The 1,152,616-nt window shown below is 39.5% G+C and overlaps 5 protein-coding genes, 5 long non-coding RNA genes and 1 pseudogene across 26 annotated transcripts; 2 read left to right on the top strand and 9 right to left on the bottom strand.

Moving 5' to 3' along the window:
* Positions 1-59,756: 59,756 nt before the first annotated feature.
* Positions 59,757-91,458, bottom strand: LOC144306417 (uncharacterized). The gene is made up of 4 exons (XR_013373532.1): positions 91,187-91,458; positions 90,152-90,261; positions 83,692-83,824; positions 59,757-59,854 (listed from the first exon to the last, which is right to left on the bottom strand). It is a non-coding gene; the product is annotated as an uncharacterized LOC144306417 (long non-coding RNA).
* A 47,917-nt stretch (positions 91,459-139,375) lies between these two features.
* On the bottom strand, positions 139,376-156,839 carry LOC144306641 (uncharacterized). The gene is made up of 3 exons (XR_013373739.1): positions 156,637-156,839; positions 142,917-142,976; positions 139,376-140,664 (listed from the first exon to the last, which is right to left on the bottom strand). It is a non-coding gene; the product is annotated as an uncharacterized LOC144306641 (long non-coding RNA).
* A 24,667-nt stretch (positions 156,840-181,506) lies between these two features.
* LOC144306606 (uncharacterized) lies at positions 181,507-185,114 on the bottom strand. Its single transcript, XR_013373694.1, has 3 exons — positions 185,000-185,114; positions 184,229-184,268; positions 181,507-184,134 (listed from the first exon to the last, which is right to left on the bottom strand). It is a non-coding gene; the product is annotated as an uncharacterized LOC144306606 (long non-coding RNA).
* Positions 185,115-213,952: 28,838 nt separating this feature from the next.
* On the bottom strand, positions 213,953-216,083 carry HDGFL1 (HDGF like 1). Its single transcript, XM_077885799.1, has one exon. It carries the CDS (start codon positions 215,924-215,926, stop codon positions 215,195-215,197), a length of 732 nt encoding a protein of 243 aa, XP_077741925.1. The 5' UTR covers positions 215,927-216,083; the 3' UTR covers positions 213,953-215,194.
* A 71,535-nt stretch (positions 216,084-287,618) lies between these two features.
* Positions 287,619-304,513, bottom strand: LOC144306425 (uncharacterized). Its single transcript, XR_013373542.1, has 3 exons — positions 304,377-304,513; positions 304,117-304,166; positions 287,619-287,780 (listed from the first exon to the last, which is right to left on the bottom strand). It is a non-coding gene; the product is annotated as an uncharacterized LOC144306425 (long non-coding RNA).
* A 61,540-nt stretch (positions 304,514-366,053) lies between these two features.
* Positions 366,054-366,955, top strand: LOC144306334 (large ribosomal subunit protein eL6 pseudogene; annotated as a pseudogene).
* Positions 366,956-384,025: 17,070 nt separating this feature from the next.
* On the bottom strand, positions 384,026-572,547 carry LOC144306750 (uncharacterized). Of its 8 annotated transcripts, XM_077886301.1 has the most exons (7): positions 571,503-572,547; positions 482,847-482,985; positions 482,092-482,249; positions 402,641-402,701; positions 393,783-393,869; positions 393,184-393,286; positions 384,026-392,337 (listed from the first exon to the last, which is right to left on the bottom strand). In XM_077886301.1, exons 4-7 carry the CDS (start codon positions 402,648-402,650, stop codon positions 392,025-392,027), a joined length of 513 nt encoding a protein of 170 aa, XP_077742427.1. In that variant the 5' UTR covers positions 402,651-402,701; positions 482,092-482,249; positions 482,847-482,985; positions 571,503-572,547; the 3' UTR covers positions 384,026-392,024. The 8 variants fall into 8 exon arrangements, 7 of the variants coding, with proteins under 7 accessions (XP_077742427.1, XP_077742428.1, XP_077742431.1 ...); XR_013373828.1 differs by lacking the exons at positions 482,092-482,249; positions 482,847-482,985; positions 571,503-572,547 and adding exons at positions 398,731-398,881; positions 475,857-475,981; XM_077886302.1 differs by lacking the exon at positions 482,847-482,985.
* Positions 446,170-455,890, top strand: PRL (prolactin). Its single transcript, XM_077886299.1, has 5 exons — positions 446,170-446,302; positions 448,399-448,580; positions 450,647-450,754; positions 453,090-453,269; positions 455,482-455,890. The coding sequence occupies exons 1-5, from the start codon at positions 446,275-446,277 to the stop codon at positions 455,671-455,673; spliced, it is 690 nt and encodes a 229-aa protein (XP_077742425.1). The 5' UTR covers positions 446,170-446,274; the 3' UTR covers positions 455,674-455,890.
* LOC144306748 (uncharacterized) lies at positions 497,595-974,185 on the bottom strand. Of its 10 annotated transcripts, XR_013373827.1 has the most exons (10): positions 973,838-974,185; positions 971,999-972,251; positions 906,129-906,256; positions 872,032-872,075; positions 777,252-777,292; positions 750,168-750,222; positions 686,804-687,004; positions 655,508-655,654; positions 623,594-623,743; positions 603,072-607,145 (listed from the first exon to the last, which is right to left on the bottom strand). XR_013373827.1 is itself a non-coding variant. In XM_077886290.1 (9 exons), the coding sequence occupies exons 2-9, from the start codon at positions 972,022-972,024 to the stop codon at positions 497,980-497,982; spliced, it is 675 nt and encodes a 224-aa protein (XP_077742416.1). In that variant the 5' UTR covers positions 972,025-972,251; positions 973,838-974,185; the 3' UTR covers positions 497,595-497,979. The 10 variants fall into 10 exon arrangements, 9 of the variants coding, with proteins under 9 accessions (XP_077742416.1, XP_077742419.1, XP_077742414.1 ...); XM_077886290.1 differs by lacking the exons at positions 603,072-607,145; positions 623,594-623,743 and adding an exon at positions 497,595-498,012; XM_077886293.1 differs by lacking the exons at positions 603,072-607,145; positions 623,594-623,743; positions 906,129-906,256 and adding exons at positions 580,491-593,178; positions 839,343-839,440.
* Positions 974,186-1,024,358: 50,173 nt separating this feature from the next.
* On the bottom strand, positions 1,024,359-1,029,663 carry SOX4 (SRY-box transcription factor 4). Its single transcript, XM_077886406.1, has one exon. The coding sequence runs from the start codon at positions 1,028,756-1,028,758 to the stop codon at positions 1,027,304-1,027,306; it is 1,455 nt and encodes a 484-aa protein (XP_077742532.1). The 5' UTR covers positions 1,028,759-1,029,663; the 3' UTR covers positions 1,024,359-1,027,303.
* Positions 1,029,664-1,062,573: 32,910 nt separating this feature from the next.
* Positions 1,062,574-1,085,778, bottom strand: LOC144306482 (uncharacterized). The gene is made up of 3 exons (XR_013373566.1): positions 1,085,325-1,085,778; positions 1,081,309-1,081,360; positions 1,062,574-1,062,953 (listed from the first exon to the last, which is right to left on the bottom strand). It is a non-coding gene; the product is annotated as an uncharacterized LOC144306482 (long non-coding RNA).
* Between the last annotated feature and the right edge of the window lie 66,838 nt (positions 1,085,779-1,152,616).

A 1,152,616-nucleotide genomic window follows, 5' to 3' on the forward strand; every position in this document is an offset into this window, starting at 1 on the left:
AAAAATGGCTATGGATTAGGCCCAAAGTTTCCCTGTCTCCAATGGGAACTAAGTATGATATGAATCTGTCTGAACATTCTGGGGAGCTCTGTGGAGAGGAAGGACTCAAGGTTTTATGGATCCACAGGATACGGGTGTCAAAATCAAACTCCTCACCTGACCCAGGCCTTGAGCAATCTGGATTCACCTGATGTGGTTTGAGAAGAGTTTACAGTGAAGCTGAAGGGCTAATGTCATCTTATAAGTGAATCCCATGCACCAATTCAGTGATGTTTCTACATCTGCATGTTATAGCTGATGGGTTTTATGCTTCTGTATCACTATCCCACAAGTTGGTGGAAATTTTCTTCTCACTGGGTAGAGCAGCACCTAGAGAAGTGCTAGAAAGGTAAACTTGTCCACCATTTTCCAGGAGCAGCTGACTCAAGATTCAGACCAGTTCCTCCACCCTCTGATTTGCAAAGCTTTGGTTGCATAGATAATGTACTGTCAGGAGGAACATCAGAAGCCTTCCTCTCAATGGCCTTGACTAGTGTTATCACACCTGTGCCAACAGAGTTAGCTGATAAACCTTTATAAAATTTAGGGGGCTGCTTATCACATAAATGTGATTGAACTCACAATGTTCAATTCCTCCAAGATTCTTCTGTCTCCAGTCCCCCACCATCATAGTGCCGGCCAGGGTTTTAGCAGAATCTTTGGGCAGTGTATTCCTCACCTGTACATTCTACTTGGTCCTTTATGTTGGCTGGCCCCAAATTAACATCCTTTGAGTGGGAACCAAACCAACAGGTATCTCTGGAAGCCGTCCAGCAAGCTGTGGAACACTCTTTTCCTTGAGGTCCCACAATCCTAATGATCTTGGTGACTGAAGAGTTTTTCAATGGAGGCTCTCAAAAGAGAAGGCAGTCTCCATCTAGAGATGCTTGTTGAGTTTTCAGACTTGTCACCTCCCTGACATGGCTACCAGGTACATCATTTTTTTAAGAGTGGCTCTTGGTTTGCTATTGGATCTTGTTGAAATTTTTTTAGGTTATAGTGTTGTTGTTCCAGTCCAATCAGCCTGCCCCAGCCACATCACTGTGGCCATTGAAACTGATCTGTGTCATGCTTTAGGTTTTTGCGGCCATTACAATAAGGTAGGTATGCACCTTTTATTACAAAAGCAACTAAATAGTAGACTAATAGTCAAAACTTATGATGGACACTGAGTGGTCTGTACTATTTACAGGCACCTACTATTCATAGGGCTTTATGAGCAGTGGAACAGCCTTGGCAAAAATTTGACTTTGTCTGCCTCCCTCATCATATTCTGGGCCACGCACAGTGGTAAGGAAATTTGGCCATTGGCTATAACTATCCTCAGAAAGGCATCATCAAATCTTAGCTGCTTCTTAATTAATGATCAGGATGAGAGATATTGGAGAGACCTATTTTGAAAAGTCAGCATTTTGCTTTGACCATCTGGGCATGATGGTCTTTCTTTCCTCAAAACCAGCTCAGCCTGGTTGACACACTCTCCAAGTGGAAGCCTGGCCAAACAGGGCCTCGGAGATTCAAACTTAATCCTGGTTAAGTTTTATAAAGATGACTTCATCCCTCTTTCCTGACCACTCTAGGTGAAAGGTTTGAATGTGAGTTGAGGAATATTCAGGGGTGAGGGGAAGGTGATAGTTACTGAATGGGACATTCCATTCCTGTGACAATAGAGAGAGAGCCACAAACCAACCAAATGGTGAGGAAATCCTCATATTTGGAAGGTAAGGAGACAGAGGGTCATTAGTGATCTCTTGTCCTTCAGAAATGCCCATAGAGCCTTGCTTGTGAAGGAAGCCATCTTGATATGGCTCTTCCAAATTGTTGTACATTGCCTCTAATTTCATTGACTTATGAGTCTATATTCTCCTATGAGAAAGTTCTGACCATGATGTGATTGCTGTTCTATTTAATCTTCCTGAGACTCTACTGAAAACAACAAATACCCTCAGTTCCTGCTCTTCCCATGTGAAACACCTCCAGGTGTCCTCCTGCACCCCACCTCACCACTCTTCAGCATTCCATGGGGCAGATGAATGCCATCTGGCTGTTGATGTGAATAAACAGAACAGAGTAAATTGGCGGCCTTCAAAAAACAATGAATAGACTCAATTATTAGAATGGAATTAGGGATCCTAAGCCCTACCAGCTAGCTAAGAGACTCTCTTAGGGGCTCTACCAACCTATGTCCCCTGGATGATATGGGTTATCCCAGCAATGTGAACAATACTTTCTTTCCAGTCACCATGTGTGTCCTTGGGATTATATGGCATGTGTAGAAACCAGACACATTTGCCACCCTCCCAAAACTGTAGCATTAGTCATCCATTTACAAAAGCGACTATGAAATCTGTCCTTCCCTGATTTAAATTAAGTTGATCAGTTAGACCACATTGGCCCTGGAAGGAATCCAGGTCAGCAGGTCAGCCTCAACTCACTGGCCAGGCTTTTTATATATTATACATAGACTTCCTCCTCACAGGCAAAGGCAGTCTGTGCAAACATTAATGTGTCCTACCAAACTAGGATTATTGCCTTGGGTCTAAAGGAAAGTTTAATTCAGGAACTTTAGAAGAAAGTCTTTCTAAGTTAGAGCCTGATGGTTCCTGGGATTTGTTCAGCTGATGGGTCCCAAGACCAGAACCAGGTGCTGTGGTAAAAGTAGTGAATTGGCTTCATCCTGCTGCTTGGAGTCCTGTTGATAGTAGCCTTGATTCAATGCTGTATAGACGTATTGAAGAGATGTGGTCCCAGATATTGTGGGCCAGGCTAATCAGAGACTAAATGATACACTTGTGGGAAAAATTGCCAGAAGTCAAAATAGTATAGAAATGAGAGGTAGATATTTGCGGAGGGTGGGGGAAATGTGATGAACAAATGTTAGACTCCTAGACCAGGATGCTAGTGCTTATTTGACTCTGACCATGATTGAAATAGGGTATTTCATAATTTATTTTAAATAGTTTTCTGACATCTTTTCATTGTTGTTGGATGCATACAAATATACATGTTTTATTCCAGCTACATTGCGTGTTAAATAGACTTTGAAGGTGATGGTTGAGAGCCGACCGCAATTTGTTGTATTTGGTTTTCTGTGAAACCTTTTCTTCCTGAATGCAACAAGGCAGGTACTTTTGAGATTTGTCACAGTTACAGGGCTCAATACACAGAGGAGAGAGGTCACATAGGCTTATGCCATGGTTCTGAGTGTCTCTAGAAGTCTCAAAGAGAAAAAGGAAACTCATCTCAGAGGAACACTTGACTCTTTAGTGTTTTAGAAAACACTCTCTCCAGCTTGTACTAGACATTGACATACGCAAGTTTGGGAGTTATATCAGTGAAGAGTACTCTGTATTTTAAAACTAGCAAAGGGTTACTGGAGTAGAAGTTCAAACAGAAAGGACTATTAAAGAAAAAACAGAGAGGACTTTAAAAAAAAAAAAACCTAATTGCTTTAACTGAAGATTATTTCTAAAATTCTATTTAAACTAACTATAAATTTTTTTCTCCTTCATGATAGATAATTCCATATTGGAAGTAGGTTTCAAGGCTAAGTAGTTATTACTATTTTTACTGGAACAAAATCTTTAATATGACACTGAGAGAAATTAATAATAAAGGAAGGTAAGATGTTAACTTTAGTGGTTCTGAAACAAGATCAGAATAATGAGTATATCCTCAGAGAGGAAATAACATGCACAGATTGATATTTTAATTACCTCGACATGTTAGCCTATTGCCACTTTAAAAAATAATTTTCCTGAAGTGTTCAGACAGTCCTTCTTAACTTTCTTTATTTGAGATGAAGGGTGAGAGGGTTTCGCATGGCCTCTCTTCCCAGAAAAATTCAAAAATTCAATTCAATTCAATTCAAATAATAAGAAGTGTTGATTATATTTCCAGGCACAGTACCATATGCTTGAATCAGCTAAGCATCAAAACAGTTCTATCAGGTGAATAATACTATTATCTCTATTTTTCAAATGAAGACATGGTGGCACAGATGAATGGGTCAAAGATCCCATGCTAATAAGCAGCAGATCTGGGATTTAAACCCATGTAGCACGGTTCCAGAATCTACTTGACTTGATAGCACGCTGTACTCTAATGTCATACATCTGTATGTACACAGGCATATACAAAATTATACATACAATTTCAAAAGGTTTCACTCAACTCTGGAGGTCTAGATTTAAAATATTTACTCTAAAAGTTGTTTAGTAATATTTACTCTCTTAGAATATCTTTAAAATTATGATGCCATAACCAGAAGCCTGTCTACCTAAGAGAAAGAACAGGGGGAGAAAATGTTGAACAGACTGACGACTCACATCTGTTTCTAATATACAAAATTATCTAGATGAATGGAGTTCTTTCTCCTTAAGAACCAAATCCTCAGAATTTCTAGGTATCACTTATTTCTCTTATATTAAAGCACATAAAACTTTATCTCTTCATGTCAGAATTTTACAATATCTTCAGCCTAGATCAAGTGAGCTTCCTTTCCTTAAATTTCATAGATCATCCAGCATAGTCATATCTATTTTAAGGCTAATACAATGGTTGCCTTCATCTTCTGGTAATGTCTAGCTAGTTGGTCAAGGCACGTTGGGAATAAAAATCCCAGTGATAGCATGAGTTGTTGGTTGCATTGATTTTTTTTTTTTACTACATTTTTACTTATATTTTTAAAATGAAAAATAAAGGATGTATTTCCCACAGGTAACTAGATTAATGCTAGCTAAATGCCCCCAAAAGATATCTGATAATCCTTTCCCCTTGTTCATACGTTGGCCATGTTGGCCTTCTTTTCCTTCTTCAGATATACCAATCTAATTTCCTCCTCCTAGGCTTTTCCCTTGCTGATATGCCCAGCAACTCCTCCCCTGCATTGCCCAAGACTCAGCTCAAATGCTCCATCCCCAGAGAAGGCTTTCTCTAGTATTTGTATACTAGAACATAAAACCCTTAGAACAGTGAGTGGGGATTTTGCCCATCATAAGAACATCAATGTCTCAGTGTATAGAGCAGAGTCTGGCACATGGTGTTTGTTGAATAAATATTTGTCAAATAAATATAGTCTTCATGCTTTGCTGGATCTCATCTAACCCAAATTGAAGTGGTCCAGATGGGCAGCTCAGGATTCATAGGAGAATAAATAGATGAATAATCAACAACATTCACCATCTTCTTTTGCCACTTTCAAGCAAATTTAGGATTTAGACTATATAATACTATAACTTAACTTTCTCCTTCATTTTTGTTCATTGAAAAAAATAATTAATATACATCCACTGTCACCTGATCATCCTATTTTACTGTCCAAAGCTATGAAATGTTTGTGTCTATGGACATCTTGAACACTAAATGCAGGTGTTTCAGGACTTTTTTTCCCCATGGAGGACCAGCTTTTTCTCAGGCATAGTATTTAAAGATTCAGGCATGCCTCAAAGATATTGTAGGTTTGGTTCCAGATCACAATAATAAAACAATGCAATAAGTGAGTCAAATAAAATTTTTGGTTTCCCAGTGCATATAAAAGTTTTCTTTACACTATCCAGTAATCTAAGAGTACAATAGCATTATGTCTAAACATACAATGCACATATTTTAATTAAGATAAGTTATTGCTAAAACTTGCCAAACATCAGCTGAGTTTGCTTGTGGAGGACCTTGCCTCCATGTTGAAGGTTGCTGACTGATCAGCGTGATGGTTGCTGAAGGTTGGGGTGGCCGAGGCAATTTTTTAAAACAAGACAACAAAGAAGTTTGTAGTATTGACTGACTCTTCCTTTCACAAATGATTTCTCTGCAGCGTGTGATGTTGTTTGATAGTATTTTAGCCACAGCAGAACTTTTTTCAAAATTGATTCAATCTGGGAGCCTTGGTGGTTCAGTGGTTGAGTGTCTGCCTTTGTCTCAGGGTGTGATCCCGGGGTCCTGGGATATAGTCCCACACCAGGCTCCCCACAAGGAGCCTGCTTCTCCTTCTCAATATGTCTCTGCCCATCTCCCTGTGTTTCTCATGAATAAATAAATGGATTCAATCTTCTCCAAGCTTGCTACTGCTTTATCAACGAAGTTTACATATGATTCAAATCCTTCATTGTCATTTCAACAATCCTAACAGCATCTTCACTGGGAGTAGATTTCATCTCATGAAACCACTTTCTTTTCTTATCCATAAAAAGCAGCATCTGTTCAGGTTTGATCATGAAATGGCAGCCACTCAATCCCATCTTCAGGCTCCACTTCTAACTCTAATTTTCTTGTTGTTTCTACCACAACGCCAGTGACTTCCTCCACTAAATTTGTGATCCCTTCAAAGTCTTCCATAAGGTTTGGAGTCAGCTTCTTCCAAAGTCCTGTTCATGTTGATATTTTGACCTCTTTCCATGAATCACAAATGTTTTTTGTAGCATCTAGAATAGTGAATCCTCTCCAGGAGGTTTTCAACTGACTTTGCCCACATCCATGAGAGGACTCACTGTCTATGTCAACTATAACCTTGTAAAATGGATTTCTTAAATAATAACAACTTGGAAGTCAAAATGACTTTTTGATTCCTGGGCTTCAGAATGGATGTTGTGTTGCTAGACTATGAAAATAGCATTGCCCATCTCCACTGAACCCTTGGATGACCAGGTGCATTGTCAGTGAATAGTACTATTTTGAAAGGAATTTTTTTTTCTGAGCAGTAAGTCTTAACGGGGGGCCTAAAATATTTAGTAAACCATGTTGTAAACAGATGTGCTGTCATCCAGGCTTTGTTGTTCCATTTATAGAGCACGGGCAGGGTGGATCTGGCATCATTCTTAAGGGCCCTAGGATTTTTGGAATGGTGACTGAACATTGGCTTCAACTTCAAGTCAGCACCTGCCTTAGCCCCTAAACAAGAGAGTCAGCCTGTCTTGTGAAGCTCTGAAGGGAGGCACTTTCTCCTCTCTAGGTCCAGAAGTCCTAGATGGCAACTTCCTCTGATAGAAAGCTGTTTCATCTACATTGAAAATCTGTTTCTTTGTAGCCACCTTCATTAATATTTTCATTAGAGCTTCTGGATAATATTTGCTGAAACTTCTACATCAGCTGCTTCATCTTGTACTGTGTTATGAAGTTGGCTTCTTTCCTTAAACTTCATGAACCTACCTCTCCTAGCTTCAAACTTTTCTTCTGTGGCCTCATCACCCCTCTCAGCCTTCAGAGAACTGAAGAGAGTCAGGGCCTTGCTCTGGATTAGGCTTTGGCTTAAGGGAATATTGTGTGTGGCTGGTTTGATCTTCTGTTCAGACCACTCGAACTTTCTCCATATCAGCAATAGGACTGTTTTGCTTTCTTATCATTTGTGTGTTCATGGAAGTAGCACTTTTAATTTCCATCAAGAACTCCTCTGCATTCACAATTTGGCCCACTGTTGGCACAAGAGGCCTAGCTTTCAGCCTATCTTGGCTTTCAGCATGTCTTCCTCACTAAGCTTAATCATTTCTAGTTTTTGTACTGCGTACTAAATGTACTAAAAAACATTTCTAGTTTTTATTTAAAGTGAGAGATAATACAACTTTTCCTTTCACTTGAACACTTCAAGGCCACTGTAGGGTTGTTATTTGGCCTAATTTCAGTTTTGTCATTTCATAGGGAATAAATAGTGAGGCCTGAACAGAAGGATAGAGATGGGGAAATGGCCAGGCAATGGAGCAGTCACACATTTATTGATTAAGTTTACTGTCTTAGGGACACCTGGGTGGTTCAGTGGTTGAGCATCTGTCTTCAGCTCAGGCCATGATTTCGGGTTCCTGGGATGGAGTCCTGCATCAGATTCCCCACAAAGAGTCTGTTGCTTCCTCTGCCTATGTCTCTGTCTCTCATGAATAAATGAATAAATAAAATCTTAAAAAAAAAGTCTGTTGACTTAAATGGGCAGTTTGCAGGCCCTCCCAAATTATAATAGTAACATCAAAATCACCAATCACAGATCATCATAAGAAAAATAACAATAATAAAGAAGCTTGAAATATTGTAAGAATTACCAAAACGTGACACAGAGACATGAAGTGAGCAAATGCCACTGGAAAAATGGTGCTGACAGACTTGCTGGATGCACGGTGGCCAGAAACCATCAATTTTTTTTAAAACAGAATATCTACAAAGCACAATAAAGCAAAAAGCAATAAAAGGAGGTATGCCTGTATCTAAAAAAAATCTCTCTTTTGATACGAGACAGCAGAAAACTATAACTACTAGATTTGTGTTTATTATAGCCAGTTGGAGGGAAAAAGATTATTTGTGTCCTGATTATTGAGACCTACACAGGATTGAAAGTGAATTTTGCAAGCCAGCCATCTAATCTTCATAACCTAAAAATCAATAAGAGACATGCAGGAGAACTGAAAAGTCAATGGGTATAACCATTAAGCTTAAGTCACATGCTCTTGGATGTAGAAATAAATTTTTAAAAACATAACATGCAGACTTTTCAGTTTGCAATTGGTCATTTGCCATAATTATCTTACTCTGTTTTATTTTAAATAGTAGTCTCATAGCCTAATGCATCTGGCATCCAACTGCAAGTTGACAAAGTATATATAATGACTCTTGAAATGGCTCTCAAGAAAAATTCTGTCATCCTATAATCATCTTATTCATGCTGAAGGCATACTACTGTCTTTGGGGAATATTCAAATTTGTGAAACATGCAAAAAAAGAATGAAGTGACACTTTGGAGGAGCAGCTACTCAGAGAACAATTACTTATTACAGCATTTACCCTGATGGCAAATGACAAAGGATTTTACTTTTTTTTTTTTCCTAATTAACCAAGCAGGGTGTTTTCCCAGAAATAACACTCCCAGTCTAGTTAAGCTATTAAAGTAGGAATTTGACAAGGGTCGACTTGTTTGGATGATTTTTGTTTTCCAAAATTACAGTAAAAGTTTGTAAATTCTTGATTTTAATATCTATAAATTCATTTATAACTTTCACTTTATATTTCTGTTAAACATCTTATCATATGCTCTGATATTATCAATATCTTAATATTCATTAAAACAGATATGCAGTTTTTGAAATCTCTACTTTTCCAATTCATTTCACGGTGAGTATCATAATTGTCTCTTAGATTTCTTTTATCAGCCTTTTGTTTTCATTTCCAACTTGTTTTACTTCCTGCAGCCTTAGGTCATGAATCTTGAAACGTTATGAAGTTGGCAAAAGATGTCAACAAATTAAATATGTCACAACCAACCAAACTGGACACTTATAGGACTCTCCTTTGTTTACCTTTATCATCGAGCAAGTTAGGCAAAGTTAAAACAGTGATCTGTTTTTAATCCATCCTTTGTTCAAGGATGGCTATGGAGGTATAATAACCGGAAGAGAAACTGACAATGATACCTGCAAGTCCTCAACAGATGACAATTTACAAAATCATCAGCAGCCATTTTCTCCTTTAAATATCACTATACTCCCATAAGATAAGCAGGACACGTATTATTATCCCCATTGAAAAGATGGAGAAATTGGGGGCACCTGGGTGGCTCAGTTGGTTGGACACACAATTCTTAGTTTTGGCTCAGGTTGTGATCTCAGGGTTGTGAGATCCAGCCACATGGGCTCTGTTCCACACTCAGCAGGGAGTCTGTTTCCCTTCTGTCCCCACACCCCTAATTGCTCATGTGCTCTCTCGCTCTCTCTGAAATGGATGGATGAATCTAAAAAAAAAAAAAAAAAAAAAAAAGGAGAAGTTGAAACATGGGATGTTTAAATACTCTGTGGAAGGCTATAGATCTGGGAAAATTGTGAAGCCTACCTAGACCTCAAGAGTTCTCTCTCTCTCTCTCTCTCTTTTTTTTTTTAAGATTTTATTTATTTATTTACAAGAGACACAGAAAGAGAGGCAGAGACACAGGCAGAGGCAGAAGCAGGCTCCATGCAGGGAGCCAAATGCGGGACTCGATCCCAGGACCCCAGACCATGCCCTGGGGGGAAGGCAGATGCTAAACCGCTGAACCCTAAGAGTTCTCTTTCTTTACTATTGTACTTTTCACCCAATGACATTGATCCCCAAGGATGTAAGAAAAACATTTTTTTACTTAAAATTTTAACAAGTTGAATATCAATGAGCAACTTATTTTCTATGTAACTTTAAGCTACTGTATACAACCAAATAATACCAGGAATCCACTTGTTAGAACGATAATTTTAGTTTTGATTTTTTTGCAGTTTAGCTGCTTACAAATTTGATGATATTTCTAATGCAAAGGTTTGAAATGACCTCTTAAAATCCTTAACCTTTCAGACGGTATGTTTGATTATATACAAATATATTGATTTCAAGGTATAAGATTTTTCAACACTGCCTAATTGTTCTATTTTTATTGCAACAAAAATAACAAAAATAGCATGCAAACTGAAAAACATTATGTACTAGATAAAATATCTTTTTAAAACCTCTTACTGAAATTCTATTGGGGCTGGGATATAATTGAAAACACTTAACAGAGTATTTCAGGGAATGTTGCCAAGGAGTGAATAAGAGAATCACATTTCATTTTTAAATGCCAGACAAAAGTCACCTAAAATGACGGTAACCATGGCTAGAAAAAGGAAAGAAATTGGGCTGGGGAAAGCATAATTTACATAAGGTGCTTTTTATCTAAAATTTTCTTTCTTTTGTTGAATTTGACAATTTACCAGAGCCTTTTCAAAAGTGTCTGACATCCCTTTTAATTAAGCAGCAAGCAGTAAGAAGTGACAGGCAATGTGTTTCTAGAGTATTAATGCATATCTTGAGTGAATGCACCCCTTAAGAACAGCTCTAATTCTGAAGAAAGCATTTAGTTCTGTCTCCTATAGAATCTTAACATAGAATAAAACTGCAAAGATATATTTATTCATTTAGGTTAAATCTATCTCATTTCCAGCTTAAATAAGCAATATCTTTTTAAGCTGCTGAAAAGTCACATACTTTCATAAAAGTTAAGGGAGATGTCATGTATTTCCACTACAATTACTTAGAAGTGACATCCAGTGATTTCTTAAAGGCTAGAAGATACTTATGCCTAAATAGTCATGTCAACTCTGAAGAGTGAGGATGCGTTTCTCAGGGTAGAGTAGTACCTTTAAGAGTTCGGTCCTGGTGTGGTGAAACATAGCAGGCTATGCGTTACAAACACAATTCCATAGGCTTTTCAAACTTGTGGCATATGCTTTAGAACCAGCCCCTCTGGAGCTCATTCTACCTCCCAATCAGGCTATTAGCGGTTCTCGCTTACCTTACCTTCCTTCTCAGGGTCCACTGCCTCTAGCTAAACACTTCACTTTGCTTTCCTTTGGTCTCTTGCTTTTTAGCTTTGTTTTCTGCAAACTGATCAGTGTCTCTTCCTACTTGTGTATTGAGAAAGAGAGAGAGAAGCAGAAGACACAGAGTAGAGGGAAAAAACATCATAACTCCAGTGAGTAGGGACACAGTAAAACATGCATTCTAAAACATCAAAATCAAATTCTTGTTCCAGTGTCTTCCCATATGAAGCTCCCATGACAACTGGCCCGATTTAATGCAATGCTGGTGTTTTGTCGTATTATTATAATAGTCTCCATAGTGGCACGAGTTTGAGTGGATTTCTTGTCACCAGAAAAGATGGACGAAGAAAGAGTGCTGGGGTATTTCAAATACAGGTCTACTAATGAGGCATCTAGAGTCTGAGAACCATTCCAGCATGGTCTAGCAAAAGTACTCACTGCCCCTGCAGTCACCCACCAACCTAAACCTATTTTGGTGATTCTGGAAGCTTCAGAGTACTGGTGTTTTGTGAGGAGTTATCAAAAGTGGGTAAATTCATTGAGTAGTATGTCAATAAGATATTTGAATTATGCCCTAATTTAAATGGACACCACAAATTTAGCTTTTTGATCAAAGAGCCTGTCATGCCTACAACACTGTCCCTAGATGGAACAACATGTCAAATTGTTGGCATCCCTGACCACTATTGATCTTAGCCTAATATGGAATCCATGATGTAAGAGTGGCCAGAATTTGGGAGTGGAAACCTTTACCTCAGCCTATTACTGTGAGCATTTGCTCTGGGGATGGTTTCGAGTCTGTGCAACTTCATTAACAGTGTCCATGAAATATGCAAATTTTCTGAATACAGTGATGGAGCAATAATTAAAGAACTTGCTCTGCTTTCTGTACTTCATTGAGTCACTCTTCTCATAATGAGGGTCCCAGTTATATGCCTGCTTAAAACCATAAAGCCAGGTATCCTATGTATACATCAAGAAGAATCCAAGGGCTCATCCCAACATAAGGAGAGGTCCTTCTTAATATTTTTTTAAAAAGGCATAAATATAAGGTGACTTCAGTTCTTCATGGTGATGAACCCCCAATACTACCCGGAGCCTTTTTCTCCTTGTATCTCCTACCCAATTCATCTACTAGCCCATTGTTATTGACGACAATTTGCGCTGCATGTGGCAGAGCAAAGAATAATTATTTACTCATGTTTCTCTTCAAGAAGGTGAGAATTAAAAAAAGAGATGACTTACAGCCTCTGGAAAGTCAATAACAAGTATTGGATGGCATGTGAAGAAATTGGAAGCCTTATAACATTGCAGGTGGAAATGTAAAATGGTGTGGTCACTTTGGGAAGATATCGGTAGCTACTTCAAAGTTGAGTGCAAAGTTAGCATGTGATCCAGTAAATCTGTTCCTAGATATACAACTCAGAGAACTGAAGACCTAGACCCACGGAAAAATTTGTACTACAAATTTTCACAACAGCATTATGATAATAGCTAAAAAGTGGAAACAATCCAAGTGTCCTTCAACTGCCGAATTGACAAATAAAATGTGGTATAACTATATAACGCAATATTATTTGGCAATGAAAAGGCATGAAGTGAGAGAAAAGCATGATAAGTGAGAGAAACCTATCACAAAAGACCATGCATTATATGACTCAATGTATACAAAATGTCCAAACTAGGGGACAGAATCTATAGAGATAGGAAATAGAAAGTAGATTTGTTGTTGCATAAGGGTAACGGGTCATAAGGAGGATGGAGAGTGATAGTTAGTGGTCACGAGGATAGTTTTGAGAGATTAAAATGTTTCTTGACCATAATTGTAAATGTCACAGCTGGTATTCTGAGTCAGCCTTAGATGATGAGGAAGGGCTGGATTCTATCTCACCTCTGCTTTGGGCACACCAGCTATTGATATATTGGAGGACCCACATTTGTGATTGAGGATGGAGAATTCTCTTACATGGGCCAAGTCACCTCTAACTTGCTTATGTTGAACTGGCTTGTCTTTTTTTTTTTAAGATTTTATTTATTTATTCATGAGAGATACAGAAAGAGAGGCAGAGACACAGGCTCCATGCAGGGAGCCTGATGCGGGACTTGATCCCAGAACTCCAGGATCACACCCTGAGCCAGAAAGCAGATGCTTAATTACTGAGCCACCCAGGTGTCCCAATCTGGTTTGCCTTTTGAAAAGATCCTTTTACAATTAAAAAGTAGATTGAAGAGAACCAGGAATGGAAGCACAAAATCTCACTAGAACTCCACTGCAATATGCTAGGTGAGAAATTAAGGCCTTAACCAAGGTGGTGGTTATGTTGATGAGACACATTTTGCAAAGAATCCACAAAACTTGATGAAAGACTGAAAAAAAAAAAAGAAAGATTAAGAAAGAGAAAAATCAAATCTTACTTGTGTTCTAAAATAAGGAAGCATTATACAGACAGATATTGCTCTGGCAAGCCACAGTAGTACATGAGATTCTTTTTTTAACCTTTATTGTTTTATTTGAGAGAGAGAGAGAGAAAGAGAGAGAGAAAAGGAGAGGAGGAGAAGGAGAAGGAGAGAGAGAATCTTAAGCAGACTCTCTGCTGAGCATGCAACCTGATATGGGGTTCCATCTCACCACCCTGAGATCATGACCTGAGCCAAAATCAAGAGTCAGATGCTCAATAGACTCAACCACCCAGTTGCCCCTATGTAGATCTTCTTGCTAGTATCATTCAATTTACTGGGATATACAGTACTCAAAAAAAGTGTGTGTATGTGTACAAACATAAATACATACATAAATACACATGCTTTTAAAAATATATTGCTATATAATGTAATATTATATATTATATCCCATTGTATATTATGTTATATAATATCCTCCATTATTTTATATATTATAATATACAATAATTATATACTAGCAAATATACAAAACATATATTTGCAAGTGGTAACTGAGCTAGGGTCAGATCATTCATTGTCATTAATTCTTTCATCAGACTATAAGAAGTTCTGACTCAACCAAAAGTCTTTGAGACACCACAAAAGGGCTCTATTTAGGGACTTGCAGCTGGGAGATGGTTCAGTGTTTGATCTTCCTAAAGGTGTGTCAAGCTACAAAGAAATTATATTCTGACTCAGTTGGCTTTGCGCTCAATGGGGGAGGATGTGTTTGGTATGTTCTTGTTTATTTAAATAATGCCAGGTAATCCGATAAATACTGGGTGCAAAGTACAGCAGATGTACAAACTTCCTGCCTTTCAGGACAAATATCACGGTCTCTTGATTATCAAAAATAAGAAAATATGGGTGTGAGGGAAGAGCCAACAGTAGGCTGGATCATGTCCCTGGATCTCTTGAATATGTTCTTGTTTGACACAGGTTTTCCAGAGTGGGTTTTCAGATTGTTTAAATCAGAGTAGTCCTGCTACTGCTTGCCATTTCCAACTGAAAAGGGAAAAGAATCTGGTAGTTATTCCATTTCTATGTGTTAAAGAATATAGAGGAATTATCAGACATACATTTATTGTTCCTTGTAGTAGCCTTGTTAATAAATGATTTTTATACCAAATTTGCAGATAGAAGCCGAACCTCTGATTAAGCCACTTACTAGGTTTGGACAGCTAGTAAGTGGAAGAATTGGAATGGAAATTCAGGTCTGTTAGCTCTAAAGATCACTTTTTTCCCACTACATCAGGCAGCTAGGAGATTATTAACCAGTCTGGGAAAGGGGAGAGAGAGAGAGAGAGAGAGAGAGAGAAATTGGAGAATAAGAGAGAGGTTGAAGAATATTAGAAATTTCTGGTGTCTTTTAACGTTATATCTTTAATGATCTATAGGAATTTCTTTAATGATCTAAAGGGTTTATATTTAGATCCCTTTGGTTTAATTCTTCAGAGCTACAAAGGAGTTATAAGGCAGGGTAACTAACTCTCCTGGAACATCTTTATTTTTAAAGATGTAATTTTCTCTGAATCAAAAGTAAGAGACTGCCTTTATACCTTTATACTCTCTAAATATCTTCTTTTACAAATGAGAGAAGCAGGCAAGATGGACCATTGGTTTGAATCAGAGAAACAGCTTAAATATTATCACTCAGTGTGTTATTACACATAAGGGCCAAACCCCATATCTGGAAACAGGACAGGACAAGCTTTGTAGATGAACTGAGCATTTGATGAGTGTGTTCTTAGGTCTTAAATGTAATAGGCATTGAGCTTAATAGATAAGTTATATACAGTATTTTACTTGTCCTCAGAGGGGAATTGTCACACTCACACTCACACACACACACACACACACACACACACCCTGACAGGCCATACAATTCTGTATGCAGTCACTGCACTTTTATAGCACTTGGTTCATATCACTCATGGCTGAGTAGGTATCAATCCAAGCTGGCATGATGAGTAAGACGTCGGAGACGCTGTCCTGTTAACGAGGCCTCAAAGAAGTCTACTTTAATAGAGTCAAAGCACAGGTTTTCACTGGTCCTGTCTACCTAATGAAAATGACAGCAGGCATCTTCCTTTTCAAGATCCTTGTCGTATGCCTTGCTTGAGAAATCATTCTGACTTGGCAGTAGGAGTGCAGTTGCCCTGTTGCAGAGCTTGCTGTCTATTTAGCCACATATTTCAGAGGCTGTGCTAACTGTTGTATCCAATAGGCTGCTGATCCAAAAGCCATAGTATCTACAAGGACAAGGAATAAGAAAGACACAACACCCAGTGTTGCCCGGTACAAGCCTAGCTGACTCTACAGACCAGAATGGCTCAAAAATGTGACGCACCAGGACCCTGCCGAAGACAATAATAGCTAACCGTCCTTCAGGATCAAGGGAAGTCCTGAAGTGGGATCGTATGTTAAATTTGCTAGTTCAGTTTCCCAAACCTCGTGTGCAAAATGTCAGATAAGCTGCAGGAGGGCAAGGAAGAGTTGTGTCTGGGTTGCCGGCGCTGTTGTGTTGGTGGTGGCCTGGATAATGTTGGTGGTATCATATGGCTTTTCTCCTCACATGCACACAGAAAACACTCAATTAATTCCAGTTGACATCGGAAGAAGTTACACTTGTTCTCTGTGACAGAGGATTTTACAGTCCTGTGAAAAGATCATTAAGAGAGTCATGCAGTGCTTTAATTATATACAGACTCTGCTAAGGATAATCATCATCTCTCATTTCCCTGGATCTTTGTTGAAATAAAGTTTTAAGGGCAGTCACAGTTCCTCAAACAACAGCAAAAAGTCGAAACATTCCTTTGTGAAGCATGAAAACCGTTTAAAGCAGCCCTCCTTTCAACGCTATTGGAAGAGCCACCACCCTAATAAGTAGTATCTCAATCAAGGAAAATCTCACCAGATTATCTGGATCACTTTGCTGTTGCTTCTCTCTGCCTTCTTCGCTTCATGTCCTGAGCCCTGGAGAAGAATCAGGGGCAAGTGGCAAGTGGAGAGGAAGTGAGGAGCCACAGGAAATGCTCTAGGGCCGGAAACAATTAGTCCCGTGCTGCTTTAATTAATGTCAACACCATGCACAATTTATGCTGTGCATTCCCAGGATATCCCACTCCTTTTTCTCCCCCGGGGAATGTCATTATCCACGAGGTGAAGGGCAGGAGCCAGACTGCCTTGGTTGTGAATCATGGCCTCACTGCTTGCTAGCTGCGTGCCCCTATGCCACTTACTTAACGTCTCTGTGCCCTCCTAAAATGAGGACAACAGTAGTAGCATCCACATAGGGTTAAATGATTTGGTAGCCGTAAAGCACTTGTAAGAGTGAGACACACAATAAATCCTAAATAAACGTTTGTTAAATAAAATAAATTAGCTTTACTTATTTGGTTATTTTCCAACTGCTGGATTTTGTAAATACTTCTAGAAGATGGCTTTCTTTATTCTGTATTCCCATTCAGCCGTCAATACACTTGATATGCATCATTCCAGGGGAAATCACGGCACTCACTGAGTCTCACATTCTTTGTCCACATCTATGAGAATATTTTAATAATAATCCCTGTTATGCTTTTTTTAAAAAACCTTCATTTTATCACTGCAGTTCCATGGAACACAGCTCTTTCTATAGAACTAGAGGAAGAAAGGAGCCTGGAAAGGTCATTAATTTTTTTCCCTTACCTCTGCCACCCACTTTCAAGCCAGACCACACACATAAATCATCCCAGACTTTTTCTTCATCACACTGTGGTTTCTATTCACGTTGATTCTGCCCTAAGGAAACGATTTTGCCACAGGTGGGGAAATTCAGTACTAATGGTATTACCCTATGTTTTCAGGAAAACTTTTGAGGGCAAAATAGTCCCATTATCATTGCCAGTTTCACAGGTTTCTTGTCACTGATCAAGTTTGATTATTTCCTGTGCCATTATTGGAAGCCCAGAAATCAACTTCTCACTCACAATTCATGTTCAGATTGAATTATCTCACGGTAAATTTCCTAAACTCCTTCTATAATGGATTTTCCCCCATTTTTTAGACAAAGACTTGAAGTTGAAAACCTGCTATTCCATTGTTACTAGGTTCTGAGCTCTAATTAAACTCTGTGACTTCATGAGAAAAAATATAGCTAGTCAATTCAGTTTAAAAATAAAGATCGTTATATAATATTGCAGTATGTAAACTGAAAGTTGTTTGGACTTTTCACTATCAATTGGTTGACCCAACAACCATATATAGAGTCAAAAAAAAAAATCCCTCTGGTTAAAAAAAAATCCTGAAATTTAAAAATACTGACTTGAAATTGGTTATATGTTTTTTTTAAGTATTCTATTTTCAGTGGCTGGTGCATGCAGGATTAAGAGGAAGGCGGCATATTTTATTTTAGACAGCCTCCCAAACTCTTCTCGAAAAACCCTTCTGCTTGTATCTGGCATCTGCTATACCTCAGAGTTCATATAAATATGCCCGGGTAACCTTATGGGATTCTCCAGGAATCTTTCTCAAATTGCACTCTATCCATACAGAATAGACTACAGGGACCTCCTAGTCAGTGGAAGATATAGTAAAATGCAAATGATGTGAGGAATGCTGTTACCCCCAAAACCTTCTCCTGACATATGAAATCATATCATTTGCAAATTCATTTATTTGAGTTGAGGCTCTTCATCTAGTAATGCTTTGAGCGATTTAGATGGCATTCAACTCATAACTCTGCGGCGTGAGTGAAATCTCTTCCCTCTTTTACTCTTTGGAAGAAGCGAGGGCAGAGGTCCAGCAGTAAATATCCATGTTTTCTCAGATTTTTGAAAATAGTGTGAATAGATCCAATCACTTAACAGATAATTCTTTGATACTCACTATATTACAGGTGTGGTCCCAGGCCCTATAGATGTAAAGAAGAAAAAGAACAAAGTACAGTTGAAGTCCTCTAGAGGGAAGACAATATAGTAATTGAAGATTGTGCACACAGGTTGTAAAGGAAACATCTGGCATAAAGTATGAACATGACATTTGAGGAGAACAGGGGAGGATATGTATGCGTCTGCCTGGATAGGTCAGAAAGGGCTATTCTTGAATAGGAATGATTCAAGCCAAGTCTTGAAGGATAAACAGGAGTACATCAAGCATGAAGATGAGGAAGGGCATTGAAAGCTGAGGAAATAGTGTGCCAAGTGTATAGAAGTGATAGAAACTAAAAGACAGCCAAGAAACCATGAATGGGTCATAATCACAGACATCAAGACTATGTGACAAATTGATGGAAAGTCCCACAGAGAAACTTGTCCCGGGTCTAATCAGTGCATGCTAAGATTCTGAGGTTTATCCTATAGGTCATGGATTCTCATTAGAAGAATCCCCGCATGCCCCACCCTTCCAGGAATTATTAAACCATAATCCCAGGTGAACTAACAGGCTTCAGCCCACTTTCTCCTTCTTAGAAAACATGTGTCTGAATCCTAGGGAGTCAAGGCAAACAGAGGGTGACAAAGTCCTTTTCTTCTTCATCAAAAAATCACCTTGAAATTCAGTTCTTTAATTCCAGTGAGATCTAGTTATCTCTCTAGATCAGATGCACACAGATCAGCTGTCCTCACCCCAATATCCTATGATAGCGAGGTTAAGAACTACTCTGATGCTAAAAGCAGTGAAGGGATAGTGTCAAGGGAGGGGCATGCTCAATTTGCATTCTGACAAGACCAGTCTATTGATAATGAGGGGCTGGACTGAAGAAGGTAGAAGAAGTTTCGATACTCCGGAAAAGGAGCTGACATGGTGCCAGTCTGAATGGAAAGAAGAGGAAGATGCATGAGGAGTGGAAGGGGAAAGACTTGCTCACCAAAGAGCACAGATGGTAAGGGAGGAGGGGGGAGTCTGCTTAAGTGTGAAAATGGACTGCAGAAGAATATCAGAGATGAGATGAAGGGGAATACATTCATTTTAGAAATGTTGAGACTTGGGAAGCCATACGTTCATATTTTCCAAACTTTAGTTCTCTGAAGACTAATGAAAATTGGCGGGAAAAATTCTCAGATGAAATATAATTATAAACATCAGGTTTGTAGAGTTTAGGGTTAGCAAACCTTTTATGTGAAAGGCAAGATAGTAAATATTTTAGCCTTTGAAAGCCTAATAGTCTCCGATACAGCTACTTATATCTGCTCTTGTAGTGTGAAAGCAGCCATGGACAGTATGTAAATAAATGGGCTTGGCTGTCTTCCAATAAAACTTTATTTACAAAAGCAGGCAGTGGGTCTAATTTGGTCTACCATCCATGGTTGGTCAAGCCCTGATATAAAGACTACCTTAATATAAAGAAGGATGCTGTATGAAATGTTTTCTCTGGGATTTTACTATCATTAAATCAAATGATTTTTCAATTGTCTAAATACCAAGGGCATGTTCAAAGTTAACCTCAGCTGTTATGTTCTCCTTCGTTGCAGATACATATAGCACACACGTATTTTTTCAAATTAAAGACTATAGCAGGCTTCAAAAACAAAGCAGTTACCAATTTATAGTAAGTGTGTATTAAGAGACATCAGAGTAAAGAGGAATAATTGTTCTCCATTGAGAATTACGTGTGTATGCACATACATGTTTCTGTGTATGTGTAAAATAGTATCCTCTTAAAAATATAGACTCAAATTAGGGTCGAAAATCTTGGCAAGCAAGCAGGTTCTTCTAATGTTCAGAGGCCAAGAATATTAATAAGGTTTTAATGTCCTACAAAAAAGATTTCTAATAAAAAGAGATGATGCGAATGAAATCTCCAGAGATGGTAGACAAAACGTTCTCTCTCTGTAGTGACTGACATTTACTTTCGAAAGCCCAGAAATCTTTCCTTGTATACCAGGTAGGAAAAACCTGATTTAGTCATTAAAACAGTACATTAGGCAACACTTCTTAATAAGTAGCCAAAAATAAGTTGCCTAATGGAATATTATGTTGAAACGATATTCCCACTAGTTATATCCTTAATGGGCTCCTGTCAAAAGATGGAATAAAAATAATGAGTAGATACCTATATTTCTCTTCTCATCCTTACATAGCCTTTTTTTTTTTTTGTAATTGAAAAAAGTGCCATATAAAGAAGAGGAATGCAGAATTGTATGGAGATGTAATCTGAGCCCATAATTCCAACTTTCCTAAGATCTATTTAAAATTATTAAAGCGAAGTGAAGGAAAATGCTAACAGTTCAGTTTCACTGAAATATAGTTTAGTTTTAAAGTTGTTCTTTTGATCTGTTGTTGGGATCTGTCTCCATGGCAATGGTAGTTGTTCATAAATATTCTTGCTGCAGGTTTATCTGATTTTAGTATGTGCAATTAAAAAGTTTCTCTTGACCGTTCATCATTTCTTCCTGGTACAAAACTTTTCCATTTTGTTTCCTTTTGCATTAGGAATCTGGTAATTCCAGAGTCTGGTGATTTGCTGGCTTCTTTAGGGAGGTCCTGTTAACCTATGACTGCTTTGCTTTTCCTGGTGTCAGTATCTGTTTTCCAGTTCTCTTACTCCTCAATATCTTGTTACGTTGAAAATATCTCACCCCGTTATCTGAACAAAGAGAATTTAACATCAAAAAAACCAATTAATTAGATAGAAGGTCATTAACTTGGTAACTGAAAGGGTAAACAGGGAATCTAAGTCAGAAGCCAGCAAATGTTTTCTATAAAAGACCAGATTAAATAGTTTGAGTTTTGCTAGTTATACCAATTACTGGACGTTAGGGCAGAAATAAGTAAGCAGCAGCCTCTGATATGAGGGGTGAGCCTGGGTGTGTTTCAATAAAACTTTATTTGCAAAACAAGCAGGACAGCAAGCAAGCTATAGTTTGCCAACCCCTGCCCTAAGGTTTCATTGAGGTAGTAGCTGCAGGAAGCAGCTCCAGTAGACAGAGAACAAAAGACAAGATTGGATTGTTACAATATGGAAACCTACAAGAGGGGCCTTCCCTTGTAAGAGGGGGACCCAAACCCCTGAGGATGGGGTACTGGCCGAATGATAGAGGCCTGATGAAGTTGGTTTTGCAAATATTGGAAAAATTGCACAGCAGATCAGGCTAGACAGGACTGCCACTCCCCAGGTGAGGAAGCATCGCTGGAGTGATGCTCAGGGCGAGCTGTCAGCAAGCCCACAGGATGCTCAGGGTTTGTAGAACGGAAGACACCGACGGGGGTTTTTCCTTTCTTAGCCTGGTATCTTCCCTAAGCGCCCCCTATTGGCTGCTCGAGCTGGCGGAGCAGAGGGCAGGCTTGGAGCCAAGAGGCAAAACTGGCACATTATATCAAAACCCAAGATTCTCTTTTAGCTGATGTTTTTGGGTTGAATTATGATTGGGAAACTATCTCATATTATCACCTTATGGGCATGTAGGGGACTATTTCGGATTGGGATTATGTCAGAGTCCCCTCCCCAATCTACCAAATTCTGACAATATAAACAATGATTGGTGGTTTAGAATCCATAAAGGAAAAAAATATATATATGTATGTATGTGTGTGTATGTTTGTATGTAAGTCTGTGTGTGCACATGGGGAGACATATAAGGGTAAAGTCTAAACTCTTCATTCTTAGGAAGGACTACTATGCTTTAATCTGAAATATATCCATATTTCTTTTTCTGATGTCAAAATATATTTTATTGAGTAGTAGTAATAGCAAATGGTACTAGTAGTTTCCATTATTTAAATTCCTGCTCGGAAAAGACAACGTTAGCAATTCTGTATTAATTCTAGGTTTGTAATTTAAAAAAAAAAATTCACTAGTTGATGAAAAGCAAAAGCCCTGGAGTGATTGTTTATGAGAATATCTAGTTCTGATGGATTGGTTGATTGATTGATTGATTGATTGATTGAATGATTGATTGACACGTGATGACGGATTCATCAGGCAGGCTCTTCTCAATAACATCCTTTGGAGATGTTTTAAATGTTAGGAGAAAAATCTCTAGAATGATGCACTGAAGTTTAGCGCTCTGGACTGTCAAAATGGCTTTCTGTGTCAATGACTCTGTGTGTTTGTGTATATTTAAACAATAAATAATATGTGACATATGAGTGACATCGATTTCAGTATGTAAATATCCACTAGTCTTATATCAGAACAGAGCCTCTTCTCAGCTGTACCATCTGTGCCATATTTTATAGTTTTGACATTTTCTCCCCCAATAGTTTGTTATTTTAACATCTTGCACTCTAGTTGGGCTTTAGCCCTCTCTTGAATAATGTTTTCTTGATGCAGCATACCTGTACAACGTAATTGACACTAACTGTCAGTACGGCCAGGGACATGCCAGAGTTGAACTCAAACAAATCTTCGAGCCATCTATTACGTTATGTGCCTAGTGATGGCTCACAGGTGCCTATTTATATCGCCTTTTAAATATTTCATATCTCCTCTGTTACTGATAAGAGTTAATCCACAAGTTTCCCGAGGGCTTTTCATAAGTGTACCTAGCATCTAATTTCTGGTATTAGGAATCACCATGCATTATTTTTATTACAGAAATTTGGTATATTCTCACGAAAAGTTACCTGGCAAAGAAATAATCAAGAAGATTCGTAATGAGTCATCCAGTGCAACTCTGCACATCTTACTTTATCATCGTGGCCACTGTGGGAGTGGTGGACCCAGTCTTAGTACACTGATTCGGAATATTTGAAATAGAATGCTCCCAGCTTGTCTGCCCTAAGGACACAGAGGATATTAATGGCTTAATATTTGCAAGCCACTGTAGATATTTTCACAGCAAAGTAGAGCATAGCTCATTTGTAAGACCTTACCTTAAGAAATAGAACTAAATACAGAATAAGCCATGGCAAACGCAATTTTTATTTTCTACCATAAGAAACCATTTTGCATTATTAACAAGCTCCCAGATTGTTGATTTTTATTAACTCTCTGTATGGCCATCGAGCGAATTTTAAAAAGACAATTTGCTCCCAAAGTCTTCTTGCAAGAGAAGCTGAGGGTTTCTTCCACGGGTGAGTGGTTTTAAAATCTCACAAAATTGACACATTTTTAAAAGTCTGTTCAGCAAACATAAGAGCTCAAAACTGTGAAGATTTTGGAGACCATAATTTTCCCAGCAGGATGAAGTGGATAGTGCTAAGAGGCCTCATAGATCATACCATGTTGTCATTTATTATAATGTTTTAACACACTACAGAATTTGTGCTGTCAAGAACATTGGGTGGGGTGATTTATTGGCTAGGATTGATTATGTTGCTAATAGCGCAGATGGCTTGAATTTTGGAAGGGGGAAATTTCTTGTCACTGAGCATGAAGGAGTAAATGCTGAGTTGCCAAGAAACAAAGGGACCTTCACTTAGAAAAAAGGTCTTATTTACCTGCTGCATGTAGACAACATTCAAGAGGTGGTTTTTGTTTCCTTCAATCACACACTTTAAACTCTCTTTTTTTTCTACCTCGGGGAACAGTGGGCATTTGACGTGTGTGAAATGTTTTCCACAGCAGAGCAAACTTTTGTCAGCTTTCCCTCTGGGACAGTGTGGACAAGGCTTTCAGAGTTCCTCCTTAGTTTCTGCTTACAACTACCCAAACCATGACCTGGCCTGCAAGGCTTTTTGTCCAGAGCTCTGACGTGTGGGTTGACTTTCCGTGAGTTCCCGTGGCCTGACGCCTGGAAGCCACCACCTGCAGGTGCACGCATACCCTGCACAGCAGCATGTGTGCCCGTGGAGAGGTGTTGTTGACCCACGAGGTGAAACAAACAGGACAGACACCAGATTGTCTCACAAGAAGATGACATTCCCTCTCCAGATCAGATCATGATTATTCAAAAATTCAGATGAGGAGCAAAACATTCCTGAATAATAAACAACTCAGTTTTGCCTTTTCTTCCTGAGTGATACGTATATGCAGAGGTTTCTCCTCAGGCCCCAATGACACGTTACCCTGTCTCTCTTGATGCTCATTCTATTCACTCAGAGGTGGGCTTTTGGAGACCAGGACCTTGGGCTTTACCATCTTCCATCAACAGCCAGTACTCTTGTGCTGATCCTTTACTCTTAGCTGCTCACAAGTTACAGTTAGAGCTTTTAACTATTAATAAAGGGATAAGGACAACATCTGGGAAGAGTGAAGTGAGCTCAGACTCTAATTTGAAGAAGCTCTGACCGATTACAAAGTAAGTGTCTGGCTTCGTATAGTGTGCACTGAAACATTTCACTTACAGCAGTGGGTCATCCATAAACTGGGGATTTATTCTTCAAGTTCATTTATAGAAATAAAGTGAAGCCATCATTGGAGTGGTGATTAATTGAAAATTGATGTATCACCTGATAAATGTCTTCTTATCAAAGGAAGAACAACACTTATCTCTGGGGATAGACAAAGGACTTGAGAAGTTTCTCTAATGGAGAACATCTCCCTTTAATGAATGAGACTTTATAGGTCTGCTCTTGCACACAATTGTTTTTCTACACTGATATAAATTCTGGGCAAGTTTGCAAGGCTCCACTTAAAACCTTTTTATTCTTCTTCTGTGCACAAGAGGGACAATAAACACACACCTCTCTTTGAAGTAAAGTGAAGAGTGACTCTGCAAAGTCAAGGGACCCTGCCGAAGAATGCAAAGCAAGTAGAAAAACTTGACTAACAACCATTTGGGGACGAAAATGTGTTTTAAGGGGATTCCATTAACTGATCAAAGAATGATGTGTGCACACACACATTTATATAGACTGCTACAAGAGAAGTTTAAATTTGTTTTTCCATGGGCTTTATCAAATGGGCTTGGCCACCATCTTAATGTCACCAGCACTCCAGTGTCACATCAAAGCTGATTTGTTCACTGCATCTCTGTAACTCATTACCTGAGTTTCCTATCTCATATGTAGTTCTATTTGCTAACTGGCTGATGTTTATTTCTTCCTAAGAGAAGCATTCTGTTTGAAGAAGTAGCTGACTGGCTCCCTCAAGTTCAGATATGGATAATCACTTCCATTGGTGAAACCAGACAAAAAAGTGTTTCTTCCTAAAGGCAAGAGAAGCTGGTCTGCAGATTTGTATCTGAGACCTGGTTCTAGATATTTTTAGTGCTTTATGGAGCCTAAAATCTGGGTCTACTTAACTCAATGTTCAATACAGGACTTTTGTTATTGAGTAACATTACTAGCATGTTAGGAGGCTTAATAATAATTAATTACTAACCCTTTACCTTCCACCTTTTACTGTGTTAGGCACTGCAGATACAGTGATGGATGGGATAGACATATTGCCTGCCCTCATGATATTCTGGGTGGTAAATAGGCATCCATTTGATCTCAGGTCTCCCCGTTTAGACATATTTGTAATCTTTCAAGTTTTTTTCCAACTGCAGCCAGATATTTCTACATGGCTCTATATTCAAGGTGGGGGTGGGAGCAAGAATGAAGGGAACAGAGGGAGAGATAAAGTGGCCTGAAGCTATTTCTGACACTCCGCTCCCAGTTTCATATCCTTCCTACTCAATGACACCATTCTCATAAATCCTAACTGAACTAAACTCAACAGCATTACACCTTTTCTGTGGCCCAGGTATCGGTGTTGGAAAAATAGAGGTACATCAATGCCATTCAGCCCCCATCAGAGCAGGTGTGTGACCACGCTCTGATGGGGGGACATCATGGGGACAGCACAGATGGTGTTTCTCATCACATGATTTGGTGTGCTGAGATACATTTCATTACTCTTGCCTTGTTCTTCTTTGAACATGGTTAGGTTGACTTAGGTTACAGGTTCTGTTTTCTATTCTTTGATCAGCTGGAAAAAGTGGATGTTGATCAAGATATGCTAGGTAAATCCTATAACCATTTAGAGTCAAAAAGTCAGTGTGCAAACATGATTATACATCCAATACTTTGCTTCCCCAAAAAATAAGTTTTAAAATTTTGTTTCTGTTTTTACGTCTTTACACATGGGATCTTTTGGGGGTTTGTCTTATAAGCATATTGAATCAAAAATTTTCAGTTGCCCCACTGCAGTGAGGCCATCATATGGTGAGCATTATCTAGAGACTCCGATCTTTTCAATGAGAATTTCAACAGGTGAGATAGAAAATGAGCAGCAAGCAATGAGGACTATTATAAGGGAAACATCATTTAAAATGAAGGCTTCAACATCTGTTTCCCTTTCTAATTACAAATGCAATGCTCCCTCCTGACACCCAGTCTCACCAACACCGCCATGAATCACAACCACAAAAAAAAGCAAAAAAATGAAGTGATTTATATGATTTTATGGGCTTTGTATTCAGGACCACATGCATGCTTCAGTTATGTTGCTATCATGCACCAGATGAAATCAGGTGAGATGGAGGGAGGGAAAACAGAGCTCTGACACTAACCACTCATTTCTTTCTTCTATAGATTTTCACTAAAGTCTCATGTAAACAAAAGTGGTCCTGGGAGGGGAAAATACACACACACACACACACACACACACACACACACACACGAATGAGAAGTAATCAACATTGGAAAGCTCCCTCAGTCATTATCAATAAATATTTATTAAAAACCTACTATGTGACAGGCCTAGTGTGGCCTGTGGGGACAAAGGAGTAAACAAAACAGTCCTAGAAATGACAGCCTAATTGTTGAAGGAGACATTTAAAAAATACAATTGTACACATTAATATATAATTATTACCATGATGTTTCAGTGAAGGATAAATTCATGGTTCTATGAAAAGGAAAAGGAAATTTTCCTCAAAAATCCCAAGAAGATAGCAAAACCCTAAGGAGACAGCAAAAAGACCACGTGAAGCATTCTTCAGCTGACTTAGAAAACACCACCAGAGTCCTATTTCCAAGATTTTTCCATTTTTAGTCAATCAGTAATCAGTAGACAGGTATGGGTAAATTAAATAGAATATTAAAGATATAATTTATAGATTTGAATTTCCAAAATTTCAGCTTAAAGAATGAAAACACTCTGTAATCCATATGTTGGCCTTTATACCAAGAGGTAGTAAGTCTAGTGTTGATTAGTATGAACATTCTGGTACACAGAAATAGAGCTGTGAAGTGTCCTAAACTTGATGACCAAACAGGTGAGTCTAGACAGAAGCCGGGGCAAACACCTTCATAGTCTTGCACAGATGGGTACCCAATGCGCGATGGCTCCATTTATGTTTTTTTTACTTGACAATAGGGTGAAAGCCATACACATTCAGTAGAAACCATACTATGGATTTTGAAGTTGGACCTTTTCCAACCAGGGCCAGCAATGTGCCCTATGACCCTCTCCCGTGAGGCTGAGCAGTGGTTGCAGCTTTCAGGGAGCCAGATGATCACAAGGGTCAACAACCAATACCTTATAGTCATTCTGTACCTGTACAACCATTCTGTTTTTCACTTTCAGTACAATATTCAGTGCACCACATGAGATATACAACACTTTATTTTCAAATAGGCTTTGTATTAGATGATTTTGCCCAACAGTAGGCTAATAGAAGTGTTCCGAGCAAGTTTAAAGTAGGCTAGGCTAAGCTATGTAAGTTCGATATATTAAAAGAATTTTCAACTTATGATACCTTAACTTAATATAAGGTAATCAGGGCGTGACTCCATGGCAGTTTGAAGAATATCTATATAAGGTTACACCAATTTCTTGGAGAGAAGGAAGTTACCTTTGAATCAACAATATAGGAATACATATATTATATATCATATTATATACTACATGTACATCTGCAAACACATGCATATGGTATGCCGTATTGTATATACTCCTTAATTTAAGCCTATAATATGTTGTATTAGTAAAAGAGAGGCTATGCTGTGTAACATGTCAGCATGTTCCTGACACACTAATGCAACATGTTCACTTTGGTTCCATGGAAACTCAGTTCCATGTTGTCCTCAAATAAGAACTCATGATGGGGCACCTGGATGGCTCAGTGGTTGAGCATCTTCCTTCAGCTCAGGTCATGATCCCAGGGTCCTGGGATCAAGTCCCCATATCAGGCTCCACGCAGGGAACCTGTTTCTCCCTCTGCCTGTGTCTCTGTGTCTTTCATGAATAAATGCATAACATCTTTTTAAAAAATGAACGCATGATGATGGAATTTCTATCAGCTAAAACATTTCTCATTGCCATTATAGTGGAAAGGGCTGATGAAGAATTACCCTCTGGTTATCAAATGCTTCCATCTAGATGTTATGTTCATTCAAATTTCATTGACTGAAGCAAAGCTTATTAATGGGACAATTTTCGCATTTGCCCAAAACTAAAGAGGAACCAGATTTTTTTCTACCTCATAAAACGTTTATAATATATATATATATATTATATATATATTATATATATATATATATGTATTACTATATGGGGCACCTGAGTGGTGCAATTGGTTGAGACTCCAACTCTTGGTTTTGGCTCAGGTTATGACCTCAGGGTTGTGAATTTGAGCCCCGTGTTGAGCTCAGCACAGAGTCTGTTTGAGATTCTCTTTCCCTCTGCCCATCCTCTTTGTGCTTTCTAAAATAAATAAATTTTAATGTTTATATATGTATATATATATTATATATATTATTATATGAGTGTATTTCATTCTGTCATTTTTTCAGTAACCTGTAAAATATTGGTATTGGCACTAGAGTCATCTGATTATCTACAATTAAAATACAGATATTTTTGTCAGGAAAATCTGATAAATAGCCTTTGCTTTCCACCTTTTATAAGTGGCATCTAAACAAGTGAACATAGCTTACCTCTATATGAAAACACAAGTTGTCTCACCCACTAAGTAGAAATAGGAGGGGCACCTGGGGGGCTCAGTGGGTTAAGGGCACCTGGGGGGCTCAGTGGGTTAAGGGTTAAGCTTGATTTTGGCTAAGGTACTGATCTCCTGGAACTGAGCTCTGCACTGGACTCCATAGTCAGAGAGGAGTCTGCCTAAGACTCTGTCTCTCCTCTCTCTCTGTCATTTCCCCTCCAATTGCTCTGTGTGTGTGTGTGTGTGTGTGTATGTGTGTGTGTGTAAGATTTTAAAAAAGGAATATTGGGGCACCTGGGTGGCTCAGTCTGTTGAGAGTCTGCCTTCGGCTCAGGTCATGATCCTAGGGTCCTGGGATTGAGCCCTGCATTGGTCTCACCACTAAGCAGGTGAGACCTCTTTCCTTCTACCCTTCTGCTTATGCTCTCTCTTTCTCTGTCAAATAAATAACATCTTAAAAATAAAAAAGGAATACCAAAGACATCTCTGCAATAGTGATATGGTTCCTATAAACTCCACTCATGACAGCACCCGAGATATGACATATTATATGATCATGAGATGGAGTTAGTGACTGGGAACTTGCAGTTACTGAAATTTAAGAGTAAGCCACACTGATAAAATCTAATTAATATGGACTGAGTTTGTTTGTTAAAAAAAGTTTTTTTTCTGCTAAAAATATGTTATGCACGTTATGCCAGAATTAATCAACAGTCAGAGACAAATATCTTTTCAGTGTGTTATACAAGTAATGAAATATTTTAGCCTTCCTTTACAAGCCCTCATTTCACAGAAGAGGTTTCATGTAATACAAAAACTTTTCTGCTTATAAATCTATATTTTTGAAACTGTACATATCTTGCTGAATAGTTCCTTTTCTTTCCTTCTTCCAAAACATACATAATCCTTGCCCTAGGAAATCACTAAAGATTTCATTTCAATAGTAGATCATAAATATTAAAAACAATAGCTAAGTAAACATAAGGACTTCAAAGACAGTCTGACAATTTGTACTTTTTATTCAGATACTGTAACATCGTTTTCTATGATTGCAGGATATGAACCTTTAACACACCTTTATTTTCTCTACTTCCAGTCCCTCCCTTGCTTCCAGAGCTGTCTGCAAAACAACCAGTATCTCATCACATGGATAAGAAACAATAGTCTGAAGAGTTCAGTGTTACCAAAGTATGGTTGAGCATATTTTCATTATATTTCATTAATAGCTTTAAAAAATCCCATTATTTGATTACATGAATCATTAAATTCTTTTCATATACATTAATGTTTTTATTATGGTAAAATACATGTAACATAAAATTGATCATTTTAACTAATTTATTTTATTTTTAAAGATTTTATTTATTCATGAGAGACACAGAGAGAGAGAGAGAGAGAGAGAGAGAGAGGCAGAGACACAGGCAGAGGGAGAAGCAGGCTCCAGGCAGGAAGCCCGACGTGGGACTCCATCCTGGGTCTCCAGGATCACACCCTGGGCCAAAGGCGGCGCTAAGCCACTAAGTCACCGGGGCTGCCCTATTTTAACCAATTTAAAATAGTAAATAAGGCACTGAAAATGTTCATGATGCTGTGAAACTACTATCACTAACTAATTCCAGAACAGTTTCATCGTCCCAAAGGGAAACTTCATATCCATTAAAGCACCCCCTCCCCATCTTCCCCACCCACAATCCTTGACAACCATCAATCTGCCCTTGGTCTCTATCACCTTACCTATTCTGGATCTTTCATAGACCAGAATCATGCAGTATTTAATCTCTTGCATCTGGCCTCTTTGAGTTAGCATAATATTTTCAAAGTTCAACCATGCTTGTAGCTATATCAGAACTTCAGTCTTTTTATGGCTAAATAATATTCCACTGTATGTATAGACTACATTTTGTTTATCCATTCATTACCGATGGACATTTGGGTTATTTCACCTTTTGGCTATTGTGACTAGTGCTGCTATGAATATTTATGTACAACTTCTCGTTTGAATATACATATTTAAGACTTTTGAGTATATACCTAAGAGTGGAATTGTGGGATCATATGATAATTCTGTGTTTGACTTTCCAAGGAACTGCCAAACTGTTTTCCACAGAAATGGCACATTCGTGTTCCCATGAACAAATATGGGAAGATTCTAATTTCTCTACATTTTCACCAACACTTGTTATTTTCCTTTTTAATATCTTTATTCTGGTCACTTCAGTAGGTCTGAAGTGGCACCTCATGCAGATTGACTTGTATTACTTCAATGACTAATGATAATGAACATCTTTTCATGAGTATGGTAGCCATTTGTATATCTTTTTTTGGAAAAGAAATGTCTATACAAGTCTTTTGCTCATTTTTTTCCTTGGGTCAATTGTCATTTCGTTGTTGAATTGTCAAGGTTCTCTATATAATCTGGATACTAAACACTTATCAGATGCATGACCTGCAAATATTTTCTTCCACCCATTTGTTGTTTCTTCTCTTGATAGTGTCCACTGATTAAACAAACATTTTAGATTTTTTTGAAATTCACTTCATCTGTTTTCTTTTGTCGCTGGTAATTTTGATGTCACAACCAAGAAACTACTGCCAAATGTAATGTCATAAAGTTTCCCTCCTTTGTTTTCTTCTCAGAGTTTTACAGTTTTTGCTTTTATATGTAGATTTTAGATCCAATGTGAGTTGATTTTTACATATGGTATAAGGTATAAGGTAAAAATCCAACTTCATTCTTTTGCATCTGGATATCCAGTTGTTCAGGATCATTTGCTGAAGAGATTATTTTTCTCCATTAAATGGTCTCTGAATCCTTAAAAAAAATCACTTGGCCATTCTCAATTCTATTCCATCATTCCATTGAATATATGTCCATCCTTATGTCAACTCCATACCTTTTTAAAATTATTATTAAAACTTTGTATTAAGTTATAAAATCAGGAAGTGTGAGTTCTCCATTTTTAAAGATTGGTTAGGTTCTTCAGTTAAGGTTCCCTTGCAATTCCATGTGAATTTTAGATTAGCTTTTTCATTTCTGTAGAAAAGGCCATTAAGATTTTAATAAGGAGGGCAGCCTGGATGGCTCAGTGGTTTAGCGCTGCCTTCAGCCCAGGGTGTGATCCTAGAGACACAGGATCGAGTCCCATGTCGGTCTCCATGCATGGAGTCTGCTTCCCCCTCTGCCTGTGTCTCTGACTCTCTCTCTCTCTGTTTCTCATGAATAAATAAATAAAATGTTTTAAAAAATTTTTGATAAGGATTCCGCCAAGATTGCTTAGGAATATTACCATCTTGATAATATTGTCTTTCAATCCTTGAAGAAAGGATGTCTTTCACATATCTGTTAATTTTTAAGTTATATAAGACATACTCACTTTCAAAATATTTTCATGATAGTATTATTCCTTTCATGGGCAATACTAGAAATTTTGAGACTTTTTGCTTAATTATCAAGTAATACCTTATATGATTATAAAAGTTTTTAAAAAATATAATAAATATGTGAAACATAAAAAATTTTACCTATCCTTTATAAATGAATTTGGAAGGTTATCCTTTTTGAGGATTAAAATAAAGAATCAATTTTTGTGATTCAATAAGAGTATAAAGGGAAATGTACCTTGAGAAACTTCCAAAGGCCCAAGTTTAAGAATATCTGATCATGGTTGATTTATGTTAGAATTGTCATTACTAATGTGTAGTTGAATAACTTTTTTCTTTTCTTTTCAAATAATAATATATAAGGAAATCAAACATATCAAGTTCATATTATCAGTTTAATTAATAATATAACTTGGATTAGACATCCTTAATGAGTTTCCTATTAATCTCTCTAAATAGAATTTATTCCCCAGGACTTCAGGTGAGCAGACCAGGTAAGACACTGCCTTTCCTGTAGACAGACTGATGTAAGAGAGAGGGAGAGAAAGAGAAAGGTCTGAACAGACCACCGCACTCAATTCTTTTTTCAAAATTCACCAATCATTTCTTCCAGACCTGGGGACTTGTTAAGGGACAGAGAATAATTGCTTATCCCATACTATTCTTTCTTGAGAGGGCAGTGTGCATTCTCTTTTTCTATGGAAATAGGAGGAGTGAAGAATAAGTGCTACCCTCAACTATCCCAGGGCTTACAGACCACCTTTGACCTTTCATTGACATTTTATTTTAATCTGATGAGTAAGTATTGCACAGGCCACTTACATGAGTAAGTGATCCATTTATAGTTAGTGTATAGTTGATCCATGTATAGTTAGTGTATCTTCTTTCATATAGGATTATAATTGATTCATTTACAGCACAGATTAAATCACCACAAATCCACATTTGCTATTCTTTATTCAAACTTCTAACTTTGGTCTTGGAATTATCATATTCTAATATATCTCCACTTCTCATCCCCTCATTGATCAGATATATGTTTCTGGAGTTCAGAAGAGAGAATGGGGTGGAGAGAAGTGGTTATGGAGATCAAGAAAAAGGAAAAGATGATTGAGAACATTGTAAGAAGAAAAGGAAAAGAGAGAAACAAAAGACAGAATCTGGAGGTGCTCTAAAATCTGAAACTAAAGCAGAGAAAAAGGACCTGAAACTAGAAGCTGATAAGAAATAGTCTGAGATTTTTGGAAACACATGAGAAAGTGGATTCAGGGAAGCCATGTTTCAAAAAGGAAAAGATGTCAAACATCAGAGAGAAATCATGTCAGATAAGGTTTAAAAGTAGCCATTGGATTTGACATGTAGGCAGATGTTGAGAACATTAGAGAGTATAGTTTCAGTAGATTGATGACAAAATAACACAGATTTTATTGAGCTGGGGTGAGAAGAATGAGAAAGAAGAGAGTAGACACAATGAAATAATTTTTGGAAGTTTGGCTAAAACAGAAGGAGATATAAAGAGCATTACTACAAGGAAGAGAGGAAGTCTTTTTAAGAATATGGGTGAGATTTCATGCTGTTTATATGCCAAGGGAAAAGATAAATGAAGGATGAGATGTAGGAAAGGATGTAGAGATGTAGGAAAGGATGGGGTTAGTTGCTGGAGCAAGGTCACTGAGGAAAAAGGCTGTTATGGGACACAGTGCTCATATGGAAGGATACATTTAGAGTGGATGAGCATCACTCTTCTTTGGAGACAAAAGAGATAAGATTCTTGTAAATACAAATTTAGAGTCTCAAATGAGACTTTAATTTTTAGCAAAATCCTTTTTTTTATTTTATTATTTTACTCTTTTTATTATTATTAAAAATAAAATCAGATGAAGGACAGTTACCTCCTGAGGGAGAGAAAGTAGCCAGGGTGAGGATGGAAGCTATCAGAATTGTATACGTCTTCAGTAATAGCTAAGGACAATGAAAGAGCCTGCTTATCAGAGACAGTAATTCCGCTAAGTAACATTAAAGACACTGATGATTCTGGATTATAATTTGAGTGTTCAATCTGCATAGAAACAATAACTGATCTAGAGCAGTTCTGGGGGGTCCTTCAAACTGGCTGCCAAGTGAGCAAGGTAATGATAAACATGAAGATAGTTGAGTCAATTTTTCAATATATTCTTATTCCAAGTGACAAGAAGAAGATGAAGGATACATTAGGTAAATCACATGTAAACCAATGGAAATCCGATGGATGAAGATTCAAAGCCACTGAAGACTTGAGTAGAGCTCTCTTATGTGATGTGATGGAATGAATTGGCAAAAATTCAGTTGATATATATGCTCTTCACCCATTTCTGTAGACTCTTTTCCTTCCAGCTTTATCTGAATAATTTTACATAATATTCATTGGCACTGGCTGCTTGACCCCACACCCTGGATCTGATTTGGTGAGCTGTTGTCCGTTATTTGCTCTGATTCTCCAACTTGCTTTCTAGCAGGATGCTGCCTTGTTCCACGTACTACAACTACAGACACAAAGCATAGCCTTTCAGACTGAAAAGCCTGCACAATCTAGAATTTGGAATACACATCTGCATACCATATAAGGTGTGCACTTATGCTGAGCCCAGGCCCCAGCACACCTCTTGCCAGACCTTCTGGGTTCTTCTCAGGAGGGTAGTCAGAACACTATGAAAGTGAGCATCCCAACTCTACATGAATTGCCAAACTTCACTAACTTCATCCACAGTATGGATACATATACTTTTGGGGCTTAGTACTTTCCTAGTATAAAATATAGTGAAATAGGAAAATTTAGATAGAAATTCTAATGATGCTTCTCTTCCCCTCCTCCTTCTCCTCCCCCTTCTCCTCCGTCTCCTCCTCCTCCTCCTCTTCCTCCTCCTCTTTCATTCTCTCTCTCTCTCATTACTGATTTATCTACCTCGGATGAGACTCTCAAAGTCAGATACAGATACAGCTGTGTGAACCCATATAAATTTTCATAGCAACTTTACTTCTTTTTCATAGCTTAAATTTACTTACGTAGCCCTTGTACAGGAGGTGATATTGACTTTCAGCAACTACTTCATACAATATCTTTCTAAGCAACTTCTCCTTCTTATGTACTTTCATAAAGCACCAAAGCGTCTTTAGTTACAGACCCTCTCAGGACACATGCTTCTGATATACAGTCCTATCTTCCATCTTTTGTCTTTAGTAAAAGAGCCAATAAAATCAAGACAAGGTGAGGGGTAGTAGTGAAGACCCCAGAGAATCCAATCTGCAACCCCCAGATACACATGGAACCATGGTAGTGAGCTCATTCTCTATAAGATCACACTTGTCCCCTTGTGTCAAAAAAAAAAAAAAAAAAGACAAAACTATTTATTTAAATATCTTTTGGTCTATTTGTCATAGTAAATCTGTATTATATACTAATGTTGAGGAATAAACTCAAAGAAATATTGATTGATCTACTCAGGGAGACAGTGCAACAGTGGGGAAACTGTACATCATGGTGTGCAGGGGCTTGACTTTTAAGCTCCTGAAGATATGGGTTTGGAAAATGACTCCACTAAATACTGATGGTAGTTAGTATCTATAAGCCTCATTTACTGTATTGATAAAATGGGGATAAAAATACATTTCTTAAAAAGTTCACATGAAAATTAAACGATATAATGTATATAACATGCCGGGTATGGTTCATGGCCCATAAAAAGAATTTAATAAAGGTTAGCTTTATTAGTTATTCATTGGTAAAGTACCTTTGGAAACTATCTTTATGACCTAATCAAATGGTAAGTAACTGCAATCATCATTTGGAAACATTCAGATAAGAAAACTATTCCCCACATCTAAAATAAGTCCTCACAGCTATCACATGAGCACATTTCCTCTTGTTTGTTCCTCACAGACAATGGAGAATAGCTGGTCACCTTCATCTGTTTAATAACACTTCACATAATAGAAATCACTATAAACTGGCCTCTCTACTCACTCTTCCCCCAGGCTTAAAAAAAAAAAAAAAATCCCATCTCATTTAACCTTTTCAAATTGGGCTTGTTTTCCAACTCCTTAATAATCTTTGTGGCTCACCTTTGGATGCTGCACATTTTCTCAATTAATTATGAAGACACAAAATGCATACAGTGCTGTGAGCCTGCCTAGCACTGGCATATTGTGCGAATTACCGGGGTAGAAAATGAAGACAGGGAAGAGCTTTGGTTTCACGGCTGGATATTGTGCCACCTTTAAAAACAGTAATGCATTGCTGATGAAGCTCTCGGGTACTAACAATTTTACATAAAGGTTTCTTTCCTTGCCATGTAAATATCTGGATATTTCTCTGGTGCCTTTTTTCCTACCTTAAGTTTCTTTATCCTACTAAGGCAATGCATAGAAGTTAAAGAAAAATAATAGTAATGTGCCATAATGTTGTGGAAATGCAAAGCAATTTCCTAATGATAATGAAAATCAGCACTTTTATTGTAGTATGGAGACAATGGTTGCATGGTCAAAAACACTGGAAACTTACCTACCTGTTGAATACTTTCATTGGTACATGAAAACCCGAAGAGTCCAGTGGTCAATAAAAACGTTCAATTCATCTGACCAGGTTTTTTTTCAAACCCATTTCATGCTGGAAACTTTGGGGGATCGATACTTATTTCCAACAGAAATTGCATAGAATACACTGAAAATGTTAGTTTCACCCAAATCTATTATCATACACAAGCAAACTGAGGCCCAAAGTGATTACCTGTTTAGTTCATTTTATTTTTAGTCATCTAGAATTTTACCATTGTCCCTCATGCCCATGCACCTGTCCCCCCAGATATTTCTGATTGCTGCATTTTGACCCAAAATGGCTCAATGTGCTTTCATTGTCCTTCAACAAAGAGAAATAGCAACATTACAGATTTGTACTTAGAAATAATTTCTAACCTATCCCCTATTCATCTCCTTTCCATGTACTTCCTAAAGATATGTTGCTGCAAATGTTGCTGGAGAAAATGTGTATTAACTGTGTATTCTTTGACTGTAGACTAGAGACTAAGGTCTTTTATCTGTCTTGGAATATATATTTACATAGTCAGGTTTACTAGTTTCAAGTCCTGCTAACATGTAAGGAAATGACAAAGCATAAAGTCACCATGAAGTCACAAAATATCCTAAACGGTGATCAATATTAATGTATAAATGCATGTGTAATGCACACATCTCATTTTCCAGCTGGTGATTCCTGTTACCCAGAAAGAGTCTCCTGGAAGAGAATTGTACAAGTTCTTTCCTTTTAGCCTGGAAACTGAAAGACATGGAAAATATCCATTTTGAGGAAGAGGTCACTTTTTATTATTGTGCATGACCCAGGGCAAGTGTCTTCATTTCCACTCTAAAGAATAAACCATTTCAAACTCACACTGAGGCCCTCACATAACCGATGAGAGCAGGGTACTATCAAGAACCTGAATAAGAAAGAGCTTGAGAATTGATTTTCTATGTTGCTGTGACCAATCTGCTTTTCATTAGTTCCACTAACATCAGTACTAAATATATAAAAACAAGAGTTGTGTGTGTGTGGTGTGGCATGGTGTGTTGTTCTGTTTTTGTTTTATCTTAACATCATATCACCCCCCACAATGCTGTAGCCTTCCCATGAAAGGGACAAACAGTCCTCATCCTTCTCTTACTTGTCTTCCAGACCAAAATTTCCCTGTTTGCCCAAGTCAGCAAATGCCTTATACATAGGAAGCACTAGACTTGGCTCCTGAAAATATTGCCTGCTTGTTAAATCACCCACACTGGATAGGCCCTTAAAAAGCCAGACATGCCTTGAAATTTACTGCCACAAGCATATAGATCTTTCTAAGACCTGCAGTTCTCAAGTCTTTTCCCCAAACAAGGCTCCCGATATTCATCCCTGCAGAGGGCAACCAAGAGCCATGCTGCTGGCCAGATCCATCCTTGCACCCCGAAGAAACAGTGAGCACGGATTGCCTGGCTTGGGCTTTTGTAGGACCTTGACAGCTAATCAGAATCATGTGAATGGCTTTAAGCTGACCCATCTTTTCTTTTTAATTTAGCAGTATGAGCAACTGCTTGGGAAAGACCAATTAGGCTGACCCATCATTCCTTCAAAGGCTTGATTGTTCTGCTGCTTGGTCAAGTTCACACACTACACATAGATAGGCTGGAGAAGCCATATTCATAACATAAATCTACAGGCATTCTGACTTTTACTGACTCCAGCCCACTCCTTCTCTGCGTAGGCAGATTCGGTCTTATTTGGCATCTCAAAGATTGGCCCAACCCATCAGAGCTCCTTTAGACCATCCTAGAACAGATTTATTTCATTAATTAACCCCCCTTTGCACAAATGGAATCTAACAGTCATAAGCCACAATGCCATTAGCTTGGTAGCAAAGAGTTGCATAGCTATGCAGTGACATTTTAAAAAATTTCCCAGCTGAAGTTATCTCGTGTGCTGTGTTACCATTTAGAGCACAGCAAATTTGCCTCAAAGCTGACAATGTCCTGTTCCTCATTACAGTATCCCACGACTGCACCATTAAACATTCACGCAGTGGGCAGACATGCAGGGGGCCCCTACACAATTGCCCCAATCAGGCATATCCAGCTTCAGTTCAATATAATACTGCCTGCTTCCATTGCCTTGAAAAGTAAATTAACTCACTATCTGAGAAAACACAGGTTTAAAATAAAATGTCTCTGAGATTTGTGGAGCTCACTGTAGAGCTTGTTTGCTACTGCTTCTTGCTCCCATGTAGCAGGTACTCTGTAAAGACCTACACTCCTGACCAATTTTCAAATTACCCTTAGCACACTTTAACTTCATTAATGGCATCTCACGATTTCAGGCCCACAGGGAACCACAGAGAACACAGGACAAACTGAAAAATTAAACCATATTATAATAACACCCGAGACCAGTGTTCTCAGGGAACGATCCCGGGACTAGCAGCATCAACATTAACAGCACCTGGAAAGTTGCTAGAAAAGCAAACTCCTGGGTCCTACTCCACAACTGCTGGCTCGCAAATCCTGGGTCTAGCCAGCTGTGTGCAATAAGCCCTCCAGGTGAGTCTGATGCAAGCTACATTGCCTTCGACATTCTGGAGGCTTATAAGATTTGCAAGTTATGACGACATATAACAGTGTCACTTCATTTCATAACAACTTCGTCAAATAAGCAGAGCAGATATTAGCTTCTCCAACTCCCTGAAGATGAAATTATACTTTAGAAAGGGAATTTGTTTCAGAGCATTCTGTTGCTAAATGTTAAAGCAAGACTAGGTCACAGGGTTTCATTCTACTGCCTCCCCCTCCTTGACTAGCAAGGCAGCTACTAAATGGAGGCTCAGCTGGCCCTAGTGACTATCCTGGTTTGGCTGGCCAGGTAAAATCCCTAAAGGCCAAGCACCATGAAAGTAATTTTTTAAAAAATTTAGAAAATTGGATTAAGGACAGGGTACAAAGCTAAGGAATGAGGAGAATCCAAAATCCCAACAAAGACAGTATATGAGGTGAGAGAAAGCAGACACACCATAAAAAGTAGAAAAAAAAAAAAAGAAGAAGAAAAGGAGGAGAGCCCATTTAAAAGATGGAAGAGGGCCTGGCTTAAATATTTTTCTTAGGCCATGTGGTGAGAAGAAAAATCATTCAGATTCAGAACAATGTCTATGACAGATATGGAAGCCACAATTGTTTTGGCCCCAAACACTTTCAAGACAGTCCACCGCCCCCCCATTTATCTTTGCCTCTCAATTACCAAAAATCAGTGTTTCTAATAGTGATAGTAGACCAACTGTACAGAAGTATCAGATTGTTTAAAATTCAGACTTCTGAGCAACACATTAAATTGACCAGATCTGGGGATGGGGCACAGAATCACTCTATGCCATGTCTCAGGTGAGCTTTCTAATTTAAGGTTGCTAGCTAGACCAATGAGTTCATGATCTGTGTTAGTGTTGTCTCTCTCTGTGTGTGTATATGTGTGTTGTGTGCACATGCATGAACTAAATAGGATTGGTGACTAAAAAGAGAAAACAAACTTCCTTCTTGACATCCAAGGAAGGCCAAGAAAAAGAGCTCTGGTTTGAACCCAGAGTATAAGAAAAAAGACCCAGGACAAAATGGAAAAGCCCTTTGTGTGAGTGATCCCTATCTGAACTGAGTAACAAGGAAATAGCGTATATAATGGACCTATGTGGTCATGCCTGCTCAGACATATCACCATATTATGGTAAAAATAAATATTATTTGTTCTCAAAGTACAAATATTGCACAAATATACATTATATTAAAATTATTCCCAGGCAGCATGATTCCATGGAGAAGTAAAGAGTAATTTATGGGTCCAAGGATAGAGTGTCTGGAATATCATCTTCCCTGCCTCACCCCAAGTCCCTCCTTCTAACTAACAGGATACAAAGTGCTCATGCAGTAACACAACTGGATAGATTTCTATTTGTGTGAAAGGTCCTGACACTATTTCTTCATGCCATTCTCTGTCACTCAAATATTAAGAAAAAGTCAGAAAAAAACAAATATCTAATAAATAAATGAATTGGCCCAACCCATCTCAAGTCAATTCAATCTGCTCCAACTAATACTTTTTTTTTTTTTTTAATGCCTAAACCAATGTTCCCCAACATACGCTCCCAGAGATTATGATTTAATTGGTTTGGGATGTGGTCTGGGCTTTGGAACTTTCAAAGATCCTCATCTGATTCCAATGTTCAGATAACTTAGGGAATCATAACTTTAAATTAATCACATAAAGTGAAAGTAAAGTGAGCACTGAGTATAGTACTCAAATGCAATTATTTTCTCTGTGTTAAGCCTTTCAGTGGGTCCACTTTGCATAGACTATGTTTTTGGTCTCATAGGGTGAACCTCAAGTCTTCAGCAAGAAAAGGCAGCCCTGACCATTGCTGATCTTTCCACGTTAACGTCTGTCTTCCTACCTAGCAATTCACACTCAAGAAATGGGAAAAGTGTCTGCCTTTCGTTCAGGTCACGATCCCAAGGTCCTGGGATCATATCCTGCATCGGGCTCCCTGCTCAGTAGGGAGTCTACTTCTCCCTCTCTCTCTCCTCCTGCTTGTGATCTCTCCTTCTCTCTCTCAAATAAATACATAAAATCTTTTTTAAAAAAATGTGAGACTTTTCCCATATGAAGATGTTCAACAATTATCTGTTGAATAAGTAAATGAAACTGAGAAAGTATTTCCCGAATGGATATCTAGAACCTCTCTAACATGCACAAGAGTAAAAACTGGGAGTGCTTTGTGGACTTGGGAGGCAGGGCAATATATTATTTATTTATTTAATTTACCAGCTGGTTTGCTGTCATTTTCAATCACCAATTATCAAATATACCAAATGCTTTGTTCTGAGGCTTAGTTTGTGTCAGAGCTACTAAGATGCGAGCCCTGATGATTGTCTTTCCAACTGCACTTGTTCTGCATGGTTCTTCCTCTTGTGTTGCCACCTTCTGGTTTCTGTAGCTTGCAGCCACACCTGCTCACATGCTGGCTTGGCAAGGTCTATCTTCAGTGGAAAATACCGTATCTCATCACTGTATAGAATGAAAATAGAAGTCGAACAAGAAAGAGGGGTGGGGGATCCCTGGGTGGCCTAGCGGTTTGGTGCCTGCCTTTGGCCCAGGGCGATCCTGGAGACCTGGGATCGAATCCCACGTCGGGCTCCCTGCATGGAGCCTGCTTCTCCCTCTGCCTGTGTCTCTGCCTCTCTGTCTCTCTCTGTGTGACTATCATGAATAAATAAATAAAATCTTTAAAAAAAAAAAAAAAGAAAAAAAAGAAAGGGGTGGAATCGCACTTCCTTTCCCTTGGCCTTAGACACAAGTTTCAGAGATTAACACGTCAAATATACCGGGATCCAGAAACATACATCTCAAGGAAGTGCATGCATTTCTGTCATCCCTTTTCCTGGTTTGGTTGCTTTTCCTGAGAAGCCACGTCTCTGTCACACCCAGCCATATCCGGTCCAGCCTATCCAAAAATCTCAGAATAGCCACTCATGTATATCCAAAATAACAGCCTACAAATATCTTTCCCAGCAATTTGAGCAGGAACTCCAACCAAAACGTTGGTCACTGTCTCACCCACATTCTTCCTGACCTCTAGTGTTTGCTTGTTTGTTTGATTGATTGATTCCTGGCTACCCACTCTGTCTTAATGAAGGTCTGGTTCTATCTTTTCAAATGACATTAGATTGAAAGCAAGCAAAGTGCATTATTCCAAACTACCTGAGAAAACATCGTTGCTCCACAAAGGGACTGAGTCTGTTGGGCTCTACAATAGAGATTTATTGTGACTCTTTAACTTAATAAAGTTACTTTGAGGGCAAAATAAACAGTCTTGGGAAAAAAAAGCATCAGAAATTGCTACCCCTGTGGAGAGCTGGCAGCCAGCCCTCTTGTCTATCCAAATATGTACTTACCATTGCCAAACACAAGATAGCACATTTATATCAAATCCATAAACTTTCTCTGGGCTTAATAGTGTGAATCTACTCAAATGTATGGCAAAAAGTAGATCTGAAATTAGAGGCACACCTCCCACCACTGACCAATACATCACATAGGAAAACATAAACACAGGTACATTCAGAAATTATATAATAAGGGCATGCTGGACTTATGCCATGTCATTTGACATTTTCCAGGAGATTTCAGAAGCTAATGTATTTGCTCCCAGTGACACTTGTAGATAATGTATTCGTTGTTAATGAAGACATAAAGAAACTGATCTGGAGCTGGTACATTTCACAAATTGAAGTGGCTTATTATGATATTTCAGGGAAGGTGTTTTTAGTTTTGTTGTAAATAGAATACCAAAGATGAACAGGCGTTTGTGCTTGGACATGAGCAAGCATACCAAGACAACACTGATATTTAAAAGTATCTGGACAAGGAAAAATCAGGTGAATACAAAAGAAGGTTTTGGTTGTTTTTTGTTTTTTTTTTTTTTTTTTTTTTTGAGTATCTATTATGTACCGAGCCTTCTATAAAATGCTTACAGCATAAACTTCATACACTGGGCTTACATTTCCAATTGGCTTTCACCTTAATTCTTGAGAACCATACCAGAAAGGATTTGCTTAATATTTAAGGTATATTTTTATGTTTTTTAATAGATAAATGCCAGCTTATTTTTTACATAAAGTTTGTAATGTCCTTTCTGTTTGCGGTTGCAGGGCTGAATAAGGAGACTGAAGAGAGAGTAGGGGTGTAGGAAACTTCTTACCCAGTAAAGTCAGTAACACCATTAGTCAATTTGGACACTCCCAAATATGGCACCTTATAAACTTGTTTTTGAGGTTAATGATTTTCCCTTCAGGTTTACATTTTGCATCCAGTGTCTTTTTTCTTAAAGAGGCTAATTGTGTCAATGAGACTAAGCATAAACATGAGAACTTTTTTTAAGCCCCAAATAAGGAAGAATTGCTGAGATTTAAGAGTGCAATATTTTATTCTTCAGAAGTAGGGATAAGACTATTTATTATTTTAAACCTGGGATCTGAATGGCCTTTGAAAATAAGTAATGATGCAAATAGGTTATTGATTACCTCTCATACTACAGTCTGAGAGAGCAAGGATCTGGTTCCTCATTTGACCAGAAGGAAGGGATGATTTTTTTTTTTAATGGAAATAAGTTTACAGTTTTTAAGTTATAACAGTAATGGTGATTTATTATAAAAATTCAAATACCAGAAGGTAAACACCAGAAGACTATTGCACATGGTATTAGATTGTTTACAGGTTAAATAAACAACCTCAAGAAGCCATAGCAATAATTATTATTCTCATAAATCTGGAAAAACATTTTCTGACTTATGTGGGAGTTAAAGGAAAATTGGGGCATATCAACATACAGGAAGAGATGAGAGAATTAAAAAATGGGATGGATTCTATTCATAAATATATGAATTTACCACCCATTAAAATATCCACCACAAACAGCTGTTAAAAAATTGAGATAGTATAGGCAATGTTCTCACAACATGATGGGCACCAAGTGAATATTATTTCTCTATTCTCACCTTCTTTTTCACTGCCAAGAAACTGATATTATACTAACACTTCTTGAGCAACTTTTTAAACTGATCTCCCAAACCTTATATTTACAAAAAGCAAACAAATGAAAAAAAAGTTCAAGATAATTATTCATCAGAAAAATACAAATAAAGATGATATCACTAACAACCTGAAGAATGATAATTAATAATATAAAGGGTTGAGGAGAATGAAAACTCTTTTGAATTGTTGATGGGGCTATGACCTGGTACAATGACTTTAGAAAAATATTTGACAGCACCTATTAAATATATATACTCCATGACCTATAACTCCTTCTCTGAGTATATATACATTGTAATGAGTGTTTCGTCCTCCAAATTACATATACAACAGTTGTCACATAGTAGCCCCTCAGTGGAAAAAAAAAACAAATATTCATCAACAGGAGCATAAATAAATTGTGGTACCTAACTAGAACAGAATCTTATTCAACCATAAAAAAGAATGAATGAAAGGTACACATAATAATGTAGGTGAACATCATGGACATAATGATGGAGAAAGAATTCAAGTTAAAAACATCCATTCTGGGGATCCCTGGGTGGCTCAGCAGTTTGGTGCCTGCCTTCAGCCCAGGGCATGATCCTGGAGTCCCAGGATCGAGTCCCACATCGGGCTCCTTACATGAAACCTGCTTCTCCCTCTGCCTGTGTCTCTGCCCCTCTCTCTCTCATGAATAAATGAATAAAATCTTTAAAATAAAAAAAAGATGTGGTTTGAAGTTTCAACTGTTTAAAAAAAAACATCTGTTCTATATATATTTTTTATAGAATATTCAAAAAGAGGTAAAACAGAGTAATGGCTCCTCTTGGGGTATATACTGACTGTAGGGTGGGGTGGGAACCTTTCAGAGTGTTAGAAATGTTCTGTATCCTACTATGCATGGTGTTGAAAGAAGTTTATGCAATATGCAAAAATCCATTAAGATTTTCATTTAAAATCTGTGCACTTCAATATATACATGCATGATATAACTCAACAAAATCAAGCAGCTCAAAATGAAATCTGCGATCCAATTAAAGAAAAAAAAAGAGAAATCTGAATCCAAATACTTTTCATCAACTTTTTGTTATAGTTTAATGTTGTTCCATGTTTATGTATCTCTTTATTTTGTAAATTTGAGAAAATTATAGCCTAGAAACTAGTAATTCCATACCCCAAAATATCTAACATATCTAATTGTTTTTATGAAATTGAAAAAAGAGCTCTAGTATAACATAAAATATTTTTTTATGAGAGACAGTGCTCTCAATAATTCACACATTATTCTATTTTATTCTCAAATTAGACTTGTGAGGTAAATTCTACTATTTATTTTATAGATAAGGAAACTGATGCATAGAGGAGTTAAGGAGATTATGTAAGATTAGCTAGTAAATGATAAGGACAATGGCAGACTTTAGAATCTGCGGCTCTCTCAATCCAAAGATGATATAATTAAGCAGTCCACAGAACCGTCACAGGACTGACATAACTATTCAGATTTTATGGCAAATAACACAAAGACTAAGCAGACAATACTCCAATTCCCTCCATAGGTATTATTGTCTTCAAAAAGGTAAACGTATGATGCATTCTATCTTTAAGAGGTGAAGTTCTTTTGTAGCTTCTAGATCATTCTCCTATCAACTTGTTGAATATTTCCTCAACAACTCTCCTCAACCAATGGTGGAATGAGGCTTCTTCATTACTTCAACAACAGAGAACCTTTAGACACAATTTGTCTGCTTACTGATCACTTTTTCTCTGCTTCATTTCTTTGAGAAAACATCTAAGATCAAATGTAAGCTGTTTGTAGCCTTCATTCACCTGTCAGTGAATGAACACATTGACGAATATTTCCCAAGTGAAGAAATAAGGCTGATTTCTCCTGGAAGGATGAGATATTGAGAAAGTGAAGATATGGCATGATTTTGCTAGACCTAGTGAAATAGGACATTAGGCTAACATTTTAAACCATACTCCTCCTATTTCCCCAGAGAAGAAAAAAAAAGACAAAAATGAAGCAATATTTTAGTGTTTCTAACATGTATATCTATTTCAGGTGACAATATCTTATTTGATCAATTTTTAAATAGTTTGCTCTTTAACACGTAACTTTCCTTTTCTTAAACGTTTTGGTACATAAATACTACTTTCAAGGAAATTCTGGTATCCTTCTGACAAAGCATACTTACAAGAGGTGATATTCCCCACAGAACAAGCAAATGAGGAGTCTATTCATTGGTCTAAGAGCCAAGGTGACTGAAATTTAAATGGAGCCAGTGAGTTGCTTCTGCTAAGGCTTCACCTTGGCCCTAACAAAGTCAGACAGCAAGAGAGACTCAATAGAAGCAGAGTTGACATTAAGATTTTTCTTTTTCCTATTTAATGGATGTGGCAGTGTTTTTCCTTTCCTCCAATTCTAATTTTCACTTCTAAATGAGTCTTAAAAAGAACACAACTTTATTTTCTTAGCAGTGTTAGGTTTATAACAAAACTGAGAAAAGGTACAGAGATTTCCTGTACACCCTCCTTCCCCAGGCACCCACAACCCCCTCCCCAGTATCCACATCTCCACCAGCACCATACATTTGTTATAATTGATGAACCTACATTGACACATCATTATCACCCAAAGTCCGTAGCGCATGTTACAATTCACTTTCAGTTTTGTACATTCTATGGGTTTGGACAGATGCGTAATGACACGTACTCATCATAATTCCGTACAGAGTATTTTCACTACCCTAAAACTCTCCTATGTTCCACCTATTCATTTCTCCCCCCATCCCAACTACCAGCTCTGGTGATCGCTAATCTTTCTACTGTCTCCATAATTTTGTCTTTTCCAGAATGTCATAGAGTTGAAATCATACAGAATGTAGCCTTTTCAAATTGGCTTCTTTTACTTAGTAAAATGCATTTAACATTCCTCCCTGCCTTTCCTGGTTTGATAGTTTCATTTCTATTTAGCACTGAATAATATTCCACTGTACACATGGACCATAATTTATTTCTCCATACACCTATTGAAGGACAAGTTTATGAATTATGCATTGAGCTGCTATAAGCATTTGTGTGCAAGGTTTTGGTGTGGCCATATGTTGTATGGGTAAATACCAAGGAGCACAATTGCCGGATCATATGTTAATAGTATGTTTAGTTTTGTGAGAAACGGCAAACTGTCTTCCAAAGTGGCTGAACTATTTCACATTCCCACCAGCAACGAATGGAAGCTCCTGTTGCTCCACTAAGCGATTCCTGATGGAGGAAAATTTCTATGCATTTTATGCCTTAAGTAACCTGGATCTCTTTTTAAAGAGCTTATTGCGCCCCGTTTTGCTTTGCTCTTCTAATTATTGAACAATTAATGTCACCATTATTGATCACAATTTGTAGACCATGTTTATTTTTACCATTATATGCAATAATTTCATGTCCCTCTCCTAAGGGAATCATTCAATATGAAGATCAGAAACAAGACAATCTTGTTTTTGTTAAAAACAACACTTAAGAAAAATGCAAAGTTAAATAAAACAAATAATTCAGGAATAAAGCAGTAAGGAGGACTACCTGTTTCCCTGATTTTTATGACTCTAATGCCTTGGACTTGAACATTAATACAGCAGAGGCCTTCTCTGCACATGGCACATGCTGTTATTCTTCACAACAAATATCAGACATCCAGGAAGGAATGATTGCAATCTTAACTTTAAAAAGAGACAGAGGAAGAGAGAGAGAGAGATTCATGCAGCAAAAACAAAACCAGTCAATGCTATGGAATTAAAACGGAGTGTTAGTTTTATTTTTGAAGTACAATCGGAGGATCTTGGTAAAATCTGACCATGATTATCAAACACAGCAGCTTGCTAGGGGTCCAGGGCTTTTCCAGTCCAGATGCTTTCATTCTACTCTGTGTCTCCGGCTAATTCAAGGTTAGATGTCAGGACTCCATTTGCTCCAATGCTATGAACCATAAATAGCTCTAGCCTTGGATGGTTAGAAGACTCCCGAAAGTTTTGAAGAATGAGAACAAATGGTCGTGTGGGTTTCAAAGTTGGCTTGCACCTTTCATTGCCTTATTTGTTGTTCTGTTTTGTTTTGTTTAACTGTGTCTGCCCAGCACATTAGTCCACGAAGTCCTTCGGGTTGAACTGTGACCTGTGACCTCACTCCACTTAAAAATAGACCACTCACATTTGGGAGAAGTCCAGATCTGCTTCCAGCTTGCAACCTAACTGCTCCAGCCTCCTTGTCGCTCTGTGCTCACTACCGTTCATGTGCAAGTTACAAAAGCCAGAGCAATCTGCAGCCTCCATCAAGGGCAGGGCTCCAATTTAAGAGTAATGGCTGGAGTAGGTGTTATTTGTACCCCGTGTCAAGCGGTGATTGTTCACATCTGGCTGCAAGCTGAATAGGGCTTTAGATTATTCAGAGCAGTGCAGAAAACTGGTGGTGAGGTGGGTGGGGGTTGGGAAGGTGATTTTGACTTATCTTGTGGTTTTCAGGCAAGTAACCAGTGACCTTATTAATACAGAAACATAATCAAGTATGTTCTCTTTAATAACGAGGGATCCCATGGACATATATCCATTCTCACCAATGCCACAAAGTCAAAAGAATCAGCCTATTAAGGTATCAAAGTAGAAATGGCATTCTTGCCTGTAAGCTTTTCTGAGAAGGATATTGATTATGATGCAACAAAGAGGTGGCCGCCACTCACAGACACCGCTCGCACGTACACGTGTGCATATATGTGTTAATATCAGCTGAGGTTTCACATCTAATTTCTCCAGAGCACAGAAGCAATGATATTGAAAAATCTTATTTCTGCTCTCTTCTTCTTCCCCTTTTCCTCCTCCTTGGCCCTTTTGGATAATGTAAACAAAGAATACATGGCTAGGGCTCAGTTCTTATACCCAAGGATTAGGATGAAGCCACAGGTAAAAGCTGTGTGAATACTGATAGAGAGACTCTAAGACGTCCCGGCTACTGCTTTTTCTTGAGAGAAATCTCCTGGGGTGAAAAGCACACACAACATCAGTTGCTATTCAAATATTTCATCTCATGCACTGATGCAGAGCTGCATAAAAATGTATGTTGAGGACATACCATTCTATGTGACAGAAAAATAGAAATGTGGATTATAATTAGAGAGCACCTAAAAAAATCCACTACATGGGAAGCTAACCACAGATTTGAAAAATTAAAACAATATAGAAAATAGAATTTAAGCCTAAGAAAGCAATTTATTCTTCAATAAACCTGAAGATCTGGTTAGGGTTGTCCTTTTCTCTGAAATGTTCCTTGCTACCTCTTCCAATATTAGTTTGCAAAACTGAGTTAGTCCTAGAGCAACAGATAGTAAAATATACCCCCAAAAGTATGAATTACCTTGTCATTCTTTTAATATCATGCCATGAGATAATGTAAATCAGATAAGGAGATGATTAAACAGGTCTTTTTTTTTTTTTAACTACACAATTGAACCTCAAAGAAATAACGCAGAAAAGATAATTTTTTAAGCTGTCATCTTGACAGCTGCCCTTTAATTCATTTTTAGGTAGGGACCTTGCATAATACATAAGAAACCTGGAGAACAAAAGGTATAAATGGTGATGCTCCAATGTACAAGATCGCTTTGGGTATTTGTCTTCCTCTGCAAGGCTGCAGCCTTCAGCTAAAATACATAAGATTGGGTTAGGATAGTATGCCCTTTATTTCCTTTTATTTTGTAGATCTTTATGAGAACTCAGCAACAAGAATTAGAATTTCGCAGGTATGCACACACTCCTGAAATAGATATGATTTTGACTTTCAGAGTCTGATTTTTCTAAAGTGTAATCCACAGCAGTATGATCAGTATGATGAAACTACTCTGTTCTGGGATATTGGAAAACATGATTTCAATGAAAACAATTAATGTTCGAGATGACCACTGGAATCGTCTTTCTTCCTCTGGGGGCACTTTTTTTTTCTACTTGGTCCATCCTTGGGAGACTAGCATCCATCATCATACAGTTATCTGCCTTTCTTGCCATCTGTACATTTTGCAGGAACCACATGAGTGTTTTGCAAGCTTCATTTTCAGACTTGCTACTTGCACTGATAAACACTGTGGATTGCACTTTGTACTCTGGTACACTGGAGTGCCTACAAGAGCCTGCACCTTCTGGTATTCACACCTTTGGGTAATGCCTTCTCCTTAAATCTGGGCTGGGTCTGAACCTTATATTGAACAACAAAACAATGGAAGCAGCATTGTCCCAGTTCCAGGCCTGAGGAGGGAAAAGGCCTGGAAGCTTCTGCTTTTGCATTCCTGGGAGCCTTGGCTTCCCTATGAGAAGTCTGGCTACCTGGCTAGAGAGACCATGTGATGAGACCACGTGGAGAGAACATACAGAGAAGCAGAAACCCTGAGTCTACAGGAGGAAAACTGATTCCCCAGTTGAAAGAGAAAATGGAAGTCCCAGATATATGACCCCAGTTGGGCCACGCCGAGCCATACACCTCTTACAATCCCAATAAACTGTTGCCTTGTGCCATGATGAGAAGAGATTAAAGGGTGGTTGTTTGAAGCCACAGAGGTTTATAAGTGTTTGTTTATAGTGATATACAACCAAAATATTTCTATTGACTTGACTGCCTTTACATTTTTAAAAGTCAAATAGAATTTATTTTTCACAACCAGTAATACACAGGCCCTCTTCGATTATGATACTGTATCCAGCATCCCCAGCTTTGAGTCAGTCTCCTAGATTGAGAGTCTCTAAGAGACTGGATAATGCAATTCTTAGAGAAAAAAACTCTTTAATGGCTTTAGGTCTTTAAAACTATTAGTTCATGTGATATCTAGAGGAGCTTCTTATTTCCTTTCTCAATGAAGATACTCTTACGTGTTGCCTTTCTTCTTGGCAACTCTTAGGCTAAGGGGAACAATTTTCTAATCAAGAAAACCCCTAAGGGAAACTGAGAGAAAGATAAGAATGATTTCAACTCAGGAGAATGCATTCCAATCTAGAAAGCAAAATCTCCCTGGACTCTCTCGATCTTCCTGGGTTTAGAGTGAGCACTGAGATGATATTCCATTTTCACATCACATCTATTCATTTGTGGAGAATTAAACAAACTTACAAAGAACTCCATGATGTGTCAGAAGTGCCATTTTCCTTCTGCTACTTTTTTTTAAACCTTTTAGTACCCATCAAATATAAGGTGATAAAGTTCAAGAGTAATCTATTTCTCTCAGATCTTTTGAAACCAACTAGATTTAAAAAAAAAAAATCCATCACAGTTGAGACATTATACTCTTTTCTTTTTAATGTTTGTTTCAATATGTAGAGCTATCCAGAAAGGATAAGCATATGAAATGGTTGGATGGAAGGATGGAGATACATAAATGAACTTATATGAATGAATGAAGCTGGATTAAGTAAAGAATGAGAAGTTAAAATACTACAAATACATCTCATACTGAACATTTATTGAGGTTTATCACTAGAAGATAAAATAGAGCCATATTTGGAAGGCAGGAAGAATGTTAATATAGTCCTGGAAGAAGAAAACTGGAAGGTCAGTGGACTTGAAAATAAAGGAGAGAAAAATAAATTCCCTGTTGTCTGGGACAGGAGATGGCAGGACAGAGGCCAGCAGTGTCCTGTAGGCACTGTAGAGCCACTACTGGATGCCATTCATGCATCCTTTTGGTCTAGGAAAATAAGCAGAGAGAATACAGAGGCCAGGAAGCTTGCCAACCCCATCATACCAGACAGATTCCAGTACTTCCTAGTAGGGTCCATTTGGCTCATTTCTGGGAGGAGCAGAATTTGAGGTCAAATATTAGATACCGTACATAGAAGCAGAAAAAAGTGAATGACTGTAAATGTATCCACTAATTGCTATGCAAGCAATGAATAGAAAGCTCAGGGAGTGTGAAAATATGAAGAAAATTGCCTGTATCATCTAGAAAAAAACTCATAAATGTGCAGACGACAGGAATGCTAGAAAGCAGAATTATCTATTATATAGAGGAAAGGGAAAGGGGGTGGGTGGTGGCTTTAGGGCAAATCCAAATCTGTCTTTGTTCTAAAGACAACATTACAAATACCTTGCTATGTAAAAAAAACTACCCTAGTCCCAAGGAGTTAAAACAACACTGATTTATTTGCTCATAATTCTGCAATTTGGGCTGAATTGTCTTTTACATGGTATCAGTTGGTGTGGCTCAGCTAGGGCTGAGTACATACTTTCACATGTACTACTCACTTGGTAGTCTGGGAAACTGATGCCACTTCTCAGCTTGAAGCTCATGGGCTGCCAGCAAGGCCTTTGTTCTTCCTCAATTGGCCTCTTTCTGGACTTAGGTTCATCTGTCCTCTGGACCTCAAAGATTCAAGTCATTTCCACATGCAAAGTCTATTTACTCCCCTCTATGATCCATAAAACTTCATCTCATTACAGCATGGTCTTAGGTTTAAAGTCCAGATACTCACCATCTAAATTCAGACACAGATAAGGTTCATCAGGCGTAGCTCCACTTGATTTAAAGATCTGTGAGCAAATGAGATAGACTTTCCCTCCCTCACATCCCCAACACACAATTGTAAATCAGGAATAGGAAAATCATAATAGAAACTCCCATTCAAAACCAGGGTACAGAAGGCATGTAGTATCATTGGTCAAAGAAATTCTGAAATCTGTTAGGGTAAACATAAACAGTTCCTTGATCAGGGTCTAGGATTGTTTCCCCACAAAACAATCCTCTGACCTGTCCTTCCTTTTCCATAATAAGTAACCCATATTTGTAGATAAGGAGCTTTCTCAATCTACTTGCTGCCAATAGAATGTCAAAGGTCCAAAGTTTCCTTAATTCGGAACTGTATCTGTCCCTTTTAATCCAAATCGGAAATCCTTCTATTAGCACAATTATCTTAAAAGCTTTGTAGATTTCCAATGAATCTCACTGCAGTTCATTAATCCCATTACTATGAAACATAAATGTTACAACATACCTCTTCAAAAAAGACTCCTCTGTAGTTTTGGCCATGGCACAATGTCCTATAATATTTAAACTTCCTTTGTTTATCTGAGGAGCTCAGTGTGGCAAACTTTTACGATGCTCAGAAACCCTGTTGTCTAGCAGAGAGAATCTAGGAAACACCACTTTAAGTCTTTCAAAGGAATTAACAAATGGCCTTAAGATCTGACCCTAAACCAGACATCACATTTCATCAACAACGACCTGATTTGATCCTTGCCCTAAGGCCATTTATAATTTTGAGAATTATTTGACAAATGGAAAAGCTGGGAATGAAAAGCAACTTTATATTTGAATGAACCAAATCCTGACTTCTTTCTAATTCTTTTTAATTTTGCTTGACAACTAAAATTTCCTTGTTACTGCATCTCACGCCTTTTACCTTTATCAGAGGAAATACACTGGCACTTTCAACTTTCTGCTTGGCAATCTCCATAGCCAGATCCACAACCTGATGGAGTATCTTCCATATCACCTGCCTTACCACAGGTAGAAGTCTCCCACTCACTTCTCTGTCGGTCCCATTTCCTCCAGGGATCAAGAGGAACTTCCTTCCACCTGCACAGCTGATAGGAAAGTCTCCTTGAGGCCGTTCACAAGTTCTGCCCACCACCTAATCCCAAAACCAATTAATACCATGTGGTTCAGCTTTTTGTTATGGTGACATGCCACTTGCAGGTACCAAAATTTTTTTTCATTTTCTGTTGCTGCCTTAAAAAAAAAAAAAAAAAAAAAAAAAAAATCACCCACAGCTTAATAATAGCTTACTAGTGCTCACCATCATCAGTTGACTTGGCGTTTTTTTCTGCTCTGCCGACTGCTGACTGATGGCAAGCAGGTTTAAAATACCCTCACTCCTAAGATAAGTTGGTGCTGGCTGGCTGTTGGGAGCCCAATTGAGGCTGTCTGCCTGGGACCTTCGGTCTCTCTGCTGGCAGGGTTCCTGGGTTAGCTCTCTATGTGCTTATCTTGAACATTCCCAAACACGAAGTTCTCAGGGAAGTAAGGCTTCTTACCAGTGGCTGATTTCCACAAGCACAAAAGTAGAAGCTGCCAGGCTATTGTAAGTCTCAAGTCCAGAAATGGCACGGTATCATTTCTGCCTCATTCCATTGTTTAAGGCAAGTCACATGCAAAGGGAGTTGACCTCAGGAGGTGTGATTTACAGGGGGGCACAGAAGTTAACAGTCTGTCACAATAAAATTCAGTTCCCTTTGCTACAAGGGAATAGTAGCACAAGGGACCTTAAAGTGTGGTCCCCAGACCAGCAGCATCAGTATAACCAGGAAACTGTTTCCAAACACCAATTCTTGGGCTGCATTCCAGAAGCACTGAATCAGAAATTCTAAAGACAGGTGCACAGATCTATGTTTATCAAGCCTTGCAGGTAATACGGATGCAGACAAAAGTTTGAGAATTCAAGGGCAAAAGAAATATATTAGATTACATTTGTGTCATATGTGGGAAATGTTAAAGCATAGCCAACTAGTTAACACTTAATATGAGTGTTAACTTAACTTGTACTTTTTAACTTGCTATTAGTTGTAAGAAATTTGTTTTGCTAGCAGTGTTCTATGACTATTAATATTAACTATTCTCTATACTATAAGCATAGCTGATAATTAACAATTTTCCTTGTTTCTATACACACACACACACACTTTTCCTTCTATTTTTTCACCCTTGCTGTTGTTGGTTTTATTGTTGTTTTAATATTTTATGTTTCAATGATGAGTATTTTTGTCACACATAGTTGTGTATTCCCAGACATGTGAATAAGGAGGTGGACGATGGTAAAGAAAAATACTGGCATACATGACAAATGTCACCAAGAGCCATGAACAATTTTTTTCTGTGAAATTATTTTTGAAAACAACTTGAAAATGTAAATTTCAGATGCAGTCACTGAGTTAGTAAGGGATTAGCATCTTGTCCAAGGACATTTGGTAGAGAAAAAAATTATACTTATATATTGATCATTCTCTGTTCGTTCCACTGAGGTTATGCATGTGCCATAACTTCAGGCTGCCTCACAATCCTCCAAAGTAGTCAAGTGTTTGCAAAATTAGCCTCTCAAAATATTGCAACTGCAAATGGCCTATTGAATTCCATTAATTGATTAAATTTGCCATGCCATTAGAGCGGCATGTCTGATTGCCAATAAAAATGAATCACGGGAAGTGGCTTGTTGGGCATGAAAAGACAAAAATAAAAAGGATCCAAATATCTTCTTGGAACCAGAAAGAAATTTGTAGCACTAATCTCTGTGCAAAAGTTCTAAAATCAAATGACATACTTGATGAGGGTACTGAGAGCAGTTGTGGCCAGAAGAGCCTTGAGCACATTCTATTTTCTTTATTTCAGCCAATGCTTATGGAGCACATTACATGTGCCAGGCCCCATTCTACATCACAGAGTCCCTATACCATCCTGGGTGGTAGGCAGTATTATTATTCACATTTTATAAACGAAGAAACAAAGTCAAGTAGCAAGATTGGGATCTGAACTCAGACCTGCTACAGAGTTCATGCTCCTATCCATAGTGTGAAATGGATTCTTTACATTGATTTTAGACTCTCACTGTGAAAATATTTGGTTATGGACCAATATGGCAAATTTTGAAGAAGTTAAAACAATATTCTTACAGTCTAGCCATCTCAAATTAAAGTGGGGGCTAGCACCATAGAGCAGATAATAACCTTCTCCCTACACAGTTGCTTAATTTTATAAGGTCCTGAACACACTCCATCTCATTTGATTCACAAAATTCTCAAAAGGGCTTTGTTCCAATCCGATCTTATGGGAAAAAAAAAAAAGAAAAAAGGAAAAAAGAGCCTTCAAAAGATTAACTAATTTTGGCAGTTTGTACAACTGGTAGGTGCCACGGCCAGAATTCTTTGCCAGTGTGCTGATGTCAAGTCCCAAACTTTTCCTGGAAACTCCAGAAGTTCTCAAAAGTCAACTAACAATTCACAGAAGAAAAAAAAAAAATAGCAGGGGAGATTGTAACCAATTTCCTCAGCCTTATTTATCCCTCTGAACAGCAAAATCCCTGAGCTATATATAGGTCTTTAAAATGAGGCATAATTTTTTATCTTACTTTATTTCAAATAAACTTCAAAGATATACTCCTAATGCATCCCCTACTCTTACATTTTAATTTCTTCCAGTGGGAGAGACAGAATGAAAATAGAGACAGATATCTGGGGTAACCCAATTCCTGTTTTAGGGTGCTCACAAGCAGGAGTGCAATGGGAAGTGAAGTGACCTTTCCCAAGTATTTCCTGGGAGACAACTGCCTGACAGTCATAACTGTGGTGACAGAACATAGTTTTCCTTTCCTTAGGGTGCACCTAGCACCTAAAGACAGGTAGCACTTGATGGCTCTCTCTACTGGGTAAGTGTATATTCGTAAAAAATAATCAGTCCCATGACCCCATTTCCACTCTGCCTCCCTTCAGCACACTTCCTGAGCAGCCACTAAGTTTAAGAAAGCTTAGAGCAAAAAGAAGAAAAGAGTGCATACAAAGGGAGGACTGAATATTTGGGGAAGGCCTCCATAAAACCAAACAACCGGGAAGCAACGTGGGTTACAGATAAGCAAGCACTCAGGGTGGGGGGTTAGAAGAAGGGCAGGGCTGGAGAAGATTCATATTACATCCAAGGAGACAGACTAGCCCCCATTCGGCCTGGAATCTGCTAACTAGCAGGACCGACCACAGTCAGCTTCACTCTGGCTCAAGTGAAGTAGACACTTAGCCGCATCTGTTGTATGAATTTCTGTCTGTGTTCTGGGTGCTCAGGGCAAACAGTGTTTCCATTTTTTCCCCCCATTTCATGCATCATTTCAGAGTTGTGTAGTCACTGTGCAGAAACTATGGGTGCTGATTTTAACAAGTAGGAAAACAAGAATCGGAGAGCCTGCGTTGCCTACATCTGCCCCTCTCATTTCCAAACCAGAGGATGGGAGGAAAAGGGCAAGAACCAAATTAACAACAGAGGATCCCGTGTCTGCCCAAGTGTCCCATTTTAACTAAGAGGCAAGTGTGTGTAATCCCTTCAGAGAATCAGACTGCTGGTTGGCGGGCCTGGGGGCCCAGAACACCTGCACCGTGAAGAGGCACGATGCTCTGTGCGGGGTGCCAGCCCTGGCCTTTCCACATCACGTGCTGGGCATCTGACTAAGGACAGCAGTTGTTTGCAAGGGCCAGGTGCTTACAGAAAATAACTAGGTCTCTGTTGAGACTCTGCTACTTGCTGCTTTTCTCTCTGAATCTGACTACACTCTTTCACGCTCTGTCCTATCTTGTGTGGCTTTTTAAGCCAAAGCCTGAGACATTTAACCGGTTTATCAATGTTAAATACAAAAGGCATAATCTATGAGTCCCTGAAACATCAGGAGAGCCGTGTGGATGGATAATAGAAATTGGATGGCATTACGTGGCAGTCATTTTGCTGAGACCCTGATATTTCCAAGCACACGGAGGATAGGGTCTCTCCTGTGGGTTCACACCATTGCCTTATATGGCAGGGGCTTTTCCATCCCACTTCTAATAGTGTTTGGCCATGCCTGGCGGAATGAAGGAGTAGCAGAACTGACAAATGAATGGACAAAGAACTGAATGCTAATTTATGTAAATGGACTAGATCTGGACTTTATGTTGCTTTTACAATTTACCTACTTGGATAACTTTCAGAAAGTAGCTTATTTTTAAATATCTTGCCTTTCCTCCTTCTTTTATTTCTTCCTTCCATTTTCCTTCCTTCCATCCTTCTTTTTCTTTTCATTCATTTATTCATTCATTTTTTTTCTTCTTTCCTCTGTCTTTAATGTAATATGAGAAGACAAATCAATAGGTAATGGACCCAAGTTTGCCTCTGAGAACAGAAATTTTCTGAAGGTACACTGGGGACTGTTGTATCCTAACTGACATCTTTCTAAAAAATGTGCATTTCCTTAAAAAAGAAGGAAACCATGCCGTTTGTGACAAGGATGAAACTAGAGGGCATTATATTAAGTGAAGCAAGCCAGACAGAGAAAAACAAATACTTCATGGCATTATGTACATAGAGTATCTAAAATGGAAAAAGAAAAAAGAAAAAAAAAAGTTGAACTCCTATAAATAAAGAGTAGAATGGTAGTTGACAGGGGCTGGCAGTGGGGGGGAAAGGGGAGGATGATAAAAGGGTATACACTTTCAGTTTTAAAAATAAGGTCTGAGGATTTCACATAAAACATGGTGACTGTTGTTCATAATACTCTATTATATAATTGAAATTTGCTAAGAGTAAAATCTAATGTTCTCACCAAAAAAATCATATATTTGTATGTATGTAGAGGTGATGAATGTGTTACTAATTCAGCTGTGGGATGTGGGAATCCCTTCATGATACACATGTATGTTGAGTCATCACACCATATACTTTAAATGCCTTATAATCTTATTGTCAACTATATATCAATAAAGCTGAAAACAATTCAAAGCTGAAAAAAAAATAACAAAAATAAATGTGTATGTCCTTCCTGATGGCATTTACCTTCTCTTCCATTTATTCAGTGTTCTGGAAAAAAAATGATCCCACCATGCTGATTCCCTGCTCTGGATCCAAACCAAAATTAGAGCCATAAAAAGGTCCTGCATAAGTAATTCGGCAAAAGTTTTATCTTCCAGCTGTAAACCAGCCTGAGACTGGAGTCCAATCAGAACAATACTTACCAAGATAGTTAAAGCCAATACCCATCATTGAACATTTCACTGGGTGGCGTTAGCTGGGCTGGTCAGCTGTGTATCTTCACACCTCCCATCAAATGTACCTGTGAGTTTGAGAGGAGAAGGACCTTGTTAGATACTGCATGTACTGTATACACCTTTCTGGAAAATTCTAATTAGGAGAAGAGCAATGCATGAGATTGGACGACAGCTTCCCTGGAAACCATGCTGTCAGTATAAGTGCTAGATACTGTTGCAGGTACTCTCAAACTGTGATTCACAGGGCATCCACCTCACAATACTAAAGTCAATGAATTAAATTCCTAAGCTTACCAAGGAGCTTTAAAGCCCATGTAACACTGATATGACGCCATATTTTTACTAAGAATATAATATTTACAATAAAAAGAAACTCATTTGGTAGTTCTTGGCTGATCTTTATTAGTTATGACAGAAATCCACATGACCTCCATGTTGTTGGTTCACTATTTCCCTTGGAAATGTCCATCTCCATCACCACCCTCACATGGCATCCACATTTTATTCAATTTTCCTTCTAATCGCTTTCCTGAACTTTACTTATCTTATTTAGGATGGTGCCATCCTTTATATCATAAGACTAAGGACAGATCAAATTGAGGAAATGAGTGAAACACCGGTTCAATTTTCTCCATGAAAAGAGAGGTTGGGAAGGTAAGTAGATTTTGTACTAAAGCTGAACTGATTCTGTTCATTCCACAAGAATAATTACAAAAACCTACCAGTGGCTAACACAATATTACCATTGACTACTTGTACTCGGTGGGTGGTTTAAAAGGTTGATCACGTATCATAGAATAGCAAATAAATTCAGATCTTAAGAAATGCAACTCTTAACATTGTTAAGAAATGTTAGGAATCTTCTGCTTGCCTCCTCTCTGGTGAGAAGCAAGGTTTTATTTTACAGTTTTGAATATGAGATTAATGCTAGGAGATTATTTTTTTTTAATCTCACCAGTTTCTACTTGGCATGAAAATCCATCAAGAGAAATAGGTTCAAAAGACATTTCTTTAGAAACACCAGCTACCAGAGCAATCATAACATACTTAATAATATGATTAGAGCTATTTTGATGTTTTAAATATAAATGGCAAGAAGTAAAATCTTTCATTTTTATGGCACTTTCTATTCTGGATAAAATTCGGTAAACTTGGTATCTGGAATACTAATCTGAATATTTGCTACCCATGAAAACAGCAAGTCAGCCATGAAAATGCCTATCTTATTAACTGTGAAAACTGAAACACAGAGGGAAAATACAATCTGTCTTAAATATTTTCTAGCATGCAGAGAAGTGGAATGTATTTGGAAGGTTATAACTGGCAATATCCTCTCGCTGTTTTCTAGGATGTGTTTATGTAGAATTAGCAGAGCCCCAAGAAGAGGCACAGAAAGAACCAGTGACCTGATATTCTTGTTTGGAAAGGCTAGAGGAGGATACTTAGAGTATTTTATTTGTATTCCTAGGTGACAAGGTAATATCTATTTTTTTAAGAAAATAAATTTTCTTCAAAAACATAGGCAAAAGGGTTACAATTAAACCTCCTCACTATAGAAGTGTGTGAAATTTTCCACCCTTGAAGCTATAGCATATGTATTTCTCAAAAAGACAAAAAATATATATATATTGGCAAACCACAAACATATGTGCACTGGGAAAATTGGATTGTTTCTCTTAACTGAGTGAATAGATTCATTTACTAACTTCTTAGTCTCTATTTGAATATAAATGTGTGAGAAGTGATTATTTCTATTAACAACAGGCAAAACAAACCTACAGAAATAAGAGTGGGTTGAATCTAGCACCACTGGCCAGGTCAGGTCCTGCTGCTACCATTGACCTTAATTACGATACCTTCTCTTTTTTTGCCTATCTTGAAGACTAAAAACTCCATAAGGCATTCCCCACACTGACTGGGACAGCTATCTTTCCAACATGAGTTATTCCACCCTATTAATCAGAACAGGAATATTTGAGATCCTGATATTTTACCACTATTTTCCATAAAAATAAGGATGTGACAAGGATGTCGGCTCGTGTAATCTTTTTGGTTTTACCTTTGGGTGTCCATTCATACACAAATCATCTGACAAAGACGACTCCAAAGCTTTGAACTCTCATAGTACTCTATGTATGATCCACCAACTTCCAGAGTGAGCCCCTACATACCTGTATAATCATGTAACCATTTTATTTTGTCTACACTTTTTCTTTCAAAAATATTCTTAAAGCTTCTTGATGACAGGAACTTAAACTCCTCTACAACCATCAGGAACTTTATAATTGATGCATCTGGTAATTTCCCATCTTTCCTTCCTGTGGTCACTCACTTGCTTCTCTTTCCTCTTCCCACCTTTCTCACAGGTAGGCAATCTGAGACTCCACCCTACTGTGCTTCATCCCACCTGCCACGGGCCAATACTTGTTGATGTAATTTGTACAAGAGGGCTAGTGGGTGTAAGATTTCCAAGGAGCACAGAGCTCCCTATGCTGAAAGGAGATAAATGATGCTTTAGTGAAAGAACATCACAGCTAACACAAGTTCAGAGAAGGAAACATTCTGGAAAAGTGTTTCTAGAAACCTAAAAACTAAAATCAGTGAGCAATGAAATCTACATTCGAATCACAGCATGGTCCACGTTACATTACAAAGGGAAGTGTGAGTATGTTCAGGGTGCTGGAAAGGGGGCAGATGTCAGGTGGGCAGGTCAAATCCAGGGCAAATTCTGACAAGATGGATGTTCAGAGAATTCAATTATGAATGATCTCATTGTAGAAATTTGACTTGGTTTCAGTGATATGGCTGATTTGTTTTGGACGCACTTGGATTCCAGGTCCCCCAAGATCACTACTTTGATCTATACATTGTTCTGGATAATGTGAATTTCTCTACACTGAGGAATATCCTAAATCATAAAATATTAGAGCAGGCCAATTTGTCTCAGTGATTGTTTAGAATGCAAGATATAGGATAGGTATATGCATACATAGAGAGAGAGTGAGAAAAGAGAGATTTTTGAACAGAGAACAGTTCTGCATCCCAAACTGAACTTTATACAGAACAGGGGTATAAAAAACATACAAGAGTAGAGCTTGTACCAGTTTTTCAGTTTTTGTAAAAAGGATATATTATAATCTTCTCTTAGTAGTTACTACAGAACCATTACAAAGCCATCCGTTGTTTCGGCCCAATCAATTCCATTTACAAATGAAGGGCACAAAGGCTCTGGGGAAAATTCATGCAAATCCACACAGGAATTTCTAAAGCTGGGGTACAAGCCTACATCCCCTGACTTGGACCAAGTGTTCTTTCTAGTACATTACACCGCTTATTTACATACATCCGACTGTAACTCCTTCCTTTCCTTTCTGTTTATTTACTTGCTTGCTTTTAGTTTAAATATTTTCAAGTTCTAACACTGATAAGTTATAAGAGTACACTTCCTTTTTTAGTATTTTTACTAGGCTTTATTATTGTTCCTAAAATCTACTTTAGGCTCTTACCATCAAACTTTTGGTCAAATGCAGAGCAAAATAAATTCACCTAGTTGATTTGATCAAAGGTTCAAACTAATGAGGTTTAATTAATCACACCAAACCATGGAGTCACACTCAATTTTGAAGATAAAAATCCTATAAAAGTAATTTACTTAGAATGTTCTATACTTGGTTTCATTGTTTTATAAGATTGAAGTCAATAATGGCAGAGTTATCTTTTTGTAATTAATTGCAAGCTACAAACAGTTGGCAGTTTTCTAATGCAGAATCTACCAATAATAGAAAAAAAGACTTTATATACCTAATGTAAGTTTTAAAGACAGAAAATGATGCACATGGGTAGAAAACATGAAATTCAAAAAAAACATGATAGTAGTAATTAAAACAACAAAATGTCTGTTATTTTATTTGTTGTTGTTTTTAAAAACACACCTTGTTAATTACTACAAGTAATCTCTGAAAGAGTACATTTTCACCTTTCCAAACTAAGGACCTGAATTAACATCTTTTAACAAATTCAAAAAATTTTTTTAAAGATTTTATTCATTCATGAGAGAGACAGACAGAGAGAGAGGCAGAAACACATGCAGAAGGAGAAGCAGGCTCCCTGCAGGGATCCCAGATCCTGGGATCACACCCTGAGCCAAAGGCAGACGCTCAACTGCTGAGCCATCCAGGCATCCCAACAAATTCAAATTTGATACTCAAGGTAATTTTACATTTTGAAGATTGTTCTGAAACATCAAAGATCTATCTAAGCATGGCACTACTTTAAATTATCATAAATGAGCTTTGCTATATTATTAAAATAAAAAAGTTGGTTACTATTGTTGGCCCTTCATAAAGAAGGGGTAGGATTTCCATAATACACCAATGTGAATAGTTTAAAAGTTCAGTAAACAAAGCTGAAATTTTCCCATTTTTAAAGGCTGAAAAATATTTTTATAAATATATATACTAATAAAAATTATATATATATATATGTATTTGTGATGAACTATATTTTTCAGATGGCCAAATAATTAAAATAATTAGGCTGCCGTCACATTAAACAAACATCAGTTCTTAGACTTGGTGAGTCAATAAACAATGAGAACAAGATCATGGGCTTTGGAGTCAGAAAGCCTGGTTTGGATGTCAGATCTGGTAGTGTGACTCCGGACTAGTTGCTGAATTCTCTAACTCATGATTTCCTTACTTGTGTAATGAGGATACTATTAACTGACTGATAGAGTCACTATAAGTATGTAAAGTAGATTCTTGATGGAACTAGAAGGCATTATGCTAAGAGAAGTAAGTCCATGAGAGAAAGCCAATTGTATAGGATTTCACTCATATGTGGAATTTAAGAAACAAAACAGAGGAGTACAGGGGAAGGGAAGTGCCCATTATATCACATGTTCCCCTTAATGTCCATCACCCAATTACCCCGGGCCCCCACCCCGCCCTCCAGCGACCCTCAGTTTGTTTCCCATGATTAAGAGTCTCTTATAGTTTGTCTACTCTAATTTCATCTTGTTTTATTTTTTCCTCCCATCTCCTATGATCCTCTGTTTTGTTTCTTAAATTCCACATATGAGTGAGATCATATGATAATGGTCTTTCTCTGAATTATTTCGCTTAGCATAATATCCTCTAGTTCTAGCCACATCATTTGAAATGGCAAGATTTCATTTTTTTGATGGCTGAGTAGTAGTCCATTATATTTATATACCACATCTTCTTTATCCATTCATCTGTCAAAGGACATTTCAGTTCCTTCCATACTTTGGCTATTGTGGACATTGTTGCTATAAACATTGGGGAGCAGATGCCTCTTCAGATCATTACATTTAGTTTGGGGGTAAATATCCAGTAGTACAATTGCTGAGTTGTAGGGTAGCTCTATTTTCAACTTTTTGAGGAACCTTCATACTGTTTTCTAGGGCGGCTGCACCAGTGTGCATTCCCACTAATAGTGTACGAGTATTCTTCTTTCTCTGCATCCTCACCAACATCTGTTTCCTGACTTTGTTAATTTTAGCCATTCTGACTGGTGTGGGGTGGTATCTCATTTTGGTTTTGATTTGTATTTCCCTGATGCCAAGTGATGTTGAGCATTTTTTCATGTGTCTCTTGTCCATTTGTAGGTCTTCATCAAGACATCATGCTACTGGCACAAAAGCAAACATATAAATCAATGGAACAAAATACAGAGCCAGAAATGGACTCTCAACTCTATGGTCAACTAATCTTCAACAAACCAGGAAAGAATATCCAATGCAAAAAAGACAGTCTCTTCAACAAATGGTGTTGGGTGAATCGGGCAACCATATGTAGAAGAACGAAACTGGACCATTTCCTTACACCATACACAAAAGTAGAGTCAAAATGGATGAAAGACCTTAATGTGAGACAGGAATCCATCAAAATCCTAGAGGAGAACACAGGCAGCAACATCTGTGTCCTTGGCTGCAGCAACTTCTTGCTAGACATGTCACCCAAAACAAGGGAAACAGAGGCAAAAGTGAACTATTGGGACTTCATCAAGATAAAAAGCTTTTGCACAGCAAAGGAAACAGTCAACAAAACCAAATGACAACCTACACAATGGGAGAAGATATTTGCAAATGACACATCAGATAAAGGGCTAGTATCCAAATCCGTAAAGAATGTATTAAACTCAACACCCAAAGAACAAATAATCCAATCATGAAATGGGCAGAATCCATGGTCTTGTTTCTATCCACCACACCACCCTGCCTCCTCTGCCCAGCCCAAGTGATAGCAAAAGCAGAAGCTCCAGGCAAGAGTTGGACACAGAGAGAGATAAATGTTAACCCAGCCAACAAAGCAGCAGTACTCCATTAAGATAAGCTTTCTCCCTCGCCTTCCCTCATCCATTTCTCCAACAAATACTGGAAAGCATCAGAACTCAATCCCCACATGGTCGGAAATGGAGCATATCTCTCTGCATTTCTGCCCACAGCATGAGAATGGCTGGTCACAGTCTATGGCCATTACTTCCAAAGTGAGCGACACCAGAGTCTGATCACCAGCCCCTGAGGCAACTTTATTTTTAAAAGGCCACTGCCATGAAAACGAAGTAGGAGTAGAGAAACATTTTGATTCTCATGGAAAACAGCTCGGCAAACATTCCATCATATTTCACAGCAACTATATCCCACCCACCCGCTCGCATAGAACCCTTGTCCGCTCTGAGTACTTGCAGCTTTAAAAAAAAAAAAAAAAAAAAAGAAAAAGAAAAGAAAAAAAAAAAGAAATACAAAGAAAACAATCTCTCTTTCTTCTTTTGAAATTTCCATGTGGCTAGGGTTTCTAGCCCCATTAAACCCAGTACTATTTAATGGAAAAACAGCCACTCCCATTGCTGGAAAAGGCAAAACTTGATTCACTAAATAATGCTTTCAAGCCACCAAGGTTAAAAAAAAAAAAAAAAAAAACAAGGTTATTACTAGAAAGTCAGGCAAGTCCCTTTGTATTCATTCCAACAGCTGTTTAACATGATTGGAGGCCAAGTAAGGAAAGTTCAGGTAAATATTCCAATTTAGCAGAGTTATCCAGGGGTCAAAGAGGAGCTATGTGCTTTTGGGGGGGATGGTGTTACATTTACCCTTAAAAGGCAATTTTTAATGGAAAAAGTGAAGTCCCTTGTTTTTACAGACCTTAACATATTTTAGACACAAAAATGTAACCATGTTATGCTTGCATGACACCGCAGAGTGCACGGCTAGATTAAGAGCTGTGCCCTGGGTCCCAACTGGCCAGCGGACAGCAAAATGAGAGGCCTGGTCCTACTGGGAACACCATTATCCCTGCCTTCCTAGGTATCCGAGGCCACTTGCAGGGCTGAAATTCTATGTCACTAAATAATATGATTCCCAGCACAGTGCTTCTATCTCAATGGCACAGATTATCCATACCTATTTACCCTCTCTACTCAAAAATCATCCTATTGGCCTATTTAAGAATTGGATTTTGAAGACACAAGAAATGGTGTCTGAATGTAACAACAGATCTCTTCCTCCCCCACCTCAATAAATACAATTTTAGACAGCCAAAGCAATCATTACCTGAAAAAAAAGTCTTGTTTCTGGCAGAAAAAAAAAAAAAAAAAATCGATTTAATTATATGAGATGTGTCTTACGTTTTAATTGTTGTTAAGTATAGTGCATTATTGACAAAGCCTCCCTGGATCTCAGTTTATGAGCTTTTACATTACTCAGATAACTTGCTGAGGAGAAAAAAAAAATCCATCATGTTACTTAAAAGAACTGAAGCGGCATTGTGCCTGAGTCATTAGGCCCCTTGACTGCACTCATAATGATGAATGCATCATTTTTCTTGCATGAAACTTTGGTAACAAATAGCACAGCCAAGTCTTTTCCAGCACTGTTATTCTGTTTTAAAAAACACTGACATTTTCTTAAACAGACATAATTTACAATTTTAAGGAGCACAACAGTGCCTTGGTGTTTGAGGGCCAGAGAGCAAACAACACTCCTTTCAGTTCGATTTTTTTAAAAAAGGAATCTCGTGCTCAGTGAGTTCACTCTAGCTTAAGGCCAGAGAGACAGAGCAGCAGCAGAACAGAGCACCACTGCAGCACGTGAAGGTCATGACTAGGCGGTCACGTTACAGTAAGGGTCGGCGGGCCAAACGGGCCAGCAGAGATGCAGAGCCCAGTACACCCAGCCCTCCCGTGAAAACACAGGCACCGTGAAGGTGCTATTCCTGACCCCCCGGGGGGAGGATCCCTTCCCACCAGCCCAAGAGGGAAGCAGCAGCCTCCAGATACTTCTGTACTGAAGAACTCCCCAGAACAGGCTCCTCTGTAAATTTCACACAAAGGGAGCCCTGCCAGTGTCCATGTGACTGGATCAATATCTGGAGCAATGTTCGATTTCCAGTGGGGTCAGCTCAGCCCAAGTAGATAAATGGAAGTCTGCACAGGATGCTGCAGGTCTGTTGTTTGGATGAGACCTCAGAAGCTAAGGTTATGTGTAAAGATTAAAACTCCCAAGGTGTTGTTTCTAAAATGGTTGATGTGCTTCGGTGCCACTGGTGAGGTTTCTCTTCCTATATTCCCTAATAATCCTTTGCAGACATGAACTCTCTGTATTTTCTCCTTAGTTTTTCCTTAAACTGGTGATGCTCTTAAAAAAAATAGTTCAGTGAAAGGAAGAAAAGAAATCCTCCCATTGGGGGTGTTTGGCCACCTTCTTCCCGCACCCCCAGTCTTAGTCAGAGCCTCTGTTCTCTGTACCCGTGGAGCCCTGAGGACCCTCAGGCTGGCCTCAGCTGGCAGTTGCCTGGTATCCCTCTCAGTAAATGGCCTGGGGACAAGTTGTTCATGACAGAGCCCCAGGGATGGACAAGGAGGCTCTGAGCTGGGTCTACCAAAGAGAGATCAGAGAGTGAGATGTGGTTCAGCGAAATGAAAGGTGGCAAATGGAGCCCAAGGAAGGACCCATCTCCTCCCCAGAGGCCCACTTCTGAAGATGCTCCATGGACTGGGGACCCTCCCTGAGACTGTCATGGGAGGAGTGGGCTGAAGATGGAGGGTCCCATGAGGGAAGGAGACCATGTCACTGTGTCACCTCCAAAGCTGAGTCACCGCCTTCCAGGAACACTTGAACAGGGGCACACTGGCCTACAGAAAATCCATGAAATGTTAAGACCTGCCAATTTTGATTGATTTCTCCTGACTTGTTAGGATTGGAATCCAGGTCTCTTAGTTAATACATTTGGGGAGACCCTTCAGTCCGGGGCCCCTGCCTCCCTACAGTGACAACATACAAAGGCGAGAGAGAACCTTAGCAGGGGCAGATTCCTGGGACCCTGTGGGCAGCGCCAGGCTTCCTGCAGCAGAAGGAAACTTTAAATCAGAAAAATGAGGCTCACGCAGGGACAGGACCCCACCACTGCCCTGACTTGCTCTTGTGCACAGAAGGGGACATGGCCTGGCCCTGCTTTGATCCCCTTCCACTGCTGCCTGTACTGGATAAGTGACACACGTTCTGTTTCAGGGCAGAGTTAGGGAGAGCTGCTTCCTAGCACCTGCCTGGCCACCCTTTCCCCTGACCCAACTGATCTGCCCTGCTTGTCTGGCCCTGGTCTACCTTAGAGATGGAGCATTGCCCAGGGTTCTGAGCTGCCTGTGGAGCCGCACAGCACACGGGCACCCAGAGGCAGAGCAGTGGCGTGCCATGCAGCCACGAGGGCCTACCGCCTGCCACCAGATCCACTTTCCAGCTGGTCTAGGAGCACCTGCGGGTGCCCTGCTGGGGATTTCTGAAAGCTGGAGCCATGGCCCGAGTCTCTGCATTTCCCTGGGAGATCCGGGCATGTACTGCGGTGCTGGTTTTGATAGTAAAGACATGATGCACCTTAAGAAGCGTGAAGGCGCTTGGCAAACGGTGTTCTGCGTGCAGTGAAGTCTGCGGGAATGGGTGAGAAGAACGGACCAAGGCCACAGGCCGGGGAGGCCCTCAGGTCGCCTGGGGTGGAGGCCAGTCCCCTCACACGACAAACCTGTGCTTGTCGCCGACCGATACAAACCTGAGCGGTGCCACTTCAAGACACTGTCAACTTTTGGAAGCAGGCAGAGAAGAGCCAGCCTCCCGAACTTGCCCAAGCAACTGACAAAAATCCCATCTTCAGAGCATCAGACAAGGATGGAGGACAACTCTGGGAGGACATGGTGGACGAGCTGAATGAAGATACTTCTTTTCCCCGGGAGGCCAGAACTGCCTGAACAAGAACTTGCGAGATGGAAAGGGGAGAGTCCAGGAAAAGGAGGAAGCGAAAGAAAGGCTGGAGCCTCTGCATGCAGCAGGAATGGAGCAGGTCCTGAAGGAGAAACCCCAACAGTCAACACCAACGGCCAAAAACCTGCTGAAGACCTTCCTTCCCCTTCTCTGCTCTCCTGAGAGGTCACGGAGCCGGGAAGGCGAGTGAAAGAGGGGAGCAGAGGGCAATCACCCCGTGCACTGGGCAGCAGTCGGCTTGGAAAGTACCACTGGTGACACTGACTTCCACGTGTCCCTTCAAAGTACTGAAGGGAAAAGTGAGGAACTAGCAGGGCCATCGTGGGAAGGAAAGCCGATGAATGAGGGGCTTAGGGACAAATAAGCTTCCAAGCCAACGAAGCATCTTTGCAGCATGAAAATTCACAGCTTGAAAGTGAGATTGAGCAGCCGAAGCCGAAGCTTCAGATTCTGCCTGAATTACACCAGGAACACATCACGCAACGTCAGAGAAAAGTGTCTGAGGAGGAAGGACTCTGCTGGGGAATCAGTAAGAAACCTCCCAGCACGTGGAGAAACATGAACTGTGCAAATCAGATTTGCAGCCTCTGCAAGAAGATGACTGAAGACGCAGACAGAGAATCGAGAGAAGCACTTGCACCATCGAAAGGAGATCCTCTTCCATGAGGAAAGGGCCCAAGACAGCGAGGCGGCCTCTTGTTGACTGAGAGAATCCTCAAGGAGCTGAGAGAAGAAAATCATCACGCAGGCAAATGCTGGCCACTGCCGAGTCCCAACTCTAGCCTCTCCCAAGGGGCCCGTTTGCTCCCGCTGCTCCACCCGCAGCCCGCAGAGGCTGCAAGTGTCCAGGGGTCCCCAGGGTCACTTGCAGGTGTGACTCAGCTCACAACGGCCGGGTCCCGAGCACCCCCAGCCAGGGCACAGCATCTGTACATGTCTTTACAGCAAATTTTCATTGATCTCTTTTTTGGTTTAGCTACTGTAATTTATTTATTTTTATTTTTATTTTTTTATTTTTATGATAGTCACAGAGAGAGAGAGAGAGAGAGAGAGGCAGAGACACAGGCAGAGGGAGAAGCAGGCTCCATGCACTGGGAGCCCGACATGGGATTCGATCCTGGGTCTCCAGGATCGCGCCCTGGGCCAAAGGCAGGCGCCAAACCGCTGCGCCACCCAGGGATCCCTAGCTACTGTAATTTAATTGATGCTACAGTCACTCTTATTCAAGTAGATCTAGCAGTCTAATTTTAAGATAGTATTTTTCAAATAAAGATTCAGTTAATATAATTCTTATGAATTCATTATTTTCACATCATTGGGCCCTCTAGAATTAGATAATGTAAGTATTGTATTTTTATTTAAACAAAAAATTCACTTTGACTTTAACCGTCATTAAAATTTGGCATGGATACCGATATTCAAAACAATAAAGAACATTTTTGTATGGCATGAGCATTTTTATATGCCATCTTGAAATATATGAGCATGTATTAGAAGTCTGTACAAGAACTTTAATGTTTACCTGAAAAAAATCTGATTGACTTTAAAAAAAAAGGGGGGGAACCCCTAATTAACAGCAATACTCATTCAAAATTCATATTTCTATTAAATTAGCCCTATAAATTAGCCCTATACTCATAGATGAATTTAGGGGAGGTTAAATTTTGCAACTCATTTCTTCTTATTTTCTTAAACTTTTCTTGTTTTATTTAAGATACTGTTTTTTTTTTTTTTAAGATTTTATTTATTTATTCATGAGATAGAGAGAGAGAGGCAGAGACACAGGCAGAAGGAGAAGCAGGCTCCATGCAGGGAGCCCAATGTGGGACTTGATCTCGGGACTCCAGGATCACAGGGCCAAAGGCAGGCATTAAACTGCTGAGCCATGCAGGCATCCCCTGTTTATTGTTTAAATGTTTTTAACTTTCATATAGTTAAAACATCTTTAAAGATTTAACTTTATTTTTTAAAATTAATTCATTTAAGATTTTATTTTTGAGGGGCACCTGGGTAGCTCAGGGGTTGAGCATCTGCCTTTAGCTCAGGTCATGATCCCGGGTCCTGGGATTGAACCCTGCATCAGGCACCCCACAGGGAGTCTGCTTCTCCCTCAGCCTGTGTCTCTGCCTCTCTCTGTGTGTCTCTCATGAATAAATAAGTGAAAATCTATTTTTAAAAAAGATATTTTATTTTTAAGTAATCTGTATACCCTACATGGGGCTCGAACCCACAACCTGAGACCAAGAGTCACAGGCTCCACTGGATGAGCTAGCCAGGCACCTCAAAATAAAAGTTTTCCCTTGATGGCAAACACACACACATATATATACACATTCACACGATGCAGATATGAATCACTTTTAATATGTCTGTACCAGGGGATAATATAAAGAAAGCTGAAAATTTTTTAAAAATGTAAAAAGAAAGGAAAATCATGCTCACACAATTTGCATATACACAGAAGATAATTAACTCACACACACGCAAAAGCAGAGTTGCCTGAATATGGGACAAGATTCTACCTGGAGACACTTTATCCCAAAAGGTACAGATAAAAAGACAGTCCTGATGGCTCAGTTCGCCAGCTATGGCATTGATGGGGGGGGGGGGGGTAGGAGAGGGATGGGGAGACTTCCAGAAACTAGCAATAGGAGAGTCTGTTCCCATTCCTGGGCCTGGAGGGATGAGGGGGTCATCTAGGCCCAATAAGGAGCTGTCCTCATGACAGGCAAAGCAGGAGGGAACAACGAAGATGGGCCCCACCCTCCCTCCTCCTGTCCTCCCATCAACTGCTGATGCAAGTGGCAGCCACCTAGGGCCTGGGTCGTCAGGTGAGGGCACACAGCAGGCCAGGAAAGGGCACAGAAATGATTTAGAGAATGACCAGTAGCACACTTAAGTCTATTCCATAAAAAGTATGCATGTGCTTTATGGTTTTCATTCACATCTATTTGTTTAGTGCAGACAACCTCAGAGATACTGTGGTTCAGTTCCAGACCACCACAATAAAGCCAATATTGCAATAAAATTTGAATCAAAATTTTTTGGTTTCCCAATGCATATAAATCAAATTTTTTTATTTGATTGCATATTGAATCAAAATTTTTGGTTTCCCAATGCATATAAAGGTTATGTTTATGCCATACTAAGTGTGCAATAGCATTATGGCTAAAGAAGTGTACATCCTGAGCATGGATTCCCCATTCTAGAAGCCACTCAGTTTATTGAAAATTAAAAAAAAAAAAAAAAAAAAAAAAAAAAGCTACCCATCATCTGAGCTTGCTGGCAGAGGGTTCTGTCTCAATGTTGATGGCTGCTAAGCAATCAGGGTGGTGGCTGCTGAAGGATGGAGTCGTTGTGGCAACTTTTTAAAATACAACAAAAATAAAGTTTGCCACATCAGTTGACTCTGCCTGTCGCGAATGATTACTCTGTAGCGTGTGGCACTGTTTGACAGCATTTTACCCACAGCAGAACTTTTGAATTTGGAGTGAATCCTTTCAAACCCTCCCACTGCTTCATCAACCCAATTGATATAGTATTCTAAATCCTTTGTTGTCACTTCAACAAACTTCACGACATCCTTACCAGAAGTAGATTCCATCTCAAGAAGCCACTGGCTTTGCGCATCCATAAGAAGCATCTCCTCGTCCATTCAGGTTTGATCATGAGATGGCAGCAATGCAGTCCCGTCTTCAGGCTCTGCTTCTAGCTCTCTTGCTGTTTCCACCACATCTGCAGTGACCTCCTCCACTGAAGTCTTGGATCCCTCAAGGTCATCTGTTGAGGGTGGGAATCAGCTTCTTCCAAACTGCTGTTCAGATTGTTAATCTGACCTGTACCCATGAACCACAAATATTCTGAGTGGCATCTAGAATGGTGACTCCTTCCCAGGGGGGTTTTAATTTACTCAGCCCACACCCATCATAGGAATCACTGTCCATGGCAGGTGTAGCCTTTTGAAACAGGTTTCTTAAATAAGAAGAACTTGGAAATCAAAATGCCTCCTTGATCCATGGGCTGTAGAATGGATGTTGTGTCAGTAGGCATGAAAACAATGTTCATTTACTTGTTTATCTCCATCAGAGCTCTTGGTTGACCAGATGCATTGTCAATGAGCAGGAATATTTTGAGAGAGATTTTTTTTTTTTTTTCCTCCTGAGCAGTAGGTCTCAACAGTGGGCTTAAAATATTCAGTAAACCATGCTGTAAACAGATGTGCTGTCATCCAGGCTCTGTTGTTCCATTTATAGAGCACAGGGAGAGTAGATCTAGCATCCTTCTTAAGCGCCCTAGGATTTTTAGGATGGTGACTTAGCATTGGCTTCACCTTCAAGTCAGGGGCTGTGTTAACACCTAACAAGAGAGTCAGCCTGTGCTTTGAAGGCAGGGACTGACTTCTCTTTAGCTATGAAAGTCCTCCATGACATCTTCATCCAATAGAGGGTTGTTCCATGTACAGTAAAAATCTGTTTAGGCACCTTCATTAACTATCTCAGATGGATCTTCTGGAGAACTTGCTGCAGCTCCTGTATCAGCACTTATGGCTTCCTCTTGCTTGCATTTTTGTGTCATGAAGATGGCTTCTTTCCTTAAACCTCATGAACGAACTCCTGGCTTCAAACTTTCCTTCTGTAGCCTCCTTACCTCTCTCAGCCTTCACAGAATTGAAGAGTTAGGGTCTTGTTCTGAATGACGCTTTGGCCTAAAGGAATGTTGTGGCCAGTTTGATCATCTGTCCAGACCGTTCAAACTTTCTCCATATTCTCAATTTGACTCTTTCATTTTCTTATCATTCATGTGTTCACTAGAGTGGCACTTTTAATCTCCTTCAAGAACTTTTCCTTTGCATTCACAACTTGGTCAACTGTTTGGTGCAAGAGGCCAAAATTCTAGCCTATTTTGGCTTTCTAGATACTTCCTCACTAAGCTTAATCAGTTCCAGCTTTTGATTTGAAGTGACAGATGCATGGCTCTTCCTTTCACTTGAACATGCAGAAGCCATTGTATAGTAATTATTTGGTCTAATTACAATATTTTTATGTCTCAGGGAATAGCAAGGCCTGAGGAGAGGGAGAGAGATGGGGAATGGCCAGTTTGTGAAGCAGTCAGAATGCATATATTCATCAATAAATTTTGCTGTGAAACGTGGGTGCCGTTCATGTCATGCCGAATCAATTAGAGCAGTAACATCAAAGATCACTCACTGATCCAGATCACCATAATAAAATAATTACAAAGACTGAAATATTATAAGAATTACCAAAATATGACAGACATGACATAAGCAAGTACTGTTTGAAAAATGGTGCCAATACTTACCTGACACACAAATCTTCAATTTGTAAAAACAAACAAAAACAAAAACAAAAACAAAACCACGTCTGCAAAGCATAATAAAGTGAAGCACAATAAAATAAGGTACGTGTATGTGAAATAACTATGTTTTATGACTGGAGAAAATGATGTCTGGGAAGGCAAAACTGCTTGTGTGCATCTCTTGCATACATATAAGCTGTTTATGTATTATGCATGTGTATGTACGTATATATGTATCTATGCAGATGTATACACACATATCTTATGAATATCATTTGAGAACATTGAATGAGAACATTGAATGAGAATGAGAACATTGTTGCTTTTATTTCTTGATGTACACGTTTGTTTTTGGTTTTTTTTAACTTAAAGATATCTACAAGCTTAGAATCCCAAAGGATGTTACCGCTGTACGATGTGGCCATTCACCTATTTTATAAACATCTTTTAAGCTCCTACCATGTTCCAGGCATTACCCTAAAAACTAACGATGTGCACGCAGTTGACCTCTTGCATCCATTTTCTCATAGCCACTTGAGTATACGAGACCCACAAGCACAATTATAAACTCGTATATGAATTCAACCACAGTGTGAACAAGGAAACAAAGCAAGGCGGTAGATCTAAGGAGGATGGATCCCCTCTAATGAGCAAGAGTCAGGGAAGAATTCTCCATGTTGGGGAGGCATCTATTTTGATTTGGGAAGATGAGAGAGGGTAAGTTTGCCAGGCAGACAAATGGAAGAAAAACACTCTGGCCAGAGGGACGAACAAATGCAAAATCACAGATGAAGATCCCCTGCATCTGTGTTCACGTAGAATGTAAATGCTTCCGGGAGCAGAAAATCAGACCATGTGATAGGCAGACAAGAAATAACATGTCACAATGTGCCCAGCGCTACAAAGTTAAACAGCTTGGTTTTCACCCCAGAAAACATTCCCTTTGTGTCTCTGTGGAAACAGGTACTGTAGATACTTAGTAGGTAAAACCTGAAAAGGAATTCCAAGACTGAACTTGTTAAAATTCTGGATTGAACACCTTTCCTTACTGTAGCCATCTTCAGAACCATTACTGCTCTGAATTATGAATGCATATGGTGGAGTCTCCAAGAGGGGTTTCCACTATGTTGATTTTTAAATATGTGTTCCACCATTTATTCATTTGCTAAAGTTTCTCTCGGATTCCCTGTTGGTTTTGTTTGTTTTTATTTGAGAAACTGCGGACATAATTGCCTGGTAGGAAGTGAAATGTTTGAAACGCCAGAGCAAGAGAGAGACTTTACCAGTCTTGCATTCCGACATTTTTGACATTATCCTCTGGTGGCAATGTGAAAGGCGAAAGGCCTAGGCCTGACAGCAGAAGAACTAATTGAGAGGTAATTAGTGATGAGGAATAAGGTCATCTTAGGCAAAGGGAATGGAGATAGGAAGCAAACAAAAGTTTGAGGAAATGATAGTTTGTAGAATCATCTTTACCCACTGGCTCTGCACCATATATATGTATTTCTTTAGATATGGATCTTGGGTGAAATGATTTGTAACTTAGAAAAGCATAACGTGTCCCAGGTGTATCCTGAAGATCAATGATGAAATTAACTCATTGTTTAGTTTGTGCCCTGTCAACTCTTCTGGAGAAATCAGATTTGTGAGAAAACATATCCGATCTTAGTCTCCCAAATGTGGAGCCTGAGGGTACTTGAGGGAATGAGCCTCCCTCTTGTCTCAAAGGATAGACCAATGACCCCAGCAAAGAGCAGAGTTCTAGGGCCAGAGAAGAGCTGAGAAGTTAGCTGAGAAGCCTTAATACTGCAAACACAGACTTCCCAAAAGTCACCAAATGCAGAGGAGAGTGGATGGGGGTGGGGGCAGGCACACGGCGGGGAGAGCTCAGTCTCAAAGCAGGAGTTCCCAAATTGTACCATAGAGCAAATGGGAGATGGGCTGTTTCCCTAGGGTCAAAAGTGAAAAGCAGAAAAAGGGTTTCTTATGTCCTGTGCAGCTCCGTGAAACAATGGGAATCTGCTGCCAATATGTGTAAGTTAAAAATATCTTCCTATATCACTAAAATAGATAAATTCCTCAAATCACCAAGGATGGGGTGGGGGTTGAGCATGAATTTAGAGGAGGCAATGGGGTGAGAGGCAGGAAAGAAAGAAAAACCTGACCATGGATTTTAGGAATGCCCACGAAATGAACCCAAGCAAAGGATGCTTCCTCCTGCACGCACTGCTCACCACGTCAAGCCTTTCATTTCTATTTTGAACCAAAAATAGGCCTTAAAAATTTTCAGACATCTTACAAGACAGCCGTGCTATTTAGAAATGTATAGCTACTTTGTTCGGATTTGCACGGTTTGGGGAGACCCCCATAAACATGTGGCGGGTTTGTGCACCACGTGTGGGTCAGAAGCCCTGGTCCGGAAGGGCTATGGCACACATCAGGCATTCTGCTAGTTGCTTCAGGAATTTTCCACCCTTTCCCTGCTGCCTACATGGCTCCCTTTGATCTGAGGGCCTTAGGGACACCTGACAGGCAGCTCCCTGTGCCTTCCTCGCTCTCCATCTATCTCCTGCCCATTAAGATTATGGGCTATTTGAATGTAAATGAGAATTTGCAAAGTGGCTGGAGCTGGAGTCCTTTGCGGCAATGCCCCTAAGTTCACCGGATCAAAGCCCCGGTCCGGGTTCACAGGAGCTTTTCAAAACTGTTTAGAAAAAAACAAGCAAAGGAAAAATCTTCCTCATGCCTGGCTGCAGGCTGCTGCTCCAAGACACATCAGGGAAAAGCCAGAAAGCCTGTAGTGAGCCCCGATTCTGGGCTGAGAGCTGCAGTCTTTCTGAAATATTTTTTAAATCCCTTCCTTCCCCAAAGAAATGAGTTTGCCAACCCGAAAGTCGCACCTGATCTTCTCAGGCTCCCTTTGAAAGTGCTCGCTTACCCAGTTTACGTCGCTGCTGCGAGGCGGGGTGGCATGTGGAGAGGGCATATAGGGCTGGCTTGAACTAGGAAGAAAAATGCTTCAGAACTGAGCATTGTCCTCCCGGGCGATGGGAGCAGCCCAGGGTGGGCCCCTGCTCCACCCCCTGCCGGGCCTCTATTCGCCTGCATTGGCTCCACCTGGGGAGGTGTCTACACCTGGGTGTTAGAGAATCAGGGAAGGTTAGGGGTACTGCTCCTTCTCTGTGCCTTCCAGTAGATTAAAAAGAAATGGTTATTTCTTTAGACTTTAAAATGGAAACTCCAGTACATTCTGTGCTGCTGCCATGCAGATCTTGGTCACCAAAATTAGCAACCAGTTCTGAAATGCGGCATTGTCATTGGAATTACGTCAGGGACATTACGGGAGTCAGTTTGGCTAAGATGTGATCCCTGCCCTCCCCACCCCCCCTCCCAGGCAAGGATGGGTGCAAAATAGAATTATAATTTTCAAGAGGAAAGGGGAAAAAATTTCAGCTCAGCTGTTGCCATCTCAGCAGGAGCCTCTACTGTACTTGAAGGGATTTCAGGGGCAGGGCGGGCCTCCTAGGACTCTTCCCTAGGGCCACCTGGTACCACCAACCCCCTCACCTATCCTAATGGCAGCCTTACCACCCCAGACTCCCTTCACCCACCAACACTGCTCCAAGGAAAGTGTTGCCGGTATCGATTTTGTACTCTCTTTTGCTTATTTTTAACATCCATGGAGGCAATTTTCAGCAATGCTGAGCCATCTGCCTGGGCCATCTGAATTAATTCCCAGATATAAACTCTTTTTCTTCCTTCCTTCCTTCCTTCCTTCCTTCCTTCCTTCCTTCCTTCCTTCCTTCCTTCTTAGTACTCTGATTCTTTTTAAAAAATGCATTGGACTGGTCTGTTTCTCTCAAGCCTATTATTTTTAATGTGCATTTTTTTTTAGGAACACACACAGCATTGGAGAAGAAATGCCTGTCTTCTCATTCCACTTAATTTTTCATTATCACCTTTATGTTCATTGTCATTAAAAAAAATCAGTAACCATAAACATAGAATGAATGCTATTTATCAGGTACTATGCTGAACACTTTATACACATTATTTCATTTAATCTTATATAACAACCTCACAAAGGAGTCAGAAGTCTTAATGAATTTCCTCAAGATCACTCTGCTTTCGTAAATGGAAAAGCTGGGATTCAGAGTAAGCCAGGGAACTATGCTTTAAATTATCCACAAGGGGGACGCCTGGGTGGCTCAGCGGTTGAGCCCTTGAGCGGCTCCCTGTGGCTCAGGGCGTGATCCCAGAGTTCCAGGATCAAGTCCCCGCATCAGACTCCCTTCGGGGAGCCTGCTTCTCCCACTTCCTGTGTCTCTGCCTCTTTCTCTGTGTCTCTTATGAATAAATAAGTAAATAAATCCACAGGGGACAGTATTGAGTTTGGATTTGGATAAACTGTAAAACTCCTAAGACAAACTTGAACCTGGGAGATGCTTTACTGCTACTACTCAAAATGTGATCTGCAAACTGGCAGCATCAACATTCTCTCTACATCTGTTAAAAATGCAGATTCTCAGGCCCTAACCAGACCTATTGAATCATATATTTCTTATCTTTTTCCATCCCAGTCTGAACCATGCAAACCATGAGAAGACAGGAAATGGGATTCATGACTATTCATGGGAGCCATGAATCCAAAGGAGCAGTAGGCATTGTCTGTGGAATAAGTATACTTTGAGAATTTAATTTTTGCAAAATGTAAAGATACTTTTGAGCCGTTTCAATATATATTTATATGACTCTAGTTCTGGACCCAAATAAATGTTTTTATGTTACTGTATATACTTTCTCATGTAACAGATAGGAGTATTAGTATAAGAAGACCCATTGAATGTTTTTTTTTTTTTTTTTTTAATTAAAAGGAATCTTCATAGTTAAAAAGACAGGAAAAAACTGACACATTTCAAACTCACACAAGATGCTGGAATTTCTTTTCCGACATCCCTGACAAGTGGTCATTTAGTCTGTGTCTGAGGATTGCTATGGAGAAGAACCATATTTCTCAACAGGCAGCTCAATCCTTTTTTTTTAGATCTCAGGTTTTTAATTAATTTTTTTTTTTTGTATGGACTGGGTATTAGATGAAATTTAGAAGATCTAATTTTTAAAAGTTATTTCAATATTGAGTTTAATCGTACCTCATTGCACTAATTTCAGCTTCTCAAGCTAAAGAAAATTAGAAGCCTAATCTCATCATTTCTTCAAATATTTGAAGCTATAACATGTCTTCTCTGGCCTAAACATTGTAATTAGCTCCTTCAACTTTTACTCATTTGGCATAATTTCCAGGTCCTAAGGGCTTCCTTTCTTTTAGTCTTTGTCCCTTTAAAATAGAGTACCCAAAGACAACCCAATGCTAAAAATGATATGTTTGCCAGTGAGGATAAAGCTATTCCTTGCCAACTTACATCTCTGGGTATTTCTTTTTTCTTTTTTTTTTATAAAGATTTTATTTTTGAGTAATCTCTACACCCAATCTGGGGCTCAAATCTATGACCCCAAGATCAAGATTCACACTTTCTACTGACTGAGCCAGCCAGGTGTCCCTGGGGTATTAAACATAAAATCAACCAAATATGCAAATCTTGTCACTTTAACTACTGCAAAGCTAGATCTTCAACATCTTCCCATTTGCCTTGTTTGATTGGTTTCTTAAACCTAAACTCAAGACTTTACATCTGTTCCTCTATATTGTACCTTGTGTGGGTCATTATTCCAGAAGGAAAATATCATTCTATTTTGATCTTGTCCCAATGAATCAGCTTTCTCCAAACTTTGTGTGCCCTCGAATTAAGATATAAATGAAATACAGTTGAAATGACTTCCCACTCTTGCATTTCCGTTAACCCCTTCATGTGAGTGACTGTTCTCTAAACACAACTTGTCAGAGTAGCTATTGTAGAATTTGTCAGGAAACTCCCCTAATCACATGCCCTTACTATTTGAGTGCTGAGCTTTTGGCACTTCACCAGTTCTTCATAACTCCTCAGAGATTATGAGTAATGGCTCTTTGACAGCATCTGGAAATTAATTTGCTCTTCTGGAATAATCTCAGCCTGGAGACAGGAATTCAGTTCAGGCAAAAAGATATTCTTTAAGTTTCTCTCTTACCTTTCTTTGGATCCATATACCTGTTTTCAAGTTGAAGATGATTCTTTTGGGAAGACCAAGAAAATCATTGTAAAACTCTGCTCTTGTAGTGTCATTTGTTAATATATCACATGCCTTTTGCTTACATTCTCTCTGCTTTAAATATACATTACAGAGTGCTTTTAGTTACTCTTAACATTTTTGAACATTCATTGGGTTTTTCCTTCTTGATATTATCTCCAGTGTTCTGTGCCATGTCTCCTTCTCCATCCTTGGCCACTAGTCCCGTCTATATACACCATCTCACTCAAAGAACCTCTTCATCTAACTGAGCTAAGATCACAATTTGGAGGATTTATTTTAAACCTAAAAATCAACCAAATATCCCAGATTTTTTCACTTTAATTGCTGTAAAGATGGATCTTCAACATCTTCCCACACTTAGGTCAATACACTCAAAGTGGAAACAATTATTTTTTTCTCCATCATTGCTTATCATTTTATCTTGGCTAATGGTGTCACAATCTAACCAGCTGCCCCAAGCAGAGACCAGGAGTGATTCCTTGACTCCTTTTCCCCTGATTTTCTGCATTCAACCCTCAGCAAATCCTTCAGCCATCCTTTGGCATTTTTCTCCAACCATCTCTCTCCCCATCATCTTGACCACTGAATTCACCAAATGCCTATAATATCCACTTTCCTGGAATATTGCAATCATCTCTTTAGGGATGTGTCCAATTCCAGGTGAATTCCTCGATAAATTCTCCTCAACACTGTCAATATAAAAAATCTACTTAATGCACATATTGGATATGATAGCTACAGTGATGCAATGCCACAGACAATGCCTCAGAATCCATAAGTGATTCCACATTGCACACAGGATGAAATTCAAGGTCTTAGCATAGTTAAGCACTTGCTTCTACTCATCATTGCAACTGCACAGCATCCCTTACTCCTGTCCTATACCTTGAACTTTTATATTTATCTTGAATCTCCACTTATCTGGTATCTCTGCAGAGCTTTTCTTCCCATTCTTCAAAACTTAAGCAAATTCCCTCATCTCTCTTAAAATGTTTTATGATCTAACAAAACCGAGTTTGCTATTCTATCCATGGGCTTTGCAGATTCTTCTATTATACTGCTTATTACACTGTATGATAAGGATTTGTTTGCACTTTTATCTCTTGGTATTGGCCATATAATCACTGAAGGTAGGATCATGGCTCAATCTTATCTGAATCTACTCCCCATACACATATGCCAATGTGGTAGGCAGCAAAATGCTCTCTTCCTCCAAAGATATCCATGTCCTAATCCCCAGAACCTGTGAATATGTTGTCCTTATGTGGCAAAGAGGAATTAAGTTTGCTAAAAGGAAGATTTTTCTGAGTTATCTGGTGTGCCCAAAGTAATCACAAGAGGCCTAAAGTGGAAGACAGAAGCTGAAGAGAAGGTCAGAGTGATGCATCTGGGGGGCCTCAGCCTGCTCTTGCTGTCCTGGGAGATAGAAGAAAGGGACAAAGTACAGGCATCTAAGTGGATTCCAGCAGCTAGAAAAGACAAGGACAAGAGTTATCCTTTGCAGCCTCTACAGAGGAGCACAGCCCTGTAACACATTGATGTTTCCCAGTGAGACCTGTGTTGGGCTTCTAAGATAAGAAGTTCATGTTGTTGGAAGACAGGAGGTTTGGGTTAATTTGTTACAGCGGCCAAAGGAAACTAATACAAGTAGCACTTGCCACAGAGATGGTTTGAGACAGGTTCAAGGTGAATGCCTGTCCTCTAAATCTCAGCTCAGTAGGCACAATCCATTCCAAATGTAGAGTTGGGGATCATCTCATATTTCAAAGAATACTCTAACATTTGTCCTAAAGAAGACATAGCCCCCCAAAGGCATTACTGCTCCTCCAGGCCCCATCCCTTCAGGGGAAAACCAGGAGGCTTTCTCAGATGTTCCTGATTGTGTGTCTACCTCAAAGTACCACAGCAATTAGTGGTTACCTGGATCCCCTACCATGGTGGAGAGTGGCGAACCATTATGGATTAAAATTTGATGTCTTTTTGTCGGTGTTTCTTAAGAAAATATACTCACCTTAAAACAAAAAGCCACCATCTCCTCAAGCTGAACTTTTTCACCTAATTGAAGTGAAACTGGCAGAGCTTTAAATACATGTATTACTTGTCTCTCTGCTGTCATATTGTACTCACTGGGACTTGAGACCAGGATGGCAGAGTCAGTCCACTGGTATTCCAGAAGAAAGGAGGAAAGCAGTGGTAATTCTGGGAATATGATGCTGTTTATGCTCTCAGCTTTATTCTCTGCTACACAGAGAAAAATAATCTGTAAAAACAAAGACAATCAATAAGAAATGGAAACTGCTGAATGTGTCTAGGCACTAGCCTGAGACCCTCAGTCTTCCTGGGCTCTGAGGTCCAAGTATGGCTCTTCTCCTAACCCTCTGTAGCCTGAATTTTGTGATCAGCCATGGTCTGGTAATCAAATCTCCTATTTTTCTTAAATTATTTTAAATTGGGTTTATGACTCTTGCAATGAAAAGAGTCCCGACAAATAGAACTATCATCAAACAAGTCAGGGTAATAAAAAAATTCAAGTAATTCACAAATCTTGGGTCACAAGACCCTGAATATGGCTGGAGATAAAATGACTCCATACACTGGTGAATTAGCATGACCTCCACCTGAGCAAGGACTCTTGTGTTCATTGCTGGAATGGCCTGAAAGGTCTTCAAAGCAATCTAATGCACACTTTTAACTGGTGCAAGCTACACAACTAGCCTTCCTTAGCCTGCAGTATTGGTTCTCAAAGTGTGGGCCCTGGACCAGCAGTATCACCCAGAAACATACCAATGACAAAATTACCAAGCCCCACCTCAGATCTATTTCAAAATAAGTTCTGGGACTGGGTCTGGTACTCAGGTTTAACAAATTCTCCATGTGATTCTAATACCTTCCAAAATTTAAGACCCACTAACTCACATGCTAACCATATCACTGGGGTTTTTGGTAGGTTGGTTTGGGTAGGTCTTTTGTTTTTTGTCTTTCTGCAGTTCATTTTATTTGAAATACTGATACATGATATATGATGAATTCATAAATTACCAATTCATCTTATTGCAGAACACTTCAATCTCCACCCAAAAGCCCAGAAAATAACAACATAAACATCACAAGTTGGTAAATTTATTTCAAGTGAATTTTTTGCCTACCTTAGGTAATTTTCAGCCTGGTACAGTATATGCTTTGTATTTTGGAGCAAAAGCATTTTAGAGCTTAAATTACTACCAAAATTAAATATACATACGTAACTTTTTAGTTAGATTATAGAAAACCAGGTATTTTTTGGCAGGTAGATCTCACATCAACTTTATGCTCTCTTATAAATCTCACTGCAATTTTTAGTTTTCATTTTCTTTGAATTTCTTAGGATTAAAAATGGAAACATATATTCCATGACTCAAGTTCACTATATGAAAGAATACTCTATATTGAGCTTACATTCTGGGAGAAGCAGTTCTTTGCATTTCCCAGTTATGTTGAGAATTCTTGGCTCTGGTTACCCAGATTTTCAATGTGGCTGACTGCTGAACCCCACTACCCTGGTGGGGGGCCCTCAGAAGAGTCTTGTTAAGTGGGCATGACACTTTCAAAATTTCTAGGGAGAAGAGTGTTTGCTTTCCTTCTGGCAAAAGACTTAATGTGTTATTTAGTTCTGCACTAACTTCATGGATCTACAACCTGGGGTAGAAAAGAGAGTAAGTGATTACATTCGGTGAAATGGACAAATATACCAGATTAAGAAATCCTGTTAAAATGTTGGATGTATTCCCCAAGGCAAGTGATGCTATAATTATCATAATATACTACCTCTCTTGTATTGCTGTGAAGTATAAAACACAGCAACTTACCTACCTTTAATTAGCTGCATTTAGTATTTTTTATGGCCACTGAGCATGGTACTCAGATTATCATATATTAGCATATAATTTGCATACACACCTCAAGGTATTTGGTTTTATTGCTATTACCTTTTGTGGCCCTATTTCAGTAATGACTCTAATGGAATATAAAAAAAAAGAGATTTCTGACTTAATTTGCTTTACAATCTTGAGAGTTTTACAATGGAAAGCTCAAGGTTTAATATAAAATTCTTCAAAATAATTTTTCTGTGCCTTATTTTAGTCAATCGGCCTTGGTACTTATCTGGCAAATCCCTGATAGGCGCCTCAATGAAAGAATTTACTTTCTTTCTGAGCTCAATAAAGGTATATTTTATAAGTAAGTCTTGGGGTATAAATTGTTTCATGTTTGCTTAAAAGAAAATTATACACACACCACTTAATGAATTTTACCAGTCTATCAGCAGCTACAGGCCCAGAGAAGGAAAAACAGCAGCTGTAGCTAGAGTTTGGAGAAAGGTCAGAGGTCAGAGCCTGCATCTGCATTCACTGGGAGTCTGAGAGGAAAAATAAAGGGTCTCTCTTTGTTGTAAGTCAGCACAAAATATTTTAGAAAGTGCAGATACTGACTTAATTATCAAATGTTCCCTTTTGCTCTGGGGGGCTGTGGCGGGCTATGAATCAATACCTAAGGTCACGTTGCTAAAAGCATGGAGAAAAAAAAAAAAAAAAACCCTCTTTGTGGGACTTGGGAGCATTGTTTTGTGCTTATTTCTCAGCGCTCGATATCAGATAGAAACAGAGAGTCGGAGTCCACACAGAGGGAGTCAGAATTATGAAAAACCGATGTGTTATAAGAAGACCTTTTGAACTCCAGGCAACTGTTCAACTATGTCTAATCTCCTGTCATTACTTGATTGTTTGTTGTTGATTAGTTTGTTTTTAATCCCTCCACCCAATCCTTGAGCCTAATTGCGTTAATAAATATTACTGCGAAGGTTTCTGCCAATTTGGAAGTCAAGCCAAGCAATTTTTTTTTCAACTCAAAAATAATTTCAATGTGATGTGTTTGGGACTGCTTACGCATTTGTATTTATCTTTCTGTTGACGTGCTAGGCAAATCCCTACATGTAACTTTGATAAACAGGAGAATGTCACTCTGTTTGTTAAAAGTGGGTGCCAGCCCCTTTAATGACAACTCTTTTTGTTAATTTAGAGAGGAACAGAGCGTAAGATTTGTCATCTGCAAAATTAAAAATAGCCATCACCAGGTAAGATAGTCTTAAAATAACCCACTTTGATGGATAAAAAGAGACAGAAAGGAACCCTTTTATGATTTGTATGCATCGAAGAGACTATTTGGGATGCAGCTGAGGTGTCGTTCTGACCATCTTTGCATAGAATGGCCATATTAGGCTTCTGACTATTTCAGAAACGGATGCTACCATCATGGATCATATCAACCATGCAGCAGGGTGATCTGATCAAGATAAACAAAATAACTACACTGGTTTTGCTGGTGGGAAAATAAATAGATATCATATCTTTAAATATTAAATTTTATGGCTTATTCTACACACTTGGGAGTGTCTATTAATAGTTTAATTTTTGATGTGTACTATAGGCCTTAAATAGGTTGTGAAAGTAGGTAAGGTGCAAACTAGAGATATATGAAAACAACTCCATGATTTCTGCAAACCATTCCCATTTTTGTTTTTCTTCACATTAAAAAATTGTTTTAATGCTGATACACATTTTAGAGTTATTTAATTTGGCCCAAATTTCTATTTTACTTGTACTGTGTAGCCTGGGTCCTTATGGAAAGTACATTCTTCTAAAGATATCCAATTTAAAGAATACAACATGTATTAATGTCATCTTATCGTTTTTTTCGCTGAATCATACATTTTGAGCAGGATTCTCCCTTAGAAATCATCTGGTTGAACCTCCTTTTTAATTCGTGAAAAAAGAGGCCATCTTGTGTTGCTGGGAGGACCCGGCTGAAAAGAATATGACAGTTTAGTAACATTTGCTTGCAGGGAAATTGTCCAATAAGTATGAGGCACTACTCGATGTTGAGCTGCAGGTCGGCAAGTGTTTACTTATCCAATTATCTCTACAAATAGTCCCCCTGCTAATGCAAAATCTGCTACCTTTCCCAGAGTGGACAAAAGGACATTTAGCTTAACATGAAATAGCAGCACACAGCAGCAACTCGTATTTTCGCAGCCTTGGCCATCAGAGAAACGTGAAGTGAGAAGGCAAGGTTCGCTTGCTATTCTCTCATGAAAATGGGAAATAGATGGGAAAGGCTGTTTGTTCTGTTGCCACAGAGAATTCTCCAGAATGAACACACATATTATTATAACTGCTCAGCGTACAAAACACAAGTCATCACTGAAGGTAGTGTCTACCCTAAATAGTGAGGGCAATCTGCCCTGGCATCTAGCTACCCATCCTGCCTTGAGGGGTCCATTGAGCATATGTGCATTCCATCAGCCAGTCTGCCAGCATATAATGTCTCTCTGGGGGTTCACTATTATCCTATTTGAATGCTGAGAAGATGCTCATAATTGCTTATTATGACATTAGACAAGAGAATTCAAGTCCCATTTGATTGTAATGAGCTTGTGGAGTCTCTGCCTTTTGCGGGTCCAATCACATACAGAACTGAACTTAAGGCATCTAAATTGAAACAGAATTACCCTTGAACCATTGAGCATCAGGCTTGGACCCCGTTCATTTAAAATTTCTATTACTTTCCACAGTGGTTGATAGAAACAAAAATAATATCAATTATAAAATCTTCAGCAGAGACACCTAAACTTCTTTCCAAACTGGGATTTATTTCCCCAGGTTACCCCTGAAATAATTCAGCCTTACTCTCTCCAGATAAGCAAATAATTAAATGGTTAAAGAAAAAAGACAAAGCTATTCCTTGAAAAATATATATGAAATAAATGGCAGAACCACTCAGTTTTACGTGTAGCATAAAACCAAATAAAAGGAAGTAAATATGTATGTTATGAGCAGGTGTGTACAAAGAAAACACCAATTTAGAGCAAGGCGGAACACCTCTGTGTTTGTTTAAGGAAAGTGTTTAAGAAATTGCCAGTAAACAACCTGTATCCTATTTTTACAAGATGGAAAGTCAGAGAAGGCCTATTAAGTTAACACAGAATTGGCTACAATAAAAGGAGCAAAAAGAATAACATGATCAAATTTGACTTCTGAGTGGAAAAACCAAGAACCATCTCAAGGTGCTTGGGATTTCATCGTTCTGGGCTCTGATGAAGCGTCAGTGCTTCCCACTCACTCACAGTCTCCAGGTGGCCAAGGAGGCGACGCTACTGAACTGGGATTCTATGGAGAGCTCGCCCAGACTCCAGGGCTCTCCATTCCGAGCCAAGGCTGAACCATCCGCAACGAGGAAGCACAACCGGTCGGCGATGCGGGGCAGCGACCAGCAATGCACAGGTGCCCTTGTGACCCCTGAGTTTGCACACACGTATCACCTTGACTGTTCGCTCAACAGAAGTGGGTTGTGGTTTTGTTTTGTTTATTCATTATAAATTTTAAAATGCTGCTGTGGCTCTTCTGAAAATGATGCTGTAAGTTCCATTCATTTTAAACTGGCTCTGAGTTACTAAATAAATATCTGATTGACTAAAGGAAAAGCAAGGAGATGGGGGTTCTCTTTTGCAGAAATCTAACAAGTATTTTTTTTTTTTTTTTTTTAAAGAGAGAGAGGCAGACTCCATGCAGGGAGCCCAACGCAGAACTCGATCCTGGGTCTCTAGGATCATGCCCTGGGCTGAAGGCGGCGCTAAACCACTGAGCCACCCAGGCTGCCCTCTAACAAGTATTTTCAAAAGAACACAGAGGGCATCCCAGCTGGCTCAGCGGTTTAGCACACCTTCGGCCCAGGGCATGATCCTGAAGACCAGGGATCGAGTCCCACATCGGGCTCCCTGCATGGAGCCTGCTTCTCCCTCTGCTTGTGTCTCTGCCTCTCTCTCTTTGCATCTCTCTGTCTTTCATGGATAAATAAAATCTTTAATAAATAAAAAAACACAGAGCATATGTTTCTCTCTCTCCCCTACAAATGTTACTAGGTCATTGCACTCCTAAATGGGGTGGTGAGATTTAAGAGTAAAGTAATGGGACCATCTCCCTCTACCTGTGTCTCTGCCTCTCTCTCTCTCTTTGTGTCTCTCATGAATAAATAATAAAATCTTAAAAAAAAAAAAAGTAATGGGACCAGAAATGGACTAAAGTTCTTGTGGTTTTTTTATCTGTCACCAGTTAAATGGGCAGCCTTCAGCAAACCCTTCAATCTCTTCATGTGGCTGGATTCGCACATGTATGAAGCACCCTGCTTTCAACTTTGAAGTTCGGCAGGGTGTTGACTGATGGGCACCATGTCATGAGGCTAGCTTTGGGATGCTCAGTTGAATAAATCACAAAGATACTCATCTATCATTTATTTATTTCTTAAAAGAAAATAACAGTGATCTGAACTAACCAGCATCTGCTCAGTATGTATGGAGTACCAACTGTTTGCCGGGCACTGAACTGAAATGCTAGGAAGGTAAAAATGAATAAGTGGAGCAGCCATATAGAAGTTTTAAAATCTGGTCAGGGAACTTGCCACTTACCCCCCACCCCCCGCCCCCGGCCATGAATTACCTAACAACTGCTGTAGGGGTTTCACAGAGCTCCTGCGCAGGCAGAGGGCTTTCTCCACTTACCAGTCACGAGCTTGGTGAGCCCACGAACATCTCCACATCTCAGTTTTCTTGCCAGCACAATGTGAATAATAGCAGCATCTAGGTCATATGGTTGCTGTGTGGCCCAAATGCTGGAATGCAAATAAAATAGGGTTAGCCTGACAGTAGTAGGCATTAAATGTTAAATATTAATTACTGTTGTAAGCAAAAAGGTAGGTGTAAGATGTTCAAATAATGTAAGGGGGAATACATAAAATGCCCTTTACCAATAATGTAAAGGAATTGATGTATTCTGATGTTATAAATGGGATCATGACAACTGCTATGGGCTGAATTGTGACACCCACCCCCACCCCCACCCCCACCAGATTCATATGTTAAAGCTTTAACTCTCCGTACTTCAGAATAGGACTGTATTTAGACATAGAACCTTTAGAGAGATAATCAGAGTCACATGAGGTCATCTGGGTGGGTCCTCATCTAATCTAACTAGTGTCCTTATAAATGGGAATTTGGACGCAAGAAGAGACACCAAGGATGTACACACACAACAAAAAGACCACGTGAGGACACAGGGAGAAGGTGGCCATCCACAAGCCAAAGAGAGAGGCCTCAGCAGAAATGAAACCTGTCAAAACCCTGGTCAGGAACTTTCTACCTGCAGAACAGTTAGTGACTAAATTTCTGCTGTCCTAGCCTCCCACTCTGTGGTATTTTGTTATGGCCACCTGAGCAGACCAATGCAAGAGTGAAGTACATTAAATAATATAAATAAATGTTCACACAACAATTACAAAGATAGAAACATGTCATCTTAAATATACTAACTTCTGAGCACATGTAGTTTCCTAAACTCATATTTTTCAATTAAAATAATGTATGTACACAATAAAGAAATAGTCAAACCGGAGAGTGTAAAAAAGTATAAAAAGTAGCATCCCTTCCTTACTTCTATTTGAAATAGATAGATGTTACTGTAAATGTATATCTGGGCAAAACATATGCAACAGGAACATTTTATTTGATATATGGATGACCCATACATAGTTCATATACCTTCAGATGTCTACAGCAATTCATCCAGGGCCTTCCTTTGTCCCCTGTTCTGGTTACCACCAAAGAGGAATATCCACATCATTCCAGAAATCTGAGCCTGTTTCAAGCACGCCATCCACACTGGGTTTTTCAGCTGGAAAATGTGATACAACACCCAACACAGAGCTTCATGCACAGTGTGAACTCAACAAATATCTGTCTATTAATTTGATATGTTTGATTAATGGTGCCTCTGGTAATAAGCTTTACAGAACCAGATGCACATGGTTTCACTGAATATAATAAATTCTCATTTTTGGTCAAGTCTATATGTGTGCAGCTAAAAAATGAAATAATATATATGTTAGTGCCAGGGATTTGGCAAAACACTCCTTCATGTTACCTTATTTAGTTCATTTGACATATATTCATGCCTACATTAACACAGTGCCAATAAAAACTTTGCCTTTAGTTTTTTTGTTCTTCTACAAGTGTCAGAGCATCTAAAAATGAGGATCAACTTTACCTGATAAATAAAATCTATGGGCCAAAGCAATAATCCAGGTCCAATTACAATTTTCCTCAATTTCCTAAAGATTCCCTGCAGTTTTCTAAGAAATAGCAGGGAGGGAAAATAAATTATGGAGACTGTTTAAAACCACAGCTCCTGCAGGAAGTGAAAGTATTATACTGGGCAAGTCATCTTTTTTCTGTTTTCCTTTCATGTTTGTAAATCAAAATACCACCTCAGATTTCTAATAATAAGTCTTAGGAGTCTGTGTATTGACCAGTTGGTGCTTTTGTTCACCTTGCCTGGGCTCTCTCAGGAGGGGCTTTCAGCTGATGGGTCCTCTGGGGGTTAGGTTCACCTGGGCACACCTGTGCGCACTGGGTCGTCTGGATCCTCCCTCCCACTGTCTAACAGGATTGGGGCTTTCAACTCTGCGATCTGCTTTTTCTCCTGGTGGCTTCTCATCTGCAGTATCTGATGGTAAAAATTGGCCCATGAGGGGAAAGGCTTTATTTTAAAATGTCTTATTTTGATGTTCTTTCATTATGACTTGGCTTTTGCCTTTTCATTTTACAGATAACATTGACCTTTTTGGACAAAAGTCCTTTTTGAACAGACATATGAAAAATGACTTTCATTTTTCATTTTCTACATTTGCTTTACCATATATCTTGGGTAAAAATATATCCAACATTAATTTTGCACACTTTTAAGATTTTCAGTTCCTTAGATCAATTCTTTACTATCACTAGAACATAAATTATGTGAAAATCTTGATTAAAAAACATGATTAGTGATTTTGCTAAGATGAACATTACAGAATACATAATAATATATAATACATAATAGAATATATATTTTGTGTCTTTATTTTCTTAATCATCCTAACATAATCAGACTGTATTAGAATACCTAGGCATGCACAATAATATGATTTAGCTGCTTTTGAAATACATATTTTTTAAGTAGGTTCCCCACCCAGTGCAGAACCCAGTGCAGAGCCCCAACTCACGACCCTGAGATCAAGACCTGAGCTGAGGTCAAGAGTCAGACACTTGACTGACTGAGCCAACCAGGCACCCCTGACTTCATTCATACAAAAAACCATGAGTTTATGTGTAACATAAAGACATACATTTCACAGAATATCTTCTGTTCATCAGTTACATTGATTTATACTTATGCTGTATTTAACTTTATGTATGTGGGATTTTGACCTGTACTCTTGCCCAAGCCCTGGTTACTGAAACATCTTAAGTAAGGAAGGAGCATTATCAACATTGCTGGGCATAGTAAGACCAGTTAGGAGGCTGGTCTCCCTCTGGCTAATGCTTCAACCTCTAGCCTGAACTTCTGAGTCAATCTCATTCACTTCCTGTATCATTGGGGGTGTGTGTTGAACCCTGCCATTGTACGTTTCCTGACCAACAAATTCTTGGCTGCAGGCCTATCCATTTTCAGACCAGAGATTCATTCATTCATTCACTCATTCGTTCATTTGCTTGCTTGCTTTTTTTTTCTTCTTTCTCTTTCCTTCCTCCCTTCTTCCTCTTTTTTCTTTCTTTCTTTCTTTCTTTCTTTCTTTCTTTCTTTCTTTCTTTCTAGAGAGAGAGAGAGAGTGTGTGTGTGTGTGTGTGTGTGTGTGCATGTGCACACAAGCCAGGGCATGGCCAGGGAGAGTCAGAGGGCGAGAGGGGATCCCAAACAGGCTGCATATCCCACATAGAGGACATCTCAGGGCTTGATCTCACCACCCTGAGATTATGACTGAGTGCAAATCAAAGATCAGAGGCTTAACCAATTGAGCCACCCAGGCGCCCCTCAAATGGGGCATTTTTGACAACTCAGCCACAGGGGTGGACAGGTGAGGCTGAAGCCACCAGGTACCTTGAAGCCTAAGCTCTGGAATCCAGCCACCATTATTTTTCCACTGGTGAATGCAAGGCACAAGTTTGGCCCGTGTTCCAAGGGTAGACCAACAGAGTCCCTACTTTCTGAAAGGGTCATGGAACAAAGTCAAATAAATCTACATAACAAAACATACAAAGGATGAGAGATTGTTAGCAAACTACCACAAAGACCGATTTCAAACATTATATGATTTTCATGGAAGGTCATTTAGTTTCTCAGGACTCTGGCCTCCTCTGTGTGCCCTAGCACACAGGCTCTGAGAGGAAACAGCAGCTGAAATGAAAATAGACATGCTAGAGATAGACCCCAAATCTGAAATAATCACCAATGACCTGGGCATTCTTGGCTGAATTTTTATTTTATTTGATTTGATTTATTCATGAGAGACACAGAGAAAGAGAGGCAGAGACACAGGCAGAGGGAGAAGCAGGCTCCATGCAGGGAGCCCGACATGGGACTCGATCCTGGGTCTCCAGGATCAGGCCCTGAGCTGAAGGCAGGTGCTAAACTGCTGAGCCACCCGGGCTGCCCCTGAATTTTAATTTAAAATGCCATGAATTACAAACAGCCAGTACTTGGCAAGTAGCCAAAAATAATGTTTTCTGAATTTCTCTCAAATTTTACTAGATATGCCTCAACTGCTAGCTTCCTTTGTGTTGGTATGCCATTCTATAATTCACCATTATCAAAGTAATATGCTGAGTTGGGGGTTTTTCCCCAACCAAAAATTGCAAATGACCAAAAGTGTGGCCATATGGGAATTGCTGGTAAGAAAAAAAAAAACAAAAAAAAAAAGAACACCAAAAATGTTAACAAATATCTATTTCACTCAGTTTATATCTGTCCAACACAGGCATGCGTAGCTCATTTGCTGTGCCTGTTACCAAGAGAATGAACCCCATTATATCTCAGCCAACACAGCTCTTTATATGTGGCAGGGTGGTAGGGTGGGGAGGAATTGCTATCTCCCCATTAGATGAGCTGCAAGTTTAAGATGAGAATTCATCCTCTATTAGGGCTATAAGATTTGGGGGGGGGGGATTTAGATAAAATACTCTCACACTAAGAAATTATTTGTTTTATATCTGAAACTCAAATTTAACTAGGTGTAGTGCTCTTATCCGGACCCTACCCTCTATGAGCTTGAAGAGAAAAAAAAAATGTATATATATATGATTTTTATTTCTGCATTCATGAGAGACACAGAGAGAGGCAGAGACACAGGCAGAAGGAGAAGCAGGATCCCTGTGGGAAGCCTGATACGGGACTCGATCCCAGGACCCTGGGATCATTCCCTGAGCCAAAGGTAGATGCTCAACCACTGAGCCTCCCAGGTGTCTATATACTTTTAGTATATATATATTTTTAATGTTACTTCTCTACTGCACAAGGCTCTCCTGGTTTTAGTCTTAAAAGGCCCACATCCAGGGACCTCCACCCCTTAGTCCTAGGCAAATAGATGGCCACTAGCTTAACATCTATCTGACAAATTGTGACATTTCAAAGACAGTGCCTGAATTTCATTATCATTTTCTGTACCCTCAGTGTTAGCCCTGGGTCAGAGACTTAGTACATCCCTGGTAAATGTTTCTTGAATGAATGAATATGAGCAAATGCAAATGAGAAAACAGGTCCCTAGAGGGCTGAGTAAAAGGCAGGGAAGGAGGTAGGACATCTCAAGACCTGAAATACGCTGCAGACCTTTCACAGAACAGAATGATGGAACAGGTTGGTTAGGGCACAAAGCAGTTGCTTCAACCGTGCTGCATCCCTGAAACCTCCAGAAAGCTTTTGAAAAACGCCAATGCCCTACCAATTGAATGAGGTCTCTAGCCATACAGCCCTGGAATCGTATTTTTTTAAGAACTCCCCCTAGGGTATTTCTCAAGTGCAGCCAAGGTTTAGTATCACTGGCACCAGCATAGGGCCTCTCCAGGCAGGCAAAAAACACCCTGCAGTGAAAAGATTTTTTTGGGGGAAAAAAAAAAAAGAGCCATAAAGTGAAAAGATGTTAAGAGGTGGTGTGATTCTAACACACTTCTCTAATAACCTCACTTGGGTGAGTTTCTTATTTTTATGGTTATCCCAGCTGCCACTCTGGACACATAATTATCCTCCCAATGACGTGAGTTCATGGCTAATTTCTGGAGAGGCGAAGGGGGGAGTCAGAGGAAGGTGGTGCCAGACTGTTCCTAGATCTAATGGCTATGGCGAATCTGTCTTCCAAGAGTTGTTTGGAAAAATAAATAGCGTCCAAGGCCAGGTAGAGAAAATAGTGAACGTTAGCAGTTTTGTTAACATATCCAGGAAATAGACTTGCTACCGGCAGGCTAAATAAATGTGTGCCACGCCTGACCTTCAAAACCATTGATCTTAAAGGTTATAAACAATACCCAACTGACCCATTGGTCTGTGTCCTCGGACTAAGAGATCCTGCCGTGGAAATTCCCCTTTGGAGTGCACTGCTGCCAATAAGGAAGACTACTTTAAAAATATATATATTGAACCAGGTTATATGTGATCATTAATCACAGACTCTCCCCAGGACTGCCGTCATAAATACTGCATCTGCATAAAATTCCCTGCTGAAATCGCCTCGACATCTCTTCCACCTTCTCTGATGAAGCTGACATACTTGGAGGAAAGAGAAATTAAAAAGGCACAGGGAAAGGAAACAAAGAGCAGGAAATGTGCTGCCTTTTATGTTTTGATTTAGTGTTTTAGAGTTAGATCATTTTTAATATTTCTTCAGATGTTATTAAAAATAATTCAGAATTATCTTGACACGTGCTAGGCCTCTGCCTCATAGCACTGTTGATGGTGATGTTGAACATGATACGTTGCCTTGATCTTTTATACTTTGGGTATTTCTCTATTACTGAGTACATCTTTTTCATGGGGCAGTTCCTTATTTGGTGGTGCCAGAAACTTCCACAAAATGAGGAATGCAAAATTAAGCGCTGGGTCTGGGAAGGGGTCCTGAAGCTGAGGCTTTATTAATATAATAATAACATAATCATAATAATCACATTAATATTATAATATTAATATTATATTATTATATAATATATAATATAATAAACAACCTAAAATAATATATTATATATTATAATATGACATAATATAATTATATAATATATAATATAATGATTATATAATATTTATATTGTATTATATTAATATTATTATCATTAAAAACATTATTGCTCTAGGCCATCAGCTTCATATGCAGGGATATAAATGAGACTTCTTTCCTCCTATTATTTTAAAATGACACCCAATCATATAGGCATATAAATTCCAGTAACACAGAATTGCACACATGAAAATGGAAAGACTTTTATCTTCACCCCTCACGTCCTTGGCTCTCCAGAGGTTATCCCTTTCAGCATTTAGTACATCAGATGTACCCATTCCTAAGAAGTGCTTATTTTCTCTCCAGGACTTCACATTGCCGGGTTTTGGTTATTAAAGGCTTTTTGCTTCGATTTGTGGGTGATCAGGGTCATTACCTTCTCTACCTTCTCCAAGTGTGTACTTGATTTGGGGGAAATTAGGTCTGTTACTACCACTAAACCAATGGGAACATGGACAACTCGGGAGTCAGACCTTGGTTTGCATCCCTGCTCTGCAGTTTCATAATTACATGACTTAATTATTAATACTACTTAATTATTTTGAATTCTCCTTAACTAGGGAAGAGTTATGAAGTTCAAAATCAGGATAAAAATGATAATTGCCTAACGGGGCCGTTGCAAGGATTAAATGAGATAGTACTTGCAGACACCTCAGCACCAGCCCCAATTGTCACATACGCAAAATATGAAAAATCATCACATCGACTTCAGGGTCTTCATTATTTTTACTGGCATCCTTTTCATCATCAGAGAATGGTTACAGAAAGGGGGATTATAGGAAATTAAATATGATTTTCACCTCTTACTCGTAACTTGGCAGATGCTTTTTGGTGGAAGAGTTTGAAGTTGTTGACCACGGTGAAATTTGGGGTGCCCAGTGGAAAATGGTTTCAAGTAACCTCCAAGTACACCAATTTGTATGCTGTCCCAGGGGTCACAGAACAGAGAGGCTCGGAGATCAAATTATCACACAGCTTGCTAAGTCAATACAAAATGTACAGTGAGAACAAAGGGAAGTATTGGGTGTTAATAATCCTGGGGCAGTGTGCAAGTGAGAAAGGAGGAGTCCCCCCCACCAGCCTACCACATCAGCCTGCCCTGTGGATGCTGTCTTTGCAAAAAGCACAGCAAGGATCTGAGCCAGGGGGCTCAGCAGATGGGAGACGCCTGGAGCCAACACACACTTGCACTTTCCAAAAGACACAGGGCAAGTCCATCTGGCCAGTAACTATAACTTGCCAATTAGCCTGATGAGCAGCTATGATTTAGCTGCATTTCTCAGGCAGGGGACACATGGGGCCAGGATGAGCCCCTTGGGTGGATGATTTTAGGCCTCATGAATATGTACTGCCTCCTCGACCCTTCCATGCCTTCTTCTCTATCTTTAATGTCTTTGGCTCTACTTAGCTCACTTATGCTCAACATATGTTCCAAAGTATTTTCTCCTCTATCTCATTTATCTATCCTTTTTTATTTTTATTTTTCTACAAAAGAGTGGAATATTCTGACATCATAGAGAAAACACTCTTTTTCCAGGGTTTATACTCATTGTGGTAAAGTGGAGCTGTTACAACTCTGCTCTCAAGCCAGCTCATCTTGATTCAAATTCCGGCCCACCACATACTGGCTATGTAAATGTGAGTAAGTTACTTCACCTTCCCCTGCCTCAGTTTCCTTCTGTGCAAAATGGGGATGATGCTGACAGTAACAGTACCTACCTGATAAGACTGTTGTGTTGATTAAATGCATTATAAGCTTAAGAGTTGAGAACAGTGTCTGGCATTAGTAAGGACCCAATATGTATCAGCTCATATGATTTTTAGCCCTTTGGATGGTGTGCTCTTAGCTAGAAGCCTGACCTAGGGGACTGGGAGGAGAGGTCAACGTGTTTATGGATGGAGAAAACGAGTTTTTCCATTGGCAGAGTGCCTGCAACTTACAAAGAATATCAAAGTAAATGATCATTTTAAGATTTGAAAACAACTCTGTTAAAAAGGTAATATAACCCCTACTTCAAAATGGCGAATCTCAAGTTCAGGGTATGAAATGGCTTACTCAGAGGCACACATTCATTAGGTCATGATTCGAACCCAGACCTTCTAATTGTGCCGCCCGTATTCCCTCCTGTTGAAAATGAAAGACTTCCCTTCCCACCACACACTTAGACTGAAGTATGAAAACTCTCTATACAGGCAAAGAAAAGATTTAAAAATGGCTTCTCCCCAATGTAGAGTGATTAATTCACATTATTTCATAAATGGCTTCTAACCAATCATCTTTGATTATGTCCTGGGGTGAAGTGTTCATGGTTGAGACGGCTAGGGAGGTTAGAAGATGTGTAGAGGATGGATCCCAAAAGGAAGGGCTGATTCACCATCTGGTCTAGGATTGCTAAAAATGAGTTTCTCTGCAACACGTATAAATCTGTCTCAGTACAATCTATGGGACCATGTGTTGTCATATTTAGTACTTCATTGTAATTCAATCTCTCTATTCAAAAACTAGTCTAACAATGTAAACAAAATACAGGCACCAAAGGAGAAAATATTTACATATCTCATGAAAACATTTGCACAAATATAAGTATAGGCCTGGGGAAAACCTCCAGAGTTCACCTTGTCTCTCCCCTTGCCCCCAGTGGAGGCTCGGGATCAAGCCAACTGTCAACAACTGCATTTAGTGGGAAAAATACGTTAATATAAAAATACGTTAATATATACGTTAATATAATATAATACGTGGAAATGCCAGAAGTAAAAGAAAACCATGTGGAAATAAAATGACTGTTGACAGAGGACTGAATCCTATTGACACACACACAAGCATGTGTGTACACACACATATACATAAACACACACAAGTGCATACACACACCAACACACACGTGTGCGTGTGTGCACACGCACATACACAAACACATGCACATACAGACACACACACACACACCAACACACACACGCAGCCAAGTGAAATTAAATTGGCTGTCAAACCATGCCTCCCCTCCCTCACATTTGATCAATGTGGATGGTGGCACCATACCAGAAGGATCTTCTTTTCTTGCAGAGTGCATTTTTCTAATGCGCTGGTGAATTCAAGGATTATTTATTTTCAATTTTCAAATTTCAAGTAGTCAAACATACTCTTGACAGACATACTCTGACAGTCCCCCATCAACTGGGCTCCTGTGTCATCCTGGCCTCAGTCATAATCAACTCTTTGTATGAGGAGGTGAGACGGGGTTTCTTCTCAGACATCTTAAGGTCTTTACAGTCATATTAAACAGAAAAAAAAAATGGATACCTTGTAATTTGCAGAAAAACATATCACTCTTTTTCAAGGCACAAAAATACTCCCAAGGGTGCTCTGAGGAGCAATCAACATTCCCAGAATGCCTTCCATTGTGAGATGGGGGAGATGGGGGTCCAGGGGATCCAGGGGAGTCGGGACTGATGAGGGTGGTAGGGGCCTAGTCCTGGGTCTTGTGATGGCATAAGAATTTAGAAATCTCATTATCAGTATCCAGGAACTACTTGTCCTCCCAATATTATTTGATGTTCTTCCCTTTTCCTCAGTCAACTTCACGTGATATGGCCTCTTCTGTCAACACAGGGAAACCTCTAACCTAAAATAGTCGTGATTTATTTTGTAGTACTATAGTTTACAGCACTACGTACATGTGTTACTGAGGATGTTCCGTCAGCAAAGCAGAAGCATAGATGTATAGGAGAGATTCACTGCAAGGAATGGGTTTATGCTGCCGTGGGGGGGTGGCTAGGCAAGTCTGACCCGCCAGATTATCTAGGATTATCTCCCTCACTTAAACTCAACTGAAGGGATGCCTCCAACTCTTGGTTTTGGCTCAGGTTATGATCGCAAGGTCCTGAGATCAAGCCCTGCACCAGGTTCCACATTCAGCATGGAGCCTGCTTGTCCCTTCCCACTCCTGCCCTCTAGAATAAATGAAACCTTAAAAAAAAAAAAAAACTGATTATGACTTGGTGTCTCCCAAAGACCTTCACAGCAACACCCAGATTCGTGTTTAATTGAAAACTGTCAGGTGTAGCCCGGCCACATTGACACATCAAAAAGACCATCACAATATACAAATGTGTCATGCACTAGTCTAAGGATCTCATCTTTTAACTCATTTATGTTCTCACCACAACCTGAGGAGGAAACTAAGGTACAGCGTGATGGATAAATTGTTCAAGATAGTATAACGAACAGGGCACCAGTACTGGAGGCCAGGTGATCTGGTTCCAGAGATAATGCTTCCACCACAACTTTGCTGTCCTTAGATTCAAGCTTCCCAGATGCCTTAAAAAATATTTTCTAGAATGTTGTTTGGTCAAAGGACAATTGTTTTTCCTACCAAAATTTCTCTTATACTCCAGAGCACACTCTGGCTCCTTTGTTTGCAAAGTTACATTTCTTTAAGGTAATGATGTTTCTAACAACTAGGCAGTTAGTTACCCTGCCAATTAATAACAATAGTTTATATATTAAGTTCTCCATCCAGTACTAAGTAATATTGTTTAACCCTTATTGACATAATAATCTATTTTGTGGGGCACGTGGGTGGCTCAGTGGTTGAACGTCTGCCTTTGGCTCAGGTCGATATCCCAGGATCCTGGGATCGAGTCCTGCATTGGGCTCCCTGCAGGGATCCTGCTTCTCCCCCTGCCTATGTCTCTGCCTCTCTCTGTGTCTCTCATGAATAAATAGATACAATCTTAAAGAAAAAAAATCTACTTTATAATCCATTTTATAGGTGGAACAACAAAGGCTCAGTGAATTCCAATGTCTTCCTAAGCTGACACACCTAGTGCCAGAGCTAGAGATGTTTCTTTGTGGAAAGGAATTGTTCTACAAGCCAGATCAAATTTCTGTTTGCTGCTTGGACATGGGAGCAGACAACGAAAATAAGTCTGGAAATAAAAAGAGAGAGAGAGAAGAGAGAGAGAGAGAGATGCAAGTAGGATGCAAGTTCATAAATAGTCTGGAAATACTTGGGAACTTAATCATTTTATATAGGATTTTTTTTTTTCCCCATGAGTAACGGCCAAGAAGGAGAAAAAAACGTTCATTTGTATCAAACTCAGTGGTGGTTTGATGGCCACACTTGGTATGTTTTTCCCAGCTGTCAAGGGTGTGAGGAGCTGGACTGTACTTGCCCGTCCTGCTGACCTTCACAAGCCCGTAAGGAAAAGACCTGAGCAGGCAGGTGTGAGCACTCCTGAATACGTCTACCAACCAGAGGGAACTGCTTTTACAATCCTGCCAAGTTGACTTCTGTTAAAAATCCCAGCAACATCCCAGCTGTCCTGACCCTGGGGTGCACACACAACTAAGGAGGCTTGTTTGCGAGATGTCAACCTCCCCCCCCAACCTGTCACTTAGAAGACTTGTCACCTTCTCCATCCCCCATTGAATCTTCACTGAGGAACATTTCTTTCTCCAGATTGCTGCTTCAGGAGATTGAAAAATAAAATAAAACAGCCACAGGGAAGGTACAGGTTTATTACTTATAAAATTCTTACCAGGCAATTGCCTCTTGCTTGCTTGCTTCTTTCTTTCAGAATTATTTCAAATTAATAAATATTTTAAATACACAAAGTAATGGATATCTATGTGCCTACCCCTGAGACTAAACAGACGTTAACAAGTTTTGTCTTACTTTAGATCATTTAAAAAATAGAAAATGTTACCGTATGAGTTCACACATTACTCCCTACCTTTTCCCATCCCTTCTTCCCTAGGCCATTATCTTGATATTGCTGCATATCACTCCCATCTACATTTCTGTGCTCATATTCTGTGTTCATGAGTCTGTCAATATATCTATCCGTATATCACCTACCTATCCAGATGATTGAGTCTTTAACATTACACACATTTGACATCTTCAACGTATCTTTTTGTAATGAACTTTTTAATGTTAATTGTCTTGAAGATTTGTATATGCTGGTAGTCATAAAACTAGTTCAATTACCCTCTTTTTGTTTGTTTAGATTTTCTGTTTGCTCTTAGAAACAGCAACGCAATAAACATTATTTTATGACTTCCTGTGAGCATGTGTTGGAGTTTCAAGAGGAAGAATATCTAGTAGTAGAATGATTGAGTCATTTGGTGTGTGTATCTTGCATTTTTTTTTTAAGATAGCCACTTTGCTTCCCAAAATGCTGGTACTGATTTCCTGTCTCCACAGCAATGTGTGGGCAGTGTTGCCATGAATGGTACAACCATAGGTGGCACCACTCCTATAAAGGAATAGATGATTGCCATCCTCAGAAGTGAAGCAAATTTCCAGTTCTTTGTATAGAAATTCTTCATTCCTGCTGTCTTCACCAAGACGTGTTGTTACCATATGCAGTATCTGTTTTGCCAATTTATAATAATATGGCATTGTTTTTCGCTTGTTTGTTTGCATTTCCATGATGAGTAGAAAAGTTGAGTATCTTTTCATATGTTCATTTGGTAAAAAATTTGACTTCCTCTATCATGAATTGCTATTTTTTTCAATAGAGTTTTCTTTCTATTTATAGGATTTATTTACCAATTCAGGGTACTAACCTTCTGTGGTTATTTGTTTCTACACATGGCAACATTTACTCCCTTTTGTGCTTTACTTCGTGTACCTTTTGTCTCAAAGAAGTTTTAAATTCTACTGCAATCAAACATATCAATCCTTACTTTTATGTGTTATGCTGTTCATCTTTCCATAAGAAATCTCTCCCGACTCAGATATAATAAAGGAAATAGGTTTTGTTCTTCATATTTGGTCACTGATCTTCATTAATGAATAGTGCATGAAAGAGACTTCATTTTATCTTTTTTCATATGAATAAGCTGTTGGTCTAACACTATTTATTGAATAGTCTCTCTTTTCTTCAATACTCAATAATACTACTTGAGTTTCTTTGTTCCCTTTCTACCTTCTCTATTCTGTTCTATTAATATTTTTTCTATTCCTTAATTATGTGTGTAATGATTATAGCTTTCTAATAACTTTTTTTAAAGATCTGTTTATTCATTTGAGGCATGAGTGAGGGGCAGAGAGAGAGGAGAGAATCCCAAGCAGACTCTGCACTAAGCGTGTTCCCCAATACAGAGCTCAATCCTATGAACCCTGGGATCATCACCCAAGCTGAAATCAAGAGTTAGACGCTCAACCTACTGAGCCACCCAAGTGCCCCAACTCTTTTTCAAATGAAATACAATTAACATATAACACAATATTAATCTTAGGTATACCACATAATAATTTGAACTATGTATTGTGACACCACAGAAATCTAGTTATTATAGACCTTTTAGTATATAGGATAACTCTTTATATTTTCCATTTGAATTTTTCAATAAATTGAGTTCCATGAAGAGGCTCATGGAACTCTATTAGTTCTCTAATAGAAATGACACTAAATTTATGGATGAATTATAGGCAAATTCCCTTCTTTATGATGATGATTTTGGAACTTCCCCTCCTCAAACACAGCATATTCTCTATCCTTTCCCTTGTGAGCATCATTAAAGTTTGTAATTTCTGTAGTGAACTATGTACCTATAGTTGGATTTATTTCTATATGCTTGTAATTTTCTTCCATTGAAAAGTTACAATTTGACTGTTTAGTTTGAAATAATCATAAATTCACAGGAAGTTGCAAAAATAGTACAGAGGGTCCCATGGCCCCACCACGTGGCTGACTCAATACACTTTCTTTCATAACTATAGTATGGTATCAGAGCCAGGAGATGGATGTTGGTTCAACCTGCAGATCTTATTCAGATTTCACCAGTGTGCATGCACTTATGTGTGTGTGTGTGTGTGTGTGTGTGTGTGCACCTCTGTGCAATTTTATCACATGTGTAGACTCATGTTATAGCCAACACAGTCAAGATATGGGCTGCTCAATTACTACAAAGATCCATTCTGCTATTTCTTCATAGTGCTACACTATCCTCCCACCTAAACAACTGACCACTACAACCATATTTCTCTGTCTGTATAATTTTGTCATTTTGAGAGTAATATAAAATTGGAATAATTTTTTAATATATGTAATCATTTTGAGATTAGCCTTTTTGCACCCAGAATAAGTCCCTTGAAATCTATGTAAATTTTCATGTGTATCAATATTTTATTCTTTTTTATTGCTAAGCAGTATTTCACAGCAAGAGTGAACTTCAGTTTCTTTAACCACTCAACCACTGCAGGACCTTCATGTTGTTTCCAGCTTGGGGTTATTATTTAAAAAGCCACTGTGAACATTCACATATAGGTTTTCATGTGAACGTAAGTTTAATTCATGCTCAGTAACACACTTGCTAGGTCAGATGGTAGTCACATATATAGTTTTGTAAGAAACCTTCATAGGGGGATCCCTGGGTGGTGCAGTGGTTTGGCGCCTGCCTTTGGCCCGGGGCATGAGCCTGGAGACCCAGGATCGACTCCCACATCGGGCTCCCAGTGCATGGAGCCTGCTTCTCCCTCTGCCTGTGTCTCTGCCTCTCTCTCTCTCTCTCTCTCTCTCTCTCTCTGTGACTATCATAAAAAAAATTAAAAAAAAAAAGAAATCTTCATAGGCTTTTCAGTGATGATACCATTTTACATTCCTACTAGTAGTTCATGAGAGATCCAATTTCTACACATCCTCACCAGTTTTGCTGTGTGTTTTTTTTTTTAAATCTTAGCTATTCTGATGAGTGTGTTATCTTTCATTGTGGCTTTAATTTGCATTTCTCTAACGGCTAATGATGTTGAGCATCTTTTCTTGTGCTCAGTTGCTAACTGTACATCCTCTTAAGTGAAAAAGTCTGTCCATATATTTTGTGTTTTCTAATTAGATTGTTTGTTTTGCTGTTCAGTTTTGAGAGTTTTTAATATATTCTAGACATTCCTCATTTGTCAGATATGTGCTTTGCAAACATCTTCTCCCAGTCTGTAGCTTATCTTTCTATCCTCTCATGGGGCCATTCACAATGCAAAAATTTTTGTTATGTTTTCCACTTTCTTTTTTTAAGACTTTATTTTTAAGTAATCTCTATACACAACGTGGGGCTCAAACTCATGACCCTGAGATCAAGAGCTGTATGCCTTACCAACTGAACCAGCTGGGAATCCCATGCTTTTCCATTTCAATGCAATTCAATTTATTGGTTTTTCCTTTCATGGAGTCTAACAACTCTGCCTGGCTCTAGTTCTCAAAGATTTTCTCCTATTTTTTTCTAAAAGTTTTATAGTTTCATGTTAAATTTAAACTTGTGGTCCATTTAGACTTAATTTTTTACAAGGTATGATGTGAGGTTTACAGTAAGGTGCTTTTTTTTTTTTTTTTTGCTTCTGGATGTCCAGTCGCTCTAGCACCATTTTTTGAAAAAGCTATCTTTCTTCCAGTGACCATATTCCATAATTTTGTCAAAAATTAGCAGAGTACCTTTTTTTGCAGATCTATTTTTTTGGGTTCTCTAGTTTGTTCCATTGATACATCCCTCTGCTGATACTATATTTTCTTGCTGTTGTAGCTATAGAGTAAGCATTAACATTGGACAGAGTGATCCTTCTCACTTTATTCTTCCTTTCCAAAATAATTTTAGCTCTCTTGGTCCTATGCCTTTCCATATAGAATTTAAGAATAAGCTTTTCTATGTTCACAACAACCTTGCAAGGATATTGACAGGAATTATGTCCAATCTATAAACCATGTTGGAGAGAAATGACATCTTTACTATGCTGAGTCTTACAGTCCATGAACACAGTATGTCTCTCCATTTATTTAGGTTTTCTTTGATTTCTTTCATATCCTTTGTCTTTCCTGACAGACTAAATATACCAAAATTGACTATTTTTATCTGATTCTTCTAGACTGACAGATTTTGGGCACCCAAATTCTTCAGCCTAAACCATAGGCTGGTAGTGTACTTAAGGTGAGAGGAGAGTGGACAGGATAGAGTCACAGAAACAATATTAATTTCTAGGAAGGTAGCAGGAACTCATACTTATTTGGAATGCCATCTTGGGAAAGTTACATCATCTTTGTTTCTTTGATTTCCTTCTTTGTGATGGACAGGGAGGCAATGTAGAGTTCCCCATCAAGGATACTTGTGAAGATTAAGTGAGAGGATACATTTAATACTGAAAGCAGAGCTTGGTGTACCTAAGCCCTCAATTTCATGATTTTATTTATTCACTTATGATTTTGGCTACATTGTTATTGATATTACTTGCCTATCACTTTACAGCTTCCATCACAACAACACTGTGCGGTAAACTGTATTATCACTGCTGAGAAAAATGAGATCTGGACATGGAAATAAAAAATGGCAGAATCAGTCTGACCTGCTTGGCTTTAAAGCCCATTATTTCCACCCAACCACATTCTCAGGCCTGGGTTTTTAGTCTATCCTCTGAAGAGTCACAACTTGCACTTGGTGGCCTCTAAAGTCCTTGAGACATCCAAACCAGGAGAGGGGCGTTCTCAAAGAAAAAACACCCTTTTTTTCTCCATAACATGCAAACAGTGAGAAATGGGAAATCCTTCTCTTATGTTTATGCTTACTCATGCATCTGCAACTGAATTTTAAGTCTCTTTTCCTTTGTTTGGTGCTTTGAAATAGTTTATTACCACTTTCAATGTAATTTCCCACCATTCACCACAAAAGTTGTAATGACTTTTACTGTAAGTGTTAAATCACTTGTCACTTGAAGACAGATGGCAGGACACTAAGAAATGAAGAGAGCCTTGTCTGAAAGGAAGAGTCCATATATAAGAAGGGGGCGGGGAGTGTATGACTTTTCAAAATTAAAGATAATTCATATTTTACATTAGGAAGATTTCGATTTGAGCAAGATGTGCCTTGCATTTTCCCTCATTTTGAAGGAGCTGAATTAGGCACACTGTAAGCCCCGAAACTAGGAAGAGCCTGGCACTTGAGTTTCTGGAAGCTTTCCAAGAAGCTAGTCCAAAGTATGCATTAAACCATGCCAGGAACAAAGTACCACAGCTTGCAGATTTCTGTCCCCACTCTCTTTTCATACTCTGAGATGGTGGACACTTGCTGACAGCCTCCCACTTTGTGGACCCTCTGCCTCTAAAATCTGCTACTCATTAATTCTGAATTGGGGAGATGCAGACATTTGGGCAGCAGAAACTCGCTGGGGAGCCGTATGATAGGATGCTTAGTCAGAATAAGAGTGAGAACACAGAGGGTATACATGCAGGAGGAGATGCAGTAGGTATATTAGTTTACTTGGCACACCAGCTGCTTTAATACATGCAGTGACTTAACAAAAGAGAAGTTGATTACTTACTCATATTTAGTCCAAAATAAGGCTTCCTGAATGGCAGATCACCTTGCACATGGCTATGTAGTGACCTAGGCACTTACCTTGTGGATTCACCTTCTTACCCCCAAATCTCTGTACAGTGATGTCACAGAGAACCTAGTCTCAGACGAGCTTGTCCAGAAGGCAGACCAAATGCTGGCAGTTACACAGACCTGTTCTCTAGGACTCTGGGGAAACAGGATTCCATCAAGTTAGTGTAGGGCAGGTGCCATTTTGATTCACAGAAGAACTCGGCTTAGAGGAAGATGTTTTATTAAAGTGTCCCTGCATGTTAATATCTGCGAGGCACTTTCTAGTCTCAGATTGCACAGTGTCCATTCTCAGCATATTTGCATTGTTGGCTTCTCCTCATCATTCTCATTTCCCTTTAAATGCAATGACCTCAGAACCTTCTCTCACATTCCTCTTTTATAAGTCTTCCCTTTATCACCAAACTCGAACATACTACCCTGTTTGATTTCCTTCATAGAACGTATCTGGATATGAAATTATTATACCCGTGACGTATTTATTTTCTCTCTTTCCTACTGGGATATAATCTACAAGATAACATGGGATCTCCCTGTTTCATACACTAACAATGGCATTTCCTCAATAAATGATGGTTAGATGAATTAATAAAATACATCCTTCTACTTATAAAACTGGGAAATCCCATTCCATTTTCTGTGAGTATTTAAGAAAACAGAAGTCTACAAATATAGGCATTCCCATGCCTAAGAAATGCCAGTGGCATATTAATTCACAAGTATATATAAAGTTTTTTTTTTCTATTTAACTGTGTCACTGTTATTTCATTTCATTGTAAAGCAATTCAGAAAGATTCCTTTAGAGTTCTCTGTGTCTAATAGGTCTGCTTGAGGTCTGAAAAGTCCTAACAAGCACACACACAAATAACTGAACATGTCCAAAAAGTCATACTATGGCTAATATAGGGTAACTATAGTAAAGTTAAAGGGAACATGGAAACATGTAATGAAATATAGTATTAGTCCCTTCAGAATCAGTGCTGTAACAAATAACCAAGCTTGTCACTATCCATTCTATTAATCCAAAATCTGTACTATTACAATCTTTATTGCAAGCCAAAATATCATTTTTACCAGAAAATTAAGTGAAGGTATAAAGGTGGCAGTCAAGAAGTACAATTAACTATAGAAATTTTAAATCTGAGTATTCAGGAGATCATTATGTATCTAACTTAAGAAACAAATAGACTTTATTGATGGATTTGTAGACAGAATTCTTGCAACCAGAAAAAAAAAACAAAAACAAAAACAAAACAAACAAACAAAAAAACCTGTAGTCTAGAACTAGGCTAGCCTATTGCCTTTCTGTGAAGCACAATCTAAGGCTATAGACGCTCCTCTTTAAGATCCAGGCACCTAAAAATGTGTATTTCATCTAATGAACAGAGAAACTGTGTAAATAGATAATGCCTTATATTTGCATCCAACACCAACATCCCTCTCTCTCTTCCTCTCTCTCTCTCAGAATACTTGGGAATTCAGTAAATACCTACCACAGATTTTGTACTGTCACTTTATTTATTTCATGTTTCTGCTGTTACAGGCTTGCTAATCATCCCAGATAGTATTGGCAGGTGCCTACACGTTATGCAGTACCTGCAGGAAATCTCAGATTGTACCTCCTTTATGCTGTGTGGCATCCATTTTATCAGCTCAAATAACTGAGCTCTGGATGAGTAATGAATGGGGTGTTGCTTTGGCTTTGCATCCACAAACTTGAGTCCTACAATCCCACAGACACCAAAGGCAGCACGTCCTCCTGGCTCACCACTGGCTTCCCCTCCCGGTGGGATGTCTCAGCAGCATTGCTACAGCCCTGCTTTTCAAAGCCAAACACTGAATTCAGGTTCCACTCTCCTGCCAACTCAATGCCTCATTGATTTTCCTTTATTGTTTCCAAGTATATTGTGTAGATAAATGAGTGGTGGATAGGATTTAAAGTTTGTGCAAGGATTTAGTGAAGATTTTTTTAAAAATCCAAATGTTTGGGTATTCATACATTGCTTATCTTCTTCCCTTGGAAGCCAATGGGAAACCATCCAAGAAGGATTTTATATCTTTGCCAACATTTCCTGCTTTAAGTTGGGTGAAAACAGCATGTGGTCCTGCTTCAATAGTTACACATTTTCAATTTTGGTCATAGTCAGAAATTGCCTTAATAAGAAAGTTTGGGAAATAAATAGGTAAATCAACTCAACTTGAAATTTGGAAAAACTTAGGTTCTGGATGTAAATATAGGTATGCTTCATTTTGTCCAAAATGGTCTGGATGACCAAAGAGAACAGAGGAAGAATAAAAAGCAATGGTTTAGAAGGTGGAAGTCTTGGTTTTACAGTGACTCATTGGATAAATCTGAATAGATCTTTTAGATCCTTGGTTGTTTCATTGGCAAAATTTACATATTCCAGCTAACAAGTTTGTCAAAAAAAAAACAAAAAACAAAACAAAAAAAAACCTGAGTACCTTATGACTAGAGGGAGTTCATGACTTTCTCTGGGATGACACACTGTGTGCAGAAAAATCCCAAGGGGCTAACATCATAAATACATACTGTCAGAGGGCCATTATCTGTATGCGTCAAATTCTTAAGTGCCTAAATTGACCAAGTGATGACCCAACATAAAAGGAAATTAGGTCCATTTTATCAGAAAATAGGTCTATGTTATCTTTGTGTAAACTTCTCAGACAATTTTAGTTTCTTATTCCTTACTCTACTAGATTCTGTTGGCTATTGAACAATACTCAGGAATGTCTTCCTCAAACCCTGTGTTATTATATCATTTGCTTGATCACATACTTACAGGGAGCGTTAAGTGTGTATATATCATCAAAGTTATTCTTAAAGGCTCAATACCAACAGCACCCCTTCCTTAATTCCTCATGACATGATTTTACATATGATGGCTAGGTATGCCACTGGTTATGTTTCTCTAAAGTTCAGCCATGGGTGATTTTCATATGATCTTCCCAAAGGTCAGCTGGGCGTTAGTTATTGGCTGACCCCTCCCCAATAAATGTGCTGACATCTAGGACATATATACCTCTGAATAAATGCATAAAGGCTTTACATAGCCTAAGCAGGAAAAACATAATAGGTACCTATAATATAATAGCTACCATTTACTGAGTCCTTAGTGTATAAAACATACAGAGCTAAACATTTATAAGCATAATTTCACTTTATTTTTATAGTAACTCTAAGAGGCAAGACCATTACTATTCCTGTTTTAAACATGAGTAAAACAAGATTCAGAGTGGTTAAATGCCTTGCCCAAAGTTGCAGAACCTATAAGGGATAGGATGGGGACTCAAGCTTAGGCCCTAGCTTTCAGAGACCATTTTCACCTGGTTGTGCTATTACCAACATCCCTCACTATGCAAAGCCAGGAGTATGGGATGGTTGTTCAACATCCAGATCAGCCCTGACCAGACCCTGACTACATCATCTCCTGCATGTCTTTCATACAAGGACCACTTCCTATACACCAACATTCCAGACTGCCAATTCGTATTTAAGGGATATGGACAAACCAACAACTATGGACACAGGCCACTGTCCCCAGATCCTCTACATGTCCCCAGCCCTACAAAAGAGACAGGAGCGTGTTGGGATTGTGTGGAGATTCAGAGGGCCATCTTTACTCTTTATCTACTTTCTAAATCCCTTAGTTACTCCTCTTAAAAGTCCAGCTGTCTATGCTTTTTGACATAATTATTCCAATAATGTCATGTCTAAACATCAAGTGGTAATGTGGAAAACCATGTGGGTAAATTTCCAAGCAGTCACAGGAATAACTGAAAAACATTCAGCCAGTGACTGTTTATCTTTTGAAAAAGTATATATTTCTGAGAATATGATACTTTAAACATGTTACTCAAAAATTGTAAGTAATTTCTATAATCAAAATGTGTGTTAATTCTACAACATAAATGTGTTAAGTTTTTGGAACATAAGAGTATGGTGAAATTAATGAAGTATGTATATGCTTTTGAGTTTGTTACAGGGATGACTTTTGGGAGAATCTGCTTCTGACTTAAGATCTTTACTTAGTTATGGACAATGCCATCCACGTTGCTTTCTCAAAATCCAAACAACAAATTGTTTTATCTGAGGATAGTGAGACTGGTAATTATGTTTAAGATAAAACACATGAATAAATGTGTAACATTTATCAACAATAATAAGTGTATTAAGAGCTGCTTGACTCTGGGTATAGCCAGTTTCTCATTATTAACTTACTATAAGGTCAATACCATCGAATCAACAAACTTTATTTTATTCACCGGCATGATTTAGGTCATTTGTTCTGAGGAGTCTCCTTTAGACTCAACTTTGAAGTCAACCACTATCCAAATTTTACCTAGCAAAAACTCGTTTGATAATATTTTTAGTTTTGACAGTATAGATATGCTTTCTGCTTATAATATCAATTAATCATCAGTGGGAAGGACTTATCTTTACATTATTTTTTAGGAATCCATTCAAATAGTTTTCACGCTCTTTCTAATTTTAACCAGGACATGCAAATTTCATTTAGTGCAAATGAGACTGTATTTAGTTAAAATGCTAAAAATTATCTGGGCACAGAACTAAAGATTTTTGTTTGGTCATTACTGGTCACGAATCTCACATACTCTGTAGCCTTTTATGGAATTGGTGATATAATCTCTTCATGCTTGTTGTACCCAGAAATATACATTACACATGTTGGGCGGTGCAAAATAGGAAAATGAGGACACTTGATTGTTTCCTACAAGGGCCTTTTCATGGTTTTATGGATTTATATTTCATTATTACCACACAGTGTTTATGTGGCAGCTTCTTATGCAAGTGCAAAGAGCACTTATAGAGGGTATAAAATTAGGGAACACATCCCTCCAGTGCTTCTCTTTTTTTAAAGATTTTATTTATTTATTTATTTATTTGTTTGTTTGTTTATTCATGAGAGACACAGACAGAGGCAGAGACATAGGCAGAGGGAGATGCAGGCTCCCTGTGGAGAGCCTGATGCGGCACTCAATCCCAGGACCCCAGGATCAGGACCTGAGCCAAAGGCAGATACTCAACCACGGAGCCACCCAGGCATCCCTCCACTGCCTCTCTTCACCTGCTTCTCCTTCGGTGTCCTGTGGCGGTCCAATGCACAGTCCTTCACCCATTCTGAATCTAATCAGAGGACCAAATGGCAGCTTCCATGCAATTCACAGATTGTGGTGGGCAATAGGCAAAATTCGTTTTTGAATTTTTCTTAAACTTGCCAATAATATCAAAGAATGTCTCGAGGAGAAATTATTGCATTTTTCTCCCACCCTTCCCATTTTTGTTCATGCACAACTTCCTAATTCTGATTTTAAAGAAAAATGCTAATTGTACGTATCTGTTTATTATTTTAAGTTACCACATGTGACTTTAAAAGGAAAACAATTTAAACTGACACTATTCTCACATAATATGTCAGCAGTGCTCAAAAGAGAGTTCTAGTTAAATTTTTTAAAGAAACACTTTAACTTACTGAAAAATGTATGCACACGCACATACTGAAAGGAAAATACTGAGCAACACTTCCTTCATATTTTACTCTAGCAAATGTCATGGAAAAACATCAACTTATTCTCAGGTAATGAAGCCTGGTGTGTCAGCCCAACTAGGAGGTAGTCGTACATTTGTAGAACAAAAACTGCTCCAAGGACAGAATTAAGTAGGAGACAATGTCAAAGACCAGCTTTTATGTGTATCAGCAATTTGGAATTATTAGGTCCAAAATACATTTCTGAGAGAAAGCCATTCAGCTCTTAAAAGAAGATTGTGAGAACACACGAAGGCACTATTTACAGCTCTGTTATGTTCTGCAAAATACTGACCCAATGCCAGAAGGAAATTCTACACTTTACAAAAATAAAGCCACAATGGACTCTTCATCAGGTCTCAGTTTTTCCTAAATAATCATTTTGGATTATTTTGCTAGGTTTTGAAATTCTATTCTATTTCCCATAGAACACCTATGTTCCAAAAAAATGGCTCAAAGCCTCAAAGGTGAGATGAAGAAATGATTAGCATTATGTGTTTTCACAGACCGCAAGATGTTCCGCATGCCTGATGGATCTACCACAATGGAAGAGAAGTCAGCTGTGACATCAGTAATGACAAGAGTGCTACTCAGAAGGAAGTCATCCTTTGTAGGCTCAACTGTAGAGTGCCCTCCAGAGAGTCAAGAGTTCCAAGACTGCATCACAGGCAGAAGTAGATCATATCCTAAAAGCTCAGAAAAAGCACAAGAACGAGGGGAAGAAATTATTTCCATTGGATTATTCTTTCTATTTCTATATGATTGCATGAGCTTGGTATTCCCATGTGTATACAGACTAAACATCAGTTTCTTCGACTCTGGAAATAAACACCCTGCTAACTGCAGAGAGCCAGAAAACATAAAACCAAACAGTTCAGAGTGGCCCAAATTAGAAAGCTGTGGCAGCTTAAATGCTCCAAGTCCAGACTGCGATGTTTTCCCTCCTCTGTCAGAATATATACATGATACATTTTATATATATAAAAGTCTCATGATGCTTTGCTGTTTCTTTCCTTTTAATGCATGTGGGATACCTATAACTTATGACACACAGCAATGGCTTCATCAATTACATTTCCGTTCAAACTGAAGCTAAGATTGTAAAGGGAAAAAGCTTGACAAGTTTATGGTGGGGTCCTATCTCCACTTTAAAACTGAAAGAATAATTAATAGCTAAACAATTATTGCAAGAGATGTAAAGGCATTATGTGTATAGAAGCATGTTAGTCATCGAGGATTACTGGCCACATTAAAGATCCATGATCTTATAACAGAAATTCTACCACAAAACATCCTACCTCAAGGGTATAAAAAACCCTATTCAAGACAAAAAATAATAATAATAATAACTGACTTACCAACCTGATAAATCCTATGGAAAATCTTCAAGAAAATTCCATAGAAATTTCCAAGGAGATAGAATCTATGAGGAGAAGGTTCTATTTTCTGGTGGAACCAAGGGAACTGGAAAATTGATTATAAATGCAAATATTTATGCCAAGGGAATCTTGTTGCAGCAAGGGGTCACCATTGGGACTCGGCTTTTGTTTAAGTAACAGGGGAGTGTGACCAAGACAAGGGTGCCGGCAGCCAGAATTGTCTGAGAAGATGGTGTGTGTACTTCAGAGCATGGATCAAGAAAAAATGGAACACATTCTAGCAAAGGGGATAGCAGGAACCAAGCTCATGGTCCAAATGGAGCACCAAGTTGAAAAGGCAGAAGCCAGTCCCAAGCCCACAGAATGCAAACCAAAGATACTAGAATAAATCTACCAGGAGCAGAAGAATGCTTGCTGCTGGAGAAGCCTTTACAGGCGTTTTTAACCTCATGTCTCGTGGGAGCCAATGATCTGGCTCATCCAACATGAGGACCACATGGTCGGATCTGATTTTTCTTTTTTTTTCTTTTTTCTTTCTTTTCTTTTCTCTTCATTTCCTTCCTTCCTCCTTCCTCCTTTCTTTTTTTTTTTTTTTTTAGTTTTATGTAAAGAGAGAAAAGGAATAAAGAGCTTAGTGTCTCTGTGTGTGCATGCCTCTGTGAATGTATGTGTGTGTGTATGTGACATGCATACACCCATTTGCAACCTTGGCTTAAATAATAACCAAAGCATCATAACAACATAACCCCTTCAAGGGGTCTGTGGCATGTTTTGTTTGTTGTTTTTTCTATTTGGTTTTTTTCTATGTGTTTTAATCTTTCTAATCTTTCCTGCAACTAAGATATTTTATGTAGAACAATGAATGTTTATTTAATGAATGAATGAGGAAGAACTTCTGTCTCGTACACTGTGCTTTGCAGTTGTATTTATCAGGGATGACCAACTGCATTGAAACACCCGATGCCAAAATAATAAAATTAATCACAATATCTTATCACACTATCTTTTTAGCCTTAAATCTGCTCTTACCAAAGCTTCTGTGCAAGGTACCTGGTGGGAAGGGAGAGTCGGGAGGGAGATGAGAGCCTTGTGGGGTGCACCAGATGTTCAACATCCTGGGACACATAAGTATGACTCATCATGCCATACACCTCAGATCTGTGCACTTGATTGTATGTAAGTTGTACATCCAACAATACCACTATGCAAACAGTAAAATGTGCCCTTTGGTAAGATATGGGGAAAAAATCTGCTTTTATCAAAAGAATTGAATGCAGAAATAATTTTTCTCAGAACACAGCAAGGTAGATTTTTGAATAGGCATCTGAGGATGGGGGGCACAAAAAAGCTTTTGGTCCTGAAGTATACCTTGCATGCTGCAGAAGCATGACAATAGGTGAGCTCATCATGTTATAGTCAACTTGCAAAAGAGAATTCAGCACATCTCTCGACTCTTCAGTGACATAAACTGAGTCCAACACTTTCTTACAAACCCACCTCCTTGGATGTCCTCCAGCCTCCTCCTCACAGCCCAAAAGGGTGAATGTCAGGGAGGCGGTTTCACTGTGGTTGAGCACAGAAGGACCGTCCTGGCTTTTGGGAAGACTGGTTGGCCCTCTGCATCCATTTATCAGCTTCAGGACATGTTGCCTGTTTATTTTCTGTTAGCATGCTTCCCAAAGCACTGCAGATTCTCAGTGTGCTGGGAAGCCAGAGTCGGCAGGACTCACATGTCTCTCCAAGTTTGTGTGAGAAGAACCCCATGCAGCTCCTGAGACCAGCAGGCCTGGCCAAAACCCCGTTCTGCACTTTTCCCTGCCACACAGAGGAATGGAGAATGATCTGTTTGGCATCCAAATGAGTCACATAATACCAGCGGCAAAGAAAGTTATCTTTTTTTTTTTTTTTTTTTTTTTTTTTTAGTTTACTTGGAAGGCATGAAGAAAAAAATTAAATAAACAAAGATGGATTATTTTTTATAATGAGCGCAATCTTCTTAGACTAATAGTCAGAGAAGGGCTATGATGGTTACATGTCTAAAAATCCCAAATGGCAAAATATAATTAAAGTTAAAACTGTTGAACAAATAAACCTGTTAAATACATAATATTACCAGGCAAAATAGCTCTGTGTTTATCACTTTGCCACTGTAATTATGTTCACTGCAACTCTTCATGCATATATTAATATCTTGCTAACATTATAGAGGCTAAAACATAAATTGCAGAGCACTGAGTATAGCTTCAACCAGAAAAAACATGGCAAAAATTCTTGTTATTAAAAAAACAAAAATAAAAAGGACCTTTGGATTTAATATTACTACTAATTGCTTTACTGAGAAGTAAAAGATTCTTCTAACAACATGTGTACTGGTCTCAAATGAATAATCGTTACATACCTCCACATGGGTATCTTGTTAGAAAAGTAATTGAAATTATCTATTGCGGGTCTCCTCGAGCATGAAGCACAGAAATTGTTCAGTCTAACCTGAAAAAGGAAATACCAGGAAGTGGACCTAGGTTGTTATTCCCATGTAAATAGAAGTCAAATATTTTTAAGTAATTTTAACTAATTTTCAAAGATTACAGATAAACCATAATTGCATAGATGTGGGTTTAAGTGGGTGTGTTAGTTATTAGGAACCAGGAGAGGTCAGGAAATTAATTCCCCTGGGGTGAAACCCTGTCTCCAAAAATAAGCAAGAAGAGGCTTTGAAATGATTTCTGAAGGCTTGACAAAATCAGTGCCAAAGGTTGCATGGGAAAAAGTAAAGAAAAAAAAAATGATTACTTGCAATGAATAGCAAAAGAAGGAAAAAGAGGATGAGGGGGTAGGGAAGGGAGAAAGAAGACCCAGTGTCTGTAAGAACAGAGCACATCATGAATTTCTACTGCCTGGGTTCATAAAACACTGTTAATACCACCACCAAGTTATAGAAACAGGGGCTGGAAATTATAATAAAGATCACAAGCCCTTAAAAACAACAGCACAACAAAAACCTGACCTCTTGAAAACTCCCTAACATTAACCGATTTACTTCAGTGTAAGTGGAATTCATTCTCACAAATTAATTTTTACCACTAGAACATCTTAAGAAATATGAGGAGTCTAGAAACAGCAGAGCCAACCAATGAAGTATGGTCACGCGGTAGATGACAATCGTCACCATTATTTGCAGCGAACCATAATCATAGCCCTCTTTTAGAGGAACAGTTTTTACCACAAGGGCTACATTTTATTTGGGAAATCAAGAGAATTAAATATTTTGTAAAGGAGAAATGAATGTGTCTTTACTTATGACCAAGCAAGTCATTATCTTTCTTTTTTTCTTTCAAATTTCTTTCAGTTCTCTTAAAGTAAATGCCATGAAATGACAGTCAGGTACCACACCTCCATGACACAATGACTGCAACTGCCCTAACATATCCAATTTAATGGCCTTTGTGCTTGTGGTTTTAGAGTGCAAAGTTCTATTTCCTCTCATTTGGATTTTAATCAAATCACTCATTCAAGTCAGACCACTGAACACCTACCAATTTTTAGTGACTAAAATTACTCCCATTTAGAGATGGATTAAAACTTAGATCGTGTTGAAGGACATCGCCCAAACAGTTAATGTGTATGTATGTGTGTGTATGTGTGTGTGTATGGGTGTGGAAGGCTGCAAATCTGGATGATCTCAAAATGGAACTATTATATAGCAACTGGTCTCCACACCCAACATGTCAGCACACAACCATGGCACAGAGTTGATCTCTCTTGAGACAACAGTCCACTGTTTGCTCAAGCCTTGGAAAAGACCAAGATTTTTACAGGGATTGAAAAGGGGTCCTGGGCACCATCCTTGTCTCATGCCCTGCCCTCTCTCCACCACTTACATATTGCTACAGTAATACAGAGCCAGTTTTGAATTCCCAAATTCTTAAAGCTCCATTACCCTTGAGCTTTAGTGCACACTATTCTCTTTTGATGGAGGTGCTTCCTTGCTTTGTCCTCCTCCCCTCATTTGAAGGATCACCTTATCCAGGAAGTCTTTGATGATGACAAAAGCCCATACAGTTGGTTTTGTTGGGGTTTTCAAAGGCTAATCTCTAGTTTGGTGTGTCCCTTTTATGGGATTATAAACTATGTAAAGAAAGAGACCTGTGGTATTAAACTTCAAAACCCTGGGACCTATCACAGAACCTGATGCATACTTGGAATTCATTAATTCGAGCAAGTTGAATGAATAGATGAGTCAACAAAAGCCAAAATAGGGGAGAGGAAAAAGGAAGGACCAAATGAACATCAATGACATCTTTAACTTCAAAGCCGCTCTATGCTTGTGCTGGTCTGCTCGTCTAGCCCTGTGAGATATTCTCCAAATTCTCTTACAAATATTGTCCACATGGGACATAGACATCCTTCAGCTTATTATGAGGATATTGACCCTCAGAAGGATTTTAAAGATTTGTCTAAACAAAAGCAGGCAGTTGGTTACAGGGTGGGGAGCCACGCCTCCTAACACCCAATCAGCTTCCTTCCACTCAGTTGGCATGTGTTATGTGCTCCAGAAGAGATGCATCTGGAAGAAGGAAGGGGTGATAAGAAAAAGAGTCTCCCCAGAACAATTCTTTGGACACAAAACCTTTCCTTTAACAAATGTAGAGAGAAAGCATCTATTTGTGGTTTGAGTACAGGTAACTTCAGAACAAAATGAGACCACTCAATAATGAGTTGGATGGCCAATTTTCAGGGAAGAGGAGTTGGAGAAAAAGAAGCCTTGGTTGTGCTGCCAGGGTTCCAGGTAGCAGCTCAACTAGAGCAGCACTACATAAGAGCCACCCCCAACTGTGAGATCCCCTATGGAATTGCAGCGGGCAGAAACTGGTGATCAGAATGGGTTGACCTTTATCAGCAAAGAATGAGTTCAGGCATGGAACAAAAATCCTGGCCAGATCACTCAGTTGCTATCACAAAGAGGTCCTGTGAACTCAAGCTGTCATTGAAAAGATGTGGCTTGAAGTCTTTCCAAGACATTGGCAGGGTCCAGAGAGCCATATCCACAGAGGTAAGGATGGAAAGTCCCCCGAGGTCATCTGGTGCAGAGAGCCTCAAGTATTTTCGGTTATTCTTTAAGCATAAGACCAAAATTCCTAGTTCTCTTTAACATGATACTAAAGTCCAGTGACTCAGTGGCCATGTTTTACTCTGTGCAGGAAAACTTGCAGCAGAAATTCTCTTCTTACTTTGGAAGAATTGATGTCTTCTCTTGTTTAAAAAAAAAAAAAAACACAAAAACAAACAACAACAACAACAACAACAACAAAAAACACCTCTGTTTCCCACTCATTTTAGAGGAAAGATCCAGTTTGGGATCCAGGGCCATCTGACCCTGAAGGAGATACTTGACTCAAACAGTACTGTAGAATATGCACAAACTCCCAGAATTGACCTTGGATGTTTGCAACAACCTTACCTGACAATGCTGAATCCATGTTTGCTCCCTAATCAGCACAAGAAACATTTGCCATAGGAACTTCAAATGGAATGAAACATTAGGATTCTTATTCCAATCTGTAGCTAATTAATATGACATCAGCCATCCTGTCTTATCTCTCTGGACCCCAAAAAATCTCATCCTTCAACCCACATATGGCCTTCTATAGCACTACAGGCCTGAGATTCTAATGCATTAGTAAGATCCTGAGATATTTACTTAAAAAAAAAAAAAAAATCACTCCAGGGGCACCTGGGTGGCTCAGTCAGCTGGGCATCTGCCTTTGGCTCAGGTCGTGATCCCATCCATGGTCCTGAGATTGAGCCTTGCATTGTGCTCTGTACTTGGTGGAGAGCCTGCTTCTCCCTCTCCCTCTGCTGCTCCTCCTGCTTGTGCTCTCTCTGTCAAATAAATAAAGAAAACCTAAAAAGAAAGGGGGAAAAAAAGACTCTGAAAAGTACTAGAATGAACAGGTGAATATAGGCAATTATAAGAAACAGCTCTCATGGGGCCAAGAACAAATCCTTGGAGACCCCCTACCAGAAATAAATAAACAAACAAACAAATAAATAGACAAACAGACAAATCTGAATTTCTCTGCTGTTGCTGTGCTGAGGCCTACAAACATTTTATCACTTGACTATAAACCTCCCTTGAAATGTGTTCGGCACCAATTGCAGCCAAGGATTGTGTCTTACTAGGCTGTTACATCCACTGTTAACACTATTTTGGTACCTTTGGGGACACAGAACTCTCATTCGTCAGCATCTGAATTAGGAGTGTTTATTTTTTTTAGAAATGTTTACATTATATTATTCCTTTTTTTTTTCTAATTGAAATTCATTAAATTAAATCCGTGCCATCTTGTCCCTCTATATAGCCATGATACCCAGAAAGTCAAAAGACTCTCCTACTCGTTTGCTTGTTTCTAAGGCCCTAGTGTTAAAACACTGCAAGGGTAGAGGTACCCTGGCAAAATGCTGTTGGCTATTTGGAAGCTATACACTAGACAAATCTTGCAAATAAATGAATAAATAATATCTAAATGCCCTGGGTCTTTTGTTCACCAGATTTATCTGGCACAAAAGTGATACAGAGGACTGCCAGTAACTTTAAAATATATAAATACCAATACCTACACTGGACAATTCAGGCACACAAATATATTGTAACTTGGTGCATATAGAAATGCATGTTTTCTGTGTTTCCATTGTATCAGTTAATAGATTTCTTGGTTTCTACATTCTCTTAACACCTAGCATACCTTGTCTTTAAAGTTTGGCACAAAATATCAAGAAAGCATTAATCTACCAAGTTTCAATCGTGTTTGTTTTTACCAACCATCCCAAAGCAGAGTTTCTCTCCATAATGAGGTATCTCCTAACGGCATGACGGAGTATTTTTAAATCAGTGGTGACAAGTTTATTCTGAAACTGACTATTCTCGAATGCATGCTCGTCTATCTCTGTACACACCATGGACACCACTGTGAGCTCTGGGTGGATTTTTTTACGTTTCCTCTTGTTCACTCTCAATGGCCTGAGCTGCCAAAATGTTTCTTATGCTCGGAAAGGAGTCAGTGTTGATTTCTTGGGTTGGCGCACTCTATTTCCTCACTTAATGTGAAGGAATAGAGACGAAGCATCTTTGTTTAGCTCCACAATGGATGATCTTCCAGACACACTGCTGCACTGTTGTATTTGGCAAGAGAGTTCTGGAAATCATTACTTGCTTTGTATTTTCTGGGTTTTACTATTATTACTCAATGCAGCTTTAGAATTAAAATGTGTATATTCACTCCTGATTTTCCTAAGACAAATATAAAAATTTCCACCTTGGTCACTGAACCAGTTTCTCCTTCACGTGGGCAATCAACCAAAGGCAAGGTGAAGGATTGTGTGGCAAGCATTTAACTAATGAAAACTATGGAAGCTTTCTAGTCACTTAGGTTTGAGGAGTGTGTGCAATTGTTCCAAGACCTATTGGATCTAATTTACCTTTCTACTTCTGCCTCATTTTTGATAGCAAGAGATGATTTGTTTTAGTTCTTTCAACTTCTCTGGAAATCATAGAGATTATGGCACTGGCTTTTCTCCACCCTTCAAAAACAAAAACGAAACAAAGAAAAACCCTACCCTGTTGAGAGTCTATCACTGCACATATCTGGAATAAAAAGCATTAGGTAGTGGTATTTTCCAGTAGGAGTTAGGTTTTAAAGAATGGCGTAGCTTATATTTTGAAAGACATTTCTTTGGATCATGCATTTATCAATTTTCACTTGCTTCTGACTTGACATCAGACGATTGACCAAGTCCCTCTTCCATTTATCTTCAGTTATCCTTCTACATGTGCTGGACTATAGCTCTGTCCCACATCTCTTTAGGGGAGTCAGGGATTTAGGCAGTCAGCATAAAATACAGGTGAGCTCTTTTCTCTAAAAACACTATTAATGGGGGGATCCCTGGGTGGCACAGCGGTTTAGCACCTGCCTTTGGCCCAGGGCACGATCCTGGAGACCCGGGATCGAATCCCACATCAGGCTCCTGGTGCATGGAGCCTGCTTCTCCCTCTGCCTATGTCTCTACCTCTCTCTCTCTCTCTCTCTCTCTCTCTCTCTCTCTGTGACTATCATAAATAAATAAAAATAAATAAATAAATAAAAAACACTATTAATGGTGTGTGGTAATCAAGCCCCTCCTCCAGCCACCCAGGGCAGACAGTTTACTAGTCGGTGCAAGGACAAGTAAAATCAGAGCTGCTGCATGAAATGAGGACTTGTACACAGAAGATACGTTGAAACAAAGGAAATGGAAGGAATCCAATGGTCCTTGTGCCAACAATGAGATGTGTAAGCAATTCCACAGGTGAAGAACACTGAAGCAGAAATGGTTCTGTTGTAACTGTGTTTCATATTTAATTGAATCAAACTAACATAGAGGATAGATTCCTTGCCTGGGGCTCACAATTTCGAGTCATCATCAGAGAGATAAGATAGTGGCACACAAGGAGACAAGAACAAGAAGGCAGGGACGGAGGATGGGAAAGAAGGAGGGGACAAAACAGGCCCAGATAAACCGAGCCCAAAGGTGGGTGGGTCACGGAGGCAGTTGTCAACAGGAGCTTCTTTGGAACATTCCACTCCTGTGCATGTGCTCCATTCAAGTGGGCTTTTACAATTCCTATCATCCAACCAGATCTGTCATTTTTCCCTTTGTCCTCATGCTTTGTGTTCTGCGTTTCTTGTAGCTTATCCAGTGTGTATTCTGTGTTGATTAATTATGTTTATGCACAAGGCGTCGAAGTCCTGTCAGAATTCAATTCAGGTTGCTTGTCATGGGCTCATCAACACCTGGCAGGTTTGTTCTTCTATCCTCTGGTGTGATCCAGACAGAACTCTGATGCAGAGAGGCAGGCTCCATGTCAATAACCAGGACCAAAGGTAAACCCACGGGTGTCACTGTGGGGTGATTTGCAGGTAGCAGGATACGGGAAAGGAGGATGTCAATTAAGCGCAATACAAGTGTGCCATGTGTACATATTCCTAGTGTGGTTTATAGTTCCCAGGGCTTTTAGATTGTGAATAATTGACACCCCTGTAAGGTGGATCGCTATAATTGTCCCCATTTCACTGAGGAGGAAATTGTCTTGCACTCTGGAAAAGCTCATTTACGCTCTGTGTATCTTTGCTGCATACCCAGGTACTTCCCAGGGGTGCTGTGAGGACCAATTACTAATTATCAGGAAGAGCTCTTATGCTCCGATGAGATCCTCCGGAATGTGGGTATCTATGAAACACTGGTGAAACCTTGCTCGTGTTTTCTATAACAGATGGCATCAGGCCAGGCACCTTGGGTCATCTGATCAGCACTGCCTAAACTAAATGGAGGAAGGAAAGAGAAGATCATAGAGACAGGAGGAGGAGTGCTCCCCCTAGGCACGATTTGCAAGACTGTATCAGTAGAGAAACTAACCTTATGTGACCCTCCCATTAAAATGATAAAAAACATAGAAAGTTAAACAATTTTAGAATTGGAAGGGTCTTTATGGCTACCAGGTACTAAACCCACAATGATAAACATTTGGTACAATATCCATGAAGAGACGAACAAAGAATATCACATTGCAATAGGTAATAAAAACAAGGCAAATGACCCAAAGGAAGAACAGTGATAAAGTAAAATCAGTGCCCTGGGGTGCTTAGAGTTAACCAGGGAAGAATTTCCAGGGAAGAGTTTTGATCAAAGTTCCAACACAAAGTGATAATGGACCAACTCCTCAGATTGTCTTATGTCGGCAGGTAACACGGTGGTTGTGAGCTGGTGTTTTTCTCGTTGGCAAAATGGGATGAGTAATGGTATGTACCCCGTGAAGATCTGGGGGAGAATGAGTCAGGTGATACCTGTCAAAAAGTAAGAAGAGTCACCGACACTTAATAAATTATCAATAAATCCACCGTTTCATCACTGTTGGCAAGTGTTTGCTCCTGGCACAAATAGTTACTCCACAGTGTTTACTGAATGAACGCAAAATTCATCTCTCCTGTAGGTCATTTCTCTGCTTTGCTACAGTAGGGTCGGAGAGGGAAGGAGGGAAGTAGAAATCTTAGAGATGGGCTGATAACCTATGAGTAAAGACAAAACACAAAATAAGAGAGCAAACAACTTTTCTTTGTGTAACAACATTAAATTCCTTATCCACTTCTCCAAAGCCAGCCTTCTTTAAAGCATCTTCCCTTCTTCCCGCTCCATGTGTTCTTCTTCCACCGCTGCCATGTGGTTTCTCCCCTTTCTAGTGACGGCGCTCCCCAAAGTCCTTGGGGCTTCCTCCACCGCTGAGGCAACAGCCATTCCGCAGCCCTCCTTTTCCTCGACTTCCCTGCTGCACCTGACACCCGGCTGGCCACTTTCACAGAGCGAATTTTCTCTCTCTCTCTCAGTGCCTTTTGTGATTCCCTGTTCCTGGGTTTTATCTTGTGTTTTTTTCATGTTTTTAAAGATTTTATTTATTTATTTGAGAGAGAGAGAGAATAGAGAATGACCATGTGAGCAGGGGAGGGGCAGAGGGAGAAGGGGCAGCAGACTCCCCCCTGAGCAGGGAGCTCAACAATGTGGGGCTCGATCCCAGGACCCTGAGATCATAACCTGGGCCAAAGGCAGACGCTTAAATGACTAAGTCACCCAGGTGCCCCCGTCCTGTATTTCTGACCCCTCCTGCTCAATGCCTTTATAGTCGGCCACTAGTTGTTAGTGGTATCCAGGACTCTGCGTGCTCCGTGCCCCCCTAATCCACTGTGCAGAGGGTCCTCTGGACTCTCCAGCCTCATGCCTGCCACTCCTTCCCTCCTGCATGTGATCTAAACTTCTCTCAGTTCCATGAGATGCCCTGAGAATTACCATCTCTTCTTTCCATTGGTCTCATTTCTGGTGACCCCTCAGCCTGAGGGTGGACTTCTCCGACCTTTGCATGACTGAGTGCCCCCTCCAGGTACTTCCTCCATTGTAATAGCCTATTTTCTTTGAGTGACTTATAAGTGTTTGTGTTCCCTGAAGAGTGGCCACTGGTGTCCGGTGCAGTCTGTTCTATAGGCAAAGGAGAAGAGGAGAAGAGGAGAAGGGGCAGAGAAATCTCTTCTGCACTCTGGGATTCCAGGAGTGGGGAAGCTCTGCCCAGAGGCTATGTCTTTATCTAATTTGCACAAAGAGAACTTTCAGGCCAACAGAATCCCTATTCTCTAATAACTGGAAAGTTCAAAGAAGAAGAAACTGTGTCCATGTTGTTCACCACTGAATGCTCAGCTCCTATCACAGGTGCCTGGATCCTCGCAACTAATAATGGTTAAATAAATTCTATCCATTACTATGCTCTAAAGCTGCACTGTCCTCTATGGCAGTCCCTGACCCTTGTTATGGCTACTGAATACTTGAACTGTGGCTTGAGATGTGCTTAGTGTAAAGTATACACTGAGTTGGAGACTTAGCAAAAAAAAAAAAAAAAATGCAGCATGTCTTGTGAATAATTTTGTACTGATTAGAGTGAAATAACATTTTAGATTTATAGTTTTAAATAAGATATAAAATTAAGAGTACTACTACCTGTTTCTCTACATTTTTGTGAGGAACTACCAGGGAATTTGCATCTGAGGCTCCCACTAGGTTTCTGCCGGACAGCATCACTTAGACTTCCTTCTGAGATGCTGTTCTCTATGCAAATCTTTCACCAGACATCTCCAGCTCACATCCCATAGCTACCGTCCCACTTAACCAAACTGCATTTATCACATTCCCCAATGACTTGCACCACTTCCTCAGGTGTCCCTTGTCACAACTCACCTAATCCAGAACATTGGACTATTCTACAACTCACCTTTCCCCATAAAAATGACTCTCTTTCTCCAATTTGCCCTTTTTCTAGTCTATTCTTCTTGTTGCTATGAAAATGGCCCCCAGACCCTCCAATATAAATCATGTAATGACTCCCCATCAGCACCATGTAAAAGACTCTTTTTAGCAAAACATACATGAAACAGCTTTTCACTATGATCAGGTTGCTGGCTTCTGCTCCAGCTTACCCATTCTTTTTTTTTTTTTTTTTTCAGCTTACCCATTCTTGTTTCATTAACTCTCTGCTTCATGCTAATTAAAAAAAAGCCACTGAGAGAGCTGTTCCAAAAACATATCCCTGCAATACTTTATCATTTTCATTTTACAGATGAGTAAACTGAAGCAGAGAGGTTAAATAATCTGCTGAGGATTTCACCTAAATAAGTGATAGGGCCAGTACTTGAACCCAGACCACCTGACAGTGCGTCTGCCCTCAGCCAATGTGCTGGATTTCCCTCTCACAGTAATGAAATCATTGCTATTCTCAGGGTACATCAACACCGTATCTTTATTGTTTTAGTTTGCTAATATCAAGCACAGGAACTATGCAGTTCCTGGTTCCTGTTGTCTGTCTATTGGGTTTGGGGCCTCAGGGGGGTGGCTGGAGGGGACACTGCTTTGAACACATCATTGTTGGCTAGTGAGGCTGCTGACTGAGTCAACATTGTCTGGACTCTTGAGATTTCCAATTCTCATCTGAGAAATGCTAAGTTGAAAAAACACGGGACCAGACAAGAATGAAGTTCATCCTAGTCAATCTCTTAGAGTGGAGGTTTTCATTCTTGGGGCCATTTTTGACAAAGTGTCATAGAATTTCAGGAGAGTATTAGAGCTGAGACAATTTAATGGCGAACGCCCTAACTATACATAGAAATAAATTGAGGCTACAAAGTTCAATAACTCATCCACAATGATATTGCAAGTTACTGTTAGAGCATATACTTGAACCTGACCTCCTGCCTTCCAATCCATAGCCCTTGGTTCTTTCTCATGGACACATAAACACCAGGATGATTTTACACAGGTGCGTGAACGCACACAAACGCATACACATCCCTTCACTGCTAATGAACTCATTGGAAAAAAGGCATGTTTCCTTACCTAAAACCCAGAGTCCTTTGTGGGAATCATCAGGGCTAATAGAAATTTGGTGATTTATACAAAATATCTCCTCATTTATTTCTATACAAAGAAATGCACTACTTCACTTTCTCCAGGACAGGGAAAATCTGTCCAGCCAACACTTTTCAAACCAGTCAGTGCAAAGAAATCAAGTTTACTCCATTTTGCTGACTTACTTTTTCTAGTTTTCCATTACTTTCATAATTATCACCATAATCACAGCCAACATTTTTTGTCATAGCTATTCTTGACCATGACTTCTACAAAACGCTTTACCTGCCTGACCACATTGAATCCATGAGGTATGAGGATCCAACAGCTATGAGGTAGATCACTAATTCAATTTCCCATTTTACAGTGAAAGATACTGAAATATAAAGAGATTTAATAAATTCCACAGGGCCACAGAGCTTTTCTATGGCAGAAACTGCAGTTGTATTTAAAGTAAACCTGACACCAAAGCTTAGACTCTTAACCAGTAATCTAGTCCATGTGTCTTCAGCAGTGTATTCATTTTCTGTTTAGAAAGATGGAATCACAGAACGAAAGACCTAGAAATTATTTAGAGTCTGTCTGGCCCCGATGAATTATTTGGTAGAAACACAAAGTAAGGTCCTGGAAAATAAATGAATCAACCTCCTCTGGACTTACTGTTCTTAAAATGTTTTCCACATTTTTTGAAATCATACAAGAAAGTGCTTCTCATAGTGTACATGGTAAATAGGGATGACTGACTTTCATGATTTCTTCCACAAATATATACAACCATATAAACACATGCATATGCATATATGTCTGTCAAAACCTAGTCTATGTATCTCTAATAATACAGACCCTTGGAACAGCAACCAGCCTGTCAAAACATCGTAAAAGGACCACATTTTGGAGAGTATTACAGTATCATTACCATTGACACGGGTAGAATAGATGAGTGTCCCTTAACTACTGCCTGTCAGGGCCCACTCCTATCTTAGCATCCAGTTTAAATAGTACTCAGCCAGCTGCCTGTGGATTTAGCCAACATTGCATGTTAATGCAAGAGTCTGATTGCCCAGATGGCTATTTCTAGGCTCTTAATCAAGAATAGTAACCGAGCACGGCTCTAAAGCATATCTGGGCTACACACAGGCTAGTGGCTTCTTGCTTTCTTCAGAGATCCCTCCTTTGTACATCCTGGGCATGTCAATGGCAGCTAGTTTGATAATTCTCACCAAGGACAGGAAGAGGGAAACAGAAAGGACTGGACAGCAATCACTAAAATCTGTGAAAATCTCCACAAAACTTCATCCCTCAGATGTTTGCACTCTTCCTCTCCTCGCTGCTATGATTGCATATGGAGGATTATTCCCTCTATATGTGAACCTCCCTCGAGTGACTGTTCTCCCCTCCTTTATAGATCCCATGCATCACCAGCACAGTGGCTTTGCACTCACAAGCCAAACAAAGGCTTGGTGATTGAAGCAGCCACAGAAGAAACAGACAGAACAAACCAACCCCGAGTGCTCCCTGGGAGTCCAGTGGGAGGAGTTCTGGTTTTGAAGCTGGGTTAGCCCTCTGGTTGCCCCAAGAGAAGAAACAGCTAGTATACTGAGGAAAAAACAGACCTCTAGGACAACACCTTTGAACAATTCCATTAGTGACCAGAAGTAGAACGACCTTCAATTTTTCATCGAAGTAACTTTCAGGAGTAATGCTCTTATTTTCTTTTATTAGGATGAAAACCACAGAGGTCATAAAGGTGCTGGGCACCATCTCTGCCTGGCACTCCCTGGATTTCTGGGGAGTCCCTCCTGATTACATTTCTGGCAAGAGAGAATTCCACTGCCCTGTAGGAGGGCCTCCCTTCCTATAAATTACATTCGTTCAGCTGTCATTGGCCCCTCTGTGTTCTGTTGCAAGGAACAAATGTAAGAATAAATAATCTCCAGCCTGCTTGCTTGCTTTGTTGATCTCATTTCTTTCCTCAACCAGCAAGCTTTTCTAATCTTTCTACCCCCGAAAAGCAGGGAATTTCTACAGGGTGAAATTGTTCATTTCCACTTCAGCATTTTTCTCTTACATTTGGAATAACTTGGCTCAGCTCCTCTGACCTTGAAATGCAGCCCCGCCACCCTACCAAGAAATCAGCAGGAGCTGTAAAGTGAAGAACATGAAGTTTCCATTTCTTTGTAAATCCATATTTACATGGTGAAGGCTATGCTGGATCCAAAGGCAAAGGGACAGCCTATCATCCAAAAAGAATGATAGATAAGGATTAGGTTTAATACTGGAAAACATTTAGAGACGGAATGAAAGACTGCATTCACGACAGAAATAAAAGGGGCCATTCTTTGGCAAAACATAAAACAGCATCTGTTGAAACAACTCAAGTTCTGAGCTGCTTTGCATGGCATCCTTTGTTGCCCAAGGATGGCAGCATCTCTCAGGCCTTTGAGGACATGAAATGATGACAGATAAAGGACGTGTGCCAAGAACAAGTAATAAATAAATAAATAAATAACCCTCACATTTTGATGTGCAACTACTTGATTCTCAGCCATCTAGAAATGCAGGGGAAAAAAAAAAAAAAAAGAAATGCAGAGAGAAGGCTGTCAAATGTACTTAATTAACTGCTCTGCTAGCACTGGGTGACTAATTCCCAGTTTTGCCCTGCTCGTCACAGAGTAGAGGGCACATTACCAGAGCTTTCTGGCTCTGAGGAGGAGATAAACTCCATGTGTATAATCTATTCCAGGTGTATGAAAGTGGGCTCCCTGCCCTCTTTCTTTAGCTGAGTACCCCACTGACATTCTGGTGTGATATATTCACTTTTTCTATGTGAAATATTCATGATAACATAGCCCATCAAACTCCTAAGTACTATATGTGTATATATATATATATATATATACTCATTTCTGTCAGTGTTTTTCACATATAATTTTTGGCATAAGATAGGGAAAACAAAGAACACTATTTTGATCATGTCTTAAACCAAAAAACTAAATAACTGAATTCACCTACCATTTAGAGATTATTAACAAAGCTTTTAATACATGCAACTGGGCAGCCCAGGTGGCTCAGTGGTTTAGCGCCTCCTTCAGCCCAGGGCGTGATCCTGAAGACCCAGGATCAAGTCCCACGTCAGGCTCCCTACATGAAGCCTGCTTCTCCCTCTGCCTGTGTCTCTGCCTCTCTCTCTCTCTCTCCCTGTGTCTCTCACAAATAAATAAATAAAATCTTAAAAAAAAAAAACTTCTAAAAAATAATACATGCAACTAATCCTAAGTATCATAAGAAACAGGGCAGAGACTTTTTAAATGGTCAAGGTCATCGTCACTTGTGTAGTGTTGAGAAAAGTAAACATAAGAGACAGAAATGTTTCGATATTTCATAGGTATTCAAAAACACTCCAGATACCTCTGATAAAGAAATAAATAATTTTATTTCTCTAACATATGAAGTAGCTAACAAATACTAGCCACGCATGCCAAAGGAGGAAAAATGACTTTGTTTTACTCCAAGAAGATTTTACGGCTTTTTCTTCTGGTGTCTGAACCATGAAATATGCCAGAGGTATTTTGATGCTGTTTACAGTACCTTTGTACACAATTATTAATGCATTGCCAAATTTTACTTCCTATAAGGAGCCTGGTAGTAAAGCATTTATCTACATATTGAAAAATTCCCTTAAATATGTTCGCATTTCCAAAGAGGCAAACTCCAACAGTCTCCATTAGACGCTGTTTCTAAGAGAATCTCCGTTTTGTCTACGTCTGCAGTTTAGCTATTCATGGTAGCTTAAAGGTTGAGAGACATGACATTTAATTGAAACCATGATTGACAAAGGAGAATTTGGTTTCACTTGTTTTAAAGATATATGTTATAAATGGGACAAGAAGCCAAAAATGAAGTTGCTTGTGCTAAGCTCCATATCACCAAACACTCTTGGACTGTCCAGCAATGGACTCTTAAAACAATCGATCAGTAATTACCAGATCAGCACTAGTCAGGTCACCCGCCTGGTAGACCTCTCCCAGCCCCTAAAGGAAGGTAATCTTGCCATAAACAATCTGCTTTTTTGTCCAGTACAACTTCCTTGCTCTTGTTCCCTTTTGCCTATAAAAGTTTCATTTTGTACACTCCTCAGAGTTCCTGTCTACCTGACACGTTGGATTCTGCTGATTCACAAATCATTGACTAAAGCCAATACGATCTTTAAAACACATTCAGTTGAATTTTGCTCTTTAACATGGATAATCTAAGACAAGGGGTATGGGTACTAAATCCTGAGACCTTACTGATAATGATCCTAATTTTAATTTCATTTTAGCTTCTCCTATACAATGTGGGAGGTGATAAGACAGTAGAAAAATCTTTGTGAAGAGTTGCCTTGGTGGAAAGAGGTTACTTCAGACCCAAAGAGAGCAGTTGAGGCATTAGGGCCCATGTAATAGGTATCTTGAGTTTCTAGTTCCATGATGCAATGGAGTGGTTACCCAGCTTGAGGCTCAGTTAATCTTAAGAACTGCTGAATGTTGTTACAGAGGTAGAAATTATATGTACTGCAGAGGGGAGATGTTGAGACGATGTGAATCTGGGACAGAATTTGGAAAACAAGGTCATGGAACCTATTCAAACTCATATGTTGCCTCCTAAGTTTGTGAGCAGAGTTGGGAACTCAATTCCCACAGGCTATACATCCTGAGCATACATAGAAGACCCTACAGCCGCATCTGGGGTTAAGGAAACATCATGACCTACCTCAAGGAGACATATATGCCTTCTCCTCTTTGGTGAACATTCCTCATTTCTAAAGGGGAAAAAGAGAAAAAAAAAAACATATCACCTACCTTCTTCCTTTCACTTCTAAGAAAGAATATCATCTTAACTTAGGCAGAATGGTTTCCCTACTCGAGAAGAAAGAATGACATTTCTCTGTTGTTCTAATCAGTAAAGCCTAATTTGACTTTTTTTTTTTTTTTTAATCAGAGACCATTTTTTTGCTAATCAAATGCAGATCAATTGAAGCAAACAGTCCACTATTTGGTTAGAAGTCATCCTCCCTGCCTCCTTCCTGGAGCTCTCTGTAAATATTCAGAACAAATTTTACTATTTAACTTTTGAAGGATTCCAATAGCCTATCTCTTTAGGCAACGTTTTCTGGAAGCTTCCTTCTCTGTACAAGTGGCCTACAAAATATGTTCAATATTTTAAAAATTCATTGTGTTGAAAATGCTGGAGTTCAGGGCTTAGATTTACTTATATTGAAACTAAAAGATCAGTGGATTTGGAAGTCAAGGAAACCATTTGGGTCTGAACGAGAACATGTCAGGTGTCAGGTCCCCAACCAAGCCTCTTTAGCGCTCTAACAGCAGCATAAACCATGGATGACAACTGTCTTATTTGGCCTATAGAACAGTCCTCCCCTCCAAGTATGTTCCATTTTATCAAAAAACTTGTTCTCCGTTGATGAATAATTTACTAAAACATTAACAAAATATTAGAGAAAAAGAGAAGCATAGGATAACTATGTAAATAATAGAGCCAGTCAGAGGGAGAACACATAGCAGCTTCAAAAACCTAGCAAGGCCCTTAGCCTGAATTAAATTAGATTAATCCATGTATTTTTCATATGCTATGCCAACAAATATTGCTAATGATCCTGTGAGGAGGTATTATTATTATTACAGATTTTAGAGAGAAGGATTTGGGGACTCAGAGAATATAAAAGACCCACCTTGGCAGCTATGTGGTAGAGCAAGAATCTGAGTGCAATTTTTGATTCCAGGGCCCATAGTATCCCTCCTCTACCACGGGGGCTTCCACCCAGTTGAAGTGAGTGAGCAAATGCCCCATGTAGCTAATTTCACAAAACCATGTTTCTCTGATTTGAGGTTATTTCTTAAGAGTCAGCTCCCACCAGCTACCTATGTTCAGAAAGCCCTGGGCAAAGCTATTCTCCTATCTAAAAGCTATAGATATTCAAGTTCAACAGGCAAGCTTCCAGAACCCAGGTGTGCCTTCATCTACAGCCCACTTCTTCCTCAGGATCAAGTCTTGGGTCAGTTTCGGGCACACAGAATACCTGCCTGACCCGGGGAACTCATCATTAAAGGAAATGTGTTCACTATGGGGCCAAAGTCCCTCAGCCCCGGCCTTTAAGGGGCCAGTAAGGCCTAGAGCAAGGCTGCAGTGGATTGTTTTATCAAGTTATTCCATTAAAGTTACATGAAACATCAAGAAATATCAAACAGCCTGGAAAGGCAGAAACCTGTTTCCTAATCCTCTCAAACAATGGCATTAACCTAAGCAAAAGAGGGTTTGATAGAAGAAAGAATCAATTGTGTAGCCTTGTCATGTCCTAACAGTTCATCACACAAAAGGTATATTCACAGTGGAAAGGTGGTTTCCCTTTCCTTCAAAACAGGGGACAGTATATCATGAGATATTTTACAGAGAAGCCCTTCCTCAAAGGACTCTGCAAACAGTACCAGTTCAAGAACAAAAATCAAAGTTTCCATTCATGAGACTGCTTTGTCTTGTAGTTTAGAAATTCTGATGGAATATTTGCACCATGTACTGTAACCTACAGAAGGAACATACTTCTTCACTTTTCCTGTTTGCTCACCTCTCAGCCTGTGAAACAATGATTTCTTTTCAAATCAGAATATTTATTCACTACAGTCACTGCATTTGACCCAGAATTCTTCTCCAGCCATTGCCTTCCAAGCTCTCCATCACATCCAAAAGCTGCTACAATTTAAGCTTCTGCCTCCTGCTCTTTATAGACTCAACTATTTCATCATGTCCCCTATCTCTCCATCAGCGCAGTCTAAAATGAGGTCAGAATCAAAAGGATGTAAAAGACAAGCTAATGCTTTGTATCGTGCCTTCATTTTATTTGGAGAAACTAAAATACTTGAAAGTGAGTCTTCAAATGGTAGCTAATGCCAAATGACTCTAAGCAATGGAAAACAATTTGAAGTGTTAGAACAAGTGACATAAAAGGATGGGACTTCTTGGACAGATACTTTCTGTATTGGAAAACTGACCATCCTTCTGGATAGGAAACAATGCAATTTTAACAACAGAGCCTCAACAACTGCTTGGTTGTGGACCTCTCTGGAGAAGTTTGGGATTCTGTGACAATGCTGATTCAAGTAAAAGCAATTACACTTAGATTTCTTCCTTAATTAGTAAAAGTCTTTATAAAATACCCTATGTATGTACTTAATCGAGATGTTACAAAATGATTCTGTGATGAAGTTTCAAGACAAGCAAATGTAAGTATTTGTCTCACTCTGGTCTCATTAGTTCAGGGACCCTAGAGGGAAGCTACTTTATGTATTAGCTTCACAGATAATGCCCTGTCAGAACAGAAGGTTTGTGTACAAATCTAATTCCAAATACTTCAGGTAAGCAAACATTATTCCCAAAATATCCTGCAAATCCCCAAACTATGCTGCAAACATTATTCCCAAACTATGCTGGAACACAAATTGTGTTCCAATGTGTGGTTTTTATCCCAGGTTGGCTCTGTCTGCACATTACATGTGAAATAAACCCCATTATCGCCTCTTCGTATTGACCATCCTAACAATTGATGTGGTTTGATATGTGATTGATTTGGCTTCAGCAACTGCTACTTACTGACCAAAATAAATGTCTACATGAGTGGCTCCATCTCATGTCATGTTCCAACCTATCAAGGGCATACAGTGAACACCTAATTTGCAACACATGTGCCTTAATTATCTAATACTGTATTTTAGTGATTGACTAGACAATGGACTATCTCTATAAACTTGAACCTACAACTAATTTAAAAACACAAACTTCAGAAGCTCCAGGTTAGTGTCTAAAAAAATAGAATAAGTGCCCCTTATCAAAGAGAAGAAGTAAGTGACTCCTGGATTTGAATGCGTCTATTCACCCTATTTTGTTATGGTTTGCTCTGAGCAAATGTACATGTTTTAAGTCCTTCTCCAGCATTTGCCATCCTCCAGATCATCTTTTGAGGCTGGATAACAAACCTTCCCAAGGTTGCCAAAGGAAGATGCCAGGGAAAGAAGAGGACTCCTTGCCTCCAAATGTGGGACCTTAGGATCCCCTTAGTAACTGAGAAACAGAAGAGTCCTATTGTCTGTGGACAGCTGGCAGTTGGCTGCTACCATGAAGCTTTCACCCAGGCCAGGGCACTCAAATACAGATGAGAGCCCAGACTTTCTTTGCCCTATTGGAGTAATAATTGAATATTTCAGTGAGAAACCTCTTCACTGGAGCATAAAAGATCAGTTTGAACATCATTGCAGTGTCACCTTTTCTTGGAAAGGGAAGGGCACACACATGTGTACTCATGCTTATTTGCTGTTTGTGTGTGTTTTCGCCTTGTGAGCAAAAACTTTCTCTTTTTTTTTCTCAAAGTTGTTGGTTTGTGCTTTTCTCTAAAATGCCAATTTGAAAATTTTCAGATAGCCTTCTGAAACAATAAAACTAATGATTTTCTTTAATATTAAATCACAGTATTTACTGAAAAGGCTGTGTATTTGACAGATTTGGACACTAAAAAGGAATTATTCAAAGGCTGTGTATAAACAGAAGGCAATCGGTAAGCATCCTGTGTAAACTTAAAAGAACAGATGTCCATTTGACCTTAGGAAAACCAAAGGACCTCAACACCCTGTAATAGTAATTTTACCAGTCTAGAAACTCTCTTATACCTGTGGGCCTGTATTTCAGCCATAACAAAGTAAGGCTGTGAAATACATACTAACAGTCAACACATTTAAAATTGTCAAAGAATTAAAAATATCTAATATTTTATTAGCTATTCCAAACTAGATAGGGATTTCAGTTGTATGAGACTAGTGCAGCCATTATTGATTTAATCAATACCTCCATGTATTCAGATTATTTTAAAAAGGAGTACAGGGATGCCTGGCAGGCCCAGTCAGTAGAGCATGTGACTCTTGATGTTGGCATTGTGAGTTCAAGCCCCATGTTGGGTTAGAGATTAGTTAAAAAGAAAATCTCTAAAAAAAAAAAAAAAAAAAAAAAAAGAGAGAGTCTAGGTAGAGAAAGTAAATACAACAAATTAAAAGGCTATTAATTTGCATTACAAAACAACAGATAGGAAGCAGTATATGTTTCTGTAAGCCCAGAAATAATTCCATTTGTCTATCTATCCATCTGTTAGTCTATCTCAATTATCTATTCAATTCACTTTGTGTGCACTGCCCACTTTATTGCACAGGTGTTGGAATACCTGAAACTACCATTCATCTTCCTTTTTTATATTTATGTTTTATTGAGACATATTTAAAATACATGAACTATACCAATACTAGAAAGGAATCACCTATTTTAAATCAAAGACAAACAATACACTGAACTGCTAATGTTCAAATTCAGATGATATTGGATGAAAAGAAGCTAAAACATATAGCATGATAAATAATTATGTTGGTGATTGATTCTATAGCAGTTCTCAAAGTGTGGTCAGGGAATCCCTGGCATTCCTAAGACACTTGGAGAGGTCCATCAGAGCTAATTTCACAGTAAACTAAGATGTTACTTTTGCCGTTTTCATTCTTTCTTTCACAAGTGTCCAGTGGAGTTTTCCAGAGGGTACATGATGTATCAAATCATAACAGACTGAACAGAGAAGAAAATCTGAGAATCCAGCTGTCTTCTATTAAATAAGATAATAGGGCAGCCCAGATGGGTCAGCAGTTTAGCTCTGACTTCAGCCCAGGGTCTGATCCTGGAGACTAGGGATCAAGTCCCACGTTGGGCTCCTTGCATGGAGCCTGCTTCTCCCTCTGCCGCTCTCTCTCTCTTTCTCATTAATAAATAAATAAAATCTTTTAAAAAAAGATAATAAAGAATTTTTTAAAAAATCTAAAATCATGCCATCCTTTTGTGTTGAAAAAGATATATCTTTTAGAGATTTTATTTTTTATTCATGAGAGAGACAGAAGGAGAGAGAGAGGAAGAGACATAGGCAGAGGGAGAGGCAGGCTCCCCACAAGATATCCGATGTGGGACTTAACCCCGGACCCCAGGGTCAAAGGCAGACGCTCAACTGCTGAGCCACCTAGACATCCTGAAAAAAATATATTTTTATAAGAATATGCAATTATGTAAAAATGTAACGGGTTATTATTTTTAAATAAATTAATGAACAAATATTGACAACTTTCTCTATTTTAATTTCTAATATAAATTACTGACCGATCTAACCCACATTATTCCTAAGTATGTAAAGGGGTCCTGACACCAAAACATTCGAGACTGCTATTTTACAGCTTTGGGAATCTCAATTTGTTTTTAAAGCTTCAGTTAGGAATTTCACAAGGTTCAAAATTAGGGTGGCATTTGTTATAAAAGACTCTAAAACTACTCTCAAGGGGGGCTAAATCCATATTTCTTATTGTATAAGTTGCTGACCAACAAAATACAGACAACAGAGTAAATGCAAATATAGTTTTTAACATGATTCATTTCACCTCTTGCATTCCTGGCCAGCTACTTTTTCTGGACCTAACTTTGTACTAACACTAGTGTAGTAGGAGGCATCTTGCTTGATGTAGATTATGTATCTAATACACATTTGTTGTCTTGATTTCAATCAAGGCTACTACCTCATTTAAGTTTATTTGGCCAAATTGTCAAGTTTATGCCTTGTTTTGTTTTTGTAACTACCATTGTAGTCAGCAAAGCTAGACTGGCAGGTGCTTGTGTAGTGGGCAGCAGAGGACTCTCTGGAGCATCCTGAGTCTTACTTACACCTGCTCCCATAGGAACATGAAGCAGGTTTTTACCCAATCTGTGAGTAAATTTCCTCATCAGAAAATCAGGGATAAAAATAACACTTCCTAGGTAATAACTTTGTTGTTCTACAGATTAACAAAGTTTAACATTTGTAAAAAATTTAGAACTAAACTTACCATATAATAAATGCTATGTGAAGATATCTCGAAATACTATCTAATTTCAACTGCCATTTAAAGCAAGTGCATGGATACTGATGATTTAGTTTTCAGAGAAAATGTGGCTACTGAAGTAAATTCAGACACCTACGTACATAAATTCAACCCATTAAATTCCAAGTGCATCCCCACCACCAATAGTTAAGAGTAGCAGTGAAACATAAGTAACGACACTGATAATACTGAGAGGAAAATGCAGATCAGAACGTAGACACAGAGCTCAGAAGCAGTGTAGAGAAATTCAAACTCTAATTGTATCCAGCGAGCAAAGCATCAAAAAGGCAGTTAACTGAAATTGTCTATCTGGGCTATAGAAGAAAGTTCAGCCAAGCCTTCTAATTTATTTTTTAATGATGTAAATGTGTAGTTTTTAAAGTATCATTAATATTATCATCTTAATAGTGTCTTTGCAATTCTAGATACTCTTCAAAAAATGTCTTACGATAATAAGTACATACAGGCATGTAACATCATCGAACTAACAAAGGAAAGATTAGAAAACTTCTAGAACTCTTTCACTCTTTGGCTTCCACGATTTCATTTGGGTTGGTTTCCCAACTCATATCTTCCAACAAGATAAACTCCCCATTCTTTTTGCCAGACCCGAAGTCCCAAAGATGTGGACATAATGCAGAAGGGATGGACTGTACTTATCAACATTGGCATGTACTCAGCATCCTCCAGCTTCACGGTCATGCCAAATAGCCCAGCCTTTGAGTTTGTTTGCAACCATCAGCAATGCATAACTTTCAAATGATCATTGTTTTGCTTTTTCTTTTCCTTCAAGCATATTTGAATTCAAATCATTAGATGAAATAAAGTACATTCCCAAAAACAATTTATTTATTAGCTCTAGTTAACTTGTCTCTTCATTCATATTTTATATAAATGAAATGAGATCAGGGGAATGCAGATCTGATTTTTTTTTTAACACAAAAGGTGAATTTCCCTAAAAATGGATTATAGATCAAAGTTTGCTAGCACTTTGTCACAAGTCACAGGATGTCAAGTCCTCTGGTCTGTCCCATATTAAGTGACTGCCCCGGGAGGAAAAGTACATCCTCATCTTGTTGACCGTTTCACCCCACAGAGCTGAGTGCTGAAGAAGCATACTAAATTGTTTAATGACAGTTCATCTTAGGTTATCAACAGTGAAAATATTTTGCTCTTTAGATATTCCTTAAGATGGTTATGTTTAAAATCTGAAAGAGATACAAACAGATACACTAAAGCATGAGTACTTAGGGGAAAAAATCAAGTTTTGAGATTAAAAACCACATGTGAAATGAGTTATTAAATCCTAACGGATATTTTGTTTCCCCCTGTGGATGTTTTTAGGCAGGTAAACTCCAGGTAAGGAAAGCCCATTTCTATGATAACCATCAAATGCCTTCCATTCTGTTTTATTTATGACCAGAGGCCTGCCACCGAGCACAGACTGGTGCCCTATTTGGGTTTCCAAAGCAGTGAGCTGCAATGTTTGGGGTGTAGCCCAGAGTGGCTTGTGGAGCAATCAGGGGACATGGCATGGAGGAGCTGCTCATCCCGTGGCTCCTACACTATTGCCAGCACAGCATGTGTCTCCTTCATTTCATGACCACACTGGAATGGCTTCCTGGTATAGCTTTATTTCCATGCAGAGCTGTCAGTCATGTTCCTGCCAGGTTCTGTAGGGAACATGAAGCAGGCCTGTTGTATCATCTCCACATCATGTGACAGAAGTCCATTTTACAAAGCAATTTACAGAGTAAATCAAGAGCTTTGCATCTCCCTGCCCCTTTTAATCTCACTCATAAAGCCAAACCAAAGGAATCCTGCAAAAATCTCTGCAATCCACTCTTTTTTTTTTTCCACCGGTATTACGGGAAACAGGCTAAACTACCAAAAATGAGTGGAGGTGAAAGGGAGCTATCATTGTTTCTCTTGGGCTGGTGGGGGAGGGACTCTTTACTAGTCATGGACAAATTAAAGAAGAATTTGGATATAGAAAAAATTGTGAAAAAAAATGTTTATTAAGTATCTGAAATAAGACAGTAATGGTATAGACATGAACAAATCAAGAGTCTCTTACTTCAGATTATCACTGAAGTGAATTTCTCTTGTTGAAGAAGTATTTACACCCTGGGCTTGTTAATCGACTGTGGGGAAGCAAGGATCTTCGGCCAAGAATTTCTGGACCGGGTGAGCTCTGGGAAAAAGAAGATTTCCCCCAAGTTCAACAATTCCTGTCCTATCCTTTGAATTGGGGTAAATGTTTCTGAACACATCCAAAATGACTCTTTGCCTGACATCATGATGAAACCACATTGTAAGAGCCCAGAAAGAAATGTAGAGCATATTTACAGATGGAGGAACAGAAACTCATCTGTCGACTTCAAGAGAACGTGCCTAAGTACCCCATACTCTGAACACTCACAACAGAAAAAGCAGAAATTTCAGGATTATCTGAAGGAAAGAATGTTCCTCAAACTATGTCTATCACTATCACCCTTCTTTCACAAGAGAAAATCAGTAAATTATTACCACAATAGGTTTCTCAGAGGTCGTCCCAGTTTTCTGAAAAAACAAATTTCCCAAAGCACTATAGATAAACTATATTAAGTGCCTGATAAAATCATGAATGATATATGTATTTTGGCTGCAAAAGTATTTATGTCTTTCATCAAGAAAAAGGATCTGTGACTATTGTCAAGGTAGTCATGGTGATGACTTAAATTCTGAAAACTGTATCTGTGGGAATAGCAACCAGATGGACATGGGATGCACAAAGACCATTTCTTTAATTAGCTGATAAAAATCAATAAAAAAAATAGTGGTAGGTAAAACTGAGACTTGGTTTTTACTGAGCTTATTCAATTTAATACATAAACCTAGTATAAATTCTATAATTATGTTATATTCTATACTCATGTTATACATTTTATGTATTTATTAAATTACAATAAGTGTGCTTAAACACAATAAAAATTTATTTTCATCTTGCCAATAAAAAAAAAAAACTGAAGAGAGAATAAGTAATTCTTTCAGAGGAGCAGAAGTAGTAAGTGGCACAGTTAAAAACAGCCTTCAGGACCTTAGGTTCTTTTTAGAAGCTCTGCTGCATTACACATTTTTATGTTGCTCCTTGAAGTTAAATTTAAAAGATATTTTGATCAACTAAAGAATTTGTATGAAAACCTAAAATAGAATGTGATATTTAATTCTTTCTCCTCCCTAGATAGGCGGATAGAGAAATGGTAGATGTTTTATTAATAATAGATGATAGATAATAGATGACAGATTAGATAGATAGATAGATAGATAGATGATAGATAGATAGATAGATAGATAGATAGATAGATATCCTATAGAAAATCATGTATTGTTTCCCACTGGTCAACTGTTAGAATAAGAATAAATACGAATAAAGCTCTATAAGGGAGAAGAATATATAAACAAACCAAATCCAAATATATGGTAACTTCATTATCATAGATTTTCTTGATTTTCTCGATACTTGTACAGTGTTAACACAGCCTGGGTCAGGTGTGTTTGTTGGGTCCTTGGCCTTGCCTGAGGTCTTCAAGCTCTTAGCTCCAACATCAGCACAGCAGCTCGGAGAAGATTGTTACATGGTAGAACTGTTCAGTCAGTGGAAGCTTCTCTACTAAAAAGCATGCAGCACATTACTGAGATGCTGCCCGCAATTTTAATGACCCCAATCCAATTTCTCAGACTGCAAACCTATGGTGAACTCTGAATGTAAACATGGGGTCATATTTTGGTTGGATGCATCCACACCACACTCAGAATTGAGAAACTTCTGAGTAGGCAGTCTCGGGTATAAGGCTGTGTGAAGACCCACATAGAATGGCATAGAACACATATGATATAGAAGGACAATTATATTTTTGTTTTTCTTTACAATTTGATATCTTACCTTCTGTTATCTTCCCCTGGATAAACACTTCTATCCTGGATAAAAATAAACACTTCTACCCTGGATAAAAATAAAAGTAGAGAAAGTATATTTCTAAATTAACTTTTAATTATATCTATTTACATCAATTCCATTATCCCAACTACCTTGTGTATACCAATCTTAGTATCACACTATACTGTGGCTGAATAAAAATGGCATAAAATAGAAACAGGCAATAGATGCACAAACCCAGAAAAGTTTCCATACAAGAAAATAACACGGATGTACTTTGTAAACTATAGACAGTCTTTTGTGGAATGGAGTTTAAAGACAAGAATATCACTTACATGATAGCCTAGAAATTAGGAAAAATCATCACTTTTCTTCAAGGACTTTAGGGAAAAAAAGACTATTTGCATGAAATTCAGCAGTCTTGAGATTGTGGAACAAACATAAATTGGAATTTGTACAGTTCAGAGCAAGTTTAGAGCACAATGTTCTCAATTCTCATACATCCCTCGTATGACTGGTTGCATTGGCTATCAATTCTGTCATGGGTCTACTTCTCTATCTTCATACTACCTTTGCCTCATGTTTCACAGTGCCTAAGGCTGATCTCCTACTACAATTACCTGGGAGCTTTACCAATGAGTGCCCCCGTATCATCCCTCCTGCTTTCAAGGACAAGTAAAATCAACCAGGGTAGTAGCTGGAAATAATAGAGACTCAAGAATGAATCTCTTAAAATAAGAGAAGTTAAGTGAGAAAGATGGAGGTACTGTACTCTGATCCCCTATTTTTATGTGTGGAGCAAGTCACACTGGTTGCTCAACCTAATTTCAAGGTAATGTTACCCATGGTATACTGCATTCCGCAAACTACAATAATGGATACCTTTTCCCAAACCCCAGGAAAAAAAAATGACATCATTGACTATAATCTCAGAGTTGATTATTTTCCACATAAATGCTTTAACTTATTCTTAATTTCTTGGTGTCTACTACTGTTTGTCCTCTGGGAAATGCTGGTACTTAAAAAACTTGCAGAGGTCATATAGAAATAGCAAACCCTCATAACAATAGCCAACATTTGTTGAAAGCGTCCTCCATCTTCTATGTTATACATGTATTAATTTACAGAGAAAGAACCCCGATAATCACTGTAGTGAAGTTTAAATAATTTTACTCTCAACTTATTTATGAGAAAAACTGAAGTTTAGTGGCTATAGTGGTCAAGGTCACAGTGGCTGCTAACAAAGATAAACCCTGAAGTCTTAGGTGCTAAAACAGTAGAAACTTATTTCTCTTCTCTACAATAGTCCAAAGAGAGTACTAAGTAGATAATCTTTTTTGCAATAATTCAAGACTAAGATTTGTACTGTTATAGCTCCACCATCTTCAATACTTGGCTTGCAAAGTCACTGTGGAAGAAGAAAATCATGGCACCCTAGAAATGATACTCTTCATTTCTGTGCACTTTCCTTTAGTGAGAATCAGTCATATCGAAGGATGCCTGGGTGGCTCAGTGGTTTAGCACCTGTCTTCAGCCCAGGGCATGATCCTAGAGTCCTGGGATCAATTCCTGCATCAGGCTCCCCGCATGGAGCCTGCTTCTCCCTCTGCCTGTGTCTCTGCGTCTCTCATGAATAAATAAATAAAATCTTTAAAAAATAAGAATCAGTCATATGGCTTCATTTAGAAGCAAAGATGATTGGAAAATTGAGACCACAACATAGAAGACTGTCCAGCGGTATATTCATACAATGTATAGCGAGCACAGATCTTTGGTGGACAGCTGGCCATTTCTGCTAGAGAAGGGGTAACCTACTTTCTTAAGAGTGCTCTTGAGTAATTAGTGAAGCTGGAATTCTAACTCATCTTTATACCCATATGTGAGTTCTTACTCACAATGTCATGCTTTTGAAAGTATGGATTATGGTTTCCAGGCTCCTTCACTGCCCTGCACATAAATCTCTATGGTTGTGACTGTATATATCATAGTAAAATTATAATAATATTTTATGGCATTCTGTAAAAAAAAAAAAAAAAAAAAAAAAAGCCCCATTACTTCCTGAAATTCTGCCAGCAAAATAATCTTGAGAAATTCCATTAGGGGGTTGGGTACTCATATTCTAAGATCCAAATGGGTGTCACAAAAAGATATAATTTTCAGTACTCAAAGGACATAATTTTCAGCACTTTCCTTATAATATTCCAGTATAGAAAAAATCCAAACGTACAGTTTGCCAAATCAAATATTATTCAATGGTGCTTTATCTCTTTGCTATATCAATCTTAATTGATGAAGTCATATATGGCCTAGAACAGAACTGTTTTTCTTATTAACAGCTTTTCTAATATAAAATTTCATAAAGACAACTTTGTGTAAAATATTAATGTTGGAAGTAACTACCCTCTCCCAATAAGATTTTATCAGTTGTGTCTAAGCACACCAGAATAAAAACCACTTGCCTCCTGCAGTTCAACAGCAATGAAGAACTATAGAAACTCCAGAGATAAAAAAAAGTAAAGAAATGGAAAAGACAATATTACCCTCCTCCATTATGTTCTTTAAACAAAACACCCTGACGGGATTTGCTATATACATTGCTGAGCAAGGTGAGCCACTCTGAAATTATACACAAAATAAAATTGCTTTACATAGCTCTTTAATTCAGCAAATTCAGTTTTACATGCATTTACTTAACAATGCAGCTGAACTGGAAATGCTGACAGATAGGACTAGCTGACTGACAGTCTGCACTGGAAATAAACTATAAGACCAGTATTTTTCCGTTTCTTTCTATTAACAACAACGTAATTATAATTTCTGAATCAAATGCACCAATGATCTACACTTTTTTTAAATTCCGATGAAAAGGTCAAAAGTAAGACCTGTAAATAGCTACTAATCTTGTTTTCCTAAAATGTCAAAAATGGGGAAAATGTAACAAAACCTATAAGCAGAAAATTAGCCTTTTCAACTACTGACATTAATATCAGTTCTTTTCAACATTTAGTGAACACTAACCATGCACTATGCATTGTGATAGTGTCCCACAAGAAGGAATCATATGTACTTTTTCTCTTCAAAGTGTTTATAATATATAGTTGGGAAAAAATATGTGCATACGTTCTTCAAAAAACAAAATACAGATGACATTCATTAATGTAGCTCTCCTTAGAGTTCACCCATGGCCATATCTTATATCTATAAGATGATACAAATAAATATACAGGTCTGAAGCTGAATCACCAAATTTAATCCACTGAAAAATATCCAATTACCAAAATATTAGGAATCAAGGTGAAGTTCTTTATTTTATTGATTTATAACCATGAGATGGAGGAAGGCCCCCAAGATGCTATGGGCTCCTCTTTCCAACTTTACAAGATTTCACAAACAGCTGTACACACAAGGGATGGTGACAAATGAGAAGTTCAATCACCACATTATTATAATAATCCAGCTGTCACAACTCCCAGCTAAACCCCATAGTAAAGCCCCAAAGTAAATGCTTGACTTCAAAAGGAGAGGTCCTTCCTTGGCTTGGAGTTCTCATCATAAGCAAGTTGCTGAGCCCAAATTGTAAGAAATCCAATGCATGGAAGCAGTTGTGTAAGATGAAGGAGGATGGCTCAACATCCTCAAAATGTCAGACCAAACTCTGCTTGTGGCTTTTATGATGTAGACAAGGGTTTGAGAAAGAAGGACATTAGAGCCAAGTATGCCTGCTTACTACATGGAAATAAGAAAGATGACAGAGCTACGTTCATGTGCACCACTTTTTCACAGAGTTATCCCCTCACTACAAGATGGGCCCAATTCGTGTTTTGGAAACTGGCAATCCCTCTGTGTGGTTGGGTAAACAGAAGAAATATGAGGGGGACTAATGAACAGGTCAACAGGGAAGAGACAGCTTTCCCAAAATTCAAATTCTGCTATCATCTATGCTCTGGAAAATGTTTCTGAGAAAAATTTCAATAACCAGTTGCTTTAAAAAATAATTTGCATTATGATAGAGTGTCACTACAAAATGAGTCCAAAAAGAAGATTGAAATGTGTTGAACTCCATATAAATAGGTTGACTTCCTTTGGTATGATGGAGGGGACACAGCAAGGTAAGGAGTTAGTGAAAGTGGGTGATTTCCCCTCCATCACATGTAATATCGTGTTATTACATGACATAAGCTATACCTTTGTCCTTTATTTTTGACAAATTTAGAGCCACAAATAGTTAATAGACACTTCTAATTTGGGAAAAATTTATAAAGCTATACAAAACCCAATAACTTGTCAGTATATTCTGAAAGAAGGCCAGCAATAAAGCAAGTAAAGCAAATATTAATATAACACAAAAACCTTGCCCAAGTGGTAACTAAAGCTGTTTTTTTAAAATCCAACCCATCAAATGACCTGTCATGTAACTTATAAACAATTTTTCTTGTCTTGTTTCTTTCCAGAAATATTACTATATTTCCTGTAACAGTATTTCCATTTTTGAAGGCCTGTTGGTGCCTTGGGACATAATAAAGCTAACAAAAATATCTTCAAGAGAGTGATGTCACCAAGGTGGTGAGATATGAGACCCCATCCTTCAACCCATAAAGAACAACGTTTAGGTAGCTATTCGCCAACAACAGCACCCCTGGAAGATCGCAAGAATCCACTTACAAACCTTCAGTAGCATAATGGAGTAAACATATTGAGAATAACAGTACAAAAAAAAAGTAAGAAAAATGGTTTCATTTTGTCTGCATGATCCTCTTCCTCAGGCCAGCCCTCCTCAGTGCCAAGAGAGAACTTCCCAGCCTGAGACAGTTCTCCTCATCAGGAAAAGGAGAGTGGGGTGAACAACAAGCTGCCTCAGCCTTTCAGGGGACTGCATGATGGACTTCTTTGGATTTACCCTACCCAGAGCCCAGCACAGCTGAGACATCCAGAGATGGCTAGAACAAGGAAGTACAGGCATTACCAATAGCAGCTACATGGCAGGAATGGCCATGGTTCCCAGGGGCCTTTGTCACTGAGGGCTTCCACAGCCCTTGCAAATGTTGTAGATTCTAATAGCTTTTATCACTGAGCACCTTGTCACAGACCTCAGCAGACTGCTCCACAGAGGACCCCAGGAGCCTTCACCACTGAGGAAATGAACAGCCATCACAGCCACCATGAAACCCTGCAGCTTTTGCCACTGGGTGCACATGGGAAGAAATCTGGAAAACTCAAAATGTGGGAAGGTTGAACAGCATGCTCCTGAACAACCAATTGGATAAAGAAGAAATCAAGAGGGAAATCAAAAATTTAAAAATGCCTTGAGAAAAATGAAAATGGAAGTAAAATGCACTAAAACTAATGGGATACAACAAAAGCAGTTCTACAAGGGAAGGTTATAATGATAAATACTCATAAGAAGAAAGAATAAAGAACTCAAATAAGCAACCTATCTTTATACCACCAGGAGCTAGGGGAAAAAAAAAAAAAAACTAAGTCCAAAGTTAGTATAAGGAAAGAAATAAAGATTAGAGCAGAAATAAAGGAAATAGAGACTGGAAAGAAAAAAGAAAAGATCAATGAAATTAAAATAGGCTTTTTTTTTTTAAAAAGATACAATTAATAAAGATTTAGCTAGACTGAGGGGAAAAAAAGAAGATTCAAATAAAATCAGAAATGAAGGAGGAGATGTCACAACTAATAGCACAGAGATACAGAGGATCATGAGACTACTATGACTGATCATACACCAACAAATTTGATAAACTAGAAGAAATGGTAAGTTCTTAGAAATACACAATTTACCAAAACTGAACCAAAAGAAACAGAAAAATCAAACAGAGCAGTAATGAGTAAAAATATAGAAACAGTTACAAAAAAACTAAACTCTCAACAAAGAAAAGTCAGGACTAGGACCAGATGGTTTTACTGGTGAATTCTACAAACCATATACAGAAGAATCAATGCTCCTTCTCTAACTCTTCTCAAAAAACTGAAGAAGAGAGAACACTCTCAAGTTCATTCTACAAAGCCTGACTACCACCACCAAATAAAGACACTACAAGAAAAGAAAATGCAATGCCTATCAAAATTCCAGTGGCATCTCTTCCATAGAAAAAAATCAAATAGATAAAGCAACTTTGAGCAAGAAGTAAATCTGGAAGAATCTGAAGTCACAATTTCTAACTTCAAACTTTATTGTAAGGCTATAAAAACCCAAATCATATGGTATTGGCATAAAAACAGACATATAGAGCAATAGAACAGAATGGAGAGCCCAGAAAGAAATCCATGCATATACAGTCAAGTAATTTTTGACAAAGGTGCCAAGAATATACAATGGGGAAAGAACAGTCTCTTCAATAAACAGCGTTGAGGAAACGGAATACCCACATGCAAAATAATTAAATTACATCATAGCAGACACAGAAATACAACTCAAAATGGATTAAGACCTGAAACCATAAAACTCCTAGAAGAAAACATGGGAAAAACTCAATTTTGGTCTTAGTGATGATTTTCTTTCTCAATAGATACCAAAAGCAAAAAGTAAACAAGTTGGACTACTCTAAATAAAATTTTTATGCATAGCAAAGCAAATAATCATTAAAAGGCTATCTATGTAATGAGAAAAAAGGATTTGCAAACCACGTATTTGATAATGTTAGAATCTAATCCTGCCATTTTCAACATGAAGGAATCTGGAAGATATTATGTTAGGTGAAATAAGCCACACACAGAAAGACAAATGTCAAATTATCTCACTTATATGTGGAACCTTTAAGGAAAAAGAGTGGAATTTATTTTTTTAAGATTTTATTTATTTATTTGAGACAGAGAAAGAGAGAGAGAGAGAGAGAGAGAGAGAGAGCATGAGCAGTGGGGAGGAGCAGAGGGAGAGGGAGAAGAGACTCCCTGCTGAGCATGAGCCTGATGTGGGGCTCAATCCTAGGATGCCAAGATCAAGACCCTAGTCGAAGGAGATGCTTAACCAACTGAGCCACCCAGGTGCCCCAAAAGAGTGGAATTTATAGGAAGAGAGAGTAGAATGGTGGTTACCAGAGGTGAGAGAATGGAAGAAAAGGGGAAATACTGATGAAAAGGTACAAATTTTCACTTATAAGATGAATAAATTCTGGAAAGCTGATATATAGCCTAGTGACTGTAGTTAATAATAATGTATTATATACTTGAAATTTGTGAAGAAAGTAGATCTCAAGTGTTCTCACCACAGGAAAAAAAAAAAAGTAACTATGAGAGGTGATAGATATATTCAGTTTGACTGTAATCATTTCACAGTGTATAGACCTATCAAAAGATCATGTTGGACACCTTCCATATATATAATTCTTTTTTTTTTATTTTATTTATGATAGTCACACAGAGAGAGAGAGAGAGGCAGAGACACAGGCAGAGGAAGAAGCAGGCTCCATGCACCGGGAGCCCGACGTGGGATTCGATCCCGGGTCTCCAGGATCGCGCCCTGGGCCAAAGGCAGGCGCCAAACCGCTGCGCCACCCAGGGATCCCGCCATCTATATAATCCTTATTTATCAATAATAAATAAATTAAAATATTTTTTAAAAATAATTTTAGGGGCACCTGGTTGGTGCAGTAGGTTAAGCGTCCAACTCTTGGTTTCAACTCAGGTCATGATCAAAGGGTCATGAGATAGAGCTCTGCATCAGGCTCCTCACTCAGTGCAGAGTCTGCTTGAGATTCTCTCTCTCCCTCTGCCTCTTCCCCACTGAGCTCTTAAATGAATGAATGAATGAATAAATGAATGCAAAGACCAGAAGAATATCATGCAGAAAACCAAATAATTTGCCAATCCCTTTCCTTTTTGAATCCTTAAGCGGCATACTCCATTTTGCTTTGAAGAACTTGGAAAAGATATGCTATCCTAGTACGAGCACTTCCATTTCATCCACCATCTTGTGAAGTCAATGAAGTAACTGGCAGAATTTTCATAAGATAAGACTTAAGATAAGGCCATAATACTTTCAATAGAATTAGACTTTGCTTACTGAGCGAGAAATATTAAAGGAGGGGTCATCACTGCTAAGTTTGTATAGTGGAATGTGGAAGAATGGTCTCTGAGCCCGAGAGAGGGGAAAATGAGAAAAGGAAGCAAACCTTTTGACTACCTGACTCATAGAGTGATAGAATGGCACCCCTCTAGCCTCAAGAATGTATCCTATAAATGATACTATGATAAGGCTAATTAAATATTTTCAGTGTATCAGACATTTTCCCCCTGCACTCAAAACGTGAAAGGTCTGCAGAGACCAGACACCCCCAGAAACACATGGGGTGACATCGCATACTTTTGTAACTGGAGGTGCAGTGCAATGTTCAGCTTCAAAGCCAGAGCCTGTCTCCACGCCTCAGGGTTTTGTTTCTTTATCGATATCTTCAATAGCACATCCCTGAATGTTACTTATTGCTTAATGAAAAAACAGATTGCTCTGCCTAGCATCTAATAGTTGTTAATATCCTAATAACATTAATGTATGCAATATTGAGCTGAACTGGAAAGCTGACAAGAGCCTACGTGTGCAGAAATGTAATTACAGTGGAAGTTTAATGATGAATCACTGCAGTTTCTCTCTTCCTTAATAAACTGTCACGTAGTACCAAATAAAGCAGAAGCAATTAGAGGAAGCAACAGGATCTTGGGCAGAGGGACAGGAGGAATGGAAGAAATAAAACCTCTGCATTCCCAAAATAGCTTACATAAACTGCTGGGACTTAACAGGTGTTGCACTCTGGTCAGCGGGGCGACCAGGCCCCTCACACATCCACCTAGAATATAGCATTTTGATTTCTCATCGGAGGTACCTTACTTTCAATTGTGATACAGGATCTTAGATATCCAAACAGCTCACTAAACTCCACATATTATTTCTGTATTTCCCTCGCATCTGTTTAAAGTGGCTATTTATAAAACACTAACATTTTATTTAGTTTTTTCAAAGGCAAGAAATCCCTTATTCCCCAGGCCTTTTAGCTGTGATTGTTAGATAGAGGATACAGATGGTGTAATGAATCTAGGACATGGCACAGGACAGGGACTATGCTGCCAAGCAGGGAAAGTAAAAGATTGAGAGAGTGACAGGCCAGAGTCCACAGCCCAACTCCATAACTTTAGAGCTGGGCGACTTTGGGCAAGTTACTTTGATGACTTTGATACCCCATTTCCTGACTTATACCGTAAAGATATGTTAGTAAAATCTACTTTATAAAGTTGCTATAAGGAACAAATTAAATAACATATTAAACTTCTGACATGATACAGTGCCTGCCACCAATAATGCACTCAATGCATAGTATTAATAGTTTATTATTATAACATCAGTTGCCATGTATGTATGTGTTCACCCCACACTGGAGCTTCAACCTGTTTGCTAGACCTGGTTCTGCAGCAAGACTACATGATGGAATCATTGCAGCATCTGGACAGACAGGATTATCATAATTGTACTATCAATCATATTATTTCTTTTAAAGATTTATTTATTTATTCATGAGAGACACAGGCAGAGGGAGAAGTAGGCTCCTCACAGCAGCCCAATGTGGGACTCCATCCTGAACCCCAGGATCACAACCTGAGCCGAAGGCATATGCTCAACCGCTGAGCCACCCAGATGTCCCCTATCAACCCTATTATTGGACATCTGAGGAAACTCAGCTGATCTGAATTCATACATCCAATCTTCAATTTATACAAGCAGGCTCTGAAATGGCCACTCAAAATACAAACACGAATGGAGCAGGGTCCCTATTCACCTGAGATTCACCAACTTTATATTGAAACAGACAGGTTAGAAGAAAATGAGAAATGCACCAGCAGAGGCAAGTTGCTGTTGCCACTCAAACACCAAAGAGAAAGAACTTATCTCTCTGGCTGACAGTCTGAGAAGATGTTCTAGAGAGGAAGATATTTGCTCTGGTCATTGAAGTCTACACAACATGGAAATTCTAAGAAGAAAATCAGAGTACCTATAAATAAATAAAAGCATATGCAAACTTCAGCAGTCATTAAAGAATGCAAATTAAAACCCCTACCAGATACCACTACATAACAATTGGAATGGTCAAAATAAAAAATGAGGGCTGCCTGGATGGCTCAGTGGTTGAGTGTTTGCCTTTGGCTCAGGACATGATCCCAACACCCTGGGATTGAGTCCCGCATCCAGCTCCCTGCAGGGGGCCTGCTTCTCTATCTGCCTATGTCTCTGCCTCTCTCTGTGTGTCTCATGAATAAATCAATAAAATATTTTTTAAAAATTTTAAAAAATTAAACAGCTAAAATTCCAACCATCGGAGATGATGTGGAACTATATATATTTTTTAAGATTTTATTTACTCATTTGAGAGAGAGAGAGAGAGAGAGAGAGAGCGGGTGTGCAAGCAGGGTGAAGAGCAGAGGAAGAGAGACAAGCAGACTCCTTGCTGAACACAAAGCTCAACGTGGGGCTCAATCTCATGACCCTGAGATCACAATCTGAGCCGAAACCAAGAGTCCAAGTACACTACCCAGGCACCCGGGAGCAGTTCTAGATCTTGACTATGGTGGTAGTTACTAGACTTCAAGAATCATAAAACTTTACTCTAAAAAGAATGAATTTTACTGTACGTGAATTATACCTTATTTTTTTAGAAGGGCCCAACCAGACTATGTTTAAAGATCTGGAAATACAATACTGAGTAGCAAATTCAGGTTTTGCACATATGACTACAGAATAGGGGGTTTCATATAGTTATTGTTTCACTATCTGGCACACGATAGAAATCACATTACTATATGGAGCATAATTGAATGAAAGGGAAACACGGTGTCAAGAGACTGGGAATAGATAGGAGCCAACTCACCACAAATCATGATATTGTGAAATGATTGATAGTCCGTATGCTTGCTTTTGGTTCAGTGAACTAATGAATATTATCTCTGTCATTTATATTTTTTAGTTACTAATGTCTTTTTTTTAAGTGAATCCTGTCATAAAGGGAGAAAACATACAAAGGTGGGGTACATCACGGCAGCCACATGGGCTGATTACACTAAGAATGGTGTCTCTTAAATTTGTGCAATGTGCAACTACTCAACCACACACAGCAGCCCTGGGGGCATTTGCTGGGAAAATGTTTCTCTGTTTTCACCTCTCTAGATATTTGAGAGACCTTCACTAAGGAAAAACATAAACAACAATAGAAACACAGAAGCAAAGTGCTAAAAACGAGAGCTACATAATTCCACTGGTTTTATGTAATTAGGACTCCTTAGTCAAATATTTTTTCAACAATTCCTCCATACATATGTTAGGTAGGCCATGGGTATATAATACCCCAAAGTACTATATTAGAAGCTAAGGTAATACACAATTATTTTCATAGGAGTAAAACTTCATCTCAAACATGAGTCACAATAAGAAGTCAACATCACAACTCAGGACAGAGAGAGAAACACATGGCGACTGTGTAGCCTTGTGGAGCTGTACACCCAGGCGCTTTGAGAAGGCTGAAATTAAGGAAAATGAGGAGAGTGTACAGTCAGATTCTCATCATATTTATTATTTCTGGAGCGATGAGCATTTTGCGTGGTCTACTAACCACTATTAATTAATCATCCCAGAATTCCTGTACTGTTAGTAAACATTAGTCTCTTGGGGAAAAAAAAGACTTCAGAAGGTTAAGATCAGACAGTCTAGTGTTAAATAAGAATCCTTTCAATTATTTCAATAAAATGCTACTCTACTCTAAAGGGATGGGTGTTCAACACCTTGTGGCTCTACTTTCTTCCAGAAGGGGGACAACTTGGAGGTGCTTGGGTTTTGGTTTGGTTTTGTAATAATTCTTCTAGGTAAAAGGTCACATGGGATTTGGATGAGGGAAGAGAGCCAGAAACAGGAAATTGGATGCCAGGGGGACAAAGGACAAGTAGAGGAAAGTTTAGAGAAGTTACTCTGTGCTTCCACTGAGAATCTACACATTGGGGTTTTATCACAACTGAGTCTTTTGAGATTCATCCGTCACTAGACAGTACTAAGCACGCGGTCTTTAAAGGAAATCTTTGTTCTAATTCCCCCCTGACAGGAAAAAGCTTCTGGGTTCACTCAACCCTATCTTTATCCTTTACAAAGGAAAACTATAGAGAATGGCTTTACTCCCAGGGGCTTCACCAGCAACTTCTTATTTAACTAGCTCTGTCTAACCAGACAAGTGCTCAGACTCCCTCCATTCACCTGCTGCAGCCCTCATACAACAAAAAAGCCTGCTTAGATGCTTTTATTTTCTTTCCTTTGGGGTTCCTCAAAGTGTAGGTGCCCCAGAGAGGAATCCTTTGAAACTAGGTGACCTAGGCGATTGATAAAAGGGCTGGAACATTCCAAAAATTCCAGTGGTTATTGCTTGTTTTCCACAACCCCACAATAGTGGAGAATACATGACCCAGATTCTAATCATCAGAAGAAGAGACTTCCAATCCTGCATTAAAACACACAGAAATGGCAATATTTCTCACATTAAATTTAATTGCTGAGAGCCTCCAGCATCCATTATATATGAAGAATGCTGACAAGCCCTTGCTCCAAAGCAGGACTGCATCTACTGCATTGTAGAAAAATTATCATTGACTTAATTTTAAGGAGCTCCAGTAAAGAATATTCAGTCTAAAAATTCAATAACATGTACCAACTTTTTATAGCACTATAAAGTTGAATTTTATTTTTTTAAATTTTTTTATTTATTTATTTGAGAGCAAGAGACGAGGAAGGGCAGAGGGAAGAGAGAGAAGGAGACTCCCTGATGAGCAGGAAACCTGTCATGGGAGCTTGATCCCAGGACCCCAAGATGATGAACTATGTTGAAGTCAAACACTCAACTGACTGAGCCACCCAGGTGTCCCTAGGGCTGAATTTTCTAATAGTTATCTCTAATCTATCTACACTCTGGATTATAATTTCACATATATTTCAAAACTGCAGAGATTTTCTCAAGAAATATTGCTAGGCTTGGAATTAAAATGATCACTCCCCATTATAATGATGTGCCATGTTCACCTCTTGTGTATCAGGTAAGATCTGTAGTTACAAGCAGCAGAATCTGGTCCTGGTAGATATAGAAATGTGTTTACTGGAAATAAAAGGAGTTCACAGAATCTGCAGGAAGATGGAAAAATCAGCCTTAGGAAAGAGATCAAAAGTAAGGGAATTTGGTAAAGACAAGAAGCAAAAACAGTTGCCAACAATTGTGGCAGAAATGTCCAACTGAGACATTGATTCAGTCATCATAGAACAGTAATGGGGCTAGACACCACACCCTCGCCACAGTGAGAGATATGAATGCATCTTCAAGCCTTCTGTCTTTTGAATCTTCTGTTCCAGATTAAAATTTAGAGGCTGAAACATCTAATTAGCCAAGGCTAGGCCACGTCCTGGTGTGGGCTGACTGCTGTTCACTCACACAAACCCCTTCTCCAAGTCACTATTACCTACCTTTAAAAAGGAGCACCTTCCTTTAAAAGGTCTTCCTGACAATAAAAATCTGAAACTCCTGAGAGGGAGGAAAAATATCTTCTTTATATCACTACATACCATGAAGTTGTAGCTCCAAAATCAACAGAGAACCATATGATAATGACAGAAAAATGAAAGCTAACCATTAATATGGCTCTGCTCTTGGCATTAATTTTTGGCTGAGGTTTGCTCGTGTTTGGTTACACCACAAACTAATAGGCCACTCACCGGAACTAACAAAGAGATTGCTCTCCCCTGTGTGGTTTTTTCTTGATCACAGGGAAAGTCAGCAGCCTTGGAACAGGTGGCTTCCTTCAATCAGCCGAGTTCCTGAGAGATGAGAGGGGAGGCAGGTCTTGCAAGATCTGTCACCGTCTGGCAGTGGCTCAGACATCCCAAGACGTTCTGTCACTTTCTGGAAAGAACGGGACATTTCAGAAACTACAAAGCTTCTCTCAGCTTTGATTTGGTCTACAGCTCCCAACAACTGTGAAAGTTGAAAAGTTGAACCTTGGTGGCAAGGGGATGGGGAACAAGGTCAAGTCTGATGATAATGTGGTTTTGCCAGAGTGTATTGTTTTCAGAAGAGGGAAAAATTACTGTGTATGAATATGCAGAGAGGGGGGAACGGAAAAAAAAAGATGTTGGTTTTATTTCAAGCTGAAGAGACTGAGTCCACATCCCAATTATATACACTTTTAGGGGCAGGGGAATAACTGTCTCTGAAATGCTCTAACATCACCTCCAAAAAACATTTACCGTTTTTAGTTTGTTTTAAGCTGCCACGATCTCAATAGTGAGGGGTGGTGGTGTCTAAAATGCTAAACAGGTTATTAAAACAAAATTATTTACTTAAAAATGAGTGATTTTTGACCATGTCCTGCTGATTCAGAAGCAAAGTGAATTTTTCCCTTTGGACTTACTTGCTTTCATTCATTCCCTACTATAAGGAGATTTTTTTTCCCAAAAAAAACAATTTAAACATGTCTCTCTCTCTTCTCTAGAGATTCAAAGTGGAATTTTTGTTTTTTTTCAAAAGCAGTGGCATTGTAGCTCCAAATAGTTACCAGGTTTTTCATGGTTCTGTTATCAATTAGCCGCAAGTGTTCACATCATTTTTGACAATAAATGCCAGCAGGAAGGTAGCTCTATTTTAATTATTTAGGATAACAGCTCTTGACCCTCGAAGCATGTTAGAATCACCTGGAGCACTTCAACAAAATGGATGTCTGGGCCTTATTCCAGAGCAGCTAAATCATAATCTCTAGACATGGAGCCCATTCTGGTATTTTGTTGTTAAACTCTCAGTTGAATCTAATGGGAACCTGGATGAAAAACTCCTTCTCCCAGAGAGCTGCCACTTCTTTGTGGCTGAGGATCAAATTTGGTACAAAAGGATTTCTATCAGGACACAAAGAATTAAAGCTGAAGTATTCCTGCCTCTCTCCTATAGAGAGACGAAGGAACTGGTGAGCCCAGACATAACAACAACAGAAGTCACCTTACCAAGCCCCACAGCTCTGGCTCTCTTTCTCTCTAATTAATCTTTTTGATCCAGAAATGGTGCCTGAAACTTGTGGCTTTGGTATCTCTGGCTCTCAGAGATCCTGGCTCTCAAGACGTTACTTGCTACAAATTGTATTGTCCATCAGAAAATACAGGAATCCCAAGGCATATGTCCTTGCCAATTTCTGGAAACTTTTTTAAAGGACTTTTGAGATTCTAAGGGTGAGTTCCCCACTGGTATTCACTTGATGGGCAGAAGAAACTCAGTTAAAAGGAGCACAGAGCAGGTTGACACTGAGCCCAGCTGGGGCCCAACTCCCAAAGCACAGAGCGATGGCTCTCCAATCTGACATTCTGATTCAGTACATCTGAGGTGAAACCCTAAGATCGGCATTTTTTTAATAGGAAGCTCAGAAGATTCTGCAACAGATGGTCTGCAGACCACCCAGGGAAATGTGGCCATAGACTATTACATGAAAAGCTTTCAGAGAAACCAGGAATATTTAGCTGGGGAAAGCTAAGCTGTCTTCAAATATTTAAAATGTCTTCCTATTTGGGGAAAAAAAAAAAAGTTAAATAGAGTTTTTTAAAGCCGTTTTCTTTAAGACCCCAAGAGATAGAGAAATGAAATATGGGTTGAAAATGTAGAAAAATTGATTTGGCCTCAATTTAGAGAAGAATTTCTAACAGTCAAACTGGACTGCCTTGGAAAGCACTATTTCTAGATTCATCCTAGAATGACTGTCACTTAGCAAAGATATGATCAAGGGGATTCAAGTTTATGGTGAATAGATAGTTCCGTCTGCCGTGTCCCTTAAAATACAAATTCATTCAGAATAATAAAACTTATCACAGTTCTACATGTTTACCTCTACAGCAGAACAAAGAAAAATACAGCCAGACATTTGTGCACCATATTAACTAACCCAATTTCCTAAACCACCTCATCACATCTTGAATATTTTATACAAAGGAATCTTGAAGCTTGCTTTTAAGAAAATCTAACCCAAAGAGATAACAGGGTTGCCAAAATAAAATGTTGCTCAACCATTTATAGCTTTATAGTCTAGCATCTAAGCTAATCTAATCTAAGGATGGATACCTACATGGATAGATGGATAGGAATAGAGAGACAGAGAACCATTCACTACCAGCTAAGACAAACTAAGCATTCCCGACTCCATCTCTCTTTGAATACAGCTTTAAAACCTGGATAGAAGGTGCAGGAAGTGGTTACTTGAGGATTCTGAAAAGAATACAGCAGCAAGTGGACTGTATAGGACCAGAATTCAACGTACCATCAAACAGGCAGTTCACCAGTCTTATTCCCCGCTGGAGTTTCATGGCCTGAATTCAATATAGCCCAAGAACGAGGTGTCCTTGACACAGACAGAAATGAGGACAAGCATCCTAGTTCCGACTCAAGGAGTGCTAACAGGGTCTCCTAATGCTCATGAAGAGTGTGGAAGTCCCATTTTCTTTTATTTTCTCTTTTCTTTTCTTTTCTTTTCTTTCCTTTTCTTTTCTTTTCTTTTCTTTTTTTTCTTTTCTTTTCTTTTCTTTTCTTTTCTTTTCTTTTCTTTTCTTTTCTTTTCTTTCTTTTTTCTTTTCTTTTCGCTCCTTTCTCTAGCGCCTCAGCCAAGGGTGAGTGCAACCTAGAGCACTGATGGCAATGGCAGCAAGTGGATCCATCAGGGGCCCGTGACTTTGAGAAAAAAAAAACCTTCCCTTCCAAATAAAGGGGTTCTGGCCTTAAAATAAGTGGAGAAGTTCTAGTTACTTCCCCTTCCCCTCCATTCCCGCTCCTCCGTTTCTTGACTCCAGTGTGGGTACAGCCAAGGACAGTGTGCAGCACAGCAGGATATATTATATAGCCCCAGCTTTATGGTCAAGAGGACTGAAAATGGGGAGCTGAAAGTATTAGGGAGACAGCAGAGAGGGAAGAGCTTGAGAAAGCAACTCCCTGAAGTTGCACATGAACTCCTATGCTGACCTGAGCTGCATGTGCAAGGATCTGACCTGAACAGCACCCACCAACTGTGAAAACTAAATGACAGGATAGCCCCATCACAGCCACCCCCTACACACAGAGTCCCAGATTGGCTGCGTGCAGGACAGATTTGAACAGCACTGCGGCCGGATTTGAAAACCAAATCGACACTTGGAGCACGACCCAAAGAAGCCCTGTCAAAACGTATGGTTTGAATCCTATCAAGTTGATTGCTGCCGGAACAAAGAATACCAGCAACTGTGTTAGGCTTTCAACCAGAGCCAGGGATGCAAGGTGGTATTCAAAATGTCCACAACATAACTCGAAATTTCTCAGCAGACGTAGAACCAGGAAAATCCCAGCTTGCATAGGAAAAGACAATGTGAGGTGATACAGGTTTGGGAATTGTCTGATAGAAACTTTAAAGGTGTTATATAAAATTCTCCAGCAAGAAAGGGTGACACCCCTAACACAAATGCAAAGATAGACAATCTTGGCAAAGAAATAGAAGACATAAAGAAGAACTTAAAAGAAAACTTTGGAACTGTAAAATATAGTAACTAGAATAAAAACGTCGGCTTGGTCTCAATGGCAGAATGGAAGTAGCACAGGAGAGTCAGTAAACTTGAACATCAAAGAACAGACACTCATTTTGAAAGAAGGAAGAAAGGAAAGGGGAGGAAGGAAGGAAGGAAGGAAGGAAGGAAGGAAGGAAGGAAGGCCAATGGAAGGAAGGAAGGGAGGGAGAGAGGAAAACCAACAGAAGGAAGGAAAGAAGGGAAACCAACAGAAGGAAGAGAGAGGGAGGAAGGAAGGGAAAGGGAAGGGAGGGGAGGGGAGGGGAGGGGAGGGGAGGGGAGGGGAGAGAGAAGAGAAGAGAAGAGAAGAGAAGAGAAGAGAAGAGAAGAGAAGAGAAGAGAGAAGAAGAAGAGAAGAGAAGAGAAGAAGAGAAGAGAAGAGAAGAAAGAAGAGAAGAGAAGAAAAGAGAAGAAGAGAAAGAAGAGAAGAGAAGAGAAGAGGAAGAGAAGAGAAGAGAAGAGAAGAGAAGAGAAGAGAAGAGGAGAGAAGAGGAGAGAAGAAGAGAAAGAAGAGAAGAGAAGAGGAGAGAAGAGAAGAGAAGAAGAGAAAGAAGAGAAGAGAAGAGAAGAGAAGAGAAGAGAAGAAGAGAAGAGAAGAAAGAAGAGAAGAGAAGAAGAGAAGAGAAGAAAGAAGAGAAGAGAAGAAAAGAGAAGAAGAGAAGAGAAGAGAAGAGAAGAGAAGAGAAGAGAAGAGAAGAGGAGAGGAGAGAAGAGAAAGAAGAGGAGAGGAGAGGAGAGGAGAGGAGAGGAGAGGAGAGGAGAGAAGAGAAGAGAAGAGAAGAGAAGAGAAGAGAGAGAAGAGAAGAGAAGAGAAGAGAAGAGAAGAGAAGAGAAGAGAAGAGAAGAGAAGAGAAGAAAGAAGGAGCACCAGGGAACTGAGGGAAAACACCAGGTGGTCCAACACTTGTAACGTCATAGAACCAGGAGAAATAAAAAAGTGCATGTCTGGAAAACAATTTTTTTGAAGGCATAATGGCTGAAAAGTTTCCGACTTAGGTGAAAGAGCACCCACAAAGATCCTGCCAGCGGCCTTGGGCGGCGCAGCCGGAGGGCAGAGACCAAGGGACGGGGTCAGCCGGCTCCCTGCCCTGCGGGCTGCCAGAGGACACCCGCCCACGCCCCGCGCCCCGCGCCCCGCAGCGCCCCACGGCTGCCCCGGGATTGGCTGGCGCAGGCGCAGTGGCAGGTGCACGGTGCCGGGCGGCTCAGCAGGCGCGGGGGCTGCAAGCCCGGTGTCGAGTCCTCCAGCCGGCTTTCCCCGGAGCTTCAGGGCTGCAGACGGGGGCTCACCTCCGGGGCCCTGGCTGGGTTAGGTGCACGCCGCTGGGGGTTGCTACCAGGGTGGGGGGCAGAAAACTCCCTCGGTCTGAGGAGTCCGTTCCTCTCGCCCTCTGGCTCCTGGAAGTACCTGGGCCCAAGGTGGCTGCCCTGGGTGCTCTCCTGGCCTCAGTGGCTTTCCACCGCAGGGCTGAGGACGGCTCCCTGCAGCCTGCAACCACATCCCTCCAGAGCAATTGCCACAAAGGATACACGAAAAAAATAGGTGTTTGGGGGGAAAACTGCTAAATATGACAAAATAGTACTTCTTGAGTCTCTGGATAACGTTTTCACAGATGAGTGCTAAAGAAGTCACCTTGGGTTTTCTGTTTATAGATTATTTAAAGGGCTCTAACTTCTTTAATTATATCCCAAGTCACTTTCCCATCGCACTGCGGATGCGTATGGAAGAACGAGAATATTTTAAATGTGCTCAAGAAAATCATATTTTAGAAAGCTAAAGTGTCTCTAAATATATAGACTTTACAGATTTAAATAGGATTTTGGACTCTTCTGCCATTACTATCGTTAGTACTAACAGTGGGAAGGTGGCTATATGCTGAAAATACATATTCAGTCTTACATGTTAATCCTACATTCTGTATTATTTATTCAGCAGATACTTATTGAGCATTCCTCTAGCTCTGGCTTTGACAGTGAGGCAGGGAACAAATGGGGTAATGTCTCGTCTTCATCCTATCAGGGTGGATATTTGAATAAAATTTCATAGGCAAGCTGACAAGCGCAACTGTTCAATATTGTTTTGAATATGCAGGGTTTTTGCCTTTTTCTTAATTATTCTGTAAGTTGAGTTTGCCTATAGTGTGATCTTTACAACAAGATGGAGACTCGACTCATCACATTTCTTTTCAAATACCCTTCACACGGAAAAGTTTGGGGCCATTATACACTTCATGTTCAACTGAGGGATATTAAACATAACAATGTGGTTTAGGCATAAATAGCCCTACTCACTGAGCATAACACTCCCTGTGAAATTCTCACCTTGAAATATTTTGCAAATTTTTAAAACGTAGGCAAGTATGTCAGCTTTACAAAAAAAAAAAAAAAAAAAGCCAGATGTTGAATCCAGTCTCTTTACTCTGATTTGTGCTCTCCCAGTTGAAGTTAATAATTATAGCTTTAATTTTCTTCCTAAAGGTTTTATTTATTTATTCATGAGAGACACAGAGAGAGAGAGAGGCAGAGACATAGGCAGAGGGAGGAGCAGGCTCCATTAAGGGAGCCTGATGTGGGACTCGATCCCAGGACTCCAGAATTATGCCCTGAGCCAAAGGCAGATGCTCAACTGCTGAGCCACTCAGGTATCCCTAGCTTTAATTTCTTTTTAAGCAATTTTTTAACTTGACAAATTACGTGACTTGATTAGCACAATTTTGTCTTTTCCCAGTGGTTTATTGACTGTCACAGTTAACAACCTCAGGTCAGAAAAATAAAGCTAAATTTGTAAAGAAAATGAATTTTTTGTTGTTGTTGCCGTTCCTTCATTTTCTATCCTATTGGGTTAGCTGCAAGAAAAAAGCACTTGCTACAAATTCATTAGCTTGTGAACTTGGGAGGATTTTAGCTAAGTGTTTTGCACTTCCGCTCTGTGGTAGGAGTCATCATATTTACATGTTGGGCACTAGGCTTCAATTACCTCCTTTTCTCCTTTTTGTCTTCATCCTTTCCGCCATCATACAGGCTCTGACCCACCTTTGGTCAATTATCTTCCAGAATGTTTTCACCTGGTACTGAGAGTATGAGCATGCCATCATTTCTCAAATACATCCAGGTGTGGTTTATAACCAAGTGTAACAGACTAAGGCAATTCTATCATCACTATCACATGCAGTGTGCATGCGTCTGTTTATATGAGTCCAAGAATGCAAATAACCTTCACTTGGCAGAAACACAGTCAACTAATTAAAGCTGGTGGAAACTACAAAAATTCACCGAGTTCCAAAAATCATATAACCTCTCAGTTTGTTTTGAGGCATTTTTCCCTAACATTGGTTAAATAGCTATCATTTTTAACATTTGCATTCCTTCCACCCCCCCCCCAAGGGAGGATAGTACTATTGTAATTATACTACATTCTTCTGAGGTTCCATAACGAGCTATTATTTTGCTAATGGAATATTCAAGTAGTCTGTAGTAATTTATCAAATAGTCCTAAATCCCATTTTCTCAGTGTGAATCTTTTTGTTCACAGGTAAATTGATGTGTGGGGGGTTATCAAGGCTTTTTTGTAATTCAAATTATCCATTTCACCTCCCTTCGTTAAAAAAAAAAATACGTGCAATCTTAGAAGACTTTTTAGAAATATTTAGAATTAAAACTGTATGGACTCCGTGCAAGTGGCATTTTTTGCATTTTAATTTGTTTTATATTTTTTGCATTTTGATACCTATTTTTAAAAATGCATCTAAATTGAGGGGTGGCAGGCAAAAATGTAATTCAACTTCTTCCACACTACAGTCTGTTCTTTGTCTAACTACTAGCAGGAGAGCACTATTTTAAATGAGATCCAGTGACAGGAAACCATCTCAGCTCAAGCTCTCCCACTTGCCTTCATTCTAAAAGACAAGAATTTAAACTGGTACAGTTCTCATGGATATGGACACCACTTTTCAGCACAGAACTCTTGAACATATAATGGACTGTGCATATATTGATGAATATATAAGAGCCCTTGAGCAAGAAAACTATGCCAACAGACCGAAGTTGGAAGAAGGGTTTTAAACTATTTAAGCAGCAGCAACAACAAAGGCAAACAAATGCAAATTACTTGTAAAATTAATGAAGCAACTGACTTGGAGAGGGCCAGTTCTTGTCAAGATGGTGAAATGGCTTGTACAGCTGGCTCAGTTTCTTCAAATCAACCTTAAAGTTTATTTTGTCATATTGTCACTACAGGAAAATGTCTCTAAGAAATAACTAACAGGAGGCCCTGAGAAGGCTGAAGAATGTCTGAAATTGCCGCATGCAGAAAGGTTTAGGGTTTACATCCTCCCACAAGATTCGTATCTTCTTATGGACGTACTCCAAAGATGACCTTGGGAAGACAAAGTGGAGAAAAGCCTTCCAAATTTGGCACTTGCCTTCCCCTTACGTGGTCTGTGGACAACCTCACCTTCCCATTTGCCTGAAGTCTGCTATAGCAGCTCAGATCACTCAAGGGGGAACCCCTGAGAGAACACTGAAGCAGCACAGAGGCCCTGCCTGCATGATAAATTGTCAAAAACAGATGAAGATTGACCAGCTGCCCTTGAGCATTCACTGTCCCCCTCTTGCCCCTCAATACTCATTCCCTGATGAATGTCAACCTAGACAGACAGCCTCCTCCCATTGCTGTGTTACCATTAAAAAACTCCTGAATGACAGTTAACAGTCTGGAATCTATGAGGTTCTGTGGTTCCTGGACACTCTGCCCAAGGACTTACCACCCCGCACCTCTGTTTTTCCATTCCCTACAATTCATGTAGACCGAAGCCTGGCCTTTGGCCCTTGCTCCCAAACACATTTCCAGAAATTCAGGATCATCTTTTCTTTTCAGAGGCCCTGCAGAATGAAACAGAGTAGCTGATGCACCAGGAGAACAGGAACTCACCAAAATAACTAGATGTCAACACCTACGATTACCTAAAAGAGAAAGCACAAACTGGGTAGCATATACCACCTTAAGCAAAAATAGTAGAACTGACATATTAAGAACTAAAAACAGTGTGATAAATATAGAGATAGTAGACATATTAGCCCTATAAAAAAGAAAAATGATACAACAAAGTTCCAAGTGGGAATATGATGTATAAAAATTTAAACACTGTTTTCAGAATTAAAGAAAGAGGAAAGATCTTGGATTTAGAAGGACAGCTGGGTACCAAATAGGACTGTTAATGAAAAACTCACAACTAGACAGAGTACAATTAAATTTAAAAATATAAAAGACAAAGAGAAAATCTGAAATAGAAAGCAAAGGAAGAAAATAAGGCCCCAGCTGAAAACAACTTTAGAGGATGAAATCAAATTAGAAAAGAACACATCCAGAATATAATGGAAGAAATATGATAAGTAGAATGATCAAATATTGTGGTTAACAGTTATTTTTGGCAAAACCTGAGAGATAATCTAGAGAAAATTAAGAAGTATATATACAATAACCCAGAACTAAAAGTTAACATGATTCAATTTGATGAGGTAGCAAACCTGAGTAGTAAGACTGAATTAAGATATTTGTCTTATGAAGGAAAATGTCCGTTCGAAAGTTATGTTCATTACTTGTTTTGTCAGAAGAGAAAAATATACAAAATTCTCAAAACATATATACATATATGCATATATATACATGTGTGTATACATAATACAACTTAAAAATTCTGCAAGAATATAATCATAATTACATAATACAACTTAAAAATTTTGCTACAAGAATATAATCATATCCCCAAGAATATAATCTGTGGGGAAGGACACTGCCATCATAACAAAAAAATGCCATGTATACATTTTAAGCAGTAGCACAAATTACAATCTATCAAATAGAAAACATAAGTAGAGAAAAAGGATAAAAATATGTGAAGTTTACATGAAAAATAAGTACCAATATAATAGCAGTTATATTTATCTGGTAGTTATAGTTATCTATAAAACTGAGTTAAACATGAATTAATGGTATAGACTCTAATAATGCATACAATAAACAAAGATTCAATAATCTGTTGTATAAAAGAAAAAAAAAAGATGTATCAAGCAAATAGAACCAAAAGAGAACTGACAGAGTAATCTTATTACTTGACAAATATAATTTAATGCCAAGAAGATTCTAATCAACCCATAAAAGAAACACTAGAACAAGAAGATACATTTATCTAAGCCACATCCATTCATTTACGTATTGTCCATGGCTGCTTCCTCACAACAGTGGGATAGTTGTGTAGTTGTGGCACATTAAATGACTTGCAAACCCCAATGTATCTAGTCTCCAGTCTTTTACAGAAAAAGTTTATCAACTCTTGATATATGCAACTGAGTATTACACGTACTACACAGAGAGAAAGAAAGTGGAACAAAAATAATATTCTAAGACAACAAGAATTACACAAATCAGAGAACTAGTAAACAAGAACATTAAAAAAAGCTGTTATGTCTGTATTCCATACATTCAAGAAGCTAGAGGAAAGACGGTATGTTCAATGGAGACATGGTACAGATTTTTAAGAAACTAAATTGAACGTACACTGATAAAGACTACAATATCTGAGATGTGGAATTCACTGATGGGATTTATGGCTGATTAGACATTGCAGAAGAGTTTAGTGAAATTGAAAATATATCAATAAAAAGTATTTAATTTCTTTAATTTTTTTTTTTTTTATGATAGTCATACAGAGAGAGAGAGAGGCAGAGACATAGGCACAGGGAGAAGCAGGCTCCATGCACCAGGAGCCCGACGTGGGATTCGATCCCAGGTCTCCAGGATCGTGCCCTGGGCCAAAGGCAGGCGCCAAACTGCTGCACCACCCAGGGATCCCTTAATTTCTTTTTTAAATGTAGAAGATTAGAGGCTAAAGAATTATGGCCACAGCGTCAGTAAGCACAAGAACAAATAAACACTTGATTGGAATTGCTAAAAAACAGGAAACCAGGAGTACAGAGAATATTTGAAGAAATAACAGGCACATTTTTTCTGAATTTCCTGAAAACCATATATCCCAAGATCCAAAAACTCAAAAAAAACCCCAAGTGCAAGTAACATGAAAAAAACTTTACCAAGTCACATCAGAATGAGATTGCTTAAAATCAGAGATAAAGAAAAATCTTACAAGTACCCAGAGGTAGAAAAAAGTACAGTTCATATAAAAGAACGTGTCATGGCAGATTTCTCGTTGGATATAATGCAAGCCAGACATACTAAAAGAGAAACTCTCAACTTATAGTTATTCACCCATTGACAATATCTTTCAAAAACAAATATTAAATAAAGACTTTTCAAATATATGAAACCTGTGGCCAATAAAGAACTTTGGGAATAATAACTATATAGGTAAATACAAAGCTTTGTAAGAAAATTATTTAAATATCTTTTAAAAAGGGCCTATTTAAAGAAAAATTAATAACTGTGTAATATGGTTTATAACATATGTCAAAGCAAAATCTATAGTTACAATAGCTCAAAAGCTCAGAGGAGAAAAATGGAAATATACCGTTTTAAGTTTCTTAGAGTATACATGAATTTGTGTCATATCACTTAAAGGTAGACTCTGATAAGTTAAAGATGTATACTCATAGACCCTAAAGTAAGCACTAAGATTAAGAGTTATAACTAATGCTCCATCCAAAAAAAGAAATAATATGAAATCATAAATTATACTCAATTAAAAAGAAAGCAGAAAAGAAAAAGTAACAAAGGGAAAACAGGACAAATAGAAAACAAATGGCAGGATAATAGATTATCAATAATCACATCAAATCTAAATGGTTTAAACCCCAGTAAAAAGACAGGGATTGTATTTTATAAATTTATATGATTAATATAACACAAACATATATACACTTATACGTACACACACACACAGAGAGAGAGAGAGAGAGAGAGAACACAATATATTTATAAGTTGCTCAAAAGAAATCCATTCTATAAAGAAATACGTTAAAAGCAAAAATATAGGAAAGGTTGCAATATACATGAAATATATAAAAATAAATGGTCAATATATGAAAATATGTTTTTCTGTTATACATGAACAAAAACTTGGCTAGAAATGGAACTCTTTAGCTTATGTTATAGCTCTGTTCTGTATGAACTGCTGACCTGGAATTAGTTTAGCGACCATATATTTGCCTGCTGATGTGTTTTTCTTGGCCTGTGGAGTATTAACAGAAAATGTGAATTTGTCGATGACTTTATAATCTGGAGATTTCACATAAAAATTCACAATCCTGGCTTTTCTCAAAAGGCTAAAATGGTTGGCAGCCCTGGATATAGTTCTTACATAGCAATACAGAACTAGAGTGCAGTGGTTCCTTCTGCCCCTCATCTGAACCTGTACTCTCCAATTCACCCTAGCACTCTTTTGCATTACCTGTCTCACTTTTATCAGCAATTGGACAACTGGGATTGTGAGCCTTGATGTTGCTTGATTGGTTCCTAGAATTTTGTGTTACTGAAAAAAAAAACTGTGAAACAATTCTGGTTTTTGTTGTTTGGTTTGTTGCAACTTCTTTTTTAATGCTTTGTCTAAATTAAGAGTTCTTTAAAAGCTGAAATAACAGGGGAGCCTGGGTGGCTCAGTGGTTGAGCATCTGCCTTTGGCTCAAGGCATGATCCAGGGTCCTGGGATTGAACCCTGCATCAGGCTCCCCACAGAGAGCCTGCTTCTCCCTCTGTGTAGTCTCTGCCTCTGTGTGTGTGTGTCTCTCGTGAATAAATCAATAAGATCTTAAAAAAAAAAAGTTGAAATGACAAATATACAAAAAAGAAAACAAAACTATACAAACTGATGTTTAATTATTTTTCTCCATTTACTTGTCTGGCACATAATTTGTTTTACATACTGAAGTATTAAGCTTAGTAAGTTTGGCTTCCATTATAATTTATTTATTACTTTTATTTCTTTATTATAAACCCAGTTAAGTATATGTTAAGGATGTTTCTGACTTTAATATCTATCGTCTTTTCTATCATTGTTTCTGATATAGGAAAGACATTAGAGTTTAAAGCTGATAGCCAATAAAGAATTCTTGAGAGATCTTTGGTGCAAAAGGGTGGTTTTATTAAAGGTCAGGGACAGAACCTGTGGGCAGAGAGAGCTGCACTGGGATCATGAGGAGTGACCCATTATGTATTTTCAAATTGGGAAGGGGTTAGGGAGAGCATTATGTCTCTAAGAAATTTGGAAGCAAGGTTTCTAGGACCTTGAGGGGGCTGGCTCCTGCTGGGAGAAGGTCATTTATTGCTGTCTAATAAAACTTTAGTCATAAGACCTTTCCCATGTATATCAGTGGGTCATATGCTTGGGGAATGATTGCCAACATATATCTTATTAGAGTTTAGAAATAAAGGAATTTTTATATGTTAAAGTAGACTTACAGGATCCTGGGGGTTGGGCTAAGATTTCCTTTTGCCCTCAGCAAAGTATTAACATCAAGGCATCCTAGAAGAATGTCACTCTGCCTGTTTCAAGGACTTGTCAGTGGGCTGTTGGTAGTAAGGTAATTGAATCATTTTTCTGCTGTCTTTCTTTCTCACATCAGTTTCCATTTCCGTGTTTCTTTTTCTTCTGGGTTCTAAGCCACTCAAGATTTTATTCATTATTAAAAGTTCAATTTTCTGTAATGTTCTTATAGTTTATTGTTTCTAATAATTTTAATTGTGTGATTACAGTTTAGTTTTTGAACATTTTAATTTTATTAAGCACTGAACTATATACCAAACACCATTTAAACATTGTTTTTAAAAAGGTTGCATTTACTTATTCATGAAAGACACAGAGAGAGGCAGAGACACAGGCAGAGGAAGAAGCAGGCTCCCTGTGAGGAGCCTGATGTGGAACTTGATCCCAGGACCACACCCTGAGCCAAAGGCAGACACTCAACCACTGAGCCACCCAGGTGCCCCCCATTTAAACATTTTGAATATATCATCTCAATGATTTTTTTCACAAAAATCTTATGAAAAAAATTTACTATTATTATCCCTTCTAAAGGTGGAAATAATGAGGCTTTCAGAGATTAAGTAACTTTTCTAAGATAAAAGAGGTAGAAAATGGAGGAACTAGGATGTATAATTAGGCTTTTTTCTTTTTAATCCAAAGCCAATGCTCTTATTTAATAAGCTACATGCCAAACTTTATCTCTAAATTGTAAAATAAATATTCCAACATCTGGATCTAAAGGGTTATCCACACCCATGTTGGCCTCAGTAGTATTTCACTGCCGAGGAATATTGGGCAGAAATGCATTGAAGTCTGAAGTGGGGCCAAAGGGTAGAACAATGTGTTTGGCTTCCATGTGGAGGAGCTTTCACAAAACAGAAAAGTGCACCTGTGACTCCATGTAGTGGTGTAGATGGAAATCCCACACTTTACTAATCCAAGTGGCTTTGCAATTCTGCCTCCAGGCTAAAGCTTTCCCTCCTGGACTCTCCACCTTTTCTGCCTGACACATTTTGGACCAATACTGTGGAAACTGCATCTCTTTCCCTGTTTTCAGGAGCCTTGTAATGGAAAGACTGCAGAGGGAGAATCAAGAATTGCTGGCTGCCAAACAGGCAGCCAGAATGCCCTCTTTTCACATCCAAAAAAGATGAAGCTGGTAGTTGTGTTTGCCCTGATGTGCCTAAAACCTGGTGTGGGCCAACAGCCTTTTTTAAACCATACACGTAGGCAAGGTACCTTTTGATGCTAACTTCATCTGGTCTTTGAAGAGCCAATTTCTATTAACTACTACTATCTTATCTTTTCCATCTTATTATCTCAGAAGGATAGTACAGAAAAAGATATATATAAGTTGTACAAATTACCTATATTATATCCAAATGCTATTTGTACTTTTCTTTAAAAATACCCACCTTTTAAAAAAGATTTTTTTTGAGAGAAAGAAAGAGAGAAGAGAACAAGACAGAGAGAGAGAGAGAGAGAGAAAGCACAAGCAGGGGAAGGGGCAGGGAGGAAAGCAGACTCTCTGCTGAAGAGGGAGCCCAATGCAGGGCTGGACCCCAGGACCCCAACCTCAGTGGAAAGCAGCTGCTTAAATGACTGAGCCATGCAGGTGCCCCAATATTCACTTTATTTCCCAACATCTTTAAGACCAGGTATAATTCTGATGGGATAAACTGATATCTTTTTCATGATCAAGATTTGATGACTTCCAACCTTCCAGATTCTATTTCATATCCATAATGCATGTTAGTTTAATGAACGGCTTTATGGAAATGACAATAGCTAAATTATAAAATCTGTTAAAAATCCATTCTGCCATGGTCTAGTTCTTCTTTATATGATTTAGGGAGGGTAGAGCAAGTAGGAACAGAAACGGACAGAGTGTGAAATTTAGGCGAAATTTGTGGGCTAAAGCTTGAAATTAAAATTCCAACTAAAGCTCAGTTTAAAAAAACAAAACCAAACTGAACCTCGAATGGGATTTTTTGTGTGCATATGTATGTGCTTGTGTGTGTTCGCTGTGGCCCACGAACATTCTATGAATTAGCTCATTGGCCATGACTGCAATATTTCTTAAAGAAAGAATGGGTAGCTTGTTAGCATGATCTCATCCATCCTCAAGGAGCAGGAGGTGGTTTATGAGCAAAGGCTTTTAACAATAATAATTTTGCTGCAGAGAGGAAGTGTTGCCCAATGCTTAGAATCAGCTGCTTGGATTCTATTTCTGGATCCATCAGCTTTTTTTAAGGAGGTTTTAGACAGGTCACATTTTCTTAGGACTACTGTTTCTATATCTGCCTTTGATTGGCATACTAAGAGTTTCCATTTTATTACTTTATGGATATTTTGTGAGTTTTAAAAACTTTAGGTGAAATAATCTGCAAAAATGCTTTAGAGTCACTGGAGAACCTCCAAACAAAGGAGGAAGTGTTACTTCTCTGGAGAAAATGTAATATCTTTTCATAGCAAGTGTTGTGTGGTCTTTCATTCTTTTTTTTTTTTTTTTTTCTTTTTAATGGAAAGGCTCAGCAGTGCCAAGTAAATTCTATAAACTTTCTCTCCAAAATTGCCACTTAGCAGCACCTTACCAGAAGCCATAGGAGTTTTACATAACTGCATTATTAGTTATGTTTTGTGACAAATGCATTTTCTTATTTTCTCACTATATTTTGAAAGAGAAAAATCACCAGGGGGACAGAAATTTGGGAAACATTTCTGGAGCAATAGGTGTCGTATATTTTGGAAATGTACTTGTGAGAACAAGCCCACTCTTTCCTATAACATGCTCTGGGTGGGTAAGTGTGCAGAAGCCTGTGATAACATTGTTTATGTGATTGGGACCAAAGAGGAAGCATAGGTGTTTGAGACTTAGCTTTAGGGAAAATGGCTGAGCTAATGGTTTGCAAGTGTCTAGAAGCCAAGACACTCTGCCAAACGCAGAGTTAACTCATTGGCCCAAGATTGCCCAGCTAGAGCACTAGTACTCTAACCCAATATTCTGATTCTCCAAAATAGTAATTAATGTTCTACCCTTGATTCTCATCGAGGGAATGGAGCGGGGGCAGTTTTCATACATTTCATGTTCCCTACCTGGCTCATCTGAAAAGTTTGATAAGCAATGTCCCACCAGTTGAGAATTACTGACAGAGTCAGCCGTTGTGATGCATGGCTTCCCTCCAGTGTATTAGGATAGAACATAGCTTGCCAACCACAGAATATGGCTTTTTTTGTGGATTTTTTCTTTTTTTTTTATGTAAATGATAAAGCTATATCATGAACATGAAATACTTATCTTTATTTTCTCAAGTAAGCAGTTTTCTTTTAATACTCCCAGATACTCTGACAATGTTTAGCCCCACTCAGAGTTGAAATTTGGCTGCTGTTTCTATGCCCTGATAATAGCCCTAGCCATCCTCCGTTGCCTATATGTAAAACTAACATTCCCCAGGCCTAATTCCCTTCACTGCTGGTGCTCTGAATTTTTCGCTAATGTACATTTTAACTGAAAACACATGACATTGGAGAGATTAAAACGTTTCTAAAACATAACCAAGACACATTTCATACTCAATTTTCCTCTGAACCTTATTCCAATGAGATTGTCTTATGGTTGCAAATGTTGAACCTCACAGTGGCATCTATGTTTTGGCATAAATTTGGAGAGAGAAATAAAATGGGCTCCTTTTCTCATGAAAATCTCCTATCAGCCTCAGAGGAAGAAACGGGGAACTGTACCTTAATTTTGTTGCAAATCCTTTCCTGCCTTCCAGACTTCAATATCAATATGTCACACTAAATCATTTCATTAAGTACTTCATCTCCTCTGTAACCTGCTTGTCTTTGAGGACAAACTTTAGATCTGCCATGTACACGTCGGCAATATTTCGACTCAAAGGACACCTGCTGACTCTTAACTGGAAAGCTGTGTGCATTCTTTTCCTCTCCCCTTCATAAATATATATTGCAATTGCCACTGTTATTAAAAAAAAATTATCCTTTGGTCCTTAGTGATCTACCATGCTCTACTCTCCCTTCATTCTTAAACTGACCTTGTTCCCTCAGAAAGACAAGAAGACAACCTTAAATGACAACGAGACAAATTTCATTTTGTTGGGAACTGCCTTTTCAATTATTTCTCTCCTCTCGATTTCTCCTTGCTGGCCTGGTCCAAGCTGTTACTTTGACAGGGGTCTCTAACCTCTAAATTAAAATATGCAAATTGTTATGCTTCCCGCACTAGGACCAGTATAGCCTACGCATTGTAATTGCAAAAGATCGCTCCGTTCCGTTTTCCAGCAGAAGAATATAGTTACCTACTTCTTCCATTTCCTGTTATGAGAAAAATAATACCCTGCAGATGGATACATTAGAAGCAATACATTTATGCATCAGTGTATTTCTATTTTAAAAATGAAAGATGATTCTCTGTGACCCACATTCTGCCACAAGGAAAATATGTCCAAATATATCCAAAGACTTTCAAAGACTCAGTGGATATATTTTTAAAGTTTTGATACTGAGACCTAGTCTACCTCCATCTGAAACCTAACTATGCTTTTAAGTATTTAATTTTTATTTAATAGACTTGAAATGCAGAATACTTACTGAGGTGGATTTTTCTTTAAGTTCTTCCCCTGGTAAATTCTTGGAATTGGGATGCTTCTCTACTCACCTGATCATTCAGTACTGTTCCAGGCCAATGAGCAAATCCCTTTCAAGACTATCCTACATACTGTTTGCCTGTATGTACAGATACAGTATTTTTCTAATATATTTTATAGGTTGTCTCTCAATCCCATAATAAAATCAGCTTTATAAATACCCTCTCTGAAGACAAACAGTATTTACAAAAATTGCTTAAGGCCTAAATCTATGATGATATAATATTTGCCATAGTTCTCAAGAATTTCTAAGTGATCACAAAATGTCTCCTGAGCTTTGTGATTCTTTCCAGGTTGTCTTGGAATTTTGGGGTGAAAGCCTATTTGGAAACCACTGAATGAGAGTCATCTATATATAGGAGAAATTGTAAAAATAAATAAAACCATTGGAAAATCAAAAGTTTATTTATTCATTTGAGATAGATTTGATATTTTCTATTTATTTATTCCATCAAAATTTGATTGTCAGATTGGTTTAAAGTGAAATTTTAATACTAAAACATTTATTGAAAGGAAGAAAACATCGAGTAATCAGAAGTAACCCATCTTGAGTCTAAAATTTTACACAGTGTAAACCACAGGGAGAGAGAGATGAACTCTAAATTAAATGTGAAGACATCAAATGCCAAGTCCCATCTCTGCTGGTAAGGAGTAATATAGATATGGGATAAATAACTGGTCTAGACCTTATTTTCCAGATCAATTAAATTCCACACTCTATGTCAGTGAACTTTAGAGTCGAGAGGACTCTGATCACCTCATCAGCCCCTTGGTTTAAACAGGATAACAGGATAAATTATGTGACAATTAGCATTTCATCAGCTTCCAGAAAAGCAGGCTGAAAATCCAAGTCATTTATTCTTTCGTTTAATGAACACTGCACTGAGGAATGATAGGTTGGGGAAACCATTTGAGGCTACGTGAAGGTGGTAGGTGTGCAGGCGATAAGTGTTGATGTACCAAAATCCAAGGCAATTTGGAGATTGGCATGGGTTCCCCCAGTCTTCTCTCAATTCCTGAATGCTGTGGAGTTAGGATCTATCTCTAGTACTCAGTCTTTGCTCTCATTGAGTTGGCCTTCCTCTCCAAGAAACTGTAAAAAGTCACCCCCAATCACTTTGTTCCACCAGAGAGCAAGTAGTTGTTAGATTTTACCAAGAAGGGAACAGAAGCAAAAGGGCCCAATTTTCTTTTGTTTTCTTCCTCTCAACAATATTCTTAGATGTTTAGGTCTGACATTATGTAGCAGATTTCCTGGTGTTTCCCTCTTCTGCTGAGAACACGTGGTCGTTTGACTGTGGTAGAAAGCCAACTGGATAAGAATTTAACAGAGACTGGGCTCCTGAAGGCTGGATGACTTGGAGACCCCAAGCTCTTACCCGTAAACTCAACATATGCTTGCCTCTGTGTGTGTGTGTGAGTATGCATGTGCCCATGGATTTAATATTTGTGAAGCAAGGAGTTTTTGTTTGGCAAAACCCTAAGCTCTGTTAAAAGTAGTAAAAAAAAATCTATGGCAGCAGGTACAACATAGGAAAGTACACAAACTCAGAATAGAAAGAAACTCAGAGGAAAATATGTGTTTCTTTATCAATCGAAATCATTTTGTAGGAACAAAAGATGGTCAAATGTGCTAGAAAACAATGTTTTGTGTCAGGCAGAGAGAAGCTAACATTCCGCAAGGAGACACCCAATTTTAGGAAAACTAGACTGTATATGGATGTATGCATGTGTATGCATGCTAAAATCTAAAATTAGTTTCTAAAGACCAATGTAAAAAAATGTGCATGCATGCTAGAGTTTTGGTGGTTTTTCCCCTTGTGTGAGAGGTTGAAGGGTAAATGATAAACTTTTGCAAACTAAAACAAAAATATGGAAGAAAATTTCCCCTGGTCTCTTAGAGAGTACTGAAGAATATCAGTTCTGGAATCATAAGGCCCTCTTTTTTAACTTTTCTTGCTTATCGGGGGAATATAAATAAAGAAATATAACATTACAAATCAACCATTATAACTCTGAATGTCTAAGATTACTAAAAATATTATAAAATAAATTATTTTGTCCTCTTCCTTTTGTCTTTTCTCTTGAGTCACTGTCTTTGAATTTCTCCCAATACCAATTCGAATCCTACATTTCATCTTTAGAAACTAATGGAGTTCTGGTGGCACCAAGATAGCAACAAAGGTCATTCCTGATTTCAGTCTGCCTCATAAGAGTATGGAAATACAATATACCAAAATTTATGGCATGCAGAAAAAGCAGTAGAAAGAGGGAGACATGTACCTCTACATGCATACATCAAGAACATAGAAAGACCTCAAGTAACCAACCTAACATCGCACCTAAAGGGAGTAGGAAAAGATGAACAAACTTAGCCAAAAGTTAGTAGAAGGACAACAGAATAATTAAAGCAGAAATAAATGAAACTGAGAATAGGAAAACAATAACTTAACAAAACTAGGAGTTGCTTCTTTGAAAAGAGAAAAAAAAAAGAAAAATCTTTAGCTAGACTGACCCCAAAATAAATAAATAATAAAAGAGAGAGAGAGAGAGAACCCAAATAAATAAAATTATAAGTTAAAGAGGAGCAATTACAACTGATACCACAGAAATAGAAAGGACCATAAAAGACTTCAACCACTTCATACCAACAAACTGGACAACCTAGAAGAGATGGAGAAATCCCTAAAAATATGCAACCTATCAAGTCTGAAACAGGAAGAAGAAATCTAAACAGAATAGTCATGAGTAATAAAATTGAATCAGTAACCAAAAATCTCCCAAAAAAGAAAAACACTGCACCCGATGGCTTTACCAATAAATTTTACCAAACAATTTAAAAAAGAATTCATGCCAGTTCTTCTCAAAAACTTCAAAGAATGGAAGAGGTGGGAATACTTCCCAGGTCATTTTACCGAAGCCAGAGAAGGACAGTACCAAAAAGGAAAACTATTGGCCAATATCCCTGATGAATATGGATGTAAACATTCTGAACAAAATACTAGCAAGCCAAATTCAGCAGCACAGGATAGGAGAATTAGGGAGGAAAATGATTTAGATTTGTGGAATCTTGCTAAGATTATTATGTTTAGAAAAGGTCTTTGAAGGAAAATTATCAGGATCATTGTGCATAAAAGCACTATCAATATTTTGGTAAATCTAAGCCTTACTGTACTTTATTGGCTTTATTTAGTCCAATAGAGATATCTTCAGGCACTACCATCATCAAATATGAGCTTGATAATGCCTGAGAGTTGTTAGTATGAACTTTCTGATGATAGTTTCTCCATGAGCAAGGTGATGCGATGGCAGGCATGGGTGTGTGTGGGAAGAGTGTTCCACCAAAGTAGGGAGGAAAGGCAGACGGTTCGAGCATTTACAGTTTGGGGTATGTTGATCTTGGAAAAATATTAGGAGGATTGGCTTTGAGTAGTGTCATTTTAAAAATAATTTACCAGTAGGATATACATGTATGTAGTAGCGAAATAATGTGTGCTAATATTTTAGCCTAAGAAAAATAAAGCCAATAAGATCCTCCCAAAAATTCAGTTAGTATTGGTATTATTCACCCAATGGGCAAAGCAGGCATAATTAAGAGACATTAACATGCAAAGCCTTTTATATTTCTCTTTTATGGGAGTTTATTTCTTTCTGACACACTCGCAGTATGCAAGTGGTTACTTATTGGAGAATCTCCCACACAATGGAGAGGAGAAATAGGAAAGAACCATCCCTCCAGGAGGCATCTCACCTCTCTGCTGGATGGTGATCAGAATCTAGTCACACGGCACTCCCAGCTGTACGAGAAGCTAGAAAACATTCTTATCTGGGTGGCTGTGCATTCAGGGGAACTGAGAAACTTGCTTATCAGGTTAAGAAGAAGGGAAATTGGTAGACAACCAGCAGTGTCTGCCACTTCACATTCAATTGATTTTTATAGAATAAGCGGATGCTGTTTATGTGACATTTGCTTAAAACCCAGAACAGTAACATTGGGTGAATTCCCAACCGAATCAGAATAGTGTTTCTAAGCTAGTATTATATAGTTTTAGTAAATATTTGCATTAAGTATCATTGATAGGAGAACATAACTCACAAATACTCTTTTTCTGATCACCAATATATATTTTCTTCTTTCTTCAGGACCACTTAATGTGGCTCTGTAGTTAAGGAGGAAACAAAATAAGCACACCAAAGTTTGTCTGAAAATATTAAGGGAACTCCATATACATACCTATTCTGAGACATATAGTAAGGAAAAGAAACCAATATTCCATTACCTGTTCCTACCCCTGGAATGTCTCCACAATTCTCTTTTAACCTTTCCAGGCCTACTGAATCAGTTCTCATTGAAACTACTTGGCACACCCTTACTTTCCTAAGAGTTTAAGGAGACTGTCAACTCCAACCACTATACCACAGCTCTATCTACATTTTGCAACATCTAGCAAGGCTGTGGTTGCTTAATTAATTCAGAGCAATGGTACCAATAATTAAATACCATGTACAAATCCTCTTTAAGAAAAGTAGCAATGGGACACCTGGGCGGCTCAGCAGTTGAGCCTCTGCCTTTGGCTCAGGGCATGATCTCCATCCAGTTTCCTGCAAGGAGTCTGCTTCTCCCTCTGCCTATGTCTCTGCCTCTCTCTCTCTGTGTGTGTGTCTCTCATGAATAAATAATAAAAAAAAATCTTTAAAAAAAAGTACCAGTAAGTGATTTTGTTTTTCCTCCACCAAACCTTGTTTAAATTACCTATGTTCATTTTCTAGTGTGTTAGCTGGCCTTAATTGAAATTCAGTTTTACTATAGCTTAATGATTACCTACACATTATGCACCACTCTGCCAAAGGCTCTCAAATACACTTATTTATATGCGGCCTTTGGGCTTCCCAAAACTATTATAAAAGCAAGCTGACCTAGAGACGTTCGTGTTTTCTCTAAGGGACTGAAATGTCTGCTTTATATAACTAATATTATAGGCAACGATTTATTAAAGTTTTGAAGTAGATAGAGCAAGCATCAAAATTCAAAGGATCATAGAAAATCATAAAGGCACATAACATAAAAGTTGATCAAATTTTAATTTAAAAGTATCCTATGCAATTTTAATTAACCTATTGTTTCTAATGCTACGTATAGTTAAATCATTTTTGATGTTGTTGGTGTGTTTTAGCGACATTATTAGTTTCTCATGTTTCTTTTCCTCTATTCACATACTCAATCCACCCCGTTGAAGTAATTAGCATAATCACCAACATTATAAGATCATTTTCCTCACTCCAAATAAATGACCATCAAACTCATGCCTTACTCTTTATATTCAGAAATGCTTAAATAGTTCATTATTACCCAAATGACTATGGGGAAATGCTGTGCATAAGATGAAAGGAATAATGACTCATGCCCCCCACAAAGAAGATGAAACTCTCCCACATAAGAATTAATTCACTGTAAGATATCTGAGTATCAGGATGATAATTGAAAGGACTAAAAATAAAATTGAATGCAATAGGTGATCTAAAGGTCATGAGACTTGTTACTAAACAATTAGATTTTTAAAAATTTTGATAGGTTTTATAAATATTACCATGGCTTGTATTGTGAATGCAGATTACTTTTAAATGGAATTTTCTTGTATCTAAATGCATATCTAATGAAAATACTTCATACACTGCAAGCTTTCCCCTCTATCATATCAAATAATTATATTGATAAAAAGCTAAAGGTCATGAGACTTATATCACAAACAGAAGATTTTTTTTTAATTTTGGTAAGTTTTATAAATGTGACTATTGCTTCTGTTTGGAATTCAGAACAACTTTTAAATGGTGTTTTATCTATCTGCATGTACGTCTAATGAAATTATTTAGTATGTTATGGCTTTACATTTCTTAGAGTAAATCTAAAAAGAATCTGAAACAATAATAGGCATTCAATTATGCAACAAAAATATTTTCTGCTGGTAACAGGTTTGATGGATTTTCAATTCTAAAACTATAGTATCTGAAACAAGTAAGGGGAAATTAGGACATATAATAATATCATCTTCGTTTATAAACAAATTTGCTTATAGGGATACATATTGATTTGCATGGCATCACACAATGGATTAATGATACTGGGTCATAACAATTTAGATTTCTTGATCTTGAACCTGGAGCCCAGGTCTAAGCAAAAGTGTGAAGAAGGGGGTTTACTCATAGCATATTTTCTTTTTTGTGCACAACCCTTTGTTTTCTTTTCAAATACCTTCCATGTCCATGTTTGCCCCTAGCATCCTGGTACCCAGGACTAATGTGCATCTGTTAAGCTGTAAGCCTTTTATGGTTGGCATCCAATGATAGGTCGGTGCCTACAGCATAATTTGAAACTCACCCATGGTGCATACTGTCTAAGCTAAGCCACTCCTTTCATAGGACACTTTCCTAACAGAACTCAATGACAACTTATCTCTTCCTCTTGAGTGTCTGCTCCCCTTCAAATTCTTACAGTCCCAGAGAATCTTATACAAAACCAGGGTCCCTTTGGTTTCACTTTGGCCAATATAAATTTCTGAGGTGAGTCTTTCACTTACCTTTAATTTCTGTAGTGGTGTCTGTCAGGGACTACTGTTCACTGTTCAGATCAACTTGGGTACCAAACATCTTTAGATATTGTCACGAACCTTCCAATCATTATAGATATGCAAGGTTTTTGTGACAGTTTTCCCAGCTAATGGCTTTGAAGCATCTTGAAAAATGAAGACTTTTTCCTAATTTGCTGAAATGGTCAATAAACATAATTTATTTTTTTATTTTTTATTTAATAATTTATTTAATAATAATTTAATAATTATTAAACATAATTTCCATATGGTCAATAATACAACAAAAAGCACTCAACATCATTTGTCATTAAAGAAAAACAAGTGCAGGGTGCCTGGGTAGCTCAGTCAGTTAAATACCTGTCTTCAGCCCAGGTCACAATCTCAGAGTCCTGGGATCCAGCCTTGTGTCAGGCTCCCTGCTCAGTGAGGAGTCTGTTTCTCCCTCTACCCCTCACCCCTGCTCATGCCTTCCCTGTTTCTCAAATAAATAAATAAAATCTTTTAAAAAGAAAAGCAAGTGCAAAATATGATACTACTAAACTTTGACAAAAATGCCTAAAATTAAAATAATTTAGAGCAAATTAGACTCATATGTGGTACACCTTCATGAAAATACTTCAATAAATTCTTGGCAGTATAAATCTGGACACACATATACCCACTAATGCCAGCTGTGGATATACCTGACAGAAAGGCATATACACGGACTCTAACAAAACAGTAAAAAAAAAAAAAAAAATTCATAGCACACTTCATTAAAAGCAAACTCTGGTATAAAAACAGTATCTACAGTAAATGGATAAAAAAAGTGTGATAATGGATAATGGAATAGTATCTACCAAGAAAAAAGAGCAAATATTGCTACAAGCAGAAAATATGGATAAATATTGAGAAGACCAGTCATAAAAGAGTGAATACTACATTATTCCACTTATATGAAGTGAAAAAGCAGGCAAAATGAATCTATACTTGTCTTTGAAGTTGAATGACAGGAAGTCTTGATCTGAGTAGTAGGTGAAAAGGGGTGTTTGCTGCATAAAAGCTGACTGGTTGCCTAGTCATAAGGTAGCACTGGGATGCCATGTTTTTGTTTTTGTTTTTGTTTTTGTTTTTGTTTTTGTTTTTGTTTTTAAAAGGAAGTCTACATCACCCAGGTACACAAGAGTCAGATGGGCAAACAGAATGCCAATTCATTCATTTAAATTAATAAATATAGCGGTTTCATGGACAATGCTTGTGTCAACATAATCAACACATTTACACCATGAAAACAATCCCCCATGGAAGGCAATATTACGCAAATACAAGAACAATGACTGTTGACTAATATCCTTTCGCTTCACAACGCACAGAACCTTTACCATGCTAAGTATGGAGAGCAAGTTTGTTCATTCAATGACACTATTTCAATTTTGGTACTCAAACACACATTTTGTCAAGTTCATTTAACAGCTCTCCTTTGGCCACAGACACAATTTGGCATATAAAGCAGCTTGAATGAAGAACTCCAAGCCACTTAGGACTAGTGATTCTCAAAGAAAGTCAAGAACTGACATTATCTTATTTTACAAGTAGTAAACCCAAGTTTAAAGACATTAAAACTTAATCCAAGTCATGTTTATTTTGATGCTACAGACAAAACCAGAAGAGGATTCAGGATGCAGGGCTTTGATTTGGAGGGGCTGCTCTCATTCATTCAAGAGCTATTTGTCAAGAATCAGCTTTTCTGTGGCCAACTGTTGCCTTCTGTGCCAGAGACAAAGCTTCATTGGAAAAGTCTTTGCCCTCAAAGTGATTACATTCTCTGGCAAAGACAGACAGACCATCCATCTGCAGACAAAAAAATTTCACTGAGGGATGCCTGGGTGGCCCAGTGGTTGAGCGTCTCCCTTCAGCTCAGACCATGATCCCGGGGTCCTAGGACTGAGTCCCATCGAACTCCCCAAAGGAAGCCTGTTCCTCGTCTGCCTATGTCTCTGCCTTTCTGTGCGTGTCTGTCATGAACAAATAAAATTTTAAAAATCTTAAAAAGCAAGAAAATTCCACTTAATGGTGAGTGCTCTGAAGAAAGCATAATTCAATATTAGGGATAAAGGCTGATGAGAATTGCATACACAACTGGATACATATACAGCATGGAGGGGTCCAAAGAAGAGCTTCGGGGCAAAGGAGAGGGAAAGCACAAAGACCCTGAGGCAAGAACAAGGTTGGTACATTTGGGGAGCACCAAGGGGTTCAGCATGGCCAGCGTTTGGTACAAGGAAGGGTGGGAGCAAGTGAGGTGGAAGAGGCAGGCAGGGGCCAGATCGTGTTAGGCCTCCAAACCCATAATGAGGGGCTTGGGTTTTCAAGCAAAACGAGAAAACATTTGTAAGGCTTTAAGTAAAACAAACACAATGCTGATGCCTTGAGAAGAGTACGCTGGCACATTGTGTAGAACATTACTTCCATATTGAGGAAAGTTGGAAGTGAAATACCTTTCGAGCACCAGCACACTTCCTTTCCAATGGATAAAACATTCTCTGAAATGTTTTATAGTAACACCCAGCTCAGTGAATTTTCCTTCACATCATGCATGCAGTTGATTCCTTGGAATTTTATCATTGCTAATGTCACTGCTGCTTTCACAGAAATCTAAGGAATATCTAAGTAAAGGGCAGTCTTATGTAAGGGTTGTCTAAAGAGAAATGTAATGGTAAGGAGATAGCACGTAACTTAACACTATTGATACATGATCTAAAAAAAAATTCCCTTGGTTGCCAAAGTTTGTAACAGCCTTTATGGCTTGCCTCCTCCACCACAGCTTCACGTGCTTCTGGCTGAAGGAACATCGGGGCTTCTTGGGCATGTTTTCCAGGTTGGGTGGAGATTATCATCTCTAGTCCTCCCCAAACTCATAGATTGTTTCTGCATTAACAGAGATCTCTGCAAATAAAAAGCACCAGCAAGGTTGTTAGCTCACTAACTACAGATTGCATATTTGTTCTCAATTCACCTGAAACTACGAACTGCTACTTACCATCGTTGTTATCTTGCAATCCCCCGTTGCTTGACTTGCCCTGGAAAACAAATGTGAGAGGCCTGCTCAGGATATTATCTCCCAATTGGCTATCCCTTGAGTTCACCCGCAGGTGAATCACCAAGTATCAGGAAATGGGTCAGGGATGAATCCAATTTCATTAACATCTGAAAGCTCTCATCCGGTAGAACAAGCCGTCCTCCTCTCAGAGCAAAACAGATCCCTCCCCTAAAAAGTTATTAGTTAAAAGGCCAAACTGGGGTCCCGGTGGTGATACTTTTAGTGCCATGAGTACTGGATTAAGTGAGGTAAATAATAGATGGCCTGTTCACTGGGGAATTTATGTCAGCCCTTCTCAAGAAGCAGATGGAAAGTTTAACCCACTCACATCTGATCTCAGTTTAGAGGTTTAGAGCCCTCTTTCTTTCCCTCCAAGGAACAGAGACAGAATTTTAGGCTAGGTAAATCACTCCCCCGCTATCCTATCAGGGCAAACAAGAAGTTGAAAATGATGTGATGAATCACTGCTCTGACCTCCTGCCTGGGATACAGTTAACTGCCTAAGTTATTTGTCTTCCAAACCTAAATAATTCAGTTCAAGCACTTAACCTTAGGCTGGGAAGGGTTGAGGATTCAAAGTGGAGAACCTGGACTTTTGGCTTTGACTTTACGGGTGTGTGTGCTTGTGCTTCCCCCCTCCCCAACCTTGGGCATGCCCGTGCGCGCACGCACACACACACACACACACACACACACACACTGTAGGCTAACCTTGGCTCCCTTTCCCAGATTCACTCTGGCTTCTCACGGAGTTCAGCCAATGAGAGGCTCTTGGTAGAAAGGGCAGGAGCAGAGTGAGGTCAGGAGGTGCGTTTCCCAATTTTGTCCCTGCTGGCCACTGGCTGGCAGTGGGTACATTTCTCCGGGAAAGGCCAGAGCTCCATCTGGCTGCCCTCTCCTACAGCTTGAGGTCTTTCCAGTTCTCTCAACCTGACCATAACTCTGCTCAAGTGAGCACATTCATTTCTTCTCATCTGAGTGTGCTGGCTCCTTCCTGCCTTGCTGTGTGCCAGCCTTTATTTACAGAGTTTGATTCCAAAAATATCACATGGCAGTTAAAGTTCCTGTGGTATATGTTTGTTATCATGATTATGATTATTTTACCACAGAATATCAAGGGTACAATATAGACGTTTAAGATATTTCATTAGAATAATTTGTAAAAAAAAAAAAAAGCAATTTTATATAACTCTCAGAATAGTTAACTGATGAAGATTTGCCTTAGCACGTATCAGCTAATAAATTAAGGCTAAACTCTTCAAGTAAATAAGACATGAGAGTTAACATTTATTGTAAGTCCTCTGAGTACTAGGGAATTTGCATACCGTATTCCAATCACTATAACAACTATATATGATTTAGAATTAGTAAAAATCAGCAAAATATGGAAAAAGCTAAACTCACCCTGAGATATGTCCATCTTATCCACACTGCTGCCATTCAAAGGTGTTCATGCATATTTCCTATTTTCATTATTTGCTATTAAAGAGATGAGAAGTCAGGATAAAGAGGAATTTATGAAAATTCTGCAAACACTGTCATCATGGACACTTCAAAGCATTCCTTTTGGAGGCTGCTGGGATCTGAATGCTGTGTTCCCCCAAAGTGGATATGCTGATAACCCCCCCAAAGGTGGTGGTATTAGTAGGTGGGAGGTGCTTACATTTTGAAGGTACAACCCGAAGGAATGGGATTAGTGCTCTTTATAAAAGAGGCACCACATACTAGTGATTATAGTGAAACAGACCATAAGGGAAAGGAGGGAAACTGAGGGGGGGGGGGGGAAATTAAAGAGGAAGATAAACCGTGAGAGACTCCTAACTCTGGGAAACAAACAAAGGGCTGCAGAAGGGGAGGAGGGTGGAGGGATGGGGTAACTGGGCACTGAGGCACTAAGGAGGGTACGTGGTGTGATGAGCACTGGGTGTTATACTATACATTGGCAAATTGAATTTAAATAAAATATTTTTATAAGGAGATATCAGAGAGCTCCGTGGCCCTACCCACCACGTGAGGACACAAGAGGTCTGCAACCAGGAGAGGGTCCCCATGCCCCGCTGCCAGCACTCTGACCTGGGCCTGCCAGCCTCCAGCACTATCTGAAACAAACTCCTGCTGCTCATAAGCCACCCGGTCTCTGGCATTTTGTTATAGGAGCCTGAACGGACTGGGAGAGAGTCCCCCCTCTCAATGCCAACTGGCTCCCTTGAGTTTGGGTATCAGCTCCTTCTCGGGGTGCTCCTTCTCAAGCTTCGGGGATTGAGCACCTCCATGGGGCCGAGGAGGAGGATGTTAGCTCACCGGCTGGTCCACAGGTCTTCTGGCCACAGTCCTCCCCAGCTAGGAACCACTGTCTCTGGAAGCTGAAGCCACAGGTTCTTCTGTCTGGGGGGAAATTAACCTGTCTTCTACAAGTGGAATACAGAATACATGTAATAGTTCAGGAAAGCCACAGGTTTCTTTCTTTCTTTTTTTTTTCTTAAAGATTTTATTTATTTATTTTTATTCATGAGAGACACACAGAAAGAAGCAGAGACACAGGCGGAGGGAGAAGCAGGCTCCCTGCGGGGAGCCCGATGCAGGACTCGATTCTGTGACTCTGGGATCATGTCCTGGGCTGAAGGCAGATGCTCAACCACTGAGCCACCCAGGCATCCCTTTTTTATTTTTATTTTTTAAGTAGCCACAGATTTTGAACACAATTTCCCCTCTGGCATATCAGCCCAAGTGCAAAAGTGTAGTACAAATGGGCTTTTCCACATTTTTTCCCCTCTTTCCATTAACAAATCGTTCTGGGCTGAAGGATTCTCAGTTCTCCCCAAACTCACTAGTGAAGTGAGCCACAGACCCACATCTCTCTTCCTTTGCTCTCTGACGGGGAGGGTTGGCAGTGGGGTGGGGAGCACCGAGAATGTCCTGAAGTTCAAAGCCCTGCAGCAATTCTTCCTCCCACTTCCTCCCTCCGGGGTCTGGTTTTCCTTTGGATCTGCAGCTCCCCAAGCTCAGAGTGCAGGGGTGAGTACAGGGGAGAGAGCCCTGGTCCCCTTAGCCAGTCCCTGAGCTCAACTGCAGAAGAGCCTGTCCACTGCAGCAGGGCAGGGTCCTGTCAGCATCCCCAGAGGAGACTGTCAGGGATGGTCTGGGCTTTTCCATTGCCCTTTCAAGGATTCATTTTCCTGTCCCCTTGGGATTTGCAGGTGCGACTAATACCCAAATCGCTGTGTTCCCCTCTCCTTTTCATGTTCCTATTTTCTTTTTCTCTTTCTTCTTTACTGTGCCATTTCTTTCTTTCCTTCCATCCTTCCTTCTTCCTCCTTCTTTTCTCCCTGTCCTCCATTTCACCCTTCATTCTTGCTCTTTTCTGGGCAAAATGGTGAGCAACGAACGGTAAGCAAGTTTCAAAGGTGGTCATGAATAGTGAACTCTGTATGCTTAGTCACCTACAGTTGAGAATACTTATTTTGAAAGAGAGGATGAACTTAATAAAAAAGGGCCAGGCCCAGGGCAGAAGGCATACTGAGTAAAAGAAGAAAGGCACAACTTTTAATACTATAAATTAGATGCAATGTACTTAATTTTCCACATATAAAGTAAGGGATGGCACAGATTTCATACAACTCAATGGGAGGGTTTGAGAGCTTTTCAGCCACTTTCACTTTCCATTTATAATCCTCAAGAATTAGCCTGACCCATACTGAAAAAAAATTAATTCTACACATCCTTGTCCACATAGGTATTTCATTCAAAATCAAGGATCAAGGGGCGTCCGGTTGGCTCAGTGGTTGAGCGTCTGCCTTTGGTTCAGGTTATGATCCCAGGGTCCTGGGATCAAGTCCCACATCAGGCTCCCTACAGGGAACCTGCTTCTCCCTCTGCCTATGTCTCTGCCTCTCTCTCTGTATCTCTCATGCATAAATGAATACTATCTTTAAAAAAAAAAATCAAGGATTGCAAAGGCATGGCATGGCTTCCACACACCCCCACACCCCCGCCCCCAGTGTCCATGCTGGTCTTTGCTAATCAATCCCAATTATTTTTCCATCTAGGCACAGAAGCAGCTTCTGTTTTTCTCAAAACAGTAATCCAAGTTGACTCCACCCATTAACAGGGCACATCGCTAGAAGAGAAGTCTATTTCCATTCCTGTAAATAGACACCAGACTCATTTGATGATCTCCGTCTATGGCATTAAGGATTGTTTTTTATACTTCTTAAAAATTATCAAAACGATAATTTAAAAATCAGACACAGCTGTACTTGCCATGAAGAAATCGGCTACCCTCTGTAATTGGAAGACAGAGGGGCCAATGCACAGATTTCCTTCTGACAAAACCAAAGTAGAGAATCGCTGTCAATTATCTGAGCAATTCTTTGTTTCCTACTTGATTTTCAAAGTATTATGAACAACCACAAGGTAATCATGTTTAGCTCTGTCATTTTAAAAACATGAAGACCACTATTGATTTTTCCAAACATATCTTAAGACATTTTTTTATAAATTTTATAGGTGTAAAGAGAGAAAGATGATAGCAAAACATATAGCACTGTGATGATCAGTGGAAGTTTGCAAGCAGAAACAAGGGGCTAAAAGCATAAATAAATCATCGTCCTTAAGGGGGAAAGCATTTCATTTCTATTTCAACTGATAAACCTTCAAATCAGTTTCAGCATAGCACTTGGAAAAATGTTAGTTAATGTTCACGGCAATAATATTTACCCTACCTTAAAGTAAGTGTGTGTGTGTATGTGCACACATATGTGCATAAACTTCTATCTAATTCCAGTTACTTACCTTTATCTTGACATTTACCTGTACTTTGACAAGGGCATTTATACTTAACAATTTATTCTTAACACACATCTTACAAGATTATTCGCAAAAGGAACTCTTCGTAAATATTGGTCAAGGAACCTGTCCAGGAGCCTAACATTGGCTTTCACTTTTAGCAATTTTTTTTTCATTTCTATATAAAGAAAATCAGAAACCATTAGCACTCGGGATTTAAACTCTATTAGATGTCTCATGTACAGTCCTGGGTATGGTATCAAAACTATTGGAAAAATTTGAATAATATTATGATAGGTTGGTATGAGATATGATTACTAAAATGACGCAGCTACATACAGAGCCCTGAATACTCAAAGAAAACTCACAAGGTATATGCATTTATTAATTTGAAAAAAATTATCAAGGGCCTCATTGTGTGTTTCTTAGAGCGTAAGATCTGTTCCCTGTCCCACTGTGCTCACAGTTTAGTGACAAATACAGATAAACAAATGCTCACCTATGAAAGTGTGCTAGGATGATTCATGATCATACTACATCAATACCACCAGGGGGGCTTTTTAAAAATACATGTTCTCAGGACTCTGCTCCAGGCATCCTGAGTCTGAACCATGTTACGGCATTCCAGGAGAGCCAAGAGAGAGAGCTCATTTCCCAGAGGAAATGAGTCTCATCAAGGGATGGGAATTATCAAGGAGAGGCTTGTGTGAGGTTGTCACCAGGGCCAGGGTGGGTCAGGAGCAGCAGCGGTGGGGTGGGCAGAATAAAATGGGAGAGAGAGAAGAATGTTGCAGTCTGAGGGGTCAGCACACATGCCATCTTGATGTGAACAGGCATGCATTGTGCTAACGTCATAGCATACAATGTAGAGTGGTGCAATAGTATGGACAGAGCCAGCATAAATAAAACTAGTGAAATAAGCTCTAGCTCATACAGGAACTTGGAGGTGTAGACTATTTCAGAGAGTTTAGACAATTTCAATAGCGATTGGCAGAGGAGAAATGTGCTCAGCATTAGCATTAGGATGTCCCCAGCTTGGGCAATAGTATAGGTGCTGTTATCATTTGCTCATGTACAGAGTCGAGGAGGAAAAAGTCATCTGGGGAAAAGGTGAGAAATTATATTTTTAAAAAAATATTTTATTTATTTATTCATGAGACACACACACAAAGAGACAGAGAGAGAGAGAGAGAGAGAGAGAGAGAGAGAGGCAGACACAGGCAGAGGGAGAAGCAGGCTCCATGCAGGGAGCCTGATATGGGACTCGATCCCAGGACTCCAGGATCATGCCCTGGGCCGAAGGCAGGTGCTAAACCTCTGAGCCACCCAGGGATCCCGAAATTGTATTTTTTAAGACAATTTTGAGACGATTGTATCACTATCTAGTGGCAATTAATGGCTATAAAATGCAAGGGAAATATAAGAGTCACCAATCAGTTATTCAAGGAATCCTGAGCCCTTCCTCTGTGCTAACACCTTGTGCTAAGCCTAAAGGGACCACAGTGAAGAAAGGGAGAGACCCAGTCCCCATCTTTGCTACCAAGTGCATGGACATTTTTTGAAACTCTGGGAGTGCAAGAGATCGCCCAAGAAGGGGGTATGGTTAAAACATGTAAAGGATTTAGATGATGAGAGACACACAGGAACCTCTACGTAAATGTAAACTACTAATTAAACAAGCAAAATCAAAAAGTATCATTGCAAAGCAGAGAATTAGAATAGGATGAAGTGCCGCCACCAAATGATCCAACAGCTGTGGAAAGCCTCTCTGAGCATCGAATGACATTAAAATATTAAAAAGCCATTGATATGAGCATCAGTGAGAAGGAGAGACAGAGGGAATCGCTAATGTGAAGACCCTGAGATGAGACAGCACACACGAGGGTCCCGAGAATCTGGTTCTGGGCTCTGAAAGTCCCGTCAATGCATTTGAATTTTTGCCTAAATGGAAGGGGTAACTGTTCAATGATCTTAAGCAGGTAAGTGACTTGTTCTAATTTATATTTTTTCTATCTCTTTTTTTAAAATTTAAATTCAAAGAGCCAACATATAGTATATCATTCGTTTCAGATGCAGTGTTCAGTAATTCATCACTTGCGTATAATACCCAGTGCTCATCCCATCACGTGCTCTCCTTAATGTCTATCACCTAGTAACCCCATCCCCCCACTCATCTCCCCTCCAGCAACCCTCAGTTTGTTTCCTAGAACTAGGAGTCTCTCACAGTCTGTCTCCCTCTCTGATGACTTCCCATTCAGTTTTCCCTCCCTTTCCCTATGATCCTCTGTGCTGTTTCTTGTATTCCACATGAGTGAAATCACCTGATTTCTCCGATTGACTTATTTCACTCAGTATAATATCCTCCAGTTCCGCCCATGTCAATGTAAGTGGTAAGTATTCATCCTTTCTGATGGTTGGGAAATGTCCACAATAGTCAAACTGTGGAAAGAGCCAAGATGTCCCTTGACAGATGAATGGATAAAGAAGATGTGGTATATATATATGGATATACAAAATTTATATGGGTAAAAATATTACTCTGGCCGTTGCATGGAAAACTGACTTTGAAAGAGGAAGAGTGAGGACAGCCCGGGTGGCTCAGCGGTTTAGCGCTGCCTTCCGCCCAGGGCCTGATCCCAGGGACACAGGATCGAGTCCTGTGTTGGGCTCCCTGCATGGAGCCTGTTTCTCCCTCTGCCTGTGTCCTGTGCCTCTCTCTCTCTCATGAAAAATAAATAAAATCTTTTTTTTTTTTTTTTTTTTTTTTTTAAAGAAAGAGTGAAAAGCAGGGAGAGGCTTCAGGAGACTGTTTCAGACAGTCAGGCAAGATGATGGCTGCCTGGCCTCAAATGATGGATTTGGTTCATTTTCTGAGTTTGAGAGGAGGATGGCCCTGCTGATGAATCAATGCAGGGAAATGAAGGAAGCAAAGGCAACTCTTCATTTAGGGGAGCCATGGTGGAGGGGATGCTGATCACGGCAACGTGAAAGAATGTCATGAAGAACCATATACTAGGACCTTTAGCCTAACCCTAGTATATGGTTCTCTATGACATTCTCCTCCTCCATCATACAAACTGGAAACATGATTTTCAGGAAAGAATACCAACAACTCCTTTCTTGCTCTATCCCCTTCTTCTCCTGATCCTGCTCTACTAGCCACCCTTATTCTTTAAAATCTGCTTGATGCCTCAATCCAATCACTTCTACACACACATACACACACACACACAGAGAGAGAGGCATACTATTCACTTCCTTCTATGGTGTCACATAAACAAAGAGCTAATTCAGGCAGCTAGGTTTGATTTTAGCAATAGGCCTGGCACTGAGAAAATCTTCTAGGACAGGGGGTTTTGATGTCTTTGTGCCATGAAAGCTTTTCACCCAACACTTTCCTCAAAAAAACAATGCCTTTCCTCAAAAAAAAAAAAAAGGTTTTTTAAAAAAATGCTTTTTGAAGAGGATAATGCACATAGGGTTAAAAAGAAAGCCAATTATATGGAAATAAGGTTTCAAAATATTAAGGAAATATGTATGTGATACAGTAATTCCTACAATTTTTTTTACTGATCTCTTAAATAAAAGGTCTAGCAGTTGGTCCAGTAACTACTATATTTTTTTAAGTGCCAATTATCTTCAATGATATTTAGCACTGTCTGCAACCACCATAAAATGATCTGAAAAATATCTGTGATTCTAATGGGTAACAAAAGTACATGTGCTGCTAAAATGTGGTTTATTTAGAAATATTAAATTCTGTTAGCAGTTAGTGAAATTAAAAATATAATTTTCCCCTATCCAGGTACAGACCCCTTAAATTTAGGTGAAGAATTGCCCCTGCAGAGTGAGTATCAAGATCCTCCCACAACATTTGGCAGATCATAAGGTAGGTGTAACTTCACTATGAAGGTAGTACACCAGTTCATTCCAAAATGGGAGTAATGTGATGTCCTGGTGCAAGGGATCCTAAGCCAATCTGGACAGGAACAACTCTTAAATTATTTTTGGTGGAAAAAAGTAAAAATCACTGAATAGTCTGAGGTAAATGGAAGTTAGTCATGCCACCTTATTACCAGATTATAATGAAAGTAAGTTTCAGGCAACATTCTGCTGTAGCAAATATAGAATGTATTAAACACTTCTGCAATCAAACCCTAAATAGTTTTTTTTTTTTTAATTTTATTTATTTATGATAGTCATACACAGAGAGAGAGAGAGAGGCAGAGACACAGGCAGAGGGAGAAGCAGGCTCCATGCACCGGGAGCCCGACGTGGGATTCGATCCCGGGTCTCCAGGATCGCGCCCTGGGCCAAAGGCAGGCGCCAAACCGCTGCGCCACCCAGGGATCCCAAACCCTAAATAGTTGATATTACCTATCCTGTAAGTTTGACAAAAATATCACATTTCTGCCTTTGTAGATGCCCTGGCCATCACCCTGCATGAAACTTCCTCTCTGTATAGATGTCACCACATTCAGGAGGCGTGAAAATGTGACTTTGGCGGTCAGCACTAAGGACCAGCCAGAGAGAGCCATTAAGGTATTAAATAGGGATCCCTGGGTGGCGCAGCGGTTTGGTGCCTGCCTTTGGCCCAGGGCACGATCCTGGAGACCCGGGATCGAATCCCATGTTGGGCTCCTGGTGCATGGAGCCTGCTTCTCCCTCTGCCTATGTCTCTGCCTCTCTCTCTCTCTCTCTCTGTGTGTGACTATCATAAATAAATTTTAAAAAATTAAAAAAAAATAAGGGATTAAACATCAGGAGCCATTTCTAAGAACACTGACTTTGTATCATCCTGAATCCCCACATTCTATCCATGCAAGTAGGTACAACATCACTAAAATATTTTAGCCATGTCACATCCCTAGAACAATTTTCATTTTACCTAATCAGAATATGGTTCTACCTGCGATTATGCGAAATAACCAGCCACTAATTTCACCAAGCAAACCCATGTCTGACCTTCATTATGCTGATTAGAAAATCCTCAGGTGTTGATTGAACTATAGATAGTTAAAAGGCTTTTAGTAGCCATCTTTGGAATGAGCTTTTTTCATATAATGGTAGGAGCCATCCCTGGTGTATGGATTCCTGATGACAGAAACGGAATGGCCTCAGAGGTGAAGCTTGAACCATGTAGCACATCTATAATATTGTACAGTGTATGCCAATGCGCTTTAAAGCACATTATTACAGACACGGGAATACAGCAAGTGTCTTCTTTGAACAAGTCCCTTCATCACAAATTTCCGGGTGCCTGCGAGAATGTTCGCGTTTTCTGAGATCTGCCATGTTGTCATGTTATCTCAATTGACTGTTGCTTTTTCTCATTTCACCCAGCATCATGCCCTCTTCTATTCGATGCTTAGAGAACACTGGACTGAATTTCAGGATTGAAATGAGATCCCTCCTTTACAAATTTTTTAATTTCTATTAATTATCTCAAATTGACTTGTCTAGTAAGATCTCTGATATCTTCAAGTGTGAGTTACTTATTTACTAGTTTAGTTGCATCCTTTCAAGGAAGGAAGTTAAAAGGTAACATGAATTCTAGTTATTAATGCAAAAGTCTAAACATATTTTTTCTATACAGGATAGCAGCAAAATGGATTAATTCTAAAGGGACCAGGAAATATATGCTAGTGGCACTTGCAAGTTATTACAGTCTAATTGTAGTTAATTTTATTCTCTGGGACAACTCATCTCTCGATAACATTTGCAGTGATTGATTAAAATCCACTCCTTGCTAAAATCAAGGTCTTTAGGTAATTGATGTGCTAATAGACCTGCAATTATTTGAGGCCATGCTTCCTCACAGAGAGCAAGTCAAGGAATGGATAAAGTCCAAATAAAGTACCTATTTTGCAACAGGCACTATGATAATTGCCAGGAGACAGCCTGCTTATCAGCTGCGAGAGGTTTCCATCCTTCATTAATATGTAGTTCAGTTGGACATCAGAGAAACAGGCCCCCATGGGAATAGTCTTTGAATCTCCCATTATCTCATTTTCCATACACTTGGCTTGATCCACTTTTTATCTACATTCACAGAAAGATCTGGCTTTTCACATACGAGCTTTCTAAACAATCAGCTAGATGTGAACCTGAGTCCCCAAAGCTCCACACAGTGTCGGCTGCTGTAAATTTGGACAAGTGTATACACCATTAAAGGATCCGCTTAAAAGTTCCAGACTAAATAGTTTAGAAGTAGACAAAATAAATATTCCAAAGTGGTAACCTGTGAGGTTTTCCATTCTGTGGCTTGTGCCTTCATGTGCTTACTGCAGTAGACTCTCAGTAGGGGCTGGCTATGGTTTTTACCGTCCTTAGGCACTGTGCAGAGTGGTTCTGTTCTGCTGTCCACTAACTCCTGATTTCTTGTGTGTCAGGTTGAGCCCTTTACTGAGTCTAAACATGCCCAAAAAGAGTTTGAGATGAATGCATTAAAAACTCATTTAGTTGGGCACCTGGCTGACTTAGTCAGAAGAGCATGTGACACTTGATCTCAGGGTCATGAGTTTGAGCCCCAGGTTCCATGTAGAGATTACAAAAACAAAACAAAAACAAAAACAAAAGACTTAAAAAAAACTAATTTAGTAAAATAACAACCACTTCTATTTCAGCCAGACATGATTCAGGTGGCCAAAATGATAGAATTGTTACTTGACACTAATCAATTTTATTTTGTCCTGGGCTTGTGGGAGAATTTTTAAGTGGAATGCAATTCTTTGTGGCTTTGGCTCTCTTTATCTTTGGCCTCATAAAGAATATTCTTGCCTTAGGGTTTATAATTGAAGTTCATGAAAGATAATTTTTTACAATTATAATATGAGGGATGACTGGTTTACCTTTAAATTTCATCCTTATTATGGATCAAAACAAATAGCCAGTGAGCTTAATTACTGTGGACAAATAAAGAGAAAAGCACAGCTGTTCAATATTAGTAAAATACGATTTGTAGGTACTCTAATAATGGTTAACATGTAGTGTGAACTGATTATGTGCCAGCCTCTGTGCTGTTCTTCACTCATACCATGTCATTTAATCAGTACAATATGTACTATTTCACTTACATTTCATCCCAACAAGTACTTTCATTCTTCCCATTTTACAGATGAGTACTGAGGGATGGAAAAATTAACTCGACTAAAGTCTCACAGGTGATAAGTAGCAGATCCCAGACCAAAACCAAAACAGTAACCAATTATCTGATGAGAACACACTCAAATATGACCTGTGCTATTTTAATAGAATGAAATTTAGCAAAGGCAAAGTGGCTATCAATCATTTTAACCAAGTTCACTCTTTGTGGTTGCTGTTTAAGTATGATTTTTGTCCCAGGAAATTCGTAGTGAGTGATTATGATTACATTTTCCTCATCTACATGCCTCTGACATTCTTGTTGAAGATGCTAATCTTGTATAAAGCTGTCTTTGGAGTTGATGATGCTGCCACATGCCACTCCTGTGGGAAATGGATAGATGTCATGCATAAAATAGGATAAAATGCACTGGGGCAAGTTAAATTGCTAATAAGAGTAAATCACAGTAATAGATTTTTAAAATTATTTTAAATCTAGTTTTAATTACATAAGTCCATTTCAGAAGTCCTACTGATGTGATGAGAAATTCACAAATTCCACACAAATTGAAAACAGAGATTATACTGTTTATTAAAATATGACTCTCTATATTATCATACATGTAAATTTATGCATACATACATAAATTATACATTTATATGTAAAATCTTTAATTTATCAGGACTAATCAATTTCATCTCCTACTTAATTTAGTCCTTAGTAACCTTCAATATTCCCATCAAGATATATTCTCCTATCAATGATGATAAAACATAAAAAACATTCTGAGATTACTGAGTATATTTTCTAAACAAAATTTGCTTCCCATTTTAGAAACTTGATGTCACCAAGGCATCACCGTAAAATTTAACTTCTGTATTTTTCTTTCAGATAAAAATAGAGAAGAAATCTTTCTAAATGTCTAAGTCCAAGAAAAACTTTAATTAGACTCTCTGGCTCTTACTTAGGATTCATTCTACATCTTATTCCAGTTTGACAGTAGGCAGGAGACTTCCCCTTCAATTCTAGGTTGAAGCCTGAATGAAAAGTGCTTTGGGGGAAAAAAAGTGCTTTGGTTTCTATTCATATAATACTTTTCTGTCCATAAAATAACCTATGCAGAATATTTGAAGTAGTATCTCAAAGCATTGTGGCACCATAGTGGCTCCTCACTCTTTGTCACTGAAGACACTGATGGCTGACTCCTGAGAAGTCCATTATTGATCCAACTGGAAGGCTGTAACTTGAGTGAATCCAGGGAAACCTTGCAGACGCACTGGAATAGTGGCCAGGCTAGAGGTTTCAGGTGCTCTAAAGAGTCTCATTTATTTTGTCACTCAAGTCTGGAGGGGTTTCTCACCAATGGCTTTGCCATTTTGGGTTCAAAACATTGTTATTGTGCCTGAACAGTTCTTGTGGTCAATGGCTGGCATCAGTTATTGCATGAGCCTTGGGTTTTGAAACCCCAGATAGCCTCCTGTAAATTCTCAACTTTCTTTTTAGTTAAGCTAGAAGACCTTTGGTCCATCTATCCCTCTAGCTGAGCTGTCAAAAGTGTCTTGTCTGAAAATGGATAGGCCTGCAGCCTCTTAGAACTTGCTGGCCAGGAAACCTACAGTGTCAGGGCTCAACACACCTCCCCAGTGATACACTAAGGAACGAAGTGAATGAGGTTGACTCAGAATTCAGGCTAGAATTGGAAACATTAGCCACCCAGAGGGAGATCAGCCTCCTAACTAGTCTTATTGTGCCCAGTGCAGTGAGCTTTCTCAAGTGCAATGTTGATCATTTTCCTTCCTTCATTACTTAAGATGTTTCAGTAATCAGGACTTGGGGCAAAAATACAGGTTAAATCCCACATAAATATAGCTAAATACAGCATAAGTACTAATCAGTTTAACAAACTAATGAACAGAAGACATCTTGTGAAATGTATGCCTTTATGTTGACAAAATTTCACCACAATATGTAAAGTTATATTTTTTTTATATAAAGGAAGTCAGGAAAATAGTAAAGCAATTAATTATATTATTATTGTACATGCTTCAGTGTTCTGTTTAGAGTCTGATGATGTTAGAATTAGTAATAAAAACACAAAAAGTATAGTTTATTATGTATTTTATAATACCCATTTTAGCAAAATCACTGTTATTTAATCAATATTTTACATTACTTATGTTCTAGTGACTATAATGATCTAAAAGATGAGAAATATTCCAAGATTATAAAAGTTTAATATATTTTCATTCATTCAAGATGTAAGTTAAAAATACAAGTGAAAAACGAATATTATTTTTCATATTTACAGTCATTTCTTCTAAAATATTCAGCATTACCTATGGAATGCCTGTGGACATGGGGTCAGTGATGTCCTGGATCCTGAATGTTCGTTGAGGATTATGTGTTGAACCAGGCTACCCTTGGTTGTACAACCCGAGTACAGAGGTAGTCTTGTATCTTTAAAAACTTTTTATGTGATTGTTAAATGAAAGCCTCTTAAACCATGGGCTCCAGAGCAAGGGCTCCTCCAGCCTAGGGGACATGAGCAGTTCTGTCAAAACCACTGTTGCCTTTCCAGTGAAATCCATATATTTGTAATACAATATAGAAGACAAGACTCTATGGGCAAACTCCTGGATCGTTTCTCCCCCCGCTAGATGTCTTCCCCATTCTCACAGACTCTCCTTTTCTAGCCAAAGGGAAGTGACTTCCTGCCACAATATCCTTGCTTTTTCTTAGGTTGGGCATTTAAAACAAAAAACAAAAAACAAACCAAAAAAAAAAAAAAAACCCTCTAGTTCTTTTGCTTTCAAAGCATTTTACTTAACCCCTTCCTGAACTACTGGTCATTAAAAACTCAAATTGGACATCGGATATCATCATTTCTGGGAAGCTTCCTTGACAGACCATGTGGGCGAAGGTCACTTCTCCATACTCTGATAGTGCCCTGGGCCTCCTTCCACCATAGAATGAGCCACACTCCACTGTAATTGTCTGTGTACTAATCAGAAGGTCGCTCCTATTTATAAGCACATTAAGTAAGGGCAAGAACTATGTTATATTTGATTTTGTAATCCCTCCACCCCGTACACTGTCAACTGATACATCATTGATGCCTAAAAAACATCTGATACAATAGACTCAGTAAACTATGAAATAAAGCTTAACTCTGTCAAATCATCACCAATGCACAGATGTTATCAATTCTATTCATATTTGTTTGTGTGTGTGTGTCTTGCCAGAAAGCAAAAGGCGTGTTCAGACCAAAGCCAGTCCCTGGGCTGTCCCATCCAGAAGACACAGAAATCCTTAGACTCCTATCCCACTTAAGCCCTTCACAGGGCCAACAACAAATGCACCACCCTCAATATACACATACTTCTCTTCAAATCAAAGCCTAACTGGATGGCATCAAGTCTTGCATACATTGAGCTTTCTCCTTATGAGCCTCAATTTCTTCCTTTTCTCACCAGATGTGTGAAAAGGCAGCGGATGCCAGTGCTCCAAGCAGAGTTTTCAAAAAGGTCAACTAGCATTCAGATTTATGCTGGTAAAATTCATTCCTTCTCTTTCAAAAATTTAATGAGAAAGGACAGCTTTGTGAAATGGAGGAGCAAGAACAATATTGCTTAAATAAATTGGAATTTGCACTTTGATTACCTTGCAGTTTCTGCCATGCTTTACTGGAAATGCTCCCTGGGGTGCAGGTTTTCTCAGGAGTGACATCATCTTGTGAAGCCATCCTCGCTATAATTATTTCCATCCATATTTGTAGAGCACACAGCAAGAACATTCGGTAAGGAATATTCAATGCATATAGGACAATTTAAAACTGTAGAGTCACCAGAAAGCCCCATTAAAAGGCAAATGATATATCTTTATGCATGCCTCTGACCCCAAAGGAGATATCTCATATTCATATTAGGAAAAAAAGAGTCTCTTTCAAACAATGAAACTCTGATACGAGCAAATATCCTATGCTGTGAAATAACAAACAACATTCACAGTTTTGGTTGCTTTTCTTGGAATGACACTTTTAAAAATTGTAATGTAGAGAAAGCAGACATCTCTTAGTTCACGTTGTCAAGTTTAAATCCTTTTGGAGTTTAGGCTCTGTCTATTCTAATACCAAGTGTTGGAGTTTTTAAATTTAATTCTTAGCAATCCTGCTGTCCCTTTTAGGGAAATTGTTCTTCTAGAATGTAGGTTTTTTAAACATTTTAATAAAAGTGAAAACACCAATATAAAAGTGTTAATTTTCTCAAAATCAAATAGCTCACTGAAAAAGATTCTTTTTGTGACAATTTAAGTAGTTTTTCTTAAAGTGAAAGCTGTAGATTGGCTTTCCTGACAATTTGCGATTTGTTGGGGCTGTTACCCATGGGAGAGACCACAGCCTCCCACTGCTGTGAGCTAAAAGGCATGGGCCAGGTTCTTTGTCTCCAGGAAAATAAAAGCTCCTACCATCTGCTCACTGAGGCTTTAAATGTAGAAAAACATGCACTTGATTCTGCAGTTAGTGACAAATTCATTCATTCATCCATTCATTCATTCATCCAACATAACTCAGGAAAAGGTGTGGAACATTGATTAAATTAAAAGGTTTACTTTGTAGAATGGAAATGTGTGTGTGTGTGTGTGTGTTTTTTTTTCTTCTAACTGCTGATTTCAGACCCGCTTTGTAAAAGTCCTATTTCCTGTACCCTAATGTCATCTCAATCATATTCTATCATTTGTCAACTATTATCAGTTACTTAAAAGTTCAAACTAGGGGCACCTGGGTTGCTCAGCGATTGAGCATCTGCCTTCGGCTTAGGACCCTGGGATCAAGTCTCTCATTGGGCTCCTGCAGAGTGCCTGCTTCTCCTGCTTATGTCTCTGTCTCTCTCTGTGTGTCTCCCATGAATAAATACATAAAATCTTAAAAAAAAAAAAAAGACCAAACTAATTTAACTCAGTTTAGGGGCACCTGGTTGACTCTGTCAGTAGATTATCAGACTCTTGATCTCCGGGCTGTGAGTTCAAGCCCCGTATAGGGGTGGAACCTCCTTGACAAAATTTTAATTGAACTCAGTTTAAAACTTCAGTCCACAGCCTGTTTAAAGCTTTTTTTTTTTTTCTCTCTCCTGGCCCAATGTGATTCAGCTCTGCAACCACAACTCACTTCCCTCTCCTCTCTCTTCTGGGGCCTGGTATCTCTGTGCTGTCCCACCAGAAGGATGATGGGACGAAAAGGACAAAAAGTCCTTAAATATGTCATCTTGAGACTGTTGCCAAGGTCAAGTGTAGCAGATAAATTGATACTTGCTGTCTCAGGAGGAAAACTTTGGGATCTGGATAGGTCCTGGGGAGGCGCTGTTCCCAACATGTTATGGGCAGCAGGGTGACCTTCCTCAACAGCCCCCTGTGGCTCCAGCCCCCTACAATACACCCGCAGCATAATAACATCAATTTTGGCTGTTCAAGGATTTTCTTTAACATATTGGTGGGTTTGTAATTTTACTTTGAATGATCACCTATCTTTTTTAATTTTTTAAAATATTTTATTTATTTATTCATGAGAAACACACAGAGAGAGGCAGAGACATAGGGAGAGGGAGAAGCAGGCTCCCTGACAGGGAGCCTGATGTGGGACTGGATCCCAGAACCCTGGGATCACACCCTGAACCACCCAGGTGCCCCGCGAATGATCATTTATTTGATAAAAACTCAAATGGTGAAATGGGGGCAGAATTACATATCCATGTAAGCCACATGCAACCCCCCATGTTTATGGGTCAGTATCACATATTCATCTAAGCCAATGGGCAAACATTCACCTACCACTCCTGATTTATGCCAAGGTGCAGAACCCACTGTTAGAGCCTCATCTGTCTGGATGTGAAATATTCCTGGGGCTGAGCCTACAGGGTTTCTAGTGAGCTTTCATTTCCACATGGCACAAAAGACATTAGTCAAGTTGACCTTGTAGGATAATGCTGTCAAATATATATTTTCACTATTCTCATATTTCTGGTTTCCTTGATTGAAATCTGGGATGGTAAGTGGTAGCAAGTGGTTCCAGTCCTCAAACTTAGGAACCAAAGTCTGACCTCGTTTGTAGCAAAATGAAATTTGTATTTTAAAATGTTTCGTATTTTCTATCGCTTGTAAGGGTGGCTTGCCCAACTCTGTAAGGAAAGCAGTTACACTGCCCTGACGCTGGAGGGTTTTCTTCTGGCCACTGTTAAGCTCCTGGAATGTCATCACAATCAGAGCTCACAATCAGAAACCAGAAATGCTGACTGTCATGGAAAACCATATTTCTGGGATTTGAGGAATGAGTCATTCTGGTCACTAAAAATAAAGCTCTGTTTGCCAGAAAAGAAACAGTTGACACTAAACAAGACTGCGAAATACTTTTTTTTTTTTTTTTTTAAGTGCAGGGGGAACATTAGATTTGGGTTAAAGACATGTGTTTTATAACATCACAACAATAAGCACTCACCTCCCTGTTTATAGAGAAACAGTTTGAAATAAGTCACTCACACCTGCAGCCTTCATAAATCTCAGCTCCTTCCACACACCTTGAAAGAAACTTAACACCTCTTTAAATATGCATTGTAAACAATATTGACCAGGAGGCGAATATAGAGACAGACGGTGGATAAGTGCTTGAGGATTTGGTTTAAATCGTTATACTCTCTTCATTTTTCAAAGGACATTAGATCAAAACTCATAATCCATCCTTAGAGCTCACTCAATAGCCCTCTTCCTAATTAATGCAAAAATATTCAAATGTTGAGCTTTTAAAAACTTTTCTGTGAAGTTATAAATGCGAATCTACAGCTTTCAGAAATTCTTTCTTATAAATTTCCAATGTAAATTTGTAACTTGCTACCACAAGGGGAAAAAAAAAAAAGCTTTTACTATTATCGTCTTAGAAAGGAAGATGAAAGTATTTTATCATAAAGAAGGTTGGGGCTCTTAAAAAGTATTATTATTATTTTTTTGAAAACATATCTAAACACTTGCTGTTTTGCATGTGTAGAGAAATTTGTTCTTCTTAAGTAACAAGGCATAATTTTACATAAAAATACCTCTGTGGTTGATTCCCCCAAATTTCTCAATGAGCGTTTCCTGTGAGTGTTCTGAAAATGCCAGTAGAATCACTTGATAAGACTCAAGATAGAGCACAGCTGAGGCCAGAGTTGCTCACCAAGAAACATCAGGAGAACAGAATCTTGGCATCGTTGCAAACTACATGACATCTGATTGTTTCGCTTGGCTTCAAAAATTTTCCCGCATCCCCTTTTTCACTTTTCTTTATGACCTTTTTCCTTTCATTCCCTTTATCTTTAGCTTCAACTTCTGTTTATGATTACAACTGTTCATCAACTAAATAGGACTTCATAAGACCGATACTACTACAAAAACCTAAGAGTATATTTATGGGTGTAGTAGCAGAGTCTAATTAGGAAATATATTAATTACCTGTACTGTGCACATTTGCGTTAAAAGGAAATCTGGCTCATTCCAGCTACATTTAAATTCCAGATGAAGATGCTAGCAAATGTAGGAGTAGATCAAGAAAGCTGAATCAAGTTTTATTTGTAATAGAAGAGCTCATAAAATGTATAGATGTTGTCCAAATTAAAATGTAAACAACTGATGAATGTTTCAGTGATTTTACCTTGTCTATCTTCCTCTTAAACTCTTAAATTTATGGAATAAAGTTACTAATTGAGGAGCACCTGGGTAGCTCAGCTGGTTAGGTGGCTGCCTTTGGCTCAGGTCATGATCCTGAGGTCCTAGGATGGAGCCCCGCACCAGGCTCCCTGCTCGTGGGGAGCTTGCTTCTTCCTCTCCTGCTTCCCCTGCTTGTGCTCTCTCTCTCTCTCTTTCACACACACTCTCTCTCAAACAAATAAAATCTTTTTTTAAAAAAGATTGAAGTTACTAATTGAGACGATCACAAGTTACCTCATACTGCCTAATGTGAGACATCCATTAATTTGCTACACATCAATGTTTCCTGGTTACACCACTAAAATGATTTTTCCTCTCTGAAATAGCATCCCTATTTTCAGAGAGTCCAGTTGTTATTGAGTATTGATACCTTCTCTAGAGACAAAAAAAAAAAAATAGCCCCTGAAAAGGGACCTTTGGTAAGGGGAAGCTATTTTACAAATGCAGGTGCTGCTCCCTTGGTAACTAGGGCAACCTCAAAAGAAGCCATAAAACTTTGTCTGCCTGAGAACTTTCCCGCAGGTGTGCAAGATTGGGCAATTCTCTATTGATTGATTTCCTTGGTAAAATAAAGTTGCTGTCTTTGAAACACCATAAACAATATTTTTCCATGGAATTATTTCTTTCTTTATTAATTTGTTAGGCCTTTATTCTGTGCCTACTAAAGCCCTAGCACACGTATTAGGTGTTCGGAATTTATTTCAGTTTATGGCTGTGCCAACTGTCTGAAATCTCAGAGACAGTGACCAACAGAGAGGAAGACCAGAAGATTCGTCTAATAGTTGATGCATTTTATCAAGCTTCAGGAGCACAGCAGGAAAGCAGGGCCTTTGGTGACTGACTGCATGTATAATGAGCAGGGCAGCAAGGTTAAAAAGACAGCCACACAGTTACAATGAATTCAGCAAACTACATCTCACTAACACATTGTGGTGTGTGTGTGAGTGTTTAATGTATGAATTCTGAGCTACCTTGAATCAGTACCAGGCTCCTTCTAATTACTAACAATGGCGAGTCTGCCCTCTCAGCTGCAGCTGGATGCCCCAGGCATCTTCATAGCAAAACCAACAAATGATTGGAATATTATGATTTAAACTCAAAACCAAAGCACAGTGGGAGATATTTTTTACCAGGCTGCTTGAAAGTCTTGTGTTGAGGGTTTGTGAGATCATATAAGACGCAGAAGGACAACACAAGGTCATATACATCCCATATACAAAGAATAAACTGGTTTTCTAATCCTTTTGCCAGAGCTCACAATCTGGAGAATGACATAGGATGGATAGTAGGGTCCCGTGCACATCGACCACACTAGTGACCTCAAGTGCCCTGCTATGGATAATGGCCATTAAGAAGAGGGGAGGTGGCAGCAGAAAGAATGGCCTCATGGACACAGGCTACGTCAATTATTTTTATGATATAATTCTTGGGGGGCATCTATTTATTTCAACAACCAAAACAGCTCTCCAAGTACAGCATGAAACACCCTGTCATTGACCAGATGTGGTATAGGGTTGATTTATTTTTCAAAATTGATGAATATGTAGTATCTATCTTGAACCCACACAATCAGGGGGGAAAAAAGGTTGAATATGCAGCTTCTGTAAAAGAAGTTTATCTTTGACTCTGTGAAAACAAATGTGGCAAGCTATGCCTCTGGTGGGAAGGTTTGGGGACCACTCTGTCTGCCATTTTTAACCTGTTCAGTATCATTTTTATTCAGCTTTGAGGGAATCTCTCGAATCAGAGATCATGGGGTGAGTACAATTAGAGGGACTCCTGCATGGTGTGATATAAGTGCTGGGGGTGGGGAGGAGACATGAGAAAGTAGAGTAAGTCTTGCGCTTGGGCTTTTTGTTCCAGAGTGAGCCCTGGGGATGTAAAATATCATTTTCACCATTCTCTCTCTTTTTAACTGATAGTATCAGAAATATTACAGAATATCTACACTGAGTTATGTCTGCTTGGCATTCAAACATTTATATCAACGTGATTAAAATATAGTCAGGGTGCCCATTTCTCATGACAGCCATAAGAAATATGAGAAGGTAGACACTCAGCTCCCTCATTAATTGATGTGGTCCAAAGAACTCTCTTCTGCTTCAACCAAAGACCTTAATGTGGATTTCTTTCCCAAGGCTGTGACATTCAGACCTAGTGGCAAAGGCTGCTCACAGGTGAGCAATTGTTAGGAATACCAAATCAAGTAGAAATAGCAAAGCTATGCTTTGCTCTGTAGTGTCAAAGGGGGCTTTTAATGTATCCTAAGCTCATCTCTTTGTACATTCTGCACCATCATCTATCCCAGGCTTATATTGTTCATCTAAAAGACTAGCATTTCAAGGTAGGTTTTACAAAAATCCTGGATACCACAAGACCTCTCCTTGGGTGACTGGATAATATAGGACCCTGGAAACATATTTGATTTATGTCTATTATAAATCCAGACTCTGCTCCTGTCACGAAGAAACAATTCAGGTCCTAGACCAGAAAAACAGAAATGGAGAAGGTTTTAAAGCCTAAAACGATCTAACTGTAGCTAGAAACTCAACCTACCTAGACGTATCCTTATGAAATCGAAGTAAAACCTTGATTTTGATCCTTACAACAGAAAGTTGTCTTTAGAATATTTCCCACCTGCACACACACACTTCCCTCCATGTACGCACTCCAGCAGGAACCACTCAGTTTATGTTCAGGGATGTTAGCTAGTGAAGACTGGGGTGGGGAACTGTTTGGGCCAATATACTGACCCTGCAAACCTTAAACTATAGGCATACAACAACAACATGCCCCATGGAGTTTCCATGAGGCTGTACTGGCATCCGACCTTTACCATAACCCACGTCTCCTATGTCTCCTATGAAACTAATCTCACCCGCGCACATGCTCTCTGGATACTGAGGTGTGCTGCCAACACCTGCCTACATTGTTATTCCATTAATTTCAGTTAATTAATAACAATGGGTGACTCTTTGTGAAGTGATCTGATAGGTATTGCTGGAGATCTGGGAAATTTCATGGCCTCTGTACTTTCTATTTGGGGAGAGAAAAAAAGCTGAAAAATGTTGAATAGCATAAAGATATAATCTCGGTCTATACCACGGTGTGAAAGATGCCACATGGATGTGTGTGACAGCTTGGCAAATAAGTGGAATTGAGCAATGGTTCTCATTTCAAGTATTAAAGTACTTGCATGTCTCTCTCTGCTGTGAAGTGTGATATATTATAAATAACATTATATGTAGTATTAAAATGTAACTATTATAAATAATAAAGTATTTGAGTGTGTGGATTATTTAATTTTCATAAATATATTGATTCAAGGTCATCTTTGTAAAGATGCTGCTCTATTCACTTAGATTCTGATGTGATGGCTTGAGAGACAGGGGAAAAGGAGAGCCCCACGGGTACATGTACACTTGGCCACTGCCCTCATTGAGTGGTTTAACACAACACAATCCTTGCCAGCTACTCTCCAGCCCAGCTTACCCAGCTTTGTTTTTCCCTGTATCTTTTATAATCTTCTAACATACCATAGAATTTCCCTACTTATTAAATTTATTTTTCGGGCAGCCCAGGTGGCTCAGCGGTTTAGTGCCACCTTCAGCCCAGGATGTGATCCTGGAGACCCGCGATGGAGTCCCGCGTCGGGCTCCCTACATGGAGCCTGCTTCTTCCTCTGCCTGTGCCTCTGTCTCTCTCTTTCTCTGTATCTCTCTTAAGTAAATAATTTAAAAATTTTTAAATTTATTTTTATTTGCCTCTCTCTCCCTGCTAAAATGGAAGCCTCAAGAAACCACGTTGATATAAATGTTTGAATGTATCTCAAGCCCCTGGAAGACCATCTGGCACACAGTAAGCACTCAATAAATGGGTGCTATTGGGGCACCTGGGTCGCTCAGTCAGTCGAGTGTCCGACTTTTGCTTTCAGCTCAGGTCATGATCTCAGGGTCCTGAGATGTAGCCCCTTGACGATCACTGTACCAAGTCACTCCTAGAATCCAGTGTCAGGCTCCCTGTCAGGCTCTGAGCTCAGCACAGAGTCTTCTTGGGATTCTCTCCCAATCCCTCTTCCCCTCCTCTGCTCGCTTGCACTCTCTCTCAAATAAATAAATAAGTAAATAAATAAATAAAATCCACACATACAGAGATGTTTACTGGCATGAAAGTCTCTGGGATTTTTTTTTTTTTATGCCTTAAAAAGACTGAGAATCAGTAGCAGAGACAATGGTGCTATGAATTCACAGAAAACCAGAAACATTTTGTTGTTTTAAACACCTTAACATGAAGTGAGCCACAGACTTCCTTGGAGCCTTACAGTACACAAAATTTAATTTTCCTTTCTTGGCCATTTCTGTGTCAAATCCTGATATTAGCACATTCTGAAATTTCCATGGTATTCCTTCATTGTCTACTTATCTGTTTCTCCACTAGAATATGAGCTTCATGAGGGTGGAGAGCTTGTCTGTCTTGTCACTGCTTTATTCCCAGTGCCCCCAGCAGGCCCCACTGCAATGCAGGTACACCGACTCATCTGTACCAAGAATGCTCTTCCCTCCAGCTCCCCCAACCCACTATCCAAAATGTGGGAGAGCAACGTTTTTATGAGGTTTTTAATAATTTAGCAGATTTTTAATTTTAAAAAAGAAACAAGTGACTCTCATACCATGTAATGCTGACTCTTGTCTTTTCCTATTTTTACTTTTATTTTAAAGAGATGTTCGAGGTCCTCTCCTCAAAGCATTCACTATCATCAGTACTTCTGTCCCAACATCAAAAAATGAGAGCAAGGACAATAAGGAAAGAATCGAAGTGGATGATGTGCAGGCTGAAAACCAGACACTCCTGAAGAGTGGCCCTCAAAGAAGCCACTGCATCCAGGGGAGAACCTGTGACTGACGAATCCTGAGCACCCAAAGAATCACAAGTGAGAGGGGACAGTGGGTCTTGTTGACAAGTGAAGAACAGCAGGCAGTGAGAAAGGAGCCGAGCTGAACATATTTTTTAATGAAGTGTTAAGTAGATCACCAAGTGCGGTGGATAATGACTGCGATGAGAAGTCAGCCAGGGTGTGAAAAAAAAAAAAAAAAAGCAAAATTAAGTGACACTTGGTAAATCACAGGAGGACGTGAGTCTTGACAGGGTTTCTGGAAAGAATGGTCAATCCCCTGTAACACTCCAGTGCCTTCTAGTAATCAAATTGGGCAGCTCATTAAAATTACGTGTGAACAGATAGGTACCCTGGCAAAAAGGCAAGGGAGCCAAGAAATAGCTAGAACAATACAATTACTATTTCTAGCATTGGAAAAAAAAAAATCAGGTCTTAGGAGGTATTCGAGGAGGTGTACTTTAAAAAAATGCCCATTGGAAAACATTTGAGTGGCTCCTAGGGAAATAACAGGAACAATAAAAGCAGCCACAGGAGGGATGAGTCATGCCAAAGAGGAGGAATATTTAAAATTGGATATGTCTGTATAAAATAACTCCGCTAACAGTGGGGGAATTTAAAGAAGCTATCTGAAGAGCAATATGAGGAAATGGGAGAACAAAAGATCAGTTTCTGTCTGTGTATGGGCGGCTAAATATAGCACTGTCACGTACATCTCCACGAGGGAGATGCTTGGCATCTGGCAGAGGCCTCCAGTGTTTTCCTAAATCAAAATGTTAAGGTGGGCTCTGATGACCTCAAATGGGATGGTCGCTCTGGACTACGTTGCAGGGAAGGGAGCCTGTTTTGTGCTGGGTCCTGTGCTTGACATTTTAACATATATGAGCTCATTTGCTTTTCACAACAAACCTGTCACAGGAAAGTCATTATCACAACTTTTAGCTGAGGGAAACTGAGATCACGTGGCTCTTAAATCGCAAAGCCAAGAATTAAATCTGAGTTTGGATAGCTCCAAAGCCAGCTGCCACGAAGCTGATTCTTTCATTAAAGGAAGTTGATAATGAAGTATTATACTACGCAAGAGAAAAATGTAACTTGAGGAACCAGACATTGTGTTGAGTATGTGATTCAGATGGTGACTTTGGATGATTTGATTGACTTTCCTTGGGCTTCAGTCTTGCTGAAGTTTGTTATTTTATGAGAGCAACACCTACCTATATATGGTGACAAAATAATCTTATTTAATAACCAGGGCCCACACCTTTTAGAAAAAAAACACACACCCTTACAGTGTTTTACTCGGCATCACAGAATTCCACAAATTTCCCTCCGAGGACTGCAGTGAGAGTGGGGGTGATTTAGTCATTCATCCATTTCTTTATTAACAACCATTTACTGAGAGCTTAGTATAAACCGGGCACTTTGGTGGCTCTTAGAATAAGTAAAATGGTCACACTTCCTGTCTCCATAGAGTATAGAGACGAGTGAGTGATACAAACCAGTAAAGGGATCTTACTGTTTTACTGAGCATAGGGGAGCAGAGTAGATGTTGTTATGGGAAATCCAGGGTCTTGTCCAACATTGGAGCAAAACCTAATTCTGATGTAGTAATTTAGGGAAAGCTTCATCAGGGAAAGAGGAAATGCAGCTGTTCGTTTTCTGGGCAGAAAGAAGAGCTTGTCGCCAAGTGGTAAAAAAACGAGAGAGACAAGGGCACTCACCAAATGACCCACAGTCCTCAGGCACGGACCACACACCAGGGCAGGAAGCAGGTGAAGCTTGTTTTTCACTGGTCCCCATGCCAAAGATTTGACCATTCCATGATGAGGAGTGCCCTGGACCAACAGATGCCTCAAGCTGCCCCAGGCCATCTGGAGCCCTTTGCTGCGATCTCTTCTGTGTGCTCTCCAGCAATTCTCAAGACCATTTCAGTGAAGTTGAAGTTTATGTGTAAAATCAAACTGCAAAGAGAAAATCGCCTGCTGTCAGAATTACTCTAGGAAACCACTTAGGAGGTCTCTATTTTAAAGATCTTAAAGTCTAATACAGTCAATTTTTCCACCAAGAGTGGGAAACATAAGTGTTTCTATGCAAGCCAGATAGTTGGCTTGTGAGATTGGGGCCATATTGTGTAGTGAACAGATCCTGTTCCTTTAAATATATTCCCTTCTGAGAACTCTCTATATACCAAGTGAGGCATCTATATCACAAAAGGCTGAAGGAATGGCAGATCCAAGTTCTTGGCATACTCACACTTTATTGTTGTATATATTTTGGGCTGAAGGGTTAATACAGGCTCCCATCTGAAGAAGGCAGCAACCAATATGCTCCCTTGCCTACCTGGGCACCCAGGCGTTATGAAAATGGGGGACGTAAAATCTGCACATGTCATTAGTGAACAGGTCAGTTTACCCTGCTTCCCTGATAGGGTCAGAACGTGTTCAACTTCACATGTGACTTTTATTCTAGAACCATGATTATAAGGATATCTGACAGCAGACTTTGAAGCATTTAGACTATATCTACTGTGTGCTTATAATGGGGATAAAATATCAATGACACATATTTCTTTCTCCTCCATTTAGTGGGAAACCAAAAAAAACGAACAGGAAATTAGAATACAGTCAGTGTGAGCATGGAGCACTACAGGAACACATGGGGTGTCTCTTCCCTTGAGTGGTTGGCCAGGTCCAGAAGAGGGGGGCGGTGTTTTCCAAATGCAAAGAGCAGCATGTGTGCACAGCATGTGTAGCAGAAGCTTCTCTTTGACAAACGTGTTGACAATGAATGAATAGAAAATGCCCTATGTGCCCTGAATATCTACTATATTCCCAGGAAACAAAAAACAGAGGTAGAGACCGCAGAGAAGGATCAGCACCTTTGGTGAGAATTTGCAGGACAGGTTGAGAGCTAAAAGACAGACACAAAATTTACAACCGTCAGTGGCAAAAGTCGCTTGCCAAAGTGACGTAATCAGTGACGTTTGTGTAAAATATCAAATGCTTGGAAAGCCTTACTGAAGCCCGTATGCTAAATGCATCTGCAGATCACTGACAACATGCTGAGCATGCATTTGCATGGAACACTTAAACAAGATCTTCCGAACACTCATGAACACCTTTGGGTACCTCCAACACCGCATCGGCAAAAGGCCCAGCAGTTCTCTCTGTTCAGCAAGGTAACTAGTTATTGATCAGTAATTTTGTCACTGAGGCACATGTGTTTCAGAAGAAGACAAAACCATACAAAGAAACAAGGCCCTGGAATTACCGAGAAACCAAAAACATTTTACAAAATAGCATCGTTTTCAGTACACGCACACACACACATAAGAAACATTTCTTGACCACAAAAGCATACAAATAGGGTCTGCTACGTCAGAGAAGAGGACTGAGAATACAGATTTTCCACATTTCCCTTTATTTATTGAGTCTCAATTGTGTTTGCTAATTCCTTGTGTCACTGTTCAGAGATACCCTTAGTTGGATTATCATTTTCACTACCATATTATAGTTGCCGGGAAGGCAAATGTATGCGAGGCTTCCTAATAAACACCAACTTTTTTCTATCCCCAACATTAGAAACAAAAAAAGAAGAAAGAGATAATACAAAGAGACTCAAATGGTCATAATTTCATTTTCTATCTTTCAGGTTATTGAATCATTTCAGAAGATGTGCCTCCATAAAAACCTTATCAAAATCACATGCTTGCCTGTGGCAAATATACCAATCTATATTTGAATTTCCCATAGTCACATACTTCTTGAAAAATAGGGAATGTGCAATTGTCCTCATCATTTCACCAAGTCCTTTAATGACAAAACAATTGTCAGGTACCCCAGATTTTTTTTTATATACCCACTAGCAGCGTTTGCTAATACATTCTTTGCACATACAAATTTCTAAATGTTCAAAATAGTAGAGAAAAATAAGTACTCCCATTTTGTTCATTAGGAGGTCTTGTTTACTAGGAACCCATAAACTATAAAAGACCAAAGCATCTGTAACCTTTGAATCTTGGCTCAACTCACTAGTTGTCTCACCTTGGTAAAATACTTAGCACCTCTGAACCTCAGCTCTCCCAGCTTTTAAACAGAGGATAGTAGGTACCTAACTGGGTAGTTGTGTAATAAAGACATTGTGTGTAGAGCATTAATTAGCTGCTCTCATGATTAGTTGTTATTAATCTTAAAAGAGCAGTTTTGTGAATTTCTGACTTCCTAGTTAGTGCTTTTTTTGAATGTGTAATTCAAGGGACAAAGCTTAGGCTGGGACCAGCAAAACTTGTATTTGACTCCTGAGGGTCCTGTGAAGTATAAGAAAAGCCATTTCACCTCTCTGAACCAAGCTGTTTCCAATGGAAAATTTGACTATCAATGTCTACCTTCCCAGATTATTACAAAGATTGAATGAGGTCATTCTTCTCAGCACCTGGTCAACATTCATTGAATAGTAAGTTCTAGTATAGATATGACTGCAATAGTGGCAGCTGAAAAACAAGGAGTCATCCTGATATAATGCCTTGGAGGAAAATAATATCTCGTACAGGGCTGGAAAATAGGGTTGTCTTTAGTTGCCAACCGTGCTGGTTGGGAAGGGCCTGGCGTGTTCTACGAAAAGGACTCCAGTATTTACTAAGCCTCCACATGCATGCAGTGTTGACAAATACCTGGAAACCAGCATGTGATCATCATTAAGGATATTTAAATATCCTCAGATATATGCACAAAACCACTGAAGAAAACAAAATATTCTGCGGACATGACATATTTTAAGAACTGGAAATACAAAGCAAGGGCCTTTTATCAGGAGAGTAGTGATGAGATCTGGGAGGGCAATCACAACAATTAAAGGAAGGATCCATCCTCTTACCCTCCTTCTGCTCTAAATCTGTTGTCTGATAAAGCAAGCAGAGTATTAGAAACCCAGTTATAGTCCTAAGGGGGTCACCATTCAAACATTTTAAGTTGACGTCTTTCCATTGGTCCTACACAGCGTGGGGAGACTACTACAGATGGTGTAGAGACGTTGAAATAAGGAAGTTTTATTGGGGCGGGGTTTCTAAAATATCCCTGTACCTTACAAACGATTGCCTTTATCACAGGATGTACAGAAGGTAGGAGGGGCATTAACGTTAATGGCCAATTCTTAAGGAACCAAAGGAACAGACCTGAGATTTGTTGAATCAACAGGTTTTATTTCCTGGAACTGAAATAGTTCAGTTCTCAACTTCCAAAGCTAGTCAACAATTTTTCATCAGAGCCCATGGGAGAGGGGCAGGGGTAAGGAGACAACAGGGGAAAGGCACATAGAGAGGCTCCAGGAGAGGCTGGGAGGGGGCACTCACTTCCCTCTCCTCAGGAAGTTACATTTCAGGTCTGGTGACAATGCTGAGGGGGCCAGAGTGCGGAAGGTGGATGGGAAATGGCACTGCCCGGGAACATCAAAGCCTTAGCTACAAAAAGAAAGTCATCGAATCCCAAACAGAAAGGGAACCTCCTAGTCCATCTCTGAAATGGAGTTAACAACGGCAGAGCTGAGAGCGGACTGAAGGCATAGCTGAGGGTAGTTTTCATTTGTCAAAAAAAAAAAAAAAAAAAAAAAAAGAGAATCTTTTCATTAAAACAAAGTTTCCCAAACTATGTGCCTTTTCCACCTGAGTGACATATATGACTGACTGCGGGGTGGCCTTGAGGCTGCGGAAGAGGGAGAGGGGTGGCCAGGCGTCGTCCCAGAACATCCCCTATAGCCCCAGAGATCTAAACAGGGGACAGGTGTGCCTCACCACTTCCATCCAGAGAGCGGGGGCAAAGCTAATCCTCCCCATGTCACCAACAACTGGGAAGCTCCCACATTACTGGATGAAAAATGACAAATCCCAGAACTCCCAAAAGGGACTCAGAAAGGAGGGAGGCCCTCCCCGAGAAGCTGTCCCACTTTTGGTGCATCTGAGCAGCTGGGGTAAGAGGCAGCAGGGGGCGCGGGCAGGAGCCCCGGGGGCTGCTCCTCACCAGCACCACCGGGCCCTGCAAGTCACCCCGCAAGTCCCCCGCCGCTCCGTATCCCCGATTCCACCGCAGACGTCCAGAATGCCGGGGGAGGGAGAGGCGGGTGTCTGCCAGGCCCCAACTGAAGCCTTGGGAAACAGTTCCAGGCCGGCAGGGGCTCGGCGGGCGCCCCTCACCCCGGGGGCTGGAGGCCCTGACCCAGATCACAGGGTGTGGGGAGCACAGAGCTGGGGGCCGGGCGCCCGCCTCTGCAGGTCAACCCCGGGCGGGGGGAGGAGAGCGGGTGGGGGAGGGGGAGGGGGAGGGGGTGGGGGAGGGGAGGCGTCCCAGTTCGCAGGCCGCGGCCGGTTTCCCCAGTACCCGGCAGGCCGCGGCTGGAACGGGGCGGGGGCTCTTCCAGGAAGTGGGGGCTACGGGCTGGGGCTGTCGCGCTCTCCCCGCCGCTGCTGCTGCTCGGCGCCCCGGGGCTCCTGCTCCCGCTCCTGCTCCTGCGGCCGCGGCTGCGGCTCCCGCTCCGGCTCGGCCTCCCGGGGACGTTTCGGGGCGCCCTCCGGCAGCTCCCCCGCGCTCCTCTTGGCCCGCGCCTGCTCGGCCCGCTGCAGCTCCTCCTCCCGCTGCAGCTGCTCCTCCCGCTGCAGCTGCTCCTCCCGCTGCAGCTCCTCCTCCCGCTGCAGCTGCTCCTCCCGCTGCAGCTGCTCTTCCCGCTGCAGCTGCTCCTCCCGCTGCTGCTCCTCCCGCTGCAGCTGCTCCTCCCGCTGCTGCTGCTCCTCCTCGGCCCCCACGTCGCCGCGCGGCTGCCCCGCCTGCGGCCCGGCCCCTGCGCCCGCGCTGGCCGCCCCCCGCTGCTCCTGGGGGGCCGGCGGGTCGGCGGCGGCCCGGACCGAGGGGTTGTTCTCGATCTCCCACAGCCCCTCGCTGAAGCCCCTCCTCTTGCTGGGCTTGCCGAACTTCTCCTTGGACTCCTCGTAGGGGAACAGGTGCTTGGGGCCCAGGAAGGCCGTCTCGTGGGTCCCGAAGAAGAACACCTGGTAGCGGTTGGGCTCGGCCAGGTGCTCGACCCGGGCCGGCCAGTGGGCGTAGCCCTTCAGCTTGGCGAACACCAGGTCGCCGCTCTCGTACTTGCGCCGGCAGCACCGCGACATGGCGAGGCTGCGCACCCGGCCTCGGCGGAGGCCCCGGCCCGGTGGAGGCCCTGGCCCGGTGGAGGCCCTGGCCCGGCGGAGGCCCTGGCGACGCCCGGAACGCCGGCGGGTGGCGGCCGCTGGGCTGGGCGCGCGCCCTCCCCTCGCCCCCCCCGCCCCCTCCCCGCCGCCTTCCCCCCTCCCGGGCCCCGCGCACGCCCCGCACCCCCGCACCCCCGAGGGTTCCAGCGCGCACACGGCATCATCTCCGAGGCCCCGCTGTGCACGCCGCGATTTCTAGAATGATGGAGCCCATAGCTCGGCCACCCGGTGGCCCGGTGCCCCTCGATCCCCAGGGTCCCCGGGCCACGAGGACTATGTGGTGCGCGGTGAGCCAGAGGGGCCCGGGAGGGGGTGAGATGGGCCGGTGTGGTTGGCGCAACTAGGTGACTCGGTGCACCCAGATGTGGGTGAGACCAGTCACAGGCTAGTGCAAACTCGAGGTGTCCGTGCGGGTGCGTCCGGCCTACTCGGGGCAGCAAACCACTCTGGCCTCAGGAGCCTCTGGTGGCCTGGTTGGGTCAGTGGTTTCATTGGGTTTTTCTGATTTCTTTGAGGCTTGACCCTGAGGCCTCCTCCAGGCAAAGGGATGGAGTTAGCGACACTGTTAGGATGTCCTGAGTGCACATCTTTCTGGAATCCAGTATTCTGAACCGGTAGTATTTGGGGTGGGGGGTGGGTTGGGAATCCCACAAAATGTTTCTATCAGCTGCATGCCCAGGTCAAACCAACCATATCAAAATTTCCCACTTTGCGTGGCAGGTTTGCATCGCAGGCTGGAGTCAGACTTTTTTCTTTGCGTGATTCTACTGTATGGTAAACAATGAGACTTAATGACTGTAACACAAAGAGTAGACCAAATGCTCTCAAAATCTTGCTACAAGAGGGGGAAAGGTGGGATGGTTGTGATTACGAATTAGATAAAGGTCTGCTCATATCAAATATGCTGTTGGTAACTAGGCCTTCCCGGGGGCCACAGACAGAGAAAAAAAAAAAAAAAAAAGCATTATCTCAGCTGAGACACTATTTAAAGAAGAGACATTTCTCCAGATACAAGAGGGATTCTAAACTGATACTTTGGGGAGTTTCCATGTAACTGCATTTGTTAGAAAGATGGAGAAATCCATCTTTTTTTGAGTCCTGTGAGCTTCCACTTTGAAGCCTAGCCAAATTTATCAATATGAGTACTCTTGGCTATTATGACAGACACCCTTCAATATTAATCATGTGTTTAAGTACACAGATGTCCTTTCCTAGTGTAACCAACAGTGACCAGTGGAGAATTAGAACCATTAACCAGTTTCATTACAACGCAGATTTGTTTCCTGTTTCCTGGGTTGGATGATCACCAATTTGCCTCTGGTTGGTGGAGACCTGCTCTGGGCAAAAGAAGGCACCTTCTCCCAGTAAGACAAAACAAAACCCTGCACTTTGATAATTCTAAACAAGTCCTTGTAGCTTTTTCTGTCAAGCCATTTTCTCAGAACATTTTTTTTTATGACATTCTGCTACAAAGATGAATCTGATAACGTTTCCTCTTCAACTTCATAGAGAGGTTGAAAGCACCAGAAAACTAGAAATGTTTAGTGGCTGTAGAAGATAAATAGAACATCATGGGCAACTGTGGAGCCCATGGTAGGAAGGAATGTGGAGTTTCTGTGGGCAGAGGCCTTACTACACACATGCAGCCTTTTTTTTTTTCTCAGCCCTCACTATGCTGCACTGAAGCACAGATCATGTAGCAAAGTCGCTCAAAGAGGAAAAGTCTGGTTAGACAGGATGATGGCCAGAAAAGACATTTAGTTGTGCCATCCCATCAGTCTGAAGGCATGACGAGACCTAAAAACCAATAGCTCAAGGTGAGTTTGATTATGGGCAAATGGGCCGTAGCAGTGTAATCCAAACATCAAAGATCATGTGTCATCAGGGTCACAGCAAGTAAACAGGGAGGTGTGAGGGTATTATTTGGAGGGAGCATTTGAGGAGTAGAGCAAATAACCAAAAACGTATCAGAATCTGAAACAAAAAGGAAACAAGCAAGAAAGTCTAGTAGAGAAGCACCCAGAACTGCAAAGAGTAAAAGAAATTCTATTGGGCACAAATGATCATTCTCCTGTCTTCACCCCTTATCGGTATGGTGCTACAGGGCCAGCACAAAAGATCTTTATCTTTGAGGACTTGGAACTATAATTTAAGAGCTAAGCCACCAGAGACTTCACTAAAGAGAAACCCAAGCTAGTCTTCAACTGATGAAACGTGTTCTTTGCATAAATACAAAGGAATTCCAGGAGAACTCAGTGGGAGGGTGGTTGTTAGGACAGGAAAGGGGTGGTAGGAGACAATAAAAAGGATTCTCGAATTCCTCATTTGTTTGCCAGCCTCCTAAGGCCAGGAGTAGATAAAATGGTTCTGAGCCTCTGCTACATGATCTTAAGGTGATGAAGTAATACTTTGAATTTCTCTCAGGATTGTTAAAAATATTGATGAGATTATGGGTATGAAAGTCCCAACAATGGGTATGAGGGTCAGTACTAATAAAGTGTGAAGGAGAGTTTCATTTTCGGTAGGAATTAGGCTATTTTTTTAATTATTAGACCCAATGAGGATAAAGATCTAGTGAAAGGAGTCGATTCAGGAATAAGGGCATTGAAGGATGAAGAGAAGCCCTGTGCCAGCTGATTATCCATATGACATATGCAATGTCACATCCATCACAACTTCTACGGCAGCCAATGCAAGAGATTTTGTTATGTGGAAATACTATTTTTAAAAACAATATTCCTCAATGGAACTTAACTGCTAATGGTAGCTTACTCCAGAAGTGGGAGAACTGGACGAAGGTTGAGGAAAAGTGAAATTCATTTAAAAAGTTAAATAGGGACCATTTTCGTGGAAATACAATTCTTTTACACCTCTGTTCTCAGTGATGTAATTAAGTGGCATGATCTTGGCTTCTTTTACCCTTGAAACCAACTTATTTTTAAAAGTTCTTATCTGGGTGCCTGTGTGGCTCAGTGGTTGAGCATCTGCCTTTGGCTCAGGTCATGATCCCAGGGTCCTGGGATTGAGTCCCACATCAGGCTCCCTGCAGCGAGCCTGCATCTCTCCCTCTGCCTATGTCTCTGCCTCTCTGTTTCTCATGAATAAATAAATAAAATCTTTAAAATAAAAATTTAAAATAAAAAAGTTATTGTCTTTCTTGCTTGAAGCAGAGAGAATAGGGAAGTGGTGTTCATGATAACCTGGTTAGGTGTAGATTGGGCTGTCATACAAAATACTTGTGGGCAAGTACAATTATCATTTCTTAAAACTAGATCTCCAGAAGTGCAACTGTTTCTAATAGATCAAGATGTTTTAAATATCAAATGTACCAAAAACACCTGTTTGGCAAGGGGACCTAATTTCAGCAGAGGCATACCTTTTAAAACACCTTAGAATCCAAAATGTGCATGGCACTTCTCGGTTTCCTTCTCTGGAAAACTCATGATAGTATTTAAAAAACTGCTGTAGCAATTATGAAACACAGCTAATAAAACGTATAATTACACAAGAGAGACAATAGATACCTAATTGATGTTATCTTGTTTAATTAGTTTAAAATTCAATTAGTCTGATGAAATTATGATATAAAAAAAATGCAGTTGTTTTCTGTATGCTTTTGTCTTCATTAAAAATATTAGCCGTCTCCGGGTTCATACAACAGAAATATTTATACATGGTTGGTATGTGGGGTCAAGTCTTTTCTTTTTAAAATGTTCTAGCAGGCACAATTGTATGGAAAAGAAATCCCCTCCCTGACCATGGGCAGAAAATCCCCACACTGTCCTTTTTAAAAGCCACAGGAGATGCACTACTTCTATATTTTGTCTCCTTTATATTTTATCAGTGACCACTTAGCCTACCCCTTAAAGCCTCAGAGACTTCTGAAATCCAAGGAATCTGCTGGGAGTAGGATAAACTGTATCAGTGAGGATGTCCCAGAGCTAAAGGATAATTTAAGGAATGTTTCCAAGGAGCTGTATCATTATCAATTTGAATAGTGAGTCAAATCTGTCCCTAGGTTTGATGATGGCATTTGGGGAAGGGAGACAGAGGGTACAGATTTTCCAATTCCTGTATGTGTGCCACCAACTTGGGCCTCCTTGGCCAGTCACAAATGTTTATGGGGGTGACACATAGGAGGGAGCAAAAAGATCACAATAGTTTGCAAAACTGATGTTTTCATAGCTATAGAAAGAATATGCCACTTGAAAATTAATAAAAGTGGCTGATTACAAATTATATTTTATTATCCTGATTTATTGGGTGCTAGAAGATTTTACAGATTACTCTTTGGGAAAAAGTTAAAAATTAAATGTTTCAATAATATGAGTGTGTTTCTAATTGGAATCTTGCAGGATAATGTTTATTCAAACGGTCACACAAAAAAATGTATGAGTTATTTTTTTATCTATATAATTAGCAAAGTTTAAACAAGTTATCAATGCTAGTGAGTATCCAATAGTTGAGGATTGGAGGCATATAACATGGCCATATTCTGTCTTTAAGGCTTTTATAGTATAATTTAATGACTTTGAAAATGCTTAAAATAGGAAGTTGAATGAAAAGAAAGAACCAAATATATAATGTAGGCAATTTTTCAGCCTATGTAAAACCTAGTTCTTCAATAAACTTAAGACCCATTTGAGAGAAAAGCGGTTTCAAATGAGCAAAAAGTATGTGTCCAACAGATTGCCTGGGATCTATTAAATTTTCAACTATTATTCGTCATCACTATTAAAATAGGAAGCACTACTCTATTTTGTTAAAGTGCGAATCTTTTTTATTTTTGCTTCACGTGATACTTTTGAGGGGCTTACTATTGTTTCCCCCACACACACAAATTGCTTCTGGTTCTAAATGTAGCTTGATGTCTTGCCAGTGTTTCTTTAATCTTATAATTGCATACTTTTTTTCTTATCATTTGGAGGGAACATAGTCTTCATGCAATAGAAACACATTTTTGAAAGATCCAAGATCGGAAATCCCTGGGTGGCTCAGCGGTTTAGCGCTGCCTTCAGCCCAGGGCGTGATCCTGAAGTCCCAGATCGAGTCCCAGGTCGGGCTCCCTGCATGGAGCTTGCTTCTCCCTCTGCCTGTGTCTCTGCCTATCTCTCTCTCCATGTCTATCATGAATTAAAAAAAAACAAAAAATAAAATAACTAAAGCTTTCAGAAAGCCTCTAAAAGTTTTTGATGTTACAAACTCAGTCTTCACCTCAATACCCTCTTACTCTTCCTTCTAATAGTTTCATAGCTTCCAAAATAATTACCAAAATACTAATCTTTGGGGAATAAGTCATTTATACTGTTTCCATCTAAGGAAATCATCAACAATATGCATGACAAGGAAAAATAGGTAATTTTTAGACCCAGATTTCTAATTTTGAATTAATGAAAATGGTATTTGAAGATGGGCAATAATTTTGATTGAAGTTTTCATAATTTTTTTTAAGTAGACTTGTGTCCCTGAGATCAAGAGTTGGAGACTCAACCAACTGAGCCACCCAGGCGCCCCAAGTTTTACATATTTCATTATTACAAAATGCCTTAAATTTTTCATTTAATTTTGGATTAGAGATACCTGTATTGAGTTGGTATTTATCTTTCTAACCAAAGGATTATTGGAGATGAATGGCTTTGTCTTTTTAAACATTGTGAAAGAAATATTTTGCCTTCAGAACAATTTAGATTTCTCTAAATGAGGGAATATGTATATTATTTGTTGAAATATATAAGTACTCTAGGGAGTTTAGAGATTTCATATTAATTCAAAAACTCATAAAGCATGGAATAGAGATCCAGTAAAAGAAAGTCAGAGCATAGAAATTCAACATAAACCAGCATTTGAAGTGAGCAAAATCTTCAACAAGCATTCCTTCTGTCTTTTTATAGAGTTTGTTCATTATTTAGATGGAATCAGTGAGGGAAAAGCACTTTCAATGCCTCAGAAGAATGCTCCATATGACACAGATGATGACTCTTTGAACAAATGATGTTATCCCTTCTCTCTTTGGCCATTTTTCAAGGTAGACAAAATAGAGTATTTTCGATACTTATAAAATTGAAATACATACATAAGACACTTAGGATATAGCTCTTCAAAATCAGACATAACAAAAGTCCATACTCTATTCCCACTTGTCAAAGTATAATCATAATGAGAATATATTCATAAGTAAAATTATAATAGAGCTGCTGTTTACCATTTATTGAGCACTTACATGGCACATATTGATAGAAACACTTTATACCTGTTTTCTTAATTAATTCTTAAAACACTTTGGTACATTATACTGCTTTTCTTCTTTTTCTTTCTTTCTTTTTTTTCTTGTCCACCTATTCCTCATGAGCAAAGCCATTCAAAAAATACAACCTATCAGCGGCTAGAAAAGTTGGTTGAGAGAAAATGAAGAGAAGGACGAACCAAATACTAAGAAAGCAGAAATGTCACAAACTTAACAAGTTACTAGAAGGATCACAAAAGTGAAATGGGGAGTAGTTACAATTCCTAAGGTTACTCCAGTTACAATTTCAGTTCCATGTATATGCATTCTTATACTAAAAATAGTGAGTCAGGGGTGCACAGCTGCCTCAAGCAGAAAAGCGTGTGACTCCTTATCTCCAGGTCATGAGTTCGAGTCCCATGTGGGTGTAGGCATTACTTAAATAAATAAAACTTAAAAAAAGACAGTGAGTCAAATGTGTATCTATCTGCCTTTGATGACAGTGTTTGGAGAAGGAGATACGAAGAGGCAGATTTAATCTTAAGAATGGGCATCTGTTCTTACAATAATATGTAGAACAATAATTATGCTGATAATCGATGATGGGCCGTTATGTATAAAGGTAAAATGATGTTAGCTACACATCAAGTAATGTTAGCAGGGACATGGGATCTCCCCAGGTGTAAAGTATTACAGATAGAATGTCTACTTCTCTTTAAAATGGCTAGCCTTGGAGTGCCTGGGTGGCTCAGTCAGTCAAGTAACCAACTTTCGATTTTGGCTCAGGTTATGATCTCAGGGTCATGGAATTGCACCCCACATCAGCCCTATGTTGAGCCCCATGCTCAGCAGGGAGTCTTGTCGGAGATTCTCTTTCTCCCTCTCCCTTTCCCCTCCCCATCTCCCTCTCAAATAAATAAATCATTAAATGGCCAGCCTTTCTTTTTCTCTCAGAATAGTTATAACTATAAACTGCAATCACATAAGAGCATTTTTCAACATTTTCTTTTTAAAAAAATTTAAAAGGTTTTATTTATATACTTGACACAGAGAGAGAAGGAGAAAGAGCACAAGTAAGGGGAGCAGCAGGCAGAGGGAGAGGGAGAAGCAGACTCCCCAAAAAGCAGCGAGCCCAAAATGGGGCTCGATCCCAGGACACCGAGATCACGACCTGAGCTGAAGGCAGACACTTAACTGACTGAGCCATGAAGTGCCTCCCTCCCTTTTTTAAAACATTTTCAAAGGACATATAATCTGAGACTTTTGCAAGCTACCATATTGATTCATGATGACTGACCACGCATTTTTCTCTTGTCATAATAGCAAAGTCAATAAAATTTTCAATTAACAGATAAATCCAAAATGCCTAAATAGTAAATTGAACAATTTAATATTAATAATTAATAACTCTTCCACCAATTGTAACTTGAAATAGTTCATCGAATTTTGTCTTTACTAATTTTAGCTGTCTCACACATTTCAGGTATACCTGAAAAAAATGAAAGAATGATAGCATGTAGCTTTTTATATTGTGAAGGACTGATTTGATTTTGTTCAGGCTTCTGGTTTTTATTCCTGTTTGTTTTATAGGACTCTTATGACTTCACAGAGACTTTTTAGGCTACATATGTAGAAAACAGCAAACAGTGAAATCTGGAATGTAATGCATCTTTTCGGATACCAGTTCAGGGTCTGAGTGCTTATTGCATGCCCAGAAGAGAGCTAGTGATGTGGGAAAGACAACATGAGTATAGAATATTTTAACCAATGATCATACTGGGTATTCTATGTTACATCCAGTCTCTGATAATGTTTTGAAATATTATTTGTGATCTGCCTCATGATCTGTTTCATAATTGATATAATATTTTTGTATATACATTATCAACATGCATAAGCAAGCTTATTAATTGTTCATTCATATTTCCATACACCTACTAATATATTGTCTTCTTCATTTATCTGTGATAAAAATACATTAAGATTTTCCACGGTATTTCTAGATTTATCGATTTCCTTTAAGTTTGTTTCTGCTTTGTGCATTTTGAGACTTTATCGTTAATTATATACAAATTCCTTATTTTTATATTGTTTGGCTTTTATTAGAACTTGTATTTTATCAGAATGATTTTGCTCTATTGAATGCTTTTGCTTGAAATTCTACCTTGTTTGGTATTAGTATGCCACAGCAGCTTTTGTAAAAAGATTTTTTTTTAAGATTTCTCTTTATTTGAGAGAGATAGAGAGTGTGGGGGGGAGGGAAGAGAGAGAAAGAGAGGCAGAACGAGAGAGCAAGAATCAGAGGAGGGGCAGAGAGAGAGAAGCAGACTTCCCACTGAGCAGGGAGCCCTATGGGGCTTGATCCCAGGATCTGGGATCATGACCCAAGCCTAAAGCAGATGCTTAACCATATGAGTCACCCAGGCACCCTTGAAACAGCTTTTTTGTTGTTGTTGTTGTTGTTGTTGTTGTTAGCACTTAAGTGTTATAGTTCTTTAATTTTAACTTGTATGCCCTTTTGTTTAATGATAATACCCTTGAAACCAGTCTCTGGGTAGATTGCATTCAACCTAAGATTTTATTAACAGAAATTTAGTCTTTTTAACATTTTGTGATGGATTCTCACTTTGTGTTTTTGATTTACCATGACTTCGTTGTTTTTTTCTCCCTGTTTTTCTACTTTCCTGCAGACTGAAAGAATCATCATCATCATCATCATTATCATCATCATCACTACTACAGGTTTCCTTTTTGCTAGTTCCTTTCACCGGTTTGGTAACTCTCTTCTTTCAGAAATTACAACTGAACATACATAACTCTATAAATTTTCTAACCAGATCTGAAGACATGTGCAAATATCCCCAACACTCACCTTTGTAATTGTCTAAAATTTTACATCTTTAAAATTTCATTTTTATAAGTAGTTTATTACATTTATTCATATATTTTATCATTCATTTCTTCTACACCTTTCCTTTCCTTTGTATAAATGAAATACATTCACTCAATAATTGTTTTAGTGAGGGTGTACAGTAGAAGATAAATTCTCTTAACTGTAGATAGCTCAAAATATGTTTATGGTAACCTCACTGTTAAATAGTACATTAGTTGGGTATATGGTTTATAATTAAAATTTTATTTCTGCCAGAATGTGAGGAAGGCATTAGTTTGTTGTCTTCTACAGACTATTATTGCTGCTGAGAAGTGAGCCACAGTGCAAAAGGCATTTCTTTCCAGGTATCATGTCTTCTTTTCCAGTTATCAAGTCTTTATCCTCGATAAACTGCAATTCACTAAGACATGTATGGGCTTATTTTTACTCGTTACAATTGATACTTTAAGACTTTACTCTAAACTCATGTCTGTCTTCAACTCTAGAAAATTCCTGTTTTTAAATATAGCCTCTCAGATATTTCCTCAATCTCTTCTGGAACACTTAGATAAGTATATTAAATTATCTTGAACTGTAGCCATGTCTCTTATACATGCTTTAAATCTCTATCTACTAGGATACTTTCTGTAGGATTCCTCAAAACTACAGTCCCATGTATTTATTCCTGTGTCTGATTTAAAGGTTACACCAATTAGTATCATTTTGGTAACAATAGTTTGCACTTTACAAATTTCTAATTTTTTATATCTACCCTTCATTATTTTATTTATATCTGTTTTGGTTTCATATTTTCTCATGTTTTTCATGGAGTTATTCATTTCTCTATCCCTTCAGAGATTCTAAACATGCTTATTTTAAAACCATCATTGATATTTGTCTCTTATTTTCATTTAATCTGTCATGATTTCATTTCCTGCTGCCAACAGGTGCTGGCTCAAGGTTGTCGGGCTGCAGAGCTGTCTGTTTCTTTGTGCCTCTAGCAGAAGGAACATTACAAATGTCGTATCCCCCCTCCCCCAAATTAGTAAATCTGGGCTTTTTGCAGTTGCTTTTTCAGTGTCAGGAAGCTGCACGGCCCAGCAGCGAGACCAGCTCTAGTGCCCCCTGCATTTGAGGGACTTATTTCCTTCTACCCCACAGAATCCTGACACATGGTCACCTCTGCTTGCTTCCAGTCTCAGATTCATACCAACCCCCAGTGTTGGTTCCCCTAACACTTTGCATGTCATTCCATTTTTAGCCTATGGATACATTTAGTACTTTGAAGTTATTTAATTGTATCTTTTATATTTTATCTGCTATTTGCCATATGTTGGATCAAAAAGAGAAAGTCTCAAAGCTTGAATTTATAGCATCTTAATTAGGTATCAGGAAGTTATAAAATGCCATGCATACCCTTCCCTTAGCAATTTGCAAGTTAATTGAGGAGAAAAAATTCTATGTATGAAATATTTAGAGAATACAAAACAGATTCTAATAAAAACAAAAACTTGTATCCATTTATAAAAAAAATAATCAGGGAAGACTTTTTGGATGGAGCAGGAGTTGAGATTTTTCTTAAGGAATGAGCAAAATTTGGATGGAGAAGACATCTAAGAATTTTAACTTCCTTATGGATTGGCCTCATTAGGTGCCTTGAAAATACAGTTTATGTACCTTCCATTAGTGGTTTTGAAGTATACAGAGACAGTGTGTTAAAATTGTACATCTCTGGGTTCACAACCATGGGAATATTGAGAAAAAAACAGTTTTCTGGAAGTCCTAGCAGTTTCATGTAAACACTCATCCCAGGGTAAGATATGACAAATCAGAAATTTGTAAAGTGAAAACTATTGTTGCTGAAATGATACTAACTGGGATAACCTTTAAATCAGACACAAAGAATAAATACACAGGACTATATTTCTGAGAAATTCTACAGAATTTCACACACAATTGGTAGAGATTTCAAACTTGTATTAGAGACATGGCTATAGATCAATTTTGGAGAAGCCAATGCAAGAAGAGAAAGTGTGTGAATGTATCTATCTATGTCCTCTGAGAAATATGAAGAGCATAACTACTATGCTATTGCATTTAAAGGCATGTTCTTCCAGGAAATTATTAGCAATGACTAATTGGATCAGTATTGACTCATTTCACAGAGAAATCTGGTATCGAAAACTATTTTATTCCACTCTGTACCTGAGTTTTCAGCTTTAAGCTACTTCATAAACTTCTCATATGCTCAGAGAAGTCTAAAAATAATTGCATTGCGTAATGTTCTAATATATTTCTGAGATCTGCTATTCAGGGTTCATTACACATGCCAAGAGCCCTGCAGTGAATAGTAACAGGAGGCAAGGCACGTACACATAGGCTCACAGTTTATTTAATGTCTCTCTTATTCATGCTGCGCCTAAGTCCATTGAGCCATTTTACAGAAATAATGGATATAATTGGCCCTGTGCCTTGTTAGTTCTGATAGTTAGCCTGACTCAAACAGTATTCCAAGTGAATATATATACACATATACAATATATATATAATATATATATATATAATATATATATATATATATACATATACACATACACACATATACATCTTCTGTTGCATAAAGAAGAGTGCAGGCTTCAACCACAGGCTTTGGTAAGTTCTACAAATGGAAGACTAAATTGTTTCAAAGTAGGTGATGGAAATCAGGAGACAGAAAGATTAACCCACAAGACATGTCTGTTTTGAGTCAGCCTGACTTCCATTTATTGCAACTCTGACATTGGAATAAACCTGTTAAATATATTTTCAACATGCAACCAAGTGGTAAAACATGATACTTCTCTTTAAAGCTTTTTTTTTTTAATTGAATGCACCTGGTGCTGTTCTCGACCCATTTATGTTCATGCCACACACAGGCAAGCAGGACCTAATTACCAATTAAGCAATAAAGTTGTTTATAAGACCAAATGTTCTCTGGGTGCAGTCAACGAATGATACATATATGTTGATATGTTTGTGTATATGTATATGTGCATATGTGTATATAAGTATAAATGTATATATATATATATATATATATATATATACACACACACACACACACACATCTATATACACTCCACATTTCTTAACCTTTGTTATAATTGTCAACTTGTCTGGTTTTATAGAGATGTCAGTGATTTGATCTTAGTAAATGATGAGAGGGATTCCCTAGTTATATAAAGTCCTGGTCATTTCAGGTCTAAAACTAAGATTCTTTAAACTGCATGAAAAATATTTCTGTTTTTCAAATGGCCATTGACAGAGTCCTCTTCTTCCAGATGTGGCTGTTTAAGATCTCAAACATTGTTCTGGCACCAACCCTGATTCCCCAACTATACCTTTCTCTGGAGCACTGGTGAAAAACTGAAGGTCAGGAAACGGCCAATTTTATGGTCTTGACGCTGTCATTGTCTAAACTAAGGCAACTGCAGGGCTGGCCGTTCACTGGTCACTATACATTATTGATATGGCAACACAGGAAAGAGAGTTCTGACAATTTTCATGATACAATTCAGTTTAGGGGATTTTGCCCCTGGAACCTAAACTCTGGAGAAGGATATCGGTTGATTTCAGGCCAGTTCCACTTTAGAAAACAGTATTGAGCATCTGCAGACAGTGGGAATGCAGGGGTGAACTATGTCCCTGTTCTCAGTGAGCTTATAGCTCAAAGCCTTCTTATGTCATCTTGCCCCTTACTTGTCACTGCCGTGCTTAGAGCCATGTGCATAAATCACTCCTGGATTTAATAGTCAGTAGACAATGGTTCCTGATGGGCTGCCCAATTTCAGTTTTGTGTGTGGTGTGTGAGAGAGAGACAGAGACAGAACCAGAGCCAGTGAGGGATTGCAGCCATGGAGAGTGGAGATAGTCTTGCTCCTTAGTCCACAGCACATCACGGTTATTGGTCTGTCCTAGGGCAGTATCATCCTGTCCTCTCCATCCACCCTTGATCCTAGCTCTCATCTTCTTCCCTCATTCCCACACATGACATTCTAGTGGGCATGCTAGAGGGAGTATGCCCATTGTGAAATGTGCAGCATCATTTTGACTGTTTGTGTTCTCATTTACATAAATGCAATGCACTAGGCTCATTTTATCTTGTTTCCACTAAATATTATGTCTTCATGATCTAAGTTGTATTATATTGTACTGTTTGGGTTCCCAACTGACTTATAACTGCCTTTTGTGTTTTTTTTTTTTTTATTGTTGTTGTTGTTGTTTTGTTTCTTAGAGAGGGAAGTAAGGGGGTATGTGGGAGGGGCAGAGGAAGAAGGAGAGAGAGACTCTTAAGCAGACTCCACATCCAGTGCAGAGTCAAAGGTAGGGCTCCATCTTGTGACCTTAAGATCATGACCTGAGCCAACATCAAGAGTTGGACACTTAACTGACTCAGCCACCCAGGCACCCCAACCACCTTTTACTTATTAATTCTTCTAGTGACAAATACCTGGATTACCTCCACTTCCCTTGTCTCTTACATACACGCACATTCATACTAGCTCTAATGAAAGTTCTCCTTCCTGTTTACCTACTATGGGAGAATTTCTTTGGGAAATTTAATATAGGAATTAAGTGTTTAAAAATCACAGGAAGGGCTAGCAAATAAGGACAATTGAAAGCCCTCACTAGATTTCACGGAGTCAAGGAGTCTGAGCCAACACAGCTCCCTAGCACTGGGATGGGTGATGTCCAGTAAGATGTCCAGAGGCCACTGTGAACTATCCTTCCAGACCCAAGCACTTGCTGGCCACTATAGTAACAGGCATCTGCACCTCTCAGATCACATGCAGGTGTCTCCTGTTGTGGAATCTTGGCCTGCAGGGATTTTCTGAATATAGGCCATAGATTTCCAGCCCTTGCACAACAGAGGGGAGCATGCAGGAGACAGCCCATCTTTGTTTCACTCTCCCTAATTTTGTCTTGCCAACCTTCTATTGAATTTTTTTTTTTTTACTGTAGTCTTTTTAATTTACAAGAGTTTTCACCTCTTCTGACTCTTTACAGTGTTTGGTTATTTATTTTTTATGGATGTGATATATTCTCTTTCTTTTTTGGAGATATTAATAATTGTTCTTTTGAAATTTTCTTCTCTGTATTGTGTTGATTTCAAGCATATTTCTTTTTATGTTTATTTTGATCTCTTTGTTTCATGTTAAGGCTTTTCCCTTATATATCTTGTGGTAGTGTCAGTCCATTCTTGTTTAAGAATGAGGCACTAAAATGATGCTTGGAAGGATATAGGAGTGGAGCTTGTTCTATGGCAATCCTCATTGCCGGTTGACCCAGTTGACTAGGACATTTTATTGGAGGATGCCTGAATGTCACTATCTATTGGTCTCTTCTCTTAAACTGGTTGGCTTTCCAGAAAGATCTCCCACTTGAAAGAGAGAAGATGAGTTGGTGAGGCTTGGAAGTGGGTATGATTAGACGCGGCTAAGTGGGGCTTAGTGTAGGTGCTAAGAAAGGAGCTAGAGATCATTTTGTAGGTACTGATCTAGTCCTCATTTAGAAAGATGACTCACATTCTTACTCCTGCCTTGCAGGAGTCTGATGTCCCCAAATCCAGAATCTATCTGGATCAACCTGTCTACATGGCCACTGTCTAGTCCTGGGCTGGAGTAGAAGAAGAGTGTCAATAGCTTCAAAAGTCTGGGCAGATGCTCTTGGAGTCCAAATGCTTTTCTTTAAAACTTCATCTTTCCTCCTGCCTCTGGAATCCGCCTGATTTACATCTTCAGCAGTAAGAGGTGCCTCTGACGTGTGGGCATGTCCCGGACTCTGAGGACATCAACTCATTCCTTCTGGTTTCCCTTCCCCAACCCCTCCTCCTCTTCTACAGGCTTAGCTAGATTCTCTGTTCTGTAAATGAGCTATCACATGCCTATCTATCCCAAGTTTCTAAAATATGTTATTTTTTATGTTGTCTTCACATCTCATTTCTCTTTTTCCTTGGAAATTTGTGCTTCCTTTATCTTCTTTTTCAATTATTTTAGCACTGTTTCAGGAGAGAACAGAAATAAATATTAAGTTCAACTTCTGTCATGCTGGTGGATAATCAGTCAAAATGTTCAATGGCAGCCTTCTGAATGAAAATATTCTTATACTTTAAAACAACAAACTCGAGATGAAAATGTATATGTATTAGGGAATATATATAGTCAATACTATTGTGTGTTGCATGGTGACTAATGGTAGTTATGCTTGTGGTGAGCATAGCATAATGTACAGACTTTGTCAAATCACTATGTTGTACATCTGAAACTAATGTAATATTGTGTGTCCAGTATACTTCAATTGAAAAGAATGCATGAGTACTGATCTGTCTAGATATCCAACCATCCCTCCAAATTCTATTTTTTTTAGTTCTATAGTTATATTCTACTTTTTGATGATTTTATCCTTCAATGTAATAAAACGTCAATGTTATTTTCAACCTCTGTGAGTAAAATATACTGAAATTTGCTCCAACATCTAAGTAGAATTATCTTCAAGTGTACATATTGTGTCTGAAGAAATAAGTGCTGGAGTGAGTTTCTGATTATCCAGGTTATGCTTCCTTAAATACCTTAAAAATGGTTATGAACTGGATCAAAAGCCTATCATGAATCAAAAGTCTGCCTTTGTCAAACATGAATATGCTAATGTCCCACAAATACTATAGGTTAATTTCAAATTTAAATCCAGAGGATTCTTATTTCACCCAAATATTGTTCACACTTCCAAACATGAATTTCACATGCTTTCCTTCTGAATTTGCCACTGAATATATTATTTTGATTAGTGTTGTCAGGAAGTACCTAAACATGTTTCCTTCTTGATTGGTAACTAACATCCTTCATCAAATTCTTTATTAAGCAGTGATGGTATGTGCAGGAAAGTGTAAAGAAGTATGAGTTCTGGATCTTGCTGTGTTTCATACTCTTCAAACCCACTCTTGGCCTCAACTTTTCTCATCTGTATGAGAAAGAGCTAAATCATTGATTCTATAAAGATAGCAGAATCATTGATAAGATAACGCGGGCATGTCTGTCCATAGTTGTTGTGAGTGCGGTTTCTAGAGTCAGACATACCTGGCTTGAAATCTCCGATGGTCCACTTACTAGTTTTGTGGCCTATTATTTAATTTTTCTGAGCATAACATATCCTTATCTGCAAAATTGGGGTAATCATAAACATTCTCACTTACGTGCCTTTACGTGAGTGTGAGAAAATTAAATGTAATAAAGTTTGTAAGGTATTTTACTCATGCTTCAAATACAGTATGCACCCAGTAAACATTAGCAACAACAATAAAAGCAACATTACTCTGGCATCAAAAGGGTGCATTGGGCTGTGAGAGAAAATGAATCATAATTTATTCACATATTCAACATTTATTGAGCATTTCCCTAAGTGCCAGATGTTGTTCTAAGCACTGATGTTATAAAATGTCTTCACCTACAGAGTTTTCTTATATTTTAGTGGGAAACACAACAAAAATATGATATTAACAGGATATAATGTAATATCGATACCATATAATGAGAAAAACCCTGGAAGGAAAATAAAGCCAGATAAAGGAATGCAGAAAGATTTGGGGGTGATGTATGTTTTCTTCTGTAGGGAAGCAGGGAAGGCTTCTCTGAGAGGGAGATTATTAGGTGGACTGGAGTAGACTACATGGATATTACACGAGGGCAACGCTTCAGGGCAGCAGGACCAACATTTGCAAGGATCCTGTGTGTGAGCAAAACTGCTCTGTTAGAAGAGTAACAGGGAAGCCATGTGACTGTAGACAGGGATGGACAACTCTAAAGGTGGAGATACAAAGAGAAGTCTGGAAGACCTTAAATAACATGACAGAGACTCTGGATTTTGCTCTAAGCATGATTAGAAACCACACTTGGAGTATCGCAATCGGGGAATTAACACAACCTAAGTTTTGAATCCTTCGTGGGATAGACACTGAAACCCCCTTCCCCGGCTTGCTTCTCCACTTGTTCTTGGAATGGTTAAAGGAGATAGTGCATGTGAAAGGACTACAAACTCAGGGTTTGACATAAAGTGCTTGCTCCATATCCTTGAATATTAGAGATTCTTCCTCTCCACCTAAAAGTCTGGCACAAGAATAGATTCCAGATCAGTTTGAACGAGGGCTTTCCTTCCCACTGATTAATTCGCAGCTCTTGAGATCATTTCCATTATCGCCACTCCTTTCTCATTTCAGCATCTTTCCCCTGAAAGACCCTTATAATAACACTTGCATTACTTAGGAGATATTAGCTACACTGGCATTTACTAACAGGACTCACTAGTTACTAGTTGGTTATACTTGGAGCCAACAGGGAGCAAGACACACTCTGATTGATAGGGTGGTAAAGGGGAGTGTATCTCATATGGGACATTCTGCAGAGAGAGCCCTTGAATGAACCCACAGTGTGATGGCGGGATGTGGGGTTGGAAACCACAAGTTAGATTACAACAACCTAGGGGAAGCAGGAGAACTGACTGATGAATAAGACGTTGTCTTCAGACAGTACTGAACTCCAGGCTGGGATTCATTTTCTTTATGCTTGAGAAGTAGGCATCACAGTGAGCCACACAGAGGGTAACAGACAGGCTCATACTGGAGGCCAAGATTTCAGAGCCAAGTGCTTCTCGGGTTCAAGGCTTGACTCCTGAGGCTTTCCTGGACTAAGTGTTTCATTTTGGAAAGAACATTTTCCATTTGATCTTTGCTCCTTATTGGGTCCTTCTTAGTTTCATCTTTTATTATAATATTTGTATTGGGCCATTGCCTTTCAGTGACTCAGTTAAGTGGATATTCAGGGCTGTGGATTTCCTTTCTATCTAAAGCAATCAATTGTGCAGATCTAAGAATAGAAGAAGACTTCCATAAAATACATAATTTCTTGTCAATGATGCAAAGAATGTTTACCTATCTTGGACATCATTTAGCATGAATAATACACATTTTAAGAGTTAGGAGAAAAAAAAAATTCCAATGTAATTATATCTGAAATGCTAGTGAAATGTGTAGCAGATTTTAATTATAAAAATATTCTCTTGGTCTGCTCCATATAGAAATTCATCTGACAGTTTGTGTGACATGGTTCAACACCTTAATAGCAAATGCGGTTCATGTATTGGAAGTTGCCATGTAGGCTCAAACTCAACATTCAACATTGAATCTCTAGGTTTCCAAAGGCACATCCATCCAGACTCAGTCTCAAGTCTTGTTTTCATCCAAATGGAGGAATGGGGATATTTTCACACTGGGCTCTGGAGAGACTCACAACTTTTCCCAAACTATAGTTCTAGACAACATTAGAGTAGTCCGGTAGGTATGATAACAATGACACAATAAGAGATTGATGTTCTGCACTGTTGAAATAAAAGTGCTAAGTGAAAATAAATGAGGGTATAGATGGCATTTCCTTTTGAATCATAGGAGCTTATTCCCCAAATCTTTTCTCTTTGTTATCTTTTCATAAAGAATTCAATGTTAGCTATCTATGGCTATAAATTCGCGTGCAGCTGTTCCAATTAAGTTATTTGGGATGCAGTTTTAGTTCTTTTTACAACATTCCAGCTGCTTCTAGTTCTTTTCATGTAGTAGGTGGGAAATATATTATAAATAAATGAGAAAATAGTTTTCATCAGGTAGCATATCTCTCAATCTTTCTTGCCTTTTACTAGTAACTGAATTGTATTTCCACTTATTCTTTTTTTCTCTATTCTGATTTGAAGCTAACTGTTCTAAATCTGCTGTGGATCTCATATCTTTCCGACCTTCTCAATAAACTTGCTTCGTCAATGCTCCCTCCTCTTCTAATTTTTCACCCTTCATTAGATCTTCTTACTCCAAGCTCTGATTAAAATATTTCCCATTAAAACTGTGATTTCCTCAGTCTTCCCTCCCAATTAAGTTCACCCTCTCTTTTTCCATCCTATTCACACTACTCAGACACATTACCTCCCCATTTACCTTTCTCTCCTCTGCTCACCTCTCTATATCTTTTCTCTCTACTGCCTTAAAAACTGCTTTTTCAAAACTGCCTGCTAATTTTTATGTCCAGTGACTTCTTCTCATTCCTGATCATGCATTACATTTCCTCTGAATTTTAAAATGGTGGCCATTCACTCCTTATCAAAAGTCATGATGTGGTTCCCTTACCACACTCCTTTAAAAACTTAAATATTTATTGATATGTATTCTCTACCAGGTAATATGCTGGTTATCAAAAGTAACTTAAATGCAAGTTCAAACTGGATAGAGTTCATGGTCCAGGAGGATAAACAAACCTGTACTCACACAGAATATGTAAGTCCTTCTCATACCACCTTTTCTGATAATACAATAGAAGAGATTTCCAGAGACTTTTTGCTAAGAAGAACAACCACCAAATACTTAAATTAATCCTAAACCATTTTGGGTAAAATTTCATTAAATGTTCTATTGGACCAGCAGGAAAGCAAAGGAAATCTTCTAGGCCAGAAAAAAATGGAGAAATGTGCATCAAGGGAGATAAACACATTCAGGAAATTGTGAATTCTCTTTGAGAGCTCCCAGATCCTCAATTGTAATGGCAGGCAGAGACATAATTAGGAGGAAAAAATATGGTACCCAATCAAAGTGAATGTTTGATCAGGGAAAGACTTTCTTTCTCATTTTCTGCCACAGCCCATCCTCCAACTCCACATAAAACTTGGGCTTCTGAAGGATAACTTCTTTAGCATTACCTATTTTTTAGAAAGGAAAATCTGGGATACCTAGATTCAGAAAACCCAAACAGAATAGTTACAATGAAATTGGTGCTTGAGCATAACACAGCAGGAAAGGAATCAAGCACCAGAGAGAAAAGTAAAAAATGACTAAAATATTAGCAACAAGAGCCAAAAGGCAATGAAATAATACCTTAAAGGCATCAGGAAGAAATTACTTACAATCTAGAATTATATACTCAACTAAATTATCCAAGGTTATGGACAGTTAGAGAATTCCAAAAAAAATATCCTTTGCAAATATTCCTTCTGAAGATCACTCTAAGTAGAAGAAAAATTATGCCAGAAGAAATGGTGAAGAAAGAATATGTTAAACACTTGAGTATATGTAAACAAACATTGCATAAAGCAAAAACAACAACTATTTCATAGGGGTAATAAACACAAGATTGAGGGGCATCTAAGTGGCTCAGTCAGTGAGTGTCCAACTCCGGATTTCCGCTCAGGTCATGATTTCAGTGTCCTCAGCAGGGATCTGCTTGAGTAGGGACTCAGCAGGGAGTCTGCTTGAGATTCTCTCTCTCCTTTTCCCTCTGCCCTGTGCTGGCTCTCTCCTTCTTTCAAATAAATAAATAAATCTTTTAAAAAAATAAGATTGAGATGAATACTAATATAATATAGCACATAAATAAAAAGTTGGAGTTAAATTATCTTAGCTTTACTATTCTTCAGCAGATGGTAAATACTTATTAATTTTACTACCTGAAAATTTCTAGACCAACCATTAAAACAACAGAGATAGAATATACAACTATAAAACCAGTAGAAGGGACTTTCACTCCTACTCAGAAGGGAGTGGCAATGACCAGATTTATCCTCCTCTCCAAAACAACACAGAACACCAGAGAAAAAGATCAAAGAACAGAAATAAGTGATATTTTTATATACTAGAACTGAACAATGACAACCCAAAGTTCAGCTGACTGGTGAATGACTGTCAAAGCAAACCTGTAATATGTGGAATAGGAGATTGCTTACACAAATGTTTGAATACCAAAGCAAGAAATCATGGATCATGAAAAATCAGGTAAGCATACCATGCCAAAGGAAATTAACAAAGCTCCAATAACTGACCCTAAAGAAATGGATATCTATAAACTGTCTGACACAAAATTCCAAATAATTCCTTTTTAAGAAGTTTAATGAACCACAAGAACGTGCAGACAGATAACCAAACAAAATAAGGAAAACAATGTATGAACAAAATGAAAAGTTCAACAAAGATATAGAAAACAGCAACAAAACAACAATGACAAAAATAGAAATCTTAGAGCTGAAGAATATAAGGACTGTACTAAAGAATTCAACAGAGAGCTTCAAGAAACATACTCGACCAATCAGACAAGAAGCAAGGAACAAAGGCCCTACAAAATAGTCAGAAAGCAATGAACAAGATGGTCATCATTACCAATAATTGCTTTAAATGTAAATGGATTAAATGTTCCAATCAAAAAGCATAGAATGGTAGAATGGATAAATACAAAACAAAAACAAAGGTCACAATGATATGGTATTTATAGGAGACCCACTTTAGCTTTAAAGACACACAACTCACATAGACTGTGACTAAAAGATAGAAAATATTTTTCAAGCAAATGGTAACCAAAACAAACAAATGTAGAGGTAGCTAGACTTACTGCAGTCAAAATAGACTTTAAGCTAAAAATAACACAAAATTGTACTGGGATCATAAACCAAGCTGGGAGCAGCAATTTTTTTTTTTTTTTTAAGATTTTGTTTATTTTGAGAGACATAGAGGAAGAGGCAGAGACATAGGCAGAGGGAGAAGAAAAGGTATCCTGGGAGTGGTATTTTTAATGAATATTTTTAATTATCTGGAAGATTATATGTAAAGTTGCTGTTATTTCATAATTAAAATGTTTGGAAAATTTTACTGGTAACACTATCTGACAGTGGAGATGGTATGTTTGTGTAGCTTCATGCATGTATATGTGTCAGATGGCAACAGAGGAGGCAGATTTTAATGATAGGTTCTATTCCATTAAAATATACAGGATTGGGGCACCTGGGTGGCTCAGTGGTTGAACATCTGCCTTTGGCTCAGGACATGATCCCAAGGTCCTGGGATCGAGTCCTACATCAGGCTTCCTGCAGAAATCCTCCCTCTGCCTATGTCTCTGCCTCTCTCTGTGCGTCTTTCATGAATAAATAAATAAAATCTGAAATAAATACATACATACATACATATCTCTGGGGTCTTTAATGATGCCCTCCCTTTTATTCCTGATAGTGATAATTTGTCTTTTTCCCTCATACATATATACACACTTTCTTGAACCTTTTCTTTCTGGTGAGTCTTTCTATAGATCTCTGTTGTATTCCTTTTCAAAGAATCATATTTTGACTTAGGTGATTTTTGTTCATCATTTATTTCTGTTTATATATTTTTATATCCTTTGAGATTAATTTATTGCTTTTTCTGATTTCTTGAAACAGCTAGAGAGTCAATTTTGAGTCTTAAAAATTTTCTAATATATGAAGGCAAGACTGCAGCTTTAACAGCATCCTAATAATTTAATGTCTATTTGCATTATCACATAGTTAAAATATTTTTAATTTTATTTTGATTTCGTATTTGACCATCCTATTATTTAGAAGTATATCGCTTAATTTACTAGAAGTCAATTACTTTTTGGTTAACTTTGTTACTGATTTTTAGCTTAATTAGGGTCTTAGGTATCAAGACAATAATTTTAGTCTCTGTTATTGCAGGATTGCCAAAATCTCCAGTGGTTCTTCTGCGTCTTCATAGGGGCCGTCTATCCAAGACATCAGACATCAGGTTAAGTCTTTTACCCCATATTCAGAATCAGCAAATGCCCTCAAGGTAAAAGTGAATTATCTTGCTCTGCATAGTTACTCATTCTCAGTGATTGCTTTTCTAAAAATCTTGGTTGCCCCAACAGTTCCCCAGTTCTTTAAATTACCAGATTTTAGAAAACTTTCTTAGCTTTAGGGGTGTTATCAGATCCTAGGTCTGGATGAAATCATAGCCCAAAGTGAACGCCTTCTTATTTAATCTTGTATTTGTAAATTGCAAACGTGTATATTTATAAATTTGTAAATCTTAAAGATAATCACCAAAATTATTTGTGTTTTGCCACCTGAAGATATAGAACTCCCTCAGTTTCAATTACTCCTTTGTTCCTAATAGTGGTCTACTGTATACCATTATCCAATAAGTGGGTAAGTTCTTGAAGGCAGGGACCAGTATGTAATTATATTTTCCTATGGAAATCTTAGTTGTTATTTAAGGGAGACATTTTAAAAGAAGTGGAAAGAAGCACTGGAAGAGCTCATTTATTTATAAAATAAACCCAAATGAAAATAGGAAAATATGATCTGTTTTTCAGAAAAAGACTTTTTAAAAAATTCTATGAAGGAAACAATAAAATCTCACACCCGAACCCTTACAGCCCTTTGAACTTATATATTGTGTGTACCAGCGCTTTTACTTTTTAAAAAAGTAGGCTCTATGCCCAATGTGGGTCTTAAACTAATGACCCTGAGAGATCAAGAGTTGCATGCTTTCCTGATTGAGCCAGCCAGGCACCCCCTTTTGTCTGATTAATTAAAATGAGTTGGAAAATTCCTGATTATTTTTTCTCTGGATATCATTTATCAGTCACACTCCTTTCCTCCACCACTACATGCAACAGAAAAATACGGAGTTGTGTTTCTTACAAAAAAGTAATTATTACTGGAATATTGGGAAACAGGGATTGATATATTTTTATCAACACTTCCCCAACTAGTTACATCATGTTGCTTTGTATATGGCTGCCATTGACAGTGATGGTATGAAAAGCCATGGTGCATGCTGTGTAATGCAGACTTCAAGCATTCACACTCCATTAATTAATTCATCACCTAAAAGCTAAGTATTGATTTTTTAATGGTTTTACAAATCTATTTAAGTTTCAATGATGTGATTAAGAGGATATGTGTTTACTGTAAATTATCTAACAAGTACAATGGTATTACTTTCAGAAATAGCAAACAATTTATATTGTGAAAGAAGAGGGAAAAATGTTGGTTAAAATATTTTCCCAAAGACTGATTATTTAATAGCCATTTTAAGCCATTAAAATACAGCTTAAAAAAAAAAAAACTGTTACTTCAAACCATGGGTGCTATGTTTCTTGATTTTCAGTAAGAATGAAATCATGCACCAATGATTTTTTTCCCTAACCCTACTACCAATTATACTGAAATAAGTATTCTTTGATTATTAGAGTTGATCCAAAAATTTTTGCTTAAATTCTTACTGTGGAATATTATGGAAGATGCGGAATTATTTTGTATTTTTCCATTTTCATTCATAGAAAATCTTTTGGCTCACAAGTCAGTTAGAAATAAATATTCCTGTGGATACTTATTTGTAATATTTCCTTTAACTTTTATAATAATGGAAACAAAGCCATCCAGTATATTCTTTAATTCTTAAAATTAAAGGTTAACTTCATTTTACTTAAATTAGAAATTGTGTCATTTATGGGATAAATTGATTTTTCATAGCAATAGAGAAAAATAAAGCACTATGGAAATCATGGGAATTGCATTCAGAAGAAAAGTTTACTGTGTACATTTAGAAAGATAAGAGTCATTTATATATCTGCCCAAAGTTAAATATGTCCTTTGATGATATTCAGCATGAACTGTCATAGGCTATGACAGTGACATGTATGCTGTGGCTTATCCTCTTGAAGGAATTTTAATGCAAAGCCTATAAAGATTCTGAAGATATTTTACCAAAAACCCTACAATTTTTCTTGCAGTCCAGTACAAAACAATCTGAAAATCAATTAATCCTGAAACATTTCAGACAATGCTAATATACATGGCTCAGGAATGCAGAGAATGTTTCTTTCTAAAATTAAAATGGAAAAAACCCTGGTCATTAGATAATTATGTGGCTGCTTATCTTCTTTTACTGCATACTCTGGAGGAAGAGGTTGTATTATTTTTACTGGGAACAGTTGCTGTGATTACTCAGTTTTTAGGTGACATCCAACTGGTAAAGGGAGATGGGAGGCTATTTGAAGCTACTCATCATGCAGAGATAAAAAGCCTGCAGAATAATCCTGCTCGGTCTTTTGATAGCATTAATTAGCAGCAGAATGAAGGTTGGTGTATATCTGTGACTTCCTTAAGTCAAAGATTTTTTTTTATTCCCAGTGTCAAAAGGGGGGGGGGCATCAGAATGCTTCATATTTTATGAATAAGAAGAAAAGATGTTTTTGCAATTAAAAGCAAACATGTGCAAATGCAGAAGTTATAACTTAGGGAAGGATGTATTCTTTTTTTTTTTGAGGTTTGGTTCCTTCCTAGGGCTCCCCAAATAATCACCATTTGGCATTTCTTAAAAAGCACTGGTAAATAGGATTTTTAAAAGGCTTTTGCAGATTATGAAGAAATCCTCTCATTTGTGGTTAACTTCATATAAGCTTTTGGACCTGCAAAATGAAATTAAACAGTTAGTTATTTCCATATTTCTGCACACAGCCCAACCTTCCCGTATCTGTGCCCTACACATAAACAGAAACCCACCATTCTACTAAATTATGCCACCAACAGAGTATCAGCAGAGACCTCTACTACTTAAGTTCCCATTTTTGGAGAATGAATTCAGTGCATTTCGCCATGGTAAATGGACTCAGAAAACTATTATAGAGTGTGAGTTCCCTGAAGAATTGCCAGAAAATACAGATCTTGGGGAAAGAAAAGATAATAAAGTGTGATTTCCAATATCATAATAAAAGAACGACTAGTCAACGGGAATTCTAGAAGAAATCCCTGGTGTCCAATATTCACGACAGTTGTGGAACAGGACAGATGTCAGGGCCAGGCTGCATGGGAATGGTTAGCCTGGTGATACCTATCAAAGGCACAGGAGAAGATGTCCTGAAGACATTTGGATTCATAGACATGATCACAGAGTGGAGAGATTAGGTCCTTGGGTATGTCTGATTTCAAGACTGGAATGTGCTGTTGACCAGATATATACGTCTGTATTTATATCTGTATCCATAGCTATCTAACAATATTTGTCTATATCTATATAGACGTATATGTCCATTAGATCTAACGGATCTATATATATTTATATCTAATGGATCTATATTTATATATACTAATGGGATATGTATGTATATAATATGTATACCTAATCCATATTTGTAGATAACCTACATCTACAGTCTACATTGAATCTACATCTGTGTCCATACTCATACACTGATATAAATACATAGAGATAGATGCACACATGTATGTATTTCTCCCCTCATCTCCAACAAAATAGCATAACTCAATGCAATGACTTTATAAATGTTTTCATTTATTCTCTAAGGAACTAATGGAAAATAACCTTTCAATACCACAAACAATAACCATTTCAAAAATTGTATCATGAATCCATGAGTGGAGGGTTATTCAAAATGAGTATCTCTGATACTTTTATTGTGGCTCACAAAGTTGATCTGATAGTTTAGGCTACTTTCATTGAATATAAATAGGAGAAAAAAATCATTATTAGCCTTAAAGTATAAGCCACCAGAGAAAACCACTTCCTGAGATTCTTAAAGATACAGATGTGGGCAGATCATCTAATTTAATAATTAAATTAAATAATAATTTAATTATTTAACATGTATTTATTAAGTACTTACTATACGTCAGACACTAGTCTAAGCACCAGGGATTTGGCAGTGAAAAATTCAGACAAGAAGCTCTGCCTTCATGGAGCTTCCAATAGAGTGAGGAGACAATAATTAAGTAATAGAGGGAATGGGAAGAACTTCTGGAGAGGTGTACAATTTGCAATAGGGTAGCCCGGAAGACCTCATTAAAAATTATATCAAACACATGAAGCTGAAGATAAAGCTTCCTTCATGCAGAAGGGCATTTCCATTATCCACAAGGCAGCCTTGGTTTCGACCTGTTACAGGGGGAGGACCTCTTCAAAGAGCCTGCATCCATTCAGCCTCAAATCTATATGATGGAATCTAACATGCAAATCCAGAATGGTTATTTACCAATGGTCAGTCCTTCACTAACTGTGTGGCTTTGGGCTAGTTATGGAAGGTGTCTGTTCTCAATTGTCTTGTCTTTGCAACAGGTTTAATAATACATTGGGAGAATCTGGAGTATTTTTGCCAAGAATGTGGAGGGCACTAAATACATAGTGACATTGCTCCATAATTATCTCTCATATGCAAAGGGTAAGATTTGCCAGTGAGGATCCCGTACTTTTGATGAGATCTGCATCCAATGATTGGTAAACTACCCATTCTATTATAAGCTTGGGGGAAGATCAAGAATATAACTGAGATACCATCAGAAGGCTGGCAGTCCCCTTCTCCAAACTGGTAACTTCTCATCCTCCCTCTTGAAAGCCAATGTTGTCAGTTAACAATTTATTTTAAAAAAGAGATATATACCCTAAGTTGGCATTCAGAAACCAACTAGAAATAGAGCTCTTGGATTAGTGATGGGCTTACCGTGGAATATCAGGCCATGTCTGAGAGCCCAGAAAATGCAGGGTAGTCAGGCAGAAAGAGCCAGTCAAGCAAGGAGACCCCCAATCCTTTCCACAGATGAACCAGAAATCTGAATGGAGAGGTATCCAGGTACTAAAAAGGTAACATGGCTCCAGCACAATGTGGCTTGTTTTTATAGTCGCTGTAAGAACTGCATCCAGTCTTGTGCCCTTTGAGCCTACTTTCTGCGGTCAAACTCTTCCTTCTCTGTGTCCTCCTGTGTCCTAAAAGGCCAATCAACCCCCAGGTACTCTTGCCTGCTGCCTGCCAGCTGGGTTTGGCCAAGCAGAAGAATTTATTAAGACAGTGGAGGGCAGGGGATCCCTGGGTGGCTCAGCGGTTTAGCACCTGCCTTTGGCCCAGGGTGCAATACTGGAGTCCAGGGATGGAGCCCCACGTCAGGCTCCCAGCATGGAGCCTGCTTCTCCCTCCTCCTGTGTCTCTGCCTCTCTCTCTCTCTCTCTCTGTGTCTATCATAAATAAATAAATCTTTAAAAAAATAAATAAAAATTTTAAAAAAAGACAATAGAGGGCAGGAAGAGAAAGAGAGGTGGAGTACTTAATCTGTACACTCTTTCCATGACTTGCTGATATTCTCTGGCAGTAGATGCATTTCCGTATGGCCAGGATTCTTGTCAGGAGGTCCCGCTTTAGGGAGGCTCTGAGAATTCAGTTCCTTCTCCTTCAGGCATAGAGATGATAACAGCATTGGTGCTGGTTCCTACATGACCGGTGAAACCTCCTGTCACTCTGATCATGTCTCTCTAGTGGATCATTGAGTAAATCAATTTTCAGTGAAATCCTTCTGAATATGCCACCTCATTCCTGTACTGACCCTTGACAGATATAGATCCACTTTGGTCAGAATTGATTCCAGATCAGAATAAGAACTGACATTCTTTTAAAAATATATATTTCACTTATTTATTCATGAGAGACACAGAGAGAAGCAGAGACATGGGCAGAGAGAGAAGCAGTCTCTCCGCAGGGAAGCCCAATGCAGAACTCGATCCCAGGACATCGACCTGAGCCAAAAGGTAAATGCTCAACCACTGACCCACCCAGGCACCCTCAACAAGCATTCTTAATCATTGGAATTCACGTGTATTCTCACGGTGTGCAGTTTTACCTGTCATGAGAACCACAGGCCACTAAGTTGTCACAAAGAATTTGATAAATGACAAGTTAACTAGAAAGGGGATAGGCTCTTGCCCTTGGAGCATTGGCATCAGCCTTTGGGCATTTCTGCCGGGAGAGGGCAAGGGCCTCAGCCAAAGGAAAATGAGGGAGGAACCCAGTCCAGAACCCAGTCTGCACCTAAAGAGGACAGATGATGGGATGAAAAAAAATGGGATTAGCCATCTGTTAAGTAGATTTTTCCCACTCTGGAATTTTTTTGTTGGGTGGTTTGTTTGTTTAACTTACCTGGGCTTCTGGGAACCAGGAAAGAACAGGAAGTAAAAAGAGCCTCTATAGAGACTGAAAAGTCTGTTAGCTGCTGGGGCTGGGCCTGAAGACTTTTTCCTACAGAGATCTCTAGGGTCTGGGATAAAAGCAGTCAGGAGCAATCTATCTAAAGACTTAACTAGAGCTTGACAAAAATAAACCTAAATTGGGGATATTTTAATAGGTCCACCACAATTTTAAATACTAGAACAAAGCATCTTATTCTTAAATCAGTAATTGTTAGTGTGTGTTAGATATTCAATTTGGTAATGGATGGTTTGAGCCAGGTTAGTGTCTCTTGCTTCTCCATTTTCCCTAAATGAGAAAATGCAGGTGAACTCAACAATTGAAAACCTCAAGAAAGGCAGTAACTGTTTGATGGGTCTTTCAGATAGTTCTGGCTACTTGGATTGAACCCACAAGTCCCTGTTCTTTTCCTCTGAAGACGCCGCATCCTGTCAGCTACTAAAGGTTGACTACATTACATTCAGAATCTAGTGGTTGCAGAGTTTGAACTTGGTTGGCAATAGTAACTGCTTTTTAATCAATCTCTTGGTGTACTCAGGGATGGGAAACATTTATGTTCTGTTGAGGAAATTTAATGATATTCCTAAACATGTCAGTAACACATGATTGACTGTTTCTTCCAATCCACCATGTGTAGTAAAAAGTAAATCTCTTGGCAATGAAGTCATTTAGAAGACAATTCTTTTTAGAAATTCTGACCGTCTTGTGCTTAAATCCATGATTGTTTGATTCTAAAGCATTAGGTTCTGTTATTCAAAATCTTGAATATCACTTTGGCATCATCAGTCACCTGAAGAAATTATTACAAAAAAAAAAAAAAAAGATCCTTCTGTGTTCTCCTATCAGATACTGAAGTGAGTACTTACCCTACACACTCAGCATATTGTAAGATGGATATGTACATCACACTGAAAAACATACCTTCAGAGGCAAAATTTGATTATATTTTCAATTTTAATTATTTTCTCCATCACTGAATCAAGATTAGGAGACATATTATTGACTTCCAACTGTTATTTCTAATTAATGTGGTAAGTGGATTGCCATCTTTGTGCAACTTCTTTTGTTCATGTGACAATGCCTTTCCTTGTTGATCGGGTAGCTAAAAAGATGTCAATCATGAACCAAATGCCATTTCTAGTTTATATTGTGTTTCTTAAAATAATCATTACTTAAAAAGGAAAAGACAATTGTTTTATCCAACTGCAATATAAAAATACCTGTTAGCACATAAGAGAGTAATTGAATCTCCAAATTGTATGCCACTGATAACAATATCCAGATGTGCCTTCAGATTAAAGAATACCACCAACCAATCATCCTACTCTCTCTCTCTCTGAAACAGTTTTCAGGAGGCATGCAGGTTTTACAACTTCCTAGCAATACTACGATGTGTATCTAGTTCAGTGCCTTTCAATGAAGCCTTTTCACACCAAAAGCATTATTTTATCCTGTTCTGGAAATTCTATCTGGAGTATAAGAAAGTTCAGTGTACTTTGAAAATAAGAAATCTTTGCAAAATATATGCTTCTCATTGACAAAGATCCACAATAAACAGTACTGTGTCTGAGGAGTTAGGGGAAATAGATCGAATCTTCAATAAAGCCTTATTTTCAATATTTGTTATTGATTCTTTTTATATTTAGTGGATAACTTTTGGGATGGTTTATCTTTATGACATGGTGGTACAATCCAATACAATAGTAAAAATAAAATGAATTCAGCCAATAAAAATATAGCACTGGATTTTTAACAATTAGTTGAGACAACCTCTACCCTAACGGTATGTTAGTCAGGATAAACTGACCACATCAATCCTTAACAGCTTCTGTCAAACCTTTAAAAATGTAACATTGGAGGATATGCCTAAAACTTACGATTAATATATATTTCATTTTTGAAAAGTATACAAAATATTCTAACATGTTTTCCAGTAAAACCACTAAACTGCCAGCAGACTAGTTACTAATCAAATGGGTGTGTTTATTATCCAGCAGTGTGTTTCCAACAGCATTTAGAGAGTCTTCTAGAAAGGATGGCATCTGTTTTATTCATCAATAGGTTTTAATGCTTAGCACAATGTCTGCACATAGTAAGTGCTTGATAAATAACATTTAAATGATAAATAAGTAAATGTAAAATTGTAAGACTCTGAGAATACAGTATGGAGGTGTCTAAAATGAGGGCTTTCTACAACTTGCTCTTCTTTTTTTTTTTAATTTTTATTTATTTATGATAGTCACAGAGAGAGAGAGAGAGGCAGAGACACAGGCAGAGGGAGAAGCAGGCTCCATGCACCGGGAGCCTGACGTGGGATTCGATCCCGGGTCTCCAGGATCGCGCCCTGGGCCAAAGGCAGGCGCTAAACCGCTGCACCACCCAGGGATCCCACAACTTGCTCTTCATGTGAGTAATTGGTTTGTCCTGAGTGCATCTGATGGGTTCTACAGTTTGTTATTGGGTTGCTGGTCCTGGGGTTCCCTGGATATGCATATAAGTACCTGTGGCTTTTGAAAGACCTGTTAAAGAGGAGTTCCTTGACAAATCTTAAAAACTAAGAACTGTTGGTGAAATATCATCAATATTACTGAATATTATTAAATTAAATCATATTAGAATCATAAAGTACAGCAACATTTTTAAGGGCATGTGCAATATAACATACGTGTGTTGTACAGTAAAACATAGCAGAGAGTAAAAGTTTGTCTGCCATTCCTCACCTCATATACACCCAATATTCAATGATGAAGTAGAGACAGTAGCCACATAAAGCTCGTATTTGAAGAGGGAACAATGGAAGACATTCAGCAGTTTCTGGTTTGTTCTGTTACTATGGTGCAGACATTATAAAGTTTCCTGAACTGGCAATAGGGAGGTGCCCTAATTAGACTCCATTTTCCATTTTTATCTCTATAGCTCTGGGTTCTGACCTCAGAAGGGAAGGGGTTTTTATTCACCATCCTCCATGGCTACATCTAAAGTGGGTATCAGGAAGTATGCCCTTTTGAAGGTGGTACACTTTTTGGAACATGTTCCTGCTTTTGGAATGGTGGTAACTCAAGTGCATTTTAATTTTGAACAAAGACATTTTTAGTTCCAGCCTTTGGTGTTTTAGGAAATACATTTCCTCCAAAAACTTAATAGGCTTCTCATCTTTTCTTCTAGTTAGTTCCATGTATTAATATCTATATGTAGTGTTTTCCTAGATATTATTCTCAAATCTGCCTACTTTATTACATCTTTCAACCCCATAACACTTCTCTCTCTACTTAATGGTAGCCACTTTGAAACCTACATACTCACAAAACCATGACCTCAATTTGAGATTGGGCACAAGACTGGGATTCAGAAAGCTCTTATCTCTCAAGGGTATTTTTGCTCTTTTTTTCCTGCATCTGGGAACAGTAAGGTGTTAAATTCTTTAAGGTCTCAAAGTCCTAGGCTTTCTCTATTCTTGTTTATTTCTGCTTACAAAATGGCCATTTTTCTGGTGATCTTTTCTTTTTCTTGTACCATCTTGCTAAATATATTTAATATATTAACCAATAATCATTAAGAGTTTGAATCTTTCTAGCTATACCTCTTTCTAAATGCCTGTAAAGAGTGGAGTGCCTGGTTTCAGTGAGTTTATAATCTAATTAGAGAAATAAGGTATATATATTAAGGCAATTACAATTTAAAATAGTAGGGCACCTGGGTGACTCAGGGGTTGAGCATCTGCCTTGGGCTCATGTCATGATCCAAGGGTCCTGGGATTTGAGACCCTCATCAGGCTTCCGTAAGGAGCCTGCGTCTCTCTGCCTATGAGTCTCTCCCTCTCTCTCTCTATTTCTCTCATGAATAAATACATAAAAATCTTTTTAAAATATTTAACATGTTAATTTCAATATGTACTGCATGCCTAGTGATTGATGCAGAACGTAAGTTTTATTCCACCTCAAAAAAGTAATGGTCTCCATCCCAATTCAAACAATGGGAATCATTGCAAAATTTCAAGGGAAAGAGCAACGTAATCTTAAAAGAGTTTTGGAAAACTTCCATGTCACTAAGCCTATACATGTAAGACTGAAAATGTGCTATGGACAGTTTCTAAATTGATGTTAGATGCCCCCTGGGCTTTAGTGTTGTTTTGAAAGGATGTTGGAATTCAGAATATCAACAATACTTTACAGAGATGATCCATGGAATGATTGGATTTCTCATTTAATCTCTCCTTAGCTAAGAAATGTCAGTGTGCTGAGAAAAAAAAATGGTATTCCTACACCCTGCATGTGTTTGTAAATATCTACCGATACTTTAAGTTGAGCATTGAAAATAATTCACTAAGTGATAGCTGTAATGAAGTGTGAAATAAATTATCATCTTTGTTGGTGATAAAGATTATTGTGCTGGGCGAAAGACATATTTATCACACGGCCTTGACAGTACAGACCTGCTGCAACAAGGGAAGTAAAAAAACAAACAAGAAACCAAACATATGAAATTAATTTGCTATTTAAATCCACCTGGTGCTTGTGACTCAGATACTTGTCACCAAGGTCAGAGGGTGTCTTTGAGGCCATTTGGATTTCCAGACAGCAGCTAAGGGATTTGGTCTATCAATGCTGACTTTCAGCTGCTTCCTAGGGTCTGAGGAGACTATAAGTGGTTTAAGAGATTTTTCTTAACCTAAGAAGGTTTTCTCAGGACACGTATCCCAATTGTGACCACCACGGTGATTTAGCCAGATTCATATCCAGCTCAACAAAAGTGTTGTGATATTTTAGCTTATGATCAAAATTCAATTATTCTGATGTAGACATTCTCATACCATCTTGAGGAAACTTCTCGTAATCATTTCACATAACATTGATACATCCCTACCAGCATAGCCTCTCACCGCAAACACTTTCTTACTCCAAAGCATGAAGTTTTTGCATCACACAAGTAATATTCTGACATTTTGCAAAGGAAGGAGAGGATTTCCATCCCCAACATCATTTCTGAAATTTTTTTATTATTTTTGTGCATTTCTCTTCATATTAATTTTGGTACATGTTAAATTTATAATATTTAATAATTAATACGGTACACTACTCAAAGCAAGTACAATTTGTGTGTTGTCCTATGTATGTTGTCCATGTGTATTTTAACTGAAATTTACATAAGGCTGTGCTTCATAATGTATTTCTGGCCACTTATTATATGTTGAGTCTTTAGTTAAAATTAATTAAAATTATTACTATAAATCTCAGTTAAGTTGCACGTATTTTTCATTTTAAGAAAAATGAAATAGGAAGATTTATGTGTACCACAATTGCTCTTAAGGAGAGTCCTGCCTTTGGGGAAATGCTTTAATATACAGCTGATGTAGTATAGAATTAATTCCCTTCTTCATCACTACAGCCGAGGGGTTGTCTCATGCCCTGATATCAGAACATGGGCTAAACTGTCCTGCATAATAGAAGGAAAATAATGGGTAGTTCCAGAGGGAGATCCAGAACAGAAAAGTATGAAACTCAGAAAGCTGAGTATGACATGGAGAGAGGCTAGAGCAGCGTTTCTCAAGCTCAGAACTACTGATATTTTGAGTTGGCTAATTTTTGCTTGGGAGGGCCTCCCTATACACTGATATTTAGTAGTGTCTCTGGTCTCTACCCATTGGATACCTGTAACACACACCACCAGTTCTGACACCCAAAAATGTCTCCAGAATTTGCCAAATGTCCCCTGAGGGGACAATTTTGTCCCAGTTGAGAACCACTGAGCTAAATGAATGTATCTGAAATGGCAGGCTGACCATATAGGATTTGGGCTGAACATGAATGTTTAAGTTTGTTTTGCTTTTTTTGATCTCTGTGTTGACACTTAGAAGAGTCTTAAAAATGTGCACCAAAAGCTGAATTCAAAAGCAGTTAGGAGATAGGCTCAGGAATCTGGCAGATGGATCTTAAAATACTAGTTGAATAGTGAGTGATAGAAAGTAGATTCAATTACATGTACTAGTTGTGAAATAACTGGATCACGGGGTAGGCATATTTTTAGATCTGTAGATTCTACCAAAAACTTTTCCAAAGTGGTTGTATAATTTTACACCTGCATTAGCAGTGAATGAAGGTTGAAGTTTCTCCATGTCCTCACCAAGTTGCCATTTATTTTCATCTTTGCTATTAAAATTTAGCTATCTTAGTGGTGTATAGTGATACTTCACCATGTTTGTGCATTTCCCTGAAACTAATGATGTTGAGAATCTGCTCATGCTCTTACTAGCCATTTGGATATTTCCTTTTTAAAAAGCCTATTCAAGACTTTTGCCCTTTTATTAAAAGATTGGTATCTCTTTCTCTTGTTTTTCATTGATCCGAAGGAGCACTTTATATATTTCATATACAAGTCCTTTCTCAGTATATGTGCTCACAATAGCTTCTCTTGATTGATGGTTTGTTTGCATATGCTTACTAGAGTTAATGTAAGACTTTTTTTTTTTTTATTTTGTTGAAACAACAGTTTGTAGAATTTTTGTTATTTTTGTTAATGATTTAGAAATCTTTAAAAAAATCTTTGCTACTCCAAAATCATCAATATATTCATTCTACTGTTTTGTTGTAGAACTGAGGTTGGCCAACTATATAGCCTAAGAGCCAAATACAACCCACCACCTGCTTTTTATGAACATAACCTAAGATTGGTTTCTACATTTTTTAACAGTTCCAAAAAAATCAAAAGAAAAATATTTTAATGACACGTGGAAGTTATGTAAATTTCAAATTTCAGTGTCCATAGATATTTATTGCAACATAGCAATGTTTATCTGCTTACAAATTGTCTTTGGCTGATCAGAAGAGATGAATACCCATTTGCTTCCACGTGGATGGAACTGGAGGGTATTATGCTGAGTGAAATAGATCAATCAGAGAAGGACAGTCATCATATGGTTTTACTCATTTATGGAATATAAGAAATAGTGAAAGGGATTATAAGGGAAAGGAGGGAATTGAGTGGGTAAAATTAGAAAGAGAGACAAACCTTGAGAGACTTCTATCTCTGGGAAACACACAAAGGGTTGCAGAAGGGGAGGTGAGTGGGGGATGGGGTAACTGGGTGATGGACACTGAGGAGGAAGCTTGATAGGATGAGCACTAGGTGTTATACTATATGTTGGCAAATTGAATTTAAATTAAAAAATGCAGGCGGCCCGGTTGGCTCAGTGGTTTAGCACTGCCTTCAGCCCAGGGCGTGATCCTGGAGACACAAGACTGAGTCCCATGTCGGTCTCCCTGCATGGAGCCTACTTCTCCCTCTGCCTGTGTCTCTGCCTCTCTCTCTCTCTCTCTCTGTCTCTCTCATGAATAAATAAATAAAATCTTTTTAATGTAATAAAATCTAATTAATTAATTAATTTTTAAAAATGTAAAAAAAATGTCTTTGGCTGTTTTCCATGCTGCAGCATCAAAGTTGAGTACGTGCCACGGATACTATGTGGTCCAAAAAGCCCATATATCTCGACTTTTATAGAAAAGGTTTGCTAGTCCCTGTTGTAGAGAGCTGATTTCTTTTTTTTTTTTTTTTTTTTTTTTTTTTTTTTTGAGAGCTGATTTCTTTAGTGTTCACATTTAGGTATATGAACCCTCTACAATAAATTTTGTGAGGTAGAGGTCAAGGTTCATTGTTTTATCCATATACATATCTCACTACATCATCATTAATTTATTTATTGAAACACCTGTTTTCCCTTCTTGACTTTCATTAGCTTTCCATATGGTATTATAGAAGGCTAATTTAATTAATATATGATGCTAATTTCATTAGCATTCTATAAACATATACTGTTAATAATATATATACATATATATTATAAAATAGCACAGATGTATGATATTATATATCTAATGATTCTGGACTCTGTTCTGTTGCATTGATTTATTTAACTATTCTTATATGAATATTATACTACCTTAATGACTAGCTTTATAGCAAAACTTAAATCTGGTAGGGTAAACCCTCTACTTGTTCTTATTGTTTAACATTATCCTCTTTTAGGTTTTTTGCATTTCCATATAAATTTTAGAGTGGGTTTGTCAGTTTCTAGAGCAAAAGTCTGAAAAAAATTGCTTTGGAACTATAGATTGATTTAGGGAAAAACAATGTCTCAAAAATACTGAGTAGTCCAATTCACAAATATGATGGATATCTCCATTTATTTAAGTCTTCCAGAACTTGGCTCTGCATTGTTTAGTAATTTCAAGTGTAGAGATTTTGTACATCTTTTGGCATATTTATTTCCAGGTATTTGAAGCTATTATGAATAGTACTATCTTAAAATTGTATTTCCTGATCATCTGCTGCCAGTGTATAGATATAATTGATCTTTTCTATAGTGACTTCATATCATGAAATCTTTCTAAAGTCATATGCTATTCTAATGGTTTGTTTGCAATTTGGCTTTTTCTTATTAGACTGCCTAAGCTTGTCGTATCATATTGAATAGGATTGGGATAATTGTCCCACCCTAGAGAAAAAGCTTTAATACATACCATTTAATGGAATATTAACTGAAGGCATTTTGTAGATCCTTTACCGAATTGATAAAGTTCTTTTCTATTCCTGGTTTGCAGAGGCTTTGATGAGGAATGAATGATGAATTTTATCAAATGTTTATTCCACATATGTTGAGATAGTATTTTTTCCTTTATTCTGTTAATATGGTAAATGATACTGATTTTTTTCCATCCTAATTTGTCCCTGCATATTGTAGAATAAACTCCACTAAGTTAGATGCATTAGCCTTTTTATATACCTCTAGATTTGATTTGCTAATGTCTTATTTAGGATTTTTGTATCTATATTAATAAAGGATAGACTTCATTCAAACCCTACTGGTCAATGGGCTAAACATTGCAATTAATACAGATTGGCTGATTGGCTAAAAGCATAAGCTTCTATTTTCCAGGGGCAGAGATTCTTGGATATACTCACAAAATAATCTGCTCCCTCCCCTCAAGGAACAAGGATTTTTCAGTGAGGTTTCTTCTCACCTCAGCAAGTATAGATCAATTTAATTCAATTAAGTTATATCAAAAACTACCAAGTTCTGTATTTAACCATATACATTATTCAACTATGCTTCTGTTCTATAGATAGAAGCAACTCTTATTGAATTTCAGGGTTATCCAAATCCTCTTATTCTATCCCAATTTATGTTCTGCTTCTTTCCAGTATGAACCTGTAAGTTTATTCTCCATAAGGCTGCAGCATCCCAGTTTATATGAGGCCTATCTGGCCTCTACACACACACACAAGACTTAAGTTTACCTCGGTGCATTTGCCTACACTATGCTAAATAATCTGACCATGTGTTTGTTATTAAACCTTGTTTCTCCTACAGTTAAAAGGCTAGTTCCAATGCCATCTTTATCATGAAAACATCCCTTTTAAGATCAGGCATAATAGATTTCCATCAATTATCCTTTAATGGATTATCCAAAATACTAAACAGGAGGCACATTTTCTTTAGCCTGTGTACTAGTGTGAGTACTGTCTGCTAGCACCTGTCTTATGTCCATTTAACCTGTGATCCTCAACAAAATTATCATTGGATTAGGAAAAGTTATGATACCACAGCTTTCAATAGTATGAAATAATGCATTCGCTTTAGTGCTAAGTAAAAAAAAAAAAGTGGTATCTAAAGATATATATGTAGAATTATTTTACATTTTTTTATTTAAATTCAATTTGCCAACATATAGTATAACACCCAGTGCTCATCCCATCAAGTGCTCTCCTCAGTGCCCAACACCCAGCTGCCCCATCCACCTCCCTATTTAAAATATTTTTTAAAGTTTTTTAAAGATTTCTTTACTTGAGGGAGAGAAAGCTTGTACATGCATGTGGGGGAGGGGCAGAGTGAAAGGGAGAGAGAATCTTCCACAGGCTCCACGCTCAGCAGAGGGCCTGATTTGGTGGGGGTGGGGTGGGGGTGGGGGGCACTTCATCTCATGACCCTGAGATCATGACCTGAGCTGAAATCAAGAGTCGGGTGCTTAACTAACTAAGCCACCCAGGTACACTTAAAATAGTAAAAAAAAAAAAAGAAATTGGATAGAAGAAAAATAGTTTATAGATGTAGACAGTGGGACACTTTAAATAGTGGGATTAGATGATTTTTCTTTCTCCTATTTAAAATTTTTGTGCATTTTCCCATGTTTTTCATTATAGGCCTATTACTTTTAAACCCTTCAGCATAAAAATGTTCACTATTAAAAAGCTGGAGAAAATGTATGAGTGTGTTGGGTATGTGTGCATTGAATCTGTAGGTTTCTGTGTTTCTGTATGTGGGAGGGTGTGCTTTTTTTAAAATTTACTATATGCTAATTATGTGACCTTGAAAAGAGTTATTGAACCTCTCTGTGCCTGTTTTCTCTTCCAAATAAGTGGGTATAATAATTTTCTTTCTTTCAGGAAGATGTATGAAAATTAAATGAGCTAATTTTTGGGATGCCTGGATGGCTCAGCAGTTGAGTTTTTGCCTTCAGCCCAAGGCGTGGTCCTGGAGTCCCAGGATGAAATCCTCCAACAGGCTCCCTGCAAGGAGCCTGCTTCTCTCTCTCTGCCTATGTCTCTGCCTCTCTCTGTGTCCTTCATGAGTGAATAAATAAAATCTTTAAAAAAAATGAGCTAATCTTTGAAAAGCACAGATAACACTGCCAAATAGAAAATGCTCAGTGAACGTTAGCTTTTATTTTTGCTCTTATAACCGTTGTTATGGTTATTCCACAGAACGACAGTTTATAGACAGGTATGTATGCAGATAGATAAAAAAAACTCTACATAAACTGAATAAACCATTAACAATTGTTAACACTCCGTGATGAGATTATAGGGAATTATTTTCCTCCTTTGCTTAACTTCTTTATTATTTCCACAATAAACATCTATTATTCCACACTTACAAAAGAATATTTCAAAATGTGAGAAGCTCCCTTTTGGAGTAGTTCTCTTTTCTTTGAAATGAAATACAGTATTTTGTTTGCCTGAAATGATATAATATATCTAAGAGACACTTTTTAAGAGCTAGTGCTAAAATGCAGGGGGAAATACCATATATGGAGATTTCTTCTTTCCCTTCTGCAGCATGCGTTCTTAGGAGATGGATTTACCTTCCAGATGAACTGTTTTAACTTCTTGATTTATTGGGTCTATAGAAACAACATACTCTTCTCGTCTTCTTGTTGTACGTACAAAAGCAAAATGAAGCATGTCTTCAATATAACACACATATTACGTTGGCCTTACTCAGTTTTGTGTCTAAACTGCAGGAAGGCATTAAATAATCACAGAATATGCCAACTCAGGAAGCTGTCACTGGAGTGCTGATATTGGTTTGATCCCGAAATAATTAGTGTCTGTGGGGCCACATCAAACAGAGCCAGAAAAGGAAGGTGCATGCCGGGCCCATTCAGGAGACAAGATTGGATTCAGAAATGGGGTTCTTCATTGGATGAGGATTTGTTAGCAGGAGGCTGTTGCCTGCACACGCCAAGTGTTGATGGAAGGTATACTAAACCACAAGACAGCCCTTTCTGCCTGTCAGCATCAATGAAGCTGCAGAGGACTGAAAACCTCATGAGATCTGGGGAATAGACTTTGATAAGACTCAGAGGTAACTGGCACCATGGAATACTGAGAAAAGAGCACTGACATAGCATTTCCCTCAGAGAAAAGCTCCATGAACCTTAAAATGCACATGCATTTTGATGTGTGGCTTCTCATATGAGGTTCCTGTGTTTCACTAACAGATTTCCAGAGGGTGGCTGCCTCAAGAGAATCCATCACAACATTCACGATGACATAATAATACCCTGCTAGCTCATTGGGAAATCTGTAATGGCACCCGTCTTGAGCTACCTCCAGAATCTCATTCTACCTCCAACAGTTACAGGGCTCTAGGTGATAACCTGGAACATTTAGTAATCTTTCACATCAGAATAGTTATCTTCCCCCCAGAAAATTTTTATCTACAGAAGTAATGGAGATGATAGGCAAATGGCTTAAAGTTTAACACCATCATTGCCTTGAAACAGTCCCATTTATACACCTTAATGGGGAAGCCCTACCTAAAGCTGACAGCTAAAGAGACAGAAGAATTTTCTGGAAGATAACTCTATGGGAATAGAAAATCCAGCAGTCAGGCAAGAAAGCCTAATCAGCAGTGAGGAGAGTACTGTTTCTGTGGACATTTGTTACTAAGCCAAGATTCTACTTAATGGAGTTGTCTGAAACTCAAAAATTGTTTCAAGGGAAGGAGATTTATTTATTTATTTTTTAAAAGCTATTTAAAAAATTACTGTGCTGTCTAAAGGGATTCCTTAAATCACTGCTTAGAATACAATCAGCCCTTACACTTGGCCAACTCCAGAGACTTCTGCAGGGCTTTGACAATAAACAGCATTGGTGGGTCTTAGAAGCAGCGGGGCTTCTAATAGCCTAGGAGATCAGAGGAGGATACTGGAGGGCAGTGTCACACTGGAATTGGCTGGACCTGCTTCATGGTATATCTAAGACATCTCCTGGGTAATACATAGGATACTGTAGTTCCTGAAACTACAGTACACACTGTAGTTGCATGTGTGTACTGGTAGAAGCGGCGTAGAACACAACATTTGCCAACTATAGGTCATACAGGATCAGAGTTCTACGAGGGGTCTCACAAAATATAACTTGTCGACAGTCTTCAGAGATTGACACCTTCACATTTTATCTACTGCAGAAAGATAATTCCTTTCTAACCCTTAATTTTATGTGTTTGACTAAAAAATGAGAGGAAATTCTAGCATTATCATTTATGTTGAAGGTTATAACAAAATATGTGCATTATCTGAAACAAATTGTCTCCACAGAGATTAAATCAAGAGTTGCTCTAAATCCACATTTATATCAAAGAAGGTGATATTAAAGGACCTGGCTATTTTCTTTGATACCGAAGTTAGGAAAATTAATATTTACAATGATCCCAATTAAGGAGGGCACATGATCAGATGAGCACTGGGTATTATACTATGTGTTGGCAAATTGAATTTAAATAAAAATGTAAAAATAGAATAAAATGGGCCTAAGTCACCCAAACTTGTATTAAATCAAGATGGCAGGCTGACTCATTAATCGAAATTAAGGTACCTCTTGAAGTTACTACTAAATTCGGTCAAAGTTGTCAGCTTCCTCAGAAGTTACCATGAATAGACAGAGATAAAAGCAAAAACACTTAGTTCAAACAGAAACTCGATGCCTATCTGTTGAAGTCCTGTTGCCTAATTCTCCACAGTTGTTAGGCTCAAGGAGATTATTCTCTTCCGATAACAATTAGATTGCCACACACATTAACCAGTCCTCATCTTGTGATCTTTTAGTGCACTTCTACTCACCTATAATAGTTCTCTAAAAGCCATTCATTTTTAAACTATTCAATCATTTGCACTTAAAATTGATAAAAATCGACAGAGGTATACCACCACCCCATGGGTGATGGTTATCTCCAGCTACTAATGCTTCATGTGAGTACTAGTACATTGGTCTGGAGACAGAAAAGTGAGATCAGAATGTTTTTGAGGACCTAGGAAGTCCTTCAAATGAAACTGCAATTATATATTCCATTTTGCATAGCACTCTTGAAAATAGTTGTTCTTTAATTTCTCTCTCTCTGCTAGATTTTCTCCAACCCCTATTTTCCTTTTTTTTTTGTTGTTATAAAGTCTTATGTTTCATTTTCCCCCATTTTTCAGCTCCTGTCTGAGCTCATGCAGTGTCTTATATGTATGATTCATTTTTACATTTTCCAGAGTATGATAATGTTTTCCAAAAAAAAAAAAAATAGAGATAATTTCTTCAAGGTGATATAAGTTTATCTGGCAATACTGCTACTCAACACCACTGAAAACCTCAACTTTTTAAATTCTTTTGGCTTATTACTTAAAATTAAACTCCAATCATCTAATTGATTGAAATCTGAGAAAGCCTTGTCCATTCTTAATTCAGCAGATTGAATCCTCAGTGCTGGGCTGTAATTCTTTCAGACATCAGAAATGGAGTTTACCTAGAAATTTACTTCAAAAAAAAAAAAAAAATGGCACACTGCTGTGGTTTGGGGGAAAAGAATATGTCATGTTTTGATTTAGCTACAACCAAAAGCACCATACCAAAGACACACTTTTGGATGTCATAGAAGAAATGGAAAGTGTAGTACAAATTGACTTTATAAGATGATCACTTGTTGAGGTTTACAAGCTTAGGAATGGAAATTAGCCTTCATAGGAAATGTAAGAATAATTAAGAGATAAATCATTTTATTATTGCACTGTTACCAGGTTTTTGTTTTCATTGAGTTTGATTCTCTCTTTAATAAGGATGAGGGGCTGGACGCCTGGATTGCCCTCTAGGAGAAATAGTTATTCTCTGAACAGACATAGCAGGGAACTCAGTTTCTGTTCCCATGGTAAATGAGGTGCTCTGGCTACTTCCTACAGTGCATAGCCTTGTTCATGCTTTAAGGGTTAAAGAAAAGGAAGATGTTGGAAGATGTTAGGGCACATGAGTGTTCTCCAGTGTTCTGTTTACATCTGTATGTGTTTTTCAAAATTTGAAATTCATGACCTAGGAAGAAAAATATTCCTACATCTGTGAGTTTGACATTAATAGCAATATTATCTTGTATACCTCTCCACTAGGTCACTCTGGGATTATGAAGTGGGAGAGCAGTATCTTTTATCTTCATAATTCCAAACCTCTACTGTAAGAAACGTGTATATAGTTGGGACGCCCAACTGTCTGCCATCAACTTCTGTTTTGATCTTGAGTAAAACACATGAAAATATACCTCACTATTTATTTTCCTAGCTTTACCTACCAAAGTCAACTACCTGAACTTGGTTGATCCCGAGTTAATTCCTAACACTCTTTTTTTATAATTGCCCCTACATAAAATAATAGATTTAAAAATACACAGTAAGTATATATTCCCTACCTCCAGAATAATTTATTTCCATTATCACAAGGTAATAACTCAGTAGTGCCTGAGTGTAGTTTGGCATGTTATTTGGGGTTAAATAAAGATATCCTTTCTCTTTCTAAATGCCGTACACCAAAATCAAATGTAAACTACATTCCACTACTTCATCCTAGTTGCAGTTTATCTTTTTACGTATATTTGAATTTTAGTGTATAGCTGTATGTCTGGCTTGTGTGCCAGAAAACAGAAAAGTTATTTTTACTTTAACTTACTACTTAAAATTAATGACATATTATAGTACTGAATGCTAATGCAACAAACAGCAATATTTTGCCGTGTACATTCAAACTTTATTTCCCAGTTTTGTCCTTTGCTGGACAGATTTCCTGTGCCTGGCTAATTGGGACACATTTATTCATTTGTCATCAGACTCCAAATTTAACTGAGTTAACATATTTTATTTAATCTTCCCCAAAGGAAATATATTGAACTTTACTAAAATAGCAGGGTTTTTTTTTGGGTAAAGAGATTCCATGATAAATCACGCACATGCACACACATACATACACAGCTAACACTTTAATATCCTGCATATACATAAGGAAAACAACTGTCAAAGTAGTTTAAAGTTTAATGAAACATAACCTTCCTCCCACTCATAAGTACTTGCATTTCTGTTTTCTTGTTACATCTTTGTGAAGAAAGGTTAAAATACTTCTTTTAAAATATCCCTTTTAACACTTATTCAAATATTATGTAAATATATTTTGCTCTTTCAATATGTGTGGGGAATAGTGGTTTTGTAGCTCAAGAAGGGGCACGTGTCCAAAGCAAGTTATTTGTAGGAATGCAAGATCAGCCTTAAAAACTCATGATTGAACATAAAGAGGAAAAGAAAGCACTGAATGCTGGCCCAAAGGGGGAAATACAAGCAATTGTATTTATTCTACTGAATAACTTGGGTAGAGTACCTACATGACAAGGCTGGGACTGAGTTTTGCAATGGGTATTTAATAGTCTCTCATGTTTTTACTTCAGAAGCTCATTAAGTTCTGAACAGTGTGCAGCCTGATTTGAGATAAAGAAGAACTCTGAACACATATTTCAGTGATATGAATTCTGAAAATAGAAGACTGACCATGTAAACAGAAGATGGGAATTTTAGAATAAACTGTCATTAGAAAAAAAAAAAAAAAAAAAAAAAAAAGCTTTTGCCCCAGAACCAGATTGAAGGGAAAAGTCTGTAAGTCAATCATTACTTTTGACTCTTCAGCATTGAGCATATTTCTGGTTCCAATAGCATAAGTTTTCATTCTCCAACAAAATAAATGTTTCATTTTTCAAGATATCCTATGTTAAAACATGAGTTCTTGTGTGAGTTGCCTCATACAATTTATCTGTATATTTCTCCTCATTGTTTATTAGCAACTCTTGCCTTCTCTAAACTTTAGACATCAAATTTTAATAAACATTCAGGCTAAATTGTCACTGGAGTAAAAAATAGTTGAGATCATTATTAATATTTCAGGTAAGAGGTTCCTATATTTGAATTTTATGATGTGACCTCTTTTCCACAATCATGTATTATTTAGGTGGTATAATGCCAAATTTTCATCATATGTATTTTGACAGATATTCTTCACCCAGGCAATCTTAATAAGGCATGTAATAATCACAAGCTATTCACTTCATTAGGCATAAGAGAGGATATAAGACCTGACTGTCCTCAAGAAGCTTACATGAGACTAATAGGAAATATATGCCATTAAAGAAATTCATATGAAACATCATGAGGCTCCTTTCAGTGGAAGATGTGCCGCATCAGATTGGGGATGGAAAAAGCATGGTCTTTCAGGCCAAATGACCATAGTTTGACTCTTTTTAAATTCAATTAATTAACATATAGTGTATTATTAGTTTCAGAGGTAGAGTTCAGTGATTTATCAGTTGCATACAACAGTCAGTGCTCATCACATCACATGCCCTCCTTAATGTCCATCCCCCAATTACCCTATCCCCCTACCCCCTTCCCTACAGCGACCCTCAGTTTGTTTCCTATGACTAAGAGTCTCTTATGGTTTGTCTCCCTCTCTGATTTCATCTTATTTTATTTTTCCCTCCCTTCCCCTATGATCATCTGTATTGTTTCTCAAATTCCACATATGAATGAGACCATATGATAATTGTCTTTCTCTGACCACAGTTTGACTCCTGACTCTAGTACTTAGTACCTGCGTAGCTCTGGGGATATTTTTTGACTTTCTGCAGGGCCCCAGGCTGCTCATCTGCAAAACTGGTATAATGATATCTAAATTATAGCGTTGTAGTTAGAATTGAAGATAATGCATATAATGTGCCTGACACATGATAGCTGTTGAAGCCAATTCTTCATAATTATCTCATGTTTCTGCATGGCTTAAGCCCACTGAGAAAAGGTATTTATGGCCAATGTGTGTATAAGAGGACACTCCAGGAAAGCAAAGCTGGAGACATCTCCCTCTCTGGAGATGTCCCAGGGTAATAAAGGTAAAGCCTTCCCTTTCATTCCCTTTCAGAGATTTGTTTACATTCCAGGGTAATAATCCTAGAGATGCTTTCACCCTCTTCCCCTTGGACATCTGCTTACATTTATCAGAATCTACTTTGGAAATGAGACATTTCACAGGATAAGTGATGAATGTCAGAGGAAGTTATCGAGGATATTCCTAAGATCTTAACAATGAAAAAGGGTCAGGGGATGAGGAAAGTGCTTAGAAATATGTGCAAGTTGAGTTAGGCTCTGAAGAATAGCAGAATTTGGAATACAAAGAAAGAGGAGGGAGAGAGGGAGGGTCTTCAAGGTGGCAGGAGGAACACTAGGGTAGTATGAAAGCATGGGGTGGCAGGAACGTAGTAAGTAACTCCTGAAGCATGAGGTATATGAAAGGAATTGGGAAAGACAGGTTAAATAGTTCAGGATTAGATCACAGATGCCTTTTAATTCTGGGCTCCAGTCTGATTTATTCTCAGCATTAGGCTACCATTTCCTGTCTAAGGCAGGTCCTAACTCTCTGTTCAGAGCACAGACCCTCCGGCACAGAGAAGAGAGGCAACCCCCAGGCTACTTTCTCTGGCCCTAAGCAGACTGTTCCTTTAGTTCCCAAATACTCAATTTCCCATAACTAATATGACTAAAAGAATTGAAGTTCAACAAATGTTTTGGCTGTTAAAAGAGCTATATGTCTGTGGACATTGTGAAACCCTCAATAAAATGTTTATTGGGCACATAATGAAATTTAATTATGTTTAAAGCACAACAAACTGTGTACATAAGACCACCATGAGCTCTTTGTATAAATTTAGACCTGACCACATTCTATAAAATCTATTAACTATTTTTGGGCAAGTCTAAAGTATGATTAAAGGTGCTATTTTCACATAAGTAGCTATAAATGTATCTTCGAATGTATAAGAATAGAAGAAAAGTAGATGGAAAATGGGTGTACCTTGACATAAGATTGTATTTTTGAAATCCACATAACTTAAATAGAATGCTGGAATGTATTTAAATGCTTGATTAAGCCAAGCCACATCATCGGAAAACTTTATTTTGATTTGGTGTTATTTTATTTGCCTTTGCATTCCCAGGAATAAAATATCACAAAGTCAATTGTGAAGAGAATTTAAAATCACATATGGCCACTTTTCTGTCTCTCTCATAAAATCTTTTAGTTCCAGCTAAACTTAGAGACACAAGTAAAATTGCCTCAACCGTACCCTCATTCCTGTTCACCAGACATCCAAAAGTCCTTCAGAAGTATAGATAGCAGGGGGCACCTGCGTGGCTCAGTGGTTGAGTATCTCCCTTTGGCTCAGGGCGTCATCCCGGGGTCCTTGGATCAAGTCCCACGTCAGGCTTCCTGCATGGAGCCTGCTTCTCCCTCTCTCTATGACTCTGCCTCTCTCTGCATCTCTCATGAATAAATAAATAAAATCTTAAAAAAAAAAAAGAAGTGTAAAGAGCAGTTTCATTGTGCACTAGAACTCCAAGATTGCTATCAATCAATATCAGTAAACAGATTTAGTATCATAATTTATTTCCTCAGTCAGTTTGCAGACTTCTGTTCAAGCTGTCTCCTTCATAAGTACCTATTCTAAACCTAGGTATAGGGACACCTGGGTGGCTCAGTGGTTGAGCGTCTGCCTTCTGCTCAGGGAGTGATCCCGGGATCTGGGTTCAAGTCCCACATTGGGATCTTCCTGAGGAGCCTGCTTCTCCCTCTGCCTATGTCTCTGCCTCTCTCTGTGTCTCTCATGAATAAATAAATAAAATCTTTAAAAACACACAAAAACTTAGGTGTATAAAGTAACATTGTGTCTTAAGGTCAGCAGGCCTCAGACTCTAAAGACTCTGCTTCTCACAAAAAAACTGTTTCAACCCTACTCTCCAATCTCAGTTAGGCTTTTTCCAATCTGAGACCTGCTATTAGTTTTTAATTCCTGACTTCTGGTTTTATTCTTATTCTCAATGGTCCACGCACTTTGACAGATTAAGATAAGCCCTCCTCGATAACTGTCCATATTCAGATATCAATATATATGTAATACATAAAATATATGCCAAGTATAAATATAATATGTAAATGTAAATAAGTATATAAATGTACACAATATACACAACATGTATGCAGACATGTTCATGATTCCCCGTATGTGACGTACATCTGGTCCATTCCTTTGTCCCTCCCTTCCCTCCTTCCTTCTTCCCCCATTCCTTCCCTCCCTTCCTTCCACCTTCCATCTTTTCTGAATTCCTAATGTCTCTTAATAGCTCTTTCTTTATTCTAGATACTAATCATTTGGATATGAATATTTTTTGTTTGCAAATCACCGTCTCACTTTGTTTATGAGAGTCATTATTTAGCATGTCACTATTTTTTCAATACATTTTTCTTATGGCTTTTGTAATTTTTTTTAAGATCTCATTTTATTTTTTTAAGATTTTATTTATTTATTTGAGAGAGAGACAGAGACAGAGATAGTAAAAGAGACCACAGATGAGAAGGAGAGGGATAAGCAGATTCCTCGAAGCAGGGCTCCACCCCAGGACCTCAAGATCATGACTTGAGCCAAAGGCAGATGTTTAACCGACTAAGCAACTCAAGTTTCCCTGAAGATTTCATTTATATACCATAGCGAGAGAGAGAGAGAGAGAGAGAGAGAGAGAGCGTGTGTGTGTGTGTGTGTGTGTGTGTGTGTGTGTGAGTAGGGAGAGGCAGAAGGAGAGGGAGAGAGAAAAATAATCTGAAGCAGACTCTATATTGAGCAGGGTTCCCCACAGGGGGCTCCATCCCACTACCTCCAGATTATGACCTGAGCCAAAACCAAGAGTTGAGCACTTAACATACTGAGACACCCAGGCACCTCAGCTTTTGCATTTTGTAACTTGATAAAAAGAATACTTCAATCAGGATCAAGTTAGTGAGCACATTCCCTTACATTTTATTGTATTTTTTTTACATTTTTTGTTCCTTTACACTTAGAATTTTGTGAATGACAGGACTCTACCTTTTTTTTTTTTAAAGGACAATAAATGATCAACATTCAAGCAGAATATTTCAGATTTCTCCCATCTTAATTTTCCAAATTGGCAAATTAAATAGATCCTCTAGTCACTACTAATGGTCTTTTTGACCATGCTTATGCCAAAATGACTGAATTTTAATGACCATCTTCAAAATGTTTTGTTACCATGCAGAACAAAACTTTTCACCCACCATTCCTGTTATGTCTTTACTATCATTCTTTTTAAAAACAAAGTTCCAGAGATATTAGCTGGAACTTCTTTTATTGAAAAATTAATTTTGGGGAAAAATCACTCTAACATCTACTTCATATAATACAAATTCCCTGGTGGACCTATAAATACTGTACTCTTAAACTCCAATGCAGCTGTCTACCTCCCAAGCTTCAATAAGTTAATGATGACACATGATTAAAGTTGCACAGACTACAAATCTTTTATATTGCTATAGTCTCTTATGATCATATTATGTTATTTAATCAAAGTTCTTTCATATGTATTATTGCATCTTGATCCAGCAATGGGAAGGGTATATGATAATTCCTATGCCACAACTGTGGAAATCGTCAACAACACTGGATGCAATTAACAGACACAAAACTAAGTTTTATGTTTTCCAATCACTTTTCCCACTTCACAGACCTATTAGATCACCCTCTTAAGAGATCATCAGAATAATCCATTTTCTTTTTATTCAAGAGCTGGGTAGTCACAGTTGAGGAATAATATATGCAATCCACAAAATACTGTCTTTAAAGAGAACATAATATTTGGTGTGAAAGGACTTTTAGAAATTATTTACTAGCATTTCTTTGATTTAATAGTTGGAAGAAATGGAGGTTAAGAAAATGAAGCCTTTTTCGAGACTGCCTAGCTAGTGGGTGGTTACACATTGTATCCATTTTTTAAGCACAAGTTCTGACTTTGATCTGTTGGCATCTCTCCCTGATGAAAGCTCAAAATAAAATAAAATAGGTCCACTGATTTGCACATTTGGAAACTTTCAGAAGCAGACTTGATAGCTTTTTTGAGACTCAAAGCACCAAGTAATATCCCTGAACTAGAATTCCAGGGTTTTAATTATACAGCTAAGAGGATCTTCCAGATATCCACTAACAACAGCCCATCTTTATTTTCCACCATCTCCAGGACTGAAAATGTTTTGCTGGGTTCAGACTGTAATCACATTAAGTAGTTCTTTAGTTCCATTGTGCTCATTCTTAACCTGAAGGGACAGAAATTATAGTATGTTTTCTACCTAGAAGTAATAAATAAAAGCTAAAAACTTAGAAACAAGACATTTTTTTTACTCTTTGTGTTTGCTTTGGTCATAAAATATGTTTTCTGAGATGAGATAATTAGTCACAGATCATGTTAGCACCTTTTTTTTTTCTTTTTAGCTCTTCTTTAAATATATTGGCAAGTATTTCTCTGTGCGTTAATGAGGTGGTGCTGAAGTCATCAACCCATCTAAACCTTTCTCATTTTTAAGCTGGTTCATCACTTAAGAAGTCAAACTTTGGTTAGTGCTTCTTAAATTAATTAAATTAATTTTGTAGCTTTTAAAAATATTTTTGTGAAGAATGACAGCAAAAGAGAGTGTCACAAAGTCTTTGAGCTGCTTATCTTGCACAAATTTTTATTTTAATTTCTAATTGGAGCTGTTTTTACAAACCAAATGAATAGCATGCAACTAATGGATTGCTTCTGTTAATGTTGCATAGGGTTGTTGTTTTTCAATTTTGGAGATCATGTCGTTGGCTGTTAAGATGTATTTCACAAAAGGTTTCAATATGATATGATGTCAATGCTTAATTTTGCAGAAATTCAATTAACTCTTTTGCCCAGTATCCCCAAATCATCCTCAATTTTCTTTCCTTTGGCCCCACTCAACAACCTCAATCATGGATGACTCTACTCTGGGTAATTGCAATTGGCAAAAAAAATATCACAAAATTACCCAGGTTGGTTCACCATAAATTCATGATTTTCATCCCCAACTGGTCTTGGTTGTCTGACAATACTTCTCTGTTTTCACATTTATCTCTCTTACTCAGTTCTTTGATGTTTTACCCTTTAATACTCTTTTTAGACTTCGAATTTTTTGCCACCTCCTCACTCAACATAGGCAATCTGGTGAGTTTCTAACCTAAGAAAAATCAACTCCCCCTGCTTCTTACCATAAACCCTTCATTCTCTGTCATATGTTATAGTGGAAGATTTCCTATCCTTGTACCAGACCAAATCCTTCATTTGTGCTCTGAGTCCAATCAATTTGAAATTGGAGCACATGAGTCTGTATGTTATTATACATACTTCTCTATGTGTCATTTTCCATCACTGGCTTCCTATGATCAGTGACCTGGTCTACCATGTTCCCACTAGCCTAGAAGAGTGATACAAAATTTCAACTTAATAATGTTGAAAGTAGGAAATAACTAGTCTTAAAAGTTGTGTGACTGAATTCATTCCGTAGTTGCATAACACTAAGCATCAGTACACACACTCAGTTTGTTTAAGTTTGGATAAAATGCTAAATATATCCAGCCCCCAAGTCATGTGGGTTGTTTTGTCCACACAATTTTGCACTTTCTCTTCTTTATTGTTTAGACCTCATTTCTTGGCTTTGATTCTCCCTGGTAGCCTTGTTTAAGACTCTGGCTTGACCTACATGATCTACTATGGACTTAACATGTAATAAATTTTATAATTTTCCAGGATTGAGGCCCATGTTAGCATCTGCTTGTCAAGCTCAAGTAGGTATGGATGTAGGCTCTCCATCTCGCCAACCTGGGTTTCTCTGTCTGCCACCAGCAAAACAAACAAACAATCCTTGAAAAAATACAGAGTAAGACATATACTGCAGCAAACAAAAAGGGTGCCAGCAACACAAGTAAGAAAATTGTGGAAACTGAAGGCTGTTCTGCAACCAGAGAAGGGAGACAATCGGTGGCCAATCTGAGAGGGATAATTCAAAAAGATAACTTCAGTTCTGCTCTCCCCTCACCTTGGACCATTGCTCAAGGACTTCACTGAAGATCCATGGCAAGGTGTCCTCGTCAATAATAGATAGATCCAGGCCCTGGCCCTACTGGGTAAACAAATGGGAAAAAAAAATGCAGGTAAAGATTGACTAGCATCTGACATTCCCTTGTCAGTCCCCATCTAAACCCCTAGTGTTGGGGGAATGTAGTCCACTTCCCGAATATGTTCCTTCCTGAGGGTTTGATAATGAAATTAAGAGAGGAGCTGCTTGCTGGGATGAATGGAATGAGAGCTATTAACTGTGTTTTCCACCTTAAGACTTAGATCTTCCCTCATCTTGAACTCCTAGATGTCTCACAAATGTATGAGAGTTATGGAGAAAGAATTGGCAGGCTTTCTTGTATTAGCCATTCTCTTGACCGTGTAACAGTACTTTGTTATGGTTCTGCCTTGACTTTCCTTGATGGTTATAAGCCATCTAGATGGCATCTTTGGGGAAATACCTATTCAAAATATCTGCCCCATTTTCTATGGAATTACCTATTTTTTCCATGCTAATCTGTAATTTAAACAATCTTATCAAGATTACACACATAACAAGTGGTGAAATTAAGACTGAAACTAATTTGAGTCAAATATTCTTGATTGCTATTGCCCCTCAAAATAGCTACAGAACAGCTTATGGAAAAAAGTGAAATAATTACACTTATTAATGAATATATTAAATGATTCTGTGTTTTAAAATATTATATGTTTTATATATATATTATATATATACATATATATGTATATATATATAAACTTTCATTGGGTTGTGTAAATAATTCCACTTATTAAAGACAACAAATGAGTAATTCTTGAATGACTGTCCACTGCACATTAATATGACTAGCTGTATATGTGTACATCATATACGGCAGTGCTAAGTATATGTAGGTAGGTTTGTATTTCTAAGTAATGGTAAGTAGAAGTATAGTCACTTGAACTCTTTTTGATCTTATCTGAGAATAGTTTTAGTTAAGGTCCTAACAGATAACACAGATCCATGAGTGTGAGTGAATTTTGTACTCATATAACTATATGGACATGATGTTGACACAAAGCTATTGCTTTTTAACAACTGATTAAACTGAAATATGTGAGCAGATAAAATGATCTGAAGACCTAATTTTAGAAGAAGTACGAGATTTTGCTTAAATGAGCTCAAATATTTGTTCTCTTTTTTTCCCTCTCCTATCATACTCTGCCCTTGTCTCTGTTTCTTCTTCCTATCCTCATTCAGTCTCTTCTTTCCTGTTTATATTATGGGCCTTGCAAAGATTGAATTATTTCAATGTATTAGAGGTAAGGGGGTTGCAAGAGCAGCTGAAAGGAGATAGGAAGTGAGAAAGAAGAGACTTTCTTGAGATGCCAACGTGTAGTTCCATCACCCTCTTGCAATGAATGACACATTCTGTGGGGGTGCTTACTACATCTGAGAACAGACGTGGGGAAGGAGGCCTGGTGCTACTGCTAATAAAAAAACCAGTGCTGTTGGGCTGCAGGTGCAAACCCCCAATTAGGACACGTCGCTCATCTCTGTCAGCACTAATGAAATTCAGAAGCCCAAAGTGACAGGTACATCAACTGGTTTGAGAGTTTAAAAATTAATACCTTCAAATTTCATTCTGCCATTCCTTCCCACATAAGCCCTTTCCTGCGGGAAGGTGAGCAGGAGCCTTACCCAGTCAGCATAGGCACACCCAGGAGATGATGCCAAAGTCCAAGGTGCACTACAAACTTATTTTGGAAAGCAAGAAAGAGAAGAGGCAAGGCATGAAAATTCAGGTGCTCTTTTGAACTCTGACAAGACACACAAACCTTCAGTCATGCCATCCCAGACCAGAACTGATGATTTTCCAAGGCCTAAGTTTGATGGCAAGTACAGTCTGTCTGTTGGAATCCAAGAAGATTCCCAAATGAAGGTTGAGATGCAGCAATAGTCAATTTGGATCATGTTTACAGACAAGGCAAATGCAGTATTAAGGAGCCAGGTTTCTGAAAATCATAAAGTTGCTGCAGGACTTTCTGTAGTGGGGCTGTGTATATTTTTGCAAGTGAAATAAACCATTACATATAAATTGCATTCTAAGAGGAACTTAAGACCTTTCTAGGAACGCAGTCTTACATGGCTTTTTATACATAAATAACAGAGGAGATTTTTAAATGATTCCTTTTCCTTTTAAGATTTGCAAACATGCTTTTTCAACTCCCTGTATATGTATGTTCTCTGAGTTCCCTATAAATGATGTGAAAATTTGCCATGAATCAGAACCAAAACCTCCGACAGCAAATCCCCTGCTGAAATCTGAGTGTTCACACTGAACAGATTTCTGTAGTATACCTGGAATGCTGCCAAAAAAATTTTTTAAGAGCCGCGATGTCTCCAAAGAAATATATAAATAGTGTCTTGATTCTTTTAACCAATGTGGCCAAATGCTTTCCCTGAGACTCAGGTAGGCCTATGAGATAGGGCTCTTTCCTTTTCCCAACAGGTCCCTATCTTCACCCTCTACTAACTAGTTTGCAGCTCCCATGCCCTGGTTTGAACTCTTTTGATTTAGAAGCTGCTTCTGTTTTTCCGGTTAGCAGTAGCTCCGGTCAAACACAAGCCAGTTGGTACCATGGTCTTTGAAAGCTATTTCTGTGATTTTCCTTGGTCACAGACAACTTTCTGCCTTTAGCCTTTCCCAGTGTGGGACCCATTATAAATTCATAGGCCTCAGCCCATCCTCACACTTGAACGCACATCATCTAAGCTGGGACGTGCAAACATATTTCCCGTATAAATCACAAAATTCAACTCATTAATAAAAATGCATGTGAACTTTTATAGTTAAGAGGTAGTAAACGACACATGGTTAAGATACTATAGAGTGCAGCTTCTTAGTTTCTATTACAAAAAATGCTTTTTTACAAAAGGCACTATAGGTGAAGTAACCATATAATTTATCATCAAAACTAGGGCACTTTTGAGAGCAAAAGGAGGTACTATTAATAATTAGCCCAAGACAACAGGCATAAAACAGGACTGTCCCAGGTGAACCTGGATGTATGTCATCCTAAACTAGGTCAGTTGGCCTGCAAAATGGCTCTTGTTAGTAAAAAAAGAAGAAAAAAAAAACCTCAGGGAGTTGACTGGTAGAAAATCAGTCAGCTTTTCTCAATGGTGTTTCATTTACTCTTTTTGACATAGCAATTTAAGAAGCGTGGTTTTTGTTTTGCAGTAGCTAAGAATTAGGAAAATGTAGAAGTGATGAGAGTGAGAAATTGAGTCTTAGAAGAGGGAATCGACAGAAAGAGGAGGCATAATTAGGTAAGCAGGTCATGATGAGTTAAACCATTTAAAAGATTCTTATTATGCTCCTAGTATGGCATAAAGCTCACTTCCAGGCACTGAAGGGTATATCAGGTATCACTTTTTGTATTATAGTCTCATTTGGAGATAATACACAACAGTATGTCCTGGAGACTCTTACCAAAGGAAGATGGTAATTCGGGCTGAGATGGTCAGAAAAGAGTTTAGGAAGGAAGTCAGGGTAAAATAGTTAAGTTGGTCCTTAAGTGAAGTTCAGAGGATGTGGGAGAGGCTCCAGGGAAAGAAAGAGCAGGAACAAAGCTTTACACCATGAGGTATAAATCATGTCCCGTTCACACTAAGTACAACACCCAAGCCAGGACAGAGGGCACTGGGATTGAGGAGATAAAGCTAAAAATGGTCAGGAGAAGGTACTGAATACCACAATAAGAGTAGGTATATGATCCTGTGAGTAGCCAGGAAAAGATAAGTATTACAAATTCAGACTGACAACAGTGTTCATGGATAAAAGATTGGAGTCAGCCAGTTAACCAGTTGTGTTGGTGCTAAAGTAAGGAAAGAACTGAAATAAGATGATGATATTAAAAATGTAATATATCTGGCAGCCCGGGTGGCTCAGCAGTTTAGTGCTGCCTTCAGCCCAGGGGCTGATCCTGGAGACCTGGGATCGAGTCCCACATCGGGCTCCCTGCATGGAGCCTGCTTCTCCCTCTGCCTGTGTCTCTGCCAATCTCTCTCTCTCTGTGTCTCATGAATAAATAAATAAAATTAAAAAAAATGCAATCTATCTTTTAAAATAATCTGGAAGCACAATAAAGAGAAAGGTCCAGAAGATTCTTGTTGCTTAATTATGGAAGTTGATCCAAAGAGTGGCAGAATGAGACTGAAGCAGAGCTTCTAAATCCCCCCAAGTTGAGAACACCATCATACTGACAGAGGAAGATGAGGAGTTTGCTTCCAGTTGTAGGATGTTAACTTTGGAGTGTCAAACACATATCCAGCTGGGAAAATACAAAAGGAGATAGGGATCCTGCAGAGAGATTAAAGTTGAAGCTAAATTTAGATCTTTGGAGGTCATTATTAAAGTGACTATGAAAGTGATTATGAAAATTTGAGAAAGTGTGTGAAATCTTTGTGCTTAAGTGGGTATTAAACAAGAAAAGAGAGTTCTAGAACCTCTGTTTGGATGTCAGGGTGGAGGAAGGAAAGAAAACTTTGAAAGGTAAAGGAGAGGTATGAGTGCTTAGGTGAAGAACTAGGATTTTTGCGGTTTTACACCATCTAGAGGAAGAGATCTTAAACAAGAATATCTTTATCTTAAACGATAATACCTATATTATGAAAAGGTAAAGAGAAGACTTTTAAAAGACCATTGGATTTGTAGGTTGGATTATTATTGCTCAGCAAGAATTTAGAGGTGACCAGATATCAAGGAAATGAAAGAAACAAATGTAGTAAGGTCATCGAAGACATTTTATAGTGTAAAGAAAGTGAGGCATAGTATAGATGGCAGCTTCTGGCTCATAGTGCATCTCAAAACTTACATTTCTAGAAGACACTGGTGATATCAAAAGAATGAAACATTTTCAAAGTAATTCATAAACAGAGGAAGGTGGCATGATTGAAAGAATAAACCAGTTGGAATTTCCTGCAATGGAGAAAGGACATCTGTATCTCAAAAGGATGGTATAGATAAGGAGATGTTTAAGTGAAAAAGAAAGTATAGCATATAAGGGACTTAGCATCACCTTATCCCCTAAGAAGGATATCCATTCTTGGTCTCGGTCTCTGCTTTCCTTTTATAAGGCTTACAGAGATCTCTGTTTATTTCATATTTGTCTTTCTTTATATCTTTTCTTCCATACTTACCTTTCTATCATGCTTATCTGATCTGTTGATTGTTCTCCATCTTCTTTTAATGTCCCTGCTTAACTAATGAAATGTAACATTAAAATATATGGAAATAGAGGGAGAGAAGATGGTGATGGAGAAGGAAGAGCCCAGGCTCGCCTCACCCTATGAACACAACTCATCCCAAATACCCTGGAAATCATCCTCAATATCCCAGAAATCAACCTTCAGGTTGATTCAATCTTCAGGTTGAAGCCTAACGGAACAAACCTACAACTGAAGGGAGAGAAGAGGCCACATTGAAGAATAAATTTCAATAAAAACTTTATATATAAACTACATATATATATATATATATATATGTTTGTAGCTTCTCATGTAAGTTTCTGTTCATGGTTCCTAACTTTTCCCCCATGGCTTTCAATTAGAAATGATTTTTAAATCATCTCTGTTCTACGCCATGAACAAATCAGATACATCATAAAGTCATTTCAATAAGAAAAGGATTTTAGTATCAAGGTCTCTAATTCTTTCATTTTATATTTAAAAAGTGGTTGTTTTAAAGTATTTGTAATTTTATGTTGTGAATTGCTGAAAACATGAAGAATAACAAAAGATCGGACTTCATATAAAGCACCATTTTATTAATAGTGAAGTGAGTTACAATTTAGCTAAATTTACATTGGATTCAAGGAGAAATGTGTGTGCCAATTATAAAGGGGCCTGAGGCTGATCTGTGCACTGAGTGCAATTTGGAAAATAGTGAAACACTAAATAAACACTTGAGAGATTTTAAATTTTAGCTGCATCATATTTATTTTTATATCTCGTAAAAATTCATTAGCTCTGGTCAAAATAGGACTCCTATAACTGCCAGGTTGATTTGTAGGCTGTGGGCTGCTGACATGACTCAAAACTTGTGAACAAAAGCTGAAAAAAAATCAATTATTATCTAGACATTTACAAATGCTTCGATGTATGGAGCCATGTAAAAAACATATTTGCCTTCAATTTTTATTCAAATATTTTATTCAAATATTGAGTTCCTGCAGCTCCTGGAATTGTCTTTTAATCTTCTGCACTTCAAAAAATAGAGTCAATTACCAAGTCATCTCCATTCCATTTTTCACATAGACACACCACACATTGCCCCTAACTTTCACTCCCCACCACTCCCAGTCTAACATTTGGTGAGTGGTAACTATGTGCCAAGAACTGCAAAGGTGTCTACATATACTATCTCTAGTCCTACCAACCATGATGCAAATTGGGATGTTTTCCGCAGTCTAAACATGAAGTAAAGGAGGTTCATAAAGGTTTAATAAGTTACTGATGAAGCTCCAAGTCAACCCAGAGTTGTATGATTCAAGACCCCATAGTCTCCACTGCTACATGAGGCTACCTCTCTCCTATCACACCGGGTATAAGTCCCTCTTTGATTGGAACTAGATTGATTAAACCGCTCCCTAATGGATGGATCTCCCTGCCTCAGATCTCATCATTGATTCACCCACTATCACACTCAATCCTTTGATACATCTCCCATAACAACTTTTGATGATCCCTCAGACACAAGAAACAGAAGCCTCACAAAATAGCTTATTCAGAGAAGTAAGATTAGAAAGATGAAAAAACATTTTCTGTTGTGAAATTTACAGCATGAGATTGCATAATAACCATCCATTGAAATTTGTAGAGATGTTCTTTGTGATTTGGTATGTAGCTAATATTTGCAAATAACCCATGTGAACTTGAATAGTATTATACATTCTTTATGGAGGGTGGGTGTTGTGAGTTTCACATATCTATTGGATTAAGCTCTAAATTCAAACCTTCTACTTCAGTTGTCCTATTTTATATCCTTTCTCTGGTTTCACTTCTTTTCTTACCAAATTCCTGGGGTGTGGATGTTGCTATGTTTTTTTTGTTTTTGTTTTTGTTTTTGTTTTTTTAATTTATCTCTGCTGTCCTCATCTCTTGGTCCCTCCCCATTCCAGAAAGAGATTTCAGAATAGTTAAAGCTTCTGCCTTGGAGATATTACAGGACCCATTACTGAATGACATGTTGATCTGTTTCAGTTGCTGGACATTATGCCAGTTCCATTGTTTAGCCAAAGACAGTCATTTGGCAGAAATTTACTTCAGCCTTTTACTTAAATTCAGGGTGAGGAGAAGGTGCTCCTTGAGATCCAGCTCCCCTAACAGGTCTTGGTTTCCAATCTGCGAGCTAAGCTCTGGAACCATTTATCCTAAGCACTTTCAAGCTCCACATGAGCTCAGCTTCCCCAGGGCCAATGCCTACTTCTGGTCCCAGACGCCAGCAGACTCTTCACATCAACTCCTCACACTCTCTTATTTCTATTTAACACCTGGTCCATGGAGATACTATCACATTTTCTAAGACTTGACTCTATTTAATTTTTTCCTCTCATATTTTATCTACTCTGGATAACAACTGGGAGCAAAAGAGCTATGTGTTGATGCATAGCCTCCCACCAAAAGTTGAAACATCATATTATTATCCTATTTCCAATATATATTAATTATAATGTATATTAATTAAAGTATCTGCATGAGAATGTCAACAATTGACAGTGCCTCCATTTATGGGGGACTGAAGAAGAAGATGAATTTTTACAGAAGGAGAAAAATATGTACCTTTAAGTCCAGAGCACAGATAGGACCAGCAGAAATCTATACAGGCTTCTTCTGTGTACCTTTCTGTGGCTTCTTGGATGAAAAGCCCCTGCTTAGCTGGGCAAAGTTAGGTTGGAATTCATGTCTAAAACAGGACCTTCTCTTCCAGAGCAGAGAGAAGTAAGGACTGCAGGTAAGTCTCAGAGGCCTTCCAGAACACTATGAACACTAAGGCTTCCACCAGCTTTATAATTTTATGAGCCTGTCATTAAAGAACAAAATTCAGGTGGTGAGCACGATGTCTCCATGCCTCATAGGACTAGGTCTGATAGCAAGGGAAAAGAATGTGTTCTTGAAGATGTTAAAACTCAAAACACTGTCAGAAATAAGAACAATGTGTTAAGAACACAACTGACTTTATGAAATCTAGTGCTGCCAGAGCAAGGGGAATGGGTGAAACTCTGTCCAAGTAGATATAAATGAATACATCATATCAATGAATTGAGACCTAGATGGTTTCCTTACAAACGTTCAGTCTGCATTTCAACCACATGGTGCCATGAATCTCTAATTATCCTATGCTGTCAAAAATGAAATGATGGTCAGTAATCTTGGAAATAGTTAGATATGTTTTCCAAAGGCATACCTTCAATTTAAACACAAGAACAAATTTGAAAAGAATTCTCTAGTCAACACACATTTCCCCAATATTCAACGAACATAGAACGAATAAAATCTTCAGCAAGAAAAGTAGAAGATATTCTGTACAATTAACTTTTAAAAGTGGATTGGAAAAATGGTCTCATAAATGGGATTTGGAAAGAAACAAGGAGGGCAAATGTCTGTAAGGAAAACAGCCAAAGGAAATAAAGTCGTAGTGAAAATTTTATATGTGTGCGTATAACTTTCTATTTTCTGGCATGAAAACAAAAATAACAGATAAAAGAAAAGTTTCCCCATTCCCCAAAGCACATCTTAGGAAAGAACCATATAGGTTTGGAATTATTCTTAGATAAAATGCTCACAGAACTTCTGAATTGTTTTAAGCACAGTTTTCATTTTAATAACTAATATATTAATTTTTAATAGATTCTAGCTAATTCTGTACAGAGTGCACATAGTAGATTTTCATCTTGATGTTCACACAAGATATTCAATTTCTGTTTTACTAGAAGAGCCCTATAACAACCTTTTCTCTGGAGAGTAATTTCATTTAATTAAAAACAATACCAACAGTTGCCTACCTTGTACTGTCTCTCCTATGGAGCTGGTTTCCTGACCTGGGTGTTCCCTTCACTTCCCTTCCCATTCGGGGAATGTCTTTTGCCTTTCACTTAAAACTTTTCCCCTTGGAGACATATGGCTTAAGGCCATTCTGAAACTTGTGCAGGATGCATTATAGTTTGGGCAGAGGAGGCAAATTACAACCCATGGTCCTGTCATCTGTAGTGAGATAGAAGCACTCCTAATTTCAAATACACACCCAGCTCTCTACATCTTCACCGATCTGCCATCACTTACAAGAGAATGATTCCCAGTAAGTAAACCAAAACACAACCCACCTTGCTGTCAAATTTGTCATTTTATGCTTTTAGTATAATTCCCTCAAGGATTCTTTCTGTTTAATTCTCTTCTGCTGTCTGGGAAAATGCCATAAGCTTTAGGAGAGTATTGTGTGTTTCCCTAAACAAGACCCGCAAGATTAGATATGGAATATTTCATGTCCAAATGATACTCCATCCTCAGTGATCATGGTGCATGGTTTTGGGTAGGAGACTCTTTAACCTGTAGCCACACCTCAAAGTGCAGAAGCATCAAGGTTGACTGATGAGCAGCATGATGCCAGACCCTCAGAAGCCTGGACACCTCAAAGGTGATGATATCTGATGACTTACTTCCATAAGGCAGAGAAATGGCTCTCATACATGTCCATAGTCTAATCTCTGAAGCCTATGAGTGTATTAGGTCACACAGCAAAGGAGAACTGAGCTTGTAGGGAAATGAAAGTTGCTAATCAGGTCATCTGAAGATAGGAAACAGCTGGGCCCCATGTCATCACAAGCTCCTTAAATATGGACAAAGGGGGCAGATCATGGAGAGGGGTTTCCAAGCCAAGAATAGTGGGCAGCTTCTAGAAGCCAGATGAGCAAGAAAGGGTATTGTCTTGTAGAGCCTCCAGAAAGGACTGCCAGCACCTTGATTTGAACACAGGGAGACCCCTTTCAGATTTTGCCCTGCAGAAATATAATACTTGTGTGTTGTTTTAAGGCACTGCATTTGTGCTCATTTGTTATAGCAGCAATGGGTAATGTATTCAGGGCATTTTAAAATAAATCCATTTCCAAATGGAAACCCACTGCTGTGTAAATGTTAAACCTGCCTTAATAATGTTACTTGGAGGAATATGTCAATTTTACTTTTCATTAAAAATGAATTTTAACAGACTTTCAAAAAGATGTTTGTCAGGTAGAAGAACCCAAAGACATCATGGCTTAAAAGAACCTGTATGTCAAAGACAATATCTGGTACCTAATGGATTTTCACCAGGTGAATTTTAAATGGAAGAATAAATGAAGGAATGGACAGATGCACTACTGCTAGCTACTTTAACTCCGTTTTTCGGGACTATATTATATAATGCACCAAGAGACACTATTCATTCAACAGCACATATTTGGTGAACAAACGCTTGGTGTTAGGCTTTCCTCTGGTTATGGAAACAATGTATGTGCAAAAAGGAAGATATTCCTGTGCTTGGAATATTCTCTGGAAAGGGAGGCTGAAATTGAGCTGGCCACTGAAGCATAGGGAAATTGTAGTAAATACAGAGGAATGGGAGAGGCCTTCATGTAGGAAAATACCTCCAGCAAGTGATCAATCTCGAACATGTGTGACATTTCTTCTATGGGTGATTGGGGTGAGGGGAAGCAGGTCAGTATTACGGCTCTCAAGTGCAGTGTCATGTACAAAAATAAGGCAACAGAGGGACAATTCAGAGGGCTGGGGCAATGAATATTCACCATTCCCCAATGTCTACACCAAGTAAGTGCTCCAAAAATATAGGTAAATAGTAAGTGAATAAACCAAAAGAATGAGAAATAAAAAGTAGTTACAAAATATTTCAGGAAGGTCTTATATACCAAGGGAAGGAAGTAGGAATATTATAAAGGTAAAAGTAAGATATTAATGAAGATTGTAAGTAAGAAAATGACTCACTTTTTAAGTTTTTAAGTAATCTTTATACTCAACTTGGGGCTTGAGCTCATGATCCCTAGATCAAGAATTGTGCACTCCAAAGACTGAGCCAGCCAGGTGCACTGAGAATAAGATGTTAATATTAGAGTTTTAAAAAATGCGAAGGTGATAATGGTGTGCAGATTTTACAGGGACAGAGAAAAATGGTCTAGAGCTTCATTAGTTTATGCAGACACTATCATTATTATTGATTCTATTTCGTTTCAATATATGTAAAGAAAAGACAGATGTATAGAAAAATGTTAGAACAGATCAAAGTGTACCCATCTGCCACTGGCCACTATCCCTCATTAAAAAGTCTCTGGGTCTCTGTGTGATCCAACCAAAATCTTCTTCCTTCCCTCCAATGCCCACAAGTTTCACACTGTCATCTGTCTTGGGACCATCAGGACCTTAATCTCTATGTGAGTCATACGCTAGCCCAGAACTTCCAGGTCATTCCTCATCCTCCCAAGGCTCACTGTTATATGGCTTTTTGCCTACATTTTCTGACTCTGTCTCCTGCTCCTTCCTGAATCTTGAAACTTTTCCATTGTGCCCTCTGGGACAGGAGACACTTTGTCAGCAAAATCCCCTATTGTCTTTGCCACTCCCCTAAAGGTCATCCTTTTACTGTACCCCAAATCTAACCCCTAATGCATGTTCTCCTAAAACCTAAAATATGGCCTGCTCTGCAGCCCCCTCAAGAGATGACTATTTTTTCTATTATGGCTTTTATTTCACGGGCCTGATATGCTATGTGTTGCCACATACAACGTTCTCCTTCCTTCCTAAAACCCCATCTGTGAGTTAATGACATTCCTACTTTTTATAATCATGCCAACCCCCAGTCCCTGTGAATATTTGTGGCTGACATTCCAATTTCTTGACTTTCTTTCCTCCAAAAATTTCCATGCTACAATAGCTAACTCATCCCCATAGTCAATAATTCATAACCTGGATTTCATGCCTTCTACTTTCTGACCACCATTTCACATCTTTGGATGATATCCCAACTATAACATGCTATGATTCACCAAGATTTTCAGTACATTAATCCCACAAACTCATCATGTCCTCTCCCATTTATTGTATCTATACTTCCAATAGTTCAGTCCAGGATCAATAACATTATCTTTGACCTTTCTTTCTCTCATACCTCATATACAATTAGAAAATTCTACATACCCAGAGTCAAAGTAAACCCAGAACTCTACTACTCATAGCTCCAACATACTATCCTTAGGCACCCTTATATCCTCAACAGATTATTGTGATAGCTTCCAACCCACATCTCTGCTTCAGTAATTGCTGCTTATTGTCAACAACAGAAGCCACAGGGATTACTTTATTTTTTTTTAAATCATTTTTTTTTATTTATTATTTATGATAGTCACAGAGAGAGAGAGAGAGAGAGAGGCAGAGACATAGGCAGAGGGAGAAGCAGGCTCCATGCACCGGGAGCCTGACGTGGGATTCGATCCAGGGTCTCCAGGATCGCGCCCTGGGCCAAAGGCAGGCACCAAACCACTGCGCCACCCAGGGATCCCCACAGGGATTACTTTAAAATGTAAATCAGAGCATGTTACTCCTTTGCCCAAAACCCTCCGATAGCGTCCTGTTTTAGTCCAAATACAGCCAAATTATCGCAGTAGTCATCAAAGTCTTATAAGACTTGATACCTTGTTGTGAATCTGACCTCATCTCCTGACACTCTTCCTTGCTCTATCCAGTTTGGTCATGTGGCACCCTGGCTATTCCTAAAACATGACAAACATATTTATATATCAAGACCTTGGTGCTTCCTATTCCTTCTGCCTGGAACATTCTTCTTCTGTAAATATGCATGGTTTATTTTCTCACTATTTTCAGGTATGAACTGCTTTTGGAAATGATGGATAGATGGATGAATGGATATAAGTGAATAGAAAATTGTTTGTTTTTTAAATTTATCTCATGATATGAACTCCATGAAAGTTTGGTTCACTGCTACACTCCCAGAACCTAGAACAGAGCCTGGCACAAAGTAGGCTTTAATACATATTTGTTAGATAACTGAATGTTGTTTAAAGGGTTATATAGGAGAGGGAGAAGATAATTCAACAAAGGTTCATAGAAACCAAGAGTATCAAAATAATTACCTGATAGACTGATCAAACTCTCAAAAGAACAAAGTCATAATAAAGCTCAGAAAATAATCTGGTTGTTTATGAAACCACCTGGTTCATAACAATCCTTCCCCTCAAAATTTCTTCTTATGCCTTGCCATGCATATTATCTTACATTACCATCCATTCTCCCTTCTAAGAAAATAAGAAGATTCCAATTACGTTCAAGGCTGTTTTGTGGAGTATGATTTAGAAAATTGCTTTTTTTCTTCCAAGTGAAAATAAAGAGTGCTTCCACATGAAAAAAAGATTTCAGGCCCTCTTGCTTCAGTGCAGGTTTAGAGTCATAGTCATCTGGATTAAGCCAAAATAAAGGATATGTTCTTATACCATGAAGTTCCCATTATGAAGAAGAAAGCATCTCACATAGTTGACCTCTTCAGATTCTGGAAGCATCTATTCCACAACTGGGAGCATTGCTCCAACTCACTGAGTAATGTAAGGCTGCCAACTGTGAGTGTGAGAAATGGACTCTTCAGGAGAACCAGCCTAAAATGTAGGCAGCCCTGCCATTTGGGTCATAGATCCTCATGACCCTACATATTCAAAAGTATCTATAAGGGGAGCCCCTCTGTGGAGTTTATGGAAAGTCACAGTAGGAAGATCACAACATATGACCCTAAGGGTGGCAGTGCAAGATCATGCCATATGCAGCAGTGGGAACTGCTTTTTCCCCCATGGATCTTCCTCTTAGAAATTTCTTAGGTAAAAGAAACCAACCAGAAGAATGGAGGAACTCTTTGCAGATGGGATAAATTTATTATACGAAGCAAGTACATGGAAATGATGCCCAGTTACCCTTTGAAGACAGACGCTACTAGAGTGTTGGGTCCTGGTGGTTCACAGTTGACATCTCCCTAGAAATTGCTCTCAAAGACAACTTCCTTTTCCAAGGTTGACCAGGGACAGCTTGTGGCCAATGACTGGATGGTGTAGGGTACAAAGGTAAGTCTTCTTGTCTCAATTCAGGACAGATCTGAAGTGACATTCCAGCCGCAGAGCTTCCTAAAGGATCAGCTGAGATTCTGTTATGATTGTATCATAGCCCCATGTCTTTCCCTGCCTGATGCTGCTTCCTTAATTACCCCACATTTGATGCTTTTAAAAACCCTTCCCTATCAACTTCCTACAAATCTTACCTTTTTTTTTTCTTTTTTCTTTTGCCAAGAAACTTGACCTAAGATATATGTGTATATGTGTGGGTGTGTATACACAAATACATATGTAAAATGATTCAGAACTGATAAGGAGGAAAAGGTAAATAATTTTTAGAAAATCAAGTTCAAGTGGCAGCAATGACATGAGGATAAACTTTTTTTTATGAAATGGGTTTTTTATCAATCCATAGTAACCATGAAAAAAAATAAGATTTTTAGAAACACCAAAGCTATTAACAATTTTAAAGCTTTTGACAATTTTACGTTGTAGACATACATACAGAATTAACTTAACTTTTGCCCTAACTAGGACAAAAATCAACTACTTCTTTGAACACATGGCATTTTTCAACTGTCCAGATCTTTTTCTCTTAAAATTAGTCATGTAGATTTAGTCCAAGAATTTATCAACTGCTTCCAGTTGAAATTTTTCATTCATTGGACTTTTATTAAGGACTTTATCTTTTCAGAAAGATACTTTTAAAACACTATTAAAGTGCAAGACAATCCATATCTAGACTTGTAACATAAAGCCTTGAAATTTTTAGAAATGTCTAAAAAAGGGTATACAATTTAGCTTTAATACAGATTCAATTTTATTTTCAACTCAACTAGGGCTCTCTATCACAACAGGGTGTTCAGCTGGACTTGGAATTCTCAAGTTACCTCTCTCAGGTTATTGTCCCATGCCTCCACCTTTTTATTTAGTGCCAAGTAGGCTCCAGTGAATTCTATTGATTTAGATTTAGTACTTTCTTCAGAGCATTTGTGAGACATTCATTCTTTCCCACTCACAGTTTTCAAGATTTCACAAGGATTGGTTGTCATTGTCAACGTAAGTTCAACAGTCTAAGCGACCTCACTTTCTTTCTAAATCTTAAATTTTGCAAATAAGTTTATTAAGGCTAAAAGTAGCATTAGCTAAAGGGCTGATGAGGATCATAATGGATTTGTCTTCAGACTCCTTCTTTGGAGGGAAAGAGATAGGGAAGTGAGCTCCTCTAGAAAAGTAACAGAGCAAGTAAGGTTTAAAAAAAAAATAAAAGGCCCTTCGGGGTCATCTGTTTTGGAGATTTTCTTCTTTGGTTTCAGCCTGAAACCCAATCAGTAAAATGGGGACTCACTCGATCCATACTGGGATTTACCAACCATCAGCGGATCACTGCCTAATCCCTAAGAAGATAAAAGGGAACTCCACGCCTTGTTACACAGACAGATCAAATTTTCATCCTTATCTGGCCTCTTAGAACAGAAAGTAATGCAAGAGTTCCAGAGTTAGGGCTTCTTAGACCAAGGCAAATGGACAGATTTTTTTTGATCAAAGAGAGAATGATGAGGTGAAAATTTTACAAACAGGAAAACTCAGATTTTTTGAATTCATGGTAATTAGCCTAGACTTCAGAAGGGGTAAAGATAAACATCTTGACCAGGAAACTATACATACAGTGAATGTGCAAAATTTTCACCCCCGAGGGTTAAAACTGTGAACTCCTAAAAGAATTGGCTAGACAAAACTTGAGCAAGGATTTACTATTAGAAACCAGATACTCAAGGTATCTATTGCCAAAAAGACAAAGGTTAAATATTTATTGATGATGTAGGTTTAATTCTGTCTCTGAATCAATGGTGCCATTGAGATGTAATCTTTGACTTTAGTTTTCTATGTGGTACATACAAGAGCTGGATTTGCCAAAGCTACGTGTTCTTAATTCAGTGAGGGCATTTAGAGATTTAAAAATAAAAGAAAGGAATGAAATTAAAAAAAAAAAAAAAAAAGAAATTTGAAGTGATGTAAAGTTAAGTTGCACAGTTTCCCAAGAGATACCAGGTGCTGTTAAAAAAGTAACTTGTGCTTCACACAAATTCTATATTAATTATTAACTGTAACCAAGCATCATTTATGTAGCCACCTAATACATCATTGACACTATCAGGAATTCTCAGGGTGTTAAGGAAGACATGTCAGTGGCTCAGGAGCAGTTTTAACATGCAAAAAAATAAAAATGCCTTTATTATTATTTTAGCATAAACTATTTCAATAATTCATTTTAAAGGAAAATTTCATAAATTTGGTAATAATTTTTTTCAATTGGGCCCTGAGAATCATGAATCAATCAACAAAACAGCTTGCTATTGCTAATCTGTGACAGAATGACATATTGGACTGTATTTAAAGCACAGCACACCATTTATAAAACAGGATTTATGTATAATTTGTTACATTCTGACAAAACAAATGCCAGCAGAATACATAAGAAAATAATTCCTGCCATCCTCTGGGATCAGTTATCTCAAGAAAAAACTATTCACGTCGACACGAATTCGCTGTCTTACTGTAATTATGTCTTTCAAATGTCACTGAATCAGAGACGTGACCAACTGCCTTGACCTACAATCTAGTTAAACTGCATTATCATTGCCAAAACCCTGCTTTAAAATTCCTTCAGTTTGCTTGTTGAGCGCATCTTTATTCTTTCTACATGAACTAAAAAGTGGTGCTGTCCATAGCTGCATAATCAAACACACACACGAAAGTACTTTGAAAATGAAAATATCGGGGCACCTGGGTGGCTCAGTCGGTCAAGCATCTGTTTTAGACTCAGGTCATGATCTCAGGGTCTTCGAATGGAGCCCAGCATCAGGCTCCTGCTCAGTGGGGAGCCTGCTTCTCCCTCTCCCCTTCCCTCTGCCATCCTTTCTGCCAGCTTGTGCAGTCTCTCTGTCAAATAAATAAATAAAATCTTAGAAAAAAAATATAAAATACCCCCATTTACAAGAAGTAAAAAGGAGTGAAAATCTGTGCTATTGCCTGAGATAGAGGGCTACTAATTTGTCTAAACCAAAAACAAAATATCAAGATAAAAGTTGAGAGTGATATTCAAAACATTAACAGGCACACAACAGGTAGAACAGCCAACCAAGCAGAATGGAAACCAGTGATAGCGAGAGAATCCCATAGGTCTCCTGATGTGCCAGGGACTATCCTGTTGCTGAATGATATGCATGTTTGTGAGTCCTGAGGGAGGGACCATGCCAGCTGAGGGAAGGGAGGAGTATTTGGGGGTGAGAGGAGGTCTTGGGACCAACAGCTCTTGACCAACTAGTAGGAAGTAACTTAACTATTTTAGCAGCTAATATGCCCACACTGGTTCATACTCTCTCATGTCAATCCTGAATCAAAATGTGATTTCATTAAACATCAGAACAAGATTTCCAGGTCAAAAGATAGCAGGTTGTAAGAAGTTGGAAGAATGTATTGGTAACATACTGTGGAATGTAAGTTAACACGTTAGAAAGAAGTTAATCATAATTGGGTCTGAACACAAGACAGCAAGGCCTCACCCTAGGGCCACATTTTGTCAGCACAGGTCCCATCCCTGGCAAGGATCTTTAGGGCAGGAGGAGTCCCACCAAGCAGTCAGGCCTGGGAAGTGGGGAACCTTGGTTTAGAGAAACTTACTGGATGCCAGATGGTTTGCATTGGGACACCCAGATTCCAGATCGCAGAGCGTGATTAATGTGAAATCCCATTAGATAACTGGTCTGGAATGAATTAAATATGCCTTGTCCAGATGGTTCAGGAATCCAGAGGAAGGCTGAGGCCTCAGATGTGGTGGTCAGTGTGCCTAGCTATGGCCGGTTGATGGAGGTAAGGGTTGGGATATGGTTTCACCATTTTTCCTCAGCCTGCAGGAATTACTAGCAATTAAAAAAAAAAAAAAAAAAAAAAAAAAAAAGCACAGGCATCTGCCCCATCTCCCAAAATATATAATATTCATTCCATAACAGAAATTATCCAAAAGAATAGGTACAGTAGTAAATAAGCTAAGGGATTGTTCCAAGTCTCAAATGAGACCATTATAAAATTTCTACCCTGACACATAGCAAATACCTTGTGATTGTCAAGTAAAATACATATTATTTTTTATAAGAAAGGGGTTGTGTGTGTATGTGTATGTTTCTCAGAATGGTCACTTTTACCATGGAGAAGTTCTGAATGTGTAATTGATTGAGCTAAATAATAATTTTTAAAATGCCGTGGAGAGGAAGAGATGATCACATACTAGATGAAATATGCATATATTGGCAATTCGGCAATCCCTAATTGAGTAATTTCTAGGCTCCATGCCTGTGCAATATACTGCCGACATACATTAAACATGGCAAAACTGTCGGTATCACTAATTCTGGAGATAATGTGTGCAGTGTTGCATGTCATTCAACTGACAAACAATTGGCAGGTAGCTTTTATAATAGCAAGATGGATTCTTGTATGGGATGTGTTGATTGCTTATGTCAGTCCCTTTGAAATTTAACAGCAGTTGTAATTAGAGCTGTAAATCTCTTCTAACTATAATTAGATTACTATTTATACCCATTGTAATTTTTTTTAAACAGCCTGAGATGCTACTATGGAGTAAGAAAGGTGTGTGGGGCGCACAATATGGTTTCTTTAAAACAAGAATTGCTGTTAAGAATTAACTGCAGGCAGCTTTGTGAGTTTAAATACTGAGTCCCAAGGAAAATATTTCAGAGTAATGGCCACATAAATATTTAGTCTCTGTGAAGGAAGTGTGTCCTCCAAAGAACAGATCCAGTCTTCTCACGGGCTTCTCTAAGCTAGACCTTGCAGTCAATTGTTACAACTATCTATATGCTTGAGAACAGAATGAACCTGGAGAATGTCTGCCTCATAGAAAACTGAATTCTACATTTTATATTTTATTAAATCTCAATTCCCTCTGAAAGCATTCTTTTGCTGACTCTGTGAAATCCAGTGGGACTATGGAATAATGCTGGAAATCTACTGCTCATTTAGGATGCTGTGATGTCACCGAAGGCCATGGACAGAGTTCTCCTCTCTTTATCTGCTTCTTCCCAACCTTCTTACAAGTGCTCAATAAAGCCTAGGAAGAAAACAGATTGTTTTCACATTCAGGGATATTTTTATGACTAACCCTTAGACTTTATAATAACCAGTGACAATATTCTGAATCTGGACAAGAAGGAAAATATTCAGAATCTAACAGTTGGGTTGTACTAGGTTCCCACTTCCCCGAAAGGGATCTAAAGACCTGAAGTCCATTTTATCCTCTTAAGTGAAACAAGATGATCAATAAAATCCAGCCAACTCAAGTCAGGTGCTGCCCAGATCAAGATTTGCTTGTTAAATGATGGTAAAACAGAGGGATGAATCCAATGAAGGGAGTAAACTCATGAGCATGGAGACGTGTGCCTTCTGGCACCTGACACTGTGAGGTCCTCAATAAGACATTTTATATTCTGGCATTCTTTACATTTATTCCCATTTCCCCACCTTGAAAATGAGGACATTATGCTGGTTGATCTTTATAGCATATTTCTGCTCTAAAACCTAATAATTATCCCTAAAGTCTTAGAATCTTTGCTTCCAGATTTAATATGTAGCAAAAGCCTTTGAGCTAGCTATTTTAAGGAAAGGAACAAGTTGTGATAGGATTTCTCCATAGCAGAGGTTCCAAGTACTGAAGGAAAAAAAATTAAATCATAAAAGTACTAGAAGAAAACACAAGTTATTTCTAAAAATATAATCTCGGAAAATGAAAAGTCTTTCTGAGTATGGGATACAACCCAAAAGACTTGAAGGAAAAACCGCCAAGTGTTATAATATAAAAAGCTCATCCTCAGAGTGATTGTGGAATGTTTTGTCAGAGAGTAGGCTTGGTTTTGGGTAGGAATATCACACATAGATTGTTAAAGTGTTTCAATGTGTTGTACTTAGAATCTCAGAACCATTCATCAATACAACCATTAGCTCTGAGCTGTATCCCGTGCAAGAAATTATTAACAACAAAGAATCAGCATTTGTGAATGACATACGTGTTTTAATACAAATTATAACAATGGTAAGATTACCTGTATATTTTTATTATCATGTACTTGTATTCTTAAATGCATTACTTTTCTTGAGTGAAAAAAAATGTGGGATATTGGGACTTCTGCATCAGAAAGTGTTACATAAGTAAGTGTCATTCACCGTGTGTATTGTGATGGAAAAAAATAGGTTGAGTGCCTCTGTTTCAACACATTACCCTGTATGAATTTGTTTCACATGAGGTAGGCGATACAGCTCACAAGATTTTTTTCAGTCCCATTCTATGAGAGGGATGCTTTCCAGGTCTACTTATATGGGGTTCATTTGGTGTTTCCTCAGTTCAGAAGATATGCATACAAATAAACACTCCATTTTGCATAAGGCATATGCTCTTGGAAATGATATCACCAACAGACCCAGCCCTATGTGGTGTCATGAAGTGTAATTCCTAAAACGATGCCTTTTGTCCAACCATAGATTCTCCCAGCTATGGGTCATTTAATGGCAGAGAAACTCCTCCAGGCTGCAGTGGTATGAATGAAGCCTTTGTAATGTCAGAGCATTTCTCCCATTCCCTTATTACCAGGTAATCTTTTACACTGCATAATTGGCCATTTTTTGAAGGCATTTCAAGTTACCAGGAAACCTGTATTTTTAACAACTATGAGGCTAATCGGCTTGGGGTAAGTCCAGGACTGTCACTTTTATTAAGTTTTATAGATCAAAACTATTGGCCAGAACACAAATAATTGGCAGGAGAGGCTACAGCAGAATAAACAAAACTCACTATAAAATATACTTCACTCAGAAAATCTTGGAAAGCACTGAATGACTGAGAATATACAAGAGGACTCTGAGACTGTTGGCATAGAGGGGTCAGAAATACCTAGGATGTAATGGATATATATCTGTATAAATATTGGTATATTTATATGTATATATATATGCTATATATAAAATACATGCTTTACATATTTATATACTTTTTCTTAGAAACAAACACAATTTTAATAAATTCATCTGATCTGTGGAAGTTAAAGATTGGACTTCTCCAGTAATAGCTAGAGAAGTCTATGACTCTCACCAAAAAATTGAGTATGGTATTTTGGAATGAGTTACACACAAAGAGTAAACGGTTAATTTAAGCATAAAATAATTACAACACTCTACAAACAATAAACAGCAGGTGGATGATTCTAATTATTTTTCTCCTAGGTTTAGGAAAATCCTTAAGTAGACATGTCATAAAGAAGCGTTCTAATAGGATTATCCATGTCTACCGCTTTGTCCTGGTTTTCATTAAAATGGCCTGAGAGCCCATATAGAGAGTACAGGTAGGAATACTTTTATTTAAGAACCTTTTTAATAGCATCATGCCTACTGAGAATATCTAATACACATTATCACTATCTATGTTTTGACTGACATTTATACATGGTTATCTAACAGGCATTGTAGTAAGCCACATAGCAAGTTAGAAAAACTAAAACCAAAACAAATGACCCCTATAACCACACCGAATCCTCCCAGTGTGTAATACCACCATATTCCAGGTTACTGAAACCAGACAAGGAGTCACCACTGGTTGTTTCCCCACTATGTGATCTGTCAGCAAGTCCTGTGGATTCTGTCTTCATTTTTTTTTTTTTTTTATTGGTGTTCAATTTACTAACATACAGAATAACACCCAGTGCCTGTCACCCATTCACTCCCACCCCCCGCCCTCCTCCCCTTCTACCACCCTCTGTCTTCAAAATATAATATGAGACCATTCATTTTTCTCTAACTGAGCCACTGGCACTATGGGCTAAATCACCATCATCTCTTCCCCTAACTACTCCGGGTATTGCCTACCTACTCTTGCTTTTTCTCTTTCTGCCTCTCTGTGACTCATCCTCCATCGAGCAGTCCAGTGGTCTAAGAAGCATAAATCAAATTATGCCACTCTCTTCCCTAAATTCCACAGGTAGTTTCCCATGACAGTTGTAACCAAACCTGAACTCCTTATCACAGCCTGAAGGGGACCGCACAAACCAATTCCTGTCTACTTCTTTGATCTCGTGGCAGATATTTGTCTTTAATCTTTCTAGATAACGCTTTCCCCTCACTCTTTTTGGATAACACCAGTGAAGTGTGAATTTTGATATGACAAAAGTTCTCATTCCTGCAGAAGAAACAAAATTCATCTGCCTATCCATAAGTTTCCAACCTTATAAAAATATTAGAGGAAAAATCAGTTATGAACTAAAAAGTTACATAAGTATATATATTTTTCTCTGATTCAAGTATTTTAAAACCCCTTGTTTTTTCCTAGAAAAAGCTTCTGGACAACACTGTGGCATGTGTCCTTTGAGTTCTGACCTCTCTAAGTACAGCAGTAATTTTATGATGCCTTATCAAACCTCCCTGCCTATTTCTTGGGGAGTCTGGGTGGTTCAGTCAATTGAGCATTGAACTCTTAGTTTCAGCTCAAGTCATGACCTTAGCGTCATGAGATCGCCCCCTAGATGGCTCTGCACTGGGCATAGAACCTGCTTCAAATTCTCTCTCTCTCTCTCCCCTCTGCCCTTCCACCACCCCATCCCTACTCACATATGTACACATGCACTCTCTCTCCCATTTTCTCTAAAAAAATAAATAAATAAACAAATAAAAAGGCCTATTTCTTCTTGACTTTTTTGCTACTGTTTTTTCCTAGGTTTACTGAGTTATAATTCACATACAACATTGTGTAAGCTAAAGATATATACAACAGAATGATTTGATACACATATATACAGTGACATGGTTACCACAATAAGGTTAATTAATACCTCGTCATATCAAATAGTTCCTTTTTTGGTGAGAATAATTCAGATTTACTCTCTTATCAAATTTCAAGTCTACAATACAGTATTATCAACTACAGTCACCATGTTAGCCTATTTTTCTTACACATTCCACTAAATTATTTTTTAAATGTATTTGTATAAAGCAATGGAAATATTACTTCTAAATGGCCAAGACTCACCACTACATTTTTAATCATTACCACTCATCACATCAACTTTTAGTCATTCTGTAGTAACCAAATTGTTTCAGCAACACTAGATAGCTCACTTCTTAGTAGCTAATGATTTCTTTTTTAATCTCAGTCTTAGGAGAGTAATTGTTCAGTAAGAGACAGCAGGTATCTTACTAGTTTGAATCCAATGTATCTTTTAGATTCTCAGGCATGGGGAAATTAAAAAAAAATAATAATAAAAGCAGAAAACAAAAAACTCAAGTGGTTTGATCAAATTTAACTTCTTGATTCCAAGGAGAAAAAAGAAAACATTTCAAAAAAAAATCCGCATAGATTAAGAAACTGGTTGGATACCCAATAGCTCTTAGCAAACATTATTTTGATGAGTTAAGTGTAAATGAATCATAAACACATGGTCTAAGTTTCCCTCAAAGAGTACATAAGTTTAAAATGGAAGAAGCAATGCCTTTTGGAAAAATATATTATGGTTTCTACCACAACCCAAACATTTACATAATAGCCTGAGCTGTTTCACAATCTGAAAGGACATCTGGATTCATATAACTCTATGAAGCTCTTTTTTTTTTTCAATAGTTAAGTGCCTGAGATTCACTTAGAATAGTTAAATATGCAAAATCTCTCATTTTGTCATCAGAAGAAATTCTCAGGTTTTCAGGTATACCAAAGATTTTTTATATTTCTAGCATATAAATTACTAACCATTTTGTAAACATATGATGGTAATGCCTGTTTATTTATTCCAAAAAGATGATATACACACATGTATGCAAGCATCTACTAGAGACATAGACCGGCTTTCAAAGGAATGAACAGACAGGTGTCTTTCCAAAACACCAGGCAGTGAAAAAAATCATACGGAGAAATTAAAGGTAATTTCATAAAATACCAGATTTCAGAGAAGAGTATATACTAAGCTTAGGAAAAAAAGTCAAGTTTCAGTGGGCTTAGATCACAAAATACAAAAGATGATCAGAAATAATTAATTTGCCATAAACAAATTTGTCATCATTCTTTTGAATTATAACAGAAATTCTCTAATTATAACAGAAGTCCTCCTTCCCATCAGTGTTACAACTTCCTAGAGCTCTCAAAGATTTAGTAACTTTACAAGCCTGTGGTTCATCTCATTCTACTGAAATTCCCTCCTGGGGCAGACTTGGTGAAAACACTTCCAGCTTCCGTTGGGATGACACCAACAAAAGAAGCTACGGTCTGTCACTGGCTCTCTTTGGAACATTATGGATCCATTCTCATGCAGTATTTGCTTTTGCTCACCCTATCCCTACTTTCTTTCAAATCAGTTTTTCGCCACTTCTATGCCATTGCAAGACATGTAACCTTGAAATATGGGAACAATAGAAGTTGTAAGTATATTTGTAGGCCTATCGATCACCCAATCTTCTGAAATTTCATTTTCTCTCATTTGTCCCATTGCCCCGTTCTCCTGTGCCTATGGTGGGAAGGCAATAAAAGAATTTCAAAAGTATGAACCTCAAATCAGGAAGCCATAGTAACTGAATTAAATGTTTAATTATGAATAGAGCCACACAGGAGAGAGATGCATTGCTTTTTCTTTCCCACCCTATTTCTCCCCTTTCCTTGCCCTGTAACATCAGAGCTGGAAATGGGCTTTCTCCTACTGTGCCTTCCTGTAAATCCCTGCACTTTATAGACACATCCATTCATGTATCCACGAGAGCTTAGGGTCTGGGCTGCCACTCTGATTTTACTCTCATTTGTCAAGCAAGGCGCTTGAAATATCTATTTTAATGAATTCCTTGTCTCATGTCCACGGAGAAACCTGAAGTTAATCCTACTGACAGTGATATCTAGTAGGGCTTTATTCAAAAGATCTACATATTTGTCAAATTAAAGATTACCTGTTAGATCATTTTTACTACTTAAATGCTAGCCCACAAACCAGAAGCAAGTCTCATTTCCATATAGAAGATAGTAAATTTAATTTCATAATGAAAAGCTCTTTTCCCCACAATTCTAATGCTGCTAAACGTCAAACCATAGTGGCATGGTGTTTAATATGAAACTTTGTAATTCTGGTTTTTTTTAAAGCTGAATTTCAGAAATCATAAAGTGTGGTTTAAAAAAGGGGGGGAGTGGGAACAACAATTTCTAAAGCTAGGCTATACCCTTGGTGGGTTCATGCTGACAATTTAGCAACTGCCGAAAGAAATGGATTCCACTGTATATAAACCAGCACGAGGCTTCCACACACAAATGTTTATTACTTGATTGTGGGCATATTTCTGTGTCTGCCTAACTTGGTTAACATGCACCATAAATACGCTCTTCCAGGGTATGGGGAGAAATTAGTTAGCTAAAAATGGATGTCATCTTCTAAACAGTTTTATTATTATACTGTGTAGAGGTTAGTCCTTAACCCTAACCAATCTTATTGCTCTAATTATAATGGTGTGCTTTAGGTGGAAAATTAATTTAAAATTTCAACAGGTTAATTAGTTAATTAGGGCATTTTCCATGAGAGAAACTCAAGAACAAATAACAAATATTAGTAAAATCAAAGAAATTATCATTTTTTTAGATGGAGCTTTAAGCTTTTTTTCAAGTAATCTCTGCACCCAACCTAGAGCTCAAACTCATAACTCTGAGATCAAGAGTCAGATGCTTTACTGACTGAACCCACCAGATGCCCTAGAAATGATCATTTTGAGGCCAAAATTCTAATAAAGTTTATCAGCTTCAATTAATTTTTTGCCTTATTAACTATTAGAATCCAAATAAGCATGCCAAGTTTGCATCTATAGGTATTAGTTCAAAGCAAAATATAACAGACAAATGCAAGTTAAAATATACTTAAAAGGAAAAGAAACAGTAATAGACATTTGATTTATATATGATAGGTAACAGTGTAGCTAATGGACATGGATGCACCTTATTTAATTATTAGCAGAAGGACCCATGAAAAAATTCTGTTTTTATTTTCTTAATCTGACTTGCACACTCTAGGATTTTTTAAATGATAATTACCAGCTCTTTTACTTGACTAGTTTGTGTAGCTTCTTATCAGTACTTTGATAAACTAGCCTGGGTCTCTAAATATTCTAATACAGGTATATTTTTAAAAACCACCTCATATCCCTTTTTTGTCACTATTTCTTACCCACTTATTCCTTGGTCTATGTGCCTGTCATCTCTTTTGTCCTTTATTTTGCAATCAGTGTTTTCACAGAGACTTGTAAGTCGCATCAAAGCTCTTTGGACATGGAACTTGGGAAATCAAATCCATGAAATTTCAGCAATCAGTCAGGAACATCATCTAGAAACTACAAATGAAGTAAATGCCTAAAACTTAACTTTGAACTCTGAGACTAGAAACTCTGACTTCAAAAGGGAGTAGGTATATATTGACAAGTCATTGACTCTGAAGACTTCTCTGACTAGCAGAAGAATCTGGTGGCAGGACCTGGGTTAAGGAAAGTGGCCATGATGTACCACCGAAAGAAAAATAAATGTAGCTCACCATCGAAGTTCTCAAAGTTCCTCCTCAACTTAAGTCTTTGAAAAGTTGACACCCATGCACACACACAAACATGGAGTTACGCATTCAAAATTAAAACAACACATTAGAAATTCAGAATTAAATTCTTTGCACGTTCTTCTGCCCGTGTCTGACTTCCTGGATAAGCATCTGCTTAGTGATGGGTACCCAGCTGTCCTACTCTGCACAAACTAGTTTCTAAGACAAAAAGCCTCTTGTAGGAGTTTTCAATCCAAAATGTAATCTCCCCTGCTGATTTCTCTGGGGATATATTAATTTGACCCAGGCATCTGAGGTCTAAGCAAAACTAGGCATAAGGCTTTGAAAGATAGCAAATTTCTCCCACAATGCATATACATTTATTTTTCTAAATATGACATATTTTTGTTCATAGCCTAAGGCAATGAATTAGTTTCCTTTATTACATAACACACCTTCAATTATTTTGCACCTTCTTTTGGACACCAAAAGAAATGATCATTAAGAGAGTTTTGTTTTGCATGAGCAAATTAAAAAAAAAATCAGAAGTTCTACTATACAGTAGGAGACTATAATTGGAAATATCACCATATGTTAGCACCCAAGCTACTTATGAACCTATCTGTTCAGTTAAAATGTCAGCTGTCTATTGGCTATGAAGATACAATGCAAAGAATCACGTCCATTTCTCTGTTCCTAACAGTCTCCTATGTGCACAGGAGAAATAAAACTTTCCAAGTAAGCCCACTTGGGCTTATATAACATATAACATATAATAACCATTATATGTTACCCAGTTATTCTGGCAGTGAGGAGCATAAGGAACTTATCAAGTTACTAATACACAACTCTGAAGCTCTGCTGGATCAAGGTTCTTTTAATAATTCTCAAAATAATATGAGCATCATTTCCTTCAAAGATTTTCTGACACTAGATTTTAGTCTCTAATGGCCTCTAGATGATAAGATACTTTAAACCAGGTGGAATTTGCCAGTCTATTACATCGGAAAGTCCTTGGACTCAGCTTAAATTCATCATTGACTTTAAGTCATTATAGCTATTAGCTTAAAACAAAAACAAACAACAATATCCCTCCAAAAACCAAAAGACACACCAAACACCCCCATCCCAGTGAAGTAGAGTATTACTGTTATTTTTTCCAACCTGATGGTGATTATTTAGTGGACACTCTCCAATAAAACACAATTACTCAGAAGATGGAGTTTAGTAGTTGTTCTAGTATTAGAATTAGAGGTGTATATGATTCTGGTTTACTCTTCAAGGAGAAAAATTAAAACTCTGTTCTAGTTATCAGGAATCCAATAAAAATAGTGGTGGTACAGTTGGGTATGATACAGAAACACTGAGTGAATGCCTCTCGTGTGACAAAAATCATAGGAGAAAATGAGGCAAGTGATTTTGGTCCCAGGATAAACTATTCACCATTTAAAAAACTCATGTAAGTAAGTAAGAATGTTAAAATATGTTAATCACCGATAAATAGTCATTGACCATTAGGACCTAGTATTATATATTTACTTTACATTGTTCTCTATTCAAGTAAATCTACTTGAGAAATGTTTATTTTCCCCTTTTTACTTATATATAAGACAACTGCATATAATGAAAAATCTGTCACATAATTTATCAGATAATCACTTATAAATCATAAGGCATATTTATATTAACTCCAATTCCAATTTCATAAAAGTTAATGAACAATATTTATAAGCAAAAAAATAAGAAGTAGTGTAAGATGATCCTTATACCACAGACCTGAGGTTGTCTCCATAATAAACTATAAGACTCTGAATGTCCTGACTCTCTTACTTTGGTAGAAGCCAGGGTAAATCAAACAGTTAGACGCTGTGTTGGATAAGCACAGATAAAAAGAAAAATAGATTTGCCTCCAGCCTCCAATATCATGAATAATATTTTACATTTTGCTGACAAAATAGGAAGCAAACTTAAGTTGGTAACATATCTATATCTGTTCAGAAAATATCCCTCATGGGATTTTAGTTCCTATGTCAAGAGTTTTTGAGAGGGCTAAGTGACTTAACGTATGCAAAGCACTTAGAACAAAGCTTGGCTTCATATATAATGAGATTTCAATAAAAGTAACCTTTTTTATTATAATAACAAGGCAGAGACTACACAATCCTTTCATCTAAAATGATTCATATTTACAGCAAAAGCCAGAATGGCACCATGGAACTAAGAACCTTGACAAAATGTCCATGAGTATTGTTGGAATTTTTAATACACATGTCTCCCTCAGGAGCCTAACTTAATAAATAAGGGTACAATAGTCCAGCTCTTAACTCTGTCAGAGTCTATCATAAGACATTACTTTCATATCACACATGACAGTTCACCAGTGTATAAAGACTCTTGTCCCCAAAGGACAGCAGTCTGATAGTGTAGTAAGAAAGAACGCATACCCTGTTGACCTTCTGCTATAAAACAATTCAGTGTGGGTCAGAAAGAAGGAATAGAATTTTCATGTAGGCTTTATGAAGTGAACTTATCTTGAACCCATGGAAATTTCTGAATTTCATTTTCAGAATCACAGTATAACAGCAGCACTTTAAGAATTTTCATTAACCATCTAGCCTGTATCCTTTGAAAGCAGTTATTGGTGTACTATTTGTGACGATCAGCTGACATCAGAAACGCCCTCCACTGGAGCTAGTTGACCTTGATTTAAAAAGCAAAAACCAAAATGCTGCGGAGAAAGTCCCCAGAGCTCAGTTCAGCAATACAATTGCTTTGACTTTAAGTTCAGAGATTGTGGCCAAAGCAAAGACACAGTTATGATAGCACCTTTTAAAGAAGGGATTCCTATTTGACTCTGGACCTAGGTTTTTACTCCTGAGATAGTTAAAAAAAAAAAAAAAAAAAAAAAAACACTTTGCTTACCATCATTTTCAACCCAACAGATTACATTCTAAACCCTGAAAGTAAAACACAGCACCCCAAACATTCTAGCCCTCCCCTGCTTCTCACTACAGAGATAAGAGAGAGACTAAACAACATGACAGAAAAAGGAAGAAAGCATAGAGTAAAATTTTATAACACCTAATATCTGCAGAAACCATGACAGGCACATACAAATATTACTACATGAAACTCTCTAAAACAATCTCTTAAAGATAGCATTGACCTTGTCTTAGAAATCAGAAAACTGAGGCTCAATGAGATTAAGTATCTTTATAATGTCATTGAGCTAGTTTGTGGCTGAATTACTGGGTTGAGGCAAAAAAAAAAAAAAAAAGGAACATCTATTCCTAGTTCTTCCACCAAGGAATCATATCTCTGAGAAGCCAAACCATCCATCTGGGCCTATTTCCTCACTTTATAATGAGGAGGCTTGGCAACAGACTCAAGTGTGGCCCCTATGACCAAGCCCTTGCATGACTTTCTCCCCTGGAGTGCCGGCAGGACTGTAGACTTCTAATCAGAAGCTGACAAGCAAAGCTGACGAGATGTATATGACTCTATTACATTATACTATAACAATCCATCTTGTGAGGAGACTCTGCTTTAAAGAAGCAAGCTGAGATGTGAGTGGTCTCATAGAGAAGGCCATAAAATAAGGGGCTGAGGACAGTCTCTGGCCATCAGCTAGCAAAATGGGAAGACTCCTGGTAACCTGGAAGGACTAAATGCTGTCAATGACCATGTAAGCTTGCAATTGGAGTCTTCCCTATATTATATCCCATAACAAGCTGTGGAGATTTGGGGCAGATTTCACGGTTGGTTGATTAACCAGCTCAACATTATCAAAGACTCTGTATCTGCCTTAACTGTCTACTTCAGTCAACTCCCATAGTGTTTACAAAATGGCAGCAGAAATTCCAGGCTTCGCATCCAGATGTAGGAATACCTAGAAGCAAAAGATGGACCACTTCTTCCTTACATCCCTTTTAAGAGCAAACCTTTGCCAAAACTACTCCAAAAAGAAACCCCTCACATCTTAGTAACCAGATCTGGATTATATACCCACCTTCAAATCAATTATTGCCACAGGAATTGGGCCAGACAGCCATCATTTGTTTACACCAATCAAGATTTACCCCTAGAGTTGAGGACAATAGGCCACGTTTCACTGAGTCATAAGGGGAAGACTTGGACACCCTAACATCACTGGTGTTTGCCGGTCAGAAGGAAGAAATAAAAAGTGGTTTAGAGGAGGCAGCAGTGGGATGTGTCACAATAACAAGAGTCCCTTTGGCTTTGACATTTTATGATCCTCTAAATAATCCATGTGGAAAACTATTTGTTCAACTGGTGTTTTTTAAATACCTCTCTGGTAGTCACTGGAGTCTGCCCTCAATATACAGTGGTGAATGAGACAAAAATAGTCCCTTTCACAGAGTATACAGTTCAATGGGGAAGATATAAATAAATAGGCAATTTTAATGCCAAGAGGGGTAAGTATGGACCGCTCTGAGAGTGTTCTCAGTTGTGGGTTGATTTCCTAAAGGAAGTATAAGTAAACATCTAGAGAATTTTTACTGGTGACTTTGGTGATGCTGGGAAGAAGACAGTGCCATGTGTGCCCATGCCCTTCATATCTTCCAGGAAAAGAAATGCAAATATAAGTGACCAAGAATGTCTCCACATAACTGCACCATCCAATACACAAGTCAATAGCATATGTGGCTACTGAAATTTAAGTATAAATTAATTAAAATTAAATAAAAACAAAGTTTCAGTTTTTCATTTACACTACCCATATTTGATGTGCTCAGTAGGCAGATGTGGGTGGTGGCTACCATATGGCAGCACAGATACAGAACATTTTCATCACCACAGGAAGTTGTATTGGACAGCGCTGCCCTAGAGCTGCAAGAAAGCTCAAAAGAGCTTCAACAAAATTTACAAGCATAGCATCTCATACACACTCCTACTCCAGCCGTTATTCTACTATGTTGTCATTGCTCAAACTTTCCCATCTTCCCCCAAAGAACTCTGAAACCCGATTGTGATTTCCATCACAGATTTTTGTCCTTATACCTGGGGCCCCTAGTCACCATCAAGACTTTTTCTAATAGACTTAAAAAAAAAAAAAACCATTGGCAGAGTAAAATAAGTTTTCATGGGCACTCAAAGAATGAACATGAAAGGTTGTGGTGACAGTGTGACAGAACCAGCCAAGGAATAGTGAGGAAGAAACAATCCCCAGTTCTTGGACAAGTTTCCCTCATAAAATGCACTTCTGGCAACTTCACTGGTGAGTTATACGTAGGGGGCAGTTTGATGGTTATTGGGTGAGACCCTACTCTGGTGAAGAAAGGCTATCTATAGGCTGCTCTGCTCTTCACTCAATACTTGGAAGGAAAAAACTCACATATACCTGACAATGTTGACAGATGTCATAGGTCACAGGGAGGAGGGTGTCGTACAATTGTTGTTTCTTATCTAAATTAGGCCATTTGAGTTAAGACATGGAATAAAAGAGAGACATGCTGCTTTGAGGACTCAGCTGGTAGGGAACTAATGATTTCACAGCTTGGTAATGTCTCCATCCACTTTAATTCGGGTTTTCTATGAGATGCCGTTAAATTTGCTTACATTTGGGAAATTGCAAAGAGGTATTAGCACACTCTCTCATCATCTCTTCAGTGACTCAGAATTCTACAAACTTGTCTTCACAGCACCTTGACTCAAAATAATGCTGCCGATTGAAACAAAGAAGCAAATAAGAAAGATTAAAAAGTGACAGTACCTTTTGGTCAGAGAAGCCAGCAGTCTTAACAATGCACGGCAGATGACAAGTGTGAAAGGAAAGTCATAAAATGCATGCAGGAAGTGGGCAAAGCACGAAGAAGCAGGGCTGTGCAAATGGGATACAGGACGTGGTGGACAAGCCCTAATGGAAGTTTCCAGCACCTACACACCTGCGAGGCCTCTGGCCTGGGGCAGTCAACGAGGTAGTGACAGTATCTCAAAGACAGGGAAAGAGAGAGAAAAACAAAGGAGTAAGCAGATTGTAACCAAGCAGAGGGAGTAAAATGGCCTGTGACCCACTTCACTCGCCCAAACTTCAGCAGTTCCGGTTAATATCTAATACATGGATATCTCAAAACAAATATAAACATGGAAAGAAGAAAAAAGCAAAACAAAACCAAAACACTTATTTATTTTTATTCATTTGACTTTATTTGTTGAGGACTTGAATTAACACCAGTTGAAGGAAATAACCAATAATTACCTTCTGGGTGACGTTGGCATACTTGATGCTCAGTGGCTCCTGGGCCCGTATAATTCAAGAAAAACGACTTGGGCAGCACGACACTGGGAAGGTGATCTAGGAGGTCACAGAGTCCCTGATTTGTAAAGGGCTCTTCCCCTGGCAGCTTCACACCTCTCTATGCATTTTTTCTCTTTCAGCGAACTTAGTTAACCCTTGTCCTATCTTGAAATATATATCTTTACTAGAATTATGAAAAGCTTAACAATAAATTGAAATAATAACAGTGATGGCAGTGAGAGCTGCCAGGGCACATACTCAAAAACTACAACCATCTGAAGCTAGGAGGAGCCAAAGGGTGTGTTTGCTTTGGCTCACATTCCAGCTGCAGGCTGCCTGAGGTCGCCAACTACATTTCTGTCAACAGAAAGAAACTATTATAACAAAACCCATGTTGATCAGGAAGTGTGACCACAGCGAGGGACGCCGAGGAAGTGCTGTTTTTATAATGCATTCTGAAAATGTGTCCTGAGCCCATCAGTGACAATTGGAAAATCCCCATTCCATCCGTGCATTCACCTGCAAATCCCAGACAGGGCGGAAGGCGGGCCAGATCTGCCTGTGGAATACTTCTGGTGGGTACACTGACATCCTCAAAGCTTTTCCAGAGTTTGGGTGTGGTCAGCATTCCCTTCTTGTCACCTTCTTAGTTTTCTCCCTCTCATGTTTTCAGGTTTTTGGTTTTTTTTTTTTTTTTTTTTTTTTTTTTTTTATTGCTGACTTCTATGTCCCGTTTTCAGTTCTGACATTGGACCGGTCCCTGGATTTGGGCTAGATGTGTGATGACCCATGTGTTAATATGGTGATAACTGAATACACAAAGCTAAAGGAAACAAGTTTCCCCTGAACCCAGCCTACTTTCCTCCTACTTCTGGGACATTCCCTGACATCAGAGCTTCCAGGGCTGTGGCCACTATGCACATGTGACCTTCTATCACCCTTCCTACCTCCTCCACTGCTGCCCACACCACACTCACCAGGTTAAGTGCATGAGCAGGTCTTGGGTTGTCCTTGCCCTTGGGGCCACCCTGACATAAAGTATCCCATCCACACAGGGTCAGCCTGACTTACAAGCTGAGTGGAGTTATTGAAGAACTTTAAAAAGCTCTATTTCAAGGGCTTTCCGTGTGTATCCCACCTTTATCCTTTAACAGCACTATGCTGTTGATTATTTCCTTTCTTTTACAGATGACTGAAGCTCACAGACTCTATAGGACTTGACTGTGTTTACATAGCCAGTATCTGACAGAGCCAGGATCTTGGTTTTTGGATCACATTCTGGTGTGTAGACACTCCTGTTCTTTTTTTTTTTTTTTTTTTACACTCCTGTTCTTTAAAGCAGAGCTTCTTAGATTTTACTTACTATGCATGAATGACAGGGTCTTTTTTTTTTTTTTAAGATTTATTTATTTGAGAGAGATTTGGGGGCAGGAGCAGAGGGAGAGAGAGAGAATCCCAAGCATACTTCCTGCCAAGCATGGAGCTTGACGCAGGGCTCGATCCCATGACCCCAAGATCATGACCCAAGCAAAATCAAGAGTCAGATGTGCAATTGACTGAGCCACCCAGGTGCCGGTCACTGAAGGGTCTTTTTAAAATGCAGACTCAGGAAATTGGAAACAAGAATTTTCATTTTTAACATTCTTTCAGGTTTAGGCTGTGTGGTCTTTGGATGTTTGGATACCAAAACTTTTTTTTTAAGATTTTTTAAAATTTATTCATGAGAGACATACAGAGAGGCAGAGATATAGGCAGAGAGAGAAGCTGGCTCCCTGAGGGGAGTCCAATGAGGGACTCGATCCCAGGACCCCAGGATCACAACCTGAGTCAAAGGCAGACACTCAACCACTGAGCCACCCAGGCATCCCTGGATACCAAAGCTTTAAAGAAACTACAAATTCAGCAAAAAGCTGAGTACCCAGTAGGTAAAAAATGTCCACTAATTATTTAAGAAACTTTAGTACAAGGATCTACACAAAGGAAACACTCTTAACTCTCCAGGAACGTTGGTCTCTTGCAGGTCATCTTGATATCAAAACTAGATCCTAAGATAAGAACCAGGCCAGAGGGGTGCCTGGATGGCTCAGTGGTTAAGTGTCTGCCTTCAGCTCAGGTTGTGATCCTGGGGTCTTGGGATGAAGTCCTGCATCAGGCTCCCCACAAGGAGCCTGCATCTCCCTCTGCCTTGGTCTCTGCCTCTCTCTATGTCTCTCATGAATAAATAAATAAAATCTTTAAAAAAAGAACTAGGGCAGAAACCTAATAGTAGACAGTCTTCTTTCATGTATCTCTAATGTGAATACTCTTACCCAGAGAAGGATCCAAAAGAAAATGTACTAATCATTGAAATAACCTGGATTATTGTAATACCAAAATCAGTAGACAGTCACTACAGGAAGAAAAATAACCATTGAACTGGTTTTTCTACAAAGCAGCAATGATTCACATCTCTACCCAGAGACACATTCCCATCTCTAGCACTGAAGTTTATCATTTAAAAGCGAGCATTTCTGAGCCAGATTACCTTGGATTGGATCTTGTGCTCAACCATTAATTAACTGGTCAACTTAGAAGAAATTCATTAACTTTTGATGATTTGGTTTCCTTACCCGCAAATTGGAAGAATCACCGTATTTTCCTCAGGAGTTGTTATTAGAACCTGCAAGATGACATGTTTAGAGCATCTAAGACATAAGACATAAGAAATTTTAAGGTATTTCAATAGATGCCAAATGGGTCAAAGCATCAAAGGTCCGAATGGGAAAAAAAAATCAAATACATTCACTTCATTTTCATAGCAAACTTTGACATATGTTATTGCTATTATCATTGTGTAGTTTATTTACCTTGCAGGGAATGAATTCCTCACCTTGGTCTAAGAATATGAGAATCCCAATGGCCAGCTTTGGTGTTGAATGGTGCTTTGCTCTTCCAAAGAACACAGGACATTCACAAAGAACAAGGATTTCTTTTCTGGTTCAAGCAATAGGGAAATAAAGCAGCATCCTTCCTAAATGAGCAAGACCACCTTCATAACTATCATAAAAAACAGCAGCATCGATAAGCCACCAAGAGTATATGTACACAAGCTTTGCCTACAATATTTTAGGTAGCATAAGCGATGTCATCTCAACCCTGTCTTCTCTTATTTTCCCAAGGGCCTGTGCTCACTTCCTGTATTTGTCATGGATGTATTATGTGCATGTGGCAAAAGTAAATGTTTAGAAATGCCTTGGAAATATGAGTGTTTGTCTTCTTCACTGAAATCCAAAATGCCAAATAGATGCAAAACGGTATCCATTTAGCCAATTCTTTTCCCCAAGGAAAGAAACAAGAAGGAAAATGTAGATGGTGTCTACAGAAAAATGTTTGCTATGAGGGAAATCGCTTAGCTTAAAACAAAAAAAAAAAGCCAGATAAAAGCAGTTTATTGTTATGCTGTCCAGCATTACTCTATGAGATTACTACCATGATGAAAGATGTTGTCATAACACAGGCAGCCATAACACAGGCAGCCAAGGGAGCCGAATTCAAGTATTATTGGGAGTCTTTCATTCTTTCTCCTTAAACACAGTCCTGTCAGTCTTGGAGTGTCAGAGGGTGTATGAAATGTCATTACCAAGGTTTAAGGAGTGAATCAAACCATTAGGCAGAGGCAAATTTTTAAATGCCATCCAATCTTCAAACTCTTTCCCTAAAACAGACCCATCTTGGTTTACAATGAAGAAAATGTTCCATTTCAAAGTCCTACATTCAGCTAGAATCTTCTATTAGGCTTCATGTTGACATGGAAACTAATTTATTGCAGAGGGATGACAGGTATAATGATTCAATTGCACTGAAATTCTTAAACAGGTGCCTCTAGCAGGAGTTTCACTGAATTTATCTAGAGCCTGTGCTTGGCTACCCCAATTCTGAACTGAGGATAGGACTGGTCTAGTGGGTAAGAGGGAGAGCGATGCTTTTTCCTACTCCATTTGATCTATGGCCTTGCTGTCAAAGCTGCCAACTGGCATGGGTCTGATGGCTGTCCCTAGCAAGCCTGGTGGTTGTGTGACAGCCAGTTGGAAGTGGACATGTGTGCCAGGGCATTTCATTGCGACTAGGTCAATTGAATTTGCTTACAACCAACATTAGTTAATATAAATCACCGCATCAGTTATGAAAGAGTTCCAGTTTATAAGAATTTAATCTCAGAAGAGTTAGTTTTCTACATTCATAATTGTTTTCTTCTAGTTCTGAAGGCAAAGAGGAAATAGAAACAGAAAAGTCAGATGATTCCACTGGGGTGAAGCACAGCAAATATTCTCCTTTTTGCTCAGCACTCACTGGAGCATCATGGGTTTTTAGTTTCAAGCTCAATTTAACTGGGCCTTTTGGGCTCTGAGTTTCATTTACTCCAGGCCAAACAAAACTTCCTCATCACAGGGGGAAAAAACGGGAAAGAAAGAAAATGAAGACAGAAAGGAAAAATGAAAAAGAAAATAAAATGCTCTGAGTGAAGGAAGAAAGTCCACACAAGGATTTCTGAACATTAAGAAGTCTCTAATAAAACAATGTCTTTAATGCAACATGAATATAAAATATATGGACTGATTAAATTGAAAATGGATTTCTAAAGCTCTTTGGCTGCATTCCCTTCTACCAAACCGATAATAAGAGCCCCTCCACATTATAGTCACTAACTTTGCTCCATCTTTTCTCTCTACTTCAAATTCATAATCTCCGAACATCTCCTAGACCCTCAACAGTGCCAGTCTCAGACACAATTTAGTAATCCCTCATACATTATTTGGGAGCAGGCACTTACCAATTGCAATTTTCTCAAAGAATTACTAAAGTATCCCAAGGAATAGGAATGAATAGAATGAGGGTATAATCAAACCATAAGGACCTTTAGGTTTAGTTCAGAAGCTTAAGCTCCAAAGGCAGGTGCCTGCAGGCAAAGAAGCAAACACAATGAGCCCAGTTCTTTCCCTACCTGTTTACACAAAGCTCCCATTGACTTCCTGAAGGGTTTGGAAGAGAGCCCCCGAGGTGAAATGTGTTTGCTGGTATGGTCGGTATGCACTGACCACCCTTTCCTAAGCACACAGTCAAACACATTCGAGTGTTTGTGACGTGGTGTTCTCCAGTAGGTGACCCGAATTTTAGGTGAACAGGGAATATGAAAGCATTCTGAGAAGAAAGAGCAAACCATAATTATGAGTATGTTTGTCCTTTCATGGTAAGCAAAGTATCCTAAGATTCTGGATGAGCATCTTATATTTCTTCAGAAGATTTCTCTTATTCAGCCATGTTCCCCACCATGTCTATTCCCTGCCCCATTCAACACAAACAATGAGGCAGTTGGGTTAAGAAGCAGAGAATTCTCTTAAGTTCAAAGGGTATGTACCACGTGTGTAGATCAAACGGTCCTAGAGCCTGGGCACCAGTCCATATCTTGCCAGGTTTAATTGGCTAATAGGGACTCTATTGTTTCCAGCTATCAATGCACTATACAAAATACACAATACTCCCTTCAGGTACAAGACTAAAAGTCCACAGGAGTAAAAAGTAACCTGGAAGCTGAAAGTGAGTTTCAATAAAGAGAAAAAACCAACTTTACTCTGAAAGACAGAGGGGGGAGAAATGCAAGATTCGAAGGCAAATTCACAAACATAATTAAATTTTGGGAAGTCAAATGAAGAAAGGCAAAAACTGGTATGACTAAAATAATAAAAGAAAAGTAATTTTCTGAAGCCTAATGAAAAATTCTAAAAGAAATTTCTGGCTTTTCACATGGTTTTTATTGATTAATTTTGTTATTTAGTTCTGGCAAAACATATGGAAAAGGGATAACTGCCAAGACTGTGGAATGCAAAGTGTACAGACAGTATAGATCTCATTGCATTTCTGGTAACCGATTACTCTTCTATGCTTGATCTATTAAATGGACATATTCTTTTTCATTTTCTTCAGCTGTCAGAACCATGTAACAAGATACAATCTATTTTGTGATGTTTTTAGTAGAAAATACTCATCAAAGGCTTCAAATTTACAAGGAGATTATGCAAATCAATAAAAAAACTTATCAGAGGGAAGAGGCAACAATGAATGATAACAATTTGAAAAGTACACACTTTCCGAATTTATAATCTACTGGAACAGCTACGAAAAGATTTTAAAATATCTCCAGTCTTAAGATCAAAAACAATATCATCAATTAACCTTGAGAGTGTGGATTTAAGTCACGGTTTTCAAGCAATTAGACTTCCAGACCACTTAAGTTCCATTTTAGCCCATTCTAGAACACTCACAACCTCCTTTGTCTGTGGGTGATTTACAAGTCGGTGATTCTCAAAGTGTGGACCCAGGAAGAGCAACATTAGCATGGGAACTTATTACAAATGCAAAGTATCACACACACCACTCCTCTCTCCCCACTGAATCCAAGACTCTATAGTCCTAGCCTAGCTGTCTGTTGCAGGTTGTGTTAACCAAACCTCTAGGCGATTCTGATGTACACTCAAGCTTGAGAACCACTGATTTAAACAGGGACTATGGAAACTCCACAAGATAAATGAAAAAAGCAAAACAGAATAGAAAGACATGAGTTAAGAATGATGGGAAGAAAAAAAAAACCAAAATAATAAAGCATACTATGAAAGGTAGAGAACAGAAAGAGATTTATATTTTATGAAAAAAGAGAAGAACACCAAATCCCTGTCTTCTCTTCTATGACCTCAGTACCTTAGGTTACTTAACCAGTGTTGAAGACATAAGATCCAGTTATTTTTTTTTCCCCTTAGGAAACAAATAATGCATTTTTTTCCTCGGCACAATCTGAATAACATTAAGATCCCAAATTACTACGGCCAGAGATTTGTTTTTAAATCAATTGCTGTGAATAAGAGCACTTCTGTTGATTCTATCTATGAAACAAATTGTTTAAAATAATGTACATGCCCTGCATTCAAATGTATCAAGGAATCTTCAGTCTGGTAAGGTGGATTAAGAATAGTATAGAGTTCTGGACTTTCTCTACCATGATTTAACTTTAAAAGTGTTAGAAAGCTTTCCTACAGGCTTTAGTGTTTGAGAACAATACACAGAATAAGAGCAGAGGTGAGTCATCCCAAATTTTACCTAAGAATTCAGCACTCAGCAGCCATCTTTCCCAGACCAGGGAGTCCTTATTATCAAGACACAGTTACCATTCACTCACACATCCAGGACCCCAGATAACTCACCATGCACCATCGCCACTGAATTCAGCTCCTGATTCACGCCTTCCCTAGCAATCCTCTCGTTATTTATGCAACAGAGAATTCATGGAGTGCTTCTCTGCTTAATTCAATTATTCTATGGATTGTTAAACACACACTTATGATGAAGATGTGGTGTCCACAGCACAAATATGTCCAGTGATAAAGCTTATGGTTCATATTGTCCATTTCCCTATTTTCATCTCGCTAGGGAGGACATCATTTTGTGGTACAGTTCTGATCCCTTGGCTTTGGGGGGCCACCTGGCACAAATTTTAAAAGCAACCTTGGCTGACACATAAAAAGACAGGAGCCAGAGCTATCATTACCTCTGGAAAGCTCTCCCTCATCCCACAAATCTGCTATCAAGTCTTCCTACATGGTCCCATGGTGGGAGCCATATCGTATCAGCCCCATTGTCATCCCTCAACTACACTGTAAGCAATTTCAGCACCTAGTTGTGCTTCCAACACTGTAGTTACAGTGGCCCCAATCACCAGACCTTTGCTCACATTAATTAGATGAGTGTGTGAGTATATAAATGCATAGTATACTGAACTCTAGTTCAGAAAACTTCATTTTATTTTTTTAAAAGACTATTTATTTATTCCTGAGAGACACAGAGAGAAGCAGAGACATAGAGTTGAGAAGCAGGCTCCTCGCAGGGAGCCTGCTGTAGGACTCAATCCTTGGAGAGATCATGCCTTGAGCCAAAGGCAGACACTCAACCGCTGAGCCACCCAGGCATCCCTAGAAATTTTTTTTTTAAATTAGGCCTATTGATGTTATTTAATCTGACAGTGAACTTCTAAACATCTTTCCAAGCAATTGTATCATTTGACATTATTAGTATGTATGATGCTTCTAGTCACTCCCTATCAGCAGAAGTACATGGTATTTGCAGTGTTTTTAATCTCAGAAGTCCCAGTGTGTGTAGAGGTATCTGATTGCAGTTTCTTCCTTTCCTTTATTGTTATTTATTTGAGACAGAAAGAGAAAGCTCAACTTGGGGATTGGGCTCAGGACCCCTGGATCAAGACCTGAGCAGAAGGCAGATGCTTAACTGGCTGAGCCCCCCAGGCACCCCTCATTGTAGTTTCAATTTGCATTTCATTCCTGACTAATAATGCAAACTACCTTGTGTTTACTAACCATTCATGTATCTTCCTTGGTGAAGTATTTAATTCTTTTGGTTGTTTTTTTCTAGTTGGTTGTTAGACTTTTAATTATTGAATTCTAAGTGTTCTTTATATACTCTGGAATCAAACCGTTTATCAGATATACGTTTTGCAAATATTTTCTCCCATTGTGTGGCTGGCATTTTCATTTTCTTAATGGTGTACGTCAGAGAGCAAAACTTAATTTGTTTTGTATATTTTTTTTATTGGAGTGTGATTTGCCAAGCAAAACTTAATTGGATGAAGTTCAATTTATCCTGTTTTTCTTTTATGGTGAGTGCTCTTTGTGTAGGATTTAAGAAATCTTATCTATACTCCAGATCACAAAGATCTCCTTCTAGAAGTTTCAAGGTTCTATTCTTATATTTAATTCTATTCTTTATTCTTAATTCTTAAAAAAATTTTTTAAGCAGGTAATGTATTATTTTTTAAAGATTTTACTTATTTGAGAGAGAGAGACCATGAGAAAGACAGATCATGAGCAGGGGGAAGGAGTAGTAAAGGGAGAAGCAGACTTCCTTTGAGCCGGGAACCTAATCTGGGGCTGGATCCCAGGACTCTGAGATCATAGCCCAACCTGAAGGCAGACATTTAATTGACTCAGCCACCCAGGCACTCAAGGTCATCTGTTTTTTTTTTTACCCATGATTTCTTCCGGTAACGTATAATTTGGGCACATATGTTTAGCTCTATGATCCATATCAAGTGTTTGTAATATAGTGTGAGGTAGGGTTTGAGGTTCATTTTCCCTCTATGGATGCATATTTTGTTCTAGCACCAATTTGATGAAAAGACTCTTTTCTATCAAATTACTTTGATATTCAAGAGTGCATGAGGTGATCTATCTCTGGATTCTGTTTTATTCCATTAATTTATATATCAATCATTATATGATCTTAATTTTTGTAGGTTTGTAGAAATTCTTGAAATCAAGTAGTTCTAGCCCTTGAAGTTTTTTTAATTATTATTTAAATTCAATTTGCCAGCATATAGTATAACATCCAGTGCTCATCACATCATGTGCCCTTCTTAGTGCCCATCACCCTGTTTCCCATCCCCCCACCCACTTCCTCTTCTGCAACCCTCCGTTTGTTTCCCAGAGTTGAGAGTCTTTCATGGTTTATCTCCCTCTAATTTTTCTCCACTCAGTTTCCCCTCTTCCCTTATGATCTCTTTCACTATTTCTTATATTCTACATATGAGTGAAACCTATGATAATTTTCTTTCCCCTATTGATTTATGTCACTCAGCATAATAATTGATGTGGCTATGCTGGGCCCTTTGCATTTTGTTGTAAATTGTAGAATCAGCTTATCAATTTCTATAAAAACTCTTGCTAAGACATTTTTTGTTAGAATTTTACTGAATTGATAGAAAATTTTGTGAAGAATTGGCATCTTAAAGCCACCTGGATGGCTCAGTCAGTTAAGCATCTGCCTCATGGTTTTGGTTCAGGTCATGATCTAAGGGTTGTGAGATCTCTTTGTTCAGTGCAGAGTTTGCTTGAAGATTCTCTCCCTCTGCCCCTCCTCCCACTCTTGAATGCAAGTGCTCTCTCTCTCTCTCTCAAATAAATAAAATAAATCTTAAAAAAAAGAAAAAAGAATTGGCATCTTAAAAACATTGAGTCTTCTGATCTATAAATGTGATATATCTCTCTACTCACTTAGATAATCTTTAATTTTCTCATCAAAGTTTTATTGTTGTCAGTGTAACAGGTTTTGCATATGTTCAGCTATATTTCCTGTCTATCGTGTACACTATAAGTGATATTGTCTTTTACATTTTAAATTCCAACTATTTGCTGCTAATATAAAGAAATGCAATCACTCTCATATATTGACCTTATACCCTCAGCAGAGGTTGGCTTGAAAGATGCTCTCTCTCTGCCCCTCCCTCTTCTTGTGTGCACCCATTCTCTCTCTCTAAAATAAATAGTAACTCTTGAAAAAAGAAAAAAGTAAGGGTATTTTGTTACCATTCAGTGGCCTAATCTATAAATGTCAAATAGGGCAATCTAGTTAATAGTGTGGGTTCAACTGCTGTGTATTTTTACTAAATTTTGTCTACTTATTCCATCAATTACTGAAACAAGAATATTGACATCTGTAACTTTAAATTTTAGTTGCCTATTCTTTCAGTTTTGTCAGATATTTGTCTTGTATTTGATATTTTGGATCATCATAACTGCTAAATGAGATTCCTTCATCCTTAGGAAATTACTCTATTACTGATAATTTTTCTTGTTCTGAAATCTATTTTGTCTGAAATTATAAAGCCACTCTAGATTATTTTTGATCAATGTTTGGATGGTTTTCCTTGCCCATCCTTTTACTTTTAACCCATCTATATTTATATTTAAAGTGAGTTTCTTGTAGACTGTATAATGTAGGGACTTGCCTTTCTATCCCCAAACTGGACATTTTAAACCATTTATATGTAATAAGATTATCAATATAGTTAAATGTAAATCTACCACATTACTATTTGTTTTCAACCTGTGCCATATGTTCATTGTTTATTTTTTCTGTGTTTTTTGGATTAATTGAGCTTATTCTTATTATTCCATTTTACCTCCTCTATTGACTTATTAAATCTATTGCTTTGTTTCATTTTGAGTGATTGTTTTAGCATTTACAATATACATCTTTATCATAATCTATCTTAATTTTTTAAAGATTTTGTTTACTTATTCATGAGAGACAGATAGAGAGAGAGAGAGAGGCTGAGACATCGGCAGAGGGAAAAGCAGACTCTTCGCAGGGAGTCCAAAGCAGGAATCAATCCTGGATCCCAGGATCATGCCCTAAGTCAAAGGCAGACATTCAACTGCTGAGCCACACAGGTGTCCATTAATATTTTTTAAAGATTTTAAAATTTATTTTACAGAGAGAGAGAGAGAAAGAAAGAATGCCAGGGAAAGGGGCAGAGACAGTCTTAACCAGACTCTCAGGAGGGGCTTAATGTCATGACCCTGAGACACAACCTGAACCAAAACCAACAGTCAGATGTTTAACCAATGGTGCCATGCAGGCACCCCTATCATGATGTATCTTAAAACACTACTTCACACACAATTTAAAAACCTTATAACAATATAGTCTATTTCAGCCCCTTGTCATACTTTAATTTACAGATCCCATAATAGACTGTGATCACTTTTGCTCTAGACAGTATTTTTATTTATTTATTCAGTTTTATTTTTTAAAGATTTATTTGTTTATTTTAGAGAGAGAGAGAGAGCAAGTAAGCAGAGGAAGCAGCAGAGAAAGAGGGAATCCTGAAACAGACTCCCCACTGAGTGCAGAGCCTGATGCAAGACTCAATCCCAGAACCCTGAGATAATGACCTGAGTTAAAATCAAGAGCCAGTTGTTTAACTTAGCTGCCCAGGTGCCCCTCTGGAAAGTATTTTTAAACAAAATTTACAAATGAGGAAAATATTTCATACTTACCTATGTATTTACCATTCTTGATTTTCTTATTTGTATAGATCTAAATTTTCATTTAGTGTCAAGTTCTTCAGTGAAAAGAAATTCCTTTTTCATTTCTTATAATACTGGTCTGAAGAAAATCACCATTTATAGATATTTACATTGGGTGTAGAATACTAATTTGATATTTTTATTATACTTTTTTTTCTTTCAGCACCCTAAAATTGTCACTTCATTTTCTTTGGTTTACAGCTTCTAATAGACATCTACTGTGATTTTTTTTTCTGTCTCTCTACATAATGTGACATTCTTTACTGGTTTTACTATTTTATATTTATCACTAATTTTCTGCAATTTTATTATAATGTGCATTTGTCTGTATGTTTAAACTATTTAATTTGCTTTGGGTTTACTGAATTTCTGAAATATGTGGCTTTATCATTTTCCTAAGATTTAGAACGTTTTTTTTGGGGGGTGGGGGGGTGGGGTTTTAAGGGAATAAGGGGGTGGTGATTCCTATAAGAATTTTGCCATAATACTGGAAATGCTCTGATGATTTTCTAAAACATGGTTTCTTAGGTTTTCTGATAAATTAGATTCACAGATAAGCTTTACCTTGCTTTAGGCACTGGATTAAGAAATAAAAATAAAACATTAATAAGGCACTCTTCCTGAAGTATGTAGAACATGAGTATTCACCTTCTTCCACTGATGGAGAAACTGGCACAGAGAGTTAAGGAAGCTGTCAAAAGTCACACAACAAATTGTTGGAGTCAGGAACAATCTCAGTCATTAGTTTTTATCTAAGGGTTTGAAATACTGGCTATAATCCACACCATAAAAAGTTTCTCAGAATGTGTCATTTTGTTGGAAAACTTCTTTTTCATTCAAAAAAATCAGGAGTTTTACATCTTCATAGTTTTCTTGTCTAAAGCTCAGCCTTCTGAATATGACACTTACATAGAGTTTTAAATTACTAGTACACCCGTTATTCTGATTGTTATTGTAAACTTAAAAAAAAAATTGCCCAAATCTCAAGTTTCACAGGCCTGTGAGAAGAAATGTTAACTATAATATCTGAATTTCACAGATTTTCCTCTGAGACCTGAATATTACAGGATCTCAGCCCACCACTGAGATGTCTCCAGATATTCTGAGAATCCCTAAAGGCACCTCCCCTGTGAGTATCAGGGTCAGGATGGCCTCTAAATACAGGACAGGAGGGCAGTCCTGGAGGTGCAGCGGTGCAGTGCCACCTGCAGCCCGGGGTGTGATCCTGGAGACCCTGGATCGAGTCCCACCTTGGGCTCCCTGCATGGAGCCTGCCTGTGTCTCTGCCTCTCTCTCTTTCTCTCTCTCTCTCTCTCTCTCTCTCTCTGAATAAATAAATTTTTAAAAATCTTAATAAAATAAAAAATAAATACAAGACAGGAAACAGACAGGATCCAATTCTTCAGTTTCCTGTCTTTCCTATCATTTGGAGGAAAAGAATAGCACCATCCTCCCTCCAAGCTTCCAACAGGAGCACACACACATCCACACACTCCATATCAACTCATGGAAACAGCCCCCCTGGGAGGGAGAGGTCTTTACGTTCACTGAAATTGACCACTTTGTGACAAGTACTTTAAATCAATGGCTTCAAACCTATCACTATCACCCAGTATAATCCCATTAGTGACAGAGTTTCACTATGGAATCAATTCTCAAGCAGGCAAGCATATTTTTTGAAACCCAACACCCAAATCAAACCTCCTTCTCAGAGATTCTGATACATCATTTCTTCTACTTCATTCTCCATCCCCAACATCAAAAACCACTGCTTTAACTGAATGCCAAGGCTCAGGGCTGCACCAAAACACTGTTTATAGCAGGAGAAAGCAATTCAAAATTTCCATTCATTTATTATAATCCCATTTATTCTACTATTATGAAGAATATAAAGTACGTAATGACTCCAGTACAATGTCGAACTGAAAATGAAGGATTCAATCCAAACTTAGGTTTCAACGCTCAAAAACAGAACAAAACCCATGTTCTGACACAGCTGTCCTTTGGTTTCATGTGGTTCCAGCTCAGGAGGGAAAGACACTTAGATTTATAGTGTAGCCCTTTGGTGAGATTACCCAGCAAAATGCCGTGGAGAGCCAGAATCCAGCATAAACGGGAAGAATCAGGTTTAGTAAAATGTCAGGCTGAGTCAGACCCTAATGACTCTGGAGAGATTAGATTGGGTTAATGATTTTTTTAAACAGTCAAATTATGGATTATTTTACAATGAAGTAACATAGATTATATGGCTTACTAAATGATTAAAAGAAGTTTTGTTTTGGAAACACAAAGACTCTTTTTGGTGAGTGGTGATTTGCCTAGAAATCTCTGACTGGTCATAATTATTAATAACTTAAAATTCAGCAATACATTTTAGACATTATAAAAGTTCTCTTAATATCCATCTGTTACAAACATATTTAAATTTTTATTGTGAATGAATTTCATCCATCACTTATTCTTAGGCAGATTTAATCAATGTTTCCAAAAACTGATGCCTTCATCAACTCAAAATCTCAGAATAGCGCTCGGTTGCCCTTTAAAAATAAACCATACACTAATCTCTAATTTTTCAATGTGCGAATACATAGATATATTTTATGAATTACTAAAAGTTGCAATATATACTCATGACACATATACTAAGGTGTTCTTAAATACATGTCCCTTTTAATACAAACCCTTAAATACAATTTCACTGGAACTCCAACACCAGATAACTACTTGCCCGCTGTAACATTTGATTCTACTAAATATCCATTTATGATATTTGTGCAAATAAAGACAGTACTTAACATTCACAGTGGCAGAAATGGACCCACTGTGACATGTGAAATTAAGAGTGCAAATGCACAATGCTTCCATATATTGCATAACAATCTTAGTTTCTTTAGAAGAAAACCTGCAGAACTGGTCACAGCTAATTAAGGAAGTTATCTTCTAGGTTTCGGGTCATTTAAAGAAAATCCCTCATTTCTTTTAGCTATTCATATCCTAGAACTACACAGTGTGCCTCCCCTGTGTCCAAGAGGTAGCTGCTCAAAGCTAGATTTCATAGAAGAATGTGCAGCATGTCAAGTGATTCACAGGGTAAACAGACCCAGGGAGGGCAAATATACAGAACCTAGAGGTAATACAATGGACCTTCTCATCAACTTCTTTCTTGCCCCTTTCTTTAACTAGCTAAAGTCAAGAAAAGTAATAGCCTCGGAAGAAATAATAAATGAAAAATGACCCTCAGTTCCCGTGGATCATCAGTACCCCCATTACCCACCCATCTATGCAACAAAGAGCAGAGGGTAAGGGAGATCAGGGTAAAGGACAAAAAAGAAAGGAAAAGAGAGATTATTTCCTGGCCATTTGAGATCTGGTTACCAGCCTGAAAAACAAGAACAGATGTATTTGCATGATTATAAAATAAAATGCCTTTCAAATAACTTAATCTCTGGGAATATTATAGTATATACATTTGTTTTTAATTCCCCAGGGATAGGCAACAGACTGTGGGATCCTTTGTTTGCCCACGGGTCCAAGGACTGTAGGTTCTTACATACATCTCCGAATGCATGCTAGTGAATAACTCGCGTGGGAGTCAAGAGGATTACAGTATTATCCTACTATTGTTTTCTGCGCTACATCCACTTCAATCTTCAGGAAAATTAAAACAGAAACAGGCCCGGGAGATTATAAACAGGCTGCTGCCACTGAAGTCTGCTCTTCTCCTGTTGATGGACCCAGGAGGCAAGTCTGTATCTTCAAAAACCCTCTATGAATGTGAAAAAAAAAAAAAAAAAATCAGTGGAGGTGGAATCACCCAACAGGCAATTACTCTCTCCCCTCCTCGAGGAGTAGATTTTGGCCAAGCAGACATAAAAATATAAAGTTTCAGTCATGGCTGAAGAGTTCAAAGCCAAGAGGCAAAGGACGCGGGCTTTGGAAATGTTCATGGTTAGTGGTGAGCAATAAAGAACATGAACCCAGCAGCTCAGACTAATATGAATTTAGGGAGGAAGGTAAGAATGGAGCGCATGGCTCCCCCATGCTGTGCTTCTCTGGGACTGACCCACACTTCATTTTCCATTTGGCACAGGAAGAGCCTAGACCCACCCCAGCTGGATCATTCCAAGAGCCCTCAAAGTGTTATGTCCACAGGGCCCACTTTTGCTCTGAACTAGATGACCCGGGGCCAGCTGTCAAAAGGCTGAGCTTCATAGGGCAGCATGAGGCCATCGGGGTCAGATATAAAAGAAAGCTGACTGGCTCGTAGGGTTACAATAACGTCAGGCAAGGTCGGCTCACTTTTTCCATCCCTAAGCCAGGGCTGGCCTGTAACGGTGATCCAGTCATATTAATAATAACAGGGACAAACCAACAGCTTTCAGGGGAATGGTTTCGAACTGCTTTCCAAGGAAAAGGCCAGTTATTAATTCCCCCAAATGACAGATAAGAAAACTCAAGCAGGGAGAAGGAAAGTGATTAGACCCAGAGCACACATGTGAGGTCGAGCTCAGCTGAAGGAAAGAATTGAAGAGTGCCCTCCTAGATTAGGTTCTGGTCCTCGGGGGTATTATTTGACTCCAGAGGGGCCCACTTTGCAAACATCCGACTGCTCTATTCTCAGGAGCCCAGTGACAGGGCGAACTCTTCACTCATCATATAGTTGTAAAGCCTTCCTATCCCATTCATGTACCTCCTGTTCAAAAATGATTAGAGGCTTGAGGCACCTGGGTGGCTCAGTGGTTGAGCATCTGCCTTCGGCACAGGGTGTCATCCTGGGATCCCCGGATCGAGTCCCACATCGGGCTCCCTGCAAGGAGCCTGCTTCTCCCTCTGCCTGTGTCTCTGCCTCTCTCTCTCTGTGCCTCTCACGAATAGATAAATATAAAATTTTCAAAAAAAATGGTTAGAGGCTGTCTTTACTGTTTCCATTTCATTAGAAACTTGCTGCAAATGCCAAATAAGAACCAAACCAAAATGCAGAATTAAGAAAGTGGACAGAAATGTTTACTCCTCCCAATAGCATAACAAGGTGCTTTTATGTGTCCACAGAGACACCCTCATCCCAAAGGTACAACCTCTCATGTTTCCTTGAGTCATTCAAACACTAACTAAAATGTCCTTTGCTTGGGACTTGCCGTTTTAAAGTAGGATCAAGCTTTCAGACTTTTCTATCAGATGTATCAGATACTATCATTCTTCTCTATTTATGGTCTAAGATGATTTCGGAATTGCAAAGATACCTGGACCACATTTTCAAGCAATTGACAAGCAGTGACTAAACACTCACTAATATTATAAAAGAGGCTGTATGACGTTGTGAGTAGAAACAGGGACTTTGGAGCAAAGCTTCACTCTTATTGAGCTCTGGGATGCTGGCAGGGTCCTTAACTTCTCTATGCAGCTTTCTCATCTATAGAATAAGAATGAGAAGTCACTTGCTTCCTACAGCTGCAGAGAGGACAGAGGAGCCAGCATATGCAGAGGGCTTAGAACACAGCCCGGCACATAGGAAGCACCTTGCCTGCGTGTCAATCCAACACTGAGCTTTCAGTTTAGGATAGAAAAGAGAAGTTCTATGTGATGATACTTGCCAGTGGGGAACACTACAAAAATGCATCCATGAAAAACAAAGCATGCATTTGGCATAGCATTTGGCTGAATGACAATATGTAATGAAGACAGTTAAGCAGAAGAGTAGCTGCAGTAATCAAGGAGGACTCCCTGGAGGAAATGAAGTTTTCATCAAATTAAGCAACAATGTTCCCTTTATTTTCTTTGTCATTCATAGTCTCTGTTAAATTATATGCCCTTTGGAGATGGTCAGGGAAAGGCCTCATTCAGAAGTAATTGTAATTGATAATTATTTAATAATCATTAAAAATAATAATTAATAAAAAAACAAAACCATAAAGCAATTAAGAGATGACCCAAAGGTTGCCAACTGATGATAAAATGGTCCCAAATCTCAGATAGATACTGGTATTTTAGGATACAGATGACAGTAACTATTAAAGAAATAGTATCTCTGCTTTCTTATAACTACACCTTGGCATGCCTGGGTGGCTCAGTCTGTTAAGTCTCCAATTCTTGGTTTTGGCTCTGGTTATATGATCTCAGGGTCGTGGGATTGACCCCCGGGGGTCTCTTGCTCAGCATGGATTCTGTGTGGGATTCTCTCTATCTATCCTGCTCCCTTATCCTTCTTCCTCTCTCTCTCTCAAATAAATAAACCTTAAGAAAAAAATAAGTGCACCTAAACTAGCCATGGTTTTCTGCTTTATTAACAGAGACTCTATTCAACCTACAGATTCCCTGCCTGAGGGCTCCTTTTCCATTCATCAGGTATGCTTTTCCCCTTACAACCCTCCAAGTACTGGTTTTCAGAATGTTCAAGTTTGGAAATAAATAAGACAAATTCCTTGTCTCCAAAGAGCTCCTAAACCAGTATATTTTCATTGATATGATAATTTCTCTCATCATAAGCTCTTACATAATCACTCTTAAAAATCAGAAAAAAAAACAAAAACAAAAACAAAACAAAACAAATCAGTACAGGAGACTAATAAAACTACCATAAACCCGTCACATAGAGACAACCACTCTGTATACTTCCTCTGGTCTTTTCATTGGACAAATAAATGCACATCCATATAATCATGACAGCACATGTGCAATTTTAACATTGGCCCCTTTTTATCACTATCATAATGCATTTTTTCCAAGCCATTAAAATTTCCCTTAAAGGTCTCATTTTTAATGTTGCATAATATTCCACTATGTGGGTGGTCTGTGATATAATCATTGCAGCATTATCTAAAGATGAAAGTAAATCTTTCACTAACCCAAGACATTGTCAATAGCTGTCCACCCATAGAGATGGTGTTCAGGACAAAAGGAATGAACTTTCTGAAACATAGGCCATCTTTATATAGTCAGTTGCCATGACCTATACAGTATGGGCAGCCCTCAGAGTCAGGGCCCTCTCCCATGCCCCATAACCTCCTTCTGCTACCTTCTCATTCTGCAGCCCCTTCCCCCAAGGCTGGGGAGCTTAACTGACCAGGCAGTTTTCCCATCTTCTGGACTTCTGGCAGAGAGGAGGCCAGATACATGTGAGTAGCAGGGAAAAACAATATAAACCTAATGTTCTCTTAATAACCTCATGATTTTCTTTAATATACACTAATTTAAAATGTGATTAATACACTGCACGTGACTCTGCTAGTTGAGCATAACACCCACCTGCTGTAACTCATGACTTTCCCATTGTTTGCTTTTCGAGCCCCTTCCTTTCAGGGACTTGGAATTAAGTGGTTATACAGAATCAACTGTCAAACTTGGCCCAATACTCACATTTCCATGCCTAAGAAGGCAGGCACATTTCTAAAGAGTAAGAATATGAGAAACTTTCTTTACAGCTAATAAAACCAACACAAGTTTATATTCAGTAACATTTCAAACCGGCATACTTTTGTGCATTTCTCATAATAAAGTCAATGGTCATGCTCTCCTCATATGAGATTTTCATTGCTAGACCATCGTCATATGGCAATCTGAATTTCTTCATAAAGAAAACAAATTTTATTGAGACAAACTGACTACATACTTTAGTATCTTTATAGACAGAAGGCGGGGGGGCTTGGGGTTTTCATTTTTTCTAAATTTCAAGTGTCTAACTATAGGTATCCCACACTTCATAGAATATAAAGCCTCCTAAAAGATTACTCAGAGCCAAATATCTATTTTACAATTTTCTTATCGGCTTCCCATTGGAAAATAAAGTGTGGATCACTGAAAGAAGTTATGAAGGGGTAACAAAGTTGCAAATAAGACTTTCTCCTTCTATCAGTTTCATACTGCCATAATAATGCTACATAATAAATCACCCCAAAACTCAAAGGCTTTAAACAATAAGCGTCTGTTTTGCTCATAAGTCTCCAGGTCAGTGACTCTGGTGGGCTCAGCTGGGCTTGGCGGGACAGCTCTGGCCTCAGGTTCACCCAGCTGTTGCTGATGAGGATGGCATCAGCCAGGACAACTGGGATGATTTGGCTTTCTTCCACAAGTCTCACCTCCCAACAGGCTAGCCTAGGCATGTTCTCATAGCAATTTCAGAGGAGCAGGAAGCAAGCAGAAATACGCAGGGTTTTTTTCCAGCCTCTGCTTGTGTCACCTTTGCCTACTGACAACTCATTACCCAAAGCAAGTTGTTAATCCAGCTCAGGTCCAAGGGACAGGGCAATAGATTCTACCCCTCTAATGGGAAAAGATGCAAAAGTCACAGGACCAAAGGCATAGTGACAGAAAAGGGCAAAAAACTAGGATCATTAATAGCACCAATCTGCCACAAGCTTATGTTGTTAAAACAATAGCAACAATAAACTAAAACAAGATAATTCAGATTTTTGAGAGGTAATCAGGTTAGAATACTCTAAAGAACTACAGAAAAAAAAAAAAAAAGACCCTAAATGAATAAAATAAAACAGATACTGGAAAATCAAGAGGCTTTCTTCAAAACCTTTCTGCAATATCCTACAGTAAGAGGGCATACTTTTTCATTTCTTAGCCCCCTTTCCCCCCTTTTTTTTTCTTAAGAGAAAGCAAGTGGGGGGTGGGTGAAGAGGGAGACGGCGAAGAATCTGATGTGGGGATCAGTCTCACAACCATGAGACCATGACCTGAGCCGAAATCAAGTCAGGTGTTCAACTATTGAGCCACCCAGGTACCCTCTTAGTCCCTTTTTCCTAATGGGTAGTGGAAGACTCTTATATTTAGAAAAATATCTATCTGAATAAAGTAGTAAAGAAAACAAATTATAACAGAAGTAATCATTTGAACATAATTATAATCCTTAAATGAAGCCATCCAGGGATGTTTTATCTCTGGGTAAAAAACATGAAAACTTTTTCAAGGACAGTTGGGTCAAATAGATTCAAATGAGGTCTAACTCCCTGGGGATATAATGCACAGCATGGTGACTATAGTTAAGGATACAATGTTGTATATTTGAAAGCCACTAAGAGAATGGATCTTAAGAGTTCTCAGCACAAGAAAAAAAAATTATAACTCTGTGTGAGAAGAGATGACTAAACTTACTGTGGTGAGCATGTGTGGCATGTACAAATATCAAATCATGTCGTACACCTAAAATGAATACAATGTTATATGTCAATTATATCTCAATTTTAAAAAGAAAGAAAAAATGGTAGAACAAATGCAAATGTGACTTAAATGTTACATCAGAAACATGTATTTGAAATTGAGTCAATACTGTTCCTTCTGCCTAAAATACTTTTCCTTCCCTCACCACCTATGTAACTCTCCCCTTCCTTGAATATCTTCAAGTCAAAGTTCACTTACTTGGGGGACCCTATCCTGATAGTTCAATCCAGATAGAACCCTTCTCACGCATTTCTCATTGAGCCATGTACTGCTTCCAATAGCAGTCATGGTTTTATGAAACGCTAGATTTTATACTCCCCTCACTAGACCAGCCAATCCATGGGGCAAAAGCCTTCTCTGGTTTTGTTCAGTTCTGTCTTTGGACATGACATAGTTATTAGCCTATAATAGCTCTCAATAAATATCTAGTGAATAAAGTTATCAATAATCAATAATAAATGGAGAGAGCACGTTTATTGGAAAGATGCGATAGTCATGCAGGTAACAAAGCATATCAATGGCTGTTGAGACAGAAAAAGTCCTTCACAGTAAAGTTTTAGGTGCTACATTTCTAAATGAACTAAATCCAAACTACATGTTTTAAGGTTCTATGTTGAATGTTCAATACAGTAATGTTTCAGCACACAGACACAACTGTGTTTTATGTTTCTATTATTAGGAAGCAGAGAAAGTCAATGTCAGAGATTTATCAAATAAATGCAACTCCTGTCATAGGCTAATCCTCTTTCCAACATTTTCAAAAAAAGAGGAGGACGAAAGGAAAAATACATATTTTGTATGTGATTCATAGTCTGTGGGTACAAAATCGAAGGCTTCTCTGAGGCACTCTGCAAGTGACTGATATTCTGGAAACAATTTAGAATCACGTGCATTTTCTGCTTACCACTTACTTGCTGGTATTATAGTACTTTCTATATAGAACAGGATTGGCCTACTGATGCCTTGCTTACCAGGGAATATGTTTTGGTTTGTTCGTTTCTAACCCAACATCACAAAGGGGCTTCTCTTAGTTATCCTGAAAACCATGCCCCTAAGATTGAGGCATGATTTGGCATATCTGTCTGTCTGTCTCTCTTTCTCTTTTAAGATTTTATTTATTTATTCATGAAAGACACACACACACACACACACACACACACACAGAGGCAGAGACACAGGCAGAGGGAGAAGCAGGCTCCATGCAGGGAGCCCGACGTGGGACTAGATCCTGGGTCTCCAGGACCACACCCTGAGCTGAATGTGGCACTAATCCACTGAGCCACCAGGGCTGCCCACTCTCTCCCATTTTAAAAGATTTTATTTAATTATTTGAGAGAGCAAGAGTGCACAAACAGGGAAGGGGCATAGGGAAAAGCAGACTCCCTGCTGAGCAGGGTGCCAGACATGGGGCTCAATCCCAGAACCCCAAGGTCATGACCTGGGCAAAAGGCAACCCTTAACTGACTGAGCCACCCAGGCACTCCAATGTTGGGATTTTCTACTTAAATTCACAACAGATTTTGAAATTGCCTCAAGAAAGAAACTTCATAGCTATATCTAGAATGACTTGTGTTCCTTAGCATCAGAGCCCCAGCTAAATACCTGATGTACAAGGACATGCACACTTCAGACACTGGCTAACTTCAGCCCAGTGAGCTACTTCACTCATCACCCCCTTTAAAACTCTCAGGCTATCAGAGTTGATGACACTAGATTAAATGCTACAATCCTCAAGACAAAACATTCAAATGGGAAAGAAAAGACCTTTTTTATGGTAGACCCAGAAAATGTCCTGATAACTTTTTAAGACCAGACTTCAGAAAAAAAAAAAAAAAAAAAAAAAGACCAGACTTCAGGATCAGTCAACATGGAAGCAAAACTGAGTTGAGACATAAGAGTAGTGGTTATTCACTTTGATTCATCTTGGCTGCAATGTTACTACCCTAAATAACTAACTTATTGAATCATTGCTTTTTCATTAGGATAAGTTCACAGAAGCCTATGTATAATTCAACGAGAAAAAAAAATGTTAAAGTGGATTTTTCTTTCATGTGTGCTTAAAATTATCCAATAAATATGTAATTATGAAGAAGGCCTAGTGCTGAATATCTGGTAAATAGTGAAATAATTCAAAGTGAGTTTGAAAATGGAAGAGAAAAAGAGAAAGATAAGTGGGAAAGGAAGGGAGAGAAGGAAGGAGCAGAAGGGAAGGAAGAAGAGAAAAAAGTTGTATATGTGATGCTTACACATTTCCCATGCTGAACACTATTGTCGGGAAGATTTTTTGTTGTGACATTATCTTCTATTGGAAATCTCTGCTGGAATATCTTCTTTCTCTAAAATTATATATTTCACTTCAATTCGCATTAAAATATTACACCGTTTGATAAAATATGTCCACTGCCTTCTCCTACTTTAATTCATCCAACTACTGTAAATCACATAGACTTGCAGTAGGTCTGAAAGTCAGAAATTACTGGTATTTAGTTTGTGAGCTCAAGAAATGGAGATTCCAGAAGATACTGATGTAAATTTAAAAATGTATTAAAAGACTAACGTGATGGAACAAATGAGATATTGTGGCACAAGAGAAGAAATTATCAAGTCCCTTGGGAGGGAGACTGGGGAGAAAACAGATGTGAATTGTTCACAAAAGAGATGATGCTTAGTTGAGGTCCTTTAGAATCAGTAGATAATCAGATACTGCCATCAGTTGAACCAGACAGATGGCACACAAGGAGCCTTAGATGAAAGCCTTGGTGGTGGAGGGAATAAATGCAAAAGCACAACAACCTGAAGTAGTACCAAGGTGCACCCAGGGACTGAAGATGGAAGCAGAGGTGGGATGCAAGAGGAAAGGGAAGATGGGTCAAGCTAGAAGACAAAGACCAAATGATAGAAGACCTTGGATGACGTGCATAGATGGTATTGATTTATGTGTTGCCAGGAAATTTGAAGCATGGAAATAAAATAATATGGTTTTTATTTTTTAAAAAGACTTTACTACCAATAATGGAGAAGATGGACTTAGAGAAAGTACAGGGAGAAAGATCAATGAGAAAATCCTGACATTGGTCCATGAGAGATGATGATGAAGGTGTGACATAGGGTAGCAGTGCTGGGACTTGAGAAGGGTTGATGATTGAGAGATGTTAAGACAGTTAAGATGTTAAGATAGTTAAGACACTATAACATCTAGTGACCAGACAGGTATGAGAGATTAGGTATGGGGCAGAAAGGGAAAAGTTTGTAATTACAGCCAGATACACATATATAGATATAGATATGTGTGTGTGTATATATATATATTTACATACTGCTATATATATATAGGAGCAAGTGTAGGGAGAAAGATAATTTTGGTGTTCTTTTTTTACTTCTCTATTTTAGAGAGAGAAAGCAGGGCTGGGGGCAGAGGGAGAAGAAAAGGGAATGTCAAGCAGACTCCACACTCAGCGTGGAGCGTGGAGCTGGATCTCCACATGACCTGAGATCATGACCTGAGTCAAAATCAAGAGTTGGATGCTTAACCAACTGCACCACACAGGTACCCCAATAATTTTGCTTTTAAATGCATTGGATTCTTCTGTGGGATTTCCTATTAGTAGTTAAGAGCAGGGAACCCCTTTATGTAGAGAGCTAAGGAAAAAAGGCTGGAATGGACATATTGACTTGTTGTCATCACTATCCAGGAAGCCCTGGATGCAGTGGGTGTTGAACAGGTTGCCACGGGAATGCAGGGGATTGAAGAGAGAGAGCGTCTGAGTGTAGATCCAAGGAAATACTAACATCTAATGGAAACAAAAGGAGATTCTAGAAGTGAGAAAAACCAATTGAAGTGCAAAAGGGAATCAGGAGAGAATGGTGTCTGAGAAGTTAGCGCAGGAAAGGTTTTCGTGGAAAAGATAGTAGTCGCTATTGATGTCATAGAATTTAGAAGACTAGCTTGATGTATTACGACTACTGTTACATTGTTTGTTTTGAATTATTATTTACAAACTGCATTTAAAGACTGCTTTACAAGCTGAGTTGTTCATTATACCAGCCATTTTTCTTTTGGTCAAATTGAATAAAAATTCTGAGGGCCAGGATGTTTTTTTACACATGTTTCTAAATACTTAGAAGCACCTATTGTGCAGCATAGAAAAACACCACATAATGTTTGAATATAAATATTGCTGAAGTAATGAATAGATTATCAGGTTTTGGCAAACTCATATCTTCATTCTGACAATGAATGTGTTTTTGAATTGTAGAAAATTCTAGTATGTGTGCATGAGAGAGAGAGGTTTCCATGTTTGAAGACATTAATTCGTTCATCCCGTGTGAATCACATTCTATCATATCTAGCACAAGAAAGTACTTCTGACAGGCTTGGGCAAGTTGAATTTGCTTAGCTTCCTCTTGCCTGATAACTTGCTTCAGCTGATCTATATTTTTGCCATTTCAAGTCAACCTCTTTCCTTTATCAGTTTTAGCTGAATTTCCAGTCTCCAATTTGCTACTTTGGCAGAGTGAAAGAGATTCTAAACTTGGCACTTATGCATTTTTTATCCTCTCAAAATAATAAAAAAGGTAATTTCTCTTACCATTTATGTCATGTGAAACTAAAAAACCAATTGCATTGGTCACCAATCTTGCTAAGTTAGGCAGAGAGGAGTTTCAGGATTATTAAATGAAATCAAGATGTTATTTGTTCAAGTCTGTATCCCTCAATCTGTGGCAAGTTAAGACTTATAGATCTCATGAGGGACTAAAGCCAGGTTAATATCATAGAAAAGTGAAATCACAGGGTGGTCAGTTCCAGGCCTCTCTGCTGCTCCAAAAAACACCACAAGAACTGATTACAAACACCTCAGCTCTCTCCCTGGCCCTCCATTATCAATGAAGTCCATCATATGCAAAGTTTGGGAATATACCCCCACCAGAGTTATTGTGGGGATCAAGGGAAACGAAGCATGCTCATGTGCTTATGAATTGTAATGCATTATAAAATGTCATCCAGCACTAACTTGCTCAACTGCATCATACCTGCAAATGCAGCTCAGTGCGGAACAAGAGCCTGGGATCAAAGGAGACAGGACAAGTAGATTGAGGCCAGTTAAGGGGACAAACAGAGAAGCAAACACTCAGAGGGCCAAAGGGTAATGATGCCATACCTGTTGGTAATGATCACCAACAGGTGGAAATTTAGGCAAGCGGTCAGGATGGGGAATGAAGGAAGTAGGGAGAGCAGTTTCCAACAGGCATGGCCTATGGAGACTCCTTGACATACAAGTCAGAATAAGAATCTGGTGCCCTTGAAAAGCAATATCTTTAAATCTTCATTAAAAATCTATTTAGGGATCCCTGGGTGGTGCAGCGGTTTGGCGCCTGCCTTTGGCCCAGGGCGCGATCCTGGAGACCCGGGATCGAATCCCACATCGGGCTCCCAGTGCATGGAGCCTGCTTCTCCCTCTGCCTGTGTCTCTGCCTCTCTCTCTCTCTCTCTCTCTGTATGACTATCATAGATAAATAAAAAAATTAAAATAAAAAAAATAAAAAATAAAATAAAAATCTATTTAGAGGACTGGAAGAAACTAATTTTACATTAACACAAATACTTAATCTTCAAAATAAGAAAATAATTACAGGCCCCTAATGTTAAGTAACATTTTATTAGGAATTACCCTAGAACTATGATTTTGTGCAATAGACAAATATTTAAAAGGTCCATAAATGACTGAGCACAAATACTAAAGAAACCACTTATTCATGACAAATTGTAGCAAGTCAAGCATTGTTTGGCTTTGGAATTTCACTCGATACCTGGTGCCAGTTACAGGCTGGTCTCAGGACAGGTAGAACTATTACCTGTGACTCTTACACCTTGAGAAATTATTTGACATTGTCAGGTCTGGACAGATGAAAAGCTTTCAAAATGTTTTTATTAGATGCTTTTTGCTTCTAATTACATTTCAATTGCTATACAAAAGTCACATGTGAAAATTTCAGTTTACTGGCATCAAATTTCCAATTAACACAGTGATGCTTATTAGTTCCCCTTAGAGATCATTACCTATTACCTCATCCAGTAGCCTGTCCAGGATGTATTTCAATCCAAGTCGGCCATCAAAGTGGGCAAAGATAGGAAATCAAGATCTCAGAGTAACAGGTCACAGAAATGCTCATGAGTGGCCTTTGGTATTGAAGAAAACTGTTACCAGATGTGGCCAACACATCCTAATTATTGTCTCCAGTGAGTCATGCCCTTGTACAATCCTCTTCCCCTGAACCTTGGCAGAAACTATGCCTTGCTTCCAAACTAACAGAGTATGGCAAATGTGGCAGGGCACCATTCTCATGATTAGGTTACATTATATAAGATGGTCCAAATGGACTGGAGCAAGAAACTCCTTGTTGGTTTTAAAGTCAGCTCTCATGATGTCAGAGGGCCTATGGGGAGGGTCACATGACAAAGAACCAATGGCCTCTAGGAGCTGGGAATTGCCCCCAGCCTGGATAGGTAGTAAGAAAACTGTTGTGCCCAAGATTGCGAATCCGAGAAACCACCAAGGAGCCGACACTGATGCAAACGCACAAGGGTTTATTTACAAGCTCCAGCTTGGGTCCAAGTACACCCGACACAGCGACACAGCGGAGCAGGGACTTGGACCCCGAGGTGGGTTTCAGCTTAGTTTTTAATAGGCTGGTCTAGGGGATCTTCAGAAGGGGTGGAGGAATTTCTCAAGTTCTGTTTACATTTTGATATGGGGCTTTCAAGGGCGTTGAGCTCTGTTCTCATTCTAATAGGGGCTTCCTGCCCTTGGCTTGGGCTCTGTTCTCATTCTAATAGGGGCTTTCTAGGACGTTAAGCTGCAAGCTGTTTTCTTCCTGTAACTGAAGTAAGGTAAAGTTCAGCTCTTATTCACAGGGGCCTGGGATGGCTGCACTTGTGATAACGCTGAACTCAAAGTGGAATGGCCTTAATTTTCTCGGCCTCCACTAAAACTATGATCTCAGCCCCATAGATGCAAGGAGATGCATTCTGCCAACAATCTGATGAGCTGAAAGGTGCATCTTTCCCCAGTTGAGTCTCTGATAAGAATACAATCCTGGCCAATTCGAAGTTACAGCCTGATAAGACTGTTTTAAGATGGTAATCTGTGACACAGCACAGAGAACTAGTGCACCAGGTAGCAAGGTTCAACTACTTGCCAGGACCTCATTCACTGGTAGGAGTGTAGAACATTCTGGAAAAAGAAGGTTACCGGGTCTAGAGAAGAGGAACCAAATAACTGACAGGACACCAACACATTAACTTAGGCAAAGGTGTATGTGTGTGTTTGGGGATGTCTGTACCTGGGGGATGCTGTAGACATCCTGTGATAAGAACTAAGCACCAAGTGAGAGCCTACAAGCAAACAGTGTGGAGGTACCAGCAGTTAGCAGGGTGGGGAAGGTGGGGGACTGAGTCTACAAACAGAGTATCTAGTTATGGGGAGATTACCGTAGTCAACTCTGAGAATTGAGTGGTGTTTTCATATTTTTTTGTGAGGTAGAACAAACAACCTCCAGTCCGAAATAACTTGGAGTGGCTGAAATCTTACCAGGAACTATACATTCCGTTTGTAAAACACATGCTTGATATTCATTAATTATAGCACCATAGAATAAAACAAATACTGGATTAGGTTCTAAAACAAGCACCATCTTTAGGAATAGAACTGGATTAAAACTCTGTCTTTGCTAACTTTCTAACTTAGGCAAACTACTGAACTTGCTCTCCAAGCAATGCCTATTCCCCTGGTAGACATAGGACCGAAGAGGTGACAAAATGAGGCAATTGAATGATTTAGTCTCCAACAAAGTACAAAGCCCAAGATGAGGTCTTATAAAAATACAACAGCACAGAAAGCTTACAACTTTGCCTTGGAGTCAGCCTGGATGAATCTGAATCCTGGTTCAGGGTTTTCTTATCTCTAGGATCTTTTCCTAGTTAATTAACCTTGGGCATCCCTTTACTTGTTGGAGAAACATGAAAATAATGCCAATTTCACCATGTTAGGCAAATATTAAATGAGACAATGTATGTAAAGTGTTCTGATTTTTCCTTAAATAGTAAGTTGTTGCATTGCCTAGTTAATTAGCCTATTTTGGGGCTAATTAGCATCTTATGATTGGGTATGGTAGCTCCCCATGTGCCCTGTTCCCCTATTTCTGTTGCTTTTGATGCTTCTAATTAGAATGATTAATGGCCTATGGTGTTATTATTTATACACCTCTGTTAATACAACTAAAATTCCCAGGGCAAAGCTTTTCAGTGACTGCAGTGACACTAACTCAGATGCAAATTTGCAGATTGTTAAAGAATTTGTGGGGTGCAGACCATGGGTCTACTCTGTAATGCTGTTTACCCTCATAACCAAATGTATGTGTGGATTTACTTTTCACTGGATAAGATTTTAGGCCAATAAAAGGGTTTGATCTACTGCAGAATGTTAGCTTTGGTGTCAGCCTACATCAGCATCAAACATAGTGGGCACCACTGTATGCTCGGAATCATGCCAGAGGCCTTCCCAGCTCCATTTAACTCCTATGTCATTGCACGCAAAGCACATTAGAAGGATGAGATACTTATACTCTAAGTTAGATGGCTATGCCATAAAAGTGATGTATGTAAGATCAATGTAACTGTAATTTAGCAATATAAGATGGGTTTGGAAAACTTTTCATGAATGTAAATGTGAATTTAATAGGCTAAGATGGTTACCTCAGAAAATGACACTTAAATTGCTTTGGAAGGTTCGGGAAAACTTGTGGAAAATAAGCTGATATTTGCCCAACTGGAGTCATATGGAGGCAAATGGAGCCATTTAAGTCACCTTAAAAAGGGTTATTTAAAAGTGATACTTTTATCTCTCAGCCTCTATCGAACAGTATACCCAAAATGTCCGACATATCCTGAATTGTCTATTGTACTTTACTGGGTCCTACATGGAAAAATATTCTACAATTTCCCTTAACACTTTCTTGTATCTCATAAAGATCCATACACAAGCACTACCATGTAGGCAGTCTTGTATGTGATGTTGTTTTAGAGGCACGAAATTGCCCAGTTGCTAACAGCTCTACTGTCCAGAGTATAATTGTCAACATTTTGATGCTCATTTACTAGGGCCTCGATACTACTTTAAGCCCTTCTAGACACCAACTCATTTCAGCCTCACATAATCGTTCTAGGCGGCAGCTATTAGTATTATCATTTTCATTTTACATCTGAGGAAACAATAGCACAAAAATATTGATAAGTTGTCCAAGGTCACACAGCCAATTAGAAGCAAGCCAGCACCCAAGCCAGTGGTGTGGCTCCACAATGAGGCTCTTAACCATTAGGCAATACGTACCCCCTCAACACAGAACTATCACTAGACTGGGTGTCATGTTTAAATCTCAACTTCATCACTAATTAGCTATGTGAAAAATTTGTGACATTCCTACTTCCTCATTTATACTTTAGGAATAATAGCACCCATATTATTGGGTTGGGAAAATTACATAAATTGGCACAAAATCTTCTGGCTCAGTGGCTAACTCATAATATTATTTGTTATCTAAATTTCATTACAGCAGATTTTCATTAGGACCCCTATCAGCCTACAAATCAATTACTAGGATCTGTGATGCTTTTAGCAACAACCCTATGAATACCTGAGCATAAGTTAGTCTGATTAACTGTAGCCACGAACAAAGTGTTGTAAGGAACTAAAAACAGAGACAAGTCTATCTGGGTGGACTTTGGGTACAAAGTCAATCAGAAGGCACTGGGCACTGCTGACCAGGGTAGGCCCAGGATGGTGATCATAGAGCTATTTGGTCAGAGATCACTGTGAGCAAAAGGGTGGATGACAAGAGAGAAGAGGGGTTAACAGAAGTGTATGGAAAGGCCTGAACCTGTTTTCCTAGGACAGAAGCTTCTTTAATGTCTGCAATTTATACCATGGCCCAATGCCACGATTGAGTTAGAAGTATTCAGCTACCATTTGGCTAGCAATGGAACTGCCACAAAAGATTTGTTTCCAACTAAAGACATTGGTGATGATGATGATGATGATGATGATGATGATATATTTGAACTAGCTGAATACGTTTCCTGGTTTTCCACAATGGCACATAAAGGAAATGTCAGGGAGCAGATACTCAACCACTGGCACCTCTATCTGAGCTCTGTGTGGGCTCAGTAGCTCTGGCTGAGGAGAAAGTGCTACATCATCCCCTCCTGACACTGAGCAGGGGTAAATCTACAGCACACAGCGAGAACTTTCAGACATGCAGAGCACAGGTCCAATCCAGTCCTCCATGGTGGCTTTGTTGAGCACTTTTACACTGCCATGGATAGAGGTGTCATCAAGTCACCTTGGATCACAGATTTTTCTTGCAAGACTCTACAGGAAAGTGACAAACCACAGGACATGGGCTTAGCCACCACACAGAACCCCGTAGAGAGCCAGTACATTTTTAACACCATCTCATATCAGAAAAGCAAAAGATTTTTCAGACAGCCCCTAGTACTTTCATCCAGGGCCAGAACTGTGTCACGTGATCACTAACCAGTGCTACAAGGAAGGCTTGGAGAATATTTAGCTTTTCTCATAACCATACTGGAAATAAGAGAGACAGAATTGGAGATGGACATTGTGCAAGCTAACTCACAAGTCTGCAAGGTACAGACAATTATCATCCCTATGACATAGCTAAGGAAAGTGGTTAATCAGCTTGCACAAGATCTCACAGCTTACAAATGGTAAGGCCAGCATTGACCTCAAATATCCTCTGTCCAATGTCTGTATACTTAGCACTACATTCTGTTGCATTTCTGAATTTCTAAAATACTCTTCTAGAAATTCTCTACGAGGGTACCCTGTAAGTTTTCCTGATAGTCCTAATCATCATTTATAATTGTATATTTCTTATGGATAATTATTTGTTTAATGTCTGGTTGCCCAATTACATAGTAATCTCTGTGAGAGCCAAAACATGTTTTGTTTGGTTTACCTTGAATTTGCAGCAATGTGCATGTTTTCTTACATATAGCCAGTCAATTAATATTAATTGAATGAATGAGTGAATTCAAATGACATGCAATTTTATGCTAACACTGTGCTAATCAAGGGCTTGTGAAGTTCAGAGAGGAAGAGCAGCCATGGACTGAACAGAGGGCAGGGAAGACCAAGACCATTGTTGGGCTGTGCCATAGAGGGATGGATTTGGCTTTGAACAACTGAAAGTGAGAAAAGGAAGCCCAAACTAAGAAGAGACAAGTGTGTAAAACAGAAAATCAATACTTGATAAAATTAGAGGATGTAAGTTGTACTAATCAGGGCATTGGACAATTTAGGAGAAGCCTAGAAAAGGGGCAGAGATATCAGTATTAATAAAGAGATCATATTTTTGCAAATGTCTGTAAAATCTTAACAGTGATTGCTCTGATAGTTTTATGTAGAATTTGATTAGAGGCCCTAAATAGTTATCTTTGGTAGCTCATACATCAAGGAACAGGGGAGAAGACCAGACCAGGCCAGGTCAGACCAGACCACAGCAAAGGGAACAGAGGGAGAAGATGGAGAAGTGATCTCACCAAGACTGTCACTGGTAGAACTTGAGTCTTTGAAGAATGATATAGACAAATGTAAAGAAATAGATTTAAAGCAACTTGTGCTTTCACAATAATAAGAAGCTCAAAACCTGATTCACATTTGGGGTGCCCATGGGTTCCACTCAGTTAGGCATCAGACTCTTAATTTCCTCTCAGGGCAGGATTTTGGAGTCATGAGATAGAACAGTACATCAGGCTCTGTGCTGAGTGTGGAGTCCGTTTGGGATTCTTTCCCTCTCTCTCTGCCCATCCCACCTGTGCTCTCTCTCTCTCTTCCTTTCTCTAAAAAACAAGAAAAGCCCAAAGACTTGATTCACCTCTGAAGCTTCTTACCAACATTGATAAGGTATCTTTGTAAAGAATGAATTTGAGGGAAAAGTTAATTACTAATCACTCAGGTAAAATGTTTGTAAATTAAAAAATGTGAAATACTCTCCATGAATGTAAGATACAAATATGCCCAAATAATTTAAAAGCTAATATTGATCAATAAAATGAATACTTTCTTTGTCAGCTGATGCAATTCATTTTTCCCTGCAGTTGGTCTTTCTCTATTTTATTCTTGGTATTGTGTCTTACAGTGATCAGCAAATAACTTGTATGAATAAATGAGTAAATGCATGTATAAAAGAATGAAGAGTACAGGGAAATGACTACAATTATTACCTGAAAGCCTATTCAAGGATTTATGTATGTATTTCACTTATGCAGGGAGCAAAGATCTAGAATATCTGTTTTCTAGTTCAAGTTTAGGAAGAAAAATGTGTAAAAGACGCACTTAGTGCGTGATTAGGATATTAAGGTAATTTTGCAATTTATACTAATTATCTAGCAACTAAAATGAGTTTTTGACCCATCTAATTGTGACAAGAAAAGATTGAATTTAAATTGACTCAGTAATTGACTATAAGGGGAAAGGGTTAGAGAAATGAAGGTTAGTGAGTCTAGATATTTACATTCTTATTATATTGAATCATCTTTAATATTTAGTACATATTTTTGTAAGAGTAAAGTAAAAAAAAAAGTTTAGAAGAATTATGTATGCTGTCACAAAGAGTTGGAATAAAGTAGGAGGAGAAATCATTCATCTGAATATCGGGAAGAATTTGGAGGTGGTGGGAGATGTCAGACTGAGAAAGCATGTTAACTGCAGAGTTATATTAGGCTGGACAAAGAATTAAAACATCCATCAGTGAAAATCATCCTCTATCTACAGGGATATAGACAGATCAACATAATGAATAACAGGATATATACTGCTTGAGTATTAGGTGGGCTAGCCAAAGCAAGAATAAATATTTCCGATTATATCACTCACATGATAACGAAGACCCAGGATTGACATAAATAGCAAAATTACCATAAACCTAAAAAACAAAACACATATTCTTTATGTCTATGTGTCTGTGGGTTCGTGTCTGTTCTTGGCTTCCTACTCACATTTCTTACTGGCAGATAAAAATCAAATTTCCAACAAGGAAGCAAAGCACTGAATGTGTTGAATATAACACACAATGGGATCCTCTGGTAATTTTTGTGGAAGATAGATATAATTAGCTTACCATTCTGAGAAGCTCCCCCTCCTCTTGTTTATCTATTTCATCAGTTCAACAAATATGTATTAAATGCTTACTATATGCTAAGCACTGTGCTGGAAACCAGATGGTCTCTGCTCTCTTGGAGCATATGGTCAACTAGTTGATGGGCATGAAATAATCTATTGCTAAATTATAATGCTTCATTCATTTGTCCATCTTCCACATTGAAGTGAGACATTTTTAGGTGAAAACAATACCTTATTTATCTTGACATTCCCAGAACTAGCAGAGTGCATAAGTCCTAATATGAGCATGCAAACATTATTTGGAATAATGCAAGAAAATGAAAGAAAAATGAAGGAAGGACGCATGGTGGAAAAGGAAGAATATGGATGATGAAGTTAAGTGATTTTGGTTAAATATTTCATTCCCAACTGCACTCTGAAATTCTCTAACGTGGAGGAATTATGTAACATTCGCATGCCTAGTATTTTCCCACTTGGAAACAATAATAATCTTTCATAATCATGGGTATACAGGATTAATTCAAAACAGTGAAGCACTCTAGGTAAAATACATTAATTTCTACATGAGCCCAACTGGCATATTCATTTTCCACTGAGACATGATGCAGATATTAATGTTAGGTAGACCCAGGAGAGAAGAAAACAGAGAGAGACTCTTGTAAAGAAACAGAAGCTAACTTCCTCCTCCACAGCCTGGGAATATGGTCTTATATGAACCTGTGGCTCCATGACCTAAGGAAGGTAGAGTAAGATCTCCCCTTAGACTCCTACCACCTAAAGAAAGAAAAAAAAAAAGGAACCTTAGCCAAGCTCTACAGGAAGAAGCCCAAAAAGGTTGCTTGTTTCAAATCCACTGAAATATAATTATAAATTCAATCATAACATTTCTTCAAGTTTGACCTAAAACATTGATTTGTATTTCTAAAATTATGCTGTGATCTGTATTTACTACATTTCTAGTGACATCTTCTTAGGTATTGAACATACAATGCTAATTTGAGAACCACATCCTCATCCTGCTAAAGAATCCAAAAGCTACTGCTGCCCCAGAGGAATGAACAGCCTCTAGGAAATCAATGAAGGAAGCCATAAAAGGTCATTTAGTTTAGTCCACTGCACCGAGCATGTAATTCACTAGTCCATTCAAGACTAAATATTTTGGCAAAAACTAATTGATATCAACTATGTTGATATATTGATGGAAATGAGTGCCTACTATGAGCCAAGGCCCAAGCACTTTCCATGTTATCTCATTTAACCCTCAAAACAATCTTATTAGTACAATTTTTAATATCCATTGTATTGATGAAAATACAGTCCAGATAAATCAACTGGGACTCTGGCTAACTTAATCAGAAACTGGTGGCTGAAAGCATTTGTGGTAAGGGCAGAAAAATCAGACTGGAGGAAGAATGGAGGAGGGCAGAGCACAAGGTAGGTCCTACTGCAGAGAAGTTGGTGACTCTAACCTCTGAATGCTCTACACTTGACTCCTAACTCCAGGACAGAATCAGGAAAAAAAAAAAAAAAAATCCTTGAACCCGCACCTTGTGTCATCTCCTCAAATGTCAGAGTCCCGGGGAGGAGCCATGCTTAGATCAAGAGTCTCTACATCAGTTGGCATGAGCCAGGAAAAGGATACATCTACTCAATCCACTGGGATCCACTTTGGGCTTCCTCAGCAGGGAATACAAACTTCTTGTCTTGAAATAATCTTCAGATATCTCCCCAAATAGGAAACTAATTTAGAGAGTAAAAATGTCACCCACACCACTCTCAATAATGTCTGAGCATGACTATCACTGAACTATGCTTTTCAGTCCTACAAACACAAACTCTAACTCTCTCCTGCTGCAGCCCTTCCATTATGTGGATTCTGATCCACAGAGCACAAGGTCAGCCTAAAAGACTAAAAGAATGGCTAACAGCAGAAATAGTTTCAACCACCTGTTTGTAACTATATTTCTCTTACAAACAAATTAGTTGAGATTAATAATTTTTCTCTCATTCTCCTCAGATCTTTTGTATTCCTCAATCAAATAGTAATTTCTTAGGAATGAATTACAATATTGCTTTCACTTGCTTATTTCCATATTAGTGAATTACTTCTGATCTTAATGAATGATCCTCTAGCAAATTAATTATTCATTTTTTAAATATTTTATGTTCCCCACTCTATAGATTTATTAGTAACTGTTGGAACTTAGAAATGTTAACACAGGATGATGCTATCATCCAGCTTCATCAATAATGGATTATTTTATTTTTTAATGATTTTTTTGTACTATTGATTGTAAATGGCTTCGACCTGAAAGGCCTTAAGCTTTTTTCATTAAAAATGAAAGTAACAAAAGGCTCATGTGGACTAACACTTTCAAAATCTATTCATCCTTGACTGTACCCAGATGATCTTAATAAAATGAAGTTGATGTTACCAGCCTCATTTACAGTCGAAAATAGTCCAAAGGATGAATTTTCAGAGAGTATATGAAAGATCCTTCCAAATAATTCTGAGAGTCAGCAATTAGGAATAATGATGTAAAATGAAAAATGTCAAATCCTACAATCATCTTCATCATGAAATCACTGTGTGACTCTGCTAAGATGAACCTACATTGCAAGTCAGGTCTAAAAAGAAATAGTATCAAAAAAAAAAAAAAAAGAAATAGTATCATATGGTAAGAAAAATACCGGAAAACTGCATGGTAAGTCATTATGTGTTAAGTGCCTTGAAATAAAGAAGCATCATAAAGGTAAAGCATGTTGACCAGGGGAAAGAATAAAATCTCGGTAGCTATGAATAGAAAAATCAGTCCCATTTGTGATTAGATATTTCACTGTGACAAAAGGTTGACTTCAATCAGCCAGAAAAGCTAGTCATTCACCTACAGTGTAGGTCTTTCTTCCATTTTACATTATTACCATATGCCTATTTTTGAAAGGGAATATCAGGTAGTAAGTTTAAGTTTAGTAGGTAAAAGTTCCTTTCACTTATTAATTAAAGCATCAAACATTTATGGAGCAAACCTTTATGTGAAAGCACAGGTACCCGTGAGGGAGGTGGCAATATGGCAGTCTTTGTTTTCAGAGTGCTTTTGGCCTATTGGTAGAAATACAGTATGTAAATAACTATATGAGTAGTAAAGGTATAGCAAACAATATTAAATAATGGGTAAGTGCCAAGGAAATTTAAAGAAGAGACTATTTCAATTCTGAACAGAGTTTCTTTATGATTTTTAAATTAACATTAAATTCTATATTGTATTGTGAATTGATATTTGCTCTCCTATGGAAATGATTTGGACCTGGGTTATGCATTAACTCACAACTATAAAGTGCCAGAAATGATCAATCTGAGGAAATGGAAAATCACATAAATTTTAAGGGTCTTAAAAACAATTCTCAAGGGTGAAATCTTGTCCTACAACCCCTGTATTATGACTTCACACAACCACTTTATGGCATGTAAATCTTAGGAACTATAAGAGAAGGTTATAAATTGCTTGATCCCATAAGATAGCCAGGTGTCCTTGGGTAGACCTTTCTATGTTTCAGTTTCTCAACTATAATGTAAGAAGGTTAAGCTCAGAATTTCTATGATCCTTTCAAGGCCTAATACCCTGAGATTCTAAGACTTTTCACAGGGGCCATTCTTCATCTGACCAATTTTCATTCCAAGAATAAATGTTGTTAGGTTACCAGTTCTACATAAAGGGACTACATAGAAGTAATTGGATCCCCAAGGAAAAGCGATGCCCTATGTACATCCCACGCCTCATAAATAGTCTACTATGAGCACTTGCGGGTCCTATGCAAAGTAATGAAAAACTGAAATTCCTTATTTGCCCTGAAACAATATTCTTTTTCTTAGTGGAGATATACAGGATATACTCATTTGCAGGTTATCGACACAGAATAAAGAACATAATCTTAAAAACACACCAGTTTTTGATGAAAATGGTACTTGTATACAAGTACCATTGGGTATCAAGATAGCAGGATGGCCAAATAAATTTTAATGAAAGGAATTCTAAAATGAAATTTAAGTTATTTATATGATATGAGTCATACTCCATCTCCACCAAACCCTCAAACTATCCACAAATTCTGTGCATTTTGTTCTTTTTCTTCTTTTATATTTGATGTGGAAATCACAGACCGAGCTAAACCTCATATTGAGTTTATGATGTGGAACAACAAAGTACAATACATGGATTACCCAGATATTCTTTCAATAACTCTATCTTCTGCTTTCTATTTTATGTTATGTAGAATCTTTGTTCCCTTACACTGTAAATTATTAAAAGGAAGAATCCATGCCTGATTTATCTTATGTCTGTCACTATGTCTCTAGCATTGCTACTTCTCAGACAGTAGGTGCCCAATAAATATTTCCCTGATGATTCATTAGACATAAATATATCTAAGCAAAAGAAAAGCAATGAATCCCCCTGGTGACAACACCACCTAAATATGTAATTCTCATGAATCTGACCCTAGAGGTCTTAATCTTTTGGTTGTCTTTCAGATATTTCGATGCTTTTGCAATTAGTTTTCTGCTTATATTTTGTTGTATGTTTGTCAGACTTGTCTGTCATACATTAAAGCCTTAAGGTATGGGGTGTTTCTTCCATGTGACTCAACTTTGTTGGAGATGGACAGTAAACAGAAAGACTTTGGATGGTGTTGTGATACTGACAAATGCCATTTGTCTGAATAAGTAATATATTAATGACATACTAATTTTCATTATTTCCCTGTTTCCTCTATGCGCCTGATGATACAGAAAGTGTTCCCCTCATTTAGAAGGAATGAGTATGAAAACAATTTTGCCTTTAATTTTACAGGCTAGTGAAATTTTTTAAAGTTTTATTAAATATAAGGAAAATAAAAATACTAGTGACTTGGCATGTTGGCACCAAAATTTTAAATCACATTTTGAACTTTTTTGTGTTTCAGTTGATAGTAATTTGGGGGAGGAAAGCACAACAGCACATGTTCTTCCCAATTTACATAATAAAACAGCAAGAATATGTCGGAAAATCTCATAATTTCTCAAAGGACAGAAAAACAAACATCACATATTCACCCAGTGGCTTCCCTAGATTAAGGTGAAGTTATCCTTCTTCCTATGAATTAGTTTACCCACTGTACCCAGGAACAACAAATAGTCTCATGGAGGAAAAAAATATTTTTATTTCTCAGACCTTGAGATGATTAGATTACTGGTCAAGAAGAGCACTTTTAGAAGAAAAGTAAGAGAAAGTTGGGTTTTGTAATCAACTGATTAATAAATCTTACTTGCTCCATCCATATAATGAGAAAAGAGAAAAGAGAAAAATACCCCTGGGATTTGTCCTAAACATCAAGATCATAAACTTTTCTCTTTTCCCCAAGTGTGGGGCAACAGATTATTAATGTGGCAGATGGAAATTCCTCTAAACATTTAACTTGGAGAATGTTAAGCAAAGTCATGTTTGTAAAACTCCTGAGAATTCCATTCTAGTTAAGGGTAGAGATCTAGGTACATGGCTATTTTCTTTAGGAAAACATCTAGAGCATGGTGTTGCCATGAGACAGAAATAAAAGGAGAAGGGTTAAACTCTTCCCAAATGAAATAGGGAGCTTACAATTTTAAGATGGCAGTTTATTGATATCTCTGCTTCTTTCTCTCCCATTTTTGATTAACATTAGAATCTTGAAAGTTAATACATATAACAAGATTCCAAACATCTGTTAAACTGAACCAGGGTGAAAATAACATTTTTAAAAAGGTGTCCAGAGTTGTGACCTCAAGAAAGTGTATGGGCCACAGATTTCTTTAGTTAGATGGCATGCTATGAAAGAACAAAACAAAATTCAATACTCAGAGCAAGGAATAAGTTAAAAGGGTTCTCTACAGAAGCATCTCAGAACACATTATATTTGGAACCCCACATACACGGCAAGAATCCAGGTACAAACCATAATGAGCAATAGGACTTCCTGTCCCCACATTAGCATATAAGAGGCTTGCACGTCATCCCCTCATCCTAAAATAATAACAAAAACTGAAAAGACTGAAAAATCAACAATTCTTCCTAGATGTGAAAGAGAAGTGAGGTCACAGAGCAAACTGCTGCCCCCAAATTGGAAAGATCAACAGGAAAATACATGGACTCACAACTTACTAGAACAGCAACATGTAAGGAAGCAGCGTGGGGCTGGGAAACCTGAACTGATATGGTTGAAACTGCTAGAAGCTCCATGTGAGCAACTCTGAGAGGTAAAACCTCCAAGGAGATCCAATCACTGAGGGGTTCCCACACTGTTGTGAGTTTCACCTCCTCCATCTCTACCAGGTTCTTGCAGTGAATATGGAGAAAAATCCCTTTGTCCTTCCAGTGAGTGGAGGAAAGAAGAAATCATTTAGAAATAGGCCATAGTACTCTCTTCCTCTTAACAGAGTCCTTCCTCATAAGAAAGTATTTAACAACAGTTTAACCTACTGGGATTTTTGTCAGAGCCTAACCAACCTGGGGAAAGGAAAATGAAAAACCCAACGGCAGCCCCCACCTAGCCATCCTGTCCCCACTAAGTTAGGAAGGGATATGTGTGGAGCTGAGAAGCACATATGAAGTTCACAGTCCAGAGGTATAGGCTCACTAAAAGGCTAAAATTTAGGGGCGTCTGGATGGCTCAGTTGGTTAAGCATCTAATTTGGTTTCAACTCACCTCATGACCTCATGGGTCATGAGATTGTGCCCTGTGTTGGCCTCCACACTCAGCAGGGAGTCTGCTTAAAGATTCTCCCTCTCTGTCCACCCCCCACTTGCTCTCTCTCTCTCTCTCTCTCTCTCTCTCAAATATTTTTTTAAAAAAGAAAATTTATTCATAGGATTGACTATAAGATGTTTTTCCTCTGCCCACACCTCACCACCATGTTACTAAAGGCCTCTTCATCTCCCCCAGTACATTGTGCCTGGTTAGCACATGTCTCATTATTAATAAAAAATTTCAAGACATACTAAACAGCAAAAAGAGCTGGAAGAGACAGAGCAAACATCGTATATAGACTCAGATATGCCAGAGATGTTGGAATTATCAGATTGAAATTCAAAGCAGGTATGATTAACAATCTAGTTAATAAAGTAGATGGTATGCAAGAAGAGATGGGCAATGTGAGTGGAAAGATGGAAATTCTAAGAAATAACCAGAAAGAAATATTTGAGATAAAAAACACTAACAGAATCGGAGAATGCCTTTACAGCTTATTGGTAGAGTGGACACAGATAAGGAAAGAATCTCTGAGCTTGAAGAATCTCAATAGAAACCCTCAAAACTGAAAAACAAAGAGAATAGAGACTGGACAAAAACACAGCAGAATATCCAATAACTCCTGGACAACTAAAACAAAATGAAACAACAGGAGAAGAAACAAAGGAACAGAAGAAATATTTGAAATAATAATTGCAGATGTTTCCAACACTAATTTCAAACACCAAACAATAGATCCAGGAGTCTCAGAGAACCCAATCAGGATAAATGCAAAACACAAAAACAGAAACAAAAATAAAACTTCCACACAAGCATATCATTTTTAAACTATAGAAAATAAAAGGTAAAGAAAATTTGGAAAGAAATAGGTGGGGTGGGAGAAAGACCTTACCAATAAAGGAGCAAAGATCAGAATTACAACTGACTTCTCGGGAGCCATGCAAACAAGAGAGGGGAGTGAAATATTTAAGAGTTGAGGGAAGAATATCACCAACCTAGCATTCTATACCCTGTGAAATTATCTCTCAAAAGAGAGGGAGAAATAAAAACTTTCTCGGATAAACAGAAGTTGAGGAATTTGTGGTCAGTGGACCTGGCCTGCACAAAATGATAACAGAAATTATTTTAAAAGAATGAAAATGACATAATTCAAAAACCCAGATGGACCTTTAAAAAGGAAGAGTATCAGAGAAGGAATAGGTAAACAAGTGATTATTTCCAGAGATAATAAGCAGGTAACACAAAAAATGCTGTATATCTAGACATTATCAACAATTCAAACAGTATAAATGAGATGTAGTAACAATCATTGCTGTTTAAAAATACCATTATGAAGGCACCTGGCTGGCTCAGTCAGTTAAATGTCTGCCTTCTGCTCAGGTCATGATCTCAGGGTCCTGGGATCAAGCCCCTGAATGGGCTCCCTGCTCAGTCTGCTTCTCCCTCTTCCTCTGCTCCTCCCAACTTATGCTCTCTTTCCTCTCTCTCACTATCTCTCAAATGAATATCTTTTTAAAATGTCATTATATTTCATCTCTACATGCTGACCAGTCAAACTTGGAATTCTTTTCGTGAGACCTTTTAAATTTCCCATATAGTTTACGCTCACTTCAGCTATTAAATTTTATATGTTGGACACTAAAAAAGATGAGTAGTAATCAAAGAGAACAAGTGAAACATGTGTATATTTACAAATATCTTCAAAAAGAAAGAAAGAAAAGGAATAAGGAAGACAAATGGCAAAGAACTCCCCTACAACGTGTTTATATGGGACAGCTTAAAATCATGATGTAAGTCATTTCCAAGAACTCAAGTGAAATGAAGAAAATATGAGATCTGTAACACAAGAGATCACAGCAGAAATATAAGATTGAAGAAAGAAATGAGATTAGTTTAGAAACGAAGAAATGGGGATGCCTGGGTGGCTCAGCTGTTGAGTGTCTGCCTTCGGACCCAGGCGTGATCCCACGGTCCTGGGATCGGGTCCCCATGGGGCTACTGCATGGAGCCGGCTTCTCCCTCTGCCTGTGTCTCTGCCTTTCTCTCTGTGTCTCTCATGAATAAATAAATAAAATCTTAAAAAAAAGAAATGAAGAAATGATTTGGCAGAACTTAATAGAGAAGATGCAAATAATCAAATTATTGCAAAATGAAGTCCATGTTGGAAGTAGTGGAAGCTTGATAGACGTGAATGAAGGACCAAAAAAATCCTAAAGAAAACGGCATGTGTGCAATACAAAGCTGATCACCTCTGCTGTAAATGCAGTCTAAAAAGGGTAAGAAGAAATGAATGAAATGGGAAAAAGGTGTGCATATTTAATTTAAAAAAAAAAACTTCAGAATATAAAGAGAATTGAATCTGAAATCTTAAGAAGCACTTGGTGTTTCAGGAAAAACAAAAGGTTACTACCCAAATAATAGACCCAGTATGAAAACATTAGACTACTAGACTTCACATATAGAGACATGATCTTGAAAATCAAAGCAGGGAAACCAAGGCACTTTAAGGGGAAAATCACCATTCCTCAGAAGATCTTACATAGTTAAGTCCCAAGGAAAGACATTATGATCCCAAACAAAGGCACCTGGCCAAAATATCCATCCAAGTATAAAACAGACGTTTTTCAGCTTACACTAATTCAGAGTCCTAGTTTTCATAAGCTTTCCTTTCTTTTTCTTTTTCTTTTTTTTTTGAGAAAGAAAGCACTTATACATGTGAATGGGGGAGGGAAGAGGCAAAGGGAGAGATAGGGAGAGAATCTCAAGCAGACTCTGCATAGAGCCCAACCCAGGACTCCATCCTACGACTTGAGGCAAAAACCAAGAGTCCAAGAATTGGAAGCTTAACTGACTGGGCCTCTCAGCCACCCCAGGAGCTTAAGCTTTTCTTTTCTTCTTAAAGAATTATTTATGTATTTATGTATTTATTTATTTATGAGTGAGATCAAGCAGAGGGGAGGGGCAGAGGGAAAAGGAGGGAGAGAATCTGAAGCTGAGTCCGTGCTGCATGCAGAGCCCTACAGGGGGCTTGATCTCACCACCCTAAGATCATGACTTCAGCCAAAACCAAGAGTTGGATGCTTCACTGTCTGAACCACCTAGGTGCCCCTTGAGCTTTTCTTAAATAAACCAATAGATTTCTCCCCCTGAAGATACGGTGAAATGAGGCAGAATTAGGTGGCCTCCTGCAACCACAGTGCAGCAATGGCGATGTCACAGAAGTTGAGGGTGATGGAGGGATGAAAGAGTGTATCGTAGACATCTTGCTGACTCTCTTAGGGCTACACAAGAAGCCTGAGTTCTAGCACAGAACTGAGAGCAGGGATGGAAACCCAAAGGAGAGGCCAGGAGCCATATCTGGGAATAGATAGTAATAAGAGTTTTGTAGTCACTCTGTTTTTTTCACTTTTCCATCACTTCACACATTGTTGAGCACTCCATTGCCTCTGTGGGGAAAAAAAGGAAAGAAAAGAGAGGAAGGGAAAGGAAAGGAAAGGAAAAAGGAAAAGAGAAATGTGAAGAAAAGAAAAATATAGGAAAAATATAGGAAAGAAAAGAGAATGAAAGAAGGAAAGGAAGAAGGAAAAGAAATAATATAAAGTAAAATCCATGATTGTATCAGCCTAGCATAGCTTGGAGGAACCACAGGATGACTTGAAAACGGTGCTCTGGCCCAGCTAGGGAGTGGACCAGAATATGTGAGGCTCACTGCATACTCTGAGTATTTCCTCTCCTTGTCAAAATACCTTGAAGGATTGATGATTACAACTCATAGAGCCAGCATGTGGGGAAGAGATATAAGGAGATTTCCTAGGGTAACATGTTATTGCACGGGGAGGGAAATGAGAGTGGCCCATCCTGATGGAACACAATCCCAAAGAATCTTCTAATCCTGAAACATACTCCCCTTATGAAATATTCCAGGAAAGATACAATCCAGGATTTTGTCAGAATTTTTTTCCCCCAAGCATATAGTCCCATACCTTAATGGGGATCATCTCACAAGGAAAGGAAATCAGACATTTAAACCTGAGTGCTGTTTTAAAAATTCAATGAAATTATAAAACTGTAGCTAAGGACACCTGGGTGACTCAGTGGTTGAGCTTTGGCTCAGGTCATGATCCCAGGGTCCTTGGATTGAGTCCCACATCAGGTTCCCTGCAGGGAGCCTGCTTCTCCCTCTGTCTATGTGTCTGCCTCTCTTTGTGTATCTTCATGAATTAATAAATAAATAAACTATAATAGACAAGGTAGAATTAATATACTTGACAGAAGAATTTTTTTTTTTGACAGAAGAATTTAAAATAAGTGTAATTAATGTCTTCAAAGAGGTAAGGGAAGATACTGAAGATAAGACACAAAAATGGGGTATCATTTGGAAAAACTAGATGAAAACACTGTGTATGAAATATGAAATAGTTAAAGAACTCAGCAAGTGATTTCAAAAATACAATGAACATTGCAAACAAACTGTTGAGAAAGCTAGGTCAAGGAACGGAACTCTTCACCCAGAAACAATGAAAGGAAAAGATTTCTAAAATAAAAATTAAGATGGGAACCTGGGTGGCTCAGTAGGTTAAGTATCTGCCTTTGGCTGAGGTCATGATCTCAGGGTTCTGATATTGTTTCCCACATAGGGCTCCCTGCTCAGCGGGGAATCTGCTTCTCCCTCTGCCTCTGCCCCTCCCCCTGCTTGTGCTCTCTCTCTCTCTCTCTCATTCTCAAATAAATACAATCTTAATAAAATAAAATAAAAATTAATATAGAAGAACATAGAAGGAGAAGTGTATTCACATAATAGAAATTCTCCCAAATAAAAACAAAATAATGAAAAGGAAGGACATAAAGAACTAGGGAATGACATCTTATCAGATTTATGATGAATATTACCTTCTGATTAAAGGTTCATAGGATGCCAATAAATAAATAACTAAATAGGGGTGTAAAATCCCACAACTCAGAATATTTCAGATAATTTTAAGAAAACAAGAATGAATAAAAAAGTTCTAGAACCTTCCAGGACTAAGACAAGATCACTGCAAAGGACAAAATTAGATGAAAATCAGGTTTTTGAAGTAACCCATGTCATCAGGAGACATTAGATTAATTTATCAAAGAAATGAGAGATTTAAGCTTCAAGCCCAGAGTTATACAAACAGCTAAATATCATTTAAATAATGGGGTAAAACAAGTTTCCAAGGCTTCAGAGGATTCAGCATGTTTCTGAAAACAAAGAGAGTACCAAGACTCATATAAAAAGTAGGGTTAAGTAAATAACTTCGTGAAGTTGTCAAAATAAGCAGAGAAAAGCAATAACAAGAGTCTATTGCTAATAATCCAGAAATAAGTCTAGAAATATGAATATGGGCAATAATGGGAAAAAGCAGAATGAGGTAAGAGTATGCTAAGGTATGTGTTTTACTTGGGGGAAGATACATAGATTAAATTTTTAAGAAACTGAGGCTGGGCTTTAATAAATTATGTGTGAGCACTAGAAGACAAAGAGTAGAATTCATAACTTTCAAGCCAGTAAAGGAATATTTAATGTATCTGATGGAACAAAGGGAATGAGGCAAAAAGAAATCATTAAATAGTATGCTCAATAAAAAATGCCACGATGGGAGGCGTAAAACTTCAAATGAGTAACTCAGTAAATAACAATTTGTTATACCCTCACAAAACAGAGAATTATAGATCTAATTAAAAACAAGATAGTAAAAAGCAAAAAATATCAATGAAAGCAAGAAACATCAACATACACAAACATAAAACAGAGGTTTTCTACCTTATTAGCCTTATAAATGCCAGTTGCAAACAAACACGATGTAGAAGAAAAAGGGGAGTTACGAGCAAGATTTTATTTTTTTTAAGGATTTTATTTATTTATTCATAAGGACAGAGAGAGAGAGAAAGAGGGAGAAGCAGGCTCCATGCAGGGAGCCCAATGCTGGACTCGATCCTGGGTCTCCAGGATCAGGCCCTGGGCTGGTGGCAGCGCTAAATCACTGAGCCACCCAGGCTGCCCAAGATTTTAAATGTTAATACTACAAGCAACTACAAATGTAAATAAGTTTGAAGATCTAACTAAATATATTTATGTATATAATACATTTATATATATAAATACAAATACATATATACATAAATATATGTATAAATATATATATTTCTGACAAATTTAAATACCAAATATTGCACTAAGAAGAAATTTTTAAAAACACCTAAGACCAATAACCATTAAAGAAATAGTAATGTTCATCAGGATTTCTCTACTGAATTTAGATATGCATAAACTATAGGTAAAAGAATGTGTAAGAAATGAATAAAAGTGGTGCATTATGGGAAAGGGATCTGATGTTTGAGGAGATTTATTGTTATTATGTGTCCTTTTGTATGTTTCAAGATATTGCCCTATGTACATGTATGACTATTAAAAATAATTTTGGCTGATTTCTGCAAGAGTATATCATAGTGAGTAAACCAGTTAAAACTTCTGAAATGTGAAACTGTATTCATTTAATTTATATTGGAAATTAGAGACATTTGGAAAAAAAGGTAAATTACCAATATGAGTTCTACTAAATTCACTCTTCTCTATTGGTAGTGGGAATGTAATTGGTCCAACTGTTTTGGAAAACAGTATGGAGGTTTCTCAAAAAATTAAAAATCTAGAGTGCAATTCAGGATTCCCACTTGTGGGTACTTACCCAAAGGAAATGAGAACACAATTTGATGAGATACACATGCTCCCAGGTTTATTGCAGCATTATTCACAATAGCCAAAATATGGAAATAATACAAATGCCCATCCAAAGAGGAATGGATAAAAAAAGATATAGTACATATACACAATGGAATATTATTCAGCCAGAGAAAAGGAGGCTATCCCGCCATCTGCGACAATGCGAATAGACTTGAACACATCATGCTAAGGAAGATAAGTCAAAGACAAATAGTGTATGAGGTCACTTACATGTGGAATCTAAAAAAGTCAAACCTGTGAAAAAACAGAATAAAATGGTGCTTACTAGAGGACAGGGTGGTGAGGACATCAGACTGATGGTATTTAAGGGTACAAATTGTAACAAGTAATAAATAAGCCACAGACATGTAATGCACAGTATAATGAATATAGACAATAATATTGTTCTACAATTATGTAATGTGATATCACTACAATGACAATTATATAATAATACTTAAATGTATCAAAGTAACCTGCTATGCACCTTAGATTTATACAGTGTTACAGACTAATTCATTCTATTAAAAAAAAAAAAAAAAGAAAAATGCACTGTTTTTAGAAGTAGATAAAAGAAGGGGTGCCTGGGTGGTGCAGTAAGTTAGGCGTCTGACTTGGTTTCAGCTCAGGTCATGATCTCAGGGTCATGAGATCAAATCCCACATCAGGTTCCCCTCTCAGCATGGAGTCTGCTTAAGTTTCTCTCTCACTTTCGCTCTGCCCCTCCCCTCTACACTCTCTCACTCCTTCTCTAAAATAAAATAAATATTTTTTTTAAAAAGGCAGATAAAAGAAATGTAGTTACTAATACAATTTTTACTTCAACAATGCTCTCAGAGCATAATTGTAAAAAAAAAAAAAAATTAAGCCCAGCATTAAAAATGAGATTTAAAACAAATTCCAATTGAGGAAGAAAGAAATATAAAACTTAAGTATAATAATCTCATGGTTAAATGATAAAATAACTTTACCATTTAGATCAGGAGTCAGCAAACTGCATCCATGGCCCAAATATGACCCTCAGCCTGTGTTTGTTACTAATCTTTGAAAGGAACACAGCAATATTTTCTCATTCACACACTGTCTAAGGTGACAGCAATGGGAGGGTTATAGATGTGACAGAGATTCTATGGCCCACAGCCTAATGTATTTGCTATCCGGCCCTTCACAAAGAAGTTTTGCTGAACCCTAATTTAGATGAATTGAGGGTAGGATCACCTGGAAAAATTCTTATGCCAAAATATTACATGAAAATTCTGTGAACACACTATTATAGTAAATAGGAGAAAAGACAATTGGGAACTACAACAAGTAGCTATGAGTATTTGGATAGTACCAATATGGCTGCTCCCCCTTTCCTCTTATTAAGATCTTATTTATTTATTTGAGAGAGAGAGAGTATGAGGGTGGGGAGGGGCAGAGGGAGAGGAGAAGCTGACTTCCTGCTGAGCAGGGAACCCCCACTCAGGGCTTGATTCCAGGACCCAGGGCCCAAGCTGAGAGCAGATGTCCAACCAACTGAGCCACTCAGGTGCCCCATTTCATCCTATATTTTTTAACCCAGTGGGAAATGTGGTCATTTGTATTTTTATATGACATGAATTTTCTGGATTGTAAGAATATGGTAACCACAAAATCACGAGAAGGCAATATGAAACACCAAAAAATGTGAAGGAATATTAAATTTCAAGATATGGAAGTATCTAAAGTATGACAAGCTTGCCTGCCGAACCTGGTCATTTAAATCCCCCAAAAGAATGGGACATTACCATATTCTGTAAGAGTCTGTTTATAGTCACCAATGAACAAAATATTGATGCTCCCTTACTTTTGCATAAAATGTTCTAGTTTACAGACTTATTTCATTTAATCATAGACTAAGAAGATAAACTTTTTTCTTTCATTTTACTTATTTAACATGCAGTGCATATGGTTTCTGGAATAGAATTCAGTTATTGGTCACTTACTACTACACCCAGTGCTCATCACAGCTGGTGCCTCCTTAATGCCCATCACCCAACTAGCCCATCCTCCATCCACCTCCCTCCATCAGCCTTCAGTTTGTTTTCTTGTTGAGTCTCTTATGACTTGTTTCTCTCCTTTTTTTTTCTTTTCCCCCTTCCCATATGTTCATCTGTGTTCTTTCTTAAATTCCACATGAGTGAGATCATATGGTATTTGTCTTTCTCTGACTTATTTCACTTAGCATAATACACTCTAGCTCCACCATGACATTGCAAATAGCAAAATTTCATCTTTGTGATGGCTGAGTAATATTCCATTACATATACATGCCACATCTTCTTAATCCACTCATCAGTAGATGGACATGTGGGCCCTCTCTATAGTTTGGCTATTGTAGATAATGCTGCCATAAATATTTGGTTGCATGTGCCCTTTCAAATCTATATTTTTGTATATTTGGGGTAAATACCCAGTAGTGCAATTGCTGGGTCATAGGGTAGCTCTATTTTTAACATTTTGAGGAACCTCCATGCTGTTCTCCAGAGTGGCTGCACCAGCTTGCATTCCCACCAACAGTGTAAGAGTGTTCCCCTTTCTCCATATCTCGACAACACCTGTTATTTCTTGTGTTGTTAATTTCAGACTTTCTGGCAGGTGTGAGTTGGTATCTCATTGTAGTTTTCATTCATATTTCCCTGATGATGAGCAATATTCAGCAAAGAAGATAAACTTTTATATCCTTTTCACACGTGGATAAAGGAGGCCGCCAGAGTCAAAGAGATTTCACATATATGAGGCAGGAGCAGAAAGCAGAATCTTCGTTACTGTCTTGATTGTGTCCACCTTTAAAAATAAACAAAGGCATTTTGGCTTCTCTTAAGTGACGAGAACTTTCAACACTTGAGTTTAAAAAAAAAAATGACAAGATGTTTTTCATTACCAGTGGGTTGAAAGGATGCTGAGTAAAATGACTCTACATTCCCCTTTGTGTTCTCACTATTTTCAATTAAACTAAGTCACCATGAACTCAGTTTAACATGTGACATGTGTTACTGAATTCCTTCGAAGTAATCATTTTTTAAATAAAAAGATTATCAATCACCCCTACAAAATTAAATAAAGCCCACGTGGGCCACGAAGAAGGGAAATTCAAATAAAAGTGATCGTTACTGTTGCATCTCTCTCTTGGTTTCATGTTAAGAGAGTATCTTATTTGACTATGTGCCTTTCATAACAGTACTGAAACAGAATATAAAATGTCGCTGTTTGGCTACTGTTCCTCATGCTGACTGGGAGGACTACATGGGGGCAGCTGTCCACCCTCAGGTTGGCCTTAATTCTCAAGTTGTAAAGAGGACTATGAAAATTTACTGAGTTGTCTCATATGACAAAGAATCCCTTTTCTCTACTCCTTAGGCTTGATAAAGCACAGTAAGTATAATAATGGATGAGGCTTTCACTGTCAATAACATAGTTTAATGATTTTGCCAGAAATATTTCCTATCATTACAAGAAAAAAGTTAAACTCCCTTTTGTTGGGAGTAATAGCTTTATCCATTTTTTTTTTCATTATTTGTTTTTGAAAGCCAGTAATACATCACTGTCCAGGAAACCTTCCTAAGCCCTTGTGATCAAGGATAGCAAAGGAAAACCCACTGGGGCTCCAGGCACGTGACTCTGAACTTCATCTCTATTAGAGAAATTTCTTCAAAATACCATATTTAATCTCTAAAACTCATGCTAGGTTAGTTTTCTAGTTCTTTGTCTTTTGAGGAAAAAAATTAAAACTTCAAATTACTAAAGATTAGCTTAATTGCAATTTAAGGAAGATGATGCTTTGGTATCCAGCAATTTCAAATATCCAATGTCATGTTCTCATTTAATCCCAAGGTTAAATTAACCCATATTGGAAAGCAAGGGGAACGTAGTTGAGTCTTACCACATCAGCATGAAAGGCAAAAATATTCATGGTCTGACTTCTGTGGTCTGCTCTGCCTCAACTTCCCTATTGGAATGAAGCTAGAGGCCCACAAACACATGTGTGTCTCACATAGAACAATCTGCCCATCCCCTATGCCTTCCTCCTTGCAGTGCCTCTGCCTGGACCACCTTCTCCATCCACCTGCTCCAAGGTGCTTAGATCAGATTCCAGCGTATCCTTTGCTCTTCCCTGAGGTCTTAGTCATCTTCTCCATGAGATATTTCCTGATCATCCAGGCCAGTTCTCATATTCCATTTTCCATTCTTCTGATGCACCTTCCTCCATCCAAACAATTATACCGAATAGCAGTTGTTTGTTTGAATATATGTTTCTCCCTGTCCACTGTCTCTCTTGAGGATGGTTCAGTTGACATTGTTTTAATCTCCTAATATAGTGTCTGGCATAAATTGGATCTCAAAATGGGTAGGAGATGAATGGATGAGATAACCGATTTGATTTAAGCCTTGCTTCCTTGGAAATATACATACTTTAGGTCAATCCGTGATAAAGGTCTTTATCCCTGAAATTCATTGACTATGTCAGGAAGTGTTCAAACTAAGAAAATGAGCATAACCACCCTGTTGTCAGGTGCTAGCTAAATTTCTTTAGCCTCTTCTGGGATAAGAACTATTAATCTTTTCTACTAGGGAAACATACAAACAAACAAAAGAGAATAGCTTATGTAAGCCTTCACTTTTCTCCCATTTTGAATTGTTACCCTCCAAAAACAACTAAAAAACATCAAAGGGGGCCTCTACCATGATTTGGCAGCCTTTTGTAGTGAATAACGTCTAGACTCTATGCAATTTTCTGTACCGTGTATCACAATTCAACGCCTAAAAAAGAGCTAAATAAATCCACAGTAATCCATAGGATCCTATTGTAACTTCCTCAAGAAATTTGATCCCTAAATAAAAATGATGTCATTGCTACCTTCTCAGAATTTCACTAGAAGTTAAAATTACATAAATTGGTTTTTCCTTAATACAGCTATATAATTGTAAAAACAAAATTCAGTTGTCAGTTTTTCCTGAACCAAAATTCACTCTTTGACACTTGTGACATATAATTCTGGAGATACTTATTTCTAGTCAGGCATCACTGTTATTTATTTGTTTTTGTACAGATGAACTGGACATTGCAGAAAGATTGGATTTTAGAGATAACATGTAAATCTTTCATTTTATAGATAAGAAAATTGAAGATTGCTGAGGTGGTGATAAAATCCAGGTCATTCAGGCCCTTGGCTTACAACTTCTGTCTCCTATAATGCTTCTTTTTATAGATAATATGCCATCCTATTCTTTTACTTATATTTAATCTCCCTGTTACATTTTTTATCATAAATTTTAACTCTTATTTGTGATTTTTATGTTTTATTTATTTATTTGAAAGAGAGAAAGAGTGTGAATGGGGGGAAGGACAGATGGAGAGAATCTAAAGCAGACTTACCACTGAGCACAGGGCCCAATGTGGGACTCGATCCTACATCCCTGAGATCATGACCTGAGCCAAAATCAAGAGTTGGACACTTAACCAACTGAACCACCCAGGTGCCCCTAATATTTGTGATTTTTATACTAAGATTATTACATTAATTAAAAAATAAGCCAATTCTCACATATAATATTTTAAAAAATGAAATAGATTTTGCTAGCAGATTTTCTAGAGGTTTTGACATTAAAGATATGTAAAGCATTCCTAGCAACCATCTTTACGTCAGCAGGACTTTCAGGAGGATGACAAAGAGACCATGTGGAGAGGGAAATTGGTTTGGTCTTTATCAGCACAAGATATCATAAATCCTGGCACTCAGAAACAAAGTGTAGTAAATTCTCAGTCAAAAGGACTGGACATGATGTGTTCTGAATCATCGAATTTTCACCAATTTATACTACCCCGTCTCTTGGAGTTTTAACTCTCTTATAAATTAGGTCAGTATGACCCTACAGAGCAGATTTTTTCATTGAGAGTGGCTGTGTGTCTCCTGGGATCATCAGGAAAAATGTGGAAAGGAATGGGTTTCTAGTTGTCAGAATGCCTGGAAAAAATTAATCACATGTCATGTATTAAACATTAGCAGTAACTAGACAGTCTGTCAAAGAAGTCTCTTTGTACCCACTTTTGTGCCAATAGGACCTTCCCTGAGAACTGGGGAATCAGAAAGAAAGCACATCTGATTCTCTTCTACCGGCAATCAAAGATGTCATCAATTTCAAGTTACTGAAGTAAGCAGTCAGTTCATACTGACAAAATTCACTACTTTCTCAAAAATCTATGGTTATCAAAGGATAGTCCTAAGCTTATTACTAAATAACTGTCCATATTGCAAACAGGAGGTCTTTAAAACTTTTATGGTGTTTTTATTATCTTAAGGGATAAGGTAACAAGAGAAAAATTAAAGATGGCTAATTATTGAAAGCTTTGTTTAAAAAAGCAACGAAATTAATCTTGCTTTTATCAACTATTATTAACAATGTAAAAAACAAAAAAAAAAGTAAAAGAAAAAAATGCTACTTTGGAACTTTGCTTTACCAAGGATAACAGAAACACTTGAGTGAATATGACATAAGTATCAGATACTGATGTCACGATTGGAGTCAGGAAACAGTAAGAATCTCAGAAGAAATAAGCCAGGTTAGCCTGCAACTGAAAATGCACAAATACATAGAATTCTAATGGTCAGGGAGAGTGTCACCACATGTGCCCAGTGGTTTTGCATGACACTTTGGTGAAAGTAAGTAAGGTCTCAAGCAAGCTTCTGAGGTGAGTCCAGTGACAGTAAGCCAAAACCACAGATAGTTCATTATCACATCCATCATTGGCCAGAAGTACCCTAGAAAAAGATCCTTAAATCATAAAGACACCATCTTTGGGATAAAAGGAAGGGGCAGGATAACTGATAGCACTGCCTGTTGCTCCCCACCCCCAATACGCTGCCCTCTCCATGAAGGATGTGAGTGTTAGAAAGGTTTAAGCTGATGGACATGTGTGTCTGTTGGGAGGGTTTGGGATGATTTGGGGGTTTTTTGCTGGTTATTTGTTTATTTATTTAAGGTTTTATTTATTTATTCAAGACACAGAGAGAGGCAGAGACACAGGCAGAGGGAGAAGCAGGCTCCCCATGGGGAGCCCACTGTGGGACTCTATCCCAGGACCCCAAGGATCACGACCTGAGCCTAAGGCAGATGATCAACCACTGAGCCACCCAGGTGCCCACGCCTGGTCATTTAGTAATTTCTCTGAGTTTATAACCAGATGCTAGGATCTAAAGAATGGAAATAATCCATAACGCTTTATACACTGAAATTAACAAAATCAGACGGCCACCCCTCCCCAGCATGCCAACATTTATACTTAAGCCTGAGAATCTGGAATGGCTCAATCGAGTGGAATGCAAAAATCTTTTCTAAATTTCATGTGCTTTGTCCACAGTCTTCCTTAAGTGATCTATCCTTTTAACTCATTAACTCTCTGAGTTCCTCCTCCTGTTTCTATTACTAACTCAAGAGTTATATGGAAAACTTGTACTTTTGATTAAAACCTGTGAATCTGTTAAAATGAATTCAAATCCAAGAAATGTTAAATTTGGATATCAGTAACATTCTAGGAACATTTTTTTTTCACATTTGCTCCTTCCTAAAACAAAAACGCATCTCCCTTCCAGTAGGTAATATCTATATGAAACAGGGATTGCACCTGAAGAGGTTTTGGCCATTGAGATATCTGGTATCATTTGTGCTGTGAATGTCCATCCATGTGCAAAATTTTTACTGGGCTGTTTTTACACTGAATGTGCTTCGGGCATTCAGTTCCTATAAACCCATTACAATGTTCTTTCATCTTTATTCACCGTATGCCTCCATTAAGAGAGAAATAAGAGGCTCTTCATGTTTTGAGACTCTATATGCTTGTCACTTTTTTTCTAATAGAGTATATTTTTAGATCAGTTTTAGGTTCACAGCAAAATTGAGTGGAATGTACGTTTCCCATGTGCTCCCTGTGCCCACACATACACCACCTCCCCCACTATCAACATCTTGCAGCACAGTGGTACATTTGTTGCAATCGATGAAGCTGTGATGGATTCTCATTATCACTCAAAATCAGTAATGTACATTAGGATTCATTCTTGGTGCTGTACATTCTAGGAGTTTTGACAAAAATCCTAGAATATGACATAAGTATCAGATATGACATATATCCACCATTATACTATCATACAGATAACTTTCAGTGCCCTAAAAATCCTTGGGTTGCCTGGGCACCTCAATCACATGAATGTCCACTCTTGATTTTGGCTCAGGTCATAATCTTTGGGCCATGCGACTGAGCCTACGCTTGGCTCCGTGATCAGTGGGGAGTCTGATTCTCCTTCTTCCTCTGCACTTTCCCCCTGCTCATGCTCTCTCTCTAAAGTAAATAAAATCGTTTTTTAAAAAAAATCCTCTGTGTTTGTCATTTTTGATGCCGATTTTGATTAAAAACATATCTGTTGCTATTAAAGATATTATATACAATAATCATTTTTAGTGAGACATATCAATCCAAAATAGGTGTAAGGATTCTGTGAAATGATGTCTTGTTTTATCAAATCTTATTATACACATGATAATAAATTCCACATTCAAATAGCGTTTAAATTCAAATCATATATAGAGATGGAAAACCAACAGGGACATAAGATCCTGTTTCTATGAAGGATAGTTACTGCTAAGAAATATTTCCCCATTTGAGTTTCATAGTGTCACTTGAGGGAACATTCTGGTTTCCAGAAATAAAGCCATTTCATTATCTCCACTCTAACAATACAGATCTAGATGTCATAAACTTAGAGTTTCATAGGCCTTGAGTCCAGGGTATCTTTCCTTTAGGTAGGGTTCTGTAGTCAAATGCATTTTCAAAATGGTGCATACTGTTGTTTTGGGTTTGTTTGTTTTTTGTTTTGAGGATTTACAAAGTATGTCAGCCATTTACAAATTCTGTGAAGTCCTACACCAAACAATTTGATTTCACTTACTCTGGCACTTCCCAAGCTTGTTTAATCATAGAGCACTTTAGGGATTTTAAAAAAAAAAAAGCAAAAACAAAAACAAAAGCCATAGCACAGACTAGCTGCATCAAAATTCTCAGGGGAGTTGTTTGGAAATGCAAGTTCTAGTAAAACAAGATAGAAAAATAAGATAATATATCACCATTAATATTTTTAAATGCCTGTGTCATCTACTGTTTTATAGTTTACTTTCCCCTGCTTTGTATTTTAGCATTATATCGATGTTTTAAAATTGTGAATCTGGACTGTCATGTTCCATATTTAATGGAGTTCTTTAGACGTCTCCCCAATTTTTTCATTAATGGTTGCAATAAATTTGTGGTAGTAGACATTCCAAAACTATGAGCAAAGAACTCAAAAGCAATAACCGCAATACTTACACTAAAATATATTAACCCATACTCAGTTTATGATCGTCCAAAATGCATATCCTGCAAGAAAGAATCTATTGAACCCAAATATGTAAGTACATAAACAATTGCAGGAATTAGAAGATTACAGATCCCAATTACAAATTTTTAAAATATAGATATGGTACAAGATGCTTCCCTTATAAGCAATTATTTATTTTCATCATCTCTGTAATGGGATAAAAAAATTGTTACATGGTATATAAAGCATCTAGCTCCACACATAGCATTTAAAAATGTCCCCCAAATTAATAAATTTTACAAAAATTCCCTATTAACCAAATCATTGCAAAATTTGGTTGTATGTATACTGCTAAATATATGCATAGGAATATATTTAATCTAAGGAACAGGTAATGCTCAATTGACATAAGAATGACCCATATAGGAGGACCAGGGTGGCTCAGTCGGGTAAGTGTTTGCCTTCCGCTCAGGTCATAATCCCAATGATGAGATGGAACCCCACATCTGGCTTGCTGCTCGGTGGGAAGCCTGGTTCTTCCTCTGCCTCTCCCCATACTTGTGCTTTCTCTCTCTCAAATAAATAAATAAAATCTTTTTTAAAAAATGACCAATATATTCCCAACTTTTAAATAATGCCTTTTATTCCAAAATGTAACTACTCACATAATGGGTTCTACCATAACTGTTACCCACGAAGGAGACTTTGTGTAGGTAATCATAGTTAGAGTCTGTATCCTAGTCTCCTGGTATGATATGAACAACAAAATTATGACTGTCTGCGATGTTTATAACCAAAGCATATACCTACAGTTATGCAAAGAATCTAAAAGTACACAATTTATGACTTTGTTAGGTTTCTTCCTTCGTGTACCCTCTCCTTCTCAATTCATGGATCTTTTTCAACAGCTAATAATAAATTCCCTCTGGCAAGGACCACCCAGTCTCTGTCATAAAATGGTGGCTGCTTACATATAACCCATTTCTCAACAACGTTATACTTATGGGAAACACCTAATACAACTATAAAAACTATATTGAACTCCAGAATAATGTGAAATCAAGAGAATGAATGGCTTTGTACACATATTGATTGCCTTTTTTTAAGATAGAATTTTATTTTGTTAATAATACATTCTTTAAAGAAACATAGGAAATACAGAAAGGCAAATAAAAGCCATTCATAATGGTAGTATAGATCAATGACCTAGTAAAATTTTGGTTAATTTTTTCTATGCATATGTGTGCACACTCAGTGAAAATATACCATATGTATTTTTAATTTATATATAACATATGTGATGTATATGTACCAATTTTTTTAGAGTGATGGAAGTATATGAATATTTTATAGAATTTGTCCTTTAGAAATGTTCCCATTAACATTTATTGATCCTAACCAAAAGTTATTCTTTATACAAAATTCTCAACAATCTCAGATGTTGTTAAAATCTTTGTCTATCTGAAAAACAAACAAAATATCCCACTTCACTCATGTCTTAACTTACAATACTAGTAATGCTGAACATGTTTTGATAAGATTATTAGCCTTTTTCATTTTGTGAATTGTTATATCATGATCTTTGCCAATTTTTATTGGAGTTTTATCATATTTTTATATCTTTATTTACAATGCCTGTTTATATATTAAATATATTAACTCTTTGCATTAAACATGTTTTGAAAATATTTCCACTTAACTACTGACATTTCCCCCCCCCCCCACATTTATTATCATAGCACTTATTTATCAGCATTTGTATTTTAAGGTCATTTATCTCTGAAATCCATATCACAGGCTTAGTATTAGTACCTAGTATATTGGCTTTCATCCTATGAACATTTCATCCTTGTATTTTTTGTTCTTCATATTCTGGAACATCTTATTTCAAAAGAAACTTTAAAATATCTTAATATATGAGATTCATAGACTAAGACAATTTGAATAAAAAGAAAAATTATAAACTTTGGAGGGAAAAAATACTTTAAAAATCAAGAAATATTCTTATTAATTGACCATAATCTTGGTTCTATGCTTCCTGTTGACTGAGGCAAAATAAAATACAGTGCTGCAACCATTTTAAGTTATTTTTTTAAATGTAAAGCATATTAGTTCATCTAGGTTGGCAATTTTTCCTACGACGTAATTCTAAATGATCATAGAGATTTTCATGCAATGGACTACAGGACTCATTCTTTCATTCATTCAGTTCATAATGCTTGAGTATCTAGTATGTGCCCTGCTAAAGCTCTGGTCTTAACTATGAGATTATTAGTTTTGGGGCTCTGAGCACAAATGTTTCCTCCATTACTGAATTGTGATCCAATCTGTTTCCCCACCTGCCTCTTCCCACGTAGAATACTTAGAACAAAATTGATGAGGCATAATATTTGTGTTTTTTTTGGTTGCAAAAACTAAGAAACAATGTGAATTAGATTTTTAAAAAACTGATGTACTGGAAAGATACTAGAGTCTCTTACAGAATCTGAGAGTGTTGAACAAGTGCCAGAAATGACAGAAATCAAGGCAATTCCAGAGCCTCAACAGGAGGACTGTGTACATGTGTGTATCTTCCTTCTGATCAGTATATTGGACCCTGTCTACATGTTAGAAACACCAGACAAGAACTTTTTAAAGTACCATACTTTTTTTTCCTTTTGTTACAATTTTATTTAAATAAAATCAGGGCCTACCCTCTTCTTTCTCTCTCACACTCACACTCTCTCTCACACACACACCCAGCACATACACACACACCCAGCACATGCACACACACATGCTCATGTCCTCCCTCCTTCTCCTCCCTCCACCCATGGCCACCTCAAACCCAGTGGTTCTCATAGTGACCATCTTAGCACAGGGAGACACCCTCCATATGAAAGCCCACTCCTCCCAGGTGATGGCAGCAGCACAAAGGCCTAGGCACCAGCTGTCCTGCCTAGAGTCCAGCTCTCAGACCTCTTAGGGTGGGAAAAGGAGAAAGGACCAGTTCTCCCAAGGAACCCAGAACCAGGTTTGGCTTCCCCATAGAGCCATTCCAAATCAATTAAATCAGTGTTGAGGGGCCACAGCCTATTCAGCAGTATGTTTTAGAGAGTTCCAGGTGACTTTGAAGTGTAATAATTGCTGAACTGCTCCAAGGGGCTGCACTTAACATAATTATACTGCAAACAACTCCTAATCTCAGGGTTTCTCTTAGTCTAGCAGTCAGAACCCCATGAACAGAGAAGTTTGACAAAGATGTACATCATAGCTGCATCTGTCATGGCCCCCTGGGGCAGGCTCATGAACCAAATCATGGCTTTCATGCTGGGGGATCAGTTGTTCTGGTTGCTTGAGACCTTGAGTTCTAAAACTGGTAAACAAGGTAGACCAGGGTAACTGGTTACCCTTTCAGGGAGCCATACTTGTGGTACAGAGTATGGAGAAATTCTCAAGAGAGGGACAAGGAGGTTGAGCAGCTTAAGAGCCCTGCAACACATTGGGGGAAATCCTATGTTGATATAACTCTTACCATTTGAAGGGTCTATGACTCATGGGGGTAGGGGTGGGAGGGAAGAGATGGAAGGTGATGAGGATGTGGTGATTCACCTGAAGTACTTCATAAAATTTTAGCACAGGTGCACCTGAGAGGCTCAGTCAGTTAAGTGTCTGACTCTTAATTTCAGCTCAGGTCATGATCTCAGGGTCATGAGATAGAGCCCCACCTTGGACTCCACACTCAGTGGAGAGTCTGATTGAGATTCTCTCTCTCCCTCTCCCCTTGCCCTTCCCTCTCCTTCTCTCTCTCCCTCTTTCTTTCTCTCTCTCTCTCTCTCTCAAATAAATAAATCTTTAAAGAAAAAGTTTAGCACAATCTCACTATATTCAATGCAGGGTATTCCAAAGAATAATAAAACTGAGATAAGTTGGGTGATTTAGTTTACAGAAACTCTTTTATGAGTTTAGTATACCTACCAGCAAAAATCTTAAATACACTGAAAAAAAGATTATATAAATCCTGCACTAAAGCTCTAAAATACTTTGTCTACTTCCTAACCAAAACTAAAAAATCACAAACGTAGAAATGCAAAATATGTCACAAATGTTATCTCTGACAGCCAAATGTCATCTTTTCCCACATTTTAAAATGAAAACATTAGAAAAAGTAGGACATTTTAACTTAAAAATGGCATACTATTTTCAGTGTCTCTTAGACTTGGCCATATGACTTTTTCTTTAATCTTAATTGTTTTTAATTCAGTGGGCCAATGGACTGTTCAGTCATAAGGCAATGGCAAGAAGAGAGTTACGAACACTCATACGGGAGATTTTTTATGACTATAATAGCATATCTACAAGGAGAAACTCACAGAAACTCCTTAAATTATAAACTCTGTGATGAACATAAATCATCACTCAATACAATAGGCATTCTGGAAACCTACTGCACAGATTCTGGGAGAAGCAGTAAGATCTAGAGGTCCCTAGGACTCTTGAACCAAAATAAACAATGCTAATGGTACAAGGCATTGGGGAACACAAAAAGTAATTTTATATATATAAGGATGCTGGGTGAGTTGAAAATCCTCTTCAGCAAAACAAAGGAGGAATCTACAATAGATTTAACATAGAAAGTTTAACACTAACTCAAAATACACCCTGCCAAGGAAACCAGTGTCCTTGGAAGTATGGAAGGAAGAACTAAGCAATATTGAGCCAACCTAACAATGAATACCATCCAACTGACAGCAACCACAGCTACAATACTCCCTGTTGAAGCACTCACAACTTACTGCCAATGATATATGTTTTGAAAAATGCATCTTAAGAAATAATCTGGCTGTGTGAGTCTGAAAGCAGACAGGTCTCATGATTTCAGTGCTCCAGAAGGGATTATAATCATGTGGACAATAACTGTTAAAATCTCAGACAAAGACTAACTACAAATAAACAGAGAAAAGGGGGCACTGTTCCTTCCAAGGAGATAGATGGCTTTTCTGAGCAATAGTTTTCTGGTTTGCCTACATTCTAAAATTTTAATTCCTTAATTAGGCAATGGGAAATGGTTTATATACCTCAAAATATTCAAGTGATCCATGGTAGGCCAGAAATCGAAAAGAGAAACCATGATAAAATGGATTATTGTTCTCTAGACTAAAACTAATTCAGTTAATATTGAAAAGAGATAAATAAAATCGTTCAGATTAAGTGTATAGTTTAATGACTGAAAAATAACTTGCCTGCCTGTCATGTTTATTGCCTCAGCATTTACACTAAGTGTATTTCTTTTTCTTTCTTTCTTTCTTTCTTTCTTTCTTTCTTTCTTTCTTTCTTTCTTTCTTTCTTTCTTTCTTTCTTCTTTCTTTCTTTCTTCTTTCTTCTTTTCTTTTTTCTTTTCTTTTCTTTTCTTTCTTTTCTTTTCTTCTTTTTTTAAAGATTTAGCCTATTTATTCATGAGAAGCAGAGACACTGGCAGAGGGAGAATCAGGCTCTCCACAGGGTATCCAATTCAGGACTGGATACCAGGATCCAGGATCACGCCCTGAGCCTAAGGCAGACGCTCAACCACTGAGCCAGCCAAGCATTCCTCACACTAAGTGTATTTCTTTATAAAAAGCTCAAGCCAACTCACATTAAAATAGCCTTCTCAGGAGTGCCTGGGTGGCTCAGTTGGTTAAGTGGCCTACTTTTGATCTCAGCTCAGGTCTTGATCTCAGGGTCATGAGTTCAAGCCCTGCATTGGACTCCAACACTGGGCCTGGAGCCTACTTACAAAACAGCCTTCTCAGAGAAAACAAGAGAACCAAGTTATTAGGGAAATTGTGAGTTATTTTTCCATTTATTTCTTTGTTGCAATTTGCTTGAGCTTGTCTTGTTTTGCAAAGGTTTAGATGATCCTGAATCCTTCCAACATTTTGTTACGACTTCCCTTGCTTCTCTGGAAATGAGGCCCCTTGTCACAGTAGTCATTGGAGCTCTTGTTTTGGCGAGTTCTTCTCCTTTGTCCTCACTGTCCTTTCATTTCCAATCATAGGCTAAAACTGGGTTCCTGGAGAAGCTTACCAGATGAAATCCACATCATGTCATGTCCAAAGCAACAACAGGTGGGTGACATTTGGGTTAGCTGGTCTAAAAACACCTGTTCTCTGACTAGCACATGGTATGACCACCTGAGGCCCATGTCAAGTAAAAGGAAGGTTCCAACAGTTCCAAAAGAGGTTTTACAGAGGCCGTGTCACTGAATGCAAGACACACAATGACAAGTGCTTGGTGCATCAGGGTGACTGCATCTGCAAGCTCAGTGCCTCTGTATCTCAGGGCTCTGGAAGCTCAGATTTACCTCCCACTGAGGTGCTAAGCCCATCACATACATAGATTCTGAACCCATGGATCCATAGGTAAAACTTGTATAAAGGAGAAAGCAAATGGAATTGCTTTCTCTTTCACAGTTATCATTAAGTTGAAAGGAAAGGAATTGTTTAACATCCACACTTTTGCTCAGAAAAGCTCCTTAACTAATTAGTATAGACAACTAAAAGCCTAATGCTCCTGCATGCACGCTGGCCTATTCCAAACCCCCATCCGTGAAGATCTGAACAAGCATAAAGAGGAAGATGACATAATAATGTAACCTCATTCCCCATTCATTTACAAACTTGATTGATTTCTGTGTTTTCCAGCTGGTCAGTATCTTGCAAATTGGGTATTATAACATGGACTCTCAGAGTACTTTTTTAAACCCTAAAAGTAAATTCTGGAAGTGTTGGACACCAGGGACCCCCAAGGGGCATCTTTGAGCACACACCTGGAGGAGCTGTCTCAGTGGTCCTTCTAGGGGCGGGGATGGGTCTGGCCTCGCACTCAAAGATCCTACGGACAGAGCATCACCAAAAGGCAGGGCTGCTGACTCCTAGGTGATCCTCGGCAGGAACTTAAATCAAAGACTCCAATCCAGGGATCTTAAGACAAAATCCTTAAAGCCCTCAACTGCATGCCCAAACAAAATCTTAAGATAGACAGAAAGGAAAGATGAGGCAGCTTTGAGAAATGAAAGAAGTAAAAAGCTACCTGGGGCTGTGAAGTTGCTGTCATTCACCAGGAACAAATTAGAGGTAGACAGAAGGGTTTGGGGGAGAGAGGACAGTTTATCACAGACATTGTCTTCTGAGGACCAGAAATCAACCAAGTTAAAAAAAATAATCATGTCTTAGAGAAAACAAATTGAAGTTAAATAATTGAATCAGCGTTGTCTTTAAGGCACACCACACTTGTTTTAACTGACTACATTTTCACAGTCTGTCTAAATATTTAGGACTATTCGAAGTCCACTGCTTTTCAACAGGGCAGTAAAACAGCATTTTCATATTTAGGGATCACACAAAATATCATATTTAGGGACCTTAGTTCTTTCTTCCATCTTGCAAGATGGCAGGCGAAAAAGCCTAGAAGCCGGATACTAAGAAGAAACCTGAAGCCAAGAAGACTGATGCTGGTTGGAAGGCAAAGAAGGGTAACCTCAAGGCTAAAATGCCAAAGAAGGGGATGCCCCACGGCAGCCAAACCCCTGTCCTAGTAAGAGGAATTGGCAAATATTCCCGATCGGCTATGTATTCCAGAAAAGCCATGTACAAGAGGAAGTATTTGGTAGCTAAATCCAGGGTTGAAAAGAAAAAGAAGGAGAAGGTTCTTGCTGCTGTTACAAAACCAGTGACAAGAATGGTGGTACCTGAGTGGTTAAACTTTGCAAAATGCCTAGGTATTATCCTACTGAAGATGTGCCTCAAAAGTTGTTGAGCCATGGCAAACAAAAACCTTTCAGTCAGCATGTGAGAAAGTTGTGAGCTAGCATCACTCCTGGGACCATTTTGATCATCCTCACTGGGCGCCACAGAGGCAAGAGGGTAGTTTTCTTGAAGCAACTGAGCAGTGGCTTGCTACTTGTAACTGGACCTCTGGCCCTCAACCGAGTTCCTCTGCAAAGAACATACCAGAAATCTGTCATTACCACTTCCACCAAAATTGACATCAGCAGTGTGAAAATCCCCAAACATCTCACTGACACTTATTTCAAGAAGAAGCTGCGTAAAACCAGACACCAGGAAGGGGAGATTTTTGACACAGAGAAGGAGAAATACGAGATTTCAGAGCAGCATGAGGTTGATCAGAAAACTGTGGACTCACAAATTCTGCCAAAAATCAAAGCTATTCCTCAGCTTCAGGGCTACCTCCGCTCTGTGTTTTCTCTCACAAGTGGAGTTTAACCTCACAAATTGGTGTTCTAAATTTCTTACAAAGAACCTAATTAAACAACTTATCCATTAAAAAAAGTATATATATATATATATTTAGGGGCTGAAATCTTGCTGGCAAAATACACCACCCCAAAATACCTGCAAACATTTTCTTTCTTTTTTTTCTTCCTGAAAACATTTTTTAAAAGTGCTATGCAATCCCTAACACAGAGAGATAGAACCCATGAAAGCTATGCTTACCCCAATAAGAGCTTCAGGAAAGCAACTTGTTCCAGAACAATGAAACACACAGGAGCAAATGAGAGATGATGAAAATACATAGGAGGAAAAGATTAGAAGGGAAGTAATTATTTTTAAAAAGTCTAACGTCTGTATTTTAGAATCACACAGGTCAGCGTGACCTGGAGTGATTCTATTTCGCTGATCCTGTCCTTTCCTCAGTGCTGGAAATTAGACCTTAGGTCAGGCAGGACCTCGGGAGCTGGTTGGGACTGCAGGGCCAAGCAGTGACTCAGTGCGCGTAGGAAGGGTGAGATTGCCATGGCTTTCTGATCTAAGCAAGATGACTCTGCAAGGGATTGCACAGGTGGACTGCTCATATCTGTCCTCACCTTCCTCCATGGAAATGTGCTGCCCTTTGGGTGGATAAGTGGGAGAACATAAACCCTGAAACCAACGGAGTCACCTTCACGTTTTACACAGACTACCTCATGTGGTCCCCCAAATCTTAATAGACTGCAGTCTACACAGTGAAATTCAGAACTACTGTATCAGGGTCACCTTTAAAAAAAAAATTTATTTATTTAAGCGAGAAAGAGTGCAGCAGGGAGGGGCAGAGGGAGAGGGAGAAAATCTCAAGCAGACTCCCCATGGAGCACAGAGCCTGACAGGTGCTTGATCCCAGGACTCTGAGATCATGACCTGAGCTGAAAACAAGAGTCAGACACTGAACTGACTGAGCCATCCAGGATGGCTAGATCAGGATCACTTTTAATAACGTTCTCTACTACACATTCCTACTCGAATGCTAACATACTTAAAATCCTGCCTATCCTTAAAAGACAGTGATAGCCTTTGAAACCCAGTTGGCACTCCTCTCCATTTGTCTAGTAGCTAACTTAAAAAAAAATCCAAAATTGTTAAATAATTTAGTAGGATGAAATGCATTCCAAACACCGATTTTATCGGCCTGTCCATACTTGGTCTAGTAATTGGAGTTGCTATAAATGAAATTGAAAACTTTCTTTCCATTGTCAACCTGAAAAGTACCATCACTTGCTTATTGCCCTCAAAGCTGTGTTTATTTGCTTTTAGAAAAGTTCTCACTTCATACATGTAATTATCAATGCCAAAGATGCCAATGTCATCTGGAATAAGAGTCACTCTCTGGTTTCCTGAATCCTTTAGAGTGACAGATTCCACAAGTCTCTAACATCACCGGTGTACAACTGATGACAACCCACTAGCTTCAACAGACCAAAGCTGTGATTTCCTGTACAAAACATATTGAAACGGAGCCCTCTGTCATCACCTGCTCTCCCTGGGACAGATCTGCACCCTGGGTACCCCCATGAGGATTCTCACTGTGCTAAACTCTATAAGAAAATTCAAAAAATTCACCACCTCATTTTCAAGGTGTGAATATATCCTATCATTATCCATTAGGTATTGAGCACTAGCAGGGCACCTGGCACCTATTATGACAGAGGGCATTTTTATAGAAATTCTGGACATAACTAGAGCCACACACCCCCCAAGGGAAAGAAAAGACTACAGGTGTCAACATGTGTTGAAAAAGTTATTAGAATTCTGCCTCCAACCCATCACTTAGTTACAGATAGGAAACAACCTCTCTAGTGCTACAAATGAGTTTTGCAGAAAAGAAAATGTCATTTAAAAAAAAAAAGATTTCTTTATTTATCTTTGAGAGAGAGAGAGAGAGAGAGAGAAAGCACAAGCAGGGGGGAGGGTCAGAGGGACAAGCAAACTCCCTGTTAAGCGGGGAGCCTGACCAGGGCTCTATCCCAGGATCCTGAGATTATGATCTGAGCTGAAATCAAGAGCTGGCCACTTAACACACTGAGCCACCCAGGCACCCCAAAAACTTCACTTTTATACATAAAAAAGACTAAGAATCTTCTTTCTCCAAATTTGTACCTCTTATAAGGTTAAGAGAACTGTACTTACTAGAATGAAATCAGTAAAATGTGGTTAATATTATCCAATATACATAAGATATTTAATATTATGCTATTTCTCCTACTTTTCAGATCAGTCTACAAAGGATTACTAACAACAGTCAAATTTAGAATTTAGGGAGGATTTGGTGAGGACAAATGGCCATTCTGACATTACCTTACATTGAATACAACCCATTGCTTTCTTAATATCTCATTTTGCCGTATTTCCTGACTCCAGCCCTTGATTAGATGCTTAGAAGAATTTTACAAGTCTATAAGCATTCTTACCCTTTTTTTTCCCCAAGACTTTATTTATTTATTCATGAGACACACAGAGAGAGAAAGAAAGGCAGAGACACAGGAAGAGGTAGAAGCTGGCTCCATGCTGGGAGCCTAACTCGGGACTTGATCCAGAGTCTCCAGGATCAGGCCCTGGGCTGAATGAAGGCAGTGCTAAACCGTTGAGCCTCCCGGGATGCCACATTCTTACCCTTTGAAAGAAGTTTAATCCAATTAAATTTATGGATAGATTAAAAAAACTAATATATCTTCAAAATGTAATCTACACTGACATGTCAATGTCAAAAATTTTAACTAAGTAGCCTGTAATCAGCTTATACTATTAATAAAATGGAATGGCATTCTTTTATCTGTATTTCCATATAAGTATTATATAAATGCATTAGAACACCACAAGCCTCATTTGTCAGGGATGTGATAAGATTCATTGGAATAGAAGACCACAGATTCATATGTATTCATACATGTGTTGACATATACCTTTCCCATCTTCTGAAGATGCTCATTTTATTTATTTTTCTTTAAGTAAGCTCTAAATTCAATGTGGGGCTCAAACTCATGACTCTGAGATCAAGATTCATGCTTTACCAACTAAGCCACCCAGGTGCCCCTGAGGATGCTTACTTTAAATTGTTTTTCTCATTTAAAAAAAATTCTCTTTAAATTACTTGCTGCCATTTTCTCCATGGTTCACCTAAAAGTTAATTGAAGGGAAAAGAGATATCAAAATAATACATAAAATAAAAAGAGGACTATTCATAAATACTGATGAAATTCAAAGAAGCATAAAAAACTAGTTTTCTGAATTCTACACCAACAAAAAAATTGAAAACATGGATGAAATATAAATTTTCCAAAATAGAAAATTTATTCTAGAAGTAATAAAACAGCCAACAGTTCAAATGAAAATAAAAAAGAAATTAATCAAAGATCTAGATTCCCTTCTTACGAAAGATACTAGGTCCACATGGTGTCATAGGGGAATTTTACAAACTCTTAAAAGCAATTGGTGCTGCTTATTTTGTTCCAAACACAAAAAGAGGGAATAATAAGGTATATATAGCATGGTTATTGAAACCCAAAAAAGATCACCCAAGAAATGACTTTTCAGACAGTCATACTTGTGAACACAAATCCTAAGTGAATGATGGTACTAATTTCAGAGAGGCAGAGCAGATTTTAAGAGAATGTGATCTAGTTGGAAGGCAAACATCGAAAGAATGCCTAGAAATTACGATGAAAATGTCCTCCTAAAATAAGAGCATCTCAGGTTCATTAATCACTAGTATACTGAATCTTCTAAGCAAGGACACAGCAGCAGGAATTTCAAGAACTGTTTTCCAAAATATAGATTGCAGATCACCTGCACAGGAATCCCTGACATGCAAATTATAGATGGAGATTCCAGAAGCTAATCCCAGACTTGGGGATCATTTAGTGATGAGGCCCAGTAATCCCACTTTTAACAACTTTCAACTGATTCTTCTGACCACTAGATTTAACCACTGTAGTGCCTAAATAGTGGTTCTAATGCTTCCTACCACATAGAATAACGTTATTTGCAATATTGACTTTATCAAGTGTGGCATTAAAATTACTAATTAACCAAGAAACATTATCTTCATTTGTCCTGGAATTGTTGGTCTATTTATACTATGAGCCTCTCCTAGCTGTTTTGCAATGGTTACTCTTTTTTAAAGATTTTATTTTTAAGTAATACCCACATGTAGTGTGGGGTTCAAACTCACAACCCCTACAACGGTTACTTTTTAAACAGAAGTTTATAAGTATGAACCCAAATTGCTATTTTAACATGGTTATTTAGTAGAAACCACTTTAACTAGCCTTTTTCTTATTGACTCATCTTCAGTATGATAGAATACAAACTGACCATTCATTCATTCATTTGATAACTTCATGAAGGTTTCCCCACTAACTCAACATCTCCATACACACTTTTATTCTTTGATTCTCTTTAGTGCTTCATTTAATTAACGTTTGATATTGTTTTCTGAGTGTCAAGAATTATCAAAAGCATATTACAAAAGTACTATATATAGTAACACATACAGATTATAAAATATCATATGTATTATCTGTTATATATATATGTACACAAATGTAAAATGTTCCCCATGGATTTGCACATTAATAATTGGAATGATATCCATCAAAATGTCAACAGTGGTGTATCTGAATTGTGTGATTCAAAGTATGTGTGTGTTTTCTATATTTCCAATGTTCTAGAGTAAATGTCTTCTTTAATTGAAAGGAGCAGGATAGGGAGCAGGCGGTTTAGTGCCTCCTTCAGTCCAGGGCGTGATCCTGGAGACCTGAGATTGAGTCTCGCGTTGGGCTCCCTGCATGGAGCCTGCTTCTACCTCTGCCTCTCTCTCTCTCTCTCTCTCTCTCTCTCTGTCTCTCATGAATAAATAAAAATCTTAAAAAAAGAAAGGAGCAGGATATATTATTTTTAAGTAGGCTTCCCATCCAGCATAGAGTCAAACGCAGGACTTGAACTCACAACTCTAAGATCAAGACCTTAGACCTCCCAAGAGCTTCTGGGATCAAGAGTCAGATGCTAAACCAACTGAGCCACCTAGGCACCCTCAGGATGTAGTTTTTATTTACTATTGAATAATATGTCTTCAATAATGTAATCTCCTGTCTGTGAGGAGGGTGCCTATTATATATCCCGATAGCTCTGCAAATGCACAGGTATGAACAAAGAGGATACAAGTAGAAGGAACTTTGAATGGTATGTATTGGAACAGAACAGAAACAAATCATGTTATTGTTGTCTACACTGATATAGGACAAATAGTAACCTGATCAGGAAATCCACCATCTTAACATCAGGTTTGTGGTTTTGATCTGGGAGAAATGTCTGCTTCATCAGAGAGAGTTGTAAAATGTTTCAGACCATATTTGTATTGTCCAACAGCGGAGGTAGGGCACACATAGCATTTTGTGGGTGCTGGTTAGGGACGGTAAAAATTCTGGGATTTAGAGAACACAACTGTCTTACTCAAAATGCCAGGAGTCCACTCTTAAGAAGTTGGTTGTATTAACCATTTATTTACTTACTACTTATTAAAAAAAATGGGGTGAATGAAAAACTCAGGGAATTATGATTTCATGCTATATCATATGCCCCAGAGTGCATGGCAGATGAATGACAGCCTCAGTTTCTTGACACAATTCCTATTGAGAGGAGTGTCCCTCCTGACAGCCCTGGCCAATGGAATAGGACAGAAATGATGTAAGGCCAGTTTCTGGACCTAACCTTTAAGAAAATGGATACTTCTGCCCTGCATTCTTAGAACCCAGCCACCAGATGAGAAGACTACCATGAAATTATCTTGCCATGAAGAGACCAAACTACATGGAGAAGCCTTAGAAAATGAGATGCCATGTGGAGAAACAGACTGAGGAACATGGAGATGCCAGATGTGTGCATGAAGGCATCATGGAAGTAGATTCTCCCAACTTCAGGTGACCTCCTGTGCATGACACATGACCTACTAGCTGAGTTCTGCTGAAATTTCTGACCCACACGTGATTGTGCACAAAATGAAATCGTTGTTGGAATCCACTAAAATGTTTCCTTTGATCTTGAGTCCATCTCATTTGCTTCCTGGAAATTCAAACTGGAGGATGCATTTTGTTTCAATGTATTTCTAGGGAACATGCAAACCATTTTTTTTTTTTTTTTTGCAATAAACAAGTAGACCTCAAATCTCTAAATAGAATTCTGGCAATAACTTAAAGCATTGTTTTCAATTTTGCAAATGATCCTATTTTTGATGCAGCAAACAGTTATAATTATCTACCAAACTAGCTAAAATGGACATAAATCAGCCATGGTGCTGAGTGAGACTCCATTATGACATTAATTAATTTAATGAAACTTTATGACATAGATTTACTCATATACATGTGTTCACTACTGAACTGAAAACTCTTTCAGGACAAAACAACGTCAGCTGCATTTCTTGTATTCCACCAAAATGCACACTGTCATGCATATGGGATGTGTTCAACCAATACTTGTGCGTGATTATAATATAATCTACCATTAGAAATTAATTATTTTGGTTAAATTCAGCATCACCTCCTTTCAGTCTTCTATTTGGAAGCCCTAAAGCTCTTGACTTAATTTCTAGCTTGCCACAAAATCCTCACTCTTGAAAGATTTCCAGTGTGATCCAGTCAGACATCATTATTTCACAGATGAGGAAATTCACCAAGAAGTAAGTGACTTGCTCAAATTCCTACAGTTATTTAGTGTATAATAAAGCCATTATAAACTTAAAATTCCTCCCTTTAACAGATTGCTGGCAGCAGGACCAGGACAGCTATAGGGTGTTGGAGCTCCTGAGACTTGGAAAGGCTAAAGCACAGGGAGCTGGCAAAGCAGGTAGTTGCAGAGATTTAAGAGAATCCAGTTACATCATAATCCATCTGGAGCATGAACCAATGTGGGCCAGTATCTCTCGCAAACTTGAAGGGAAAAAATGCTAAAAGAAAGATATGTGACGGGACTGCATAGTTATAAGAGGCAATAAAGATTTCTTTTTTTAATTAATTGTGTAGAGTAAATCATAAAACCAGATATCTCTGCCATGAGACTCTTCATTAACAGCTGTTTATTGTACTGTGAATTATTGCAAGATAATGTATGCAAGATGCTAGTTTGATATCTGTGCTTCCACTTCTCAAATGAACTTGACTGTCAAAAATAGAGAGCAAATTAGGATGGCGAAAGCTACAAACAGATGTGGGAGAGCAAAGTCTCTCACCATCTTGCATTTCCGTGGTGTGTTTTTTAGTAAAATCAGATTAGGATACTTTAAAAACTAACCAGACAAAAGTACAGGTGTAGATGGTGGGTATGCTTGCTTGATCATTTAAAGGAAATCCAGCTTAGGTTTTATCTCTATGACATAATAACCCCTGGATGAGAACATACTTGAAACTCATTTCTCTCCATGCAGAGTCCAAAATGGACTCAAAGAGTGGTCTATAAAAACACTAAACAACAGGGCTTAAGCATAACAAAGGAATGTCATTTATTAATCTGTATTCCATGCTAATTAAAAAAAAAAAACAGCAAAAAGAAATTGTTTGGCTCTATATGGGGCCTTCAGTAAGGCAAACTCTTCATGCTCTTAATCAAGGTGTAAACCCAAGTGCTTGGAGATACCAGTATGGAGAGTAAATCCCAGTGAGTCTGTTTGTCAACTCACGGTAGCGATCAACCTTTATTGAGCACATGGCATGCACCAGACACTGCAGAATATATTCACTCTCCTTAATCCTCACCACGGCCACCCTGCCTGCAAGGCAGGCGTTGCTTCTACTTTTAAACACAAAGAATTTCTTGCTTGCAAAGGTCAAGTGTCTCTCTTGAGGTCACATAGCTTATTAATGGTGCAACCAAAACCCAGTGAAGCTTAGTAGGAATCAAGCATATGCCAATACTTCCCCCATCAATTCTATACAGTGGAAATTATTATCCTTATTTTAACTCTGAAGTAACTGAGACTCAGAAAGTAGATTGTAAAACTAAAATGATTAGGGAGAAAAGCAGCAGATTGGGTATCTTATCCAGGGCTTATTTTTACCACTGTGGCCTCTTGTCCTTGATAGCTTATTCTCACTATTTTATCCTTTGCTTGGATGTGACTTACACACTAATAATAATATAAGAGCTTACCATTTAAAAAATCTAGGATCCCCAGCATTTACTGCCCACATTATCACAAGTGATAAAACAAAAGATGCTCCCAAAGACTAGAAAGGACTCCTACTGCATCCTTTCAGTATCAGTTAGACTAGGCTAGGCTTGTGCCATGTAAACAACAACACGTAGTCTTGGTAGTTTAACAGAACACACACAAAGTCTGGCAGTGGGTTCAAGCCATCCTCCATGGCAGGTGTCGCCACACAGTGACACAGTGATCCAAGTGGCTTTAAGCTTGAGGCTCTTCTGTCTCAATGTGAAGCTTTCACATTCCCCACGGCAGAGGAAGAAACTGACCAAAGATTCCCAAAAGCTTTCACTGTTTCAACCTGGGATTGACGTGTATTCCTTCTTTCCACATTTCATTGACCAGAATCCATCATCTGCCACCACCTAATGTGGGAAAGTCTGGGAAGTGTGATTGGGAAAGGAAGAGGAAAATAAAATGAAACTTGGTGAATACATTGCCTCCTCTCTGCCACATTATCCTGAAGACGTGGATCCAGAATACACACACACACACACACACACACACACACACACACACACACAAATAGTACAGTTTAGGAAGTAGCAAGTGAGGCCATAGATTTAGAATTGAAATAAATTTTTCTGGACAGAGAGACATAAAGCCTTGCTATATTTTATTAACTCAATTAAGAAGAGGCAAGAGTTAGAAATTAGAGATTTCAGGAAAAAAAAAACCTGTTTGTATATGGTGATTAAATAAAGGAAAACACACATAAAAACACGAAGTGTATTTTATTTAAATAACAAGAGTGAAAGAAAGGCTTAGGATTGTCTTGCTCAAGGGCGAAAGTTTATGCATCATTTCATTTACTGTACAATCCTATTTCCCAAATTCTATTTAGTGTATCCTTTTTTGTAGCACTGAATAAGTTTCTGTAGCAAGGCTGAAGAAATCCAGAGATATTTTCAACTCACTAAAAGAGAATGTAGAGATGGAAGAGAAAGCAGGCATAGCTGTAATAAGAGGACCAGGTCATTGATGGACTTCCAAAGTGTGCCAGAAAGCATCACTGAGGTCTCTCCAAAGAAATATACCACCATCCTAGTGGTTTGTGTAACTTTCCAACACAAGATACGTTTCTTTGGTTTCTCCTTTTCATTTCTTTTTTTTTTTTTTTTTTTTTTCTCCTTTTCATTTCTGCCTGGTGGCATGGTCACTCATTTTCTCATGCAGGCTTGGAAGACTTACGTGAAATGCTCCAGAGTAGAATCATGCAGAATGAAGAAAAAAGATAACAGAGGCTTGTCAGCCCCATTCATCACGTGTGTCAGCTCTAGCAACACACAGAACCTTTAAGATGAGCTGCTTTCAGCCTGTGTCAGCCCACCTTGCAAGTAAGTGACACCTGCCAAGACTGCCAGCACCCCGTCTGGGAAACTGTCTATTCCTCACTTGGTCCTAACAAACATTCTTATATGTGAAACACAAAGACAGTGTAAGACAGAAATGTACTGATTAATTTCAATAAGCCTTTCAGAAGTCACAGTCTGCACTGAGCAAAGTGATTTTCAGCTGACTTTATCTTATTAGTGAGGACTCTGGGGAAATTTTGTGGGGTAAATCCTTTTCTGCATTGCCATGCAGAGGAAGCAGTTTTCATCTTTGAAGCCCTGCAAGCACACACCTGTTTTTTTTTTTCTCCCAGATCCTAAACCTGGCCTCAGAGAAAGTTCTACTTGAAGAAATCTCATTAATTCCAGGGGTCTGATTTGTCTACAGACAATTTTGTGATTCATTTATTTCTGCTAGTTTCTTCCTTAATGTTTTTTTTTTTTTTTTTTTAAAGCTAAAAGGTAAAAAGAAAAAGGAAAAAAACCCTACTTCCCACTCTTTCCCCAAATCAACATTTTCAGGACAAAAACAAAATTCTGTTCTCATGTGATTAATTATGGCTCAAACCATGATGCAATATTTTCTTTTTCATGAAACAGGAAGATACAAAATTGTACGAAGTTTTCTCCCTAAAGAAGTTGTTGAGTCATGGGCTTGGTAAATTAATTTTAACACTTTGGGGGAATTCTTGGTTTCTAAATGGTCCCATTTCTAAGTAATTTGGAAGTAGTACTTTTGGAATATTTTTCATCCCTTGTTTTACTGGAGTGAAAGAAATATACTGTATACTGAATACACAGAAGGGAAGAAGAAGGAGTCAAGTAGGCATTTTCTATGCACCTGATTTTCTACTTTTTCCTCCTGATAACAATAAAAATTCATCTAACTTTCTGGCCTTTATGGTTAAAGAAATAATACAACTGGAAAATCTGAGTACCATTGACCCTTGAACAGCACAGGGGTTGGAAGTAAAACTCACGCAAAAAACCGCATATAACTTTGACTCCACAAAAACTGAATTGTGTACTGTTGACTGGAAGCCTTACTAATAACAAAGTTGATTAATGCACATGTTGCGTATGTATTATGTTCTGCCTTCTTACAATTAAGTAAGCTAGAGAAAAGAAATTATTAAGCAAATCATAAGAAACAGAAAATACATTTACAATATACTGTACTGTATTTGGGGAAAAAAATCCACATATCCCTGCAGCTCAGTTCCCTCTTGGATTCTACAATGCTTTCAGGTACTTTATTGTATTCCTTATCAAATTCAAAGTAACTTCTTCCAAAAGTCTGTAATCTTTACTCTATCTTCCTTATTATCTCAATTATCACGTATGCTAGAGAGATTTTTAATTGCGCCTAATTATGTGATGGCTACATTAAACAACCTCATACTTACCTCTAAATAACTCAGTTAGTGTTACAGTCGCCCTGACATCACTGTCATCGGGACTTGTTTCAGATTTTCTAAATTAATACAGCGATACAATGATCCTGGCACTTTCATCTGTTTGTAATTCTCCACCTACCTATACTTCAGAAAGGAAAAAGAAAAACTAATATATTGCTTGATTTTATTGTTTAATTTGGCATGCACATAGAAGGTATCACAATCATCGATTACAGTGATCATTCTGGACTTTCCTTCTTTTAAACATATAAAGAAAAAACTCAGAGCACCTAGGTGGCTCAGTGGGTTAAGCATCGGACACTTGATTTTGGTGCAGGTCATGATCTTGGGTCATGAGATTGAGTTTCCCTTCAGCTCTGCACTGAGCATAAAGCCTGCTTGAGATTCTCTTTTGCTCACTCTCTCCTCCCTTCTACTCATACTCTCTAAAAAAATAAAAACAAATAACTCACTGAAGATTCTTGTCACCATCCCTGGAGTTGTTTGAACATCATATTTTTTGTGACTCTAGGACAAAATTTACAACTCAGTGTTGGCCCCAATTGGCTGCCCCAATCAGATTCAGCATCCTTGTGTCTAGGTAACTTGTAGGTGCAATTGCCTTGCCTTGGGTGCAACAAAGCCAACAGGGGTGGGCAGTGGGGGGAGGATTTCAAGAGCAAAGACCAAGTCTTGGGGCTTCAAAGCAATCTCTTCCTACCTCACCCCACCAGGTCCTTTCCCATTGGAGCCAATGCCTTTCACTGCACTAATCAATCCCTAACACAGACTAATTGTACTCTACTCTCTCCAGACACAGACTAAGAGAAGGTTTGAGAAAGGCCCATTAGAGCCTAGAAGGCCCAGTAGGTTTGCATGGCTGCAAAAAGGGTCTGAAGTTTCTCAGCTATACTTAGGTATCCTGTTTGGTTCAACTGCCATGTTCCAAGTACCAGGCAAAACATAGACAAAGTCTTACCTTGATGCTACATATAACCCAATATGGGTGAAATGCATTTACTAGATGATCTCAGCACTGATGAACTGTTGTGACAGAGGGGGAACTGTTACTATGAGAACAAACACCTTATGAATGGGAATACGTGAAGGGTGTAGCATAATTCTATACCATCGGTTTTTACGGTAGGCAAAGTCAAAAGAGGGAAAGTTTGGCATGGTCTGCAAATATTTTATACTTATGCTTTATCCAGTAGAAAGCCACAGGAGAATTTTGACAGAGGAATGAAATAATCAAGAAGAAATCAACTGAGTCTGGGGTTGGATAGACTGATTCAGGAACCAATGTTTAGAAGCCTACTATGTGTCAGGACTCAAGAGAGAGTTACATATATAAACATGAGCTAGATTGGTTCATGCCTTTCCATCACTTCCAGTCTGGTCACTAGAGGCAAAGGGATAAAGGAAAGGAGTCAGAAATGAACACAAAGTTTCCGGTTCAGACAAATGAGCGAGTTGTGGTGCTACTTACAGAAACAGAGCATAGAGGGAAGAAGATAAAAATGAGTGGAGTTTGGAACATCCTTTCTTGCCAAGTAGCTCAGGGTAAATATACAACAGATAGCTGGAGACTCAAACTGGAATTATCAATTTGGGAGTCATCAGTATCTGGTTATTTGATGAACCAGGAGTTGGCAAACGACAGCTGCAGGACCAAATCCAGACCCAAGCCTATTTCTGTATGGCCCTCAGGTACTACACTATCTTGTGCGAACACTGGGAGCCACAGAGGCTAAGGGTATCCCCCTCAAACCCAGTTCCTCCTGCATACAGGGCCTGCCTTTGACCAACGGCAACCCATCCTCCTCTACGCTTCTCTGTCCCCATCCCCTGTGTACCAGATGCTCCTACTGGCCCACCAGATCCCACCCAGTGGAACCAGAGAAAGCCTACAGCGGAAAGCAGGAGCCCCCAAGTGCAAAGGGCAGACAGGACCACAGAGGGGCAAGTGTTTCCCCTTTTGTCATATAAGTATCTTGGCCCTCACAAAACCTAAATCATTCACTATTTGGCCCTTAAAAAAATGTTTGCCAACCCATGTTTTAAACAGTATTGTGATATTGAAAATAATTAGCTTTTGCACGTGCTGCTGCTGGAATTCAAATCCGATTAATAAACCCAATCTCGGGCACCTGGATGGCTCAGTGGTTGAGCATCTATATGCCTTTGACTCAGGTCGTGATCCCGGGGTCCTAGGATGAGTCCTACATTGGGATCCCCGCAAGGATCCTGCCTCTCCCTCTGCCTATGTCTCTGCCTCTTTCTTTGTGTCTCTCATGAATAAATAAAATCTTAAACAAACAAACCTAATCTCAGTTTGTTCAGAAGTTTTAAACTAGAAATACTAGAAATGCAACTGAACACATGCATTAGAGTCCACAGTTCTTTACTTGATCTTCTTTTCCCTTTTAATCTGGAGAAAGGAAAAAAAAAAGCTAATTTGTCAGGATGACCAAATCCCTTGAAGATACTGTAAGAGAACTTGTTCTCAATTTCTCATACTTTGGGTTAAACTTCCTTCAGAGACTCATCAGTGCACACTTTGCTTTCCATTCAAGTGAGTTTTTAAACCCTGTGAGCCTATCAATGCACTTGTAAAAGAAAGAAATTGAGGCACTGTGTCTTTGGCAAAAGAACAACAAACAGCTCAAGAAGTTAAAAACCAACTGGTCGTGTCTCTGGTTATTTGGTTTCTACAGTCCCAGACACCCAGTATAGCCAGTAAACTGTTTTGGACATCAGAAGAACTAAGTCATGTGGACCAAGAAGTGAGAGAGTCCAAGAAGCATGTGGGAGGTAATTAAATGCTATTAGAGGCAAACAGAATCTAATTTGACCGAATAGCCAAGTGTGGTGTGGTCTTTTGAAAACATTTCCAAATACAGGAATCAAATTTGATCCTTTTTAGTCCTCCTTCTCTTTAGGATGCATGTTTATTCAAAGCACAGATGGGGAGGAAAATCAGAAAAAGACTTTGGTCAACCCACATAAAACAGCATATTTGAGTGTGGGCATGAAGGGAGATGAGTTTGGGACGGATTTTCATTTGTTTGATGTGTGAGATAGACTTGGGAAGTGGCAAGGCACCGGCTTTATTTAATCCCTCCTAAGGAGGAGCTTCAGAAGGCTATTAAAGAAAGCAAGCTCCCTTAGTAAGCACATACTTCTATGCTCTCACATCTTTGGTATTTTCCAGTATAATAAAAGTGGGGGATTTCCAGGACCAGTGTAACTAAGTCCTATGGACAGGAAGAAAAGTTACTAATGAACATAAACTGCCATCCACAAATTGAGCTTTTGTAGAGTTGGGGCATTTTCAAGACATTTTTGTTGGATGGCACCGTGCCTGTGTGTATCATATATATATTTCCAGTTGGTAAAGACCACGATGGAAATCAGCAGAGCACACTGCACTGGGAACAGGTTTCTTGCCCACAGCACTGATGACCAACCTCCCTACCTGATTCCATAGGTCTCCCCAGTCCCACAAGAAAACTGTTTTTCAGGAGATGCCCGTGTGCCTTGTCACTGGTATGCCTTGTCACTGCATGTCAGAAAAACCTAACTATAAACAGGTACTTAAATCTAAGTGTAAGCTTTGATGGCTACTTAATGCAAATTGAGCTTTTGAACCCAATGAGGTGTATTCCTTTGAAATGTTGGCATCAATCTGGAGCCCAATACAAATAAGAAACAACAGGGGCGGGGGGCGGGGTGGGGAGACTCTGGATGAGGAATCCTAATGGAGAGGAATTGCCCGCTGGTTGGTAACATTTCCATATGGACACAAAGCAGCAGAACAACAAAAGATCAAAGAGCGATCCACAGAAGAAGGGAGTGTTCGGTCTCATAATTGTGCATGTGTGTGAACATAGGGCCTTCTGTGAGGATAATAGCAGAAACATGTTTTTGCAAGTGAGGTTCAGTATACACCAACAAATGGGGGTGCCTGCCTGAACCTCAGTATGCAAAGATCTACTCTTCATTTGTAGAAGATGCTACTGATTAATGCTACTTCAAATTTGTAGTAACGCCTAACAGATGCTGCCTTTTTTTTTTTTAACATTATGAAGTTTAATAGCTTTATTCTAAAGCACAGAAAAGTGAATTAAGAAAACAGATCTTGGGGCACCTGGGTGGCTCTGTGGTTGAGCTTCTGCCTTTGGCTCAAGTCATGATCCTGGGGTCCTGGGATCGAGTCCCACATCAGGCTTCCTACGGGGAGCCTGCTTCTCCCTCAGTCTATGTCTCTGCCTCTCTGTGTGTGTCTCATGAATAAATAAATAAAATTTTTTTAAAAACCAGATTTTTTTCAAGGGAGACTGTTAATAGTGACCACTAATAGTATAGCCAACATCCACATTCACAAGAGTGACCTTTGCAGAGTTTCACAAGGGTGCGGATAAAACTTTAAGAGTATAAAGCCATAAGTCTTCACAAAGAGCCATTCTAAGAAAAAAGAAGATGATGAAGCTCATTGTTGCATTTACTGAAAACACAGAGAAATTCATTTATTATTTTGTCTAATTTTTGTGAATATCACTGTCGAGTGCAAACAAGAACATCCGGTGCTTGAGATTTGATGTTCCATGTCTAAATTTCACAGGATTCTCAGGAAAGAATTTCTTTCTAATCAAGCCCTACCAACCCATTTTGTGGCCAAGACTCGAGGCATAGGAATTTCACCTACCCTTACATTAAGTCAGAGCATTAGTGCCAGATACAAGATTTGTCTGTTTGTTTGTTTGTTTTTACTGTCTTTCAAAGGAACAATTTTGTTATTTAATAACCAGAGAATAGCTTTCTTTAGGCAGCACTAATTCAGGAAATCACTCTTTTTCCTGTTCAAAGAGGTTAGTAAACCCCCTTTGAGGAACAGCCGGCCTCATTCTACCTATACTGCATACACTCTGCTGGAACTGGAAAGTTCTAAACAAATGTAATATTTGGTGAGAACAATGGGCTGCTAACCATTATTAATACGTAAGAAGAAAGGTTAAATGAGGAATAGATGAAATCAGATAATGCAGAAGCAGCATTGGTACATCCCAAAAACTCACAATGTTAGTTCAAATTGCCATTTTTCAGGTAATTCAATGGCCTCCTTGGGAAAATAAACAGAAGGAGCTTCGAAGGAACCCTTTCTTGCATTGAGGTAACAAAATGACCGAGACAAAAAAAAAAAAAAAAAATGGCCAAGACACAACGTTCAACACCTAATTAGATGCTATTAGATTTAATGTTCGCAATTACTTGAGGTTTTATAGTCTCCCAGTGCTTTGCCGCCTTTCATCAATCCATCTTCACATTGCAGCTCCATTTTCAGATGAGCACGTTGAGGTGGGTAGGTTATGATTTGCCCTCCTGCAGCCGAGCCAGAATTCCAGTCCAAAAAAGCCAAGGAAGCTCCAAAGCAGAACCAATGCTTGGGCCCTGAGCTTTGGATTGGCCCTTCATTCTATAGCTGGGCTCATTGGATTGGATCGTTTTTTTAATGTGAGGGCACGCAACAATGTATCACTGGATAAAGGTATTTATCATGAATCGCCTTTTTGTCCTATTTTGTTTTGCTCTCACTACAAAGCCAAACCTAAGTAAACAGTTTCTCCCTTGTGATATTCCATATCTTCCCCTTCTCCCACCAATGTGCCCTCATTTGGGGACTTGCTATTTGCCTTAAGAATAATCTTTCCTTAGAGTCTGTAGAATGAATGTGGTTCAGTGTGTGTGTGTGTGTGTGTGTGTGTGTGTGTGTGTGGAGGGGGGACAAGTATGGTTAAGAATAGCATCAAATTATCAAATTCAGGAACTCTAAGCAATTTTATACACCTTAAAAATGTCATTTTAATTACCAGTTCAATAGGAAGTTTTAAGAAAGACAGTGAGAAATTGTGGGCTTTTCCACAGGTTTTTTTCTGGCTCACCTTCCAGCAGGCTGCTAGGCAGGGGAAATAAGGTGGGCGAGCAGCTCACCCCCAGCCCTGGGGTGCTGTATCCCAATATCCTCCTAGGGTCAGTGAGCAGCCATAGAGCTCATTCCATTTGTAAGCATGAGAAATAGAGTCCCCCAGGGGAAATACGCACTCTCCTTATGTTCAGCCCTGTACAGTGGTCTAGGTGAATCACAGTCGGGGAGAAGGAAAGGGATGCGTCTTGACACTTTATTTCCTCAGAGATACGGGAACGTCATTTCCAGGAGGTAGTACAAAGCCTTAAAACGGACCACTAATCTGATTCAGCCAGGGAGATGGGATGCTTTTAAGAGCTTGCCATTAAGTGCATCTGAATTCTATTGCAAAAGGCTTCTACAAAATTATAAAAAAAAAGAAAGAGAAAGAAAGAAAGAGAAAAAAGAAAAGAAAAGAAAGAAAAGAGAGAAAAGAAAAGAAAAGAAAGAAAAAGAAAGAAAGAAAGAGAAAGAAAGAAAGAAAGAAAGAAAGAAAGAAAGAAAGAAAGAAAGAAAGAAAGAAAGAAAGAAAGAAAGAAGAAAGAAAGAAGAAAGAAAGAAAGAAAAAAGAAATGCATTGATGTGGATCCCTTCCAAGTGCTCTACGAAATTCAGAACGTCCTCACCCAGCTCCTGCCCCTCCTCTCACTCCTTCCCTGCTCGGTCCTGTGTCCTCCCACCGCCCCAGAGCTGGGCCATGCTCTATGCCTTCCTGCCCATATGAACCACAGTTGCTTGAAAAGTGAAGCCAAAAGAAACAGCCAATAAAAACAGAAACAGCTGTAACAATTTTGCACAGCATGATCTTGATTTCCTTGGGTTTTGTATTTTTGCCTTTTTCTGCTTGCTCCTTCTCTCTTTCTCTCTCCAGCTCCGTTTTTCATAATACAACACCTTCTGTGTTAGGGCCCAAAACGGTGCAAGAAATACTTTCCCCTCCTGCAAACCCCTGTAACTCAGAAAGAAGGCTGCAGTCCATTTTGAGTCACCAGCTCACCAACAAGCAGAACCAAGGGGAGGTTGAAACAAGGGGAATGAGTGAAGAATCGCCACCACCGAAGACAGGTGCAGAGATGCTTTGTTCAAAACCAGAAGTAACAGACCCAGCTTCAGATCTGCTCCTCCTTTGGCTCCTGTGTCAACGGGTGTCCCCGCTGCTAGCAGAGTCCACAAAGTCCATGCTTTGCATTTCAGCTCGGTGTGTTTGTACTTGCCTCTCCAAGCAAAACCTGTCCCGACGTCTCCACTGGACTGGTATTTACAGTAGGCCCGATTTCACATCCGCTTCCTCAAACCCAGCCATGCAAAGGGAGCCTGTAAGTGCACAAAGCTACTGGGGGAATATTAGTGGTTTCAGAAACGAAAGGGAAACAGAACTACTCAGTGTACTTAGCTGATAGAACCTAACAGGTTGTGACCAGCACCTCTCTTTTTGGTCTGTGCAGGCTCACGACCCCGGGAGTGTGTGCCTTCCTCGGATCGCCTGCACAACCAAACACAACATCCATCAGCCCCCTGCCAGCAGGTGCTGAGTCCCACACCCATGGGTGGCCAAGATGCCTGTAGTGGCTGGCACTGACCTCTAATGGTTCTAAAAGCCTCCTCTTTATTTCTTTAAGGGGCTGGCTGGTATATGTTGTTTTGTTTCCCTCCAGCTGCTTCCTTTCTTTCCCCGTGTTCTGGAACAAGCCCCAGTCTGAAGCGGATCTGGATCTGGGCTAAGCACAATGGCGAGCTGGTTGAAATAAGCCTTCTTTCATGGTGGCACAGCCCTGTTTTTCAGATGGTGTGAAGCAGATCTGTAGTTTATTATTAATAATAGCACATGCGTGACACCACATCTTCAAAGGGCCGTGCAAACATTAATTCTTTTGTGATGTGAAAAAAAAAAAAAAAGCAGCAGTGTCTTTTTAAAGTGAATCTCCCAGTCTTCTGGAGAGGGGTGAAAAAACACTGTTCCAGCTTAAGATGAATGAATCAAACCCTGGAGGTCCGGGATCTGGGTCCAATTGAGAAACACTTTGAAAAAAAAAAAAAAAATCAGAGTTTTATCTGAGCTCTAGCTTGTTCCAAATTCGACCCTCTTTCACACTCACATGGAAGTCTTTCGAAGACAAGCTGTGGTTATCTTTGTTCCGGGAGTAAAATAAACAGAATAAAAGGGAGAAAAACAGAGCAGAATAAATGTGTGTTTTCTACGATGTTGAAATGTGATCTGAGGTCTCTAGAAGAAAGAATTATTCTCACCACCGTGACAAAGCTTATCCTTCAATTTCATTTAATAAGTGATTTCTTTGTCAGAGTCATAATCTTCTGCTAAAAAGCAACAATTAATATCCCATTTTGCAAAAACACAGGGAGAATCCAGAAGTCTCATCTTCCACTGGACTTCCCAAAAAGCTTCACCCCCGCCCCCCAGTATTTTATAAATACAGCATTTGAAAACATATATTTTTTTGGCATTTTGGTACTTATAAAAGGTAAACATTATATATATATGTGTCATATATATACAAGTATATATATTATGTGCATATATATACATATATGCTACAAGGCATAATTATAAAGTGAAAAGTAATAGAACTGCTACCTCACTTAGAGACTAGAGTATCACCAATGGCGGCCGTGTGTTTCTTCTTTCTACCTCTTGCCTTCCTGAGAGTGGCCATCAGGGTCCTGAATTCCGTGATGAGTCTCTGAGGCAGGCTGACTGTATTAATATGCCCCATTAATGTCCTTCTAGGGCCTTTGTCTGATAGTATCATCATCCCCTCCCATTTCAGTGCTAGGCTTGGTAATATGACATGTGTTTGCCAATAGGAGGTAAGCAAAGGAGATGCAAGCAGAGCTTTGGAAGCATGTGCATATTGCTGTCTGCCCTTGCACAAGCAATTATTGTGCTTGCTTATTCTTTCTTTCTGGGCCTTGTCATGAGAATATGGCCATATTAGCCAGCTGGATGGTGATAGGCATGTAAAGCAGAGCTATGCCGCACTAGGTCACGGACATCCTAGATCAGTCAACAGCCAAGCCAAGAGCATGTGCCAGCCAAGATTACCAGAACCACGCAGCCAACCTGTGGCTCCCATGGAAGCATGAGGAAGCCCAGCTAAAGTCAGTCAAGCATGGGCAAGATCAGATGAACAGAACAGACTGTGAGCTATATAAATATTACATGCCTCTTTAAGTCACTGAGTTTTGTGCTGGTTGTTTGTAGTGTTTTTTTGGCAACAGATGCTTTATACAATTCCCTTCCTCTTTTTGAAAAAGTTACAGATGCATACAGCATTGATAAGTATATTGCTCGGCCCTGTCATTTTATCTCTTTTTTCATTTTTTTTCCACAATTTTACCACAGTATATATTTTCCTTTGTGATGTGTTTTTCACCTATCATTCTAATTCTTACTTTCATTAATGTAGTCTATGTATAGTGAGGTGCTCTTATTATGTAAGCACGCCACAGTCTACACAGCACAATCATGTAGTTTCATACTTTCACACACTCATCTACTCTCTTGGGAAATTAGATCAATTATCATTATCCTCCTTTTGTAAGTGAGGAAAGTAGGGCTCAAAGTGGTTAAATGACTTGCCCAAGGTCACAAAGTTAGTAATTTGCTAGAGACAGAGTCTAATACAATACCAACTCTTTCCCCAAAGTCTTGTCCCATTTCTAAAATAATTAACCTTTCTTTTCCCAAATATTCATCCATCCAACAACTGAAATTAATTTCTGTATAACTACTACATGACTACTGCACAATGAGTCTTTCTAAAAATACAAAAAATGAACATCACAGGGATCCTGCCACTAAAATCCTACATTTCTGAGTTTTTTAGCTGTTATCAGCTGTCTCCATTTACTCACTTTACACTCACAGCTATGTCTACTCACACTAAGTTTACCAATAACATACAGTTCATATAGTAAATGTAGTTCAGGCCTCATCTTTTATTTTAAGATTTTATTTATTTATTCATGAAAGACACAAAGAGAGGTAGAAACATAGGCAGAGGGAGAAACAGGCTTCCTCTGAGGAGCCTGATACAGGACTTGATCCCAGGACCTCAAGATCATGACTTGAGCCAAAGACAGATGCTTAACCACTGAGCCACCCAGATGTCCCCAGGCCTCATCTTATTTGAACATTGTCAAACCATTCCATATTGTAACCCTTCTCTCTTTGTAATACTATCTCCCTTTAATTACCATGTTCCTACACTGTCCTGATTTTCTTCCTACCTCTCTGTTTAATTTAACAATTTAAATTACTGTTCTCTTATCCTCCACTAACTGGTCTTTGCATACTGAGAATACCCTAACCCTGCCTGCCAGAACCAGATCTTTCTTTAAAGATCCAAAAGAAATATCATCTTCTTGGTGAATTTGTACGTACTTCCCCAGGCAAATGGAAATTTTGCCTATGTTCTGCAAAACTTTATTCTGAGCTCTTTCACAGCACTGTCCACATTCCACTTTATATTAATCATCTAGTTGACTTGAGATATCAAGTTTTACCAGCTGAACTGAATTCCTTTGAGGTTCAGTCCTGGTGTATCTTATCTTGGCCTTCTATATTTTCATTTTTGGCCAAAGGCTTTTATAAATGTTGTCTCTTCTACCTGGAAGACTTTCTCTTTCCCCTGGTTAATTCCCAAATATCTTTCTCAGCAAAAGTCACTTCTTCAACGAAGCCTCCCCTGACCCTGACATGAGTTCAGGCCCCCTTGTTATGTGTCTGCTTTTTCCTCTTGACACTTGTCACAATTGCAGTGTGACACTCAACTGTGAAAATAATTTCATTTCTGTTTATTCTATTAAAATTTAAGCCCTGAGATCACAATGGCCAGGGGTGTACTCTTTACTGATGTATGTTCTTCACATGCAGTAGCCCTTCATTAGATGTTTGTTGAGTGACATAATTTTATTATCGCAGAGTGAAATCTCAATGAGTTTTTAGGTGCTATCTCACAGATGAATTGCAATTGACTAAAATCAATGAGTTATTTTTTCCCCCACCCAAACTCTAGTGCCTGAGTATTAGGTGGATCTGAAGGCAGAACTGTAAATACATTTGCTCTAAAGACCTCCCTCTTGAAACTACTTCTTAGTATACAATTATGATGCTTTTCCATAGAAGTTCAGCTTGCTAGCTATATTATCCTGATCATGGCTAATATTTGAAGGTGAGTCTATATCAAACACCCTTACACTGCACATAAAAACCTAATCTTTTAAGGACCAAAAGAAATGGCACTGCCATGATAAATGTTTTTACCTAATTTCTCTAAACAAAAGTACTTTCTTCTCCCTCCACGTATCCCAATTTCATTCTTGCCATTTTAATCTCACTGACCACATTCTGGCTTATATTATTGTTAGTTGTTTGGACAACACTAATTCTCACTACTCATGTTCAGTTCCTTCCAGGCAACAAGGGCTTACATCTGCTGCACTGAAATTACTAATTATTGAATATCTCTACCATGCCAGAAAGTGGTATTTTTAAATACATCAACTTCTTTCTTTTTGAGGTAAATATTACAACAATAAGCACTTCAGAGATGAGGAAACTGAATCTCAGAGAAGTGGGTTTACTTTATACTCCTCATCTAGCATGGGATGATGCTCATAGCATACATTAAATGAGTGATTGTCAAACTAAAGTATAAAATTGATGTTGATGGCAATTTACATGGGGATTCCACTCTCCCAGAGACTATGATATTATTATCTTGGATTAGATGCTGACTGGACTAAATCTGAACTGCTATTCCAGATGAAAGTTCCCTGATGCATTATTAATTCTCTCTTTCAAAGAGAGTATGCATTCTAAGTTGCTTCAGGCAAATAGAGACAGGACAGATGTGTTATTTGGAAAAACACTGGTGCAGGAAACAAAAGTATGCAAATTATGCCTCTTCTGTATACTTCAAGACCCATTTTTAAACTGGCAAACTTCTTCAAGGTGACATACTGACATTTTGAAATAATTTCTCTCATTAGACTACACTGACTATAATTCAGGCTTTTTAACGGAAGACTGAGGAGATGAAAACAGTATTCTATAAGTGTAGAGTGATTGTTTCTACTGAGGATTTTTTTTCTCAAACAAATCTAGAAAAACACACAGTGAGATAGAGCAGATAATGAGGAGTGTAAGTGATTCCAACAGGGAACTTGCACAACAAATCTATATTTTTCTTTTTGAGAAAACCACAAAATTCAGCTTGGGGTCATGTTTTATATGGAGGTTTGCACAATCTTTGCAAAAGTAAAGTATTTTCTTTTTCTTTTCTTTGTTTTTTAAAGATTTATTTTAGAGAGAGAGAGAGATCATGAGTGTGGGGAGGGGCAGAGGGAGAGAGATTCTTAAGCAGACTCTGTGCTGAGTGTAGAGCCTGATGCAAGGCTTGATCTCATAATCCTGAGATCATGACCTGAGCCAAAACCAAGAGTTTGATGCTTAACCAACTGTGCCATCCAGGTACCCCACATGTTTAGTCTTAATGAATGTTTTCTCCTCATTTGTACCTATAAAACTCAGCTGAATGACTTTCTTATTTACTTTTATTTTTGTTTTTATTTTTTTTTTAAAGAGGGAGAGGGACGTAGGGAGAGGGGCACAGGGAGAGGGACATAGGGAGAGGCAGAAAGAGAAATGTTAAGCAGGTCCATACCCAGTGCAGAGCCAGACATGGGGATGGATCTCATGACCCTGAAATCACTACCTGAGCCAAAAGCAAGAGTCGGACACTTAACCAACTGAGCCACCCAGGCGTCCCAAAAGTATAGGATTTTCTAATCTAATTTCTTTTCATAGGTAAGAAAATTTAGGCCTAGAGAAGATAAATTTCTCAAATCAAAGGGCAGTTACATTAGAACTCAGATTAGACTTGGAGTCAAGTTGCTGCATCTCTGCCACCCTATCCTGCTCTTGCAAACAAGTATCCATGATACATAACTTCCATGTAGGATTCCGGACATGACCACCCAGGCTTATGGGGGCAGCTTATGTCCTCACTGTCCTGTGCGGTGTTTTCTCTCTTGCCTGGGAGTCTCCATTCACTTGTCAAGACAAAGTTCCATCCATGCAGCGGGCACTATTTACCATTTGTGCATCTCAAAGTGCTGGGCCAATAAACCCTACCCTCCATTGAGTCTTGACTAGAAAGAATCTGTAACATAGCACACACCATGACACAGTAGACAGGGTTTCGCAGGGACTTTAGAATCTGAGAGCATAGCTGCCAGTCCTATGTCCATCCATACTATTTATCTAAGTGCCACCCTTTCTGAACTTTGGCTTCCTCACCTTTAAATGGGAGACATAATAGCTATAGTACATTGTTGTGATGGGGACCAAGTGAGATAACATATGAATTGTATTCATCATATGGAAGATGGTGAGTAATTCATAGTAGTTTGCTACTGCCATCCTTAAATTTTGGTTACAAGTTCCCACTAGGTTTTCTGAGTTGTTTTCATTGGCTATTCTTGCTATTTCATTGGCTATACCCAGGGGCACATGAGTGGCTCAGTTGGTTGGGCGTCTGACTCTGATTCTAGCTCAGGTTATGCTCTCAGGGTCATGGGATTGAGCCCCACATTGGGCTTCATATTCAGCAAGGAGTCTGGTTGTCCCTCTCCCTTTGCTCCTACTTTCAGCTCGCATGCATGTATTCTCTCTAAAATAAATAAAATCTTTTCCTTTTTAAATATTTTATTTATTTATTTGAGAGAGAGAGAGAGAGAGAGCATAAGCAGGGGGAGGAGCAGAGGGAGCAGAGCAGGAAGTCTGATGCAGGGCTTGATCCCAGGACTCCTGGATCATGACCTGAGCCAAAGGCAAATGCTTAACTGACTGAGCCATCCAGATGCCCCTAAGTAATAAAATCTTTGAAGAAAAAGAGAGAGAGGAAGAGAGAATGGGAGAGGGAGAGGGAGGGATGGAGGGAGGGAGAGAGAGAGAGAGAGAGAGAGAGAGAGTGCAAATATATCCTTTCTAGAACATGAAGAAACAATCTACTGGGAACATATTAGGAACAATATATTCCTAATAAATCATCTTCATACAGGCAGGATGACTGGAATGGACAAGGGATGTTAGGAGAAGTAGAAAAACATTCTTTCTATAAACAACTTTCCACCCTCAGACATTCTGTTTTTCTTTTTCCTTTCCTCTAGTTCAGTAGGCTAGATCCAGTTCACCTACAACTATAAACTTGAGATGATGCGTAGGAGTCTCCACCCCTGTAATAGTCAGGATTCTCCAGAGAAACAGAAGTAATAAGAGCCTGATTTGTCTAAAATAACCCAGTTCCTCCTCCATATTGAGCACCCTGTGGTGCTGACTGCAAGCCAAGTTGCAAGAGAGCTGCATAAAGAGCAACAGCCACAGTCTGAGGTTGAGATCAACGGACTTCACAACAACGCAGGAGTGTCTGTAGGTTCCTTCTTGGTTATCAGTCAGATTAAGTAATTCTTCTCCACATGTGTCCCTATTTGGAAGATAAGAATTAATTACTAAGTTCCAAAACAAATTATCACAGCATCCAAGTTAACCAACACACAAACATCAAGCCTTATGGGTACAAAGAAAAAAGTCCTTTTGCAGGTGCAAAATAGAGAGAAGTCCACCAGACCACACCCATTTTTTATTTTATTGAAGAGTAGACATACAATACTGAAGTAGATTCAAGTGTATGATATAGGGATTTGATATCTAGATACATTATGAAATGAACAAGACCACGCCCACTTCTGACAAGAGTCAATTGCAAGTCTGGGGATCTGTAAGACTGCTGTTGGGTTCCATAATCAGCTAGAAGGTCTTTGGTTACACTCTGGCCTAGGGTAATGCTGAAAGCTATTTTACTGATTGTTATGATTATCACAGCTGAGAGATACAGATTAAAATCAGCCAAGGGAAAGGGGATATGGAGCAGAGTTGAAGAAAGTATGAAATGTGGTGCTTCTGGCTCTCCTACCCCCAGGGAGTCATGATCCACTTTACCTTTCCAGTGCTGATGTGTGACAATGTGCATAGAGTGTTTCCAAGCAGCAGAGCTCACACAAGCCTCCGTGTGTAGAGATTTAACTGGGGCCCTACCACCTAGGCATCACTGACTGTCCAGACGGCTGACTCAGTCTCCAGCGCCTCCAGCTCATGTATGATGCAAACCCCACTGTAAATCATACTGCTGGTGTGGCCCAAAGCTTTCACTCCAAACTGCATTGTCACCATCTGGCTAGCCAAAGGCCTCCAGGTAAACAGAAGCACTTTTCTCAACGTCAACTTTTGACAACTATTCTCAGACAAAACATTCTAAGGGCTTAGAGATTACCTCCCAGGAAACAAGGTCAGAGGCCAGGCTCCTCTCTGGAGAGGGCTGCGTTCACTCCACAGCTGGAGAGCTGGTTTTGCCTGAGGATGCTCCCCTGTTGTAACTTCACAAAAAAAAAAAATCGTAAGTGTGCTTAGCTATGAAACAAACATTTCTTAAGCATTTATTTTGTTCTGGTCTTCTCTGAAATATTTTCCCAACATCGTCTCCACTCATCCTCACTCCAGCCCTACACGATGGGCAAGATTTGAAGGGCATTTTAGAAATGGAACTGAGGACTGCCTCAAATTGCAGAGTCAGTGAGCTGTGGTGATGTAATAAACAGGAGATACGTGAGTCCAGAGGTACAATGAAGAGACTGTAAGAATTCATGCTAGGCCTCACCATACTGCAAATGTACAGGCTTTCTTTCCATAGGAAGTAGAGGTCCATGGGTACATGACCAGGCAAAGAAGGCAAAAGGCCACTGGATGAAAACTGTCCAGGACTGTTCCATTCTGTTCCACCATATATGTGAATTCAGACTGCCACAAAACACAACTCTTTTAGCTATACATTTAACAGAAATGAATATAAGACAGGAGGACATGAAGACTTACCATGAGCCCATGGTGTCTTGATCAAAGAAGGCTTTGTTGTTGACAACAGTATTTCGAATGGTCTTTTTGTCTGGCATCCCAGAGACGCTGTGGGGGACATTGCACAGTGATAAGCTTCTGGGTGAGGGGAAGGCATGCCTTTCTTTATAAAACAGGGTAAGGGCAATTCTGAAAGGGGAGGTGGGAAGACTGGTGTTTGAGTCTTCAGATATAAATGCCTTGTAGGAGAGAAACATTTTAAAAAGAGAACACGGGGAAGTGGGCAGTCTGAAAATGGTTTTCCTTAAAATACTCCATATGAGCGTGTCCTTATAAACCTCCACATACCCCAGGGGCTTTGGTTTGTATTGACAAGTCTGAATGATCTCATTTCATTAATCTTAAAATTTGAGGGTAAAGCTTCCATTAACTTGCTGTATGACCAATGGTGTTGATATTTAATAAATAAATTAGGATGGGAGCCCTGGAAATGGACTGAATGTGTGAGGAATTTCATATGAAATCCAGCTGGAGAGTCTGACCATACAAAGGGAGAGGAGAGTCTTAATATTTCTGAGGAATGGTGATGGAAGAGATGTGGTCCCAATGGCGCTATGAGAGACAGCCATGCCCCAACCCAGGATGGGGCTAATGGTGTAGTCTACCATTAGGCAGCAGGATGAAGGAGTGCTTCTATCCATGGCCATTCTTCCATGACAGAGTGAGATCTCCAATGTGGCCAGTAGTTTCCAAAAGATGGTGCCCAGGACAGCGATACCAATGGCACAGCTGTGGAGGACCAACACAGGGCCATTCTAAGCAGCGAAAGCTGCTCTTAGTGGATAAATGTGTGCAGGCCCCCTCTTAGACCTATTTCTGAGTAGAAAATTCTTGGAAAAGGAGGAAAGGAGCTCGAGTTCCATCGAAAAAGCAAAATGGTGAGCATGAGTGATGGAATGACTATTTGGGTCTAGAGTCATATTTTATGACCATTTTATACCTCCTCATCTGTCAGGTGGGTGGTCTTGGAAACATCAGTTACAACTTGATTTTAAAGAAATATTAAATACAGATGTTCTCCCATTTTACTGCCTGTAAATTTTACAAACAGGTAATTGTAGAATTTAATATGTAAAACTGCCTTACTCAGAGGATTATTTTATAATGATTAGAAACTAAATGATCTTTAAAGAAATTTTGCCAAAACACTGTCAGCACTCCATTGTATCTATAGTCTACAAATACTCCAGTTGTCTGTTTTTAATAGAATCAAAAAGGCAACAAGTCCACACTAATATAATGAGTTGAAGTGAAAAGTTTAGCTAATTACTCTGTTGTACAATTCCTATAAAAACAAAGAAAAATATTATAGGTTTGTGGATAGGGGGGCATTTGCTTTCGTTTTATCCCACAGGACTGGCAAAGCTTTTTTTTTTTTTTTTTTTTTTTTTGGCAAAGCTCTTTGACTGTTGGGTTTTGTGTCCCTATTGTCTGTACCACATCATAGATCATAGTCCTTTAAATCTGGGGCTTGTATGTTCCAGGAGATGCACATTGGGCCCTCTCCTGGCACTGGTGTATGATATAACTTTTCAAACATCTCCAACTTTTTGTTTAGAGAGGGAGGCGCACTCCCCACTTACAGAATGGGAAGCTTCCCTGTCACAGGGAACCCCAGCATCAGCAGGTACTGTTCAAATAAAGCTGAAAAGAAAGCCAAAAAGAGGATTGACTCTCAGCACTCTCCTCAGAGGAAGAGGTGCATGTTCGGCTTTCTTGTTATTGGCATATAATTAATACCTGGCCATGGCACATTTATAGTAACACGCAGAAGGGCATGGTGGAGGAGGGTGAGAGCTCAGGCCTTGTGGTCACGGGTGAAGGCACAAGGGAGGGAGGCTAGATGTGCTTCGGACTCTACTTGGGAGAATTTCCCTTTGTTTCCAATTCATGGCCGCCTTTAGTCATGACATAGCATAAATAGAAGACGGAGCTTTAAAGAAATAAATAAAGAAGGCAGGATGGTTTTGTTTCTGCAAATGCCTTGAACAAAGCATGTGTTTCTGTTTAATACTGGATAAGCTCCAATTGATGTCTAGATCCTTGTCAAAATGTTTACTTTTCTGTGGGATTTTTTTTTCCAGTGGGGCATTATGAAGCCATGGCTACAGCGCTGGACTTCAAAGTTGCAGCCAGCCTCCCGCAAAAACTATTGTTGGACCTGCTTCCCCATCTCCATTCAAATTCAATCTTACTTTCAAAAAAAAAAATCATCTGGGGCTTGCAAAAGATCAATCTCGGTACAGAACCAGAAGAAACTGATGAAGAGTTGAAGGAAATTCACCAAAGCAACCTACTAAGATAATAAATATTGAAAACACAAAATGTTTGCTTTCGTTGGGATACTCTGCATGATATTTTTGTGTCATGTGAAACAACAAAAATAACGTGTTTTATTTTTAAGCAGTTGTGAATGACTGCCTTGAGTATGCACAACCCCTACAGAGGGAAGATTGAAAATTTAAAAAAAAAACAAAAAGCAAAAAACAAACAAACAAAAAAAAACCTGTCGCCCTATGCTACCTTGGTTATTTTATTCAGCTCCACAGGCCTATAGAAGGTAAAATACATAAACCATGAATTATAAACATGTCAAGACAATAAATGAACAAACCTGAACAGTTTTATCTTACATTTTAGAAAACTCAACCTTTCATAAAACCCACACATTATGATGTGAGAGATGATAGAACAATTAAACAAAGGAGGGGGGAAATGAGCCTGTAGATAACAGTTATTTAATTATGAAGATAAAAGAATTTTGTAAAAAGCAGAGAAAACTAGAGTCTCTGAGAGTCACTGTAAAAGGATCTAATTTCTCCCTTTCCAATCTTCGAAATCCTTTAGATCAATTTCTTTCGACTTCTGGGTAAAATACCCACTTTTCCATTCCCCAGCAGAACGCTGAAATTGGATCCCAAAGTTCTGGGCTGTGGTCTTGCCCCTCTCCCTTCTTTTGACTTGAGGTTTATGAGTTAGTGTTTGATGCTTTCAAAATCATCCCCAAAGGTAGTGGCTTAAAACAACAATCGACTATTAATTTCTGATTCTGAGGGTTGTCTGGCTGGTTCTACCCCCTTGGCTGTCTTGCTGGAGCTGTAGATGGAGGCTGACCTCATCCACATATCTGAGGCCTCAGCCCAGCCCAGAAGAGGCCCATCCAGAAGACACCCAGTAGCACAGATTCCCAGCAGGAGGAAATAGAAAGACGATTGCACAAGCACCCGTCAAGCTTCTGTTTGTACCCCATTTGCTATTGTTCCATTAGCCAAAAACAATATGAGTTAGAGCAGGTGTAGACAACATAAGGGAGTAGATACAGGGACATATGAACCGTCTGAGGAGGATTAGTGTAACAATCTGTCACTCTAGGCTAGGCAGGTCACCTGTCTGAGATTCATTTTCTTCACCTCTGACTTGGAAAAAAAATGTAATAATTTGCACTACTTGAAAAAAAACTGTTTGGAGCATTAAATGAGAAAATATAAATGGAAACTTCTGAAAAATGAAGAGAACTCTATAATTGCAAAATATTTTTGATAGAGAAATCTGTATTGTTCTAGGGAGTCACCTCCCCTCCCCCACTAAGCATGTTTTTAAGTTTTTACATATGCTCCAATCACTTCTAAATAAATTCACTTCAATACAAGATAATTTAAACCTTTTTTTTTTTTTTTGGTACAGTAAAACAAAATCACTACTTTAAAAAAAAAAAAGATTTTATTCTTAAATGATTTCTATACCCAATGTGGGGCTCAAGCTCACAACCCCAAGATCAAGAGTTGCACACTGTATCGACTGAGCCAGCTGAGTGCCCCCAAATCACTACTTTTTTTTTTAACAGAATGTTTAACGTTGAATTCAGTCACCAGAGTTATCCTCAGCAGAAAATCTGATGTCATGTAATTTAATGTTTACAGAACTAAGACTTTGTCCACACCATGCCAAAATATCTGGTCAATTTGACAAAGTTGGTTGTTATAAGACATCTGGATATTTCATCTACCTAACACTAATGATTATGAACCTCTACTGATCAATTGGACTGTTTTATTTCGTTTTGTTTTTTTATAGGGTGCTACAGCTGCCTGCTTAATAGCTTTCATTATTCTAGAATATGCTCTGAGATTAAAATGTCTTTTACTGAGAAAAGGGATTTTTATCTGCCACACCCAATGAATCTCTTCTAGATTAAATTTCCTCTAGCAAAATGAATGAATTATACTTAGAACAAACAAGAGACTAAATAAAACAAACAGTATTCTGAGTTAGAGCTGTCCTAGAAAGGTGGGGTTTTTCTCTTCCTCTTCCTCTCCTATATTTAAATCCTATGAAATGAGAGCTTGCTTGAAGCATCATAGTAATATTCCATTAGCATAATCACCTTAAATGAATAAGAAATGAGCCATAATAGCAATGCTGATTAGTCCCAACTAGAGTTTAGAACTCTCATTTCATAATTTGGTCCCCAAGTTCAAGAGAGAAATAAGAGGTTTGACATGATTTTTATATTTGGGGTTTTAATTTTTTTTAACTTTTACTTACCCAGATGTCACTAATTTTAATTTATTCATGCCCACTATCTCTAGGAAGTTGAAGCTGTATAGAATAAGCTTTGTGTGGAGTGCATGGGTGGTTCAGTTGGTGAAGCGTTTGCCTTGGCCTCAGGTCATGATCTCGGGGTCCTGGGATTAAGCCATGCATCAGGTTCCCTGCTCAGTGGGGAGTCTGCTTCTCCCTCTCCTTCTGCTTCCTGCTCCTTCTGCTCCTCCTGCTTGGGCTCCTTCTCTCTCTCTCAAATAAATAAAATTTTTGTGTATCCTGGTCCTTAATATTCTACTGTGTAAACTGCATTAAAGGTAACACATATGGTGACTGTTCATTAACGGAAAACTGGAGCAGTTCTCACCTTAGTGCCCAGTGCTGTCCAGTGCAGCCAACTTCATATCCATGTTTGTTCTTCCTTTTTCCCTTCAGTCCCTGCTTGACCCATTTCTCTTCACCTTTTTTTTTTTTTTCTCTTTTATTTCCCGATGGTGTCATTGGCTGCCACAGGATTTCTTAGCAAACATATTGGTTTGTTATAAATTTGAGTCATGTTCTATGATGATGTACTTTGAGATAACACACAGCGTTATATTGGTTTCAGGTATATAACGTGGTCACTCAACACACCCCTACATCACCTGGTGCTCATCACCACAAGATTCCTCCTTATTCCCCATCACCTATTTCTCCCATCCCTCCACCCAACTCCCCTCTGGTGACCATGAGTGCGTTCTCTAGAAATAAGACTCTGTTTCTTGGTTTGTTTCTCTCTTTCTTTTTCCTTTCCTGGTTTGTTTCTTAAATTCCAAATATGAATGAAATAATATGGTATTTGTCTTTTTCTGATCGACCTATTTAAAAGAAAACACTCTTGAAATATGATTATCCTATAGCTATATAGCTCTTCACCTACAACTTTCTACCTTGATAGAGAGTTTTAGCTAGGTATTTGCTGGGCCTCACTCATGGGTATGAGTGAATATTTAGGAACTATAGAGGCACCTGGATGGTTCAGTGGTTGAGTGTCTACTTTTGGCTCAGGTCATGATCCCGGGGTTCTGGGATTAAACCTCAAGAGAGGAAAATCTAGAGTGTGGGCCACAGGTTAGGCTTCCCCTATTGCTTTCACCTGGCTCCCGCACAGAACGTGGAGTGAACCTACAGAGTTTATCATTTTGCCCAAACCTGCAGTGACCTTTTGGGTTTAACGTCTTTACCTATGTTCTCCTCCAAATCTGGATTTTTCTCTCCCCTTTTCACTCCTAGACAAGTCTGCAAAAGATCCAATTACACTTCTTTTATGAAAAGTCTCATAACTTCTCTAGACAGATTGTATTCTCCTTTGGGTTACTAAAGTGTGTTTTACTAATACTTACTACAGAAATTAACACATCTGACTATAATCACTTATTCACATATTTGCCTTCTTCTCATGAAAAATAAGGCCTGCAAAACTTATTCAAAAGATGATGCTTCATAAATATTTAAGAAATGTGTAGAATTAAATGCACTAAACACATAGTTTACTTATACACTGGTTATCAAGCTCATTTCTCATTCTAAAATTCTTTAGGCTATGTCTTAGTATAATATTATATTTTTATTAATGTAAAGCAATAGAATGATAAATTCAAAATTAGTTATTTTCCAAATGTAGATAATTCCAAAAATTCTATCTATAAAAACAAATGTTTGATGTATGATGTAGTCTTTAATATAAGTTGTTGATTAGGGGAACCTGCTGATTTCAGCTCAGGTCATGATCTCAGGGTCATGAGTTGGAGCCCCATGTCAGCTCTGTCCTAGGCATGGAGCCTGCTTAAGAGCCTCTCTCTCTCTCTCTCTCTCCCCCCCTCTCTCCTCTCCCTCTGCCCTTCCCTCCCCACACTCCCTCAAAAAACAAAAGCAAAAAAATTGTTGATATACTTGGCATGGTTTTAAATGGAGAGAGATGCCCATAATTAAAAATATAACCAAGGAAATATATCATATTCATATATTGGATATATCCATTAAATCAGCTGTTTCTAAGTGCATTCAGGTCAAACTAGAATGTCCCATCCTAGAGAAATAAATTCAGATTGCTCTAGTTACTGTAACTTGCCCCTCTGCCATGCATAGAAATGGGAAATATTATCAGAGGAATCTCATGAAGGTCAGGATAGTCAAGAAACTTGCCCAAAGTCATTATGGGAGTGGAACTATGACAGTCTTGGAGGCAGAAAGATTAAAATTTGGGTGCCACTGAAATATGCATGGTAAATAGGCAACTGAAGTCATAGAGGAAATGCTGGTGGGTGAGCAGCTGGTCAGTTGGAAAGGCAGAAGAACATTGAAAGAGCTGGACAAACAAGAGCTGGTGCAGGAGATGGAGAAGATGGCATGAGAAAAGTTGGAGAAGAAACAAGATCCGTCGGGGTGACTGAGTGGTTCAGTAGTTTAAGAGTCTGCCTTCAGCTCAGGTCATGATCCCAAGGTCTTGGGATTGAGCCCTGTGTTGAGCCCTCAGCTCAGTGAGGAGTCTGTTTCTCTATCTGACCCTCCTCCTGCTCCTGCTCTCATTCTCTTTCTCTCTCTCTCTCTCTCTCTCTCAAATAAATAAATAAAAATCTTAAGAAAAAAGAAACAAACAAACAAACTAGTAATAATGTTCCAGAGACCAAGAGGGAAGAATTGCATGAAGGCAGCTCAATATTACCGGACCTTATACACACATCTCACCATTGACTACAAGGAGGTCCTGATGTGCATTTAGAAAGTCTCCGTCAGTCATTCACAACCAGGCTAAAGCCAGATCTGGTGAGCTGGTGAATAAATGGAAGGTGATGATGTAGGAGCAAAGAAAGAGGAATCTTTCAGAAGGCACAGAAAGGAAAGGCAAACACAAGACAGAAGTTTGAAAGATAAGGGAGGTCCAAAGTTGTTCTTAATGGTGAGTACTTTCCACTGTCATGGAAGTGGAAAATAGTCAAATTCAGCAATTTCAAACATGGTGTAGTTTTATTTGCTAAAGCTATCAGCTTCCTAAATTTATACAGCAAAATCTAGGTAGTTCCAAACTCTTCATACTCAATGTTTGGTCAGCTCCATTAGCATTTCCTGAGAAGGAGTTAAAACTAAAAAATCTCAGACCCTACCCCAGAATCTTTTAACAAAAACTGCCAGCGATTTAAATGCATTTTAAAGTTTAAAAACCATGAATCCAGATTCTACTATCGATAAACCAAGAGAAATCTTATCCACTAAAGTATAGTTTAAAACTGTTTTGATTTACTCTGTATACATACCAGAGTCACATCTAATTTATTTGTAAATATCAGCATTGCTCTTTTTCAAATCCAATAATTAACTAGTTTCAAGTTATACTGTCTATCTCAAATAATGAATATTTTACTCTTAAATTGGAATGCAATCACATCCATGCGTACAGATTGTATAGATTCACTTGGGTGTGGACCTCCCTGCAGTGTGCAGTGTTTGTTTTGGGGTTTTTTTAGCTTTCTCTAATTCAAGCCATTATCCACTTTCCAAAGGCGAATATTTTATGGATTTCTCTGAATAATGATGCTTATTTTCCTCAAACCTGTTCCAGCTTATGTCATAGACACATTGCAGCAGAATAAATAAAGGGCTTCATGGGGTTCATTTTATATGGGATGTAGCAGTAGTAATAATAGCAAGGAAGGGGAAATGATCCGAGGACCAGAGAGAGGATTCCATAAAAGGAAATCACACACAGAAACAATCCTTGTCTGCATGATTCCAATATATACAAATTTCAGCTATCATGGTTTAGTGAAATACCACCAGTGTCTAACAACAGGGTTCAAATTTCAGTTACTGCAATATATCAAATGTGAGTAATCACTTGAAATATAAACTTTACTGTTAGCTCTTCAATCCACAAATCTCTATGTAAAAAAAATAGATGTGCATCCTTTTCAGTGACCAACCATGGCACTTCTGTCAAAGCCTGTTGGTGATTGATCACTGTACATCTGTTATTCTGTGCATGTACAGACAAAAAAGCAGGCCGTTCCATTGCTCCCTTGTCTCCCAGTGAAAATCCCACAAAACATTCTACAAAAAAAAGATAATCAAGAGGGAAATGGCCAAAAAAGATGAAAGTTGAGCAAAGAAATGAAAAGCACCGACACTGGAAGTTAAATTGGAATCTTTCATGCATGGCTGACCACAGGAGCATTGACCCTGTTACCACTTCAGAGATTCTGGACATCTGACCAATAAAAACATAGTGAAAGAGGACTTACCAACAAACATGAGGAAACTAGTTGTGATGAAAGGATCGAGTTGTCTTAGAGGAAGTGATATCTGTAAAATATAAATTTCACATTAAAAGAATGATCGGTGATACTTCATGACACTGAAAGCACAAAGCATGAAATGTCAGAAGGTGATCTGAATTTAGAAGAAGTAAGGCAATTTGCCATGACCACGAAGGCATTCATTCCATAAGTTACATGATGAGCAGAAGGCAGATGTGGTTCAAACTCCTCTTGACAAGTTTTTATAAAGGAACAAAGCTCTTTAATTCTCAAAATATGTTTCAAATGATAAAACACTAAATAGAGTTTTACTGCTTTTTTCATTTCCCTATACATTTATGAGTGAAAGTAAGAGAGTTTTTAATGTTTTAGCAAAAACTTGTAAAGGTCACTGATGAAACATAATTTTTCCTCTTGATGATTAAAATTGCTTTTTCAGTTTGTGAAGCCATCTTTACAATCGCACACTACTGTGTAGAGGATTGTCTGTAGAGATGATAGATAGATAGATAGATAGATAGATAGATAGATAGATAGATAGATGTAGAGGTAGAAGTAGAGATTATAGATAGAGATATCTAGAGAAAAGAAAATGGCCAAAATGAATTCGGACATAGTGTAACTCCTTCAACTATCTTTTTTTGGGGTAAGTGCCAACCAAGGTCATTAAAGAGAAGTATGCTTGCATATATGCAAGATACCCAATTATGATATTAACATGTATAAAACTTGTAGATTTGGGCGGGGGGCGTCCAGCTGGCTCAGCCAATGGAACATGTGACTTTATCTTGGGGTTGTGTGTTCAAGCCCCATGGTGGATGTAGAGATTTCTTAAAAATAAAATCTAGAAAAACAAAACAAAACAAAACAAAACCACCAAAAAACAAATTTAAAAAACTGCAAATTTTGGGTTTCAGACTGGATAAAAAAGCAAGACCCATCTATTTGCTGTCTACAAAAGACTCTTTTTAGACATAAGGACACCTACAGCCTGAAAATAAAAGGTTGGAGAACCATGTACCATTCAAATGGTCCTCAAAAGAAAACAGGGGTAGCCATCCTTATATCAAATAAACTAAAGTTTATCCCGAAGACTGTAGTGAGAGATGAAGAAGGACACTATATCATACTTAAAGGATCTATCCAACAAGAGGACTTAACAATCCTCAATATATATGCCCCGAATGTGGGAGCTACCAAGCATATCAATTGATAACCAAAGTTAAGAAATATTTAGATAACAATAGACTTATACTTGGTGACTTGAATGTAGCGCTTTCTGCAATCTACAGGTCTTCTAAGCACAACATCTCCAAAGAAACAAGATCTTTAAATGATACACTGGACCAGATGGATTTCACAGATATTTACAGAACATTACATCCAAACGCAACTGAATACACATTCTTCTCAAGTGCACATGGAACTTTCTCCAGAATAGACCACATACTGGGTCACAAATCAGGTCTTAACTGATACCAAAAGATTGGGATTGTACCCGGCGTATTTTCAGACCATAATGCTTTGAAATTAGAACTAAATCACAAGAAGAAGTTTGGAAGGATTTCAAGCACGTGGAGTGTAAGGACCAACCTGCTAAAAGATGAAAGGGTCAACCAGGGAATTAGAGAAGAATTAAAAAGATTCATGGAAACTAATGAGAATGAAGATACAACCATTCAAAATCTTTGGGATACAGCAAAAGCAGTCCTGAGGGGGAAATACATCGCAATACAAGCATCCATCCAAAAACTGGAAAGGACTCAAATACAAAAGCTAACGTTGCACCTAAAGGAGCTGGAGAAAAAACAGCAAATAGATCCTACACCCAGCAGAATAAGAGAGTTAATAAAGATTTAAGCAGAACTTATGAAATAGAGACCAGAAGAACTGTGGAACAGATCAACAAAACCAGGAGTTGGTTCTTTGAAAGAATTAATAAGATAGATAAACCATTAGCCAGCCTTATTAAAAAGAAGAGAGAGAAGACTCAAATTAATAAAATCATGAATGAGAAAGGAGAGATCACTACCAACACCAAGGAAATACAAACTATTTTAAAAACATATTATGAGCAGCTATACGCCAATAAGTTAGGCAATCTAGAAGAAATGTGCACATTTCTGGAAAACCACAAACTACCAAAACTGGAACAGGAAGAAATAGAAAACCCGAACAGGACAATAACCAGGGAGGAAATTGAAGCAGTCATCAAAAACCTCCCAAGACATAAAAGTCCAGGGCCAGATGGCTTCCCAGGGGAATTCTATCAAACGTTTAAAAAAGAAACCATACCTATTCTACTAAAGCTGTTCAGAAAGATAGAAAGAGATGGAATACTTCCAAACTCGTTCTATGAGGCCAGTATCACCTTAATTCTGAAACCAAAGACCCCACCAAAAAGGAGAATTATAGACCAATATCCCTGATGAACATGGATGCAAAAATTCTCAACAAGATACTAGCCAATAGGATCCAACAATACATTAAGAAGATTATTCACCATGACCAAGTGGGCTTTATCCCTGGGATGCAAGGCTGGTTCAACACTTGTAAAACAATCAATGTGATTCATCATATCAGCAAGAGAAAAAACAAGAACTATATGATCCTCTCAATAGATGCGGAGAAAGCATTTGACAAAATACAGCATCCATTCCTGATCAAAACTCTTCAGAGTGTAGGGATAGAGGGAAAATTCCTCAGCATCTTAAAAGCCATCTACAAAAAGCCCACAGCAAATATCATTCTCAATGGGGAAGCACTGGGAGCCTTTCCCCTAAGATCAGGAACAAGACAGGGATGTCCACTCTCACCACTGCTATTCAACATAGTACTAGAAGTTCTAGCCTCAGCAATCAGACAACAAAAAGACATTAAAGGCATTCAAATTGGCAAAGAAGAAGTCAAACTCTCCCTCTTTGCAGATGACATGATACTATACATAGAAAACCCAAAAGACTCCACCCCAAGATTGCTAGAACTCATACAGCAATTTGGCAGTGTGGCAGGATACAAAATCAGTGCCCAGAAGTCAGTGGCATTTCTATACACTAACAATGAGACTGAAGAAAGAAAAATTAAGGACTCAATCCCATTTACAATTGCACCCAAAAGCATAAGATACCTAGGAATAAACCTCACCAAAGAGGTAAAGGATCTATACCCTAAAAACTACAGAACACTTCTGAAAGAAATTGAGGAAGACACAAAGAGATGGAAAAATATTCCATGCTTATGGATTGGAAGAATTAATATTGTGAAAATGTCAATGTTACCCAGGGCAATTTACACGTTTAATGCAATCCCTATAAAATACCATGGACTTTCTTCAGAGAGTTGGAACAAATTATTTTAAGATTTGTGTGGAATCAGAAAAGACCCCGAATAGCCAGGGGAATATTAAAAAAGAAAACCATAGCTGGGGGCATCACAATGCCAGATTTCAGGTTGTACTACAAAGCTGTGGTCATCAAGACAGTGTGGTCCTGGCACAAAAACAGACACATAGATCAATGGAACAGAGTAGAGAATCTAGAAGTGAACCCTCAACTTTATGGTCAACTAATATTCAACAAAGGAGGAAAGACTATCCACTGGAAGAAAGACAGTCTCTTCAATAAATGGTGCTGGGAAAATTGGACATCCACATGCAAAAGAATGAAACTAGACCACTCTCTTACACCATACACAAAGATAAACTCAAAATGGATGAAAGATCTAAATGTGAGACAAGATTCCATCAAAATCCTAGAAGAGAACACAGGCAACACCCTTTTTGAACTTGGCCACAGTAACTTCTTGCAAGATACATCCATGAAGGCAAGGGAAACAAAAGCAAAAATGAACTATTGGGACTTCATCAAGATAAGAAGCTTTTGCACAGCAAAAGAAACAGTCAACAAAACTAAAGACAACCTACAGAATGGGAGAAGATATTTGCAAATGACCTATTAGATAAAGGGCTAGTTTCCAAGATCTATAAAGAATTTATTAAACTCAACAGCAAAGAAACAAACAATCCAATCATGAAATGGGCAAAAGACATGAACAGAAATCTCACAGAGGAAGACATAGACATGGCCAACAAGCACATGAGAAAATGCTCTGCATCACTTGCCATCAGGGAAATACAAATCAAAACCACAATGAGATACCACCTCACACCAGTGAGAATGGGGAACATTAACAAGGCAGGAAACCACAAATGTTGGAGAGGATGTGGAGAAAGGGGAACCTTCTTGCACTGTTGGTGGGAATGTGAACTGGTGCAGCCACTCTGGAAAAGTGTGTGGAGGTTCCTCAAACAGTTAAAAATAGACCTGCCCTACGACCCAGCAATTGCACTGTTGGGGATTTACCCCAAAGATACAGATGCAGTGAAACGCCAGTACACCTGCACCCCGATGTTTCTAGCAGCAATGTCCACAATAGCCAAACTGTGGAAGGAGCCTCGGTGTCCATTGAAAGATGAATGGATAAAGAAGATGTGGTCTATGTATACAATGGAATATTCCTCAGCCATTAGAAACGACAAATACCCACCATTTGCTTCGACGTGGATGGAACTGGAGGGTATTATGCTGAGTGAAATAAGTCAATCTGAAAAGTACAAACATTATATGGTCTCATTCATTTGGGGAATATAAAAAATAGTGAAAGGGAATAAAGGGGAAAGGAGAAAAAATGAGTGGGAAATATCAGAAAGGGAGACAGAACATGAGAGACTCCTAACTCTGGGAAATGTAGAAAGGGAGGTGGGCAGGGGGTGGAGGTGACTGGGTGATGGGCACTGAGGGGGGCAGTTGATGGGATGAGCACTGGGTGTTATGCTATGTGTTGGCAAATTGAACACCAATAAAAAATAAAAATAAATAAAAATAAAACTGCAAATTTTGAGTATGGATTTATCTTTTAACTTGGAAAGTGATTTATAAGGGACAATTCCTGCCAGTAACTCTTTGTTTATGACAAGGGAGACCTCCTTTGCAAGTGTACTTCACTACATGTAATAAGCATATCCAAATTTTATATGCATTCTAGTCTTCTAAATTAAATCATACTCAGGCTCACAAGAGAAAACCTGCAGGAACAGAGTACAACTGTTTTACCTATAAAGTTGAAAGCCCACTTAAAAATACATAATCTTTTTATATAAATTTCCCATAGACCTATAATATCTTATATAAAGTAAGTAAAAATGATGTTGGTCTTATTAACTGTTCTTAATCTGCAAGGACCAAAGTGTTAAAATGTATAAGAACATGAAAATAAAGATATTACTTTGTTTTCAGAGATTGTCAAAACAATAGTATATGTACTCTAAAGATGAAGAAATGCAATTTAACAATGAACAAAATTATTCTTAACCATTAGTTACTTTTCTATTTTTTAAAAGATTTTATTTGTTTATTTGAGAGGGAGAGAGAGAAAGAGCACGAGTAGAGGGAGGGGCAAGCAGACTTCCCACTAAGCAGGAAGCCTGGCGAGGGGGTCAGTCTCAGGACCCTAGAATCATGACCTGAGCCAAACACAGATGCTTAACCAATTGAGCCAACCAGTAACTCATTAGTTACTTTTCCATATAAAATTCATATTTTGTTTAATTTTTATTTATTTATGATAGTCACAGAGAGAGAGAGAGAGGCAGAGACATAGGCAGAGGGAGAAGCAGGCTCCATGCACCAGGAGATTCGATCCCGGGTCTCCAGGATCGCGCCCTGGGCCAAAGGCAGGCGCTAAACTGCTGCGCCACCCAGGGATCCCCATATTTATTTTGCAGAGTTTCTATCAAAAAGCCTTGCATCTAGGTGGGCCATATGGGTAGTTCTCACCAACTGAATATGAGGGAAAATTTATTTCATCACTTTCAGGTCAAGGTGGTGAAGAGGCCAGGGCAACTGAACCCTTCCAGCAGCTGGAAGCAGGACTTCAAGGATTTGCAGCATAACAAAATCACAAAAGGGAAGAGCCTAGGATCTTCATCACAAAGAGAAAAGCTGCCTGACAACTGGGAACACCCATATTAGCATATAAATGACCAAGAAATATTCATCACTTTCTTACACCATACACACAAAAAAATCCAAAATGGATTGAAGACCTAAATACCATAAAAATCCTAGAAGAGAACAAAAGTGGTAACTCTTTGAGATTGGCCAACCATAAAATTTTTCTAGATAGGTCTCCTAAGGCAAGGGAAACAAAAGCAAAAATAAACTACTGGGACTACATCAAAACAAAAAACTTCTGCACAGTGACGAAAACAATAAAGAAAACTCAAAGGCAATCTGCAAAATGGGAGAAGATATTTATAAATGACATCTCCGATAAAGAGTATCCAAAATAATATAAACTTATAAAACTCTATACCCCAAAACTAAATAATTCAATTTAAAAACGGGCAGAAGACATAAACAGACATTTCTCAAAAGACATACATATGTCCAAAAGACACAGAAAAGACGCTCAACATCACTCATCATCAGAGAAATGCAGATCAAAACTACAATAACATATCACCTCATACTGTCACATTGGCTAAAATCCACAACCCAAGAAACAACAGGTGTTGGCAAGGATGTGGAGGAAAAGAAACCTTCATTCACTGCTGGTGGGAATGCATACCGGTGCAACCACTGTGGAAAACAGTATGGAGGTTCCTCAAAAAAGTTAATAGAGCTACCCCATGACTCAGCAATTGCGCTACTGGGTATTTACCCAAAGAATACAAAAACACTAATTTAAAGGCATAGATGCACCCCTTTACTTATAGCAGCATTATCTACAAGAGCCAAGATATGGAAGCAGCCCAAGTGTCCATCAATTGATGAATGGATGAAGAAGAAATGGTATACATATACACTGGAATACTATTCAGCTAAAAATAGAATGAAATCTTGCCTTTTGCCATGATGTGGATGGAGCTAGAGAGTATAATGCTAAGCAGAGTCAGTCCAAGAAAGACAAATATCACAGGATTTCACTATATGTGGCATTTAAGAAACAAAACAAATGCGCAAAGCAGAAGAGAGAGAGGGAGACAAATCAAGAAACCAACTTCTAACTACAGAGAACAACTAACTGGTGGATTTCAGAGGAGAGGAGGAGGGGGGTGGGTGAAATAGGGGAAGGGGATTAAGAAAATACTTATAGTGCAGAGCACTGAGTAATGGATAGAATTGTTGAATCATGACATTGTACTTCTAAAAGTTACATAACACTGCATGTTAACTAACTAGAATTAAAATAAAAACTTAAGAAGCTGAAAAAAAATTCTCATCATAACTAAAATGGTCGGGTTTGTTTCTTATTATGTCTAATAGTATCTATATAAGAATACTGTTTTTCGGGTATCATAACCACATACTTTCTAATGCAGTGCTATACCATATAATGTTCTATAACAACAGAAATATTTCTGTACCATCCAATATGGCAGCCACAAAATACCTGTGGACTTTGAAGAAATAAACTTATTTATTTAACTTTAATTAAATTTAAATGTAACGACCATGTGTGGTTAATGACTACCATACCGGGAAACTCAGTTCCCATCTTTAGTAAGATCATTTCAACTTTCAACAGGATACAAGACAGTTTTCCACATACTCTGTGTTCCTGAACCTTGAAACGTCGACAAAAGTAAAGGTGAATTTTGGTTAATTATATTTTTTTTCTAAAAAGAAAAAGGATAATTAACAACTATCTAGATCTCTTGTCTCCAAAACATATTTTATTTTTCCTTCAGAAGCACATTTAAGGGTAATGTTTACTGTTGATCACCACTGGGGCAGAGGGCAGGAGGTTTGTCAGAAAAGTCCAGAGAATCATATTCTTAGCTACACAGGGTCAATTGTTGCCTGTTGGATAAATACTGCAAACTATACATATCCTCTTCCTTTTCCCTCATGTCAATAAAATTTCTCAGGCCACCAAGTTATCCAGAGCTACATGGACATAGATTCTATGTCAATAAATATAAGTGAAATATGAATATGAGGGTTCATAGAAATGCATATGGTCATAGCCTCTCTTTACTTTTTACAGTATTTCCATAACCACCTGGAGTACCTGCATGATCCTGAGGTATAAACTTGGGAAAACTCCACCCGCTACACACCCTTCGCAGTGAACTCATTGTTGATAGCAGTGTAATTTATGTAATTCACTCTTCTCCACTGTTTGCTTGACCACTAGATATGTCACTCTCACCCATGCCCCAAAGTCCAGTGCAATGGCAAGCACCATTTGCACCTCGTCTGAGTCCTATGGCATGAAACACTTTCTGCACTCTGGCAAAGATGATTAGTATAGAGAGAAAACTGGAGTAAAGCAAATCAAATTTTCCTAAAGACAAAGTATAAAGTAGTTTTTTAATCAAAGGGCAAAGCAATGAGTAAATTCTGTTGATTTAAATGCTTTGCAATTGCTTAATATTTTTCTCTTGGCAATTTTACATGTTTAAAAAGAACATTTATTTTGAAAAATTAGTATTTATCACTGTTTGTAAAGATACAGAACAAACTAATCTAACTGAGATACTATCCAAAGAGGGAAAACAGAAAACAAAACAAAACAAAAAACAGATGAGGCTCTTGTCAATTTTTAATTGGCAAAGCAAAGAGCATCACACTAATAAAACTTAATTAAATCATTAAATATTTAAAATGAATTTCTAACTCTAGTTTATGGAATGAATTCCCTTTTATGTATCTGAAGCCCCATTATGAAGTCTATACATAAAGCAAAATCAAATGTAAAACCAAATAATTTAATGTATTCATCCCAATCAAGAATTCCATTTCATTTATCCTTCCAAATTCTAAATCACCTCAAGAACACTACATGACCATTTATATTTCCTTCACATCAGGAAATACATAACAAAACACTGTTACAAATACATTGCCCATGAAGTAGCCATACCTTACAAAATATAACTCATTCATTTTACATGTTTCATATCATTTCAATAATAATGTATAATAACATTGTCCAATTCACAGTGAATGTCAAATTTCTGGCAGAAGATATATATTTTTTTTTACTAACTTCATTTTTTTCATATAACTTACAACCAACCATCTATACATATGTATGTCTTCAATGTCCTTCAGACAAGCATTTCTTATACTGAGGAGTAGGTATTCACCTTGTAAGACAGAATCAGATTCATAACTACTTTCTCTGGTAAAGACCCATTATATCAACTAATTATTACATAGATTTGAATATGCTTATTAGATAACCACATCTCTTTTAGAATACTATATATAGTAAAAGCTTAACATAGTGATGCTAGGCTACCAATGTAGTAAATACCTATAAATACACAAATACATTACAAAAATCATAAGTACCCTCCCCTGGCAAGCAAGGTAGAAGAGAACACTCATTTGTTGGCATGTATACTGAAACTCACATTAAGGTGGCTTTAGCAGGAACTAGAGCCCATGCTAGACCCAGAACATTGATAAGTATGGAGATCATTTCCCCCTCTGAAATTTTCAGGCTCCCTCTGAATGACAGAAGTGCTTCAGACTCCTTAGTGTAGCACCAGACATCCAAGCCATCTGCTTCCAAGCCATGGACCTCCCTTCTCTTTGCTCTGCCCACCAGTGATCTCTCAGCATCCCATCTGTGTACCAAATCACAAACTGTACTCATTTTTTTTTCTGCCTCTTCCTTAGAGTCATCCAAATCTTCCAATTCTACCAAAACATCTTTGAACTTCTCCCCACGATCTCCCTTTCATGACTCCCTCAGTCCAGCCTCCATGACCTTCTGCACTTGCTTGGCAAGTGGCTTCCTGGTTTCTCCCTGGGCTTCCCTTTTGTGCACTGCACTATGTATGTTTTAAAACCACTTAAGAGCTTATTTGAATCTTTTATTTTCTCAATCTCAATACTTTTGTAGGTTCTCATGCAGAGAAAGCAAAGGAAATCTTTGTGAGGAGGAAGACTGTCTAAGGGCATTGAAGTCTGTTTCAGGGAAATAATCTTACAAACACACCACTTAGAGCAGCTGCTTCACCTTAAAGTGAACAAACAACAACAACAACAACCCTATACACAGTTTTATTCTCTTTTTTCTTACTCTTGGCAGACATGATAGTTATACCTGAGGCAATGGTAGCTTAAGATTTTGGGTTTACAGACAAAAACTTCATAGTTTATAGCTACTATGTTAGATTGTTGTTTCCCCAACAGATATATTAGGGAAAATATCTGTTGCTTTCATATTCTCACTAAAAATTTTCTCATTCTACATCTCCTTCAAAGCTCACCAGGACCACTCCTTAAGGATATAATCTAAATTTGTTCACCTGTCATGCAAGTCCTTTGCAATCTGATCCGACACTATCTGACACACCTCAACCACAGACCCCATGCTGCAGGCAAAATGGACTGTTATGAGTGTTCAGCGTTCTGCTGCTGTCTGGACAAGCTGATGCACTCTCATCCATGTTTTTGACCTGCCATTCTGTGAATTCTAAAACTGGAGTTATTCAGGCATTTGTCAGATCCTACTTCTAGGAAATAAGGAGACGTGCTTAAGGCCTTGGGATTAAATTTTAAAACCAAACAGATCTGCAAAATAAAGAAGCATTGTCAGATGATAGGAAAAAAAAGTCAAGAGGGAAAGTTATGAAATGATGAAACATTCAAGTGTGTCATTTAAAAACTTTAAGGGGACTTTGTATTCTCCAGTTTTATAAACTGAAAGCATTGATTTGAAATGTACATTATTATCTGTTTGTCTCTTAAACAACTGTATTGAGTTTTACAAAGAAATAATGGCCTTAGTATTTGCTACAAATGATAAGATTTTTTTTTCTAGTTTTCTTAAATCATTCTTCTTTTGTCTATATAAGGCAATTTTATTGTGGTAAAGACAACATTTATAATTTATAAACATGATATAAGTTTATTGTCCAAGGTTAACCACTTCAACAAATAATCATTATTTTTATTGTCTAAGGATACCATTTCAATAAAGTATATTCTTTAAACATATATAGATAAGGAGTTTTTAAAAAGTCTGTACTCTCTTCTTTGGTCTTTTAATTGAGTACATTGAAACAAACTGTTAAAATGTTTTCCAGAAATATGTTTTTTTCAATAAAAACCCTCTTGTGCTACTTCCTGATATTATAACATGGAAGATGGGGCTTTTGCTTCTTAATTATGCGTGGCTTTCTATATATTTTAGTGAGACTCCAACAACCTATCTACCTCCTGAGGGAAAAACAAAACAAAACTTCTATCCCAATATGGCTGAGGTGGAAGGGGATGAGTTTGACAGGCCTATCGAAGAATAATGCTAAAAATAATTAAGTACTTAAAATGAATCAGACTAAAGAAAAAGGAGGGGGCTACATATATCACTTTGTATATGTTATTATTTGGTCTTCTAGAAAACAAATTCGGGAAACTGAGTTGGTGATAAAATTGTTTTTATAATTCAATATAGAGTTAAAAATAATTTAGCTGACACTATGGAAGCTTACCATATATTTGTCGGACTTAATGGATATATTTCAAATGATGCTATTAAACAAAAAAGAGGGGCAGCTGGGTGGCTCAGTGCATTGAACATCCAGTTCTTGGTTTCTGCTCAGGTCATGATCTCAGGGTCATGGAGTCAAGCCCCATGTTGGGCTGCACACTCAATGCAGAGGCTGCTTGGGATTCTCTCTCTCTCTCTCTCCTTCTCCTCATCCTCCCAGCGCCCATGCATGCTCTCTCTTCCTCTCTCCCTCTCACTAAAATAAATAAAACCTTAAACTGAAAAGAATGTCAGATACAAAGTCAGATGTATCAGGCTCTTCACCCATGCCACATTGTCCAACCTCCATGCATTAACTCACCTCCAGGGAACTGTGATGGCCTGCAGAGGGCCCTCCTGCATGACTAGTCAGCAAAAGGGGCACCAGTAACTACATTATAGAGGAGAACAGACAGCATGCCAACAACTGGAGAGTTAACTAGGTGGGGTCACTTATGTGGATATTCATGTGTGTCACTGGGCAGGAAAGACACTGCAGAGGACATTGGGTTTCAAAGGATCCTAAAGCAGCCCCCTCCAAATCTAAAATCATCTGTCATCACTAAGAAGATATTCTTTACAGCTTTTTTCTTGTCATATGTCCTGTTTCCTCAAGATTATAGAGCTGGTAGAAACTGGTAGAAAACATACTTTCCACTTATTTACTTCACGTGGAGTGAATATGGTGCTGTTGTATCATGAAAAGGTATTTACAATATATATTTAAACATAATAAATTAATTAATGTATTACAGCATGAGTGATGCCCAAAATGTCTACACTAGGACATGGTCCTGGCCATGATCTATTTGCTTACTGTCATCCAAAGGCTGACCTCAGGTACCCCAAATTCATTTTGCTTTTAAGATGTCCTGGAATGGTTTGGGAAAGTTCAAGGCACTGTCCCATTTGCAATTAAATCTAAGCTGACCATTAGGATTTAGTTAAAACGCTGGCTCTGATTTCATAAAGTGCCCACTCTGATCTGTAGCCCCAAAGCCTTTAGTCAGGAATGGATGACTTACAGATAACGCATCCACCTTGGGTTCAAAATAAATTTGCAACCCACACGGCACTTACAGAGCCATGGCAGAAAGTACGCTATCTAATTAAGATCTAAAGAATGCTCAGGAATCCAGTGGTGGCTTTTCTTACCACTCCAGCCCAAGCATTTCAGGCCTTCTGTTTCCAATGGTGGTAGTAAGCAATAAGGAGTTGCCCCTGATAGAGTAGCATGCAAGCTCCTCATTTGTAAATCCATGGGAGAGTATATTGAGAGCAGTCGCCTACAGTGGCAGCCATAAAAGAAGATGAGAAATGAAGTATTTTATTGCTCCAATGATCCTTTTCCCTATCAGCTCACACACCCAACTTATTTTTCTGCCTTTTCTTGTCAGATTTCCACCAGTGCCAGACCTGGTGGAAATAAACAAAACAACAGTTGTCAATTGTGGATAGCACTTATTTGATTTTTGCTATGAATAAAATAATTTTTTCTACCAAACAAATTAATACTGTCAAGAATCTGCAGGCAATAGATACACAGTTGGGAGTTTGTTTCAGGCAACTGGGATTCACCACTTAGAATTTTCAATTTGCTTTTACCAAAAAATAGTTTCATTTTTTGAGAACTGACTTGTGAAACATACCAAGAGTCTCTGTAAAGAGCATCACATACCGCATTTTTATTTATTTGAAAACAAACAGAAACTCTTGAGAGTTTAGTGAAAATGTCACTTCCAGTGTTTTTTTTCCTCTAAAGAATATTCCTTTTAGTTCTAAAATTGCAAAAGATATAAATTAGTAAAAGAAACAAATATTACAAAGCTGTTTTGTCTTAGAGAATCTCACAGAGTGTATCAAAAGGTCAATATTTCATTGTTAATACTCAAAACCATCTTCACTTTTCAGCTGACCTACAATAGACATTTTTCTTTCATATTCATGAGTCATTTGAAACATTTCTGTATTTCTAAATGCCTACCTCTGAAGTCACTACCTAAGAAATGATGTCATTGGAGTCAAGGAGAGGCTGACACCAGCTATAAACTCATGCAACCATATTAGTCCATTTTATAAGCAGGGTGTCATGGTTAGGTTGAAAATTCCTAACTCTTAAACAACAAACCAACCTTCAAAGATTTTTACTGTGACTATTACACAGTAGACACTACAAATGCTACATCACAGCTGTAAATTACCTTGGGAAATTAATTTGAGCATCATGAAAACATCCATGGAAAGTCACAAATGAATGCAGGTAACAGGAAAAGAATAAACTCCAATAATATTCAAGTTGAAGGTCTCCATAGCTATTTTTTTTTCAAACTTTCACCAATAAGAAAGGCAGGTTCATTGGATTCCAGAAAGCCTCTCTGTCCCTGAATCTCCTTCCAGAGTAGAACTGGCACCAGTCAGAAGTAGGTGACTGCCAGGCAGCAGCTACCAAATATCAATTACTCATTAAAATTTAAAACAGACTTAAATGCCTACCGCTCACTATTAACCAGCAGTAGAAGTGTTTCTATATCTTCAATTATTCTCCTTTTCAAGATGCGTAAAAAAAATGAGGTCTGAAAGAGGAACCAGGGGAAGTTTCTACATCCTCCTTAATCATTAGTCTCAGGCAATCTGTAATTTTTGTAAACTGCTAACAACCAAGAGGTATTTATAAATATTGGTAGAGAGAAGCTAACCAAAAGCCAGGGCCAACATTTGCACTTCTATTACTCAACACCGGTTGGACTGGGAATCAAACTTCACAGATCAACTAACTACTGACAAACATAAACCAGCTTCACCTTCCACATGCCAATTGCTTGTCAACAGAATAATTTGTCCTCTTTCTTTTACAACATAAACAAACACGGCTACACAGCAGCAACTGATCTCTTCGTGGTACTGTGTATGCAAAAGTAAACACCCGAGCAATATTGCGATTTAAAAGTAATCTCTCTGGGAAAGCTTTACTTCAGAAAGACTATGAGATGATAAGAAATTTATAAGCAGGGATTCCTGGGTGGCGCAGCGGTTTGGCGCCTGCCTTGGGCCCAGGGCGTGATCCTGGAGTCCCGGGATCGAATCCCACGTCGGGCTCCCGGTGCATGGAGCCTGCTTCTCCCTCTGCCTGTGTCTCTGCCTCTCTCTCTCTCTCTCTGTGTGTGACTATCATAAATAAATAAATAAATAAATAAATAAATAAATAAATAAATATTTATAAGCATTGTATGATCACAGGAGGGTTATAATTATGAAACTTTTTCAAAACATGTGGGTATATCGCCAGTTGCCAAAATACCATAATCTGTAACAATCTTTTCAAAACACATTTTAAAGTACATATCCCAGGGATGCCTGGTGACTTGATGGTTGAGCATCTGCTTTCAGGTCAGGGCATGATCCCGGGGTCCTGGGATCGAGTTCCGCATTGGGCTCCCTGCAGGGAGCTTGCTTCTTCCTCTGCCTGTGTTTCTGCCTCTCTCTTTCTCTCTCATGAAAAGGAAAAGAAAAGAAAGGATAAAAGAAAAAAGAAGAAAGAAGAACGAACGAACATATTCGTTGTCACAAAGAACTTAGAACTTTTCAATATCTAAAATTATAGCTATCAGTTCAAGGACCTGAGGAAGTCTGGTGTGGCTGTCCTGGAAGAGAAGGGAGACGATGCGGCACAGGTGGGTCCAGGGAAAAGTCCAGACCTGGGAGATCCATTGGCAGTGACACAGGATTGTAGACTTCATTCTCTGGACAAAGGGAGGCCTTCCAAGGGTCACAAGAGTGGAGATGTAATTACTTTATATTTTAAAGTGAAGTCGAACTGGAGAGCAGAAGCTGTATTGTAGGTGACAGAAGTAGATGCAGGGATGTTAATTCAGGGACTACTGATAATCCAGGAGAGGGATGCAACACTTTGTGATAGGAGGTCAGGAAAGAAATGGACAAATCCAAAAGAGTTTTAGGAATAAAGAATGGTTACAATTTGTAACACTGTATATGTAGAAGGGATAAGGAAAGCAAGAGAGAAAGACATTCTCCATCGGCAAAATAAGGATCTTAAGCCCTGCCATGTATTGTGTGGATAAAAATGGAAATGCGACACCCTATACCATGTATCTCCTACAGTACCTCATCCACAACAGAAACTTAAAAAAAGAAGAAAAAGAAAGAAGGAAAGAGAGAAAGAGATAACAAGCAAGCAAGCGATTTTTAGGATGAAACCAAATTTTGCTCAGTTTTTCTCACAATCAAATGCAAGTGGGTTTTTTTGTTGGTGGTGGTGGTTCTTTTTTTTTTTTTTGGTCTGGATAAGATCCTGTTATCTTTGAATCCTTCCCAGTGCATGCAAAGACTGCAGCCTAGCAAAGCAAAGGGAAGTAAGTGTGGCAGGTGTTTGTTACACTGCTCTGCCACCATATAGAAATAGCCCATGGAAAGGCATCCAGATGATGAATTGCCCACCTTTACCTGTTGGCAGGTACTCCTTGGACAATTAAAAAAAAAAAAAAAAAAAACCTACCCTATGAAAATAGACCTCAATTAATTTAAAAAGATTTCAAATTTAAATTCTCAGGGAAATCAAGGCCGTGAGTTTGCATTCTTTTCTGGACATCTATTTTACTGCTATGGGTTAAAACCTCAAGGTGAAACCCTTTGGATTGAAAAATTTCTGGAGGCACGGCACGGTGTGTATGCCACGGTCACCAAAGCAAAGTTCTGGAGAGCAGTACAGCTGTAGTTAAAACCGTGCACAAGGTACAAGGTACATGCAGGTTGAGTGGGCGCTTGTGCCACCGGCCACATGTTACCATCGTGGAGGGCAGGGCACAGGAGAACAATCCCGAGACATGAGGAACTTGTCCTACTTCTGTGACCAGAGATAGACTATCATTACCACCAAGGAGGAGTGTGGCCTTTCTACACTGCATGTTGACATGCATACATTTACACTTCAGATTTCATAAGGATGCAGTCCTAATAAAAGATAAAGAACTGAACAGGAATTTTCTAAATGTATAGAATCTGCACACCATTATGCAAAATTATTATTTTCCTCCCTGAGTAATCTACTGTGCCATACAGTGGTGCTGTATCATACGCAGCAATTAAATCACTGGGGAAGAAAATCTCAGAGAAAGTTACTCCTGAACGTTCTTTAGATTGCCCACGAAGAACGATATATGTGGTTTAGTATGTATGTTACTGTCTTGGAATAAACCTCGTACAGTCAGCTTTGGTTCCACCTTCAAAACAACCTGCTGTTTCTTCAGTTAAGAAACTGGATGGAAAAAAAAAAAAAAAAAGAAAAAGAAACCGGATGAAACCAGGCCTGCCTGTAGTGGCTATATTGTAAAAAGTTATTTTTGTTTGTTTTTGTGTTTATCAAGCACATGTAATTAAGTAAGATAATGTCCTATAACTCCACTACATACAAAAGAAAACTTTTTTATCCATTTTCAAAACAGACACTCAAATAAAGTCCCACTCTAATTACTGACTGAAGGGAATGTTTAAGAACAATTTGCACTAGTGCATTATCTGATTTAACTAGTACATTAACCCTTTGTTCTCCATCTCATTAGAGAAAATGTGATGGCACTGACCAAATTATTTGTGTTCCTAATGAACTGGAGTGTTACGTGTGCAGAAGAATAAAAACGAGATCTGTGGGGCACCTGGGTGGCTCAGTGGTTGAGTAGTCGGCCTTTGGTTCAGGGCATGATCTCAGGGTTCTAGGATCAGGTCCTGCGTTGGGCACCCCATGGGGAGCCTGCTTCTCCCTCTGTGTGTGTCTCTGCCTCTCTCATGAGTAAATAAATAAAATCTTAAAAAAACAAATGAGATTTGTTTTCCTCTTTTCTTACACATATATGTACATAAATCCAAATTGATCCCAAAGTTGCCTCATTCTTTCATTGATACTTATTTAATTTTAGAACCAGAAGACAAATTGAAGATCCTTCTAATTGCTTGTGCAGATCTGCTCTCCATGCTTCTCACCCTGCTCTCCACCTCCACGGACCACATCGGCAAGGCCCCTGTCCATTCCTGCTGAAGTCAGCAAATGGGAAGCCTTGGCAGGAAGACTGATGAAAGGAAGGAGAATGGGGCAAGTGAGCTTATCCTCCCTGGCTCTCCCCTGTTAAGTTTGTTCCAGACACAAGTCACTGCTTCTTTCTGCAAGAGTCTCTCTGTTCAGTTTCAAGATATGCTCCCTGCCCTCATCTCTTTGGATGTATACTACTCATCTTTTCTTTTTTTAAAGATTTTATTTATTTATTCATGAAAGACACAGAGAGAAAGAGGCAGAGACACAGGCAGAGGGAGAAGCAGGCTCCACGCAGGGAGCCCGACGCGGGACTCGATCTCGGGTCTCCAGGATCACGCCTTGGGCTGAAGGCAGGCGCTAAACTGCTGAGCCACCAGAGATCCCTATACTACTCATCTAATACCACCTCACTTCCATACCTTTATAAACCAGCACCCCTTGAAATATTCTCATTTCATCATGCCACCTGCTTTCTGTTTGAATTCTAAATAATACCATTTTGTATTACAGATGAAAAATCTAAATCTGAGAAGTTAGGTGGCAAACCCGGAAGTAATACAATTAGACAGTCAATGAATGAGGAGTTGGAATAAACCAGACAACTCTGTTTCCAGAAATAGAAACTTCTCTGAAACTAACTAAAGTGGTGATGTTCACAGCCTCCAGAGCTGTTCATAGGAACAGACTTTGAGCACGAGTAGATGAGGGAGCCTGACCTCTGTTACCAGGAATGCGGGGCCCTGTTCTCCATACCCCTGTCTTTTTTTCTCATTGTGATTTCATTCTCAGGCAGGCTGTCCTCACAGGATAGAAAGCACAGCTACTAGAAGCTATAAGGTTACTCCTCCCAGTGGTTCTAGCAAAATTCCCCTAGATGATTGCAGTTAGGCTAGCATTATTCACATGCCCGCCCACAGACTAATCATAGTGAATTATGGTTGGTCAAATTAACACAGCTAGCCATCCCCAGAGTAGGATATGAGGGTCAGGGTCCCTCAAAAAGCATGGACTCAAGTGAGGAGTAGATTCTTGAAAGAAAGAAAAAAAACAACTTTTCCCAGAAGTAGGGGTAAAAGAAATGCTGCACAAGCAGAGCCAACAGATAGGTATCTGGTATATAGGAACGAGAACAGAATCAGTTACTCTGAAACCCATTCGGTGTCTGTTTCACTATCACACACACACTTCAACCGAATAACACTTATAACTCGAACCTTATTTCAGGGAAATGAAAGAAAACTATCAAGGAATAAAAACAAATGACTGGCATCAGCATGACAGTGACAAGTTACACAGCACTTTCACATACACTATTCTCACTTAATTCAGCTATTCCAGGCTAGGAATTCCAAATTCCTTGCCTATAGCTTTCTTCAAGGTCAGACGAATGTTTGTGAATTTTGAGAATCTGAAGATTATTTCTAAATGCTTCAATTGTGTTCACATGTTGTTAAGAAACTACAGTGTAAACATTTAAGAAAAGCTCATGGTTGTCAGTTTTATTACGCTAAGAATTGCTGTGGAAATTCAGCCAGAGACCCATCAAGATATATTTCTGGGCCAAAGGCCAAAGTTCCAGGATTGGTCATGTCTTCTTTTCTGCAATCTGCATTTTACCCAGGACCCAGGGGTCACTCGAATACTAAAAATACAGCTTCCCCACCCCCTTTGAAAACAACTTGACCAAGACTTTTACCATAATATTGCAGAAATGCATGGATATGTGTGCTCACTTACCCAGAAATGTGTGGTTAGTATAAAAATCTCAAACAAATGATCAAGAGGTCAAGGCCAGTAAACTCTTGTGATGGTTTTGAAGTAAATTGTGGGTTTGCTCTGGTGAAATTTACTGGTCAGAAAACACATGAAGACCTCATGATGAAGCTTTTAATAAAGCAGCAAATAATAACAAACTTTGTCTGGATCTCACTAAATTTAGTGATAATTAGAACTTGATTCATAAAGTGGAGAGGAGAAACAAAGTACGCTAACATGAGAGATGGAACATAATTTGTTTTGGCCTTTCTTGGTAAAAATTAAAAAGTATTTATCAGCTATAAAAAAAAGAATGAAATCTTGCCATTTGCAACAACATTATTGGAGCTGGAGAGTATAATGCTAAGGGAAACACAAAGAAAGACAAATACCATATGACTTCATTCATATGTGACATTTAAGAAAAAAAAAACAAGCAGGCAAAGGGAAAAAAGGAAAAGGAAAAAGAGAGATAGGCAAACCAAGAAAGAGACTCTTAACTACAGAGAACAAACTGATGGTCACCAAAGGGGAGTTGGGGGGGGGGGGTTGCGGGTAGGTGATGGGAATGAAGGTGGGCACATGTTATAATGAGCACTAGGTGATGGATGGAAGGGTTGAATCACACCTGAAACTAATATTACACTGCACATTAGCTATGCTTGGGAAAGAAAAGAAAGAAAAGAAAAGAAAAAAGAAAAGAAAAGAAAAGAAAAGAAAAGAAAAGAAAAGAAAAGAAAAGAAAAGAAAAGAGAGAAAAGAAAAGAAAAGAGAGAAGAAAAGAAAGAAAAGAAAAGAAAAGAAAAGAAAAAAGAAAAGAAAAAAGAAAAGAAAAGAAAGAAAAGAAAAGAAAAAAAGAAAAAGAGAAAGAGAGAAAGGAAGAAAGGAAGAAAGAGAGAGAAAGAGAAAGAAAGAGAAAAAGGAAAGGAAAGGAAAGGAAAGGAAAGAAGGAAAGGAAAGGGAAGGGAAGGGAAGGGAAGGGAAGGGAAGGGAAGGGAAGGAAAGGAAAGGAAAGGAAAGGAAAGGAAAGGAAAGGAAAGGAAAGGAAAGGAAAGGAAAGGAAAGGAAAGAAGGAAAGGAAAGGGAAGGGAAGGGAAGGGAAGGGAAGGGAAGGGAAGGGAAGGAAAGGAAAGGAAAGGAAAGGAAAGGAAAGGAAAGGAAAGGAAAGGAAAGGAAAGGAAAGGAAGAGACATAACAGGAAGGAGTGAGAAGAAGAAAGGAAGAAAAAAGTAACACAAACATTAAGATATTGCAAAGGTTATTATATATGCACATATATATGCATATATATATAAGTATATATGTATAATTGTAATACACTTAAAACTGTAGACAGATATTTTTCAGAGATTTTTCTAAATCTCTGAGTAAGGACAGCAGATGGATACCGAGGGGTCCAAGTACAATTCAGAGTCCCATTGTGGGATGTTTTAAATAGTATCTTCCTGAAAAGTGACCACAACCATTGATCAGCGTCAATGGGCCGACTGGAAGTCAGTAATCCCCAGGACAGAGTGTATTCAGTGCTGCTAGTTAGAAAAACCAAAGTTGATAACATCTGTCAAAACTCAAAAATATTTTCCTAGCACTTGACATGAGAGTCAAGTAAAAATACCTGCTCTCCGGAGGAAAAGTCAGAGAACCGTGGACATACGGGATAGGAGAATAAAAAAAGAGGAGCAAGTGAAAGCTGACTCTGAAATTCTGAGCTTCTATCATGTATTCACTCAACAATGCCTAGGGAGCCCTTTTCTTTCCTACCATTTGCAGGATGGAAAGAAAGCAGCCCGATTCTGCTTTTTACCCCAGTTATTGAGCAGTATAAGAAGGAACAATTTCAGAGCATGCAATTTTATTCTGTAAGGAGCTGAAAGTCATACTTTAGTCTATAAGCTGCATCTGAGGAATTATCTAAAAATAAATTTGAAGGAAACTGATCAAAATCTTTGATGCCTTTTTTGGAGTTTACGTTGAATTGAAATGCAGTAGTAGGAACCAAGATTCAGTCACAAATGAGTCAGGTCCAGAATCAATGTAGACAAATCTCTGAGTGTACCAGCATCTGGACAATTTGGAATCCTCCCATTTTCTAAACAAATGACTGTGGAGCATCACTTAAAGCCCACAATTCAAATACTTTCCATCTCAATCTGTCATATGAACTTTGACATGTTAACACTGTGCTGGAAAAGGTCACTACCAAGCAGACTTACCACAGCCTGAGAAGCAAAGTAAGAGCTATTGCTACGGAAGGAACACTACTGGCTCACCTAACCCTTGATATGATGATGTCCAACGTGTTGGGGCAAAGTTACAAAACAGATCAGTTTCATGATTCAATCCCTGGTTCTCCTTCTGTGAGCTGTGCATCCTTGACATGGTTCAGTTACAGTTCATCATCAACATTTCCAGAAAGAATACAGAGGGAAGGGGCGCCTGGGTGGCTCAGTCTGCCTTCAGCTCAGGTCATGATTTCGGGGTCCTGGGATTGAGTTCTGCGCTGGGCTCCCTGCTTAGCGGCGAGCCTCTGCTCCCTCTGTTCCTCTTCCTCCTGTGCTCTCTCTCTCTCTCTCTTTCTCTCTCTCTCAAATAAATAAATAAAATCTAAAAAAAAAAAAAAACCCAGAATATAGAGGGAAGAAGAAGAGTTGGTGGGAGACTTGATTTTATACAATCCTTCCATCACACTACGGTTAATACTTTCTAGCAAATCAGATAATGTGTACGTGACACAAGTGCCAAATAAGTAATGAAAGAATACACTAAACAGTTTACATGCTAAACTATAAATGCTCATTTCAGAGGACACCTTCTAATGTTATCCTAAAGCAAGTTCAATATGTAAAAATATCAGTCCGATCCCCCCAAAGAGTATATATAGACATAAAGATTGTTAAAGATAATCATATAAATAAATATATAATTAAACTGTACTTAGGAGAGCGACCGACAGCCATACAAGGGGTCAACCAGTATTGTAACAACCGTGGAGAAACGAACAGCCAGTGCAAACCAATTTGCTGAGAGTGAAAGAATCTAAAGGGTTAAACCACACTATCTCTGTGTTTCTCATTTTATATTCTCCCCTAAAATGTTATTTCTCCAATAAAGTGTAAATAATTTGCATTCCAAAAGCACGGGGGTGGGAGAAGGTCTGCCACTCTTGTAACCTAAGTGTACAAGATTATCACAGGTGCAGGCAATTAGCAAGCAGATTGCCCTACGCCCAGAGTCCTTAGGGACCCGTCAAAAAGCAGTAAAGAGACATTTGAGATCTCAGCTCAGTTACAAATAGAATGAAGCCGAGAAAGCTTATGCACCCTGTTCTCATCTTCTCCACTTTCTTTTGAAATTGAGAACACACATTAGGAGTTGCTTTGAAGTTAGGGCTGCCTGAATATGATATTATTGATTCCCATAGCATGTTTTTGCTCTGCAATGCGGATGTGCATTTTTCAAACATATTAAGCAAGGCTTTGATCTGATGTGTTACACCAGAACACCGTCTAGAGGCCGAAAACCATTTCTATATAAGGGTTTGCTGCGCTGAGGCAGGGGGAGACTGCTCTAGCTTGAAAGAGGTTGGAAATATCCCATCTGAAAGCTCTTTTAGTTCTCCTCAGCCTAAACATTTTACTCAGAGGGGTCAAAGGTCACCAACTGTCAAAACAAAACCAAAATTACACAGTGCTCCTGCAAGGAAGCTAAGCAGAGTGGAAACTCGGAGTTCACCAACTTGGCTCCTTAATGCAGCATGTAACAAACAGTAGAAATGCCCTTGAAAAGTAACAGGTATATTCTTACAAATCCTACTGATTTCCACAAGTCATTCAATATGTTTAGAAGATGAGACTCTCAGTTATCGATGCAGAGACTGATTTGAACTATTCTAGAAAGAGGAGTGGAGGGCTAGCGCAAACTTTGAACTGTCAGAGCAACCAGTCTGCAAGCCCCAAAGCACCAGATGGTTTCATAACCCTGAAGGTTCATAAATCTTTCTTTAAAGTTTCCAATTTCAAAAAGAGGCTGTTTTCTTTGTGGGATCGAGTAGTGGGGGAAATTTTTGCCATTAGGAATCTGACCCACAAAACCCTAATAGTCTTTTAAGCCTTCTCGCTCTACAAACTGGAGACAACCAGAGACAAACAAGAAGCTCAGAGCAGGATGTCATCTGCTAGCCAACTCCCTGTGAAGAGAAGATCGACCTGAGCTTAGATTTCTCAACCCTGACCGTCTCATCACAGCTTAAGGACGTTCTGTAAGTTTAAACATTTAGGGTCTGAGTTTATCTACTCATTACTCAGTCAGGAACTTTACAAGTAATTCTGATTTAAAAAAAAACAAAACACAATTCCAGCTTTTAAATCATATTTGGCGGAGCTCATGAAAAAAAAATGGAGAAATGACTTCTTAAAGGTCTTCCTGGATGGAAGTAACTTCAACTTTTTTTGTGAGCCAACTTTATCTCCATGCTTTTAATACACAGATGTGTTTGAGCTCCCCTCTTTCTCCTCCCTACCCAGGGGGAGACAGAGCAGACAAGCAAGAGAAGTACAGAGAACTGGAGGGAAAGAGGGGAAAGCCAAAGAACACAAGTAGCATGATATGGATAACCAGCTTATTTCATTTATAAGGGCCTGGGTGTGCGCCTGGTGCGTGGCAAGTTGATCTCAGTGGGATTCAGTATCCATCTTAAGCAGGCAATAAGTCTGCAAAAATTAGGGGCTTTGGTTTTGATATGGAAATTAGTGAATCAGGAAAGGGAATCTGTTCCAGGCAGATACATTGGTCTTGTATCACTAGGCAGCTGAAATCCACTAACACTACCATATACTCTGCTCTAGTGTCCATCTCCTATTCCATCTGAGCCTTCCTTTCATACACATATACCCTTATCCTCCTCCCCAAATCCCTCCTTCCTTATCTCAGTACATGAACATCTCATCTCCCTGTTTAGCACAATGTCTGTGGAAGGACCAAATAAAAGAGAGCATGAATATGAAATGCATAATAAACTATGAACCTTTCTAATAATCTCAATTATGATTAGTAATTCATACCCTAACATGCATAAAAGATAGAATGAAAAGTGAGACTTATGAAGAATGTCAAATGCTTAGGATTATTTACCTTACAGAAAATTAAGTCTAGGGCATCTAGGTAGCCTGGTTAATTAAGCTTCCAACTCTTGATTTCAGTTCAGATCATCATCTCAGGGCTGTGAGATAGAGCCCCACGTCAGGATCCAAGCTGGGCATGGAACCTAAGATTCTCTCTCTCCCTCTGACCCTGCCCCTAATCATGTTCTTTCTATTTCTCTCTCTTTCAAAAAAGAATTATGCCCAAGATCATTTAATAACAACATTCAAGTATATTAAGAATTATTATTAGGCTAAGGAGGAGGTCTTCAAACTCTGTGTAAAACCAGAAAAAGGAAAAAAAGAGTGACTTCAAGTGTCAAGGTATATGTAGTAAAAAATTCCAACAGTCTGGATTGTTGAATCCTGAAGTGGATGAATCATTAAAGGAGACTGTGGTCTGACTTCCCAGGAGTTGTATAAGAAGCAAAATGGTCACTGTCTGATGTGGCTCATACTTTGTAACCAAGCAAAAGGAATGAGAGTGATTAGGTCACCCCAATCATATTTTCCAATTCCAAAATGTCAAAGTATTATATATTTAAAAACCTTATGCAAAGTCCCTATAACTCCAGTATAACACACACACACACACACACACACACACACATTAAAAAAATAAAATCTATTAACTTGAAAATCAGCTTAAAATTCAGTTATGCTGACAAGTAATAAAAAATATTTTTAAGATAAAATATGAGCACACAATAAATGCAAACTTTACAAAGGCCATTTCAGTCGACACTTCTGCTTACAAGACACTCCAAGGGGTTTAAAATTGTATCACAGGTGTGGTAATAGCAACACAAGGGCAAGTTTCTCTTTTTATTTGTATCACCATAAAGCCTTTAGAACCTGAGTTGTCAAAAAAAAATATTTTTTAAGGATTTTATTTTTTTAAGTAAACTCTATGCCCAATGTGGGGCTCAAACTTATAACCCTGAAATCAAGAGTGGTATGCTCTGACTGAACCAGCCAGATCCTCCCCCAAAAAATATTTTAGCCAAATCAAGAACTTCCAATTTTTCAGGGGCCAGTCATCATGAACATGGTCATAGTACATCCAGACAAATGTTAACAGCATCCTTGTTAATAGATCCCTCAGCTACACTTTACATATACGTACATATTTTATTTCATTTTTAATTTTTTTTAAGAAAATGAAGAGGAGAAGTTATAAATTCTCTTTTGACTTCAAGGTTTTAGAGTATGGTATTTTCACCTCTCTCATTCAGATTTTGCACTGAAAGAAAGAGAAAAGAATTACAGTAATAAAAAGAAGTCTACTTTTTAGATCTTTTGTGTAGTGGATTGTGAGACCCTGATTTCAGTTCCAGGACTATAGCTTTATTGTACGGTGTGTGTGGGCGTGGGGGGGGCATATATACACATACATACAAGTTCCACTGCTGCTCAAGCAACCTGAAAAATTTCATATGCTGCCTATCTAGTCCTGACAGGAAGAGTCCAGGTAGGAAAACAAAATCCCTCCTTTAGCATTACCTCAACTCTTTTTAATCTCATCAAGAACACAAGTGAGAGAGAGGGTGGTTATTATTCCACACCAGTTGTTTCAAAAGATAGGGAACTTTGGCATGTCTGGGGCCTGCATACCCACTTATACCAATGACCATTTTGGGGAAGATTGCCCTGTTGACTGGACCTAAAAGAGATGGCACCTACAAAAATTTTAAAAAGTCAAAGAACAGGCCCTGTTAAAACTGAAAGAGGTTGCTTTCCAACTACCATTTACTACTTATATGTTAACCCTTTGGCTTAAATAATACTCAAACTACCCAGTAAGCTCTCAATACCACTTCCCAGAAAATGCTGTCAAGAACAAGTTTTTTTTCCTACACAAACACCAATTCGAATAGATCAAATGTCACAAACAGTGAATAGTTAAGAAGAATAAGAGGTTTTTCTTTTTTAATTGAGGCATAATCAACAAATAAAATTGGAAGACGTAAAAAGAAAATAAAATTGTAAAATGTTTAAAGTGTATAAAGCTCATGATTTGATCCCCCTTCCCACTGGGTTAATTAACACATTCAACACCTCCTACATTTGCCCTTTTGTGGTTGACATTTAAGTCCAATTCTCCTAGGTTTCAATTACACAATACAATCTGAGCAAGTATTGTCACCATGTTATACATTAGATCATCAGACCTTATTCATCCTAGAATGGAAAGTTTGTAACCTTTTATCAATTTTTTCCTATCCCCCATCTTACCCTCCCCAGCTCATGGTAATCACTTTTGTACCCTGTTTCTATGAGTTCAACTTTTTAATTTTTTAAGATTCCACATATAACTGCTATCATGCAGTATTTGTTTTTCTCTGTCCTGTTTATTTCATTTAGCGTAATAACCCCCAATTTCATTCACATTGCTACAAATGGCACAGTTTCCTCCTTTTATGGCTGTATAACATTCTACTGTGTGTGTGCGCGTACACACACACACACACACACACACATCACATTTTCTTTACCTATTCATCCGGTCATCAACACTTAGCTTGTTTCTGTATCTAGGCTATTGTGAATCATGCTGCAATAAACATGGGAGTATAGCTATTTCTTGAGAGAATAGTTCCATTTCTTTAGATTTATACACAAAAGTGGGATTACTAGATCATATAATAGTCCTATTTGAAATTTCTAGAGAAACCTCCATAGTGGTTTTCTGTAATAGTCACACCAATTTACATGCCTACTGACAGTAGGCAGGAGCTCCCTTTCATGCACATCCTCCTCAACACTTTCTATTTTTTGTCTTTTTGATAGTAGCTATTTTAAAAGGTATGAAATGATACCTCATTGTGGTTTGATTTGTATTTCTCTCATGATTAATAATGTTGAACATCTTTTTACTCTCTGTTAGCCATTACGATGTCTTCTTTGTGGGAAAAATGTCTATTCAGGAAAATTGCTGTATATAAAAGAGATAAACAAAAATCAGTTGTGTATCTATACACCAACAATAAGCTATCAGAAAGAGAAGAAAACTATTCCATTTATAATAGCTTCGAATGAATAAAATAGGAATAAGTTTAACACAGAAGGTGAAAGATCTCTGCACTGTAAACTATAAGACATTGTGTAAGAAATTGAAAAAAACACAAATAGAAGGAAAGATATTCCATGCTCATGAATTGGAAGAATAGTGTTAAAATCTCCTTACTACCCAAAGTGACCTACAGATTCAATGTAATCCCTATCAAAGTCCCAACAGCATTTTGCACATGTAAAAAAACATCTTGAAGTCCATATAGAACCACAAAGACACCAAATGGCCAAAGTTTTCTTTTTCTTGAAAAAGAAAACCTAAGCTGGAGGCATAGTAGTTTCTGATTTCAAACTACACTTCAAAAATATACTAATCAAAATAGTATAGTATTAAAAATGACACAGAGATCAATGGGATAGAATAGAAAGCCCAGAAATAAACACACAATATATACAAGCAATTAACTTATTATGAAAGAGCCAGAATCTCCAATGGGAAAGGACAATCTCTACAGTAAATGGTGCTGGAAAAGCTGGATAGCCACATGGAAAAGAATGAAACTGTACCCCCATCAATATAAGACCTGGAATCATAAAACTTCTAGAAGAAAACATAAGAGGTTATCTCCTAGACAGTAGTCCCTTTGACATTGGTCATGGCAGATCTTTTTAGATTTGACACCAAAAACAAAGGCAACAAAAACCAAAATAAATAAGTGGGACCACATAACTAAACAAGCACAACAAAGGAAACCAAAGGAAATCATCAACAAAATGAAGAGGCAGCCTAAGAAATGGGAGAAAATATTTGTAAGCTACATACATAGTAAGGGGTTAATACATAAAATATATTAGAAACTCATATAATTCAACAGCAAAATATTTTTTTTTTCAAATGGGCAAAGAAGAGTAAGAGTTTTGATAAATTTCCAGATCAGACTCCAGATGATAGGCATGGCAAGCTTATCCTACCAGAGTAACAAAGGCCTTCCATGTCTCCTGGGCACTACTTTTTTATTCATTTCCACCCATCTTTTTTTTTTTCACCCGTTTTGTGATTGCAGTCCCTGCACTCAGAAGCTATCACCCTAGAGTGAGCTGTAACATGGGCCCCAGAAGAGCCCCAGTGTGCAATAACTAATATTCACATAGTTACTAATAGGTATATGAAAAGCAAGGTAACATCTATGGTTCAACAGCCCATTGCTCTCTAAATTTTATTTCAAAACTGAACGGCATAGTCAGGAAAAATGAGTTAGGGGACCTCAATAATATATGGATAAAAAATAATGAAAAAATGACAGCCTTAATGAATTATATGGTTTGGGGGAGATTTATTATTACTGTTGTATTTTTATCTCTTTTAATTCTCTGGTACATCAGGTTAATGATATACTATGAAGATTAATACCGACACAGAGGCACATGGTAATGAAATCAGAGTGAATAGAGAAAGACAAAGACAGAATATATGAGGCAGGAAGTGGAATTTTAGAAAGTCAGCAGTGGGATCCAAATGAAGGATGGTTTGCCTAGAGACAAAGCAAAGTTCTCAAAGTTGCTTAAGAAGCTGAGAACAAGCCAGAAGTGAGGAGGCCAGCTTAAGTTATATAACAGAAGAAAAAGTAAGTTCATAAACAGACGATGAAGCAAAAAGCCAAACTTTAAGAGAATCTGAGAATAGTATACATGTAGGTATGAAAATTTAGGAATGGAGGTAGGTCTGAGAGCAAATACACTCATCAGCATCAGGAAAACCAAAACACAAATGACCATGAAAAATAAATCACCAATGCACTCAGGTGTCTGCCAAAAAAACAAGGGAAATCATTATGGAGCCAAAATACAAAAGCTTATGCAAATGTCTGGGACCAGAGGATCCTTAGGCATGGGGTTTGGTGGATCAGAAAATGGAAGAGACTCCAGCACCAAGAACAAAGACTCTGAGGCAGGAGTCAAATCTGTGCACTTCTGGGAACTAGCCCAATTCTAATGCTTGAACACTATAACACCTAAAAGTGAATAAAGGCAGAGTTTGAATGTTGCTATGACACCGAGTTGAATAAAATAGTATTTGTCAATTTTTCTTGTTGAACTCTAAAGGTAATGCATATTTATCCAGTGATTATTGAGGTCTTTGGTTCAAAGTCTGGATGACCTATTGAGAATTTCTTTAGTGATTTTTACATACTTCAATAGGTTATCTGGTCATAAAAGAACAATTTTAACCGAACAAAATCATACATTTGCTCATCTACCAGTGAATGATCAATCAGACAAAGATTTTATGCCATACTTATTGCTACACATAAAATGTACTCAAGATAATCCCCCAATTGCTCTATAGCAATTAAACGTATATTTATATTTGTGTATAACACATGTAAATATACACAGAAATACATGTAGACAAACATATATATATGAGCTATTATTCCCCTTAATTTGCCACAATAAGCTCTAAGTATGTTGAGAGATACAGTCATATATTTCTCTAACTCATTCTTTTTTTTTTTTTTTTTGAGGGCCATTTCTTTTGTTTTAACCACCTAATTATAAATAACAATTTTGCTCTTACAGATGATGGCCATTTCCAATTGACTAAGAGCATAGAAAATCTAATAAGTGCTGATATCTTATCCTTAATTTAATTACCACTCTTCTGATCAATTGGAAAAACAATCATGTTCAGATCTCATTCAGGATGATAAAATCTCTCTCATTCATCAATCTTTTCCCAGGCTAAATTCTTTCTCACTTCAGTCTTGAATTCCACTTATTTACAAAGGTCACTAGCTCATTATTCCTCCAAGTTTGAATCAGGTTCTCAATATACTTTTTCCAGTTCCAGGGGCAAAAAGGATATCAAAGTTTATTAAAACTTGATGACAACATGAAAGTTAGATCAGACCCGACTAGAGCAGTTTTTGCAGGCATATTTTTTAAATTCTCTTCTCAGAAACATTTTTATCATGAAATATTAAAAATGAAGATTTTTTAAAACAAATAGGGACATTAAAATACTTTAGATAAAAAGGACACTTGCCTATCATCTGATATCCTTTTTACAAAAAGGAAAATAAACATTTTAAAAAATTCAATTGAAATTTTTTTATCCAAGTGCAGCAACATAACTTTATATAAAATAGATCATGGTTTATCTTATAACCATAGGGATGTTTATAATTTTCAGTGTGGGATATCAAAAGATTTGTGTTTTGTTGGATTTCAAAGGAAGATTTAATATCCTCCAATGTGCACATACCTGAATCTCCTAATATACTTTCTCTTTCTGCTGGTCTTAGAAACTCTGGGTCAAGAAAATAGAAAGAAAAAAGAGAAAGAGAAAGGGAGAGATTAGAGGGAGGAAAGAAGGGAAGGATGAAAGGAGGAAAAAACAGAGAGGGAGGGAGAGAGGAAGGGAAGGAGGGAGACAGACAGAACACAAGCAAGTGAGCAGGAGAGAGAGAAAGGAGGAAGAGCCAGGAAGGAAGAAGGGGGGAGGGAGGCGGAGAAAGGGAAAGAGGCAGAAACATACTGAAACATACTGAAGAACACCAAATGCAAGCATTTCTAGAAGACAGGCAATATTCAGAAGAAGGGAAAGACAAGGGTGATTTCTCTGTATTATAAGACTTTCAACTTGAGGGAAGACTGCAATAAAGTTCTTCTAGGTGGCTAAAACTTTCTTGGAAATCCTACAACTACTCTGGGCAATTGAAGCCACTTGAAAATGAGCAGACAATTTCAGAAAGGAAAGACTCAGTGAAGAGGAGACCCAAATTCTGTATAAAGTCTGTGCAAATTTCTGGCTGACCTCTAGCCGACTTCAATCAGCACAGATAAGAATTAAAGCACTGAACTAAGGTTTAAATTGTCATCCAAGAAATGTAGATTGAAGCTTTATTCTTGTTAAATTAATTGCCAGCTAAAACAAGCAAGCAAGAAAAATGCAATACTCTTCAATTAACTATTTTGAAATCCAAACACAATATATAATTTACAATGACTACAATTACAATTTACAATTTACAATGAAATTGATGGGAAGAAATGAAGAAATAGGAAAATGTCACTTATTTTCAAAGGAAAAGTCAATTTGCAGAGTTTGATCTTGAGATGACTGAGGTGTTTGAGCAAACAAGAATTTTAGAACAATTGTTATATCTATAATCAATAATATGAAGATAAGTATGATCAAAATGAATAAAAGAAGAGAATTACAGCAGAGAAACAGAATTAAAAAGAAACAAATGAGAATTCCAGAAAAGTGCAGTATTTTTTGTTTGTTTGTTTAATTACAGAATACAAATGACAGAGTCAGTAAAGTGAACGTAGAACAACAGAGATTAATGTGAGGAACAAAAGAGGAAAAAAGAAAAACAGAGCCTAAAGGACCTATGGGACAATTCTTAAAAGTCCAATTTACATTTAATTGGTGTCTCAGAGTGAGAAGAGAACATGGGGCAAAAGTATTTGAATACCACCCAAAAAGTTTTCAAGTTGATGAAAATAATAAATGTACAGATATAAGAATTTCAATGATACCCAAGCAGTGCAAATCCAAAGATTATCACATCTAAGCATATTATAGTCCAATTATTTGAAACCAAAAATAGAAAATCCATGAAACCAACAAGAAGGAACAGTATAGTGATTAATAAACATCTGACTTCTCATAAAAAATTATAGATGCTAGAAGACATTGGAATATCATATTTAAATTGTTAAACAAATATGACTAAAATTTCATTGGGCAAAGCTATCACTCAAAAGGCAAAAAAGGAGAGTTTAGATTTTTAAAACGAGAGAATTTTCATAGGCAAATTTGTACTATAAGAAGGGTTAAAAATGTTTCAGTCTAACAAGAAATGATACCAGAGGTAAATTTGGATTTCCAGGAAGCAAACACTAGAAATGCCATATTTCTGGATAAATAGATAATACTATTTCCTCTTAATTTCTACATAATATGTTTAAGGCAAAAACTATAACATTGTTTTGTGAGTTGTATCATGTATAGACATGTAACACATAGGACAAAAATAGCATAAAGAATGGGGAGGGGAGTAAATGGACCTATATATAATTGTAAGTTTTCTATATTCTATATGGAATGAAACCCTGTTGCTAACTAGCCTGGGAAAAATTATGAAGGCACACTGTATTTGCTAAGCAACTAAAAGAATATTTATTGGAATCTGAATGCAATCATAAGTCATTTTCAAGACAGTAACTGTCACTTCAATCAAATCTAAGGAAGTAAATACATTTAGACCTCACAGAATAATCATGGACTTTACATTCTTGATAAAATACATTTTATGTTGTTTCATTTCAATATATTTAACATTTTTCATAATTGCATTATATGCAGAAATTATAATAGTTCAAGAGAATCTGTAAAAGACTGATTTAGTCACAACAGTAACAAATTCCTAATTTCATTTTGATTATTAAGAGAATTTCCTGTCAATATTTCCCATTAAGGCATGTATGCAAATATTTATCACCCAACTGCTTATAGTGAGGGAGGAATAGATGTAATTTGGAAGAGTGGATGAGTAAAATGTTAATATATTCAATGGAGCATCAAAAGGAGTTAGAAATGACACAGTACAAATACATATAACAACCTGAATGCATCTTATAAACATAACAATGAAAACAATGAATAAGACAAAGAATGAAATCTCTAGGACCATATGTTTGAGATAAGGTACAAATATATTCTCACTCAGGAACAATATACATCTTACAGGAACACACATAAAGTAATTCCTATAAACATATTGGAATGATCAATTGTGGGGAAAAGGAAATAAAGGGAGTGTAGAAGGGGATAAGAAGAGATAGATGATATAGATAGATGATAATAAAAATAATAAAGGGAGCAGCTATGCATTGAACAATAGTGATAACGTACTCTGAAATAAATTACTCCTTTACCTAAGGTTCATTTAAAAAAAAAAAAAGGCAGGAAAAAAAAGGAATAGAATTTCATGACATTGCTTTTTTTTTTCCCTTCTTTGCTTTCCAGCTCTGGATATTTAGGATTCACTTCCACACTAGTTTTATAACTTAAATTGATTACACATTTTATGAAAGGTCCATCAGGCAATGCTTGGTAACTCTTTGCAATCAGAATTGAGAGCATTAAGCAGAATAGTTGCAGTGACCAGAGCAGAGAATCAGGCTTCAACACCTCCCCATTCCTAAAACCAAATTAAATGTGATTCACCGGTTTTAAAAAATTTTATTTGTAATGTTATCTTAATGATCTAGGCCAGAAGTTAACAAACTATACCTTGCAGACCAAATGTAGCCAAACAAGCTGTTTTTGTACAGCTCATGAGCTAAGAATGTTATTTATACTTCAAAATGGTTATGTTAAGTACCTACGTTATATCCTTAATTTTGCCTCTGGGCTTTCAAAACCTAAAACATTTACTCTCTAGCTCTTAAGAAAAAGTTTCCTGACTCCTAATGTAGATTCTAGAAAAAAAATAATTATTTCTGATATCCTTTCCTTTGTAAGACTTGTGTGTCAGATCACAAGAAATAATTTTAGAAATGCTTTTTTGGGCCAAAGGAGGAATCTGTCACTGACTGGCAAGCCCCAAACTAGAATATGGGGAAATGTGCTGCTGGTTGAATTAAAAAAAAAAAAAAAAAGATTAAATGCTACACATCAAAGTTCATTTGCAGAATAATTTAAGGACAGAACATAATATCTGCACTTAGAATAGAACGATTATTGCCACCTACGTCCTGCAAGACGGACATGATAGAATCTTCCATTCTACATGCTTTTCTTATAAGGCTGGAGCCCTTCCATTGACAGCCACTCCTACTCTGTCGCCTTGAATTTGAGCATGCCAGTGACTCTGAAGGAAATGCTATGTAACTTCCAAGGTTTGCGCTGGCTGAGCTTGGAACCTAGCCTCCATGCTGTGGGGAAGCCCAGACCACACGGAGAGGCAATGGGCAGGGATTCAGCTGGAAACTACAGCCGACAAACTACATCAACTAACTACCAGACATCTAGCTGAAGAAACCTTTCAGATACATTTGGCCCTAGTTACCCCTTGGCTGCAACCGACATGAATGAAAGACCCAGAGGAAGAATCTTGACAGATATTAACAAATTGATCATTATTGTTTTAAGCCACTAAAATTTGGGAGGACTTTTTTGCAGCAATAAATAACCAGAACAACTAATTATAGTCTGTTTTACTGAAGATTCAAAGGGTATTCATAATATTATTCAACATACTAAATAAGTATTGTACACATAGGCCACTGTCCCACAGGACATATTTGACATGTGTGATTTCGTGATACCTTAGCTTGATACCTTAACTGAAGTGTGGCCATTGCTGACTTCTAATTGGGAACATTCCTGAACCATGACATATCATACTCATCAAATTTGGTTGTAAACCAATGATTTGTCACCATCATGTAAGTATAGCCCCAGCAGCCAGAAATGGAGTCAATAATAATATGAAACTTATTTTCCTTACTCAATGACTTATGCATGACACTATATAACTCCTTGATAAACAATAAGATACAATTTGTTTCAAGAAATAAGCGTATGTCTTCATTCAAAATCTTGGAGTTTACTCCTACATAACCTCTTTCTGAAAAGATATGAATTTGAAATTTGGGGCTACAATGAAAGCAGACAGCTTTAATATCATCTTTTATGAAATGTGTGCTAAAATATATCAGCTGGGAGGGAGAATACATATAATAAAGTCTTTCATAACACTACAAAACAACATTTTTGGTTTTATGTTTGGAATGATAAAGTTTCCTTTGCTTGGAATGACATTGAAGTAAACTACAAGAAAAGACTTTTGAGATTTTTTTTCCGACAAGGACAAACCCATGACATTTTCACAAAGCCTTTGGTCTTAACCTTGGAAATCTGTCTGCTTAGGATAAAGGCAAAGAAAATGAGCAGGAAAGCTCTAAAGGTGGGCTGCTGTTATTAAATGCAAATATATTCATTAAGGAATTGGCCAAACAGGAAGGTATATTCCACTTTTAATGAATTTTTTAAACACACAAATATTCTGCAGGTGTGCGTTCATAATTTAATTAACCTTTGAAGGAAGCATTGGTTATCAGTGTAAATGGACCTGGGTGATAAAATGCTATCAGACCTAAGTTTTCACCTTTTATTTTATACACATTATAAAAAAATTTAAATGCATCAAAAGTAGACCTATTTCCACTTTCATATCTTTGACCTTCTTGCAGTCACTGAAAGCCCTAATGGCATCATTTTTATGGGCTTCTTAATTTGCATCGTATTGCTAGAAATAACCCAGATAATAGAAATAATACATTTGTTTTAAGAAATATTTTCTAAAAACAGTAAGACAGGGATGAGAAATTAAAACATATTTTGCACATATCTTGCAATATACAGTGACACTGCAACGACAACCTGAATAATTTAGAAAACATACTCATAGACGTCCACTACCCCACCCCCCAGCAAAAATTGATTAAAAGTGACATAAAATTTTTAAGGTTAAAATATTCTAGTAACATTAATAAAATCTACCCATCACTGTATATGTTATAGGATTCTGATCACAACACTAAAAAATGGTTACATTCTTCTAATCATCATTGCTTGAAAAGTAAAAATTATTACTGATTTCACTTCAATCTACAAAACTTAGCAAACAATTTCATTGACTCTTTTCAACTAATTTGCTCCCATGTAAACAAAAATTTTTAAAGTTCTCACCAAAAGTAAGATACACATCTACACACACAAATGCAAAGAATACTTGAAATTGCTTGAGACACTAATGGGGATAAAATTTTGTGTATTGACATCTGAGATTAAAGTTCTCTTTAGCTGAATCCTATCAATATTGCTTTATTTTTAATACTTCATTTATATGTACAAGAATTTGGAAGATATGGTTATTTCACATACTTATCTTCAAAACATATTCTCAAATGATAAAATAGATGTTTCTATATACTTGAGACCTTAATGGGAAAGTTTTCTATAAACCAAACACAAAAACATTCTCACAATTTCATAACTGTTTCCTTTATACACATCCACGACTTTCATTTATATAAATGGTCATTATTTTCAGGCATAGCTGAAAGTAAAGTCTATCTCTTATCCTGCAGTTATTAACAGAAACTTACAGCTTATATTCACTCTCTCTATGAAATTAATGTCCCTTTCTGGAAGAAACACCCTATTTCTCATCTATTAAGTTCATCGTATAAGGTAGGAGTACAAATGGCCTGTAGAAGAGAGGACATTCAAATGCCACATCACCCATAATGGTAATAATAATATTGCTTCTCTCAAGTGGTCGACAGATAACCTTTTATTTTTTTTAATCTACAAGAATTCTTTGACTTTCATTCTACTAATGATGTAGAAGTGACAAGTGAAAAAGTTAAATGAAGATTTTATGACACATGCAAGACTCCTATTAGTAAAAGAATTCCTCGAGACCAAAATGGCAGATAAACCAAAGACCAATTTGAAGTAGAAATAAAATTAATGGCTCTTCATTCCTTATCTACATAACTCATTAAGAAATAGTTTAACAAACGTGCTGTTTTTTTTTTTTTAACGTGATTAAGAATCACACTCAAATTCTATCTGACAGTGTCAGTGTTCCTTAAAGGATTCAAAGTGTTTAAAACATTCCATTTCTCTCTCCTCTCTCTTTGGGAACTCAATTACCTTGGCATTTTTCCTTGAAGTAATGTGTTTCTCAATGTGTCTTCAAGGTCACATCTGCATCTCCTCAGCAAGACTTACTACCATCAGCTGTACATGAAGCTCAGGGGGCACAAGCATGAATGTGGAAGGCAAAAAATAATATTATCAGCATGGCAAGCAGGAGTACTGAAGTTCCAGGACAGTTCTGTCAGTAATTAAATGTGCTTACTGCATTTTCTTCACCTGTGCAATGAGCCATGTGGTTAGATGTACTCTCTAGTGCCTCTGATCTCAAATACTATGGTTTAGACAGATAAAGCCTTGTACAAGAAGTTACCCTTCAGGATGACTAATCTTCTTGATGGATAAACAGGTTGAAATTGAAGTGGACTCAGGCAGAACAAAATGGAGAAGCTAGTAAAAGTATCCAGGTCAAGATAACCTGGGATGAGGACAAAAGAAAATTTTATCAAAGTTAAGGAGGCAGAATCATTGCAACTTAGGAACCGATGAAGTGGGAGTCAAAGGAGACGAAAGAAAAGCAAATAAACACAACTCTGGGAGGTTAAGTGTGGGTCATGGAGAAGGTAGTAGTTCAAGAGAAGAGCTGAATAGTTATGGATTTAAAAAAAATATTCAGTGTATGTTGGTTGAAGACAGGTTGAAATGTGTAGCAGGTAAATGGCACTTCAGAGAAGGCAGAGAAGGAAGATAGAGTTGGCATCACCTTCATGGCTATTACAGGTAAAATGTCCCAGAAATGATATAGTTACAAACTCAGGGAGTTATTCTGATCCGGTAATGAAATATTCACTGGTGATTATGAAAAGAAAACAGAACAAAATAAATTGAACTATTAATCTTCTTTCCATGTATGGAAATACGACACCATCATAGTTTTTTGGAAAATTGTTACATTTTCATTATGGCCAAGTATGTCATTTATTGCAGAGGTTTCCTAGGTGTGTCAAATGCACGCACACATTTGATCTCCTACTCTTGTGTATTAGTTAATTTCCCCTCACATTTTCTTACTATACGCTTTATGTTTTGAATCCCACTACTAAATGCATAAAGATTGTTGATAGCCTCATCTCCATTGTATCACAAAGTATGGCCTTTTCACATTTTCACCTTAACTTTAAACTTTCCTTATAGTGATGTTGTCACTCCAGCAATTTTAAGTAATTTTTCCTGATGTGCTTTTTTTTTTTTTTTTTTTTTTGTACTTGCGCCTTAACGTTTCTTAACCACTTCGTTTTAGGTCAGAGCTTCTCAACATTAGAGATACAGACATTTTTGATGGTGTCATATTTGGTCTGGGTGGTTGTGCTGAATGTTGTAGAATATTTAGCAGCATTTTTGGACTCTGCCCAGGAGATGCCAAGATCACGCCACCCTCAGTTATGACACTCAAAACTGTCTCCAGACATTGGAAAATGTCCCCAAGAGTAGAGGCACAATCAGTCTGCAACTGTCATCCTTTGAAAATAACTTTTAGATGTATCACTTGTATCCAGCATCTAAATGGCATTTGCCACCTTTAAAGAAACAGGGTGGGGTATTATTCTTTTAATAAATAACTTGTCCCATCCTATCTTTGATGTTTGGTCTTATTCTGACCTTTAATTGTGCATGTGGGTGTGTGTATCTGCTTATGTTCCCTATGCTTCCTATCTTTTGTTGAATGTCTTTTATTTTGTTTGCATGTGCATGTGTGCCTGCTTGTGTGTGATATTTCCTTTTTCTGAGTTAGAAGGCTGCTAATCTGTTTCCATATTTTTAGCGGTTATAATAATTGCATCATCTGTCAATTCCCTTCCTTTTTTTAGAAAATTAGCTTGATTTTATCTAATGATTTCCCACTCTGAGCCATGAAAAAATAACAGGCTCATATGTCTTCCTATCTTGGACAACAGGTGTAATGTTGCTAGTTTTTTTAAGCTTACTTTTTTGCTCATTTTATTAGAATTAGGGAGAGCCAGAATTCTGTGATCTCCTTATCTCAGAAATCCTTATAATCACTGTGTACCTTAACTTTCCCTCTGTAATTTACATACACGCACTAATATATATATATATATATATATATATATACACACACACACGCAGTAATATCTATATAGAGAGTATAAAATATGTGTATATGTGTGTCTGTACATAGAGCAATTGGTCAACAGAACATTCCATCAATTATTATTTATATTTCAATCCCAAACGATAGAGAATTTTCTAAACAAATGTCACTGGAGTTACTCCCTGAGTATCAAAGTATATATTATGTTGGTAATACATTTTTCATTTAATGAATAAATTAAAGGAAAAAAGGGACATGTCCCAGATAAGATATTTTAGGCAAATTTCAACAGAAAAATGTATTTCAGGATGATGGGTATATACACTAGAACTGAAGTATATTATTTCCTGTGAAGAACTTGCCCTACTTCTCAATCTGAATTCTTTCAATACACTAAAAATGATGACCCATGGAGGAAGGCAGAGATGACAGCTGTCAGTACATGTACGGCTCTATGAGTTATTACACTATTGAAATACTTCTCTTCGGATCAGTACAGATTTGCTGCCCTGACTCCTCCCAACTGCCCTAGTCCTTCCCCGAGGACACTGACAGTCTCACCACAATTGAACAATTAAAGAATTAATGCCTATCAGGGAGTACGGCACCCTCAGGGACCCTGGTCTGTTGCTGGAGTGTTCTGTTCTGTTTGGTGGTGCCCATGCTAATTATAAAATTTAAAATTATCCCTGGAAGTAGCAATGGCTCAGAGTCCCACTTCCCATTAGATGATGACTCCATGTGTGTGTGTCCATATCTATATATAGATATATATCTCCCTGAAAGCGGTCATGCTTTAGAACTACTTCCCATTTGACAAGAGATCCACACACACAATGTTGGAGTATGAAGAATCTTTTAGAAGAAAAGTTATTATCTGCCCCACTTTGCATTAGCCTACAGCCAGTATTTGACACTTTTACTTTAAAAACTGTAATCTTAAAGAGTGAATCTGCGAAGTTTCCAGACACATCAGCCTTAGGTCTGGATTTGTCATATATCACCTGTTAAAATTTGTCCAAAGGTACACACTGTTCAGAACAAACATGTGACAAGATACTCTTAGGAGAAGCTAACACAGAGAACTCAGAGAATTAAATCAGAGGACATGAATATTGTATCAGTGAAAAGAAATTACAAGAGAAATTTCCAAACGCTTCCATTATGGCTTTATTATATAAGGAGCAAATGCCCTCAAGACCCTGCTAACAGCTTCTTAGATGAAGAATTTGGGTTCTGGAGTTACTTAAGGAAGCTGATGACCTGCAAAGCCCTGGCAGAGATAAGCATTAAATACAAGCACTTAGGGGAAAATGTACATCTTAACATGCATGAAATTGACGTACATAGAGGATGTAACAAAATCATTATTTTTGGTTATCCTGAAAAAAGTGCAGTTCAAGAAAGCACCATTGTGATTGATTCTTTTTCCAACATACCCTTCATATTTGCTGTTATGTTTTATAGAAAACAACATACAACCTATCTGATCTTTCAGTCCAGGTTTTGGAAGATGGCTGTTGGGAATTCTTAAATCCATTAACAATACACTTTTCATCATTTTCAACTTTCACTTTGTTAAAGGCAATTCATGACTAATATAATTTGAAATACCATTGTGGTCCTCTTATCTGATGGTTTTTAAACTTCATTTCTTTTACTTTATATCCCACATAATATCTTGCAGCAGACACCTTTCAAGCTTTGTGATATATTTTTAACACTTTTGCATCACAAATGAGACAAGAAAAAAACAGTGCTATTCCAAATTTAAAAATAAACAAAAGAAAATTCAAAGAAACTACAAGCTCTATTCCTAATTAGTAAAAAAAGAAACCTGATGTTACTTAATGTTAAAAATTAGAATCATTTAGAAGAGATGACAAAATTGTTCATTAGTTTCAGGTACTAAAAATTTCATGGCAACTCTAACATCATTTCAGCTATATATTCCAGCTTTTGACAGAAATCAATCATCAGCTTCAGGTATATCCTAAGTCCCCAAATGGCAAACAAATGAAGTTTTGTAAATAAAAACAGACAAGTCTATTCTCAGTGAATGTCTTTGTTGCTCTAAATTATGGACAGGGTTTGGTAAAGAGAGAGATCTTTAAAAGAGTCACGTACAAAAATTAAGGTGAAAGGTAGGTGTAGATAGCAGAAAAAATAGGACAACTATAACTCTTTGCATAAAATATGCCCTTTGCATTATTAGATATTGCAACATCCCATTAACAGGAAATGGGGGTGGGGCGGGGGAGGACAGTGAGGCAGAAAGGAAGCAAAGAAAGTTTACAGAGAAATATGCCCTTCTTTGGAGTCAAATAAATCAATTGGCCTCCCAGAATAAACACAACTCAGGTGTTCCTAGATAGCTTTTTTCCTGGCCATCTACAAGAGTCACAACACCTTTAAATTTTAACATTATGTTGTCAGTTCTTACAGCAGATTTTCCTATTCGTAAGTTTCTAGAAGAAGAGGGGAATGGAGGGCAGCATTAATTTCTCTACCACAGAGCACTGGTCTCTTAATAATTCAGACTTTCACTGTCCAGGAGAAAAAAAATGGATACCTCGTAGAGTCAATGAAATCCTGTCCCAGCTTCAGACTGATAGAGCCTATATATCACCACACTTGTTGCCTAGGATGTAAAAATCTAATACTGCTTACACTAAGGCAATTAGAAAGATAGTTTTTAAGGGATGCTAGTCATTAAGTAGTAATTCATTAAGATTTTTAGCTCTCCATAAGAGCATTTGGAAAATTGCTAAGGTACAATTATGGCAGTCAAAATTATGGAAAAAGTCAATGCCATTGAAAGAAATTATTTAAAACATTACTTCACCTGTTGATTTACCAGGAGAGGCATATGGTGACATTGAAGCTAATGGTCATGGGCTGCTTTAGATGCAAGGACTTAAAAATGAGAGAAAGTCGTCAACAACCCAGTTCTTATTCATTATAATCATTTCATTTAGGAAATCTCTAAGAGGCAGATGGAAATTTTGAGCCTATGAAGAAAGATGACTTTTGTCAGCTTGGCCCTGGAGGGGTGCTGGGTCATGGAAATAAAGTGGTCATAAATTAGTGACAGTTCGTCCACCCTATCCTTGAGGAGAATGCAAATTATTGCCTAGAATTTTGTTTTCCTACATCATACTCTGGTGTGTGTGTGTGTGTGTGTGTGTGTGTGTGTTCGTCCTTGAAAACCACTATAGTGCTTCCCCAGAATAAACTCCTGAAGGGCAGAGGTGATTTCTTGTTCATGCCCAATTGTGTTTGTTAAATGATTCATTTCCAAGTCTTCTTTACATCCCTCCTGATCCCTCGTGAAGTAATAATCCTTCCAGCATCTCACTTGGCCAATCACTTCAATATTATTTTTTTTTAGACTTTATTTATTTATTCATGAGAGACACACAGAGAGAGACAGAGACATAGGCAGAGGAAGAGGCAGGCTCCCTGTGGGGAGCCAGATGCGGGACTTGATCCCAGGACCCCAGATCACAACCTGAGCGGAAGGTGGACTCTCAACCACTGAGCCACCCAGGTGTCCCAATCACTTCAATATTCTTGATGCTGAATCTCTCCAGGCCTTGGTTCTTTACTCTGTCAACTGGGGTTGCTCATCTCAATTTACATAAATGTTAAAAGAAATGAAGAGATGAAAATACCCATTTTAAAACAAAGTACCATACATACATGTCATTTTGAAAAGAACAAAACAGAATGTGTAAAAGCAAGAAAAAGATGCGGGCAAACATAAGGAGAGCATTATGGGGGATTGAATGTACCACATTCTCCTTATTCTATATTTCCTGATATTTCCTGGGTCAGTTGTGGAATCATGATTTCACCTCACAATTTTGAACTAGGAAAAAAAGAATCCCCTTTGCTAATACAGGAGACATCTAAGTGAAATATAATGCTATCTTCAAGAACCTGCAGAGAAATAAAGGTAAATTTTAAAGCAAATGACTTCTGTAGTGGCACAGGCCCTTTCACTCAAAATAGTCTCCAGATCTCACCTTCATCATTTCTCTCATTTCCTTTTCATCTAATTAATCAAAATCCTTCCTGGAATGTTCATTTCTGGTCAGTATGTCTTCCTGAATATGAATAAGAAATAAAATACCATTTGATGTTTGAAATTATGGGGGTAATCTCAGTGACGGAAACAGATGACTGGCAAAAGGGAAGGGAATGCCTAGTTAAATATATTCATGAAGATGTTAAAGGCTTATAAAGCCAATATCTGGGAGAGAGAAAGCTGTTGGACTACCAGATCTCTGGCGACGTGTGTTTCTCGAAAGCATCGCCACCATGGATAACAAAGGGTGGTCGCTGAAAGGTATGTGCAACAACTCATGGAATTGCTGAATTATCAATACTCTTCAGGGGGGTGGCACTCATTTGAAATTTTAGCTAATATTCTCTGAGCAAGAGGTTTCAAGTTTACAGAGTTTAGAAGAGCTATCTAGTCATTGCTCTGGAAAGCAATTGTATAAGGGCACAGTAGAACACTCATTCTCAAATGAAGATCCTCCTTCCAGAGACATTGGCTAATGTCTGAGATGTTTTTGGTTGCCTTAATTCGGAATGGGGGTGCCACTGATACCTAGTGGGTAAAACTCAGAGATGCTGCTAAATGTACCACAATATACAGGACAGCTCCCAGAACAAGGAATTATCCAGCTCAAAGTGCCAATAATGGCAAATTTGAGAAATTCTGGCCTGGGATAAGACCATAAATCTCTATGATCCAATTTATCACAACTCCAGAGGTAGATATTAACATTTTCAGGTTTTCAGACTCTGACATGGTTTGGCCACAATGAGTCAACCTGGTAAAACTCTCAACTTTGAAATCGTAATATATGGACAATGATAGTAGAATTGTCTCTTATAATACTTTGTCAACTGGGTTTAAGCCAAGTGACATTTCAAAAAAGAAAAACAGCCTGGTAATAATTAACCATCTTTACTTTCTTGGTTGACATTTGCAAGAAAAATAAATTAGCAACAACCATAAAATTTATTTTATGAAATGAAGAACAAAAACATTTATCTATTTTATCTCCTCTTTAGACTGTGAGAATCCTTCAGATGATAAATGTACAGATAAATGTAGTCAGAGTTAAATAGTATCTATGAAGTTATGAATTTCCTAGAACTGATATTCCAATTTCTTGACCTGCAGCGTACTTTTTATTTATAACTGTAGATTAAATATCTGCTCAGCTAAATTACATGACTATAAAGTACCTAAAATAAACTTTTTGGAAGTATCATGTGTTTGAAAAATTAAAAGTCTGTTATACGATTCACTTCACAACATTTAGATCTTTCATTTTGCAGTTAACAGATTGTGAGTTGCATTCTCTATTAACAAAAAATTTTAGATATTTTAGGCATTTAGGCTTAGGATGTTTTTCACACATAAATCTCTGATAAATGTCCAAGATTTGAAAAGTAGGTGGGGTTTTTTTTGTTCTTGTTTAAGATGGAACAGAAGAAAGGGATAAAATCAACTTTCTAGGCCATTGTTAGCATGGATTAAAGACAAAGTACTGTTCTTTCCAAGTAATGGCAGTGACTCTGCAAGCACTGAGCCATTGTCATGCTCCTGGTTACAGGGATGCTGCCTGAGAGCCCACAGGTGTGCGTGACAACCACATGACAAAGTCAAAGTGATAATACAGGTGACCAGCTCCACCTGCTAATCATAGGACTTGAGGGAAATCACTTAACCTCTCTAAGCCTTCTGCTTCATCAATGTAATTTGATGATAATAATGAAGGTCAAAGCACTCACGAGGTTACTGGGAAACACAAATTAAAAAAAAAAATTCAAAGCCTTTGGTAAGGGGTCAAGCAATCACATAGGGTTTTTAAGGTGAGTTATCAGAGCTAGGCCATAGTATCATCTTATGTTAGATTCTCTTCATACTCCCTATTGGCCATTGCTGATCATATTTATTCTCATCAGGCATGAAAGTAAGACAAACAGGTCTACTGTGCTATGGTTGCCATTTCAGGGTTTAAAAGGAGTAGTCAACACAGAGCTAAAGAGTTATAAATTCATAGAAAGCCCGGCTGCTGGAAATCTGCAGTAACTCCCAAGATGTTAAACTACCTTATAAGAATGACTTAAACATCCTGGCTCAGAGTTAATTTAAGCTCCAAATGTTTGCAAAGTACAGAAGGACTCCTGGGAGCAGTACAAAAATGCAGGGAGTAACCAACTTCTCAAACTATGTATCTGTGCAAATATAATTCTATATCTAAATTTACACAGCAGGAGGCGCGGGTTCTTCCCCACCCTGGCTATAACAGTACCAAATCCGGCTAAGGGCAGGGGGGAGATAAGGCTTCCCGGACAGAATTACTCTAGATAACCTCAGCTGCACAGATCACCTCGGAGTGGTTCGTGTTTTTATTTGAGCAGGGTCACTCCTGCTCCTGCTGCTGCTGGTGTCAGACCTGCTCCTGTGCCAGAGCGTGGCCTCCCTGCCCATCTGTCCCAGCGGGGCTGTCAACTGCCAGGTGTCCCTCCGAGACCTGTTTGACCGTGCAGTCATCCTGTCTCACTACATCCACAACCTCTCCTCGGAAATGTTCAACGAATTTGTAAGTATCCTACTCCTTGCTTCTTCCCGGAAGGAACCTTACGTGAATGATGGGGCTCCCCCCATACCTTAAACATGAAAGCTGCAGGAGCCAAATCTCAAATAACACACTTTGTAGATTCATTAAAAAGCCATCAGTTCATAAAACGTGGAACAAGAAAGGGACAGTTTTGTGAAACCTCAAGGTTTCGTAAAGAGTTATAAGAACTCTTTAAAATTTTCCTTGAATTCATTGTCTTTAAAAATTTTTCCAACAAATTTTTTAAGTACCTGTATTAGCCAGCTGGGGCTGCCATAATAGAAATCCCCAGGTTGGGTGGCTTAAACGTAAATGTACTTTCTGACAGTTCTAGAAGCTGGAAGTCTGAGATCAGGATGCCAACATGGTCAGGTCCTGAGAAGGGCACACATCTTCCAATCATGCCTTTGCGCTGTCTTCATGGTGGCAGAGAGTGAGTGGGGGTGGGAGTGGGAGGTTCTCTGGTGTCTCTTCTTGTAAGGACATGAATCCTATTGGATCAGGGCTCCACCCTTATGACATCATTTGACCTTACTTATCTCCATAATGGCCCTATCTTCAAATACAGAACATTGGGGGTCAGGACTTCAACATAGGAATTTCGGGAGAACACAACCTATCACTCCTTAACAACATCTGGCATAAAATACTTGCGGGTGGTATTTAAGAAAATGGATGCATGCTGATTTCTTGTCTTTGTGTGTAGAGCACATGTCTCCCTAGGCATTTGTCATCTAGCATACTAGATATTTTAAAAAATGAGAATCACACCGCTCTGAACAGAATTCATCACAAGAAAGTTAACACAAACAATAAACAAACAATAATAGCTCTTCTGAAAACCAAGAATGCTATAAATTATTGTTCTAAGATAATCTAGTTCTAGACTCAGAACTAGAGTTGAAGTGTTGGTTTAGAATTGAAAACAATATTCTACTTCTGATCATGGTACTTTGAAAGTTGTATCAGATCTCTTAGGTCGACCAAGGAGCAAACAGTGTACAAAAGGTTCAATAAATCAGTCACTATAAAGAATGTAGCTCAATGCTTGTAATAAATATATATTCCATAGTTCTCTGTATTCACGGAATTTTCTTTCATCCTCAACTTTTTGATAGCCATTCCTTTGTCTTTCACATCTTCCTGGTAATCTCCTTAGATTTTCACAGCTTTGGGGAGAGATTAGCTTTATGTCAATGCTTTAGCTAGTTGTTGAGCAAGGGGTCTCTGTGTGTGTATTTTCATTGAGTCCACTGATTAATATTTCCTAAAGTATTATACCCTGGTTTTTTTACTTACCATTTTGAAGAATTGACAAAATTTTATTATGTACCTATGATGAGCATGGTAAAGTACAGTTGTGTGGATTTACATGTTGGTCAAAGAAAAGTCATAATTTTGTAATGCCTATTTGGCTTGGACCCCCAGTAAACAAAATATTAAATGGCAAAATATAGGTACATATGCACTAGGACATTGGTTCAAATACTAAAGAAAGAGTATACTTAACAAAAATACCTAATGTTTCATATTTTAGTATTTGCTTTCCAAATAGTATCTCATGGAAAGGGTAAAATTAAACAAACAAACAAAAAATCACAAAGAAGGGAATAGGTTGGAATTTTTTTTAAAGAGTTTATTTATTTATTCATGAGAGACACACAGAGAGAGGCAGAGACATAGGCAGAGGGAGAAGAAGGCTCCCTGTGGGGAGCCCAATGTGGGACTTGATCCCAGGACTCTGGGATCATGACCCCAGCCAAAGGCAGACACTCAACCACTGAGCCACCCAGGTGCCCAAGGTCGGGATTTAGAAAGTGAGATTTCTTTCTTTTTTTTTTTTTTTTTAATGCATTGATAGAGAAAAGTCTAAATGAAAGGCAGGGAAAGGGTAACTTTTTCTCAATTCTTTAGTTTTAGTTTTTTATATAGTTCTCAATTAATAAAAAGATTATACATCTATGAAGTGTGTTAATATTCTGGTAATGGGCTCATTTAACCAATGCTCAAACAACTATAACTAATTAAATTTGCTTACTCGCTTTCAGGATAAAAGGTATGCCCAGGGCCGGGGGTTCATTACCAAGGCCATCAACAGCTGTCACACCTCCTCCCTCTCTACCCCTGAAGACAAGGAGCAAGCCCAACAGATCCACGTAAGTCTTCTATCCAGCTTTCTCACCAATACCACTGAGGCAGTACACTGGTGTTAACATGCTACAGAGTATCAGAGCTCCTGCATTAAGTAATGCTAATCATACAGGCAGAGAAATAGGGAGGAAGAGCAAGTAATCTGAGAGAAATGACAGAATATAATTGAGGAAGCATCAGTAAAACCAGATGCTGACTACAGATTGTAGCAACAAAATAAAAAAGTCTATAAGTAAGTAAATAAATAAATAAAAATCTATAAGCTGTTCATACAAACAACATTATTTTAATCAATGGCTTGAACCCAGGATCACATATATTATACCATATGAAAGCCCAAACTGAATTGTACTTCCATGATGTATAAAATAGAAGGTTTGAGAAATTCATGGATAGGTAAGAAATGCAAATGCAGCTCTATTTATTACATGATACCCTTGGCTGCTCCACTGGCAGCATTTCACACTACTGAGCACAGCACCGGGTGAGCCATCTCTTCCAGACTTTGAAGGCCCTCCTTCTGATTCTACTTCTACTTCTTTGACACCTAGTTCTATCTTCAATCCTCTCTGACTTCTCTGTCACTTCTCACTTCTTATTTGTAAGATTCCCCCAAATTAGGTCCTGTAAAGTATTATGTTTTATTTCTCACAGCTACAATGATTGCCTGTGTTCTGGTGACCACAAAATCTGCCTAGGAAGCCCCAATCATTTATCCCAATTATTTTTTATCGTAATAATCTCTTCCTTCTGATTTCCTGCCACAACCACAGTCTACCTGTGGTTATATATATATATATATCCTCATATATATATATCATATATATCAACCATATATATCCTCATGAATACAATCTGCTTTCTCTTCACAACTTTGTTAATGGGTACTGGCATTCTTTCTGTCTACTAAGCTCATTAATAGTAGTTATGATAATGATGATAATGATGATGTTAAAATTAAGGGAAAGGGTGAAGAAGGATGAGGAGGAGTTAAAATTTATTGAGAGCCACTGCACTTCCAGACACTTCACAAAGCAATGTACATGCATTACTGTTGCTAATCATCACACACACAAAAATCCTAGAACACTAGGCACTCTTATCACATTTGCTGAGATGAGGAAACTGAAGCTTACAGAGGTGATAGAATTTGGATTAGTGATGGGGTGGTAAGCTGTGAGTCTTAGCTTCATCCAGTTTGAAGCCCTCACCCTTAATCGCTGTGCTACAACTAACATGCTAGCATAACCAGATGGCCATTCACTCTGCAGCTTATACATCCTTCACTTCGTATCCCAGGACGTCTTTCTATCTCCACATCTGTTTGATTCTTCTCTACTCTTCACCTCCTTTACACTAGACTAGTTCACGGACCTCAGGAAAGCAAGCATTTTAAATCAGGGCCAAGCAGCTCCTAAGAGTTTCATGTGCGATCCCAACAGTGGGAAAATAGGGGGCAAACCTCCCTTGTAAATTCCACCAAAGCTGTTACTACAGCTAGCATCGTACCATTTTATTCATCAACACAGGTCAACAGAAGAGTCTGCTCTGGTAGCTGCCCGGGGGCAGGGGTTGGTACAGATTGAGGAGAGCATATTCATGAGTGCCATGTCTTCTTCGCTGTCCCTTTGTTCTAATATCATAAAATAAAACCTACAAATCACAAATGAATACATTAAAGGATGATGTGATTCATTAATATGAATGTGTCCTTGGATGAAGGAAGATGATTTGGGCCTTTTGTCATTGGCACTAGTGGAATCTGCCTTTCATGGGGTAGACACACAGTGAGTTCCAACAAAGCTCTTTTTTGGACAAGCAAAGCTATCAGATATATAAGAACTCACTGAGTGGGCGGATAGTCAAATTTCCAAGGGAAAACTAAATTCTTCCTGCTATAAACTAGAATTCTCATCTGAGGAAGTAGTTATTCAAACAATCCAGATTTTTTTTTTAATTTTAGCGAAGTTTAAGCCAATAGCTTAAACCTTTTTATTTTTACAACTTTAACCACCTACAAAAAATGTCACATACACATAGGAATAACAAAGAGATAATTAGGTCAGCCTCTCAGAGCAAAAATCACAAGTGACTAAACCCACTGTCTTATGCATTATTCTATTCTATTCTATTCTATTCTATTCTATTCTATTCTATTCGAGAGACAACAAGTAGAGGGAACAGCAGAGAGAGAAGGAGAAGTAGGCTCCCCACTGAGCAGGGAGCCTGACATGGAGCTCGATACCAGGACCCCGAAGGCAGACGCTTAACTGACTGAGCCACCCAGGCACCCCTTGTGTTATGCTTTTTTAAATACAATTGTTTTATATGGTCACTTAGCATGAAGACCTTCTGAATCTGATACTGAGGGTGCTGCGCTCCTGGAATGACCCCCTGTATCATCTAGTCACAGAAGTGCGGGGGATGCAAGAAGCCCCAGATGCAATTCTATCCAGAGCCATAGAGATTGAAGAACAAAACAGAAGACTTCTAGAGGGTATGGAGAAGATAGTTGGCCAGGTGAGCAGCCTCCTGATGCTTTTTTGTTTTCTTCATTGATGAAAGAGGTGACCTCCATGGTGAGAAGCAAGTTCCAAAATACCTTGCTTTGAAAGTACAAAATTTAGGCATTTTATATCCTAGGCTGCTATTAAATAATGAAGATTCTAGTAATTCACACGGATAGAATCTATGGTAAGTGAATCTTAGGATATGATACACGACAGGTGCAGCCATCCCCATTTGACACACAAATCCACCAAAGGCTTGCCCCTTCCTGGGGACCGGGGTTTACAATATCTTCTAGGAAAAGACAACTGGAGGGTGGAACTGGCAAGATAAACATTTCTCTTAAAGTATCCCAGGATACCTGCTACTGAAATTCTGCTCATGTTCTTTCTCTTTTCTCCCCACACCAGAGGATGACAGTGGGAATGGAGAAAAGAGAAAAGTAAAATCAGATAAGACGGCATTTTGTGCTACTACCCCAGCCCCACTTCTATTGGACACATTTGTCAGAGAGAGAAGAGACTGTCAGGGATTGAAAAGATGAGGTCAGGGCATCAGTGCTGCCTCACAAGCACCAGATTTCAGGGGGTCACAAAAGAAGGGAGCATAACTTTTTGAAATGTTCTTTATTTTGTCACTTGCAGAATAGTGGTTTCCTCTAAATTCTGTGTTTTCTTTTGTGGGGGGGGCTCCAAAATCAACAGTCATGTCATTACATTTAATCTCCCCAAATAATGTCATATTTAGACTAAGTTAATATTTACAATATAGATCTCCGATCAGATGGAAAAATTTTGGCAAAAGTGAGGTAACATTCAAATAGCTTTATGAAGTTGTCAGAAATGATGTATCATTCTAAAGAAGAAGATGGGACTGTAAGAATAACCAGAGTGATTTTATTCTTCCCTTACTATCTACAAACTATATGTTATCATGTGTCCTTTTTGTCACTTTCATGGAGAGGAGTATATCCAACACAAATACAAACCACATTTGCACCTTGAGACATATGAAATAAACAACTAGATTTTCAAGTTATTTTTATCATTACTGTCAGTTTACTTTCTGAGGGCACTGATTTGTTCTAGAATACTTCATTTGGTATTTTGGTTTTCTTTTTTTTTTTAACCATTTCTTTATTCTTATTCATATCATTGTCCCTTGTACAGTAAATTTCATCTTAGGGCCCAAGCACCAAAAAATAAACAGAAAAGCAAGGCAACAAATACACACACTACAAACAAACACACTTTAAATTTCAATGGGGAATCCCAGGTTTAAAAATTAATCTTACTCTTAAAAAAAAAATTACTCTTACTCTGTAAGAGATGGTTCAGTAGCTCAGTGTCACACTTGGACTCGGGAGCTCTCAAAGCAACTGACATGCCTAGTTGCCAAGCTGGCTACTCCGTCTCTCAATCCTCTGGGGATTTTCCAGCTTGTAAGGGCTCGGGAAGCAGAGATCAGGGTGCCTCTCCCTCATGTTCCTTAGTGTCCTTTTGTTATCATTGTCATGCTTCCCAGCCTACCACCCACCTCTCACCATTGAGGGGTCACTGCTAGCATCCTCACTCTTTTTCATAGGCACTTTCCTCAACAACTCCCACTCCAGAGATCTCAAAACAAAGCACCTTTTGCTCAAAGACATTTGGGGGTTCTCAGTCCTGGGTAGATTGTGAAAGTCTCCTAATTCAGCAGATATTCTTTGTGATAGATGTCACTAGATTATCTTCATCTTAAACCATCAGCTGCAATCCTTATCATTTCTGAGGTCTTTCATACATACACAACATGGAATAAATATAATCAGTTTGAAGCAGGGAATAGATAAATGTAATTGCGCTGACCTATCAGAAGAAATACGGTACAAAGAACATATCAGAAACAAGGTTTAGGACATGAAATAGATCTTCAAGTTAGAGAACAACCATATATATGGCACAACTATATTGCAACTGAATCTCTCTCAATATGTAGCACCTTTGTGGTTGGTTCTCTGTTTATTTCTATGCGCACATACTTCATCTGTGATCACATACATGTTAGAACACTTACACTTGAATTCAGCTCCCACTTTTTATACTATTAATAGATTTATGATACACTGGCTCAATAATATGTGCCTTTATCTAGAGAGCCTTACATTCATGCTTCTTCCCCAAATCTTCAGGAACAAAGATAAGCAAATACTAATAATACTAAGTCACTGTCTTTTGGTGATTAGGTTCATCCTGGAATCAGAGAAAATGAGGTCTACTCTGTCTGGTCAGGACTTCCATCCCTGCAGATGGCGGATGAAGACACTCGCCTTTTTGCTTTTTATAACCTGCTCCACTGCCTACGCAGGGATTCACATAAGATTGACAATTATCTCAAGCTCCTGAAGTGCCGAATCGTCTACGACAGCAACTGCTAAGCCCACATCCATTCTATCTATTTCTGGGAAGGTTCTTAATGATCCGTCCCATCGCAAGCTTCTCTTAGCTTTATAGCTTTTTAATGCATGCTTGGGTGTAATGGGTCTCATCTTAAAAAATAAAAACTGACTCCTTAGAGATGTCAAAAAAAAAAAGGGAATTTGTCAAAGTTTCTTGTCTTCATTTAATAGAAAATAAAAAGAAAATCCATCACTACCATTGAGAAGTTCCCATTAAAATGTGTCACAAATAGCAGAAGCTAGCATTACAAATAAGACCATAAACAGCTTCTTTTAAAATCATAGTAAATTGTTACAGGTCACATTATTAGAATCAAAGAATTAGGTAATTATTCATCATGCTTGTCATTCTACCAAGAAGAGTGAACTCCCAGCATCATTATGAAAGTCAGCTACACACTATCAGCTAACTCTCACAGTGTTCCAACAGACAACGTAAGCACTCTGAGGCTGTGATGCACCCTCATAGCATAAAGTTTACTGAGCCATCTGCAACTCAGTCCATTCTGGCTGTTATAACAAAACATCATGGACTTAAAAACAATAGAAATTTACTTCCACAGCATGGCCAGGTGAGGGTTCTCTCCCAGGTCCCAGACTTCTGCTGTGTTCCAGAGTAGTGAAAGGACCCAGGGCAGCTCTGTGGGGTCTCTTTTATAAGAGTACTAATTCCATCATGAGGGCTCCACCCTCATAACTTAATCACCCCCAAACCCCCACCTACTACTACTATTGCCTTCTAGCATTTAGGATTTCAACATATGAAATTTGGAGGGTTAGAAATATTCAGACCAGGGCAGATTCAAACAAGAAATGGCATTATTCTTCTCCAGTGGCTGTATTCAACCATGTACCACTGAACTCATCTTGTTGGCCTTATCATGGATGCATCCCATGGATTCGAGTCACTCTGGATCTCATAAGTCCATTCATTTCTCAACTCTATTTCATATTCAACCTATTTAAGATTTTCCTCTGCCCTTTTGTGGCTCATAGGACCTACCAGGGGAAGCAGGTGTTGTCAATTTCTGCAAGGTTTCTTTCCCTCCTACTTCTGGATCTCCATCTCTTGTTGCTATGCTAGAATGGGAGAGAGTATGAGGAGAGATGGGCAAGTTCTGGCATCACTGACTTCTGTGGTGCTGCCGTAGTCTTCTCATTGCCAGTAGAAACTAACCTTGAATTCCCTCAAGTGGCAAGTGTCTCTCTTGTGAGACACCCTTGTGATTTTTCAAGGATATTTATAAGTGGGACACCCCCACTGTCTAGTTTCTTTACCAGGGGATACTCTCTGGCTTGATTCTTTATCTACCCCACATTTGTGCCACTTGCAGTATTCTCCCCAGCCTCTGCTGCTGCTCCCCTTGCCTTGCCAGCAGCCTACCAGAGAAAACTGGCTCAGGGTCATCTGTCTACTAGGGAACCCACAGCAAACTCATGCATCATAACCATTCCAAAATTTGGGTAGCTATTATACTGTTTTCCTTTTATCCCATCCTGGAGTCTCCTGACAATCCTTTTCTCTTCCTGTTCACATAGACACAAGTGGATCAGAAAGTTGGATTCATAAACACACATCAATCTGATGGATGATACGTGGTTTTCCCCTTCTTTTAAAAACAGTGAATAATTATCTCTGTCAATAATTGTCTTAGAGAGTTGGTCTTGCAAATACTTCCTGCTGGGCCACTGAATCACAACAACCTTCTCATATACTTAGTCTCCTGCTGGAGAAAGGTAACTGGATTAGGGTAGCTCAGCTTGTCCAACTGCTGCTAAACAACCCAGGATTAGGGCTGATCTCTGCTAGCTCTCCTTAGAAGGCAGTGGGATTGCGAGGCTGTTTCTGCAGCAGCTTTAGGGATTTGGCATGAATTCCTAGACAACAGACAAGAGGAAATACTCCATCCAACATCCTGCGAGAGAGGATATAAAAAGTTAAAGCAGGAGGAGGATGAAGAGGGAAGGGGTGGGGAGAAGAAGGGGAAATGTGAGTAAAAGACTTGAGTTTTGAAGGATGAGATGATATCAGCACTGTATTTGGTGACAACTTGAATCTATTGCTTTATTTTTACACCCTAAGAGCAAATATTATCTCATATTCTCCTCATATTCCACTTTATTCTTCTCTCTTCCTTTTCTGAAATTTCCTTTGTATTAGAATATTCTTTGCCCTTGCTGATTAGCTTGCAATAGCTCTAGAGACAAGCAGAAATTGACACATCTTCTGATCAGAACTCAAGGCAATTTCCCTCAACCATGTGGTGAAGCCTTTCTCACAAAGACAGGAACACTGTCCAACAAAACTAATCTCTTCCCTCATGGCCAGGATTATTTTTATTTGAGTCCTGCTTCTGCCTCTAGCTGTGCTGACCCAAACCTTTTAGAACACAACAGAAATCTCTGCCCTAAACCAATCATGAACCTCCCTTTTCTCCTGGATGCATACAAAATGTCAGCTTTCTCATATTTCAGTTTTCTTTTAAAAGTATGAGAAAAAACCTGTATGCACTTCCTTTCTCAGTCATTTATTGCTGGAAATATCTAATTCTATTGTGTTACAACTTAACTCCCTTTCCTTCAATTTCTAGATATTTCCAACAGAGAGGATGGTATTTATAAGGGGTGAAATTTGGCAACAATGCAATTGTATGAAACATAAGTTCATCATTAGCTCACAGACATCTTCATGTATTCTTCTCTTATAAAGTTTATTCCCAGCACAAATTCAAGACTTCAGATAAATAACTGAGGTGGTGATATTAAAAGGTTTCTCTCAGCTTGACCATGACATATAAACTGAATACTGTAGTTTTCAGACAAGATTGAGCAGAGCCATGGGTGTTCTGTAGAGTCAGCAAGGGGCAGGTGGAAAGGGGATATTTGGGAAGAATATAACAATCACTCCCCGCCAACCAGAGTGAGTCTATTTTTTTGCTTCTTTTATGGATTTCCGTGTAAGATTACATTTGAAGAAACAGGCCCTGTTATAGGAAGAACAGCAGCATTGATTACAAAAGAGAAACAAACTAACAAAAATCCTTGAAATGCACTGATCTCATAGATTTGTCAATCACATATCCTGAGCATGATAAGGACTTAAAGAGATTTTAAAAATCTCTATCTTCCAGAAGTTTGCTCTCAGGTTGTGGAGAGAGTGACATAAACATGCAAATTACTATCCTATGTGGTAGAGAATAGTCAGTACACCAAGTGATGCTAACCAAAGTACTAGAGTGAATTCAAGACAATGAGAAGACATCTGGTTGTGAGAACAAGCAAGTTTTATGGACTTAGGGTTTCTTCAAGGAGTTCTGAGGGGTTGATGGGATATTGATAGGCACAAATAGGATAGTATATCTGTCAATTCATTTAAAATCATTTTGGGATGTCAGTATCTCCTGCATTCTGAACTGTTAATCTAAAAGGAACCGGGCTGTTAATATTTATAGGTATCAGCAAATAATTAAGTTGATCAAAACACAAAAAAAAGTTCACTTTTTTAACAAACATGTAATAGCACTCATTATTATGTTCAGATGATATACTATACACATTACTGCAGGGTAGCAATAGGGGAAAGCATTCAGGGATTGCTTATGTATTATGGAGGATCACATACATCAATTTGGAAAGTTTGCACTTAATCTACAAGGCAATAGGAAATTAGGAAATTTTAGTTCAAGAGAGCAATATGTTCAGAATTGGAAAAGAGAAGCAATAATCTGGTTTGCAGGGTTGTGGGAGTATTGGACTGGCAGGAAAAAGAAGCAGGTCCAGGAACAAGTTGGAATACTGTTATGACACTAAAAGAAAATCAAAGAGGACTATGCCAAGCTGAAAGAAGCAAAGTATATGAGATGTGCAGGTACAGAATAGGGCTTGATCAAATTGAAGAAATGAGGGAGACGTTAAGAATCAAAAGGGCATCCAAGTACATGAGACTGGATGAATAAATAAAGGATGGGAAAGCCAGAGAGAAGAGGGGAGATCAAATAAGTTTTTGTCCAATGCATCTGAACTTAATTTTCCTGTATTTCATCAACTTTGTACCCGAAACCATCAAAAATTGTAGGTTACTTTAGCAAATGACAGAAATGAGTACACTCAAGAGCCATGGCTAGACTATATCAAATACCAGAACCAAAGAATTTATACTATCCAGTAATAATGAGTACTAAGTCACTGGTCTCTTTCAACACTAACATAAGGCATACATTGTAAAGCACAGTGGATGAGTAAGAATAAAATGAAAACAATCCATTTCTTTACAGAGCCAGCTCTGCAAAAAACCTAAATAAAAGTAATGCCCATCTCCCCAAAATTTGTCTTACCCTCTCCAGGAGTTTCTCATTCTCCTCTCATGAATCCTCTCCTGTTTCCTATCCCATTATTGTTTTAATCCCGGCAGATGGTCAAGAATCAAGAATTAAATACATAATTTAAAAGTATCTACTCCTAAGATAATATTCATATTTAAAGATTCTTGAAACTGGGAAGCCTTTAATCCCCTGAAAATATAGCTCTAATAGTGAGATGACTGCCCTCCAGCATCTTTCCAAAATGCCCTGTAGGCATCTAGATATGACTCTGCCAGTCAGAAAGCTTTTGCAATAACTATAACCTATTGGACAGCAAAGATAGAAAAGACAAATGGAGCAATGAACAACATTCAGAAAGCAATGCATGAAGAAATGGAAAAGATAACATAGGTTTTAAAAAAGGTCCACAGGGAACACCAAGGTAGCTCAGTGGTTGAATCTGCCTTTGGCTCAGGGTGTGATCCCAGAGTCCTGGAATTGAGTCCCACATCAGGCTCCCCACATGGAGCCTGCTTCTCCCTCTGCCTATGCCTCTGCCTCTCTCACTCTGTGTCTCTCATGAATAAATAAATAAAATCTTAAAAACAAAACAAAACAAAACAGGTCCACACTTGCATGCCATAGCAGCACAACAGGAGCCAGGAAAGCCTCAGTGACAGCTCTATATGAATTGGCTACAAGAAGTCTTACCCAACTCAACTGTTTAATCATGATTCTTTGATTCTAGCACTCAGAGCCACTCATTCCACTTAACTGTACTTACAAAAAGGGAATATGCTTATTACAGATTTGAAAGTTGCTAAGAGAGTAAATCCTAAGAGTTCTCATCACACACATAAAAATTTCTGTAACTATGTATTATGATGGTTGTTAACTAGACTTATTATGGTGGTCACTTCATAATACATACAGATATTGAATCATTATGCTATACACCTGAAGCTAATATAATGGTTAGGTGTCAATTATACCTCCATAAAAAATAAATAATAAAAATAAGTATTATTTAAAGGAATGGGTTTACATTTTGAATAAAGAAAGCAAATCAACCAATACTATTTTCTTTTTTATATGTTGTATTCTAGCCAGCATACTGGGTCTCAAAATTTAATCTCCAAATATAGTTTAATAAAAACCACTAAATCCTAAAAGTTGTGGGCAAGCCCTGTACCCTGCTGTTGGTCAATTAACAAATATTTGATGAATTCCCACATTACACAGGCACTGTTGTAGGCATCTGGTTTATATCATTGAACAAGGCAGGCAGACACTTACTTTCCCTCATGGAACTGACATTCTGTCTGAAGGAAGACACAATAGACATTAATGCAAGTGCATTATAGTAAGTTAGAGGTGATCTATGCTATGGACAAAGAAATAGCAAAGCAAAGTAAGGAATTTAGGAAGTACAGGTGGAAAAAGAGAAGTAATTTTTATAGACAGGTGTGAACCATTAGAAAGAGCAATGGCTGACTTTCCTATGAAATCATGCAGACTAAGTGTTCTCTCAGACCCCAGCTTCAAGCTCTGTCCTGTTTGGTCAGATTTCCTTCTCTCCCACATGACTTCAAAAATGTTTCTGAGTCTCTAATCCTTATATGTATTCTCCAAACTCATGAAAACATGACTATTTTACACATCTGCCTTTCTTTATTCGAACTGAAAGAGTTGAGGGTAAACTCCTCCAGATTGAATACCTTTGTATGCAGCAAATTTTTAAAAATTTCTGTTCCCGAAATCACTAATCTCAAAACTTTTCTCATTTTATAGTCAAGTACCCTATCAGGACCCCAAATTATATAATTTTAAAATTTTCTTCATCTGTTGTTATTCTAATATATTATGGTATTTAAAACTATGCATACAATATAAATTAAAGGACAATGAGATCAAAATAAATAGAAATGCTGATAGTTTCTTCCCAAAGAAATGAGGATATTCACTTTTAAGATCACAGGACTAATAGATTCTGTATGCACACATATAATTATACTACAGTTTAACTATCATAAAAAATAATTCTTTTATATGCAATTCAAATCAAAGTACTCAGAGTGCCACAAGGGGCTGGGAATAATATTACATGTGAATAACTCTCTTCATATGCATATATAAAATTTTGTAAGCTCAATTAAGTAATCACCATTAGCCCCTTTTATTATTACATTAATTAGTTCAGAGCTAAGTAATAATCCAAATTTTACAATACAATTCTTTTCTATATGGATTTAAATCTCGAGGCATGACAAAAGTAGAGCAATGGCCTAGAAGAAAAAACAAAATCTAGTATGTTTATCATTACACATACCAATCTGTATAGAGAATTAATGAAGAAATACAAAACTTAAAATTGGATGAAACAGAAAGCATACTCACTCAGAGATGGAAGTGCAATTCTTCTAGAACATTTATTCAAATTCCCACTGCTTCCAAAGGAAGAGGGCTCCACTTCCATTTCTTTCTGCCTGCTACAAAGTTTTCCATTTTCCTCTACAACTGCCTTCATTTAAAAGTCTCCTCTAAAATAAATAAATAAATAAGGGGGGCACGTGATGGGATGAGCACTGGGTATTATTCTATAAGTTGGCAAATTGAGCACCAATAAAAAATAAACTTATTTAAAAATAAATAAATAAATAAATAAATAAATAAATAAATAAATATCTCCTCTAGGGCAGCCTCAGTGGCTCAGCAGTTTAGCGCTGCCTTCAGCCCAGGCAGTGATCCTGGAGACCCGGGATTGAGTCCCACATTAGGCTCCCTACATGGAGCCTGCTTCTCCCTCAGCCTGTGTCTCTGCTTCTCTCTCTCTCTCTCTCTCTCGCTCATGAATAAATAAATAAAATCTTTAAAAAAAAGTCTCCTCTAAGACATTATAAAAATATAAAACAGAACCTAGATTTCTGAATGAGACAAGATAGCATAGGTCTATTTGTGCCCACTCTTTGTCCAGGCAATAACAAGAGGCCACCAAAGGAGGTTTGTAAGAGTTGTTAAGAAGACACGGAATTGGTTTGGGACCTGAATACTGGAGAAGCAACACAACAGCATCCAATGAAGGTGACGCATAGTCAGCATTTCCTGACCCCCAAACAGCATCAGAAGACAGCTGAGGGAGGGCTATTCCTTCCCCAGATGGAACTCAAATGCATACCAGGTCAGTCAGGCCACAGCAACAAGGGGAATGGATTGGAAGAGTCTGAGGCTACCACATAGCACAAGCAAGAGACACCACACAAGCAGTCTAACTATGGAAGGCTTTTTGTCCCCATGATCCTGTAACTTCCCTCCAGAGGGTACCTATAAAGAATTCCACCACAAGAAGCAGCACAGCCTGAGAAACACTCTCTGTACCCCTCGAGAAAAAGATCCCATCAGGCCAGCACCTGGCCATAGAAGCCTCTGTAAGCCTGAAACTCCTCTACACATTGGTGGCACCAGGCAGACTATGTGGGGAGGACCCCCAAAAGAGACCTAACCACACAAGCAGCAGGATCTAGAAAGTCTCTTTGTTTCTAAAAGTCTAAAACTCCCATCCTCTACCTGGAGACATTGGTGCATCTGGGAGGAACTTTAGGGGGATCATGCCATAGTAACTTTGGGCTCAGGAAGCCTTTTTATTCCCATAGGCCCTGTGGGTTTGTTTGTTTGTTTGTTTGTCTTACTTTAAGACAAGCAATGGTCCAGATTGGAGAAACCATTTTGCTTCCTCAGATAGCATCATTAGGAGCCAATGAGAGCCTAAGAAACATCAGGTAAGGCAAAAAGACTAAAACAACACGGCAAAAGTTTTGAAATTTAAATGCAATGGAAGCACAGCCCATAAAGTAGACCTGAAACTGCATGCTAACTATAAACAGTTTGACTTTCTGCCAGAACAAGATTTAAATAAGATCCAAACATTTTCTAACATAAGATAAAAATGTCCAAGCAACAAAAGAAAATGACTTGTCATGCCAAGAACCACAACAATAAAACTTTGCATGAGTAAAGACAACCAACCAATGCCAACACTGGAATTAATCAGATATAATTATCTGACAGAGGTTTTAAATCAGCCATTTTAAAAAGACTTCGAGAAATTACAAATTCTCTAGGAACATATAAAAAAACTTATAGAAGAAGAAATAGAAGTTATAAAAAAGAACTAAATGGAAATTGTACAAATGAAAGATACAATAAAAGAAAAAAGAGTAGAAACAACAGAAGATAAGAATCAGTAACTTAAGGACAAGTCAATGGAATTCATGGAATTTGGACAACAGAGAGAAACTTGAAACTGAAAAAGAAATGAATGGAGCCCCAGAGACCTGTGGGACATCAATAAGAAATCTAACATTCATCTCAACATATTCAGAAAAGAGGTAGAAACAGAATAGAGCTGAAAGACTAATCAAAGAAATAATGGCTGAAAGCTTCCTAAATATGGAAAACAACACAAACCTGCAGATTCATAATGCTCAGCAGCTCAAAAAAGGATAAATCCAGAGAAATCCACACCAAATCACATCATAATCAAATTTCAGGAAATGAAGGACAAAGAAAAAATATAGAGAGTAACCAAGGAGAAATGATGCATTATCTATAGGGAAACACCAAGTCATATATCAATGGATTTTTCTAGTAAAACTATGAAGGATATGAGGAAATAAGCTATACATGTGGAAAGAACTATCTATCACAAATTCTATATTTGGCTAAATTACCCTTCAGGAATGAAGGGAAAATAAAAGCATTCACAGATGAAGAAGAAAACTAAAAGAATATATCACTAGCAGACCTACTCTTAGGGACTGACTAAAGAATTTCTATAAACAAAAAGGAAGTAATGAAAGAATCTTAGAGGCTCGGGATAAAAGAAAAAAGAAGGTGGAAAGAACTGAGTATGTACAACAGACGGACCTTGTCCTCATGAGACCTATGTATCATATTTATTGATTGAAACAAAAAAATATAATACCACATGATATTCATGAGAATGGTATTTAAAAGTGGGAAAACCATAAATGGAAATAAAGTTTCTACATTTCACTATGGTAATACTAATAGGCTGCAATAAGTCATTCATCCAAAAATGAATAGATAGATAGATAGATAGATAGATAGATAGATAGATAGACTGACCCCAAAAAAAGAAAACACTCAAAAGCACTAGAAATAAATTAACATGTAATCTTAAAAAATGCCCAAGTAACATAAAAAGTCAAGAAAAGAGAAAGATTAATGATAACCAGAAAAACTAAAGAAAGTAAATAATAAAATGGCAGACTTAAACAAGGCATACCAATAATCACCTGAGTAGATTGATTTAAGTAGATAGATTTAAAGACAGATTGGCAGAGTTAAAAGAGAGAGAGAGAGAGAGACTGTAACAGTTGATTCAAAGAAACTCACTTCAAATGTAATGCCAGAAATATGTTGAAAGTTAAAGGATTAAAAAAAATGTACCATGCAAACAATTTTTAAAAGAAGCAGGAATATTTATATAAATATCTGATAAAAAAAAGACTTCAAGGTAAAGAAAATTCCTAGAGACTGGGGCGCCTGGGTGACTCAAGCAGTTGAATGTCTGCCTTTGACTCAGGTCATGATTCTGGGGTTCCAGGATCGAGTCCTACATCAGGCTCCTGCATAGAGCCTGCTTCTCCTCCCTCTGCCTTTGTCTCTGCCTCTCTCATGAATAAATAAATAAAATTTAAAAAAATTCCTAGGAGCAAAGAAAAACATAAGGACATTACATAAGGAAAGAGGATCAATCCATCATGAAGACATAATAATCTGAAATATATACACATCAAATAACAATGTCTAAAATATATATAAAGCAGAAACTTATAAAGCAGAAAGGAGAAATGAATAAGTTCACAATCATAGTTTTAGACTCCAACACCTCCTTCTCAGAAACTGATAGAAGAACTACAAGATGGAAAATCAGCAAGGTTATAGAAGATATGAACAATACAATCAAACAGCACCTAAAGGACAGAATTACAACACTCAACAATAACAAAATACATATTTTTTCAAAGTGCCCATAGAACATTAAGATAGAGCATATCTTGAACCATAAAACAATCCTCAACCAATTTTAAAATATTAAAATCATAGAATCTGTTCCCTAACTAAACTGCAAAAAAAGCCGAAAAAAACAAAACCAAAAGTGCCCAGAAATAACATAAAAATAAAAAGAAAATCTCTAAACATGTATAAATGAAAAACATTTCTAAATGATCCATGAGTCAAAAAGGAAATTTTAACACAATTTTAAAAATATAAAGAACTTAATAAAAATGAAAGTACACATATCAAAATATGTGAAATGTAGCTAAAGCAGTGCTGAGAGGGAAATTTATAAAATTAATGTTTACATTAGGGACATCTGGCTGGCTCAGTCGGTAGAGCATGCAACTCTTAATCTCAAAATTGTGAGTTCAAGTCCTGTATTGAGTGTAGAGATTACTTAAAAACAAAAACAAAAACAAAAATCTTTAAAAAAAGAAAGAAGGAAATATCTACCTTAAACTAGACAAAAAAAAAGTGTACAGAAAATCTAACACAAGCAAAAGGAAGGAAATAATAAAAATAACAATAGAAAGCAATGAAATAAAAAACAGTAAAAACAATATGAAAAAAAACCCAATGAGGCAAAAAGTGGTTCCTTGAAAAAAAAAATCAGTAAGATAGATACATTTCTAGCAAGACTGGGGGAAAAAAATGTCACAAATCACCAATATTGGAATGAAATAGAAGAGATATCACTGCAGATCCTATAGTTAATTTTTAAAAAGAACACTACAAATAATTTTATAATCATGAAATTGACAACATAGAAGAAATGATCAGTTTCTTAAAACTCACAAATTGCTGCAACTCAACCAAGGAGAATTAGATCATCTGAATAGTCATATAATGTTTAATGATAATGAAACTGTTATATAAAACTCCTGAAAAAAAAATCTTTAGCTAAGTTTTATTTTATTTTAATTTTTTAAAAGATTTTATTTATTTATTAATGAGAGATAGAGAGACAGAGACATAGATAGAAGGAGAAGCAGGTTCCCTGCAGGGGAGCCTGATGTTGGACTCGATCCCTGGGATCATGACCTGAGCCAAAGGCAGATGCTCAAACACTGAACCACCCAGGTGCCCCAAGCTCAGAAGGTTTTAAAGGAGAATTCTACCAAACAAAGAAGAATTACAATCAATTTTATAGCACTTCTTTTAGAAAATAGAAGAGAAAAAAACCTTCCCAACTAATTGCCCTATACCAAAAACAAAGGCAGTACCAAAAAAAGGAAACAACAAATCAATATCATTCATAAATTTAGATTTAAAATTCCTCACTCTCACCTAAGCCAGCAAAATGAATTTAACAATGTATAAAAATAGGTATCGAACTGTTTCTGCTCCCTTCCAAGGTCTGGTTGCACTACCTATCTCTTGAAAGAGTGTGCATTAGTCAGTGACACAGTCAGTCTGGGCCCTAATAAGATTATCATCATTACAGCAATATGGTGACAAATATTCAAGTCTGTGTCAAATTGTAAACTAACTTTTCCATTAAAGTTAATCTTGCCGAAAGTCATACTCAATGTCTATTAAAAACATATACAGCTAGCTTTGTATTATAGGATGAAGAAACTATTTCTACAGAATCAAATAATGGATATATTTGATATTCTTTCTTTGCCCCTCTAGACCTGGCCAGTCAGCATTTCTTTGGCTCCCTTTGGCCAATGACAGACACCAGTAAGACATCAGTCAGCGGAGAAAGAGAGAAGTACCTCTCTGGAAAGCAGCCAGACTTCCTCACTGAAGCCCAGAGCTCTAATCAGAGGCCCTCTGCTACAGTTATTAGCTACCCACAAAACTCTACAGATTCCAAAGTCCACACTCTTTGTTTCTGCAGCCGTAAAAGTATTAATGCTTCCTTGCTTCTGCCTGTCCCAAAGCTTTTTGTCATTCCTTGGTTAACCTTAACTCTGACTACAACTTCCTACTAGCTGCTTAAACTCTAACCAGCTCATTAGGTTTCCCTTACGGTCCTCATTGAACTATCTTATTTCCTGAAAATGATACATATAGCTACAGAGCTGCTAGGTGAAAATAAAAAATCAACTATTCAACACAAAAATCTGTTGCACTGCTATATGCTAATAATGAAGTAGTAGAAATTTAAAAATCTCCCATTTATAATTACACCAAAAAGAATAAAATACCTAGCAAGAAACTTACAATAAGGTAAAAGAAAGAAATAGAAGATGACACAAATGGGAAGATATTCCATGCTCATGGATTATAAAAATTAATATTTCTATAATGCCCACACTACCCAGAGGAATAATATTGTTAAAATGTCCATATGACCCAAAGAAATCTAGAGAGTTAATGCAATCCCTATCAAAATACCAACAGCATTTTTCACAGAACTAGAACAAATAATCCTAAAATTTGTGTGGAACCACAAAAACTTCAGGTAAGCAAAACAATCTTGAGAAAGGACAATGAAGCTGGAAGTATCACAGTTCTAGACTGCAAGCCATATTCCAAAGCTGTACTCATCAAAACAGGATGATATTGGCACAAAAACAGACACATAGATCAATAGAATAGAGAGCCCAGAAAGGATCCCACACTTCTATGGGCAATTAATCTATGATAAAGTAGGCTAGAATATACAATGGGGTTGATGAGACAGTCTCTTCAACAAAGGATTCTGGGAACACTGGACAGGTACAGGCTAAAGAATGAAACTGACTGCTTTCCTACACCACACACAAAATAAACTCAAAATGTATTAAAAACATAAATGTGAAAATTGAAACCATAAAAATCCTAGAAGAAACATAGGCATTAATTTTTTGACACTGGCTACAGAAACATTTTTCCAGATATTTTTCCTAAGGCAAGGGGAACAATTAAACAAAATGGCAACGTATTGAATGGGATAAGAGATTTGTAAAGGATATAACCAATAAGGGGTTAATATCCAAAATATATGAAGAACTTATACAACTCAATAACAAAAGGTCCCAAACAATCCGATTAAAAAATGGGCAGAGGACCTGAATAGACATATTTCCACAGAAGACATAGAGATGGCCAAGAGACACCTGAACACCGCTCAACATCAACTAATCAGCAGGGAAATGCCAATCAAAACCACAATGCCATCACCGTACAGATGTCAGAATGGTTAGAATCAAAAGATCAAGAAATAACAAGTGTTGTCAAGGATGTGGAGAAAAAGACAACCCTGTGCACTGTTAATGGGGATGCAAATAGGAGCAGCCACTGTGGAAAACAGTATGGAAATTTCAAAAAATTAAAAATAGAATTACCATATAATCCACTAATTCTGCCATTGGACATCTACCCAAAGGAAATAAAAATAGGAATTAGAAAAGATACATGCACCCCTATGTTCATTACGCAGCATTATTAATAGCCAAGATATGGAAGCAACCCACATGCCCATCAGTAGATGAAAGGATTAAGGTGTGGTACAGACACACACACACACACAATGGAATATTACTTAACCATATAAAATCATGAGATCTCACCATTTGCAATAACATGGATGGATACAGTGGATACTATGCTTAATGAAGTAAATCAGAGAAAGACAAATACCATATGACTTCACTCATATATAGAATTTAAGAAAAAAAAAACAAAATAAAAAAAAGAGATACAAACAAAACACAAAGTCTTAAATATAGAGAACAAACTGGTGGTTGCCAGAAGGGAAGTGGTTGGGGATGATGCATGAAAAGATAAAGAGGATTAAGAGTGCACTTATCATGACGGGCCCTGAGCAATGTATACGATTGTTGAATCATTATATTGTACAACTAAGACTAATATAACCTGCATGTTAATTATACTTCAATTATATGTATATAAAATATATATATATATATATAAATATAAAATAAAAGCCATAAAGAAGTCTTTCCTAATTGGGTGTATCCAGCATTGTGCATGAATGGGGAGATTAAATACTGAAAATGTGTCAGATCCCCAACAGTAAGTTCAATTTGCTTCCAATAAAACAAATATCAGAAGCTGAGAGGTCAGCAAATGGCTAAGACAAATATTTAAATAAAAACCAAGATTTAAAAAAAAAGCTATTCAGATGCTTTTTCTTTACTTTTTTTTTTAAGATTTTATTTATTTATGCATGAGAGAGACAGAGAGAGAGAGGCACAGACATAGGCAGAAGGAGAAGCAGGTTCCCCACCAGAAGCCTGATATGGGACTCGATCCTGGACCCCAGGATCACTCCCTGAGTCAAAGAGAGATGGTCAACCACTGAGCCACCCAGGCGTCCCTTTTTCTTAACTTTTTACATAATTTTATAGGTATTTCAACCAATAGTCTTAACATAAAAAAGGGATATCATATCCTAAAAATACCCAGTAGGATTCACCAGATATCTAGAAAAGGAAGGAATCTTGAAAATCAAGTAGACAGTCCTGCTGTTTTAGAATTGTATAAATAAATCCAAGAATGATTACCTCATGTATCTAAACTCATAAAGTTAGATGACAAGAGTAGAAATAGAAACTAAATTTTCTAATTTCAATCCAGTAGAATATCTTATAACTATGCTATCTCTTAAAAACTCTACTTTTCACATAAGCACAGTCTGGAGCATGTACTGCTGCAAATCTAGCTTTTTCTCATAAATTTACGTATCTTATAACTTTATATATGCTATAAATGCATGTGTGATATGCTTCAGAGGTAACGTTTAATAAACAAATGTCATACCCTAAGTAGCCTGGAAACAAGAATTCCCTTGTAGATATTGACAAAGGTCATGGCTATCAGGGGCTCACCCAATAGCATTTTTTGGAGATCACAAAAATAAAAACTGAATAATTTAGTTGTTTCTAAAAAGTGTCATTAATATGAGTCACATCTTGAGTTATATTCCTTCATGTTAATTATCAAATAAATTCTTCTACATGACCATTAAGTTTCCACGACTCCCTAAATATCTGTATTTCTGATGACCAGACTCTTCCTGGCTCATACAATTGTCATCAAAGCTCCTCCAGCCAGGCTTATATGTTATCCATAAACTCAGCCAACTATCACATACCATATGTCAATATTTCTGCTTATATGTCCTAAATGTATTTTTAAACAATTTTTATTTGGAAGCTAACGTGACTATCCGACAACATTTAGGAAATCTCTCCTTTCCTTTGGGCTTTATTCCTGTGTTTATAGATGTCCCTTCATAATTGAACATAGAGTGGGAAATGTACTTTTTATGGTAGTCATTTTTTTCTGCCCCCCCCACCATTTATTCAACTGAAAACAGGAAATGAAAAAAATTTGAGTGATGGAGTTGAACAAACTATAAACTACGTCTATTTCTGGCAGGCAGAGACCTATGTCAGTCTTCACAGTGGTTGGGGACAAATTCACTGCTTCTGTTTGCCTTTTGCTTAGTCTAGGATTTCACATAGAAGATTTCTCTAACGTGACAGCAAAGTGCACAAAGACAATATAAAGAATAAAGCAGATGCCAACAGCAGGGTGAACCCAAACTAATCTGAAAATATTGCTATAATTTTTCAGCCTTTTTTTTTCTTTTTCTTAGAGGACTAAGCTTGCTCGGAGTGAAATCTATAGATTTTAAATCCTGTAGACCATCCCAAAGTGAGAAACAAGAACATTCCATGAATACATGGACACCAGTCAGCTATAACTCTGACTGAATAGGAGCTGTTTGTTAGGGGGCAAAGGGAGGCAAGTCTGAGAAAATAAGTGATTGGCCCCTAAAAACAGGTATGTGACTGAAAGTTACAAGAAATCTTTCTGACATTGTGGGATACTGTTTGTCATCCTGAAAAATCAAGCATCCATACTGTGTACTCAATAACCAACTTTGGTATTATTTCAATAAGAAAATAGAGAATAGGGACACATAACTTTTGCTAGGGGGCACGGGTAGGGGGACTATAAAGGCCTCAAAAAGAAGAGTGCCATGTCCCAGTAAGGGTAGAGAAAGGAAGGCAGCAGGGTGCAAGAGGGGTATTTCACCAGTTTCCCAAGATGGCTGGACCTGGTTCTGAGCCTAGAGAAAAAGAAAAATGCACATACTCTGCCTACTGCTTCTAAACCCACCTGGACAAAATTTAGGGGAGCGTAGTAAATGCAATCTTTCAGCTTTCGAAACAAAGAAAAGAACTTCTGTAAACTACCATTTGAACTTGACTATCATATTAAATAAACATTGCTTCTATGGCAAAAGAGTTCAAAATGGCTTACAATGAATTTTTCCCAGGTAAGAGATTTCCTAATAGGAGGCAAAGGAAAAAAAGAAAAAAAAAAAAAAAGATTATCTCAGGAACCAATTTTGATATGTCTAAGAAAACAGAAAAGTTTTAAATTTCTCTAAGCCACCAAATCATATATTTTGGGTAAAATAACTTTAATCCAAGATTGTGATTCATTAGCAAAGTCTTTATACCGTATATTAACTTTACCCCCATCATTCAACTAGTACTATCCATGTGCATAACTGTATTTTAATGTATGTAACCTGACTTGAATGTATGTAACCTGACTAATGTATGTAACCTTTCTTTATCTCAAAAGTGAGGCCAGAGAACTGAGGTTTGAAAAAGGAATTGTTTGAGTTAATCATTTAAAGTAGGATTAGGGGGCAGCCCTGGTGGCTCAGCGGTGGCCCAGGGTGTGATCCTGGAGACCTGGGATAGAGTCCCACGTCAGGCTCCCTGCATGGAGCCTGCTTCTCCCCCTGCCTGTGTCTCTGCTTCTCTCTCTCTTTCTCTGTGTCTCTCATGAATAAATAACTAAAATCTTTTTTAAAAATGTTTAAAAAAAATAAAATAAAGTGGGATTAGATTTTCTAATTTTAGCAATAATCTCTTTATATATCATAATGGCAATCAAATCACTGACCACCTGAGTTCCCAATTTTCAAGTATGTTTGGGACTGCCCTGAAATAAATATGTTTTAGTTGTCTGTTTATTCAAGGGTTTATTATTTGTTTCCCCTGACAAAAGTGTAAATTCTATGAGGGCAGGGACTTCAAATTGTTTATCACTATACTTCCAATATCTAGAATAGTCCAAACCATGGAGGAGTTGTTGATGGAATGAATAAATTATATAATAAAATGATTTTCCTATATCCATCTTGTGAAAAAAGTATGAATTCTGAAGCTACTAAGGGGATATTTGAATCTGTGGTTAATGTTAGGATAATATCAATTCTAATTACTTTCAGCTATCTTTCAGTTGTCAGTAAATCATTAGCTTGTAACTTCACTACCAATATGGTAACCATCTCTGTCTTTACAAAAGCATTCAGGTTCAATAATGCTAATCTAAATATAATCCTAGAAGGTAAATATTAAGGAAAGTAATTCCAAGCCATTAGGTTAACTACAGGCCAACACCATTCAACAGTATCAAACTCTTGGCTTGAGAATCAAGAAACTAAGATTCTAGTCTAAACATTTACTTACTACTTGTGGGAACTTGTGTAGGCCATTTGACCTCTCTGAGCTAAAGCCTCATCTGTAAAATATCAAGATTGGATGTGATTGCCAAGACCCTTGCTTGCTTTAAAAGCCTATAAGGGCAATAAATTGAAGTGATTAGCTAGAGGAAAACTGTACTTTGCATATATACACACTAATAACAGAAAACATATATAGTTTTTACTGAGGGCCAGACATTCTTCCAAGTACTTAACATCAATTGACACACAAAATATCCAAATAAGCCTAGGAGCTAGCTTTCATCCTCTTTGTTTTAAAGAAAGAGAAACTGAGGCCAAGGCATTAGATCATTTTCTCAAGGTTCAAATAGGTAGATATGCACAGCTAAAGGCACCAAGTGATCTGCACTCTGTCTGCCATCATCCTCCTGTCTACCTCTTCTGACATTTCTATGCTTAAGCTCCCTGGACTTCTCTCTGGACTCTGAGTACACAAACTTGTTCCTGTCTCAGATCCTTTGTCCTAGTTTTGCTCTTTGTTGGAGGGTTCATTCTATGGCTGGTTCCCTTTCTTATTTGGGCCTTATAGCAAAGCTCATTGGACCATCCTGATCCCTCTAACCAAAGTCATCAGGATACATAACCACTTCTTTTTCTTCGCTGTATCTGCATCTGAAATTATCTTCATTGCTTATTAATTCATTCATTGAGTATCTCCTCCTGAAACTGGAAAATAAGTTCTACAAGGGCAAGGATTTTGATTTGTTATCACTGTATCTCCAGCACCTAGAACAATAGTGAGGACAAAGTAGTTACACTAATTAACTAAAGGAAAAACAGACATGGGAATGAATGAAAAACTAATAAAAACGGCTTTCCCATATTCATCCTAGGTACTCAAAAGTATGAATTCTAAAGCTACTCCCAGGATACATGGAATCTCTGTTATGCCATTTAAATAAGATTTTCAGACAAAGGAGAATTGAGTTTACTGACAATATTTAGTACCCACATTTCACAGAATTTCTGCTTTACTGTCAACTCCTATCAAAATAATTATGTAAACTTTTTTTTTTTAAGCGAATGTGTTCATTTTAGAGAGGAGTTCAGATCTTTTACTAAATCACCCAAGAAACTGAGCATCAGTGAGTCATCAAAAATGTTAAGCCCACAGAATCTAACACTTCCAAGAAACCTTAAGTTTTATATTAAAATTTATATGCTTGTAGAGCACAGCACAAGTGGTGTGCAGAGATAGAAGCAACAGCAACCATGTCTCATGCCTTCTCTGGGGAAGGTGGTAATATATCATTTTATCAGTACAGGAAAGGGGAACAGGGAACAAGTGTTGAGTATGGTCTGCTTTTGGGGGAATGGCTTAAAGAACACAAGGAGCCCTAGACTGGAAGGGCATGAAATAAGGAAAGGTCAAAGCTTTCATTGTCCTCAAATTCTCATGCTCACTTCCACCAATTATTTAAGGTAGCTTTAAAAATCCATACAGAATACTAAGAAAAGATAAAAACAAAGTGGATACAAAAAAATGGCATCAAGGCAAAATGATAATAGGAAAAATTCACGGAGGGCAGGACTAAAATGAATACACAGCTGCCTACAGATCTGTGCCCCTGGACCTTTGCTAGATCACATATTGACTCTACCTTCTCTGGCATCTAGTGCAGGAGGCCTTAGTGGACAGAGCCAGGAAGTCCAGGATTCAGATGTAGCCCAATCAGGTGCATGATTCATAGCATGGATGGGCAAGGGGGCCCAGGACAGGCACTGGTTTAAAAATCTAAGACAATGTCCTCCCATGGGTCCTCACAGGTAGGTTCCTGGATGGCTCAGTTGGTTAAACATCTGCCTTTGGCTCAGGTAATGATCTTAGGGTCTTGGGATAGAGCCCCACATCAGGCTTCTTGCTCCACAGGGAACATGTTTCACCCTCTCCCTCTGTCTGCTGCTCTACCTGCTTGTGCTCTCTGTCAAATAAGTAAATAAAATCTTAAAAAAAAAAAAAAAAAAGAGGACACTGAGTGACGAAAGAAATCCAACAGCACCCTTACACTAAAGGCAGCAACATGTTTCACAAGACTATTTCATATAAAATTACTCACTGTAGGCTGGGGGCCTTGTACTAAAAAAGCAATTCAATGAAAACAATTATTTGAGTAGCCAGCCGTCAATGCCATTCCCAGTCTGACCACATATATCTCCAATGGGAGGTGTGTCTGTGTGTGAGTAATGTGTGCGCGTGCACACATGTGTTTATAAGTATCTTTTGTTTAAGTGAGTTTTCCACAGAATTGGAGCAGTGGGACCTTAAGGTAGTATTCCCTAACACTTACCTGGAATGCAGCCATCCTGCATAGTCCCTTAGCTTGGAACAATACGTCCAAATTGGGATGGACTAATATTCTTGTAGGAAAGTCAAGGTGTCTGCCCTACAGGCCATACAATGAAGAGAGATGCCCTCAGTCCCTAAGGGAAAAGGCAAGAAGCTGTTCAAGGTATAATTTTGAAAATACAGATGAAGAGACCAAAAGATCCCCAAAGTTCACCAGTAGAAGGTCTATGGTTGAAACAAACTAATCTGAAAATTATATATGCAGGCAAACCAAGTATGCATGCCTTTTGGCATTTTTTCTTTTTAAGTCTCAGGAAAGCACTTTTGAAATGGTTCATCTTGAATAGCAGGTCATTCTCTGTACAGTATAGGAGAATTGATTGCAAAAGATATACCTAGAGAACTAAATAAGTTCATGTGCTGCATTTAATCAAAAATTATAAGGGGCACCTGGCTGACTCAGTAGAGCATGCAACTCATGATCTCGGGGTTGTGGGCTTGAGCCCCACGTTGGGTTTAGAGATTACTTAAAAACAAAATCTTTTAAAAAACATTGTAAGTCAGTTGTATGGTATGGTTAGTTTTTTTTTTTTTTTTTAAATGATGACTTTTGTTCTAGAGTGAGCCCCTCTGCTTGTCAAGAAATGATATGGCCAAATGTGTATTCAAGGCATTGCTGGCTCATGGTACTTACAAAGACAATACATGTACCTCTCTATTCTCTGCTTTGTTGTAATACTGTAGGAAAGCATGTCATTTAATATTTAACATTGATGTTCTATTTCTGCACTCATATCAGTTCACACATAATACATTAATGTAAATATAGTAATTCTAAAATACTTAATATATATACATACTTTTTTCAAAACAGACCCCCTAAGCTCTTCTGTAGAAATCTCATGGAGGACACAGTCCTTTATATTATTCTCTTAATGAGGAGTCTTGCACAAAATTCCTTTCTGGGATTAGTACACAAAATAATTCTACCTCTTGAACAACTGGTCTATCTTTAAACACATAAGGTCTGTGAACTATGGAATTGTCCAGGTTACAATTTTTCAGTTAATTGTTAAAAAGTTTAGTGCTGACATTTTGGTGTATTTATAGCAAGTCTGTAGGTGTTATAACATGCTTTTAATATTTTTGTCACTGTTTCTCTTTGAAAACTTCAATTGTTTTTAATTTAATTTACTTTGAGTGATGTTTTGCTATGTTTTCTTGGTGTGTTTTAAGTCTGTTAAATCTACCATAGTGGAATATATAATATGGGATTAAGTAGTCTGCTTTATTTAAAAACAAAACAAAATAAAAAACAGAAACAAAAACAAAAACAAGGGGCTCCTGGCTGGCTCAGCCAGAGGAACATGCAACTCTTGATCTCGAGGTCATGAGTTTGAGCCCCATATTGGGTATAGAGAATACCTAAAAAGATAAAACTTAAAAACAAAAAACAAAATCTGGTGTAGTTTTAAAAGCATATCATTAATAATTTAATTAGTGGAAGATCTGGAGGACAAGAAAATAAATACATTGTGGATTTATATTTTGATTACTTTGAAACAGAAATGAAGACAGCCTAACTTCCAAATATCCTTAAAATTTAAAAAACAAAAGTAAACTGATTTCCCTTAAAGTCTTACCTTTTTTGTTATATGTTGGGGGATGAATTGTTTAATGTTGTTTTACCTAAAACTATCAGAGAAAGTCTAATTGTGAAGTAAAACTGGATTCGAAATTTGAGCACATGTAGAACATAACACAGCATTCTAATCATGTGTTAGAGAATTTGCATCCTTTGTGAAAAGTATTTACTATCAGTATCTGAGTTTTTTTGCCTTATGTCATGCAGAAATAAATTTCTCCAACTACTATATTCCAAAATTCACCTCAATGGATGTAATGTTATATTACTATATGTTTTGGAAGCCAGTAGGTCACAGAATGAATTTAACAAGAATATGAATATAGTGATATTTTTTAAGTCTCCCAATATTTGGTAACTCACAGTGCTCCAGTTCACTCACACTTGGAATATCAAGTATTTAAATAAGCTTAATAGGAACAGAACAAATAAAAATATTTAAGTAACTTCCTTGAAAACTTCCATCTCAAATTTCTAGTGTAGCAACTTTTTTTTTTAAAGATTTTATTTATTTATTCCTGAGAGACAGAGAGAGAGAGAGAGAGAGAGAGGCAGAGACACAGGCAGAGGGAGAAGCAGGCTCCATCAGGGAGCCTGATGTGGACCGGATCCCGGGTCTCCATCCCGGACCCCAGGATCACGCCGCGGGGCCGAAAGCAGGCGCTAAACTGCTGATCCACCCAGGGCTTCCTGCAACTTTTTTCAAAGTATTTACTATGACATAAATCTTCTATTTTAATTCTTTTATAGCAAATATTTGATGACATTAATGATTTTGTCTAGTTTGACAGTACCCTCAATATCACTTTACGATATTTCTAACTTCCTTCCAAAGTTCTTCTTTACTATCAAATACAGTTTCCATACATATTGAAGGCCATATGTCTATATGGAGATATTTTCAGTTCAGAAAATGACTTAAGAAAAAAAGGCAATCTTTGTGTGTGTGTGTGTGTGTGTGTGTGTGTGTGTAAATGTCCTTTAAATTCAGAAAGCAAAATAGGGGAACCTGGGTGGCTTGGTTAGTTAAGCATCTGACTCTTGATTTTGGCTCTGGTCATGTTATCTAGTCCCACACGGGGCTCCATGCTCAATGCAGAGTCTGAGATTCTCTCTCTCTCTCTGCCCCTCACCCCCACTCTTCTCTCCATCTCTCTCTCAAATAAATAAATATAGTCTTAAAAAGGGCGGGGGGAATAAACAGCCAAAGACCCACAAGGCTAAGAGACAGAGGGCACATGCAGTTTCAGTAGTTTTCTTTAATGAACGCTTTGTTGTTTAAACCTATTGAATTATCCAGAGTCTGGACATATTGCTGGACAATCATTACCCAAGCAACGTGGAGGAGATGGAAACTGATAAAGGAGCAAAAGGAAGCAAATGAGAACAAAATGAAATTGAGGGAGAAGATTAAACTGTTACAACAAATATGCTTTAACTTCTAAGAAGCACCTGCAGAGCTTTCATACACAATCCCTTCCAATGGTGAAGAGGTAGCACAGAAATATTTTCTTCATTAGTAAAACCAAATTTTAGGCAGCTAATGAGAGTATTCTTTGCAATTTTTGTGGTGACAAGAATGGTGCAGATGGGAGTTTAAGATAATGAAACTAATCCCACAATCACACATAAAAACCAGTCTAGTTTCTGACTCACAGAAGTTTTGTTTTTCTGGTTGTTTGTTCTTTTGTTCTTAATCCTTGGGGTGCCTGAATGGCTCAGGTGATAGAACATGTGACTCCTGATCTCAGGGTTGTGAGTTCGAACCCCATGTTGGGGGTAGAAATACTTAAAAAATAAAATATTTAAAAATAAATAAATAAATCCTATCCTGGTACAAGGCTTTATTGGGCAATCCTATATAATTGGAATATATAGAGTATATTTGGTCTTTTTGGCTCCAGTAATCAGGAAAATGAACTGATGCAAATGTATTCATCAGGCCTCAGAAAGTGAACTTACCACGTGACATATGAAGAGACATATTGAATGTGACCTGATTCAGGCACTCTTTGTATATAGTTTAAAAGCACTTTATAAATGAAAAGTATTATTATATTTAGTGTAATCAATATCAGCAAAATCAGTAAGATTAGGAAATAATGGACTTGCTCCAGTGCCCCTTAATGTAACTTTCAGTATAAATAGTAAATGAATTTTTCCATCACCTGAAAACTATGTATTTCTGTCTAGTACCTGACCTAGTCATTTCAAAACAGTTTATTTTATTGACCTTTAGTAAAAAGCTATGCAACAATCTCAGAACCAACTCTGAAATGAAGAACGAAAGATTAAAAAGTATATTGAAAAGAAAAGAATCTTCTTTCAAATGAGAGCAAAAATGAAAAGCTCCAGCTTTGGTTTGGTTTCTACCTACTGAATCTCCATTATTCTCCGTCATTCCAAATCTTCAACTAGATAGTTTTCTGAACTCACAGAAATATCCTTGATCTTTTTAGCTCTCTTCTCATTTTCCTGGACTCCACGAGATTCAAGATAAAGCTCTAGAGATGAAAAGATGTTCATTGCCTTAGCCTTGTCCACAGAGAAATGATAGTTGAGACCTAGAAGAGAGATACTCCCCAGAGAAGGAGGAAAAAAGCAGATGTTCTGGAAATAGGAATAACAGAACATGTGCATTTAAAATAGTGGAAAAAAACAGTAGCGAGATAAGGAGCTGTCCCCAGGAGAGAAGACAACCCAGAATCAATGCCACAAAGGCCAACTGCTTTGAGAAGCAGGGAATGCTCAAAAATGTTGAAATCTACAGAGATGCTATAAAGATGGACAATGAGCAAAGGCCACTATATATGGCTAAAACAATACATTAATAATATTCTAGAAGAGAGTCTCAGTGAAAACATACAGAATGAATTTGGATCATAAGGATATAAAGTAGACATGTAGATGTAAGATATTGACTCTTCACCCTAGAATTGTGGGAGTAAAACAAGTACAGTAGTCCCCCCATTGGTTCCAAGACCCCTGGGGGGGCGGTGCCAGATGCCAGAAACTGCAGATAGTTCAGAATCCTACATAGACTGTTTTTCCTATACATGTATACCTATGACAAAGTTTCATTAATCACTTAGGCCAAGTAACAATGACAACAAGTAGAACAATGGTAACAGTATGTTCTAATAAAAGTGACTGTGATCTATCTATCTCTCAAAATATCCTATTGTACTGTACCCACCCTTATTATGATGAAGTGAGATGATAAACGCGTAAGTGAGGAGATGAGGTGAGGAGAATGACGTAAGCATGTGACCTAGCATTAGGCTGCTATTGACCTTCTGACAAGAAGTCAGGAGGAGGCTCATCTGCTTCCAGATCATAGTTTACTACCAGTAATTGAAATTGCAGAAAGCAAACCACAGGTAATGGGAGACTACTGTAAAATGCTGGGGCAGAAGCTATGCACAGATAAAAACATATCATCATGAGACATGAAATCACATCCCTCCTCAGTTTTGGAAGCATTTATCTTTGCCCTAGATTTATCAGCTATTTATTTATTCACTGACTTTTCATTTCATTACTATTCTAAATATAACATTCTGTGTTATTTAAAAATATACACTGGGACTTATTCACCTAGATATAGTACGAAGTACCAAGTAGTGACACATTTTAAAAGAGCCCTTGAGCTACTTTTATTTAAAGGCAATTCAACGACTGTGACTCTCCTAGAGTAAATGCGTAGCACAAGTACATGCTAGTTCAGTATTCTTCACAGTTATATCATGCTTTGTAAATTATTGTGCTTTGCATTCTATTTTTAAAATTTAACTCAAGAGTTGTGTATCATTCTATTGGATTACCATAATAAGTTCAAAATGAAATGGAAAGAATACACTACAAATAAAATCCAAAGGATATTAAAAGTCTGTTTAAGGGATCCCTGGGTGGCGCAGCGGTTTGGCGCCTGCCTTTGGCCCAGGGCGCGATCCTGGAGACCTGGGATCGAATCCCACGTCAGGCTCCTGGTGCATGGAGCCTGCTTCTCCCTCTGCCTATGTCTCTGCCTCTCTCTCTCTCTCTCTCTCTCTCTCTCTGTGACTATCATAAGTAAGTTTAAAAAAAAAAAAAGAAAACTAAAAAAAAAAAAAAAAGTCTGTTTAAAAGGCACCGTGCAACACCACAAATTACATCCCTTTGTACTACACTTAGAAATAAAATTAATGAAAGATACTTCCAAAATATCTCTACCAACCCATCTGGTGGTGCCTATTATGTAAACTCATGGTTTCTTATTTCTCCTTGTAGGTATTTTAACTATACAAGAGCCTAAAATTTGGGTGAGTGGCCTCTCAGTGACTTCTAAAAAATTAACAAATTATTGTTATAAGTGTACATCAATATATAATACCATAAGACAAATGTATTTTATTCAATATTTTATAGTTATGGAGGGGTGGAGAGAGACGGACATGGTGGCTAGGTAGAAGAAGGCATTGAGAAAGGTAAACTATCAGCTGTTACAAGGAAAGGCAAATTATAGTTGCCCATGACATTTGTCGCTAATTATAACAATCATCTTCCTAGACAACAGGAGGATAATGATACTCAATCAAGAGCAAGTACTCACAATTTCCTCCCCAGGCTCCACAGCACCATTGGATTCAGCTCCTGTGTCCTTCTCCAAGTGGCAACCAGATCGTTCTTTCTTGAATTCATTCTAATCCTTTAACCCTTTTTTCTAGCCCATGATCCACGAGTTCTTTGTCTTGGGATTGAGCAATCTGACTGAAAAGTCGACAAAGGAAGAGAGAAAAGAAGGAATCTATTCAAACTAGGAAGATACACATGAAGAACAGCAAAGTACAGACATCTAAAAACAATACATACCCATAAGTAAAATATGATGAAAGCACACCTATCAGATGACTTATGCTGTGTTGAATAATTCTCAAAGTATAATATACAAGAGACTTCTAACCTTTGTCTTGAGCTTAAAAATCTGTCTGAAGCCACCCATTTCAATGCCAACCCTTAAATGAAAAAATACATCTGAAAACATAATTATTGAAGACTAAACAAATACTACTCTAAAGAACATAGTCCCCAATTTTCCACTGCAATTTTCACAAACTGTTATATGTTTGTGAAGTATGTACTCAAAATATGTACTCAATTCTCATGCACTTTCTATAATAAGGGCAATTTTTGAAGTATATAAGCAAATATAAATTAACCAGATACTTTTATAAAGCTGGAAATACCATAATGTATAATCCCATAAATGTATAAATGAGGGGAAAGCTGCGTGCTCTGATGTTGGGTTGATAAAATATAGCTATCACAGACCTCAATCACATCAAGAAATATATAGTAAATGCTGACCAGAGGTTTTCATTGTGCAGTGAGGAGAGATCAAGGTGAAGTAAGTTTAAATTGCAGTAGGTGCGATTTTGAGCAAACAAGAAGCAATCTTTGACATGTCAGAAAAATCTACAAAGGGTGGTAATGGATTCAGCTTGATCTGCGAATGAAAGAAACAGGCATTCATTACTGTCGCTGCTATCATATTCAACATGGCCAACACTGGCTCCCTCACCATCATCAGTATCTATATTCAAAATCCCTACACAGTCCCTAATATTATAAACAATTATCACACACTGGATAATTCACTTGCTAAGACATGTTCAAGTAAAGCAATGTTTGGAGGCAGGGATGGATCTAGTTTGAGTGGGACTTGAAGCTTATACATTCTGGGGGGGGGTCCCACTTTAAGAGAAAAATACAAAATTGTAGATACAAAATTAGGCATAAATATTTGGAATGAAAAAAATTATAACAGATTTTAAAATATAAAAGCTGACAAATATCATCAACATTATAGACTCAAGGAAAACAAACATTTTTATTAACAATCTATCAGATCACCACCACAATAAGTTTGACCCCCATTTTTTTGGCCTCAATCTCTTTCATTCCCTGTCTTGTAAAGATGCTAGACAACTACTTTAGTCTCTCCTTAAACATGGTTAACAAAAATTTTATTTTCTTTTTATTAATAGTTTAGAAATGACTCTTTTTGGTTTTGGATGCATTATCAGTGATTTCCTTTTTAATTTTTTTTTATTTTTGCATTATCTGTAAATAAAGTTTTATTGATAACTTGGGATAATTTATATTGGGTCTTGTACACATGAGCATAGAATTTAGAACAATTTGCACAGACAAGGTCCTAGGTCTATATATTTATATATTGTAAATTGCATTTTTCCTCCAACAGCCACACAGGTCCATGCTCAGTGCCATAGCACAGATTCATATGGCTTTAATACTTCCCATCAAGAAGCACGTGACAAGAGTAGGCAACAGAAGTAATCCCAGAAGTCATTCCTTAAAGCAAGATGACCAGCACTGATTTAACCATACATAAAAGTGACTATGAATCACATAAACAGATGCAAATAAGCCCAAACTAAACATATCCCTGGCTCAGTTTCTTTTTATGCAATCCCCCAAAATATCATTTGACATTAAGAAGTGTTTGGGGCTAATAAACATATTTATTATCTGATGGCATATTATGAACACATTTATATATCAAAATGTATTAAATTATACGCTTGAAATATGTGTGCTTTATCTTATGTCAGTTACAAACTTGTTTTTATAAGTAATATATCAGTTCAAATCTAATTAGGGTACATAAAACACAAGTTTTAGGGAGAGTATTCAAATAGGAACAAACTTGGAAGTGATGCCCTCCTCAAGGCTGAATGAAGACCTTATTGGAAAAGGTAGTCTTACTACCCACACCATAGCAGAGAAGTTAGCTGGACTGCCTAAACCAGAGATGGTCCATGGGTATTAAGCAATAGGAATGAATGAATGAATGAATGAATGAATGAATGAGTAAATGGCCAACCACCCTTTCCCAGTTGCAGGTGAAACAATGCTGGTGCACAAAAGGAGTCAAGGTGTTGTGGGTACACTCATTGCCGGTGGGGGGGTGGGGGGAGTTGTGTGTGTGTAGCAAGAGGTATGCAGTGTCTTATGTCAGGAGGACTGCGGAGAATGACCCTTTGGGATACAAATGGGAAGAGGCTGGTGGGGTATTGTGCAGAGGAGTTTGGAGTGTTGGAACCCTGTTGACCAAAGGCCTAAGCGACACTTGGAGCACATGGTGTCCATATCAGCAGGGCCACAGTGACTGCAGTGGCCAGGGCAGTGAGTGTTTTGAGGAACTGAGTCCTCTGTGTGTGTTTGCTGGGGCAGTGAGATGCTGACAGCCATGTAGCAGGGGCAGAAAGGCAACACAGCAGCAGACTGGAACTGGTGAGTCTGCAACCATAAAAGAGCTGAAATGTTACCAGATCTATAAACTGGCAAGTTAGCCTGCCACAGATGTCTTTCTATGTGTATGTGTACAGAGGCATAAATATGCAGAGGGGAGGGGTGTTTGTGAGCATGTGAAATCTCTTGTTCAGGGAATAGACCTTTCACACACAGAGCACTGTGTGTCCCTTCCTCATGATTCAATTCTTCCATACGGAGATGCGGTGGAGCATCACATGCTCTATTTCCACATGTGGAAGTTGTTTCAAATGAAAATACAGGGTGATGCAGTGCAGCACATGCACCCTGTGTGTAAAAATGAGCTTTGCACCACAGGAGAGGAACTCTAAAATTAGGAAACTCAAAGTGTATACAGGGCTGCTGGCACACCAGCCATCCTCCCTTTTAGAGACCTTTGCTCCAGAATATAAACAAATCCTCTCTGGAGATCCCCAACTCTGCCCTCTATATAACCACTTGGAATATAAACAAATGTAAACAAAATGGCTCTGGGGAGATAAATCAGTATCTCTCACCGGATATCTCTATCTTTATAGTTCTATTCAGTCATCCTTTAACTCAGGTGCCAGAGTTCTTTGTTCAAAAGCCCTCACTGCAAAAATGTGAAAATATACATAGAGCATTGACTCCCTACAGGAGTCAGAAAGAAAATTCACTCCTCTATAATGTCCTCCAGTGCCTTCTTTTGACAAAGCTTATTATCACACTTGCTGCAAAGAAAAAATGTTTAAAGCTCCATTCTCACAGAGCAGGTAAAGAGTCGACTTTGAGCTGAGATGTAATAAATTCATACCCGGAGCACCTAATAAAAATATTATAAATTTTATGTCTATAAGTTTGAGAACTAGATGAAACTGATAAATTCCCTAAAAGACACAAACTGTTAAAAGTCATATATGAAGAGACAGTCTGTAGAGCCGTATATCTATTAGGAAATTTAATTGGCAATTTAAAATCTTCCTACAAAGAAAATTCTATATCTACATGGCTTTATTGGTCAGTTCTTTCAAACACTGAAGGAAGAAATAAACACTTCCCAACTCGTTCTGTGATAATAGCATTATTCTGAATCCAAAATCAAACACATCACAGGAAAAGATAACTACAGACAAGTATCCTTCATGAACGTAGATGCAACAAGTTCTTTAACATTTTAGTAAATCAAATCCAACCGTGTGTGTGTGTGTGTGTACATTTTTTTTTAAGATAATACATCATAAGTAAGTGGAACTTATCCCAGAATACCACTCTAGTTTAACATTAAAACTCAATGTCATTTACCATATTAACTGATGAAGACACGCACATATAATTTCAATAGATGCAGAAAAAAAAATCATTTGGCAAAACCCAAATCCATTCCTAGTTTAAAAAAAACAAAACAAAAACTTTTAGGAAAGTAGCACCAAAAGGAAACTTCTTCAAAATAATAGCTATCAAAATAATGTAGTTAACTAATATTTAATGTTAAATATTGAGAAATGGCATTTGCTTTCACTACATCAACTCATCATTTTACTGGAGGTTTAAGCCAGTGTAATAAGATAAGAAAAAAAATAAAAGTTATCTATATTGGAAAGGAAAAAGTTAAACTACCATTAATCCCAAATGACAAGATCATCTCTGTAGAAAATCCTGTGAAATCTGCCCTCAAAAAACTAGAACTAAAAATTGTGTTTAACAAGGTCATGAGATCCATGATGAATACCAAAAAAAAACAAAAAAAAAATCAATTGTAAATTTATAGACTGATAGTATTCAGAAGTTGACATTGAAACAAGCAATACCACTTAGGCAAGTGTCAAAAACAGAAAATAATTAAATATAAACATGATATGCAAGATATATATGCTGATAAATAAAAGAACTTAGAACTTTGCAGAGAGAATGTAAAGAACACCTAAGTAAATGGAGAGATGCAATTAGTTCACAAATCATACAATTCAATAACAATTCAATATCATCAGGTTACCAAATATCCCCAAATTGATTTGGACATTAAATGTACTTCCAATAAAAATCTCAGGAGGCTTTCTTATAGAAATTGACAAATGGATTCTAAAATGTATATGAAAATTCAAAGGTCTAAAATATCCAAAGCTACTTTGGGATAAATAAAAACAAATTCAGACGATTTATATCGTCTAACTTCAAGACCTATAAACCTATAGGAATCAAGGTAATGTGGAATTAGCAGAGACAGAGAATCATAACATGAAACCAAGCAGTTTATTTCAGAAAGAAACCCATATGCATGTAGTCAAATGCTTTTTAACAAAGTTTTATGGGGGAGAAAGAATGAGAGTTTAATAAACAGTGCTAGAATAATCAGATATCCACATTGCAAAGAATAAAAAGTAACTTTGAGCCATATGTAATACCACATTCAAGTTTGTAGAGGAATTACAATGGGAAATAAGACAATATTTTGGGGTGCTGTTATAGTTATTAGTTTGATTTTGGTGAGTTATATCCGTATATCAAAATATAGCAAATTGGGTACTTAAAATACATGTAGTTTATTAAATATCAGTTATACTTCGATAAAACCACTTCAGAAGCTAGTTATTTATGTCTGCTTAGAAATTAAAGGTCTTTTTGATACATGCATTCACATATATTGAGTGCATATCGGACATATTTAACAGATACTTATATTCATAAAATAGAACTGCTATTGTCATCATTTTTTGTTTCCCATCACAAGTTTACTAAACATTTTATAAAAGATGAAATACTTCTACACGTGTAAATAGTGTTCCAAGTGAAAGAGCATTGTTTGGTGGAAATCAAGAAGAGATCTTGTATGCTGGAAGCCTATTTTCCATATTGCTTGGCTTCATTTAGTTGGAGAAAATAACAGAGCCTGTCTGGCCACCAAAGAAATCCTATCATCACCACAGATGCTTACACAGTTGTTCTGAGGATCAGCTAGGATCTTGACCCCAGTTTCAGAAATGTAAACTCCCATAAATTGATCTGTACTATAAGAACAAATGAAACAGTAGAATAACTCAGACTCTCAACCATAAGGAATTCTAGATAGCATCTAATCAAACCCTTTATAATCTAAGTGAAGAAACTGAGAGATTAAATGACCTGTCCAAGGCTTGGTAATGGCAGAGTCAAATCTAAAATCCCAGAATTCTTGTGACCGAATCCTATGCCTTCTTACCACTGCAGCATTGTCCTTTGAGAACTTTCCCCCCTAAAACACCCATTAATCATATCCATATAGAAAAGCATCTTCTTACACTTTGTTTTATTTAAGTACATTTTTGTTTAATTATAATGAAAAATATCCCTGCAATCTTTACTATTGTCAAACCCATCTGCAGACTCCGGATTTGACCTTTTGGAAAATTAGCTATTTAATTTATACACACTTGGGACAATGTCCCCTGATTTGGTTCCTATTTCCTTGACACTCATTTTTCATTATCCATGGTGAAGACAATAGTCTCTGTCCTTCATCTGGAATAACTGTTTTGAAACCTCTTTTAAAACAAAAGCACCAGGTTAAGAGTAGTTTCTGTAACAATAGACTCTTTAAATATAAGAAAAATATGCAAAATCCCAGGGACCTCTTAATTATATTGGTACAATCCAGGTAGAATTAATTTTTTATTTAAATATTCCCCTGTTTTCTTTCTGATTTCAAAAGCATTTTATGTTCATTAAAGAAACTGTTGAAAACAGAAAAAAAGCTCTAGAAAGATAAAAATTACCCATAAACTAATCAATTAGCTATAGCATTTTTAATAGTTGGCATTTACTCAATTATATAAGTAGAGAGAGATACCTGTAACCAAAGATATTTAACTAAAAAGCTATAGATAGATCTATAAAGCTGGAAGTCCTATCACATATAATTTTGTATCTTTTTTCAATTAACATATAATCCTTTCCCCATCACTAAAATTATTTGTAATATCATTCAGAAATGCACATTGTTCAACCATACTGCTATATTATTATTTAATCTTTCTCTTGTTGCTGAACATATATATACTTTTTAATCTTTTAAGTGAGGCCAATTATGTGCATGTCAATCTTTATTAGCATTTCCAATTTTTTTTTCATAGGATACATTTCTGGACAACATTTTTTAAAGGTTCAAAATTTCCCAGTAATACATGATCATATAAGCTAATTCAAGTCTACATAAAGTTCTTCTTTAAAAAGAATGTGTGCCAAATGTACTTGGAAAGTAAGAATGGAATGCATATAAAATGTCTTTTCCATGCATAAGTAGCTAACAGGAATAGCAGCTAATTTTAAACATTTTGCTTTATTTCCCTTTATAGTAATAGTGGCATAATATTTGCACACAAATTCCCAGTATCTGGACATTATGGTGGATTTGAAACTGAAAAACTGTCATTGGCTAAAAGACTAGTTCCTAGAAGATCTATTTAAGATAAATTTTTAATAAAGGCATAAGCACATGGTGTCACCATGGTGATAAAAGGAAGCTGGGAATACCGTCTGATGGAATATAGGTTGAATAAAAAATAGGTTGGTGATACAGTAGAAGAGGTTCAGCCGAAGAAAGGATCAGAAGTAAAAGCAGAGGGTTTCTCTAATGAAGGGGAAAAAAACATCAAGAATCACAGAGGTATTAGTTTCCAATTAAATCATGTAAATGCCACATTTGGTTTTCTTTTGCAGTTTCTGTCGACTTATTAAACCTCAGGCTAGCTATGCAGTCCATAGTTCATCTTCCTAGCCATCAGTGGGCAAATCTCAAAAACAAGAGACAAAACGATTTCTTCCAAGGATGCTTCTTACAATGTACCGTGTGGCTTTGTTGTTTCTGAACGCTAATTCTATTGGGGCATAGGGATGGAAACGGGGGAGCCCTGCTTCTTCACCTCAAGCTCTTGGCTACACTCAGACATTCTCAAGATATAATGAGACCACTGCCTAAGAAGATAGAACAAAAGAGGGCTTTAAAGAAAAATAATGATTCTTTCCCCCTGCTCATTCCTGGGGCTGAGAATCTGTGGGGATGTTGTTTAGGCATAATTAGCTGGAGAAAATGTTCATTATGGTTTTTTTCTCCCCTTCGAAGAAGAGGAAGAATAGAAAGGTGGCGAGAACACGGGCCTGAGTGCTGTGTCTTTCACTTTATAGAAATCTGTGATCAGGACAAAGGTACTTACGATTTCTCAAAGTCAGCTTCTTCATCTATCAAATGAGGCTAATGCTTCACAGAATTGTTGTCAGGATTAAAGCACCTAATAGAGGACTTAGTGTGTAATGAACACCTGATAAATTATAGTGGGCATTATTATTAGTGTTATGTATGGATTATCCTGGGAGATATGAAAATATTTCCAAAATATTCCAAAACTGATAATCATATGGTACAAAGTGGATAAAAATCTAAGACAGTATGATAGTTACTAGGGAGAAAACATTTTAAGTCAATACTGTTTTATTTTTCTTGAATATTTCAATTGTGCTTGCTTTAAATACTTCTGCCAATACATACAACAACTTGCAGACTGAGGATTCTGCTACAATTACTTTCCAACCCTTGGAAATGTGCTCTCTCAGCCTAAGAAGGAAGTATGCCCAAATTTCTGTTTAAGATGATGAACTAAATCAGTACTTCCTGCACATTAATGTTCATAGGAAGTCACCTGGGGATCTTACTAAAACACAGATTTGAATTCAGTAGGTACAGGGTAGGTCTTGAGATCCTGTGTCTCTAACAAGTTTATAGGTGATGCTGATGGGCTGGCCTACACACCACACTCTGAGGTAGGGTCGGGACCAGTGGCTCTCAACTGGGAGTGATCTGGGGCCCCCAGGGGACATTTGTCAATGCCTGGAGACAGTTTTGGTTGTCACAACTGGGGTGGGGGTGAGGTGCTGCTGGACATTCTATAATGCACAGGACAGTCCCAACCACAAAGAATTCTTATTGCCTAAAATGTCAACAATGTCCAAAACATCAGTCGTGCCAAGGTTGAAAAACTCTGGACTAAACAAATCTATGGATCTGCTCCACTTAACATCAACATATTATCATGAGGAATAAAATATATTGTGTTTTATTCATACCTAGGTCCAAAGGAAGGAAAGACGGAAGGAAGGAAAGAAAAGGAAGGGAGGAAGAAAGAAAGAAACTGAAGGTGGGAGTGGGGTGTGAGGCTGGAAACATTATAAGTGTGTGTTCAAACCTAAATGATGAACCACAATGAGAGCCACAGCGCCCATAATGGGTCATCCCAACCTGACACACCCCTCAGGGTCGGGGCAGTAGTTCTATCATGTGGATTGTTTGGAGGCACAGGTCCTGGGCATAAATGAGGAGCAGGCAGGTATGAGGTCCACGAAGCTGTCTGCCCTGAGTAGACTGAGTCCACAGCTGCCTGGATATAATAGGAATGTAGTGCCTGATGATCACAGGTGAGGGGACTAGGTACACCCCACCTGCAGAGACAAAGGATAAATGCCATGAAAATGACTCTGTAATCTAGGCAGAGGAACATTATCTCAAACTGCCTTTTCTAAACTGATACTCTCTTCTACTGGGATTTGACAAATTATCATTTCACAAACTAAGTTTTGATTGATAGAATGATATCTACCAACATGTTTACTAATAATTTTTTCCCTAAATTTTCTTTTAGATTCATCAAGGAGTTTATTTTTATAAGTTGCCTTGAAGATTTCACAAAGATATTTTCATTAGCAAAATCGTAATCAACACCAGCTGTATTAAGAATTTAATTGACCCACTTGGGCAATCATTCATGTAACAAAATAATTTATCTTAGGGCAAGAGAGAGATAAAAGACAGAGGTTGGAGTTTAAACAGGAGACAAATCAAAATTACAGAGAGGGTTTATCACTTCTAAATGGTATCAGTAACATTTCTTGGAAAGAAAAAATGAGCTAGTATTCTGAATGCAAAACTGATCTCAGTGGAAACCTGAATGCCATCTTACACTAGGAGACATTAATCCGATGCCCTGGGACTTCCAGTCTATGGCCATACCACCCTGAATGTGTGTGCCCTATCTTTTCTGATATCATGACACTTGTGAGATATCCAAACACAGCAGTCCCAAATCTGGATAACAAGCTCCTTGTCTTAGTTTCTCCAAAAGAAATATGAGGTACATTTCCTGTGCTTTGATGTTTAGTGTTATGAGAGGAATAACAATGAACACATATAACCTAGTAGATTATGGACACGATCAATTACTGAATTTAGGGGGAAGCTGTACATTTTAGTTTTTCACATAAGATCAAAATATTTTTAGAACAGCCTCAGACAGAAAAGGAGAATACCAATGCAATTCAGAAATCTGGAGACTAATAACTGTGTGTGTGCATGTGTGTGTAATCCAAAGTTTGAAGATTGTATCTACATAGATTAACTTCTGTAAGGTCCGGAAAATATGAAAATGTTATCGACTTTATATACTCTGACCTTTCTCCAATTTCCAAGCCAGTTAATCAGTATTATTAAGCACATATTATGTTGCATAATAGGACTAGGTCTGTAACCAAATGCTATCATGGAAAAAGGCCTAAATTCCTTTTAAATGACACGGAATGAAGGTCTTGGGAGTGAATCATCCCTGATGATTTTTTTAAAAAATTCTAATCTACTGAGAGAAAGGGAGTGAAAAGACCTCAGAGAAGCTGTGCCTTCTTCACTTTGTCTTATGTTGTGTAATGGGAATGTAGAAATAGCCTCATTTTAAAATGTTTTATGAGTTTACCCCCATTGGTTAATAACAGTTGTAGGCGGTCTCTGAAATTTATCCAAACTTCCTGAGGAAAGGAAGGCTAATTAAAGTGAAATGTGCCTCCCTTGTCACATAACACTTGCTTTTTCCTTGAAATGGTCAACTTCAAGTCCATGGAAGTCCCAACAAAAACACCTCCCTAACGGGGAGATTTTTCCATGCCCTAGTCAATCTGTGTTTACATCCACCCGTCTATACCTAACTCTCCTATAATTAAATCAAGAGACTTAGGAATCAGTCTTAACAGCTACCCCCAAATCCTAAATGAATTCCTTAAGTAGTCTTTGTAGGAAAATGTAGGGCTTTTTAAAAGGAACGCTCGCAGTGAGGCAGCCGCACCTTATTTACCAGCCGGGAGCAAAAGCAGGCTTAGAGCTGTGTGTCAACACCGACCATTGTTCCTATTAGGGTACAATTTTCATGATATTTTTTAAGAATGTAAAATAAGGTGAGTTGGAACATGCAATTCTAATTCCTTTCAGGGCTTATCACTCTTCAAACATTCAATAGCCACCCTTAATACCATTACCTCTGGGATAACATTTGAGTAGGGCCCCTGCAATCTAACAACAAGAGACGGCCAGAGCAGGACTGTGGTTTAAAAGCCTGGTTAAAGATTAACACAAACAGTAATAAGAAGGTTCTTTAGGAAAGAATCAGGACAGCTGCAGCTGAATCCCAGCTACCTGCTGAGGGTTGCTAGGCAACATGGGCATACCACTGCCCCAAGGGTGTTTTACTTTACAATTAGGATTTTTGAAGGGGAAGAGGGGGAAGGGGGGTGATTCCTAGTGAAACTGATGTAGAGTCATATATATAGATACGTGTTGTTGTGTTATTTTTTTAAAATAGGAAAATGGTGTCACTCAGTTCGTTCAAAGGTAGAATACTGACGATAAAAGCAGATTTCTTTTTTTGTATGTAACTGACAAAAATCTAGGAATAACATGGAGTTTTAAAAGTGACATTTTGACTCTAAGGGAGGAATTATTTGCAATTTGTTTTGAACAGAAGCTTAGTTCATGTCAGATGTGAACCTCCAGACAATCATTAGTTTAAACTGCCTGCTATGTGTTTAAAAATTTCAGTCAATTTAGAGCTGATCTGAATTGCAAATGTGATGATAATAAGCCATTAGGGAACTGCCTATCTTTTTTTTTTTCTTCCTTGCACTTACAACCCTCTGCTTTAAGGAGCTCCGACGACACTGAAATATGAAAATATCATTTTAATCATGCGTGTTGTCGACAAACATAGAAAGGCCAGAGACTCAGAAGTGGCATTCAGAGGCTGGAAACAAGAAACTGGGCAAGAAAGAAGAAACAGACATGATCTTTTCTTGAAATCATATACAGTAGTAAGATTTCCCCAAAAAACAAATATTCGATTTTCTTGGTAATGCAACACACATCTCCGAGCCCAACATCTGGATAAAATTTATTTTCTTTGGATTTTGGAATTAGAGAACGTTAGCCCAAACCTTTTATGAGGTCGCTTGGGAAATTAAGAGAAGAGCTTCTACGGTCTAATTTCAGCTTGCAGTACAAATAAGGAGTTTTTAAGAGTGCTCATCAATAAAAATTCTTTAAACAGCACCGAGTGTTAAACTTTATGTTGATAAAATGAATTTAAATAAAAAAATTTAAAAATTTTAAAAAGACAAAACAGAAAATCAAATAATTCTATGGATCTAGAAAAAGAAAATAAACAGCCTATTTTGGTTTTCTAAAACGCTACGGCTTTCAGTAGTCTCAAAACCATCAATATCAAGAGGTATTTTATTCTCCCAAAGATGTTCCGGTTCAGAAGCTTACACATTAGCACAAAAACTAGATAATGAAAAATTTCAGTCAATCCTTGGATCTATCAATTGGCAGCTATATACCTAAGAGAAGAGAATGGAATTGAAAAAAAGAGGTGAGCTCCCCACATTTTCAGCACGTAAGACACATTTTCTTCCTTCTTAGATGCCCGTTTATTAAACCATCTGATTTCCAAGCTAAGAAGACCATTACAAGGAAAAGGCTGATAACTGATCAACCAGCCATATGAAATCACTTAGCGTAACTCTGTTAGCCTCTATACAACACCCACTTTCTACCCCTCTGAATTCACTAAAATTTGGCACTTGGCTTTGTTTCAATTGTATTAATAGGACCCCAGAAGTTTCATCTCTACCACTTGCCAAAATCTTTGGGAAATATGGAAACTTATGAGTAATGCATTCATGACATATTTTCTCTCAACAAGTTAAATATTTGCTATGATAAAGATAAAGTGTAACATTATTGGCAAATATAGCACAAAATGATAGAATTTGAGACCCAGGGGGAAGATCTTAGTTAGAATTTAACCCCAGTGGGCCTTCATCATCCAGAAAGTCAGGGCTCTGGCCGATCCCAATGTTTGTTTATATCCCCGAGAATGAAAGATAAGAGCAGGAACTCTGGTAAATTGGGGAAAGGGGAACCTTCCAAGTGTCAGCTTTTAGGCCCCATCTGGACTCCATAAAAATTAAAATTTTAAAAAAGAAAAAAATTCTCAAAAATAACAGCCCTTCTTTTCCATACAGTGTCACTTCACTTGATTTTAAATTATGCCTGTCTAAAGGATGGTTCTCAAAGGGAGAGGCTCCCGCTGGGTCTCAGCCAGAAATGTGAAGCAGAAATGGAGCCAATCATGCATATGAATGAGGAAAGCGAACCCAAGTCCGAGAAGGGATTTTCCTGAGCCACATGCACCTTGTGCTTAGGCAGTCACCCACTCCCTCACTCAACAAATATTTACTGAACCTCCTTGGTGGGCCAAGAATTGTGCTAGGCGCAACTAGGATACAAGGATGAATTAGATGATGGGTCCTGCCCACCTGGAATTTGTCAAGAGAAACAAAGCCTTCACATGAATAAACACCATAGAAGAAGGAGGTGAAATGTCAAAAGTCAAGCTGTTAGGAGGTAGGCATAGGAGGGCAGATTTTGGGGCAGTGTTAATAACCATGCTGCTCAAGGTGCAACTGTTCTCTGCATTTGACAGAGATTGAGCAACTTTCTGTTTTCTAAGCCAAGCTGTTTTAAATCTCCTCAACTCTCTGAAACCTCTAACTCACCACGATTCCCCTCCCTTGCAGTAAATGACCTCAATTCCCATCCTGCAGAGAAAATGGAATCCATCAGCTGGAAACCCACTCAGCTTCCTGCCAGCAGCCTACACACCCAATGGCATCCAAACCCATCACATTCCCTCTTCCCTCCCACAGGCTCCTGGTCCTGTGTATTCTGAAAGGCCAGTGCATCCATCTCTGCTTTATGTCCCATCAACTTACCACCTCTCTCCTCAGAGCCTTTATTGAATACTTCCTTGACCCTCTCCTGCAACTTCCAATGCTCCTCCTTGCTGCCTACTACTCATTGGCATTTAAAACTATACAAGTGTCTACTATCTTAACAACAACAAAAACAAAAACTCCCTCAAAAATCTCTTTCTCTTTCTATAGATCCTGTACTCTCTGCTCTGTCTTCTGTGGTCACCCCTTGTCATGTGTACTTATTTCAACAAAGTCAATTAAAAGGAAATAAAATTTTAAAATCCACTTCTCAGTGGCTCTAGCCACAACTCAAGTGGCTCATGGTGACCATGGAGAAGAGTATAAACTTAGACCTCTCCAACATCGCATAAGCTCTATTACTAGATTTTGCCTTCTTTCCATTCTTCCTCCCTCTTTAGCCAAACTACACTGGGGACTTCCTCTGTGCTGACATTATACTCTTACCCCCTCTTTACTCTTCAACTCACAGCAATCTGACTTGTCCCCACTCCTGCACTGAAGCTGCTCCTGCCAATGTCATCAACCCTTCATGCAACTCAAAAGCAGAGACATGACCAGGATCTTCACTGTCTTGACTAATTTGTAGCTATCGGATACCAAGGACAATTATCTAAAAGAGTCTCATTCATTTTTTTATTGGACCCCACACTCTGGCTTTTCCCTCACTTCTTTGACTGCCCCTTCCTAGTCTCCTTCAAGAACTTTGCTTGCTCTGCCCACTGCATAAATGCCTTTTTTCCTTGGACCTGTCTCAAGGGCTCTACTCTCTTGCCTTTCCAGTTTTTCCCTGGATGACCTCACCCCCTCCCATGTCCTTCAATGACCATCTATGTACCCCTAATATTGCCACACAGAGACTTCTCCACTGAGCTACAAACCATATACACACTCCAGTAAGCTACACACACATAGACACACACCATGGGACATTTGAATCTCTTATTCAGTATGGCTCAAATTAAGTTTATCTCCCACATGCCACTGCTCAGATATGTCCCTCTTCCTTTGAAACCTCCAGCATTGAGTGGTGTCACTTTACCCATGGTAAAATCCAGGACTTCATTCTTGCACACAACCACTCACAATTCCAGTTATTTTTTTTCCTTTTGTCTATGCATTCCTCCTCATCCCTAATTCATCCTACCCTCCCCTCTCACCCAAATCACTATACAGTCTCCCTGAGAGCCACCCTTCTGTCTTGTCCTCTTCCAAACTACATTTCCCACTGGGGTCAAAATTATCTTTACAACAAACCAAACAAAGAAAAAAAAAACAAAAAAAAACAAAAAACAAATCAGCTTGACTCTAGCTTCCCTACAAGCCCTCAGTGGTTTCTAATTACCCTTAGGATAAAGTCCAAGTGCTTTACAGGATCAGGGAGTCCCTGCTGCCCTCTGTCTCTCTCCTCTAGGGCACACTAAACTCAAACTACACCTAACCACCCATTGATGTTCCATGGGCTGTATGCCGTGAGCAAACGCCTTCACCTTGGGTCTTTGACTGGAGTACTATCACCACACATAATCCCTTAACTTTGCTTAACACCTCAAGGTCTCATTTCTGATATTATTTCTCTGAGGAAGCCTGCCCAACCCCATAAGTCTAAGATAGGGGTCCTACCATTATGATATCTTTTGCTGAACAATAAAACACCTCAAATGTAATGGCTTATACCTCCAATTTATTTGGCCCAAGTATTCAAGAAGGGCTCAGCAGAGTAGTGTTGGCTCAGGAACCTTCCCATGGTTTCAGTTAGAAGGTGGCTATTGCTGGAAAAGCAGCAGGGACACAGCCATGTAGGGACTGGCCAGACATCTCTCATGCTGTCCATAGTCTCGAGAGCTCTCAGTGTGGTCTCTCTACTTGAGTTAATTTGAGCTTCCTCACAGCAGGCATGCCTTGGGACAGATGGACCCTTTATACAGCAGCTGAAGACTTCAAGGGGAGAAGTTCCGGCAGGCAAGGTGGAAGCCATGATGCCCTTCAGGGCCTCACCTCAGGACTCACGATACCACCGTCATAAACCAGCCCAGACTCAAGGAGGAGAAGCACAGATGTCAGCCCTTTAATGCAAGGTCACACTGGTATCAAGGTCACACTGTAGATGAACAAGCACAATGGAGGACATTGTTGCTGTTTCTTTAAAAAATGCAATCTGCCACACTACATTTGTTCTACAACACTCAGTATTCTTATCAAAGTACTAAACACACTCTGCTGTAATTGTTTGCCTATGTGTATTTTGAGTCAGTACTATGAGGTACCATCATTTTACAGCTGAGTATTGAGGCTCAGAAAGGTGAGGTAATTTGACAGAGATCCCCTCTCCCCCTCTCCAATAAGTGAAGTCACAGAATCTGGACTGGGGCTCAAGACTTTTGGAGCATTCTGTCTAAATCACACTGTTCTCTAAATAGCTTGATCCACTTTTCAACCTTTGGAATATGACACCTATGTTCATACCCTACCCCTAATAGAATCAGATGATCATTAATATTGAGGAGCACAGGTTTAATGAGCCTGGTACCCAGAGGCTCCCTGCTATTTGTAAGGACATACAGTGTGATCACAAAATCAAAGGCAAGGCCGATCTGCCACATTTAGTGCTATAGCACTGCTAGGACATCAGCCTCTGGATGAATCCACATGGATGCTGTGCATTAATAGACATCACTATTTTCACATATTCCCCTACCTTCATTTTTACCATAAGATCACGTTTTAAGTGCTAAGAGTTGTGAGGGCTCTAAGTCTGTACTTGCCTAAGGTACCACTAAAGGCTTATCCTTTGTCTAGTACATTCCCTGCTACAATTTCAGAATTCCTGGGGTCACAGAAACTGATCCTCTTGGAGGCTTGCTTATTGCCCTGTCCAGGGAGGGAGAAGCACAGAGGTACCTCTCAACCAACCTCAGAAACCATGGACTTCAGGAAAGCAGGCTCGCTGCCTTGGCTGTCTCCAGCCACGTCTCACTGCAATGTATGAAGCAAGCCCTTTGTCATGGCCACCCTCTTACCTCCTACTAATGGGGCCACTCGGATGCTCATCTCTAAAATTCACAGTTCCATAACCTACAACCAAAAAATATCTTCTTAATTAATTTAAGATGTGGAGTTTTATCCAGTTTGGGTTAGTATGGCCAGGAGAAAGTAATTTATCTCCTTCTGAAGAGATTTAGTCCCTCCTTCTTCATCTTCCCCATGTCCTAGAGCCTTAGATTTTTTTTTTAAACTCATTATTGAGTATAGTTGACACGCAAGGTCATAGAAGTTTCTGGTATACAATATAGTAATGGGACACTCACAGTTTAGCACAAGAAGTGTAGTCATGACACAATGTTATTCACTATATTCCCTATGATGTACCTTTCATCTCCATGACCTATTTATTTTATAACTGGAAATTCGTACTTCTTAATCCCCTTAACCTATTTCACCCATCCCCACCCCCACCAATAGCCATCAGTTTGCTCTCTGTATTTAAGAATCCAATTTAGACATTTTTTTAATTCTACATGCAAATGGAATCATACATTTTTATTTCTCTGACATATTTCACCTACCCCATACTTTAGAATTCCTAGCCTCCTCCACTCCAGACATACATCTATTATCGAAGAAGTTCGGGATCACTGGGTGGCGCAGCGGTTTAGCGCCTGCCTTTGGCCCAGGGCGCGATCCTGGAGACCCGGGATCGAATCCCACATCAGGCTCCTGGTGCATGGAGCCTGCTTCTCCCTCTGCCTATGTCTCTGCCTCTCTCTCTCTCTCTCTGTGACTATCATAAATAAATTAAAAAATAAAATAAAATAAATAAAAATTAAAAAATAAATGTTACTTTAAAAAAAAAAAGAGTGAAGAAGTTCCTCTGCCTAGTCTGTGCCTAACTTAGCTACTATCCCAAGGACTGTGGACAATGGGAATTATATGCCATAGTCCAAAGAGACAATCACACCCATAATAATACAAACTCGTGTTTAAAAATATATATATATTTACCCACATCACTCCCATTATGCTGGCTACTATAAAACAAAACCAAAAATAGTAGGTACTGATGAGAATGTGGAGCAATTGGAACCCTTGTGTGCTGCTGATGCCAATGTAAAATGGCTCAGCTGCTATGGAAAAGAAAGTATGGTAGTGACTCAAATCTTTAAAGATAGAATTAGTACGGTATCCAGGATTTCTACTTCTGAATATATGCTTCGTTTGTGTGCTCTTGTTCATAGCAATTTACTCACAATAGTGAAAATATGGAAGCAGCCATGTTTCCATGGACAGTTGGATGGAAGACTAAGTGTGCTATGTACATACACATGAGTAGGCCTTGAGGACATTCTGGAGATGGATGGTGGCGGTGGTTGCAAAACCTGTCAATGTATTTAATAACACTGAACTGTGTACTTGAAAATAGTTAAGACAGAAAAAAAAGTAGGTAAGATGGTAAATTTTATGTTGTGTGCAATTTGCCACAATTCACACACACACACACACACACACACACACACACAAACACACGGGGTGGGGAGGGAAAATACAGATAGAGTTCTGGGCTTAGCTCTGGGTTAAGCATTTTCCTTGAGTTGCTTCACATAATTCTCACAACAGCCCTAAGAGACAATACTATTATCACCATTTCATAGATGCGTAAGTGGAAGATTTAAGTGATTAAATGATTTATTCAGGGTTATGCAAACTGGAAGCAGATGCATCACGATGCAAACCCAGGTCCTCTAGCACTAAAACTCACAATGCCCACCATTATATTTTAACAGTTTGTGACCAGGACTATTCAGTGTTATCAAATGTCATCTTGTTACACTGAGCAAACTAAGACCATTAGCCATTCAAATTTGCTATAGTCCCTCCATAACCTTGGACGAGTAGTAGGGCATTGTAGTAGGGCAAATATGTAGAGTTGAACTACGTATTTTTTTTTAAACACAGAATGTTTTCCACTAAATCAAACTTTTCTCTATTACCTAGCATTCAATGGACACAATGGATTCCTATTCTTAAATTTGGCTTTGGCCTCAAGTAACCTTTATATATTAACACAGCCTCGTTATCATCATTAAGGCAACATGTGTCTTTTGAAAATCACCTTTCAAAGAAAATATTTTTATCAGTTATCTCACCAGTGGAATTAGCAAGCTGGATGAATGAACTCTTAGTTTAAACATTTCCTAAATCTCTAATTCTATTCTACAACTGCATTACGATGAGAAGGCTCATCAGAAAGATTAAGAGACTGGACATAATTAAGAATCTAATTCAGAGAGGCAAGAAGTTTCCATATAACCTCAATGTCCCACTATAGCCTCCTAGGTCTTGCCTTAGAAATTCAGCCTCTTAAATATTACTTTTTACATAACATACTCATGACAGCATTTATTATTAATGATCATCTGTGAGTTATGAAGGATAAAGTCATGTGAATGGAATCCAAACGTCAAACAACAGCCTCTCAGAAGCAACTGAACCTCATCCAACTGTAGGATAACTTTGGGAATGAGCTAACAAGTAATGCTGAGGAAAATGCTCTGGTTGAGCTAGTGATTTAATCTCTAAGAATCACCACAAAAATGTAAATGGTGAAGAGAAGAAAAAATGGTCACAGTATTAAAAAGTCACCAGAGTCAATCTCACAATAGGTCACCTGTATGTAGAACTCTGAGCTTTCAATCAGATGAATTCTGAAGGCTTGGAGGCAGACAAATTTCTTCATCTAACATTTCCTGGCTCCTTGGTGTTGGCAAACACAGTCAGGTTTGTGAGGGGTCAAATGTGTTGAACTCCTGTCAAACTTTCCAGGGTGGGTAAAAGTCAATAATTTTAATCTTAATCCTGAGGACATGGTGTGTTCAAGTTAGAAATCTACACCATATGTTCATGATGTGATTTCACAGAAGTCCTTAGAAGGTTTCTCCATAGGAGCTCTGTGAGATTTCCAAATTTCCTTGGCCTCAGGGGTTTAACCATTACAGTTATAAGTAAGAATATCATTGGTAAAACAACAACGACAAACAACAACAACAAACAATGATCCTTGTTGAGAATCTAGTATACGCCAGGCACTTCTACGTGCAGTACCTCATTTAAATTCTCATTACCAACCAGCAAATTGGATGGCACAGTCCCCATTACTCAGATACTGAACCACAGATGGATAAATGACTTTCTCAAATGTGTCCAGCTGGTATATGACCTCAGTGGAGTATATCTGACTCCAAAACTCATATCCTTTTACTACATCACCTGGTTTCTTTTTAGATCTATGAATTGATAGGTATTCTGTTCAAAATATGGAATATGCCCTTGTTTAGAAGGAAATGAAGCCCAGCAACATGTTTTCTGTTACTGAGCCAATGTCCCAGCTGACCTTGCCAGCTGCAGTGATATCATAATGTTAGTATCCCCTATAGAAAGAGCTCTTTATGTGAGTCCTTTAAAACTGTAGACTAGTCATTCTGAAAAAGTCAAGCAGCCTGAATTTATGCCCATAAGGGTTGTTTTTTTTTGTTTTTATGCTCATTACTTATGCCCTTTTCTTTTTAAACTGAACTTGTCAAGCCATTTTTGCAAGTATTCAGTACATTGCCACCCATTTAATCCTTTCTAGAATATAAATTCGGAACTACTTCTATGGAACTAGAACATGCTCATTTTGATAACATTCAGAAAATTTAAAATTAAAACAGAAAGATGATGCTAAATGATCAAAAAGGCAAGAAAAAAATCACCAGGGCTAAGATGACTCCCTGTGACCCACCAACTCCACAGCTGTATACTCAATGAAGTTTCTGTTTCTCTGTTATCTTAAGAAGATGCATATTTGACTCTCTTGGAAGATATGAACAAAGTCAGTTGCAAACCTCCATGTAATAAAATACATTATTACCGATGAATTATCAAAGGGAAAAAATGAAAATGCTAAAAGAAGCAAAAAGTGTTTTTGTTTGTACTCTGTGCCAAATGTGTCAGGTGTTTTCATGGAGAGATCTCTTTCCTAATACAACTTAATAAAATGGATTTTTTTTCTCATTTTATAGATGGCAACAGAGGCCTTAACGAGGTCATATATCTTGCCCAAGGTTACATAGGGAGTAAATGGAAAACATACAATCAGAATTAAGCTCTAACTCCAAAACTCATTCCTTTTTCATTTTATTAAACTGCCACCTTTAATTTTAAAATACATATGGAAGTAGTCACTTAACTATATTTCCATCTCCGGATAACTATTGTGGGGAATTCTTATAGGGTAATTCATACAGCAGAACTTGCCAAGTAAACACATTTTTAATGATGATGACCAAAGCACACTCAAGCAGTCATTTAAACAGGTGAGGTGATCATTATATTTCTCCCGTTTAAACAAAGTTTCCATTCATTTAAGAAATATAACATGGCAGGATGCATGTTAGGAAGAGATAAGACATGCTCAGAGCCAATATCCGATGGGGTGAGGCAGAGGCCTATGATGTGAGGGGGAAGACAGTGATGCAAAATGCATTTTATCTCAAAGAAGCATATGCCTTGAGGTTCTTTCATTGAAAGCATTAAAGTTCAAGAAAAAAACTAGAGTCTCTCCCTTATTTTCCTCATCAACACAAAATGATTTATCTTCCTAACCTTATATCATAAATAGAAAACGTTTGCAAAATAACTGTGCAAATAACTATTGCAAATAAGTTAGTGACAGATTATCTATTTAACCACCATGATGTCATTAATATTGAATAACATCACATAGATCATTTGAATCAGTTATCATTTAAGTTAAACACATTGACATCCTTCATGAGTTTGCATTTTCCCTTTTGTAAGAGAGAAGCACCCGTTCAAAAACTAGAATGATAAACACAAGACAGACCACACTAAAAAAACAAGTGGGTCCCAGAGTCTGTGAAAACTCACAGGCTCACCCTCCTGCTTCCATTCCTTCTCCTGCCCATTTGGAAGCTCCAGCTTTCCCATCCCATGGCTGTTTCCTTCCCCCCAAATATGCCACAGTCTGGCTTAGTGTGAAAACTGAACCCAAAGCCACTGGCACAGGGTGATGGTCAACGGAGAAAGGTTACATGCCTCCTCATTCTTGATTTTCTCACTCCTTTTGAATGTGCTCTTGCCAGGAAGCAGGACACATAAAATCCTATTGAGGACTGCCATCTTTTCCCTGCGAGGGTCTTCCCACCCTTCTCTGGCCCTGACACGGAGAGCTGATTAGCTGAGATGCCCCCCTGCCCTAGCACAGACACTCAAACCCCCAGCTCCTTCTCAGTGGCCATGCTTTCCTTCTTGTCCTCTCATGCCTCAGACGATTGGTTAATTCCTCTTACTCATCCGTCTTCTATTGCCAGGAAGCTTTGGCTCACATGAATGTAGTTCTTCTGTTCAACCAGATTTTGGTCACTCCATTCACCATGACGTGCAGCTTGGGCTGTCCCAGCTTCTGCCAGCAGAGCTGGTTATAAGAAGCGTTCATTTATGTCTGTTGCTGAGCAGACTCCAGACTCTTACATGGAAACTCCTATTATTTGATTTAGTGAGGAGTTTTTCAAGCCTCCTGTTGCAACTGGCTGGAAAACTCTGGACTAATGTCTCTGGGATTGTTGTTACACAGACATCCTCCTCTTAGGTCTGGGATTTTGGCTTCATGTTCTATCCACAGATACCTCATAGAATATCCTTGAGTCCTTTGCACACTTTTAAGGTGAAATAATGCCAAATAATATCATTTTCCCCAATGTGCTTTCAATAGCATGTGTCAACTTAGAGCATGAAAATCTGCCATACAGCTAAAAGATGATTATTGGGGAAAAAAATGTTGAAAGACATTGTACCATTCTGCCAGTCTATGGTGGAGTTTTTTTTTTTTTTTGGCATTGGGTATGTATCAGAATCATCTATGGAGCTTTTAAAAAAAATATAGCCATGCTGGCCCCAGTATGTCTGTGCCCCTTCCCAAAAGATCAGACTGCTATTCATGATTTTCCCATGATTCTGCTGCAACAGTATTATAAGGTTTATTCTGAGGCTTTTATAGGAATGTGCATAGTAAAAACCTTAACCATCTCCACTGTTTGAGTAATTTAAAGGAGTATAACCTTAAAGAAATGTTACAGTGTCTGTGAGATTGGTTCACATTCTAACCATGTATGCCTACCTACTGGAGCCCAGTTTAAGAATTCCAGAAGGTAATTGGGTAAATGGGATGAACATCCACGTAAATAAGATTGCTATTAGGATCTGCAAAGCTCCTACGTTTCTATGACCCTGTGATGAAGTAATTTGCCTTTCTGATAAAAGTGCTGTTCCCTTATAGGTCATTGCTTTAGTTATGCTGGAATCTTCCTGGTTGTAAAAATCAGAGATAGGCCTAAGCTAGCTCAAAGATGGATATATAACGTATGGCTCAATGAGACAGATAAGAAACTCCAAAAAAGATCTATGCAATTCACACTAAAGATTAGAACAGAATGCTATCCATGCTATTCATATTTTTTAAGGGTGGAATAGGTGTTGCTGTGATGGTTCTTGAATTCATCTCCTTAGAAAAGGGTTGGAATTGTGGTCTAGTCAGGAAAGCAGAAATTACTCTAGGTATTTCAGTATGAGGAATTTAGTAGAGGAACTGGTTTCCCAAATGATGAAAGAGGTGAGAAGCCCATCAGGGGTAATAGAGCTCATTAAAACAGCTAAAATCTGCTGTCATCCTGAGGGTTGAAGAGGCAAAGGGATGTCCAGGGTTACTAGACTCCACAAAGGACAGCTATGTGGAGGAAAATGCAACCATGGATGGAAAGCCTGACTAATGGAAGCTGAGACCATTGATGAAGGAGCTTTCAGACAGAGCTGAAATCATGAAGGTAAAATAGTCTCTGCCTGAGACACCAACGAAGATGGGAAGAGAGGGACAAATATGGAGGCTTTTCCCTTCTTCCTGAAATCGAATTTCTCACCAGTGCCTCCCATTGGCTTAACACAACCAGTAGCTAGTGCTACAGATCAATGCAGAAGCAGCACAGGGAGTGGATCTAAGAGTAAAGGGGTAAATTTCAGTACAAAGGGCATCTGTACATCCCATGCCCATCACACCACCATTCCTGATTCATTGTGTCTCTGTCTTTGCTTTACCTTCTATTTCTAACTTCTCTTTGTATGCTGTGAATTGAAAGCCACCAAAACAAAGGGTATGTTTGGATTGATGTTCCCTGCTCAAATGAAAGTAGCGTTACTAAGGAGAGTTCTCATAGCAGGCCAGCCCTCTTCACCACTACCTCTGATTCAGCCACTGATCCAATCAGCTGTAGATTTCTTAGTAAAGTCACTTGTACAAAGCAAAACAACTAATACAAAAGGAGACATCTGCAGCTAATTTTCTCAGGAGAGTGATATATCACATGTACAAAGCACGCTGAGGGTTTTTTTTTTTTTTTTTCCAGAAATGGTCAGTGTTATGGGCTAAATGGTGTCCTCCCAAAATTTATATGTTGAAGTTCTTAACCCCCAGGACCTAAGAATGTGACTGTATTTGAGAATAGGGTATTTAAAGAGGTAATTCAATTAAAATGGGGTCATTAGGGTAGGCCCTAATCCAATATGAGTGGGGTTCTTCTAAGAAGAGATGAGGACACACACAGAGATTACCATGTGAAGACATAGGGAGAAGACACCACCCATAAGCTCAGAGGGAGGCCTCAGGAGAAACCAATCCTGCCAAACCCTTGATATTCAACTGCTAATTTTTGAATTGTGAGAAAATTAACATCTGCTATTAGAGCCACCCAGACTGTGGTGCTTTGTTATAGTAGCTCTAGCAAAGTAATAATAGCTAATATAGTAGGTTGAACTACATGTACAGATCTGCTTCTGAAGATTCTGAAGTCCAATGGTGTGTTCCATATACTTAGTGATGACTGTTTCAGTTGCTAGTCATCATTAACATTGGTCTTTGTATTAGTTAGCTAGGCCTTTTCCTCTGTGTGCACATCACAGAGAAAGTTCTCTTCCTTTTCTTATAAGGACACCAGACACATTGGATTAAGGCCAACCATATGACATCATTTAACCTTAATTATCTCCCTAAAGGGTTTATCTCTAAAAACAGTCATATGGAGGGTTAGGACTTCAAAACCTGAATTTTGCAGGGACACAATTCAATCCATACCACTCTTTAAACACTTAGTCTATTCCACTTGTAGTTGTAACAGTTGAAGATATTCCCATTTGGGCAGTAAAGAACTGGTCTAGAAACCTAGCTCAGATACCTCTCCTGAGTGCCATGAAGTTGATCACAAACACTCTGACTATTCCTCTCCTCTAAAACCAAATCCTTATCTCACCAAGTTATTGTAGAAATCTAATTATGTTGTTGGTAAGCATATTTTATGAATAGTAGAGTGTTCTTGCCAATATCTTCATTATTATCCATGTACCTCTCAATTCTTACCTGTTCTTATCTAGAACCACATCTATCTTTCTAGTTATCTTTCAGACAAACACCAGGTCTAGCCTATTTTCCTCATAGACATACTGCCTCAATTAACATTTCCCATGATGCCTGGGTCTTGCTTTCCCTTGCTTCCTATGTAATCTCCAAGGTCATAGCCATTCACAGTTTCCTTATCTATAAAATGGGGATAATAATACTATCTACCCTCATATGGGTGTTGTGAGGATTAAGTGAGTCAATAGCTATGGCACACTCAAAACGATGTCTCATATGTATTAATCACTGTAATTGTTTGCTATTGTTAACATCACTATCATCATTATCAGAATTATAGATAATTGATCATTTTTCCTATATGAGAAGCTGTTGCTTCCCTGATTCCCCTTTGCTCAGCTACTGGAGGTGATAGCTACGAAAGTTTCATGCCCACCACCTTCTCCAGAAGACTGTCATTGGCTGCCTCTCCTGAGGATGTCTGGGGTGTTGTGCCACCTTTCCCTGGAGGCAACTCATAGCCAGCGACTGACCAGTGCAATAATAGGTAAAATAGCCCAGTCCCCAATTCTCCGTGTAGGACAAACTCTGCTATATGATTCATTCTCCAGGTTCTGCAATGATAACAATCTGAGGCTAAATGTTTTCTCAAACAACACATTTATCTATCTGGTATCTCTTATTCCCTTGAAGGGATTTCTGAAAACATCACTCCAATTATTCACTTGCAGGAGAACTCTTTGGACGTGGAATCTATGAAACCAACCTAAAGGACTCGCCTAAGCAGATAGTGTATTTTACACTTAAACTATGCCATATATATTTTCTCTTCTCTGCCATGATATCAAACTTCATCCCACTCTCCTGTTAGGTGTTTAATATTTTCTGGTTGATCAGTTGAAATACTGGCAACCAAATATCTACAGGAGGAAAGCTTACTAATTTGTTTTCAAGACCAAGAAACCAAGAATGTAGATGCAAAATACAGAAACCATGCAATTAGAAAACCAGCTCATCTGTCTGAACAACAAATGTAAATCACAATTAGTTGGGAGCAGTGATTTGTATTGAATGTGAACACTGCCAAAATGATAGGATCAACTGTGTCATTTGGAAACTGCATATACACCCAGAAAGCATGTGAGGAATATTGTCATTGAATACTGTCATATGCTTTGTGGATAACTTGTGTCATCCTAGTGACAGAAAATCCTACAGAAACGGCCTCTGAGGAAGGCAGAGGACAGGTCTTTATCTTTTCAGTCCTCCTGAGATTTCAGGAACAAGTTTCAATTAGAGGCAATAAAAGAATGAGAGCATCCTGCACTGCTGTGAACAACCAGAAGTTTTTACCTTATTTCACATTATGTTTCATATCATAGTAAAAGAAAAACTCAGTGTGATCCACAGATATAGAGACTCATGTACATCTATGACAGATTGGCTCTGCCCATCTCACAGTTATGACCACATGAAGTAATATATGAAAGCATATTATAAGCAGCAGTGCACAATATGATTATGTGGTCCTAAATTATTATTATTAATGATGCAAGTAGAAAGATAAACATTTCCCATAGATACACTTATATGTTTCAGGTATATTAATCAGGATTCACTTAGTAGTAAGTAGTAGAATCCTAACTTTAACCTCAGCCAAAAAGGACTCAACCATTTGGTAGATAGAACCTAGACAGTTCGGGACACAGGGTGGAGATCCAATTGTTAGCACTAGCAGTAGCGTTGAATGGGAACAGCATACCAGTAGAAGGGAATACCCCAGATTGTATGATGTATCAGATATTTGACAGAGGCTGGGACTTTGTGACTAAAAGAACAATGTTATACCAATGGCTAATGCTGAGAGATATTGACAACACCATGGTTTCTGAAGCTTTACCATGAATCAAAATAACTTGGGAGATTTGGTAAAATACAGATTCCTGAGCCCCAATACAATTTTCCAAAGTTAGAAGGTCTGAGGTGTTGCCAAAGAATTTATATTTTTAATAAGCTCCAAGGTGATGCTGATGGTTCTGGTCTGGGACCTTTGAAATGGTTCTTCTGGGAAAAGTTAATGAAAAGGTACAGGTGCTAAATGAAAATGAAAGTGTAAAAGCCAGAGAACCTCTATGGTCCCTCACAAAGAGACTTCATTTCCTATGACACAAGGAAAAACAAAAAACAACTGGATTTGACTCTGGCTTAATAGTGAGAATGACCAAACTTCAAGGTAACCAAGGCAAGTTGTTAGATGAAGATTAAGACCTGGTTGGGACACTTTCCCTTGGGGATGAGATCATGTGGGCAAAGGTCCTTCAAAATTTTGAACCTCAGGGTGCTCTGCACCTTTGGAATCTGTGGAAATAGCCCACACATCCCTGTAAAGAGCTAGCATTCTTCCCTCCACTGAAGACCATGCTGAGACCTCTCTCCTGCAAGATAACATGTACCCACTTCTCAGTGTACAATCAATGGGCGCTGATCACTAAATTATGCAGCACGCCACACTCTATCTCAGCATCTGCTTCTGAAGAACATAAGTGTGACAGTGGGCCTCTAGCTGGTGAAAACTAGAACCTGAATCTCCACAGCATTCAGACTCGTTCTTTCTAAAACTTTTGTCCTCTGTTTTGCCAATCAGCTTAATTCTCACCTGCTGAAGGTGCAGTTTCTCAATCCTGTGTGTGGACAACACATTCATGAACTTATCAGACCAATAGGACAGTACTTCTGTGGCCTAAAAAACTAAGAGGCATGTCTTCTGGTCTAATTTGAAAAAAATCCAGGGAAAGGAACTCATTGGTCTGGCATGGGTTATGTGCTCACATCTTGGACTAATCACTGTGCCATAAAAAATAAAAAATAAATAAATAAATAAATAAATAAAAACAATTATGGCATCTTGAGTCAAATCCTCATTCCTGGGGCCAGGGTCTATTACCAGAAGAAGAGAGAAAAGACATAGAATGGACAATAGTAAGCCATTTTTTAACGTGATTGATACTAATTTATAGCAGAATCTTTCCATATGTCCTCAATTATTTTGGCAGCTGAAAAAGGTGTGTGGGAGGGTAGAGAAAAGAAAGAAGAAAACAGTGACTATTTCTTCTACCACAAATTTCCACATCAGACTGGCTATGAAATTAAAAGTCAGTAATAAATGTTGGTTGCAACAGACAGAACCCAAACTCTAATTTAAGCAAAAATAGAATTTTTGGAAGGCTCACATAACTGCAGGAAGTAGAGTAATTCAGCTGGCCATAGACTCAAATACTACCTAAGGCCACCCCTCTCATCCCTTCCCTTGGCTTCACTGGATCACACTGTGCTCAGAGACCAACTTTCTTTACAGAGCAGGGAACAATAGAATGTGAAGCCACCTGCTTCCTATTCCCCAACTTCATCACATATGAGGAAATGCCTTTTTGTCCTTCATCTCTAGCTTGAACAATTATAGGAAAATTTCTGATGCCCCGATTTAGTCACATGCCTGACTCTGTGACCAATCACGCATGATCAGGAGAAAAGTCATCTAGGGTTGGAGCCATTTGATTTCATAACTGTTATGAAAGAGGAAATGAATTATTCAAGAACATAGAATAATCAAAAGAATCATATGGCTAGGAAGGGAGAATGAGCAATTTCCATAAGAAGGAGTTGTACTTCATGTAAAATGAGGATAGTAGACAGAGAAAACATGGTCTTCATTTTAGGGAACATGAAGGTGGGATTAGCTTTTTACCAGAAGTAGGGGAAATCACAGGTAGAAGCCTGCAAAATTTATCATACCCACAAAAAAGAAAGGCATAAATTCCCCTTCAATCTCTTCAATCTTTCTGTAAAGATACAGGAAACAACAACAACAAGCCAAACAGGTCATCAGATATAAGTCCCTCTATGGACTTTCATAAACCACTAAGTTCAACTTCATCATTTTTCAGGTGAGGCAGTTAAAGCCCACAGAGAAGTGATTCATGGAAAGCCACTCTTTGGTGGTAGGTACCATGGTTTCTAGTCCAATACTCTTTCCATTATGCCTCTTACAAGAGCTCCATTCAAACGTGGTTAGTACAAATATCACCAAGATTCTGGACAACTATTGACCACACTTCTTTATTTAAAGGGCTGCTACAATTTTGAAAGATTTTTCTTTGTTCACACAAGTTTTTCCATCAGGAGCCAATAAATAAAGTTTAAAATATTGGAGACTAGGAGTGAACATAAAGTTCAAAATTTATATTCAGGAAATCAAGTTTTAAACACAATGTACTATACATTGACTTATGACCAATGACATTGACTTATGACTAAATGGCAATTTAATTACTTAACTGTAATCTGTCTCAAAACTATTGACTCATGTATTTTACACTCTTTGTGTACATCCTTCTAGAGCTGTAAGGAAGTTTGGCAAAAAATAAAAAGAAGAGTGAGGACCATATCTACATTCAGACAGGAAAAATGAAAAATCAGTTAGCATATAAAGTACCACCAGAAAAAGTTAACTTGATCTTACTCTCTTATGGAGGCAATAAAACAAATTCACCTAAGTTCAATCTTCATGCTTTTGGAATTAATTATGAGTATAATTGGCCTCTCCCTCATCTGTCAGAATATTAAAATGACTTAAAAACTCAAACAGAATTACTAAAATATTTTAGGAATTCACTTCAGAGCTTAGATGGTGAAAGTTGTCTTTCTACATGTCAGTTTATAAAATTGAAATGAAAAATAAAATCCAACAGACCTTGGTGTCCTTTACATTGAGTTTTTCCATAATTTTGCACCTTCTCTGGAGTTTGAATAAGTCTGGAGGAGAGATAAATATTCATTAAAACTATTGAATCAAAAGAGACAAGGGAGTCAAGTAAAAGAAGATAAAAGGCATGAAAACTGAGCCTCGTGTCATGTCAACATGACACAGGATCAAGACGATGAGAAGAGAAAAGAAGGAAATGACAGAAAGGTAGAAGGAAGTGAGAGAATGAGGTCTTGGAATCCAAGTGAAGAGATCATTTCAGTGTGGATGAAGTGATCAACTATGTCAAATGATGAAGTAAGATGAAAATGGATCTTGTACTTGGTAATGTGGAGGCTGAAGGAGGATTTGATAAGAACCAATACATTGCAATGCTATCTATAAAAGATTAATTGGAGGGAGTTCAGGATGAAATGGGAGAAGACATGTGACCACTCATCAAAAATTGAGCAGAGAAGTGGTGAGGGAGCTGCAGGAACATATATGGTTACATGAAGTTTTTCTGCCTTTCTATTAAGCTAAGTGCTAGCAGAGTATGTTTTTATGCTGATGGGATGATTTAGTAAAGAAGAAGAAATTTATAAAGCAGGAGGAAAGAGAGAGAATTACAGATGAATAACCTTGACTAGGCATAAAGAAAGGGAGTGTCCTTAGAAGCAAAGACAGCTCATCTGAAGTGTTCCATGTACACTTGAAAAGAATGTGTATTCTGCAGTTGTAGGATAGAATGTTCTGAATATATGTTAGATTCCTCTGGTCTAATGTCTTATTCAGAGCTACTGTTTCCTTGTTGATTGTTTGAATGATATAGCTATAATGTAAGTAGGCTGTTCAAGTCCCCTACTATTATTGTATTACTACTGATTACTTCATTTATGTTTATTATTAGTTGCTTTATATATTTGAGTGCTCCTTTCTTGAGTGCATAAATATCTACAGTTGTTACACCTTCATGTTGCTCGTTCCCTTTCTGATCATGCAGTGTTCTTTGTCTCTTGTTAAGATGTTAAACCACACTAATTGTGGGAACTCAAGGAATTAGTCCCCTCTAATTTTCAAAGCCAAATGTTATGGGGCTTTGCATTGCAGGTTCCCAGTGCCTGGGGTTATTGGTAGGAGGCCTGTTTCTTCTATGTCCAGAACATCCCTCTTTCCTAAAGACAGCTGTGTGGTTCCAGTTAGCTCTACACTAGGTCTCTGTCTTTCCTACCATCTTCAGTGTAGTCTCTTCTCTACATTCAGCTGTGGAGAGTCTGTTTTGGCAGTCTTTGGGCCAGTTTCTGGGTTACTACTGATGACCCGGTTGTATCCATGAGACAAGGTGCACTTAGCATCTTCCTACTCCATCACCTTCCCTCAAAATCTAAATGTGCCTTTCTTGAAACATACTCATATATTTTGTGAACAGGCAAGTGAATGACGGTGGGGGGAAAAACATGTAATTCACTGGCCATATTCTAATTACTATTTAATTATTCCTATTATATTTTCCGTGTCTGTTCACTCTCACACTAAGATGGATATTTCATATCTTATTCTCTCTTTAGTTGCTCATCACTTTTTTCCAACTTTTCATTCTCAGCTGATAAGTTTTCCTCTTACTGAGAAAATATGAGCAATCTGAAAAGCAATTCCACATACTTTCACTACCACATCTACCAACCTACTTGCTCTTTCCATCTGTTCTTCTATTCCACCTGCTACTTTAGATGATGAACCATCTTTGCTTCTAAGGACACTCTCTTTCTTTATGCCTAGTCAAGGTTATTCATCTGTAATTCTCTCTCTTTCCTCCTGCTTTATAAATTTCTTCTTTACTAAATCATCCCATCAGCATAAAAACATGCTCTGCTAGCACTTTGCTCAATAGAAAGGCAGGAAAACTTCATGTAATCATATATGTTCCTGCAGCTCCCTCACCACTTCTCTGCTGCTCTTGATAGCTCAACTTTTGATGGGTGCTCACATGTCTTCTCCTCCCATTTCATCCTGAACTCCCTTCAATTAATCTTTTATAGATATTATTGCAATGTATTAGTTCTAGAATAGATCATATGTTAGGCCACAAAACAAATCTCAATAAATATAAAAAGTTGAAACTCATATCATGCATCTTTTTGACTACAGCACTATGAAACAGGAAAAATCTGGAAAGATTTTTAAATAACATGCTACTAAACAATGAATGGGTCAACCTAGATATCCAAAAGGAAATTAAAAAAAAAAAAGCCATGGAGACAAATGAAAATAAAAACACAATGGATCAAAATCTTTTGGATGCAACAAAAATGGTTCTAAGAAGGAAGTTTGTAGGAATACATGCCTACATAACCTTACACCTAAAGAAGCTAGAAAAAGAACAAGCAAACCCCAAAACCAATACAGGGAAGGAAACAATAATGATGAGAGCAGAAATAAATGAAATAGACATTAAAAAAACAATAGAACAGATCAATGAAACCAAGAGCTGCTTCTTTGAAAAAAAACCAACAAAATAGATAAACCTATAGTCATACTCATTAAAAAAGGAAAGAGATAGAACTGAAAGAAAATAAAAAATCAAAGATAAATAATAACCAACATTACAGAAACACAAAGGATAAGAGAATATTATGAAAAATTATATACCAATAAATAGGACAACCTAGAAGAAAGGTATAAATTCTTAGAAACAAATAACTTCCCCAAACTGAATCAGGAAGAACTAGAACATGCGAATAGGTTGTTTACCATCAATGAAACAGAATCAGTACATAAAAATCTCCCAAAAAACAAATGTCCCAGGCCAGACGACTTCATAGGTGAATTCTAACAAGAATTTATTTTTATTTTTTTAATAAGAATTTAAAGAAGAGTTTATACCTATTCTTCTCAAACCACTCCAAGAAATAGAAGAGAAAGGAAAGCCTCTAAATTTATTCTATTATGAGGCCAGGATTATCCTGATACCAAAACTAGATAAAAGCACTAAAAAAAAGAGAGAGAGAGAGAGAGAGAACTACTGGCCAGTATCTCTGATGAACTCAGATTTAAAACTTCAACAAAATATTAGCAAACTTAATCCAACAATACATTAAAAATATCCTTCACCACTATCAAATGGTATTTATTCCTGAGATGCAGGAGTGGTTCGATATTGGCAAATTAATCAATGTGATACATTACATCAACAAGAGAAAATGATGTCATACATTATATCATATGATCATATCAATAGATGCAGAAAAAGCATCAGACCAAGTATAACATCCATTCATGATAAAACACTCAACAAAGTAAGTATAGTCCCAGAAACATACATAATAAAGGCCATATATGAAAAAGCCACAGCTAATATCATCCTTAATGGTGAAAAACTAAGAGATTTTTCCTCTAAGGTCGGGAGCAAGACAAGGATGTCCACTCTTACCACTTCTGTTTAACATAGTACCAAAAGTCCTACCCACAACAATCAGAGAAGAAAAAGAAATAAAAGGCATCCAAATTGGTAAGAAAGGGGTAAAACTTTATTTGCAGATGACATGATACTATATATAGAACACTCAAAGGACTCTAACAAGAAACTACTAGAACTGATAAATGAATTCAGTAAGGTTGCAGAATACAAAACCAATATACAAAAATCCAATGCATTTCTATACACTAATAAAGAAGTAGTAGAAAGAGAAATTAAGAAAACAATCCCAATTACAAATGTACCAAAAGGAATAAAATACCTAGAAAGAAACATAATCAAGGAAGTGAGAAACCTGTACTCTGAAAAATATAAAATATTGATGAAAGAAATTGGAGATAGCACAAACAAATGGAAAGAAATTCCATGCTCATGGGTAGGGAGAATAAACATTTTTAAAATGTCCATACCAGCCAAAAGAATCTACAGGTTTAATGAATCCCTATTAAACCATTTTTCATAGAACGAGAACAAATAATCCTAAAATTTGTATGGAAACACAGATGACCCCAAATAGCAAAAGTGATCTAGAAAATAACAAAGCTAGAGGTATCACAATCCCAGATTTCAAGATATGCTACAAAGCTGAAATAATCAAAACAGTATGGTACTGGCTCAAAAACAAACATATAGATCAATGGGACAGAACAGAGAACCCAGAAATAAGCCCATGATTATACGGCCAATTGGCCTTCAACAAAGAAGTAAAGAATACGCAATGGAAAAAAGTCTCTTCCGTTGGGAAAATGGGACAGCTACATGTAAAATTATGAAACTGGACCAATTCCTTATAATTCAGTTGACATGCAGTAAACTCAAAATGGATTAAGGAGCTAAATGTGACATCTAAAACTATAAAAATCTTAGAAGGGAACACAGGCAGTTACCCCTTTGTCATCACCCATAGCAACTTCTTTCTAGATATGTCTCCTGAGGCAGGGAAATAAAAACAAAAATAAACTATTGGAACTACATCAAAATAAAAACTTGTGTACAGCAAAGGAAGGCATCAACAAAACTGAAAGGCAACCTACAGAATGGGAGAAGATATTTGCAAATGGCATGTCTGATAAAGGGTTAGTATCCAAAATATATAAAAAACTGATACAACTCCACATCCAAAAAACAAATAACCCAACTTAAAAGGGGGCAGAAGACACGAATAGGTATTTCTCCAAAGAAGACCTTCAGATAGCCAACAGACACATGAAAAGATGCTCAACACTACTCATCATCAGGGAAACGCAAATCAAAACTACAATGAGATCTCTCCTCACACCCATCAGAATGGCTAAAAGTAAAAATGCAGGAAACAAGTGTTGGTGAGAATGCGGAGAAAAAGGAGCCCTCTTACACTGTTGGTGGGAATTCAGACTGGTGCAGCCACTCTGAAAAATAGTATGGAAGTTCTCAAAAGTTAAAAATAGAACCACCCTATAATCCAGTAATCACATTACTAGTTATTTACCCCCAAAATATGAAAACACTAATTCAAGGGGATATGTGTAGCCCTATTTTTATTGCAGCATTATTTAAGGTAGTCAACCTATGGAAGTAGCCCAAGTGCTCACTGATAGATGAATGGATAAAGAAAAATTGGTAAACTGGGACACCTGGGTAGCCCAGTGGTTAAGCATCTGCCTTTGATTCAGGTCATGATCCTGGGATCCGGGGATAGAGTCCTGTGTCAGGTTCACCACAGGGAGCCTGCTTCTCCCTCTGCTTCTGTCTCTGCCTCTCTCTCTGTGTCTCTTATAAATGAATAAAGTATTTTTAAAAAAGAAGAATAGGTAAAAATACACAACAGACTCTTACTCAGCCATAAAAAAATGCAATCTTACCATTTGCAACAACATGGATGGATCCAGAGTATAATATTAAGTTAAATAAGTCAGAGAAAGATAAATACCATATGATTTCACTTGTATGTGGAATAAATCCAAACCAATCAAAGAAAAAAAGAGACAAACTAAAAACCAGACTAAACTATAGAGAATAAACTAATGGGCAGTCAGAGAGGAAGTAAGTGTGGTATGGGTGAAATAGATGAAGGAGATTAAGGGTATACGTATCATGACAAGCACAAACTAGTATATAGAGTTGCTGAATTGTTATACTGTACACCTGAATTTAATATAAAACTGTGTTAACTATACTGAAGTTAATTTTTCCTAAAGTCACATTTAACTTAGGTTGAGGTTATACGGTGAAGGGAAAGAAGACAGAGCAGTTATAATTATGTGCACAGGAATTGTCATGATAGTAGACTAAGCAATGAAAGCTTAGTAAGGAAGGAAAGGGGGATATAAAGAGAGTTGGGGAGTAACAGATACTAAGGTTGTGTAGAATGAGGAGTGGGGGACATCTGCAGAAGTAAGCTGGAAATACAGGAGATAGTGTTTGAAGAGCAGGATACTCAAGATTTAATCTACACAAAGTGAGGTTAACCACTGGTGGCAAAAGGAACATATGCAAGGAAATGGATGGCTGAGGTAAGATGAATATGAAGATGGTAGGATGAAAAGAGATCAAAGACTTGAGTCCTGGTTATTGAAAAGATTACCTACATGCACCAGTAATGCTACACTACAGTAACAAATAATCCCAATAGTTCAGTGTTATCAAACATATTACCCAATTTCTAATCACACAGTTGGATTAAAGCCTCTGCTGTCTCTACTGAGTGACTTAAAGAATCAGACAACTTTCCAATTTTGACTCTGTGTCTCAACATGTGGCATCTTTCATCACAGAGAGGATCTTCTCTTTCCTGACAACGGAAAGTTGATAAAATGGAGATGACTTGTTGGCTCTTCAGTGCACCAGCTCAGAAACGATACTCATCATTTTATCTGCACCACGTGCATGGTAACGTGGGATATTGAGGGAGCACTTCTGGCTGCCACACTGCGGACATGTCATTATTAGGAATTATCAAGAAACTAACATTTAAGAGAGAGGTGGTAAACCAGGTGCTTCACTCTTCAGAGAATAGAAGAAGTTGACCCAGAAGGTATGAATGTCAATGTATGAAACAAAGGAACTAGCAGGTAGTTGAGATTTTTGGCATAATGGCCAAGTTTCTGAGGGCTCCAGTGCTAGAAATTATCTCCCTGCTATCCTAACCTCTGTCGGAAATCTATGTATATGATGTCAAATATCCAGATATGGAATGAAATTCAATCATCTAGATCCTTCCTAAGGCAGTAAATTTGAAGCTATTAAAAAACGGACAGCGGATGAAGCTGATTAATACAGAGCTAACTGCGTTTTCCATGTGGATTACCAGATTTCAAGGAATAAAAATATGGGAACCATAAAATTTTACTGAACCTAATTTATTCTTTCCTTGATGATTTAGCAGGCACCTTTAGCTCCTAGAGTGACTTAGGGACAGAACTATGAACATTAATTATAATTCAACTATGGATGTGCAAGGCTGTAACTCACATGGGCTCTCTGCATGCTGGGAGCACATGTAGCACAGCAAGAAAAGTAATGACCATGGGGAACAGAAGAGTCTAGAGTTGGGAAAACTAACTAGGTATCAAGACTTGTCAACAGTTGAAATCCTAAAGTTCAAGTAGATAAGGGACCCTGGGTTTCAGTCAGAGCTGATACTTATATCCAGGAGGTACTACCCAGGGGGTGGGATAAGACCACAAATATATGCACTCACCATGCAAGCAGATAATGGATCTCCAGTCTAGTAGCTTAATTTATGTGGAGTATACAACTATTGGGTTTTCCAGTACACAGTCCATCAACCTGAGTTTGGGGTTTTCCAAGATAAGCTGCTACTTATTTTAAGGTCCAGAACAGGGCTCTAGTTCTGGGAAGAAATCGAAATGTAAACCAGGAAACTGACAAGTTAAGTAGAGGCTAAAGATTTTGGGTGTAGGGCTATATCAGGTACAAGAGGGCATGTGATTTCAGAACATAATCACCTGGTAAGGAGAGGGAATCCTATTTAGCTTCTTTAAAAAACCATAAAGAGAGGGGTGCCCGGGTGGTTCAGTCACCTAAACATCTGCCTCCAGCTTGGGTCATGATCTCAGGGTCCTGGGATCGAGCTTCACGTCAGCTCAGTGGGGACCCTCCTGGCTGAGTGGGGACCCTGCTTCTTCCTCTCCCCATTCTCCCCTCTGTGCATGCTCCCTTTCTTGCTATCTCTCTTGCTATCTCTCAAATAAGTATATAAAATCTTTTTTAAAAAGGACAGGGAGGAAACCTTAGTGTATAATACTAAGTGACAGAAGCAAATCTGAAAAGGCTGCATACATACTGTATGGTTCCACCTATATGACATCTTGGAAAAAGCAATATATGGAGACAAAAATATCAGTGCTTGGCAGGGACTGAACGAGGGAAGGATGACTAGGTAAGCACAGGGAACTTTTGGATGCATGAAATTATTCTGTATGATACAAAAAAAAGGTATATACATGTCATTATACATGTGTCCAAACCCATAGAACATATACCACCACCAATGAAACATAATGCAAACTATGGACTTCGGATGATTAGGCTACATCAGTAAAGGTTCACCAGTTGTAACAAATCGACAACTGTGGGATATAAGGAAAATTTCTAAGAAATTTTATTTTCTTTGAGAGAGAGCAGGTTGGGGTGAGGGCTGAGGAAGAGAAAAATCTTAAGTAGGCTTCATGCCCAGCATGGAGTCCAATGCAGGACTTGATCTCACAAACCTGAGACCAAGACTTGACCTGAAATCAAGAGTCAGATGCTTAACCAAGCCAATCCGGTGCCCCCATAGAGAAAATTTCTGTACCATCTTCTCAAATTTGCCATAGACCTAAAACTGCTCTAAGAAAATTAGGTATGTGTAAATAAATAAACAAACAAACAAATAAATAAATAAATAAAGGCTACTCTACAGTCAACAATATATTGCACACTTAAAAAATTAAGAGGATAGATCTCATATGAAGTGTTCTTACCACAATAAGATTCAAGCAAACAAACAATACAAAACAGGCTTAATCAATAGACCATCTTCTTGAGAGTCAAGAAGTGTTGGACAACACAGGAAATGACATGCAGAAATAAAATGTGAAGAAAAATTATTTACTCCATCTCAATGCCAGACAGGGGTGCTCTACCTGGATGCTTCAAGCTAGTATTCCCCACCCCTTTTATTTTGCAGGGTCTATACTTATGCTCCCTTATTTGGAAGTTAGGTCAAAATCCAGTTAAGAAAGTAATTTCTTTGTAATACAATTCAATTCACAGAAAAGAGTTAGAGAATATTTGTAGCTTAATATAGGATTTAAATTCTTATTGTCCTGTAGATGTTTTGCTTTCCTTTAATCTCATTCTCTACTCCCCAGGGATCTAAATCCCGGGCTATCTCTAAAACAAAAAAACAGATGGAATTGAAACTGGACCAAAGGACAGAGGACTGAAGAAAGTAGGTTGATGCCTGGGGTGCGATGGGAATAAGGAGGAAGAATAGAGTTTCAAAGACAGCGAGGTCTTTGGAAACTAAGAAGACAGTGGTGGGGGCGGGAAGGGAGGGAAAGAGGGACTTAGTTCACCTGAGAAGGCTTCCAGACAGACCAGTAGGGGACGACTGTGTAAAAAGCCTCAGAAATCTATTACAAAGGACCACCCAAGCAGGAGAGAGCTGGATGCCTGAGTACTGTAGAAAGTACTCAAGATGTCCACTGGAGGCAGAACAATGATCCACAGAGAAGCCTTGGCAATGCAGAAGGAATTAGGCATTTTCAAAAACATATGCCAGAGTTGGGAGAATTGCCAATGGTGTCCAAGTAATTTTACCCAAGGGCTCCTATTTACACAAAAATAACTATTTAGAGTTATTTGTGTTTTAACTTTGTTTATTAAAGTTAAAGTAAAAAAAAAAAACTTGAAACAGACTTTGATTGAAATTCAACGTGCAAATCTCATCTATTTATAAATATAATACATTTATAAAAAGTCAACCAACTTTTGGAAGAAACTTTGATTAGTGTTGGATACACTCAAGTTATATAAACTTAGTTCCTCTTAAAATAACCAATCCCATTTAAAAACTTAATTAAATCCCCTTAAAAATTTTAAGCTGCACTTATAAATTAAAATACCCTTCTTCATATGCCTGGTTGAGTAAATTTATGATTTTAACAAACAAAATCTATCCAGGTTCTAAGAGAAGGTGTTCAAGGACTTGGATGGAGAAGTCAAGTGCCTAGAACTAGCAGGTGCCAGTCTCCATTTTGCAGCAGCTGGTACAGTTTAGGACAAGAATTTCAAATGCAAAAACACAATTCATATTTAGTTCTATTGGACACAGTCCAAGAACCTAAATACTGACACACCAAAGCAAACCAAAATTCTGGTGGTTTTCTGTTCTGTTCAAATCGTGCTCCTGAAAGGAGCACCACAGACAACCATTTTAAGTTTGAGCCCAAAGAGAATTCCTTCCAAATAAAACCCACATTTCCCTGGTATTCTGTAACTCCTAGGGGCAGAACTTCGTGTGCATCCTAGTGCCGCATCAGCTTCTCTATTTTTGTAGGAGACAACAATTCCCAAAAGTTTTGTGACTCAAGTTCCCTGGGAGGTTTCTGTTGTTTGATTGCTAGATTAAAATAATTCTGAGCAGGAATCAACTCAAAGTGAACACTTTCTCTTTCAAGGTCCAAAGTGAAATATGGGGTAGATGTCTCTACAATGTCTGCCATCTTTCCTAATGTCTGTTTTTGTGCTGTATTGGACAGATTTATCAGCGTCTGTTTGAAACCAAAGTCATGTCTATAATCGACAAATCTATTTTAATTTCAGTAATTGACATGCTTTTGAAAATCATTGTGAGGAAAAACTAGTGATTTTGAGGATAAAGAAGTGAATTATTTTTAATTTGACAAAAAGAAATCCAGAATAATAGGGCAGATTTTAGTCAATTGCATAATCATTTTTCTACATAATGCTATGTATGTCGATAGTTTAAAGCCAACACATAGGTTGACTTTAATTTCAAATATCATTGTTCCTGAATGTAAAACAATTTCCAGGGGCACAAAGGAGGAAACTGCTGGCTAAAAAGAATAATTTTGAACAATTTGTACCAATTGGATTATTTTATAGTTTGTTGCCAATAAAGGTGTCATTATCTTTTCTCATGAGGACTGATTAGTGGTCACAACCAGAAGGTGAGGTTGGGGGAAGGAACGAGGCAGGTATGAGAGCCAGAAGAAAGTCAGTTGAGCTTAGAACTGCTAGAAAAGATTCCTCAGTGTATTTGTAGACTACACATTTCTCAAATAAGAAGTTTATCATGAGGATTACACTACCATGGGCTATGGCATATATAAGAGACTTTTCTTTGACTTAAGCATTTTCAACCCGACAAGGTTGTTTTATTCCCAGGCCAGTGGCGCCCTGCACCCATGGGTCTCTTACTGAAGCAGATGCATGACTCAGAGAAGAATGATTGCTTCCTTTTAATTTATGGTTTAAAGAATGTTGTGGAGATCAAGCTCAAAAATTAATTTCAGATTGGTCCCAGAGGGATTGCTTTTAATGGTTCTGTTAATTCACTTTGAGAGAAACGCTATTAAAGTTGATGAAAATGGCAAAGACCCACTAGCCCATTTCTAATCTAGATTTTGTTTGCAACAGACCTCATCCTTCTAATTAGAGTTGTTAGAATCCACTTTAATTTTATTAATAATAATTAACATTTATAATACTTCAGTTTACAAAGCACTTTCTCATTATCAATTAAGTTTTCAAATCATCCCAGTAATCTATTAAAGTAGCGTATTAGTTTCCTATTGCTGCTGTAACAAATTACAATAAATGTAATAGTTTAGAACATAAATTTATTATACTTTTGGAGGTCAATGGCACAAAACAGGTCTTACTTGGCTATATGATATGTCAGGTATACTTCAACTAAAAATACAACTACACACACAAAAGAGTTGTTAGCAGGATTTCATTCCTTGTGGAGGATCTGGAGGAGAAACTATTTTGTTCCAAATTTTCAGGTTTCTGGAGGTTTCCTATGCACCTTGGCTCATGGTCTCTTCCATTTACAAATCCAGCAAGCAACATACAGACAAGTCTTCCTCATGCTATATAATTCTGAACTACTGTTATCACATCTCCTGACTCCCTCTTGAACTCATAGGGTCCATGTGATTACAATGCCAAGCCTCTAACTAATCCAGGAGATTCTCTCTTACTTCTAATTCATAACTTTGTTTCATCAGCAAAGGCCTTTTTGCCATGTGAGTTCACATACTCACAGGTTCTGGGATTAGGATGAGGCATCTTTGGGGGATCATAATTCTGCCTAGGAACATTTTAAATGTTTAACCATTAGTGATGGCAAAAGTAAGAAGAAAATCATTTCACAGATGAGGATAATAAGACCAAAGGATCCATAATCACTCAGTATGAGATACAACTACAATTTAAAATTGATGTTCAGATGTTAATCTACTGTTTGTTCAACTCCATTATGACATATTAAAGTACAAAGCAGAAGTTTCCATTAGGCATTTGTAGTGTACGTAAAATGACATGCTCAGCAATTTTTTAGATCATTTCCCAAAATTTTGCTTAGAGTTTTTTGTAAATAATATCCACCATACTTTCCACCTCTTTATTTTATTTATTTATTTATTTATTTATTTATTTATTTATTTATTTATTTTAATTTATTTATGATAGTCACACAGAGAGAGAGAGGCAGAGACACAGGCAGAGGGAGAAGCAGGCTCCATGCACTGGGAGCCTGACGTGGGATTCGATCCCGGGTCTCCAGGATCGCGCCCTGGGCCCAAGGCAGGCGCTAAACCGCTGCGCCACCCAGGGATCCCTCCACCTCCTTATTTAATAATAAGGAGGGTAAAATCTAAAGGTGATGGCTCTGAAAAGTACAGAAAAAATGCTGAAAGTTCTAAAGTACAAAAGCTCTGAAAAAATTTTCCTTAAAAAATGAAAAAAATACTTTCAGTTCTCTTAACATAATAGAAACTGCTCAAATGTCAACATTTTCACATACTATAGAATAACCACATAGTTCAGTAAGGAGGACAAATAAAACCATCCATAAAAAAAAAAAATCTATAGCCCACACCTAAAGCATAACAAGGAATCGGAGAGTTGCCTCTGTAGGAACCATCAGAAAAATACTGAAAGACTAGAGCTACTATGCTACTGCCGTGAGTCATAAAGTTATGTGTCTTGGATCCAGGAGACACAGGCAAAAGTATACGTTATGTTGTTAGCTGGTAGGAAGAGCAGAATCTCAGACCTCTCAGGATCTGGCAGTTTAAAAAATAAAGACAACAGTAAAATTAAGGATAAATCTAAATAAGCATTAAGTATGAACAAGGATAATACTGGGGTGCCCACTGGCTCTGTCCGTGAAACACATGACTCTTGATCTCAGGGTGGTGAGTTCAAGCCCTGCACTGGGTATAGACGCTACTTAAAAAAATAACATCTTAAAAAAAAGAAGAATATTACTAATAGGGGCTAATTTATAAGAGATATTTAAATACAAAGAAGAGTAGATAATAGATTGAATTACCAAAAAGAGATGTAGCAGTACTCACAATAAAGTATAAAACTTGCTTATTGAAAGATGGATTTTCATACCAGATTTTAAAAACCTATTCCATTTCAAAAGCTACACAATGATATGTACACATTGAAAAAAAAAAAAAAACAATAGTAGGAGTCCTAACCAAATAAAACTTGAATAATTTAATGTCAGACATTTAATATTTAATAAATACATCAAAAAATATCCAGCACTCAAATGAATTAATGTTCCCTGAATTAGGGTACACAGCACTAGGTACACTATGTATTGCTTTAAGATTGTTAATCACAAATACAGGTGTCAAATTATTAACGCAGCTAATGAGGTATTAACTTTAACTCAGGCTCTTGCATCTGTTTCCTGGTTACTAGGAAATGCCATAAAATGCCTCCTTTATTCAGAAAAATAATCATTGTGGACATTTTAAAATCTGAATCACTCTTCTGGGAAGATTCTGAATAAACCTGTGCCCAAATGGAGCTTCCACATACATCTCGTAAAAGATTCATACATAGACACACAGAAATTTCAAAACACATTTTTAAAAGGCTAATGAGGGACTTCATTTACCTACACAGTCCCTTGTTCTACTTTGGTCCACATATGACAAATTTAATCATTCTAACCCTAGTGCCACTCTCATGTTACGAACCTAATTGTTGCCAGGATTTATTTTGTTTGTTTTATACTGAATCAGTGTTCCGGCTTAGAGGGCCAACATTCCAAGAAGCACAGGTTCTCTGTGTCATAGGTTATGGTTCCCACCGTCAAGCACCTGGAGGAGACCTTAATTCCTTAAGGAGATGGATCCATTTAAAATGTTTTCAGGGTACTGGGCTGGTTCAGTCTGTAGAATATCCAATTCTTGATCTCAGGGTTGAGAGTGAGCCCCACGATGGGTCGTAGAGATAACTTTAAAGTAGAATCTTTAAAAAAATAAAATAAAATGGTCTCTGGGTACCTGGACAGCACAGTCAGTTAAGCATCTGACTCTTGATTTCCACTCAGGTCATGATCTTGGAGTGGTGAGATAGAGCCCCAAATAGGCTCCAGCTCAGCACAGTCTGGTTGAATTTCTCTCTCCCTCTCCCTCTGTTTCTCCCACATTGCACACTCTCTTGCTCTCTCTCTCTAAAATAAATAAATCAAAAAAATTTTCTACACCAATGGCTCCAAGGTGGTGTCCTCTGACTAGGAGCATGGGCATCACCAGAGAACTAATTAGAAACACAAGTCCGTGGACCCCAACTCAAATCTTCTGAATCAGAAACTCTGAGAGTGGGGCCCAGTAAGCTATGCTTTAACAAGATTTTTAGGTAAGTTTTATTACCTAAGGGCTCTTCGATTCTCTGAAGAAGTTCAAGATGGGCTCCCCAAATAACAAAATACACAATTAAGTAAGACAAAATGGCAGAATGCAGTACTGGATTCTCTGGTCTTTATTTCCCTTATTCAAACTCCTGCAAGACTGAGATGAATCTTGCACTAGAATCTTTAGAAGTTTCAGGAAATAGAGAAGATAACTTCCGTATTCCTAACATGATAAGCCCATTTACAGCATGTTACTCTTAATCAGTATAGTCATGGTGGGTCTGCATACTGACCTACCCGTGTTACATAGAACAGACAAACAAATAGGCTTTTCAGATGGCAAATTCTTTGACTCACAGGATCACTAGGAAGAGACCTACCAAATGGTAAGACAGGAATTTAACATTCATTTCAAGCTCAGGGTTAAGTATCTTCCACTAACTCCATGAGTAAAAGAACAGATGAGCTGACATTTTTAGAGTACAATCAGAGTGAATATATTTGCTGTGTGTGTTATTTGGAGGATATGCCAAGAAGTTGGTTTGTTTAGGGTTCACGTTGACTTTAGGATTTGACAAATACAAGTGTCAGATACAAATATGCAGTTACTTGTCTTGAGCCATGAAGTTAAACTGAAACAATTAACATTCTATGTGAGCACATAAATTTGCCGAAGCAACCCAGAGGAACCCATCACTCACCTTTAATCCTTTTTTAAGTCTTTGCGATAACAGAGGAGATCTCAAGCCAGGATTCTGTAGAAGTGTAAGGGATGGACACTGGTTCTGCCATAAAAAACAGCAGAACTGGTCCTTCAGCAGAATATCATCATTCATTATTATAACAATTCAGGCCAGAGAAAGAGGCAGGAGCCAAATTTTCTGAAATATCAAGAACTCTTTTATGTTCTGAGATATTTCAGTTGAATAGAAGGCACCAATGCTTGCAAATTTAACATAAACGTTCATATGTGTTACATTGTCACCAGTTCTTATTTCGCCACACTTTAAAGAGTTTGACAGTCCAAGAGAAAGTTAACCAAGATGGTAAAAATCTGTGATTCATGTCATATAAGGAATTGTTCAAGAAACTACTTTTAGAATGGAAAGGATAAAATTTAAAAGATGTTTCTACTACTGAAAGAGTCACTGGGCAATTTCCTAAATGTTGAAGCCCATAAATTGAAACTAGGACCACTGGGGGAAAAAAATGTTAGGAGAAACTGATTAGAGATCTATTAAATTTTTTTTCTAGTAGTTTGAGCTATCCTAAATTAGAATGAGGGTACTTTAGGAAGTGGTAAGTCCTGCAGTGTCCAAATAGAAGATAGATGATAATGTTGTCAGAATTTCTGCATTCTGACAGAAATATATATTGGGTAAGAGCAGGAATCTGTGACCTCAGAAAAATGAACTATTATGTCCTTTAGTGTTCCCATTTATAAATTGGAAGTGAAATAGTTACATCTCAGGGCTCATAGGTTTAAATAAATAGCACCAGGAAAAGGGTCACCACTGTGTCTGGCACATGGTAGGCGCTAATAAATATAAAATGTAAATATAACTAACACCATGGTAATGAATCTAATAAGCATGTCATAATAACTTAATTGCTTTACAATGAAGAGGGCTTTGTGACATACCTCTTTTTATTTTAACTAGGATTCTAGTCTTCTAGTTAGCCTGTTTAGCAGGAAATATAGGCATACGGACATCTCAGGGGATTAGTAAATTATACCACCAAATTGGTCAAGGTTCTTAGACACAATTGGCCTTTGTATCTTTGGTATATTACTGCCCTTTATTATTTGTTCTATTCTTCTTTATAAACGTATATTACATCCCCATCCATTACTACACAAATTGCAGTGCCTTGTAAGTGGGTTACACTTCCCTGTGCATTGTAAGACTTCTCCACATGACTGGCTTTGGCTAAAGGTACAAGAGATGACAAAATGTGAGCCACATATAAGCAGAAGCTTGAAGACACATTGGTTGCTTCTGAAAGCCCTGTTGTTCCTTCCCTCCATCATAAGAAGTGGGGAAAGAATGTATATAATAGAGTTGAAGTGTGGACAGAGAATATACAGGATGGTTCCCTCTGTATACATGTTGGAATGTGAAGACATGTGGAGAAGACCAGCAGCTACTGACTTGACAGGTGACAAAATGTAATGAGAGCAAGAGGCAAATGTTTGTTATTATAAATTAATGGGATTATATGGTCATTGCTATCATAAGGAAAAACAAAAAATGTAAAAATTTGGGCAAGAAGAAATTGGTACCAGAAGTACAGTGATGACTTAACAATACATGAAATATGAGGTACTGGCCTTGAAGCCAGGTGGGTAGGTGGTGAGGAAAATATTATTTGAGTCTGAGAAAAAGGATGGCATATGTTATGCAGTGGTGTGCATAGAAATGTCTTCTGTGATAGCATAGAAGTTAGCTAAACAACCTATTGAACTTGTGGCTTCAGGCAAAGAGATTGCAAAGCAAAGATTTTGCTAGGGTGCCTGGATTGTTATGATTAGCTGCCTTTGACAAGGTATAACATGAAAATGGAGCCCACTAGAAGTAGGATGAAAATATATAGAGAGAATCCAGAAACTCCAATTCTAGCAGAGTTGAAAATGAATTATTTTTTTCATCATTAACTAGTAAAAGAAAATACTAACAAATACTTGATCAATAGTACATTGTATATATCAAGGTAAAGACCCAATCTTGAGTATGGTCATCACCTACTTGGTTAAACATGGTAGTGGTTTAAGATTGTCCAAAGAAAAATCTTTTAGTTAAGGGGAAAATTTCTGCTCAGAATAGAGAATATGTGTGTGGCTCATCCAGGAAACCACTATACTCAAATAAATAGATAGAGAGATATACCTCAAAAAAAAAAAAATTCTAGGAGGTGTTTGGAAGCCAGTAAAAGTTTGACAGATTTTACAGGCAAAGGTAGCACTAAACAGGATTAAGAATGAAAGACTATGGCAACTCAAAGCCTACAGCAATTTTTGTGGTCCTAGATTTTTTCCCGTGAGATCTTCTACTTATAAATCTGTTCAGTACCCAAGAGGACATATTCTCTAATATTCCCTACAGATATGGCCAAAGAAGGTAGGAGAAAAGGAAGAACATGCCAGAAGATAAGGCCAAGGGTATAGAAAATAATGAGCTGAGAGCTATCAGAACTAGGAATCAAGGAATTTCCTTTTTGTTACAGCACCAGTGTTGACTGATAATTTGGTCTATTTATGGGAAAATCAGAATGCAGCTATAAAATGGAATAATTATCTATATTTAATACTTAGCTTTAACAAATAACAAAAAAGCACTGTTCTGAACTGATTTCATGAAACTTCAGTCACAGAAACCTCAACAAGAGTTAAAAGCATAACAAAAGAACTGTATCTTTAATGTTATCAGAGATTTAAACTGACTGAAAGTGATTTTTGAGTGATTTCCTTTTAGAAAATAAACCGCATGATTTAAGACAGCCTCAAGACTAAAAAAAACACATTAAAACAAGATTATATTTTTTCATGTACATGGCATATAAACAAGTTTTATTGTTTTATCCTACTGTGATAATTTTATCTTATCCATGCAGAATTTAATACAGTTACCTTTAATTACTAATACATTTGGCTTAAATCTACTATCTTTGTTATTTGTTTGTATTTGTCTACTATTGGGGCACCTGGGTGGCTCAGTAGGTTAAGTGTCCAACTCTTGATTTTGGTTCAGGTCATCATCTCAGGGTCATGAGATCAAGCCCCATGTCAGGCTCTTTGCTGAGCATGGAGCCTGCTTAAGATTCTCTTTCTCCCCCTGCCCCTCCCCCAGCCCTTAAAATTTAAAAAAAAAAAATTGTCTATTATTTGCCTTCTTGGTTTCTTGTGAATTAATCAAGGAGTTTTATTATTTATATCATTTATGATTCCATTATTTGATAATTTACTTTTCTTTCTGCATCTCTATTCTTCCTCCTGGGATCAACATCCTTCTTTCTAAAAGAAACTGAGAATTTTTATGATGCATTTGTGATGGTGGAAAATTTTCAACTTTCATTTCTGTGGAAGAGTTCTCATTTTGCTCTCCCATTTGAAGAATAATTTCACTGAGTACTGAATTCATGGTTGGCATGTAGTTTCTTCACATAATTTAAGGGATCATCTGCTATTATCTGCCTCCCATTACTTCTGTTGAAAAGTGATCCATCAGTATTATTGCTTCTCCTTTTAAAATAATTTTTTACTTCACTGCTTTTCTTTTTGTTTTTTTTTTCTTTTAATTTTTTGGTAATCTTTTTATCAATTTGATTATAACATGCTTTGGTATAGTTTTTCCTAGGTATAAGTCCTCCTGTATGAATTCATGAAGGATCTTAAAACTATGCTTGTAAAGACTTTTCTTAGTTTTGAAAATTCTTATTCAGAATTTATTCAGTTTCATATGACTCTTCACAATTGTACTATATTTTTCGTTTTTATTCTCTTTGCATCAGTGTGGTCATTTTATATTCTTGGGTCTATTTTGCTTTGTCTAATCCATGGAACAATCTACCAAATTCTGAATTTCAGACATTGTGTTTTTTTAATTCCAATATTCAATTTGATTCTTTTGATGATTTCAAATCTTCACATAAACTCTCTAATTTCCTGCAATTTTCCCAAATATATCATTTATAATTGCTTTAACAATGCTACCTGTTAACTGTATTATCATCTAAAACACATTGGTCAGTTTCTATTGTCATTTTTTTCCCTTTGGTTTTCAGTCATTTGCTCATGTTATTTACTATGCCCCAACTTTTAAATTATTCTTAGAGGCTCTGAATGATGACCTCTTCATCCAAAAAGAGACAAAAGTTTCTTTGGCAGGCAGAGAGAATATAGGCATATCATCTTGACCCTGTGAGATGTTTATATACTGTTTTCTTAGGGCTGATCTGTATTACAGATTTTCCTGGTCCTTTGGTATGACCCTTACTCCTAGAAGTGATCTTTTCTTAAGTGTCAACTAAAAGTTTGGATATTTACCAGAGTGCCTCCACCTTGGCACCTTCTGAACTCCAATTTTTATTTCCCTCTCAGTCACAATTTTTCAAATCTCTGCTGCTGCTTTCAGCATGGTGTTTGCAATTTTCTGTATACGTGCAACTCACATATCAGTTAAGGCCTCCTATGCAAAATTTTGAACTCATTTCTCTACAGTTTTTCTGTCTCCAAGATTCTGACCTTCACATCCTAGCAATATGGAAGCCCCACGTTATAGCTTCTGTCTTCTCAGGCCAGTGAGACTACCGTTCCCCACTCAGAAACCGGTGTTTCCCTTTGCTATGACTTGGTAAATGCCCTTGAGGAAAAAGTCAGTGAGATTTTGAAGCAAATCTTGATGCATATTCCTTCAATCAGAAATTGCAGTACCTTAAGTCCTGCATTAGGTGCCCTCCAGTGCCTTTGAGCTTTTCCAGAATGTATTTTGTTTAGCTTTTGTAGCTGTGCTTGGGAAAAGTGTTGGAGTGATTCAAGGCATTCATTTATGGCTAGAATCAGGAGTCCTTTGTGAACAATTCTAAGATTCCTTCTTCAATTTTTAGCATTTCATTATGGTATGCCTAGGTTTGGTTTACCTTTTTTCCTACATTGCTTTTGTGAGGCTCTCTGAGTCTTTGGCTTGGTGTTTTTTCATTTTGTCTAATTCTCAAACTTTTTTTTTTTTTACTATTCCCTTTCTCCTCAGATTTTGATTACATATGTTACATTAATTCACTGTTACACATGTATCTATCGTTTTCCATATTTTCATCCTTTTTCTATCTTCATGCCTTAGTATTAATAATTTATTCTCACTTGCTTTAAGAAACTTTTAAAAAACCAGAAATAGATCCACAGACACAATATTCTCTTGAGCTACGTCAAACTGTTGTCAAACCCACATATCCATACCTTGACCCCAGTTATTTTATTTTGTAAACTTTTTTCTATTGGCCACAATTATCCTTTATTTTAGCACATCATTTCTTAAATATTTTCAGAGATATTTTCAAGCCCATTGTCTGAAAACTGCTGTATCCAGATGACTTAGGTTTCTATTTATTGCTACTTCATCTCATTTTTGTTCAATTTATCTAGTCCTCTGGTGTGCCCCATTATTCTTTATTATATTCAGGGCATTGTTTATAAAAAATTAAAGAGATAACTTGAGGCTCTATAGGATATTTTCTTATGTGTGGATCGAATTTTGCTCCTGGCAATCAGTCAAGCTAGAGGTAAATCACTTTCATTTGATCAGGTATTTTTTCCTAACTTGAATCTGAATGTAAGTCGATCTTCTACTTGCCCCAAGTTAAGACTTTCTATGTTTTATTCACTTTCTTTTCCTAGTGTGCAACTCTTCTAAGGTGCTGATCCACAACCTGGAGTTTCTCCTAGGGCTTCAGTGTTGGGGAAACTGAACATTACTTTCAGGCTCCCCAGACTAGGAAGCACAGCAGAGTTCTGTGGAACATCCAATGCTCAGCTGCTGTTTGAAATTACCATGAGTTTTTGTTTTTTGGCTTTTCTTTCTTTCTTTCTTTCTTTCTTTCTTTCTTTCTTTCTTTCTTTCTTTTTTTTTTTTTTTTTTACAGAAAATCAGCATCATATATGAGGTTTACCTCTTTATGATTCTCTGATCCCTAGGATCTTGGACTAAGTGCTAGTCCCCACTCCCCAAAATGAGAAAAATCTGATTCCTTCCACTTTCAAATCAGGATGAAGGGTCAGAATGTAACAAGACAGTATTAGTAAATTATACTAAAGGCATGAATAGCATCATGTGGAAACACAAAGCAAATTATGGCATATTACTGATGGATTCTTAAAGGAGGTATACTGTAGAGTTTTAACTAGAAATAAGACGGTCATTTATCCTATTTACCCATGATAATTTCAGCTTATGCCTGAGGTTCTGAAGAATTAACAAGTGCCTACTTTTATTCTCAAACATGTCTCAGCTTAAAAAGTCTATAGTAAATTATAAATTATGTAAGCTCACTCTGGCCATATTATTATTTAAACCAGCAAGAAAAATGGATGATAGTGGACAGGAGTGAGGACATTCCAGGAACAAAAAACAGCAAATCAAAGACCCAGCAATGAAACAGTATGCTGTGTTCAGGTACACCAACTTGCACAGCAATATTGGGGATACACATAAAAGCAATGAGTGGAAATGGGTCTGAATATACAACAAGGGCTGGAACATGAGAGTCAGTGAAGGTTATATTTCTGTGGGCAACTGAAAAGCCACTGGCCAAAGGAGATTTTGCAGGTTATAACAATAACTCATGTGAGAGATGTTGTTGACATAAATAAAGGCATGGGGAATAAGGAACAGATTCAAGAAACCTCTAGAAAGCAAAATCAAATCACATTTAGTTACTGAGTGTGTGGAGGTGGAGACTCAGTCTGGCCAGGGAGCTGTGACAACAAATATTTCTAAGAAAACTTACTAAAAATTACACGAAATGCATGCCTTCTGTTGTGAGCAATCTGTCCTACTGTTGTTATACAGATAAGAAAAGCCCCAGGGAGGTTGGGGGAGAAGAGGGTCACAACACAGAAAAATGATCCAGTCCTTACCGCTAAAACAATGGCACAATGGTTTGAATATTTCAGAACATCTGTTATTATGGATAAATTAACACCCTCAACACATGGGCATTGTTCTCTTTCTGGAAGAACATTGTATTAGTCAGCTCGGGCCACCATAACAAAATACCACAAACTGGGTGGCTTGACAAATTATAAGATATATATATATTTCTAGGCTGGGAAGCCCAAGATGAAGGTCCCAGCTGATGACTCCAAATGAGAGCCCTTTGCCTGGGTCCTTCAGACTTTCCTTTTAAATGTGTCCTCATCACAGGAGTGGGGCGATTGATAGAGCTTTCCTTTTCTTTAAGGCCACATTCCCATCAAATCAGGGTCAAACTTTATGAACTAATTTAACCTTATTTACCTCCTAACGACCCTAGCTCCAGATACTGTCACATGGGGAGGGTTGTGGAGGGGTCAGGGCTTTATCATATGGATTTTTGGGAAGACACAATTCAGTCCATAGCAGACACATAATATGTTTTCATGGTCTCTCATGTGATTTCAGGTTTGTGTTCAGTTAAGCTAGTGAGGGGTGTTGATAATCTGAAGCATCCACAAGAGAGAAATGAACCAGAACCTCTTTACTGCCTTCTGAAAAAGCAACTGCAAAACACAAGTGTTCATGCTTTAGTAGCTAAGGTAGAAAAAACAAAAAACAGCAAGAAACAAAATTAAAAACTTAAGTCAATATAATCACATGAACAGCAGGGAATTGTGTCATTTTCTGAGGCCAGCTAGTGGAGGAGGAAAACTTGCTTGTCAGGGGCGATCTCTGAGCAGCTGTCTTGGGCATCATCCTATGAAGGTGGGTATCAGAAAACTGGCCCTGGCCATATACCTGCCCAACTACAGATCCAATATGCAGAGCACCCTCAGAATGCCACACTGCTTCTCTTATTCCTATCATTCTACCCTAGCAGATATTCATTTTCAAAAACTTTTATTGGGGCATATTTTAAGTATAATAAGACGCACCTATGTTAAGTATTTAAGTCAATGAACTTAAGAACATACACAGATCTACAAAAACAACAATTTAATTTCTGAACATTTCAATCATCCTGAAAAGAAATGTATACCATTTTATCAGTCCTCATTCCTCTGGTCAAGCCCTAGCCAGCCACCTATTTTGTCTCTATAGATATTCATTTTCTCTTTTCTTTTCTTTTCTTTTCTAAGATATTCATTTTAGATGACACTGAAAGTGCATAGTTTTCTTCCATTTAAATTATTTTTCTATTTATTTAGTCTTAAATCACCCAAGGAAATAAATGATAGATCCAATTCCAATACTGTGGCTCTGAACACGGGAATCTGCTTTTACCAGGAAGGATCTCACATGTGGATGGGGACAGAGAAAGAAGCCAATGGGTTAACCTGTTGTTTAGAGTTTCTATTTCTGCTGTACTTCAGCATAATACAGCTCCATCAAACTAAGGGGGTGGCACCCCATGGAGGCTCTGATGGCAAGGCCAATCCTGTAATTGTGGGTTTTTTAAAAGATCTTATTCATTTATTCATGAGAGACAGAGAGAGAGAGAGAGGCAGAGGGAGAAGCAGACTCTTTACAGGAACCTGATGTGGGACTTGATCCCTGGACCCTGGGATCATGACCTGAATCAAAGGCAGATGCTCAATCACTGAGCCACCCAGGCATCCCCATAATTCTGTTTATAAGGGCAAATGGGATGCCAGTTTGCTAGCCCTATGTTTCTATTTGCCAAAATAAAAAATCAGCACACAGGAAGAAAAAGAGGGAAACAGGCCTTGGAGTTCTGCTCCATGGCATTGGATAACCTTCTTTGTCCTTCCCTCTGTGGAATAAAATACAGCCCTATCTCCTAGGATCACCACCATAAATCCACGTGCATCTGCAATCAAGTTCTTGACAGATCAGCTTATTTGACCACAGTTCAGTGCTTGGTTAACTGTGTAGTTTTTATGTGCATTAGCTTTTTCTAAGCCAAATCCAGTTTTCCCTAATATTATATAAAATTAATCCTCATTAGGGATCCCTGGGTGGCGCAGCGGTTTGGCGCCTGCCTTTGGCCCAGGGCGCGATCCTGGAGACCCGGGATCGAGTCCCACGTCAGGCTCCCGTGCATGGAGCCTGCTTCTCCCTCTGCCTGTGTCTCTGCCTCTCTCTCTCTCTCTATCATAAATAAATAAAAATTAAAAAAAAATTAATCCTCATTAAACACTAACTACACATTAGATATTAGGAGAAGAGTGAAACATGGCAAGCACAGCCGCCATCATCCAGGGTCTAAGGTAAGACATTTAAATCAACAAACCTCAGTAAGGGGCACTTAGAAAGGAGATGAAGTCAGCAGAAAGTATAGCAGAGTCTTTTGAGGAGTGTGCATGTTCCGCGGGGGGGGGGGGGGGGGGGGGGGGCAGGACCTCTCAACACTCTAATTGATTGGTTTTAAATCATAATATTTAGTACATTTTGAAATTCAAAGAAATACTTAAGAATGTAATTTTTACATTAATCAAATACACGAGTTTAAAGATTCATCACTTGAATAAAGGGTAGCATAAAATTCATGCTTGAAGAGAGATACAAGCAGTAATGCTGTGAAAAGCTCAGAGAGATTGCTTGGATAGCTCAGGAGGGCTTCATGGAGGAAGTGGTATCTGAGATATCTGGGATAGGTAGGCACGGAGCACAGATCTGGGAAACCCAGGTGTGTTTAGGGAGCAGATGGCATATAAAACAGTAAGCTTAAATCAGGTAACTCCCAAAGGCAAAGCTGCTTAACCCAAAGGGCAGGAGTCGTGATCAAGGACCTGGGTCGAGTTTATGGCAATTCTATGAAACAATACCAAGAATAAAAAAGGCCCAGACCTGGTAACTTTGCAGATAGGAAGCAATTTGATAGAGCAAATGGCAAAGAAGAGAGACAATAAGAATGATACCAGGGTTTCCAGACTCCACGAACAAGAGAAGTGATGGCATTTTTAGAAATGACGATGCAGTCTAGAGACTTGGTTTGGAAGATAATATGATTGGGAGCCCAAGGACTGGCCCTGAAGAGCTGGAGTCAATACACAAAGCACAATGACTACAAATGACAGGCTTCTCAGTTCCTTCGGGAAGAGTTCCAAGAGATGACTGTACTAGTGTCCTGATAGTCCCCCCACACTGCACGTTTCCCACAAGGAGCCCAAGCAATGGGGCAGCCAGGCTCCCTGTCAGCCTTCATTCTCCCATTCTAGAACAGGCAGGGCTTCTGAGCAATTTGCTTGAACCTGTTTCAGATTCACTGGGCCTTTAAATGGCCTTTTCGGGGCATCAGGGTATCTTAGTTAAGTGGCCGACTCTTGGTTGCCATTCAGGTTGTGATCTCAGGGCCCTGGGATCAAGCCCCACATTGGTCTCTGCTCTCAGCAGAGGGTCTGCTTAATATTCTCTCTCTCTCCCTCTCTCCCTTTCTTTCTGTTTCTCCCCTTGCTCTCATGCTTGCTCGTGCTCACTCTCAAATAAATAAATTAAATCTTCATAAAAAATAATAAATGGCCTCTATGCCTCTTTTATTTTATATATTCTTTTTAAAAAAAAGATTTTATTTATTTATTCATGAGAGACACAGAGAAAGAGGCAGAGATATAGGCAGAGGGAGAAGCAGGCTCCCTGTGGGGAGCCTGATGCAGGACTCAATCCCAGGATCCTGGGATCATGACCTGAGCCGAAGGCAGATGCTCAACTACTGAACCACCCAGGTGACCCTATTTTATTTATTTTTGTTTGTTCATGAACCATACATCCAGGTTGCAAGATTACAATTAAGACAAATCCAGCTCTCTGGTAGAAAGAACACAAGGTTTCCTTTAAGACAGAATAGGGTTTGAACACCAATTCTGCTACTGAGTTTCACTTCTTTGACCTGGTCTTCTCACCTTGAAAACAGAATGCTAAGTTCAATGTTATTGTGAAGATTAAACATTTAAAAGGCATATTTAAGACACCGAACTTAGTCCATAAAGCCTAGGATGTATTTTCCTCTTCTTAAGAGCACGAAGCATAATACCAAATGATAAAACCAGAAGTTTAATGTTGGCTAAAGCTGAGGTTGGCAAATGGTGCTAAGTTGGAAAGCAGAAACACGGGGTAGAAGGGTAATTATTAATAGCTTGGACACTTAGCTGTATGCTGTTTACAGCATGCCCTACAGGATAAGAAACTCTCCAAGGTCAAATAAGGCAAATCATCTAAGCCCACTGGATCTCAAACACAGCACATGCAGAATCATAGCCCTAAATGGTGCTGCGGGAGCTGTAATAGCAAAAAAAATCACACAGACTGGGCAGCATAAATGACAGAAATGTGTATTCTCACGGTTCTGGGAGCTGGAAGCCCAAGATCAAGGTCTCATCAGTGCTGGTTTCTTCCAACAGCCCTCTCCCTCAGCTTATACATGGTCTTCTATGTACATCTACGTCCAAATTTCCTCTTCATATAATGACACCTGTCATATTGGATTAGGGCCCACTCTCATGACCTCATTTAGATTTAATTATCTCTTTAAAGGTAGAAACTTCCAGTTTACAAAATAAAGTCATGGGTATGGAATGCACAGCATGGTGATCATAATCAATAATACTGTATTGCATATTTGAAGTTCCTAAAAAGAATAGATCTTAAAAGTTCTCATCACACACAAAAAAACTTTTGTATTTATGTGTGGTGATGGGTGTTAACTGGACTTATTGTGATGATCATTTTGCAATCTTTATAAGTATCAAGTCATTATGCTGTACACCTGACATTAATACAATGTCATATAACAATTATACTTCAGGGCAGCCCCGGTGGCGCAGCAGTTTGGCACCGCCTGCAGCCCAGGGCATGATCCTGGAGACCCGGGATCGAGTCCCACGTCGGGCTCCCCGCATGGAGCCTGCTTCTCCCTCTGCCTGTGTCTCTGCCTCTCTCTCTCTCTGTCTGTCTCTCTCTCTGTGTCACTCATGAATAAATAAGTAAAATCTTAAAAAAAAAACAATTATATTTCAATTAACATAAAAGGAAAGACTGTATCTCTAAAACAGCCACATGCTAAGGAAATATGGAGATTAAAACTTCAACATGAATTTAGAGGGGATATGATTCAGCCTATAACAGAAATCTCATCATAGAAAGTCTTTTCTGGTTTGAAAGAAACTGGTATATTATTCCCCATCTCATTTGCCATTCAAACAACCCAGAATGGCAGGCGGGATAGTCACCAAGTCCATTTATCAGGTTCACAGGAAAGTCAGTTGAGCCAGGACTCAAAGAGCCAGGAATCAGAGTCTAAATATAGCACCCTTTTCATGTCACACTGCCTCTCTGCAATGAGGGGCTGACAGCAAGCTCAGAGAAGGCACTGGTGACCTGCTAATTCTGTGTTGGACAGGAGACCAAACGCTCCACGTTTCTTTTCATCTCTAAGCTTCCATGGATCTTCTTTCTCCTTCACACCACTTTGGCACACAGCACAGTGCCAGACACACAGTAGCTGTTCAGTATATTTGGATTTAATTGAATCTAATTAAGCTTCACCATGCAGACTACACACATTTTCCAGTGCCCCTTAAAATATCCAAACTACCTGTCTCCGCGCTCTTAACTCTAGAGGTCTCAGCACTCTGCTGGCAAATCCTTAACATGACAATGTAGAGGACAAAGATGAAATGTAATATACTGTCCTTTTAATAGGTGTTCATTACCAAATAAGGACATTCTCTCTCTCCCTGTCAAAACTTTAAATGTAAAGAGCAATTCAATTTTATGGAGAGAGGTCAAGTGTTCACATTCGTCCCACTCCCACGTTTCAAGGCCATCATTTAAAATGCCTAAGTAATTTCCATTAAACCAACCTGTGAAAATAAAAAGAACTATATAATACAAATACAAATCCCTTGAGATCAAAGAATCCATATGAATTTTCTATAATCCATGTGAGCACTTCATAATAGGTACCTAAAACAGCACAGCATTTATTGCATTGAGTTTTAGATCAGAAATATAAACTGAGCCAAACAGTTCAACCTGGCTGACATAAAAAATGTGGGCATGATCAGCTTTAAGAAAAATGCTAGGTAAGGAAAGTTAATTTGCCAAGCTTATTTGCCAAGCATTTCATTTAATCTCCTCTTTCCTGCATTGGGGTTCTTGGAACTTCAAGATAAACTCCATTACCCAAATTCCCTACATTTTCAGGGTCTAGATCTTTCCTTTATATTTTCTTATTTCCCAACCCACCCTAATGTGGTATATATCTGATTTGAAATAAAACCGCAATATAAAACATCTACCTATGTATGTATGTATGTATGTATGTATGTATGTATGTATGTATATGCATATATATATATTGTTTTTTTTTAATTTGAGAGAGAAAGAGAGAGCATGAGTGTGAGAGGGTGTGAGAGGGGCAGAGGGAAAGGGAGAAGAAGACTCTCCGCTGATTCAGGGCTCAATCCCAGGACCCTGAGATCATAACCTGAGTCAAAGGCAGATGCTTAACTGGATGAGCCACCCAGGCACTCCTATGACATATTTTTAAATGAGACATCAAAAAGGCAATCATTTAACAGAGAATTTCAGAATTAATTGGTGACAGAGTCAGTTTGTTACTCAGCACCCATTACTTTGTCAGGGCCTTAGCAATCACTTGGTAGTAAACTAATACAACAAGGTTCACTTATTTGTGGTTGAGTCTGGACCTTGAAAATGAGTTGGTACTTCAACCAAGGACTTAAGTCCAATCTCAAACAGATACTGTAATAGCCTAGGGTGATAAATAAGAGGCTTTTTAAAGTCTATCCAATCATGATTTTGGCTCATTATTTTACCTATACTGACTCCTCTTCGTTGTTTCCAAAGACTGGAGGGTCGACAGTAACAACGGAGACTGTGTTTCAATCCCTTTAACACCACCATTATAATATAAACCATACTTTTATTTGTGGCAGAATAGGATTTTGTAATATTAGCTTATACTCCTTGACCCCTGCCCCATTTATTCTGTTAAAGCATTTTTGTAATGTCTTGCTTTAGAGAAGGCATAACCCAGCAAAAGGCTGAAACAGAACAAGACAAAGACAAAGCAAATCAACTAAATGTTTTAACAGCTTAGTCCTCAGGAAGAAAAGGGACAAATCTCAAATAAGCAATAGTCTTCAGAGTATACTCAGGAGCCAAAGACAGCCATCTCACTCCCACGTTGGATGTTTCCCTCGCAGAGAAGGATAGAAGATTGAAGGAGAAGCAAGGGTGTGGACTTCTGAACAATACTGGTGAGATGGGGGTGTTGGAGAAATCCAACAGGAAAGAGTACATTAGCTCTTTTAGGCCTGGGAAGGTGGTAGGACACAGGAAAGAAATTTCAGGGAGGTGTATTTAGACAAAGAGGTTCTCAAAGAATCCCACAGAGAATCTCATGGGTCATCATGGTGGTGAAAAAGGACTAGAAAGCTCTCCATGTGATCAAGAGAGGCCTGAAAATTCTGGAGAGTGAGTCAAAATTAAGACGCTGTATGACAGAAAAGGATAAAGGATTAAATGTAAAAAAAAAAAAAAAAAAAAGATATCTCCATCCATCTCAGTATGGATGGATGCCAGCACAGAACAAGACCAGCATGGCTATACATGGTGCCTTGGGAGAGCACCCCCTTTTCAGTCTCTACCCTTTCAATACTGTAGCTCTATGTTACCCCCTAAAATGTAAGCATAACCCTTGGGGAAAGGGACACATCCCTGAAGTGTTATTAACATCTAGAGGTCAAAGGCTCAAATGTGAAATTAGGTTTAAATCTCGAGAAATAAATTCAATTTCTTGCACACCTGAGTTGGCATACTGAAGTTCCTACCCATTAGACATTTCTCACACTTTCGGTTTTCCGCATTTGCCTCAATGAAAACCATTATAATCAACCTGCTGAACTTGAAGTGAAAACCCTCGGGCAATATAATTATAAAAATAAAGTTATTAAATATTAAATGGAGGCCAGGTAAACCAATTTATGTTTTCTTTATTTCACTAAGGAGCATTAGTCTTGAAATAACATAAGTAAAGATTGGTGGGGTATTTTGGGTTTTTTTTTTTTGACAAGCTGCTTTTTATATGCATGACATTCTTTAGTACAAATATATCTGAGACCCCAATTTTCTCCTGGTCTATGGAGACCATTCCTTGTCTTTGTTAAGTCACAGCTTGTCATGGCACAATTTTTTTCCCATTAAAATATTTATTTTTGTTCTCAGATTGCTGAAGATAATTGAATATTTAAGTTTTAAAATATTGGGGTATATTTGAGGTGCCATAAAATGCCTAGAGTTGAATACCAGTTTTCCGATCATTAAAAAATTTGGTCAGTTTTATGAAAAAATGAACACCGCTTATGTCCATCTTTGACGAGCTCTAGATTAAAACAGTAATGTTGCCATCATAACAAACATCTATTTATATTCATATATATAGCCCCTCCCAAAGGCTGGTAGTTAGGATAATGTCCTAAAGATACCAACTCTCCAGCACCTGCACAAACACAAAATGCATAGAGCATGGATTATCATCCCCTGTCAAGGTGATACAGGGTCATACAATTAAAAAATGCTACCATCCTTTCTCTAGTTACATAACTACTCATTCAACAAGGTCATGAGCCTACAGATGAGGTTCATTACTTTGGCCATGAATGGCAACCACCACCAATAGGCAAGTCATAAAAAGCAGAGAGGACTGGGGAATTGGTCTGAGAAACCAGAACCAACACCAAAGGAAGAGCAAAGAAAGAAGAGGAAGCTGGCTCCGGGATTTTTGTCCTGATTTAATGTATTTTCAGTGTTATTGTAAAATTTTCATTATTTCAAGCTTTGAAAACCCATGGTGTGAGCCTTTTGTACCAAAATATATGGGCCTTACCAAAACAGCCATGAAATCAGGAGTCATTTTTCTCATTTTTAAACTATTGTATGACTGAATGGCAGAGGTCTTTTTCAATCCTCACATTTTATGATTCTTTGTCATATCCCTTTCCTGCCATTTCATCCCATCCCTTCCTTTCATCACTCTCCACAGTAAAGAGGAGCTTCTGACCCCTGCATAGATAATATATGTTATGGAAGAATCTTCCCTTCCTACCTGGGAAGCTGCCAGGGTGCTCAAGTGCACACAGTGCATAAAAGAGAAGCTTTTTCAATGGAGTGTGCATGGCATAATGGGCCATTTTTGAATCCAGCTCTTCTTAATTGAGGAAAATGATTTGAAGACCTCTAAGGTTGGACAGGACTTTAACTATGTGAGAAGGCATGAGTTTAGCAAAAGAAAAAAGGGAATTCCAGGGTTTTAAATTGTATGTTCAGTAGCATTGGGAAGAGAGCCAAAGGACTGCCAAAGAATAAACCTTAGCATTCATAAAGGAGTCTCAAGAATCATCCAGTCCCCGAGCATTATTGTGAAGATGAGAGAAAAAAATCCAAGAGTTTTATTCCTGGGACTAGAAACACACATTCCTCCAGAGCAGGGTTCAGAAAACTTTTTTTGTAAAGGACTAGAGAGTGAATATCTGTTGCAATTATTCAACACTGCCACTGTAGCCTGAAAGCAGTCATAGACAATATGTAAATGAAAGACCATGCTTGAGTTCCTATGAAAACTGAAAAACAAAAAAAGAAAAATATTGCAAAAACAAGCTGCAAATCAGATTCAGCCCACTGACCCTACCATACCAAGCCATATATCACAGGACATTCTTCAAAATCACAGCTCACTGTTCCACTCATCACAAACTAAGGAAAACAAAAATAATTCTCCCAGTACAGCCAAAGTAGCCTTTAATGGCTTGAAATGATCCTTAAAAGGGGGGACATTTATTCGAAGGTAGTCTTTGCCGCCATATGCAAAAAGGCTGCCTGGGAAAAAAGACAACATGGATGAAATATCAGCCACTCTCAGCATGTTTCCACTTCTGAAGCATGACTTGTATCATGGATTTCCCAGGTATGTGACTTCACTTAGCTTTAGTTGGGTTTCTGTCACCTGCAACCAAACATCCTCAGCAACTAACTGTTGACTTATCTGGGGTTCACCACTTAGAGCACTATTATGTCTCTTGTTTTGACTACCTTTAACGTAAATCCTTCACACATTGGATGCACACTTCTCTGTGGGCTCAAGTAGACATTAGCTTACCTATTTAAATGTAATTTATAAAGATTTTATTTATTTATTCATGAGAGACACACACACACACAGAGAAGAGAGAGAGTGGCAGAGACACAGGCAGAGGGAGAAACAGGTTCCATGCAGGGAGCCCGATGTGGGACTCAATCCTGGGATTCTAGGATCACGCCCTGGGCTGAAGGCAGGTGCTGAACCGCTGAGCCACCCAGGGATCCCACCTATTTAAATGTAATTTAAAGAAAAAGCAGCATTATAAACACATAAGAGAATATATCTTACATTTGTATGGAACTTTGAGTGTATCACATACTTTTATTATAAAATTGTTCCTTATTACAATTGTGTGAGCTACTTGGCAAGGTTATTAAGCAAGGTTATTATCATCCCCATTTTATAGATGTAAAGGGAGATCATCTAATTGTGCAGTTCCTCAAAGTCTCCCATCACTAACAAGAATAGGATTCAAATCTTAAGAATCTTCATCTAATGCTCACTTAACTACATCTCTATGTGTACTATGCAATAAAGCACTTCCTTGTCAACATTTTCACTATTACCTTTCTCTGTGCTTCTATCGTCTCTCATCCACATACCAATTTCTTTACCATCAAGGTTAAACCAAAAACTTACTGTTTCTTAGACATGGGGCTCTGGAAAATCAGGTAATCAAGCCTGTTGAGGATTGCATCTTAAAAGGCTCCAATTTACATTTGGTGACAACTCAAGGCAATGTGGGATAGTATGGAAATACTTTTATACACACAACATCTTGAGTGATGTGCTGCATTATACCGGGTTACCAAAATAATGGCCTATGGATACTCAGGATCCCCAGGAAAAACACTGCAATATGAGTAAGTAGGTTACTCACATGACTTTCCTGAGTTCAAATGATATATTGTGAACTCCAAACTTTGGAAAACATGAGCAAAGACCTGCACAGAAGTACTGATACTACATTGGGATTTATTTTCCTCTTGAAAAATGGAATGAGAGATCAGTTCTTCCAAAACTGGCTTTATAAAAGGATCCTTGGCATGCTTACTAATATCTCTTCCAAATCTATAGTTCGATGAATTACTCCCAATACTCCAATGTTGGGACAATTCACATTCCCTTTCTCATAGCTGTTCCTCTGGTTATTGGAAGGAGACTGACTTTTTTGCTTTAATGAAAACAATTTAATTTTACAATTCCCAAGTATTGAGTTACCTGGCAAAGTGCTTTTTATTTTTCTGTTGACTAAAAAGAATATAATAACTTAAATGTACCTCTCAATTTAACTTGATTAGACCTAGGGGAGATTATTTTCTCCATATGAATCCAGAATATTTGTCTTCCAGAATCTGAGGATATTAAATAGATAAATGCCAGATAGACTTTTCACATGATTCTTCAGTCCTTTTCTTCATTATGATCATCACAGCTAAAATTAATGTGGGCTCACTCTGCTCCAGGTATGTCCCAGGCAATTCATATATTGAGGTGTTATTAACACCATCTGATGTTCAGACCCACGTGTTAAAACAGTGGGTCCATTTCAGAATCACACCCAGCAATGAGTTTTCCAGCTCCAGACAGGAACAGTTCCTTAGTCTTTCTTTGACTTTCATACTGCTGATATTTTTGAAAATTATAGTCCATTGAGTAGAATGTACCTCATAATGAGTTTATGAAGTTTCCTCATGATTCAGCTTATGTGTCTACAGCAAGGATATCACATATATTTCTCATTGCATCTATCTGGTACCACTGTTGACTGATGCCATCTGAAGACCAGCGGTGTTTGCTTTGATCATTAGGTGAAGGTGGTATCCACCAGGTTTTCCCACTCAAAAGTTATTCCTTTTCCCTTTGTCATTATAAATATTTTGTGTGGGTATATTTGAAAATATCTAATTATTCCATTCATTAAACTTTCAATGTATTCACTGATTTACTGAGATTCTAAGGACTTATAATTCTGTATTTAATAGGTTAAAATAGATTGCTGTCATTTATTTTGATGTTCAAATTACTCCCCATTTGACCTCTGGGAGCCTCGTAAGGAGGACTTCCATGTCCTGTTCACATATTCCCATCATTCCCTGAGCACCTCCATACTTTCTGGCAAAAGATGTTTCAGGCTCCTATTGCATATCCTCTATCTGAATTCTGAAATTAGCTGTTCTTCCCCCAAGAATATCTTTCTTCTTTTACTTCTCTTAGACTATTAGAAGCAAGATATGGCTGCTAAGAATGCTTGTTGCTATTGCAGAGTCTGTTCCCAAGCCCCTTCAAAGGGGGAATATCCATACACACACACACACCTACACAAATTTACATCTCCATGTATTACTCTTTAATGCAAAATCACGAGTTCTCATCAACACTATCAATTTTAATATATTCTCCTTTTCCATATTTTTAACTTCCCTGACAAGGAGAAACTTGGCTTCCATCACTCTCAATATATATGCCTCTCTGATCACACCAGCATATACAACCAATTTCTCATGTCCCATTCTCTCCTGCCCCACGCAGATGGCCTCTTCATCCCACTCTGGATCTAATACCTGGGCAACATCACTTCCTTCATAGATTCTCTCCTATGCTGCCTGAGTTTTACCACCCACAGGCAGCTACCCCTCAACGGGGATGTCCTCACTCCTCTTGATGTCTCACTCCCCTTGATAAGCTACTCCCTGCCATGTTATAGAGAGTTGAATAGTAGTCTGCCAAAAGACAGGCCTACCCTGTAGGATGTGACCTTATTTGGAAAAGGGTTCTTTGCAGATGTAACTAAGACATGGCTCTTGAGATCATCCTGGATTAGGGAAGGCCCTAAATCCAATGACTGGTGTTCCTTATAAGAAACAGAAAAGAAAAGTACATAAAGACACACAAGGGAGAGTATGATGTGTATACTAGAATCAGATATTGAAGTGATGTGTCTGCTAAGGAATGATGACAGCCATCCAAAGGTAGGAAAGATGCCTGGGGTCGGTTTTCACTAAGAGCCCCCAGAAGGAAAAACCTTACTCATACTTTAATTTCAGTCTTCAGGCATCCAGAACCATTAAAAACTAAATTTCTGTTTTATTGTCAGTAAGTTGGTGGTAATTTGTTGCAGAAGCACTGGGAAATAAATACAGAATTTGGTGCCAGGAATTGAGACTTGGATAGATCTATCTGGGGTCTACATTTCAACCCACTACACAAATGGAGATCCTTCTTCATCCTGCTTGGGCTTCAAAACCCCACTCGAGACCATCCTCACACATGAAAATCCTTCTTACCTTGACAAAGCCCTGGTACCCACCCCCAGTCAGCTCTCCTATCAATGCCTACTCATCACGTGGGCTGGACGCCCTGCTCTGAGCCACAACTGCTCCCCCTCCACCCCAGACCCTATCTCCAGCTGCAGACACCTACCTAACTCTGCCCCACATTGAGGCTCTCAACTTAATTTCTGACACAGAAGAAGAGAGTAGAATTCCATTAACGTCTTACCACACTGTAAATTAATTTTGGTAATGATCCAGTATTTCTTGCCATTGATTGTTTACCTTCCTTCTAAGACAAAAGCACAAAAGTACCTTTTAAAATAAAGTGAAAGATGTCAAAATTATGCCCATTTCCTGGCGTGAGGAAAACACATATAATGTCCTTGACAGAGACAGAAATTCTTTTTGAAAATGGTTATCTGTCTTATTTTCAACACAGTCCTCTATCTGATCTAAGTAAATATGACATTTTAAAACAATAAATGTACTCATAAGTCCCATGTACTGAATTGAATACAGAGATAAATCACTTCATCACAAAAAAAGAAAGTCAAAGTGGCTGAAGATGTTGTCTCCCCTTTCAGCTTCTGAGATTTTTTTGGCAGCTTCAAAAGATACAATGATGATACAGCAACAGGATAAAATACAAGGTTGTTGTAAAACCATAAATAAACCATGATAGTCGCAGGAGATCTTAGGTTTATGTTATCATACTCTGACAACGAAGTCCTTAATGAAAACACACTATAAGTTCACAGTTATGAAAAGACCGTTCTGAAAGCCCAGACATGAGGGAGAAAATGGAAAATCAAGCTTGTTTCATTCCTGTTGCTTCCAACAGAACACTTGAGGAAAGCTTTGAGTGTTAGCTAAAACAAAGACTTTAAAACAATGTTTTGAAGTTTTACTTTTAAAAAGTTCTCTTTTTCGTTACACCTGCTGTGAATGGCATTCCTGCAGGTAAGTTAGCATCCAATGTAAGAGTAAAGCAAAGTTTATCGGTCCCTCTTGTTATGTAGCCCTGAACTACATGGGAAGTTTTATTGCACATTTGCTGCCTGCAGCTTTCCTAGATTGTTTAACAATTCTGTGCTTCTGTGACATAAAAGATGGGCCAGAAACCTGAGGCCACACTTTTCAGCTCCAGATCGAACATGACATTACACGCTGACAGCGTTTGACAATTTGGCTTGTTCTTTTGAAAGCAATCAGACTGCACAATGACTAGGATGCAGGAAAAAAATAAATAAATAAAGCCTTTGTGAGGCAACATTTGCAAATTGCAAAAATGTAATTCCCATTATTCTCTGGCAAGGTTTAATTACAATTAGTAATGATTAATATTAATGAAAACTGTTTGTAAAGCGTGCAAGAGGGACATACCTCATTGGGGAATAACTCAGTACCATATAGTCTGGTCTATCATGCTGTAGAGAGAATATCTGATGTGAAGTCACACCCTCGCAGGACTATTTGGACTCACCAGCTTGCACTTCTTGCCGGTTTTAAGTACTAAAGAAAATTTAAAACTACAGTAGTCAATATAATCATTTCTCAAGTGGATCTATTCATCTCTCATCAAAAAGAAAAGCCACAATGAAAGAAGAACATTTTTCTGTGTTTGAATTACATTTAATACCATGGGATATAATGATGCTGAAGCCTTAAAATCTATAATGTTGCCTGCAGTGTTTGACAATACTAACTTTAGCCTGTAGAACAAATTACAGTAAAAAGCCTGCATATTTTGGTAGTCCATCAACCAGAAGTTCCTTTTTACTAGCAATTCCATGCTTTGCAAATATGGTAAAAATTGATATTTATGATTATGGCTGGTTGCAAGATTCTACTCATTCTCAAACAAAGGTTACATTTTGTCAGGCAGTTTTATTGTGTATCTCTTCTGCTCTGGAGTTTAAATCCAGTACTATCATGTAGTGTGTGTGTTAGAAACATAACCCATCATATTGCAGTATATATTATTTTAAGCTTTAATGTATAATTCACATTAGAGCGTTGCAAATATATAGCATAAATTTGTTTTAGTATATATTTTATAATATATATAGATTACTCAATCATACAGTTTAGTTTATATACTTAATAACTTACTTCTGGTTCTTTTAACTTTTCTGTTGCTTCTTTGTCTCTGAGGATGAATAAATCTCTCTTAGCATCTCAGCTCTATTATAGTCTCACATTTCAATGGCCTGAGGAGTACCTCTTCTTTTATAACCCAATATTTGTTCAGGTGAAATTATAGTGATCTTGTATATGTAATGTATACATATATGATGGTACACCTGATACACAAACATATAACCTGCTGTTTCTACAGCACCTAATTAGATTCCAGGTGTTACTGAATTTTATCAGCATCAATACATATGTATATTGCCTCATTTAATTCAAACAGTTAACATGCACTTCAAATGGCATTATTCTAAAGATGAAGCATAGGCCTCTGAGTTGCCAAAGTCATGGAGCCAGGACTCAGACTGGACCCCAGGAGCAGCCAAGTGCCAGTCCTTCCGTTATACCACTCTTCTGATTTCTAGACTGGCCACCTTCAGGGTTAATAACCAACTTTTACTTCATTCATATACTTAATTTGAAAGCAAATTATCAATTTTTTCCCTTCACTTCATTTCCAGCCTTCTTCCGCCATTTCTGCTTTCTCTCTCATTACTTTAAAAGGTAGACTACTACAAGATTTTTGTACTCCAGCTAGTCTCTTTTTAAGATTTTATTTTTTTAAGTAATCTCTACACCCAACGTGAGGTTTGAACTCACAACCCCAAGATCAAGAGTCTTATTATGTTCTATCAACTGAGCCAGTAAGATGCCTGTCCAGCTAGTGTTTTGCCTCTTAACCCCATTCTGCATATCAGTACCAGGGACACAGTTCACCATGTTATTCCTCAGTATCGAGGACAATATTTCTCAAAAAAAGCTGTTGCTTGGGGTGTCTCAGTGGCTCAGTCAGTTGAGTGTCCAACTCTTGGTTTCAGCTCAGGTCATCTCACAGGTCCTGGGATCCAGCCCCAGGACAGCTCCATACTCAGCGATGAGTCTGCCTGAAGATTCTCTCCCTATGCCCCTCCCCTACTGGTTATGCCCACTCTCTCTCCCAAATAAATAAATAAATAAATACTATTTTTTTTTTGCTTGAGAAACACACACGTGATGACCTAATAAACATTTCCGTACGTACATACACATAGTTGATCTGCATTATTCAAATTACATATTTGCAAAACCATCCACTTGCTAAAAGTGACTTAGGGCCCCCAAATCAATACTCATAGCACTGTTTCATTCATTCACAGACCTGTATAGTGAATAGAACAATTTTAGTACCCTGATGCACTTGCTCCCAGCTGAGCGTGAACAAGGTGATGCTCTGCCTTCTGTAAACAAGTATACTCTTCACATTCTATTTAATGTCACCCTTTCTGTATTTTTGAGCTTTTTGTTGGTGACTTTTAGAATGCTTAAAATTGCCTACCCCCAAGCGTATGCTAAAGTGCTAACTAGTGTTCAAAATGCTAGATGGCTATGCTTTGTCTAATGAAGAAAATACTTGTGTCAGATACGCTTTGTTCAGGCATGAGTTGCAGTGCTGTTGGCTATGAGTTCAATGTTAATGAATCAACAATATATATTAAATAAGGTGTCTTTAAACAGAAATACACAAAAAATAAGTTTACGTATAGATCAGTTGATGAAAATCAAGTAACCAAAGGTTCAAAGGATCCCAACCCTGCATTTTCCTTAGGAGGAATCATTCAGTATTTATTAATTCATTGTTTTCACTGACTCTATAGAATAGAACTACCACAGATGAGTATCAAGTATATATAACTAAACCAATGTTTCACAAAGACCCTTATTAATAGCAAGACATTTTGATAATTTCCATTCTGCTCTATTCTATCCATTTCATTCAAAGAAATATGTTGACTGTGACCCAGTACATTAACTTTACAACCTACTAAGGAGACAAGATACAAAGTTTAAAGGTCACTGATTTAAGACCTAGCATTAGAAGACAAAACATTTGCAATTGGCTCTTAAGGCCCATCATGATCCTACTTCATTCTCTCTCTAATCTTATATCTAATGCTCTGTCCTAACATGCTTATTTCAACCGGGGGTAAGGCAATTGAATCATGCCCACATTCCTATCACAAAAGTTCTCCCAACTTGCAGTCTCTTTTTGAAACCTGGCCAATACTATAAAAGGGCAACTCAAGAGCTATCTGTTATTTATTTAAAACACAAAACCTTCTCAGATTACTCAAGGTCACACCTGGATCTTCCACTACTTTGAAATCTCCTGGAACTAATTGTTTCAATGTGTAAACTTTCCTTGTGGAGGAGATGGAGGAGATTTTTGATGGATAATATTTATCTTCTCATCAAGTAGAATGCTTGAGAAATAGGGCCAATGTACTGAATTCAAATCACCCTTCCACCACAAATAACATAGTGGGCTATAATGGGCAGGGTCCTTAAATACTTAAAGCTTCCCATGTCCTCCTCTATAAAATGGGGGTAATACTACTAAATGCCACATTAGGTTCTAGATAGAGAGATAATACACGTAAAGTGCATCAAACAATGACAGGCAGACCTAACCGTTAAATACCTTTCAGTAGGGGCACCTGGGTGGCTCAGTTAGTCAAGTGTCTGCCTTCAGCTCAAGTCACGATCCCAGAGCCTTGGAATCCAGTCCCACATAGCTCAACAGGGAGTCTGCTTCTCCCTTTCCCTCTATTTCTCCCCCAGCTTGTTCCCTCTCTTGCAAATAAATGAACAAATAAAAACTTTAAAAATAAATACATAGGGCACCCTGGTGGCTCAGTGGTTGAGTGTCTGCCTTCGGCTCAGGTTGTGATCCCAGGGTCCTGGGATCAAGTTCCGCATCAGGCTCCCAGGAAAGAGCCTGCTTCTCCCTCTGCCTATATCTCTGCCTTTCCCTCTGTATCTCTCATGAATAAATAAATAAGATAAAAATAAATACATAAATATCATTTAGTTATGATTATCATGGCCACTGTTTTTATTAATATTATCATGGAATCATATAAAAATTAAGCAGTAAATAGTTTTTGTTTGTTTGTAACTTCTTTGTGAAATCATTTGATTTTAAATCAACTTCTCTGCTATTAGTCTGCCCTGATTTTGTTTCTTGATCTTTCCTAAGAGAGTCCTCTATCACCTCAGAAGAGAGAATACTTTACACGACCTTATTATGTGATGAGTGTTGCATGAGATTTAACGAATATATCTCTGGTCTAGTATTCACAATAGTTTATAAGATGTAGATGGCATAAACATTAATATCCACACATATTAAATAACTGGCTCAGGGTCACACATTTCACTGCTATAACAGGACATGTTCCTCAAAAGAGAGGAAAAGAGAATGCCAAGGACAGAGATGTTTTATTTATTTATTTATTTTTCCAGGTTTCAGTCTTTTTGCTCTTCCCATGCCTTCTAACCTGCTTTTGCTTTCCTGGGGGTTTTAACCACTGCTATACAGCGAGAAATATTAGAAGAATAAAATCATTTAATCAAGAGAAAAATAAGAATCAAAAGAGCATTGAGTTTGTATATGGCTTTAAGTAATTAAAAGATAATGTTCCTGACACCTTTCAAGAGTCAGCGTGAAATATTCTTTCTGAACTATTTGTGTTGACTGTTCAATGAAAAGTATTTATTACATATTCTTAACCAAAGACTATTTGGGGTGCCTGAGAGCTCAATTGGTTAATTGTCTGCCTTTGGTTCAGGTCATGATCCCAGAATTCTGGGAGGGAGCCCTGTGTTGGGCTCCCAGCGACATGGGGAGTTGGCTTCTCCCTCTCCCTCTGTTTCTCCCCCTGCTGGCGTGTTCTCTCCCTCTAATAAATAAATAACTTAAAAAACTATTTTAACTTTTTAATATTGCAAGTAGTTAAAACTAATTTGCCCAATACCGGCCCAGTCAAAAGAATAACTGGGAAACACAGGAATATGGACAAATCATTCACTCACATGAAATTTAGCGTGCCAAGTATTTGTTTTTAACAATTCCAATGACAATATCTATGTATACTCTGGGTAATTAAAATCACTGCATCCTTCCCTCGATGCTTCAAGTTTATGTATTTGAAAGACATTCTGAGTTGGTAGCCATTAGACATATGTGGCTATATAACTTAATTAAAATTAAGTTATATTAGAAAGTCAGGGATCCCTGGGTGGCGCAGCGGTTTGGCGCCTGCCTTTGGCCTAGGGCGTGATCCTGGAGACCCGGGATCGAATCCCACATCGGGCTCCCGGTGCATGGAGCCTGCTTCTCCCTCTGCCTGTGTCTCTGCCTCTCTCTTTCTCTCTCTGTGACTATCATAAATAAATAAAAATTTAAAAAAAAAAAAAAAGAAAGAAAGTCAGTTCCAGGGCAGGTGGATGGCTTAGTCAGTTAAGTGTCTATCTCTTGATCTCAACTCAAGTCATGATCATAGGGTTGTGAGATCAACATCGAGTTCTACACTCAGCGTGGAGCCTGCTTACAATTCTCTATCTCTCCCCTCACTCCTCCCTTTCCTCTCTCTCTCAACCTCATTAAAGAAAAAAAAAAATCAGTTCCATAGATCCAAATAGACACATTTCAAGAGTTTAACAGCCACATGTCAAGGGTGACTACTGTACTAGGCAGTGCAGACATAGTTCCATCATTGAAGAAAACTGTATTAGGCTGTAATCAATACTTATTAAACCTTCCTTTAAAACCTTCAGCTTCATTGTACTATTTGATTCAAACTGTTAGTCCATCTTCACTGAAAGAGGAACTCAACACCTCTGTTTCTTGAAAGAATTTAAGATTAGTATTTTTCATTTCTTCTATCTTTAACATAATTTACCAGTAAAGCCACTGAAGCTTCTAGTGTTCTTTGTTGGGAACTTTTAATTATGAGTTAAGTTTCTCTTATTGATATTCAACATCAATATATTCAAGTTTCCTATTTCTTTTTAGGTCAACTCTCTTAAATTTTGTCTTTCAATGATTTTGTCCATTTCATCCTTCTGATCAAATTTATTCTTGTGTATCTATAGGACCTGTAATAATGTGCCTCTTTCATTCTTGATATTGCCAATTTGTGTCTTTTCCCATATTTTTTTGATTGGTCATGGGATAGCTATCAATTCCATTTTCTTCACAAAGAATGAACTTTGAGTTTACTATATTTTCTATTTTCCCACTTTTTTTTTTTTGCAGTGATTCCAGTTTTTTTCTTTACAATTTCCTTTTTTTTATTTCTTCCTACTACAGGTTTAATTTTTTCTCATTGTCTAACTTCTTACGGTGGGAACTGAAACCATAGATTTTTAGAATTTCTTTTCCAATTAAAAAGAAAACTTTTTCCTCCTATTCATATACTTCTGACAGCGAGTCTATGGGGTTTTCCCTTATATTATGCAACTGTACAATTGGAAGATAACTTCTGGGTGTTCTAAAATAAATTTAGGACACTAACTAGCTTGAGTTAGCACAGACCCCACAGGTTAAGGTCTTAGGCCCACAAACCTGCCACTCTCCCCAGTTTTAGAAACCAAACCCAAGGCCCAGGTTGTGATTTGTACTCCAGACCAACTGGCTATAAATCAGGGGTTCCCATGATGGCATTCTCAGCCTCAGTAATTTGCAGGACTGGCCTGTAGAACTCAGGAAAGCACTCTGTTCACTGTTACCAGTTTATTATAAAGGCTATAGCTCAACAACAGCCAAATAGAAGATATGCATAGGGCAGGGGTAGGGATTTGTGGTGGGGAGAGGAGTGCACCAAGTCCTCATGTCCTCTCTGTCTCATTGACCTTTTTTTCTTTCCTGTTTATAGGATACATCTGGATATATATATAGGATATTTACTGTAGGATTATGTAAACAGCATGAAATTACATTTTGCCTTTCTTAATCCTTTTGAAAATCTCCTCATTTTAGTTAGAATATTTATCTCAATACTGTTTAGTTTATGTATTTATATGACTAGGTTTGTGTTTACTTGTTTGTTATTTGTCAAATCTATTTTTTATCTTATCTTCATTGTCCTTTTTCGGGTTATTTGAATTTGGTTTAGAATTCCATTTTACTTTTCATATATAGGTATACATACACAAACCTGAAGCATCACTGATTAAATGACTTTCAATAGCCAAAGAATTTATAGGCATTGTCATTAAACTCATTGTATTATAGATATCAATGGTTTTCGACCACTGTTTTGGTCCCCAGGGGAATGTGTCTGGACATTTTCAGTTATCATAACTGGGGTAGGCGTGGGAAGTACTACTGGTGGGGAGATGCCAAGGATGCTGTTAAATATCCTAAAACACATGGGACAGCTCCATATGACACAAAACTATCTGGCCCCCAAAATGTCAACACCAAAGTTGATGAATCTTATTCTGCAAACTACAACATAAATTCTTAAATTTCCACAGTCATCTTATAGCTAGTATTGCACAATTTCACAAAGTAGATACTTTGTAATTATATGGGTCCAAAGCATCACCCATCCTTTTCCCTTGTTCTATTGCTATGACATATATTACAGCTATAAAGGTTATGAATACCATAAAAACATTGTTATAATTTATCCTTTAAACAACCATATGTATTATAAAGAAGTTATATGGAAAAAAGTTTATTTCCCCAGGTATTGCCCATTTCTGATACTCGTCATTCCTTTATGAGGATGAAAATTTCCATCTGGAATCATTCCCCTGAAGAACTTCTTTTAAAATTTCTTTCTTTTTTTTTTTTTTTATTTATTTATTCATGAGAGACACAGAGAGAGAGAGGGAGGCAGAGACACAGGCAGAGGGAGAAGCAGGCTCCATGCAGGGAGGGTGACATGGGACTCGATCCCGGGTCTCCAGGTTCATGCCCTGGGCCTAAGGCTGCGCTAAACCGCTGAGCCACCTGGGCTGCCCTCTTTTAAAATTTCTTGCGCTGTAAGTCTGCTAATAACAAATATTGGTGGATTTCTCTTATCTGAAAAATGTTTTTATTTGGTCCTAATTCTTTTCTTTTATTTATTTATTCATAAGGGATACAGAAAGAGGCAGAGATACAGGGAGGGAGAAGCAGGCTTCCTGGGGGAAGCCTGATGCAGGACTCATTCCTAGGACCCCGGGATCATGACCTGAGCCAAAGGTAGACAGACACTCAACCACTGAGTCACTCAGGTGCCCTATTTTGTCCTAATTTTTAAAGGATATTGCTGGTGAATATAGTATTGGAAGATTTATTTTTCATTTCTACGTTATAAACATACTGTTCTACATTCTTTTGCCTCCAATGTCTCTGAAGAAACGTCATCTGCTGATCAAATTATTATACTCTTGTCTGTAATACATCATACTGCTGTATGGTGTAATACACCTCACTGCTTTGAAGATCTTTTCTTTATACTGGCCATCTTTCTGTTTATTCTGCTTGGTATGTAGTGGCATTCTGTCTTCCATCATATTTGGGGCAATGTTGGCTATTATTTATTCAAATACTTCTTTCTGCTCCATTGTTTCTCTATGTCTGAAACTCCAAGTACATGTAAATTAATCCACTTAATATTATCTAACAGGTGTCTGAAGTCCTCTCCATTTTTATTTCAACCAATTCTGTTTTTTACACTGAATAATTACTATTAATAGATCTAAATCACACTTTTTCCTTTGTCAACTCTATTTGCTGTTAGTCCACAAGTAAATTTCTTTTCAGTTCTAGAATTTCTATTGGTACTTTATCTTTTCTATTTTTGTGCAGAGCTTCCTTTCTCCTCATTCACTATGAATATGTCATATTTATTTCATAGCAGATGGTCATGATAACTATTTTAAATATTGTCCATTACTTCCAACACCTATGTCAATCTATTTATATCAGTTCATGTTTTATTCTTATGAGGACATATTCCATTGTCTTAATTATCTATAGGTCATGCAATTTCGGATTGCACCCTAGACATTATGAATTATAAGATATTGACACTCTGGATTCTGGGTTGTTTTTTTTTTTCTCCTGTGAGCGTTATCCCTTTAGCTTTAGTTTGCAATTATCTTCCTCGACCAAAAACTGCCAATTTTGATTTTTGGAGGACAGTTCTGGTCCAAATTAAGATATTTTATCATTACCTGAAATGCTTTGACTGTGTTCCATATATGTGAATCAGATAAGCCAGATAGCAACAAAATGTAAGAATCTCACTTATAGCTATTATTTTCTGGGATTTCCTCTTATCTCGGCTGGGTAAGTTTTCCCCAGATTCCATTTTCTGGTTTCTGCTGTAGAAACACTACAGATTTCTTCACCAGCACCCTCTTCCCCTATATGCTATCTAAAGATTAAAGTCATGAAAACAGGCAATAATTCCATTCAATTCTCTTCCTTCAAGAAATGCCTCTGGTAGAGTGTGCCTACTTTTTTTTTTTTTCTCTTAGTGACTTTGACTGGCTGCTTTTTGTGTCATAACCAGAATTTATCATTGTTTTCCAGCAAAGGTGTCCATCTGTAGGATCCTACTCAGTTATTTCATAAAGCAAAAGATGCCTTTCCTTTTGTTTTAATGGTTGTTTTCCACGTCAGGAGTCCTGATCTCAAGAGTTACTATAAGTTGGTCAATCAACATATTCCTTTCTTTTAGTCAGCAAACAAGATGTCCCTTTAGTGTTTTCAAAGTGTATTCAGATCTGTTCAGTTCTTTCCATATTATCGACAACTAGATTTCCTAGAAGGTGAAGGGTCCCTGATAGATTTTGCTGCATTACCTATTTTGTGATTCAAGAAACAAATTGTAGAGAGCTAAAAGATCTTGGGCTTTAGTAATGTGATTAAAACAAACAAACCAGTAGCACTGAGGTAGTTCATTCCCAAGATAATATAGAAACAACTACTTGATTCTAAATCAAGACATATAAGCCCAAGTCCAACATCATCAAATTGCTTACCATGTCTATACCTGTTTCCTCACCACTTAAAATTTTTAAAAAGCCACCACAACTCTAGAGGCTGCAAGGAGTTTTCGACCATATAGGAAAAGACTCTAAGATAGAAGTCTAAGTCTAACAATGTTAAGTAACCCGTCATGCTTTCTCACTACTTTAAAGCAGTAATGAAATACACTAAACAACATGAACATAATCAGTGATCTATTCATTCTCTCTCAAAACTTAAATTCAATACTATTTTCAAAGAGCCCCACAGCTTGTTCATGATGATGGTGGTTATCCCACAAGTTTACAGTTGCTATTGCTCAAATGTTTTGTTATTACAGGCAAAGTTATAAAACCTCTTTATGATCCTTTAGGGCATCCATTGCAGCTATTCTATTCCAAATTCCATAACTTCCCTATTATCGTGAGTCCTATGGGTAATTATGCCTTTTGGCATTGTGAGAACCTCAGATTGAATCCACTTGAAGCCAGCAAGCTGCATTGAAAGAGGAAAATTCCTTTAAAAGCCAAGACATCTGGCACTGCAAAGATTAGAGGGGTCTTAGAAATTGATTTCAATCAGCTGACTGATTGTGAATTGGTAACTGACTACACCCATCTCTATATCACTGATGAACATTCCAAGTAAGCTCTCTAGACTTAAAACATGAAGGTGGGAACTCCCAGAAGGAACCTCCAACCCATCTGTGGGAAGTTCACTACTCCCAAGGATTTCATAGGGCATGCAGCTTTCTCAAGGCTCCACATCCACTCTGGTAGTCACAGGCTTCTGAGACTTAAAGAACTATTCTCCACACAAAAAGTGAACAAATTATAGCACTAGATGAGAGCTATCACACAGAAATATAATGTGAGCTACACACAAATTTTAAATGTTCTAAAGCCCCATATTGAAAAAGTAAAAGAGGAATTTAATTTTGATAACCATATATTTATCCAATATATCCAAACTATCATTTAACATGTAATCAATATTTAAATTAACTCAATATACATTTTACATTCCTCTTACTGTGCTAAAGATTCTTAAAAGACCAGAGTGTACTGTATCTCATAGCATATCAATGCATACACACTGCCCAATAAATACTCTCTTTATTTGGTACTTTTGCTATATATTTTTGTTTAAGGTAATCATACTTTATGTCCCAGAGGTTAAAAATGAGAACAAATCTGGTAGAATTTCAGACCTAGGACTCTTCTTTTACTTTAATATAGGGAATATCACCAGTTCCTTATGATACAACTTTAACTGTGTCACATCTTTGTTTGGAAACTGACTTCCTTTAATTCATGAAAGAGTCCACAGACCATGACTGACAAAAAAGATACTTTGGTTATAGCTCCAAAAAACATATGATCACTTTTTCTGAACATTGATGGTGCTCCCCCCCCCCCCAAAAAGGAGAAACAGGCCCAAAAGAAGCAAACCAAGACTAAATTGCTGGCATGTAACCTTTAACCAGTCAATATGGAATTTCCTGATCAGCATGAGGTCATCTGCAAGATGGACCCCCACCCATCCCCCAAAGAAGGTGACTTGGCCTGAGTTACTCTTACTGGTAACTTCCTCATCCTGTTCCATTTCTGCCTATGAAAGTTTTCCATTTTGTACAACTCCTTGGATCTGCTTTCTACTTGCTAGATGGATGCTGCCCAATTCATGAATCATTGAGGAAAGCCAATTAGATCTTCAGATTTACTCAGGTAAACTTAGCTTTTCCAACCACAGACTTAAGGAACAGAACTAGAGGGAACTACTTATCACAATGCTGTCTTCTCACTGGGTAAAGCCTGTCGCTTGAGAGACTAGTCATTTGTCTAAGCTCATACAGCTGGTGGACAGCAGATCCATGCTGGAAATCCACACTTCTGGCTTTTAACCTTCTGTTCCAGTATGCTGAATGCCCACACACTCACTATGTATAGATTTCTATTGCAAAGGATCACATCAGGATTCCTCCTAGTTCTCCTATATGAGCTCTTCTAATACTTACCTTAGGCATGAACAAACATAAATGATTTTGAAAATGTAAGCATTGGAGACTTCTCCTGAGGTAGGAGAAAGAGGCATAAGGTATAGCAGGGTCACAGAAACTCACATGTTGGAATCAAAGTGGAGGGGCAGTTAGGGAATGAGCTCTGGAAAAAAAACTAGCTGTGTGACCTTGAGCAAATCTCTTAACCTCTCCATGACCCAATCTCCTTATCTGCAAAATGACTGGCAGTGGGAGGATTAGATTATTTCTGAGGTCTCTTCCAGTTCTAAGATACTTATTCTAATTCCTGCTAGACAAATGGTTATATAATAATAACCTTTCTAAGTTAGTCTTCTGCTTAGAAGAAAAAAATAATTCTGCCACCTGTTCTCTCTATGGATATTTCTAAGGATTGGTCAAATAATACCGAATATTTTATCAAGAAATTAAATCTCAAAGTATCATGACCATAACAATTTCTAAGAAAGAGCGTCCTATAACAGAAAGCATCCTACAAAGCAATAGCATGGCTAAAATTACACTTTTCTTCAGGAAATTTCATTGTACTTAAATAAAAGTTGGAAATTATGACTTCTCTAACAATGTTGCATGGATTTTTTTTTTTTTTTTTTACATTTTTAACTGAAAACTAATCATTTACATTGGGCATTTTGGTTTAAACGGTGTTAACACCACTTCCACTGCTTTCAATTCATTCAATAGATGAATATATAGCACTTTTTCTGAGCCAGGCAATGGTGAGCTAAATTGATATAAGACTTGCTCCCATGGAGTTATATAGTCCGATGTATAGATCTGAAGGAAATTAACATAATCGTTCTTTAAGAATTGAGTATAGTACAGCCATATCAACCTTTTATATTCAAAACTGATCTTAAAAAAAAAAAAAAGCAGCTCTCTAAAAACAGAGACCTTAATCTGTGTTTACCTTTCTACTCATACTTGCGATTTAGATGGCAGAGGGGAGTACATCATTTCTAAGCAGAGTCCTGGACATACAAACTCCCGGAAATCCAGTATAGTCTTATATGATAAAGTGGTTCTTCAAAACACCAAAAGCTTCTGAGACTGTACCTCTATTGCACAGCATCCCATCACTACTTCTTCTCAAGGAATTCATAGTTGTCCATCCTTCCTATGCTCCTCAGAAATGAAGCCATCCCCACCAACACCAACTCCCAATTCTCAGCAATAAACAATACAGAGAATTCATGGAAAGAGAGATGCAAATGTTTGAACTCCATTTGCTGGCCCTCACCTGAATTGTCTCTAAGCAATTAACATTTAAAATTTTTCTGCAAGACTCCATCTACACAAATATGTGTTCCCTTAAAAAAAAGAATTAGAGCTCTTTGATGCTTCATTCAGGAGTCCTCGTATTTTATAAAGATTAATGACTGCCAAACATCACTCCTGCTACTGATGTGTTTTCTGATGAAGCAATTTAAAGTGCAAAATCCTATATTATTTTTTCCTGTAAAAAATGTAAAGAGATTTCCTTATTGAAATTACAAAAATTATAATTCTGTTTCACCTTTCACTCTGAAAATACCATCAGTTAGATGTGCCAGTGGTTATCCTTGGGAAACAATCTGGCATCCCTCATTCTTAAAACTAGAAACCTAAACCAAGGTTGGTTTGTAGTATGAACTTTGATTCCTATGGTCCTGGAAAAAAAAGGTGAAGTAAAGGTGTCCATGTAACGGAGCAAGGAAACACATAAACCCATAGTGGACAGAGAAGGAAAAAAATATAGTAAACCCAATGTTGTCTATAACATATCTTCTGAGCATCCTTTGTAAGGTTGATGTCTGCCTTTGATAACAAGAGGCATAGACGGAATCCAATGTCGTATATCAAACACATCTGAAAAGAAAACAGGAGAGGAAAAGACCACTTCTATAAGGCACCAGTCCAATGCCAATTCTTATGTACTGGCTTCTTTCAAAATATTCAATCACACCTAATAATTGGCAGGAAACACAAAAAGGCTCTCACTTCCATGCTGCTGTATTCACTCCCCCTGCGGTACGTGGCCATTTGTGGCCACTAGCAGCAACAAGGGGAAATCCTCAGAGAGATAAGATATGTTCAGTCACACCCTCACCCCTCCTGGCTCTATACCTCTCTGGTATTAATATACTTCAGTTCATGGGTTAGGAGAGGGTCCTTAAAAGCATCAAAGTAATATTTTTTTTCTGGGCAGATAGAGAACTAAAGGATTTTTTTATTATTAAAGAAAAATAAAAAGACAAGTCAAAATATCAAATTCCACTGATGTTTCCTGAACACTTTTCATTTAATAAGCTTCTCAATGGTTTGTTAGAACCAAGAGCATGTCTCGCTCCTGGAATAAGATACATGTTTTATGAAATCGCCACAAAAGAAGAATAATCATTCTTTTGTACAAAACGCTTGCCGTATAACAATTGCTATTTTTGCTACTTTACAAAAATTGGTTTCCCATCTCTACTATGTCTAAATAAAAAATGTATACTTAACTGTTTCTGATCATAGAAGTTACAATAATGTTTATATTTTCTCATTTACTGATTCCGTAAGTAGACAAATAAGACCTTCATTTTTTTTTTTTTTTTTGTGATGTTCTAGGACAATGAGATAGATTGACTCATGAATTTCACCATGAATGTGTACTTACTACTATCGGTGTGGTAAAATTCCAAGTGAGTAATTTAATTTGAATCAGTATAATATACAGAATGGATAAGCTTCTTTTTTTTTACATTTCCTTTTTTAAAATTTAAATTTAGGTAGTGAACTAATAGTACATCATTAGTTTCTGATAAGCTTCTGACAGTCACTTGCTTCCCAAATATTTTTTGAGCACTTAGCATGAACCTATCACTCTACTATGAGGTGATGGGAATATCATATTAAAGACAGACACCCTTCTCCTGCCTTGTGGTTCTCACAGTTAATGGCAAGGATCAGAGAGATGAAAAGCAGGAATAATGGTTTAATAAGTGGTCTGCTTGGGGACCTCAGGGTGCTCACACAAGAGGATAACCTAGGCCACATGTGAAGGCCAGAAAAGGGGTTCTGGGGAACATAATTACTCAAGAGAGGCCAAGAAGGGACAGGGAAGTTAGCCAGGCAATGATGAATAACAAATGCTCTTAACAATTCAACACAAAATCAGCTTAAGACTGAGGAACCTTTGTGGACATGTGTTACTTCTAAGCTGTTTAATCAGGATAAATTTTCTGGAGGAGATAAGCCCTGAGTGTAATTTTCGAGAAAGAAAATTGTAGCCTTAGAAGAGCAGTTTTCCTCAGCATTGGTCTTTGGCCTTACTCTAAACAGACAAAAAAAAACAAAAAACAAAAAACCAAAAAAAAAAAAAAAAAAAAAAAAAACAGCAACAAAATAAAAAAACCCTACTGTGCCTCTAGGACATTCCTAGAAGAAAATATGTTAAAACACACCCACAACCAATTAAAAAAAAAAAAAAAAAAAAAGGCTGACACAGCCAAGCACACAATTCACTGACAGCTTTTTGGATACCTCCAGACTTCTGGGCTTCTGTGTCTCCTTTGCTCTTGGCTTCAGGACTTCTGATTCCTCACAATAAATAAAGAGATGCCTCCTCACATGAAGGAGAGTTAGCCGCAATGATGCCACTAGGATCTCAAAGCCTCACACCAGCCACACAATTCTTTGTCTACAGAATAACTCCCCAAAATGAAGCAAGAACAGAAGCCACAGCACCACACACATTTTTGTGAACATTCACCATCTACCAGGAGCATTTTATGTTCCTGATCTCAACTTCACCCTCACAGAACTCTGGTGAAGTAGGTACTCTCATTATCCTTATTTCATGAGGGATAAAGTTCAAGTGTCATAGGTCACATAGCTGGTGTGTGCCTGTGTGAGATGTCAACCCAGACTTGCCTAACACCCAGGCTTGGGCTCTTAGACAATACATGCCCCTGCTCACTGCCCCGATACCGTCAACCAAGGTCAATGAACTCTAACCATAAAACAGAGGAGAGAGGAGATGCCAATGTAGCAAGAGAAAAGGTAAAAATGCATAGTGTAGAACTTCTAATACTGAAGGTTAATTACTATATAACGGAAAAGAGACTGAGGAGGTCAAGTCAATGAGATAATGCAGCATTTAAATTGATTAATAGAATCTGTAAACAATAGCAAGCTGCAGTGGCAATGCTTCCAGATTTACCATTTTGCACCTTTTGATTATTGGGCCAGCTCTTTGAACCAACAGAAGTAGGGGCTCCTCCTGTCCCTCAGAAGGAGAAGGATAATTTGGGGAAGTATCAATATTCCATTCTTCTTTTTTATGTATCAGATTATAATAGCATTATATATTAAGAAAGAATGACATTCCTTGCTCTCATCTTTGATTTTTAAAAGAAACCACTCTGTGTTTATTTTAAACACAAGGGAATAAAATTTGGTGGACTAGCAATGAGTTCTCATCTCTAAAAAATAATATTGGCCCCTTTGTCTTCATTTTTTTTAGTTGTTTGGAATGCTTTATAATATCTTGATCTTCAGTATACATGTCCTTTGTAATCACATCCTCAAAATATCATAGGTAAAAATTACAAAAGAAGGTCAGCAAACTATAGCCCATGACCAGATCTGGCCGATTCCTTGTTTTTGTAAATAAAATTTTATTAAAAATCATGCCACCCTCATTCAGGTACCCAATGTCTAGGGCTGCTCTCTCACTCTACTAGCTAAGTTGAGTGGTGGCTCTCTGGCTTTTTATCAAGAGGTTTGCTGTGCCCTGCCCTGTACCACTGAGAAGTCTGCAGTTAGAAGACTTCATTATTCTTCTCTACAATTTGTCTTCCATATTTCCATTAATTCACTCATTTATTCATTTGTTAATCAACTAACATTTGAGGCAACTTCCACGCACATGGCATGTAGATGAAGACTGGGTTAGAGACTCAATGGAGAAACAGAAAAAGGACCATGTAATGAATGACTGCTCTAAAAGTAGGAACTTGGGGAAAAGGAAGCCCAAAAGGTGTCACCTTGAGGAAGTCAGATAGGTCTAATTTTGCTTTGTTACAGAGGTGATCACATGGGTGAAAACCATGAATATGGTTTGTTAGTCCTTTGCTTGGGAAACTCAGGGGTGGCCTCACAAGACAGTAAACTAGTCACGCTTCAAGGAATGGAAGAAGGTTGTAGGTAAGGGGAGCAAACCAAACCAAACCATTTACAGTGACTCATACAGGTCCAGGTAGTATTTAGTTTGGGGACTTAAAGGTATTTGACATACTATCATTTAAATAAAAGGCTGAAAATCTCTGGGTTACATTATTGCTCTCATGACTTCACAATAGACACATTCTGGTTTACTGTTAGATCGCCAATATTATAGTGTTCTGATGGTTCAGAAGAGACGGAGCCTGTTCATGACATGAGGAAAACTGATCATTTCCAGGCACCCAGTACCGTCATCCCCAGTGCTGCCCCAGATTATAAAGATTACATTATGTTAGGTGTTAGAACTCAGTAAAGGAAATGAGTTCTAACTGTATTTGGTGCCCCACAATGACCAACTGCTATGTTCCTTTTTCACTGCGCCCAACAACATCCCCCAAACTCACAGGTCCCAAATATTGAAACTTATACAAAGTGGAGAAGCTAGCCTCATAGGTGAGCAGAAAGTAAATACTTACCTAATGAATAAGTGATTGACAAAATCATTGAGTGTGATTGTTCCTTTGGCTTTTTGATCAATGGCAGCGGGTGAAGCTAATACTATGGACATACATTATAAAAGTTCAGCTTGACAATAGAAATTAAGCTTGACCATAGCTAAGGCAGCAAAAATAACACTTGAAATAGCCTTGTCTTTTGCTTTGACCCACCTGATATTTACCTCTCTCGTAACAGAGGAAAGCCACAGCAATGAAAAATTCTTAACAACCTAACCAACCAAATAAGATTCACGCTGGACGATTTCAATGTTATCAATTTATTATTAATCAAACAATAAATACTTGATCTGATTGGGTACCTGGACACAGGCTGTACTTAACATACAAATTAGGCATCTGTCCTTAACAAATATGAATGAACTTATGCTAACATTTTTCCCTTATTAAGTGATTTTAAAATGGCACTTTATTTCTGTAACTTTGAACTTAAATGACTGTCCATTGACCGAAGCAAGGAAAGTAGCACAGAAGAATTCAAATGCCCACTAAAATAAATGAAATTGCTTCATTTTGGAAAGAGCAGCACAAAGGTAATCTTTTATTTAACAAATATTAATGGATACTCTTTTCAGTTAAGAAACATTGTTAGTGTGGTTGAAAACCTTTACAAATAAATGTTATTTGGGGGATTCTCAAAGTTAGTAAGGGTATGAAATATCAGTCATCAGAAAATATACCGTATTTTAGCTTGATAAGGTAAATTTTAGCTTGATTTATATGCTGAAATGTAAATACTGCTGGGCTTAAAAACGAAGAAGATTGATGGATTCTTGACTCTGACACTATTAGAGCATATTTTTGTTGTTGTTTTGACTGTGGCCTCTGGTATAAGTGGAAACCACGGTTTAAAAACACATGTATCTAAATCATTCTGAATATTCCTAAAAACCTAAACGAAAAAAATCCACTCCTACATTTCTTCATCTTTTTCATGTGGCCAAGGAATCCAGTGGTCCAAGTTCCTAAGAATCTACACTATTCCTCTCCCTTATGTAGCCAAACTTCTTGTTTACTTGTGATATCACAGCATGTGCTTACAAAAAATTAATTTCAAATCAAAAAGGCAGGATAATAATTACTTTCAGCAGTAAAAGTTTACAGAGGGACACTACCATTTAAGCCCAGATAGTGTATAATTAAGAACAAGAAAAATCAAAGTATTCTTGATTAGACATTCATTGCTTTTCTCTTTCTCCTGATGGACTTTCAGTTTACCTTAAAAGATCTATTAAAAATCACAAGCACACAGACACTTGGAGAATGCCCGAGTGGGAAAGGAAAAAAACGGGTCATCTTATAAAATTGATTATGTGAGCTCTCTACATGCAGTGCTTATGTCAGCAACAAGGAAAAACAATCTCCAGATAAATTCTGCAGATAATATTTTTTCTGGGGAAAAAACCTAGGTCTTTCTGTATGTTGTGAAGCCGAGGGGGTGGGGTGGGAGCAGTTAAGTTTTATCCAAGAGCATAAACATCAGGCCGGCTTTTGAAAAATGAGCCAAACCCAAAATAGCCCAGAAAAAAAAAATTGTAATAAAAAAAGGGCATACATGTATATAGATATATATATCTATATATATCTATATATATCTATATATATCTATATATATAGATATATATATCCCCCCCCCCCATCTAAATCTGGAATCCTTACTATCTTATTTTAAACAAGCCAGAGATTGCAAGCTTCAATCTGTTTGGATAGAAAAGAATTTATATAAATGTTTTGTTCCAGCCCAAAAGGGAAAGAGTTTAAATATACAGTGCATGAAAGATGCATGCCCAACTTCAAAACAGCTTAGTACACAGAAGAGAAAAAATAATCCAACCTTCTGTTGGTCATTCTCAGCAGACTTTAAGCTTAAATATCTTGCAATTTGTAACATCGTTTCAATGACCCCACCAATAAGAGATTAACCAAATTTCATAACTGCCCTGTTCTCTCCTCCCCTCCTGCCTCTTGGAGGGGAGAACGTGAAGGTCAAAGAACAAATGGAAACAAAAATCTGTATTTTGCACCCTTTCTCTGCACTTGAGAAAGAAAAACGAGGCAGATAAATCTGTATAATACTGAACCAAATCTCTTTAATTCCAGTCAGCTTTTATCATTCAGTCACTGAGTCTGTGTGTGGAAAAAAAAAAAAATCATGCTAATTCCCCCTAGCAACAGCCTCAGCCTATCAGGAGACTTTATGTACCATGCAGCTGCCAGCCAGAGAGAATAACTCTAAGTAGGTCAGGCCTGTATTTCTAAAAATGCTACGGTCTAGTAACCCCACTGTCCCGTCTGTCTGCCCTGCCCCGTAATAACCTCAATTGCTTGGTGACACAATGACATACTACCCTGTTAGAGTGCAATCACATCATGCTACATTATTCTGCTGTGAGCGTGGCTGCTGGGTGAAGGACCCTCAGAGGGACAGCATTAATCAGGCAGGCATTCATGTTCACTAGCACTTCACTCTAGAAATGGGGACCGCATTAATGACCAGCTGTTGGAACTAACACAAACAAAATAATGTCTTCCACCCTGTTGGGTGCACAGAATACACTATTCTGATCTGGCGGGTTCCGCTTCTTGACTAAATGGAAGATGTAAATTAAAAGGGCTCAGACAATGTCAGCGTTGGCAACCCCAAAGTAAGTATATTTAAATTATATTACATGTGATTCAAAAAGCTATTGATTTAATATACACAGCTTTCCCTGCCTACAATTTTCCCTAATTCATATTAAAAAGGGAAATGCATATGCGGGTAACGCAATACATATGCGCACATTACCCAGGAAGCCAAATGCACAGAACTGAACTAAAATTGACTTCTCTCCGGGCAGAGAAACAAAGCAGGTCAGGAGTAATTGTGTGGCGTGAACACAAATACAAATACTAAATGAATGCTGTGGAGAAGCACCGAAGAAAACAAGAGTAAACATCCCCAGCCCGCCGACCAATCAGCTCTTCCCACCATGTCTTTGTGGGGGCTCCTACTCCACCCCAAATCTCCAGGCGCGGGAGAGGGAGTAGGAGGGGGGTGGGAGGGGGTAAGGGAAGTGAACGTGGCCTTCAAGTCCTCTCAGCCACCATGGTGCCCTGACTTCCCACGGGGCTTACTAAGAGACGGCTGTTTGCCTGCAAGACAGCCAAGGCTCCCACCAGGCTGAAACCGGGGCTAGCAACCCAAATCAGAACCCCACAGCCGACTGTGAGTCCTCCAGTGGGAATTTGGGAAGGTAACTGACCACACGTCGTGGAATGCAACTTTTGACTCCTCTCCATTCAATTGCACAAAAATGAGCAAACCAAAAGTAGGCGCAGGGTGCAGGAGTAGGACCCACAGCCCTGTTTGGGGCAACTGCTCCGAACCTACGGGCCCCACGCCTGTGCTCTGTTTGCACGGTCCTTCTGACTTTTTTCAGGGTTCGTAATCTCATTTCAGGAGCATACACCCCCTGACAAATTGAGAATTCAGCCTTCAATTATGCAGAATTCACCAAGTCTTAAACGCAGAATCCATCAGTATTTGATTTACAAACAGAGACAATTCCTTAATCCATTTGCCCTTGTTTGAACCGGGTTTGATAACTTAGTTATGACTATCTTCTTCACTTTGTGGCACACATCACATAGTTATTCTTGGAGAGATCCAGTCACTGACGCAACCATGAGCCGCTAATTACAAGCTGCTGACATTCTGCTTGTCTATGCAGCTTTGAAGTTCTAAGTCTGTTCTCTCTTATGTGCTTGCTCAGTCTCATTGGACACCCTCCTCCTCCCCGCTGCCTCCTTCTGCCCCGTTATTCCCTCTCCCCTTCTCTCCACGGTAAGCTGTTCTGGATTCACTCGTGGACTATCTCGAGAAAGCGGTAAGAGCGATCAGATCCCCCAGCCTGCTTTCTTTCCATTGCCTCCCCACGCTCCATGCACTCAGATCTACAGTTTGGAAGTACAGTAATGAGATCCCTACCCACCCCCGCCCGCAGGAATGCATCAACAGCTGGCCAAACATAATCCAACACACAGAGCTGCCTTTGTAGAAATAGTAACAAACAGTGGAAGGGCCAGACAGGCGTCTCAGAAGAGCTTCCCCATGACAACAGTTGTCAGAAGCTCCTCCTCCCCAGGTCTGAGCTGACTCCACGGAGCTGGGGTTGGATCACCATAGCTCACTCATCTGAGTCCAAAACCAGCCTCCAGCGCCTCCCCCAACCTCAGCAGAGGCTGTTCCGAGGGCACCCGCCTCCCTACACAGTAAGTTAGATGCGCGCTTTCCCTGTGCTGACTCTGGCCACGCTTTGCCGCAGGTCACGCGCCCGCCCTCCCAAATGCAACACCACGCCACACCCCCCCCAAGCCTCAGGAACAGCATCCTGCACCTGTGCCTACACCCATTCCTAGCTCAGAGCTGGCACGACCACTTCTCTTCCTTACACAAGGATTTTAAGTTAAAAGCTAAACTGGAATTCTGCAACACGTAAATATAACACTGCATTCGTCTCTATTGAACACTTAGCATCTGAAGCCTGTGGTAGCCAGCTGGTCTCAAAGTCATCTGGGATACATTTATTTTGATTAAATTGATCAGATTTCTATTTACAGGATAGAATTCTTCACCATACTGAATACAGCTGTGTTTACAGGGATTTGTAGAAGAAGAAGAAAACAAAACTCCACAATCAGTCCTAGCAAAGCACAGAGCACTCAGAACTTCAAGGAGTTAAAGCTGAGGGGTCTTGCTTTCACATTAACAAGAAAATTCTGCATGCAGCTGCTTTGGCCATGCTCTCTAGCTAGTCAGGAAATGGGTGTTGAGCTGAAGCTGAAAATACAAGCTGCAATCAAGCCCGATCCAGCAAAGTGACAGACTTCCTGTGTAAAATGGTCAGAAATCTTTCTTTTCATGTCTCTACATGCACGCACATGCATTTAAATCCATGCTGCAAGGCTGCTCTTTTCTCTGGGGACATGGTACAGTCACCTAGCCCATCAGTTTCTTCCTTGACAGCCCCGGGGACATCCAGACTACAATTTACAGTTCCTCCATCCATGTACTGGGTTATAAATTATGCCATCCTCCCTAGAATGGGAATGCAGACCAAGCGGCAGACAATCAAGCGGCATTCGGCACCTCCTCTTGCTTTTCATGCGCTCCCCTCACTCTGCCTCTCTCCAAGTCTGCCTCGCCAGGCAGACACAGCAGATACCTGGTTCATCCATCTTCAGCTCCACTCAGGTAAAATGCCACCACATCTTGGCTTGGTTCTCTCTCCCCCCCCAGACTCATCCCTGGGAGCAGCCCGAGCTGGGTGCCTACGGCAGGGGCTGTTGCTGCCCTTGCCCTGCAGAGGACCGCCGGGCACAGGATGTATTCCTAACTCCCCGGCCCCGGTCCTTGGCGTCCTCTCTATCCGTCCCACCCTGGGTCTTCTGCAGCTTCACCCTCTCTTCCAGCTGCGAGGGGCCCCGGTCAGAGCTCCAGAGCAGGTGCTTCTTCTGCACGGCGCCGACCGCCGCTCCCGCTTCGGCCAAGCCCAGGCGGGGGACGCCGCAGGAGCAGCTCAGGTAACCGGGGAAGCTTGCTGTGCCCACAGCGATGCAGCCCTGGAGCTGTGAGGAAAGACGGTCTGGCTTCAGAATTAAAAAAAAAAAAAAAAAGAAAAAGAAAAAGAAAAAAAAGAGAAACACAAAACAGCGCAGCTCAGCGCTTGCGGGGGTAGAAAAAAAAAACAGACACAAACCATATATAAAAAAAAAAAGCAAGAGTTAAAATCAAATTTCAAAAAATAAAAAATAAAAAGGAATACATAGATCAGGGTACTTCGTGCGACTTTTATTTCTGACGTTTCTCGGTTTATTGGCCGCCCCGCCCCCTCCAAAATCTCTCCTGTCCCTGAATGCTACTGTCCATGAGTGCCGAGTCACAAAGGCTCTTGCTCAAAGTGCTGCAGCCCCAGCATCACATGAGAAGCCACATGACAACTACAGTCGGCTGCTGATGTGGTCAACTACTTTACCGAGGCGGGGGGGTGTGCAGGAGGGAGACAAATCTCAAGTGAGACCGGCCCCTCTCACGCTGCCACGAAGAAATTTGCTTGCAAGAACAATGGGAAGAATGCATCTCCGAAGAAATGCTTTTGCATCCATATATACTTTCACATATGCACACTTGCGGAGACCGAAGAGACTACAGATACTTGAAGACATTGGGAGGGTGCTGTACCTCACACACTAGCTGGATGGCAGCAATATTATTTCTAGTTTGTATTAGTCAAAGCTGATTCCACTTAAGTGGATTCCTGAAAAGCACACACCATGTCTTCATAGCATGATCAGGCTTGGAAAACCAATTCTATTATCTCTCCCTGCAATCTGTATCTGAACCTGCATTCTGAATAATTTATTTTTAGACTTAATAAGATGCTTGCCAAGACCGCTCCCTTTCTTCGGCGAGTGGCGCGGGCGATAGTCACCCAAGTGGGAGAAGCCTGTCCCTTTGTAGGGAGAGGAAACGAGACGGTGGTGTTCATCATTTTCAAAAATTGCAGCTTCTTATTTAAAGGCACACAAACACACAACAATAAAGTTCTCCCACAAGTAATCATTAAAAACAAGTGAAATGTTTCTGCTTCATTGAATTGACATGCTTCTTATTTGCAGTTTGGCATCTCATGCTGGCAAATGGTGGTGATATTTTTCTAATGCTGTTCATGGCTGCAGCTAGAGCCCTTAAGCCACACGGATATTGCCACTTCTCAGCAGGGTGAGAGCAAACAATTGCTTTCTGGAGCACCTCTCTGCAGAGGTGCAGCTTTGCCAGGTATGTTTTAATAGTTACAATAAGGCAGAGAGGAAGGAGATGGCCTCAGGGTCTTGATTCCCTTACTTAGGAATTAAGTTGCCTTTTTAGGACATCGTGCCCATGATGTCAGAAGGAGGTCTTTTTAGAAAGACTGATCATGCCAGCTTACTAGAACAAGAGAATTGTTAAACAGGCGGCAAGATGGCCTAGACCATGGCTTATTCGAGGTGTAGATATCAGGGAGAGAGGCCCTGCATTCATTCGAGCTGCACTTACCAGCCTCCCATTGTGTGAGGGTGCCAGGGACTGTTCTAAACCCCGAGAATCCAGGGGTGAGCCAAATGGGCATGGCCTTCCCGTCATCGGTTCAGTCTAGTAACTACACACATCCTTTTCCCTTTGAAGACAGCCTCCTTTCGATTTGGACATTCCTAAGTTACCAAGGAAGACAGCAAGCAGCCACTTTTACACTCTTTCCTTGCCATCATCTTCTAAGAACTGCCAAATCCTGTGGATTCTTTCCTTACAAACACCCCTTGAATTCAAGATTTCCATCTGTTCCCCATTTCCAGAGTCTAAGCTCAGCACTGATGCCATCACCTTCAGCAATCTTCTTTCTGGTCTTCCTCTTTGCATTCTAGACCATTTGGTGGCCTGCTACCCTATGAATCCTGTTAAACCATCACATTTGTGATGTCCAGAACCCCTGTCTAGAGGGTCTGGACCACCCTGTCCCCAAAACTGAGGACAGTACTTACTTGATCACATTCATAGGTACCAGTAAAGATGCCCTGTTATCTGACTGTAAACTATTTTTTAAAGATTTTATTTATTTATTCATGAAGGGAGAGAGAGAGAGAGAGAGAGGGAGAGAGGCAGGCAGAGATACAGAAAGAGGGAGAAGCAGGCTCCTTGCAGGGAGCCCAATGTGGGACTCGATCTCCAGACCCGGGATCACACCCTGAGCCAAAGGCAGATGCTCAACTGCGGAGCCACCCCGGCATCCCTGACTGTACACTATTTATACAGATTAATCTATTCCTGAGCATTGGAATACACCATCCATTGAATCAGAAAAAAAAAAAAAAAACATTACTGATTTGGGCTTCCTGTTGTTAATAACAAGGCATAAAACGCTGTGAGGGAAACAAAGACACTTGGGGCACTGTCCCCGCCCTCCGTGAAGGTCTCTATGGAACCAATGGCACGTGCTCTATTGGCACTAGCCATGTACTATCCTAAGCTGCTAGCTCTCTCTTCAACTTGTATTTCTCATAAAAAAATAAAATAGGGTGGTTTGGGGATCCCTGGGTGGCTCAGCGGTTTAGCACCTGCCTTCAGCCCAGGGCGTGATTCTGGAGTCTTGGGATTGAGTCCCACATCGGGCTCCCTGCCGGGAGACTGCTTCTCCCTCTGCCTCTGTGTCTGTCTGTCTCTCTCTCTCTGTGTCTCTCATGAATAAATGAATAAAAAACCGTTAAAAAATAATAAAATAAAATAGGTGTTAGGTCTACCTGCTAAATGAGCATCAGATAAGTAGTGCCAGAGAAGGACTGAGAAGGGAAGCATGACTTCTACCTAAAAACCGAGAAAGATCCCCAGGGAATCCTGAGATTTACAGTGAGCTAGGAGATGTCTGGCCAGGGGAAGGGGTAAGGTTTGAGTCATAACCAAAACAGCAATGACAACATGGATAACGCAAGCACTTATTATGAACAATTTATGTACATGAGCCCACTTAATCTTAATGATCCTAGGAGGGAAGCATTGTTCTTTTCAATGCTATAGAACAGAAACACCAAAGAGGGAGTAAGAAGTTGTCCAAGACTAAATGACGAGTGAGTGGACATTCTGGTCCGTGACATACTTTCTTAACCACCTTGCTGGACTGTCTCAGAGCTGGACACACCGTGGAGATAAAGGGGGCCAACAGTGTGAGAAGACATAACTAAGCCTCAGGGTATGTGCAAAGATCAATTTGGTTCAAGTCATACTGTGCTGAGAACCAGCCAAGGGAACATCCAAATTGCATGATATGGAGTCTGGTAGTCACAGCTAAGATCAATAGGGGAGGAGGGACCTTGTGTAGAAGGAGAATAAAAAAGAGGCTCCCACAATAGTCTCACCGTAAGGGGATGGTGCCTGAACTCTGGCAGTAGCAAAGGAAAAATCAAGATGGATTCATGGAGAATGAGGAGAAGGATGGTCACAGAGCTGTACTTTTTTAAAGCCTGGATAAATAAAGCAAGCAGTTCCCTGTGCTTAGGAGTCATGTCATTAATCTCTGTTTCCCCAATAGCTAGCTCAATGCTTGATGTATTTTTAAAAAATGATGAATGAGTGAAGGAAAGTCATGGAGGTAGAAATGGGAAAATGAGAAGCAATGCTTCATATAAGGAAAAATTCTACAGAGAACTTAGAGTTTCATAGGACATTCAAGGCGAAAGGTCCATCATGAAATTATATACAGAGAAGTGGACTTTTCTCTTTCCATCTTTGGCCCAGATTTTTGATGATGGACTCTCCCATCGCATGCCTCAGATATACTTTTCCAGCCTCCTTAGATGAGGCAGTGTTTGCTCCCTCCCCCTCTGGCCACCCCAGTTGTTACCCACTGGCTGTAGACCTACCTCATCTAGTCTAGCCCCTAATCCAGACGCTGCACTCACCAAGGCAAGGAAGTATGTATTAAGAGGTTTTACCGTTCTTTCATTTTTTTATATATATAGCAAAGGGAAAAAACAAAACAAAGGGAAGTTTATCAGCTTTCTTATACAATCTTAGCTAACCAGAATACTAAATTAATGAATGCACCTCATTTCTTAGGCGGTTAATGGAGGTTAATATGACATACTGCCTCTGGCTCTGGAAGTAAAAAAGGGTGTTATTGCCTCATATTATAGCTGGGGAAAAAAAGTGCTAATAATCTTTCTCATCAGCAATAAAGAATTGGGCTTTTAATACCCAGATATATTTTAGTAAAAGGCTAGTATATCATCTCTAAGTGGAGTTCAAGAGCAATGTTAGATATAACTAGGACATTTCAAGAGCCTGCTTACACTAGAGACAAAAAAAAGAAAAAGAAAAAGAAATACACCCAAAGCCTAATTTATTCTTGAAGAAAAAAAAAAAGGAAAGAGAGGTGAATTAGAAAAAAAAAGTGAATTTATGTTGGACTTATGGATTTATGTTTTTATTTCTTCTGCTTCAGATCAGTTCTAGGAATTAATCTTTAAATATTAAAAAAATGATGGATCTTGCAAATAAGTGATTTCAAGTAAATGGGGAATATGTGACAAGGTCATTGTTTTATTCAGTGACACGCACATGTGTTATGTGGACTGCTAACGTAAGATGATGTGTAAAATACAAGAAGGGTGTAAAATGAATGAGACACTGTCTAGGCTCTTCAAGAGTTTACAATACCCTTACTCTGAAAGCCACTATCCATTTTTTGATAAAGGGGACCTATTATTGCTTTGGAAGACAGTAAGGACTAGCAGAGGTTAGCCAAAACAAAAAACAAGAATATCCAACACATACGCCTTTTTGAGAGGAAATCAGCCCAACCAGGCTACTCTGAGGTCTTATCATTAAAAAATAAAAGATTAAAAAAGAAAAACAACGTAGCTTGGATGATATGAATATTCAAATGGTGGTACTCATAAGTTCCAGAAGTGAATAAGAATGTTATGCTTTAGCTTTGCCATCCTGGGAAATGATGGTGCTGATGAGAGAGAGAGAGAGAGAGGACGGGTCTACAGGCTTATTTAGTAGGTTGCTAGAGGGCGGGAAATAGCATGCCATGTTTTCTAACTTCTCCAAAATGGATACAGAATTAAGATGAGCTCTGCAACAAAGCAGACTGACAAAGTGACTAATTGCTGGCTGCTGGCAGAGAACTGATTTCCCCTCTTTCTGTTACCCAGTATCATTACCCTGCTCCCTTACACGGGGGCCAAGTGGCAATTTTAAGGTGGAAGGACTGTGTTTGTTCACCTGTGAGTGGTTTGACCTTAGACTTTACAGAGCACTGTCAGGAAGTCAGTTTTTCCATGCTCTTTACAGTAAACAAAGACAGTGTGGCTGGGCTCCAAATGTTACAGAAGGTCAGAGACCAAACTGCCTCAAAGACAAAGACCGCTTCCAGAAATTGAAACACAAAATAGATGTAAGCACCACCAACATTCCAAACTGCGATCCTGTCTGTTCTCAGTGTTTGGTTCAAACAATGTGACACGAATCCAGCATCAGTGCAGAAGAGAAATAGAATCATAAACCCCAGGTGCTGGAAAGCACCATAAAGGTCATCTGGTCCAACTGCAAATCTGAACTGTGAATGCTGCCCTTTAAAATATCTCCACTACGCAACTATCCGGGCTCCCAGAGAGGGCCTCCAGTGGCTGAAAATGCGGTGTCCTGGAAGGGAGACAGGCCATCCCATCTTTGGAATGCCATAGCCTGATTATTTAAAAGCCCCGAGCTAAAACGTCTGATTCCACGTTGGGGGAAACTTTGCTGTACCTTCTGTTTCCTGGTTGTCAACTGAGAAGCTTGGGAGCTCAAGTTTTGAATGTTCTCCATCTAAAGGTCCTTCAAATACTAGAGGGAATCGACCACGTAGGTTTTCGTGCTCTCCAAGGAATATTTGCAGTTTCTTTTGCCACTATTGTGTGACTTCTACTCCATTCAACATCTCCTCAGCCAATGAATTCATTCTACTTTACTGATAGTTCTTTGAATGAAGTGTCCCATGGAACAGAACACAAAGTCCCAGAGTGCAGATATACCATGTAAATGGTACCATCACCATTCTCATTCCAGGAGGCCAGATCTTGATTCGCACAGCTTCACCTGCCTCTGCTTTCTTAGTGGATACATTTCACTGGTGACTCCCTGGGCTCACCTATGCCTTCCTGAACACAGGTTCCACCTAAATCACATTATGGCCATTGCTGGATAGGGACTTTGTGCAATTATTTGACCTTTTATGTTGTTTTGGGTCACCGCATAGAAGATCCCATGGTATGAACAAAACATACAAAGGTAAGGCAAAGTAGTGAACTATCCTTGAAGGAAACAGGAATGTATTTATAAATATAAAAATCTCTTGGGGCTCCTGAGTGGCTCAACGGTTGAGCATCTGCCTTTGGCTCAGGTCATGATCCCAGAGTCCTGGGATCAAGTCCTGTAATGGGCTTTCCATGGGGACCCAGCTTCTCCCTATGCATATGTCTTTGCCTCTCTGTCTCTCATGAATAAAGAAATAAAATCTTCAAAAAAAAATAAAATAAAGATTTCTTCCATCGGAAGATACAACCCCCAGGAAGGCATACATTTCTAGAAGACCATGAGTATAACTGTTCTTTTTCCTCTATTACAATAGCACTGCTTTGAAGGAAATGCCTCCAATTATGTAAAACAGCTTTGTCTAGAAGGGAGAATACTGGCCTGGAAGTCAAAAGCTCTAGGTCGCAGTACCCATTCTGCTGTGGGGTATTCATTTGCTATCTGACCCCGTAGGTAAGGGGCTGTTTTCCAATGCTGGTTTCTTGATGCGAAGTAAGAACCTCAACAATTATGTACCTTGAGCTGCACAGCATTTGAAAAGTTAATGTTTATGTGGGATTTTAATTAAATTTCTAAAATCTGTTCTTGAGTACTACGGCAAAAATAAAATATTAACCCTTTGATAAACTTTCCTACAGACTTTTACATTAAATGGTTTCAACGCAAGCGAACAGCACATGGGCAGATCATAAAGTTCCTTGCGTCCATGGTTGTTTTAAAAGACATGCCAATTAGGTAAATGATGCAAGCCGGACTAGGGGTTGGCAATCTTTACCCTCTGATAAAAATAAAATGGTTTCAAATAGGTGAGCCAATTACTGAGATTCTTGGGGTAAGGCAAGAAATAAATGTCATAATGTGATATCATCACTTTTCTATAATCCAAATGTCTCCTTAAAATGTCTTTAATTAACTATACAGAGGGAACCTTTAGGTCGAGAAGATTCAGTTTCTTTCACATTTTTTAAACTAGAGCTGTGACAACAGAGCTGCTTGATGTCGATCAGCAGTTTTCACAATGGAAACAGGATCCCCATTCTTAGAAGGTAGGGAAGGATGGCAAATCGTTACAAGAGGATACCAGCTCACCTGGAGATCTCACCATGAGGTTCGAAGACATGTGAAAACTTCCTACTATTAACCTCATGGAGCACAACAGTTGATCTTTTCACTAAGTAGGTTATTAGACTATGCAATTTTTCTCTAAGATCAAAGGATTGAAACTAAAAATGAGAAAAATGGGCTTTTCTCAAAATTGGAGCTCAGTAAGGGCCTAGCCTTTCTCTTGCAAGCTCTTTGACTGCTCTGGCGTCAGCCCCAGATCATTGCTAGGGAGTCGGCACAGAGTTCTCAACACACTGGGCTTACATAGCAAGGGCCATGAAGCACAGCCGGGAGTCTGAAGGAGAAGCAGCAGCTATGCGGTAGAGGTATAGCTCCAACACAGGTCACACCGAGGACAGGGACTGATGCTTTCTGATATGTGGTTGCAAAATATCTCTAGGTAGCAAACTGTTACATAATTAAGTGCCTCCTGGTATCTGGTTATGAACAAAAGTTGTAAACATTAGCTTATTGTCACCAATGGAGACTCTAAGATGATATTAGCACAGATGACCACATCTCCATGCAGGCAGTGAGGCAGACTTTTGAAGGAAGCTTTAAGATAATAAAATGGCTATGTTTAGGATGCCAAATGCATATAGATATCTCACTGGATGCAGAAGCAGTGAAGCTTTCACAAGCAATAGGGGAAGCAGGCATATGCCCAAGACCTTCAATGAGACTGAGCAGCTCACTGGAGCACAGCTCCCTGAATGTGATGCTCTTTGCCACAGCTCCTCTGAGGTCAGTGCCATAGTGCTATGGTGTCTGCAGGAATGTAAAACTATGCAAGGGAAGAAAAGAGCGCCAGAATCGGAAAGACAAGAGATGTTTATTTGTTCCTCTACTTGCTTGAATGCATGGTTAATGTAGAATTCGGCCCCTTAGGAAAAAAATTCAATTATGCTTTTGAAAAATATTCTGGGACATGAGCGGCATTCTGTGTGATTTTTTTTTTAAGTGAACTGTGGCTCAATGTTTGACTTTTTCATGAAAATGATTCAGTTTACATTGAACAGTGGTTCTCGACACTCTCCCTCTCAAATATGCACACGTTTTATATGTAGGTATTATGTGTATTATTTTATTAAAATTATAAAGTTACATAATTACACCAGTATCTGAAATTATATAAAGATTGTCAATATAGATCATTTGGTTAAATTTAATGGAGTTGGCTCTCATTTTTGATACCCTAAAAAACAAAGATTTGCTATTAATGAGGATATCCAAAAGAATAATTTTAGCAGAATACAAAGACAATTTGATTTTTTTTCAATTATAAAATAATTTTTTAATGTTGAAGTATTGACACACATGTAGCACTTCTTGGTATGACTACAGTGAGAGAACATATTTATTTATATGCATATACAAAAAAGATGAAGACAATCTTAGTAGTTTGAAGTTACCAAAGCTGAAAAAAAACCCATTTATCAGTAAGATTTACCTGATGCAATAAATGTTGTGAAACTGGGAAAGGAATAATAATATTGAACACTTAATTATTACTTAATAATGCTGTGAGAACTCCACATTTAATCCTCACCAGGAAACTTATGAGTTAGACATGCCCTACCTCCATTTTACAGGGGAGGAACCAGCAGTAACAGAGAGGGTAAGTAACTTGACCAAGGCTACACAGCTAATACATGTGAGCGGTAGGGAAGGGTAGGCTACAAATTCAGGCACTTGGGGTCCAGACCCCATTATTCTGCCTGTATGTCCTCCTTGTCTCTCCCCTCTCCTACCTGACCCCAGACACAGCCAAGTACGAATCCAGGGCAGATCCTGTTCTTGGGTCTGCCTGGCTTTTTGTTTTATTATGAAAACAACATACATCAAAATGCAAGGAAGAAAATAGAACACTTCTTTTTTTTAATAATTTTATTTATTTATTTATGAGAGAGAAAGAGAGAGAGGCAGAGACACAGGCAGAGGTAGAAGCAGGCTCCACGCAGGAAGCCCGACATGGGACTCGATCCCGGATCCCCAGGATCACGACCTGGACTGAAGGCGGTGCTAAACCACTGAGCCACCCAGGCTGCCCTAGAACACTTCTAATGACATGTTTACACTAGTGGGAATTACCTAAATGACATTCTATAGAGTTTTGAAAAGGATTAGAGCAGGGCACAAAAGTTGACAAGTCTGCTCCTACCACACAGTGACTAGAAACACATGTGAAGGTGTAAATCAGTAAGGCTGAGACATGGCTGGCAGCAGTGGAGAGCCAGCTAGAAGGGGCTAGGGAGGTGAGGGAGTGAAACCCAATCAAATCACCAGACTGAGGACGGTGAGCATATATTAAGCATCCATGATAGAATCAGGTATTCTAGAGGAGCTCCAGAAAAATTTCAATCTGATTTTTATGACAGCTCTGCTAGTCTGTTATTTTTCTCATTTTACAGATGAGGAAACTGAACCTCCCCAAAGATTAAGCAACTGCCTTACAATGAAATAGTTAACACCAATTAAGATTCATACCTCACTTTATATGACTCTAAAGCCTGTAGCCCAGATTAGTCATACCTTGATAGGCCATGTTCAAAGCATCATCTAAATGAAAAAAAAAAAAAAGGAGGTCTGAGCAAAGAGGTCACACCCAGAGTATCTGGGTCAGGTGGAATGGCACCTTTGAGAGCACTGGGTTCAGAGGATCAACAGAGCATGGCCACCTGCTCTTTGGTCATGAGCTTCAGCCTTGTGTTTGCCAAACAGAGTTGGAATTAGAGGTGCCTGGGTCATTTCAGAGCCAAACAAAATTAGCTGCTGCAAAGCCCTTTGGGAATTAATCAGTGTAAATAAACACATCACCATATAGTATGAGCTCTGATCAAGTCTGAAAACAAGAGACTCTGGATTATCAGAAATGACCAAGATGTTCATGGGAAGCCAATAAGCAGGGGCAAACTGTAGGATAGAGCCACATCTGTGATGGAGGAGGTACGACGGGCCACAGACAAGATGGTGAATTCTAGATAATAAGAAATGTTCATGGGATGGAAGAACCACCTGTTTTATGTAAAGCTCCAAATAATGAGATCACAGTGGACAGCCACTCAAATAATGCCTTCATAATACAGAGTATTATTGAGAATAACTCAATTCACAGGGAGCTTACGGCGGCCGGCACTAGATGGCCTGTCAGGAAAAACAGAACAATAATTACAGAAAAGAATCATATCCTCAGAAAAACAAAAATTAATCAAACTAAGTTTGTAAAGCCTATCTTACAGACACATTGTCTGGACTCATGCTCTCAAAAATGTTGTGTTTTTTCTTATGCCAATTTATTTAGTTAATTTAATGTTTTGTCCTGTTAACTTCTAAACTGGACATACTCTATGACTCATAAGATCTTAGAACCTTTAAATTTTAACAATTATAAGAAATTCATAATCACAAAGGACAGAATTCTTTTGCCCAAACTTAAACAATAACAGAACGGTTTCTGTGTCTGCTGTAGAAAAATCAACCTATGACAATCACCTTAAAAAAAAAAAATCTGAACTCCAATCAACTGGAGGTAATTCTTGACCAAACACAAATAAAACTGATAATAAGCAAATTTCATTAAGATGGCACTGAGATTAAAATGAAAGACTTTAACATGGATCAAAATTTAAAATTTTTAAAAATTTTAGAATAGTTTTGGATATATTAAAAATGGAAAAGCGAGAACAGAATCCCATATTAGTCCCAAGCTTCCCTATCATTAATTAATTTCCATCGTTTTCGCATAATATTCTTTTTCTGTTCTAGTATCCCAAATAGGACACCTCATTATATTTGTCATGTGTCCTTAGGTGCCTGTGGGTTATGTGCTTCTCAGACTTGCCTCCTTTTTTATGATCTTGAGTATTGCTCAGGTATTACAATAGCCCTTACATTTTGGTTGATCTGGCCCTTTCCTTATGGTCTATTTGGGGTTATGGGTTTTGAAGAGGAAAACCACAGAGGTGAAGTGTCATTGCCATCCTCACCACATTACATTAAGATTACATACCATCGGAGTACCTGGATGGCTCAATGGTTGAGCATCTGCCTTTGGCTCAGGGCATGATCCCAGGATCCTGGGATCCAGTGTCCCATCAGGCTCCCTAGAGGAAGCCTGTTTCTATTCTCTGCCTATGTCTCTGCTCTCTGTGTAGCTCATGAATAAAAACAAATAAATAAATAAAATCTTAATTAAAAAAAAAAAAAGGCTACATACCATCAACATACCCTGAACTGTGGCTATGCACCTTCAACATCTGGCCATGGTAGTGTTTGGCACATTTCTCTATCATCGAGTTACTCACCTCCACAACCTCACCCACTTTCCATACTGTGCTTTTCCAAAGGAAGGAAGTCATTATGCACAGCTCAAACCAAGGAGTGAGGAGTTACTCCCCAGCTTTTTCTGAGTAGAATATCAACATACATTATTTGGATTTCTTCTGCAGGGGATAATTCTCTCTTCTCTCCCACTTACTTATTTATTCAATCATTTTTCATATTAATATAGATTCATGGATACTTATTTTATACCTTGAGTGATAAACCAACACTACCACAAACAAAAAATTTTAGAAAGAGATTTATTCAAGTTCATTTGCAAAAACAGGCTGCCACTTTTTGTCTCCTGGCCAGGGAAAGAGTGTAGGTAGAGTCAACTATTTGGAGGTCATAAACACCATCAAGAATAAGATGCTGAGGATTTGCAGGAAGACATTTCCACTATTCTGTTTACAGAGAAAAAAGGATACACACTTTTTGTCCCAGGGGACATTCTCACTTTATTTCTGATATAGCCGAAATAAAATTCATTACATAGTCAGTGTCTTCAAAGTTAACCATGGCTTGGTTATTGAAATTTGTCAGACAAATGCTGAGTCTACACTTAGAAATAACTTTAGTGATATAAGTATCACACAACTCAATATATTGACTGTATTTATTTCACCATATATTTATAAATGTGAAAAACATTGGCTTTTTAAAAATTGTGTAAAGTATACAAGAAGGTTTAAAAATGTAATGGGAGTTAGAAAAGTATAATAAATATTTTAGATACTTACTACCTATCATTCATTACCACTAAGTAACTTCGGGCCTAAAATGCATGGTGAAACTCCATAATAAAAAATATGCAAAAGCAGTGGAGCAGAAATGCATAGAACAAGTATAGAAGGGAAGGAAATCAAGACAATAAATAGATTTCATTCATTCAACAAACAGTTACAGAGCGCCTGCTATTGGTCAAGAACCATTAAAAAGTAGTGCCCAATGCTGGGTAAAAACAGTTATCAATTTTGGTCTCATATCTTCTGCTGGGAAACAATAATAGCACTATGGAAATGTACCCGAAAGTGTAATGCGGCAGGCCTTGGCTCTCAAACCCTGTACATTTCCCAAATTGTTAGGAGTGGTCCTTGGCCTGACAACTGAAACATGACCTCTGACTCCTTGGAGTAACTTACCAGTTGTGTCGCTGTACACCTGAGGCCATGGGCAATACCAGATAGCTTATATTAACCACAGGGTTTATAGTGAATGAGCACCTATTTTTGTAAAGCTTGAAGTGTTGGAACACACTGAATGAATCTGACCTCTAGGGGAGCTGCAGACTGAGAAGATAAGGTACCGCCTGCCTGTATAATTGACCCCCAGTAAAAACTGCACACCAAAGTCAAGTGAGTTTCACCAGCTGGCAACACATGCCTTATGTTATTGAAAGAACAATAAGTTGCTGACAGAATAAGGAATTGTACATGTCTCCAACTGGGAGAGGACAACTGGAAGCTTCCACCTAGTCTCTCATGGATTCCACCTCTACATCTTTTTCCTTTGTGGATTTTAACCTGTGTCCGTTCACTGTAATAAACCATAACCATGAGTATACCAGCTTTCTTGAGCCTTGTGAGTCTTTAGTGTTTAGGACAAATCCTTGGGCCTAAAGGTGGTCTTAGGAACACTCCAACTTTAAACTATAATAAAAATTGGGGCACATACTCTGAAATAAAATAATATTAATTTATGAAAGCTCATTACATAGTTACCTGAAGTAGAATAGAAGGTCAGAGAAGGCTTTCCCGAAGAAGTGTTGTTTGAGCTGAAAAATTTATTACAAAATGGGGCAAGAGTGGGAAGAGCTTTCTGGCATGGGAAAGTACATGGGCAAAAGTCTCTGGTGGGGGGTGAGCCAAGTATATGTAAGGAGCTGTAAATGGATGGCTGTGAATGGAGCACAAGGAACAGAAAGGATGGGAGAGAGACTCAGGAGATCTCACGGGTTGGGACTGATAGACCATGTAAAGAACATCCCAAGGGAAACAGGAAGCTATGGAAAGGATTGAAGCAAAAAGGAGATCATTGGGGCAGCCTTCTTAAGTTATAATTCTTCCAACAGGGTGGAGAATTTACTGGAGGTAATGAGTAGATGGAGTAAAATCATGGAGACCTCTTTTTATAGTACTCAAGATGACAGATGGTGGTATCTCTACCTGGGATGGTAGCAGTGGAAATACTGAAAAAAGAGAAGCTTTTAACAGAAATTTGGTTGGTCAGACTGAAAGAGATTGGTGATAAATTGGACAAATAAAAGAGAGGTCATGGGAGATGGAATCTAATTTCTGGCTTGTAAACAAAAGATGGTTGACCTCATCAAGGCAGGAAACAGTAGATGATTTTGGATACATTGAGTCTGATGCATCTTTAGAGCTGAAAGTAGAGATATTTATAAACAAATAAATACATAAGTATCTAGAGTACATAAATTTAGGTTTTATTCAAATATTATAATTAAAGCTATGAATTCGAAGGGCATCTACTATTAAGCACTTTATATAAATGAATTAATCTGATCTTTACCACAACTACATGCGGCAGATATTATAATGATCATTATTTAACATGTCATGAAACTGTTAAGACAGTTAAAGCCATTTGCCTAAGTCACACGATTGGGAAATAACCCCAGATACTCCTGCCCCCTGTCATGCTAAGCAACCTCTCATAATAAGCCAAGAAGGGGATGCAATGCATTTTGGAGGCAGTATGGAGTAGAAAAGGAGAGAGATTTTGAGGGTAAAATTATTTTAAAACTAATTAATGGCAGAGGAAGCTGAAAATGTTAATATGAAGAATAGTGGACATGGACTGCCCTAGAAGCTAAGAGGAGTTACTGTACAAAATGAGGACTTCTTACCATGCTCTTAAAAGTCGACTCAGAGGCACCCAGGTGACACAGTCAGATAAGCAGCCAACTCTTAATTTCAGCTCAGGTCATGATCTCAAGATTGAGATTGAGCCCCTGCATCGGACTCTGTACTCGGGGAGGAGTCTGCTGAGGATTCTCCCTTTCATTCTCCTACTGACCCTCCCCCACACTTTCACCTTCTCTCTAAAATAAATAAATCTTAAAAAAAAAAAAAAAGAGTTAAGAAGCCCACCATGGGATTGACAAGAAAAAGTCACTGTAAACTTAGGAACAGCTATTTTGTCAGAAGGATGAAGGCAGAACTACATGAGAGAGGCAGGGGGAGGCAAGGACATGAAGACAGAGCTATGTTTTCTGCTAACTCTGGCCATAAAGAAGAAGAAAAGAAGGCAGACCTGTAGGAGGATACAGACTCAAGAAAGGGTGGGTTGTTGGTATGTAAAACTAGACCAACAGTAAGCTTTGAAGTCAATGGGAAGGATTCAATTGAGAGGGAATAGTTGACTATACATGTGAGAAAAGGGGTACATGGACAGTGTGAGCTTCCTCTGTACTCAGGATGGGTCAGATGCAAAACACATCCATTCACGTACATTCAAGTAGAGTGAGACAGTGAAAGGATACTATACTCTTCACAGAATGTCATAGAATCTAGTAACAGATCCAGGCTCTGCTACTTTGCTTTCATCTTCCTCAAGCTCTCACTACTTCCTTTCCTTACTCAACACATCACATTTTTCTGGCTTCAGATACTCCACATATGCTGCTCTTTTGAGAACATTCTACCCTGTGCCCAATACTGCATCTCTTCACCCAGTTTCTAGCCTGGTATAGGTGGTCAATAAACCATTGTTAAAGGAATGAAGTGTGTTCAAAACACTTTATTGAAACAAACAGCCCTCTGAGGCACAGGACTGGGGATTTTCGTTTCAATGTCATTCTGCTTCCAGGTGCCATTACAGTATTTTCACCAACATAAATTTGAGTTGTCAGTTATGATTCTACTCATAAGTGGGACCTAGAAACAAATTAATAAACAAACAAAAAGCAGAATCAGAACTATAAATATAGAGAACAAACTGATGGCTTGTATTCTCTGGCCAACTCCAGAGAGTTGGGCAAGGTGAGTGAAGGGGGTGGGGGTATAGGTCTTCCGTTATGGAATGAATAAGTCATGGAAATAAAAAGCAGAGCGTAAGGAATGCAGTTAACAATACCTAAGAGTGATGTAACAGGACAGATGGTAGCTATTCTTGTGATGAACATAGCCAAACATATAAAGTTGTCAAATGACTAAATTATAAACTTGAAACTAGTGTAACCCTGTTTACCAACTATACTCAAAGAAAATCATAAATTTTTTTTCATCATATAGAAAGAAGATGCTGAAGTGTTCCAGGCATCCTGACCTTCTATTTTTACTACCTGTTTATTTTTTTTTAAAGCCCTAGGTTTTGAGGGATGGGGCAATGTCTGTTTGTGTTTGTGAGTTTTAAGTAATCTCTATACCCTAACATGGGGTGTGAACTCCCAAAATCAAAAGTCACATGCTTTATTGACTGAAACAGCCAGGGATCTTTAGTTATATTTTTAAATCCAGACTCATATACAACTCTCCCACAAATACAGAAAGGTATACATGTGCCATTTTATCTTATCAAAGAAGTATTTTCAAACACATACATGTGTGTGTATTTAGCATATCAGTGAATTCTATTCTAAGCCACAATGTAGAAAACCAAATTCTAAACAGAATGTCAATCAATTTACAATGGGATGCACAAGTGTCCAATCAACCAGATGTTGTCAATCTGACCGATGCCTATTTTCATCCTAGACAAGGTATACCTACATGTTGGCGAACCCCACATAAAAATGTGAGTGGAAACAAATAATCTGATTAAGAAATGGGCAGAAGAAATGTACAGACATTTCTCCAAAGATGACCTACAAATGACTGACACATGAAAAAATGCTCCACGTCACTGAGCATCAGGGAAATACAAATCAAAACCACAATGAGATACCACCTTACACCAGTCAGAATGGCCAAAATTAACAAGTCAGGAGATAATAGATTTTGGCGAGGATATGGAGAAGAGGGAATGCAAGTTGGTGAAGCCTTTCTGGAAAACAGTATGGAAGTTCCTCAGAAAGTTGAAAATAGAGCCTTCCCTATACCCCAGCAATTTACTAGGTGTTTACCCCAAAGATACAAATGTAGTGATCCAAAGGAGCATCTGCACCCCAATGTTTATAGCAACTATGTCCACAATAGCCAAACTATGGAAATAGTGCAGATGCCCATCAACAGATAAATGGATAAAGATGTGGTGGAATGGAATACTACTCAGCCATCAAAAAAAATGAAGCCTTGCCATTTGCAATGATGTGGATGGAACTAGAGGGCATTATGTTAAGCAGATTAAGTCAGTAAGAGAAAGAAAATTATCGTACGATCTCACTCATATGTGGAATTTAAGAAACAAAACAGGACCATAGTCCCCTATGGGATGGAAAAATAAAACAAGACAAAATCAGAGGAGACAAACCATAAGAGACTCTCAATTATAGGAACAAAACTAAGGGTTGCTGGAGGGGAAGGGGTAGGGGGCGTGGGGTAAATGGGTGATGGACATTAAGGAGGGCATGCGATGTAATAAACACTGGGTGTTACATGCAACTGATGAATCACTAAACTCTACCTCTGAAACTAATAATACACTATATAATAATTGAAATTTAATTAATTTAAATTAATTAATTTTTAAAAAGAAAGAAAGAAAAAGTGTGAGTAGGACCATAAAATAGACCAGAAGCTTCCAGAGGCTTGGGTGGGCATAGAAATTATTCTTGAAGCAGCAGGAACGATTTGGGGGAATGAGAAACTCTTCTACAACTTGATCGTCTTGATGGCTACATGACTGCAGGTGTTATATGATTTCTTAGAAGCTCTTAAGAAGTTTCTTTTAGGGGTGCCTGGGTGGCTCAGTCTGTTAAGCATGTGCCTTTGGCTTAGGTCATGATTGTGGGGTCCTGGGATTGAGCCCTGTATTGGGCTCCCTGCTCAGCATGGAGCCTGCTTCTCACCCTCAACTCAAATTAAAAAAATAAAATCTTAAAACAAAGAATTTCTTTTATTGGTGGGAAATAGTTTTGTGACAACAAAATTATACGGCACAGTTGGTGACTCAGTGAGCTTTGGAACCCTTGTATCTGGGTTCAAATCCCAGCTCTCTAAATGAATTGCTTGGTAATAACCAAATTATTAGAGTGAATTGCTGAATCTACCTAAGTTTTATTTTCCTGCACTGTAAAATGTAGATACTTCAAAATGTAAGAGTAGTTCAAAAGTAATTTTGAAGATTCAGGAGGACAGTGTAAAGTTTTAAACACATACCTGGCACATAATAGATGCTCAAATTAGCAATAGTTTTTCCGGTAATGTTCAAGACTTTTATTTGGGAATTCCTTTCCACCAGACTATGCTTTAATGGGCATCAATAAATTTACCTTTGAGACTTTTCTCTACTTTCTTAGTCACATAAATATAACCTGGTTATATTTATACAGCCTTTCTTAAAACAGGATGCAATACGCTGATTGTTTCTGATTAGCAAATTATAACTGTTTTCCAGTCCTGCCTCTTAGATTTTTCCCAGGGACCACCTTGATTCTTGATTAGAATCTATGTGCTTTTTAATCTCTTGAGTCCTGTATTTATAGAAAATTTTCAGTCAGCACTTACTCATAATAAATCATATCTATTTTGCAGAGACTTATTCAATTTAACTCTTAACAATCTTGTATCTGAGTTGTTAGGGTATACTTTCTCATCATGCCATGTATTAAATACATTATTTAAATATCGTCAAAGAACTAATGTGAGACTAGGCAGTAGCACCTTTGTATTTATAGGAATCAAGATCGAAAAGAAAATACTCTTGCACAGATATTACCTTAGAGCAACGAGCTTCAATCTGCTAGGACTGTCATATTACACCAGAACTTGACAGAGGGAAAAATGGATAACTGATACAGGTGTGTGTGTGTGTGTGTGTGTGTGTGTGTGTGTGTGTGTTTATGTATATCAGGTCGGGTCTGTCCTGGAATGCAGCTACAGGTGGCTGACTCTTCCTATAATCTCATTAACAGCATCAAGAAGGCAGGAAAGGTAAGATATTGAAGGTGATGAGGTATCTGTGAGCAGAAACCTCAGATATTCCCAAATGCCAGAAACAAGAGTCTGAGTTAAATAGAAAGAGTGGTAGTCTGCAACCAGAGCATATGCCTGATTATCTAAGAGAGTAGCAAGAGTGCCTGGATCAATCTGTCTTGTAATAAAGCAATGTTAAAAGAAGTATTCTCATCAGTTGATGCTCACAACTTGTCATATGTGCCAGTAAGCCTTTGGAACAGAGAGGATTTATGATAAAACATACTTGAAATTATTAACATGTGATACTTAATAACCTAGGAGATGCAGAACTTTTATGGACATGGTCAGACATCTTGAGACATCCCTATGCTCAAACATACTCCATGAAACAGTGGTTCAAGCCTTCAAAAATCCTTCCAGGAAAAAAAAGAAAAATCTAGCTTCTGGCCTTAGAGCATTCATAAAGCTGGGTTCCATTCTTCTACAAAAGAAAATACATATGAGGTAGCCAAACCAACATGAATCAGTTTCAGACAGTAAAGAATAGACTCATGACAAGTCTGAGCAGTTGGTGACAAAGTACAAAGACAGAATTTTGGATTTGGATGTTTTATAACTGGACTCATTGCAGGATGAAAAGAAGTATGAGCAAAGATGCCAGAAAGAGAGAGTGGCTGAGATTTAAATTCTGTTTGAACCCAAATATTAAACTATCTGGAAGGGAAAGAAAGTCTTAAGTATTCAGGAAAGGTAACAAAAACCCAGAATGCACACCACGCAATTAATCTACCTACCACAACCAAAGAAATAGCTCCCTTCCTATTTTTTTTTAAGATTTTCTCTATTTATTCGAGAGAGACAGACAGACAGATAGACAGACATAGGCAGAGACATAGGCAGAGGGAGAAGCAGGCTCCATGCAGGGAGCCTGATGTGGGACTCGATCCTGGGACTCCAGGATCACGCCCTGGGCTGAAGGCGGGCGCTAAAGTGCTGAGCCACACGGGGATCCCACTGCTCCCTTACTATTTTAAAAACCTTTAGAATGAGACTCTAACTGGAAAAGATCAGAAAATTAACTTTTTATTCATATTTTCATCTTTCGTTTTTAGAATTTTCATAAAAATCTGGTTAAAAATCTCTATTATTTATTTTTCCTATGTAGATACAGAGAACAAAATAAAACAGAAATCAGAGCTTCGTAGGTCAGAGAATAACAAAATACTAGGACTTTGCCAGTTTCAGGGTATCTAGAAACTATTTACCAGGTAGACTGAAGATAAAGGATTAATAGATTAATATAGATTATGAAGCAGTACAATTTTTTTAGAATAAATTTTTATGACTTTTAATGACTTGCAACACTCTGGGACAGAAAAAGAAATCACGGATAGTCATTTAGCCTCCATGTGATCCAGTTTTCTCATTAGCAAAAAATGTTACTGAGATAGTAATAGGATTAAAAATATATTTCCCCAGGACATATCATATTAAATTACCTAACAAATCTCAGAAAAGAGGGCCAAAAAAATCCATCATTTTTATTAAAGCATGGCACTGTAAAATTCAAGACACAGAGTGATGTCAATCACTTTGATCTGAGGATTGCCAAGGAGGCTAGAACCCAGGAAAGGGGAAAGGAGGAGGTCTTGGCCCGTACAGTATGCAAAATTGCTATAAAGTTTCAAAATTCCAAATTCCCATTGCAAACTTAATGAAGTTACACATCAGCTAAGGCAAAGCTGCTCACTCTACTCAAAATTTACTTTTTTAAAAGGCACATCAGGGATGCCTGGGTGGCTCAGTGGTGGAACCTCTGCCTTTGGCTCAGGGCATGATCCTGGGGTCCCGGGATCGAGTCCCACATCAAGCTCCCAGCAGCGAGCCTGCTTCTCCCTCTGCCTATGTCTCTGCCTCCTCTGTGTGTCTCTCATGAATAAATAAATAAAATCTTTTAAAAATTAAAGAAAAGGCATATCAGAGGAGATGCCTTAGTGGTTCAATGGTTGAGTGTCTCCTTTTGGCTCAGGTCATTATCCTGGGGTCCTGGGATGAGTCCTGCATCAACCTCCCAGCAGGGAGCTGTCTTCTCCTTCTGCCTATGTCTCTGCTTCTTTGTGTGTATCTCGTGAATAAATAAAATCTTTTAAAAAAAAGGCATATCAAAGAAAATATATTTTGTGCTTATATGTGCTTCATTTTGTTTCACAAAATAGATCCAAGTGTCTTGCCTACTGTATAACAGGCATTATAACATGCATTACAATATATATTACATATGATGAACATTTGTGCAGAATGCATCATGCTGCGAAATTCAGAGATAATACCTATTTCAAATCACAAAAATTGGAATCTCTCCCAAAAAGGAATTCAACTGAGAATGATGTGTTTACTTAATCCAGCAATTGAACCAAACATAGTGTCTTTTTATACCTTCATGCCCAGTTGAAGTTGAGAGCTGGCGGTCTGTAGGAAAGTTGGTCTTGAAGCGCTGTGCTGGGCATGGCAGGTGCTCAGATAAGATGACAGGCTTCCAACACCCTGGCATCTCATGTTATTGAGGAGAGGAATTAAAAAAAAAAAAGTTAAGATACAGAAGGGTCAATGCAACAATAGAGTTCAAGACAAAGGGGAAATCTAGCCTAAATTTACTTGAGGCCAGGGAAGACTTCATTGACAGTGCAACAGCTGAGATGGATCTGGAACGAGAAATAGAAATCAGCCATGTAGACCAGAGTGGGGCTTATTGTTTCAGGGAGAGAAAACAGCACCGTGACATATCTGGAGAATTGCAAAATGTTCAAAGGGCTCTTATAAGTAAGGGAGATTCCATTGGTGGGTTCCATCATCCAAGTGACAGAATTTAACCCGTACGGGGAGAGGAAAGGAATGTGCCATGGAAAATTAAGTGAAGGAGAGTGGTAAGAGCATGCTTTTTATTTTAGGATATATCAAAAGATATTTCTGGAAATCCTGCCCAGGACCAGGGTGATGAGACATAGGTGTCAGAGAATCTAATTAGAACAAAACTGTGATAGACTAATTATAGCTGTGAGTCACAATTGAGAGAAACTGGTGGGTAATTGAACATGGTAGGAGAAGATGCACCAGGACCATTTAAGAATCTAAGTCTAGAGCGGGGCCACCGCCTGAGAGATACGGAGAAACAGAGTGGTTTGGAGTGGGATGCCACAGAAGGTAATGCAATCATTCAAGAAGTAAGCTTTTAACCATTTGTTAAGGCTTTGGCACCCTTGAGAATCGCATAAAAGCTAGGAATTCTCCTCTCAGAAAGATGCAAATACCTAAATCCATACTGTAGATGTAGAATATGATCTTGGGGCATTTGCAGCTCTCACTTCTGAAGACTCTACTTTTAAGACTCTCCAAACAGAGTAAGAAAAGAAAAGCAAGGCAAAAACCCTGACAGCAACTGTCACTAAAATGACTGGCAAAGGAGGACAGTTCAGTCAAAGAAATGATCAATCAGACAGTTGGATGGGAAGCCAGGAAAGAATGATGTCATGGCTTCAAGAAGGTTGCAAATTTCCAGAAGTAGGAAACAGGCAGCAATACCAAATGTTATTAGGAGGTTACGTGGGATGAGAATCAATCATAAGCCATTGGTGCTCACTGGTCTGTAGATTTGCTGCTCCAGAAGCCAGACAGTTGCAGCAAGATGAGAAAGACGACTCAGAATCTATGCAGACATGCTTTTGAAGACCGGCAGCCCGGAAGTGGGAAGGAGTAGCAGAGGTAAGACAACAGATGGTTATTTATTGTGTATGCATAGGGTAGGGGCAAATCTTGAGCATATGTTTTCAGTTGAAGAGAAGGAGCAGAAGGGTAAGAAAGATGGAGACAGAAGAGGGAGGAAGAAAATGGACTCAGTATCTTCTTAAAATTAATCAGGTCATTTTATGGAGGAAAGCAGACATTTTCCGTCAAGTAGAACAAGCAGAAGAAACACCGTTGGTCGGTAGACAGCAGTGGATACGGAGGAGAGAACATGGAGACAAGTGTCCCAGATGCCATTTCTTGGTCAATTATAAGGAAAGGTCACCTGCACGAGAGGGCATCACGTGCGGTTGATGGTGGAGATGAGAAAGGCAGGCTTGTGTCACAGAGACTAGTACATGACCCCTCACCCACCACCACATGCCAGATAGCAAGAATGACCCACAGCACACAATGGAAGCTCGTTAAGTACACATGGAACAAATGATGACAATTTGAGGAATCTAGGCACATAATACAATGTAGAACAGCTGACATGTCAAATGAGAATAAAAGCTACTAAGCAGGGAAACATAAAAGGTGCTCCAAATATTTTCAAGGTGTCCAAGAAAAGAAAGCCCCGAAAGGCTGTTATTTATTTATATGCCTTTGCACAGAGCACTGGATGACCTGCAGTGATCTTAGGAGATACACAACCTTCTCAGGAGCTACCCAACGCCGCCATCCTTGTACATCCTTAGAAAACAGGTATCCACTTAATGAATAAGTCATCACTGACAGCTGGCAGATAAGACATGCAGTGTTCTTATCCAACATCCAATATTCTTCAACAGAGAGGGACAACACAGAAAAATTAGGTGATTATACTGTCAGTTGGTCACCTAGCTCTGCAGACCACACAAAAGTGGAAAAAAGCAAGCAAGCAGGACCAAGCCGACTTCTGTGCAGCACGCAGCAATCTAGATAAAGGAGAGGACCAGGTAATCTGCACTTTGTATTCCACGAATGACTTTCTCACGTCAAAATCCATTCAAATTTGAAAACAAAAATCCCTCTCAAATCCAAAATAACGGCCAGTGAACAACAGGGAATGGAAGGCATATTATTAAATCCCTTCTGATAAAAGGCTGTTGAACTGGATTCTCAGCGACTTGGGCGCATGATGGGTTACAGATGCTGTGTTCAGGTGTCATTTGAATTCACATTATATCTAATAAATCACAGTATGTTCACTTGTCCTATTAAAACTGTATTCTACTTTACTAGGTCTGAATAATTTGTATAAAATTGATTGCTACAGTTCTCACTAGAAGCTCTAATTGCATTCCTGGTATAACTTAAAATGATAACCTTATCTTAATTAGTAGCATGATGCAGAAATGCTTTTGAAAGCCTCTGAGAATTAACCTGCATTTTTAAACAGGAGCCCTGGGGCTTAAAAAAAAAAAAAAAAAAACTTAAAAAAATATTCCTGTTGAGTACGTGCGGCAATGTTAATTTATCAAAACTACAAAAGGAAATAATCACATAGTGAGGGACCAAGCAAAGCAGCTAACACTTCACTGATCAAACAGTCTGCATTTCTCTTTGCAGAGGCACACACAATGAAATTCTAGGGCCAAGATCTCCTTGGCTCCCACCCATTCTTGGTGCCAAGAGGGGTCTCTCTCTGGTTATTCTGATGAAAATCACTACTCAGAGTAAGTGGGGTGCTACCATCATGGAAGTGAGTGGACAGATCAAGGCATCTACTGACCTCACAGGGGCTTCACCACTGAAGGTCAGCTTTAGTATTTCATAAGCTCCCAGGCCAGGCTTCTTCCTGGTCAGTCATTCTCTCTCATTCAGTTAACTCTGGACTTCCTCGTCCATCCCATGCTGTCTAACACCACTTCTGTCTACCCATATTTGCAGTGTCCAAGCAAAGCTCCAGAAGCAAAGGTCCCCTGTAAAGAGATTAGACTGTGTGTATGTTTTCCATATTATCACTCTGGTAAAGAGATGTACATTTAAACCACCCTAAACTATATTAATGGCAAGATAAAAAGACTTCACAGTGAGTCATCATCCTAAAAACCCCAAAGTAGATGTTAAACATTCTCCAGTACACTGCTTGCAGATTGAGCGTCCTTCTAAAAAACATGATGCAGCTTGGCATGTATTTTCCAAAGTCTAGCCCAAGAAATATATTGGGTAGATCTTATTATCATCCCAAACTATAACTATAGCCACCTCTATAAATGTTAAATGCATGTTTTGATAAGAAGACTACTCTCTCAAGTTTGGCCTCTGAGGTCTATGGTTTCTATCCCTAAGCTAGTACCACTGGAGGAATAATTATCTTCCTATAATGCAATTTGACATTCCCTTATTTGAAAACGAGTACAATTCAAAAAAAAATTTTTTTTTAATTTTTAAAATTTTTAAATTATTTTCTCCCTACTAGAAGTTAAGGAACAGTTTTAGAGGTTAGAGCTGGTAGAGAATATTACAGCAGGATAATCACTGGAGCTGAATATAAAATTAGCAGAAAGCAGAGAGGTATGAATACTTCTCATGTTTGGGGATAAAGTCAAATAAAGTTCCATCTATCTTAATTTATAAGCATAGAATACAGTAAAATCAAACAGGAGAAAACAGGCAAATACTAATGTTAGTTCAAAAGCAACTTTTCTTACAGTTTCTGGTACCTTCTTTAATGGCATTAAAACACTATTTAAAATATCTATTATATGTAAGGAGCTATGTGTTGTAATTGATGTTGAGTATAAATTGCTCTTATAAAATAGTAAAGCATTCTTTTAATTTACATGCAGCTTCTCTTCCATAAGATAGGGCATTTCAGAGAAGTATCATCGTGTGACATATATGGGCATTTATGGCATATCTGACATCATATGACATATATAGATTTCTATAAGCAAGTTACCCATATCTGGAAAGTCTTGTAAACGTATATAGGACTGGGCTCATTTTCTCTTATTTAAAACTATCTGTGGGTTTGAGAGAAAGGAGACTAAACATTGCTTAGCACTTTAAAAATTCAGCCTGAAAAGCCCCACTGAAAAAGACATCTTAATCAACAGATATTTCAAATTGAGTGACCCCAAACCTGTTTAACAAGACTGCTTGTTCTAAAGAAGGGAAACCCTCAGATAATTTCACTTGCTTTTAGTTTCACTGGTGTGACAACCACACTCTGATAGCATCTTAAGGTTGCAACACCCACGTCTTCTTCCTACTGCAGCTAGAGTCTCATTCACAGCACTAATGTGCTGAACAGGGACTATGGGAAAATCTTCTAGTGCTTTCTGGCAGCCTATGTAGCATTGCTGCTAATTCTAATGCCCAGCAAGCATAATCATCATAACCTCTGCTGTGATCCCAACAAGGATTCTTCAAACTCCTTATAAATGCATTAATCACCCCTATGAAAGTCACTGCTTGCTTTTAACGAACAAAGATAATGTATGTTACTGGGATTATACCACTGCATGCACAATCATTAGAGAAAGATAGATCAGAATTTATGATTAAGCCTTTGGACAGCAGGGCACTATTTTAACCATAAAAATCACAACTTGCAAGGATAGTGGCCAAAGCAGAGGAACCATTAAAGACTTATAATTAGCATCAATCAAGGTGACACTACTGTTGACATCTTTATTACTTTAAATACACTAATCAAATACTTCTGCATTGAGATGGAAAGATTGATAGGCGGCTAGACATAGAAAACATCCCTGTGGAGGACAATTTAAAATGATCTGTTCAAAAGGTAACGGGGAAAAAAAAGCTTTGGTATCAGTCAAGTGGGATCCAAACATGCAGCTCTGAAGTGGAAAAACTCAAAATGGGCCTGCTGGGTTGGCAGGGTTCTCTTGCGGATGTTTTATCACCAAGCATTGCTACAAATAAACACATACCCGTATGTCCCTTCTGTGCAACCCGTTGGAATTGCTTAATTTAGATGAAAAAATAACTCAGGGGAATAGAAGCTTCAGGCTACTGTGTCAGGTAAATAAATAGCTGAGCATTCCTGCCCGGTATTTACTCACTGCCTAGCCCTCTTCTTGCATGTGTGCATGGAAACACACGATACAGGGAAGCTGAACTCGGTATTATTTACATAATTACAATAGAGCTGTCAATATTATCTAATTGCATCAGTGCTCAATTTCATACCACACAGACTCTAAAATATACTGTTATTATTGCTGCTCATATAAATATTTCCATCTTAATGAAAAAGAAGCCACTCAGCATCTTTGCCACCCCTTGAGCCCATATGGCATTATTCCTTAACAACTGTAATTTTGAAAAAGGTACTTTTCTCCAAACAGTTTCTGGCTGTTGCAATGCTCACCAACTGAATCCTTGACGTTAAGGGATTAGATAAGAGAGAATGTGTGTTGTTTTCAGGTAACCATCTGGCTTGGAGTCAGTTCAGAACTACAGATGAAGATTTGGCAAGGCAAAGCTTCCCAAGGGGACAATTTCATATTTGCCAAAGGAGCTTATAATGAAGAACTATTGTGAGGAAGACTCAGGAGCCCAACTATCATGGTGGCTTCAAAGTTCAACTTTACTTCTAGGTTCTTAATTGGTGTATCTACCACTAGGTTTATTTTGCTCTTTTTAAGATTTTGTTTATTTATTCCTGAGAGACACAGAGAGGCAGAGACATAGGCAGAGGAAGAAGTAGGCTCCCTGTGGGGACACCGATGTGGGACTTGATCCTAAGACCCCTGGGATCATGTCCTGAGCCAAAGGTGGACACTCAACCACTAAGCCACCCAGGTGCCCCACCACTAGGTTTATTTTTTTTTTTTTACCACTAGGTTTAAAATAGAGAGTATATCTTCTCTGAATTAAACACAGGCTCCTTAAAAAAAAAATGTGTATATCCATAAAAAAACAGGTGGGAAGAGTAGAAGGAAATTCCCCATTGTTTCTTTCCAAGCAATGAAGAAAGAACTGAGGAAAGAGGATGGGGACAGAGTTAAAATACTTGGAAGGATAACATTACTCAAACTATATTGCTCACAAGTCACTGAAAGAGTATCAGAGGACTCAAGCCCACTTCCATTTTTAATTTCATGGTTAAGAGAAGAAGATTTTCCAATATAGCCTGATAGCCTCACAGAGGCAAGGTAATAAGAAAAATGCAGCAATTGAGCTACTAAAAATCCCACTAGTTGAAGCCAATATTTATCAAATCACCCCTCCAACAACATTATGCTACAATTTCTAGAGGGTTCCAAGACTCTGACCTCCCCTGAAATGATAATAGCAAACCCTGCTGGCCCTTAAAAGCGTAGTAGCCTATTTCATTTGAATAGGTTTTTGCAATTGACAAAGTTATTTTATACACATTAAATTATGCATGAACTGTGAGGTAGATACGATTATTTCCATTGTACAGATGAGATCAGAGACTAGGAGAAGTTAGGGAACCTTTTAATGGGCACCTGGTCTGCTGACTCAGTAACCTTTTCACTATACTATGCTGACCCTGAGTTACTATCAAGTGTTCCAAAACTCAATTAAGGAGAGAAACCACAAATTATAGATGCTGATTACCTAGAGGAAAGACAAATTTTAAAAGGTACTTTAGCAAGAGAAAGCTGTTTCATTGAAAACCAGTAAGATGCAAAATGAGCAAGAAAAATCCTCCTGGTCTGAACATTGGTTTGCTTTGTTCAGAGACTGGTCATCTTTCTACCCTACTCCAAGATTTTGTTTTTCACTGCTAAGAGTCATTTGATTCTCACTGACGCACAAGGAATGAGGAAGGTTGTGTAATACTGAAAGAGGCTGACCTTACCACTCTGGAAAAATTGCCAGCCAGACACAAAGTGTCGGCTAATAATGAGTCAGGGATGGGCTCAAGAGTATCAAAGACCTTTATGTCGAATTTTTAACAAAGAAGTTTGGTATAAACAAGACTTAAGGGCTGGGAAATGACACAAGAAGAGGACAGTCACTTCCTCATCAGAGGACATGGCTTTTGCCAAAATGTGCTGAAATGTGTACACAATATTTGCAAATAGACATGACTTAGAGAACTCTTATCAATAAGTGCTATGTTCTAGATCCAGATGCGGAAATATTTGAGGCCTGGCAAATTTTCTATCCTACCCTATTTGAATAGCTCAAAGCTATTTATATACTTTCCAGTTAATACCATTCTTATTAAAAAAAAAAAAAAAGGAGGACAGAAAAGATAACACTAAGAGGGCTAAGCAGAAATGGAAGAACCAAAGAGAAAAAATAATTGCAAGTAAAATACATAACAGATAAAAAAGAAAAAGAGATGCTCATCGAACAATAATGGCAAAAGTAGTTGGTCATAAGCACAGTATTACTCTGTGTCCCATTGTGTTGTCTTTCCCAATGCTTTAATGCCTCTTGCACATTGTGGAACCAGCTGCCATCCAAGCCTTCAGTCCTGGATTGACTACACAATAAATCTATATAAAACAAATGGAGGATCTTCTCAATGTTTTTAAAACAGGTAGGGATATTTTTCATTTACATGTTGCACAATGGAGACATTATAGTAGAAAAAAGGAGCTATAGATATGAAGGAAATTGAGTTAGTAGTATAAAAGATTTCGATCATTAAAGGAGCTTATTATCAGAAATGTCCTCCCAATCTAGCCCAAAATAGCCTAACAAGTCATTTTATTTTTAAAAAAAGATTTATCTGTTAATTTGAGAGCGAGCGAGCAGAAGGGCAGAAGGAGAGAAAGAAAGAATTTCAAGCTGACTCCCCACTAAGTGCAGAGCCTAAAGTCGTGACCTGAGTGAAATCAAAAGTCAAAGGCTCAACCAACTGAGCCACCCAGGCATCCTCCACAAAAAGTCATCCCAAATCATCTATGTGCTGTGTTGTCATTTTTGTAAAGGGATGGATAAGGAGATTTGTTTAACCCGAGTGTCTTTAAATACATTGCCCACCAGATTGGACAATAATGGATATACAGTGTATAACAAAGAGTCTCAGCATCACAGGCCCAAAAACATGGGTTTCCTAATCTCACTTTCTTTAGTCAGTGGTAATGAGTAGAGATGGGTTAGAAAATTCAACTTAAAGACTCTAAAATATGAATATAAAAAGAATTTCAAAGGAACTTAAGATGTGAATTTACAATACTCTAATAAAACCCTGATCTGACTTTGAAAACAAAAATCATATAAAAAGGACGGACACACTCTCTTAACATTCTAAAAGAAATCGCGAAAGTGTAACTTGTATGATTGGAGAAGGTTCTACAAGGCCCACTGAAATCTGATGGAAAATAAAAAACTCCTAAGCAAGGAGAAAAACATTCTTTGATATGTAGATCTCAGAGAAACTCACAAAGTGGAGTTTCCACAAACCTGGCTAGGTACAAAATACATTAGCAAGGACAAATAGCATTGAAGAAAGCCCTATAGATCTATTTCTACCATCATGAACTACAGCTCAACAAATTCAAATGGACTAAATATTGAGAATAAAAAGTTTATAGTGAAAGGTTGACATACAAGATGCAAACATAAATAAAAGCAGAAAATCCTTGACCATCAACTTAAAGTCTCCCTCCCAATTTTAATAGCACCCATCTATCTAAGATCTGAGCTATAGACATGTAACACCAATTCATGATCCTGAAGTGGACCTGCTAAAGCAAGGCAAAGACATGCAGCACTTCAGGGTTCTAGGTCAAGGCCAGGAATATAAGCCATAAATTCACTGATGCTAAAGATGAATGAATAGCCAAAGACACACAATGGTCTCTATTACTCTATATTGAAGCTCATAAGAGGTTTCCAATTATCTTACAAAATATGTTTGCTCTCTGTCCTTTGTATTCTGTTAGATTCTGTCCATTATATGGCTAAATCTACTATACATCAAATAAGAGTGGATCATTTCTAATTTAATAGTGACACAAATCCTTTGGAGCTCATACACTATTGACATTGACATAGAATATTGACCTTGAATTTATAAAATATTGACTCACTTTCATTGTTCTCTGCATTTCTCCTAGGATAAGAAATGATCAGGATGAGTTTTCCATAGGCTGTTGTTTTGTTGTGCCAAGATGTAGCCATAGCCTATCACATAGACAGGCTATTCTAGTGAAATTTTGACTAACACAACCAAAGCAAAAGAATGAGTTGCATACTGGTAACAAGAGAATATTTTCATTTCAAATACATCCTGATTAAGCTCTGCAGTAATATTTCTTTAAAGAAGTGAAAAAGTGTGTAAGAGACCCCAACAAATAATCATACCATTGCAGAGACTAGGATTCCAGAGAGAAACAAAATGAGGGCCAGTGGAGTAACATTTGTGGGGACTCCTCAGCATAGAAAGAAGCTCTGAACTATCAGATGCCTTGCTTCTTTTCTCCGTCCTCAGCTACCTGCTCTGGGACAAATCTTCAATTTCTTCACGTGAACAGAAACATAATAATACTGACATTACCTCATTGTGTTATGGTGAGAAACAGATGAGAAAGTGTATGGGAAAGCATTCCCTACATTACCAAATATTACAAAGACATAAATTATAAATGAGACCATGATACATATGTAAGTTATAAACAAAGAGGAAGGCAGACTAGTGTGGTTAATTTGAAATTTATTCATTATGACACAGATGTATAAAAACCAATTTTGTAAATAAAATGTTTTCCCATCACAGAACTGACCTCATCTTGCTCAGAAGTCTCCATTCCCACTCGGTGGCAAAATGAGCAAAACAAAACAGAACCTTAAAGCTTATTCATTTGGTATTACTCAGGTTCCTCAGAAAATAGTCTTTTGGGGGACATTTTTAGGGTTTCTGGGCTTTTTATCTCTTGCCTCTTCTCCTGAAACATTGGCATCTCCTCAAGAAGAAGTTTAAGTAAGCAAGATTGTGGTGGCAGAGTGGGGTGTCTACTCTGTTTATTACCCTTCTGGGAGGGCTGCTCCGTCCTGAGAAGGGCAGAGCTACTGTGGCTCAGTCTTTGGGTTTAAATCTCTACCTTCGCTGGCTGTATCTGTTTCTGAAGTGTCTGGGGTGGTTCTCTCCATGAGTTTCTAGCCGTATCCCCCAGTTGACCAGACAGTCCATCTTGGCTCCTATTCCTTACCTTACAGACTTGGCTATGTCCACTGTGGGGATCGCAGGTGGAAAGGGGCACACTGCACACTCTGTCACAGATTCCGCTTCCTCTGTGAACCTATAATTGGTGCTATTGCTGACTTATAAGCTCAGTTAACCATCTCTGCCCCAGCAGAAAATCTGGGCCAATTCTAAGACATGAGTTACCTGGAGAAGAGGTGAATAGAGTGGCCTCTTTGGAAGATGACACTTTCTGCTCTACTGCACAGGCCCGGGGTGGGGTGAGGTGGGGTGGGGGAGCCCTTCCTCAACCTTCTTGTCATTTTAAGTCACCTTGTCCCAGCTTCCAACCCCCAAAATCTCATCAAACATCTTGTTGCCTCACTGCAGGGGGCCTTCCCTTTCTGTGTGGTTCCATCTCACTTTTATAAGCTAGAGTCTCAGACCTTCAGACTTTCTTCTCAATATGTAAATGGAAGCGTTAGCATTTTCAACAAATCCTAGCTTATACAAGAACTCTTCTGACAAGTGCACAATGACACATTTGTTTCACAATTTTTACTGCATCTGCCATGCTCCTGAAGCAAGAAAGGCCATTGATTCCATGACTGAGGCAGGTGCACAGCAACAAGATTTACAGTGAACGGTTTTAAACTATCATTAAATATTTCAAAATTTTATTCCTATTCAAAGAGCTAAGCCATTTAAGAATATTAGAGATTTCAAGGGCTTCTTGAATAAAGGTAACTGAAATGACAACCATATACAGTAGCTGTTATTAACCCATTTTAGAGATGAAGACATGAGGGTTCAGAGAAGATAAATAATTTTTCCAGGTAGGCACAGCATGTAATGACACAGTGATGACAGAATTTAAACGCAGGTTATTTGTACTGTAACTCCAGCATTCTTTTTACCACTAATATAAAAGTCCCTTGGCAATGTCAGTCAACTCCAGAAAGGAAAATATGAACACAAATCTCTGCTACTTACCCAAAAAAAAAGAAAAATATATGACTTTGGTGAAGATTGCAAGAGAAATTCAGGTAAGTTATTAACTTACTCATTCAACTAGCATTTGTTGAATATTTCCTAATATAACAAATACTACACTAGGGATCAAAAATCTAAATTGTGATAAAGAACTTATATAATGCCAAAATAAACAAAAACAAAAACCAAGCAATCTAATTAAAAGATAGGCAGAGGACCTAAATAGAAATTTTTCTAAACAAGACATACAGGTGGCCAATAAACACATGGAAAGATTCTGCTCAACATGCCTCATCATCACAAAAATACAAATCAAATCACAAAGAGATACCACCTCATACCTGTTAGAATGGTTAAAATTTTAAAAATAATAATAAAAAAAAAGCAAGAAATAAGTGTTGCTCACCAATACTTGTTGGATGTGTAGAAAAAGGAACCCACCTGAGAATGCTTTGGAAAACAGTATGGCGGTTACTCAAAATATTAATGGAATAACAATATGATCCAGTAGTTATACTACTTGGTATTTACCCAAACAAAACAAAAACTCTAATTCAAAAAGACATTTGCATCCCTATGTTCATTGCAGCATTATTTACAGTAGCCAAGATATGGAAGTAACCTATATGCCCATCAATAGATGAAAGGATAAGGAAGTTGTGATATGTATGTTTGCATACACACACACAAAATGGGATATCATGCAGCCATAAAAAAGAATAAGACCCTGACTTCACTTGTATTTGGAATCTAAACATCGAATAAACAAAAAGCAGGACAAGACCTATAAACAGAGAACTAATGGCTGCCAGAGGGGAAAAGGAGGGAGCCAAACTATGGGCAAAAGGGATAAAAGGGGAGTGGTAAATATAGGCTGCCAGTTATAGAATAAGTCACAAGGATAAAAGTTACAGCAGATGGAATATAGTTAATGGTATTGTAGTGGCATTGTATGGTGACAGATGGAGCTACACTTGTGGTGAGCACAATATAAAGAATAGAGTCGTTGAATCCCTATGTTTTACACCTGAAACTAATGTAACATGTGTGTCAATATACACAAGCTAAAAAAAGACTTCACAATCTGATTAGTTTTAAAACATCCAAAAAGAAAGTTTAAAAAATTAAAAAATAGGGACATCTGGGTGGCTCAGTGGTTGAGCATCTGTCTTTGGCTCAGGGCATAATCCCAGAATACTGGGATCAAGTTCCACATGGGGCTCCTTTCATGGAACCTGCTTCTCATCCCTCTGCCTCTCTCTGTGTCTCTCATGAATAAATAAATAAAATCCTTAAAAATAATTAAAAATTAAATTAAAAATAAAAATTGCCCCTGCTCTTAATTAAACCAAAATACAGTAGACAAGATAGACAAATGTAACTATAATACAACTAGGCAAGTTTAGCACTATATGATTTTAAGTATCATAGTACTCTTAGGGTTTCCAAGTCAATTTTTTTCATGCTTCAAATGGTTACTAGAATTTTACAGTAATTCTACAGGTAGAAGATTTATTATACATTGGGATGTGAGAAATTAACTTAGTGCAAAATTCCCGTGTCAATATTTTTTTTTTTTTAATTTGCGAGACCATGCACAAGTGGGGAAGCAGAGGGAGAGACAAAGGGATCAATCTCATGACCTTGAGATCATGACCTAAGCCAAAACAAAGAGTCAAATATCTAACCAATAGAGCCCGTTCTCTCCCAATAAATCTTAATCACAAAGGGAAAGACAGAAATGTAGAGTATGTAGTAACATGAAAGTCATGAGAACCACTCATGTTCACTTTCTATCCACTTATCCCTGGTCATTTTACATCTCAACAGCCTCAGGAGACTACAGCTTCCTCTCGGGAGCTACAGCTTCCTATAAGACTATGCTTCCTCTCGGGAGCTACAGCAGCTGCCCAAACACAGACACACACACACACACACACACACACACAGAGAGACACACACACACAGAGCACTAAAAAATAAAATTTGGTAAACTTCATTAAAACATTTTCTGGGGCACCTGGGTGCCTCAGTTGGTTAGGTATCTGCCTTTAGCTCAGGTCATAATCTCGGGATCCTCAGATTGAGCCCTGCATCAGGCTCCCTACTTCATGGTCTCTCCCCCAGCTTGTGCGCTCTGTCAAATGAATAAATAACGTATTTTAAATAAATAAATAAACATGTAATTAATAGGCTGATGCATTACTTAAAACTGTTCCTTTTAATTTTAAAAAGTACAATTATACCCCAAACATAAAATAGTCTAGAGATACTTCCATAAGGGAAATACCAGACCCATTTTTCCTCTATTGTACAGGGGGAGCATTTATATATCCCCACATAATTACATATTATGATGCAATGATAGAACTATGGAAACATAGATACATGTTTATATATATATGTTATATGTTTATATATATATTTATGCTAAGCACAAGCAAACATAAATATGACAACATATTCTATGACAATTTCAAGTTGAAGAATTACCAAAAACATACAAAGGCAAAGAAAAAAAAAAAAAGACCTAGAAAACTATTTCTGCCATCTTGCTTATTCATCTGTGAACATCCAATATGCTCAGTGCTTTGACATCTCTATTCATTTTCAGGTCTGAATCAGCTACAGACGTATGACCTTAGACTGTGGGATTGGTTTGTCAAAATTTCTGAAAAACATGACACAAGAGACAAATTTCATGTGAATATAAACATTTTCGTGGTGTCCTAAGCCACAACTTCCACAAGACATGGAGACCCCTCAATAAAAGAATGTGTTTATTCAACTCAATTGTCTAAACATTCATACCTATTTCTTCACCATAAAGCTCATATTTGTAGGATTGTGTGCGGGTTTTTTTTTTTTTTTTGCAGTTGTGTTGCCAAAAATACTTGACAAGAGCATTCTATAAAAGTCTCTGTATGTTGTGAAAGGCAAAGGGAGGCCTCATTCTATTTATGCTCTACTGGGACAAACTGACCTCTCTATGTAAACTTTAAGCAAAAAGAAAGACACCCATTGGATTAAGTAGCACAAGTTGCTCCAGGTTTTTGGGCCTTAGAGCAACAAGCTGGTTTTTGCATCTGGCAAACATATGTAGGAAACTAGGCCAAATATGGCTGATAGACTTGGCTGGGTTCTTCCATGTGACCTACTGAGACAGCCAACCTAAACTTCCCATTGTCAATTCAATTCCCAAATGAAAATGCCATTTTCTTATTCATATGTGTCAATATTTAAGATATAGATATAAATAAGCCCATCTCACATGTTTGGAGTAAAATGTAATGCAGTTTTTAAAATAGCAAACATACTGTATTTGTATTCTTGGAAGGGATGAATATTTAGTAAGATGCATATAATGGAAATGGATCTGACCAAACAATCTTATCCACACAGTCAAGGATTTAGAAGCATAAGAGAAGAATGTTTCCAGTGCTTTTGCTGAAAACAAAAAGGCATGTGGAATGCCTTTTACATTGACGAGAGTAACTGGCTACCATGACTAAATCTCTAATGTCAGATGAAACTTCATGACTTCAACTACATTTGCAAGTCCAGAATTTCTAGAGGTTCTACTAATTGTCAAATGCAGGATTAAAAATACTCAAATAGCCACATGCTTTAAAATGTTGACAACAGGGGAGCTGAGGTGGCTCGACTAAGCATGTACCTTTGGTTTAGGTCATGCTTACCTAAACAAGGGCTCCTTGCTCATTGCTCAGCAAGGAGTCTGCTTCTCCCTCTCCTCCCCACTTGAGCTCTCCCTTGCTATCTCTGTCTCTCTCTCAAATAAAATCTTTAAATAAGTTAAATCTTGTTAACAGACTTACAACTATGTTACTACTCTCTTTCAATACACTTGACACGTTGAGGCACCTATCATCCTAAGAACAATGAGATGCATGTATATGTTTGTACAACATTTGTCCTGCAAGACACCACTACCCTAGTGGAAAGCTCAAAACTCATGCTATTTAGAGTTGCAAGCTGCTCTTTTTGGGTCTCATCTTTCAAGACATTTTGCATTATGTCAAGTAAGATGGAATCATTTGAGTTATTGTGTCTATTATATATTACTACATCAGAACGACAGTGGTTTATTGCACCATTACCAAAAAGCTGTATTCTGACAAAGTGCATATCAACACACATCAGTAAAGAGGAAACAACTTTTCCTTGCTACTTTGTTCAAAAAAAAAAATTACCAGGAAGATGTAGGTGACATTAATATATAGGTCTCTAGGCATAGATAAGTTATTATCTGACATAGGAATATATTGAAACTCTACAAATTATTTGCCTCTTAATATTGCACATAAAGATATATGTACTCCCAGGAACCCCTCAATACACATCCCAGACACATCAACTAACCTTACACCATTCCAACTGTCCATTTCCTCTCTTAGAATGAGAAATTTTCCCATTCCACTGACATCTTCCCCATCCTATAAACAAGTTCAAATTGCTTTTACTCTTAAAAACCACTCCTGTTCCAATGTCACTATCTATGCATCGATCCTTCTTTTCCTATCCAAACTTCTGGGGGAAGTGAAGTGTTTTTACTTACCCATCTTCATTTCTGAATCCAATTGATCCTAGTTCTAATCTTTGCCAGTCCAATGAAACTGCCTACTTGCTAATGTTACAGATAATTTTTTAAATTGCTAAGTACAATGGACCCCTTTCATTCCTCACTTGGGTGAGGTCTTGTTGACTGGAACCCATTCTTTCTTTTTTTAATATTTATTTTGAGAGAGATATAGGGGAGAGGGAGACAGAATCTCAAGCATATTCCCTGCTGAGTGCAGAGTCCAACATCTGGTTCAATTTCACCACTCTGAGATCAGGACCTGAGCTTAAATCAAAAGTCAGGCACTCACCTAACTGAACTACCCAGGTGCCCCAGACTGGACCCCATTCTTAAAATCATATATCCCCTCAAGCATTCGCCTGCACTTTGGAGTAGCCCATTCTTTGATTTGCCTCAATCCCATCAGCATTCCCACTGTCCTACCTTTGAAGCAATGATGCAATGTCCTACCTTTGAAGCATTGTGTAGCACTTATGGGGACTCAGAGCCAGACTCTCCTGGCTCAAATCTGTTTTGCCACTTACTGGCTGAGAAATTTAATGTCTCTATCCTTAGTCTTTCATCTGTAAATTGGGATCATACCAGTATTATTAGCCCCTTGACACTTGTTGGCCAGGTGGTAGAAATTGAGGTGTGTTCTCTGTTGCTCTAATCAGGAACATGATGAGTTCTTGGGTCTTGGAAATAAACCTCCTCCTGGGTCCTGCCCCACTCCTAACTTGTAGGCCTGAGCCCAAGATATACTGCTGTCTCTAACCCAGAGAGAGAGAGAGTTTTTCCAGACCCTCTTCCAGCTGCAATGAGCTTTCACCAGCATCCTAAAGACAACAGTTTCTTGTTCTTTACCCCCATGTGATTTTAAGGCTTTCGTTTGTCAGAAGAGAAGGGTGTAAATGGCAGAGGCAAGACTTCCTGCCTCTCCTCCCACGAGAATTGATCCACTCCCCTGGCCTGCACATAAAAATGACTTCTCAGGACTCTTGACTTAACATTTTTATGCATATATTATGCATCAGAAGAGCCTGGAGTGACTACAAATTCCATTAGTGTCTAGAAGTTTTACCTCCTCTTACTATCCCACAATGGGCTTTTGACAATTTGTTAGCAATGTTACTTGAATTCTGCTTGCCAGTATCTAGACACATAGCCTTGGTAAGCAAGTGCTTGCACCCTATCTCTCTTTGGAAGAACTTGTCTTTCCTTAGCTATCTCTCTTAAAAAAAAAAAAAAAAGTTCTTATTTATCTATTCATGAGAGACACAGAAAGAGAGGCAGAGACATAGGCAGAGGGAGAAACAGGCTTCTACAGGGAGCCCAATGCATTCTCGATCACAGGACCCTGAGATCACAACCTGAGCCAAAGGCAGATGCTCAACCACTGAGCCACCCAGGTGCCCCCTTCCTTATATTTTAAGGTCACTTGGCTTCTTTGGGACCTCAGCCTTCTTGTGACTTGAAGAATTGTTATGTATTTGCATATTTTCTGCCATTTTGTTGCTGTTGGGAGGATGGGAACACTGGTCTTTTCATATTTTTACATTCTCAATAGAAGCCCATAGTAGTGACTTTTCAACCAAGGCCCCAAAACATTTCTAAAGATAAAGAGAGATCTCAACCAGTGACGCTAGAACAATTGGCTATTTATGGGGTGGGGGTGGAGGGATGAACTTTTACCCATACTTCACATCATACATGAAAATGTATCCCAGATTATCATAGATCTAAACAGCAAAATTAAATAATAGAACTTTTAAAGGAAAACATTAAAGAATATCTTTGTGATCTTGGAGGAGGCAAAAATTTCCTACAATGCAAGAGAACATTGATAACTAAAGAAAAAAAATTATAATGTAAACCTCATTAAAATTAAAACCTTTGGCCTTTGAAAGACCTCACTGGGAAAATAAGTAGATAAAGCTACATACTGGGAGAAAATATTCTCAGTACATGTATCTGACAAAGGAGGGCTAACTCCTACAACTCACTAATATTTCTATTAGTGACGACTCAATTTGTAATATGGGCAAATTACTCGAATAGGCATTTCACAAAAGAATATATGTTAAAAGCCAATCAGCTCATGAAGTAGTACTCACCAACATTAGTTGTTTTGGAAATACAAATCAAAATCACATGAAACACCATTTATACCTACTCAAATGGCTGAAACCTGAAAGACTGAGGACACCAAATGTTGATGAGGATGTGGGGGCAGGGGGAGGGGCAAAAATTCAAAAAACCCTGAACTCTCCTGAATTGCTGTTGGGAGGAGAAAATGTTATGGAAGTTATTTTTAAAGTTTGGAAACTGGTATGGAAGTTACTTTTTAAAGTTCAACACCTACCTTTTGGGATCTACCAGAGAGAAATGTAAAATAAATAAATAGATAGATAAATAAATGCACATATATATACACACACACATATGAAATAAATAAATATTAAATAGATAAGTGTGTGTATATATATGTATGTGTGTGTGTATATATATATACATATATATATTTCAATCTGTTACATAAAATATTGCTAACAGTTTTAATTTTAATGGCCAAAACTGAAAGTCATCCAAGTTGGAAACTGTATTTAATAACTTGGGGCACACCCAGACAGGAACAAGAAAAAAAGAATGATGACTATAGAGCAAGAGCATGAATAAACATCAACAATCTTAAGAGGAGGAAGAAGTCCAGCCACAAAAGAGTACCTACTGCATGATTCCACTATAGGAAGTTCCAGAATAGGCAACACCAATCTATGGTGAAACAATCAGAAGAGTGGTCGCCTTGGGAAGTGAAGATGACAGGTTATACTGTAAAAGGGTTGAGGTGCTCTATTTCTGGGGATAGAAACATTCTACATATTGACAGAGGTGCAGGTTATATTTATCAAGACTCATTAGATCACGTGCTTAAAATCTGTTGAATTCTCAGTCCGTAAATCTGTAAATTATATCTCAGTAAAAAGCCAACAGTGGAAAAAATGTACACACACACACACACACACACACACACACACAATTAGAGAGAGGCTTTCTCTGGCCACCCTTCTGGCATGAAGGAGCATACCCCTCTCTCCATCTTGGACACTTGGGTCTGCTTTACTATTTGTGATAATTTTCATTAAAATACCACCTTCCAGCATATGCTAAACTATTAATTATCTCTACTGCCTATGAACATGGAAGTTTCCTGAAGGTAAGTAAGGACCCTCTGTAAGTTTGCCACTGTTAACCAGTATTGATGGCTGTGGCAAAAAGGCAATAACTAATCAAACCAGATGCTGAACTTTGGTTTGCTTTCTTGGTTATTTATATTTCTTCTATGCTTGCCTAATGAGGATGTTTTGAAATCAGAAGAGGTAAAGCATGGGAAAAGTACTTTGAAATCAATAAGTACTCTACTACATAAAGGATGATTTAAATATGAGGCCCTAGCTATTGTCCTTGAAGATGTCTAATGTAAGATGGCTTAAATTTTTCTGTACAACATTTCATTATGGTTGTAAACTTTCTTCTAAGAGTTGTCTCCAAAAAGCAAGAATGAGTCCAGGGGAATCAGGTGGCATGCTGGCAAAGTAGAGCTTCTGTCTAACTGGCTAAGTCACATGGATTGCTCGCTTTCCTGAAGTTTGTGACTTTGTCTTAACTCCATGGCTAATGGGAATTCATTATGAGAACACTTTTTGGGATAAAAGCATCACAGAAGTGTTAGTCAGATGGGGAGTTTTGAATTAAACCTCTCTTCCAGGATTTATAAATTTATAACTAATTAGAGCCTGTCCACACCTCACCTGAAATCATGTTAGCAAGATCCATATTAAAATACATTTATCACTAGTAGGGGTGAAACACAGTCCTTTATGCCATTGCTGGGCAGTGGAGTAACAAGATTTTTTTCTATTTCAAGATTCCTTTAAAAGAATCAATGAATTAGTTTCAAGGAAGCCCCAGACAGATTGCCATGGTTCCAGAATGATGGTACCTTGGTCATCTGCCAGATATAATCTGATGGATAATTACATACATGCATGCACAATCTCACGTGAGGACACAAGCACAGAGTTTTTAAAAATTTAAATATATTAAGAAAGAAGAAAACTGGAAAGATCATAGAATAGCTGATGGAACATGGAATACAATGCATATTCATTTTATGATGCACAGATTACTCAAGATTTAGGCAAATGATTACCAAGCAATCTGTTATAACTTACAGTTTATAGTGCCCTATAGTGGCTAACACTATAGGTATCTTAGATTAAAGGAATCTCTTGAACTAATGCAAGCAATTTGAGAATAACAACCCAATATTACTGACATAATTGGACCAGTATAATTTATTCACATGTAGAACCAACTCAACTTCCAGAACACAATATTCAAGCACAAGCAATCCATATTAAGAAATTGTGTAATCAAAAAAAAAAAAAAAAAAAAAAAAAGAAATTGTGTAATGATGACATCATCAATCTATTGTATGAACCGAAATACTATTAACCAGCAGGGCACAATATTTCAATTTAGTTCAGAGTACAAAGAAGGAATGCAGCATTCTGAGGGTCTCCTTGAATTCTGGGCAATAGTTTCATGACAGATCAGTTAAGAGACTCACAGGTTTCCATATTCAGGATGGACAATTACCTAAAGATCGGTGGACATGCATTCCTTACATAAACTCTTATGTTCTTAATCAAAGTTGAAATTCAGCTCAGTTGAAAATGGGGCACAATATGGTCTTTGTGAAGCTCTAAGTCTAAAGAAACTAAGAAAGAAAAACCTCTTCACATACAATTTGACTCATGGTTGTCTTTTATTCATGGTCACTGTCAAGGCCATTTCCATTTACTCAGCCTCATCTGTTTACTTGAATCTGGCTTATACTTACAGTGAAGAGAATCACTTGTAAAGCAACAAATTCATCCACAAATTAAAAAGAGAGTGCATGCTAACAGTTCAGAATTTTAAAAAATAAAGAATAAAAAAGACTTTCTTCTCTCCTATAAATTCTCTCTTAATGCTGTAGCCCAAGCAGGTAGAGTTACAGTTCGATACAGTTATTCAAAATGTTATCAGACCAAGTTTTAAGCATCCCTTACCTTTAGGAATTCCAAAAGATGACAAGTTGTCCAACAATTTAGACAAAAACATCTATGGTTTAAGCAGCTGAGTATCTCTACTTGCTTGCTTCCTCATGTGAATTTATACAGAAATAAAGACTTTGGGCAAATGGAGTCAGATTTTTAAAAACATAGAGACCTGTATTACAATAAAAATTTCCCAATAATAGGAAATTGAGAATGGACTCCAGGGTCCTGAACACATAGCACTCAGTGAAATAGAAAGGAAGTGCTTTTACACACCCAGTGGGTTCCTCCACCCTAACTATTCGTCTTCAACCATTAACAAGTCACAATGACCAATAGCTGGTTGAGCACTGCATCAAGTCAGACCCCTGGCTGGGAAGCCAAATACAGTACTGGAACCCGCAAACTGTGAGGACAAACTGACATTCGCTGACAGTTCCAGGATCTGAATCAAGAGGCAGGGCAAAACTCCCATCTGCTGTCCATCTGCCATCCTGCCCCGATCAGAAAAGGTTATACCACGAACGACTGACAGATGGGCATTGCAAAGATCTATTAGGGAAAAAGAGGGGTCTGAGATGATTAGAATAATGACCTTTGATTCAACATAGAAATCCCAGTAGTAATGAAAATCATGCATAATTTCAAGGTCTTTTAATTGTGCTAAACAGATAATGTGTCTTTTGCCAAAAAGAAAAAAGAAAAAAATGAGGCTTGGCTTCTATTACTAAGTACAGAGTACACCAAGTACTATATACCTGAGAAAAAAAAGTTAATAATATATATTGTACATACATATAAGCACATACATATGAAGTATTTACCTGATATTGTTTTTCCACAAAGACACATCGATGAAGTTTAATATAATGTAATTAGGGTAATAAAACAGAAATATTTCATAGGTTCTTTTTTTTTAAGATATTCATTCATTCATTCATTCATTCATTCATTCATGAGAGACAGAGAGAGAAAGGCAGAGACATAGGCAGAGGGAGAAGCAGGCTCCCTGCAGGGAGCCCGATGTGGGACTCGATCCCTAGATCTGGGATCACGCCCTGAGCCAAAGGCAGTCACTCAACCACTGAGCCACCCAGGTGCCCCGTTTTTCATAGGTTCTTGATAGTGTGCATTTCCATCAAAAGTCTGCCCTATATAAACAGGAAACTGGGATAAGTCAGCTCATGTATTAAACAAAAGACTTAAGACAAAGGGAATAGTAAACGCCTAAGCTAAAGCTAAGTGTGTGTTATGTTTCCATAGCAAAAACAACTCCTGCAAGGGAAATAAGCCCCCTAGACAAAAGGCAGCTATTCAATTCACACAACACACAAAATATATCTACCATGTGCCAGGCAAAGTGCTGGATGCCAGGGATGGAAAGATGAGTAAGACACAGATGGCCTTGTTCTCATGAGGAATGGACATATGATTGCTTATTACATAGTAAATTCAAAGAGATTAGTGGGGAAAAGACATGCTACCATGTGGTTGGTCTTTGAGGAAGAAAATAATCATATAAGTTGTTTGGGAAAAGAGACTCTCATAGAGGTGGTATGTTTTAATTTTCATACGTCTTTTATAGGTTTACAATGCTTAATTTTTCTTTAGAGTTTGTACAAGAGAATCAAATATGGACAGTCCATGTTTGAATAAAGGGCAACTAATCTTTCAAAAATGTTAACTTTTTTAGCATAACATACATCTGGGGACCATTTTTTTCTTTTTATAGCAAAGTATCTTTTTAAAGTTGACAAGAAAAAGGAATAGAGATACTGCTATATTAAACACAATTTATAATGAACTCATATAATATGAAAAATGTGAGCTATAATCCACAAAAAGATGCATATAAGAAAATTCTAAGTGTTTTTATTCATAACAGCCCAAAAATGGAAGCAAGCTAGCAAGAGAAAAATGGACAACCAAACTGGAGCATATTGATAAAACTAAGTAACTCCTCAATGGTGGAAATGAAAGAACTATTGATACATACAACACACAAATCTCAAAGCATTTATGTGAAAGAAAGGGTACACACTGTATGATTCTATTTACATACAGTTTAAGAACAGGCAATCTATATGTGCTGACAAAAGCCAAAATGATTAACTCTGGCTGAGGATGGAAGATATTGAGAGGGAAGGGGAATGAAGAAAGTTTTATGCATCAGGGCCAAGAGACATGATCCAGACCTTGATCTGGGTTACATATGGAGAACATGTATTTTTGAAAAGCCACGGTGCTTTACACGAAGCTTTGTGCATTTTACTGAATGCAAATTACAGCTCAATTTTTAAAATGTGAAACACTGAGATAACTTGATATAATAAAACAATGATTAAACACAAGTATTTTCTACATCCTTGTTGCCATACAACAAAAGCTCTAAATGGTGCATCATTTTACAAATAACAATGTAAATTCAGAGAATTGCTATTTTTGTACTAACAATATCAAAGGGCAAAGAAGAAGAATAAATGCTTAGAAAGTGCACATTACAAAATTCTTTCACCTGAACTGCAATGTGTTCCTTATCTGAGCCCTATTTAAATAACTTGATCTAATTCAGGGTCAGAAGGGTATCATAAGCATATGGAAAATCCTATGCTTTATCGCATGCTCATACATCCTATGTTTAAAAAAAAAAACAATATAATTTCATTTTTGCATAAAATGGCTTTGTTGCCCTCATTCTTCGTTTCCTTAAGAGTCTTACTTAATCACTACCCAAAAAGCAGAAATCTTTAATACACAATACACACCAGCCTGTTTATTCTGAGAAACAAAAAAAGAATATTGTACTATTTCCAAAACACACATCATTCAGACATAATAATTTATCCTTTGATATTTTTACTTTATCATTATATAAACTCACTTTCATAAGGAAGTTGGCGCTGACCTATACTATATGTATTTCACAACAGGAAATATCACCAATGTTAATTCTTAAACTCCTTATTCTTAACTGAAACATATTTAAGTTACCACAAAGTATCAGTCCTAAAGGGCTTGAACAATACCTACAGATTAGTCGTGCGTTAGAGTTATATATAGCTTCATTCTGATGGCTCCAAGCATATATAACCTATTTTATCCTGAACAACCTAATGGAGAGAAAAAAAGCATACTATTGTTTTCAATGCCCTTGAAATAATAAAGGCAAAGTTTACTTGGAATGCAAAATCTGAAGTATTTTTCTTAAATTGTGTTTGTGTTTGTAATGAACACAATTTGACTATCACTTCTCTTCTCTGCACAATTCACACACACAGAGAATTTTGTCACAATGGCTTTGCTAATCTGAAGATTCTATACTTTGGCATAGTTAATGTTTTTCTGGAGGAAAAAAATCAACATGGGTTCTGGTTCAATTGTGGTGGGTAAGTCCACTATCCCCCATTCTTCATGCAGATTACAATTAAAAACCTTAAACTTTATACACACACATAGGTACATATACACATACATACACATGGCAAAACATATATATATGTATACATATCTATCTCAGTCACCTGAGGACCCTCAAAAGCAGGCAGATTATGGAAGAGAATCAAAACTTGGAAAAGTGATTCACATAATAATGAGTTTCTCATCTCTATTTTTCCTGTGCAGTATGACCCCAGCTGCAAGGTGCTGAGCAACGGTGGCTGCACAAGCAGGTAAAATCTCAGATAAACTCTTTCTGGCAAGAAAAACAGAAGGGAAGATTCCAGCAGGCTCAAGAGTTTGGAGAGCATCCCAGAGATGAAAGAGTGAGAGAAAGAGGATCCCTTAATTTTGTGAATATGTATTGTATCACTTAAATTCTTGCCCTACACACATACAAGACAGTCCCAATGAAGGAATCAAAGGCATTGGGTGCTGAATGGAGATCTGAGGCTTCTGACCTCATGCAGCAGGGATGCAACAAAGCAATCCAGGCAAGCTTGAGAAAGATAAATGGAGGTGTGAATCACCTCCCCAAAAGGGGGGACACAACGTACAGTCTCATTCTAAGTGACTCAATTCCTTGATAAAATAAACATCAACATCTCCAGATGGTTATGATAGAAATATTATGATACACTCTGCACAACACAATCCTCACAAAACCAGAATACAATCCCAAACTATTCTACATACAAAAACAAAACAAAAAACAAAACGGAACGGAACGGAACGGAACGGAACGGAAAGGAAAGGAAAGGAAAGGAAAGGAAAGGAAAGGAAAGGAAAGAAAATGCAGTCAATTTTCAAAGGAAAAGACCAGAAAACAAACAAACCCAAAAAGATGGCCTAGGTACTGGAGCTATAAAAACATATAAGCAGCTAAGATTGACTATGCTTCATGAATAAAGAAAATACTCTTGAATGAAAATACAAAAGCTCTCAGTAGAGAAAAGCAAAATAATAAAAAAAAAATTTTGGAGGCAAACAAAATTTAAAAGGAAAAACTCACTGGGTGAACTCAATAGCAGTATGTAAATAATAAAAGAAAGAATTAGGAACTTTAATATAGATGGGGGAAAACAGTGAGGGAAATAAAATGTAATAGATGAACAGAGTCCCCAGAGTCCTGCAGGATATTTCTAAACACCTAATGTATATATGGAGTGCCACAAGAAGAGCAAAGAGAAATTGAAAAGAACTATTTTAATAAAAATTGTATTTATTTAAAGTGAGCAACATGATTGTTTGATATATATACATGTAATGAAACGATGACTAGTCACTATTTTGCTGGCAAATCACCAAAATTCAATGCAGTATAACTGACTGTAGTTATCATACTCTACATTAAATCTCCATGTTTATTTATGCTACATAACCACAACTCTGTACCCTCTGACCAACATCTCCCCATTTCTCCCAACTCTACACCTCGAATACCCAATATTCTATCTCTGCTTCAATTTTTTTGGATTCCACATGTTACATTGTGACATTTTTGGAAAACAGTTTGAGTAAGTAAATGCCTAAGAGTTTATAAATATAGTCATATACATAAATTTACAGATCCAAGAAACTCAGTGATTCACAAGCACAAAGAAAACTACATCCAGACACATCATGGCCAAACTAGTGAAAAACAAACATAAAGAAAAAAAAAATAAGGCTTTATTTGAGACAGAGAGTAGGAGTGGTGGTGGGTAGCAGAGGGAGAGGGAGAAGCAGACTCCCCACTAAGCAGGGAGCCTGACAGGGGACTCCATCCCAGGACCCTAAGATCATGACCTGAGCAAAAGGCAGATGCTTAACCAACTGAGACACTCAGGAGGCCTTAAGAAACCTTTTTGAAAAAAAAAAAAATCTATTTATCTGGCCCATTGTACACAGGAAATGGTTTGCAATACTGACGATTTCTCAGCAGAAACATTGCAAGCCTAATGACAGAACATCATCTTTATGAGCTGAGTGGAAAAGACTGTCAAATCAGAATTCGGTAGCTAGTGAAAATATTCTACAAAAATGACAGTAAAATCAATATATTTGATGTGACATATAAGATTTGCTAATGGAAGTTCTCCATACTGAAGGAAAGTGACAACCAGAAGGAATGAAGAAAGAGCAACACAAATGATAAATTCTTGGATCATGTAAAAGATTAATGTTTTTTTTAAGTTCTTTAAAATGCATATAACTAAAAGAAAAACTTTTATAAGCTGGTATGATTTTCAGTGTACATATAAAAGCTATAACATAATGGTTCACAGGGGATAACCTATATCATTGGAATTTTCCTACATTTTATGTGAAATGGTACAGTAGTAGCTTAAAATAGACTAAAATATTTGGTATATCAATATGTAATTGCTAGAGAAAATACTTTTATAAAAGAAAATACAAAGAGACTTTGCCAAAATATACACATTAAACTAAAGTGGAATACAAAAGAATATTGAAATAATATAAAAGATCACAGGGAAGAAACAAGTGAGAATCAAAAACTAGAGGAGACAAAAAATATAACGGAAAAAATATATATGTATAATGGAGAGTATAAATTAAACCAGAGTCCAAAGACACTAATTAAATGGCACAGCTTGGCAAAATGAACATAAAAGCACGAACCACTATACACTAATCATAAGAGAGACTTGATTTATGACAACAAATAGACAAATATATACTATGCAGTTTATAAGCATCAAATGGAACTTTAACATTGGAGAACACAAATTTCAAGACAAAAAGTATTTCCAGATTCAAAGGAATATTTCAAATGACAACAAGGGCAAATTATCCAGGTAAACAATTATGAATGTCAATTCATCTCATTAATAGAGACTCAAAATATATAAAACAGTATTTAGGGAAGAAATGAACAATTTTACACCCTTGGTAAGAGATTGTAATACTCCTCTGAGTAATTCTTAGTTAAACTAGATTCTACTCTTCCCCCTCCAAAAAAAAAAAATCAGCAAAAACACAGATCTCAAAAACAGCACTGCTTTGATCTAATTAACACTTATAGAAATCCTCATCTATCAAGTTCAGAACACACATTACTTTCGCATATGCATAGTACATTCACCCAGATAAATTATATTCTGGTTCAGTAACAAAGTCTCAATATTAAAAATTATCAGAATCATACAGATTATATTTGCTGATCACAACACAGTTAAAGTAGCAAAGAATAATAACATAGAGAAAAACACCAAATATCTGTAAATCAAATAACACACTTCAAAATAATACATGTATAAAAGACAAATGCATAAAATAACTAGAAATTATTTTGTTTTTTAAATTTTTAAATATTTTATTTATTTACTCATGAGAGACACACAGAGAGAAGCAGAGATATAAAGGGAGAAGCAGACTCCCCTAAAGGAGCCCGATGCAGGACTCGATCCCCTGATCCAGGATCACGCCCTGAACAGAAGGTAGACGCTCAACCGCTGAGCCACCCAGGTATCCCTGGAAATTATTTTGAATACAACATACTTACAGTTGTGCAGTGTAGAGAAACACATGACTTTAAATGTTCATATTAGAAAAAACAAGTGAAAGAAAATGACCTGAGATTTCTATCATAAAAAGCTGACCAAAACAAACAAACAAAAAAGAGCAAAAACTTAACCCCAGGGTAACTAGAAGAAAAGAGTAAAAAGCAAAAATCAGTCAGAGGAAACTACAGACAAAATCTAATAGCTACTTATTTCCAAAAAAAAATCAACAAAATTGACAAAGCCTTAGCTGGAATGTTCAAAAAAAAAAAAAAGAGAGGAGACACAAATCAATAATATCAGGAATGAAAGAGCTCATCACACAGATCCAATGGGTTTTAAAAAGGTAAGAAATACATGACAGTAAAATATATAACAACTACACAAACTGACAAATTTCTTGAAAAATACAACTTATCAAAATTGGCACATGAAAATAGAAAGTTAGAATATATATGAAATTATGAAACTTCTTTCCTAAAAGAAAACTCCAGGCCAAATGTTTTTAGTAGCAAATTCTGGCAAACTCCCAAGTCACTTATTTTTCATAAATATTTTGAGAAAATAAAAAATTTGGGGTCATTTCCCAACTTTGTAAGGACAATTCTAACACCAAAATCTAAAAAAGATCATATAAAAAATCACATTTCAATATCCCTGCAATAGATGTAAATATCCTTAACAAAATGTTATCAAATGTAATTTAATTGTGTGTGTGAACACACAGTGATAGCATAAGTAATGAGACTTTTTTTAAGATACAAGTTTAGGGGGATCCCCAGGTGGCTCAGCAGTTTAGCGCCTGCCTTCGGGCTGTGATCCTGGAGTCCAGGGGTTCGAGTCCCATATCAGGTTCCCTTCATGGAACCTGCTTCTGTCTCTGTCTCTGTCTCTGTGTGTGTGTCTCTCTCTCTGTCTCTCATGAATAAATAAATAAAATCTTTAAAAAAAAGATACAAGTTTAGTTTAACATGCAGAATGAATGTCATTCACCCTATTAATAGAATAAAGGAAAAATTATTTCAATAAATGCAAAAAGAAAAGTATTTAACAAATTTCAAAACTTTCATGATTAAAAAAAAACAACTCTCAGCAAATTAGGAAAAGCAGATAATTTCTCTAAACTGATAAAAAGCATCTAGGCTAAACCAACACCCAATATCACAGTTTAAGAATGAAAGACCTAATTTTTCCCCATGAGGTGAGAAGGCAAGGATGCCTGCTTTCAATATTGTCATTTAACATTTTACTGCAAGATCTACCCATTGCATTAACTGAAAAAAATCAGTAATAAAACTATCAATATTTGCATGCTTATATTGATTACCTACCTAAGAAAATACCAAGTAACCCATAAAAGTCTACACAAACCTGTTGAAAGATTTAACAGTATGCACACATATGTTAATATTTTTTAAAATGATTCTATAATAATGTATTAGTAGCAAATATTGAAATTAATTTCTTATAATTCCTTTTACATTAGTGAGGGGGAAAAGGAGTACCTGGGAATAAATCCAAGAAAGGTTACTCAAAATCTATATACTAAAAAATATAAAATACCACTATATTAAAGAAGAAATAAATGGAAAGATGCACCATATCCATAGTTGGCAATTGTCCCAAACTGATCTATAGATTCCATGTAATTCCAAATTAAATCAAGTAGGTTTTTTGGTTGAAATTGACAACTGATTCTCAAATTTATTTAAAGTTTCAAAGAATCTAGATAGTTAAAAGTTGGAGAATTTGCCTTACCTACTCTCAAGATTTACTATAAAGCTATTCAAGAATGCGTGTTACTGGCAAAAAGAGAGAGATCTACATTTACGGGGAAAAAAAAAGAGAGTACGTCCAGAAATAAACCAACATAAATATGGCCAAGGTTTGACAACTGTATCAAGCCAGTACAATGGAGGGAAAAAAGTCTTTTCAACAAGTGATGCAGGATCAATTGGAAATCAAAATTTAAAAAGTATAACGATCCTTATCTCACGCTTGACAATCATAGATTCAGAAAAGACTACAGACCCAAATGTACAACCTAAAATGGTAACATTTCTAAAAGAAAACCATACGAGTAGATACATGTAATCTCAGACTGGGCAGTTTGTGCAGAAAGAATGCACAGACACACGCAAAAATACAAATAACTGAACCTAAAATTGGTAAATCAGACTTCGTCAAAATTTAAAACTTCTGTTCCTAGAAAAATACAACCCCCCACAAAAAGCAAGCTATATGCAGCAAGAGCATTTTCTCCACACAATGTCAGATGAAGGACTTATTCAAACACTGAGAAGAGTATTTACAATAAAGTACAACCCATCTTTTAAAAAAGAAAATAAACAAGATTTAGGCACTTCACAACAGAGAATACCCAAATGCCAAAAGCGCATGATGCAAGCATCATTCATCCTCAGAGCAAAGCATATTAAACACACATCCTTTAGATTGGCTGAACTTAAAAAGACTGACCATAACCAGTACTGACCAGAACTTTGAGCGAACAGACTCCTCCTTTACTAACGATGGTGGAAATGTAAAATGGGGTAGTCACTTCTGGAAACCACTTGGTAGCTTCACAATATGTTAATCAGGCATGTATCCTACACCTCAGCCAGTGCAATTTCTAGGTATTTGCCTATAAGAAAATAAAAAACATATATCCACACAAAGATTTGGCTGCTTAGTTTGCAATTCCCATTAACTGGAAATTAACCTAAATGTTCAATAAACAAATGCAAATTTGGCATATCTGCCCACATAATGGAATAACACAGGGCAAGGGGGAAAAAAGGAAAAAGGAATTTTTTTTTTTTTTTAAAGATTTTATTTGGGCAGCCCAGGTGGCTCAGCGGTTTAGCGCCGCCTTCAGTCCAGGGCCTGATCCTGGAGACCTGGGATCGAGTCCCAGGGATCGAGTCCCACATCGGGCTCCCTGCATGGAGCCTGCTTCTCCCTCTGCCTGTGTCTCTGCCTCTCTCTTTCTCTCTCTCTCGCTCTCTTTGTGTCTCTCATGAATAAATAAATAAAATCTTTAAAAAAAAAGATTTTATTTACTTATTTGACAGAGAGAGCGCAAACACAAGCAGAGGGAGCAGCAGAGGGAGAGGGAAAAGCAGACTCCCCCCTGGGCAAGAGAGCCTAAGGCAGACACTTAACTGACTGAGTCATCCGGGTGCCCCGACAAAAGGAAATTTGTATACACACAATAGCACAGATGAGTATCAAAAACACACTAAAAACATGCTAAGTAAGTGAAGAAGGTTGGCCAAAAAAGTGTATATTTATGATTCTATTTATGTAAAATTATAGAAGATGGAAATTATGGTGGAAAAGACAAACCTGCAAATGGGGTTAGAAGTAGAGACGGATTGCAAAGGAGCTCTAAGGAAAGTTTGGGGGATGATAACATTATTATTTATCTTGATAATGAAGATGTTTTCACCACTGTATAAACATGTCAAAATGGATCACATTGTATTTAAATATATGCAATTTTATACCTCCATAAAGATGTAAAACATATATGTAATGGTCTTGCACAAAGTCTACAAAACACAAATACAACCAAAATTAAAAAGCTGCCAATATGCAGGTGTTTGGTTTAAAGAAATTTCATTTAGCCCCTTTTTTAAAATATCAAAATTTTTTTCAGGATAAAAAGTAAAAAATATATTTAAAAAGATACTATTGTATTTAGTATCTTTAGTCCTAGCATTTCAAATGCAATGCCGTCCTGTGTTGCTTTATAGACTGATTCACTCAGGTCCCATGGGACCTCTATAATTGAAATACTGAACCTCATAACTTATTATATATATTATTACACCTAAGAATAATCTATAAAAAGGTCCAAGAGTGATCAGAGTATTAACAAAGTGATTTATTTCACCAAAGAGACTACTTCCCTACAGTCGAATTATCTATGCACGGTTTATATAGTTATAGATTTAACATAAAACCTTAATATACATATTATAATCTAAAACACTTCTTTTTCTAAGTAAAAGCATGCATACCATATTTACACGTATCTTAAGAGAAACGCTGAGACCATTTCGCATTCCTGGGGTGCATTTATCCCTGTATTGCTTTCATGGCTACTGAATGAAGGTAAGTATGATGAGACTATTAGAATAACCTCTAACAAACTGTGTTACAGCATGGCTTTGCTTCTACCTACCTGTTACCTCAAACAAGCCATAGGGATTCAGATTTCTCGTCAATAAAATAAGAAGGTTGGGTTTAATGATCTTTTGAAATTTTCTTTCAACTTTGAACTGTGTTTTATTTTTATCCCCACACGCATAAAGAAAACAGGATCAAAGGATGCTGCTGAGAAAGGCCAAGGACACTGTACAAAGCAGCAGGTGCAATCTGACCTGGGGTTGGAGTCCCAGACCCCACACACCCAGCACTGCATTCCTTCCACTGCTCTGTAAGCCTGCCTGTGGGGGTCTTAGGAATAAGACACATCTCAACATCTGCAAGACTCTGCTGAATTTCTACTTGAACGAGCGAAGAAAAAAATACACGTGGCATGGACCAATGATTCTAAGATACTTGGAATTTTATTTCAGTATATAAAATTCCTAGTACATTAAGATTAGGAAGAAAAATAATTTTTTGAGCAGATAAATTTTATGACTGATTTCGTCTCAATATTTATTTTGTAGAGATCTTTAATAAAGGTGTGCTCAATCATCTGACTACCAGCATCTCTTTTCTCAAAAAATAATTTTTGTTTAAAAAAACAAAAAGGTTATTAAAAGAAAAAATGGAGAGTACTTAGGCATTCAAAGCAAAACTGAGGCTTCACGCCCACTTCCTATTTTAATCCACAGGGCTCTGGGTGTTTAGATTTGGAAAGTGGCACAGTAACACAGGAAGAATACGGATTGTAGGACTAGAGGCACTGAATTAATACTTGCTGTTTCTATTTAATTTTATTAATAATTGTATTAATTTTATTAATTTGAATATCTGTTTAACAACTTTGGATTTTGAGGAATTGGATTTCAATGCCTTCCTCTGCAAATCAAGATCATTTCTCACAGAAAAGTAGCCTTCTTGCCCATTGTTATGAAATTTTTCTTACATACAAAAATGTTAAGAAAAGTACACAGTGAAGAGCATTTTCTCTCCATCTCAATTCTACAATTAACATTTGGTAACATTTGCTTTTTCTCAGATACTTATTCATCTTTCGATCCTTCTCTCATTTACTCAATTTTCTGATCCATTCCAAAGTTAGTTACAAATCTCAGCACACATTACTCCTAAATACTTCAGCATGTAGGAAATGGACTTCAAAATTTCCCAAGTGTTTCATAAGCAAAATGTATATATAGGGAAATACATAAATTTTAAATGTGCCATTCAATAAGCTTTGATAAATGTATATACCCATATTAACACAAATCTCTGTCAAGATAGAGAACATTGCCGTCACCCCTAAAACTTCCCTCATGACCCTCCTGGTCAAATTCCTGCCCCAACCCTCCTCTTCTGATAGGTTTTCATCACAAATTTATTCTGCTTGTTCAAGGACTTGACATAAATGGAACCATACAGTAGATATTCTTTTGTGGAAATTTCTCATGCAGCATTAAGGTTTGGGGGATTAAAAAAAGTTTGGGGGATTCATCCATGTTGATGCATGAATCAGGAATTCTTTTTTATGGATGAAAAGTATTCCAGTTATGAATCTCATAAAATCAATCTACTCTTGTCTTGATGGGCTATTTCCACTGATGGCTATTCTAAATAAAGCTGCTATGAACATTCTTCTCCAAGTCTTTTTATGGACATGTGTTTTTATTTCACCTTGGACCTAGAAGTAAAATTGTAAGTCCCAGGGTACATATATGTTTAGTTTTATAAGAGATTACCAAACTTTTGTTCAAAGTGGTTCACAAAAGTACATGTCCATAGAAGACCTAAGAGCTCCAGTTGTTCTATATCCTCACTGAACTTTGTCAGTCTTTGTAAATTTAGTCATTCCAATGGATGCCTCTCATTACAGTTAAATTTGTACTTCCCTAATGATTCATGATACTTAGCATTTTGGGCCCATTATTGATTTATACATCTTCATTGGTGAAGGATCTGAACAAGTTTTTGCCTCTGTCCTTATTGGACTTTTTATTACTGAGTTGTAAAAGTACATTATATTATTGTGGGAAACAACACTTTGTCAGATATGTATTTTGTCAATTTCCCTTTTTTAAGATTTTTTTTTTATTTATTCATGACAGACGCAGAGAGAGGCAGAGACACAGGCAGAAGGAGAAGCAGGCTCCTCAAGGGGAGCCCAATGTTTTACTCGTTCCTGGGACTTAGGAACCACACCCTGAGCTGAAGGCAGATGCTTAACAGCTGAGCCATCCAGGCATCCCATGTATTTCATCAATTTCTTAATGTTTTCTCATTAACTCGAATTTTCAATTTTGTTTAAGTCCAATTTATCAGTTTTATGGTTAGTGCTTTCTGTAATCTAAGAAACTTTTACTTTCCCCCAAAGATATTCTCCTGTTTTCTCCTAAAAGCATAATATCAGCTTTTATTTCCAGGTTCACAATCCACTTCAAATAAATTTTTGTGGATGGTATAAGGTAAAGGTTGACATTCCAGTGTTTCACAGTACCATTTTCTAAAAATAATTTCCTCTCTCCATTGGAATGTTTTGGCATCTGTGTTGGTAACCAGTAGACTGTATAAGTGTGGATCTATTATTAGGTTCAATTCTGTTCTGCCCTATTTTGTTTTGTTTTAATGAAGGTATCACAAAATCTTGATTACTACTGTTTCATATGGAGTAAGGAAGTCAGAATTTGTTCTTTTTCTGGGTGCCTTGGTGGTCATGGTCTTGACCATGGTCATGATCTTGGGGTCATGAGGATCAAGCCCCACATGGGGGCTTCATGCTCAGTGGTGAGTCGGCTTCTACCCCTCCTGCCCCGCCCCTGCCCCTCCCCCTATTCACTTCTCTCTCTCAAATGAATAAATAAAACCTTAAAATAATAATGTAGTCTTTTTCAAGACTGCTTTGGATATTCTCGGCCCATTTCATTTTCATATATATATTTTAGAATCACCTTGTCTTTCTACAAAACAAGCAAAAAAGCCCATGGAACTTTGGTTGGGATTACATTCAATCTACATATCATGAAATAGAGATCTTAACACTATATGCTTTTTAAATAGAATGTTAAAACATTATTTTTCCAGGGCTCCTCACTGGCTCAGTTGATGCAATGTGCAACTCTTGATCTCGGGATTGTGGGTTCAAGCCCCATGCTGGGTGTAGAAATTACTTAAAAATAAAATCTTAAATTATTTTTCCCATTCTTTGTGCTAGCATATAAAAATACTTTAAGTTTGTATATCAACAACATATCCTGCAACCTTGCTAAATTCATTAATCCTTGTTTTCCAGATTCTTTAGGATATTATAAGCAAACAATTGTGTAATTTGTAAATAGTTTAACTGCCTCCTTTACAATCTGTATTTCTTTTTCTTCTCTTATGGCATTAGCTAAGACATCCAAAACAAACAACAGCTGAAAGAGATGAGAGTGGACACCCTTGCCCAGTCATCAGTTTTAGGGTGAAAGCATTCAGCATATCATCATTAAGTATAATATTAGCTAAATATGTTTTGTAGATTCACTTAATCTGGTAAAATTCTTTATCATTCCTGTTTCAAGTTTTTTTCTAGATGGATGTTTCACATCACTAAATGATTTTTCTACATTTTTTTTAAGTCATCATGTAGCTTTTTCTCCACTATCCTGTAGTTTTGGTGAATTGCACAGATTAATTTCCAAATGCTTAATTTTGAGTTTGAAGGGATAAATTCGATTTGTGATATAATCATATTTATGCATTGCTGCATTGTTTAATATTTTGCTAAGGTTGCTACTTTTTAAAGTTCTTTCTTATTTTTTGGTTTAAAATCAGGATTATGATAGCTATGTAAAGTATGGCCTCACCCTCTCCTAGCTTCTGAAAGATTTTGAATAAGATTGGTCTTATTACTTCCTTAATTGTTTGGCAGGATTCACCAGTGAAATCATCTGGGCCATGAATACTGTTTAATAATTGCTGTGTCCCAGGCACTACATAAGATATTTTATCTCATATTTATAACAATTCTTGAAATGACATAATACATCATTTTACATATGTCAAAATTAATGATTGGCAAAGATTAAGTAATTTATCCAAGGGCATGTTGCTAAGATGTCAGATATAAACACACTATTATGTTTAGCTCTCAAGTTCTCCCTGTATGGTAGACCGCAAGTTATACGGAAAAGTATCACTTAAGAAATGCCATTATATATGGCGTTCATAATAGGAGCAAGTGGCTCTACTGGTCATAGTTGCCTTTCCATGACAAGAAGTTATTTCTCTAAAATATATTAAATTCAGGGGGGATCCCTGGGTGGCTCAGCGGTTTAGCACCTGCCTTCGGCCCAGGGCGTGATCCTGGAGACCCGGGATCGAGTCCCACGTCAGGCTCCCTGCATGGAGCCTGCTTCTCCCTCTGCCTGTGTCTCTGCCTCTCTCTCTATGTGTCTATCATGAATAAATAAATAAATCTTTAAAAAAAAATAAAATAAAATATATTAAATTCAAAGTTCAATTTCAGGCATGCTACTATTCTGGTTCTTTTAAAAAAAAAAAGGCACATTAGACAATGAAGTTAGTTACACTTACTATTAACCACAGATCACATTCACTACACACACAGAGACACACACACACTCACTCCATCTCGGTATTATTTCAAACAGTTGATTATGTAATTGTGCTTACTTAGAGGCTAGAAGTATGTTAAGTAAGTCACTGGCTGTGCTTATTCCCTTACTAGTAGTCTTGCCATCATATAAGGGGATTGAGAAGATTTTTTATACTGCATTAGACAGTGAAGTGCTAATTAGTAAATAAAAGAACCTTATAAAGAAATCACATTTGTGCAGCATGAGTTACACACACACACAAGAAAAGAAAACCAAAAACCTAACATTTTTATTTGTTCTGACACTGAAAACACTCAGACCTTTAGATTCTTTATGGTTCCCTGGTAACTCAAAAGAGGTAGATCATATTTGTTTCTCAAGATATTTCATTGCCTAATGGGTTTAGATCATAAGTCAAAAATGAAAACAAAACAAAACACATACGCACCAGCCATGTCAGGCATACTGGCAAGTTGATTGGGCACTGATTTTATCATGTGTGAAAACAATTTTAGAAAGGAGATACAGGCACACAATCCCAACATAACACTTTCTAATATTATTTTCTTCATTTGAAATAATTAAATAAGCAAAAAAAAAAAAAAAAAAGGAAAAGAAATCTACCCAGTCTTTTACCAGCTACACTTTACTCCATGCATTTTTCTCCATCTCATAAATGTGAATTCAGAATGCTGCAGGTTTCTCAGCACACAAGACTAGGGGAAAAATTAGCTTGACAGAGCTCAGTTTTGACAGCGTATCCAGCTGTTTATAGCTTTTCATTTTTTCCATAAACCTAACCGGTATCAGTATATGTAAAGTTTCTAACACTTCCAGCTAGGAAATACTTCACATAAGAAAAATGCTTTCCTTGGAGTTTACAAATGCCATTTGGTCTAATTTTTCAGCAAGGGTTTGTCTCGTTAGATTATGAGATTTTTCCTGGAGAGCAACAAGAGAATGTCTCCCATGCTGTCAGGAAAGGAGAGTTATATTTTTGTTCCTTGGAAGAAACATATAATGTGTAATGGGCAAAATGTCAAGTGGGTGGGGAGCCATTAGCCCACAGAAACCTCCAGAGAGAGCTCTAAGAAAATGGAATTCTGAATAAGACACTACACTAGCATATTTTGTTTCAAAAATAGTCCAAGGAGGCAGAAGGAGGCTGGGTTTCATGGGGGCAAGACTTCCACCCAAAGTTCCTCCCTAAACAGCAAGAGATGGTGGGACCTGCGGGCTGACCAAAGTCAGCAGTTATTTAGTGAAAATTGCATTTCACACACTGTTTAGAAACTAACAGCAAAGAATGAACCTAGAGGGTCAAGGCAGGATCAACACGGGGACGTACAAAGATGTAAGTTGGAAGCTGGTTCAGAGAGAGAGTACAGGAACAATGAGAGAGCTTCTTGGATGGTTTCTAGGAGAACTTTTCTGCCTGAATTTCTTGTCTGTCTATGGGAAGTGCTGGAATGGCTTGAAAAGCTAAGAGCAAAAATTAGAGAGGGGAAGACAAACCATGAGACACTCCTGACTCTGGGAAACAAACAAAGGGTTGAGGAAGGGGAGGTGAGTGGGGGGATGGGGTAACTCGGTGATGGGCACTAAGGAGGGCATGTGATGAGATGAACATTGGGTATTATGCTATATGTTGGCAAACTGAACTTAAAATATTAATATTTTTAAATTAAAAGAAAAAAAAGACTTAGGTTGATTCAACTGTTAACTATAAACTCTACATTGGACCAACTATCCTACCATAGAATATTACATTCCTTTATTAGTCTAGTTAATTCTTATTTCTTGAACTCAAATGCTTTACTACAGAGGATTTCTATTGTAGGTAAGCCTGATAGTTTTAAAAACTAGACAAAAAAAAAAAATAAGATTTAAGCTAATGCCCCAACATGAGTAATATTTTCATACGACATCAATGGAGGAATGCATTATATTTCAAACCCAAAGCATTTTAAAAGAAGTTGATTTGTAAAATATTTTTCAGCCATCCACAGATCCTGCACATGAGTCTTTACTTAGTACCATGAGTAAAAGAGCGAGAACCAGGAGAGTCAGGCTGCAAGGGCTCAAATTCCAATGTCACCAGTTACTGGCTATGTGATCCTAGGAAAGTTGTGAAAGCTTTTTGGAACTGCTTTCCTCCACTGTACACTGGGGGAAAAGAGGTATACTTATCTCACATAGTTGTTGTAAGAATGAGCTCTACATCAAGAATTCGGAGACAATGCCTGGCCAGAAGAGGTGATATCCTCATGTCAGTTGTTGCTGCTGTTATATCATGAGAATATAAGTATTACTTTTATTCTTTTTACTGGACTAAAAAATGATCTATTTCAAGAAATTCCAAAAAGCAGGTGGCCCCATCCATCTTAGCATCTGCCAAAATCCTTCCTTAAAGAAACTGAAATCACTTGGCATAAGGTCAAACTTAATGAGTTAAGACTGTATCTACAAATCCACAAAGATGTGGAAAAGGAATGATCTCTTTATAACCCAGTTATTATTTCAATTGCCTGGATCTAATATATATATATATATATATATATATATATATATATATATATATATATATATATATATAAATATACCACAAAGATACCCTTTCCCTTATAGAATCAGATGTGGTTACAGAAACTAAGAACTCAAAATTCTCCTAGCTCCAATCTTTACCTCCTTCCTCAGACTCTACAGCCAATTCTCTAAGGATCCCTATCCACACAGCTGGAATCCCTCAAGGTGATAAAGCCAAAATAGCAGTGTCAGGAAGGCTGCCACTTTTCCTGGTATCCCAGGCCACAGGAGGAGCCTCTCATGGGGCTGCAAGTTTCCCGATGTCAGAAATTAAAGCCAATCTGCTCTGAAGGCTTTTATTTATAGCCTTTCTGTTTCCCCCAAATCCCAAATTCTATATTCTTTTTTAAAAAAATATTGTATTTATCTATTTGAGAGAGAAAGAGAGAGAGCATAAGCAGGGGGGAGAGAGAGGAGCAGACTCTCCACTGATTGGGGAGCCAGATGCACGGCTTGATCCCAGGATCCTGAGTCATGACCTATGCCAAAGGCAGATGCTTAACAGACTAAGCCAGTCACCCAGGTGCCCTACAAATTCTGTTTTCACATGTCCATTAGAAATAACTTTAAAATTTAGGTATTTCTGCAGTTTATATAAGACTCTTTTTACCTATACAAACTCTAGATAACTTTGTCATGGACAGGATCAGTTACAGGTGAATAAATGTGCACATATTGAAGTTGTGCAGAGTATTACTGAGCTGTCTTGGTATGTTTGGCCTTCACCAGCCTCCACCTCTGAACTCTATTTCCACATTGAAATAAATGACAGAGCACATAGAAGACTCCCCTCAAAGAGGGAGAAGGTGCAATCCATAGACTTCTAAAGTCTTACCAAAAGATCTTAGAATCAGTTGTGGAGCTGGGGTTTGGGAACGGGAAACGGCCAAGAAAGCAGAGTTTTGTTTAATATTTATAACCAGGTAACTGAGAGCCCAGAAGAAACTTACATGGAGAAAATAAATGTTAGGATAAGAGAAGTACACTGAACATTATAAGCCCTCCTATATCCTACTTTGCTGTTAATCGTTGCCAGTATACCTTGGGAGACTTGAATCAGTACTCCTAAAGTAGTCCATATCTATAATTTTTCAAGAAAAAAGAGATTTCACAAATTGATTTTAACATCACTATGTTATCAGTGTTGTTAGTGCTTTAATAAAAGGACATTTGTCAGCTGGGAAGGCTGAGTTCTGAACCTTCTCCAGTAGCTACAGACCTTCACTGTCCAATATGGCAGCCATTGACCACACGAGGCTATGGCGTTTGGCAAGTCACTAGTCCAAACTGTAAAATACACTGGAATTTGAAGACTTCGCATGAAATAAAGAATGAAAAATACCTCAGTAACTTTTATAGTGATTACACATTAAAATGATACTTTGGATCTGTTGTATTAAATACAACATTTAATATTAATGCCACTTGCTTCTCCTTATATTTTTTATGTGACAACTGTAAATTTTAAACTTCTTGATGTGATTTGCACTTGAGGTCCATGTTCCATCTGGACAGCACTGGGCTGAACCAGTAAGAGTGCAGGGGAGGGAGTGGCAGGGGCAGGGAGCAGATTTTCTGAGCAAGCAGGTTCAGAACAACTACCACAAAGAATTACAGAATAGTGTTTGTCCCAATATCCCATCCTCAATGTGATATGGAAATCTTGAAATGAAGAACCTATCTACTGTTGCAAGATGTGATTCCTGCCCTACATGGTAAGAAATATAATCAAATAATTAAAAAATATATGCATGGACATTAAGGAATAGACAAATAGAAATAACTATATGCTTTCCTTCCTGTCTTCCTATTAATTCTTATCCATTCAATCCATCAGCCTAACCATCCATCCACCCAGCAGCAGAAATATTTATAATACTAGAGGAAGCATGATGGCCTGAAGAACACAGTCAGCTCCAGCTACAGTTAGAGTTAAAATGCTTTTTGGAAATGTATTGTATAAGACAGGATCAAAAACAATTGCCCATGCTGGGAAACTGGAGGAAGGAAGGAGTTTTAGAATTTAGGATGCCCTGGACCAATGGTTTTCAAACTTTGTTCAGGACATAGCTAATAGAAATTTTACAGAACTCTGATATATCATTTGAAAAATCTGGCTGAAGTCTTCTCTTTCTGAAAAGCCAGAGAGCTGTTACCTGTGCCTTCTCTCATCTCTGTCTTCCATGGCATCATAGGCATCCTGGTACTTAAAACTAGATAGGACACAACTTGAAAGTGACCAACTTCTAGAAATGGGGCCTCAAGAGTTTTCCTCACTTTTATAATTTCAAAAAATTATAGAAAAAGTTAGAAAAAGTTAGGAAAGTGAGAATTGGGAATATGTCTTGGAAAAACAAAGCACTCAGCCACATCATAGACATCACAGGTAATGTGACGGATTCATATACTAATAACGAGATATCCATTCTAGGCTGCACTCCTAGTCATTAGTCTTTTTTTTCCTAATTAAATGGCAACCAAGGTAAATGAAAATATAGACATCAGAAGCAATAACCTGATAAAAATCAAGAAACTAGCTGCTGACAGAGAAGAGAGAGGGGCAGGCAAGAAAATGAGCTCTTCCTTCAATTCTGATGGTAAGAATGTTTCCCGAACAATCCTTATACAATTTTCCTTCCCCTTCTTCATTTCCCATTGCTAATATTTAGACATATGTTTCTGGGAGAACAAAAAGGTCTAATTTTCTGTTCAATAGTTTAGTTGCTTATCATCTGAGCCCAGGTGAAAAGCACAGTGACAAATCACTGTCACTTATTACTATCAATCAGGAAAAATGCAATCATGCTATTTATCAACATCCTACAAATATGGTGACACAAAGTGACATATAGTACAGGAACATGTCTACACAAAGTTTTGGGGTCCCCTATTTTATTAACTGCTTGAATCCAAGAAATCCAAAGATACATGGATTTTCCCACTTTTCTACTATGCCTGAATAATTCTCTTTTTCTTTATTGAGAAAAACAATTAAATCTCTCTCTGTGATTCTTACTGTCTGTACACATACCTTCTGCCAGATGGTGCTTTAAGAACCAACAGCATTCTATGCAAGACTGTACCTTCACCTTGGGCTTTGACCATCAGCAGAGTGTTTAAATGTTAATTACCTACAAGCTTCAAGTAATTCTATTGGGTTAAATAGAGAAAGCTATTCTTATCACTTAAATGTGAAGCTTAGGTATAATAAGCTATCATAACATAATATGCAGCTACCAATATTCAACAATAACAGAATAGTTAGCCTGCTACTCTAGCTGCAGCCTGGTTTCTCATCCCAAAAAACTTATTCAAATAGTTTTACTCTAAATATCAAGTAATATGCATTTATATTTTCACAATTAATTCACCTAAGAAATTAAACTTTTCATTGATGGAAGACTGACAAACATTATGCTGAATTCTAATTTGCACAAGATATTTCCTTGAATTTTCTTGAGCCAAAATATACTGACAGAAAATTTCAAAACTTAAAAAAAAATAAAGATGTAAACAGATATAGTAAGTAGGGTCAATTATTGTTCCTCTCTTAATGACATTGTCAGACTTTGTACATTTTTGTAAAGAACTTTCAAACAGAAGTAGCACTGTGACAAGCTGATGCAATTAAGTGTAGCTTGATGCTAGGTTAAGAATCCAAGGCCGTACATGATTCTACCATTCCACATCAAGATAGCCTCTTTTGTGGGTTTTAATATTGATTTTATTTGTTTGTTTATTTGTTTGAGAGAGAGGGAGAGCATGTGTGAGCGAGGAGAGGGACAAGCAGACTCCCTGCTAAGCACAGAGATGGACATGGCCCCAATCCCAAGATTCCAAGATCATGACCTGAGCCAAAATCAAGAGTCAGATGCCCAACTGACTGAGCCACCCAGATGCCCCACACGAAGACAGCCTTTAAAGAAATAATGGAAATCAGTGTTCAGGAAAAAGTTCAAGACAACAAACTAGTGCCCCCTTCTCTCTAATTCAAGTGCTAACTCAAAAAAAAAAAATTGTTTACATTTCCTACCATCTAAGAAGAGGTGGCCTTCACATTATTAATTAATAGACCAACACCACTTTGTCTCTAACCAATAGTAAATGCAATTCACACCCATTGCCTCCTTCAGGAAATCATCCCATGTCCTCAAGGGATCACCGGCTTGGGTATATTCTTCATCAGAACTATAGGAGAGTAAGACCAAAGAATTAAAGCAGGAAGAGAGAGAAGATTAAGTAGAAGAGGGGGAGGAGGAAAACAATAAGGAGAAAGAGGAAAATAAAGTCTCGTTTGCATATGGGTATACGATCATTTATACACAAATGTCAATCAATGAAAGAGGAGGTAGAACAGTAAATAATTCAAGCTACAATAAAATGCCACTTTTCACATGTAATAAGTTCTTTAAAAATTACAATATCCATTGCAAGTTAGATTTTGGTAAATTTGATCTTGGAACACATGATGGATAACCTCATTAAAGGAAGATGTGCATATGTATCAAAGGCAATATTCATCACCCAACAGCTTAACTTACCACATCTCTCAATAAATAAAAAAATTCAAAACACAGGGGAAAAAAAAAGTTATGTGTATAAAAGGTTCATATTAAAAAGAAAAAACAAAAAAAAGCCCACAACACCCCCCACTACCAAAACAAAGTAAAATAAAAACAATTTATCTGGCTTAAAACTCCATACTGCATCATACAGCAATTTTTATTCTTAATATGTTTCTGCTTTTGCCTTTTCTTTCAATGGGACCATCAGCTCCCTGAGAATGGAAACCATCTTTTTCATCTCTCGCTCTATATATTACTGCCATCCAGTACTCATTATTAATAAGGTAAAAGTCAAATCAGATGGCCAACAGGCAATGGGCATTCTTTACCTAGTGGTCAGATTATGAAACTGGATCAAATTCTAGCTGTGTCTTCAAATACCCATAGGGAATTCTGACTTCAAAATGTATATCTTTTTAATAGATGAATTCCTGGCATAATACTAGTACTTCATACTATTGTTTTCCTGTATTTTGAAAATACTTGCCCATAAAATAAAAGAATGAGCTCTTAGAAATTAAAAATTTGACCGCTAAAAAACACACAAAGGAAAAAGCTAGAAAACAGGCAGACTCTCCCACAAGCTAAGGATAAAGAAAGATGAAAAACGTGAAGACATGTAGAGGATCAAGTGGGGGGGGAGGGCGTGGTGGAATCCAACCTCTGACTAGCAGAAAGGAGCTCTATAAGAATGAACAGAGAAAACCTAAGAAAAACATATCAAAATAATAAATGATGTGCCAGAGGGCCAATGGGGGATGTAGTTTCTGGATTACTCCAAGAGCCACTTAGAAATTAATAAGACCCAAACATCATTAGGAAATTTGAGAATACAGAGATTAAAAGAGATCCCAAAAGCTTAATGAGAGAAAACACTGAACCCAGAATAAAAACTCATCTTCTTAAAGAAGTTTCTTCTCCCAGCAAGAAAACAAACAAACAAAGATCAATCATTTCAGGGTTAATAAATTGTAAAAGAAGGTTAAAAGCCAGGTTTGAAGCAAACTCAATGCTGTATGGTTTCAATTAATTGATAAAATTAAGTAAGGAGTCTTCCTTTGACCCTCTGCATTTGACCCCTTTCACAGAGAGGTATAGGGGTCATGAAATTGGAAAAAAATGTAATCAGAGCATCTTAATTGGCTTGTAGTGAGCATTACTTATGTAGTGCTAGCATAAACACTGGTTACTGGTTTTCAATTTTTAGTATCAAATGAATACGTGACAAGGGAGACTCGATAATAGTTACAGAACAAAATTGTTAGCGACTATACGCGATGTGAAAATAAGTGCACACTTTGAACATGATGGAAACTGGAAGGAATACAGAGAAGCAGAGAAAATGATGAAGTGCCTGTATCTTTATCTCATTAAGTAGATTTTTAAATAAAGTATTGCAAAGTTATCTAAGGAAACCAGGAGTAGTTTTTTCTTATTTAAATGATACACACATTAAAAAATGTGTATTGAAGAAATTCATAAGACACCGAGACATTTGCATCCATTGAGATTGGTGTTGGGTGGTGTCTGATTTTCTTCATTTTACATTTGATTCAAAGTCACTATGTTAGTGCAGCCCTAGTGGCGCAGCAGTTTAGTGCTGCCTGCAGCCCGGGCTGTGATCCTGGGGACCCGGGATCGAATCCCACGTCAGGGCTCCGTGCATAGGGCCTGCTTTTCCCTCTGCCTGTGTCTCTGCCTCTCTCTCACTCTCTGTGTCTATCATGAATAAATAAAATACAATCTAAAAAATACAAAAAAAAAAAAAAAAAAACCAAAGTCACTATGTTAGTAGTTAACAATTAAAAATTAGGCAAAACAAAAGACCTCACATGCTGTATGTTAGTCTATTTGATAGGAGGCATTTCTTAGAAACACACCAAATACCATCTGGGGGCACATTGTACAGAAGACAAACTGTGACATTCAATTTACAGGCCAGACAAGATCATTTTCATGACAAAAGCATATCACCCGAGTGATATCTGAACATCACAGAGGCTCATTTTGGCATGAGGTCATATTAAGTGTGCCTCTGGACTCAACATGTACTTTCTTATTTCAAATTAAGAGGAAGAACTGGGGACGCCGGGATGGCTCAGTGGTTGAGCATCTGCCTTTGGCTCAGGGTGTGATCCGGGAATTCCAGGACTGAGTTTCATATCTGCCTCCTTGAATGGAGCCTGCTTCTCCCTCTGCCTATGTCTCTGCCTCTCTCTGTGTGGCTCTCATAAATAAATAAATAAATAAATAAATAAATAAATAAATAAATAAATAAATAAATAAATAAATTTTAAAAAAAGAGGAAGACTGACCAACGGTACTCATCAAAATGCTGACTTGGCAGAAAGGGAATAATTATCAATACTCAGTACTGTCTCGGCAATTGAAGGAGTTGATAACCCCACGTCCTCTCAGACTCCTGTGCTCTTCAGTGTAAACAGTCTTCCTCTACTTCCATCTACCTATATGTTCATAAAACTTTCCTTCTAAAGATTCAGGCCACCTTATACATCTTCTTTTGATTGTCCTTATGAAAAGAAATCATTGTGCAACTCCATGAAGAGGGGAAAGGTGATGCTCATGAATCTTTTTTTTTTCAAATGGACAAACAGGTATGGAAATTAAATAGTGAAATTACCACAGTGAAGGAGGACCAACATTCCTGTTTTCTGACTTCCTAGACAGCTTTTTCTGGAGCCACAGCACAATTATCTCATGGCATTTCAATGACATTAGTGTGGGAGTTCACAAATTCAGATCAGAACAGATATACACAGCTCAGAGTCAATGGCCATAATGGATTTAAAGTGCTTAGCTAGTTTAATTCCACCTATTTGAAAAATAAGATGAACAACTTCCAAATTTAAATATACCTTCCCTTAAGTTGCTCTCAAAAGAGGATGATTTTTCTCCAGTAACATTTCTTTTTTTTGTTTGTCTGGGGTTTTTTTTAATGAATTTATTTATTCATGAGAAACACAGAGACATAGGCAGAGGGAGAAGCAGGCTCCCTGCAGGGAGCCCAATGTGGAACTTGATCCCAGGACCCTGGGATCATGCCCTGAGTCAAAGGCAGATGATTAACCACTGAGCCACCCAGGTACCTTTTTTTTTCCTTTCCACATAAATTTGTTTTTAATAAAGGAGTTAATTTTCTTCCGATGTAAAACGATAGCAGTTAAAAACTTCATTTTTAGGGATGCCTGGGTGGTTCAGTGGTTGAGCGTCTGGCTTTGGCTCAGGGTATGATCCTGAATTCCTGGGATGGAGTCCCACATCGGGTTCCCTGCAAGAAGTCTGCTTCTTCCTCTGCCTATGTCTCTGCCTCTTTCTCTGTGCCTCTCATGAATAAATAAAATCTTTAAAAAATAATAAAAATAAATAAATAAAAATTAAAAAATTAAAAATTAAATAAATTAAAAATTTCATTTTTAAAAGTAAAATACATACGAACAAGTAACTATGGAAATTTTACATGAAAAAAATGAGGAGTCAGGGATTTCCTAAAAGAGAAAATAAAGGGCATAACAGTTTTTAGAGCCACGTGAACTGTAATTACTTTGCTAAGAGACTATAAGCCAGCTGTGGGCCAACCTTACGACATCCAGAGCAGAGCCTATTCTTCATACGAATTTTTTTATTGCAGATATACTAATTGGTTCTTTATATTTTCAGAGGGTGTTATGTTAATAACTGTCTACTGAGAGTACTTTTAGGACTGGAAATATTGGCTTTCTCCAGGTGAACTCTCACATCACCTTAATTCACCCAGGTGTGAACTGAAGGCTGGTCAGTATTTTTCTCAGTCACATTTAAGAGGAAGTTGCTTGAGGGGAAGGGGGTGCCTGGGTGGCTGCCTTTGGCTCAGGTCATGATCCCGGGGGTCCTGGGATGGAGTCCCAGATCAGGCTCCCTGCAGGGAACCTGCTTCTCCTTCTGCCTGTGTCTCTGCCTCTCTCTCTGTGTCTCTCATGAATAAATAAATAAAATCTTAAAAAAAAAAAAGAGGAAGTTCCTTGTCCATGGATCCTGACAACATGTTAGGAGAAAGGAGGCGTAGGAAGGGGACATCCCTCCACGTGTTCCAGCAGGATTGCAGTAAGCATCAGACTGCCAAACTTCCCCCAAATGCTTTTCTACCACCGTCTGGAGTATCTCATGAACTCATCCTCACACAGGGGAACAGAGACTTGCAGAGGACAGGGAAACAAGGAAACTTTGAGTAACCAGAGTCCAAGTAACAGAGGAATTCTGGCTTCAGTGCATATTTGCCCTTCTAACAGTTTGGAAGACTACCACCTGTGATTTAAGGGAAAAGCATCAAAGCCCAAATGAAAAAGTGGGTTTTGCCTTTGGAGGAAAGGTTTATGGTCAACAGAACTATAAGAGAGGGACAAACACCACCAGGTTGAGGAGAGTGTTAGCATGAGGCTCTCTCACTATGGAAGCAGGGGGTCACCTTCAGGGTGGTGGCAGTGGTGTCTCCAACCATCCGAGACTCAGGCATGCCCAACAGGAGGGGTCCAGCCGTACAGCAGGAGGGCTCCTCAGGACAAAGTACAACCTGGGATCAGTCCCCCCACAACCCCCCTGCCCCACTGCCCCCAGAAGTCAGCTTTGCTTACATTTCTGACCAGCTTGCAGACAGGAAGCATTCCCGGCCTGACAAAGAGGCAAGCAGAAGCTCAGAGTAGATTGCATTTCTGAGGTTCCAATGCTTTAAAAACGGAAACCATATGGGAATTATTTTATTATTCCACGGAAGCCTTCAGGTGGCTTTAAATTAAAAGGAATATTATCAACCACATCCCTGGGCTCTTTATTCCCCCTTCTGCATTCCCTCCTCCTCTTTTCACATCTTACAAGCCCTGTGATTTAACAGTGGAAATTCCCTAAATATAAATTAAGCATTATGTCCACCCAAGAAACTCTTCCTGGCACTCAACCAGTAGTTTGGCATTAAAATCTTTCATGTGACTCCTGGGAGATTAAGTGAGGGGGTCAGGGGAGGAAAGAGAGAGAGAGAGAGAAAGAGAGAGAGAAAGAAAGAGAGAAAATGAATGAGGAAACAGATTTTTCCTTCTTGAGAATTACTCTCCAGTATGTAAAGATACTTGTTGAAAAGTATACATTCCAGTGTCAGAAGGGATGTCATCTCCTTGAAGAAATGTAACAACCACACCAAAATGTAGGTCTCATCTCTGAGAAATGGCACCAAAATTTTGTGCAGCAGTAACTACCGCGCATACAGATTTCCTATAGCGGGCACCAGGGCCGGTGTGATCAACCCCTCCACAGCCAAACACCTAGCCCTTATGTCTTACGTCTGAAGAGCTAGTCATACTGAGGGCCTGAGTCAGGCTCAGATGATAACACTGCAGCAAGACACTCTTCCCAAATCCTTGTAACTTGTAATAACCAAAGTTTACGTCTTGCTCACACCACATATCCAATCTGGATCAGGGTACCTTTCCATGAGGCCCCCTCAGGGATCAGACGGTGCAGGCTCCATGTCAAAGTGTGTTTCCATTAAGGTAGGTAGGAGGGATAAAGTAAATCCTATAGTGACTCCTAAGGCTTCATCTGGGAAGTAACATGTGACCTTTGCTCACATTTCATGGGCCAGAGCCAGTCACATGATCATGTCTAACATGAAAGGAAGGAAGAAAGTACATCCATATGGAGTGTCCCGAAGGAGGGCAAACAGATGCATTTCTGAGCATCCTAAATGACCACAAGAGTCTCACAAAGGCTTTAAAAGACAAAAACACCTCTTAGAACCCATAAAAGGTATCATTTGATTCTTGAGGTACATATAGATCTCCTCATAATCACTCCTAGCCCCCAGGACAGGGAATTCAATGTCTGCCTGACAAAAAAAAAATAAGACTGGACAATATGTTACAGTAGCTCTGACTCCACTGAAGCCCAGGGTTAATACATCAGGTTAAGCCAGAAGACAAAAGTCTTACAGCCATCGATAACAAAGATAACGTGAAATGAGTGAATAATGCCATCTTTTCCTCAAGTACTTCCTCGGTTCCTTAGGAGGCAGGAAAGGCATGCTCAGCCTCCAGTAAGCTTGTTAAGACAAATTCATAAAGATATATGGAAAGAATTTCCTCACTAGTCACTTAAAGAGGACCAAGAGCATATTTCATCACTCACCTACCCTTAATGCAGATGCAAATCTTCTCCCCATTAAGCACTCGGGGACACAGTATTCCATTTTAATATGAATAAGTCTCTCTCCACTTAGTACATACAAAATGGCAAAAGAATGTCTGCATAAATCTTGGCTTTCCCAAGAAACCGTCCAAAAACTATGTTATCTAACTAAGAGAGAAGCTGAAGGTCAAATGGAAAGGAATACATAGAAGAGGAACCTTATTTTCCCTAGCTCTGAAATACTTTCTTAGCATTCCTTCTCTGGTACATTAACCCTGCCCTACACCCTCAACTTTTAAATGGGGAGGAGTAAAGGAAGTGGATTGGAGAGAGACTTGAAGGCTTTTAGTACTGTTAGAATACTGCTTACTGTTTACTAGATACATGGAGAGACTTAAATAAAAAATTCATGCCAAACAGTAACTGTACAAGAGACCAGCTGTTCTTATTTATTCCAACAGACATGGTTACAAGACTCCGAACTCTATTATCCAGGCTCAGCCAACTACTCCAGCAACAATCGCACAGGCTTTGAAGCATTTGGGGTTGCAGAACAAGGTCTTCATTTTACAGAGAAATGCTGAAGACAGTTTATTCTAAGAACTCTAGGTTCTACCTGAAAGCTATAAAGTATACCCAAAAAATAAAATAAACAAACCAAAACAACAACAAAAAAATCCAAAAAAACAAAACAAAACTCACTGTAAACTCAGCTCCTAAATTACTTTCTTTCTCCCCCACCCCTATGCCCAAACAGGCCAGCTCCCCTCATGCACAAGTTCTCATGCTCATCCTTGATGCCTGATGACATCCTTTGACATAGAACCAGATACTGATGATCCCAAGACAGATAGCCTTTCAAGGGTGAATCTGGAGTGAATGCATGGACCTCCATCCTGGAAGGCCCTCGAATACAGTCACCTCACGTGAGAGGTTTGTGAGCACTCTTATTTTTTATTTTCTTATTTGGAACCACATCAGTAAGTGGCTGAAGACCGTGTAACTGCAAGGAAGCAGCTCTAAAGACTAGCTTTTAAGTATTGAAGGGACAAGTGCAAAAGCAACCTCTACTGTAACAATGGACTTTCCAGAGTGTTTTCTTTTTTTTTTTATTTTTTTTCTTTTTATTTTTTCCAGAGTGTTTTCAAAGCACTCTGTGCTGTGCTAAGAGCTTTATCTTCTCATTTAAACCTCAAAACAATCCTATGAGAGGTGTCCAGTGATTTTCTTCCAAAGACATGGTTTGCAAAGGGAGGGAAAGAGTGTCACTTGACACTGGAGAAACCTGGCACTACGTGACCTCATCCACGTGATCAAGGTCAAGAGTGCAAAGCCATGTCGAATGTGTCCATCCTTGATGGGAAGCGTGGAGAACAGTGATCCACCTCTGCAGTCTTTCTCTCAAAAATGCATAACTCAGTCTAATCTTGAGGAAAACATCAGATGAAACCACAAATCAGAGACAGTCCACACCATACTACCTGGTATGCCTCAAAACTGTCAAGGTCATCAAAAACAAGTCTGAGAAACAGTTACAGAACAGAGGAGTCTAAGGACATATGAGTAAATGTCATACATCCAGGAGGGGATCCCCAAACACAGAAAAGGCATTAGGAGAAATTCATGAAATTCAAATAAATTCTACAGTTTAGTTAAATATAAAGTACCAATGTGAGTCCTTTAGTTTTGACAAACACACCTTAATAAGGTAACATGGGGTGCCTGGAGGACGCAATTGGTTGAGCATCCAACTTGATTTCAGTTCAGGTCATGATCTCAGGATCATGGGATTAAGCCCCGCATTGAGCTCTGAGCTCAACAGGGAGTCCACTTCAGATTCTCTCCCTCTCCCTCTGCCCCCTCCTGCTCTCACATGCGTGTGTGCATGCTCTCTTTCTCTCTCTCTCTCTCTCTCTCAAATAAATATTTTAAAACATGGCAACATGATAACAATAGGGAAACCAGATGAAGGATATATGAATATTTTTCTGCTATCTTTGCAACTTCTCTGTTGATCTAAAACTATTCTACAATAAACTTATTTTACAAAACCTCTGAGGTTAATGCTCTTTATCTCCCTCCTAGACAGGAAAACGTATAGGGTAAACAGCTTCCCAAAGTTACAAGCTAACTCGTCAGATACATCTACTCCACATTGAAGGAACCAGTGGAATAGGGCTATAAAATATGCCCTTGCCTAAGATCTATTAATATGATTTTATGCCAGATACATGCTAAGAAGCGTCTGCTAAAGGCATTTCACTTACATCCCTCATAATAATGCACTTGTATCTTAGCACACACTTTTAAATAAAGAGGCCATAACATTATATTCTCAATATCTCATCTTTATGTCCATCACAAATTTCAATTACTCAGTCAATGCCATGTGATGATCACATTTAAAAAGAATTAGTTTCAGGTTTTGCAAAAACGTTGATGCTTCAACATTCCATAAGAAGAAAAATACATTAGCCAATGGACATTTCACCCCTCATGCTCCATCTCTCACTCTTCCTTGTTAACACCCACATCTTCTCATCCGGATGCTGGATATTTCAGTGCTCCTATGCTCAGCCTGTTGCTGTAATGGGATGAGGGGATTATAAACCAGGATACCCTTCAGGAGGAAATGCAGCTATCAACAGAAGACCAGCATATGCTTTGGGTTTCATCAGATCCTGAGAGATACAAGATCAGCTGTGGCTACTCCAAAACCGAAAGAAAGCAAAATGCCATCTGAAATACAAATGCTAACAGTGTTATCTACTGAACCAATGTTTCCCACAATGTGAAGCCAGCCTCTCTGGGAAAACTCTAACATCTTCCCAGGAAAGCTCATGTGGTCCAAGACATATTCTTTTTTTTTTTTCCCCTTGAGATTTGCCAAAAAATCAGACAGTAGGATTCAACAAATATTTCTAAATACTGTACTTAATATATTGTTCTCTGTGAGACGATAAAGTGGAAGTTATCCAACAACTAAGAAAACAGGCTGCCGTCTTTGTGTGATTAGATTAGGCTGTCTAAAGTCATGTTTTTCTCAATCGTGTTCTATTTACAAGGGTTTTTTATTGCTTTTGTTTTTCAAGGCAAGTAATTCCTCAAATTATTGATTTTATCACTCTGGGCTTGTTTCAGGAACAGCTTAAACTCTCCCCACCCCGGACCCTTCTTTATACTTTAAAGTATCCCAAGACAATTAGCTAATGGCACCATATCTGGCTTAACAGGAGAGAAGGATACAGAGAAAAAGAGGATGTGAGAATAACCAATTTTCCCACAATATCACAGAAAACCAGCAGGGGAGCTGGGCAGATGGAGCTAACTCTCCTGATTTACTGAACAATGAAAATAGAACCAAATCCAAAGTTTGACTTGTTCTCTTCACCAATGGGAAAGAAATGAGCAAAATTCATAAAGCCACAATCATTCCCCCAGACAAATATACACAACAACAACTTGGCAAATTGATACTCATCCAAAACAGATCCTTTCTCAAGAATCTTTGTTATTTTTATAGCTGAACTCATGAAAAATCTTTTCATTTGGGAGGCCTGGGTGGTTCTGGCTAGAATTTCAAAATTTCCAACCTTTTACCAACAGAAGAGGCCAACATATTGAGAGGCCACAGGGAAAGTGACACTTCCAGGAGCAGCCATCAGAAGACTGCCTGTTGGGTAGATTCTTGGGGATTCAGAAGCATGTAAGCTTCTAGATGAGTATCTGCACTTCTGGGGAATCCTGATCCTCCCTCAGATATCCTATTCATATCCTCCACAGTCTCAGCATTCCAGACAGACGGACACTGAATTCACCACGCTAATCTCTCCCCTTCGAATCCTGTCCTACCACCCCAAAGGACACCTGCTGAACATTAAACTGAGATTGAGTTTCAAAGCCAAAAGCCTACAAAATAAGTAGAGGTCAGATTTTTCAAAGCATTTGCCGCTATGCTTTTGAGAGTCCTTTAAAGTTTTCATAAATGGTGTCAAGTTTGCCCAGTGATTTTCTGCTTGCTTGACCTGGAGTCACCAACTATCCACATGGTAGGAAAAACTTAACCATGTGAGATAGTATAGACCAGATAAAACACATATGTAAGAACATGAAGCAACAGGTCACTATTTAGTGTTTGCATGTCCACAGAATTTTCCGATTAGTATTAATAGCTCCGTTGGTAAAGCCACATTTATCAGTCTAACAAGTAGAACTGATTCAGCCATTTGCCATGTGGAAAGCACATACCAGCACTTGTACAGTGTCTGGCACACATATATCGATGAATAAATCAACCAGTAGTCTTTGACATCTACTCAACAGCTATCTGCGGGAACGAGTGGGGAGAAAAGCTCTTTTGCTTCCTGATCCTCACAAGTATTTCTGGATAAATTTTACTCTTAAAATTATATTTCCATGATTAGCCTTTGTTCCATTACTCAGGCAATACATATAAATATTAGAATATTGTTAAGAACAAACAGGCAAAAATAAAAATACATTACTACCTTTGAGTCACTGAGAGATAATAACTTTAAGTTTTATATATAAATCTCTCTCAAACTATTTCTAAGACCCAGACATCCATGTATGCATACAACACAGTATTTTTAAATAGGAGCATAGAAAAAGCTACAACACTGTTTTAATGCTTCATTTGGTATTTTATTGTGCTTTTCTACTATAATTTATATGGCCACCCTAATACTAGGTTAGACAATTATAAAATTCACATCAAAAATAAGATTGTGATAAAGAATCCTTGTAGTAAACCCTTTTACACTTGTTCGATAATAATCTCAGGATAAATTTGCCTTGGAGCTGTTTTGCCAGAACTATGAAAAAGCTCATTTTGTAGCTTTTGATCTTATATACTGCAAAACAGTCTTCAAATAGTACATAAAATTCCCTCCTCCATAAAATCTTTTCTCCCCATGCCTATAGGGATATTGGATTTCTAATTATTCCCCAACTTACCCAGTTTTGATAGTTCAAGAGTGGATCTTACTTTATTTTATATTGTTTCAAGGGTGATTGTTCTCATATTTAAATATAAGTAATATGCATAATATTTTGAAACAGCAGCTCAACATGGATGTTCATAACCAATAACTTACACAAGTAGCTTTGGTAAACTAGTCATTGCTTAAGAGGTACAATATAGATTGAAGTCCTAGTGTGAAATGGTCGGGTTTTTTACTTTTTATTTTTATTTTTTTGAGATCATTCAAAACTTTTGTAGAAATTTCCTAAAGCTCAATATACATCAGAGTGGTTCAATTAGAAGGAGAGATGTGGTTTTTGTTTATTTTTAACTAGCACCATCACCTTACCATCAGATATTTAAGAATATCACATTATCACGGCGCCAGGATGACTCCATCGGTTAAGCATCTGCCTTCGGGGATACCTGCGTGGCTCAGTGACTGAGCGGCTGCCTCTGGCTCAGGGCGTGATCCTGGGATCCAGGATCTAGTCCTGTATGGGGCTCCCTACAGAAAGCCTGCTTCTCCCTCTGCCTGTGTTTCTGCCCCTCTATGTCTTTCATGAATAAATAAATAAATCTTTTTTTCTTAAAAAAAAAAAAAAAAAAAGGGATCCCTGGGTGGCGCAGCAGTTTAGCGCCTGCCTTTGGCCCAGGGCGTGATCCTGGAAACCTGGGATCGAGTCCCACGTTGGGCTCCCAGTGCATGGAGCCTGCTTCTCCCTCTGCCTATGTCTCTGCCTCTCTCTCTCTCTCTCTCTGTGTGTGTGTGTGTGACTACCATAAATAAATAAAATTTTTTTAAAAATTAAAAAAAAAAAAAGCATCTGCCTTCAGCTCAGGACATAATCCCAGGGTCCTGGAATGGAGCCCCACATCAGGCTCCCTGCTCAGTGGGGAGTCTGCTTCTCCCTCTGCCCCTCCCCCTCCTCCTGCTTATTCTCTCTCAAATAAGTAAATAATATCTTAAGAAAAAAAGAATATCACATTCTCTTTAGTTCATGGCTCACTTGAGTTTTGCTTTAAACTGGCATGTATGTCTACAAATATATGTGTATATGCACATACATCTACACAAAGGCAGACATCTACATACTTTTGATATATATCCACGGGCACCAGATCTTGCATTTTTCCCCTTAGTCCCAGTAAATCAGCCACTGGGATGCTATGAGCTACACTTGCTCTGTCCCACGTCCCACAAATACGACAGGCCTGTCTTAGCTCTGTGAGGAGGGAGCCCAGCCCCACACAATCATCATAACTGACATCTGTGGGCAAGACACCGAGGTACACCTCACTCACATGTGCCTGTTGGAGAATGCTCACTCACACACCTGCTTTAACGGTGTGAGTTCAGCCTGTGGGTTTTCCTTGATTGATGTCGGTATAACTGCTTCATGTTCTCTGTGGGTGAAGGGAAGTGGGCTCTGCTCAAAGCAGTTTGCGGTGCCTTCATACTTCCACTTGAGATTACACAAGGAATAGCAAGTTAAAGACATGGGCGCATGTGCCTGTAGGCTCTCCATACCCTCACTGACAGAACAAAAAGGCACTCAACCCTAAAATAAAACAACAAAAAAGAGGCTTTGAAAACCAGGAAACAAGCAAGCAGAGGAAGCATCTGTCGCGCTCTGCAGAAACCTTCCACCACGAATCACACACACATACCACCACCGCCCCCACCACCATCATCAGACCACTGATGGCACGACATCCAGGACTTCTTAGAGACTCTTCATTTTACTCGACTAAGTGAAGTGGTGTGTTGCTCAAACCGTAAGAGTATTCCTTGAATTGTTCTGACCCACAAAACCGGGGGATGAGTTGGGCAGAGAATGCCTACCTGAGCAAACCTCATAACCCTAGAAGAGACTCAATCTATCCTTTGAACAGGTAGTGATAGATCACTGTCCACGTAGGTAGCTTTTCATCTTTTCACATCCATTTCTGTTTTCAAAATAGAAGCCTGCTAAGGGAAAAATCCAATTTTGGATCTTGGTACCCCCACCCCCAGCCAAACCATCCGCCACGTATGTCCCCAGATGGGTAATCTGACAACACTCCACTAGCTTCAATTGCCTCATGCTGTGTACTCCTTTCAGGCTTTCTTCTATGAGATTTAAGGCAATAACTGTCATTTTAGGGAAAAAATGGTAACAGAAAAAATCCAAGCAGAACATACCTATATATTCTAGCCAAGTATATGCCCAAACAAAAGAAAACAAAACAAAAAAATCACCAATTGGATGACAGAACATTTCTGGCTTTTTAAACCATCCTTACCCCAAGTCAAAGGACCTAGAGTGATGCTGACAAAAACATAATAATTTTATTTAGTTGAGTTATGTAAAATTGCCATGTTTGTATAACTGCAATACTGACAAGTTCCTAAGAATCAGCCTGAATATTTCCTTGGATTTTCAACATGTCACAATACTTGTGGGTGATTTGGATGAAAAGTTGATAAAGGGCAGAAAATCACCATTTTCTTCATCTCCAATTTTCAGCCTTTCTCTTTCCTCTCTTTGCCTCCTCAACAGGGTCAGATGGAGGTGGGAGCAAGAAGTAAGGCTAAGAGGTCACTCAGAACCAAATCTGGGTCAGGGCCCAAGCTCAAGGACCTGAGGCAGACTTACACTTCCACTCCTAAAATGTTTTTAAAGCAGGGATCTAAAAATAACCTTCTGTCCCTCTCATTTTCTTCTGTTCAGGGACTTTCATCCCAATAATGACATTCACTCACACTAGGTGGGTTGAAGACAAACATACGCCATGTGGTTTGATTTTTGGACTCTAGAAACTGAGCTGATCACAAATCATTTTTCACCTCTTACATTTGTTTTCTCCTACTGGTCCCAGAACCGCCTTGACATTTTTCTAACCACCTTGACTTCTTTTCTCTAAGAAGCTTTTCAATGGAGCACATAAGAGTTTTCCAGACACCTTCACAAAATGAAAGAAGAAATTACTGCACTGTTGTCATCCTTCACCATTTTGAGACGAGTGTATGCCTTTAAGGGAAATATCCACATCTAACGGAAACCCATCATTGCAGGAAGAAGAAAAATAAGCGGAAAACCTTGTATTTCTTCACCACACATATAATAACCAGGAAGTCACCCCCCCACCTGGTGTGGCCAAATGTGTGCTGGAACTCTCAGACAGATGTCAAAGATCAGGCATTAGAAAAGATACCAATTGAATATAATAACATAGGGGAAAAAGTCCTTTGAAACCTTAAAGAATTGGAGCATAGAATGCTGATAAAAGACTGCTTTCAATCCACTTCAATCCAAATCAAAATTAAATTTAACTTCCACTTTTAAGAAAATATATTAATTGGGGCATCTGGGTAGCTCAGCGGTTGTGTGTCTCCCTTTGGCTCAGGTCGTGATCCTGGGGTCCTCGGATCAAGTCCCACATCGGGCTCCCTGCATGGAGCCTGCTTCCTCTCTCTCTCTCTCTCAGTGTGTCTCTCATGGATAAATAAATAAAATATTTTTTTTAAAAAAAGAGAATATTGATAGAGTATTCTCATTTCTGTACCTCTCCCTCCATGCAAATTCCAGGAGCACAAATCTAAAATTACAAAGTCATGACTCAGGCAACAACAACAACAATAACCACAACAACAACAAAAACTCCACAACCAAGTGTCTACCTAACATGAACTAAATTATAAAAGGTTCCCCCTCGGATGCCTGAGTAGCTCAGCGGTTGATCACCTTCCTTCAGCTCCAGGCATGATCCTGGAGTCCTGGGATCGAGTCCCACGTCAGGCTCCCGGCATGGAGCCTGCTTCTCCCTCTGCCTGTGTCTCTGTCTCTGTCTCTCTCTCATAAATAAATAAAATCTTTTTAAAAAATAAAAATAAATAAACAAATATACAAACAAACAAACAGATAAATAAATAAATGATTCCCCTCTACGGACAATGCCACTCTTAGGAGCAGTCTCTATTGTATTATTTTCTTAAAGACACTTTCAATTTTATACTGCAAGATAAAAAAAGAAATACGGGAAGGCCAGACACAGGTCCCCCTACTGTCCTAAGTAGTAGAAAAGTGTATCCAACTTTGCAACATGATCAACATGACTTCAAAGAATTGGTATCAGCTCTCTTGTGATACTTGGCAACTGAAAAATATAGTAACAACAACTCATGTATATAGCAGTCATACCAGCGATGGACACAGCCAGTTTTAAGGGCGTCAGGCATACCACCTCACTTCATACTCTTAATACCCTTCCCAGCAACTGTGTGAAGTGAAGACCCATTTTCCCCTCTGACACATGAGGGAACTAAGAGTCAGAAAGTTAAGTAACTTGCCCATATGAAAGCTGGTGATGAAGCTAAGAGTCAAACCCAGTTCCTCTCCATTCCATAGCTTCTGTCAAGTTCTCTCACAAACTTTGCCTGCAGAGGCCAAGTAAGAACCAACTCTGAGGGGGTGAGAAGACCCCAGGGAACTGGAAACTTTACAGCACCTTGCCCACTCAGGATGGGTATCAGGTAGTCAGTTACTTAGCCTCAACTGATATTCACCACAGGAGATACAGTTCCAGGGAAACCAGATATTCCAGTTTCTTTGGAAAAATTCACCAAATTTATACAGACACATACATTTTAATGTTGGCAGCTAGTTCTTTAAATACATACACATACGCACTTCCTTGTATGGGCAAACACGACATATCTGAGGGTTAGATCAGGTTCTGTGGGCCACCAGTTCATGAAGTCTGTCCTACTGCACACTGATTCCTATTTATTACATCCACCAGGAGGCCACACAATATAGTCCAAGTCCAAAAGTTCCAACAGGGTCATTATTAATTCATATTAGGGCTCTGTCCATTTTGCAAGGAAAAATTCTCCTTAAAACTACAAATATTTTCAATGGATGGAAAAGAGGCCCAGTTTTAACAACAGAAGCATCTGTTTTATCACATGTTCAGTACCTGAAAATGAGCAATAAAATACCATCAGAGCCACTAAAAGCAGGCCAGTCCAATAGCAGTGAGAGCGGCCCCTGGGTTCAATTAGTCCATGCTTTGCCAGATCCACAAACCAGTGAGAATTTCAAAAAAAAAAGGTATATTACAAAGGCAAAAAGCACCTGCAGGAACCACTCTGCCCATAACCTTTCTTGTCCCTTTTTCCCCTTCAAGTTTGATGATTTGGCAGTTCTGGAACTCTTCCGAGAGGAGTCAAGACTCACTCTGCCAGCCCCAGCTGTTCAGAGCGCAGCCCAATCTGTTCCATACAGTTGGCTGTATTATAACAATAATGTGGCTACAGTTCACCTTCATTTGCTGCAAAGATCATTAACTATCCCTCAGAGAGATATAGCATTAAAGAAAGAGGGTGCCCAAGGCATAATAAATGGAAGTCTCTGGGTAACAGGGTTCAGAAAAGGTAAGATGATGCCAGCAAGGCCACCTGACAGTGTCTGTGGTCAGAGAAAAGAGAAGAAAACAAGGACAGGCAGGAGAGATGGAAAATCAGAAACAGAAAATGGAAAAGCAAGAACGTGCCTGGAAAACATGTATGTTCATGTGATGAGAGAAGAGAGAATAAAAGAAAATTTGAAATAAAGACAACAGTACATTTCGCGTTCAATCATAGGAGAGACATGATTCTACTTGTCTGACAACTCAAACTCTCTACTACAGAGGGAAGAGTAAATGTGGAAGGGGTGAGAACAGGAAAATGAATTATAGTCCCATATAGGAGGAGTGCAACATTCTAGACAATTTTAATACTGTAAAAGATGGTGAATTCACTGAAACTAGTCTTTAAGTCACCTATCTGACCTCCCATTCATAAAGCTGCTGAATTACAGTGTAGCCTGGGTGTGTTTCCTCATTTCATTCGCGCACTCAGTTATTAAAGACTTATATGAGCCTCATTTGAATCTTACTCTCCTGCCACTCCATCTTCCCACCCAATCAACTAAGAGATCAGGGACTTTCAGAGAAACTTCTGCAGAGAGAGTGTTCTTGGGTTGATAACAAAAGCATCAAAATCGGTACTTATTCTAAGCTAATTGCAACTGTATTAATTTAAACTCCATTCTAATCAATAATGGAAAGATCACTGGCGGTAAGTGGGGACTTGACTGGTAGACCTCACCCCCCAAGAATTTACATTCTTTGGAATTACACAGGTAATACTTTTAAGAAGCAAACACAATAGCTCCATATTCTCCATCTTCACTGCTTTCTTTATCTTGTTTGTCCTTAGTCACATCTATGTCTAGAACAGTAGTCCCCAACTGGGGGCAATTTTGTCCATGAGACTTTTATGGTTGCACCCTGGGGGAATGGGGTGCTACTGGCAATTAGTGGATAGAAGCCAGGAGTACTAATAAATTCTATAATACACTGGAAAGCCCTGTACAATACAGAATGATCCAGCTCAAAATGTCAATAGTGCAGAAGTTGAGTAAACCCTGCCTGAGAATTGTTTCAGGGATTAAACTCCCTCTTAGGTTCATATTCCATTTGGATTTTAGGAGTAGTCATTCAGAGGGAGTTTCTAAATGATACCTTGCTATCAAGAGAATACCTCCCCTCCGCATAACAGTAACATTTAACACAAATGAAAAGGAAAGCAAGGGGCAGAAATTGGAAACTAATTTAGAAGCATGGACGGAACCCTGGTAAATCCTACAGTAGCAGCAAACTTTACAAAAGATTCCAACCAGTGACTTCATTACTAAAATGTTTTTTTTTAAGGCATAATCTAATTCAATTCACCTAGAAGGTAGCTTCAAAATGTGTGCCCCAAAGACAGAAAAAAAGAAAGTAAAGAAAGAAAAGAAAAAAGAAAAGAAAAGAAAGAAAAGAAAAGAAAAAAAGAAAAGAAAAGAAAAGAAAAGAAAAGAAAAGAAAAGAAAAGAAAAGAAAAGAAAAGAAAAGAAAAGAAAAGAAAAAGTGAGATTAATAAGGAGGAAACACAGCCTTGGCCACCTCTTGTGGATAGAGACAGATACCCCGCCCCTCCATAGCTACACCAAAGCCCCAAGACTCCGTGTTAAAGCTCTTATATTGGCTTTGAACAGAAGAACCTCACCTGAGGGTTGAAAAAAGTTATGCTTTAGCCCCTTCCTGAAAGAAGAGAGACAATCCTCCCAACCACACCTGGAAACTAATTAGTAGTCTTTGATGTACTCATCTGTCCTCGGCCCCAGAGTCATCCCAACATTTATAGCGCTTGGTAAAAAGTTATTTGCTGTGAGGTAATTTAGTGTAAGCTCAGGTCATACTACAATCTTGCCAAATAAACAGAACTGCCAAGGATCCTTTCCTGTTGCTTTAGTCTTCAGACTGATGTGGTTGCTCACCTGGTTGGCGCTCTTCCCCCCTCCTGAGCCGCACTCATTTCCCTGGGGTTTTAAGTGTGTGTGGCAGGCTGCAGGAAGGTCTGACATGCTCAGGCTCTTTGGCTTTTTTGGATTCATCTTGGCAGTCATACTTAGACTTAACAGCTCCTGGGAAGGAAAAAGCACAAGGGAGGTGCAGTCTTTAACAGGGCTGGAGCTGTGGCTCCCCAGCCTAAGAAGAACATGTCCTACCCTGTCAGGATGGGGAAATCACTTTTGAAGTGGAGCCCAGGCCTCCCCAGTGCACACCATCCACCAGCTATTGTTCCAGGGCAGACTTGCACTCCACATAATAGAGACACAATGACAAAGACATCCATTCAACTGTCTACTGAATGCTCACCATTAACAAGGTACTGGGACCAGAGAAAATGGACTGGGGAAAGGCCTGTGTCCTTGGAGTAGAAGAAAATATTGCAAAGGAAATTTTATTTGAACAATGTGGGATGGGGGACACAACCTGTTCCCTCTTGTGTGCTTAGAATACAGAATGTGAAATTGGTGACTTATTTTATGAAACTGTCCGTGTACTTTAAAACAAAAATAAAAACACGGATCTGGTTTTGTTACCATCCCAGCTATTTCCCAGATCTCACCCCAAAGTTGCTTTTGTAACCCACTGTTGATAGACTCCCCTACCATGTAATGGAGATAACAGCAAGTTATTAATCTCTGGCTTTTACAAAAGAGAAAAATCCAGGAGCAGGGGGAGGGGATCATTTCTACTGTAACCAGGTCAGTTAAGGAAACCTGTAGTATCCAATATTCTTATACCCACTGGAATGTATTAAAACACCAAAATCCTGTCCAGTTCAATCCCAGAAGGAAAACATGCAGAGAACGGCAGTATTCAGCATTGGGCATTGAAAGTGTTTTCAAGTCTGGGCAGAATGCTAGAAATTACTAAATCAGCCAATGATGTTACACTGAAGAGAACTCTCATCCCAAATGTAATTACCTTACAACCCCTGAAGATTTCTTTCCTTTGATCGAAGGAGGTTAGACTGAAGGGAAAGGGCATATATGGACAGGGTGTAAAGATGACCAGGAGATAAAGGAAAGGAGGATCAGAAAAAGAACATCTATACTCTCAATTCAGCAGTTCATTTAGTAAAATGACAGATCGTTCACATACTTCTTTTAACTCACAATACTCAATTTGTCATCCAACACTACCATGTTTATTAGATATATTGAATTTTTAAAATTTAAATCACAAAATGAATTATATAACAAAATGTGCCTTTTTAATTCCATGCTAAGAATGTGTTTTCTCCTCCGGTGACTTTTTTTCTGGAATAAATACCAAGTTGATCGTTATGCCTCCTACTCATCTTCTAGTTTCCCTGGATCAGAACATCATGAACAATATATTCAATTGTACCTGTGTGTGTATGCATGTATTTATTTTTGACATCATGTTCTTGTCAAGTTTTGGCAACTGTGCTCTTTTAACTTACACAACCCCGTTTGGGACACCCAGTTGCTTTACCAAGCAAATGAAGCAGTCAGAATCAAGTTGCTTAACTCCAGCCACTAGTGTCAGGGAAATTTTATTGAAGAGTATATTTTTCTGAATAACTATGGTGGATGCCACATTTTTGTGAGTCCTCCTGGAGAGTGTACATGAACTATCAGTGAAGACCTGTCCATTATAATCCCGTAGTTTATGGTATTTGTGATTTATGACTGGAAAATCATCTACTTCCCTGATGATCAAGGAGAAGTCTTAATTATATATAATGTAATTAAGGAGACAGTAAATCTAAAACAAGTAAAAAGAGCTTCATACTTATCTTAGCCATCTGCAAAGTTTCTTATAGACACAAACTATTTGACATCATGTTGGACAGTTTTATGAGCTTCCTAGGAGTTGTATGTTATTTAAACAAGAACATTTTGCTGTCCTGATATAAAAGTCCAAATTAGCACATTTAAGGAACTCAACAGAGGAAGTCTCCCCATTAGCATGCCACGCTTCTCTAGGATAGCCTACAAAAAGCCAGAGGAAGCAGTGAATGGGCACTCGCATAGTCATCAAACAGACATATTCTAATGGTATCACAAAAAACACTATCCCCTGAGGAAAACAAATAGGACAAGGGTGTAGAAAGGAAAAGCAGAAAACGTTATATTGCACTGTGTCACAGCATGTGGCTTACTTTCTTCCTGACTTCCTTGGTATAATTAAAGCCTGATGTGGATAACACCTACATCTAATTCACATCTATCAAACCAACCAGAAAAAGCAAGAGCGAGACCAGCAGCAGAAGCCCAATTCTACCCAATAATAAAGAAAGAAGTGAAGACAGCCTGGGGAGATCCTTGAGCCCTGACTGTTGGTGGCGTATCCTTCACAGGTAAATGACGCTGGTCACAAGGTGATGATAATTCTTCCTATCCTTCCAGTGCTCTGGGCTTTTGAGGAGTCTAGTCTCCTACACACATATCCCCTATTTTCCTTCCCACCTCTACTTCTCCTAGAGAGCTCAAATGTCTGCTGATAAACATAGGAGGAAATACCTCCTTCCTCCCTTGTGCCCTTAAAGAACTTTGCATTCTGCTATCATAGCACTTCTCGGACTGCATTTTGATTAGCTGAGTACACAAAAGTGTGTTCTACCAGAATCCAAATGCCTTGGGGACAGATTCAGCATCTCATCTACAGTTTATCTCCAGTGTCCAGCAGAGGATCTGTCTTACATAGTAGGTGTTCAATAAGCATCTGTTCAGTAAGCATGCCAGTGAACCAAGAAGTGTTTAAATTATACAAAAGACTAAAAGCAAAAAGATGGAGGGGAAAGGACCTCCACCCTTCAATCACTACATCTGAAAGGATTCTAATGGCAGGATATTTTTAAATATAAAAGAAAAATGGATTCTCAAACACAAAAAGATCAACAATCCCATGTAAATTATCACAAGGGCAGTGGACATTATAAATTATAGCTACGAAACTCTAGTCCTTTGAAACCTAGGTGGTATTTCCTTTAGTTCTACTCTTTGATCTTTCCTGAGATTTGTTTTTCCGTCGCTGAGTGGTTCAGGCTACAAACCAAAATGATGCAGGGACACCTAAGTGCAAAGACACAAAATCTTCCACTTTCTCCAAGCACAGCTAAAACTCTAATTACCAGGAAGTGTGCCCAGAGAGCTTTTGCTAACCATTCCAAATGACTGAATCTTTTCCCACCCTATGCCTTGAGTTCCATTTCATGACTACTTATAAATAATAAAAAAAATATGATGGTTTGGTAATACACACTCAAAACTAGTTCCTAAGTCAAACAAGGCCAATTATAGTTCTCAGGGAGTCACAATCGCTAACTCATCAGGATAAGAGGTAGCATTGTAGAGTGGCCGTGGAGCCCCTGCACTGGGGTTTGAACCCATGCTAGCTTTGAGACTGTGGCAAGTTATGAATCCTGTTGTGCCTTGGCCACTTCATGTATAAAAAAAAAAAAAAATGGTACCTACCCCCCGGAGCACTGTGCAGAACAAAAAAGTCAATCCAAATAAAGACAAGAGACACACATGTGACACACATTAAACATTCAGTAATAGTCGACTGCTATATGGTCATCTTTGAATGTGCCTCTCTTTTACATGATTCCTTTAGTAGAACATTCCAGAAGATGAGAAAATGCTCCTTCTGAGAAGGTCAGTGACAGAAAGTCACTGTCATTTCATAGATGGCAATATAAAAACCTGGTCCTAATATATGCTCCTATAGGGCATGAAATCACTGAAGGTTTTGAAAGGAAACATAATTGTAGTATTAATTTTATTATAACCCATATGATTGCACAAAAGACATCTTGTTGAGCCACATAAAACGGACTAAAGAAAAAAAATATTTGATTTTTTGATGCTTACTAGCAGTGTTTTAGGCCAAGTTAGTGCCTCCCTAAGTATATTTCCTTCTCTGTCCAATGAGATTAGTCATGGGTCACCATGACTAATGCTTTTGATAAAATGTAATATATATGAAAGCACCTAATTACAGATGATCCACACAAACTTTATATCTTCATTCCTCCCAATTTGTATCTAAATCTCATTTGCTGTGATTCACCTCATTTTCCAAGATCCTCTTCTTACTTTCCCTCTCTTCCACATTGGATCACGTCAGAAAGAAAAAAAAAAAAAAATACTAAGGAAATCGAACCTAATGAATGAGTTCCCTGTTTCTTTGAGCCAAGAAAATCTGTTGCAATATGGATGTGAGGGGGCCAAGAAAAGGTGAATGGTTACCAGAAAACTATAGCAAGAAAGTAGATGGTGGAATATGCATTGTTAGTATCAAGCTAAGCCTGGACTTTAGTGGAGGATAATAGACGTATCCTATGATGCTCATTCTTCACTTTGAAAACAGATGGTGAACAGGAGCTGAGAACACTGAATTGCTTATGCTTCTGGGTCTTTCTGCAAGATTAGAGAAGACAATAAATAATAGTGTATATGTAATCTGATAAAAATCAGATTGCGGGCAGCCCGGGTGGCTCAGCATTTTAGCACCTACCTTCAGCCCAGGGTGTGATCCTGGAGACCGGGGATTGAGTCCCACATCAGGCGCCCTGCATGGAGCCTGCTTCTCCCTCTGCCTGTGTCTCTGCCTCTCTCTCTCTCTCTCTGTGTCTCTCATGAATAAAAAAATAAAATCTTAAAAAAAAAATCAGGTTGCACGTTCTCTCCTCTCTTCATAATTGAGTAACATAGCAAATTAAAGATTGGACATGAACTTCAAGATGATTTGTGTATCGTTTTTTATTTATTAACTTTTAAGCATCTTATTTGTGCCTCAGATCTACTATTAAATTATCACTGGTTTGCAGCCCAAAGGTTTTGATTTTAGATAACAGGAAAAGAATAATTCACCACCTAAAAAAGATAACAAGGAAAGAAAGGATATCTTAAATTCTGAGTTCCCCATGTTCATTTAATACAAAATCCAAATTAACCACAATAAGTAGTTGAATGAAAAACTAAATTTCTGACCCTGCACTATATATACTCATGCAGTATCACAAATGAAAACAGAAGTGTGTACACACACACACACTCTTTTTTAGCCTTTAAAAGACTAAGATTCAGAGGGGTGATGTGATTTGACAAAATCCATATAGCTCAGAAACACAGCACGGCGATTTGAGCAGTGTGTTCTAAATCTGACAATGCACGCCCTCTCCTCAGACTATGCCTCCTCTGTGCACACAAATTAGCAAAGCAGAGTTTCACTATTGGAAAGGCAAACTGGAATCAACTAGCAATGGTCATGGAGCATCTGCTTTACCTTCAATGTGTAAGGAGCCACTAAAACTCTATTAGGAAAATAGCATTGCTGAAGAGGAAGGGAAATAGTATCTGCCACAGACAGATGGAATTTAAGAACTGAAACTCTTCTTCCTGTAACAGTGCTTTCTCCTGGTCAGATGCTGGTCTCCTGAACAGTTTCAGACACACTGTTTAGTGAAAGGATAGTCAACAAGTCACTCTTTCGAACCTTCCCAAATTTCTAGGATATACCATATTTATCATGATTATCTCCTATATCCAAACTCTCCCCAGAGGAAAAAAAAAAAGGAAAAAAGAACCAACATTTTCCTATACTGTGAAATCCAAGATCAGTTTTTATGAGATCCACTAAACACATAAAAAGAAATAACCAAGAATACCAACAATTTTGAAAGAGAACAACATAGTTGGAGGACTAAACCTACCCAACTTCAAGACTGAATAGAAAGCTATAGTAACCAAGTCAGTGTGGCACTAGTGAAAGAATAGAAAAACAGATCAGAAGAAGAGAATAGAGAGCCCAGAAATAGACCCATAAAAATACATTCAACTGATCTCTGACAAAGAAGAAAAGCAATACAATGGAGCAAGGACACTCTTTCCAACAAATGGTGCTGAACAACTGAACACCCGCAGAGAAAAAAAGAAGAAGAAGAAGAAGAAGAAGAAGAAGAACAACAACAACAACAACAACAACAACCACCACCACCACCACCACCACCACCTAGATTTGCACCCTTCACAAAATTACCTCAAAATGGATCAAAGAACTAAATGTAAAACACAAATTTACACAACTCCAAGAGAATAACATGGAAGAAAATGTAGAGGAATGTGGTTGGGCAGTGATCTCTTAGATACACAACAAAGACACAATCCATGAAAGTTGTAATTGATAAAGTAGACTTCATTAAAGTTAAAATTTTTGACTCTGTGAAAGATATTATCAAGAGTCACAGACTGGGAGAAAATATTTGAAGAAGAAATATCTGATGAAGGGCTCTGCATCTCTAAAATATCCAAAGAACCCTTAAATCTCAATAAGGAAACAAGCAGCCCAATTTAAAAATGGGCCACAGACCTTAATAGCTCATCAAATAATATGTACAAACAGCAAATAAGCACAAAAAGATGTTCATCATATGTCATCAGGGAAATGCAAATTAAAACAACGATACCACTACATACCCATCAGAAGGGTCCAAATCTGGAACATGGACAAACCCAAATGTTGGCATGGATGCAGAACTACACAAACTCTTAAACATTACTGGTGGGAATGCAAAATGGTATAGCTACAGTGGAAGGCACTTGGGCAGTTTCTTCTAGAACTATACATTCTCTTATCATACAGCAATCATGCTCCTTGGTATTTACGCAAAGGGGTTGAAAAGTCTGCACACAAAAAAGCCTAAACACAGATGTTTAAAGCATTTTCACTCATAATTATCAAAACCTGAAAGATAATCTCGGGAGATTAATGGATAAAGAAATTGTGGTACATCCAGACAAGGGACTACTATTCAGTGCTAAACAGAAATGAACTAAGAAGCCACAAAAAGACATGGAGGAAACTGAAATGTATATTACCAAGTGAAAGGCTAAATTCTTTAGGATTCCAACTTTATGGCATTCTGGAAAAGGCAAAACTATGTAGACTGTAAAAAGGCTAATTATTGCCTGTGTTAGGGAGATGAGGAGGGATGAACAAGTGGAACAGAGAGAATTTCCAGGGCAGTGAAAATACTCTGTATGACAGTAAACGATGGATGCACATTATCACACATTTGTCTAAATCCATAAAACGTGCAACACCAGTAATGAGCCCTGATATAAACTATGACCTTAGGGTGATAACAATGCATCACTGTAGGTTCATCCATTGCAACAAATGTATCCCTCGGATGGATGGGGATGTTGGTAATGGGGGAGTCTGTGCATGTGTAGGACAGGGAGTATTATCAGAAACCTCTGTACTTTTCTCTCAATTTGAACATAAAACTGCCCTAAAATCTATTTTAAAAGAGAGAAAGAGAACCAAAGAAGAATAAAATATAATCATACCGATATTTATAGTTTTAGTCTCCTTGGAAAAAAATGTATAGCATTCTTCATCTTCTTAGATCTAGTTAACACAAAATTTGTTCAAGAACAACCAAGTTCCATGAGATCATCTAAAGAAACAAATTATCAGTAGGGAACAATAATGATGGGTAAAGATAATATATAAATGAGTAAAAAAAAAGCACTTCTTAATTCATCAATACAAGTACCTATGTAAAGGGTATACTTGTATACATATGTAGAAAATTAAAACAGCTTTAAAAGTCACTCACTGTGAGCCCTGGTTATGATAGAATAAAAAGTGTTATCCCTTGACAAGTATAAAATAAAAATCTTTGGCTCGTGCCAATTTGGAATGTAAAGAGAACCTAGAAAACCACTGTCAGGAGATATGAATGTCTATGTTAGCAATCCAAATCACACAGAAAGGAAGAGGAATAGCTCCCACATGATGTTATATATAGACTAATATAAAAATGATTTACTTAGGAGATAGTGTCTATGTTGGAGGGGAACACAAGGTTATAAACAGCTTTTATTCACTTGGTTCAACACCAATGCAAAGCTCATGCCTTAAATGGCTCCATGAATGGTTCATTAGGTGCCAACTACAAGTCTACAAATGCGTTTATTTTAAAACAAGAGCAAGAAGAGGCTGGCTCATGGTTCATACAACTTTCTGAGGACCAAGCTCTCATATAAAGCTTTCTGAATGAGCCCATATACCTACCAACTACAGTTTTGTTGGCTTTCATATGCACCTAGGTATTTTTTTTCTGCATTTCATCTGAAAATAATCCACACAGTCAACAGAGGATTATGTTAGAGAGAAGCATCTGAATTCTGGCTAAGGTTGAAACTCAGTTTTTAGAAAGCCAATTAAAATTCTCCAGGCTTCAGGGAATACCTGAATAAACTAATCTGCTCATTCTACTTTTAAAACTTCCAAAAGGAGTGATTCTAAAAGCAATGTCTCCTTTTGAACTCAGATTTTTTTCCTTTATAAACAGACTCCTTTCCAAAGACAAACTAAAATCCATGACATTGGGTCTTTACCTCAGTTTCTTGGGTTGCTTTCACGAGGAAAGTCTCCTCCAGTGGGTGAGGCGAACTAGTCAGAGATGCAGATAACTATTTCCAGCATACTCTGAGTGTTGAGCATACAAATGGCTATGACCAATCTTGAATACCGCATGATATTCTTTAAGCAGTATAAACTACAAATATTGTAATCCCTAATAAAATAATAAAATTATAATCAAAAGTATTGGACTTAAAAGCAGAACCATAATGCTGAGTGAAGGCTTAATGGTAATTCACAATAAAATCTTATCTCATAAAAAATGAAATAATTTCATATTTGGATATGAGGTCCATAAAAATCAAGTTTTTCTACCACCTTTATAATTCTAGTTAGTGGTGAAACCAAGACTATACCTCCAGTCTTGACTCCTGACCATTTCTTATCATTGTAATGAATTTTTTTTAAGATTTTATTTATTTATTCATGAGAGAGAGAGAGAGAGGCAGAGACAAAGGCAGAGGGAGAAGCAGGCTCCATGCAGGGAGCCCGACGCGGGACTCGATCCTGGGTCTCCAGGATTATGGCCTGGGCAGAAGGTGGTGCTAAATCGCTGAGCCACCCGGGCTGCCCTGGAATGAATTTTTTATTCTACATCTAACATATTTAATCAGACCATGGATTCATTCCTTTCTCATGGCTAGATGTTAGTAATTTGTGTTCACAAATCACTAAAAGTTCAGGGATCACAGAATATGCACTCAGGACTAGACCAAAGACAAGTCCTAGGATTGCTGAGGGCATCGGCTATTGCAATGGGACTGTGGGGCCTGCAGGGTGATGCTATGTGCACTCCACCAACATACACACTGAAGAGGCAATTCTCCAATACTAGTGTCAACCAAAATCAATTGAGAGAGTCAGGAAATGTCTATCTTCTTTTTCAATGAAGAGAAGGTAAGGGGGAAAAATTGAAGTAACACTATTTGAACAGTCACTCCTGCTAGATTAGAATAGGGCAGGGATGATGGAAAGCACAGATAGATTTCCTTTACCTAAGTTCGAGGTAGAACTAAGGTAGACAACAAACTTGGAGCAGAGATATCACAAAAGCCCCAAGCTTTCAGGCTAATGCAAATCACCACTGTTCCAGAGTTCTGAAATTTGTTACCTATACTATCATTGAAAAAGGCTAGTACTGGGAAGAAAGAAATTCCCAGCTCCCACAGCTTATGAACACTGAAACTGGTGCTAGAAGATGTCCAAAAAAGGTAAAGGAAAAAGTCATTTGGCCAGAACAAGGTAAATGGTCTCATGGATATTATGGATGGATGGATGGATGGATGGATGGATGGATGGATGGAGAAGGGTAAGCAAGAGCAGTTAAAGGACATGGATCTTGCTTTTTACATTTTTGCCTTAACAATGGCAGCTCTTAGGACTGGGACTATTACAGCTGATGGAGGTCAGAAAATGAGGAAACTGTTAGTTTACAGTCCACTCTTGACAATTTAGGGTGATAGATATAAAATATTTTCTCAGGCTACTGGTTGTATGTACCTCCTGTCCCCCCTAACAGGTAAGACAGATCTGGAGAATGTTCAACAGATTACAAACTGTCACATATGTATCTTGTCTAATAGAACCACCACCCAAAAACAAAAACAGAAAACAACAAATACTCTCTCTCCATCTGACAAATGAGGAAAGCAGAACACCAAGAAATTGCAAAAATTGCCCAGTGCTGACTGGTAATTGGAAGAGGCTGGTTTCTAAGCCAGAGTTCCAGATGCCAAGAGTTCTAATCCATAGGCACTCACAGAAGGTAACATCTCTCTCACTCTTCTGCCCTACACTTACTTTTAAAGAGCTGAGCACAAGAAATTTTTGAAAGTTGGGTTTTTAGATTTCAATTCTCCATGTACTTCCTACCCCTAGATTATTACTAATAATGCAGAGTTGGGCTTATGTCTGACCTCATGGGTCTTTGGAAGAGAAAATAATTTTTTAGAAATAAAACAAAATATGAGCTTAACATCTGAGGATTGGGAATGGAAGTTAATAGTTTTCTCTGCCTTTGTTCTGGGAACCAGAGGGCCAACTCTCCAGTGGAAAAGTCAATTCTGTCTTCCAATCAAATAAATGAACTCTTCTACGTCAATCTTTATGAAAGGGATACAAAAAGAAGGAATATAAAGGTCAATTTATGGATGCCAGGAAAAGAGAACATTTGTTCACTCAAAGCTAAAGTCTGTCCTTCCACCGAGGCCTCAGAGGAATTAACTATCTTTTTTGAAAGGAGGATTCGTAATCCAAAATAGTAATGTTCTTTCACCTCCCAAGACAAACTTTCTTCAGATAATTGGGATTTGAAAGAGTGCTGTAGCTTTTTACATCTTGTGCCATCGTGAACATGGGATAATTAGCATTCGCTGCTAAAGTTATGAAGTGACCCCTTGGCTGTGTTATTCAGAAGCACCAGCTTCCAGTTTTCAGATTATAATGAAGACCAAGAGACAGAACTTCAGACATGTTTGAACATCTGGGGGCTGTTTTCCCCACAACCAACAACTTCACCTCAAGTCCCAGCTTTTAAACCGTTAAAACCATGGAAACATTAATAATGACCCTTCATTAAACCTCAACTTCCCCTCCCACTTGTACTTGTGACCAATTTACTCGCTTCAAAGCAAGCAACGGCATCCTGTTGAGTTAGTGAGTAGGATTCTGTGTCTTCACCCAACACCTTCAACCAGAAGAAAGCCAGAAGCCACAAAAAAAACTTCATGATCTCAATTCTCCTAGGCCAGTGACAGCAATTATGTAACCCTAGTGTTTTTTTGCTTTTATTTTTTATTTTTTCAGTTGCTATGGGAAAGATTGTATTTGGGCAGCTCCATCTGCAAGAGGTAATTACTGGCCTTCCAAATACACACACACACACACACACCTACAATGCTGGGAAGAATAAGTATACATAATTAAAGAATTTTTCAGAGGCCAAACAACTGTTAACCAAACAGTGTATTACTTAGTTACTGGCAAAAATAAACAAGGGCAATTATTTATTGTCAATTAAACTCAACATTTTCAGAAGTATTAGTACCAATTAATATTTCCCCATGGGATCCCTGGGTGGCGCAGCGGTTTGGCGCCTGCCTTTGGCCCAGGGCGTGATCCTGGAGACCCGGGATCGAATCCCACATCGGGCTCCCGGTACATGGAGCCTGCTTCTCCCTCTGCCTATGTCTCTGCCTCTCTCTCTCTCTGTGACCATCATAAATGAATAATAAAAAAAAAATTCCCCATAATTTTGTATTTGTCAGGCACTATGGGCTACTTTACACTGATCATCTTTGCACGGAAAAGCTCTATGAACATAAATTTGTAATTCCAATTGTAATAAATAAATTTGTAATTCAAATCCAGAGCCCACAGTCTGTTGGCCATAGCTCACAGTGCCAGACCATGCCCCATATGAGAACTATGGCGAGCTCCTGGTCCGGTCTACTGACCAGTCCAAGCAATTCAAATGAATCACTCAATCTATGCAGTAAAACTAAGAAAAATGGAAATGACTTTTGGTAGCAAAATGTATATGGTCGTAAGCCACAGCAATAACAATGATCCTCTTTCATTGCAGTGGCCCCTCCTTATCCACAGGAATACATTCCAAGACCCCAGTGGATGCCAGAAACTCTAGACTATACCAAACCCTACAGAGAACTGTTTTTGCCTACACATACAACCCTATGATAAAGTTCAATTTATAAATTAAACCCAGTAAGAGATTAACAACAATAATGAATAATACAATAGAACACTTTCAATAATATACAATAATAAAAGCTATGTGGCTGTAATCTCTCTCTCTCAATGTCTTACAGCACCGTACTAACCTTTCTTGTGATGATGGGAGAGGAAAGATAACCTATGGGATGAGAAGTAGGGAGGTGAATGATGCAGGCAGCATGAAGCAGCATGAGACTGCCATTCACCTTCTCACCACATTCCAGGAGGATCACCTGTTTCCAGATGACAGCTGACCACAGGTAACAAACCAAGAAAGCAAACCATGGATGAACATTGATCCAGAACAACATTAAGCACACATGTGTGACCTTCAAATAGCGTGGCCTCGGTTTTCATATCAATGAGTTAACCCCCTACCTGATATAATACTTCTTGTCAATAAAAATACTATCTGCTAAGACCTATTATGAAGCCAACATTGAGTTGAAGGAGTTTTGTGAGTGTAGAGTAGTGGCAAGAGTAGTTTTTCTACCTTCATCTATTTTATTTTCCTGGGAGAGGAAACATTTTTTACTTTGGCTTCTCCTTTACATTAGGTAATTATTTAGGGTCTTTAGGCTATAGACCAGATTCCTAAGGCTGGGAGGCATATACAATTCCTGGAGAAATCTATGCTAATAAAGTTTAAAATATGATTAAAAGAGATTAGGTGATGTCAGAAGCACAGCCTCAGACTTGGCTAGCAGTATTAATCATTCTGAAGGGCCAGACTCAACCCTGTCTCCCCCAAAGTCCTCTTGGCTCACTGTCTTTGACTCCGCCTACCAACACAGGGATTCAACACCATGGCACCCCAAGGCAGTCCTTTCCCATGAGGACAGCATGCCCAGCAGCCAAAGTGCTCCCATGCCAAATTTGGCAAGACTCTGGCTCCAGTCCCTTGGCCTCATCTGACCCTCTCTCTCTGCCACTTCACTCATCTCCTGGAGAGACACATTATGTCCAAGCCTATTACACATCAATGGTAGGAAAGGAATTTCAAGTCCCTGAGTGTTAACTGACCAGGGTAGAACCAGCCCTGGCTTTTCAGGAGGGAGAAGAGATGGAGGGGTAGGGAAAGACCACGATACTTTTGCTCTGCCAAATTCCTATCCTTTTTTTGACCTTAAGCAATGCCAGAAGAGAAAGCCAAAAGGAGGTGGAAGGTAAGTGGAAGTGGCCCCTACCCTTCCTTGTGCTTCCAGGCTGACTATCTGTAAACACATCTTTACCACCCTTCCTCCTTGCAGGGAGCCGGGGAAATGCACAGGCTTGCCTAACTGCAGGAGCTGCCTGAGAACCTGGGCACAGAAGGGGTTCAGGATGGATCCACAAGACAGCTCATTTGATGACAATGACCTTTCCATTACCACCCACAACTCTTAGTGTCACTTCCCAGGGGTGAGTGGACAGGTATCTGGACAAAGAAAAAAAAATCACAATGCTTTCCTTCCTTTCCTTATCTCCATGCCACATTTTTATCCTTCTGCAGGTGCTCCAGCCCAAGGAGTGAAGAGGTGCAGCTGGTTAAATGAAGTCCCCTCAAGGATAGGCAGGCAATTCTGCCCCTGGGGGCAAAAGGCAGGCCGGGAGTACTGGGATGTGGACCTGAAATCCCAACTCACAGGCCCGTGGCAAGAGCAGAGCCTGTAATTAAATGTAAACATGACAGTGGCTCTTAATACAGGAGGCAAAAAGTGAATGTCTGATGGACTGGGGTCCAATGCAGAACTCCAGTTCAGTGCCCTCCGATGAGGAGGTAGCTCAAAGGGATGGGGTCTAGAGATGGCAGGACAATCCACATTGGTTGCAGGAATCCCCTCTTCTGGGCCGCTGTGACCCTCGAGGCACATCTCCCTCTCTTGAGCACACAACACCGTGTTTATTCTTTAGCAGTGCATCTGGCACACTGGGGCAGAGCCGAGGGCTGACCTCTGCAAGGCTTCGAGCCCCTGACTGAGTCTGCTAGGTCCTCCATCTAATAAGGTGACTACTAGATGCATGTGGCTCTTAAGCACTTGAAATGTAGCCAAACGTAACTGAGGAGTGCTACAATTTTAAATGCACAGTATATTACAAAGACTAAGTATGAAAAAGTCGACTGTCTTCTCCATTTTTATATACATTACATACTAAAATAACATTTTGGATATATCATGTTAAATAATATGTACAGTTAAATTGGTTTACCTGTTGGGCTTTTCTTTTTTAACAAGGCTGCTAGAAAATTTAAAATCACCTATATGGCTCATATTACATTTCTATTGGACAGCATGGTTCTTTCTGTATATTCCACTAATGCTGTTGAATGAATGAAAGAAAGAATGAATGAATACTGACTTAAGATTATCAGTGATCTTTTCATTTTTTCTATTTCTCTTAAAAGTTTTATTTTTGAGTAATCCCTCACCCAACGTGGGGCTCAAACTCATGACCCTAAGATCAGGAGTCGCATGTTCCACCAACTGAGCCAGCCAGGCACGCCCAGCAGTAATATTTTTAAATCAACATAGAAATAGTCAATAGGAATGGTTAGAAAGGAGTGAGACATAGTGGTTTCTGAAATAATTTCTATCTGGAGCTACATTTCATTCTGACTCATCTGCTGCTGAGAAAATGCTTACTAATCAGCCAGGACTCAGAAAGGATGAGCGGGCGACAGACTGTCTGTCGGCCAGGCCACACCACTGACATCAAGCTCAACCCCCAGGCCTTCAGGGGAGACTGAGCCGTGCAGAAGACCCAGCAGACAGAGGGCAAGGAGCTGTCACGAAGAGATGAAACAGCTCATCGGGGAGCCTGCAGTTTTCCAGGCTCCTTGGTATCCAGAGTCTACCTATTTGCTCAGCCCAACTGTTTACTTTTAATACCTTAAGACTGTTATAAGAACATTCACTGCAAATCAAAACCACAATATTAATTATGTCACACATATCAGGATAACCCCCATACGAAATAAAACAAGGGCTAGTGAGGATATGGTGTAACTGGAACCCTCTTGCGCATGGTTGTTGGGAGTGTGCAATCCTACAACCACTATGGAAAGCAGCGTTGAGATTCCCCTAAAAATTAAAAATAGAATAACTATATGATCCAGCAATCTCACTTCTCAATATGCATACCAAGGGGAAAAAACTCTGAAAATAGATCTCTAAGATATACGCACATCCATGTTCATGTTCATTACAGCATTATTTCCAATGGCCAAGAAGTGGAAGCAGCCCAAATGACTGTCCAAAGATGAATGAACAAAATGTCCTATATACATACAGTGGAAAATTATTTAGCTTTAAAAAAGGAAAACTATCACATGCTACAAAATGGATAAAGCTGGAGAACATCGTGGCAAGCGAAATAAGACAATCTTGAAAGAATACTGTCTGATTCCACGTATATGAGATATCCAAAGTAGTCAAACCCATAAAAACAGAAAGTAGAATGGCAATTGCCAGGGGCTCGGGGAAGTGGCGAAGAAAGCTGCCATTCAAAGGGTACAGAGTTATACTTCTACAAGATGAAAAAGCTGAAAAATCTGTTGCACAACAATGTCAATGATACTTAACATCACTGAACTGTACACTTAAAAATGATCAGAATGATAAATTTCATGTTGTATTTTTACCACAATGAGAAGAAAATGCATGGCACAATCAATGCTCCAGATAATGAAGAATCCACATGAGGACCCTGACACAATAGAACATCTCATCATCTTTTACCAAAATAAAAGAAGAAAATGTGCTCAAATGGTTGCACACCAATGTAATAACAGCTTTACGCACCACAGTCAAAGGTGGAAATAACCCAAATGCCCACTGACAGATGAATGGATAAGCAAACTGTGGTATCAGAATACTTGAAAAGGATGAAATCTTTTTTTAAAGATTTTTATTTATTTATTCATGAGAGATGCACAGAGAGAGGCAGAGACATAGGCAGAGGTAGAAGCAGGCTCCATGCAGGGAGCCTGATGTGGGGCTCAATCCCAGGACCCTGGGATCACAACTTGAGCCTAAGATAGATGCTCAACAACTGTGCCACCCAGGTGCCCCCCAAAAGGATGAAATTCCAGCATGTGCTACAACATGGATGGACCCCGAAGATATTATGCTGAGTGAAATAAGACAATCACAACAGTCTGTGACTGCATGATTCTACTAATACGAATCATCTATCTGGAATTCAGAGACAGAAAGTAGCAACAGTGGGTGCTGTCCATGGGGGTAACGGAGAATAGAAATTTATTGTTTAATAGGTAGAGGTTTCAGTCTGAGGAGATGACAACGTTCTGGAGATGGACAGCAGTAATGCTTGCACAACACATGAAAGCACCTAATGTGATTGAATTATACATAGAAAAATGGTTACAATGATGTATTTATGTTATGCATATTTTACCACAATAATAAAAAAAAAAAGACAATATGCCAAGAAAAGAAGGGCAAAGGAGGTGAGACTCCAGAGGAGACAGGAAGACGTGAATGGCTCTTGGATCATCAAAAAGGAAATTCTCACGCACATGACTGCCTGGGAACGTTGGTGGAGCATCACCCCTCTCTAAGCCACACGGTCACTAGGACAGCATTTTGCCTTCTGCGAAGGGTACAACCTTCTCATTTTGTGGCTCAAACCTGCAGTGAGATTCAAAAACTAGACTGAGGGTGCGCACACAAGTCAGAAAGAAGGGAAGGTGTGCACACACTCTGTTTTCACAAAGAATTCTCTAGTTCGTTTAATCCACCACTCATATTCTTAGCCCAACGTCTATCTTCGTCCAAGCCTAAGTCAGCAACAACAAATTCAGTTGTAGTGGTGGTGAGAAGATGCTCTCAGACGCTATAATGTCATTTCCAAAATTATCTAGCAAGGCAAGAATAGATATCATGTAGCAGACATTATGCAAAGTGCTTTTTATTTTTTTTAAATAGATTTTATTTATTTATTCATGAGAGACACACAGAGAGAGAGAGAGAGAGAGAGGCAGAGACACAGGCAGAGGGAGAAGAAGCAGGCTCCATGCAGGGAGTCTGATGTGGGACTCAATCCTGGTTCTCCAGGATCACACCCTCAGCTGAAGGCGGCGCTAAACTGCTGAGCCACCCGGGCTGCCAGCAAAGTGCTTTTTAAATTACAGTATTTTTAACAACAACCTTGAGTTATTAATGCCATTTCACAGATGAGGAAACTGCATCTGATAAAACACGTTCAAGAGGAAGGGGAACCCTCTTGCCATGTTGGTGGGAATGCAAACTAGTGCAGCCACCATGGAAAACAGTATGGAAGTTCTGCAAAAAGGTAAAAATAGAACTACGTTAGGATCCAGCAACTATACTACTAGGTATTTACCCAGAGGATACAAAAACACTAACTCAAAGGGATACATCCTCCCCAATGTTTCTGGCAGCATTATCCACAATAGCCAAATTATAGAAATAGCCCAACACTGCATATCGATTGATAAATGGATGAAGTAGTGGTGTATATGTGTGTACACACACACACACAAACACACACACACAATGGAAAACTACTCAGCCACACAAAAATGAACTCTTACCATTCTCAATGACATGCATGGAGCTAGAGAGTATCATGTTAAGTGAAATCGTAGAAAGACAAATACCATATGATTTTCATCACATGTGGCATTTAAGAACAAAACAAAAGTTGGATAAATAGGCAAACCAAGTAAACAGACTCTTAATGCTAGAGAACACATTGATGGTCACCAGAGGGGAAGGGGGTGGGGGAAACAAGTGATGAGGATGAAGGAGTGCACCTGTTGTGATGAGCACCAGGTGATGCACAGAATTGATGAATCAGCATATCATATACCTGAAACTAGTATTACATGGCATGTTAACTAACTGGAATTTAAATACACACTTAAAGAATATATGTGCCCGGGACACCTGGGTGGCTCGGCAGTTGAGTGTCTGCCTTTGGCTCAGGTCATGATCCCGGGTTCTCGGGATCGAGTCCCACATCAGGCTTCCTCCATGGAGCCTGCTTCTCCCTCTGCCTGTGTCTCTACCTCTCTCTGTGTGTCTCTCATGAATAAATAAATAATATCTTTAAAAAAAAAAGAATATATATGCCCAATACAAGAGAGAGGAGATTTTTCACTCAGGCCTGGTGGATTACAAACTAGGTCTCCTGACTGCTGTGAGGGCACACTTTGTAAACTGAGACCACCTGAAGGGGAGGAAAATTTGCAAACTGGAAGAACCAGAAGAGCAAGCAGGGTAAGACTGAGAAGCCACTGACTAGCTAACTCCACTGCCAAGATGTGGGTAACACCTAACTGAGCCACAGAAAGGTCTGAAATCTCGTTTTAGGAAGAATGATTACCATGTCAAAGTGAACGTCTTTTTAATTTCTGAAACTTGGCCTTATAAACAGGAATCAAAGGAAAATTTCTCAATCTATGCAAAAAAAATTCTGGCTGGGAAAGAACGTTAATCTCTCCTACCAGGTCCTTTTCTCCAGGTTATATATTAAAGGAGTTATTATTCAAGAGGAAGAAAGAAATCAGAAGGGAAACAGAAACATATTCCAGCACGTGTGCTGACCCTTAATGATATTTTCCTCAAAATTATTGGTGCTTTCTAAAATAGTGTACTTTATATAAAAGTCAAGCCATGGTATGAGAAATATCATCAGAGGACTTGATTCTTTTTTTTTTTTTAGAGGACTTGATTCTTAAGACTCAGCTGTAATTGATGGCTGGACTACACACTCAACAGACTCAACAACACAGACCTCAGATTAGTGGATAATTTGGTGAAAATGGGACAGAAAACCCACTAAGGAGCAACAGCTTCTGGAATCCATTCTACTCGTTTCCCATCTCACCTGAAAAATCCAGAAAATGACCTTCAGATGGCCTGGAATCAAAGCCTCTCCTTGCATGAGAAGCTTAAAACTATACAGACTTCCCCATTTGCTCTGCTCTTCCCTTCACAGTTATGATTTCTGAAACTCCCAAATTTCTTCCCCTGCCAACAAAGCCTGGTCACACATGATACTGCCCACCCTCTCATCTCTCAAGATACATTTCTAAGTGCCTGGAAAACACAAGAAGGGGAAAACAAAGGGCAAATGCCAGTCTGTGACCTCTGTCTGGACTGAGTCAAGCGTGATGTGTGAATCAGGTGTGTGGAATGGAAGTTTCCATGGCAACGAGACTGCAAGGCAGCCAGGAGAGTCACATACTCTTTCCCCTCAGGTAAGAGGAACAATGAGGCCACTGGAGGGATGCTGGGGGGGACCAGCAAGTTCAGAGCTCCCAGGGGACTGTAAGGACCCTCGCTTGCAGGTGGCTCCATCACCTTCTGCTGTGGGATCCTTCCCCACCAGCTCTTTGTGATAATCTATCACGTCGCTTTTTAGAAGGAAAGGGAAGAACACATTCAAGAAGTGGTCTCTAAAGGGAGTTATTTATGAGAAAAATGTAGAAAGGACGACAAGAGAAAACATGTTTTCGTCACATAGGAAAGAGCAGCTCTCATAGACAGAAGTCCAGCTACGCTGCCAGCCTGAGCTCGCCGCCTGTTGGCCAGAAGGACATACATTTCCACCAAGTTTCTTTGCTTGACCTTGCAGCAAGCTCCTATTTGTGAACCTGATGTGTAATGAAGAGCTCCTGAGCTCCATTTTGTTTTTACAACGTTTTTATTACCATTAGCTATATACCGTTACTTGACCACGATTCTCAACTTTTAGGAAAAATAATTTTTTTTTAAATAGCTTCCATTTTTAAGACCCATGGCTTGAAGACAAAGGAGAAGGTATATCATTTTAATGAAATCAAACTCAGCCTTTGGTTATCTACCTGGAGAAGGGTAGTCAAAATGCCAGATCTCTGTTGACATTATGGCTTCTGAGGCTATGTTCTAACTTCAGTTTCACAGATGTTATAAGGAACTGGAATAGGGTGTGTGCATTTGGGCCAGAATCGTGTTGGGACAGCAGACTTCCCTTCTCTGCTCTCCAGCTCATAAAGCTTTGCTCCAGAAGAGCGGGCTTCAGGTTGCTTCAGAGCACTAGTCCAGACCCTGAAGAAGAGGTTACCTTGTTACCTCTGCTAATGGCTCTTCTTCAGCAGACTACCCTTCCCATTGCATCAGAGGAACCTTCTGACATGGCAAGCTTGGGCCAATCCAGGCCTGATGTCCCCTCCCACTGCACTGAGAAGCTAAGTCTCTAACCATGGTTTCCGAAGCCACCCCGGATCCACCTACCTCTTTAGTTTTATCTTCTACTGCTTCCTAATTGGCACACCAGATTCCAGGCAAATTTGACTATTTTTGAACTCCCAAATATACCAACCACCACCCTCTCTCACCTTTTGGCCCTTTAAGGCATGGATTCCTGCAAAGGAATCCCCCAATTTTTTCCCCAACACAAAGCTAACATATCGCTTCCCCTCCTGGGAAACTAAGTCCCTCCCAAAATTTCAGCCTTAAAGTACCTTCGTGATACACCCACAACACCACCCATGCAGACTGTACCAGACAGCTCGGCATCAAGAATCCTATCCAACTGGAAGGGGAAACAGGACGTAAACTTTGTGCATCTTTGTCATAACTTGGGGTCCTGCCCATAGGAGGTACTTAGTCAAGATCTGCCAAAAACTAGTGAACCAGTGAAAAAGCACATGAGTTAACAGAAAGGGCCTACATGACAGGCATTGGCATGACTGATCACAAGGGGCAGGGACCACATCTGGGCCCGAGTCTCACAGTCTGCTTCTGCTATCTGTTAAGTTACTTTTCAGGAGAGTTTCTAAACTTCACTGAACCTCAGATTCCTGCTTTAAATTGGTGTAGCAGTGCCTGTCCAATGAGTGTCAAATGAGATAGTGTTTGGGAAACTCATTGTGACAATGTTGTTGTCTGAACATAACGGCATTTTCAGGAGAAGACTGAAGAGAGAAGGAGCTAGAATAATGACTGCGGGAACAGCAGTAGTCAGGAATCTGAAGAGACCTGTGTAGCAGGTCTAGAAAGGAGTTACAGAATTTCACGGTGGGCTTCCACCGACCACATATATTGACTTCAGAGAGATCATTATGTTCCCCTTTTGACCATCATACATAGACATCCTCCTTACCTCAACTTTGCACTTATATACCATATTTATTTCCACAAAACACTGCTACTAATAGTTCGTAGGCCTTTGTTTATTGCCTTTGCAATCATTAATACCTTCCCTTTCCCTGTGCTCCATGTAAATCCTGTCATCCTTTCATATCCATGATAAATGTCACCTATACCTATGAAGTCACCTTTTTTTTAAGTAAGATGTATGCCCAACATGAGGCTTGAACTCACAACCCAAAGATCAAGAGTCAACTGCTCTACCAACTGAGCCAGACAAGCACCCCTCTATGACGCCTTTCTTGAATAAACTAGTTCACACTCATCTCTCCCCTCCTGATCTCCTAGTACATCAAGGGCCCACATTTCACTGTTCATTGCTTGATCTCTAAATTCTTCACATATATATATTCCACATCCCCTTTCTAAAATGTGGGGAGGACCTCCCACGACGAGGAGAGCCACATCTGGGTTATAAAATGTGGGAATCTGGCAAAGGAGGAAAGATGAAAGAAGCATATTAAGAATTAGAAAATAGCACTGATTAGGCTACCAAGAAAACAAAAAAATGACAGGAAAAAATTACCTTGTCACTTCATTTCTAAAGCCTTTGAGGTTCTGTGGTAGTTGAACAGGACACATGAAGAGGGCATGGAGTCATGCTTGAGAGAGAGGGAGACAAGCAGGAAACATGAAACAAGGATACCAAGTGATCCTCAATCCTGACAAAATGAACGATAGAAGAAATGGAAAAGCAAAAGGAAATATAGACAAAACAGACAAATTGCCACCAGTGAGATCAATCAACAACATTTTGCTGAGCACTCGGTTCCCCATGCTCTTCCTGGTAGTGCTTAACCTGACACAATAAACCACCCTGACCACAATTAGCTCAGCAGAAAAGCTATGGGGGAAATTCTGGGATAAACTTATGAAGAATTACAATATGACCATTAAATACTGTGTTTATTATTACAGAAAGATAATTAGAATTCCAAACACATATACAGTGAGATCCTACTTAAATAAAAATGCATACAGACATAAGCACATGGAAATAAATACTAAAAAAATATATCCAAATTCTCTCTGGTTTATATAATTATAGGTTATTTTTATTTTCTTCTGGAGGTCTTCCTGTATTTTCCAAATTTTCTACACTAAGCATGGATTACTCTATAATTAAAAATTATATTTGGATATTGAAACATGAAATAGACATTTTAATTGGAACTCTATTTAGAGAGAGTGGTCCATGAAAAGTGAACATAATCCCTACTCTCAGCTGCCTAGTGATGGAGCCTCAATTCCCCCAGAGGAGAGCACATTTCCCTTCTAAACCTCATGACTCTGTGGGACACTAAAGATGACATATAGGCTTGTTCTCTCCACATCTTTTTGTCCACAAGAAATGACTTTTAGAAATCCTTCCACTACTGTTCCTTCCATAAGAAGAGATTTATAAGAAGAGTAAATATTAACTTTATTTCAGGTCTTGATTTTTCCAGAACACCTAAACTCCATGAACTACTCAACTTCTGTTCCTTCTCCACTCTGTCATCCCATCTCCATCGGCATGTCCATCTCTTGTAATGCAAAGTGTATGTCTCAAATACTGCCCCAGACCAAGATGGCAGCATTCTCTTTGATTTTGTATGTACTTTCTAGAACATTCAGAGTAGCACCCTCTATTCAAACAGAACCTAAAAGTTTCAAAAACACAGCTCCAGTTTGGTCACACCTTTAGCATACTTACAAGGGTCCCAGGAAACAACCGCATGTGTCAGAAGTCAACATGGTCATTCAAGATAACATGTGACAAATTGCTTTCTCAACTACTCAGTCCACATGGGAACCAGGAGTGGGAAGTAGAAGCTGGAAACAACCCACCGCTAAAGAGAGGGGGGAAAGTGGTGGTAACTTTAAATGAAAGAGAGGAGTTTGAAATTTTTCTATTACCAAACCAGGCAATTAAAACATTAAATGTGAAATCCGAAGCACTGTAAATTTCCTAATATGGTATGAGTGCTGAGTTTCCCAAATGATGCTTTCTCATCTTTCAACATATCAAAGAGCATGCCAAAACCCCAAAGAAACATTTCCATTTTGAAAACAAAAATAAACCACACACATCCACATGCTATTAATAGTGTTGTCTTGCCTTAAAGACCCTGTATCCTTAGTCGGGGGAAAAAAAAAAAAAAAAGAAACCACTGCAGTTTACATAAATGTGAACGTTATTGAAAACTCCTGTCCAAAGTCAACTGGACATGGGTAGGTAAGATAGGTGGGACAGAGGCAAAAGTAATCAAATCCCTTCTATATTTTCATTTCTGGAGACCAAATGTTATGTTCCTCATTGCCACACCTAAGAACTTTGTAAATATGTTCTACATCTTTAGCAGAGTTTCTTAAGAGAGTGTAAAAGAAGGAGAGCTGGCATAAGATACACAGGTCCAAGCCAACTCCTCAACATTAGGAGGCCTATGAGAGAGAGACAGAAGCTTATGATGGAAACTGCAGAAGGAATTGCCAGAGGAAGCAAAGGACATGTCAATGATCCCAAAATCTGGCCTATAAACTCTTGAACCTGCCACCATAAAAAAGGAAAAATGCTGTCCCATGGCATTTTATGTTTAGAGACAGGAAGAGGCTTTTAAATGTGATGTTCTCCTTCCTCAATTCAAATACCCCTGAGCTGCTATGTATGTGCTCAGCAGAAAGTCAAAGGCTTGGTATGGTGGGAAGTCTATGCCATGGAAGCTGCTCACAGGATGCTTCCGTGTTGGAGAGGGAGGGGAAGAACTGACACATAGAACAACGAACGACTGTTCTTTCCATTCTAAAACACTGACTGTGCAACTAAAGTGGTCATTCCAACCCCAAAGTCTTTTGGAGGAAAGAGCTGTTCTCCCCTGTCTCCATGGACCACCTTTAACATTTAAGCTCTGTATCATAGGCCTGAGGATGTCTCTACAAGGCCAAACAAATGGGAAAACCAGAATGATTTAGGGACCAAACCCACCCCTGACCCAGCAAGGTGAGGAGGAGTGAAGAGAACTGAGCTAAGATACCAACCCAAATACAACTAGGAAAAAAAGGAAGTAGGGTGAGCGGTGAGGTAGAAAGACCATTTCTTCCAAGCTAACAGACTCAGGTTCTGACCTTAACCCAGCTACTTCCTTCTACAAACTGGGCACGTTGACCTCTATTTCTATCCTCTTTACTTACAAAATACTTCTCTAAAGCTATGTGGTAGAGATTCTTCTAAGCACTCTACAATTTGTTATTTAACCTCAACAACAAATGGGACGCCTGGGTGGCTCAGTGATTAAGCATCTGCCTTCAGCTCAGATCGTGATCTGAGGTCTTTGGATCAAGTCCCACATGGGGCTCCCTGCGAGGAGCCTGCTTCTCTCTCTGCCTGTGTCTCTGCCTCTCTCTATGTATGTCTCTCATGAATAAATAAATAAATCTTTAAAAAAAAATTTTTTTTACATCTCAACAACAAGCAACTGAGGTTAGTCCTGTATTACACTCACTTCACAATGGGGAAACTGAGGCATGAACAAATCACATACTCTAAGAGTGGTAAATTTGTAATTATATCCTGGTGGACTGGCTCCAGTCCCAGCTCTGGAGCTCTACACTGCCCCTCTTATAAAATACTTACTTTCAGAGCTGTGGTATAGGTGCCATGAAATGCATATATAGCACCCAGCACAGTGGCTGACATTTAGCAGAGGCTGATAGATAGATCTCCCTCCTCCCATTCCCCTCTCCCCACACCGTGGGAGGCTGGAGGCAAGATTCTGCACACAGAGAAAAGCAGCTATGTCCATCTGCAAAGGCTCAAGGGCTCCAGGGCAAGCTAGAAAACAACTCACTGTCTTTATCCCCTGAGGCCTGGAACAAGAGTTCTAACTCAGGCAGAGATGTCCAGCATTTCCAGACAGAGCCTGCCTCTATTTATTATAATCTGTATTCAAGGCACAAACATTGGAGACAAGCCTTAGTGAAACCAAAAGATTTTACAAGTTTTGTACTAGGAGCTATGTATATATATGTCAAACACAAATACACCACATGTACCCACACGCACACACCATCTAAAATTTACATCGTATCTACCAGAAGGGGAAAATGATCCACTTTCCAGAACCTTCCATGGCCTAGAAACTGGCAGAGGGTCTATATCAGGCTGCAGCTTGCTTTAAGACACTCTGCACACTGATGGGGAGCTAAAGGACAGAGTCCTTTTTGAAAATTACTAAGGACAAATTAGGCCCAGCGTCCCTGGGTAGCCGTGTTGTAAAACATGAGAAAATTTTGTTTTCCAGCCCTTTGGCAGTATTTTCATGAACCGATGACAATAAAATAGAGGATAGAAACTATTTTTGTATGTTGTTATTAGTCTAAACGATCACTGAGAAAGGTGCACATGTTACCAGTTAAGTGACTTACTGACTCGGGCAAGTAGTGGCCCCCCACACAAAATAAGGGATCTAACAGAATTAGAATTTTCCTGGTGCCCAACCACTACACAGTGATAATTATAAGAAGTTTACACATGCTACCAAGTTAGCAGCGCTGTCTCTACACTCTTCACTTCTTCCTCAATTAATAAAAGCACCTGAAGACCATTAGTTTCTTGCTAGAAAAAAAATATATATATATCAGTACAATGAAGTATTGAAACTGACACTGAGAATGTGCTAACATGGTTTAAAAGTCATTAAGAAGGAAAGCTGAGTTTCTACATTTTCAGGCTCAGTCACTGTGGCTACTGGGTTCACGGATGCCTGCCAAATCTTGCAAAATTATAGCACTCCTATCCATGTGGTTTCTAAAACTATAAGCTTCGATTGTGAATAAGCTTGATCTTCTGCTTTGCAAACCCATCAGCTGCCAGTCTGCTCTCGTGGCACGCCGTTAGGAGAGAATCCACAAAGTGCCCAGGTGCACACACCGGGAATTGGCTTCCTCCCGCACATTCACTACAGTTAAGCACAAGTGAGAGAGGTGGGGGAGGAGGCTTCCTCATCACAGGTCCACTAGGAATGGCAGTGTTCTGTTAGGGAGACAAGGACACCATCCCCTAACTCGTTCATCTGCACAACGTCCCCCCAACATGAGAGAGGCCCCTGAAATTGCCTGCCAACCACACTGAGGCTTGTGGCTCAGCCCAGGAACACTACAAGAGAGGAGACAGGAACAGAATAGGAAATAGTGAGCAGCTAAAGAGGAAGACGAGGATTTTCAGCCTTGGACCTGCGTGCACAACCAGGTCTATTTATGACCTCAGCCAATTACCCCTTCGTAGGGAGATGTGTTATCTTCTTAGTCATTTTGAAAAACCATTAAATGAGGATGGGGGTGTGGGGCGGGGGGAAGGACTGAGCTTTTCAGTGTGTGTCTGTGAGTCAGCAAAAGCCGGAAGCCTTACAAACCAGCTTCAAACAACAAGCTGGAAAGGAGGACAATAAGCTCCCACCCCCAGGCAGTGAGAAATTGCATTATCCTAAGAGATCACGGCCACCCATGTTCAGAGCAGATAAGTGAGAACCCTCTCTGCTTCTGGCCAATAGGAGACCTGCAGCCACAACAGCTCACAGAAGCCCTGGGTGGCCTCCATCCCAGCTGCTCCAAATGGTTGCAAGGCAGAAACACTGCAGCTGGGTGGTGCTCAGAAGTGTAGTGGGTGGGAGGAAAGGCAGGCAGAGGGGAGGGCAGCAAGCTGCATCCCCCACCAGGTTCTCAAATCCCCTCTCGGGGCTTAGGGAAATCTGGGGTCTGTCTTGAGGCTGATCCCTAAGGTGGCTGGTCAGAGCCAGGCCTCACCCCCATTCCACAACCAGAAACTGAAACTGCCTTAGAGACTCAGAAACTGGGGAAATCACCCCACCAGGCTGCTCTTTCTGCTCTAGGAGCAATGGTATAATTAATGCCACTTGCTGAAAGATGGGGGCATTCCAAATTCAGTCATAAGGAAGAAAGAAGCCTTGCCGCACACCCTATGCGGCACCCACAGAGCCCCTTAAGACATTCTCTTTAAACAGGCCAATCTCATCTAGAAAGCATGTGTGCAGTAGCATTTTAAATTAAAAAAAAAATGTATTAACTCTCCTCTGAGTGAGAAAAAAGAAAACTCTTAACATTTGAGGCCAAGTGTATGAAAGTCATAGTATGAGCCCACTTTGGGGATCCTGTCATTTGCCTCAAGAATTATCTAAATAGAAAACATTTGTTGCTGTGAGTACCTACTGTTACTTTCTTACATTTCCTATTGTCACTAGTTATGTTTTTATGTTTTCATGTCTGTGGCTAATGCCAATGAGGTATACTCAAATGGCAAGGAAGACAGTCCAAAAGTCTCAGACTCTTATATCTGCACATCTGCACGCCATTCCCATACCAAACAACCCCTTCACAGAACCTGATTTTGTATGCAAATTCTTTTGAAGGAAAGTATATAATTTTTTATTATATGCACACACGAGTATAGGTGTGTAATAAATGAGAAGGGACACAAAAGACAGAAAAATTCACATGAAAATTGTAGCTCCATCTACTCTAGGAGGCTGCCAACATTTTAAGCAAAACCCAAATGGGCATAGGTGGTAAAATTGAAATTAAGTCATCTGGCATCCAGATGAGAAAAATGGAGGTTAAAAGTCAGGGAGCCGTTTTGCACTTGGCCTCTGATTTGCTGCAGGGCCTACCTCAAGTCCTGCTATACCTCTGTTATAACATCTGCAAAATGGAGATAACACTTCACGCTGTCTACCTCAGAGAGCAGTTAGAAGATTAGATACCAAGAAAGAAAATCCTCAAAGCCCTTTGAGTTTCTCATAAATATAAGACATGCGATGTAATAAAATACCAGTACCCTCTACAGAAGTCCTAAGATGCTCAAGGCTATAGAAATAGGAAACAGACACAGGCAATACTCCACAGTAGACAGCCCATGGGGCATAACATTTAAAATCAGGGAGGCAGTGGGCAAATCTGACTCCAGCTTGCTTCCGTTGAAGAGGTGGGGAAAATAACTCCAATTCAGGCCTATTCAGATAAAACAAAATATCCAGGGAAAGAAAAGAAAAGATAAAGCAAGTTTTGTTTCAACAGATTGCCAATATGTTGAAAGAGGCAACCCTGACAGATAGAACTCCAAATTCTTGCCTAAAGGTCCAGATCTACAAGATGACCATCCCTTGACTATAGTCTCAGGTTCAGTAAACTCTCCTATAAAGGTAAATTGGTTCCACTGAGGAGTAAGTGTAATGACCCCCTGATGTTGAATAAAAATTTAAGTGAGGAATACATTAAGTTAGAATGCTTTTAATCAATTTGCACTGGAAACAAAAGCCAACATGGACTGTACAAAGGCAAAGTGATCACAGAGGTCGATTCTGAATGGAGCCATCATAAGGCCCTAGAGCAGCAGCCACCAGAAGCTGGAAAAGACAAGGATGCTCACCTGAAGAGAATGATTACTTCCGGATTCATAAGGAAATTGGGAGAAGGGCATTGAATATTATATACCCTAGGATAATCTGAATTACAAAAAAATTGATATCTGAATTGATTAAATACTTGTTTCCTATATTACACTTATTTCTATATTATGTCAAGCACTTGTGCATCGTATGTCACATTAAATTTTTAAAAAGATGAATACTATCGTATTCTGGCTCTCAGAGTCTAGCGAGTAGGAGGCACAGATGCAATCAAATAGAATACAATGTGGTAAGGGTTAGAGTGAAATATGAACACAGTGCTGAGGAAGAAGAGTGGAAGAAGTAATGAATTCCGCATGGAAGAGGAGGGTGGGAAGGGAATCAGGGGAGTTTCAGGGAATCTGAACAGAACCATACCAAATGAATGATACATTACCAAGCACAGACAAAGAGGGAAAAGTGCATTCTGGCTAAGTAGAAGGCAGCCCATACCTCACAGAATGTCGAACTATGTCCTAGTTAACCAAAGAGCCAGGAGACCATTCAGGAGGCTCTGACTGGCAAGGCCTCTGTGGGAGACAGAGAGGGAGCATCACAGGGTGACATTTCTGAAAAGGGACTTGATATTTTCTCTAACTCCATATAATGTTCCAGGTGCAGGGGAGGTGGATAAGGAGGCCAGGAGAAGCCAAAGGGCCTGGCAAGCTTAACCATGGCTCAGGAATAATCAGGAGCAGGGCTTCCAGGAGAAGGAAATGTCCCACGTTAGGTGTGTAAAACATGGGATAGTGGTCTGAGTAATGGCTTCTGAACATAACAGATCCTAATTCCTGGAAACTGTACATGATCCCTTCTCTGGCAATGACTTTGCAGATGCACTTAAGTATCTTAAGGTGGGGAGATTATTCTGGATCATCCAGCTGAACCCTAAATGTACTCATAAGGACACTCCTACGAGGGAGGTAGGGGGAGAAGACAATGTGGCCATGGATGGAGATCCCAGAGGGAAGCCACCACAGGCCAAAGAAGCCACCAGAAGCTATTAAAGACAAGGAACAGATTCTCCCATAGCCCTTGTCAGGAGTGTGGCCCTGTGAACACCTAAATTTCTATTGTATTAAGCCACTAAATTTGCAGAAATTTGCTATGATGACCATTAGAAACAATACACAGGGAGCAAAGAATTACTCGCCAAGGGCTTTTGGGTATCACGATTACCAGTCTTGGTAAGAATGATTCAGATGAAGGCACCTCAGCTACAAAGAAATAGAAGTCCAAGCTGAAGCCACATAGGAAGAGTAGATTATTATACTAAGTAACTGAGCAAAAAAATAGGGAATGAGGCCCACGTAAAAGCCGCAACTGGGTCAATACAAAGTGGATGGAAGACCTGCAAACCATACCACCAAACAGTGACACACAAAGAACTGGGTCTGCATAGTACAGGAAACAATAAGAGATACAGCAACTTGGAGGTAATCATGGAGCCCCCAACTTCCTGGCCCCAGATAGTCACTTCGTTTTAAGTGCCCACTGGATATGGAAGAGAGGGATGGAGAACATTTACATGCACCCTGGTTCAGTCGAGATGCTCTCAGAAACTAGATCAGGACAAGAACCATCTAATCAAAGACTTCAGTGGATCCAGATATGGTACAATCAGGGAAATGAGATATGAAATGCTAAAAAGCTTACCATGTGCCCTTTAGTCAAGATGTAAAACTCAATGAGATCCATTTCAGGAGGGTAGGGGCAAGGTGTGATATCTCCAGTAACCAATACAACCCTACAAGCAGGGGACTGAACGAGCCACAGCTGGAGATGATAGAGGCCAGATAAAATAACTGGACGAAGGTGGCAGATTGGCAGATATTTAGAGGAGAAGGCAAGTAACTTGCACAGCAAATGAGTGATTAGTGGAGCATGGGGGTAGCAGATAAATGATGACATTAATTTTTCATTACCAGACTGGCAGGAAAAGATTATAGTAGAACAGAGAGAATGAGTGTGCCTCTAGCTATACCGAGTCTAAAATATTAGTGGATTGGGATGCCTGGGTGGCTCAGCGGTTGAGCGTCTACCTTTGACTCACGGTGTGATCCCGGATTCCCAGGATCGAGGCCCACATCAGGCTCCCTGCATGGAGCCTGCTTCTCACTCTGCCTGTGTCTCTGCCTCTCTATGTGTGTCTCTCATGAATAAATAAATAAAATCTTTTAAAAAAATAAAATACTAGTGGGTCATGCCAGGGGTGACATCCAGAAGACAACAGATGCTGGCATCTGAAGCTCAGAATGTTAAAAACGTTTGCACGTTCAAAAAAGTTGTCTGTAATGTGCTCTTTCACCTTCTTCCTCCTGATGCATTACTATGAAAGGAATCCAAAAAAGATCACGAAAATGTTAATATCCAAAATCAACATTTGTGAACTCTTCTCCTACCACCCACTCATAAGAGAAATCTCATGCTGGCAGCACTTAAAAGTAAAGAAGTGTTTCAAAGAACAGTAGAAAATAATTCTTACCATTAGCCTTTTCCCTCTTCTGACAGTGTTCAGGACATTTGATGGAATGGACAAAAGAGAACAACCATCCATGGACCAGAGTGGTGGAGAACGATGTTCGATGATGATCCCGGGGATGACCAAATGATGGAAAAGATGGCACATTTGATGAATTTGCAGAGGACATCCAGTTAGACACTCCTGGAAGAACAAATGCAAATCCTATGGAAAAAAAAAAAAAAAAACACAGTATATTCACTAATATGGACCACCTGGGAAAAGAAATGAGGGTGGAGGGAGGGCGGTGTGCTGGGTGGGGGGGGGGGGGGGGCACAGAGGAGACACACACCGATTTATCTGCGAAAGTACAGGTATGCTTACCAGGTGCTTAAAGGATGCATTTGTGCCCTAGAGCTATAGAAGCTATGCTCCCCCCCACCAAAATGCTCAAGTGTACAGTGCTCTGCGGCAGAATGCTAGCCTGGAACCAGCTAAAAGGTAGAGGAAGGACCTTTGGACCACAGCAGTAATGAGAGGATGGTAAAACAGCACCTCTACCTTAGTGAGCTTTTGGACAAGAAAGACAAATATCCATAAGGAACAACTGCCACAACAAAAAGGACATCATAAAATATATGTAAATAAACAGACATGAGCAAATAGGCTTTATTTGTTAAGACCTATTACAGAAACACATCTCATGGTCTCCAATTGAACTCTGAAGGTCAAGGGACGTTTAGGGAAAGTGCTATTCCAGAAAAAAAGGGACATTAGCAGCAAAAGTCCAAAACATGCCCAACAATTAATCACATCACCTTACATTTGCATTGCATTTATATGAACACTGCTTCCTAACACCTCATCTGAACCCTAGCAGAGCTATGCATATGGTGATGCCTCCAAGATTTGACCATGGATTCACTCTGCTTTTGTTTATTAGGTGCCTACTTTATCAATCATATGGAGGAGAAATATAAACCTAATAATCCCTGCCCCTAGGAAGTTAAAAGCCAGTAAGATGGAAAATATAAAATACAGAAGTATAAAAATAGAAAGCAAAATGTAAATATAAAAATGGACAGGTAACAGTGAAGTAGCCTTATAAGGCAAGAAATGACAAAGCAAAATGAAGGTTATGAGTCTTTAAGCAAAGACAAGGTGGAAGTTGTGAGCTGAAGCTCAGGAGGAATGGATCAAAGACAAGGGAGCAGAAATGTGGGTGAAGGAGATACCAAAGGACTGGAACAAAAGAAGGCAGGAATGAGGCTGACATGATTGGAGTTAGAACACTACACACAGAAAATCAATCCTTCCTGCAAGAGAGAAGATGGTAAGGGCCAATGATGGGCTTTACACAGAACCACTGGAAATTTTAGACCAGAAATGAAACACAAAATATGGGCTTTAATCAGAAAGTTCCACCACCAAGACAAGACCGCATACCTGTCTCATAGAGACTAATTAGGAGGGGGTCATGATCTAGACATAAAGCCATGAGTTCCTGATCAAGGAAGAAGCAAAGAAAGAGTTGAAGGAAAGACAGCTGGGGAGAAAAAAAAATACTAATGGCAACCAAAAGGTTTCAGTAACCATGTGGATGAAGAAAATAATGGGAAAGGGAAAAGATAAAAATTGTTTAGGATTACACTTCAGCTCCAAGAAGATTAGGGAGATGGCTAATAAGTCACTGGGAAGAAAGAAAATGGACACAAATTGAAAAGTGATTCTGCTATAGAGACGCCAAATTGGAGGTACAGATGGTATAACTTGAATGAAATCTCTTCTGGGGGGCAGGGGTAAGAGCAAATGTGTGCACTGTCACTGCTCTGGCAGGAAGCTGAATAAGGGCTATAATCTTAGAGAAACCATTTACAGAAAGAATTCAGGGGCTATGAGATGGAAAGGTTTTGGAATTTCTCAAACACATCACAGCTTCTGATTTTAGTGGCAAACTATTAGGAAAAATCCCAAACCAAAGAACTTGGAAATACTTCAGAGATGAGGCTGGGTTTATACCATGAACATATTTCTCAAAATATTTCAAAGACAAACATCTAACAAGCAATAGTCATCCTAAAATACCAAGCTCAATTTTATGGTTAGTAATGACAGCCAACAGCATTCGATAGAATTTCACTAAGAAAATAAGTTATGGCTAACTAATAATTTGATTTTACTCACTAATGCCATGACAAAAAAAAAAAAATCAAAGCAATGTCACCAAAAGGTATGTAGAGTCTCATATTCTTACTAACTGCCCCCCCCCATGACATGGACAATCATAATAATCTCGCACATATAGATTTTTGGTTTAAGACCGTAAACATTGTAAGCTCCAGGGTCAAAGGGCCAACGAAGGTTTCTGAAACTAAGAAGGTAAATTGAATATGGATTGTTTTCAACTTCTGGTAAGGAACACAAAGTTGGAGTCATTTCTACAACTGCGGTGACTGAGCGTTTCTGGCGTTGGTCGTTAATTGGAAGGGCAATGATACGGTTTCTGTGTACATATAAACACATGTAATAATCAAATCCTATCTTCCTGTTAAAGAGATCCTCATCATCATATTACAAACAAAAACATCACCCTGCTCTCCTGTCTCATTCCCTCCTCTGTCTGCAGTAAGACACCAAAAATAAAAGGAAAACCATTTTTTGAAATTAGAAAAACAAAGATGTCTAGTATTTGTTATTAATTTATTTAGTAATAATGACCAATTTATTTAATATTTATTATGTACCTAATACTATTCTAAGCCCTCAAATATTCTCACAAAACTCTATGCAGTAGCTACTGTTATCACCAACCCCATTTTACATAAGGAGAAACTAAGGCACAGAGAAAGTGAGGCGGTTGACCCAAAATTACATCCCTAGCATGTAGACTGCCAGGATTTGAATCTAAGCAGTAGGATTCCAGTGTCCTACACTCAATCTGCATGCTGTCTATCCTGTTTCTCAAATACATGCTCCAACACCATACCTTCTATTTAAAAAAAAAAAAAAAGTAAACTATTGTTTAAAGACAGTAAACATTGTCTATGACCTAAGTGTTTTTTGATTATTTCAAAAATCTCCAAGAGTACCAGATACAAACAAACCAAAATAGCCACACACATACACTTTCTGAAGACAGTTTAAATAAAAAGGATTCCACATGGATGCAGAAAATTTTGACCATTTAGGGTGACAAAAGACAATGAAATGAGATATATTGAAAGACAAGTTGTAAGCATCCACTCCCAAAAAAAGCAATTTCTCCTAAAAGACACACTTATCTACTTTTTAAAGTAGAGCTTGAAGTAAATACTATGTTACTTTTAAGATAACTTCAGGATTTATTCTGCACTTCATAAATCTTCCTTAAATCTTCCTTCTATCATCCGTAATTGAAATCTAAATCTCAGTTTAAAAGAATTACACAAGATCGAGTACATGATCATGATCATACAGGTTGAAATATCAATTTTTAATGAAAGTTGTCATATTACAAACAAAAACATTACCCTGCTCTCCTATCTCATTTCCTCCTCCATCTGCAGTAAGACACCAAAAATAAAAGGAAAACCATTTTTTGAAATTAGAAACACAAAGATGTGTAAAGAATAGATTTTAACTGAAGGCCTTCACAAGTAACAATCCAATTAATTGCAATTTTAATTTGCCTCACATTTCTCTGGATCAAATGTTCTCAATTGGCTACTTTTATCTAAGACATTTATTTTCAATGAAATAGTTTACTTCAAAACCAAAAGGAAAAAATTCCTCCATAGTTATTGAAAGGCAGAGAAAAAAGCAACTAAGGATTTTATTGATGAAATGCGATTTTCCATGTGTTCTATTTCAAATATGGGCAGAGGAAGAAATGATTTTGGGATCCAATCTTGCATGATCCTGTGATAATCCAGAATTGATAACATAGCACACAAGTATTAGATCACGTGGTCCTACCAGGACGAATCCAAATGGAGTTTTAGAAGTGAAGTGCTAGAAATAGCATTAAAAGCTTTATCAAGAGTTACAGGAGAGGGACACCCCAGGTGGCTCAGCCGTTTAGCACCATCTTCAGCCCAGGGCATGATCCTGGAGACCCAAGATGGAGCCCCATGTCGGGCTCCCTGCATGGAGCCTGCTTCTCCCTCTGCCTGTGTCTCTGCCTCTCTCTCTCTCTGTCTCATGAATAAATAAACAAAATCTTAAAAAAAAAAAAAAAAAAGAGTTACAGGAGAGACTGGAAACCACCACAGCACCATCATGTCTTTATTCATAGGTCCTAGTGAGCCCTTCCTTGAACACTATGGTTGGTATGGGGGATAAAACGGGAAATGTGGGTGGCCATGTTTCTCTCTTTCTGACCATACACGATCTAACAGCTCTTAATATCCACTGTAATGCCAATGTAGTTGAAAAAATACAAACAACAAGGAGTCTTTTAAACTCATTGTCAACGAGAACAACAGAAGCCAGAAAATCAGTACTTTAAAAAGAAACTACATTTAAAATATACCTTGAAATCAGCTCCTATAAATGACTCTGGGATTCCATGAAATCTTGGGACTTCTACGTACTTTAAAAATCTTAAGGACACTTGGGTAGCTCAGTCAGTTAAACATCTGGCTCTTGATTTCAGTTCAGGTCCTAATGTAACGGTCCTGAGATAGAGCCCTGTGTCAGGCTCCATATTCAGCAAGGAGTCTGCTTGAGATTCTCTCTCTCCTTCTCTTGTCCCTCCCACTGCTCTCATGCCTTCTCTCCAAATAAATAATTAAAAAAAAAAAACTAAATAAAATAAAAATCTTAGCTGCTTAGATCTATGCCTACAAAAATTAAAAATAGCAGGTTGGCTTAACAGGTCATAGTTTCTTATTATTCCCCACTTCAGAAGTGTTTCTTAATGCCTCACCCCAACATAGAACAATCTAAGACTATCTTTTCCAAACCACATAAAACAGAAACTAGCACACAGGATAGCTGCTCATGAGTTCTCTAGGAAAAGATTCTGTGCTTAAAGTGTGAGACACATAGTATGCTATGGTCTTTCCCTCCTGGGGATGCACTGTATACATGAGTAAACTCACGACTCTGAGAAGTCCACATAAACTTTGCAAAGTGTTGTCTACACTTATATGATAGAATGCATTTCAACAAATACTTCATGGGGGATTAAGAACTGAGCTTTTGAAAAGTTGCTCTAGGTTCCTGACCTCAGCATTAAATTTAAGAATTCATCCCCCAAGTTATCCTTAATCATAACAACACACATTCACAGCTCTGATGAGCAAGGCATATCTAACATCTCAGATTCCCTTACAGAAGGCTCTCATCCAGTCAAATTAATCTCTTCCCCATGTCCCCAACAGTTAATTGCCCTACTGTTTCGTTCAGACCATTCTCAGTGGTAAAATTTCTGCCTTCAATCATTTTATTCAACTTAAACCCCACCCAAATCCCTCCTGTGTCTCTTCCAACTAATGTTCCTTTCCTTGAATAGGTTATTCAAATAAAATAGCACTTGCTCAGGACTACCTAATACCTATATTTCATAATATAGATACTCATGTACATATTTGCTATACAGATATCTGGTCACCCAACCACCCAAGGATTGGCTGAGAATAGGCTCTAAAAGCTCTTAGTTTTTCCTTCATTGCCTAATATATAGTATTTTGCTTCAACAGAGTGGATACCCTATACATAAATGTTGATGGATTAGAAAACCCATGCCAGCAGCCATTCAAGTAATATTGCAATACTACACAGGTTTCGAGCATTAATTAACAGAATGACACCCGAATGACTCAAAACACTTAATTGTGCATATTTTTATCCTCCAGAAAATCTTTTGGCTTGGTTTAGATATTATCAACTTAGGTCTACAAATCAACATCTCAAAGGGATTCCTTAAGAATGACTTAATATACACAGACCACACTCAGACTTTGAAAACAGTGAGTAGCATTAGGATTTCCATGCCATCTGGGATCCTTAAGTCCATTCCTTACTCCTTAGTCTGCATATCAAAATCTGTAACTCCAGATATATTTATGTTGTATAAACACAAGACTTATTTGATTCCCTATCCAAGATATCCGTGTGGCCCTCTCCCTTTCAGGGGACCTCAGGTGATAAGAGCCTAGCTAAACATATAGCAACAATAAGTTATTCCCATCTCTATGGAAAAAATAAGTTCATTTGTAGCAGTATCCAATTTTAGCAAATCAAACAAGGAAACTCAGTGAAATCTGAGGTGCAGAGGATTCACAAAGAATGCTGGACTTCGAGGTAACTGGATAATACACCTGGAGGGAATATAATATGCATTTACCAGTCTGACATCTGAAAAACCACTCAGGAAAATGACTGGCCTAATAGTCAAATGTTACATTTTCTTAACCAGGTAAAAAGATCAATATACCATTATATATAGACCAGCTGAATCATTGCAAAAGCAGTTCATTATGTAATTCCAAAATTAGAATCACAGTTCTGCGGCTTACATTAAGGAGCATACAAACTTCCATAGGAAGTCATAGGAGGACTGATTAAAACCCTGGAGCAAGTGATCCAGGTGCAAATCTTGAGTCCATTTCTTACTATAATCTTACTGGGGGCAAATTTCTTCTGCTTTTCACTGAGTTTCCTCAACTAACAAATGGGGATAAAGTAATGATCTACCCCATTATGTTGTTATTAAGTTTCAATTCGGTGATGCCAGGACACCCTTACGACATTGAGTAGTGCACACTATGCAATATATATTAACACTATTACATCCCTATGATCTAAGTAAAAATTTTAACTTAAAGGCTAGTACTGCAATTACTAAGTTAGGGCATATATAAACCTCCATCATGCTGCCCTTAATGTTAGACATGTTGTGTGGATTACTTATTGCAGATGCAACAGAAAGGACTTGCTATGGATATTTATTAGTAATCAATATTAGCAATCCCTAAGTCCTACATATACTTGCAGGGAAGGTAAAATTAGAACATTAGGCAAACATCATCACTGGGAAATCCATTAGGCAATTTAAATTACAATTTTGCTTTGGCCTTTGTGTGAAAGCTGTATGTTTGCACAGAACTATCATTAATTGATACACATCTACCATGTTTGTATCTTCACATGGGTTTAATATCATGTAGAAAACTTTGAACATGAACGATACTAACATTTTTCTCTTTCCTTGATGAAAGGAAAACTTACCAAAAAATTTGTTTTGGTTCTTTCATTTAACACATTAACGGATGCTTTATGTGAAAAACGTACACATTTTCATCTTATTACCCTAAAAAACTTAATACATCCACAAGTTCTTCCATTATGAATAAATGTAAATTATTTTAACAAAGTCTTAAAAGGTATCATTTGAGGAAAGAGCTCAAATTCAAACCTACTTGATAACATTTCTGGTTATTCATTATGTATTCTACCTTTCCTCATCTCTATTTCCTGGATTTTCTTTTAAAAAATTTTAAATAATCTCTATACCCAATGTGAGGATTAAATTTATAACCCTGAGATCAAGAGTCAAATCCTCTACTGATTGAGCCAGCCAGGGGCCATCGATATTTTTTAAGTCAACTCTAGGCCCAGCATGCAGCTTGAACTCACAATCCCAAGATCAAGAATCTCATGCTCTACCAACTAAGGAAGCCAAGTGCCCCCACACACACCTCTATGTCTTAATCCTTTCCTATCACTCACTATACCTCAAGATCATATTCTTTCTTATCTTTAAATCTCATACTTCCTTTGTATATAAGCTTTCAGTATTGTGATTCACTTTCTAGAAGTCTCATTTCTCCCCTTTTCCTTTGAGAAGAATCGCTTGTTGGTATTTAATGCTGATACAAAGTGAAATGACAATGTAAGCAGCTAAGATCCAGCTTCAAATCAGCTTGTTGATTCTGTAAGGATATGCTCTCCCCTTCATAGAAGATGGTAAGACTTGATTTCCACTTACTATATTCTCCACACCACAGGGCTAAGGAACAAAACGGATTTAAATGATTAACATGCAAACTGAAAATAATTTTGAATTATAGCATACATTGAAAATTTTCTCATTATACATATAACATATGAAGCATAAGTTCTCATTATATTTATAATGACATATGCAATGAGATGTGTTTATTCATATATGGAACCTAAAGCAATTTTATATCTTCTATAATGAAATCTAGTGGTAACTATTATTTAAGAAAACGAAATTCTGAAATTTTATTTTGGTCTGATTAGCACATTCTTAGTATTATAAAACTACCTGAGTTTTGCAAGATGCCTGTGTGCCTTGTATATAAACATGCAAAAAGGCCCAGAAATCCCATACTATCTGCTGTCCTGGTTATTTCTATGTAGTAATACTGCTTAGAGATAATAAACAACATGTTAGCTTTCCAAGCAATGTTTGTTTTTAAAAGATCTTGGTATTTTTATTTAGAATTAGGGTTATAGTTCTCTTAAAAGTGAGCATAAGATCATCTAGCTGAAGTTCCTCCCTAAAATATATATTAACCATAGGGGACCCTGAGGACATGAATCCCTATCCAGAATTTGATATAAAGCTGATTTCATCTTTGAATCTACCTAAAAGTGGGATTAGTTAATGAAGAACTAAAAAGGACACAGAAATTGTTTTATCTAGCAGTATAAACACAGGAATTCAGCCTTAGCAATGAGGATCCACCAAAGAGGTGAGGAACAGGAGTCAGCTCTCTCTAGCCCCTCTGCCTTTCTGTCTAAAGGCTACTGGCTCCATTTGCTCACTATGCAAGCAGACGACCCCATATATGGCCTGTGGACCTGCTGGTAGCTAAATGGAATGGGTCTGACACCACTTCACCTTTCTTTACAGAGGTCACTGACCTCAATTTTCATAATGAATCGCTTTAGAAATGCATTTGTTTCTAAATACTCCAGAAGAGGTCAGATTGGTCTGAGATAGCACTTCCTTACTTAAAACTCACCCAGAGTGCCAGCTGTAGGTCAAATTGTGTGTGTCCCCTGTATTCCTCCAGGACACCTGCAAAATGACTTACCAAATCCTCTTCATCCCCCAACTATCCAATCTAGCGTAACCCTGTCCTTTCCCCATCCCCAAGGATCCCTCACTACAGAGGCTTACTCGGCCCAGCCTTCTCTGCTCTACATCTGACCAGCATTCCTTAAACACTGAGTAATACACAAAAGTTCACTCATACTCCAAGTTTTGACACAAGTTATTTTATTAAATTTTCAAAATATGTATCCAAACGTCACCAGGAATAAAGCCCTTAAGCTTGTACACGACTCTAAAGCCAAAATAAATTTATAAGACAAATTCCAGAAAAGCTATGAAACCAACACAGTGTAATAGTATTAATTGAATTAGATAGAGGAGGCCTGAGCTCACAGCCCAACTACAGTAGCAGGGAGGCGACAGCCAAGATGCTCCCAAGCCGAGAGGGCTTGCTCTACTCTGGCTAGCAGAGTGGTTCAATTCTCCCGCCACTTTTCCAATTAACCTATATCGGAAACGGATGTCACCTAGCCTAAACTTGGTGGAAACTCATCATTTATAAATCAATGGTTAGCCCAAACAACGACAATGACTGAAGAGCAGGCACAAATGTAAACACAGGTGTGTAAGTTCCCTGGGACGATCTTGTTACAACATTACCATCCAAGTGATTCAGCACCTATTTATGCCAGTTTATTATTGTTACCAAAATGAAAACACAAAGTTGTAGTGCCCTGGAAGAGAAGGAAGTCCCCCAGAGTATGTGCGCTGGACAGAAGTCTACACAGCCCACTTAACGGACGAGGTTCCCCAGATACTCTCCTTCTTCCTGACCCCCAGTTCAGCTACCATATGGCAAAACAATAGGATGAGTGGATCCCTCCCAAGGAGCCAAGTCTTACTTTCCAAGAATATTCATCATATAAAAATAAATTCTTGGAAGAGACTACTACGTCTTTAATCCAAAGAGTATATTTTAAATTCTAGAATCCCAGCATGATGGGCAGAGAGAAAAGGAGGGGAGGAGGGGGAAAGAAAGCAGGGGAGGGCTGGGTCGCTCAGTCAGTTGAGTGTCTGCCTTCAGCTCAGGTCATGATCCTGGGGGTCCTGGGATGAGCCTTGTTATCAGACTCCATGATCAGCAGAGAGTCTGCCTCTCTCTCTCCCCTATCCCCTGCATGTGATCTCTCTCTTTCTCTTATTCTCTCTCTCTCTCTCTCAAATAAATAAAAAGTCTTAAAAAAAAAAAGAGAGAGTGGGCAGGAGGAAGCACAGGAAGGAGGGGAGCTGGAAGGATTTCTTTTGGGGGACAGTTTTTAGGAAAAACTGATTGAATTCCCATCGTTCCCTAGTGCACACACATTCCACACACTTCTTTTCATCCCTCAACCAATAGCCTTTTGATCCTTAATATCATTCCCACAGCAAATGCCAACCTGTGTGTGCCTGATGATGAGAACCCACATAGAGGCACACACACAGCGCAGCCTGTGCCCCACCTCAGGTCTACAAGCTTAGGTCTAAGTAGTTCAAAAGCACCAGCTCCTTCCTCCCCCTCCCCTTTTCCTTTCTCTAGAAAAGTACACATGGGTCCCAAAGGAAGTAGTAGCCCTAAAACAAGAAATGTGTCTATCATCTGCTGTAGCTGTGCAATCCCAAAGGCAGGACGCGTTCAGGCCAGGCCGGAGGAAGAGCAGTACATCCGTCCCCAGGAGGACTTGCACAGTCTCCGCCCAGCACGTCTTCACCTCAGCAGAAACAACTACATTCTCAATCAGTTTAACTCACCTCCCTTTTTCCCAGAGATCTACCACATGAGATTCGTTGTGAAGCCAGTGTCTTTCAAGAAAACCAAACTGCAACGAGATGATCATCATTGATCACAGGGCCAGGCATTAGTGCAAACTCAGATCGTGCCAGTCACGTGCCACACAGGGGCCCTACCTCTGTTTCCACCTTTGGTCTCACAACACTGAGGTATGTGGGATTACTACAAGGGATAGTGCTGTCGCTGTTTCAGTATCCACACACACTGTTCTTCTAAGCTGAAACATTTAAAACTATTGTCCCCAAAAGGTCATTAGTGTGCCCTGGCACAGAAGTCATCTATAATTGACATGTGGTTGGGCACCTGGGTGGCTCAGTGGTTGAGCATCTGCCTTCAGCTCAGGGTGTGATCCCAGGGTCCTGGGATCGGGTCCCACATAGGGCTCCCTGCAGGGAGCCTGCTTCTCCTCTACCTGTCTCTCTGCCTCTCTGTGTCTCCCACGAATAAATAAATTAAAACTTAAAATAAATAAAGACTCTCATCTCCAATCAAGCTTACATTTTGAGGAACTGGAGGTCGAGACATTGACAGATGAATTTGGCAGGGGGGGAGGGGGTGGGGTGGGGGGGACACACAACCCCATAACTGACACCCCTATTCCAATGCCACATCAGTTCAAGAAACAGGACACTGGAAGCCCTTGTATGAGTCCCTCCCAGGTCACAGCCTTTGTCCGGCAGGGGTAGCCCCTCCAATGGCTTTTGCTTTCCAACTTTTGATAATTTTACCAACTTTATTTGATGTTTCTAAATCTATACTTTTTTTTTTTTAACAGAACCATTTAAAGCAATAAATTAACCTCTGAGTAGTGCTATAGCTGCATCCCTCAGTCTTTGATACCCGAGGCATGCATTATTGACACTTCCAAATACACCCTTTGACCTGTGGGTTTTTTAGAAGTGAACTGTTCAATTTCCAAATGTGGGGGAATTTTCTAGATGCCTTTCTGTTACTAACATCTGCCTTAATTTTGCTGTTGTCAGAGAACATACTTGGTATAATTTCAATCCCTGTTACAGTAGAGAAGCCTGTTTGATGGCTCAGCACATCAACTTCACATTTAGAATGTTAATAGTAGCATATTTTGACAGAGCTGCATTCACTATGGCCACATGAATTAAAAATATCAGTCACTTATAGGATTGCATAAGTAAACAGAAGCAAGCCAACAATAAAATTTATTTAATGAGGTGAGAATTCGGTTTCTACTTGGGGAAAATGGACAAAGTATTTATTTTTAGTTGCCAAAATATTTTTTTTTTACCCAAATCACTAACAGACTGAAAGTAGTATAATCCTATCTTAGAATTATACAAAATTTTAAAACTTTTTATACAATTTCTAAACTGATTATTCATACAACTTCTAAACCAAATACTAATCACTCTGCTTCTAAGAGACACATTCTAGGTGTTATCAATAGATCAGTAACAACCTTCCTTAAAACTTACCCTGGGTCAAAGTGAACTGGACTAGGACTTGAGATTTTTTTTTTCTTAAGAAATATCCGGAAAATGATTGTCCAATATCAACATTCATATATCAAAGTTATATAAAATAAAACTGTAAACCTTTTCTTCAAAGATTTCCAAATAGAAGGGAAACAAAGCTATAAAACCACTTGATTTCCAAAAAAGGATGTTAACTTTAAAATACTGCAAAATTGGGATGCCTGGGTGGCTCGGTGGTTGAGCACCTGCCTTTGGCTCAGGGGGTGATCCTGGAGTTCCAAGATCGAGTCCCACATCAGACTCCCTGAATAAAGCTTGCTTCTCCCTCTGCTTCTGCCTCTGCCTTTGCCTCTGTCTCTGCCTCTCTCTGTCTCTTTTTCTCTCTCTCTCATGAATAAATTTTTTTTCTCATTATTAAAAAAAAATATTTTTCTCATTATTAAAAAAAAATACTGCAAAATTTCTAAAAATGAAAACACCTAATGCTTATGGCCTTTCTTTAGTAAAGACTATTTAGTAAAGTATTGTTCCCCCAAAGCTATTTAAACAGCACAATTCAGAAGTAAACCTTATTTATGTGAGTTCCCAGTCACGGATTTGACCCACATAATTTAAGTTATATAAATCAAAACAGCGAGGCAACATTCTGGAAGGCAGGGTCTTCCATTATACAGTTTTTCAGCTTGAAGATAAACATGAACTAAAAGCAGCATAAATGTTTCCTGGATGCTTTTTGTCACACAGCTAAGTAGAGAGGCTTTCTAATGTCCAATTTTTAAATTGCTCCAAAAATGATTTCCGTAAATACTATGGAAATAGCATGATTAGGGCCAAAGTAGAGCATGCTAACTGCTCACATGTTTGCAATCACCTTTTAAAAGAAGACTCCATAGACGCACCTTCTGGGGTCGCTGCATTCCAGCCTGCAATTAGTAATATTGTGTGCACAGAGCTGGTGGCTGGACTATGCTCATACTAGTTCAAACATTCCTCTGCTGAGCCTGTGTTAATGAAAATTCTCCTTTCCAAAGATTCTTTTGGACCATTCTTACAGAAATCTTGTAGCAGAGCCAGCAAACGGCCTCATGCAGATCTGCAACTGTACATTTTTCAGGCATTACACGAGATTTTCTTATACAGTTCCCTATTAAAATGGTTTAAATTCCAAACCAAGCCTTGGGAAACAGAGCAGACACTATCTTGAGCCCTTCTACAGCATCTGGCAATGGGGTGAGAGAACTGAAATGAACAAACAAAAGTAGTTTTCAGCTCTTAAGTTGGAGAAGCAAATTAATCCCTACTATGGGAACAAGGAATAAAGCCTTTTGTTATCATTGATCGTGAAATGTTCTTATGACAATTTTGATTTTACCAAATTAGGTTTTGGCCATAGCCTGCAGGTATTTCCCTGTTGCATTCTGGATTAATCCTCCTTTATAGCTGACTCCTGTCAAAATGACAAAGGAGAATTGATTTCTTTCGGTGAGGTATCCTTATCAATGGAAACTTGTATGCATTGATTGATGGGGTGTTAGAGGAAAGGACCATTAATTGATTTGTAATAAATAAAGCACAATCTCCACTTATGACTAGCAATTGATAAAGGCAGCTTTTCCTTCATTGGTAAATTTCTTTATACTAAAACGTATGAAAGCAGTCCAACTCAACCATTACTCAACTTATTAATGTAACAGCTTTATTCACACAATTCCCACTGACACAGCCCAAAAGAAAGGTCGCTCAGCATGGTCATCATATTAAATACGTAAAAAATTTTAAAGTCAAATGGAAACTGTCATTTAAAGTTACAACGTGGTGTAATGGAAAACCCTGTGGCTCTGCAATCAGATGATCTAAATTCGAATTCCAGCTTGGCATTTATTAAGTATTTTAGTAAAGTTGTCTGGGTCCTGGTTTTCTCCTTCCCAAACTTTGCAAACCTCCATACATTGCAGAATAATTGTAATAAATGAGCAAACCATATAAAATGTATGATACATAGCAAAAAGTGCTAAATAGCCAGTTTTACTAGTATTATTGTTTAGAGCAAAATGTTAAGAGTAACCAATTTTCTCATTTCTGCATATCCATATTAACAAAGCAAAGTAGAAATTCCACTGATTGGGCTTTCTCTAGAGCTCTTTTTTTTTTTTTTTAACTTAGGGGGGAAAATACTTTTTTTTCAAAAATAAAATTGTGTTATTACAATATTCTTAATACAATGGCTTTCATGTTGTTGATTTTGCTTTCACAAAGGAAGTGAAAGTGACTCTAGATTTTTAAAGTGCATTTATAATATTTAGGAATATCTTCCAAAGGTCTTCTAATTACATGGATGTTAACTATTCTGAATTTATAATAATAAACACATCTCACTGCTCCTGAGGAGGTAGGACATTGGCAAAAATGAGATGAGGCACCAAAAGGCCATGTGTATGCAATGTGGACTCAAACAGAAGTTAATTGCTCTTATATTTCCCTTCTTATAAATACTGATGGAGAAACAAAATTGATGCCATAAGACTGAAGATGAGGAAGATGAATGTTCCCCCTGTCAAAAAGACAGAGAAGAAAGAGAGAGATCTCAATAATACACTGTATTGTATACAGTATGATAGACTATATCCCCTATGCTGTATTTTTCCTCCCTGTGACTTCTTTTAAAATTGGAAGTTTGTTCCTCTGCATCCCCTTCACCATGTCACCCATCCTCCCATCCCTCTCCCCTTGGCAACTACCAGTTTATTATCTCTATATTTAGGTGTCTATCTTTGTTGTTATTTTGTTAGCATCAACATATAAGTGAAATCATATCATATTTATCTTTCTCTGTCTAGCTTAATACATTTAGCATAATACCCTCGAGGTCCTCCACATCACAAATAGCAAGATTTCAATCTTTTCATGGTTGAGTAATATTCCACTGTATCTATACCAAATTTCCTTTCATTAGTTTTTATTTAAGAGGCTCAACGTGAGGCTTGAACTCATGACTGTGAGATCAAGAGTACATGCTCTACTGACTGAGCCAGCCAGGCACCCTCACATTTTCATCTACCAATGGACATGTAGGTTGCTTCCATACCTTAGCTATTGTAAATAACACCACAACTGACATAGGCTTTACCATTTTTAATAAATCACCTAGATGAAGCCAAAGAAGGAATATTTATGTTTTAAGACAGCTAAATAAAAACTATTATTGGTATTGTGCATTATTTTCCCCCAAAATACCTTGATAGACACAATGACTCTTGTACAACTATTCAGTAAGTTAAAACACTTAGTTTTCCATTTTACAAATGAGGAAACAGAGACATTGTAGAAAATTACTATTTTCAAATAATAAAGCTAGAGTCAGGATTTAACCTCAAGTCTTTTGACTTCACATTTTGACCAAAACCTGAGATAGGCAACAACCACAGATGCAGGATCCTAACAGGCCTTGACAAGCAACAGTGAAAGGAAACATCGGAGAAATGCCATAAAATAGAGTCCCAGTGTGTTCTTATGGGTAACACTTTGTCACATGGGCATTTTTAAACGTTTAACTCAATGAGACGTCTGAGTTGGTAAATTTGCTAATCCAGCCAAGCTGATTATCTAGAGTAAAAATGATCTTGGCCCCCCTTCTCTCTGCTGGTCACAAACTACCCAGACAATAGCATTCAACATTCTGGGTAGATTATAAAAGGGATAGAGGATAACTAGAAAACAGTTATCATGATGGTATAGAACAGGAAATGAGATCATATGAAGAATACTTGAAGGAATTATAGGGTGTTAAACTAGAGAAAGCACAACTATTGAAAGGAAGAAAAGACCAATGGATGTCTTCAAAATATACGTCATATGTTATTTTATGTGTCACAGGAGAGAATGAATTACACAATTCAATAATATATTAGAGTTTGAGCAGAGGGAAGTGAGACCCATCACTATGGGTGATATAAAAGAAGAAATTAAAGGAATTCAGTCTTAAGCAATCAGAGCAGCTGTGTTGGTTTTCCAATGTGGAAATGCTACAGCTCACATAGGCAGGCAATCAAGGAGTGCTGGATATGAAGTACGAGTAGGAGCAAACAAGGAAAAGCTGGTACCCATCTCTCTCACCAACTCCAATATAAAAGACAAGGTGGACCTGCAGGAAAAGGTGGCACCTTCAGCTCAGAGCTGCATACTTTGTCCAGGACCCAGAAAAGCCAATGGAGGAAAGGATGCACGAAGTGGAGCAGGGGAGACCCAAATGCATCCCCACACCAGCACTGAAGGCCAGAGACGAACAACAATGTAAGTGAGCTGCAGTGTCTGGCTTCCAACAGACCTTCAGAGCATGAAAACTGGATGTTCCTTCATTTTACCTCCAAAACCTTGTACAAACTTCTCTCATGACCAACCCTAACCAAGAACCACATAAGGGGGTTGCACCACTGTGCAAAAGAGGGATTCTGGGAATTACGGTTTCAGCATAGCAAACTGGGTGCAGTGCAAAGTCAACAAAAAGGGACACTTAGATTTCCGACCAGCACAGACACATGAAGCACCCAAAGACTCTAGAAAGTAGTGGCCTCTCTAGAGAATTATCACTAGAAAAAGTGATTCATCCATCAGATGTGATTATTTAAGATCCTTTCCTACCCACGGGGTACCATTATTCTACTGCAAGGCATAGGTTGGTTTAAAAAACATATTTTGAGAGTAAATGCTCATAGTGTAGGCATGTAGTGTCTATACCATTATACAAAACAATCATGGATGGGGCGCCTGGGTGGCTCAGTTGGTAAAACATTCCTTTCTTGGTTTTGGCTCAGGTCATGATGTCAGGGTCATGGGGTCAGCCCCATGTCAGGCTCCACACTCAGCACGGAGACTACTGAAGACCCCCTGTCCCTCTCCACCACTCCACCTTCTCACTCTCTCTCATGCTAATAAATAAATAAATAAATCTTTAAAAAAAATCATGGAAACAAATTCAGAGTTCTAAGTTTTAGAGATCAATAGTGATTTATAAACTTAAAAAATATTCACAATATCCATAAATGAATATGATTTTTTTCATTCAAGTGTTATACATTCTAGACTCCCAACAGCATGGGTAGCACATATGAAAAGTATATTATTGCTTAGAACATAGAAAACCCAATAACATCCCTAATACAAGGAGGCAGGAACAATAACATCTTGCCAAGCTTTCAATTCACTGGGGCTGGGGCAAAACCCTCTCCTTCCTCAACACTCCTTCCAACGGAACTCCATCAGGGGGCATCATTTCTCCTGTTCCTGCCCTACATCTAAGAGTCTGATACAACAAGAGGAGGAATCACAGAGACAGCTTGCATCACGAACATGTAAGCCCTGCTAAGGAGCTTGTTCCTCATTCTAGTCCTGACCAAGTGCCAGTCAAGCTCAGACTTGCAAGATCAAAAGTTAGAGACACTCATCCAAGTCAACCAAATGGAAGGTTATTGCAGCCTACCAGCACGACAAACACCATGAGAAATTCTCCAAATAACGAAGCAAAGACCTGTAGGAGAACATATGTTTAATTGCCTACACCAGTAACTTTTGAACTTGTAAAACTGTACATGCCCTTTGGCATCAAACTTGTTTCAACCTTCATATCACTGTTTCTCCTACCCAACTAATTCACAGCCACTGAGGTTTTTGCCCTGCGAGATCTTAAGCTTCAGAACTTTTATAAACCACTTTACATGCCAGATGGCGTTTTGCTTTTATTCATCTTAAAATGTGTCCCATCTTCTATTTCTGACTTGTCCCAGTAGTTTTCTTTGTCCCAACTTCCGCTTCCGGTGATCAACCACTAAAGGCAAAACTCACTAGGTAAACAGCCTTGGTGGGAGTTAGGGTGGGGGGGTTACTTAAACACCACCAAAGTCTAGTAGTCGAGGTTTGTGGTAGTTTCCCACAAGATTTAGTCTAACAGCTTACACTGGAACAGTTCAAATACCTCCTGCTAGTGGCATTGCACCAGCTCATGCCATATGTACAGGAGCCACCCGCCAATGCATTCGATGCCAGCAAGAATCCGTAGATTAATGAAATTCTCCACCAGTGCTGCAGACATGCCTGCAGCTTTATTTCTCTTAACATGATATTAATGCATTTCAGGCTCCAAGTTTATGGCCTCTGATTTTTTTTTTTTTTTTTTTTGATGGCTAAGTTACGCCTACCAAGACAACCTAACATCCAGACAGCAACCCCAAGGGCAATGTGAGGAGGATTTTCTGATTATGTCATCAAACAGGAAACCTCACAGAGACTCTAGGATTAATGTATTTTCCACTGGAGCTGAAAGCAGGCAGAAAGTAGTCACTAGAAGGGAGAGAGGGAGGGGAAAATGTTGGTAGGGGTGGAGGTGGTGTCTTGAATATGACATTTAAAGAAGTAACTCACATTTATTCACATCTTAAGCCTCCAAGCAAATAAAGATTTTAAGACTTCAGTTGAATGTGGTAATAAGCAAATTATGTAAGCACTGGATGTGAATGTACCCCACAAAGAGTTTCTCTAGACCATGGCACCATTCTTGCTCCAGATGGCATGGAAAATAATTTATAAATGACAAAAGTTCAATGGGTGTATGGCAGCTGTTCAGTTGCAGCTCTCCGGCCACCCACTTCAGTAGAACGGAGAGCTTTCAATCAACTCTTGTCTCTCGGAGGGCCTTCAAACAGCATCAGAACATGTGGACAATATGTTCTCAGAAAGGAGCTGGCCAAATATGAAAGATCAGAAAATCAAGTTAAGTAGAAATGGAAAATACAAATACATAACATTTTCTCCAAAACCCAGAATACCAAGTAGGGAATAAGAACACAGAACTTTTGAATTTTCACAAGCAAACTTGGCACCATCTCCTTTTTCTTCCCCTCTCCCCTAGAGGTACTCACAGGCTTTCCTCACACAGAATGAAGTGGATGAAGGATTTAAACAGTACTTAAAAAACAAACAAACAAACAAACAAAAAAACAGCCAATATTCTGCTTTCCTCTCTCCCTTCATTCATTCCTATCACCCCTGACATTAAAAAAAAAGCCTGCCAGCTTATCATGGCCAACTGCTACTTTGCAGCCTAGTAGCACCCACATTATATTTGTGTTCCAAGCCTCCAAGCAACACAAACAAATCTTAAAGGTCCACCATAGGAGCACCTGGGTGGCTCAGTGGCTGAGCATCTGCCTTCAGCCCAGGTCATGATCCCACCGTCCTGGGATTGAGTCTCACAACGGGCTCCCGCAGGAAGTCTGCTTCTCCCTCTGCCTATGTGTCTGCCTCTTTTTGTGTCTCTCATGAATAAATAAAATCTAAAAGAAAAAAAAGTTCACCATATTGCAAAATAAAATGAACAGGAAGGGCAGCTTTTGCTCAGTTGCTATTCAAGCCTAGGTAAGTCATTCACAAAGAGAAAGGTGAATGCAGAGGATAATGTTCACTAAATTCTTGGAGTACACCAAACTGATTTATAAAACCACTGAACAAACCTGAACAATTGGACGCTTCCGAAACATCCGATTTCAAGCATGACAACAGAACAGGTGAGGTTATAAATTAAGCAGAGAAAACTTTTACGATAGTAAATATTGTGACGCCATCTGCTAAACAGAATCTTTAGAATATACTCTGACTGACCACAAAAGCTAAGTGCTAATCTGATCAAGTTGGAGCTGGATAGAGTGCGCAAATGATGATAAACAGCTGGCACCCTTCTTTGTAAGCTCCCAAACTCAGAAAACTAAGATGGTGTGACTGGAAGGCACCAACCTACCCCTCCATTCCAATGTCAGTCCTCTCCATAGTTAGATCTCTTAAAGGAGGGGACCATCCAGGGCCACCAAGATAAATAATGTTCCTGCACCCTGGCAATATCATGGGGTTAGGATGTTAAGAAAAAAAAAAAAGAAAAGAAACCAGAACATCATAACAAAGCACCAAGTATCACATTAAGCTTACAACAAACAATTTTAAGTGAAGATACTTGAAGTCACAAAAGATTTTAAAGGACCACCAGTTCTAGTTAAATTGTTCTCCATGTTCGTAATTAATCTCCTTTAAACCCTTGGAGGTATGCTTATCTAGTCATTTTTTTTTTTTTGATGGTCATTGAGCTAATTTTGCACTTTGTCAATTATCTTTCATACATTCACCTACTCAATGAGAAAGAAGAACTAGCAAAAATTCATAAGATATTGTGTGCTTGGAGGGAGTAAGATCAAGAGAAACGTTAAACCAATCATCTTCTGTATCTTTTTTTAAACACATATTTTCTATACTTCCCGTTTGCTAGAGATGAAAAATCAGAAGTACACAGTAGAGTTTTCTTCAAGCTGTAGAGCATTTGGAGAGCTGAGCAGTAGATGTAGAGATCTGGTAAGTGTTAAAATTATTCTGAAGATACTAAAAGGATCAAATTTCATAGCAAAGAAATTTTATTCACTGTGCAAAATATCTCTAGTTAAACAAATTATTCAAAATCTAGGACTGAATACATTCAATAAAGCTGTCAAAGAACAAGGATCTGTTGTCTCTTTTCTTTGCCTCAAGGAACTTGGACAGACAGCCACCAGACAGTCTGCTGAACTCCCTGCAGCCCTCAAGGGTGAATTTCTGTAGGACGATCTGTAGACTACAAAATGAACTTAAAGCAGTTGTGTAACTTAAGACTCCCTGTGTTAGGATTTTATATCAAAGTAGTTTGAGTCTACAGCTGCTCCTTACCAGTTTATTCAGCAAAGATACAACCGATCAAAACCAGCAGTGCAATGTATTTAATAAAATCATAGTTATTCAGAATAACAGATTTTGAAACAAGGTTAAGTTACAGCAGCCAGCGCTATTACATATGCTAGAGCAAATAACATAATACATAGCTGCTTATGTGGAATTAGAAATATTGGCCAGAACTTCCTAAGCCCGCTCCTCATACCATAACCTCTTCTGGCTGTAAGATCTGGCTACCTTTTATGGCAATTACCCAATTTATAATGTTTTAATCCAAATAAACTAATTATTAAAAGCAGTTCATCACTACCCAACTTCAAGACTTAGCATAGAGCTACAGTAATCAAGACAGTGTGGTATTGGCAAAAGAATAGACAAACAGATCAATGGAACAGAATAGAGAGCCCAGAAATAGACCCACATAAATACAGACAACTGGTCTTTAACAAAGGAGCAAAGGCAACACAAGGCACAAAAGGGTAGTCTTTTCAACAAATAGTGCTGGAACAACCGGATATTCACAAGCAAAATAAAATAAAATAAATCTAGACAGACCTTACATCACTCATAGAAATTAACTCAAAATGGATTACAGATCTAAATTTACAATGCAAAACTATATAACTCCTAGTAGATAACACAGTAAAAAAATATGTACATGATTTTGGGCATGACTGACTTTTTAGATAACACCAAAGATGTAATCCATGAAACAATTGATGAGCTGGGCTTGATTAAAATTTAAAAACTTTTGCTCTGTGAAAGAAAAGGTCACAATAATGAGAAAACAACTCACAGACTGGGAGAAAATATCTACAAAAGACACATCTTACAAAGGACTGTTATCCCAAATATACGAAGAACCCCTAATACTCACCAATAAGAAGACAACCTTCCAAAGATCATAATAGACCTCTTACTAAACAAGATATGCAGATGGAAAGTAAGCATACAAAAAGATGATCTACATATATCAAGAAATACAAATTAAAACAATGAGATACTACACATCTATTAAAATGGCCAAAATCTAGAACACCAAATGCTGGCAAAGATGTAGAGCAACACGAACCCTCCATACATTGCTTAGGTAAGTGAAGATTCCCTTTCCATAGGATTCAGCAATCATGCTCTTTGGTATTTACTCAGAGGAGCTGAACACTTATATCCACATAAAAGCCTGCATACAGATGTTTGTGGCAGCTTTATTCCTTAATTGCCAAAACATGGAAGCAACCAAGAGGTCCTTCAGTAGGTGAATGGATTAAAAAATTAATTAATTAAAAAAAACTATGGTACATTCAGACAATGGATTATTATTTAATGCTTAAAAAAAAAAAACCTGAAAAACAAGGAGTGATCAAGCTATGAAAACATGGAGAAATCTTAAGCACTTGTTACCAAGTGAAAGAAACCAGTCTGAAAAGGCTACACTGTATATAATATCACGTATGTCATATTCTGGAAAAGAAAAGGCGATGGCACCAGTAAAAAGATTAGTGGTTGCTAGGACTGGGTAGGAATGAATAGGTGGAATGCAGAGGTGTTTCAGGGCAGTGAAAATACTCTGTATACACCATATGGTGGATACCAATCAGTATAGCTTTGTCGGAACCCATGAGAGGAACAACACCAGGAGTCCAAGAACAAGCTGTGATATATGGATTCTGGGTGACAATGATGTGCCCATGTAGGTTCATCTTTTGTAACAACTGTACTACTCTGGTGGGAGATGTTGACAATGGGAGAAACTATGCATCTGTGGGGGCTGGGGGTATATGGGAAATCTGTGTACTGTCCCCTCAATTTTACTGAGAATCTTAAATTGCCATAAAAAAATAGTCTTGATTTTTTTAAAAGACTTTATTTATTTATTCATGAGAGACACAGAGAGAGAGAGGCAGAGACATAAACAGAGGTAGAAACAGGCTCCTCACAGGGAGCCCAATGTGGTACTCAATCCCCAGACCCAGGATCACACCCTGAGCTGAATGCAAATGCACAACCACTGAGCCACCCCAGGTGTCCCAGTCTTGATTTTTAATATCATAAAAACAGTCTTTAAAAATCATTAAAATGATCCTAGATCATCAATGTCCAATAGAACTTTCCATGATTCTAGCAATGGTCTACATCTATACTTTCCAGCCTGGTACTCCCTAAGAATTATCTGAATACTAAGCATTTGAAATATGGCTATTACAACTGAGGAACTGAATTTTTAGTTTTATTTAATGCTAACAGATTTTATTTTATTGGATAGTAACTAAAATATTAGACTCTATGGTTTGTTTGTTTGTTTTTAAGATTTATTTGTTTATTTACACTATGACTAATGGAGTATCCATTGATTGTTGGCCATGTGCAGGGCATTCTCTCTAGGATTGACTTAAGTTAGTATTATCTCCATTTCTCAGATAAGAAAACTGAAGTCCTTATCTGAAAGACAGAGAGAGGCAGAGACACAGACAGAGGGAGAAGCAGGCTCCCTGCAGGAAGCCCAATACGGGACTCAATCCCAGGACTCCAGGATTATGCCCTGAGCTAAGAGCAGACGCTCAACCACTTAGCCACCCAGGCGTCCCAGACTGTATGGTTTTAAGATAGTCTATCAGTAGGAAAAAGAAAATCATTATTTGAGCCCTGATTCAACAGTCTAGAAGAATTTTGTAATTGGAATTACAATTTCAATGAACCAAACATTCAATGATCTCCCAACATCTGAAGGAGATACTTTAGGAATCAAGTCAAGGTAGAAACTGACATCAATCTAAAAAAAAAAAAAAAAAAAAAAGTCTATTTTAAAATAATGTCATTTTCTATAGATTATAGTACTTTTTTCATACAGCATTAGTATCTAGAAAAAAAAAGAATGAATTAAAAATGGAATCAGGTACATGAGTATTTTAGGAAGGAAAGCTACAATTGAAAAAAAATCATCTGATTCTATCAGTATTATTCGTCCCTAATTTTAAGAATGGGAAGATAGAAAAGGCCTTTGTCTAATACTTCACAATTTGCATTCTTATACCTTGATAGACATAACAGTGAGTTGATTTTGTCAGGTGTAAACAGTGTTTTCACACTTCTTACAGAAGTGTGCCTTCGTTATTATTCAACATTTAATTAAGTCATAACACCAGAAAAGATCTGGTAGTGAGTTACAGCATACATGCTCTACACAGCCAGCTAACTACAGAAACAGGGTGCTGGATCTTGAGCCTATAAGTAATACATCAGGCAGGATTTCTGGTATTGACAGAAACAAGCACAGGAGAGACAACTGAGGATCATGGTCAAATATAGACACAACTGGATGGTGGCACCATCACCCTGTGTGACCGTAGGCCAAGCACATCTCCTAAACTGCAGTTTTCTTATCTGAGAAATGGAGATAATACTAGCTTAAGTCAATCCTGGAGAGAATGCCTTGCACATAGCCAACAATCCATGGACACTTCATTAGTCATAGTGTAATAAGATGACTGTCTTTAGCTATTTTAAGTTACAAGACTCTGGGATAGTTAACTCCTCAGTATTAATCCACTCGTGGCCACATGTGGACAGGTAAAATCCTAAAAATCCTATCCAGGTTTTGTGTTTTGTGTTTTTAAATTCTTTATCTCATAGGATGAGTGGTCTTTTTGACACATCCCATTCATTCCCTATGCTCAAGACACTTCTATTTTTAACAGGTAGTGAAGGAAATAACCACTTCATCCAACAGTCTTTCCAATTCTTATAAACATTCTGTTTCTATTTCCTCAGATATTGCCAGACACTAGGTTAACTTTTGGAGGAAAGATTAATGAGGCAAGAAATGGATGAAAAAAATCATAGATTCTGAATGATCTGAAGCTGGAGAAACCTTAAAGACAATCAAATCTAATTCTCTGATTTTGTTTTTTGGAACCTAGACCCTGAGCGAGTGAACTACCCCAAATTTCTGAGAAACTCTATGCCTGTGCTCTTCTTGTCATGGAACTTTGCATCAGAAGTTGATATCAATATTTACTTAGAGCTCAGTGGTTCTTTGAACTTGGTGTTCGTCAGAACTTTTCAAGTGATGATAATTAAATTATAGCAAATGATCATGGGTCCATAAGAAAAAAAGTATGGATTGCGGACTATTATTACACTTACATGAGTTTTTTTCAGAGGACATAAGTAAATGGCCCTAGTCAATCATTTGGGTAAACACATGGAAGAAAGTATACCTTTGTAAACTCCCTCTCCTCCCCCCCCCACCAAAAAAAAGAATACAGAAAGACCTATAACCTGCTGGATATTAGAAAGAAATCCAACCCCAACAGATTATTTAGAAGTTCCACTTGTGTCCCTCTCCTCTTGTATTAAATCTAAGTCCAAAACCACATTGACTTGCTATAAAGCTAATATGTTCCTTTCACTAAACAAACTGGCTCCCAAGAAAGCCTAGAAGAAAATAAATTCAAATCAATAGTTATCTTAATTGTAAACATATCTAGTGAAAAAGTTTAAGGAAATCTTGAAAACCACTGGCTAAAATACATTTGAGATATTATCGATGATATTATATTTCCCATTACCTGATTGAGTTGAACAGACTGCCCAGATGGAGAAGCAGGAATGAAAAACAGTGTTAAGTGAAGACGAATTTCATGGGTTTTGGTCTCCCCACCACACACGGAGTCTTTCCCCATCTTTACTATTCCTTGTCTTCAGGAACAGACAGGTTCCAGAGTCTTTGGATCACACCAAAAATCTCACTCTCCTTTTCTGCTGTTTATTCCCAAATTCCAAATGCATAACACTTTTATCCACCATCACTGAATAGTGGAAAGGACACAAGCTTTAAAAACAAATGGTGCTTTTGAAACTAAACTCCCCCAGCTGAATGAAATAAATTTGTTTTCTCTTGTAAAATACATGTTTTATGTCATGGGATAATTGGAAAGTTAAACGAGATAGCATGTATAAAACATATAGTACAATATGTGAGACAGGATGCACCAAATGGGCAAATATCTTTATCGTATCCAGCTATAACAGAAGTTACTTTCTTTACAACATTTCAAAAAGCAAAGAAAACCATATTACTTCCTTCAAGGGACTTTCAAGTCAAGTGCAGAGGCCCCCTATACTCAGAGGTGAGTGGCACTGCGTATAGCAGAAGCCACCCACCAAATGAAGGTTATAGCAAGCAAGAAAGAGAAGTTCAAGGGGAGGGCGGGTTACACGTTAACTCAAACAGCTGGAGACACTTCCTGGAGCAAGCAGGACCTGAATTACGAACTGAGGCTCAGGATTGAATATGCACAAAGGAGCAGGAAGTCATCCGGGTGCAGAGACAGCAATGGCGAAGCTCAAATGCTGCGGTGCAAACATACTGAGTGGCCTGGGGAACACTTGGCCAAGCATTCATGTAGGAATCATGGCTGGAAATTAAGTGGGGTTCAGATTGAGTACCTTGAATGTCAGGCTAAACAGTTCAAATTTATCCTACAAATTTTTCTTAGCAGGGGAACAAATAAGGACACAGTGATAGACTAGGAAGACTCAGGGGCAGGGAGGCAGGGAGGCAGGAAAGGAGGGTAAGGAGAGAGGTGATGGGGACTAGTTTTTACCTACCCAGGGGGCTGGGTCAGGGTGCTCCTTTCTGTTCTGGGTTAGTACACTAGAATTCAGATGGGAATGCCTCAGATAGCAGATAAAGCACGTGCTTATTATTTACCCACTGAATGGGGAAAAGAGTGACAGCAGATGGGGCAGGTCTTTTTAGGATTACAAAGAACCAGAGGAAGTTGGCCAGGGATAGGCATGCACCATATTGAATGTGGGGTTCCTAAAAGCAGAGTTAGTGGCATGCAGCAGGATAATAAGTAGGGATTAAGGTCCTGGCAATGGACCAGGTAGCTTGAAGGCTGGGTGGGATGTGAAGCAAGACTGATGAAGGGAGCCAGGAATGGGGTGGCTATAAGAAAGTACTTTAAGAAAGTCTATTTAATCCAACAAAAACAACAACAGCAACAAAAAAACTAATCTTATGGAGTTGCTCTGGTCTTTCCTCATGATTACTATCCTTAGCATGCTTATTCCAGGTATAAAACACAAAAGCCTATGGAGATAGATCCTCATCCTTTATATGCCTGTAGCTCCAGCTTTAGAATGTTCTTCCCTATTCTCTTCTTGCGGCAGAATCTGTGTCTCCTAAAATGCCTAAAAGCTTGGTGCTGGTGTGTGAAGGCTAAGTTCCAATAACTCCTAAGTCTCAGAAAGATCTCAAAGGCTAACCTCAGTCATTCTGGGCTATAGCAGCAAAGCAGACAGATGCAGCCCTCACATTTAGAGAGCTCACGTTCCAGGGCACAAGCGGGAAAAAGGACAAATAGCAAGTTAGATGACTACATTGCAAGACCATGTCAGAGACATAAAGAGATTCTAAAATAGACAGGCAATAGACATGGCCAGCCAGGCCGCCTTTGGATTGGGGAAGGTGAAATCTAAGCTGAAGAAGACAGGGGCACTGGGGACTATCACCAAGGAGAAAGAAATCACCCTTGAAAGAAATTAAGGAGGAAGGCAGGACAAGATAGAGCACACGTTATGTGGCAGGCACTGTGTTTGGTACCTTCCAATCATTGTCTCCATAGTCTTCCCAACAACTCAAGTTGTTATATTAACTTTTGGTGGTTGAAAAAACAGGCTCATAGAAGTTAAGTGAGCTGTCCAGGGAGAACAGGTAACACATGGTCTCATCCGACACCAGAGTCCAAGGAAAGTTACTGATCAAGGGGAGCGTGCAAGGTGGTTTGCTAAAAAAGACTGCACGTTGTAGTCCAAGCTTGCAGGTGTGAGTGACAAGGGGAAGCAGGAGTGAGGCATGTGCACAAGTGACACCACAAAGGAGTGACCAGGACTTGGTGACATGCCATGGGGAGCGATGAGCCTACAAGCCCAGCAGAATGCAGCTGACACTCCAAGAAAGAGGACTCCCTGGATTCCTGGGTTTCAGCCCCAGACAATGAGTAATGAGGTTCTAGATTTGTTGAGCTGATGTAGGGTAGGTAGGCAGGGTACTGAGGGGATAAAGACGTCCTAACAGGTGAGTGGAAATAAACTCAATTTTGAAAAAAAGCTGATCCTGCAGACATTAATCTAGAACCACTCAGCCACATGGGAGTCAGCAGCATTACTACGGTTTCCTACATGGGAGCCCAGTGTCTATATTGGCTAGAAGAGCAGCCTGACATCCCCCAACCTTCAAGCCACCCAATGACAAGACTAGCCCCAGACTTACAGATGCACACACAGACACACACACTCCTTCTAAGTTAATGACCCTACTACACAAACTCACAGCAAAAGGACATCTTATTTCAATTCAAATGCACCGAGTTAAAATGCTCTGAAATCATGTGGGCTTAGACTTACTATTATTCAATTGATGTCATTAAAATGGAGGAGTTAGTCTCCTAATTATTCCCTTCTGAGCTCTGCTATCTGTCTGAAAAAAGGAAGAACACTCATTTCTGTCCCCAAACCAACTTGTCTTGGAGAAACAAGATGGGTTTAAGATAGCAAAAACCAAGTTTCAACATACAGGTGGGGAGAGGAAGAAAGTGCATGTCAATAATGCATAATGCCCTGCCCCTCAACCCAGGTCTTGCCTTCTTCCATGTGGATTATGCAGTCTGGCAGCCACAAGGTGAGGACAGACCATTCTCTCTGCTTTGGCCTGCCAGCCAAGCTTAGCGCTCTAGCACTTCATTAACATGCTAACATGAGACCATGGTTTTGTGCAAGTACCATTGTATACACACCTTTTAAAGTCTCTATCAACCATGTCTGGAATGCAGGGAAATGACTGTGGAAAATGACTCAAATGCCAACTCACATCACTATTAATAAGAAAACATGCTGCTCGGGAGGCTTCTGCACCCCCGCCCTCCCATTTTAGGGCTTTGGCAGATTAATCATTCTTTCTGTGAACATCAGTAACAAAAGAAGCTGATTTCTCTGAAGCATAAGCAAATCATAACTCTACCAGGAAAAAACAAAAACAAGGTATCAGAAATATATGGCCATGGTTTTGGCAAAAGGAATGGACTAAGTAAGGGTTAGAAAATTTGATTTTGATTTGAGATCTTCAGGCTAACTCTGCACTCTTCAGTGAGTCCTTTGACCTCCCTGTGGATTAGTTTTATTTATATTATGGGGGGGGGGGGTGGTATCTGAGATTAACCTGAAGATTTCTTCTTATATGAATAATCCATGATCAAAGAATATTACTGCCTGAACTGCTAAACCCTTAATCTCTATAACTACTTTAGGATCGTTATATGTATTATTTGCCTTCATCTTCTATAGGTTCCAAGTATTAACAAGAATACCAGTATCTGGGCAGCCCAGGTGGCTCAGGGGTTTAGTGCCGCCTTCAGCCCAGGGCCTGATCCTGGAGACCCAGGATTGAGTCTCACATCAGGGTCCCTGCATGGAGCCTGCTTCTCCCTCTGCCTGCCTCTCTCTCTCTCTCTCTCTCTCTCTCTCTCTCTGCCTCTCATGAATAAATAAATAAAAATCTTAAAAAAATAAAATAAAACATGTTTTCTAAAAAAAAAAAAAAAAAAGAATACCAGTATCTGCAGAGAGTCATTTGAACTGTAAAAAGGTATAGATGATAGAACAGAAAAACAGTTAAAACTGATGGAACCTATTAAAATGATGTTGTTTTCCTGTTTTAAGCTATACATTCAATGCATTCCAAATTCGACTTTCAAGTGTATTTTGAGGAAGTTAATAGACTTCTCAAAGTGCATATGAAAATACTTCAAACATACCTAAGTCCACCCTGAAAAAGAAGAGCAATATGGAGGACTTACTCTGCTAGATATTGAAATACAGTAACAAGTTATAACAACAAAACAGCTTAAGTGTGGTTAACAAACCAATGGAGCACAGAGTTGGTACCAAATCTAGAGGAAACAGAAATCACCATATGAAAAAGAACTGAATTCCTACTATACACACATACATACACACACGTATATATACATATGTATATACATATGTATATATGAACTCCAGATGGGTTAAAACTTAAATGTAAAAGATTAAACTATAAAATAAAGTAGATAATATAAATTTTATGACAGAGAGATAGGGATTAATTTATCTCACAAAGCCCCTGAGTGGAATCTTGATGAATTACATTAAAGATCCTGACTCACTAAAAGAACATGATGGACAAGGTTAATAGAAAAACAACAGGCTAGGAGAATACTTGGAAAGTCTAAAACCAGCCAGAGACCATCTGGAATATACAAAGAACTTTGTAAATTAACAGGAAAAATATAAAACCTACCAGTGGACAAATGTGCAAAGAATCTGAAGGGAAATTTACAGAAAAGGAAAATCCAAATAATAGTAAGCCTATAGAAATAACTGAATTCATCAGTAATCCTATAAAAACATGAAAAAAATCATCTTACATCCACTAATCAAAAATATAGAAAATTAGAAAACTCAATGTTAAGTATTGGTGGGAATGTAGGTATATAAACACTCATACTGCTGGAGGGAGTGTGGACTTTGAATTAATCTGGAGATCATCACAGTACTTGAAAAAAACTATACTGTTAAGGGTATCTGAGCCGTGTGTGTGTGTGTGTGTGTGTACACACTCTAAGGCCAAGCAATGCCGGTATCCACTATTTGTCTGGACCCAAAATGAATGCCCTTTGATATTTTCCAGCAGAAGGGCATGTCAGAGGCTATTCACAGCAGCCTTGTTAGTGGTAAGCTAAGATGGAGACAATGCAGGTGTCCATCACTGGGGAAGAATATAACTGTATTCTCGGGATCCCTGGGTGGCGCAGTGGTTTAGCGCCTGCCTTTGGCCCAGGGCGCGATCCTGGAGACCCGGGATCGAATCCCACGTCAGGCTCCCGGTACATGGAGCCTGCTTCTCCCTCTGCCTCTCTCTCTCTCTCTCTCTCTCTCTCTCTGTGACTATCATAAAAAAAAAACTATATAGGTAAAAAAAAAAAAAAAAAAAAAAGAATATAACTGTATTCTCGGCACAGTAACATACTCTGAGCACTTAGACTCAATGAGCTAGATGTACACATGGCAATAGTCATGGACCTTCAGACGATGCCGGGTGGAGAAATCAGAAAATAGGATATATAACACATTCACATAAATTAAAATATAGGCACAATAAATTCAAAATATGAAACTGTATGTTTTGTAAAAACACATTCACTGGCAAGTACCTACACTTTGAAAATCAGTTTTTTTAAAGATTTTATTTATCTCCTCATGAGAGAGACAGAGGGAGAGGCAGAGACATAGGCAGAGGGAGAAGCAGGCTCCCTGTGGGGACCCTGATGTGAGATTCAATCCCAGGACCCCAGGATCACATCCTGAGCCAAAGGCAGATGCTCAACCACTGAGCCACCCAGGTGCCCTGAAAATTGAGTTCTTGTTAGAATGTAATGGGAAATAGTGGGGAATGTCTGATGCCAGCACGTATGCAGCCACAAACAAGTGGGTCCCCTTTGTATGTTTTATATGTATATGTATATCTGTACCAAACAAAAGTTGAAGAAAATAACACATATAATTACATGTCATGTCTTCTGTTTATATCGTTCCCTATTTTTAATGCGGATTTCTATTGGCTAAATAGATTGCATGACCTACCAATTGTTGACAACTTTCAATTTTAAAGCACAACTGCTCTAGACAATAGTAAGATCATTCTAGAGAATCCCTGGAATAACAGTGCCATGCATTCATTAAAAATTCAAGCCCAGAAAGCAGAATTGAGGCAAGGTCCTTCTTGTGCTGCTTCTCCCAGACTCACATCCACAGGGAATCACTGGGAGTCTGGGGCTGCTCCTGGTCACGTGAGTCAGACCTACACAGCACTTCCGGAGAGTGAACTTTTCACCCTGCTCCAGCCCTGGCTTGCTGGCCTAGGGCCAAAACTAAAGCAGGAAATGATATGCCACTAGCTAAAGCATAAAGGGATACTTTAACACAGAAAGGAACTTTTTTTTTTTTAAATAGTCCTTACACGCATTTGAATACTATGTAGATATAAGAAAATGGGGCCCTCTCTTGGAAATCTACATTTGAAGCACAGGCTAAGGGTAGAAGGAAGAGGACCAAGAAAATAAAAGAGAAGACTTGGGAAAGGGGGGAGGATGCACATAATCCAGAACAGCAAGAAACCAAGTCAGAGAAGGAGATGCTGCAGAGACAAGTCGACAGTCTCCCCAGTTGTAGCTCAGTGAAAAGTTACAAGCAAACAAAAATAAAATTCTGTCCCAAATCAACTGAAGATTGTCTTTTGAGGACAGCTTTAGTTATACCAGAAGGGCTTACCAGAAAACACCTTTATTGAGCCAATACTCCAAATAGTCATTTTAAAGTATTTAAATAGGGCTAGAGAGGTCTGGGCTAGAAGAGGTTAAATAAGGAAAACCACACATGTACACTCACACAATTAAGAGCAGGATGCAGAATTTTGCTTCCACCTTGGCAGCTACATCCAAGTAGAGAGATGAGAGATGCACTGGCATACATAGAAACAACACTACTACCCCTCTCTACAGCCAGCAGCATTTGAAAGCCCCCATCAAAGCCCTGGAAACAATGCCTCCCAGAGGATATTTTGAGCAGGAATACCCAGGAATTGGCAGTGTGAGCTTGGGTTTCAAGTAGGCATCTAACGGAGAGCTATAATCAACTTTTCAGAAAACAGAATTAAGTAATTAAGAGGCATTATTAAAACAAAACAAAAACCTAGAAATAACTAAGTTCCCTATAATCCATATAACAAACGAGACCTGGAGGAGAGAGAGGATTCTTACAAGGAGAGGAATGATTTCTGGCCTTTCAGGCAGAAGGCAGGCAGTGCACATAAGGTGGGAGAGAACAGAGGAAAGCCAACAGGCTGTGGACAGGTACAGAACCAAGAGATGGACACACAGGAACCACGAAGTCATTTTAGTGTATTTACTAGTATCTGGTCCTCAACTTGAGAGCATGCGCAAAGTGCCAAAGGGGCACATACCACATTTAAGATAATGACCAGCTACTGGGGATTCTGATGAAAACATAGTAAAAGGACAATCATCTTAAAAACTCATTTATTTAAAAGGCTCTTTGCATTGTACAATTGCTAATCATCAGAAAAATTCTGTAAGGTCAGTGACAACCCCTTTTACGGATGAACAAACAGAGGACTACAGATGCTAAGAAAAGTCCTCGGGACCACGTGGGAATAAACAGCAAAGCCAAGATTTATCCAAGATTTGTACGTTCCTATGACCTAAAATTATTTCCAATAAATTTTATTTCGATATATTTTATTGAAAAAATGGTAATAAACTTTTTGGAAGGTTACCTCATCTCTTTTTGCTTTGGATATACATGTATCCAACACATCAACATATTTATAGATGGTCCATTTGATGCACAGAGGTATATTTAAGATATATCTATAGAGATCTCCTACTTCATATATAAGTATATATTTAAGATATATGCTGGAGATAAATATAAATTTCTTTTGGAAATATATTTATATATTTTTGTTTCAAGGGCAATTTTCAGTTGTGATGTTCATACTACAAGAAATAAAATACTGGATGCCTCTTACTCCCATTTGATATTATTAAACTTCCATTAAATACATATTAATTACCACATGGTGGTATCTAGACAAGTTTATGTGGCCCACTCTCAATTTTCATTGTTTTTCTTTGTCTTCCACATTTACAGACAGAAACCAGGAAAATAGGCATAGCTCAGTCAGTGGCTCAGATCATGATGCCAGGGTCCCGGGATGGAGCCCCTGCATTGGGCACCCTGCTCAGCGGGAAGCCTGCTTCTCCCTCTCCTTCTGCCCCTCAATCCACTCACACCCACGTTCTGGTTCTAGCTCAAAAAAAATATTTTTTTTAAGACATTAGGAAAAGAAACCTGGGAAATAGGACTACCTTCATATCTAAATTATCATAAGAATAAAATGCTTAGTGGGCATTTAAAAAGATTGTTTGATTAAAAAAACTTACTTTTTCTAAGAATGATCCACCCACTTTCTCTCTCAGTGAATAAGACAATTTGGAAACAGCTACCATTTTTCGAATGCCTTCTGTGTGCCATTAAATTCTTTTACCAACACAACACTGGGAAGTAAAATTGAATATACCCATTTTACCTATGAGGGGAAGCTACACTAGACAGATTCATTTGTAGAAGCCATGCAACTCTTCTTGGCAAAGTGAGATTTCAAACTCTGCTATACCTTCCACCATGCTCAGCCCTCCACACCCTCATTTTTATCCTGAAAAGACACCTCCTCTATTATTTACTAACCAATCCTTAATAGCAAAATATCCATACTAAGCACATTCGCACGCTCAAAGAAAAAAAAAATTCTCAATTTTCATTCCTGGCTCATCTTTGAAGTTAAAGTTTGTTACTGAAGCTGAAGAAAAATCTTAGAAGTATGAAAGAAATGCAAGTGGTATTCCAAGTAACAATATGTGTGCGCCCGAGTGAGAAACATGAGAAGAGCATCTGCCAAATTCATTTTGGCCTCATTTGATACTATCTCACTGATCTGGGTCCAACTTACATTTGTTTCTCTCTGTCCCTCCCCCATTTCCTCTTCATTCCAGAAGCATACAAAACTCATAGCAAAGAAGCAGGATAGAGTTTCCAACACAGTGAAATCACCAACAAGGAAGGGAATGGCTATCCAACTAAGGAAAACCTACATTAAAAACAAATCCTTACAGGATCATAAATAATAACCGGAAACAAAATCATCTAAATATTGATTATAAAGGCAAATAGGTTTTTGGAAGAGAAATGCTCAAAAGAACTAATTAAATATGCCTTTTAATCTGTACTTATGCACAGGGCATTGTAATTTACTATGAGTCAACCTCAAGCAGGATGTACTTTTTAATTCAAACTTATTTTTTTAAGTCTTTAATTATGTTTAATTCCACTTCCAGCTTTTGTTCTCCAGCACTGATGTGTATCTGTTCAACTCTGATGCTAACGAACCTCAGAATCCTGATACTTGGAACCAAGCACCATCAAAACTACGCAATGGTTCTGAAGGTCTAGAAATTTCATGGCACTGTCGTTGACTTTGGAAGGTTTTTAGTCTAGTATACGAAACCAGTAATATTTTGTGAAAAGGAACAGCTCTCAATCAGTTATGCTTTACAAAAAAAGTCAAAGTAAAAATGGCCTGTTGATTTAGATTTTTAAAGTCACCTCTGTGATTTCTCCTTGTGGTGGTATTATAAGTAACCCCTGGTTCTCCCCTTCCAACTTCTTGGTAAAATTAAGGGACTGGAATTCATCAATACAACCGTAAAGAAAATACAATGTCCTAGACAACTCTACAGGCTAAAAAGTCCTGTCTTTTTTTCTAGACAATGAAGTATCAGCTAACAAAAAACACCAATGAATATTTCCTTTCTAATATTCAGGGACTTGGGTAATAATGCTATCAAGCCTGGTCTGCAAGTCTCTTCCTCCCCTTCTTCTCAAAAAGATAAAAATAACTGTCAGGCACTGGGTTAATCCTAGGAGATGCCACAGGAAATATCATTATATTTTAGGGCCCTCCTTCACACATTCATACTCTAATGGAGTAGATAAAGGCAATGATTATAATTCAGTGTGAGGAGGAGTGTTCCAACAACAGGGTGCCATGGAAACATACAGGAGGTACTGTTAACATAATCCAAAGAGGGGAGGTGCTGAGATGTTCAGGAGAGTTTCTGTAAGAGACTAGGAGATAATCATTTTGCATCCACTAGGATGTCTGTAATTAAAAAGATTGGCAATAACAAGTGTTGGTGAGGAAAAGGAGAAATTGGAAGACTCAATCACTGCTGGGAATGTACAGTGGTATAGCCACTTTGGAAAACAGACAATTTCTCAAAAATGTTCAGCATAGAATTCTTCTATCACCTGGTAATTTCCACTCTTAAATTTATACCTGAGAGAACTGAAAAGCTATGTCCACACGAAAACTTGTGCATATATGTTCACAGCAACATTTTTCAAAATAGCCAAAAAGTGCAACCACCCAAATGTCCACCTGGGTAATCAAAGTATGGTGCATCCCAACTGATGAATGTGTAAACAAAGTATAGTATTATTCAATCATCAAGAAATATTGGTACATGCTGAAAAACATATGAACATGAACAAACCTTGAAAATATTATGCCAAGTGAAAAAAGCCAGACACAAAAGGCCACAGATTGTAGAATTCCATTTTGATGAAATCTCCATAACAAGGAAATTCAGAGATGGAAAGCAGATAAGTGATTTCCAAGGTCTGAGAGAAGAGAGGAATGGAGAGTAACTGTTAGTGGGATGAGCTGTTTCTTTGTTGTGATGAAAATATTCTGGAATTAGACCATGGTGATAGTCTTACTACTTTGTGAATAGACTAAAAACTACAAAATAACACTTTTCCTATCTCAATGAGAAATAAGAGTGACCAGGTACTAACACAGGGGTCAGGAAGAAGAAAAAGAGGAAAGTGGCAAGAATGGTAGATAAAGAGAAGGGTAAGACTGACATGGGCCAAGGGCAGGGCAAGAAGGCAAATGAGTGTGAATGAGGGGTGTCTCCTCCCACCGGTGGCAGAGGTAAAGTGGGAAGCGCAACTTAAGTGTATAAGGAAGAAGAGAGGGAGTTCACACCTAAAGCTTCTCTTATGACCACAGGTAAGTAGCCAGGGCAAGAAGTTTGAAGTAAAATGAAGAAGGTAAAAACCAGGTCTGTGGAGGAGAAAGTGAGGAATGGAAAAGAAGCCAGTTGTTGGAAGTTTCCCACACTTGCTTTAAAAAACTAAAAAACAACAAAATCTAAAAAAAAAAAAAAAAAAATCAGCTTCTATGTTCAACACTATGAAACAATTTACTTGGACACAAAATGAACAGGGAGTCTCAGAAGGGATTTTCTCCTCTGTCAGACCTCCAGGATCCTTGGACTGGAGTGTAAGGGGCCCTAGCTCACTTCCTGTTGCCTTTTTTACACCAATGTTTTATCATTCCCAAGGCTTTCCTATTTAGTCTGTCAGTTCTTTAACTCCTACAATAACTTGCTTCTTCATTTACTTGTATATTCTTTCCATTTTATGATATTATTTCAACAAGTAGGTAGTAGGGATTTCAAAAATTCATGTGATAAGGGCTTTTATGAAGTTTTTCATAAACTTAAGGGAAAACAAGTTTTTCTCCTTATTTGTGGTATTTTTTTTTAAGAAAACTTAATTTTCATAATCTTTAACATGGAGAAACCAGAATTTTATTTGATGCATTCCAGATCTCAAAACAATTATTTTCCATGCTTCAGTAACTAAAAATTCATATTTAAATGAATGGAACTCGCTTTTACTTACAATTGGTAATGTAGAGAAGTCAGACACTCAAGATTGTGTCCAAAACTTCCAAATCAAGATTTAGATCTCCGCAGGATAAAAACAACAGAGTAACTCTACAAAATGATTTTACTTACAGACGAAAGCCAGTGATTAGAATTCTGTATGAAAGGTGTGATATGGTTCCGAGTAAATCATATAAACACAGGAGTTCTCAAAAAGTACTAAAGTGTAATTTCTACTCAATAAATATTAGTTAACCATTTTGTGAAAGCTTCCTATATAGTTTTCGCATGTAACCTCATTGGTTTCTTATCTCAATACTACTTTTCAATAGTATTGAGCAGCTAGTAGATAGCAGAGCCAGGAGTTGAACCCAGGGATTCTGGCTCCAGGTTCTGAGTTCTTAACCACAACACACAATACTCTATTGCACGAAAGACTCTCAAAGCTTAGATGGCATGAGGAATTCTAGATGACTTAAGCCTGTCTAATTGTTAATGTTTCTCAAAATACATAAACATGATCCAGAATTCAAAATACAATACATTCAGGATGATATGGAGAAAACAGACCATATCAATGGAAGGGAGCCTGGATTTTTCAAGCAGAGCTGAAACAAAAAAGAGCTATATGTGGAGATACTTCTCAAGCTCTCTCATGCCCAAATTTGCTCAATGAGTTTCTTTCCTCTGATTAGTCCCCTCATGATCCATTCCTTGGGATGTGGGTCAAAATCTGTGTCTCCTCTCACTCTTCCAATTAGATTCTTCTTTCATTTTATACTTTGGCAATGCTGGTCCAGCCTGGATAGTTCAGCACTTACTAGGGTGGTACAATTCAATTTGTGTCTTCAGGAATGCCTGGGTGGCTCAGTGATTGAGCATCTGCCTTTGGCTCTGGGCATGATCCCAGGGTCCTAGAATTGAGTCCCCGATAGGGAGCCTGCTTCTCCCTCTGCCTATGTCTCTGTCTCTCTCTGTATCTCTCATGAATAAATAAATAAAATCTTAAAAACAAAACAATTTGTGTCTTCAAATCCTTTTATCAAAGGAGCAAAGTATAAAATAGAAATGCATAATGCTCAATGCTAAGTATCATGTGTGATACGTCAAGAGTTTGACCAGAAGCCCTTGGGGACAGGGAGCCCTTGAGGGCCAGGAACAGGTGGCAGGATGTTGAGTACATCATGGACAACACGGACTAGCAGTACACTTCCTTCCCTTTAGGGACAGGCCCTGTTTGCCAGCTCATTTTGGTGCATAAATTTACTTACGTTTGCAAATATGTACACATGTTGAGATTCAATGTGAACTTGAAAAAAGACCTGGAGTCATTAGATTTCCTAGGTATTTCTACCAAAGTACATATTTTTCTTTGGATCTTGATTTTAATTCTCCAGTCTTGTTTTCCTCATATTTTGCGTTGATCCTCTCATCATTTCCATTGTGCTTCCTAAACATTTAAAATGCGTGCCCGCCCCCTTATAAAACAGTAAAAGAATCCCAGGGTGCACTTAAGGGTAGGGGCTGGCTGTGAGGATAAGAGAAGCATCCTGAAGAATCAGTATACACAGGGCTAATGTCCAAAATCAATGGCATTTCTGTCTTTTTATCATTAGTGTAAGGAGGGATCAAATTTCCAGCAAATGAATGAAATTTCTTTTAACCAGCTTCTCTAGTATGTATGCAAATTATAGATATTGTGATGATAGCAGCAAGATTAACAGTCTTCACAAAAACTCCATGACATATGTACTATTGTCAATTATTTTATCGATGAAATAAAAAAGTTTGGTTCACCTGCTTAATGTCACACATCTGGTAAGTAGTGGAGGCAGGATCCAAAGGCCAGACTCCGGAATATTCAGTCCTAATCCCCATAATCTAAAAGGCCTCCCCATCATTATGATATTCACAGTATTGACCCAAGGAAACTCAAAAGTTCTGATTCTTCTCTCAGAAACATTGGAATTAATTTGTACAGCTACACAAACCACACCACAAGTCCAGTAAGTCCTGATTTCATGAAACTATACCCTTCTCTATGCAATTTCACCAAAATCCAAAATGAAAAATCCCATTTAATGACCATACCTTGTATGTTTCTGATACAAATAAACTAAAAATAGAATCCAGAAATGTTTTATTTTTGTACGATAAAGTAAAAACTAACAGCTATGCACTTCTGTACTAGTTATTTTTCATTCTATTTCAAAAGAATTTCAAACATGCAGAAAAACTGGATGAACTATTCAAAGAGCCTCCGCATTCCCATCACCCAGAGACCCTATTCAAGTTGTACCAACTGGCCCAACAGTGTTCTTTCTAGTCAAAAAGAATGCATTTCAGGACCACGCTCTGTACTGAGAAATCTGAGAGGATGACCTTCAATCTACAGCAGCACCCAGCTCTTCCTTGAACTTCATTAACTGAAGATTGCCAGTTAATTATTTTGGAGAAGGCCCCACAACTGGGATTCCTAAGGCTGTCTCATGAGAAGATTCAAGGATTGCAGTTTGGGGAAATGATGCTGTGCTCTCAGTGGATTCCATCATATCACATGCGATGTCGGTTTATTCCATCAACGGTGATAATTTTTTTTTAAGATTTTATTTATTTATTCATGAGAGACACACAGAGAGAGAGAGGCAGAGACATAGGCAAAGGGAGTAGCAGGCTCCCTGTGGGGAGCCAAATATGGAACTCAGTCCCAGGACCTGGGGACACGATCTGAGCCAAAGGCAAATGCTCAACCACTGAGCTACCCAGGTGCCCCCAGTGATAACTTTGATCATCTGAGTCAGGTCAACTGTTCTCCACTTCTCCAACAGAGTTACTGTATTATCCTTATAATTAATAAGGCTTTATGGACAGACACTTTGAAATAGTATAAACATGCTGATCCTTATCCAACTCTTGCTCACTAGATTTAGCACCCACTGATGTTTCTTACCTAAATTCTTATCCTGGAGGCTGCTGAAACCACCATCTTTCCAGTCCCCACATTCTATTTATCAGACTGCTTCCTGGTTTAAGGAAAGACTATCTGCCTTCTTCTCACTTATTTATGGCCCCATGGATTCCTGATTGGTTTTGTGGAATATTGTCTCTAGTATTATTTTGATGCACATTTTGTCCCAGGTTTGCAGGAGTAATTTTTTGCTGACTACTATGTCCATCTAGCATCATTCTTTGGGAAATCCTCTATTTTCTAGCACAAGATATTCCCCACTTTGCACATTCCCTGCCTCAGCCCAAGAACTAGATATTTTTTCAAAGACAAGTGGTTCCTTTTAGCAAAGACTGGTGACTCAAAACCAAGATCTGTACAATCAATGAGCTCATATTCTCTGGGTCATCACTGCATCCTGGCCTGTTCCATGAGGAAAGTTAAGAAGCAGGTGTGCTCCGTGTGTATGTATATCTATATACATATTCACAACTAGGCAAAGGCTTTAACATTTATATTTGTTTCTACATTGAAATTCCTATATGTAACTTCTACATATTGACATCCATGAGTTCACATCAATACTCGAATTCCACAGCACAGCATTCATTCTGGTTTTATATTTGTAACTGTCTTCTGACAGTAAGAGGTCTGGCTCCTATTACCTTCAAAAGATTTGCTCATTGGGCTCCCTAGGCCTCCTTGCTTGGACCTGCCTAATGGCTTTTGGACTGAATTAAGAAAGGGAGTAGAGAATAAAGGAAGCCAGCAAGCAAAGAAGACTGGCAATACTAAATTTTTGAGACGATCATCTCTTTACAAAAAAAAAAAAGTAATCCAGGTCCAAGACCAAATATATCACCATGCCATCTCATTTCTTAGCCACAGGAGGTAACAGAGTTTAGAGCCGCTTTCCGGTGGATTCTCATCTGTCTTCCAATGTGCATTAAGACAGGCAGTTGTTCATATATTTACAACAAAAAGAGCTGACATTTTAAAATATATTATTGAGCAATAAAAATTTCAAGAACCAGGTGTCACTAAGTTTTCTAAAACAGAAGAAATTTGAGCATATCCTTACGAACATCTCACCCACTTATAGTAAAAGGTGGGGAAAGCAGGACCCAGAAAGCTCACAGGATTGCCCAAAGTCAAAAAGCTCATTAGAAGTGAAGCACAATCCAAAATCCAACCCTGAGGCTCCCGACTTCTGCCATCACTATGCTATGCTGTCTTTAAAAATGTTTTCTGAGGCACTAAACATACAATTTTAAAATATATCCACCGAGAGACATGCAGTGCTATAAGCCCTCATGAGAAAAATTTATACCCACAGACGTAGCAAGCCAATTTTAAATAACTAGAAGAGAACAATGTCTTTCATGGGAACATTAATAAAACACTTACTCAAATGTTGAACCATAAACATAGTTCACATAACCAAAAACAGTTCCTTATTTTGGAATTCTGCACTTGCCCTGAGTTGTCATAATTAGCATCAATCACCACAGTGCCATGGTTAGGAAGAAATGCAGAATGGGGATGGCAAGACCTCCTACCTTATAAGCATTCCGAAAGGAGGAAGTCAGTGCTTGTGAAAATACTATGTAAATGGGGCTATGCTATACAGCTGTAAGTGGCTCTTTTTTCCCTTCCCTTTTCCCTTAATATAACATTTCTGTCAAAAAAAAAAAAACTGATTGAATCAACTCTGTCCACAGGGTTTCAACTCTGGCACCAAACTCTTACTATACATCAAATCAACTAGGTCATTCCAACCTTTGGTGTTGCAGTTTCTCTACTCCTCATGTGGAAAATGGAGAGGAGGGCACCTAGTTGAGAGGTGGTATGCTAGTCACTCGAGGGGAAAAAAGCCCGCGTAAGCCAGGTATCCAAGGCTCAGTTACGTGACAACTCCCTGACCGTCACCACCTTGTCACAGCACCAACATCATGATCTCCATCATCAGAGTTATTACTTTCAAACCTTGACGTTGTTTGCGACACACAAATAAAAGCTGATTGAAAAAAAAAAAAAAAGCTGATTGAAATGTGCTGTGATCATAAATAAAACCAAGCTCTTTCGATATATACAAGTGAACATTTAGGCAACTCCTAAATCATTTCACTGTTTTTCCAGATTTGGCCTCACACAGTCCTGAAGGACAATCCCAGTTCCTAGCTCTACTTCCATCAGGACATGGGATGTGGTCAAGTTTACCCAAATATCCTGGGTCTCACTGAATGTGTCGTTTACGTTATGTGATGTGATACTCTGGTGCTTAATAAAGGATGAAATTTCAGACTAAGATACAAAATTTAAAGAAATGAGTTGGTTTTAAGGCAATGCGGGGAAAGAAGATAAAACCCTTAAAAGATTTAAAACAGATTAGGAACAAAAATTGTCTTCAAGCAGGCCAAAAATGGTGGCTCTCGGTTCTTAATACACGACTCCTGGCAAACTCAGCTATGCTTTATTACTTAAAGCTTAGCTTTTTTTTTTTAACTGTTTTTATCTTTTCTAGAAAAAAAAATGTTGAGTGTTCAATGAAATACCAGGTGCACTGTGCCTTTCACTCTTATTTTAAAGATACACACACACACACACACACACACACACACACACTGTGGTTTATAGGCTTCAGCCTCGCCTGTCAAGCAGGAATTAAAATCTCTTTAAAAAGCAGCTTTGCATGGTTCATGTGTCAGGCCGACATGAGCTGGATCAGCTTACAGAAGGGGCCAGAGATAAGGCATGCCAAGGAGCCAGAGGAAACAGCCCCCAGAAAAATCTATGACTTCCTTACTCATCTACCCTACCTTCACTCCATTCCTCCCCCTCCCTTATAAGAATTGGTGCAAAACGGAGTAAAGGGTAATTTCCTTCCCTTTATTAACAACACAGCACTAGATTCTGAAATGTATTCATCAAGAACAAATATGAGTATCTATCTCCTATTTCTCAAGATCACTTTAGTTTTCTTTAAGTCTTGAGACAAAACCACATTGGTTTAAAGCTCTGCTCTCGGGCCTTTGATTTTATTAAGTCCAAATGTACAAAGCCTGCTGAGCAAGGACTGTTGGGTTTATTTTACAAGAATGCATCAAATATTAGCTGAAAATTGGTTGTAAATGGGGCTACTTAAGGCTCCACGGAAAGGAATTGCAGGGACTTGGGATTAAAATTGCAGGAAGCCAAAAAGAAAATTGAGGACGGAAATGATGACTGATGGGCTTGGTGCTATTATCTCCCAGAAAGCTAAGGACGCGGAGGCTTTGAAAAAAAAAAATTACATAGGTGACCTTGAGCACAAGTCCAGACTGAAAAGTCCGCTGGGTGTAGCTTCCTGCAGGGATGGAAGTCCAGCAGGCTGAACTCTTCATTTCCAAATGGGTGATGAAGATGTTTCAGATAAGCAGCTCTGATTTCCTTTTAGCATGCGGAGCTGCAAGCTGCAGCTCCAGAAGAATAAATGTCATGCAGCCCTTGTAAAATGCTCCGTCTTCAGTAGCTGGGGTTGGAAAATTTTTAAATGGTCTTAGAGGATTTCGTGACTTTGGGACATAGGCGATTGGAGGTTAAAAATGGACTTCGTCAACAAAATTACTGTATGGGCTTTTTGTCTTCATCTCCTATCACCGCACCCAGAATGGGAGCCTTGAAACCATTAAGGAGACTCAATCTAAACTCTCTGAAACTGCTTCAATATGAGAACTAGAAGTACACCCCAGATCCCAGGGAATTTAACTACTACAAATTCTCAGTCTGCACTTGATTTTTCTAAGAGTGGGTTTGCCCTAATGCAACCCTTCAGATCAGTGGCTTTTGGATCAGCTAATACCAAGACCCCTTTATTCACTGTAAAAATCACTAAGGACTCCAAAGAGCTTTTTCTTATGTAGGTTACATTTATCATCATTTACCATGTGGCAAATTAAAATTCTTATATATATAATATTTATTAATTCATTAAAACAGAACCTAAAAACCCATTACTATTAACACTGTTTAAGTGGTAAGTTTTCATAAACAATTCAATTTTCCCACAAATGTAGTGAAAATTGTGGCCATTTTATATTGTTGCAAATTTTCTCATGTCTGGCTTCACAGAAGACAGCTGGAGTGTCCTATCTGTTGCACTCAATCTGTTGTGATATCTTATTTTCCTTGAAAGACATAAAGAAAACCCATGCTCACACAGATAGTAGTTGGCAAATGATGAAATAATGTAATGGCCTTTCAGGTGAATCTGGATATTCTCTCCTTGATACTACACCAAAACTCAGCAACAGGGAGTTTCTATAGGAACCTAGGCCCCCATCAGTGAAGTTTCCATAGTCTAATACATTAAAATCTATTGAGTTCTTTAGCACTTGATTTTTATGCCCATGCAAAACTCTGCAACGCCAATCACTGGTCCCACAGAAAAAAAATACTGAGTTATGCAGAGGCTCTAAGTGCAATGAAAAAACTTCCCCATACATCATGAGAGAAAGAGAAAGAAAAAGGCAAATAATGTGTTAATATTACTACAAAAATAGATTTGACCTTGAAGATCCACCAAAAGATAGCGGGACCCCAGGATCTGTGAACCAAAATTTGAGAATTGCTGGTGTAAGCTTAACGTGGTGCCTGACAATGGGGGCCAGATAATGTGTTTAAAAAACAAACAAACAAAGTGTCCCCCAGTTGACGTTCAACCAGGAGTTAGTCAAAGTACTCAAAATGCAAGACTGGTTTCTAAGCCTGTCTATGTGATTTCTAAGCTTGTCTGTTAGAAATTGGAAAGGGTACAACCCATTGGATTTAACATTTTTCACTGTTAAAGCATAAGCAGAACGACCACGTTGCTGGTGGAAATCCAGATATGAACATGTTTTATGACTAACAAGCCTGAATCGCTTATTATTGATTTTGCCCCTCTTTTTGAAATGTTGAGAATAGTTCTTTCAAAATCATTACTTGTTAGTGGCCCAACTTCTACAAAGAATGTTTTAGACTTGTGGTCATCAGAGGCTAACTGATACACCTGTATCCTCAAACACCAGCTCCTAGGGCAGAAACCTCAAGGGCCTTATTCAATACTGAATCCCCAGAACCACCACCTAAAACAAGGGCCCCTCAACTATTCAAAGCTCAAGAAATATTTGTGGAATGAAGGAATGATTTAGTTTGTATTTGAATACTGTTGAGTATTTCAAGGCAAATAGGACACTGTGTGTACCACATTGAAGCTATAAATAGGAGCCACCCTAGCATTAATGAATTCTGCAATATAATGGCATTTTTATAGGTAAAGGGGGGGAAATGGATGAACTGTTTATATATAAGGCTGCTTTAATTTAAAAAAAAAAGCTTTAATTCACAAGTATATTTTTAGTGAACACCTCAAGAAATTCAGATTCCAAATTCAAACCCTTTAACAATTTTTAATTCAATGGAACACAGAGAGTAGCTAAGGAAAATTGAATCCCTGCTATAGACAAGCTGTTGTTGCAATGCAATCTGATATTTTATTTAAAGAGAAAAAAATAAACGTTCTCCTGACCCTTTAAGGATCAATATTCTAGGCAAAAGCTGGGCAAGAAACAATACTTTAAGTGAAATACCCATGTGTGTGTGTTTGCATGTATGCATATGGATAGATCACTGGAGTTCTCATTGATCTGTCACGGGTGCATTAAAGGTTTCACTGTTCCTTATCTCAGAACCGAAGACAGGAACAAGGTATAGGGAGGAGATGAAGAAGACTAACTTTACCAATGCCCCAGTATTCTACAAGTTGTGATCATTTGGATTATGTATGTTATGGGTTGTTTTATTTTCTTATAGTCCTTCTTAGGAAGAGAAAGTGGGCCTTCTTGGTGAACAAAAATGACTGTTTGTGCAATAGAATTGATTATCTGTTCAAGATGGCTTATGCTGCCCGACTATAAAAAATTGCAGGTGGCTTTGGTTACAAGAGATGCCATCAATCATCCCGAACTATTGACACATTTTTATGTACTGGAGTCTCAAATCACTCACTAAGGTTACCTATTCATCCATGAAATCTAAAATTCGGAGTCCTACCTAAGGGAAAAGAAGGGATTTAAACTGAAAAGTCTTCTCTCCCTAGTCTTACAACAACATCACATTTTTAAAGCTAGGTGGGAAAGAAAGGAATATGTTCCCTTAAGCTCACCATCCCGGGTTAGCACTGGTGTCCCGTGACCACCCTTGTTTAAGTGATAACTCAGGGAGCCAGGAATCCCAGGGATTGGGAAAAGCTACTTAAATTCTTCACAGCTTTGATTTACAACTGGCCATGAACTAATAAAAATTACAGTGAATATTTATTTTTCTCCAACAGGGTGCTTGTCACTGGACAAATTGCAGATAAAATTAATTCCGGTCTGGTCCCAGGAGCTTAAAAATGACTAAGCTCATGTTAACCTTCCTGCATTATTAGAGATAGTCAAAGAACTAAACAGCTGAGAGTGACAATCTCCTCTTGAAGAGATGGCTAAAAACACAGCAATTATGGCTTGTGTGATTTCCTTACCCTAAGAAGAACCTGCTGGGAAGGCTCGCCTGTCAGCTAATGACCATGGGGCCATAATTTCTAAGCACTTAATGCTGGATTTGAGATGAGGCAGCAAGTTGTTTTACTGGCATTTCTTTGCTAATATAAAAAGTCTTAATTTAGGTCTAAATTAATGAATTTTGTTGCTCCTTTATCCCTCGGTTCCTCCTTAAATTCCGAGCTCTATGCCATCCCACTTTCGTCTGCTTTCCAAAACTAGCAATCACTTCCTAGAACTCTGTTATATTCAACCCAATGAAGCACAGGAGTCCTTCCAAATAGTGTTTCTCTTCTCTCCTTCTACCCATTATTTGGGCATTGGAGGGTTTGTCGCAACCTCTACCCAGCAGAACCTTATCAAGCAAAAACATTGGTGAGTGGTAAACTCAATTGTCTAAAGAAATGAAGTTAGCACAGACACCAGAACAACACATCAGTAATATTACAGTATACAGACATAATATGGTTTATGATATATTATGGTAAAAGACAAAACGGAGGAACCCCACTTGGCAATGAGAACAATTACGGCAGACTTTCAAATCTGTGTGCTTTGTTCACTACACCTATTTCTGGCACTATTACCATGATCTGCCATTTGTTTAGTCACATATTCAGTATGTTACGCATGGCAGACATAGTATTAGATGCTAGCAGTAAAATCAGAAAATCACACTCCCTACACCCAAAAATCTCACTGTGGTCCTAGGTTGTCTATATGTTCCAAAAAAGTTTTTTGGTTTTTTTTTCCCCCCTTAAGGCAAAAAATTAAGGGAAGTTTGGAGGAGGCATAGGGAAAGGAAACATAAAGGAAAGAAGGGAAGAAGAGGGAGACGATCCTAATACTGTATTGGAAGTGGGGCTTTCATAGTAAGCTGAAACAGGAGAAACCATATATTAAGTGCACGAGGGAGGGCAGAGCGTGAAAGGTCCACCTGAGGACAGGTGTGGAACAGAGTCTGGAAGGACAGGAAGCACTCACCTGGTGAGTTGGGAAACAGTGGGGGTGGCAGGAAGTTCACGGCAGGAAACAGCAGAGAGGGGACCCTCTTTCCCCAGGCCTGAAGCTCCTTTAAGACATTCCCACCTTCACAGTCACCAAGTCCTGACCTCTCCAGCTTGGAGCTCTGAAGGCTAGCGCTGACCCCACTGCTCCCCCTGCTGACTGCACCCCAGGGGGGCACGTCTCTCATAACCTGCCCTCCAGCAGTAGTGGGGGGGGGTATTAGTGGCAGCCACAGTCACCTCTGGGCCCCCTTATGGCACACTCCTCCACCTCCCAGCCGACCTGCTATCCAAGCAGGCACTCCACTGCTTATTTGAGCTTCCAGGCACTGTACCTGGCTCAGCCAGGTGACTCCAGGTTAAAGTCCTGAAGCCTTTCACTCAGACTAACTCTAGGATCTTTAGCGCCTGCATCCACCTCCTGATCAACTCCATGCTTCACCACGTTGCTCCACTGGAGGCAGTGGCCTCTCTGCCTGACCAGGAGACAAGGCCATAACACGGGACACACCTGTAGCTATCTTACAGGCTTAGACATTAAATGAGAAAGTATACACTAACCTAGCCCAGTGCCCAGCATTTTATAAGCCCTCAGTAGTTAGAGGACAGAGGGTGGGGGAAAGAGGGAGAGAGGAGCTTCTCTTTTTAGCCACTCCAAGACCGCGCTGGCTCTTCTTTGCTTCTCATCCTTAAAATGTCCCTTAACAGTTTCATTCTGTCACACTCTCCCTCCTGGGAGCACAATGCAGTGTTCGTTTTCTCTATTCATTATCGACCGTGCCAAGCTTTAATGCTATTCACAGTATGATCCCTTTAAGGGGAAAACCACCGTGTCTAAGGTTTAGTGGAGTAAAATGTTTCACTCCCTCCTCATTCCACAATTAGTCACTGTGTCCTTTACAATTCTAATCTTCCACCCCCCCCCCCCAAAGTAAGCTCCATACCTAGCACAGAGCCAGACATGGGGCTTGAACTCATGACCCTGAGATCAGGACCTGAGCTGAGATCCAGAGTCAGAAGCATCACCGACTGAGCCGCCCAGGTGCCCCAAAATTCTAATCTTCTAAATTCCACTCTAATACCGCCCCTCTCCATCCCCATTTCCCAGAATATTCATTGTACGAGAGGTAAATGAATATGCACCCAACGTAGTCACTAAATGCAATTACATTCTCCAGGGAGACATACCTGCAGTTGTACTGTTTGACATCCTATGGCTCTTATGAGGATTAAATGAAACAATAACAACAATTTATAAACTCTCTTTAAATACAAAAATATGACAAAAATAGGTGATGTTTTTTATCATGGCCATGGCAATTATTTCTAATAACTTGATCAAAAAAACTTCTGACAGACAGGGCAGCCAGGTTAATGGCAAATTTTAGCATTTGAAATTTTTGGAACATAGTATCTGAGTTTCCAGACATCTAGGATGAGACCATCTTCAATAAGTAATCCAACTTCTTCAATAATACCATGGAGGAGATGAGAGAGACCACCTTTTCCAACAGAGAAGTAAATAACGAGGAGGAAAAGCTGTCCACACAGCCTCTATGTGAAGGCATTAGTGGTGCACAGAGGCCCACAGATTCAAAGGGCCTTGGTTGCAGAGAGAAGGGAGCCTGGTATTTGCTGATTTACCACAGAGCCAAAATCTTATGAGGCTGAACAGTCTCACAGAGCTGGGTGGGCAAAAACTGGAATTCATAGCCTGCTAGGGAATGGGGCCCAGTAACTAGCCAGACCTGCAGTTGTGATTCCAAAGTGCTAAACCAAAGGAGTCAGCATAACAAACCAGACACTGAGCAGCTCACACGGAGACGAAGGCCACCTTTGGAGCAGTTTAATCCTGCCTGCACCAATCCTTGTACCTGTACCAAGGTGCTGTTCTCTTACCCGGCCTGCCTCCCAGAAGAAATATAAACACTCTCTGAGAAGATCACCCACAGCTAAATGGGATGTGTATACTTTTAATACACAATGCCCAGCATTCATCAGAAATGACCGTGTTTGGGACGCCTGGGTGGCTCAGTGGTTGAGCATCTGCCTTTGGCTCAGGTCGTGATCCCAGGGTCCTGGGATCCAGTCCCGCATCGGGTTCCCCACAAGGAGTCTGCTTCTCCCTCTGCCTGGGTCTCTGCCTCTCTCTGTGTCTCTCACGAATAAATAAATAAAATCTTATTTTTTAATATAATCATGTTTACAAAAATAAGAACAAAAATCAAAAGAAAAGAGACACCAAGAGTTTAGATATTGCATATCAGAACACCATTTTAGAATAACTGATTAGTATGTGTATCGTATCAGACAGTAAACTAAAGAATTTCAGTGCAAAATGAATCAGGGGGACAATTTAAAATATAACCATTTGATATGAAAATATTCAATGTATGGTTTTAACAGCATAGCTATATAGCCAAAGAGCTTAGAAGAGAACTGGACACGGAAAGATTCGGATCAAAGCATGGAGAGAACAGAGGAAAGCAACCTAAAAAAAAACCCCAGATTAATACACATGTCATTAGAATCCCAGAAAACAATGGAGTAAAAGCACTATCTGATGAGATAATGGCTGAGAATTTTCAAAGCCTGATAAGAGAAATCAAAGCCACAGATTTGAGAAGCCATGTGTATCTGGAGTTACGTAAATATAAGGAAATTCACGCCTAAACCGTTATAATAAATCTGCTGAAAAACAAAGTGAACGTTAGGAAAGCTGTAGGGTGTGGGGATTCATGGGGGAAGGGGTGCCAGGATATTCAAACAGGCAAAAGTAAGACTGACACAGTGTCAGTGCAATAAACTAGAAGACGCAATGTCAGAAAGGATAGCTCTAATGAAGTAAAAAGAACGTCTCTAAAAAAAAAAAAAAAAAAAAAAAGAACATCCCTAAGAATTCTACAGCTAGTGGAAATATTTTTCCAGAATAAAGTCATTCAAATGAAATCTGAAGGATCTTATCACCAGGATACATGAACTGAAGAAACTCTAAAGGGAGTTTTTAGGCAGAAGGAAAATAATCCCAGATGAAAGCATGTCGTACCATTCCTCCCATGGAGTATTTTTGAGTAGATCTGAAACTAGTAGATTGAAGATCTGAAGATTGACAAGAGCCTTTAGGTCTCTTGCTTGATCTGTCCTGGTTGATACTCGTTTCAGCGACTTTAATGACATCGATAAAAAATAACAGAAAAGATAGAGTTGTAAATATGTTGTAAATATGCCCCCACATACCACAAAAACAAACCAATTCAGTTTTACTGAAAAACTCTCATGATTTGGAGATATTGATGTACCTGTATTTCCGGAGCACCTTGCATCCGTGCACCATCATTTGCAAAGCAACAAAATCTCCAGCTGTCCTGAGACCTATTTTAAGGTTCCCTAACAGTTACTGATCGCCTACTGTATTATATGCCTGTTTTCATGACTTTTGTACGAGGCAGTGTTACTTTATGGGGCAGAGTGTAGCCATTGTCTTCCTGGGGTAGGTGTTCTGTGGTTCTCTCTCCTGACTGCACACAACTAAACATATTTTATACAGTATATTTTATCCCTCTTCTAGAAGGAACAAATTCTAGAATGCTCATAATAACGATTCGCTTTTTGTTGGTTTTAACTCATCACTACACCACAATCTCCCCGACACTCACACATCAGTGGTCTCTGTACATCATTTCGCACGGTGTTCTGCACAACAGAGCCTCTACATAAATATCCACGGAATGAAATCTTGACAGGGAGCAGTGGGCCCCAACTCGCATAATGGAGTTCAGTAGAAACAAACACAAAATCTTCCATTTAAGAAATCAAACATGAGCAGCATGAGCACTAAGTGGGGAAGCCCTGCCTTGTGATTTGAACAAAATACCTCGACATTTTAGCTAATTAAAAACTTAAATATTTCAAATGTGCTGTTTAGGCTGAGTCTCACTCTGAAAGGCTAAGGCATGTTTAGCTTTTATGAAGCCATCTTCCCGTCCAAAAACCCACAGAAACTGGCTCTTGCTATTTATCCCAGACATAGTCTTAGAAGACCTCACAATAAAACACTAGAAGAAACAGCTCCCCAATGAGAACTGGCATTCAACAGAAAATCTCTTAGCCATTCCAAAAAGAATTTTTTTTTTTTTTTTGAGGTACCTGGCTGGCTCAGTCAGAAGAACATGCAACTCTTGACCTTGGGGTCATGAATTTGAACTTGCTGGCTGAAGAGATTACTGAAAAGAAGGAGGAGGAGGAGGAGGAGGAGGGGCAGGGGGAGGAAGAGGAAGAAGAAGAAGAGCATCTTACCATTCCCTACAGTTCAAAGTGTATTGACTCAACCTGCCCTCATTTGGAGCTCTGAACTTGTGCCTGGGTCTCTCCACTTCTGAAACAATTTTGAATTTTGTTAAGTTAAACTCTGTACTCTCATTTCTTTGGTTATTTACTTAACATTCCAGGGATAAAATTGTTCAAAAGGCAAGTCTAGATTTTACCCTATGCTATTCTTAACAGAAAAAGACTCACTGCAAAGGTCTGGGCACTGACGTTTCGGCTCCCCGGTCTCATTTTACTGACCATTTTGTAACCCGCTTTGAAAACATCATACAAACACTCCATCAGACTTGGCACTCTTTGCTATTATGATCGCAGGATTTATCACCTTTCTTGTCCATTTATTCTTTCCCTGAATGCTGTCCTCAGTGCTTCTACCTTCAAGGAGAATTTTTTTTTTTAAACACAGGTGCATATTTCCTTAACAAATACAAAAGTCAATGTAGCAGAATAGAAGGAGTGTATGGTTTAAAGTCACCTTCGGGCTACCACCCCAGTTAGGGCTGAACAAGTTGCCAAGAAACTTAACCTTCTCAGCTTCAGTTTCCTTATCTGTGAGAGGAGGTTAATACTCTCAAGATCTCAGTACTGTTTTCAGAAGTGAATCTTTAAACCTCTGAACGTGGTAGCTGAGAACGTGCACAAAGACACTCATGTGTGTTCTCTTTCTGTCCGATGGTTTTCTGTTACCATATGCAAGAACGAGTCCCCTTCTGTTTCCAAGCTACACAACTGAGTGTTCCTCTCTGGTTTATTTCAAATTCCCTTATTTCTAAGCCATACCTTGCACGTAATTCAGACACCTGACTCATGCTCACCTCCAGCCTCCGATAGTTCTAGGAATTACTGACATGTTTTCTATTCATCATAAATCATGCAGACTGTTCATCAAAAATCATTCTTGTCAAAGCCCCCTTTCTTGCTGTTTCTTTACAGCATCCACCTCCCAAACTACAGCATAAATATTAGCTTATAACCTTGAAGATCAAATTAGTATTTCCTTTCAATGCGCACTCTTCCTGTTTCTTCAGAGTGGCATTCCACCCAACCCATGACTCCATCATTTTATATACAAAGTCCTGCTCTAGAAAACCATATCCTGTCCCTGGTATCATTTACAAACGCACTCACTCCTGGGTTACATCCTTTTTCCTCTACCAAGTTACAATGTCGACCCTCCAATCGTGTCTCTCAGAAGCCCTCAAATTACTTTGGTTGTCCATTAGGGACACCCACGTCATTAAAACGCCAAAAAAGAAAATATTTACAAATAGAAAGGCTTTCTTTTTTATTGAGTGTTTACTATATCCCAGGTCACCTCATAAGCCCTTTACACATATGAACATGTCAAACCTCACAACTCTGTGAGGTTTGAGAGCACCCAGCTAGTAAGTGAAAGACGAGGCCCCCACGCTCAGATACACCAGCACCACTACGCTATAGGCGACTTCAGCCACAGGTGTGCTAGAACCTGGTTAGGTCAATACCATTCCCGGTGGAATGCTGGGGTGACATGATCTAACCATGGTCCCTTGGCTTCACACTTATGAAAGCTCACCCTGCACACCAGAACAAACAAGGAGACAGATGAGGGGACACTGGGATTTGCAAGGCTTGCACCCTACTTTCTCACGTCCATGAGAAAGCTTGGAAGCATTAGGTGAATCACTCTCCCCTTCTCTCCAGAAAACTTGCACTTTTTAATAGTCTGGCAGATAATCTCCTACACCTTGTCCTCTTCTGCTTCTGATCCACATACCAATTCACTTCATGGCAGTTCAAACAGGTGTACAATTACTTGTTGTTTCTGTATGCAGGTTATGTGCTTTCATCACATTTTTTAAAGGTGTATCTATTGAAAAACATAGGCCACATCTAAAAACACTATTTTGAAAAATAAATAAATAAAAATATAAAAATAAAAACACTATTTTGGGGGCACCTGGATGGCTCAGTGGTTGAGCATCTGCCTTTGGCTCAGGGCATGATCCTAGGGTCCTGGGATCGAGTCCTATATCGGGCTCCCCACAGGGAGCCTGCTTCTCTCCCTCTACCTATGTCTCTGCCTCTCTCTGTGTCTCTCATGAATAAATAAATAAAATCAAAAAAATAAAAATAAAATAAAACACTATTTTTAAAAGTTTATTTTTCTAATATTTCATCTTTGACTTAAAATGTGGTACTGATAATAAGAGGCAGATCCTATGGGATGTCTTTTTGTATTTAAAAATATTAACTGGGTGGCTCAGTCATTTGGGCACCCAACTCTTGGTTACAGCTCAGGTCATGGTCTCAGGGTTGTGAGATTGAGCCTTGCAGCAAGCTCTGTGCTGGGTGTGGACTCTGCTTAAGGCTCTCTCTCTCTTCCTCTCCCTCTCACCATCCCCCACACCGTCTCTTTAAAAACTAAATTAAGAAAATTAATTTAAAAAATATTAACTGAGATATGTGGCATGAACAGAAGCTTAGATCTTCCAGTGCCCTTCAATGGTTTCATCTTCTACCTCGCCCAGGTCACACACCTCAAGATCCAACATACCTACCTCCTTGGTATTTGCTTAACATACGTTATTTTCACACCTGGAATGTCCTTTATGTACTTTATTCAAAAATGTTTATTTAGATAGAAAACAAAGTTGAACAGTGAGCCTCTTCCTAGTGGAAAAAACAACTAGCATTCAAATGATCGTGCAAATCTCAGAGTACAGCTGTGATAAGTACCCTAAAAAAAAAGGTGAGCTACTTGATGAGCTCTTGCAGCAGAAAGGATTTAAGGAAGCCAGGGCTCGCCTAAAGAAGTAACGTGAGATCTAGAATCTGAAGGACTGAACAGGGAAGACAAATGGGGGCAGCTTTCTAGGGAGAGAAATGTGCAAAGGCCCTGGGGTAAGAGAAGGCTGGTGAGTAAGAGGAGGCAAAAGAAGACAACATCCTTCTCTGCTTTCAAAATCCATCCTCTTCCATCAAATACCGCTCAAATGTCACTTCCTGTGTGAAGCTGTTCCCTCCTCTCCATTTTCACTGTAAGTGGATATGTCCCTCATATCATTACAGCATTTCGTTCATCCTTCTGCTAGCACTTAGCTCACTATATTATAATTATCTATTTATACATCTGTCTCCCTCAACAGAGTAAGAATTCATGGAGGACAGGAGCGATAAACTATTATCCTTGTGCGTCTAATCACAGATAAGCAAATTTTAAATGCCAAATGTTTTATGAATGAAATAGGACAACTTCCCCCAGGCCACACACCCCCAAGCATTTTACCCTGGAACTGTTTTTACCTACTTCGCGAGTTGCCTAAATTTTTTGCAGAGACTCAGCTGTAAAGCAGCAACTTTTCAAAAAGTCTTTTTTTCTCCCCAACCTTAATGAATCATGAGGTGTTATTTACTTCAGCCTCAGAAACAGCTGCCCAGACTTTGTTAGCACAACGTAATTCATTTTATAAATATCACACAATTATCTAATTTCTAAAAGTCTCTGCATGCTTTGAAAGGTGTTATTTTGGAAACAAGTCCTAGCCCATCCTAGGGAAATTCCCACACCAGCATTGTCGTGGCTAAGTATATCCACAGAAGCAATGGAAGGCCAGAGAGGAAGCATAAATCCCCTGAGCTGCTGTGTGCACTGGGCGTGCTGACAGCCTGCTGAGGAGGGGTGGAGGGGTCTCCGTGCACCCCCAGTCTCAGCTCCCCTCACCTGGCCTGCTTGCTCTTACAGGTAATAATTCTAGAGCCCAGCAGAGCCAGCACTCAGCTTCCCTCCACCAGCCCCTCCACAGCAGCTGCCTAGCTGCCTGCCTGCCTGCCTGCCTGCCTGCCTGCGCAGGACTTGCCAGCACTACAGTGGGAAGGATTCTGGACACACAGTGGCGGGCTTGTTTGCTGGCCTATCTGCTGAGCCCTCCAGATGGGAATAACCCCCTCGGAGGGTTTTCCCTACGGGGTGTCAGCAACTCCATTGCAGATGGTCCTGCCACCTCCAGATCCAATCCTACCCTTCTGGGGAGAGGAAAAACAATGAAACCAAGATCAGGGTACTCCTGTGGCCACCTAATCCTCAGGCTCAGGGGCCATTTGATATGGGGGTTGTCAGTTAGACCAGGGAGTGTGGAGAGCCCTATCTGGACCTGACATCTCTGCAGGATGGTTGGGGGCGGGGGGCGGGGGGGCAGCAGGGGTAGGAGGGGTCATTCAAAACCATGCCTCCTGGAGCCCTGTTTACGATTTCAAGCAGATGTGTGCTTATCGTTCCCATACTCCCAGGCACGCTCCTGGGGCCCTTGAACTAAGAGTATATCCCTGAGAACAGCCCTCAGCCCACTGCACACCACTTCCTCCTCTGACTTGTCTCCGCTCTGAAGGGCAGGATGTGGACTTGATGGGAAAAGAGCCCTGGCCAGCCCAGCCAGACGGCTGCCCTTTGATCTCTTCCCACCAGACCGTGTTACTTTGCAGGCTGGGGTTTCTTTCTTTTTTTCTTTCTTTTCTTTTTTTTTTTTTTTTTAATCTGGCATACATGGAAGTCAGTCCTTTATTACAGATTTCCTGCCTTTATCTCACTTAATTATAAAATCTCCTGGGAAGAAGGAAAGGATCCTAGGCCATGCCAGGGAAAGGAGCAGACCCCATCAAGGAAAGAGGAGGGCCAGGTCATGAGGAAGGAGGGGAGTCACCTGACCCACTGGTCCGACCAGGGCACTGCTGATATAGATGCATTCAGCTTTGTTTCACAATCCTGCATGACTTAATCCTTTTTAGTTCCCAGGATGGAAGCTGTTTGTCTTACACACCGGAGTCCTTGGCCTATGTCCCTTTTCTCAGATGGGACCAGACTGGGGGAAAAACTGCAGTAGGGGAATTTAGACGGTGTCAGGAGGGAGAGTCCCAGTCATCTGGGTCTAAGGCCTGTCTTCATGCTTCACACACACCCCACCTTCTAAGGAAAGGGACCTCCTTAGGGATAGGTCAGAAGGAAGCATTATCCTCTGGGGACCCTCCTCCATGCTGAATGACCCTGTCCCCAGTCCCCTCTTCCAAATAGGCATGCCTCCTCTTCACTTCTTGGGTTCAACTGCATGCCTTATAAGGGGCATTTCCCACCCTTTTGGGAAAGTGTTTGTTGACCAACCAGTCACTCCCAATAGCATGGAAACCCCAAGAGGACAGAAAATGTGTAGTATATAGTAGGCACGCAAATATGAATGAAGGGACACCTGGGTGGCTCAGTCGGTTGAATATCTCCTTCGGCATAGGTCATGATCCCAGGATCATGGGATCAAGCCCTGCTTTGGGCTCCCTGATCAGCGGGAAGTCTGCTTCTCCCTCTCCCTCTGCACTCTCTCTCTCTCAATAAATAAAATCTTTTTTAAAAACTCAAATGTGAATGAAAATAACAAAGAATTTCCAATCAGCGGGCTGTCAACACAAAGTCTCAAGCCAAAAGCAATTTTTTTCATTGGTATACTTCAAATTCCAGAGCTTTTAAACATATTAAACAAATCAGTATTTATTCAGAAATTATTATATACTAGGATTAGTCATAGTAGACAAATTTCAACCCATAAAAGCCTCCTTGCTTCACCCTAAAACTTCATTTTGCCCCTCATTTCATGTATTCTGTTGTAGTAGTGAGCCATTTACCAAGGAGCTGCATTCCTCACCCTTGAACTCTTTTGAAAAGAAGCTGATGTCTTTACAAATCCATTCTGAGCCCTTGAGAAAATGCTGAAGAGCAAGATTCTGGCACCAGCTCCACTCCATCCGCCTGTCCCTCTGACACTCATGGTCTTTCTAGTTTTATGATGCTGCACTGAAGCTCACTAGCTTGGGTCCAGCTCCCTGGACCAATGGCCAGAATTTACACCCCAGGCTTCTCCCGTTTTGACTCAGCAGTCCTGCAGGCCACATGCATTAGCCCTACAGCTCCGTAAACTACAGATACAGGAAAACTGTAGGGGAAGATTATAAACATGTCCCCAAGTGCTTACATGTCTCTGAATTGTTGTCTCATCTCCCCTCACAGCTGAAATGCGAAGAAAGGTAGGATCTCCAGATCCACAGGACCAATTATTTAACATATTTTTTTTCCCCCAGCAATTCAGGGCTCCTAGCTTTTAAGGCAGACAAGTACATTCTAGAATCCAGGCGTCAGCAACTTTTTCTCTTAATGGCCAGATAAATATTTTTGGATTTCTCTTTGTACCAACTACTCAGGTGTGCTCTTATAGCCCCAGAGCAACCACAGACAATACGTAAATGGGTGAACAAGGCTTTGTTCCAATAAACTTTATTTACAAAACCAGGTGATGTAATCAGTGGTTGAATTCATCAACATTCCCAGGTAATACTAAATTATGAAAGATCCAAACTTCAATAATGCTGTCCCAAGCATAGTTCGGTCAGCTAGCACTGATTTGGGGCTAAAAACAACTCAACCGCTCTGGGCTAGTGCCTTGGCAAAGAAATATATATGATAATAATCTTTTGTGTTTAAAGACCATGCTTCAGAACAATTGAAATGTTTCCAACATTGGTGGAAATCCATGTTTTTCCTCTTGAAAATAACCTTGAGTTTTAGGAAACTACATTTATATAAGAGCCAAACAGCTAGATGATATAAAAGCTGTATAAACTCAGAAAGATAACTAGGCCACACAGGCATCATATCAGTGACTGATTGGAATACAATCATCTAAGCGGATCTAACCAAAGCCACCCCATTCAGTCATTTCCAGACAACCAAGCTAGGTCATGGGGATAAAAATATTTAACAATAAAAGTATATATCCAGAAAATATTAGCACTGAACAGGATTTGATGGCTCATCTAGGAAAACCATGAAAATTATGCCAAGAAAAGGAGATAGAAACTATCCCTTGCCCAAGATCACAAAGCATTACCAGAGGACAGTAAACTATGTGTCCTGAGAAGTAGGGACAATACAAGTATGGCTCAACACCGTATTCCCAGCCTTGACAACACTTCCTGGCATAGAAAAGGCAATTAAGAAATATTGGCTGCATACGTACATGAGTAAAGAATGAAACAACAACAAATGAGCCAGACCTCCATACTTTCCCATCAAAAGTTGCATGGGCTAAGAAATTCCTTGTTTGAAAAGAGTATTCCGTGGGTAACTTTCTCCCTGATGTTTAATCGTGCACTTAGTCCTTCAGACACCACAATAAACTGCTGAACTAATGCAAGTAGCCTAAAGGAGTAGAAGCACCACTCACGGAGGCTAATTCCGTCCTCAGGAATTATTTATGCATGACGAGAATCTGTCTGGAACATAAATGATGTCTTTATCTTCAACTACTACTCACAGAGGACTCAGCCTGAGTGTACTAATACGGTCTGCCCGGGGTTTCCCAGGACTTGCAAAAAGTAACCCTGATTGCTCAGAGGGGTTATGGCTTATTTCACATTATCTACACCCACTCATCCATCACCGTGTGACTCGGTGGTATACAAAGCAAGCTCTTCAAAGCGAGGGTGAGGAGGCACTCTGACTGTTGCCATATTTTCCCTTCCTGACAACAGACAAGACAGATGCTGCCCCAGGAGACTTGGAGAGAGAGAGAAGTGCTCCTATTTGACCACCATAATATCTAAGTACCTCCCCCAGCTCCACACTTGAAGGTCAAGTGGAAGCAACCTGCATTCCTTCCACAGGTGTCGGCCTTCTAAAAGGAATGCAGACTTTGAGCTCCATTTATGTTTTCAAAATATTGCTTTTTCTTTGAAGTAACTTGGAATGTGTAACTTGATCCAGACTGTGAGATTTTACATTCACCCAGACTGAATTTCCCTGACAGGACTCTTCAATATCTCCACTATTAATTAAATGTTTTTAGAAATCCCACAATGAAGAGCTGGAAGATAAATTTTCTCCTACTACCTCTCCTTGGAAAAGCCATGCATAAGTATGTGTGCATGTATACCTGTGTGTGTGTGTGTGTGTGTGTGTGTGTGTGTGTGTGTGTGTTGTGGGGAGAGAGGCCAAAATATCAACCACTTTGGGCACTCCTAAGTCAGCAACAATGACTAGTTAGCGGGAAGCTATTCGAGAACCCAAGTAATTAAAGACAGGGAAAGGCCCTTAATCATCCAGTCTTTTAAAAAAAAACACTACCAAATATATTTGGCTAATTTACAAAAATACTGCCAACATTCCCAACTACTGCAAAAGCAATAGTGATATTATATTAATTACCAAATAATTCAAACACTTAAAATATAGGGCCAGGGAAATAAATACCATAGATAAAACTTCCTCATTTCTTTGTTTTATGGACAGAACACTCTTCTGGAAGTAATACTGAGCCTTGGAAAATTCTGAAATACTAAAAAGGAGCACACATATAGGTACTTTTCATTTCACACACATACACTTTTTCCAGGGTGACACATTTATACCTCTATAGAAGCAAAATGCCAAATTCAGAATAAATTCAAAACATTTACAAGATAAATTCAGACATCTGAGGGGGTTTTCCCACAATTAAATTTGCAGTGCTAGGAACAAACTCAGTTTATTTTAAGATTGCCTGCCCAATATATAAATTTCCCTTTGTGTTTGAAATACTTTTATCAGATAAGATAGCTTTTGTTTAAACTGCTATTTTCAGAATTTGCTTTGGGGTTTCAAATACACACAGTGAAGTAACTTGAGATTTCCTACCCTGCTCTAAAAATGTGTGTCTTCTCTCTGTTTGTATTTAGTAATTTCCTGTCAAATAAGCTCACATAATTAACTTTCCTTGCTCCAACCTACTTTTTCCCCCCTATTCCTACTTCCTGAGGATGGTAATAAAATGCTGATTACATTCGGCTACTATCTGCCTTCTCTTCCATCCCCCCCTCCCTGGCTCCCTTTGTCATAAACTACACTCAGGTTTCAACCTTTAGTAGAGAGAGACCTGGGACAGAAATGAAGAGCCAACCGGATTCAGAGAGCTCCAGTCCATCTGCATTTATTGGGTAGCTCTACTCTCAGGTAGGGCCAATCAAGTGAGGGGAGAGATGTCCTGTGGTTTTGTGGTTTGGCATGGCTTTTTTTCCCAAAATTCAATGAAATCCACATCCCCCCTCAGCCGTCCCTGATACATATGGGACTCTCCTCTTTCTGATTCCTGATCGAGAGTTGAGATGGCTGGGAGAATCAATAGTCCTAAAAGGCTCCAGACTTGAAAGAATACCCACCAACACTTACAGAATTCTATTTACAGATATAAATAGAAATTAAATCTGGCTTTTCATATAACTGAAATCAACACATGTTCCTTCTTGATAATTAATCTCTCATTTCACACTAATTGAACACTTAATAGATAGCATACAAGTAATTCATTAGTATTATTACCTGGGCATTCCAAAAGCACACTTCCAAAGATGGCTCATAACAGAAAGGAAAAAAAAAAAAAAAAAACCGTGAATCTATCAAATTGTATTGCCGGTACTTCCAGAACACAATGACTGATAACCTTCAGGTACATCAGAGTTTCTTACTCCAGCATTATTAACCTACCGGATCAAATAATTCTTTGTTGTAGATGGCTGTCTACAGGATGTCTAGTAACATCCATGACCTTGAGACATCTGATTCAAGTATTATATTATCTTCAACCCTTCCTGTTCATGACCATCAAAATATCTCTGGACATTGGCTAATGTCCCGAGGACAAAATCATCCCCAGTAGGACAAAGAGATAGACATTAAAATCAGAATAATAAATGGTGCTGTTCTTCCTACAGACAAAAACAAAGAAAACTCTAGCTATTTTATCATATGGAGGGGTTCACCCTTCTAATTCCAGACAACGTTCCATACTGACCACGCAATGTTTGAAGTCAATGATGGCTGACTTCATACTATAGCGACACCTAAAGTTCACAAATGACACATCCCATTGTTGCAAACCCACTGCCACGAATAAAAGAGAAGTCCCAAGGGATAGAATCATAAACCTCTTCATAAACCAGAAATGCCAACTAGCAAGACAGGCTAAGACCATGGTTGTTGGAATCCCAAATGGCAGCACCAGTGGTGGTTCTGAGCTTGATGCCTAGTACAGTCCACATCCAAGCAATTTCACTCCAAAGCGTATACCCTAGAGAAGCTCTCTGACATATGCATCAGCTGACATGTGCAAGAGCATCCATAACCGCAGTGCTACTGACACTAATGCAATAGAATACAAGTGCACTAATGGGACAATGAGTATATTGTAGTATTTATAAATAATGTAATATTATTCATAGCTATAGTAATACAACTGCAACTATGGGTAACACTAGTGAATCTTCAAAACAGGACGTTGGATAGAGAGCAAGTCACAAAAGACTAGCTATTTTGTTTATTTCATAGTATTTTTATGAAGTTCAAATATAAATCTAAGTCTGTTAAATCTATTTTTAAAAGCCCAACATGTATGTTTTTAAAAGCCAATAAGCAACACTAAATTCAGACTAGTGGTTTTTTCTGGGGAGGAAGTAAAAGGTTATACACAGGTAAAGGAAACTGCATTGGAAATGCCTGTGATGAATTAACTGGTATTCATTTAACAGCATGCTTCATAACATATAACATATAATATTATATATACAATAGTATGTGTGCATGTGTGTACTCAGTATATATTAAATATTATATAACAATTTTTAAATTTCTCTTGCAGGAAAATGTAAAAAGAGACCCAAGAAAAACGGTAGCAAACAAACAAAAAAAACCCCACAAATTTAGAAGATGGACTTCAGTAAAATAAAAACTGAAGTCAATGGGTTATACAAGCATGGGGATATATGAAACAAATGAAACAATTGGCAAAATACAGTAAATGTGATGGACTGACTGATAAAGTACTAACCAATTTTTTTTTTATGTTAAGATGTAAGTTCAAACTCTAGCAACAAACACAAGATGAGAGGGGTCATTTAATAGATTGAAGAGAAATTTAGCATGCCTTACCTCAGTTAGGAAGAAGGTAAACATACTGAAGAACTACTTATTTCATTAGGAAGCTGTATAGTTATATGTTACATAGGATATTAAACACTTAAAAGCAATCTCTGGAAAACATTAGAAATCTCACCATGCATTCCAGTGGGGTCAGGGGGAGACTTATATCAGGAAATACAGAAGAAAACCTAAAAAGAAAAGAGGGGGTAAATAGGAATGACTAAGTTGTAAAGAGGTAGAAAAAAATATGTAATTATAATAAGTGTGTCTTGATAAAACACACTCACTCAAAGAGTCTGATAATGGCTTAAAAGAAAAAACTGAAATAATACACCAAGAAAACCTGAATATAAAACAATCAGAGAAGATAGTCCTGGCAAGGCAAATAACCAGAAGTAAGGCTGTGTTATAATTAACATCAGAAAAAGTAGAATTCAAGCAAAACACCTGAAGGGTTAAATATGGACTCTACATCATTTTAAAAAATGCACCTGTAACATTCATAAGCTTATATTCACCAAATATAGCCTTAAAAACAAAATGCAAAAAAGTTATGACAAGATCCTGTCAAATCCAAAATTCTAATGAGATTTTAACATACTTTTATCAAATACTGTAGAGTGTTGTCCTGTTATAGGGCATATCTTCCCCCTCCCCTGTATTTTTTTCTTCAAAATTTTCTTAATTTTTCTTCTCCTTTGGTTCTTCATGTAAGTTTTACGATTGACTTGTCGTATTCCACAATGGATAATACAGTTTCAAGGTTTAATTGAGTAAAATATTAGTAAGGATATAAAACATTAAAATCAGCTATCCAATAAATGCATATAGAATCTTGTAGCCAGCATGTAGAGCATATCCATTCTTTTCAAATACACAGGGAACAGATACTAAAATCAACTCTGTACTGTCATAAATGAGGTCTTCATAAAAATTCAAAGATCCATATCACACGGTACTTGTTCTTAAAATTACTAAAATAGAAAAGAGATATTAAGCATTTATACGAGAAGAAAGGAAAAGTAACGAGCTAACTACCCAACTTAAGATGAATAAAGAACACACAAAAAAAAGAAACTAGAAGCATAAGAAAAATATGTAAAAAAAAAAAAGTACAGGCGATGAACTAAACCCAAAGTTCTTTTGAACATTATTAAGACACATGATCTGCTGTCAATATAATGAAAAATAGAAAAGGCACACTATCAAAATGGATACACACATCAGGCATTAAACCATTTATGCCAATAAAAATTTAAAATTACATACTAGCATAGTTTCTCTTTATTGAAATATCACAGCTAATAATTGAAGAATTAGAACATCACCAGTTTGGAAACCCAAAGAAAATGATGCATCTAAGTAATGACCCATAATGGCTGCTAAAATCATAAAAATAAACAGGCCTCATGAGCCTGCTGATAAAACACATCACAAATAATTCTTACCAAAATAGAGAGACTGAGAGAGAGCAACCCTAAATTCAAGCAAACCTCGACACTGTATTGTACATTGTGGAATACAAGTCAATCTTAAAACTTACATGAAGAACCAAAGGAGAAGAAAAATTAAGAAAATTTTGAAGAAAAAAATATGAGAGAGGGGGAAGATATGCCCTATCATGGACAACACTCTACGCTCTGTCATTAGAACAAATTAACACAATGCAGGGACTGACAATTAGACTATGGAAATGGAATCCATATTTCCAACACAGAGCACCTGTGTGGCTCAGTTGGTTAAGTGTCTGCTTTGAGCTCAGGTCATGATCATAGGGTTCTGGGATCCAGCCCTGTGAGGCGAGTCTGCTTGAGGATTCTCTCTCTCTGCCCTTCCCCCTGCTCTCTCTCTAAAATCAGTAAACCTTTTTTTGTTTTAAGTGGTTTGTCCAGGGGTGCCTGGGTGGCTCAGTCAGTTAGGCATCTGCCTTCTGCGTGGGTCATGATCCCAGAATTCTGGGATGGAGCTCCACAGCAGGCTCCCTGCTCAACAGGGAGTCTGCTTCTTCCTGCCCCGCCGCCCCCCCCAGCTCATGCTCTCTTTCATATTCTTAAATAAATAAAATCATAAAAATAAAAAGACTCCCAATTCCCAATACAAAGTCATGAACATGTGGAAAACAAAAGATGTAAGTAGTCACTGGCAGTGTGGAATCTGGGTGTAGAAAGACAACTCAGCCCACACACCCACAGAGGTGTTACCAGAACATAGAGAAGCCAGAGGAGAAATGTTCATGAGGGACAGTGATGAATCCTGTGGATAGTCAGAAAAGCACGGAGGGCCCCCATGTCATAGATACAGTCAGAGGTGGGATCTTCAGGATGGAAGGCTACAGCCAGGAGGTCTGTGATGGAGGACACATGAGCAACCACACAGTGCCGAAAAGCAACAGGAGACTTCAATGGTGACCAGTAAAAACACAGGGGACATAGGAGAAGAATAATCATCATTTGAAGCCTAATCCATTTGACAGACATTGAATCCCTATCACCAAAGACTGAAAACCAGGACCCTTGTGTGAAGAGTGGAGGATCTCAATCCACATATATCAAAATGAGCAACATTACCATGTGGCACAGTGGTAAAGACCAAGGAACCCTGACTGTGAAATCAAAACCAAAGGTTCAAGCCTGGTCAGTGCAGTGTAGCGGTATGGCCTCAACTCAGGTTACATAGGCTGCTGTAGCATACCAGGATCTTGGATATGGTATCTTTGTATCTCCATGTCCCCATGGGTAAAACAAGGATCATGACAGTACCTCTCTAATAGGACGAGTGTGAAGATTTAAAAATTTAATATGTGTAAAGCACTTAGAAAAGCTCTCAGAAAACAGTAAGCACTCAATAAACCCTAGCTGTTATTACTACCAGCTTGCTCGTTGAATGCCTTTGGGCCTAAGTCCTTGAAATCCCTGAGCTTCTGTTTCCTTCTTTTTAAAAACATAATATTCCTGTCCTCATAACATTGCTATATGGTTGCAGAAGCAAATAAAAAGAAAAACAGCTTCATAAATTGTCAATGTTATACCAATAGCAGTTTTAGAACTAAGTTCCACCGCATTTCAAATAATCCAGGGCTCTTTTTCTTGTAGAGACGATTATTTGCTAACTCCCTGGGTTGCCAAGAACTTCATAGAGCAATTTCACTTTACAAAATTAGCCACTCTCAGTTCATAATAAGTAATTAAAGGAATTTTCTCCAGAAATCTAGCACATTAATCAGCTGGATACAGCAGATGGATGTCCAGCCTTAGAGATGTCTAAACAATTTAGTTAACCTTTAGCAAAAATACATGTGCACCCTAGCCAACAAGATCAGACTTAAAAGATGTCAATGCCACTTCTTAAAGCACTGTATTTGCAATGTTTATCCTTTCTTTTTATTCTCATTTTTAAAATGTAGGATAACTTTTTTGATAAAAGTTTTTTGCAAGTTCATCTTTGGAGAGGTGAAGAAATAATGCATGCTCATAAAAGAGGCTACCTGAAGGATTCCAGAAGCAAAATTGGAGAATACAAATATATTTTTGGAAAATGGATGATTCTCAAGTATCATAAAATACCCCACCCACACCCAACCTCCTAATCCACATTCAAAGCTGGCCCCAAATTAGTTAAGAAGAGGTTACTATCTTTGTGGATGGGTCCAATCCTCTGCTTCTTTTCCTCATCAGCTCTTCACAGCTATCCCTACCTACTCTCTTTCAATTTTGATACTTTTACTGATTGTCAACCACCTTTACCAGAAAATGAAAAGAGATAACTGGAAGGCAAAATCATATTAAATTAATCCATCTTTCTTTTTTGAGGTAGCTCTAATGAAGAGTTTAGGAGCAGAAAAAAAATAACTGAAAGTGATGGATTGAAATTATTTGAGTCAATAACACATAATGAGTAATGACAAGGAAGTCACAGCATACAAGCTTTTTAGAGCTGTAAAGAAACCTACCAGGTTACTCATTTTATATAGAGAGAGATATAACCTGAATGTCAAATTTATTAAGGAATCAGGTAAAAGTGGTAACCCAGCATATTTTTGGTCAGAGAGGTGTGTACTGGTATTCCATAAAAGATTGTAAAGATAATCAGTGTATGGAGCCCAGCCAGAGGGAGAAGCAGGTGGAGATCACCAGAGCATCCAATGCTCTACCATGAGATGAGAAAGAGCTAACATACACAGGAAGTTGATTTATGGTGAAGTGGCCCTGCAAGCCATTTAGGAAAAGGATGGTACTTTCAACAAATGACTGGTTACAATAAAGTGGTCCTTTATTTCACAGCTTACATAAATGCCAATTCTGAGTGGGATGTAGATCTACATATGAAAAATAAAACAGGGCAGCCCGGGTGGCTCAGCGGTTTAGCGCTGCCTTCGGCCCAGGCTGTGATCCTGGGGACCTGGGATCGAGTCCCATGTCGGGCTCTCTGCATGGAGCCTATTTCTCCCTCTGCCTGTGTCTCTGCCTCTCTTTCTCTGTCTTCTCATGAATAAATAAATAAAATCTTTTTTAAAAAAATAAATAAATAAAACAATAAAGTTTCCAGAAAATGACACAGAATATCCCCATGATTTGGAGATAGAAAAAAATACTCAAGACGACACAAATGGCATTAATCACAATGGAAAAGACTGATGAATTTGAGGACATTAATATTAATATCTCCTATTCAACAAAAGGCACCACTAGGAGAGCAAAAAGGCAAGCCACAGAGTGGGCAAAGATATTTGTTACACACTTAACTATCAAAGGGCTCATTTCCAAAGTACACAGAGAACTCTTACAACTCAAAAAATTGAAGTAAAATTCAATAAAAAATGAGCAAGTAATTTGATCAAGTTGTTCAAAAAGAGGGTATCCACATGTGCACTAAGTATAAGAAAAGTTGTTGGCTAGATATTCACCCAAAGAATGCAGAATACTAACTCAAAGGGATCCAGCACCCCAAAGTTTATAATGGCATTGTTTATAATAGCCCAAGCATCCATCAATTGATAAATGGATAAAGGTGCAGTATATATGCATGTATATATGTAGATAGATGATATAGATATAAAGATATAGATATAGATACACACAATGGAATATTAATCAGCCATAAAAAGCAACAAAATCTTTCCATTTGCAACATGAATGGATTTAGAGGGTATAATGCTTAATGAAATTAGAGAAAGACAAATACCATATGATTTCATTCATATGTGGAATTTAAGACACAAAGAAACAAAGGGGAAAAAAGAAAGAAATCAAGAATCAGGGGCACCTGGTGGCTCGGTTGGTTAAGTATTTGCCTTCATTTTGGCAGACATGATCCCAGAGCCCTGAGATTGAGACCCAAGTCAGGCTCCCTGCTCAGTGGTGAGCCTGCTTCTCCCTCTCCCTCTGCTACGCCCCCTCTGCTTGTATTCTCACACGCTCACTCTAATTTTTTTTTAATCTTAAAAAAAAAGAAGAAATCAAGAAACAGACTCTTGATTATAGAGAACTGATGGTAACTAGAGGATAAGGGGCAAATAGATGATGGGGATTAAGAAGTGCACTAGCTTTGATGAGCACTGGGTGTTGTATGAAAGTGCTGGATCACTGTATTGTACACCTGAAACCAGCATAACACGGTGTGTTAACTAATTGGAATTAAAATAAAAACTAGAAAAAAAGACTGATGACTTCATTAGCCAGCCAGTAGAGGAAAAAATAAATTTTAAAAATGATGAGATACTTCTATGAACCCACCAGAATGGCAAAAATGAACATGTCTGGCAACAGCAAATGTTGACACAAATGTAGAGTAATGAGAAACCTGTTGGTTCACAATCTCCTGAGGAGCTTCCCAGGTATAATCTCAACCCTCTTCAGCACTGAACTCTCACTGTAGAGAGAGAAAGATAGAGAGGCAGGCTATCCCAGGTTGGAGGTGGCAGTTTTAATAAAGCAAAAGGAACTTACATATGAGGCTTGTCTTGGGTCCCAGCAAGACCAATGGATCACCCCCCCCCCCCCCCGCCCAATACATCATATCTTGGAAGTTTGCAGAGAGACCCTAACTGGGTTCAGTCACATATACGACAAAGGCGGTCTCCAGACGATGTCACTATCTCAAGGCTGTCTTCTTAGAGCAGCCTGTGGGAGCAGGAAAGGCAAGAGGGACCCACATTCTAGGAGTGGGGAGGAGAGGGAGCGTGCTGTGCAGCAATGAAGAGCCTCTGACTGCCTAGGTCCAGGCTCACAGGTCAACTGGCAGTCACATCTTCTCAATGACCTTCTCCAACAAAACTTCATATGCTTGTCCTGGTAGCATAAAAAGGTACAACTAGCTTCAAAATCTCTATGGCAATGTCATTTGAGTGTACAAAAACCTCATACTCAGCAATGTTGCTCCTGGAGCAGGTTTGTTTGTGTGAATATGCACCTACCTACAAAACCATATGCACATGCATCAAAAGATTTGTACAAAAACAATAAAGGTTTTAGGAGCATCATTATTCATGCTCCAAACTGGAAAGAACCTACATCCATTAATGGTAGAATGAACGGTCAATAGAGTGATATTTTACATGATGGCTAAAATAAATAAGAGAAACCCCTTGAACCTTTCAAATAGGATGTGGGGGTGGGGGGGCACATTTGAAAGACTATAAACAATGATATTCCATTTATATATAATTCAAAATCTGGCAAAACTAATCTAAGGGAAGGCATGAGGATGGTTTCAGAGGCGCTGGCAATGACTCTGGGGCTGCCCATGTGAGAATCTCTAGCTTCTTTGAGCCATGCATTTATGATTTGTTTATAACATACATGCACAAAAGAAAAATGTTAAATATAAAGGAAAATAAATGCTTCATTTACTTGCCTCCAGTAGCTCTGCTTCTAGAACATTGAGGAAAGGATACCAAATATAAAAAAACAAAAAACAAAAAAACAACCACATATTAGGCATGATAGGCCCTGGAGCATTATTTATAATGACAAAACAGGAATACTCAAGAAAAAAAGGTAAATTGTGGCAGATCTAATTAGTATACCAGGACACAATCAAAGATCTTACAAAGATTCAGCCATCTATGCAAACTAACCATTAAAGACAAGACTGAAGATAGGCCAGATGGAAATATGCCAAAATCTCTGCAATATTTAAGTAGCCAGGTTTCATGTGACTTTGCTTTAAAAGATGTGTTATACTTAGACTAGAAAAAATACAAAAAGGTTTACAGCAGAATGCTTTGATCTTTCCTTAATACAGCTGAGGGGGTGAGTGAAAAATTGCCTGTCTGACTCCATAACAATGCAGACAATCCCCTGGATGAGAGATGTGAAGTCACTTGGATGAGTACCCACTAACCTACCTGCATATACTTCTGCCTCCATAGCCATCACCTCCTAAGACAGACAATTTTGTTCTTTAAAAGGCAAATGAGGGGCACCTGGGTGGCTCAGTAGTTGAGCGTCTGCCTTTGGCTCAGGGAGTGATCCTGGGATCCTGAGATCGAGTCCTGCACCAGACTCCCCACAGGGAGCCTGCTTCTCCAACTGCCTATGTCTCTGCCTCTCTCAATGTGGCTCCCATGAATAAATAAATAAAATCTTTTTAAAAAAATTTAAAAATAAAAATAAAAAGCAGATGAATGGGAGATAATGATGTAGGCCCAGGAATTCTGTGGAATATAGGATTGAGTTTCTCTGGCTTTTGCCCCAGGGACTAAAGAGAAGACCCCTTTAATCAATCACTCTGGAACTAATGTGATATAAGAACATCAGTCTGCTATTTGAAGGCATGCTTGCTGTTCTGGTCTTAATTATAGGAAAAGAACACTAAGGAAGCCCAAGGCTACGTGTGCTGTGCTGTGTGGAGTTATGAAGAATACAAAAACCATCGCTACCCTCCAGCAGCTTAGAATCTTGTTTACCAGACGACACATTTATAAGATAAAAACAAATATTAAAATATCATGGAATTAAACATTTACATTAATTATCATCCCTGTTTTTCTAAGCTCTAACCCTACCAGTGAGGCTGCAAGCCTGGAAATTTACATTACTCAGACTCCTTTGGCCCAGCAAGATTCTAGGGTTATGTTCTTTCGGTGAGATGCACTAGCTCCTGTAGTGGAAGCAGCATAGGGCAGAGCAGTTCTGAAGTGACTCGGTGGGCAATGTTGGGACAAATGAACACACACACCAGGACTGGCAGTCGTGGTCTCCTGCAGTCCCTGATCTGGATTTTCCCCTCCAGTCCTTTTAACAATAGTAACTCAATGCCCTGTATTAAATCCTTCTCGGCCTGAAAGACATAAATAGATTCAGTTCCCTTGACTAACCCACAACTAAATCACAAAGCAGCAAAATCTCCTCTTCTGATCCCCTTGGAAAATAGGCCAGATTTTACTAGACGTGAGGGTTTTTTTTTTTACTCTATCACTCACTCCTTTTAGCTATTTTTGTAAGTTTCCTCTCTGCTCAATGCCAAGAATATGAAACATGGTGAAGCAGGAAAATTAGTTTACACCTCAACCATTGGACAGAGATTCATATGCTCTCGGATCACTGATGTTTATCCTTTAGGATAGGAATGACATACTAAGTACAGCATGCCACTGCTTGAGTTTAATTATATAATCACTGAAAGTTTTGTCTGATTTTAAATTAAGCTTATCAAAATTATGTGTGAATATGAGTGTATTTATGCACACATACTCATATGATATCATTATGTGTGAATGAGTGTATTTATGCACACATACTCATAGGATATCATTATGTGTGAATATGAGTGTATTTATGCACACATACTCATATGATATCATATGCTTTTTAAATTTTGTCCCCTTACCTAGATTCCCATATTCCTATATACAAAAAAACCTGTCTTGTGATAATTTAGATTACCTAAAACTATATACAACTCAAAAACAATATAGAAATTAATAGTCCTCACAACTTACATGCATGACTCCATTAGTGTAGGGGAGAGAAAAAGCCATCTCTATTGTTCAAAAGTCAACAGGAATTAGGTCAGACTTCTGGTTCTGGGTGAGATGAAATATAAGCATATTTCAAGCACCTCTTCCACTGAACAGAACTATACAATCTGAACACATAATATAGAGGAGAAAACTCTGAGGAATAAATAAGCATATCAAATCATGATATAGAGTTTGAAAACTCTGAGGAATAAGTAGGCAAATCAAAAAAGACCGATGGGACTAAAGCACCAAGTGGCAGTGGGTTTACTTACCATTTATTGACCAGGAGAATCTTTTAGCCTGACCTTAATATAGCCAGAATCCTACAAATGAGCATTGCACTCAAGTAGGTGAAAGCTACAAGTGCTTGATAGTGGACAGCCCAGGTGCCTCAGTGGTTTAGTGCTGCCTTCAGCTCAGGGGCGTAATCCTAGAATTCCCAGATCGAGTCCCACGTAGGGCTCCCTGCTTCTCCCTCTGCCTGTGTCTCTGCCTGTGTGTGTGTGTGTGTGTGTGTCTCATAAATAAATAAAATCTTTAAGGAAAAATAATAATAATAATTTTGGCTCATGGAAAGAGAACGGGGACTCCTAACACTCCCAGGAGTATGGAAATCCCCAACTTTGTTCTGTATTTTCCCTTTCCTGCCAGTTTTCTGATGCTCTTGCCCCTAGACAGTTCTGTGGCAGTGATGGCAGAGAGCTGTAACAGGAGTCAGTGAGAATGAAAACTCTGATGATGAAAATCTTTCTACCCACTTCGTAAAGTTGTGATCAGAAGACACTGAGGCCAACCCCTTGCATTTCTTTTACACTGTCCTTCTGCTGCTTGGGCACTAATAGAGATGCACACAGCAGAACCTAGAGAAATAAGAAGGTGATTCGCCAAGAAACTGCAAGGTACAAGGAAAATGGAGAGGGAGATGCTCAGATCATCGCCACGCCCAAAATGGGTGGATCAGATTGTAATTACATACCAAAGGTTTTGAGAAATGAACTAACAGATGGGCGGCTAGAAGGTACATGCTCAGAAAGTAACTAAAGAGTACTACGAGGACTTTGAAAAGTAAACTGATATTGAAGCATAAGCACCCACCGAACAAAGGTTGAAACCTGCAGCCTAAATCTAACCAGGCCAAATGCCTGCCAGGTCAAAAAAAAAAAAAAAAAAAAAAAAAAAATCAACATTCTTCATAAGATTTAAACACAACCCAGAGTCTCATAATGTAATCTTCAAAATATTCAGGATAGATTCCAAAATTACTCAACATACCAAGTACCATAAGAACTTCAACTCATACAGGAAAAGATAGTCAACAGACACCAATGTCGACATGATACAGATGTTGAAATTCTGTGACAAAGTCTTTAAGGCAGCTATTATATAAATGTTTCAATGACCTATCATGAACATTCTTGAAACAAATGTTAAATAAAATGTCTCAACAAAGAAATGGGGAATATAAAGAGAAAACAGGGATCCCTGGGTGGCGCAGCGGTTTGGCGCCTGCCTTTGGCCCAGGGCGCGATCCTGGAGACGCGGGATCGAATCCCACGTCAGGCTCCCGGTGCATGGAGCCTGCTTCTCCCTCTGCCTGTGTCTCTGCCTCTCTCTCTCTCTCTCTCTCTCTCTCTCTCTGTGACTATCATAAATAAATAAAATCTTTAAAAAATAAAAAATAAAGAGAAAACAAATGTAAATCCTAGAACTGAAAACGACAATCATACAAAATTTTTTAGATCACTCAGGAGCAGAGTGAAGATGGGAGATGAAGACAGTCATTGGACTTTAAGCTCAATCTAAGAAATGATCAAATCTGAAGAGAAAAAAATTTCAGAAAATAAATGAACAGAGCTTCAGAGACATGTAACTCAATAACAGAAGAAGGTCTACATTCATGCCATCAAAGTGCATGAAGGATATAGGGAAAAACCTGTGTGGGGTGCCTAGATAGCTCAGTAAGGTAAGCCTCTGACTCTTGATTTTGCCTCAGGTCTCAATCTCAGGTTCATGTGATCAAACAACATGTTGGGCTCCACGATGGGTTAGAGTATACTTTAAAAAAAAAATGTGCAAAAAATATATTTGAAAAAACATGAGTGGAAAATTTGCTACCTTCAACAAAAGACACGAACCTACAAATTCAAGAATCTGAGCCAACCTCAAATAGAGTAAACCCAAAGCCATCTATGCTAAGACAAACTGCTACAGACTAAAGACATGGCATTTAAGGTGGTAAAAAAAAAAAAAAAATTCTGGAACCAGACAGTGGTGATGGCTGCAAAACATTTGACTGTAACTAATGCTATGAACTGTACACTGCAAAATGGTTAAAATAGTAAATTTTATGTTATGTGTATTTGACCACAATTAAAAACAACAAAGAAATAATTTCAAAGTAGCCAAAGTAAAATGACATGTTACATATAGGGAAATGACGATTAGAATGATTGTGGATATCTTGTAGAAACCATTGAGGCTAGAAAGAAGGAAGTAGCATAAAATCTTTAACAAACTGTAATCTCAGGTTTTATATCCAGTAAAAACATCTGCAATGACAGCAAAATAAAGACATTCTCAGATGAAGAGAAGCAGATAGCAGACCTGCTCTAAAAGAATTACCAAAAGAAATTCGGAAACAAAGAAAATGATACTAGAAGGAAACATAAACAACAAGAAAAAAGAAAAGAAATGGTAAATATCTGGATAAATAAAATAGACTACTCTCCTCTTGAGCTCTTTAAAATGTGCTTGATGGTTGAAAGCAAAAAGTGCCTGATGGGATTTTCAATACATGTCGATATTATATGAGACAAGAACATCAAGAAGGAACTCGAAAGGGACCTACCGGAAGAGTTCTACAGCCCAAATACAGTGGTAAGATATAAATTATATGTTAAAAAATTAAGTATGTATTTTGTAATCCATGAAGCTACTGCTGGAATAAAACTATACAAAGAGATATCAAAATCACAATTAACATGGAATATTAAAACTGAATGAAAGGAAAAGTAAAGTTAAACAAAAATAATGGACCAGTGGACCTAAATCCAAATATATCAATATTTATATTAAATACACATGGTCTAAACACAGCAATAAAATGTCAGAGATAATCAAATTGAAATTTTTTTAAGATCTATTTATTCCATTGAGAGTGAGGGAGATGGACCATGTACATGAGCAGAGATAAGGGCAGAAGAAGGGCAAGAATCCTCAAGCAGACTCCCTGATGAGTGCAGAGCCAGAGGACATGGGACTCAATCCCAGGAATTTGAGATCATGATTTGAGCCAAAACCAAGAGTCGGCCACTTAAAGCGAAGGAGCCACCCAGGTACCCTTCAAATTGCATTTTTTAAATGACTCAGCTATGTGCTATGATAAATTCACTTTAAATATATTTATATAGGTAGGTTAAAAGTTAAAGGATGAAAAATATATAATGCAAATAATTTTTAAAACCCTTAAAAGCAAACAATACAGGCAAAAAAACATGAACAACATTTCTCTGAAGATGTGCTGATAGCAAATAAGTACATGCAAAGATCTTCAACATCAGTAACCATCAGGGAAGTCCAAATTAAAACCACAATGAGGTATCACTACAAACCTATCAGAATGGTTACGATAAAACAAAGTGACAACATCAAATTCTGGAAAGAATGTAGAGAAACAGGATCATTTATGCAGTGCTGGTGGGAATATAAAATGATACAACCACTTGGAAATCCACTAAATAAGGTTTAGCTTCTCACAATATTAAACATTTAAAAATTACTCAGCAATAAAAAAAGAACTATTGGGACAAGGTTACATGAATCTCTGGGGAATTATGCGGAGTGAAAAAAAGCCAATCCCAAAAAGTTATGTGCTATATGATTCCATGTATGTAACATTCTTGAAGTTCCAGTTATCGAAATGGAGAGCAGAGTACTGGTTGCTATGGCTGGGGATTGGGAGGAAGCGGAGGAAAGCCAAGTGTGGTTATGGAAGGACAAGAGGAAGGCCCCTTGTAGCAGTGGAATTGTTCTATCTTGACAATGGGGTAAGCACAGAAACCCACACACACACAAGTTACATGTAAAACTGTAGGAATCTAAGTAAGATCAGTGATTTGAATCGATGTCCACATCCTGACTGGGACCTCATATTATACTCTGTAAAAATGTTATGATTAAGAGAAATTAAATCAAGTGTTCACTCCCATGCTGCATGTGAATTGATAATTATGGCAGATTAAAAATATTTGTGACAGATTGAGAGAGAGAATGCATGAGCATGCACAAGTAAGGAGCGGGCAGAGGGAGAGAGAAAATCCTCAAGCAGACTCCCTGCTGAATGCAGAGTTGGACTCAAGGCTTGATCCCAGGACCCTGAGATCATGACCTGAGCCAAAATCAAGAGTCCAATGCTTAACTTATTGAGCCACCCAGGTGCCCCAGATTAAAAATATTTAAAAAAAAAAGGAAATTGGGGTGAAAGACTATATAAATATCAGAGAAAGCAGTCTTTAGAACAAAGAAAATTATTAGGGATAAAGATGGAGTACCGCATAATGAATGATAAAAGAACCGATTCACCAGGAAGACATGTGTATATGCACCCAACAACAGAGCTTAAAATACACAAAGCAAACCTGACCAAAAAAAAAAAAAAAAGAGAGAGAGAGAGAGAGAGAGAAGTAGATACAGATACAGTAAACCCCACTGCATACATGGTTTTGCTCTCGAGGTTTCAGTTACCCACGTTCAAGCACAGTCTAGAAGCAAATGATCCTCCTTCTAAGGTACAGTCAGAAGATCAACAGTAGCCTAACACTATGGTCACAATGCCTATATTGTTCACCTCACTTCATCTCATCACACAGGCATTTTATCATCACACATCGCAATAAGGTAAGTATAGTATAGTAAGATCTTTAGAGAGCCAACGTTCATATAACTTATCACAGTATATTGTTAGAATTGCTCTATTTTTAATATTAGTTATTACTGTTAATCTCTTACTGTGCCTAATTTGTAAATTAAACGTTATCATAGGTATGTATCTATACTGAAAAACAGTGTAGATAGAGTCCAGTACTATCTGCACTGGGGATCTCAGAACACACCACCCACAGGTAAGGAAGCACTACTGTAAATCTGCAATTATAGTTGGAGACATCAAACTCCACCCCTTTCAGTAATATAGGTCAAACAAATAGACAGAAAATCAATAATGATAGCGAAGAACTGGATTTATCAACCAACTGCATCTATACTTGACATACAGAGGACACTCTATCCAACACCAACAAAATACACATTAAGAGTAAATGAAATATTTGACAAAAATAGACCATAACATAGGCCATTAAAAAATCTAGATTTTAAAAGATTATAACCATATAATGTATATTCTCAGACTGTAATGCAAATAAACTACAAATCAGTAACACAAACATCTTCAAATATCTGGAAATGAAAATTCAAATACAGACACTCAGTTTCATTTACAACATTTGAAGATTTTTTAAAAAGATTTCATTTACTTATTCATGAGACACACAAAGAAAGATAGAAAGAAAGAGAGAAGGAGGCAGAGACAAGGGGAGAAGCAGGCTCCCCGAAGAGCAGGGAACCCAACAAGGGACTCAATCCCAAGACCCCAGGATCATGACCTGAGCCGAAGGCAAATGCTTAACTAACTGAGCCACTCAGGCACTCCTAACATTTGAAAAATTTATAATTAAATCTAACTAAGTTCATTGTGCATTAAAATCAGGAGAGAAGGGATCCCTGGGTGGCGCAGCGGTTTAACGCCTGCCTTTGGCCCAGGGCGTGATCCTAGAGATGCGGGATCGAATCCCACGTCGGGCTCCTGGTGCATGGAGCCTGCTTCTCCCTCTGCCTGTGTCAGTGCCTCTCTTTCTCACTGTGTGCCTATCATAAATAAATTTTTAAAAATTAAAAAAAAAAAATCAGGAGAGAAGGGTGCCTGAGTGGCTCAGTTGGTTAAGCATCTGACTCGGGATTTCAGGGTCATGAGTTCGAGCCCCATGTTGGGCTTCATACTGGGCATAGAGCCTACTTTAATTAATTAATTAATTAATATCAAGAGAGATTTAAGTCTTTGATTTGTAAATCGCAAGGTAAGCCTCATTGAGGCTTGTGTATCTCCCACTCTAATACAGCCAATATTGGTGTGGAGCATTAAGAAATCATTTGATCTACTCTGAAACTGCAAGCTCACACCAAATAAGTACTACTCCCTGATCAGTTGCTCATAAGTCACTAAAAGACTATTAACTTTATCAATAGGATCTTTTTCACCTTAGTTTTCTGTTAATCATCTTGCAATATATATTATTAACAGCAATAATCTTAAGAATTCAGTGCTATAAAACATAACTAAATCCATGTTGGGATTCTGTATGCCTTGGCCTGATCCCATCTGTCCAGCTTCCTTTTGCTTTGAGATAAGTTTAGACATTTCATGCTTGAAAAGATCTCCATTTCTGAAATGTGAATGACTTTTAGACTCTTGAAATACTTAGGAGACTTTCTAATTTAGAGGAAATAAAGTTTGGCTTCCTAAGGACATAGGTCAAGGTTGAGATAATCTGTCAAATATGTCAAATGAAGGAGGAGTTGGCTAGGGCATATTTTAATATTCTAATTGTATTTGATGCCAGTGTTTCTGTATCATCTAATTGCAAAAATTACACTCTCGTTTCCGATAGATAACAATATAGTTATTTTAAGAGCTAAAGGAATATATGCCAACAGATTATTATGTGTTAATAGATGTAAAATATGCCTTTTTACAATGATCCACATGAAGAGAAAAAAAATGTTTAACATCCATTGCTTCCATCTTCACCTTACCTTCACTCAGCAAATATTTACTGACTGTCTTTTGGGTGCCAGACATTACACAGTCATTGCTCTTTAGAAACACCCAGTTCAACAGGGAGACAGACACATAAACAATGACAATTTAATATGCTATTTGCTGTAACAAAGGGGTCACAGACAAAGGAATATTGACAGAGGCTTCAAGAGAAAACATCCGGGCTAGGCTGGTGAGTAAGTGGCACAGTCTCCAGGAGGAAGAGGAGAAAGGAGGAGGAACCAAGAAAAGGACAGGTCCATTCATGGACAGAACAGGAAAGAGCATTATTCCTCAACAACAGTAGGACCCAGGACACTTGAAACAGAGGATGAGGAGGGAGAAGACAGGAGGACAATTCAGAAAAACCAGTTTGGAAAGGGTCTTGTCTACCATGGAGGATATGAAGCAAGGGAAAGAAGTCATCAGAAACTTCCTTCAGAATCCAGCTCTGGAGACAGTATCTGTTGCCAGCAAGAAATGATAAGAGAGTGAATGAAAACACAGTCCAGGGATATTTAGCAGATGAAACAGAAAAGACAGTGACTCAATTGGCTGTGAGGAAGGAGTCGTCAAGGATAAATCCCAGCTTCTAACTTGGACCCATTCTAAAGACAAACAATATAAGGAGAAAATATTGGGTGTAGAGAATGAATTTGTTTCTAATCTGTTGGTGTCTAACGTGATGTGTCTCCCACATAACTAGATGGAGCCTTATAGCAGAACAGTCAGAACAGGAATGTGGGTTTTAAGAGAGCCACCAAGGGGCTAGAGACAAAGAAGTCAGCGATTAATAAGTTACTGAAGTCTCTGGGGACAGATGAAATCAAACAAGGAAAATATAGTATTGTAATAAATGTAATTGAAAACCGATTGGAAGTTTCACTACACAGTTCCCTTTGTTTCAAAGTTTGTAAGCCATGTTCCAAAACAATCATAAAAAAAAATAACTATGCACTGTTCTTCCATCAACAGTGAACTCCACTTCTAGGGGAGCCTGGGTGGCTCAATCGGCTAAGTATCTGCTTTCAGCTGAGGTCATGATCCCAGACCATGGGGCTCTCTGCTTAGGAGGGGAGTCTGCTTCAGCCTCGCCCTCTACGCCTGCTCTCTCTCTCTCTCAAATAAATAAATAAAATCTTTTTAAAAATAAATAACAACAACAACAAAACCACAGTGAACTCCACTTCTAGAAGGCCAATTAGTAACTCCTATCTCCTACCTACTCCAGCCTGGGTAGAGTTACAATGGGTGACTAGAACACAGAGTCAGCAGGCCCTGTTCTACCTAAGTTCTCATCAAAACCCCAAAGCATTAGTAGCCTCACTTACATAGAACACTTCTCTCCTCTATTCCTTACCACAGCCTTGTCCCTCCTGTTTTTTTTTTTTTTTGGGGGGGGGGGGGAGTATATCTATATGTCAAACATACACTACAAACTACAAACCCCTCTTGGAGCAGTTGGTATAGGATAAAATATGATTAATTACTTCAGATATAAATATAGTGAGGAGGAATCATATTGCTTTAGATATCTGTGAGGAAACAGTGAAGGAGTCAGAACTAGAATGGGTGAAAGGAATTACAAAGTCCAAGCAAAATGTGGGTTGCCCCATTAATAATTGGTTTTGGGCATCTAAGTCCACCTCACCTATCTCTAAGTGTACAATGCTCCTGGCAGGAGAACTGAGATGGAGGCGGAGAGTACAGGAAAATTCCTCCAAATTTTAGGCACTCAAGAACTAATATAAAGTAAGAGAGGGACCTAGCAAAGACTCTGGTATTCAATCCCTCTTCCAGAAATCCAGGAAAGCCAATGCTACTAAAGCATCTGAAATTGAAAATAGCATTCTTATCAGAAATCTTTGATAGCAAAATATTGTAGAAAGATCCCCAAACCAGGAAATGTGAATAAACCAAGAGTCTTGAAGGGTCAAATACCCCAAGTTGACCTGAGCTTTGCAAACTTCATTTATGCATTCAGCAAAGTGATCCTGTGCTGTACTATTGCCCTGACACAGACAGATGTACTGAGAGACGAAAAACACCTGGAGACTTTTTGCTCCCATCTCCTAACATAATGTTCTAAATAAAATATCTTAATATTCTGTGAGGTCTCTCATTATCACCAGCCACATCTCCAGAAATAAAGAAATATGAACTGCTGGTATCTTGTTAGGCCTGTCTTTCAGAAGTTGCTTTGGGGGCTTTCCTGACTTGCCCTCAAGATTTTTCAGACTGCTCTGTAATAAAGATGATTGAAATGCATATTGTGTTAACAGATACTTCCTTGGAAGGAAATAAACAGGCGGACAATACCTCACTCATCAGAAACAGCCAGACATACCTATAGGGAATGCAAAGCAAGCCAAAATTCTTCATGTTTTGAAAAGTAAAAATAATTTAATACAGATCTACTAAGAAAAATGTGCCAGCAATACTCAAGATGATGTCATATCAGCTGCTAAGTTCAGGTCAACTACAGTGCAACACGAGGCTTGGGCCTGGAGACCAGCAGAACCCAATCCACTGTGCCCCCAAAACCAATCCACACACTTGCTCATAATCTACCCAAATAACACTTTCCACTCTGGATAGTGATACAGTAATTTGGGTATCAAATTCTGGCCTTTCAAATGCTAGGCACAGAATATACTGGAGATATCCAGTCTACAAAGTGTTGTGTAGTTCAGAGGGGGCCATAAAACCTCACTTGAGCACTGTCAAAATAAAGAAGTTTGATTTTCCTCAACCATTCCGTGTCCGTAATCACTGACCCCGATGCTACCAGATGAAAACTGATGTGCCCCTGCCTAAAATATGGGCAGCAATCAAGGCAAGAGAAATTGACAGGAAAAAGTAGAAATCAAATAAGAGAACCCTGGAGAGCTGGGTTTGGGTTTTGTTTAATGCTTACTCTTAGCCGATGCATCTCACGATCCACTTCTACCCACAAAGTTCTCAGGTAAGGTAAGGAGGGCAGCCGGCACCACCACCACAAGGATATGTCTGCCCTCCAAAACGCCACTTCTCTACCTTCTTTAGGAAAATTCTGCTGAAGTGTCTCTTCTGCTCTCCTAAAACTATCACCACATAGTAAGTATAAGCATCATTTCAATAAAAGCAGAGTAGGAGGAGGTCAAGGCTGTGTATACATCCTAACGCCCTAGTGATAGGGACAGAGCAGATTTATGGCCCTGGTCAAGTGTTTTTATCTTTCCATAGGAGACAGCTAGTTAGGACTACAAGAGTGAGATACTAACAAGAATGCAGTCCCTCTCACTCGTTATCATTTGTAAATTCCCTGCCCAATTTGATAACAAATATCACTTTTTCTTCAGTGTCATTGGCAAAGAAAAGAAAAAAACATCACTGTGATAACAAAGGTGCCATTATTTCTGGTAGCATTTTCCTGGGTCCTGTTAATAATCACACACGCAGTCGACGCATGGCCCTAGGTTCTCACATCACTAAATAAATACTGCCTAGTGGCAAATATTAGTTATCCCCAACTTTGCATTCCAAAGGAGTCATGAAACCTATCAGAAAGGTCAGATCTCAGTAAATAAGGCCAAGGCAAAAAAATGTTTTAAAAGTCTCCTATTCACACTATTTCCTAGTTTCAACACCAATTCCTGTGTCTCTGAATCTCAATGGCATTTCCAACAGACATAACAGTGGTCATTGTGATTCCATTATATTTGACATTATGCATTTGATTGCAGTAGTTTATAAAAACAGAGTCCTAGATGCAGCTTCTAGATCGGGGACTTTTAAGATTTGTTAAATACAGGGTACAAGAACGGCCTTAAATTACACATTCAAAATTTGTGTACATATAGTTTTCTCAGGAAAAATTCCACAGTTTTCTTAAATTCTCAAGGACTCATACTACACTTCCCTTTTTAGAAGAACTGAGAGCAAACTGATTGTTCTCGATTCTTGCTGTGCATCAGAAGAATCTATGGAGAACCTTTATAAAAAATCTGTGTCCTAAGACTCCACTTTACCCTGACTAAATCAGAATCTTGATAGACAAGGCCCACATGCATTAATCTAAAAAAAAAAAAAAAAAAAAAAAAAAAAAGCCTCTTGAATGATTATAGTACACACCAGGGCTCTGAAACATTATGTAGCTTCAACAGAAAGTTCTTTTTGTCCAATCACTGAACTTTAAACCTAGAAGAATCCTATGAAATAAAAAAATTAGAACATTCCTTTTATAGGGAGGAGCCAGATCTGTTGAGAAACTTGCCCAGGACCATAACTAGTTAGAAATGGAACTGCTGCCAGGACTCTTGTTGCTCAAAACAAGATTATATGCAAATGGATTCTCCCCTGAAAGATAAAATATGAACCCCAAAATGTACTGCTTTTAGATTCTTTAAAATCACAATTACTTTTTTATAAGAAAAATCATAAAATCGGGTTTAACATTCTTTCTACTCAGTTTTCTACAACCACCTCCTGAATTTCTTTAACAGAAAAAGTTCACCCCTTATATCTCATATGTAAAAATTAACCAACATCTGCATAAAGACTGTAGTAAATATACAAGAATCATAATAGTAGGGATAAGCCACAGAGGGTAGTTGATTATGATAAATACTCGGTGAAGATTGGCTGACCCCTTTATCAACTGGGTGAGAAATTCCTGATTATCCTAATTATGGCTCACCACAATTGTTTGTACTTTTCATTCTAGCTGTTTTATTTTAATTATCAAAAAAAGAACCAGACCATCCCCACAAAGGGAGATAAAACAGCCAAGGAATCTCCTGTGCTTCAGAAGGTATTTACATATCCCAAACCAGAATAGATCATTTAATAGATCAAATAGCATATTTATCCCAACAGAAAACTTTTAAATGCAATCCAAGTATAAGCGGGGGAAAAAAAGGAAAGGAGGAGGTGACATTTCCTTTGTTAAACTTCACAATAAATTTACACCCGGATTCAGCAAGTGCCTTTCAGTGGCTTCACAGTAGCTGAGATAATTATACTACAGCCCTCTTGATGTATGAGTCCCCATTGAGAGAAGTCAGCTGAATCCCAAGGACAGCATTCCAGGGCGGTAAAAAGAATTCTTTCAATACACACCCACTGAGTGGCTTGGTTCAGACAAGATTTCCCCCTACCCCAGTGAAGGAGACAGTAGAGGGCATGGGGCAGAGTTCATTTTGTTGACAGGAATGCAGGCAGGTACATGAAAACTGCTAACATGCAAGTACTCATCAGACACCAAGAACTGATCTCAAATTTTAACCTATTACCTCCAGGAGATCATAAATGCTAAAGGACTAAAAAGTTTCAATTTATATGTTTAACCTCTCAGAGAGCCTGGGACAATGCCTCACATACAATGGAGAATGAGTAGACAAGTGATGAATTGAATGAAAAGGAAAGTCCTGAACCTCAGTCCCAGAGGGCACAAGTATTCCCTGCAACTAATGGTGCTCCACACCACATCTTGTTTGGTTACCACTCCTCCCCCATCTGTATCTCTGGTGAAGGCAAAGTGTCTAGTCCCTGGCAGGGGCACATTTTATATATAAATGACAGGAGAGCAAGCCACCTTCAAGGAACCTAACAATTTTATATATTTTATCCTTATTTCCGGTTTCTTCCTATTAAAGTGTCAGTTCTACAAAGACAGGAAGTCATGTCTGCATACAGATATTACAAACATGGCTAAGCTAATACGTAAGCAAAAAAGAAGTAACCAATATAAATATTTTTTAATATATGTTATCAAACAAATAAATATTTAAGTAAAAACAGACTGGGCTTCACCCTGGAGAGACAAGAACCATAAGGCATCATCCTACCTGGTAGGTCTCACTCTTGTCACTGTGTAACATGGACATGATCCAGGCTGAAGTGGAAGCTGAAACTTTCCTGCTAGAAGTCTTTTCATTTATGTGATATTAATACTTTATAAATGCAAAATTATACATATTTTGCAATAAATGCTCATTCTAATCCTGTAGGTGGTGCCATCCTTAGCCCCAGGCCACAAGACTCCATGGCCAAAAGCACATGCCCACTAGGATCCCTGAAACCCCTTCTGTATCGTGGTCTAGGCACTATGGCCCTATGTTCCCTGTTCAAACAGCCCAAGTTCATTTATATAGAGACTGTGCAGAATTTGCCCCCAGATACTCACCGAACCTTCAACAGACAAACCCAAGGTCCACAAGGTGAGGTGTGGACAAGAGTATCCACATGTAGCCTCATGCATGCTAGGCCCATGCTTCTGTTCATGCTACCTGGCCAGGGGAAGATAGCTCAAGAATTTGAACACTAGGGGCACCTGGGTAGCTCAGTCGGTTAAGCATCTGCCTTCAGCTCAGGTCATGATCCCAGGGTCCTGGGATTGAGTCCCACATGGGGTTCCTTGGCTCAACAAGGAACCTGTTTCTCCCTCTCCTGCTCCTGCTCCCCCTGCTTGTGTTCTCTCTCAATCTCTCTCTCTGTCAAACAAATAAACAAAACCTTAAAAAGAAAAAAAAAAAAAAAAAGAATTTGGAAACTCAAAATTTAAACCTGGCCTTCAAGGTTATCATGAAGGTATATTTTTCAGAGTAGGACAAGTGCTGAACATAATGACAGTTTTTTAGTTTGATTTATAACTTCCAAATACTTACCTATACAGAATGTGGACCTGCATTCACATTCTTGTCCTGGGCACCACAAAGAAAGCAGGGCAGTGTTAGGGAAACGGGCTCAGGGCAGGCGGCCGTCGTAAGGGTCCAGAGCCAGTCACCAGGAGAACCAGACCTCAAATCCAACCCTCTACACCCTCACTGTCACTTCTCAGAGCAAACCTTCTCTCCCCTCCACTCCACTGCTTCCAAACACCTGGGTGTGGCCTCTCATGTCGTGATTCCATCACCCTGAAGAGTTGAGGCCACCGGTCTGGGAACCCAGAGGCCACCCTCCGGCATCCTGCGCTTTCTCGTCAATACCACAGGAGCCAAACGCAGGCAACTTTAAGTCCAAATGTTTGCTCTACCTGTGCATGCTTGTAGCTACCTGTAGTGTAGACAGAATTTATGCTACAGGTAAGCAAGCAGTGACACATGCCTCAGGAACCTCACAAGATGCAGCCTGAGGCTTCTGAACATACATCTTTTTATAACTCTAAACCCAGAAGTGCATTAGTGTTCTTGCAAAACAGGCTGTACGGCAGTTTAGAAAGCCTACATATAATACCTTCATAAGACCTGTACTTAGAGATCCTTTCATCCAAGAAATTCAAAGCACTTTACAAGCTCCGAGCCATTCAGCCAAACACTCCAGGGAGGTATGCAGGTGGCCAGGGTTATACTCATTGACAAAGAAACTGAGGCAGGCTGACAGCCTTAAGTACCGTTCTTTAAAACAGTCTGTGCTTTTGGAAAATAAATGGCTTTAAACATCCACAAAAACACACCACCGATATGGGGGAGGGGGGCGAGACTTGTACTATCTTTATAGAAATTAAATTGAATGTAACAGAATTAAATACTATGTCACAGAAATCTAGGCCTTGCTGTACTTCTTTCAACCAAAAGGCCAAAAATGTACGCTCTGTCCACTGCAAGTAGCATATCATTAGATTTGAGATCCCATTACCCATTACCTTTCAAAATGCAAATTTCACAATCACAAATTTTAAACAGAAATCACACACTACACGCCCCCAATCAGATTAGGCTCTTACACCTTTGGTCAAAAAGCACTTAGCAAAGGTGATTAGCATGTTCTCTCTAGGCTAGATAGGAATCAATTTCAAACCAGAGATTACCTTCATTTGCTTTTTAGTGGGAGGTAAATGGCCCCAGGGAAGTCTGTCTGAGAGTGGTGGAGGAAGAGTCCTCATAAATAAAGAAGATTAGGCATTCAGGAAGAATAAAACATATAAAGTAGCCCTTGCAGTTACCTTCATATAAGCAAAACAAACTCTGCACTGAAAACATGTATCTCAAAGTTCTATTCTTAATAATCCAGCACTTAGTGAACACTTATTGTATGCTATCCGCTCTTCTGGGTGTCTGGGTGTTTAGCAATAAACTATTTTACAGACAAGGAAGCTGGCTCAAAAAAAAAAAAAAAAATTGACCCACACAGTCTCAAAGAGCTCATGGTGGTGCTGGGAAAAAAAAAAAAAAATCATTTGTTCACTCACTAAGCTCAACTGCACAGAGTCTGAAATACAAACGTTTACATCAATCTTCCAGGAAGCTTTCCATCTGATGGAGGAATGTGCACATGAAACAGGTTTCAAACAGGCACCTCAGAAACACAGGAGCAAAGCAGTGGAGGCAGAAGAGGGCTGGGGCAGGAAGGAGGGTTTGCAGAGAGAAGGTCCATTCCAACAGGCAAATTAGGGGAAGGGGGAAGGAACTTTAGACCGGTGGAAATGTCTTATGCTAATGTACCAAGACATTCGAGAAACAAACCCAAGTCACCTGGGTTGTCTGGCATGGCTCCAGAGAGCCAGGATACATGAGAAGAGTTAGTAAAATGTAATCTGGGGCTGGATAGGTATGGGTAGATAGGCATTGGATATCCAGAGCTAAGGTATACACAACTGTCAAAGTAATTAACTGCTCAGTAAGATAAGTTTCCTGGAGGAGGGCTGGGGGGAACCTCCCTTGGATTCTAGAGTGGTGGTTTCTGTCTCCTATTGTTTAAAAGGACTGACCGGTTTATTCTTTCTTCATCATTAGAGCTAGCACAGAGATAATGGCCTACAGGTACCACTGCCAGCACCTTCCTTATATTAATTATTTCAGACAAACCCAAAAAGGTAAATTTTATTACTATGACCATATTCCAGTAGAACTGAGGCACAGTGATGTTCCAGAAGAAACACCTGCTAGATGGGACTTTATGGGCTTCGTGTCCACAAAGCACACCGCAAACCAAGTGCAGAATTATTGCTAAGAATTTCCTTTCTCTCTAATTCCCTATGCTCTTTCCTCCCATCCTGTGCATCCTCACGATGCAAGTGTTGTGGACTCCCCAGGAGATGACTGATAAGCTCATGAACACTATCTTCTCGTCCATCACATAGTGCCTGCCACTTTCCTCCACTTCAGTCTCATGGAGGTCTATCTACCAATAAGAACCAGTGTCAGGGTGCCTCAGTGGCCCAGTCGTGTAAGTATCCAACTCTTGATTTCAACTCAGGTCATGATCTCAGGGTCATGAGATCAAGCCCTATGTCCAGCTTCATGTTCATCATGGAGTCAGCTTGCAATCCTCTCCCTCTTCCACTCCTGACTAGCACATTCTCTGTCTCCCTCTCTCTCTCTCTCAAAATAAAAAAATAAAATAAAAAGAAAATCAAAGGAAAGAGCCAATGTCAAAGGTGCCATGCCCAATGTACTAATTTAGCTGCTGAGACACCAACAATATCATATCCACCTATTATCCACACCACCTACTCTTATTGCTGCCAACCCCAATCCATGATGGAGTGAGTGGTGTCACTTTACATATCAATGTGGCACACAGATATTGGTCAATCAGTTCCCTTCAGTTTTTGGTTTCACCTTTTTTTTTTTTAATTTGGTCTTTTTAAAGATTTTTTTATGTATTTGAGAGATTGAGAGAGAGTGAGAGAAGGAGAGGGAAGGGGAAAGAGAGAGAGGGACAGAGCAAGCATGAGCAGAGGAGGGTCAGAGGGAGAAGCAGAGTCCCTGCTGAGCAGGGAGCCTGACGAGGGGCTTGATCCCAGCATCCTGAGATTATGATCTGGACCAAAGGCAGACACTTAACTGACTGAGCCACTCAGGTGCCCCTGGTTTCACTTTAACATCATCAAATATCCTTAGGTTTCTAGCCTGATTCCAGGAGGTGTTGAATTGTAGAATAACCCAAATGATTGTCAGCATGCCCTCCTTGAACTCCTCCTCCCTTCTAACACATTTTGAAGCTTGGTTTACATAAACAATCCTCCATTGGTTAACAAGCTCCTTTAGTCAAACATGAAAGATGCATAAAGTCCACAATTCAGGTTTTGAGATTTGTAAAGTACTTAGAATAGTTCATGGCACATAGGAAGCACTCATTAACCATTGTTTGTTATCATAAGTATTTATTCTCAGATATGTATACTTAAAATAGTTATTGCTTTGATTGTATAAGGTGCCACCAGGTTACCTGTCCTTTCAATATTTCTTGTCCAATTCAACTAACTCTTCCCATTGAACCAGGTCTTTCCCACAGTTTCCTCCAACAATGACAAAAATAGACTCCTAGAAACCAAAACACCAGACCTCTAGACTTGCCAAGACAAGACTGAATTTAAGACTATGAGTAAGCATGGAGCAGGCCAAAGCCATACCACTGGTTACACCTTAAAGTCTGCTTTCACGCATGCATTTAGAAGTATCCATGGATGGGCGAGACTCCTGAACGATAATATAGACTACACCTGACCAAAGAGCCCCCTCCTGCTGACCTGACTGAGGGCTAAAAAAGAATCATGGCCACATGCCTTGCACTTCGGTTGACATGTTGACACAAACCCAGCTGCTGTCAGACTGTGTGACCTCACCCCAGGATGGGAGCCAGACACTTCACTTGAGATCTCTGCATTTATCAGATATGGAAGGTGTTTACTTGCTTTCTCTTTTGGCAAAACAAAAGAGAGCAGGGACCAGAGGAGGTGAGAAGGTAGAACCACAAACTGTCCAGACTCCATTACCCTAAATTACTTGATGAATCAATATTCCTTGTTCCCGTTTCAATAGGAGGTAAACAACTATTAAAAATATCTGATCTTGGGACAGCTGGGTGGCTCAGTCAGTTAGGTGTCTGCCTTCAGCTCAGGCCACGATCCCAGGGTCCTGGGATCAAGCCCCACATCAGGCTCCCTGCTCAGTGGGAAGCCTGCTTCTCCCTCTCCCTCTGACCCTCCTTCTGCTCCTGCTCTCCCTCACTTTAAAATAAATAAAATATTTTTTTTTAAATCTGATCTTCATTGTGCTTTTAATCTCTTTTCCCCCTATATCAGAGAATGAATATTCGTAGCCTCCTCACTAAAGGGTATCCCCCTTCAGGGCAACCTCAGGCAAAACCCATTTCCCTCTTCTTCTACCTTTATACCCTTCTTCTATCACTCCTTGGTCAGTAGACTGCAGTCCATTAACTGTGACAGAGTCCAGCATCCTGGCACATCCCTTCCTCAGCATGTCCCAGTGGGAAAGCCAAGATCACACTCATTGTAGACATTGTCCTGATTCTTGGCTGGTTGAATGATCTCAGGCCAGTTTCCTCACCTCTACCTCTGCAGCCCTATCACCACCAAAATCCTCCCAAGTTATGAGCCCACAAGGTGTTCCACCATGCACAGACACCAAGAATCACGGGAAACCAGATCCCAGTCTTACCGTATAGGTGAAAGAGCTGTGTCCGTAGGAGTGGGGGCCACCTAGGGAACAAATTAAGACAACTGAATATAGGAGGGAAAAAAAGAAAACAAAAGAAACACTTCATCTTAGCCCCTAAGTGGAATTCAAAAGTGTGAGGGCCCACAGCGCAATGCAGAAGAGCTGGCAAGGAGCCCAGTGGTACACCTGAAATCTTTCCTCTCTACCAAGGCAGACTATTTTTATATCTGATGTACTAGAAAGGGAAAATTAGGCAGATGGAGTGTGTTTTTATACATATTTTTTAAAAATTAGAAAATAGCACTGACTTTACAAAAATGGCTTAGCGAGTTGTTTCACCACTGATTTTAAAGTAATTTTAGGTGTTTTTAAGACATACAGCCATTTATTAGGTGATATAAAGCATAGGCAATCAAGAAATAATATTTCAATGGAACTGAATAGCTTTCTACTCTTTCTTTTTAGGAAAGATCAAGCTAGGGCCAAAATGTTCCACTCTGTTCCCTCTTCTTCATTTAACGAATGTCCCATGTGTCAATAACACACATTTAGAAGCTCCAAACAGAGGAAGCCATATGTATGACCACATACATTGAAGAATTTAATCAGTTAATGTTCAGGATCTACCCAAACACTGACAGCACACAATCAATGGAAGAAGTTACTTTGTAAATTGGATTTTTTTCCCCCTTGAATTTGAGATCTAGAAGCCTGCATGGCTTGACTTCCCTGGAAATTTTCCAGATCTGCACTTCAGTTTCAACTTTGTAGATTGGGCTTTGTTTCTTAAAGACAATAGTGAATGGTTTTGCTACTAGCTATTAAATCTGCTTTTAAGAGCAGTCTAGGTATTCTTTGCGAGAGGCTTCTGTTATTCTCATCACGTGTTTTTATTTTTGATTTTTCTTCTTTCTTCTCCATTTTAAATCCCCTCTCTTGGTGGCACGCCTAAGTGCTCAGGTAATATACATACAAATGCTTCAACGGACAGATGGGTAAGTACCATCTCGGGGTGCCCATACTTCTTAGTGAAAAAAGTACCCACAACGAAGTGCAGTAATTTCATCCCCTCAAGTGCTATAATGATCCCTGCAGGGGTTAGTTTGCAAATAAAATTGCAGCACAATGGATATATAAATTAAGGCTACCAATAATGCTTGACAATACAATGAACTAAGTTTTCTAATATTCCCATTTCTAATACACACATTGCACAAAACCAGAAAAATCACTTTAAAACCAGTAGCAACATAAAACTTGTTAAACTATTTTTTTTTTTTTTTTGCAAAGTCAGTGCTATATCCTCATGTTTTCTAAATCAATAAAATGGTTTTCAGGAATGAAATATATACTCCAGGAGGGTAAACCTCCAAAGAGAGATCCTTTTTTAAACTGGAACTTCTCAGCTTTGTAGTTTAATCTCCAGAGGCACAGGATACTTGGGCAGCACATTAATGACCAATGTTGAAGACATCTTTGCTAAAGTGCTAAATCCCAACTGGGTATCTTGTCATTAAATTTTAATACATTATTATCCCCATTTTATAGGTGAGGAAATGAAGGCAGAGAGAAGTAAAATAATTGGCCTAAGGTGACATGGCTAGTAAGTGGTAGAACCAGAATGTGAAGCTGAGAACGCCAGCTCCAGAGAATTTAGCTACCGTTCAAGATCACCCCAGTAGTAGTACTCAAGTCTCTACTTTTAAAGGGGTGGGAGGACTTTGCTTATGAGACATTCTTCCTGCCCAAAGCCCAGAAACAGCATTCCTACTAAGGTCCCCCTGAATTATGGGGATTGGTGTCTACCCACCTGTTCCACTTGCTTTTAGGAATCTAGACACGCTCTGTCTCCAGAACTGTGCATATACCATGGAATGTCAAGGCCATCAATATTATATCACATGAACCTGAAGGTCGGTTCAAAAGGGTACCAGTTATTTATGGGAATGTGTTAGTCACCTCAGGCAGAGAGGAGAAAACGAAGAGCTTGGAAATGTTCCCATTTTACCTTAATCTTTAACATAAGAACTCTACTGCCAACTACTAACACATTCCAAAGTCAAAGGTAAAATCAGTATTTTTAACATAAAAATATCACTTGTAGTAGTCACTTTTTAGGATTTAATGTCACCAACAAGTCAAAAGATCCCATCACATTAGATAGTACCTGAAAGCTCTCAAAAGTAAGCAACTCCTCCAGAGTGAGGCTATACCTTAATTTGAGGGTGATTTTTGCTCTAAAGGTGGTATCTGCCATTTGTAAAGAACATGAGAATAAACAAAGCATAGAAGCCTGTATCTGAAAAAGAAGAAGAAGAAGAAGAAGAAGAAGAAGAAGCAGCAGCAGCAGCAGCAGCAGCAGAAGCAGCAGCAGCCTGTATCTATACACTGGTGATGAAACAAACCATTTGAACATTAGCAGATGCCCTATTCTACTTCTGAATTTGCTTGTTTAAAAAAAAAATTCCTGGATAAAGCCCTCTCCAAGGCCAAATAAACCCTTTTGCCCTAAATACATATTTTTTCTTCTTTCTTTCTCTCTCTCTCTCTCTCTCTCTCTCTCTCTTTCTGTCACATGCACACACACACGCACACACAGTTGGGGAAAACTCTATAACCCCAACCCCCTATTTCAGCACTTCAAAACTGGAATGAAGTACATATAAATAAAAATGAAAGACTCAGAGAAACAGGCTAATTTTTGGTAAGCTCAAAAATAGATAACACTGCTAAATTTATCATTACACTACTAACATTCAATAATAAGAACTCACAAAAAAATCATCTGTGTTCTATAATTAGGCTACTGCGTTTCTCTGATGTCCCAACAACCTAAAGAATGTCAAGAAATAAAAAGTACAGGGCGAAGATATACAAAATTTAAGCACACCTACATAATTTAACCAGTGTTGATACGCTCACCTTTTTTAATGGAAATTTTAAAAGAGTAAGATGGGAAAATTCAGAGGACTCTACTGCTCAGCCTGAATGGGTATGTCCCAGAGAGTATCGAAAATTGTATTCTCCCATTTGAAATCCTCTGAGTTTTATCTTCTTGTTTTGACTAGAGGTCTCTTGATAAAGGGCCTGCAGTGTTATAAACTATCCCATTACTCACTCTCCTCAACTATCCCCAATGGAACAGGAAGGAGGTAAATCTTGGAGTCCTGCACTTCTATTCCTTAATCATACACACGAAGACCCCTCAAAGCAATAAATCTGTCTTTCACTGTAGCACCATGATTCACACCTAAAACACAGCGGAGAAGACAGGTACTTGGAAATGCCATGCCCCAAGAAAGGTATCTTAATACATTAAAAATAAGATTACTTAAGCAAACTGGTGGTGTTTCTTCTCAAACAAGACATCACACCAGCAAGTATATCATCCTAATTAAGAGTCATCAGCCGTGTTAAAGGCAAATTTTATAGAGCAAAGCTTTCCAAACAGAACATTTCAGGACTCAGTACCCTTTCTAAGCTCCATTAAAAGCAAACATCTATATCATGTTAACCCACTTGGGCATGACTTTAATTAGTGGAATTGGCCTGGTTGTTAGCATGACTTTCCTCTCATAAATTTGTCAGGGCAGAAACATGACCAATGAATGCTAAGTTTTAAGATGCTACCTAATTATATAAAACAACTCTTAGTTTTACATAGAAGTGGTTAAGAATCACAATATACTATCAATTCTCAAGAAAAATATTTGATGTTAACCCATTTTCCAAGATTATGCGCCCATTTATTGACTAGACCTTGAACAGAAAGAAGACATGTTTTCAATAGTCAGAGGATTCTTTTACTTTGAATTAAAAAAAAAAAAGGCAACTTTCCAGGTTTATGTGAATTTTTTAAATTTGGGTGGGTTTTCCTATTCAATACACCAGTGCATCACTTTTATTTATTTGTCTTGTTGGGGAGAGGCAGTAACAGAAGTGCACAGTCAATACTTTTAAGCACATTAAAATCTCTCTAGCTGGAGAATAAGAACAATGCCTCCCTCTTGCCAAGCAAAAGCCAGCAGCCAACAGAACAAGGCCAAATGATAGAAAACACCTCCTGCAGATTTTACTAAACTTTTTTGTTGAGTTTGCACCATTATTATCAGCTGCCCTTCACAACTGCCAGCCTGTTACATCAAATTTCCTATCAGCTCAGTATCAGTATGATAACAGTACAATGGTCTCCCAGCTCCTAGATTTGAGATTGATGAGTAGATGCTAATGAGGGCTCTGTCTGCAAGATTTTTTTTTTATATTTGACTCCCTGACCTTAACTTTATTTCATTCAAAAATCTGGAACTAAAGCTCACATTGGGCGCTCAGAAATGCATGTAGACACTCTCTCAGCAAGAACCAGACCAAGCTGACAGACGGCTTCTTTAACTGCTTTTCAGCAAAATGGCCGCCTCAAGGATTAGCTCTGAAATGGCTGAGAACAGGAATTTTCCTAAGGACAAAGAATGACACATATTTTTCACAGGAGTAAATATATGGGATAAAAGCATTTTTTTAAATAAGAACACCATGGTACACTTGGAAGAAAAAAAAACAGTACTGAAATTGAAAATAGATTTTGTTTCTTAAAGAATGAATTCAGTGCTACCACACTTTTAAGGTTGTTTTATTTTTTATTGATTTTAAAGAGCTTTCTAATAAGATTATATGCCCTACATTGTAGGGCCAAAAGCTCTTTGACTCAATTTAAATGAATTGTGGTCAGCTCAACTTTCAACAAAGGACTCTCTTATCCACACTCCATTAACATTATATTAAAACGAAAGTATCTCCTTTGACTTTTTGGTTGTGCTGCTGGAAAACACTAATAATAATGCCTGTGTCTGAATGTATATGCAAACAGAAATACACTTTCTCCAATAAGCCTGTGTTAACAGATCTGGCATCCATAGTAAAGTACATGGACACAATATGTTACTTAACAAAAGAGTACATCTTGATGAACGTTCCAGCACAAAACATGAGTTCGTGGGGATTATTTCAAACTTACTAGTGGCATGAATTAGTTTTTGAATGACACTTTTTTTTTTTTAAATCACAGTTGTGTTATGTTTTACCTCCAGCTTTAAAGCCATGCAAATGGAAGAAAACCAATCTTAGTAAACATTCCTCTGACTATCATCAGGTTTAGGAGAATGTTATTTCGAGACCTAAAGAACAATGCAGTATAAACCACAGATGCTGGTGCCTGTCAGATATGAAATGTCCAAAGATTAACCCACAGCAAACTCTCCCAGTACTGCATTCCAGGGTCACTTAAATCCGAATGTAAGGAAGACGCCTTTTGGCTAAAAATGTAGATGTCAGGCAGCTGCACGTCAGACTTTAAAAATGATCTTTGGAAAAATCTCACAGGCTTATGCTATCCTAAAACAGCAAATACTGACTTTTCTTTCTTTCTTTCTTTTCTTTTTTTTTTTTTTAATGTAATACCAGTAAACCACATTCAAGGTCAGAAAAAGTCTACTTGGCCACCTGAATAACTCTGCCTTATTTGGTATCCAAAATTAAAAGGCAGAGATTTTAAAGTAGTAGTTAAAGGCTAGATTTCGATATGAAAACTTAAAATTGGGGCAGGGCATAAGCCAAAAGAAGGACAACTCATTTAATGGCATTTAGTAGGCTTATTTGTTAAATATACACGTTTTCATATACAGTCCACAAAGTAGTACTAAATTTAACCAAGAATGGCTAATGTCAAAACCAGACATATATGGAATGGTTATGTATGTTTTCAACAGTCCCAAAATTGTTAGGCCTGCCTCAAGTAGGCTAACAGATACCTAAGTATTATTAAAATTGTAAAATATATGAAGAGGTATGCAGATCAAGGAGCATGCTAGGCAAAACATGACTAAATTGAGATCCCTGGGTAGCTCAGGGGTTTGGCACCTGCCTTCAGCCCAGGGTGCGATCCTGGGGTCCCAGGCTTGAGTCCTGCATCGGGCTCTCGGCATGGGGCCTGATTCTCCCTCTGCCTGTGTCTCTGCCTCTCTCTCTCTCTGTCTATCATGAATAAATAAAATCTTAAAAAAAAAAGAAAAGATTAAATTATATCCTTAAATCTATCTTCCCTTTAAAATGCACCCCCATCAGACACACATTCACCACCACACAGAACACAACCAGAGGATTGCTCAGAGTCTACAGCCAAAATGACAGCCCGGCAGTTTGTGGGTTTTATAAATGGTGGTTTGAGATTTAGGTTTTGTTTCTCTATATAAATAAAATATCCATAGAAATATTCTCCTGACACTAGAGCATCACAAAAAAGATTCATAGACCAAGTGGTTTACCAATTTGTCTTGATCAAAGCAGAAGACCAGCTAGTTCAGAAGTCCCCTCTACCTGCCACTTGATTATGGATAGCCAGGCATAAAGCTGGTTTTATTGATTTGCCAGGAAATGCTCCCTGCCATCAAGTTCGGCACTCAATAATGAACCATAGATACTCGATTTCAATGAGGCACTAACAATCTTCCAAGGAACAGAACCAACTTTCTAACAACATCTTAAAGGTTGAGGAAGAGGGTGAGGAGGGAAAGCACAGACTCAAAGGATGGGTATTAAGGAGGAACAGAGGAGGCAGCAGAGTTTTCTATTATCTGAGGATCACGCTAAGGTACAATTATGTTCAGACTGCAAAACAAGTATGCATCTAAGAGTTTTGCACTCCAGGTCCCAGTATGAATAGAGTTTATGAGCTGAAGGGAAACTTTGCTGAAAGTTATCATGGTTTACTGGTGGGTATTTTTGTACAAATTAAAAAAAAAAAAAAAACCACTTTTTTTTTTTTTTTTTAAAGCCCACCACTGATGCTGTGAAAGGCTCAAGAATTATACAAGGAAGCATAACTATGTCTCTCTAGCTCTGTCCGGTTGGATAACAAGCAGCTAGCAGCTCTTGAAGCTGAAAAGTTCAAAGAGGGAACTTGTTATACCAGAGCCCTAAATCTATAAATCTTACAGCTGACATTTCCCAACCTAGGGCAAAAACAGATTAGAAGATCAGGAGGGGCATTTCTATTCTTAAGGACAGAACCAGCAGCTGCTGTCCTCATTTGGAATACTTGGCTCATGCAAACTTGTTTACGCATTTGGTGTATTCATATAATTTGCCAATTTGCTAGGCCTGACACCAATAAGGTGGCTGGACATTTGCTGTTGTCCATTTGTTGACTCACACTAACTCCAGGCCTGATGCCACATAAAGAGAACCTGGCCAGCTAGCTGAGAGAAGTCTTGATAAAAGAACAAAGTCTTGATTTCTCTTTGGGGTAGCAGGAGGGGGGGGGGGGTTGTCAAGAAGTATCTTTCCTTTTTAAATTTTTCTAATAACCCTCTTGTTTATTCCGTCCTTTTATCAAAGCTAGGTTGATTCCTAGAATGTTTCAATAAATAGTCATAACCACTACTCAAAAGTCAGGCACTTTAGGTAAAAACAGCTTTAGGTATTCAGCCCCAAAAGAACACCAGCTAAACAAACATTTAATCTGAGAATGCAAACACATAGCCAGTCTTGTTCATCCTAGCACATCATTGGGCCAAGCTTCTCTTGCTAGTGAGAAGCACAACTTCAGGAAGTTGCTTTTTTTTTGTTCTTTCCTTCTCTCACCCTGAGACAGCAACAATTCATACATACATACATCAATTCGTGATCTTTCCAGAGACCAGTGTTGTTCTTTTCCAGCTGTAATATTTAATGAAAAATCTCTAAAGTGGGGTAACAGAAAACTATGCATTTAAAAAAACATTCTTACTACACTAAGGGTATTTAAATATGGCCAGAACCACACATTTGGCTCACTCAGCCAATACATATAAGATTTCAGGAGCATCAAGAAGCCCTACTACTCTAGAACTCTCTTCTAGGCAGCTTGTCAGAGTACCCAAATCCCCACCCTTTGCTTAGTGTACTAGGTATCAACTCCCTTAGATAAAATACCTACTACCTCCTTAGCATCAATTTGCTTCATACAGGGATATAGAGACCAAGACCAAAAGGGCAGAAACAGTTCAACAGGTAAACCACAGTCTGAGGGGGGAATATAACAGAAGTTTTATTTAAGGAGAGAAGCTTATAACTGGTGTGGACTGTCACCAAAGGCAGTAGGAGGATCGAAGAAGAAGGAAAGAAGTCCAGGGAAGCCGACCAGAACACAGAGAATTTTCATCCCATACTGAAGTCAACAACATTGAGGCTTGGCTTCCTCCAGCAGAGAGGAGTCTCAAGATTTATTTTCTCATAATCTGCACCATCAATCAGGTAAGACCAACATGTATTTGCTGGGGAAAAAAGGGGAACAAAATCTTGCTTGCTTGTCTTGCTTGGAATTTGGCCCATCTCTCCCCATGCCCTGGGTACCCGCCAACTGTTTGCCTATAACCCACAGATACCTCCCTTCTTCCTCTTTGCTCTGTGTTCTCACTCTTTTCTCCCATCTTTTCATAAAATTCTAGGAATAAGAATTAAAATCCTCTTGGGATGCCTGGATGGCTCAGCAGTTGAGCATTTGCCTTCAACTCAGGTTGTGATCCAGGGGTCCTTGGATGGAGTCCCGCATCAGGCTCAGCCTGCTTCTCCCTCTGCCTCTCTCTCTCTGTGTCTCCCATGAATAAATAAAATCTTAAAAAACTAAAAAAAAAAAAAAAAGAATTAAAATCCTCTCCCCAAGTAAAGACAGGAACAATCTTTTTGAAATTCCATCCACCAAAGCTGTTTACATTGAGGAAAAGTGTTGGTCTGTTTACTCAGAGTACAGAGACTTTTAAGGGAAGGAAGGAAGGAAGGAAGGAAGGAAGGAAGGAAGGAAGGAAGGAAGGAAGGGAGGGAGGGAGGGAGGGAAGAAAAGAAAAGAGAAAAGAAAAGAAAAGAAGAAAAGAAAAAAAAGAAAGAAAAGAAAGGAAAGGAAAGGAAAGGAAAGGAAAGGAAAGGAAAGGAAAGGAAAGGAAAGGAAAAGAAAGAAAAGAAAAAAGAAAAGAAAAGAAAAGAAAAGAAAAGAAAAGAAAAGAAAAGAAAAGAAAAGAAAAGAAAAGAAAAAGAAAAGAAAAGGAAAAGAAAAGAAAAGAAAAGAAAAGAAAAGAAAAGAAAAGAAAAGAAAAGAAAAGAAAAGAAAAAAGATCTATTGATTTTGAGTCTAGGCTTCATCCCCCAGAACCAGTTGTTTCTCACAGTTGTTATTCTGGCAAAGTCACTTCCCTATTTAGGTTGCAGACCAACAGTTCAAAGCCTACCAAAACATTAAAATATTAGCTCTGTGAATGGGATGACATCCAACCAGAACTGGAAGATTAGGCTGAGGACACGGTCAACCAGAGCAGGCCTAGCTTTTACTGTGTGACCAAGCAGCATTTAACATTTTGGTAGTAAGATTACAGGAGCCTGGGCCATAGATCAGCTGACTCTGGTGCCCAATTTGAAATGAGAAGCCTAAGGAACGTCCTGAAGTTTATGCAGTTGTGTTCAGTAGTCAGGTGAGCTCTCCTAAGGAGAACGTTCAGTTATCACACAAAGCAATCTCCCTACAGCAGAGAGCCCTAGTTCCCTCCCCCTCGCCGCCACTTGAGAATGGGATGGAAGCTCTGAGGAGGCTCAGCTCTGGCACAGTTGGAGCAGCAATGCCCAACACCTTTTATACCTCAAAAGACTATCACTTCTTTAAGCATCTAATGCTGCAAAGGAAGCAAAACTGGGTGAAGTCAAGTTCCAAGGAGTGGGAGTGTGGCACAGAGCAGAAGGCCCCCCAGGGATGGGGTTCTGTGGTGCAGCCAGAGGCCCCCAGGAATGGGGGTGGAAGCAGGAGAACACAGCGGAGTTCCCCACAAATTTAAATGTGGGAGATAAGCGGGCAAGTCACAAAGCTAGCATCTGATTAGGTGAAAAACGTGCATTATGGCTGAATAGACCATAAGAAGTTAATTTTTAAGTTTTTTCTACTTGTTCCCCTCATTCTTCCTTTTTACCCCCAAATGACAGTACCTATCCACTTTGTTCACAGCTCCACATTAGCTTATTCAACATCAAGCCACTTGAGAAAAATCGGGAGATAATTTACTCCTAAAACCTTGACAAAGTTGAAAAAAAAATTTCGACATTATCGGGCTCAGGCATTATCACACTTCCTGGGAGTTATGCCCAGCCCAAAGCTCCTCTGGAATGTCATCGACCATGTTGAAGACAGCAACATTTTTACAAATTCAATAAATACACACACAAGACGCAGCATCAACTTTGGTTCTTATGTCATTTCTCAGGGAGAAAAGGAGGAAGATTTCAGCAGACGAGGCTGGAGACCACCACTAGTGACGAGGCACAGTGGGGCTTGGGGCCCCCGCTCCCAGCTGGTAGAGCAACACAGGCTTGGCCATGAACTCGCTGCAGGGCTTCATTATGTCCTCTTTACCTGTCTAGAAGGTACCTTCTTATCATTGTCCTTCACAGCACAAGAAAAAACAAATTGTGCAGTAAAGAAAAATGCTTTTAGAGCCCAACACAATGGGAGACACACTTGAGGTTTTCCAGCCACTCAAGTTGAAAAAGGAATTGAAGATGGACCCTTCCCTTCTCCACTGAAAAACACAACAAGCATTACACTCTTGGGAATAGTACTTCCTAAGATCTAAAGGAAAAATGCCTTTGTCTTTGAGCTCTGCTTCCTTCCATTAGTGGACTTCTAGACACTTCTGACAGCTACTCCATCTCCTGTGTGCACCCTATTCTTATACTCGGCCTTGTACCAGCTGTGACTCACACAGAACGGTCAAGTCAACATGGCTTGTTTAAAAAAGAGAAAGTTATCTGCACACCCAGGTTCATAGCAGTATTTTTCACAATAACCAAAAGGTGGAGCAACCCAAACATCCATCAGCAGACAAATGGATAAACAAAATCTGGTAATACCCACCCAATGAAACTTTGTTCAGCCCTCCAAAGGATGTTTCTTTCCTTTGGAGCTGGTTAATATTCAAGCCACTGCACACAGAAACCTTAAGGACATTATGCTGAATGAAACAGGTCAGTCACAAAAAGCCCAACACTGTATGATTCCACTCACACGAGTTGTCTCAAGTAGTCAAAGTCTTAGGAACAGGAAGCAGAATGGTGGCTGCCAGGAGCTGGGGGCTGGGGGCTATGGGGAGTTATTATTTAATGGATAGAGAGCTGGTTTTGCAAGAAGAAGAAGTTCTGGAGATTGATTGCTCAACAGTGTGAATCAACATTCATTTGATTCTCCAAAATAGTAGCTGCTAGTGTCAATCTTATTTTAGAGACAAAGGAATTGAGGCCCAGAGTGATGAAATAACTTGTGCAAGATCACGATTCCACATTGACGGGACTGATGGTGGTGAATGCATACGTCACCCCCTTTGTGTCTCACACATACACACCCCTTCTCTTTCAAAAGAATCTTCCTCCAGCTTCTGATACCTCCACATCACTGCTGTTCTGTGAACTTTTCTTACTTGGATTCTCTGCCAACAGGGATACATCTGACCCACCCTTTCCTTCTGGAGATTATCTCTTCCTCAGTTTTCTGGACACAGTTTTCTCCTGGTAATCCTCCTACTTGTCTGACCACTCCTTCCTTATCACATTCCTAAGAAGCAGATTTTCTTCCCCACTTTGCACCAAAACAATGGCTAATGGATGACTAAATGAATGGTGAAGCAAGATTAACTGGAGCTAATTTAACAGATCCACAGGGTTCTTTGGAGGCTTGTAATAGGTTCCAGAGTCTTCCAGATGCAGATCCTCCAGAGTTGTCACTTAGAGATAGGATTCTGTTTCACTTACTTTACACCTCAAAATGCCTAGCGCAGTATTTGGCACATAATAAAGCTTAAGATTTCATTTAATCTTAACATAGCTAAATTCTCACATTCAAAACCGCTTTCCCTAGTAGATGCTGCCAGATTTTATGGAGACAAGCTCTCAAACTACTCAATAGTCCCCCCACCTCCTTCCAGTGCCACTTAGGGGTTGCACAGACGGCCCATTTAACAGCTACAGCAGGAGGAAAGCATCTTGGTTGTACTTCCCAGGTGGTTCACAGAGCCTTGCCATGCCTCCTGGTCTAGGGCGATCCAGGCTATTTTGTAAGTGCTTCTGCCCAATACTGCCCCCTCCCTCACCTTCACATCTCAACTGCCATTCCTGCCCTCAGAGGGTCTCACCTGATATGAAAGCACTGAATGAGATTAGAACAGTCAAATAATTTTCCCCCATTTTCTAATTTAATTAATTGAGTTAAATATTTGAAACCCTAAGGAGAAAACCCAAGGAAGTTCAAAAGGTATGTGCATGCTCAAGTCAGCTACATTTTGGTGAAGAATAAATTAGGTTAGCAATAGATTAAGTCCATCTTAATATATCTCAATGACTAGAAAGTTCTGGTCTTTGTTACCTTCCCTTAAAGTCTCTGCTTTGCCCACTGGCTTCTGTAAATGTTCTCCATTTCACCCTTTTTTGGATAGTACATTCTGAAATCTACTTCAGATCTCTGACCTCACAGATGTTCTCCTATCAGTTTTGTGCTCAGCATAATGGAATGTTAATAGGCTCTTATAATTTACTCCACAAAAATCAACAGTATAGCACTTGCTGGGTAAAATAAGGTCCTCTGGTGGGTACAGCTATCCACACAGCTTTGGATGTGAAAAGTGACTGCTTCAAGGAACAAAAATCCATCATAGGAAATTTAGAGCTTTCTTAAACTGACTTTTTTACTTGCTATAGACATTAAGACTAATGTCTCACCTCATTCCGTCCACCCCAAAAAACAGTAAGGGAAGAGATCCTTAAGTAGCCTAAAGCATGAACAACACCCAAATTATGGCAAAACAATAAGATAAAAATTCATCAGTGAATGATCGTCAGAGTTGTGAATTTTGGCTAGTCCAAGAGAAGGCCTAACGTTTCTCTTAAGTCTAAGAAACAAAAAAACCTAACACATAACAATAAACAACCAGTAGATCCATTTTGGACATTCAAAATGAAAATGATGGAATTCAAAAATCAATTTTTATAGAAAATTTTCAATAAATAAAAGGTCATTTTTTTTATAACAGAGGGGTGATAGTACATGAGGTAAGTCCAAGCAATCATCAATTTTTAAGACTGAGTAGACTTTTTCCCCAAAGACGACACTGCTTTTAAAGATTAAGAAACCCCTTTCCTGACTTCTCAGAGTTAGAGCAAACATTTTCTTTTTTACCAGAGTTATCTTGAATTATATGTGTATTCAAAGTTTAGGCTCTTCTTTTTTTTCTTTTTTTTTTTTTTTTTTTTTTTTTGCTGTTTTTTTTTTATAGAACACTTATATAAAATCATCATTTCCAAGCCAGAAGGCTTTTATCTCAAGGAGACAATTGTCTCTGAAGCTCAAGTATCTCAAAGGGACTAACTCCACCCAGAGAAAACTGAAGCACAGGGCAGGTTGTGTGGGATGATTGGGGAGCCGGCCTAGAGTAGCCCTGGGGAAAGGAGTACTCTATCACAGTCTGACTTTAGAATGGCTCCCAGGATAATAATCAAACAAGCAACCAACTTTTAGCCAGTTTTATTATTGTTATTAAATTCTCTATCAACGAGGAAACCTCTCACTGCCTGTATTTGGAACTGAGAACACCCATTGGCATACCACTCTTGAAGAACACATTATATAGAATATAATTTTCACCACCACCTCCACGAAGCCTTCCCAGCTACTATCCACCCCCCAGCTCCTCTATTGGAGGACTTGTTAAAAATCGCATATTCTGTTTATTTTTCTCTTTGTTAGATGAGGAGATCTTAAGGTCATGGACTCTGAAATTACATTCCCACTATATGACCAAATGCTTTGCAGAGTGCCTCAAATACAACAGGTTCTCAATACAGCCAACAGTTTAAGGAAAATCCACTGACCATCTGTTACTGACCAGACCCGGCCCCAGGCCCTGAGGTTACAGCAGTGAATAGAATCTGTGAAAATGCCAGCCTTCATCGGGCTTACATTCAAGTCATCTTTGAATGGAAGAACAGTAGAGAACATTTCTTCTTGATGGCTTAGAAATTTACTCAATGAAATGACAAGTAAAACATACATCTAGCCTACTTTTACATAATTCCTTCAAATTGTAGAAGTTCAAGCCTGAATGCCAATATAATTTAGAGGCCTGGAATTATCACCTGACCCATTAATTTCCCTTAATCAATCTCAAAGGCATGAGACAAGGCCCTTACATTTCTATCATATTACTACTAAGTCCACAAACTCTAACATGTCCCTTGGATGCAGACCACAATTATCCTCAAAAACTGAAAACCATGTTGGGAAGGTATGTTTCAGGGGGATCAAACCTGTGCAACCATCCAATACTAACAACTAAAACATATAGAACATAATCTTCCAACTCCTTTCACATTACACATTGTCTCTTTTGAACCCTCAAAGAGCACATGGAGTGGATAGTTCAGAGTTTCTATCTCCTCTACGGACACATAAGTGGAGGTTCAAAGAGTTTACGGCACTTTCCTAATTTCACACAGCTGGTAAGTTGCAAAGTCAGACTTAAAACCAGAACTACAGACTCCAACATCAATAGTTATACTCTAACAACATTACAGCATCCAGGGGCATGTGGGTGGCTCAGTCGGTTCAGTGTCCGACTCTTGATCTCAGCTCAGGTCTTGATCTCAGGGTCGCGAGTTCAAGCCCTGCCCTGGGCTCCACACTGGGCATGGAGACTACTTTAAAAAAAAAGAAAAATAAAAAAAAGTACCGCTGAAAATGGCACTGGAAATATACAGAACACCCAAACTCAAGATGATTCTCTTGCCAACATTGCCTCCTTGCTTATATACACATATTCCCACAATCTAGAGACCCAAAGGCAAATCCACCAGTTACTAGTGATGAAGGGAACTCCTTCTGCAGTAGTCAGATAGTAAACCTTCCTGACAATTTAGTTATAAGTAGTTTATGTAATTGCCTCACTCATTTCTGGATCACTGACAATCATCTTTCCATATTACTAACTATAAGGTCAAACATAGTAAGCCCCATCTGTAATCTCCTGAAGGATCAGGACACATACATTCCCCATTCATCTCCAGCCCTCAGTATATCTCCTGACAAGCAGCAAGAGTGATCACAAATATTGAATGAATGAATGACATTACTACACTAGCAACTGTGAAAATGAGTTTAAGAGCTTCGGTTCATTTTTCTACTGCTTCATTCCAGTCTCCTATTAATTAATTTTGAGCCACTTAAAGGCAGAGATGCTCTCTGTCTTCCAGTATAAATCATGTACAGAACCCCAGATGGTGTCATGCTCATGTGGCATGTGTGTTGCATCAATATTTGCTCATTGATTTGTTGCTCAAATACCACTACTGAGTCATGTTTGTCTGGCAAATCATGCGATTTTAATAATTAGCGTCTGAGGTGGGAAAGTGTCTTTTTATTAAAAAAGTAGGGGTGAACATGAAGTATTGAGAGTGATACTAGTCTACTCAGAAGGACGCTGGATGCAAATAGATCCCAGCCAAAAACAAAAAGAAAGAAAACTTCAAGTAGATAAAATCTGAATGTAACACCACTTTTATTGTTTTTTTACATACACACACACCAAGGAAGCATGCCAAGTAATACAAGTACCCTCAACACCTCTGGGAGTTTGAAGAATCACTTTCTGTGTACTTGCAACGCAGAAACAACAACTATTGCTCCAGGAAAGGAAAGAAGCTCATTCTCAAATCTATAATCACAAATTTTAAAAATTGTTCTGCCCAAAAGTACACACACTAAACGTATTAGGTCAAGCAAGATGTTTTAATAAACAGCATCTGATTCACTGAAGACTAAGTAGCCTTCTGATGGGAATTGGGACTGGAGTGAGTGAGAACAGTACAGATCATCCAATAAAAGAACGCCTTTATGTAGTTATCCCTGAGATCTTCAGGAAATGCATTAATTAGCCCATGCTTCCATGTAATAAACATAATTTTTCTTTGATGGTAAAGAATTTTCAAATAGTTCAAGTCATGCTTTTGAGTCAGAATTTTAAGTGTAATGAACTGTGATGATGTTGTTCTAGAACACAGAGCCAAATGTAAACAGACCACAGGATATGCCTGGGAAGAGACAAGAAAGAAAGAAGAAGAAAAGAAAAAAAAGAAAAGAAAAGAAAAGAAAAGAAAAGAAAAGAAAAGAAAAGAAAAGAAAAGAAAAGAAAAGAAAAGAAAAGAAAAGAAAAGAAAAAGAAAGAAAGAAAGAAAGAAAAAGAAAAAGGAAGGAAGGAAGGAAGGAAGGAAGGAAGGAAGGAAGGAAGGAAGGAAGGAGAAAGAAAGAAAAGAAAGAGAAAGAAAGAAGAAAGAGAAAGAGAGAGAGAGAGAGGGAAGGAAGGAAGGAAGGAAGGAAGGAAGGAAGGAAGGAAGGAAGGAAGGAAGGAAGGGAGGGAGGAAGGATGGATGGATCCCTGGGTGGCGCAGCAGTTTGGCACCTGCCTTTGGCCCAGGGCGCGATCATGGAGACCCGGGATCGAATCCCACGTCGGGCTCCCGGTGCATGGAGCCTGCTTCTCCCTCTGCCTATGTCTCTGCCTCTCTCTCTCTCTCTCTGTGACTATCATAAAATAAAAATTTTTTAAAAATTAAGAAAGAAAGAAATCCTTGATCAATTTGGCTATCCTATATTTCTCCTAAGAGATGCTCAAAGGGAGCACATGTTGACTAAAGAGTTGGGATTTGTGCATTCTGGTTATCTGAGGCTCAATTTTAGCTTCATTGAGAAAAATAATTCGCTATTATGAGCTCAAGCAGATTGCCGCCAAAGGCAACGATGTTGTTAATGCTTAATTGAAAACTCTTCTGAATTATTAATAGCATAATTTCTGCCTTCGGATAAATATTTATTTCAATTGAAGCTTGTCCAATGTAAAATTATACTGCCATGACAAACTAGCAGCACGCCCTTAAAAGGTACAAGGTTTACATTATTTCACACAGTAGACACAGCACTGAAAACTAGGGTATATATAAACTGTTTTTTATAAATCTCATCACTGCAAAATGTTCTAGGCTAATCCGTCTATCTAAAGAATCCCTGATAACGCTCAGACCATAGTTATCAGCTACCATCTAAATTATATTTCATTTGCACTTCTAAATCTTTTTCTGTTTCTTTCTCCAAAGGAAAAGCACTTCATAGGCTATCTTTTCCAGGAACATCTTTCACAATGCACAATTGAAAAGCACACCACTGGTAAGCAGTCCCTACCCAAATGGAGCGTACTTTCCAATCATCCAAAACCAACTAAATGCATATAATGTCAAAGGGATACGTGGACAATGGCGCTACAGCAAAGCAAGCACACGAGAGGAATTAGGGAGGCCACAAAGATGGCAGGAGTGAGTGGTCAGACCACAGAGTCTTACAGGCCACGTGTAGTGGATACTGTTGTCTACCACCCAGAAATCCCTCCAAGACCAAGACACTGACTCCTCCAGGCACTAGGAAGGCTGCTTGTCAATGGCTTCCAGTGAAGTTACTTCTCCATGAGCTGGGAAACAAAGGAAATTGCTTCACTGGAGTTTCAACCCCCTTCTTGGGGTACATCCAGTGGCCTGGAGGTTAAGGGTAGTAGACAGAGGTCTGGAAGGTCATCCCAGCTTCAGAGATCACTGTAACATCAGCCAATCCTTCTCCTGCCACTGCATCAAAGCTCACCCTCTCACTCTAGGCAATCCTGCTTCTCTTCCCCCTTGGAGGTGTTATTCCCTAGAACCTCCTCCATGAGTCTCCCTCAAGCCAATTTCAGCCTGAGTCCATATCCTGGGGACCCCCGACCTACAGCCTCAGGGCAGGTGAGTGCATTTCTGTACTTACTTTCATTGAAATGAAAGGTCTTCAGAAGTCAAAGCAAAGGACAGCATAGTCTGCCTAGGGTTCCAGAAGGACTACCCTAACTGTGCCAGAGAGCAGACCATCATGGGAGTCAGGAGGCTACACAGGAAGTGTGGGAACAGTAGAGACAACAAGAAGGAAGCAGAAACCTAATGTAACTCACAAAGGCACAGCTGGAAGGCTTTAAAGTGGAAAAATAGGCAAATGGGGCAGCTCCAGTCCTCCTCAATTCATGCCTCTAGACATAGAGGCCCTACACATACAGTCATTCCTCCAGTTTCAAATTTTCCAAAGCACTACTGCAGGACTTGAACACATACTTCACCTTTTTTGTTTTATTTTTTTTTAAATATTTTATTTATTTATTTATGATAGTCACACAGAGAGAGAGAGAGAGGCAGAGACACAGGCAGAGGGAGAAGCAGGCTCCATGCAGGGAGCCCGACGTGGGACTCGATCCCGGGTCTCCAGGATCGCGCCCTGGGCCAAAGGCAGGCGCCAAACCGCTGCGCCACCCAGGGATCCCCTTCACCTTTTTTATAAAGGAGAAGTGCCAAACAGCACTCCAGACATAGTTTATAAGTTAAATATCCAGGGCATCTGGGTGGCTCAGTGGTTGAGCATCTGCCTTTGGCTCAGGTCATGATCGGGGTCCTGGGATCGAGTCCCGCATTGGGCTCCCCACAGGGAGTCTGCTTTTCCCTCTGCCTCTCTCTTTGTGTCTCTCATGAATAAATAAAATCTTTAAAAGATAATAAAAATAGTAAATATTCAAGAAACAGAGGAATGAATGATACCAATTCACAATCAGTCTCCTCCAGTAATTCTTGTTCCTCTTTGGCTCAACAATCCCAGAAGTGCTATCCACCCAATCATTTCATCTATAAAAAAAAATAAAAATAAATAAAAATTTAAAAAGATGAGCACCCCACCCCTCCCCTGCTACCATTCCCTACAAACACCACACCACAAGCATCAAAAAGTCCCACCAATTACATCTCCAAATACTTCTCACATCTTTTGCTTCCTGGCCACACTCGTATCCCTGCCTTAATTCAGGCCTTCATCCTGGATCCTCACTGGATTCCCTACTGCAGTTCTCCCTTTTCTCAATCCCATCATCCTCCACACCACTGGAAAACTAATCTACTATCATACACCCTTCAACCACAAATAGGAACCCAAGTTCAAGATCTGACCTTGGCTCTGCTTTTCAGCCTTCCTTCCCACCCCACTATTATCCCCACCTCGGAGCTTGCTGATGTAGTTCCCAGCCTCTCCCATGATGTTTAAAACCCAGATCACCCCTCTGACTAGAAAGCGTGCTCCTCTTCCTAGATTGGATCCTAAAGAATCAGGTGGAGTTAACTCAATGAGAATATTTTCCCAAAAGTGCCCCCTAGAATGGATTAAGCTTTCAGAGTCCTTATTACACTGAACCAAAAGCATCCATTTCTGCACCCACCACCACTGTACTCCAGACTCCTTGAGGGCCAAGACCATTTCATGCACATCTTTCAGCTCCAAAAGACAGCATCATGTCCAGTAAATGACAGGGGAGGGGAAGAAGAAAAAAAAAAAAAGCTAGACTTAACTTCTATCATTGCCTAATATTTTTATTTATTTACTTTTAGCATTTATTTTAAACAGAATGAGAGAGAGTGAGCACGAGTGGAGGGAGAGACAAAGGGGGAGAGAGAGAGACTTTCAAGCAGGCTCCACACTGACATGGGGCTCCATCTCAGGACCCTGATATCATGACCTGAGCCAAAACCAAGAGTCAGACACTCAACCCAAAGAGCCACCCAGGTGCCCCTAATATTTTTATACAGGTGGATGAGTGTTTAAGAAAAAAAATACAGTGGCAAAAAAAAAAAAAAAAAAAAAAGCAAATACATTTATGTATAATAGAATGGAATTTTAAAACAACTAAAAATTCAACAAATGCCAGAAGTATTCCAGCTGCAAATATTTAGGATATCCTAGTCTCAGTGCACTGTTTCCTTCTAAAAAAAATAATACAAAACACATTATTAACTAGTGCTTATGGTTCTCTTCTCCCAGAAAGTAACACAAGCACACCCAAGCAATGAATAAAAATGAGTCTCTTGGATATTTATTCTGGGACTTTATATATGGTGGAGGACTACACAGAAAAAGCTACAGAATTATTTTCTGGACTCTTTTCTCTAAAGTTTTGGGTAAATTCTTCCTATGTCATTCCCAGAGTTAGAATACTTAAAATAGAAGTGGTGGTGAATGTGGGTATAAAAAAGGAGTTCTAGTCAAAATAAAAAAGTATTAATCCAAAGGAAGTTCCAGTGTTAATAAGTCCTCACCACTAGTTAATAAACTTTGCCATGAAATTTCTAATGATTTTAATTACATATTATTTATGCCAAAAGTACTTGGAGAGAAAAAGAGAGCAGGAGGGAGAGGGAGAGGGAGAGAGAGAGACAGAGAAAGAAAAAGGCTTCGGTCAAGTCCACGTGTGCCCGTCTAGCCATGCAGTCATGTGGTTTCAGCTGGGCTCTTCCAGAAGGGCATGTCCTCACAAACCTCCTAGGAGGAGCTCAGGCAGGAAGAGGACCCGGGCAGGAGCTGTGTGAAGTGGCAGAACCATGAGTATGGTCATGGAGTCAGCAGACACAGCAAAGATTCCACAGAGGGAAAAAAAAAGAAAGAAACCACCAAGGGCAGAAGTGGCCCAACTTCTGGGAGACCCAGTAGTTAGAGGAAGGTCTTTTTTAAACTCAGTGGAAAAGGCACACATACAGGAGGGCACCAGTGTAATTACCAAAGCCACTAGGCCCTTCTGCCAAGCTGGGTTGATGTGGCCTCTTGACCAGATTTTATTCTTGGCTTCTGCTGTCTGCTTGTCCCTCTGCTCTTCCTGCTACTAAATAAACGAGCAGATGCTCGCTCCGTGTACTACAGACTCTCAGCTCTCCGTCTTCTGCTTGGTTTTGGCAGCCACTTCAAATGGTAGGGCATCTGTGAAATGGACCAAAGCCCTCCAAAATTCTACTTTGGGGTTATTGAAGAATTTATCCATTTCCTGAGACTATTACAAATTCTCCCATGGAATATACAACAAGCACAACCCTGACAATCACTAACTAGTTTCTGTTATTTGTCCACTCTAGGCAAATCCTTATCATTGTTCCAACACCAGAGTGGGAGAAGAAACAGAGTTTGCTCTGAGTGGTCACCTCACTTTCCCATCTGTCTCCACTCTCATGTACCATGACTACAGGTTAACTCCCAAATTTGTCTCCAGACCAGATCTCCGTGCTCAAAGCCTGACCCAGAAAGCCAAGGATACAATGGACATTTCAACTACAAATGGCTTAAAACTGAACTAGTCTTCCTCTGGCCAACGCACTCCATCATCTCCTGGTTTCTCCCACCTCTTGACTTGGGAGGCATCCTTGAACTTCTCTCTTCAGTCTCCCATCCCGTCAATAAGCTATCCTGCCTACGCCACACTCTAGTGACCAAGAATAGATACTCCTCCATCAGATTTAAGTATGCTTTCAGAGTAGCCCTCTCTTCCAGACTCAAGCGGGCAATGCCACATCTGAGTGTGACCCACTGTGTGCATATAGCAAATGTCTTCCTCCTTCCCTCAACTCCCCCTCCAGGCCACGCCCCATATCCCAAGTTCAAAAGCACCAGCATGCATCGAAAGGACCCATCTCCTTACATCTTTGGTAGAAAAAGAAAAAAAAAAAAACTGATCATGTTTATGAAGCCACTGTAAACTCTTCTCAAGTGAAAGCTTAAAAGAACAGTCCACACTTCACAACAGCATCCTCTCCAAGGAAAGTTCAAGAACGAAACATCATATTTCAATAAAAACCCAAAACAACCCAGTGAGTCAGTTTAACAGTAACAAGTTGCAAAGCCAAACTAACCTGGATGGAGTCTTAAAGAAGAAAGTTTTGACAAGAAGAATACAAAACAAAGTCAGAAATGGTGCAAGCCCATGGCTGAGACGGATCGAGAGAGCCCCTGCAGTCAGACCCCGGGGATGAGACACCTGTACATTGATTGGCTCGACACTGGTCACTTTTCAGCCTGTCCTCAACCTGCTGAAATGTAGCTCAGATGGAGGGGTGGCAGGAGGATACACTTCCTTAACACTGGACTTTCAATGCAACTCCAAGTTGAATTTCCAAAGAATAAAATGCCTAACTCGAAAGAGCAGGCTTACAGCCTTAGCTCTGGTCGGTTTCCTTAAAGACCATTCCCCAGTCAATGGCTACATTTGCATGAGGTCCTTTCCCTTCCCATCTTTGGAGAGCAGAGTCACCACTTCTAGGACTGACCCCACATGAGCAGTGTTGATCCTAAACCCAGGGTACCACCTGACACCCCCAACCTGGTGGCAGAGGGGAGAACAGAGGTGGCATAAGCTCGTTTCTATAATAAAATTCTTCTTTCCCCTGGGTTGATTACTCAAACTCTAAAGACTCCTGCTCCCTCCCCCCCATTCCAGCCCACTCGCATTTTCCTTAGGCTGATTGACTCTAGGAAAACAAGTATTGCATTATGCTTGACTCCCTGGAATGAGATCAGTTCTAGTTTCAAATTCCCTTCCAGAACAACCCCAAGGCCACAGACCCCGTAAAAATCCCAGCTGCTCAACGGTGCAGAAGGCCTAAGCTACAACAAGAAAGCATTACTTCAGCCCTAATCAGCAAACGCATCCTAACCCTGGACTGGCATCCTCACAGGTCTGTCCCACAGCTCCAGGCAGGAACACGTCTGTAAACAACCCCGTCTCGGCTCCTCCTCCAGAGGCAGCACAGCCAAGGCGAGGCTGCAGTGCAGCGTTCAGCAGTGATTTTCTCCAACTGGCACCATCTGTGCATGCCCTGCCAGACATGCTGACAGAGCAGGCTGCATAGACCATTACTAATCTACCGGGGTCAGCAGGGTCAGGCCTGCAACGTGATGCCTATAGATTTCAAAGGCCGGCCTTCCCTCCATGCCAGCTAATCAATCTATGTTGAAAAGCCAGCACATTTTGATTCTTCTTTTAAATTTCAAAGAAAAATCTCATTTTAAAGCTCTTAGTGTGGGGATTGCTTGCATGTAATCAGTGTCCTGATACCGGCTGAGTTGTAGGAGAGCTCTGGGGCAGGAGGCTTACCCACTGATCCTTTGCCAAAATGGGGTGACCAGGCCAGCAGGGCAACTTCCCTCCCACAACGAAGGCCTTCAAAGCAGCAACATAGGGGAAGGCCAACATGGATCAAGATTCAAACTCTACTGCAAAGTGCCTCCCCCTAAGGGGAACCTGTGAAAGATAGTAAATGCCAACAACGATCCTACCAGGATCGTAGTGTGTGAGCCTGGGCAGCGTAACTTGGGCTGGTAAATAAAAACACAGCATCACCCACCTTGTATTTCAGAATCCACTCACCAGGGCTGCCAACTGCTATCAGCTGCCAATCAGGTGCTTACTAAATGCCTCCTGTGTGTGAAGGGCTTTATATTCCCTGGTGCTTCTCCAGGTCTGTCCCTGGGAAAAGGAGATACAGTCCACAGGAGGCCAAGGGCCCGAGGAAAATAGGATGCAAGTCTAGCCTCTAAAATGCCCATCAGGTAAGCACACACTTATTTCAGGTGTGACACAGTACCTAAAAAAGATGTTTTTAGATAATTCTGTAAATACAATTTTTGGTGTGTCAAGACCAGCTACTGTCATCATTTCTTTACAGATGGTATGTTATTCTAGATCTTCAAGCCCTATGATGACTCAATCTGCTAAGAGTCAACCAACCGCCACAAAACTGAGACATCAGTAATAAGCTCCAAAGAAACCAGATCTGTATTTATGATGATTAAAGGTTTAAGGAAATTAAGATAAGTGACCTCATCTTCTTACTCTTGCTTAGATATCAGTTTCTCCACTTAACAGAGTTTAAATTGGGCTGAAAAGGTCAGAGTAAGGAGGAATCTGTGGAGCTATAATATAAGGAATAATCTCTCTAACCCAGATTGTTTTCCTTGTAAAACTCCAAACTTGTGAAGAAGCAGGCAGGCAGGTTCACAGATCTGCCATGGCCACTTTGGCATCATCTGAAGAGTAGGTCCCATGAGTTTTGGGGTAATTTCTTCGTCCAGTTTTTCCAGATTTCAGGCAACTCTAGGTAACTGCAAGCTAACTGGGCTGGGAACACATCTGCTCCTCCTGGCTCCTCCCCTCACAAGGGTGGCTCTGCATTATCTACAAGTAAGTCACACCATCACTTAGGCTTTATCTATTCCAGATCAAAGCAGCATTGCTATCATAACAACAGACCTTCTCACAGCCTTTAGACTTCTTATCTGGATATTATAAAACAAGTCAAGCACACAAAACAAATGGAAACACTTAAAATGAGTGGTTTCACATCCATTGGGACTTTACTAACCCATCCTTAGGACCACCTGGCATTCCAGGTTTCATTCTTTTTATAAAATGAACACCTTCACATTCCAGGAGGACTTGTTTTGGTCTTTGAGAAACAGATTTTATGAGCCCTAACTTCAACATTAGGCTTTGGGCATAAAGCTTTATGATGTCTTTCCTCCACCTTGAGGCTCTATTCTGTTTTAGTGGCTGAAATTGTTCTAGACACCAGCATCTCCTTTGTTTAAACAAGGGCTGCCCAACATTTCACTTCATTCCTCCCTCCCTGTCTGCTTCTGCTGGGGCAGGAGATAAGAATCTAGACAGAGACTTTCATCGTGTTTTACCTGTAACTTGTCTAAACCACCAACTGACAAACACAGGCTCTGCCTTTAAGCACCAAAGGAACCCAGGGCATAGAAATAGCTGCACAGATCTGTGCCTCCAACCTAAGTTCCAGTACAGAAGCAGCGAGCAGAATGATCAGAAGGCAGGATGCCTAGATGATCAAATGGCAAATCCCTGAAGAACCTAAAAATACCAAGTCGAGCAAGAAGGTAGCAAAGTCATAGCAAAAATACAGCCATGGAACTCTTAGTAAAGACCTAGACAACCAAGTTCTAAGTAGAGATGGTAAATCCATGTGTCTCCAACTGCCCAATCATCACCAAAAAAGCAACCAGGATAGATGTGGTCAGATTCTTCCACTTTAAGTGATTCATGTTCCTATCAAGGCACCTACACACTCCTTTGCCTCTTCGATTTCTAAAGATTTAATCGTACTTCACTAGCCTATTGCTGAAAAGTAGGATTTATGTTTGTTTTTATCATCAACTATTGTTACAAGTGTGAATATTAAAGCATAAACTTTAACTCTGCATTTATAGGATTACACTTGTTTGTCAGGGGGGAAAAAAAACATCAGTTCTGAAGATGTAAACAAAAGGACAAGAGGAGCAAGGCTCATTTTATTCTCCGCCTTCCGTGATCACTTAGATTTTATGTGGTTTACTAAGATTCTAAGGAAGATTCTTGCAGGGATCTCAGAAACCCAATCCAACAGGAAGCCCCCACCAAACACCAGGTACTAGGTAGGGCCCCGGGGTACTGAGATAGGACCCTCTGCCCTCTTAGCATCCTGGAACAAAGGGAAGCAAATGCTCCTAAGTCCTTACGGCTATAGTTTAACTGAAGAGAGTTGCTTACATGAGATATCGACACAACAGCCAACCTTCTAGTCTGGGTTCAGAGAGGGAGGAAAAAACCAGTTCCAGGATTAGAACACTGAGAAATATTTTGGTTTCTGATAAAATGTTGGTATAATATTAAAACCAGTTAAGAGTGATCAAAGGAACCTAAAGGAGAAACACTGTGGTCACTCTTCCTTCATGTGCCATTAGCATTTGCCCAAGGGCTGCCTCTGTGACAAATCAAAATGGCTTGCCCCAGGCTCTGCTTGCAGAAGCACAACTGATTTTGCAAACATGTTATATTCCAGTGCCTTTTATAAGATTTAATATAGTTCTTCCTTATATAGACACTTTCTTGACAATGGTTTTAGGTGATCACTATCTAACTCCCAATTCTTACTCCAGGAAACCAGTTAAGAATCCTTAACAGAAGAAACAGGACAACCAGTTACCCAGCCCCCCCACCAGGAAGGAAAAAAAAAAAGCTCTTACTGTAATGTGGGAAAATGGATCACCAGACAGAGAAGCAAAGATGATCACAAAAAGGTGTGAAACAGGAAAACAGAAAGGAGGACTCTTTTTCTCCTTTTTGTCCATGTGAAATGCCAACCTGTGGGAGTGAAAGGGGTAAAAGCTTCACTCCAGAACCTCAAGTTTCTAACACACAATCCAGAAACCAACAAAACACCATTGGACCAAATCCAAAGTTATTCGAGTGGGGCTGATTCACATAGCTGACCTTGCATTTCATGGCAGTATCACCACACCTCGTAATACAAATTATTTAAGATGCTGAGGCATAGTCTCTGCCCATAAATATTTCGTTAGTATTTTTTCCAGATGCCCCATCTATTTTCGCCACCGTGTGCACAGTTCAATAAACAAGGCCATAAATAAAGACTGACTTTTTAAAGAAGGCTCAGAATTATATGCTATTTTTAGACCTTTATTGATCATTCCACAACGTGCCATGTCTCCATTTAAATTGTGGAGTAAATAGTATACTTTTGGTTTCATAGGATTATTTTAAAGATCAACTTTAAAACTCACAGAATTGCCGAGTCCTAGCATTTCAGAAGTAAGAGCCTACAAGCCAACTAGTTTATCTTTCCTGCCACTAATGGGAAAACAAAAACTCACTCAAGTGACTTGCCCAATGGCACACAGTTGGAAACCAGTCAGGTTATACCAGCCAAGCTGAAATACAGTGACTAAAACACTTAGATGGGCAAAAATTTACCTTTTCAGTTACTTTGTATCGCAATAAATTATAAATAATCCAAGGTTTCTTTTTAAATATATCTGAATTAGTACATTTCAAAATAAATCTATTTCAATCATTTAATGGTTTGGTTAAATGTAATGTTTTCATAACCACCTTTCAAAGCTTAAGCACATGTTGAAACTCACTGGACCACCCAAGTTAAAAATCTAGTTACGCTATTTAATGTTTATTTGGTTTGTTTCTAAATGTGTATTTAAGTGGCAAAGTCATAAAAGGAAGAATTAATGATAATCGATACCAGATCTGCAACCATGGAACTCTTCTTGAGTTTACAGTATTTAGTGAAGTCAGCCAAGGAGGAAAAAAAAAAGTATTCTAACATGAGAAAACTCTGTATAATACTTTAAAAGCAAGTCCCCAGCTATATGCTGTATTTTTTTTTAAGATTTTATTTCTTTATTCATGAGAGACAGAGAGAGAGAGAGAGAGAGAGAGAGGCAGAGACACAGGCAGAGGGAGAAGCAGGCTCTATGCAGGAGCCGGATATGTGACTTGATCCCGGATCCTGGGATCATGCCCTGAGCCAAAGGCAGACGCTCAACCACTGAGCCACCCAGGCGTCCCTATATGCTGTATTCTTAAAGCACAACTATCCAAAGACCAAAACATGATCCTCTGAAAAATACTCATCTCAGAAGGAAAAGGAAAGGAAAACAAAGACATCTCAGAAGTCGTAGAAGTAGCAAAGGAGATTCAATGCCAGAGAATAGGTTTTTTGCCTATTCTGATACCTTCACAGCTATCTGTCACAACTTTAGATTCGTTTTTTTAAGATTTTATTTATTTATTCATGAGAGACACAGAGAGAGAGACAGAGACAGGCAGAGGGAGAAGCAGGTTCCCTGCAAGAAGCCCTATGTGGAACTCGATCCCAGGACCCAGGATCACATCCTGATCCAAAGGCAGATGCTCAACCACTGAGTTACCCAGGTGCCCCACAACTTTAGATTCTAAAACGAAGTTCGAACTTAAGAAGACCCAGCAACGAAGGATGTATTTACTTATCTAAACATGCAGATGGCTCATACTCTTAAGGAATGGTTGTGATTTATCTGGAACTCAGAATACAGCTCCTCATAGAAATAGTAATCATAACTGGTGACTAGGATTCCAGATGGGCCTACAGAGACATTTTGTGAAATTGCATATACAGCTGAGGCAATAAAGGCTTGTCATTTATAGAACCCAGAAGGGAAAGAATAGCTAAGGGGTAAAGGTGCCTACAAGGAGGAAAGAGGGTTGGCAGGGACAGAGGGAAAGCCTGCTTTCATTTACAGCCTCTCCTTGTGCTTACCATCTGGCTAACCTAAGTGGCAATCACCACTCTTGCTTGCTCTGACCGCTCTGACCCCCTCCCTCCTATTCTCCAGCTCTGCCTTCTGATCCTCCTCTTAGCCCTCCTCTTGAACACCAGCCCTCAAGGAAGAAGAACCAGAGGTACAAGTGTTGCAATTCCCACCTGCCCATACTTCTAATAGGCAACAAAGCCAAAAGAGCACCCGGTATCTGGAACAGAGGGTAAAGAGGAAGAAAGGCAGGAACCCCAAAGGTTCTACCAGAAGTGCCAGTCCACAGAAATCAACAGCCTTCAGGTCTTAGCCTTCAGCTAAACCACCCCAGGGCAGCCCAAGCCCAGGAAGGTACTCCTGACAGCAGGAGTGAGAAAGTAGGCACATGGACAGAAAAACAACTAAAGCCAACTCTGGATGGCTTTTCAAAAAAGTTAGGAAATGGAAGATTTCTTCTCTAAGAAAGAGCTGGGCATAAAATTAGAGGGAGCCGTGCACGAGGCTGGCTTAACTCCAGTGAAAGGGGCGAGTACAGGTCTCACTTGGTGGATCCCTAAATCCGGTTAATGTTCTTGAAACACGATGTACCAAAATAAGAATGTACGGAGGGTGAGCTTCAAATCCCAAAGAGCCTAGGACGTATTGGATCGTGGTCCTGGCCTGAGATGGAGAGGGCTCCTTTAAGTAAGTCATTGCATTGCATAATTGCAAGATTGAAACGTGGTACCTTATCAGTACAATGCATGGCACAAAATCTGGCAGCCGATGACGTAGGAGCTGTCAGGAGTTTGCAGAGCCAAGCCAGTTCTCAAGATTAGTTCGGATCTGGAGAAAGCACAGGGGATCCTGGACACTGGATGCCCGGCCAGGGCCCCTCCTTGGTCTAGGGACGGGTCAAGCAAGTGCTCTTAAAATGGAGCTATGTCCCCCCAAAGACACCCCCCTGGATTTTCAAGAATATATGGTGTCTGCATGAACACCATGCAAGGGGCTCAAATTAGGCTCAGCTGGGGCCGACCTGTCTTTACCCGTGAACTGCTGGGCTCCACCCCTTCAGTCTCTGCCTCAAAGAGGAAAAGACAAGTAGAGGCAGAGGAGGGTGCAGGGTCTACACAGGGTGCAGCAGAGAGCAGAGCCTCGGGGCACCCAATTCAGAGACCACAGGAGCGGCTACTCACCACCACGTGTTGCAGAAACCGGCTCAGGACTTAGGCTGCCATGAGTTAATTCAGCTGTAGGACTAAAATCCACATATGCGTGACCATTACGTAGTCCTGTGGCTCCAGCAAATCTCCAGATAATGAGAGAAACCGTGTGACACTCAGGGAAGGCACTGGGCTGAATCAGAAGACCTAGATTTTCGTACCGACTCCGCCGGCTAATCTTAGGGGAAGGGGCAAATCGCTCCCTCTCTGGCACTGAATTTCCTCATCTGGAAAATACACAGCAGATGGGCTCTTCCAGCACAGAATTCCAGCTGACATGGAAACTGCCACTCAGAGCCATTTCCAGGTCCCCCTGCCCCTGGTACAGGGAGCCCCCCTGACTTTCCGGCCACCACACTCACGAGCTCCCAAGATTTAATGCAGTGGGAGAAGCAGTGCCCCTCCTTGGGCACACTTAGGACACCAACACACGGTCACCAGAACACACATACTACACAGCACAGCACTGGAGGGAAGAGCCACGAGCCCGCTGCTCCTCTGCGCCAAGAAACGGGTCTCCCCCCAGGTGCAGTCCACACCACCCCCGAACATTGCTGTGTGCGTGCAGTCACGTGGCATTTCAGCTTTCTGCCTGGTCTCATGGGATCCTGCGGCAGAGGCCTCCCAACGAGGTAACTGCATTCCACCGGGCAAGTGGCTTCAGTGAGTGACAGCAATGCTGCTCGCAGGCAGTGTAGACACTTGGGCGTGCGTGTGCCCAAGACGAGTCTCCCCAACTAGGCTCCCAGTAGCTGTGGGGCAGGAACAAGTCCATCTCCACATTAGGAATGACACTTAACGAGGTGATGGACTCAATGCCTGTGAAGCAAAATAAACATCAGTCTGCACAGAGCCTGAGAGGTGCGGCTCACTGAGGTGCTCCAGTTCTTCCAACTCCTGAGCAGGTGACCCTGTCCTGAAATGCACCTCCCCACCCACCCAAAGAACTCCTAGGGCTACTTCCCCTCCTCCTCACCTGTGACTTCTTTAATTTAAATTCAATTAATTAACATATAGTGGATTATTGGTTTCAGAGGTAGAAGTCAGTGATCCATCTGTCTTATTTTTTTTAACTTTATTGGTTTCAGAGGTAGAAGTCAGTGATCCATCTGTCTTATTTTTTTTAACTTTATTTATTTATTCATAAGAGACACACACAGAGAGAGAGAGGCAGAGACACAGGCAGAGGGAGTAGCAGGCTCCATGCAGGGAGCCAGATGTGGGATTCGATCCCGGGACTCCAGGATCATGCCCTGGGCCCAAGGCAGGCGCTAAACCATTGAGCCACCCAGGGATCCCTGATCCATCTGTCTTATATAACACCCAGTGCACACCCCATCACGGGCCCTCCTTCATCCCCATACCCCAGTTACCTCGTCCCCCCCACTTCCTCCCCTCCAGCAACCCTCAGGTTGTTTCCTAGAATTAAGAGTCTCATGGTTTATCTCCCTGATTTCGTCTTGTCTTATGTCTCCCTCCCTTCCCCTAGGATCCTCTGTTTTGTGTCTTCAATTCCTCATATGAATGAGATCATATAATAATTGTCTTTCTCTGATGAGACTTATTTCACTGAGCGTAATGCCCTCTAGCTCCATCCATGTCGTTGTGTTTCGCCAGTACCTAGATTTGAACTTCCCACTCAGGAAAGCACAGATGGTGCTTCCTCCCTTCCTCCCCTCACTACTGAGTTCAAAAACCCTTCTCTGTACTGTGAAGTACCCAGGGGATGTGAAACCTCTAACACTGTGAGGAGGGGGAAGGAAAAGCACCACTTGGAGATTTTTTTGCCAAGCCCCAAATCTCTAATATCTGATTTAAATTAAACTATTCGTTTCAGACCCAAAGGAAGTGGGCAGTTGGTAAAGTTGATAGCACAGCCCTAGCAATCAGGGCACAAGGAAACACGCCGTTAGAGGGTACCCAGGCTTTGTCAAAATTCAGCAAATGCACTCAGTAGAAAATTGAACTCGATCTGGAGAACCACTTGGTCCTGCTAAAGAACTATTACAGTAAGAGAGGCACACCACGGGACCCTCCTCACTCCCTTTACTGTCTCCACCTGAAGCAACTTCCCTTCTCATGGTCGCCAACCTATTATCCTCTCTCAGCTTTGAAAGCTAACTGTCCAAAAGCTACATTTCCTCAATGGAGCCAATTCCTAATAGCATTCCCTAGGAGTGCTCGGCTTCCAAGCCTTAAAAAAGAGCCAAGAAATCTCAGGCCTTGGAGATTTAACAACTTTGTGTGGTATGCCTGCATGGCCTGCTCTCTTTAACTCCAACTATAAATCCCCCTTTAATATCTTGACAGTAACAGGGAGGGGGAAAAAGGATTATAAAAACGATTAAAAAAAAAAACAACAAACCTATGGTGCTGATACATGAAATCCTGGATCTACTTCTCGATCCATTCACAGACTCTCTGGAAAACATTAGGAGAGACATGCTGAATGGGTCCCTCCCTTTATGAGGGAGCTTTTTATTAGGCCGTGTTGACATGGTAGCTGATAATGCTTCCAGTCTTCCTTAAGCAAATAAGGAGCACCAAGGCACCTTCAACTGCATCATTACATACATCTGCCTCTATTATTTTATCTAGTATCTTTTATAGGTCTCGGGGATCTGCCCAGTACACTACTGACAACAGAAATCCAATTCTTCCAAAGACATTTCCATTCATGCACAAAGAGGCCAGTAAATTATCACCAACAATCCACTGAAGGAAACCTCTAGAGCCATGAGTCATCTTTGCCCTCTGATACAACATACACCATATACAACGTGAAGAAAGGCCATAAGCTTAGCAACAGTAAAAGCCCTGGAGGCTAACAGGGAACACCAACTTTTCTGGCAAGGATTCAATTCTGGGATGGGTATCTGGTGTCATAACAGCAAAAGAGGGAGAATCCGTGAAATTGCGTTTACTGAGTGTCCGTGTCTCGCAAGCAATTAAGGGGAAATAGCTTGGCTTTATTCACATCAGGACTAACAATTGTTATTTTTTTCGACTCCTTTTCTATCATTAATGGCATCTTGTGCAGATCCTACAATTCAGGGATAACTCTGGGTTCGTAAAACTCTAGGTCAATTTAATTTTTATTTTCTCAAGGTCACCTGTGGTTTATGTAAGCCCCCAGCATAACACCAGGCAAACCTGTGACACCCCCTTCCCCCAACTATAAACAGAGAGGGCTGGGATCTTTTTTTTTTTTTTAAGATTTTTTATTTATTTATTCATGAGAGACACAGGGAGAGAGAAAAAGAGAGGGGGGGGGGGGCAGGCAGGCAGAGGGAAAAGCAGGCTTCATGCAAGGAGCCTGACGTGGGACTCGATCCCAGGTTCCCGGGCTGAAGGCAGCACTAAACTGCTAAACCACCCAGGCTGCCTTTTTTTTTTTTTTTTTTTTTTTTTTTAGATTTGTTTATTTGAGGAGTATCTGGGTGGCTCAGTCAGTTAAGCATCTGCCTTTGACTCAGGTCATGATCTCCAGGTCTTAGGATTGAGCCCCATTCTGGGCTCCTTAGTCAGTGGGGAGTCTGCTTCTCCCTCTGCCACTCCCCCACTCATGTTCTCTCTCTCAAATCTTTTTTAAAAAGATGTTATTTATTTGAGATAGAGCACACATGCATACTCAATTTCTCCAAGCAGATTCCCCACTGAGCATAGAGCCCAATGTGGGGCTCGATCTCCCAGACCATGAGAGCATGACCTAAGCCAAAACCAAGTCCAATGCCCAACAGACTAAGCCCTCCAGGTGTCCCTGGGATCTACTTTTTTACTCCCGCCCCCCCTCCTCCCTGCCCTGAGCTGTCCATACCCCTCCTACAAGCAACTGGTATGGAGGGAAAGACAAATGTCTCTCTACATAGCTGGCCATGACTCCTCTAATACTGGCTGGTGTGTGAATTTTCCCAAGGGACTTCCTCACTGTACAGCTTCTCTGATGTAGGTCTGACCCCAGCCAGCTATGGCCCAACCTCTTCCACCCACCCCTTGGCTCCCATTACCAGAAGACAGCCTCAAAGGAATAGTCTAACAAGATGGATCAAGACCATCTACCACTCGCAGGGTTCGCTTCACCCTCCAAAAGCTCTCCTGTTCCTGCCAAACTAAACAGAAAATGTGTGAGCTGCTCCACTGGTAGCCCCTTCTCCTGTCATGCCTCTCAGTTCTTTCCTTCCCAACCCAAACAGGCACAGGGAGAGATAGACATGTCTGCCTGAGCGGACATTCAACCAGGAAATCCAAAACCATTTTCTGCATTCTTGTAGGCACCCCCAATCTCGGTGGGTGAGACTCTTGGAATCTTCCCTCTCATTTCTGATATAAAGTTGATGAGTCTTCCTCCTCACTTTCCCAATGTTCCATGCAGACTAGAATAGGGGGTACAGGAGGGGGGTAGGAAGTGCTGGCAAAATGGAAAGTTTTGTTTTTTCTTATTAAGCTCTTTGGAGAGGTGTCTGGCTTCAGATGGTCATGGCTCTCATTACACTGTGAGGTCTTCAGAGCCTCCTATTTTAGCAGGAGCCAGAAACACCTATTGTAAAACAACAGAAAAGTCTGAAAATTATTACCAATGAGTTAATAGTATAGAATCACCCAATTACCCTGGCAATTTTCAAATAGAAGCAATAAGAGCCCCTTGGGTGGCTCAGTTGGTTAAGCGCCTACCTTCGGCTCAGATCATAATCTCAGGGTCCTAGGATGGAGCCCCAACTCAGGCTCCCTGGTCAACGGAGAGTTTGCTTCTCGCTCTCCCTCTGCTCCTCAACCCTGCTCATGTGTTCTCTCTTCTCTCTCTTAATTAAAAAAAAAAAAAAAAGAAGCAATAATATGAATTCTTAAAGAAAAAAAAAACTTTCATATGTGAGAAGGTCCAATATCATTGAGGCACGAAATTCAATATATCCCTTAATCCTTAATTGTTGTTAACACTGACCAAATCCTTAGCATCTTTATTTGGTATCTGTTCATCTGACTTCTTCAGACAGATATGTGTTTGACCTACTCCTTAAAGTTGCACTTTTGTTGATTCTATTATGTTTCTGGTTAGGACGATGTAAGTTTACTTCTGTTGTCCAATAAAGTTTCAGTATTAAAATTTGTTTTTATTATTTAGAGAGATTACTTCAACTGTACTTCCTATTATTGTGAACTATGAAATTCAAGGCCACCATAATGAAACCAATCTTTAATCTGAATTCTGATTGATCCCATTTCAGTTTTATTTTGTTTCTTTGAAATATTTTTTAGCCTGTTCTAAACAAAGTATTTTGGACAAAAGTATATGTTTGGTTCAAAATACATTAAAACAATACTAATCTGTTTGTTAGCTTTTAGGTTTCCAAAACCCACCAGTAAATTATCTCACATTGCCTTTACAACAATCCCACCTACTAAGACATGTGTTTTTAATCTGCCTTTTAAACATATGAACATTATAAGACACCAAAGGATTTTTTAAAAAGTTATCACAAGGATCCAATCAGGTTTGTTAAATATGAAGAGGGATGAAATAGGGAACTTCTCCTTCATCTCAAAATCCTACAAAAATGAAAGAATGCGCTAAATTAGTTGAGAGAACTATTATCTATGGAGAAGCTGAAGGAACTTGGCTGGTGTCCTGTTAACTTCTCAATTCCAAAATAAGTTCCTTAGTTGCAACCTGGATCACAAGATATACTTCCTTACTTTCCCACGATTCCACAATATGGGCTTTTGGATAGACCCAAAAATTTTTTCTTTGAATCACTCAACAATTTTGGAGGATTAAAAAAAAAAAAAAAAAGATTGACATTTGCACTGCCCCGGATCTTTTAGATAATACATTACCACATTTTTAAAATAGAGATAATAGGAGGCATGATGAAAGTTATGCCTCTAAAATGTTAAATAACTTGCTGAGCGTCTCACCATAGTAAGCTCTACATGTGGCCCTCAGCCCCAGGTCTTCTCACTTTAAATCGTGCACATTTTTTCAATATTCTAGGTGGGCTCGTTCTCCCATGGCACCAAGAATAATGTCTTGGACAGGTGCTAGTTAACTCATTTTATAACTTGCACAGTTCTTACACATACTATATCTCACTTTATTTTCCCAGTGGCCCAATAGTGAAGATTAAATAGATGTTACATCCATTTTCTAAAAAGATTTATTTATTCGGGGGGTGCAGAAGAAAAAGAGAATCACAAGCAGACTCTTCACTGAGCATGGAGACCAACACAGGGCTCACAATCCCACAGCCCTGAGATCATGACCTGAGCTGAAATCAAGAGTCGGATGCTCTACTGACTGAGCCAGCCAGGTGCCCCCAATGTTTTGTCTCTTTTAAAGATAAGGAAATCAAAGATTAAAAGAAGTTGCCTGTCAAAAGTCTTCCTACTAGAAAACATTAGCACTAAAAGTCTTCTGGCTTCTTCTATGGTGTACATTCCCTCCCTACAGGCCCACAAATGTCCCATTCACCCCCGCTGGGCCCCAGTGACATCCTAAACCCCCTATAGTGCAACAGAGTTCTCACTCTCCACAGTGAGTTCTCACCCTAGGGCACAAGAACAAAAAGAAGTCAAGAAGGAAAATGAACAAGTAGATCTTGAGCCCTTAGGGACGCCTGGGTGGCTCACTGGTTGAATGTCTGCCTTTGGCTCAGGGTGTGGTTCTCCGCTCAAGTCCCACATCGGGCTCCCCTTGAGGAGCCTGCTTCTCCCTCTGCCTGCGTCTCTGCCTCTCTCTGTGTGTCTCTCATGAATAAATAAATAAAATCTTAAAATTAAAAAAAAAGGAAAGATGGTGATTTACTCATTAGCTTCATTATGTGTGGCTTCACACCTGAACAAAAGTCAAGGGAAGTCAAACTCGAGCTGCCATCGGGGACACCCCTCATCCTCCTAAGATGAAGATAATGCCAAACAAGTAGACCTAGTAGGCTCCTCTGTGCCTTTGCTGCACCCCTCCTGCTGTCTGTTCTTCATGACTTGACCCAATTCATGCCTAGAAACATTATCAGGAAAAGAAGGGCCATATTCTGTACATATGTGCTCTGGGAGAGGCAAGGCTGTGAGTTACACACTTAAGAGTCATCGCGTGAAGTACAATTCTGCATTATTTCTCTTGTTATCTACAAGGGAGCAAGTTAACATTGATAAAATAAGTCTTATGTTTATAGAGCAAACCTAGAATAAAGAGTTAACTCCTTTTACCCACTAAATTACCTGGTTTTGTGACAGATACTTGGCAAATCTTTCGACTATTTTTTTAAATATTTTATTTATGTATTTATTCATGAGAGACACACAGAGAGGCAGAGGCATAGGCAGAGGGAGAAGCAGGCTCCCTGCGGAGCCCGATGCAGGACACAATCCCAGGGCCCTAGGATCACGCCCTGAGCTGAAGGCAGACATTCAACCACTGAGCCACCCTGGTGTCCCTTCTTTTTACAATTTTATAAGCATAAGGCCCCATGAGAAAGCTATTATGCCCATTTCTCATAGAAGGACACCGAAGCCTCCAGAAGGAAAATAATTTACCAATAGAGAAGATAAATGTTCAAACCAAAGACTTCAGGTGAAATCCCAGTTCTGCTACATAAACATTGCCTCAGGAAGGAAGCATCCACAGTCACATCAAGGAGATACCAGGTATCCTCTCATCAAACACCACTTCACAGAGCCAGATCCTTTGAAGACGATACACTCGTTCAACATTGTAGCTTGGAAGGTCATCGCCATGGTTTTAAAACTCTGGAATTTGGTATTGTGGAAAGCTAGGCAACCTAGAAATTGACATTGGCTGCCTCTATTTAACAATGGGTCCTGGGTGGCTCAGCGGTTTAGTGCCTGCCTTCGGCCCAGGGTGTGATCCTGGAGTCCCAAGATCGAGTCCCACATAGGGCTCCCTGCATGGAGCCTGCTTCTCCTTAGGCCTGTCTCTGCCTCTGTGTGTGTGTGTGTCTCTCATGAATAAATAAAATCTTTAAAAAAAATGGGTCATTGGAAATTATGCACAGTTAGTTACATGAGCATTCTAAAGCCAAACCACTTTTACTATCTCTGGTGCCCTCAATCTTATAACACAGATAGGAAGAATGAGGAACATAGAAGTAAGCTCTAGATGCTCAACAAGATTGTTCAATGACTGAAGCTTCATTTGCTTAAGGCGTAGCCATTTGCAAAGTGCTTACCAAGCTACAAATCCAAAAAAAGGATTTTTGCTGTAACCCTGCAAGCACTGGGGTGCCCTTCACTAGGATGGAATGGTAGCAATGGCTGCCGAGTGTCATGGCATATATAGTAAGGCAGCACGCTCAAAAAAAAAATGTGGCCAACCATGAGAACCCTGATGTTTCTGGTCCCTGAACCACTGTCAGAGAATACATCACTTCTACTAATGGTAAAAAGCGGACAAGAAAAACGAGACTGCTATTCCCAGAATATCACTGCTTTAGCACACACTCTAAGAGGCATCTGCTTTGTGTGGGAGCTGTGATTCCCTTTCCCCTCCCCTGCCATCCTCTGGCATTCTTGAAAAATGACAGAAGAAACAATAGCTCCACAAAAGTTATTTTCACAAGCCCAAAGCCAAATAAGGGCCAGCAAGTCTGTGCAGAATTACAAGTGATGGAGGGGGGGATACAGCTCACACCACTGATTTGCTCTGACGGGGGTTTTGTGTAGACGATGGGGATGGAAAGGCTTATTACTGTCTGTGATGGAGTCATGAAACCACGTGACCGAGGCACTTCCACATCCCTGGCCACGTAGGCAACTTTGTTTTCTATGCTGGAAGACATTCCTAGAAGAGGCTCCTCACATGCTGGGAGGTGGTTGAAAAAGTGTTCCTTCCTCTCGTCCTAATGATGGACAAATCCTTTCTACCATGTTCCTGGTGGTTCCATGGTTGGGAGTCCCCCCCACCCTTGCAGTCCTATTTATGGGTGTCAGCAGCTAGCTGGTAACAGGGAGAGAAGCTCCAGGTGCTGACGGGAAGAACTCTCCCTAAGTAGCATTTTCCCTCTAAAGTATCACATTCCTGAGATGCTGTAACTGAAGTATCCTTAATTTCCCACAGATTTTTTATTTCAGTGTGAATAAGAGCTGTAAGCTCAAGGAGGAGTCCTCTCATAGGAAAAAAGACCAGCCACCCAGAAAGCCCCACACAACCTTTTCCTTTACGACTCCAGCACTTAGACACACAGACCTGGGTATACACAGGACTAAGTGCAACAGACCAGGCTCATGCTCAGTGATGCACAAGGAAGGGCTGCAGAAACCCTGCAGAAACACCCAGAAGGAATTTTGATGAGTTGTTCTAGGCAGAGAAATACTTCTATAGCTAAAATCGCCCTAGGTTTCAAAAGTAGATTTTAAAGACCATTTCCTACCTTTATATTTTAAACACACAAGAAGGGAATCTCTGGTTTTAAAAAGATAAAAACTATTCGTGGACATTCGTTTTGTAGAACTAGAGCAGATTTCAGACATTTTACCTAATACGTTGCGAAGTAACTTTTTGGTGCTAACATCAGATTATTGATGTTCTGACATGGGAACATTTTGGACTGGTCCTAAAAAAAAAAAAAAAAATGCAGACAATTTTCAACTGCTTTTAGAAAACTACCTTAAAAAGATCTGCAACAGACACCCCTCATTCTGTACCAAGTGGGTGAAGGGTAGGCTGCGTGGAGAGAAAGTATGGAGGGGAGGGGAGCACAATACATGGTAAGTATAACTTTGATTAACCTCTGTTTTATAGGTAAGGCCCAGAGGCATGAGCCCCTTGCCTCAGCTAGGAAGTTATAGAGCTAAGACTTGCTCAGGTTTCTTCTCTTGAAATCCACATTCTTTCCACTGTTGAAATTCTTATGTATCAGAGATTTTTTTTCTTATTTCCATCATGTGTAAGGACGATGGACTTTCTTTGTCCAGCCTGGCTAAGCAGCATTAGCTTGTTTGTACTACTATAGCTTGTATACTTTTTAAGATTTAAAAGAGAGAGAGAGTAAGCATGAGTGGGGTAGGGGAGGGCAGAGGAAGAAAGAGAAGCAGATTCCTCCCTGAGAAGGGAGCCTAATGCGGGACTCGATCCCAGGACCCCAGGACCATGACCTGAGCTGAAAGCAAACACTTAACCGATTGAGCCAACCGGGCACCTCTACAGCTTGTATACTTTTTAAATTCATTCACACCCAAAGATGCCCTGTGTATTGGTTTCTTGTTCCTGTAGAACTGACTACCACGTGTTTAGTGGCTTTGACAGTCATATGTTATAGAACAATTCTTCACATCTAAAGTCCAGCACATCATGAGGCTGAAATCGAGTCTTGGTTGGACTGAGTGTTCATCAGAAGGCTGGGGTGGAGTGGGGCATGGGGAGAGGGAAACCACTTCCAAGCTGATTTCCATCACTAGAATTCAGTTCTTCGTAGTTATAGAATTGAGGTCCCAAGCCAGCAAGACTGCACCAAATCCTTCAAGGTTCTCTTTGATCACCAAGACAAAATACTCTGCTTTTAACAAAGCTGATGTGATGAAGCTATGCTCACGTGGATCATCTCCCTACCTTAAGGTCGACTTTAACTCCAGATTCACAGAGCTGGGGATCACTGAGAGTGCACCTGCAGAAAGGGGACCTGGAGGCTAGATGAAAATTCTGCCTCCCACACAATGCTTGCTTTCAGACCATGTTTCGTTCCCCCCAACGCTGCCTAACTACAAAAACAATTCCATCCAAACTATCCATGACCCAATAGCATGGCCACAGTTCAGAACTTTCACAGAAATAGGTTCTATTGCTTGAAACAGAAGGCAGAGTGTTTTTTTTTCCTACTTTAATCATTGTATCATTGCTCATAATCAGACTAAAATGAGTCAGCTATCCCCCAATAACTAGCACATAGCCATAAAAACTGAAAGGGGATCAGAGGCTTCCCATTAAATGTGGGCACTACACCTCCCTTCCTTTTGTGCAGCACCCCACCACAGTGGTGGTCAGGGCAGTTTTTAGATTGCCAGAATCCTCAAGGTCAAGGGGACGTGGATGACAACAGCTCTGATCTTGCAGAAGCTTGAAGTGGCAAGGAAACACAGGAGTGACCTAGCAAGCCTTCAGAGGGATCCTAACAGCAGCCCAACCATTCCAAGTACCTCTGAAGGAGGGCGTTGTTAGAAATGCAAAGTCTTAGGTCCCTCCCCCAGCCAACAAAGTCAGAATACACATGATAGATCCAGGTGCTCCACATGCATATCAACTCTTAAGTAGCACGTTGGTCAATCTATTTTGCTGTTGAACATATCTCAGTTCTCATGTGTTTCATGAATTCGAAATTCAGAAACAGAGCAATTTTATTTACCTTATGTCAGGAATCCAAATGACAAAATGTCCAGGAGACAAATACCACAAACTAGAAAACTGACTGGACTTTGTTTTCTTACATTAAATACAGTTATTCGGGGATCCCTGGGTGGCGCAGCGGTTTGGCGCCTGCCTTTGGCCCAGGGCACGATCCTGGAGACCCGGGATCGAATCCCACATCAGGCTCCCGGTGCATGGAGCCTGCTTCTCCCTCTGCCTGTGTCTCTGCCTCTCCCTCTCTCTCTCTGTGACTATCATAAATAAATAAAATAAATAAATAAATAAAAATACAGTTATTCGTCACCAAGATTTCATACATTTTTTTATTTTAGATGTTGCTGTAACGTTAAACATTTACAATTTATAGTACATACATAAACATTCAAAATTAACATGATGAGCTTGTTTTATATGACTTAATTTGTAAGTTTTTAAAAAATGTTTTTAAATTCGTTTTCCTTTTCGTTGATTTCTTTTTAATTGTGGTAAAACATATAAGGAAATCTAGCTCTTTAACCATTTTTTTTAAAAGATTTTATTTATTCATGAGAAACAGAGAGGTAGAGACATAGGCAGAGGGAGAAGCAGGCTCCCTGATCAGAGCTTGATGTGGGACTTGATCCATGGACCCCAGGATCATGACCTGAGCCAAAGGCAGACCCTCAACCACTGAACACTCAGGCGTCCCTCACTTTAACCATTTTTAAGTGTAGACCTTTGTGGCGTTATGGACATTCATGTTGTTGTTACTGTCCACACAATCCAGCCACAGAACTCCTCAAAACTGAAAATCTGCCCATTAAACACTAACTCTCATTTCCTCCACCGCCAACCCCTGGGAACCACCAAGCCTAGGAATTTGACTATTCCAGGCACCTCATACAAGTCAAACATGCAAGTATCTGTTCTTCCGTGACTGGCTTATATCACTATGCATAAGGTCCTCGACGTTTATCCGTATTGTATCAGGTGTGAGCATATCCTTTTGAAATCTGAATATCCTACCCTAAGTACAGACCACATTTTGTCAACGGATACTGGGGTTTCTTCTACCTTTTGGCTATCGTGTGGACATGTTTTAAACTGCCTCCCCCATCCCATTCCCATTCTTAAAAATGATGGTCTTATTGAAATAATAGCAACTTATTTTGGCCTTAGGGAGAAAAATAGAAATCTTTTCTGGAAAACACAGGGATAGAGGCTGACCACAGAAAGTGAGAGGCGGGGGATCCCACCATGCCTTTGACTTGTGGGTCTTTCAGGACCTCCCAAGGTAACCCCACACTTCCTTTTTTTTAAAAGATTTTTATTTATTTATTCATGAGAGACACGGCGGGGGGGCAGGGGCAGAGACACAGGCAGAGGGAGAAGCAGGCTCCACGCAGGGAGCCCGACATGGGACTCGATCCCAAGTCTCCAGGATCACACACCCTGGGCTGAAGGCGGCGCTAAACTGCTGAGCCACCCGGGGCTGCCCACTTCCTCCTCCTTCATGTGGCTGGACCACCCTCATTTTCTCAGGGGTATATAAAAAGTAATTCCTGTCGGGGTGCCTGGGTGGCTCAGTCGGTTAAGCATCTGCCTTCAGCTCAAATCATAATCCCGGGGTCCTGGGATGGAGCCCTGCATCAGGCTCCCTACTCAGTGGGGAGTCTGCTTCTCCACTCCTCTTCCCAGCTCATGCTCTCTCTCTCAAATAAATAAAATCTTTCTAAAAACAGAAGTAATTCCTGTCATTACCATCTTGGGAGAAAAGTAGAGAAAAAGATCATTTGGATTAGTGAAAGTTCTGAATTATAGATTTTTTTTTTTTTTTTAAAGCAAAGCAATCTTACTACTTTCCAACCTGTAAGAAGCTTACAAATGGTCAGTGGAGACTTAGGCTCATGTTCTAAGGAACACACAAGAATCATCATTATCATATCAAGTGCTAGGATGGAAATGGAGTCTTCTGAAGTACTTGAGGACACTTGAAAACAGTTTACACTCTAAGATTTTTAAACACACCACATCCTCTACAATATAACTCCGCTATGAATTCAAAGCATTGATAAAGGTTTACCAAGATAAGCTTCATCCCAACACTTGAGGTTAACAGGTTTTATTTCATCATTAAAATTCTCTGCTATGAAAAAAATAAAAATAAATAAATAAAATAAAATTCTCTGCTATGGACAAGTTTGAAAAGAAAACTGAAAATATTTGAAGGCAAAAACAAAAGCAGCTGTATGATGGATGGGTATATTTAAACTATCTAGGTCTAAATAAATAATTTATTTGTAACCAACAAATTTAATAAGAAAAGGGGAGGAAAAAAAGAGAGAGGGAGAACTCCCATCATGCAATATCAGCTTAGGGGAAAGAGAAAAGCAGTAACATGACCAAATTTTTGTCAGAGGAATAAGTGATCAAAGACAAAAGCAAGCTAGAAAACAATGAAATATCAAAAAACCCAATAAAAACTCCCTCAAGCTTAATAATGCTTTATGTTGGAAGGTTGTCTATTATTCAGTTCCAACCCTCAACTTCAAAAGTGTAGTAAGAAAGAGATGTCTGTAGCTTTGAATCACTGAATGATCGCACATAAACAAACCCATCCTCTCTTTCATTTGTTTTCCCTGAACATTTTCAAATTGACAAGTGCTAGAATTCATTAAGATCATTACTCCCCACCTGGATTTGGCATCTTTTAGAGGAGGAAAAAAAAAAAAAAAACCTCACATTCCTTTTCTATCTCATGAATATATTCTGCAGAGATGCAAACAAACCAGCAGTAAAAATAAGCAGAAGAACACTCTGAGAACACAGCACTTCTAGCCTATGGGTATCAGCCATTTTGCATCTTAGCAGGACTCTGAAGGCCTCTCCTTGCTAAAGACAGGCCAGGCAGACATCACAAATATTTAAAATCCTTTCTTCCCCACATCCTTGTGGCTCTATCTTGGCAGGTGAGTGAAGAAAAACAGACTAGCTCTAAACCTTCTTGTTTCTAGGGGCTCTGCTCACTTGGTGATCAGAGGAAGCTGGGATCTGGGGAGAAAGTCCTCCCGCAGGTGAGGTGTGAAAATCAGAGCATCACTGAGGAGAAGAGGAAACAGGGAGCCCACACTAGCAGATCTGCCCTCTTCTTCATCCCCTTAATTTTTGTTTTGAATAAAAACAGAAGTCAGGCACATAAGCATTTTCAGAGAATGATTATTCTGCTTAATGAGGCATATATTAAACATCTTAACCAAAGAGTAGTTAGGACTGCCTACTGCATGCCGGAATGGAGAACCAGCATGGAAAATAAGTTTCCGCACCCTCCGAGGGCTAGTGTTGCGTTGGGAGGCAGAAGCCACATACCTCTCCCACCTCTCTTGCGAGAGAAAGGCCATTCACAGTATAAAATCCCAAACACCTTAGCCTAGCAACACTACTGCCAACAGGTGAGCTCTCTTCTCCAGTTTCAATACGGCTCCCCCAGGAAGGCTTCCTCAATCTGGCTGTGACTTCCCTTCCCTAGGTCCCTTACAGGAATTGTGTTCGGAGGTCCAGAATCCACAGGACAAGTGGCATTGTTTGTTTGGGTTTAGGGTTTTATTTATTTATTCATGAGAGACACACAGAGAGAGGCAGAGACACGGGCAGGGGAGAAGCAGGCTCCCTGCGGGGAGCCCGAAGCAGGACTCGATCCGGGGACTCCAGGATCATGCCCTGAGCCAAAGACACATGCTCAACTGCTGAGCCGCCCAGGGATCCCAGGACAAGTGGCATTGTGATCCTGTTCAAGCCTGCCTGAACCCATCAGCAGGAAGGAGTTCTGCTGGGTGTATTCCTATTATAACATGTGACTCCGTGTGTTGTGCTCCGTGTTTGCTGAATCCGTTTTTTTAATCCATTTTTAAAATAAGCCCCCCAAACGGGTGTGATTCCTTGCTCTGTACTGGCACCGCCTTGTCACTGTTCTGGTTTGTCTCCTCACCAAGTCCCCTCCACCTGCTGACGATCCATCTCTCATTCCCAGCATTCCCGACCTATGGACAGAGCCAGTGGTTCCTCCAGCTGTGCACGACTTCTGGGAGTTAGGTCTGGGAGTGGGAGACTTTTGTTTGCTCGTGTGTGCCTGGGGGGGTTTTTTGTTGTTGTGTTGTTGGTTTGTTTTTTGTTTTTGTTTTTAGGAATTCACAGTAGGACTTCGATAAATAGAGTTGGAAACCACTAGACTTTCCACATGTTCTAGTAGGCAAGCCCATCAGTGCACCCCTGGACAGCCTACACCCATTGTGTGATGCGTATTTATTCTGGACTCACCGTGTGACATCTGGATTAAGCAACACGTTATGAATTCTTCCTTGAATGTTATTCCTTCATTTATTCTATTTGTTCAACAACAAGTATTTACTCAGCTTCTTCCAAGGGACTCCTGGCTTCGTAATAAAGGATTGCCCACTAACGACTTAATCTTGAACTCCTTCCTCCGGGGAAGATTTTTTAAAGCCCAGAGCAATTATGTAGGATTCCAATTCAGGACAAAGTGGGTGGTAACTTACATTTTTAGCTCTCAAGTGGGTGCTCATAGCCATACGTAGCCCGAGCGTGGAGATTATATACTAAATTTACAACAAGGCTCATCTATACAGTATAATTGTGGATTTCTAAGTTTTAGTCGCCAAGCCGCAAGAAATGAGGCAGCTATTCAGAGAAGTGGATTAGTTTAGCAAATATTCTGTTCTTCCCCAACATCAGATTTCAATAAATCCGGTTGCAACTGAGAAAATGTTCCATTCTTACCGCCCACCTCCCCCTCCCCCGCCGCCAAATTTGTGTATTTGATATTCTCCATGATTCCTATTGGACTGTTCACCTCCCATCCACTCTCAAAAGGGTGATTGACATCCTTCACGATTGTTACAGGTTTCCAAATACACCAGCTCTTGGGTGTGACACACTTTGGCACCTGGAGTCCCCATCAGTTCCAAGCGACAACTGAAATGGCTGCAAACTAAAATGGCAGAGGGATGGGACCCCTGGGTGGCTCAGTGGTTGAGTGTCTGCCTTTGGCTCAGGTCATCAGGCCAGGGTCCTGGGATCGAGTCCCACACTGGACTCTCCATGGGGAGCCTGCTTCTCCTTCTGCCTGTGTCTTCTCTGTCTCTCTCTCTCTATGTGTGTCTCAACAAATAAAATCTTTAAAAATAATGATAAAATCAAATTAAATAATTAAATTAAATAATAAAATAAAATAAAATAAAATAATAAAACAAATAAAGTAAAATAATAAAATAAAAAATAAATTAAAATAAAATAAAAAATAAAATAAATAAAATATAAAATAAAATAATAAAATAAAAAATAAAATAAAATAAAATAATAAAATAAAATAATAAAACAAATAAAATAATAAAATAAATAAAAAATAATATAATAAAATAATAAAATAATAAAATGAAATAATAAAATAAAATAATAAAATAATAAAATAAATAAAATAAAATAAAAATAAATAAAATAAAATAAAATAAATAAAATATAAAATAAATAAAATAAAATAAAATAAAATAATAAAATAAATAAAATAATAAAATAAATAAAATAAAATAATATAATAAAATAATAAAATAATAAAATGAAATAATAAAATAAAATAATAAAATAATAAAATAAATAAAATAAAATAAAAATAAATAAAATAAAATAAAATAAATAAAATATAAAATAAATAAAATAAAATAAAATAAAATAATAAAATAAATAAAATAATAAAATAAATAAAATAAAATAATATAATAAAATAATAAAATATAAAATAAATAAAATAAAATAAAATAATAAAATAAATAAAATAATAAAATAAATAAAATAAAATAATAAAATAAAATAATAAAATGAAACAATAAAATAAAATAATAAAATAATAAAATAAATAAAATAAATAAAATAATAAAATAAAAATAAATAAAATAAAATAAAATAAAATAAATAAAATATAAAATAAATAAAATTAATAAAATAATATAATAAAATAATAAAATAAAATAAAATAATAAAATAATAAAATAAATAAAATAATAAAATAAAAATAAATAAAATAAAATAAAATAAAATATAAAATAAATAAAATAAAACAAAACAAAATAAAATGGCAGAGGGACACTTTAAGAGTGAAAACAACAGTGCAGACGACGAAAACAAGAAGCCCCAACAGGGCCGGGTGCCTCGGGTCCGCGCAGCGCCGACGAGAGCGCGGGGCGGGGGGGGGGGGGGGGGGGGGGGGGGGGGCGGCCGCTCAGCGCAGTGGCTCAGGCTCCGCACTGGCTCAGGCTCCGGTGCAACATCCGCCTTTTGTTCTCGTGCAGAGGCGACCCTTAGAAAAAGAAAAAGAACCCAAAACACAGGGAGGAAGCCGCTCGAACCTGACTTCTAATTAGATCCCTAACATCGCCGGAGGAAAAGGAAAATGGATCTGTCTACGGTTTCCTTAAAACCCGCTGGGCTTTATCTGAAACCCCGGCCCACACGTCCTCGCGCCCCGCCCCGCGCCCCCCCGCGGGGTTCAAGAGTTCAGCGGCGCCCCGGGGACCGGAGGGTGGTCAGGCCGCAGGGGCGGGGGCGCCAAGGGATCCTGCAGCCTGCGCCTCCCTCCCGGGCCATCTGCAAAAGCTTAGGTCGCGCAGCCACACCGACCTGCAGGCCCAGGGTCATCGCTCAAGCTGCACCTGCCCGGGATTAGGTTTCCTGCGAGCGGAGGACTGTCTCTCCCCTCGGGCCGCGGGCGGCAGTCAGGTGAGCCGTGGCACCTCCAGCGCCCAGCAGAGGCCCGAGGCCCCTCGCCAAAGGGCTGAGCCGGACGCGCAACTGCGTGATTCATCTCCTTCAAAACCCTGTTCCTGAAAGGCTTTTGCATGTTTTTATCACTTCTTGTTTCAGCTCACAGATAATTAAAGCCTGTCAGAGAGAGAGGGCTCTAACCTGGAAAATAGACCATCTCTATGATTCATTAGAGTAAGAATGAATGGGCCTCATTGTCTCTTCTTTTTTTTTTCCCCTCCTCTGACCCCAAAGGCCACTAAATCTATGGTTTCTAGGCTTGCTGGAAAACAAGGGAAAACTGAAAAGTAATGCAGCATCTCCCTCTAACCAGAGATATGGTTTCAAGACACACATCAGTTGCACCTGCTTGCTAGGCTTTTTGCTAAACCAAGGAATACAGCCATAGCATTCATAAAATAACCTTGGACAGCCATTTCATCGGTGTTGGGGGCAAAGTCTTAGATGCACTTTTACTCCAAAAAAAAAAAAAAAAAAGCTTCGGGGGAGGTAGGGGTGGTGAATTTATACATTTGTGTAGGACATGAAGAGATCCTACCTCAGAGTACACTGACAAACAAAGGAGCGTATCGTGAAATAGTTCTACTCAAAAACCCAGTTAGGTATTTTAAGGAAGGATATGGTTATTCTAGCTAACATTCCTAATGAGAAGTCACAGCTTTCAAAAGTTGCATGTTCCATAGTTACATGTAAAGAAAACACATAGACTGTATTTATACAAAACCCTTCCCAACGGTCAATCGAAACTCCATACGCCTCCTTGGATCAGAGTGAACCAGGAGGAAGGGAGGACAGCTAGGCCTTCCCAGACCTCTGGGGGTCACAGATCAATGCAGGGGTCACACAGTTGCTGGGCAGTGCCTTTCCTCCTGAGAATGTCAATCAATCCTGCACAGCAAGAATGCTATTGGATTTTACACACACACACACACACACACACACGCACACATACACAGAACTCGGCATGCCACAAGTGTGATGCATCCTCCTGAAACACCATCATGAGATTAGATGAACACCGAGTGGAAAAGCAGGCCGGTTTAGATGGGACTACAGAGTTATCAGAGGCAGAGAAATAAAATTAGGATTTAAGAAAATAAAGCAAGCACTTTCCATTACCATCCACATCCCTCTCGCACCCAGAAGTGCCAACCCTGACTGTGAGCATACTAAGACATTTAAGGCTGACAGAAAGAAACTCCCATCTACTGCATTAGCACTTAATACGGGTAAATGTCAACCATTGGTGCCCAGGTGTTGAAAAGCGTCTGCCTCACTTTTCAGCAATAAGACAAGACGAGCTGAATACCTGTGGTGGATTATTGCAGTGCTCAAGTGAAGGCCAAAATGACTCTGAACACATGAGAAATATCATTCTTTCAAAACGCTCTGACTGAAGTGACTCATTTTCGATTACAAAATGGATTTTATACATTTCAGCTTTAAAAAAGAGAAAGAAAGAAAACAGGCAGATCAGTTTATTTTCTGAGCACAGTATTAATGACAAGATGACATCACCAACAGCCAATCAGAAAGCCCTCCGGTGTCTGGTGTTCTAACACCATTTCATATTTATGGATAAGCACCAGAAGGGTGTCAACCCTAAGCTGCATTTCCCTCCCTACTCACTTCTAAATAAAGTGCCTGCTTTCATTCAGCAGCCAAACTGCCAAAAAAAAAAAAGAAAAAAAAAAAAAAGAAACCTTCGCAGTCGCTCTTCCGCTCTTCCTCCTCATCCCAGCCGGTTTTCTGACAATCCCCAAACAATAAGTGGAAGGCGGGGGACAGTGGCTGGAACCTTGTGTCATTGCTTCCTGCAAAGCTGCTGAACGCGTTCTAGAGCTTTAGGACAGTCCTTCATTGACAAACCAAAGCCAAGGATTCATCTGTGAAACCCCAAGGAGCAGGAAGGATTGCACTGTCAATGGTAGGATCAAGGTTCTCTGGACTCAAGAAACAACTGAAATGCTTTTCCCTACTTTTTTTTTTTTTCTTTTACTATCTACTCATATGGCTTCCAACCCCCCAACCTGAAGGACTGAGAAAAGTTAATTGTGAAATGATTAATCCTTGGCCAGCACAGACACAGGAGTTCAGGAATTCAGCTTCCCACTCCCAGATCAGTGGAGGCCAAGCCTCTCCATGGACCCCAGGAGCAGGGAGCCACGGGGACAGATCCTGCACATCTTTGATGGCGATACTGTTCTCAAGGCTGGAGCTAACAACAGAGCTGCTGGGAGATGTGGTGGCCAGAGCAGGAGCATGGCCCAAATTTGTCTTCAGTCTAAAGATCAACAATCTGGATGAACAGAAGTTGATGATGCAATTAAAATTCTAGGTGGCACACAGAAAAGGTTGACGGCACCCATGAAAAATCCCTGCCCTATTCACCCACAGCGTGCAGTCTGCTCTCACACTTCTCCCAAAACCTTGTCAAGAAAGGAATATGGCCCTTTTCATTTTCCACACCCCTAACCATCTGATGTTGTATCAGGATTGCTGGATCAAGCCCAAACCCAGAATTATAACATGTAATAAAATATGCTTGGCCATGCAGCAAAGATGACAGAATTTGGCATGCTGGCCTGGAGCCAGAGTGACAGATCTTAAGCTGATGTTCCTTTCCTACAGATTTAACAATGTACAAGGAGGGAAAAAAAATGACTCTACTCAAAGCAAATTCAATGTCTACAAGTTCCTTTGGCTTTGAACTCACCACCCCCCATGCCAGAAACATGCAAATACAGTAATTAGCCTGTACCTTTATATAATTCACTTGCTTCAAAGATAAATTAAGATTCAAAGGGATAAGAGGAGTTGGGGTCCCCCTTGTTTGGGGGCCACATAATCAGAATCATCTAACCACCCTTACATGCATACCCACTGAAGCCAACACAAAGATTCTCCCTGCCACATGGTATTTCCATACAAACCAGAAGGATGACAATATAAGGAGAATATAGTTGTGTGTGAAGCAAAGAATATGACTCAGACCTCTAAATCTTAGGTCATTTGAGACTTAAGGGAGAAAAAAAAAAGTGGAAAAAGTGTTCGATGCCTAAAAAAAAAAAGCATAAGGGGAAAAAAAGTTCCTTTTGTCCCATATGCTAAGCAATGGGTGTTCTCATTTTGAAAGTTATAAAAATTCACCAAGGCAAAATGAAAAAGCAAGACAAGAGAATCTGAGCACTCAGGAAAGGAACATATCAAAAGGCAGTATGCTACTATCATAAATCCAAAAATAAATATTTAAGTAAATGTTTCAAAAGGGCATCCTTCCCAATACCCTTTCCTAAGACAAATGGAATCCTTTCCAAAACCTACCTATTAGAAGGCCTTGTTACTACTCTATAATCTTGGTGCTCCATGGTAGTTGGCAGAAGGAAAAACTAATTTGGATCATCGGAAAATCATTTACATTTGGTTCTAGTTGTATTATATGGGGGTGGTAAGTTGGCAACCAATTTCCCTCCCTAATTACGTTTAGTTTAGAATTTTCAATTTCATATTCCCTCAGCACAAACCAACTAACAACTACAGACAGTGACTGGCTGGTAATAGGAGAAAGTCGATTGTTTTCTGGGTCTTTTGGGTTTTTGTTTTTGTTTTGAACGGTCACAGATAAGTTGTCCACACATACTCATCATATTGATAGAATTAGCCACAGCAAAGGGGTACAAGTGCTGGTAAGCATCCAGATGCCCAGATTTGCCAGGGATATGTGTGTGCAAAGGTGTGAGCAACAACGGCCGGGTTTAAGAAGCACTGTGACAAACCAAAACCACGTCTTTCATTATCAACTCTCCTGACTCAATTCTCCATGCTCATTACCCTGCCCCTGTCCCCGGCGTCAGTTCTTCAAAGGTAAAGCTGTTGCTTCCATTTCTTCAACCTCTAATTCAAATCCAACATATTCACAACACAGTTATTCCAGTCAGAAATGGCAGGTTGAACCTGGATTCCAATGCTGATTCCAGAGGTTCCACATTGAGATTAAGTGGTAAGTCAGAAAAATATTTGGAGAATGAATGCCCAGTGATCTCATCCAGTAGACAGAGGTGAGCCCACACCAAGATTCTCTTTTAAAGAAGTACAGAAAGCCCTCATGTGTGTTGATGCATCACAGTACCTGATTCTTCTGCCATCTTTACGATGAATTCTTCCCTGAGTATGACTAAGCAGTTGAAACGGAAGCTACCTCCTGAGGCATCCTTTTACTCTTCATCTCATTCTAGCCTCTGTCTTTTCATTCAAATCAACCCAATGGTGTATTCTTTTAATATAATCCCCTTGGGGAACACAGAAGCCTCTCATCTGCTTCTGAAATTCATGAGAGGAAGTTTAGAAAAAGTATGTATGTGGAATGGGTATTCCCAAAATAGGACGCCAAGGCATGAAGAACAACCATCTTTCCTCTCTCCTCTCCTCCTCCAGGTAAAATTCCCTTATGATGCCCATCAACTGCAAAATATTGTGTGTGACAGATCCATGTTCAAATTACGTATGGGCATTGTTTTCATTACACATTTGAAGTGTACAGCAGATGAAGATAGGTTTGAGATTTTAGGAAAAACGTCTTGTCTCATTCAAGCGACACATTTTCAGATGCGTTGGCAACTTGGGGGTGGGCACAGGGGAGACACATTGTTCAGTTGATACAAATTACTCCTTGTACACAACACAGGATCAGTTAGGCATTTTTACATAGAAGATAAACTGAAAGCTGACGTTATAAATGTAAAGCTGAGGTCATAGAATGGAAAGACTATGTGGATAAAACAAAACTAAAACATCACTTTCTGTTGGTTTTTTTCTTTATGATTGTATTTACTTATTTGACAGAATACAAGTAGGGAGAGAGGGAAAGGGAGAAGCAGGCTCCCCACTGAGCAGTGAGCCTGACACAGGGCTCCATCCCAGGACCCTGAGATCATGCTTAACCAACTAAGTCATCCAGGTGCCCCTCCCTAGCTTTCCGTTTTTAAGAAGATTCTAATTTGACAAGAGGCAACTTGACTCCCTGGTTCCTTGGATAAACAATGGAAACAATCCATTTGCCTAAACAAGGAGGGTAGACTTCTATGGGCCTCACCATTTACCACTCAACATCCTGTCCCCCAAAACAGGAAGTTAACCACAGAGCTGGGGAACTTGCCCTATGTTTTTCGAAGGAAGAAGAAAGAACTCAAGAGTTAACTTTTTATTCTGAAACCATACAATTTAAGATAGTCAAATTGTTCATTCTGTTGATAATGACTCTAAGTCAGTTCTTATAAAAATTTCATCTAAATAGTTTGCATTTTGATGTACAGGATTTGGTTTCTGTGTAAAAATAAAGTCTCTTACTGGGAACAGCAAATTCATAGTCATATTCTCCCCTACTCCCAGTTAACAGGCAGTGTCTGCATAGAATGTATAGAACATTCATTAGAGGATAAAGGAAGACAGTTACACCGTTACAGGTCATGTTTTCCACACACAGGTGATAGAAAATGAACGGGTATGGAAAAGGACCACGCACGGTAAAGGTAGAGTTAAGAAGTCCATTTCTTAATAGGCATCCAGGAGGCAGATGAGGTCAAGGTACCAAAGCATATCTCCTGGTTTCTCTGTTTACTGGTTTTCATTCTTAACTTTCATCTAATTATAACTAAGCCACTGGATTTGGAGAGAAGGCTAGGATATGAATTTCATGAAAACATACAACTATTACTAAGATACTTATTTATCCAGGCAGATAGATAATCCTAATCACCAACCATCACATTTTTAAGGAATCTAAGAGGCCACTCTGGCATTCATAGCACTTAACTCTTCAGTGCAAAATAAGATCTCCATGCTTGAAATTACCTTCTAAGTTTCTAAAGGGAAGAAATAACCATGGGTCAAATTCAGAGGCCTGGCCGATCCTTGCCTGCAAATCACCACGCTATCATATGAATAGGCAGGGATCTCACAAATACTTCCTTAGACTATCTACCTCGTCTAGAAATCTAAAAACTTAGGTACCTCCTCCTATACATAAAGAATTTTAGATATTATATTGACAGGACTTTATTATGCCTTGAGTATCTGTGACACATTTCTTAAAATTGGAGTCCTACTGAGTGAGAGAGAAACACGCACATAGGAAAGAGGACTGATACCAATTAGTGACATTCTTGGGGCCATTCCACAGAGCTGTGCAAGCTCTGCCCTATACAATGATGCCTACACGAAGGTTATGAGTGAGCGAGCACACACAGCCCTCACCTGCTCTCCAATCACAAGCTCTGGAACCAGCAGAGACACCTTTTTTCTAATTCATTTAAGTTTGGAGAATCTGGGTGGCTCAGTGGTTGAGCATATGCCTTCGGCCTGGGTCCGAAGAGTCCTGGGATCCAGTTTGGTATCAGGCTGCCCACAGGGAGGAGGAGCCTGCTTCTCCCTCTGCCTATGCCTCTGCCTCTCTCTGTGTGTCTCTCATGAATAAATAAAATCTCTTAAAAACACATATATACATATATTCTATAGATGTGTATCATTCCAATATCAGATCTGAGTCCATCCACCCAATTCCTGTCATGCATATATATGAAGACATTCAGCTCACCCACCTAGTCCTTAGTAGGGGCTCTACGAATGGCTCCTAGATCTGAATTTTTTTGAAGGGAGAGGAAAGAATACCCACCAAAAAGAGGAGATGAAGAAAGAAAGGAATTAAGTCAACAGGAGACAGAAGAGAAACGTGACCAATGTCTATGGACAACATGGCGGAGAGAGGACAAGACTGGCAGGATTGGACTCACACAAGGTTATCTTTGGCTCGCCATCCATTAACTTGAGGGCAAAATAATTTCAGTGATTTCAGCATGGAGTGGTTAGGCCAGAGTCATGGATTTAGCCTAATGTGAATCACATGGTTTCTGTTCCAGGGCCAAAGATTTTGTGCGTTCTCAAACTAGCACTTTGCACATGTTTCCAACTAGTCATGAGGGAGGCCAGAGCACTGGGGCACAGAACTCCATCATCCCCAGGGCAAGAGGGAGGGATCACCAGGTACCTGCTCTCCCTACATTGGTCCTTTGGCATCAAGTTTACCTGGAAATTAAAGCACATCACTGAATCAAGACAGTCCCAAGTCTGGGCAGGTCCCAGAGTCACCCAGCACCCCTCAGTTATGTGTGTGTCACTGCTCTTGCTTCTAGGTGGAGGGCAGGGACTGCTTTGAGATCCTGAGCATCTTCATTCCCTTACAGGACAATTAGGCAAACAAGGCTTGAGAATTATCTTGAAACTAAGAGGAAAATGTGTTCCATTATTCAAATGGACACCCCATTCGAAATTAAACATCACATTCATAGTCTTTTCTTCAAACTCCTGGGGTGATTGCTTCACCTTAGAGTCTCATGTCCTCACAGTATTAAGTCAACTTAGTAGTGTGGATCTGGTAACAACAGCAATCTCTAGCTTTGTTTCTTTATTAGTGGCTTTATAAAGTAACTGCATTTTTTTTTTTTAATGAAAGAGTTTGCTTCAGGTCTAACTCATGCATACCAAGCTTCAGTTTGTGGTGAAACTTAACAGTCTCATTATAAACCCTTGCATGCTGGGAGTCAGGAGGATGGAAATACTGGCATGACACCAGCCACAGCTGGTGCTGCAAAAGTGCATTTAAATACATGGGCCCTCCCCCAGCAGCCAGTCCCCAGAGCCTGGCACTTGGTAATTTTAAACAATGAAAGTGAAACTCCTCAGCAGTGAAAACCATAATATGGACTGGAGATTTTGGACTTCTGGTAGAAGACATTTAGTGTTAACCAAGACATACTATAAAAAGCACTTGTTCCATTTGTTATTAAATTAGCAGAATAAAGAACGCCTGGGTGGCTCATTGAGTTAAGCATTTGCCTTAGGCTCAGGTCATGATCCCTGGGTCCTGGGTTGGAGCCTCCAATCAGGCTCCCTGCTCAGCACAGAGCCTGTTACTCCCTCTGCCTCTGCCCCTGACTCCCCTGACCCCATCCCACTGCCTGTGCTCTTTCTGTCTTTCTCTCACAAATAAATAAAATCTTAAAAGAAATTAAAAAATTAACAGTATAAGCAGAGAAATACCCAAGTCTTGTGGAAGAAATAACTTTACACTGTACCATTTCTCCTAATAGCAGAGCTAAAAAAGAAGGACCAAACAGAAAACAGCTGTGATTTCTGACATAGGAGGTCAAAGGCTAAACAAAGAAATCGGTCTGTTTAATTTTACATCTTATTTGCCAGTTCAAATATGAATGAGTAAAAAGGAAAGAATTCCATGGGAAATGACCATTAAAGCTAGAATCTCCTTTACTGAAGATACTTCAAATTGCAGTCATTTCAAAGGCACAAGTATGTATATTAAGGTGGAAAAGAGTACAGAGATAAAAAAGGCAAAACAATACACCTCACCTGGGGGTCTTAATGATCAGATCTCACAGATGAGATTCATACAAACTGGACTAACTCGTAGACTGGCAGCTGCTCTCAGGGTAACCTTCCTGATGACATCGTAAACCACGCTCGTCTCTTTCAGACACATCCTTGGCTCTAAGCTGGACTGCACAGCAAAATAAGAGGAAGGTTGTGTATGCAGTGGGTTTTCCACACTATACCCCAATTAAGCTTATTCAAAGATGTAACTATATGGCCTTTGATTTTTCAAGTCCTTCTGTCTTCAATAATCAAAACCACCAAGCCTAAAAGAAGACTCAAACATTCTGGAAGATTTGCTTAGAAACAGGAAGAAAAAAATAAGTCCACAAATAATAAAGTTTAATGAAAGGTGTGTATGCTCCCTAGAAAACAATCTCTATTAAGGGAGCAGCTTCAGCCACCACCTGCCTATGTATGATTCCCCCCATTCTCCTCTCCAAATGACTCTCCCCAACTAAATCACCTATGCACATACTCAGATCTCAACTTACAGGCCAGACAGGAAACTAAGTCAGCATGCCCAAACCAGAACTTTCAGTCTAGTCATCTCTCTGCTGAATACTCCAGCTTGATCTGTGATCCCACCATCCACCCAGCCAGAAACCATCCCTAATCATCATGTATCCCATTTATTCCCCATATGTACAACACAGTATCATTTTATGTTTTAATAATGTCTCTTTTCTGTGTCTACCTTTGCTAGGTTTCAAATTTTTACATCAAGCACAGTCCCATGCTCCTTCAACCTTCCTTCCGATGTCCCATCAGAATATGGCTTTTAGCCCAAAAAAGCCCTCTCAGTTCCTCCAAATTCTTGGAGGATTCTCCTTGTCTACAGATTCCAGAGTCTTCGGCAAGAAGTCAGTAGTGGTGGAGTGGGGCCCAGGAAGATGCATTTCATATGCCCTCTGGGTGATTCTGATTGGAAGGTCTGAGGAACAAGAGACGCAAGACATAGGGCTCCCCTTAAGAGTATACAAAAGGTGCCTGAAGATACAGCCAGGGGTTAAAAAGCTTGAAAATCCTGAGTCTCCCTCTTCATAATATGCCGTTCTGCCCTGAAATATAAATCATGAGTATACTCTACCTGCATGACCATTCCCAAAAGATATCATTATGATGCCCTCAGTACAATATGAAACAAGGAAAAGAAAAAAGGTGTACTTCTCAAATAATTTTGCTTATGGAAGTATTTGTGCACAACTATAGAGAAGATGTAATGAATGAGACAGATGCATCCATACATCAAATCATCATGAACACAACAGCTACAAGTACATACCAGCAAGGTCTTCCCAGATCATTCCAGTTCTACAAGCACCTGCAGCCACTGATGACATGATTACCCTACCTTGGGAATTTCTAGTAAAAGTCTATACAAAAGCATGTACCATCTTCCCCCAATTTACATATAGTAGTTTTATTCCCGGAAAACTCAATGTGTATATTAAAATGTCACCACAAATGCTTTGTGCCCATATGTGGAGAGCAACGTTAGGTTCCAATGCAAATACCTGATAACAGGTCTGTTTTGAACCTTACATAAGCATCTGTTTAGACATTTGAGGGTCATGTTCAACACAGGACACGTGTTCCTGTACAGGAGTACTCTGTGGTTGCAAGATAGAAACATCCTGTGTTCTGTTCACTAAATGCCTGCAGGGCCCCCAACCATTCAGGCTAAAAAGAAACAAAATCCATGAAACATACACACAAAGTATCCCACAAATTTCCAATGCCCCCAGAGCAAATGGCACATGATCTAGCACCCAGTCCAATCTTTCCACATAAATGAGTGTGACAGTGACCTTTATGTCTCTAAGTCCAGTAGACATGTGGCCTTCCTCAATTTCTGGCTATAGTTGTGCTCTGCATATTCCCCTTTTATTGGTTTTTATAACAATCTCCCAATGTCTGTCTTTCCTTACTCTTAGCTTCCTTTGCCTCCTCAACCATTCCACCTGGCTAGGTGATGTGCTTTAGCAAATCTGGTCCAGTCAGTCCCCACTCATGATCTCAACAGATCTATGTAGGTACCTTTACCTCAAATTGGCATCTCCCACCCAGATGGTTCTGAACTCTAGAGATATAAAGCCAACCACCACTTAACCTCTCCTTTAGATCCATCAGATGGGGTTAATCATGTTGTTTCATGGTCTACCTTATACATCATGCCCACCCTCACTTGTCCCCCCAGCTTGGTCCTCCTCTATGCTAGAAGGTAGACCTCTAGCCATCTGATGGTCATGTCAGACACCTTAAGACCTCCTCCCACGTACAATGCATCACAGAATTCTATTAAATATTTGCCTCATTTGCCAGTTTTACTCCTGGTATGTAGCACAGCACTTGGTGCCAAGTAGGTACACAATAAACACATGTTAAATGAACAAATGACTTTTACAGAAATAGTGAACATTTTTTTAAAGATTTTATTTATTTGAGAGAAAGCAAGCACAAGCAGATGCAGAGGGAGAAGCAGACCCCCCGCTAAGCAGGAAGCCCAATGTGGGACTTGATCCCAGGGCCCTGTGATGATGACCTGAGTCGAAGACAGACACTTAACCCACTGAGCTACCCAGGCACCCCAGAAATAGTAAACTTCTTGTAGACCTATCCTTCCTATCCTTCCCCATACCATTTTCCATGATATCCCAGCCACATGAACACCCCACTTTCATTCCCAAAAGCTTACAAGTATGTATTCTTTAATTCTGAGGCCACTTCCTCAGGACAGTTTCCTTTGACCTCCTCTGGCCATGCACTGGGCTCTTCTCCATCTGCAATCATGATGCTACGCTGACAGTACCATTGGAACAGCATCGCTGCCTTGCAATGATGTGGCAGGAGGACATTCTTCCTTCCTTTGGATTTCAGCACATGGCAAAGAGGTAGGCTCAGCAAGAATTTCTGAGTGATTTAATAGTTTAAGTTCTCTCTCCATCTACTTTACACCACCTCTTCTGGTCTGGCCCAGGAAAACATGGCAAAAAGGTATTGAAAAGATTGGGGAGATGATCCTGGCACATTCCCATAACTACATAGACCTCGACACCCAATCTTCTCCCAGTCTTTTATTAGTAACGATAGCTTGGTCCTTAGATCCCAAATCTGGTAAAAGCCATGTGGGGGACTGCAGGGAGAAGCACACATCACCTACTTCACGATGGTGGCCAAAGCCTTCCAGGTAAAGACTAACACTGCAGAGGCACATTTTCCCAACCGTGGGAAAAGTTGTTAGCAAGAGACTATACACACACAAAGCTATTGGACTTCAAGGCTGGAGGAGAAACAAAATAAACAAGAACTAAATTAGGGTTGAAGATTTCCCAGCTGGGATCCACAGGTAGGGCTGGAGCTGCAAAGGCCATCACCAAGGACTCCATTCCAACCCTATAAGACAGCCCTCAGAGACCACCAGAAGCCAAGCTGGGGAGTTTTAAGATTTTTCACACAACCCAGCATTCATACAGCTTTTGTTTTTTCCCTAACCTAACCCCCAGGCACTGTAGAAACCTCAGGCTTTCAGTTCTTCACTTCCTAACTCCTCTCCCCCTCCATAAATTAAGTTAATGAGAAGTTTTCCAAAAAAGTACATTCTCTTAAAGGCTCTGTTATTCTAAAGTTAATGGCCCTGACATGTAGCCAGGCCAAATAGTCACAGACAGCCATAACTCTTGCAACAGCTCCAAAAACTAAGCCTCAAATGTCACGGAGTCCTACCCTGATCTTTCTTCCCCTTTGATTATCAGTGGTTGCCTTCCTTCCTCCCTGAACATTTTATAGCAAACTCAAATGCTTCAAAGAAAGCGGTTAAGGATGTGAAGATTGAGAAATACATTCAATCTTAATGCTATGATCTTGTCTCTTCCTTCCTATATCTTGTCTCTAAGAGAAAAGGACAAGAATAAATTTGATTTCCCACAGAACAAAACAACAGAAATACATCTATGTCTACAAGGGGGATTGACCAATTCAAAATGCCAGTGGGCTAACCTACAGCACACACTTACTGCAAGGATTGGGTCATATTTGTAATAGGTTAAGTAATTTTCACATGAGCAATGAGTAGACAGGTACACAGTGAAGGAATTATGACAGAAGTGCTTCAAATCACATTCCTAAATGAACACTTAGGTTATGTTTTTAAAATTGTATATGTATGTGTGTGTGTGTATATATATATATATATATATATATATATATATATATATATATATATATATATAGTATATTTGGATTGGTAAAAGAAAGCCCACAGTGTATATAAAAAAGGTTGCAGGAAGTTAAAAAATATAGGGCTTTACTGTTCGGAAAAGCAGTTACACATTGCTTCCTTGGCTTAGTTATCCAGATAATCAAAATTCTGTGTTTGAAACTCTTGGAAGTCCTCTGGGATGGTGTCATTGCAGTGATACTTGAGGTTGGACCAAGTTTTATTTATACACACACACACATAATATAAACAAAAATACATGAGAATCTGATTTCAACATATATAACGGAGTACAAGGTCAGAATCAACAGTAATATTGGAGTTATTAAGCCTCGAATGTAAAGTAATTAGACACACATTTATGAATCCACTTACCTTGAAAGTAAAATGTGAAATATCATTTCCTGGATAAAATGGGTCCAAATCCCCATATCTACAGTTGACCCAAAAATATGGGCTGATACACCCCAATGTTAGTACCTAACATCCCAAAAAAAATCAGGAGGAGAGGAGGAGAAAAGGGAAAGAAAAAGTTGTATCTGTGTCCCCTAACTGACCACGGGCTTATCTGAACCAGCGACTGTCACTTTGTCGGTGTGTTCCTGGGACATTGTGTCTGTCACTGAAAGGCCCTACAGAAAATAGACACCATGAGACAACCGGTATTGGGAGATGGACAGGAGGAGCCAATACATAGAGAGTCTTCTTATCAAACACACATTTGAGAGGTAAGTTAATCATTTAACTGAAAAGACACACCTGCTGGTCTGCGTCCTCTGGACTGCCTTTCTCTACACATCGTTAGAGAATCCTATTTAAAGAAACTCAGGGTTTCCCAGGCATTTCTGCAGATCTCCTGTGATCCAACAGCAACCCATCAAGTAGGCACAGCCTCGGTTCAGCTCAGAAAATTGAGGTTCAGGGAAGTTGCAGAACTTTCCCAAAGTGACACAAATAAGTGACCAGATAGCCCCAATATAGATCTTCCTATTCCTTAGTTAAGAGGTTATGTTTTTTGTAGTACGGACTTCAAATCTACAACAAGGAGAGTAAAAGAAAGTCGGGGGAAAAATGAACCTGTTGTAAACTCCCAACTATCCCCCCAAGTCAGGAATATCGCAGGCAAATCCTATACAGATGACTAGGGAGTGAACCTGCTGCAGGATGGAAGCAAACTTATTTCCACGTAGTAATTATCTTTTGAGTCTGCTTCCTCTACCAGACTCTACACTCCATTTCCCAACATCACAATTTTTTTTTGTAGGCTATGGAGGAGAGTTTATTTATTCAGACCCTGAATTTGTGATGTTACTGGCTGTAATTCCAGCGGACAACATGCTTACCACGGTACACCATGTTCCCTACCAATACATCTTACCATGAGGTAAGAATGCCCCAGCGCTCAAGAGAAGAAGGTCTGCGGATGTTTCATATACACACAGACATTGCTCTTGCAGTATAACTCACTGTGCACGTATCATTAAGGATCAAAGCACAAGCAAAGCAAAGAATGCAAAAGGAATTCAAAAACATCAAAGTTAATTACATTTGGTTGTCCCAATAGCTGTGACTCCTTCAATTAAGACGCTGCTTTGGCTAATCTTAAGTCAAGCTGTGCCTCTCCAAAAGTCAAGCAATAAAAACAAAAGTCAAAACCTCTAAAGCGGAAGCATCTTCCCCTCTACGGAGGGCTCTGTATTTACTAGGGCCTCCACAGCTCCTCTCAATGTGCAACTGTCCATACTCTTTTCACCATCACACGGCACAGCAGAGCCTGGCGCTCCAACACCCGGCACCCAGGCAGATCCTCCACAAACAGGTGTTCCAAGAAACCTCTAGGACCTGGCTCTTCACCGCTGTATTTAGGACACACACCCCCTACATGGAAGAAGGGGATGAGCAAACCAAACCTAGGTCTGCTCTGTTGAAATGTCTGAGATTATAGGTGGCTGCTTGGTTTACAGGGAATGACAAAGATTCCTCATACCTCAATTCTGTTTATTCTCATTCCATCTCTGGCACAAGGGGCATAGGCTGGGTCACGTAAAGGCCCTGTTCTCTGCCTCTTCATCCAACTTCCAAACTCTGAGGGCAAGAATATTCAAAGATTAATCTACTCCGTGGTACTATAGGGGCATCTGGCTGGCTCAGTTGGTGGAACAGGCAACTCTTGATCTCAGGGTTGTAAATTCAAGGCCCGTGTTGGATGTAGAGATTAATTAAAAAATAAAATCATAAAAAAAAATCCACTCAATGGTATACCATGTACAGTGTTAAAAAAAAAAAAAAAAAACCTGTTAAAGAACACAGACAATCTGGCTCTCCCACATATTTACATGTACTGTTAAAAGGGCAAAGACCACTTCAGGTTGCCACTGGTAAAAATGGGTCAAAGAAAAATCATTTTTTAAAAGATTTTATTTATTTACTTGGGGGAAGCATGAGTGGAGAAAGGAGCAGAGGGAGAGGGAGAACCAGACTCCCAACTGAGCGGGGAGCTGATATGGGGCTCAATCCCAGGACCCTGAGGATCATGACCCGAGCTGAAGGCAGATGCTTAACCAACTGAGCCACCTAGACACCCCAAAGAAAGAATTATTAAGGCCACTGGCAGCAACAGTGCTTTACCATCCCTGGAATAATTTCTTTCCCTCCATTAATACATTTATTTTTCCATGGTAGGGGGGCAGGAAGGGAAGTTCACTTTGCCAAGTACTTACTGTATACCAGAAACTGGATGGTGGCATTATAGATGTGGTTCAATTTACTCCTTCCCACAAACCTGTACAATAGGGAAACGATCTGAATTTTGAACTGAAACTCAGCAAGGGTGTATTCCAAATGCATCTGTAGGAATTTCAGTCAAGTATATTTCAAGAAAAATCTATACATCTGTCCTAAAGGCGTGACTCCCCTGAAACCACAGGTCCTCAAGAAGTTGAGAGGAGACATGAACGTGGCCACCAGCTGCCATAAACCCGAAATACAAGCCTACTACTCTGTGTCCACTACACAATCCTCCAAGCTGCTAAGCCACGTACTTCATTTTGATCTATGGTTTTAATTTCCTAGGTGTTGTCACCTTGGGGAGAAAAGCATCTTTCGGCCCATCCCTAGGTCTCCTCGAACCATTTAAAAACACCACCATCTGATTCAATGGAGCAGTCTGCTAAACATTTCAATGGGTTGTCATGGCCTAGTGGTCTATAAAAACTAGCTCTCCATCCTGCACTTCCACTTCTAACTCTGCCACAAACTGGCGGTAGCGCAGGGCAAGGACGCAGAATGCACTCTCTTCATCACTCTCTCCAGCATTTGGAGCAGGGAACCCACTTGCAGAGTTCCCACACAAACTCTTCGTGAATGATGTAATGGAAGCTTGGCACGAAAACTTCTTTTTTTTTTTTTTTTTTTTGAAAACTTCTTTTTGACATTAACCTTTTTCCTTTTCATCAAAGGTGCCAATGTATGACAACGAAACTCAGATTTTCCGAGATCAGTTGATACTTCTAGAATTCCTTACAGATACATTGAAAAAGGTGTTCTGCTTCAAGTCTCAGAATGAATTCTTATATTAGATGGGCTGGAGTTTGCCTGTTACAAAACCGGGACCCTTACACAGATGCTTCAATGGACAAGTATGACAAAGGGTGCGACCACATATTCCCTTTCCAAATCTCTAGCAGTATTTTCACTCTGAACCTTCTACCTGAGACCCACCCTGTCCTAGATTATTAGAGAACATTCTATACCAGTCATATTTAAAAAGCCCCCCTTCAGGAGCCTGGATGGCTCAGTCGGTTAAGCATCCAACTCTTGGTTCTGGCTCAGGTCCTGATGTAGGGGTTGTGGGATTGAGCCCTGAGTCAGGCTCTGTGCCCAGTAGAGAGTCTGCTTCAGATTCTCTCTCACTCTCTCAAATAAATGATAAAATATTTTAAAAAGATAAAAATAAAAAGCCCTCCTTGCCACCCAGAACTAATATTTCGATCCAAATTCACCCTGAATACCAAATGCACCTGGCCTGATCAGCCTGATGAGATCTTCATCAAAGTGGTTATGTACACCAATGGGTATGTATGAGCTTTTTGAGCTCAGAGGATTTCTCATTTGTATCTGCAGAGGTTTTCCTTGCAAATATACATCAGTGTGTTAAAATTTAGAAGGTCTAAGATATCCCCTCAAACAGCACGCCCACTACAGGAACAAGTGTGGGGGTTTTCTCGTTCCTCCCACAACCTTTAAAGAAATTAGAGACAAAAAAAAAAAAAAAAAAAAAAAAAAAAAAAAAAAAAAAAAAAAAAAAGAAATTAGAGACAGAAGAGAAAAATCGGGCTTCTTTCTTGGCAGTTCTTTCCCCCTCCGTTAATAGCATAACATTGTCCAAAAATGATCCAAAAAAACCTCCTGCTACCTTAAGACAAGGAATACTACTAAACCGGGAACCAGTGGTTGCCAAACTTGAATGTGCCTGAGAAATCACTGGAGAGGGGCTTGTTACAACTTCAAAATCCTCCCCCGGTGTTTCTGACCAAGCAGGTCTACACAAGAAGCCAGGAATTAGCACTTTCATCAAGGCCTCAAGTAGCTGGATGCTGGTGGTCCCAGGACCACCCCTCCAGAAACCCCAGGAAGAGGGGTGAGCGCAAAGGGCTGAGTGAGGGACAGAGTGGAATCTGGCATTTGGAATTCTGATGTGGTTTTTTTTTTTTTTTCTTTTTCTAAGCTGTTTATGGTCTGTTCCCTTGCTCCTGTTGTAAAGTCTGTTCAGTTAAAAATTCACCAAATACACCACAGACAGAAAGAAGTCTGGCCTAAAAACCCAGATAACACTAATGGTAGTAAATGGATTTTCTTTTTCAATAGGGAACCTGGTTTGTGCCTAGCCACCCTTTTTCAAGATTTATCGAGGTCCACTCTCCTTGCTTTCCTTGCTGTCCGGGTGGATCTTGTTTTCAGGTACTTTCATTTGAAGCAACATGCCCATTGCCAGTAAAACTGGCCCTCGCGGTCTTTGTTTTTGTTCTTTGTAAATCGCACTGACTGCATGCTGTGTGGTCAGGTAGATTTAGATTTTAAAGACTGGACAAGTTTTTTCAGGCAAAGCTCATACAAATTTGAGGTAGAAAAATGTACCAGTGAGGTAATGACGAGAAGACAATCACTCTACAAATACACACACTGAAGTGGGGGGCACTAGTGGGTTTAAAAAAAAAAAACAGAAAACCCTAAAGAACAGACTTAACAAAACATCAATAAAGCCAGAGCACAAAAAGTCTAATGGATAAAAAAGGTGTTTATAAAGAGATTAATATTCAATTAAACATTTATTAAACAGATAGCATAAACTGCTGTCAAAAGCAGGAATGAAAATCGAACCTAGGACTCTGAATTTCCAGCTCTTATCAATAAAGCAATTCCCCCAAATCCAAAATAGCTGCAAGGCTCTGGTTATTCTCTAATATATGGCTTAAATATTTATATTTTAAGTGCCTTCAGCTCATAGTCCACATTATGAACATGCATTAACATTTATGCAACTTTGTAAGTCCATCTCTAAGATCAGACCAAATGCACACTTGAGCAAAATAAACATTTCCAATGGTAGGCTAAAGTTGTTCCCATCATTACCTGATAAACCTGACACCGACACTCATTTGCCATCTGTCCTCCCAGAATAATGTTCTTTAGGAAATTCTCCAGTGCAAAAAAGTGCTAGAATCCAGAAAACTATAAGCACGATTCCAGATCCCAAGCTTAGAACCTGAAAGAACATAAACATTAAGAGAATCCAGCCCATCCATTGGTTGGGTTCACAGGATCCCATTAGCTGATTCCATAAATACTTGTATATATGCCCTGCTCAGTCCTAGTCTCAAAAGATGGAGTCAAAGTCCTGGCCATACAGTACTTCCATTCTAGCAGAGACCATCTACCAACAAGCCAGCAAATATTTACTGTAACTGCAGACAGTGTTAAATGCTAGGAGGGAAAACAAAACGGAGGGCAATACAAAGTGACAAAGTCTTGGGGGGCAGGGGGTGGTGGCCATAATACTGCTATTTTAAATGTAAAGGTGGGCAGAGAAAGCTTCTCTGAAGCCTTTAAATCAATCATGGACTAAATCCAACACTGAGAATAATATTAACTCCCACTCCCCAGAGTCACCAGGAATCACTAGCCTGCATGAAATGCTAAAGGCTGCTTACAAGAACATGAACGAAGGAACATTGAAGAATTTTTAAGAAGGGAAGAAATGTGTGAAGCAGCCAATAGGACAGAGAGGCAGATCCTTCATCCAGCCCTGCTCATCGGAGCCAACCAAGACCATCACAAGCCTGGCTTACACGTAGAGGGCCACATCAGTCTCAGTCTCTCTCTCTCTCTCTCTCTCTCTCTCTCTCTCTCTCTCACACACACACACACACACACACACACAACAAATCCAAGGAAACCCATTGTCCTTTAGAGTTCTTTTTCAGGGAAAGAATGGAATATACGAATAGTTTATACCATCAGATCCAAGTAACAGAAACAAATTTTGCAAAACCTTATTACTAATTTTATTGTAATTGTGATCAGATATAATCTTTCATTCTTCATAAAGGAGAAACAAGCTTCAAATTCCTAATGTAATTCTCATTTAAAACAGGCACTTTTTTTTTTTTTTTTAAGATACCAACATCCTGTATTAAAAGGCAGGAAGCAACTGCCTTAGAAGTTTGCAGAGTGAAATAAATCCTGTATTTGAAAGGGAATATTTGAAGAGTCCAACACTACAGGAAAACCATAATCTATTTCAGATTAAAAGACATTTTTTTTAAAAAGTCATAGCTTTCTAGTAGCTGGGATTAGAGTCTGGTTAAAGCTCTAATCATTCATGCTTTTAATCTGAAATTGGTCCTTAAAAGCTGTAATGAATTAAACAGTATACCACCCACAGAATCAATTGTAAAAATATACTGTAACTAAAAGCATAAGGACTCAATTCATTTCCTTCCTCATTTTTCCATAATCCATTTGATCCCCTTCCTGTCACCTCATCTAATCATGGCCTGGGTTTTCATTAAGATCCTCCCCGGGGATTCCTGGGTGGCTCAGTGGTTGAGCATCTGCCTTTGGCTCAGGGTGTGATCCCAGAATCCCCGGATCAAGTCCCACATCGGGCTCCTTGCACGAAGCCTGCTTCTCCCTCTGCCTATGTCTCTGCGTCTCTATCTGTCTGTCTGTGTCTCTCTGTATATATATACCTCTCATGAATAAATAAATAAAATCTTTAAAAAATAAAATAAATTTTAAAAAAAGCTCCTCCCCATTTGCTCTCTGAATTCATTGCACTAGTCCTCTAGGATTTAAAAGACAATTTTATAAATGTTACCATTTACAACTCAGATGTTACAATGTAGAGTGATTCAAATTAAAGTTTCCAACACTTCCCAATAACTAGAAATATTAGACAAGTCTTCAACCTGGATGAACACTCTCCTAGCACTACTCCATACGTTCACTTCATCCACCATCACCTCTACAACTGACCATGTTTGCACAGCATATTACAATTCTCAAAGCAGTTTCACATACATTAATCACATCTGATCCTCACAACAACCTTGAGACCTTTTAATGACCCTAACTCACAAAAGTAAATTACTTAAACTAAGATCTGAGGCAAACAAGTGCATGCATGCAAACTGGCTTTTGTTTTCATCAAATCCTTAGTTGGTAACAATCAGCTTCATATTTTAGAATAATAGGATTTTGCTGCTGAGCAGACCCTAATCAACCCTCCCTCTGAACTCCTCAGTTTATAGACAGGAATGCCAACCACTCGGCGTCTACTGTATCTAAAATTATTCAGTTACTGTTCAAAGGCAATGTCCAGATAATTGATGGTGTAGGTAGCAAATTAACAGTTTCATTTGAATCTATATTATGGATAAAGAGAAAACTAATCTTTCATCCAAGGTCACACAATTAATAACACTCCTTATACAAACCTGGGCCTGTCTGCCTTCTTTACCACAAGGCTAATCTAGCTGATGATTCAAGATAAGAGTGGGAGGGAATAGGATCCCAGGTAAGGCTTTGACTCACAAGTTAATTCATAATCCAACTTTAAAAGTAGAACTTAAATGGTAAGACTGGAATGCTCTTAAATCAACTACATTTTCACTCTTACTGGCTTTGCTCAGTGGCCATATCACAGCCTATGTGAAATATAATTATTGCTGGTTGATTAATTCTTTTAGCAGGTTTTTGGGGGTTTTGGTCTTTGTTTTTGTGGTTTTGCCTACCAAATAAAATTTAAATCAAATCTAAGAAAATGTTAACCGTTTTCCCCCCACCTTAAAAAAAACTTAGTGACTATTGGACCTCAATCTGTGAAAATGACTGTTTCTCTTCCAGGTTTTGATTCTGTGCTTTAAGTCATGGGGCAGAGGAATATAATTATTATAAGAACAACAGCAGCTTACATTTGTGTAGTGCTTTATCACTTACAAATGCATTACATTATCCTATTTGATCCTTATAATTCACTGTGGAAGTAGCATGGGAATGATTACCCATTTTCACAATTAAGTGAAGGCTCAGAGAGGTTGAGTAATTTGCCCAATGTCACTCAATTAGTAAGGTCACAACAAGGTCACAAATCCATGGCCTTTTGCCTGTAAGCCTTGGGCTCTTTTATTACTTGGTCAGAAAAGCATCATCTAAGGAAATGTTCTGATGACCCCTATATGTCACTCTATAGTAAATTCATTACCAAGTATACTCGAAGGGTTTTCTACTCTATCTCTAGATTGCTTATCCTTCCATTAAGATAACTGTCACACTGTCTTAGAAATGATAGAAGCAAACACTACATACAGAACAGTGCCAAGATAGAGGATGTCAAATGTCCAAGTTCTGCTGAAAAATAGAATTTGGGGGATCCCTGGGTGGCGCAGCGGTTTGGCGCCTGCCTTTGGCCCAGGGCGCGATCCTGGAGACCCGGGATCGAGTCCCACATCGGGCTCCCGGTGCATGGAGCCTGCTTCTCCCTCTGCCTGTGTCTCTGCCTCTCCCTCTCTCTGTAACTATCATAAATAAATAAAAAATTAAAAAAAAATAAAATAAAATATTTAAAAAAAAAAATAGAATTTGGGCCACAAGACCCATTTAGGGAATCCACTGATATGTTTCAGAATTAAACTAGTCAAGGGGGCTGATCTGTCACCCGGTGGTGTCAGGAGAAAAAAAGAATAGGTCTGGGGCCAAAGAAGGAAGAGCACAGAACCTAGGAAAAAGAGTGATGGGGAAGACCAAGCTACTGACAGAAGAATATGGGAACCACACATGAAAATTCTTTCTGTGCATCCTTCTGACACAAAACATCCTTTTACATTCATTTGGTGATTCAAATTATTCATCTACTTACCTAGCTACTAACAGCATCTCTCAAGCCAAGAGACTTTCCTTGGGATATTTTTAAAACTTGAAAGCTAGTTGGGTTGTGTTTTGTTTCTTAAGCACAGATTTTTTTTTTAATCCATTAAAAATGGGTAAAAGGTATGGACAGACATTTCAGCGAAAAGAGTATATGGATGGCAAATACACACAAGATGTTCACGTCATTAGTGGTCAGAAATTCAAGTTAAATCTACAATGGAATCACTTTACACCTATCACAACGTTGAAAATGAAAGACTGTGACAACATCGAATTCTGGCGAGGATGCAGAGAAACTAGGTCACTCATACATTGCTGGCAGGAATCCAAAAATGGCACAACTACCCTGGGAAATGGGTTGGCAGTTTATTTTAAAAACCAAACATGCAGTTGCCATACAACTCAGAATTTCACTCTTGGACATTTACCCCAAAGAGATGAACAGGTACATTCACATAAAACCTGTACACAAATGTGCAGAGAGCTTCATTCATAGCAGGCCCAAACTGCACACAGGCCAGATGTCCTTTGACAGGTGAATAATTAAACTACGGTATATACAGTATCATGAAGTATCAGTCCACAAAAAGAAACCAAGAATACATGCGAGTCTGATTTATCTCCCAGGAATTATGAGGGCTTTAAAAAGCCACTCTAAAAGGTTACAAACTGTACAATTCCATATTGTGTATACACACACACACACACATTTTTTTAAAGAAATGGAGAACCTGAATGGGCACCTAGCTCAGTCCAGTAGATCATGCCACTCTTGATCTTGGGGTTTGAGTTTGAGCCCCACATGGGGGTAGGGGTAGAGGAAAGAAAGAAAAGAAAGGAAAAAAAGAAAAGGAAAGAAACAAAGTTAGTGGTTTCCAAGGGCTAGAAACAGGAGGGGTGTCATAGGAGGTTAGTAGGTATAGCTCTGAAGGAAAGAATCCTTGTGCTGTTGGAGCTGGTCGGCACCTTTAAGGTGATCATGGATATACAAACCCCCCACATGGTAACAATGTATAACCTAAATGGGGATCCCTGGGTGGCACAGAGGTTTGGTGCCTGCCTTTGGCCCAGGGCGCAATCCTGGAGACCCAGGATCGAATCCCATGTCGGGCTTCTGGTGCATGGAGCCTGCTTCTCCCTCTGCCTGGGTCTCTGCCTCTCTCTCTCTCTCTCTCTCTCTGTGATTATCATTAAAAAAAATAGCCTAAATGTGTGCAAATACACCAGTTAAAGTGAAACTGGGAATCTAAAACTGGTAGACTGCACCAATATCAATATCCTGGTTATAGTGTACTTTATTTTCATAAAATGGTACCATTGCAGAAAAGAGCCATGGCTATGTTATTTCTTACAACTGCACGCAAACCTAAAATTACCTCAATTAAAGTTTCAACTTAAGAATAGATCGGTAACAAGTATTTGCTAGCTTAGCCATCCCAAAATTATATCGCAATAATTTTGCCTTCTTTGAAACAGAAGCATTCTTGGTTTCCTCTCTTCCTACACAACTGCTTATCATAACTAGCTTCCATTATATATACTGTGAAAACCTTTGGTTAAAATGAAGCTTGTGCATGAAAGAAGCCCTTAACAAAACAGAACATACTGTGAGACTTCATTTGCATGATGCTGGAGGAAAGGCCAATCTCCTCTACAATGGAAAAAACTAAGATCCAAAAATAAATAAATAAAAGAGCCAAGCAGTGGTTGCCAGTTGACAGTGAGAGTCAAGGAGAGACCAGAGCAAGAAATACCTCGCTGGGGCAATGGTAATATTATCTTGATGGGAGTCTAAGTCACACAAGTATATCCATTTATCAAAACTCTAAAGGACCTATAAGACTGCTGCAACTCATTATATGAAATTTTACACTAACTGTAAATAATTTGGAATTAAGCTTCAAGTACTAGCTCTTTGTTGGCTTTATATTCTTTCAACCAAAGATTCCTGTACACTAAGATACCAATGCCTGTGATATATCCAGGGTCACCAAACTACATGGGTTAAAAAAAAATTGTTCACAATTATCCCATCTCAAATACACTTTTGTCAGGGAAAGGAAATTGCAATCAGAATAACCATGAAGCAAATTCATATAAAAAGTATCATTGAATCAGCCTAAATCAAATTAAAACAGATATAATTGGGGCCCTCTGAAAGTAATTTTGGCTAACACTTTGTTTACATGTAATATAGATGTAGCAACGACTGACCTCAGGCACTTTCAGCTGCTTTTATATTAATTATTACATCTGCTTTTTATATTCCAGCTCAAAATATCCTTTATAGGTCTGAGTAGCCTTTTTTTTTTTTTTTTTTTTGCCAAACTCACTTCAAATGAGTCTCAGATCCTACAGGGTGGAAGCCCTGGGAAATCTGCATATTGATACTGATGTAACATCATTTGGCCTCTTGTAAGAGTTTCAGGTTTTGCTTTGCTTAACCATGATTTTGTTCTGTTCAGGATCCTTATTTTGGTAAAATTGCAAAAGGGACGGTGGGCTGTTCTTAATTGCAATTATACCCAGTAGGACCCAACCCTTTCACTTAATAGGGTTTACCCTGCAGAGACATGCCTGCTTAATTGGCCAGACAAGTCGAGACGCTCATGAAAATTATTCCTTGACCCTACCAACAATTTGAAGAGAAGATAATGTGAGAAATACCGAGTGTCTACCTCTCCATTTTAGCCTTAAACTTTGCTCATAGTCCAGGCTCCATCATCGGCAACTTTTTAGGTTAAATTACTCTGATTGGTGGCATATACTTCATTGTCAATTTGTGGACATGAGATCTATCACCGAGAACATGAAGAAAATGTATGATCTTGATTCTTCAATGCAGTGAAGGAAGCAACTGCTGAAATATACACAACCCTTAAAATATTTCAGCAACAAATTTTAGGTTCACACTATTTGTTAAAAATACACAAATACGCAAAAGTTTCATTTCATCTCTCAGGAAAAAAGGATAAGCAGCGAAAATGAAAAGGTAGAGGAAGGTAAAAAATATCAGAGGTTATGCCTTGAAGTACAGTTTCCCAGGTGACGGTCAAGGAAAAGGTAACAGATAAAGATTAGTTATAAACACATTTGTCTTTTAATTATTGGCAATCACATGAAAATAGATGCTAAGACTCATGCTCATGGATCCAGGAATGTCTAACCTCTAATCAGGGGCCAAGTGCTGGCCCACTTTCCTGCTCAAACTGAGAAACTGCACTTTCAGCTTTTATTATGCTTGACCACCACCTTTAATGGGTTTCTATAGTGAGTTGCAAGTCCCAGAAGGTTGCAACAGAACCAGACAGAAATTCCATCTCTAGCTATCAGAATTAGTCAAATCATTTGATTGAATGCTATACTATTTAGGTACAAGAAATGGTACCGACTTCACTAATCAGGCAAATCGATTTGGAGAGGACAACACAACTTTGCCCTTTTGTCCAGTCCAACAAAAAAGTTTCTATACCACAATGTTTTCTAATTAAAAAGGCAAAGAAGCAACCCATTCGTGGTGTTTCCATCTACCAAACAAAACTGGATTTGCCATTTTCAGGCACTAACAGCCCTAAAGAGCTCATCCAGGAGGATGTAAGTGATCACATGCTTCCCTTTTAAAGTTGTTTTCAGGGTGCCTGGGTGGCTCAGTTGGTTTAGTGTTGCCTTCAGGTCATGATCTCAGGGTCCTGGGATCCAGTCCCACGTAGGGCTCCTTGCTCAGGGAGGAGCCTGCTTTTCCCTCTCTCTTCTCATGCTCCCTCTTGCAATCTCTCCCAAATAAATAAATATTTTTAAAAAAAATAAAGTAGCTATTCTCATACAGTTTGCTTCTGGTGATACCACCAGTGTGAATCCTCAGTCTGTTTTCATTTCTTCCCCTGATAATAGTAGGCACTTCAGTACCAAAAACGTATTTCATGAAATCTACCACAGTTGAACAGGCCAGAGAACTTTATTAATGAGGAATCCTGCAACCACTTGTCCTAAAAAGATTGAAAAAACTAAGTCTCGAAGCAATTTGAGCACTTCTTTCCAAATAAGAGGTTTCTATATGGTGAGAATTGGCATAGTCAAATACCATGTGATGGTTACCATCCAGGAGGGAAATGTCTTTCTCTCCCACTCCCACCACCACCCCCTCCCCCTGCCTGTCTACAGACAGCTCTATATGCCCTTGACTGCAGTTAAGTTCTTGAAAGTCACAGGCCCATTTGCAGGAGGCAAAAGAGTGCCTTGCACTATGAATGTGTATTTTTTTTTAAAACTCAGCATTTCTTCACTGCTGAAAATCTATTCAGAAATCCCTTCCTCCTTAAGCTAGAGAGCTTTTTCAGCCAGGGGGCCAACAGATGCTGATATTTCAAGAAACCTAATCTCTTAATGACTGGTATCAGGAAAGAGAGGAAGACTGTCAGAGTCATCTTGAAATAAGCTTCATCTCAGGTACATGTGAGCCCATACATGCGAGCCAAGAGTCAGGACTGCCAGCAGCACAGCATCAATGTACTTTAATCTGCCGGTCCAGGGGTGCTTCAGGGGAAGCAGTTCATTTATTAGTTCACACGATCCATTCTCTGAGCATCACCTATGCACAAGTCACTCTTCTAAGGTACTGGAGAAAAAAATTTAAGGAAAGGCACTTTAGGATCTTTATTTTTTTTAATCAAAGGGAAACCAGCCCTCACATACAGAGTTGATTCAAACAAGACTGTTAACATCATCTAGGTCATTAGAATTCCTTCTTCAAAAGCACAGTTTTCAGCTAAGTTTTAAAAATCTAGTATGGAAACAAGTGGATGGAGTTTTAGGAAGATTGAGAAAATCCTCCCCCACCTGAGTTATTTAACTCTCTTCTCACTGGCAAGCTATTACGCGAGAATGGATGAAGAGAAAGATCAACTTGGTAGACACAAACTTCTTTTGAAAGATTTATTCATGAGACACAGAGACAGAAAGAGAGTGAGAGAGTGAGAGAGAGAGAGAGAGAGAGAGAGAGAGAGAAAGGCAGGCAGAAACACAGGCAGAGGGAGAAGCGGGCTCCCTGTGGGGAGCCTGATGTGGGACTCCATCCCAAGACTCCAGGATCACAACCTGAGTCAAAGGCAGACGTTCAACCACTGAGCCACCCCGGTGTCCTGACACAAAGTTAATTTTCCTGTGTGCTCAGAACAGTGACTTTCCCTAAAAACGAAGTTTAGCTCAATGAACAGCTCGAACATAAGGTACAGTGCTACAGAGCTGCCCCCCCAGGTTCCAAAACTAAGTACAGACTGAGCTTGGTTCTCTGCCCTGCTTGAGTAGAAAGACCCTATTCCAAACCCCATCAACACTGGTGTTCATAGGTCTCATCTGGAGAAGTCTTAAGGGGTTGCATGGGGAGGCTCAAGGGCCACAGAGGGGTGTAGAAAGGACGACCAGGTAGGGGGTTGGGTTTTCATGCTGTCCAACAAGCACCAACAGCCAACTGGAGTGTGTTGTTTAATGGTACCGTGAATTGTTTTCATCCAGAAAGCTCTGCTTTATGCAAGTAATAAAATCATGTGGGTAGGACATACAAAGAAAGAGGGAGATCTGGAACCAAGGAAGTTAGTTTACTGCCCATCTCTGTATAGGTGACTAATGGTAAAGTTAAAGCCAAGCACTTATAACACGGTGAGAACATGTGGGGTGCCCCTGTCCCCCACCCTCATTTATTTCCCAGGCTGTTCGTGCAGAAGGAGGGACATGGGCTTTCAGAAAGCACTGCCTGGTTTCAGACATCAGCATTCATCACAAGGAATCCCTTAGCCTGCACTAGAGCCAGACCCTTGGGCCTATGGTTTGGGTCAGAGAAGTTTAAGGGATCACAGGGCGCCTGGGTGGCTCAGTCAGTGAACTGTCTGCCTTCAGCTCAGGTCATGATCTCAGGGTCCTGGGATCGAGTCCCACGTCCAGCTCCCTGCTCCTCCCACACCTGCTTGTGCTGTATGTCAAATAAATAAAATCTTAAAAATTCTAATTTCTAGTATGTATACTTTAAGGATTTAGGAAAGAGAGTATGGGGAGAATTCAAATAGTTTTCATTTCCCTTAGGTGGCATGCACAGAGGTTGAATCTAAGGCTAATATGCATCAGTAATGGAACAGTTTATTCAATTTGCCGACCTAGGTGGTGCTACTTCTGGTTCAAATGTTCTCTTAACAATATATGGAAAGCAAGTTGTTTAAGAAACATTCTCCTCTGGGCCACGTGTCAAGCACAGCTTGATCATCTCAGACGGCAAAGGCTCAAGCCAACAGCTGTATGTCACTGTTGAAGAGGAGGGTACTTTCTATGGAGTACCTTTTTTGGTAAGAAAAATCTCAGCAGTTCATAAGTGATCTTAATTTGCCACACTATGTTTTTACGGACATCTCTGAGCAATTAAAACAATGTTGCAAATGGAAATTGCTCGTGCCTCATTGCAAATTTTATTGCCGCGATGGAGTCCTTAAGAAGCACTATTAACTTTAATGGTGACCTGTTGCTCCCTGATTATGAGTCATCTTCAATAAAGTAACTCAGGGATCATCTCCAGGGTGGTGGGAAGAGGATGCACAGCAGCAGCGAGGAGGAAAGGGGAGGTCCCAGGAGGGGGGAGGAAAAAAAAAGAACACACAAATTAGCACACAGGAGAAAGATGGGAACCTAGCACGAAGGCAAGACTCATTCTATTCTCTTGCTAGAGATCAGAATGTACATCACCCACCCCAGGCTCACCCCAAGTGGTGCGAGTTACACAGAAGATTGAAAGCCCTGCACATAGGAATAGACTTAACACAACTCTGAGCATTTATAAATTTTATTTCATCTGAACTGTATCCGACTATACGGAAAAATCCATTGTCCTACACACTTGCTCAAGTAGGTTAGCGAAAGTTACAAGCTCTGATCATAAAAGATTTACTGGCTCATTGTGAAAAACTGAGGAGAAAGTGTGAAAATGAGCATACAGGTTTGTAATCCCTACTTACTGTTCTGGGATGCTTCCTTCCTAGCCTTAGGATTTTTTTTACACAAATATCATAACATGCAATCTTCTAGTCCTTTTGGGTTTTCAAGAATTGAAGCAGATACTTAAGTTTGACTTAAAGTTCAAGTTAAACTTACATGTACACTGAAGACAGGTCTAAGTGGTCTTAATATTTAGTATTTTTCTCCTGTGTTTTCACTTACATACCTATCTCTCTACAGGTTTATGATAGGGATGTTGTCATTGTTCCCTTGTAAAAGTGCTTTTTGCAGAGAGATGATGTTCCTGAATAAGTCAGAAGCGTGCACCTTTGAGGTATAGAAGACATGCATTCCTAAAAAAGAAGTGTAGAGTAGGAAAAAGTAGTGAATTCCGCAAATCTTAACCACTTTCGCAACTAATCCCAGTGGCTTAATAACAGATGCTAACTTTGGCCCTCTGAATTCTACAACTTCTCATGCATCCCAGACTCTGCATCATGCCCTTAACTTTTTTAGAGTAGCTTCACTTTCTCAAACATGTCCAAGTATGTTTAGTTTAGTAATTCCACTGTAAAAGTAAACACAAGTGGGAGGACAGAAAGAAAAACAATGGTTAAGAAAGGGAGGGGGGGAGGGAGGAGGGGAAGAAAAGGAACGGGTGGGGAGGGAGAAAACGTGTTAACCATGCCCAAAGGCCTAGGACATTACATACATACATTGCCCAGAATTCTCCCTGAAAAGATCTACTCTCAAGTTCACAGAGCAAGAAAGCAAGTTCAGATTGAAGGGTGGGGAAGGGGGGAGGGAGAGGAGGGCGAGAGAGAAGGGGGGGGACCAGGCTTGCATTCATCAGAGGGAGGCAGAAGAAACATTTCTGAGCCCCCCTCTTCGCTTCTGCTCCTCCAGGTCTGAAGTGTGGGGCCAACCCTAAAGCCAGCAGAGCTTAAAAAGTCCTGCCCCCCTCGCTGGGTGCTGCCCCCCCCGCCCCCCCCTGGCCGCTGAGTCAGGCCTTGTGGCCGCGGGCGCCAGAAGGTCACTGCTAGGTTTGGCACGAAACGCTCACGCGGTGAAATACGGGCCTCCGAAGAAGAATGAAGCAACAGCCAGCAAAGAACCACTTTGCAAACAGACTTCCAAGGAGAATTAGCCTCTTGAAATCCTCTGTGCGAAAGTTCACACCATAAAACAGCTGCTTCTTCACGTCTCGGGGTCCTAATTAGCCCCGAGCTCCTGATTTGCACAGAACTTCTGGCCAATGGTGTCCGGGCCGCCGCGCTCCTCCCCGCTCCGCTCAATCCCATAAGTGCTCTTGGTCAAAAACGAGGTCATAAACTTGTCCGCTGAGAAGCATTTACTGTCGTTTCGAATGGCGTTTTCTGTTCAAGAGGTTATGATAATAAAGGAAGAGCTGCAAACAGGCTTTGGAGTCCTAGCAAGGCTTGCCAGCGTGCAGCGCGGCCTCCCTACCTCAGCTCGGCCCTTCTGGACTCCAACCCGCTGCACTCCGACTTGGGGGGGGCGGTTGGGGGGGGGGATGCAGAAGAATCATTTCTAGAATGACTATATCAAATTTTACTTAGCCCTCTCCTCCTCCCCCCTCCCAGCTTTAACCTCACAGCTCCACGCCAAAAAAGTAAATTCCCGTTTTAAAAAAGCATTAACAGGCCTCACCCCCACCAAAGTTTACAGCAGAGTTACATCCTGTTACATCCTGCCGCAGAGAGAAGGATGGGGCGGGGTGGGAGGCAGGGAAATGGAGCAGGGCAGCTGTTTTTTCAATAAACTCCAGCTCCAGCAAACCTCCCACCAGTTCTTCCACACCCCCAGCAGCGAAGCAAGAGGAGGCAGCAGGAAAAGTCATCCCCCCAAGGCAAGGCAGCAGGAGAATTGGGCTGGCTCACTCACTTTCTGACCTCCCACACAACTGACCAAGGTCCTTTCTAATCCACGGCAGGGGGGGTAGGGGGGAGGACAGGAGGACGTGGGCCAAAGGATTGCTCGGTGCTTCCTTGGATGCTGTGCTGACTGAGCCCAAAAAACTCCAACCTCCTCCCCACCCTGCACCCCTGCACATCCAAGCAGAGGCATCGGGCAAGGTTACAAAAGGAGCATATAAAGAAGGTCATCCCACACCTTCCAATATGCTGGAAGGCCGCCCCACTAAAAGGGCACAGCTGCTGTCAACAATCCTGTGCTCCCCAGCCAGCATGCCCTCCCAGCTCAGCAACTAGGCTCCCCTTGCTCCTCTGCAGTGGGAAGGCTGGAAGGGAACCGGAGAGGGGAGGACCCACCCCTACTCAGGCCAGCTGAGAAGCTCTAATTTGTTAACCTAGAAAACCCTGGGGCATTGTAATCAAAGAGTGACTCCGCCCCAGCAGTACCTCTGATGATTTTTTTCCCTTCTAGTGGGCAAGCAGAGAAAAGGGAAAATGAGGACAAATGTGTTCAAAACAGAAATACTGCATAACACTAACTTGGTTTTGGGCAAGGACCAGATTATAGGCTCAACACCTCCATTTCTGTCCAAGTGGAAAGAGAAACTACAGGGTAGAACCCTGATCCAGCTGTGTGAACTCTGGTGCCCAGAGACTTGGCCAGCCCCAGAAGATCAACATAACCCCAGATTGCTCCTCAGTCCCCAGCTGGCCTCTTTTTTTTTTTTTTTTTTTTTTTTAATTCTTGAGGGTTCTTTTAGTCCTTCTTGGTAAACTGATGCTTTTTTATGCTGTGATTATAATTACTACAGAATGGTCTCTTAGCTTCCAAATTTATGTTCTTGGTGTGAAATGGTTCCATGCTGGAGAAGATGGTAGGCGTATATGAACTTCTCTCTCAAGACGACTCTCAAACCTTTCTCAGGTGACTGAACTGTAACCAAAGAACATGAATGGGTGAGGTGCTCACAGGTAACTGGTTAAGGAGAAAAATCTGGATTATCGACAGCATTCACTAAAGACCAATGTCCTAACATGTGGCTCATCAGACTGTGTGCCAAAGCATCATCGTTTTACAAGGGGCACGAATTCCAGCCCTTACCCATCCCTAAGAGTAAGCTCAAGAGAACCTCATTCAACATTAATTGCCTTGAAGGCCCATCTGAATTCTACAAAACTAAAAAAGTGAAATTGCTTTAAAAGGCAAAATATACCAAAAGAAAAAAATTTTTACAGTTTTAGCCAAATTTAGAAAAAAAAATTGTTGGTGCAAAAATTGTATTTCTAAAATATACCTAGTCTCAAACGGATGTCACATACCTTCACTATACTTTGGGTGGTACCATTTATTTACAACTCTGTACATACTCTGTTTTTCTTCAAATTAAGAGAAAATAAGGTAAAATCTAATGAGCCAACTCCTAATTCCACATTAGTGGAATGTAATTTGGAAATCTGATTCTTTTTTCAGACTCTCCTCCACTTCTAGGACTATCTAAGCATAAATGGGGGACAGGAGAGAATCAAGTAAGACCTGGAAACACCCAGCTATCATGAACTGTAATTTCCTAAGTAAAGCCAAGGCAGTAGGATTTATTTTTAAGATTTTATTTATGAGAGAGAGTGAAAACGAGTGGGAGGGGTGGGCCGAGGGAGAAGCTGACTCCACACTGAGCAGGAAGCCCAGAGTGGGGCTCCATCCCAGGATCCTGAGATCATGACCAAAGCTGAAGGCAGCCACTTAACAAACTGAGTCACCCAGGCGCCCCCAAGGCAGTGGGATTTAGTAGCTGATTGGAGGCTTGTCAAATAGACCATTCCAGGAATAAAACCAGTTCATTTTTTCTTTAAGTTTTGACGGTAGAACTGAACCAAGTTGTAGGAAACTTACCTACACATGCTTAGAGAGCCCTCTCCTCTCCCTGCCCCAGGTGTGGTTCAGTGTTCACTCACCTTTGTCATAACTTGTTAAAGAATTATTTGCAACCCAACAAGAATATTTATGAACATATCTGACTTGTTTTCGGTCTTTCTGCAAAAACAGAGTATAGAACTCTTGGATCTCAGTGAGGCCCCCCCGCCCCCAATCAGGAGACATGAACCCAACCCCTTCCCCCTCCCAAAAAAGAATCCAAAAGGGGTGAGTCCAGGTGTTTCTACATCTTACTATAGAGTTGGAGTCACGTAGCCTTCATGCCCCAAGAGCCATAGGATTACTATTTGGAGTGTCAAACACTGCTTATCCATTGGATTAGATTCATCAATAAAAATACTTCCGAGTCACCTTTTCTAAAATTGACATAGCTGTAAGAGCCATAGGCAGCCAATCAGAAACCTCCATGTAAAGTCAATATTCTTTAAATAAAAGAGTCGATAATCCTGCTCATTTAAAATAGTAATTTACTCCACCTGACCACAAACCATTTACAGTGTCTGCAGCAACTATAAATCAAAACTGCAACAACTAAACAATCAACTGAGCTGTATCATATTCTCCTGAACGCAGGAAACTTAAGCACCTGGTATTGATATTGAATGGGGAAGGACCAAATGAAAGAATTTATATCCTTTGCCCAGAAAAAAAAAAAAAAGAAAGAAAAAAGAAAAAAGTTCTGTGAAGATTAAACCAAAGTACTTTAGGAGAGAAAGGAGAAATGAAGCCTAAGTTCTAGACCTACGAAGTTAAATAGGATTATTCAAGGAACCACAAGGTCTATGCTCCACGGCTCAAGTGTTACTAAAGAACTGACTAATGTAGTTTGATGTTTGTAAAAGTAGTACAGCTACATCTTTGCACTTTCCAGATGCAGAGTGGGCCTCTACTCTGTTGGCCTTTCTGCAGGAACAGACTTGGAAATGGTTATCTGGGAAGGGCCTGTTTATCTCCATCTCTGGGCCTGTCCAGAGACATGTGGTTCTTTCAAGAATGGCTAATTGCCTGTAGAGTACATTTCAGAGGGCAGCAAAACATAAAAGCATGAGAAGAGAAAAATAGAATCACCTACACTGCCTCACTAGACTCCACGTTAACTGAAGCCATCGGACTCTCAGGCACCATTTTAATGTTACTTTTTAAAAACTGTCAAAGTACACCACACCTCCTACTGCTGCCATTTCAGATGGAGTGTTGGGGTTCCCTTGGTTACCCCTTAGCCTGTCCACTTGACCACACTGTGCCTTGAGTTAGTACCATTAACACAATGAAATCTCAGTATCTCTCTCCTTCAATCACAAAGTGATGGAAAAAAGGGGCGCAATCTTAAAAATGCTTACACTGAACTACATTGCTGGGAGATGACAATTTTTAAGTCTCTTACAGTGTGATTATGACGACAAGCATGAAAAGGGATTATTCTTAACTGACATAGAAAATTAAGGCGCTAACGTCCAGGTAAGACAAAATACAAACCAAGCTGGAAGCATTTCCCTTCCTGAAAAGCACTCATCAATCATTCTGGCTGTCTGGTGATAATGCTTCAGCAAACCTTCCGGTGAAATTAGATTCTTGCCAATTCCTATGCATTTAAAAGAGGACAAATATGTCACAGTATGCAAAACATGTGATCAGAAAGACATTTAATTTTGAAGCATGACGATAAATGTCAGCTAATACTTCGGAGTTTAGTGCCTCTGAAACATACCCTTTAGAAGGTTCCTGAAATACAGTTTATACACTCAACCAATTTTCCTTTCTTCTATAGTTTCCATTTGCAAAATGGCTTGGGATGTACGAAAGACATGTGACTGACATCATGCTTGGGCATGAAACCCAGAGAATAAAAGACATATCAATTAAGAAAAAGAGAGAGAGAGAGAGAGGGAGAGATGCAGCGATGCATTTTCCAGGACTTCCCTAGAGAGACAGGCACCGTATCATATCAAATCAAAAGCTTTTGCCTATGGGAACTTTTATTACAGCTCCTATCAAAAGGACAGGAAAAAAACAGCTTTCCGGTTTTCACAGGAAAAGAATGATTTCCAAATTACGACTTTTGAGAGCTCAGGAGAAGGGATGACTTATTTGTAGTAAATGTGAAACACATGGTTTTCTCAGAGCGTTTCTGTCTACCCTGCAGTTATTTCTCTTATATGAAAGAGATAAATTATTAAGATTTAAACACAATACCCCTTAGAACGCACTGTACATTTCTGTTTAAAGCCTGAGGGTCGAGACTTTAAATCACAATTCCAAGGGTAAGCAGCAAAACGTCACCCTCCTTACTCCAGAGACAGGCCGTGCAGTTATATCCTACACACCATGGAAACCTGGGTTGGGTGGAGACAGCAGCCAACAGAACATCTGCCCCGTGAGCCCACCACTGGAAGGTGGAGAGACAAACTCCAGCCAACACAACAAATCAATGGTCTCACTGGGAAAGATGGGGATCCATCCACCAAACCGGGAGTGGAACTTTGTTTTGCCCTTTTGTCAGGGTGTTTACTCTTTATCCCAGTGGCTCTTAACCCCCAGCTGTACAGTAAAATCATTTGAAAGATGGAAAAAAGAAAAAAAAATAGCCTAGTGTGCATGTAGAGTTGAGAATCGCTGTTCCATCCTATCTGGGTTCAACTTCATGAAGACAGCATCCAACTCTATCATCTAGATGCCTAATGAGAACTTGTGAGGCAAGCTCTCCTTCGGCTTTCTTTTTTGAGAAGTGCCAGAGGCTCTCAAGGGAACTTCAGTGCATGTGCCAAGTGTCCTCTCCATGGCTACATGCAGAGTGTCCCTAAGTCTGGAAGACTGGAGGCAACCCTATGGAGTTGTAGCTCACTCTCTTCTAACCAGTCTAGCCATTGGCTTTCCACCCCCCCCCCCCACACTGCCTTTCTCACCTGTGTCACAGGCTGGTCCCCAGGGAAGGCGTGGGAGAGAATTTCTCTGGAGGTCTATCCAATTTCCTAGCAATCTGTAACACAGGAAAGAGCTCTCCACAGTCTGTCACTGTGATGCAAATGCTACTCACAGATACCTAAAGGGTCTCACCCTAAACAAACAAACACCCTGTTAAGCAGAGTTAAGCACAGGCCCTGAACAATTCCAACAATGCGAATGCAAATAGCAAAGCCGGTGATTGCACTCAATTATCTTTTATTGTTGCAAAAGCTGCCTGCCTTGAGCACCTCCACCGCCCCCCAACCACCACCAGACATCCACACCCACAGCAGCTACCTGCCTTTCTGCTGGACCACTTCTCAGGTAATGAATAGGTCCATGGGCATACAGAAGATTACGTTACCAAAACCTTAGTAAGACCTAAACCACAAAAAAGTTGTTCCTATACTGTCAACACAAATTATTAACTTCTAGAAAATCTGTTCATTCACAAATTTAAAATAAAAACCACCTTGGGGGAAAAAGGGCTACCTTACACTCGACATTACGGCAACTTCAATGATTAAAAAAAAAAAATTATCTGGGGATCCCCGGGTGGCTCAGCAGTTTAGCACCTGCCTTCGGTCCAGGGTGTGATCCTGGAGTCCAGGGATCAAGTCCCACATCAGGCTCCCTGCGTGGAGCCTGCTTCTCCCTCTTTCTCTGCCCATCTCTCTGCCTGTGTCTCTGCCCCCCTCTCTCTGTGTCTCTCATGAATAAATAAAGCCTTTCAAAATAATAAACATAAATTTAAAAATAAAAATAAAAAAATTATCGAGGTACATTCGACAATACAGCAACTTCAATGATTTAAAAAAACGTCAAGGTAAAAGGACATCCTAAGAAAGTTTAAAAAATTAAATCGCTGTGTCGCTAGGTGAATTCCATCAATAGTATGTTGTATTGTACATCAATCGCATAGTCTTAATACTTATAACTTTTGGTATTTATAAGTGGAAAGGTCCATAAAATAAAGACCTACATTTAATAGTTTTATTTTTGTTAAATGGCTGGTAAGTACCAGGCACTGCGCTGAGTGTTTTGCATATTTTATTCAATTTAATTCCCTCAACTCAATGGGGAAATCACCAAGGTTTCTGTTTTATAGAGGACTACCTGAAGCTTCCATAGGTAAATCAACACGTCCACCATCAGCTAAGCTAGAGGATGGCTGAGCTGGGATTTGGACAAAAGTCTGGCCAACTCCAATGCCCTTGATCATTTTTATAAACTATTACAGTATAGATCTTCCATAAATAATGTGCTGGAATACTACTTTCACCATCATTTATTAATTAAAAAAAAAAAAAAGAGGCAGGGAATCTGAATTCTTTAACTTTTAACCCAAGGAAAGCAAAGTATTCATTATGGAGTCCTGGTGAGAATTGTAGGTTTGGAAACCTGTCTGATCTCAACTGGCCTGAGGCAAGTTCCTAAAGTTCTGAGCACTTTTCATTCTCTTCTGTAAAATGAGGAGAGTAATGTTAACCTTAGGTTGTTGGACAGCCTAAATCAAATTGATTTAGTCTTATTAGACTCAATGACAGCTTTCTTCCCTCTTTTAGCCAGTTTCTTACTCTGTCAACTAGGGATAATAAACACTATCATGCCACTAAAATAGAGGGCCTTAAAGGGGGAGGAAATTATGAAAACAGAACCACTGAAAAACGATGCTTTTAAAAGACTGTGTTCTGATCACTAGCACTTTTAATGGAGTCCTATAAGAAATGATAAACTGTCACTTAATTCACATTGAGGAGTTCCCACTTAAGGAAGTCTGAACTTAGTTATTTCGTGAAGCAAATGATCCTGACTCATCTGTTTTTCAACTCTGAATCTTCTATTTGGCTTGGCTTTGTTTCGGGTTTTGACTCCTGCATTTCCACAAGGTTTTTTTTTTTTTTTTTTTTAAGATTTTATTTATTTATTCATGAGATAGAGAGAGAGAGAGAGAGAGAGAGAGAGGCAGACACAGGCAGAGGGAGAAGCAGGCTCCATGCAGGTAGCCTGATGTGGGACTTGATCCCGGGTCTCCAGGATCACACCCTGGGCTGAAGGCAGGTGCTAAACCATTGAGCCACCCAGGGATCCCTCCACAAGTTCTTATTAAGTACCCATTAAGTGCTTGGTCCAATAGGGAATAAAAATATATGAAAATATGATTCTTACCGTTGAGAAGCATGGAATATATGTTTGGGTTTTCTTAAAGTAGGCATACATATAATGTGTGGATTAAGCAGCAGTTGCTAGTGGATAGGTCACACTATTAAAAAGTAGCAGAAAAAAATAAAAAATAAAAAATAAAAAGTAGCAGAGAAGGTAGTTGCTTGATGGCAAGGAAAAAGTTTTTCTTTGTTTCGTTTTAAAGATTTTCTTCCTTTATTTATGGGAGGAGGGGGCAGAGGGAGAGAGAGAATCTTAAGTAGGATCCATGCCCAACACAGAGCCCAACATAGGGCTTGATCTCACCACCTTGAGATCATGACCTGAGCTGAAATCTAGAGTCAGGTGCTCTATTGACTGAGCCACCCAGGTGCCCCATTCATTGTTGCAAAGATTTTCTATGTAAGTAATCTCCACACCCAATGCGGGGCTTGAACTCACAGCCTCAAGATTAGGAGTCACATGCTCCACCAACTGAGCCAGCCAGGTGCCCCAGTAAGGGAACAGTTCTGCACCTTGACTGGCAAGATGGTCGCTCAAATACACAAGCGTGATAACACTGCATAGAAATAGGCACTTCCCTGGGGATCCCTGGGTGGCGCAGTGGTTTGGCGCCTGCCTTTGGCCCAGGGCGCAATCCTGGAGACCCGGGATCGAATCCCACGTCAGGCTCCCAGTGCATGGAGCCTGATTCTCCCTCTGCCTGTGTCTCTGCCTCTCTCTCTCTCTCTCTCTGTGACACTCTCATAAATAAATAAAGAAAAAAAATATATTAAAAAAAAAAAGAAATAGGCACTTCCTCCTAAAGAGAATGCATATAAAAACTGGTAAAGTTCAAATAAGGTATCAGAGTGAAGAGTATTGTCCCAAAGTCAATTTCCTGATTTTGACAACATACTAAGATACTAATTGGGGGAGGCTGAGTGAAGCGCATGTGAGAACTCTGTACTGTTACTGTAATATCTTGGGAGTCAAACTATCCAAATAAAGTAGTACTTTAAAAAAAAAAAAAAGCATATGAGGAAGTTCGCTTATAAACAGATATGGAAAGAGGTCTAGTATGTATGGTTAAGTATAAAACAGGAAGGTATTACACAATGTGTATAATATGCTACCTTTTGTGTAAGAACAGGAAGTATAGAATGGATACTCCTATTTCCTCATAGAGCAGCAGAAAGGGACCATAAAGTGCTGTATACGAAACTACAAATAGTGATTTCCGTGGGAGCTGAAAATGAGAAACCTGACAGAGGATGCTCAAATGTGGAAGATTTTTTTTTTTTATTTTGGGGAGTTTTGCATCATGCAAATGTAATACCATTCAAAACAAAGAGATAAATGAAAAGGATAATAGCATATGACAGCATCCATGTAGAAATCTCTACATCAGGTTTACTGAAGAGTTTACATACATTACTTTTAATCCTCAAAACAAAGGCCAAAGTGATTGATATACCTTGACAGAGGATAAGCCAAGACTCAAAAGTAGTTTTAAAATCTGTCACCTAAATCTTTTTCCACATTAATTCAACTCGTCATTCTTACCTAAATATTCTTGTATGCAGCTTTTCCTTTGCCTGAGAACACTCACCCGCCATCCCCGCCACCACTACTCCGTACCTTGTCCAGACAACTCCTTGGTTTTTCAACTTGAAAAACCAAGCTCCCACCCAGTTTATTTTTCTCCAAACCACATTCCTCAACAGAATTAGTACATCTCCTGTCTTACCTCTGTGTCTCATACTAAGTTAAACCTATCTTAACCATTATTTCTTAAAGGTCCTTAATTCCACAGCCTCTAGCAAAATGCCTGGCAACTATGACTTTTGCTCATAGAATGTTCCTTCAGCTACAAAGGACTCTCTAATCCTCACCAAGAGCATTCAGAAAAAATAAGACCTCATTAAGAGGACCCATTCACTTGCTAACGGGTATAAATAATGATTCTTGGATATTTTGGGATAAAATTGGCTACAAGTACTTGTTAGAACACCAGTATCTTAAGAGGAATCACGCAATTTTAACTGGACATAAGTAGATCTTCCTTACAAACTCTAATACCAAACTTCTGAGTGAGGTTTATTCCCAATACTTCTGGTAAATTCTTTACAAAATATAAATTCATAGAGAAGTAGTAAACTTTCATAAAAATAGATTAATTTTTTAAAAATTCCTAACCATGATCTTTCTGAATTTCTTTTTCCAGGAAATGGGTTTACCTTTTAAAAAGGGAAATAAAGGGCACGGTGTTCAGAAGAGAGCTTGGTCCTTTGTTGCTGAGCTTCTAAAATACTTGGTGATCATTTAATATGGCATGGGTTTCAAGACAGACACACAGAACTGACTTTTTCTCCTCAGAATCTGTCCTCCAGAGAATGCTGCCCACATAGCTTATAAGGTAGATCAATGGCAAAGTGCCAGGCCAGTAGGGCATAGTGGTCAAAGATACACAGTCTGAAGTCAGATGCCTGAGTTCAAATCTTGACTCTGACAATTCCTAACTGTGTCCTCAAATGAACCTCTGTCTCATTTGTGAAATCAGGTTATACTGGTATCAAACACATTGAGATATTGGGAAAGATTAAATAAATCACGACACATATAAAGGGCTTGGAACATGCCCATCACACCAAGGATTGGATGAACATTAACTAGTAATAATATCCTAACTAACATACAGTACCTGCTCAAATATTAGCTACAGGGAGCTTCCCTATTTAGGTAACCATAAGGTGTCTGAAATAATCATCGGGTCAGGATTGTTCTAGAAGGTAGAAAAAACATTGAAAACACCAAAAATGTGAGGAGAGGATGTATCTTTGGGTGGTATATGCTCCCAAAAGGAGCTATTGCACTACTTTCCAAGAGATAAACTTTACTCTCTAGGGAAAGACATATGCTCCGAATCCCAGATTATCCTCTGTTTTGAGAATTTTGGTTAGCCAGAGAATGCTAATTTTGGAAGCCACTTTAATTTTTCCAGAGGTCATCTTAATGAAGATTCTAAAACGTAGGTCTTTCTATGATGCCAGACTTTGTTTTAAAAAGTGTATCTCGATGGGTCTTTACCAGGGAAAAGTGGATCTTTATGTCTCGTCAGGTGTGTTCTAAAGGTTTGTAGTGCCATGTGTTTATCTGTCCCTATACGCCTTTGGGGACCTTCACAAATCATACACAACATACTAATTCTCATGAGGCTACAAAAAAGGCTTTGTTACAAACAATATTGAAGTCACCTAATCAGTATCAAAACCAGCATGTGGGTATCTTACACAATTGGACAAAGACACTTTTCCTGGGGAAACAATTCAAAAATATTGATACTCCAACAGATATTTGTCCATCTATGTTCTTTCTAGCATGAGTCATAACAGCCAAAGGTTGGAAGAAATCCACTCATGCTATTGATAAGTGAATGTATAAACAAAATGATCTGCACATACAATGGAATATGGTATTAAAAATTCTGACACATGCTACAACATGGATGAACCTTGAGGACATTATGCTAAATGGAATAAACCAGTTACACACACAAAAGAAAATACTGTATGATTCTACAAATCATTATCTACCGTTTAATTCACAGAAACAGGTAGAATGGTGACTGCCAGGGCCTGAGAGGAAGGAAGAATGGGAGTTAGTGTTTAGTGGGTACAATTCCAGTTTGGGAAGAAAAGTTGTAGAGATAGATAATGGTGACGGTTGTGCAAGTATGTACTCAGGACAACTCATCTGTACCTTTCACGCAGCTAGGATGGTAAATTTTATGTTTTACCACAAGAAAAAAAAATGCTATTCAGTACCTACAACACATACAAAAGAAAGTGTTGGCTCCGATGGCTCAGTCAGTTAAGCATCTGCCTACGGTTCAGGTCATGATCTCAGGGTCCTGGGAACAAGACCCACATCAGGCTCTCTGCTCAGTGGGGAGTCTGCTCTCCCTCTCTCTCTGCACCTCCACCCTGCTTGTGCTTGTACTATCTCAAATAAATAAATAAAATCTTTTTTAAAAAAATAAGTGGGTAGTTATCAATGAACTTGAGCTAAAGAAACAGTTCATCTAGATAATTTGGAGCAAGAGAAACCCTCAGGAACAATACAGCCTTGGTTCTACTTAAAACACAACAACAACCATGCCTCCCTTTTGTTTTAGCTAAACACTTCACCTTAGTATCAAAATGAATCTTCCCAAAAAATTAGAGGGAAAAATATTCAAACTCTGCTCCCATTCCAAGTGTCAGTCATATAATACACGTTTTGTTTGATACCTTGGCTATCCTCAGCAGCACAGAACTTGAGCCATCCATAATCTTTACTGTCAAAGCAATGCCTAATAAACTTCAGTGAGGTTAATCCCATTAAGATCTAACATTGTTATCCTTTTTAAGTGAAAACACATTTAATTAGATCACAGGAATACACAGAGAAGCAGTCTGGTTCCGTCACTTCAGTGTCTGTGTCTGAGGTCATATGGACAATATCTGAGCATGGGTAGGATTATTTCCTTCTGGTGCTTTCTCTCTTTCTCTTTACCTTTCCCTACACCTTACTTATTGAAATTGGATAACATCTACCTACCAAAGAGCTGTTGGATCCCCATCACTACCACATCCCTCACCCCACACCTTCAGTGACAGAAGCTTTCAAAAAAGCCCTTCTGCAAAGTTAGTCTGCTGCACATCTGACCATTCGTTACTTTTAAAACACTCATAAATTAATGGGACAAACTATCTTTGTCCCTAGAAAAGGGTAGTGGTATACACTGTAAATTTGATCTCGGGATTGAAGAACAGAAAAGGATTTCACGGGCAAAGAAGATGGGACAGGATGGCTGGACAGCCGTACCGGTTTAGACAGGCAGGTTTTACTATGTCAGGTCACAAATAGTCACTTTTGTAATAAATAGAAAACAAAAGGTAATATGATCCACAATTGTTAAATTTGGGGACTGCTTAGAAACCTGTATGATCAAAATCCACTCCCCGGAACGGTCTAACAGATCCGCAACTCAAATCACATGTCTGTATGAAACATTATCTCTACTTGGTAGAGTCAACCTTTTGGCGTTGGTGTATTAGTTTGACTTAGTACAATCTGGAAAGATAAGTACAAAAAGTTTAAGAAAATTTGAATTCTTTTTCTGATTTTTCTAAGATTTTTTTTATTTCGTTCTGATCATGGATTTTGCTCGAATTAAAAACAGGTGGCATATGAATATTTGGTATTTCTGGCAGCAAATTTGCATATCAACAGAAAACTTTTTAATCACATAACTCATATTGTAATCACATGAAAAATAGCTTTCGCTTTTCTCTTGGTGAGGAATAACATTTTAGAAGGTCTAAGAATCAGAAACCCTCACGGCCAACCAACACCTCAACCTGCTGTGTCATAAGGAGTCCACAGAAAACTCTGAGCTATACATAAAGGTGTATTTTCCTAAAAGGCACGTTAAACCGTCGACCGTAACCAATCAGGTTTTAAACGTCTGCTGTCAATTAAGAATAAATAAATTCCTGAATGATTAATTTTTCCCCCATTTTAGAAAATGAACTCAGGTCTTATTTTGGCTGCATCTGCCATCAGCAAGGAGAAAGAGAGGGCATGAAATAAAATAAGCACTGGCGTCAAGAAAAGCTTACCTCCTCCCCGCATTTTTTTATTGGAAAAATAAAATTTGTTTTCCAGTACGATATTTCATTTTTTAAAAATCTGTTTCTACTCAAAACTAGAGTTCTATTTATTTTTAAATGAGGCACACGAAACCTCCCAAGTCCAACTCAGATTTACATCTGGCTAATCCTCCAAATGTGACCAAGTTCATGCTGTTTATTTCTGAGTTCTGTGATTTTTGGATAACACGTGTGAGAGATAGCAAATTAACTACTGCTAGTCAGCAGCAAGCCAGCAAAAGATGTCTTGGGAAGCAAGTGGGAGCAAATCCTGCAAGTCAATTTCTAATCACACTTGCCAGAAATTTGGGGGGAAAGGTTACCAATCCTGCCAAGAAAAATCAGTGGTAGAACTTGTTTCCCTTTTTCCATGGAATATTTCAACACTCAACCAACAAATACAGCTCAATCTTTCCTTCCCGTAACCTCGGGACTGCAAGGAAGGCTCTGGTCTCATTGATAGCCTCAGAAACATTAAAATGGCCCACCCTGCAAAACATCAGTCTCTTTCCCAGAGCAATGTCCACTTAGATGAAGGGCAACTGCAGAGGTTGACTCACGGGCTACAGAAATACGCATTGTACCCCCGAACCCCCAAGACACCTACAGGTGTGCAGAGAAACCCTAGTCGAATCTCCTTACCTAGAACTGGCCAGAAAGATTGTGGCATGAATTTGGGCCTCAGCTGAACACAGAACAAGCCAATAGCTTCAAGAACCACAGTCCGAAAAGCACGTATTCGTTTGGAGGAAGCCCCCGGAGAGTCACACTCTTGCGATGTATTTTCACGTAGTTCCTTACCTCTATCCCGAACCAAATAAATTCCTGGTTGTGAACCACCGCCACCGGTAGCGTCCCCTGGAGAACCTTCAGGCCACGCTGATGCTGATGCGAGGACCGAGCCCTGTCCCCTCCTGACACCAACTCCCAACTCAACTGAAACTCTTGAGGCCAGGCCAGGTGACCGGGGCCTTTCTAGAAGCTGCCCGGGTGATGCTCCAGTGCGGCAAGCACCTTAGTACCCCAATTTTTAGCAGTGTGCTCTTTTTTAAAAAGTTTGTTTCTCCACCAAACACACTCACAGAAGTTATGGTTCTAATTGGGTCTGTCCCGACATTGTTTCCGGGGCCAGAAGGTTCTAGTCAATGGCCTGCGCGTGCTGGCTTCCCGACAAGGGAGTGGGCTCAGCAGGATGCTTTCTGCAGCCACAGATGGAAGGGGCTTGGTCCAGGCTCCCGGAAGGCAACGAAAGCCTTCAACCCCAACTTGGTCATGAGAAAGCAAACTCCCCATTTCCCTCGACTCACATAACACTCCTGACACCAAACGTGCGCCTTGCCCCCCACCCAGCGATTCTCCACATCTCGAGGGACACAGACTGGGGGTACTGCAAGTTCGTTCAATTCTGACTCTGCACCACCTGCCCAGAGTCGCACAGACCCCACAAGTTAAGGCCTCCAGCCACAAGAACGCTGCCCACCCCAAAGGCCACCTGCAAGCCCCGATCACAGCCTGTGACTCCCACCCACCAGCTACATGGAAATCAGGGGTTCCCACAACTCCTTTGTCGGTTCATTAACTTACTAGAACAGCTCGCAGGCCTGAGGAAAACAGTTTACTTACCAGGTTACCTGTTCATTATGAAGACTACAATTCCGGGACGGGCAGACGGGGTTGATGCCTGGGGCAAGGCGCAAGAGGCGGACGTGGGCCTCCTGGCATGCTCTGCTCCCAGGACCTGCCCAGCCTCAACCCAGCAGCTCTCCAAACCCCTTCTCCTAGGGTAGGTATAATGAACTAGATGATTGGCCACTGGTGTTTAACTCAACCTCCAGCCCCCTCTCGCCTCCCTGGAGGTCAGGGGGTGGAGCCTGCAAGTACCAATCCTCTAATCGTCTAATCACACGGTGGTTCCCCTGGCAACCAGCCCCCATAATTAGAGGCTTTCCAAGAGTTGCCTTATTAACAGAAACTCAGGTGTGGTTGAAAGGGCTTGTTCTGAATAACAAAACATATCACTCCAGAGCTGTTTCAGGAGCTAGGAACAATAACCAGATATTAAAACAAAAGACGCTTCTGTTAGTCTTAGGAAATTACTGAGGTTTTAGGAGCTCTGGCCAGAAGCCAGGGAGGAAGACCAAAATATATATTTCCTATTATATCACAATGACCCAGGTATAAGTGCACCATCTTGTGTATCTTGAGTATCTCAGGATATTCTGCTGTGTTGAACCCAAAGACAAACATAAAATAGGGTGTGTATAGAGTAAAACATTGGGATTTTCTTTAGACCACTATTTTTCCTTTAACTCTGCAATGGGTTAGAATCACCTAAAGAATCACTCCACCCCCAGAGTCTCTAACTCAGTCTGGGATAGGGTTCAATTATTTGCATTTCTAGCAAGTTCCCTGGTGATGCTGATGCTGGACCACACCTTGAGAACCACTGCTTAGACTAAAGTGGTGCCTCCCAACATACAAAATACCGGAGATTCTTTTCCCCCATACTCTTATGAAGATATAATTAACATACAGTACTGTTTACATTTAAGGTGTATAGCTAAATGATTTGACTTTCACATATTGTGAAATGATCACCCCAATACGTTTAGTTAAGATCCATCATCTCAGGTACAAAAAAAAAAAAAGAAAAGAAAAGAAAAGAAAAGAAAAGAAAAGAAAAGAAAAGAAAAGAAAAGAAAGAAAAAAGAAAAGAAAAGAAAAGAAAAGAAGAAAAGGAGGGGAAACAATGTTTTTCCCTTATGATGAGAACTATTGGGATCTACTCTCTCAACTACTTTCAAATACACCACACAGCAGTACTAACCATAGCCATCATGTTGTAAATGGCATGCCTAAGATTTGTTTTTATAGTATGTGTCTGTACAATGAGAATATTGAACAGACTGGGTGTTTCATATAAAAGAATTCTTGTTGGGGCACCTGGGTGGCTCAGTTGGTTAAGTGTCCAACTCTTGATTTCTGCTCAAGTCATGATCTTCTTCATGGGTTGTGAGACTGACTGACCCCCATGTTGAACCCTGAGTCCGGCTCCAAGCTCAACACAGAGCCTGCTCAAGATTCTCCTTCTCCTTCTCCTTCTCTCTCTACCCCTCTCCCTGCACTCTCACTCTCTTGGGCTCTCATAAATAAATAAATAAATAAATAAATAAATAAATAAATAAATAAAATCTTTTAAGAGATTATTGTTAACTATTGTTTTAGGTGTACAAACAATATTGTATCTATGTAAAAAAAAAAAAAAAAGAGCTCTCATCTTCAAGAGTAATGTATGCATTGAAAAAAATTTTAAAACACTACAGATAGTTGCCACCTGCCTTATACTCGAATTGTCTCTTCAAGAGCAAAGCCTTACCCTGAAGGTAGGGATTGCCATTACCATGCATGTTTTCTATCACAACATACATATATGAGTAGATAAAAATGAAACCAAAAATATAATAGGGTAATAGCATAGAAAAGAAACTAAAATAAATAAAAGCAAAAGGTGGCCATGAGGATCTTTAGGGCAACCCAGGAAAGAGCAAAAACCAGGCCGCAGCCACAAAGGGAATCAGTATGACCCTTTATCTGTAAATCTCTCCCACCCAAAAAGTCTCTTACCTGAGCATGCAGGGTGCTAATGCTTCCGTAGTCACCTGAGAGTACTAGGAAAGAAAGGGAAACTGAGTCAAAAGTTGCAAGAGTAAACAGAAGGACACAGCAGACTGACATTTCAGTACACATTTTGGTCTACCCTGAAGATTTCTAGAAGAAAAGAACACATAAGAGTTGCTTTTGGACTTGCCCGCTCTAGAGCCATCCCATGCCACAGACTCACTACAGAGTGCTAGGCCCTCCTTATACCTGGAATTAAAGCTGGAAGCACCCAACAACCTGGTTTTAGCAGCAGCTCTGCTACTCCTATTGTAAAGCAATGCAAGCTTGTCACTCTCCCTTTCTGGGGCTAGACTTCATTATCTGAAAAATGAAGGGTTTTAAATGTTCATAGTGACTACCAGAGTTAACAGTGCATTTTTACACATGAAAAAATATTAGCCCTGGGATGTAATCAGAGCAAAGAAAGAAAGCTAATACAAATATATATATATATATATATTTATAATCCTGACTCACATCATATATATCAGACCCCATTGTCTATTGCTTATTTCATTTACCCTCTAAAACCATTTTTGTAAGGCTTGTCTCAACATCAGTAGAAGGCTATGGACAGAGACTGGCTGAGAGTATGCAGTAACTTGCCCAAGGTCATAGAACTAGCCATAGCAGAGCCATAGATCAAAACCAGGAGCTGGCTGACTCCAAAAGGACTTTCTTCCCACTACACCATGGGCACTTTGCTGAGTGCCATCCTGTTGCTGGTAGACTCACATCAAAGCCACAGTGAATCCTGACTCCGGGACTTACAAAGACATGCAAGGTCATACCAAGGGTTAAGTTTGTTTTCTATGCCAGGACTTCTCTCTTTTAAAAATCTGATATTTTCTAAGAATGTATTTGATTATAGAAATACTTGCCCAAAAGAATACCCAACAAAATTAGCTTATGGTGTTTCTAAGTCTTTTTATTCAAAAAATTTATATTTTCCTTTCCCTAATAGTCTTCATTAAAAAAAAAAAAAAAAAAACACAGTTTATAAGAACAGGTTATATGTCTGGCTATAACAATGTAGATGCTTGCAGGTTCTTCCCTTCCCTAACATTTTTAGAGGCTACACCCCCCAAACTACTTATTTTTCTAAGCATCTGGTTTCAAAAGCAAAGTTCCTGGCAAGTCATGATAGATTTACCTATTTTACATAGTGGCTACTTCTTTTTTTTTTTTTTTTTAAATACAATTCTAGAGATTAGAAATATGCCACATTTCCTATCCGGCCAAGGCAGCAAAACAGCTTCAGTGGGTGAACACACTGCATCAAGCAACTGTCTGGCTCTCTGGGGCTCAAGGTCATTTTTCACTCCATACAGGGATTCACGTAATTGGCTACGCACATTCGTCCATTGAATCAGGTGGCAAGACAACCTATTAGATAGATCAGTGGTCTGATGTAGGACACAGCTGCTCTGCTCCCTCCAGGCTTAAAATAATTCAGCACTATCAACCTCCCCCATTAAGTACAATTAATTTTATGAAATGGAGAAAATAAGCATTTTATTGGAAATGGCTGACACACGCTACACACAGCAGAAAATACCAACTGTGCACAGGACACCAGCTTCCCCCGGTTCCCACTGACCTCGAGGTGCTAATAAGGGAATTCTGCAAAGCCTGCATTAAAAGGGATCCCACATTTAGCCAGCCCTGACCCCAATCCAAACTTTTCTCCCACTCCGCAGCAAGAGGGCCTTACTAATTGGAATGTGCAGAACATGTGGCCCGAGGACCAGGTTTCACCAGCATGCACCAACAGAGCATCAACAACACACACACACATGCACACCACTCGGATTCCTTAGCTTTTAAAACCATCTAAATGTGCACAATAAACATGGGTTGAAAGATGAACGCATGTGTTTGTGTGGGTAAAAAAAAAATAAAACTTTAAATTAAAAAACACAGGTGGAAATGGTTTTCATGAGCACAGATCTCCCAGTAAGACTGATGGTATTGACCAGACATAGAAACAACAAAGATCCCCGGTGAAAAGAGACCCTCTAATCACATTAGCTTGTAGTTCTAAAGGAAGATGGTTGCTCTGGATTTCCCTTTATACATAGCAACTTCAAAAAAATCCCCATTTTCTTAGTACATCTTTATGGAGGGAAGCTTGCTTGCCTTTGAAGCCTCAACACAAAACAAACAAGAGTCTTTGCAAGTCTTGTCTGACCACCCAGGGAGAATCAAATAGTATTTTTTCTCCAGTAGGCCACCCCAGGATATTGTGAATAAAAAGGAAAAGGAGGAACTCATCATGTAACCGGGATGTGTTTTTCTAGTGTAGTTGTACACTGTTTTAATCTAAATATTATGGTATATTTTTTCACTAGCAAAGCCAAAGCAGATCTAATTATTCCTTTATTAATAGAGAAGTTCTGAAATCGCGGGAAATAGATTAAAGCCAAGGGAACAGCACGGAGGTGGGGGGAAGATTAGGGAATTGTCTTCTCAAAATCCCAAGAATGGAACAGGGATTTTTAAAAAGTGCTGATGTTCAGAATGGCAGGCCGGTGGAGCGGGGCGAGCTGTTTTTTTAGTACAAAAGCCCTCCACAAAACCTCTCAGGGGCCAGACTGCAGGAGACACCAGGGGAGGGAATTTCTGGATACCACACTGAAGAACTTAGATGCATGCAAGTATTTTAGAATCATAAGAAAGCTGTATAGTCATAAACATCCTAAAATGCACTCCTCTAATCATGTTATGTCCCAGCACCAAATCTCCACATGGGCCAAATGAAAACCAGATCCTGTAGCCCGGCATGAGGGAAGTCCAACCAGCTTCCCACGCCTGGTTTCTACTACTACCTCTGGGGTCCCTGCTGTTCCTCCCATAATGCAGGGCACTTCCACCTGGTCAAGACCCCACAGATGGTCTTTTATTCTCCTGAAACACCCTGCCAGCCTCATCTCTCTCCTGACTCATGGACCTCCTCCTGAATCACCGCTCGGCTCCTCCACTGCCTGGTGGCTCTGGGCTAATTACTTACTCCTATTCCCTGCCTCACTTTCTCCATCTGCTAAATAGGAATATGAAAGCCTGTCTCACTGCTTTGAACTAAAATGAGCTCCAAGTGAGGATGGTAAGCAACTCATATTCAGTAACTTAAGTGTTATTTCCCTGCACTCAATAAATGCCACCTTCCCCTACTCCAGACAGTCTTCTTTAACACCCAGAGCCAAAAAACATCTCCCCCTTCTCTGAATTGCCCTCCCAATCTCACGGCAGCAGTGTTGGGTAACTGGTCATTCTCTGCATGCACTATTACTATCTCCCTATTGTCACCACACCCTCCAGACTGTGCTCTTTGGAGGTAGGACCCCCGTTTAATTCATGTTTAATTCAATTGGATTCTTTCCAATGTCTCGTGCATAATCAAATATAACAACCTCAGGGTTCTAATATTAACAGTTCCTTTTAAATACTCTAGATAAAACCCATTACTCTGTAACTAAGAAAACAGAGTCCAGGGATGCCTGGGAGGCTCAGTGGTTGAGCATCTCTTTATCTCAGGTCAAGATCCTGGGGTGCTGAGATCAAACCCCACATATGGCTCCCTGCAGGGAGCCTGCTTCTCCCTCTGCCTGTGTCTCTGCCTCTCTCTGTGTCTCTCATCAATCAATAAATAAAATCTTCATAAAAAAAGAAAGCAGAGTCCAAGTGAGATGAATAATCGCACTAAGTAATAGTACCTCTTCCTATATGACCAACTTTGAATGGGGAGGTGCAAAGGTGGGTTAAGGAATGGATAGATGGATGAACAGATAGACATAAGGACAAACCAACCACCAATCAGCTACAACATCCAAGATATCATCAGCAATTCAAACCCTGGGAGATAGTGTACTGACCACCATACAATGGCCACCTCACCGCTCATGCTTTCTTCATCTACTACACATTCTTAAATGTCATTCCTTGAAGATTAACTAGTTTAATATATAACTGTATTCAAAACTTTTCAAATAAATAGCAGCTCACCTTTGCCTTGGGTAGCTTATTCGTGCCACAGCTTTTACCGAGAGCCAATAGCCTGTGCCAGGCACTTGCTTGTCCCCACAGGAAGCGCACAGGGGGGTCATCCCGTGAAGAGCTCCAGCTCCATATCCTCTCTTGTTCTCCTCCACTCTGCCATCCCCATCTGTCCCTCCATTTATGCCGCAGAGTGGGTGCCGGCACGAGAAACCCCATCACAGAGATGATGAGGGGGGTTTATGGGAAGGCCGATTGCAAAGCACTTGGCAAATACTTCACTCTGAAGGTTTTGGGTATAAGAGCCCATTTCTCTTCCCTCTCTAAGGTTCAGGAGACTTTGCAAACCTCTCAGATGGCAGGAGGCTCCAAACCAGGACCTGGAGCCCAGGAAGAATGTCCCAGAACACCTGCCTATGGAGCCACACGGCGGACAGAAGACAGCCTTGGAGACATTCTGGAATGTTGCTGCGCCATGTTCAAAAATGTCCTCCTCTCCCCAGCCCTCTCTGAAGTCTCAAACTCACCGGAAGTGTGATGTGAGTAATACACCAAGTGGAAAACTCCAGTTCTTGGTACCGGACAGAAGATACAGAGCAAATTCATAGCAAACTGAAGACACCACACACAAAACAAGTGGCCATCACATCGTGTCAATCACTGTCCTTTTCCCTGTGAGGTTCCAGGACACCCCAGGGGCATCTGAAGTAGTTAAACAAGGCATTTCCTGTTGCACAGGACCTATCGGAGGTCACTATCGTGACCGTTCAAACGTCACAGCATCAGAAGTTCTCTCGGGCCATGCCATTGGAGATCACGCTTCTGGCGACGTCTCCATCCCCACCCTCTGCTTGGCTTCTTTACAGCATTTATTATTATGTGACATTAAATCGTATCTTGTTTGTTTGTTTGTTTTTGCCTGTCTCTCCCACCAAAACATAAGCTTCTTTAGGGCCATGACTTGTTTTCTTCACTTCTGTGTTCCCAGTACCTCGAACTGTCTGTGACCCGAGATAGACGGTGAGGGAATATCTAAGTGGGAGAATGGATATCTGCTTCCCAGATCAGAAACCTGCTAACATAGACCCAATGTTACTAGCTACTGACAACGATAGTTTCTCATCTGTTTAAAGGAACAGCCAACTGGAACCTGGCTTCTCTCCACTCATATCCAAGCTAACTGATGAAGAAGCCCAGAGAAGGAACGAGGTGCTTCTACTAACTATCCTGGGCCAGCGAGTGCATAGTGGGAGGCTCCTGGGCAAACTGGAGTGAGGAGGTCACTTTAAGCCTAAAGCAAAAGCAGATCTGAGGAGGGTCACCACTGAGTACAGTCACCAACTAGTCTAGATGCTAATGGCACAACCTGTTGCCGGGGTGGACCTGAAGGATGTCACCCTTCCCATGGCAGTGACGAAGCTGCGAGGGGATGACATTTCCTGTCTGTGTCTTATGGGGCCCCCGCTGCTAACCAGACTGTGAGACAAGGTTACAATCTTCCCAAGGAAGAGTACACTGGGAACAGGGACAAAAATCAGGTTGGAGGCCTTTTCTTTATTAGAAAACGTGCTTGTTGATGAATACATGCAGTAAAAAGATCTCTCTGCACAGAGCTGCAGGCAGCAAATGAAAAAGAATTAAGAATATCTAAATTTAGGGGTGTTGGGGTGGCTCAGTGGGTTAGGCATCTGCCTTCGGCTCAGGTCATGATCTCAAGGGTCCTGGGATGGAGCCTCCCATCAGGCTCCTTTCTCAGTGGGGGGCGTCTGCTTCTCCCTCTCTCTGTCCCTGGCCCCTACCCCCTACCCTCTGCTCCTGCTCTCTCTCTCTCTCTCTCAAATAAATAAAATCTTTTTAAAAAGAATAGCTATTAATTCATTAATTCAGCATACCTGAGAGCACAGTAATTTCTGCACACATAACAAACTATATGCATTGAATATCTTTTCTTCCTTCCATGATAAATCATCTGTTAGGCAGGGGTACCCCGCTGGCTCAGTTGGTAGAACATGCAACTCTAGATCTTGGGGTTGTGAGTGGGAGCCCCATACTGGGCATGGAGCCTACTTTAAAATAAATAAACACATTCTCTTTTAGGCATAAAACTAGACCTGCATTAACTATTAACTCGGCAACGCACAGGTTTTCCTTGCACTTGCAGCCTGAGAGAAACACACCCTTTCTCTTGCTACTTAGAGAGTAACTCAGGGACCTAACAACCTCATATTGCTTCTGCTCTTCATCCTTTCCCTCAAACTGAGACATTCTCTCAACAAAATTGCCTTAAAGGGATACATTGTCTATAATAACAAACTGCAAGGCCAGCTAAAGTTCATACTGATCCTATGACAATCTGTTTGCTTTTCCACCTTAGGTGCAAGAAAACCCAGTAGGCACGCTAGAAAATGTCCTAGGACCTCCCTGCTCTGTGCTTAGGCAAGCCTCAACTCGCTCACACATAAAAATGCTGGTTTGGTGGATGCACACTGTCCCCGAAACAGTCTCCAGACACAGGAAGAAAAAGAGTGAGATCTTTGCAGCCTAGTAGAGAAGCAAACCTCAATAAGGAGTTGAGGGAAGAAAGGGAGAGAGGAGGAGAGGCAGGAAGAAGGGAGCAGAATAAAAGATCAAGCACAGTGGACAGCCAGCCATGCCAAGAGAGAAGACAGCCACAAATGACCTTTTGCACCCCAATCACTCTGAACGTCTCAGACGCCTCCAAACCAGGAGCGAATTCCCTAGCAGGGGGCCAGGACACTTCTGGAGGAGAATTTGAGCCATTTTCCTTTTTCTTAAAGAACAGCACTAGCATCTGCCAAACGAGGTCCTCAACTGCCCATTTATCTTCTCCCTCCCGGCCTCCGAGCTCCCCTTCGATCTATCATAGTAAACACCCCCCGCCCAGCTCCTCACTGGACTCTCAGTCTCAATCATCGTCAACAACAAAGACATTAGTGAGGGCTTGTCTCTGCATGGCCCCATGCTAGACATTGTACAAACCCAGGTTAACAGACTCGGTCCCTCCCGCCTTTGAGGCTCTTCCCAAAGAGATCATTATTTGGTTTTATAAATTTTACTACCACAAAAACTCCAGGTCCATGTCCTATTCACAGCAGGTCTGTGACTTTGGGTACAAAGCACAGCACATTTTATAAGCCCCTATAAATCAAAGCGAGCTCTCTCACACTCAAGGACTGTCTGCCCATGCAAGCCACAAAATGGATTTCTAAACCATGAGACCAACTGCCTCCTTTCTTCTTTTTCCAATGCATTGGAGTTGTTTTTGCGATCCTGAAATAGCAGGATGGTCTTATTCAGGGCACAGCCAACCAGAGCTCAATACATATCTGAACCATGTCTTGCTGACACACATTAAATAATCATCTCCCAGGATAATTATGTTGGACACATCACTTCATCTATGGAAATATTCAGGTGAAAAAATATATATATTAAATGGAAAACAGAAAGGGAGTACTACAATTTCTGCTTTTCAAGGGCAGGAGGAGGCTTCCTTTCAGTAAATCTATGTTGAAAGTTTAATTTTCTTTAAGGCACTTCTATTCTTATGTTTTAAAATACCATCAGCTCTGAACTATGTGAGCCCAGAAAATAAATATTCCTGGGATTTTTCTTGTAGGGAAGTTCAAATGGTAGAAGAACATTTGATATTTTCAGTTTTCCCGAAGATCAGAAGGACTTTCAGAATAATGCATTTTTCCCTCAACAAAGGGCATCTGCAAAGCTTAGTCTGCTGAAAAAAATCATTCTGACAGTCTTAATGTATTCTTTTCAGGAAAGCCCTGTTCAGAGAATTCCACAAAAAAAAAAAAAAGAAAAAGAAAAAAATCAGTACCCCAGGAAGGCACCAATATAAATCATTATAGCTTCTTACAAATTGATGAGGCCAAAGTATTTTCAATATATTCTAGATATTAGATTGGGGGTAGGGAGAGAAATAAGAATGATCTTGACTATTACATATTTTTTCACATTCCCTTGTTGGACCAATATTAAAACAAATATTAGAACGATTTGCTGGTCTTTCAAAGAACATCTCACAGAAAAGCCCACTTCTGGAATCCAACTGGAAGACAAAAACATCCTTAAGGTAGGAAATATAAAATTGCATTATTGTTGTAACTGAGAACAACAACCTCGACAACAAGAAAAATTATAGTCTAATATTAACATAACAAGGCTCCTTTCATCCAGGACTCCAGAATATTTTGCAAACACTCTCTGTTGCTGGGATGATGCTACTAGGGAATTCAAATATGAGGAATTTTAATGACTTGACTCAGGTCACTGGTCATCTTGAGTGGTAGACCAAAATGTAAATACTTGATTGTGGTCTCCTGATTTAAAGACTCAACCACATAACCTTCAATTAATAATTTACAGAATCCTATTTCAGGGAAACCCCTTTCGGTCTTTTCATTAAATTCTGATTTTTGCCTTTTTTCTTTTTTCTCTGTTTCCATTACTCTCACCATAGCCGGGGCAAGGTGTAGGGTAACTGGGAAAGCCCCTCAGTGGTCTCCCTAAGTAGCTGTTAATGTCTTACCACCATCCCCCCAGGATCTCTCCTACAACCCTCTAGCCCAGGATAGTAACCCAAACTCCCACACACACCTGTTTTATCATATCCTTCCCCCTTACCCATCAGAATGTTCAAAGAAGGGACACCTGGGTGGCTTAGTGGTTGAGCCTCTGCCCTCCACTCAGGGTGTGATCCTGGGGTCCGGGGATCGAGTCCCATATCGGGCTCCTGACGGGGAGCCTGCTTCTCCCTCTGCCTGTGTCTCTGCCTCTCTCAGTGCGTCTCTCATGAATAAATAAATTAAAATCTTAAAAAAAAAAGAGGGATCCCTGGGTGGCTCAGCGGTTTAGCACCTGCCTTTGCCCCAGGGCGTGATCCTAGAGACCCGGGATTGAGTCCCACATCAGGCTCCCTGCATGGAGCCTGCTTCTCCCTCTGCCTGTGTCTCTGCCTCTCTCTCTCTCTCTCTCTCTCTCTCTCTCTGTCTCTCATGAATAAATGAAGTCTTTTTAAAAAATTAAAGAAAAAAAGAATGCTCAAAAACCTCTACCATTGATCTCATATTTTTGTCATTCCTGGACATATACCTGACACAGGGACATCCCAATTCTTCTCCTCACTCCCTGTTTCTTTATGCTACAGAAAGCTCCATCATTTCTACTGGCTTTGGTGTACTAAATATATACCCAGTGAAGGAGATATTTGAGTTGGAAGAAACCCTGGAGTCCATTTAGTCTAACCCTGCCACCCTATCCACGCAGCCAGCATTGTTGACATCTAACTTCTTTCTCCTTCACGTTATTGGAAACGAAAAGTTCACTGCTCTGAAAAACAGTGCTCTGTCAGGCATTTTAACTGTGAGAAAACTCTCATCTGAGCTGAATTCTTGTATGGTCATTGGGACGTCCACCCCACAGGCTCAATTCTGTGCCCCGGATTGATAACAAGTGGACTTGTTTCTGCAACAAGATGGCCTTTGCAATGTTTGAAAAGCACTGTTGTTTATCCTTTATCTTCTCAGCTCCGAGTGCATGTGGCAAGGCCCTTTCATTTTCCTCAGGAGACCTGGTATCTGGGTCCTTTGACACCCAAAAACTCCTCTGATTCAGTGCTGCCTAACTACTCAGCTTGTGCACAAAGAGAAAATGATAGTGTCTATATAGCATATTGGGAAGAAAGGCAAGGGCCTCACAAGGGTTGTGAGGTTGGAGCTCCAGCTCCACCTCATGCAGTACCCAGATGGGAAGCACTGAGCTGACTCTGGTGATTACTCCTTTCAAGTCTGGCACTCAGGGCACCTGGGTGGCTCAGTGGTTGAGCATCTGCCTTTGGCTCAGGTCATGATCCTGAGATTCTAGGATTGAGTCCCGCATCAGGCTTCCTACAGGAAGCCTGCTTCTCCCTCTTCCTATGTCTGTGTGTGTGTGTGTGTGTGTGTGTGTCTCTCATGAATAAATAAATAAAATCTTCAAAAAAAATAAAATAAAAAAATTAAGTCTGGCATTCAAGGGGCACCTGGGTGGCTCAGCGGTTGGGCATCTGCCTTCAGCTCAGATGGTGATCCCAAGGTTCTGGGATCGAGTCCTGCATCAGGCTCCACAAAGGAAGCCTGCTTCTCCCTCTGCCTATGTCCCTGTCTCTCTCCATCTCTCATGAATAAATAAGTAAAATCTTAAGAAATAATAATAATAAAGTCTGGCACCCAAAATTGAACACATTCTGCACAGCCGATCTCAAATCCAATTTATTTCATCCAATGTCCCCCCAGAAACTAAAGCCAACTCATTTTGTCTTCCTCCTGATTACTAAGCACACAGTACCTGCTTGAGCAGGATTTGACATTTGACATCATGACTTTTGACTCCTATTGACTTGGGGACTTTCCCAAATGAGCATCTCATTTCGTGCATCAGATTCACTTTCCCAGCGGGACTCCCACTTCACTAGGAGCTGAGTGTCACCGTCCTGTCCTCACGCCCATTGGTTTGCCTTCCAGGTCTGGGCACCAAGTAGAGCCTCCTGCACACACGTGCAGAGCTGAAGCAGCCTCTGACCAGGAAAGCATGGCTCACAGGCTACGGTCTGGTTCAAAAGATATAAACCGCACCTGAGGAGGAAGTTTATCGTTCTGTCTGTTTATTCAGGCGTATCTAAACAATGACACAGACTTTCAGACTGGGAGACTTCGTACAAATAAATGCTTCCAGACAGGTCCAGATTGGGAAGGAGGGCCGTGGAATTCCAGCTCCTATCTGGGATATGAGGCCCAGACACTCGTCCCTCAAGTTATAAACACGATTAAACGATGTTACATCGTTTTACTTAAAGCTCTGTTTGCTTTCAGACTAGACTTTAACATTTCATAACGGTTCCCATCAGAATATGGTAGAAGTGGAGAGTATTTTGATTTAAGCTTGGGTTCAAGTACAAAACTCAAGCTGTGCTAGTTAAAACAGGCTCTACTTCTAATTCAGCCTCACAGTGAGGTCAAGACTCTTGGATTCCCCTAATCTTCTTCCTCTAGAACTGAAATGCCTGGGAATTCAGTGAATTTACATATTCTTCTTTGGCCATGAAGCTACGGTCACAGGGTCTCGGCCAAGCTCTTGGTCTCAGGCCTCTGGATTCAGGCTGACTTTCTCCCAGACTGCTCAGCCCAAAACTCAACCCTGGGAGAGCAGATTTTAAGGTACCAATCCTGCCACAGGAAGAAAAGGCCCTCCCTGCCTTCCTTTCCTGGAGAGGAGACCTCCCTCTCGTTTTTCCTCCTCTCCCACTGCTCTGGGTGCAAGTGTGTACATCTGAAACTCCAATAGATTCATGAGAAGTCGGCACTGGTCCCTCTGGACATGATCCATTTTTAAGCGAGCTAGCTCTGAGAACTTGGACACTTGACAGATCCTGGAGGAATGAAATACGAGGAGAGAAAAGGAAGTTTGACACGGGGAGAGAGACTGCTCTCCGGGGTGGGGAGAAGCTAAGAGAAGGGGAAATATTAAGATAGGATGTGTAACATGAACTTAACGGCAGATCACACCATTGAGCAAAAAAATCTGGCTTCTCCGTTAAAGTTTGGAAGTGGGGCAGTTCCTATAGACTTGTCACTCCATGCAAAAAACCTTGTCCTTGTGGCTAAGGACAAGAACCTTAGCACTGCCCCTGAATTCACCTTCCCATTCACACTACTGGTCCTGTGTACCCAAGGCAGTTGCAGAAAGAGGACAAAAATGATTTTACACAGAAGGTAAAAAATTAGGATAAAAATAGGTGTAAAACAGACTAAGTTTGCCCCTCTTACCCCTTACGATCCCAAGCAGGGAAAAAAAAAAAAAACATTCTGATGATTCTGGAATGACCCAAGCATAAGGGCAGAGGAGGCGGGAGGCAAATTTTCAACACAGAACCACAGGGGAAAATTAAATCCCAACTCTGCTTCTACCTCTGAAACCGACATTTCCATACACATCTCTTCTGTTTGTCAGAAGCCAACATTATTCAGAAGTGCCACCAATCCATAAGCTCAGCCAGCACTGAGAAACTATTAATTTTAATTCTACACCAGGGCCTTTAAAGTCTGAAGGGAGGGGTGCCCGGCTGGCATAGTTGGAAGAGCGTGCAACTCTTGATCTCGGGGTTGGGAGTTCAAGCCCTGTGGTGGGTGTAGAGATAACTCATAAATAAGTAAATAAATAAATAAACAAACAAACAAATAAATAAATAAATAAATAAATAAACTTTTTTAAAAAGTCTGAAGGGAGGATGATGGCTGAAGGACAGCCATAGCTAATTGTTTAGTTCACGTTAATACAAGGAGCAAACAACTGGTAAAGAAAAAAAAAAATTTCCATCCTCATCTACATTAATGTCCATTTCTTTTAAAAACCAGTAAGTAAGACAACGTGCAGGAAATGACAATAATGTCAGCTTAACACCTAATTCAGTGAAGACCCTTGGTTGATGCTCTGTAAATTATTTCATAAACAGCTGATTGATTACTTAAAAACATCAGAATTTATCAACTAAAAACAATACGTTGACGATTGCCTTGTCATGGGCAAGGAATATAGAAAAGATAAATCCAAATGATAATACTGTTTAAATCTCCAAAAGGGCCATGACCAAAGGAAATGAGAATTAAAACAAAAAAAAATCTAATAAAAGCATTTCATGATTCATAATACTTATACTGCATTTCTTTCAAATAAACTGAGTCTGTATAGTTGCATCATCCCTAGGAAATGAATATGACACAGAAAGACACAAAGACATGGTGTGAGCTGAACCAAGACTGTTAGGAAGCTAAAGTTCTTTAGAGACAGGGAGTGTAAATGCTATACAATAATATTACAAGAAATGCTTTCAATCAGCCTGCTGTCATATGAACCATTATCCAAGACGGTTTTTCTAAATGTACATTAATTCTTAAAATTTTCTCCACTCTTTACCATGATTAAGATGAGCTCTGTCTTCTTGTCTTCCTACAATCTGTTTTTGCTGACTACTGTCTTATGGGTAAAGTGTATAATTTTTTTCATTATTTTCTAGAGATTCCTATTTCTTGAGACTATTTTGCTGAGGATATCATTTGACGTTTTGAAATAAGCCAGCCCACTCTAAATTACTTAGCTACACATGGGTAGAAATACCCATGTATTGGGTAAATACTTGAGAGTTTTCTCAGGTTCCTGTATGTAAAAGAAATTATACGTTTATCTTCTCACTGACCCATTTTAATTTCTTTTTTTAAGGAATGGGGGTCATGCTATATAAGGGTGCTTTGTGCTGTCCAATGATGTGAAACAAAATGAAGCCAAGTGGACTTCAGACAAAAGTATCAGACTTCACTTGAGTTTTAAACAAAAAAGAACCCTCTCTCACTAAAAATAATTTGAAAGGTAAGATTAATTCTGTATATCTCTGGAAGGCTTTATTTCTCAAATTACCTAAGTGATTACCTTTGGTAAACTAAATAGATCATATACAGCACATTTTCTTCTCCGCAGTGCTTGCATTTGATTTCCCAATAAATCAACTTTGTGAAAACACTTATTCATCTCAACTTTGAGGGTGAAATTAAGGATGTTACTGCATGAAGAACATTAAGGATATTATTGCATGAAGAACAATCTTCAATTGCTTTTACCTACTGATGTTTACATAGACTTGAATAGATGAATTTGAAATTTTTGATTCAACTACGTAAAATAAAATAAGTTAATATCATGGATTAAGACACACCAAACAATCCAGGCGTTCAGAGGAGAGGAAGGAAGCAAGGACTGGGTATTCTTTGAAAACAGAACGAAGTCTTCTACCAAACCCTACAGAAGAGGGACTCTGGTTCAAGTCACAATTAAACAGCAAAATATGTCGTGAGTACCAGGGACCCTGGTGAGAAGACTTAGGCAGATTTTCAGGACACCAAGCATATGCACGAAGCCTGCTGACTCTGAGAAGTTAGGGTGGGAGGTGGGCCTTCCAAGAATACGCAGAGCAGTTAGGAAGGAAAAGCCCCACTAGAATTGAATATACCCAGAGATGAAGAACAATAGAATGATCAAAAGCAGATTCTTCTTGAAGAACAACGGGGGTCAGCCAAGCTGCAGACTTTAGGACTTTAGTATAGCCTACATAATGCTTTGTCTCCTTGCTGTTTGTGGAAGCGTAAAGACAGAATGTATTTTGTTCTTGTGGTGAGCGAGGCATGATATACGGACTTGTCCAATCACTATGTTGTACACCTGAAACTAATGTAACATTGTGCTTCAACTATATTTCAATTTAAAAAAAGCATGTTCATAAAAAAAGGGGGGGGGATGTATTTTGTCCTTTAAGGAGTGATTTTAGCTTTGGATTTTCTATTTGAAAAAATGTTACATGCCATATCTAATTTACACACACAAGACCCCCTAGGGATCACGGAATTCTTTAAATAAATCAAATATTACATGCTTTCTCCAACTCTGATTTAATTATGAGAACTGATAAGTTTTGCTGCATTTCTTAAAGGAAACTCCTTGAATAAATTAAGGCACATCCATTGCATTCCATCAAATGTTATGTGGCCATTCATAAGAATAAGGAAGATGTTGGTATTTGGGCCTGGAATAATGATCATACTATGTGGACATGTGCGGAAAAAGGCAAGCGGCACAAGAGGTATAGCTGCTCACATGGACCCCGGGTGCCTTACCTGGTTAAGTGTAAGGTGTAAAACAATTAAAGGTTGGTTGGCTGGCTAGCTGGCTGGCTGGCTGCATGGATGGATGGATGGGTGGATGGGTGGATGGGTGAATGGATGGAAAATGTTTATAATGGCTCCTTATGAATTCAATAACTTGTTCTTGTGTGAACAACTTCAAGTCTTAGATTTGGCCAATAATGGGAGAGAAAAAACATTACTACATACTGCGCTGCAAGCCTTCAAGAACAAGTTCAGCAGGAGTGAGTCTCAGGTCTAGGAATACATTTCTTTAGTGCTGTCAAAATGAATCTCCAGTTTTGACTCATTCCACTGATTAAAATGACTAAAGTAGAATAGTTAGGTTTGTCCTCCCCCTGGCCCCTTTCTGGCCCTTCTACACAATAACTCTTGGGCAACTTTCTCACACAAAATAATTCTCAGTACTCCTGAAAAGAATTTATTCAGAACCAGCACATTCAAGGAAGAACCAACAAAATTTAGTCATGCTTCTTTCTAGGGATTTAAAATAGTCCGGCCCCATAGACCAAATGAACTCAAAAATTACAGTTTTATGGCATTTCCATTATGGGCATGAAAGCAATTCTAAGAAGAAAAGGAAAATAAGTAAGCCCTATGCAGGTTCCTCTGAATTGGGGTTGGGAAGGGAGATGGACAACCCTTATCACTCTCCGATCAGTCAGAACTTGTGACATATGTAACAAGAGCAACTGTCACAACAGTAGCAAAATTGTTTCCCTTCAATAAAGGTGTTGGCTATGAAGAAATAAAATATTTACAAGGTCTTAAAAATGGATATTATTCCTATTTTTGCTCTCTTGATAGGCAACAATTTTGAGACACTTATTCTTCATTATAGGAACAATAACCACCCATCTGAACAGCTAACACACAATCCTTTGCCAATATTTAGTGAATAAATTGTGCTGGATCATTTTACACTAGAATTATGCCAACATCTTTGATCATTTCTTCATTTCACTCTCTCTTTCATTAAAACAAATAAAATTTTACTTAGAAAAACTCTTGGTTTTGTCTATTCTCTGGGAAGGATTTTATTTTAAAACAAGCCCTTTCTTCTACTTAAGTGCATTCTTCCAGAATCTATAGTTGGCGTCTCTTGCTTCTTGCTCTTATCTTACCCATCCTTCAAGGACCAGCTTAAATTATATCTTAATCCTAACAATGCTCCCTTACCAGAATACTCTTTTTGAAGAATTCCTATTTCACTGTTGTTATCTATTATTTTGACACCTATTAACTCTTTTAAACATGACGATGCTTGGGTGGCTCAGTGGTTGAGCATCTGCCTTTGGCTCAGGTCGTGATCCCAAGGTCCTGGGATCGAGTCCCACATCAGGCTCCCCACAGGGAGCCTGCCTCTCCTTCTGCCTTTGTCTCTGCCTCTGTGTGTGTGTGTGTGTGTGTGTGTGTGTATCTCTCATGAATAAAAAAATAAAATCTTTTAAAAAATAAATTAAATTAAAAATAAAATAAACATAACTTTAGTGCTTCATATATCCAAGAACTGTCTCTCCATTGTTCTTAAGATTCCATAGTTCATAGAAACAGCAACTATGATATACTTTCTCCCTTTCTCTCCTTAACCACCGTATGCCAGGCACTCAGCCAATAGTTCTTGAATGAATGAGTGAAGGAAAAAAATGAACGATCACACACTAAGCATTTTCAAAATGAGCTTTGGAATTAACCACCCATGTGTTAAGGTGATTTTCCCACAGATGTTCCAAAGCCCCCTCGAATTTTCCAGCTAATTAAAAGGAGCAATGAGTAGAATGTTAAAGTAACAATAAACACAAAAGATAGTTACATGTTCCATCTTAGTATAACACATTTGGAAATATGACTTAATCAAATATAATCCAGTAATACTAATGTTGTAGGCCAGGCTTTTGGTTTTGTATTTTCAGAGTTCTGTACCCAGAAGTAATACAACCTAATATAGGTTTCATTATGTATTTAAGAAACATACATTTCCTTGAAGTATCATAAGTTCCAAACAGGGATTCTTAGCCCAGACAGATGAGAAGCTGCTTTGATTTTCTTTGGCTTGGGTGAGGCTACCCTTTTCCAGAGCTTCCCAAAAGGTGGCTGTGAGATTTTTACAGGTATCCATATTGATCTCCGTGGGGCTGGGTTGACTGGATGGAGGATTCCATGCCCAGAGCCCTGGGAACAGCCACAGCCCCTGGGACACATGCAACCTTCTCCATTTACTCCTGAACATGCGCTTATAAATATTTCAGTTGTGCCAAAATGAGGCAAAGCAGAAAAAAAAGTCAGGGTGACTCCCCTATTCTGTTACTGAATTGGTGAATACCAGTGCCTTCCCCCTTTTGCACATATGGTCAAAGTAATCAAAACTCGCTATAATATGGAACAAAAAATCCGCAGATAGGCTACAAGATAGAGAAACAGAGAAAAATAGATAATGCACTTACCATTTGGGAATGTCTTGCCTAATAAGCATATCTATTGTGGGGAAAATAAGTATTATCTAAAAGCTGATCCCAGAGTCTGTCTTGGGGAGGTAACTGTCTTTATTTGGGAAAATATCTTTATAGGTCACTTGAGAGCAAGGGGAGATAGGAGAGAAAGAAGATACTGTAGCTAAAACTCAACGTAAGAATATTGCAGACATTTGAGAACAAGGGGGAGAGAGAGAGAGGGATGAAAAGAAAGGAGAGAGAAAAGGATCAGCAATTTGCAAAATCCTCGAGTCTGTGGAGAAAGGACAGCCAGTAAGATACTGAACAACATGGATGTCTACTATAAATTTTAAACTATTGGTATTACTACAATTGTAAAGACCCTTAGGATGACCAAATTTTCATTAAAATCTCTACACTCACAATACATTGCTTTTTCTGCAAAAATCATGAAAAAGAGCTTGAAGCTCATGTTTCAGTTTGTGCAGAGAGAGGAGAAAGACAGCTCTGCAGGCGGAGAAAGGAGATTAAGAGATCAGATGGAAAATAAACTCAAGACAAGAAATAGCCAGACAACCCCTAAAAATTCAAAGAAATCTTGACAGGGGCTGATGATGGAACTGGGTTCAAATTTACAAAATCTATGGAGTGAGGAAATGAAATCTTAAGAGGTAAGTCAACAGCTACATTCTGGGAGATAGAGTAATAGATAAAGATATGATAAAAATGAGTGTGTAGTAAGAGATGTAACTGGCAATAAATCATGTTCCTATCAAGAATATGAGTGCATTTTATAAAAATGAGGTTTAATTTAATTCCTTGTAACCTCCTTTAAATAGGCTCCCTTAGATCCTCGAGTTAATGGAAAGAAATGACTTTGTCATATATGTTTGCTGTAGGGTCACCAATCGCTCAGACACTGACCCACAGAGTTCTATTGAAAAACCCAAGGGATCCCTGGGTGGCGCAGTGGTTTAGCGCCTGCCTTTGGCCCAGGGCGTGATCCTGGAGACCCGGGATCGAATCCCACGTCGGGCTCCCGGTGCATGGGGCCTGCTTCTCCCTCTGCCTGTGTCTCTGCCTCTCTCTCTCTCTCTCTGTGTGACTATCATTAAAAAAAAAAAAAAAAACTATTGAGTTTGCATGTCTACCAACATAATGATGAATGTATAGACACTTTTGTTTGTCAAAGCTGCAAAATTTTCATAAAATTATCACATCATTAATAAGAAATTCTAAATGGCTTCACCTTCGTGTATATAGAGTTAATATATTGATTTGATCTCATTATTAGGGAGTTACTATTAGTGACCCGTATGTCCTGAGTATATCCAATCATTAGACTTGGATCTGGCACTGAATTATTCACATTTTCTCAACATAAACCATGTGTTCCACAGGTGACATGTGGCAGGCTGCTGCCTAAGGATAGAGTTACAGTTCCCTGTCTCATTCAGGATCCCAAGCTATGCCCATCAGACAGCTGAGACTACTGTGCTCTCAATCTTCTTGAAAGTGTGAGGTTGTTCATAAAGACACTCACCTCACCAACTTGCTCATCCTGGTTTTAATAGAAACTGGTCTTTTTCTTCTGGGATTTTAAACCAAGGTAAACACCAGCTAAGGTATTTTCCAGAATCAATGTTTGTGTAAAAGGAAAACATTTTCACTAGAGTAAGCTACTTTTTAGTATCTGCATTTTTAGAGTTCTCAAAAAAAATTTTTGGGGTGCCTGGGTAGCTCAGTTGGCTAAGTGTATGCTTTCAACTCAGGTCATAATGCCAGGGCCCTGGGATGGAGCCCCACATTGGGCTATCTGATTGTCATGGAGCCTGCTTCTCTCTCTCCCTGCTGCTCATTTTCTATCTCTATCTCTATCTCTATCTCTATCTATCTCTATCTCTATCTCTTTCTCTTCTCTCTCAAATAAATAACATCTTTAAAATATATATATTTTTGCTTTTGCTGAGTTAGTCTATTATCTGCTCCTGCTATACTCAACCACAGCTGATGATGTCAAAAGCTAGCAAAGAAGTGGTTAAAAGCTCCACTTCCGCCCTTTAATTATGTTTAAAATGAATTTCAGCATGCAGACTTAGTGCCTTCACAGACTATGGAATAATCCACAGGTGCAAGAACTTCTACTTCCCAAGTGACACAGTGGCTTATGCGTGCGTTTTCATAGTTTAGTAAAAACATTCAGGTTGTTATACAAAGGAGGGAGAGAATATAAATTTATGATTAAAGAAATCAACTAAGGGATGCCTGGGTGGCTCAGCGGTTGAATGTCTGCTTTTGGCTCAAGGACATGATCCCAGAGTTCCGGGATCCAGTCCCACATCAGGCTCCCTGCATGCAGACTGCTTCTCCCTCATGAATAAATAAAATCTTAAAAAAAAAAAAAAAAAAAAAAAAGAAATCAACTGAGATCTGTTTGGAACACATTTTTTTCCTTCTAAAAATCACTCATCCTTACATTTGGGCAACACAATGGTGATTTGTAATGCACTGAGGCATTTGCAAACTTTTCCCAAAGAGAGAAACCCATGTCTTCATGGTGACATGTTCCTTCTTAGATAAACATGTCACAATTTTATCATGGGGTATACTAGATTCCACAGCTTTTCAGTTAAAAAAAAAAGAAGTCTTATATTTATATTTAAATCTGGAACTGTAAGCAGTCAAATGGAAGCCATCTTGAAAAGTACAAGAAATAAATTACTTTTGAAGGAAAAAAAATATAGAACACAGTTATGCTCAAAACAATAGCTATCGGCAGAAAACATGAGAAGACACATAGCAGCTCATTAAAAATTCAGAAGATATTGGAAAAGTCAAATTTAATTTTCCTACCTTCACCAAATACGTTGAAGGACATTTGACAAATTCAACAACAAACGGTTCCGTGAAATTTAAAAACTCACAAGTTCTATCATCCTATCTTTGCTTCTCAACAGAAGCAAGAGACTGGCTGCAAACCATTTTCTAAAAGCTTACCTCACAGGGACTAAGGGAATGTAGATACGTAGGGGAAACAAACCATTGGTTAATGAGGTATCAAGAGCTCAAAGCAGTCAAGTTAGGGAGACACCAAAAGGTAGAGAAGTATGCTATCTTTGTTGACACTGCCACATTTCCAAAGGCTTTGGGCTAACTAAACTGTGACCATCATGCACAGATATTAAGATTCACTAAAGACCTTAAATGTTGTCCTGTTCTGGCCCTCTTTCTCCTGGTGGATACTGCTATCCATCGTTCAGAGAAAATACAGACCTATAACATTTTGGTAACATTCGCTATGTAAAGGCTGCCCACTACCCCCTTCCCCACCACTCAGCCCCCAATACCCAGCCAACTCTTATGTTCTCAGCCATTCACATTTGATTCTCATTCATAATGGTCACAGGGTGAAGAAGAGGTTACAGCACCAGAATACAAAACCTCAGAGTCATTCAACACATATAGCAGCTACTGTGTCTAGGGTACCAAGAGAATAAAGAAGCAAAAATGACCCCAACCCTGACAGAATGTGGCTGGGAAAAATAAGACCAATACACCAAGAGTCACTAATGGAGGACAAGTGGAGTAAATAATGGGGTACCGGAAACGTAGAACAAAGCCTTGGCTGGGATCAGGTGCTTCTGTAAAGGGAAAGACTCCCTGGCCAGAGACTGCTGGGCAAGGCAGGAAGGGCACCCACAGGGTAAGCAAACACTTGTCCAAGAGTAGAATTGGGACAAATGAAATTTTGCAGTGTACATGTTAAACAGCTCACATGATCAGGACATTGTTACAGTTCCTCGAAGCCTCACTGATGGTCCCCAAACTGACCTACGTGGTACCGACATTGTAATCCATCTGGTATGTCCCACTGTACTTGGAATCAATTCCCTACACACACATGCCACCCCCAGTTCATGAAGCCCAATGACCAGCCTGGCACCTGCTGGCCCCGCCTGGCCCCATCTCTCCCGACTCCTCCACAGTCATGCTGGCCTCCTTGGGGTTCCTCACACCAAAATCCTTCCCCACCCAAGGCCTCTGCTCAGCCTGTCCCCACCACCACCTCAAATGCCCTTGCCCCATCATCAGAGAACAGAATTCTTCATAATTCAGATCTCAGTTTAGAAGGGGCCCCGCCAGAGATCTCTCAGACCAGACCTCACCCTCAGCAACCGCCACATTGCCACCTTCACCTCACCCTACTTTAATTCTCTGCAGAGCAATACCTGACATTTCTCTTGATTATTATTTTTATCACTGAAATTAGTACAGTTGAACTTCAGGAGTCACGGATTTTCTATTTACAAACTTTCCTACCTGGCTAAACTTTATTTATCAATACCCTCCGCACTTTCATGTCATTCACAAAAAATGCAGAGCAGTGAAAAATTTGTGTTTCCCAAAGCACATATTCCCAGCTGAGGGCCAAGAAGGTGATACTCTGCCTTTTTATTTCAGCTCTCATTCACTGTAAATGATAGTCCTTTCTGTAGTCCATTCACTGCCCAATTTTTGCATTTTTGTTGATTTTTGTTGGTGATTTCACTTTTTAGAATGCCCCCCAAGTGTGGTGTGGAAGTGCTGTCTGGTGTTCCCAAGTGCAAAAAGACTGGTGTGCTTACCAAGAAAATACACGTGTGTGATAGGCTCCATTCATGCAGGGCTTTGGCCATGAGTTCAATGTTAATGAATCAACAATATATATTAAATAAGGTGTCTTGGGGCACCTGGGTGGCTAAGTGGTTGAGCATCTGTCTTTGGCTCAGGGCATGATCTGGGGGTCCTGGAATTGAGTCCCACACATCAGGCTACCTGAGTGGAGCCTGCTTCTCCCTCTGCCTGTGTCTCTGCTTCTCTCTCATGAATAAATACATAAAATCTATAAATAAATAAATAAATAAATAAATAAATAAATAAATAAATAAAGTGTCTTGGATCAGAAACACACATAAAACAAGGTTATGTGTTGCGGTGGAAAATGTTATGAGCAGAGGCTCGCAGGAACCTAACCCTGTATTTCCCCTAGGAGCAATAGTCCTGCATTCGTTAATTCACTGTTCACAGCAACTTTAAACAGTGTAACTACTGTGAAAAACAAGAACCGAATGCACTTATTTTTAATATATGTATTTTTGGAATTCTCCAAAGAAAGACATTTTGCTGAGTAGTCTATTTTGCTCCTGCTACACCAGATGACAGCTGGTGGTAACACAAGTAGCAGAGAAATGGTTAAAAGTTCTACTTTTGTCCTTAATTAGGTTTCAAACACATTGTTGCATGGAGATGAAGTGGGTTTACACAGCTATAGCATAATTTATTTTCCCCTGCAAGCAGGGACCATGTCTGTCTTGTTCCGGGCAATGGATCAACCTCGCCTTGCACAAAGTGGGTCTTCGTTAAAAGTGTAACGAACGAATGAAATATTCACTTCATGCCAAATAAAATCCTATTTCTTATATTTATATAAGACATTATATACATTATATATTATATACATTATATGCCAAGTCTAAGGTACTAAATTACTGCCTCTGCTTATCCTGGATGGCATAAAAAATTTGAATCAACTGGGCACGGAGGTGGCTCAGTCAGTTAAGCATCAGGCTCTCGGCTTCAGCTCAGGTCATGATCTCAGGGTTGTGGGATCGAGCCCCAAGTCCAGTTCTGTGCACAACAGGGAGTCTGCTTCTCTCCTCTGCCTCTGCCCTTCCCCCTGCTCATGCTCTCTCTCTTTCTCTCTCTCTCTGTCACATAAATAAATAAATATTAAAATTTTTTTACTCAATTATATGAAAATGAAAGGACCAAGAACTATAACAACAGAGTCCTGGGTTTGGATTCTAATTCTAAATTGCCACGTGTGGGAGCTTAAATAGCTTATTTTACCTGTCAGAGCCTCACTTGTTCTGTAGATGAAAATAGGGATAATACCACCTGCAGCACATGACCATAATATATTAATGTGATCACAGAAAGGCAAGTTTTAGTATACTGCCTCACACATTACAGATCCTGAATAATATCAGCCCTCCAAACTTATGGGGAACCATGAGTCACTCCAAGTAGCCTGAATGGAGTGATAGGAATGAAGTGCTCTTTTGGCATGGCAGAAAAAGAGAGGATTTGGGCAGCCTCCGGCAGGCAAGCCAATTTTTATGTTCATAACTTTGACTGCCAATCCTCTCAGCTCTGCCTTCAAAAGAGATGCCTGTCCTCAGGAGTTGGTATCTCCCCTGAGAAAAGGCACAAAAGTTCCACTCATTAAAACCTACCTTACCTCACACCCAAGGAAATAGGAAAAATATGGCATGAATCCACAGACTACTTTTTTTTTTTTTCATTTATTTGCATGTTTCTAATTGTGGTCAAATATATAGACCACCAAATATACCTTTTTTTTTTTTTTCAAATATACCCTTTTAACCATTTTTAAGTACATCCCATTTCCTGAATACAATCACTGACAGGGGCTGTATGAAATTTGGCTGTCACAATATTACGAGATTGGAAAGAACACAGCTACACTTAGATTAACGATCCTTAACCCCCTTCCCACCATTGTCTAATGAATGCCTCACTTGGGAAATAGACATTCTCTTGAAATTTAGCCTGTCTTCCTCATTCTTGAAACTTCAGCCACTTTCTGATAGGCAAAAGAAAAACTTTTGTGAATAGTTTTGTTAAATCAATAATTAGCCACTAAAACATTTTGTGGGTGAATCTCTATTTTACAAGATCTACCCAGATGTCCTAGTTGCTGTAACTGATATAAGTCTCTTTCTCTGCATCTATTTCTTTTTCTATATAGTAACAGAGTTAGGGTGCCTAGCTGAGTCAATAGAGCATGCAGTGCTTGATCTTGGAGTCCTGAGTGCAAATTTCACATTGGGCATGGAGCCTACTTAAAATAAAATACATTTATATAGTAAGAGAGCTGGAGGATGTTTAAGACCCATTTCAAAAAAAAAAAAAAAAAAGACCCATTTCAGGTCACACATATTATTATCATTCCATTATTAAAATCCCAGGAGTGATGGTATTCCACACTATCTACACACAGACTAGAATGTCACATCAGGAAGTACAGCCCAAAAAATTGTAGTCTTATGGTATCACATATTCCCAAACAAAGCATATCAAGCAGTATATAACTGCCACTGAGATAGCTGCAAGAGAAACAAACACCATTTCAGTGACCTCACACAACCTCACTTTATAAACATTATGAAAACCTCTCTACACTAAACTGTTTAAAGGAGCAAGACTTAGTTTGACTTATAAAGCTCTCTAATGTCATTTCAATGACTTTTTCTTAAGAGTTTTCCTGAATTTATAGGCAGATTAATGTGGGAAAGTTTTACAACAAGCCTTCCTTCATTTGATGGATGAAGTGAGCCATGGGTTTGGGTCCCTTGCACGGGACCTCTGATCATTTGATCATGGACCTGTTGAGCTACCCACAGATGTTCCTCTAAACTCCAAACTTTACAATTGTCCATCACTTGTCTCACTTGGTCTTCAAAAGTAAGTATCACATTCAATTATTTGGTGTTCTCCAGTATATTTGTCTGAGTCTATGGCATTTCAAGAGCCACCTTATTAGCAAACAATGTCACCCATTGAATGTGGCTCAGTACTACAAATTCACACTTCATATTTTTCACTAAATGAGTGATATCCAAACCCATCCCATCAGAAACACTTTATTCCAGATAGCCACTACACAGCTGGAGATTCCAGTAGAGAAAAGAATCTTCCACTTGTTGACATAGTAAAAATGCCATTAAAACTGTAATATATTGTATTTCAACTTTTATGTATGAGTTATTAAATAGGAGAATAAAAGGAAGAAAGAAGAGGGAAGAGGAAAAGAAGAAGGAGAAGGAGGGAGAAAGAAGAAAGAAAGAAAAGAAGAAAGAAAAGAAGAAAACTAGAAAATAACTAAGTGGTAGATTTAAATCCAATCAAGCCAATAATTACATTAAATACAAATGAACGAAACATTGCAATTAAAGGAGCATATAAGAAAAACCTACAAGTAATATCATACTTAATTGTGAAGGACTTAATGCTTTCTTCTGAATTCATTTATTTTAAGCTTATGTTCGTTCACCAAAAAAGCATTAATAAGAAAGCGAGCTGAGGGGCACCTGGCTGACTCAGTGGGAAGAGCATGTAACTCTTGATCTTGGGGTTATAAGTTCAAACCCCATGTCAGGTGTAGAGATTACTTTAAAATAGAACCGGTAGGGCAGCCCAGGTGGCTCAGATGGTTGAGCATCTGCCTTCAGCTCAGGTCATGATCTCCAGGTCCTGGGATCCAGTCCCGCATCAGGCTCCCTACAGGGAGCCTGCTTCTCCCTCTGCCTATGTCTCTGCCTCTCTCTCTGTATCTCTCATAAATGAATAAATAAATAAAATCTTTAAAATAAATAAATAAAGAGCTCCTACAAAGAAAACTATAGGCCAGCAGAAAAACTAACAGAAGATATACATTTGTTTTTACTGAAGAGAAACACAAACGGCCACTAATGTATACATAAAGATGCACAATCTCATTAATTCTTCAGGAATGCAAATTAAAACCGTAAGAAATAACTTTATGCTCCCCACAAAACCAAAGGTAAATTAACAAGAATGTTAAATAATAACAATTCTTATTCACGACTCATGAATATAATCTAGTCATTCTACTTGGGAATATATTCCAAAGAAATAGTTGCCCTGTGTACCAGGACACATGTTCAAGAACGTCCACAGCAGTATTAATTTGCAATGACCAAAACTGCCAACAACCAGTCTTAACTTCTCTCAGAAGCAGACCCTGAGGTAAGATTGAGGTCATTTAGAAGGAAAAATAAACAGGAAAACTGTTAGAGGTGTGGACAAGTAATTCGGGCAAGGAAAGACGGCTACTAATGGGTAGATTGTTAAACCAGTCATTATGTGGATGACTGGAGTATCATCTCATGGGGAAACTATGGGAACTGGAGTCATCTGAGGAGCTGACGTATTCATCTCCCAAGCTGCTTCCAAGGGCACGTCCAGCTGGCCTCACGCAGTGGCAGCATGGCTCTCTGCAGCTGCAGTGGGGAAGAGCCCTCAGACACAGATGCAGGGTCCCACATCTGGAAGTTGCTGAGAGCTCCAAGAAAGATTCAACAGTCATGGGTGAGGCTGACAGAACCTGTCACACAACTAAACCCAAATATTCACTGACAGGACCTGGATAAACTGTGGTCCATTGAATTCAAAATAATACAGTAGTAAAATTATATGTATGACAACCACACATATCACAAGATATGTACTATTATTCATAGGAGGGGCACCTGGGTGGCTCAGTGGGTTGAGCATCTGTCTTCGGCTCAGGTCATGCATGATCCCAGGGTGCTCGGATGGAAGAGTTCTCAGTGGGCTCCCTGCTCAGTGGGGAGCCTGTTTTTCCTTCTGCCCCTCCCCCTGCTCATGCTCTCTCTCTCTCTCCCTCTCTCTCAAATAAATAAATAAAATCTTTTAAAAATATATTATTAACAGGAAAAAGTAAGTGGTGATAGAAGAAATACAGTACAGGTCCATTTATTTAAAGATTTAAAACATACAAAAATACATTATTTAGGAGCATACACAGGTGTGATGGAAATATTAATGAACACAAGAAAATGACAAATACAGAATCCAGAAGACGGAATTATGTAAAATATACTGATACTCCTGAAACCACTAACACACTACATGTTAACCAACTAGAATGCAAGTTAAAAATTGACTTGTGCTTATAATAATCACAATAACATGTTTTATTTTTAAAAACCAACTTTACCTGCACAGAGGAAAACTGCATCTGGAGTACAAGTGAAGGGGTATGATTAGGGATTAAAACCAGATGGGTTCCCTTCTGTTAGGGCTGGATGGCAGTGCACAGGTAGGTAGTGTGCTGCTACTCCTTATGACAGAAATACATGTACACTCCTATGTATGAAATATTTCAGGGGCACCTGAGTGGTAGCCCAGGGGGTTAAGGATCTGACTCTTGATCTCAGCTCAGGTCTTGATCTCAGGGTTGCAAGATCAAGACCTGTTGTGGGGCTCTAGGCTGAGCTTGGAGCCTACTTAAAAAAAAAAAAAAATTTCAAAAACCGTAAAAATCTGAAATAAAAGATATCAAAATGTTCACATAACTATCCCTAAGTGAAGAACAATGGATTTTCCTTTCTTCTTTTTGTCTGTTTTCTATGATAAACATGCATTCCTTTCATATTAATCAAACAATGTAAAGCCAGTCAAGTCCCCATAACTCCCCCTATTTTTCCAATCCTAGCTCTACCCCCTTATATACATGGCCCATCTAGAAAAGGAGAGAAATCAGCTACTTGATTCCCTATTGTAGTTATTAACTTACACAGAGATCCCTGGTTTGCTAATTCAGCTGCAAATTTACATTTGCCCACAGGCACTGAAGACAAAAAAAAAAGAAAGTAGGCCAATTCTAAAATAAATCATCCAGTGGGCAATTAAAAACTTGATAAAAATTGAAGGGAAGAGAGAATCAGAACACTACAGGTTAAATCCTTTTAGAACAAATTTCATCTGAATATTTCTATTCTCTCCTGAAAGAATTGACTTGGATTCAGATTATATCAAACAGTGCTTACAACAACTGAAATATACATTGAGACTCAACATATTTACGATAATCACAATTTTTAGTCTGAAAGTCAAAACTGAAAAGAAGGGGGGAAACTGTGTAATAGATACAGCTTCTGAATATGAGAAGACGAGAGGCCCCAAATGCTTAAAATAACCAACTTGTGTATTCATCGAATGCCTCGTCTACTTTTTGTCAATCCATAAAAACTAAAATCATTTCTGCTGCTCTCAGAAGTTACATCCATCACACAATACTGGTTCCCCCATTGGAATGCAAATTTATCATCAGTACCAGCCATCCTATCCCTGTTAAAACAGAAAAAAATGTTGTTCAACTGTTGTAAAAACTCACCACTCCGTCGACTACTAGAACGGAGTGTATTTGTGATTCTTCCCAATGTACGTGTTCATTCGATTAGCAGAAACATGTTTTGATGATGCTCTAGTTGCTATGCCTTCCTTTAGGACTCCAAAATCATTAAGGTTTATGTATTCATAATCTGAGAGGCCTAAGTGAATAGGCTGGAGGGCCCCAGGAGCACTTAAAAGCTAGTTGGGAAGAAAAGTGCCTGCCCAAATAGCTTTGGCAGAGCAGTGGACCGTGAATCTCCTTTGTGAGCTCAGAGAAGCTTGGGCTGAAGTGGCCTCCCATAAACTCCTGCTCACCCAAACCACAATGTCTGCCTCGTCAAGTCTCCAGCCTTGACCCCTGACAGCCCAGTCCATTTTCCCTGTTCTTTTAGCATGACTGCCTATAACAAAGGTTGTGCAGGAATGTCCCGTGACCTACAATGTTTATCTCAATCCAAAGCTCTCTGAACAACCAAGCCTGGGAGCAGCAGGATGGCCTTTGCTCCTTTTGAGGGGAGAAGCCCTCAAATTTTGAGGCATGGCAGTGGGCACCTGGTAACTACATATAATTTACAAAAAGCATCATATACGTTAGGCTAAGAATCTGAATTCAGAAAAATCCTGCCACCACCAACAAAGGCTGAGAGATGAAAAGCTGAGTCAATCACAAAAATAACTAGTGTGTTTCTTCCATGCCAGTTTACTAAACCTTTGGTCCAAGTATTACTTTTGTTTAATAAAAGAAGGAAAGAAAAAATATTTTCCGGTTGTCCAATACAAAAAGCCAACTTCAAAGGAGCTCTATAAGTACCGTAAGGTAGTATTGTCACCGAGGCAATCTCAAAAGGCCTTTCAAACCACTCTCGGATAACTAATCTGTTATCTGGCAACTCTTATGAGAAAACATCTTTAAAGAGTCCATAAACAATCATTATCTTCAAACAGCATCCTTAAAAACAAAAATCCCTGGATAACATAGATTTGTTTTTCATTTTTGCCTCCCTCAGACTTTACTTCAGAACACTCGTCTTAACCTTTCTAATTTATATATTTTTTAAAAGTCTTTAATTCAAAAGCTAACAGCAGAACAGGTATTACCACAGATTCTGTAAAAATTCACCTTGCAAAAATGGGTTTGAAATAAAATCTATCTTTGAATTTAGAGAAAAGGGAGAGAGACAACAAAAGGATAGAAGTTTAAATGAGGAAAAATCTTTACATAATCATTTACTTTTCCATTTTAATTAAACCTGAATTCCAAATGACCCTGAGTTTATTAGCAAGATAATTCTTTGTAAGGCGCTACTGAGCAGGTTCTATAAGAATTTTATGGTTTGTCAATATCAAATGGTAAAGAGTAATCTAAGAATTCAGTTAAGCCAATAAAATAAAAGGCAATCACAATACACCCGCTTGGTCACCTGAGAATTCCTTTGCAGACAAAGAGGGAGGGTTGCGCAGTGTCAAGTCCCTTCCAATACCACCAATTAAAGCAAAAGCTTCAGCTCTGAATATTCCATTTCCTCCCCAATGTACCTCATTCCTCCTACCCCAATCAAGAGACGGCTCCCTTAAGCTCAGGATGTATTTTGAGAGATGGAATTAGAATTTCCATAGCTGGAAACTATTCACAGATCACACAAATACTGGTCCATATAATTGAAATAACTTTTGAATCACCAAAATGTACTGTGTCCTAGTGCACCGTTACCTCAAGAGAGCTCTGCTTTTGCGTGCTATTCATAAGGCAGTTCCACTTCCAGGCCGAGTGACCTTTACTAAAACCCAGCATAAGGATAAGTCTTGAAACAAATGTCCTATTGAGGTTGAGCATAAATGAGTGAGTGTGTGCATGAGTGTAGATAAGCGGAAAAGGGTTGAGGAGGAAGAAGCAGAGTGTGTATGTTGAGAGGAAATTCTTCCAAATTCAGCATGAGAACACTGGTAATCCACGATGCTCTTCAATCTGGTATGAAGTATCACTTAAGTAAAAGAGGTCTAAAAGCCCTTATCTTAGAATTCTCCATATTCCTGAATAAAAGATAACTTTAGGATGAAAGAAATCAAACAATCCAAGAATTAGAACCCTATTTTTGGTACTGCAAAGCAGGATCATGTTTTGCTTTAATCTAGCGATAATATATTATTTTAATGCAATATTTATCGAAAGAGAAAGCTAGCCAAATACTGTGACTCAAAAGTCTGCTATGTTATACGAGAAACATTTCTGTCCAATAGGCAAACAGCCCTGCCTGGCTCTTTCTCCTCTGAAATTGCATTGTTATTGACCTCTCCTATGGAGGAAGTGTCCCCATAGAAGAAAGCCAGAATTGCATTCACCGAGTGTGTGAATCACTCCCACAGCATTAGCATTAATGAAATCTGGCAACTGCTACAAGCATTTCTGTGCACACCCTCTTTTACACAACTGCTATTACTTGTGCTAAAAACTCAGCTGTCACGTCTACATTTTTTTCCAAGATAATAATCCTGCTAGTAGAGTCACCAAAGGGCCATAGCAGAAAAACCCAATGTAGAGAGCACTGAGGGTTGAATAGCCCATTGTCTGTTTTGGAACAAGAGGGCTGTATTCCCAAGGAAACCAGAGTAAAAACTAGATTAGAACAAAGACTTAAAATTCAGAAAGGGCTCAAAAGTAGCTGAAAACTCACCCACATTTTTTATGCTTGGCATCATTTTGTATGTTTCCATTACAAAACAAAAATGTGGAGATGATATAAATTTATAAGGGAAGCACTTTGATATAAAAAAGACTTTGTTTTTTCAATTTCTCCTAAGCGTTTAGAATGCTTTGGGGGAAACAGAATATCCTTCATATTTTACAAACCTCTACAGTGAATTGAAGATTAATCAACCGTTTACGCATTCAATTTTGTTTGGGCCAAAGATATAAGTCATAGCAAATACATACTATTATTTTATACTTCTGTCTCTCTGCACAGTTTATTCAACAATTTCACAAATCACCATATGCAATCCTTACAGCAACACCGTGAGGTAAGTATGACTGGTCCATCATACGAATGAGAATACTGATCTCCGTGCAGAAGATATTTGATCTGGTGATCAGCACTCTTGGAGCAGCCTTAATGTGGTTGGGTGATTTCTGGCTTTCTGAGTCCCACTTTCTGGGTACATAGAACTTAGGAAACCCAGTTCCCTGGCCTCCTTTGCAGCTAGGGTGAGCTCAGTACCACCGATGAGATCTGCCCTTGCAAAATTGGGATTCACGTGTGAGCAACGAGAGGAAGGGCACTCCATACTGGTATGGATCTGATTTGCTTTTACTGGCCAGGATGGCAACCAGGGTATCCAGCATGGGGGCCAAGTCTTGTTGCAAGGCAGAGCCCCCAGCACAGAGCAGCACTGCTACTGGCAGCAGCTGTAAGCAGGCAGATCTCCCACCACCACTGCAAACCACAGCACCTAGTGCTTGTGAGGCAGGACAGGTGACAGCCCATACTCTTGAGCTATTTCTCTGGTGCAGTTTTGGACATTGCTCCTGAAAACGTAGCTATGTGCCTATCTCTTTGCCCCTCCCAAAAGGGCACTCTCCCATGAACTTCCCAATATCCTTTCAGCAGACTTCACTTCTGCTCAGATTCCATTCCTGTTGCTTGCAATTAAGGATTCTGATTAATTTACTGAGGTTGTGTGCAACATTGATCCTTATGGGGAAGTCTTCTCTGGACAAGGGGTGACCATAAGGCTGAGTCCTAAAGGATGTATAAGATCCAACCAAGCAAAACTATGGGGAAAGGGGAATGGCATTCTAGCAGTGCAAAGGTCCTGTGGTAGAAAAGAAAACCAGTGAGGCTGGGGAGAACTTAATGAAATGAGGCCAGGAGATGGGCAGAGGCCGGAGCACAAGGGTGTGTGGCAAGACATGTTCCACCTCTGGCCTTGCATATCAGAAAAAGAAGTCTTACAAAGCCAAAATAAGTATAGACATAAGCAACATACATTCAAAGTTTCACTCTGAGAAATTTCAGGGTAAGACTAATTACAGGATACAGGATAGGCTTCAAACATGGTAAGATAGTGGTCATCTTTCCCATACTGAAACAGTCCCAGGCCCTTCACCTGTCTAAGGAATATGCCAGCGATATTAGTCTAGCAATGTACACAATGGAACTGAAGAAACTTGGATTTGAGCCCTGACACCAGTTACTTGATCTTAGGGAAGTCATTATTACCTGGGAAGGTTGCCCACATCCATAAAATATGGAAGAATCTGCTACCCTCCATATCTCACAGAATTATTGTAAGGTTCAAATGTGCCAAGAGATATGGGAGCTCTATATAATACTAGGTATTGTTGGTAGGGAGATATTGTGACGATGGTAACAGTGGTTATTATTGCTAGAGTAAGGTCTCCTGAACCATAAATAGGGATGTCAATATACTGCAGCTATCAATATTTCCAAATGGGTCCAGAAGAGAATACAGTATTTTTGAAGTAATTTGTCCTACGAAAAAAATGCTATGTGGGTGATGGATGTTAACTAAACTTACTGTGGTAATCATTTTGCAATATATGCATCCTTCAAATCATTAAGTTGTATACCTTAAAACTATATAGTATTATATGCCAATTACATCTTAATAAAACTGGTGAGAAAACTCAGCAATGGTCAACCTTTTAGCATGATACTCTATCCCTTTTTGGGCCTCCTCACTAAAAACTTATTTTCAATGAAAAGTCATTCAGAGAGCCACAATTAAAACAAACGGCCTGATAAGAGTAGCTGGATTTATTTATTTATTTATTTATATTTATTTATTTATTTATTTATTTATTTATTTATTTATTTTTAGCAGCTGGATTTATTAAGAGTTTACTATGTGTAAGATACTGTGTTAAGTGCTAATAAAAATTTTTTTAATAAAAACAGTTTTATCAATGCAAAGCACTTTGTGATTTACCTTTCTAATCCTAAACTATTTCAAGGTAAGGACATGAATTTTTTTGGTTCCCATGGTTTTGACCTCAAATGAACTCACAATCCAGAAGATGTAAAGGAATATATTACAAGGTGACACATTATTATAAAAGGTAGACCATCATTTTTAGGACAGAGAGCTTGCGTTTGTTATCTGCAGAAAGAAATAATTATTTTTAAGAAACAAATTTTGGGGGTGCACCTCGGTGGCCCAGTTAGTTAAGCATCTGCCTTTGGTTTGGGTCATGATCCTGGGGTCCTGGGATCAAGCCTCAAGCCATATGGCAGGTTCCCTGCTCAGCAGTGAGTCTGCTTGTCCTTCTCCCTCTGCCATTCGTGTTCTCTCTCTTTCTCTCTCTCTCTCTCTCTCAAATAAATTAATAAAACCTTTAAAAAAAAAAAGAAAACATTTATGACTACTTGAATGTGTGTATGATGTATGAGTCACCATATAAGAGCACAGACAATATAAAAATAAATACTTTTATTATAAAATCAAAATAAAATTAAATATAAAAATAAATATTTTTACTATACATATTGAAAATAAAAACAATGATTGCTAACATTTATAAGCACACTTAAGTGGTCCTAGACACTATGCTTAATGCTTCACACAGAGTGACTCAGTAGGTAGTAATGCCTGACCATGCAGATTGGAGTTGGGGTAAATATTACAGGAAATTGTAAGTTTTTTAAGGATGACTTGGCCATCACAATTAAAACAAGGTAACGTTTATCATCTTCACCTGCATCTAGCCATATTCTTTCCCAATTTGAATGTTAAGGATAACTCAATAAATTACAGCGTGAATTCTCAGACACCCATCTGGTTTGGCTATCTACACAACCAAATCTGCACATGAAAATCCATCACATTCTGAAAAAAAGTAGTAATAACTTACATGACATTCCACAGCCCACCGCTGAAGGACATTCTAATGTTTTACAACTTTCCCAGTCAGACTGTGAGGAAAGCAATTTTGACCCGAAGTCAAAGAGGTGGGCATGAGTTTCCAGATAGCAAAATAATCTGTAAGTTAAAAGAGAACGTTGAGCCTTTTCTAGAAGTAGAAAAGGGTATTAAGAAATGACAGCACTAGTAAGACTTACTGTCAGAAAAAGAAGTACCTCCAAGAACTATTTAATCCATTAAACTGTTGCCCGACTATTCAAGTATATTCAGAACTTCATTTGATCATGCCCTAATCTTCCCTTACATTTTAATTAAGACTAGCTGGGCATATAAGTGAGTTTTGAGCATAATATCCTAGGGTGAATAAGACTGGAAAGAATAGAAATAGGTCCCTCACAGAAGGAAATGTGGGGAAAGGCAATCCTTGGGGATTCTTTGATCCTCCTCCAAGGGAGGGCACCAGCAAGGTGACTACAGTTGGTGGCATTCAGAAGTCATCTGGAAGCACTTTGCACTTCCTCGGAAGTGTGCCAGTTCATGGTGAAGGCAAGGATATGCTTTGTGGCATATCTCCTTCTCAATTGTAATCTGCAGTCTTATTTCTGCATCTTGGTATCATACCTTTAAAAAGCAAAAAAAATCTAGTGTTACGTCTTGTCTCACACTTGACTTGTTATCTAGACTATCCATCCATATATTATATTTTGGCTAATTTACATAGCACCTGCCATCACCACCTTACATTCCTTTCCTTTGTGTTCCCTGTTTCCTCTGTCCCTCCCTCTCCCTTGTGCTCTGTAACTATGTGAACGCACGTGTATATAAAGTTACTAAACCGGGATCCCTGGGTGGCGCAGCGGTTTGGCGCCTGCCTTTGGCCTGGGGCGTGATCCTGGAGACCCAGGATCGAGTCCCACATCGGGCTCCCGGTGCATGGAGCCTGTTTCTCCCTCTGCCTGTGTCTCTGCCTCTCTCTGTGTGTGTGTGTGTGTGTGTGTGTGTGTGTGTGACTATCATAAATAAATAAAAATTTAAAAAAATAAAAAATAAAAAAAATAAAGTTACTAAACCATATGTATACACAAGCAACCTAAAACTGAATTTGATTCTAGTGTTTTAAAGTTAAGGAAACTCGGGTGCCTGGGTGGCCCAGCGGTTGGGTGTCTCCCTTCCTCTCTGGGCATATCCCCAGGTATGGGATCGAGTTCCACGTCGGGCTCTCCTCATGGAGCCTGCTTCTCCCTCTGCCTGTGTCCCTGCCTCTCTGTGTCTCTCATGAATAAATAAGATCTTTTTATTTATTTTTTTTTATAAGATCTTTTTAAAAATAAAGTTAAGGAAACTCAACATCAAGGACCAGGCCTGCAGACTACTGAACTGAAATATTTTTACTACTTTTGGTCTCTTAAATTTTCACAATTACGACTGTTTTCAAATTTTAAACATCCTGGGCAGCCCAGGTGGCTCAGCGGTTTAGTGCCACCTTCAGCCCAGGGCCTGATCCTGGAGACCCGGGATCAAGTCCCACATCAGGCTCCCTGCATGGAGCCTGCTTCTCTCTCTCCCTCTCTCTCTGTGTCTCTCATGAATAAATAAATAAAATCTTTAAAAAAAATTTTTTTTAAACATCCTTTAATTTTCCAGGATTTTTTTTTTCCCCGAAGTTGTTATTTCCTACCATTACAGTACATCTCTAAGTCACAGGCTCCCCTATCTGCAAATCAACATCATCCATAGGCTATTTATCTCTAAAAACAACTTCAGCTCATATTTATTTTATTCATCAGTTAAGGTGGTAGAGCTGAGATATGATACTCAGAACCCAAGCTCTGCAATCTGCAGAGAAACGATTTTGCATCCATACAATTGCTTCCTGCCAGTGGACTGCCCTAGTACAGCCTTGGGAATTTAAATGACCGATTTACCCAGGGAAAGAAAGCTTATTTTTAGTAAGTGGAGGGAGGGGGGCTGGAAATGTTGACTTAATTTATTTTACTGCCTGTGAATCTACTTTGGAAAGGAGAAGCAGAGTTTGATTAATTAGATTAGCAAATTCAGTAAGTTGTTTATTCAGTTGGGTGAATCAATGTTTCCCTGAATTGACTTTAGCTTTATTTTATGCTTTCAAATCTATCCAGTAGGTAAGATGTTGAAAGCCCAAAGCCTTTCTATCCCACAGCTCTTTCGAGTATCTTTTCACATGTTAATTGGATCTCTTTGTGATTGGAGGCAGACAGATTTCACAGCCCCGCCCCCGCCCCTCCCCCCACGCCAGCATTGGCTAACACGTATAGATGCAGGAAAATTAGATAATAGAAAACTGACTACATCCCCATTTTTTATGCATCTCAGTTTGTAGCATTTCTCCTTTCGTGCTGACTCCAGTTTTAAATTTTATCTCCACCCAGGATTAAAACCGAAATGAAATAAGAAGCTGCTTCTCTATTAGTGACAGCACATTTTAAGATCATTAGGAAAGAATTATTAGAGTAAACTGCTTTATTTTGTTTTAAATAGTTGCTAAATTTCTCAAATATTTGCTAGTTTTCCTTCCTCTCTTAACGATCTTTCTTAGGAAGTTCCTTTCATCTGACTTGCTACACAAAAAAATCATTCCTCATTCATTTGTTACTGAGATTTACAGGAGTACAGCTGTTCAAACAAGTACTTGCCTATGAAAGCCTGAGAAAATTGGGAAAGATAATCAAATTAAAATTCCAGCTATACATTCTTTTAACAGCGCAGTTTTTATATTTTATATTTAAAACATATTAAAATAAAATGGATAAACCCTGCAGCACCACAGACTACATTTTTCCATTAACGACCTAGATGACATGTTCAAAAGGAGAAAAACATTAATTCAGCAACAAATCAAATGTGCCTTACTAGAAGAGTTTTTTTTTTTTTTTTTTAATTAACAAAAAAATTGAAGATCCAAGAGAATGGGAGCTGGAGATCCTAGCAGTTGGGGACCATTAGAGATTATTTGGCTCAAAGTGACAGTCAGAAAATATGAGTGCCGGTGACCTGGGCATGAGAGTGTTGAGTGGCTTCTGATAAACACCAGACACCACTGATTTTCAGCTGAAGGTAGAACTGGAAGTGCTTTTATTCAAAGGCTGCAAAAATCACCTTCTCCAAGGAAGTATCCATCTCTCTAGTTCTCTGAAAATGAAACAGATTATAGGATCAGTCTCCCTCCAACTAATGAGGCATATTCAACTGGCCTTGAAATTGGAAAGTAGAGAGAAAAATCAAAATTGGAGCGGTCACCCTTCTGAGTTTCTTCCCTTCCTCTCTCTAATGCATCTGTCCGCTGGCTGCGCTAGCAAAGGACAAGGGTTCTTATGTCAGTTTGTATTAATTCTTTTGAATTACAACTGAAAATAATGTTCACCTCCATAGATAAGTACTGTGTTTCCTAGTGGATAGGAGAGCATCCTCTTCCCATAGCTGCTCAAGATCCCCACCTCCAGTCAGTCACCAAGTCCTATTTAGATCCTACCTAACAAAAATCTTCCACTCCAGCCATTCTTCTGCATTCCCACAGCCCTGCCCCTTGTAGAGTTACAAATCATCTACCAACCCGATTAGGATTAGGGCAGGATCTGTCTGGTCTGTCTTCAAATTCAGCCCAAACCCTCTTCACACACAGGCTGCCCAATCTTTCTAGGTAGCAAATCTCTTTCTGGCATTAGAGTAAATCCTCAACACTCAGAGCTCCAAACACCAGCCGGCTGGGCACCAGATCCACCCTGCTCTCTGCTTCCACAGCACACCTCACGGTACAGCCAGGCTAAACCATTTTAATTTTCCCTGTATTTAACTTGTCCAAGCATTTCTCATGCTCCACTCCAATGCTGTCACAATCCGTACATATCTTCCTAGAATGCAAATTCCATTAAGACAAGGGCTGAGTCTACAGCATTCAATACTGAATTCCCTCCGGACACCAAATGCCCAGCCTAGGGCCCAGCACTTTGTGAGTGATCAAGATTTATTCTACTGAATAAATTAATTAATTAATGAGAAAGTTTTTACACTCAAACAGTCCTGGAAGTCTCCATGGTAAGTTTTTTCCTAGAAATGGGCTACAAAGAGGGCCTCTTTTTCAAATGTTTCCTAAAACTTAACCTCTAAGACTAGCACTCAGTAGGTGTTCCATAAATATTTGGTTTTGGATAAAAGAATGAACAGGGCCACAATGCCACTAAGTGTGTGACAAAGTGGTATTGTTTTTATTTCTTTTTTAGGTGGGCCCCATGTTAGGCCAGGAGCCCAATGCAGGGCTTGAACTCATGACTCTGAGATCAAGACCTGAGCTGAGATCAAGAGTCAGATGCTTAACTGACTGAGCTCCCCAGGTGCCCCCTGAAGCTGTTTTTATTAGAACTACTTGCCAGACACTGACTATGAGGCCAGAACATGTCAATCCAGTTATGCAGGTTATTCTGGGTCTAAGTAGTTGTCTTACCCCACCAAACAACCTAGATTGATGTGGATGGAACTGGAGGGTATTATGTTGAGTGAAGTAAGTCAATCGGAGAAGGACAATCATTATACGGTTTCACTCACACCAGGAATATAAGAAACGGTGAAAGGGATTATAGGGGAGAGGAGGGAAAATGAGTGGGAAACATCAGAGAGGGTGATAGAACATGAGAGACCCCTAACTCTGGGAAATGAACAAGGGGTAGTGGAAGGGGAGGTGGGCGTGAGGATGAGGGGACTGAGTGACAGGCACTGCGGGGGGCACATGACAGGATGAGCACTGGGTCTTATATGTTGGCATATCAAACTCATATATATATTTATATTTATATTTATATTTATATTTATATTTATATTTATATATTTAAACCTAGATTGAGTATTTTAAATGTTTGTTGTGGTTCCTATGTTAATTATACCGCTGGTTGCTACTCTTTACTCCCAGGTAAAGCCAATTCAAAAAGGGCAGCACTAATAACAATGTTGGTCTTTCTCAGATTCCCAAGTCAAACTGCCAAAATGAGAAACACTTCAAGTTCATGTTTGTTTCTCTTAATTCTAAACAAACAAATAACCTTATCTTCAGGAGGAGCTCCTCACTTTCTAAAACGATTTCAATGTGGCAGCCAGTCACCATGCCCCACACTACATTTTCTGTAAGCTTCGCTGACTATTTGTTGGAGTGGATGAAATAGCTTCTCAGTCTTAAAAAAGGGTGGGGGGTGGGGGGCAGCCGGGGTGGCTCAGCAGTTTAGCGCCGCCTTCAGCCCTGGATGTGATCCTGGAGACCCGGGATCGAGTCCCACATCCGGCTCCCTGCATGGAGCCTGCTTCTCCCTCTGCCTGTGTCTCTGCCTCTGTGTGTGTGTGTGTGTCTCTCATGAATTAATAAATAAAATCTTAAAAAAGAAAAAGAAATCGCTTCTCTGGCCAATTATGGTCCCCATTTATTACTATTCACCTCAGGCAAGAACCCAGATCTGGGTGTAGATGTTTACTATAAAAAGAGTGGTAGTAATGGGGCACCTGGGTGGCTCAGTTGATTCTTGGTTTCAGCTCAGGTCATGGTCTCAGTGTCTTGGGATTGAGCCCTGCATCAGGCTCAGTACTCAATGGGGAGTCTGCTTGTCCGTTTGCCCCTCCCCTGCTCATGCTATTTCTCTCTCTCTCTCAAATACATAGATAAAATCTTTAAAAAAAAAAAAAAGTGGTAGTCAGAACCTGCTTTCACCCATTCAAAAGCACCCAGTACCTGCAAGAGGAAATCCAAAGGACTTTACACAGAGGCTTCAAAACCCGTCTAGAGTATCTACACATCTCCATCTCATCATCACCAGTGATTCCTGGCATCCTAGACGCCCGCACGCTACTCAGAGATCTGCACACCTTCCTATGTGCTTTGCATAGGCATTTCCTCTGTTCGCAATGTTGCCATTCCAATCTCATTCCTCACCCTGTCCTTGGACCTGGCATATTCTCCTCAGGCCCAGGCAAAATCAATTATTCCTTGGCCCTTTCTTTCCTTACCTCTTTCAGGCCACTTAACACATTAGATATTGCAATTACTACTCATGCATCTGTCTGCCTACCAACCTGAGAGCTGCTTATAAGCGGATAACCACTTCTCACTCATATTTTTATCGCAGTGTATATAAAATAATAACTAGCATATGAGAGTCCATGAATTTAATGAACTTAATGAAGGAATCTGTTTCATCCCTGCCAACGACTGAACCCGTGTAATAAAATTACCAGAATATGACCATAAGTCCACCCATCATGATTCTATGCATCATAAACATCAATAGAAAACCAAAAATGTAAATAGTATGGTTTACTTGCTATGTAGACTTAGGATAAATTACAAGACTAATTAATAGCAAGGCAATGGCTCAGCCTCTGACAATATAACCTTGAATCATTGTTCCAACTTGGCCAGGAGTTGGAAACAATTTGAAAGGGAATGTTTAGAGATTCTAAAGGACACTAGCTATCTGGCCCTTTTAATATTTGCTGGGCAACTATTTGCTGAATACCAGCAACATGCCTGGCTGGCTTTGGCAGTAAAAGGACCATTGAGCTGTTTAGAAAAAGACCTCTGACCTAATTTAAGAGCTTTTCAGTCTGGTATATGAACTAAGGTGATGATAAGGCATGACATATAGAGGTCATATGAGTATAAACACGGGATTATTGGAACTTACAGGAGGATGAAGTCAAGTTTGTTGTTTTGTGGCCTTTTGTTACATATTGCTAGTAGGGTGGTACATGTGCTCTAAGATGACAGTTTGGGCTCCTTTTAGGCCAAGACTTACAAACTCTTGTTTTGCAGCAGTACTCTCAAACAGCAGTCAGGAGCTGAGGAGTGAGGGGCCCCTTCCTCCCAGGAGGAGAAAGGAGGGCAGGGAGGTCTTTACACTCCTCTGGGTTTTCCTCCTGTGCTGGTGGTTTATCACTGGGAAATCATAGGGGAAAATAGTTTAAATCCCAGAAGACTCAAGATGAAGCTCCAACCCAAAACTTATCTCCTCCCAGGAGATGTCTAATGAAGACTGGCTCTTGCACTCCCAGAGCCCATATTTAAGTACATATGGGAGCTCCCTGAGCATACATCAATAGGATATGGTCCTTGCCTTCAAGGATATCTCTGTTCTCACTCACAGAGCCAAAGTAGCTGTAAATGTTTATTTGTTTTCACTGCATTTATTATTGTAAATCTTCATGTTCAGTGGATGTTCAAAGCTAAAAAAAAAAAAAAAAGGTAAGGGGCAGCCTGGGTGCCTCAGCGGTTTAGCACCACCTTCCGCCCAGAGCGTGAGTCTGGAGACCTGGGATGGAGTCCTGAGTTGGGCTCCCTGCATGGAGCCTGCTTCTCTCTCTGCCTGTGTCTCTGCCTCTCTCTCTCTTTCTTTCTGTGTCTTCCATGAGTGAATAAATAAAATCTTTAAAGAAAAAAAGAAGTAAGAAAGAAAAGAAAAAAACTAAGCCATGAATTTCTCTGGTCCCATTTCTCACCAATGGGACCAATCCAACATCCCCAGGAAACACACTCTCAGACTCAAGTTCTCTCTATATAAAGTGTGACCTGTATTGCATGGGCATGAAATCTAGATATGTCCAGATCTCCTACTGTCTCAAACAACCTCAAAGGTCACCTTTCTCTGGGGACCACACAAATTGTGCCCAAAGTCAAGTATATTCAAAATGACTTTTGGTAATTCAGAACAAAGGACTCATAGCCAAGAGCAGGGATGAATCCACCATTTGAAATTATATGAAAAAAATCTTATGTGCATGAGAATGTATGGGTTTCTTCTTGGGGTGAAGATCCATTGCTTTCAAAACGTTCTCATGAAGGGCCAGTGAGAAGCCACCTGTATGCCTCAGTCGGTTAAGCATCTGTCTTCAACTCAGGTCATGATCCTGAGGTCCTGGGATGGAGCCCCAGCTTGGGCTCCCTGCTCTGCAGGGAGCCTGCTTCTCCCTCACCCTCCCTCCCTGCTGTTGTGCTCACTCTCTCTCGCTCTCAAACAAATAAATAAAATCTTTTTAAAAAATAAATAAATAAATAAATAAAAGGCTGGTGAGACAGATAGACAAGACAGACACACATACACACTCCTAAATAAATGAAATCCTGCTAGTTTCAGTGAAGAAAACATTTTATTATACAAACATGGAACAATTTTCATTTGTCTCATGAAAGGTGTCAAACTCTTTTCCTCTGCCTTTTCATCGAAAATGTGATTCAAAGATCCACATTAGCAGGTGAGTGCCAGAACACAAAGATCCCATGAGAAGAGGCAGCAAAGAAATGGAGAAAAAACACCCAAGTAATACATGCTTGAAAAACTTGAAGCATGAAAAGATTAAAAAAAAAAAAGTAGGTCTCCATGACTTGACATTCAGAAATAAGCAGCAACATTTCATTCCTCCTGGCTCCACAACCCCCTGCAGTAGTCATATCACCACTATCCTACAAAAGGGTACTGAGCTACCTCAGTGTTTCTGAAACACTACAACGTGGCTACAGAACAACACAAAGCACCTGCCATATAACCTCTCAAAACTAACACTGGGAAACAATATTAAGAACAAAATACCTACATTTCATTCCAAAAACTAACTAGAGCGGGACATGTGAGTGCCTCACTGCTTGAGCATCTATCTGCCTTGAGCTCAGGGCAGGATCCCAGGAGTCCCACATCGGGCTCCCTGCATGGAGCCTGCTTCTCCCTCTACCTATGTCTCTGCCTCTCTCTTTCTCTCTGTCTTTCATGAATAAATAAATAAAATCTTAAAAAAAACTAACTAGGGTAATTTGTAATTTGTCCCTAACAATAAAGTGGTATGACGATCTGTGGAAAGGAGTGTTTTTATTTTTAAAATAAATTAAATATATGAGACTAAAATAGGTTTTTACCTACAACACAATTTATAAGCCATAGGGTGTCTCAAAATGGGACTATGTATGTGAAGACCCCCTTTTAAATCTGATCCTGCATTTTGATCTGACAAAACCAGGGCTGATGTATTTCCTTCTGTCGTTAGAGTTTATAGACATCCTTTGCTGAATGAATCCAGAAGGAAATGTCTCTGCTGGTTCTGTTATTCGCCATTGTCCTTTTTTACCTGTGGTGTGAAGATTCAGCCCTCTTTGATCCTGAACACCAAGCAACTTTCATTTCTTCACACTCCCCAGTCTCCTCTCAGCAGCTCCATGTGGAGATCTCTGGGTAGCTTCAGGCATATCCAACTTCTCTCTGATTATTTATGTTGGTGACAAACTCTTTCTCACCAACTGTCTAGGATCACTCAAAGACACATGATTTGTAAAAGCATTCCATTTCCCAACTGATAATTTGGAAAGTCGAGAGCTCCCAGCTTCAGCTGGCCCAGTGTTAGCACATCGTTGAGCAGAACTCAATTCTTACATTTTATCCAACTTTGTCTGTAACATCCATATGCTCGCCTCACTTCCACATGAGTTCTCAAGTCCAAAAAACATTAATAACAGCAACTATCCTGTTGCTTTTTTCAAATCCTAAGCAATTACATCATAGAATGCACACAAACCCAGATCTGGCATTTGTTACCAGTATGACCTTCAAGCCAAACTTTCTTATCCTCACCGATTCTCACTTTCCTCATCTATAAAATGGGGAGAATACCACCTTCCTCACCACACTGCAATTAAATAGAATAACGTGTGTGAAAGGCTTGGCAGAGACACTGTCCCAAAGCCAGTGCTCAGAGCTGTCAAGAACTTATTTATTCTGAAAGCAGAGAGTCTTAATTATCTCAAGATAAGAGCAAAACTGTTGTGCATTTTTTTTTTTAGGGAAATGTAAATGATTTACATTTGAAGCACAAGCAGACATTCCTGTTCAAAAAATGTCAAGGTCAGGGCTCCTGGCTGGCACAGACGGTAGAGCAGGTGACTCTTGATCTTGGGATTGTCTGTTTGCACCCCACGTTAGGTGTACAGATTATTGAACATACAAAAAAAATTTTTTTTAATAAATAAATAAATGTCAAGGTCCTCCTGTGACAAGCCCCTGGTCTGGAAGGACACTGAACTCTTCTGTCTCATTCCTTGTCCCAATTTGTTTTTTTCTTCCCTCTCTCTGCAAATGAAAATAGCACGGGGGAGACTCTGCAAGCAGGATAGCAGGGCAATGACAACTGATAAGGACCCTGGATGAAGTCCTAGGGCAAACTGGTTGCAGCGCCTAACCCCTTAAAAAGACTGATTAAAGATTTAAATGGGGGCAGCCATGTGGGAGACACACATGTGGTTTTAAAATATCTGAATTCCATTGTGCTGTTCTTGGTAAAATCCGTACCAACCAAGGGAGCTGACACTTTCAATAGAACACATGGGCCTCCATTGTATTTAAGACCCCTCCAGGTATTTTAAGCACTGGGCTTAAAATAAAAAATAAAACAAAGGCCCACTATCTGTCCACGCTCCATCTTGCCAAAAAGAAGAAAATAGATTGTTGTGTGTGTGTTCTTTTTAAAAAAAATAGGTCTGTTGTAGGATGATTGTGGATTTACGTAGCCCATTCGGCAGGATTTTCCCACTAAGCTACAAAGCAAAAGATTTATTTTGTCATTGTCCAACACAAACAATTGAAGAAACTCAGCCTAGTGCAAAAATCCCCAGGAGAAACAATCTGCAATTTAATTAGTGAATAATGGAAGCAATTTAAATACAATTCCAGGCATTTTTAAAAGTAATATTTGAATAGACATCTGCTACATCTAGTAAGTGTTTAGGCAAAGCACAATAATCCCTGATCTGATGAGATGCCCAAGGTTATGAACAAGACTGTCTATTGTTAGAGCAAGACCCATATTTTAAAACAAATGCCACAAATCCACCTTCTCAACACCTACCCCAGCCCCACGAAATAAAGAGATAGGGCAGATAGATGAAGAAAATATTAGTAACAGTCTTTTGAAGGGCAGAGTAATGGAAAAAGAAAGGATTTCAGGGTCAGAGCACTGAGCTGGAATTCTGACTCCATCATTACCTCTCTCCTCGTGCCAGCTCAATTTCTTCAATTATAAAATGGGAATACTAATGTCTACCTCTCATGAGTTCTGAGCATTAAATGAGAATATTTATAGCAAAACCAGATAAGTGTTGGGTGAAGATGGAGAAATGTTAATATGGAGAATACAAATCAAAATAGTGATATGTCACTACTGCACTTTCTACCATTAGAATTTTACTGTTTCAGCTTCATGGATTTATGTGTATAGACAAAATATTTTCATATGCAGAGTTTCAATTCCTTGACATGAAAGAGACCTGCAGATGGATAGTGGTGATGGTCAACAATCATAAAATGTACTTAATATAACTGAAGTAGGGGGCAGCCTGGGTGGCTCAGCGGTTTAGCGCCGCCTTCAGCCCAGGGTGTGATCCTGGAGACCTGGGATCGAGTCCCACATCAGGCTGCTTCTCCTTCTCTCTGTGTGTGTGTCTCTCATGAATAAATAAAATCTTTAAAAAAAAATAACTGAACTAAGGGACCACTGGGTAGCTCAGTGGTTGAGTGTCTGCCTCCAGCTCAGAGCATGATCCCAGTGTCCTGGGATCGAATTCCACCTAAGGCCACCATGAGGATGCTGCTTCTCCCTCTGCCTATGTCTCTGCCTCTCTGTCTCTCATGAATAAATAAATAAAATATTTAAAATATATATATATATAAAAGTGAACCATATACACTACAAATGGTTAAGATGGTAAACTTTATATTATATGTGTTTTGCAACAACTTTTAAAAATTATTTTAATAAAGTTTTGACCATTTTCTGGTGGCAGAAGGGAAACCCCTTCCTTTTCCTCCCTATGTTGGTCAGTGGAAGAAGCCAAGAATGGGGGCCGAGGGAGTATACTGTGAGTATATTGCAAAGGCATGTACAAATTCTAGGACCTCAGCCAAACTTTCGGAAAGGGACTTTTTTTTTTTTTAACCTTTTGCTAATTGCAAACAAAATAAATTTCAAAATGAAGGTACCCGTACATTGGCGCTCAAGCCCGCAAACTCCTCTGTTTTGTACACTTTCAGGACCACAAGTGATATTTGTATTTATTGAGGGGTAATGAATATGAACACTCGAAATTATTCAACAGTTTTGATTTGAAAATGTTCAACGGACTCCCAACATATGGCCACAGCAAGTATTAAAAAGGAAAAGGAGGGAGTGCCTTGGGTGCTCAGTTGGTGAAGCATCTGCCTTCGGCTCAAGTCATGATCCCAGAGTCCTGGGATCTAGTCCCACAACGGGCTCCCCACAGGGAGCCTGCTTCTGCCTCTCTCTGTGTCTCTCTCATGAATATAAATAAAATCTTAAAAATAGTAATAATAAAAGAAAAAGAACACACAAAAGAAGCAGCAGCCACATTTTCACTCATGTAGTTATGGAGATGGTGGATGTTCCTGGATGTTCCTGGATACACCTAGTGATGAGCTAGAGAAATCCACATATGATTACAAGCCCAGACACAGAAGTGACTAGGACCAGTAGAAAGGAGACTGAAATGAATCCCCAGTGCTCCCTGCTCTGTTACCAACTGAGTTACCCCATAGAAATCACCAAAACCCTCTAGGCCTCGGTCTTCACATTCGGGAGGACTGGCTGACAGTGAAGTTCCGTCTTGGTTCTAGCCGTCTGTGACTCATTGCTCTATTCTCGGCTTTGTTGGGAGGCCTAACCACACAATATATGAACCCATCTGCCATAGACTGAATGTGTGCTCTTGAATTCCCAGAGTCAAAACCTAATCCACAACGGGATGGCTTTTGGAAGTGGGGCCTCGGCTGTACCCTCATCAGGATTAATGTCTTTATAAAAGGGATCCCAGGGAGTTCCTTCCTGCTTCCACCTTCAACGGTACAAGGACAGATCGAGAAGACAGCTGTCCATGAACCAGGAAGCAGCCCTCACCAGACATGAATCTGCTGATGCCTTGATCTTGGACTTCACAGTCTCATAACTGAGAAGTAAATTTCTGTTGCGTATACCACGTGGTCTTCAGTTTTTTGTTATTGTAACCTGAGACACCATCCCCAATGCATTGGAGGAAAAGAAAGAACATGAGAAACAACTATACACAAAAGGATGCCAGGGAGATAGCAAATAAGAACCTCCATGACCGAGGCTGGGCCCCCACAGCTCCAACAGATACCACGAGAAAGCACATGGTGATAAAGGCAGACAGCCCAGGTCCACCTGGTGGACCACAGACTCCGCCTCCAACTGCAAGTGCAAGATGCCAACTACTCCTGTCGCCAGGGGCTATCCCAGCAGTCAGTGGGAAACCTCACCAGCCCCAAGAGCCTGGGTCAGAACTACCACTTAGCCACAAAAACTCTGCATACTGTCTCCCCTCTGGGATCAGAGATTACAGTGGCACTAACTCAAAGTGATCAGGAGAGGAGAGGCCATGTACTTCAAGGTCTGAATTACAAAATGATTTCTCAGGAATCCACACTTCTTCGCATATACCAAGTTTTAAACCAAGATGCTGAATAACGCTGGAAAGGAATTATTTTGATTCAGTCCAAAATGGGACACTCCATACTACTGAAGAAGACTATGCAATCCTTTACAACTTGACAACTGAGACACTTGAAATTTGATACTAAGCTGAAAGGCTCTTTTTTTTTTTTTTTAAGCTTTAATTTATTTATTCATGGGAGACACAGAGACACAGAGACACAGGCAGAGGGAAAAACACGTTCTGTGCAGGGAGCCCGACGTGGGACTCGATCCCAGGACCCAGGGATCACTCTCTGGGCCAAAGGCAGAAGCTCAACTGCTGAGCCACCCAGGTGCCTGAGAAAGTGTCTTTAATCTTTAACTCTACGGGAGGCTTTCTGATATTATATTTCCTTTACATTACATTTCAAACTCAAAATCAGTAGTAAAGATGCTGATTTAAGTTGAGTAGAACCCACACCTGTGTCTGCATGATCATAAATTTGCAAATTGGTGAAATCATCCTTTATAAAAATTCCAAAATTTCAGGTGAAATGAAATAATAGTAAAATGCCTCCTAGTTTCCTATAAATACCTGTTAAAACACCCCAGCAGGGGGGAAATCTCATCATAGGGGGCAAAGACATGGTCATAGAGAGCCAAGACATGATCAGGAAGCCGGCATAATCATAATCTGGAGACACCTCCACCCTCCCACAGATTGTGGCTAGATTTAGAAAGACCATTTTGCAACCTGCCTCCTGAGCTATGAGGTGGGCAGTGAAAGCAAGGGGTCTCACCTTCACAGGTGGCACCGGAGCAAGAAACCACATCACCCTGACAAAATGCACAGCCTGCCAGGTCGGTGACCCACATTCGCATTCTATGGGTCTTCCTTTCTACACCTAATAATACTATTAGAAACGCTCTAACAGATTGTTTTCAGAGCTCAAGAACCTACTTCTTGCAAGGAGAGCTGCACAAGAGAGAAAAATGCTAGATAAAGGCAAAAGAGCAATCTTATTTCAAACTAAAACATGATGCTGGGAAGTGGATGGCAGAGGCAAGATGAGAAGCCCAGGAAAAAGCCTTCCTTGAACACTCTTTTTATCTTAGTAGGCCTCAAGAATATTTTGGCTTGGTGCCCAATTTTCAAAGCTGCAATGTCCCTACAAAGTACTCCACCCCACTTCTCCACATGACCTAAGCCTGGAAAGAAATGAACATCCCTGCACTGCTTATAGGAAAGGGAATGAATCCCACACACAGAAAGAGACATAGCAGTTACTAAACACATTGCTAGACATCATCAGCTGAGCTCATCACAATGCAAATCAAACTGCCCTGCAGTATCGGAAAAGAAAGAGGGACTCTACCAGAGTCCACAGAAAACTGCGAGGGAATTGGGGAATCCACAGCAAGCCAGGAAAGTGCCTGAGTTCCAAGCAGAACAGGGGACAAGATCTGCAGCAAGATGTGGAAGGAGCAAGGAAAGCCTTTGCTGCCACCACCACTCCACGGGGCTCCAAATCCTAGGTCAGGTCCTTCAGAGAGGTTTCCTTCTTGCAAAGACTACTGGGAGGAGAATTCAGACCTAGCTAGGGGCACCCAAGTGGCTCAGTCAGTTGAGCATCCTTGTTTTGGCTCAGGTCATGATCTTGCAGTTGTGGGATCAAGCGCCGCATGGGGCTCCATTCTAAGAATAGAGTCTGCTTCAGATTCTTTCTCCTGCTCCCTCATCTTCCTCCTCTGTTCTGCCAAGTTCACACTCACACTCTCTCTCAAATAAATAAAATGTTAAAAAAAAAAAAAAACACAGGATTCAGACTTAGCTAAACCTTGACTTTTAAGATCTCAAAAATCCTGATGGGAATAGGTTTCAAAGTGCCATGAGATAGGAACTCAATAATACCCCTTTGTAGAAAACTTGGTCCTAGGAAGACTTAGAGACACCAGCAGTTTAATATTACAAAGATTTCCTCCAAAATGAAGGCTGTTGGCAGCCCATGACTGTCAGGATTAGTTGTGTCAACTCTGCACATTCGTGTAAACCCTGGAGAAATGCTTCTCATCCAAGACGGGATATGGACCATGGGGTTCCAAAAACTATTCCATGGAGATATCTGCTGTGCTTGAGCAGTTGCTTGCAAGCAGTCAAAGGCAGAGACATAGAGGTCTGGAAAGAAGAGATGGAAGCCCCATTTTTATGTGCTGATGGAAGAAAGACTATCAGTAAAGCCTCCCAGAGAGGATTCTGTGGATGTCCTACCTAATCAATTCAGACTTCAGGCGCACTATTAAAGTGCTTCTTGATCTCTGGAGAGATGCCAGACTACTTTAGCAATGTGAGGAAGGCTATGGATCTGCCTCTCCCCCAGAAAAAGCTCTACACCCACGAAACTTTGCACACGGCTTCCTGGGGCTCATGTCACTCAAACCTGTGTACACAAAGCTAAACGGTTATGCTAAACGGTTATGTACTATGTGGTTGTTTGGCTAGAGCTACAGGTTAAGCTAATAACACTGCAGGTAAGTTGGGATGTTCCTTTGAGAGAAATGAGTATTTCTTTCCATCAGTTGTCCTGGGAAAGGGTAGATCCCAAAGGAGGAAATAAAGGCAGAAAAGACCCAGGCTGAGAAAGAAACTCACCTTTTCTCCCTAATTCTAGTGGGATGTTGGCCTGAACTCTCAGGAGTCTAGATTCACATCCAGGTACCCATGAATGGTGAGGAGTGCTGACTTCCTCCTACCACCTGGGGACACTCAACCTAAATGTAAAACCTTGCTGATGACCTGGGCCCATGGGTCCCCAAAATAATCCTATCTCACAACTTTTTGCAAAGTTATTCTCTGTGCCATGATCCTCTCCCATTACCCTAAACTTTTAAAAAGTCATGGTAGGGATCCCTGGGTGGCGCAGCGGTTTGGCACCTGCCTTTGGCCCGGGGCGCGATCCTGGAGACCCGGGATCGAATCCCACGTCGGGCTCCCTGCATGGAGCCTGCTTCTCCCTCTGCCTGTGTCTCTGCCTCTCTGTCTCTCTCTGTGTGACTATCATGAATAAATAAATAAAATCTTTTAAAAAATAAAAATAAAAAAATAAAAAAAATAAAAATAAAAAGTCATGGTAAATGTTACAGCCTCAATTTAGAAATGTTTGAGGGACTAGTGAAAGGGTCTATGTTCAAGCTTGACTAAAGTGATAAAGGGAAGAAGAACCCCTGAAGCTAACACAGTGATGGTGGCTGTAAACCGTGAGACTGGGAGCCTTGAAAACAATGCAGTGGCAGGCAGGTGACAGCAGATGTGCAGGAAACAGCTAGCCATACATAAAAGTCTGTGAATCTTCACATTCTTTCTCAGGAGTCCCAGAGAAGAGGCTAAAGGCCTTCTGTTCCAGGGCAAAGCAACAAGCCAGAGGGTTGTAGGTTAGCCTGTGAATGTGAATGTGAATGTAGGTTAGCCTTATATCAAAATGGGGGCCACTTGGAGAAAACAGGAGAGCTGGAGAATGAAAAGTTAAAGACTACCCTGAAAGGTAAATAAAAAACCAAAAAGCATTACAATAAGTAAATGAACCCATAAGCTGGATTTTGGGGGGAAAGACTATGCAAACCTAACCAGAGAAAAATAGAAAACGCAAATTTAAAATAACTATGTGTTTAAAATTTTATCATTGAAGGTTACCTAATCTATGATTTCATGGTAAAAATTTTATTTGTTTTTTCCAGCTATAATGAGATATAATTAACATCTAACATTGTGTAAATTTAAGATGTGCAACATAATGATTTGATACATCTATATTGCAGAATGATTCACAGTAAAATTTTTAAATCTCAATAAAACCGGTGGCTGTATAGATTTCAATTCTCAAAAGTAAAACAATAACACAGGAGAAATTAAGAAATGGATAAAGTAATTTACACCAACAAAGAGACTAAATGCCCATTTGGTTTTATTGGCCAATTATTTTAAATTTCAAGGATCAGTAATTTCCATGCTATATAAACTGCTTCAGGACATTAAAAAAAGAAATCCCTAAAAGACACAACAGCCACACATAATTGATACCTATACCTATCAAAGAGAGTGCAAAATGAAACCACAAATTTGAAGGGTAAGACCGAGCTTTGGTTCCTCTATGTTGCCTGGTAACCATCAGTATCACTTAATTTGACATTACGGGATGGAATTAAAAAAAATAAATCTCTAAATCCAACCCTACTATCTACATGTCTGGTATCTTCACCTCTCATGAATCCCCCTCATTCTGGCAGCATAGTTGAGAATACACAGAGTGACTGAACCACAACTGGGCATGGGACACAGCAGCTAGCCCCTTATCTCTACGGCATCCTTTCCTTCTACTCTCCATCAGTCAGCTACACTTATCTGGTCCGAAGTGTTTGATAAAATGCTTTGCCATTCAATATTTCAAATGTAAATAAACTACTGCATCATGTATTGATTTTATTTCAGATGCAGTTCCTCCAATGCCTTAAGAATAGTAAAGTCTATATTACATGTCATTCTCTTAAAGATCATTTTCTTGGAGAGGAAAAAGTAGTCAAAAGCGTGATGGATTTTCTTCTTCTGATGGATATGAGGAAACTCACCAGTGTAACAACTGCTGTGATAGATCTATAGAGCTGAAGCATTCTCAAGCGAAAGAAATAATAATGGGACATCATAACTTGCCACAATGTGGTTATAACAAGGTTTGGATTGGCAGAGACAAGACTGGAAAAAACAACCCCGTGACCGATAACCTGATTTCTGCCTCTTTGTAGTGACTCGAACTTTGGTTCCCATAAATATTAGCAATTCCTCACAAGTTCTATAAGAAAGAATTACAGAATTTAAAGCTGCAAAGAATCTTCATTTCATCTACTGATTTTACAGATCAAACAACAGAGGACCAAGAGACTAACGACTTTTATTCTGTCTCCTGAACTTATCAGGCCCAGAAGAGATATCTAGTAGTGGTTGTAAAAAATGCCTAGGACCTTCCATTTCCTCCATGCTGTCTGCCTTAGACCAAAAAAGAGAAACAACTGGTAAAGGGATCCACAAATAATTCAGTTTCAAAATACAGCAGCGTATACACCACAGGCAGGAAATGTACCCTAGTTTCACATGATGAATAATTTAAGACTCAACTCAGAAAGATTTTAGATCCAAACACTTAAAGAAATCTTTATGGGTTTCTGATGAAGTTGATACTATGAAATAAATTATTTATCCTCTCTAACCAGCTCAACATCAATGGGCATTAGAGGCAGAAAGGTAGGTGACCACTGGAAGAGGGAAAGCATGCGTTCACCCTGACGTCTCCCCCTGAACTCCCCAGTAATATCTGGGGAGACCAATAAGCTGATTTCTAAGCATCTTTCTTGTACCCAAGCGACCGCCCCCTGACCTCCCAGAAAAATACCAATCTTCCTAGTGAGCCTTCCACTTGCTTCAAAAAGAAGGGATTATTACCTCACCTGTTAAGAAGCAATACTCCTGTAGCTTTACTTTTCACGTTCTCAACTCTTAATATTTTGCAGTTGCAAACCTCAATGTCTCACCAATTATTAGATGAGGTAAAAAAAAAAAATCAAGGAGGGCTTTATCACAGAGAAGCAGTTGAACACAAACGCTGTGAACCAGGTCTTGAACAAATATATCAGAATGCCAGGCCTTGTTTAATTCACCTTCATTATTAATAAAGATTCACGGGAAACTCAGAGAAAAGTGAATTGAAAAGCCACAAAAAGGAAACACTTTATTCAAAAATGATACACTATGTTTTACAAGAACATTAACTATGTGTTAGTATAATATCTCCCTAAGATTAATAATATTCACTATTTAAATTTAGCAAGTTCATAGTAAATTGCTCTATTTTGTTAGAGATTTTATTTATTTATTCATGAGAGACACAGAGAGAGGCAAAGACACAGGCAGAGGGAGAAGCTGACTCCCTGCAGGGAGCCGGATTAGAGACTCAAACCCAGGACCCTGGGATCACAACCTGAGCCAAAGGCAGGCACTCAATCCCTGAGCTACCCAGGTGCCCCTAAATTGCTCTATTTTAAAATACGAATATACATCCACGAGTACTCACATACACACATGCATGTGTCAAAATAATTGGGTAGATGTTTCTAGAACTCAGAATATGGTTTTCCCATAAAATAACGAGGAAGCCTCGTTAACATCAGTAAGCACAATCTAAGTGCTGCAAATTTTCACCCTAAATACTTCTGTTTATCCTTTTGCTATAACCATTGCCTCTTTCCACCATGGAATTGTACTAAGCAATTTCATTTTCGTGCACTTTTATCACTTTCTACACACCTGTCAGGGGGAACACCTTTAAGGTCCTCTGAGCCCACCATTCTGGGCTATTTGTCTTGCTAAGACAAATTTTCGGTCTTTCTGGTCACATACTTTTGGTCTGTGCTAGACACCTAGGAAAAGGATGAAGTGAGCAATCTTCCTCTCATTGTCTAAATTATTTCAATGATAAAAGATCAGAGTGGATATGTGGGGGAGATAGAAGGAGAAAGAAAAAGGCAGAAGAAAGAGAGAGAGGCCTGGGTGGCTCAGTGGGTTAAGTACCTGTCTTTGGCTCAGGACCTGATCTCAGGGTCCTGGGATCAAACCCCATGTCTGTTTCTCCCTCTCCCTCTGCCTGCTGCTCCCTGCGCCTGTGCATTCTCTCTCTCTCTCTCTCTCTCTCTCTCTAGTCAAATAAATAAAATATTAAAAAGAAAGAAAGGGGGGAGCGCTGAGAAGAAGAACAGAAGGCAATGGAGGAAGAAGGAAAGAGGAAAGAAAGGGGAGAGTTATTCAAATTTAGTAGATGGAGAGAATGGGAAGAGGATTCATCCCAACCAGAAGAGGGAAGGAAGGGGAGAGAAAAGCAGCCCAAATGAATAGGACTGAGCAGCTCAGAGTCAGGAGGGCTTCCTCACCCGTCAGACTGCTGGGGGGCCTGGGGAGTGGGGGGTTGTAGATCAGCATCCTGGGGGAAAGCACAGCAGGTGCAGGCAAAGGGAGGCCCGTTCCAGACCACACTGGGCACTACCCCAGCACCGACACCAGCCGCGTGAGAGCTATTCCGTGGGTGTGGATGGGGGAACGGAGCTATAGCAATAACAATTAAAAAAAAACCACAAACAGTAAAACACCTACTCTGTGTCTGGCCACTGGCCAATTTTAAATGTTTTACCTGTATTTACTTCATCGAAAACTCACAAGAACCCAAAAGGTAGGTACTACAATGATGCTTGTAGTACTGAGGCATTGAGAGAGAAGGAGGTGCTTAAGGCCACTTAGCCAGCCAGCAATTCAGGAAGGTTTTCCGATGTTTCAAGAGGAGCCATCAGGATGAGCTTGAAGGGTGAGGAAGAGTGGCTTTAGGTTCTACCGTGAGGAAGGCCTGGGAGTGTCCTAGGACTGGAAAGCATAAGAAAACACTAGGAAGGCAAGTCAACAGATTAACAGAATAGACTTGAGGAAAGTGGGGGTGAGGAAAAGAGTAATGGATGTCTATAAGATTGGTCCTATTCTTACTACTGGAATTAGCTTAATCCATTCCTTTGGGGCCAAACCTCCACCCAGGGATTTTTCTTTCTTGTGAAAAGGAGCACAATGACGCATCTTGTAAAAGGAAATGCACCCTGATTTATACTTGGCACCCACTGAAGAGAGATACACTCCCTGAAAGTACACAGTAGGTGGCCCGAGCTTAATTTCCCCATTCTTCCCCTATGTTCACCAGCCCACAGTCAGTGGCCTCAAGATGGAGGATGGGGAAGCTCAGCGCACCCCAGGCCTAGCCTCCCACAAACACCCAAAGCCCATTATGGAAAAGTGGGCCATGTGGTGGCTCACCTATCAATCTAGATCCTGTCACCATGAGTTCCAAACTCACACAATCTCACGAGGCCAAGAAATCTTAAACCCCATTCTTCCTCCAATTTAGGACACATTCCCTACACATTTCCATCTCTTCCCAAGAAAGGTCCCCACACAACTTCTTAAATACAGGCTATATTTTTTTCCTCTAAATTTGAGGAAATTTCCTTAAATTTGCACTGGTAAAAGGCAAGACATCCTATTCCTCCCTCATCATACACACATGCAGAAAGTGGCATCTATTAGAAATCAACCAAGACATTCAAAACGCTGGCACATAGAAACATAGGAAATGACCCTCCAGATTTCTTTCATTTGCCAAAAGACCAATTTGTGACTTTAAGTCATCCTCATATGAAGCCTGCCACTCTACCACTTAGAATTCTTATACTTTGAGAATTCTAGATTTCTACTGATGATCAAACACATCTTTCCCAATAATCCACAGAGAAATAAGGCTCTGCTTCTAAAATCCTCTGATAGTCTTCACATGTGAAGCTTAATCTTTTAAGCCTTGGCCACAGGGAAGAACAGAGTCGGGACCCAGGACTCTACTCCGGGAGCAACATCAGCCCCATGTGGGCAGCTGACTCCTTCCCCAGAGCCCAGGTCTTTGTGAAAAGGTGGCATGGGCTGGCGCAGGCTGACACTGAGAACCGTAGGCAGGTGGAGTTGTTCTTCCAACAAATAACTAACCCACCTGGAAGGACCACCCTGTTTGGAGAATTCAAACTCCCACTGCTTTTTCCAGACAGATTTTTCCAGCCATCGCCTCTCCAAAATGAAAATGTAACAGCTTGCAACCACTGCAATATCCTTAAGATGTAATAATGGAAAATGAGAGGTTATTGATTGGAGAGGGAGGACAAGTAACCACAATGGTGTCATCAAGTCGGAGAAAGAAAATTAACAGATGAATTCTCCAAGACTGAGATGTTGCCACCCACCGCAGATGGCAGAGTTGTGAGTAGTCCCCAGACAAAGCAAGCTGTGCATTTAATATGGGAGACAGTCCCCAAAAGAAGAGTGCACATCCTCTCAATCATAAGGGAATTCCACATTCTAGAGTACGTGGAAGCGAAAAACTTAGTTGTTGAATCTATTCTGTTCAGCAATAATACACATACACACACACTCCACGGTGTCTTGCAATTGTGTGTGAGACAGATTCCTTCCAATAAAACACTCAAAGTGTACCACGGAGCCACAATTCTTTTACATGTGCTTAAGTAAAACAGTGCATTTTTAAAGGAGTAACTAATACGAAATGTGGTGTGCCATGCCGTCAAGGAGGAGACAATGGAATATTACTGAATTATAAATGAAGCTCCTCTCTGTTCTCTAATTTTGCACCCAAAGAGTAGGGAGGTAGCCTCTCTCTACGGGAACACTCCCTTGGTGAGCATGTTCAGCTAGTGAGGCTTGCCATGTCACTAGGTTGTCAAAGCACGTAATTTACTGAGCTATTAGCTACATGATGCACTAAAGAAGTGCAGTAATATCAAACTTTGAATTCCTAAAAACCAAGGATCTCGAGTAGGTATGATTACTGAAAATTATCTCATTCCTCTTCAATGATTTAAAGCGAATTTTAAGTTACAAAGTTTTTTTCCCAGAACAAAATAAGTATCTTTCCTCAGCACCATGCTAATATGTTTGTCTCTACAAAAAATGGCTTACAGGGGCACCTGAGTGGCTCAGTGATTGAGCATCTGCCTTCGGCTCGGGTTGTGGTCCCAGGGTCCTGGGTTTGAGTTCTGCATTGGGCTCCATGCAAGGAGCCTGCTTCTCCCTCCGCCTATGTCTCTGCCTCTCTCCCTGTGTCTCTCATGTATAAATAAATAAAATCTTTTTTAAAAAAAAGAAAGAAAAATGACTTACAGTTGACCAGGAACTCAAGAAAATCAAGATTTTTTTCCCCAAGAAATAAATCCTTCATGAAGAGAGAAGAGAGCATCATGGCCCAGGCAAGTATGTATCCAATTATTCAAGAAAGAAGTGGGAATGGGTGGTAGGTGTGGACTTTGTTTCGAGAATTTTAAAATTCTGCTCTTTTCAGTTCTTCCCTTCCTTTAGAGTATGGCATAACTGATGCTATCAAAATCTTCTGGGAGCATAGGGTATGTAGCAGCAGGTAGCAGCTTGGTTTGTACTAACAGGGCATTTGATAGGTCAAGGTGACCTGGGGCTAACCTTAACCCTAGCTGTGGGCCATGGACAGGTTAGCCAAACTCCCAAAGGCAGTTTCCACATCTATAAAATCTGTCTCACTGGGTTATTCTAAACAAGAAGTAGAATAAATGTCTAGCACAAGACAAACAAAAACAAGTAATTCATAAATTTAGTGTCTTCTCATAATCATCCTTCCCTTGGAAAAGCATAAGGGAATTTTCTGAGCATTCTATGGGGTGAATGGCTACCTTACTCATGCCCACAGCCCCCAAACCCAGAAAGGTGCCTACCATATAATTGGGATTTCATGAATGTTTGCTGAATTGTGAATAAATGTGTCCCAAATGTCCTGTCTCCAAGATTCCATAATGTGCCCAGATCTCTGTGGCTAAACAAGTCCCTGTAAGGTGGAACAGCTGGAGAGGGAAGCCAGGAGAACATGTAGGCAGCAGGGGTTTCCCATGGTCTTCCTGAAGGTGCACTTCTTCCCTCTATTGCATCTTCAGGCTGGAAATATTTCCTGTGCCACCACCCTGACTTGCAAATGTGTGGGTGTGCCATGCCTTGGGAAAAAGAGATGGAGTTAAGCAATGGTGGTATCAACACGGGCAAATTTAGCGTGCAAAATTATAGGCTCTGGGATTTTTAAAATACAGAACAGAGTGTCTGGTGGCCCTGCATAGTTTTAGCCTAGGAGGGAGGGAGTCTGACCAGGAGCACTCTTCTATCTTTGTCTAACCTGGATGTGGGCAGCGCTGGGCTTTTGGTCACCCAGCTAGAGTCCTCTTTGCCAGCAGCTTCAAAAAGCACTTTGAAATGCATTTAAGCACAAAAAAGAAAATCCTGACTACCGAAACTGACTCCAGTACATTTTCGACAAGCTCATCACTCTTTTCTGGAGGCAGGCTTCACTCTAGAAAGTTGTCACTGTCTAGGCGAGGCACAACACAGAAGCAGAAAAGTTTAATACTCTTCTTGTGAGATGCAACATGGCACACAATGCCCTAAAGACTGTCATCAGGCTTTCAGTCAACAGCTCGGCACTAAGCCATGACCATAGGCCCGTGACGTTTCAGATAATGGGAGACCCCGATACACAAACCCGCCATCTGCCACACCTCACCTTTTCACCCCTACCCCGGTCCCTCTCCGGCGCAGTGGCCCCTCCATCATTCACAAATCTGACCTCTCCATACTGGACTCTGAAATGCGCGGTTGGCCCAAATACAAAAGACTCCCTTCTGTTCACAAAAATATGATCTGGAGTTCTGTAAAGAGAGGCTCTCTTCTGGGGCTTGGCAGGGAACCAGGCATGGACCCCTGGGACTACCCCCATGGTACGAGAGGCAGGTCCCCCTGGACAGTCTGGGGGGTGCTTCTTTAGCCACGAAGCTTGACTTTCCTGTTTTCTCTTGAACCTCTGCCCTCCTTTCTCTTGTGCCAATTGACAAGAATTTCTTCTTTGTAGCATCTGCACATTCCCAGGTTCTTTTCGATAAGGGAAAACAGAGGAACACAGATGAGCAAAGAGCTCAGGAACACGAAATTGGGAAGGCATGGGTCTTTCATTGTTTTCCCCCTTCGTTCAACAAATACTTGAATGTCAGCTCAATTCATTTGGCCACAGCCATGTAATGCTGTAATGGAAGGCACTGTGACACAGACAGTGCAGAGGTAGCTAAGACATGGTCCGTTTTCTGAAATAGCATGTGCGGAGTGATGGCATACCAAACACCCTAAGAGCGTGGACCTCTTGCACCAAAGTAGCTGCCCCATGTTACTTTCAAGTAGGTTCCATGTCCAACTTGGAGCCCAACTTGGGGCTTGAACTCACAACCTGAGACCCAGACCTGAGCTGAGATCAAGAGCCAGACAATTAACCAACTGAGTCACCCAGGCACAACTCCATATTACTTTTCTTAAAGGTGGGTCACATTCCCCTCAACATGTCAGACTGGAGCATATGTGTTTAGCCTCACCACCCTTCAAACACCAGAAAAAAAAAAAAAAAAAATCTGTAAACTATGTAAATGCTTCCTGCCAACAGGGCACCCAGGATTGCACATCATGGTCAACTGCCTTCCTCAGGAGATCACCAGGCATAAGAGTCTACCCACCCAACATGGTAGTACTCAGTTAGCAGTGCTTATTCTAATTCTTAAAAAAAAAAAAAAAAAAAGATTTTTCTTTTTTTTTTTTTTTTAAATTTTATTTATTTATTCATGATAGTCACAGAGAGAGAGAGAGAGGGGCAGAGACACAGAGAGAGAAGCAGGCTCCATGCATCGGAAGCCCGATGTGGGATTCGATCCCGGGTCTCCAGGATCGCGCCCTGGGCCAAAGGCAGGCGCCAAACCGCTGCGCCACCCAGGGATCCCGATTTTTCATTTATCTATTCATGAGGGACACAGAGAGAGAGAGAGGCAGAGACACAGGCAGAGAGAGAAGCAGGCTCCATGCAGGGAGCCTCATGTGGGACTCGATCCCGGGACTCCAGGATCGTGCCGTGGGCCAAAGGCAGCCACTCAACCACTGAGCTATCTAGGTGTATTCTAATTAGAATAATTCGAATTATTCTAATTCTTGTAGTCATGTATCTCTTCAGACTTCCACTCCAAGAACCTGCAAATCTCACAGGTTTCCTAAAAGGCATCCCTGCCTAATAGCTAAAAACGAAACATGTAATGGAAGAAGAGAACCGCACCATGCATTTATGAAGTAAGCTATTTGCAAAAGAAACCCAAGACAACGTTATAGCAACCTAAATAGGAAAGAGAAGATGGTAAGGAACATAAATGATGATTTGGAGTCAACAGGAAACCCTGCCCAGAAAATAAACCATCTTGGGGCACCTGGCTGGCTCAGTCACAAGAGCATGCAACTCTTGATCTTGGGGTGGTGAGTTCAAGCCCCAAGTTAGGTGTAAAGATTACCCAAAAAAAGGCAATAATAAACTTAAAGAAAATTTAAAATAAGAAAAAAGTTTAAGAAAACAAAATGTCTTGGGGTGCCTGGGTGGCTCAGTTGGTTAAGCACCTGCCTTAGGCTCAGGTCATGATTCTGGGGTCCTGGGATTGAGTCAGGTTCCCTGCTCAGCAAGGAGTCTGCTTTTCCTTCTCCTTCTGCCCCTACCTTCTGCTTGTGTTCTCTCTCTTTCAAATAAATAAAATCTTTAAAAACAAAACAAAACAAAACAAAATGTCTTAAGTGACAACCCAGTACTCACATTCTTCCCTCGGTTTTCTCTATTTTATCTTGCCAAAGCAGTACTATTTCCTAAAAGGCCTTTCATGGAAAAGAGTTATGGCTGTTTTTAGCCAGCAGGTGTAACACGAAAAACCATGTGGATTATCACAGACAGTAATAAAAAACAATGCCCATGTTGACATTACACACCTAAGTTTTGATATATAAGGACATATGAACAGGGTATCCAATATCTTAGGCCAGGGAGCCTAATAAATTGAACAATACAAATGCAGAAAACATATGACGGTGTATTTCCATAAAATGCAAATTTTCTTACCCAAAATGCAAATAATATGCAGTCTTTAAAATCAATTCCAGAAGTATAGTGAGGTCAATACAAAGAAAACTGTTATTCTATACCATCCGCCTTTTGCATTCAAATTTGGTCCCCAGTTCTACAAACTTATGACTTGTGCATTATCTTAAACATGTTACAAAATTTATCATGCTTTCCAAACCTACCTCTTTGCCCCTCAATATTACAATACAGTTAATAAGCAGAATTTAAACATTGAAAGAAATAGGTTATTCTAGGATTTGCTTGTATGGAATTTTGGTAAATGTGAACTTGCAAGCCCAGAAAAACATGGTGGGTATTTTGAGTGCCATAGTAAGGGAGTCTTAACGATGCCCCACAGAACTCTGTGTCTCACTAGAGTGAACATCAGTAAAGGACATTCCTGAGTATCTACACCCATTTTAATAGTCCCTCTTGTACCACTGCAGATAACTCTCCCACAGCATTTGTGGTTTGCTGATGGGAGTGATTTTATCCACTCAAAGTCAATTTTCATTCCCAGTGACATCCTTACTTTAGCTAGAACTACCCATATATTAGTCTTTCATTATAAAATAATGCCCTGCTTTCAGACTCTCACTCTATTTTGGTACATCCTTTTAAAGTAAAATGCATGCCATTAAAATACATTTGTTCCATTGAGTCAGATTTTTAGACTCATTATGATGCTCATTGTTGACACAATAGCTCCTTCAGATACACAACAATCTGTCATAAAAGACCCATACTTGGATGGGTGACAAAAGTGTTTTTGCAAAGGCTGTCTTCTCAATGCAGTTGCTGTCAAAGACATATATTAATATCGTCCTAGTTAAAGAGTATTTATTCTACAAAGTGCAGACCATTTAAATAGAAAATGACTTCATGAGCTATTTCTGCAAGTTCAGTTACTTCTCAGAACACAGTGTTGTTAGATACCCAGTGGGAGAAATGAAGAGCAACCAGTAGAAGGTTATAATCCTGAGCGCCTTACCAGTAGCATATTCTCTCCCATGACATGCATATCCAAAGTTATTAACTTTCCACCCTTTCCCATAATCAATACACATTTCAGGTTTCAACTTAAGTGAACTCTTTTCTTGTATCATTAGAATGCAAATAGCCTGTGTGAAAATGCTACCAGGTTCAAAATACTGAAGTTGGGTCATTTGTTATAAAAGTAAACCTTAAAATAAAAATGTGTTCTCCCCTCAGAAGTGTTAAAACTAGCATCTAAAATGGAGGAGTGACATAATTCTTCAGAGTGAGGTCATGTTTATTCTTGATCGTACTTGGTAGACTTAGGACACAAAGGCATTATTCTGGGCAATTAAAATGCTAAAATGAGCCAATACCAGGTAAACAGAATGAGGAGGAAATACAGAATATTTTTCACAGCTTCACTTCTATAACATTTTATCTGCTGTGCTGACATTGAAATTCTGATTTCCTTCTCTCTAATACACAAAGTATGAAACTGAAAGATTTTGAGGGCCTCTATTACATTTTTAGAAACAAAGATCTAGGAAGACCCTTTGGGAAAAAAACAGAATCCAGAATTAAAGGATTTGCCTGTGTTAAAAACAAGACAACAGACCCAACATGGAGTCACTTATGCTAAGCCCTATAGCATCAAAACAAGACTTAGTTACAGTTTTGGCTCTCCCAGGAGTGGATTCTTAAACCAATCAATCAGGAATCACCTGATCAGCACTAAATCAGTAATCTGCTTGATAGACCCTTCAGTGCTCTAAGGGAACATATCCTTGCAATCATCGAGCCACTTTTTGGCATAGAGTAACTTTCTTGTTCCTGCTCTTTCTGCCTGTAAAAGTCTTTCATTTTAAACATTTCCTCAGAGCTCCTATCTATCTATAAAATGGGTGCTGCCCAATTTGAAGCAATCTTTGCTTAAAACTTTTAAAAATTGAACATGCTTCAGTTTACCTTTTAACACCTAAGATAACACAGCCAGTTTGATGACAGAGCAGAGACCAGAGTTTAATGTTTACTTATGCCTAATTCAGAGATCTCTATGTCACATAATCCTGTTTCCTGTCTTGAAAAACAGTAGGTTATAAGAAGTGGGCAAAATCACCTTTAAAAAGACAAAACAGAAAACTAAAAGCAGTATTAAGGTTGCATACATGCCCAGTAGTTAGATTACCTTTGAAAGTAAGTGGAAAAATGGTAAAATAATTGTATCTCAATAAAATTGTTACATTTTTTTGATCCCAGACATAAATATACAATATCTAGGAATTTTTTAAATATTTTATTTATTTATTTATTTATTTATTTATTTATTCATAAATAAATATTTATTTATTTATTCATGAGAGACAGAGAAAGAGAGAGAGAGGCAGAGACATAGGCAGAGGGAGAAGCAGGCTCCATATTCATAAATAAATTCATAAATAAATATTTATTTATTTATTCATGAGAGACAGAGAAAGAGAGAGAGAGGCAGAGACATAGGCAGAGGGAGAAGCAGACTCCATGCAAGGAGCCCCATGAAGGACTTGATCCCAGGATTCCAGGATCACACCCTGAGCCAAAGGCAGATGCTCAACTGCTAAGCCACCCAAGGCCTCCCACATTATCTAGGAATTAAAAAAAAATGCAGAGCCTATTCAAAAATTTATCAGGAAAACATAAAAGAACATTGAATATTACTTGTTACTGGATGAGAAGAATGAATGATGTGAAAATATCAAAACTCTCCCAAATCAGTCCGATGTCATCTCATTCAAAGTCACAAATCCTATTGAACCCTAACAGGAGTAAGAAAGCCATCTGAAAGATTAAGAGGGTCAGAGGAAGGCCAAGACATGTCTTTTTAAAAGGATAGAAACAAAAAAGAGAGAGAAAGAGACAAAAAATTAATTTTTTAAAAGATTTTATTTATTTATTCATGAGAGATGCAGACAGAGAGACAGAGACATAGGCAGAGGGAGAAGCAGGTCCCCACAAGAAGCCCAATATGGGACTCTATCCCAGATCCCAGGATCATGCCCTGAGCCGAAAGCAGACACTCAACACTGGGTCACCCAGGCATTCCAGAAAATTGGTTTTTTTTTTTTTTTAAGATTTTATTTATTTATTTATTTATTTATTTATTTATTTATTTATGAGAGACACAAAGAGAGAGGCAGAGACATAGGCAGAAGGAGAAGGAGGCTCCCTGTGGGGAGCCCGATGCAGGACTCAAGCCCAGGACCCCAGGATCATGCCCTCAACCACTAAGCCACCCAGGCACCCCAGAAAATAGATATTTTATGCCAAAATAACTTATGAACTTTCAAGGCTTAAAATAGTATTATACTGGCACAGGATTGGATAGTATGCATTGAGAGAGTATACAAAGCCCATGTATAAAAAAAAATCAATATACAAGAATAAAATATTAATATATGTAGTAATAATTCAGAGAAAGAATTGTTCAACATCTGGGATAAATGGTCATTACTAGAAAAATAATGTTAATCCATACTCTAAACAATATAACAGCATAATAATATAGCAAAATAAGGTCCATGTGAATTGGAGTCAAATGCAAGAGAAATGAAACAACAGGGAAAAAATAGTACAAACAGCAATTTTGAAATAGAAAAGGACTTTACAGTAACAAAAAGAATACATAAGCAAAAAGATTAATTTGACTATTTAAAAATATGAAAAATCTATACCAGAAAATTCCATATGCTGAGTTAAAATAATGTACAATATGACTACCTAAGTGATACCGCCCTTAATATATAAAGAATATGCATGATCAATAAAAAGAATGCACAAATAGACCTCTCTGGTCATTCCAAGACTAATGCAGTAATTAATAGGAAAAACATTCAAGCTCAATGGTAATCAGAGAAATGCAAATTAAAGCAATTTAATATCATCTTTTATCAACAAACTGGCCAAAAAAAAATTACAGAGAATATTCAGAGTTGATGAGCATAGAAAAAACAAGCATTCTCATATAAAGCTAATGGGAATGCACATCAGTATCAATAGTTTGAAGGACTACGTATCAATTGCTATAAAAATACAGACTCATTAACCCAAGCAGTCAATTGTAGGAATTACTCTAAGAAAATAATCAGAGTATGCACCCAGATGTATCTACATATGGCTATTCATTAGAGCATGATTTACACAGTAAAAATATTTTTTTAAAAAAACTCTATATGTTCACCAAGAGGCAATTTATTAAATAAATTTTGCCATGTCTTTTAGATATAATGTTAAATGGTCACTATAATGTATTTATAACAGAATCCCTTATGCCTTGGGAAAATGTTCACAATGTACTATTAAAAAATGAACAAGGGAGGCGCTTGTGTGGCTCAATCGTTTAGGCATCTGACTCTTGATTTCAGCTCAGTCATGATCTCAGAGTCCTGAGATCAAGACCTGCAGCAGAATCTCCGCTCAGTGTGGAGTCTGCTCAAGTTTCTTTCCCTCTGCCCCTAACCCTGCTCATTCTCTCTCTCTCTCTGTCTCAAGTAAATAAATAGGTCTTAAAAAAAAAAAAAAAAACAGAAAATCTATCATACAATCAGTCTTATAATTAAAATTCTATTTAGTATGAGACCGGAGAACCAAAAAATATTAACTTTAGCTCTCTCCAGAATGGTGGTATTATCAATGCTATTTATTGCCCTCATTAGATTTCTCCTAAATATCCAAATTTTATAAAATTAGAAGTATTAATTTTCCAAAAGTTAATTAATTTACCCATTCATTTCCCGTGGGCATTAAAATATACTAATATTCAAGATATTAAAATTAAAATATTCTAATATAGGAATCCATTAAAATGTGGTCACCTGATAAAATTTCAACTTGAACATACTGAGGATTTGGGGCATGAGAAAAAAAGTCAAAGTCAGGATGATCTCTTTTTTCCCCTTAGAACTTTTCAAAAGTTTTCATACTAGAAAATATTGAGCATAAACAGGAGTAGAAAGAAAAGTAAAATGAACTCCCATTGACCCATAACCCAGCTTCAACCTCCATCCACTTTTCCTCTCCCTTGGAAGCAAATCCGAGACATCACATCATTCCTTTCATAAATATTTCAGTATGTATCTATAAAAGAAAGGAACTCTTTCTGTTGTTGCTCTTTAAACATAATCAAAATAACATTACTATGCAAAGATAATTCATAGTAATCCCTCAATATCACTAAATATCCAGCCAGTGTTCAAATTATCCCAATTATCTCATAAATGTTGTTTTGTTTTACAGTGAGTATGTTCAAATTAGAATCCAAATAGGGTCTATACATGTGTGTAAATCTTCTAATCTACAGTTTTTAATCCCTATCTTCCTCCCCCAAACCTCCACCTTGCAATTTCTTTGTTGAAATAATCAGGGTTGTATGTGCTATAGAGATTCCCAGAACCTGGATTTTGCTTACTGTATCTCTGTGATGTGGGTAGTATGTTCCTCTGCCACCTCACATTTCCTGGAAAATATACTAGTCAGGCCTAGAAGCTTGGTCAGATCCAGGTTTGAGTTTTCGACAATTCTACCAAATGATGGTATTCTATACATTCAGGAATCATGTCATGTCTGCTTGTCTGTCTTTTCCCAGTGTTAACAGTTACATTGGTAATTACTGCCTAGGCACCTAATCCATGAAGGATTACAAAATGGTGGTACCCTACCATTCCTTTTCATGTATCAGCTGGAACACTTCTATAGAGAAACTTCTCTTTGTGAGCTACTCAGTTGCTTTGAGATATAAATTATACAGCAAAGTAAGGATAAATATTTGATTCTTTCCCTTTCTTTACATTTTCAAAGTAATAAACTAGTTCCTAGCACAAGGTGATCCTTATAAAATGCAAATCTGCTCCCATATCTTCCCATACAACCTTTAAAAGGCAAACATTGCTCTTAGAAAATATAGTTGTGAAGCCTGCTAGCCCATGAACAGCCTAACTGGTTGATCTTTTCTGGAAGTCTCTCTGATCCAGGACACACATGTTCCCCACCACCACCACCACAGAGCCTTTGCACAGGCCATTCCCTCAGCGGGAGATACTTTCCCATTGGCCCCCTCTCCTGCCTCTACTTCATTCCTGTTCATCCTTCAGAGTTCAAGTGGCACTTTCTTTGGGAAGCCTTCCCAGCTCCCAAATCCAGGTCAGGCTTATTAGTCACACACTCCTTTGCTTCAAAGCACTCATCTCAATCTGTAACTGAACAAGACTTTGTGTTATTCCTTAATCATTACTTGCTTTTCACCTCCAACTTGAAAGCTCGTAGAGCAGTCGACAAGTCTCTCTGGGACCACACTGACCCAGCCCAGTGCCTAGCTCTGTGCCAGGTGCATTACAGTTTCCCGGTAATTACGTGTGGAAAGAAAGAAAGAATGAGTAAGTGTGTGTGCTTGGGTTCTGCTATTCGCTTATCCTACTTCATTCAAAAGGCATTTACTGACCAGAACAGCTAACTTGTACTGGGCATCATGCCAGCTGCCGGGAATTTGATGTTGATCACAATCTAATCTAGGAGGTGGACAAGTAAACAGACAATTCCAAGGCAGGGTTTATGGTTCAATCACACAGGGGAGTGAGCACAGAGTAACAGCTAAGCACTTGGGCAGATGTGACAACAGGACACATTTAAATTAAAACAGTATTCTCTGCTGGTAAGAGGCAGTATCGGATTGCCTTTTTAACCCAGCTGGATCCAAGTGAATGAGGACATCGGGACCAGAATGATTTTTTTTAAACACATGATTTCAACTCATTAAGACAAGTTTCTCTGACTATAACTCAAGGGCTTAAGGCTTGTGCCCACAACATGAGTTCTATGAAGCTGCTTACAGAATTCTCTGACCATAAATACACAACACAGATTAAGATCTTGAGATAAATGCAGTGCCCAAAGGGGTATTTTTTAACTAGAGCCTTCACAAAGCTAGAGGAAAACACACAGTGAATTCTCTCAGTGATTCAGACCAAATATAATTGCCAAGTCACTATTAGTTGCATAAAATATATCATAAATCCTCAACACAAGATATTAGGTATAACAAATCATTTCATTAGCATAGATATCCTTCTCGCAGAAATCTGGCTCTATTAAAATTGAGAGCTATGATTACAGAACTATGATTAAATCAAGTAAAGCAGTTCTATAATCTGTTTCTTCCTCAATACTTAGGACCTCCAGGGTGAGGATGCCTTAGACTTATCTTTATTTCCTGAGTGTTTATCACACTAGTGGAATAGAGTAGGAGTCGAACAATGATAGAAAAATTGAAGGAGTGATTTCAGATAGAAAAGCTTTAAATAATGCAAGAAAAGATGATGATTATAAACAGCATGACCATAATTTTAGTGTCCAAACCAGGGCACTTCTGAGAACGAAAGAGGATGCTGTTAAGGATAAACCTAGACTGCCCCAAGTAAACCAACTCCTTCACCCTAGAAATAAAGAACCAAACTATGCAAAAAAGATCAAAACATTTTTTTATCCACTTCAAAATTAGAAGAGTTTGGGGAATTTGAGGGATAATTCAGTGTCCATGATTACTTTAAACAGCTTCACAAATGGTTTCAAAAATAGAGATGGAAGGAAAACTTCCAAATTCATTCTAGAAAGCCAGCATTACCTTGATCCCAAAACCAAAAGAATTAGAGACCAATATCTCTGATGAACATAGATGCAAAAATTCTCACTGAGATATAAGCCAATAGGATCCAACAGTACATTAAAAGGATTATTCACCACAACCAAATGGGATTTATTCATGGGCTGGTTCAACATTCACAAATCAATCAATGTGATACACTACATTAATAAAAGAAAGGAAAAGAACCATATGATCCTCTGAATAGATGTAGAAAAAGCATTTGACAAAATTCAGCATTCTTTTTTTTTTTTAAGATTTTATTTATTTATTCATGAGAGACACAGAGAGAGAGGCAGAGACATAGGCAGAGAGAGAAGCAGGCTCCATGCAGGGAGCCCGATGTGGGACTCAATCCGGGGACTCCAGGATTATGCCCTGAGCCAAAGGCAGCCACTCAACCGCTGAACCACCCAGGCATCCCAATACAGCATCCTTTATTGATTAACTCTCCACAATGTAGGGATAGAGGGAACATACCTTAATATCATAAAAGCCATATACAAAAAAACCCACAGTAAATATCATCCTCAATGGGGAAGAACTGAGAGCTTTCCCCTAAAGTCAGGAACACAACAGGGATGTCCACTATCACTACTGTTGTTCAGCATAGTACTAGAATTCCCAGCCTCAACAGTCATACAACAAAAAGAAATACAAGGCATCTAAATCGTCAAAGAGTAGTCAAACTTTCACTGTTTGCAAATGACATGATACTCTATGTTAAAAACCCAAAAGACTTCACCCAAAAATTGCTAGATCTCATATAGGAATTCAGCAAAGCGGCAAGATATAAAGTCAATGCATAGAAGTCCATTGCACTTCTATACACTCACAATGAGACAGAAGGAAGAGAAATTAAAGAATCAATCCCATTTACAATTGCACCAACAACCAAAAGATAGCTCAGAATAAACCAAACCAAAGGGTAAAGGACCTGTACTCTGAAAACTATAGAATAAGTATGAAAGAAATTGAGGAAGACACACACACACACACAAAAAGGAAAAACATTCCATGCTTATGGATTGGAAGAATATTGTTAAAATGTCAATGCTATCCAAAAAATCTATACATTCATTGCAATCCCTATCAAAATACCTTCAATACTTTTCACAGAGCTGAAACAAATAATCCTAAAATTTATATGCAATCAGGAAAGATCCTGGATAGCCAGATGAATGTTGAAAAAAAAAAACCAAAGCTGGTGGCATCACAATGCTGGACTTCAAGCTCTATTACAAAGCTATAATCATCAAGACACTATGGTACTGGCACAAAAACAGACACATAGGTCAATGGAACAGAATAGAGAACCCAGAAATGGACCCTCAACTCTATGGTCAGCTAATCGTCAACGAAGCAGGAAAGACTATCCAATGGAAAAAAAGACAGTCTCTTTAACAAATAGTGTTGGGAAAATTGGACAGTCACATACAGAAGAATGAAAGTGGATCATTTTCTTACACCATACACAAAAATATACTCAAAATGGATGAAAGATCTAAATGTGAGAGAGGAACCCATCAAAATCCTAGAGGAGAACACAGGCAGCAACCTCTGTGACCTTGGCCACAGCAATTTGCTAAACATGTCTCCAGGGATGCCTGGGTAGCTCAGTGGTTGAGCATCTGCCTTTGGCTCAGGGCGTGATCCCAGGATCTGGGATCGAGTCCCACATCAGGCTCCCTGCGTGGAGCCTGTTTCTCCCTCTGCCTGTGTCTCTGCCTCTCTCTCCCTCTTCCTCTCTCTCTCTCTGTTTCATATATAAATAAATAAAATCTTAAAAAAAAAAAACATGTCTCCAAAAGCAAGGGAAACAAAGGCAAAAAAATGAACTACTGGGACTTCATCAAGATTAAAAAGCTTTTGCACAGCAAAGGAAAGAGTTGACAAAACTAAAAGACAATCTATGCAATGGGAGAAGATATTTGCAAGTGTCTTATCAGATAAAGGGCTAGTATCCAAAATCTAAAGAATTTATTAAACTCCGTACCCAAAAAACAAATAGTCCAGTCAAGAAATGGGCAGAAGATATGAACAGACATTTCTCCAAAGGCCTACAAATAGCCAACAGACACATGAAAAATGTTCAACATCACTCAGACTCAGGGAAATACAAATCAAAACCACAATGAGATACCACCTTACACCAGTCAGAATGGCTAAAATTAACAAGTCAGGAAACAACAGATGGTAGCGAGGATGTGGAGAAAGGGGAACCTTCTTACTCTATTGGTGGAAATTCAAGCTGGTGCAGCCACTCTGGAAAGCAGTACAGAAGTTCCTCAAAAACTTAAAAAATAGAGCTACCCCACAACCCAGCAATTGCACAACTAGGTGTATGTCCAAAGAATACAAACATAGTGATCCAAAGGGGCACCTGCACCCTATGTTTATAGCAGCAATGTCCATGATAGCCAACTATGGAAAGAGCCAAGATGTCCATCAATAGATGAATGGATAAATAAAATATGGGATATATATACAATGGAATATTACTCAGCTATTAAGAATTTTAAAAAAGAAATCTTAATATTTGCAACATTGTGGACAGAACTAGAGGATATTATGCTAAGCGAAATAAGTCAGAGAAAGACAATTATATGATTTCACTCATATGTGGAATTTAAGAAACAAAATAGGATCATAGGTGAAGGGGGGGCAGTAAAATAAGATAAAATCAGAGAGGGAAACAAACTGCAAGAGACTCTTAACTCTAGGAAACAAACTGGGGGTAGCTGGAGGGGAGGTGGGGGGGATGGGGTAACTGAGTGATGGGCATTAAGGACAGCACCTGATACAGTAAGCACTGGGTGTTATATGCAACTGATGAATCACTAAACTCTACATCTGAAACTAAAACACACACACAGTGAACATACTTTAATGATCAAAACAGATGAAAACATACTCAAACTCATTTGTCATCAGGGAAATTTAAAATAAAATCACAGGGATCCCTGGGTGGCTCAGCAGTTTGGTGCCTCCCTTCTGCCCAGGGCATAGTCCTGGAGTCCTGGGATCAAGTCCTGCATCGGGCTCCCTGCATGAGCCTGCTTTTCCCTCTCTTGTCTCTGCCTCTCTCTCTCTGTGTGTCTCTCATGAATAAATGAATAAAATCTTTAAAATAAATAAAATAACATAAAATCACAATGAGATTCCAGTACCTAATGAAAAGAATGCCTACAATTTAAAACTTGATGATAATATCAAGTACTAGCAAAGCTACAGTAACCAGAACTCTCATACATTACTGGTGGAAGTGTAAATTGGCACAAGTACTTTTAGAAAACTGTTTGACAGTATATACTAAAACTTAATATACACCCTATGATCCATCAATTCCATCCTACAAAACAAATGCACATGTATGTTTAACAAGTAACATTTACAAGAAAATTCATAGCAGCAGTATTCATAACAGTCAAAATGGCAGAAACAAACAGTAGAATGGTTAAACACGGTGTGGCGTATTCAAACAATAGAAAATGGGCATCCCAGGTGGCTCAGCGGTTTAGTGCTGCCTTCAGCCCAGGGCCTGATCCTGAAGACCTGGGATCGAGTCCCATGTCAGGCTCCCTGCATGGAGCCTGCTTCTCCCTCTGCCTGTGTCTCTGCCTCTCTCTCTCTCTCTCTCTCTCTCAAATAAATAAATAAATAAATAATTTAAAGATTAAAAAAAAAAAAACAATCGAAAACTATACAGCCATGAAAGAAACAAACTATTGCTAACACTCAACATGATTGAATTTCACAGACAGAATGTTGAGAAAAGAAGGCAAACACAATAGAGTACATAGTGTACAACTGCATTTATATTAACGGAAATCTATTTAAAACGTCTACCTATGGTGATGAAAGTCTTGACAGTAGTTACCTTTGGCAGAAACAGTAAATGGAAGGGACAGAAGTAGAGCTATCAACATCCTTAATCTAAAGCGTTCACTTTGGGGATGCCTGGGGGTGCTCAGTAGGTTAAGGATCTGCCTTCGACTCAGGTCATGGTCCTGGGATTGAGCCCCTCATTAGGTTCCCTGCTCAGTAGAGATTCTGCTCCTCCCTCCTACTTGTGCTCTCTCTCAAATAAATAAATAAAATCTTTTTAAAAAAGAGTTCACTTTATGATACACTGTACAATTGTACACTTAAGTAACATACTTTTATGCATATTATATTTCATAAAGTTTATGAAAAATACCCAAGAGGTTATATTCTCATGCTTTCTTTTTCTCCCAAAAAGTCTTAACTCAGCAGATATATTGGGGGAAAAAATCACTCCAATGACTTCACAACTATCTTAAAAGGGCTCAAATAGTTCAAATAAACGTTTGATGATCATGATGGGCTTCATAAGAACCAACCCAGCATTTTCTCCTTCAAATGTTTTATTTTAATTTATTTATTTTTCCTATCTTTTATTCACTGTTTTATTCAATACCAGACCAATAAGGACTACCAAAAAGTGAGAAATGAGAAGCCACCAAATTTGACCCACTGATGAGAGCTATGATAGAACTTCAGAGGGTACTGGCTGGCGCAATCAGAAAAGCACATGACTCTTGATCTCAGGGTCGTGAGTTTGAGCCCCATGTTGGGGGCAAAGACGACTTGGATAAATACTGTTTTTAAAAACTACAAACTCACTAAGAAACTCTAAAATCAATTTCTAGCTTATTCACAAAACAGTTTAAGAGAAAGTCCACAAAATTTAAAATTCTGACTCCCTTTATATTCAAAAGAACAAAAGAAATGAGAAAAGAAGTAGGAGTATGAAGAAATAACTATTAGCATTTCTTATGTGCTGAATTGTGACCCCAAAATTCCTAGCTCCTTATACCTCAGAATGTGACTGTATTTGGAGATGGAGTCTTTAGAGAGGTAACTAGGGACAACTGGCTGGTTCAGTCAGTAGAGCATGTGACTCTTGACCTTAGAACACAGAACTGAGTTTGAGCCCTACACGTGAAGAGTAGAGATTACTTACAAATAAAAATCTTTTTTAAAAAATTTAAAAATAAAGAATTAGGTTAAAAGGGCCATTAGGGTGGGCCCTCATCCAGTGTGACTGGCACAATGACAGAGGACATTTGGACACACACCCACAAAGAGAAGACAGTGTGTAGAGATACAGGGGGAGGGTGGTCATCTACCAGGGAGAGAGGCATGGAATAGATCCCCCACTTTTGACGCTCAGAAGAAACCCTATGGACACCTTGATCTTGGCCCTCTAGCCTCCAGAACTGTAAAAAAGTAAATTTCTGTAGTTTAAACCATCCAGTCTATGGTAGTTTGTTATGGCAGCCCTACCAAACTAAGGTGAACCATTCATTGAGGAAGTTCAGAAATGTCAATGTGCTTATTCACCACACTTGATCTTAGCCAAAAGGCCAAGAAACAATCGGTGTGCTTACTCATGACTGCCTGTTACATCCTACTACACACATGGGTCTCAGAGTATAAGCTCCTTTAAGGCAAGACTGCTGCACTTAATTTATGTCAAACCCTCTCCTGTAGGTGTGTGGTCAATGCCTTTTTTCAATTTCAAAACACTAATTTATATTCCTCTCTCAAGGCCCACTTTTGTTTTCTAAATTTTTTTAAAGATTGTATTTATTTATTCAGGAGAGACACACAGAGAGAGAGAAGCAGGCTCCCCACAGGGAATTTGATGCAGGACTCAGTCCCAGAACCCCAGGATCATGACCTGAGCCAAAGGCAGACACTGAACCATTGAACCACCCAGGCATCCCCCCACATTTGCTTTATCCTCTCTTTGTATCTGTGTGACCCAGGAACCACAGAAATGAAAAAGTCCTCCTGCTTTCCAGAAACAATGAGTATGAGAAGTACCTGTCACGAAAACACAAAGAATACTTCTTTATAGAAGATAAGTAGGGGTATTACCTTCCCACTAAAAAGAGGAAATCAAAATGGGGGAAAAGTCACAAAGACAAAATGAAAAAGGATTATACTAGAAAGTAGAGCGTAGCAATCAGGAATATGAAAGCTCTAATTCCACCTCTCAGTGATCATCCTTCATCTGCATAGTAGGGAAAAGATCCCAGTCCCACTGTGAGCATCTCTAGTCTTTCTACTTTCTTTTAAGGTGTTATTATCTATTCATGAGAGACACAGAGAGAGGCAGAGACACAGGCAGAGGGAAAAGCAGGCTCTCTGCGGGGAGCCTGATATGGGACTCAATCCCTGGACCCCAGGATCATGCCCTGAGCAGAAGGCAGACACTCAACCACTGAGCCACCCAGGTGTCCCATATTTCTATTTTTAACACACAGGATGCACTAAATCTTTCCTAAAATATACGTCTGGCTACACAGAGTGTGGAATTAATTCGACCACACCGATAGCAGACCTTCCAGAGATCATTTACAATAATCTGTCAGTATTAACCTTTTGATAAAAACATAAATTTGTCTAAATATAGAGCGCTTGAAAGAAGTGTGGAGGTCCATCTTTATTATACAAATGCTATATCAGCAAATTAATGGAGGCAAAAAATCTTGATGCTGAGAATAGCAATGACCCTCTTGGACTTAACTTTCAGCAATAGGAGACATAAGCCTGGGATTCTAGCACAGGATGGAGTGATTCACAACCAACTCGTTCTTCCTGGGTTAATCCTAGAAATGCCAAGCTGTGAAATTAAGGAAGAACCCTTTCAGGTCCACATACTCAGTATGTAATGACAAATGAGAAGTCTCTATCACGGTATTTAAAAAAAAAAAATTTTAAGGTTATTATTATTATTTTTAGCAATCTACCCAATGTGAGGCTAGAACCCATGAACCCAAGATCAAGAGTAGCATGGTTTTCAGACTGAGCCAGCCAGGTGCTCCCCTAGCACAGCACTTTAAAATATTTGCAGACATATGTTGTTAACATTTCCACAATCTGCAGAATTTGTGTATATCAGACATTCCTAGAGACCCATCCAGTGTATCTGTGTTACACAGAAGATTCCAAATTGCCCCGAGGATAAAATCTTTCAGGGTTGGAAGCAGTCAATATATACTCAATTACTTTCGAACACTGGCCAATAGCCCACACTCTTACTGTCATTTCTTCAAAAGGTGGTGTAGGGGTAAAATCACCATGTTATTTTGGATATTTGCATAGACTTAACTTTACCAATGTGGTTTTTTTTAACTAAAAACATAATTAAGCGATATGTATGCATTACATACATATACATCATGTATAACCAAATATTTTAGTATATGTGCTGCCGAAGCGAGCACAATAACCAAATATTAATCAAAATTAATACAATATTCTTGCTACAGAATTCCTATTTCAGGAACACAGGCTGTCTAAGCCAGACAACAACAACCTCGCGATGCTGAGAGTCATCTTCCAGAAATCAGAACCTTCCTGAAGGCAATCTCATGTCTGCTGGTGGCTCTTTGATGTGTGCAAGAAACCCTAATAATTAAAGGACTTTGAGTGCTTTCCTTCTACTGCATGCAGTGGTAACTACAAAAACTTCAGCATATCATGATACACATAATATTTATAGACTCTTCAACATTTGCAAGCCATCTTGAGTCTCTGGTGCTCAAAAAGGTAGAGACCTGACCAACTCTTCCATGATAAAATGTAGAAGAACCAATTCTAATAATCAAAAATATTCCTGAGGTGCCCGGGTGGCTCAGTTGGTTAAGTGCCAACTCTTGATCTCAGCTCAGGCCTTGATCTCAGGGTTCTGAGTGCAAGCCCCACATTGGACTCTGCAGTAGGTGTGGAGCCTACTTTAAAAATATATGTACCTCAAAAAAAATATATATATATATATGTACCTATATTCCTTAAATGTGACTCCAATTCCCTTGGATGACCACTTGACCCATAAAGCCTAGCAGGGTAAGGCTGTATCTAGCTCAAGCCCTGTAACTTCCTCCTTGGTCAAATCACCCAGCTTTGGGAGAAAGAACCACTCTGCCTTTCCCCTCTTTCACAATCCAAGGACCTGTTCCAAAATGAACCACTTCTCAGAGTGTCAAACAATGTTAAAAACGTCAGCTGAAACGTTTTCACAGTCCATAGCCAATAAGATCAGCCCTTGCCTCATTTCAAAGAAAGATATTTGAAATCTGTGTTAAATATATTATTATCCACACAACTGTCAGGAATCTTGAACCAAACTTTTAAGAGCAAGTAAATAAAACTTTATTGGCTCAATAAAGACTGATATCCAGGGCTCTCTACGTGCAGTTACTGTTGAGAATGGAACTCTGTTAACTTAGGAAATAAACCAAGTTTCCCTAAGCTAAAAATCTATCAATGGTATTCAACAGCATCATCCTTTAGTATAAAAAAGTAAGTCTGAAATCCAGGAGCAGAAATCAGAAAATGAAAACAAACACCCTGTGGAAAAGTTAAGTGAGACACAGTCTCTCATTATCATGAGGGAAATTATCTTATGCCAAGATCCTGCAAACCTATCGGTTGAACAACATTGCAGATAATATATTTCCTGGGTTTGAAAGTACTAGCTAGACCTGCCTGCCTCTTGGCTCTTCTGACAATGAGAGGTTTCTTACCAGATGTGTAACAGAACTCAGCTCCAAGGAGGAAAATCAGTCTACAGCGGTCCCCCCCCCCCCTCCACAGGGGTAACAATCCCAGGCCCCAGCAGGTGCCTGAGAATGCATATAATACCAAACCCACTAGACACGATTTTTTTTTTAATTTTTATTTATTTATGATAGTCACACAGAGAGAGAGAGAGAGAGAGGCAGAGACATAGGCAGAGGGAGAAGCAGGCTCCATGCACCGGGAGCCCGACGTGGGATTCGATCCCGGGTCTCCAGGATCATGCCCTGGGCCAAAGGCAGGCGCTAAACCGCTGTGCCACCCAGGGTTCCCTATGTTTTTTTTCTAATACGTACACACCTATGATAGAGTTTAATTTATCATAGGCACGATAAGGGATCGACAATAACTAATAATAAAATAGAATAATTATAACAATACGCTGTAATGAAAGCTATGGGAATGTGGTCTCTCTCTCTCTCTCTCTCTCAAAGTATCATATAGTCCTGGACTCACCCTTTTCCTATGATGAGATGAGAAGACAAAATGCCTCTGTGATGAGATGAAGTGAGGTGAGTGACATGGGGTCAGGCTACTCTTGACCTTCCAACCTTACATCAGAAAGCAGATCATCTGCCTTGGGGGAACATAAGAAGGGAGAACCACGGATAAGGAGGAACTGCTGTGTTCCTAATCACTGTCATTATACAACGGAAGCAAAAGTTTTTAAAAGTACAATCATGGGGTACCTGGGTTTAGGTAGTCGGTGGTGGCGGTTTAGGTGGCTCAGTCGGTGGTTAAAATTCTGACTCTTGATTTCAGCTCAGGTCCTGATCTCAGGGTTCTAGGACTGAGTCCCATGTCGGGCACCACACTGGGTGTGGAGCCTGCTTGAGATTGTCTCTCTCCCTCTGCCCTCGTCCCCTCTCCTTCCCTGTCTATAAATAAATAGCACAATCACAAGATGAAGAGGTGGTTTCCACCCATTAGGTTTCTTTACAAACAAAATAACGGGAAAACCAGATTTGGGTGTAGATCCAGAAAAACAAATATTTCTACTTTTAAGTCACCAGCTCCTTTCATCTTCTTCCCCGCACTACCCACACACACACACACACACACACACACACACACCGCCCCCCCGAAATAAACTACCTCATTTTTCTTAAGCTGGTTGTGATATCTATAGCTTGGTAACTGCTTCCTGACTCACAGGAAAACTGCAGAGTGATTATCTTATTTCCACAGGAGGGAAAATATGCACCCATCTCGTGCACCCCTTCAACACCACAGGGATGCAACTTTTTCTAGAAGTTCTGCAGAAATGACCCCCTTTCTCTGACCATTCTACACAGATAAGGTGTAGTGTAAAACCAGACATAATTTATTCTCTCTCAGAGAAGAGTTTTCAACATTTCCAGCAAGGTGAGCTGTGTCAAAGAAAAGATCAAAGAGGCAAATACCCTTGACCTCATAGCAAAAGGGAACATCATGTTGACCCCCACCAAAGAAAATATATTAGGCTTGCCAAGTTTCACCTATTCTAAAACAAGCCAAATGCATGGTTTTTACAACCAGTGATTCAGAGAAAGGGAAACCATTACGTTCATAGTGATCTGTACGCACCCAAATATTTTAATAGTAAGATTTTAAAAGAAAGTTAACAGTTGCTCCACTTTCTCCATTTCAATGTCTATTTCAATTAAAGTTACCCATGTTGTGCAACATAAAAACACAAGGGTTGGCTCATTTGGCAGAGCATGGGATTCATTTTTTTTTAATATTTTTTTACAATTTATTATTCATGAGAGACACAGAGAGAAAGAGGCAGAGACACAGGCAGAGGGAGAAGCAGGAGTCTCACAGGGAGCCTGATGTGGGACTCGATCCCGGGACCCCAGAATCATGCCCTGAGCTGAAGGCAGATGCTCAACCGCTGAGCCACTCAGGTGTCCCCAGCATGGGATTCTTTTTTTTTTTTTTTTAAGATTTTATTTATTTATTCATGAGAGACACAGAGACAGAACAGGCTCCTCGCAGGGAGCCCGATGTGGGACTCAGTCCTGGGTCCCCAGGATCAGGCCCTGGGCTGAAGGCGGCGCTAAACCTCTGAGCCACAGGGGCTGCCCCTCTGAGCATAGTATTCTTGATCTTGGGGTTGTAAGTTCAAGATCCACATTGGGTATAGAGATTGCTTCAAAAAATAAACTTAAAAAAAATCTTTAAAAAATAAAATACAGGGCCAGTTTTGGATATTTTTTCAATTCACGTAAATATGAGAAGCAGGGATCCCTGGGTGGCGCAGCGGTTTGGCGCTTGCCTTTGGCCCAGGGCGCGATCCTGGAGACCCGGGATCGAATCCCACGTCGGGCTCCCGGTGCATGGAGCCTGCTTCTCCTTCTGCCTATGTCTCTGCCTCTCTCTCTCTCTCTCTCTGTGTGACTATCATAAATAAATAAAAATAAAAAAAAAAATATGAGAAGCAAAAAATGCCTGTGTTTTTATTATGCTCACTCAATAAATTTAGCAAAGGTATGTTGCTTTTACTAAGACATTTTAGAGCTCTGTTTTCAACTGTGGAATTAATAATTCTTTTCCAAAGTCCAGCTGTGTGTGGGAAGGTTTAATACTAACCAAATATTTTTTTCTTTTAATTAAAAATAGAAGAATCTTGGGGCACCTGAGTGGCTCAGTGGCTGAGCATCTGCCTTTGGCTCAGGGCATGAACCTGGCCCTGGGATCAAGTCCCACACTGGGCTCCCTGCAGGGAGCCTACTTCTCCCTCTGCCTATGTCTGCTATGTCTGCCTCTCTCTGTGCCTCTCATGAATAAATAAAAATCTTAAAAAAAAAGAAGAAAAAAAAAAAAAAAAAAAAAAAGAAGAAGAAGAATCTTAACACCAGCCTCAAAAGTCATACTATTCTCCCTAAACCAGTCAGACGTTTGTCTCAAGTGTTGTTGAAATTATAAATTCTTCCCTTGATAAGTGTTTTTCCACAACAGTTGAAGGAGGATCAGAACACTCATTAACTATTGATGAAAGCAATAGCAAACCCACAACTGATAGCCAAGAACAGGTAACCAGTGGCCACCTACCCTTTATCATGAAGATCACCTTACTTAGAATGACAATTACATTATAAAGAGACTGAAGTTATGCAAAAATTCTTAGGAAGTGCCCAGTGAGTGCAATACTCCAGACATATTTACATCATTTAAAAACAGGGGGAGGAAAAAAACAGGCAAAAAACTATTTGACTAAGCTTATATGAGCTTTGGTAGAATACTAAAAGAAATTTTAGCTACTACCTCCAAGTCATTTCTTATTATTTGTTTCACCCCTACACAAAGCAAGGGAAACAAACAATGGCTAAAAACAATTTCCTGTCCTAAATTCCATTTATCCCCCTAAAATCAAAAAAGAGCCGAGGGAGAAATAGGCTTTACATAGAATGAACAGTCTAGGTATATATGTAATTAATTCTCCATCGTGATCACCTTTCCCCATTAGATAATAGATTTGGACTTGATACTGGTATATTTAATAGAAATGCATTAATGGAGTCTCCAAATTCAGTTCAATACTTAGAGAAACTTTAACAAAGGGTCCCTTGAGTTTCTTCACCTGTAAATGCCAGTCTTGTGCTTCTTGGTATCCTGCACAGCCCCCTGTACAGGAGAGAACCTGGAGCAGCCCATGTGGAACCCATTTAAGCAAAGTGTCAATCACCTTATTTTCATCAAAAATCAAATCAAGTCTTTGCCACAATGAGGAGCTGAGTTTGGAAAAAACTATTACAAAAAGATTAGCAAATATAGGGAAGAAGTCACCCATTTTTTTTTTCTGGAGTTCTGTGTGTAAAAGAAAAAAATAAATATAAACTATGCCATTTAACAATGAGTACTCAAGGCTTCAGCCTTAAAACCTCTGCAAATGCTATGGCTACACCTTGAGGCAAATATTATCCCCATCCTACAGAAGAGAAAACAGAGGTTTAAGGAAAGCTAAGTAACTTGCCCCATAAGAGCACAAGAGAAAATCTGAGTCTCACAGCAATGGAAGCTTGGTCATGGACCCTAAAACTTAAGAGGAAATTACATACTTTACAAAAGCTCTAAATGATGTGGAGTTTTGTGGTAAATTCTGTTTGGGTTGCACAGCTGATACAACTTTTGTATCAGTACAGGACTATACATGCATCCCACTCAATAACTTATGAAATCCAAATTTTACATCTAGTTAGCAAGAATAATTGCTTAAAATAGGAGCCTCCAGATGGTATAAACATGCACTACCCAATATGGTAGCCACTAGCCATATGTGGCTTTTGAGCACTTAAAATGAGGCTAGGCCAAATTGAGATGTACTGGAAGTACAAAATACATATAAGAATTTAAAAACCAAAGAATATAAAATATCTCATTAAGAAATTTTTATTTTGATTACATGTTGAAGTCATATTTTTAATATAGTGAGTCAAACAAAATATATTGCTAAAAATCATTTCATTTGTTTCTTTTTCCTTTTGTAATGTGGCTACTGGAAAATTTCAAACCACATGTGTGAGCTCATATTCGTGGCTCACATTATAGTTTTCTTGAACAGCACTGGATAAACTGCTAAGAATATTCTTCTACGGGGCAGCCTGGGTGGCTCAGCAGTTTAGCGCCGCCTTCAGCCCAGGGCATGATCCTGGAGACCTGGGATGGAGTCCCACGTTGGGCTCCTTGCATGGAGTCTGCTTCTCCGTCTGCCTGTGTCTCTGCCTCTCTCTCTGTGTGTCTCTCATGAATAAATAAATAAAATCTTAAAAAAAAAAAAAAGAACATTCTTCTATGCTCATCTTCACCACATCAGTTGCAAGGTTCATCTGTGAGCCCTGGACACTGAAAATACTAGTTAAGGCTTTGCTGATGCCAAAATTTGTGGATTTTCATCACTATTGAATCATTATTTCATTTAGTAAAATAATTATTTATTGAGCAACTGCTATATCCCAGGCAAAATAATACAACATATTGTAAGGTATCATACATGAGCCTGTCTCTAGGGAATTTCATAAGGAACCTTTCACATAAGGTCCCAGTCACAATAGCTGATACTTTAGTAATTATTATTAGTCTGTAGCTATTAGTAGTAAAAACTAAATAGCATATTTCAAGTAGACTTAGACAAGTATGACAAGTGACAGGAGTACCAATAACAATCCAAGGAATTAATTGGACATGTGAGGTGGGTTAACTTTTTTGTTATTGTTTTATTTTATTTTAAGTAACCAATACACTCAACCTGGGGCTCAAACTCACAACCTCAAGATCAAGCATTGCACACTCTATTGACAGAGCCAGCCAGGCGCTCCAGGTGAGTTAACTTAAAGCTAAAACTTTCTAATGTTAATTTCAACCTTAATCAGAAGATAAGATAATTATGCAAATATCTGCAAGACTTTATCACTAAAAACAATGAGAGTGACTAAATCTTGCAAAAGTAGTAGCGTAATCTTATTTCTATATGGCATTGGCCAATGCTTAAGAAAAATAAATCTCACAATAAATCTAACAAAACCACTACCGGGGAGCCGGACTGGCTCAGTCATGGGAGCATGCAACTCCAGATCTCTGGGTGGTTAATTTGAGCCCTATGCTGTGCATAGAGATTTCTTTAAAAAAAAAGAGGGGGGGGGAGGCAACAGCAAAAACAAAATCATCAACACATTAACTACATTGCTGCATGCTGTACAATTTGCCTTTCCTTTGCCATTAGTTTAAGAATATTTGGCAAAATGTTCTAGCGATTTATTTTAACTCCTATGTGGCTTTACAACATAACTGAGATTGTAGAGGAATAGTTTAGAGAAGACCTTGTCTCTCAACAGGACAAAAGCAAAATGCCTATAAGAAATCTTATAAGAAATGTCATACTGCTGGAAAGGCTAATGTTCAGCACCAAGCCAGTCTACTGAGCTGAGAGTCCAGATTTTTTCTGCAGCCTCCCTATGTGTAAAAACAAACTTTGTATATTTCCCCAAGAACATGATCATGCAGTTCCCATTCAGCCAAAGTCCCAGTAAATAAATACACTGGGGTTCTGCTTGAGTAAGTAAGAACCAAGCTCCTAAGTTCCAAATTGCATTTCATGGAAGATTTGAGCAGAAGGCATTTTGTGTTTGATCTAGAAATCCCAGGCCACTGTCATTTTGATATTGTCAGTGCAAAAGAAGAGAAAGCAGGCACCAAGGTAGTATTTAATTAAGACGTCAAACCATTGCCTGGAATGACTCGCTTTTCTTGTTCTGCTAGATGAAGTCTCCTTGGTGGTATTATTAATACTGCAGCATAGCAAAGGAATTGCTACACTAAAAGGTGGTGTAAATCCAACTTCCAGATGCAATAAACTCATAAGAGACTAAGCCTTAGGGGCATTCATTTCTTCTTTTGCAAATCAGATCTTGCTGGTCTCACTTCCCATCCAATGAAATTTTAAATAAAGATCTTCAGGCCCTGAATTTAAATACAGATCTTCAGGGGCACCTGGGTGGCTCAGCAGATGAGCGTCTGCCTTGAAGGTTCAGAGAGTGATGCCAGGGTCCTGGAATCAAGTCCTGCATTGGGCTCCCCACAGGGAGTCTGCTTCTTCCCCTGCGTGTGTCTCTGCTCCTCTCTCTGTGTCTCTCACCAATAAATTAAAAAAAAAAATCTTAATAAGTAAATAAATAAAGATCTTCAGGTCCTGAACCAATGAAGAAGTTGGTCCAAGTACTCAAGCGTTTGAGTGTCTGCAAAGGTCAGAACTTGCATGCTGGACAGAAGCCAAGTACTTTGCCCGTCCTCGGAGTCTGCAACCCCTATTCATGTCCTAGGGCTGCTTTAACAAATCACCAGGGCTGAAAACAACAGAAATATTCTCGCATGGTTCTGGAGGTCAGATATCCAAAATCAAGGTGTTGACAGTGCTGTGCTCTGTTTGGAGGCTCTGGAGAATCCATTCCTTGTCTCTTCTAGCTTAACGGTGGCTGCTGGCATTCCTCAGCATTTGGCCACATTACTCCAATCTCTGCCCTTCGTATCACCTTTTGCTCTGCTTGCTCTGCGGAGACATCTCCTTCTGCCTGTTTCCTCTAGGGACACTTACGATTGCATTTAGGGCCACTCAGATAACCCGGGAAAATCTCCCCATGTCAAGATCCCTAACTTAATTTCATCTGCAGAGATCATTTTCCTTATGGGATAATGTCTACAGTTTCCAAGTATCAGGATTTCCTCTCATGCAAGGGATGGAGGGGTGGGGTGGGGGCATTATCCAGCCAGAGCTACCTAGCCTCTGCGGAATCAAGCTGAAATGACTGCAAACTTAAGCATAGGTAGGGGCAAAATGGTGGGGTGTCAGAAAAGCTTCTGCCCAAGTTTCAGAGAATGCAGTGCGTGTTGCCTAACTAAACTAGGATGGTTCTCCTAGGCCTGAATGAAGCTCTGCTTCTCTTCTCTCAGATGTTCTCAAATGATCCTAGAGCTTCAGAAGGATCTAAGTACTTAGCCATTCTAGATGCTCTTTAAGATTTTATTTATTTATTCATGAGAGACACAGAGAGAGGCAGAGACAGGCAGAGGGAGAAGCAGGCTCCCCACTAGGAGCCCAATGTGGGACTCAATCCAGGGACTCCAGGATCATGCCCTGGGCCGAAGGCAGGTGCTCAACTACCGAGCCACCCAGGTTTTCCTTTTTTTTTTTTTTTAAACGTTTTTATTTATTTATTTGAGAGAGAGAGAGAGAGAGAGAGGCAGAGACACAGGCAGAGGGAGAAATAGGCTCCATGCTGGGAGCCGGATGTGGGACTCAATCTCTGGTCTCCAGGATCACACCCCAGGCTGCAGGGGGTACTAAACCGCTGCAGCCACCAGGGCTGCCACCCAGGTTTTCCATTCTAGATGCTCTTAATGATCTCCTATTTGCATCATCTTTCTTCTACTGCACTCCTTCACATTTTTATTCTACTCCATTATGATCTTACATAGTCTTTTTGTTTCTGTTTTTGTTGAAGTCATGTCTTGGGGTCAGTCTTTTCAGAGCTATAGTGAGCAACTACCTTTGATACCCCCTGAGAGACACAGGAAACTTGCTCCAAATTATTGCCCAATAGGACATGTCACTGTGCCTAAAATTCCCCACATTGCTCCTATGGACTAAACTGCACATTTGCAACCAGAATTCAGTTCAATTCAACTGAAATCCTATTTTGTAGTGGTTTATGCATTAAATGGTCAAGTTACTGAGTTTTCATAAAACAAACTTCAGTCATTATTTCCAAAATGTATGTTTGTCAAAAGATTAATTCTGTGGAGTTGTGTTAATGAATATTCTGTGAATTTAAAAAACAAAAACAGGGATCCCTGGGTGGCGCAGCAGTTTGGCGCCTGCCTTTGGCCCAGGGCGTGATCCCGGAGACCCGGGATCGAATCCCACATCGGGCTCCTGGTGCATGGAGCCTGCTTCTCCCTCTGCGTGTGTCTCTGCCTCCCTCTCTCTCTCTCTAACTATCATAAATAAATAAAAATTAAAAAAAAAAAACTAAAAAACACAAACAAAATTAAAAAAAAAAACAGGGAAATCATGATTCCATAGAAAGTTAAGTTCAAGAAGTCATTTTTTTTTAAGAAAGCAAAATTTGAACCACCAGACATATTAGGGCATTTAGTAAGGGATATACACATGGTGTGTCAAGTTCCCCAGATGTACTTTATACAACATAGACACCTCTCTTCCCCTTAGGCTGTATGATGGCAGAAACCATGTCCCGCTTTGCTTAACTTTCTATCCCCAGCATTTAGTCCAGGCCCGACCCACAATAGGTATCAGTGATATTTAAATGAGGGGCTGCAAGGTAGATGCTTTGTAAATGGATAGATGAAATAACATCCTGAGAGACCTAACTGCTCCAGATGAACAAGAAAAGGAAAGATGACAAAAGGAAGAATGGAATTAAAAAAAAAAAAAAAAAAAAAGGAAGAATGGAATACAGCAAAGGAGAAGGCAATTGAGAAGGTGGGAACTATAAATACTAGCCATCACATTTCCCCTATATGACAACTTTGTTCAAAGCCGGTTCTGCTGGTGAGCTGATGCTGGAGAATATTTACAGATCCCTTATAATACATGTTGGTTTAAGAGGAAGTGCTATGAACTGCATGCTTGTGTCTCCCCCCTCCGAATCCATCCAAATTGAGGTCCTAATCTCCAATGTGATGTATTTGAGGGTAAGGGCCTTGGGAGGTAATTGAGTTTGAATGATGATTCAATTGAGTTTGAATGAGGATGGGGCCCCCATGATGGCACTAGTGCCCTTAGAAGGGGGGTGAAGAGACCAGAGCTCTTTTTCTCTCTGCAAGGATGCAGCAAGAAGGCAGTGATCTGCATACCAGGAAGACAGCCCTTATCAGACACTGAACCTGCTTACCCCTTGATATTGGGCTTCCCAGCCTCCAGAACTGAGAGGAATAAATGTCTGTTGTTGAAGCCACTTGCTCTGCACTCTTCTGTTAAAACAGCCCAAGGTGACTAAAATGGGCACAGTGGCACAGTGTTTGCATTCAGACACATGCGTCCAACCTCCTGCTCTACATTAACAGCTTCCACTTCCTCACTTGTAAAAAGTAGATAACAGTGCCTACTTTATGGGGTTGTTGACAGGTTTAAAGATCATTTCCCTGAAGACCAGCATATAGGCATCTCTGAATAGTTCCTTTAACTGTATACTTTTATATCCCAAGAGCTTCACAAAGTACTTTAGATAAGCATACGACTTGATAATATTACTTAATTGACCTATTCACCTCTGTAATTAATAGTTTCTTTCCTCTCTCCCTCCCTCCTCTTCTTTTGTTTCATCTTCCTGTTTAGCCTGGGTAAAATGTGGTCACATAGTTTAAGTTCAAAAGGTACAAAAATGTATACCATGAGACATCCAATCAACAAGCAACAGCATTTCAATCAACAAGTGCTTGTAAATTAGGCTCAGAATTAAATATTCCTAGGTGCCTGGGTGGATCAGTTAGTTAAGTGCCCAATTCTTTATTTTGTCTCAGGTCATGATCTCAGGGTCATGAAATCGAGCACTACGTCAGGCTCTGCTCTGGGTGTAGAGCCTGCTTGAGATTCTCTCTCTTGTTCTGCCCCTCCCTTCCCACTCATGCTCTCTCTCTCTCTTTTCCTTTCTCTCTCTCAAAAAAAAAGAAAAAAGAATTAAATATTGTTCATTCTGGGTTTAAGCATTTTGTTCAAAACAAAATGCCCTACTATTATTCATCACTCCAAAGGGTCTCCAGGCAAAGCTAACCTATTTCAGCTGCTTTGTTACAGTTCCTTATGTGGATTCATCAAATAGTCTGGTTCATAAAGAATCACCACCACATATATTATTCAGCCATCACCAGTTTTCAAAGAATCAAAACACTAAAATACATTTGATAAACATGGTACTCAGCCCAACTTCATTCTCTTTAGATGACTGAGAGGCTCTGTATTTCACTGAACTTCTGGAATGTCAGTATCTTAATGCAATGCCCTGGAGAGAAGAGCAGACAGGATAACACCAAATGGAGAGTTCTGATTTTAAAAATAAGTTGTAGGACTTTTTTTTTTTTTTTTTTTTTTTTTTAGCAACATGTCATTATCGAAGATTATTCCATAAGAACAGGAGGGCTGAGATACAAAGATGAGAAGCAAGGACAAGAAATAATAGCAGGGTAGGTAGGACTAGGCTCAATTAAGGCCAGTGACAAAACCACCAGGGACACCAAAGACCAGGATATGCAAAGATAAACCATTTGAATTTGTACATCAAGTCCCTGAATTTGGATAACTAAGTTGAATCAGTAGTTAAATAATGACAAACTGATGCAAAGCTTAGGAGTCAGAAAATAGCATGGGGACCACAAGAGGCTGGAGACTCCATGCCCCTTTTCTGAGTGCCTGGGTTAACTGCTAAGTTCCAGAGGTGATCTAATAAGCCAGCACTCCCTAAACTCATCACTGGCTTTGGAAGCCTAAGAACACACAAACCCTGGCAATCCAGATGGAAAACCACAAAGCAAGTACATGGCATTGTGGTGGGAGCCAGGTAGACAGAAAGAGACGTAGGAACACAGGGTGACCACACGGAGCCAGAGAGCCAAGAACTGCCCACCTTCGGGTGTTCTCAGTTTTTAGATAACTTCTTTCTTCGACATCTTATTGTATCCCAATGAAAAGAGATGACAGCGTTCTCAGTTTTTCTCTCTAATAGCTTAGTTCACTCCCTAAGGTTCACTTTCCAACCTAAATAGGAGCTGTGGAAATGTAGGTCCAGTCCAAAATGAGGCTCACATAAAATGAAAGCAACAAAAAAGCATAGGCAATGGACCTGCTGGTGTGCAGTATTGAGGGAGATTCAAGTTCTCTTCTTCCTTCCAAGGCAGGCTGGAAAAGCAGGGGCTCAAGAAGCCTCCCAAACCCATACCAGCAGAAGGCCTTGTTCAAGCAGGGTGTACCCAGACCCAAGAGAAAGCAAGCAGAGCATGTGTAGCTTGGCCTCATTCTGCTACAGGCTTTTAGAGAAGACATCCTATTCCCTCTAATGGAGCTGTAATATCCAGAAAGCTAGTAAGATTGAATCCTGGGATGGGGAAGGAAAGCATGGAACAGGTCACTTGGGCCTACTTCAGATCTAGGCCCCATGGAAAAGGACAAGAAATCTCCCAAGAGGCTCATTACAATCCAGAGCAGCTGCTCACCAAAGCAGATAGCGCGGAATGAGAGTCTTGAATGAAGAGCATGTCACTGCACAAATCCTTCTGCATATATATCAAGATGGAGATGGGGGCAAGGGGCAGAGGGAGAGAGAGGCCTAAGTTCAGGGACAAAGCAAAGTGAAGCCATAGGGAAGTCTTCCATGTGAGGTTTATGATTCAGTTACTACAAGCCTACCCAAAGCTCTTCCTTGGATATCTGACTTGAAGAAGAAATGAGATGAACAGATGATCCAAAAACCGGTTTAGTTTGTTTGCTTGTTTGTTTTTGCTACAGAATGGGGATTCTAGGATTATTGTTACATATCTTCTCTGGGGCATTTATTACAAATAATGACACTATCCCATTAAAATCTAATAAGTAAAACTCTTGAATGCCACTAGTTTCATGATCATGCTGACTTCTCAACTACCGCTTTTAAAACAATCATTTAGGAATTTTAAAACAACATCAGAACAGACCATCCTCCCTTGAAGCCTGATTAAATGTCTAGGTCTCAAAATATATTAACAGTATTTGCGGAATAAATCACCTCGGGGTGCCTGGGTGGCTCAGTTGCTTGAGCACCTAACTCTTGATTTCAGTTGAGGTCATGATCTCAAGGTTGTGGGATGGAGCCCAATGTCAGTCTCTGTGTTGGGTGTGGAATCTGCTTAAGATCTTCTCTCCCCACATCCCATTGCCCCTCCTCCCCTCTCTCACTCTTGCTCTCTCCCTCTCCTTTTATTATATTTTTAAGATTTTATTTATTTATTCATGAGAGACAGAGAGAGAGAGGCAGAGACACATGCAGAGGGAGAAGCAGGCTCCATGCAGGAAGCCCGATGCGGGACTCCAGGATCACTCCCTGGACCGAAGGCAGGCTCTAAACTGCTGAGCCACCCAGGGATAACCTCTCCCTCTCCTCTTAAAAAAATTTTTTTAAAAAGTAAATCATGTCGGGGATCTTGGGTGGCTCAGAGGTTTAGCCCCTGCCTTCAGCCCAGGGTGTGGTCCTGGAGTCCCGGGATCGAGTCCCGTGTCGGGCTCCCTGCATGGAGCCTGCTTCTCCCTCTGCCTGTGTCTCTGCCTCTCTCTCTATGTCTCTCATGAATAAACAAATAAAATCTTTATAAAAATAAGCATAATCCTTTCTAAGAAAAAGAGTAAATCATGTCAACATGAAATGAGAAATAAACTATCTGGTTGCATGGGATCTCTCAAGGGGATATTCCTCTTGACCTTGTTCACATTGCTGGTCTCCAATTAATTTACATTTACCTTGTTCCATTTGCTAGTTTGGTTATTTGGGCTAAATACTTCTCTGAGCCTCAATTTCTTCACCCGTAAAATGATAATGTTACTAACACCTGCTACATGGGATTGGAGAGAAAATCAAATAAGAGGATGTATAAGATACCGGGACGCCCATCTGGCTTAGTCGGTAGAGCATGGGACTCTGGATCCTGGGGTTGTGAGGTTGAGCCCCACATGGGGTGTACAGATTATTTAAATAAACAAATAAATAAATCTTTTTTTTTTTTTAAAAGAGGGTAGATAAAATACTGTGGCACAAATGTCCCAGGTTTCTGTAATGGTTATTCCTCCTCTGAGACACTAAACCATACATTTTAAGATGTATATGTCATACCCACCAAGACCAATAATTAAACTTAAACTTAAACTTAAATTTCTCTTCTTGGCCTCTATCTCTAGAATCAATTACCCAGTATGAGAGAAGTACTGTTTGGATTCTTATAGGTAGATACCGAATAATTCAACATATTAGTATTAAGACCACAGTTATAAAATTCTAGGTATCATAATTTAAGCCGATATCTACTTTAAAGATCTGAAGAGAGAAAATTTTTAAAAAATTTTAAAGCAGGAGTGTGTTGAGGTGCCTAGGTGCTCAGTCAGAGAAAGGTCATGATCTCAGGGTCCTGGGATCGAGCCCTGCCTCAGGCTCCCTGCTCAGGGGAAAATCTGCTCTCCTTCTCCCTCTGCCCCTCCTCTGCCTGTGCTTTCCCCTCTCTCTCTCAAATAAATAAGTTAAAATCTTTAAAAATAATAATAAAAACAAGAGTGTCACAGAAATCAATTTCAAACATTATTTTGCTTTTCAGATTTTCAGGGACGTTCAAGCATGAATCACTTGACATTCCATCATTCCACTGAAATAACCATGTTGTCCTACATGTTGTGGACTTTGCAACAGAGGCCAGCATCAACATCCTACACATAGATGGGTTTACCTATCCTTATTGCATGTTAAAACTCAAAATAAAAAATAGATTTTAAAAGAACTAATATAAGAATGACGTAGACTATGAAAATACAGTCTTGGGTTTCGTTTTGTTTTGTTTTGTTTTGTTTTCTTCCCATCCTAGCTCCGTGGCTGCCAAGTTGTCCAACACTTAACATAGCCTAAATATCTTTCTATATCTTAAGCCAAGGATTCGGTGGCTGTTAACTTACACTTAACCAAGATTATAAAAAACTGTTACTGAAATGCCAAAAGAAGTTACATGGTACTTCATAGGAAAGGAATGCAGGGGCTCAGCAACTGCCCAGAGTCACTCACCAAGGCTGTGCTTGTTTGGTGATTCGTTTGGACAGGTGAATTTTCAGAAATTCTTACCCTGATAAGCAGAAAACTAACCTGAATTGCCATAGGATGTATTATTTCTGTTTGAGTTTGTGGCTACCTTTACAGTCATAATTGTCATATAAACACAGCACTTGGCTCTGCTTTGTATGTTTATACCACTAATATGTCTTTAGCCTGGCACACAGACATATGGCTGAGTTTCATGGTCACCTACATGCCAGCCACCACACTGCTCTGAAACTGGGCACTGACATGCATAATGAGCCTCCTCCTGGGTCCCAGGTGTTCCTGGATCAACCCACACCTCTCAGAATAATCCCATGCCCCTTTTTAGTGACTAGTTTTTCTCATCGGCTTCTGTAGTTGCCCTGGGAAGGCTTCTTGACTTCTTTGGAAGTTTTCTCCTTCTTAAAAAGTTACAAAAGGCCAGGATGTGGAGATACTGGAACTCTGATACCTCATTGGTTAACCCTCAAACCTGTAAAATGGTACCCCTATTTGGTCAGACAGTTTGGCAGTTTCCAAAAAGTGGAATATAAATTTGCCATACAATACAGCAATTTGATGCCTACATATCTACCCAAGAGAAATAAAAACTTGTGCCCATGCAAAACCTTATGCATAAATGTACATAGCGGCATTTGTGATAGTTAAGAAGTTGAAACCACCCACATGATGAACGGAAAAACACCAGATGAACGGAAAAACAAACGTGCAATATCCATACAATGGAACACTGTTCAACAATAAAAAGAAATAAGCTTCTGACACAAGCAACAATATGGAAAACTTTATAGTAAGCAAGAGGCATCTGGGTGGCTCAGTCAGTTACGCATCTGACTTTTGGTTTTGGCTCAGGTCATAACCTCAGGGACCAGAGATGGAGCCCTGGGTCAGTGGGGCTCTGTGCTCAGTATGCTTGAAAAATCTCTCTCCCTCTCCCTTTATCCCTCCCCCAGCTCTCACATGCGCACACACTCTCTCTCTCTCTCTAAAATAAATAAATAATTTTTTTAAAACTTTATGGTAAGTGAAAGAAGCCAAACAAAAGAACTACTAATTGTGTAATTCCATTTAAGTGTGAAATGTCTAGAAAAGGCAAATCTATAGGAGACAGAAAGAGACCAATGGTGAGGGGGGAGGGGAATAGAAATTGACTGCAAATGGGCACAGAGGATATTTCAGGCATGATATAAAGTTCTAAAAATGGTGTGCATTGGTAGTGTGTGTGTGTGTGTATGCGTGTGTGTGTGTGTGTGTATATATATATATATATGGACAAGGATTCAACCCTTCCTATCTTAGGTTCCCAAGTGGAGACATAACACTTGACACTACAGGAGCTCATAACCGAAAGGAAAAATTCAGCTAACCAGGAAACAGAGCATTGCTGAGCTGCTAAGTTAGCTAAATTAGCCAGTCCCACAGTAGCACGGCTCCAAATTTCTCTAATGTGAAACGAAAAATTAAATAATAAAAACCCTTACTTTTTAAGCCACTTTTGGTTAAGTATTTTCTTACTTGAAGCCAAAAGCATCCTGATTGAAACAGACTAGAGATATAGTCACCAGATCCTCTTCCATGGTATAGGATTCACATAGATCGTTAATTTTAATGGATGAATAACATCTTGAAGATATACATGCTATAGACTGAATGCTTATATCCCCCCCTCAAAAAAATTCCTACATTGAAACCTAATCCCCAGTGTGATGATATTTGGAGATGCAGGCTGTGGATTGTGATTAGGTCATGTGAGTGGCACTTTCATGAATGGGATTAGTGTTCTTATCAAAGAGATCCCAGGGAGATCCCTTGACCCTCCACCATGTGAGGGCACAGCAAAAATTTAGCCTTCTATGAACAGGAAGCCAGCTTTCACCAGATACTGAATCTGCTGGTGCCTTTAACTTGGATATCTAAGCCTCCAGGACTGCCAGAAATAAGTTTCTGTTGTTTATGAGCCACCCAGTCTTTAGTACTTAGTGACAGCAGCCAGAACAGACTAAGACAGGGCTTTTGTGGTGATGTACATATGTTCAGGCATTTCTAGCTAGGTTGTGTATAACTACCTTGCATGGCATGAGGCACATTTAAGATGGCACTGAGGGGCTCCTGGCTGGCTCAGTAGAATATGCAGCTCTTGATCTCAGGGTCGTGAGTTCAAGCCCCATGTTGGGTGTAGAGATTGCTTAAATAAATAAAACTTTTTTAAAAAAGATGGTACCTAAGAGTTGTTATACTAAACCCATATTTCGGGATGCCTGAGTGGCTCAGCAGTTGAGTGCTCTGCCTTTGGCTCAGGGCATGATCCTAGGGTCTGGGATCGAGTTCCACATCAGGCTTCCTACATGGAGCCTGCTTCTCCCTCTGCCTATGTCTCTGCCTCTGTGTGTGTGTGTGTGTGTGTGTCTCTTATGAATAAATAAGTACAATATAAATAAATAAATAAATAAATAAATAAATAAATAAATAAATAAATAAATACCCATATTCCAATTCAAGCTTGAACTAGCCCTTGCTATCACTCCACCCTACTTCCCATCCACTCTCCTCATGTCAGCATGAGCAGCTTAAGCATCCCAAATGCATTCCAGTTGTCATCTCATGTTTCATCCCTCAGTGTTTTTGCACATCACATTTCCCAAGCCTAGACTGTTCTTTCCCTTTGACCAGATGCTAAAATGCTATGCAGCTTTTAAATCCCAACTGGAGATAGTCTTCTCTGACCCCAAAAGATAATCACTTTCTCTCTGATTTAAATACTTTGTACATGTTGCTATTACCACCTCTATCACATTATAGTGGAATTTGTTTTATTATTACTATCTCCCCTACTGTGAATGGCAAAGGGTTTTGCAGTTTAAAGATAGCTCTAGGGATCCCCGGGTGGCTCAGCGGTTTGGCGCCTGCCTTTGGCCCAGGGTGCGATCCTGGAGACCCGGGATCGAGTCCCACGTCGGGCTCCCGGTGCATGGAGCCTGCTTCTCCCTCTGCCTGTGTCTCTGCCTCATTCTCTCTCTCTCTCTGTGACTATCACAAATAAATAAAAATTTAAAAAAAAAATTTTAAAAATAAAAATAAAAAAAAAATAAAGATAGCTCTATCATATATTTAGAGGACTTTGGAGAAATCATTTTACTTCTAAGTCTTGATATTTTCTCCTGTATGATAAGCATAGACATTATGATCCCATCTCCCTCAGGCTGCTATGAGACTTCACTAAGATGACCCATGTGAAAGCATTTTACCAACTATAAAGTATGGACAAATTCTAATTGGAACAGATGAGATTTTTTTTAAGTTAATGTAACAGACCATACAAATAGAGAAAAAGATGTGATCGCTCACCATTTACCAAAACTGCTCTAGCCAAGACTACCATTGAGCTTCGACCTCCCAAATGCCAAACCTGAAGCCCTATTCTCAATTGTCCTCTTGTTCAATCTATCAGCAGCTCTTGACAGAGATGATCTTGCCTTCTTGCTAGAGACACTTTCTTCACTGGGCTTCCACCTCCACGGCAGCTCTTCTCACTATCCTTTACTTGACCCTTCTCTTCTTCCTCACTCCTAAATCTGTACCTCTTTTCTTCATATACTTACTCCCCTGGTGATCTCATCCAGTATTATGGCTTTAAATGGCACTTCATGACATCTAACGCACAAATTTGCTTCTCCAGATTTCTTCCCTGAAAAACAGACTTGTGTATCAAACTGCCTACATGCTCAAAAATATGTCTAAATGTGTCCAGACTAAGCTCCTGGTCTCCCTGACACCAAGCCCACATGTCATCTCAGTTCATTGGCATTTGGTCCATTCAAGTGCTCAAGTCAAAAAATCTTAGAATCATACTTGACTCCTTTCTTTCTCTCATACTTCTTATCCAATCCACCAGACAATTCTCCAACCAAAATATCTTTAGAATTCAACCTCTTGGGAATCCCTGGGTGGCTCAGCGGTTTAGCACCTGCCTTTGGCCCAGGACGCAATCCTAGAGTCCCGGGATCGGGTCCCGTGTCGGGCTCCCTGCATGGGACCTGCTTCTCCCTCTGCCTGTGTCTCTGCCCCTCTCTCTCTCTGTGTGTCTCTCATGAATAAATAAATAAATGATCTTAAAAAAAAAAAGAATTCAACCTCTTGGGGCACCTAGGTGGCTCAGTGGTTGAGTGTCTACCTTTGGCTCAGGTCATGGTCCCAGGGTTCTGGGATCCAGTCCCACATTGGGCTCCCCAAAGGTAGCCTGCTTCTCCCTCTGCCTATGTCTCTGTCCCTCTCTGTGTGTGTGTCTCATGAATAAATAAAATCTTAAAAAAAAAAAACAATTCAACCTCTTCTCACTACACCTCCATACTACTTGTACCAAGTTGACATCCTCTCTTAATACCTGAGAAAGCTTTTTAAATAGTCTACCCTTTGCCCTGCTCTAGGTCTCCACTCACCCTATTGCAACATTAATTATAGCAGGTCAATCACTGTTTAAAACCCCTCAATGGTATCTCATCCCAAGCCATGAAAAATCCAAAGTCCTTATGATGGTCTTTTAAGAACCATGTGATCTGCCTACCATATTCCTATTCCCTCTCTGATCTCACCTCCCACCACCACCCAGCTGTTAACCCACTCCTTGCTGTCTTTGATTATAACAACCAGGCACTTGTCATGCCTCTGCCCCAATGCTCCTCTACCTGACATGGCACAGCTCATTCTTTCACTTCCTTCAAATCATTCCTCAAATGTCACCTTTACCATGAGGTCATACTTGGCCAACTCATCAAAAACTGTAACCTTCCCTCCCCTATTCCCTATCTTTCTCTCCTGGTTTAGTTTTCTTAACAGTAGTTACCACTTTTTAACATCTGTTTTATTGCCACTGCTTAAAAAGATCCAAGAGTGCAGGATTTTTATTTTTTGTATCCTCAGGGCTTAGAACAATGCCTGGCACATAGAAGGCACTAAATAAATATTGCTTAAAAGAATGAATGAGGAAAGAATAGATGGCCAAAGTAGGTTTCATAGGTTCCTGATAAATGTATTCTTAAACGCCTGTGTCTTCCACAATAATGAGTACAAATACTACCAAAGCTCTTAGAAATGTCTGGCATTTAAAAATCACCCAATGTAAAAAATTAATTAATTAATTAATTAATTAAAAATCAGCCAATGTGAGGGCATAAAGAAGAAACCAAAGGAAATTTGGGAGCACCTAATAAACCTAAAGAAATTCATAGCAAATAAATAAGTAGAAACAGTACTCAAAATACAACAAAATACGCAGGCAATCACCTCCTAGACTTGTTATAAAGTTTAAAGTGAGATAAATGCTTTTTATTTACTTAGAAGATGCTTAGTATGTATTCTAGTCATCATTTTTAGAAGGCAGAGTTGAATATTTAGATTTTCTTACTATGCAAGTTTATCGTGAACACCTTGGTATATTGCTCTTGTTTCAGTAATTGGAACTAGTCCACATTAACAGTCTCAAATAACCAAGGCTATAAAGTTTGATATTTCTTGTAGAGTTATTAAGTATATCTAGCTATAATTTAAGAATTAACATCATATAAAAATGTAATGGAATTTATCATTTTAAACTCCGTAATTACAAATTGTTTATTAGTAGCTGCTACACTAATGATATACTATCTGCTGATTAAAATTGATCATGTCCACAAACAGACAGATTTGTATCCAACTCAAAAAAAATTCCCATTTTAGTATCTATTTATTCTACTTTTTCCCCTTTATATTATCATTTCTAGGCAACTAGAATTACAACTGAGAGAAAGCATACCTTAACATTTCCATCAGAAACTTCCTAAGGGCAAATGAATATAATCTTCCTCAAAGTAAATCATCAGTCAGAAAAGGCAATATGTCTTGCTAAATTACAGATCTAAGAAATGAAAATTCAGGACTTTAAATTTTATTACATAATGATATGCTATTCTTCTGCATGTTGCTTATACTGAGTTTTTTATTTAAGTAAGGACCATTCTATAAAAACTAATATCAGAAAATGCACTAGAGTTCTTGATTTCTCATCCAGAAACCACTGAACCATCACTTTATATTACAGCTGAAAAGTGAATGAACAAAAATTTTAAAACTAAGTCTACTCATCATGGTTAGCATTGAAAATCTGAGTAAACCAATTCTAGAGACTCACTATTATCTCAATTTACAGAAAGTTGTGTCAGGAAATGGAAGGAACACATACTCCAAGTGGAAGCCATAACCTTCAACAATTGCTTATACACATAAGACTTACAAATAAATGTTGTTGAAGTGGATTAACCCACACTTAAATGGATAGAGAAAGCGAACAGAACATATTTTTAGAGAAAAAAAATTGAATATGTAAAAACTTCTATCCAACTGGACTGAATATTTTAGTGAATATTTTTGGTTAATGTGGCTTGAAACTTATAAGACAGTCAATAGAGAAAGTTGGAAGTATCGAGACACTGCCAATTCATTGTGAAAGGTAACAATAGTACCTCTTATTCTATATTTATAGATCTTTATCCCTATTTCCTGTTTTTTTTCTTATGTATATGCTTTATAAAAATATATTCCCAACAATGACCCCACGGGTTAAGTATTATGATCCCCACTTACAGCTGAGGAAACTGAGACCCAAGGAAATCAATACCGCAGCTGGTGCATCACAGTGAATCCCAGCCTGAACTGGGGTTCAAACTCAGGTCTGTTTCATTCCAAGCCCATGTCTGAGCCCCCACACTGGGTGGCCAATAGAACAAATTCAAACACACTCAGTTCAGACATTTCTAGGTAAAACACCTTCTGAGAGGCAATACTGCACTCTCTACCCCCAGCTCCAAAAAAAAAAAAAAAAAAAATACTCCAGCAGATAACTTTTGTCAAAAATATTTGAGGAAATCTGGCATTTCCATATAGCACACTTTCCTGAAAGTATACTTTCCAAAAAAATTAAAAATATATTTCCTGAACTAATACTCCCTGAGCTAAGCATTCACATGAAATAATTATTATTAATATATAAGAAGTTTCCCATGTCACTAAGTCTACTGTTCAACAATTTAAAAGCAAATCTCACAAGAGAAGATGCACCCTAATTACAAGAGCAATCAACAAATTACAAAATCTTAAAGCCAAGCAATTTCTTCAAATTTCTTTAACCTATCCTTCACTTTACAGACAATAAATTAAAGCTCAGGAAAGTGAAGTAGTTTGTCCAAGTTTATACAACTAGAAAAAAGCAAATCACAATATTTTTCTCAACTTACAGCAGGATAAAAATATTTCCAATTCCCAATTATCATCTTTGACCAGATCTTAACATTTCCCAATAAAGTAACATGTCAGTGATATCCTCCATCTGTAGGATTTTAAACCTCCTTAAACTTGAATCATTTTTGAGGATCAAATCCGACAACTTGAGTCATTTCAAATCAACCTATCTTAAACAAAGAAAACTCTGACTTTCCATGGCAAGTAACTGCAAAGCAAGAAAAGTCAATACTGGATCAAAATACTTTTTTCTATTACCAACAGTATTTACGTGAACTCTTAACTGCTTCCTCACAGAGATTAACAAAAATGAATCCTAAGGACTTAAAGGAAGGACTAGAAGATGCTTCATGAATGCTATAAAAACTTGATGTTTTCTATAAAGATTAAATAAATTTACAGTCTTCACTGTTACACATAGTTAAGTATTCATTCTGATAGAACTTGTACTTTATAGGAACTCCCATTAATAGGAATTCATTTCTTTCGGGCCACTTTTGGATTCTATTCACCAAAATGGAATACCAAAGGTGAAAAAAAATAATGCAAACCACTAAAGTCCTGCAAATATATAAACATCCACTGCCATATTTAAAAACACAATCATAAATAAACTAGGACACATGCTCATTGGACCCAACCCTGTTACATAACTTTCCTTAGTGACTTTATAACCCACATTCCTATGTGTACTAATGTTGAAGAACACGTTGAGAAATTAATAAAGTTTCATCAGAAGTACCCAAATCATCATTCCAAATGAAAATGAACCTACAAAAAGCCATTCAAAACCAGGAAATCCATAGTCATAAATCACTTTAATCAGGCAACAGTTGGACAGTTTTCTAATGGCAATAACCACCAGCCCCAAAACGAATGTCTGTAGAGTATTGAAAAAGAAACGTACCTTCTTTGAGGCAGAGAATCAGTCATCAAACTGTAGTAATCCACATAGGGAAGGCATCCTCAAAAATCCCAACACCCTCACGTTTAAGTAACTCCAAATGAAGAAGTTTGAAAACTTTCCATCCAGAAATGACTTGATGCTGTATTGGTACTTGGCATAATGTTCACGGATAGGAGGATCCAGTAAGAACAATGCAGCATGAAGGTCAATGCTCCGTGTGATGCTTTCTAGATGCTGATAATAATAATTGCACCTATACAATTGAAATTAAGTAACGTCAGCTTCCAAGTCATCCTACACACTCAGTTTCTTTAAAAGAAAAGAATAGTAACCGTAGCCATAATAGATGTCACATACATAGTTCTGGCACTTGAATCATTTCTAGCAGCAAGTTTTAAATAATGGATATTCTCTACCCTACTAGGCAAAATCATAACTTTAGGAAGTTAAAATAGACTGTGTCTGGGTGTTTCCTCCAATTATTAACGGCATATTCAGTTTGATACTTCATTAGTCATGTCAAACTGAAAATGCAGGTGAGTAAGTCCAAGGGTGTGAGGAAAGCTCAGGGGTGGGGACAGCAGAGGAAAGTAGAGAAGGTGATAAATTGCCTTGGTATTTGGACGGATCCCATAAAACATACCTGAAGATAATGACCTCAATTTGCATTGTTGAATTCGAGAAGCCTGTTCCACACATTCCTAATATTCAAGCACATGGTAACAGCCAGAGCAAACTACATTTGCCCACTTTTGACACACTCCCATCTTTGTCCCTAAATGTCTATTCCCCAAGTGATGGGACAGATAAACAACTTTTTCGAGAAAGTGGGCAAGCGCTGAAAATTTTCATAACAAGTGGACATGTTTACTAGTTCTGGAGTGGTCCCCTCACTTGAGCAGGAACCGGCCTACAGAGACTGCAAAGCCAGGCTACTTGGGAGAGCGGCTGGGGAGTCTCCCCCAGCCTGTAAATCAGGAGGGAATCGCGCTGCCTCTCCACCCCGCAGGAGCAGCCTCAGCCATCCCTCTTTTGGGCGGGCGTGGCAGCTAGAAACAAAAGGTTAAAACACAAAAGGCGGGGCGGACTGCTGGGTCTGAGGAGCTCCGGGGGCTCGCGTTCCCCTTTCTAATCGAACACAATGAGAAGGGGTAGGGGGGTGGGTGCTAAGTGGGAAGGGGGATCACAGAGCTCCAGCACTGCATAGGCGGTTCTGGGTGGGTCGTGAGGCTGCAAGGGGCGGTCGGGACGGCCGACTCTTACCTAGTGGTCCAGGCCCCATCCCTCCATCCCTGCATCTCTGACAGTCGGGAACCTGTGGCTTCCTCCACCCTCCCCCAGCCCGAAAGAAAACTTTCGGAACTCTTACCTGCGCGCTCCAACCCCCTGCCCGCAAACGCAAGTGTCCACTCCCCCGCAGCCCAAACCTCTTCTTGCATTCTATTGTTGCAGCTTTGGTGCTGTGCGCTGGCTCTGCAGAGCGCTCCGCAGACGGTTAAGTTCTGAAACCCTCACCTCCCCGATCCTTTTCTCTCGCAGGACCAAAGTCGGGGCGGGGTGGGGGGGGGGGGACGGGACTGGTCCCCATCCGTTTCAGCAAGTTCCCTGCCGTTTGCGTGTAGCTGGGGGGGGAAACGAGGCAATGCCCCCTGGAGAGACCCTTGCCCCCCATCCCACCCCCATCCCCACCCCACCCTAGCTCCTCCGGTAACGAGGCACTTGCGACCCACGCCTGGCCTGTCCGGCTGTTGCCTCTTAAAAAAGCAACAAATAAAACAATCTGTGCAAGTTCGTTAAAGAACAAAAGAGGAGGAAACAGGGAAAGGAGGTAGAACTTACCAGCCAAACTTCGCCACCGGACTACGCCTCCGTCCCCCGAAGGGCGGGGAGCCCGGAGCGCCGGGGGGAGAGGGAACCCAGACCTCGGTCCCCGCTCACCTCCGCCCCCGCCTCGTCGCCCTCGGGAGGGACCCTCCCCGCTGTGCAGCCCGCGAGGCGCTCGGACACTTGCGTGGGGCCTGACAGCCGGGAAAGTCGCGGCGGCAAAGTTGCGAGGAGGAGATACCCGGGCGCCGGGGGAGAGGGGAGGAGAGTTCATCAGAGTTCCCCCTTTTGTTCCAAGTCCCGGAGCAGACAAAGAGGCGGCGAGCGGCGGCAGGTTTCTCCCTCTCACCCCTTCTTCCTCTCTCCCTCCCCTCCCCTCCCTCCCCTCCCCGCCCCCTCCCTCTCCCCGCATCTCCCGCCCGGCTCGGGGCGGCTCCGTCCCCAGTTCCACGCAACTCGGCCCCGACCTCCTCTCCTCCCGCGACCTCCCTCGAAACTTTCCCCGGGAGATGCGGGTCCCGGCCCCTTCCCGCGCACCGCCCTTTTATCCTGCCCCCCACGCCGTCCCCCCCGCCCCACGCGCGCGGGTCTCGGGGGGGAATCTCCAAAATCATTGTTTCCGGGAGATGCACCTCTTTGTTTGCACTTTCCCTGCCAATCAATGCGAACCATCCACTTTGGCATCGAGTTTCTGTCAGTTTCCCGTCCTCCCGGGAGACGCTCGGCGAAGGGTAGGGGGTCAACCCCACGAGATCAGCGCATTTACGCAACCAGAGGTGGGGCGCACCCTGGGCTCTCCATCCTCTTTCCGACGCTCAGACTCACCCTCCTCCACCCAACGCACCAAAAGAACCCCCAAGGGGCTCCAAGTGTCCAGAAAGAACTCCCCACCCCAGCCACCCCAGCCACCCCAGCCACCCCAGCCACCCCAGCGCTGTCCCTTGGGGGAGCACTGCGAGCCGCAGGACAAAGCCGGCGCGGGGCGGCGGCGCCTCCACCCCCGGGGCTACCTGTTGCTGCCCGCGCAGCAGGGCTCGTGCGGGGACTCGGAGGCGCCGTCCCACCTGAGCGTCGCGCCCACCTCGCCCGCCCCGCACTGCCCGAGCCCCAGACCGCGACGGCCAGGCTCAGGGGACCCGCGTGCAGTGCTCCGTGACCCCCGCAGCCCTGCCCTGGCCGCAGCCTTCCGCCCCCGACCCTCCGCCTTGGGGTCCCTCGCCGCCCCCCGTCTTCTCCCCCCTGGCGCGCCTGGTACCCTCCGAGCATCCCCGGTCTCCGTCCCTTCGCCCACTGCCCTGCCCTGGGCAAATCAGGTGTCTCGGGCCCAGAACAATCCCAGATCCTTCGCCAGGGCCTTTACCACTCGTTCCCCGACCTCCAGAATCGGGGAGCCCCCCCCCATCCTCACCTCGCCCCATCCCTCGTCCCTCATCCCTACTCCGGGCCACCGCACTAGCTCCCTGGGGGACCCCGAGCAGCGCTCGCTTTTCCCCCCACATTCAACTAGACTTGGAGAGCAGGAGAGCCGGGAGGCGGGGGGGAAGGAGAAAATGGGGGGCCGCGTGGGGAAGCAGCTTCTGGGCGCGGGAGCAAAACCCAGACATTCCAAAGCAAACACCCCGCCTTCGGGAGGCATCCGGCCCGTCGCGCACCTTCCCCTCCACCCTCTGGCTGTCCCCACACTTGGGATCTTGGCGGGTGGGTAAAGTTTGAGGTGGGGAAGGAGGCGTGGGGACTCGGGGCGCTGTCGCGGCGGGGCGGGGGGCGAGGAGCAGGACGCGACGTCGCGGCGGGCCGGCCCCGCTGCGCCCCCGAGCAGAACAAAGGCGCCGCGAGGAGCGCGGGTCCGCGCCCCCCTGCGCCCCCCGCGCCCCCCGCGCCCCCCGCGCCCCCCGCGCCCGCACCCGCCCAGGGCTTCGCTGGGCCCGCGCCGCTCTCGGAAACTTTGCCACAACTTGCCCCCGAGTTCGCGCGCGCGGCGCGGGGGCCCGAGGGACCAGCGGGCCCGACCGCATCTGGCCCGGGGACGCCCTCCGCCCCGTCGGCTCCCGGGCGCCGAGGCCACTCCGCGCAGCGCACCCCGGGCTGCCCACGGCGCGAGGGCGGCAGGAGCACGCGCTCTGCCCCGCCCGAGAGAGCGAAAGGACTTGGCGCGGGCGGGATGCGCGCGGCGGGGACGCGGGACCGGGAGGCCGGGCGGCGGCGGGAGGCCGGGGCGCTCCCCGGGACTCGGCCCGGCCCCACCCGCGAGCCGCGCTCAGGCCGCCTCACCTGCCCGAGCACCCAGCACCCACCACCCAGCACCCAGCACCCAGCACCGAGAGAAAGCAGCCGCCGCCCGCTCCAGTCTGGCACATCTCTGTTTAATTAGGACGACTTCCACAATTCTCGTTTTTTAGGAGAAGGCTACCCTCCCCCAGACAAACCCCTTACTTTTTGCTATCATCGGGGATCGGCTTGGAAAATAATGACAAGTCAGCGCTTCGAGACAATTCTCATCGGCTGCCTTACAGAACTACTTGTTATAGGGCAAACCAGCGGAGATATTCCAGAACTTCTGGGTAACACCCAATCCCCCACTTACTGTTAGAGTGTGCCAACGGATCCTATTAAAACATTACCAATCCTTTGAAAATATCAACTTGTTTCTCTCTTTTCTCAAGGAGGGAGAAGTAAGGGCCATTTGCTAGGTGAAAAGTCAATATGACCCTAAAAAGGCCTTCTCTGGGCTCTATGAAACACTCCTGCCCGAGCTTAGCTCTTTCACAACCAGCTGATGCACAGAGTGATTTTGGGGAGCCTGGGTGGCTCCGTAGGTTGAGCCACAGCCTCTTGATTTCTGGCCAAGGTCCTGATCTCAGCGTCCTAGGATCTAGCCCCGTGAGGGGAGTCTGCTTGAGGTTTCTCTCTCTCCCTCTGCCCCTCCCCCTGCTTGCATAAATAATTTTTTTTTTTTAAGTGATTTCTCCAGGGGCACCTGGGTAGCCCAATCTGTTAGGCATCTGCCTTCTGCTTGGGTCATGATCTCAGGGACCTGGGATGGAGCCCCACAGCGAGCTCCCTGCTCTGCTTCTTCCTCTTCTTCTGCTGCTCCCCTGCTTGTGCGCTCTCTCTCTCTCTCTCTCTCTCTCTCTCTCAAATAAAAAGAAAATGAATAAAGTGATTTCTCCAGAGAATCTTGGTCCTAAATAGGCCAGTTTCCCTATCTCTATCAGAAGGCTCACACCTGGGCCACACTGTGTATGACCTAGCCACCACTAACTTTTAAAAAGATGCCATCTTTTCTCACAGGACACCACATTTTTTATATTTTTTTAAAGCTGATTAGCATCTAGGGTCAAAGATGGATGTATCAGCAGATGGGCTTAGAAACCCAAGGATCCTCTCTCTACTGGCAGTGTTGGAGCTCCATTTGGGACCACACCCGTATTCAGCTTCCTACTAGCAGGCCAATGGCATCTTAATTTTCTATGATTCTCTCCCATCTCTGCTTCTCTTTCCAAGGACTTCCTCTGGCTGCCAGACCCCATTTTGCCAGTGCAGATAGGCCAGAAGTGCCAGGCAATTAATGGTCTTAGCATAGTCTCAAGGAATCAGGGAGTCGGTCTAAAAATAACCCAGCGTTGGGGCTCCTGGGTGGCTCAGTGGTTGAGCATCTGCTTTTGGCTCACATCATGCTCCCAGCGTCCTGGGATGAAGACCCACATTGAGCTCCCCACAGGGAGCCCGCTTCTCCCTCTGCCTCTCTTTCTCTCTCATGAATAAATTTAAAAAAAAAGGTCTTTTAAAAAAATACCCCAGCATACAGGTAGGACTATGCTCAGCTGTGTTCTACACTGTTTCCCAGAGGTCCCCAATTTTGAACTTCAGTTGCCCATAGCAGTAACCTCCTCTTTAAGGAACCCTATTTTAGCTTCCTTCCTTGTCTCTCCCTGGGATCACATCCCAAATAAACTACAGTCCTTGTACTTAAATCCTGGTCTTAGGCTCAGCTTCTGGAAGAACTCAACCTAACCTCTCATATATGTGCTTTCCAAAGGGAGGGATCTGTTCTTTTTGGACAATGAAGCTACAAGATCAGATTTTCCCTGGAATGGAGATTATTTCAGTAATGAAAAATGTTTGAGTTATCTAGTTCATTTTTTTATGTAATAGTTTAAAATTAGATATCCTACTGAATAAACTATAGAAACAGCGATATGTAGATCGTGTCTCACGTGTGAAATGTTTGTACATAAATTCATAAGAAAAGAAGTTCCTTAGGTCTAATGCCAGCAGATAGCAATGCAATAGGAAAAACTATTAGAATCACTTTTTAAAAAAAAAAATTAGAAGTAACATAGAGGGGTCACCTGGGTGGCTCAGTGGTTGAGCATCTGCCCTGGGCTGAGATTATGATCCCAGGGTCCTGGAATCAAGCCCCCTCATCACGCTCCCTGCAGGGAGCCTGCTTCTCCCTCTGCCTATGTCTCTGCCTCTCTCCCTGTGTCTCATGAATAAATAAATAAAATCCTTACACACACAAAAAAAGATGTAGGTCAGTAGCATTAAAAAAGAAGAAGTAACATGTAGGATTTTGACTGAACTTCTGATGACAGTGAAGGAGAATGATTAATACAAACCATTTTATGCCTTGGTGTGACCTAACCAGTAATATGTCCAGTGAGAGATCCTATGGAATTTTTCAGCAAACTTCTCACAGCATAAATTGGCCAACGACTGCAACACAGTTTATAAAATCATACATTAAGCCCTATTATCCTCTTAACCACCATTATGAATAAGTCATCCAGCATCCACATAATTATAAGCCCCAATGCCATTCCTCACTCCACAACTTTTCTTAAGTGGTTTTTACCTCTATTTTCCTTTCCTTTTCTTTTCTTTTCTTTTCTTTTCTTTTCTTTTCTTTTCTTTTCTTTTCTTTTCTTTTCTTTTCTTTTCTAAGTAAGCTCTATGTCCAATGTGGGGCTTGAACTCACAACCCTGAGATCAGGAGTCGCATGTTCTACCAACTGAGCCATCCAGGTTCCTCTCATTGCAATTTTTCTGAAGATTTCACCATGGCCATCCTTAAATGCTGTTCACCAAATTTTTGTTATCCTCCCTCTGGGCACCTGGTAGGAATGAATCAGATGTGGCCATGTGATTTGTTCTGGCCAATGACATGTGAACAGAAATTATATACCTCACCCCTGAGTGTAAGTTTTAACAGCCAGTGTATCATTGTATGTGCTCCCTTTCCATCTACCACAGTGCTGGGTAGGGTTGCTCACTTAGTCTAGGTACCAGAGAGAGCCCTTCACCAAACCTCAGTGGTTATTTTACGTGAGGGGAAAATAACCCTCTCCTAAGCCACTGAGATTTTAGGGTTAGTTGTAATCACAGCACAGCCAGACTAATCGTCACTTGTTCAGATACTCATCAGTTGTCTTTGCAAAGTTACACCTCTGCTTTCCTTATGGGCTTTAGATCTTGGAAGGTTTATAGGATAGCTCCCATGAACTTCCTATAGTATTTTCTAGCTGGACTTCCAGCTTAATAGCACTGTGTTGGGTAAATGACTTTCTTTATGAAAGATTAGCTTTATCTTTTTGTTTAAAAAAGGGGGGGGAGGACACCTGGGTGGCTCAGTGGTTAAGCATCTGCCTTTAGCTAAGATCATGATCCTGGGGTCCTGGGACGGAGTCCCACATCAGGCTCCCCACAGGGAGCCTGCCTCTCCTTCTGCCTTTGTCTCTGCCTCTTGAAAAAAAAAAAAAAAAAAAGAGAATGTGAATTTGGGGCACCTGGCTCAGTCGGTTGAGTATCTGCCCTCGGCTCAGGTCATGATCCCTGGGTCCTGAGATTGGGACTTGTGTCAGGCTTCCTGCTCAATGGGGAGTCTGCTTTTCTCTCTGCCCCTCCCCCTGCTCGTGGTTATGCTCTCTCTCTCTCTCTCTCTCTGAAAAAAATAAAATCTTAAAAAAGAAAAAAAGAATGCAAATTTTGGAATCATCAGCTTGGTGTATATCACCTGGCTCTGCCACTCACTGGCTCTGTGACCACAATGAAGTTACTTCACCTTTTTACCCCATTACCACATATGAAATAACATAACCCTACCCATATGAGGGGATTGTATGAATAAAATACATTAAAAATGTAAAATGCTAGTATGCCTGGAAGTCCAGTGCTGGCTCAATCAGCAGAGCATGAGACTCTTAATCTTGGGGTTGTAGAATCTCTACACCTAAGGTGTAGAGATTATTTAAAAATAAAATCTTTGGGACACCTGGGTGGCTCAGCGATTGAGCGCCTGCCTTCGGCTCAGGTCATGATCCCAGGATCCAGGATTGAGTCCCACATCAGGCTCCCTGCAAAAGAGCCTGTTTCTCCCTCTGCCTGTGTCTCTGCCTCTCTCTCTCAGTCTGTGTCTCTCATGAATAAATAAATAAATCTTTAAAAAATAAAAAAATATATCTTTAAGGGGCACCTCGGTGACTCAGTCAGTTAAGCATCTGACTCTTGATTTCAGCTCAGGTCATGACCTCAGGGTTCTGGGACTGAGCCCTGCCTCCAGCTCTGTGCTCACCAGGGAATCTGCTTGAGATTCTCTCTCTCTTCTCCCTCTGCCCCTCCTGCCCATGCTCTTTCTCTCTAAACAACAAATCAATCATTTAAAAATAAATAAATAAAATAAAATCTTTAAACTGTAACATCTTCATATATAAGCCTCACAAAAATAAAAATAGCATTGATACCCTTCCAGTAGATGTAAAGAAAGTTAAAGTAGTAAAATAGTAGATGGTAAATTTCTTTTTGATTCTCAGCTTTTCTTCTCAGATTAAAAGATCTGGGACTCCAATAAATAATCTACCTTAAGTATGATGGGCCTTGAAAACAAAAAGCTACCCAAACTCTCAAGAGGCTGCTATGCTATAGGAGGCATACCAGAAACCAGATTTCCTGATCAAGAGTATTCCAGTTTTTCTCTCAATATATATATGGGTCCCACTAGACTGTTATAAAGTTCAGAAAAAGGAAGGAGGCTCATGTATCTCTTCCAGGCTACAGTGAATTTTGAGAAAATCTCTGCTCTATGTAGTATATGGGACTACTATATAAGGTATAGTAGTAGTAGGTAGTATATATTACTATATAAGGTAATATCCAATTTTCCCAATATGATTGGTTTCTTTTTAAGATTTATTTGTTTATTTGAGAGAGAGAGAGAGAGAGAGTGCCTGTGCACATGAGTAGGGGGAGGGGCAGAGGGAGAGAATCTCAAGCAGACTCCCTGCTGAGCACAAAACCCATATGGGGCTTGACCTCATGACCGATGAGATCATGCCCTGAGCTGAAACTAAGAGTCAGATACTCAACTGACTGAGCTACACAGGCACCCCCTCATAAGATTATTTTAAAGGGTTTTTGGTCAACTCTTTTATTTATTTATTTTTTAAGTTTTTAAAAAAAAATAATCTCTACATCCAACAATGAGCTCAAATTCAGGAACCCAAGATCAACAGTCACACACTCCACCAACTGAGCCATCCAGGTATCCCTACACACTTTTGGATCATATGTTTGCTTATTTAACATAACATATTTTACTTACATTAATAAATTTAGAAATAATAACTTAGAAATATTATTTTATTACCACTCAGTTCATGAAACAATTTTGTTTCCTCTTAACACATTCATTTGTCATCCCCAGAGCCATTAAACTCCTTTATCTACTTTTCTGAGCCCATCATCTTTATTTCTCTTTAAATTGTTTAAAACATAGTGCTCTTGGGGGCACCTGGTTAGCTCATTCAGTGGACCATGTGACTCTTGATCTCAGCCTTGTGAGTTCAAGCCCCACGTTGGGGATAGAGATTACTTTTTTTAAATGTAAAAAAATATAAAATAGTTCTTCTTGAGCACATGATACTGACATTGGAATCTTTATCCCATCTCACAAATAGTCATTCATATAACATTAGCAAGATTATTTATTCTTCCTACAGATGTGTAGCTGAGTGAGCCACAACACAACACTTGCTTTACCTTTTATGACATTTGTTTACAAAGACAGCAAATATCTCTAGGAACAAATTCTTTAAAATAAAACAAGTTGAGGGGGACCTGGATGGCTCCGTCTGTAGAGCATGTGACTCTTGACCTCAGGGTTGTAGGTTCAAGACCCACCTTGAATGTAGATTACTTAAAAAAAATAAAATCTCAAAAAAATTGATATATAATATTTTAGCATCCTTTATTTCTAATTTGTTAAGTGACCTCTAGAAGCATTCAAAACTAGCTTGAGGCCCAAAGATGGAAGGTAATGTAGCTCCACCAGTACAATTTGTCATTCAAAATAAAGTGAGAAATCGAGAAATCGTATCATAAGGACTTTTCTGTAATGGAAATTCCTTTTCTGAAGGATAGATTGGGCAGAAATATCTTACCTTACATGTAGGAATATACCAGGAATATAATTCTGTCTTGTTACATTTGTCCCATACAGTACTTTCCCACAGTGGTGCAAGAGAAATCTCAACAATTCCACCCTTGGACTCTCCCCAAGATAATCCATCAGTATCTGCTTGTACTTCTTAATACATTACAACTCCTTACTTTCTTCCCATATAAACCAAGGGTCATTTCCATGACATTATTGTAGAAGATTCTAAAACAGCATATCTTTATTTTTTAAGATTTTGTTTTTAAGTAATCTCTACACCGAACATGGGGGGACCAAACTTACATGACCAAGAGTCACCTACTCTCCCAACTGAGCCAGGCTGTTGCCTCCCCCCTCAAAAAATAGCACATCTTTTAAAAACATATTTAAATATATCCCTCTTTTTTTTATTTTTAAGTAACCTCTACACCCAACTTGGGGCTTGAATTCACAACCCAGATATCAAGAGTTGCATGCTCCAGAGACTGAGGCAGCAGGATGCCCCAACATTTCCCTCTGTTGAGGTATATTTCCTTCTCTCTCCACTACCTTTACCCATTTAGTGTTTGCTGTTATAATGTATGCTTCCCAGTGGAATCAGGATTCCATCCATTATAGAGTTTCTCTGAAGCCTTCTGCATTAATTAGATGGGAGGTACTTTCTGTAGAACAATGTACATTAGAACTTCTGATTACAAGTCAAGTTCCTAGATGATTATCCTATGTATGAAGCAGTCCTTCAGGCTAACATGATTATGCCACAGGAATATCTTGAACTTCAAGAAGAAAAACTTGATCCTGTTCCATGTTAAATGGCATTATTTTGGGTTTTAATTTCAGATTTTCTGTGTCATAACATGTATCCCTTATATCTAACTTAGATAAAATCTTTAAGCCAAAAGCAGTACACTTGAATGGAAATGGTCTTACATGTTGTCTTTCAACTTTATAATATTTTTTGTACTCCAAAATGCATGCAATTTTGCTATTGCTTCTGATTTCCTGTGGAAATGCTTATTTGTGGTGATAATAGCTTTAAAAAAGAATTGAACTGATAAATATTTTGCTTTTTAGAGAAAGGTATTATTAGACTTTCTCCTCTAGGCTTAAAAAAAAAAATCAAGGTTATCCAAGTCAAAGAAGCCTCGCAGAGAAACATTTCTATTATAGCTTTGACTTACTCATTTCAGGAAGCCTGTCACTAATGGATACAACTAAAAAGCATTAGGGATAAACAAGGTGGTTTCTTCCTCAGCCACTGGCTTTCTATCCCATGCTTTTTATTGTATTGTCCTATATACCAGTGGGAACACTGATTACACACTCTCTACCATGATTTGGAAGAGGTGATCTTTTAACTATTTTTTGTAAGTAAGCTCTATGCCCAACGTCAGGCTTGAACTCACAAACCCCAAGATGTAGTCTCATGTTCTACTGACTGAGCCAGCCAGGTGCCCCCCCCCCCCCCACCACCCTCCGTGAACTTTTAACTTCAAATGCATTATCACCTGCTTTAGGATGGTAGTCTCTATACACTCAAGCTTGATCTTCATTTTTCATTTCAGTTCATGTTAGCTCATAAGAGATTTCCTTCAGTCTTGCAATATTTTCTTCTCTCATTATTTATTTAGCTTGCTTTTTATTTGTAGGCAAGCTTAGCCCTCATAAAGAGGGCTGGAGACAGATCCCTTGATCCAGAGCACAGGCAGGAACCCTTCCCACCCTATAAGAAAAACCATTTGGCACCCATAGCAACCTGATCACAGTTGGCCTTGTTAATGGCTGCCAGGAGCCTCTAAAGCACAGACCTTGTCTCTAGGGAACGATGCTAGGGCCATCATCCTATTTAAACTAGGGCAAAGAGGCAACCATTTGTCTTCTCCTCCAGAGCCAGCAATTTTTCCCTATAATAAATGACTTCATTCTGCAGCTGGAGTTACAGAGGTTAAATTTACAGCTAAGTACAATCCTTTACTCATTACAGCACCTTCCAGAGGATTCTCTCATTTATTAGCAAAAATATCACTTTGAGTCAGCAGTTAAGGTGAGGATGTGCTCATACAAAATTACTAAGAATAAGGGTGAGAATCTGATGTGGACAAATATAAATTATTAAATCAAAAATATTTCTATATAATTTTTCTCCTAAACTTAAAATGAAATAATAAGATGTTTAACAATAGTTTTTTTTTTGGTGTTTCCGTGCTTGGTTTCTTCCCACAAATCAATCCTTGATCCTCTTGCCTTCTTCTACACCTGACTATCCAGGTGACCCTCTCCACTATGGCTTTGAGTGCTGACCTCCCCCATCCCTGTACTTTCACTCCACATTATTCTTCTTGAAGCAAACACCTATATATCCAAACTGCTCACCGCACATATGCCTCCATTGGCTTGGAGTATCTTAGAGTATCTTTTTTTTTTTTTTTTTTTTTTTTTTTTTATGATAGGCACACAGTGAGAGAGAGAGAGAGAGGCAGAGACACAGGCAGAGGGAGAAGCAGGCTCCATGCACCGGGAGCCCGACGTGGGATTCGATCCTGGGTCTCCAGGATCGCGCCCTGGGCCAAAGGCAGGCGCCAAACCGCTGCGCCACCCAGGGATCCCTATCTTAGAGTATCTTAAACTGATTTTGCCTGCTTTCTCTTAAAATCGGAAGATTTCCCCAGAATCCTTCTCACTAGCAGTACTACCATCTAACCAGTTGTGATGGTTTAATTTTGTGTCAACTTGACTCTACTAAGGGTGATAAAATGTGATTTCCAGGTGTGTCTGAGGATGTCTCTGGAAGAGATTAGCCTTGGAATAGGTAGACTGAGTAAAGAAGATGGCCCTCACTCATATAGGTGGGTATCATTCAATATATTGAGGGCAACATTGGACAAAAAGGTAGAGGAAGGGTGACTTTGCTTTCTGTTGACCTGGCACATCCATCATCTCTTGCCTTCAGATGATGGTGCTCCTAGATCTCAGAACTTTGGAGTCAGGTGGAATTTCACAAGTGACTTTCTTGGTTCTCTAGTTTGCAGTCAGCAGGATGTGGGACTTCTTGCAGGCTCCTGTGACCATGGAGGCCATAAGTACCAGGGTTGTGAAGAGAAACAGAACCATGGGATATATAGACCAATAAGATATCTATATCTCTATGTATCTGTTTCTCTGGAGAACGCTATTATACTGGTAAAGGGGACAGCAACAAAAAGATGTGGGAGTCCAGGGTGGCAGCATTTGTTGTTAGAACCTCTAAGGAAGTAATTAAGGTTGGATGAGGGCAGGGCACCTGGGTGGCTCAGAGGTTGAGCATCTGCCTTTGGCTCAGGTCATGATCCTGGGGGTCCTGGGATCAAGCATGGGGCTCCCTACAGGAATCTACTTCTCCCTCTCCTTCTGCCCTTCCCTCCATTTGTGGTCTCTCTCTCTCTCTCTCTCTCTCTTTTTCAAATAAATAAAATATTTAAAAAATAAAAAACAAAATAAAATAAAGTAAGCTCTATAGAGCCTAATGTGAGGCTTGAACCCATGACCCTGAGATCAAGAATCACATGTTCAAGAGTCAACATGTGACTTGGTGAGCCAGCCAGTCACACCACCTGAAGGTTTTTTTTTTTTTTTTTAAGATTTATTTATTTGAGAGAGAGAGAGAGAGAGGCAGAGACATAGGCAGAGGAAGAAGCAGGCTTCCCGCAGGGAGTCCAACGTGGGACTTGATCCCGGAACCCCAGGATCATGTCCAGAGCCAAAGGCAGACACTTAATGGCTGAGCCACCCAGGCGCCCCCCACCTGCAATTTTTATACATGTCTTCCCTACTAGGTCATGTGCCTCATTTATCATTGTATGCCTAGTGCATAGCACAGTGCCTGGCACACAACAGGCCCTCAATGTTTCTGAAATCAGAAGAAAGACACAGAAAGGCTGGGGAAAAATAATCAGAATAGTATTTTCCTTCCCACTACTTTGAAAATATATGACCTTATTTCATCTCTATTCACTTTGATCTTGCCAGAATTATCTCATCAATCCATCAAGATTTTTTTGGCACTTATATCGAATATGATGGATTCACCAATCACAATTCTGTACCTTCAACTAAGTCATTGATTTCATAAAGGGATTAATAAGTCCTGGTGAGAGCCTGGAGGAAGGATATTAAAAAATCTCCCTCTACTTTGATATCAATTCATTATCTAACTACTTTCGCATTTCCCCTGCTTACCTGTCCACTGAATTCTACTGCTAGCCAACCCGCTGTAACTTTCACTCCTTAACTGTGTCTGCCTAAGGGTAAACCCAGTCCCCGGAACATCCTACCCATTATGTTGTGCTCTAATAGGTAAGTGTATTGCTCCATCTCCCACCCCTTCCTTACAGAGTCTGATATACATCAGTTTTTAATCTGCATACTCTTGGGATTTGGTAAAGTTTACTATAACCACTTTAAGCATTTTCGATGGACTTCGACAGTGAATTTGAGCTCAAATTGTATCTCATTTCCGTTATTTTTACTACATGTGGAATTGAGACTTCAGAACACAGATTTGCAGTGACCCCTTGTAGAACGTGCTTGATGATATAATACTGGCCTCTACTAAAAGTTATCAAAGACACATGAGAGCCAGTTTTGTGTCTATTGTAAATGTTGCCAAGGACATTTTTCACTGTATCATACCATGTATTCTTCATGTAAATCTACAGGAAAAAATATTTCACAGGTTTTAAGATCAGAAAATGTGTTTCATTTATAGTTTGGCTTTAATCTTATGGATAAATCCTGTAATTAAGCAGGTTCCCTCATTGCTTTGTTCCTTAGAATATTCTTCAGAACTGCTGCTTTTCTTTAGCACCTACTCAAGGGGAAAATGTAAACGTGTGTAATCTTATCCCTGCATTATTAATTTAGTCTTTCTACCCTTATTTTCTACCCAACAAAGTTACTTTTATTTATTTTTATTTTTTTTTTCAAAGTTAACTTTGAAAAAAAAAATCCGTTTTATCTTTTTGCACTTATGTAAAATGTAACAATGAATCAGGGCATAAATAATTTTTTTAAGATTTTATTTTTAAGTAATCTCTGTACCCAACGTGGGGCTTGACCTTAGAACTCCAAGATCAATAGCCTCATGCTCCATCGACTGAGCCAGCCAGGTACTCTAGGGCATAAATAATTTTGTCTCTTTTTACAAATATGGAATTTGAATGCCTTGATAAGATGACAAGATTAGGCAAAGGTGCTTTAGGACTGATTAAGCCAATGACACCTAACATTTCAGACTAACTTTTTTTTTCTTTTTTTTTTTTTATGTATAGAAAGAGAGAGCTGGGGCAGAAGGAGAGGGAGAGATTCTTAAGCAGGTTCCACACCCAGTGCAGAGCCAGATAAGGGTTTTGATCTCACAATCCTAAGATCTTGACCTGAACTGAAATCAAGAGTTGAATGCTTAACCAACTGAGCCACCGAGGTGCCCCTCAGACTAACCTTTTGCATTTGCTAGCTACAATCACAAGTTCAGACTGGTTTAAAACTACTCTGATCTTGGTGTGGCTGGGTGGCTCAGATGGTTAAGTGACAATCTGCTTCAGCTCAGGTCGTGATTTTAGGGTCCTGAGATCAAGTACCACATCGGGCTCCTTGCTTAGAGTCTGCTTCTCACTCTGCCTCTGACTCCCCTGGCTCATGCTCTCTCTCTCTCTCCCTGTCTCAAATGAATAAATAAAATCTTTATAAAAAATATTTTGATCCAACATTTGCATTGAATTATTTTCAGAGCATGACTATATGATGCCAAAACTATTTGGGTAGAAAGTAAAAATTTCCACTATGTTGGTGTTGGTCATACCTATCACTACTTTCCTCCAGAGATGGCAAACATTTATGCAGTTGGTGACTGTTTTCACTCATCTCACAAAAGTGTCGTGCCTGTAAAAGGCAAGTCAAAATACCATGTATCCACAGAATGTCCATCCTAGGAGACATAGGTCCCAGTCTTGCTTATATGGAGACTATAGGGAGGCCTGAGCCTCCAAATCCTTGAAATAAAGCTTATGCCTCCTGGGTTCTGCAGATCAACCGCAGATCAACTGCAACACGTGTCCAGTGTGGTGTGGATCATCAGAGAATGAGTCTGAAAGTGCATTGTTAGGGTCCACATACAACACTGTACATACAAAGCTTCTGACTTCTCTGAATTGGAGTAGATCAGAAGAAGCAGAAACAAACATCTACATGAGCGTTCACAAATTTAAAAAAAAAAAAAAAAGAACTGCAGTGCAGTATTTTAGCCATAGAAATAAGGAAGTGAGATGGCTTCCCTGAGAACCCCCAGATTCAACCAGCCAACTTCTACTTTCTTGGGAGGGCATGTATAATATCTGCATTGTGCTTTTTAATTAATTTATATTTGTTGTGATAAAATAGAGATAATACGTACATCATTTTAACCATTTTTAAGTGTACAAGTCAGTGGCATTAAATAACGGCATGTTGTGGGGCACCTCAGTGGCATGGTTGGTTAATTATGGAACTCTTCATTTGGGCTCAGGTCATGATCTTGGTAGGGTTGAGCCCCACATCGGGCTCTGCGTTCAATGTCGAGTCTGCTGGAGATTCTCGCTCTTCTTCTGCCCCTCCCCACTCGCATGCACCCTCTCTCTCAAATAAATAAATAAATAAATAAGTAAAATCTTTTTAAAAAATAAATACAGGGCAGCCCCGGTGGCTTAGCGGTTTAGCGTCGCCTTCAGCCCAGGGTGTGGTCCTGGAGACCTGGGATCGAGTACCACGTCGGGCTCCCTGCATGGAGCCTGCTTCTCCCTCTGCCTGTCTCTCTCTGTCTCTAATAAATAAATTAAAAATCTTTAAAAATAAATACATACATACATACATACTGTCACATTGTTGTATAACCATCACCAAAATCCCTTTCCACAATAGAAACTCTACCCAGTAAACATGATTACCCCATTCAGCTCCCACTTTTGAGGGGCACCTGGGTGGTTGAGCATCTGCCTTTGGCTCAGGTTGTGATGTCAGCATCCTGGGATCAAGTTCCACATGGGGCTCTCCACAGGGAGCCTGCTTCTCTCTCTATGTCTCCGCTTCTCTGCGTCTCTCATGAATAAATATATAAAATATTTAAAACAAAACAACTCCTACTTTTGAAAGTTTCACCTACTGATCTTTGGCCATATGCATGGCATGTTTAGCCATCATGGACAGGTTTAAATCTCCTCCCGTAGAGGCTTCTCATTTTCCTTCTTCATCCAGGCAATGGGTTATTTTTGTCCTCTGCTAATTGTTTGTACTGTCTCCATTTTTTCAAATGTTTTTTTTTTTTGCTTGATTTGATGTTTGGACAGAAGTGATAAGGTAGGGTCAGTCAGATTTTATTCCTTAGCTGGGCCTGTTCATAGGCCCTTCTGGTAAACGGCTCCTGACTACCAGCATTGCAGATGGGCCCTAGCCTTGCTCTCTCCCTAGTGAGACTCTGGTTTTGATGGGGTCCTGTCCACTCGGAAGTACATGTGACCTGGGTCAGGGGAGGGATGACATGAAACATTGTGGGTAAATCAATACAGGCCCACTTGAAATGCAAATTCATTTATGAAAGTTAATATGTTAAAGAGAGACAAATCGATTTCAGGCACAGTCTATTCCTGAGAACTGGTGGTATTTACTCTTGTGTAACATGCACTGACAGATAATACGTACCTATTCAATATCTGCTGAGGGTGCTTGAGTGGCTCAGTCGGTTAAGCATCTGCTTTCAGCTTAGGTCATGTTCTTAGAGTCCTGGGATCAAGTCCTACATTGGGCTCCATGCTCAGTGGGAAGCCTACTTCTCCCTCTCCCCCTGCTCCTCCTTCTGCTCCTGCTCTCTCTCTCTCTTTCTCTGTCTAGTAAATAAGTAAAATCTTTAAATGTGTGTTGAATGAAATCAAAATAAGATTCTCTGGACAGATTTTACAGTAATATCTAAACATATGAGAAAGCTAGGAACTATGCTGGAAAAATGAGGAATGTGTTAAGATGATTGCACTGCCTTAATGGTCATGATTTCATTTGGTCCTTACATTAACTCATCAGCCTTACCCATCATGCCTATTTCTTCAACAGGCTAAACAATTCGTTCAAGCTCACTGGGTAGCAAACCCACAGAACTAGAATTCAAAACCCACACAGAGCTCACTTGAATTCCCATCTATTTTTCATTTCTATACTGAGATCACTAAAACCAATCTCAAGTACGAGACAAGAGTCTGCTATTCAATCTTTTCCTTTCTGTAAAATGGCTAGTTGAACTTTGAGTTCTAGACCGTAACCTGTGTAATAAAAGATGTAGGAAATTGAAGGGCGCCTGACTGGCTCTGTCAGTAGAGCATGAAGCTTGATCTCAAGGTCATGAGTTCAAGCCCCACATTGGGCTTAAAGCTTACTTCAAAAAAAAAAAAAAAAAAAAGATGTAGGAAAGTGAGAGGGATGGATGGAAGATTTAAAATTGGGAAGTAATTTGGGATGCCGGGTGGCTCAGTGATTGAGCATCTGCCTTTGGCTCAGGTCATGATCCCAGAGTCCTGGAATCAAGTCCCCCATCGGGCTCCCCACAGGGAGCACGCTTCCCCCTCTGCCTGTGTCTCTGCCTCTCTCTCTGTCTCTCTCATGAATAAATAACATCTTTTAAAAATTAAAATAAAAAATAAAATTGGGAAGTGACTTGAGATGCTCTAACCAGATACCACTCTTATATCCTGCTGAATCACTATAACTCAGACTTGACCACCCAACATTATTAGTCAACCTTTATTAACATTTAATATTGGTGCTAGACCTAGTGTTGGTATCTTCCATGATTTCCTCCAACATGGCCAATAAACAACTCATAGATTCTAGGACAAAAAATCTCTCAGTCATTGGAATTTATAATGGAAGATTATTAACAGGACTTACTAAGATGTAGAAATTATAGAAATTATAGCATTGTCATGTTTGGAGTTATAATATTGTCATCATTTATATATACCAACCTGTAAAAGAGGCTGATGATAAAAAATATTAGCATATAAAGTAAAGTATGGAACATGGGACATAAACTATGTTAAGAAACAAGTGAGTTTTGAGTTTTTAAAACATATATGTTTAGAAAGCCATTCTTTAAATTATACATTATTTGAAAAAAGCAGAAGAGCACATTAAGTATCCATTGTCATGATTATATCAATCGAAAACATCTGGACTTACCAGAAAATATAACATGTAACCATAGAAAATTATGAGTTTAAGGACAGTGAATACATTTTGCTCAGAAAGTCTTATGCCAGGCCATCTGGCTGGCTCATTCAGTGGAGCATGTGACTCTTGATCTCACGGTTGTATATAGAGATGACTTAAAAAAAATTAAAACTTGAAAAAAAAAAAAGTTTTACACCAAAAATCAGAATTAATCTGTATGCTTGTGGCTTCATCTAACACCAAAAATATTCATGTAAGTTTTTTTTTAAGATTTTATTTATTTATTCATAAGAGACACAGAGAGAGAGAAAGAGAGGCAGAGACACAGGCAGAGGGAGAAGCAGGCTCCATGCAGGGAGTCCAAAGTGGGACTCGATCCCAGAACTCCAGGATCACACCCTGGGCCAAAAGCAGGCGCTCAACTGCTGAGCCACCCAGGTGTCCCGATGTAAGTTTTTTAAAACATTTGTATTTACAAGTAAATATTTGAATTTACAAGAAAATCCTTGTGGATGTGTAATTAGTGGTATGCCAAATATAACCTACCTTTTGTTGTATTTTCAGAAACCAAAATAAAGACTAATCAGCCACAGCCCTTTGCCTTGCCTGCTTTGCTGAATCTTTTTCTTTTCTTTCTTTCTTTCTTTCTTTCTTTCTTTCTTTCTTTCTTTCTTTCATTTCATTTCTTTTTTTTTAAATTTTTATTATTATTATTATTATTTTTTTAGAGAGAGAGAGAGGTGAACGCTTAGGGGGCAGTGGAAGGGCAGAGGGAGAGAGAATCTAAAGCTAACTCCATGCTGAGCCCATAATCCCATTGGGAGCTTGATCTCACAATCCTGAGATCATGACCTGGGCTGAAATCAAGAGTTAGACACTTAACCAACTGAGCCAGCAGATGCCCCATTTTTCTTTTTTTTTTTTTTTTCTTTTTTTTTTTTAAGATTTTATTTATTTATTTGAGAGAAAGCACAATAAAGACAGAGAGAAAGAGTGCAAGCAGAGGGAAGATATGGAGAGAAAGGGAGAAGCAGACTCCTCATTGAGCAGGGAGCCCAATGTGGGGCTCTATCCCAGGACCCGGAGATCATGACCTGAGCTGAAGGCAGATGCTTAACCGATTGAGCCACCCAGGCACCTCTATTTATTATTTTTAATTCACTCCATGCCTAGCATGGAGCTCAATGTGGGGCTTGATCTCATGGCCTGGAAATCAAGACCTGAGCTGAGATCAAGAGTTAGACACCCAATGGATGAAGTCACCCAGGTGCCCCGAATCTTTTCCTTTAAATTGTAAATCTGCAATATCTCCTCCTCAGAGATTAAATGCCTCTGTTCTATTAAAATTCTCAGATTGTAAACACATTCCTTTTTTCCATTCATTGTAATCCACACCTCTATGTCTGCATGGTGTGGATCGGATCACCTAGGACAGTACCATCACTTGAGTCTTCCACAGCTCAGCAGATTACACAATCACCATGTTCAAGGCACTGCAGAAAACCATGCCAAAGTTTCTGCCCTGGCAACCTGTTTGTCAAATAGATGATCTCAAAATTCCAGCAAGGCAAACTGGGAGACCCAACTGATGTGAGTCTCCCTCTCCCATCACCATTTTGACAAAAAGAAAAGAAAAAAAAGAAGAGAAAAAAAGAAAAGAATGATCAAACACACACACACACATACATACTTGAAAGAATACAAAGGAAGCTCAAAGTGTCAGAGAGAAGACAGAACTTCAGAGTAGTGAAAACATATCTTGAGGACGCAAAGACTCAGAAGAGCAGCAGACACCAAATGAGGCCCTAGTCAGTGGGGCTTTTTGTGCCTTGACAAGAGATGGGATCTTTACTGTGCAGTATTATAACTACAGAGAGGTCTCTGCATACAGCTGCTCATACTATGGAAGAGGAGCCAAAAGAACTCTACCCTCCCCCTGAGGGACACACCAGAGAGGTTTTTCACCAGTCTACAGATCTGACGCATAAAAAAATCTTGTGAAAAACCACAATGCCAAGACTGTACTGTAAGCAGATGAAGAGTCCACATTTCTTTTTAATAAAGATTTTATTTATTATTTATTTGAGAGAGAGAGAGAGAGAGAGCATGAGCAGGCACAGGGAGAGGGAGAAGCAGACTCCCTGCTGAGCAGGGAGCCCAATGTGGGCCTCGATCCCAGGACCTGAAAGCCAGACTTGATCTGAAGGCAGATACTTAACCAACTGAGCCACCCAGATACCCCCAAGAGTTCACATTTCTATTACCCATTGTCTAATCTTTTGGGAACTGCTATAACAAAATTAGCATATATTGAGTGGCTCAAACAACAGACATTTATTTCTCTCATGGTTCTGGAAGCCCAAGATCAAAGAACATGCAGCTAGGTGTTCTTGACATTCCATTCTAAGATGTTTGTACTTTCTTAATTACATTTCTCTGCTATCGCAAAAAATTCAGTTAAGACTTGTACACATGGTAGTGCCTTCTGGAAGTGACTTTTTTTTTTTTTCCAATGGAACTTAAGAAAAAAAGAACAAATTTTCTAACTGGCTCAACATGATGCAGAACAGGGAAAAACTAAGAATGGTCAGTCTCAGATCTAAATTAATTCAGTAGGAAAAAGAGCCCCAAACCACAGAAGACCATGACAATCTAAGTCCCCTGTAAGGTCACAGAAATTTGGTGTATTATATGGCAAGGAATAGGGGTTCCAGCAATTTCATGGAGCTATTAGAAAACCATCGTGCTATAGCACTAAAAGATCCTAGAAAACTAATTACAAAGTGAATATAAAAATCTTTGACAATCTGATTCCTACCAGTTGTAGGTTGATTACTTACATACTCTGTGGCTAGGTTACATGGACACCACATGAAAGAAAAGTTTTGAAATGTATTTAAAAAATTTCACTACAGGGACACCTGGGTGGCTCAGTGATTGAGCATCTGCCTTTGGCTCAGGTCATGATCCTGGGATCCTGGGATTGAATCCTACATCGAGCTCCCCTGAGGGAGCCTACTTTTCCTTCTGCCTATGTCTCTGTCTCTCTCTCTCTCTCTCTGTCTCTCATGAATAAATAAATGCTTTTAAAAAATGAAATATATTTCACTAGAAATTCATATTAGAGGAAGTTGCTCTTTTCTCTTATGCTTTTAAAATATTTCATCTGAGTAGAAAACTATCTAAAGGATATAAGATATTAAAAAAAAAAAAGAAAGCAGTTTATTTGGGGATCTCTAATTTCTCAGTGACTACATATTTGAAACTAGAATATCTGCACAAACTAATGTCAAGGTATAAATTAGTTATCTTAAAAAGTGAATCCCAAAGTAGTTGTTTAGAATGAACATAGAATAACTTAAGGATATTAATATGAATTAGAAACAATTCTCATTATGGTCAGAAGGGAGTATTACTATTTTGTTTCTATTTTTAGCCTTCAAATCTCATAATTCTATAAAATTAGATTATAACAGTAGAAACATCATCTCTAAGCAAATCAGCTTTACTAATATAAATGTTCTGAAGTTACAGCAAGTGTTAAGTAAATTGCTTGTTAAATCATTGCCAAAATATGAGGTATATTATAGTTTCCTAAGATGTGTTTTTTTTTTTTTAATTTTTATTTATTTATGATAGTCACAGAGAGAGGCAGAGACATAGGCAGAGGGAGAAGCAGGCTCCATGCACCGGGAGCCCGACGTGGGATTCGATCCCAGCTCTCCAGGATCGCGCCCTGGGCCAAAGGCAGGCGCTAAACCGCTGCGCCACCCAGGGATCCCGTTGTGTTTCTATTATATATGAAATCTGGTTACTTACTAATATAACTGGTATGTACTTTTCCTGTTTATACTTTAATTTCTCTGCCAAAGTTATATTGTGTTTTGCTGGGTTGTTGTTGTTTTGCAACAAATGCCATTACTACAACAATAATTCATTGCTTTTTTAAAGATTTTAAGTAGTCTCCATACCCAATGTGGGACTCTAACCCACAACCCCAAGATCAAGAGTCACATGCTCCATTGACTGAGCCAGTCAGGTGCCCCAATCATTCATTGCTTTTTCTTTTTCTTTCTTTCTTTCTTTCTTTCTTTTTTTTTTTTTAAGATTTTATTTGTTTATTCATAAGAAACACAGAGAGAGGCAGAGACACAGGCAGAGGGAAAAGCAAGGTCCCTGCAGGGAACCAGATGTGGGACTTGATCCCAGGACCCAGTCATCACCACCTGAGCCAAAGGCAGATGCTCAACAACTGAGCCACCCAGGTGCCCTCATTTATTGCTTTTTATCATATTTTTTACAGTATAAAACAGAATGTTTAGTCAAGTAGCCAAGCCTTCTCGGTATGTCATTGTGGCTGTATTCCAGAACATTTCTAATACAGTTGGAAAAGAATTTCTTCCATGAAAGGCAGATAGTAGAAGCTATCTCATTCTTCTCATCACAGGTAAACCACTAATTTAGTCACAGTTTCAATACAAGTGGATATTCCATGAAACAGGAACTCACATATGATAAATACTTTATCATGATCAGTGAAGTCAGTTTTATATAAATGCCTTAAATGCAGTACTGTTGATGATGATAATGATGATGATTATTTCTACCCTCTTCCCACCACTATTACTATTGTTTTTTAGATGAGCAAGCAGCCAGCACTTTCTTCTAGCATACAAATTTCAATAGCTTGTTTCTTCTCTCATTTCTTCTGCATTCAGTCAACTGAGTAGAACATTAGAGACTTCCCAGCCCCCTATCAGGATAAAGGGTGACAGTAATTTTGATGTTGTAATATGTTCCTGATTTTAAACCAATGTTCAAGATAGATGAAAAATCCCAATATTAATCCCAATTGCAATATATTTGTCATTGCCACCAAAGTTATATTTTCCTACCTTTCTCCACTTCCTCCCTGAGGTTTTATCATCTTATAGTTCCAATCTTCCTGAGACTCTGAATCACCTTCTGTTCACTGGTTCATCCCCTGACCATCTTACAAGATAGGCCTGCAATGGTATCTCTTCCTGACCAGCAGTTACACAGAAAATATTGAAAAATTAGAATTATTGGACTTCCCACAAGAACATGTGGCAAGTTAAACTCATTTGGAAAAACAGCACAAAAACAGACAAAATCAAGAATGCACCTGGAGGAACACAGATTCAACTGACTTGAGGAATGGATTTTGTTCCCTGGAATTTCCAAATCCCATTCCCACCACTTGAGATGCCCTCAGGTTGACACTGCACTTCCGACTCCTTATCTAAGACCAGTAATCATGGTGTCATACAATCCACTTCACTCCTGCCTTCCTCCTTAGGGCAGCAGGCAAAACAACAGCTTCTCTCCCGGAACTGGAACAGACAACCCTTTCAAAATAACTGGATGAATCATGCCTACTTCATATCCTGAACAAATCTAGGTCCAATTCCAACAGCCTACCAACAATTACCAGAAAATACATGTAGAACTAGCTCCATCACCAGCTCTCTTGTTAACTGTTTCAATCTCAAAGGACAAGTTAAATTCCATGCCAATGAAATAGACCCAATTAAAAAAAAAAAAAGCCCAACACTTAAATCTCTGCTTTGTAGCCTTTATTTACTCAAAACTTTTAGAAGGCTTCAGAAATACACAAAAATAGGAAGAATAATGAGTTATTTAATGTTGGCTGTTCATTCATTCTTACTTTTTCCTAAGATTTAAACTCTTTACCCTTGACTTGAATAGAAGTGAAGTACTGAAAAAGTAGTCATACTTTTGATTTTCCAAAGGCTATTTCTTTTCTCAGTTAGGGGATTCTATACAATAGAAATGCAAACCTATGTAAGAGGAGAGAGAATTGAACACCAGTATAATTACTGTATTATGTATTTAAATCTATCTCTGATCTTTCTGGCAAAACAAACAAACAAACCCATAAGGTATATATAGCCAGGGTGTGTTATACAACGCTTACTCTCTGATTGAAGGGTTAAAAAAAAAAAAAGAAGAAGAAGAAAACAAACACATAGTACTTCCTAAGAACAAAACCTTTTCCTGGCACTAAATTCCAAAGGAAAATGTTTTTTAAATTTTAATTAATCAGGACACCTGGGTGGCTCAGAGGTTGAATGTCTGCCTTCAGCTCAGGGTGTGTTTCAGGGATCTAGGATCAAGTCCCACATGGAGCTCCTTGCAGGAAGCCTGCTTCTTCCTCTGCCTGTGTCTCTGCCTCTCTCTCTCTCTCTGTGTATCTCTCATGAATAAATAAATAAAATCTTTTTAATTTTTTTTAAAAAATTAAAATTTTAATTAATCAATTATTTACTTATTTGAGTAAACTCTATCCCCAACACAGAGCTTGAACTCATGACACCAAGGTCAAGAGTCACAAGCTCTACCAACTGAGCCAGCCAGGTATATCTCCAAAGGAAAGTTTTTACAGAGCCATCTTCAAAGAAATTTTGAACTATATACAGGATAATATGCTCAATAGCCAAGGGGTAATTAGCAAATTTTATAGGCCTCATTTGTTTTTAACAACTTGATGAGAAACAACACTTTTTAAGACACTACATCTATACTCAGTTCATTAGGGGGCTTGAAGCTAAGAGAATTGGAACAGAGAAGAGAGAATGAACAGGAATTCATAATGACCCTCTAGAATTAAGGATCTGGAAAAGGAGACATTGGAATTACCTTTCCTCTATTCCACCCTTAAATAAGGGTCTTTCTCTGGTCTGGACCCTTTTTCTGGGCCAATGTCACTCAAAGTGTGGTCAGTGAACCAGCTGCCCATCTGCAAATTCTTACCTATATGCAAAGAGATCAGCTCTGAAACTGACAGTAAGTATTTAAAACTTTTATAGCCATTTGATAGAATTACCTTATAAATGTTGAATCTAGTAATTTAAAATGCAAGTGTATCCTTTTAATGTCTTTTACTTTTTCTAAAAGTTAATAATTATTGGATTTTATAAAAGTAGCATTCTGCACAGGTGCCTGGCTGGCTCAGTTGGAAGAGCATGAGATTCTCCTGAGGTTGTAAGTTCAAGCCCTATGTGTAGAGGTTACTAAAAATAAATAAGTAAATACACTTTTTAAAAAGTAGCATCCTGGAATGGGTTGAAATTTTATTTTTTAAAAGATTTTATTTATTTATTTATTTGTTTATTTATTTATTTATTTATTCATGAGAGACACAGAGAGAGAGGCAGAGACACAGGCAGAGGGAGAAGCAGCCTCGGGGAGCCCGATGCAGTTCTTGATGCCAGTACCCTGGGATCACAACTTGAGACAAAGGCAGATGCTCAATGTCTAAGCCACCCAGGCATCCCTATCCAAAAGATATTTAATGGACTTCTCAAATAAGGTTGGATACTGATTATTAATTCCTACTCAAAATGATGTTTAACAAATTTTATTGTCCCAGTAGACTTCCAAAGTGAACTCCCAAATCCTCTGAATGGATCAGGTTATTTGGTAAAACCAGAGCAGCGATTTACAGAGGATTTCCTTTTCCTGAATCGTTGCCATCTGGTCTGAGAAAACATTTATAAAAACCTTTGTCAAGTGGCCTTCTCATAATTTTGAAAGTGTTTTCAGCAAGTTCTTCAGATGAAACTTTTAAAGAAACAATAAGTTTGTCAACAAGCATTGTCAGCAGAATGGATGTACATTTCAGAATTTGTTCCCAGGGTCCTGAGTTTATCATGTCACATACTCAGAAAAGACAAGAACTATCATTTACTGTACTCTTTTTTCAATTTTTAAAAAATTCTTATATATTTACTTTTTTTTTTTTTTTTTCTTTTTTTTTTAGAGAGTGTGAATAGGGTAGGGGGTGCCGGGAGACTCTTAAGCAGACTCCATACTGAGTGCAGAGCCTGATAAGGGGCTCGATCTCACCATCCTGAGATCATGACCTGAGCCAAAATTGACAGTCAGATGCTTGATCAACTGAGCCATCTGGGTGCCCCTTTACTTATTTATTTTTTAAAGATTTTATTTTTTAAGTAATCTCTATACAGAGTGTAGGGCTTGACCCCACAACCCCAAGATCAAGAGTTGTATGTTTACCAACTGAGCCAGCCAGGTGCCCTTACTGCATTCTTACTACAGGCCGGGCAGTTTGTTAAGGGGCCAGTAGACATCTATATAGCTAGAGGGAAAGAGCTGGCATCTCTATATTATAGAATGTCAATTTATGTATATGTTATATATAATGAGATTTTACATATTACTTCTAGATGTATAAAATGAGATTATATATCTAAATGCTATAATATATATGTGATATGTTTTTAAAAAACTCATTTAATTTTCTCTCAGTGGAAACTCTAGGCACAAAGAGATGTATTAACCTCATTCATTCAATAGTCAACAAATATTTATTGACTCTTGACTGTCTACTCTGTGCCAGGCATCATCCAGGCACTGAGACAACAGAAACAAACAGAATAGACATAGGCCATTTGTGTTTAGTGATGGTTGGGGGAGAGAGGATAAACAAGATAATTTCTGATAGTAACAAGCTGTAAGGATAGTAAGTTATATACCAGAGATATGTTGGGGGAGGGCAGGGGATAGAGGAAGAGGGGCTGATTAAAGAAGTCTTGTCTGAGAACGAATGATTGAGCTAAAAAGGAATGATGAGAAGCAATCAGCCTTATGAAGACTGGGAAGGAGCATTCCAGGCGTGAAAAACAGCTATTGCAAAGCCCTTAAGACAAGAACAAGCTTGGCATGCTCAGGAAAAACAAAGAATGTATGGCTTGAATCTACTGAGCGATGAGGAACGTTATATCCAGTGTTACATAAGGCCTTGTAGCTATGTTGAGGAGTTTGGAAGCTATTCTCAGCAATGAAAAACATTTGGAAGGTTTTAATTAGGGGAGCAACATAATCTGAATTCATTTCAAAAATATCCTTTGGGTACTGTTTGAAGAATAAAGGGCAAAAGAAGGAAGAGACACAAAATTAAAAGCTTGTGTAGAGGTCCAGCACGAAATGATGGCAGACCGAACCAGGGTAATAATGGAGAGAAGGGTTTGGCTCTGGAGATGGAGTGGACTGGACATGCTGACCGGTGTGGGAAGATTCAGGGAGAGAGAGAAGAAACAGGAAAGACCTCTTGGTTTTGATACGAGCAGGTTTCCTCTGGTTTCAAAGCTATATTAAACCCAAGGTCTGGTTCAGAGCTATTATTTGCCCTATTCTTTTTTCTGGTGGCTGCTGAATCAAAAAAGCCCAACGCTACAGCAACCCATCGTCTCCAACCTCTTAATCCCAAACTCCTGGTGTTGGGCCTTGAGAAACCCTGGACCCTCCTTAAGCCTAGACCTTGGGCTGCTGCAGGTACAGATGTCAGAGCAACTAGAGGAAAGGAGGGCTGGATCTGGGGCTGGTGGTGGAGGATATACAAAAGGGACCACAATGGAAGGCTTGGTATCAGATAGGGACCACCACCCTTCCCTACAATCCTCACCACGTAACCCCATCCTCCTTTCCATCCTTTGAGGTCTCCCTCTGCATGGGCCCACATATTGTATGAAGTCATATTACTGTCTCAGGGGCCACCAGAAGTATACCTAAGACTTTGGAGCCCATGGCTCAAGGACATTCCTTCCACTTAGTGTGAAAGAGATGAAGGGGAAGCCACAGACATGGTATCAGAGAAGGAGAAGAGAAAGTTTCAAAAACAAGAGAATAGTTTCTGGTGTCGACCATGACTGAGAGATCCAGTGGTAAGGAACTGAAATAGGCCAATTGAATTTGGCTAATGGAAGAAACACTTCAGGAGGGTAGAGACAGGCAAACTCATACTTCAGGGATGAAGATGGTACAGAAAGGCCACGCAGCCAGACATGAGTATACGTGAGACTTTCGGGTAATCTGGAAGATAGATCTGTAGCTCAAGGGAAAGCAGGCCCAAGGAGAATAATTGTAATATAGGGCATGTATGAAAGTCCTGTTTTAAATTAAAGATTTTGGGCAGCCCGGGTGGCTCAGCAGTTTAGTGCCACCTTTGGCCCAGGGTGTGATCCTGGAGACCCGGTTATCAGTCCTGCAACGGGCTCCCTGCATGGAGCCTGCTTCTCCCTCTGCCTTTGTCTCTGCCTCTCTCTCTGTGTGTCTCTCAGTAATAAATAAATAAAATTTAAAAAAAAGCATCTTATTTATTTGAGAGAGATTGAGAGAGAGTACAAGCAGGGGGAACAGTAGAGGGAGAGGGAGAAGCAGGCTCCCGGCTGAGCAGGAAGCCTGATGCAGGACTCGATCTCAGGACCCTGAGACCAGGACCTGAGCTGAAGGCAGATGCTTAACTGACTGAGCCACCCAGGTGCCCCCTAAGATTTTATTTTTAAGTAATCTCTACACCCAACATGGGGCTCTACCCTACAACCTCAACATCCAGGGTCACTGCTCCACCAACTCATCTTACCAGGCATCCCTCCCCACACAAATTCTGAATGAACTAATAAATCATGTTTAATACTTTCCAGTGTCACCAATACAATATCCTACACAGAGAGGTCAGTGAAAACTTATTTGTTTTTTAAGTAGACTCCGTGCTCAGAGTGGACAGCCCAACATGGGGCTTGAACCCACAACTCTGAGATCATGACTTGAGATCAAGACTTGGACGCTCAATACACTGAGCCACCCAGGTGCCCCAGATCAGTGAAAACTTATAAAGTCAAAATACATGGACGTATCCAGGACATTGCCATGCATATATACACACTTCTCAATTAAATTATGTACTATACTGTGTATATATATAATTTGAGAATTGTCACTTGAGAATAGATACTGAGTCCTATGGTTTTTGTATTTCTCATAATACTTACCCCAAAGCCTGGAACATAATAGGTACTCGATTAATATTTGTTGATAGATGCCAATTACTTACATGAGTTATCCTCACTTCAAATGGCAAACCGTCTTTTGGCAATCACAAAATTACAATGTAATTACATTAAATTGCATTCACATATATGGATTATTTCACTCCTTTCCGAGTGCAATCCAAATGTGCTACTTCACCCAATTAAACTACCCCTTTACCAAAGTTCCATTAATCTCCTGCAGGTACCACGATGCTCATTAACTAAATGTCAGGTAGGTACAGAAGCTACTTTGGATTTCACTTAATAAACCAGAGCAATTTAAAGTAATTAGTCATATCTTGTGAAAAGAAGCCAATGCGTAGCCAGTTTAACCTGCTGGAGATTCGTGGGTGAAAGAGCCCAGAAAGTGAGAGGATTGGGGAAAGGAGCCTTATTCCTTTTGCCAAGGGAATTAAGGGAATCAAGCAATTATTTACCTGAAAAAAATGACAGAGTTGACTTTAGGAAAACTTGAAAAGGGACGCCTGGGTGGCTCAGCGGTTGAGTGTCTCTGCCTTCCGCCCAGGGCATGATCCCAGGGTCCTGGGATCGAGTCCCACATCTGGCTCCCCACAGGGAGCCTGCTTCTCCCTCTGCCTATGTCTCTGCCTCTCTCCCTGTGTCTCTCATGAATAAACAAATAAATAAAAATCTTTTTTAAAAAAGGGGGAAACTTGACAAAACCACTTCAGGGGCACCTGGTTGGTTCTGTTAGTACAGCATGTGACTCTTGATCTTGGGGTTGTGTTTGAGCCCCATATTGAGTATAGATATAACTTAAAAAATAAAATCTTTTTTTTATTTTTATTTATTTATTTTTTAATTTTTTATTTATTTATGATAGTCACACGCAGAGAGAGAGAGAGAGAGAGGCAGAGACATAGGCAGAGGGAGAAGCAGGCCCCATGCACCGGGAGCCCGATGTGGGATTCGATCCCAGGTCTCCAGGATCACGCCCTGGGCCAAAGGCAGGTGCCAAACCACTGCGCCACCCAGGGATCCCCAAAAAAATAAAATCTTAAAATAAATAAATAAAAGGCCATTTCAAATGTCTGTAGGCCATTTAAAAAGTGCTAAATTGCCCAATTTACTTCCTAGACTTAGCTAATTTATCTGAAAACTTATCTAAGTAACTATCTGAATTACAGTCCTCCTTTTAATTCAGCTTCCCACATTCATGTGATTTACCTCCCAGAATTATGAGCAGTGGCTTTATGACAACTTGCAATAATAGAGAAATAAATTATAAAATGTACATCTGGGTATCCCTGGGTGGCTCACTGGTTTAGAGGCTGCCTTTGGCCCAGGGTGTGATCCTGGTGGACCTTGGATCAAGTCCCGCGTTGGGCTTCCTGCATGGAGCCCACTTCTCCCTCTGCCTGTGTCTCTGCCTCTGTCTCACTCTCTGTGGCTCTTGTGAATAAATGAATAAAATCTTTAAAAAAACAATTAAAAAACTAAAATGTACATCTTTCCACATAGTAATTTTCAATATATGGATGAGTATTTGTACTTATTTTAACTCTGCATACTTACACATGATTTAATAGACTTAAAAATGCTTTCAGGAAAGGAGTGAAATTAGGCTACTTTTGTTAATGTGCTAGTCGATATCATAGAATTGATATAATAATCAGGAAAATTAGAGATACTTCTCTATGATTATACAAAAAATAGGGGCACCTAGGTGGCTCAGTGGTTGAGCGTCTGCCTTTGACTCAGGTCATGATCCGGGGATCCTGGGATGGAGACCTGCATCGGGCTCCCTGCAAGGAGCCTGCTTCTCCCTCTGCCTGTATCTCTGCCTCTCTCTCTGTGTCTCTCATGAATAAATAAATAAAATCTTTTAAAAATAATAATAATTTATATAAATTAATGACTATCCAATGAGTCTATTCCACAATTTACAAAGTTACCATAATTGAAGAATTGAACAAATAGACCAAATTTTTAGGTATTTAGTTTCTATAATCCATATTATCTGAAGGCCAAATGTGTGTTTCCCTCATTTGAAAATGGCATTATCTGTTAACCTTTAAGCTATTCAGAGAATAGAAAGCTAATCGATATATTCTCAACACTTACTATATCCAGATACTTTTATTTTATTGTTTTTTTGAAGTAGGCGCCACACCCAACATGGGACTGGAACTCATCACCAGAATCCTATGCTCCACCTGGGTGGCTCAGTGGTTGAGCATCTGCCTTCGGCTCATGTCACGATTCCGGGGTCCTGGGATCAAGTTCTACATCAAGCTCTCCACAGGGAGCCCGCTTCTCCCTCTGCCTGTGTTTCTGCCTCTCTGTCTTTCATGAGTAAATAAAATCTTAAAAAAAAAAAAAGTGTCTGACTTAAAGTTTCACAACACATTTCTAGGCAAACACAACCCTCATTCTGCAGATGAGGAAAATGAATTTCCAAAGTATAAGTAACTCATCTGAGAGCAACCAACCAGAGGAGCCTTGGCTTGCTGTCTGTTTCCCACTGACATCTAAGTTATATCATCTCAAGGACAGGCCTTCAAACAAAAAAAGGAAAATACTGTTTCTACTGCAATCAAAATATCCATATTCCCTACCAGAATATGACCTCAAAAAAGCCATTTGTAAATCTCTTTAATTTTTTCTCCCTTTTCTTGAAAAAATAACTAAACTTATTTTCTGTTATAACTAGTTGCCTCATTTATGCTTCATTCACTGGGTACACATTAACCAATGGCTTCTTCAGGGTGCAGCACTTAGAATCAATAAGACAGAGTGGCTCCCTCAGAGATTTTCTGGTGAGTAGGAAAGATGACCATGAAAATAAGGGCTCTGACAGTGACAGAGTGATAGGGCTCACGTCAGAGGTGGCCTAAACCAGACTGGGGTGGGGTTTCTCCCAAGGAAAGAGTGTTAGCCCCGTGAAGGGTTACAGAAAGGGGGTATCAGGAAGCCAGGAGACCAAATACCAGAAGCACCAAGGTGAGAAAGTCTTGTATATTCTGGTAACTGAAGATACGTTAACATTGCTAGAACTTAGAATGTAGAGGTTGAGGCTAAATGAGGAAGGAGGGGTGGTAATAAAATTGGATCAGGGAGCTAAGTGGGCCCAGTTTCCAAGAGTCCTGTAAACCTGCTACAGCATTTGAATCTTTCTGATTCAGGGAGGCATGAAGAGACTTCAAGCAGAGGAGTGAAATGATTGGGTTTATAGGTTAAATAGATGGTGCTAGACACAGTGTGATGTAGAGATTGAAGAAAGACGACACAGGACAGGACCCAGTCCAAAGGCTCCCACAACGTCCAGGACTGGAAAGCAATAGGTGCCTGATGACAGTAGCGGCCATAGGTGCATTAGGAGAGGGTAGGGAAATTCCAGAGTCTTCAAGAAGGCAGGCTGGGGAAAACATGGTACATCACTGGGTAGAGTGAAGGAAAGCTGAAGAAGGAATCTAGAATCCTTCTTCCAGGAGTTACACCTGGCTGGCGTGCTCAGTACAGCATGTGAATTTTGATCTTGGGGTTGTGAGTTTGAGCTCCATGTCAGGTGTAGGTATTACTTAAAAAAAAATAAACTAAAAAAAAAGGGAGCTGTACCAGTGGGTTGACAGTAGTGTCATTCATCAAAATGAGTGGTAGAGAAAGAGCAGGGGGGTATTGTTTTGGGGGGTTTTTAAATGATTTTTTTTACAAAAGTTTACTTGTTTTTAAAATATTATTTATTTATTTGAGAGAGAGAGCAAGAGAGAGAGAGAGCATGAGAGATAAGGTGGGGAGAGAGGGAGAAGCAGACTCTCTGCTGAATGAGGAGCTTGACAGCGGCTCCAACCCAGGACCCTTAGCCGAAGCCAGATGCTCAACTGAATGAGCCACCCAGGCACCCTACAAAAGTTTATTCTTTTAAGAGTATTTATTTATTCGAGAGAGAGAGAGAGAACGAGAACGAGGCAGAGACACAGGCGAGGGAGAAGCAGGCTCCATGTAGGGAGCCCAAAGTGGGACTCGATCCCGGGGCCCCAGGATCACACCCTGGGCTGAAGGCAGACACTTCCACTGAGCCACCCAGGCGTCCCCAAAAGTTTATTCTTAAATGTACAACAGACCCTAAGACAACACTTCATTCTAGCTGTAAGTGGCAATAGACGCAATGACAGGGAATCCAGATGTTTAAACAGGAATGGAATTAAGGATCACCATCACCTCCAGCACAAGGAACAGCTTACTTCTTGCCAAATGTCTTAATTCCACCTGCGACCAGGGGGCCCTTCCCCTCTGCCTTCGCTTTTAGCTTGTCAAGTGTCTTCTGCTCCTCTTTCTGTTTCTGTTGGAATGATTTATCTTCCTTGTCCATCTCCTTAGCCTGCTTCTTGGGCTGCTTCGGGTGCGCTTTCTTGCTACCTTCCTGGCTGGACGTAGTGCCTGCTGCCCCTTCCCCAGACCCTGCCACTCGAGAAAGAACAGTCTTGAGAGGAAGCCTAGGAGTTCATATTTAGACACATGAGTCTGATATCGATGTGAGACACCCACACGGACCTGCTTAGTAGGTCTGGATTGCAGGAGAGAGTCCAGGGCACTTACACCCAGATTCTGGAAGCCAACAGTTCGCATATCATTTTTAAAGCCATGGAAGTGAATAAGGCCATGTGGGTTGGATGCTCTTACTTCACAGCAGAGGTTGTGGGGGGCAGTGAGAAGAGAGAGGCACAGATCACCAGTGTTTAAGGTATGGTCAGCAGCAGAAGAGCCCATGAGAAGCTAACATGGCCCAATGGACACCTAGGAGAATCTGATATCACAGAAGCCAAGGGAGGAGACACTTCAAGGACGACACAGAATACTTCCTGGAGGGCCAGTCAGATCAAGGTCAAATAGCACACAATGGAGTGAACAACAAAGATGACATTGGCCGGCAAGGTGAGAGGTGGGTCCCTGGAGATGTGGGAATGGAAGCCAGGAGAAAGCTCTCATCTCATGGAATTTCCTGAATGAAACAAAGAACGTCCACAACTCTTATTTGCTAAAGGCTTTGTGCCAATGACACAGTTTAAACTTTTTTCAAGCACTTTCATTTAGTTGGCAATTAAATAAGCTAAGTGCTTGTACATACCCTTTCCTTAATTACAGCTTTCATGGTCTATTCACTTTCATGTACCAACAGGCTCATCCGTAAAATGGGTTTGCTGTAGCATCAGGTTCAAGCTGGGCTTGTGTGCACAAAAGTTATTGTTAACTCAAATCAGTAACACAGTTTCTGTATGTGGAATATGATTAGCAAAAACCTAGAACACGATCCCACATCTACTACCGGAATTCCATTAAAGCTAAGTCCTGGGATGCCTGGGTGCCTCAATCATTTGGGCCCAGGTCAAGATCTTGGGGTCCTAGGATCCAGCCCCATCTCAGGCTCCCTGCTCAGTGGGGAGTCTGCTTTTCCCTCTCCCTCTGCCCTTCCCCCTGCTCATGTTCCCTCTCCTTCTCATAAAATCTTTTTAAAAAAAAAAAAAAAAAGATTTTTTTAAAGTTTTTTTCTTTTGTTTAGAGATTTTAATTAATTTTGAAATAATTGAATTTCCCTGCTACACTGGAATTTGAATAAATTAGAATTTCTAAAGTAGGATTTGGATGCTCTTTCTGGACTTCCTCTTGTCAAGAAAAGAATTCTTTAGTACAGTGGAAATAACAAGAAACCGTGGGAAAGAGACCCACAGAATCATTATTATCCCACAGAGAAAGAAAAGCTAAATAGAGTCCAACAATACTCTTTTAGAGATGAGGAAAGCAGATTTCAGGATGTCTGAAGATAGGTAAAATTGGATGGCCAGAGATTCAAACCTGAGAAATAGCACAAGAGAACAGAGGACTCTCAAAATTGGAATCACTTGTGATTGTATTATTAGAACTTTCTCGAGGGAAGAAAAGGTGAAGTCAGCCACAAGCAAGCCGCCTGCAAAGCCTTCTGGGTGTGCTCAGACGTGAAAGGGCAGGAGCGAGAGATGAAAGCCGGGACACAACCAGGGACCTGAAAGAGATTCACAAAGTTTTATGCCCAAAGGCCTCTGAAGCATATTCCTCAAAGCTGAAAGGGCTGTGGCTCAGAAATGAAGCACAGGAGGAAAGGTACAGGCCCTCTCCCTGGTCTAGAGAAAACACAGAACATTTTCATTTCCATTTTGTTTCCATTTTAACCATCAGGAGCCTACTCCGGAAAGCCAAGTGCATGTTGGCTGAGAGCAGCCAAGGCTCCGGGTCTCCCCAAGGTCATCTCGGAGGGACTACCTCCCAGCCTCCCGGCATCCAGAGGACAGAAGGACCATCCTTGGGCATCTCCAGCAATCATGGCAGTTGGCACAAAAGGACCAACATTCTTCTTTTTCCAAGAGGGAAGAAAAGGAGCAAGATCAACCACAGACCGAAGTGCTTTACATTAAGTTCTAGAAACGTTCAAGAATTTTCACTGTGATCAGAGAAAATAAATCAGCAAACACTTGGAGCCAGATTAAATTTATAAAATCACTACATGCTGGTTTCTTAACAACAGCAACAAAAAAGCTACAATCTGGTCAATGTAAAAATCATATTTAAGGTAAATTCAGACTTCAGCACATTGCACGTGACATTCTCCACGTCTGTTCCAAACCTAAAATTTGATAATCCTTCAGAAGTGCCTTTTCTTTTGTGACATCACTTTTGTGACATCACGCGCAATCTTTTTTTTTTTTTTTTTTAAGATTTTACTTATTTATTCATGAGAAACGGAACATAGGCAGAGGGAGACTCAATCCCAGGACCCTGGGATCATGACCTGAGCCAAAGGCAGATGCTCAACCACTGAGCCACCCCGACTCTTGGCAATCTTTATTACTCCAGGTATTGGGAAATCTTGCAAATTAATTCTAATAAATTGCTATTCAAAATAATGTGAAAATAGATGTATCAATCCATGTAAATACGATGGTCAAATGAATGCTATTATGTATGAACAAGACACGTAGCTTACCAGTTTTCAAAAATTGCCTTAAAACCTATGCTGTACTTTATTTTTGTTTATGTGTTTGCTTATTTACTATTTATAAAGTAAGCTCGATGCCCAGCCTGGAGCCCAACACGAGGCTTGGACTTAAGACCCTGAAATCAAGACCTGAGCCAAATCAAGAGTTTGATGCTCAACTCACTGAGCCATCCAGTTGCCTTTTTTTTTTTAATTAAATTAAGTTAAATTAAATTTCTAAGTAATCTCTACACCCAACAAGGGGCTCAAACTCACAATCTTGAGATAAAGAGTCACAAGCACCACTGACTGAGCCAGCCAGAGGCCCTACATGCTGTACTTTAAATGTCTATCTAGAAAAAAAATGTCTATCTAGACTCAGTGGAAAAGAATTCACATTGCATAGGTCAATTCTACTTCTTATTACACCTGGGGCAAATGACTGAACGTTTCTGGACTTGATTTTCTTATCTACAAAATGGGGCTAATAATAAGTATCTGGAAGGGCCAATTTTAAATGAAACTATAAAGCACAAGTTTATAAAGGGCTCAGTAAATGTGGATGCCATTAGTGGTGGTGACGGTGGTTGGAACAGATTAATAGTAATTCCATTTGCCACAGAGCAGACCAAGCAATATGTGTCTGCATGAAAATGGGCTTCCCTATCTGTATCAGGTAAGATTTTTGTTTACAAGCAACAGACTAAGAATGACCTGGTCAATGTGGATTTGTCTTCCCCATGCAGCAAGGTCAGTGGTGCTGTTCTGGAACTGGTCTCATAGTTCACCACGTCATGGGTCCAGGCCAGCACCTCCATGGTGCTCTTGGGATCTCTCTCAGGGCCACAGGATAAGCCACAGCAGCTGTTCCAAACAGGAAGGAAACAGGAATGGGCACTCATCAAAGGCCTCTCACCCATTATCCGGCAGGGAAATCGCTCTCACACCCCCTCCCTTCCCCTGCAGCCTCTCTCTTAGGTCATTTTGTGAGACACATGGCCCCTCCCCCCACTCCCTGGCCTGACCTCCCTAATGCAGCCAAACAGGTAACTATCAAGCAATTCTATTTGTTTACTTACTTCTGTCATCCAATTTAAATATTTACAAATCTCTCTTTTTAATTAAAGATTTTATTCTTAAGTAACCTCTACACCCAACATGGGGCTCGAACTTACAACCCTGAGATCAAGAGTTGGCAAGCTCTCCTAACTGAGCCAGCCAGGGGCCCTAAGATTTACAAATATCTTTTCAAAAATTGGGAAGCACTGAGCCAGATGGTCTCTCACAATTGCTTCTGGCCTCATGACTCACTCCTTTGTCCCTTGTGTTTCACACTTTCTTTCCCAGAAATCCCCCTGATCTCATCTCCCTGTTTTCTTCCTCTTCCATTAGATGGATCAAATGTCTTTCAAAATATCACCTTCCTTTTCTGGCAATGCAACAGGAGAACAGCAGTAGAAACAGTATGCCATAAGGGATTGCATAAGTGAGTGCGGGAGTGTGTGTGACTGTGTGTGATTGTGTGTGTGTGTGTGTCTAGAGAATGTGGACAGGGAAACTAGGTTTGCCTTTTAACTTCATCCTCTTATGTCTCAAACATAAGATTTTAAAAATCATCCCCCCCTTTCTGATAATTCCCAGGCTTGGCTCTCTCTCCACCCCTCCCCCCTGCTTCTCTTCCTGGCCCCGGCACTCCCTGCTCCCCACTTCCCCAGAAAAGAAAAAAGTCAGGAGATGAAAAAGACCTCCATCTGCTGAAGAAGTAAAGCAGAAATCCTGAGAACTAGAAGCCCCCCTCTCTATGGCAGAGTCTGCAGGGGCTAGAGCTGAAACTTCTCCCTGCCTTTCACAGGAAGGACTTCTTTCCTTTTCCCTCACCGTGGGACTCACCTAACCAGCTGTCCTGGGGCAATCTTGTTCCAGAAAGATCACAGGGAATCCGAAACATGGAGCATGCCTCCCTCCCTGCCAGCGTGGGCCAGTGAGCCTGGCATTGAGTTGGACAGGTCAATGCTTAGGTACCGCTGAAGACATAAAATCATAATCATTCTACACCAGCCAAAGTCACTATGGGATAATGGTGGGTCCCCGGAGCATCAGGTAAGGATGTTGAGGCTCAGCAGCCACGTGAGAGCAAGTCCTCATCTCAGAGGGCAGGCAGCTCAGAGACACAGCAGCAGTGTGGCCAACCTCCAAGAAGATGGGGTGACTTCAGGAAGGTTCTGGACTCACCAAACACATGGAGGCTTCATGGTAAGTGGTGGAGATCCTCGGTCTGCAAAGGCCTTTCATAAATACCGTGTCCAGTAGAGAGCAGAGATGTAGGTTCACCTGATAGACCGCCCAGGGAAGAAGCTTATTATCCCAACAAGCTAAGGGGGAAGGTGACCCTGCAGAGCAACAGCCTTGGGCTTCCAGAAGCACAGCCTGCCGAGGCACTGGCGGTCCCAGAGTGGTTAGGTGCTCTGTTCCTGGTGTCCTACTTCCCGAATTCACATTCTGCCCCCCAGCTCCGTGAGAACGACGTCCCACAGACACTGGGTGCAAACCCAGAGTCTGCCCACAGTAACCGGCAGCATCAGCCTCTGCTCCCGAGTTCCTCCCATCTTGATCTAGATAAAGCCAGGACTTACCACAGGTGCCTCGAGGCTGTGAAGAAGCATTTCGGGGGAGCTCCAGATAACGTTTTCAGGAAAAGTCACTGTACCAGCTGTGCACCGCCTGATAAATAGGTGGTCCTCAGACCTCAATTTGAGAAACACTGTGAAGGCATTCCATAAGGGGATAATCCTATTAAATTAAGAAAATTTGGCTGAATGGAGATTTACAAAGGAATGTAATGTTCTGTGGAACCTCTTAAGCGCCTCTAAAAGGCCCGAATAAATGTAGTAACAATAACTCCTTACATTTGTGAGCTGCTTTTAGATATCAAATGTGTACACATGTGTTGTTTTATTTAATGTCTGCCAAATTATCAGCAAATCCTACCTGCTGGGGATTGCTGTGGCATACTGCAGCGGAAGTTTCTGGCACTAGGCCTCCTTTCCTTATAGGGCTGGCTTGGAGAGTAACATAGTTATTGCTACTTTTTTGGTGGCTGTTCCATATGTGGCAGTGATCCCTTTTGCCCCTGATGGAACAGAGGATCACACACAAAATAGAACTCTCCTCTGAAATCGAGCCCTCTAAACAAGTGTGGTCTGTAAACCACCTGCATCAGAAACTTTTTATCTAAAAGCCCAGGTAGGCAGAGATCCAAATCCCACTTCAGCACGGTAAATCCCAATTTCTGGGCACGAGGACTGGAATTCTGCCTTTTTAACAAGCACCCCAGACAATTCTTATACACACTAACAATTAAGGACAATTGTTCCAATGTTTTAAGAACTCTACGAGAGAGAGTGAAATTCCATCCAGGGGGCTGCTAGGCAAGTGGCAAATACATAAAACGCAGGCATATGGAAGAGACTCGGAATTAAGGCCATTCCACCCGGCCAGCACGTCCGACACCAAGCCTGCACTCGGGAACCCAGGGCAGGGGTTAGGAGGAGACAAGCGAGGGACTTACCCATGCACGAAACTGAAGGGGGAGCCAAGCCGTGAATAATCAAGATAAATAGTACCTTAATGCAATATAATAAGACAAAATTAAAGCCAAAAAATCCACAACGAACAGATTAACACATTTTTATTTTATTTTAAGATTTATTTATTTATTTATTTATTTATTCATGAGAGATACAGAGAGAGAGAAACAGAGACACAGGCAGAGGGAGAAGAAGGCTCCACGCAGGAAGCCTGACGTGGGACTCGATCCCGGGACTCCAGGATCATGCCCTGGGCCGAAGGCAGGTGTTAAACCGCCGAGCCACCCAGGGATCCCCAATTTTTATTTTATTTTATTTTGTTTTATTTTAAGTAAGCTCCATAGCCAGCTCAGGACTTGAACCCATGACCCCACGATCAAGAGACCTGCACTCTCCTGACTGAGCCAGCCAGGTGCCGCAAAGTACCAAATTTTTAAAATAAAGACAGGGTCAGTTTTTTTTTTTTTTTTAAAGATCTTATTTTTTTTATTTATGAGAGATGCAGACAGAGAGAAGCAGAGACATGGGCAGAGGGAGAAGCAGGCTCCATGCTGGGAGCCCAATGTGGGACTTGTTCCTGGGCCTCCAGGAGTCAAAGGCAGACGCTTAACCCCTGAGCCACCCAGGCATCCCCAGGGTCAGTATTAACCAAGTTTTCCTTTTGCTCCTGGCTCTCATATGGTCCCCCTGGCCTGCCAGGATCACTCCTCGCTTTCTGGGTCAGCATGTTGACCAGTCCGACCTCTTACTGTAGCTAGGAGTGGAGACTGGGACATGTGTGTCCACCATCTCATCCTCATGCTGCCATTCAGAAAGTTTTAGGTCAAAACCCTAATTCATTAATGGGGACATTGTTTCTTCTTTCAAAAATAAAAGTTAGATTGAGTTCTGCAGTCTTAACCAGACAGAATTTTATTCCAGTGACAGGATTAACTTGCCTAAGACGTATAGGCTCATAAGAGCCTCACTCACTCTGCTGACGCTCAATTTAAGGGACTCTCAGCAGCAATTGCAATGGCCAAGTAGGCCCCTCTGTGGGGTGTCACTCTGCCTCAGATGCTGCTTTCTGATAGAATCTTCTGGGTGTATAAAATTTTAAATCCTTTATAAACATCAATGATTGGCATAATTGGTGTAATTATAGGTATCTAAAAAGCAGAAAATGCCTAGTAACAGCTGCCAATGGTTGGTTTCAGGAAACATGCAGTCACTTGTGGAGAGCTGGGCTCCGGGTATAAACGCTTGGGTAATATTACTTCCAGATGGACCAACTGGCATCAGAGATGTCATAGAGATAGGAGAGAGAAACGAGCTGCTTCCCAGGGGAGTGAACCAAGCAGGAATCAAGGGGTGGGAAATGCTTTCTGAGGAGGGCCTTCCCGTCTGTATGAGGAGTAGGAACAGGTTAGGGAACCACAGTGGGCACCCACCACTTAGGGTAGGGACACCTAGAAATGGATAGTTTCAATGATCTTTTGTCAGGTTTATCTAAATGTTCCACAGTTGTTTTTATGGCCTCTGCTCACAGTAGCCAAAAAGGAAAACAATTTGGCAGTCCGAGTCTGCAAATGTCTGCCTCCTTACAAGCGGGCCTGGAGAAAATGGGAATATCTTGGATTTTCCATAAATATTTAGGGCTAGGTTTCATCCATAAAATGCTTATGGGTTATTAAGAAATTCTTTGAGCCAATCTTGTTAGTAATATACATTTAAATATAGTAGGTAAAGGTATTCGGACATAGTAGGTATCTGTGACATTGGAACATTGACCGTAACACCCTCCCACTCTTTTAGAGAACATGTGGGTTTGGAAGTGGAAGGGAAAATTATCGGGAGATCCCCAAGGGCCCTGCCGCCGCCAGTGAGCCTTCCAAAATGACAGCCAATTAATAACCTACAGCTAAAGATGTCCCCTTGAGTTTCCTGAATGTTTTCACTTCACTTTGTCAAATTACCCACCCTTTTACAAGTGGACAGCTTTATTGAACTTAACTAACATCCTGTTTTTAAAATATAAATATGGGGATGCCTGAGTGGCTCAGTGGCTGAGCATCTGCCTTCAGCTCAGTCATAATCCCAGGGTCTGTGATTGAGTCCCTCATTGGGCTCCCTGCAGGGAGCCTGCTTCTTCCTCTGCCTATGTTTCTGCCTCTCTCTCTCTTTCTATCATAAATAAAGAAATAAAATTAAAAAAAAATAAAACGTAAATATGTCTAGGGGTGTCTGGGTGGCTCAGTGGGCTGGGCATCTGACTCCACATTTCGCCTCAGGTTGTGATCTTGGGGCTGGGAGTCTGCTTGAGGATTCTCTTTCTCCCTCGTCCTCTGCCCCTCCCCCTGTCTCTGTAATAAATAAATCTTAAAAAAAAAAAACTGCAAATATGTCTAGTTTAAGAGGCAGAGAATCACTTAATTAAAAAGTTTCAATCATATTGATATTCTTCTAATACCAACCTGAGAGTAGTTCTAATGGAAAGACACTGGGCTTTATTTTATTTTGTGGGGTCAGGGATTTTAATAACAATTTGGATAATAATAGTTAATTTGGGAGTGTAGACCACTGCTTTCCAGGATTATGTGAGAGTTGGGGGATTTGGTAGGATTAGTCTAGTGAAATGGGTCAAACAGCCTCTAAAGTTTCTTTGTAATCTAAAAAGTTAAAAATTCTATGATCATGGCATGCCTGGGTGGCTCAGCCAGTTGCAGGTCTGACTCTTGATCTCAGCTCAGGTTTTGATCTCAGGGTCATGAGTTCAAGCCCTGCACTGGGCTCCATGCCGGGCATGGAGCCTACTTAAAAAATATTTCTTTGATCACTGACTCTATATCATATCCCAAAGCGTGTTTTCTTTTTCATTTTTTTAAGCAAAATTTTTATGTAAAATAGATGAAAGAGGAACTGTTCTGGTTGCATGTTTATGTGTGATTTTCTTTGAGTACATCTGTTTAAAGGAGAAAGAAAGGGAGTAGTAAGTTTGGGCTTTATGAGGACTAGATGGGATGAACTGCCTTTCTTACTTATATATAAAGGAGTGTTATGCCCATCCCCAAATATCTTTTACCAATTTGCCACATGGATGTTCCACCAGCATAATGTGATAAGATTGTGGTGTCATAGTGCAAGAAGAAAACAAAATAGGGTGCCTAATGACATTGTGGTATGAGTCCATAACTTTCTGGTCACTTCCAAGTATTAAAAAGTCTGTACAAGGACACCTGGGTGACCCAGTCGTTTAAGCAGCTAACTCTTGATTTTGGTTTAGGTCATGATCTAAGAATCCTGGGATTGAGCCTCGCATTGGGTTCCATGCTCCGCACGGGATCTACATGAGGATTCTCTCTCCCTCTGCCCCTCCCCCTGCTTGTGCTTGCTCTCTAAAATAAATACATAAATCTTTAAAAAAAAAAAAAAAGTCCATACAATTTTCAGGGTGCCTGGCTGGCTAAGTCAGTAGAGCATGTGACTCTTGATCTTGAGGTCATGAGTTTGAGCCCCATGTTGGGCATTGAGATTACTTAAAAATAAAATGTTAAAAAAATTAAAAGTTCATAGTTTTAAAATTCATCCTCAGGCTTGACTTAAATGTCCTCTCCTCTTCTCTGCAGTCAATTTGAGTAGCTTGAAATGGAAAAATGCTTTCTTCTCATGCCACTTCAAAACTTAGTTCCTCCAGTATGTTGGGGGATGGAGCAAGGGAACAATATAAATATTCCTTTATGTAACTGGCCGCTGCCATAGAGCTTTGTCTCTTTGTGCTGATTTCAACTCAGCTGCCTAAGCACATGACCAAACAGAATGCCAATCCCACTTCTTACAGGTATCCTAATCCCTTGGAGAATCCCTCAGAACCTTCCCATCACTTGGCTTTGGAATGAGGTGAGGATCTGCTGTGCTCCCCACAGGGATGTCTCAAGACTCTTGGATTCCTTTCCTTCCTTTTTTCTAGTCTCCTGCTTAGTTGGACTTGGGCTGAGAAGGAGAGTATTGATTACATTTTCTTAATTCTTCTCTGGATGATTACAGTAGGAGCTCTGGCCCACAACGTTGGGCACTCTCTTTAAGAATGTGGTATACTGGGGCACCTGGGTAGCTCAGTCAGTTAAGCACCTGACTTTGGCTCGGGTCATGATCTTGCGGTCCTGGGATCAAGCCCCATGTGGGGCTCTGTGTTCAGTGAAAGAGTCTACTTCTCCCTCTGCTCCCTCCCCCATGGTCTCTCTCTCTCTCTCAAATGAATAAATAAATCTTATTTTTTTTAAGAATGTGATATGCTTAATCCTGCTGTATTTATCTTGCTGTTTGTATCCTGAAGCCTCCATGCCAAAATTAGGGCTACGGAAAAAAGACCTAATATATGGAATACATAGAAACCAAACTTGTTTTGAGTGGGAATAGTGTGGATGGTAGAAGAGGAAGGCTAGATGCTCCATGGACCTTGGGCTTACTCTCGTGGAGTACAGAGAGGACAAAGAAAGGATGTGAGACAAAGTATGAAGGCTTTCAGAGCCCAGGAGCAAAGGCAAAAATAGAGGGGTGAGATAACGAAGCATGCAAAATTCTATTTTATTTATTTATGTTTTAAAGATTTTGTTAATTTAATCATGAGATACACACGTAGAGGCACAGACATAGGCAGAGGGAGAAGCAGGCTCCCTGCAGGGAGCTCGATGTGAGACTCGATTCTGGGACTCTGGGATCATTATCTGAGCCTAAGGGAGATGCTCAACCACTAAGCAACCAGGCGTCCCTCAAAGTTCTGTTTTAAAAGGGAATTTGAGGATATTATTTGGAAAAAAAGAATGAAGAATTTGGTATTAGGAGAAAGTCAAGACACAGGAAAACTAGAGCATACCTGATTAGTATTAATATCTGCACCTTCTTGATGCTAAATTAGGCAACCAATTAACAGTGCTCACAAGAGCCATTGACTTATTTTTTTAAGATTTTATTTATTTATTCATGATAGACACAGAGAGAGGCAGAGATTCAGGCAGAGGGAGGAGAAACAGGCTCCATGCAGGGAGCCCGATGCAGGACTCGATTCCGGGTCTCCAGGATCAAGCCCTGAGCCAAGGCAGACGCTCAACCACTGAACCACCCAGGCGCCCCTGAGCCATGGACTTTAAATTATATTTCTTCCAGAACTCTCATGAAATTTCTAGTTCCCTTAGAGTCATGTGTTTCTTTGAAATAAAGCCCCATGATTTGAGGTTACTTGAGTCAGCCTCTGTTTCTTGCAGATACAGAGCCTAGCAAGAGCAAAGCCAATAACACAGTAATGATAATCAGCCTGGTGAGTTCTAATGGCAGGAGAAAAACACCGAAGAGAGGTGATCTCTGTCCTCATTTCAGTAGTACTAGAGTCCCTACCCACTGGCACCATGAAGTGGGGATCAAGGCTGTTTCTCTGATTGTTGAGTTTTTTAAATCATGTATGTGATTATCAGAGACTTGTGACAGAAAAATAATCTCAGAATGATTTATAGATATCCCTGTTTACACGTTACAGTCATCTATCCACCCTCTCTGGGGGTGGAGGAAAGGATTGTTTCAAAGTTTGGTGGCTTTTTTCTTTTAAGATTTTTATTTATTTATTTATTTAAGATTTTTAAATTTATTTATTCATGAGAGAACAGCGAGAGAGAGGCAGAGACACAGGTAGAGAGAGAAGCAGGCTCCCTGCAGGGAGCCTGATGCAGGACTGGATCCCAGGACCCGGGGATCTCGACCTGAGCCAAAGACAGATGCTCAACCACTGAGGCTCCCAGGTGCCCCTACATTTTTTTTTAAGTTTGTTTAATTTTTCATCTTAGTTCACTTCGACCTATCACCAATTTTTATCCCCAACACCCACTTTACACTAACCAGCTCCAGGATGCAAAAACCATCATAAGCCTATGTTTTTATGGCCCTAGGACCCAGCAATTTCACTTCTGGGAGCTGCTCAAGAAATGTTTGCTATTTTATAATGTTTGCCATTGTTATAACTATAAAAATTGGAAATTTCCTAACCAATATATTTTAACCTACTCGCCTACAAGGTATGTGTTCACAGCACGCCTGTTAACATCTTGAGAGGTGATTTTGGGAATTGTCTTCTGGGGACCCAACTGGGGAAATGCAAGGTACTTTTCACCTTCAGCAACACCTCCTCCCTCCACCCGTTTTTTTTTTTTTTCTTTCCTCCAATTTTTGGATTCACGGGGTGCTCACCCCCAAAATAAAACAGTTAGCAAGTCCTCAAATGTATTTAGCATCCCTTCTTTCAAAGACAGGCTTCTGGATCTACTCCTGCCAGGGGTAAGAACAAAGTGCAATGTGTTTTTAGACGAAAGTCCCACAACTTCCCAGGAACTTCAAATAAATTATTCAGTGTTTCAGGGGATTGGCAAACAAGAGAGATAAAGGGGCCATATCATAGAGAGTGTGGGAATTAGGAGAGGAAAAAGCAGAGGCCACGATGAAGGTCAGGAGTTCCAGAAGAGGTATTTTCACAGGTTTTAGGTGTTGGAGCTGGGGAAGTTAGGACAAGCACTGGTAGGAAAATGGCAATTAACCACATCTGCAGCTGGAGCTAATTGATTGTTAAACAAGACTTGGCTGCTTGGCTCTCAGAAAAGCAGTTACATGCACCATACACTTGAGCCAGTCATCGCGCTGCACTGCTGGGCATTCGCTACCCCAAGCACCGACCAAGGATAATAGTGTTTTCATGTGCCTCCTGTCTTTCAACTGTAGATTGTGTCAGGAAACGGCACATTCGTTGTCTTTAGAAACTGGTCCAAGGAATTATGTTTTGGGGAAAATATCTAAGGAACCAAGCAGGCTACATGATGATGATGTTTCATTTGATTCTTATGTTCTACCCTTAAAAAAACAAAACGCCACCACACATGGAATATCACTTGCATGCCTTAAATGTGTGATGCAAAGCAGTTCTGTGTCTTGGCACACAGATGAGCTACAACTTTGTCCTTCGACAAAGAATGTGCAGGGTTAGAGGAAGGCCCTACGTGAATCTTCCTGCTATGACTTGACTTAGGCCTGTTTGGCAGTCCTCCATAAACCAATTGCCTTGAATTGAAAGTGTCGGAAGAAAATAAAATGGGTGAAATTTATCATCACCTGTACCCACTGACACCCATGTACGGAGGTGCATTGTTAACTAAGGTACAAGCCAACATGCAGCGCCCCGTCAAACAGCCCCCAGGGAAATACCGCTTGGTGATGCGAGGCTTTTTTCTTCTTCTTCTTCTTTTTAACATCGAGAAGGAAAACAACACATGCAGGAAACCATAAAACCCTTCAAGTTAACTGTAGCCAACGGTCAATCTCATTAGGATATAATGGGTAGCTTGTAGCCCTCTCTCTACAGGCCGAGTGCCTTCCTCTGAATAATTTCCAATTTTCTCACTAGCTGGAATTTCTCTGCCTTTTAGGCAACCACACAGAAATTTCACTCACTGTATTTTATACCTTTCTCTCCTCTGTTTGTTACTCCTTCCAAACCTCAGTCCCTGAGTTCATCTTTCATTGAGCACATTTGTTGAACTGGAATATACGCAGATATTCAAACTAGCTCATCATCACTTGCTCTTGCTCTTTCAACCAGGATGGTAGGAGGACATCCTTGGGAAGTGCATAGCAAATTGCAGGGCTGACGAATCCTGGCTCACAGGCCTAAGGCCTTGGCTAAAGTCTGTTTTCTCTGTTACTGAAATGGAGACGACGTCTAGTATGGACACCAGAACTATTGACTCAAGGAGTTCCCATGCCCTGTCTCTCACTTCTGACCTCAGGACCTCAGAGCAGTCACTGAACTACTCAGAACTCAATTTTTCCATCTAACAAAAGGGAGTGATAATCCCTTGCTGCATATTTATTGGGAGAAGAAGCTAAAACACCATCCTCGCAGGGATGGGGGTCAAGGATTCTCAAACTCATATTTAGTGGAAATATATGGGGGGTATGTGTTAGGGACCCACCCGAGTCTGATCATCTTTATAATCTCTGCCCTTAACAAGAATTTCCAGGTAAATCTGATGAAGGGGTTCATGTATCAGACTGGAAGACACTGATTCTGGGGGATATATTTTTAAGAACTTAGGGTCTTTTTTTTTTAAGATTTTATTTTTTTTATTCATGAGAGACAGAGAGAGAGAGAGGCAGAGACACAGGCAAAGGGAGAAGCAGGCTCCATGCAGGGAGCCCGACGTGGACTCGATCCCGGGTCTCCAGGATCAGGCCCTGGGCTGAAGGGAGGTGCCAAACCGCTGAGCCACCCAGGGATCCCGAACTTAGGGTCTTGTATGTTGCCAGCACTGTAGTAGGCTTGTACATGTGCTACATTTTTTTTTTAATATAACCACCCAGAAGGTAAGGAACTAGCATTTAATGAGCCCACACAGTAGGCTAGGCATTACAGCAGGAATTCTGCATATGTAATTTTGCTCCACATTCACAATGGCTTTATATGTTATAAAGTCTTCTTCCTGTTTAACAGTTTAGAATACTGAGGTGTAAAGAGGCTGAGAAATTTGATTAGAGTCCCTAAGCTAGAATTCTGAGCCTGGTGTTCCCTAAATCCAAGGACCCTTACCACAGCTGCTATAGCAAGCAGGCTAATATGCAAAAGCATTTTGGAAGCTCTTAAGACCCCCATTGAAACAATGTAAATGTAAAGTCAATAAGTAAAACATTTATTCTATGCAACCAACCAGGCACATTTGGGGATACCAGAAGTATTTAAGGCCTGGTTTCAGTCCTCCAAATATCCCAGTCTAATGGAGAGACCAGTTTGGCTCTCTTGGGAGTTCTGGAGAACTGGAAAGGCAGGCTAAAACCATTCTGAGCAGAGCCTTAAGCAGCAGCATGTGAATTTTGCATTCTATCCTGGATAGAAGGGTTATCTGGTAGATTTTTAGGAGAATCTGAAAACACCAGGCAGATGCCTACAGATGCTTCCTCCTTCCACCCTCTTTTTAGTTTCTCAAAGACAGGGAGAGTAAACACCTAGAAATGGATATGGAGATAATTTCCCAGGATGGACAGGAGGGGTAAGGATAGATGTTAGCAAATATGGTTTAAAAAAGCAGTTTGTGGGCCTCAAATGATAAGAGAAAGGGCATAAAACAAAATCACAAGGAGAATAAAGCATATACCAACCTTCCACTCTGAGAAATCCAAATAGGTAAGATGGATTTGTATTTCTAGCAGAATTTAGTTCTCCTGGACATAGGGATCTTTCCAATGCTTCCTTGGGATCCTTAAATTGTTCTAAATTTATGACTAAGCATTCTGACCCTTAGCATTCCCCAAACCACAGTTTCTAATTCACGAGCACCCTATAAATACAGGAAATACTTAGTAACTTCTGTTGCTGTCCACTCTCCAACCCTTTGCTTTCACTTTCTTCAGAATCCCTTTAATGTCTCCAGCACCCTCATCCCCAGTCCCCAGAGAAGTTGGATCACAAATCCAAGAAGCCATTTTAGGCATTCAGCCTACCGGATCAGCTTACATGCTCTGTGTTTTTTTCTTGGCACTTACAGGTACTCAGCTAGGAAGTGACAAAACTTGCATCAGCAAGTCTATTACTGATTCACATTTCTGTTGGAGCCAAAGGGCCAGAAGCAGTGGATTTAAAGAAAAATGGTTTGATAGTCTTAAAATCTGAAGCGTATTCTGTTCATCCAACTTTCCTGAAAGAAAAGGCCATACTAAACTGTTTGGTTTCTCAGGCTTATTATGCCTTGTACCACCCACCCAACGCGGTAGTATCCCTTATGAATGAGAACTGCTTCAGAGGAAAGTACTAAAATGTTTCTTACATTTACTCTATCACCTGCTAGGAAGACATACACATTTGAGCCTTTATTTTTAAAGGAACATTATCAAAATTCGTAAAGAAGATACTCAAAGCATCTGCCCTTACATGGAACATGAAGGGGAAATACATAGCTCTGGAAGGAGAACCCTACAAAATAGAATGTAAAAAAAGTGCATCACATATGCTTCATTTTAAGGTCAAGGTTTTGATATTTTGGATCTGAAAAAAACTAAAACTAGCACATTATCGTAACTACAGTGAACAAAAATTAAATTCAAGCACTTTATAAAAAAGGAGTCCTCCCTCCTTCTGCAAAAGCTTTTGAAGAGACTCAAGATGCCATGGTATCTTAAGTTCTTCCTAAAAAAATGAGGTCTTAAAATTGCAGAACACAAATGCAATTAAAATCGTATTAGCAAAATACAAGAAAAAATTGTAAACTAGTAGCTATAATCATTTTTTAAAGGTGAAGTTATATTGTAACACAACAGTTAGACTACTTTGGAGGTAGGCATTACTGCTCTTCACTGGACACACACACACAAAAAAAGGAAAATAAAAATGCTTGTTTTGTACTAGTCTCCAAGAATCTCCTGGGATGAAGGATACTCCCTTCAATCCTGACGGTTAAAGGGTTATTTCCAAACACTTTCTGCTCATTAACCCCTTCTCTCCGGTGCTAAAGAACTCGAAGACACACAAAGCACACATTTTTAATTAACAAACGTTTGGAAGCCTGGATGGGTTTTGTTAATGGCAATAGTTAACTCCCAAAGCAGAAAGGAAATACTGCTATTTAGCAAGTTGCAGGTTCCAAACCAAGGACTAATGGTTTTTTTTTTTTTTTTTTACTCCTTGCAAACAGGTCTCAATAATACTGCTGTGCCAGATGCATATAAAAAGTATAAATCTCCACTAGCTGAATGCGTGCTATTCACAGATCCAAGGGGGGAGGGCTGGATTTCCTCTCAGCCCTCAGGGAGCCAACTTCTCCAGGACATCCCTATTGTTGCATTTCTCTTACGTTTAATAACCCACAAAATGGGCATAGCACAGAATGGGAGATTTTGAGCACCATGTGAAGAACCTCTTTGCTTTGGAGGGAAAAATTTATGCAACTTTCCCATTTTTAAAGTAGTGATGGCTTCGTCCTCTCACAATATATTAATAGATAATGTAACAGGCTTATTTGATCTTCATCCGTGTGTGAAGCGATTCTAGCCACTGCCGGGTGGTAACTTGGGAAGTGAAGGAGCTTTAGGAACAGAAGGTTAAAAATACACATCAGTTTTCATCTGTAAAGAATCTGATCCGCACCGCCCTTCCCCCACTGTTCTTAAAATTTTAAGACAAAGGGCATTTATTTAAATGTGGCAAACTCAGAAAATTCCTAGAAAGCATGTAGAGTTGACACATATTCAGCTGACGCCGTCATTTCGGGGTCAGGGCAGGCCAAATCTGGCCCAGAGGAACTTCATATTCCTCAGTAAAATAGCATTTAACAGGCTGCCCCCGGAGGAGTTACTCGTTTCAGAGCTAAGGCGGATGGGGTGGCTTCTACCCGAGAGGGGCCCTCCCACCCTTAGGCTTTGAGCATAATAATGACAAAAGTCGAGATTTAGGGTTCAGTTCCAGCTGATTTTATTTCCTTCTCAAAAAAAGTTATTTACAGAAGGTATATATCAACAATCTGACAGGCAGTGAACTTGACATGATTAGCTGGCATGATTTTTTTTCTTTTTTTTCTTTCCCCCAAAACATTGTTTTTGTGGCCTTGAATTTTAAGACAAATATTCTACACGGCATATTGCACAGGATGGATGGCAAAAAAAAGTTTAAAAACAAAAACCCTTAACGGAACTGCCTTAAAAAGGCAGACGTCCTAGTGCCTGTCATGTTATATTAAACATACATACACACAATCTTTTTGCTTATTATAATACAGACTTAAATGTACAAAGATGTTTTCCACTTTTTTCAATCTTTAAACACAACAGCTATAAACCTGAACACATATGCTATCATCATGCCATAAGACTAAAACAATTATATTTAGCGACAAGTAGAAAGGATTAAATAGTCAAATACAAGAATGAAAAACGCAGTACATAGTGTCGCGAACTCAAATCGGCATTTAGATAGATCCAGTGGTTTAAACGGCACGTTTTTGCTTATAAAAAAAGTGCAAAAAAGATGTGGTTTACAAGTTAAAGCTACAGGATCCCTTTTTGCTGTAAATGCACCAGTTTTAAAGCCTCTGGACAGAACGGTATTTTACTTAAAAATTTTGTCTTTTCTTAAAAGCGTACAGTGTTTGGCTAATTCTCCTCCCCTTTTTTTGTAAGACTGGGGTTGAAGGTGGACACTGGTGGCAGGTTTAAGGGATACTGTCACTTTAAGAAGCCTGCAGATTGAAGTGTAAACATGGAGAAATTAGGGGCTGATTCTTTAAACTGTGTGAGATATTAACCAGCCGCCCTATTATAAAATCAGGAAATCCAAACAGCGATTTACACCGATTAACACCCCCTTTATATATTTTTTACAAAAATACACTGAGAAAATAATCAAACGTTTTCATCTCTCTTGTCTTTTTTTGTTTTTTAAAAGTGTCAAAAGTCTACATTTAAATATAAAAAATTAAAAGTTAAAACTCTAGCCCTTCAGTGAAGGAGACGTAAAATGGCGTGGGTAACAACAAACTACCAAAAAAAAAAAAAAGAAAAAAAGAAAAAAAGAAAGAAAAAGAAAAAGAAAGCAAGAAAGAAAAAAAAGAAGAAAAAAAAGAAAAAAAAAGGAAGGAAGAAATAAAGGAAGTAAAAAAGAAAAGAAAGCCAACGAAAGGTTAAAATAAAAAAGGGACAAAATAAGAAAAAACAAATGTTTGGCCAGTATAAATACGTCCACATATAAAATGGCATCTGATTACATTTACAAGGAAAAAAAAATACGAGGATGAAGCATCGGTGAGGGAAAAAAACACGTCTTCTCATTTACACCTATAAGGAATAAACACATACACACTGAGAAAAAATTTGGTCCTGAATTGTGGTTTTTTTTTTTTCTTAAAGTCCAGCACAGATTTGAGTTGCGTTTGAATCCTTTAAAGAGTTAAGAATGAAAAAAAGCTGGTGATAATTTTGTTGTAGGAATCAAACATAGCGCCATCTATCTGCTTTTTTATATTATCCTACACTATTTTAAAAACTGCTCAACAGTCTTATACAGAAATCTTTAAAAGATAGACAGGATAACATGCTATATTAACCCCACCAGTGAAATAATCCAACACCATCACGATTCCGATTTTAAGAGAAGAAAAAAAACCTCTTTTTTCCCCCCCCACCGCCCGAAACCTCTCTCCCCGCCCCGGCCCGACCCGGCCCGACCCGCCCCCGGGCGCCGCGGCCACAGCCCAGTCCGCGCTTCTGCGCCCCCGCGGGCCGCGTCCCACCGCTCGGATGTCGGGGACGCGCGGGGCGGGGCGGGCCGGGGCGGGCCGGGGCGGGGCGGGGGCCGGCGGGACGCGCCACCTGCCCCAGAACGTGCAAATCCGTCCCAGTTCCTCCGCCGCCCCCCGCCCTGCCCCCTGCGCCCCGCCCCGCCCGCGCGCGCCCCTCGCCGGGCTCCCCGCCGGGGGCTCTCCGGGCGCCCCGCATCTCCTCCTCCTCCTCCTCCTCCTCCGGCTGCGGGCGGGGGCAAGGAAAAATCAAAAAAGGAAAGAGGAAAGAAAGAGGGGGGGAGAAAAAAAAAGAAAGGGAAACAGGAGCAAAAAAAGAAAAAAAAAAAAAAAAAAAACCAAAACGGGAACCCGCCAGCGTGGAGTCTCGGGCCCGGCGCTCCGGCCCGCGCGGACCCCCCCCCCCGCCCCGTATCCGCCGCGGGTCCAACTCCACGCCCGGAGCCTCGGGTCTTCTTCACGGGGAGGGGGGGGGGCGGCGGGGGCGCGCTGGGGCTCTTTTCTTTTCTTTTTTTTTTTTTTCCCTCCTCTCTTGGCCAAGAAATGAGATAAAATAAAAAAACAGCAAAGTGGGGGGTGGGGGACTGGGGGCGATGAGAAAGGGGCGAGATTCCTTCAGTCTCTAGAAAAAAAAAGGACGACCGAGTCGGCTTCTTGCTGGGGGTGCAGCAGACAAGTCCGGAAGCTCGCTGGAAGTGGGGAGTCGGGGGGGTGGGGAGGGGGTCTCTTCGGGCCAAGGGGAGGAAACTCCGAGTAGCTTTTTTGCCATCAACAACGACATCACGAACAACAATAAAAGGTCGCCCCCTCCCCCCGCGCCCCGGCGGCCGGGCGGGTGGGGGATGGGAGCGCGGGTCCCCGAAACGCCGCCGCGCTCCGCTCTCGGGCGGCCGCGCCGGCCCTGCTCACTTTTCTCTCTCTCTCTTTTTTTTTTTTTTTCCTTTTCCTTTTTAATTTTTTCCCGTTCCCTTTTTCTCTTCCAACTCGTCCTGTGTCCACTTCTCTCGCGCTCTTCTTAATTTTTCTCCTCCTTCCTCCTCCTCGCCCGCCCCCCGCCCCCCGGCCCGCGGCCCCCGGCCCCCGGCCCGCGCGCGCGCGCCCGTCAGTAGGTGAAGACCAGGTTGGAGATGCTGGACTCGAGCCAGTCTCCCGAGATCATCTCGCTCACCTCGGGCGTGCAGTAGTCCGGGAACTCGAAGTGCGAGCCGGAGCCGGGCTCGAAGTTAAAGTCCAGGTCCCGGTCCAGCGCCGACGACGAGCTGAAACTGCCCAGGGACATGCTCTCAAAGTTCGAGCTGGGGTTCAGGTCGAGCAGGTCGTCTTCGAACTCGTCGTCGGAGGACGAGGAGCCCGAGGACGAGGACGAGGACGAGTGGGACGAGGACGCGTGCGAGGGCGCGCTGGACGGGGCGGGCGAGGCGGCGCGCAGGCTGGCGTAGCTGCGGTGGTCGGCGGGCGAGCGGCCGGCGGCGGGCGACGAGGCGGCGCTGCTGCGGCCGCTCAGGCTCGGCGCGTCGGGCGAGCAGCCCGCCGCCCCCTCCTCGTACAGGCCCAGGGGGTCGCTGGGGTCGGCGCCCGCGCCCGCGCCCGCTCCCGCGCCCGCGCCCACGCCGCCCACGGGCGACGGGGACGCGGCGCCCAGGCCGCCGAACAGGTACACGCGCTTCACCTTCTTGTCGGCCAGGTGCTTGCCGGGCGCCGCGAGGCCGGCCGGGGCGGCGGCGGCGGAGGTGGAGGTGGAGGCCGAGGCCGCGGCCGCCGCGCTGGGAGTCCGCGCCTTGTACAGCGAGTGGTGGTCGGCGGCGGCGGCGGCGCCCAGGGGCAGCAGGGCCGCGGCCCCCGCCTGCTGCTCGGCCGCGAACGACGAGGACGCCGCGGCGCCCGCGGCCGCCGCCTTCCCGCCCGCCAGGACGAGCTTGGCGTGCGGCTTGCCGCCCCCGCCGCCCGCGCCGCCCGCCGCCTTGGAGCCGCAGCTCTTTTTCTGCGCGGGTTTGGAGTTGGCGCCGCCGCCGCTCGCGCCGCCGCCTCCTCCCCCCGCGCCGCCGCCGCCGCCGCTGCCGCCGCCGCCGCCGCCCCCGACCTTGTCGCCCTTCTCCCCGGGCTTGGAGGCGGCGGCGGCCGCCGCGCCCGCGCCCGCGTTGGCGTTGCCGGACTTCACCTTCTTCCTCGGCCGGTACTTGTAGTCGGGGTAGTCAGCCATGTGCTTGAGGCGCAGCCGCTCCGCCTCCCGGATGAACGGGATCTTGTCGCTGTCCTTGAGCAGCTTCCAGCGCTTGCCCAGCCGCTTGGAGATCTCGGCGTTGTGCATGTCGGGCGACTGCTCCATGATCTTGCGCCGCTCGATCTGCGACCACACCATGAAGGCGTTCATGGGCCGCTTGATGTGGCCGCTCGGCGTCTTGCACCAGCTCGGGTCGTCGGCCTTGCCGCCCGTGGAGGCGGTGGAGCCGGGCGTGGGGGAGGACGCGATGCCCAGCTCCAGGCCGGCGCCCGAGTCCGAGCTCTCGCCGGCCAGCAGCGCTTCCGTGTTCTCGGCGTTGTTGGTTTGCTGCACCATGGCCCCGGCTCGGCGGGCGCCCACGCGCGCTCACACCCTCGCGGCGGCCGCGGCGCGATCGCGGGGCCCTCCCGGCTCCCCGGGCGCAGCACACGCCGAGCGGGAGGACGCGCGCGGCGGCCGTGCGGGCCCCTCCGCTCCTGGCCGGGCCGGCGCCGGGCGCGGGGAGAAGTGTCCCCAGGAGATGCGGGGAAGGAGCGCGCTGCCTCCTGCAGAGGAGTTATAGTTCCCAGGCTGGAGAGGCTCTGCTCTCCCTCCCTCTGCTGCTCGCTCTCGCTCTCGCTCTCGCTCTCTCCTCGCTCGCTCTCTCGCTCTCACCGCGCCGCAGTTTGCGCCGTCCCTCGGCTCCGAGTCTGGAGACCGTGCTAAGTGGAGGAGTTTCTTGAACGCTGGCTGCCGAAGCTTCCAATGCAAGTTTCTCGCCGCCTCCCAGGCAAGTCTTTTTTTTTTTTTTTTTTTCCCCTCTCTCTCTCTCTTTCTTTCTCTCTCTCTCTCTCTCTTCCCCTGAAGCAGTTGGTTCCAGTTCACGAGCGCTCTCGGGAGCTCAGGAAAGCGACATAGTCTCTATCACTTAGTCCCTTCCCTACAATGCAAATCAAAAAAGACTCTGGCTCCAGGACTCTCTGTGGGCGGAATCGGCGCTAAGGAGTTTGTGCAATTATTTTGTTGCAAGGTAGGAAGCCAAAAAGCCTTCGTGCAACAGACTGGCATGAATAAATGTATGTTCCCCCCTCCCTTCTGCAAGAAGGGAGCTGGTGATGGCAGAGTTCCTCTAATGCAGACTCTTAAAGAGCGTGCAAGAACTAGAGACCCGGGAGCGAAGCAGGCCTCTTCCCCTCACACAGTTTCTCTTGCTGCAGCTTAGAGCAGACCCCAATTCCGCCTCGCGCCTCTTTATCCTTTCACAGTCTTGGCCACGGCCAATCAGCCGCTGTAACTAACGCTTCCTCGTGCCAAGCCCCGCCCCCGGCCTTCCCATTGGCTTGGAACCCGATGCAATAATAATCTCCGCGTGCAATGAGAAGCTCCAAATCTGACCTCATTCCAATTTAGAGAGCAAACTTTTTAAAAGGGCTAGAAGTACAGCTGAGATTTCTGCTGCCTTTTTTTCCTTTTGCTCTGTGTGTGTGTGTGTGTGCGTGCGTGTGTGTGTGTGCGTGTGTGTGCGGTGTGTAAAGAGGATGTTAATGCATGAAATTATTAAGGGGAGAGACGGAAATGTATTCTAACCATTATGTTAGATAACAAGGGGCTTGGAAGTGGGGAGGGGGGTAAGGGTGAAATACTGTAAATGGAAGCTTTCTGCTTAAAAGCCAAGTGATTATTTTTATTAGTTCTTTTCAGTACTGGAATAAAGAATCAGCCTCTAGTGCAAAATCTGTTCCTCGGATCCTTCATAAAGCCAAGGATGTAAAAGGGGGGAAGGAAAGCCACAACAATAAATCAATGGATATTGAAAACCATTAAGAAAGTGGTACCTAGACACCTGTCATCACAATTATTTTAACAGCTCTAGGTACAGCACAGATGTTGATGTATTGTGTAGATCCCTTCAGAGCAATTTTTTTTGTGTGTGTGCTGTTTGTGGAAGGCAGAGAAGAGGAATTTTTTGCAGTAATTGCTTGCTCTCTTAACCAAGCAGGGGTTAACTATGGTTACTTAATGATTTAAACTCCCCTATAAATCCTGGGTAGCCCAAACAGGGGAGCTTTCCGTTGGAACACATTATGCAGTATTCCATACTTAACTCAAGGGGAGAATTTCCACAGGGTTTTTGTATAGGACGGTAATGTCCACGAGTAAAGGATCGGGATCGTTTTTCTACTTTCTAAATACTCGTTTCCCGTATTTGTCAAAATTAAAGTGCTGCACTTTCTCCCCACCCCTCAACCCTTCTTACTTTCCCTTTATTTTCCGTATATTTTCTCCTATGTATTCCTCCGATGTTACTTATATGTTACTTGAATCAAATTGAGCTAAGGGAAAGGACATGGTGTAACTGGTAGCAGAAGACACTGGAGCCCTTGGATTTATATTAGACCTGGATGTCAGTCCCTCTTACTGTTTTTGTACTCTGTAGAGATGGTTAAGTCTCAGTTTTCCTCATCTGTGATATGGGAACACTAGGAGCTACCTTATATAGGGTTGTCTTGAGGGTTCCAGGAGTTTGATGCATAATAAGCCCTCAGTGAATGCTCTTATCCCTCTGTTGGTAATTCAAATGCCAGAGACACTCCTTCTAGTAGTAGCAGCATGTTGTCGTCCAAGAGATCAAAGTTGGGGATGGTCACTGAATTTTTTCTTTTTTTCAATAGGCTCCATGCCCACTGTGGTGGGGCTTGAACTCAGGACCCTGAGATCAAGAGTAGCTCGCTCTACTGACTGAGCCATTTCAAAAGTAATCACGAATCACATGATGTGAACTGTCCAAGGACGACAGTGGCAATCCTGTGGTCTTAATGATTTTAAACGAAAGGAACTTTGTCAAGAGTGTTGTGGAGATTCTGGCAGAGAACAGGTACATAGGTAATCAGATACATGTTTATTTGGCCACAAAAATTACCTCCATTCCAAAGTGTGAAAATTAGAGTTTTGGTAAAAATTCGTCTTTTTTAATGCCGTAATAATAAACTGTTTTTCTATAGGCCAGGGATAGGTGGTGGTTAGGTAGGGCCAACCCAACATAATTAAGTAAGCTTTTGATTCAGATCAAACTAGTGCTAGGCAGCAGATTTCTATTTATCTTGTCAAACTTTTAAAGTATGTAGGCTGGCCAGAGGCCCAGGTTGTCAGATTTAGAATTTTACTGGAAAGAACACTCTTTGGAGACATCTGACTGGATCTGTAAGGATCAATCACAAGCAAGAATGTTGTGAGTAAAAGCAAGTAATCTTTGACCATTAGCTACCCAAGTTATATACTTTTTCTTTTAGAAGGGGGAACAAATCTGAAACAAACAAAAACCTACAGGCATCTTTTTTTTTGCATGTAACAAAGCTGGGTGTGTCATCAAGTGTTTTATTTTCTTTGGTATGCACACCAAAACACCTGAACAACCCTAAATGTTATACTCTGACATCAAAAATTACTCTAAGAGGCCTATTATTTATAAAATCAGTATCTTCACTCGAATTAAAAAAAAAGAATAAATACTATATTTTGAGATTTGTACCAACTCATGATTTGAGAATGTAGCTAGTTTGTGAAAATTCGGTCAGGGTGACTATCAACATAATTGATGACATTTCTAGAACCAGTCCTGCTTTCACCGCTGAAAATGATGGGGAAAAGTGGGATTTAATCAAAGTAGCCCTAGTAATTTTGTTTATCTTTAAAGCACACAGGTTATTTATTTATTTTTAAGATTTTTATTCTTAAGTTATCTTTACACTCAATGTGGGGCCCAAACTCACAACCCCAAGGTCAAGTGTCTCAGGGTCCACTGACTGAACCAGCCAGGCACCCTGCACATAGGTTTTTTTCCAAAGTAGATACTAAAAAAAATAAAAAATAAAAATAAAAAAGCCACTGATCTATTACATATTACAAGATGTATTTTTGGATTTTAACAAATCCAGTGGATTTTAAGATACACCATCGTGGGCAGCCCCAGTGGCTCAGCAGTTTAGCGCCGCCTTCAGTCCAGGGCCTGATCCTGGAGACTCGGGATCAAGTCCCACGTCAGGCTCCCTGCATGGAGCCTGCTTCTCTCTCTGCCTGTGTCTCTGCCTCTCTCTGTCCTTCTGTGTTTCTCATGAATAAATAAATAAATAAAATCTTAAAAAAAAAAAAAAAGATACACCATCATTCCATGCAAGTAAGGAAAGATAACTGCCAAAGAGACATCAACCTGCCCCTGTTTATTTCACAGATGTTGGAAGTGAAAAGGAGTTCTCAGAACTGAAGAAATACGGTATTAATCATTTCCATTGACTTTATAATGTGATAATGGTATATATGAACGCTCAGACTTCTAAAGTACATTTGTTCTTCCATGTGAGTATTTCTTTTCAAATGTAAGACATTTAGCTTTTTTTAAAGTCACCTTTCTCACCAACCCAGTAAACATGTGCATGCTGGAATGTTTTGGGCCTCTGAAAACCAAGCAATGGGAAAAGATTTCTGTGTTCTTAATACCTAAATTCATATGCTTTGTAACCAGTTCCCCATTACTGACATTTTTTCCCCCAAATACCAGATATTTGGTGGCCTCTACTAAATCAGTACTCAGTGTTCCCTCTGCTGGCTTTTCAGTACATGAAGTAATTCTTAATGCTACTCTTTAAGCCATATTAACAGAAAATCAAGATAATTTTGCAAAAAAAAAAAAATCCTGTTATAGAATAATAAACAATTGTCTTCATTGGTACTGCTGTTAGACATTTCCAATTTTGAATTAAGGTAAATGATCTTCTTTTCTATAAAATAATGGAATTCTGTTTGAGATGTAATGTAGTATCTGCTAACTCATTTCTTCTGCTCTCACACCTGTACAACATAAAATCTCACATCCATAGAATGGTATGGGGTATAGATGGAAGTCAGATTCTCTCCCACTGCTGAATATATTCCTATAGTGTGGGGGCAGGGCGCCGAAGGGAAATTAGTTTAACAAATCTCTTGGATTTGCACTGATTTGCAAGATTTTGCCTTGCCTTGGCTATAGAAACCATGACTGTGGGAGCTGGTCTAACCTGACAAGTATTCAGTTCAAATGAAACAGAGGGGGTGGGGACACCCTCCTCCGCTCCCCTCCCCTCCCCTCCCCTCCTGTGTTAGTTTAGAAGCAGCCCTGGGAAACTTGATGTCATTGGACTTTGTCAACTGAAAGGCCCAGGGTTTTCAGTTCCACACTTGAGGGAAAAGAACCCTCCAAAGGAGGCTGATTTACTTCTCAAGTTGGCAAATACAACTTCCACTCATCCTTTTGGGCCCACGTTTTATTAGGACTGGACTTACTCTTTTCAGGGTTTACACTGAAAAAATAACATATGTCAGTGACTCTTATTTTCAAAATACCAAAATAGGGAGTCTGGTGCAAAATGAAATCGTGATTTATTTTTACTCTTAGAAGAAGCTGAAGGGTAAGAATCTCTAATAATTTTGACCACTTTATCTCCCCTCCCAACCATCGGGTAGCTAGCGCCTGGTGAGATTAAAAGTAACCACTTTATGGCATTACCATCCCCCTTTTGCTTTCCTTCCCAATTTCCCACGAGACGACGAATTTTTGCCTGGGTCACGTAGATCTGAAGCTTGCATTCGAGCCTCTCCTCGTCCGGAGGCCCAGGCCCTGCACAGCCCCACACCCCCGGGGAGTCTGGGCTTGCTCCGCCGCCCGCGGGCTCCCGGTCTGCGGAGCAGCAGCCGCCAGGTGGCAGCGCCGAGCCTCCCTGCGCGCGCCCAGACGTGGGAAAAACGTGGGGATGGTCATCAGGCTTCTTTCTTCTTCCCCTCCTCCTCCCGAACCCCTATCAACCTCCACGACTCTGCCTTTCTTAGGCAGCAGTTTAAACGATCAGCGGTTAATAGGGTGTGTCGGCGAATTCAGATGATCCCCCCCCCCCCCCCCCCATAAATCAAAACTAAAGGCAGCCAACCACCGCCTCCTGTTCCCTTGTCCTTGCTCGCAGAGGCCGGGGAAGCCGAGGTTGGCCTCCCGGTTGGACACAGTCCCCGAACCCGGGACGTGATCAATTACCACGTCCGTATCGTCTTGCTGCAGCGGGCACGAGCCGGCACGCAGTCCCCAGCCGGCCGCTCGCGGCTTTGGAGGAACCGGCGCGCATTATTTAAGGATGAGCAGAGGCCGCCGCTCCTCCTTAAAGAAAAAAAAAAAAAAAAAAAAAAGTTTCCCTGGGCCGGGACGCCTCGCTCGGTGGCGCAGGCTGGGCACTGCCCGGGCGCTGAGCTCGGCGAGGACGCGGCCACGGTGAACGGTGCTCAGCCTCCTGCCGCCGCCGCGCCTCGCCTTTCGGTTACAGTTACGGGGAGGAAATAAGTCGGGATCGACTCAGGCGGTGCTTGCGGAGGAAAGTCTTTCCTACTGTAAACATGTTTCAGGCGATCCTGTCAGCAGCATTTTAACACCCGCCTTCCGTCGAGGTTTTACGACCAGGGAAGGAGCTGCAGACGCGCGCCCGCGCACACCCGCCCCCCGCCCCCGCCCCCGCCCCCGCTCCTAGAGCGCACACGCCGCCCCGGAAAGACGTCCCCGCGCCCCCCGCGCGCGCACACGCTGCCCCGGGAAGGGCCCCACCCCCACGCGCGCTCGCGCTGCCCCTGGGAAGACCCCGCCCCCCCCGCGCGCGCACACGCTGCCCCCGGGAAGGGCCCCACCCCCCGCGCGCGCACGCTGCGCCCAGGAGGACCCCCCGCCTCCCCCCGCGCGCGCACACGCTGCCCCCGGAGGACCCCGCCTCTCCCCCCAACCCCGCGCACTCGCTGCCCCCGGAGGACCCCGCCTCCAGTCCCCCGCGCACACGCTGCCCCCAGGAGGATCCCCCCCGCCCCCCCGCGCGCGCACACGCTGCCCCCGGGAGGACCCGCGCCTCCCCCCCCCCCCGCGCACACGCTGCCCCCGGAGGACCCCGCCTCCCCCCCCCCGCGTGCACACGCTGCCCCCAGGAGGACCCCGTCTGTCCCCCCGCGCACACGCTGCCCCCGGGAGGACCCCGCCTCCCCCCCGCCCCCCGCGCACACGCTGCCCCCGGAGGACCCCGCCTCCCCCCCCCCCGCGTGCACGCTGCCCCCAGGAGGACCCCGTCTGTCCCCCCGCGCACACGCTGCCCCCGGGAGGACCCCGCCTCCCCCCCGCCCCCCGCGCACACGCTGCCCCCGGAGGACCCCGCCTCCCCCCCCCCCGCGTGCACGCTGCCCCCGGGAGGACCCCGCCTCCGGTCCCCCGCGCACACGCTGCCCCCGGGAGGACGTGCCCTCTTCCCCGCGCGCTCCACGGCGCGCCGGCTCCTGGCGCCCCTTTGAAGTTGCCGCGGGGGAGGGGAGCGTCCCCCGCGCGCCTCGCCCCCGCCCCCGAGCCAGCGCGGCTCCCGGCGGTGGTGCCCGGTTCCGCCACTGACCGGAACTGAGCGCCGCGGGGCCCCCTCCCTCGCGTGCCCGCGGCCTGCGCTCGGCCCGCCCGCGCGCCCTCTGCCCGGAGCCCCCGGCCGGCTCGCAGGCGACGTCGGACCCGCGCGGGCACCCCGAGCGCCTGCGGAGCTGCGGCCGCCCCGGCCTTCGGAGGCCGAGCGCGGCGAGGACAACGCCAGAGGGCGGCGGGCGGCGGCTGCCCTTGGTTGCACCCGAGTCCTCGAGCGTCCCCTCCCTAGGGGTTCGGAGGGGCCGGAGTGCCTGAGCCCCCTCGCCCCTCGCCCCTCGCCAGGGCGCAGACACGGGGAGGGGCTGCGGGAGTCGCAGAGGCGCCGGGATGCCCGGCGGAGCGGCCTCGCCGAGGGCTGCACCCGACGCCCCCGTGACTGAGACCCGGTGCCGGGTCCGAGACGAGGGAGCCTCTGGCCGGCGGAGGACCGGGGGACGCTGCGCCCCAGGCGCGGTCCCCGGGAAGCGGTAGGGCTTCGGCTCGCCGTGTCCCCTTTGGATTCGTGGGTCCCGGACTTGCCGCGGGCCCCCGCGGTGGCCAGGCCCGAGCGCGAAGCGTCTGGGGCGCGGGGGCACCTACCCGGGCGCCCCCGGGGCCCAGCGAGCGCTGCGAACGGGAGCGCACCCGCCGGACCCCACCCCCAACCGCCGAGTCGGAGCGACTACGGCTGGAGCCTGGTGGGGAGGGCGGCTGATTTCACTTCTGGAAAAACGCTTAAACCACAGCAACCCCCAGCCAACGTTAGCAAACCAGTTGACCTGCTGTTGGAGGTTGTGCGAGGGCGGGCGCGGCTGCCAGGGAGGGGAAGCCGCTGGGGAGTGGGCAGAGGCAAGCGAGGCGAACGTCAGACACGAGAGGGAGGGACAAGGGGGGGCACCGAGGCCGCGTGGGCAGCCAAGGGACGCGGGGCGGGGCGGGGGAGGCGGGCACGTGGCGGGCGCGGGGTCTCCTTGCTCGCATCCCTCCCCTCCCGGGACCCCGCCGCGGCCCTACAGCTCGGGGGGCGCCCTCGGCGAGGGGGGAGCTCCTGGGAGGGGCGGGGCGGGGCGGGCGGCGGCCGGGCCCAACGAACCCGGTGCCCAGGACCGCGCGGTACGTGCACACCTGGCACCCGCGAGTCGCCATCTGCTCCGGGCTCACCGCCTCCGGGGTAGGGGTGTGGGCATGAGAGAGATAAGGGTACCGCCTGGTGAAGGGATGGCTTCGTGGCAACCGCCGCAATAAACTCCGTCAATCAACGTTTATGGTGCGCCTACTGTGTGCCGAGCGCAGCCGGGTCCCTTGCAGCTGCTGGGCCCGGGAACTGCACCATCTGTTCTGGGACACACCCTCGAGCTAGAAAGGAGCCCCGTGTATTCCGCAACACGTTCACGCTCCGAACCATAATCTAGAAGTAAACTCGCCGCGCCAAGGAGAGTGCCTGAGACAGTGCGGGGGGGCTTGGGCAAGTGGTGGGGCTGGCAAAGTAAAGTGTGAAGTTTGGTGATTTTTACGCTGCTGCCTGAGGCCACAGAGACCCCCCCCCATCCCCCACGCCGTGCTTTGTCCCACAGTCTCGTGCAGAGATACAAATTACCAATAACTATGGAAACAAATGATTTAGTGACCGTCTGGCCAGCAGAGTTTGAAAATAACTGAAGGCTGGTCCTTAAACTGAAGTCAGTTTCGCAAGCTATGGGACCCCACCACTGCTTACCTAACAAGTGTTTTGTAATGTAATTTTACTGCTAAAGAAAATTCATGGATAATACAACCTACTCGCACCAGATATTTTTATAAAAATCAACCGAATGGTCAAACTACAGTATTAAAGGAAAAGTACAAGGTACATAATTTATAATAAAACGATGTACATTTCAAATGTGCATCCTCAGGCTCTTTTTCACTAGCACTCCCGAAACGTCTAGAATTTATAAAATTCTCCCTGGATAGTACTGCTGCCTAGATGTGAATTATGACCTGTGAACATCAGGCAAGTACTAAGTATTGGGAATGCTATTAATATAGTAAATTCTTCAATTTAGAGTGGGTGTGGTCCGTTTTTATGATAAATCAACCTTCTGGTATTTGTGCCTCACTATGGACCTTTCTCTGCTTCTCTCAGTTTGGTCATATGACTTGTTTGGGCCAATGGGACGTTAACAAGCAAGACCCCTGCAATATGGACACTTAAAAAGTGCCTCCTATTGGGATTTGTCCACTTGAAACTATGAAATCTTCTTGTTGTGAAGAATCCAGTCTAGTTTACTGGAGGATGAAGGGCCCTGTGGGGAAAACTGAAATGCCTTGCCAATGCTAGCATTCCAAACATGTGACCAAAGTTATCTTGGACCTGAGTAGGATTGTCAGATGACTGCAGACACATGAGGGATCCGAGATGAATCCAGCAGAAGAATCACTCAGATGGACAAACCCACAGGATTATGAGAACAATATATCATTGTTTTAAATCACTAGGTTTTGGGTGCCTTGTTTTGCAGTAATAGAGAACCAAGTAGTATTAGCTATGATACCCTGTGATAGATGCCAAAATACAAATCTACTCAAGAAGGTTGTCTTTTTTCTTTTTTTGAAAGACATGATAATGTTTATTATTTTTTAATGGAGGTGTAATTGACATCTAACATTTCAGGTGGACAACATAATGAAGCATTATTTGTGTATATTGCAAAATGATCACCACAATACGTCTAGCTAACATCTGTTGCCATACAACAATAAGATTTTTTTAAAATTTATTTATTCATAGAGACACAGAGAGAGAGAAAGGCAGAGACACAGGCAGCAGGAGAAGCAGGCTCCGTGCAGGGAGCCGGACGTGGGACTCGATTCCGGGTCTCCAGGATCACACTCCCGGCTGCAGGCGGCGCTAAACCGCTGTGCCACCGGGGCTGCCCCCAACAATAAGATTTTTTTATTTGTAAGGAATCTCTACACCCAACGTGGGGCTTGAACTGACAATCCTGAGATTAAGCGACGCATGCTCTTCTAACTAAGCCAGCCAGGCATCCCACCATATATATTTTTATCTTGTGATGAAAACTTTTAAGATTAACTCTTTTTAGAGGTGCCTGGATGGCTCAGTCAATTAAACTTCCGACTCTTGATTTGGGCTCAGGTCATGATCTCAGGGTCTTGAGATCAAGATCTGCCTGGGGCTCCACACTCAGCGGGGAGTCTGCTTCTTTCCCTCCTTCTCCAGCTTACTCCCCCCTTTACCCCCAGCTCATGCTTGTGCACTCTCTCCAATCAATCAATCAATCAATCAATCTTTAAAAAAAAAAAAAAAGAAGCATGAGAGCTCAAGCACGGGATAGAAGCAGAGGGAGATGGATAAGCAGTCTCCCCGGTGAGAATGGATTCTGACACAGGGCTCAATCTCAGGACCCTGAGGCCATTGACCTGAGCTGAAATCAAGAATTGGAAGCTTACATGACTGAGCCACCCAGGTGCCCTAAAAAAGATTTACTCTTTTTATTTTTATTTATTTTTAAAGATTTTATTATTTATTCATGAGAGACACAGAGAGAGGCAGACACACAGGCAGAGGCAGAAGCAGGCTCCATGCAGGGAGCCCGATGTGGGATTCCATCCCAGGACCCTGGGATCACACCCTGGGCCGAAGGGAGGCGCCCAGCCACTGAGCCACCCAGGCGTCCCAGATTTACTCTTTTTATTTATTTATTTATTTATTTATTTTTAAATTTTTATTTATTTATTATAGTCACAGAGAGAGAGAGAGAGAGGCAGAGACATAGGCAGAGGGAGAAGCAGGTTCCATGCACCGGGAGCCCGACGTGGGATTCGATCCCGGGTCTCAAGGATCACGCCCTGGGCCAAAGGCAGGCGCCAAACCGCTGCGCCACCCAGGGATCCCGATTTACTCTTTTTAATGTCAAATATGCAACACAGTATTTTAACTGTAGTCACTATGCTGTACCTTATATCCCAATATTTCTTTACTTGATAACTGGAAGTCTGTACCATTTGACTCCCTTCACTCAACCCCCCACCAAACAACCAACCTGTTCTGTGTATCTATCTTTGTATTTCTGAGCTTAGCTTTTTTAAGATTCCAGATAGAAGTAAGATCATACAGTGTTTATTTTTCTGTCTTATTCCACTTACCGCAATGCCTTCAAGGTCCCTTCATGTTGTCACAAATGGCAAAATTTCATTCATTTTTTTTTAACGTTTGAATTGTCTTCTGTATATACACAACATTCCTATTTATTCATTTATCAGTGGACACTTAGGTTGTTTCCATCCATATCTTGGCTATGTCGGTATTGCTGCAATGAGGTGCATATGTGGGGCTGCAGATATCTTTTCAAGTTAGTGTTTTCATTTTCTTCAGATAAATATCCAAATATTGCTGGAATATATGGTAGTTCTATTTTTGAGTTTTTGAGGAATCTCCATATTGTTTTCCATAGAGACTGAACCAACTTACATTCCTACCAGTAGTGCACAAGAGTTCCCTTTTCTCCCCATCTTTGCTATCACTTATTTTTTCTCGCTTTTTAAAAAAGATTTTATTTATTTGAGAGAGAAAGAGGAAGAGAGAGAGAAAGAAAGAGAAAGCACAGCAGGGGGAAAGGCAGAAGGAGAAGCAGGCTCCTCACTGAGCAGGGAGCCCCATATGGGTCTCGATCCCAGGACTCTGGGATCATGACCTGAGCTGAAAGCAGATACTTAACCCTCTCATCTTTCTAATAATCGTTCTAACAGGTGTGAGGTTATATCTCATTGTGGTTTTGATTTGCATTTCCCTGATAATTAGCAACATTAAACATCTTCATGTTGCCGTTGATCATCTATACAGATGAACTTTTTTGGAAAAAAAAAAGTCTATTCAGATCTAATCCCCATTTTAAAGAATATATATAAATTTTTTAGTAATCTCTATACCCAATATGGGGCTCAAATTCACAAACCCTTAGATCCAGAGTCTCACACTCTTTTTTGACTGAGTCAGCCAGGTGCCCCAATCTTATGTCCAGTTTAAAATGAGGAGGTTTCTTTTTGCTATTAGTTCATATGTGTTCTTTATCTATTTTGAATAGTAACTCTTTATCAGATATATGACTTGCAAATATCTTCTCCTATTCAGTATGTTGCCATTTCATTTTGCTGATGATTTCCTTTGCTGTGCAGAAGCTTTTGAGTTGGATGTAATCTCACCTGTTTATGTTTCCTTTTGTTGCCTTTGGTTTTGGTGACAGATCCAAAAAAAAAAAAAAAAAAAAAAAAAGCATTGCCCAGATTGATGTCAAGGAACTTATCACCTGTGTTTTCTTCTGCAAGTTTTGTGGTTATCTTTTTTTAATGACTTCAGGTCTTCATTCTGAGTTTATTTTTTTTAACGATTTTATTTATTTATTCATGAGAGACACAGAGAGAGAGAGGGAGAGAGGCAGAGACACAGGCAGAGGGAGAAGTAGGCTCCATGCAGGGAGCCCGATGCGGGACTGGATCCAGGGTCCCCAGGATCACGCCCTGGGCCAAAGGCAGGTGCTAAACCGCTGAGCTACCCAGGGATCCCCCTGAGTTTATTTTTTTATGATTTTATTTATTCATTTGCAAGAGACACCCAGGGAGAGGCAGAGACATAGGCAGAGGGAGAAGCAGGCTCCCTGTGGGGAGCCTGATGTGGGACTCAATCCCAGGACCCAAGGATCATGATCTGAACTGAAGGCAGATGCTCAACCACTGTGCCACCCAGGTACCCCATGAGTTTAATTGATATACTCACCACTGCCTACAGTGGATGTAGGTTTTAGCTAGACTTCAGTAACTCCAGACATCTTATCTATTCTAGCTGCAAGTTGTGTTCCTTTGCCTTTTCCCACATATTCCTGAAATTCTTTCTCTTCTCAGGAGGCTTGCTGCTCACTAGCACTGTTATTTTTCATCTCTGTCATTCCTGCTGTCCACAGCCTTTCCTGGCTAGCTCTTCCTTTGACACTTTTTTCTTCTTCTCACTTTCTTCTGGTCTCACTTGTCTTCATTTTCTGCTGTTGCTTCAACATTTATTTACTTTTGGTCAATAAGCCAGCCAACCATGTTAAGCCTTCCCTAGTTTGCTTCTTTAGCTTACCTTGGCTTTTTTGCTATTGCTTCTGCTTGAAAACTTCTTTCAGTCCATTGTTGGGGGTGGGATAATCATCAGATCCATAGACCTGCAAAAGTGTTATGTTCACATACAGAGTGTAATTGTAATGCCATGGAATGGTGTGATAGGGTTCTACAGAGAAACAGAACCAATAGAAGGTCTGTATCTCCATCTCCATTTATATCTGTATATCTTTATCTGTTACGGAGGTTGACAAATCCCATATGATGATTTGCAGTCATTACATGGAGAGCCGGTAGTGTGCTTCTGGTTCAAAGGCCAGGAAGCTCAAGATTCAGGAAGAGCTGGTGTTTTAGTTGGAGTCCTAAGGCAGGGAAGAAACTGATGTCCTAGCTTGTAGGCAGTCAGGCAGGAGAAATTCTCACTTATGTAGACAGAGTCAGCCTTTGTTCTATTCAGGCTTTCAACTGACGGGATGAGGCCTACTCACACTAGGGAAGGTGATCTACTTCACTCAGTTTATCAATTCAAATATTAAACTCATCCCAAAATGCCCTCACAGGAATACCCAGAATCATTTGATCAAATATTTAAGCATCTTGGAGCCCACTCAGCTTGTCATGTGAAATTAACCATCACAGACAGTCACCAACAGTCCTGCTTTAGAGAGTTGACTTTACTCAAGCATGATCTTTATGTATAGGTTCAGTAAGTAGCCACCCAAGAAAGGTATTTTGATAGAAAATGGAGATTTTCAATCTTCCCTTCTGAAATCTTACCCTCACCTTTATGATAGCAATGCTTTCATAAGTAGGATTTATCCCTTTAGATTATAATATATATTTGTCTAATTATAATGTAGATTATCCAAGAAGAATAGTATGGAGGCACTATTAGGCAATAATAGCTTCAGTGCAGTTCTTTTCTAGTAGGTTCAGGTAGGGTTTAACATGGGTGGGAGGGGTTGGGGAGAGAGAAAGAAAAGATAACTTTGAGAAGGAGAGGTTTAAATGTAGCACTCTTAGCTAAAGTGCCCTTAGCTAAAGGGTACGGTATGATAGATGAGAAAAGGAAGATTTAAGGTTAAAATTTGCTGCCTTCTTTATATACATAGCTTTAATTTCTTGAGACTGGAAAGTCCCCTATGTTAATATGCAAGATTATATCACTGAAATTACTTTAAGGTATGATATAGCATAGCTCAGAATAGATATAGTTTTCCTTTTCATGTTTATGCCTCAAGGGTAAAATGGAAAAAAAAAGGCTCCTAAGGAAACTCCATACCATGTAATTAAAGGATATTCTTCACTAACCCATCTTTTACAAATAATTTATTATGATAACCAGTGTCTATCATATCTAGTAGTAAAAAAAAAATTGTTTCTAGAGTATTAAAATTTCAGAGATTTTTAAAAAAACAGTCATCAGAGAAAAGGCTATGCCCTTGTGTAGTTTAGGTATTCTTACTAAATTTACCTTAATAGGGTGGACTATGCTGAAATGTAGGGATGTCTAGAAAACTCAGTGACTCCCACATGAAATTATTTCTTACTAATACAAAGTCCACTGTGGCCCTGGGAACTCTCCAAAGTGGTTCCCTTTTCCCAGTAGTCGTTTATAGAACCAGGTTGAGTGTCTCCATATCCAAATAGGTGACTTCCTTGGTTAGCAGGAAAGGAAGACTGGAGAGAACTCTCACTCACTCTTAAATGCCTCTTCCTGGAACAGAATATCATTTGTGCTTGTAACCCATTGGACTTAACTAGGCATATGGCCCAACCTGAAGGCTTGGGATTAGGACTCTGTGCCCCAGAATAGAGGAAAAATGAGTATGGGTGAACATGAGAAATCTGTGCTACATTATTTATAGAACTGATATACCTCATCTACATTTTCTATAAAGTGAATTTAAATAAATCATATTTTCTTTTCAGCTGCATGTAAAAATCAAAGTTATGCTATTCCAGAAAATTTTTTTACCTGGACTAATATTTTAGGATATTTTTGTTTAAAAAAAAAAACATGTTAAAAGGGCACCTGGGTGGCTCAGTCCATTAAGTATCTGACTCTTGGTTTCAGCTCAGGTTATGATCTCAGGACTGTGAAATTGAGTTCCAAGTTGGGCTTCATGCTAAGTATGGAACCTGCTTGAGATTTTCTTTCCCCCTCTCCCTCTCCCTGTTTGTGCTCTCACTCTCTAAAATAAAACAAATAAAAAAATTTAAAAGACACATTAAGATTTTAAAAAGTCATTAGAGACAAGAACATGTATGCTTCTGAATACTACATAATAGTAGAAAGCTATCACAACTAGAAAAGAATAGAGATTACAGACATCATATTTATAAAGACATTGGGAAGCTATAGAAGCATGTAAGATTAGAAGAAATAAATTTTAGAGAGAGAGGGCTGAGACTGCTGGCCATTTTCTTGCCTGGGAGCATTTGCTGAGTCTGGACAAAGGCTGTCATAGGAAAGTAAAGGGGAAAACCAGAATTTTTCATATCCATGATGGTTAGCATGGACTAATTAGAATCTACATAATCATCAAACAGCTATTTTCTTTCACAGGATATGTGCTGGGTGCTGGGGCAGTATTACAAGAGGCTGAGTCACAAAGATGGAGAGAAGTCAGCTGCAGACCAAGTCATATTAGAGGAAGGGGACATGCAAAAATATATTTCTATCTATCTATCTATCTATCTATCTATCTATCTATCTATCATCTATCTATCATTTCCCCTTTAAACTATTTGCCAAATATTTAACCTGGATGACATGGGAAGCTAAAGAGCAAAGTAACCAAATCTCTAATACCAGAACTTTAAGGGTGGAGCAGACAGAGACAGAGGTCCACCAGTCTTTCTGTAGGAAGGCCATGCTCAAGAAATTGGCTGGGCAAGAAGCACAATGTAAAATTTCAGAGTTCCACTGAAGGGTAGTGTCAGGAACAAACACAAGAAGGCCTAGCCCTCAAGACATTTGAAACACAGATGGACTGAGTCTAACTAAATGTGTGAGCACCATTCTAGCACCATTCTTAGTTGGGTTGAGATGATCAGGACTTCACCTTGTCTGTTTAATAGACCAAACCACAAATCTTTTCTGAGGGAGAAAGAGCAACAATTTCAATCTCTCTGGCTTTTTAAAAAAAATTTACTTATTTATTCATAAGACACACAGAAAGAAGCAGAGATATAGGCAGAGGGAAAAGTGGGCTCCCTTCGGGGATCCTGATAAAGAACTTGATCCCAGGACCCCAGTATCATGACCTGAGCCAAAGGTAGACACTCAATCACTGAGCCACCCAGGTACCCCTCTCATTGAAAATGTTTTACATAGGACCGGGAAAATGAAAAGACAGAATTAGTAAATCCAAAGATATGTCAATAGGAAATATGCAAATATAAGTACAGGAAAAAATAAATGGAAAGAATGAAACAGAGTTCAAGAGGGATACAGACAAACAGTTTAACATTGTGTTATTAATGCCATATAAGAAGAGAAGTGAGAATGAGTCTGAAGTGATATTTGAAATGATGACAGAATTTTACAAAATTGATGATATATATGTCAAAGAATCTTAGTGAACCTCAAGCAGCTTGAAAAAAAACTATTCAAAGGGACATCTTTGCAAATCCAGAAAAAAATCTTAAAAGCAAAGCAAGAGGGAAACACACATTATTCTAAAAGAAAAAAGAATAGATTTATGACTAACTTTTCATCAGAAACTATGAAAAGTCAAAAGAATATAATTATATCTTTAAACTTCTGAAATAAAAAAATAAACTATCTAGAATTCTAACAAATGAAAATATCCTTCAAAACTTAAGGTTAAATGGAAACAGAATAGAGATCCCAGAAATAAACTCATGATTCTATGGTCAATTAATTTATGACAAAGGAGGCAAGAATATACAACAGAGAAAGGACAATTTTTTCAATAAATGGTGTTGGAAAAACTGGACAGCCACATGCAAATTAATGAAACCAGACAACTATGTGACAGCGTACAAAAATTAACTCAAAGTTGATTAAAGACTTGAATCTGAAACCTGAAACCACAAAACTCCTAGAAGAAATCATGGGCGATAAGCTCCTTATAATATCAGTCTTGGCAATGATTTCTGAATTACCAAAAGCAAAGGCAACAAAAGCAAACATAAATGAGTAGAACTATATCAAACTCAAAAGCTTCTGCACAGAAAAGGAAATCATCAATAAAATGAAAGGCAACCTACTGAGTGGGAGAAAATATTTGCAAAGTGTATATCTGATAAGGGAGTGATATCCAAATATGTAAGAACTCATGCAAGTCAAGAGCAAACAAAGTCAAACAAAACAATCTGATTATAAAATGGGCAGAGGATCTGAATAGATCTTTTTCCAAAGAAGACATACAGATGGCCATCAGACACATGACAAAATGGCTAACATCACTCACCATCAGGGAAATGCAAATCAAAGCCACAATGAGAAATCACCTCACACCTGTTAGAATGACTATTATCAACAAGAGGAGAAATAGTGAGTGTTGGTAAGGATGTAAAGAAGCCCTTGTGCCCTGTTGGTGAGGGTGTAAATTGGTACGGCCACTGTGGAAAACGGTATGGAAGTTCCTCAAAAAATTAAAAATAGAGCTATTCTATGTTTTAGCAATTCTACATTTGGATATTCATCTGAGGAAAATGAAAACACTAATTAGAGAAAAGTATATGCTCTTCTATGTTCATTGCAACATTACTGACATTAGTCAAGTTATGGAAACAATGTGAGTGTCCATCAATAGATGAGTGGATAAAGAAGATGTGGTATGTGTGTGTGTGTGTGTGTGTACACAGAACAAAACCTATATACTATTCAACCATAAAAAAAGAACAAAATCTTGCCATTTGTGACAACATGGATGGACTTCGCAGGCATTATGCTAAGTGGAATAAGTCAGGCAGAGAATGACAAATACCATATAATCTTATTTATATGCGGGTTCTAAAAAACAAAACAACAAAACAAAAACAAGCTCATAGATACATAGATGAGGTGATTGCTAAGGGGGTGAGCATAATGAATGACAGGAGTCAAAAGGTACAAACTTCCAGTCATAAAATAAGTAAGTCATGGAGATGTAATATCAGCATGGTGACTATTACTATTATACTGTAATTGCATATTGGAAAATTGCTAAGAGTGTATCTTAAAAGTCCTCATTATGAGAAAAAAAAGATTAAATATTTTTATTATGTGTGGTGATGGATGTTAATTAGACTTATTGTGGTGATTATCTGCAATGTATACAAATATTGAATCATTATTTTGTACACCTGAAACTAATGTAATGTTATCTGTCAGTTATACCTCAGTAAAAAATGGTTAAAAAGAAAAAAATAGGTAAACAAAAGCTAAGAGATTTTGTTTCTTGCAGACACATACTGTGAGAAAGATGAAAAGTCCTTCAGGCTACAGGAAAATAATTCCAAGTTACAAGCACAGAAGTAAAGTAGGAGTGAAAACAAAAGAAAGGGTAAATATATAAGAATATTGACTATTTCAAGCAATCTTATTTTTTAAAAAGATTTATTTATTCACGTGAGACACAGAGAGAGGCAGAAACCTGGGCAGAGGGAGAAACAAGTTTCCTGTGGGGAGCCTGATGCGGGACTTGATCCTAGGACCCCCGGGATCACATGCTGAGCTGAAGGCAGGTGCCCAACCACTGAGCCACCCAGGTGCCCCTCAAGCAATCTTATGCCTTATGGAGCTTACATATAGGTGTAAAATATATGGCAACAATAGTGCAGGGGGGGAGGGATGTGAATAGAGTGGAACTGCTGTGAATTTCTTGCACTGTTCAAGGAGACTAATAAATCAAGGACACAAATGTGAATTTTTTGTGTAGCCACTACACCACTAGAAGAACAATACAAATAGATATAATTAAAAGCTAACAGAGGATAGAAAATAGAATATTAAAAAACATTTGATTCAGAAAGAGGCAGAGAAGGAGAAGAAAGGAACAAAGCACAGACAGAACGAATAAAAAACAAATAGCAAGATCATAGACATACAAGCAAACCAAATTAGTAATGACATTAAATATGAATGAACCAATCACTCCTATTAAAAGACCAAAATTGGGATCCCTGGGTGGCGCAGCGGTTTGGCGCCTGCCTTTGGCCCAGGGCGCGATCCTGGAGACCCAGGATCGAATCCCACGTCGGGCTCCCGGTGCATGGAGCCTGCTTCTCCCTCTGCCTGTGTCTCTGCCTCTCTCTCTCTGTGTGTGACTATCATAAATAAATAAAAATTAAAAAAAAAAATCTGAATCTCTTTAAAAAAAAAAAAAGAAAATAAAAGACCAAAATTGGCAAATTGGCTTTTTAGAGGACATGGCTATATGCTATTTACAAGAGATATATTTTAAATATAAGAATACATATAAATATAGGAATAAATATTAGAATGCAAATTGGGCAGCCCGGGTGGCCCAGTGGTTTAGTGCCGCCTTCAGCCCAGGGTGTGATCCTGGAGACCCTGGATCGAGTCCCAAGTTGGGCTCCCTGCATGAAGCCTGCTTCTCCCTCTGCCTGTGTCTCTGCCTCTCTCTCTCTCTCTCTCTGTCTGTGTCTCTCATAAATAAATAAATAAAATCTTAAAAAAAAAGGATACAAATTAAAAGTCAGTAGATGAACAGAGCTATGCTATAAGGGCTAACCAGAGGAAGCTGGTGTGTCTATATTAATGTGAAAGAGACTTTAAAGTAGGAATATTCCTAGAGGCAAAAATATTTCATAATAATAAATGGGTCCACAGGAAGACAATAAAAAGTTGACTTGTGTGCACCCAGTAATATAGCTTTAAAATATGTAAAACAAACACAAAATGACTGAACTTAAATTAAAAATCATGGGATCCCTGGGTGGCGCAGCGGTTTGGCACCTGCCTTTGGCCCAGGGCGTGATCCTGGAGACCCGGGATCGAGTCCCACGTCGGGCTCCCGGTGCATGGAGCCTGCTTCTCCCTCTGCCTGTGTCTCTGCCTCTCTCTCTCTCTCTGTGTGTGACTATCATAAAATTAAAAAAAAATAAAAATAAAAAAAATAAAAATCAAAGTTGGAGATTTCAACACCTGTGAGTAACTGATAAATCAAAACAATAAAACACCAGTGAGGATATGAAAGATTTAAACAACACTGCCAACTAACTGGACCTAATTAAGATAGGTACAGATATCTTAATAAAACAGTACACCCAACAACTGCAGATACACAATCTTTATCAAGAGAGGTTAAATTTAATGGAATATTACTCAGCCATTAGAAAAGACAAATACCTACCATTTGCTTCAACATGGATGGAACTGGAGGGTATTATGCTGAGTGAAGTAAGTCAATCGGAGAAGGACAATCATCATATGGTTTCACTCATATGAGGAATATAAAAAATAGTGAAAAGGATTATAGGGGAAAGGAGAGAAAATGAGTGGGAAATATCAGAGAGGGTGACACAACATGAGAGACTCCTAATTCTGGGAAATGAACAAGGGTAGTAGAAGGGAAGGTGGATGAGGGAATGGGGTGACTGGGTGACAGGCACTGAAGGGGGTATTTGATGAGATGAGCATGGGTGTTATACTATATGTTGGCAGGTCGAACTCCGATAAAAAAATATACAAAAAAAAAAAAAAAGAGAGGTTAAATTGTAGGTAATAAATCAGCTTTTAGTAAATTTCAAAAGACTGGTATTTCACAGACTATACCTCTGATTAAGTAGTATTAAACTAAAAATCAGCAATAGAAATGTATCAGAATATCCCAACGTGTCTCAAAATTAGGCAAACTACTTTTAACTTTTTTAAAAAAATAGACTTTATGCCTAACATGGGGCTTGAACTCACATCCCAAAATCAAGTAACATGTTCTACTGACTGAGCCAGCCAGGCACTCCGAGGCAATATGCTTTTAAATAACCCACACTCGGGATCCCTGGGTGGCGCAGTGGTTTGGCGCCTGCCTTTGGCCCAGGGCGTGATCCTGGAGACCCGGGATCGAATCCCACATCGGGCTCCCGGTGCATGGAGCCTGCTTCTCCCTCTGCCTGTGTCTCTGCCTCTCTCTCTCTCTGTGTGACTATCATAAATTAAAAAAAAAAAATTAAATAACCCACACTCCCGAGGTTGCCTGGGTGTTGGTTAAGTGTCCAGTTCCTGATTTTGGTTCAGGTCAGGATCACAGGGTCCTGGGATCAAGCCCCAAGTTGGGCTCTGTGCTCAGCAGGGAGTCTGCTAGAGGATTATCACTCTCCTTTTCCCTCTTCCTTTACCTCTCCCCAAGCTTGTGTTTTCTTTCTCTCTTTCTCAAATAAAATAAATCTTTTTTTAAAAAAATTGTTTTATTTATTTACTCATGAGAGACACACACAGAGAGAGAGGCAGAGACACGGTCAGAGGGAGAAGCAGGCTCCATGCAGGGAGCCCAACGCAGGACTTGATCCTGGGTCTCCAGGATCACACCCTGGGCTGAAGGTGATGCTAGACCACTGAGCCACCCAGGCTGCCCCCTAAAATAAAATAAATTAAAAAAACCCACACTCCAAAGGAGTATTCATGTTAGAAATTATAAATTAGTTGAACAAATTCAAAATGAAAATGTGACATATCAAAACATATGTCGTCAAAGAAAAGTTTATAACTTTATTTTTTAAAGTTTTATTTATTCATGAGAGAGAGAGAGAGAGAGGCAGAGACATAGGCAGAGGGAGAAGCAGGCTCCATGCAGGAAGACTGATGTGATCGATCTGAGGACTTGATTCCCGGACTCCGGGATCACACCTTGAGCCAAAGGCAAACACTCACACTGAGTCACCGGGCTTCTCAAGTTTATAACTTTCAACATATATGTTGCACGTGTGTAAAAGGAAAATTAAACACCTCTTTGGTGCTAACTGAAGAAAGAAATAGGAAATTAAACCCAATGGAAAAAAAAAAAAAAAAGAAAAAAAGAAAAAAAAATAAACCCAATGGAAATAGAAGAAAGAACATTTATGAGTTCAGAAATCAATGAAATAAAAAGCAGATGCACTACAGAGAAAAATAACCAATTTGTTTCTGGAAGAGATTAATACTCCTAGCAAGAATGATCAAGAGAAAAAAATGAAACATTAATTGGCAATATCATAAATTAAGAGGGTATATCCATAGAAATTATACAAATAATTAAAAGATAATGAGAAAATAGAATCAGCAGTGGTATACCAATCAATTAACAGCATAAAGGAAGTAAGAAATGTCCTTTAAAAATAACTTACAAATATTGACATGATAAGAAATCTGAATAGTTCTATACCTATTAGAGAAATTGCATCTATAATGTAAAAACCTTCCTACCAAGAAAATGCAAAGCTCACAGCAGTCCACTGGTGAATTTTCCAAAAATCTAAGGAAGAAATAACACCAATTTTGCAAGAAAAATTTCAAAGACTCAAGAAAGGGGATGCTTCACAACAGATTTTATCAGTGCATGTAATTTCAATACAAATACCTGGCAAGGATATTACAAGAGAAAATGACACTATAATATTTCTACTGAACCTAGATCCAAAAGTTATCTTAAAAATATTAATAAATTAAATCCAGCAATATAAAAAAAGATAACACATCATGACCAAGTAGGGTTTAGTCCAGGAATGCAAGGTTGGTTTAACTCTTAAAAATAAATCAATATAATATACGACATTAACAGAATATGGGAAAAAACCCATATGATAATCTTAGTAGATAAAATATTAAAAATGAAAAGCATTTGACAAAATAAAGCATCCAGTTAGGATAAAAACTCTCAGCAAACTAGGGATAGATGGGAACTTTCTCAATCTGATAACCGTAAAATTACAGAATTTTGAACATTTCCTGACTGCAGTGGGAAACAGTACAAGGATATCTATTTTCATCACTTTTATTCAGTCATTGTATTGGAGATCCTGGCCAATATAATAAGACAAGGAATAGCATAATATATAAGGATCAGGAAAAAAAGATTCACAGATGACATGACGTTGTATACAGAAAATTCGAATAATCTACAAGCTATGAAAATTAATAGGTGAGTTCAATATAGCCAAGGATGCAAAAATCAGTTGTATTTCCATGTACTAATGACAAATAAAACAAAATGTAAATGATATGCCACTTATAATAGTGTTAAAAATCATAAAGTACGTAGGAAGAAATCTAATGAAAGAAATGAAAAGCCTTTATCCTGAGAATTATGGAGATTTTCTGAAAAATTAAAAAGATCTAAGCTAAGAAGTATATTTTATTTCTGGATTGGAGAACTGAATATTGTAAATATGTTGATTCTTCAAAAATTGATTGATATATTAAATGCAATCTCAAATGAAATTCTAGTTTTTTGTTTATTTTGTAGAGATAGCCAGGCTAATTCTAAATTTGATGCAGACACAGGTAATCCCCATTTTCCAAAAGTTTGCGTTAGGCCACTTAATTCTTATGAAAGACCCACATTAGTATGTCAATAGATTTTTTCCATAAAAGTTAACTCCTCTTTGGATTTCTTTTAGTTAGCAAAACGGTACCAATTTAGGTCTTTTGTAAAAGCAAAGTGGCCTAATGGGAACTTTTGCAAAGTGTGGGATATTCTTAGATTTTATGGCAGCTTGGTTTACAGAAGGTTTCATATATGCTCTACTTTAAGATGGCTGGGAAATGTATATAGCCATGCAGGTTATAAAATTAAATGGAAATGCAAAGGAACCGAATGGTCAAAAAAATCCAGAAGACTAAAAACAAAGCTGGAGAATTGATTATAATACCAGACTTTAAGAGTTTCAGTAATTAACATAGTGTGGTATAAGTGTTGAGTAGGCAAATAATAGACTAAATGAACAGAAAAGAGAGTCATAAATAGACCCACACTTATGGAATTACTTGATTCCTAGCAAAGACACCACTGCAATTCTGTGGGGGAAAGGATAGTGGGTTTATTTGGCATCAAAAATGATGCCAAGATAATTGTATATCCACATGGCAAAAAAATGAACCTTGATCTCTACCTCACACCATATACAAAAAGTAGCTTTGGGGGCAGCCCGGGTGGCTCAGTGGTTGAGCGCCTGCCTTTAGCCCAGGGCCTGATCCTGGAGACCCAGGATCGAGTCCTACGTCGGGCTCCCTGCATGGAGCCTGCTTCTCCCTCTGCCTGTGTCTCTTCCTCTCTCTCTGTGTGTCTCTCATGAATAAATAAATAAAAATCTTTAAAAATAATAACTTTTTATATATCATAGTTGTACATGTGTAGAGAAGACATAGGAGGATATCTTTATGATCTTGGAGTAGGCAAAGATTTTATACACAGGACACAAAAAATCTAGGCATAAGAAAACTCAAATCCTGATAGAAGATATTGATACTACAATGAAGGATATATATTTTTCCCCATTTAAAAAATGGGCAAAACACTTGAACAGCCACCACACAAGAGGCTATGCAAATGGCCATTAATTGTATGAAATACAAAATACAATGGGAATTAGATCATTCTATCCACCCACAAGAATGGGTTAAAATTAAATAAAAATTAATAAAATTAAATAATAACAATATCAAGTTTTGACAGAAATGTGGAACATCTGAAATTCTTATGTGTTTAGTGAGCATGTACACTGGTACAACCAATATGGAAAACTGTCACCACTACTAAACTAATATGTCCGGCAAACTTACCCTCAAATATATGCTCAAAAGAAATGAGGATATATATATATATATATATATCTCCATCTCAACCCAAAGGCACATACGGGAATGTTTACACCCCAAACCTAGAAACAACCCAAATGACCATTAAAAGGAGAATGAATAAGTATCTTATGGAATTTTCATCTGATGGCATTCTACACAGAAACAAAAGAACAGACATTATGTTGAGCAAAACAAGTTATCAAAAAAGAGTATGTGCTGCATGATTCCATTTATATGAAGCTCATAAATAGTCAAATACAATAGTAAGTGATAGAAGTGAGGAAGGTGATTATCTGTCATTGAAGGGTTGACTGGAAATGGCCGTGAGAGAACTGACCCTTTACATTATCTGTAAAGGGCCAGATAGCAAATATTTTGGGCTTGCAGGCCATTGTTTCTGTTAAAACTCTTTGCTGCTATAGTGCAAACGCAGATGCAGACATTATGTAAATAAATGACCATGGCTGTGTTCTAATAAACTTGATTTACAAAAACTGCTTTAAAACATTAGCAAATATATCACCCCACAGTTAAAATGAGTCACAAAATACAAATACTCCCTCTATAATATGGGGTTATTGTAGTAAGCTCTTTTGTAGCCCAAATATAGTATGATTGTTTTTTTTTTTTTAAGATTTCAAAAAAATTTTTTTCAAGTAACCTCTACACCCAACATGGGACTTGAACTCACAGCCTGGAGATCAAGAGTCACACACTCTACTGACTGAGCCAGCCAGGCACCACAGTATGATTGTTTCTGAAGTACTGAAAGGTGCTTTTTTGTTTGCTTTGGTAAGGGCAAAAAGAGGTGCCAAGTAACCATACCAAAATAATTGTAAAATATCTCTCCCACCTATTTCTCTTTCCTATACATTCTCCCTTATTTCCTATTGAATCAGGAGTAAATTTTCACTCAACATTAGTTTAACAAATACTTCTGGGACACTCATTAGATAATATGTACTATGTCAGGAGCTAATATATAGGAAAAATCAAATTGTACATGGTTCCTCGCCCCTAAGGAACTGTCTGGTGAGAGTCAGAAACAAGTAAGTACACAATGAAATAAGTAACTATGGAAGTGTTGTAAAGAAAAAGAAATTGGCAAGTTAGAGGGAATAGAAAGGGCATAATTTAAAGATGGAGTTGATTGAGCAGACTTCTCCAAGATGGGGTCATCAAATATGAGGCCAAAAGAACTAACAGAATTCATCTACATGAATGGTGAGGAATATGAGGGAGACAGGGGGATCATATCACGCAGAGGTGGCAGATTGTACCAAGGCTGGAGAAAGGAGAGTTTAGTCCATGAAACTAGTATGCTTAGCATGCAATGAGCAAGCAAATAAGTGGCAGAGATGAAAATGAAATGGTGGGTAGGGCCCAGACCACACAAGATACTGGGTTATGTGAAGTTTAGATTTTATTAAAAATGCCGTGGGAAGTCATGAACCGGTTTTAAGTAAGTGAATGGCATGGCCTGATTAACATTTTTTTAAATATAAAAAAAAATTGGGGGGACACCTGGGTGGCTCAGTGGTTGAGCGTCTGCCTTCACTCAGGGCATGATCTCAGAATCTGAGATCCCACATCGGGCTCCCTGCAGGGAACCTGCTTCTCCCTCTGCCTGTCTCTGTGTCTCTCATGAATAAATAAATAAACCTTTTAAAATAAATAAATAAAAATTAAAAAAAAACTTTTTAAAGTAATCTCCATGGGCAGCCCTGGTGGCTCAGCGGTTTAGCGCCGCCTTCAGCTAAGGGCTTGATCCTGGGGACCTGGGATCGAGTCCCACGTCAGGCTCCCTGATAGAGCCTACTTCTCCCTCTGCCTGTGTCTCTGCCTCTCTCTCTCTCTCTCTGTGTGTGTGTGTGTCTCTCATGAATAAATAAATAAAATCTTTTTAAAAAAATAAGTAACCTCTATACCCAATGTGAGGCTCAAATTTACAACTCAAGTTTAAGAGTCACGTGCTCCACCAAAATGCTCCAGGCAGGTGCCCCACCTGATTAACATTTAAAAAAATTTTTTTTCTGGTTAACATTTTAAAAACATCACACTAGCTTCTCTGTGGAGAATTCATGGAGAGGGCCCTAAGACAACAGGCACAATATGAAGACTACAATGGTGACCCAGTCTAGAGGTGATGATGATGGTTTGGGTAGGAAGAGAGAAAGAGAAGTGAATAGTTTGTGATATATTCTGGGGGTGAAATTGATAGAATGTAGTGATGGACTGTTTTGGGGAGATGAGGAAGAAAAAGATTTGGGGTTAGAGAAGTACAAAATAATCATTTAGGGAGTGATCAGCGGAGCTGCCTAGAGATACATAATTAGGTTGCCAAGCAGTGTTTAGGTTGGAGGCATTGACTTCTCGTCCATACCAATCAGTTCAGTTGTGTGTTCTCTCCAGTTTGTGTGTGAGAGCAGAAGGATGGTTGGGTTCATCTTAAGTGGGATTTGGAGTGTTTGACAGAGGAGAAAGAAGCATGTCAATTGCTATGGCATTTGCAAGGGACTTTACACACTGAGAGTAACTGTAAGGATCTATGTACATAAAGAAGTAAAGACAAGTGGGGCTGATGGTCAAAGAGAAAGCCAAGGGGTTGTGGATTGGGAGTCTTAATAAGATGGAAGAAGAGCAGGGTGTTGGATTGAATAAGTTGGAAGCAAAATAATTTTATTAGATGATGGGATGTCTGATTTCTTTCTTTTTTTTTTTTTTTTAAAGATCTTATTTATTCATGAGAGACACAGAAAGAGGGAAGCAGAGACACAGGCAGAGGGAGAGCAGGATCCCTACGGGGAGCCTGATGCAGGACTGGATCCCAGAACCCCAGGATCACGACCTGATCCAAAAGCAGATGCTCAACCACTGAGTCACCCAGGTGCCCCTGATTTCTGATTTTATAAGTTGCTGAGGTAGAGAGTTCAGCCAACTAGCAGCACAGCACCTTGGATGGGTCATCCAATATATGTTGATGTCTAATATGATGACAGAAGCTAAGGTGGACTGGAAGATTGGAAGTCAGGTGTTGAAATCTCCAATGAATGAAGAGAAGTGACAGTGGATGACGGTGATGAGGAGGGAAGGGTGATTCGGCTGAGTCTCAAAGGAGAGGGGATATTTACAAGAGGAAGCAGGTTCAATGTCTGCAAGTAGGCAAACACTGACCCAGCCGCCAAACCTGAGGTGAGAATAAGCAGTTTCTGCTTAAGAGGCTGATGCAGGGGGTTGGAGGGGATGTTCTCAGACAGCCCTTAGGTGTCCCTGCGGCAGAGAGGTGGAGGGGGTGTGGAGAGCAGAGAGAGCCGAGGTGAAGGCACAGGAAAGTTGATTGGGCACAGAGCAGCATTTCCAAGGGCACAATGAGGTCCAGAGTTGGGTCACATGGAGGATGGATGATGTAAGCCGGTTGGGGCTGAGAGTTGACGAGATAAAGGATTTCTGGAGAGGCTTTAATAGCTGATAGAAGATTTACTCCTGGATGGTTCTTGGAAGAAGGTGGCACTTAGCCTAACTGAAGTTTGAAGCATTTTTTTAAAAAAAAAAACAATAAATTTGGTAACTGTTTGGGTCATTTTCATTTTAAGGCTCTTTTCATTTTAAGGTTGATAATAAAAATGCACAACAAATTAATGAGTATAGAATTTCTGCTTGGGATGATGAAAATGTTTGAGAAACCGGTGATGGTGATAGTTGCACAACGCTGGGAATGTACCTCATGCCTCTGAATCATACATGGAAAAAATAGTTAAATTGGTAAATTTTATATTATGTATATTTTACCGCACACACACACACACACACACACAAATCCCATGCACCATTTAGTGAAGGTTGTAAATGAGCAGCCTGTTGGCTAAATCTGCTCTCAGACATGTTTTGCTTGGCCTCACACTGTTTTGGCCATTCTGTGTGTACAAAAAGATGAAATTAGTTCTAACATTTAAAATCTGGAGATTTTATATAAAATCCCTTCTAAAACGGGGCTGCCTAGTAACTGTGGACACACACTCCTACTTGGGTACAACCGGTTGGAGCCGAGGAAGGCCTGATCCCCCTACATAAAGCCTGGATGTCCACCACCCACGCTGTGTTCTTGTTGGCACTGCGGTCTTTGAGCCTGGTGCTTGCGCTTCTCTTTGCACATTTCACAGAATGGTCGAATAATTTTAAAGCTAAGCCTCTACGAAGATGAGGAAATGAAAGGTAGGCTGAGCAGGGCCTTGTGTTTCAAGAAAACTGGGAGAAAACACATCTCTTGGTGGAACTGAAGCTGTGTGTTTAATGTGTAAACAAAGTACGCCCCAAGAATACAATCTGGCCAACTTTATTTTTATTACCTCGCCAACTCCTGAGGGGGGTTTGCCTCCCTGACTTATACAAACTGTTTATTACTTTAAGTTTTAAATAATTTGTGTGAAGCTGAAAACCTAACACAATCTGAAGGTCACAGAAAATCTCTAATTTTCAAGTCTTTGGTTAATAAAAGTGCTATAGCTTTGAGACTTTTGAGGACATCTGTGGGGCATTCATTAATTCATTGATTTAATTAGTGTTCTCAATATTTGTTCATATGAAGACAGTGTTACATTTTCGTGTATGTGAGAAAAAGAAAGAGAAAGAGAAAGAGAGAGAGAGAGAGAGACAAAGGTGTCACGTAGATCTCTAATTCATTGGCACAAAAAGATTTGTGCCAAATCAATCAGTCGAGATGGGAACATTAAATCACTGTGTGTCAACATTGCCATGAATGAAAAAAGTTCCAGTACACAAAATGGGCACGTACTGTCACCAGAAAAAAGTACACTGGCTTCTTTTTGTAAGTAAAAATATAGTAAATGTCAGGTATTCTGGCATTGACTCTAGTTTAAAATACCCTAACACTTCTAAATTTACATGCAAGGCATTTTGGCTTTTTTTTTTTTTTTTTTTTTTAAGTTCTCTTCCTTTTGGATGAACTTAACTTTTGGACATCTTTGCTTGGTAATAACAGTACACTGAATTACCAGATTGCTGGATGAGAGTTGAAAACGATACTTAATGACAATGAAAATGTCCAATTTCTACTTAGAAATTGAGGATTGTCCCAGGACCTGTCAACGACAGGCTGACATCCCTCGGTGTCCTGTGACATGAAGGAATATACCCCAGACCCAGGCTAAGTTATATAGAAGCACGAAGGTGTATTCATTGCCTAGAGCTGCTGTAACAAAATACCACAAACAGATTAAACAACAGAAATCTGTTCTCTCTCCTGGTCCTGGATGCTGGGAATCTGTAATCAAGGTGTCAGAGAAGACCATACTCTGAAGGCTCTTGGAGAGAATCTATTCTATGCCTTTATCTTCTGGTGTCACCAGCCAACCTCAGCATCCCTTGGCTTATAGACATCACTCCAGTCTCTGCCTCCATTGCCACGTGGGTTCTTCTTGTGTGTCTTTATCTATGTCTCTTCTCTTTTTATCAAGACACCAGTCATATTGGCCTAGGGCCCACCCAAATGACCTCTTCTTGATTATGTCTACAAAGATCCTTTTTCCAAACTAGGTCACATTGACAGGAACCCAAGGGTTAGGACTTCAGTGTATCTTTTTGGAGGACACAATTCAACCCAAAACAGAGGGACAGAGCAGCGGACAGACCGGGATCACTGAATACACTCGTTAGACACTGGCCCAGCCATGTCACTTTGCAGTCATGGCTGCCCTGCTTTCCTTCCCTCATGCTGGGTTTCTGAGCCAGCTCCTGCTTTATCTTTCTATTCTGGCAAATTAATCAATGTCTGTCAACTTTCATCCATTTACACAGGCTCCTGTTTGTGACAGATATCCCTTGTAGTATGCTCTCCCCTTACCCCAAACCCTGGAAATAGAATGCCCTGAGTGGAAGCTAGAACACCATTCCTGTGAGAGTCTGCTATCAATCATTCCCCTTGTTTAATTCTTCCCCATGCTGCTTAGATTTTCTGTTGTCTTCACTTACACACTTTGCAACGTTCTTGCCCCATCATCGTTCTCGTTCACCCATTTCAAACCCAGTCTTGAGGAAGTACAACTATTTAGTCTCTGGGTTTACACATGGGCCACTGTGCACAGCTCACCTCACCATCTTAGTCTCAGTTCTCTCCAGAGAGGAGTCATTCCATCCACAAGCTCCTTACAACTGTGGCATCACCGATTTCCCCTCCCTCACACCTTTCTCTTCAACTCTTAATTCACAGAGTAAATACACAGATACCTTTCTAATTTCATGTCACCAAATTTACAAATTAGCCTTGGTCGGGACCCACCATGTTTCTCCTTCCCACTTGTGACAGAAGAAACTAAGTCCATCTGAGGTCATCCCACCTCCAACCCCCATCTCTGGATTCAATCTGTCTGTTCTCTAGAGATTTCATGCCTTTCTAGCATTTCTCCTGCACCTTCATCTCCATCCCCTTCGTTTGCTCTTTCCCATTAACATTTTTTTTTTTTACTTTCCCATTAACATTTTAAGAGTCTCTTCCATTTTCTATTAACAATCATTCTTTCACCCATAAGTCCTCTCTTAACCTGATATTCACCTTTGTTTTTAAAAACTCATTACAATATGATTTATATGGTCTTTTACAGGTACAATATCTTCAGATATCTTCAGGGATATAGATATAGATATAGATTAGATATATCTTCAGTTTTTATTCTCTCTAGCTCTTCCCTGTCTCAGTTAAACTTCTCCAGTCCTATGGCCACTAGTGCAGTGCCCACTGCCATCATCTCTGGCCTGGATCATTGCCCTGGCCTCCTACCTGCTACCTTCAGTATTGTCTCCCTCCATCTCTTCCTATTCCTTCTGGTAGTGATCTTCCAAATATGCAAATCTGATAAAAATCACTGTAGTAAACTTCTCAGGTGTCAACCTAGAATTGAGCAGCTGTCCTTGACAATTCCAGAGCCCTATTAAAAGGAGCACTCTGTCATTTCCCTGTGAAAGCACTTCTCACCCTATACAGGAAGTTACCTGTCCACTCAACTATTCCTCATGAGATTGGAGGCTCCAGTGGTCTCCTTAGAAAGGATAGGAATTTGTCTTTCTTTTCTTTTCCCCTCTTTGTTGTTGTTGTATTCCTAGATTGTAACTCCAAGATTGTACTCCTAGATTGTAACTCCCTTATGGTTAGTCTAGCTAAAGTTTTGTCAGTTCTGTTTATCCTTACAAGAAACCAGTTATTAAATTTGTAGATCTTTTCTATGATTTCTATGGTCCCTATCTCACACATTTCTGCTCTTTGTATTTTCTTCCTTCTGCTAACTTTGGGTTTTGTTCCTCTCTTTCTAGTTCATTGAAGTATAAAGTCAGGTTGTTTATTTGAGATCTTTTTCTTAATGTAGGCATTTATCGCTATAAACTTCTGTATTAGAACTGTTTTGCTGCATCTCATCAGTTTTGGTATGTTGTGTTTCCATGTTTCCATTTTCATGTATTCCAAGTTATTTTTTATTTCTTTCTCTTTTTAAAAAATTTTATTTATTTATTCATGAGAGACACACAGAGAGAGGCAGAGACATAGGTAGAGGGAGAAGTAGGCTCCCTGCAGGGAGCCCAATATGGGACTTGATCCCAGGACCCCGAGATCACCATCTGAGCCAAAGGCAGATGCTTAACCACTGAGCCTCCCAGGTGCCCCTCCCTTTTGATTTCTTATTCAGCTCAATGTTTCCTTATTGATTTTCTGCCTGGATGATCTGTCCAGTATTGTAAGTGGGGTATTGAATTCCCCTACTATTGTTGTATGGTTGTCTACTTCTCTCCTCATATATATTAGTATTTGCTTCATATATTTAGGTACTCCAGTGTTGGGTGCATATATATTTACTATTGTTATTTTTTTAAAAGATTTTATTTATTTATTCATGAGAGTCAGAGAGAGAGAAAGAGAAAAAGAGAGAGAGAGAGAGAGAGAGGCAGAAACACAAGCAGAGGGAGAAGCAGACTCCATGCAGGGAGCCTGATGTGGGACTCAATCCCGGGACCCCAGGATCACACCCTGGGCCAAAGGCAGGCGCTAAACCACTGAGCCACCCAGAGATCCCCATATTTACTATTGTTATATCCTCTTGTTGAATTGACCCTTTATCATTATATAATGACCTACTTTTTTTAAAGATTTTATTTTTTTATTCATGAGAGACACACACACACACACAGAGAGAGAGAGAGAGAGGCAGAGACAGAAGCAGGTTCCACGCAGGAAGATGGATGCTTGACTCGATCCCGGGACCCCAGGATCACGCCCTGAGCCAAAGGCAGACACCCAACCACTGAGCCACCTAGGCATCCCTATAATGATCTACTTTTGTCTTGTTATAGTTTTAACTTAGAGTCTATTTTGTCTGATACAAGTAGAGCTATTCTGGTCTCTTTAAGCTTTCATTTGCATAGAATGTTTTTTTCCAGCCCTTCCCTTCACTTTGGACCTGTGTATTTCCTTAAAGAGGAAGTGAGTATCTTGCAGGCAGCAGATAGTTGGATCTTTTTTTAACCTATTCAGCCACTGTATGTCTTTAGATTGGATAATTGAATCTATTTACATTCAATGCAATTATCAGTAAGTAAGGGCTTACTAATGCCATCTTGTTGGTTGTTTTCTGGCTCTTTTGTGGTTGCTTTGAACCTTTCTTTCTTGCTGTCTTTGTGAATTGATGATTTTCCATAGTGCTAGGCTTTGATTCCCTTCTCCTTACCTTTATGTATCTATTATTACAGGTTTTTGCTTTCTGGTTACTATGAGGCTTACAGAACACCTTATCATTGTAACAGTCTACTTTAAGGTGACAGAAACTTAATTTTTTTTTTGCAGTTTTATATCTTTATTTGACAATCAAGTTATTAGTTCTCAATCAGTGATTAGTTCTCATCCACATTAACTGTCTGTAGAGTTTTGAAAATGGTGACAGGTACATAGGTAACCAATGTATAGAGTTTCTTTGGTAAATCCTTATCCTTGTTACATTTTCTAGACAACCACACATGGATATGGTATAGCACATTCCTTATTCCTTTGGCCCAAACAGCTTTGTTGAGCCTGGTGTCAATGGGTACATCTGGAGTTCCCATCTCCTCATGGCAAATATCCAGATCTCTTTGAGTGCCTCATGGGGCAGGCTTCTTGAAACCCACTCCATGGATGGGCTTGTGAATATTGATGGTGTATTCTTTGGTCACAACTTGTTGATGGCAGAACAGCCCTTCTTCTCACCACCTTTCTTTGCAGGAGCCAGCTGTTGGGCCCAGGATGGAAAGGAAAGATAGCAACTTAAATCTGATTGCATATAGATACTCTTTCACTCTCCCTCATTTTATGGTTTTTGATGTCACAATTCACATCTTTTTTATATTGTGTGTCCATTAAATTATTGTAGCTATAAGCCACAATTACAAGCTTTAATGTTTTTGTTCTTTCACAGACACAAACTTTGATACTTTTGTCCTTCAGCTTTTTTTTTTTTAATTTTATTTATTTATGATAGTCATCACAGAGAGAGAGAGGCAGAGACACAGGCAGAGGGAGAAACAGGCTCCATGCAGGGAGCCTGACATGGGATTCGATCCTGGGTCTCCAGGATCGCGCCCTGGGCCAAAGGCAGGCGCTAAACCGCTGCGCCACCCAGGGATCCCATCCTTTAGCTTTTATACTAGAATTTAAGTGATTAGCACACTATCACATTACAATATTAGACTATTCTGAATTTGACTATATAGTTACCTTTACCAAAGTATATTTTAACCTGTGTTCAAACTAATAATTAGTGTCCATTCATTTCAGCTTGAAAAAAAATCCTATCAGCATTTCTTATAAAATAGGTTTAGTGGTGGGGCATCCCGGGTGGCTCAGTGGTTTAGCACTGCATTCGGCCCGGGGTGTGATCCTGGAGACCTGGGCTTGAGTCCCGCATTGGGTTCCCTGCATGGATCCTGCTTCTCCCTCTGCCTGTGTCCTTGCCTCTCTCTCTCTCTGTCTCTCATGAATAAATAAATAAAATCTTAAAAAAAAATAGGTTTAGTGGTGATGAACTCCCTTAGCTTTTGTTTATCTGTTTATTTCTCCTTCATGTCTGAAGTTCAGTTTTGCTGAGTGAAGTATTCTTGATTGGCAATTTTATTTTCTTTCAGTGCTTTGAATATATCATCTCCTTCTCTCCTGACCTGCAAGACTTCTGCTGAGAAATCTGATAGCCTTATGAAGTTTCCTTTGTATATAAGGTTGTGTTTTGTCTTTGCTGATTTTAAAATTTTCTTTGATTTTTATGGGATGTCTGAGAGGCTCAGTTGGTTAAACATCTGTCTTCGGCTCACATTGTAATCCTGGGATCCTGGGATCCTGGGATTGAGCTCCGAGTCAGGCTCCCTGCTCAGCAGGGAGTCTGCTTCTCCCTCTGCCCCCCACCTCCATTTATGTGCCCTCTCACTCTCTGTCAAATAAATAAAATCTTTAAAAAAAAGTTCTCCTTGATTTTATTTATTTATTTTAAACTTCTTTATTTTTATTTTTTTAAGATTATATTTATTTATTTATTCAAGAGATCACAGAGAGAGAGGCAGAGACATAGGCAGTGGGAGAAGCAGGCTCCCTGTGGGAAGCCTGATGCAAGACTCAATCCCAGGACCCTGGGATCACAACCTAAGCTGAAGGCAGATGCTTAAGCACTGAGCCACCCAGGTGCCCTTTCAGACATTTTCTGTGGATACACATCCTCCGCACTTCTTGTTCTCTGTTGGTGGCTGAGTGCGTGGGGGGTGATTCTTAAGATGGTGTTTCTGCCTCCTAACCCCGCAAAGCCCAGCTCACTGCTGACATCCTCCAATTTACCTTCCTTAGGGCACTTCTGAATGCTGAAGTTTTGTGCTTTTTCCCAATCCTACGGATTCATGCTGGCTTTCTGCACATGCTCATTAGCGGTCTCTAAGACTTGCAGTCATTGACCTTGGCAGTGTGAAAATGAGCAGGCCACGTGGTGATGGTGGTTGGTGAGGGTAGGGTGGCTGAGAGGAAGTTGTGCCAAGTGTTGAGGGCGCCTGTGGGCCAGTTGGGGGGAGGCACAGGTGAGGCACCCCCAGTGGTTCACAGTTGGGCTTCTCGAAGGAAACCACTTCTGTTCTCCAAATGCCCTGGCTGCTGTTCTTTCAGGCCCTTCTGACCCTTCAGTTATATAGCACATCTCAGTATCCTGGATGAGGCAAGAAGCACTGGGGCCTCTTCGGCAGCATCCTGCATAGCTGGGGAAGTGAGGCACTTAGTCACATGCCTGCACTTTCCTTGTGAAGAAGTCACTGGCAAACAAGGTCTCCCTCAGTGCTGAGCTGTGCTACTGTGGAGGAAGGCTGACGGATCGAGTGAAACTGTTCTCCTCCTCTTTAGTGTGTCCAATCTTAGATTTTCCTCCATAAGTGTGTTGGAACTTCTCTGTTGGACTCCTGGAAATCCAAAAGCACTCTCATTTGTGGGTGATGGTCCAAACTGGTGGGGTTTTTTTCATGGGGGAAGACAGTGGAAAACTTTCATTCCTCCATTTCACTGTCACCTCTCCCTGCATTTTATGTTTAGTAATGCAGATTGCCACAAATATCTAAACTTTTTGGAAGAAAATAATTTTAATTCCAATGTAATGGGCCACTGTGGATTTTGTGTGGTTTTGTTCAACACAGACTCCGGCTCAGAACCTTTGCTTCTTGGAAATACACTTGGAACTCTGCTGGAAAATGTTAGCTTTCTCTTTCTCTATAATATTGATACACCTGTCACATTCAAGCAGGGCCCATGATTAATCTTAATGTGCAGGTGTTCCTAACTGAGGCTAGATTTTGAATTTGCTTCATTCTATGCAGTCTGTTTTAATTTTGATTAATTGCCATCAGAAATAATAACTCCTCAAGGCAGATCATTAGGAAGCTACAAAATCGATTATGTTTAGCTACAGGATATATAAAAACTAGTCACCACCACTGAAATGATCACAGATACCCTTTCAGTTACATGCGCAAGGAATACTTCGGTCATTCCAACTGGATTTCAGGAACAGATTGAAATAGAATTGGAAATGTTTTTTCATAAATAAGTTAGCTTTTAAATTTGCCTTTTTTTTTTCTCAATAGATTTTCCTAATTCTGAAATGAAAATCACTAACCACAACTGATAGTCATGGATGGTCGGAATAAGATTCTTTAGGTAAGTGTTAGGGAACATATCTCAGTACATATTTGCAATAATTAATTGACAGATTCATGAGCTCCTGATGTATGCATAAGGAAAGACCTGGGCTTATTGCTCATTCTCCACCTGAGACCAATGCCTTTGTTGAGGTAATGACTGGTTCACTTTGTGGTTTGACGCAGTAAGCTCCTAACTGCCTCTAGTGTCCTTACCTCCGGTTAGTTTCTTAGCTCAAGCATACTCAACTATTTTATCTTTCCTAAATAGCGCACATCAGCGCCTACCTTTGCATATGACTCTTGCTATCCCTGGAACACTCTTACTTTCCCATTACATCTGGCTACCTCATACTTAGTACTTCTCTTAAATGTCACCTATTCTATGGGAAGTTTTGTTGCATCACCCCTCTTGGGGGCTCTCCTATGTGTCACATTGCATCCTGGGCCATTTCTATGTCACTGCTGTCTTATTTTATTGTTACTGAATGTCTGTCTCCTCTTTTAGACTATGAGGTCTCTGAGGGCAAAAGTTTTGTCTTGTGTCTCTGTAGCCCTTAGTTCAGGGCATCCTAACCTTTTGTGCTTCACACGCCCCTTTGAGAATCTGACGAAAATCATAAACTTGGATCTCTAGATGAAGAACTCTGAATTTTGCAAGTAATTTCAAGGAGTTCTGGGATACTCTAATTCCATCTGTGGACCTTAGAACTCCATGGACCCCTAATTAAGAACCCCTGCACTGGCATCTGGGTACATCAAAATAGTTATCACTTAAATCCTTACTGTGTGTCAGACATTGTTCCGTGCACTTCACAGGATCTTCCCCATTTAATACCTACAACAACCCTATGAGGTAGATACTCTGGATATCCCCAGTTTAAATATAAGGAAACAGAGGAACAGCATAGAAGTAACTTGCTCACAACTATTCATGAGCCCGCACTCTTCACTAGCCTCCTCTGTCAACCATAACACTGCCTTACTTCTAGCCTCACTATGGTGCTGTTCATAACACTCCACCTAAAGGGCACTGCAAAGTGTCCGTTGAATGAACCATAGAATGAGCAATAGTGTTATATATACCAGAAACTATGAATAAACTAAAATCATGCAGAAAATAAAGAGGCTTAGTGTTCAAATGGTTGAAGCTTTCTCAGTGGGATGGATAGTATAGAACGTAAGCAACACCCGGTTTCCATTTAGCTTTAAATATAAGGAGTGTGGAGAGGGGCACTTGAGTGGCTCACTCAGTTAAGCATCTGCCTTTGGCTCGGGTCATGATCTCAGAGTCCTGGGATTGAGCCCTGTGTCGGACTCCCCACTAAGCAGGGAGTCTGCTTGTCTCTCTAAGTCTGCCCCTCCCCTTGCTCATGATCACTCTTTCTCTGTTAAATAAATAAATAAATAAGTCTTTTTAAAAAAAAGTATAAGGAGTGAGAAGGTAAAGAATTTTTATTGAATGTTTAATACACACCTGACCTTGAGTTTGGCACTTCCTAAACAATCCATATCAAACAATAGTGGTAACAGAACTTGAAAAAAATTGAACTTTGAGTCACGTATTGACCTTGGGGAAGGACTGGGTGGGAAAATATAAAGTTCTGTGTTTTTTAAAGCAAGCATTAATAAAGCACCGTTTGTAGAAGCCTAACTGTTGGCTCCCTGTGACATCCCTGAGCACAAGTTTTAGGGCTAGACTGAAGAAGGATTAAGGAGGTAAGGGTGGGCTAAGCTTTTTCCTTCTTTTAATAACAATAAGCTTTACATGTATTTTGTGATAAGGAAGAGTTTTACAATTCCAGTCTGATGTGACTAGGACATTCACTCCAGTGTGCATGCACACACTTCTGTTCTGGTTTCAGAAAGGCAGGAAGGGAAGGTGAGAATGAAAGAGAAGAGAAACACATATGTGATTATTATGTGCCAGTAATTACAATAAACCACGTTAAACAATTCCAAATAGAGTCCGTCAGCTAATCTAGCCCATAGTCCCTACTATAGTCAATGGTTTATTTATTTATTTATATATTTTTAAAAGATTTTATTTATTTATTCATCTCTCTCTCTCTCTCTCTCTCTCTCTCACACACACACACACACACACACAGGCAGACACAGGCAGAGGGAGAAGCAGTCTCCATGCAGGGAGCCCGACGTGGGACTCGATCCTGGGTCTCCAGGATCAGGCCCTGGGCTGAAGGTGGCACGAAATCGCTGAGCCACCCGGGCTGCTCCTAGTCAATGGTTTAGAAGTCAAACGTCAGGCATGAGCTTGGGGTAGGGGCCTGGCAGAAAAAAACAGTAGTAGGGAGACCTGACTTGCTCAAAGACAATTGTAGATTATTGTCCATGACCAATTTTCACCAGACTCGGGAAAGCCTAGAAGAAAATGGTCTTGGTGGCCTTCATTCCCCTATGGTTGCTAAGGCTGATCTTACTCTGTCCTGCATATTGGATTCAGAGGATCCATTGCCAGGTAAGCCTTGAACCCTTTCTAGCCTGTGGGTAGAGGGGGCTCAGGTCTTCAGAGGGCCAGTGTCTAACCCTAAAGCTCCTGGAGATGTGAATCTACATGTCTGGTGGTGAGGACAAAGACATGTGATATTGGTCATTGCTCACTTTGGTGCTTTCATGGTGGATCTCCTCGATGGTCAAGGTACTTACAGCTCTGTCTCAAAAATTGTGGGTAATACTTTTCCCATCAGTCATTTTTATTGCTTTTAATGTGTATCCATATCACTGACTCTGGATATCTTGGTTATTCTCAGTGTCAATATATTTGGATTATGGAGGGTGATATAACAAACTAATGCAGGAGTTTTGGGAACTAAATTTGGGGAAATTCTCTGGTTTCATTTTTTATATATATAATATAGAAAACAGTGTCCTAAAGTGTTATATTAGCAAGTCATTTAAAAATATTTGGCAGGAAATGTTTTTAACTTTTTCTAATATTAGCTTGGCTTTCTTTATAACTTAGCTGTCTTAAACTACAGGCAATCATCTAAAGGGAGCTAAATCCAGCCAGTTTTTCCACTGAGTTACAATAATGGAGACTCTAATTATCCAGTCTGCATCTCAAGTTGTGGTGTAATTCATTAAAATTCCTTTTGCTCCTTTTCAGTTGGATGTGTTTCAGTGTTCTAAATTCTAGTCTCTTCCTGTTTCAAAAATGTAGACAGTTAATAGAGTATATTCATATCTCATTTGTTTGTTAATTTGTTTTTGTAATGATCTCTTTGTCCCTTCATTTCTCTAACCCATGGCTGTACCTATATTACCGGTTAAAATGCAAATTTTCTTAGAGGCTGGCCCCTACTGTTCATAGCAAAAGAATTTTGATCTCACAAAATGATTTGCATTTGGATGAAGGATTCCCACCACATGTATGAATTTGCACCTGGATGCAAATCCAGGGAGAGTGGGTTCTGTGGTGGACTTGGGGAGAGGCAGTTGGTGTCTTCGGGGTCAAGGAAAGTATTACACTCTGTGAAGAATTCAGTCCTGTGCTACAGAACAAGACTGAGAGTGAAGCCTTTGATTTTTGTCCTTTTGGAAAGTCTGCTTAGGTGTGTAACCATAAGATGTTGGCAGGTCAACTGCATATTATCAGGGCAGTTGAGTTTATGTGAGTCTGCCCTTTGGCTTTCAAAGATCTCTCTGGACAGCCTGACTAGGAGAGGTTATCAGGTCCCCTGCCTGCTTGGTGGGGGTCACTATTTAACTTGTATAAATGCTTTATGGGAATGTGTATCTTTTGTCACATTGGACCCTATCATTCTTGTAACTAGGCACCCAAGGAAGTCTCGAAGTATTCCTCCTGGGGATGTGCGACCTTGGAACTGCTCATGTGAGGGTGATCTTTGCTTTTTCTAATGTTTGTTATCTGGAGAGGATTATCCAGGGAATGGTTTGGCTTAGGTGTGAGACTGATCCTTACATTTCTTCTCTCCAGTGCAACACAGGTTCTTTAGATTATAAACTGAATGTAATTTCATCAGGAAGAGTCCCAAGAGGAAATATCAACAGTTGAGAATTATTGAAAAATGAGATACACTGTGTTTTTTCTTTGCACTTTTTTAGAGAAGAAAGGACTATAATTTACACTAGAATTCTGCTTTGTGTTTGAAGATGTGAATCTGAGAATCTTGTGGAAACCATTGTTTGCCTCAAATCAAAAAGGAAAATGAAGCTAGAAATAACTTCTGAAACATATCCAATTCTCTGAATATTATTATTTTATAGGTCTGAATAAAGGGAGAGAACATGATTTAGATTCTGTATGATAGCTCAGTATTTCGTTAAAAATCTCATATAAAAATTAAATTAAAAAAAATTAAATCAGATTGTGCATTATGATCTCTATTGCTAATGTATGGTGATTATACTGTTAAGGGTTATGCACTATAAGAAGATAAAAGATAGTAAAAAAAAATTTTTCTTAAGTAAGCTCTACGTCTAACATAGGGCTCAATCTCCCAACCCTGAGATCAAGAGTCACACACTTCACTGTCTTAGCCAGCCAGGCGCCCCAAGTAGATAAATATTTGAGTTGATTATGAATTCTATCTAATTACATTGGTTCATTAAAAAAACCACAGTGCCCATAGATTAATTAAATTGCAAGAGCACAGCACCTAAAGTTATTGCTGGAAACTCAGAAGCTATCTTCCTAGCATTCTCTCCATTTGTCTTGTGGAACATGACATACCAATGATCTTATTCTGCAAGATTTTGCAAGATTCTTTTAACAGCTCTCTCTCTAAATTCCTTCTGAAAGAGTCATTCACTCTTTCGAAGAGTGGCTGTATTTATAATTTGGCCCTCAATCCCCTGGGAACCCTTGAAGTTTCGTTGAGGAGTCCTGAAATCTATATTTATACCAAGTATTCTTGAGAACAGAATAAAGAATATACTGGAATGTATGTACTATTTTTCATGTGTAAGTGGCTGTTGGGATGATTAATAAATATAAAATAGGCTGTTTTCATGGTAGCTTCTGGTAATCTCAATCAACAGAGACTAAAACAAAACTACTAGTATTAGGTAAAAAAAAAAAAAAGGGCTCTCATACTTGACAAGTTTGGAAACTAGTAGAAAACTGGAGTGGAAAGTGTCACCAAAATGGCAAGCTTCCATTTCAGCTAGAGTTCCTTGTGTGCCTCTGAACTCCACATGGTCAAAGGAGTTATTCAACTCTAAGAATGATTCATGCTTATATAACCTACTGGTAACAAAAGTGTAGAGCATTAGGATTTGTGGAGGAAAAAGAGGGGGGCACATTCAAATGATCTGCTAATGTGGAGTCTTTTTTTTTAATGCTCTCAAATTACCACATTGCAGCTAAGTAGATGACAGCTGGCCACAGAAGTCTATAAACTCATTTTAATCGTACTTTTAGCCAGCCAGGATCCACTGAATCATAATGATGGAGAGGACTCCACAAAGCGCACCCAGCTCTACCGGCTTCCCGAGCTGAGCCCCACTTGTCCTGCCTCAGGATCAGTGCTGGGTCAGAAAAACAAGGGAGGAGGCCAGAGCCTGGCTGGGCGTGGGGGGACAGGTGCACCAGAAAGAACCAGGCAGAGTTATGGAGAGCAAAGTTCCTGCTTTGTGAAGGGTTGAATCATCAGCTACCAGACTGAGGGGCACCCGGCAGGCTTAGTCAGTAGAGCCTGTGGCTCTTGATCTCAGGGCTGTGAGTTCAAGCCCCATGTTGGGTGTAGAGGTTACCAAAAACAAACAAACAAACAAATACATAGATAAAATTAAAAATAAATAAATACATAAAGGACCCAGTGAAGTCCTGGTCAACAACCAGGGAAAAGCTCTGCTTCCACTCTGAGCAGGTAAATAAATCCATTCATTTTACACACACCACAGAAGTTTTTATTGTTTATAAATAATTACAGCTCTCTTTCATGTTTTCACACTCTAGGTCAAAGGAGGGAAGGACACTGGGCCTGTTCACCTTCCTATGCGACTGAGGAGCAGTTTATGGCTGGCCAGGTGCAGATGCCCTATCTAATCTCCCCTGTGGCTGTCATAGCGCGGCAGCTGCAGCAGTTGGAGGGAGGTAGGGAGCTATTAAATATCAAGGAAATGTTTGTGCTAGTATTGTCCCATTTTGGGGTGGTACAGAAATCCACAATTTGTTTTCCACCTAGAAGCATGACAGGTATCACTGGGGGGAAGCCATTCTCACAATTGGAGGGGAGGAGGGCAGAGTGACCCCCCGCCCCAAGTTCTAGGTGGTGATTTGAGGCCCTCTGTCTGGCTTTGTCGTATAGCTGCACAGTGGTCTTCAACCTCATGCCTTACTACCACCAATTCTTTGTGACTGTGGACAGGACACCAGAAGGTACTGGGAACCAAAGTATGTTCACCTAGAAAACAAACACTTTAATCCCACATGCGTGCTCCAAGGATATTTAAAAGTTAATAATATAATTTGGGGGAAAGTAAAATGAGATCCTGAAGCAAGAGCATAAGACAAATGAAAGGTTTGAAAGAGTTTTCACCCCAAACAGCGTGGTGCAGTGCAGTAAGCCCTGGTTGTGAGAATACGGAGTGAGCACAGTGCTAGGACTTCCTGGAAGCCTGATTTGGAACAAGGCATCTGAGCCCCTGTTCCCTCGTCTGTACCACAGGGAGTTGATCACTGCATGACCCTTTTTGGTTTTACAAATTGATACTGAATGCATACCACCTACCCAGAGGATGCAATCTCAATGATTTAATCATAGAGACAAAGGCCAACACAACTGTGACCTATGGACAATTTTTGCAACTATTACCTATGGACAGTTTTTGCAAAGTAAGACATTAATGTGAAAGCAATCTATATATGTACATCAACTCCTCACACTTGTACACCTTAAACTTACACAATGTTATATGATAGATATATCTCAAATCTGGAATAAAACAAAGCAGAGGATGGTTTGTAAAGATATACTATAGTGTTCTAGTTTTTTTTTTAAAGGTTTTATTTATTGGAGAGGGAGAAGGGAGAGAGAGAGAGAGTACTAGTGGGGGAGAGAGAGAGGGAGAAGCATCTCCTCACTGAGCTGGGAGCCCAATGCGGGACTTGATCCTAGGACCTTGAGATCATGACCTGAGCCGAGGGCAGATGCTTAACTGATTGAGCCACCCAGGTGCCCCTACAGTGTTCTAGCTTTAGCTCTGTTCTGCTTAGGTTTCTTTTCCTGCCCCCAAATACTTAGATGTGTTACAGATGGCACCTGTCGCAGGTAGGAATTGTAGTTGCTAAATGTAACAGAGTCCTGATGGCAGAGACTTAACCAAGAAGGGGTTGTTTTCGTCACAGGACAAGGACCCTGGTGATGCACAGTGAAAGGCCTGCACAGCAGCTGCAGGAGGGCATCAAGCCCCAGGCTCCTCTTCCTTCTTTTCCATCATTCTGGGGATCTGGTTTTCATTCTCATGAACCTAGCCTCCTTAATAAACAATACCTGGATGCCCATCCTGTGACTTTTGCTTTTACCTGGTTGGCCAGAACTGGTCACATGACCACCCCTAGCTGCAAGGGATGCGGGGAGACAGCATGTTGACATTGAGCCCATTGCCTGGGCTGAACCAGATCTAGCATCTGTCAGCGGGGAAGAAGGTGGAAGTGGATGCAGGGTATGCAGTAGTAGTGGTGGGCCAGGACTCTCAGGTTCACGGCTCACACAGGCTGCAGAGGGCAATAAATACATGGAATGATGGAGTCAGAACACAGAAGGATCTTAGGAAAACGGAACAATAAAATGAATCTAACATGCACAAAATTCAATAGGGTTAAAACCTTATGCTGGAGTCTAAAAAAGTCAACAGTATATAGAATGAGGGAAATGTTTCTTAATAACTCCATAAAAATATCTACTGATTTTCATTTACCGCACGGGTAGTAATAGCAATCAAAATAATATATTTCAAAAAAAAAAACACAAACAAACAAACAAAAAAATAATATATTTCCTGAATGTTTACTATTAGTTATCTCCCATTTAGTTCTCAGGGTAATTCTCTGAGGTAGATTTATTATTATTATTATTATTATTATTTCTATTTTACTTTTTTTTTGAAAATTGTGACTTATAAGGTACTTGACCAAAATCCTCTGGCTAGTAAGTGGGTGAGTCAGGACAGAAACCTAATGCCAGAACTCTTATCATTTACCTTTATGTTATACTATTTCCCAAGGAAAAGTGATTTATTGTCTAAAAAAGCCAATGGAATATTTTTTAAAAAGATTTTATTTATTTATTCACGAGAGACACAGAAAGAGGCAGAGACATAGGGAGAGGGAGAAGCAGGCTCCATGCAGGGAGCTCGAAGTGGGACTTGATCCCATGACTCCAGGATCACATTCTGAGCCAAAGGCAGATGTACTTAACCACTGAGCCATCCAGGCGTCCCTCAATCTTTTTTTTTTTTTAAAGATTTTATTTCATTACATAATCTCTATATCCAATATAGGGATTGAACTCACAACCCTGAGATCAAGAGCCACATGCTCCACCAACTGGGCCAGCCAGGCGTCTAACGGCTAATTCAGTCTTGGACTACATTAATAGTATCACAGGAGCTATATCTGGGAACAGAACAGTCTTTGTCTCTGATCAGACATATTGGTAGCATTTCTCTTCATTCTGGAAGCCAGGTTTGGACAGATGGGAAGTGCTAACTCCTTCTTGTCCCCATGCCACCTTTACCTCAGTTTCAGATGCTCAAAGCCAACATGTCCACCTTGTTCTTGGCCCTGTCCCATGTCTTTCTGGAGCTCCAACAATCGACTCTTCTGTCTCCCATACTTCTAACTTGCCAGCCAATACATTTATTTTAAAAGTTTCCATCCTAAATAAATAGCCCTCCAAAACCTCATTTGTAGAAATAGGTACCTTTTTAACCGTGACTTCTATTTTTTTTCTTAAAGATTTTATTTTTATTTATGCATGAGAGACACAGAGAGAGAGGCAGAGATATAGGCAGAGGGAGAAGCAAGCTCCCCATGGGGAGCCTGATGTGGAACTCGATCCCCATCATGACCTGTGCCGAAGCCAGATGCTCAACTATTGAGCCACCCAGTTAAGGTGCCCTTAACTGTGACTTCTAATGAGTCCTTGTTAACCATACTTCTTTTTTTTTTTTTAAGATTTTATTTATTTATTCATGAGAGACACACACAGACACACACAGAAAGAGAGAGAGAGAGAGAGAGGCAGAGACACAGGCAGAGGGAGAAGCAGACTCCACACAGGGAGCCTGACATGGGACTCAATCCTGGGACTCCAGGATCATGCCCCCGGGCCAAAGGCAGGCGCTAAACCACTGAGCCACCCAGGGATCCCGTTAACCATACTTCTTAAAAGAATATTTAACGTGTGCTATCTTTACCTCCTTACTTCCCATTTATGCCCCTTTCAATTTCCAATTATATCGAACATCTCTGGCAATTTTCAAATCCAAGTCCATCCCCAGTGGCAGTTCTCTTTATAAATCAGAGAAGCTGACCAGCCGGATGCTTTTTGTCCTTGTATTTTAAGGGCTGCTCATCTGTCCGATATGCATCTTGAAAACATTCCTAAATCTGTTAAGAAGTCTAGTTTTCACAAATGTGTTCTTTTACTAACTCAATATGACTTTTAATTCACTATGAAAGGGTGAACCTAAACCCTGTGATAGCTTGCTGTTCATTTTCTCATATTATGCTTAACATAAGAAAGCTATTTCTGTTCTTTTATACTTACATAATCTTGATGCCTGTGACCATATTTAACTTATCATGGAAACAAAGGCACGTTGAGTGATACAATGGATTGAATATGGCGGTTCCATTTTTAATTATCAGTGGAAGAAGCATTAGTGACATGAATCTGGGAAAAGATCGTCTGTTGACAGTTTGCATCTACCCCTATACTTGTCATTCCCCAGCATCACATCCTCTAGGGATGGGAGAGACCTGAGTCACTTTGGCAGCATAGTTTGGAAGTAGATAATTTCCAAGCCTTTGCTTGGAAAACCACAAGTTTCAACTCCAAGTATCATATAACTATATTTCTAAACTCCATCATCTAGAGTTTATTAAGAACACTCATGGTGTCAGAAAGTTCTAATGCTGCCAATTTCAGCTCTTGGAACACTTCTGTATCCACTGGATCCTTCAAGGAAAAATTCTAAAATGTCCTAAAAATAGAAGTAAAACAGTATAGTTGACCATTGAACAGCATGATAACCAAACCCTGTGCAGTCAAAATTCTGCCTGTAACTTTTGACCCCTTAAAAACTTAACTACGAATAGCCTACTGTTGACCAGAAGCCTTACTGAGAACGGTCAATTAACATATTTTGTATGCTATGTGTATTATATTATATATCCTTACAATAAATCCAGAGAAAACAAAATATTATTTAAAAAATTCATAAGGAAGGAACGCTTGGGTGGCTTAGCGGTTGAGCATCTGCCTTTGGTTCAGGGCGTGATCCCGGTGTCTGGGGACCAAGTCCTACATTGGGCTTCCGGTGAAGAGCCTGCTTCTCCCTCTGCCCATGTCTCTGCCGTCTGTGTCTCTCATGAATAAATAAATAAAATCTTTTCTTTAATTCATAAAGAAGAGAAAATACATTTACAGTACCAGATGATAAGAAATCCACATATAAGTGAACCCATACAGCCCAGACTCATCTTATTCAAAGGTCAGCTGTAATTAATCTCATTAAAATACAAGAAATAATTTTTCTCCCAGATACTTCTTTGGCTTTTAGTAGTTTTTCACTCTTGAAACTTTGCAAAACATGATTAGAATAAGAAATTGCCAAAAGCAAGATGGAGAGCGAGAGGCGGGGCCCAGAGCAGTGAGGGTGGAGAGTTAGCTGTGGCATACTGCTGATCATTCTAGATTATAGGGAGGCCCCAAAATATGTTGGTGTGACTTATGATTTTTTGGCTTCACGACAGTGCAAAAGGGATTCTAAGTCCGTAGAAAGTGTACTTGAATTTTCATCGTTTCCCAGGCTAGCAATATGGGGTGTAATATCATCTGGTGACACTGGACAGTGGCAACAAGCTTTAGCTCTTGGTCAGCCACAGGATCATGAGGGTAAACGGCCAATACACCTATGATCATCCTGTACGCATGCATCCATTATGTTTCTCCCTTTCAGTGCAGGGTTCAACAAATTACATGAGATACTCAACACTATTATTCATTGGCTCTAAAAGTTTATTGTAAATGCTGTTTTAGAAGAATCCATAGTGGGGCAAGTTCCTTGTGTGTTTATTAACATGGGATGCTTTCTAGCTTCTGTATGTGCTTACAAAATGCTTCCCGGGTTTCCCCGACCTCTTATTCCATTTTATTGTAATAACAAGTGTGGCTGTGCTTCTGCCTTTGTCTCCCTCTTTCTCATCTGACTTCAGGAATGGAAACTAATAAAGATCAGGATAAAAGTAAGTCAGTACATGTAGGTAGCATGGGAGGAAAATCTTGGAGCCAAGAGATTGAGGACATCGAACAAATCACTTACCTTCTCTCTCTCAGGCTTATTGTTTTCAGCTGAGAATGGAAACATTTTGTGAGGGATGCACAGAAATGTATAATGCATGTGAACATGATTTAACAAAAAAAAAAAAACAAAGACCAAATTCTTAAAATTTTTGAGTGATTCTAGTACAGAGCTTCCTCGACTTATATCCCAATAAACCCATCATAATTTGAAAATATCCTAAGTCAAAAATGCAGTTGATACACCTGACCTATTGGACATGATAGCTCAGCCTAGCCTACCTTAAATGTGCTCAGAGCAAATACATTAGCCTGCAATTGAGCAAAGTCATCTCACACAAAGCCTATTTTATAATAAAGTATTGAATATCTCGTAAATTTACTTTATATAATACAGGAGTAAAAAATCAAACTTTTGAGTTTCTAACCTCCACTTAGGGCCTACACTTTAGTATATTTTACCAAACAACATTAATTTAAAGGAGTTAAGGAAAAAGAATAACCTCAAATTCTTCCACAGGTACAACAGTTTAGGGGATCATTCTATTGAGCATGTTTTCATGGAGGGATCAAATAACATGCAATTATTTTGTAATTGCCTTCAGCCCTTTGCTATGTAATTATTCATTTGGTTATATGTGCTTTACAAATTAGCACCCCCTAAGATCTAAAAAAAAATTACACAGAACATGGTGATTATCCTTAGAGTTACATTGTTTTTCAAAGGGTAATTGCCATTTCATTTGCTAGGTCTGAATTCATATCATGACCCCATAGTAATCATGTACTTACAGAGTGACTTGGCTGGCTGTTGGGGCCTCAGAATATTGTGCACAGCTAAAGCATGAGAAGGTAGTTGGGAACAGGTGCAAATCCCAAATGGCGCGTGCTGTGTGTTCAGACACAGAGCTCACCATAAATAGTGTTGAATGTGTTTGCATGTGCATGTGCATGTGCGTGGGCGAGCATGTGCTTGTACACATGTAAGCATAACATCTGAGAGTTTCTCAGGTCTCCCAGAGGCCGACCAATTCACAAAGGAAAGCTTTTACCCAAGAGTCATTCCTACTTAAAAAGCCACACACGTTTGTTAGATTTATTAGAAGGTCAAGGGAAGAGAAATATAAATGTCTCACCTTCCTCTTAAAGCCAAGAACGACAAAAGTAAAAATGTCTTTCGTTAAATACAAGAAGTAAAAACACATTGCTTGGGAGGGGGAGCGAGAAAGAGACTGACTACATAAGGTCCTGGAACATCGCAGAGCTGTGTGTTTACTGTGAAGTCTGCCCTGAATGCATAGGCTTTATAAAATGATACAGTTCCTGGGGGGAGTGAGCCCCACTAGAGCCTAGACTGCCATGTGCTGAAGCCAACTGCTATAGGCTTTCAAGAACCCATTGTTATATACTCAGGAATCTTGCAAACAGATTGTTAAACCGTTGGAATCTTGAAACCAGCCATGGTGGGAGTATTTACACCACAGAAATTGGCTAACTCTGCAAGCCATTCTTTTCTCTCCCAGAGAGCCAATACACTAGCATACCACTGACTTCAGACATCTCTAAAGGAATCCTTTGCTGAAAAGTCCGTTTTGCTAATAATTCTTAAGGGACAGGATCTCCCTCATCAGCTTTTAGATTTTAACCCTTTCCTGAATGACTCCAAGACTAGTTTCTATTTTCTCCTCCTCTCCTAGGCTCTTCCAAGCTGCTCAAAGACTGTTACAACTGAACGCTAATCTATAGGAATCCCATTTTTGAATATTAGTGTTTAAGAGCATGAGGTTTGAATTTGAACCCAGATTAGACAATGTGGGTTTGAATCCACAAGTGTGATTTGAACCATACTCTCTTCATGCTTCTGTTTTCTTATTTGTGAAAGAGACCTAGTAGTTCCAACCTATGGAGTTGGTAGGGGAAGATCTTCCTCATAGGGCTGTTGTGGGCACTAAATAAGTTATTATATGCGAAGCATTTGGAACTCTGACCGCGGAAGGCCCTACACAGGTGTTTGTTATTGTATTTATGATTGGGAAGATTCCGCATGTGTGCCTGGTACCTGGTAAACATTCAATAGATGGTAATTGTGTCTATTTTTCTTTTTTTTGCAGTTCTGTTATTAGATATTGATATTTGGGTTAAAACACCGTTTTCTTCAGGGACCAGAAGGCTGATGTCTCCTGGGCCACGGCCTGGCTGTTTAGACAGTTCCTGTTTTCCCAGCTGATGCCATTTCCTGGGAGTGGACCTTTAACTCTGTAAATGAGCAAGCCCAAAGTAGGTAGACCAGATGGAGCCTGTGGCAGAGGCAGGGGAAGGAGAGCCAGGTGACTTGTCTTTTCTTTGAACTGATAGAACTTACTGACTATAAACAGTCTGCAAGCATGCCATGACTTCATTCTATATTCCCTTGGGCTTTTGTTTGAACCTAGGGTACCACGTTGATAACACTGTTCCCCTTTTGCTCTTCTGTGGTTGGGCTGGGATGAGTGGAAGTAGGGTAGTTCTGCCCTACTTCTTCCAAGCTGCTCCTCTACCCTCTCCCTGTAATGGCAGTCCTGTGTTCAATAGCACTCTGACTTCAGAGAAGCCCAAAAGATGGCACAGAACCTGTGGGACCCATTCCATGGGCATGCCAGTGCCAGTGAAAAGGGGGAGGGGACGTCTCCCTGGCTTGTAGCCCTCTAGACTAGGAGTTGACATTCCAACTCCTTGCTTCTGGGGACTAAGTCCTCCCAGATCCTGCAAGCAAAGCCTCTTCCCCTAAAGCTCAATCTCATAAAGGGAAGAATTATTAGCTCTAAAAAATACAGTACTGAGCTCAGCAGGTGTGCAAATTGGCCACTGGACTCCACAAGTGAAAATGTATTCATGCAGGGAGCTCTGTGACTGCAGGGGCCAGAGGCCCCATGATTGCATGCTTTCCATACAATCTGCAACTTGGTCTTTGCCTAGAGACCCCAAATACAGTGTATACTTCTATAAGATCTCTAAAATCATGCTGAAGACATGTTTCTCAATAATTTCTCTGCTGAGTTGTGATGCTTCTTTAGATTACGGAATTTTTGCAGAAATGACACAGGTCCGTCCAGTCTCTGTTACACACAAAAGTCAGGAACCATAGGCCTTTTTACTTACATTCTGCTGTAAGCAAGATGCAGTCTTTCTGAGCTCCACTTGTCTCCCTCACCTGTAGACACTCCACTCTCTACAATCCCAAATTGGTTGTATAGGGTTATTTTGGGGGGAGGGTTGTTTTGTTTTTGGCCTGTAGTCTCTTAAAAATATCTTTACCCATCTCGGTGCAAATAATATCAATCTGCCATGATGACTAACTGAATCAGAAAAGGAGGAGGAGGAGGAAGAGGAAAATAATCACAGCTAATAGTCATTGGCTGCTTAGCATGCCATGCTAAGTCCATGCTAAGTACTTTACATGCACGGCTTCACGAGTAGATATAACCATGTGCACGGTATTATTATCTTTGTTTTACAAAAGAAGTTGAATCCCAGACAGGGGAATGAACTTGCCCAAGGTCACACAGATAACCAGTGGTGTCGGATTAAAGGCCCTCTGACCCGACAGCTTTATGCTTAACGATGATGCTTCATATTCTTAAGCACTTTGGATTCTGGGGTTGAAATGAAAGAACACGGGATTACAACTTGATGAGATTAGATATATCACAACACGTAAATCCGCTCTCCAGAAGGAAGACAACAGCCCTGATGATAGCGTTTGCCCATTTCTGTGGTGTAAATATTCCCACCGTGGTTGATTTCAAGCTGCCAATGCTTTGGTACCCAGCTTTTACAATCCCTGTATATGACTGGCCAAATATGTAAAAAGAGGGGGGCCTGATGCAGGTAGGTGTAGGAGATTTGGGGCCCCAGGCTTGACTGCCTTTTTACTTACATGCTGCTGTAAGCAAGATGCAGTCTTTCTGAGCTCCACTTGTCTCCCTCACCTGTAAAACAAAAAGATGAAAGAATAAATTGCCTCCATGTTATTTTTTTAAAGCCTTAGGAAGGGTCCATATGAGGTGAGTTGACAGTCTGGAGAGTATAGCGTTCTTTTAAATGTGAAAACGGGGAATCTGCTAGTCATTAAAAAGATCACTTTTGAGAAGAAACATGATTTCAAGTTTAATGAAATTCAATAAATATAGTCATCTCTTCTCCTTTCTAACCTTTTATCTTGTCTAGGTTCTTCTTGAACTTGTTTTTCTTATTGGATAGAAGTTGGAACAGAGACCATAAGAGTCACTTTGCAATTTCACCTTGGAAGTATTTGGAATTTCTAAGGCAAGAGTTCTTAAGCTAGAATATGTAACAATTAGTTTCCTTGATAATCCTGTTTCTTGTACTGCATATGCATATAAGAGCTCTGAGAAGTAATCCACAAACTTCCTAAGACTTCCAGAGATTATGTGGCCAAAGAAAAGAAAAGAAATAAAAAAAGGTGCACATATGAAAATGGAGATTTCCAGAGAGTTTAGGAACAGATTTTTTTTTTTTTCTTGTCTAGGCTGGAGAGGGCAGACTTTTCACAAAGGCATGGATGGCCACCACCCTACTGGCCTCCTTCTACAAAATGCAAAGGAAAATGAAATATATGCCTTCTACTTCCAAATACCTAAAATTAAGAGAAATGTATTAGTTATTAAATACAAATAGGATTTCTTTTTTTTTAAATTTTTTATTTATTATTTATGATAGTCACAGAGAGAGAGAGGCAGAGACATAGGCAGAGGGAGAAGCAGGCTCCATGCACCGGGAGCCTGATGTGGGATTCGATCCCGGGTCTCCAGGATCGCGCCCTGGGCCAAAGGCAGGCGCCAAACCGCTGCGCCACCCAGGGATCCCACAAATAGGATTTCGATCAACTTTCATAAAGCCCAGCATCCATTTCTCTACACACACACACACACACACACACACACACACACACCCTTTTTTAAATCCTTTGCCACCTATGTTTAAGAGCAGTATTTATGGTTGAGAATTGGCATTCTTGTAGTCATTGGGAAGCATGCTATTTCAGGAGAAGCTGCAATGAGAGGAAAGCTTGGTGTCGTCATGGGGGAAACTTGGCTGTCTCTGGGCTTTCTTCTCTGACAGCATTCCCTCTTTCCTTTTGTGAATACTGAGGACCTACCACTTGCCAGGCAGAGTGAAGGCACTGAGGCCATCAGGATGAATGTGTCCTTCCCCTGCCCTGGGAGAGCTCTCAAGTCCCCTGAGGAGGACACCAGGTCAACAAAAATCTCAACATGAGGCAGCCAGTGCTGTAAGAGAGGAAAGAACAAGGTACCATGTGAGGGTGTGACTATCACGTGTGGCTGTTCTCCATGACAGATATGTGGGTGTACTGGAGCTATATGGATGTGCTCTGTTAAAAACCATTTCCTTTTCGTTGATTTGTACAGAATTTTAACAGTACAGATAGGCAAATTGAAGACTTCGTTTTTTTTAAATCTCCGTTCTGGTAGTCCAACTAAAGTATACACGGTATGTTTGAATTTCCAACTGCAGATTCACATGTTGCACAAAGGAAAATATTTCGTATTTAATCAGGAGTTCTCAATCTTGGGCATGGGGTGGAATTAATGACCTGGGCACGCTTTTTAAAAATACCAATGCCTGAGCCACTTTTTCTTGGTGGGCAAGGACCTGAGAGAAGTCATGAGCAAAGATGGGATGCCATAGAGGGAGGGAGGGAGAGATGTGGCTGCAGTCTCTCTGGCCTGCCCCAGTGACCCACTGTGACCACCCACATTTGTGGTGCATGCTTTAGAGGTTCCAAGCTGAGCCTTACATACACCGTGGGAATGTCGGCACCATGGGCACAGATCTGCCGCAGATGGAGAAGGTCTCTTTTCACCTCAGAAGTGAATCAGTGCTCAAAATATCCCAATTAGATAGCTATACCTTTTCTGGGAGCTTTATTTCCCTCGAAAAATAGAAGTGCTTTGGAGGAATGATGGTAAAACTTATCGGTTATTTGTATCATTTGGTGCTCATTTCCTGGCAACAAATTTTGCAGGAACGTAGCAAGGTGAATTTAAGAGACTTGGATTCTGAAATGAGAGAATGAGGGAATGGGAAGGAAAGACCTATGTTGGGCTCTCTGCAGGTAGCATCCCTCAGCATGGGCCTGTGGCTCCCTCTTGCCCACCTACTGCCTCAAAGTAGTATTCCTAATACAGTAATTCTGTAATTACAGAGATGAAGTTCTTTCATCTAGTTTTGACCTCCTGTTGGTTTCAAGTGGGATTCATGTCAAGGCAACCAGATAAGAAGCAAACAGAAAAATAAAATTCGTAGGAAATAAATTGGAAAAAAAAAAAAAAAAAAGCCCAGCCCAAACCCTGCTGAATCCTAGCGGGGGCCATGGAGCAATCCTCTGTATGCTCTTCCTACTGTATGCATGTGTCCTTCTGACTCAGAATCATAAGCACCTGTCCTCAGAGAGGCTGGTCATGGATTGTTCTGTAAAGCACTTAGCACATTCTGAGTGCTCTGTAAACGCCGAGGATATGAGCTTATCTTCAGAGGGGGTCTCCTCAGAGGAAGGTGCTATGCAAATACTAGTATTGTTATTCTTCGAGCACAAATTCATAATTGACTTTCTGTTAAACACTGCAGCAAGTTAAATTAATTCAGTATGATTACAGTCATTAAACAAATGCCTGGTAATGACTGCTTTCTTCTTTCGGCATTCCTCAAACCACTGGGGTGATGCCATATAAGGCTTTTGCTCCATTGTCAGATTAATTGGGATGCACAACCTGTGTTTTGTGGTAGAGCATGTGCACTGGCGGCAGCTGCGGGACCCCTTTACCCTGGAGGTCTCCCTACTGCTCTTGCCACCCGGTTAGGCACCATGCGCTACTTCGTTACAGCGCACAAGTAGCCGGAGGCAATTGCTACCTATTTTTTAAAAATTAGGGGAAAAGAAAAAAAAAAAAAAAAAGATGTGTTTTTGAAATCAGAACCCCGGGCAGGGCTTCAGCCACGTTTATTCTTCTGACGCTGAAGCTTAAGGAAAATGCTGGGTGACGGAGGCGGTTTCAGCCCATCTTCGCGGTGGGATGGTCACTCCAAGAAGGACCTGGCATCTTGGCAGGCAGGACGGAAACAGTTAAGTTGTAAAGGCTGGGAGTTAAAAAAAAAAAAAAAAAAAAAAAACCACAAGAAATAGCAAACAACCACGGCGCCCGCCAGAAAGCCAAGGGGGCTGTCCCTGCCAGGTGTGTGTGTGTGTGGGGGGGGGGCGCCAGGTGTGGAGGGAGCGAGGCTGCCCCCCTTCAGCGAGCCTGTGCCTCCAAGGTCACCTGACCCGTGCCACCCTGGCCCGGCCGAGCCGTGCAGGACACCGGGGCAGCGCCCTGCCAATCAGCCGGCTGCTGCGTCACAGCCCTGCTCTCCCGCTCCTGCAGCTCCCCAGCCGCACTGCAGCGGAGCCGAGGCATCCAACTAGGCGCCAAGCGACAGAGTTTTAAAGTGTCATTTGCCTGCCACTGCTCAGCATCCCTCACACGAGGAGCCTTTACCGTTGTGTGGCCAGGGGCGCAGCAGCCGTCTGAGCGTGTACGGTGGCTTCTAGGTTGGCAGCGTGAGTTTGCAGCCGAGCAGGTGCCGCGCGGAGCCTCGCAGCCAGACTGCCTCCCTGGAGCGCGGCTGGGCCCCGCCACCGCCACCGCCACCGTGGGGACGGGCCTGCGGGCGGCCGGACCCGCGGGGATAAAGGCTAGGACAAAGGAGACCAGGCTGGCCACGGCTTGTCCGGCCCGGGCCTGCGCCGGCGGCTCCACCGAGCTGAAGCCCTGGGACCCTCCCCGCTCCCAGTTCAGGCCGGGCAGGGGGCTGGCGCGGGGCCCCCACTCCTCAGTTAGGACACGGTGTCAAGGAGAAACCAGACTCACTGACCTAATTCAATCCCAGTCCTCTCTGGATGCGGGGACAGCTGTCGACTAGCAGTGACACAACCAGCCACCAGTGGAGAATTGCTGAGCGCAGCCCAAGAGAATGCCAGTCTGATTCCGGTCATCCGATGGCTTCTTCTTATTTTCCTAAGTGACCGTGCTCGCTAAGTATACAGTTGTCTGCAGAGCTGCCTTCGGCGCAGCCTTCATCTGCTCTGGTTGGAAATCAGGGTGCCAGGCAAGCCTGCTTTAGTACTGGCTCCTCTCTGCGTGATGCTACGCAACTGGGATGGGTCACGGTGACAACAAAGAAAGAAGCAGGGAGCATCACTTTGTCTTCTCTTGTGATGTTGGCAGAACATAAGCCTTCTTTGCAGTGATGCTCTCCTGTGTGTGCGAGCGCGCGCGTGTTTTAATTTATCTAATCGAGGAGCCTAACAGATATCATCATGGATGTGGTTTTTAATGATTTGGGGGTGGGGGTGGGGGAAGCAGCCTGTGGAGACAGCAGCAGCACGTTTAGGTTATTGCCAATTCGAAATACTTTGGTTTGTGAAGCCGAGCCCTAAGGGACAAAGCTCGGTAACTGAGAAAGAGATCTTAGATAGAGAAATAGAAGTGACAAGCATAATGGAGACTGTGCGAGAGGACTGTCAGAGCATCAGCTCATGGATGGCAATTTCGCCAGGCTGCGATTGAATAATTCATAGATTGAAATTACCCTGCTTTCACCTTTCCATTTAAACCGGCATGATCTGAATCTCTAATACATTTTCAAGATAAAGTAAAATGCCAATTTGAATCTGAAGAGCTTTTAAAACCAGATGCTGCATCCCCGAATCTTTCGGGATCTTTCACAATTATCCTGCGAGAACTGCACTTCATCACAAAGCACCATTACCAGGGAAAATGGCTATGATTACAATAGCAACAATAGAATGCCATCAAATGATCTCTATTTACCTAATTTGCTAAGGCTGACTGTGTGGTTTTCGTGCCCATTGTATGTGTCACCATGCCTGGCACCCGTGGATCTATCTCGCACCGGAACAAAAGTGAGGCGGTGCATGAAATAAATACCTTAACTCCGAAAGCCCTAGCAAAGATCATTCTCCTAGGCTGCAGTGCCTCTTTCGTTTGGTTTGTGTTTTTGCTTTCTTGTTTTTTTTTTTGTTTTGTTTTTCCAATGCTTTCACCCCAAATGCCTGTTTGGGAGAAATGGTGAGCCTGTCGTGGATCGGGGGTTGATGCTGTGATACAGGACGGCATAGACTTGTTAATGTATATATGCTCTTTATTTTAATGTATACAAGCCTGTGTCTACTAGAAGGGGGGAAAGATTCTGTTCTGGGAGAGGAGTTTAAAAATGCAGTCAAGATGAGGTGCATGTCTTTGTTTCTTCTTCGAAACCCCTGTCTGCTTTCGGGTTAGAGATTCCTTCAGGAAATTCTAATCCTGGTGTGATGTGTTAAAAAACCTCTCCGATTTGAGAAGGAGCTCAAGAGACACATCCAGTAATAACTCTGTGCAGCTTTTGTTAAAGGCATGCATTTCCGATTGAGTGATCAAATGCAGCTGTGACTTTGGCTGTGGGTATGTCTGCTGCCTCTCTAGTGGAGTCTAACCTCAAGAGAGAGGACTTTTTCTGAAAGCCTGCACAGTCCATTTCAGGGTAACTGTGCTCCCCTCCCTCCACTTTCAAGAAAGTGGCATGGTTCATAAAGCTTGCTGGAGAGCAGACATTGCGCCATCATTTAAGAGCCATGATGACGTCTGGAATTTTACTTCTCAGTAGCATGAAGACAGTGTGTGGGTTTCTGCTAGTCAAGTGATTTAAGTTTGATTTCCTTGAGGGATGGGGTCTCTGAGGGATGACAGTCCATGGGGAGGAAGGTAGGTTTGGAACTACCTGTCTAATGTTGTGAGTGTTTTGCATATCCCTGATATGCTTCTTAATCCATTATTACGGTGTTAGCCTTTCCCATACACCTTCAAATACCTTTGTCAGAAGGAGGTAAGTCGTATTTCTAATCATTAGTACAAGTGATTATGTTCATGTTCCTCTTGTCTGGTTTCGGTGGGCATATGTGTTTTATACTGTACTTTCTTTCCACTTATTGTTGCTCTCAATGCCCTCAGGATAACTAATAACCTTTTTTTTTCTGTATTTTTTTCCCTAAATGTAATTGAAAACATAGTATTTTGAAAAGTGACTTAAAAATAGTGTCTGTTCCCTTTATGTGAATACATTCAAGGTTCTAATACTTTTCAAAGAAAAGGGAGACACAGTTTTACCTGGTAAATATTTTTTAAAAAATAGTAAAGCAATTCACTAGATGCCAATTATGTTGCCATCCTGTTTTTCTTAGATAGCTCACATTTCTAATACTGAAACCGTTATTCTTACCTTTCAAGAAAGAGGCTTGCCTGATAGTGACAAAGGGCTTTTCACGAACCTACACTGTCTATGGGCCAGTGTTTTCTTTTCTTCTCTTTTTTTATTAACACATAGTCTTGATATTCTGTAAAGGATTTTTCATTTCTGGCATTTTAAAACTCTTCAATAGCCGTAGTTTGAGCAGGATAATTACTGAACACACTGGTTTTTGTGTCTGATGTTTAAGTAATATAGGCATGCTGAAATTATCTAAGAATAATTGGAAATCAGACTTTTGGTAACTTTTTGGGACTCAGAAACTAACTGTATTTACTTGATAAGGAGAGCTACTTTGAAGCTTGTAGTTTTATGATTCGGGTATTTATACCTTAAATTCTTGGAAAGTGACGGGTTTATCTCTTTATTTATTTTTTTTTTTCTTTATTTATTTATGATAGTCACACAGAGAGAGAGAGAGAGGCAGAGGGAGAAGCAGGCTCCATGCACCGGGAGCCCGATGTGGGATTCGATCCCGGGTCTCCAGGATCGCGCCCTGGGCCAAAGGCAGGCGCCAAACCGCTGCGCCACCCAGGGATCCCGGGTTTATCTCTTTAGGATGCAAGTGCCTATCATGTACTAACACCATCGCGTGTTAGTGCTTAATAATATTGAAATTTGATTGTTTTGCCACAAGAAACAGGTAAAGTCAAACAGAGCTGCTCACTAACTGAAAAACTTAAACTCTAGTCTTTGCCTGAAATTAAGTTTTCTTTCAAACACTATTTAAGTAATTGAATGTAAATATACAGAATATAAAAAAATAAGTTCATTAGATAACTTTTAATCTATTGACAACATATTCACTATTTATGGTTATATCTTACTTAGAATGCTCTAATAAGCATAACATAGAATAACTACAGTTGCAGGTAACTTGAAAAATAGTCAGCTATAGAAGTATACTTTTAGGGGTTAATTTGGGTGAATGTCAGACAATCAGGGCTTAACACTATTTTGCAGTGTTCTATTTTTTTTTTTTTTTCTTTTTTGGTGGACATGAGAAAGATAGGCACAGAGTTCGTCCCTCCCTCCTCACTCGGAACTCCCAATCACTGCAGAGCATCAACTGTAGTTACAAAGGGTGATTTAAAATGTAAATACCCAGAAGCACACTCAGAGAATCCACCAAAATGCCTCATGCTTTAAGACAGAATGTGTGTCATAGATACAGAGAACAGATCCATGATTACTAGAGGGGAAGGCGGAGTGGGGGCTGGGCAAAAAGGTTGAGGGGAGTCAGTTATATGGTGATAGACGATAATTAGGCTTTTGTTGTGATCATTTTGTAGTTCATACAGATGTCAAATTACAATGTTGTACACCTGATACTCATATAATGATATATGCCAATTTTACCTTAATTAAAAAAAAACTTTATCCCACTAATCAAAAAAAGAATATATGAATTTTATCACTTAGTAACTGAAGCCTTTCTGGGCATTACTGCATTTTTTATTTCAGCTTAATATTACAGTCCGGCTTAGAGCAAAATAAAACAAAAAAACTCCTCAGGGACAGTATATATTAATCTCTACTTAATATTTGTTAACTAGTTAACAAATACTATAGTGAATAGATGCATCTCACATATAATCAAATAGAATATTCATAGTTGGTATGAGATTTCTCTAACAGGTTATGAGAAGCACGACATAGTATATTTCTCCCTAAGTTTTAAGTGTAAAGTAATGAAACATGCTTTTTATCAAGTACCAATATTTGTGCCACACTAGGCTGCCAAAGAGAAAAATGCCAATGAGGCAAAAGAAACAGGTACACACAAAAGGAAGCACTCTCACCATGGCTTACTTTTAAATGGCATGATCAAAAAAAAAGTTGAAAATCTTCTATCTATGCACTATCTTTTTAAAGAGCCTCTTCTCTCTAGAATGAGAATCTTTCCAACATTATGAAAATTTGCAAACACACAGAAAAGCTGAAAATGTGTAAATACCCATATACTAAGACTCTATAAATAATACTTTACTGTACTTGTGTGATCACGTCTATATCCAACTATCTACCACTCTGCTCATCCATCAATCCGTCTTATTGTTTTGACACATTTCAAAGTAAGTTGCAGACATCAATATACTTGACCCCTAAGGACATGCCTGCTGAAGTATTTAACTAGAATTCAATATTTTTTTACAGAGCTTTCCTTTAAGTAAAATTTATACATGATGAAGAAGAAGGGGTGCCCACATGGCTCAGTCAGTGGAGTGTGTGATTCCTGATCTCAAGGTTGTGGATTTGAGCCCCACATTGGGTATGGAAGTTACTTAAAAATCTTAAAAAAATTTTGTATATGGTGAAGAAAGAATTCTGAAGGACAACATTACTGTTATTTCTTATGAGGCATTAACTATTTCTTTAACATGATGAGTGGTTTGATGCAAACACTAATGATGCTGTTTTTTTTTAAGATTTTATTTATTTATTCATGAGAGAGACACATACACACACAGAGAGAGAGGTAGAGACACAAGCAGAGGGAGAAGCAGGCTCCATGCAGGGAGCCTGACGTGGGACTCGACCCCGGTCTCCAGGATCACACCCTGGGCTGAAGGTGGCACTAAACCGCCGAATCACTCGGGCTGCCCAGATGCTGTGTTTTGACGTGGAACGTACACAGCCCACATTGATGGCTATTAAAAGGTGGGCTTTTCCCAGTCTTGGTCTCCACTGCCAGGGAGCCTTTGCCCACTACACGGGTGAACACTGGTAACTTGGCATCAGTATCATTAATTCCCAGGGCCTATCTCTGTTCTTGGACCAGCTTTCCTTTCTCTCTCCCGTAGGCCATACGCAGTGACCTGTGCCTCTTGAACAACCACCAACTGCTCTTCTGTGTGGATTCTTCTGTGCCTCCCTCTTTCCTCCCCTACTTTTCCCAGGCAGCTTTCTCTTTTCCACTTTTCCCCAACTCCTATTTTTTTTTCTCAGAACAAGAGGAAAAATCTCTTCACTTTTCAAATCATTCTACTGCATGCAATTTCAGGGAAATAGGGAAAAGCAAACATGGGGAGTGAAAAAAATCACAAGAACTCTTAAAAGGATTAGTTTCTCTGGGTCTTAATAAAAATGAGTTCAGGATTGCCCTCTCAAGACCTCTTCACATCTTCAGCTCTTGGATCCAGTCTTGTGGTTGAGATTTATCCATTATTCTCTTAACTGAACCCTAGATCAAGCTTCTCCGAGATTTGCGTTGGTAGAGCTCCCAGGAATGAAGACAGTCTTCATGTTTCCAAAATCTGCCAAATGTCTACTCACAAGTTCTGGTCCATAGCACTTCCTTTCAGTAGCCATACAAGGCCTTAGGTTATGTCTTTGGCCCCAACTCCTGGGTAGGGGTACAGGTATTCTCAAAGCTTTCTTCCCAAGGTTTGGTCCCACCTACACATGGCAGGCATTTTCTAGGTGGTGTCTCCCTCAGGCCATGTTTCTTTATTCAGTTCAGCATTTCTAAAACTTTCAGTAGATATTTAAAAGAATTTTTTAAAGATTTTATTTATTTGACAGAGAGAGAGAGAGAGAGAGAATCAGCTTCCCCACTGAGCAGGGAGCCCAATGCAGGGCTCGATCCCAGGACCCCAGGATCATAACCTGAGCTGAAGGCAGATACTTAACTGATGAGCCATCCAGGTGCCCAGTAGATATTAAAGATACTATTCAATAGTTAATGCTGGGTCTGTCTTTGGCTGGAATTCCACCAATGTCCTATTTTTATCAAGTACTAATTGGTTATAAAGGACTGGGTAAGAGTCTCTGTAGTAAGACACACCTGGATTATAGTCTGTGTTGTGACTCGACTAGCAACATGACTCCAGGCCAAGTTATGGAAGCATTCTGAGCTTCATGTCTTCAAAAGTTAGCTAAGTATTAAATTATATATATTAAAAGATAATTATATATATGATATATATTATATATAGTTATAAATTACTTTTTATATATAAACTGTATATATGAAATTTTATCATATATATTTAATGTATTTAGTACAGTGCCTGGCACCTACTTGGTACTCACCATACATCAGTGTCATTGTCATCACCATTGTCATCACATTAAAAGAAGGTACCAACATCCTAGAACTCAACTGGCCCTCCTTTCACCACGGCTATTAATAGATCCCAGCAGAGGTATCTGGCTGGCTCAGTTGGTAGGGCATGGGACTCTTGATTTCAAGGTTGTGAGTTCAAGTCCCACATTGAGTGTAGAGCATACTTAAAAATAATAATCATAAAAATTTTTTTAAATCCCCGAGTAAAAAAAAAAATCCTAGCAGATGGCCTTCTCTTCCTGTGCTCAAATTTGCTTATCTTGAGGGACTTCCCATTAAAGTTTCCTTCTTTTAAGGTCTAAAAATGCATCTAGCTTCTAGCTCAGCATGAGATAAGATCAACCAATAGAACACAATAAAGGCTTAAGCCATACGAAGATTAAAGGTAGCATCAGGGAAGCATTCATTTTCTATCACATCAGTTCCTAATCCTTCCATCCCACAAAACATAGCAGATGACTGAGGATATACTGGAGAAATCCAGCCTTCGGACCCAGCAGGAGAGGCCACTACCCTGGGCCCCACTCTTGAGAGCTGCACTCAGAGGGCCTGGCTCTGTCCCTTCACTGTCATTCCCTGTCACAGCCTTCCCCACAGGACAGGAAACCAGTGGGTCAAGGGGACAGGTCCACCCAGGGCCTGTGCTTTTCCTCACACCTGCAGCGTGCTCCGGGTATCCAGACCTTGAGGCTGAACCCCCATGTACATCTCTGCACCACCAGGGCTTGTGTGGTCAAGGTGAGCTATGCTGCCAGTGTAGGTGCTCCTACATGGCAGGAGTGGGTGGGGGCGGCTGTGGGAGAGCAGCTTCCTGGGGGCTGGATACCCACAGGTGTGGGAGAAGCCTCTCCTAATGTGACAGAGAGTGGGGGGGGGGTGGGCAGAGGAGGGGGTGAGGCCAGAAGCTACTGCCCACACATACTGCCAGAGCAGCGGAGAACCCTAAGTTCAATTCTGGTTTTGCATTTGTCAAGGTAAGAGAGCAGAATCTATTTTATTTAATGACATGTTGGTTTGATTTGTGCCTTTTAAATATTTGGAAGCATGGGAGGGAGGCCATCCGAATTCTCTTGCCCAGGCCCTGCCACTGCTGGGCACGAAGCCTATACGAGCTTTTGGAGGTCTTGGTTCTCCAAAGCCTGATCGGTTGGCAGTTGTCGCATTGGTGGGCAAATAAATTTTTACTCTTTTTTTTTTTTTTTTTAAGATTTTACTTATTTATTTGATAGGGAGAGAGAGAGCACAAGCAGGGGAGCAGGAGAGGGAGAGGGAGAAGCAGACCTCCCACTGAGCAGGAAGCCGGAAGCAGGACTCAATCCTGGGACCCTGGGATCATGACCTGAGCCAAAGGCAGCTTCTTAACCGACTGAGCCACCAAGGCACCCCTAAATCTTTACTCTAAGTGCAAAGGGAAGAAGGCTGTTAAGAAAGTCTAGCCAGCTTGTTCTTCAGTTGAAGTTTTTAATCCAAAAACATTTTTCTAAAGGTAGTCAATTCTCAAAGTATGAAAGTACTTTGCATTTGGGTATGTTCTACTGAGTGAAAATAGTTCTTTCTCTCTCCTGGCAAACAGTGTTGTTGTTCTTACTTGACCTGGTGAGAAAGGCAGCAGAGATTGCCAGACTGAAGGACATGGACTCAGTGGGGGCATTTTATTGAGCTAGCTGAAGGTGTGATCTCTGTTTCACTGCACTGAATTCAATATTCAATACTGAATAGGTAACTTTAAAACAGAGAAGTTAAGAAATTAATATGCAACGGAGAGTCCTTGTGTCATAAAATAAAACCTGGCATGATTATGATCGTTTTCTCCATTGGTTTTCCATAAGAAACCTCAGGGGACAGAGAGGAAGAGACTTAGGGAGGATAGACAGGGAGTGTGCCTGGGACCAGGCAGGGTTTTTACACACAGTAAATGGCAGGTGATGTCATTTAGTCCAGCAAAGCAATAACACAGGGCTAGAGAGTCTGCAGCCAGACAGCGAGGATTTGAATCCTGGTTTTGTAGCTTATGATCTGTGTGACTTCTGATGAGTTTTTTTTTTAAAGATTTTATCCATTTATTTGAGAGAAGGAGAGAGCACAGCCATGGGGAAGGGCAGAGGGAGAAGCAGACTTCCCGCTGAGCAGGGAGCCCAACATGGGTCTTGATACCAGGACCCTGAGATTGTGACCTGAGCCGAAGGCAGACACTTAACCAACTGAGCCACCCAGGCAACTTGATGAATTTCAAACCTCTCTCTGTTTCTCAGTCTCCTCATGTATGAAGTAGGGATAACAGTGTCCTCCTCAGAGGGTACGAATGAGGATTACCTTCACTAATATTCGGAGAAACAGAAGAGCGGCTGGCAGGTAGCAGGTGCTAGAGAAGTATTTGTTGAGGGGCATTTGGGTGGCTCAGTTGGTTGAGTGTCAGACTCTTGATCTCAGCTCAGGTCTTGATCTCAAGGTTGTAAGTTTGAGCCCTGAGTTGGGCTCCAGGGTGGACATGGAGCCTGCTTAAAAAAAAGAGAGGTATTTGTTGAGTAACAGTAAAAATGAAAGACGAAGAATGAAAGTCTAAAGAGATGGTTGACATGTTTCCAGCCGCACAATGAATAAAAGACCCATCATCAAACACAGGTATTCAGACATCAGGCCCATTTCTGAAAGTCGCACATTGCCTGAAAGCTGATGTTGGCCAAAGTAAAAAAAAGATATTTGGGTCACTTACATCACTTAAAGTCACTTAAAGGAGAGACTTAAAACAACGTAAAAAAAAAAATATTATAGTACCATTATCCCGGTAAAACTTAATTTTTTGTCCTACCTCCTGAATATTTTATATTTTGCTTTTCACATTTTTATGCCCCTTTCAAGTTAGCTTCTTATTCCCAACCAATATGTCAAGATGGCTCGCTGCCTCACTTGAATTAACTACCCCAGAAAAAGGCCCAGTGCCATACACACACACACACACACACACACACACACACCATTGTGCCTTTCAGTGTCACTACCAAAGTAATACAAATAGATGAAAAGAATTGGGAACATGCACAAAAGCATTAAAGGGAAAACAACTCTCAACCATAATTCCACTACTCCTGAGGTAAGCACTGTGTGTGCCTGCGTGGAAATAAAGTCTAGAGATTGGACTTCAGTTGCACACCCTGCTCTGTAACCTACTTTTTAAAAATGAGCATCTCAAGAGTATTTTTCCAAATCATTGAAACAGTTTTTAAAAACAGAGCCTTGTGGATTATTCCAATATACAATTCTTTCAGTGGGACATTTAAACTTTTCCAGACTTTTACTAGGTAGATGTAATTTGATGACATTAAAGTTTTAATGCAGTAGAACGCATTGAGCATCAACTAGGCCTGTTTTCTAGGTAGTGGGTTCATTATAAAGCAACAGAGGTCTTCCTTTCTCTTCCCAAGGACTTTGAGTTGGGGCCATCTGGCCTTTCCTTGGTCCCAGGAGCAAGATAATAGGTCTCTGCAAAAGTATGTGTTCGGGAAGGAAAGTCAACTGAGGTCCAATAAACCAAGAGTCCTAGATAGAAAAGGGTTTTGAACTCACAGGGTCCAGAGGCAGAAGGGCCAGACCAGAAGCAGAGGGTGGAATATTCTGATACTGGGAACGGAGGAGGGGTGGATTCCTCAGGGGGGCAGGGACCATCAGGAGGCTGGTGGTGGCACCTGGAGGTGGCTTGGGTGGAGGCCTTCAAGGGTACCTGGGACTGTTCTACATTCATCTGGCCGAGTTTGGTCCAGAGGGTTGTGAGGTCCATGCAAGCCTAGATAGCAAAACTCCCAGGAACTATACCTTTTCCTAAATTCCTGTACTACCTAAAGCCAGGGATTCTCCACCATCCCAAAGGACAATAGAAGAAATTAGAACTTAGAAAAATGACTGATTGAGCTTCCTGCCAACCCTGTTGGTGGTGTTAAACCAGACTGAATTTGTTTGGAGAGAATATGTGGTACTCGGGCATCAGGTGGACTTCATGCCTGGGATGCCTGGCCGGCTTCATCAGAAGAGTCTGCGAGTCTCAGTTTCAGGGTCATGAGTTCGAGTGCCATGTTGGGTGTAGCACTAATTTTTTAAAAAAGGGTGCTAAGGTGGACTCCATGCCTGTTACTGAAATAACACGATTCTTACATGTGTGACTTAGAATGCCTGATTATCTGCTTAGGATAAATTCCTAGAAATGAAATTACTAAAAAAAAAAAAAAAAAAGTTCAAACAGTTTGAAGTTTTTTGTATGTATTGTGTCTTATTTACAAGTTTTTTTGATTTTTTTAAAGATTTTTATTTATTCATTCATAGAGACACACACACACACACACACAGAGGGGCAGAGACACAGGCGGAGGGAGAAGTAGGCTCACGCCGGGAGCCTGACGTGGGACCCGATCCCCGGCCTCCAGGATCACACCCCAGGCTGCAGGTGGTGCTAAACTGCTGCGCCACAGGGACAAATTTCTGTATTTTTGAAGGCCACTGATTCTATTTATCCCACACAAAAGATTGTTAAGGAAAGGAGAAAAGGCAAAATTAGCCAAGCTAATTGATCATTATGTATAATTGACCTTTAGGTCTAAATTTCCATTTATAATCTACCCCATCCCAGAAGATTCCAATTACTGGACTACATTATTGGTAAGCCCAGGAGATAAGCATTAAGTATTTAAGCAAACAGCACAACTCTCCACAAGAGAAAGTGACGTATACTCTACGGTTATGCAGGCTGTCAAGAAATATCTAAAAGACTGGAAACAGATAGTAGAGTAAATAGAAATAAACCTGAACTGGCCCCAAAACATGCTTAAAAACTCAGTATCTTCTCAATGGTCTTAGGACAAAACCCAACAACTTGGCAGACACTCTAGTTGCATGACCTTGGGCAAATTAATTAACTTTTCTGGGCCTCACCTTCCATAAGCAATGGGTAATCAGGACTGGCTTCATGGAGGCGGCGGGAGAATTAGAGTTAATACGTATGATGTACTTAAGAAAAGCCTCCACACATCATGAGCATGCAGCATGCCACCTGAGGAGGGCCCGCACCCCCCCACCCCGCACCCCACCCCCGCCCCAGATGCTCCAGGGTCATCTCTCACTGTCGGCTCCAGCTACGCTGAAATATTTGCCATGCTCTGACTTTCCCTCACTGTCATTTTTCCTGCCTTTGCTCATGCTGCTTTTCTACCTCTACTTTTCCTAGCAGATTCTCCTATCATCCTTCCAGATGTAGCTCCTGGGTTATCCCTCCTCCTGCAAAACCCCTGCGGCATGAGCTGGGCACCCCTCTGATGTTCAGTGAGAGGATTTAGCAGAGTGTATTTTAACTGCCTGTTGCCCTACTGTCCCCTGTCCCCAGGGGAGCCCCCTGAGCCCAGGGGATGCACTGCATTTTTTATCCTGTCTCCAGGGCCCAGCCCTGTATGGCCCATCGTAGAGACTCAATAATCCTTGGCTAGATGACTGCATTTGTCAAGGGTCATGGTGGGGAGAGTGGGAGCGTTTTATATTTGTAAAGTGTTTTTAAACATTTCCACAGATGTCTCGTTTGAGTCACATGGAACAAACAAGCAGAGATAATTTCCACTGCTAGTGATGTGGAAACTGAGGCCCAGAGTGCCAGAACTGGAGCCTGGCCCCTCTCATCCCACCTGGCGGCATGTCATGGGTATGACACAGCTCTGTCTCCCTAGAGCTCTCTCTAGAAGGCACCACATGGGGTTCTGCCCAAGGACCGACCTTTCCGAGGAGGGGTCACAAGTTTGAAAGGGCAACATAAATCCTGGAGACACAAGAGCCGGCCGGAAATATGGATTGGGCCCATGGAGGAAAGGAACACAGAAGGCCATGGTTTAGGGAGGTGCTTTGGGAAGGGGAAGGGACGGGCTGGATGATGGGCCCTGCCTCTACGCTAAAGGTGTGGACCAGGGAGCCCTTTTACCCTTCGGCAGAGGGCTCTGGGCCCCAGAACCATACAGGCCCTCTTTCCTCCTTAGGCCGCAGGACCCAGCACACCTGCCTCTGTGAGTCTGGCCCCCGCCCACGTGGAGGTGGTTCAGGGTTCATGCACCAAATGGGAAGGGCCACATGCCCTCTGTTCTCTGACACACAGTGAATTTTGCATTCAGAGGCTGGAATGGAGACCCCACTTGTTCTCTGTCTCTGCTAAACCATCTTATGGCTGTTGAGAAGATCGCCAGAGCTGGACGGATCCCCCCTGGGCCTCTCCTGCATTTGCATCTGAGAAGGAGGAATGTCCTTCCTCTTCAGAATCTCATCCCCCAGGGCGCCTGGGTGGTTTAGTGGTTGAGCATCTGCCTTTGGCTCAGGTCATAATCCCGGGGTTTGGGGTCCTGGGATTGAGTCCCAAGTCAGGCTCCCCATGGGGAGCCTGCCTCTCCCTCTGCCTGTGTCTCTGCCTGTGTCTCTCCCTCTCTCTTTGTATCTCTCATGGATAAATAAATAAAATATTTTTAAAAAAGAATCCCATTCCCAGTTACCGAGAAGCACAGGGCTGTGACAGGCAGTGTGTGAGCTCATGACCATCCTCGGAGCCTCCTAATTAAATGAGATTTGATTAGAAGTGGCGTGATGTTGGGCCGAAGCGTTGTGTCATGCTGTTCCTGGTTTTCAATCCCTCTTGGGTGCAAGCAAGGAGGGTGATCATTCTAGATGGAAGACTCTTCCAGACTTTCGAGTCGCCCTGCTATAGGTTACCTCACTTGTTTCTCACAATGCCGAAGTTGAAACATACGGGATCTGAAAACACAGAGAGTTGTCCAGATGGTGAACAAGCAGATTAGAAACTCAGGGCATGACTGCAGATTCAGGGTTCTTCCTCACCCCTTTGAGGATATTCCAACCAGGACCCAATGTAACTCCCAATCCGAGGCTGGCCTTCCAGGATGATTAGTGGAAGCCTGAGTTGGCATGCCTCAGAGCTAAAAGCCTTCTGAAATCAAATTCTGAAGTTGAGCAGTTTGGAAAGAAAAGGAATGAACTTTTATACCAGGTTCCAAAGAGTCAGAGTCAAAAAAAAAAAAAAAAAAAAAAAGAGTCAGAATCCCCTTTCAATTTTCCTATCATGAACATTAACTCTTTTGGCAGAGGAACTGGAAATGCTCATGAATTGCAGTCTTGGAGAAGATGTCCTGCATTTACAATGATGGCCCATTATGACAAGGCCAGGCAGCAAGATACTGGGTAAAATGCACGAAACATGGAGTGAGAACACACTGGCTCTCCACCCAGCTTTGCCGCGGACTGGCTGTGTGACCTTGACAAGCTGTATATTCTCTCTGGGCCCTAGTTTCTTAATTTTTACAAGGTAGAAAATAACCAGCTTGTGATATTTTAAGAGGTCACAATAGCGTGTTCCCCTGACACTTAGAACAATGGCTCGTAAGTAGGTGCTCAATAAAAATCTGCTAAACAGATAAAATGCATTTGAGATAATATATGTCGCACCTCACGTAATGCCTGGCACATGGTGGAAACGAGCTCTCAGCTAGCAGAACTCGTGGAAGCCCTGGAGGCTAGTGGTTCCCTAAACTAATCCAGCAGTGTCATAAAAATAAATGTGTATGAAAGAGATGATTTGTTTGATTATTGTGAAACCAATCCCAATTTTCATTCTGGCCATTTAAAAGACAAGAGGGAAGAACCCGTCTTTTAGATTGTCTTTAAACACAGTTAAGAATGGGGACTTTACCCCAGTCTTCCTCATGCTTCCTGGCTGACGAGTACAGGCTAGCTGGAATCTTTGGTGGGTTTTGAAGTTCAGGCCACTGGTTCACCAAAATTGCACCATATTTGCGAATCTTGTGTAAGTTCACAATGGGGCATTGTCTTCCCTGCTCCGGGGCATGAAGGGTTGTCTGGAAAAGGTTAGCTGCTGCCATTAGGGAACCTGGTGTAGCCAAGACTACAGTGTAATGTGAAGCAGAAATAAACCATGGGCTCTTGACATGTTTGCCAAGTGATTTACAACTGTGTTTACTTAAAAAGTAAGCATAAGACATAATCTTGTATAATATTATGTCTGGGGAAGTTTTGTGACTCTGCTATAAAATTCGAGTAATTGCTTCACATCTACCTAATAGGATCTTAGACCAATTTTTAGTTTTATCCAAGTGCATTTCAGTATACTAAATAAATCTTGATATTCTGATCTTTTACTTATACCTCATTTATCAAATTCTTTTTTTTCCTTGTCATATCTGAAACTAGTTTTGATTAAGAGAAACAGCATTAGACTTAGAGGCTCTAATTGCAAAGTGCTGTTGGAAATTTTCCAATGAAGTTGGGGGAGGAGGGTGGGGAACTGATGACACGGGGCAGCCATTGTGTATTTTTTTTTTTTTTTAATTTCACAGTGCTTTGAGAGGTAGGGAATGTGTAGCTTGGAAACAGTGAGTCAAATAATCATGGACCTAATGAAATCATCTGGTCTAGTTTCCAGGCTTTAGGCAACCGAATGTCTAACTCTTCTAAGACACAAGAGTATTTCTCAATGTGAAGATCTCCAAGGATAGAGGCATTGCTCTCTGCCTCAGTGGGCTTTTAATCAGAGAGCTAAAAACATTTTTCCTATGTCCAACTGAAACTTCATTTCCCAAACGATAAATGGAAAATAATGGATCAGTCTTCTAAATAGATTGATAGACCTGACACCCATTCCTAATCACTTTTTTCCCTTCTTGTCTCCACCATAAAAGTTGGGAAAGTTAATTACTCATTTCTCCAGGTTTCTTTGTATGTAGAAGTGATGATGTGAAAAGGCAGGCTAATGTTCAATGGATGCATATCTGCTGGAGGTGGTGACGGAGCAAGGCTCTGGACAAGCTTTTGTTTTCCTCTTTTCCTCTTACATGCATATATGGTGCCTGGAGTTACAGTTGCCATCTTGGAGCCATGAGGGAAAGGCCAAGAGAATCACACAGACACTAGCCCTGCAGTTTTGAGCTGTTGAACCACTGCCAGCAACCACCAACCTTCAGACTTCTGGTAAGATAAATCCACCCCTGTTTGAAATGCAAATCAAAACTATGAGGAGATACCACCTCAACCCAGGAAACAACAGATGTTGGTGAGGATGTAAAGAAATGGGAACCCTCTTACACTGTTAGTGGGAATGCAAGCTGGAACAGCCACTCTGGAGAACAGTATGGCAGCTCCTCAGAAAGCTAAAAATAGAACTACCCTATGATCCAGCAATTGCACTACTAGGTATTTACCCAAAGGATACAAAAATACACACGTGAAGGACTACATGCACTCTTATGTTTATAGCAGCATTATCAACAATAGCCAAACTAGGGAAAGAGCCCAAATGCCCATCAACTGATGAATGGATAAAGAAGATGTGGTGTGTGTATGTGTATACACATACACACAATGGAATGTTACTCAGCCATCAAAAAGAATGAAATCTTACTATTTGTAATGATGTTGGTGGAGCAAGAGTATATTATGCTAAGTGAACTAAGTCAGACAAAGATAAATACTATATGATTTCACTCCTATGTAGACTATAAGAAACAATATGGATAACATTCAGGAGTGGGGAAAATGAGAGAGAGAGAGAGAGAGAGATCCTAAGAGACTCTTAACTATTGAGAACATATTAAGGGTTGATGGAGGGCAGTGGGTAGGGGATAATGGGTGATGGGTATTAAGGAGGGCACCTGTTACGATGTGCACTGGGTGTTATATGTAAATGATGAACCACTGAACTCTACTTCTGAAACCAACACTGAACTGTATGTCAACTATTTCTTTAAATAAAAGAAAAAGAGAAAAAAAGGATAAAAGATAAACCCATCCCTGTTCCTTTAAGCCACTTTGGTTGGGGTTTCCATTTTTCTCAGTTGACTTCAGTGCCTTCTGAGATGCATCATCTAAAAGACTTCATATGGCTGAAGAGACACAAATCAATTCGACTTCTCAAGACAGGCTCTGTTCTCCCACTGAATTTTTGTGAGTGCCTCCCTTCCCCAATCAAATCAGAGTGATGAATCTTTGGTTCCTTGGTTGCTTTTCTCTCTTGATCCTAGGTTTACTTCCCTCTACGCTCCTCGTCCTTAAATCTGCATCTTTAAAGGCACATCCTTGTAGATAGTCTCTCCCACGGACTGAGCCCTATATAATTCCCCAGCAAGACACTTAACATTGCTGTTGCCTATACTTTCCTGTGTAGGCTCAACTGTAGTAACACTACCTCTGTAAATGCATTTATACTTGTGAAACCACACGTCCTGGTGTGTGTGTGTGTGTGGTGGTGGTGGTGGTGGTGGTGGTAAGACAATAATAAAATTAGTTTCTTTTAGTTCAATATTAGTTTGAAGAGTAAAGTCACTGCATCTTCCCATTTTAGCTTCTTCACAGAGCAGATTTCCCAGCCATGGTACAGCTCATCTGTTCTTCCAAGTCCCTCTGCTGGAAACACAAAGAACAGGCAAGAGAAAGACACTGAATGGGACGAACAAGCTATGTGAAGTAGCCATGTTACTTAGAAAATAATAGCATATCTCCTTCTATCATGCCAGGAACCATGGAGCTTCTAAAAATAAGAAGTAGCTTATTTTTTAAAAAGATCTGTATTTATTTATTCATGAGAGACACAGAGAGAGGCAGAGACATAGTCAGAGGGAGAAGCAGGCTCCCTGCGAGGGGTGTGAGACTCAATCCCAAGACCCCAGGATCACAACCTGAGCCAAAGGCAGATGTTCAGCCACTGATCTACCCAGGTGTCCAAGAAGTAGCTTCTATAAAGCAGTGGTTCTAACCCTAGAAGTTTCTTTACAATTGCAGCTCCATTCATGCAAAATATATGACTCAATTTCTCTTTAAGACATTAAAAAAATAAAGCAAGAAAAATTATCCCTAGGAATCAAATAGTTATGAAATAAAATGAGATGGTTGTGGATGATCTTTAAGGTTCCTTCTGGCTTCAATTTATTATTATAATGAACTTTTCAGACTTTTGTTTGATAAAACACCTCTCCCCAAATGATCAAGTGATATTTTAGGGAACCAAGCAAAATCTATTTCCTTCTCTTCCTGAAGAGGTCAACCCCAAAGCCATTAGATGAGGTAGAGGAAAGTAGATGTTAACGGGGCGGGGGGTGGGGAGTGGGGGTGGGGAGGAAGGGGGCATGATGGCCAGAATGGGAAATCAGAACCCAAGGAGGTTGAGGGGGGCATCCCCAAAAAGAAAGAGCTCAGCATGGAGGGTCAGAGGCCCTAGTGAAGAACACTGATCAAATAAACAAATATATTAAGAGTAATGGAAAACATCTATATTAATCTGCTTGAGCTGCCATAACAGAGTACTATAGACCTCATGGCTAAAACAGCAGAACTCTATTTTCTCACACTTCTGGAGGTTGTAGTTCTGAGGTTAGGGTGCCAGTATGGTTGGGGTCTCTTTATAGCTCACATACAACTGCTTTTTTGCTTTGTACTCACATAGCAGACAGCTCTGCTATCTCTTACTCTTCTTTTAAGGGCACTAAATCCATCATGAAGGTACCATCATCATGATCTTATCTAAATCTAATTACTTCCCAAAGGTCCTGATCTCTGAATGCCCTCACATTGGGGGTTAGGGCTTCAACATATTAATTTGATGTGGGGGGAATGGAGGAAGGGGACACAATTCAGTCCCTAATACCACGTTTCTCACTACCAGAGAAGGGAGGTACAAGTTACAAATACTAGAGAAAATTAGGATACACCTGTGGGAGTGAAGTGCAAAAATTGGTACAAACCCATGGCTCTCTCTTTTATGTGTGTGTGTGTGTATATGTACATATATAATTTTTTAAATTTGAGAGAGAAAGCATGTGCACATGAGCAGTGGGGAACAGAGAGAGAGAGGAAGAAGCAGACTCCCCACTGAGCAGGGAATCTGACTCCAGGCTCCACTGCAGGACCCTGAGATCATGACCAGATGCTTAACTGAGTGAGTCACACAGGCGCCCTCAGTATTGTCTATATAGGCAGATACAGAAATAAAGATGTAAACATATCTGTAGACATGTGTATTTACATATATATTTCCTAGCTCTGTCCACTGATGGTGCCTGGAATCAGCACTGCCAGTAGAAAGGAGTATCCTTATTGTCCAGATCTTGACCTCTCTGCTAAATGGAACCAGAGCTCCTTGAGGAAATGGCTAATTCCAGGGCTGGGGCAAGTGAAATACAATTTTTCTGTGTCATAAACTAAAGAAATGGTCAAAGAATGATCTAGTGATGTAAAAAGCACAAAAGCTAACTTGAATGGGTTCCTACTCATCAAATGTAGGATGATTTGAACCTTAAGATAATTTTATTTTATTTATTTATTTATTTATGATAGTCACACACACACACAGAGAGAGAGAGAGAGAGAGAGAGGCAGAGACACAGGCAGAGGGAGAAGCAGGCTCCATGCACCGGGAGCCCGACGTGGGATTCGATCCCGGGTCTCCAGGATCGCGCCCTGGGCCAAAGGCAGGCGCTAAACCACTGTGCCACCCAGGGATCCCGACCTTAAGATAATTTTAAAAGATTTAACCCATCAAATAAAATAGCAAACTATGAATCCTTACATATCATTAAATAAAAACTTGATGACGAATGGAATATTTACATGGTTTCAAAATATCACCTACAAAATCCTTATTCATCAGAAAGGAGAAAAAGGAGTAACTTGGCAGGTGAAGAAGCCTGGTGAACACTATGTTAAGCAGTTGAACTGAATAGCGCTAGTAAGGGGGCAAAATGAAATCCTGCACCACCTAACAGGATGCAGAGAGAACAGAGCACCACTTCTGTTATTCCTGCCAAAGATACATAACCTGAATCCAATCATGGGAGAGTAACCGATAAATCCAAATTGAGGTGTGGTCTATACCATAACTGTCCTGTACGCTTCAAAAGTATGTCAGTCTTATGAAAACCAAAGATTGAGGAACTATTTCTGACAGAAGAAATGTGATTCTGGACTGGATCCTTGTGCTATAAAGTTGAGATGTTATTAAAACAATTGGAGGGGCGCCTGCCTGGCTCAGTAGGTGGAGTGTGCCACTCTTGATCTTAGGGTCGTGAGTTCGAGCCCCATGTTGTGGGTACAGATTATTAAAAATAACAGCAACAACTGGAGAATCTTGTATAGACCCTAAAGATCAGAGGGTAGCAGTGTATCGATGTTAATTTTCTGACTTTGATGGTTATATTGTGGTCCTGTAGGAGAATGTCCACGATCTAGGAAAAATTCACACTGAAGTATTTGGGGTGATGGGGTGTTGGGCCAGCACTTACTCTCAAATGGTACAGAAAAGAAGTTTTGTGCTGCAGCTACAATTTTTTCTGTAAATTTGTGATTATTTTGAAATTAGAAAAAAATTAAAATAAGGTTTTTAGGCATCTACAACCAACCTATTACCTCTTAAAAGCAAGATCGGTTATGTTTCCATTATCAAAAAGCTGACACTATGAACCCCTAGAATGTACAACACCAAGAATGAACTCTATTTAAACTATGGATTTGGGGCGATTACGATGTGCTGATGTAGGTTCATCAGCTGTGACAAATGAACCACTCTGGTGGAGGATGTTGATACTGGGAGAGATCATGCATGTGTAGGGGCAGGCAGGATACAGGAAATCTCTGTACTTTCTTCTCAATTTTGCTATAAAGATAAAACTGCTCCAAAAAATAAAGTCTTGGGGTGCCTGGGTGGCTTGTTGGTTAAGCATCTGTCTTTAGCTCAGGTCATGATCTCGGGGTTCTGGGATCGAGCTCCATGTCGGGCTCCCTGCTCATCAGAAAGTCTGCTTCTTCCTCTCCCTCTGCTACTTCCCCTGCTTATGCACTCTCTTTCTCTCAAATAAATAAGATATTTAAAAAAAAATAAAGTCTTTAATTAAAAAAAAGCAGACAGCAACCTGTTGTAGAGTTTGCACCAATACAAACTTAGCCTTATTACAAGACACGAGTATGTACTTAGCCTACCTGACAGGCACTTACTAGACACCTATTTAATGCAAAGCTAAATGGTTTTTTAAAAAATAGCCAGTCCAGGGTGTACCCTGCCTGCAAGGAACTTACACACTAGTTACAAATGCATGCTCCTGACCATAATTCCATCCTGTGTGATTCTAGTGAATAAAACATTGATTAAAACCTTTCCCTCAAACTACACACATGTTCACAACTAACTGCAGAAAGGAAAGGAAATGGAGCTAAGAGTCCAGAGCTGACTTAAGAACACAAAGGAAAGCAGCCACCTTCATGGCCAATTGTAGATTCTCAGAACTGGACTCTCAAGGCGGGCACCTGTAGATGTAGCGGAGCTCATGTCCTTATAATACCACATAGGTGTGCATGTATACTTGACAAAAATCTCTCTGGTGACTTTTTTCTTTTATCTTCACTGTGGAATTGATGAGACATACATTGAATTTAGACTTGCCAAATAAGGAACTATTTATTTTTTGAAGCAATGGATGGTTCTTAAAAGTCCAATTGCCAGGCGGGTGATTACACTTCAAAGAGGAACACAGTGCTTCTTCAAATAGCCTCTTGTTCCTTAGACGGCTTGCTTTGAAGTGCATGTCCACTCATTCACTGCTTTGGTTTCCACTTGTAAAAGCCAAGTCCAGATGCTAGCATATCCCCAATCAAAATTCTCCCAAAGCCCCCTAATTTATATGTCTTCCTTCACCAAAAGAATGGATTAGGAACAGAAATGAAATTCTTACTGATATTAAAACAACATGCACAAAACAGAAAAACCTAAGGTCTTCCGCTTACATACACAGGGAAGAATTATTTTTCATTTTTGAGTTTCGACCTCAGATAAACTTGCACCATATCGTTAAGGTTGTACAACCAGATCCTGGGTGATGACCCTTCATGTGATCAGCTAAAGGAAAGCTTTCTTTTATTTTGGTAAAACCACTCATTTTCTGTGTTTATTTCACTATCTTTGTCAGTGGTCATGGGTTCTTTACCCTTACCTGTCGGCTTAACAGACGTCTTGAACAGTTTCTTGCCTTCCAGACATCAAGTAAGCATTGAGATCCACAAATTAACAAGATGGTCATGGTTCCTGCTCCCCTTCCTCCTCCCTCCCCCCTCACCCCCACCGAGCTTCACTTTGTCCTGTGAATAACCTGATGCTGGACCGTAGGGCCATATGAAAATACAGGAGAACTTGGTACATTGATTGATCCACAGATAGGGGTATGAGCCAAAGGACTACATGAAATCATGGAAACCTTACTGGAGATCACTGATGGTAGAGGACTCATCAACACTTACCTGGGTTGGGCTGCAACCACTTTTTCTAGAAATACAGGGAGTAGACAACTTTTTTGTTGTTTTTGTTTAATTTTCATAATACATGGAAGTCTTGTGTGGTTTTCATACAGAATGATAACTCAGTCAGTTATCTGGTTTGCTTTTTCCAGAAGTTGGGATACATTTGCCTCCTGTCCACATTTTCCCACCAGATTTCTTTTTTTTTTCTTTTCTTCTTTTTTCTTTCCTTTCCTTTTTTGTTTTTTTTGTTTGTTTGTTTTTGTTTTTGTTTTTGTTTTCAAAAAAACACCTGAGTGGCTCAGTGGTCGAGCGTCTGCTTCTGGCTCAGGTCGTGATCCTGGGGTCCTGAGATGGAGTCCCATATCCGGTTCCCACAGGAAGCGTACTTCTCCCTCTGTCTATGTCTCTGCCTCTCTCTATGTCTCTCATGAATAAATAAATAAAATCTTGAAAAAATAAAAATAAATAAAAAAATAAAAAGACTCTATTTTTTAGCTAATCTCCACACCCAACATGGGGCTCAAACTCACAATCCCGAGGTTAAGAGTTGCATGCATGCTCCATGACCCAGCCAGCCAGGCGCCCCACCCATCAGGTTCTTTAACACTGACATCCATCATACCCTTGATTCAGAAATTGGGTGAGACTGAGATGAGTGACCATTGGAAAAAAGGGAAGCTAATTACCTGCTCTGTGGGGGCTTTGGATTTATGTGCATGTGTATAAAATAATACAATCAGGAGAGAAAAATCTAGATAAGCATTCTGGGAGGCAGTACAAGGAAAGAACATGGCCTCTGGCACCACACTGGCCACTTTTATGTGATCTTGGGCAGGTTACTTGAACTCTGTGGTTCTTGGCCCGCTCATCTGCAGAATAGTATCTATCAGACGGTGCTCTTGTGAGAATTCTGATGAGATCATTTATGTGATGTGCTGTAGGCTTGTATGTGATACACAGCCCTTGGGATGACTTCTGTGCATCAGTCCTGCCTGGGTGTGTGTGTTCTAATAAATTCCAGTCTCTCACATGTGGACACACTTAAGGACAGTGAACCAGTTGTTGCATTAGTTAGGCTAGGCTGGGTTACACTGCCATAAGAAGCAACTCCTAAAGCTCAATGCTTTTCGAAGAATCTCAAAAGGTTTTGTTTTACTTTGTTTTATTTTACTTAAGTAGAGGCCACTGCAGGTCTGTGTGACTCTTGAAGGAAACTATCCTCCTTCAGACGGCTTGGCAAGATATCTCCTTATGGAAGTAGCTCTCGTGATGCTGAGGTTGAAGAACTGTGTAACTGAGCACTGGTGATCAGATGCCTTGGCTCAGATCTGAAGCCATTGACACTCACTTTTCACTGGTAAAAACAACACATGTGGTCATACCTAAACTCAAGGAGCTAAAGAAATGCAATCCGCTGTGGTCCCCAAAAGAGAACCGTAAATACTGGTGAGCAGCACTGAGGGCCACCAGCCTACCACAGCGAGTGATGAGGGCAGCGCCAGGGCAAGGTCAGGGCGTGCTTGTGTGCATTCTCAAAGTTACTAGAAAAGTTATTTGAATTCTAAACTTCACAAACTACTTTAAAAAAATGTTCTGGAGCCATTCCAGTCATTTCTGAAAATGATACTGTTTTAAAATAACAGGGCTGTTTTCCTTGTATTGTTATTAGCATGCTTTCCACTCGCTGTTTTTCAGCTTTTCTGCACTTTTGTGACTCCGAGAAGTGGCAATAAATAGCACCGAGCACACAGTAAGAGCTTACAACTCATCTGCTGATTAACATCATCATAAAGAAACCACACTTGCAAAGGCAGTGAATTGATATATTATGTTTCATGTTCAAAGTCACAAGGCAGTGAGGGGCTAGACCAAGACTTCCATGCTTACTGCCATCAGCCACAAGCACACATTTATTACTTCCTTGAGAAAAGTTGGCCCCAGAACAGTTATTCATGTTTGTTGGCAGTTTCCAAAGGTGATTACCGCTTTTAGCCTTGGACTATAGTCACGCACAGAAGGTCAGGAGCAATCGTGGTGCAAAACAATGTCAGACACAACCAAAGAAAAGATCCTGACTGCAGGTGACCTACCAGTGCCTCCCATAGAGAGAGAACACGAGGCTACAACTCATCTTTCAAGACTCAGCTCCAATATCACCTCCACCGTAAAATCATTGCCAATCCCCAGTCGGAATTGGTAATTTCTATAGCTTTTTACACTTCTAGTGCTAGCTAGGCAAATTCATATTAATATCATTTCCAAAACAACTGGATTTGGATCTCCCTGAAGACATGGATCTGGAATTATTCAGATCTTACTGCCCTATTGCCCCAGCCCCTAATTGAGAGACGCCTCAGACAAAGGGAGAACATACGTCTTTGCTGAATTCAACAGAAGCCCTGCCATTCACTTTGAAAAACCAAGCTGTAGTCCTCGCTCTACCCCTTGCTGTGTTTTAAAATTACAAACCAACATCTATATGCAAAGAAGGAAGATGGGGACAGTCTGTGTTTGTATTCTCAGTCCAATATGCACACCATGCCAAAGAGAGAATTTGATTCCATTTTAAAGCTGGGGTCTCAGGTCCAATTTAATTTGATCCCCAAATGACCAAGCTGATTAATTGTCAGCTCTGGCCTTTCTTCGAAGGCAACTTTAATCCCTCGTAATTTGCCATGAAATTAGTGGGAGTTGGCTGTTTGAGGCATGAATAGCGCGGGTCTTGTGCAAACCTCCTCAGGCCTTATTCCAGGAAGGTGGGGACTGGGCTGGCGCCCCGAAGAGGAGCAGGTGTAATGAGGATTAGGTCACGTGGTGGAAAGGGGGCTGCGGTGGGCAGGCAGCTGGTGAAATCCCAGGTGTGTGTGAGTTGGCAGGGGTACAAAGAGAGGAGGGCTGCAAACAGCTCAAAGTCCCTGGGCTGTGCAGCTGCCTGTTTGGCACTTGCTTCGGACCCACCTGTAGTGTTGACGGGCACAACCCACTCCTGGGAGCGGGGGAGGGGGGACGGGGAACATGAAAGGTCTCCCGGGAGTGCAGCACCCCACCCATCCCAGGCAGAAGGCTGCAGGAAGCTCGCCTGCCTAAGGGCCAGGGAAGAGCATCTCCCTCACACGCTGCTGTAATCTCCCACTGCTTAAGACAGAGCAGGCCTGCCTTTTCTTTCTCAAAAGGTGGCCTTTGGAGGACCAAGATAAAGCTCTTTATTTTCTTTCCAATCCAGGGCCCAGCCCCATGTTCACCTAAAGAGTAAGTCAACAGGCAGAGATACTCAGGGATGAAAACCGGCTCAAGGCCAAGAGGCAAAAAATAAACGATGATCCTTTCTCCTGGGCTGCGGGGGAGCTCGTGTAAACAAACTCACCATAACAAGCCTTTCTTAATCTCGGTCCCACTGCTAAACATTGCTGGGGGTTCTGCAGGATGAAATACATTCTCAGCGAGGAGGTTAGCGTTTCAGATTCAGTTACTGTGAATTAAGGAACTTCTCTGGATCTCTGAGGATGACAGGGACGTGCTGGCTACAGATCCCAGCTGTTTCACTCCAGGGAAAGAGCACCCTGTCTCCAGGACATGGGCTTGTGAAGAGTGGGGATCTCTGCTCTGCGTACTGAGGCCAGCCTCTGGACCAGTTACGGAGCAGGTTAAGCCCATCTGGAAGTGCACGTGGCAAAACCTGTGGATCTGCCTGCACCCGACAGCAACCCTTCCCCCCACACCCCACTTTTCTTATCAACAGAATCCCAGCTTAGGTGCAAGGCTCCCACGGTCATATGCACAGCGACCGCATGCATGCCCATGTGTAGCGAGACTGCAGTGTTTGGGCATGGCTGCGTGACATTGCTGTCAAGGAGATGGAAGCAGAAGATGGAAAGAGGTTTGTTTTCTCCGTAGGGGCTCCACCCATTCTGAATTCATCCCTTTTTCCTACCTGGAATGCAGATGTGGCATCCGGCAGAGATGAAAACCACATGTTAGAGGTGTCAGGGCAGGGAGGGAGAAGGAGCCAGGGTCCTCAGCGGCGGTCTGTGCCATAGTGCCAGCCCTGGCTGCTTGCCCTGGGCTTCCTCTTACAAAGGCTAACCCTGTGGCTCCCGAACTCCAGGGGGCATCTAAATCACCTGGAGGACTCACTAAAGCACGGGTTTCTAGGATCTTCCACCAGAGGATCTGATTCAGAAGATCTGGAGTGAGGGCCCCAAATAGATTGCCAGGTGATGCTGACTGCACTGGCTGGAGGCTGGGCTTGAGAACCACATGGAGAACTGAACTGCCCTCTGTGAAAGCTTCTGGGTTCATAGAGTCATAGCAGAAGACAGTCTCAGCTGATACAATGACCTCTAATCCCTGGGTAGCTACAGCAGCTCACCTGATCCTTCACCTCCAGAGAAGGGCTGAAAGCTCATTTAACTACAAGGCATAAAAACCAATGAGGCTTACAATCTATTTGGATTCTGATCAAAAAGGAATCATCATCAATTCAAAGAAAAGAATCTTGGCTTTCAACTTGGAATGCAGCATTGGAGCTGAATGGGGGAGATATTCTGGAGCAGGAGAGGTTTTCCTGGAATCTCTGAAATCACCCTTACTTTTTTATATTCACAGGTGGATTTTCACTGGCATTATTTCTCGAGGCCATTACCTGAAAGCAGGAGGAAGACATTAGCTAGGGGACTCAGGGCAAACTTCTTTTTTTAACTTCTCTGAACTTCAGTCATCTTATCTGTAAAACTGGAGTAATATTCATCACACAGGCTTGTTGTCAGGCATTAAGTGATGTTGGGAATTAGAAGCAAACTGAGAATCCATCAATGGGAGGATGGACAGGTAAGATGTGTGGGTGAAAATCACAGAATACTACGTGGCAGTCAGGCGCAACAGAATAGGAGCACCCTTGGTGACACAAATGGAGCTTACAAACACAGCTCTTAGTGATAAAAGACACCGACTGGAACGATTTTGTGAATTAAAGAATTAAAAATAGACACACACCAAATAATACCCATTATGCCTCATAGATTGGTTGGCTGTGAGGAGAGGGAATGGAATAGTTTATGGATATAAGGTTTGTTGAAAAAATATTTGAGTGTTGATCAGTTGGGCAAAATTCAAAGCATCTGACAATAAACAAATTTTATTGAAAAAGTGAAAAAAATGGAGCTCTCATACACTCTTGATAGGAATGTAAGTTAGTATGAGCCTATGGAACACCCTATTAGCCAATCTCCATATGAATTTCCCATTCTTCCACAGAGTCACATCCTGACTCCAACATGTTACATGGCCGCTCAGATTACTCTTCATTTCCTGACTCCTTTGAAGCTAGGCATGGCCACGTAAGTTCTGGCCAACAGTATATATGGGAAATGTCATGTGAAATTTCTGGGGAGTGTCCTTATGTGACATGGTCTCCATAAATAGTGACAAAGGAGGCTGGTGGAGAGAGATAGAAATGATCTGTGATGTCTAAAGCCTGCCCCTTCACTGACCTAGCCATAGATGAGGCAGGAAGTGATCCAAAATATTTATGCTGTCCTTGAAGGGAGGACAAAACAGCCCCAGAATACACAAAGTGTCATAACGGTATGTAACATAGTACTGACAGCTCTCCACTCTAAGAGGATGACACTGGTTAGAAGGCATCAGCCATGAAGAAATTTAAAGTGGAGAGATCTGAAGCTTTAGCACAGTGGTAAAAGAAGTTTCTAGAGTTACTTTCCAAACCTCTGCTTCTGCCTGCAGACATGTTAATAAACACGGTGCCCCCTGTTTGTTCACTATTCATAATATGCACAAATAAATATCTTAAGAGTTTGTTTTTGATGATCTGGCCATCCCTTGGAGAAAAAGATTACAAATTCGACTTGTTGATATTTCTTTTTTTCTGGAAAAAGAAGATAATATGGTTCTTAGCTGCTTATTTCAATAAGTTTGTCCATCACTAACAGCCATAGCCCCACATCTGTTCCTAATAAAAATCTATAATCAGCAATACCCATTGCCTTTCAAAACTTATTTTCTTCATCCCCAAACTATGCACAGACCTGGCCAAAGCTTATTTCTGTTGTCACCAAGACATAATGGCATTGCATTTACTCCAGGATAAATAAATCAGCAGTGATTCCAAGTAGAACCAGTGTCAGCCACTTAGGCCATTGAAAGTCCGAGCTCTAATTACAAATTGACATTTTCACTTATTAAAATGCTAGAGCATGCAGGGTTTCTTGTTTTGTTTTGTTTTTAAGTTTAAGGCATTCAAACATTTGTGATACTTTGTTTCAGGTCACAAGGCTAAAAGACATTTGATAAAAACAGTTCACATATTCTGGAAAAACAGATTCTCAAAGCAGCAACTTTAAAACACCCTTTCCACAGGCACATTTGAGCCTGAGACACAGCAGAGCAGGCCACCATCTAGCACAGAGCTTTGATGGGAGCTGGCCTGTGGCCTGCAGGTCGCTAGCTAGGAGATTAAGAAGCTGTCTGCAGCCCCACTTCGGCAGACAGTCTGGGTGCCAGCCGGGTGTTTAGAAGCAGCCTTTAGAAAAGCATAGTCAGTATATGATTCTGGGTGAACATTTAGTGCCACTTCTCCCGGCAGTGACAAATCCTACATATTTTCTTCTTCCTCTGAGAAACAGTTGATCCTCATTGTTTTTTTCAGCTTTGATCCTTTTTATAAGAGAAGCCCATGTGGGGAGCTTCAGCAAACTTCTGATTGTCCCAAAGCTACAGCAAAGTAGGGTGACACAGGCATCTTTCAGCTACAACCAAATCATTAAAAGAGGCAGAAATCAAAAGCATATTCCTTTTGAAGGATTGCATTATTCTTTTCAGATCCATATTTTTTCAAACCCAAGGCCCATGGGGTATCATAAACTGACCAAGGCTTCGTGTGGGTAAGGGGAGGGTGGGCTAAATTCACAGGAAGGATCTGGAAAGGGCATAATCTTGGGTCTTAAAAGTAAAGGAAGACGCCATGGGAAGATGACTTTAGGGTGATATTTTTTTCTCTAACCAGGAAACTCTTCATTGTAATGTGCGAGAATACTAATTTTTGAGTTTAGGGCAAGAGGACCTAAATCCCATCAGGGCTCTGCTGGTTTGTACTTAATTCAACAAGCTTATGTATAAAGAAGGAAAGAAGTGGGTTTGTGCAGAGACATCTGCAGATTTGCCCAGAAACCCTGAGAGAATTGGCAATGTGCTCCCATTGCCTCCTGGTGAACTGTGAGTGAACTGGAGTCACAGAGAGGGACACTCTGCATACCATGAGGATGAGTTGCATGGCATCCTGTTGCAGGTCAGAGACTGGATACTTCTGGCCCATTGGTGACAACTCCAGATGCCCAGTCCCTAGCACCTGGTTGCACAGAGACATCTGTGTCGTGTGTATGCATGCAGGAGCTGAAGGGGTGTTATTTTGCGTGAGCACTAGAAGAAGAGGAAGATGGGGAGCAAGGAGAGGGTGCAAGTTCTCTACTGCCCCATTAGCCTGAGGGTTTGTCCATAAATTGTGTACAATGTATGGATAGTACAGACCCAAGCTGCTTTAGAGCAGCTGTGGTTACCAAGTCTTGAGTAGAAACCAAGCTGCTTGCCATCCTCCTCTCAATCCTCCAGAGCCCACAGAAAAGCCCTGGTGCTGAGTAGAGAAGATTTTCAAGTGGTTCAGGTGGCAGGCATGTGGCAGGCATGTGGCAGCCTTTCTCAAGAGGGCACTCGTAGCAGAGATGTGGGCAGGTGCCTTGGCAAAGTGGGCATGGGAGAATGTGAAAGAAAGAAATTGAGGGAGATACGTAGAGGTCCTGCAAGTATAGGGGGTAGAAGCTGAGAGTGCCTATGATTACAATTTCAATGTAAATACAATCTCATTTGTAAGTACAATGTAAATACAATCTCACCCACAGGAGGGTGAGGCTGGAGAGCATCAGTTTATCAGTTTATGCGTGCAAAGAGCCAGGGAATATCTATTACATCCTCCCCCCACCAGGTCAATGACCAAGGAAAAGAGGATCCATCAGACATTAGGCCAGAGTCTGTGCAGCGTCTCTGAGCATCTATAGAGGTATCATGTGGCCCTAGGGAGAGGATGAGCTGGGTGTTCTTGGCTGAGGACAGTCAGGAATGGCAGTAAATGGCCCTGAGCTGTTCTTCATTTAAGCAATCATTTATTCAACAAATGTTCACCGAGCATCTAATATATACCATGCATTATTCTAGGTGCTAGGGATAGGGGAATGAACACCATGAATGAAAGATCCTGCCATGTGGCTTATGTTTTTAAAAGCAGACAGATGATAAGATACCTTTTCAAACTACACAGTACATCATATAGTAATGAGTTGTAAGGATAAGAATGAAGCAGAGAAGGATGATGGGAAGAACATAGAAAATTATTATTTTAATTTTAGTTCCAGTATACTTAACAGTGCTCTATTAGTTCATTCTGTATAGTGACTCAACAATTCTCTATATTACTCAGTGCTCATCATGATGAGTGTACTTTTTCTTTAAAGACTTGAGAGAGAGAGAGAGAGAGAAAGTGTTCATGTGTGAGTGGGGGAAGGGGCAAAGGAAGAGAGAATCTGAAGCAGACATCCCACTGAAAGCAGAGCCCAACTTGGAGCTCTATCCCATGACCCTGAGATCATGAACTGAGCCAAAATCAAGATGCTCAACTGACTGAGCCACCCAGGCACCCCCAGCCACTCAAATTTTTAATATTATTATTAATCTTGACTAATTGATGTCAGACTGAAAAATGATAGCTGGCATCCATGAAGGCTATGACAAGAATAAGTAATAAGGCACTGGACGCAGGAGCATACCTGCCAGGTTAAAGGGACAGTGAAGAGGCCACTGAGGCTGGAATGGAATAAGAAAGAGGGAGAAAGAGGTTTAAGATGGGGCAGAGCCAGATCACACAGACCTGAGGCCATTTTAATCACTATGCATTTTACCAAGATGTGAAACTTTGGGAAAGTATGGAGCAGGAGAGGGAATGATTTAATATGAAGATTTTCTTTTTGGGGGGAGAGAATTTGTACTTTATACAAGAGAACTACTCTCTCCATTGGAATATTTCCAAGGAGAGGCTCGTTAGGAAGAAGTCATGGTACAGCAAAATCTTTGGAGTTTGGAAACTTGAATTTTGAGAGCATCTGAGCATTTATCTTACCTTCTCCCTCAGTAGAAAACCATTTAAAAGTGAAGTTCCCCAAAGATAGAGCAGTTTTCAAATTGTGTTATATATGGAGGTCTGAACATGGAGAGGAATCAAGTCGATCTAGTCAACAAAAGCCCAAGGAGACGTAGTGGGAAGTTAGAAGTCACCAAGTTACTCAGGAGCTCTGCCCTTTGACCCCCAAAGGTGAGCTGTGTAGGGCATCCCAAAAGAGGATTCAGGCAATCGTTTTTGTCAAATATTTGATCAATGGCCAAAGGCCCACAGCTGGCATCTGAGAAAGCAATGGCAAGAATAAGCAATGAGGCACTTGAGCAAGCACAGACCTGGCTCAACTGTGAAGCTGCAACCAGTTGCATATTTCCTTGAAAGGTGGAGTCATAGCCCTGGACCTACTCCTTTTTTTTCCATTTTTTTATTGTCGTAAAATACACAATACATAATGTTTGCCAACTTCACCGGGCTTAAGTATACAGCTTAGGGGACGCCTAGGTGGCTCAGTGGTTGAGCATCTGCCTTCCGCTCAGGGTGTGATCCTGGGGTCCTGGGAAGAAGTTCCACATCAGGATCCCCACAGGAAGCCCACTTCTCCCTCTGCCTATGCCTCTGACTCTCTCTGTGTGTCTCATGAATAAATAAATAAAATCTTAAAAAAATTTACACAGCTCAGTGGTATTAAATATAGTCATAGGGTACAACTATCACCACCATCCATCTCCAAAATTCTTTTCATCTTGTAACACTACAACTATACCCATTAGATAAGAGTTCCCCATCTCTCCTCTACCCAAGCCCCTAGAAGACACCATTCTACTTTATTTCTGTATCTATTCTCCAACACCCTTTGAGGTCAGGGAACACCTCTTATAAATCAACTGATTCATTCTCCAGGGTTCTAAGGTAGAGTTCTACAGGGCCCACACCTTGACCTAAGGGTTGCTGGTTCCACTGCAATGGGAGAACAGGTAAGAGTAGGTCTAAGGGCGGGGGGGGGGGGGGGGGGCGGGAACCTCCCATTTTCTCACTTTGCTTTTTCTCCATGGAGACTGGTCATAGCTTGCAAACTGCAAAGGGCCCTCTGTCGAGACCTTGAACTCTTGTCTCAAAACAGGAGCCCACTACAACATGGGATATTTCCATTTTTTAAATTCCTTTTTACTAGAAGAGCAAACAGTTTGGGGAAAGTGTGTGACTAGAGCAAAGGCAAAGAAGATTGGACCGTTAGAAGTTAACAAGTGTCTACTATGAAGCAGGATGAAACTTGCCTTTATGGAAGGAAGAGTTGGAGGTTAAAAGGTCCTGTTCGCCTACAGGTTGAGATTTGCACACAGAATTTCCAGAGTGTTGGATTGCAGCAGGGATAACTGCAAAGAAGTTGGAGCTCATCTCAGGCAAATATCCCAGGTGAAGTGGGGACTTGACAACTGAGATTTCACTTAATAAGTGACAAAAATTATGTGGGTAATAATTTGACATTTTTAGCATTAAAGTCTTTATTGGAATTGAATGCGTAAATTAATACTCTCAGGAAATCTGCTTGGAAGAAAACAGAATGGGGATCATGAACCCTATTAACTCACATGTCCCAAACCTCTACTGGCAGATTCATGAGGGAATGAGGAGGATGCGCCGAGTATGTGGAAACTTCGTAATGCTCACAAGCATGTGTTTTATAAAGTTGTGTAGCAGAGTGCTCCACTGATTTTATAACGGAGATTTATGTCTCGAACAAAAGAAGATACACAGAAATGAATGACTCTGCTGGCCTTTTCTGAAGAGGGAATGATAAGTTCTCTATAGATATTGTTTACTTTGGCCAGTTATCTGGTTTTTCTGTAAATTCTCCACACTACCTCAGGCTGGAACTCCAAATCTACTGTTCCCATCAAATCAATTTCCTTACAGAATGAAGAATGCTGTAAATACTATGCTTAAAATTCATTGTTATCTGTGAAGAACCCAACTAAACAAGAATCATTGAGATTAAGAGGGTCTATGTAGTGAAGGTGGATAGAAAGTGCAGAAAAAAAGAGATCCACACACTGATTATTTTCTAATAAAACCATTCATTCTATCAGAAAGTGGAGGGAATTAATATAAACAGACAGATTTGTTTAAACCCAATTTCACTACTGCTCTTAGGTTGCTTTAACCCTATTCTGACATCAGTTATTAAACAAATGATATTTTCACAGATATGAAACACCTGAGCTAAAGTTATCCATACCCACAGGATTATTCTGTATTTAATTTTACTGTCCAAAGGTTGAGAAAATTATATGGCTACAGAACATGTTCAAAGATTCTATTAGCTCAGGATTCCATCCAACAAAAGTGACTGTCAGGACGTGTACCAGAGTTTTCAAAACATGAAAACAGAAAACAAAAACAGTAAGCGCAAGACTTTATTTTATGCCTAGTATGTGACAGGGACTTTACATGTAGTTGATATTTCTAGCCCTTCCAACAACCTTGCAAAGTAGTAATAATATTCCCGTGTTACAGATGAGAAAACAGAAACTCCTAGAAATTATCCAAGGTTACAGAAAGTCTTTTGATGGATAAATAAAGAGTAGAACCAAGATTTTACCTGAATCTGTCTAACTTCTAACTCCTGTGTACTTTCCACCCTTGTGCTCTGTCCAATAGTACCATTAGGTAGTTTTCCACCAGAAGTTCAAAGATGCTAACTTTCATAAATAAAATGCCAGATCCATAGTTAGGGGACATAAGTTTATTATAAATGTATCGGTGTGCATGCTTCTCTAATCAACTTCCTTGACTGAATTCAAATTTAATGGACTTACTTTATTCTAGAAAGAAAATAAATCTTTTCTCCCCCTTTGCATTTATTATGCACCTGCCATGGCACAGGCACTCTTCAGACACCAGAGATCTGGAGGCACATATATTTCAGTCTGTCATTATGCTTTAATGACCACAGTTGTGAGCACTGTAGCAAGTTTTCAAACCTATTGATTTAAAAGAACCAATAATACAATTGCTAAGTCCTATCAGGTGCTTCAACTTACCTCTAGTAAACCCACATGACATTTAACCAATAATGCAGAAAAGCATTTTATACTGCATTTTTGTTTTTACATTTCTAAGAGTTACAAGTTGTAAGGTATAAAGAATGTTGGATTAGAGGCCAGCTCTGCTTGACATCCATGTTGTTACTGAACTTTTCTGAGGCCCAGTTTCTTCATATATAAAAACAGGGATGGCAAGAATAGTCTTGAGGGCTGTTGCTCAGATTCTTTTGCATGATATCCAAGAACATTTATGATCTTCTTTCCAGTCCCACTCTGAAGACCCTGGGATCCAACCTCCTGGAAATATTTTCTTTCTCCAACAGACCAAATACTTTCCATACCAGCATGGCTGTTTGGTTGCATAACCAGGACAGGCCCGTACTCCCTAACCTATGAAAATCAACTCCAGTTGGAGCCTGGACCTGAATAAAGAAGCCCTCCTCTGCGCTCCCACAGCACCAAGCCCATACCTCTACCACAGTCTCACTTTTCCATGAACGACAGACTATTGTCTAAACCATGTCCTCACCTTTTCCTTCACTGTGCTCAGAGCAGTGTTTGACAGAGTGGTGCTATATAAATGCTAGATGAGTAAATGAATTGATTCTTAATTAGTACATGGGAGGGATTAAGAAAAAAGGTCCTCTTCCTTGGCCAGACTCCATTCAGCAATTAGTTCAGTCATCAAAAACAATCTTAAACAGTGCATTTTTCCAGGGAGGATTTGATTCTCTACCACTAAAAAGCTCTTGCAAGACCCCAGTAAAGAAGTGATTTTGAGAGAATATAATCAGTGATCTCCAAATGTTTTGATTGTGTATTTCTATCATGAAAAAGATATTTGAAAAAAACCTTCAGGGGCACCAGAGCAGCTCAGTCAGTTGAGTGACCGACTCTTGATTTCGGCTCAGGTCATGATCTCAGGAGTTGTGGGACTGGGCTCCACATAGGTCTCTGTACTCAGTGAGGAGTCTACTTGAGATTCTCTCCTTCTGACCCCAGCCCTGCTCTTACTCTCTCTCAAAATTAAATAAAAATCTTTAAAAAAATCTTTGAGGGGTGTCTGGGTGTTCAGACAGTTAAGCGTCTGCCTTCGGCTCAGGTCATAAGCTCAGAGTCCTGAGATCAAGCCCCACGTTGGGCTCCCTGCTCAGTGGGGAGTCTGCTTCTCCCTCTCCCTCTGTTCCTCCTCCCACCTCATGCTCTCTCTCTCTCTCACTCTGTTCTCTCTCTCAAATAAATAAATAAAATCTTTTAAAAAAACCTTTGAAAGATACATGCCCATTTTGTGTATAAATATACACAAAATTTTAGTTAACCCCAAAAACATATACTTATGCATTTATAAATTATGTACATGAACTAATATAATATATAAGATAAACAGAAAATGTAATTTTTAATGAAGAAATGAAAATAATATGTTAATATTTTCTTTTTGTACCCCAATAAATGGTCTGGCACAAGAAGAGACCAATCTTGGCTGAGCAGCTATATTTTCTGGTAGAAGGAAGGAAATCATGCTTTACTTTTCCTCCACTATTCCCCAGTGTTGGCTATTTCCTTACTCAGGTTCTTCTCATACCAGACCACCAACATTCTCCAAATATTAGTGAAATAAAACAGAAGGAGGGTTTAGGGCTCTGGATTCTCAGTGTGGAAATGTCACAATTTAATCTCAGATGTTTGCTGTGAAGTTGTAGGCATAACAGTGTGAAATCTGACAGATTATTCTTGAATTCCTTGTTTGTTTTCATTATTACTGAACTCATAACACTTGTTTTATCTTTATTTTCTTCAAAACTCAAAGTATGTGTGGTCATATGGCTTAACTGGAGAAAAATATTATCAAAAGTATTTTAAGGATTATATTTTTATAGTTGCCGTTAAATAGAAAGCTCTCATATTCAGATAATCAAATACTGTAGTTTTTATCTTCATCTTAAAGAAAAAGTCAATAAATACTAAAAATTTTTTGCAAATGATCCATGCCAGAACCATTTTAATGGGTCTTATTTTTATTTTTTAAGATTTTATTTATTCATTCATGAGAGACACACAGAGAGAGGCAGAGACATAGGCAGAGGGAGAAGCAGGCTCCTGATGTGGAGCCTGATGCAGGACTCCATCCTAGGACCCCAGGATCATGACCTGAGCCAAAGGCAGATGCTCAATCACTGAGCCACCCAGGCACCCCTTAATGAGTTTTAAACACACACACACACACACACACACACACACACACACACACAGAGGAAAAGAGTATCAGATGGATATTCCCCAAAAAGTGAATAAGGGATATCCCAAAATGATGAGTTTAAGGTTAATTTTCTTTTCTTCCTTGTGCATTTCTGTAATTTTTCAAACATCCTATAGTAGCCAAGTATTTTTTAAAAAGAATATACATACAACCAATTATAAATAATTCACATAGATTCTATATTTTAAACTTCCAATAGAATATTTTAAAATACTTTTTGGAAGTACTAGTATCCAGAAGAAAAGTGTATTATTTCCATGTGTTGCAATTCATTTTAATTTTAGTAGAATTTTAAATGTTTTTTGGGTTTCACATAAGAAAATTGAATTTTTAATAATCAAAACAGGATGGTCCTGGCACAAAAATAGACACACAGATCAGGAATAGAATAGAGAGCCCAGAAATAAACCCACACTTTTATGGTCAATTAATCTTTGACAAAGGAGGCAAGAACGTACCATGGGGAAAAGACAGTCTCTTCAATAAATAGTGCTGGGAAAACTGGACAGCTACATGCAAAAGAATGAAACTGGATGGCTTTCTTATGTCATATATAAAAATAAACTCAAAATAGATTAAAGGCCTAAGTATGAGACCTAAAGCCATAACCCCCAAAAGCAAATTTAGGCAGTAATCTCTTGGACATTGGTCTTAGCAACATATTTATGAATGTATTTCCTCAGGCTAGGGAAACAAAAGCAAAAATAAACTAGTGGGACTAAACCCAAATAAAAAGCTTCTGCACAGGAAAGGAAACCATCAACAAAAAGAGAAAGCAATTTATTGGATGGGAGAAGATAATTTGCAAATGACATATCTGATAAAGGGTTAGCATCCAAAATATATAAAGAACTTATAGAACTTGACACCAAACCAAAACCAAAACCAAAAACACCCAAATAACCTAATTTAAAAAGGCAGACAACTTAAATAGATATCTTTACATAGATGGCCGACAGCTACATGAAAAGAAGCTCCAGGTCACTGATCATCAGGGAAATGCAAATAAAACCACAGTGAGACATCCCCTCACACCTAATAGAATAGCCAGTATTAAAAGACAAGAAATAACAAATGTTGGTCAGGATGTGGAAAGAAAGGACCCTTGTTGGTGGTGGGAATGCAAGCCGGTATAGCCAATGTGGAAAACAGTATGGATGTTTCTAAAAAAATTAAACAATAGAATTATCATATGATCCAATAATCCCACTACTGGGTATTTACCCAAAGAAAATGAAAACACTATTTTGAAAATATATATGCACTCCTATGTTTATTGCAGTATTGTTTACAATAGCCAAGATATGGAAGCAGTCCATGTGTCTATTGATAGATGAATGGGTAAAGAAGATGTGCTGTATATATTTAGTGGAATATTACTTTGCCATAAAAAAATATACCTTGCCATTTGCAACATGGATGGACCTACAGGGTGTTATGCTAAGTGAAATAAGTCAGACAGAGAAAGACAAATACCACATGACTCCACTTACATGTGGAATCTAAAAAACAAAAATAAAGAAACAAACCAAGCAGACATTTACATAGAACAAACTGATGGCTGCCAGAGAAAAGGTAGGAGCGATGGGTGAAATAGATAAAGCGAATTAAAAGTTATAAACTTCTAGTTATAAAATAAGTAAATCACAGAGATGATAAGTACAGCATAGGGAATACAGTCAATGGTATTGTAATAGCATTTTGGTGACAGTAGCTACATTTTTGGTGAGCAGAGTATAATGCATAGAGTTGTTGAATCATTGTGTTGTACAACTGAAACTAAGTTACATTGTGTGTCAATTATATTTCATTTAGAAAAGGGAAATGTCACTTAAAATCAAGTGCTTCATATCTAGATTACAGATACACTTTAGATTGAGGATACCCACCATTTGCTTCAATGTGGATAGAACTGGAGGATATTATGCTGAGTGAAGTAAGTCAGTCGAAGAAGGACAACAATCATATGATTTCACTCATACTGGGAATATAAAAAATAGTGAAAGGGATTATAGGGGAAAGGAGAGAAAATAGTGGGAGATACCAGAGAGGGAGACAGAACATGAGAGACTCCTAACTCTGGGAAACAAACAAGGGGTAGTGGAAGGGAAGGCGGGTGGGGGGATGGGGTGACTGGGTGACGGGCACTGAGGAGGGCACTTGACAGGATGAGCACTGGGTCTTATACTATATGTTGGCAAATCGAACTCCAATTATATATATATATATATATATATATATATATAAAGATTGAGGAAGGATATGGAGAGAGGTAGAGAATGGATCCAAAGCAGCTTGTAAATTAAGGCAGAAAAGGAGAGTCTAAATCAGAAGGCAGGTCTTTCTGGAGAAGATTGAAGTTATGGAGAGCCCATGCTACTTAAATAGGTGATAGTCCTTTATAAGGAAATCCATCATCATAGAAATAAATAATACGGAATCCCAGTTTCTGCCACTTTTATCTGGCAGAATCTTGATTTTGCTCGTGTTCACCTTTCCATGTGCCCAAGTTGGTCTAAACTGCGTATGATGGTCTCATGCCCCTTGTTATTCACTCTTTTAGGCAATCCCTGCCATTGGGATTTAAGAGGAATTCTGCTAAGAGCATTCTGGATAGATTTATTCATTATCAAAGCTGGATAAAATATTTGAACCAATTGGAACACTTGGGCTCAGAGGTTGAGCATCTGCCTTTGGCTCAGGGTGTGATCCCAGGGTTCTGGGATCGAGTACCTGCATCAGGCTCCCCACAGGGATCCTGCTTCTCCCTCTTCCTGTGTCTCTGCCTCTCTCTCTCTGTCTCTCATGAATAAATAAATAAATCTTTAAAAAATATATTTGAACCAACTATTGAAAGGCACAAAAGGGCAACTAAGGCACACAGGACTTGAGTGGCCAGAATCCTGTAGAGAGAAGACATACTGAAAGAAGCTCTACATTTGCCTGTACTTCTACCTAGTAATGGTATAGAAAATAAAGATAGGCAAAAAAACTGAAGGCTGTGGACAAGGACAATCTTGCTGGACTAGAAAATATTGGGACTTGGAGTTTCCAAAGAGGATGGACAGATTTTGGGGGCCTAAAAAGATTGAAGGGCCTGGTTACCATTGAGACTCAGAGGACTCTACCATGGGAGTAAGAGAAAACCATTAACATATCAAGCCGAACAAAGTCTAAGACTCATGCTCAACTAGATCAAGTTGATCTGCAAAAAGCCTCTCTGTCTTCCGGAATAGAATGAAATCTTTGGATAGAAATAATACCATCAGCCAGAGCCTTACAATTTTTCTTTTTCTGTTTTTAGATTTATTTATTTGAGGGGGGGAGGAAGAGGGAGAGAGAAACTCCAGCTGACTCTGTGCTGAGTGTGGAACCCAATGTGGGACTTGATCTCATGACCGTTAGATCAGACTTGAGCTGAAACCAAAAGTTGAACGCTTAACTGACTGTACTACCCAGGCACCCCAGCCTTACAATCTTTCATACACAATGTCTGACATTCAATTAAAAAAATTACCAGTATATGAACAGATAGGATCAAATGACAAAAACCAAAAGAAGAAACAGATACTATTCATAAACCTGAGGATGATTGGTGATCAAGTTATTGTAGTTATCAAACAATAAATGAAAAGTAATTCTGGTTAATATGCTTAAGAAAATTGTTGGATTTTATCAGAAAAACCATAGGAATCTTGAAGGGGATATGAGGCACTGGTAATGATCTATAGCCGTGTGTGGTGATTAATTGGGTATTAGGATAAAAATTCATCAAGATGAATATCAAGCTGAACATTTAAGATTTGTGTGTGTATGTATGTTATGATTTTTAAGAAGTTAAATAGTAGAGTGCCTGGGTTACTCAATTAGCTGAGCATCTGACTCTTGGTTTCAGGTTGGGTCAAGATCTCGGGGTCGTGGGATTGAGCCCTGCATTGGGCTCCACACTTAGCATGAAGTCTGCTTGTCACTCTCCCTTTGCTCCTCCTTATGCATACACTTTCTCTCTCTCAAATTAATTAATTAATTAATTAAATAAAATCTTAAAAAGAAGTTAAATAGTAACAAATTCTAAGAAAGAAGGAAAATGTTTAACTCCTCTTTGCTGGACATTGAACTCGAATGTGATCCTTCAAATTAATAAGCTTCCCTCAACCATGAAGAAAGACACTGTTGATGTGATGAAGACAGCAAAGTAGAAAGCTGGGGATTACCTAGGTCCAGGGGTGATACCAAATATTTAAAACCAATACACCCTAGGCAGCAAGCAATCAGAAGGCACACCAACTGTAAATCAACTGGTATGGTCGAAGTGGTGTTTTCCGTCCCTTACAAAGTTATGGAATCACCGAACTAACTGAGAATAGCCCTACTGTAATACTTGAAAGAGTAGGATCTAGAGCTAGATGGCTTGGGTTTAAGTTCTGAATCTCCCACCTACTAGGTTACACTTAATATCTGTGTAATCTTTAGTAAATTATTAAATTCACCATGTCTCAGTTGCCTCATCTCAAGTTGGGAATATGTTATATGGCTTATATAAAGTAGCAAATGAGCTAATGCACCCTAAGAGCATAGGATAAATACCTGGAACTTAGTTCTTAATGTTAATTCGTTAATTATGATTAATATTATTATTACTTATGGATTTTTGTCAAATGAAATAATAAACCCCTTCCCATTTCAGCTTTTATTTGGATCTTCTCTTACCTGCCCAGATCATCCCAGTGCATTTAGATGACATCCAGGAAAGACAGAGTGTAAGACAATTGCTAATTTGCCTTAGGGTAGAAGTTCTTTCTGGATGAACACTCTTCTAAGGATTTACTCAGGCTAGTTCTTTTCCTTTTTCCCTCCCAAGACTCAACCTGAACACAAGTGAAATGTTGCCACGGTACGTATATACTTTACACGTTATCTTATTTAAAACACTGCAAGTCCCTTGTTACCATTGTACAGCAATATGTGTGCTTGAGAAATGAAACACGTTTCCCTAGCCCAATAACTCTCATCTCCAGGCTTCATGCCCACTGGCTTCGTTGTTGCTATCAGCTTTTGTCTGTGACCACCAAGAGTCATCCTGAATGCTCCTTTTCCAAAATTTGGTTCTAAATTGCTGTAGTTTTTTTTTTTTTACGTATTTCCATTTCTGGGACTCCAAAAGATATAACTCCAAGATAATCAATCAAGCAAACAAAATTATGTTCAGGAAGGTGTTCATTGCAGGGTTGTTATAATAGTAAAAATTTAAATATATTCTAAACTTTTCTCTAGTGAATTAGAAACAGACTAAACTCATTTCAGAAGGGGCAGGTGGGTCTCAATAAAACAGTATATGACTATCTCCAAGAAAAGAGCATTTAGGATGTTTTATATGTAATTGGGAGTTCTATGTAGAATAATAAAATAAATAATTAAAAAATCATATTATAGCAGCTCAGTGGAATATCCTGTAGTCATTAAAAGTACATTTTTAAAAGATTTTATTCCTTTATTTGACTGAGAGAGAGAGAGAGAGAGCACAGAGGGAGCAGGAGGCAGAGGGAGAAGCAGGGAGAAGCAGCTCCCTGCTGAACAGGAAGCGCCATGCATGGCTGGATCCCAGGATCCAGATCTGAGTTGGGATCATGATCTGAGTTGAAGGCAGACACTTAACCAACTGAGCCACCCACATGCCCCTAAAAGTACATTTTAAAAACAGAATATAAACTTATATAGAGGATCATAGTACAACTCTATTTGCAAAAGCATGCATAGGAAAAATATCTAAGGAAGTACAGTGGACCCTTGAACAATAAGAGTCTGAACTGTGTGAATCCATTTACCCGGTTTTTTATAGTACGCACTGTAAATGCATTTTCTCTTCCTTATGACCTAATAACATTTTCTTTTCTCTATCTTACTTTATTGTAAGAGTACAGTATACAATACATATAGCATGAAACGTGTTAATTGACTATGTTATTGGTAAATCTTCTGGTCTTAGTAGGCTATGAGCAGTTAAGTTTTTAGGGAGTCAAAAGTTATAGGTGGATCTTTGACTGCGGGGGTTGGCTCCACTAACCCCCACATTTTTCAAAGGTCAACTATATACCCAGATGCAAAGCATGTTTATATTAGGGCAATAGCACTATAGGACTTCTGTTTGTTTCTTTCCTCTGTATAACAAATAAAATTATCTCAGTTCTATTAGTGGACAATTTACCAATTAAATTAATCAAAATGATGTGATTTTAATGTATTATATATTCCTGAAGATATAAAATTAAGGGCCAAAGAATTGATATAAATAAAGTTACATGTAATCTGAACATTTCATTTAAATCTCTATCAGGTGCCTAAAATCTATGCTATAAATTCACCTTTTATTAATTTCAGTGATGCCCCACTTATGTAATCAGCTCAAATCTCTGGAATCTGGTCAGGAAACAGGTAGAAGCAAAAGTAAAAATTCTTGCAAGCAAAAGGACTGTCAAAACCCATATGCTTTATTCACAGGTACTTACAGCCAGATAGGCTTACTCTTGCCACAATTTGAACAAGCTAGAATTTCTAGTCCACAGAATGTGAAAAGCAAGGAATTGAAAAGTAGATGGGGTTGCAAAAAAAAAAAAAAAAAAAAAGACATCTGCCAGCCTGACCATCAAGTCCAGAGGTAGAGAAAACCCCTCCAAAGTGGACCAAAATGTCCTGAAAACTATTTACCAAGTTATAGTATATATATAGTTATGCCAAGCATAACTATATTCCAGCATTTTCTATGGCAGTTGGCTCTAATAATGACATTGGAGCTCTCAATAGCAACACACTTACCCTACTTGGGAGGCTATCTAGTCAGAAGAGCATGTGGGATACACATTTTGGAAAGAATTCCACACAATATGCTTTCTTTTTAAATTATTTGTTTGTTGTTTTGCCTTAACACACATGCGCACATGCATACACACTCGTGCACATGAATACACATGCGTGCACACACATACACACACATCCCTGCAAGGAATCGCTCACTCTTCCTCAACAGGCAATAAATGAAATAAAAGAAATAAAATAATATAAATAAATAAAAATAAAAATAAATTAAATAAAATTTAAATAAATAAATAAATAAATAAATAAATAAATAAATAAATAAATGAAAAAAAGTGACAATTTATGAAAGGACCTCGCTCCTTATGTTGCTCTGTTATTAATGAAGCGCTAACAGAGAACATTTTTCAATCTCAAGGCTTGTCTTCCTTTCCATTCCCTTCTCTACCCAGCCCTCTCTCCTCTTTACTCTGCACCGCCCCCCCTTGCTTATCGCAGACGTGAGCCGGCCCAGCCTCCGGGGAATTAATATTGAGATATGTAAATGTCAGTTTCTATTAGAGCCAACAAGCGGCTCTCCCACCAGGATCCCCGCAAGCACCATGAGCCCCAGGAGGCGGCTGCCTGTGGATCGCAACAGTCAGGGCTGTTTGGAAAGTTTTAAGGTTGTTTGCTTTAGTGGATTTGTTCCAAGTGAGGCGCATGTTTTTCAAAAATGAATGCCAAAGATAACAAAAAATGCAAAAGAGAGGAGAAGGGGAGAATTATCCAGAGTAGATGAGCGAACCAGGATAAGACTTAGCAGGCAGCAGAAATGTTCAAGGGCACTTGGCGCTCCACCACATTGAGAAGGGCCCCCAAAGATTGAGGTTAAAAACAAATGTCCGTAATCACTTGGAAGACAGTTCCTTGGGACCCTGCATGTGGTTTATATCTTCTTCATGTCACTTGGGGCAGAGGTCACCGCATTATTCTCTTATTTAAGCTGTTTACAGCTATATTTGAGTGGTCTTTTGTTGACAATTTTGCTTCCAAGTGATTTTCTAAAAACATCCTAATTGCTGTTATTAGCTACTGTAATTTGTTTCCAGGGCTGATGGTCAGCACTATAATTGCATTTAGAACACTGAATGGGTTTGCATGATCATTTGGTGCATCTCCCTGTTAAACTTTCTGCTGTTTCTTGAACCCCTTTTAGATTTTTTTTAAAAAAACTATGCCATTTCCATTTTAAAGAAGAAAATGAAAGATGCTTATTTTTGTATCATTATGATTTAGTGTTTTCTCAGAACTTCCGTTTCTGCAGGCGTTACAATCATTTATTAATTACCCAGCCCTGTGCCCTTGAGCTTTGAGCCATTTGGAGTCTCTCTGATTTCTAGATAAGTCACTGAGGCTAGGGAAGGGCAGCTGGCTGGTAAGGGGTTCTTCCCTTCCTGTTGGGATTCCCACCCTTTTTCCAGGCCACCTCACCCAACTGGGATCTGCACAGGCTGGCTTCATTGCTGTATTTGAAGTTTTGTGTTTGATGTTCCCTGAGTGTGTGCATAAAATACATTCCAAAGTAACATATAGATTATTTTCGGGTTATTTGATGTTTTGGATTTTTCCTGTTGCTATTCACTTCCACTCATTAGTTTACACCTTCATGGAAACCTATACTAGGCTTCCCTTCTATGTCAGTCAGTGAGCCAGGCTCCCAGGAGAGGAGAGCCACAGTTTCACCATGCAAACAGAGTGCAGCTGAGAATACTATCAGACAAGGTGTGTGATGGCATCAGATGAAAATGCCGATGGGAGAACTCATGGAGCTGTTTCTTCTTGGGAGGGCAGGGGTGATATTTTTTTAGTGGACCTTGGAGACTCTAGTTTTGCATGTGTGTATTGAGTGGGAAGGTGTGTGTGTGTGTGTAGTATGATTGTAGAGAGACAAACCAACATGGAAAATGGGAATTCAGGGTCAGTAAGTCACTATGTGCCCTAAATAGAGGGTTTATTGTAAAGGATAATGGTAAATGAGGCTGGGAACATGGCTTAAAGAAAGATTTTAGGTAGCGTCGAACTGTCTGCTGGGTGAACTTCTCCATTAAGCAGTGTCTCCCCACCTGGACTATAAGTGATCACAAGTAGCCAGAAGTTTAGAGGAAGCAAAAGGTATAGCTGCACATACTGTATGGAAAAAAAAAATCACAAAGAGATTAATTATTTGGATTAAAAAAAAAAAAGCCAGTGGCCAAACAACCAGGAGATCTAAAGCAAGGCCAAGAAAATGGGCTCTAGGAAGGAAAAACTGGTAATTAAGCAAAAGATTAATTATATTGAAGAATGCTGAAAGCAACCAGGCTGCACAGTTTTCTGATTTTTCTATCTGTAGACAATCATATCTCAAACCACGTGGGCTTCATTTACTCACACATTCATTTATTCAGAGGTGGTTGCAGGGCTTAACACTGTGATTTTCAGATCCTATTTACTCATAGATTCCTCTGTCTCTGCTCCCTTTTGACTCTCTGTCTCTACCCCAAACTCAATACCAGACTTGTGCTAAGCTTCATGTCATGCCAACTTGCACAAGGAAATCTAGTTATATCAAGGATCCTGTGATTTCTGTGGTTTCCAGAGATGGATAGGACGTGGAAAGCATGGGTCACATCACAAGCCTCTAGCATGTCCTCCTCAGCGTCACCCTGCTTATAAAGACTCCTCTTCATGACAAGTGGCCCTCCTTCCTGCTCTTGTTCTGTGGACACTGAAGACCTGGCCTCGATCCACAGCTGTAGTGTATAATGATATAAAATACAATAATCATGTTGTAGAAACTACCATTTATTGAGCACTGACTATGGGCCAGGTCCCAAACTGGGAGCTTACCCACATCACCTCATCTGACTCTCCAACTCTATGAAGCGGGTATTTTTAAGCCATGTTATAGACCAGGAAAAAGAGAGGTGAAGTGACATGCCCAAACTAATCCAAATTTTAAGAAAGCAAATCAATCAGTTGCCAAAGCATGGCACCTTAACAAAGTATCATTAAAACTGTCTTCATGACTCAATGCTAAAGACGCATTATTCTCGGCACCCTCCGGATAAAAATGAAATGGGCCACAGCACAATTTGAAACCCAGGAAGCTCATTTATCCAGAATGAAAAATCAGTGAACGAGGTATTGATCTATAAGTTACTTGTCTCTGACAATTAATGTGATGGTCCTCCAGATATCGAGTCTTTTAACTGCTTATACCTTTTGGTGAGAGTCTTTCCAAAGGGTACCGGATACTTTTGTGTATTAGTTCATGGAACACAGCAGCCTTAGTCTGACCGCTTCTAGAAGGTTTGTCTTTGAGACCCTGAAAGTGTTTGTTAGTCTACTGAGTGTATCAGTGAGGCTACCAGGGATCAGTGCCTTTACAGCAGTGTGTGGTTCCTACATGGGTTTTCACTAAATGCCACACCTTTTCACCTCCAGAATTGTGGGTTGAATGTTGTGCCCCAGAAATGCATATGTTGGAGTCCTAACATCCACTACTTTAGAATGTGACCTTATGTGAGGTCATCAAGTTAAAATGAGATCATTAGGATGAGCCCTCATCTAATAGGACCGGTGTCCTTTTAAAGGGAGAAATTTGGATCTATAGGCATACTCATAGAGGGAAAACACAGGGAGAAGATAGTTATCCACCAGCTAAGGAGGGAGGCCAGCTCCAGAGTCTCCCTCACAGTCTCACAAGGAACTGACCCTGCTGACATCTTGATTTTATTTAGACTCTCCAGCCTCCAGAATGGCCAGAAAATAAATTCTGTTCTTTAAGGCACCTGGCCTCTGGTACTTTGTTACATCAGCCCTAACAAACTAAAATGCCCCCCACTCCATACTATGACAATTGGATTTCTCTGTCCCTTCCTCATGTTCATCAAAATGAATAAGATCCAACAGACCTAACAGTGCTCTGATGAGCTGCCACATTTTGAACAAGGTACCAGATAGCCTGTTGTAAAAGAATTTCTTTTAATTTGATCCACTCAACTGATTGCATATATAAGAACACATATTTGAATATTACTTTTACTGAAGAAAAAAAGAAGAAATGAGTTATTTAGGGTCTGTAACAATTTCTCAGCCTGACCCACACTGCAGCAGGTGCTGATTCTGACATAGACGGGCTTTTCTACAAGATTTCTGGGGAGTGCCAGTAGTATTCCAAACAGATCTTAAAACAAGTATATGCAGCTTCTTGCTTAAGACGTGTAAATAAACTGGCAGCCAAGTCAGCAGCCCCTTGTCTGCTCCTTTTTTTCAAAGTAATTTTCGAGACAAGCTCAAACATAACTCTCACAGTTGGTTACTAGAGGAGTTAATGGCTTTAAGCTCAAAAGGAATGACTTTTTTGAATTCTCCATTTGACGAAAGTCTCCCTAAGGCAACACTTTTACCCCCTGCCCGCTCCCCTAGTTGAAGTTAGCGACTGTGTATTAATTAGGTGAAGCCAATCTCAGGAAATGCTAAACCCTTGTCTTTCCTTTTTAAGAATACAGAGTTCACATTAGAAAACAAGTAATTCTAAATTACCTGGAAGCTTCTCATTATGTGAGCTGAAAGTTTCCTGGTAACTGTTTTCCACAAACTACCCGAATTAAGGACCTTTCATCTCAGTAGGAATGATGCTCTATAGAAGGCAGTTAGTTGCCTCTATGAGATGATTAGAGAGGTAACAAAAATGTGTTTCTCTCCAAAGCATTTCCTTCACTGGCTTGTTGCAAATGCCTGAGTTTCACAGCAAATATGCCAGTTTTACAGTTAACCATTGCCTTTGCTTCTACATCAGTAGGTACCACTCCTGGAAGAAGTAACTTCTGATTGCTACCAGAACTCACCCATGTGGTGGGGGCCAGCAGAGACAGGTCATAAGGGCCACATCAAACCCTGGAACATGAGGCTTAGTTTTGCAGGAAGCACTGGTGGACAACGGGTAGCAGAGGATCGCTCTCTTGGCAGGATGCTGAAAATCAAATCAGAGCTGGCATCCTTTTTAGTGAATACCGTTGGGTTTCCAGAGCTTCTTCCCGTTGGGAATCAAATACACATAGTTGATAGTTTGGTGGTACTACTTGGGTAAGAAGCCCATTATTGGATAGACATGCAACATTTTAGGTAGCATGAACATTAGCAAGCATTAGGTTTTTGTCTCTAATTTTCCACGTGATCAAAATGATGCTAGCTGGGGGAGAGGAATGGCCCCCAGAGAAGTCTAGGGGTGGGAAAGGAGGGTATTGTGGGGGGTGGGGGTTGAAGACACCAAAAAGGATAAAAGATGAAACTAAAGACAAACTTTTAGGCTCTAGAAATGTGAAAAAAATAAATTGCTGTTGTTTACAACATCCAGTTTGCAGTATTTTGTTACTAGCAAACTATACTTTCACCATGCTTTAGTCTCTTTGTGTGAAGTTCTGTAAAAGATTGGAAATGCCTTTTGCCAAATACTTTGCTTCTTTTAGGGGTGAAATACAGCTACAAATTCAGCCCACATCCAATCCCCTTGGAACATTCAAGGTACATTAAAATCTATCTGTTAAAGCGTATTCTTTATAAGACACTTATCAAGTCAGCGATTGAAAACATGCACCCAGAGGAGACAATGAGACAGTTCTAAATGTTCACGGAGCCAGTAATGATTATAACTAATAATCAATACATCAGCACTTTTTATGTACAGACTCTGTTCTTATGATAACTCTATGATTTTATTTATTTTAAAAAAATTTTTTTTTAATTTATTTTTTATTGGTGTTCAATTTACTAACATACAGAATAACCCCCAGTGCCCGTCACCCATTCACTCCCACCCGCCACCCTCCTCCCCTTCTACCACCCCTAGTTCGTTTCCCAGAGTTAGCAGTCTTTACGTTCTGTCTCCCTTTCTGATATTTCCCACACATTTCTTCTCCCTTCTCTTATATTCCCTTTCACTATTATTTATATTCCCCAAATGAATGAGAACATATAATGTTTGTCCTTCTCCGACTGACTTACTTCACTCAGCGTAATACCCTCCAGTTCCATCCACGTTGAAGCAAATGGTGGGTATTTGTCATTTCTAATAGCTGAGTAATATTCCATTGTATACATAAACCACATCTTCTTTATCCATTCATCTTTCGTTGGACACCGAGGCTCCTTCCACAGTTTGGCTATTGTGGACATTGCTGCAATAAACATCAGGGTGCAGGTGTCCCTGCGTTTCATTGCATTTGTATCTTTGGGGTAAATCCCCAACAGTGCAGTTGCTGGGTCGTAGGGCAGGTCTATTTTTAACTGTTTGAGGAACCTCCACACAGTTTTCCAGAGTGGCTGCACCAGTTCACATTCCCACCAACAGTGTAAGAGGGTTCCCTTTTCTCCGCATCCTCTCCAACATTTGTTGTTTCCTGCCTTGTTAATTTTTTAAAAATTTTTAAAAAGATCTTATTAATTTGAGAGAGAGAATGAGTGGGGGTGGGGGTCAGAGAGAGGCAGAGGGACAAGCAGATTCCTCAATGAGTGAGGAGCCTGATGTGGGGCTCGATCCCAGGACCCCTGAGATCATGACCTGAGTTGAAGTCAGACACTTGACTAACTAAGCCATCCAAGTGCCCCTATAATTTAATTTTAATGAACACAAGTGAAGTAGTTACTACTCTGTCCCTTTTATAGATGAGAATGGCGAAACATGGAGAAATTAGGGAAGTTCCTTAAGATCACGCAACTAGTAACTTAAGAAGAGGGATTGTTTTACAGTACAGCAGTTGGACTCTAGCACCTGAGTTTGTAATCATTCTGCTATTCTGCAAAGACATTTAATTCTAGCAACAGAAAACAAAATGAAGTTGGAACCCTACCTCACACCGTATAGAAAATGTATCTGACCTGGGATTAGGCAATGGTTTCTTAGGCATGATACCAAAAGCATAAATGACAAAAGAACAAACAAACAAATTGGACTTCATAAAAATTAAAAACTTTTGTGCTTCAAAGGACACTATCAAGAAAGTGAAGACAATCCACAGAACAGGAGAAAATATTTGCAAATCACATATCAGTGAGGGTCTGGTATCCAGAATATACAAAAAGAAAACTTTTAAAACTTAATAAAAAGATTAACAACACAATTTAATAGTGGGCAAAAGACCTGAACAGATTCATTTCTCCAAAAAAAGATATACAATGGCTAGCGAGCACATATAAAGGTGCTCAACATCAAGGAAATGCAAATCAAAACTACAATGAGATACCACCTCATACCCACTGTGATGACTATAATTAAAAACTAAAATAGAGGGATGCCTGGGTGGCTCAGTGGTTGAGCCAAAAGCAGACAGGTTTTGGCTCAGGTAGTGATCCTGGTCCTGGGATTGAGTCCCGCATCAGGCTCTTCACAGGGAGCCTACTTCTCCCTCTGCCTATGTCTCTGCCTCTCTCTCTCTGTCTCTCATGAATAAATAAATAAAATCTTAAGAAAATAATAAAAATAAAAACTAAAATAGAAAAGAGAATAACAAGTATTAGGGAGGATATGGAAAAATTAGAGCCTCATACCTTACTGGTGGAAATATAAAATGGTACAGCTGCTGTACAAATCACTGTATGACACCTCTTCAAAACATTAAATTAGTTACCATATAAACTAACCAGTTTCATTCCTAGGTATATACCAAGAGAAGTGAAAATGCCTTTCCTCACAAAAACTTCTACATGAGTGTTGACAGCAGTATTATAATAGGAAATAAAAATGAACAGACAAATGTATAAACAAAATGTGATATATGCACATAATGAAATATTGCACAGATATAAAAATGAATTAATTACAAATACCTCTACACCATGGATGAACATCATGGTCCATGAAAAAATGTAGACAAAAAAAGGTCACATATTTTATAATTCCTCTTACAGGAACTGTCCAGAATAGGCAAATCTATAGTTACAGAAAGTAGATTAGTAGTTGCCAAAGGTCGAAGGGAGGGGAAGTAGGGATGACTGCTAATGGGTTAGAGTTACTTTTTCAGATAGCAAAGATGTGATGGTCACATGATTTTGACTATGTTAAAAACCACTCAATTGTGTATTTTATTTTATTTCCTTTAAAGATTTTATTTATTCATTTGAGATAGAGAACATAAACAGAGGGCAGAGACAGAGGGAGAAGCAGGCTTCTCTCTGAACAGGGAGCCCCATGTGGGGCTCGATCCCAGGACCCTGAGATCATGACCTGAGCTGAAGGCAGATGCTTAACTGACTGAGCCACCCAGGAGCCCCCAATCGTGTATTTTACAGGGTAAAGAGTGGTATGTGAATAATATCCTTCTAAAAAAAATTCAAATCCTTCAAATTTTAGTCAAGATACAAAGAAAATGAGTTTAGGTGTACTTTGTTAAGAAATGCCTTTGGAAGAACAAAAGTTTTGTCCCTTGTCTTTAACATATGTGCACAATAAAAAGAATTTTAAAGCTCTAGAGGCGACTTTCAAAATGACTTTTAAAAAGCTGTCACAAACAAAAAGAAAGCTGTCACACATACTGATACTACGGTCATGTGGAAATTGCTGGAGAAACTATCTAAGTTGTTTTGTGGAAAAAATAAATTTCCACTTGGCTTTGAACTCAAAGGTCCTCAAAATGTTGAAAACTAAAACTAACAAGATTTAATGGAGATTATTTTAAAAACTCAGTAAGTTCTGGCATGCCTGGGTGGCCCAGTCAGTTGTGTCTGCCTCTTAATTGCAGCCCAGGTTATGATATCAAGCCCCACTTGGGGCTCTGCACTGAGCGTGGAGCCTGTTTGAGATTCTCTTTCCTACTGCCCCTCCTGCTTTTTTCTCTTTCTCTTTCTCTTTATCTCTCTCAAAATAAATAAATAAATCTTTTTAAAAAACCACCTCAGTAAGTTCTGACAAGATTTATAGATATATTTCAATATTATATTTCAATAAAATTTTGGGTTTTAAAGTTAAGATGGTTGTGTTGATTATTTGGGCCATGAGGACCGTCTGAGATTCTGACCACCTGATTTGAATTTCTGTTAACTGAAAAATGGGATGGAAATGGAAAATGTTCATTCTCTTTTCTTGGCCTTCATTCTAGTTAGGGAAAATTGGTCAAATAAATGGCCCAGAAGCCCCTATAATTGCCTGGAATTAAACAATTCATGTTTCACAAAACCATACTCATTCATATTCTTAGGCACAGACATTCTGTGGTCACACATGGTCCTTTCCTCTTTACTCTGCCACTGATAATAGATTGTGGGCAAGCTTCTTCATCTCTCTGAGTGTGAGTTTTTCTATTTGCAAAATGGGCAAAACAATATCTCCTGTGCAGGGAGCTTGCGAACATTCAACAAAATAACACATTTAAAGAGCCTGACACACATTTCATTACATGGAGCCAGTGTTCATGACCTTGGTGGTGATATGATGAATGGAGCAAGGATCCCAAGTGACGTAAATTCCTGTGGACTTCACAATCCCAAGCACAGGGCTAGATGTGAAGTAGATCCTAAATAAATACATGTGAGTTGATGAGTTATTTCCTACTGGAAACCACACAAATCAAAAACATTTGTCTTCTGATTTGTTGGCTTTCCTCACGTGATGTCCTACTGCTGGGCTTTAGCACGTTTTCTTTGATGAGCAAATGCACCTTCTCCATTCATTAATACTGGGCAAGGGCAGGCTACTCCATGATATTATTTTCTTTTGATAATATTTTCCCCATCTAAGAAAGTTTACTCATTCCGTATTATGCCAAACCGCATACTCTGAAAGAAAGAACTACAACTCCAGTTGGAAAGACCTAATTGGGTTTCAGCCATTGCAGAGGAAGTTGTAGTCCTTGTTTAAAATTATTATTTTAACTGGCCAAATGCCCTTTGTTTCCAGATTAATAAGCTCTGCATCATGCCTGAAACCTTGATGTTATTTTCATTTCTACACTAAATTTCACCCAATTAAAAAAAATAGCACACCCTCAATCTCAAAAGTCAAAACTCCTGTTTTTCTAATTGCCTGTTTCAGAGGCCTGAGTTCCTAAAAGTGAATCTCATCACACTGGTTTTAGTTTTCTTTGGCCTGTCCATCTAGCCAGCTACTCTCATTGGCAAAAGGAAACAATATTTGGTGATTGTTCATTTATTTGTTCCAGGGAAACTTTGTAATACCTCAGTTTAAACCATACATCTTAACATTTGTCTAGTAGAAAATGCACTATCTGGAGGTCAAATAGGTGTCAGACAGTTGTGCTGAGATTCTACAGTACATTCAGTTACGTTTAACCAAGTCAAGCTAATATTGCCCTGCCCACAAGTTATAGATTACTACAACATCTAGAAGTAAGAACATAATAAGTTGAAGTCAAAGCATAAAATGGAAGTGTTGTTTCTTCAATAAGATGTTTAACCTAAAGTTTTGAGCCTCTTCAGCTAATTCTCCAATGCTCCCTCACGGAGGCTCTTAAAAACCTGAAGTCATCCACAACTTTACTTTTGCCTCCTCCAGGATAAAACTTCCATGTATGGTAACAGGGGAAGAATGCACTGGTCTCCATGCCCTTCTCTCCCTCTTTTATCCTGTCACCTCCAGATTCTGAAATAGCCCAGAGTCAGGAACATGTTAATAATGCTCATCCCCAGGGCAAGTTCATGGATAGTTTGTAAAATTAGCCTCTGAAAATATGAAGCGGACTGCAATTCCAGAAAGGTTTGTGAGGCAGACACAGTTCAGCAGATCATTTGAGAAGGCTGCAGTTAACATGTCGCCATGGGGCCCACCCTGGCCAGGCCGTCCCAACCAGGGGTATTTGTGAGAGAGGATGGTAATTGCTCTTGGATGTTAACTCCTGTCCTCTGCTTCCTCTCAACAGCCTTGTATTGATTTATTGTCTGGATATTTGTCTAAACCCTAAAGCTATTTATCTTTTCACCAGGGTAACAACTTTTGTCTGTATCTAATCTACTACATAAAATAGAACTTTTTACTTTTCCCTTAAACTGACTTCTTTAAGCTTCAAAAAGATTCTGGGATTTGGAAGACACGTTCTTACACAGATTTTTCCCTACCCTTCATGACTTTATGGACTTTCACCAGCGCCCCTCAACTCTGGTCTTTTATTGCCCTTCCTTTCATCCTGGCAAGCATCTAGATAGAGGTGGGAGGGATGGTAAACTATAAGGGGACATGGAAGGGGAGAGGGGGGAGGATGAAGACCTGAGGGATTGGCTGTAGCACAAGGTAAGGGCTGCTGGTAAATTACCAGCAGTAACTCGGAAGAAAGTTCTACACGTGGATTGATTTGGCCTTTTTGAGTGGTATGCACGTGAAAGAGGTACAGGCTAAACCTATAGCTACACGTGCCAATAGGATTAAAAACAGTCTTGCCATGATAAAACCTTTCTAAGTCATATACATTAAAACCTCATTGGCCAAAAAGGCCCCATAGTGTATGGTTCCATCTACATGAAATATCAAGAATAGGTAAATCCATAGAGATGGAAAGCAGATTAGTGGTTGCCAAGGGCTGAGGTGAATTGGGGAATGGGAATGACTGCTTAACAGGTGTGGGGTATCCTTTTGGGCTGATAAAATGCTTAGAAGCTGGAAAGAGGTGATGATGTTACAATATTATGAATGTACAAAATGCCACTGAACCACAGACTTTAACACAGTTGATTCTATATGATGTGAATTTTAACTTGCTAAATTATAACCCTGTTGCACGCATGCGTGTGTGTGTGTGTATTCAATTTAACAAATATTTGAGTGTGGACAATGTGTGGACCACTTTGCAACTACTAGAGATTCATCAGCGAGAAAGAAAAACTTACTTCAATCCCTATGGAGTTTTTATAAATTAACCATGAAATCATCATGCAGTATGAGAAACACTATAACAGGGAAGCACAGACAGCTGTGGGAGGGATGCTTCACTCCGATTTATTTCTCTCTCTCTTTTTTTTATTGGAGTTCAATTTGCCAACATTTAGCAAAACACCCAGTGCTCATCCTGACAAGTGCCCCCATCAGTGCCCATCACCCAGTCACCCCAAGCCCCCGCCCACCTCTCTTTCCACTACTCCTTGTTCATTTCCCAGAGTTAGGAGTCTCTCATGTTTTGTCACTCTCACTGATATTTTCACTCATTTTCTCTTCTTTCCCTTTATTCCCTTTCACTAATTTTTATATTCCCCAAATGAATGAGAACATATAATGTTTGTCCTTTTCTGACTGACTTACTTCACTCAGCATAATACCCTCCAGTTCCCTCCACGTCGAAGCAAATGGTGCGTATTTGTCATTTCTAATGGCTGAATAATATTCCATTGTATACATAGAACACATCTTCTTTATCCATTCATCTTTTGATGGACACCGAGGCTCCTTCCACAGTTTGGCTATTGTGGACATTGCTGCTATAAACATCAGGGTGCAGGGGTCCCGGCGTTTCATTGCATCTGCATCTTTGGGGTAAATCCCCAGCAGTGCAATTGCTGGGTCGTAGGACAGTTCTGCTTTTAACTCTTTGAGGAACCTCCACACAGTTTTCCAGAGTGGCTGCACCAGTTCACATTCCCACCAACAGTGCAAGAGGATTCCCCTTTCTCCACATCATCTCCAACATTTGTTGTTTCCTGTCTTGTTAATGTTCACCATTCTCACTGGTGTGAGGTGGCATCTCATAGTGGTTTTGATTTGTATTTCCCTGATGGCAAGTGATGCAGAGCACTTTCTCATGTGCATGTTGGTCATGTCTATGTCTTCCTCTGTGAGATTTCTGTTCATGTCTTTTGCCCATTTCATGATTGGATTGTTTGTTTCTTTGCTGTTGAGTTTAATAAGTTCTTTATAGATCTTGGATACTAGCCCTTTATCTGATAGGTCATTTGCCAATATCTTCTCCCATTCCGTAGATTGTCTTTTAGTTTTGTTGACTGTTTCTTTTGCTTGTGCAGAAGCTTTTTATCTTGATGAAGTCCCAATAACTCATTTTTGCTTTTGTTTCTCTTGCCTTCATGGAAGTATCTTGCAAGAAGTTGCTATGGCCAAGTTCAAAAAGGGTGCTGCCTGTGTTCTCCTCTAGGATTTTGATGGACTCTTTCATGGATTTCATCCATTTTGAGTTTGTCTTTGTGTATGGTGCAAGAGAGTGGTCTAGTTTCATTCTTCTGCATGTGGATGTCCAATTTTCCCAGCACCATTTATTGAAGAGACTGTTTTTTTTCCAGTGGATAGTCTTTCCTGCTTTGTTGAATATTAGTTGGCCATAAAGTTGAGGGTCCACTTCTGGATTCTCTGTTCTGTTCCATTGATCTATGTGTCTGTTTTTGTGCCAGTACCACACTGTCTTGATGAACAGCTTTGTAGTACAACCTGAAATCTCCTCACCCTTATTTAGAGGGTCATGGAAGGTTTCCTACAAAACCAACATGTAAATGGAATAGAAAGTCACCATTCAGTTCACAGATGTGGACTAAGCACCCAGAATATATCAGCCATCAATTCAGGCCCTTGGGGTACAGCAGCAAATGAAACAAAGTCGTTTCCCTCAGAATCCTCCCATCCCCGTGTGAGACAAAAGAAAACAATTGAACATAACAGTATACATGATAAAGGCCTTGGAGAAAAATAATTATAGGGAAGGTGATGGAGTATTGTGTGTGGAAAGGTCCACATGCTGCTAGACAGTTGGGTCAAGGCCTTCCTCACTGGCAAGCTGCCATTTGAGCAGAAACCCCAAGCTAGTGAGGGAGGAAGCCACATGTTGCTCTCTGGGGAAATGGCAGTCTGAGCAGAGCAGCGCGGGTACAAAACCCAGATGCAGAACTGTTCGAGAGCTTGCAGGAAAACCAGGAGGGTGGTGGGCCTGGAACCCAGTGAGACAGAGGAAGAGGATGGAAATGAAGGTGGAAGGATCACTATGGCCTTCTTATCCATACGACATTGATTTGACTCTAAGACAGGAAGATTTTGGAAAATTTTAAGCAGAGCAGCAATTTTAAAGGGATTCCTCTAACTACTATGCCAAGAATATTGATACCAAGGGCACTAGTGAGGAAGTGCAAAGGCGAGTTAAGAAGCTGTTGCATTTAGGGGCGCCCAGCTGGTTCAGTCAATGGAGCATGTGACTCTGGATCTTGGGGTTGAGAGTTCCAGTCCCATGTGGGGTGTAGAGATTACTTAACGGTAAGATCTTTTAGAAAAAGAAAAAAGAAAGAAGCTGTTACATTTAACTGGGCAAGAGACAAAGGGTGGTTTGGGCCAGATACAAACACACAGGTATTAAGAAATAATTAGTTTCTGGATAGATGTTCTTTGAGGTTGGAACCAACAGTTCTGCTGATGGATTGGATGTACTTAAGTAGGAGATGGGATGATACCAAGGTTTTTGGCCTTAGAACAAGGTTGGGGGGGTGGAGTTGACATTTGCTGAGATGTGTAAGACTGCAGGAAGAATAGGTTTGCTAGACGGGAACCAGGAATTAAGGTTCTGGACATGCTAGATCTGAGATGTCTATGGGATTTCAAAGTAGTGATACTGAATAAGAAGCAAGGGTTCATGTAGAAGTCTGGACTGAGGGACATCACCAAGCAGATGGTATTTAAGCCAGGAAACTGAATGAGATCACCCTAGCTGCGAGTTACCCAATGCTTGAGAGTCAACTAAAAAACAGACAGCCCTAAGTCTTTCACTATGCAGATCATTTATGTGGGGAGGGAAGCAGTCATTACAAAGCTTTTCACCAGACATCTCAAAAATGGTTCAGGAAAGAGTCAATGCATTTGTACAGACAGGAAAGACAGCCTGTCTCCAAAGACAGATAGGAACTGGTTTAAAAGGGAGAGGCCTGGCAGTCATTGATTACACCTTGTTGGTTGTATCACCCCCTCTATTCTACAGGTTTCAGGGAAATTGGGTTCTTCACGATAACAGCATCCCTGCTCAAGAAAGTTGGAAGCACAGAATGGATTGCCTATGAATTCGTCCATTTACTCCATTTCATTGTTTTGAATAGACACGTGTAGTAGGACAGTTGAAGGAGCTCCTCAGAATATATACCATGAGAATTTTCAACCGACAAGATCTTTTCTTTTTCATTCTTTTCAATGAGCAGAACAGTATGGAATAGACCAACTACTCCCATTGGAGGGACCAGTTTTACTTTTTTTTAATTTTTAAAAAATATTTTACTTATTTATTTGAGAGAGGGAGAGAGCACAAGCAGGGGAAGAGGGAGAGGGAGAAGTAGACTCCCTGCTGAGCAGAGAATCTGATGCAAGACTCGATCCCAGAACCCTGGGATCATGACCTGAGCTGAAGGCAGATGCTTAACCTCCTGAGCCACCCAGGCGCCCCAAGGGACTGGTTTTAATACAGGGCTCCATCTTCAGAGAGATGTAGGTCTCACTGTTCCCAAAGGCTCATTCCCTCCTCTAGCTACCTGGATACTGAAGAGCCTTAGGACAGTTTCCCTCTACTGCGCACTGATGACCTAACGTGTATTTGCAACACTGTGCTAATGCAGGCAGAAATTTTACTTCCTGTTCTCATAAAGTGAATAGTTCCTCATGTTTACCTACAGGTTATTGTTGATGTGTTTGCCTTACTGATTTTTCTTTGGCTCTCACCCACCCCAATTCCCCATTACTGACCCAGAACTCCCACATTTACTGGTAACCTTATTAACATTAGACTCTGCATTTCATAATCTATGATGGTAACACTTGGTTCACTTTGCTGACACACTTAACCTGACCAAAATTGCTTGGGCAGAGAGCTCTGTAAGAACCATTGATTGCATTTATTCCTTTCCTGGGGCAAAACAGTTTCCATTTCCTCTGAGACCAGACCCTTGTCTTCAGAACCAGGTCTGTTTCCCAGCAAAGCTACCCAACATTCTGACTATTATTGGCAGTTGTTAGTGGATACTAATAACATGATCTGCTCTGACAGAGCCAAGCATACAGATGGAAGGATCTTGTAGCCTCTTCCTGGTAGGTTTTAAGGACAGCAGAGAGGCTCCTTTGCAGAATTCTCTCTCAGACCCTCTGAGCCCAGCCACCCGAGATTCCACCACTGTTGAATCACATCTCTGCATTAAGCATTGCCTCCTGGAAAACATTCTTCAAAGAGGTATCATATTTAAGCCAACTGGTGGTCAAGGGGGTGAGAGGGGAGACAGCAAGGAGAGGAAAAAGGAAGAGAGCCTGAATAAAAGGTGGTAATGTAAGACTTACCTTTGCTGAGAGGTTTATTCAGGGCTGCATTGCAACATAAGTGCAAACAGAGTAGGTAACAATTATGAGAGAATGGTTCTGGTACAGCTCAACCCTATAGGCCTATGACTAATGTAGTCTTATTAGTTATCTAGAGGAAGCCTAATAAATAAGGGCTGATTCAACCTGATTTGTAATTGCCCTACTAAGTCAATATAAACGATAAGTTTCTTTAGGGTGGTGACTCTCAACTGTGGTCGGTTCTGCGCCCCCCTCTCCCAGGGGTTTTTGACAATATCTAGAGATATTTTTGGTTGTCACAAATGGGAGAAGGGGTGGTACTGGCATCAAATGGGTGGAGACTGGGGATGCTGAGGAACATCCTACAATATGCAGGACAACCTCACCCAGACAAGAACTGTCTAGCCCCAAATGTCTAGAAACCCTGCTTTGGGATTGTAAGCAAGTAGGAATGGGGAATGATAGAACCGTGGTGTGGTACCTTCTGGCTATACCTTACAGAGCAACAGGAATGCACCGACGTGAAGCACAAATACAGAAAATGGCCCCTAAATGTCATTCATCTTCAGAAAGCCATTGTTAGGGATGCCTGGGTGGCTCAGCGGTTGGGTGTCTGCCTTTGGCTCAGGTTGTGATCTCAGGGTCCTGGAATCGAGTCCCTCATCGGGGTCCCCACAGGGAGCCTGCTTCTCCCTCTGTCTATGTCTCTGCCTCTCTCTGTGTGTCTCTCATGAATATATAAACAAAACCTTTAAGAAAAGAAAGCCGTTGTTACATTCAGCCCCTTGACCTGCTATTTGAGAGTTGGTTTTCGGTCCCTATAGTGGATTATTCATTGCCCTTTCAGTAACCAGAAAGCCGTAAATCTGAGCCAATTCATGTAAGGAGGTGCTGGGCCCCTGTTACAGTGATACCTCTAATCAGTGAGTTTTATGGGAGAAAATTGCCTATAATAAATCACTCAGTTGATGCATCTTGAAGAATAGCAAAAATGCCTTAGTTTCTACTTACTGTTCTAGCCCAACTCATGGCAGACAAGTGCCGCTGGAGGCCATCTTCTCCCTGCCTCTTCCACCCCTCCGGGAGTGTGCACTCTTCAGCCCACTCTGTTCACCTTCTCATCCATCCTACTCCCTCCTTCCCAAGGCCCAGGGCAGCCAGGAACTGGTAGAGAGGGCCTGCCCTCACTTATTTCCCATATTGATTGATACACTTTAATAGCAACTATCCTTGGGAAACATCATCTCATAGGATATTCATGGCATAAAAGGGTTTCTCCATTCCACCTTCCACTTTGGCAAGTGCACTCCAAATGTGAAAAGTAGCAGGGAGATCTTGGGTGAGGGCAAACCCGGTCTGGAAATTTCACGAAGCATGACACTTTGTCTGAAGGTAAATCTGTGCTAGTCCTGAGAGTTTACCTGGGAAAGGGGAGAGGTGTTATCACAGGCTCCTACTTGGGAGGGACCCAGCCCAGGAGCCTCCGTCACCTGATACTCCCTGATTTAGGGAGGACTAGCCATCTTGGCCTACTTGGGAAGAGAAGACATTTGTTTCAGTGTTTCCTGAACCCAAACCAAACCTACCCTTAAAAAACAGCCTCTGCTGGCAATCCCATCCCTGCAGGTTTTTCTCTGATTTCTGCCAGCCAACCAGTCGATTCTTCCCCTTAACATCAAGGCTTCTAGATGCCTATTTTATATCTTTTTCACATAGCTGCTGGAACCTACATTGATACCGGGAGACTGTTTCTCCTTTGGTGCCAGAAGTGCCCTGATAGAGCCCCATGGAGACTGCCGTTAGCCCTCCTGTATTCTGACTCTGATTATGTGCTTTCTGATAATGTGTCCCTGGAATGCACCCTCTTGGCTAATGGAAGCATCATTTTCTGCAGTCACAATCCCTTTTCAGGAGACTCTGGTTTTAACCTGACTGGAACCTGACTGGTATCTGTAGGATAAAAGAGAAATGTTGCTGAGTAGTGAAGAGAATATGTCCAGACCTCCAGCCAGAGGGAGAAGAGGAGAGAGGGCGGGAGGGAACCAGACTAATCTTCATTCTTCCAGCAGAGATACAGAGGCTGGGAAACATTTCCTCTGTAACAACCAGCCATGGCTTACTCCCTTTTATGCTCCTTTCCATAAAGAACTTAGAGAAGAAGAAAAAAAAAAAAAGGAGTCCTCTTTTTCCCCTAGCTTGTATTCTTTCAGCCAAGTTGTGACAAGCCACTGATTTCTACCCTATAAATTATTTAAAATTCCACCTTCACACTGGGATTGGAAAATCAATCTCACTGATTAAAAAGTGACCAGCTTCACATTTCCAAATGTCTCTTTAATCTTTTAATTATGTCTGGTTACAGACAGCACGAGTCTCAAAGAAGCAGAGAGAGCAGCACTCTTGCTAACTGAGCTCAAAAGACCTATATGCCCATCAGCCTTTTTACTTAACCATCTGGCATTGCTACTGTCAGGTGGGGCTGCTTTGAGGAATCCCACCAGAAGACTAGAATCTTAATAGACTCCTATTCCAATGTCATATGTAAAGTTCTGTTGTTTGTAATCTCTCAACTGCATTAAATATTATGGGACTCACTGGAGACTTTGCAGATACAAGTGCCAGTTTAATAAAAAGCACTGGGGCATGTGAATGTTTAGGGCTCTGGCCTGAGAATTCAACCCAAACCCACCATCATAAATAGGACCAGCCAAAGTAACCCAGCCAAATGTGTACATTCGTAAGTTGACTCTGGCTGCCAAGATTTTGGGAAGAAGAATTACAATCCCTTCCGCAACCCAATTCTTTATGAAAAGGCTGCTTTAGTAAGCTAGATGAAAAACAGTCTCCAGTAGACTTCTAAATGTAAGCAACGACTGCTGAGTGCAGAGCAAGGAGGGAGAGATCCAGGTAAGACTTAAGTGATTCTTGGAGATGTCGTTTATTATGTGCATTGTTTGAAAATGCAGTGAAGTCTGAGATAATGTGGCCTGAGAAACAAAACCACTTCAAAACCCAAAACAAATCCAGGCAGGCAGCTATTCTTAACTCTCTATCCTGAGGACCATCAGCAGAAATCCCTGCTGGCTAATCAGCCTGCTCGAACACTATAAACCACTGTTTTAAAATATCCTGGCCATGCAATGAACTGTGCTGTAAATCTCACTGTCCCTTTCCCAAGGGTCCGGGGGAGAAAAAGCACCATGCTTGGCATTTCCAGGTCCAGTCTAAACAGAGACCAGATCAGAGGCTCCAGAGAGACATCTCAGGGCTGAAGCAGCAGATTCCAATTCCCTCCCTTGTAAGTCTGCAGGGTGGGATGTTTGGGCATTATTGAAAAACACTGGTGAATCTGACCCGCCACATTATATGACTACAGGCAAGGGGAGAGATTCGTCAGGAAGGTTCTGCAGTGATGAAGTGTTTAGAGGTCAGTCTGCTCTGCCCGGCCAGTCAGGCAGGCTTTCCTCCTCTGATCCAGACGGGCATGGACAGCAGCCCCCCATAGATGATGTGCTCCTCGGTCTTGCCACCCTGTGCTTCTGATAATGGGAGACTGTATAATCTTGAACTTAAAAGACCCTATCTAGCATTGTGTTTCCAGAGCCACGTCTGAAATCTCTTAGAAGTAATGAACACTGGGACGCCTTGGGTGGCTCAGTCGGTTGAGTATTGGACTCTTGTTTTCCTCTTGGGTCATGATCTCAGGGGCCTGGGATCGAGCCCCACGTCCGGCTCTGTGCTCAGCATGGAGTCTGCTTCTCTTCCTCTGTCCCCTGCCCCCACCCCCCAAATAAATAAAATCTTTTTTAAAAAGGGAAAACTTCTTGCATTCTTCAAAGCTATTCTGAAAGAGATGATTTAACTCAAGCTCCCTAGAAGACTGCACAGAATTGTTCAAATCTCTGCATCAGATACCTCAAAAATCTAAACAGGAACTAATTTAGACACTTCAGTTAAGCTGATTTTGGTGATGTAATGGCCTGGTATTTTCCCTCACAAAATCAACTTTTAAATGTTGTGCATTTCTGTCTTACAATTTTGTTTTACATTTGTTTTATCTTAAGCCCTATGATCTTCTCTGGAGAACATACTGGATCCATTCCTTTGGGACTGGAAGGATCATCAGCTGAAAGCACTGCCCTCCTGACTTGACTGTATTTAATTATAAAGGCCGAAACAGTGAATCAAGATAAACCATCAAACATTCATTAGGCACCTACACAGACCAAGTGATTGGGGGGAGTATAGATATAAATACACACAGAGATATCAATATTGATATATGTCTAGATTTATAGGTATAGTTACAGAGAGTTTAAAATCAAGAGGAACATACTAAGATAATAAATACAGGATAGAATAAAAGAATTCCAAAGGAGAGGAAAACTGAATTGTGCAAATAGATAATAAATTTCCTTTTTCTATTGATTATGAATTTCCTAAGAGGTGGAAATGAGTGTGCAGAGTGGCCTTCATTAGCATAGAAGTCATAATCAGAGCCCTGGGGGTAGACAAAATGTCCCTCCACCCAGGGGCGGGAAAGGCAAGAAAAAGACATGATCAACAATAACACTGGAGAATGTGAAAGAGAATCAAAAAGCAAAACAAGCTCAACGACATCCTTGTACGAGAGTGTAATTCAGAGAAGTTTCAGAGAGTCCAGTGTTGCAGAGACCTCAGCAGGCACTATCAGATAAGAACCCTTTGGCTGGTAGGTTCCTTCAGAGCAAGATGTGTGTCAGTAAGTGAGGAAGGCACGCTCTCAGCGCACAACAGGCTTCCAACGTACCTGAGAGGGAGCCAAGCCTGACTGGAAGAGTGGACTGGAAGTCTTGAGGCTAGGACTTGTTTTTTTGGTTTTGTGTGTGTATAGTTTTTTATTTGTTTGTTTGCTTGTTTGTTTACAAATAACCCTGATACACTATAACTGCCCAAGCTAGAAAGTGATGAAGGATGGCTTAGCCAAACACTGCTTCTGCTTTCATGAAGAGAAGAGTGGATGGTAGACCTAACTGGAAAGTGTGCACTCCAGCTCTGTGGAGGAAATCTGCAAACACATGGGGCACACATGAACTCACCTCACCATCTCCTCCCACCTTTTACTCTCACTGCAGAGCCTCACAGCCAAAGGCTCTCCTATCTTGGGGCTGCCAAGAGACGTGATTGCCAAATGGCCTTTGAAACTCAGAATGGAGACAATCTGTTGCTTCAGACACCTCTTTTACTTCAGGGGTCCTTCTTTATATTTGGTGCCACAGTGTACATAAGCAGGGCTGGATTTCAAGTGCCATTTGGGTGTTTAAAAATCATGTTAGTCCTCCTTAGTACTATTTGCAGCACCACAGAACATGTAATCCAGGAGCTCAGAAAAGAATGGTGGTTTATTAGTATCAGCAAATAGTTAAGGAAGTGCAGTCTAAAGGAAGAAAGTGGCAAATAATGATTCAAAGAGCAGGAAAATACCTCAGTCTGCGGAATCCAAACATCCTTTTATTTATTCATTCGTTGAATAAATATGCATTAAGTGCCAACTTCATGCCCGGCATTGCACTAAGGGTGGGATTACACATAAGAATAGCATATGTTCTTTGCATTTGAGAGGATCACAGCCTGGTGGGGAAGGAAGAAAAAAAACACAAGATCTACCATTTATTCTTCACCTACTTCCCATCAATAAGTGCCTTTGGCCCTTTGTCTAGTTTTGTTTATTTAATACAACAAATCTGCGAGTTAGGTATTATGTCAGTCTGACATAGTGGGAGATTTAGGTGTAGCAAGATCAAGTAACTTGACTGAAGTCACACAGCTAATATGGGAATTCAAACCTAGATGCCCTGGCTTCAAAGTTCATGCTCTTTGCCACATGCCACAGGATCTACTTGAAATGAATAAGACCTTCAACCTGCCTTCAAAGATTATGCAGATGTGTTTACAAACAATAACAACACGATTACTATAATAATATAATCATGTTCAAGGCTTACCCGGGCTCTTCTCAGCATTGGGAAGAAGTTTTGAACCATGCTGCTGGATCAGCTTTGAAGGGGAAAGTTTGGGAGTCTCCTAAGGAGGAGATGTATTTAGAGCTTTCATCTATGTCCAGTGATGCTTCTCTAAGGTACAGGACCTGCTAAAATATAGCATGTATCTCTCTGTGTCTCTAGGAATCTAGCTCTAGCACATAGCTCTGTATCTAAGACATAGCACACAGCTCTGTGGACTTATTTCTAATTTTCACACTAACCAGAGCCTTGGATTCCTCCATGAAGAGCATCAAGAGGACATTAGCTAGGCATCTTATCACTTCTGGGGGAATGGTACTCTCACTGCACTGGGTACACATTTCTAAACCAAGACAAATTACATTACCTAGTATACACTGGTTTTCTTGTTAGTCTCTCCCACTAGATCATGAAACTCTCCAGGCTAAGGACTCTGTCCCATTCACTGTATCTCCAACTCATGCAGCTCTTCACTACACTTAACAGGTGACCATTAACATGTTTATTTAAAGGAAAAAAAGAAAACTGGAGCCCTTTTGATTCATTGTTTTCTTGTTGCTTTTGATTTTAAGTTTCTTTGCAAGAGTCTGTGCTAAATCCTAGAATGATTTAACACAAAACACAAAAATGAATAAGACAAACCCTGGCCCTGGTCTTACCCTAGTTAGCACATCAACCTTAGCATATTATTAGTTTGATTTATAAGGAAAGACCCAGTCTTTGCAGGTATCAGTGTTGGAATAAATGATATTTTCATATGATTTTATTTATCAATATGTTAAGGTCCAACATTCCTTAAAAAATAAGCTATAACTCAGGGTGCCTGGGTGGCTCAGTCAGTTAAGCATCCAACTCTTGATCTCAGGGTCCTGAGTTCAGGCCCCGCATTGGCCTCCACGCTGGGCATGGAGCCTAATAAGAAGGAAAAAAAAAAAAAAGCCTAACTCAGAAGTAATCATCAATTAAATTACAAAGTTTGTGTGCATTTATATATACCACCTCCACTCCCTCCTGGAAAGGGTCAGTATAAAAATGCAGGGGGTGCCTGGCTGACTCAGTCAGGGATCATGTGACACTTGATCTTGGGGTTGTGAGTCTGAGCCCCACGTTGGGTATAGAGATTACTTAAAAAGTAAAAACCTTTAAAAAATGCAAAAGTATAAACCTACAAGAATGAACAGAACAGCAAAGAGGACAACAGTGGACAAGAATGTTAACAAATGCCTACCTTATACAATCTATTAGAGTAATGATAACAGTTTAAGCAGAACACAGAAGGCTGGATTCTATGTCTCCCATAGAGGCAACCCAATAAGAAACAAGCCAGTCCTCCTTCAGAACTTGGAAGACTCCGGAACTGGAAGCATGGGGCCCACAGAAGGTACTGGCATGGAGTCAGTGAAAGTCCACGTAAAGCAGTTAGTTCCTTAGGTCTTTCTGTCATCATCACCTCCAACCCCCAAAGACAGTCAAATTATTCTAAACAAGACAGGCTCAGGACCAGCGACACAAGACACAGAAGAGAGAGCAACAGGGGCTATTAGCAAAACCCTGATCATTGAACTCTGTTAGCCTCCTTTTTCCACCTACTACCCAGAAGGCCACAGCCAGGCTTGATATCCCTCAGAACATATTTGGAAGATCATTCTGTGGAGAAGTTAAAGGGTATTAAGGAAAAACCTTGTAGAAGTCAGGGGTATTCTAATAAAAGTGTTTACTCATTGCCCTATAATTCTATAGTGGATCTCTCAGTCAGTGAGCCTTACACATGCACACACAACATTCATCTGGCATGTGATTCCATTACAACCAAAGATCATGAGATTTGAAAGAGAGCCTCCAGCATAAAAGGATAAAACAAGCAACAGAAAACAGAGAAATCAGGGGGAAGAAACACAATACAGGGATTAAAAG

Source organism: Canis aureus, chromosome 37, assembly GCF_053574225.1.
Source record: "Canis aureus isolate CA01 chromosome 37, VMU_Caureus_v.1.0, whole genome shotgun sequence".
NCBI lineage: Eukaryota > Metazoa > Chordata > Mammalia > Carnivora > Canidae > Canis > Canis aureus.

Coding starts and splice junctions, on each gene's coding strand:
- SOX4 (XM_077886406.1), bottom strand. CDS start 1,028,758: ATGGTGCAGCAAACCAACAACGCCGAGAACACGGAAGCGCTGCTGGCC.
- HDGFL1 (XM_077885799.1), bottom strand. CDS start 215,926: ATGTCGCGGTGCTGCCGGCGCAAGTACGAGAGCGGCGACCTGGTGTTC.
- PRL (XM_077886299.1), top strand. CDS start 446,275: ATGGATAACAAAGGGTGGTCGCTGAAAG. Junction 446,303..448,398: donor CAAAGGGTGGTCGCTGAAAG/GTATGTGCAACA, acceptor TTATTTGAGCAG/GGTCACTCCTGCTCCTGCTG. Junction 448,581..450,646: donor CGGAAATGTTCAACGAATTT/GTAAGTATCCTA, acceptor ACTCGCTTTCAG/GATAAAAGGTATGCCCAGGG.
- LOC144306750 (XM_077886300.1), bottom strand. Junction 393,870..402,640: donor TAGTTTCCTCATGTTTGTTG/GTAAGTCCTCTT, acceptor TGTCCCCCACAG/CGTCTCTGGGATGCCAGACA. Junction 392,338..393,183: donor CTGACCTTGTTTCCTGGGAG/GTAATCTCTAAG, acceptor TCTTCCAAATAG/GGACACATGTGGAGAAGAAT.
- LOC144306748 (XM_077886288.1), bottom strand. CDS start 972,024: ATGACTGATTCTCTGCCTCAAAGAAG. Junction 906,257..971,998: donor GATTCTCTGCCTCAAAGAAG/GTACGTTTCTTT, acceptor TTTAACTTACAG/ATTATTTTGCTATCTGGAAA. Junction 777,293..872,031: donor TTAGCACCCTGCATGCTCAG/GTAAGAGACTTT, acceptor TTTGTTCCCTAG/GTGGCCCCCACTCCTACGGA.